At 46.6% G+C, this 1,061,406-nt stretch overlaps 1 protein-coding gene, 1 long non-coding RNA gene and 2 pseudogenes across 2 annotated transcripts; 2 read left to right on the forward strand and 2 right to left on the reverse strand.

Moving 5' to 3' along the window:
- The first annotated feature begins 169,078 nt into the window (after positions 1–169,078).
- On the forward strand, positions 169,079–912,568 carry CALCRL (calcitonin receptor like receptor). The gene is made up of 13 exons (XM_063934127.1): positions 169,079–169,292; positions 265,763–265,850; positions 383,153–383,282; positions 442,307–442,417; positions 494,877–494,989; positions 621,955–622,046; positions 745,913–746,039; positions 800,822–800,975; positions 835,613–835,673; positions 835,761–835,827; positions 900,435–900,653; positions 904,368–904,409; positions 911,410–912,568. The coding sequence occupies exons 2-13, from the start codon at positions 265,785–265,787 to the stop codon at positions 911,629–911,631; spliced, it is 1,404 nt and encodes a 467-aa protein (XP_063790197.1). The 5' UTR covers positions 169,079–169,292; positions 265,763–265,784; the 3' UTR covers positions 911,632–912,568.
- LOC134946201 (5S ribosomal RNA) lies at positions 311,396–311,515 on the reverse strand (annotated as a pseudogene).
- On the forward strand, positions 315,909–316,028 carry LOC134946202 (5S ribosomal RNA; annotated as a pseudogene).
- Positions 912,569–938,862: 26,294 nt separating the features above from the next.
- On the reverse strand, positions 938,863–953,539 carry LOC134943573 (uncharacterized). Its single transcript, XR_010181616.1, has 2 exons — positions 953,224–953,539; positions 938,863–939,052 (listed from the first exon to the last, which is right to left on the reverse strand). It is a non-coding gene; the product is annotated as an uncharacterized LOC134943573 (long non-coding RNA).
- Positions 953,540–1,061,406: the final 107,867 nt, after the last annotated feature.

The raw sequence follows: 1,061,406 nt of genomic DNA on the forward strand, positions 1-1,061,406 counted from the left end.
TGAATCTTAGCATAGTAAAATTGCGAACGAAAGATTAGCAGAATTGCGAATAGACACTTCTTAGCAGTTTCTGAGTAGCTCCAGACTTCCTCTGCAACTGCGATCAGTTCAGTCAGTTTCGTTCCTGGTTTGACGTCACAAACACACCCAGCGTTCGCCCAGTCACTCCCCCGTTTCTTCAGACACTCCCGCGTTTTTCCCAGAAACGGCAGCGTTTTTTCACACACACCCATAAAATGGCCAGTTTCCGCCCAGAAACACCCACTTCCTGTCAATCACATTACGATCACCAGAACGAAGAAAAAACCTTGTAATGCTGTGAGTAAAATACCTAACTGCATAGCAAATTTTTTTACAGAGTGCCCTGTTTGCACTTTACTCTTTTATACTGTTACCTCAGGGCAGGTATCTTCACCATGTGGCCCTCTAGCTGTTGTGGAAACACATAGCAACACATGCTGGTACATGTTGTTCCACAACAGCTGGAGGGACACATGTTGAAGACCCCTTGCGTTATGTGGAATTTTACAGTGTCACGTTTGCACTTAAATATTTTATATTGTTACCTCAGAAAATGTGCGTCAGTGTGATCCAAATATTGGAGGTACCCCGATACCTGCCAAACCAAACATTAGGGGTTTTTTTTACAGAGTGCCCTGTTTGCACGTTACTCTTTTATACTGTTACCTCAGGGCAGGTGTCTTCACCATGTGGCCCTCTAGCTGTTGTGGAAATACATAGCAACACATGCTGGTACATGTTGTTCCACAACAGCTGGAGGGACACATGTTGAAGACCCCTTGTGTCATGTGGAATTTTACAGTGTCATGTTTGCACTTAAATATTTTAGTTGTTACCTCAGAAAATGTGTGCCAACTGTTTAAAAGAAAACATATAATAACATAACTTTTGAACCAAATTTTTATAACTGAAAAACAAAATAAACAAAAATTGTTTGCAAATAAAAACTTGTCTGTCTTCTCTACTGCAACATTGTTTGAAGATTAGCTGCAACGGTGGCCCTTATGCACTCGCTGGCAGCGCATGCCCCCCCCCCCCCCCCCCCACCAAGCCTGGTGCATCATGTACAGTGACCCCCGCCCCATGATCATGTACATTCCACTCGGGGAGAAAGTTTTCCTTTTGAATCTCACATATGTTATGGAGAATGCAGCAGGCTGCTACTATATCTGGCATTATTTTCAAGTCCACATCATTCCTCTTCATGAGGCAGCGCCAGCGTCCTTTTAAACGCCCAAACGCATTCTCCACTGCCATACGGGCCGAACTTAGGGCATGGGTATTTGATGTCTGTTCGGGTGATAAGTGAACATGCTGGGTGTAGCCCTACATTAGCCAGCGCTGTAATGGGTATGCTGCATCACCAATGAGGTGGACCGGGATGTCCACACCATGGCCCTCATTCCGAGTTGTTCGCTCGCAAGCTGCTTTTAGCAGCTTTGCACACGCTAAGCCGCCGCCTACTGGGAGTGAATCTTAGCTTATCAAAATTGCGAACGAAAGATTAGCAGAATTGCGAATAGACACTTCTTAGCAGTTTCTGAGTAGCTCCAGACTTACTCGGCATCTGCGATCAGTTCAGTGCTTGTCGTTCCTGGTGTGACGTCACAAACACACCCAGCGTTCGCCCAGACACTCCTCCGTTTCTCCAGCCACTCCCGCGTTTTTCCCAGAAACGGTAGCGTTTTTTCGCACACACCCATAAAATGGCCTGTTTCCGCCCAGAAACACCCACTTCCTGTCAATCACATTACGATCACCAGAACGAAGAAAAAACCTCGTAATGCCGTGAGTAAAATACCTAACTGCATAGCAAATTTACTTGGCACAGTCGCACTGCGGACATTGCGCATGCGCATTAGCGACTAATCGCTCTGTTGCGAAAGAAAAATAACGAGCGAACAACTCGGAATGACCACCAATGTACGATCACCGATTTCTGTTAATAAAACATTAATATTATTACAGGGGTAAAACTTGACTATTGGTTTATGGGCGAACATTAGTTTAAGTAGTAAATAATCTTACCTCTCGAGGGAAAAGCCATCCACCAAGCTTGTCCTCAGCAATACTGTAAAGATCGGAGTTGGCGAGAACCCTTGCATCATGTGACCGTCCGGGCCACCCTATAAAGACATCTGTGAAACTAAAAATAAAGGTTTATGCATTATCATAAAACAGGCCAAGCCTATTTCAAACACATACCGTAAGTGAAACAGTGCTTGTGGTCCACTACAGCTTGCAGAACAATGGAATGCCAACCCTTACGATTGTAATAGTCTGCTGGGTTGTCACGGGGGGCGATGATGGGGTTGTGGGTCCCATCTATGGCACCAGCACACTGTGGGTAGCCACGCTTCTTAAACCCTTTTATAGTCGCATCTAGCCGCTGTCCTTGTGGCAAGGAAATAATGGTACATGGTATCCAGCAATGCCCGCGTGACCTAGTAGACAATCTTGCAGACCGTGCCAATCCCTACTCTAAATAAACTGGAAACTGTGCGATACTCTGCAGGGGTATCATACCACCAGAGAGCAATCGCTAATCTCCTGGCTGGCTCAATGGGCTTCCGGAACCTGGTGGTCTGCATGGTTATTGCGGGGGACAGTAGTTCCAAAACATACTCGAATGTAGCGCGAGACATCCTGAAGTTTTCCATCCACTGCTCCTCTTGATATGCTAGAATGGTCGAATGCTTCTCCATGTCTGCGATCTCTCACCCACATTCTTCGGCTTGGTGTAGAGTTCATTGTTATGAGAGAAATAACAACAGTGGATGATATACGCGCTCTCCTCCTTTTCAAATATTTGCGTCGATAGGTAGCCCTCTCTGCAAAGAATTGAGCTCTCCTTCTCCAGCTCTGCAGTAGGTAGCACAAGGTGAAAAGCTGCATCAAGCTGTCTGTAGCAGAAATAAGCAGCAGTAAACTGCAAACAGTCTGCGACTCCATGCTAGACACAGCTACTGCACTGGCGTCCATTGCTGCAATGCTGTGAGCAAGCCCAACCCCTCCCTTTTGGTCCTTTTGATGACATCATCTTCATGAGACAGTAAAAAGTCCATTTGTAATGACAGCAATAGGCTTTTACAGAGCTTACCCGGGTTAGGTGGAAACAGATCAGACACGGGAATAACCCGTGTCGAAGTGTAGTGGAAACGGGGTGGACGACACGGGTTGTAGCCGTGTTAAACATCCCGAATCGGACACGGTACTTAGGTGGAAAAGGGGTACCATTCTTCTCTTGCACTGCATTTTGTGATTAAACATCACCTGGATGGCACCGCAGCAATTGACTTTAAGGGGATTTTGGAGTGCCATGTCTGCGTTGGATTCTGCTATTGGGATTTTTGCTAGGAGGCCTGTTGGCTTAGAAGCATCATCTTTACCAAGGCACCCCCCCTGTTGTTATTATTTTAGTTACCGGACCGGGACATTTCTTTCAGCCCAGTGAGGCTGTTGTTTTTAATACCATACACTAGAACGGAGGAGCTTTCTGAGCTTTGGGCTGATTCTACAGTTAAGTGTTATATAAGCATACATCAAGATGTCTGATGCTGAGGCATTGTTAGATGAGGCTCTGGGACTTATACATAAAGATGCGAGTGAGCGGTTAAGCTTTTCAGATGTGGAAGCTAAAGCCATTTTAGTGGGAAGGAGTATGGAGGATGAACCCACAAAAAGCTCCAATGATGAACTTTTTCGGTTATGGTTACGAATGAAGCAAAGGGAATGTGATTATGAATATCACGGTATTTCCCTGTCAGACTATTACCACAGTAATTTGATCCTGAGGGGTTTCAGGATACGCAAGTCACCGACTATTGGCAGATATAACACGCAGTTCTGCCGTCGGTGGGTTGCAGTCCTGAACAAATGTTCGATTGACCTCCTACTATTGGTGGTGGAGGAATCGACAAGAGAGCTGAATCTTGTTAAAAAACAGATTACAACATTTGAATTACAACATAAACAAACCCTCGGCCAGGACAAACAGACGGATTGGATCACCAAGTTGTTGACGCAGATGGACCAGTACAGACATGATCTGATACGCTTCAAACAAGATAAACTAACCAAAGTCAAGAGAGATTATGAGCAGCGGCAGGTGTACCCATGGCTGGGTAGCACGAGACCGGCTCAAGATCACAGACAAGCGTTTAGGAGACAGCAGTCACGCAGATGGGTCTTTGTATCATCCAATTTCGATTTATCTAGATGCTTTCCTGAATCCCTGTGTGCAGGCGCTGCCTTCCTACCTGAAGGATACATCATTATTAATTCAGTTACAACAATTGAGACCCTTGCCCAAGGACTTGATATTGTGCAGCGCGGATGTCACCAGCCTCTACACCTGCATCCCACATGATGCGGGTGTGGAGGCAGTGAGGTCACTAATAGTGGATAATGTACACTATAAAGGCCCAGAACCAACATTTTTCTTGCAATTACTTTATAAGGTTTTACATAGGAATTATTTCCTCTTTAATGGTTTGTTTTATTTACAAATAGCGGGGTGTGCGATGGGGTCGGCAGTGGCCCCTTCGTACGCCAATGCTTTTATGTATCAAATTGAAAAACAGATGTTTCATCTTGACACTACCATCTCAGATCATCTGTTGTATTACAGGAGATACATAGATGATCTGCTGGTGTTATGGAAAGGGCCCAAGGACACACTGACTTCAGTGTGGGATAGGCACAATGCCACAGGACATGTAGTGAATTTCACCTACAGTATGGATGAGGTGTCCATCAATTTTCTGGATGTCACCATTACTTACACCGGTGACACACTAAAGACCTCTGTATATGTCAAACCTGCCGACAGGAATACCTTACTCAATCACCAAAGTTTTCACCCATTGTCCATCCGTAAGAGCTTACCCTTTTCACAATTCTTAAGGGTAAGACGGATCACATCTGATCCAGTAGAAACCAACTTAGCGTTAGACAAAATGTTACACAAGTTTGCGGAATGTGGATATCCTATCAAAGAATTAGAAGCTTCCAAATGTAAAGTGCTTAATACAGTATGTCTAGAGAGCAGGCACTTGGAGGCAGCACCAAAGATCGTTCGAATAAACGACTGCCTTGGGTTAATAAGTTTATCACGGCCTCTACTCGGATAGTTAAAAAGGTCAAACAACTGTGGCCAATAATCCAGAGTGACGCTGCTCTATCTGAACTAGCGGACACCAAGATAATGCCAAGTCACACGAGGGGCCGCAACATAGGTGACTATGTCGTTAAGTTGGATGTAACTAATCTTACCAAGCACTCACAGGCACATTTCTTAAGACCTAAGTTAGGTTTTTTATATTCATGTAGCTTTTTTCACATATTTTTTACACTTCTAACACTGCTCAGCTAAACTTCACATTCTAACACTTTACTGCTGTCCTCTTCTTTTCTTTTACATTCAGTGGCCTCTTTCATTTGCTTAACACTGATCTTTCACGCCTATCCTTTTTTCTGTGTGATGCCCTGGGGTGGTTTGGCTGGGGTGGTCTGGGGGTGCTCTGCGTCCCGGAGGTGAACCCCTATAGCGTTAGGGACCTGTCCGATGAGGTCACAGTGAAGCAGGTGGGCAGGCTCATTTACTGGCCAATATATGCCAAGAACCTCAAATATTATATTATGGTTATAATAATTTTAATGGTGTATGGTGCACCTGCACTCTTTGTTAGGATGCTACAGGTTCTTGGGTTGTGCCACATGTAATACTCTCACAACTGGCACCACTTTTAACCACCCACATTCAGGTAGGAAGTTGAAAATAGCACACAGATTGACATGTACTACTACACATGTAGTTTATCTCCTGACCTGCCCATGTGGTCTTGCCTATGTGGGCAAGACCATTAGGCAGTTTCGGGAGAGAATGGCACTGCATGGCAGTGCCATTAAAAAGGCCCATGAGACTGGCAATAGCGAACAACCGTTTGCACGCCATTGCATTAAGGCCAAACATGGAGTCGCAAGCATCAGAGCGATCCTGATAGACCATGTGCCTCCCTCTTTGAGGGGTGGTTATAGAGCTAAGATTCTGTTACAGAGGGAAACCAGATGGATATACACCTTGGGGACCCTATCACCAGGGGGTTTAAATGAAAATTTAGGATTACAATGTTTCCTTTAGCCTTTAATAACCAGGGCTCATGAGCAGTTCCCTAAGGGAGGTTTAGAACACATTTATTAATATTACTAATATATTTGAGCTTATTTGAAGCTATAGACTAAACCAGCCCCTGTAATATTAAATAGTTAACTATAGCTAATAGAAGATAACCAGACGTTCTAGTTTTTTAATATATTGTTGTGTGTTCTTTTTAAGATATATTGTATCTATGTATGTGTTTTTTCACTAAGTAATGTTTTTTTTGCTGTGGTCTTTTCTTGTTTTTTAGAAAACGTGTTTGCGGCAACCCCTGTCTAAGATTGACAGCTGTTGCCATGGTAACATCCCTGCCACACGGAGTGCAGCTACGTCAGGGGCCGCTGATACGGAAGCGAAATTGGATGCCGGAGAGCGGTAGACGGCGCAGCTAGCCCTGGATGATCCAGCTTGCTGGGGGCTGTTTCCATAGGGACGGAGGCGCGGCTAGCCGCGCCCGGACGTCAGTAAGCCGCGACGCGGAAGTAGTAGCTGGCAATGGACGGGCGGGCACGATGCTGAGCAGGTGAATATGATTAAGCACTTAATGTCTACTTAGGTTTGGTATATACATGTGTTTTGTTATAGATTGCTTCACTTGTGTTTGGCCCTGAGTACGGGTTTTAACCCCGAAACATGTCGGTTACACGGCACTAATAAATGGACTTTTTTTCACCTTGATACTAAGCCTGACGAGTGCCGCCGTTCTTCTCTTGCACTATATATATATATATATATATATATATATATATATATATCAACAGTATCCTTATCTTGCGCCCAAATAAAAGCAGCACTACGGGAGAGACCTCTGTTGACAGATCTCAGCTTCAAACAGATTAGAACACAATTCCCAAGTGAGCTGTGTTTTAGATGGATATACCCCACGCTAATTTTTTTTAGTAAATTTTTTACCTCTCTTGCCAAAGTCTAAGTTAAATTATGTATGAATTTGAAAATTATACAAAATCTATACAATTTGTTCAGGAATGTTCCTCTTACACTCTCTCTCATTGAGAATTTTTTTGATTAGTCCAGATATATATTTGGTTTTTCCCTCCTTCAGGTGGTCCAGTGAATACCGGCACATGGTTGTCGTTATCTTCAGATGAGATGTACTATAAGTCTCCATTAGGAGCCTGGTAGGAGATGCATTTTTTTCATCTTTAAGGTACATTCCTTTAGTTAATCTATGCCATTAGGCATCAAATCCCCTATTAACATAAAGTTCTTTTTAACACTGATTCGGTCCTACTTTTCATATAGGTAGATACCTGTCCTTAATTATAATTTCCTGAATGAAATTGGTGTTGCCTAGTAGATATGGAAATTATCCTTTTGCCCCCAAACAAGTCATGTAGACGAAACGCGTTGGGTCTGTCAGTCAAGAGCCAATAATCAAGTTGTGTGAAAACACTCCCTTAAGAGCTCACACCTTGAAAGGTGAGGGAGTGTTTAAATTTACCACCGTTTATTGGATACAACTTACTGACTTATACATTCTTATACCTCTTTAGGCAAGCGTATCAAATTCCTGAACCGCCCACATAACTTTCATAAACCTTCCTATCAAATTACATCCACTCTGTACAGTCCACACATATCCTCACATGTCTTCTCATTCTATGCAATAGATAGCACCTTTCCTTGTGTACATATGCCTATTTCCCTATAGATTGTAAGCTTGCGAGCAGGGCCTTCCTACCTCTATGACTGTTATCACCCAGTTTGTTATTGTTATTTCAAATTGTAAAGCGCAACGGAATTTGCTGCGCTATATAAGAAACTGTTAATAAATAATAAATAAATACATTTTATACAAAATTGTTTTTATACAAATTGTGCAGATGTTGGGGGTCATTCCGCGTTGATCGTAGCTGTGCTAAATTTAGCACAGCTACGATCATTCACACTGACATGCGGGGGGACACCAAGCACAGGGCTAGTCCGCCCCACATGTCAGTGACGCCCCCCTCCACCCCCCTCCCCCCCACAGAAGTGCAAAGGCATCGCACAGTGGCGATGCCTTTGCACTTCAAGAGTAGCTCCCAACCAGCGTGCTGGCCGGGAGCTACTCGTCACCTGCATTGGCTGGACCTTGCCCCCGAAACGGCAGCTTAACACTGCTGTCCACCCCCGACACTGCGATGCCGGCGCATGCACAGTTCTGACCCGATCACTGTGCTGTAAGAAACTGCAGCGACCGATCAGGTTGGAATGACCCCCATTGAGTGTATAAACTCTTCTTAATCTTATATGTTTCAATTTGTGATATTAAATCAATATCTTTTACTAATTGGACTTGTTTGGGTGATTTCTTGGTGAGGGGTTGTCTACTTTCAGGTCCCCAGGAAGCAATACTCTCCAATATTTAGGGGATATCCACTTGGGTCTCCTTGGAAGATTTCTCGTAACTACGTTAAAAACATAGCGCACTTGGGAATTGTGTTTTAACATATATATATATATATATATATATATATATATAATTAAACTGGCCCTCTGGACAAACAATATAATTACCGGGGTGCCCTCCGTAGCTGCATATTGATGAACATTTTTCCTGAACCTTTAGCTGGGTTCTGTGTGGAAAAGATGAAGGCGGCACTCACCGGATTTGTGATAATAGTTGTGTATTAAGATTCACATCACTTTAACAAGCAAATGCGGCAAACGGTGCAAAAACAATAGCGGGTTATATAACGACGTTTCAAGGCTCTCAGTCCTTTTCCTCAGGTTAAGTAACTTGTGTGAAATTAACAAAAAGTGAACAAACCAAAACTGACAAAGAGCACCTTACCTCATTAAATAGCAGCCTGTGTGTTCTGTTAATTTCAGATTATTTCTAATAAATATTAAAAATGCCAGCGTTAATATATGCTGTGGACGTAAGGCGCTTCTTATTACCATATAAAATAAAAGTGCGCTGTACGTTGCAAATACTACATCCCTTAAGAGAAGACAAGCAATCGCACACAGTGGCTGAGGTCCAACACTCAGAGATGTATATATTTTATATGAAAAGGGTATGCATACAATATAACTCATATACAGTATATATATGGTTACAGTGTTACAATTACACAAGAAGCAGTTGTAGTTACCTAAGGATCAATTACAGCCAGCATACTTCACCCTGTCCCTCAATGCACAGTCCACTCCATCTTTGAATCTGCACCAACAGCAACGAAAAACAGAAACTTCTTGGGAGAGGGGAAATACCTATATACTGTGTATTGGGGGAAGTACATGTCTGGGACTGCGTCTTCTGTTAGTGGTCCGGGGGAAGGGGGGGGCGAGATCTCTTGATCATGATGTGTTATTGGTCAGTTCATATGCATGCAATGTCCAATTTGATTATGTAATTACAGAGGTTAGCCACTGGTTTCTTTCTGCACACATGCTGTCTTTAGGAAATCCTTTGTATTTATACATTTGGTCAAAACTAATCGTTGCAATGTGCTACAATCTAACCACAGCTATCAAACCAACACACACATTCTCCTGATCATTTTGACACCAAGCATGATATGTTTAACTTGTTCCGTTCCAATAATACATATATATATAATGTTATAACTCTCTTATATAAATACATTATAATGTCTGGTGCTTGACATGTTTCATTTATGTGTTGTATGAAAGGGATGTGGTCAAGATCCCGCTGGATGGAATCCCGGCGGTCAGAATCCCGACACCGGAATCCCGACTGGCACAATCCCGACATATTCTTACTCTGTGGGTGTCCATCACACCTATAGAGGGAGAATAAATTAGTGTGCTGAGCATAGCGAGGCACCATGCCCACAGCGTGGCAAGTGCAGCGAGCCCGCAAGGGCCTGCATTGTGCTTTCCCCTGTTGGGATTGTGCCGGTCGGGATTCCGGTGTCGGGATTCTGACCGCCGGGATCCCATCTGGCGGGATTACGTACTGATCCAGTATGAAATATGTGTTGAATATATCTTTGTGGCTTGTCTGTGTGAATGCGTAGGCTACCACATATAGCTGTGCACACTGTGTGTATGCACACGCACAGAGAACCATTTGTTTGGAGTTTGTATTTGCTGTGTATGTGATATTTTTGACTTTTCGACAGTCCACCCTTTGTCAGTAGACAATAACTGTCATAACTGACACACACTAAACATAATTACAAAAAATATTTCAAACACATAATCGGTGACCTAGACACACTTATGTATTCATTTCGCAAATCAGGATTGACTATACTTGGGGAAGACAGGGAGGAGGATGGTACATCTCTATATGCACTCAGCGGTCACGGGACCACTGGTTGGGTGTGGAATGACATTCAACCTATAGAGTATGCTGGGACAGTGCTATGGCCTATGATGTCTGATTTGAATGAACATTGCACACCTACGTCTTTGCACACTGATGTTCAGATTCGATAGAGGTTTTGCTGGGTAGAGGGAGAAAACAAACAAATCGTGAAAGAGACATATAAAATTTTCATGGTATATATGTCTATAACTCCCTGAACATTGTTTCCATTTCTGGATCGTATGCTAGGTCTGTTTCATCATTGACCAAGGGTTATTATTTCAGGTAGTGTCCTTCCTAAATAACATAACCCTTCAGAGTTCAGGGAGAGCCACTCAAACTTTTCTTCCACATATACTAATGAGCTCTTTATTTGCTATGTGTGAATAAGCTATGTGTGTCTGATTGTTCCCGATTACCTCCCAATTTGTATTACATGAAAAGGTCCATCTGCAGGAGGAGTATGGGATGGCTCTGTCAGTGCTTCCTTACCAAATGTTCTTCCTCATGCAAGTAAGACAGGTCATTGCATCCTGCTTACCTGAGAAGAGAACCCTGGTGCATGCCAGTATGCTCTTACCAATTTGCACATACCTTCCCTACCCTAGGTGAGTCAGACCATGTGTCGCCTCAGCTACGCTTGGGAGATACGTCTTAGGGGCCACTGGCTTACCTTGTCCATCTCTCCAGAGTCCTGAGGACTCCTGACCATACCCCTTCGCCTTCCAGACCTGCTTTTACTGTAGGGAACACAAATTTGCATCTCAATTTTATTGTGTGTTTGCAAATGTAGAGTACCATGAGCATCACTCAAGAAAAAAAAACATCTCTAGAGGGAAAAAGGAAAACAAAATATCAGGTCTGCGTTCACTTATGTCTGGTCTCGTAGTAAAGGTCTGATTCAGATATTCCATACCATCATGCATGTCAGTGTCTATACAAAATTTTCCTTCACCAGTATTCTCAACCTCCACCCTTTTTGCATGACAAGGCACACTGCAGTAACATACTGGTGCTATCGTGCTGATGAGACATACTGGATTCGGGCAGAACTTTGAAGGACCAATACGGCATGTGGTGTATGTACTGTCAAATCATGTACCAGTACTAAGTCCCAGATATTTGACCCTTGTCCTACACAACTGTAGTTTATCCCTTGAGACCTTGTGTCCTGTCCGGAAGAAACGAAACAGAAACTGTTTCTTATTTGCCAGGGACGACTCAAATGAATCAGCGCACAACAACAAGTCATCAACATATTGTATCAGCACCGACCCATTCTCAGGCTGAAAGGACTGTAAACAGTCATGTAGGGTTTGGGAGAAAATACTCAGGCTGTCACCTGAAACCTTGGGAGAATCGGGTCCATGTATTGTACCCCCTTTGTGAACACAAAAGATGAAGAGGAAACTGTGAAGAAACAGAATAGAGGTTGGTGACAGATAAGTTTCTAGAGGTGGAGAGGATTTTATTAAAATGACAACTGTATTGGGCACTATGGGGAATTGATTCTTAAACACTTGGTCTACCCCTTAAATCTTGTGCTTGCTGTGTCACTACTGGGAATACCTCAGCCATCAATCCAGTGTCCTGTCCATCCTAAGTTCATAGGGAACCTGGTATCTGTGAGATAATTTCCTCTACCTGTGATGGACATGAATCTAGAACAGTGGAATGCAACATTAGCCTTTGAGGAGTGTCTAAAATACCTTGTACTTCCTGAGCGGGAGTACAATATATGTATTTCACATTTCAATTTACATAACAAAATCTATGTCGATTAAGTTAGTCAGGGGCCACTGCTGCTAGGAGAAAAAGAAAAAGGGTTTAGCATCATAGAGGCCCAATCATAACTTCTGCAGGTTTTTTCAAAGGGTAATGTTGCACTTCTCTTGTTCCTCCCATTTGCCGAATTGGTGTTTACCAATGATCTAATCCTGACAGAGAATTTTCTAGTACTGCAAAAAAAAAAAAAAAAACAAGCTTCTAGGTCATGCGAAGTATTCATTCAATCCTTCTCATCCCATATTAAGGGTCTGTACATGGTCCAACAAACATTTCCGAGCTTATCTAGACAAGGGCATTACCCTATCTCTGTCCGCTTTCCTACTGGGAAATACTAATGTGCGGACAGGATATTCTCCATTTTTGATGTTACTTTCTTGATTTTTATTTTATTTTTGGGTTTTACTATATATGTACTTGAATGGCTTCATACTTACCAGTTCCATTGGTCTCAGCCACTTATCCTGCAGGCTACAGCTCCTCTTTTACCGGTTGGATACTCCTCTGAGTACATGAGAAATAGCTGAAACCAGAGTTGGGTCACCATCTCCTCCTAAATAAAACTTTGACATTCATTAGGTTACATTCATATTTTTATTTGTATTATTTTCTATAGTTTGTATGCTGGCTGTAACTGCTTCCACATCCACATATGGCAGTATACTTGCTTTCTCTTTTTCCTACTTATTTATTGTTGCTACAAGTTCAAACAGTTATTATGTTTTCGTTCTTGTCTTGTATGACTTTGGTTGAACATACTACCTGCAATACCTTAGGATAAAAACCACCAATCACTGGAAATGATATTCACTCATTCATCGTCATTTTTACCCAATAATTACAAAAAGCCTTTGTGTGTGGACAATATTTCCCACACATAATATACAGAGCGGACCCTCTTGGCCTCTGCTCCTCAGCCTGAACCCTGGCTCTGAAATGCCTCTCGCTTGCCCATTTGGCTCCCATTGTGGGCTTTTTTCACAACACAACAAATGGCTCACACGAGACGACAGTGAAAAGTTCCTTTGATCGCTTTTCACCCGCTCCTTCACCGCTGGAATGTACCACGACTCACTCCATTAGTGATTCCCTGCGTACACAGTGTGGATCCCTACCAGACCCTCTTCACTGGAAGTATGGAGCATTAGCAAAATTAACACCACACCTTTTTCAGTGGAATGTGGAAAGTGTTGGAATGTTTCCTGAGAGAGTCAGCGAAACTTCCTTTTCTTTACACAAATCATGTCTGCGTATGCTATCACAGCGCATATGATGATGCACTTTGCGCAAAATAATGCAAATGGGATCACGTTGCGCCGCGTATCTCACACACAGACGTGTGGTCCAATCGCACAGCTTATAGATACTTGTTATCTATACGCCCTACGATCACAGGAGTCAAATTCAACAAGCTGCACTCCAAAGCCAGTGCGTAACACCAAAATCACGCTCCACCGCATGTTCTTCACTACGTGCGTCAATCTCAATATGTAAGGTCGCTAGCCTTCACGCCGCCAAGCCTCTGCTAACCCAGCGTCTTCTACGGGAACCTGAATTCCGGGGTTCAATACAATCACATCTACTTTCAACCCACACTAATGCACAATATTTTCTGTACAGAAAAAAAAGTCATTTACCAGTGATTGATAACATCCCCTTAAAGGTATTACACTTTAAAAATTAAGTATTATAGTAATGTGCTTTAAAATCAGATAGTTACCTGTTAAAATGTGTTTTATCCCACCTTAACAAATAATTTCTATTATGCGGCTATCTTCCGCTTGCGTAAATACGCACTCATGTTTCCAACCTGTGCATCCACATACTATGAGTCCACACGTGTATACTTGCGTATGCAAATGTGTATCGCTGCGTACCTTTGCACGCAGCTTGCCACACTCTGTTACCCAAATCTAGTAATACAATAAAAAAATAAAATACTATTTGTATTTTATTGTAGTAGTTAAGATAAATGCTTCCACGTTCCCTTAAAGCACCGGAAGTTCCCTGCCGGAAAGCTTCCACTATGTGCTACCTAAACTTTTTAGGCAGGAACGGAGCTTCACCTATGAAATGCAAATATTTTGCAAGTTTTCGTTAACAATAACACTTTAACAATCAATTTTAAAACACTTCAATATAATATGGCTATTGACTATAATTTAAATGCTATGATTCAGATTGGTTAGCTATCTTTGCAGAACATACACTGATATAAATACCCATATAATAATAATAATATATATATATATATATATATATATATATATATATATATATATACACACACACACACACACACATTATTTATTACACTTCTATGAAACCCCTCACACAGCATATGTATTCATACACACATACTGAATTAATGTAGTTTCTACAGAGCCTCTAATTTGCATATCAACAGATGTTCACATGCTTGCTGTATTCTGGTTCTAGAGTGGTTGAACAGGTTCATTAACATTTCAATTGAATTTTCTTGTAGTAAGCAGAGGTTAACAAATCCTTGAGGAAAAAAAACCTCTTCATCTGTGTGTAATTTTTACATCAAGTTAAGTATATATCTCACTATTTCTCTCTCTAGGCCCAATTAAAACACTATTTATAATTGACTATGGCATGGGTTAGTTAAATTCATTGGTAGCTTTTAAATGGTGTTGGATTTGTACATATATATTGTTTATTTGTGACAAAGGAAACTGATTGTTTAACGAACTGAAAGTCAGCTGTTGGCTAAGTGTATAGAGGGTGACTTTACGTACCTAAAATGGCCACTGCTCCTCCCCATTCCCAAGCTATGTGCATGGACAAAATGGTGGTCACACCATGCTGTTAGGCGCGGCGGCTCTCGCCGGTGCCCGACCGTTGCTGATCAATGGTCCCGGCGCATCACAGCCGCCGCGCCTCTCTGTTCCCTGCACAGCACCTAGCAACACCAGGACGCCATGCGCGCTGAGCCGCCGGGTCCCTGGCAACGCTAGGACGCCGTGCGCACTTAGCTGCCGGGTCCATGGCAACGGGGACGCCACAGGCGGACCGCGTTCTCCATTGCCATGTAAATCACCAGCACCTGTCAGTATGTGGTCGTGCAGCAATGCAGCTGAACGACATTTGCTCATTATTTCTAATGACATAGTGCTGAGGGGGTGAATGTAATGAATGTGAGAGAGGACAATGTAAAGTATAGATGTGTAAAGTGAAGTCAAGTCAGCGTGAACTATGTGTTAAAGGGACTATGTGTGCTGCATATTGTTATGTGTGCAACATGCAAATGTGGTTGTAAACAGAAACTGGGTGAAACTGAGACAAAAAATGTGTTAGAGGTGAATGAACAGTGTGGATTGTCTGTATATAAGTGAAGTGAACCGAAGTGTAAGTGCATTGGTTTGAATATGTGGGAATTATGTGAATGTTTGTAATGGTGAAGGCATACCTTCCAACCGTCCCGATTTTCGCGGGACAGTCCCGTTTTTTGGGAACTGTCCCATCCGTGGGCCGCAGTGTCCCGCGGTGGGGGGGGGGCAGTTGGGAGGCTCTGTCTCTCGCTGCCCTGCTTAGCGTCTATTCACAGGAGTCAGAGGGAGAGGGGGCATGCCAGCAGCTCACAGAGCGCTGGGCATGCCCCCTCAGTGATGAAAATGGGGGCGTGGCTCGCGATCGCGGGTCCTTCCATGAAGCCATGCCCCCTTTTCTTAGGCCATGCCCCCTTTTCTGGAGCGCGCGGCAAAGCCGCGCGTGTGTCCCTCTTTAGAGAGGTAAAAAGTTGGGAGGTATGGTGAAGGTACAAAAACCAAGGTGTGAATATGGTGACAGGTGTAGAACATGAATATGTGTATAGGCAAACAATTTAAAAACAGGTTATACATAATAAATATGAAGCAAGAATCTATACTTAATATTAAAAATATAACTGAGCACTATATAAGCAAAGCTATGTTTAAAATTTCATATGTGTCCCATTTATGTGGACTGGCAACAAGTTACTGGGGCTAAGTCTTGTACCAAAAAGTATCGCCAGATGTATATTGTGTAGACCAGAGGTTCTCAAACTCGGTCCTCAGGACCCCACACAGTGCATGTTTTGCAGGTAACCCAGCAAGTGCACAGGTGTATTAATTACTCACTGACCCATTTTAAAAGGTCCACAGGTGGAGCTAATTATTTCACTTGTGATTCTGTGAGGAGACCTGCAAAACATGCACTGTGTGGGGTTCTGAGGACCGAGTTTGAGAACCTGTGGTGTAGACTAAAGTACTGAAAAAACCATCATCATTAGTGATCTATAGAAGCGTATTCCATGTGAAGTTTTCATTAAGTCTTTTAGGGGACAAGGGATTGAGTGACTCACTTTGACTCGCATTTTGAGAGTTGTTTGTGGCGATCTCCCCCTCTTGGGTGGGTGTGCCGCGACCAGTTGCTAGGTGTGCCGCCGCTCACCGCCCGCCCCCCGTCGCACAGACCCGCTCGCTGCCGCCAGTAAGACCTGTCACTGGCGCCACCCGCCCCGCCGCCAGTAAGACCTGTCACTGGCGCCACCCGCCCCCGCTGCACGGACCCGCTCACTGCACCAGTAAGACCTGCCAGATCGCCGCACGCTGCCGCCCGCCTGCCTCACAGACCCGCAGCAGTTCATATCCATTCCGCAGAGTCAGCCGGACCGTGACCTATGACTCACCATAGGTCATGGTCCGGCTGTCGCTGCGCCTGCCCACTCACACCCTGCTCTGCTTGCTGCTCAGTGGTGAGGTCCAGGCGCTCCTCACCACAATATATTATATATATAAAGCACATTTGGAACTAAGGGGGGAGCTGGTAAGGGGGAGCTGGTATGTGGAATTACTAAGGGGGGGGGGGCTGGTAAGGGGGAGCTGGTGTGTGGAATTACTAAGGGGGGAGCTGGTAAGGGGGAGCTGGTGTGAGGCATTACTAAAGGGGAAGCTGGTAAGAGGGGAGCTGGTGAGGAATTACTAAGGGGGGAGCTGGTAAGGGGGAGCTGGTGTGTGGAATTACTAAGGGGGGGGCTGGTAAGGGGGAGCTGGTGTATGGAATTACTAAAGGGGAATCTGGTAAGGGGGGAGCTGGTGAGGAATTACTAAGGGGGGGCTGGTAAGGGGGAGCTGGTGTGAGGAATTACTAAGGGGGGAGCTGGTAAGGGGGAGCTGGTGTGAGGAATTACTAAGGGGAGGTGCTGGTAAGGGGGAGCTGGTGTGAGGAATTACTAAGGGGGGGGAGCTGGTAAGGGGGAGCTGGCGTGAGGAATTACTAAGGCGGGAGCTGGTAAGGGGGAGCTGGTGTGAGGAATTACTAAGGGGGGGAGCTGGTGTGAGGACTTACAAAGGGGGGAGCTGGTAAGGGGGAGCTGGTGTGAGAAATTACTAAGGGGGGAGCTGGTAAGGGGGAGCTGGTGTGAGGAATTACTAAAGGGGAAGCTGATAAGGGGGAGCTGGTGTGAGGAATTACTAAAGGGGAAGCTGGTAAGGGGGGAGCTGGTGAGGAATTACTAAGGGGGGGTGGCTGGTAAGGGGGAGCTGGTGTGAGGCATTACTAAAGGGGAAGCTGGTAAGGGGGAGCTGGTGAGGAATTACTAAGGGGGGAGCTGGTAAGGGGGGAGCTGTTGAGGAATTACTAAGGTGGGAGCTGGTGTGAGGCATTACTAAAGGGGAAGCTGGTAAGGGGGGAGCTGGTGAGGATTACTAAGGGGGGGAGCTGGTAAGGGGGGAGCTGTTGTGAGGTATTACTAATGGGGGAGCTGGTAAGGGGGGAGCTGGTGTGAGAAATTACTAAGGGGGGAGCTGTTGTGAGGTATTACTAATGTGGAAGCTGGTAAGGGGAGAGCTGGTGTGTGGAATTACTAAGTGGGGCATGTGTGTGGAATTACTAAGTGGGGGAGCTGGTGTGTGGAAATATGAGGGCATGTGTGGGGCATTACTTGGGGGGGTGGCGGCGTGTGGTATTACTGGGGGGCAGGTGTGTTGCATTAATATGGGGGGGCAGGTGTGTGGAAAGATAATGAGGGGCATGTGTGTGGCATTACTATGAGGTGCATGTATGTGGAATTACAATGGGGACATGTGTGTATAATTACACTGGGGGGGCAGGTGTGGAATTACAATGAGAGACATGTGTGGAATTACAATGGGGACATGTGTGTATAATTACACTGGGGGGGCAGGTGCGGAATTACAATGAGAGACATGTGTTGAATTACAATGGGGACATGTGTGTAAAATTACGCTGGGGGCAGGTGTGTGGAATTACTGGCGGGGTGACAATGTGTTTTATTACAGTGGGAGCCAATGTGTTTTATTACTGCGGGGCCAATGTGTTTTATATAAGGTTCATCTTGCCACTCCAGCGTGTGACCGAGGCTCTTCTTGCCACTCCAGCGTGTGCCCGAGGTTCATCTTGCCACTCCAGCGCATGACCGAGGCTCTTCTTGCCACTCCAGCGTGTGACCGAGGTTCATCTTGCCACTCCAGCGTGTGACCGAGGCTCTTCTTGCCACTCCAGCGTGTGACCGAGGTTCATCTTGCCACTCCAGCATGTGACCGAGGCTCTTCTTGCCACTCCAGCGTGTGACCGAGGTTCATCTTGCCACTCCAGCGTGTGACCGAGGCTCTTCTTGCCACTCAAGCGTGTGACCGTGGCTCTTCTTGCCACTCCAGCGTGTGACCAAGGCTCTTCTTGCCACTCCAGCGTGTGACCGAGGCTCTTCTTGCCACTCCAGCGTGTGACCGAGATTCTTCTTGCCACTCCAGCGTGTGACCGAGGCTCGTCTTGCCACTCCAGCGTGTGACCGAGGCTCTTCTTGCCACTCCAGCGTGTGACCGAGGCTCTTCTTGCCACTCCAGCGTGTGACCGAGGCTCTTCTTGCCACTCCAGCGTGTGACTGAGGCTCTTCTTGCCACTCCAGCGTGTGACCGAGATTCTTCTTGCCACTCCAGCGTGTGACCGAGACTCTTCTTGCCACTCCAGCGTGTGACCGAGGCTCTTCTTGCCACTCCAGCGTGTGACCGAGATTCTTCTTGCCACTCCAGCGTGTGACCGAGGCTCTTCTTGCCACTCCAGCGTGTGACCGAGGCTCTTCTTGCCACTCCAGCGTGTGACCGAGGCTCTTTTTGCCACTCCAGCATGTGACCGAGGCTCTTCTTGCCACTCCAGCGTGTAACCGAGGCTCTTCTTGCCACTCCACCGTGTGATCGAGACTCTTCTTGACTGAGGCTGCAGAATCTTACATCGTTGAGACACTTATAGTTTTACTTTTCAATATACACTCAACGTTACTTGAGTGTATCTGAATAGTTTATCAGGTGCACAAGAACAAATACATCTACCTGTATAAACACGAAAAAAGAGGATTTTTTCTTTTGTCAATACATGTAATAAATAGCTTCCAATCGCAGCTCCTATAAGACAACTGGATGTCAAGATAAGATAAATATATATATCTCTGGTAAACTAGAAGCAAAGATAAGGAGCGCTGGTTTAAAATTCAATTAATAAATATAATATCAGTTTATACACACATACAACATAATAAAAACTCAATTACTCAAGTAACGTTGAGTGTATATTGAAAAGTAAAACTATATTTGTAGGATTTTTTATATTTCTGGATATACAATTTGGGCTGCACTATTGTTATTCGTTATTATAATTTAAAACTTTGAAAATATTTGTGATGGCATCACAGAGAAAGCTTGGTGATAGGGATAATAGACGTAATTTGTTGCTACAGGAGAGATTGGCAGCTGAATCCCTTTCCACTGAAGCTAACCCGCTAGACATGAGTCATCTTTTCAATAGACTTTGAAGTATTACTTAAAGCCGAGACAAGACACTGGCTTGATAAAATGACTCTGAGTAAATATCTAACTGACAAAATGATTCCTAGAGGGTTAAGTATCCATAAATCCTGCTCATTTAAGGATGATGAAAATTTAACCAAAAAGTGGAACGGGATTCTTGACAATTGCTCTTTTGCATTGATGGAGCTCCTGGTTACCTACAGAGCAAATAAAGTCTCTGGACTATCTATAGAAATTGAGAAGGTTCAAGATATGCTTAAACCATTTGATGTAAGGTCAGATTTTCGTGACCGTGATTATCAATTGAATCAAAGAGTAGAAGAATTTGAGAAACAAACCATTTCAAATAAGAATAAAAAGTTAGACAGAGATCGCACAGATTATTCAACCAATACAGTACGTACCTATAATAAGAGCGGAAGGGGTCAATTCAATAGGTTTAGATCTCCTAACAACACTCATAATGATCGTGCCTTTGTAAGGAAAACTAACATGCAGAGCCCTAGACAAACATACAATGAAGGTATGAGAAGGACCTCCACTAGAACCGACTCCCAGATTTCTGATCCAAGGTCTAGACAACTAGAGTCTAATGACAAGTCATCTTTGAGATCAGAACATCAAAATAGGGGGGCGAGATCAAAAAAACCCCACTACAATTCGAGTTATTCGAACTATACTCCATCAATTACAGTTCCGGTAGAAAGCACTGAGTCCTCCCATTTTTTAGAGAAGGAACTATACCCAATTTGGAAAAATCGCAACCGCTACAGTGCGCTGAATCAAAATTCTCCCCAAAGGGGCAGAGAACAAAGTATAGAGGAACTAGAGGAGGAAGAAAGCAATCCCGCAAAAAATATAAAACAAAAGTAAGAAATAAAGGTTTATATAATCTATCTTCTAGGAAACTAACAGAAAGTGAGAAAGCTGTTATTGCTAAAGGTTTAAAGTTTGCTCCAAATAAGGGTCCGGAATTTTTTGATTTATATATTGAGCTTAATAGATATACTCGAGATCTGTGCAGACAAAGATATTTTCAGAATAAGGCCATTAAAAAGAGAGGTCTGATGGAGTCCCCCATAATATTAGATAGGGATGATCAATCTGCCCTAAATACTCTGATAGATTTACAAAAGGAGGGAGATCCATCACAAACAATGCAAGTCTATGATGTATCTAGCGCAAAATTAAATAGACCCTTTAAGAAAAAGAGTGAATTCTACCCTACCCAATACAAAAGTGGTTTTATAGAGACATTCTATACCACTACTTTGCAAGACTTTAAAGAGTTATGTATGTCCTCGGGAAAACTGTCTAAGGGGAATACTAGATCTAAGAGAGACAATCTTCATCCTAATGAAAGAAGGGCCATTAGCAATTTGAAAAAAGATAAATCTATTATTATAAAAAGTGCGGATAAGGGAGGAGGGACAGTAGTACAAGATGTGGTTGATTATGTACAAGAAGCAGATCGTCAGCTGACTAATGTGAAATTCTATAATAAGTTACCAGGAGACCCTACTCTTAGGTTCCTGTGTGACCTAAAACAAATATTGGCTGATGCCCTGGCGTGTGGTGTGATATCCAGGGAGGAATATCATTTTTTATTTAATCCATACCCCATCACTCCCACTTATTATCACCTTCCTAAAATTCATAAATCACTTTTTTCACCTCCTGGACGTCCCATTATTTCGGGTGTGGGTTCACTCACTTCTAATTTATCTGCATATGTCTATTTTTTTTTACAGCCACATGTCAAAAGTTTAAGGTCTTATATAAAAGATACCACCCACTTTTTACACCTAATTAGTGAGCTTAAATGGCAAGAAGATTTCTTGCTAGTTACTTGTGATGTAGAATCACTCTACACCAATATACCGCACGATCTGAGTCTTAAAGTTATAGAGAACTATTTGTCTCAGGACCCCACACTGTCACGCAAGCACTGTCACTTTATTTTGGATTCCATTTGGTTTATTTTACAACACAATTATTTTTTGTTTAATGATGAATTTTTCTTGCAGACTCATGGTACCGCCATGGGCACCAGGTTTGCTCCGAGCTTTGCCAACTTATACATGGGGAGCTTTGAAAATCAATACATATGGGGGGGGGGGCCTTCGGAGCGAACCTGGTGCTCTATGGCAGGTACAAAGATGATTTGTTTATTATTTGGAAAGGGGACACAATTTCTGTTTCACAATTTATTGATTTTCTCAATTCAAACACTTTTGGTCTTGTTTTCACAAGCACGGTTCATAAGACGGACATGACGTTCCTGGATATTGCACTACACGCTGGGGCTATTAATCAGCCTATTCAAACTAAAACCTTTAGAAAAAAAGGTCGATTGTAACACTTTCTTGGGATATACAAGTTGCCACTATAAACCTTGGGTCAATAATATCCCCAAAAGCCAGTATCTGAGGATTAAAAGAAATTGTTCCAGTGAGAATGACTTCATTATCCAAAGTAGAGAATTGACACAATCTTTTTTGGATCAAGGCTATCCGAAATATCTATTAGATCTGGCCTATGAAGAGGTATCAAAACAGTGTAGACAGGAGATTTTATTAGAGAAACCTGAAAAAAAGAAGACCAGCTTTATATCAGAAAATAATGAACCACTTTTTATCTCAAGATTTAACAGTTCATCAAATAAGATTAGAGATATTTTGACAAAAAATGTCTCTGTGTTAAAGATGGACAGAGTGCTATCAGGGTGTTTGAATGATAAACCCAAAGTGGTTTTCAAAAGAGCTAATAATCTAAATAACCACTTTTCACCTAGTCATTTTAAACCCATTTCTACTCACTGCACTAATAAGCTGCATATATCTCAGGCACAGAGAGGACAATGTAAGAAATGTCTGAAACCCAGATGTATTACATGTAGATTTGTTGATTCAGAGAGTCATGATTTCTCAGCCCCGAAAGACACTGGGAATCATAAATTTAGTATCATTGGATCCATTACTTGTCAGACCACATATGTTATTTATGTAATAACCTGCATATGTGGTCTGCAGTATGTAGGACGTACTACTCGGTCCCTTAACACACGGTTCCTAGAACACAGAAGACTTATTAATAAGAAGATACTCACGCACAGTGTTCCTAGACTTGTGGTTCAATCACATGGGGGGGATATCAAGGTTATTTCTATCAAGGGCATTGAGCATATAGAAGAGACCCCAAGAGGTGGCGATAGGTTCAATCGCCTCTGTAAGCGAGAGGCTTATTGGATTTGTTCGCTCAATACCCTTGTTCCAATGGGTTTGACCGAAAACATTGAAATGAACAATATTTGATAAATTAGTCTATGGCCTAATATGGCACGATCTTGAGTTTATTTATAGAATACTATTATTATTATTTTTTGCTGGTGTCTGGTTTTTTAAAATCAATGAATCTAACAAACTCTATTTATACTAGGATTGGTTTATAGATTTTTCTATTTATTGTGTAATATGGGATATAATTATAGGTTCTACACGAGATATACGCTAATACGCTAGTATGTGTTATAATAATAATAAAAAATAAATAAAAAATAGAATGTTACTATAGACCAAATTTTGGATAGTTTGCTATTGTAAGGTACATATATACTGTGAAAAATATATATAATTATTACCTACTTAGAAGTATTGTCTGGAGTATGTTGTTTGGGGATTTATAATTCCCTTAGTGTGTGTGGCCATATCTAGACTATATATATATATATATATATATATATAAAAATGGAATTTAATTCTACTAGTCTAGGTCTGGCAACATAGGAATATTATTTACCTAAAAAAGTTAAAGTAAATAAGAACATAAATGAAAATTGTGATCTGAATTTGTGTCTAGTTCCGCTGTGATTCGATCCTGTGACCTTGGGAGCCGGAGTCCGAGGGCTTACCTGATGAGCTATTGAGACTTATGCCTAAACCCGAGTCCACAGTAATATTAGGAGTGTTATAGGTGATTTTTGTCTAGATGACACCAATCTTCTCTGTGATGTCATAAAATTAAATATAATAAAATAAAGAATGTTGTTATATAGAATATTATAATTTATATACCTGTATGTAATTATTAATGTGTTAACAAAGAGTTTAGATACATGTAATCTCCCTTAATCATGTCTTAAAGATTGATAAAGATTCTCTTATAAAGATAGAGAGGTTCACTTTCTCTGAATGAATAAGCTGGTGCATCAATTAGATACAGGTGTATTCCAAATGAATGAGACTTTCCCATTGGCCGAACGGACTTTAAAAGCATACCTGTTGTGGACACCTGTACTAACCTCCTGAGGAAACCGCTTACCATTGGAGCGGAGAAACACGTAGAGAACGCTCTACTGTGCACCGTGTATGCTACAGCCAGTCCGGTTCCATTCCAGCCACTTCCTCTGTGTGCAAGCTCTTACCGCGTCCACCAGCTGTGAGGACCGAGCGCCGTGACCGCCAGATCCGGCGAGTCCTCCCGGGACACCTTTGACCGCTGGGTCCAACATCGTTAAGTATTCATGCAGTACCAGCTTGAAAAATACTAGCTATTTGGTGGAGAAATTTCTGTGACAGCCTGGTCTGGTAATTCCATCTTCTGCATTGTCTGTGTGGTTACACTAAATGGATACTTGAACTGGTATAGAGCTCTAATCTGAATTATCATGAAACCACTCTATGTTCACTAATTATTTGCGCACCTGGAGGACATAATTACAGCCTAAAGGCAGTTAAGAGGAATCCTGGATTGCTAATTAAGCTTTGGCCGGCAATATCCATCTGATATCTGTTACTGTAGATTACAATTGGAATCTGTCTTTGAACTTTTAAATAGAGTTATGTTCACTTTTATGAGCTTATTGAAGTGTCAGCTTATATAGATACTCAATTGAGTTTTTATTATGTTATATGTGTGTATAAACTGATATTAAATTTATTAATTGAATTTTAAACCAACGCTCCTTATCTTTGCTTCTAGTTTACCAGAGATATATATATATTTATCTTATCGTTGAGACACTGACAGGTAGGGACCAGTGTTTTTTTATGTGGGAGTCAGTGTGTTTATAAATTCTGAATTTACTTGTTTGTTTTTTTGCAGAGTTTATGAAACATGGACAAGTTTCTAACTAAGAAACGTGCATTAGAGTCAAATGATGATGACAGTGAATCAAGTGTTGCTGGTCATAGTTCTGGTGCTAAAGCCATTGTGCACCAGTATAAAGAAGATTATTTGTCCTTTGGATTAATTTCATCAGGAGAAGAGCAGCCACGTCCTGAATGCCTTGTATGTGGTGAGAAACTGGCAAACCAAGCCATGGTTCCAAGTAAGCTGAAGAGACACCTTCACACAAAGCACTCACATTTGTGCAAGAAGCCAATTGAATATTTTAACAGACTTCTAGCTGAGCAAAAACGCCAGGCTAAACAGTGGGCCAAAATGACAACGGTTTCTGACAAAGCTCAAGAAGCAAGCTATGCCGTTGCAGAAATTGTGGCAAAGATGAAATCACATACAATTGCAGAGTCAGTAATTTTATCAGCATGCTGTAAAATTGTAAATATCATGTTTGGTGAGAAATATGAACAAGAGATTTTGAAAAACCCTCTGTCTGATAACACTATTAGTCGGCGAATACTAGACAAGTATGAAGATGTTGATTCACAAGTGATCACCATGATTAAAGAAGCCAATGTCTTTGCATTCCAACTGGATGAGTCAACTGACATCACTGGAAAAGCTCAACTCCTAGCATTCAGCAGGTTTGTTTGTAATGAAGAATTCATTGAACAATTTTTACTTTGCAAAATCCTACCAGAAACACAAAAGGCCAAGACATTTTTGATGTTGTCAACACTTATTTCACTTCTGACAATTTGTCTTGGGAATCATGCATCAGCATCTGCACAGATGGTGCTCCATCTATGTCGGGAAGAGTGAAAGGATTTGTTGCACTAGCCAAGCAAAAGAACCCTGCCATTGTTTTTACACATTGTTTCCTTCACAGAGACCCTCATTTCAAAATCAGTAGTACCTGAGCTGCAAAAAGTACTGGACGAGACAATAAAAATGGTCAACTACATCAAGAGTAGGCCATTAAAATCAAGGTTGTTTTCAGTACTATGTTCTGCCATGGATGCTGCTCACACTCAACTCCTACTGCACACAGACGTGAGGTGGCTATCTCGAGGGCGGGTGCTTTCAAGATTCTATGAACTTAGAGAAGAGCTCATATTTTTTTTTACTTCTAAAAATTCTGAGATGGCTGACCTGCTTAGTGATGAGACCTGGTGCAAGAAAGTTGCCTTCCTAGCGGATATCTGCCAAGCCTTGAATACTCTTAACAAGAGTATGCAGGGAAAGAATGAAAATATTCTTACTTGTACTGACAAAATTAACATTGTGGGGAGCCAGAATAAAAAAGACAACAAAGTTGAGATGTTTGAGCTGACTAAAAGTTCCAGACTTGACAAAAATCTTGTCAATTTAATTCTACAAAGTTTGTTACTGCTGAGTAACAACATTGACAAGTATTTCCCATCACTTGATATTTCTTCCTTGGACTGGGTGAGAGATCCATTTGTGCCAAGTGCATATGATTCGGCCAAACTAAGTGTTGCAGAAGAAGATGAGCTGGCAGAAATAAGGAATGACAGAGGGCTGAAATTAAAGCACTCATCAACAGATATGGCCTCATTCTGGTTGTCTCTCCGACAAGAATTCCCCATAGTCACAAAAAGGTGATTGAAGCACTCCTTCCTTTCTCAACATCGTATCTGTGTGAGGCTGGCTTTTCTGCTATGAACACCATGAAGTGTAAGAACAGGTCATGGCTTCAATCATTGGAGGAGGACTTGAGGGTATGCTTGTCAACCATCCGTCCTTGACCAAGAGACATCATGAGACATCACCAAGCACAGGTTTCCCACTGATATTCTTATGTAAGTAAAACCTATTTATTTCTACTAATTTTAAGAGAAATAATAACAAATATCAACATATATTAAATATATGTTGATATTTATTATTATATGTATTATATTTGATTTAAAAAAATGATGGTGTGCCTTGGCAATTTTAAAATCTTTTTTAGTGTGCCACGAGTTTAAAAAGGTTGAAAATCACTGATGTAGACGATGAACAATGTAGTGCATGTAAGCACATTAACAAATATACCCCCTCAGATCAGACATGGTAACCCGCTGAATTTAAGAATATTAATAAACAGAGGAAAATAATCTAACCAGGATTCCCCCAGTAGTAGTAGAGTGAAGAGGAAAGAGCCCAGCATGCCTCTCTTAGTGCAGAAGATGTGATGTATAGGATACTGGACTCATCCTGCCATTGTTTGGGGGTCCTACTAATAGAGGCCCAACCCACGGACAATATTAGGTTGGTGGTGCCCTCGGAATAGTGAAACCAGGTCTCCATTGGAGTTAGGTTGTTTGAGAATGCAGCCCAAAGCAAGTGTTAAACTCTATTGAAGGATAGATACCGGTGCAAGACAGAAAGTTTACAATTACCAAAAGGGAAAGTTGAAAATAACTTTGAAGAGAGTTTAAGAGGGGTGAAACCACTGAGAGATAAATGGGTGAGGTCTGTGTAGTCTGCTATGAGGATTCAATCCAGTGGGCTTAAGTTACAGCAGCCCCAGGTCATTGGACCCCCTTTTCCCACTCTGTCCTCTCCCTTTCAGTGCATAGGGCACAGGCTGGATGTTCCTGGGACCAGCAGTTGACATTTCCTCCATGGCAATGTGACACAATTGGCTAGGAAGGCCCAGGTATATGGTAGCCCAGAGGGCACATTGTATTTCCCCATGAGGCCATGTTGTGTAAATAGACATTAAAGCCCCCTCCCAACAAAAGTTGTTGCCTGGGGTGTACTAGTTAGTGGGCTCACAGAGAAATTCCATGGAGCAATGAAGATGAAGGTGCCCCAGCTGAGGTGGGATCCTACAGCCACTGACCATGCCAGCAGGCACACCAGTGGCCCATCTCACCCATCCTGTCAGGGAAGTGGAGCATGAGCATGTGCGAAAAGACCCAAAAGATGGTGAACTATGCCTGGGCGGTGCAAAGCCAGAGAAAACTCTGCATTGCTAATATCATGAAGGATGTAAGTCTCTTTTCCTATTCCATGGTAGTTCTTGTCATGCCATATTGGAGGACCCTCAGGTGCCTCCAGGTGAGTTGGCTCTCAATTTAGAAATACATAAACATATCACCCAAAGTGGTGCTAGTTGTTATGATTCCAGCACTCCTGGCCAGAGGAGATCTTATGACAATGACCGGAGCACTGGAATGGAATGCTGGGAACGGGAGCAGGAAAGAATAATAGCCCCTGGCGCCCTAACTCTGTTGTCTCACCCGTGCTATCGGAAATCCCTTGCGAGACTATGGTTTCTTGAGCCCTTGGCAGCCGCGTTTGAAGGGCGGATTATGTCTGCCCAACTCCGATGCCCCCCGGTCTTAATGAGAGATAAAGGGAAATCCGAGGCAGGATGATAACAAGAGGACCTCTAGCTAACAACAGGCCAGGGGCTACGAGCTAACTAAAAAACCTAAAGTATGTGCGGAAAAACCGCCAGGGAAAAGGACAACCAAAATCCACTTGTCCAATACTCCTACCCGGCACCGCCGGATACCAGAGTGGACCTGTGGAAGCGGAACCTTCCGCAAAATGCTCCAAACACAAATAATAAAGAGTAAAGCGGCCGAGTCGCTACACACGGCAGAGCCGCGACTCACGAACACCACTGGATGTTAAACGGTGATCAGTCAGGACTCCAGGGACGAGATGATAACTCCCGAGTACAGGACTTCAGAGGACTGGAACGACCGGATACAGCAAGACTGGAAACAGACTCTCAGCAAACAAAGACAGCATGCAGGAAGCTATTACCGGCGTCTGTGAGAAGCCCTGAGAGTGTATTTAAACAGGAGTCCTCCAATCAGCTGCTGACAGAGCTGATTAGAATGAATGCCATGCAGCTGCCTTGCTGCACAGCCAGAGATCAGGTGCACCTATTAATTAAACAGGACCCAGCAACGGGGAACGCGGTCCGCCAGTGGCGTCCCCGTTGCTAGGGTCCGTGCGGCTCAGCGCGCCCGGCGTCTAGCGTTGCTAGGGAGCCGGCGGCTGTACGTGCACGGCGTCCCTAGTTGCTAGGCGCCGGGCCGCGCAGACGAGCGGACCCCGGCGCCTAACAGTACCCCCCCCCTTGAGGAGGGGTCAAGGAACCCCTAAAGCCAGGTTTCCGAGGAAATTCCCGAAAAAATGCCCTCTTGAGCCTCGGGGCATGAAGATCCTTATCCAAGACCCAAGACCTTTCGTCCGGACCATAGCCTCTCCAGTGCACCAGAAAATAAAGCCGGCCCCGGGACAACTTGGAATCGAGAACCTTCTCCACCAAGAACTCCTGTTGTCCCTGTACATCCACCGGAGATCTACCCTGAGAGATTCTCCTTGGAAATCTACTGGAAGAAACGTATAGTTTCAACAGGGAGCAATGAAACGTATTTCCAATCCTAAGAGATCTTGGTAAACGTAACCAGAAGGCAACTGGGTTGACTCTTTTAATAATAAGAAATGGCCCAATAAATTTGGGTCCCAATCTAGCCGAGGATTGTCGAAGCCTGATGTTACGAGTCGACAACCATACCCTATCTCCCACCTTAAAAGTGCAAGGACGTCGGAGCCTGTCAGAAAATTTCTTCTCTCGAAAGGCCGCTTTTCTGAGAGCAAGGTGCACTTTTTTCCAAATGGCTCTGAGATGGGAGGTTAAGGTTAGCGGGGAGACTGAGGAATGATGAAAAAAAGAATTAGCTCTGGGGTGAAAACCAAAAACTGAAAAGAATGGAGAAACTTTAGTGGAGGAATGACAGGAATTATTGTAAGCAAACTCCGCCAACGGAAGAAACTCGGACCAATCATTCTGGAGTTTGGCTGAATACAAACGCAAATACTGTTTCAATGATTGGTTAACTCGCTCGGTTTGCCCGTTGGATTATGGGTGGTAACCGGATGTTAATGACAATTTCATCTTTAATGAAGCACAAAAACACTTCCAGAATTGTGCGATGAATTGTGGACCCCGATCAGAAACAATATCAGTAGGTAACCCATGAAGTCTGAAAACATGGCGGAGAAACAAAACTGCCAACCCTTGGGCAGATGGCAGTCGGGAAAGAGCAATGAAATGAGCCATCTTGCTAAAACGGTCCACTACCACCCATATGACTCGGAATCCGGCTGAAAGGGGAAGGTCTACCACAAAATCCATGGAAATATGAGACCATGGCCTGAGAGGGACATTTAAGGGCATAAGTTGCCCGATAGGCAAGGAACGGGGAACCTTATGCTGTGCACAAACCTGACATGAAAAAACAAACTCCTTAACGTCTTTAGAAAGACCAGGCCACCATACTGAGCGGGAGACTAACTCCAAAGTCTTAGAGATTCCCGGATGCCCGGAAACTTTGTTATCATGGAATTCAGTCAAAACAGTAGCTCTCAAAACTCAGGGACGTAAAGACGACCAGCAGGAGTATTTCCAGGAGCTTGGTGTTGAAGCTGTTTTAACTTGGTAAATAAATCTTGTGTGAGGCCTGCCCAAATGACCGAAGATGGAAGTATGGGAGTAACAGGGCTGTTATTGTGAACCGGAAGAAAACTGCGTGACAGGGCATCAGCCTTGGTATTCCTGGAACCAGGCCTGAAAGTGATTATGAATTTGAAACGAGTAAAAAATAAAGCCCAACGTGCCTGCCGGGCATTAAGCCGCTTAGCTGATTCGATGTATTGCAGGTTTTTATGGTCAGTCAATACTGAAATGGTATGTTTTGCTCCCTCCAGCCAATGCCTCCACTCCTCGAAAGCCCACTTTATCGCCAGTAACTCCCGATTACCAACGTCATAGTTGGATTCAGCGGAGGAGAATTTCCTGGACATAAAGGCACAAGGATGTAACTCCAGAGACTCCGGATCCTTTTGAGAAAGGATAGCCCCCACTCCAACCTCCGAGGCATCAACCTCCACAACAAAGGGCAATTCTGGATTGGGATGTCTGAGGACTGGAGCCGAGACAAAGGCTTGTTTCAAGGCCCGAAAGGACAACTCTGCTTCACGCGACCAGTTGGTAGGATCCGCTCCTTTCTTTGTCAGAGCTACAATGGGAGCAACCAGGTCAGAAAAAGAATGAATGAACCTCCTATAATAATTCGCAAACCCTAAAAAGCGCTGAATTGCTTTTAAATTGGTGGGTTGCGCCCAACTAAGGATGGCCTGGAGCTTCTGTGGTTCCATGGAAAATCCCTGAGGGGAAATAATGTACCCTAAAAAAGATACCTCCGTGACATGAAACTCACACTTCTCCAGCTTGGCATATAAATGATTCTCACGTAACTTCTGAAGAACCAGACGCACCTGGGTAACATGTTGTTCCATTGATTCAGAATAAATCAGGATGTCGTCTAAGTAAACGACCACGAATTTCCCTAGGAAGTCACGGAGCACATCATTAATGAGGTCTTGAAAAACTGCTGGAGCATTGGACAAGCCGAACGGCATCACCAGGTACTCGTAGTGACCTGATTGAGTACTGAAGGCCGTCTTCCATTCATCTCCAGATTTGATTCGGATGAGGTTGTACGCTCCTCTAAGGTCAATTTTAGAAAAAATAACAGCCGAACGTAGCTGATCAAAGAGTACAGATATCAGCGGCAAAGGATAAGTATTTTTAACTGAGATCTTATTCAGGGCTCTAAAGTCAATGCAAGGTCTAAGCGAGCCATCCTTTTTCTCCACAAAGTAGAAACCTGCACTTAAAGGAGATTTTGATGGTCTAATAAATCCTTTCCCTAGGCTCTCCTTAACATAATCATTCATGGCCGCAGTTTCTGGCCCGGATAAAGCATATAATCTTCCCTTTGGTAATGCGGCACCAGGAATAAGCTCAATAGCACAATCATACGGCCGATGAGGAGGCAGAATGTCCGCATTGCCTTTGGAGAACACATCAGCAAACTCCTGGTATTCCACAGGAATGAGTTCAGGAATGGCAGCTGCTACTCTGACTGGAAACGTAATACATTCCCTATCACAAAAGGTACCCCATTGTGAAATCTCCCCCGACCGCCAATCAATGGTGGGATTATGAAAGGCCAGCCAAGGGTGACCCAGAACTACTGGAACTGCTGGGCAATGAGTAAGGAAGAACTCGATTTTTTCAGAATGTAGAGCTCCTACTGTAAGTAATACAGGGGGTGTACGTAGAGAAATAACCCCATTGGACAGTGGACTCCCATCTAAGCCATGCATGGTGACACACCTACCCAAAGGTAACTGAGGAATGCCTAAGGCCTTAGCCCAAGTTAAATCCATAAAGTTTCCTGCAGCTCCACTGTCAACAAAAGCCGACACCGAAGAACTGAGGCTGCCAAAGGAAACTTTAACTGGGACTAAAAGGGAGTTATTCGAGGAGATAAGCTGCAGACCTAGGTGAACCCCCTCACAATTCACCTGATCAAAGCGTTTCCCGACTTGTTCGGACAATTACGAGAAAAATGTCCCTTACCCCCACAGTACAGGCAAAGACCAGAATTTTGCCTTCTGGCTCTTTCTTCAGGAGACAGCCGGGAGAGACCCATCTGCATGGGCTCCTCTACGTCCTCAGGAATGGAATATACACACGGACTTGACCTTACAGGTGCTCCTTTTTCAGCCCTCCGCTCTCTGAGACGACGATCTATTTTAATAGAAAGCTCCATGAGTTTATCGAGAGTCTCAGGAGCGGGGTACTGAAGGAGACTGTCTTTTATAGACTCTGATAAGCCGAGGCGAAACTGACTGCGCAGGGCTGGGTCATTCCAGCCACAGTCGTTCGACCAACGGCGAAACTCCGTACAATAAACCTCCGCAGGATTTCTACCCTGTCTGACAGCGCGCAACTGACTTTCAGCGGACGCCTCTCTATCAGGGTCATCATACAAGAGCCCTAAAGACCCCAAAAAAGTGTCCACTGACAACAATGCCGGATCCTCTGCTTTTAAACCAAATGCCCAGGTCTGAGGATCCCCCTGGAGCAAAGAATAAATAATCCCGACCTGCTGAGATTCAGTACCCGAGGAAATCGGTCTTAAACGAAAATAAAGTTTACAGGATTCTTTAAAATTAAAAGACTCTTTCCTATCACCAGAAAAACGGTCAGGCAAATGCATCTTTGGTTCAGGAACTACCTTCGGGGAAGCTCGCAAAAGATCTTCCTGCGACTTCACCCGAAGAGAAAGATCCTGAACCATCTGAGTAAGTTCTTGAATCTGGCTGACTAAGAGCTGACCAGGATTTGGCCCTAAACCTGTAGGATTCATGAGGCCGATAAACTCTCACAAAACTGAATAAGAAAAAATTAAACCCTGTTTAATTTTAAGTTTTGGTATGGCCGGTAATAATGTTATGATTCCAGCACTCCTGGCCAGAGGAGATCTTATGACAATGACCGGAGCACTGGAATGGAATGCTGGGAACGGGAGCAGGAAAGAATAATAGCCCCTGGCGCCCTAACTCTGTTGTCTCACCCGTGCTATCGGAAATCCCTTGCGAGACTATGGTTTCTTGAGCCCTTGGCAGCCGCGTTTGAAGGGCGGATTATGTCTGCCCAACTCCGATGCCCCCCGGTCTTAATGAGAGACAAAGGGAAATCCGAGGCAGGATGATAACAAGAGGACCTCTAGCTAACAACAGGCCAGGGGCTACGAGCTAACTAAAAAACCTAAAGTATGTGCGGAAAAACCGCCAGGGAAAAGGACAACCAAAATCCACTTGTCCAATACTCCTACCCGGCACCGCCGGATACCAGAGTGGACCTGTGGAAGCGGAACCCTCCGCAAAATGCTCCAAACACAAATAATAAAGGGTAAAGCGGCCGAGCCGCTACACACGGCAGAGCCGCGACTCACGAACACCACTGGATGTTAAACGGTGATCGGTCAGGACTCCAGGGACGAGATGATAACTCCCGAGTACAGGACTTCAGAGCACTGGAACGACCGGATACAGCAAGACTGGAAACAGACTCTCAGCAAACAAAGACAGCATGCAGGAAGCTATTACCGGCGTCTGTGAGAAGCCCTGAGAGTGTATTTAAACAGGAGTCCTCCAATCAGCTGCTGACAGAGCTGATTAGAATGAATGCCATGCAGCTGCCTTGCTGCACAGCCAGAGATTAGGTGCACCTATTAATTAAACAGGACCCAGCAACGGGGAACGCGGTCCGCCAGTGGCGTCCCCGTTGCTAGGGTCCGTGTGGCTCAGTGCGCCCGGTGTCTAGCGTTGCTAGGGAGCCGGCGGCTGTACGTGCACGGCGTCCCTAGTTGCTAGGCGCCGGGACGCGCAGACGAGCGGACCCCGGCGCCTAACACTAGTATCATGTAGCGTAGCACTACCAGAGTAGGGATGCCATGCCGTACCTGGTGGCTTATCAGATGTTTGCAAATCTATGTAACTGAGATCTTTGCATTATTATAGACTGATGGAACCATCTAGTAGCTTCTTCCCTCCCAAATTTCCATTGGAATACATGCTGCTCCATGAAGGCATGACCCCCATATGCAGTTTTATCCGGTAAAGTGAATGATTAGAGGTCTTGGGTTCAACAATCTCAACCTATTCTCAATCTGTAAATGGGTAGTTCAACTCACTGGTCTGAAGTGAGCACCCATTGGACCACTTTTGGTAAACTGTGGGATGAAACGAACTCCAGGTGGCACCCAATGCCAATGCTCATCCTACCACAGAAAAGGTGTTGGTTGATATATACAGCATGATGATGGGCATGGGAGGGCAATTGAAAGGACTCAGAACCTTGAACACAGAGTGATGCAACCGATCCCAGTGAAGCCAGCGGGAGCCACCCCCAGTAGTAGTCCCGCTTATACAGAAAGCCCCCAGCAGTAGCATTGCTTATACATAACGTCTCCAGTAGTAGCGCCGTTTATACAGAATGGGCCTAATTCAAACCTGATTGCTATTGTGCAAAATCGCACAGTGGCCGATTATCAAATGAATGTGCATGCATACGTGTCTTTTCTGATCATTAGGCATACACAGATTGATTGACAAGAAGCGAACATTTGGGGGTGGTAACTGTCCGTTTTCTGGGAGTGTAAGGAAAAACGCAGGCGTTTCCAAGTGTTTTCAGGGAGGGTATGTGATGAAAGCTTTGGCCCGATCAGCCTGTTTTTTTGTACTGTAGGAGTAAGTCCTGGACTATGCAGACTGCATAGACTGGAAAAATTATTTGATGGTGAGTGAGTCGCGAAAGGATTTGCAGCTGACTGGCATTTGCAAAGCTTTTCGCACAGAGTATGCAGACTTGCACAAGGCAGATTTCACTCTGGCTGGACGGTGACTATCCGATCGCAAACTTCAGCAAATTCACAAAGGTGCAGTGACTATCTAATCGCAAACCTCTGCAAATTCACAGAGGTGCGATAAGGTCTGAATTAGGTCCAATGTTCCCAGTAGTTGCAGTGCTTATACATAACGTCCCGAGTAGTAGTGCCACCTATGCATACCCAGTAGTAGTGCCACTTATACATAATGCCCCCAGCAGTAGCATCGTTTATACGTAACGCACCCAGTAGTAGCGCCACTTATATGTAATGTCCCCAGTAGTAGCATCAGTTATACATAACCTCCTCAGTAGTAGCTCCACTTATACATAAGGTCTCAAGTAGTAGTGTCGCTTATTCATAATGTTCCCAGTAGTAGCACCACTTATGCATAACGTCCCCAGTAGACGCGTCACTTATACATAACATCCCTAGTAATAGCGCTGCTTACACCTAACATCCCCAGCAGTAGCATCGCTTAAACATAACGTCCCCAGCAGTAGTATTGCTTATACATAATGTCCCCAGCAGTAGCATTGCTTATACATAACATCCCCAGCAGTAGCACCGCTTATAAATAACCCCCCTAGCAGTAGCGCCGCTTATACATAATGCCCCCTGCAGTAGTGTTGCTTACACATAACACCCACAAAGTGCTGCTTTTTCACATTATGCCCCCCCCCCCAGCCCTTCCCCTATACACACATATGCATACTCACTCAGATACACATACACACATATACATACTTTCTCACTCTCCCTCCACTTATATATCACAGTCTGGCTCCGCCCCTCTCAGTCCATGTAACTCCACCCCTTTTTCAATGTCTGATGCTGTGTTGGGGGGGGTGAGAGAGAGGAGGCTTTGTGCTGCCAGCGCCACTGTAGTGTGACAGGCACAGCAGGGGACCTCAGCACAGGGATGCAGAGCAGGGAGAGTGCCTTTTCAGCCTGGTGCCTCCCTGCTTTGAATCCCTTTGCTGAGCAGGTAGTGTGTACTGTATATCAGTTTCAGCTCCAGTGTGACCCAGACCCATATTTGGAAACCCAGACAGAGGACCATGGGGGTCATCGCTAGCTGTTTTTAGCAGCCGTGCAAACGCTAAGCCGCTGCCCTCTGGGAGTGTATCATAGCTTAGCAGAAGTGAGAATGAAAGGATCGCAGTGCGGCTACAAAAAAATATTGTGCAGTTTCTGAGCAGCTTCAGACCTACTCAGCGCTTGCGAACACTTCAGACCATTCAGTTCCAGATTTGACGTCACAGACACGCCCTGTGTACGGCCAGCCACACCTGCGTTTTTCCTGGCACGCCTGCGTTTTTTCGACTATTCCCTGAAAATGTGCAGTTGACACCCAGAAACGCCCACTTCATGTCAATCACTCTGCGGCCAGCAGTGCGACTGAAAAGCTTTGCTAGACCTTGTGTGAAACTACATCGGCCGTTGTGAAAGTACGTTGCGCATGCGCAGAAGTGCCTTTTTTTGCATTGTCGCTGTGCAGCAAACATTTTCAGCTAGCGATCAACTGGAATGACCCCCCCATGACCTGTGTTTCAGTTGCAGCAGAGTCCAAACCTCCTTGTGGAGGTCCCTTGTGAAAACTACCAACACTTAGACTACACGTCTCTTTTCTGGGTATCTGCCGATCCCAAAGTACAAATCGGTATCTACAATATCCATCCATGAGTTGTGACACCTGTTACCTTCACTGAGATTTTTCTAGATAGTAGGTAGGGACAGTGAGAAACTTGTTAATTCATTCATGTGTGTCACTAATTAGTTGATGAGGGATTTGGCTACCTTAAGAGAGTCATAGTTAATCCTGTCATTAAACCACCCTGTATTGAATTTCTTTGCTTTGACATTCAGAGCACTGGCCAGGAATCACATTGTATCACTAGGGAGGGCAGGGGTTGCTTCTGATTTGCATGGCCCCCAGTGCGGCTCGCTCCCTTGCTTAATGGGAAGGGATCTGGGGGTTGGGGCTTCAGTGGACTCCAGGGCTTAAGGATCAGGGGGCCCAAAAGAGAAACCGCTTTCCCTGCCTATTACAGAGAACTTGGCCAGAGTCCCAGTGTGGACAGGTAGGTTTCACCCTCCAGAGTCACATGGGGCAGGTCCCTCCCTGGGCTTAACATTCATCAAACTACCCTCACCAGGATTAATGGTCAGCAAATTGGAGAGTCTGGTCAATGTTGGCAGTAGATGGGGTGTCATCTTTATTATTTATCCTCTGCTGTACCCATGTTAAGTGTCTCAATTTGTTTCTAAAGATAATGATGAATTTTATTTATTTACTTTTTTGTAAGTTTTCCACTTACTTCATAGTAGCTGCATTGATGCCGGAAGTCCAAAGAGTTGTGGTGGGGATAAGGGACATCCATCCCCTACAACTGAAGGCCAAGGCCACCATCAGGGGGGACTGCCGGGACTGGAGTTCCAGGCCCAACAGAGAGGGGGGTCCCACCCAGCTTACACTGCTTGCTGGCCTGGGCTAATCCAAAAGTCTGCCAGGCCAACTGCAGTGCTCCTACGATTTGGCACACAAACCAGAAACTGTGGCTATCGGGCACATCCGAGTGCCGATAACCGGGAGCAGAGCAGTGGCTAACAGCATAAATCATCCACCCTGCCCCCAGCTTCCGAGACAAACAGCATGGACTACCCCAGGAGCCCTGCAGTTTGCAGGGGCCTTGCCTATTTTGTGAGTCCCCAGCCCCACAATTTCTGATGGCAACCCTGCTGAAGGCCATAAATGAACCTGCTGAGTTGGGGTTTTTGCAAATGGAAAATAAAACATCTGTCATTCAATAGTAAGCAGCCATAATCCCGCAATAAAAGCATCAACGCCCTCCATATTTAAAATAGGCACAGTGCGCTCCAAAAATGTAGGGGCGTGGCTTCATGGGAAGGGGCATGGTTACAAAATAATACCAATTCATATTACGCTGCACAGTAGTCTCCATTATTCAAATGGAGCCACACACAGTAGAGCCACTTACACACATTACACCAGGTAGAGCCTCTTTTACACCTTTTGTCAGGTAAAGCCCCTGCCACACCTTATGCCAGGTAGAGCCCCTGTCACACATTACACCAGGTAGATTCCCATTTTACACATTACTCCAGGTAGAGCCCCTATCACACATTACGCCAGGTAGAGCCCCCTTTTACACATTACACAAGGTAAAGTCCAATTTTATGCATTATGGCAGGTAGAGCCCCCTTTACACAATACAGCAGGTAGAGTTCCCTTTTACACATTTCGGCAGGCAGAGCTCCCTTTTACACGTTATGCCAGGTAGAGCCCCCTTTTACACATTACGGTAGGTAGAGCCCCCTTTTACACATTACGGCAGGCAGAGCTCCCTTTTACACATTACGGCAGGTAGAGTCCCCTTTTACAAATTACGGCAGGAAGAGTTCCCCTTTTATACATTACGGCAGGTAGAGCCCCTTTTACACATTACGGCAGGCAGAGTCCCCCTTTTACACATTACAGCAGGCAGAGTACCCCTTTTAAACATTACGACAGAGTCCCCCTTTTACACATTACTGCAGGCAGAGTCCCCCTATTACACATTACGTCAGGTAGAGCCCTTATACACATTAAGCCAGGTAGAGCACTTATACACGTTATGCCAGGTACAGCACTTATACACTTTATGCCATGTAGAGCACTTATACACTTTACGCTAGGTAGAGCTAGGTAGAGCCAGAACCCCTCCCTCCCCCCCCCCCCGTGAGATTGACTGAGGGCATTAGCCTGCAGGGTGGGGGTACAGACACTGTCAGGTGCACATGCACTATACTGCAGTGCTGCACCTGCTGCTGGGGTGGACTGTCCAAACTGACTGGCAGCTCCACTTCTGGACCCTCCTTCCTGCTGGAACACCACACCGTAGCTCCTCGTAGGTTACTGTGTGTGTGCTGGGGGCAGGCTGGGAGAGACATCATGACGTCTCTCCTGAGTCTCAGTACATAGGGAGGGGGCAGAGCTTGCGGGCGTGTGGCTGTAGCGCTGCCCAGCTACAACTGTTAACATTGAAAGAAGGAAGTGGGTGCTCTCCTCCACAGGCAGCTCTGCAGCTAGCTGGTGGGAGGACAAGTAGTGTGGCGTGTTGGGTGCTGATGGAGGTTTTTGTGCTCCACAGCGCATTGCGCTGTGGGCAAAGCACCATCCGCCCGCACTTAGCTACGGCCCTGGGTGGATGCACATGGAAAAAAATTAGTGTGTGTGCTAAGGGGATCATATAAAAATCAGTGTTTTTATAGCCGACATATATGCTCTTTTAACGCTACATTTGCTTAGGGATGGCGAATAAAACAGCTGCCATTCCATAGTAAGCAGTTGTCATTCCACATTATGTCACATGCATAATAGGGTACAGGTATAGTTGAGTGCAAAGACATTTTTACTTAGGTATGGTGAATAAAGCAGCTGTAATTCCATAGTAAGCAGTCATCATTCTGCATTATGGGGGTATTCAGCATCAAATGGAATTGAAATACGATCGCATCTCCCCATCTGCCCCCATAGTGCGCATGCTCAGGACCCACAATTACAGTGCGAGCGCATCGCTGCCTGGTATTTGCATGCTGGGTGGCTTTGCCCTGTGCTGGGCAACCTCCAGCATGTGATCGCAGCAGGTGCAGTTTTGCGACAATAGCAAAAACGCAACTGAAGCTGAATGAGGGCCTATGTGACATGTATAGTAGAGTACAGGTATGGATGGGCATGTATGAAATAGGATTAATGTCTGCGCTTAGGGGATCATAGAAAAATCAGGGTTTTTAAATGGGATATATGCAGTTTTAATACTATGTTTGCTTAGGTTTGGTGACAAGAACAGATGTCATTCGGCATTATGTAACATGTATAGTAGGGGACAGATATAGACAGGTGCATATGGAAAAGTATACGTGGGGGATCATAGAAAAAAAATCAAGGTTTTTATATGGGGCATATGCACTGATTTAAAGACATGTTTGTTTAGGGGTGGCATACAACTGCTGTCATTCCATAGTAAGCTGTCATTCCACATTATGTGATATGGTTATTGGGGAAGGGGTAAAGGCAGGCACATATGGAAAATAATTAGTGTGTGCACTTAGAGGATCATAGAAAAATTGGTGTTTCTGCAGCGGGCTAGCCTGGTATTCCACAGGGAATAACATCGAGGTTGGATCTAGATCCGAGGCACCAACAGGCTAAAGCTTTGACTGTTCCCAGGATGCACTGCACCGCCTCCTCTATATCCCTATCTCCAGGCACTGGAGCTCAGTTTGTAAGTTGGTTCCTGCAGTGCAGGCAGCAAACTAACAGGGAGTGCTGCGTTAGGCAGCCCTGAAAAGATGTTTTCAAGGGCCGCAGCATAGGCACTTGATGCTATATGTCATATTGACATATCGTGCTGCGGCTCCCTCACCTCCCCCAGCGGCGCTGTATATTCCCGCGCCCTGGTTGCCATGTACTTACAGCGGAGGCGCTCTGGTCTTCTCAGGCACACACACCGCCGCTGCTCTCTGGGAACGCATGGTCGCACAATAGGGAGGAGGTAAGAGGGTTCCCCCCAGGCGGAACCCGCTGAAATCGCGATCCAGGACTCCGGAGAAGGACCGCGCCGCTGGTGTGGACACTGTGGCCATGCAGGAACCCCACTATATCCAACAAGGCAAGGAGCACGGGTCGGATTTTCTAAAATTAGTTTATTACAGGCTCCATAGTACCTGGTGGTGAAGTCCAGCAGAGGGGATAAGGCGCTGACCTGTATCCCCTCCCCCGTTCCAGGCGCCATCTACAGCAGATGTTCCCACCCTGGAGCTGCATCTCTCTCTCTCCCTTACTCCCAGTCAGCGGTTGGGCGCCATTACACAGAGCAATAGTGGTCGACCTAGACATTGTCGACCTAGTTACTGTCGACTTTCAATACCACACCCGGCTTTACAGCGGAGAGAGTGCCCAGCAGTCCCAGAATCAGCGCAGCTCTGTGTAATGGCGCCCAACCGCTGACTGGGAGTAAGGGAGAGAGAGAGATGCAGCTCCAGGGTGGGAACACCAGCAGTAGATGGCGCCTGGAACGGGGGAGGGGCTACAGGTCAGCGCCTTATCCCCTCTGCTGGACTTCGGGTGTGGTATTGAAAGTCAACAGTAACTAGGTCGACAATGTCTAGGTCGACCAATATTGGTCGACAGTAACTAGGTCGACAGGGTGTCTAGGTCGACAGGGTCTTTAGGTCAACATGTTCTAGGTCGACAGGTCAAAAAGTCGACATGAGTTTTTAATGTTATTTTGGTGTTGTTTTCTTCGTAGAGTGACCGGGAACCCCAATTAGTGCACCGCGTTCGTTCGCCATGCTTCGGGCATGGTGCCTTCGCTCCGCTACCGCTTCGCTCGGCACAGATTACCATTCCAATCGTAGTCCACGTGGATCGTTAAGAATGAAAAGGTTCAAAAAAAGAAAAAAATTGTGAAAAACTCATGTCGACCTTCTGACCTGTCGACCTAGAACATGTCAACCTAAAGACCCTGTCGACCTAGACACCCTGTCGACCTAGTTACTGTCAACCAATAGTGGTCGACCTAGACAGTGTCGATCTAGTTACTGTCGACTTTCAGTCCGGATCCCTGTAAAGCCACCTGCCTCATCAGCGCTCTGCATTTACAGGACACTTAAGTAATCTACATGTCATTTAGACAGTGTTAGTTAAGAACAAGTGCATTACTACAGGAATATTTAGTACAAGTATTCTGTGATATACATCCAGTGTTTACTGTGCATTGTTATATCTGTATACATACATACATAGTTTTATGTAGTATTACTAGTCCAGTGCAGTTTTATTGTTGTGTGTAATAATTTCTGCACTGTACACGTGACTGTGTGTGCCTATAGCTGCTGTGTGGTTCCTATTCCATGTATCTCACACATATTGCTATCCCTATTTTCTGTACCCTGAAGGGGGCTAAGTGCATCAGGGTCATATATATATATATATATATATAGTGTTCCACAGGATATACTATTTTGTATTTTTATCTGTGTATTTCAGTCACCATATACCGCTTAAATCCTCTGTTTGTGTTCTGCATTTGCAGTCACACTCCAAAGGTGGTTTTTGTCAGGTACTGTGTCTGGCTCTATTGTACTGCTATGCCCTAAGGCTACGTTTCCAAATAATGTCTGCTACACAGGGCGGGAGATCCGTGGCTGATCCTGCGTCATGCAGTGCTGATGCCACGGATTTATCTGTGGAAAATATTCCAGCTGAGGGTCCAGGTACCGGGGGTCCTGTACCCCTCAGTCAGACTGCAGCACCAGTGGCACACCAAGACCCACCTTGGGCCGCTTTTTCTAATTTACTGACTATGCTAGAAACGAGACTTACGCCCCCTGTGGGACCTCCTGTGCCATTGCAATCACATATTGTCCCTGTCGTAAATCTGCCATGGGGGGATGCTCTGTCAACTCAGTTACAGCAGTTAAATCAGTCTTTAGTTAACCAAAAGCCTAACTCTCGCCCTCCTAGGACCAAAGGGTCATCTAAGCGAGCCATTTCTTCCTCACAATCCACTTATGTTTCGGATACTTCATCCGATGAAGATGGGGTATATACTGATCCATCAGACACTGATGCAGATGCTTCTGATGAGGAATCTACAACACCGGTTGATGTTCCTGACCTATTGGAGGCTATCAAACTGATTCTGCAGGTTGATGATGAAACTGACATTCCAGATACGTCTAAGAAACCTGATAAGTACAAACGTCAGAAGGTTATTAAATTAGTTTTGCCACATTCTGACCATTTAGTTGACATACGTCAAGAATCCTGGGAGTCTCCAAGGAAGAAATTCTCCCTGTCTAAAAATATGCTATATCGTTATCCCCTCTCTGCAGAGTTAAGTAAGAATTGGGAAACACCTCCGCCGGTGGACTCACATGTAGCTCGTCTTGTGGTGTCTTTTACTCTGCCTGTCACTACCGTCACCTCTCTGAAGGAACCAACGGATAAGCATGTGGAGGGTTGCTTGAAGTCTATTTACACTCTTGCAGGTGCCGTACATAGACCAACTATAGCAGCTTCTTGGGCTGCAAAAGGTATTGAAGCCTGGGTTCAAGCTGTTGAGACAGAGCTACCACTGAATTTTTCTGATAATGCCAGACAGTGTCTATCATATATTACCACAGCCTCTCATTACATTCAGGAGCTGGCCTCTGATGCCGGTGTTCTGGTGGCCAAAGCATCTACTACGTCCATTCTGGCTCGCCGGATTCTGTGGTTGTGGTCCTGGTCTGTGGATCTGGACTCTAAAAAGACCTTGGACGTGATCCCTTTTAAGGGAGACGTATTATTTTGGGAAGATTTGAACAAGATTGTTGCTGACTTAGCGTCTGCTAAGACTGCATGTCTGCCAAGTACTAATCCTTCGACTCTGAAGGCTAAAAGTACCTCCTTTCGTTCCTTTCGACCTCCAAGTAAAGCAAAGGGTCAGGCGTACCCGAAACTGGCTCGCACTTCCAAAACCTCTAAGCCCAAACCTAAATGTTCTTGGGCTGCCCGTCATCCTGCTTCCAAACCAGACAATCCCGCTGCATGATGGGGTGGACCTCCCCCTGGGGGACTCCAGGGTGGGAGGCTGACTTCTGCGGTTTGCCCAGCTATGGTTACAGACCACTTCAGATGCCTGGGTGAGGGAAGTCGTCACTCACGGATAAGCCATCTCTTTCAAGACACGTCCCCCTCACCAGTTTTGCTCGTCTATTATCCCTTCTGATCCGTTAAAAGCAAAATCTCTACATTTGGTTGTACAATCCCTCCTGGACCCAGGAGTGGTAGTGCCGGTGCCTCTGTCTCAGAGGGGCAGGGGGTACTATTCAATGCTGTTACTAGTTCCAAAGCCAAATGGAGGCTCCCCTCCCATTCTCAACCTCAAATTTTTTAACAAATTTGTGAAGGTTTTCAAATTCCGTATGGAAACTCTTCGCTCTATTGTTCTGGCTTTGGAGCCCAGGGACTATATGGTATCCCTGGACATACAGGATGCTTACCTTCACATACCTATTGCCATGTCGCATCAGCGGTATCTGCGGTTTGCTATTGGCAACCTACATTATCAATTTCAAGCCTTGCCCTTTGGACTGACCACAGCTCCTCGGATCTTCACCGAGGTCATGGCAGTCATGACAGCCATTCTCTGTCATCAAGATATCAGGATCCTGACGTATCTGGACAACTTGCTGATCCTGGCGAACTCCCCGGAGGTTCTCATTCGTCATCTAGAACTGACGGTCCAATTACTACAAGCCCACAAATCACTCATCAATTGGAAGAAATCATCACTGGTCCCTGCTCAGAACATGGTGCACCTGGGGGCATTCTTGGACATACACAACCCCCTTTCTTTCAGGTATTGCACTTTCTTTACTGTTACAAATTATCATTACAAACAGATACATTTTATTTCATTAGTAAGCATTCATACACATTTCCAAGCGCTTTGTTCATATTATTTATTAATTTACTATCACTTACAGAGCAGCTAAAGCACAGGAATCCCAGACACAGTGCGGTTACTTTTACTATATACATATACAACCAACGTTTACTATATACATATACAACCAACGTTTGTTCTTGTCTCCAGAGAAGGTTCTGAAACTCCAGGACAGGATAAGATGCTTCCTCTCTCCCCCAAGAGTGTAGATAAATTCGGCGATGCAAGTACTAGGCCTCATGGTGTCGGCTTTCGACATGGTGGCGTATGCTCAATTTCATTCCTGCGCTCTGCAGAGGTTAATCCTTTCCAAGTGGGATGGCCTGCCTCACCGGATCAGATCTCACATGATCTCCTTGACTCCGGAGGTTCGTCTGTCACTGAGCTGGTGGCTACAGGACCAACAATTGAGCAGGGGTCGTCCTTTATGGATCTCCAACTGGGTCCTCCTAATGACGGACGCCAGTCTGCAGGGTTGGGGCGCGGTGTTGGAGCAACACTCTCTTCAGGGTCAGTGGACCAGGAAGGAATCTCTCCTCCCGATAAATATTCTGAAGTTGTGGGCAGTGTTCAATGCTCTGAAGCTTGCCCTGCCTCTGGTACAGAACAGGCCTGTTCAAGTACAGTCGGACAATGCCACCACGGTGGCGTACATAAATCATCAAGGGGCACTCGTAGCCTCATTGTTACGATCCTGATGCTCAGGACAGGGGAGATCTTATGTAGTGAGTCCTGAGCACCAAGACGGAATGCTGGGATTGGGAAATGGGAAGGAAATAGCCCCTAGCACCCTACCTCCGTTGTCTTACCCGTGTTATCAATTCACGCCTGAACGACTATGGTTTCTTGGGCCCATGGCAGCTGAAGGGCGGATTAGGTCTGCCCAACTCCGATGCCCCCTCAGGTCTTAAAGAGAGACAAGGCGTGAACTGAGACAGGGTAATAACAAGGGGACCTCTAACTGAAACAACCACGCTAGAGGCTATAAACTACCTAAAAACTAAACGTATGTGCGGCACGCCGCCAAAGGAAAAGAACTACAAAGAAACCACTGTCCACTCCCCCACACGGCACCGCCGAGTTCCGGGGAGGACAGTGAAAGAGGAAACCTCCGCAAATGCACCAATTCACAGTGAAGTAAACACTAAGCGGCATAGGCCGCAACACGCGGCAGAAGCCGCTACTCACGAAACCGGGGCGAGAACCTCAGATGACAGAAACAGGTTCGCAAGGACTAGAAGGATTCCCAGGACCGGCTTCGGACCTCCAAAGTACCAGAGGGCAGGGAGCAAGATCCACCAAACACGGCTGACAGGAACAGAGTTCTGCAAGGCAGGAACAGCATACAAGAAGCTATCACCGGCGGGGCTGCAGTGTGCTGGCTCACATAAAAAGGCCCTGCTGGCCAATAACAGGAGGGCCAGCAGGACCAGCCCCCAGACTCTAATTAATAGTTGCCGTGCAGCTGCCCTGCTGCACGAGCAACCTAATTAACTTTTCTTAGCAACGGGGAACACGGTCCACCTGTGGCGTCCCCGTTGCTATGCACCCGGCGGCCCTGCACGCACGGTGTCCTGCGTTGCCAGGGACCCGGCGGCTATCGTGCGCACGGCGTCCTGGCAATGTTGGAAGTGTCAAAGATTCTTCAATGGGCAGAACGCCATCTGCCAGCAGTGTTAATTCTGGGGGTCCTCAACTGGGAAGCGGACTTCAGTCATCAGGATGTACACGCCGGAGAGTGGAACCTTCATCCTGAAGTCTTTCAACTACTAGTGGACAAGTGGGGCCTACCAGATGTAGACCTGATGGCTTCTCGACACAATCACAAGGTTCTGGTGTTTGGAGCAAGGACACGGGATCCTCAAGCAGCGTTCGTGGACGAACTGGCAATTCCATGGAACTTTCAGCTGCCGTACGTGTTCCCTCCGGTGTCACTCCTGCCCAGGGTAATAAGGAAGTTCAAGCAAGAAGGAGGAATACTACTTCTAATCGCTCCAGCATGACCCAGACGGCATTGGTTCTCAGACCTGCAGGGTCTCTCGATAGAGCGTCCTGTTCTACTTCCGCAAAGCCCAGACCTCTTCATTCAGGGCCCTTGTGTCTACCAGGATCTGGCCCGACTGACTTTGATGGCGTGGCTCTTGAAGCTTCGCTCCTGAGGGACAAAGGATTTTCTGAGGCAGTCATTCAAACTATGTTGAAAGCCCGTAAACCAGCTTCGGCTCAGATTTATTATAGGGTCTGGAATTCTTACTTCACTTGGTGTGCGGCTAAGAATTATGATGCATATAAGTTCAGTACTGCCAAACTTTTGGCTTTTCTGCAACATGGCCTGGACATAGGCCTTCGCCTGGCCTCCCTCAAGGTTCATATTTCAGACTTGTCTGTGTGGTTTCAGAGAAAAATTGCATCTCTGCCTGACATTCATACTTTCACTCAGGGTGTTTTATGGATTCAGCCTCCCTATGTCCCTCCTGTGGCTCCTTGGGATTTGTCCGTTGTTCTGAATACCCTACAAGAGTCTTCATTTGAACCTCTCGAGTCTGTGGACCTTACATGGCTTACGCTTAAGGTCATATTTTTGCTGGCTATTGCCTCTGCTCAGTGGGTTTCAGACTTGGGTGCCTTATCTTTTCGGTCACCCTTTCTGATTTTTCACCATGACTGTGCAGTTCTTAGAACTCGCCCTGGTTATCTACATAAGGTGGTGTCGTCTTTCCACCTTAACCAAGAGATTGTGGTTCCGGCCTTTATCTCTCCTGGTTTGTCCTCCAAAGAACGGTCTTTGGATGTGGTACGTGCTCTCCGTATCTATGTGAAGAGAACCGCCTCTCTTAGGAGATCTGATTTTCTCTTTGTCCTTTTTGGTTTTCACAAGCATGGATGGCCTGCGAATAAGCAAACTTTGGCCAGATGGATTAGAATGGTGATTGCACAAGCTTATGCGCAGGCTGGACTTCCAGCTCCTACTGCTATCAAGGCCTATTCTACTCGGCCTGTTGGACCTTCTTGGGCGGCCTGCCATGGCGCGTCCCTAGAACAATTGTGCAAGGCGGCTACGTAGTCCTCAGTGAACATATTCATTAGGTTCTATGCCTTTGATACTTCCGCCTCCAAGGATGCTTCCTTTGGACGCCGGGTTCTTGTGCCCGCTACAGTGAGTCCCCTCCCATGAGGAATCCCCGATGTTATTCCCTGTGGAATACCAGTGTACCCCGCTGCAGAAAAGGAGATTTATGGTAAGAGTTACCATTGTTAAATCTCTTTCTGCGAGGTACACTGGATTCCACAGTGCACCCACCCTGACGCACGTAGATTCTTTGGGTTTGTATGGCATTAGCCGCTGGTACCTTCTCCTGTCGTGAGAATGTGGTTCTATGTGGCTAACTACTATCGTCTCTTTTACCTGCTACTGCATTGGACTGGTTATAGAGGAGGCGGTGCAGTGTATCCTGGAAACAGTCAAAGCTTTAGCCTGTTGGTGCCTTGGATCAAGATCCAACTTTACACCCTGATGTTATTCCCTGTAGATTCCAGTGTACCTCGCAGAAAGAGATTTAGCAATGGTAAATCTTACCATAAATCTCCTTTTTTTATATGGAATAAAGGCATTGTTTTAATGTTATTTTTGCTTAAAATAAAACAGCTGTCATTTGACATTTTGTGACATGTATAGAAGGGAACAGACAGGGCCGGTGCTAAGGTGTTCGGTGCCCCCTGCAAACTATAAATTTGCACCCTCCCATACTTTACAGAGGGAGCTCATGCATGGTAAAAGGGGGTGTGGTCTCACAAGGAAGGGGCGTGGCCACACAATAGAACCTACATTTCAAATTATTCCACACAGTAGCACATTCTTATTTACATTACACCACACATAGTGCTACTTATACAGATAAGGCCTCAAGTAGTAGTGCCACTTACACACATAATGCCTACAGTAGTGCACTTACAGTATAAACATAGTAGTAGGGCAGCTTATACAGAGTAACATAGTTTTTGAAGCTGAAAAAAGACAAATTGTCCATTGAGTTCAACCTATTTGTGGTCTGTATTATTTTTAGTACTAAAGTTATTTGTTGTGAATGTCGGCCGTTGTCTTTATTCCTCTTTTGTTAACTATAGTGCGTGATCTACCCCCCATAACCCTGAATATCCTAATCCATTAGGAATTTATCTAGCCCATTCTTAAAAGTATTGACCGAGTCTGCCCATACTACTCTCTCAGGCAGAGAATTCCAAACATGTATTGTCGTTACTGTGAAGAAACCTTTTCACCTTGGTGTGCAAAATCTCCTCTCCGCTAACTTAAGTGGGTGTCCACGTGTCCTCTGTGTCAATCTTATCAAAAACAGATCCTCCGCAAGCTCTGTATATTGACCCTTTTATATTTGTAGATATTAATCATGTACCCTCTTAATCTACTCTTTTCCAAAGTATACATGCGTAGCAAGCCTTTCCTCGTATTCCAGCGCCTCCATCCCCTTAATCAATTTGGTCACTCGCCTCTGAACCTTTTCTAGCTCCAGGGTATTCTTCTTAGTATGGTGCCAACAATTGTGCACAGTATTCAAGATGTTGCCTCACTAGGGGTTTATACAATGGCAGTATAACACTCTCATCCCTTGCATTAATTCCCCGCTTTATGCATGCTAATACCTTGTTTGCCTCTTTTTCTGCAATCTTACTTTGGGTAGTGCTGCTAAGTTAGTTATATATGTGAACAGGAGTCCTAAGTCCTTTTCCAATACAGAATACCCTAATTTTAGTGTGTAGGTGGTATTTTTATCCTTGCTACCAAAGTGCATTACCTTGCACTTGTCTGTTTTATACCTCATTCTCCATTTTGCTGCCCATGTTTACATAAATCGTTCTGAAGAGACTCAGCATCCCCCACTGAATTTATAACCTTACACAATTTGGTATAGTCTGCAAAAATTGACACAATGCTCTCTAGACCTACTGCTAGATCGTTTATGAAAATGGTGAACAATAGTGGTCTAAGTACAGACCCCTGAGGCACACCACTATGTACTTCAGTCCAATTTGAAAAAGTTCCATTTACCACCACTCACTGCTCCCTTTTATCTAACCAATTTCTAACACAAGTGCATATTGTGCTCCCTAGCCCCAGTTCTTGCAGGGACGTGCAGTCAGGGGAGGCTGTGACACAGTGACGTGGCACAGAGACGTGCTTTCACCCATGAAAGCACGCCCCTGTCAGGGAGGAGGGATGTGATTGTCCAGTGGATCCATCACTGGATCCTCTGTTAATCATCACTGAGTGGGAGCAGGCATATGTGCCGGCGACAGCGGTGTGGACGTTGGCGGTGGCATTGTGGGCATAGCGGCGGTGCGGGCGATAATAGCGGTGGAGGTGCGGGTTTTAGCGTCAGGTCTGGATCCAATAGGATCCAGTCCCTGCCTGCAATGTACAATTTTGAGTTTGGCAATGGTGCCAATTTAAAAAATGGCGCCGAGGAAGAAATTCAAGATGGCCGCCGCGAGCCAATCACGGCTCACCATGTCATCGCCCTGCCACCTCACCGGAGGAGGAGCATAGAAGAGCTCCTGAAGCCAGAAGACGCTGTGGAAGTACTGCATGGGCGGCAGCTATGCAAAAGGGCTTAACAGCCACCGCCCACCAGGTGAAGATGCCTAGAAGCCCTGGGGAGGTGGCAGTCATGCAAAAGAGCTGCCCAAAGGCAGCCGCCCACCCAAGTGAAGACCGAAGTTGCCTGGAAGCCCTGGGGAGGTGGTCGCCAAGCAAAAGAGCAGTCCAAAGGCCGCCGCCCACCCAGGTGAAGACAGAAGACTCTGTGAAGCCCTGGGGAGGCAGTGGCCATGCAAAAGAGCTGCCCAAAGGCCGCCGCCCACCCAGGTAAAGACAGAAGACTCTGGGAAGCCCTGGGGAGGCGGCGGCCCCCCTGGTGAAGACAGAAGACTTCAGAAAACCTGGGGAGGCGGCGGCCATGCAAAAGAGCTGGCCAAAGGCCGCCACCCCCCAGGTGAAGACCCTGTACAATAAACTTTTTTTTGTATATATATTTTAATATTTTCTTTACAGGAGGACTACAGGTGCCAGCGGGCACTTTATGTCCGGGCATGCTGGCACTCGTGGTTCTCCAAGTGCCGGCATGCTGGGGAAGGTTTGCTGGGACATGTAGGCCACCTGTAAAGAACAATATTAGCATGGCACGAACCCCGCACCCACTGCCACCAGGGGTGCGGGGCATAGCACTGGTCTTTCAGCGCTGGTTGTTGCTCGGGAGGGGAGACCCCATTCATTTTTCTGGGGTCCCTACTTTCCGAGGAATTCCAACCCTGGGATGACTGGTTTGGGGGGGAGTTTAATGTGATGGCAAGGGGACCCCACACTGAGTGTCTACCCTGCTATGGCATTACTCCCCCTGGCTGGTTCAGCCTGGTGCTGCTTTTTGTTAAATATGTTGAACCCCTTTTTATTTTTTTATTATAGGGGGGAACTAGTGAATCATCTAGTGCCTCCCCAGCCACAGACCTCACCGCACGTCACTGAGTTCTTGTAACTTATAGATAAGTCTCAAGTGCAGTACTGTATCGAAAGCTTTAGCAAAGTCTAAAAAGATTACATTCACCTCCTTACCCTGATCTAGGTTCACGCTAACTGTTTCATAAAAGCCTAGTAAGTTTGTTTGACATGATCTATCCTTTACAAATCCATGTTGGTTCCTATTAATAACCTTGTTGGATTCAAGGAACTTCTGTATACTATCCCTTAAAATACCTTCCAGTACTTTCCCCACTATAGATGTAAGACTAACTGGTCTATAGTTACCTGGTTCAGATTTACTTCCCTTCTTGAATATCTGCACTACTTCTGCTATACACCATTCTTTGGGAACCATGCCTGATGTAAGCGAGTCAATGAAAATCAAAACATAGGGGTTTTGATAATTCGGAGTATAGCTCCATGAGAACCCTTGGGTTAATTCCATCGGGACCAGGTGATTTGTTAATCATAATTTTTCTTAATCGTCACTGACTACTTCCTCACTTAAATAAGCACTTAGTAGTGGGACATTATCATTGCTTAGGTTATGTGACAATCCCGCCATCTGGTCCTCTATTGTGAATAGTGAATACTGATGAGAAAAACTAATTTCGTTTTTCTGCTATGTCATTATCGTCTTTGATTAAGATGCCCATCTTGTCCTTTAAAGGGCCTATACTCTCCTTCTTTAATCTTTTGCTGTTGATGTATTTAAAAAAAATTGGGGGTTGATTTACATTCCTTTGCTACTAGCTTTTCAATTTCTATTTTAGGTGCTCTTATTTCTTTTTTTGCATGTTTTGTTACAATCCTTATAGTACTGGAATGAGTCCACTTTCCCGTCTGATTTATATTTTTTGAATGCTCGCCTCTTTTTGCCCAGCAGTTCCTTACTCTTTTTGTTAAGCCATATTGGTTTGGAATTGTTATTCCTTTTTTTGCTGCACAAGGGAATAAATTTCCGAGTATAATTATCGAGCAGCATTTTTAATACCTCCATTTTGCCATAGAATTTTTACCTTGAAACAATATTTACCTAATAACCTATTATCCCTAGCAGTATCACATGAATCATTTGTCCAATTAATCTCCAGATAGTTAAAATCTCCCATCACTATTACGTCACCTAATCCTGCTGCTTTTTCAATTTGCTTCAGTAACAATTCCTCATCACACATATTAATACTAGGTGCTTGTAGCATAGTCCTAATACTATCTTCTTTGTTCCCTTACCCCTGCATGCAATTTATACCCATAACGTCTCAATATTATTTACAGTGCCCTCATGAATATCTTCCCGTGTATCAGGTTTTAAATACGACTTTACATAAATACATACCCCTCCACCACGTTTATTTAGTCTGTCTCTCCTGAACAGTGTATAACCCTCCAGATTGACCCGTCCAATCATGAGATTCGTCCCACCAAGTTTCAGTAATGCCTATAATATCATACTGTTTGCTTGCTGCAAGGACTTCTAGTTGCCCCTTTTTCCCTGTAAGGCTTCTAGCGTTTACATACATACAATTAAGATAAGTATTCCCCCTTCTGCTAGGGACATAATTTTCTATATGCAGTACTGATGACCCATAATCATTGTTAGTGTTTTAGCAATACCCTTGGTAATACCCTCATTAGTTTTCTTACCAATTGCTCTTTCCCTCCCCCCCTTATCCATCCCCATTTAGTTTACTGCCTCCATCCTTACTATTCTCACTGCATGACCCATAGTTTCTAGATAAACCCTCCCTCCAGGCACCTAGTTTAAAATCTCCTCCAACGTTCTAACCATCCTTCCCCCCAGCACTACTGCCCCCTCCTCATTCAGGTGCAATCCATAGTGACAAAAAAGATGGTGCCTGACTGAGAAGTTCCCAGTGTTCCAGGAACACAAACCCCTCTTTCCTACATCAGTCTCTAAGCCACACATTTACCTCCCTAATCTCCTTCTGCCTTCCTTGGCTAGCGCATGGCACAGGTAATACTTCTGAGAATATCACCTTAAATGTCCTTCCCTTTAGTTTCTGGCCTAAGTCCCTATAATCTTTCTTAAGGACATCCCAACTAGCACTAACTTTGTCGTTGGTGCCAACGTGCACCAAGACTGCCGAATCACTCCCAGCCCCTCCCTACAATCTTTCCCGCGATGTACCATACCCGCGCACCCGGGAAACAACAGGATGTACGCCGATCACGGTCCAAGTAGCAAATTGCCCTATCTGTCTTCCTGATAATGGAATCCCCTACCACCACAATCTGACTGGGTACCTCACTTTCTTTTGTCCCATCAGTGTCGGAGGGACCGCTTCTCTGGTTGCTAGAGGGAACAGTCTCCTCCAGCTACATCATTTCTTCACTACCATCCACCGAATCTTCGTCCAATTGGGTGTTTGTTAGTTAAGAGATGTCGTGACTACCCCTTTTTCTTCCTTCTAACTGTGACCCAGCTGGCTACCTGGTTGTCCTCGTCTACCGGTGTCCCCCCCTGCAACTCCTCTACTGTTCTATCTAAGCTTTGCTTGAGATTGTGAATATCCCTCAGTCACATAACGGTTTGCTCTAGATCAGTTATCTAGGCTTCCAAGGCAGCCGTTCACACACACATCGCGCAGATGTACTCACACTGGGACAGTTGCTCCAGGTACGCATACATCATGCATGACATGCACTGATTGAGATTCTCAATCACGGCCCCACCCATTTTGATTATAAAGTCTAACTCCCTGTTACCTTCAGAAAAACAATACAACACAATACTATAGCCTAGCTGTGGAGAGAAACAATATTTCTCTGACGTCCTAGTGGATGCTGGGTACTCCGTAAGGACCATGGGGTATAGACGGGCTCCGCAGGAGACTGGGCACTCTTAAAAGAAAGATTAGGTACTATATCTGGTGTGCACTGGCTCCTCCCTCTATGCCCCTCCTCCAGACCTCAGTTAGTATCTGTGCCCGGCCAGTGCTGGATGCACCCTAGGGACTCTCCTGAGCTTCCTAGAAAAGAAAGTATTTGTTAGGTTTTTTATTTTCAGTGAGATCTGCTGGCAACAGACTCACTGCTACGTGGGACTGAGGGGAGAGAAGCGAACCTACCTGCTTGCAGCTAGCTTGGGCTTCTAAGGCTACTGGACACCATTAGCTCCAGAGGGATCGAACACAGGCCCAGTCCTCGGTCGTCCGGTCCCGGAGCCGCGCCGCCGTCCCCCTTGCAAAGCCAGAAGAACGAAGAGAAGTTGAAAATCGGCGGCTGAAGACTCCGGTCTTCATTAAGGTAGCGCACAGCACTGCAGTTGTGCGCCATTGCTCCCTTAGCACACCACACACTCCGGTCACTGATGGGTGCAGGGCGCTGGGGGGGGGGGGGCACCCTGGGCAGCAATTAGATTACCTTACTTGGCGAAAAACACATAATACAGTCTGATAAACTGTATATGTGCATTAACCCCCGCCATTACAGTACATAAAAGGACAGAAGCCCGCCGCTGAGGGGGCCGGGCCTTCTTCCTCAGCACACCGGCGCCATTTTCTCTTCACAGCTCAGCTAGAAGGAAGCTCCCCAGGCTCTTCCCTGCAGTATCCTGGTACACAAAGGGTAAAAAAGAGAGGGGGGGGGGACATAAATTTAGGCGCAAAACTGTGTATATAAGCTGCTATAGGGGAAAAATCACTCAGTATAGTGTACATCCCATGTGCTGGCATACTCTCTCTCTGTCTCTCCAAAGGGCCTGGTGGGGGAACTGTCTTCAAATAGAGCATCCCCTGTGTGTGTGGTGTGTCGGTACGCGTGTGTCGACATGTCTGAGGTAAAAGGCTCCTCTAAGGAGGTGATAGAGCGGATAAGTGTGTGGGAGGGTGTCTCTGTCAACAACGCCGACACCTGTTTGGATATGTGTAAGTGCTGAGGTAAAATTATTGCACAAAAGGTTAGGGAACAGAAAGGAAATCTACCCTGGTCTGTCTCTATGTCACAGAGTCCTTCAGAGTCTCTCTATGCTCACTATCCAAAATAACAAAGTATCAACACGGAGTTTAACTCCACTGTCGACTACGATAATGCAAAGTTACAGCCAAGAGGGCTAAAAGATATTCAATATATGATTATTGGAATAAAAGATGATTTGCATATCACTGATGACTCATCTGTCCCTGACACGAGAGTACACATGTTAAGGGGAAGAATGCTGAGGTAAATTTCCCTCCTCTCATGAGGAAAAAGAGCGGGAATCTCCAGACAAGAGACGGCAGCTTCCCACAAGAGAATTCTCAGGCTGGATCCTTTCCCCACTAGGGCCAGGATGTGTTGAGAATCTTCCCCTTGGGTGTCCTGTTTGCACTAGCTATTCTCAGGGATCCTGCAGATAGTGTGCACATTCTAGTATACTACCCAGACCGGCGATTGTGTCGGCATGGGTTTATAGCGCTGTGGCAGCGTGGACAGGTACCTTTTCAGCAGAGATTGAGACCCTAGTATGCATATAAATATTTTAAGATGCTGTCTTAAGTTATAGATATATAATTATAAAGCATGCCCAAAGGGACATGAGTATACTGGGTCCTAGAGACAAAAGCTATGTCGATTTCCGCTTGACGTGTCCTGTAGAATATACATTGGACAGATGATGCCGACTTAAGAGGCATATGGAAGGCTGAGGATTGTGTGGAGAAAGGTTCTCGGGCCTGGTCTCCACAGCTATAGCTGGTAATTCTGATATTTTGCCTTATATTCCTGCACAGCCTAGGAAAGCATGACATTATTAAATGCAGCTTTTCGAATAAAGAAACAAGAAAGTCTGAGGTGCGTCCTTTCTTGTCAGAGCCGGGGGCAGAGGAAAGAAGCTGTACAACACAGCTAGTCCCCAGGAACAGAAGTCCTCCCCGGCCTCTACAAAAATCCACCGCATGTCGCTGGGGCTCCACAGGCGGACTAGGTCCGGTGGGGACACGCCTTCGTAAGTTCAGCCACAAGTGGGTTCACTCCCTGTTAGATCCCTGGGCAATAAAAATTGTATCGCAGGGATACAGGCTGGACTGAGAGAAGATGCCCCCTCACCGAGGACCCGGCGGGCTTCCCCCCAAGAGAGGGAGCCAGTGTTAACTGCAATTCGTAAATTGTATCTTCAACAGGTGGTGGTCAAGGGTCCCCTCCTTCAACAAGAGGGTGTTATTATTCGACCATGTTATAATCCCGAAACCAGACGGTTCGGTTAGACCCATATTGAATTAAAATCCCTGAACATATACCTGAAAAGGTTCAGGTTCAAGATGAAATCGCTAAGAGCGGTCATTGCAAGCCTGAAATGAATCGGGACATAAGGGATGCATACCTTCGTGTCCCCATTTATCCACCTCATCAGGCGTACCTCAGAATTGCGGTACGGGATTGTCATTACTAATTTCACCAAGGTAATGGCGGATATGATGGTGCTCCTGCGGAAGCAAGGTGTCACTATTATCACATACTTGGATGATCTCCTCATAAAAGCGAGATCAAGAGAGCAGTTGCTGGACAGCGTATCACCTTCTCTGGAAGTGAAACGGCAACACGACTGGATTCTATATATTCCGAAGTCGCAGTTGGTTCCTACAGCTCATCTGCCTCGCCTAGGCATGATCCTAGACACAGACCAGAAGAGGGTTTATCTCCCGATAGAGAGAGCTCAGGAGCTCATGACACTGGTCAGGAATTTATTGAAAACCAAAACAGGTGTCAGTGCATCACTGCACTCGAGTCCTGGAAGCCGGAAGCCCGAAACCGGAAGCCGCAGCACGCGACACATACTGGTGTTTCCACTATCCCACAGCTGCCGTGGTTATACACGATCCCGTGGACACAGCTACAACTCCTCCATCCCCTGCATCAGACATCAGGACCCCGGTCATTGGGAACCAGGCAGGAGGAACTACTAGGAGGACACACGGGTATCTGTACTACAGGAGCGCTCCTGAGATTCACATATGGGTGAAGTATCCCAAACACCTTCATAACCAGTAACACCCTTCTCTAAGTGGTGTATGCACACTCTAAATCCTGTGATCATTCCAGCTTGAATCAGTGTTAAGCTGGTGTTTGAGCCAATGTTTATATGTGCGCATGAAATCAAACTAATTTAGCTGAAGGAGAACTATCCTGCTATTTTTCAATTACATAGGTGCATGCAACTAAACTCTCTTTATGCTCTAATCTCTGTACAACTAACAGTTTCCGCTTGGGACTAAAAATCATTTCAATCCTATACATATGTGCATGGAATCTGGCTCTATCTGTTGGAGGAGAATTACCACTTTTTAGATTAGGTGCATGTGGTCAAGTGAATTCTTGAAGGAGTGATTTACTAATTAATCATTAGTCTGTGTGGATTCTTTAACATCATACGGGATTAACACTTATTACTTGTTGGTTTTATGGTAAATGTACCAATTTTGTTTTATTGTGTGTATTTTAAGATTTTATATCTAATTAGTAATAAATTTATAATTTGTATCAAAACAGCAGTCGGTTTTTCTATATATCTGTGCGCCTTCACCTATTTTTTCTTGGTTGCATATTGCATGTTGGGTGGATCCCCAGGTCCACATTGGGAAGGCAGCCGATTATAGGTTGTCCTCTCTCTTTTTTAAGAGATTAAGTACATATTAATCAGCGCCAGACACTTTGGTTTTGTTGTTTCTTTTTCGAGTCCTGGGAAGGATGATGGCATCATACGAGGCCATCCCCTTCGGCTGGTTCCATGCAAGGACAATGGAACTTACTGGACAAGTGGTCCGGATCACATCTTCAGATGCATCGGTTAATCACCCTATCCTCCAGAGCCAGGGTGTCTCTCCTGTGGTGGCTGCGGAGTGCTCACCTTCTCGAGGGCCGCAGATTCGGCATTCAGGACTGGGTCCTGGTGACCACGGATGCAAGCCTCCGAGGGTGGGGGGCAGTTACACAGGGAAGAAAATTCCAAGGTTTGTGGTCAGACTAGCCTTCACATCAATATCCTGGAACTAAGGGCCATATACAACGCCCTAAGTCAAGCGGAGTTCCTGCTTCGCGACCAACCGGTTCTGATCCAGTCAGACCGCAGGGGCTTATGTAAACCGCCAGGGCGGCACAAGGAGCAGGGTGGCGAGGGTAGAAGCCACCAGAATTCTTCGCTGGGCGGAGAATCAAGTAAGCGCACTGTCAGCAGTGTTCATTCCGGGAGTGGACACGACCTCCACCCGGGAAAGTGCTGACTTCATCAGGAAGTCTTCACGCAGTTTTGCAAATTGATGGAAACTGCCTCAGGTGGACTACATGGCGTTCCACCTCAATAAAAAGATAAAAAAAGGTTTTACGCTGGGTCAAGGGACTCTCAGGCGATAGCTGTGGTCGCACTAGTAACACCGTGGGTGTTCCATTCGGTCTATATAGTCCCTCCTCTTCCTCTCAGACCCAAGGGCTGAGAATTGTAATAAACGGAGGAGTGTGAACAATATTCTTTGCTCCGGATTGGCCAAGAAGGACTCGGTACCCGGAACTGCAAGAAATGCTCTCAGAGGACCCATGGCCTCTGCCTCTCAGTCAGGACATGTTGCAACAGGGACCCTGTCTGATCCAAGACTTACCGCGGCTGCGTTGGACGGCATGGCGGTTGAACGCCGGATCCTAGCGGAAAAGGGCATTCCGGATGCAGTTATTCCTACGCTGATAAAGGCTAGGAAAGACGTGACAGCAAGACTTTTTCACTGTATATGGCGAAAATAGGTTGCTTGGTGTGTGGCCGGGAAGGCCCTACAGAGGAATTCCAGGGGGGTCGATTCCTGCACTTCCTACGGTCAGGAGTGACTATGGGCCTAAAATTAGGATCCATAAAGGATCCTATCCCTTTTTCTCTCAAAAAGAACTGGCTTCACTGCCTGAAGTTCGGACGTTGTTACAGGGGTGCTGCATATTCAGCCCCTTTTATGCCTCCAGTGGCACCTTGGGATCTTAACGTGTGTTGGATTCCTAAAATCCCACTGGTTTGAGCCACTTAAGACCGTGGAGCTAAAATATCTCACGTGGAAAGTGGTCATGCTTTTGGCCTTAGCTTGGACTAGGCGTGTGTCAGAATTGGCGGCTTTGTCATGTAAAAGTCCATATCTGATCTTCCATATGGAAAGGGCAGAATCGTTTCATTTGAACCTACCTATTGTGGTGCCTGCGGCTACTAAGGACTTGGAGGATTCCAAGTTACTGGACGTAGTCAGGGCCCTGAAACTTTGTTTCCAGGACGGCTAGAGTCAGAAAAACTGACTCGCTATTTATCCTGCATGCACCCAACAAACTGGGTGCTCCTGCTTCAAAGCAGACTATTGCTCGCTGGATCTGTAGCACAATTCAGCTTGCACATTCTGCGGCTGGACTGCCGCATCCTAAATCAGTAAAAGCCCATTCCACGAGGAAGGTGGGCTCTTCTTGGGCGGCTGCCCGAGGGGTCTCGGCTTTACAACTTTGCCGAGCTGCTACTTGGTCGGGTTCAAACACTTTTGCAAAATTCTACAAGTTTGATACCCTGGCTGAGGAGGACCTTGAGTTTGCTCATTCGGTGCTGCAGAGTCATCCGCACTCTCCCGCCCGTTTGGGAGCTTTGGTATAATCCCCATGGTCCTTACGGAGTACCCAGCATCCACTAGGACGTCAGAGAAAATAAGAATTTACTCACCGGTAATTCTATTTCTCGTAGTCCGTAGTGGATGCTGGGAGCCCGTCCCAAGTGCGGACTCTCTGCAATACATGTATATAGTTATTGCTTAACTAAAGGGTTATTGTATGAGCCATCTGTTGAGAGAGGCTCAGTTATTGTTCATACTGTTAACTGGGTATAGTTATCACGAGTTGTACGGTGTGATTGGTGTGGCTGGTATGAGTCTTACCCTGGATTCCAAATCCTTTCCTAGTAATGTCAGCTCTTCCGGGCACAGTTTCCCTAACTGAGGTCTGGAGGAGGAGCATAGAGGGAGGAGCCAGTGCACACCAGATATAGTACTTAATCTTTCTTTTAAGAGTGCCCAGTCTCCTGTGGAGCCCGTCTATACCCCATGGTCCTTACGGAGTACCCAGCATCCACTACGGACTACGAGAAATAGAATTACCGGTGAGTAAATTCTTATTTTAATAACAGAACAGAAATTTAAATTACAATCAAGAGAATGTGTAAAAGTGGAGAGAAACAATGTTCATAACAGAACAATAATTGGTAATACAATCAGTGCAATCAAAGGAATGTGTAATGGTGTTTAACAGTGGAATGTGTAACAGTGATGATACTTGCGTGTCCATAGATTGCCTGGTCCTCCCGCAGCAGCACCCGCTCACAGGTCACAGCTCCCAGCTCGTTTCTCCCGCTCCTGGCACTGTTCCTGGCAACGCACCTGCACTTGCACACACTGTACTTTCTTGCTCACTCAGCTCCGGCACCTTGCATCCCACTCCCGGGGTTATGCACCCCACTCCCGACACCTTGCGCCTGCTTGTTTGGCACCTTGTGCCCGCTCCCCCTCTCCTTGTTACCAGCCACTGTTCTGGCTCCGGCTCATCACGTGTGCTTGTCTACGTGCATGATCCCAAATCACTTCCGCTATGCGTCACTTCCACATAATGCCCATAGTAGTAGCGCCTCTTATACAAAATGGCCATAGTTGTAGCACCCCTTATACATAATGCCCATAGTAGTAGTGCCGCTTATACACATAATGCCCCCAGTAGTAGTCGAAGTCGAAAATATTGCAGCCGTACGCACCAAGTACAAACACCATACAGATGGCCTCCGTGCGTGTACTTGTTCTGCCATGCGTGCATATACTCGCAAGTTGCGTATAACAGCTCGCGAGGTGGCGCGTGGTATGAGTAATTACGGTAGCATTTATATTTGCATGGAAAAGCCACAAAGACGCAAAGTTACACTTGCTTGAAAGGTACAATAACAAAGGAATTCACCTTTACAGGATATGAGGGGACAGAATTAGGTTAGGAGGTGGTGTTTGGTATCCAGCTGTACAGTATATTAAGAGCATTAATCCGGTAGCAGTTTGCAGAAGATAGCACGCTCCTGCACATAGATATGCGCAGGAACAGAATATTAATATTACACTGTATTTACTGTACTTTGATATTCAGCTGGTACCTGTCACGATCCGGGTATCTGGACGTCATTTCTTACCCATCAGATGCCTCCTAAGGCTGGCTCAGCGCTCCAGGACCGGATCCCATCTGTTATCCTGATGTGTACATTCCTGTATCCTCTCCTGTCACTCTGGGACGCTGTCACAGTAAACGCCATATTACACCTGGCATGGCGTCTCCCGCGGCCTCCGCCGCCGTCCCTGAACTTCTGCATGCAGAGTGTCTGAGTGGCGATTACGTCAGCCGCGGCCTCCGCTGTGTCCGCGTGGTTGGATGTGCATCTGTCAGCCTGGCGCCTCCTGTCTCCGGTGGCCGGCGCCGCCATTACTGTTTTCATTACCACATGGATTACAAACCAAACTTCCCTCCAAGTGTCTGCATGGGCGCAGCCATCTTGGATTCTGTCAGCTGATCATTTCCACCAATCTGTTCTCAGTATTGATAATCTGCATAATTGCCTAGCCAATCCCTTCCTTGCTGCAGGTATAAATACACTGTGCCTGAGCAAGGAAGGCGTCAGTGCTTTGGTTGTCAAACCTAGTTCCTGTTTGTCTCTCTCCTGTGATTGTCTTCCAGGTTCCAGCTCCTGTCTCAAGACTTCCACCATAGAGACCCGCACCAGCATTCCACCTGCGGTGTAGCCTGACTCTCCAATCCATTGTGGATTCATCTGTTTCCAGCTACAACATTACCTGCTTCCAGCTCAGCTTCCAGCAGAGTACAGCTTCCCTTAAAGGGCCGGTGTCCTTTCTACACTTTACCACTCTCCACCGGTATTATTATTTCTCCGCTCTCAAGTTCTACATTTCAGTTCATATTTCATCGCTCCCAAGTTCATTTATTATTTAACTGGTTCCAGCCAGTATCCACTCCGTGCTAACAACAGTCTGGTTCCAGCCAGTATCCACAGCAGCTGTTTTATCTTCAGCAACCCAGCTTTTCCTGGAACACCAGCTGGCACAATCCTGGGTTATCTCCATTGCTACAGTCGGGCCTGGTAAGGACTTTCCATCTAGAAGATCATAAGAACTATCTCACACTACCAGTGCCCTGTGGCTCCTGCCATCCTGTAGTACCCAGGAACTGTATTTATTCTTTGCTGACTTTTACGTTTTCTTTTACTGCTGCTGTGTTGCGGAGTTGTCATAATAAACATCATTGACTTTTATCCAAGTTGTCGTGGCCACGCCTTCGGGCAGTTATTATTCATGTTACTTACATGTCCAGGGGTCTGATACAACCTCCCAGGTTCCGGTACATCTCAGCCCCTACAACTGAGGCTGCCTCCCGTCAGCTCAGGCCCTCAGTTGTGACAGTAAGCACTGACCTAATGAATCCAGCCGGAGACCAGGATCAAGCGGCCAGGCCGATGCAAGAACTGGCAGCCCGACTAGAACATCAGGAGGCTGCACAGGGCCACATCATCCGCTGTCTCCAGGATCTCTCTACTCGGCTGGATGGGATTCAGACAACTCTCCGTGGATCAGGCGCGTCTGGTGCGTCAACCACAGTGACTCCAGCTATAACCCCACCCACCTTACCCATTTCTGCTCCACGTCTTCATCTTCCAACGCCAGCAAAATTTGACGGATCTCCAAGATTCTGCAGGGGATTTCTCAACCAGTGTGAGATTCAGTTTGAGCTACAACCTGGCAATTTTCCCAGTGACCGTACAAAAATTGCCTACATTATTTCTCTTCTCAGTGGCTCAGCCCTTGATTGGGCATCACCGTTATGGGAGAGGTCCGACACCCTGCTATCTTCCTACACTGCCTTCGTGTCAACATTCAGGCGCATCTTCGACGAGCCAGGCCGGGTAACCTCAGCTTCATCCGAGATTCTCCGTTTACGCCAGGGGTCACGTACTGTAGGACAATATCTGATACAGTTCCAGATCCTGGCATCCGAACTGGCATGGAACGACGAGGCCCTGTATGCTGCATTCTGGCATGGCTTATCTGAGCTTATTAAAGATGAGTTAGCTACCAGAGACTTACCTTCTAAGTTAGATGAGCTAATCTCACTCTGCACGAAAGTTGATTTACGTTTCAGAGAGAGAGCAATTGAGCGTGGAAGATCATCTGCTCCAAAATCTTCTGCTCCTCCTCCTCGCCAACTGTCACCAACTAAAGATGAGCCCATGCAAATTGGCCGTTCCCGTTTAACTCCTGCTGAGCGCCGAAGACGTCTCTCCAAGTCTCTTTGTCTTTACTGTGCAGCTCCGTCTCACACCATCAATGCCTGTCCCGAATGTCCGGGAAAACTCCAAACCCTAGCTCGCCCAGGAGAGGGCCGGCTAGGAGTAATGATCTCCTCTCCATCTCCTCATGATTGTAATCTCCCAGTGTCGCTCCAAATTGCTCAACGTTATCGGAACGTCATTGCCCTCCTTGATTCCGGAGCAGCTGGGAACTTTATTACCGAAGCCTATGTTAAACGGTGGTCCCTACCCACCGAGAGACTTCCTTCGTCCATCTCCTTCACTGCCGTGGATGGCAGCAAGATTTTTGATGCAGTTATTTCCCTAAGGACTCTACCAGTTCGTCTGAGAGTGGGAGTTCTTCATTCTGAATTTATTTCTTTTTTAGTGATTCCAAGAGCCACACATCCTGTGGTCCTGGGCCTTCCATGGCTCCGTCTTCACAATCCTACAATTGATTGGACGACTACGCAAATCCTGGCATGGGGTTCCTCCTGTGCTGAGACATGTTTGTTTAAAGTATTGCCTGTCTGTTCTTCCTCCCCCAGGTCGTCTGATGTTCCACCTCCTCCATATCAAGATTTCACGGATGTGTTCAGTAAAGCTTCTGCTGATATCCTTCCTCCTCATAGAGAATGGGACTGCCCGATTGATCTCGTTCCAGGGAAGGTTCCACCTCGAGGCCGAACTTATCCGTTGTCTCTGCCTGAGACGCATTCTATGGAGGAATACATTAAAGAGAACCTAGCAAAGGGGTTCATTCGACCTTCTTCTTCTCCAGCCGGCGCAGGCTTCTTTTTTGTAAAAAAGAAAGATGGTGGTCTGCGGCCGTGCATCGACTACAGAGGTTTGAACGACATTACCATCAAGAACCGTTATCCTTTACCCCTGATTACTGAGCTCTTTGACAGAGTTAGCGGAGCTACCATCTTTACAAAGCTGGACTTGAGAGGTGCATACAATCTCATCCGGATCCGTGAGGGTGACGAGTGGAAGACCGCCTTTAACACCCGTGACGGACATTATGAGTACCTCGTCATGCCCTTCGGATTGAGCAATGCTCCAGCTGTCTTCCAGCATTTTGTCAATGAGATCTTCAGAGACATTCTATACCGTCATGTCGTGGTCTATCTAGACGATATCCTCATTTTTGCCAACGATTTAGAGGAACATCGTTTTTGGGTTAAAGAGGTTCTGTCCCGTCTCCGTGTCAATCATCTCTATTGCAAATTAGAAAAATGCGTCTTTGAAGTCAAGTCCATTCCGTTTCTAGGGTACATTGTGTCCGGTTCCGGACTAGAGATGGTTCCTGAGAAACTACAAGCAATCCAAAATTGGCCGGTACCCTTAACCCTCAAAGGGGTCCAGAGGTTCTTAGGGTTCGCCAACTATTACCGAAAGTTTATACGAGACTTTTCCACCATTGTGGCGCCTATTACTGCTTTCACTAAGAAGGGTGCTAACCCGTCCAAATGGTCTGAAGAAGCCATGCAAGCTTTTCATCTTTTAAAACAAAGGTTCATCTCTGCGCCTGTTCTGAAACAGCCTGACATCGACTCTCCTTTCATCTTAGAGGTGGATGCCTCCTCCGTTGGAGTAGGAGCGGTGTTATCTCAGAGGGCTAAAGATGGCCATTTACACCCTTGCAGTTTCTTCTCCCGGAAGTTCTCCCCAGCTGAGCGCAACTATGCCATTGGCGACCAGGAGTTGCTAGCCATCAAGCTCGCTCTAGAAGAGTGGAGGTATCTGTTGGAGGGAGCTTCTCATTCAATCACCATACTTACAGACCACAAGAACCTTTTATACCTGAAGGGCGCACAATGTCTCAACCCTCGTCAGGCCAGATGGGCACTTTTCTTTTCCAGGTTCGACTTTAAACTCCAGTTCTGTCCGGGCTCTCAGAATCGCAAGGCCGATGCCCTTTCCCGCTCATGGGAGCAAGAAAATGAGTCAGAGTCTTCAGACAAGCATCCTATTATAAATCCGTTGGCATTCTCCACGGTAGGGATGGACTCTACGCCCCCATCAGGGAAAAGTTTTGTGAAGCCGATGCTAAGGAAGAAGCTCATGCATTGGGCCCATGCTTCCCGTTTTGCCGGACATACAGGTATCCAAAAAACCCTGGAGTTTATCTCTAGGTCCTATTGGTGGCCAACTCTGAAAAAGGACGTCTTGGAGTTTATTGCATCTTGCCCAAAGTGTGCCCAACATAAAGTATCCCGCCAGTCGCCTGCGGGGCAACTGGTTCCACTATCCGTTCCCCGTCGACCATGGACCCACTTGTCGATGGATTTCATTACAGACTTACCCATGTGCAACAAGTTCAATACCATCTGGGTGGTAGTTGACCGGTTCACCAAGATGGCACACTTCATTCCTCTCACCGGTCTTCCGTCAGCTTCCAAGTTGGCTCAAGTATTCATACAAGAGATCTTCCGACTCCACGGTCTTCCAGAAGAAATTATCTCAGATCGAGGAGTTCAATTCACAGCCAAATTCTGGCGAAGTTTATGTCAAGTCCTCCAAGTCAAGCTAAAGTTTTCCACGGCTTACCATCCTCAGACCAATGGTCAAACCGAGAGGGTGAATCAGGACTTGGAGGCCTTCCTCCGCATCTATGTGTCCTCCTCTCAAGATGACTGGGTTCAATTACTTCCCTGGGCCGAGTTCTGTCATAACAACCAGTATCATTCTTCATCTGCTTCAACACCATTCTTCACTAACTTTGGATTCCACCCTAAAGTCCCTGAGTTCCAACCGCTTCCAGCAACTTCTGTTCCCGCAGTGGATATCACCTTGCATCAGTTTGCCAATATCTGGAAGAGCGTACGATCAGCTCTGCTCAAGGCATCGTTCAGGTACAAGAAGTTTGCGGATAAGAAGCGTCGAGCAGTTCCTGCTCTCAAGGTGGGTGATCGGGTATGGTTATCCACGAAGAATTTGAGGTTAAGAGTTCCCAGTATGAAGTTTGCACCTCGCTATATCGGTCCTTTCAAGATTGAACAAGTCATCAATCCTGTTGCTTACAGACTCCAGTTGCCTCCCTTCTTAAAAATACCCAGGACATTCCATGTTTCCCTGTTGAAACCGCTGATCTTGAATCGGTTTCATTCCTCACTTCCTCCAACTCCGAAAGTCCAAACTCAACGAGGCGTTGAGTATGAAGTGGCCAAGATCCTGGACTCACGTCACCGTTACGGTCAACTACAATATCTTATTGACTGGAAGGGTTATGGTCCTGAGGAACGTTCATGGACCAATGCTTCTGATGTCCATGCTCCTGCCTTGGTCCGGAGATTCCATTCCAAGTTTCCTCAAAAGCCAAAGAAGTGTCCTGGGGCCACTCCTAAAGGGGGGGGGTGCTGTCACGATCCGGGTATCTGGACGTCATTTCTTACCCATCAGATGCCTCCTAAGGCTGGCTCAGCGCTCCAGGACCGGATCCCATCTGTTATCCTGATGTGTACATTCCTGTATCCTCTCCTGTCACTCTGGGACGCTGTCACAGTAAACGCCATATTACACCTGGCATGGCGTCTCCCGCGGCCTCCGCCGCCGTCCCTGAACTTCTGCATGCAGAGTGTCTGAGTGGCGATTACGTCAGCCGCGGCCTCCGCTGTGTCCGCGTGGTTGGATGTGCATCTGTCAGCCTGGCGCCTCCTGTCTCCGGTGGCCGGCGCCGCCATTACTGTTTTCATTACCACATGGATTACAAACCAAACTTCCCTCCAAGTGTCTGCATGGGCGCAGCCATCTTGGATTCTGTCAGCTGATCATTTCCACCAATCTGTTCTCAGTATTGATAATCTGCATAATTGCCTAGCCAATCCCTTCCTTGCTGCAGGTATAAATACACTGTGCCTGAGCAAGGAAGGCGTCAGTGCTTTGGTTGTCAAACCTAGTTCCTGTTTGTCTCTCTCCTGTGATTGTCTTCCAGGTTCCAGCCTCTTTCTTAAGACTTCCACCATAGAGACCCGCACCAGCATTCCACCTGCGGTGTAGCCTGACTCTCCAATCCATTGTGGATTCATCTGTTTCCAGCTACAACATTACCTGCTTCCAGCTCAGCTTCCAGCAGAGTACAGCTTCCCTTAAAGGGCCGGTGTCCTTTCTACACTTTACCACTCTCCACCGGTATTATTATTTCTCCGCTCTCAAGTTCTACATTTCAGTTCATATTTCATCGCTCCCAAGTTCATTTATTATTTAACTGGTTCCAGCCAGTATCCACTCCGTGCTAACAACAGTCTGGTTCCAGCCAGTATCCACAGCAGCTGTTTTATCTTCAGCAACCCAGCTTTTCCTGGAACACCAGCTGGCACAATCCTGGGTTATCTCCATTGCTACAGTCGGGCCTGGTAAGGACTTTCCATCTAGAAGATCATAAGAACTATCTCACACTACCAGTGCCCTGTGGCTCCTGCCATCCTGTAGTACCCAGGAACTGTATTTATTCTTTGCTGACTTTTACGTTTTCTTTTACTGCTGCTGTGTTGCAGAGTTGTCATAATAAACATCATTGACTTTTATCCAAGTTGTCGTGGCCACGCCTTCGGGCAGTTATTATTCATGTTACTTACATGTCCAGGGGTCTGATACAACCTCCCAGGTTCCGGTACATCTCAGCCCCTACAACTGAGGCTGCCTCCCGTCAGCTCAGGCCCTCAGTTGTGACAGTAAGCACTGACCTAATGAATCCAGCCGGAGACCAGGATCAAGCGGCCAGGCCGATGCAAGAACTGGCAGCCCGACTAAAACATCAGGAGGCTGCACAGGGCCACATCATCCGCTGTCTCCAGGATCTCTCTACTCGGCTGGATGGGATTCAGACAACTCTCCGTGGATCAGGCGCGTCTGGTGCGTCAACCACAGTGACTCCAGCTATAACCCCACCCACCTTACCCATTTCTGCTCCACGTCTTCATCTTCCAACGCCAGCAAAATTTGACGGATCTCCAAGATTCTGCAGGGGATTTCTCAACCAGTGTGAGATTCAGTTTGAGCTACAACCTGGCAATTTTCCCAGTGACCGTACAAAAATTGCCTACATTATTTCTCTTCTCAGTGGCTCAGCCCTTGATTGGGCATCACCGTTATGGGAGAGGTCCGACACCCTGCTATCTTACTACACTGCCTTCGTGTCAACATTCAGGCGCATCTTCGACGAGCCAGGCCGGGTAACCTCAGCTTCATCCGAGATTCTCCGTTTACGCCAGGGGTCACGTACTGTAGGACAATATCTGATACAGTTCCAGATCCTGGCATCCGAACTGGCATGGAACGACGAGGCCCTGTATGCTGCATTCTGGCATGGCTTATCTGAGCTTATTAAAGATGAGTTAGCTACCAGAGACTTACCTTCTAAGTTAGATGAGCTAATCTCACTCTGCACGAAAGTTGATTTACGTTTCAGAGAGAGAGCAATTGAGCGTGGAAGATCATTTGCTCCAAAATCTTCTGCTCCTCCTCCTCGCCAACTGTCACCAACTAAAGATGAGCCCATGCAAATTGGCCGTTCCCGTTTAACTCCTGCTGAGCGCCGAAGACGTCTCTCCAAGTCTCTTTGTCTTTACTGTGCAGCTCCGTCTCACACCATCAATGCCTGTCCCGAATGTCCGGGAAAACTCCAAACCCTAGCTCGCCCAGGAGAGGGCCGGCTAGGAGTAATGATCTCCTCTCCATCTCCTCATGATTGTAATCTCCCAGTGTCGCTCCAAATTGCTCTACGTTATCGGAACGTCATTGCCCTCCTTGATTCCGGAGCAGCTGGGAACTTTATTACCGAAGCCTATGTTAAACGGTGGTCCCTACCCACCGAGAGACTTCCTTCGTCCATCTCCTTAACTGCCGTGGATGGCAGCAAGATTTTTGATGCAGTTATTTCCCTAAGGACTCTACTAGTTCGTCTGAGAGTGGGAGTTCTTCATTCTGAATTTATTTCTTTTTTAGTGATTCCAAGAGCCACACATCCTGTGGTCCTGGGCCTTCCATGGCTCCGTCTTCACAATCCTACAATTGATTGGACGACTACGCAAATCCTGGCATGGGGTTCCTCCTGTGCTGAGACATGTTTGTTTAAAGTATTGCCTGTCTGTTCTTCCTCCCCCAGGTCGTCTGATGTTCCACCTCCTCCATATCAAGATTTCACGGATGTGTTCAGTAAAGCTTCTGCTGATATCCTTCCTCCTCATAGAGAATGGGACTGCCCGATTGATCTCGTTCCAGGGAAGGTTCCACCTCGAGGCCGAACTTATCCGTTGTCTCTGCCTGAGACGCATTCTATGGAGGAATACATTAAAGAGAACCTAGCAAAGGGGTTCATTCGACCTTCTTCTTCTCCAGCCGGCGCAGGCTTCTTTTTTGTAAAAAAGAAAGATGGTGGTCTGCGGCCGTGCATCGACTACAGAGGTTTGAACGACATTACCATCAAGAACCGTTATCCTTTACCCCTGATTACTGAGCTCTTTGACAGAGTTAGCGGAGCTACCATCTTTACAAAGCTGGACTTGAGAGGTGCATACAATCTCATCCGGATCCGTGAGGGTGACGAGTGGAAGACCGCCTTTAACACCCGTGACGGACATTATGAGTACCTCGTCATGCCCTTCGGATTGAGCAATGCTCCAGCTGTCTTCCAGCATTTTGTCAATGAGATCTTCAGAGACATTCTATACCGTCATGTCGTGGTCTATCTAGACGATATCCTCATTTTTGCCAACGATTTAGAGGAACATCGTTTTTGGGTTAAAGAGGTTCTGTCCCGTCTCCGTGTCAATCATCTCTATTGCAAATTAGAAAAATGCGTCTTTGAAGTCAAGTCCATTCCGTTTCTAGGGTACATTGTGTCCGGTTCCGGACTAGAGATGGATCCTGAGAAACTACAAGCAATCCAAAATTGGCCGGTACCCTTAACCCTCAAAGGGGTCCAGAGGTTCTTAGGGTTCGCCAACTATTACCGAAAGTTTATACGAGACTTTTCCACCATTGTGGCGCCTATTACTGCTTTCACTAAGAAGGGTGCTAACCCGTCCAAATGGTCTGAAGAAGCCATGCAAGCTTTTCATCTTTTAAAACAAAGGTTCATCTCTGCGCCTGTTCTGAAACAGCCTGACATCGACTCTCCTTTCATCTTAGAGGTGGATGCCTCCTCCGTTGGAGTAGGAGCGGTGTTATCTCAGAGGGCTAAAGATGGCCATTTACACCCTTGCAGTTTCTTCTCCCGGAAGTTCTCCCCAGCTGAGCGCAACTATGCCATTGGCGACCAGGAGTTGCTAGCCATCAAGCTCGCTCTAGAAGAGTGGAGGTATCTGTTGGAGGGAGCTTCTCATTCAATCACCATACTTACAGACCACAAGAACCTTTTATACCTGAAGGGCGCACAATGTCTCAACCCTCGTCAGGCCAGATGGGCACTTTTCTTTTCCAGGTTCGACTTTAAACTCCAGTTCTGTCCGGGCTCTCAGAATCGCAAGGCCGATGCCCTTTCCCGCTCATGGGAGCAAGAAAATGAGTCAGAGTCTTCAGACAAGCATCCTATTATAAATCCGTTGGCATTCTCCACGGTAGGGATGGACTCTACGCCCCCATCAGGGAAAAGTTTTGTGAAGCCGATGCTAAGGAAGAAGCTCATGCATTGGGCCCATGCTTCCCGTTTTGCCGGACATACAGGTATCCAAAAAACCCTGGAGTTTATCTCTAGGTCCTATTGGTGGCCAACTCTGAAAAAGGACGTCTTGGAGTTTATTGCATCTTGCCCAAAGTGTGCCCAACATAAAGTATCCCGCCAGTCGCCTGCGGGGCAACTGGTTCCACTATCCGTTCCCCGTCGACCATGGACCCACTTGTCGATGGATTTCATTACAGACTTACCCATGTGCAACAAGTTCAATACCATCTGGGTGGTAGTTGACCGGTTCACCAAGATGGCACACTTCATTCCTCTCACCGGTCTTCCGTCAGCTTCCAAGTTGGCTCAAGTATTCATACAAGAGATCTTCCGACTCCACGGTCTTCCTGAAGAAATTATCTCAGATCGAGGAGTTCAATTCACAGCCAAATTCTGGCGAAGTTTATGTCAAGTCCTCCAAGTCAAGCTAAAGTTTTCCACGGCTTACCATCCTCAGACCAATGGTCAAACCGAGAGGGTGAATCAGGACTTGGAGGCCTTCCTCCGCATCTATGTGTCCTCCTCTCAAGATTACTTCCCTGGGCCGAGTTCTGTCATAACAACCAGTATCATTCTTCATCTGCTTCAACACCATTCTTCACTAACTTTGGATTCCACCCTAAAGTCCCTGAGTTCCAACCGCTTCCAGCAACTTCTGTTCCCGCAGTGGATATCACCTTGCATCAGTTTGCCAATATCTGGAAGAGCGTACGATCAGCTCTGCTCAAGGCATCGTTCAGGTACAAGAAGTTTGCGGATAAGAAGCGTCGAGCAGTTCCTGCTCTCAAGGTGGGTGATCGGGTATGGTTATCCACGAAGAATTTGAGGTTAAGAGTTCCCAGTATGAAGTTTGCACCTCGCTATATCGGTCCTTTCAAGATTGAACAAGTCATCAATCCTGTTGCTTACAGACTCCAGTTGCCTCCCTTCTTAAAAATACCCAGGACATTCCATGTTTCCCTGTTGAAACCGCTGATCTTGAATCGGTTTCATTCCTCACTTCCTCCAACTCCGAAAGTCCAAACTCAACGAGGCGTTGAGTATGAAGTGGCCAAGATCCTGGACTCACGTCACCGTTACGGTCAACTACAATATCTTATTGACTGGAAGGGTTATGGTCCTGAGGAACGTTCATGGACCAATGCTTCTGATGTCCATGCTCCTGCCTTGGTCCGGAGATTCCATTCCAAGTTTCCTCAAAAGCCAAAGAAGTGTCCTGGGGCCACTCCTAAAGGGGGGGGTGCTGTCACGATCCGGGTATCTGGACGTCATTTCTTACCCATCAGATGCCTCCTAAGGCTGGCTCAGCGCTCCAGGACCGGATCCCATCTGTTATCCTGATGTGTACATTCCTGTATCCTCTCCTGTCACTCTGGGACGCTGTCACAGTAAACGCCATATTACACCTGGCATGGCGTCTCCCGCGGCCTCCGCCGCCGTCCCTGAACTTCTGCATGCAGAGTGTCTGAGTGGCGATTACGTCAGCCGCGGCCTCCGTTGTGTCCGCGTGGTTGGATGTGCATCTGTCAGCCTGGCGCCTCCTGTCTCCGGTGGCCGGCGCCGCCATTACTGTTTTCATTACCACATGGATTACAAACCAAACTTCCCTCCAAGTGTCTGCATGGGCGCAGCCATCTTGGATTCTGTCAGCTGATCATTTCCACCAATCTGTTCTCAGTATTGATAATCTGCATAATTGCCTAGCCAATCCCTTCCTTGCTGCAGGTATAAATACACTGTGCCTGAGCAAGGAAGGCGTCAGTGCTTTGGTTGTCAAACCTAGTTTTTGTTTGTCTCTCTCCTGTGATTGTCTTCCAGGTTCCAGCTCCTGTCTCAAGACTTCCACCATAGAGACCCGCACCAGCATTCCACCTGCGGTGTAGCCTGACTCTCCAATCCATTGTGGATTCATCTGTTTCCAGCTACAACATTACCTGCTTCCAGCTCAGCTTCCAGCAGAGTACAGCTTCCCTTAAAGGGCTGGTGTCCTTTCTACACTTTACCACTCTCCACCGGTATTATTATTTCTCCGCTCTCAAGTTCTACATTTCAGTTCATATTTCATCGCTCCCAAGTTCATTTATTATTTAACTGGTTCCAGCCAGTATCCACTCCGTGCTAACAACAGTCTGGTTCCAGCCAGTATCCACAGCAGCTGTTTTATCTTCAGCAACCCAGCTTTTCCTGGAACACCAGCTGGCACAATCCTGGGTTATCTCCATTGCTACAGTCGGGCCTGGTAAGGACTTTCCATCTAGAAGATCATAAGAACTATCTCACACTACCAGTGCCCTGTGGCTCCTGCCATCCTGTAGTACCCAGGAACTGTATTTATTCTTTGCTGACTTTTACGTTTTCTTTTACTGCTGCTGTGTTGCGGAGTTGTCATAATAAACATCATTGACTTTTATCCAAGTTGTCGTGGCCACGCCTTCGGGCAGTTATTATTCATGTTACTTACATGTCCAGGGGTCTGATACAACCTCCCAGGTTCCGGTACATCTCAGCCCCTACAACTGAGGCTGCCTCCCGTCAGCTCAGGCCCTCAGTTGTGACAGTACCCAGTGGAGACCATCTGCAAGTGCACCTGAACCAGGCATCGCCCACCTATTCAAACCAACCTATGACCCCTCCTGTACTGTAAATGATCAGCCCTGTGACCTATGGGTGAAGAGATTATTGTATCATGAACTGAACAAATGTATAAAAAGCCAAGCTGCCTTGCCAGTCACACATTCTCTGAAAGTCATTTATCTTGATTGACCTAGGACTGGGACCAGGTGGCGCTTGCGAACAAATGTATGTATCATTGATTGTAACCTGTATCACTTATTGTGAATTGGATTACTATTGTAACCCCCTTGTCGAAGTCGGAAAATATTACAGTACACACATCACATACAAACATCACACAGATGGCCTCCGTGCGCGTACTTATTCTGCCGTGCGTGCACATATTCACAAATTGTGTATAATCGCTCACTCGGTCGTGCGTGTTAGCGCGTGGTATGAGTAATAATGGAGGCATTTGTACTCGCATGGAAAAGCTACAAACACATATTATATATTTAATCCATATAATACATAAATGACCCACTGTCTGCTCATCCTTCTATTAGCAAGAAGATGGCTCACACATAAAATATCCTCCCAGAAACTCTAATACAATGTACCAGATGGCCTTGTTTGTGCAAAGCTTTGAAATCCTATGAAGAAGGCAAATACCCTTGGTTACTCCCATTTTTCTAGAGTTGTCCAGTATCTGTCGAAGACAATAAATACTGGATTGTCATTGTTTTATCTGAAGACAGGACAAACAAAAAGACAATACCCAGGAACCTAGTTTGAAGAGAAACTCAATTTGCAATAGCTGACAAATTACAAACCAGACATTTAGATAGCTAAGGTAATAACTCATGGTCTGAACTCTTGGAAATGTGTGTGTGTGTGTGTGTGTGTGTGTGTGTGTGTGTGTGTGTGTGTGTGTGTGTATATATGTGTATGTGTGTATGTATATATATATATATATATATATATATATAGAGCCAAAGAAAGGAGGCGGCACTCAGAGTCTCAAAAACTTGGTGAAAAACAACCCGTGTTTATTTCAACGTTTCGGGGGACGGACCCCCGTCTTCAGGAAACACATTGAGTGCCGCCTCCTTTCTTTGGCTGTATAAGGATTGATACTCCTTGAGGAGGGCACCTGAGCAGGTACCCAGGTGGAGAGAGAGTGCCGGACTGCAGCGAGGAGTATATATATATATATATATATATATATATATATATGTTCCCTAACAAATTGTAATAACAGGAATATGTATAAATGTATATATGGATATATGGATATCTTGAGGATGGAAATCGATAATCATATAATGTGTGGGATCATATTGTTCAGAGTCACATAAGCATTAATCTGGTGGGTATAAGAATATTGTCACATACTGCAACAGTAAGTTTTTAATAATACCAGATTTATGTATGATTAATGTGATGGGTTTAACTGGTCATGGGGCGGGAACTCAGATGCAAACAACAGAAATCACATCTCAAGTCTTAGCCATTGCCCACCTCTTGAGCTGACCAATGATCCCTGGTGCACAGGATATGTCCCACCCCCGAACCAATGGAAGAAGAGCACACAGTGTCTATTGTATTATGTTTTGATCAACTGTATAAAAAGCCAAGCTGCCTAGCTGGTCGGTAATATCTCTCTCTCTCTCTCTGAAAGGTCATCTTGCCAGATAGACCTGTGCACCGGGACCACGTTACGAAACCAAATTTATGTACCATTGTATTGTAGCCTCTTTTCTGTTATTGTAATTGTATCTTTGTTGTAACCCCCTTTTATCAATTATATGTTGGCGGGTCGGATCCCAACTTCCTAAATGCAACTGGTGTCATGTCCCATTTCCTTGCTAAGGTTTATAGTGTATTTACAGCCACTCGGGCTGCTGCATTGTGCTAACAGCGTGTAGGCCTGTGTACGCAAACTGTGTAGTCACTGCACCCTTTCGGAGCATACGTAAGCAGAGTGCGTACATGGGCCCTCATTCCGAGTTGATCGGTCGCAAGGCGAATTTAGCAGAGTTACACACGCTAAGCCGCCGCCTACTGGGAGTGTATCTTAGCATCTTAAAATTGCGACCGATGTATTCGCAATATTGCGCTCACAAACTACTTAGCAGTTTTAGAGTAGCTCCAGACTTACTCTGCCTGTGCGATCAGTTCAGTGCTTGTCGTTCCTGGTTTGACGTCACAAACACACCCAGCGTTCGCCCAACCACTCCCCCGTTTCTCCGGCCACTCCTGTGTTTTTTCCGGAAACGGTAGCGTTTTCAGCCACACTCCCATAAAACGGCCTGTTTCCGCCCAGTAACACCCATTTCCTGTCAATCACATTACGATCGCCGGAGCGATGAAAAAGCCGTGAGTAAAAATACTATCTTCATAGCAAAGATACTTGGCGCAGTCGCAGTGCGAATATTGCGCATGCGCACTAAGCGGAATTTCACTGCGATGCGATGAAAAATACCGAGCGAACGACTCGGAATGAGGGCCATGGTACGATCTTGTGTACGTAAGGTTTGTGAACAATATAAGGGTGAAAGGTTAAATACAGCGGCTGCAGTGGCTCAATATTAAAGCGTATTAAGTGTGTTTAAAGTATAGCTTTTTAGTCCTGTAAGTAAATCAACATTTACAATTGGGGTCTCGATCCGGTTTTCACACACAGCAGACTTTAATCTATCAGCAAAGGGTGGAAAGATATCTGCTTAAAACCTTTTCCTGGTTGGTGGATGTTCTAAAAACCCTATTTGTGTGCTGTTAGATTGTGTCTGCTCTGTCTGGTCTGCAGAGGTGCTGATAGAACCCGTAGGTAAACAGGAACAAAGCTATTTAAAAATCTGTGTAATTTTTTTTGGCGCCAAAAGCGTACACAAAGGGCACCGATACTTTGCATATCCCCTCACATATTGTTGCCACAAAGTAAAAATTGCTATACCAGTTTAGATCTGTGTGAAATCGGATAAATTTTTTGCTATATAGATAAATTTGAATGGATATATTTAAGGGAGTAATGATAAAAACACAAAACGCAGTTCTGTCCCAGTCATAAAAAGGTTAAAGTGTGGGTTGTGTTCAGTGAGCGATTATAGTTTGTATTGCTCACATTTATAGAGGTTGTGTGATTTGTTTTACTGCGGACGCACGTTTTGTACACGTGGCTCGGACAAAGTACAGGACCGCGCACGCAGCGTAAAAGGCACGCACGGTCGCGTGTTTACGTAAAGTGCGTAAGAGTGCGGACGCTAAGTACAAATTACACAATAGTTCGTTCAATTAAAAGGTGGGATAGTAGCCATACTACAATAGCACATAACTATCCGGTTTCAAAAGCAGATTAGTATAAGACTTTTGTTTAAACTGTATTGCCTCTGGGGAAGAAGCTGCCGTTTAGAAAGAGTGGAAATTTTTTGTACAGAAAAACGCTGTGTATTTGTGTGAGCTGAAAGTGGAGTGAGAGGATTTGAACCCGGGAATTCAGGATCCCGTCGTTGGTACACCAAATGAGTGGAGGCTTGGCGGCGTGAGGCGGCTGACTCACGTTAATAGATATAGAAAAGTACGGAAGTCGTGAGGAGACTTGCACAGGAGTGTGGTAGGGAATTGTGAATTGTGACCCATGTAGTTTTTTTTTATACGCTCTGGCTGAGGTTTCGCAGCTTGTGATTCGATTCCAGTGGTCGTAGAGCGGATAGTGGGTGCGATGCATGTTTGTGGGTGCGATGCATAGCGCAACTTAATACCCCTTAATACCCCTTTACGAGCTTTTGTGTAAAATTGCTGTATTATTATCGCTGTACAGAGCATACGCAAGCGTGATTTGTGTACAGGTGCATAGGGAGTTTTCGCTGGTCTCTCTCAGGAAAATCTCCAACAGTAGATATTTACTGAAGGGTCTGGGACTCAGAGTCGACAACAAAAAGGTCAACACACCTTAGGTCGACGCCAATTGGCCGATACACCTTAGGTCGACATGGACAAAAGGTCAACAGAAACAAGGTCGACATGGAAAAAGGTCGACATGAGTTTTTTATGTTTTTTTGGTGTCGTTTTCTTCGTAGAGTGACCGGGAACCCCAATTAGTGCACCGCGTCCCCTCACATGGCTCGCTTCGCTCGCCATGCTTTGGGCATGGTGCCTTCACTCCGCTCCACTTCGCTCGGCACAGATTACCGTTCCAATCGTAGTCCACGTGGATCATTAAGTATGAAAAGGTTCGAAAAAAGAAAAAAAACATAAAAAACTCATGTCGACATTTTTCCATGTCGATCTTGTTCCTGTCGACCTTTTGTCCATGTCAACCTTTTGTCCAAGTCAACATAAGGTGTGTCAACCAATTGGTGTCGACCTAAGGTGTGTCGACCTTTTTGTTGTCGACCTGGAGTCCGGATACCTTACTGGAAATGGTAAGTCACTCCTAAAAACTACCAGTAAATAGAAACCAGTTAGGGCCCCTAGGTTGGGTACATCACGATCCACTATCAACAGTGTATCGTAGTACTGGTCAACGTGGGCGAGAGCGGGTGAAGAGCGCTCGGAGAACCGTCTGCTTACATTGAGTATTTTGGTGTTTGTGGGAAAAGGCCCACAATTATGGGAGCCAGTTGCTTAAGTGAGAGACGTATGGTAGCTAGGGTTCAGACTGAAGGATTGCGGCCAAGAGGGTCAGCAATGTTTATTATGTGTGAAAAATATGGTTCACACATGGAGGCTTTTTGCAATGAGTGGGAACGTATGACTGACAAAGATAGGGCATCATTCCCTAGGATGGGCAGCTTTGAACCAGAGGTACTGCAGAATGTAGGTAGTAAAATATGTCTGATTAAATCCAGAAAACAAAGGATCAGACATAATGATTGTTTAAACCTGTGGCAACAAGAGGGGGAGGCGCAAAGGGAACAAACTCGCAAAGCAAGTTCCAAACCTAGCAGGAATGAGGGCACGGGCACACCATTACCGACACAGGTCGAAGGGGAAAAGATGGCTACAGTCAATGGTATATCTGTAAATGATAGTAGAATGCAAGAGCAATGTATTAACCCTAACTTTTGCAAGTTGTATCCTGTTCTGAAGTCTCTCCAGGGTTATAGGTCACAGGAAGATGAAGGACCCAGCCAAATTGCAGCTCTCATTCAGGCAGTCACCTTGCAGGAAACTCAGGTGGGGCCTGTCCAACCACTAAGAGCAGTAACAGTATCCCCCACTGAAATGACTGGTGAGATCACAGACATCGGTAAGTGTGAGACTGTTCATTACACAGAGACATTAACACCTCAGAGTGAGCAGATCAGGAATGGAATGGTAGGATTACATCCTGTCTTGGAAATCGTAACTCCCCATAGGAGGACCGATAGTCGGGGAGTAATACTCACCAGGAATAATGTAATGTATTGCCTGTGGTCCAGATCAGAACTTCGGTCAATCATTTCAGAATTCCCGATCCCCAGAAGCATTTAGCCAGATGTCAGAAGTATGTAAAGGATTTGTGTAATGCATATGAACCGGCAAACAAAGATTGGCGGATACTTTTGAAAGCGTGCCTACCCCCTAATATTGACACCCAAAAATGTATTACTGATTGTAAATTAGAGTCGGATGGTCCTATGACTGACGAACACAATCAGGAGAATGTGGAACGAATTAACATGCAACTAGAGTTGTATTTCCCCACTACTGTTAAGTGGAGAAAAATTTTCTCCATAAAACAGAGAGAAAATGAAATGGCATCTGAATATTTCCATCGGGCTTTGCAAATAATGGATAGATACATTGGGGTATCCGATATAGGGAACGATGCGAATTACTGGGAGGTGGCTGTCTCTGTGCTAATGGACGAGCTCAATAAGGCATTAAGGGACAGGGTGCAAAAATCTTTGCCTAATTGGAGAGGGATCACAGTAGCTAGTCTTATAGAGGGAGTAATTCTGAGTTGATCGCAGCAGGAATTTTGTTAGCAGTTGGGCAAAACCATGTGCACTGCAGGGGGGAGCAGATATAACATGTGCAGAGCGAGTTAGATTTGGGTGTGGTGTGTTCAATCTGCAATCTAAATTGCAGTGTAAAAATAAAGCAACCCTACACAGAAACAAAATAACCCACCCAAATCTAACTCTCTCTGCACATGTTTTATCTGCCTCCCCTGCAGTGCACATGGTTTTGCCCAACTGCTAACAAAATTCCTGCTGCGATCAACTGAGAATTACCCCCAGAGAGCGCTATTGGACATCACAAGACTATAGCTAGGCGCAGAGAACAACAGGAGGAGAAGCTGATGACAGTAAGTATACAGGCTCTGACAGGAAAGTCTCATCAGCCCAAACCCCAGACCCCTGCTGTTTGGGAAAAAACGAGGATATGTTACATTTGTAAAAAGGAAGGGCATTTCGCCAGAGATTGTAGGAGTAGCAGGACACATAGTTAATATAGACCCCCCTAGACAGAAAACACAAGCCACATCATTAACCACATAGACGGGACCAAGGGACATATAGTAAGGAATCATGAGCCATATAGAAAACACAGATTCGGTTAATGGGAAGAACGGAATAGATGTAACTTTACCCTTTGACAAAACTTGCTGGGGTTAAGATGAGGCCTCTAAACTTTTGCTTCTTTCTCTAGCAGAAATGGCCCCTGATTAACTTAATAGGAGCTTTGTTAGATATGGAAAACATAATGTGCTCCCGCTCAGGAAGTACAAAGTGTCTCAGACACCCACAAAGACTAATGTTGCATTTCACTGTTCTAGATTCATGTCCATCACAGGTAGAGGAAATTATCTCACAGATACCGGGTTCCCTATGAACTGATAAAGCTAAATATTTATCTTATATAATACCCTTTATGAGGTCTAAGAACACTGTACGCTATTGACGTATGGAGTACCGTAAGGGTACGCACGTTGCGTAGCAATCGCTTAGCCGAGGTCGAGACGCTCAAGCGTCACGTTCGCTCACGGCCAAGAGATCACAGGCAGGCACACTATTGGCTGCCGACTAACGTAATGATTTGCTATAGCGATGCGAACGCTCGAGACCACGAGGAGATCACCAGCGGCGCAGACGCTCACAATGTTAAACCTTTGTAACTATACCATAAAACAGTGTATTATGCAGTAAACCTTGGTGCAGAGATTGAGTGTAGATGCAACACCGTGTAACCTTATTAACTTAAAAGCTGTTCGAGCGTCACCGACACTCTGAGAATACTTAACACTATAAGAAATACACAAATACCGTGCTTAGGGTCTAACGCCTAATATGAATGTTATACTTGAAAAAGAATAATACAATTACAAGTCACACACTACAATATAACATAGACTAACTAACCAGATAACTACACAGTAAATACAATACAATACAATTACGTTTTAAGGGAAAATGAAAGAAAAAGGAGAAGAGAGAGAGAGAGAGATATGGCCCATAATAACAAGAAAGACAATATGATTGCGGAGAAAACTTACGCACAAGGGGAACGATCGCATGCGCCTCTGGACATCCAGCTCCCGATTTTCAGCAATGAGAACCGTTGAAGAGTGAGCTGGATGTGATCGGCTTGTCTATTTATGCCCCACACACAATACAATTCAATGGTCCCTACAATCTCATTGTTCATTGGACACAGGAATTCCTCCTCGCATCATAACAAAAGGTCATAGGTTGATTCATACAGGTGGGCTGTGACGATTTCCAACTGCTCAGGTGGGTGGGAAACTGGGTTTCCCGCCGCATGAATAAGTAAGTGCAAATAATAGTAAATGGACATAAACTTCTTATGTCCATAACTATTCGCACGAGCGATTAATCCGCTTCAAACCAACACCGGAATATTGCTAATTAAATACTCTTCCGATGGATACTAAACACCACAGTATTACTCCTGTCTGACCCTTCGTATCAAACAAAGAGGGATTTCTCTGTCCATGAACATGCTGCATTAACCAAACTTTCAGAATCTATCAAAGGGACCATGATCTACAAAATACATTATATAGTGAAAATATGTAACGATTGAGTCGCACGCTACGATCACATAAACTCTACCGTAAATGCGCACATCGTGCGCCTGCGGGTGCACGCGACAGCGAGTATGCGCACGCACGGGAGAGTGTACGCATGCGCAGCACGGACCTGTATGAGGTGCAAATATGGTAGTGTGCATAGAGATATTTTTCTGACTTTGACAGAACTTAGAATGAACAGGACACTGGATTGATGGCTGGGATAGTCCCAGTAGAGATACGACACACATAGAATTTTTTTAAGGGGAATAGACCAAGTAGAGAAGCCATTCCCATAGTGCCCAATCCAGTTGTCAAATTTTATAAAATCCTCTTTGCCTCTGCGAACTTATCTATTACTAAACTCTATGTGACTTTTCTTCAAAGTTTCCTCCTCATCTCTTACATTCACTGAAAGGAGGGTACAATACATGGACCCGATTACAGTTCAAACGCCACATGTCTACTCGGTACTTCAGAGTTCTGCCCAAATCCAGTATATCTCACCAGCACAAGGACACCAGTATTACTGCAGTGTGCCTGGCAATGCACAAAGGGTGGAGAATGAGAATACTGGTGAAAGGAGACCGTGTACAGACACCGATATGCATGATGGCGGACCACCTGTTGGTGAATGCCAAACCTGACATTTTCTTTTTTTTATTATTATTATTCCCCTCTCTTCTCTCATCCAGAGATGGTTTACTTCACACAACTGATAACACACGACAGTAAATTTGAAATGCAAAATTTGTGTTCCCTACAGGAAAAGGCAGTCTGGAAGTCAAAGGGGTATGGTCAGGAGTCCTCAGGACTTTGGACAGGTGGACACGGTAAGCCAGTAGCCCCCAGGGCATATCTTCCAAGTCTAGCTGAGGCGGCACTTGGTCTGTCTTATCTGGGCAAAGAGGGTATGTGCAAGCTGGTAAGAGTTACTGGTGTGCGCCAGGATTCTCTTCTCATGCAGGTAAGAGAGCAATGACATGTTTTACTTGCTTGAGGAAGAATATTGGTAAGACAATACCAACAGAGCCATCCCATATCCCTCCTAAAGACGGACCTTTTCAGGTAATACAAATCGACTTCAGACAGTTACCCCCCTGTAGGAATTTTAAATATGTGTTAGTATGTATCGATGTATTTTCCAACTGGGTAGAAGCGTTCCCTGCTGCCACAAATACTGCTACGTTCACTGCAAAGAAAATTGTGCAGGAATTTGTGTGTAGATATGGTATCCCTAGAATGATTGAAAATGATAGGGGTACCCATTTTACAGGTGAAGTCTTTCAGGTCATGTGCAAACTGATGGGAATTAATAGCAAGCTACATACTCCGTACCGTCCACAGGCGAGTGCGAAGGTAGAGAGAGTGAACAGCACTATTAAGAACAAGCTGAGCAAAGTGATGGCTGAAACTGGATTGCTGTGGCCAGAAGCTTTGCCACTAGTGTTGTACAGCATCAGAACCACTCCCAGGTCTCCGCCTAACTTATCACCCTTTGAAATTCTTTTTGATCGACAACCTCATGTAATGATAGACCCCCAGGATGTTTTGAAATGCAATAATAAAATAACTGTGAAATATTTGGTTAGGATGAGCCAGCAGCTGAGAAATCAACAAAGAAATCTAAAGTTGGTGATTCCTGACCTACCGAACAGTAATTGTCATGACATTGAGCCTGAGGATTAAATTTTCTACGCTCAGGTTGCCTCATAGACAGGTGTGAAAGACCATACCAAGTCTTGTTAACCTGCACGACAGCACTAAAGGTCGCCGAAAGAGAGACTTGGGTCCACTCGTCCCACTGCAAGAAGGTTGCTGACCCGGAGAGAACTGTGTGTTTAGAGAGCAAGGTGAAGAGAACCTTGTATCACTAGAGTGTTTGTTCCGGGAAAGTTGAGAGGCAGGACTGTTGAACGGCACCTGAGCGCGGAGAGCAACAAGATCAAGGACGGTTGTTGCACCATTTTCTTTTTGTCACCCCCCCCCCCCCCCGCATTTTCCTTCCTTTTCTCCTCCTTATTTTCCTTCTTTCCCTAATGAAATGGATCTATCACAAGAGATTGCGTTTTGGGTTCTACTAGTAATTCTGTTTTTGATCAGGACAATTTGTTTTGGTGAGGGTCCCAGAGAGGTCGAGCAAGGATCTGGATTGGGTTCTGATGGCGAGTACGAATTTGTAGGCTCTCAGGAGCAGCACATCACTCAAGTAAAGGCTGGTATCAGTAAGAGCTCTGGTAGTCATGGAGCTCGGAGGCAATGTGAAGGGTTATTGTCTGATGAATATTGTATTTGTAGGAATTGTGAGAACAAAGTCGAAGACGGGTGCATCCAGAGATGTCAGTCCAACATTAATATCAACATGGACCGACATCCGTTGAGTGATTACCACTCATTAGTGGGTAAGATCTTAAACCAGACAATTAATTTATCACACAGAGCTGATAGGATACCTATTGACTCTGAACTTGTACGCAAGATAGCCAACAGTGGGAGGTATTTTCGGTATAGGTATACACTTGGAAGCAAGACCATGTGGGTTGGAAAAGTATCGTCAGGGTATTGTGCCCATATCATCCAGCCCGATACTTTTACTGAACAATTGAGAGAACTAGGAATTGGTTTCTTTTTGTGGAAAGTTTGCAATATGGTGATGTTACATTTTGTCCCCTATGTTCTCCCAGATGATCCCTAGTTCATATGTGGGAGGAAAGCGTACAAGTGGCTTACTCCGAGCTCTGAGGGATTGTGTTACATTGGAAGGGTACTACCAGAGGTCATGACCATAACCCATGATAAAATGAAAGACGGTCACCGCAGTGCTCAGACTCCTTATACTCATACTCACTATGAACACATCATCAAGAGACACCTCATAGATAGGGCAGGGCACGCAGCCTTTGATTTGATCCATTAATCCATGGGGATTCAGTTCCTTCTTGCATTAGATATCACCCGTACTGCCAGAGGAACTATAAATTATAGGTTCATCCATGCGCTAGCAAACTTGATAGAAAATATCACCGAGATGTATGATGACACCTTCAGGTATACGGGAAGGGAGTTACAAGCCTACAAGAAGGAACTGATCCAGCACAGGATGGTCTTTAATTATGTTACAGCCATGACAGGTGGGTACTGTGTTACCCTGGCAACTCAATATGGCGTGAAGTGTTGTACGTATATCACGAATAGCACTGACGACCCCGCGGAGATCATCGATCAGTAGATGGACGAGATCTTACAGTTGAAGTGGGAATTCAGGAGGAAGCACAACCTTACCTTAGTGACTGTGGGTAATGAACTGACCGGCTGGGTCTCATGGTTGAACCCACGCAAATGGATCTCAGGGTTAGGAGAGTGGGCTCAAAATGTCATAATCAGTGTGGGGAAGTTTCTCCTTTGTATCCTGGGAGTCATCATAATTATTGGCCTGATATTTAGGTGTGTTCGAATTCTAACGCGGCGCAAGCACAGAACAAATTTGATGAGTCTAAGGAGCGAGAGCACTGTTACAGCAGCAGATTTAATTTATGACCCCTCAATAGAAACTGTGATAAGATAAGGATTGTAAAAATTTATTTCATGGCCTGTTTCTTTCACTCGTTTTTCTCTGTCTCCCCCTCTGCCCAGATACATCCAACCGGAAAAGACGTAAACCCTACACAAAATGTTTATGTGAATGTATTTTTATATATGTGTCTTATCTTCATCTCTGCAACCTCCAGTTAATGGCACACAGTCGACAGGTGATAGCCACATAACCTAACACTCACATATGTTCCCCCTCCATGTATCATCAACTAAATGTGCACCCCATTTGTTGGAATAAGAAGCCAAAAAGAGCTCTGTAGTGTTTGTTTGCCCATTTACAGACCCTTAATACGGGATAAGAAGGATTTAATGTATACTTCACAATACCTCGAAGCTTATTTAGAACATATACGGCACGATGATACATGCCCCTCAGACATTGATTCATACATACATGCTTTTTACTATCCCACTAGGCTATACATCTCCCACCTACAACTCTACCCCAATCATCCAAGCTTTTGTATTTATTGTATAGGTAATATTTTTCTGTTTATTAGTTAAGAGTGGCAGTTATTGATGACTGCCAAAGGGTGGACTGTCGAAGTCAGAATATATTACAGTACACACATCACATACAAACATCACACAGATGGCCTCTGTGCGCGTACTTATTCTGCTGTGCGTGCACATATTCGCAAATTGTGTAAGATCGCTCACGCGGTCGTGTGTGTTAGCGTGTGGTATGAGTAATTACGGAGGCATTTGTACTCGCATGGAAAAGCTACAAAGACATATTATATATTTAATCCATATAATACATAAATCACCCACTGTCTGATCATCCTTCTATTAGCAAGAAGATGGCTCACACATAAATTATCCTCCCAGAAACTCTAATACAATGTACCAGAGGGCCTTGTTTACGCAAAGCTTTGAAATCCTATGAAGAAGGCAAATACCCTTGGTTACTCTCATTTTTCTAGAGTTGTCCAGTATCTGTCGAAGTGTCACAACTGAGGGCCTGAGCTGACGGGAGGCAGCCTCAGTTGTAGGGGCTGAGATGTACCGGAACCTGGGAGGTTGTATCAGACCCCTGGACATGTAATAACTGCCCGAAGGCGTGACCACGACAACTTGGATAAAAGTCAATGATGTTTATTATGACAACTCCGCAACACAGCAGCAGTAAAAGAAAACGTAAAAGTCAGCAAAGAATAAATACAGTTCCTGGGTACTACAGGATGGCAGGAGCCACAGGGCACTGGTAGTGTGAGATAGTTCTTAAAATCTTCTAGATGGAAAGTCCTTACCAGGCCCGACTGTAGCAATGGAGATAACCCAGGATTGTGCCAGCTGGTGTTCCAGGAAAAGCTGGGTTGCTGAAGATAAAACGGCTGCTGTGGATACTGGCTGGAACCAGACTGTTGTTAGCACGGAGTGGATACTGGCTGGAACCAGTTAAATAATAAATGAACTTGGGAGCGATGAAATATGAACTGAAATGTAGAACTTGAGAGCGGAGAAATAATAATACCGGTGGAGAGTGGTAAAGTGTAGAAAGGACACCGGCCCTTTAAGAGAAGCTGTACTCTGCTGGAAGCTGAGCTGGAAGCAGGTAATGTTGTAGCTGGAAACAGATGAATCCACAATGGATTGGAGAGTCAGGCTACACCGCAGGTGGAATGCTGGTGCGGGTCTCTATGGTGGAAGTCTTGAGACAGGAGCTGGAACCTGGAAGACAATCACAGGAGAGAGACAAACAGGAACTAGGTTTGACAACCAAAGCACTGACGCCTTCCTTGCTCAGGCACAGTGTATTTATACCTGCAGCAAGGAAGGGATTGGCTAGGCAATTATGCAGATTATCAATACTGAGAACAGATTGGTGGAAATGATCAGCTGACAGAATCCAAGATGGCTGCGCCCATGCAGACACTTGGAGGGAAGTTTGGTTTGTAATCCATGTGGTAATGAAAACAGTAATGGCGGCGCCGGCCACCGGAGACAGGAGGCGCCAGGCTGACAGATGCACATCCAACCACGCGGACACAGCGGAGGCCGCGGCTGACGTAATCGCCACTCAGACACTCTGCATGCAGAAGTTCAGGGACGGCGGCGGAGGCCGCGGGAGACGCCATGCCAGGTGTAATATGGCGTTTACTGTGAGAGCGTCCCAGAGTGACAGGAGAGGATACAGGAATGTACACATCAGGATAACAGATGGGATCCGGTCCTGGAGCGCTGAGCCAGCCTTAGGAGGCATCTGATGGGTAAGAAATGGCATCCAGATACCCGGATCGTGACAGCACCCCCCCCTTTAGGAGTGGCCCCAGGACACTTCTTTGGCTTTTGAGGAAACTTGGAATGGAATCTCCGGACCAAGGCAGGAGCATGGACATCAGAAGCATTGGTCCATGAACGTTCCTCAGGACCATAACCCTTCCAGTCAATAAGATATTGTAGTTGACCGTAACGGTGACGTGAGTCCAGGATCTTGGCCACTTCATACTCAACGCCTCGTTGAGTTTGGACTTTCGGAGTTGGAGGAAGTGAGGAATGAAACCGATTCAAGATCAGCGGTTTCAACAGGGAAACATGGAATGTCCTGGGTATTTTTAAGAAGGGAGGCAACTGGAGTCTGTAAGCAACAGGATTGATGACTTGTTCAATCTTGAAAGGACCGATATAGCGAGGTGCAAACTTCATACTGGGAACTCTTAACCTCAAATTCTTCGTGGATAACCATACCCGATCACCCACCTTGAGAGCAGGAACTGCTCGACGCTTCTTATCCGCAAACTTCTTGTACCTGAACGATGCCTTGAGCAGAGCTGATCGTACGCTCTTCCAGATATTGGCAAACTGATGCAAGGTGATATCCACTGCGGGAACAGAAGTTGCTGGAAGCGGTTGGAACTCAGGGACTTTAGGGTGGAATCCAAAGTTAGTGAAGAATGGTGTTGAAGCAGATGAAGAATGATACTGGTTGTTATGACAGAACTCGGCCCAGGGAAGTAATTGAACCCAGTCATCTTGAGAGGAGGACACATAGATGCGGAGGAAGGCCTCCAAGTCCTGATTCACCCTCTCGGTTTGACCATTGGTCTGAGGATGGTAAGCCGTGGAAAACTTTAGCTTGACTTGGAGGACTTGACATAAACTTCGCAAGAATTTGGCTGTGAATTGAACTCCTCGATCTGAGATAATTTCTTCAGGAAGACCGTGGAGTCGGAAGATCTCTTGTATGAATACTTGAGCCAACTTGGAAGCTGACGGAAGACCGGTGAGAGGAATGAAGTGTGCCATCTTGGTGAACCGGTCAACTACCACCCAGATGGTATTGAACTTGTTGCACATGGGTAAATCTGTAATAAAATCCATCGACAAATGGGTCCAAGGTCGACGGGGAACAGATAGTGGAACCAGTTGCCCCGCAGGCGACTGGCGGGATACCTTATGCTGAGCACACTTTGGGCAAGATGCAATAAACTCCAAGACGTCCTTTTTCAGAGTTGGCCACCAATAGGACCTAGAGATAAACTCCAGGGTTTTTTGGATACCTGTATGTCCGGCAAAACGGGAAGCATGGGCCCAATGCATGAGCTTCTTCCTTAGCATCGGTTTCACAAAACTTTTCCCTGATGGGGGCGTAGAGTCCATCCCTACCGTGGAGAATGCCAACGGATTTATAATAGGATGCTTGTCTGAAGACTCTGACTCATTTTCTTGCTCCCATGAGCGGGAAAGGGCATCGGCCTTGCGATTCTGAGAGCCCGGACAGAACTGGAGTTTAAAGTCGAACCTGGAAAAGAAAAGTGCCCATCTGGCCTGACGAGGGTTGAGACATTGTGCGCCTTTCAGATATAAAAGGTTCTTGTGGTCTGTAAGTATGGTGATTGAATGAGAAGCTCCCTCCAACAGATACCTCCACTCTTCTAGAGCGAGCTTGATGGCTAGCAACTCCTGGTCGCCAATGGCATAGTTGCGCTCAGCTGGGGAGAACTTCCGGGAGAAGAAACTGCAAGGGTGCAAATGGCCATCTTTAGCCCTCTGAGATAACACCGCTCCTACTCCAACGGAGGAGGCATCCACCTCTAAGATGAAAGGAGAGTCGATGTCAGGCTGTTTCAGAACAGGCGCAGAGATGAACCTTTGTTTTAAAAGATGAAATGCTTGCATGGCTTCTTCAGACCACTTGGACGGGTAAGCACCCTTCTTAGTGAAAGCAGTAATAGGCGCCACAATGGTGGAAAAGTCTCGTATAAACTTTCGGTAATAGTTGGCGAACCCTAAGAACCTCTGGACCCCTTTGAGGGTTAAGGGTACCGGCCAATTTTGGATTGCTTGTAGTTTCTCAGGATCCATCTCTAGTCCGGAACCGGACACAATGTACCCTAGAAACGGAATGGACTTGACTTCAAAGACGCATTTTTCTAATTTGCAATAGAGATGATTGACACGGAGACGGGACAGAACCTCTTTAACCCAAAAACGATGTTCCTCTAAATCGTTGGCAAAAATGAGGATATCGTCTAGATAGACCACGACATGACGGTATAGAATGTCTCTGAAGATCTCATTGACAAAATGCTGGAAGACAGCTGGAGCATTGCTCAATCCGAAGGGCATGACGAGGTACTCATAATGTCCGTCACGGGTGTTAAAGGCGGTCTTCCACTCGTCACCCTCACGGATCCGGATGAGATTGTATGCACCTCTCAAGTCCAGCTTTGTAAAGATGGTAGCTCCGCTAACTCTGTCAAAGAGCTCAGTAATCAGGGGTAAAGGATAACGGTTCTTGATGGTAATGTCGTTCAAACCTCTGTAGTCGATGCACGGCCGCAGACCACCATCTTTCTTTTTTACAAAAAAGAAGCCTGCGCCGGCTGGAGAAGAAGAAGGTCGAATGAACCCTTTTGCTAGGTTCTCTTTAATATATTCCTCCATAGAATGCGTCTCAGGCAGAGACAACGGATAAGTTCGGCCTCGAGGTGGAACCTTCCCTGGAACGAGATCAATCGGGCAGTCCCATTCTCTATGAGGAGGAAGGATATCAGCAGAAGCTTTACTGAACACATCCGTGAAATCTTGATATGGAGGAGGTGGAACATCAGACGACCTGGGGGAGGAAGAACAGACAGGCAATACTTTAAACAAACATGTCTCAGCACAGGAGGAACCCCATGCCAGGATTTGTGTAGTCGTCCAATCAATTGTAGGATTGTGAAGACGGAGCCATGGAAGGCCCAGGACCACAGGATGTGTGGCTCTTGGAATCACTAAAAAAGAAATAAGTTCGGAATGAAGAACTCCCACTCTCAGACGAACTGGTAGAGTCCTTAAAGAAATAACTGCATCAAAAATTTTGCTGCCATCCACGGCAGTTAAAGAAATGGACGAAGGAAGTCTCTCGGTGGGTAGGGACCACCGTTTAACATAGGCTTCGGTAATAAAGTTCCCAGCTGCTCCGGAATCAAGGAGGGCAATGACGTTCCGATAACGTTGAGCAACTTGAAGCGAGACTGGGAGATTACAATCTTGAGGAGATGGAGAGGAGATCATTACTCCTAGCCGGCCCTCTCCTTGGCGAGCTAGGATTTGGAGTTTCCCGGACGTTTCGGACAGGCATTAATGGTGTGAGACGGAGCTGCACAATAGAGACAGAGAGACTCGGAGAGACATCTTCGGCGCTCAGCAGGAGTTAAACGGGAACGGCCAAGTTGCATGGGCTCATCTTTAGATGGTGACAGTTGACGAGGAGGAGGAGCAGAAGATTTTGGAGCAGATGATCTTCCACGCTCAGTTGCTCTCTCTCTGAAACGTAAATCAACTTTCGTGCAGAGTGAGATTAGCTCATCTAACTTAGAAGGTAAGTCTCTGGTAGCTAACTCATCTTTAATACGCTCAGATAAGCCATGCCAGAATGCAGCATACAGGGCCTCGTCGTTCCATGCCAGTTCGGATGCCAGGATCTGGAACTGTTTCAGATATTGTCCTACAGTACGTGACCCCTGGCGTAAACGGAGAATCTCGGATGAAGCTGAGGTTACCCGGCCTGGCTCGTCGAAGATGCGCCTGAATGTTGACACGAAGGCAGTGTAGGAAGATAGCAGGGTGTCGGACCTCTCCCATAACGGTGATGCCCAATCAAGGGCTGAGCCACTGAGAAGAGAAATAATGTAGGCAATTTTTGTACGGTCACTGGGAAAAATGCCAGGTTGTAGCTCAAACTGAATCTCACACTGGTTGAGAAATCCCCTGCAGAATCTTGGAGATCCGTCAAATTTTGCTGGCGTTGGAAGATGAAGACGTGGAGCAGAAATGGGTAAGGTGGGTGGGGTTATAGCTGGAGTCACTGTGGTTGACGCACCAGACGCGCCTGATCCACGGAGAGTTGTCTGAATCCCATCCAGCCGAGTAGAGAGATCCTGGAGACAGCGGATGATGTGGCCCTGTGCAGCCTCCTGATGTTCTAGTCGGGCTGCCAGTTCTTGCATCGGCCTGGCCGCTTGATCCTGGTCTCCGGCTGGATTCATTAGGTCAGTGCTTACTGTCACAACTGAGGGCCTGAGCTGACGGGAGGCAGCCTCAGTTGTAGGGGCTGAGATGTACCGGAACCTGGGAGGTTGTATCAGACCCCTGGACATGTAAGTAACATGAATAATAACTGCCCGAAGGCGTGACCACGACAACTTGGATAAAAGTCAATGATGTTTATTATGACAACTCCGCAACACAGCAGCAGTAAAAGAAAACGTAAAAGTCAGCAAAGAATAAATACAGTTCCTGGGTACTACAGGATGGCAGGAGCCACAGGGCACTGGTAGTGTGAGATAGTTCTTAAAATCTTCTAGATGGAAAGTCCTTACCAGGCCCGACTGTAGCAATGGAGATAACCCAGGATTGTGCCAGCTGGTGTTCCAGGAAAAGCTGGGTTGCTGAAGATAAAACGGCTGCTGTGGATACTGGCTGGAACCAGACTGTTGTTAGCACGGAGTGGATACTGGCTGGAACCAGTTAAATAATAAATGAACTTGGGAGCGATGAAATATGAACTGAAATGTAGAACTTGAGAGCGGAGAAATAATAATACCGGTGGAGAGTGGTAAAGTGTAGAAAGGACACCGGCCCTTTAAGAGAAGCTGTACTCTGCTGGAAGCTGAGCTGGAAGCAGGTAATGTTGTAGCTGGAAACAGATGAATCCACAATGGATTGGAGTGTCAGGCTACACCGCAGGTGGAATGCTGGTGTGGGTCTCTATGGTGGAAGTCTTGAGACAGGAGCTGGAACCTGGAAGACAATCACAGGAGAGAGACAAACAGGAACTAGGTTTGACAACCAAAGCACTGACTCCTTCCTTGCTCAGGCACAGTGTATTTATACCTGCAGCAAGGAAGGGATTGGCTAGGCAATTATGCAGATTATCAATACTGAGAACAGATTGGTGGAAATGATCAGCTGACAGAATCCAAGATGGCTGCGCCCATGCAGACACTTGGAGGGAAGTTTGGTTTGTAATCCATGTGGTAATGAAAACAGTAATGGCGGCGCCGGCCACCGGAGACAGGAGGCGCCAGGCTGACAGATGCACATCCAACCACGCGGACACAGCGGAGGCCGCGGCTGACGTAATCGCCACTTAGACACTCTGCATGCAGAAGTTCAGGGACGGCGGCGGAGGCCGCGGGAGACGCCATGCCAGGTGTAATATGGCGTTTACTGTGACAGCGTCCCAGAGTGACAGGAGAGGATACAGGAATGTACACATCAGGATAACAGATGGGATCCGGTCCTGGAGCGCTGAGCCAGCCTTAGGAGGCATCTGATGGGTAAGAAATGGCGTCCAGATACCCGGATCGTGACACGAAGACAATAAATACTGGATTGTCATTGTCTTATCTGAAGACAGGACAAACAAAAAGATAATACCCAGGAACCTAGTTTGAAGAAAAACTCAATTTGCAATAGCAGACAAATTAATAACCAGACATTTAGATAGCTAAGGTAATAACTCATGGTCTGAACTCTTAGAAATGTGTGTGTATACATATACATATATATATATATATATATATATATATGAAAGTCAAAAAATAGTCAATGCGCTACTTCCCCTTTAGCCACAAGTACATATTAAATGAGTCTTTCCTGTAATCTGTTTGTTTTCGCACCCGGATTCCACAGGAGAACCTATGGATGGCAGCTCCGTCCTTCGAAAGGCCACTAGGTGATAGTGGAAAAAATCTAGAAAAGAAAAGTGAAGAACAAGCGCCTGATGGTGCAGTAATTTTGGACTTTGATCTTTGTCACGACAACATTCATATAGGTATTAAGCGTACCAGATGAATAAATATGGCATGCACATCAAAAGCTGTTGTCTTCCATCTAAAGGTCACAGCCTGGGGGTCGGAAACACTTAAAGGGTGACGGCTCATCACAGGTGGTATTTGATCCTCCAAAACTCAGATAGAATCAGCTCACAGCACAGGGATTCTACAGATAAACATAAAATGCGCCTCTCATAGTGCAATATTGTTGTTGCAATGCAGAATCGTAAATCACTTTTATAAGTAATGAGTGTACCGGAAGGTGGAAGTATAACAGCACGTCACGGATGGTCTTTATCCTCCGGTACTCAGCGTGCAATTGGGTCTATAGTTTAAAGATACAAAATACACTCCTCATAGTGCAGTAAGACCTGATGTATTGCTGTTTACAGTATTAATCAATTGATAATACGCGTACCACATCAAAAGAATATTCAGGCATATTACAAGGTCTTTATCGGAACCGGTATTATACGTCACCGCTAGTGAGCGCTCTCATTCCATGGTCCAAACCAGTAGTAGTATAAACAATGATTTTAATTCTTGTATCAGAGGTAAAATAAAAAAGAACAATACTGGAAATACATAAAAAATACATGAAAAAATAAAAAATAAATGAGTCTGGGCTTTTAAAACCTTTGAGATTGACATCCCCTGGTCTTTCCAGACGATGATTGAGAACAATCCATGACACTGCCAGGTCTCAGTTGTCCAAAGGGGGTAGTACAAGGTATTAACTCTGCAGGGTGCCCAAACTTTTGCAGACGCCATTTTTTGTTTTCTGTTCTTTTGAAAGTGTAAATGATGGAAATAAAATCAAACTTTTTTTGACATGTTATAAGAATGTCTAATCTGTAATTTGATGCCTTTTGGAGATTTTTCCATCTTTCCTTGGCTTCTTTTTGCACATTAAAATTAATTTTTGCCTGGGGTGCCCAAACTTTCAATCCCCACTGTATATATGTTCCTAAGAATGCCAAATTGATTTCTCACAAATATTAAAAATGCCCGCTCTAATATATATTGTAAATGCCTGCAACTCTTATTACCATATCCCATGAATGTGCGCTGTACATCCATAACACTGCATCCCATATAAGAAAACAATACACCCACACATTATCTGAGTTCCAAAGCTCATTGATGTATATATTTGTTGTTAAAAGGATATGGATTCAATATATATTACAAAGTACAGTATACCTATAATTACGTGAATACAACTCACACAGTAAACAGTTAAAACATAGTTAAAACACAGTTACATATAGTCACAGTTAAATGCCAGCGATACAATTACCATATCTTTCTCATATAAGTTTGTCCCTCCATATGACTCTCTCTCTCTCCTCTGTAAAATCATGCAAGACCTCCATCTCCCTCTGAGACCAAAAAGCAACTAAGTCTGAGACCAAAAGAAACAGGAACTACCTTCCTGTGTGACTAGTTTCTGGGGGAGGGGTTCATGATGAGTCACTATTCTCTTTGTATGTGCTGAACATGCTCAGACCTTGGGGACGTCCAAAGGGGCTGGCCTGAGTTTCCTGTTTGGAACTTCTATTGTTCAAATAATTGTGATTTTAGCTTTTATACATTCAATCATAATTATCCGCTGCAATGTCCTACAACTTAATAACAATTATCAAATTAATGTACACATTAAACTGGTTGTTTTAATAGTAAATATGACAGGTGTATCTGGTTTCGTTCAAATAATACACATTCATGACATTAATTCATTTAGATAATTTTAAATCATCATGATGTCTGGCGCTTGATATTATTATAATTATGTACTGAATGAAATAAGTGTCGAATCCATCTCTTTGGCATGTCCGTGTAAATGCGTGTGTTACCATATGTGGCTGTGCTCGCTGCGCGTATTTGCAAGTATAGCGACTTAAATGTGTGTAGTTTGTATGTTCTGTTTATGTAATATTTTTGACTTTGACATTCCCTAACAAATTGTAATAACAGGAATATATATATATGTATATATGGATATATGTATATCTTGAAGATGGAAATGGATAATCATATAATGTGTGGGATCATATTGTTCAGAGTCACATAAGCATTACTCTGGTGGGTATAAGAATATTGTCACATATTGCAACAGTAAGTTTTTAATAATACCAGATTTATGTATGATCAATGTGATGGGTTTAACTGATCATGGGGCCGGAACTCAGATGCAAACAACAGAAATCACATCTCAAGTCTTAGCCATTGCCCACCTCTTGAGCTGACCAATGATCCCCGGTGCACAGGATATGTCCCACCCCTGAACCAATGGAAGAAGAGCACACAGTGTCTATTGTATTATGTTTTGATCAACTGTATAAAAAGCTAAGCTGCCTAGCCGGTCGGTAATATCTCTCTCTGAAGGGTCATCTTGCCTGATAGACCTGAGCACCGGGACCGCGTGGCACTGGCGAAACCAAACGTATGTACCATTGTATTGTAGCCTATTTTCTGTTATTGTAATTGTATCTTTGTTGTAACCCCTTTTATCAATTATATGTTGGCGGGTCGGATCCCAACTTCCTAAATACAATTGGTGTCGTGTCCCATTTCCTTGCTAAGGTTTAAAGTGTTTTTACAGCCACTCGGGCTGCTGCATTGTGCTAACAGCGTGTAGGCCTGTGTACGCAAACTGTGTAGTCACTGCACCCTTATACACAGAGTGCGTATACGGGTGGTCATTCCGAGTTGTTCGCTCGTTATTTTTCTTTCGCAACGGAGCGATTAGACGCTAATGCGCATGCGCAATGTCCGCAGTGCGACTGCGCCAAGTAAATTTGCTATGCAGTTAGGTATTTTACTCACGGCATTACGAGGTTTTTTCTTCGTTCTGGTGATCGTAATGTGATTGACAGGAAGTGGGTGTTTCTGGGCGGAAACTGGCCGTTTTATGGGTGTGTGAGAAAAAACGCTACCATTTCTGGGAAAAACGCGGGAGTGGCTGGAGAAACAGAGGAGTGTCTGGGCGAACGCTGGGTGTGTTTGTGACGTCAAACCAGGAACGACAAGCACTGAACTGATCGCAGATGCCGAGTAAGTGTGGAGCTACTCAGAAACTGCTAAGAAGTGTCTATTCGCAATATTGCTAATCTTTCGTTCGCAATTTTGATAAGCTAAGATTCACTCCCAGTAGGCGGCGGCTTAGCGTGTGCAAAGCTGCTAAAAGCAGCTTGCGAGCGAACAACTCGGAATGAGGGCCACGGTACGATCTTGTGTACGTAAGGTTTGTGAACAATGGGGGTATTCCAAGTTGATCGCAGCAGGAACTTTTTTAGCAGTTGGGCAAATCCAGGTGCACTGCAGGGGAGGCAGATATAACATGTGCAGAGAGAGACAGATTTGGGTGTGGTGAGTTCAATCAGCAATCTAAATTGCAGTGTAAAAATAAAGCAGCCAGTATTTACCCTGCACAGAAACAAAATAACCCACCCAAATCTAACTCTCTCTGCAAATGTTATATCTGTCCCCCTGCAGTGCACATGGTTTTGCCCAACTGCTAAAAATTTTCCTGCTGCGATCAACTTGGAATTACCCCCATTATAAGGGTGAATGGTTAAATACAGCAGCCGCAGTGGCTCAATATTAAAGTGTATTAAGTGTGTTTAAAGTACAGCTTTTTAGTCCTGTAAGTAAATCAACATTTACACCCTGTTAGTAAATAACTGTTGGTGGGTTGGACCCCAACATATTTAAATACAATTGGTGTCGTGTCCCTTTCCTGCTAAGGTTTAAGGTGTATTTCAGCCACACGTGCAGCTGCATTGTGCTTACAGCGTGTCGGTGTGTGTGTACGCACAGTGTGTATTACGTCCATTGCGGCGTGTGTACGCAAGGTGCGTACACGGTATGGGCCTGTGTACGCTAACTGGGTAAAAAGTACGTAGGTTAAGGATTACATCCAGCAGCCGCAGCAGCTAAGGTTTTAGTGTAAAAGGTATAGCTTTTCTGTCCTGTAAGTTAATCAACTTTATCAATTGGGAGCTCAGTCCGGTTTTTCACACACTCATAGACTTGCAAATCATAGCAGACTTTGATCTATCAGCAAAGGGTGGAGACGCATCTTTAAGTAAAACCTTTCCCTGGTTGCTTGGGTGTTTTAAAACCCTCTTTTGTGCTGATTAGATCACGTCTGCTCTGTCTAGTCTACAGAGGTGCTGATGGAACCCGGTGGAAATAGGAAAAAAGCTATTTAAAATTTGTGTGTAAAATATTTTGGCGCCAAAAGCGTACACAAAGCGTACCGATACTTTGCATACTCTCTCACATACTGCTGCCATATTTTTGCCATAGCTTATTACAGTCATTATAGATTTGTGTGAAATCGGATACATTTGTTTGCTATATAGAATATATTTGAAATAGTGTGTTAAGGGTGTAATCGTAAAACACAAAACGCAGATGCGGCCTGGTCGCTTAGGTTTATACGGAAACAACTGTGTGTTGTGTTTGTGAGCGATAGTAGTTTTATTGCTCACATTTATAGAGATTGTGTGGTTTATTGAATTGCGTACGCACGTTTATACATGTGGTACGGACGAAGTACAGAAACGCACACGTGGCGTAAAGGCACGCTCAGTCGTGTGTTTACGCAAGATTGCGTAGGATTGCGGGCGCAAAGTAAAACCACAAGATAGTTGTTCAATTAAAGGCGAGATAGTATACATTTAATACAAATAGCACATACAGATGTAGCCACCTTTATCTTGAGTGGCCGCGGCGGTTGTCCCGTTCGACCATACGCAGCGTACTGTGGCGTAGCGAGGCGCGCCTAGCCACAGAGAGGCTATCTAATCGCACGGAGACAGACATTTGACGTTTGGCGTTACCTTTACGTGTAATACCTGCGATCAGCCACCAGATGTCGCTTTTTACAATCACCACTGCGCATGCGTGTGGTCTCCCGTAAAATACAATACTGACATACATAATAAGGACTACTTTACTAAGGCGTCTCATTACGCTGCATACAGCAAATACTGTACTCATTACGCTGCATTATTTAATACAGTACTGTACAGTATATACAGTACGACACCGACGCAAATACAGTAGTACAGCATACAGTATATGATCCATCTACAATACTTTATGAATACTGTATGTGAGCGTCCAAGTCCCGCAGACAAAACACAGTACTGTAAAACCAGTAGTGTACACTGTCGCAAATGGATGTGTGTTACAAGTTCACTATTGCCTCTCAAGATTAGGAATTTTCTACAGTGTTATCGTCCTAATCCCGTAGCCATTACAGCATAATCAAAACCAACGGATTTATACATTTGTCTGCGGCGAAGTGGTGAAGTGTTTCGCTTCCTATACTCAGAGTCCAGGGTTCGATTCCTTAAGTACGAATGCATGTTACTGTAGTTTTTTTCAGACACTTTATTATTTTTTTTATTCACATACTGTAAACCAGGGCATACAGTAGCTGCATGAGCGGTTCTATGCGATCGAGTCCGGTGTACCATAATGTGCAGGTTCTATGCAGGTTAAGGTACTATGCTCCGTACACAGTACACATACAATTCTGTAGCTGGGCAGACTGAATAGAAATGGCTACCACCTATGACTCCTTGCCCCACAGAGGCCCTAGGCTACGGAGCAAGTAATAGTCCAGATTGTACAGACTATGGGGCAATGCTGAAGGAGCGTCACAATCCCCTAGCTAAAATACACAGTATGCATATTATGGTACACCGGACTCGATGACATACTGTAGCACACTGGCAAAATGGCCGCCGCCCCTGAACCCTTGTGCAGGTTATGGGGCAATGCTGAAGGAGCGTCACAATCCCCTAGCCAAAATACACAGGGGAGGGATAAGCTACTGTAGGATTGCATACAGTATTACGGTACACCGGACTCAATCGCATAGCACACTGTCAAAACGACCACTACCCATGAACCCCCACCTCCTGAACCCCCACCTCGTGGCAGGCAGCAGTTGGGTATGGAATGAGAAATGGCATAAGCTGTGCAGGCTACGGGGCGATGCTGAAGGAGCGTCACAATCCCCTAGCCAAAATACACAGAGATACTGTAAGCGAGGTCTATGCACATTACAGTACTGTACGTTACACCGGGCTCGGTCGCATAGCAAACTGACAAAACACAAGTTTTACAGTACATACAGTAAAGCAGGCCAAAGCTGCAGGAGAGTTTCTACTGTAAAGGTTCTATGCACCGTACGGTAATGTACACATACCTGTACAATTCTATAGCAGGGCAGACTCAATTGAAATGGCTACCGCCTGTGACTCCTACAGTAGCTCCTAGGAGGCACTCAGCTATGGAGCAAATAACAGCACAGATTTTGCAGGCTACGGGGCAATGCTGAAGGAGCGTCACAATCCCCTAGCTACAATACACAGGGGTGATAGAGATAATCGAGTGGCTGGAGGGGGGTCCCCTTGATTTAAGGGGCCCCCACTCCTCCAGGGTACTCCGGCCAGGTGTGACTAGTTGGGTATTTAATTCCATGGCCGCAGGGACCTGTATAAAAGTCTCCCCCGGCTGTGCATTATCTGTCCAGCTAGTGGAGCCCAGTGCTGATTCAAAAAATATGGGGAACCCCTACGCTTTTTTTGTCCCCCTTATTTTTTGCACCAGGACCAGGCGCAGAGCCCGGTGCTGGTTCTAAAAAGATGGGGGATCCCGTGTCCATTTTTTCCGTATTCCTTCCGGAATTCGACTGCAATTGCATATACAGTACTGTACCCCTTAATGTCACTGCTTACAGTATACAGTATTTAGACATGAGCTTGTGTACAGTATCTGTCATGAGGTGCTTTTTTCACTGACACTATAACTTTTTTCTATTGTGATATACTGTACAGAGGCGGCAAACTAGCCAAACGGGAATAATCAGCTTCTGCAGAATAAAATGAGATGCTACAGTACATGCCTATATTCTGTGAGTGACTGCGGCTCTATGAAATTAAATCAGAAAATTGAAATATGAAATGCATTACTAATGTGTGGCATTACTGTACTGTATGTGTATAAGGTGTACTACAATATTTTCTGGTGTAACATAAGGAAAGGGCACTACTGCATGGTCTAATGCAGTGGTTCTCAAACTTGGTCCTCAGGACCCCACACAGTGCATGTTTTGCAGGTAAACCAGCAAGTGCACAGATGTATTCATTACTAACTGACACATTTTAGAAGGTCCATACAGTAGGTGGAGCTAATTTTTTCACTTGTGATTCTGTGAGACCTGCAAAACCTGCACTGTGTGGGGTCCTGAGGACTGAGTTTGAGAACCTGTGGTCTAATGTAAATAAAGATGAATGTGGTGGGGTGTAATGTGAATAAGGGGCATTACTGTTAGGAGTAATGTGGTACTATGATATGATGTCATGAGAATAAGAGACACCACTGCATGATATAATGTGAATAAAGTTGCAGTACTGTGTTGTGTCATTTCATCTTCGGGTATTATTGTGTTACCATGCCCCTTCCCAGCAAGAACATACTGTACACTGTTTTGGGCTGGCACTAAATGTGCACATTGTTCTTATTTAGATTATAGGGGGTAGGAGCGCCAAAATGGGTGATGGTGCTGGGAAAGGGGTGCAGGGTTAGAGGCGGAACTACGTAGCATCTGTGCAAGAGGGCATCAGCCAAAATCTAGCCTAGGGCATCATGTTGGTCAGGTTTGGCTCTGATAATACTGTATACTGTACTCTTACTGTACTTTGCATTCAATACAGATACTGTTTGCACACAGGTTTTACATGAATCATTGGCAATGCTGCAGGAGTGTCTCATTAGGCAATCTAAAATATACCACGACTATGGGTGGGGATACAGTAGGGAAGTTCTGTCACCATAAGCTGTCTGCTGTGTATAGCATATTTCCATCTGAGATGCATTTGTGTGTTTGTAATAAGAAAAAAACATTTTACTGTACATTTAGTGGATACAGTATTTCTCCCCCATAATGACGTATCATACTGTACAGGTACCCTCATGTACTGTACCGTACCATACTGTAAAATTGAATATTTATTGGAAAAACATCAATATTAATGTAAAAATAAAGTATTACAACATCCGATTCCATGTACTGCACTGATCAAAATGTACAGTACTCTTATTCAGGACTTATAAAACTGAAAATAACTGTTCATACAGTACACATCAATAACATTACTACTGTATAATATTCTACATTAGTTTATGCAATAATCAGACAAAGGCAATTTTATCATTTTTTTTAATAATGCACCAATTTAAAATTTTAAACAGAAAATACAGAACTACATATTTGTGGCTTGACCATTTCTTTCAACTACAACAGGTAATACTTTATACAGGTGATTTATATAATTATTACAATGTTCAGGTGTGAGTACTTCTAGCCAAAATTTCTTTATCCCATCCACCAGTTGCTGTTTTGTTGTTGGCTTTGCAACACTCCTAACGTACCTCTTCAATTGAGCCCACACTAATTCGATTGGGTTCATGTCTGGTGATCTAATTAAAAAAAAAAAAAAAGCGTATAGAAAAAATTAATTACAGTACATTACAGTAAATAGAGAAAATTAAACATACAATATTGTACTGTTTATTAAACAAAAATTTTTTTTACAGTACTAGAGTGCTATCCAAAATTTTACTTGTACACTGTTGAAAGAATACTCACTCTGGTGGTGTGCGTTCCCAATTCATACCTTTCTCTTCCATAAATTTGGCTGAGGCGGAGTGTTTAGGATCATTGTCTTGGAATATCCTATGGTGAGTTGGGTAATATTTATTCACAAATGGCACCATACATTTCTCTACTATTGTTTCTTGGAAATATTTCTTATCCATGATTCCTACAGAAATCAAAAAATGTTGTTCATTAATAAGCAACTCCTTTTATTGTGCAGTTACACGTACTCTACAGTACAACATGTATTTTTACAGAACACAGGCACAGAATAAAGTATAGTACTGTACTGTACCTTCGAAAAATAATAGGGGACCAGCTCCTAATCGTGATATGCCTCCCCATACATGGATTTTCAATGGATGCTTTGGGCGTGGTTTTAAAGAGATATGGTTACGTTTCCTGAATGACATTCTGGAGAACCGCTCAAGGGCAACAGACGATTCATCTGTGAAAATGACATCATCAAATGTTTCACCACTCTCAATCCATCGCCATGCCTGTTCCACTCTCTTTTCTTTATTCACATCTCTTATCATTGGAGATATCCTGTGAAGAGCCAAAAATAATGAAATCAGATACAGTTATGAAATTACAGATTTACAGATTACTGTATATACAGTAGACTGTATGTGCAGTATACTGTATTATATACCTACTGTATACATTAAACTGTACATACAGTACATTAAGTTACATACAGAGTAATATATATATACATACTGTACATACACACAAACACACACACACAGTATACAGTATGTAATCATCACAATAAGCCTGTTTGGGTGCATTTAGCGTAAAGAATCGCTCCTGCAGATGTACTTTGATTTATGTGAAACCTGTGTGCATCCTTCCATTGACTGTCTTACAATGTAAATAAAATAATACAGTGCATTATTACAGAAAAAAAAAAAAAAAAAAGAAAGAAAGCACATCATGTCTCGAACCCTGGACCCCCAGTGAGGGAGGTGGGAGCCTTCACCCCTAGCCCACGACGCCTCATGAGAGATTTCTAATTTCATGTGTGAAAGTACTGCAAACAGCGCCCGGCCCTCGCCCCATTGCTGTTGGTTTATGCCTTAGAGGACTCGGACGCTCGCATTTGTAAAGCACGGTGTTTTCCTCCGCCTCCTGCTAGCCTGTTGCCCTTCCCCCATGGGAGCCTGCACAGATCATGCAGTAGACAGGGAGGGAATGCAGGTCATGTGCAATACACAAACGCCCACTGTAGTACTATTTTGCTCACTTACAGTACCGTACTGTAGGTTGCATTTAGCGTAAAGAATCGCTCCTGCAGATGTACTTTGATTTATGTGAAACCTGTGTGCATCCTTCCATTGGATGTACTGTATTGGAGAGAAAAAAAAAAATGTTAAAGTGAATGTCACGGGAACACATTAAAAATAAGGTTGGCACTTCCTTCCCATTGGTGTTGGTTTACAGTATGCCGTAGTGTACTCGGACGCTCATGTAATTGCATTTCAAAGGCACAGTATTTTCCATCGTCTCCCCCCTACCCCCATCGCCCTTCCCCCCTGGGGGCCTGCACAGGGAGGAAATTCAGGTCCTGTGCAATGCACAAACGCTGAAGATCTACAGTACTGTTTTGCTTAGTTGGTAGCGCCAGAATACACTCATTTCATTCACGCTGTTTGGGTGCATTTAGCGTAAAGAATCGCTCCTGCAGATGTACTTTGATTTATGTGAAACCTGTGTGCATCCTTCCATTGACTGTCTTACAATGTAAATAAAATAATACAGTGCATTATTACAGAAAAAAAAAAAAAAAAAAGAAAGAAAGCACATCATGTCTCGAACCCTGGACCCCCAGTGAGGGAGGTGGGAGCCTTCACCCCTAGCCCACGACGCCTCATGAGAGATTTCTAATTTCATGTGTGAAAGTACTGCAAACAGCGCCCGGCCCTCGCCCCATTGCTGTTGGTTTATGCCTTAGAGGACTCGGACGCTCGCATTTGTAAAGCACGGTGTTTTCCTCCGCCTCCTGCTAGCCTGTTGCCCTTCCCCCATGGGAGCCTGCACAGATCATGCAGTAGACAGGGAGGGAATGCAGGTCATGTGCAATACACAAACGCCCACTGTAGTACTATTTTGCTCACTTACAGTACCGTACTGTAGGTTGCATTTAGCGTAAAGAATCGCTCCTGCAGATGTACTTTGATTTATGTGAAACCTGTGTGCATCCTTCCATTGGATGTACTGTATTGGAGAGAGAAAAAAAATGTTAAAGTGAATGTCACGGGAACACATTAAAAATAAGGTTGGCACTTCCTTCCCATTGGTGTTGGTTTACAGTATGCCGTAGTGTACTCGGACGCTCATGTAATTGCATTTCAAAGGCACAGTATTTTCCATCGTCTCCCCCCTACCCCCATCGCCCTTCCCCCCTGGGGGCCTGCACAGGGAGGAAATTCAGGTCCTGTGCAATGCACAAACGCTGAAGATCTACAGTACTGTTTTGCTTAGTTGGTAGCGCCAGAATACACTCATTTCATTCACGCTGTTTGGGTGCATTTAGCGTAAAGAATCGCTCCTGCAGATGTACTTTGATTTATGTGAAACCTGTGTGCATCCTTCCATTGACTGTCTTACAATGTAAATAAAATAATACAGTGCATTATTACAGAAAAAAAAAAAAAAAAAAAAAAGAAAGAAAGCACATCATGTCTCGAACCCTGGACCCCCAGTGAGGGAGGTGGGAGCCTTCACCCCTAGCCCACGACGCCTCATGAGAGATTTCTAATTTCATGTGTGAAAGTACTGCAAACAGCGCCCGGCCCTCGCCCCATTGCTGTTGGTTTATGCCTTAGAGGACTCGGACGCTCGCATTTGTAAAGCACGGTGTTTTCCTCCGCCTCCTGCTAGCCTGTTGCCCTTCCCCCATGGGAGCCTGCACAGATCATGCAGTAGACAGGGAGGGAATGCAGGTCATGTGCAATACACAAACGCCCACTGTAGTACTATTTTGCTCACTTACAGTACCGTACTGTAGGTTGCATTTAGCGTAAAGAATCGCTCCTGCAGATGTACTTTGATTTATGTGAAACCTGTGTGCATCCTTCCATTGGATGTACTGTATTGGAGAGAAAAAAAAAATGTTAAAGTGAATGTCACGGGAACACATTAAAAATAAGGTTGGCACTTCCTTCCCATTGGTGTTGGTTTACAGTATGCCGTAGTGTACTCGGACGCTCATGTAATTGCATTTCAAAGGCACAGTATTTTCCATCGTCTCCCCCCTACCCCCATCGCCCTTCCCCCCTGGGGGCCTGCACAGGGAGGAAATTCAGGTCCTGTGCAATGCACAAACGCTGAAGATCTACAGTACTGTTTTGCTTAGTTGGTAGCGCCAGAATACACTCATTTCATTCACGCTGTTTGGGTGCATTTAGCGTAAAGAATCGCTCCTGCAGATGTACTTTGATTTATGTGAAACCTGTGTGCATCCTTCCATTGACTGTCTTACAATGTAAATAAAATAATACAGTGCATTATTACAGAAAAAAAAAAAAAAAAAAAAGAAAGAAAGCACATCATGTCTCGAACCCTGGACCCCCAGTGAGGGAGGTGGGAGCCTTCACCCCTAGCCCACGACGCCTCATGAGAGATTTCTAATTTCATGTGTGAAAGTACTGCAAACAGCGCCCGGCCCTCGCCCCATTGCTGTTGGTTTATGCCTTAGAGGACTCGGACGCTCGCATTTGTAAAGCACGGTGTTTTCCTCCGCCTCCTGCTAGTCCTCCATTCCCATTATGCATTAGCGAACTCAGACGCTCATATATTTTAAAAGCACGGTGTTTATACATTGTACTGTACATTCTTCCTTTTACACAATTACTGTAGTTGCGTCTCCATACACATACAGTACTGTACTCCATACTTTTTCCACCGCTTCCCGTTACGCCTACAGTATTGCCAGAGCTGTAGATCAATCCGCCGCTATACTGTACGATCGAAAGTACTGGATTAGTGGAGCATTAGCCACACAGTGGTGGAGATGTGTAATGCATGATGAGTATCTAGATCGTCTCAACGCGCCTGCCTGTGATTAAACTCAGCTATCGCCTTAGCGTGGCTAAACGCCCGTCTCGGCGGAGAAACAGTCAAGATAAAGTTGGCTACATCTGTAACTATCCGATTTCAAAAGCAGATTACAGCGATATTTTGTTTAAACTGTATTACCTCTGGGGTAAATTAGCCGGTCAAAGGGAAATTATATTTTCTGTACAGAAAAGAAAAACACTGTGTATTTGAGTGAGTGAAAGCAGGAGTGGATGTATTGAACCCCGAGGAGAATTCGGTATCCCGTAGTGAACACTGGGTCAGTAGAGGCCCGGTGGAGTAGGGTTCGCAACCTTACATGAAAAAGAACTAGGTGTTCAAAGTGAACTAGGTGTTCAAAGTGAACTGTGTGTCCTAAGTGAACTAGATGTTCCAAGTGAACTAGGTGTTATTGTGTCATAAGCGCTGTGGAAAGCATACGCAGACGTCATTGTGTAAACAAGGGTTTTTTCTCTGATTACATCAGGAAATCTCCCTGGTGGAAATCCACTGGAAAGGGTGAGCAATAGCTATTGAAGTTTTCTATTTTTCACCCTACAAAAATTCCAGTGGAAAGATACCGAAAAGGAATTTTTCACTGCCTTTCTCAGGAAAATATTCCAACAGAACTTCCACCGAAAAAAATTGTGGTGCTGTAAGGTCTGATAGGAGCCCTAAGTTGGGTACATCGCGATCCACTATCAACAGTGTATCGTAGTACTGGCCAACGTGGGCAAGAGCGGGTGAAGAGCGCTCTGAGAACTTTCACCGTCTGCTTGCATTGTGTATTTTGGCTATGGGAGCCAGTTGCTCAAGTGAGAGACGTTCAGTAGCCAGGGTTCAGGCAGAAGAGGTGCGGCCCAGAGGGTCAGCAAGGTTTATTATGTGTAAGAAATATGGTCCATACACGGAGGCTTTTTGCAATTAATAGATGCGTATGACTGCTGATGATAGGGCATCATTCCCTGGGATGGATAGCTTTGAATCAGGGGTACTGCAGAATGTAGGTATTAGAATATGTCTGATCAAATCTCGAAAACAAAGGGTCAGACATAATGGCTGTTTAAATCTGTTGCAGCAAGAGGGGGAGGTGCAAAGGGAACTGACTAGCACAGCAGGTTCCAAACCTAGCAGGAATGTGAGTACGAGCACACCATTACCCATACAGGTCGAAGGGGAGAAAATGGCTACAATCAATGGTGCATTGGAAAACGATAGGGACATTCATGTAAAATGTATTATCCCTAACCAATGTATATTGTACCCTATCCTAAGTTCTCTCCAAGGTTATAGGTCACAGGAAGATGAAGGATCCAGCCTAATCTCAGCCCTCATCCAGGCAGTCACCTTACAGGAAACTCAGGTGGGCACGGCCCAACTAATAAGAGCAGTGACGGTGTCTCCCACTGAAAGGACTGGTGAGATCACAGCTACCGGTAAGTGTGAGACTGTTCATTACACAGAGACATTAACACCTCACAGTGAGCAAATTAGGAATGGAATGAGTGGGTTACATCCTGTCTTGGAAATAGTAACTACCACTAGGAGGACCGATAGTCAGGGCGTAACCCTCACCAGGAATAATGCAATGTATTGCCCATGGTCCAGATCAGAGCTGCGGTCAATCATTTCAGAATTCCCCGATCCCCAGAAGCATTTGGCCAGATGTCAGAAGTATATCAAGTATCTGGGTAATGCCCATGAACCTGCAAACAAAGATTGGTGGATACTTTTGAAAGCATGCCTACCCCGTAATATTGACACCCAAAAATGTATTATGGATTGTAAACTAGAGTTGTACGGTCCTATGACTGACGAATCCACTCAGGAGAACGTGGAACGAATTAACATACAAATAGGATTGTATTTCCCCACTGCTGTTAAGTGGAGCAAAATTTTCTCCATAAAACAGAGAGAAAATGAAATGACATCTGAATATTTCCATAGGGCCTTACAAATAATGGCTAGATACACTGGGGCATCGGATATATGGAACAATGCGAATTACAGGGAGGTGGCTGTCTCTGTGCTAATGGACAGGCTCATGGACAGGCTCAATAAGGCATTGAGGGTCAGGGTGCAAACAGCTTTGCCTAATTGGAGAGGGGTCACAGTAGATAATCTCAGAGAGTGCATTATTGAACATCACGAGAATATCGCTATACGCAAAGAACAACAGGAGGAGAGGTTGAGGACTGTAAGTATACAGGCTTTTACAGGGAAGTCCCATTAGCCTAAACCACAGACCTCTGATGGTAAGAAACGGTCAATAATATGTTTCTATTGTAGGAAGGAAGGGCATTTTTCCAGAGATTGTAGGAGTAGTAGGACACATAGTCAATATAGACCCCCTAGGCAGAAAACATGAGCCACATTATTAAACACATAGACGGGACCAAGGGACATATAGTAAGGAATCACAAGCCATATAGAAAACACAAATTCAACTAATAGGCAGAACGAAATAAATGCAACGTTACCCTTTGACAAAACTTGCTGGGGTTAAGATGCGGCCTCTATGATTCTAAACTTTTCCCTATCAGAAATGGCCCATGACTAACATAACAGATACTTTGTTAAATATGAAATACATATATTGTGCTCCCGCTCAGGAAGTACAAAGTATGTTAGACACCCACGAAGACTAATATTGCATTTCACTGTTCTAGATCCATGTCCATCACAGGTAGGGGAAATTGTCTAGAAAAAAATACCGGGTTCCCTATGATCTTAGGATGGACAAGACACTGGATTGATGGCTGCGATAGTCCCAAGAGTGATACAACAAACACAGATTTTTTTTTTAGGGGAGTAAACCAAGTAGAGAGTCATTCCTCGTAGTGCCCAATCCAGTTGTCAAATTTTATAAAATCTTCTTTACCTCTACAAACTTATCTATTACCAACCTCTATGTCACTGTTCTTCAGTTTCATCTTACGTTCACCGACAGGAGGGTCCAATACAAGGACCCGATTACAGTTCAAACACCACATGCCTAATTGGTCCTTCAGAGTTCTGCCCGAATCCAGTATATCTCACCAGCACAATGGCACCAGTATGACTGCAGTGTGCCTGGTCATGCACAAAGGGTGGAGAATGGAAATACTGGTGAAGGGAGATTGTGTACAGACACCGATATGCATGATGGTGTGACAGCCTGTAGGTGAATGGCAAACCTGACATTTTCTTTTTTTTTAATTATTATTCCCCTCTCTTCTCTCATCCAGAGATGTTTTTACTTCACAAAACTGATAACACACAACAGTTAATTGAAATGCAAAATTTGTGATCCCTTCAGGAAAAGGCAGTCTGGAAGGCGAAGGGATATGGTCAGGAGTCCTCAGGACTTTGGATAGATGGACATGGTAAGCCAGTGGCCTCCAGAGCATATCTTCCAAGTCTAGCTGAGGTAGCACACGGTCTGACTCATCTGGGCAAGGAGGGTATGTGCAAGCTGGTAAAAGCCTACTGGAGTGCACCAGAGTTCTCTTCTCATGCAGGTAAGAAAGCAATGACATGTCTTACTTGCTTGAGGAAGAATATTGGTAAGGCAATAGCAACAGAGCCATCCCATATCCCTCCTACAGACGGACCTTTTCAGGTAATACAAATCGACTTCATACAGTTACCACCCTGAAGGAATTTGAAACATGTGTTAGTTTGTACCGATGTCTTTTCAAACTGGGTAGAAGCATTCCCCACTGCAACAAATACTGCTGTGTTCACTGCAAAGAAAATCGTGCAGGAATTTGTGTGCAGATAGGATGAGCCAGCAGCTGAGAAATCAACAAAGAAATCTAAAGCTGGTGATTCCTGACCTACTGAACAGTAATTGTCATGACATTGAGCCTGGGGATTATGTGATGATTCGAATTTTTTTTACGCTCGGGTTGCCTCATAGACAGGTGGGAAGGACCGTATCAAGTTTTGTTGACCAAAACGACAGCACTAAAGGTTGCCGCGAGAGACACTTGGGTTTACTCATTCCACTGCAAGAAGGTCGCTGACCCAGAGAAAACTTGTGACAAAGAGCAAGGTGAAGAGAAGCTCGTATCACTAGAGAATTTGTTTCTGAAAAGCTGAGAGGCAGGACTGTTGAGACGGCACATGAGCGCGGAGAACAACAAAATCAAAGATGGTTGTCGTACTATTTTTATTTTTTTCACCTCACCCCCACTGCATTTTATTTTATTTTGTTTCCTTTCTTAATTTCCTTTCTGCTCCTTAACGAAATGGATCTACCTCAAGAGACTGCGTTTCGGGTTTTTATGATAATTCTGTTTTTTATCAGAACAATCTGTTTTGGTGAGGGTCCCAGAGACGTTGAGCAAGGATCTGGAATGGGTTCTGATGGTGGATTGGTAGGATCTCAGGAGCAGCACATCACTCTAGTAAAGGCTGGTATCAGTAAGCACTCTGGTAGTCATGGAGCTAGGAGGCATTGTGAAGGGTTATTGTCTGACGAATATTGTATATGTAGAAATTGTGAGAACCTAGTCGAAGATGGGTGCATCCAAAGATGTCAGTCCAACATTAATGCCGACATGGGCCAACATCCGTTGAGTGATTACCACTCATTAGTGGGTAACGTCTTAAACCAAACAGAATGTTGGGTGTGCTCACAGGTACCTCAAGGACAGAGTAAGTCAGGATTGGTACCATAACCTTTAACGATAGATGAGGTACTCGAATTAGGGGTGGGAGACCGGTGGACAAGAAATTCAAAATATCTAGGCCCCCTAGCTTGAAGCTCCACCAGTACAACGTAGATAGGTCCCTGTTGTGTTTTAATGTTTCCAATTTCCGGAAACCAGGAAATTGGGAAGTGACTTGGAATAACTAGACAATGACCTTTTCACACAGAGGTGATAGGATACCTATTGACTCTGAACTTGTACGTAAGATAGCCACTAGTGGGAAGTATTTTCGGTACCGGTATACACGTGGGATCAAAACCATGTGGGTTGGAAAAGTATTGCAGGGGTATTGTGCACACATCATCCAGCCCGATACTTGTACTGAACAAATGAGAGAACTACGGATTGGTTTCTTTATCAGGAAGATTTGTGATATGGTGTTGTTACATTTTGTCCCTTATGTTCTCCCAGATGATGCCTATTTCATATGTGGGAGGAAAGCGTACAAGTGACTTACTCCGAGCTCTGAAGGGTTGTGCTATATTGGGAGAGCAATACCAGAGGTCATGACCACAGCACACGACAAAATGAAAGACATTCACTGCAAAGCTCAGACTCCTTATACTCATACCCATTATGAACACATTATCAAGAGACACCTCATAGATAGGGCAGAGCACGCAGCCTCTGATTTGATCCACGAATCCACCGGCATTCAGTTCCTTCTCGCATTAGATATCACCCGTACTGCTAGAGGAACTATAAATTATAGGTACATCCATCCGAGATATATGATGACACCTTCAGGTATACGGGCAGGGAGTTACAAGCCTACAAAAAGGAATTGATCCAGCAATGTTATCCATTGGATAAACATTGTTTGTTTTAAGTGTTTCCAGGTTCTCTAGTTCCCAGGTATTGAGTACTATCGATTACATTCAGTTATTATTTCAGTTCCTTCTGTGTCTGCAATATCTTCAATATCCAGTCAGTCGTCAGAGTACTTCTATTTAATTTACCTTCAAGATCTTCTCAGCTGTTACTTCAGCTAAGACTCTCTCATTATCAGTCTGCCACTAGTCATTTCTTTGTAGGATTCCTCAGCTTCTTTCGGGTTCCTCTCCAGGGGGCTGCAACCTGCCTTTCGAAAGCAGCCAAACCCAAATCCCCAAAGGAGGGGGTCACTGGAGAAAACTTTCCAGTGAGTTAGACTCTGCGCCTCTGGGCAGGTATCGCCAACACTCTGTTCTAGTGATATATGAGTAAGTCCTATATTCATCCTCCTTGTTTATTGTGGCATTCTGATCCTGTAGCCTCATCTCAGGAATCACCGGCTGAGTACACAGGGACCCAGGATGTGACAGTGTGTGGAGATTATGTGTGTAAGTGGCACTATGAACTACTACTAGGACACTGCTACTGGGGGCACTATGTGTATAAGCTGTGCTACTACAGAGGGCACTATGTGTATAAGCAGCTCTACTACTGGGGCACTATGTGTTTAAGTGGCTCTACTACTGGGGACATTAAATGTATAAGCGGTGCTACTTCTGGGGGTATTATGTGTATAAGTGGGGCTACTATTTGGGCATTATGTGTATAAGCGGCACTACTATTAGGGGTACTATGTGTATAAGCGGCGCTACTATTTGGGGCACTATGCGTATAAGCGGCTCCACTGCTGGGGGCACTATGGGGGTCATTCCGAGTTGTTCGCTCGCAAGCTGCTTTTAGCAGCTTTGCACACGCTAAGCCGCCGCCTACTGGGAGTGAATCTTAGCATATCAAAATTGCGAACGAAAGATTAGCAGAATTGTGAATAGACACTTCTTAGCAGTTTCTGAGTAGCTTCAAACTTACTCGGCATCTGCGATCAGTTCAGTGCTTGTCGTTCCTGGTTTGACGTCACAAACACACCCAGCGTTCGCCCAGACACTCCTCCGTTTCTCCAGCCACTCCCACGTTTTTCCCGGAAACTGTAGCGTTTTTTCGCACACTCCCATAAAACGGCCAGTTTCCGCCCAGAAACACCCACTTCCTGTCAATCACACTCCGATCACCAGAACGAAGAAAAAACCTCGTAATGCCGTGAGTAAAATTCCTAACTGCATAGCAAATTTACTTGGCGCAATCGCACTGCGGACATTGCGCATGCGCATTAGCGACTAATCGCTCCGTTGCGAGAAAAATATACTGAGCGAACAACTCGGAATGACCCCCTATGTGTATAAATGGTCCTACTACTGGGGCACTATGTGTTTAAGTGGCTCTACTACTGGAGGCATTATATGTATAAGCGTCGCTACTACTGTGGGTATTATATATAAGGGGCGCTACTACTGGTGGCATTATGTGTATAAGTGGCATACTGAGGGCATTATGTATAAGGTGCGCTACTACTGGGTGCATTATGTGTATAAGCTGCATACTATGGGCATTATGTATAAGGGGCACTACTACTGGGGGGCATTATGTGTATAAGCAGCATACTGTGGGGAATTATGCATATGGAGCACTACTACTAGGGGCATTATGTGTATAAGCAGCATACTGTAGGCATTATGTATAAGTGCCATACTGTGGACATTATGTATAAGGTGCGCTACTACTGGGGGCATTATGTGTATAAGCAGCACTACTACTGGGGGGCATTATGTTTATAAGCGCCACTATTACAGTGGGCACTATTTATATAAGCAGCACTACTACTGTGGGCATTATGTATAAGGGGAGCTACTACTGGGGGCATTATGTGTATAAGTGGCATATTGTGGGCATTATTTGTATAAGCAGCACTACTACTGGAGGCATTATGTATTAGCGGCACTATGATAAAGTTGATTAACTTACAGGACAGAAAACCTATACTGTACCTTTTACACAAAAACCTTAGCCGCTGCTGGATGTAATCCTTAACCTACATACTTTTTACCCAGTTAGCGTACACAGGCCCATACTGTGTACGCACCTTGCGTACACACGCCGCAACGGACGTGCAAAGTACACACTTTGCGTACACACACACACCAACACGCTGTAAGCACAATGCAGCTACACATGTGGCTGAAATACACCTTAAACCTTAGCAGGAAAAGGACACGACACCAATTGTATATAAACATGTTGGGATCCGACCCACCAGCAGTTATTTACTAACAGGGGGTTACAATAGTAATACAATTCACAATAAGAGATACAGGCTACAATCAATGTTACATACGTTTTGTTCGCAAGCGCCACCTGGTCCCGGTCCTCGGTCAATCAAGATAGATGACTTTCAGAGAATGTGTGACCAGCCAGGCAGCTTGGCTTTTTATACATTTGTCCAGTTCATGATACAATAGAAACTGTAATCTCTTCACCCATAGGTCACAGGGCTTGTAATTTACAGTACAGGAGGGGCCATAGGTCGGTTTGAATAGGTGGGCGATGCCTGGTTCAGGTGCACTTGCAGATGGTCTCCACTGGGTTCCCGCCGAATATCAAAATACAGTAAATACAGTGTAATATTAATATTTTGTTCCTGTGCATATCTATGCGCAGGAGCGTGCTATCTTCTGCAAACTGCTACCGGAATATTGCTCTTAATATACTGTACAGCTGGATACCAAACACCACCTCCTAACCTATTCCGTCCCCTCATATCCTGTAAAGGTGAATTCCTTTGTTATTGTACCTTTCAAGCAAGTGGAAATCGCTGGTGTGGTGCATGTAGGCTATGTGTAAATCGTACACTATGTGAATTAAATATGAAATGTGTCTTTGTGGCTTTTCCATGCAAATACAAACGCTACCATAATTACTCATAGCACGCGCTAATACGCACTACAGCGTGAGCGATTATACGCAAATTGCGAGTATGTGCACACACGACAGAATAAGTACATGCACGGAAGGCATCTGTGTGGTGTTTGTACTTGGTGCGTATAGCTGCAATATTTTCGACTTCAAATTAAATCTGCTGCTGTAACAACGCCCTCACTCCTTAGACTCATCAAATTTGTGCCATGCTTGCGCCGCGTCAAGATTCGAACACACCTGAATGTCAAACCAATAATTATGATGACTCCCAGGATACAAAGCAGAAACTTTCCCACACTCATAATTACATTCTGTGCCATCTCTCCTAACCCTGAGAACCATTTGCGTGGGTTTAACCACGAGACCCAGCCGGACAGTTCATTACCCACAGCCGTCAAGGTAAGGTTGTGTTTCCTCCTGAACTCCCACTTCAACTGCAAGATCTCGTCCATCTTTTGATCGATGATCTCAGTGGGGTCGTCAGTGCTATTCGTAATGTACGTACAGCACTTCACACCACATTGAGTTGCCAGAGTAACACAGTACCCACCTGTCACAGCCGTAACGTAATTAAGGACCACCCTATGCTGGATCAGCTCCTTCTTGTAGGCTTGTAACTCCCTTCCCGTATACCTGAAGGTGTCATCATACATCTCAGTGATATTATCTATCAAGTTCGCTAGCGCATGGATGTACCTATAAATTATAGTTCCTCTAGCAGTACGGGTGATATCTAATGCGAGAAGAACTTGAATCCCGGTGGATTCATGGATCAAATCAGAGGCTGCGTGCTCTGCCCTATCTATGAGGTGTCTCTTGATTATGTGTTCATAATGGGTATGAGTATAAGGAGTCTGAGCGTTGCGGTGAATGTCTTTCATTTTGTCGTGTGCTATGGTCGTGACCTCTGGTAGTACTCTCCCAATATAACACAACCCTTCAGAGCATGGAGTAAGCCACTTGTACGCTTTCCTCCCACATATGAAATAGGCATCATCTGGGAGAACATAAGGGACAAAATGTAACAACACCATATCACAAATCTTCCTTATAAGGAAACCAATCCGTAGTTCTCTCATTTGCTCAGTACAAGTATCAGGCTGGATGATATGGGCACAATACCCCTGCGATACCTTTCCAACCCACATGGTTTTAATCCCACGTGTATACCGGTACCGAAAATACTTCCCACTAGTGGCTATCTTGCGTACAAGTTCAGAGTCAATAGGTATCCTATCAGCTCTGTGTGAAAAGGTCATTGTCTGGTTATTCCAAGTCACTTCCCAATTTCCTGGTTTTCAGAAATTGGAAACATTAAAACACAACAGGGACCTATGTACGTTGTACTGGTGGAGCTTCAAGCAAGGGTGCTGAGAAGTTCGATATACTTCTTGGAAAGTAGCCACTAACCCCTATTGCACACTGTAACTGACGCCGCTGTAATAAATCCTTTACCTACGTACTCTCTCCCCAGTTAGCGTACACAGTCCCGTACTGTGCACGCACTTTGCGTACACACGCCGGAATAGCCGTGCAGCTTACACTCAGTGCATACACACAGACCGACACGCTAAGAGCACGAGGCAGCTCTAGGTGTGGCAATTACACTATACAAACGCTCAACAGAAACTGAATGCGACACCAGTATTTGATTGTATGTTGTGGTCCAAAGCAGCAACAAGTAATAATATATTTGTAAATGGGGGTTACAATAAGTTAAAATATAAATGGTACTGTCAGGTTGTTAGGATTCCGATTGAATCTGTTCCCGGAGGGGGCACTAGTGGGTCAGTGTTGGAATGAAGTATGAGACGTGGAGGTTGCATAAAGAGTCCTGCGCACATGCGCTGATGTTTATTAAACATAACAGTCACAGAGAAATGATATAGCAGTGGATGATAACTTAGAACCGGCAGTAACAGATGAAATAATAAGCAGTAACTGAATCCAAGGTAATAATCAAAAGTCTCTAGCAACACAAATATAGAAGATAACTTGATGACTGAATGCAAATGGTTTCAAGCAAAACAAAGTCTCTGGTAACATAAACGTAGAATAATTTGGTAACTGGATGCAAATGGTTTAAAGCAAAATAAAGTCTCTGATAACACAAATGAGGAATGAAGATAACCTGATAACTGAATGCAAACGGGTTTGAAAAATATAAGGTCACTGGTAACTGTGATTGATGCAAACAGAACTTCGGTATTTGAAAGAAGCACACAGTCTCTGTAACATAAAAGTTATTTTAGCCAAGCAAGGCCCAGGCAGGAGACAGTCCTAACTCAGCATGTTTGTTTAGTGCTGGATGCAATACACAGAATGGAATGCTGGTAACAAGGTGCATAGATTAGGCAATGAATAACACCTGAGGAGAGTCTCTTACTGCTGTTGAACTGTGGCTGGAGTCTGGAGAAAGCAGGAGAAATGCAGAATGATGCATGGAATGAAATGATGAGAGGAACCACTGGAGACAGGAACACGGGGAACCACTGGAGACTGGAACACGGGGAACCACTGGAGACTGGAACACGGGGAACCACTGGAGACTGGAACACGGGGAACCACTGGAGACTGTAACACGGGGAACCACTGGAGACTGGAACACGGGGAACCACTGGAGACTGGATGAACCACTGGAGACTGGAACACGGGGAACCACTAGAGACTGGAACACGGGGAACCACTGGAGACTTGACACACCAAATGTGACTCGTCCAAGGCAATGTGAATGAGCTAGGAACTGGAGTTAATACACCTTGCTCTGTGATGATTGGATGAATCTCTGTGAGAACACACCCTCCTGGACTGGGTGCCCAGATCAGCTGAGAGTTAACTGGAGCTGGTGATTAACCAGGAAAATAATTCTGTAGACAGTTAATGCAAAGCACTGCTGGTTGCTGGCTGGGATCAGTAGTGCACCGGGAGTTAATGCTGTTTAACCAGAAACACTGTGTACTCCAGGCTGCTGGCTAAAACCAGTGGTTACCAAAAGATAGAACTGGTTAGGTGGAGCACAGTGAGCTGTAGGCTGCAGGAGACTGAAGACTGGAACTGCTGGGACCTGTAGTTCCACAGGTCCAATTCACAGGAATACTCTGAAAACAGAGGACTGAAGCCAGGAGACGCCTGTTTACTGGAAGTGATGCAATGGAGAATGCGGATTCCTGACAGGTACAACACAATACAATTCAATCACAGAGAGAGAATCACACCCAATGATACGTACGTTTGTTCGCCTGCGCAACCCGGATCCGGTCCTCTAGTCGATCTGGCAAGATGACCTTAGAGCAAGAGAGAGAGAGTGACCGGCCCAGGTGCAAGGTTTATATACCCTTGCCCAAAATACAATACAATGGGGTTGTATGCTCTCCACCGATTGGTTGGAGGGATGGTCGTTTACAGTACAGGAGAGGTCATTGGTCAGTTTGAAGAGATGGGTGATGCCTTGATCCAGGGGTGTGTACTGCTGGTCAGCTCTGGATTCCCACCGCATACCAAGTACATAATAAACACAAATATACCTTTAATCTGCCGACATGCGATCTTCTCCAAACCAACACTGGATTATTACTCATAATTATCCGAACACGTAGATACCATACATGATGCTCTGATCAGTTACTGTCCCCTCGCATACTGTAAAGGTGTATAATTCCCTCATTGTGCCTTGTAAATAAGTAAAAGTTGCATGAGGGGAAAGGGGAGACAATGTGTAATGTGTGTACCAAGGTTGGGAAATATGTAATGTGTGACAGATATTTCCATGTTCATTAGGTTACTTTATGTTATCTCCAGGCAACATGATCATACACATGAAATGACCAACCATACTCAAGATACACACAAATATATATATATATATATATAATTCCAAGAGTTTTGACTATAAATGTTTTACCTCTGATCTATAAATGTAAGCTGTCAGCTGTTAGTGATTTGTATCAGCAAGGCTTGTGTTCTTTGTATAGTATATTTGTCTCCTATTGTCCTGGTTTCTATTAAACAATGACAGTCTGGTTTTGGTTGTCTTCAGTATACACTCTGAAACAATAAGGATAACTAGAGATATTTAGTTTCCTCACAGATCAGGGTGCCTGTTTCATGATCACAAACCTTTGCGTAAACAAGACATGTCTTGATATATTCAAGACATTGTTTTAGAAGAATGTGTATGTGTGGTTTGATTAGCTTGTGTGTAAACAGTAACTTGCCTTTGAAGATTACACAGTCTGTACAAATTCTGTACTATAAGGATTGAATACGCAGGGCTTCACGAGACAATGTATGCAGCGTCCAGGTGTGCGCACGCACGGCTAATACGCAACCGCATTGAAGCCACTCTGAATGGTGTCTGTATGTGTAGTGCGGGTTTGTAATATTTTCCGACTTTGACAGTCTACCCGTTGGCAGTCAACAATAACTGCCATAATTAATATGCAGAAAATATTCACATAATAATACATAGATACAGTGTTAGAGTATGCACCTTGAAGTGAGAGAATAAGTCATAGGTGAGAAAATGTGTGGCCTATTGTGATAGGAAAAAGCGTGTATGTATGAGTAAATGCTTGAGGGGAATGTATCATCGTGCAGTGTAAGCTTCTATGTTTTGCGAAGTATTCATTATATTCCTTCTCATCCCATCGTAAGGGTCTGTACATGGTCCAACAAACTCCACCGAGCTATATGATAAATGGGGAGCACATTTATCTGATGATACATCCGGGGGATCCATATGTGTGAGCAATTATGTGTCCCTATTATCTAATGACTATGTGTTTCACTAACCTAGCCCTACAGAGATGAACAGAAGACATGTAACGGTAGAATAAAAAGAGACCCTCCTAAGGCGCTGCAAACGGGCAGCAAATAGACAATACCAAATAGGTCACCAACCTATAGGAAAATATACAACAAAGAAAAAGGTACGATCTCACTCTTTGCGCTCCAAAATGTCCCTTCACTTGAGTTGTCCTCACACCGATATCGGGGTTTACATGAAACAAAAAATTAAACATAACATAGTGTAATACTGCATATGCAAGAAAGTTCTTTCCACTGTGTAGGGGAAGAGATAAAGTGATGGAAATATCCCAGAAGAGTTCACACGTCCACCTTCTTATGGGGTCACCAAAGTGATGTAACGAAAACTTGGCAACTGATTCTTACATGTATGCTTACTTTTATGAATGTGGTAGAAAACACATCAAGGTTTCTTTAGTAAAGATATAGAGATTTTTCTTCTTAGACCCTATGGTGCAGATGAATATTGCTCATGTGAACATATGCGGAATTAAAAAGGGAAGCCAATTAGGGCAAAACAAACCCCTTTTATTTAAAATAATACGAACAAACGACCAGTCATACCAAATTTGGGAAACAGAGATGGACTTCAGCTGACAAAGTAAATTCCGGATATAACAACGTCACATGCTCCCCTCAATTGATATGCTGTTTAAAACATCAATGTTACACTGTATCAACGCGTTTCGACGCTCGGCGGCGTCTTTATCAAGATTAGACAGTGTGTTTAACTATAATAAAAAAGACATCAATAAGAAATTTACCCATATACATAGAATTCCTATAACAAAATTTTATATGAAAAAACACCAATTAAAACATACCACTGGCGTGCAGCCTCTCACATAAGGTCAGCTGAATGAAACAGTTCCTAAACTGACCTTCCTTAAATAGCAGGGAACTGGTGTGTTTCTGACCAATTAGCCAATGAATAGGAACATAGCTTAACAGACATTTATATGTACCAATGAAAAGCAATCCGTTTAAAGGTTAATTAACATAATAGGCGCCAACTTGGTGTTTAAACCAATCCCCATAGTAACACTTCCGAATTAACGATGACACAGAGTCACATGTCATCCGCCCGCAGTCCGGCGGTAAGAATCCGTTGCCAAGTTTTCGTTACATCACTTTGGTGACCCCATAAGAAGGTGGACGTGTGAACTCTTCTGGGATATTTCCATCACTTTATCTCTTCCCCTACACAGTGGAAAGAACTTTCTTGCATATGCAGTATTACACTATGTTATGTTTAATTTTTTGTTTCATGTAAACCCCGATATCGGTGTGAGGACAACTCAAGTGAAGGGACATTTTGGAGCGCAAAGAGTGAGATCGTACCTTTTTCTTTGTTGTAGAAGACATGTAACGGTACATACAAAAATGACATTTTTTGTGATTGATGAGTTGGGTTCCGGTTTGTGGATTTCCTTTTTCTGATGCTAGCCTTGGTGAAAGTGATACGCTGATCCTGGGGTCCTACCAACCCGTACTCTCCATCAGAACTCACTCCAGATCCTTGCTCGACGTCTCAGGAGCCCTCACAAAAATAAATTGTCCTGCACAAAAACAAAACCACCAGAAAAAGACGGAATACAGTCTCTTGGGATGGATCCATTTCGTTAGGGACAAAAATAGGAAGATGAGGGGGAAAAACAAAAAAACAAAGAGAAAGTAGTGGGGAGGTGAAAAAAGAAAAACTGGTGCGACAACCTTCCTTGATGTTTGTTAACCGTCTCTGGCTGCACCAACCGTCTTTGCTCTTTCCGCTTCCTACGCTCGGGTGCCGCTCATCAGTCTTGCCTTTTTAGTTCTCCCAGAATAGCTGCTCCAGCGATACAAGTTTCTCTTCACCTTTCTCCTTATCACGAGCTGTCTCCGGCTCTGCAACTTTCTTGCAATGGGACGAGTGGACACAAGTCTCTCTTCACCGACCTTTAGTGCTGTTGTACTGGTCAATAAAACTTGGTACGGTCATTCCCACCTGTCAATGAGGCAACCTGAGCGTAGAAAATTTAGAATCATCACATAATCCCCAGGTTCAATGTCATGACAATTACTGTTTGGTAGGTCAGGAATCACCAGCTTTAGATTTCTTTGTTGATTTCTCAGCTGCTGGCTCATCCTAACCAAATATTGCACAGTCACTTCATTATTACATTTCAAATCATCCTGGGGGTCAATCATTACGTGAGGTTGTCGCCCAAAAAGAACTTCAAAGGGTGATAGGTTAAGTGGTGACCTGGGAGTGGTTCTGATTCTGTACAACACTAGTGGCAATGCCTCTGGCCACAACAATCCAGTTTCATCCATCACTTTGCTAAGCTTGTTCTTAATAGTGCTATTCATTCTATTCACCTTTGCGCTCGCCTGTGGCCGGTACGGAGTATGTAGCTTGCTATTAATACCCATCAGTTTGCACATGACCTGAAAGACTTCACCTGTAAAATGGATACCCCTATCACTTTCAATTATTCTAGGGATACCATATCTACACACAAATTCCTGCACAATTTTCTTTGCAGTGAACGTAGCAGTATTTGTGGCAGCGGGGAATGCTTCTACCCAATTTGAAAAGACATCTGTACACACTAGGACATATTTCAGATTCCTACAGGGTGGTAACTTTATGAAGTCTATTTGTATTACCTGGAAGGGTCCGTCCGTAGGAGGGATATGGGATGGTTCCGTCGGTATTGTCTTCCCAACATTCTTTCTCATGCAGGTAATACAAGCCATTGCCCTCCTACCTGCATGAGATGAGAACCCTGGTGCACTCCAGTATGCCCTGACCAGTTTGCACATACCTTCCTTGCCCAAGTGGGTCAGGCCGTGAGCTGCTTCCGCTAGGGCTGGAAGATATGCCTTGGGGGCCAGTGGCTTACTGTGCCCATCTGTCCAGAGGCCCAAAGACTCTCTTCCATATCCCTTCGCCTTCCAGACGGACTTCTTCTGCAGGGAACACAAATCTTGCATTTCAATGAGTTGTTGTGTGCTTATTGTGTTAAATGTCATCAGTGGTGTGATGCTGGTTAGTGTGGCTGAACTTGCTGCTGCCTTGGCAGCTTCGTCTGCCCGCCTGTTACCAAGTGACACTGGGTCTTGACTGTAATTGTGGGCTTTGCACTTGATAACAGCCACTCTGTCGGGGTCTTGTATTGCTGATAGCAATCTTTTGATGTGGGTCGCATGCGCCATGGGTGTGCCAGCTGCTGTCATGAAATTTCTGAGGCGCCATAGGGCCCCGAAATCATGTACCACTCCAAAGGCATACCTAGAATCTGTGTATATATTAGCTGACTTACCCTTGGCCAATTCACACGCTCTGGTTAGGGCGACCAGCTCAGCAACTTGTGCTGAGTGCGGTGGGCCCAGGGGCTCAGCCTCTATGATACCTCTGTCGTCTACAACTGCGTATCCAGTACACAGGTCTCCTGAGTCCGTCTGTCTGTGGCAACTACCGTCAGTGTAAAAAGTAAAATCTACGTTTTTCAGTGGGTTGTCACTAATGTCAGGTCTTGCAGTGAAAGTCTGGTTCAGATATTCCATACAATCATGCGTATCAGTGTCTGCACTAAATCCTCCTTCACCATCATTCTCATCCTCCACCCTTTGTGCCTGTCCAGGCACACTTGGCAGATAAGTTGCAGGATTTAGTGAGCTGCATCTCTTTATGGTGATGTTTACAGGGGCAATTAGTGATAATTGCCACCTTGTAAACCGCGCAGATGAGACATGTCTGGTTTGGGCAAAGTTCAGTAAGGCTGATACTGCATGAGGTGTATGGACGGTCAGGTTGTGTCCTAACACTACGTCTTCGCTCTTAAGGGGGGTACTCACGGGAGAGATGTGTGCTGAGCGATCTTAACACAGACCGCTCAGCACACATCTCTCACCCCGCTCAGCACAGCGCGATGTGCTGAGCGAGGGGGAAAGCCGACGGGGGGCCGCTCACTTCACACAACGGTGAAGTGAGCGACCCGCTAGATTGAGCCTGCATGCAGGCTCAAACTAGCACCGGCGATAGCGATGTGCGGGGCCGCGCATCGCTATCGCTGGGGGGCATACACACGGCAGATCCGTGCTTAAAATCTAAGCAATCTAGCAAGATTGCTTAGATTTTAAGCACGGATCTCTCCATGTGTACCCCCCTTTACTCACTAGCAAAGCTATCGGTGCAACACTTCGCAAGCATGTGGGGAGAGACCGCGCTACGGTGTCCAACTGTGCACTGTAGTAAGCTACCGGCCAGCTGGCATCACCATGTTTCTGTGTTAAAACACCTGCTGCGCACCCTGCACTTTCTGTACCGTATAATTCAAAAGGCTTCCCATAATCTGGCATACCTAATGCAGGTGCCTGTGATAGGCACTGTTTGAGTCTCTCAAAGGCCAATTCGGACTCATCTGTGTGCGAGATCCGATCTGGTTTGTTCGAGGAGACCATTTCTTGCAAAGGTAAAGCCAGTATGAAGAATTCTGGGATCCAGTTTCGGCAGTACCCACACATTCCTAGGAAAGTGCGGATCTGTTGCTGGGTTTGTGGCAGAGTCATGTTGCGAATCGCTTCTATCCTATCAGCGGTGAGGTGTCGTTGTCCTTGTGTCATGCAATGCCCCAAATACCTCACCCTTTTACTGCACAACTGTAATTTATCCTTTGAAACCTTGCGTCCTGTCTGGGAGAGATGAAGCAGCAGCTGCTTCGTATCTGCCAAGGATATTTCAAATGAGTCAGAGCACAACAATAAGTCATCAACATACTGTATTTGCACTGAGCCATTTTCAGGTTGAAAGGATTGCAAACAGTCATGCAGTGCTTGGGAGAAGATACTTGGGCTGTCAATGAAGCCTTGGGGGAGACAAGTCCACGTGTACTGTACTCCCCTGTAAGAGAAGGCGAAAAGGTACTGACTGTCGGGGTGGAGAGGGACAGAAAAGAAGGCAGAACAGAGATCAATGACAGTGAAGTATGAAGAGGTTGCAGGGATCTGCATCAAGATGACAGCTGGATTGGGCACTACGGGGAATTGACTCTCAACTATTTTGTTCACCCCTCTTAAATCCTGCACTAGCCGGTAACCCCTCCACCCACTCTTTTTTCACAGGGAAGATGGGACTATTGGCAGTGCTGGACGTCCTGACTAAGATGCCCTGTTGTAGCAAGCGCTCTATGACGGGGTACACTCCTAATTCTACCTCTGGCTTCAGAGGATACTGAGGGATTTTTGGAGCTATCCTACCATCTTTTACTTGTACTACTACTGGGGCTACATTCGCCATCAATCCAGTGTCTTGTTCATCTTTGGTTCAAAGAGAACCCGGTATACGTGAGATCATTTCCTCTACCTTTGATGGACACTTGTCTATAACAGCAGAATGCGACATTAGCCTTTGAGGGGTGTCTAATATATCTTGTACTTCAACGTGATTCTCAGGTATATCTAAGAAAACACCCTCAGGAGTACAATATATGACACACCGCATTTTACACAATAAATCTCTTCCAAGCAGATTAGTCGGAGCCGATGCAGCCAGCAGAAAAGAGTGTTTGGTCTGCAGGGGCCCTATCGTAATATCTGCCGGTCTACTCAAAGGGTAGTGTTGCACCGTTCCTGTTACTCCCATAGCCGAAATGGTTTTGCCCGTGGTCAGTAAATTGGTTGGAGCTTTGAGTACAGATCTGGCTGCCCCTGTATCTACAAGAAATGGTTGTAGTGTTCCTGCTACTTTTACCAAGACCTCAGGTTCATTCCCAGGGCCAGCGATCAGCTCCACAGGCTGCAGACTACAGGTGTGGCCTAACCTCTATTGGGGCCGTGGACCCACCCTTTGGGCGTTGGCTGCTATGATATGTGAGGGGGATAACGGTAAGTCTTCAGGGGCTCGCCAGTCCTCCCATGGTGGGTACCTCGTTTTCCCTCTATGCGGTTCGTACTCTCTCCTGTATGATCCCTGATCTCCTCAATGTGTATAATTACTTTGCTTGTGTTCTTGTCTAGGGGGTCTGAAGTTTTGTGTGCTGTTACAATTTCTGGCATAATGCCCTTCCCTTTTACACAGATAACAAACTCTTGGCTTTTTCCATGTGTCAGGGGCCTGGGGTTTTGGTCGAGTTGGTGCTCCTTCCAGTGCTTGGATGCTCATCACCATCAACCGCTCCCCTTGTGCCTCCCTGGTTTTCTGGATATTACGGTCGTTCTCCAGTGCTGATTCCCTAAGTGCAGTCACCGTAATACCCCTCCAGTTTGGCATAGAAGTTTGCACCCTGGTTTTCAGTAGAGATGAGCGGGTTCGGTTTCTCTGAATCCGAACCCGCCCGAACTTCATGTTTTTTTACACGGGTCTGAGCGACTCGGATCTTCCCGCCTTGCTCGGTTCACCCGAGCGCGCCCGAACGTCATCATCACGCTGTCGGATTCTCGCGAGGCTCGGATTCTATCGCGAGACTCGGATTCTATATAAGGAGCCGCGCGTCGCGGCCATTTTCACACGTGCATTGAGATTGATAGGGAGAGGACGTGGCTGGCGTCCTCTCCGTTTAGAAATTAAAATAGATAGGAGAGTGAGAGTGAGACACTTCATTTACTTACTGGAGCTTAGGAGGAGTTATACTAGTGACTGATGACCAGTGACCTGACCACCAGTGCAGTTTTATAATTTATTATTATTTAATAATCCGTTCTGTTCTTGTTCTCTGCCTGAAAAAAACGATACACAGTGACTCAGTCACACTCACATACCATATCTGTGCTCAGCCCAGTGTGCTGCATCATCTATGTATAATATCTGACTGTGCTCACACAGCTTAATTGTGGGGGAGACTGGGGAGCAGTTATAGGTTATAGCAGGAGCCAGGAGTACATATTAAACAGTGCACACTTTTGCTGCCAGAGTGCCACTGCCAGTGTGACTGACCACTGACCACTGTGACCAATGACCTGACCACACTGACCACCAGTATAGTATATTGTGATTGAATGTCTGCCTGAAAAAGTACACTCGTCGTGTGACTTGTGTGGTGTTTTTTTATTCTATAAAAATTAAAAAACTCATTCTGCTGACAGACAGTGTCCACTCCAGCAGGTCCGTCATTATATAATATATACCTGTCCGGCTGCAGTAGTGATATATATATATTTTTTATATCATTATTTATCATCCAGTCTACTAGCAGCAGACACAGTACGGTAGTTCACGGCTGTAGCTACCTCTGTGTCGGCACTCGGCAGTCCATCCATAATTGTATACCACCTACCCGTGGTTTTTTTTTTCTTTCTTCTTTATACATACTACATCTCATTATCATCCAGTCTATATTAGCAGCAGACACAGTACAGTACGGTAGTCCACGGCTGTAGCTACCTCTGTGTCGGCACTCGGCAGTCCATCCATAATTGTATACCACCTACCCGTGTTTTTTTTTTTTTTTCTTCTTTATACATACTACATCTCATTATCAACCAGTCTATATTAGCAGCAGACACAGTACGGTAGTTCACGGCTGTAGCTACCTCTGTGTCGGCACTCGGCAGTCCATCCATAATTGTATACCACCTACCCGTGTTTTTTTTTTTCTTTCTTCTTTATACATACATACTACATCTCATTATCATCCAGTCTATATTAGCAGCAGACACAGTACAGTACGGTAGTCCACGGCTGTAGCTACCTCTGTGTCGGCACTCGGCAGTCCATCCATAATTGTATACCACCTACCCGTGGTTTTTTTTTTCTTTCTTCTTTATACATACTACATCTCATTATCATCCAGTCTATATTAGCAGCAGACACAGTACAGTACGGTAGTCCACGGCTGTAGCTACCTCTGTGTCGGCACTCGGCAGTCCATCCATAATTGTATACCACCTACCCGTGGTTTTTTTTTCTTTCTTCTTTATACATACTACATCTCATTATCAACCAGTCTATATTAGCAGCAGACACAGTACAGTACGGTAGTCCACGGCTGTAGCTACCTCTGTGTCGGCACTCGGCAGTCCATCCATAATTGTATACCACCTACCCGTGGTTTTTTTTTTCTTTCTTCTTTATACATACTACATCTCATTATCATCCAGTCTATATTAGCAGCAGACACAGTACAGTACGGTAGTCCACGGCTGTAGCTACCTCTGTGTCGGCACTCGGCAGTCCATCCATAATTGTATACCACCTACCTGTGGTTTTTCTTTTTCTTTCTTCTTTATACATACTACATCTCATTATCATCCAGTCTATATTAGCAGCAGACACAGTACAGTACGGTAGTCCACGGCTGTAGCTACCTCTGTGTCGGCACTCGGCAGTCCATCCATAATTGAATACCACCTACCCGTGGTTTTTTTTTTCTTTCTTCTTTATACATACTACATCTCATTATCATCCAGTCTATATTAGCAGCAGACACAGTACAGTACGGTAGTCCACGGCTGTAGCTACCTCTGTGTCGGCACTCGGCAGTCCATCCATAATTGTATACCACCTACCCGTGGTTTTTTTTTCTTTCTTCTTTATACATACTACATCTCATTATCAACCAGTCTATATTAGCAGCAGGCACAGTACGGTAGTTCACGGCTGTAGCTACCTCTGTGTCGGCACTCGGCAGTCCATCCATAATTGTATACCACCTACCCGTGGTTTTTTTTTCTTTCTTCTTTATACATACATACTACATCTCATTATCATCCAGTCTATATTAGCAGCAGACACAGTACAGTACGGTAGTCCACGGCTGTAGCTACCTCTGTGTCGGCACTCGGCAGTCCATCCATAATTGTATACCACCTACCCGTGGTTTTTTTTTTCTTTCTTCTTTATACATACTACATCTCATTATCATCCAGTCTAAATTAGCAGCAGACACAGTACAGTACGGTAGTCCACGGCTGTAGCTACCTCTGTGTCGGCACTCGGCAGTCCATCCATAAGTATACTAGTATCCATCCATCTCCATTGTTTACCTGAGGTGCCTTTTAGTTGTGCCTATTAAAATATGGAGAACAAAAATGTTGAGGTTCCAAAATTAGGGAAAGATCAAGATCCACTTCCACCTCGTGCTGAAGCTGCTGCCACTAGTCATGGCCGAGACGATGAAATGCCAGCAACGTCGTCTGCCAAGACCGATGCCCAATGTCATAGTACAGAGCATGTCAAATCCAAAACACCAAATATCAGTAAAAAAGGACTCCAAAACCTAAAATAAAATTGTCGGAGGAGAAGCGTAAACTTGCCAATATGCCATTTACCACACGGAGTGGCAAGGAACGGCTGAGGCCCTGGCCTATGTTCATGGCTAGTGGTTCAGCTTCACATGAGGATGGAAGCACCAGCCTCTCGCTAGAAAACTGAAAAGACTCAAGCTGGCAAAAGCACCGCAAAGAACTGTGCGTTCTTCGAAATCCCAAATCCACAAGGAGAGTCCAATTGTGTCGGTTGCGATGCCTGACCTTCCCAACACTGGACGTGAAGAGCATGCGCCTTCCACCATTTGCACGCCCCCTGCAAGTGCTGGAAGGAGCACCCGCAGTCCAGTTCCTGATAGTCAGATTGAAGATGTCAGTGTTGAAGTACACCAGGATGAGGAGGATATGGGTGTTGCTGGCGCTGGGGAGGAAATTGACCAGGAGGATTCTGATGGTGAGGTGGTTTGTTTAAGTCAGGCACCCGGGGAGACACCTGTTGTCCGTGGGAGGAATATGGCCGTTGACATGCCTGGTGAAAATACCAAAAAAATCAGCTCTTCAGTGTGGAGGTATTTCAACAGAAAAGCGGACAACAGGTGTCAAGCCGTGTGTTGCCTTTGTCAAGCTGTAATAAGTAGGGGTAAGGACGTTAACCACCTCGGAACATCCTCCCTTATACGTCACCTGCAGCGCATTCATAATAAGTCAGTGACAAGTTCAAAAACTTTGGGCGACAGCGGAAGCAGTCCACTGACCAGTAAATCCCTTCCTCTTGTAACCAAGCTCACGCAAACCACCCCACCAACTCCCTCAGTGTAAATTTCCTCCTTCCCCAGGAATGCCAATAGTCCTGCAGGCCATGTCACTGGCAATTCTGACGAGTCCTCTCCTGCCTGGGATTCCTCCGATGCATCCTTGCGTGTAACGCCTACTGCTGCTGGCGCTGCCGTTGTTGCTGCTGGGAGTCGATGGTCATCCCAGAGGGGAAGTCGTAAGCCCACTTGTACTACTTCCAGTAAGCAATTGACTGTCCAACAGTCCTTTGCGAGGAAGATGAAATATCACAGCAGTCATCCTGCTGCAAAGCGGATAACTGAGGCCTTGACAACTATGTTGGTGTTAGACGTGCGTCCGGTATCCGCCGTTAGTTCACAGGGAACTAGACAATTTATTGAGGCAGTGTGCCCCCGTTACCAAATACCATCTAGGTTCCACTTCTCTAGGCAGGCGATACCGAGAATGTACACGGACGTCAGAAAAAGACTCACCAGTGTCCTAAAAAATGCAGTTGTACCCAATGTCCACTTAACCACGGACATGTGGACAAGTGGAGCAGGGCAGGGTCAGGACTATATGACTGTGACAGCCCACTGGGTAGATGTATGGACTCCCGCCGCAAGAACAGCAGCGGCGGCACCAGTAGCAGCATCTCGCAAACGCCAACTCTTTCCTAGGCAGGCTACGCTTTGTATCACCGCTTTCCAGAATACGCACACAGCTGAAAACCTCTTACGGCAACTGAGGAAGATCATCGCGGAATAGCTTACCCCAATTGGACTCTCCTGTGGATTTGTGGCATCGGACAACGCCAGCAATATTGTGTGTGCATTAAATATGGGCAAATTCCAGCACGTCCCATGTTTTGCACATACCTTGAATTTGGTGGTGCAGAATTTTTAAAAAAACGACAGGGGCGTGCAAGAGATGCTGTCGGTGGCCAGAAGAATTGCGGGACACTTTCGGCGTACAGGCACCACGTACAGAAGACTGGAGCACCACCAAAAACTACTGAACCTGCCCTGCCATCATCTGAAGCAAGAAGTGGTAACGAGGTGGAATTCAACCCTCTATATGCTTCAGAGGTTGGAGGAGCAGCAAAAGGCCATTCAAGCCTATACAATTGAGCACGATATAGGAGGTGGAATGCACCTGTCTCAAGTGCAGTGGAGAATGATTTCAACGTTGTGCAAGGTTCTGATGCCCTTTGAACTTGCCACACGTGAAGTCAGTTCAGACACTGCCAGCCTGAGTCAGGACATTCCCCTCATCAGGCTTTTGCAGAAGAAGCTGGAGACATTGAAGGAGGAGCTAACACGGAGCGATTCCGCTAGGCATGTGGGACTTGTGGATGGAGCCCTTAATTCGCTTAACAAGGATTCACGGGTGGTCAATCTGTTGAAATCAGAGCACTACATTTTGGCCACCGTGCTCGATCCTAGATTTAAAGCCTACCTTGGATCTCTCTTTCCGGCAGACACAAGTCTGCTGGGGTTGAAAGACCTGCTGGTGAGAAAATTGTCAAGTCAAGCGGAACGCGACCTGTCAACATCTCCTCCTTCACATTCTCCCGCAACTGGGGGTGCGAGGAAAAGGCTCAGAATTCCGAGCCCACCCGCTGGCGGTGATGCAGGGCAGTCTGGAGCGACTGCTGATGCTGACATCTGGTCCGGACTGAAGGACCTGACAACGATTACGGACATGTCGTCTACTGTCACTGCATATGATTCTCTCACCATTGAAAGAATGGTGGAGGATTATATGAGTGACCGCATCCAAGTAGGCACGTCACACAGTCCGTACTTATACTGGCAGGAAAAAGAGGCAATTTGGAGGCCCTTGCACAAACTGGCTTTATTCTACCTAAGTTGCCCTCCCACAAGTGTGTACTCCGAAAGAGTGTTTAGTGCCGCCGCTCACCTTGTCAGCAATCGGCGTACGAGGTTACATCCAGAAAATGTGGAGAAGATGATGTTCATTAAAATGAATTATAATCAATTCCTCCGTGGAGACATTGACCAGCAGCAATTGCCTCCACAAAGTACACAGGGAGCTGAGATGGTGGATTCCAGTGGGGACGAATTGATAATCTGTGAGGAGGGGGATGTACACGGTGATATATCGGAGGATGATGATGAGGTGGACATCTTGCCTCTGTAGAGCCAGTTTGTGCAAGGAGAGATTAATTGCTTCTTTTTTGGTGGGGGTCCAAACCAACCCGTCATTTCAGTCACAGTCGTGTGGCAGACCCTGTCACTGAAATGATGGGTTGGTTAAAGTGTGCATGTCCTGTTTATACAACATAAGGGTGGGTGGGAGGGCCCAAGGACAATTCCATCTTGCACCTCTTTTTTCTTTAATTTTTCTTTGCGTCATGTGCTGTTTGGGGAGGTTTTTTTGGAAAGGACATCCTGCGTGACACTGCAGTGCCACTCCTAGATGGGCCCGGTGTTTGTGTCGGCCACTAGGGTCGCTTATCTTACTCACACAGCTACCTCATTGCGCCTCTTTTTTTCTTTGCGTCATGTGCTGTTTGGGGAGGGTTTTTTGGAAGGGACATCCTGCGTGACACTGCAGTGCCACTCCTAGATGGGCCCGGTGTTTGTGTCGGCCACTAGGGTCGCTTATCTTACTCACACAGCTACCTCATTGCGCCTCTTTTTTTCTTTGCGTCATGTGCTGTTTGGGGAGGGTTTTTTGGAAGGGACATCCTGCGTTACACTGCAGTGACACTCCTAGATGGGCCCGGTGTTTGTGTCGGCCACTAGGGTCGCTTATCTTACTCACACAGCTACCTCATTGCGCCTCTTTTTTTCTTTGCGTCATGTGCTGTTTGGGGAGGGTTTTTTGGAAGGGACATCCTGCGTGACACTGCAGTGCCACTCCTAGATGGGCCAGGTGTTTGTGTCGGCCACTAGGGTCGCTTATCTTACTCACACAGCTACCTCATTGCGCCTCTTTTTTTCTTTGCGTCATGTGCTGTTTGGGGAGGGTTTTTTGGAAGGGACATCCTGCGTGACACTGCAGTGACACTCCTAGATGGGCCCGGTGTTTGTGTCGGCCACTAGGGTCGCTTATCTTACTCACACAGCTACCTCATTGCGCCTCTTTTTTTATTTGCGTCATGTGCTGTTTGGGGAGGGTTTTTTGGAAGGGACATCCTGCGTGACACTGCAGTGACACTTCTAGATGGGCCCGGTGTTTGTGTCGGCCACTAGGGTCGCTTATCTTACTCACACAGCTACCTCATTGCGCCTCTTTTTTTCTTTGCGTCATGTGCTGTTTGGGGAGGGTTTTTTGGAAGGGACATCCTGCGTGACACTGCAGTGCCACTCCTAGATGGGCCCGGTGTTTGTGTCGGCCACTAGGGTCGCTTAGCTTAGTCATCCAGCGACCTAGGTGCAAATTTTAGGACTAAAAATAATATTGTGAGGTGTGAGGTATTCAGAATAGACTGACAATGAGTGTAAATTATGGTTTTTGAGGTTAATAATACTTTGGGATCAAAATGACCCCCAAATTCTATGATTTAAGCTGTTTTTTAGTGTTTTTTTAAAAAAACACCCGAATCCAAAACACACCCGAATCCGACAAAAAAAATTCGGTGAGGTTTTGCCAAAACGCGGTCGAACCCAAAACACGGCCGCGGAACCGAACCCAAAACCAAAACACAAAACCCGAAAAATTTCCGGCGCTCATCTCTAGTTTTCAGTGCCTCCTTCAATCCCTCCATTAATACAGAGACAGCTACTTCCCTGTTGACATTGTCTCTACTATCCTCAACCCCAGTGAATTTAGCCATTTCCATCAAAGCTCTGTGGAAATATTCGAATGCCAGTTCACTCTCTTTCTGTCTTATGGAAAAAATCTTATTCCATCTAACTACGGCTGGGAAATACAAACCTAGTTGTATATTGATTTGCCTGACATTCTCCTGATTGTAAGCATCAGTGCGTGGCACTTCTGCATCTAGGTTGCAGTCTGTAATAAATTTTGGGATGTCAATGTTAGAGGGGAGACTCGCTCGCAACACCGTCCGCCAATCTTTGTTTGTGGGTTCTTGGGAAAGTCCTAAATCTCTTATATATTTCTGGCATCCGACTAAATCCTTTCTGGGGTCAGGAAATTCTGCCATAATTGACCTCAGCTCCATACAGGACCAGGGACAGTACATTGCAATGTTCCTGATTGGGGTCACCCCCTGAGTGTCAGTTCTCCCGTTAGGGACTGCAATCACCCTAACTGGATGCAACTCAACCACATCTTTCTTGTTTGTCTCTACAATACGGGGAGTCACTGTTTCTGCATAATGGATGGTACCGTACTTACCAGTCGCCACGATCTCATCTGCCCCCTCACTGGCTGATGCGGCCACTGCCCTTGGTGGTTGGGCAATGCCCACCCTTGTGTCGTGTATGGTGGCAGCCAGGGCAAGGGCTTAGATCATGCTAGGCTCATCCTCCAAGTTGCTGTAATCTTGGGGAGAAGGTAAAACAGGGTACAAGGTACAAGCGTTAGTTTTAATACATTCGCTGCGCATTTCCCTGACCTCTACCTTTGTATCATTGGTGGTGACACTCTTCTCTCCATCAACATATGGTGGTGGTGGTGCTGTCACATTCAGGCTTCTGCCTGGTTTGGAACTTGCTGTGCGAGCAAGCTCCCTTTGCACATCCCCCTCTTGTTGCCACAAGTTTAAACAATCTGTATGCCTTATCCTTTGCTTTCTGGATTTGAGCAGGCATATTCTAATCCTTACATTGTGTAGTACCTCAGGATCAAAACTACCTATCCCAGGAAATTATGCTTTATCCCCCACAGTCATTCATGTCCATTCATCACAAAAGGTCTTAGTGTGGGGACCATACTTCCCCCACATTACCAACCGAGCTGACCCCCTGGGTCTCAATTCTGCTGTCTAAACCCTGACTGAGGAACGTCCCTGTGTTGTGCACTTGGCTCCCATTGTGGACCCTTTTAACACGGGAAAACTTCCTAAAATGCTCCAAACACAGTAGTCTAACGGTGGAAGTCCTCAAAGTTCTTCCACTAACTTCTTCTGCTCCGAGTACCACGGATCCGCCCTATTTAGCAGACACGCGTAGCCAGTGCAGGCCCTACTTCGGCCTATATCCCCTGGGCCTTTAGGAGTAACTTACCGTACCCAGTGAATATCTGCCTAAAAGACAATTTTTACACAAATCACGCTTGCATGTGCTTTACTCAACGCGTATGATGACGAGATTTACGCACAAATATGCAAATCTTCGTATCACGTTGTGCCATGTATCGCTCACACAACCATGCGGTCCAATCGTACTGCTTATAGACACTTGCTATCTATAAGTTGTAGGATCACTGGAGTCTTCACACTGTGCTCCAAAACAGCCGGAGTGTAATACCAAGAAAAAAAACCTTTAAAACAACAACTTCACAAAGCTTTATCACACTCTGTTGCACGTGTTCACCTAGACCATGCTCACCAAGTTCACCGAGTTTCACCGAGTTCACCAAGCGGGGTTCAATACATTCACACCTTTTTCAGCTCACACTAACACTCTATAGTTTTCTGATCAGAAAAATATCCTTTCCTGTTAAATGATAGCTTTCCCCAGAGGTAACACACTTTATCAATGTTATTCTAATCTGCGTTTGAAACTGGATAGTTATGTGCTATTTGTAGATAAACATCTACTACTCCACTTTAAATTGAACTATTGTGTGGTTTGTCCTTGGCGTTAGCGATCTTACGCAACTTGCGTAATTACGCAACCGCACGTGCCTTTTCACGCTTGTGCGCGCCCACGTACTTTGTCCGGGCCACGTGTACAAAAGTGCGCCCGCACTTAAACAAATCACACAGTATAAATGTGAGCGATATAAACTATTGTCGCTCACGAACACATCCCACAATTGCTCTGTTTAATCTAAAAGACTAGGCCAGAGCTGCGTTTTGTGTTCTTACAACTATATCATTAACACAGTTACTTCAAATGTATATAGCAACACAGATGTATCCGGTTTCACACAAACCTATAAATGACCGTTATAACCTATGGCAACAATATGTGGGATGGATGCAAAGTATGGGTGCGCTGTGTGCACCTTTACGCAAGGTTACATGTGCAAAAGAAAAAAAACAAAAAACTTTAAAATGGCTTTTTTTTTCCTTTGTCCTTGCGGTTCACGCCAGCATCCCTAACCAATGCAGTACAGGCGCGGTTCAGCAGCACAAGATAGCTCAACACAATATAATAATGCTAATCCACCCTTTGCTGCTGGCAAGCGCCCGTAATGTTGTGCAAAAGCCGGGTATGAGACGAGCCGGACGATGCCCTCAACTGAGCAGTTCGATATACTTCTTGGAAAGTAGCCTCTAACCCCTATTGCACACTGTAACTAAAGCCGCTGCGGCCGCTGTAATAAATCCTTTACCTACCTACTCTCTCCCCAGTTAGCGTACACAGTCCCGTACTGTGCACGCACTTTGCATACACATGCCGGAATAGCCGTGCAGCTTACACTCAGTGCATACACACAGACCGACACGCTGAGAGCACGAGGCAGCTCTAGGTGTGGCAATTACACTATACAAACGCTCAACAGAAACTGAATGCGACACCAGTATTTGATTGTATGTTGTGGTCCAAAGCAGCAACAAGTAATAATATATTTGTAAAAGGGGGTTACAATAAGTTAAAATATAAATGGTACAACACAATACAATTCAATCACAGAGAGAGAGTCACACCCAGTGATACGTACGTTTGTTCGCCTGCGCAACCCGGATCCGGTCCTCTAGTCGATCTGGCAAGATGACCTTAGCGCAAGAGAGAAAGAGTGACCGGCCCAGGTGCAAGGTTTATATACCTCTGCCCAAAATACAATACAATGGGGTTGTATGCTCTCCACCGATTGGTTGGAGGGATGGTCGTTTACAGTACAGGAGAGGTCATTGGTCGGTTTGAAGAGATGGGCGATGCCTTGATCCAGGGGTGTGTACTGCTGGTCAGCTCTGGATTCCCACCGCATACCAAGTACATAATAAACACAAATATACCTTTAATCTGCCTTTGCGAATAACTATTCGCAACGACATGCGATCTTCTCCAAACCAACACCGGATTATTACTCATAATTATCCAAACACGTAGATACCATGCATGATGCTCTGATCAGTTACTGTCCCCTCGCATACTGTAATGGTGTATAATTCCCCTGTTGTGCCTTGTAAATAAGTAAAAGTTGCATGAGGTGAAAGGGGAGACAATGGTGGTCATTCCGAGTTGTTCGCTCTGTAATTTTCTTTGCATCGCAGCGATTTTCCGCTAATTGCGCAATGTTCGCACTGCGACTGCACCAAGTAAATTTGCTATGAAGATTGGTATTTTACTCACGGCATTACAAGGTTTTTTCTTCGTTCTGGTGATCGTAATGTGATTGACAGGAAGTGGGTGTTTCTGGGCGGAAACTGGACGTTTTATGGGAGTGTGTGAAAAAACGCTACCATTTCTGGGAAAAACGTGGGAGTGGCTGGAGAAACGGAGGAGTGTCTGGGCGAACGCTGGGTGTGTTTGTGATGTCAAACCAGGAACGACAAGCACTGAACTGATCGCACTGGAAGAGTAAGTCTCGAGCTACTCAGAAACTGCACAGAGAAGTCTTTTCACAATATTGCGAATCGTTTGTTCGCAATTTTGATAAGCTAAGATTCACTCCCAGTAGGCGGCGGCTTAGCGTGTGCAATGCTGCTAAAAGCAGCTTGCGAGTGAACAACTCGGAATGAGGGCCAATGTGTAATGTGTGTACCAAGTTTGGGAAATATGTAATGTGTGACAGATATTTCCATGTTCATTAGGTTACTTTATGTTATCTCCAGGCAACATGATCCTACACATGAAATGACCAACCATACTCAAGATACACACAAATATATATATATATATATATATATATAATTCCAAGAGTTTTGACTATAAATGTTATACCTCTGATCTATAAATGTAAGCTGTCAGCTGTTAGTGATTTGTATCAGCAAGGCTTGTGTTCTTTGTATAGTATATTTGTCTCCTATTGTCTTGGTTTCTATTAAACAATGACAGTCTGGTTTTGGTTGTCTTCAGTATACACTCTGAAACAATAAGGATAACTAGAGATATTTACTTTCCTCACAGATCAGGGTGCCTGTTTCATGATCACAAACCTTAGCGTAAACAAGACATGTCTTGATATATTCAAGACATTGTTTTAGAAGAATGTGTATGTGTGGTTTGATTAGCTTGTGTGTAAACAGTAACTTGCCTTTGAAGATTACACAGTCTGTACAAATTCTGTACTATAAATATTGAATACGCAGGGCTTCACAAGCCAATGTATGCAGCGTCCGGGTGTGCGCATGCACGGCTAATACGCAACCGAACAGAAGCCACTCTGAATGGTGTCTGTATGTGTAGTGCGGGTTTGTAATATTTTCCGACTTTGACAGGGCCTAGATATATTGAATTTCTTGTCCACCGGTCTCCCACCCTATAATTCGAGTACCTCATCTATTGTTAAATGGTATGGTACTAATCCTGACTTACTCTGTCCTTGAGGTACCTGTGAGCATACCCAACATTCTGTTTGGTTTATGACCTTACCCACTAATGAGTGGTAATCACTCAATGGATGTCGGCCAATGTTAATATTACTGTTTGACTGACATCTCTGGATGCACCCATCTTCGCCTATTTTCTCGCAATTTCTACATATACAATATCCTTTACTAGAGTGATGTGCTGCTCCTGAGATCCTTTAAATCTGTACTCGCCATCAGAACCCATTCCAGATCCTTGCTCGACGTCTCTAGGACCCTCACAAAAACATATTGTCGTGATCAAAAACAGAATTACCAGAAAAACTCGAAACGCAGTCCATTTCGTTAAGGAGCAAGAAGAAAGAAATAAGAGGGGAAATAAAAATAAGAATTTACTCACCGGTAATTCTATTTCTCGTAGTCCGTAGTGGATGCTGGGTACTCCGTAAGGACCATGGGGTATAGACGGGCTCCGCAGGAGACTGGGCACTCTTAAAAGAAAGATTAGGTACTATATCTGGTGTGCACTGGCTCCTCCCTCTATGCCCCTCCTCCAGACCTCAGTTAGGGAAACTGTGCCCGGAAGAGCTGACATTACTAGAAAAGGATTTGGAATCCCGGGTAAGACTCATACCAGCCACACCAATCACACCGTACAACTTGTGATAACTATACCCAGTTAACAGTATGAATAACAAATGAGCCTCATTAACAGATGGCTCATAACAAAACCCTTTAGTTAAGCAATAACTATATACACGTATTGCAGAGAGTCCGCACTTGGGACGGGCTCCCAGCATCCACTACGGACTACGAGAAATAGAATTACCGGTGAGTAAATTCTTATTTTCTCTGACGTCCTAGTGGATGCTGGGTACTCCGTAAGGACCATGGGGATTATACCAAAGCTCCCAAACGGGCGGGAGAGTGCGGATGACTCTGCAGCACCGAATGAGCAAACTCAAGGTCCTCCTCAGCCAGGGTATCAAACTTGTAGAATTTTGCAAATGTGTTTGAACCCGACCAAGTAGCAGCTCGGCAAAGTTGTAAAGCCGAGACCCCTCGGGCAGCCGCCCAAGAAGAACCCACCTTCCTCGTGGAATGGGCTTAGGATGATTTAGGATGCGGCAGTCCAGCCGCAGAATGTGCAAGTTGAATCGTGCTACAGATCCAGCGAGCAATAGTCTGCTTTGAAGCAGGAGCACCCAGCTTGTTGGGTGCATGCAGGATAAATAGCGAATCAGTTTTCCTGACTCCAGCTGTCCTGGAAACATAGATTTTTAGGGCCCGGACTACGTCCAGCAACTTGGAATCCTCCAAGTCACGAGTAGCCGCAGGCACCACAATAGGTTGGTTCAAATGAAAAGCTGATACCACCTTTGGGAGAAATTGGGGACGAGTCCTCAATTCTGCCCTGTCTATATGGAAAATCAGATATGGGCTTTTACACGACAAAGCTGCCAATTCTGACACACGCCTGGCCGAAGCCAAGGCCAATAACATGACCACTTTCCACGTGAGATATTTTAGCTCCACGGTTTTAAGTGGCTCAAACCAATGTGATTTTAGGAAATCCAACACAACGTTGAGATCCCAAGGTGCCACTGGAGGCACAAAAGGGGGCTGAATATGGAGCACTCCCTTAACAAACGTTTGAACTTCAGGCAGCGAAGCCAGTTTTTTTTTAAAGAAAATAGACAGGGCCGAAATCTGGACTTTTATGGAACCCAATTTAAGGCCCATAGTCACTCCTGACTGTAGGAAGTGCAGAAATCGACCCAGCTGAAATTCCTCCGTTAGGGCCTTCTTGGCCTCACACCAAGCAACATATTTTCGCCATATGCGGTGATAATGTTTTGCTGTCACATCCTTCCTAGCTTTTATCAGCGTAGGAATGACTTCATCCGGAATGCCCTTTTCCTTTAGGATCCGGCGTTCAACCGCCATGCTGTCAAACGCAGCCGCGGTAAGTCTTGGAACAGACAGGACCCCTGCTGTAGCAGGTCCTGTCTGAGTGTCGGAGGCCATGGGTCCTCTGAGATCATTTCCTGAAGTTCTGGATACCAAGTTCTTCTTGGCCAATCCGGAACAATGAGAATCGTTCTAACTCCCCTTTTTCTTATTATCCTCAGTACCTTGGGTATGAGAGGAAGAGGAGGGAACACATACATGGACTGGTACACCCACGGTGTCACTAGAGCGTCCACAGCTATCGCCTGAGGGTCCCTTGACCTGGCACAATATCTTTTTAGCTTTTTGTTGAGGCGGGACGCCATCATGTCCATCTGTGGCCGTTCCCAGCGATTTATAATCAGCTTGAAGACTTCTGGATGAAGTCCCCACTTTCCCGGGTGGAGGTCGTGTCTGCTGAGGAAGTCTGCTTCCCAGTTGTCCACTCCCGGAATGAACACTGCTGACAGTGCTAGCACGTGATTCTCCGCCCATCGAAGAATCCTTGTGGCTTCTGCCATTGCCATCCTGCTTCTTGTGCCGCCCTGTCGATTTACATGGGCGACTGCCGTGATGTTATCTGACTGAATCAGAACTGGCTGGTTTTGAAGCAGGGGTTCTGCTTGACTCAGGGCGTTGTAAATGGCCCTTAGTTCCAGAATATTTATGTGTAGGGAAGTTTCCTGACTCGACCATTGTCCTTGGAAGTTTCTTCCCTGGGTGACTGCCCCCCAACCTCGGAGGCTTGCATCCGTGGTCACCAGGACCCAGTCCTGTATGCCGAATCTGCGGCCTTCGAGCAGATGAGCACTCTGCAGCCACCACAGCAGAGACACCCTGGCCCTCGGGGACAGGGTGATCAACCGATGCATCTGGAGATGCGATCCGGACCACTTGTCTAACAGATCCCACTGAAAGATCCTTGCATGGAATCTGCCGAAGGGAATTGCTTCGTAAGAAGCTACCATCTTTCCCAGGACTCGCGTGCAGTGATGCACCGACACCTGCTTTGGTTTCAGGAGGTCCCTGACCAGAGATGATAATTCCTGGGCCTTCTCCTCCGGGAGAAACACCTTCTTCTGTTCTGTGTCCAGAATCATGCCCAAGAACAGCAGACGCTTCGTAGGAATCAGCTGAGACTTTGGGATATTCAGAATCCAGCCATGCTGATGCAGCACTTCCTGAGATAGTGCTACGCTGACTAGCAACTGCTCTTTGGACCTCGCCTTTATAAGGAGATCGGCCAAGTACGGAATAATTATGACTCCTTTCTTTCGGAGGAGCATCATCATTTCGGCCATTACCTTGGTAAATACCCGCGGTGCCGTGGACAGACCAAACGGCAGCGTCTGGAATTGGTAATGACAGTCCTGTACCACAAACCTGATGTACTCCTGGTGGGGTGGATAAATGGGGACATGTAGGTAAGCATCCTTGATGTCCAATGACACCATAAAATCCCCCTCTTCCAGGCTTGCAATAACCGCCCTGAGCGATTCCATCTTGAACTTGAACTTTTTTATATAAATGTTCAAGGATTTCAAATTTAGAATGGGTCTCACCTAACCGTCTGGTTTCGGTACCACAAACATTGTGGAATAGTATCCCCGTCCCTGTTGAAGGAGGGGTACCTTGATTATCACCTGCTGAAGATACAGCTTGTGAATTGCCGCCAGTACTACCTCCCTTTCTTTGAGAGCACCAGGCAAGGCTGATTTGAGGTAACGGCGAGGGGGAGTCGCCTCGAACTCCAGCTTGTATCCCTGAGATACTATTTGCAGAACCCAGGGATCCACCTGTGAGCGAACCCACTGGTCGCTGAAGTTCAGGAGACACGCCCCCACCACACCTGGCTCCGCCTGTGGAGCCCCAGCGTCATGCAGTGGACTTAGAAGAAGCGGGGGAGGATTTTTGATCCTGGGAACTGGCTGTCTGGTGCAGCTTTTTCCCTCTCCCCTTGCCTCTGGGCAGAAAGGAAGCACCTCTGACCCGCTTGCCTTTCTGGGGCCGAAAGGACTGTACCTGATAATACGGTGCTTTCTTAGGCTGTGAGGGAACCTGAGGTAAAAATGTCGACTTCCCAGCTGTTGCTGTGGAAACGAGGTCCGAGAGACCATCCCCAAACAATTCCTCACCCTTGTAAGGCAAAACCTCCATAGAATCCGCATCACCTGTCCACTGCCGAGTCCATAATACTCTCCTGGCAGAAATGGACATTGCATTAATTCTAGATGCCAGCCGGCAAATATTCCCTCTGTGCATCTCTCATATATAAGACGACGTTTTTAATATGCTCTATGGTTAGCAAAATGGTATCCCTGTCGAGAGTATCAATATTATCTGACAGGGTATCGGACCAAGCTGCTGCAGCAGTGCACATCCAAGCTGAAGCAATTGCAGGTCTCAGTATAGTACCAGAGTGTGTATATACAGACTTCAGGATAGCCTCCTGCTTTCTATCCGCAGGCTCCTTTAAAGCGGCCGTATCCTGAGACGGCAGTGCCACCTTTTTTGACAAGCGTGTGAGCGCCTTATCCACCCTAGGGGATGTCTCCCAACGTAACCTGTCCTCTGGCGGGAAAGGGTACGCCATCAGTAATTTTTTAGAAATCACTAGTTTCTTATCGGGGGAAGCCCACGCTTCTTCACACACTTCATTCAACTCATCTGATGGGGGAAAAACCACTGGTTGCTTTTTCTCCCCAAACATAATACCCTTTTTAGTGGTACCTGGGTTAATGTCAGAAATGTGCAACACATTTTTCATTGCCGTAATCATGCAACGGGTGGCCCTAGTGGAATGTACATTAGTCTCGTCCTCGTCGACACTGGAGTCAGACTCCGTGTCGACATCTGTGTCTGCCATCTGAGGTAGCGGGCGTTTTTGAGCCCCAGATGGCCTTTGAGACGCCTGGGCAGGCACTGGCTGAGAAGCCGGCTGTCCCACAGCTGTTATGTCATCGAACCTTTTATGCAAGGAGTTGACACTGTCGTGTAATACCTTCCACATATCCACCCACTCTGGTGTCGACCCCGCAGGGGGTGACATCACACTTATCGGCACCTGCTCCGCCTCCACATAAGTTTCCTCATCAAACATGTCGACACAGCCGTACCGACACACCGCACACACAGGGAATGCTCTGACTGAGGACAGGACCCCACTAAGTCCTTAGGGGAGACAGAGAGAGAGTATGCCAGCACACACCACAGCGCTATATATCACAGGGATGCACACTATACTGAGTGATTTTTTCCAATAGCTGCTATTATACACAATTTTGCGCCTAAATTTATGTGCCCCCCCCCCCCCTCTCTTTTTTACCCTAGACGTCTGGAACTGCAGGGGGGAGTCTGGGGAGCGTCCTTCCAGCGGAGCTGTGAAGAGAAAATGGCGCTGGTGTGCTGAGGAAGATAGCCCCGTCCCTTTCTCGGCGGACTTCTCCCGCTTTTTTATATGTTTTATGGCGGGGGATTATGCACATATACAGTTTATTAGACTGTATTATGTGCTTTTAGCCATGTAAGGTAATCTAATTGCTGCCCAGGGCGCCCCCCCCCCCCCAGCGCCCTGCACCCATCAGTGACCGGAGTGTGTGGTGTGCAGAGGGAGCAATGGCGCACAGCTGCAGTGCTGTGCGCTACCTTAATGAAGACCGGAGTCTTCAGCCGCCGATTTTCACTTCTCTTCGTTCTTCTGGCTCTGCGAGGGGGACGGCAGCGCGGCTCCGGGACCAGACGACCGAGGCTGGGCCTGTGTTCGATCCCTCTGGAGCTAATGGTGTCCAGTAGCCTTAGAAGCCCAAGCTAGCTGCAAGCAGGTAGGTTCGCTTCTCTCCCCTCGGTCCCACGAAGCAGTGAGTCTGTTGCCAGCAGATCTCACTGAAAATAAAAAACCTAACAAATACTTTCTTTTCTAGGAAGCTCAGGAGAGCCCCTAGGGTGCATCCAGCTCTGGCCGGGCACAGATACTAACTGAGGTCTGGAGGAGGGGCATAGAGGGAGGAGCCAGTGCACACCAGATATAGTACCTAATCTTTCTTTTAAGAGTGCCCAGTCTCCTGCGGAGCCCGTCTATACCCCATGGTCCTTACGAAGTACCCAGCATCCACTAGGAGAAAAGAAAAATGCAGTGGGGGGTGAAAAAAGAAAATGGTACGACAACCGTTCTTGATCTTGTTGTTCTCCGCGCTCAGGTGCCGTTCAACAGTCCTGCCACTCAGCTTTCCCGGAATAGACTCTAGTGATTCGAGATTTTCTTCACCTTTATCTTTGTCACGAGTTTTCTCCGGGTCAGCGACCTTCTTGCAGTGGGACGAGTGGACCCAAGTCTCTCTCTCGGGAACCTTTAGTGCTGTCGTGCTGGTCAACAAAACTTGATACGGTCCTTCCCACCTGTCTATGAGGCAACCTGAGCGTAAATTTTTTTGAATCATCACATAATCCCCAGGCTCAATGTCATGACAATTACTGTTCGGTTGGTCAGGAATCACCAGCTTTAGATTTCTTTGTTGATTTCTCAGCTGCTGGCTCATCTTAACCAAGTATTGCACAGTTATTTCGTTATTGCACTTCAAATAATCCTGGGGGTCTATCATTACATGGGGTTGTCGACCAAAAAGAACTTCGAAGGGTGATAAGTTAAGCGATGACCTGGGAGTGGTTCTGATGCTGTACAACACTAGTGGCAAAGCTTCTGGCCACAACAATCCAGTCTCAGCCATTACTTTGCTCAATTTATTCTTAATAGTGCTGTTCATTCTCTCCACCTTCACACTCGCCTGTAGCCAGTAAGGAGTATGCAGCTTGCCATTAATATCAGTTTGCACGACTTCCGGTTCCGGCTACCTAATGAGAGGCAGCTGAGGCAGTGAGCTCCGTTGCTGAACGCGCCCTGCCAGCTATTTCACGGCTATAACAGCCTCCCCCACGGTGCTGCTGTCGCCCGCTACTTAACCCGTCCTGTCCGCTGCATGGACAGATACCTTCTCCCGATGCCCAGCTATAAAAACCGCTCACAGAAAGAGAAAGAGCGGCGCCGGACGGAATCCAAGATGGCGCCGGAAGCCAGCTCCAGCGTTACACCCGCTCCTCAGCCGATCCCCCTGCAAAACACCCTGACTCCTGGACCAGAGGTAGGCACTGAAATAGAGGGTAATACCCACGCTGGCTCCCCAGCAAACACAGAAATACCCCTACCACCACCTGGTACCCCAGTCACATACGGGGACATGATCGGAGCCATACGCCTAGCAATGGGCCCACTCCTTAAAGCACAGACAGCAGACATAAACAAACAGCTCTCCCTGCTTACACAACGAGTTTTGCATACTGAACACAGGCTGGGAGAAGCTTTTGCGGACGTCGCAGGACTGAAGCAACTAACTACCCGCCATGATAAGGAAATATATCAGCTACACAATAAGATACAAGGTCTTGAAAATCGATCCAGGAGACATAATCTCAGGATTATCGGGCTCCCTGAGACATTGAAAGGACAGGAACTGTTTGACTTTATTAAATTCACTTTGCCTGACTTGCTACATGTCCGAGATAGATGTGAAGATATTATTATAGAGCGCGCACACAGGATAGGACCGGTCAGGTCCCAGGAAGGAGCACATCCTCGTGCAGTAATATTCCAAACCCTTAATTACTTGCACAAAGAACTGATATGGTCTGCCTCACGCAGACAGAGAAATATAACATGGGAGGGTCACAAGATATTGATCTTTCAGGATTACTCCGCAGAACTGACCAAAATGAGAAAAGACTTTGCTCCGGTCTGTTCTCGTCTAATTCAGGAGAATCGTAAGTTTGCTCTACTATATCCTGCGAGACTACGTCTCTACAACGGTTCTACCTTTAAAGATTTCTTAACAGTATCAGATGCAGAAGCCTTCTTATCCGAGGAAGCTGACTCGCAGGGCTCCCAACGTGGAATGTCTGACTGTGACTGAAAGGAGCTCATCTACTACATACACACCTGACGCGATGCTGTTGTGTGCGACACACACCGCTACGAGTTAAACTTTCTGCACACTGTTTGCTCGGTATCGGTGGAATTACCTAGACGTCCCAGACATGCACTTGGGACACTCTCAGGAATAACGCTTGCATGTGTAAAATTTTACTTGTCTACAAAACTTTGAGAGTGAAATACCATAACACCAGGTGATATGCAGCGCTATGGAATTTATGTTGTTTTACTAGCTAGGTGCGTTTGCTTAGGGGCAAGATATGCTCACGATGGTAACTTCCATGTTTGGCAATACTCTCCACTTCGCCGGAAGTCATTACATGTTTGTATGGTTTAATGTTGTTTTTGTTACCCGAATTTATGTTTACCCCTGGATTCGTCTTTTAGCCCATCGGAAGGGCATCTTAGGATATTGTCTCATGTCTCTTTCCACTTTGAACTATGATTTATGCTGTGTCAGTGCTGGAATACTTAGAAACGGGTCCCAGCACGGAAATAGTAGGTCCTCACTTAAAAGTTATCATGCTGTGCTGCTCCCTACTCCGTATTATCAATGTCTATTAGAATAGGTAGTTGGAATGTGGGAGGTATAAACTCCCCTGCGAAAAGGAAACGTATATTGATGTACTTGAATAGGCTCCACATAGATTTGCTGTTTCTCCAGGAAACGCACCTGATCCCTACTGAGGTCCTGAAACTCAATATGCTTAAGTGGAAGGTACTGGCTGCATCTTCCTATAACTCCAAATCACGGGGAGTTGCTATATTAGCAGCAAATCACCTCAGGATAGAAATAACCGGGCTCACGCCCGACCCTTTGGGTCGCTATGTGTTATGCCAGTTACAATGCGACCAACAAAAATGTATTTGTCTAAATATATATGCTCCCTCGGTATACTCTATCTCCTTTTTTCAAACCATTATATATTTACTTACACCCTTTCTAGACACACCTATTCTCCTCTGTGGTGATTTTAACATTATCTCTCTCCCGCAACTAGACAAGCAATTTCCCAGACTAGCTGGACATAAACTCCCTAAATTTGGAGTACCTGCTTCGGCACGGCAACTACTGTTGTTAGATATATGGAGGGTTAGACACCCCACTGAGAGGGGATTTTCCTGCTTGTCGGCTGCCAGAGGGACGCTCTCACGAATTGATTACATGTTACTATCCAGCTCCTTACTACCCAGAGTGAAGGGGGTTGAAATGGAATCAATTTCCTTATCTGACCATGCTGTTATATGGACAGACTTATTTCTGAGTAGAGAACAAAATGATTTTATTAATTGGAGATGTCCAGCATCCTTATCAACGTCCACCCCCTTACAGCTGGCGGTATCTACAGCCTGGGATCATTATGAAACAGATAATTCTACCACACTTCGCTCTAATCCCACGCTGTTCTGGCAGGCAGCTAAGGCCACTCTGAGGGGGGTAATTATCTCCCACTCGGTTGCAGGCAAAAGAACCCTCTCTGCAGAATACCTTACAGCCCAACAGTCTTCTACCACGGCATTCCAGGCCTATAAAAGTAACCCCACGATGGCCACGAAAGGAACTTATAAGATAGCCACACAGAAATTTAATAATTTATTTGCACGCTTAGAATCCTCATACACATTTAAAGGGAGATGTAAATTTCACAGGTATGGAATAAATCTAGCAAACTGATGTCAAATCTACTACTGGGCCAACGAGCGCCATCCACCATACATCCTCTCAGACAACAAGATGGTACCCTGACCTCATCTAATGCACAAATAGCTGGAGTTCTACAAAACTTTTATGAATCCCTATATACCCCTCCCTTTACAACCCCCCACTCGGTGCTAACATTCTGGGTAGACTTACCTCTCCCACAACTACCAAACTCCTGTCACACACAGTTGACGGCGGAATTCACAGTAGAGGAGGTTTTGGCGACAATATCAACACTGAAACATGGGAAGGCGCCTGGCCCGGATGGTTATACCTCCGATTTCTATAAATTATTATCCCCCAAACTAGCTCCAATTCTTACACTAGTTTACAATAATATGTTGACAATGGGAACCCCCCCAAATTATTTTAATGAAGCTACATTACGGATACTCCCGAAACCGGGTAGGGACCTGTCTGACCCCGGTTCATATCGCCCGATATCGCTCCTAAATTTGGATTACAAGATTCTGACCAAGATTCTGGCGGAACGCTTAAAACTAGTATTGCCCCTGGTGGTTCACCAGGACCAGACAGGCTTCATCATGGGACGGAACTCTGTGAATAATATCCGGAGGGTGCTGGCCGCGGTACAGGATTCCCAGTGCGCCATGTCCAAAGTGCCAAGAGCAATTTTATCCCTGGACGCTGAGAAAGCCTTTGACATGGTGCACTGGGATCACCTATATGACTCCCTAGCCAGGTTCCACTTCCCCGAAAAATTTATACAGTTTATTAAAACTTTATACACTCTCCCTACCTCTAGGATCATATGCAATGGACTGATGTCAGCAAGCTTTAAGATCAGACGAGGAACCAGACAGGGATGCCCACTGTCACCTTTACTATTTGCCCTCGCCCTCGAGCCACTAGCTGTCGCCCTCAGACAATCCCCCTTATATCAAGGCATTATGATGGGAAGCACAGACCTCCGCTTATCATTGTTTGCAGACGATATGCTACTTTTTCTATCCTACCCTACCCACTCTATCCCGACAGCACTTAATATCATACATCAATTCGGGGAGTTTTCCGGTTATAAAATAAATATCAATAAATTGGAACTCCTTGTACTAAATGGCCCTAAACCTACCCTCCCAATGACTGACAACTTGAGCACTATTAAGGTAATGGACTCTAAACTTAAATATCTTGGAATATACATACCGGATAGACTAGAATCTCTCTATAGACTAAATTACCCCCCAGTGATCGCATTCCTGGAACAATCCTTGTCACGATGGCATAACCTACCCCTATCACTGCTGGGTAGAATCGAAGTCATTAAAACAGTGATATTCCCAAAACTGACATACATAATGCAAATGCTACCCATCAAATTGACAGGGAAAGACACGAAACGTATAATGTTCGCATGCAGCAAATTCTTATGGAAATCTAAAAAACCCCGGATCTCATTGATAAAATTACAACTACCCAAAACAAAAGGAGGATTGGGACTTCCCAATCTTGCCAATTACTCACGGGCGCTCTTGCTGAGATATGCCCTTGACTGGCTGACGGAACAGAATATTTACACTGATGTAACATTGGACTGTACTGTTTTAGCCCCATTCTCCCCAGGAGCACTTCTGCACACCCCCAAATCCCACATACCGGCACATATATATAACAAATTGATATTCAGAGATACTTATGAAGCCTGGTGGTTTGTAAATGAGAAATTACACCATAACCCCCGCAATTCTCCTTGGTTACCTATATGGGGAAACCCAATGTTTACCCCGGGATTGGAAAACACAGTTTTTCAACGCCTTCGGACGAAAGGCCTTAAAGCGATTGCCCAGGTATTCGATCCAGGAGGCGTATTGATGTCTTTTCAGGATCTTCAGAATTTATATGATATTCCAGACTCCTATCAGTTCTCCATCTTACAATTATTTCATTACATGCACTCGCTCCCCCCTATGACCTCCTCTTCCCTCTCAGTAGACCCCTTGTTACCCATCTTCTCTAAGTTTATTAAGAAATGTTATAAACCTAAAGATATCTACTTAAAACTTATGGAACCGTTTCATGCTCAGATTTGGCAAAAGATGACTGACACCTGGAGTAGAGATATACCTTTATTACAGGATAGTCATACAATATTCAAATATTATACACAGACACTTCGTGTTGTTCAATCTTCAACCCTCCAGGAAGTACATGTAAAAGACACTGTATAAAGCATATGTGTCCCAGAGCCAGAGAAGTCATTTTATCAAAGAAGAGACGGGAAGATGCCCGAAGTGTGGGTACTATTCGGCCACCTTTTATCACAATCTCTGATCCTGTGGTCACATAAAAAAGTTCTGGTATAAAATTGTGGGATATATTAATACATCCTTCTCCATATCAGCTACATTAGACCCAATAGCATTGCTGTTTGCCAACTTTGAGAAATGGGATATCCCCATACCACAGAGAAAGATGATACCTTTTTTGATGATCTTGGTCACGTTAGCAAAAAAGGTAATCCTCAATAACTGGATATCCAGACACACACCGAGCCTAATGGAAGTAGAAAACCTCCTAGCTAAATATATGTCTTATGACAAATGTCTTGTTTCCATAGGCTCTTCTACTGAGACTACACGGTTTCTTAGGAAATGGGAACCGTTTATTTACACAACATCCCCCACACTATAACCTCCCCACACTGGACTTCTATGATAGGCCAAAAAAGAAAACATCACAAATCTCCCCAATCTGGGGGAGACATAGTAATAATATCAGATGTACAGACACAATTATACTGTATTGAGACATGAGACTTGAAATATTCTTAACTAGATGATTGACTAACCTTTCCCCCATCCTTTTCCCAGTTTGTCCCCCCCCCCCCCCCCATCCCCCCACCCCAACCTTTCTTCCCTTGTTGCTCTCACTTGTCAATCCTTTCTCCAGAGTCTCTTGTGATATAAGTAAAAGACTCTGGGCGCTTCCATGGAGAAAGTGAAATGTATATGTCTTAAATGTCATGCAATATACTGAACTAGACAATACCACCCAACATTACCCCTGGGACCAATATATGTTTTGGTAACTACATTGGAGAACTATTACTGATTCTAGTGGGATGTTCGTATCGTTGACCTTTCCTTCCTTATGTGGATAATTGGATTCGATGACTATTGTGTACAATGTAAATTCTTTCATTATACACTCTCCATGTTCTGTAATGCATTTTTTCAAATAACAAAATTCAATAAATATATTTTGAAAAAAAAAAAAAAATATCAGTTTGCACATGACCTGAAAGACTTCACCTGTAAAATGGGTACCCCTATCACTTTCAAATATTCTAGGGATACCATATCTGCACACAAATTCCTGCACGATTTTCTTTGCAGTGAACACAGCAGTATTTGTGGCAGCGGGGAATGCTTCTACCCAGTTTGAAAAGACATCAGTACATACTAACACATATTTGAAATTCCTACAGGGTGGTAACTGTATGAAGTCGATTTGTATTACCTAAAAAGGTCCGTAGAGGTAAAGAAGATTTTATAAAATTTGACAACTGGATTGGGCACTACGGGGAATGACTCTCTACTTGGTTTACTCCTCTTAAAAATAAAAATCTGTGTTTGTTGTATCACTCTTGGGATTATCGCAGCCATCAATCCAGTGTCTTGTCCATCCTAAGTTCATAGGGAACCCGGTATTTTTGCGAGACAATTTCCTCTACCTGTGATGGACATGAATCTAGAACAGTGAAATGCAATATTAGTCTTCGTGGGTGTCTAACATACATTGTACTTCCTGAGCGGGAGCACAATATATGTATTTCATATTTAACAAAGTTTCTGTTACGTTAGTCAGGGGCCATTTCTGATAGGGAAAAGTTTTAGAATCATAGAGGCCCCATCTTAACCCCAGCAAGTTTTGTCAAAGGGTAACGTTGCATTTATTTTGTTCTTCCCATTAGCCGAATTTGTGTTTTCTATATGGCTTGTGATTCCTTACTATATGTCCCTTGGTCCCGTCTATGTGCTTAATAATGTGGCTCGTGTTTTCTGTCTAGGGGGTCAATATTGACTATGTGTCCTACTACTCCTACAATCTCTGGCAAAATGCCCTTCCTTCCTACAAATGTAACATAGTCTTGGTCTTTTCCAAACATCAAGGGTCTGGGGTTTAGGCAGATGGGACTTTGCTGTAAGAGCCTGTATACTTACAGTCCTCAACCTCTCCTTCTGTTGTTCTCTGCGTATAGCAATATTCTTGTGATGTTCAATAACGCACTCTCTGAGATTATCTACTGTGACCCCTCTCCAATTAGGCAAAGATGTTTGCACCCTGACCCTCAATGCCTTATTGAGCCCGTCCATTAGCACAGAGACAGCCACCTCCCTGTAATTTGCATCGTTCCCTATATCCGATACCCCAGTGTATCTAGCAATTATTTGCAAAGCCCTATGGAAATATTCAGATGTAATTTCATTTTCTCTCTGCTTTATGGAGAAAATTTTGCTCCACTTAACAGCAATGGGGAAATACAATCCTAGTTGTATGTTAATTCGTTCCACGTTCTCCTGATTGTGTTCATCAGTCATAGGACCGTCCGACTCTAATTTACAATCCGTAATACATTTTTGGGTATCAATATTAGGGGGTAGGCACGCCTTCAAAAGTATCTGCCAATCTTTGTTTGCAGGTTCATGGGCATTACCCAGATCCTTGATATACTTCTGACATCTGGCCAAATGCTTCTGGGGATCGGGGAATTCTGAAATGATTGACCGCAGCTCTGATCTGGACCATGGGCAATACATTGCATTATTCCTGGTGAGGGTTACGCCCTGACTATCGGTCCTCCTAGTGGTAGTTACTATTTCCAAGACAGGATGTAACCCACTCATTCCATTCCTAATTTGCTTACTGTGAGGTGTTAATGTCTCTGTGTAATGAACAGTCTCACACTTACCTGTAATCTCACCAGTCCTTTCAGTGGGAGACACCGTCACTGCTCTTATTAGTTGGGCCGTGCCCACCTGAGTTTCCTGTAAGGTGACTGCCTGAATGAGGGCTGAGATTAGGCTGGATCCTTCATCTTCCTGTGACCTATAACCTTGGAGAGAACTTAGTACAGGGTACAATATACATGGGTTAGGGATAATACATTTTACATGAATGTCCCTATCGTTTTCCAATGCACCATTGATTGTAGCCCTTTTCTCCCCTTCGACCTGTATCGGTAATGGTGTGCTCGTACTCACATTCCTGACAGGTTTGGAACTTGCTGTGCTAGTCAGTTCCCTTTGCACCTCCCCCTCTTGCTGCCACAGATTTAAACAGTCGTTATGTCTGATCCTTTGTTTTCTAGATTTGATCAGACATATTCTAATACCTACATTCTGCAGTACCTCTGGTTCAAAGCTACCCATCCCAGGGAATGATGCCCTATCATCAGCAGTCATACGTACCCATTCATTGCAATAAACCTCTGTGTGTGGACCATATTTCTCACACATAATAAACCTCGCTGACCCTCTGGGCCGCACCTCTTCTGCCTGAACCCTGGCTACTGAACGTCTCTCACTTGAGCAACTGGCTCCCATAGCCAAAATACACAATGCAAGCAGACGGTGAAAATTCTCTGAGCGCTCTTCACCCGCTTACGCCCACATTGGCCAGTACTACAATACACTGTTGATAGTGGAAGGCAATGTACCCAACTTAGGGCTCCTATAAGACCTTGCAGCACCACAATTTCTTTTCGATGGAGGCTCTGTTGGAATATTTTCCTGAGAGAGGCAGCGAAAAATTTCTTTTCGGTATCTTTCCATTGGAATTTTTGTAGGGTGAAAAATAGAAAACTTCAATAACTATTGCTCACCCTTTCCAGTGGATTTCCACCAGGGAGATTTCCTGACATAATCAGAGAAAAACCCCTTGTTTACACAATCACGTCTGCGTATGCTTTCCACAGCGCTTATGACACAATAATATCACTTTGTTCTGTGTGGAACACACGGACGTGCGGTTCAATCGCACAGCGTATAGATACTTGTTATCTATCCGCCCTGCGATCGCTGTCACCTGGAACACCTAGTTCACCTGGAACACCTAGTTCACTTGGGACACACAGTTCACTTTGAACACCTAGTTCTTTTTCACGTAAGGTTGCGAACCCTACGCCACCGGGCCTCTGCTAACCCAGTGTTCTCTACGGGATACCGAATTCTCCTCGGGGTTCAATACTTTCACTCACTCAAATACACAGTGTTTTTCTTTTCTGTACAGAAAATATAAATTCCCTTTGACTGGCTACTTTACCCCAGAGGTAATACAGTTTAAACAAAATATCGTTGTAATCTGCTTTTGAAATCGGATAGTTATGTGCTATTTGTATTAAATGTATAATATCCCGCCTTTAATTGAACAACTATCGTGTGGTTTTACTTTGCACCCGCAATCCTACGCAGTCTTGCATAAACACGCGACCGAGCGTGCCATTACGCCACATGTGCGCTCCTGTACTTTGTCCGTACCACGTGTACAAACGTGTGTCCGCAACTCAATAAACCACACAATCTCTATAAATGTGAGCAATAACACTACTATCACTCACAAACACAACACACAGTTGTTTCCGTATAAACCTAAGCGACCAGGCCGGAGCTGCATTTTGTGTTTTACGATTACACCCTTAATACACTATTTCAAATATATATATATATATATATATATATATATATATATATATAGCAAACAAATGTATTCCAATTTCACACAGATCTATAATGACTGTAATAAGCTATGGCAAAAATATGGCAGCAGTATGTGAGAGAGTATGCAAAGTATTGGCACGCTTTGTGTACGCTTTTGGCACCAAAAATTTTACACACATATTTTGAAATAGCTTTTTTCCTGTTTCCTCCGGGTTCCATCAGCACCTCTGTAGAAAAGACAGAGCAGACGTGATCTAATCAGCACAAAAGAGGGTTTTAAAACACCCAAGCAACCAGGGAAAGGTTTTACTTAAAGATGCGTCTCCACCCTTTGCTGATAGATCAAAGTCTGCTATGATCTGCAAGTCTATGAATGTGTGAAAAACCGGACTGAGCTCCCAATTGTTAATGCTGATTAACTTACAGGACACAAAAGCTATACCTTTTACACTAAAACCTTAGCCGCTGCGGCTGCTGGATGTAATCCTTAACCTACGTATTTTTTACCCAGTTAGCGTACACAGGCCCGTACCGTGTACTCACTTTGCGTACACACGCCGCAACGGACGTACAAAGTACACACTTTACGTACAAACACACCGACAAGTGCACAATGCAGCTACATGTGTGGCTGAAATACACCTTAAACCGTAGCAGGAAAAGGACACGACACCAATTGTATTTAAATATGTTGGGATCCAACCCACAAACAGTTATTTACTAACAGGGGGTTACAATAGTAATACAAGTCACAATTAGAGATACAGGCTACAATCAATGGTACATACATTTTGTTCGCAAGCGCCACCTGGTCCCGGTCCTCGGTCAACTTTCAGAGAATGTGTGACCGGCCAGGCAGCTTGGCTTTTTATACATTTGTCCAGTTCATGATACAATAGAAACTGTAATGTCTTCACCCATAGGTCACAGGGCTGGTCATTTACAGTACAGGAGGGGTCATAGGTCAGTTTGAATAGGTGGGCGATGCCTGGTTCAGGTGCACTTGCAGATGGTCTCCACTGGGTTCCCGCCGAATATCAAAATACAGTAAATACAGTGTAATATTAATATTCTGTTCCTGTGCATATCTATGCGCAGGAGCGTGCTATCTTCTGCAAACTGCTACCATAATATTGCTCTTAATATACTGTACAGCTGGATACCAAACACCACCTCCTAACCTAATTCTGTCCCCTCATATCCTGTAAAGGTGAATTCCTTTGTTATTGTACCTTTCAAGCAAGTGTAACTCGCTGGTGTGGTGCATGTAGGCTATGTGTAAATCGTGCACTATGTGGATTAAATATGAAAATGTGTCTTTGTGGCTTTTCCATGCAAATACAAATGCTACCGTAATTAATCATACCACGCGCTAATACGTACTACCGTGTGAGCTGTTATACGCAAATTGCGAGTATATGCATGCACGACAGAATAAGTACGCGCACTGAGGCCATCTGTGTGGTGTTTGTACTTGGTGCGTATGGCTGCAATATTTTCGACTTCGACACCTGAAAACTTGAAGAAACACCAAGTGATACACACGTAAAAATGCTCTGGAAATACATGTGGAAACACAAAGTGGAGCTTGGAACTTGGAGCAGCAACATACAGCAGCATGCACTGGAGAAAAAAGTTGTACATGCAACTTCCTGTTCCCAGGATCCCACTTATATACCGTGAGACAGATAGCCATTGGATAGAGTAGTCAGCTGAGCACTTCCTGGATTTCCATTGGGCATTACTGCGGTCAGCTGATTATGAACATAGCTGTCCAGCATTCTGTAAACACCAAGCATTCTAACAACAATGTAACCTAAGATGAAACAGAAGCATTTGTCATGGCCCCGGCCGGCGCAGCAGCTTACGACTGACAACACCCCTGAGCCACGGAAACCGGCATAGTGGTGATTAATGGCTGGCTCTAGGGCAGATCCTGACACACAATTTCTCTCACTCACTCACTCACTCACTCACTCACTCACTTTCCCACCACTTACCTAAAGGTGGGTACACACTGGCCGATATATTGGCCGTTCTATCGGTCAGTGTGTACAGGCGATATGTCTGTGAACTCCGTAGTTTGCAGACATATCACGTCGTCTCTTCAGCACAGCCGAAGGCCAATATATCTACCGATATACTGGCGCATCACTCAGGGGCGGATCCAGGAAAAAAATGACAGGGGGGGCACCTTGTGCACGCCGAAGGCGTGCGGTCCCATGAAGGTGTGCGTGGCCTCACAACAAGGGCATGACCTAGCAACAAGGGTCACGGCCTCAAAGGGAATGTCGTATTCGTAAGACGGGAAGAGGGTGACACTTTGGAGAGGCAGAGGGTGACAGGAGAGAGAGGGTGATGGGTTTATAGTGACGCAAAGGAGAGGCAGAGGGTGAGGCAATGGGTAAAGAAGACATAGTGGGAGACGGAGAGGCAGTGGATGACAGAGAGAGGGTGACAGTGAGAGACAGTGTGGGTAACACCAGGGAAAGGGTGACAAGGAAAAAGTGGGTGATGCCAGGGGGAGGTGGCAGTGGGTAACAAGGAGAGGGGGACAGGGAGAGGCAGTGGGTACCTAAGGTCTCTGTAGGAGTAGGAGGGAGTAGTGAGACATTTGTAGTGAGGAATACAGAGGCATGAAGGGAAAGTATCACTGTGGAAACAGATAGAAGAAAACATGGGAGCTTAACACAGTAGCTGAGAGGAGAGGGAACGAGGGAGAGAGGAAGAGAGAGAAAGAGGAAGAGAGAAAGAGAGAGACAGTGTGTGTGTGAAATATATATATATATATATATATATATAAGTATATATATATATATATATATATACACATACACACACATATATACATATATAAATCTATTTATATGGGTGCAGCAGAGAAGTTAGTAAGTGCTGCCCTCTTCCCTCTCCTGAAACCCACTCACTGACCTTCCCGTGAGGGCTTCTGCTGCCCCTCCGAGTCCAGGTGCTGGTGAGTCGCCTGCATGATTCATGTACGGCGAGCCAAGCTCCAGCGGCTGTCGGTCAGTGACCCCTACGGCAGCTCGCATGTCGCTTGTGGCTGGACCATGGAGGAGGGGAAGAGAGAGAAGGGGAAAGCCTCTCGTCTCCTCCGAGTCTTCCGACTTTACTACAGACGGCTGCAGCGCACTGTAATGAGCAGTGGTGTAACTAGAAATTTTTCTCCCCCAAGCCAAAAAATTCTCTGCCCCCCCCCCCTTAAGTTGTCACTAGTAGGGAGGCCAATCCCGGGCCGTTTTTTCAATCCCGGGATTCGGGATTGAAAAACGATCAATCCCGGGATTCCCGGGATTGCAGTAGGGATCAGTAAAGAAGGGTGTAGGGAGCAGCGCTGGAGGGTAGGTAGCGGTGCAGGAGGGTGTAGGTAGCGGCTGGGAAGGGAGGGAGGGTGTAGGTAGCAGTGCAGGAGGGTGTAGGTAGCTGGGCGGGAGGGTGTAGGTAGCGGTGCGGAGGGTGTAGGTAGCTGGGTGGGAGGGTGTAGGTAGCGGTGCGGAGGTTGTAGGTACCTGGGCGGGAGGGTGTAGGTAGCTGGGCGGGAGGGTGTAGTTAGCAGTGCGGAGGTTGTAGGTAGCTGGGCGGGAGAGTGTAGGTAGCTGGGCGGGACGGTGTACAGTAGGTAGTGGGGAGGGTTGGTAGCGGCGCGGGAGGGAGGCTGGGTGTAAGTAATAACACTTACTATTAGGTGGGCGCCAGCCATGGACACACTGAACGCGGCTGCATTTCAAATGAAGCTGCCGCAGCAGTCGCTCCTGATTGGCTGCCGCGGCAGCTTCCCTGATTGGCTGCCGGTCCGCCAGCTCTGATTGGCTGGCGGCCGGCGCCACATTTGAAGTGTCGCCGCGTTCAGCGTTCGTCTATGGCTGCCGCCCGCCTAAGTGTAAGTAGTATTACTTTCACACACTCCCTCCCGCACATGTGCAGTGCAATCCCGTGAATCCCGGGATTGGATGCTCCAATCCCGGGATTCAAATCCCGGCATTTTTGGGCCCAAATCCCGGGATCCCGCCGATCCCGGGATTGGCCTCCCTAGTCACTAGTAAAGCGATGAATCTGCGTGCGCCGAAGGCTTACGCACCGCAGATGGGGCGTGGCTTTGTTGAAATGGGTGTGGCTTTGCGTAAAGGGGCGTGGCATTGCAGGAAAAGGATACCTTATACCCCAGTTTTGCAACCTGCATGCCCAGACGTTGGCCACCACAGGAAATAAAAATAATCCTGACTCATGCCTCTTACATTGTCATTTTTCCTCCTTATAGTAATGCCCACTATACATACTGCAATGGCCCTTAGACATTATGCCACACACAATAATGCCCATGACACAATATGCCACACACCATAATGCCCCCGACACATTATGCCACACACCGTAATGCTTGTGACACATTATGCCACGCATCACAATGCCCGTTATACATTACGTTACACACTGCAATGCCCCTGATACATTATAGCACATACAATGCCTGTGACACATTATGACAAACACCGCGATGACCCTGAGACATACCACATACCACAATGCCTGTGATATAGTATGCCACACCATAATGCCTGTGACACATACCGCAATGCCCGTTATACCCTATGCCACACACCGCAATGCCTCTTATACATTATGCCACACTGCAATGCCCCCGAGACATTATACCACATACCACAATGCCCGTGATATAGTATGCCACACATCGCAATGCCTGTGACACATTATGGCACACACCACAATGTCCGTGATACATTATGCCACACACCGCAATGCCCATTACACATTAAGTCCTACAGTAAGGCTTCTAATTACTTTTAAATTACCTGTTCGTTGCCAGAGGTTTCATGCTCTTGGTTCCATGCACGGTGCCAGGGGTTTTCATGCTCAGGGTGTCATGCTCGTTGCCAGGAGTTGCATGCACTGGCTGTCATGCTCGTTGCTAAGGGATTATGCTTGTTGCTAGGGCTGTACTCCCAGTGCCACATATGCCCCCAGTGCCAGATATTCCCCCACAGTGCCAAGTACACACATGCCCCCAATGTCAAATATGCCCCCCCCCCCACCCAGTGCCAGGTACACATATACCCCCAGTGCCAAATATACTCCCCCAGTGCCACATATGCCCCCTCAGTGCCATATATGCCCCCTCTCCCCCCCAAGTGCCAAATATGCTCCCCCCCCCGGGCCAAATATGCTGCCCCAGTGCCACATATGCCCCCTCAGTGCCACATATGCCCCCCCAAGTGCCAAATATGCTCCCCCTCCCCCCCAGTGCCAAATATGCTTCCCCAGTGCCAGGTACAACTCCCCTTCGCTCCCCCGCTGTTTTGTGAAGGAGGGACACGGAGGGCACAGCGCGCGCTTCTCCTGTGTCCCTCCTGCGTCTCCGGCGTGTGTGTTAAATGAAGTGCCCGTTCGTGAGCCAATCAGAGCTCACGAACGGACACTTAAATAAGAATTTACTTACCGATAATTCTATTTCTCGGAGTCCGTAGTGGATGCTGGGGTTCCTGAAAGGACCAGGGGGATAGCGGCTCCGCAGGAGACAGGGCACAAAAAAGTAAAGCTTTTACCAGATCAGGTGGTGTGCACTGGCTCCTCCCCCTATGACCCTCCTCCAGACTCCAGTTAGGTACTGTGCCCGGACGAGCGTACACAATAAGGGAGGCAATTTGAATCCCGGGTAAGACTCATACCAGCCACACCAATCACACCGTACAACTTGTGATCTAAACCCAGTTAACAGTATGATAACAGAAAGAGCCTCTTAAAGATGGCTCCTTAACAATATAACCCGAATTTGTTAACAATAACTATGTACAGTATTGCAGATAATCCGCACTTGGGATGGGCGCCCAGCATCCACTACGGACTCCGAGAAATAGAATTATCGGTAAGTAAATTCTTATTTTCTCTATCGTCCTAAGTGGATGCTGGGGTTCCTGAAAGGACCATGGGGATTATACCAAAGCTCCCAAACGGGCGGGAGAGTGCGGATGACTCTGCAGCACCGAATGAGAGAATTCCAAGTCCTCTTTTGCCAGGGTATCAAATTTGTAGAATTTTACAAACGTGTTTTCCCCCGACCACGTAGCTGCTCGGCAGAATTGTAATGCCGAGACCCCTTGGGCAGCCGCCCAAGATGAGCCCACCTTCCTTGTGGAGTGGGCCTTAACAGATTTAGGCTGTGGCAGGCCTGCCACAGAATGAGCAAGTTGAATTGTGTTACAAATCCAACGAGCAATCGTCTGCTTAGAAGCAGGGGCACCCAACTTGTTGGGTGCATATAGTATCAACAGCGAGTCAGATTTTCTGACTTCAGCCGTCCTTGAAATGTATATTTTTAAGGCTCTGACAACGTCCAACAACTTGGAGTCCTCCAAGTCGCCAGTGGCCGCAGGCACCACAATAGGTTGGTTCAGGTGAAACGCTGATACCACCTTAGGGAGAAAATGCGGACGAGTCCTCAGTTCTGCCCTATCCGAATGGAAGATTAGATAAGGGCTTTTATAAGATAAAGCCGCCAATTCAGATACTTTCCTGGCGGAAGCCAGGGCCAGTAACATAGTCACTTTCCATGTGAGATATTTAAAATCCACCTTTTTCAATGGTTCAAACCAATGGGATTTGAGGAAATCTAAAACTACATTTAGATCCCACGGTGCCACCGGAGGCACCACAGGAGGCTGTCTATGCAGTACTCCTTTAACAAAAGTCTGTACCTCAGGAACTGAGGCCAATTCTTTTTGGAAGAATATTGACAGGGCCGAAATTTGAACCTTAATAGATCTCAATTTGAGACCCATAGACAATCCTGATTGTAGGAAATGTAGGAAACGACCCAGTTGAAATTCCTCCGTCGGAACACTCCGATCCTCGCACCACGCGACATATTTTCGCCAAATGCGGTGATAATGTTTCGCGGTGACTTCCTTCCTTGCCTTAATCAAGGTAGGAATGACTTCTTCTGGAATGCCTTTCCCTTTTAGGATCTGGCGTTCAAACGCCATGCCGTCAAACGCAGCCGCGGTAAGTCTTGAAAGAGACAGGGACCCTGTTGTAGCAGGTCCCTTCTCAGAAGTAGAGGGCACGGGTCGTCCGTGACCAACTCTTGAAGTTCCGGGTACCAAGTCCTTCTTGGCCAATCCGGAGCCACTAGTATTGTTCTTACTCCTCTTCACCGTATAATCTTCAATACCTTTGGTATGAGAGGCAGAGGAGGAAACACATATACTGATTAGTACACCCAAGGTGTTACCAGTGCGTCCACAGCTATTGCCTGTGGATCTCTTGACCTGGCGCAATACTTGTCCAGTTTCTTGTTGAGGCGAGACGCCATCATGTCTACCATTGGTCTTTCCCAACAGTTTATTAGCATGTGGAAGACTTCTGGATGAAGACCCCCCTCTCCCGGGTGAATATCGTGTCTGCTGAGGAAGTCTGCTTCCCAGTTGTCCACGCCCGGGAAGAACACTGCTGACAGTGCTATTACGTGATTCTCCGCCCAGCGAAGAATCTTGGCAGCTTCTGCCATTGCACTCCTGCTTCTTGTGCCGCCCTGTCTGTTTACATGGGCGACCGCCGTGATGTTGTCCGACTGAATCAACACCGGTTTTCCTTGCAGGAGTGGTTCCGCCTGGCTTAGAGCATTTTAGATTGCTCTTAGTACCAGAATGTTTATGTGAAGAGACTTTTCCAGGTTCGTCCATACCCCCTGGAAGTTTCTTCCTTGTGTGACTGCTCCCCAACCTCTCAGGCTGGCGTCCGTGGTCACCAGGATCAAATCCTGTATGCCGAATCTGCGGCCCTCCAATAGATGAGCCTTTTGCAACCACCACAGAAGATATACCCTTGTCCTTGGCGACAGGGTTATTCGCAGGTGCATCTGAGGATGCGACCCTGACCATTTGTCCAACAGATCCCTTTGGAAAATTCTTGCATGGAATCTGCCGAATGGAATTGCTTCGTAAAAAGCCACCATTTTTCCCAGGACTCTTGTGCATTGATGTACAGACACCTTTCCTGGTTTTAGGAGGTTCCTGACAGGTCGGATAACTCCTTGGCTTTTTCCTCGGGAAGAAAAACCTTTTTTTTGAACCGTGTCCAGAATCATCCCTAGGAACAGCAGACGTATCGTCGGAAAACAGCTGCGATTCTTGGAATATTTAGAATCCAGTCGTGCCGTCGAAGAACTACTTTAGATAGTGCTCTTCCGACCTCCAACTGTTCTCTGGAACTTGCCCTTTTTAGGTCGTGCAAGTAAGGGATAATTTAGATGCCTTTTTTCTTTGAAGAAACATCTTTTCGGCCATTACCTTGGTAAAAAGGCCCGGGGTGCCGTGGATAATTCAAACGGCATCGTCTGAAACTGATATTGACAGTTCTGTACCACGAACCAGAGGTACCCTTGATGAGAAGGACAAAATTTGGACATGGAGGTAATCCTTGATGTCCAGGGACACCATATAGTCCCCTTTTTTCCGGTTCGCTATCACTGCTCTGAGTGACTTTATCTCGATTTGAACCTTTTATGTAAGTGTTCAAAACATTTTAGATTTAGACTATGTGTCACCAAGCCGTCTGGCTTCAGTACCACAATATAGTGTGGAAAAATAATACCCTTTTCCTTGTCGTAGGAGGGGTACTTTGATTATCACCTGCTGGATATACAGCTTGTGAATTGTTTCCAATGCTGCCTCCCTGTCGGAGGGAGCCGTTGGTAAAGCAGACTTCAGGAACCTGCGAGGAGAAGATGTCTCGACTCTCCAATCTTTACCCCTGGGATAATACTCGTACGATCTAGGGGTCAACTTGCGAGTGATCCCACTGCGCCCTGAGACTCTTGAGACTACCCCCCCACCTTGAGTCCGCTTGCACGGCCCCAGCGTCATGCTGAGGACTTGGCAGACGCGGTGGAGGGCTTCTTTTCCTGGGAAAGGGCTGCCTGCTGCAGTCTACTTCCCTTACCTCTATGTCTGGGCAGATATGACTGGCCTTTTGCCTGCATGCCCTCATGGGAAAGGAAAGATTGAGGCTGAAAAGACGGTGTCTTTTTTAGCTGAGATGTAACTTGGGGTAAAAAGGGTTGGATTTCCCAGCTGTTGCTGTGGTCCCCAGGTCCGATGGACCGACCCCCAAATAACTCCTTCCCTTTATACAGCAATACTTCCATCTGCCGTATGGGATCTGTATCACCTGACCACTGTCGTGTCCCTGACATCTTCTGGGAGATATGGACAACGCACTTATCTTGATGCCAGAGAGCAAATATCCCTCTGTGCATCTCACATACATATATATAGAATGCATCCTATTAAATGCTGTACATGAATAAAATATTTTCAGTCAGGGAATCCGACCAAGCCAACCCAGCACTGCATCTCCAGGCTGATGGCGATCGCTGGTCGCAGTATAACCACCGTATGTGTGTATATACTTTTTAGGATATTTTTCCAGCTTCCTATCAGCTGGCTCCTTGAGGGCGGCCGTATCTGGAGACGGTAACGCCACTTGATAAGCGTGTGAGCGCCTTATCACCCTAAGGGGTGTTTCCCAACGTACCCTAATTTCTGGCGGGAAAGGGTATAACGCCAATATTTGCTATCGGGGTAACCCTACGCATCATCACACACTTCATTTTATTTTATCTGATTCAGGAAAAACTACAGGTAGTTTTTTCACTCCCACATAATACCCTTTCTTGTGGTACTTGTAGTATCAGAAACACGTAACACCTCCTTCATTGCCCTTAACGTGTGGCCCTAATGAGAAATACGTTTGTTTATTCACCGTCGACACTGTATTCAGTGTCCGTGTCTGTGTCTGTGTCGACCGACTGAGGTAAATGGGCGTTTTTAAAACCCCTGACGGTGTTTCTGAGACGCCTGGACCGGTCCTAATAGATTGTCGGCCGTCTCATGTCGTCAACCGACCTTGCAGCGTGTTGACATTCTCACGTAATTCTCTAAATAAGCCATCCATTCCGGTGTCGACTCCCTAGAGAGTGACATCACCATTACAGGCAATTTCTCCGCCTCCTCACCAACATCGTCCTCATACATGTCGACACACACGTACCGACACACAGCACACACACCGGGAATGCTCTGACAGAGGACAGGACCCACTAGCCCTTTGGGGAGACAGAGGGAGAGTCTGCCAGCACACACCAAAAACGCTATAATTATATAGGGACAACCTTATATAAGTGTTTCTCCCTTATAGCATCTTTTATATATATACAATATCGCCAAAATCAGTGCCCCCCCTCTCTGTTTTAACCCTGTTTCTGTAGTGCAGTGCAGGGGAGAGCCTGGGAGCCTTCTCTCCAGCTTTTCTGTGAGAGAAAATGGCGCTGTGTGCTGAGGAGATAGGCCCCGCCCCTTTTTCGGCGGGCTCGTCTCCCGCTATTTTTGAAGTTAGGCAGGGGTTAAATATCTCCATATAGCCTCTGTGGGCTATATGTGAGGTATTTTTTGCCTCTAATAAGGTTTTTATTTGCCTCTCAGAGCGCCCCCCCCAGCGCTCTGCACCCTCAGTGACTGTTGTGTGAAGTGTGCTGAGAGGAAAATGGCGCACAGCTGCAGTGCTGTGCGCTACCTTTATGAAGACTCAGGAGTCTTCAGCCGCCGATTTTGGACCTCTTCTCTCTTCAGCGTCTGCAAGGGGGCCGGCGGCGCGGCTCCGGTGACCATCCAGGCTGTACCTGTGATCGTCCCTCTGGAGCTAGTGTCCAGTAGCCAAGCAGCAAATCCACTCTGCACGCAGGTGAGTTCACTACTTCTCCCCTAAGTCCCTCGTTGCAGTGATCCTGTTGCCAGCAGGACTCACTGTAAAGTAAAAAACCTAAGCTAAACTTTCTCTAAGCAGCTCTTTAGGAGAGCCACCTAGATTGCACCCTTCTCGTTCGGGCACAAAATCTAACTGGAGTCTGGAGGAGGGTCATAGGGGGAGGAGCCAGTGCACACCACCTGATCTGGTAAAAGCTTTACTTTTTTGTGCCCTGTCTCCTGCGGAGCCGCTATCCCCCTGGTCCTTTCAGGAACCCCAGCATCCACTTAGGACGATAGAGAAATTTAATAGACATGCCAGAGACGCAGGAGGGACACAGGAGAGGCGCACGCTGTGCCCTCCGTGTCCCTCCTTCACAGCAGAGATCAGTGGCGGCTAGGGCGTCCCACAGCCCTGCGCTCCCCCAAGCGAGCGCAGTGGCTTCGGACCCCTAGTTACGCCACTGATAATGAGTCAGTCTTTTTTTTAAAAGTGCCAGGCATGACAGGGGAGGCACGGGACCGCGTGCCCCCCCATGGATCCGCCACTGGTATCGCTGTGTGTGTACGGGCGACCAGCCGGCCGCACGTACACATGCTGTGGCAGCCGGCGGTGATTGACAGGTGAACTGGGTGGGCGTGTGTAAACGCCCGCCCAGTTCATGACGTCAGTCCCTGACAGATCGGGCAATATGTATGCACAGCACACTGTCCGATCCGTCCATAGATATATCTGCAGATCAATTGATCTGCAGTTATAAACCCACCTTAAGGGGGACATTTACTAAGCAGTGATGAGTGGTTAAGTGAGCCAGTGGAGAAGTGCCCATGACAACCAATCAGCACTGAAGTAACATCTATAATTTCCATACTATAAAATTACACAGAGCTGCTGATTGGTTGATGGAGCAACTTCTCCACTGGCTCACTTCTCCGCTCTTATCACTGCTTAGTAAATGTATTCTCTTAGTCTGGCTGGCCGGATCTATTGCAGCCTCCACCCCCTATGTCCCGTGTAGCTCCACCCCCTCAATCCCAGTAACTCCGCCCCTTTTCAGACCCAGAACACTGCCACTTTGACAGAGAGGGGGGGAACGGACACTTTAAGCTGACAGCGCCGCTGCCTGTGCCTGTCATACAGTGTGACAAGTGCAGCATCAGCCGGCAGCAGGAGGGGACATCAAGCAAGGAGAGCGCCTCTCCAGACATCCCTGCTTTGTATCCCTTTGCTAAGCGGGTAGCGTCGGGCCTGGGTACAGAAATAGTGGGCCTCATGTGGAAAAGGATTAGTGTGTGCTCAGAGGATAATAAAAAAAAAAAAATCTGTGTTTTTAGTAGGGAAATATGCACAGTTTTGCTTAGGGATGGCGAATAAAACAGCAGTCATTCCATAGTAAGCAGCTGTCGTTCTGAATTATGTGACATGCATAGTAGGGAACAGGTATAAACAGGTGCATATGGAAAAGGATTCGGGTTTGCACTTGGGGGATTATAGAAAAATCAGGGTTTTTATATGCAATATATTCACTGCTTTAATATTATTTTTCTTAGGGATTACGAATAAAACAGCTGTCATTCCATAATAAGCAGTTGTCATTCCACATTATGCGACATGTATAGAAGGGTAAATGGGTATATGCGGGCATATATGGAAAAGGAATAATGGGCCTAATTCAGACCTGATCGCTCGCTAGGGTTTTTATTGCAGTCCTGCATAGTCACCGCCCACCGGGGAGTGTATTTTCGCTTTGCAAGTGTGCAACTGCATGTATAGCAGAACTGTACAAACAGATTTTGTGCAGTCTCTGAGTAGCCCAGGACTTAACTCAGCCGCTGCAAACACTTCACCCTGCCCGGGACCGGAACTGATGTCAGGAACCCTCTCTGCAAACGCTTGGACACGTCTGCATTTTTCCAAACACTCCCAGAAAACGATCAGTTGACACCCACAAATGGCTTCTTCCCGTCAATCTACTTGTGAATGCCCGTGCGAATGGATTCTTCGCACAACCCATCGCTGAGCGTCGATCCGCTTTGCACCTGTGCGACACGCCTGCGCATTGCGGTGCATACGCATGCACAGTTTAGACCTGAATTAGGTCTGAATTATGCCCAATGTCTGCACTTAGAGGATCATAAGTTTTTCATCAGGGTTTTTGTAATGGACATACTGTTTGCACTGTTTTAATGCTATTTTGCTTAGTGATGGAGAATAATACAGCTGTCATTCCATAGTAAGAAGCTGTTATTCCGCATTATGGGGGTAGTTCACAGTTGATCGCAGCAGCAAATTTGTTAGCAGTTGGGCAAAACCATGTGCACTGCAGGTGTGGCAGATACATACCTCCCAACTTTTCATTTCTATAAAGAGGGACACACGCTCCCGAAAAAGGGGCGTGGCCTAAGAAAAGGGGCCATGGCTTTGCGGGAGGACCTGCGATCGTGAGCCACGCCCCCGTTTTCATCACTGAGGGGGCATGCCCAGCGCTCTGTGAGCTGCTGGCATGCCCCCTCTCCCTCTGACTCCAGTGAATAGACGCTGTGCACATGTGCATGGCGTCTATTCACTGCTGCTCTGCTAAGCAGGGCAGCGAGTGCATGATCCTCCCAACTGCCCCCACCACGGGACACTGCGGCCCACGGGTGGGACAGCGGGACAGTCCCCAAAAAATGGGACTGTCCCGCGAAAATCGGGACAGTTGGGAGGTATGCAGATATAACACTTGCAGAGAGTGTTAGATTTTGGTGGGTTATTTTGCTTCCGTGCTGGGTAAATAATGGCTGCTTTATTTTTACACTGCAATTTAGATTTCAGTTTGAACACACCCCACCCAAATCTAACTCTCTCTGCACATGTTTTATCTGCCCCCCCTGCAGTGCACATGGGGAGTAATTCTGAGTTGATCGCAGCAGGAACTTTAGGCCTAATTCTGAGTTGATCGCAGCAGCAATTTTGTTAGCAGTTGGGCAAAACCATGTGCACTGCAGGTGGGGCAGATGTAACATGTGCAGAGAGAGTTAGATTTGGGTGGGGTGTGTTCAAACTGAAATCTAAATTGCAGTGTAAAAATAAAGCAGCCAGTATTTACCCTGCACAGAAACAAAATAACCCACCCAAATCTAACTCTCTCTGCACATGTTATATCTGCCCCCCCTGCAGTGCACATGGTTTTGCCCAATTGCTATCAAAAATCATGCTGCGATCAACTTGGAATTACCCCCATAGTGCATAGGTTTAAGATTTTATGAAACATACATAAAAGTTCAATCTGTTTCCTTTATAATCAATTGGCGTTCCATTTATGCAGACCAGGGTGTCATACAAATAAGACAGAAAATGAAAGAACTTAATCGACTCTTATCTTACAGAGCTCAGTATGAAACACGTTTCCTGAGTACCAAGCGCCGTATCCTGCTTCCACTGTAGCTAGTGTGGCTGGCAGCAGAGAGGATGTCGATGTCACTAAGTCATTGTTGATATGACCGTCTGGAGTGGGCAATTTTCCAGGGAAGATCACGTCTAGTAGCAGGGAGAACTTTCCTTAGAAAGGAAACATAATGCAGGCGGAGTCCAATGATGTAACAGGAAGCTCTCATGTTTCCTGTTGATGATCACATTCACTGCACTCACTTTGCTTAACATAATTTTTAAGCAAATCCACATCTAGGGAGGGCTGTGGGATACATTACCTTTGAAAGGAAGAATAATCCTGTTTCTGGTCACCCACTGGATGTACACTTGTGAGATCTTGCAGACAGTGAGTAAGAAGATTATGTAAATATATAGAGTGTGACAACAGTGTGTATGTATGTATGTTGGTAAAATAATTTAGTCATGTTTGTCATTTGTCATACCCTATCATAACAACTTAAAAGAACCTGAAAGGCCTGATTTGTGTTGTTTATTCATTAAAACCGTTATGTCAGGACTCATTGCCGCTTTGTTTGCAGTCACTTCTTCAGTGTGTAGTAACCTGGGAATGTTATTTTCAAGTAAATCAACTGCAAGGATTGATTACTTGCAGTGTGCACTATAGCTATCAAATTTAGTGACCTTATTGGTTAAAGGTATAAAAACTATACTACATGTCTATTAATATTGCCATCAGGATGTTTGTAATAATAATAATAATAATAATAATAATAATAATAATAATATTATAATATATTTGTAACTAAATGCAACAAGATTATTACAAATAAAGACTAGGGGGTTATCCAACTAGCCATGAGAACCCGTTTTCGCAGCAGAAAATGTGGCTTTTTCGCATCCCACAAAATCGCAGCTATCCAATTACTCGCATGCGATAATTCTCCATTGGGTTTATCGCAAATTTCTCATCACTACTGTGAGCAGGTCAGAAGTTGGGGAAAATCCTTATTTTTGAGTAAACATGTTGGGACTTGATTCAGAATCCTTGGACACCCCCCTTAATGACTTATTGGGCACTTTGACGTTTGTAATTATATTTAATTAGCCAATAAAAAGATGTCATTTTTGAGGTGAAAAAGTAAAAAGTTATAGAAATTGGGGTACAAGATATGGGACAGGTATATGGGGGTGCTGGCATTTTTGGGGGTGCAGGCTGATTTCCCCATTTTTACCTGCACTTTTCACTATTTAACACCTCACAGGTCTCCCGTTTTCACAATTTTCTAATAGGATAGGTCAAAAAATGGGAGCGCGCAAACCCGCAATAAGCATTTTTTTGGGGGGCCGATAACTTTACCTGAGATTGGAATTGTGGCTAATTGGATACCCTACATAAGAGTGGAGAAAATAACCAGTAGAGAAGTTGCCCATGGCAACCAATCAGCTTTGAAGGAAGTCTTTATCAAGTGCATTGTATAAAAAGTAAGGGAAATGCTGATTGGTTGCCATGGGAAACTTCTGCACAAGTCTGTTTCTCCACTGTTTTCATTGCTTCATGAATGAAACCGCTCAGTCCCTTGCAGACTCTTGCAGCCAGTACTGTTGTTCAACAAAATGAATATACATGTTAAACATAATGTGTTTTTCACATACTGTATATATTGTGCCTTGTATTGTATTTATGCTGGTTTTGTAAAGATAGATAGTAATTACTTCACTTGCCTGTGAAATTTAGGAATAATTATGCTTAACTTGTGATCTGGAGTTTTAAGTAATGTACCATTCCAGCCCCAAAAACAGCAATTTCTGCTGTGATATTGGAGATTTGCCACATTATCTCAGAAAGCTTGGTCACAAACTGAACCCCAATTATAATTTGAACAAAATTTGCCTACTTTGTATGAGCACCAAAGGCTGGTCTCATTCAATCTGGCCACTAACTTGTGTACTGTAGCTAAACTGATCCTGTTGCTTTGCTTAACTGGCAGAATTTTGATCATCCATTACGGGGTATAGCCAGGGGTATATTAAGAGATGAGGAGGCCTGTGTTCAGCCTCTTTCATCCAGGCTCTCTCCTCTCTATTGGCAGCGCCTCAGAGCTATAGAGTGTGGCTCAGTGCTGTGTTGGCAGTGGCTCAGTGCTGTGCTCTAGAATAATCAGACTCTAATGCGCATGTGCAGATCTGTGGAAAAATGGTGCATCAGCCATTTTCTCAGTGATTTCTGCAGCACTGCTGTCATCGGCATGGGATTCCTTATGGGCAATTATTGAAAAAATGGGTGCACCCTGTGCACACACTGCACCCATTATAAATATGCCAGTGTGTATAGTGGTATATGTGCACGTTATGTGCTGCAGATACTGCTTCTCTCCATGGCTAAATGTGGAGTCGTGTGTTAAATGAGCACCCCTGTGATTATAGACACTCCTATCTGCAAGATATGCACCATTATGCTGGAAAATATACAGTATGAACAGTGGCACTGACTATTCGGACAACTGCAGCTATTGATTTTGACAGCTGCAGCTGTCCTTGCCACACACACAGCACTGTTCCAGCCTGTCAGGCCCTAGAGATTGTGCTTACTAAAAAACATGTTTTTTCCCCCCAATATAACCACAGGTACTACTAGGGTATTTCTGACCTAGCACAATGTATTCCTAGAGGAATGAGGCTCATACTACATTGTCTTCCCTAATATTATGATTATTGTGGTAGGGGCATCTGTATGCCAGTTTGTAAATGTTAGAATGTGAAAATAGGCTAGGCTGTTTGAAGTGGGTGTGATACGCTATCCTGGCGGTTGGGATGCCGGTGGTCACATGACCACCCATGGCATCCCAACTTTTAGAATGCCGATCGGGAAAGGGGTCATTATTTTTACCCCTCTGCCCCCCCTACCCTATCCTTATCCTGCATGGGGTGGCGGCTAGGGCTAAAGATACAGGGGGTGTTGACTCTGACTAATAGGATAGGTCAAAAATACAGGGGGTGTTGACTCTGACTAATAGGATAGGTCAAAAACGAACAAACCCTCGCTGTAAGAGACATAATTTGTATGTAGATCCATCTCAACATTGATGTGAATTCCTTTATTATCAGTAAAGTTTTATACCTATATCACTCACTCTATAAATTCACATCTGTGTACATATAGCAACAACCCACATGACTACAGGCACAGTCTGTACTTAATATTTGTTTCATGCTTTCTAAGGGCACTGTATACATGCGTACCCTCCTGGAAGTTACAGGAGACTCATGATTTTTGGGGGCACCCCCAGAAGACTATGTGACTCTCTCGCATCACCACCCGCTTCCTGTGAAGCAGACAGGAAAGGGAAAAAAATCACTGTAATTGGGAGCCGGATGGAGGGGCTAATCGTGTCATTAAGCCCCAATATTTTGAAAAGCAGACAAACTTCCAAATGAGGATGATGCCAGGATGGGGAGAGACAATCGGATCCCTCCCAGAACACCCCGTGGTGCATGTGTCTCACTGCGAATTCTCAGAAGAAATCCTGGGTCCTAAACCCAGAAGTCCAGTTATCGCAAAGGACAGCTCTTATCATGAGAGCTGTCCTTTGCGATTTTAATCACAGTTCTAGGTACATACTGGTGTTATTAATGCCGGTATGTACCCAATGACGGGATATTTATTGCATCACGAATGTGAACTTAGTACATCCAACTCTATATGCAAAACATTTTACTGACACAATAAACATGGTAAAGCAAAATCATCTTGAGGGAAAGATAATTGAAGCATATCCATATACATAGGGTCTGATTCAGCCCTGGGCACAGCCCTGATTCGTTTGCTATTGGCCAATATTTTCTGGACTGTGCTGTGCCAGATCCGCAGTATGCATGTTTCTCGATTGTGCTGTGGCTCCGACCGCAGTGCCTTGTTCGCCACAACCCCATACCCAATGCTTCTATAGATACGTCTCTGCAAAGTGCTTGTTCATTTTATGCACCATACAGTAATATTGCCCTAGTTAATTTTATGCATTATACAGTAATAGTGCACTGGTTCATTTTATCCCTCATAGTAGTGCCCAAGTTAATTTTAGGACCTTCCATTTTAAGTAGAGATCTACTTATTAATTTACTTAATTTAGGCACAATTTAATTAATTTACTTAATTTAGGCACAATTTACTTAATTTAGGCACAATGTAATTTTCTGGGACAGCCCTAATCTTAGCTCAGTTACTGACCCCAGCTTTACAAAGGCTGCAAATGAGGAGAAGCCTACTCTCTGACAGTACTGGCCTTACTGATTAGCTCAGCTGTGAGTGTGAAACAGGATTGTGGGAGATGGATCATATCAGTCATATCAGTGGAGATTTACTGAGAGTGAGAGAGCACCACTGACAGGGGTGTAATTAGAACTTTGTGGGCCCCATAGCAAAATCCTGAAAGGGCCCCCTCGTCATTGTCACTACAATGCACCTTAGTGGAGCAGGAGAGAGAGAGTGAGAGGGATGAGAGACAAACAGGGTGTCAATGGGAGAGAGAAAGAGAGAGAGGAGCGAGAGAGAGGGAGAGAGGTCGGCCATAGAGAGAGAGAGAGAAGGTTTCATGGAAAAAGAGGGAATGAGAGAAAGAGAGAGAAGAGCATGAGAGAGGGTGTCAGGGAGAAAGAGAGGAAGGGAATAGAGAGAAGAGAGAGCGAAAGGGCATCAGGGAGAGAGGGTTTTAGAGGGAGAGAGAGTGTCAGAGAGAGAAAGAGGGGGAGGAGCAAGAGAGAGGAAGGGAGGGGAGCAAGAGAGAGTGAGAGTGTCTGGGAGAGAAAGAGGGAGACAGAGAGGGAGAGAGAGAGAGAGAGAGAGAGAGACACAGTGTTAGGAAGAGAGAGGGAGGGGAGTGAGAGAGTGTCAGGGAGGGAGAAAGAGAGGAGAGCAAGAGTGAAAAAATCAGGGAGAAAAAGAGGGAGAGAGAACTAGAGAGAGAGAGGGATTCAGGGAGAGAGAGTGTGTATGAGGGGGGATACACTGCCAGAGAGAGAGAGAGAGAGAGAGAGAGAGAGTGTCAGGGAGAGAGAAAGACACTGGCAGAAAGAGAGAGAGGGACAGAGAGAGAATGTGTCAGGGAGCGCCATGGAGACAGAGAGTCAGGCAGAGAGAGAGGTGGAGGGAGAGACAGTGTCAAAGAGAGAGGGGGAGAGAGACAGTGTCAGAGAGAGGCAGTGTCAGAGAGAGGGAGACCATGTCAGGGAGAGACAGAGAGACACTGCCAGAAAAAAGTGTCAGAGAGAGAGAGAGAGAGAGAGAGAGAGAGAGACTTTGTCAGAAGGAGAGATGGAGACAGAGAGTGTCAGGGAGAAAGAGATGGAGGGAGGGAGAGACAGTGTCAGAGAGAGGGAGGGAGAGATAATGAAGTCTAGAGAGACAGTGTCAGGGACAGTGAGGAGGAGAGACACAGTGCCAGGGAGAGAGACAGTGTCAAAGAGAGGGAGAGACAGTGTCAGAGAGAGGGAGAGAGAGTGAGGGTGAGAGTGTCAGGGAAAGAGAGAAGGAGTCTGAGTGTCAGAGATAGAGAGATAGTGTCAGTGAGAGTGAGGGAGAGTGTCAGAGAGTGAGTGTGTCAGAGAGAGAGTCTGAGTGTCAGGAAGAGAGAGACAGTGGGGGCGAATCACAGATGGATGCAGCTGCGCATTTGTATGCAGCGGCTATGTCAATTTGGTCTCCGCACACGTACCGGCCGCAGTGTGCATGTTCAACCCTTCTCATTGAGGTTTTTCCTTTTCCCCAGACAGTGTGAGAGACCAAATGATCATGCTGACAGCATTATAACACACTGATGTAGCTGAAGTCACTAATACCCCTTTCACATTGCAAAAATAACCTGGTATATTGCCTAGTATTTCAATTTAGGAATAAAGCAAGGTTATTCCCGGGATGAAGTGCAGTGTGAACGGGTTGCTGGGTCAATGCAACCAGGGACATGTTCACTCTATAGGGGCGACGCTATAGGGACAGGTGGTGCTTGGAGATGAACTGATCTCCAGGCACTGCCTCTGCACCGGGTCGATGCCGCCAGTCTGAAAGGGGTCTCAAGCGATCGCACCCGGGAAGGACCCATGTACAAGTCCTGGGTGCGACCCGCTTATTATGATGTGAAAGCGGTATAATTAGCCTTCTGTGAAGATAAAAACCCAAAATCTGAATTGGGCCTAAATAAATGGAGATCCCGCCCTCACATCCAACAGCAAGATCCCTTTCTGGCTTTTGGTAAAAGCCAAAAGCTCTCAGCAGAGCCAATACAATATCCCTGGGTTTTTAAAACGCATAGATTAGAAATCTGGGGCAAATATACCTTCCTTCCACCACTATTCCAGTGATCTTGTCACACCCCCATCCCTGTTTTAACCTAAGGGGCAGAACACTTGTTGCCCCTAAACAGAAGATGCAAGGCAATGCATCTGCATTGGCTAGTTGTGCCGCGGGTCTATGTTCCACAGTAAATGTGAAGTCTTGCAAGGCTTAAAACCACCTTGTTACTCTTGCATTCTACCCTTTATTTACAGACATCCATTTTAATGGAGGATGATCCATTATTAGTTAAAACCGTCTGCTGAAGAGCGAATACCTCAAGGTGTTTAATGCCCACTTAATGGCCAAGGCCTCTTTTTAAACAATAGTGTTCATTGAGTTTTCTACTCAAATAAATAACGGGGTTCGCCTCCCCATCTCTGTTTTGGCACAATATGGCACCTACCCCTTCTTCTGAGGCATCTGTCTGAACCACAAATTCTTTAGAAAAATCTGATGTTGTCAATACCGGTTGTGTACATAACGCCACTTTTAATGCCTGAAATGCTTTTTCTGCCACAGGGTTCCATTTCACCATATGTGATTGTTTATCTTTGGTAAGGTCTGATAAAGGAACTGCTGTGGGGGCAAAATTAGGAATAAACTGTTGGTAATACCCAGTTATCTCCAAAAAGTCTTACCTGTTTTTTATTTACCAGTTTTGGAAAGCCTCAATTTTGTTCAGTTGGGGTTTAATCAGACCTCTACCCATGGTAAACCCCAAGTATTTAACCTCTTCCATTGCTAATCAGCATTTCATTTGGTTGTCTGTTAGCCCTGTTTTTCTGATTGAGTCCAAAATTGCTTGTACACAGACTCTAAGGGAGAATCCCAGTGTGAACTGAGGATTACCACATCATCCAAATAGTCAGCTGCAAAATTCTATCCATTGCACGTTGGAAGGTTGTTGGGCCCCATGTTACCCAAAAGACAACATTTTACACTGAAACAGCCCTTCTGGAACAGAGTAGGCTGTTTTTTCTTTTGCTCTGTCAGTTAGTGGTATTTGCCAGTAACCTTTTGTCAGGTCTAGTGTGGTGAGATACCTGGCTGTTCTTAGCTTTTCTATCCGCTCATCCACGAGGGGCATGGGGTATGCATCAATCATGGACACTGCATTTAACTTATGTAAATCATTGCAGAGGTGTAGGCTGCCATCTGGTTTCAGGATTAGAACTATGGGGCTTGACCATTCACTATTAGGGGTAAATTTACTAAAGCTTGTAAAACAGAAAAATGGTGATGTTGCCCACAGCAACTAATCAGATGCTATCATTTATCTATTGTCTTTGAAAAAAATGATAGACATCATCTGATTGGCTTCTATGGGCAACATCACCAATTCTCTGCTTTAGAAGCTTTAGTAAATTTACCTCTTAGACTCTTCTATAACACCAAGTTCTAGCATGTTTTTTTTTATCTCTTAAGTGACAACCTCTAGCTGTGCTTTAGAAATTCTATAAGGCTTTAAGTAAACCTTGACCCCTGGTGCTTTGACTATGTCATACTTTATTATGGCTGTGTGGCCAAGCAGCGCTGAAAATACATCTCTGTTCCTAATGAGGAACTCTTTAGCCTTGTTCTTTTGAGTAGCTGACAGTGTCTCTGAAGCCTTCACTCATCAGTGGGGGTTGAAATTACTGGTGGGCAAGGTTTAGCTGACAGGGCTAACCTATCCTTCCAGGGTTTAATGAGTTTAACATTGTAAATGTGTTCAGGCTTTCTCTTGTCTGGTTGGTATATTCCTTATAGTTAACCTCATTCACTTTCTCCTTGATCATAAATGGACCTTGCCATTTAACCAAAAACATGTTTTCCCCTGGGGGTATCAAAATAAGTCTATACCCAGAGTCAAATGTACATACCTAGGCTTTCCAATTATACACTCTTTGTTGAGATGCTGGGTCTGTTCCATGTGCTCCTTGACAATTGGCACCATGGCCGTAATCCTGTCCTGCATCTGTGATACATGTTCAAAAACACTTTTATAAGGAGTGGGGTGCTCTTCCCTTGTCTCTTTAGCAATATATAGAAACCCTCTAGGGTGTCTCCCATACAACAAATGGAGAAAATCCTTTAAAGGACTGAGAAACTTCTCTAATGAGCATCAACAAGTATGGAAACAAGTAATCCCAGTTTTTTCCATCCTTGTCAACAACCTTTATCAACATGCTTTTTAAGGTTTTGTTGAACCTTTCTACCAATCCATTAGTTTGGGAAAGATAAAATGATGTCCTGGGGTGAGTAACTTTAAAAAAATTGCATAATTCCCTCATGATTCTAGACATAAAGGGGGAACGGTACCTTGGTTTATTAGGATATTGAGTACCATAATTCACTATTACCCAGATATACTGATGACTCCCAGCAGACTTTAACAAGGACCCAACAATATCCATGTGTATCCTGTCATACGGGCCCTCTACAATAATGGTGTCTGGGAACATAATACTGGCACTCGAGACAGGAAGAACAATATTCAGACACTTCTTTATACACCACTGGCCAAAAGAACTGCTGCAAAATCCTTTCAGTTGTATTTTCAGCTCCCAAGTGTCCTGCTGTGATGTGCCCATGAGCAAATTACAGTTTAATGCCAAAAAATGCAAAATCATGCACTTGGGTCTTAAAAATCCAAAGGCTAAATATAGTATTAATAGCACTATACTGGAAACTACTGAGGAGGAAAGGGATCTAGGAGTCATTATTTCAGGTGACTTAAAGGCAGGTAAACAATGTAACAAAGCAATGAGGTCAGATGCTTGGCTACATTGGGAGAGGAATCAGCAGCAGAAAGAAGTAATAATGCCACTGTATAGTTCATTGGTACGGCCTCATCTAGAATACTGTGTTCAATTCTGGAGGCCATATCTTCAAAAGGATATTAATACTTTAGAGACTGTACAAAGAAGGGCAACTAAAATGGTGCATGGCCTACATCACAAAACATACCCAGAAAGACTAAGAAATCTTAATATGTATAGTTTGTAGCAGAGAAGGGAAAGGGGGGGGGGGGGGGGGGCATGATAGAAACTTTCAAATATATCAAGGGTTTTAACAAAGTCCAGGAGGGAAACATTCTCCAAATGAAGAGAAGCAATAGAACATGAGGACATACACTGAGGCTGGAGGGGCGGTGGGGGTTCAGGGGACATTTGATGAAAAATTACTTCACAGAAAGGGTAGTGGACGAGTGGAATAGCCTCCCATCAGAGGTGATAGAGGCTAAGACAGTAGAGCAATTTAAACATGCATGGGATAGACATAAGGATATCCTTACAAAGAAATAAGGATCAAATAAGGTTTGAGATAAAAATATGGTATGAAAAATATAAAATAAGGGGGCAGACTAAATAGGTGACAAAGCCTAATATATATCCTATATTAAACACTCTAAAAGGTTAAGAGACACAGTACGCAATTGGCGCACAAAGTACCGCAAGGGTACGCCCTTAGCGTAGCAGACGCTGTGCACAGGGTATGAACACAGGCGTCGCAGACACTTACAGAATTAAACTTTAATAACTATACCTTAAGGAATGTACTTATACTGTAAACCTTTGTGCAGTGATAATGTGTAGATGCAATGCAGTGTAACCTTGTTAGTTTAAAGCTGTATGAGCGGCTGAAACGCTCAGAGAACCCTTAGCAATATAATAAACACTCAAATACCGGTCTAAGGTTCTAACACCTTTAAGGGAGAGAATGAACGTTCAATTGCAAAAGAATATACAGTACAGTTTATACACTACCATGCTAACATAAATACCTAACAGAATTACTACACGTTAATATACAATAGTGGCACAATTACATTTAAGGGGAAGGAGAGAGAGAATGGCTTACAACAAATAGGAGGTAAAAATATGGCTGCAGAGAACTTACACATGTGGGAATGATCACTGCGCAGTTAGTCAATGCTGGGAACCTTTGTGGAGAGAAAAGTGAGCTCACCTAGGCTGGCTGTCCCTATATACACAACACACAGCAACAACACAATGGTCCCTACAATACCGCATGGGACAGAAGCTAGACTCCATTTTGGGAAAAACTCCCATGATTCCAAAGTCTGTAACATATGGTTCAAAAGGGAATGCCAGCAGCCATTTTAGATTTGCAAGTCCAAACACATGGCATTCTTTGCTACACCATAATCACATAGCAGAAGACATAAGACTCCACTATATTCCAAAATGTCTAAGCTTCAATATAATGCATATGTGCTGATTTTACAATTCCAAACCATCTAATCACCTTTCACAATTTCAAGCCAACACAGTATCTCAATAACCAGAGCATATGGTATGCTGACTATGCTATCCTTCCAGAATCAGCACCACACATCTCATGCTGTCCATATGAGCCATCACAAGACCAGATCACCAGGTACCCACAAATATCAGCCTGCTATTGCTACAAGCACATGACTACAGTAACAAAAGGAAGTATGTTTTGACTTCTAACCTTCAGCAAGATGCATCATGTAAAACTACTATAATCTGTTATAAATCACCATCCATAAATGTATACCAGAGATGCTATGCTACAGATTGTCTACTGTTCCAATTCATTACAGATTTCATAGAGTATCATCACAAACACACAACAATCACATAACTGCACAAGCACCATTAACCTTAAGCCATTTGTATCTCCAAACTAACTATTCTATGCCAATCATTTCACAACTACTTTACCACAAACACATATTTAACTATTCTATGCCATTAAGCCATGTGTATACAATACTTAGCCTTAGTAAGGAGATCAGTCCTGGTGATGAGCAAGCCATGCTTCTGGATGCTAGGTTGGTTCTGAGTGAGTGAGCCCTGTGATTTCCAGTGGATATATCATACCTGCGTTCCAGCTGTGGGGGTGTGTGATCCACAGAAAGTGTGTGTCTTTCACAGCATGTGGGCTAGCTGTATCAGTGAGCTGGGCTGGCCATGTGATCTTGGTTATGCAAAACGTTGGGTGATGACTAACACTTGTTATTATTTCAAATTCCTGTCTTGTGGAAAGCTATTGTTTGGGGAATACAAAACAAACCCTGTCTCTGGGCTTTGTTTTGTTTTCTCACTGTCCACGTTCAGTTGAGACAATGACATCTCAGCAATCATTCTTCTGGAGAGAAACCTGGACCCATTCGTAAACAAAGTGCCAGCCCTCTTCATTGAATCTCAAAGCTTAGAGTAATTAAAGGCTATTGTATTCCGTCTGCGGGAAAGAAACTGACTGGTCTTAGGTGTAATTTATTCGGAATACAATTAATCTTCAATTACTATTTCTGTGCTTAACTATGCATAAGAACATGTGAAGCCCTCCCAACATGCAAAGGGGAATCTCTAAGGTCAAAGAGCCATTTTAAACCCACTGATACCTGCTGAACTCAGGGGAATATTAACTTATAAAATACATTATTTTGATTAAATATGTAGCGATCGAGTCGCAAGCTAGACACGCACAAACTCTACCGTAAATGCACATACCGTGCGCCTGAGCGTGCACGCGACTGCGAATATGCGCACACACGGGAGGGCCTGTGCACGTGCAGCGGGCACACGCATGAGGTGCATATATGGCAATGTGCAGCGTGATATTTTTCTGACTTTGACATAGGCCATGGTTATTCTCTGTCGTCAAATTCTATATAGGTCTAATACAGTTCTTCTATACGGCTGGGGAAAATGAGATTTATGATAAGAACTTACCTTTGTTAAATCTCTTTCTGCGAGGTACACTGGGCTCCACAAGGATAGACATTGGGGTATAGAGTAGGATCTTGATCCAAGGCACCAACAGGCTCAAAAGCTTTGTTCCCAAGATGCATAGCGCCGCCTCCTCTATAACCCCGCCTCCCGGCACAGGAGCTCAGTTTTAGTTAACCAGCCCAATGCAGTAGCAGGAAAAGACGACAACAGTTAGTAGCCACATACACCACACTCTCACGACAGGAGAAATGTCAGCGGCTAATGCCATACCAACCCAAAGAAGCTAAGTGCGTCAGGGTGGGCGCCTTATGGAGCCCAGTGTACGTCGCAGAAAGAGATTTAACAACGGTAACTTCTTACTATAAATCTCGTTTTCTGCTGCGGGGTACACTGGGCTCCACAAGGATAGACATTGGGGATGTCCTAAAGCAGTTCCTTATGGGAGGGTACGCACTGTAGCGGGCACAAAAACCCGGCATCCAAAGGAAGCATCCAGGGAAGCGGCAGTATCGAAGGCATAGAACCTTATGAACGTGTTCACTGAGGACCACGTAGCTGCCTTGCACAATTGTTCAAGGGTCGCACCACGGCGACCGAGTAGAATGGGCCGTAACCGAGTAGAATGGGCCGTAATGTGGGCAGGAGCTGACAGACCAGCCTTCACATAAGCATGTGCAATCAACATTCTAATCCATCTGGCCAAAGTCTGCTTGTGAGCAGGCCAGCCACGTTTGTGAAAACCAAACAGAACAAAGAGAGAATCAGATTTCCTAATAGAAGCAGTTCTCTTCACATAGATACGGAGAGCCCGTACCACATCCAAAGACCGCTCTTTGGGAGACAAGTTAGGAGAGACAAGGGCCGGAACCACAATCTCCTGATTAAGGTGGAACGAAGAAACCACCTTAGGTAAATATCCGGGACGGGTCCTAAGAACCGCCCGGTCATGGTGAAATATCAGATATGGGGAACTACAAGACAAGGCACCCAAATCCGACACTCTTCTAGCAGAGGCAATAGCCAGCAGAAACACCACCTTAAGGGAAAGCCCTTAAGATCAGCTGAACCAAGAGGTTCAAACGGAGACTCTTGTAACGCCTCCAAAACCACCGACAAGTCCCAAGGAGCCACAGGCGGGACATAGGGAGGTTGGATATGCAACACACCCTGAGTAAAGGTATGAACATCAGGTAAGGTCGCAATTTTTCTCTGAAACCACACCGACAAGGCACAAATATGTGTTAGGGTCTCCTGCTCTGTGCTGCCACGTCGTCATGGCAACCGGGAGACAAGTGCTAGCGGAGTAACCTGAGCGTAGCTGATACTCCGGTTCGGGTCTTTTGCTGTGCGGTGGTTACAGGCTCTGTGCACGGCAGGGGATCCGGTGCTGGTTTTTGTGCTCACAGTCTGTGAGGTCTGAGTGGGGCGTGGACAGCACCTGCTATATAAACCCTCTTCTCAGGTTAGGCAGATGCTGCTGAATCTTTGTTGGTTAGTCAGTTCCTGAAAGCTAGCTAGTACTGTGTAAACTTTGTATTTGTTTGTTGCTTACTGCAAATAGGCCTTGGGATTTGGTATTACACTCTGCCAATCCAGACCTAGCAGTAAGACTGGAGTCAGTCGTTTAACCTGCTGGGGTTCTTTTGCTACTCTGTGAACCTAGCAAGTTTGCGGCTGTATTCTCAGACTTGCCTGCCAAAATCCTTTCTCACTGTTACACAAGGAGGGCGACCCGGCACCGGTCTAAAGTAATTTTTGATTACAAAAAACCCAAAATTGGACAATTTTTAAGTAAATCTTTAATATAATGTCCAGTTTGGGGGTGCGCCCAGAGCCAGAAACATATGCATGAACAAAAGGGAGAAAAAAGAAAGCTCTTGTGTGGGCGCACTCTTTAATTGTAGTTGAATAACTAGAATAAATAACTCTAGGTTGATTAGTCAGCAGATAAAACAAAATTTATTTGGAAATATTTAAGAGTATAATTGCCCCTTATCAAAGAGATGTGAATGATCCCAGATAAAAAATGTTCTTCTCCTGCCTCAGGAAATGAGATGGAGAGGGGTAGAGACACTGCAAGTCATAAACCCTTTCTCGCCCGGCCAGTACAGATAAACTGTATTGATGAGATCAATTTGGATCAATTGATTTTGAATTCTGACATAATCCTAATGAAGGAATAGCAGCTATTTTAAGCAGTAAGCAATAATAGAAATAATCAAAGGATATACCAGGGATATACCAAGGATATACCACTGTGCAAGGTGTTCAGGTGTCAGTTTAGTGGCAGTAAGCTGAACCAGTGCACTGCAAGTGAGGACTAGGATTGTGGAGACTCTCCTTGTGTCTATTATTCCATCTCTGACCAAGGAGTTTACTGCCACACCCGTTGGTAACCCTTTAGGGTTTTGCTGTTGCCCTTAGCAACAGCATTTCGGGTTCTCTACGTATTAAATCACTACATCTCGCTTCTTTCCATCTGAGCATTCCTAATACTAGGGAGACACCCAGTTTCTTAGCCTTTGGGCTTCTCTGTTTACTTTGTGTTTATTTTGTTACCCTATCACCTTCTGTGTATGTAATGTCATATTCCCCAGTCTGTCTGTGAGTTCATTTGTTTTGCATCCCTCACCGTTCAGACACCAGTACATTCCTGCTGGCACTGGTGTGCATAACAATATGAACCTTGATGGAGGCCAGATGCAGGCCTAAGTCTAGGCCCTGCTGAAGAAAATCCAAAAGCTTGGCTGTACTAAACTTGGAAGCATCATAATTGTTAGATGCGCACCAAACAAAGTAAAAAAGCCAGACCCTATGGTAAATCCGAGCAGAAGCCGGTGTCCGGGCCTGCAACATGGTTTGAATGACTGCCTCAGAAAACCCTTTAGCCCTCAAGATGGAAGGGTTAAGAGCCACGCCGTCAAAGACAGCCGGACCAGGTCCTGGTAGACACAGGGGCCCTGAACGAGGAGGTCTGGGCGTTGTGGAAGTAGAATTGGACGCTCTGACGAGAGGCTCTGAAGGTCTGAGAACCAGTGCCGTCTGGGCCAAGCTGGAGCTATGAGAAGCAGGATTCCTCCTTCCTGCTTGAACTTCCGAATTACCCTGGGCAGGAGTGACACCGGAGGGAACACGTACGGCAGCCGAAACTTCCATGGCACCGCCAGCGCATCCACGAATGCTGCCCTTGTCCTTGCTCCGAAGACCGGAACCTTGTGATTGTGTCGAGACGCCATTAGATCCACGTCTGGAAGGCCACACCTTTCCACTAGGAGTTGAAACACTTCTGGATGGAGGCCCCACTGCCCGGCGTGTACGTCCTAACGACTGAGAAAGTCCGCTTCCCAATTCAGGAATCCCGGAATAAATATTGCCGATATGGCCGGTAGATGGCGTTCTGCCCATTGAAGAATCCGTGAGACTTCCTTCATTGCCAAGCGACTTCGAGTACCGCCTTGATGATTTATGTAAGCCACGGTGGTGGCGTTGACGACTGTACTTGAACAGGACGGTTCTGTATTAAATGTTGGGCCAGGTTCAATGAGTTGAAGACCGCCCGCAATTCCAGAATGTTGATCGGGAGGAGAGACTCCTCCTTGGTCCACTGACCCTGAAGGGAGTGTTGCTCCAACACTGCGCCCCAACCCCTTAGGCTGGCATCCGTCGTCAACAGGACCCAGTCAGGTATCCAGAAGGGACGACCCCTGCACAATCGTTGGTCCTGGAGCCACCAGTACAGCGACAGACGGACCTCCGGAGTCAATGAGATCATGTGAGACCTGATCCGGTGAGGCAGGCCGTCCCACTTGGCCAGAATCAGCCTCTGGAGAGGGCAAGAATGAAATTGAGCATACTCCACCATGTCGAATGCTGACACCATGAGGCCCAGCACCTGCATCGCCGAATGTATCGACACTTGCGGACGAGAGAGGAAGCAACAAATCCTGTCCTGAAGCTTCAGGTGTATCTCCTGAGACAATGAGACAAGAACAACCGTTGGTTGTGAGTGTCCAATAGCGCTCCCAGGTGCACCATGCTCTGAGCAGGGACCAGGGAGGATTTCTTCCAGTTGATGAGCCACCCATGGGCTTGCAGAAACTGGACAGTCAGATCTAGGTGATGTAGGAGAATTTCTGGGGAATTTGCCAGGATCAACAACTCATCCAGATACGGTAGGATCCTGACCCCTTGACGGCGGAGTACCGCCGTCATCACCGCTATAACTTTGGTGAAGACTCGCGGAGCCGTGGTTAAACCAAAAGGTAACGCCCGAAACTGGTGATGGAGGTTGCCAACTGCAAACCTCAGGTATTGCTGATGCGACACTGCTATAGGAATGTGCAGGTAAGCATCCTGTATATCCAGGGAGACCATATAATCCCCAGGCTCCAAGGCCAGAACAATAGAGCGAAGGGTTTCCACACGGAACTTGGAGATTCTCACAAACTTGTTCAATGCCTTGAGGTTGAGAATGGGCTGGGAGGACCCATTCGGTTTCGGGACTAGAAACAGCAGAGAATAGTACCCCCAGCCCCTCTGAGCAAGAGGCACCTGTACTACCACTCCTGTGTCCAGGAGGGTCTGTACCACCGAATGAAGAGTCTTTGCCTTTGTCTGGTCCGAAGGGACGTCTATCAGGCAAAATCGATGAGGGGGACGGTTTTTGAAGGCTATGGCGTAACCTTGAGTGACGACTTCCTGTAAACAGGCATCTGAAGTGGTCTTCAACCATTCCTGGGTATACTCTAGAAGCCGGCCCCCCACCCCGAGGTCCCCCAGGGGGAGGCCCGCCCCGTCTTGCAGCAGCCTTATCGGTCTTGGAAGCTGGCTGACGGGCAGCCCAGGCTCTTTTGGGCTTTGGCTTACCAGGTTTGGAAGTGCGGGCCTGTTTGTGGTACGCCTGACCTTTTGCTTTACCTGAAGGACGAAAGGAACGAAAGGAAGTACTTTTAGCCTTCGACACAGAAGGAGCAGTACTTGGCAGACAGGCTGTTTTGGCAGTAGCCAAATCAGCCACTATCTTATTTAAGTCCTCCCCGAACAGGATATCTCCCTTTTAAAAGGAAGTACCTCCAGGGTTTTTCTAGAATCCAGATCCACAGACCAAGATCTCAGCCACAATATCCGGCGAGCCAGGACTGACGTAGTAGAAGCCTTGGCTGCCAGAACACCGGTATCAGAAGCCGCCTCTTTAATATAGTGAGAAGCTGTGACAATATATGATAAACATTGTCTAGCATGGTCAGAAGAGATTTCAGCTTCCAACTCATGGGCCCATGCTTCAATAGCTTCTGCAGCCCATGTCGCTGCAATAGTGGGCCTCTGCGCAGCGCCCGTGAGGGTGTAAATCGCTTTCAGATAACCCTCCACATGTTTATCCGTATGCTCTTTCAGAGACGTGACGGTAGTGACAGGTAGAGCTGAGGAAACCACCATCCTTGCCACATGCGAGTCCACCGGAGGAGGTGTCTCCCAATTTTTAGACAGCTCTGGCACGAAGGGATAGCGAGCAAGCAGCTTCTTGTGAGGCACGAACTTCTTACCTGGATTTTCCCAGGATTCCTGACGTATATCAACCAGGTGATCAGAATGAGGTAAAACTTGTTTAACCACCCTCTGTCGCTTGAATCTATCTGGTTTCTTAGGAGGAACGGATGGCTCGAGATCATCCGTAATCTGTAGAATCAACTTTATAGCCTCCAATAGATCAGGAACATCCACTTGTGAACTACTATCCCCATCAGTATTATCAGTGTCAGAATCTATGGGGTCAGTGTAAACGCCATCCTCATCAGACGAAGTGTCAGTGACAGCAGTGGATTGTGAGGAAGTAATGGCCCGCTTAGAGGACCCCTTGGTCCTAGGCGAGCGAAGGTCAGACTTTTTAGTAGTCAGTGACTGGTTCAATTTCTTTAACTGAGCGGACAAGTTATCTGCCCACGGTGGATTAACCACGGGGACCATATACGGTTGAACCGGCATAGGAGGTCCCATAGGGGGCATTAGTTTAGTAACTAGCGTATTCAGTAGTGTGGAAAAGGTAGCCCACAGCGGATCAATCTGGACCCCCGTTGCCACAGTCCCACTGGGGGGCAAGGAACCCCCAGAACCAGAGCCCTCAGCTGCTATATTTTCCTCAAAAGTAACTGTGGCTTCAGCACCACTCCCAGTATGTTCAGCCCCAGTACCGTTACCCTCATAAGCAGACATGTTATAGCTTGCAGTATAAGGTAACACAGTACAATTTGTCAGCAGCACAATACCTGACCCCTGCTCAGTGTAGTCAGCACAAACAGGGATTCGGGAGAGATACGGTGACTAAAATCACAGAGAAAAATAAATAAACCTGATGCACCAAACCCTCACAGGTTATAGAATATAGGGATAGCAAGCTGAGTGAGAGACACGAAATGAAAGTCACCAAGCAGGCCAATGCACACACATATAGTCACAGTTTGTACAATGCAGACGTTATGACAAGCAATAATACTGCACTGGACTAGCTGATATATAGCTATGTAATCAATAGATATAACACTGCACAGTAAAGACTGGATGTATATCACAGGGTACTTGTACCAAATAACCCTGACCAAATGCACTTTTTCTTAAGTATTCTACATGTCGTTTAGACAGTGATAGTTAAGTGTCTTGCAAAGGCACAGTGCTGACTGTCAGGCGGCTTTACAAAGGAGGATTTGCCCAAGCAGTCCAAGTAACAGTGTAGCTGAGAGAAATGGCGCCCAAACACTGACTGGGAGAGAGAGATATGCAGCTCCAGGGCGGGACCATTTACTGTAAATGGCGCCCTTGGGCTGGGGGAGGGGCTATAGGTCTAAACCCTATCCCCCTGCTGGACATAACCACCGGTACTATGGGCTTTACATAAAACGGTTTATAAGAGAAACCGACCTGTGTCCGCGCCCTGGTGGCCTAGTGGCGTCGCCTGTACTGTCACAGTGACCACACCAGCGCGCGCAGCGCGCCTCCCACTGGCCGCCTGGATCGCGATAAAGAGCGAGTTCTGCGAACGGGACCCACTTACCACCTCCTGAAGCGCGGCCACGCGATCCTTGAGATCCCCAGTGTGTGTGTCTAACGTTAAGAAAACTGGAGCCTCCTGCTGTAGGTACCCGGCAACCAGGACACGGGAGTGTACAGCGCCGCTGGGGAGTGATGGAGCTGCAGCAGGGAATGTCTCCTGACATCTGAACTCTGCTGCCGCACTTGTAGTCTTCACTTTTCTTCACAAAAAAGCTCTCTTAGGGCTGCCAGGAGCAGCCCCTCTGTTACGTGCCTGCTATCTGCAGCACCAACTACAAAACTGAGCTCCTGTGCAGGGATGCGGGGTTATCGAGGAGGCGGCGCTATGCATCTTGGGAACAGTCAAAGCTTTTGAGCCTGTTGGTGCCCTGGATCAAGATCCTACTCTATACCCCAATGTCTATCCTTGTGGAGCCCAGTGTACCCCGCAGCAGAAATACAAGCTGTTCTACCACACCCTCACCCCTTTTTGTAATTTGGAACAATAGCTCATTACGGATAGCCATGTGTGGGTGCGCAAGCCTATCACCAGTTTCTACTGGCTCCCCATTAGTAACTTTCACATTTTCTATGGCTTTTATTAAGGTGGGGTCTTTTAACTGATGCAAACAGTTCTTTGCTCACCTTAAGGTTAGGCATGCTATCAGCTCGGCCTATAACTTCTCCTTCACCTGGAGGAGATGCCTCATTTTTTTTATTTTAAATGGTTTGTCATTTGAAGTATAAAAGACCATAAAATCACAAGCTTCCAGATGAAAATGGGTATACATTGTAGAATCAGGTGTACATCTGGAGTATAAAATATGAACAGTATCGTCAGCAATGTTAGACAATCATACAATATACAGTGTGAAAAGACATTATACAGTATAAAACAAGTTAGAAATAGCTACTCAAGATGGATAGTGGGGGGAAGAAAAAGAGAGAAGAAAAAGACAAGGGGGTAAGCGGGTGGGGGGACCTGCTGGTACAGCACCCTAAAGAGTGTGGGGCATTACATTGGCCCCTAACCCATAAGACTTCTGCTACAATAATAATAGCCTAAGTAGTAGGGGCTAGTTATATATGGTACTGATATAGATTAGAGAAAATGCACTCAAGTACAAAACCCCCACATTCAGAATAGAAGGCTGAAAGTCCACCGGGCACTACCTGTAAGCTATGTGTGGGATTTTGAAAGTGATACCACGGGTCCCAGATCTGTAGGAATCTATAGGATCTGTTTTTAACGTAGGCAGTAATCTTTCCATACTTGTTAGATACCACATTTTGTCAATGACAAGACGGAAAGGAGGGGTCTCTAAGCATTTCCATTGTAGCGCAGCTAGGCATTTGGCTGCATTTTGTATTTGGACTACCAATTGGCTGGTGGTTGCATCCAGTGTCGTTATTGGTAAATCCGAGAGAAAAGACATGGGGTCTTTAATTACAGGAATGTTGGCCACTTTACTTTTGAAAGCCGCAATCATATCACAATATAATGCTATTTTGGGGCATGTCCACCATATATGGATAAAGGAACCCAATTCTCCACACCCTCTCCTGCACTGAGGGGAATAGAAGGATATATATTGTGTAATCTAGTAGGGACCAAGTACCATCTATAAAATATCTTATAATGTAGGTGTTCTCCTTAACCAAAGTTGAGATAGATGCTTTTGAGATAGACATATGGGGGGTAATTCCAAGTTGATCGCAGCAGGACATTTTTTAGCAGTTGGGCAAAACCATGTGCACTGCAGGTGCAGAGAGAGTTAGATTTGGGTGTGGCGTGTTCAATCTGCAATCTAAATTGCAGTGTAAAAATAAAGCAGCCAGTATTTACCCTGCACAGAAACAAAATAACCCACCCAAATCTAACTCTCTCTGCAAATGTTATATCTGCCCCCCCTGCACTGCACATGGTTTTGCCCAACTACTAAAAAATTTCCTGCTGCGATCAACTTGGAATTACCCCCATGGATGTTAGATCAGCCTTGTTCAACAGGTGGTGGATTCAAATCCTTTTCCCACTGAAGTACACACAATGGAGTAGGAAGATGCCTATACAGATTGGTCCACTAACATCTTTGCTTTTTTACAAATTTGGCACAACATGCAAAACACGGCTAACTGTAGCAAGTGGATGAATTTTACAATTTTTGTTTGCCATAATAGAATATGTATAAAGTAACAAATTAAAAAAGAAAATTAAGAAAAATCACAAGGTATGGCTAAATCTCTGAGTCTGTAGCATGCAAAACTGTGCCATACATGGCTGGATATAGCAAAGATGTATGTGGACACATCTGTATAATAGGAGAAGAGAATACATGGTAGATATAATGCACTGAACTATGGGCCTATGATAGCAAAGAGATTCTAGAGTAGACAAAGAGCAAAGGGGTGTAGGACTAGTCAAGTAAATTACAAAATGTCTTATCTGGAAATATACCAGGGTGATTCAAAATTTAATTTCCCAAAAGTGAATCCATTTATATATTGTGATTCAAAAGTCGCAGTATACCCTTTTGTTTAAAAAACTGTGCAGGAAATGGGAAAACTGAGTAGGGTATGGGTGAGGTGGGCTTTCTTTTAGGGTATGACCGAACATGGGCGCCATCTTGAATCTAAGTCAGTTTTCCCATTTTCTGCACAGTTTTTGAAACAATAGGGTATACTGCGACTTTTGAATCACCCTATATAAATGGATTCACTTTTGGGAAATTAAATTTTGTTATAATGTCAGGCAGTGGCATACAGATACCAGTATCCAAAATATCCATAACAAAGCATATGTTCCTATCTATCCATGGTCTGGAACATATCAGAGATTTGCCTAGAGGGAAGGTAGATGAGAGAAGTTTAAAGTAGCGAGTACAGTTGTCCCAAGTCTGGCATGTGAAATTAAGGACAATGGGAGCTAATATAACAAGGTCTGAACTTGGAGGATACCATGACCAAAGAGGCCAATGAGGTGACATGAGTATAGGTGGGGGCAAACCAGGAAATAGCTTTACTTAAATGAGAAGCAAAGTAGTATAAGTGAATATCCGGAAAATCCCTCCCCCTTCCACCGTATGTTTCCATAGAATCAAAAATTCTGTTCTAGGTATTTTGTTCCGCCATACAAATTGGAGAAACCAGGAGTGAAGCTGAATTAAAACAGAGTCCGCGACCTTTACTGGTAAAGTCTCAAACATATATAAGAGGCGCGGGAGGCTGTTCATTTTTCTGACTACTATATGACCCAACCATGAGATGTTAAGAGATTGCTACCTATGCAGGTCCGCTTTTATGGATGAGAGCAGAGGAAGGAAGTTTTCTTTGTAAAGGGCACTGTAATGTCTTTAAATAGAGATGCTCAAGTATTGAAACTTAGTAGGATGCCAGGAAAACATGTAGCTGGATTGTAAAAGTAACAGGAGGGCTAATGGTATATGGAAGGCAGGGCTTTGGTTTTGGACCAATTAATTTTATAGCCAAACAAATGTCCGTATTCCGTGAGTAGTCGGAACAAGTTTGGTAGGGAGGTGTGAGGTGAGGGAAAGGAGAACGTCATCGGCAAATAATAAGATCTTGTACCCACCAACGCTAAATCCTGCAATATCATGTAAAGTGCGTATACGTGCCACTACTGTGTCTATGGTTAAGGCAAATATCAGGGGTGACAAAGGGCTCCCCTGTCTAGTGCTATTTGTAATCTTCAATGGGCAATAGGCTAGACCATTAACAGAAACCCTAGCTGATGGGTCCGAGTACAAGTCCAGAATTTAATGAGAAAGCCATCGCCAAATCTAAGGGCGCCTAAGGGTCTCAAACATAAAGGGCCAACTAATCCTGTTGAATGTTTTCTCTGAGTCCAGAGAAAGCAAAAGAGCAATGAAGAGTATGAAGCGAGTTTATAGAGTGAATAAGGCTAATTATATGTCTAGTATTGTCCCTTGACTGTCTGCCTGGTACAAACCCCACCTGGTTGTTATGTACAAGTTGAGGTAATGCAGTGTTTAAATGCAAGGCTAGGATTTGAGCATAGCTCTTAATATTGACATTAAGGATATAGATCTGTAATTAGCACAATTTGTTGTGTCTTTACCTGTCACTGACCTAGGTTGGGGGTGTTGTGAACTCGGGGGTTCTTCCGATGGTAAGGAAGAGGAACCACAGTTGGGTCGGAACAGGGATGGCCTGATATAGGTCTTCCTCATACAGGACTCTGACAGTAAGGCTTGGTGAAAATATTGAAGAACTTTATTGCAGGAAGGGAGCAACACAATGTCACATAGCAGAGAGGGAACGTATGGGAGAATGTCCAGGCCTATAGAAGAACTTGTAAGCAATGTTAAAGATACTAGTAAATGAAGTACTTGTGAGTAATGGTAAAAGATACTGGGACTGAAGAACTTGTGAGTGATGTTTTTAAAGACACTGATGATTTGAAGAACTTGTGAACGGTGTTTAAAGACACTGATGATTTGTAGAACTTGGGAGCGGTGATTAAAGACACTGATGATTTGTAGAACTTGAGAGCGGTGGTTAAAGACACTGATGATTTGTATAACTTGAGAACGGTGATTAAAGACACTGATGATTTGTAGAACTTGAGAGCGGTGGTTAAAGACACTGGTGATTTGTATAACTTGAGAGCGGTGATTAAAGACACTGATGATTTGTAGAACTTGAGAGCGGTGGTTAAAGACACTGATGATTAGTATAACTTGAGAGCGGTGATTAAAGACACCGATGATTTGTAGAACTTGAGAGCGATGGTTAAAGACACTGATAACTTGCGGAACTTGAGAGCGGTGTTTAAAGACACTGGTAACTTGCAAAACTTGAGAGCGGTGTTTAGCCCGCAGCCCACGCTGACTCCAAGAAGCACTGGTGACTGGACCGCAGAGGAACACACCAGCCGCTGGGAACGCTGGAAACTGTGCAGCAACTGGCACCTGGAAATGCCGGAGACACTGGAGTACAACTGCAGAGAGATTCGCCGGGAACAAAAGCACTGGCATCCACTTCAGGGGAAAAGACGATACTCAGGCGCCGAGGCTCTGCCGCTGACATAGAAACTGGACTGAGAATCAAAGCCTTCTCAACGGAATTCTCCTCATCCGAAGCCGTTAAGGAACGGGATAAAGCATCAGCCTTGGTGCTAAAAGTCCCAGCCCGGTACTTAATAACAAACGAGAATCGAGTAAAGAAGAGCGCCCATCTAGCTTGACGGGGATTCAAGCACTGGGCCATCTTGAACTTGCGAGAATGGAAACCACATGGATGTAACTTCCCGTCTGGAGCGTACATGCGAAAGTACGGCACCTATGCCTACCGTGGAAGCATCAACCTCCAAAAAGAATGGTTTTGAAAAATTTGGTTGTTGTAGTACCGGAGCGGACATAAAGGCTGCCTTCAACTGAGCGAACGCTGCTACAGCTTCAGAGGACCAATGACTTGGGTCAGAACCCTTCTTGGTTAGGGCAGTGATAGGAGCCACAATGGTAGAGAATCCCTTTATGAACTTCCGGTAGTAATTTGCAAAACCCAGAAATCGTTGTACCGCTTTCAAGGAAAGAGTCCAGTCCCGAATGGCAGTGAGTTTCTCTGGATCCATACGAAGCTCCGTGCCCGAAATGATGTAACCAAGAAATGGAATAGAAGGGACCTCAAAGGTACATTTGGAAATCTTGCCATAAAGATGATTCTCTCGCAATCGAAGAAGTACCTCTTTGACCTGTTTTCTGTGCTCTATGAGATTCTTAGAAAATATCAGAATGTCATCCAAATATACCACTACACTTAGGTATAGCATATCCCGAAAGACTTCATTAATGAATCCCTGGAAGACGGCAGGGGCGTTGCTGAGGCCAAACGGCATTACCAGATACTCGTAATGCCCGTCTCTGGTATTGAAGGCCGTCTTCCATTCGTCTCCCTGTCGGATACGTATCAAATGATAAGCTCCCCTTAAATCGAGCTTGGTGAAGACTCGGGCTCCGCGAACTCTATCAAAAAGCTCTGTGATGAGCGGCAAAGGATACTTATTCTTAATGGTGACATCATTTAGACCACGATAGTCAATAGATGGTCTCAGCCCTCCGTCCTTCTTCACAAAAAAGAAACCCGCCCCCGCCGGGGAGGTAGAGGGGCGGATGAATCCTTTCTGCAGATTAGACTTGATATAGTCCGACATAGCTTGGGTCTCGGGTAATGATAAGGGATAAGGGCGACCCCGAGGGGGCATTTTCCCCGGAATGAGCTCAATGGGGCAGTCCCAGGGTCTATGCGGTGGTAACTGATCGGCCGCCTGTTCCGAGAACACGTCTGAAAACTCCCGATAGGCCTCCGGAATGAGCCCTTCATCTGACTTGGAAGTTACACGGAGCGGGTAGACAGGAGTGAGACAATTTGAATGACAAAATGGTCTCCAAGATGTTATTTGTGTCGAACTCCAGTCGACTTGAGGGTTGTGAAGTTTAAGCCAAGGAAGGCCAAGAACCAGATCGTGGGGCATCTCCGGAATCACTAGGAACTCCAGGTGTTCTTGATGCAGAGCTCCCACTTGCAGCTTGATTGTTACTGTACAACTTTAAATCAGACCGTTAGAAATTTGGGTACCATTGATAGCAGTCAACGTAATAGGTCGTTCGACCGACCGTAACCGAAAACCCAGATTCCGGGCACAGGAAAGGGAAATAAAATTCCCTGCAGCCCCTGAGTCTAGCAGAGCTTTAACGGGTTTGGCTATTGACTCAGAAAACAGAGACACGGAGAGTAAACAGTCCACTGTCGGAGAAGGTTTAGAAGAAACCCCTAGCTCGACTCCTCCGGAACAAGCTAGGACTGCCCGTTTCCCAGGCGAGACTTGCAAAACTTGAGAAAATGATCCGCGGCTCCACAGTAGAGGCAGAGTCTACCCTCACGACGACGCTGATGTTCTTCTGGGGACAGCCGAGATCGATTAATCTGCATGGGTTCGTCAGGACTCGGAATAACCATTTGCTTAGACGGAAGAGATCGGACCCTTGATCGATCTGACCGATTACGTTCGCCACCTCGTTCCTGCATGCGAAGATCTATCTTTACACAGAGCGAGATCAATTGTTCTAAGGAATCTGGCAAATCTCTAGTGATCAACTCGTCCTTTAGACGATCGGAGAGCCCGTTCCAAAAGGCAGCCCGGAGGGCATCATTATTCCAGCGCAGTTCTGAGGCTATGGTCTGAAAATTAATCACATACTGCCCCACTGAACGAGAGCCTTGTCGGAAACGGAGCAAGTCTGCAGAGGCTCTGCCCGGCGTCTGACTTTGAATCTCCCGCCTCCGCTGGATTGGCGGAACAGTCTGATGACGTCACCTGCTCCCCGCCCACGTGATGCCGGGTGTCATGGCGGCGCCCCTGCCCCGGGGAACCGCCGGGAGCCGCGCCAGCCAGACGCCGGAGCCCGCGTGCCACCGAAGGCCGCAACACAGACCAGCAGGCACACAGGGGTAAGCGCGGTAAGCGCGGTAAGCGCGGTGAACGCCGCCTCCAGCGTGTGACATTACCATCCTTAGGTATAACGATAATCCTGGCCTCAAGATCTGAGCTAATAAAGGAAGCCCCTCGCAAGATATCATTAAATAAAGTCGGCAAGTGGGCTATAAGCTAATGGTGTCTTGTAATAACTAGCAGTGAAGCCATCAGGGCCGGTGCTTTGTTAGTCTTGAGGGTTTTATTAGCAGCATCGACCTCCTCGAGATGCCTCATTTTGATCCCCATCATCTGTTACTTCCCCAGCCAGACTAGCAAAAGGACATGGGTCTGAGAGTTCAGAGGTCACACCCACGGCCAGCACACCACCAGGATGGTCAACTGGCTCTGTACTGTTCACCCCTGTGACCATATGAGATTCCCATAATTTTCAAAAATAGGGAAAGTCTCCCTACTATGGCATCAATTACCAAGGAAGGGACCATTCTCACCTTAACAATAGCTGAAACACAATGGGTCTCAATATTCACTTCAGCAGTGATATAAAGGCGGGTGTCACCATGCATGCAGTTTACACCAGCAGTTGTTCACCGGAACTATGAAGCTTTTACTAACCCAGCTTTCACAAGGGCAATTAAGCTTCCCGAGTCTAACAATGCTTTTTTCTGCTGCGGGGTACACTGGGCTCCACAAGTATTAACATCGGGGTGTAGAGTAGAATCTTGATCTGAGGCACCAACAGGCTCAAAGCTATGACTGTTCCCAAGATGCACAGTACTGCCTTCTCTATAACCCCGCCTCCATGCACAGGAGCTCAGTTTGTAAGTTGGTGCCATGCAGTAAGCAGGCAATCAACAGGGGGGCTGCCTTTTTGCAGCCCATTTATAGCTTAATTTGAAGAAAGACGAGATGAATACTTTCAAGACTTCAAGGGCTGCAGCGTTTAATGTCAGATAGACATACTTTGCTGCAGCTCCATCACCCCCAGCGGCGCTGTATACTCCTGCGCCCTGGTTGCCGGGTAACTACAGCGGAGGCTCCTGTGTACTTCTGGTTAGTCACACACACCACACACCCGCCGCTGCCCTCCAGGATCGCGAGACCGCAGGTACATGGGGATGTAAGGGGTCTCTTTGGCCGCTGTTTACTGTGATCTGGCGCGGCCCTGGGAGGCAGGCCGCGCACGCGCTGGCATGGACATTGTTACTGGGTAGCCGCTCCACTAGCCACCAGGGACACTGGGCACAGGTGGGGTTTTTTCCCTCTAATAAAACCCCATTTTTCATAGCCCGCAGCGCCCGGTGGGGATGCCAGCAGGGAAAAAAGGCCTAAGCTGTAGCCCCTCCCCCCAGCCCCAGGGCGCCATTTCAGTGAATGTTCCCGCCCTGGAGCTGCATATCTCTCCCTCATTACCTGTCAGCAGTCATCACAACGGAGCTGAGCTGTTCCTGGGACTGCTGGGGCAAATCCTCCTCTGTAAAGCCGCCTGATTGCCAGCGCTGTGCATTTTACAGGACACTTAAGTATTCTACCTGTCACTGGGACAGTGTTCGTTAAGAAAGAGTGCATATATTCAGGGTTGTGTAGTACAAACACCCTGTGATATACATCCAGTATCTACTGTGTTTTGTTATATCTACTGTTTACATTTATAGCTATACTGAGTATTACTTTGTATTGCTAGTCCAGTGCAGTTTTATTGTACATAATTTCTGCATGGTACGTTTGTGACTATTTATGTGTGTGTGCATGTAGCTGCTGCGTGGTTGCCTTATTGGATATTTCACTCAGCGTGCTACTCCTATATTCCATAACTGAGGGGGCTAAGTGTAGCAGGTTTTCTATATAATATAGGTTTTTTTCACAAGTTATACTTGCTGTGTATTTTTCCCTTGTGATTTATAGTCCCCATATATCTCCTGGATTCCCGGTTTGTGCTGACACAGTCACACTTCACTGGGAGCTCTTGCTAGGTATATCACTGCTAAGAATTGTACCAGGTTGCCCACTATTGTGCTTACTATTATGTCGGCTACACGAGGCAACGGAGCTGAGGCTTCTTCCACATTGCGTGGTGATAATGCTGCAGACCTTTTGGAGGAAAATTTGGCAGCAGATAGTTCAGGTTCAGGGAGTTCCTTACCCCCCAGTGGATATGTAGCACCGAGGGCAACAAATCACCCACCTTGGGCTACCTTTTCCACGCTGTTAAACACGCTTGTTACTAAATTGGCGCTCCCTGGGGGACCACCTGTGCCATTGCAGCAGTTTATGGTCCCTGCTATTAATCCGCCATGGGCAGATCAAATCTCCACTCAGTTACAGCATTTAAACCGGTCACTGACTAAATTCAAGTGTCACTCTCGCCCGCCTAAGACTAAGTCATCTTCTAAAAGGGCCTTTACCTCCTCACAATCCACTGCTATCCCAGACACGTCCTCTGAGGAGGATGGTGCGTATACTGATCCCACAGACACTGGCTCAGATGCTTCTGATGGGGAAGGGAAGTCAATGGTGGATGTCCCTGATTTGATTGAGGCAATTAGGCTCATTCTTCAGGTCTCTGATGATCCTGAGCCTGTCTCTAAAAACCCAGATTTAAACGCAAGAAGGTGGTTAAACAAGTTTTACATCATTCTCAACACCTGGCTGACATTCGTCAGGAATCCTGGGAAAATCCGGGGACAAAATTCACACCAAACAAGAGGCTGTTGGCTCGCTATCCTCTCTCTGCGGAGCTCTGTAAAAATTGGGAAACTCCTCCGCCTGTAGATTCTCATGTGGCGCGCATGGGAGTTTCCTCTGCTCTGCCAGAAACTACCGTCACCTTTCTGAAGGAACCGACGGATAGACGTGTTAAGGGTTGTTTGAAAGCGATTTACACCCTAACAGGGGCTGTGCATAGGCCACCCATCACAGCAACATAGGCTGCTGAAGCTGTTGGGGCGTGAGCTCAGGAGCTAGAGGCGGAGCTGCCGTCCAATGCTTCTGAGCATGCTCGACAATGTCTCTCATATATTACCATGGGTTCTCTATACCTTAAGGAGGCGGCCTCCGATGCCGGGGTGCTGGCGGCCAAGGCTGTTACTACGTCCATCTTGGCCAGACGTATCCTTTGGTTGAGATCGTGGTCGGTGGATATGGATTCCAAGAAAACCCTGGGGGTGCTTTCTTTCAAGGGAGACATTCTCTTTGGAGAAGCCCTCAATAAGATTGTGGTTGATCTGGCTACTGCTAAAACAGCTTGCCTGCCTAGTACGGCTCCTTCCGCACAGAAGGCTAAAAGTACTTTCCCTCTGCCCTTTCGTCCTCCAGGTAAAGCAAAAGGTCAGACGTACCCAAAGCAAGCTTGTGCTTCCAGACCTGCCAAGCCCAGACCTAAACAAGCCTGGGCTGCCCGTCAGCCTGCTTACAAACCTGACAAGCCTGCCGCATAACGGGGTGGGCCTCCCTCTGGGGGATCCCAGGGTGGGGGGGCCGACTTCTAGGTTTTGCCCAGGAATGGTTGAAGACCACTTCCATTGCCTAGGTAAGGGAAGTCATCACTCGAGGTTACGCCGTATCCTCCCAGAATCATCCCCTCATCAATTTTGCCTGACAGATGTTCCTCTGGACCCGACAAAGGCAAACACTCTGCATTCGGTGGTATATTCCCTCCTGACCACAGGAGTGGTAGTACAGGTGCCTCTGGCTCAGAGAGGCAAGGGGTACTATTTACCGCTGTTTCTAGTCCCGAAACCGAATGGGTCCTCACGGCCCATTCTCAATCTGAAGTCCTTGAACAAGCACGTGCGGGTTTCCAAGTTTCTGCGCTGTATTGTTCTGGCCTTGGGGACTTTATGGTCTCCCTGGACATACAGGATGCCTACCTGCATATTCCTATTGCAGTGTTTCATCAGCAGTACCTGAGGTTTGCGGTGGGCAACCTTTATTACCAATTTCGGGCGTTACCCTTTGGTTTGACAACGGTTTCCCGAGTTTTCACCAAAGTTCTGGCGGTCATGACGGCTACACTCCGCCGTCAAAGGGTCAGGATCCTACCGTACTTGGACGATTTGTTGATCCTGGCAAATTCCCCAGAACTTCTCCTGTGTCATCTCGATCTGACGGTCCAGTGTATGAAAGTCCACGGGTGTCTGATCAACTGGAAGAAATCCTCCCTGGTTCCTGCTCGGAGCATGATACATCTTGGAGCGTTATTGGACACTCACAACCAACGGTTGTTCTTGTCTCAGGAGAAAGTCCTGAAGCTTCAGGACAGGATTCAATGTTTCCTATCTCGCCAGCAAGTGTCGATACATTCGGCGATGCAAGTGCTAGGTCTCATGGTGTTGGCTTTCGACATGGTGGAGTATGCTCAATTCCATTCTCGCCCTCTGCAGAAGTTAATTCTGACCAAGTGGGACGGCCTACCTCACCGGATCAGATCTCACATGATCTCCTTGTCTCCGGAGGTCTGCCTGTCACTGAGCTGGTGGCTTCAGGACCAACGATTGAGCAGGGGCCGTCCCTTCTGCATATCCAACTGTGTCCTGCTGACGACGGATGCCAGTCTGAGTGGTTGAGGCGCGGTGTTGGAACAACACTCTCTTCAGGGTCGGTGGACCTAGGAGGATTCCCTACTCCCGATAAATATTCTGGAACTGCGGGCAGTGTTCAATGCGTTGACAATGGCCCAGCATATCATACAGAACAGACCTGTTCAAGTACAGTCTGACAACGCCACCACGGTGGCGTACATCAATCATCAAGGCAGCACTTGAAGCCGCATGGCAATGAGGGAAGTATCACGGATTCGTCAGTGGGCAGAACGCCATCTGCCGGCCATATCCGCAGTGTTCATTCCGGGGGTCCTAAACTGGGAAGCGGACTTTCTCAGTCGTCAGGACGTACACGCCGGAGAATGAAGCCTCCATCCAGAGGTGTTTCAACTTCTCGTGGACAAGTGGGGCCTTCCAGATGTGGACCATTATGGCGTCTCGACACAATCACAAGGTTCCGGTCTTCGGAGCAAGGACAAGGGATCCTCAAGCAGCGTTCGAGGATGCTCTGTTAATCTCATTGAACTTTTGGCTGCCATACATGTTCCCTCCGGTGTCACTCCTGCCCAGAGTAATACGGAAGTTCAAGCAAGAAGGAGGAAACCTACTACTGATCGCTCCAGCGTGGCCCAGATGGCACTGGTTCTCCGATCTACAGGGCCTCTCGCTAGATTGTCCCCTTCTACTTCCACAACGACCAGACCTCCTCGTTCAGGGCCCTTGTGTTTACCAGGACTTGGCCCGTCTGGCTTTGACGGCATCGCTCTTGAATCTTCCGTCCTTAGGGCCAAGGGTTTTTCTGAGGCGGTCGTTCAAACTATGTTGAAGGCCCGTAAGCCGGCTTCTGTTTGGATTTATCATAGGGTCTGGAATGCTTACTTTACTTGGTGTGCGTCTTACAATCATGACGTTTTCAAGTTTAGCACGGCCAAACTGTTGGCCTTCCTACAACAGGGCCTGGACTTAGGCCTGTGTCTGGCCTCCCTCAAGGTTCACATTTCTGCCTTGTCGGTTTGGTTTCAGAGAAAGATTGCTGCCCTTCCTGATGTTCATACATTCACTCAGGGCGTGTTGCAGATTCAGCCTCCTTATGTACCTCCTGTGACCCCTTGGGATTTGTCGGTGGTACTGGGGGCCTTGCAAGAGTCTCCATTTGAACTTCTTGCCTCTGCTGACCTCAAGTGGCTGTCCCTTAAGGTGCTGTTTTTGCTGGCTATTGCTTCAGCTAGAAGGGTCTCGGACTTGGGTGCCTTGTCCTGTAAGTCCCCCCATTTGATTTTTCATCGTGACCGGGCGGTTCTTAGAACGCGATCGGGTTATTTACCCAAGGTGGTGTCTTCATTCCACCTTAACCAGGAGATTGTGGATCCGCCCCTTGAATTCTCCTGAGTTGTCTTCCAAAGAGCGATCTTTGGATTTTGTACGGGCTCTCCATATCTATGTGAAGAGAACATCCTCCATTAGGAAATCTGATTCACTGTTTGTACTGTTTTGTTTTCACAAACGTGGCTGGCCTGCTTCCAAGCAGACTCTGGTCAGATGGATTAGAATGGTGATTGCACATGCTTATGTACAGGCTGGTCGTCCAGCTCCTGCTACCATCAAAGCCCATTCTACTCGGTCGGTTGGACCTTCTTGGGCGACCCACCGTGGTACGACCCTTGAACAATTGTGCAAGGCGGCTACGTGGTCCTCAGGGAACACGTTTATAAGGTTATATGCCTTTGATACTTCCGCCTCCCAGGATGCTTTAGGACATCCCCGATGTTAATCCTTGTGAAGCCCAGTGTACCACGCAGCAGAAAACGAGATTTATGGTAAGAATTTACCGTTGTTAAATCTCTTTCTTCGAGGTACACTGGGCTCCACAAGGCGCCCACCCTGACGCACTTAGCTTCTTTGGGTTGGAGTGGCGTAGCCGCCGACACCCTCTCCTGTGGTGAGTGTGTGGTGTAATTGGCTACGAGCGATTGTCGTCATTGGTGCCTGCTACTTCATTGGGCTGGTTAACGAAACTGAGCTCCTGTGCTCGGAGGTGGGGTTATAGAGGAGGCAGCGCTGTGCGTCTTGGGAACAGTCAAAGCTTTGAGCCTGTTGGTGCCTTGGATCAAGATCCTACTCTACACCCCGATCTTAATCCTTGTGGAGCCCAGTGTACTTCGCAGAAAGAGATTTAACAACGGTAAGTTCTTATCATAAATCTCGTTATATGGTTGCCCTCCATAAATATTTCACATATTTGTTTATCGGGTTCAGCCAAAGGTACAACAGTACAGGCTAACCTGGCAAAAAACACATTCTGTGACTTTCAAAGACAGCATCACATAGCATGGCATACCTCCCAACATGACCCTCTCCCCCCCCCCTCTCCAGGGGGGACAGAATTCTCTGCTCCTGGACTTTATATTAATTTATGATTGCCGGCACCTATTTTGAACAGGTTAATGGATAAGAAAGGTGTTTCACTACAAGGTGAGGGCAACCATAAATTAAGAGGAAAGTCCAGGAGCAGAGCATTCTGTCCCTCCTGGAGAGGGTCTTGTTGGGAGGTATGCATGGATTGCTGCACAGCTGGGCAATTAGTAACAACATGTCCTGGCATACCACACTTAAAACATTTATGAACATAATTCTCAAGTTCTTTATCTGGCTGGACCATCTCTAGCTCCTTTGGCCAGTCTCTAGGCCGAGTGCTTACAGTCTCATCATTTTTTTAGTTTAAGTTTCCGCCTCTCCTCAACCTCCAATTGATTTATTATTTATTTTATTTATTACCAGTTATTTATATATCGCACACATATTCTGCAGCACTTTATAGAGAATAATTGTCCATTCACATCAGTCCCTGCCCCAGTGGAGCTTACAATCTATGTTCCCTACCACATGTACACACAAACACACACACACACACACACACACACACACACACACACACACACACACACACACACACACACACACACACACTTTCACGCTAGGGTTAATTTTGTTGGGTGCCAATTAACCTACCAGTATATTTTTGGTTTGTGGGAGGAAACCGGAGTTCCCGGAGGAAACCTACGTAAGTAGGGGGAGAATATACAAACTCCATTGATACTGCCTGATGGCTTCCTTTTGGACCCTGATGGCCTCCTGCTGCGCTGCTGTAGACTGTAGTAAGGCCTTAATTACATCTGTAATTTCTCATACGTCCTAGAGGATGCTGGGGACACTTCAAGAACCATGGGGTATAGACGGGATCCGCAGGAGACATGGGTACTTTAAGACTTTGAAGGGGTGTGAACTGGCTCCTTCCTCTATGCCCCTCCTCCAGACTCCAGTTTTAGAATTGTGCCCAGGGAGACTGGTCACACACAGGGGAGCTCTACTGAGTTTCTCTGAAAAGACTTTGGGGTATATGCAATTGCGGTCGAATTCCCGAAATTGTCGAATTTCGGGTCATTTTCGACCAAAAAAAAAATTCGCCTATGCAATTCAGTGCTTTCCGACCAAAAAACGGACTTTCAAAATTCGACTTTTTGAAATTCGAATTTTTGCAAATTCGACTTTTCTGCAATGATATAAGTGCTGCAATTCGACCAAAGCATATTCAATTCAAGTTTGGAAATTCGACAGCAGTGCTTTTAGACAGCAAATTCGTCATTTTCAATCCGCCACACTTTGGAGGGTGAAAACAAATAAAAAAATTTTAAACATTTTTTTTTTGTGTTTTTTTTTTTTTGGAATAGCAGATCTATTTATATTAGAAGGGATTAGGTACTTTTTTTTTTTTTTTTGGAGGCACAAATATTATTTATATATTTTTTAAAATATTATTTTTTTTAAATTTTTTTTTATTGCTGGAACGGTAAAATCCTTAAAAAAAATGGCGTGGGGTCCCCCCTCCAAAGCATAACCAGCCTCGGGCTCTTCGAGCTGGTCCTGGTTCTAAAAATGCGGGGAAAAAATTGACAGGGGATCCCCCGTATTTTTAAAACCAGCACCGGGCTCTGCGCCTGGTGCTGGTGCCAAAAATACGGGGGACAAAAAGCGTAGGGGTCCCCCGTATTTTTAACACCAGCATCGGGCTCCACTAGCTGGACAGATAATGCCACAGCCGGTGGTCACTTTTATGCCGTGCCCTGCGGCCGTGGCATTAAATATCCAACTAGTCACCCCTGGCCGGGGTACCCTGGGGGAGTGGGGACCCCTTCAATCAAGGGGTCCCCCCCCCCAGCCACCCAAGGGCCAGGGGTGAAGCCCGAGGCTGTCCCCCCCCATCCAATGGGCTGCGGATGGGGGGGCTGATAGCCTTTTGTGATCATGAAAAGAATATTGTTTTTTCCAGCAGTACTACAAGTCCCAGCAAGCCTCCCCCGCAAGCTGGTACTTGGAGAACCACAAGTACCAGCATGCGGGAGAAAAGCGGGCCCGCTGGTACCTGTAGTACTACTGGAAAAAAAATACCCAAATAAAAACAGGACACACACACCGTCGACAGTAAAACTTTATTTCATACGTCGACACACACATACTTACCTATGTTCACACGCCGACATCGGTCCTCTTCTCCATGTAGAATCCACGGATACCTGAAAATAAAAGATCAATATACTCACCTCAACCAGGGTCCAGAGATAAATCCACGTACTTGTAGAAAATAACAAACCGGACACCCGACCAAACGGACTGAAAGGGGTCCCATGCTGACACATGGGACCCCTATCCCCGAATGCAGAGAGACCTCTCAGTGACAGCTGTCACTGAAAGGTCTCTAAAGCCAATCAGGAAGCGCAACTTCGTTGCGCTCACCTGATTGGCTGTGCGCTGTCTGAACTCAGACAGCGCATCGCACAGCCCCGTCCATTATATTCAATGGTGGGAACTTAGCGGCTAGCGGTGAGGTCACCCGCCGGTCAGCGGCTGACCGCGGGTTAACCCCACCGCTACCCGCAAAATTCCCACCATTGAAAGTAATGGAGCGGCTTTGCGATGCGCTGTCTGACAGCACAGACAGCGCACAGCCAATCAGGTGAGCGCCACGGAAGTAGCGCTTCCTGATTGGCTGAAGGGACTTCAGTGACAGGAGTCACGTGATGTCCCGGCATTCGGGAGAAAGGGGTCTGATGTGTCAGCATGGGACCCCTTTCAGTCCGGTATGGAGCGGGTATTTGCGTTTTGTTTTTTTTACAAGTACGTGGATTTATCTCTCTGGACGTGGATTTATCTCTGGACGCTGGAAGGTGAGTATAATTTTTTCACAGGTACCTCGGATCGTCGGAGACCGTGGCAGTCGGCGTGTCAACATAGGTAAGTATGTGTGTGTCGGTAGTGTGTAATAAAGTTTTACTTTCACGGTGTGTGTGTACTGTTTTTATTTGGGTATTTTTTTTCCAGTAGTACTACAGGTACCAGCGGGCCCGTTTTTCTCCCGCATGCTGGTACTTGTGGTTCTCCAAGTACCAGCTTGCGGGGGAGGCTTGCTGGGACTTGTAGTACTACTGGAAAAAACAATATCTTTTTATTATCACAAAAGGCTATCAGCCCCCCCATCCGCAGCCCATTGGATGGGGGGGGACAGCCTCGGGCTTCACCCCTGGCCCTTGGGTGGCTGGGGGGGGGGACCCCTTGATTGAAGGGGTCCCCACTCCCCCAGGGTACCCCGGCCAGGGGTGACTAGTTGGGTAGTTAATGCCACGGCCGCAGGGCACTGTATAAAAGTGACCCCCGGCTGTGGCATTATCTGTCCAGCTAGTGGAGCCCGATGCTGGTGTTAAAAATACGGGGGACCCCTACTCTTTTTGTCCCCCGTATTTTTGGCACCAGCACCAGGCGCAGAGCCCGGTGCTGGTTTTAAAAATACGGGGGATCCATGCCCAATTTTTCCCCTGCATTTTTAGAACCAGGACCAGCTCGAAGAGCCCGAGGCTGGTTATGCTTTGGAGGGGGGACCCCACGCCATTTTTTTTTCCGGGTTTTTCCCGTTTTTTCCCGTTTTTTAAAATCGCGGCAAAATCCGCCAAATCGGCCGATTTTCGCCCGCGATTCTGGCGAATCCGTTTTTCATTGAATATGGTGAATTCCGGCAGCCACCTGCCGGAATTCACCTGACGAATTTAGTCGAATTAAAAAACGGCGAAAAATTGCAGCGATTCGCCGTGAATTGCATATACCCCTTTATGTTAGGTTTTTTATTTTCAGGGAGACTGCTTGCAACAGTCTCCCTGCTTAGTGGGACTTAGGGGAGAGAAGTCAGACCTACTTCTAATGAGTTTAAAGGCTCTGCTTCTTGGCTACAGGACACCATTAGCTCCTGAGGGTTTGGAACACTAGGTACGCCTAGGGGTTCACTCCCAGAGCCCGCCGTCACCCCCCTTGCAGAGCCAGAAGTCAGAAGACAGGTGAGTAGAAGAAGATAGAAGACTTCAGTGATGGCTTCTGAGGTACCGCACAGCGATCGCGCTGCGCACCATGCTCCCACACACACACAGAGGCACTACAGGGTGCAGGGCGCACGGGGGGGGTGGGGGGGCGGACGCCCTGGGCATCATAAAATCCTAATTTTCAGGCTGGCAAAAGTGGAATATAGTGCCTGGGCACAAAATCCGAACCCCCGCCAGTATATTATATTAAGAAAATAGCGGGGCTGAAGCGCGCCATTAAGGGGGCAGGGCTTAGCCCTCACAGCTCTCATCAACGCCATTTTCTCTTCACAGAAGCTGCAGAGACACTGGTCCTCTCCTCCAAACACTGCTGTACAAGTTACAGGGTGCAAAACAGGGGGGGGGGCACATAATTTAGTGCAAATATAAAAGCGCTACTGGTCTGGGGCATTATATTACAGTTTCAGATCTGGGATTGAGCGCTGGGTTGTGAGCTGGCAAACTCCCTCTGTGTTTCTCTGACAGGCTTTACTGTGGGTCTGTCCCCTATTTACCCAGTGTGTCTGTGGGTGTCGGTACACGTGTGTTGGCATGTCTGAGGCTGAGTGCTCTTCCCAGGAGGAGACTGTGGTAGGGACAGAAACGGCTGTGGGAGTGACCCAGTCGGCACCGCCGACTCCTGATTGGGTAAATGTGTTGAATGCCTTGAATGCTAATGTGGCTCTTATTAATAAGAGATTGGATAAATCTGAATCTCAGAACCAAGCATGGAAGAAATCTGTGGAGGATGTGTTATCACAGGTCCAGACCCCCTCGGGGTCACACAAACGGTCATTTGCTCAGTTGGCAGACACAGATACCGACACGGACACTGACTCCAGTGTTGACTATAGTGATGCCAGATTAGACCCAAAATTGGCAAAGAACATTCAGTACATGATTGTGGCAATAAAAGACGTGTTACATACCACTGAGGACCCTGCTGTTCCTGATACTAGGGTCTGTAAGTTTAAGGGAAAGAAACCTGAGGTAACATTTCCGCCCTCTCATGAACTGAATACCTTTTTTGAAAAAATGTGGGAAAATCCTGACAAAAAGTTTCTGATTCCCAAAAGGATTCAGGTGGTGTATCCGTTCCCCTCTGGGGATAGAGATAAGTGGGAATCATCCCCCATTGTGGACAAGGGGGGTAATTCCAAGTTGATCGCACCAGGAATTTTGGGGGTAATTCCAAGTTGATCGCAGCAGGAACTTTTTTAGCAGTTGGGCAAAACCATGTGCACTGCAGGGGGGGGCAGATATAACATTTGCAGAGAGTGTTATTTTTGGGTGGGTTATTTTGTTTCTGTGCAGGGTAAATACTGGCTGCTTTATTTTTACACTGCAAATTAGATTGCAGATTGAACACACCACACCCAGATCTAACTCTCTCTGCCTCCCCTGCAGTGCACATGGTTTTGCCCAACTGCTAAAAAAATTCCTGCTGCGATCAACTTGGAATTACCCCCTTTGTTAGCAGTTGGGCAAAACCATGTGCACTGCAGGGGAGGCAGATTTAACATTTGCAGAGAGAATTAGATTTGGGTGTGGTGTGTTCAATCTGCAATCTAATTTGCAGTGTAAAAATAAAGCAGCCAGTATTTACCCTGCACAGAAACAAAATAACCCACCCAAATCTAACTCTTTCTGCACATGTTATACCTGCCACACCTGCAGTGCACATGGGGGGTAATTCCAAGTTGATCGCAGCAGGACATTTTTTAGCAGTTGGGAAAAACCATGTGCACTGCAGGGGGGGGCAGATATAACATTTGCAGAGAGAGTTAGATTTGGGCGGGTTATTTTGTTTCTGTGCAGGGTAAATACTGGCTGCTTTATTTTTACACTGCAATTAGATTGCAGATTGAACTCACCACACCCAAATCTATCTCTCTCTGCACATGTTATATCTGCCTCCCCTGCAGTGCACATGGTTTTGCCCAACTGCTAAAAAATTTCCTGCTGTGATCAACTTGGAATTACCCCCATGGTTATGCCCAACTGCTAACAAAATTCCTGCTGCGATCAACTTGGAATCACCCCCAAGGCCCTATCACGGTTGTCTAAAAAGGTGGCTTTACCGTCTCCTGACACGGCAGCCCTTAAGGATCCTGCGGATCGTAGACAGGAGAATACATTAAAATCCATTTACGTCGCCACAGGTACGCTGCCCAGACCAACCATTGCATCGGGGTGGGTGAGTAGTGCTATTGAAAAATGGGCAGATAACTTGTCATCTGATATAGATACCCTAGATAGGGATAGCATCCTGTTAACTCTGGGTTATATCAGGGACGCTGCGGCAAACCTAAAGGAGGCGGCGAGAGATATTGGCATTTTGGGATCAAAAGCCAATGCCATGGCAATTTCAGCTAGACGAGCATTGTGGATTCCTCAATGGAATGCTGATGCTGACTCTAAGAAAGCTATGGAGTCTCTCCCATATAAAGGTAGTGTCTTGTTTGGTGAGGGTCTCACTGATTTGGTATCTACGGCTACCGCGGGTAAGTCGTCATTTTTGCCTTATGTTCCTCCACAACAAAAGAAAGCTCACCACTTTCTGATGCAGTCCTTTCAGCCAAATAAATACAAAAAAGGCTGAGGTTGTTCCTTCCTTGCCAATAGAGGAAGAGGAAAAGGTAAAAGATCTCCTGCCGTGGCAGGTTCCCAGGAGCAGAAGTCCTCACCGGCTTCTGCCTAATCCACCGCATGACGCTGGGGCTCCTCTGCATGAGTCCTCACTGGGGGGGGGTCACGTCTCAAGCTCTTCAGTCAATTCTGGGCTCGTTCGGCCCTGGACCCATGGGTTTTAGAAATATTGTCCCAGGGGTACAAACTGGAGTTTCAAGACGTTCCCCCTCACCGATTTTTCAAATCGGCCTTACCAGCTTCTCTTCCGGACAGGAAGGTTGTATGCGATGCAATACAAAAGTTGTGTCTAAATCAAGTCATTATCAGGGTTACCCCATCACAACAGGGAGAAGGCTTTTATTCAAGCCTGTTTGTGGTCCTGAAACCGGACGGCTCGGTCAGACCAATTCTGAACCTAAAGTCCCTCAATCTTTACCTAAGTAAATTCAAGTTCAAGATGGAATCTCTCCGAGCAGTGATCTCCAGTCTGGAGGAAGGGGATTTCATGGTGTCGGTCGACATAAAGGATGCCTACTTACACGTCCCCATATATCCTCCGCATCAGGCTTACCTGAGGTTTGCTATTCAGGATTGTCATTACCAATTTCAGACGTTGCCGTTTGGTCTGTCCACGGCTCTGAGGATTTTCACCAAGGTAATTTCGGAAATGATGGTTCTCCTTCGCAAACAAGGAGTCACAATTATCCCTTACTTGGACGATCTGCTGATAAAGGCGAGATCCAAAGGCAAGCTGGAGCAGGACATTGCGCTCTCCCTGACAGTTCTGCAGCAACATGGTTGGCTCCTAAACTTGCCGAAGTCACAGTTGAATCCGACGAAACGGCTGTCGTTTTTGGGAATGATTCTGGACACGGAATTACTGAGAGTTTTTCTTCCACAAGAGAAGGCTCTGGAAATTCAGAGCTTGGTCAAACAAATTCTGAAACCAGCGAGAGTATCAATCCATCAATGCACTCGATTGCTGGGGAAGATGGTGGCAGCCTACGAGGCCATTCAATTTGGCAGATTCCATGCCAGAGTGTTTCATTGGGACCTATTGGACAAGTGGTCCGGATCCCTTCTGCACATGCACCGGAAAATAATCCTGTCCTCCAAGACCAGAATCTCACTCCTGTTGTGGCTGCACAGCTCTCACCTCCGCAGGTTCGGGATCCAGGACTGGATCCTAGTAACCACGGATGCGAGTCTCCGAGGCTGGGGAGCAGTCACACAGGGGGAAACCTTCCAGGGAAAATGGTCAAGCCAGGAAGTTTGTTTACACATAAACGTTCTAGAGTTAAGGGCCATTTACAACGGCCTTCTTCAAGCGGAATGTCTTCTTCGCAACCTGCCCGTCCTAATACTGTCGGACAACATAAACAGCAGTAGCGCACATAAACCGCCAGGGCGAAACAAAGAGCAGGGAGGCAATTGCAGAGGCCACAAAAGTTCTCCGCTGGGCGGAAAGACATACAAGCGCTCTGTCAGCAATCTTCATTCCAGGAGTGGACAACTGGGAAGCAGACTTCCTCAGCAGACAGAGTGGGGTCTTCATCAAGAGGTCTTCACAGAAGTGACAGGTCTTTGGGGAATTCCTCAAATAGACATGATGGCGTCTCGCCTCAACAAGAAACTTCAGAGATATTGTACCAGGTCGAGGTACCCTCAAGCAATAGCAGTGGACGCGCTGGTGACACCATGGGTGTTTCAGTCGGTGTACGTGTTCCCTCCGCTTCCACTCATTCCAAAGGTGCTAAAGATCATAAGAAGAACAAAGGTTCAGGCGATCCTCATTGTTCCGGACTGGCCAAGGAGGGCTTGGTATCCAGATCTTCAGGAATTACTCATAAGAGATCCCTGGCCTCTTCCTCTACGAAAGGATCTGTTACAGCAGGGGCCGTGCGTATATCATGACTTACCGCGGCTACGTTTGATGGCTTGGCGGTTGAACGCCAGATCCTAGCCCGAAAGGGTATTCCCAGTGAAGTCATTCCCACACTTCTTCAGGCTAGAAAAGGAGTAATGTCTAAACATTATCACCGTATTTGGAGAAAATATGTGTCTTGGTGTGAATCCAAGAAGGCTCCTACGGAAGAATTTCAGCTAGGGCGTTTTCTCCATTTCCTGCAAGCAGGTGTGGATGCGGGCCTAAAGTTAGGCTCGATTAAAGTGCAAATTTCGGCCTTATCGGTTTTCTTTCAAAAACAATTGGCCTCCCTTCCAGAAGTTCAGACTTTCGTGAAAGGAGTTTTGCACATCCAACCTCCATTTGTGCCCCCAGTGGCACCATGGGATCTTAACGTGGTGTTGCATTTCCTTCAGTCACATTGGTTTGAACCTTTACAGAAGGTTGAGTTGAAATTTCTCACTTGGAAAGTGGTCATGCTATTGGCCTTAGCATCCGCAAGGCGGGTGTCTGAGTTAGCGGCTTTGTCTCACAAGAGTCCTTATTTAATCTTCCATGAAGACAGAGCGGAGTTGAGGACTCGTCAGCAATTTCTGACAAAGGTGGTTTCATCGTTCCACATGAACTGGCCTTTTGGGGTACCGGTGACTACTGACGCCTTCGCGGAATCAAAATCTCTCGATGTTGTCAGGTCCTTAAAGATTTATGTCACCAGAATGGCTCAACTTAGGAAAACGGAAGCTCTGTTTGTCCTGTATGCTGACAACAAGATTGGGACGCCTGCTTCCAAGCAGACTATTGCGCGCTGGATCTGTAATACGATTCAGCATGCTCATTCTACGGCTGGATTGCCGTTACTGAAATCAGTGAAGGCCCACTCTACTAGAAAGGTGGGTTCATCCTGGGCAGCTGCCCGGGGGGTCTCGGCATTACAACTCTGCCGAGCAGCTGCTTGGTCGGGTTCAAACACTTTTGAAACACAAACGAAATTTTACAAGTTTGATACCCTGGCTGATGAGGACCTCATGTTTGGTCAATCGGTGTTGCAGAGTCATCCGCACTCTCCCGTCCGTTCTAGAACTTTGGTATAAACCCCATGGTTCTTGAAGTGTCCCCAGCATCCTCTAGGACGTATGAGAAAATAGGATTTTAATACCTACCGGTAAATCCTTTTCTCTTAGTCGGTAGAGGATGCTGGGCGCCCGTCCCAGTGCGGGCTCTATCTGCAGTTATTAGTTATTAGTTATGTTTACACACAGGTTGTGTTTCTGTTATAGTCAGCCTGTTGCTGACATGATTCATGCCGTTGACTGGAGTTTCTGTTAAATGCCATGTTGTACGGCGTGTTTGTGGTGTGAGCTGGTATGTATCTCACCTTAGTTTAACAATAAATCCTTTTCCTCGAAATGTCCGTCTCCCTGGGCACAGTTCCTATAACTGGAGTCTGGAGGAGGGGCATAGAGGGAGGAGCCAGTTCACACCCCTTCAAAGTCTTAAAGTGCCCATGTCTCCTGCGGATCCCGTCTATACCCCATGGTTCTTGAAGTGTCCCCAGCATCCTCTACTGACTAAAAGAAAAGGATTTACCGGTAGGTATTAAAATCCTATTTTTTCCATATCAGGAGGGTCTGGCCTTTTAATTGTGCAGGTTTCCACAATGGTGCAGACAAAGCACTGCTTGGACTTGCCTTTGTATGTAAGGAACCACAGATCCCAGCACATGTCATGCTGTGAAAAAGTCTCTGCAGTTTTACTCTGTACTGTATTTATTGTATGGCTTCAATCCAGGCAAACACAGACCTGCTTCTTGCAGGTTTCTCAATGCTGCTGTTCCTTACACTGTGGGTCATTCCGAGTTGTTCGCTCGCAAGCTGCTTTTAGCAGCTTTGCACACGCTAAGCCGCCGCCTACTGGGAGTGAATCTTAGCATATTAATATTGCGAACGAAAGATTAGCAGAATTGCGAATAGACACTTCTTAGCAGTTTCTGAGTAGCTCCAGACTTACTCGGCATCTGCGATCAGTTCAGTGCTTGTCGTTCCTGGTTTGACGTCACAAACACACCCAGCGTTCGCCCAGACACTCCTCCGTTTCTCCAGCCACTCCCGCGTTTTTCCCAGAAACGGTAGCGTTTTTTCACACACTCCCATAAAACGGCCAGTTTCCGCCCAGAAACACCCACTTCCTGTCAATCACATTACGATCACCAGAACGAAGAAAAAACCTCGTAATGCCGTGAGTAAAATTCCTAACTGCATAGCAAATTTACTTGGCGCAGTCGCACTGCGGACATTGCGCATGCGCATTAGCGACTATTCGCTCCGTTGCGACAAAAAAATAACGAGCGAACAACTCGGAATGACCCCCACTATACGTAGATCAGGTGCAAGCAAATTCTCCACCACGTTGTAACAGGGTTAGGGAAATAGGTATCATCTCCTGTGGTAGATGGCAGAGCACAGCAGCCGAGAGATTACACAAGTCCAAGGTTTCTGGTACAACTGGCCTCGGACAGTTTTATTAAGCAGCAAAACAAAATACAGTATAACATTAAAATAAAATATCTCACCATCTGCTGAAAACTAAACACAAAAACATAAGCAGTATCACCAGGCATAGCTGACTTGTTTCCAATGGCAACTTCCTCTCGTAGAAACTCTGCAGTCTCCTTTTCCCCAGACAGTGTGAGAGACCTATACCCCTTTTCCATCTACGATGCGGGTCGCAGCTGGGAGCCTGACACGGGTGCTACCCAGCTGCGTCCCGCATCAGCCCCTTTCCCATCAGCAGTCACCATTTCGGCATATTGCCGGGTTGGTGACGCTGCTGGTGACGCAGCAGGTGCGGTGCTGGGAGATCCCATGATCTCCCAGCGTCGCCCTTCCATATAGTGTAAACGGGAGCATCGACACGGCTTCCGTTTACACTACACCTTACCCGGATCTTTCCCGTGTTCTACTCAGGTAGCTACCCGGGTAGGATTCCCGGGTCACTTGATCCAGGTTTTTCCTGAGGGAGCCGTTTCCACTATCAAAAAACACGGGTAAATGTGCGCCCCCGTGCATTTACCCGTGTTTTTTGAGCTAGTGGAAAAGGGGTATTACACTACACCTTACCCGGATCATTCCCGTGTCCTAACCAGATAGCTACCCGGGTAGGATTCCCGGGTCACTTGATCCGGGTTTTTCCTGAGGGAGCCGTTTCCACTAGCAAAAAACACTGGTAAATGTTGCCCCCGTGCATTTACCCGTGTTTTTTGACCTAGTGGAAAAGGGGTACTAGTGAGCATGATGACAGCCTTATAACACTCTCATGCAGATGAAATAACTAATTAGCCTTCTGTGAGGCTAAAAAATAAGAATTTACTCACCGGTAATTCTATTTCACGTAGTCCGTAGTGGATGCTGGGTACTCCGTAAGGACCATGGGGTATAGACGGGCTCCGCAGGAGACTGGGCACTCTTAAAAGAAAGATTAGGTACTATATCTGGTGTGCACTGGCTCCTCCCTCTATGCCCCTCCTCCAGACCTCAGTTAGGGAAACTGTGCCCGGAAGAGCTGACATTACTAGGAAAGGATTTGGAATCCAGGGTAAGACTCATACCAGCCACACCAATCACACCGTACAACTCGTGATAACTATACCCAGTTAACAGTATGAACAATAACTGAGCCTCTCTCAACAGATGGCTCATACAATAACCCTTTAGTTAAGCAATAACTATATACATGTATTGCAGAGAGTCCGCACTTGGGACGGGCTCCCAGCATCCACTACGGACTACGAGAAATAGAATTACCGGTGAGTAAATTCTTATTTTCTCTGACGTCCTAGTGGATGCTGGGTACTCCGTAAGGACCATGGGGATTATACCAAAGCTCCCAAACGGGCGGGAGAGTGCGGATGACTCTGCAGCACCGAATGAGCAAACTCAAGGTCCTCCTCAGCCAGGGTATCAAACTTGTAGAATTTTTGCAAAAGTGTTTGAACCCGACCAAGTAGCAGCTCGGCAAAGTTGTAAAGCCGAGACCCCTTGGGCAGCCGCCCAAGAAGAGCCCATCTTCCTCGTGGAATGGGCTTTTACTAATTTAGGATGCGGCAGTCCAGCCGCAGAATGTGCAAGCTGAATCGTGCTACAGATCCAGCTTGTTGGGTGCATGCAGGATAAATAGAGAGTCAGTTTTTCTGACTCTAGCCGTCCTGGAAACATAAAGTTTCAGGGCCCGGACTACGTCCAGCAACTTGGAATCCTCCAAGTCCCTAGTAGCCGCAGGCACCACAATAGGTTGGTTCAAATGAAACGATGATACCACCTTAGGGAGAAATTGGGGACGAGTCCTCCATTCTGCCCTTTCCATATGGAAGATCAGATATGGGCTTTTACATGACAAAGCCGCCAATTCTGACACACGCCTAGTCCAAGCTAAGGCCAAAAGCATGACCACTTTCCACGTGAGATATTTTAGCTCCACGGTCTTAAGTGGCTCAAACCAGTGGTATTTTAGGAATCCAACACACGTTAAGATCACAAGGTGCCACTGGAGGCACAAAAGGGGCTGAATATGCAGCACCCCTGTAACATCGTCCGAACTTCAGGCAGTGAAGCCAGTTCTTTTTGAGAGAAAAAGGGATAGGGCCGAAATCTTGGCCTTTATGGATCCTAATTTTAGGCCCATAGTCACTCCTGACTGTAGGAAGTGCAGGAATCGACCCCCCTGGAATTCCTCTGTAGAGCCTTCCCGGCCACACACCAAGCAACCTATTTTCGCCATATACAGTGAAAAAGTCTTGCTGTCACGTCTTTCCTAGCCTTTATCAACGTAGGAATAACTGCATCCGGAATGCCCTTTTCCGCTTGGATCCGGCGTTCAACCGCCATGCCGTCCAACGCAGCCGCGGTAAGTCTTGGATCAGACAGGGTCCCTGTTGCAACATGTCCTGACTGAGAGGCAGAGGCCATGGGTCCTCTGAGAGCATTTCTTGCAGTTCCGGGTACCGAGTCCTTCTTGGCCAATCCGGAGCAAAGAATATTGTTCACACTCCTCCGTTTATTACAATTCTCAGCCCTTGGGTCTGAGAGGAAGAGGAGGGACTATATAGACCGACTGGAACACCCACGGTGTTACTAGTGCGACCACAGCTATCGCCTGAGAGTCCCTTGACCCAGCGTAAAACCTTTTTTATCTTTTTATTGAGGTGGGACGCCATGTAGTCCACCTGAGGCAGTTTCCATCAATTTGCAAAACTGCGTGAAGACTTCCTGATGAAGTCACCACTTTCCCGGGTGGAGGTCGTGTCCACTCCCGGAATGAACACTGCTGACAGTGCGCTTACTTGATTCTCCGCCCAGCGAAGAATTCTGGTGGCTTCTACCCTCGCCACCCTGCTCCTTGTGCCGCCCTGGCGGTTTACATGAGCCCTTGCGGTGTGACTGGATCAGAACCGGTTGGTCGCGAAGCAGGAACTCCGCTTGACTTAGGGCGTTGTATATGGCCCTTAGTTCCAGGATATTGATGTGAAGGCAAGTCTGTTGGCTTGACCACAAACCTTGGAATTTTCTTCCCTGTGTAACTGCCCCCCACCCTCGGAGGCTTGCATCCGTGGTCACCAGGACCCAGTCCTGAATGCCGAATCTGCGGCCCTCGAGAAGGTGAGCACTCCGCAGCCACCACAGGAGAGACACCCCGGCCCTGGGGTATAGGGTGATTAACCGATGCATCTGAAGATGTGATCCGGACCACTTGTCCAGTAAGTTCCATTGTCCTTGCATGGAACCAGCTGAAGGGGATGGCCTCGTATGATGCCATCATCCTTCCTAGGACTCGAGTGCAGTGATGCACTGACACCTGTTTTGGTTTTCAATGGATTCCTGACCAGTGTCATGAGCTCCTGAGCTCTCTCTATCGGGAGATAAACCCTCTTCTGGTCTGTGTCTAGGATCATGCCTAGGCGAGGCAGATGAGCTGTAGGAACCAACTGCGACTTCGGAATATATAGAATCCAGTCGTGTTGCCGTTTCACTTCCAGAGAAGGTGATACGCTGTCCAGCAACTGCTCTCTTGATCTCGCTTTTATGAGGAGATCATCCAAGTATGTGATAATAGTGACACCTTGCTTCCGCAGGAGCACCATCATATCCGCCATTACCTTGGTGAAATTGGTAATGACAATCCCGTACCGCAATTCTGAGGTACGCCTGATGAGGTGGATAAATGGGGACACGAAGGTATGCATCCCTTATGTCTCGATTCATTTCAGGCTTGCAATGACCGCTCTTAGCGATTCCATCTTGAACCTGAACCTTTTCAGGTATATGTTCAGGGATTTTAATACAATATGGGTCTAACCGAACCGTCTGGTTTCGGGATTATAACATGGTCGAATAATAACACCCTCTTGTTGAAGGAGGGGACCCTTGACCACCACCTGTTGAAGATACAATTTACGAATTGCAGTTAACACTGGCTCCCTCTCTTGGGGGGAAGCCCGCCGGGTCCTCGGTGAGGGGGCATCTTCTCACAGTCCAGCCTGTATCCCTGCGATACAATTTCTATTGCCCCGGGATCTAACAGGGAGTGAACCCACTTGTGGCTGAACTTACGAAGGCGTGTCCCCACCGGGCCTAGCTCCGCCTGTGGAGCCCCAGCGACATGCGGTGGATTTTTGTAGAGGCCTGGGGACTAGCTGTGTTGTACAGCTTCTTTCCTCTGCCCCCGGCTCTGACAAGAAAGGACACACCTCAGACTTTCTTGTTTCTTTATTCGAAAAGCTGCATTTAATAATGTCTTGCTTTCCTAGGCTGTGCAGGAATATAAGGCAAAATATCAGAATTACCAGCTATAGCTGTGGAGACCAGGCCCGAGAACATTTCTCCACAGAATCCTCAGCCTTCCATATGCCTCTTAAGTCGGCATCATCTGTCCAATGTATATTCTACAGGACACGTCAAGCAGAAATCGACATAGCTTTTGTCTCTAGGACCCAGTATACTCATGTCCCTTTGGGCATGCTTTATAATTATATATCTATCACTTAAGACAGCATCTTAAAATATTTATATGCATACTAGGGTCTCAATCTCTGCTGATAAGGTACCTGTCCACGCTGCCACAGCGCTATAAACCCATGCCGACACAATCGCCGGTCTGGGTAGTATACTAGAATGTGCACACTATCTGCAGGATCCCTGAGAATAGCTAGTGCAAACAGGACACCCAAGGGGAAGATTCTCAACACATCCTGGCCCTAGTGGGGGAAGGATACAGCCTGAGAATTCTCTTGTGGGAAGCTGCCGTCTCTTGTCTGGAGATTCCCGCTCTTTTTCCTCATGAGAGGAGGGAAATTTACCTCAGCATTCTTCCCCTTAACATGTGTACTCTCGTGTCAGGGACAGATGAGTCATCAGTGATATGCAAATCATCTTTGATTCCAATAATCATATATTGAATATCTTTTAGCCCTCTTGGCTGTAACTTTGCATTATCGTAGTCGACAGTGGAGTTACTTTGTTATTTTGGATAGTGAACATAGAGAGACTCTGAAGGACTCTGTGACATAGGGACAGACCAGGGTAGATTTCCTTTCTGTTCCCTAACCTTTTGTGCAATAATTTTACCTCAGCACTTACACATATCCAAACAGGTGTCGGCGTTGTCGACGGAGACACCCTCCCACACACATATCCGCTCTATCACCTCCTTAGAGGAGCCTTTTACCTCAGACATGTTGACACACGCGTACCGACACACCACACACACAGGGGATGCTCTATTTGAAGACAGTTCCCCCACCAGGCCCTTTGGAGAGACAGAGAGAGAGTATGCCAGCACACACCACAGCGCTATATAATACAGGGATGTACACTATACTGAGTGATTTTTCCCCTATAGCAGCTTATATACACAGTTTTGCGCCTAAATTTATGTGCCCCCCCCTCTCTTTTTTACCCTTTGTGTACCAGGATACTGCAGGGGAGAGCCTGGGAAACTTCCTTCCAGCTGAGCTGTGAAGAGAAAATGGCGCCGGTGTGCTGAGGAAGAAGGCCCGGCCCCCTCAGCGGCGGGCTTCTGTCCTTTTATGTACTTTAATGGCGGGGGTTAATGCACATATACAGTTTATCAGTTTGTATTATGTGCTTTTCGCCAAGTAAGGTAATCTAATTGCTGCCCAGGGAGCCCCCCCCCAGCGCCCTGCACCCATCAGTGACCGGAGTGTGTGGTATGCTAAGGGAGCAATGGCGCACAGCTGCAGTGCTGTGCGCTACCTTAATGAAGACCGGAGTCTTCAGCCGCCGATTTTCAACTTCTCTTCGTTCTTCTGGCTCTGCAAGGGGGACGGCGGCGCGGCTCCGGGACCGGACGACCGAGGACTGGGCCTGTGTTCGATCCCTCTGGAGCTAATGGTGTCCAGTAGCCTTAGAAGCCCAAGCTAGCTGCAAGCAGGTAGGTTCGCTTCTCTCCCCTCAGTCCCACGTAGCAGTGAGTCTGTTGCCAGCAGATCTCACTGAAAATAAAAAACCTAACAAATACTTTCTTTTCTAGGAAGCTCAGGAGAGCCCCTAGGGTGCATCCAGCTCTGGCCGGGCACAGATACTAACTGAGGTCTGGAGGAGGGGCATAGAGGGAGGAGCCAGTGCACACCAGATATAGTACCTAATCTTTCTTTTAAGAGTGCCCAGTCTCCTGCGGAGCCCGTCTATACCCCATGGTCCTTACGGAGTACCCAGCATCCACTAGGACGTAAACCTAAAGACCGAAACTGGGCCTAAATGGATGGAGAACCCTTTCTCTCTTCTCAGAGCCAACCCCAGGATCCCTTTCCAGCTTTTAGTAAAAGCCAAAAGCTCTCAGCAGCACCAATACTATATTCCTAGGGTTTTAAAACACATATGTAATAAACCTGGGGCAAATATACCTACTGTACCTTCCACAACTGTTACAGTGATCTTGTCACGATATATATATATATATATATATATATATACACACACTGCTCAAAAAAATAAATTGAACACTAAAATAACACATCCTAGATCTGAATTAATTAAATATTGTTATTAAATACTTTGTTCTTTACATAGTTGAATGTGCTGACAACAAAATCACACACAAATTATCAATGGAGATCAAATTTATTAACCCATGGAGGTCTGGATTTGGAGTCACACTCAAAATCAAAGTGGAAAAACACACTACAGGCTGATCCAACTTTGATGTTATGTCCTTGAAAGAAGTCAAAATGAGGCTCAGTAGTGTGTGTGGCCTCCACGTGCCTGTATGACCTCCCTACAATGCCTGGGCATGCTCCTGATGAGGTGGCGGATGGTCTCCTGAGGGATCTCCTCCCAGACCTGGACTAAAGCATCCACCAACTCCTGGACAGTCTGTGGTGCAACGCCACGTTGGTGGATGGAGCGAGACATGATGTCCCAGTTGTGCTCAATTGGATTCAGGTCTGGGGAACGGGCGGGCCAGTCCATAGCATCAATGCCTTCGTCTTGCAGGAACTGCTGACACACTCCAGCCACATGAGGTCTAGCATTGTCTTGCATTAGGAGGAACCCAGGGCCAACCGCACCAGCATATGGTCTCGCAAGGGGTCTGAGGATCTCATCTCGGTACCTAATGGCAGTCAGGCTACCTCTGGCAAGCACATGGAGGGCTGTGCGGCCCCCCAAAAGAATTGCCACCCCACACCATTACTGACCCACTGCCAAGCCGGTCATGCTGGAGGATGTTGCAGGCAGCAGAACGTTCTCCTTGGCGTCTCCAGACTCTGTCACGTCTGTCACATGTGCTCAGTGAGAACTTGTTTTCATCTGTGAAGAGCACAGGGCGCCAGTGGCGAATTTGCCAATCTTTGTGTTCTCTGGCAAATGCCAAACGTCCTGCACGGTGTTGGGCTGTAAGCACAACCCCCACCTTTGGACGTCGGGCCCTCATACCACCCTCATGGAGTCTGTTTCTGATCGTTTGAGTAGACACATGCACATTTGTGGCTTGCTGGAGGTCATTTTGCAGGGCTCTGGCAGTGCTCCTCCTGTTCCTCCTTGCACAAAGGCGGAGGTAGTGGTCCTGCTGCTGGGTTGTTGCCCTCCTACGGCCTCCTCCACGTCTCCTGATGTATTGGCCTGTCTCCTGGTAGCGCCTCCATGCTCTGGACACTACGCTGACAGACACAGCAAACCTTCTTGCCACAGCTCGCATTGATGTGCCATCCTGGATGAGCTGCACTACCAGAGCCACTTGTGTGGTTTGTAGACTCCGTCTCATGCTATCACTAGAGTGAAAGCACCGCCAGCTTTCAAAAGTGACCAAAACATAGGAGCTGAGAAGTGGTCTGTGGTCACCACCTGCAGAACAACTCCTTTATTGGGGGTGTCTTGCTAATTGCCTATAATTTCCACCTGTTGTCTATTCCATTTGCACAACAGCATGTGAAATTGATTGTCAATCAGTGTTGCTTCCTAAGTGGACAGTTTGATTTCACAGAAGTGTGATTGACTAGGAGATACATTGTGTTAAGTGTTCCCTTTATTTTTTTGAGCAGTGTATAATATATATATATATATATATATATATATATATATATACATATACATACAGGTTGAGTATCCCATATCCAAATATTCCGAAATACGGAATATTCCGAAATACGGACTTTTTTGAGTGAGAGTGAGATAGTGAAACCTTTGTTTTTTGATGGCTCTATGTACACAAACTTTGTTTAATACACAGTTATTATACATATTGTATTAAATGACCTTCAGGCTGTGTGTATAAGGCGTATATGAAACATAAATGAATTGTGTGAATGTACACACACTTTGTTTAATGCACAAAGTTATAAAAAATATTGGCTAAAATGACCTTCAGGCTGTGTGTATAAGGTGTATATGTAACATAAATGCATTCTATGCTTAGATTTAGGTCCCATCGCCATGATATCTCATTATGGTATGCAATTATTCCAAAATACGGAAAAATCCGATATCCAAAATACCTCTGGTCCCAAGCATTTTGGATAAGGGATACTCAACCTGTGTGTGTGTGTATATATATATATATATATATATATATATATATATATATATATATATATTCTTAATTATTTATTCAATACATGCAGAAGTACTGTAGGCAGTTACTGTCCGCCTACTTCTGTGACATCACAAGTTGGAGAGAAGTTGCCTACTCTGATGAAAATTTGGATGGTTGGCTAGTCTGAGGAAAAAGTTGTTATGGTTGGTCAGTTGGATGGTTGGAGAAAAGTTGGTCTGTAGTGTTCACTCTAGGATTTTTTTAGGGCAGGGTGCTGAGCATTGAAGAGGGCACATTATTATTTTGAAGGTCACATTTTTGATGTGACGCTTTGCGCACAAAGCATAGCGCATATGTTTATAGTTTTTGTACATACATTTTGCCGTTAGTAAATCATATACTCATGCATACATATAAGACACCTAACATCTGTACTGAGAAACATACTGTATATGTCCAGTCTTCTTAAAAGATCGGCTGTAGCATATACATAAGTAGATAATTATAAATGTATTTTCCAGTGCTGAAGTAGTTATAATACGTATGTCTTATAAAACAGAAAAGTTAAACAATGGGTTAAAATATATAGGAAAAAAATAAGTCTGTTCTACTAGGGAAATACTGTAAGTAGTACATGCTCACTGCTTACCCTGTTCTTTCCCTCTTTATCAGAGTGCTGTGTTATTTATAGTGCCTCCTCTGCCATCCAGTTGGCTAAGGATAGAAATTGTGTTCCAATTTCAGAGGTGGGCAAGGAGTAGACGACAACATTGTAACATGCACTCTGACTGTTGCATTCTGTATACAAGGGGGTGATTTATGGTCCTGCAGGGTGCACTGAAAAAGGGCAGGGTGCTTTTTCACATTTCAAAAATGGCAGAAACAGCCTAGAAGGAACACTAGGTCTGTTTGGTCCACATTACAGTATTTTGTTACTTATGATAGCCATACATCAGACCAACTTCATACCAACTTTCCTTCAACTCTCCAAACCTCCAACCATCCAACTTTTCTGTCCAACTAAAACAGTGCTCCACACATCTGACCAACTTTTCAGCAGACCAGCAGACCAGCCAACTTCTCTCCAACTTGTGATGTCACAGAAGTAGGCAGACAGTGCCTGCCTACTTCTGCATGTTTTGAATAGTTATTTAAAAATATAAAAAGGAGTAGTGCGCGCCAAAGGCATGCACCCCCAGAACAGGGGCGTTGTCTTGCAGGGAAGGGTCATGGGCACTCGGTAGTACCCCCAAATAAAATTATGCTGCACAGTAGTACAACGTTATTCACATTATAACATCCAGTAGAGCCCCTTATTCACGTTAGAAGAGTGAGGTGAGAGAGAGAGAGAGAGAGAGAGAAAAGTCAGGAGGTGTTGGGTGATTTTAGGGCACAAAAGGCAGGATGAGGTAGGTGAGTACCTTGGGGGTGTGGGAAGGGGAGACTGAGCTGCTGTTGGGTTACACTCACTCACCATTAGACTGATAAGTCCGGAGCTGACGTCACACACCATCCCTGAAATGCTTGGGAACGCCTGCTTTTTTACGGACACTCCCAGAAAACTGACACTTACCAACCCCAAATGCCGGCTTCCTGTCAATCAAACTGCATACGCCTGGCGATCAAAAAAGATGCTGATTTCTTTCGCAGTTTGGCCTCACGCGTGCGCATTGCGATACATACGCATGCACAGACGATCGAAGGATCCAGAGCTGACAGTAACAGTCCTGGCTGTTATGTGAAATAACTGTCTACACCCAGCCTCACATGGCATCGGCTGCTGAGACTGTATGGGTGTACTGCACTGACGAGAAAAGAGGGGATCAGTGACAGTTCTCTTATACATCTTTCTCCCTTCATGACCCAGTGACAGGCGATCATGGGTGGCAGCGGGGGAGGGGGGGCATGGTGTACGGGTGTCAGGGCTGGCGATCAGGGGGTGGGGGGATATGTAGCAGTAGCTCCGGTCCTCCACCCACTCCGCTGCTACAGGGGCAGTGACTGCGGGTATGGTGCGGGGGTGCTGCGATCGCGGGTGGAGTGTGGGTGTGCCACGATCGCAGGTGGGGTGCGGGGGTGCCGCGATCGCAGGTGGGGTGCCATGATCGTAGGTGGGGTGCGGGGGTGCCACGATCCCAAGTGGGGTGCAGGGGTGCTACTCAGCAATGTCAGTACTCTTGACCTGGTAAATGTCCCTCATTTCACCTGAATTGGAAATTGGATGGCTCTCTTAGTAATTAGCACTTATATTTTCAAAATTGGTCACACCATTTTTGAATACTTTTACCACAGTGTCACTGAGGATGTCTCATTAGCACTATCGGAAGCAAAGCAAAATAATTACCATTCATGAATTGCAAACAATTTACCAAGTAAAGAAGCTGGAGACACAGATTCTAGTCACATCAATGAAACATAAAATAAACTCCAGTAATAAAGTATAGTGGGGCAGATGTATTAACCTGGAGAAGGCATAAGGAAGTGATAAACCAGTGATATGTGCAAGGTGATAAATGTACCAGCCAATCAGATCCTAACTGTTAATTTACATAATGGAGCCGATTGGCTGGTGGGTTTATCACCTTGTACATATCACTGGTTTATCACTTCCTTATGCCTTCTCCAGGTTAATACATCTGCCCCATTGTTACATAGCTCTCACTAAAAGTATAGCTAAACACTTTCCTAGCCAAGAGAGCTACCAACATTTTGAAGTGGCTTCAGCATTGATTTTACAATGACAATGGTGACAATGCTGTTTAACTGCATGCTTCAGCGTAGTCAATGTTACTAAGGACAATTGGTGGTGGTGGTGGGGGTGCCGCAGTCAAGGGTGGGGTTGCTGTGATCAAGGGGGGCAGTGACCGCGGGTGGGGTCCCAGTGTGATGGGCAGCTCGGCAGCAGTGATGAACTGCCGCAGCTGTCCCTGAACCTCCTCCCAGCTCCTGCTCCACAGTGCTGCCGCTGCCGTCAGCCCAACAGGCAGTGATGGTGACAGAAGAAGGCGGACACTGCTGGCCAGTGTCCGCCTGCTTATCGTTCAGTTGGGGGAAAAGTTTTTAGCGTGTGGGAGCAAATGGCTGATAATCGTTTGCTCCCACACACTGCCAGATTATCGTTGGTTGGTTGGAACAATATCTTCCTAATGTATGGCTAGTGTTACACCAGAGCATGTTTTGTGGCATCTGATATTTGTTTATTTTTTTTGTTCACTTGCTATTATGCAGTACATTTGTCACTCCATGTACTTTATTCTTTGTGTTGTATCAAGTGAAATACTTATTTACAAATAAAAACAGCCAATAATTGATGTATAAATTAGAGATGAGCGGGTTCGGTTTCTCTGAATCCGAACCCGCCAGAACTTCATGTTTTTTTTCACGAGTCCGAGCGACTCGGATCTTCCCGCCTTGCTCGGTTAACCCGAGCGCGCCCGAACGTCATCATGACGCTGTCGGATTCTCGCGAGGCTCGGATTCTATCGCGAGACTCGGATTCTATATAAGGAGCCGCGCGTCGCCGCCATTTTCACACGTGCATTGAGATTGATAGGGAGAGGACGTGGCTGGCGTCCTCTCCGTTTAGACACTTGATTTACTAATTTTGGGGAGCATTAGGAGTACTCAGTAGTGTACAGTGCAGAGTTTTGCTGATAGTGACCAGTGACCACCACTTTTATTTATAATCCGTTCTCTGCCTGAAAAAAGCGATACACAGCACACAGTGACTCAGTCACATACATACCATATCTGTGTGCACTGCTCAGGCTCAGGCCAGTGTGCTGCATCATCTATATATATTATATATCTGTCTGACTGCTCAGCTCACACAGCTTATAATTGTGGGGGAGACTGGGGAGCACTACTGCAGTGCCAGTTATAGGTTATAGCAGGAGCCAGGAGTACATAATATTATATTAAAATTAAACAGTGCACACTTTTGCTGCAGGAGTGCCACTGCCAGTGTGACTAGTGACCAGTGACCTGACCACCAGTATATAATATTAGTAGTATACTATCTCTTTATCAACCAGTCTATATTAGCAGCAGACACAGTACAGTGCGGTAGTTCACGGCTGTGGCTACCTCTGTGTCGGCACTCGGCAGCCCGTCCATAATTGTATATACCAGTGACCTAACCGTGGTTTTTTTTTCTTTCTTTATACATACATACTAGTTACGAGTATACTATCTCTTTATCAACCAGTCTATATATTAGCAGCAGACACAGTACAGTGCGGTAGTTCACGGCTGTGGCTACCTCTGTGTCGGCACTCGGCAGCCCGTCCATAATTGTATATACCAGTGACCTAACCGTGGTTTTTTTTTCTTTCTTTATACATACATACTAGTTACGAGTATACTATCTCTTTATCAACCAGTCTATATATTAGCAGCAGACACAGTACAGTGCGGTAGTTCACGGCTGTGGCTACCTCTGTGTCGGCACTCGGCAGCCCGTCCATAATTGTATATACCAGTGACCTAACCGTGGTTTTTTTTTCTTTCTTTATACATACATACTAGTTACGAGTATACTATCTCTTTATCAACCAGTCTATATATTAGCAGCAGACACAGTACAGTGCGGTAGTTCACTTTTTTCTTTTCTTTTTCTTTGCATCATGTGCTGATTGGGGAGGGTTTTTTGGAAGGGACATCCTGCGTGACACTGCAGTGCCACTCCTAGATGGGCCCGGTGTTTGTGTCGGCCACTAGGGTCGCTAATCTTACTCACACAGTCAGCTACCTCATTGCGCCTCTTTTTTTCTTTGCGTCATGTGCTGTTTGGGGAGGGTTTTTTGGAAGGGCCATCCTGCGTGACACTGCAGTGCCACTCCTAGATGGGCCCGGTGTTTGTGTCGGCCACTAGGGTCGCTAATCTTACTCACACAGCTACCTCATTGCGCCTCTTTTTTTCTTTGCGTCATGTGCTGTTTGGGGAGGGTTTTTTGGAAGGGCCATCCTGCGTGACACTGCAGTGCCACTCCTAGATGGGCCCGGTGTTTGTGTCGGCCACTAGGGTCGCTAATCTTACTCACACAGCTACCTCATTGCGCCTCTTTTTTTCTTTGCGTCATGTGCTGTTTGGGGAGGGTTTTTTGGAAGGGACATCCTGCGTGACACTGCAGTGCCACTCCTAGATGGGCCCGGTGTTTGTGTCGGCCACTAGGGTCGCTTATCTTACTCACACAGCGACCTCGGTGCAAATTTTAGGACTAAAAATAATATTGTGAGGTGTGAGGTATTCAGAATAGACTGAAAATGAGTGTAAATTATGGTTTTTGAGGTTAATAATACTTTGGGATCAAAATGACCCCCAAATTCTATGATTTAAGCTGTTTTTTAGTGTTTTTGGAAAAAAACACCCGAATCCAAAACACACCCGAATCCGACAAAAATAATTCGGTGAGGTTTTGCCAAAACGCGTTCGAACCCAAAACACGGCCGCGGAACCGAACCCAAAACCAAAACACAAAACCCGAAAAATTTCAGGCGCTCATCTCTAGTATAAATATGAGAAAAAGGTCAACACAGTGAAAAGTTCGACACATGAAAAAGTCAACATGAGTTTTTTTTTTTTTTTACTTTTTCATACTTTACCATCCACGTGGACTGCGATTGGGAACGGTAACCTGTGCCGAGCACAGTGGTATCAAACGAGGCACCTTGCTCCCCACGGCATGGTGAGCAAAGTTAGGGGACTTCGCTCCCCCATGCAAAGGGACACGCTGCACCAATTGGGGTTCCTGGTCATGTTATGGAGAAAACTACACCAAAAACATTTTAAAAAAAAACCTCATGTCGACCTATCATGTATGTTGACCTTTTCACTTTGTCAACCTTTTTCCAATGCTGACCTTGCCCATGTCTAATAATGGTCGACCTATTGAGTGTCGACCTTATCCAGGTTGACCCATTGATCCATAACCATATGGAACCTGGTGCCATTATTGCAGTGGCCCTCCTCACCACTGTATAATTACTGTAATAGCTGCATTGTACAGCATTGGGCAGAACTACAATGACTCCCCCTGGATTTCCTGGAGAGCTTTGCCATGAAGTCAGCAAGTATGATGTAATTAAGCTCTCAGATGAGATAGAGGCTTTAGTATAGGTTGCAGAGAAAGGAGCGACATAACGAGCTGCATGGAGGTAAATTGTTGTGAATAATATTACCATTTATTTATTTATTATTAACAGTTATTTATTTAGTGCACATATATTTCACTCTGCTTACAGGGAATATTTAGTCAACCATGTCATTCCCTGCCCCATTGCACCTTACAAAACATATGTCTTATTTCATGGACACACATCAAAACATATGTCCTATTTTATGGACACACATACACATTAGGGGTTTGTAATATATTTTTTTTTATCCTAAGTCAGTTAACCTACAAGTATGATTACTATATTGGACTTTTAGACTTCATCTGCCACAATCCACTACCCTGAGTACCGTTGTACAAAGTAGCCACCCAAATACCAAGATCGGTATAAGATCCCGGCCGCCAGTATACCGACAGCGGGCTCCCGGCCACCGGTGTGGCGGCAGTGGGGCGAGCGCTAGAGAGCCACTTGTGGGCCTATAGAGGGAGAAAAGCCTGTGGTGTCAGGATTCCGGCGGCAGTATGTCAGCGCTAGTCGGGATTCCAGCATTGGTATTGTGATGGCTGGGATCCCGACTAGCGGTATTTTAACTGCTTCCCCAAATACCTGGAGGCTCAAGTGATAATGCCCCTCCCTTATTTCCATCACGCATGGAGACCTAAATATATACTTTTTAGCCTTTTATGCTCATACCTTTCTGTCATATCAATCAGACTAAGTGCCTCATGGTGAAAATAATCCTATTTAGACATGCAGCAAAAGATTTTGCACATGAACAAGAAAGAGAAAATTAATTTTGCCAAATTTGATGCAATGTTAGTACCTTCAAAATTGTAATCTTTAACTATCATGTAATATCCAAGTGCCAAATGATAAAACAGCATTAAATAGTAAAGAAAGAGAGATCAATACTTTATTTCAGTAATTACAGTCATTAAATAGCATTAACATTGAGAATTTATGAAGAATGACTTCATACACATTTGAAGTCAGTAGCAGGACTGGATTAAGGATTGTGAGGACCTCAGGGCAACTAAATAAAATTGTCACTATGATGTGCTGGTGATGTTATCAAAATCTATAATGTGTAAATACTCCCAGTACCACAAATTAAATGCACTGTATGCTCACATTGCGCCAGACAGAAACCCCAGTTCAAGTTATGCCCGTCACATTGCTGTTCTACAATCCTGCTTACATCGCCTAGCACTGTCACTACTCCTCATGGCTTGTTCCAGCAACCCAGATTCTACATGTCCTTCTAAACATGGATTGCAGGTGACAGCGTTTCCTGGGATACAGCACGGCTCAGCCGCCTAAATGTTGTTGCTCATCACTATTCTGCTCCAGTCCCCAGACTTCAATCTTCCATATGATCTTTGCTGCCTTTCTGCAGTCTGACTATTTAAGTTCCTAAAGTTCACTAGCACATTGGTAGTGAAACTTGTCTCACCACTAGTTCCTGGTCCCTGGTCAGTAGCTCCATCTGCTGACTGTATCTGCCTGTCACTCATTGTGGTAAATTTACTAAGATGGGAGTTCTATTTAAGATGGGATATTGCTCATAGCGACCAATCAGATTCCAGGTATTATCTTCTAGAAGGTGCTAGATACATGAGAAGTACAATCTGATTGGTTGCTATAGGCAACATCCCATCTTAAATAGAATTCCCATCTTAGTAAATTTACCCCATTGAGTGTGTTCAGCATTCCTGTGTATCTCTCAACACTGTGCTAGTGCTATCTTATGGTGCTCAGACTTATCATACCAGTGTGCTCCTGCCTGCATTATACCAAGACCTATTGGAAGTCTTGTCGTATCACCTTCTGTAACACCTTATTCTTTTTTTTTTGCAAATAGATTTTTATTGAAGTTTCAAAACGAAAGAAAACAAAAAGTTACAGAAACATTTCAATAGCATCTAGTAACATCATAGATACAACATCCGGCGATACTCAACACCGTGTATAATAAAGAGACCCGTAAAGGGGATATCGCCTTTCCACAAACATATCGTATCTCCAGAAAAAGAAAGAAAAAAAAAAAAAAAGAGGAAAAACCATAAACGTTTCATGAATTACAACTTCTTGAAGCAAAAGGGAAAGAGTAGAAGTAGGAGAGGAAAGAAGGGTAGTGAGAGACAGAGAGAAAGACAAAGGGATAAGAAGTAGTGTTACTCTCGGAGTAGAGGAATAGAGAGAAAGATAGCGTAGACAGACAAGATTTAGGGAGGGGGGGAGGGGGGGGGTCTCTCTTCCTATCCTAAGGGGCTTTAACCGTAACTTATATCAGGTGGCTACTGGAGATAAAAAGGGGAGGTATCTCTTAAAGAGAAGATTTGTAATGGGTTGTCGCTTTATATTCCAGCCATGGGCTCCGAGTAGCAGTGAAGGATGTGTTTCTCATTTCCAAAGACAAAATGAGGTCCTCCATTGCCATATAGTGATCTAAGCGGGCGGTCCATTCTTTCATAGTGGGGGACACTATTGATTTCCAGTGAACTGGGATCACTGCCTTAGAGGCACTCAAAATATGGCGAAGTAGTTATTTCTTGAGGTGTACGCGTAAGATTTAATAACCAAAAACTAGGGCAAAAGGGTAAGTCCTCACCGAGGATAATGCTAGCTGTCTCAACCACCTTGCGCCAATACGGTTGCAAGAGAGAGCATTCCCACCATATATGTAGTGGGCTGCCCACTGCTGTCCCGCATCTCCAACACGTGTTGGGTACTCCAGGGTAGATTTTCGCACGGATATTTGGGCATCTATACCACCTTGTAAGTACTTTGTAGTGAGTCTCCAAGACTAACACATTGGTAGTTAATGAGAAAGTATTTTTATAAATACCTTCCCAATCGTCTGTGGCCACCAAACCCCCAAGATCTAATTCCCAATCCTTGACAAATTTAGGTTGGGAGGAAAATCTGTGGTTCAATATCCATTTGTAAAACGTGGAAAGAGTATGCCTAGGGTATGTGTGGGAGAGGCACATCTGCTCAAACAAAGTCAGTGCTCGTATACCCTTCCCAGAAGAGCAAAAAGTCTGTAGGTAATGTTTAATTTGGAGATATCTCCAGATTTCTTTATTGGGTAGATTCCATTTAGTTTGCAGTTCGGGAAAAGGTATTATGCCAGATGAGTCCAGCAGTTGGTTAATTCTCAGGATGCCCCTTTCCTGCCATGAACAGAACGACAGGGAGTGGCATCCTGGGGGAAACTCAGGATTCCCAAACAGCGGTGAGAGTGGGGAAGGATGCGCTGAAACATGAGGAAGGGAGCGTAAGAGACGCCAACACGAAAAGATGGGACCAGCTAGCGGGTGCAATACCTGGGGGACTTTAGAAAGCCAAGGGGAGTTCGAGCTAAGAGAAGGAAGAGAGGCCAGTTCAATGTCTACCCATTGTTTCCTGTGGAGTTCACTACTCCACTCCATTACCCTCGTAAGGAGTACTGCATGATAGTAGGATAAAAAGTGGGGAAGCTGGAGGCCTCCTTGATGTTTCCGTCTAAAGAGAATCTCATGCTTAAATCGGGGTTTTCGCCCCGCCCAAATGTAGTCTCTAATCTTTCGTTGCAGTAAGAGAAACCATGATCGAGGAACAGCAACAGGTAGAGTTTGTAGCAGGTAAAGAATTCTGGGTAAAATATTCATTTTGATTACTGCTATTCTCCCTATCCATGAAATTTTTTCCCCACCCCATTTGGAGAGATCAGATTGAAGTTTTGATAAGAGTGGGGGGAAATTCAATTGGTAAATCTGGGAAAGATCCCTATGTAGGGTTACTCCTAAATATTTTAATTGTGTAGGATGCCATGCAAAGGGCGAGATGGATTGTAGTACTTGGAGGCTGGTCTGATCTAGTGTTAAATTCAATGCTGTAGATTTAGATAAATTAATTTTAAAATTGGAGAGAGTTCCAAAACGTTTAAATTCTTTAAGAAGGTTGGGTATAGAGGTCAAAGGATTAGAAATCACTGCAAGGAGGTCATCCGCAAACAGGGCAAGCTTGTACTCCGTCTTCCCCACCTGCATCCCTGTGATGTTAACATTCTGACGAATGGCCCTCGCCAGGGTCTCCATGCAAAGCACAAAAATAAGTGGTGACAGAGGACACCCCTGACGAGTGCCATTCCGTATCTGGAACGGGTCCGACAGTTCACCATTGATACGAACACGAGCTGCGGGTCCAGAGTACAGGGCCCTAATTCTCTGGAGGCCCACTAGGCCCAAGCCCATGTGCTCCAGCACCCCCAACAGGAAATCCCAGTCCACTCTATCGAACGCTTTTTCTGCGTCTGTTGAGAGGAGAATGGAAGGGGATTTACAAGTTGATGCGTAATAAATTAAGTCCAGAACCTTCGTGGTGTTATCTCTGGCCTCACGGCCCGGAACGAAACCCACCTGGTCCGAGTGTATCAGTTTTGGAAGGAAGAGTTTTAAACGATTCGCCATTAATTTGGCGAAGAGCTTCAAGTCTACATTTAGCAGGGAAATGGGCCTATAACTGGAACATTGGGTCGGGTCCTTGCCCTCCTTATGGATCACTGTGATATGTGCGAGCATAGACTGGGGAGAGAAGGAGGACTGGTCTGAAACCTGATTAAAAGCTCTAAGCATCAGAGGCAGCAAAACATCTCCAAATGTCTTATAATAGGCTAAAGAGAAGCCGTCAGGGCCCGGACTCCTGCCATTAGGGGTGGTTTTAATAGCTTCTTCAAGCTCTGCCAGAGTGTAGGGGTCCTCAAGTGACTCGACTTCTTCAGGTGTAAGTGTGGGGAAATTAATTTCACGTAAGAACTCTGCAATAGAGGCCTTTCGGAAGAGGTCAGATTCGGCCTCCGTGGAGCCTCTTAGATTGTATAACTGGGTTTAATAATGTCGGAAGGCTGCTGCTATCTCTGTCGTGGTGTGTTGTGTTGTTCCCGTATGCGATTTTACTTTAGATATAAAAGATGCCGCACGTTGAGCTTGGAGAGCCCGCGCCAGCAGCTTCCCAGGCTTATTCCCCCATAGAAAATAACGACTACGGCATTTTCTAGCCTCTAATTTCAGTCTATGGGACATAAGCGAGTCTAATTCCTTCCGAGCCATTAGTAATGACTGAAGGTTATCGTCTGACATGGTAGATTTATGGAGAAGTTCTAAGGCTTGAATTTTTTGTAACAAGGCCTCCCGTGCCGCCATATGTTGTTTTTTCCTATGGGCGCCCAGTTGAATGAGTTTTCCCCTTATTACACATTTGTGGGCCTCCCAGACTACCACTTTAGAGATCCCCTCTGTGTCGTTAACATCAATATAGTCAGCTATAGCCTCCCTGATCTGCTGCTGGCAACAGGGATCCTGGATGATCATCTCGTTTAATCTCCACGTGTAAGAATTCGGGCGAGCAGGGGACAAGCGAACCCCCAAAGAGACAGGAGCATGGTCTGTCCAGGACATGTTGCCCACGGCTGAAGCCTCAGCCAGGTGCAAAAATCTATGCGGGATAAATAAGTAGTCAATCCTAGTGTAAGTGTTGTGAGGGTGTGAATAAAAGGTAAAATCCCGAGTAGAGGGGTGTTGCATCCTCCAGACATCAATGAGTTGAAAGTTATGTAGAATCCTCCGGACCCTACGGTGTAGTTTATCCGAATACCTAGGGGAGGGGTTGGAGGAGTCTAATCGGGGCTCCAAGGACCAGTTTAAATCCCCGCCAAAAAGCAAAATCCCATTAATATGTGGTTGGGCTAGGGTGAGGACTCTTTCCAAAAAGCCTGGCTGTACCTTGTTAGGGGCATAGACATTAAGGAATGTAAGAGCTCTATTGGCGATAGTGCAATTTATAAGCAGAGCCCTGCCGGGGACAAGTTGATGGCAAACAACATCAGCAAGGGCAACCTTGCCCTGTTTGGCAAACAGAATCGCTACCCCCAAAGTCTTACCATCAACGTTATTGGAGAAATACCCTGTAGGGAAGTCCCGATTCCTGAGAGAGGGGGCCACCCCCTCTTTAAAGTGGGTTTCTTGCACAAAGGCAACGTCTGCTTTTTCGGCTTTCAACTCTCGTAAGGCCCTTGACCGTCTCTCAGGAATGTTGAGTCCCCGGGCGTTAATAGAAACCACTTTTAGTAGCGCCATTTACCCGTTCCAAAAAGAAATAGTGAATCTGGTCTTACAGAGGTCCCAGCAGCATAGAGTAGGGTTTGGGCGTTGGTGAGTCTAGGTAATTCTGGAAGGGAAGAGAGAACCTGAAAAAGAGGAGGGGAAAAAGAAGAGGACAGAGGAAGAACAACAGAACAGAAAAGCATAACAATATAGAACAATTGAACAAGTGAAGACATAACACCGCTCCCGGTGATACGAACAATGGGGACAGTGTTCCTATCGATCGTTCCGGGACCAAACATTGCGGTGCAAATGGGGTAACAAGGGGTGGACGGATCCACCCTCCAACACGAACTACGTCATTGGAACATAATTAGCGACCACAATAATATGAACATTGCATGTCACAACAATAGGAACAGTACGTTACCCGAACAATGTTAAAGCAGTAGAGACCGTGGCAGAGTTGCTTAAATCCCACTCTGTTCGGGAAATTAAAATGTCTAGGTCCCTCGAGCATGATGGGACTATCAAATATAGAGACGGGGGTCCGAGAGGCATCACGCCCCTCAACTGCAAGGTGTCTCAAGGGAGGAAGTCTTCATGGAGGAGCAGTGGCCCCTCCTATAGTGTCACGACATAATGAAGCAGTCCTCTTTATGTCAATCAATCCCGCGTAGCGAGAAAAAGTTGCCATTCTAAGGGTGGGGTGATCAGGTCTTCGCAGCCGAGGAGGAAGATGAAGGGGACGGAAGGGAGCGGTTCCGTTTCTGTGCTGCTGAAGGAGATCCCACTGTTTGGAAAGGTATGTCAGCCCGGGGGGGTTGGGGGGGGCGGATCCTCGAGCATATGGATTGCCACTCAGGGACCTGCACAGGGTCAATAGATAGGGTGGAGCAGAAGAGGGCGACATCTTCGGGGGTCCGAATCGTGGCAGACCGACCGTCATTGGTTGCTGTAATGCTGAAAGGAAATCCCCATCTGTATCTGATATTGCTTTTACGGAGGGCATCGGTTAGGGGCTTTAATTGACGTCTAGACTGTAGGGTGTGACGAGAAAGATCTTGGAAGACCTGGATAGGTGAGCCATTGAAGTCTAGGTCTCCGGCGTTCCGGAGTTTCCTAATTATCTCTTCTTTTTGGCTGTAGTAGTGAAGACGGCAAATAATGTCTCTTGGTCGTTCGGACTGCAGGCATCTGGGACGCATTGCTCTGTGTGCCCTGTCGAATACGATGGGGTCGTTTGGGTCGGTTTCCAGGACTGCACCGAAAATCTTGTTGAGGACATCTGGGATGCTTTGCTGTGGTATGTCTTCAGGGATGCCCCTCACTCGCAGGTTGTTCCTACGTCCCCTGTTGTCTATATCATCAAGATGGTCGTGCAGGCTCTGAATCTCTTCTGCTTGAAGTCTGATAGTATCCACCAATGCGTGTTGAAAGGCGTTGGATTCATCTCCCCTGGTCTCCAATGTTTCGATACGAGAGCCCTGCTGAGTCAGTTCAGACCGAAGTGAGGACACCTCAGAGTGGACCACGTCACGAAGTTTACTCTCCAAAGATGTGAAGTCCGCCTTAGTGGGCAAGGTCTGTAAGAGGGTGAGGACTTTCTGCATATCTTGCTGTCCAGTGGAGCTCCTATCTGGTGTAGTCACCCTGGTTTCGCCTTGCGTCTCCAACCTCTCGGATTGAGCCGGAGAGGAAGGCGTCGATGGAGTCGACATATCTGTATCTTTCCGGAGATTGAGAAACCGCCTTAGGTCTGAGCGGGGGTTGACTTCAGACTGACAAATAGAGGTTTTCACTCCCCTACGTTTCCTGCGACTCATGGGTAATAAGAAGGGGATAGGAGCGTCGAAACCTGCACGACAAGAGCTGGAGCAGGGGTATTGGGCGGCTCAGTACCAGAGATCACACCTTGATCACTCCCTCGGTCCCATCTCCCAAAGCTAGGGGCTGATATTCACAGATCACTATGACGCCACCATGTAGAAGAGAGTGTCAGGTGCAGTGGTGGGTACGTACGGTAGATAGCATAGTTACAGGCATGTCGGAGTGGTTGCGTTATCGTGTCAGGTCTAGCGGAAGACTGTAGAATCGGCAAAACAGATCTGTGGTCGTTTTGGTGGTAGTACGTGTCAGAAGGTGTCAGCCATCACCCCTCGAGACGGCCTTACATGACTGCCGGAGGAGGCATCTATTCCCGTTGGGGTGGGGACATGATGGTCACACGGCGGTGACTATTTGTAGGCAAGTTGGTTTGTTATAATACAGGCAAGTGTAACAGAAGGGGAGGTGAGATTCAATAGGTACCCACAAGGGGGAGCTTCAATTCCCTATGTCAGGCAAAGAGTGTGTAGTCAGGTTTAGCTCATCTCGTATAACTAGTGAGGAGGCTGGAATTCTGTGCCAACAGCCCCTGTCACCACCACCAGAGGTGTCAGCAGGGCAGTAAATCTCCACAGGACAGCGTCTCTCAGTGTGGGCACCTTTCCAGGAATAAAGATGGCGCCGCCAGGCTCCTATTTCCAAATGCCTGTATTGTCTCCCAGTGTAGGCTCCTTTCCAGGAGTAAAGATGGCGCCGCCAGGCTACTATTTCTCAATGCCTGTAATAGGCCTCATGTAGCCCCTGCCTGCGGGAGAAGCTCGGTGGTGGCAGTGGTGGGCGTCCCAGGAGCCCAGGTGGGGCCTTAGGAGACGCGCGGTGAGCGCTGGAGGCAGCGGCGGCCGCGTCCGGCCCCGGGAGCGGCACCACGTGACCGGCGCCGCGCTCCCTCGCACCACGGAGCTCCCCCCCGTGCTCACGGGGAATCGCCGCACAGAGCAGATCAGCAGGGGAGAGACTCACCGAGACGAGGTGAGGAGTGCGGGGGCTCCAGGGGTGAAGGGGACAGCTCCGGCGAGGCTCTCCGCCGCAGGGCACCGCACTTCCGGTCCGGGGCAGCTCCAGGCTCGAGGTCCCGGCTCCAACTGGCAGGGTAGGCCGCAACCCGCACGGGTCCAGGAGGCACCCGCCGGCTCCGCAACCACCTCGCTCAGTGCTGGGGGGGCCCGAGCAGGCAAAGGGTGGGTAATAATTCCCTAATAAAACCGACGTTTAAGCAGTTAAAACTGCTACTATGGCAGGAGCTCTAGTGCTGCACAGCCTCCTGCATTCACAGCCAGGCCACGCCCCCGTAACACCTTATTCTTGAACTTCTTGCACCTACCAAACCACAGTTCCCTGTGCGCAGTAGTTACCAGTATATTCCTGCTAACAGCTACCATCGTGTGTTAGGGCCTAATTCAGAGTTGATCGCAGCAGCAAATTTGTTAGCAGTTGGGCAAAACCATGTGCACTGCAGGTGTGGCAGATATAACATGTGCAGAGAGAGTTAGATTTGGGTGGAGTGTGTTCAATCTGCAATATAATTTGCAGTGTAAAAATAAAGCAGCCAGTATTTACCCTGCACAGAAACAAAATAACCCACCAAAATCTAACTCTCTCTGCAAATGTTATATCTGCCCCCCCTGCAGTGCACATGGGGGGTCATTCTGACCTGTTCGCTTGCTGCGTTTTAACTTGCTGTAGTGCGCCGGCGCATGCCAGACGGCCGAAGTCCGTAGCAGGGATGCGATCGCCTCTGCCTGATTGACAGGCAGAGGCGATCGTTGGGTGGGAGGGGGCGAAACAGCGGCGTCACACGCAGCCGCTGCGGGCCAGGGAGTGAGGAGTAGCTCCCGGCCAGCACGCTAAAGCTGCGCTAGCCGGGAGCTACTCTTGAAGTTCAAAGGCATCGCCGCTGTGCGATGCCTTTTGCACTTCTGCGAGGGGGGGCCGGACTGACATGCGGGGCAGGCTAGCCCTGTGCTGGGCGTCCCCCCGCATGTCAGGTAAGAAGATCGTAGCTGTGCTAAATTTTGCACAGCTACGATCAACTCGGAATGACCCCCATGGTTTTGCCCAACTGCTAACAAATTTGCTGCTGCGATCAACTCTGAATTACCTCCTCAGACCTGATCGCTAGGGTGCGTTTTTTGCATCCCTGCGACCAGGTAGTCGCAGCCTACAGGGGGAGGGTATGGAGTGTGTGTGCGCAGGTGTGCGATTGCATTTGTAGCAGAACTGCACAAGCATAAGTTTGTGCAGTTTCTGCTCATCCCAGGACTTACTCGGCTGCTGCGATGATCGGGGCCGGAGCTGACGTCAGAAACACTCCCTCCAAACGCCTGGTCCCTCCTGCGTTTTCCCGGACACTCCTTGAAAACAGTCAGTTGCCACCCACAAACATCCTCTTCCTGTCAATCTCCTTGCGATCGCCGGAGTATTCTATATTTTTGCACCATCTCATACCTCCCAACATGATCCTCTCCAGGAGGAACACAATGCTCTGCTTCTGGACTTTTCCTTAATTTATGATTGCCATCACTTGTTTTGAACAGGTTAATGGATAAGAAATGTGTTTCAGCACAAGTGATGGCAATCGTACATTAATAGAAAAGTCCAGAAGCAGAGCATTGTGTCCCTCCTGGAGAGGGTCATGTTGGGAGGTATGCCATCCCGTCGCTGGCCGGCGATCCCCATTGCTGCCGTCCGTTGCGCCTGCGCATTGTTGTGCATATGCATGCGCAGTGCAGACCTTATCGCAGCCTGTGAGTAAACACACAGCAGCGATCAGGTCTTAATTACCCCCTTAATCCATTGCAAGTTTCAAACAGCATTCCAATGTGCTTCCATTTCAGCTAAACTCCAGCTGGCTGATTTCATCTCAGAACTCGTGTTGTCCACAGACATACAGCTTCTGTTACAGATCATTCTTGCAAGTAATAGAGTGTATCCTGTTCCTCACCATGTTATCACACAGTTCTTACAGCACCACGCACGATCTAGTGTTCTAGCTTTTGGCAGTGTACAGCCAGAGGAAGGCAGTCCACCAGTTCCTCTACCTCAGTTTAATCTGTCTTCTCTCACTGCTCCTGTGAGGTCTAAACAATGAGTAAAAGCATCATCAGTGCACCTAGTTTCACCCAGCAGTTCTTACCAGATTTGCACAGTGGTTCCAGTTTTGTGTTCACAACAAATACAGAATCTGACAAAGGGCCTAATTCAGACCTGATCGCTCCTCTGTGTTTTTGCAGAGGTATGCGATCAGATATCCGCCGCCCATAGAGAGTGAAAACCAGCCCCGTGCAAGTGTGCGAATGCATGCGTACATCTTGCGAAAACTTCATCAGACAGCAGACATCTGCAAATTCGTTTGCAACTCACTTACCATCAAATGATTTTTCCATTCTGTGCAGTCTGTGCATAGCCCAGGGCTTACTCCTACAGTGCGAAAGAAACAGGCTGATCGGGAAGGGAGCTGACGTTACACACCTGCCATGAAAACGCTTGGGAATGCCTACGTTTTTCCTGACATTCCCAGGAAATGGCCAGTTACCACCTACAAACGTCATCTTCCTGTCAGTCGCCTTGCGTATGCCTAGCAATCAAAATTTTCGCACCATTCTGTCACTGTTTGGACTCACGCGTGCGCATTGCGGTGCATTCGCATGCGCAGTCATTCGATAATCGGCCACTGTTCAATTTCGCAAAACAACGATCAGGTCTGAATTAGGCCCTATGCTAGGTGTGGAGTGCCCCGGTGTGTCAGGGTCCTTCAGTGACCACAGGTGTTGTTAATCAATCACTGGACTCTAGAAATATGTGTAATACCATACATTTTCTCTTACGTCCTAGAGGATGCTGGGGACTCCAGAAGGACCATGGGGTATAGACGGGATCCGCAGGAGACATGGGCACACTATAAAACTTTGAATGGGTGTGAACTGGCTCCTCCCTCTATGCCCCTCCTCCGGACCTCAGTTAGATTCTGTGCCCAGAGAGACTGGACACACACTAGGGGAGCTCTCCTGAGTTTCTCTGAAAATACTTTTGTTAGGTTTTTTATTTTCAGGAAGACCTGCTAGCTACAGGCTCCCTGCTTCGTGGGAGTGAGGGGAGAGAAGTCAGACCTACTTCTTCTGAGTTAAAGGCTCTGCTTCTTAGGCTGGGCACCATTAGCTCCAGAGGGTTCGATCACTTGGTGCGCCTAGCTGCTTGTTCCCGAAGCCGCGCCGTCAACCCCCTCACAGAAGCCAGAAGAAAGAAGCCGGGTGAGTATATAGAAGCAAGAAGACTTCAGTGACGGCAGAAGACTTCAGTATCGAGGTACAGCGCAGCGTTCGCGCTGCGCCCCATGCTCCCACACATACTTCCAACGGCACTTACAGGGTGCAGGGCGCAGGAGGGGGCGCCCTGGGCAGCATGTTACTGAGGCAAAAAACTGGCTAAAGAGACATATTATAAGTGCCTAGGCACTAAATATAAGCCCCCGCCAGTATAAATATTTAAAAATTGAGCGGCACTACAGCGCGCCGAGGTGGGGGCGTGGCTTATCCCTCACAGCTTACCAGCACCATTTTCTCTCTTCACAGACTTGCAGAGATGCTGGCCCGGACCTCCACTCTCCTGATAAGTACAGGGAGCAAAACGGGGGGTGGGGGGGGGGGGCACAGTCATTTGGTGCTATCATAACCGCACACATCATATATTATTTTTCAGTATTATATGGGCGCTGGGGTGTGAGCTGGTATACTCCCTCTGTGTTTCTCTAACAGGCTTCCCTGTGGGTCTGTCCCCTATAGCCAGTGTGAGTAGGTGTGTGTCGGTACGGTGTGTCGACATGCCTGAGGCTGGGTGCTCCTCCCCGGAGGAAGTTACTGGGGGCGCAGAGAAGGATTTGGGAGTGACTCTGTCGGCACCGCCGACTGCTGATTGGGTGAATATGTTGAGTACATTGAATGCAAATGTGGTGTTATTGTCTAAAAGGCTGGATAAATCTGATTCTCAGACACAAACGTGGAGAAAATCAATGGAGGACGCCTTGTCCCAGGTACAGGTCCCCTCAGGGTCACAAAAGCGTTCATTTACCCAAATAGCTGATACGGATACCGACATGGACTCTGACTCCAGTGTCGACTATAGTAAGGCCAGTTTACATCCAAAATTGGTTAAGAGTATTCAGTACATGATTGTGGCAATTAACGATGTTTTACATGTTTCTGAAGTGCCTGCTGTTCCTGATACAAGGGTTTGTTTGTTTAAGGGAAAGAAGCCTGAGGTGACGTTTCCCCCATCTCATGAATTGAACGCTCTTTGTGAAAAAGCTTGGGAATCTCCTGATAAAAGGTGGCAGATTCCCAAGAGAATTTTTATGGCATATCCTTTCCCCTCTGACGACAGGAAAAGGTGGGAGTCATCTCCCAATGTGGACAAAGCTCTGTCACGGCTGTCCAAGAAGGTGGCGCTTCCGTCTCCCGACACTGCTGCCCTCAAGGATCCTGCGGATCGTAAGCAGGAAACGACATTAAAATCCATTTATGTCACTACGGGTGCACTCCTCAGACCGGCCGTGGCGTCGGCATGGGTGAGTAGTGCTATTGCTAAGTGGGCGGATAATTTGGCATCTGACATGGATACCATGGATAGGGATAACATTCTGTTGACTCTCGGTTATATCAGGGACGCTGCAGCTTACCTAAAGGATGCGGTGAGAGATATTGGCCTCTTGGGATCAAGGGCCAATGCCATGGCAGTCTCGGCCAGGAGAGCGCTGTGGATTCATCAATGGAATGCTGATGCCGACACCAAGAAAGCTATGGAGGCTCTCCCATATAAAGGTAGTGTCTTGTTTGGTGACGGTCTCGCTGACCTGGTGTCTACCGCTACAGCGGGTAAGTCATCTTTTCTTCCTTATGTTCCAGCGCAACAGAAAAAGGCACCCCATTATCAGATGCAGTCCTTTCGGCCTAATAAATACAAAAAAGGAAGAGGCTCGTCCTTCCTTGCTTCAAAAGGTAGAGGAAGGGGAAAACGGTCTGCTGTGTCAGGCTCCCAGGACCAAAAGTCCTCCCCGGCCTCTGCCAAGTCCACCGCATGACGCTGGGGCTCCCCTATGGGAGTCCGCGCCGATGGGGGGCGCGTCTCAGACTCTTCAGTCAGGTCTGGCTTCACTCGGGCTAGATCCTTGGGTATTAGACATAGTGTCCCAAGGGTACAAACTGGAGTTTCAGGAGGTGCCCCCCCCCACCGATTTTTCAAATCAGCCTTGCCAGTTTCTATCCCAGAAAGGGAAGTAGTGAGTGCTGCGATACAAAAGCTGTGTCAACAGAGTGTCATTGTCCCGGTATCCCCGTCTCAATGGGGAGAAGGGTTTTATTCGGGCCCCTTTGTTGTACCAAAGCCGGACGGCTCGGTCAGACCGATCCTGAACCTAAAATCCCTCAATCTGTATTTGAAAACTTTCAAGTTCAAGATGGAATCTCTTCGAACAGTGATCTCCAGTCTGGAAGGGGGGGATTTTATGGCGTCAGTCGACATAAAAGATGCCTACTTACACGTCCCGATATATCCTCCACATCAAGCTTTCCTGAGGTTTGCGGTGCAGGATTGTCATTACCAATTTCAGACGTTGCCGTTTGGGCTTTCCACGGCCCCGAGGGCCTTCACCTAAGTGATGGTGGAAATTATGGTACTCCTACGCAAGCAAGGTGTCACAAGTATCCCGTACTTGGACGATCTCCTGATAAAGGCGAGATCGAAGGAGCAGTTGCTAAGAAATGTGGAACTCTCCCTGATGGTTCTGCAACATCATGGTTGGATTCTAAATTTGCCAAAGTCTCAGTTGATTCCGACAACTCGGCTGCCTTTCTTGGGCATGATTCTGGACACGGAACTACAAAGAGTGTTTCTTCCAGCGGAAAAAGCTATGGAGATTCTGAAACCGGCAAGAGTGTCGATTCATCAATGCACTCGAGTGCTAGGGAAGATGGTTGCGGCTTACGAAGCCATTCCGTTTGGCAGGTTTCATGCCCGGGTGTTTCAGTGGGACCTGCTGGACAAATGGTCCGGGTCTCACCTGCACATGCACCGGAAAATAAGTCTCTATCTTCCAGGACCAGAATTTCTCTCCTGTGGTGGCTGCAAAGTTCTCACATTCTAGAGGGACGCAGGTTCGGAATCCAGGATTGGGTACTGCTGACTACGGATGCAAGTCTCCGAGGCTGGGGAGCAGTCACACGGGAAAGAAGTTTCCAGGGAAAATGGTCAAGCCAGGAAACTTGTCTCCACATAAATGTTCCGGAGTTAAGAGCCATCTACAATGGCCTTCTGCAAGCGGAACACCTGCTTCGAGGTCTACCTGTCCTGATTCAGTCGGACAACGGAACAGCGGTAGCGTACGTAAACCGCCAGGGCGGAACAAAGAGCAGAGCGGCGATGGCGGAGGCCACAAGAGTTCTCCACTGGGCGGAAAAGCACGTGAGCGCTCTGTCAACAGTCTTCCTTCCGGGCGTGGACAACTGGGAAGAAGACTTCCTCAGCAGACACGATCTCCATCCAGGAGAGTGGGCTCTTCATCAAGAGGTATTTGCAGAAGTGACAAGACGTTGGGGAATTCCTCAAATAGACATGATGGCATCTCGCCTCAACAAGAAGCTTCCAAGGTATTGTTCCAGGTCAAGGGACCCCCAAGCCAGTGCAGTGGACGCCCTGGTAACTCCGTGGGTGTTTCAGTCGGTATATGTGTTCCTTCCGCTTCCTCTCATTCCAAAAGTGTTGAGGATCATCAGACGAACAAGGGTTCCGGTAGTACTCGTCGTTCCAGATTGGCCACGAAGGGCCCGGTGTCCGGATCTTCAGGAATTGCTCATAGAAGATCCTTGGCCGCTTCCTCTCAGAGAGGACCTGTTACTGCAGGGGCCATGCGTATTCCAAGACTTACCGCGGCTGCCTTTGACGGTGTGGAGGTTGAACGCCAAATCCTAGCTCGAAAGGCTATTCCTGGGGAAGTCATCCCCACTCTCCTTAAGGCTAGAAAGGAGGTTACGGCGAAGCATTATCACCGTATTTGGAGAAAATGTGTCGTGGTGTGAAGCCAAGAAAGCTCCTGTGGAGGAGTTTCAGCTGGGTCGTTTCCTCCATTTTTTGCAGGCAGGCGTGGATGCAGGCCTGAAATTGGGTTCCATCAAAGTGCAGATTTCGGCTTTATCTATTTTCTTTCAAAAAGAATTGGCCGTCCTTCCTGAAGTTCAGACTGTCGTGGAGGGAGTGCTGCATATCCATCCTCCGTTTGTGCCACCCGTGGCACCGTGGGATATTGACGTGGTGTTACAATTTCTTATGTCTCACTGCTTTGAACCTTTGCGAAAGGTTGAGTTGAAATTTCTCACTTGGAAAGTGGTCATGCTTTTAGCCTTGGCGTCCGCCAGACGGGTGTCGGAATTGGCGGCTTTGTCTCACAAGAGCCCATATTTGATTTTCCATGTGGATAGAGCGGAATTGAGGACTCGTCAACACTTTCTGCTGAAGGTGGTTTCTTCGTTTCACATCAATCAACCTATTGTGGTGCCTGTGGCTACGGATGCCGTGGCGGTGCCAAAATCTCTCGATGTCGTGAGAGCTTTGAAAATTTATGTCGCCAGGACGGCTCTTGTTAGGAAAACGGAGGCTCTGTTCATCCTGTATGCTTCCAACAAGATTGGAAATCCTGCTTCCAAGCAGACTATTGCACGCTGGATTTGTAATACGATCCAGCAGGCTCATTCTACGGCTGGATTGCCGTTGCCGAAGTCAGTAAAGGCCCATTCTACCAGGAAGGTGGGCTCATCTTGGGCGGCTGCCCGAGGGTCTCGGCACTTCAACTTTGCCGAGCAGCTACGTGGTCGGGTTCAAACACTTTTGCTAAGTTCTACAAGTTTGATACCCTGGCTGATGAAGACCTCATGTTTGCTCAGTCGGTGCTGCAGAATCGTCCGCACTCTCCCGCCCGGTCTGGAGCTTTGGTATAGACCCCATGGTCCTTTTGGAGTCCCCAGCATCCTCTAGGACGTAAGAGAAAATAGGATTTTAATACCTACCGGTAAATCCTTTTCTCCTTGTCCGTAGAGGATGCTGGGCGCCCATCCCAGTGCGGACTGTTACTTGCAGTTGTATTGTTAGTTGTTGTTTTCGGTTACACGAAGGTTGTGTATCGGTTATGTTCGGCCTGTTGCTGTTTTTCGTTCATACTGTTCTCTGGTTTTCCTAGTAATCCAGTTGTACGGTGTGTTGTGGTGTGAGCTGGTATGTATCTCACCCTTAGTGTAGCAAAAATCCTTTTCCTCGAAATGTCCGTCTCCCTGGGCACAGTTCCTATAACTGAGGTCTGGAGGAGGGGCATAGAGGGAGGAGCCAGTTCACATCCATTCAAAGTCTTATAGTGTGCCCATGTCTCCTGCGGATCCCGTCTATACCCCATGGTCCTTTTGGAGTCCCCAGCATCCTCTACGGACTAGGAGAAAAGGATTTACCGGTAGGTATTAAAATCCTATTTTTTGGATGCTGTCTACTCTATTTAATTGTCTTCACTGCAAGTTAATGCATTGTGATCAATAGAATGTCATCTTGATCCATACCCTTAACCCTTAACTGTGTAACCTGTATTCAGAGTTAGTTGCATCTACTGCTCAATACGTTTGCTAGTGTATGTAGTCATCATCACTAGTGTGCTGTTGAAAAAGCCCTTTTCATTGAGATCCAAACAGATGGATAATTGCATACTAATTAGTAATTACCTCTCCCCATCCCCCCCGTCCAATTCCGGCTGGGAACTGTTGATTGGAACCTGCTTCAGAGCAGAATTAAAACAGGAGGCAACAGGCTAGCAGCCTGGGCTGCTATGAGGGAGGAGCGTTCCACAATTATGCTTGGAGGGCTGCCCTGGGACTTCAGCACTGATCCAGAAGAGAAGGAGTGGCTATTTATACAAAAGGGGCTGGACTAGCAGAGAGGTGTTTTGGGTGAGACGGAGAGGCAGACAGCTGGAGCTCTCCAATACCCCTTTCACATCGCCAATATAACCCGGCTACCGAGTCAACCCGGGTCGAGGTGCGGCGTGAAAGCGCCAGTCTGAATATCCCGGGACATCCAACCCGGTATTTCTTCCCGGGTTAAAAGAATGGTTGAACACGTTTGGGACCCGGATTATTGTGCACTAAAATGGTACAGTCCCGGGATATTCTGCCCGCCCATGAAGAAATAGCGCTAATTGGTTGTTTCCAGTCAGCTGAGGTTTGTTTACAGTACTGCACTGCGAGCACACGTGTCTTAAAGCAATCTGCACAGTTCTGTACTCCTGTGGACCAGTTCTACACTCCTTTGGACCTAGCCATGGTAAACTGAGGTGGTTATGAAGTCAGGGAGTTGCTGCGGATCAGGGGTGAGGAGGAGATACGTCGGCAGATAACGGGTACAGTTAGGGATGCGATAACATATCGCAGCATTACTAAAATGCTTGCGCATCAGGCTTTATTAGGTCCCAACAGCAGGTGGTCAATAAATTGAAGGCACTCAAGAAACAATTTCACAAATTTAACGACCACAATAGGAACCACAGTGGTGCTGCCCGCATGGATTGGCAGTATTTTGAGTTGTGTGCCCATGTATTTGGCCATACCGCATTAAGCAACCCTGTGACATTGTCATCCAGTCTGGCTGCTGCTGAAACTAGCCATGTCTGTGCTCCAGAACCCCTCCCTCCTGTAGTGACCCCAGAGGCACGGTCATCTCTGCCACCGTCACCTATATTGCTTGTGGATGAGCCAACACCCATGGCGGAAGATCCACTTCTGATGGAAGAAGCTGGTATGTTGCCTATAACTGATGAGATACAACCTGGACCTGGTGTGGCCGCAACAACCCCAACATCAACAACCCCAATGAAGCCTTTACGAGGACCATGTAAGTTAACGATTATATATTTTCAACAAAATCTGGACATGCACTTGTTTTATTATTTGGCTACTTGTCACCTGATTCCGATGTATATGCCAGAGAAAACGTGTAGTAAGTGGCCAAATAATAAATTATTCAAAAGTAATTGGAGATGAATTACAAATAAAATAATATTAAAAATGATAAATGTTGCAGTGTATGCAGTGTGTAGGTGGGAGGAGACCACAGACACGCTTGCTATCATCACTGCAGTTTTCTATAGCCTCACTGCAATTCACATTTGTTAAGAAATTTTTGATCTCTTGCATCCACAGTATATACGGTAACGCCCCACAGGAGGAGGCCTAACAAGACAGAACAGGCAGCCAAAGCCATGACGACTGTTCTGCTGGATAAGCTTGAGCAAATGGACGCAGCCATGGCAGCAAGGGAAGATGCTCGCATGGACCGTTTCCTGGCAGTGGAACAAACCATGCGGAACAATTTTATGGATCATATTCGTGAGCTACAGAGGGAGAACCAGGAGTTTCTCACATCTCTGTTTGGTCGCCAAAGTCAACCCTTAGGGCACCCACATAATATGCCTCCCCAATATAGTCACTCATATCCCAATTTCAATCCTGCACCGTACCCAGCACCGTATGAGTTTAGTCATCCCCAACCACCCCCTACACAGAGGCCGGTAGATCCTAATGCACCGGTGTACCAAGTACCATATGAGTATAGTCATTCCCAGCCACCCCCCACACAGAGGCCGGGGGACCTTAATGCTCCGGTGTATGAAAATTTACCTTAATCTCCTTGGCTTTTAATTTATTACCAGAGTATTTGCTGACTTGTTTTTGCTGTTGTTATTCTATTTTAGAAAAATGTTAAAACATTTATAATATGCTATTTATAACATAGTATTGTTATTTGGTGTGTACAGTTCTTGTTTTGTATAAAGTAAAAATTGTCACCTGTTTTGAAAACCTAAAGAAATGTAACTTTTCAACCATAAAAAAGTGAAACACACAATCAGTTGAACATGGGCACAGAAGTTGAATGGCCAAAAAACTGGGAACCAATCAAGTCCTTTTAAAAAGACATCACATTGGTTTTAACATGGGTGACCCAGGTTGTGCAAAAAGACATCAACACGGGAATAACACAGGTCAATATTGCAATGTGAACATCTCTTACCCGGGTCGGAGACGGGTTGGAGCCATGTTCAAATCCCGGATCTGACCCGGGTTTGCGATGTGAAAGGGGTACATGTGTACTGATCACTGCAACACCCATTGTTCCCGGACCTTCAGTACGCTGCCAGTGATACCCCTTTCACACCGCACAAATAACCCGTCTCCGACCCGGAATATTGCCGGGTTGGCATGCGGTGTGAAAGGGGCATAGCCGAATCGCAGGTCGCCTGACCCGGCAATTCAACCCGGGAATAAAGCAGTGTTATACCCGGGTTAAATACCGGGTCAGTGGCTGCGTAAACGGGCTCCCGGGTCGATGCGTCCCAGGACCCGTTTACTACAGCAGGGAGAGGCGGCGCGGAGATGATCTAATCTCCCAGTGCCGCAACCACTTCCGCCCCCGCCGCCGGCTCTGCCCCCTGCTGCTATGGCAACCCGCCCGGGAAGCCTACAGCAGCTGCCAATGCCGGATCCCACCCGGGAAGGACCCATTTCCAATTCCCGGGTGTGATCCGGCATTTTCAGTGTGAAAGGGGTATGAGTGATGAAGGACAATTTCACTCCATTGCTCCCAGACCTTCAGTACACTGCCAGTGATACCCCTTTTCACACTGCAAACCCGGGTCCGACCCGGTATTTTGAACCCCGGTCGTACACGGGTCAGACCCTTTCACACTACACTTTCAACCCGGGTTATTGCAGGGTTGGCTCCTTTTAACTCAACCCGGGTCAGCAATTAAAACACCATGGATGTAGTTTTAAATGGACTTTTTTTGGCTCAGAAAGATGAGGTGTCAGAAGGGGACAAAAGGAGAGGGTGGGGACAGCTCACAGCATTGCAGGAATCGTGGCTGACAGAGCTATGTTTTAATACACAATTGCATCTTCAACATACCTCCCAACTGTCCCGATTTTCGCGGGACAGTCCCATTTGTTGGGACTGTCCCGCTGTCCCACCTGCGGGCCACAGTGTCTCATGGTGGAGGAGGGGGGCAGTTGGGAAGCTCTTCTCACTGCTTCTCTGCTTAGCAGAGCAGCGGTGAATAGACGCTGTGCTCATGCGTCTATTCACAGGTGACAGAGGGAGAGGGGGCATGCCAGCAGCTCAGAGAGTCAAACTATTGCTGTGTATTTCTTAAAATTGCCATGTGGAAATGTGGACTCTGGGGCATTGTGTGTGGACTGTTGGACGAAGTTGAGTGTTGTGCAGACATCCAAGGCTGAAGTGTTTGCCCTTGTGTAACCACAATTCAGATGTCTAGCGTGGGCACAGGCTTTTGGTCTGTCAGTCTTTGACTGGTAAAGCTTTTAGCGCTTTACTGGGAGGATCAGGCTAGGGCAGTTACTGCACCTGTTGCCTCTATGTGTGGATCTGAGTTGCCTTCTCTGGGCAGGACCACTGCTCAATCAGTGTCTCATCCACCCTGGCTCCGTACCATTGAGCATTCAGCATTGGGGTTTTAAAATGTTTTCATCTCATTTGGAACAGTTTTTCAATGATCCTTGGCTGAATGTGGTGCATGTGCACCTTTCTCCTCCCAGGACTCTGTTGAAGTTCTGAAGGTTTAGGAGCTAGAGTCTAACTCTGGTCATGGCATGGAAGAACTCATTGCTACAGTGAGCCACTAGACTGTTTGCGTGTGGATTCCTAAGTGGAGACTGTGAGTTCATTCATATGTTGATGCAAGTAGGTCTTTACTTTGACGTCTTCTTCCGATCTCACTGAGGCCGCCTGGAAGGAGCCAGATCAAAAGTTCTCGGTTCCTCACAAATTTGCTTCACTTTTTCCACTTCATGTATTCAATTGGAATCTGCCTCCCACAGTTGATGCTGCAGTGGTGTGTTTAGCTAAATACATGGCTCTTCCTGTTCCGGGCTTTTACTCCAGTTCCTCCTGTGGAACAGAAACATGGGTTTTTCTCCAACATGTTCTTTGTTTGGTAGCTGAAACAGATCATTTTGATCAATCTTGAATCTTCACACCTTGAACACCAGGTGGTGGGTAGATCACTTTCAAATGGAATCTTTTTCGATCAGTGATCCACAGCATGGAAGTAAAATTTTTGGCCTTAATGGACATCAGGGATGCATATCTTCCTATTTCGATTTGGGCAGGTCATCATTCTCGTCTCCATTTTGCAGACAGATCCAATCACTAAAAAAACACCTAAGTTGACAATGTCAGGCCCTACGATTTGGTTAAGCTATAGCTCTGTGCGTTTTTACCAAGATCATCTCAGTAATGGCGAGTTTACTGTGCAGGGAAGGTATCACAATCATACCTTATGTAGATGGTCTGCTCATGAAGGCCGTCTCAGCTTCATAATTGCAAAACCACCTAGCTCGCACAGTTCAAGTACTTCAAGGTCACAAATGAATCTTAAATTTTGAGATGTCCCACCCTATATCTTGTCAACACGTAAATTTTTGGAAGTGGTCTTTGACCACTCTCTCCAGCAAGTTTTTTACCGGAATCCAAAGCATGGTGTCAGGTCTCTGGTTTCATGTGTCCACGGAGGGGGAACTAGTGGGTCAGTGTTGGTGCGATGTACAAAGCATGGAGGCAATATAAAAATACTGCGCATATGCGCTGATGTTTATTAGCACAGAGGTCACAGAGCAAATGATATAACAGTGAATAATAACTTAGAACCGGCAATGAAGCAAATAATGATTGATAACTGAATCCAAGAAATTACTGAAAGTCTTTAGCAACAGAATATGAAGTAACTTGGTAATTGAATGCAAATGAATTGGTAAACAGAACTCCGGTAATACTTGAGAAGCACACAGTCTCTGTATGACACAATACGGAATAAACTGGTAACTGAATGCAAATGGATTTGTAAACAGAACTCCGGTATTATTTGGAAACACACAGTCTCTGTATAACACAAGTCCTTATGGCCACACAAGGCCCAAGCATGAGACAGTCCCAATACAACAGTTTTGTTTATCCGCTGAAATGCACAGGTGGATATATAGATAACAAAGTGCACAGGTAAAGCAATGTAGTGAACACCTGAGGAGAGTCTCTTACTGCTGATGAGCTGTGGCAGGCTGTGGCTGAAATCCGGAGTAAACAGGAGAACTGCAGAGTGATGAATGGAATGATGAAAGTAACCACGGTGAATCGCTGGAAACAGGAACACAGTAACCAGGAAAACTAGACACACCATATGTGACTCGTTGTCCGAGGCAATGTGACTGAGCCACGGACTGAAACTTATACCCCTTGCTCTGCGGTGATTGGTCGCTGAACTCTGGCTGGAAGCACAGCGCTGGATTGGATGCCTGGGTCAGCTGAGTGCAGGTGTCATGGCAGCGCCGGCACACAGCAAGACACACACGGGACCAGACTCAGGGGTACTCAGCGACACTGAAGATGACGCTCGTGGTCAGCGCATCCATGCAGCCGCGACTGGGGCCATGACCTCCGGAGGCCTGCACACCAGCGTGCTGGTAAGTGAGACGCAGCTGAACGCCGATTCCTTACAGTACCCCCTCCTTTATGGGTGGGCACCGAACACCCTCGAAGCTTGGCAGGGAAGAGTCTATGGAAAGCTTGCACCAACCGTGGAACGTGAACATCTGTGGCGTTGATCCAACTCCTCTCCTCAGGACCATATCAGGACCAGTCAATCAGATATTGCAAACGACCATAACGATGCCGAGAGTCCAGGATCTTTTCCACCTCGTATTCCACACCCCGATGAGCCTGTACCTTTGGAGCTGCTGGAAGAACTCTCTGGAAACGATTAAGAATTAATGGTCAAATAAGAAGGCAGTTTCAACTTATAAGTTACTGGATTGATAACACTCTCTACTGGAAACGGCCCAATAAACCGTGGAGCAAATTTCATTGAAGGAACTCTAAGATGGAAATTTCGAGTAGATAGCCAGACTTTGTCACTCGGCTTTAAACTAGGGACTGCTCGTCTTTTTCGGTCGTCAAAAACTTTATACCGTTGAGAAACCTTCTTGAGGGATAAATTAATCTTTCTCCAAATCTGAGAAAACTGTTGAAGGGCTGAGGCAGCCGCAGGCACATCTATGATGGCTAAATCTTGAAAATCTGGTACTCTAGGATGTTGACCATAAACTGCGAAAAAAGGAGTAGTATCTGTAGAGGTATGATAACGGAAATTATGAGCAAACGCCGCCCAAGGCAATAACTCTACCCAGTCATCCTGCGAGGTAGAAATATAAAGTCTTAAGTAGGTCTCAAGCTCTTGGTTTACCCTCTCTGTCTGACCATTTGTTTGAGGATGATAAGCCGTAGAGAATTTAAGTTTAACTTGCAGCGCAGAACACAGAGCCCTCCAAAACTTCGCCACAAACTGTACACCTCGATCAGATATTATTTCTGTTGGAAGTCCATGTAACCTAAAGATTTCATGAAGAAATAACTGTGCCAGCTTTGGAGCAGAGGGCAACCCCATGAGTGGGAAAAAAGTGCGCCATTTTTGAGAATCTGTCAACCACTACCCAGATGGTATCATACCCTTTGGAGGGAGGAAGATCCGAAATAAAGTCCATCAACAGATGAGACCAGGGACGTCTTGGGATAGAATTTGGTAGCAACTGGCCCGCGGGAGCCTGACGAGGAACTTTGTGTTGTGCACATTTAGGGCAAGAAGCAATACATTCTTGGATATCTGCTTTCATGTGGGGCCACCAATTAGTTTGAGATAGAAACTTGAAAGTCTTTAAGACTCCAGGGTGACCGGTAAATTTGGACGTATGAGCCCAGTACAGAAGATCTGGACGACGCTCAGGAGAAACAAACATCTTGCCTGGAGGTGGAACTTGAGACACACCCGTAGCTGCAAATACCACAGGATTGAGTACTGGTCGAGAAGTTTGTTCTGACAATTCCTCGCTTGAGCTCATAGAGCAAGATAATGCACCTGCCTTAACATTTTGTGAGCCAGATCTAAACATTAACTTAAAGTCAAATCGAGAGAAAAATAGGGCCCACCTTGCTTGCCGAGGATTCAGACACTGCGCTGCCTTTAAGTAGAGGAGGTTCTTGTGATCCGTGTAGATGGTAATAGGGAATATCGCACCTTCCAGCAAATACCTCCATTCTTCAAGAGCCAATTTGATTGCTAACAGCTGCTGGTCACCGATGGCATAGTTAATTTCAGCGGGCAAGAACCCGCGCAAGAAAAACCCACAAGGGTGAGTCTTACCATCAATGCCCACCTGGGACAGGACTGCGCCCACACTAACCGTTGAGGCGTCTACTTCCAGAATGAAGGCCTTGTTGACATCTGGCTGTTGTAACACAGGAGCTGAAATAAAAGCCTGTTTAATTTTATGAAAAGCAGACAGTGCTTCGTCAGACCATTGGGAAGGGTTTCCCCCTTTCCGAGTAAGGCAGGTAATTGGAGCTATTAATGTGGAAAAGCCTTCAATAAACTTTCTGTAGTAATTAGCAAAGCCAATAAAACGTTGAACTGACTTCAGTGTTGTTGGAAGAGACCAGTTCTGTATTGCTTCTAATTTAGCTGGATCCATTTGAAGGTCTGTCCCGGAAATAATATATCCCAAAAAAGATATTGAGGGAGCTTCAAACGTACATTTAGATAATTTGCCGTACAGATGATTCTGCCGAAGACGTCGGAGGACCTCTTTTACCTGTTGGCAATGAGAACCTAAGGCACGGGAAAATATCAAGATGTCATCAAGGTAAACTACCACACACTTATACAGGAGATCTCTAAACACTTTGATGACAAAGTTCTGAAACACGGCTGGGGCATTACTCAAACCGAAGGGCATCACTAGATATTCATAGTGGCCATCACGAGTATTGAAGGCGGTTTTCCACTCGTCACCACTTCGGATCCTGATGAGATTATAGGCCCCGCCAAGATCTAATTTCGTGAAGATGCAGGCACCTCTGACTCTGTTGAACAACTCTGTAATAAGGGGTAACGGGTAGCTGTTCTTAATCGTGATGTCATTTAAACCCCGATAATCGATACAGGGGCGTAATCCTCCATCTTTCTTTTTAACGAAAAAGAATCCCGCACCGGCTGGGGAAGAGGATGGACGGATAAACCCCTTCTGTAGATTGCTTGGGACTCAGGAACTGAGAGAGGGTATGTGCGCCCTCTAGGTGGCTTGCTCCCTGGAACTAAATCGATAGGACAATCCCATTCTCGATGGGGAGGCAAGATATCAGCAGCTTTTTTCACCGAAGACGTCAGTGAATTCCTGATAGGCCTCTGGAAGGCCAGACTGAGGTTTTACACTTGAAGATCTTATTGGATGTTCTTGGGCTAGACATGAATGTAGACAGGAAGAACTCCATGCTGTTAGCTGTAATGTAGACCAGTCGAATTGTGGATTGTGCAATTAGAGCCAGGGCACACCCAGTACAATCTCATAGGTAGCTTTTGGTATGACCAGGAATTCGATGAGCTCGGAATGCAGGAAGCCCTCTCCCAGAACTACCGGTTTGGTTTGCTGAGTGATGGAACCTTCAGCGATACGGCTTCCATCCACGGCAGTAAGGTAAACTGAACGAGACAGCTTTGACACTGGGAGATGGAATCTATCCACTGCAGCTTGTGTGATAAAGTTTCCAGCAGCACCACAATCCACTAAAGCAGACAGAGACTGGAGACCATTTTGGATTTCCAAAGTAACAGGCAATATAAGATCTTGGGATGAAGGAGCTTTATTTAATGTCCCTAACTTGACATCTCCTTTACAAGTTAGGACCTGGCGTTTCCCGACCGAGCAGGGCAGGAACCAATCAGATGACCAGCAGCAGCACAATAGAGACACAGTCTTTCCCTTAACCTTCTGGACCGCTCTTCAGGTGTTAAACGAAACTTGTTTACCTGCATGGGTTCATCAGCAGTAGTAGGCAAAAACTGTACAGGAGGCATAACTCGGTGCTTGCGAAGATCACCTCGGGAGCGTTCACTGGTTCGCTCGCGTAAACGCAAGTCCAACTTGACACATAAGGAAATTAGGGCTTCCAGTTGCTCTGGGAGATCTCGGGTAATCAACTCATCCTTGATGCGGTTGGAAAGACCATACCAGAAGGCGGCAACCAATGCCTGGTTGTTCCACTTCACCTCTGATGCCAATGTCTGGAACTGGATAACATACTGACCCACAGTACGTGTTCCCTGGCGGATCTGAAGGAGGTCTGAAGAAGCAAAGGTCGTACGCCCAGGTTCGTCAAAGATGCGTCGGAATGCGGCAACAAACTCTGTGTAGTTACTCAGCAGTGCATCTGCTCGCTCCCATAGTGGGGAGACCCAGTTCAGGGCAGAGCCAGATAAAAGAGAAACAATATATGCAACCTTTGCGCTGGGTGTTGGAAAGTTCTGTGGCAACAATTCAAAGTGGACTTCACATTGATTCAGGAATCTACGACACATCTTAGAATTACCATCAAATTTGCTTGGTGTAGGAAGATGAATGCGAGACATTGAACCAGAAGCAACTGGAGGGCTGGAAACTGAGGAACTAGGAACTGGAACAGAAACTGAGGATGACACGGGAGGAACTTAAGTTGAAGAAGTAGTGAACACCTGAGGAGAGTCTCTTACTGCTGATGAGCTGTGGCTGAAATCCGGAATAAACAGGAGAACTGCAGAGTGATGAATGGAACAATGAAAGTAACCACGGTGAATCGCTGGAAACAGAAACACAGGAACCAGGAGAACTAGAAACACCATATGTGACTCGTTGTCCGAGGCGATGTGACTTGAGCCATGGACTGAAACTTGTACCCCTTGCTCTGCGGTGATTGGTCACTGAACTCTGGCTGGAAGCACAGCGCTGGATTGGATGCTTGGGTCAGCTGAGTGCAGGTGTCATGGCAGCGCTCATACAGGCCGGGCGCCAGCACACAGCAAGACACACACGGGACCAGACTCAGGTACTCAGCGACACTGAAGATGACGCTCGCGGTCAGCGCATCCATGCAGCCACGACTGGGGCCATGACCTCCAGAGGCCTGCACACCAGCGAGCTGGTAAGTGAGACGCAGCTGAACGCCGATTCCTGACACACGGGGGTATATTTACTAATATTTGTGTTTTAGCCGTTTTTAAGGGTGTTTTGATGGTATCGGGTGTATTTTACTGCAAGTTTTTGAATCCTGATACGGTCATTTACTAAGCTGCCGAGTTTGCAACATTCGTCTTTTCCGATGTCGATGTGATTCGTAATGTCAGGCAGTGTTTTACGGGAGTGATGAGTAAAACACTGCCTGACAAAACACAAGGAATCCCGGCCGGATCTGTGAGATCCGTGTAGGGCTTCATTGTGCACCTTTAAAATAAAAATTGAAGTGTTAAAAATCAAGAAAAAAATTGCGTGGGGTCCCCCCTCCTAAGCACAACCACGGGGGTCTCGGACATGGGACCCCTTTCAGTGCGTGGTTCGGGTTTTTCGGTTTGTTTTTTTGCCAAGTACGTGGATTACAAGCTTAGAAGAGGACCGATATACACTGGATTTTTGTGAGCATAATTTTATTTTCAGGTACCCCATGGATTCTACTTGGAGAAGTGAACCGACCCTCGTGTGAACATAGGTAAGTATGTGTGAATGTAGGTGTGCATGTATGTAATAAAGTTTTACTTTCAAGGTGTGTGAGTTCTGTTTTTATTTGGGTATTTTTTTTGTAGTAGTACTACAGGTACCAGCGGGCCCGTTTTTCCACCACATGCTGGTACTTGTGGTTCTCCAAGTACCAGCTTGCGGGGGAGGCTTGCTGGGACTTGTACTACTGCCACAAAAAACAATATTCTTATTTTTACACATGTCTATCAGCCCCCCATCCGCAGCCCTTGGATGGGGAGGGACAGCCTCGGGCTTCACCCCTGGCCCTTGGGTGGCTGGAGGGGTGGGACCCCTTGATTTAAGGGGCCCCCACTCCTCCAGGGTACCCCGGCCAGGGGTGACTAGTTAGTGATTTAATGCCAGGGCCACAGGGACCTATATAAAAGTGTCCCCCCGGCTGTGGCATTATCTCTCTGACTAGTGGAGCCCGGTGCTGGTGTTAAAAATACGGGGGACCCCTACGCTTTTTGACCCCCGTATTTTTGGCACCAGGACCAGGCGCAGAGCCCGGTGCTGGTTGTTAAAATATGGGGGAACTCCTGTCAATTTTCCCCCCGTATTTTTGCAATCAGGACCGGCTCAAAGAGCCCGAGGCTGGTTGTGCTTAGGAGGGGGGACCCCATGCAATTTAAAAAAAAAGTTTTTACACTAAACGACCCTTTCCCATAGATAACCATGCACAGATCTCATTGATCCGTGCATGATTATCCAAACTCACCAGGAAAAAGCAGGTCTATTTTTTTGCTGCACTTGAGCATTCAGAGACTAACACCCAAATACGAATTAATATTGAATACCCGTGTTGTATGAAATAACAGCCGCATTTGACCGATGGTCTATTCATTCGTATTTCTGAAATTAGCCTTGAAAACCATTACGAATAGCCCAAACACTGTTGAGATTTGAGTTTAGTGAATTCCCGTGTTGGGACTTAGAAAAAAAACCACAAATCGGTCAAACTTGGATTATTAGTAAATATAGGCCACGGACCCTGCAGAACTTAGTTATAATGCCACTTTCAGCGTCTCATCCATTGATCTTGCTGAGCATAAAGCTTTGGAACATGATGGTCTACAAATTCAAAACCATTTAGTACACAGGGTGTTATTCACAGGAATTCCAGTGGGAAATTTTCCAGAATTCAACGAGATGCTCAGCATTACTCTCATCTCAGTTTCTCATCCTGTCTGACAGCATACAGTCGTCATTCTCTCGATTGGTGGCTGGTTTCCTATCATCTCCTCCAGTGATGATTGTTGGTCACTAAAATTGAGACATTGTGTCCATGGATGCAAGTCTCTTAGGATGGTTGCGAATCTCTTGGTATGGGGTGCCATAATATTACATTTTTGGCTCCAGACCCTTTGGTCACTGTCGGCAAGTTTGTATTCATTCAGAAAACGTCACAGAGGTGGCATTTGTAAATCATCATGAAGGCACAAAAAGCGTGACAGCAATGGGGTAACAGCCCAAATCCTTTCCTGGGCAGAGACCTTTGTTCCAGCACACTCAGCGTTGTTTATAACGGGAGTAAAAAGCCAGACTTCTGCAGCAGAACCAGGTTTCTTCCATAGCAGTGGTCACTCAATCCAGAGGTCTTCCAACAGTTACTTCGGAAGTGAAAACTTCTGCAAGTATATCATGAAGCCTCTCGACACAACTTCAAGATTTCACTGTTTTGTGTGAAATACATGAGACTTTCATCTACTGTATCTGTTTCCTTCGATCCCAAGGTTTCCTTGAGTTCTCAAGCACAAAGATCAACAGGTCACGACTCCCACCCTCACTTTATTTCTACACAGAGTTCCCTACCTATTTCATATGGCTTCAACTGACACATCTATAAATAATGGGGGTTTGGCAGAGAAAATTTTCTTGGTTTTGCTGCCAAATGTAGTAACTTTGTCCCCTGAAATGAAGCAGTCCCTTAAACAGTGTTTCCATTTAACCACATGGTATTGTTTCACTATTCTAGACAGAGGTACACCTTTCTGACCCTGGATGTTGTTCCTCTGGGATGCGTTTGGCATCCCAGTGGTCGAGATGTCGGCGGTCATGTGAACAATTGCAGAATCCTGACACCCCTCAGGAGACCGTCACTGGGACACTGACCGCCGATATCCAGAATGAGAGTGTCAGGGTGGGGGTTAGAGTTAGGGCCCGGGGGAAGGGAAGAGTTAAGGTTAGTTACTGGGGGGGGGGGGGGGAGAATTAGGCACTTTGGGGGTAGCTGTAGCCAATGTCCCTGGAAGGTTAGCCGTAGCCATGGTCCGTTACGTGACCGCCAGGTAGGGGAAGGAAGGATAGAGGAAGGAGAAGGGGTAAAATATTTAACCCTGTCCGATGTCAGCATTCTCATTGTTGGGATGCCATGGTCGGTTATGTGACCGCCAGCATCCCAACTGCTGGCATTTCATACCCAACCCTTTCCTATAATGTTTCTAGAATCTTCAAATTTAATTCATGTAATTTTTAAAAACACATTACTTTGTATAAGACACTGTGTTACTCAGGGCTGGTTCTAGCCAATTTGGCAACAAGTGCGAGATTTAAAAATGCGCCCCCCCCATTGACATTAAAAAAATGCGCCCCACCCATAGACATAAAAAATAAAAATATGCGTGCCAAGGGTGCATGGGCTCACTGAAATGGGCGTGGTCTCATTAAAATGGGCGTAGTCTCTCCTGAAAAGACTACATTACACCCCAGTTTTTGACGCTGCACCAACAGATCACGGCCATCACAGGGGAAAAAAAATTCCACCATATTAAGCCCTACACAATAATGCCCCCTGCACCATATTATGCCACACACCACAATGCCCTTGATACATTATGCCCTATAGTAAAGCTTCTAATTACTTTAAAATTACCTGCTTGTTGCCAAGGGTTACACGCACTGTGTGTCATGCTGGTTGCCAGGGGTTTCATGCTCTGGGATCCATGCTGGTTGTCAGGGGTTGCATGCTCTGGGATCCATGCTGGTTGCCAGGGGTTTCATGCTCTGGGATCCATGCTGGTTGCCAGGGGTTTCATGCTCTGGAACGGGTGGCAAGATCGTCGCCAGGGCTGTGTAATGCTAGTTGCCAGGGCTGTGTAATGGTAGTTGCCAGGGCTGTGTAGTGTTCGTTGTCAGGGGTGTGTACAGCACCCGCCAGCCGGCCAGCATCTCCCCCTCCTCCTGGCCGCCAGTCAGGTGCTGCTGTGTCTCATGGTGCTACCCCTCCTCCCTGTCATTACTACTCCGCTCGGGGTGCGTAGTTTCGTGTAATAATGCTTTTGTGTCATGACGTCACAACGCAAATGCGTCATTATGCAAAATTCCGCCTCAGAGCAGAGTAGTAGTGATGGGGAGGAGGGGGAGCACCATGAGACATCTAAGAAACAGCACTGGTGTTACTAAAATGCAAAAATGAACAATCCCAAGGCGCAAAAAAGAAACCTATGCAGCTGAATACACACAAAGGGACCACCAAATCCCTACAATACAGGCACAATACAAAAAATTGTGGTATAACCAGCGCTCGGTCCGGTTTCAACATAAATGTCCAAAAAAGTCCAATAAAGGAACCTTCTGCAACGTATCTTATGGAAGTCGATGAACAACTTGTGCAGAGTGTGTTGACTTCTGATCTTCACTCCATACAGTTCCTTTCAGTGAAGAATTTACCTCAAATAAAAAATAAGGGTAATATAGTGTAGTATGTCTATGATCTAGGATATCACCCACATGGATTTACGAAAATGGTGGAAAGAACTGCGTACCAAGACTCACATAGTGAATGGATGTATAACTCCCATAAAGGTATCTTTAGTCACCGATCGCCAATAGATAAATGAACCAATCGTGAACACACCTTTAAACAACGATCCCAATATGAGGACGTACCGTACTCACATAACAAATGATTGAGGTACTCCTATAAAGGTATCTTTAGCCACCAATCACTGATCGTGTAAAATGAGCAACAAGTGGACACACCTTCATACAGTAATCCCTACAACGGGACGTACCGTACTCACATGACACATGACAGTTGTAATCCCATAGCGGTTTCTTTATTGCCGTCCTCCAAATGTATAGTGGTTTATAGGGGGTGGTGGTATGTGAATATAATCTCCCAAATGGAAGAAAGCCCACCAGAAAAAGAAACCAAATATTGGAGTTGGCAACTGACTTTAAGAAATTTATTACAGACAAGATAACTGAATAAAAATGAGGTGACAAGCTTATGATGGAACAAAGGTATACCTGATCGGCAAGACCGACCGTGAATTACCTACCAAGGAATGCCTGAGCTATCTAATCCCCGTAGTACAAGAAGAGTTCAGTGGCGCTTCTGAACCGACATGTTTCGACCATAATATTCGGTCTTTTTCAAGGTTGGAGAACGCCACTGAATAGAGCTGTCTTTAACTGCTGCCAGCTTCCGGACGCCGTATGCATGCGGCCGCTGACTTCCTGTCTCACTCCGCTTCCGCCAACCGGCCAACCATGACCGGAAGTCGGGAGCGGCTTGGAAATAAACTATAAAACTAAACCACGGACTTTTAACTGACCCGTAGTCCAGGTACCACAGACTAGGTGGCTCTGATATACAATTCTGTACACAGAAAAGTAATCATTAATTCCATTATGTTCTATGGACTTACGGCGTCTTATGACGTCACTTCCGCCAACCGCCACAAATCCCCGTTAGCGGCCAACCACAGCCGGAAGTGGCGTCTACTAATGTCACTACCGCCAACCATTCAATAACCTCCTTTACGGCCAACCATAGCCGGAAGTACCGGGTAAAAAAACCCAAAACGAAAAACTAAAACAACAATACCTAAAAACCTAAGATTGGCCCTAAAGAATGGCCAATAAACCATGTAACTCCATGTTATGCTAAAATAACACAAAGCATAGATATATGTTAGTAGACATAACTAATACAATAGATAAAAAATGGAATGGTAATTATAGACCATTAAATATAAATGAATACCAACCATTAACACGACCCTAAAACAGGACCCACTAACTACATATAATGTTAAATCCAGATATATAATCCTGGAGCAATACCATAGATGTACAATACTTTACCAATTAAATATTGCTAAACACAAAGGATCTAATGGATAAGGATAAGGTATATATAAAGGGCACACCTAAATAGGAATATAGAAAAAGTTACAAAAAAATCCTTCCAAAATTTAAAGGAACCATTTCAATTCAAATTCATGATTGAGTCCCTTAGGTGCTAATGTATTTAAGTCATAGATCCATTTCATCTCTTTCCTAGCTAATATGGAATCCTTATTGTGATTCCTCCAATTGTCCCTTACTTGATCTATTCCCCAAAAGCTTTTAATATGTTTGACTGAACTTCCATGTACATTCTTGAAATGCAAAGAAAAGGGATGGTTCTCATTACTTTTTTTAATGTTCCGTATATGTTCAGACCACCATACCTTAAGTGTTCTGGTGGTCTTACCTACGTATATCATATCACATGTGCATCTAATGGCATATACACAGTATTTGGAATTACATGTGATGAAGGGTTTTATCTGATATGTAACACCAGCATGGCTAAAACTCAATGTTTTTTTGTCATCATTAGTACAAGATTTGCACATAGTGCAATCATGACATTTATGAAAACCCTTTTGTCGGGTATGCATACCCCTCTTGGTATTAGAAAACGCACTTGATACCACTCTATCTTTAATTGTGTCTGCTTTCCTGTAAATAAAATGAGGACGTTGCGGCAATATAGTGGATAGTGTGGGATCTTCAAGTAATATGTGCCAATTTTTATGAAAAATGGATTCGACTGATTTGTGAGAACTATTATATTTTGTATTAAAAGATAAAACGTAGGGATATCTCCCTTTGTCCTTCTCTTTGGTTTGTAGAAGCACCTTTCTATCTGTGCTCGATATCTCCTGAATGGAACACTCTATTTTATTAGGGTCATAACCCTTACTAACAAATCGTTGTTTCAAATCACAAGCTTCATTGTTAAATTCGTCTGCTCTGGTACAATTTCTTCGCAGCCTGTTTGTCTTGTATTTCTCATTACTATGTAACTGCTACATTATATAATTTCTGAATGATCGTAAAGCGTGCTGACATATTTAAACTGATACTGTTTTCTTCCTTATATGTTTATGGACCTATTCCATTATCCTGTGTTGTTATTGATTGTGTTGCTGTAAACAATTTCAGTCAATTAAAATAAATTATTGATAAAAAAAGAGATATCTACAAGTCGTAGTACGCCAACATTCTCAAAAGGTCGTTAGATCCCGGGTGGCACCTTTCACTTCGACCAAACCTGCTAACAGACGCTTTACACTCTACACTCTAGTTTCTACTAGTGATGAGCGGATTCGGTTTTACTCGGTTCTCAAAACCGAATCTTATTGGCTCACTGATGTCACGTGTTTTGGATAGCCAATAAGATTCGGTTTTGAGAACCGAGTAAAGCCGAGTAAAACCGAATCCGCTCATCACTAGTTTCTACACATGGGACCTTCCTCGTTTGGCTTTAACAGACTAGTTTTTGAAACCAGGCTTTATAATACTTCTCTCTCTTGGTAGTCTGTACTATGCTGCGAGCCCAGACACTGGTTTTGTCTTGCACCTACCACAGACTATGAAAACTCTACATCTTGTAGTTTGAACAGAAAAGGGTTCACACTTCCATGTTTCGCCTCTCTCGTTTTTGGCCTTCCTTCATAAGGGATTAGAGGCTAGTTTAAAGTTTTGTCCTTTGTAAGTACAATTTTCAGTCCTGTCAATTTATTACCAGCTTTTGGCTCTTCTTCCAGAGGTTTGTACCTTTTACAGGGCGTGGTGCATATTCAACTACCTGTTTGTGCACTGATAGCAGCGTGGAATCTTAATCTGGTCCTACAGGCTTTCAAGCAAGCTTCATCTCAGCATTTACATTCAGTGGATCTTCATTTTGTTACTTGGAAACTGACTTCTGTATGGCTCTTGCCTCAGCTCGGCAAGCTGAGGCTTTTTCTCATCTTCCATGAAGCTGCCTTTTTCTCATCTTCCATGATGAAAGAGCGGTTCTTCGTACTGCTTCTACGTTCCAGCTGACAGTCTGGCTTGCTTAGACATTGGCTGAGCTCTGTAGATTTCCTTGGACAAGACTTTTCTGCCCTCTGTATGGATTCTCTGCTTATTCTTTACCATGGACATTCACGTGGTTAGGTGGCTATGAGGGGACCCATTACGCATTGTATACATTCGGTCATAATTCTAGCCTGTACCACATCAGATGTCAGCACACTAATACATTGGTGATCTCTTGCGCAGTGTGACACAGGACTTAAGCAGAACAGGTCTGTCGTTCAGCTTCCTGATCCTCTGTACACAAGTTTGATAATTTTCATGTCTTTGCCTATGGCAGTGCCTACTTTGGGCATACAGTTTTCTGGTCAGGCTGCCTGAGCATTCTCACCACTGGGGGTGGCGGTTGAATGTTCCATGGTCCAGTGTCCCACAGCCTTTCTGCAAGAGAAGATAAGATTTTTATCACTTACCATTGAATCCTTTTCTCTTGGCGGACACTGTTTCCCCCCCCCCCCCCGTCCCGCTTAGTCATGCGAGGCTTTGGCTTTTGACCATCTTTTCTGTACTGGTTTGTTATGTTGTTCTAACAGTTTCATTGGGTTACTGCTATTCCTTTCCAGACTAATTTAAAGAAGTACTAGAATTGTTGGGGGGTTGCAGGGGGGGGGGGAGGAGCTCAGATTTGAAACTTACAGTATCCTAAGTACCAAGCTCCAGCGCACCCTGCAATCCCATGGTCAAGTGTTCTCCAGCCTGCTAAAGAGAAAAGGATGCATTGGTAAGTGACAAAGAATCCTATTATTTTTGATTTTTTTTCAGAGGGCATGGCCATGCCTCCATAATTAGGTCATGTACCGACATAGTACCTTGTTCCGGACAGTCTCTCTATGGCCCTGCATATGCTCAGCTCTGCATATCCTGTACTTTCATCTGCAGGCCCTCAGGACACTTAATTAGCTTCTGTATACTTGCCTCAGGTTCTATGGGTGTTGTAGACACCCACGAGTGGGAATAGTCCCTGTGGGTCGGCATTCTGTCTGCCGATATTTTGATTGCTCGGGATCCCTGCATCAGCATGGTGACCGCCGGGATCTCAAGCGGTATAGTTATGACAGAGATGCATACAACTCTAATTCAACCTTAGTAGCTGATACAGTAGTTGCATAAGGATGGCTCGGTTGAATTCACAGTATGTAAATTTGCAAATCCCACTTGCAAAATGGATTTGCATGCAATTCCTAATCAGCCTCCAAATTCAATTGTATTTGACTTATGCCCCCACCAGGGGCATTTTAGCAGAGGAGGTGGGCATTGTGCAGGTCGGTGGAAACATGGCGGCCGCCACTTTTTCCGGAGACCAAAATCATTACTGTGCATGCGCGGAAGCCATTTTGGTGGTGATTTCCGTCGCGACTGCAGCTCCCGATGCTGGACTCCAGAAAGGTAAGTATTAAAAATGGGTGCAGTATGTGCGGTGTGGGCCCCTCCTGGACCCAGGGGCCCGTGTGCCCCGCACACTTTGCACCTATTATAGAAACACCTATGGGTGCCACTGAAGGTTTCCTAAAGCCTGTTGGTAATCAACTTAAAATTGCATATATCACATTTTTTTCGGCAGTCCTATATCTTTTTAAGTCTAAAATTATATATTATATATTATCAGAATTTTTCTTAATTATCTAACCAAAATGAAAGTTAATTAGCAGCAATAAACCCACCCTTTTCTGTCCTGTTCTTTAATAAAGTAATTTGCTGTTATATCTTTTGAGGATCTTTCATAAACACATTAAAGTAAACATTTGTTTAGCAGTGATCTGCTTTACCCCAGTGCTTTGTTTAAATTAGCTTGTTTGCATATTTGAAGTTTAACTTTATTTTTGAGTTTATAAAAATAATCAGTTCTTTTAAAAGAGTTAACAATCATGTTACTTCAATGTCATCTTTCTTTTGGTTTGCAGATCAATTAAGAAGAGTCTTCACATGTCAGTCTCAAGAATGGAAAAATATCTTCTTATATTTCATATGTTACTCATCTGTGGTACAAAAGTAAGTAATGTATGATAGTATATAATGGCACAATACAAGAAATCACCTGTGTGGGAATATTTATGCTGCTTTGTAACGTACCTGCCTACTTTTGAAAAATAATTTCAGGGAGATGGTAAAAGCAGTACCTATGAGTACAGTGTTAAATTGAACGTGTTCGGTTTTGCTGTGCCCATTCTTGCTCATTAAGATCTACTTCATGGGTCTTCAACCTGTGGCCCTCCAGCTGCTGTGAAACTACACATCCCCGCATGCCCTGCCACAGTTTTGCTATTAAGGTATGCTAAAGCTGAGGCAGGGCATGCTGAGATTTGTAGTTCCACAGCAGCTGGAGGGTCGCAGGTTGAAGACCCATGATCTACTTGTTGATGAAAAGACACTGATACCTTTTAAGGCTTGTTCATGTATTGTGCAGTGGTGCATGCAGGAGTGGTTTCCGAGTACCTGGAACACCCCCCTGATGAGCCAAAAATTTTTTGAGGCGGAGACAGGAGTGTCTCCATCTCAGTAAAATCTGCGAACACAACCACGGAGCAGCTGCAGCAGAGAGCTATGTACTGTAGCTCTCTGCATAGAGAATGTCCCCGGGGAGATGCTGGCTGTGTATGGCTGCACATGTCTATACTCACACAAGTACACACATACACAAGGAAACCCCCTGACTAGATCCTGCATTTGCCCCTGCTGTGTATTACAAATGTGGTTCCATATAAGTGTCCACAAGAAACATAATTTGAAATGTATGTAGCCATAGGAATCATTGTGCATTATAACCAATGCAGGGAAATAAAGCTTTTGATCCTATATGATTGTATATATCCCTGATTTCATTTTGTTCCAAGTACGTAACAGCTACATCAGTGGTTCTCAAAATGTGTACATAGGCACCCTTAGGTGGCTCGGGGCACTTGCAGGGGTGCCTTGGATTGGTGGTCCCGGACCAATTCAAATTATTTATGGTCAATGTAATAGACAAAATCAGTGGTGGTTGCTATCAGTCATAAAGAATGTGGACAAACAGAAGACAATATTGTCCCTCACCATATAACTGAACTTAAAGATGACATATAAACACTTTTCACTTAATTTAACAATTTTTTTGGCCAAGGGGTGCCGTGAAAAAAAAAAAATTATGATACTTTAAGCTCCGTGATTGTAAAATATAACGAAACTACTGAGCTACATAATGGAAGTAAGGTGTAATCAGGGAGATTGTTAGACTGTTCAGGCAGTCAAAGAGATTGCTTTTATGTCAGGGAGACTCCCTGAGATTCAGGAACGGTTGGCAGGTATGCTTTGTATCAGTCTGATCTATCTCAGGGATGTTTTTAAGATGCCAGCTGTCGGTATCACGGCAGTCAGAATACCAATGCCGGAATGCCGCCAGAATGACGGTGCTGGCATCCCGACAGGGTCATGAGACCGATGCTGGTATCCTGACAGCCAGCATCCCAAACGGAAGTATAGCAGGCAGGTTAGGGTCAGGCGGGAAGGGTTAGGTTTAGGTGACACATGGGGGGGTAAGGTTAGGCTGTGGGGAGGGGGTTAGACATTTGGGGGGATAAGGTTAGGCTGTAGGGAGGCACCACTGGGAGGAGGTTAGGGTTAGGCACTGAGTGGGGAGTGTTAGGGTTAGGCTGCAGGGAAGGGGAAGTTAGGTTTAGGCACCACCGGGGAAAGGTTAGGGTTAGGCACCAAAGGGGGAGGTTAGGGTAAGGCTGCGGGGAGAAAGGGTTAGGGCAGGCCTGGCCAACCTGTGGCTCTCCAACTGTTGTGAAACTACACACCCCAGCATGCTCTGCCACAGTTTTAGTAATAGCAAAAGTGTAGAAGGGCATGCTGGGACTTGTAGTTTCACAACAGCTGGAGAGCCACAGGTTGGCCAGGCCTGGGTTAGGCGGCAGGGGAGAGGGAGGAACATACTTACCTGGTCCCTGTCGGGATGCCAGCGTTGGTATTCTCATTGTGCTGTAGATTAAATAAATTAGTGCGTTAATACCAGTAAATGCTTATTTCTCTAGTTAATAGTAAAACTCTAATGTAGCCCATACACTTGTACAATATAGCATACAATCCTTCGATTTCGATCGCATCTGTGCAATCAATCGCATGATTGTATGCATATATTGAGCACCCTGATGCGCGGGCACGCTGCTTGAATATTGCGTTGCAAAATAGTAAGTGCTGCACTTAATGCTTATCGCATCGCAGTGCGATCGCATGTGTTTTTAAAAAACATGCGATATATTGCACTGCGATGCGCGATGGGCAGCCACTCCCACTCGGTGGTGACGTGCCCATCACGTGATTACCATGCAATGTATCGCATGATTGCATGGTAGTCACTTTGGCTGTTCAGGTGCGATGAAATCGCACCTGAACTGACGGTGCGATGCCCCGTGATGTTGCGTCGCTGAGCATCGCACAAGTGTATGGGCACCATAACTCTAATCTAAGAAAAATATTTGACTTTTCTCCTTCATCCACTAGGGGACACTGGAATACTCTTTACAATGGGGATATAGGAGGTTGCAACCGGGAGCTGGCACTTTAAATTTCAAGAAGTGTGACTAGCTCCCCCCTTTCTATATACCCCCTCCAAGCCAGTCTTTTCAATGTGCCCGAGGGAGCTGGTCACTATCTGGACTTCTTAATTATTTTTAACATTAGATTCACAAAGCATTTGAGGATAGACAGGCAGCATCTGCCCCTGCCTGTCTGCGATGATCAAGCTGCTGGGGGAACCCTAGCGCAGCTGTGTGTGGCTCGCGCCAGGGTCCCCGGCTGTGGAGACCACTGTCTCTGGGGTAGACCGGATGCCACTGCGTGAAGCACATGTCAGGGTCCCCCATCAGCCATACCACCACTGGCCAGCATGGCAGGTTGTAAGTATAACCCTGGCCCCAGGTTAGCTGGTGGCCAGGTAACTTTACTAAAGGGCGGTTTAGGAATATGCAGCATGACAATTCACTGGTCCTTTTTAAAATAAAAAAAAAAGGCTCCATAGTGGGGGGGACGGAGCTTACCTCTGGAGTTTGCTCCTTGCTCCCAGCCGCCCTGGCACTCCCTGCAGGAGGAGCCACATGCAGGCGGCCATCTTAGAGAGCAAACACACATGTGCTGTCCCTGCTCTTTCCCTCAAAACTACTGCTTCTGCACTGATGAGACAGTGCTGAGACTGTGACACTAGCCACCCCAGGCATTTGTGAGTAATACAGTGGAGTTGTTAGGCTGGTAGGAGAGCTTTTGCTGCACAGGTAACCTACTTTAATTTTGTTTAAGTTACTGATAAACGTGCCTAGCACTGTAGCTTTGTTGTAGAGTTCTATTAGGGCTGGTTTGACACTCCTCCCTAACTGTCTCCCCTCCTACCTTGCTTCGCCGTCTCAGTCTCTATATTTTACACTGTCCATTACTAACTGCTGTGTGTTTGTGTATCAGTGTGTTTTACCATGGCTGAAAATGGGTTCTAAGGCAGTACAGAAGGTTTTTACCTGCAATAAGAGTGCTGCAGAATTCACACAGGGTAGATCAGATACCTCCCTGTTTTGTCAGTTTCAGAGCAGCCTGCTTACAGTTCACAGGTGCAGGAATCTCCTGCTTGGGCAACACAACTCACTGATGTGATGTCACTATTGTCTTCTGAGCTAGCAGCCTCCCGAAAGGATGGAGAGGATTCCAGATCACAACAGCTGCCCCTTTTCCTCAGCCTGAACCTGCTTGGGTGCAGTCCCTAGCAAAATCAGTGGAAGGGCTTTCTAAAACCATGTTTCCTCCCAGACGCCTTCCCTGGTAACCCCACCCCAGTTCTCAAAAAATAGACCTTTGCCCTCAGTATTACAGTTTGAAGGCTCTGAGGAAGAAGACATCAGGGGAAGAACAGGTTTCAGAAGAGTCTGAAAATGTTATATAGGGAATAGAGGCGCTTGTTGCTGCAGTGTGTTTAGTGTTAAAGCTTTAGGTACATGACCAGGGCCCTGGGCACCCCTCTTTATTTGGTATTTATCAAAAAGCGTTGGCCTAATTTCCGGTTTCTGAGGAACTGGATTTATACCTGAATGTAGCCTGGGAACACCCGGATAAAAAATTTCATGTGTCCCATAGGTTTTTATCATCCTACCCTTTTCTCTGACGTCCTAGTGGATGCTGGGAACTCCGTAAGGACCATGGGGAATAGACGGGCTCCGCAGGAGACTGGGCACTCTAAAAGAAAGATTAGGTACTATCTGGTGTGCACTGGCTCCTCCCTCTATGCCCCTCCTCCAGACCTCAGTTAGAATCTGTGCCCGGCCAGAGCTGGGTGCTCCTAGTGGGTTCTCCTGAGTTTGCTAGAAAAGAAAGTATTTGTTAGGTTTTTTATTTTCAGTGAGATCTGCTGGCAACAGACTCACTGCTACGTGGGACTGAGGGGAGAGAAGCAAACCTACCTGCTTGCAGCTAGCTTGTGCTTCTAAGGCTACTGGACACCATTAGCTCCAGAGGGTTCGAACACAGGGCCCGACCTCGATCGTCCGTTCCCGGAGCCGCGCCGCCGTCCCCCTTGCAGAGCCAGGAGACAGAAGAGAAACGACGAAAACGGCGGCTGAAGACTCCTGTCTTCATTAAGGTAGCGCACAGCACCGCAGCTGTGCGCCATTGCTCCCACAGCACACCACACACTCTGGTCACTGTTGGGTGCAGGGCGCTGGGGGGGGGGGGGGGGCGCCCTGGGCAGCAATTATAATACCTTTTGGCACAAAATGCACATAATACAGTCTGGTAAACTGTATATGTGCAAAACCCCCCGCCATTAAGTTATACAAAACGCGTGAGAAGCCCGCCGCTGACGGGGCGGGGCCTTCTTCCTCCGCACACCAGCGCCATTTTCTCTTCACAGCTCCGCTGGAAGGACGCTCCCCAGGCTCTCCCCGCAGTATCCCGATACAACAAGGGTAAAAAAGAGAGGGGGGGCACATAAATTTAGGCGCAAATAAGATAATAAGCAGCTATTGGGAAAAATCACTCTTTTTAGTGTAAATCCCTGTGTTATATAGCGCTGTGGTGTGTGCTGGCATACTCTCTCTCTGTCTCCCCAAAGGACTTTGTGGGGTCCTGTCCGTAGTCAGATCATTCCCTGTGTGTGTGCGGTGTGTCGGTACGGCTGTGTCGACATGTTTGATGAGGAGGGTTACGTGGAGGCGGAGCAGGAGCAGATAAGTGTGGTGTCGCCCCCGACGGGGCCGACACCGGATTGGATGGATATGTGGAAGGTCTTAACCGACAGTGTCAACTCCTTACATAAAAGGTTCGATGACGCAGCAGCCTTGGGACAGCCGGGATCTCAGCCCGCGCCTGCCCAGGCGTCTCAGAGGCCATCAGGGGCTCATAAACGCCCGCTAGCTCAGATGGTAGACACAGATGTCGACACGGAGTCTGACTCCAGTGTAGATGAGGATGAGACAAATGTACAGTCTACAAGGGCCATCCGATGCATGATTACTGCAATGAAAAATGTATTGCACATTTCTGATGTTAACCCGGTTACTACCAAGAAGGGTATTATGTTTGGGGAGAGAAAGCAGCCAGTGACTTTTCCCCCATCTGATGAGTTAAATGAATTGTGTGAAGAAGCGTGGAGTTCCCCTGATAAGAAACTAGTGATTTCTAAGAGGTTACTGATGGCGTACCCTTTCCCGGCAACGGACAGGTTACGTTGGGAAACATCCCCTAGGGTGGACAAGGCGCTCACACGCTTATCAAAAAAGGTGGCACTGCCGTCTCAGGATACGGCCGCCTTAAAGGAGCCTGCGGATAGAAAGCAGGAGGCTATCCTGAAGTCTGTGTATACACACTCAGGTACTATACTGAGACCTGCTATTGCTTCAGCATGGATGTGTAGTGCTGCAGCAGCATGGTCTGATACCCTGTCAGACAAAATTGATTCCCTCGACAGGGATACTATTTTGCTAACCATAGAACATATAAAGGACGTCGTCTTATATATGAGGGATGCACAGAGGGACATTTGCCGGCTGGCATCTAGAATTAATGCAATGTCCATTTCTGCCAGGAGAGTATTATGGACTCGGCAGTGGACAGGTGATGCTGATTCTAAAAAAACACATGGAGGTTTTGCCTTATAAGGGTGAGGAATTGTTTGGGGACGGTCTCTCGGACCTCGTATCTACAGCAACAGCTGGGAAATCGACTTTTTTACCTCAGGTTCCCTCACAGCCTAAGAAAGCACCGTATTATCAAGTACAGTCCTTTCGGCCTCAGAAAGGCAAGCGGGTCAGAGGCGCATCCTTTCTGCCCAGAGGCAGGGGTAGAGGAAAGAAGCTGCACCAGGCAGCCAGTTCCCAGGAACAAAAATCCTCCCCTGCTTCCACTAAGTCCACCGCATGACGCTGGGGCTCCACAGGCGGAGCCAGGTGCGGTGGGGGCGCGTCTCCGGAACTTCAGCAACCAGTGGGTTCGCTCACAGGTGGATCTCTGGGCTGTACAAATTGTATCTCAGGGATACAAGCTGGAGTTCGAGGCGACTCCCCCTCGCCGTTACCTCAAATCAGCCTTGCCAGCTGCTCCCAGGGAAAGGGAGGTAGTACTGGCGGCTATTCACAAGCTGTACCTCCAGCAGGTGATAATCAAGGTTCCCCTCCCTCAACAGGGCCGGGGTTACTATTCCACAATGTTTGTAGTACCGAAACCAGACGGTTCGGTGAGACCCATTCTGAATTTAAAATCCTTGAACACTTATATAAGGAAGTTCAAGTTCAAAATGGAATCGCTCAGGGCCGTTATTGCAAGCCTGGAAGAGGGGGATTTTATGGTGTCGCTGGACATCAAGGATGCTTACTTGCATGTCCCCATTTACCCACCTCACCAGGAGTACCTCAGGTTTGTGGTACAGGACTGTCATTACCAATTCCAGACGTTGCCGTTTGGTCTGTCCACGGCACCGAGAGTATTTACCAAGGTAATGGCCGAAATGATGATACTCCTACGGAAGAAGGGAGTTATAATTATCCCGTACTTGGACGATCTCCTTATAAAGGCGAGGTCCAGAGAGCAGTTATTAGTCAGCGTAGCACTATCTCGGGAAGTGTTGCAACAGCACGGCTGGATTCTGAATATCCCAAAGTCGCAGCTGATTCCTGTGACGCGTCTGCTGTTCCTGGGCATGATTCTGGACACAGAACAGAAGAAGGTGTTTCTCCCGGGGGAGAAGGCCCAGGAATTGTCATCTCTGGTCAGGGACCTCCTGAAACCAAAGCAGGTGTCGGTGCATCATTGCACGCGAGTCCTGGGAAAGATGGTTGCTTCTTACGAAGCAATTCCCTTCGGCAGGTTCCATGCAAGGATCTTTCAGTGGGATCTGTTAGACAAGTGGTCCGGATCGCATCTTCAGATGCATCGGTTGATCACCCTGTCCCTGAGGGCCAGGGTGTCTCTGCTGTGGTGGCTGCAGAGTGCTCATCTTCTCGAGGGCCGCAGATTCGGCATACAGGACTGGGTCCTGGTGACCACGGATGCAAGCCTCCGAGGATGGGGGGCAGTCACTCAGGGAAGGAACTTCCAAGGACAGTGGTCAAGTCAGGAGACTTCACTACACATAAATATACTGGAACTAAGGGCCATTTACAACGCCCTGAGTCAAGCAGAGCCCCTGCTTCAAAACCAACCGGTGCTGATTCAGTCAGACAACATCACGGCGGTCGCCCATGTAAACCGCCAGGGCGGCACAAGAAGCAGGATGGCGATGGCAGAAGCCACAAGGATTCTTCGATGGGCGGAGAATCACGTACTAGCACCGTCAGCAGTGTTCATTCCGGGTGTGGACAACTGGGAAGCAGACTTCCTCAGCAGGCACGACCTCCACCCCGGAGAGTGGGGACTTAATCCAGAAGTCTTCACACTGATTGTAAATCGTTGGGAACGGCCACAGGTGGACATGATGGCGTCCCACCTCAACAAAAAGCTAAAAACATATTGCGCCAGGTCAAGGGACCCTCAGGCAATAGATGTGTACGCACTAGTGACACCGTGGGTGTACCAGTCGGTTTATGTGTTCCCTCCTCTTCCTCTCATACCCAAGGTACTGAGGATAATAAGAAAGAGAGGAGTAAGAACTATACTCATCGTTCCGGATTGGCCAAGAAGAACTTGGTACCCAGAACTACAAGAAATGATCTCAGAGGACCCATGGCCTCTGCCTCTCCGACAGGACCTGTTACAGCAGGGGCCCTGTCTGTTCCAAGACTTACCGCGGCTGCGTTTGACGGCATGGTGGTTGAACGCCGGATCCTAACGGAAAAGGGCATTCCGGATGAAGTGATTCCTACGCTGATAAAAGCTAGGAAGGATGTGACAGCAAAACATTATCACCGCATATGGGGGAAATATGTTGCTTGGTGTGAGGCCAGGAAGGCCCCAACAGAGGAATTCCATCTGGGTCGATTTCTGCACTTTCTACAGTCAGGAGTGACTATGGGCCTAAAAATGGGGACCATAAAGGTCCAGATTTCGGCCCTGTCTATTTTCTTTCAAAAAGAACTGGCTTCACTGCCTGAAGTTCAGACGTTTGTTAAGGGAGTGCTGCATATTCAGACCCCTTTTGTGCCTCCAGTGGCACCTTGGGATCTTAACGTTGTTGTGTTGGATTTCCTGAAATCCCATTGGTTTGAGCCACTTAAGACCGTGGAGCTAAAGTATCTCACGTGGAAGGTGGTCATGCTGTTGGCCTTGGCTTCAGCTAGGCGTGTGTCAGAATTGGCGGCTTTGTCAGGTAAAAGCCCATATCTGATCTTCCATATGGACAGGGCAGAATTGAGGACTCGTCCCCAATTTCTCCCAAAGGTGGTATCAGCGTTTCATTTGAACCAACCTATTGTGGTGTCTGCGGCTACTCGGGACTTGGAGGATTCCACGTTGCTGGACGTAGTCCGGGCTCTGAAAATGTATGTTTCCAGGACGGCTGGAGTCAGGAAAACTGACTCGCTATTTATCCTGCATGCACCCAACAAGCTGGGTGCTCCTGCTTCAAAGCAGACTATTGCTCGCTGGATCTGTAGCACGATTCAGCTGGCACATTCTGCGGCTGGACTGCCGCATCCTAAATCAGTAAAGGCCCATTCCACGAGGAAGGTGGGCTCTTCTTGGGCGGCTGCCCGAGGGGTCTCGGCTTTACAGCTTTGCCGAGCTGCTACTTGGTCGGGTTCAAACACATTTGCTAAATTCTACAAGTTTGATACCCTGGCTGAGGAGGCCCTTGAGTTCGCTCATTCGGTGCTGCAGAGTCATCCGCACTCTCCCGCCCGTTTGGGAGCTTTGGTATAATCCCCATGGTCCTTACGGAGTTCCCAGCATCCACTAGGACGTCAGAGAAACTAATTTTGGAGGGTTACCACCTGCGCACTGAGGCAATGCCAACTACCTAATGAGTATGGCGAGCTGCTGATGTTTGTAGGTGATCTATCCTACTAGAAAAGTTTGCAGAGTATATATACAACACAGCGCTCAGCCCCTGATGATGAACTTATGGGGTGTCAGTGTTCACTTTATCTGTGTAATCTTAATTATATTAATGTATCACAGGTGTAAATCATAACTTATATTGATGTTGAAAAGATATTAATAATAATAATAATAATAATAATAATAATAATAATGTCAGCTTGAGGTACCAATTAGACTTTTATTGGGGAGTCACAGTGCTCCTCCCAGGCACTTAGTAGATAATATGGGTTAATTTTATAACTATTCGGGGTTAATTCAGTCCATGCAATTGCGTGAATTTCCTCCTGTACGTTAATTTTCTAGAATATATGACCCTTGTCATAGGTCCGTATAATTAATGTGTCCAAATGATCCAATCAAAATTAAGAATAAAAAGTTGCAATAAAGAATAAAAGGATCCAATTGCTGATCGCAAAAAGACAATGCTAAATGTGTTGTCACTGCCCTAAATAGGGCCGTCTTTATTCCTGCTAACCGCAGCAGATATAAATGTCAATTAGCTAACAGTACCCGGAAGTGCCGTAGCCGCCGGTGATTCCGTCGCCCCGAAGGTCCGTGCTTCGGTGTGCAGGCTGCACACAGATTCTCTACACCGGCCGGGGAGCGAGACGGAGCGACAGACAAACAAGCACAGCGGGGGACGAGAGGCTAAGACGACCAGAAGAAGAAGGGTAAGTGTATGCACCTGAGGGTTACGGGACGCCGCACCCCCAGAACATATATCCCCCAACATATATCTGCATTGACATTTATATCTGCTGCGGTTAGCAGGAATAAAGACGGCCCTATTTAGGGCAGTGACAACACATTTAGCATTGTCTTTTTGCGATCAGCAATTGGATCCTTTTATTCTTTATTGCAACTTTTTATTCTTAATTTTGATTGGATCATTTGGACACATTAATTATACGGACCTATGACAAGGGTCAGATATTCTTGAAAATTAACGTACAGGAGGAAATTCACGCAATTGCATGGACTGAATTAACCCCGAATAGTTATAAAATTAACCCATATTATCTACTAAGTGCCTGGGAGGAGCACTGTGACTCCCCAATAAAAGTCTAATTGGTACCTCAAGCTGACATTATTATTATTATTATTATTATTATTATTAATATCTTTTCAACATCAATATAAGTTATGATTTACACCTGTGATACATTAATATAATTAAGATTACACAGATAAAGTGAACACTGACACCCCATAAGTTCATCATCAGGGGCTGAGCGCTGTGTTGTATATATACTCGTCAGAGAAACTAAGAATTTACTCACCGGTAATTCTATTTCTCGTAGTCCGTAGTGGATGCTGGGCGCCCGTCCCAAGTGCGGACTCTCTGCAATACATGTATATAGTTATTGCTTAACTTAAGGGTTATTGTTATGAGCCATCTGTTGAATGAGGCTCAGTTTTTTGTTCATACTGTTAACTGGGTATAGTTTTCACGAGTTGTACGGTGTGATTGGTGTGGCTGGTATGAGTCTTATCCTGGATTCCAAATCCTTTCCTTGTTGTGTCAGCTCTTCCGGGCACACTTTCCCTAACTGAGGTCTGGAGGAGGGGCATAGAGGGAGGAGCCAGTGCACACCAGATAGTACCTAATCTTTCTTTTAGAGTGCCCAGTCTCCCGCTGAGCCCGTCTATTCCCCATGGTCCTTACGGAGTTCCCAGCATCCACTACGGACTACGAGAAATAGAATTACCGGTGAGTACATTCTTATTTTCTTGAGAGTACTCAAATTCAAGATGGAGTCGCTTCAGCCGGTTATAGTGAGACTAGAACAAAACGAGTTTATGTTGTCCGTAGACATCAAGGATGCTTATCTTCACATTCCGATTTGGCCTCCGCAGCAGGCGTTTCTCAGATTCGCCATTCTGGTCTATCACTTACAAGTCCAGGCTTTGCCGTTTTGCCTGTCATCTGCCCCCAGGGTGTTCATGAAGGTCATAGCCATCATGATGGCTCTACTTTGGACATAAGGGGTTACAACTGTCCCTTACCTGGACAATCTTTTCCTGAAAGTTCATTCCATGGGCCAGTTGCTTCAGAACATCAAAGTGACTCTCAGACTCCTCATTTGACATGAGTGGATCTTAAACTTCCTAAAGTATTATCTGCGACCAATGCAAAGGCTGCAGTTCCTGGGGATAATTCTCGACACAGTCAGCCCTGCAGAGGGGATTCCTCCCTCCGGAAATAGTTTCATGCATACAGGAGATGGGGAGGTTGGTTCTCCACCATTGTCAAGTATCTGTACACCTATGTATATGTCTCCTCGGAAAAATGGTGGCAGCCTTCAAGGCCATTCCGTACTGCCATATTCATTCAAGGCCTCTTCAAGTGTGTCTGCTAAGTCAGTGGTATAGATCACATCTGTTTCTCCATCAAAGGGTGACTCTATCACTGAAGGCTTGAATCTCACTTCTCTGGTGGCTGAACTCAACACACCTGTTGGAGGGCAAGAGGTTCGGAATTTGGGAGTGGACTCTCCTCACAACAGATGCAAGTCTGTGAGTATGGGGAGTGGTGACAATGGAAAACCAGTTTCAGGGGCGATGGACCGCCCAAGAGGGCCATCACAGTGCAGTCGGACAGTGCCACGGCGGTGGCGTACATCAACTGACAGGACAACTCTCATAGCCCCGCAGCGATGAAAGAGGTAAGCTGCATTCTTCTCTGGGCAGAGAAATACGCACAGGCCATGTTGGCGATCTTTATTCTAGGCGTAGAAAATTGGGAGGCCAATTATCTCAGCCGTCAGGATATTCACCACTGGGGGGAGTGGGCTCTCCATCCCCAGGTATTCCAACAGCTCGTCCGTCGGTGTGGTCTTCCACAGATCGACCTCATGGCATCCCGGCGCAATCACCAACTGCCGCTATACTGCTCTTGGACGAGATACCTGGCAGCAATGGCAGTGGATGCCCTCATGACACCTTGGCAGCTTCAATTTGTCTATCTGTTTCCACCATTTCCTCTGTTTCCATGTCTGTTGTAGCTCATAAAGAGAGAAGATGCCACGGTGCTTCTAATAGCTCTGGACTGGTCTCGCAGAGCCTGGTACTCCAGCTTATCTTTTCTGACGATAGACGATCAGTCGCCTCTACCACTGCAAGAGGATCTCTTACAGCAGGGTCCTTTCATCTATCAGGACCTAAGGTGGCTACATTTGTTGGCGTGGCTGTTAAAAATGCCATCTTAAGACAGAAGGGTAGTGGTTATCCCTACCATACTTCAAGTCTGGAAGGAGGTCACTTCTAGACATTCTAGACATTACCACCATAACTGGATGGTCTATATGGCCAGGTGTGAATGGTCCAGGGCTCCTCCTACAGTTTTCAAGTTGGCCAGACTGTTGTTTTTTTCCTACAGATGGGCTTTTCAGCTGGCCTGCGTCTCGGATCTTTGAAAGTTCAGGTATCTGCACTTTCCATTTTCTTCCAGAAGAGGTTGGCTTTACTTCTGGAGGTGCAGACTTTTTTCAGGGGGTTATCGGACTACAACCACCCTTTGTACCCACAGCCCCATGGGATTTGGACCTGTTCTCTCCTTCGTACAGTCTCCTTTGTTTGAACCTTTGGAGACCGTGGAGATTAAGTCTCTTACTTGGAAGGTGGTACTTCTCCTTGCCTTAGCTTCAGCCAGAAGGATGTCGGAGCTCGGAGCTATGTCCTGCCATTCTCCTTACCTGGTATTCCACGAGGATAGGACTGAGCTTCGTACTAAGATGTCTTTCCTTCCTAAGGTGGTCTTGTGAAGGAAAGAAGGATGGCCGGCTTCTACACAGACCCTGGCCCGCTGGATCCATCTGACCATCATGGCAGGCCTATGTGGCGGCTTCTCAGAAACCTCCTGTTACCATTTCTGCACTCTCCGCACGCTCTGTGGGTCCTTTGTAGGCAACTGCCCATGGGGAGTCTATGACCCAACTGTGTTGGGCGGCCACTTTTGTCCGGTTCTATACTTTTGTGGCCTCTGCCTTGCAGTATGGGCATTCTATTTTGCAGGGTTATCAGTGCTCTCCCGCCCGTTAAGGGAGCTCTGGGACAACCCCACTGTAAAGAGCACTCCAGTGTCCCTTAGTGGATGAAGGAGAATACTTCCAGCAGGTTTGGGCGGAGTCTTGCCGGGATCCTTGGGTGAGAGACCTAATCTCACAAGGATACCGGTTAGAGTTTCAAACACTCCCTCCTCACAGATTCTTCAAGTGGGGCTTACCAGTTTCACCTGTGGCAAGAGTTACCTTGCATGACACCATACACAAACTGCTGTTAACGCAGGTTATTATCCCAGTCCCTCCTCTACTTTTGAATCAAAGGATTTTATTCAAGCCTGTTCGTGGTACCGAAGCCAGACGGTACGACCGATCTTGAACCTCAAATCTCTGAACCTGTACCTACGGGTGTTCAAGTTCAAAATGGAATCTCTGAAAGAGGTGGTCTCTGGCCTATAGGGTGGGGAGTTCCTTGTATCCCTGGATATCAAGGATGCGTACCTTCACATCCCGATCTGGCCACCTCATCAGGCTTACCTCAGATTTGCGCTGCAGGACAGCCACTTCCAATTTTGGGCCTTGCCTTTTGGTCTCTCCACGGCACAGAGAGTGTTCACGAAGGTTATGGCGGAGATGATGTTGCAGCTTCGCGTGTTGGGAGTGAACATCGTCCTGTACTTGGACGATCTCATAAAAGCTGTGTCCAGGGCTCGGTTGTTGGAAAACATCAACCTGACTACACAACTTCTCACAAGTCATGGGTGGAATCTCAATCTACAAAAATCACACCTGGAACCTTCGCAGAGACTTCAGTTCCTGGGGATGATACTGGACACGGTGTCTCAAAAAGTGTTCCTGCCCATGGACAAAGCCTTGACAATCCAGTCTATGGTCTGCTCAATTCTGAAACCACACAAGATCTCAGTGCATCATTGCATCTGTATAATATGCAAGATGGTGGCTTCCTACGAGGCTACTCAGTACGGAAGATTCCATGCCCATCTGTTCCAGCTAGTCCTGCTGGCCAAGTGGTCAGGGTCACATCTCCACATGCACCAGAGGATATCACTATCCCCATTGGCAAGGATTTCCCTTCTATAGTGGTTGCAGATCTCCCACCTAGTGGAGGGCCGACGGTTCAGAATTCAGTCATGGATTCTGTTGACAACAGATGCGAGCCTCCGCGGTTGGGGTGCTGTGATGCAAGGGGCTCAGTTTCAGGGAAGGTGGTTGCCACAAGAGGTTTCTCTTCTGATAAACATTCTGGAACTCCGGGCGATTTACAATGCCCTTCTGCAAGCCTCTTACCTCCTTCAACATCAGGCCATACAGGTCCAGTCGGAAAAAAGATTTGTCTAGGCGCTGACTTAATTAGGGAGAATTTCCCAGATAAGATAACCCACTTCTATCTGGGTGTACTGCAGCTTCAAAGAAAAAGGAGATCACTGATTCTCCCAAAAAAGTACCACCAAACAAAAGTAATTGAAGCGCTGTACAGCCAGAATTCAGATTTTATAAATTTAATATCACAATATAGACAAAACACATAAACATACAACACTAAACACACGGCCGGTGTATAAAATATACTAAAATAACAATTACTTCAGAGATTGATTGGTCCTAAACAACCTAGCCATTGGAAATACATCATATAACCCTCTCCATTCTCTATAAAGCACCGGAATGATCAGTCCTCATTTGTTAATTAATCCGTACACAATAGCAATTAATTATTCACAGCTTTTTAATAGATTAAATATATCTTGCTGGTCATCCGTTATTTAGAACCACAGTCCAGATCATGCAAAAAGTTAGTGCAAATTCATGTCAGACTCTGTCCACAGTTGTTAGTTGAATACTGCATGCATAAATATATAATAGCCTTTAGTAAAGCCCAAAGCAAAATTGCAATAGATTAGTAGATGAGTATAAAACCATCTGAAGCAGAGTATAAAGTCACAGCTGATGCGTTTCCAAATTAGTGCATTTTAGATCACTTTAACTTTGTTAGTAGATAGCAAGCACTCACAGCTTAATGCACACCCCGTCAGCATGGCTTAATAGATGGACACTGGAATCTTGGTTGGCAATGATCACCCCCAGTAGCTGCAAACTATACTGGGAAATGATTCCCCCTCCAGCGGCAGAAAGTGCTGTATACATATATATTCATAGTGAACAAAATATTACCAGTTTTGGTGCGCAAAAAAACCCCCTATATTGCAGCTAGTTATGTATATCAGAGTGGTGCATCCAGGTTACTCAGAAACAGTGAATAGAGGAAAAAGATAGATCTACACACTCCAGCGCTAAGGAGAGTACCACATTCACAATTTATATAAAAAAAACTCCATGCAAAAACACTTATCACCAGTGTGGATAATAAGTTAATTAATAATACTTAACGTTAGGGAAGTAATCAACACAAGAGCAGAATATTCTTAATCCGTAGATTTCCACAGTTTACCATGTGAAAAAACAAAAAATATATAATAGTGCAGATTATTTAAAACAAGATTCAAATTTTATTACAGGAATCCACTTACAAACACAAAGTTTGGATTGAGCCTGATATTATTCCCGTAATGGCAAATTCAGCATCTAGCAGGTGCATCAATTCCAGGTAGACTCCATGGTTAGGTACAAGACACCATAAAAAAAAAAATATAGATAGTGCAAGTATGTAAAAACAACCAAAGTTTTAATACAAATATGCACTTACAAACACTTGACAAAAACACAGCATAATGGGTTCCCCACTGGCAAAGCAGCATAGGTGAGTTCATGATGTTCGAGGAATTCCAACATTCACTTCCGGAATGTGAATGCTGTAACAAACCCACGATCTCCAGCCACGCAGGGTATCCCTCCTAAAGCCACGCTAGACGCGTTTCAGACCAAAGTCCTTCCTCAGTAGCGTGGCTTATGCTCTCCTAAACATCCTTATATTGAGAGGGAACAGGTGCTCCCAATCCCCGCTGATCTGCGCCGTCCGCGCGCCAAGTATCCGCATCACGACCGGAACCGGAAGTGACGTCGCGGTTTGCGTTCCATTCAGCCGGAAGTAGTTCACATGCGTTCCCCAGTCCGTTTCTATGCGCAGAGCATGCGCGTCACCACCGGAACCGGAAGTGACGTCACAGTTTGCGTTCCGCTCAGCCGGAAGTAGTCCACATGCGTTCCACAGTCCATTTCTATGACAGGAGTCATTAACAGAAGTCCAGATACATGTTCCTCATAATAAAGCCGGAGCTAAACAATCACATAACACAAACATCAATAAAAACAAAATATATATTCTTAAAGTGCATCAAAGTTGTACAGAAGATAGATTACAACAGGAATTCAAGGGAATGAATCACTGGGGCAGTTAATTAAAATAAGTATATATATATATATATATATATATATAAAAATATAATACATATAAAAAAGATAATTTTTTTTTATATATGTGAACTATTTATCATGTTAAAAAGCATTTAAGCTCGAAGTCCACATTAAGCCCCTTAGGTACAAGGGTACCTAGATAATGTATCCACCGCATCTCGGCTTGTGATAATCGTTTATCTATATCGCGGTTTCTGGATCTAGGTAATATCAATTGAATACCCCAAAAATTCTTTATAAAACATTCACTTGATTCATGATGACTATGGAAATGAGCAGAGACGTTGTGAGTCAGAAGAGATTTCCGAATGTTGTAAATATGCTCGGCTGCTCTAATTTTTAATTGTCTTGTGGTCTTACCCACATGTAGCAAGCCGCAGGTACACTGTAGAAGATACACAACATTTTTGGAGTGGCAGGTAATAAATTCATTAATAGGGTATATTTTATCCCCAATATGTAAACTGCCAACTTTTTTATCTTTAGTCTTAACTGTCTTGCACATAAAGCAATCCCCGCACCGATGGAAGCCCTTTGTTCTGATGCTCTGCCTAATCTCAGTTGTTAGATTGCTTTTAACTAAATGATCTTTTAAAGAGGGTGCCTTCCTGTAAACAAAAACCGGTTTGCTTGGAATTACTTCACCTATAATGGGCGCAGATCAGCGGGGATTGGGAGCACCTGTTCCCTCTCAATATAAGGATGTTTAGGAGAGCATAAGCCACGCTACTGAGGAAGGACTTTGGTCTGAAACGCGTCTAGCGTGGCTTTAGGAGGGATACCCTGCGTGGCTGGAGATCGTGGGTTTGTTACAGCATTCACATTCCGGAAGTGAATGTTGGAATTCCTCGAACATCATGAACTCACCTATGCTGCTTTGCCAGTGGGGAACCCATTATGCTGTGTTTTTGTCAAGTGTTTGTAAGTGCATATTTGTATTAAAACTTTGGTTGTTTTTACATACTTGCACTATCTATATTTCTTTTTTATGGTGTCTTGTACCTCACCATGGAGTCTACATGAAAGATCTATTGCACACCTGGAATTGATGCACCTGCTAGATGCTGAATTTGCCATTACGGGAATAATATCAGGCTCAATCCAAACTTTGTGTTTGTAAGTGGATCCCTGTAATAAAATTTTAATCTTGTTTTAAATAATCTGCACTATTATATATTTTTTGTTTTTTCACATGGTAAACTGTGGAAATCTACGGATTAAGAATATTCTGCTCTTGTGTTGATTACTTCCCTAACGTAAGTATTATTAATTAATTTATTATCCACACTGGTGATAAGTGTTTTTTGAATATAAATTGTGAATGTGGTACTCTCCTTAGCGCTGGAGTGTGTATATCTATCTTTTTCCTCTACGTATATATTCAGTCATGGATTCTGTTGACAACAGATGCGAGCCTCCGCGGTTGGGGAGCTGTGATGCAAGGGGCTCAGTTTCAGGGAAGGTGGTTGCCACAAGAGGCTTCTCTTCCGATAAACACTCTGGAACTCCGGGCGATTTACAATCCCTTCTGCAAGCCTCTTACCTCCTTCAACATCAGGCCATACAGGTCCAGTCGGACAATGCTATAGCGGTGGCGTACATAAACCAACAGGGAGGAACAAAAAGCAGGGTCGCAATGCGAGAAGTGACCAGGGTACTCCTCTTGGCGGAACGCAATGCCAGGGCCATGTCGGCCATATTCATTCCAGGAGTGGACAACTGGGAAGCTGACTTCCTCAGCAGACACGATCTGCACCCGGGGGAATGGGGCCTTCACCTCAATAAGAAGTGGCTTTGCTACTGGATGAGGGATCCACAGGCTGCAGCGGCGGATGCTCTGATGGCGCCGTGGGTTTACCAGTTCCTCTATTTGTTCCCTCCAGTTCCTCTCATTCCCAGAGTTCTAAAAAGACTAAAATGGGAAAGCGTTCAGGCAATTCTCATTGCCCCGGATTGGCCTCACAGGGCTTGGTATGCGGACCTCCTGGCCATGTCCCTCAAGGAGCCCTGGCCTCTGCCGCTTTAAGAAGATCTTCAGCAAGAGCCGTTCATCTATCCAGACTTACCGTGGCTTCGTTTGACGGCATGAAGGTTGAAAGGGAGATTTTAGCCAGGAAAGGGCTTCCCACCATGGTTATCTTGACTATGGTCCAGGCCAGGAAAGTGTTAACATCTAAACATTACCACCGCATATGGAAGAAATATGTTTCTTGGTGTGAGGGTCGATAGTATTCTACTGTAGATTTTAATCTTGGCCAGTTCTTACTCTTCCTGCAGGCAGGTTTGAATATGGGCCCACGTTTAGGCTCCATTAAAGTTCAGGACTTGGCCTTGTCTATCTTCTTCCAACGGCAGTTGGCTGTGTTTCCAGAGGTCCAGACGTTTTTGAACTGTGTCCTTCGTATTCAATCGCCCTTTATGCCTCCCACGGCTCCGTGGGATCTCAATTTGGTCCTAACTTTTCTCCAATCGGAAAGGTTTGAACCATTACATAGGGTGTACATGAAGTATTTGACTTGGAAGACTGTCGTGTTATTGGCCTTGGCCTCTGCATGGCGTGTATCGCAATTGGGGGCCTTAACCTGTAAGAGCCCTTATCTGGTGTTCCACAAGGATAGAGCGGAGCTCAGGACTCGCCCGCAGTTTTTGCCTAAGGTGGTGTCGGCGTTTCACATCAATCAGCCGATAGTGGTTCCCGTTGTATCTAACACGACAGTTACGCCAAAGTCCCTGGACATGGTTTGGGCTTCGAAAATTTATGTCAAGAGGACGGCTCGTCACAGGAAATCTGACTCGCTTATTGTTCTCTATGATGCTACTAAAATTGGATGTCCTGCTTCAAAGCAGTCTATTGCTCGTTGGATCTATCTGACCATCCAACAGGCTTACTCTTCGGCAGCCTTGCCGCTGCCGAGATCTGTTCTGACCCACTCCACGCGATTGGTGGTTTCTTCATGGGCGGCTGCCGTGGTGTCTCGGCTTTACAGTTGTGCCGAGCAGCTACTTGGTTCTAGTTTGAACACATTTGTAAAGTTTTACAAGTTCGATACCTTGGCTGTTTTATTTGTTATATTTGCCAGTCACATGTGATACATCCTTAAAAGTATTTGTGGTACATATGGAGCCTCCGTTATTCAGGCTCATTCTGTGACTAGGGGTGCCCTCCTGGGCGCACCTAGTCACTCTGAGCGTCTCCGTCTGGACGGGCACGCGTGCCCAGACAGAGACGCCCCTCATTCACTTGAATGGAGAGCATCTCCGTCCGCACGTACCGGGAGTGCACACCTGTGCCTTGATCAGGTGAAATGACTGATGTTCCATCTGTATTTGTAGCTTTCATAAATAAATTAAAACTTTTATATCATGTAAGACTTGCAGAAATCCAGAGAGTGCACAGCCTAATTACCTTTTATCGAGCTATTAAACTTACAGTTATAGGAAATATTGTTAGATATAGCCACTACTAGACAGGCATACCAAGTATTGAAGTCTAGATGGGTATACCAACCATAATGGGTCAGCTCTGCTAGGACATCTGCCCGCAATTAAAATAGCTGACACAGATTCACCTGAAAACTATTGTATTTCTGTTGCCTCTTTATAAACATATGGCCTGTTATAGGTCCTATCAAACTAATACCCCTTTCCCACAAAAGTTGCAGGTTTGACCCGGGATTTGGAACATGGTTCCAAGCCAGGATGGACTCGAGACATGACCCCCTATCCACTGCGGCGTGACCCAGGAATATCATGGGTCGGTGCCGTATACACTGAATCCGGGTGCAGTGTCTTCTGGACGGCACTTGGAGATGACGTCATCTCCAAGTGCCGGGAAAACCAGCAGATCGGTATCCTTGGTACATGTCCTCAGTCCTGCTAGGCCACGCCCCCAAATTAAAGGTGCCCACTGTCACGCTGGGGGTAAGCCCAGCATTCCTGCAGCATCTGGGCTGACCCCAGCCTCCGGCACACACTTTCCCGGCCAGTGCTGCTGTCTGCATTGTAGGACAGACAGCAAGCACTGTCCCCCCAACCTCCCACAGGACATGCGGTCAGGAAGGGAGAATAAATAGCGCGCCCGTGCCCACAGCGTGGCGAGCGCAGCGAGCCCGCAAGGGGCTAATTTTCGCTCGCCACGCTGTCGGTATGCCGGCGGTCGGGCTCCCGGCGCCGGTATGTTGGTCGCCGGGAGCCCGGCCGCCGGCATACCATACTACACCCAAAGAAAAGGGTCCTTGGATGTTGGATTTAAAAAAGCACATGCACAATTTTGCAAATTAAGCGGTTCAGCGACAGGGACTGCCACTTTTGTGGCTGAAGTGCTTGGCTTGTTTGGCCCCCACAAAACAAGTTACCAATGGGCTTAAGGCAGCTACAGATGTAGCCATGCTCAACTTTGCAACTTTGCTGCAACACAGCTTGCTGCATGGCATGCCAGGCTGCGTCTATTCATTCCATTAATTCCTACTTTAATTTATGGAATGATCGCCGGCTGCGAATAGTCACAGACCGCATTGCAGTAAGATGGACATGGATACATCTGTAAGCTACCGGTGCTGTCAATAATCTCTACAGTGACAAGATGTCATAGTCATCATCATCCTCACCCTCATCAGTGTTTACATCATCCTCACACAAGATTAATTCATCCCCGCTGGAATGCACCATTACAGAAGTCTCTGTACTTTGATGTAATTTCTGGTAATGGTCTTCCTCGTGGAATTTGTAATTAATTTTGATGAACATCATCTTTTACACATTTTGAGGAAGTAGCCTCCTATGCCGATAACTGTCAAGGTTCCTGGCTGTGCAGAAAACTATTTCTGTGTCTACACTGGAGGGTGGTCAGCTTAAGTTTTGCAAAGTTTATACAAGGGCCTCCAAATTGCATTTTTTTCCTTTCCAGTAGTCAAAGGGACTTTGTGATATGCCTATTTGTACACTGTCATAAAAATAATACTCCACCATTCTTTGTATGTTGACTGTATCAGATAAAGTAACGGGAGAGGTGTCATTTATCGTTTGCAATTCTTTTAGACCAGACCAGATGTCAAAATGTTGTGTTGGCTCTGCATCACCACAGGGTCTCTTGGGAAAGCTCAGTATTTTCATGCAGAAGCAATTCTCAGTGAAACTGAAGGAGGAGACATTGTTTTGTCATGTACAACTTGATCTGACAACTTACTCACCAGGAGCTCTTTGCATCTCTTAAGATCTGGGTCAGTTGGAAAGAAAGACTCGACATATGTCTTATACCTAAAATCAAGCAAGGTGACCAAATGTAGTGATCTAATTTCAAGATGTTGACAACCCTTGGATCTTGCCAAAGCAAATAAAGGACTTGATCTACAAGTCCGACATTCTTAGTGGAATCACTTTGTTTCATCTCTTCCTTCAATTTCTTGAGCTGCTTTTCTAAAACTCTAATTAGGGGAATCACCTGACTCAAGCTAGCAGTGTCTGAACTCACTTCACAGGTGACCACTTTGAATGGTTTCAGCACTTTACACCACACGGAAAGTATTCTCCACTGATTTGGACAAGGGTACATTCCCCCTTCTTTCCCCCTTGATTTGTTGTGTAGCTTTGGTTGGCTTGTTGCTATGGCTCCATCCACTGAAGCATATAAAGAGTGGAATTCCACCTTGTTACTACCTCTTGCTTCAGTTAGTGGCAGGGCAAACTGAAATGTTCTTGCAGTCACGGCAATCTCCTACATGCAGTTCCTGAATGCGTTGGGGGGGAGCAGGAAATGCAGTTGTCTTATGGCCATTTTAGGAGTGGGCCGATGATGTTGCAAGCATTTTCTGCAATAGAAAATATGGCGCTGGACCACCTGCTTACGCAGCTATGCTGCATAGGCAGGGGTCAACATCTATTTGAGGTTTTTGCGATGCATTTGCCATTCAATTGTGATTGCATCACGGGACAGAACCACACATGCTGGGTGACCTTGCTATGTGCTGGCCGGCCCCCAGCATGTGAGTTTAGTAGTTGCAGATTTTGCTAAGATTGCAAAATCTGCAACCAACTCTGAATAAACCTCTTGTTTTTTTCCACTCTGATTTCCATTTTTCATTTCTTGTCAACTCTTTTAGACTCTGACTGAGAAAGGCTTGCATTGTCATGAAATGCAGAAGAAGGTGCCTCACTGACAGTTGTATAACTACCACTCATGAATAAAGGCCAAGACTTGAGCCTTTCCTTGCCACTTCATTTGGTGAATGGCATGTTGGCAATTTTATGTTTCTCCTGCAGGGTCCACAGGTTAACCACAGGATAAACATTGGGATATGAGGTAGCGTCAATGGATTGACAACAACGATCAAAGCTTTCAGCCTCCCAGAATGAAATAGGCCATTCCCCTATATCGCCGCCTCCTGGCTCAGGCAGTTGAGTTTTATTTTTTTTGGTGCGGCAGGAACCTGACCACTATCTTTGGGCTGCTGATTTTGGCAGCCATAAGCTTGTTATTTAATTTATTTTTATAGTCTTGCGTTTTTTTGAGCAAGTTTTCTAAAAAGCGTCTTACACGCACCTTAGAAAGAGTTGCTCCAACAACTCTCTGCTGGGTCATGACAATGCTTACGTACGTGTACAGTGCTTTTTCGGCGCTCGTCTGTATCGGATGTGCTAGCAAGTCCAGCTGACGTTACAAGGCTGTGGCTGGAGCATGGAGAGAAGGTAAGGCATCTGTTCCGCTTAGCGGTGGAGAAGACACAGCCGCACTGTTTTGGGAGGAGACTACTGAACAGCCGCTGATGCAGCTGCCACCTTGGGTGCACCAGCGCTAGGCCCCAGAAATCATAGGCTCCAGGATAATAGTATGAGGACACAATCCCTGGGGTTGATGTCAGCATTGGGGAGTAAGACACTCCTATGTTCACCCCTCCCCCGGTTTCCTCTGAGTTTCTCACCTTGAACTGATTTCCTGCTTCCGTCTGTGACGCTGTGTATCTAAAGGACCCAGTCGCAGTATAGGTGGCTGTGTGACTGGTGCGTCAGTGTTCGCTTGGGTGTCTGTTCACTGTAGGTTCACTAGCTGGTTGTGTACACTAATAGCATCTGGATCCATTCAGCATTCACTATGTATTGATCGATCCTGGAAGCAGGGTGAAGTCTCCCTGTATCCCACTCTCCTGAGCCAGGTGATATAGCACTAAGGGGGTGATTCAGAGTTGATTGTCGCTGTACTAAATTTAACACAGCTATGATCATCCACACTGACATGCGGTGGGACACCCAGCACAGGGCTAGACCGCCCCGCATGTCAGGCTCGGCCCCACCGCGCAAGTACAAAAGCATCACGGCTCTTGTACTTGAAGAGTAACTCCATACCAGCGCAGCTCCTGCATGCTGGCAGGGAGTTATTCGTTGTTGTGATGGTCACAGCGGCTGCATCTGATGTCACGCAACAACTGCGGCTCACCCCCTGCACGGTCCAACCACGCCTGCGTTGTCCAGACTGTGCCCACAAAATGGCGGCCAAACGCCACCATGCTGCCACTCCCGCCCAGCGAACGCCTCTACCTGTCAAACAGGTAGAGGCGATTGCTGGGCAATGACAGCCATGTGGCGCCGGTGCATGCGCACTTCTGACCTTATCGCTGTGCTGCGATTAATGGCAGCGTGCTGCCAATAGTACGAGTAGCTGGATAAGTGCATGATGCATATGAGTCTATAAACTATTGCTGCATTTCTTTCGCTGTGCAACTGAATATGTTTAAAGTCATATATAAGGTAATGCAGTAATTTGTTTCTCCTACATACTTGAAATGTATCTGTAGTTGAATATGTGTTTCATGAGCCACTGCTGTAGCTCATTCCTGTCTGTGTAACTGCAGCCTGTCTCCTGTATATGTGGCCTGTGCAGTCTCACCTGTCAGATAATTAGGCCATTACCTTGTGTCTGGTTTACTGTAACCTGTCTCCTGTATGTGTGGCCTGTGCAGTCTCACCTGTCAGATAATTAGGCCATTATCTTGTGTCTGGCGTTCCAGCCATCCTGATTCGGGCTTGATTCCATTATTACTCAGCCTGCTTCTCACCTGAGGCCGGTTATAGCTTAAAGCTTCCTGTTTCCTATTTGTACCAGTGTCCGGTCCCTGTACCTTTGTGGAGTCTAGAATTTTTGCAGTTAGGGCTGTCTGTTCCAGTTGCTGAGCCTGCTATCACTGCACACAGTGTAATCCTGTGTACCCTGTCCTGCCAGAATCCTGAGTTCATGCTCTTAGTGAGAATTGGTCAGCCTGTGAATACCCGTGATTCTGAGGCCCTGTCTGACTGCTTTCCTGATCGGATCCAGCTAGCCTTGTATTCAGGTTTTGGTGTGGAATTTCCACACAGGCACTGTCTTTGCCTATTTCTCTATCGTCCTAGTGGATGCTGGGGTTCCTGAAAGGACCATGGGGAATAGCGGCTCCGCAGGAGACAGGGCACAAAAAGTAAAGCTTTAGGATCAGGTGGTGTGCACTGGCTCCTCCCCCTATGACCCTCCTCCAAGCCAGTTAGATTTTTGTGCCCGGCCGAGAAGGGTGCAATCTAGGTGGCTCTCCTAAAGAGCTGCTTAGGAAAGTTTAGCTTAGGTTTTTTATTTTACAGTGAGTCCTGCTGGCAACAGGATCACTGCAACGAGGGACTTAGGGGAGAAGAAGTGAACTCACCTGCGTGCAGGATGGATTGGCTTCTTGGCTACTGGACATCAGCTCCAGAGGGACGATCACAGGTACAGCCTGGATGGTCACCGGAGCCTTGCCGCCGGCCCCCTTGCAGATGCTGAAGTAAGAAGAGGTCCAGAATCGGCGGCAGAAGACTCCTCAGTCTTCTAAAGGTAGCGCACAGCACTGCAGCTGTGCGCCATTTTCCTCTCAGCACACTTCACACGGCAGTCACTGAGGGTGCAGGGCGCTGGGAGGGGGGCGCCCTGGGAGGCAAATGAATACCTATTTTGGCTAAAAATACCTCACATATAGCCTCCGGGGGCTATATGGAGATATTTAACCCCTGCCAGAATCCGTTAAGAGCGGGAGACGAGGCCGCCGAAAAAGGGGCGGGGCCTATCTCCTCAGCACACAGCGCCATTTTCCCTCACAGAAAGGCTGGAGGGAAGGCTCCCAGGCTCTCCCCTGCACTGCACTACAGAAACAGGGTTAAAACAGAGAGGGGGGGCACTAATTTGGCGATATGCTTATATATATATTAAGATGCTATAAGGGAAAACACTTATATAAGGTTGTCCCTATATAATTATAGCGTTTTTGGTGTGTGCTGGCAAACTCTCCCTCTGTCTCTCCAAAGGGCTAGTGGGTCCTGTCCTCTATCAGAGCATTCCCTGTGTGTGTGCTGTGTGTCGGTACGTGTGTGTCGACAGGTAGGAGGACGATGTTGGTGAGGAGGCGGAGCAATTGCCTGTAATGGTGATGTCACTCTCTAGGGAGTCGACACCGGAATGGATGGCTTATTTAGGAAATTACGTGATAATGTCAACACGCTGCAAAGTCGGTTGACGACATGAGACGGCCGACAAAAAATTAGTACGGTCCAGACGTCTCAAAAACACCGTCAAGGGTTTTAAAACGCCCGTTTACTTTAGTCAGTCGACACAGACACAGACAGGGACACTGAATCCAGTGTCGACGGTGAATAAACAAACGTATTCCTTATTAGGGCCACACGTTAAAGGCAATGAAGGAGGTGTTACGTATTTCTGATACTACAAGTACCACAAAAGAGGGTATTATGTGGGATGTGAAAAAACTACCATAGTTTTTCCTGAATCAGATAAATTAAATAAAGTGTGTGATGATGCGTGGGTTCCCCCCGATAGAAAATTATGGGCGGTATACCCTTTCCCGCCAGAAGTTAGGGCGCGTTGGGAAACACCCCTTAAGGTGGATAAGGCGCTCACACGCTTATCAAAACAAGTGGCGGTACCGTCTATAGATAGGGCCGTCCTCAAGGACCAGCTGACAAGGCTGGAAAATATAATAAAAAGTATATACACACATACTGGTGTTATACTGCGGCCAGCGATCGCCTCAGCCTGGATGTGCAGAGCTAGGGTGGCTTGGTCGGATTCCCTGACTAAAAATATTGATACCCTTGACAGGGACAGTATTTTATTGACTATAGAGCATTTCTATATATGCGAGATGCACAGAGGGATATTTGCACTCTGGCATCATGAATAAACGCGATGTCCATAACTGCCAGAAGATGTTATGGACACGACAGTGGTCAGGTGATGCAGATTCCAAACGGCACAGTATGGCCGTATAAAGGAAGAGGACTTGTTTGGGGTCGGTCCATCGGACCTGGTGGTCACGGCAACTGCTGGAAAATCCACCGTTTTTTACCCTAAGTCACATCTCTGCAGAAAAAGACACCGTCTTTTCAGCCTCAGTCCTCTCGTCCCTATAAGATCATATCTGCCCAGGGATAGAGGAAAGGGAAGAAGACTGCAGCAGGCAGCCCATTCCCAGGAACAGAAGCGTTCCACCGCGTCTGACAAGTTCTCAGCATGGCGCTGAGACCGTACAGGACCCCTGGATCCTACAAGTAGTATCCCGGGGGTACAGATGGGAATGTCGAGACGTTTCCCCTTCGCAGGCTCCTGAAGTCTGCTTTACCAAGTCTCCCTCCGACAAGGAGGTAGTATGGGAAAAAATTCACAAACTGTATTCCCAGCAGGTGATAATTAAATTACCCCTCCTACTACAGAAAAGGGGTATTATTCCACACTATATTGTGGTACTGAAGCCAGAAGGCTAGGTGAGACTTATTCTAAAAAATTTTTTTGAACACTTACAAAGGTTCAAATTAAGATGAAGTCACTCAGAGCAGTGATAACGAACCAGGAAGAAGGGGACTATATAGTGTCCCGGGACATAAGGGATGCTTACCTCTATGTCCCAAATTTGCCCTTCTCACTAAGGGTACCTCAGGTTCGTGGTGCAGAACTGTCACTATCAGTTTCAGACGCTGCCGTTTGGATTGTCCACGGCACCCCGGGGTCTTTACCAAGGTAATGGCCGAATTGATGATTCTTCTTCGAAGAAAAGGCGTCTTAATTATCCCTTACTTGGACGATCTCCTGATAGGGGCATAGTCCAGGGAACAGTTGGAGGTCGGAGTAGCACTATCTCGGATACTGCTACAATCAGCACGGGTGGATTCTAAATATTCCAAAATCGCAGCTGATCCCGACGACACGTCTGCTGTGCCTAGGGATGATTCTGGACACAGTCCAGAAAAAGGTGTTTCTCCCGGAAGAGAAAGCCAGGGAGTTATCCGAGCAAGTCAGGAACCTCCTAAAAACAGTGCATCATTGCACAAGGGTCCTGGTAAAAATGGTGGCTTCCTACGAAGCAATTCCATTCGGCAGATTTCACGTAAGAACTTTTCAGTGGGATCTGCTGGACAAATGGTCCGGATCGCATCTTCAGATGCATCAGCGGATAACCCAATATCCAAGGACAAGGGTGTCTCTCCTGTGGTGGTTATAGAGTGCTCATCTTCTAGAGGGCCGCAGATTCGGCATTCAGGATTGGATGCTGGTAACCACGGAGCCCAGCCTGAGAGGCTGGGGAGCAGTCACACAAGGGAAAAATTTCCAGGGAGTGTGATCAAGTATGGAGACTTTTCTCCACATAAATATACTGGAGCTAAGGGTAAATTTATAATGCTCTAAGCTTAGCAAGACCTCTGCTTCAAGGTCAGCCGGTATTGATCCAGTGGGAAAAACATCACGGCAGTCGCCCACGTAAACAGACAGGGCGACACAAGAAGCAGGAGGGCAATGGCAGAAACTGCAAGGACTTTTCGCTGGGCGGAAAATCATGTGATAACACTGTCAGCAGTTTTTCATCCCGGGAATGGAAACTGGGAAGCAGACTTCCTCAGCACGACCTCCACCCGGGAGAGTGGAAACTTCATTGAGAAGTTTTTTCCACACGATTGTAAACCGTTGGGAAATACCAAAGGTGGACATGATGGCGTCCCGTCTGAACAAAAAACGGGACAGGTATTGCGCCAGGTCAAGAGACCCTCAGGCAATAGATGTGGACGTTCTGGTAACACCGTGGGTGTACCAGTCGGTGTATGTGTTCCCTCCTCTGCTTCTCATACCTAAGGTGCTGAGAATTATAAGACGTAGAGGAGTAAGAACTATACTCATGGCTCCGGATTGGCCAAGAAGGACTTGGTACCCGGAACTTCAAGAGATGCTTACAGAGGTCTTATGGCCTCTGCCGCTAAGAAGGGACTTGCTTCAGCAAGTACCATGTCTTTTCCAAGACTTACCGCAGCTGCGTTTGTCGGCATGGCGATGGAAAGCCGGATCCTAAAGGAAAAAAAGGCATTCCGGAAGAGGTCATTCCTACCCTGGTCAAAGCCAGAAAGGAGGTGACCGCACAACATTATCACCACGTGTGGCGAAAATATGTTGCGTGGTGTGAGGCCAGGAAGGCCCCACAAAGAAATTTCAACTCGGTCGTTTCCTGCATTTCCTGCAAACAGGAGTGTCTATGGGCCTCAAATTGGGGTCCATTAAGGTTCAAATTCGGCCCTGTAAATTTTCTTCCAGAAAGAATTGGCTTCAGTTCCTGAAGTCCAGAAGTTTGTCAAGGGAGTATTGCATATACAAACCCCTTTTTTGTGCCTCCAGTGGCACTGTGGGATCTCAACGTAGTTCTGGGATTCCTCAAATCACATTGGTTTAAAACCAGTCAAATATGTGGATTTGAAGCATCTCACATAAAAAGTGACCATGCTCTTGACCCTGGCCTGGACCAGGCGAGTGTCAAATTGGTGGTTTTTTCTCAAAAAAGCCCATATCTGTTTGTCCATTCGGACAGGGCAGAGCTGCGGACTCGTCCCCAGTTCTCTCCCTAAGGTGGTGTCAGTGTTTCACCTGAACCAGCTTATTGTGGTGCCTTGCACCTACTAGGGACTTGGAGGACTCCAAGTTGCTAGAAGTTGTCAGGGCCCTGAAAATATGTTCCAGGACAGCTGGAGTCAGAAAATCTGACTCGCTGTTTATACTGTATGCACCCAACAAGTTGGGTGCGCCTGCTTCTAAGCAGTCGATTGCTCGTTGGATTTGTAACACAATTCAACTTGCACATTTCTGAGGCAGGCCTGCCACAGTCTAAATCGGTTAAGGCCCATTCCACAAGGAAGGTGGGCTCATCTTGGGCGGCTGCCCGAGAGGTCTCGGCATTACAACTCTGCCGAGCAGCTACGTGGTCAGGGGAGAACACGTTTGTAAAATTCTACAAATTTGATATCCTGGCAAAAGAGGACCTGGAGTTCTCTCATTCGGTGCTGCAGAGTCATCCGCACTCTCCCGCCCGTTTGGGAGCTTTGGTATAATCCCCATGGTCCTTTCAGGAACCCCAGCATCCACTAGGACGATAGAGAAAATAAGAATTTACTTACCGATAATTCTATTTCTCGGAGTCCGTAGTGGATGCTGGGCGCCCATCCCAAGTGCGGATTATCTGCAATACTTGTACATAGTTACAAAAATCGGGTTATTATTGTTGTGAGCCATCTTTTCAGAGGCTCCGCTGTTATCATACTGTTAACTGGGTTTAGATCACAAGTTGTACGGTGTGATTGGTGTGGCTGGTATGAGTCTTACCCGGGATTCAAAATTCCTCCCTTATTGTGTACGCTCGTCCGGGCACAGTACCTAACTGGCTTGGAGGAGGGTCATAGGGGGAGGAGCCAGTGCACACCACCTGATCCTAAAGCTTTACTTTTTGTGCCCTGTCTCCTGCGGAGCCGCTATTCCCCATGGTCCTTTCAGGAACCCCAGCATCCACTACGGACTCCGAGAAATAGAATTATCGGTAAGTAAATTCTTATTATTTCTTTATTGTTTCCACATTGTGCATTGTTGCATTAATATTTCATTAAGTTGCTTATTACATCCTGTGAATTGTTACATTTACAAATCATTTGTATGTACAGTCTTATTGCTAATAACACCCTGTGCATTGTTGCATGTACATATTAATTGTGCTTAGATTATTTTCCAACCTGTGCATTGTTGTACTCACGTGCCCTCCTTATATACTCCGCTGCCTCTAGACTGTCCGATCTGATATCTTTCTGTGTATGATAATGGCTTATGCAAGCCCTGCAAGAATCCCTGTCAGCCCTGAACTCTGCTTTCAGTGCTTTGAAACCAGAATGGCTGGAAGTTCTGCAGCAGTCTTTAAAACAACTGCAGAACCTTCTGACCAAAATTTTTCTCATCCTGCATGAGTTTATTGAGACTTCATCTAGCTCAAAAGAGACTTTTGCTTAAAATATTGTGGCGAGAGAATCCTTTATTTTGGTAGGGGAGAAAAGGTATAGAAGTTTCCCATGGCCTAAACTGTCAGAAGAGGAGCATCATCGTCACAGAAACTTAATTTATGCCTATATTGTGGGGACTCCTGCCACTTTATTCAGGATTTTGGATTGCGTAAGCCTAGTAGGGGGGACAAGTCTCTGCCTCCTGTCATGTATCATGTCATGTCAAATCAAGTGTCTAGTTCTGTTCCAGACTCCACTGTGTCAGAGGAACTTATTATTGAACCTGCTCTGCAAAGAACTCCAATTCAGAATTGGGGTCCTGTAAGGCCATATTCTAGGTTTGGGAATCAGAAAAGGATGTTTATTTCTTTTAATACAGAAAAAATAGAATACGATATTTCTGCCTCTGAAAAAACATTTGATGTTCAAGTCCCGGCAGGGGTATTCAATGTTTTGATTCCAAAAGCAGAATCCGTTGTTTCAGCCTCTGAAAAAATATTTGATATTCAAGTCCCAGGAGGGGTATTTGATATTTTGATTCCAAAACCAGAATCCAATGTTTCAGCTTCTGAAAAAAACATCTGAGAGGCATAGCCCTGGAAAGGGGCCCAGAAGCCGCTTCCCCAGGAGGGGACTCAAGAAGCACAGCCTCACCGGAGGTTCCAAAGGCTACAGCTTCAGCAAAGATCCCGAAGACCATAACCCAAGGAGGGGTCTCGAAGGCCATAACCACAGAAGGGGTCGAAGATCATAACCCCAGGAGGTGTCTCGAAAGCCATAGACCCAAGGGGAGAGTCCGACGAACCGGTCCCAGAGAGAGAGTCCGACGATCCGGTCTCAGTGTGGGAGTCCGACGATCCGGTCTCAGTGAGGGAGTCCGACGATCCGGTCTCAGCGAGGGTGTCCGACGATCCGGTCTCAGCGAGGGAGTCCGACGATCCGGTCTCAGCGAGGGAGTCCGACGATCCGGTCTCAGCGAGGGAGTATGAGGTGCCGATCCCAGGAGGGGAGTCTGAGGTGCCAACCCTAGGAGGGGCATCGGATATAATGGCTAATGGGTCTGTTCCAGAAGGGTCTTCTGAATCTGTGGCCTTGGAAAGGTTGTCTGACTCTGCATCCCTTGAAAGGACAACTGACTCCAAAGTCTCAGAAGAATCATCTTTCTCCATGTCAAGTCTTGTAGCTCCATGTTGAGCATCTGTCTTAGTATCAAGTCCTGTAGCCCCAGGAGGGTCATCTGTCTTAGTCTCTAGTCCTGTAGCCCTTGGAGGGGCATCTGTCTTAGTATCAAGTCCTGTAGCCCCAGGAAGGGCATCTCTCTCAGTGTCAAGTTCTGTAGCCCCAAGAGGGGCGTCTATCTTAGTATCAAGTCCTGTAGCCCCAGGAGGGGCATCTGTCTGTGTCTCAATCACTATAACTCCTTGTGGAGCATCAGATTCCTGCCGAGCTCCCAGCAGAGGAGATTTCTGTCAAGTCTCTAGAAGGAGAGAGTCCAGTCATGACCTCAGATGGAGTTGTTCATGCCATGTCCCCTAAAGAGACTTCTAGACACACAGCTTCTGAAAGAACTTCTGACCCTGTAAGATCCGGGGAGCAATCCCAACAAGTTACCTCAATGGGGAGTTCACAATCTCTTTCTACACACCAAAATCCAGAGCTGGTTCTCTTCCATGGGAAGATAGAATAATTTCATGAACTCATGTCCTTAGGCCTTAGATGCGGCTTCACTCTGTACTCAATCAGAGCTGGTGTTGCTTCTCCTTATGTCTTTTAGAGGGGAAGCTAGGAAATGGGCTGACCAGTTAAGTGCATCAGGAGATTCTGTTCTGCAGGATTTGGAAGCTTTCTCCCAAGCCGTGGCCAAGAAGTTTGGTGTACTGGAGGTTGTTCCTTCGGAGCCTCCTGCAATTTCTGCCAAGAACCCAGTGTCTAACAAAAAGGATCAAGCTCGTAAGAACTAGGCTTCTGAGGACTTTCTATCTCAAGTTGATCACAACACAAGCTCATCTTCGTTAAGATCTCCAATCCGGAAGTTAACAGTTGGCTTTGCCTCACTGTCTGCACCTTCTAAAGGGGTTGTGAAAAAGCCTGAACCATTTTTATTCAGTGCCTGTCCAGTCTGTCTATGCTCAATTAAGTCATGTTTATTTGGTACCATCTGTCTCCGAGAGGAACTCCATGATCCTTCCATTGGACGTAGATTCCAACTCGGATTATGATTCCGAAGCCGGTGAAATTCATTTGCTGGAAGGTATCATCAAGTCAGAAAATGTTTGGGGACTTACCTTGGTCAGACCACTAGAGTCACGTAAAAATAAGAAAAAGAAGTCTCACCTGAGATCTTGAATGTACTTGTTTTGTTCTTAGTTCCCCTTTGCCCTGATTGGGTGCCCGGAGTCCCAACCTCAAGGGAAGGGGGGGGGGGGGTACTGTCATGAGCCATCACTGTGGCTCATTCCTGTCTGTGTAACTGCAGCCTGTTCCCATTATGTGTGGCTTGTGCAGTCTCACCTGTCAGATAATTAGGCCACTACCTTGTGTCTGGCTTTCCAGCCATCCTGATTGTGACTTGATTCCTTTATTACCTAGCCTGCCCCTCACCTGAGGCCAGTTATAGCTTGAAGCTTCCTGTTTCCTGTTTGTACCAGTGTCCGGTCCTTGTTCTTTGGTGGAATCTAGAATCTGTGCAGTTAGTGCTGTCTGTTCCAGTTGCCAAGCCTGCTCTTAGTGGGAACCTGTCAGTCTGTGAATACCCATGATTCTGAGACCCTGTCTGACTGCATTCCTGATCGGATCCAGCTAGCCTTGTATTCAGGTTTTGGTGTTGCATTTCCACACAGGCACTGTCTTTTCCTATATTTCTTATTGTCTCCACCTTGTGCATTGTTGCATTAATATTTAAGTTGCTTGTTACATCCTGTGCATTGTTGCATTTACAAATTATTTGTATGTACAGTCTTATTGCTAATAACTCCCTGTGCATTGTTGTATGTACATATTGATTGTGCTAAGATTATATTCCAACCTGTGCATTGTTGTACTCATGTGCCCTCCTTATGTACTCCTCAGTCTGTGCCTTAGCATTGTAGTAAGATTTTGTGTGGTGAACATCTAACCGTACTGCATTTACCCCTGCCAAGCCTACGATAGTCGTCTTGTCCATACATAAAACCTGGGGTGTCGGAGTAAGGAGGGAAACTAATTCACCCTGGAAAGGCGGCTGCTATAGGAGAAGCCTAGCATTGCAGGAGGCTAAAAGGCTGCTGGGCAGTGGGTAATTGCGTGAGTATCACAAGGCACAACCTATAAACCTACAGAACTTAATGTAAGCGTAACAATATGCTCATATTGCTTATTATACTAATATATAACCTGTGGCTGATTGCTAACTTTACTATTTACGTCAGTTTCTGTGTATTCCGGTCCTCAATGCTGGTGCAAAGCGGGAGGGATCGGATTGTATGTCACTTTAACAGGTTTTAAAGTGATTTCAGTCACAAATTGTGTAGTTAACACTGTACAGCTGTTTATCATGTCTGAGAGAGGCAAGGGTGAGGACGATACACTCTCCACAGCAGCACCAACACTCATTTCATGTTTGTCTTGCAAAGCTGGGTTAACCTCTCATGATCTGGTTCATAATGGATTATGTGCAAACTGTTTTAGCTTTCACCAAAGCCTCCTGAATAATTCAAGGCATGCACAGGTTAAAGTTTAACTCCAATGGGCTACTTTTGCACAGACATTATCCAGTGTAGCTGTCGGATAATGCCAGCTCCTAAACTAGGGATAGGTTACCCTGTTAACCCTGACATGAAACATTCCCCCTGGGGTTTATCACATCCAGTCTAGGAATCTGCAGCCTTTCAACAAAAACAGACTGAAAGGTGGGTGGAAAGTAAATCAGATAGACATGAAACAACATCTTCACAGTCTACACGTTTCAGATGGGGACTCGTTGGAGGATTGGAGGATGGATGATTGACTCATCAATTCCAGGTCTACATACAGAGACAAGGATGAAGTTCTCAGCTCAGTGGACATACATGAGATAATTAATGCTATGAAAGCCATTCTATCCTTAGAGGAGGCAGCAGAGTCTTTGTTAAAATCTAAGGCACCTGTGTTTATAGGTCCCAAAACAGCCAGGACTGAATTTCCTGGGTCAGAACAGCTGACGGAAATTATGCAAGAGGCTTGGGTAACACCCAGTAAAAGTTTAGAATTCCAAAGAATTAGAATTCCCATTATCCTCTTCCAGCTGGGGACTGTATTAAAAAAGGTGGTGGGTCCCAAAGTAGATACGCATGTCATTCGATTGGTGCGAAAATCTACATTACCTCTGTCTTCAACATCATTAAATTATGTTACGGATAGGAAAATAGATGGGGGTTTTTAAAACCATTTTCTCCTTCCCTGGGGCAGTTGTAAGACCAGCCATGGCTTCAGCCTGGATGGCAAAAGGAGTGGCAACCTCGGCTGAGGTGGCTATTTTTATGGAAGAAGCAGCCTTGGATATGGGTACAATTGCCTCTCAAGCATCAGCCTCAGCAGTAGCAGCTCGCAGACCTGTTTGGCTACGTACATGGAAAGCTGACTCAGAATCCAAGGAAGTTCTGGAGTCTTTGCCTTTTACTGGAGATGTTCTTTTTGGTAAAGAATTAAACAGTATTTTGGAGTCTGAAGCAGTCTCCAAGAAAGTGCAGTTTCTGTCCACACACAAATCCAAGCCAAGATTTCCAGCTTTTCGGCCCTTTGAGACTCAAGCAAAGGCAAAAGTAAAGGGTTATAGCAAACAGTCTCTATCTGACAAGTCTGGGAAGACTAAAAAGCATTGGGCTACCAGAGGGCCGGCTACCAAGCCAAAAGAGAAGCCATCAGGCTGATGGCGCTGGCCTTCACCTGGGGGATCCTAGGGTGGGAGGCTGACTTCTTCATATTGCACAGATCTGCCAGCAGTCCACCACAGATGCCTTGGTGCAAGAAACGGTATCTCACGGTTATGCGTTTGCCTTCAAGAAACACCCTCCTCAAAGGTTTTTTTGTACTTGCCCATCTTCTGTAGAAATGAAGGCCAGGGCTTTGCAAGAGGCAGTTCAGAAGTTGCTTCAGTCAGGAGCGATAATTCCAGTTCCTCCTGCGCAACGAGGACAAGGTTTTTATTCTAACCTGTTTCTAGTCCAGAAGCCAAATGGGTTGTTCCGGCCAATACTCAATCTCAATGTGCTGAACAAGTACATTTGGGTGCCTCATTTTCATATGGAGACTTTACGTACCACTGTTTTGGCCATGGAGCCGAAGGATTTTACGGTATCCCTGGATATCCAGGATGCTTACCTACATGTTCCTATAGCACTATCCCATCAGTGCTATCTCAAGTTTGCTATCCTTCAGCAACATTTTCAGTTTCAGGCCCTACCGTTTGGAGTGGCCACGGCTCCCAGAGTGTTCACCAAAATTATGGTGGTAATGCCGGCTTATCTCTGTCAGCAGAGGATAAGGATTTTTTATTAATCCTTACACAATCTCAGCAATTGCTTCAGTGTCATCTGCAACAGACAATAGCTTGTTTGCAGAGACACAGTTGACTCAAAAATTGGGCAAAGTCATCCCTGGTGCCATCACAACGGATGACTCACTTGGGGGCTGTGTTGGATTCGGGTTTTCAGAGAGTAATTTTACCTCTGAACAAAATATCCAAAATTCAGTCGAGGATCCAGGAGCTGCTGCACAGTCAAAGGGTAACCCCCACTTGTCTACCAGAGTCTGGAAGACCTCGGGGTGTAAAGCCCATTTGTTTGCATGAATGGCATGTCGACTGAGAAAATCCGCTTCCCAGTTTAGGACTCCCATAATGAACACTGCGGACAAGGCTGGATGATGAAGTTCTCATGGCGTCCCGTCAGAACAACAGAGTTCCCGCATACGGGTCAAGAACAAAGGATTCCAGTGTAACCTTTGTGGATGCCCTGTCAGTAAGATCGGACATTCGTTTGGCCTATGTGTTTCCACCAATCGCCCTCTTGCCCAGGGTGATGCGAGAGTTAAAACAAGGAAAGGGCGCCATGATACTAATAGCTCTGGCTTGGCCCAGAAGACATTGGTATATAGATCTGCAGAGGCTGTCGATGGATGTTTCATTCCTACTCCCTCAACGTCCAGGGTCCTTGCAATTACAAGCACCTGGATTGACTGTCTTTGACGGCATGGCTCTTGAGACTTCCATCCTGAAAGCAAGAGGATTCTCACAACCGGTAATTCAAACAATGCTTAGAGCAAGGAAACCATCCTCAGCTCGCATTTATCACCGAACATAGCAAGCCTATATTCAATTGTGCGGAGTCCGGAATTTTGACACTAGGGGGTATATTTACTAAGCTCCCTATTTTGTCCAATTTTGTGTTTTTTGTTCAAAGTGTTAACTTGGGAATTTACTAAACTGAAATCTCGGCAGTGATGAGGGCATTCATATTTTTTTTGAAGGCAGAGAAAAAAAATACGAATGAATACACCATCGGTCAAACACGCCTGTTATTTTAAACAACTCGGTAATTTACTAAAAATTCGTATTCACAATCACTGCCGGCAATAGCCAAACACTGCCGTGAAAAAGTACAAATCGTTAAAAAAAGCAGTTTCAGGGAGTCGGAACACAGGTCTCTCCCTCGCCGCTCGTCCCGGAGCCGCGCCGCCGTCCTCCTCGCAGAGCCGGAAGATAGAAGCCGGGTGAGTATAAGAAGAAAGAAGACTTCAAAGGCGGCAGAAGACTTCAGATCTTCTATGAGGTAACGCTGCGCGTCATTGCTCCCACACACTACACACACTGCAGGCACTGATGGGTGCAGGGCGCAGGGGGGGCGCCCTGGGCAGCAATAAACCTCTAGGACTGGCTCTTATGTTTATATAGGCTGCGGAGGCAGTATATTTTATAATCCCCCGCCAGTATAAATAAATTTGAGCGGGACCGAAGCCCGCCGCTGAGGGGGCGGAGCTTGATCTCACAGCACTAACCAGCGCCATTTTCTCCACAGCACACTGCAGAAGCTGGCTTCCCGGACTCGCCCCTGCTGAACACGGTGACAGAGGGCAAAAAAGAGGGTGAGGGGGGGGGGGGGGGCACTTGTAAGGCGCAGTGAGTGTATAGATTTATCTATATGATTATATAAAAGCGCTGTTTATCTGGGAATTTTGTTTCCAGTGTTATTGGCGCTGGGTGTGTGCTGGCATACTCTCTCTCTGTCTCTCCAAAGGGCCTTATTGGGGGAACTGTCTCCATATATATATATATATATATATATATACAATCCTTGTGTGTGTGGGGGGTGTCGGTACGCTTGTGTCGGCATGTCTGAGGCGGAAGGCTCTTCTAGAGAGGAGGTGGAGCAGATGATTGTGGTGTCTCCGTCGGCAACGCCGACACATGATTGGTTGGACATGTGGAATGTTTTAAATGCAAATGTGACCTTGTTACATAAGAGATTGGACAAAGCAGAGTCCAGGGATAATACAAGGAGTCAGTCAATGGCTTTGACGGTGTCACAGGGCCCTTCAGGGTCTCAAAAACGTCCCCTATCCCAAATAGCAGACACTGATACCGACACGGATTCTGACTCCAGTGTCGACTACGATGATGCAAAGCTACACCCAAGGGTGGTCAAAAGTATTCATTATATGATTATTGCAATAAAAGGTGTTTTGCATATCACAGATGACCCCTCTGTCCCTGACACGAGGGTACACATGTTTAAGGAAAAGAAACCTGAGGTAACATTTCCCCCATCTCATGAGCTGAACGCGTTATTTGAAAAAGCTTGGGAAACTCCAGACAAAAAACTGCAGATTCCCAAAAGAGTTCTTATGGCGTATCCTTTCCCGGCACAGGACAGGGTACGGTGGGAATCCTCACCCAGGGTGAACAAAGCTTTGACGCGCTTATCCAAAAAGGTGGCGCTACCGTCCCCAGATTTGCCAGCTCTCAAAGATCCTGCTGATCGCAGACAGGAAATGACTTTAAAATCAATTTATACACATACTGGTGCTTTACTCAGACCGGCTATAGCATCGGCTTGGGTCTGTAGCGCGGTAGCAGCTTGGACAGATACCTTGTCAGCTGATATTGATACCCTAGATAGGGATACCATTTTGTTGACCTTAGGTCACATCAAAGACGCAGTCTTATATATGAGAGATGCTCAGAGAGACGTCGGACTACTAGGTTCAAGGGCCAATTGGATGGCGGTCTCGGCTAGGTGAGCACTGTTGACCCGCCAATGGACGGGTGATGCCGACTCAAAGAGGCATATGGAAGTTTTACCTTACAAGGGTGAGGTTTTATTTGGGGAAGGTCTCGCGGACCTAGTTTCCACAGCTACCGTGGGGAAATCTACCTTTTTGCCTTATGTTCCCCCACAGCAAAAGAAAACTCCACAGTATCAGATGCAGTCCTTTCGGTCGCACAAGTCCAGAAGAGGTCGGGGCTCTTCCTTCCTCGCCAGAGGTAAGGGTAGAGGGAAAAGAATGCCTGCTACGGCCAGTTCCCAGGAACAGAAGTCCTCCCCGGCTTCTACTAAATCCACCGCATGACGCTGGGGCTCCACTGAGGGAAGCCACACCGGTGGGGGGTACGTCTTTGACTCTTCAGCCATGTCTGGGTTCAGTCGGACGTGGATCCTTGGGCAATGGAAATTGTATCCCAGGGCTACAAGCTGGAATTCGAAGACGTGCCTCCTCGTCTATTCTTCAAATCGGCTTTACCAGCTTCTCCCCCAGAGAGGGAGATAATTTTAGCTGCAATTCAAAAGCTGTGTCAACAGCAAGTGATTATCAAGGTTCCCCTAACACAACAGGGGAAAGGGTACTATTCAACCCTATTTGTGGTCCCGAAACCGGATGGCTCGGGCAGACCCATTCTAAATCTAATATCCCTGAACCTGTTCTTAAAAAGGTTCAAGTTCAAGATGGAATCGCTCAGGGCAGTCATCTCCAGCCTGAAAGGGGGGGATTTTATGGTGTCATTAGACATAAAGGATGCATACCTTCACGTCCCCATATATCCTCCTCATCAGGCATACCTGAGATTCGCTGTACATGACGGTCATTACCAGTTTCAGACGTTGCCGTTTGTGCTTTCCGAGGGTGTTCACCAAGTTAATGGTGGAAATGATGGTGCTCCTACGCAGACAAGGAGTCACAATTATCCCGTACTTGGACAATCTCCTGATAAAAGCGAGATCAAAGGAACAGTTGCAGAAAAGCGTGTCGCTCTCCCTGGGAGTGCTACAGCAACATGGATGGATTCTAAATCTACCAAAGTCGCAGTTGGTTCCACCGACTCGGCTGTCTTTCTTAGGCATGATTCTGGACACAGAACGAAAGAGGGTTTTTCTCCCGAGGTAAAAAGCCCTGGAACTCCAGAACATGGTAAGAGACCTGTTAAAACCGAAAAGAGTGTCAGTCCATCAATGCACTCGAGTACTGGAGAAAATGGTGGCGACCTACGAGGCCATCCCCTTCATCAGGTTTCATGCGAGGACGTTTCAGTGGGACCTTCTGGACAAGTGGTCCGGGTCCCACCTTCAAATACATCAGAAAATAACTCTGTCCCCCAGGGCCAGGGTATCTCTTCTGTGGGGGCTCCAGAGTGCTCACCTTCTAGAGGGTCGCAGGTTCAGCATTCAGGACTGGGTTCTGGTGACCACGGACGCGAGCCTCCGAGGATGGGGAGCAGTCACACAAGGAAGGAATTTTCAGGGACTGTGGTCAAGCCAGGATGCTTGTCTACACATCAACACACTGGAATTGAGGGCCATATACAACGGCCTACGACAAGCGGAGAATATTCTTCGCGACCTACCGGTTCTGATTCAATCGGACAACGTCACAGCCGTGGCTCATGTAAACCGCCAAGGCGGGACAAGGAGCAGAGTGGCAATGGCGGAAGCCACCAGGATTCTGCGCTGGGCAGAAAATCACGTAAGCGCTCTGTCAGCGGTATTCATTCCAGGAGTGGACAACTGGGAAGCAGACTTCCTCAGCAGACACGATCTCCATCCAGGAGAGTGGGGACTTCATCAAGAAGTTTTTGCAGAGATAACAAGTCTTTGGGGACTTCCTCAAATAGACATGATGGCGTCATGCCTCAACAAGAAGCTTCAGAGGTATTGTGCCAGGTCAAGGGACCCTCAGGCCGTGGCGGTGGACGCTCTCGTGACACCATGGGTGTTTCAGTCGGTCTATGTGTTCCCTCCTCTTCCTCTCATCGCAAAGATACTGAGAATCATAAGGCGAAAAAGAGTGCAGACAATACTCATTGTTCCAGATTGGCCTTGAAGGGCCTGGTATTCAGATCTTCAGGAGCTGCTCACAGAAGATCCATGGCCTCTTCCTCTCAGGGAGGACCTGTTACAGCAGGGGCCCTGCGTGTTCCAAGACTTACCGCGGTTGCGTTTGACGGCATGGCGGTTGAACACCAAATCCTAGCTGGGAAGGGTATTCCGGAAGAAGTCATCCCTACTCTGATAAAGGCTAGGAAGGAGATGACGGTGAAACATTATCACCGTATCTATAGGAAGTATGTTTCTTGGTGTGAAGCCAAGAATGCTCCTACGGAAGACTTCCACTTGGGCCGGTTTCTCCACTTTCTACAGACTGGAGTGGATATGGGCCTAAAGTTAGGCTCCATTAAGGTACAGATTTCGGCCCTTTCTATATTCTTCCAGAAAGAATTGGCTTCTCTCCCAGAAGTCCAGACTTTTGTAAAGGGAGTGCTGCACATCCAGCCTCCTTTTGTGCCCCCAGTGGCACCATGGGACCTTAACGTGGTGTTACGGTTCCTAAAATCTCACTGGTTTGAGCCTCTTCAAACTGTTGAGTTAAAATTTCTCACTTGGAAGGTGGTCATGTTGTTGGCCTTGGCATCTGCAAGGCGGGTGTCCGATTTGGCGGCCTTGTCTCAAAAGAGCCCCTATCTCATTTTCCATGTGAATAGAGCAGAGTTGAGGACTCGTCCTCAATTTTTGCCTAAGGTGGTGTCATCGTTTCATATGAACCAACCTATATGGTGCCTGTGGCTACGGGAGATTTGGAGGATTCCAAATCCCTTGATGTAGTCAGGGCCTTAAAAATTACGTAGCCAGGACGGCTCGAATTAGGAAAACAGAAGCTCTGTTTGTCCTGTATGCAGCCAACAAGGTTGGCGCTACTGCTTCTAAGCAGACTATTGCTCGCTGGATCTGTAACACGATTCAGCAAGCTCATTCTACGGCTGGATTGCCGGTACCAAATTCGGTAAAGGCCCATTCCAGTAGGAAGGTGGGCACTTCCTGGGCGGCTGCCCGAGGTGTCTCGGCTTTACAGCTTTGCCGAGCAGCTACTTGGTCCGGTTCAAACACTTTTGCTAAATTCTACAAGTTTGATACCCTGGCTGATGAGGACCTCATGTTTGCTCAATCGGTGCAGCAGAGTCATCCGCACTCTGTCGCCCGGTTTGCAGCTTTGGTATAATCTCCATGGTCCTTAAGGAGTCCCCAACAACCTCTAGGACGTAAGAGAAAATAAGATTTTAAACCTACCGGTAAATCTTTTTCTCCTAGTCCGTACAGGATGCTGGGCGCCCGTCCCAGTGCGGACATATTTCTGCATGACTTGTATATAGTTCTTGCTTACATAAGGGTTATGTTACAGTTAAGATCAGTTGTTGACTGATACTGTTTGTTCATACTGTTTATTCGTTGTGTATATTCCAGGTTATACGGTGTGGATGGTGTGGGCTGGTATGAATCTTGCCCTTAGATTACCAAAATCCTTTCCTCGTACTGTCCGTCTCCTCTGGGCACAGTTTCTCTAACTGAGGTCTGGAGGAGGGGCATAGAGGGAGGAGCCAGTGCACACCCATTCTAAAGTTCTTTATAGTGCCCATGTCTCCTGCGGAGCCCGTCTATACCCCATGGTCCTTACGGAGTCCCCAGCATGGTCCTTACGGAGTCCCCAACATCCTCTACGGACTAGGAGAAAAAGATGTACCGGTAGGTTTAAAATCTTATTATTTTCAGGTAGCTCTATGTGGCAAACTACCTGCTTCGTGGGACTTAGAGGGGGAACCGAACCAACCACCTGATGGTTAATGGTTCGTAATCCTAGCTGACAATACACTGAGCTCCTGAGGTACTGATCACACATGGTTAGTATGTGTGCCCACGCCAGCAGCTAGCCGCCACCCTCTAACAGATGCCAAAGACCAGGTGTGGTGTTACACTGGGGTCCCGGTTAGCGGGTCCCTGGTGCAGTGTTGGTGGCAGGTCAATCGGTGGTCACGGGCCCAGAGCTGCGGTACCTGATGCAGACAAACTGGCTCTGGGCTACAAGCCCCGCAGTGCTTACTGTCTCTGAAGGCTTGTGTAAACTGCTACAGACATGTTTAAGGTGTTTTTTACACTTGTGGCCAGTATAAACTGTGAGGAACCGCGTGCCATTATAAGGGGCGGGGCTTCCTGAAGCGAGACCAGCGGAGGGAAGGCGCCATTTCCTTGCTGCTGTGGATCATCAAGGCTGCATGCACACTGCTCCTCCAAGACCCACGCTGTTACAGACTGTCTGAACTGGTACCAGGGGGTCATAGCCAGGGGCGAGCGCACCAGCGGTAGCGTCGCTGCACTGTTATTGCATTCACTCATTTACACACATTGTGCTGCTGTGTTCTGTGTGCTGGGTCCGCTACTCTGTGTCACTCCAACAGGCTATCTAGGGTCTGTGTGGGGTTTGGGACATTTGGCTGTGCTGTCTTTTACTGTATAACGTCTGTGGATTTGGTTATGTGTGCTGCTTGTAATTCTACAAGCAGGGGACTCTCATGTGTGAGCAATGTTCCTTGTCTCCTCAAGGGCCCACCTCACAGGCACCTGACTGGTTGGATAGCTTTAAGAGCATGATTCAAAATGTCAGTTCTAAATTAGCTGCAGCTAGAAGGGAGAGACAGGTGTTTAAACACTCAATTGATTGTATAGCTAAGGCAGCAATTCCAGGAAGGCTTCACAGCCCCCTCTAGTGGCTTCACAAAAACACTCACTGCTACAGGTTTTACAGTCTGATTCTGATCAGCCAGATGTGGATGATGATGATATGGACAAGAACAGCTCTCTATCCCCTGGGGTGGAGGCCCTCATTTTTGCCATAAGAGAGGTCATTCACATACCGGACCCGGAGGCCGAACCAGATGAGGAGTTATACTTTAATGTAAGACCCAAGAGTTCAGCTACCTTTCCGGTGTCTAAGGAGTTAAACTTCCTGGCCAGGGAGGCTTGGTTAAACCCTGATAAAAAAAAATTAAATTCCTCAGAGGTTTTTATCTACCTTTCCCCTTCCAGCTGAGGATAGGAAGGTCTGGGAAAAACCCCCGTCAGTCAATACATCTGTATCCAGACTGTCTAAAAAATTGGTTCTGCTTGTCCCTGGAACTGTATTCCTGAAGGAACCTGCTGACCGTAAAATTGAGACAACGCTCAAGGCCATTTATACGGCAGCAGGTGCAGCACAATGCCTTACAATAGTTTGCGCGTGGATCTCCAGGGCTGTGGTAAAGTGGTCTGACAATGTTATTGATGGTTTAGACGTTCTGCCCCGGGATGAGGTAGTTACCCTGCAGCAACATATACAGGATGCTACAAATTTTATGAGTGAGGCTATAAAGGAGTTTTAGATTACTGGCCGCACTACTGCTATGGCGGTCTCAGCGCGCAGAGTTCTGTGGTTACGTCAATGGGCGGCGGACGCTGATTCCAAAAAGGGTGTAGAAAATGTTCCCTTTACAGGTGATGCCTTGTTTGGAGATTAATTGAATAAGTGGATCTCCCAGGCAACGGCGGGTAAGTCTACCTATCTGCCAACAGCTGCACCTCCTGCTATATGGACCCTCCTTGCAGTCCTTTCGTGTGAACTAAAAAGACCCAACAAAAAATGGTTGGAAAGTAGACTCTTGTGTGGGAGCACTCAATTCAGAGGATTGGATATATATTAATCAATTCTGATAAAACATAATTTTATTAATTCATTGTTAAAATATGATTATAGGAGTAAATTGTACAAAAAATAGTGTAGCTAAGCGAAAATATAACACTGTATTATGTGCAATTCAGGTGGTCTTCAATACCACAATAAAAACCGGAAATCAAAAATCAAATATTTGGGCTATAGGTTTTACTGAAATCACAGTAACACCTTTGTATAATATATGACCATCATTTATTCTACAGCAATCCTATTCAGGATTAATTAGTCGTAGAGAATTAAATCATAGGTCATACAGAACCGGATGCCAATTGGTATTATTGAGGATCACTCTAGATCGGGCAGAAGAATTTTTTGCAGTACCAGGGTGTTCCAGGGTGGTCTCCCATCCGAGTACTGACCCAGCCCTCCACTGCTTGGCTTCCAAGATCAGACGAGATCGGGCATCTCCAGCGGGGTATGTCCGCAATTTCTTAATCTGCCCGTTTAGTCAATCCCAATACCCGTATCGCCAGAGTTGTATATAGGAGGTGAACTAAATCAGTCGTGTATTCAGTGTTTATATTATGCCCTTAGAAATGAAATCATAGCAATATTAATCAATTGCAGTAATTATACACAGGGACGTCCACTGTGCATGTAGACAAAATTACAATGCGGACAGTTAGCATATACAAAAATTCTATGCAAGGGTGTCCACTTGCATAGCCGGGATATGATGCTAATAAATAATCAGGCGACAATTATAGCAAACCTGTTGCTGTAAGCACTATATAGTATATGTGGCCTCTAATAATTTATACCACACACACCACAGCAGAAGATAATGCACATAGGAATAATTAAGTAGCAATTTGCTGCAGGTTTACTACCAGTAAACCTCTTTGGGATTCTTCGTGCAATAATCTGCCGTAATTGCAGTAATTATACACAGGGACGTCCACTGTGCATATAGACAAAATTACAATGCGGACAGTTAGCATATACAAAAATTCTATGCAAGGGCGTCCACTTGCATAGCCGGGATATGATGATAATAAATAATCAGGCGACAATTATAGCAAACCTGTTGCTGTAAACACTATATAGTATATGTGGCCTCTAATAATTTATATCACACACACCACAGCAGAAGATAATGCACAAAGGAATAATTAAGTAGCAATTTGCTGCAGGTTTACTACCAGTAAACCTCTTTGGGATTCTTCGTGCAATAATCTGCCGTATTTAGAAATATACTAGTTCGCTCCCAATACCTATTAGATACCATATAAATCCAGCACCTTTTGGAGCAGTCGGAATATGTGTATGCACTATAATAGTCAGATAGCTATAAACTCAGGCTTATCATTGATAGACATATAGAAACAGTGCATGGAATTGGTTACATTATGTAATGCACACACACATATATATAGGCAGCATCTAAATATTTTTAAGGCAAATTAATAGCCTATTTGGGCTGTGATTAATAAGCTGAAAAAAGTGGGGGGTATTAGGGTATGGTTTCTGTGTTAATACAATACCAATCCCAAGGGGCTGCCTGTGGAGAACTGCTGTTGGTAGTTCCTGTTAATAACAGGGCTCCGGAGGTGCTGTGAAGCCGAGTTCGTATGCTTACTTCAGTAGATGAGGTTTGAGGCGGTTGTCAGCTATTTCCTGCCGCTGCCAAGGTCCGCTGCTCCACAGCGTGTGGTAGCTGTGTGTCTCCCGGCTCTCAGCGGCTAGCCGGCGCCGCCGTTGCCCGGGTAACCGTCCAGGAGTTCCGGTTAGTGCGATCACGTGTGCGCACCACATGACCGCATGGGGAGATGACGTACGTTTCGCAATGTAGCTTGATCACAGAACGTAGTGTGATCAGTAGGAGTTTCTTATTTAAGGACAGTACTGGATATTCATTGGATATTACGTTATGATGGACACTTTGTTTCACATATCCTTGAGTTTGTAAGGATATCAGCCAGAGTAAGGGGAGAACGTGATAGTCTACACACAAATATATATCCCCAATGATTGACATATAATTATTCAATGAAAAAAATATATATAATATTATATATGCCGGTTTAATAGTTAATTGTGGTTATGATATTAAATATAATAATTAGTAAAGGTGCATATTTCTAACAACATGATAAAAAAAGTGAGATATAAAATCTAAACACTGATAATTTGAAAGGTTATTTATCCTGGGGGTGTTAAGGAAATAACTATGTGCATATAATTGTACATACCTATATATCAAATGGATGGGCAAGGTGATATGTTAAAATATAAATAAATATAATTATATTTAAATCCCTATATAGTGAATAAGATGTGAATTATATGAGTTATGAGTATAATTATGTATTATTAAATAAATAAATAAATATATAAATAAATAATGAATTAATAAGAGTATAATAATAATAATAATAATAATAATAATAATACTGATAATATATTGGAAAGGACCTATATAATTGTGATTAAAATAAAAATTGGAAAGAGGAGGGGAAAATACCTGGTGGGATGAAAATGGAGAGGGGAAGAATTGTATGTATATATATATATATATATATATATATATATACATACACACACATATATATATATATATATATATATATACATACATACACTCACACACATGCATATACATATATATATATACATACACACATGAACACACAGACACATATACACATACATATACACACATACACACACACACATATATATGAGCCCACACATACACCCATATATATGTGTGTGGGAGAGAGGAAAATTATGTGGAGGGGGGGGGGGGGTTTGAGAGTGGAAAAAATGGGAGGGGAAAAAAGGGGGGAAAAATTGGGTTGATGTGGAAAAAAAGGAGGGGGGGAAGGGTTTTGTTGGGTGGGTGAGGGAGGGGAAAATGAGGGAGGGGTAAGGGAGTAGGGGGGGAAGGAAAAAGGGGGAGGGAAGGGGGAAATTTTGTTGGTATGGAAAATTAGGGGGGGGGGGCAGGGAGGGAAATTTAGGTGGGTGGGGGAGGGGGAAAAAAGGGGAGGGAGGGGGTGATAATGACTTAGTTGATGGTGTATACCATTTGTGATTAATTATAAAGTGACGATTAGGAGGGTAGTTAGTGCAAAGACTGTATCTTACTTTGTATGTGAACAATTCGTAACCTAAGAACCCATATTGAGGTGAAGTGAAGATGTGATATGTGATGGTGTTAGGTAAAAAATATGACAATTATACTGATATTTTATGTTGTGCTCTTATACTAACTAGATACTAAATGGCATATATCAATATTATAACATTGATATGTGCAATCAAAAAGGAAAGGGATTCTTGATGACTCTAAAAGTAAGTTAATTAATTTAAAAAAACACCAAAGTTGATATTTTCATTCATGCCAGCTGGATGTATAGTTCCCATCTTGAAGATCCATTCGCTTTCTTTCTTCAGTAGACTGTCAGTTAAGTTTCCTCCTCGTATTCCAAGTCTGATCTTTTCTAGTCCAAAGATCTTTAGCTCTTCATACCTACTCCCGTGACAGGTATAGAAGTGACGAGCAACTGATGTCAGTTGTTTCATCCTTTGCTTATCCGTGATGGCATTGCGTATGGATCCTATATGTTCTAGGATACGCTGTTTAAAAGGTCGTGTCGTCATGCCAATATATTTCTGGTTACAACTACAGCTGAGGCAGTAGATAACACCCTCCGTTTGACAGTTCATGTAATCCGTAATTATAATTGTATTACCATATTTGTCCTCTACTTCTTTTATGGGGACAATACATTTGCAGGCTTTGCATTTCCCGCAAGGGTATGTGCCCGTAATTATTGTTTTTTTGTCAGGGAATTTCTGGAAGTGACTTCGTACCAGTTGATCTTTTAAGTTTTTTGATCTGCGCCAACTCATAGAGACTTTGGGACCAAGTTTCTTAGATAGTGTAGGGTCTATATGTAAGACATGCCAGTGCTTCTGTATTGCTTCGTTGATCTTTCTCCATTCTTGGCAGAAGTTTCCAACGAAGCGAATGGTGTTTTCAGACTTTTATTCTTCTTCTTTTTTCTGTTCCTTGAAGATAATATCTTCTCTCTTGATGACTTTAACAGATTTTAATGCTTTTTTCACAGAAGTTTTACTATATCCTCTATTGCAGAGTCTCTGTGCCAGATCTGCACTTTGTATTGTGAAGTTTTTATTGTCTGAACAGTTTCTACGCAAACGAAGAAATTCCCCTTTCGGTATATTTTCTATCGTCGGGGGAAAATGAGAGCTTGTTTGGTGCAATAGTGTGTTGGTCGCAGTGCTTTTGCAATATAGATTTGTAGCAATCAAGTGGACGCCCTTGCATAGAATTTTTGTATATGCTAACTGTCCGCATTTTAATTTTGTCTATATGCACAGTGGACGTCCCTGTGTATAATTACTGCAATTACGGCAGATTATTGCACGAAGAATCCCAAAGAGGTTTACTGGTAGTAAACCTGCAGCAAATTGCTACTTAATTATTCCTATGTGCATTATCTTCTGCTGTGGTGTGTGTGATATAAATTATTAGAGGCCACATATACTATATAGTGCTTACAGCAACAGGTTTGCTATAATTGTCGCCTGATTATTTATTAGCATCATATCCCGGCTATGCAAGTGGACACCCTTGCATAGAATTTTTGTATATGCTAACTGTCCGCATTGTAATTTTGTCTACATGCACAGTGGACGTCCCTGTGTATAATTACTGCAATTGATTAATATTGCTATGATTTCATTTCTATGGGCATAATATAAACACTGAATACACGACTGATTTAGTTCACCTCCTATATACAACTCTGGCGATACGGGTATTGGGATTGACTGAACGGGCAGATTAAGAAATTGCGGACATACCCCGCTGGAGATGCCCGATCTCGTCTGATCTTGGAAGCCAAGCAGTGGAGGGCTGGGTCAGTACTCGGATGGGAGACCACCCTGGAACACCCTGGTACTGCAAAAAATTCTTCTGCCCGATATAGAGTGATCCTCAATAATACCAATTGGCATCCGGTTCTGTATGACCTATGATTTAATTCTCTACGACTAATTAATCCTGAATAGGATTGCTGTAGAATAAATGATGGTCATATATTATACAAAGGTGTTACTGTGATTTCAGTAAAACCTATAGCCCAAATATTTGATTTTTGATTTCCGGTTTTTATTGTGGTATTGAAGACCACCTGAATTGCACATAATACAGTGTTATATTTTCGCGTAGCTACACTATTTTTCGTACAATTTACTCCTATAATCATATTTTAACAATGAATTAATAAAATTATGGTATATCAGAATTGATTAATATATATCCAATCCTCTGAAATGAGTGCTCCCACACAAGAGTCTACTTTCCAACCTTTTTTTGTTGGGTCTTTTTAGTTGATACTCTTCTTGACTCTAGGGAGCACCACTGATAGCAACAAATATTTGCAAAAGGGATTTTTTCCATATGCACAAAGTTGCTGTATCCATAACGCAATTTAGCGTCGTAAATCAGTCTTTCAGAGGGCATTAGAAATTTATTGTAAGACTAGTGCGGTCCCAAAAAAAGCTTTTTTCTCAAGTCCTTTCGTGTGGCAAGGTTCAGAGGCAGGGGGGGCCGAGGGATATCCACCACTTCCAGAAGATCGCGTGGTAAGTCCTGTAAACCTGCACCTGCTTTCTCCCTGGACCAGACCACCGGATCCCCTGCCGCTAAACCTTTCCGCATGGTGGTTGGCCCCAGCGACAGGGCGACTTTCAGGTATGTGCTTGCCTTCAACACTTCACCCACGTGTGTGCTGGGATCTTTGGGTGAGGGACCTCATTTCCCATGGATATCGGCTATGATTCCAAACACTACATCCTCACAGGTTTTTTTTTCAAGTTGGGCTTACCAACTTTACCCGCAGCAAAAGTTACCTTGCAAGAGGCTATTCAGAAACTCTTGCAGACAGGGGTGGTAGTTACTGTGCCTCCTCCGATATGCCACAGGGGTTTTTACTCCTGTTTTATTTGTCGTTCCCAAACCAGACGGTTCGGTGTGCCCCATCCTGACTCTGAAGTCTCTCAACCCATATTTGCGGGTGTTCAAATTCAAGATGGAGTCCCTGAGGGCGGTGTTGTCCGCTCTGGAGGAGGGGGGAGTTCGTGGTGTTTCTGGATGTCAAGGATGCTTACCTTCACAATCCAGTGTGGCCGCCTCATCAGGCTTACCTCAGGTTTGTCATACTGGACGACCATTTCCAATTTCAGGCCTTACCCTTCGGATTATCCACAGCACCGAGGGTCTTCACCAAGGTCATGGTGGAGATGATGCTGCAACTGCGCCTGATGGGAGTAAACATAGTTCCCTACTTGGACGATCTCCTACTAAAGGATGTGTCCAGGGAACGTCTGCTACACAGCATCGATCTGACAACTTGCCTTCTCACGGATCATGGGTGGATGCTGAATTTCTATAAATCTCACCTGGAGGTGACCCAGCGTCTTCAGTTCATGGGTATCTCAAAGGGTGTTTCTCCCAATGGACAAGGCCTCTGCTATCCAGGCTATGGTCCGCTCGATACTTAGTCCTCGCGGGGTTCTATCCATCTTTGCATCAGATTACTGGGGAGGATGGTGGCTGCTTACGAGGCAATCCAACATGGCAGGTTTCATGCACAACAATTTCAACTGGATCTGCTGGATACGTGGGGGTAAATTTACTAAGGTGGGAGATTTTTAGAACTGGTGATGTTGCCCATAGCAACCAATCAATTTGTATCTATGATATTCTAGAAGCAGCTAGACAAATGTTAAGTAGAATCTGATTGGTTGCTATGGGCAACATCACAAGTTCTAAAAAAACAACCACCTTAGTAAATTGACCCCGTGGTCGGGATCTCACCTACATATGCATCAGGAAGTGACCCTTTCTCCGAATGCCTGGATTTCTCTATTATGGTGGCTTCAACTTCCTCACCTGGTAGAGGGCAGATGTTTCAATATCCACCCGTGGATTCTACTGACAACGGACGCCAGCCTCCGGGGTTGGGGAGCGGAGACCTAAGGAGCCCTGCCAAGGGTTGTGGTCAGTTCAGGAATAGACTTTACCGATAAACATCCTGGAACTCAGGGCAGTTTACAATGCTCTTCTTCAAGCCTCCCATCTCCTGAAGGGTCAGGCGATCCAGGTTCAATCGGACAATGCCACAGTGGTCGTTGACATAAACCGACAAAGAGGAACAAGAAGCAAAGTGGCGATGCGAGAGGTGTCAAAAATCCTCCTCTGGGCAGAGGCCAACGCAAGGGCCATCTCAGCCATATTCATTCCAGGAGTGGACAACTGGGAAGTAGACTTCCTCAGCAGGCACGACCTCCATACAGGGAAATAGGGCCTGATTCCCCAGGTGTTTCAACAGTTGATCCTCCGGTGTGGCTGTCCGCAGATAGATCTGATGTCTTCTTGTCTCAACAAGAAGCTACGCCATTACTGTTCTACAACGAGGGATCCGCAGGCCGTAGCAGTGAATGCGCTGACAACACCGTAGACGTACCGGTTCATGTACCTGTTCCCTCCTCTACCGCTGATCCCAAGGGTGCTTTAAAGGCTAAGAAGGGAAAGCGTTCTGGCAATTCTCATTGCCCCGGATTGGCCTCGACGAGCGTGGTACTCGGACCTCCTGGACATGGCTCTGGAGGATCCCTGGCCTATTCCACTCCAAGATGATCTTCAGCAAGGTCCGTTCGTCTTTCCAGACTTACAGCGGCTACGTTTGACGGCTTGGAAGATGAGAGGGAGATTCTAGCAAGAAAAGGTCTTCCCTCCTGGGTTATTTCCACCATGGTCCAGGCCAGGAAGATGGTAACGTCGAAACATTATCATCATATCTGGAAAAAGTATGTTTCCTGGTGTGAAAGTAGTCCTTCTGTGGAATTTAGAATTGGTCGTTTTCTACTTTTCCTGCAAACGGGAGTGGATATGGGCCTACGCTTAGGCTTCATCAAAGTCTAGATTTCGTCGCTCTCTATTTTCTTCCAGAAACAGCTTGCCACATTGCCTGAAGTACAGACTTTCCTGAGGGGTGTTCTTCATATACAACCACCCTTTGTACCTCCCACGGCTCCGTGGGACCTCAATGTGGTTCTATCTTTTCTCCAATCGGATTGGTTCGAACACTTACATAGGGTGGAGTTGAAATTTCTCACCTGGAAGATGGTGATGTTATTTTCACTGTCATCTGCCAGGCGTGTCTCTGAATTAGGGGCCTTGTCCTGCAAGAGTCCTTATTTGATTTTTCATGTAGTCAGGGCGGAATTTAGTACCCGTCCTCAGTTTTTGCCGAAAGTGGTGTCAGTTTTTCATGTGAATCAGTCTGTTGTGGTTCCGGTGTTGTCTGATGCTTCCGTTGGTCCAGAGTCCCTGGACGTGGTCAGGGCTCTTAAGATTTATGTAAAAAAGGATGGCCCGAAATCTGACTTGCTGTTTGTCCTTTATGATGCCTCCAAAATTGGTTGGCCAACTTCTAAGCAATCTATTGTTCGTTGGTTTCGGTTGACCATGCAACAGGCCTATACTTCGGCGGCTCTACCTTTGTTGACGTCTATTCAGGCCCACTCGACAAGGTCGGTGGGCTCTTCCTGGGCAGCTGCCCGGGAAGTCTCTGCACTATAACTGTGTTTCGAGCTGCTACTTGGTCTGGTTTGAACACGTTTGTTAAATTCTATGGGTTCGATACCTTGGCCAAGGATGACCTTCAGTTTGATCAGCGGTTTTACAGGGGTCTCAGCACTCTCCCACCCGTTTGGGAACTTTGGGTCTTCCCCATGGTACTAAAGTACAAGACCCCAGTATCCACTAGGACGTAAGAGATTTGGTTGGACTGTGTAAGTATTTGGTTGGACTGACGTTGTGGTCCCGTTATGCATTTGGGACAGCCGTGCTATCCGGGTTAAGTTGGTGTTGCTACCCTATGTTCTGATTAGCGCCCTCTTTTCGTTTATGGTTGTGTTTTGTCTTGTTGCCTCACTGCTGCTGTATTGTTCTCTCATATTATGTCCGTCGCCTCGGGCACAGTTTTCCTAGACTGAGTCTGGTAGGAGGGGCATCGAGGGGAGTAGCCAGCACACACATACACACACTAAAAGTATTAAAGTTCCAGGCTCCAGTGGACCCGATCTATACCCTATAGTACTAAAGTACAAGACCCCAGTATCCACTACGGACCAGAGAAAAGGAATTACCGGTAGGTATTAAATTAGAATTTATTATATATTAATAATAAACGGGCTGTCAAAGTGAAAGGAAAACGCTCCACTAGTAAATACTTTATTTTATTTTTCTCTTACATCCTAGAGGATGCTGGGGACTCCATAAGGACCGTGGGGTATAGACGGGCTCCGCAGGAGACATGGGCACTATAAGGAACTTTAGAATGGGTGTGCACTGGCTCCTCCCTCTATGCCCCTCCTCCAGACCTCAGTTAGATCCTGTGCCCAGAGGAGACTGGGTGCATTACAGGGGAGCTCTCCTGCGTTTCTCTGAAAAAGAATTTTGTTAAGTTTTTTATTTTCAGGGAGCACTGCTAGCAACAGGCTCCCTGCATCGTGGGACTGAGGAGAGAGAAGCAGACCTACTTAAATGATAGGCTCTGCTTCTTAGGCTACTGGACACCATTAGCTCCAGAGGGAGTCGGAACACAGGTCTCTCCCTCGCCGTTCGTCCCAGAGCCGCGCCACCGTCCTCCTCGCAGAGCCGGAAGATAGAAGCCCTGGGCAGCAATAATCCTCTAGGACTGGCTCATATGAATATATACGCTGCGGAGGCAGTATATTTTATAATCCCCAGCCAGTATAAATAAATTTGAGCGGGACCGAAGCCCGCCGCTGAGGGGTCGGAGCTTGATCTCACAGCACTAACCAGCGCCATTTTCTCCACAGCACACTGCAGAAGCTGGCTCCCCGGATTCTCCCCTGCTGAACACGGTGACAGAGGGCAAAAAAGAAGGGGGGGGGGGGGGGCACTTGTAAGGCGCAGTGAGTGTATAGATTTATCTATATAATTATATAAAAGTGCTGTTTATCTGGGAATTTTGTCTCCAGTGCTATTGGCGCTGGGTGTGTGCTGGCATACTCTCTCTCTGTCTCTCCAAAGGGCCTTATTGGGGGAACTGTCTCTCTCTCTCTCTCTCTCTCTCTCTATATATATATATATATATATATATATATATATATACAATCCCTGTGTGTGTGTGGGGTGTCGGTACGCCTGTGTCGGCATGTCTGAGGTGGAAGGCTCTTCTAGAGAGGAGGTGGAGCAGATGATTGTGGTGTCTCCGTCGGCAACGCCGACACCTGATTGGTTGGACATGTGGAATGTTTTAAATGCAAATATGACCTTGTTACATAAGATACTGGACAAGGCAGAGTCCAGGGATAATACAGGGAGTCAGTCAATGGCTTTGTCGGTGTCACAGGGCCCTTCAGGGTCTCAAAAACGTCCCCTATCCCAAATAGCAGACACTGATACTGATACGGATTCTGACTCCAGTGTCGACTACGATGATGCAAGGCTACACCCAAGGGTGGCCAAAAGTATTCATTATATGATTATTGCAATAATAGATGTTTTGCATATCACAGATGACCCCTCTTTTCCTGACACGAGGGTACACATGTTTAAGGAAAAGAAACCTGAGGTAACATTTCCCCCATCTCATGAGCTGAACGCATTATTTGAAAAAGCTTGGGAAACTCCAGACAAAATACTGCAGATTCCCAAAAGAGTTCTTATGGCGTATCCTTTCCCGGCACAGGACAGGGTACGGTGGGAATCCTCGCCCAGGGTGGACAAAGCTTTGACGCGCTTATCCAAAAAGGTGGTGCTACCGTCCCCAGACATGGCAGCTCTCAAAGATCCTGCTGATCACAGACAGGAAACGACTTTAAAATCAATATATACACATACTGGTGCTTTACCCAGACCGGCTATAGCATCGGCTTGGGTCTGTAGCGCGGTAGCAGCTTGGACAGATACCTTGTCAGCTGATATTGATACCCTAGATAGGGATACCATTTTGTTGACCTTAGGTCACATCAAAGACGCAGTCTTATATATGAGAGATGCTCAGAGAGACGTCGGACTACTAGGTTCAAGGGCCAACGCGATGGCGGTCTCGGCTAGGCGAGCACTGTGGACCATCCAATGGACGGGTGATGCCTACTCAAAGAGGCATATGGAAGTTTTACCTTACAAGGGTGAGGTTTTATTTGGGGAAGGTCTCGCGGACCTGGTTTCCATAGCTACCGTGGGGAAATCTACCTTTTTGCCTTATGTTCCCCCACAGCAAAAGAAAACTCCACAGTATCAGATGCCGAGGGTGTTCACCAAGGTAATGGCGGAAATGATGGTGCTCCTACGCAGGCAAGGAGTCACAATTATCCCGTACTTGGACGATCTCCTGATAAAAGCGAGATCAAAGGAACAGTTGCAGAAAAGCGTGTCGCTCTCCCTGGGAGTGCTACAGCAACATGGATGGATTCTAAATCTACCAAAGTCGCAGTTGGTTCCACCGACTCGGCTGTCTTTCTTAGGCATGATTCTGGACACAGAACGAAAGAGGGTTTTTCTCCCGAGGGAAAAAGCCCTGGAACTCCAGAACATGGTAAGAGACCTGTTAAAACCGAAAAGAGTGTCAGTCCATCAATGCACTCGAGTACTGGGGAAAATGGTGGCGACCTACGAGGCCATCCCCTTCGGCAGGTTTCATGCGAGGACGTTTCAGTGGGACAAGTGGTCCGGGTCCCACCTTCAAATACATCAGAAAATAACTCTGTCCCCCAGGGCCAGGGTGTCTCTCCTGTGGGGGCTCCAGAGTGCTCACCTTCTAGAGGGTTGCAGGTTCGGCATTCAGGACTGGGTTCTGGTGACCACGGACGCGAGCCTCCGAGGATGGGGAGCAGTCACACAAGGAAGGAATTTTCAGGGACTGTGGCCAAGCCAGGAGGCTTGTCTACACATCAACATACTGGAATTGAGGGCCATATACAACAGCCTACTACAAGCGGAGAATATTCTTCGCGACCTACCGGTTCTGATTCAATCAGTCAACGTCACAGCCGTGGTTCATGTAAACCGCCAAGGCGGGACAAGGAGCAGAGTGGCAATGGCGGAAGCCACCAGGATTCTGCGCTGGGCAGAAAATCACGTTAGCGCTCTGTCATCGGTATTTATTCCGGGAGTGGACAACTGGGAAGCAGACTTCCTCAGCAGACACGATCTCCATCCAGGAGAGTGGGGACTTCATCAAGAAGTTTTTGCAGAGATAACAAGTCTTTGGGGACTTCCTCAAATAGACATGATGGCGTCACGCCTCAAAAAGAAGCTTCGGAGGTATTGTGCAAGGTCAAGGGACCCTCAGGCAGTAGCGGTGGACGCTCTTGTGACACCATGGGTATTTCAGTCGGTCTATGTGTTTCCTCCTCTTCCTCTCATCTCAAAGATACTGAGAATCATAAGGCGAAAAAGAGTGCAGACAATACTCATTGTTCCAGATTGGCCTCGAAGGGCCTGGTATTCAGATCTTCAGGAGCTGCTCACTGAAGATCCATGGCCTATTCCTCTGCGGGTTCCAAGACTTACCGCGGTTACGTTTGACGGCATGGCGGTTGAACACTAAATCCTAGCTGGGAAGGGTATTCCGGAAAAAGTCATCCCTACTCTGATAAAGGCTAGGAAGGAGGTGACGGCGAAACATTATCACCGTATCTGGAGGACGTATGTTTCTTGGTGTGAAGCCAAGAATGCTCCTACGGAAGACTTCCACTTGGGCCGGTTTCTCCACTTTCTACAGACTGGAGTGGATATGGGCCTAAAGTTAGGCTCCATTAAGGTACAGATTTCGGCCCTTTCTTCCAGAAAGAATTGGCTTCTCTCCCAGAAGTCCAGACTTTTGTAAAGGGAGTGCTGCACATCCAGCCTAGTCCGTACTGGATGCTGGGCGCCCGTCCCAGTGCGGACATATTTCTGCTTGACTTGTATATAGTTCTTGCTTACATAAGCGTTATGTTACAGTTAAGATCAGTCGTTGACTGATACGGTTTGTTCATACTGTTAACTGGCTGCGTATATTCCAGGTTATACGGTGTGGATGGTGTGGGCTGGTATGAATCTTGCCCTTAGATTACCAAAATCCTTTCCTCGTACTGTCCGTCTCCTCTGGGCACAGTTTCTCTAACTGAGGTCTGGAGGAGGAGCATAGAGGGAGGAGCCAGTGCACACCCATTCTAAAGTTCTTTATAGTGCCCATGTCTCCTGCGGAGCCCGTCCATACCTCATGGTCCTTACGCAGTCCCCAGCATCCTCTACGGACTAGGAGAAAAAGATTTACCGGTAGGTTTAAAATCTTATTTTTTTAAAAGGGCTTTCCCGAAATAATGCTTGTGATTGTTAGGGAAACTGTGCCCAGAGGAGACGGACAGTACGAGTAAAGGATTTTAGTTAATCCAAGGGCAAGATTCAATACCAGCCACACCAATCATACCGTATAACCTGTGATAAACTACCCAGTTAACAGCATGAACAGCAACATAGTCTCGGTTCAAATCGATGAAACTATAACATAACCCTTATGTAAGCAATAACTATATACAAGTCTTGCAGAAGAATTCCGCACTTGGGACGGGCGCCCAGCATCCTATACGGACTACGAGAAATAGATTTACCGGTAAGTAAAATCTTATTTTCTCTAACGTCCTAGAGGATGCCGGGGACTCCGTAAGGACCATGGGGATTATACCAAAGCTTCCAAACGGGCGGGAGAGTGCGGATGACTCTGCAGCACCGATTGAGCAAACAGGAGGTCCTCCTTAGCCAGGGTATCAAACTTATAGAACTTTGCAAAGGTGTTTGACCCCGACCAAGTAGCTGCTCGGCAAAGCTGTAAAGCCGAGGCGCCTCCGGCAGCCGCCCAAGAAGAGCCCACCTTCCTAGTGGAATGGGCCCTAACCGATTTAGGCAAAGGCAATCCTGCCGTAGAATGCGCCAGCTGAATCGTGTTACAGATCCAGCGAGCAATAGTCTGCTTTGAAGCAGGAGCGCCAACTTTGTTGGCTGCATACAGAACAAACAGAGCTTCAGTCTTCCTGACCCTAGCTGATCTGGTCACATAAATCTTCAAAGCCCTGACCACATCAAGGGACTCAGAATCCTCCAAGTCCCGTGTAGCCACAGGCACGACAGTAGGTTGGTTCATATGAAAAGATGAGACCACTTTTGGCAGAAACGGAGGACGCGTCCGCAACTCTGCCCTATCCACGTGAAAAACCAGGTAGAGGCTTTTATGTGATAAAGCTGCCAATTCCGAAACACGCCTTGCCGAAGCCAAGGCCAACAACATGACCGCTTTCCAAGTGAGATATTTCAACTCCACTGTTTTGAGTGGTTCAAACCAAGGTGACCTAAGGCAACTTAATACCACATTAAGATCCCACGGCGCCACCGGAGGTACAAAAGGAGGCTGAATATGCAGCACCCCCTTCACGAATGTCTGTACTTCAGGAAGAGAAGCCAATTCTTTTTGAAAGAAAATGGATAAGGCCGAAATTTGGACTTTTATGGACCCTAATTTTAGGCCCAAATTCACTCCTGTTTGCAGGAAGTGAAGCAGACGACCCAGATGGAACTCCTCCATAGGAACAGCCCTGGCCTCACACCAAGAAACATATTTTCGCCATATACGGTGATAATGTTTCAATGTCACGTCCTTCCTAGCCTTTATTAGCGTAGGGATGACCTCCGGAGGAATACCTTTTTCCGCTAGGATCCGGCGTTCAAGCGCCATGCCGTCAAACTCAGCCGCGGTAAGTCTTTGAACAGACAGGACCCTTGCTGCAGCAGGTCCTGTCTTAGAGGAAGATGCCACGGATCTTCTGTGAGCAACTCTTGCAGATCCGGATACCAAGTCCTTCGTGGCTAATCTGGAACAATGAGGATTGTTCTGACTCTGCTTAGTCTTATTATTCTCAACACCTTGGGTATGAGAGGTAGAGGAGGGAACACATAGACCGACCTGAACACCAAAGGTGTCACTAGAGCGTCCACCGCTACCGCCTGAGGGTCTCTTGACCTGGCGCAATACCACTTTAGCTTTTTGTTGAGACGGTACGCCATCATGTCTATCTGAGGCAGTCCCCACTGACCCACGATCTGTGCGAAGACTTCTGGATGAAGTCCCCACTCTCCCGGATGCAGGTCATGTTTGCTGAGGAAGTCCGCTGCCCAGTTGTCCACCCCCGGGATGAATACTGCTGCTAGGGCGCTTACATGGCCTTCCGCCCAGCGAAGAATCCTGGTCGTTTCTGCCATGGCCACTCTGCTCCTTCTGCCGCCTTGGCGGTTTACATGAGCCACTGCTGTGACATTGTCCGACTGAATCAGAACCGGTTTGTCCCGAAGCAATGCCTCCGCTTGGCGTAGGGCCTTGTATATGGCCCTCAACTCCAGGACGTTGATGTGGAGACAAGTCTCTAGATTTGACCAGAGACCTTGGAAATTTCTTCCCAGTGTGACTGCTCCCTAACCTCGGAGGCTTGCGTCTGTTGTCACCAAGATCCAGTCCTGAATTCCGAACCTGCGGCCTTCTCGGAGGTGAGCACTGTGCAGCCACCCCAGGAGAGATACTCTGGCTCTGGAAGACAGGGTGATCCTTTGATGCATTTGTAAATGGGACCCGGACCATTTGTCCAGTAGATCCCATTGAAAGGTCCTCGCATGGAACCTTCCGAAGGGGATGGCCTCGTACGATGCCACCATCTTCCCCAGGACACGCGTGCAGTGATGCACTGAAACCTTTTTTAGCTTTACTAGGTTCCTGACCAGGGCTATGAGCTCCTGAGCCTTTTCCATCAGAAGAAAAACCTTTTTCTGGTCTGTGTCTAGAATCAGGCCCAGAAAGGTCAGACGCGTTGTAGGGACTAGCTGGGACTTCGGTATATTGAGAATCCAGCCGTGCCTCTGCAACATTCTCACCGACAGCGACACGCTGTCCAGCAACTTCTCCCGAGATCTCGCCTTTATGAGGAGATCGTCCAAGTATGGGATAATTGTGACCCCCTGCTTGCGCAGGAGCACCATCATTTCTGCCATTACCTTGGTGAAAATTCTCGGGGCTGTGGAAAGCCCAAACGGCAACGTCTGAAATTGGTAATGACAGTCCAGTACTGTAAATCTCAGGAACGCCTGGTGAGGAGGGAAAATCGGAACATGAAGGTATGCATCCTTTATGTCCAGGGACACCATCCAATCCCCCCCCTCCAGGCTGGCGATGACCGCTCTGAGCGATTCCATCTTGAACTTGAACTTTTTCAAGTACAAGTTCAGGGATTTTAGATTCAAAATGGGCCTGACCGAACCGTCCGGTTTCGGGACCACAAACAGGGTTGAGTAATACCCCTTTCCTTGCTGGAGAAGAGGAACTTTGACTATCACCTGTTGAAGATACAATTTTTGAATTGCAGACAACACTAACTCCCTCTCTGACGGGGAAACTGGCAGAGCCGATTTGAAAAACCGGCGAGGAGGCACGTCTTCGAATTCCAGCCTGTACCCCTGAGAAAGAATCTCTATAGCCCAGGGATCCACCTGTGAGTGAACCCAGACCTGGCTGAAAAATCGAAGACGCGCCCCCACTTGAGCTGACTCCCCCCGGGAAGCCCCAGCGTCATGCGGTGGACTTTGCAGATATAGGGGAGGACTTCTGCTCCTGGGAACTAGCTGCATGCAGCTTTTTTCCCTTGCCTTTTCCTCTGGCAAGGAAGGACGATCCCTGTACCTTCTTGCTTTTATTGGAACGAAAGGACTGCATTTGATAATGATGTGCCTTTTAGTATGCTGCGGGGGGACATAAGGTAAGAAATTTGATTTACCGGCCGTAGCAGTAGAGACAAGGTCCGAGAGGCCTTCTCCAAACAACTCCTCCCCCTTGTAAGGCAACGACTCCATATGCCACTTTGAGTCGGCATCCCCCGTCCACTGTCGGGTCCACAAGAGTCGCCTAGCAGAAATAGACATAGCAATTATTCTGGAGCTTAGTAAACAAATGTCTCTTTGAGCATCCCTCATATATAAAGCAGCATCTTTGATATGCTCTAGGGTCATTAGAATGGTATGCTTATCTAGGGTGTCAAGTTCCGTAGATAAGGAATCTGTCCATGCTGCGACAGCACTACAAACCCAGGCCGATGCCATAGCCGGTCTAACGATAGTACCGGAATGTGTGTTAATGTGCTTCATGGTAACCTCCTGCTTACGATCAGCAGGATCCTTGAGGGAATCTGTATCCTGAGAAGGCAGTGCCACCTTCTTGGATAAGCGTGTCAGCGCCTTGTCTACCTTAGGCGAAGATTCCCATTGTATCCTGTCCTTTTGTGGAAAGGGATACGCCATAAGAATCCTTTTGGGAACTTGTAGCCTCCTATCTGGAGATTTCCAAGCCTTTTCACACAAGTCGCTTAGCTCAAATGAGGACGGAAAAGTGACCTCAGGCTTTTTCCCTTTATACATGTGTACCCTCGTGTCAGGGACAGGGGGTTCCTCAGTGATATGCAAAACCTCTTTAATGGCAATAATCATGTAACGAATGCCTTTTGCCACCTTTGGTTGCAATTTTGCATCCTCATAGTCGACACTAGAGTCAGTATCTGTGTCAGGGATCTGGGATATGGTGCGTTTTTGAGACCCTGAAGGTCCTGGTGCCACAGGGACAGGCATGGTCTGACCACCTGACTGATCCCTAGCTTCAGCCTTGTCTAATCGTTTATGCAGTAAATTTACATTTGCATTCAAGACATTCCACATATCCACCCAGTCCGGTGTCGGCGTTGCCGACGACGACCTGACAATCATGCACTCCCCCTCCTCCTTAGGTGAGCCTTCCTCGTCAAACATGTCGACACACACGTACAGACACACTTCACACACAGGGAATCTCTTTTCTGAAGACAGGTTCCCCATGAGGCCCCTTGGAGAGAGAGAGAGAGAGTATGCCAGCACACACCCCAGCGCTATATGACGCAGGAGAAACACACAGAATGTTTACCCAGTAGCGCTGCTTAATGTGTAAACGCCAAAATGTGCCCCCCCCCTCTACTTTAAAACCCCTTCACACCGTGTGCCAAGCAGGGGAGAGTCCGGGGAGCTTCCTCTCAGCGGTGCTGTGGAGAGAAAATGGTGCTGGTGAGTGCTGAGGGAGAAGCCCCGCCCCCTCGGCGGCGGGCTTCTGTCCCGCTCAAACTTACTAAAAAATGGCGGGGGCTCTTTTATATACATGTACAGTGCCCACCTGTACATGTATATAGACTTTTGCCATAGGAGAGGTGTTTTATTGCTGCCCAGGGCGCCCCCCTGCGCCCTGCACCCGTACAGTGACCGGAGTGTGTGAGGTGTATGGGAGCAATGACGCACAGCTGCGGTGCTGTGCGTTACCTCTGTGAAGCACCGAAGGCTTCTGCCGCCTTAGACGTCTTCTGGCTTCGTTTCTTCTGGCTCCGTGAGGAGAACGGCGGTGCTGCTCTGGGGGTAAACGCCCAGGACGAACCTGTGTTCACTCCCTCTGGAGCTAATGGTGTCCAGTAGCCGAGGAAGCAGAGCCTATCATTTAAGTAGGTCTGCTCCTCTCTCCTCAGTCCCTCGATGCAGTGAGCCTGTTGCCAGCAGTGCTCCCTGAAAAAGAGAAAAAAGTCCTAACAAAAATGCTTTCTAAGCAGAAAACTCAGGAGAGCTCCCTGCGGTGCACCCATTCTCCTCTGGGCACAGTCTAAAACTGAGGTCTGGAGGAGGGGCATAGAGGGAGGAGCCAGTGCACACCCAGAATCCAAAGTCTTTCTTAAAGTGCCCTATCTCCTGCGGAGCCCGTCTATTCCCCATGGTCCTTACGGAGTCCCCAGAATCCTCTAGGACGTTAGAGAAATGTTATGAGTCGCCATAGCGACTCTGTCATTTTTGTTATCCAGCTGTCTCCTAGCAACTAGGATGCTGGCTGCTATGTGCAGCAGCACACCTGTTTGGAGTGCCTCATTACCTGACTCAAGACTGATGACTCCTGAAATTGGTATGTCTCCCTTTTATCAGGGATTCTGGTCACTTCCTCCCTGCCGGTGATATTCCCTAGTTCCTGTTACCTAGTGAGCTCATCACACAGTCACTGTACCCTGTATAGTTCCCTGTCTGCCTGTCTGTTCCTGTGTCCTGGTGCCGTGCCATTGTGCTCCATATCCTGGTATTCTGCCTCAGTCCTCAGTGTGCTGTCTCTGCCAGTCCTGCACCTGTGCCCTGTTGGATCCTGCCCTGTACCTGCTATCCTGTGTCCATTCCTGCTTCGTGTCATTGTCTTGCCATGGCCCTACAGTTACTCTTGTGTCCGGTCCTGATCCATGTCCAGGTTCCTGCCAAGTTTCTGTGAATATACCTTGCCAGCTCTGGTTCTGTGTACATCAGCATGTGGTGTCCATGGTTGCCAACAGCAAAGTACATCCACTCCAGCCGTGCCTGTAATCACGTCTACAGTATTTCCAGTACATCTGAACTTGTACTGAAGTCACAGCTTAACCACTATGTTTGTATTCTGTCTGTTATTGCAGGCTGCAGTCCAGTCACACAGTTAATCCAGCAAGTTAATCTCTGCAGCTAGGTTCATGCTGTCAGCACTTTGCTTCAAATTGCAGTACACACCAAGCACCTTATTGTTTCCAACCATCGCCTGGCTGTGTTCACCTGCAACGTACACCTTATTACTCCAATAACCATTATCCTGTTGTTTTTCCTGTACACTTCCAGTCCAGCAGTCTTCAGTCAGCATACCATGCCAAAGTCCTATCTACTGTGTCTAGGCTGCTTACAATGAACTCTTGCTTTGCTAGCTGCAATACTCCTGATTATTACCTTGTGGTCTCCAGCCTATTGTGTGAGCCTCTACAGCTAGAGGTTTTAGACAAGGTGGCATCACAAGTACCAGTGAACGTATACAGCTCTATGGGATCAGGAGTGGCTGTTATTGGCTGAAGACCCTCTCACCAGCTCTAGGGGTCTCACACGCATAGTGCTGAAGTTCCCTAACTATTACTGTGATCAGTACTTAGCCCACCAGCTTTGGCAATTTACAAGTGATAAATATGCCTATATTGTTATACACTGCCTTTTATTAATTGCACTGTAGCAAGTATAGTGGGTCTATTACTCTGTTCAATACCTAGCCCACCAGACTTGTCTATGTACATGTGATATTTACTTGTTATACAATCCTGCCTGTATTGTGTAAATAGACTGTGGATTTAGCTTTCACTGCTAATTTTTACTGATAACAGGGTGATTGTTAGTAGTCATTGTTTTCCTTTCCTTAAATACTATGTCAGGAAGACCAGACAAGCTTCCAAAAGCAAGACTGGCACTGCTGTTTATTTTTCTTTTGCACAATGTACCAATAAATTACCTAAAGGCTGCAAAGAGCTCAGCTTGTACTGTGGCTCCTGTTGATTCTTCCTGAGACTTCAACGGACCAGTGATGCTGCAATGGGCCAAGACTATGGCAGAAGCTATAGCCGAGTTGCATCAATCTCAGGCTATGGAACCTTCAGGGACACATGTCCATTGCAGACCTTCCTCTAATCCTGGTGTCTGTCTGAGATGGCTACTTTCTTCAATAGGATGGTTGCATCCTCAGGATCTAGTGCCACCAAGCGGAGACCTGCTGCTCCTCCTATTTCATCTTTTGATGATCCATATGCTAATGCTTCCTCTCAAGAAGAGGGTGAAATAGATCTGGACCGGGAGGATACTTCAGGATGGGAGGAGAACTCCTCCACAGGTTCTGGAGTGAAACTTTTAATTGATGCTGTTTGTCAGATATTACAACTTAAAGATACTGCAGTGCAGTACTACACTTCTTGTTTCAATAGGACATATTGCTGTATGTCCACCTTTTTCTCAATTTGGGGAAGTGTTGAAGGAAGCCTGGCTCAAACTTGATGCAAAGGGTCAGGCTCCCAGGAAGCTCAAGTATCTTTATCCATTCGCAGATAAAGACTATGCAAGTTGCAACCAAAGTGGACGCACCCATCATCAGGCTGGATAAGGTGACTGTCATTCCTACAGTGCAGTCTGTTATCTTGAAAGACCCTTTGGATAGAAAGAGTAAAGCGGTTCTCAAATCATTATTCACTCTGGCAGGTATGTTCCTATGTCTTATCCTGGCTAGTGCCTGGGCCATCAAGGCAGTCGAACAATGGATGAAACAGATTGTGTCTGGTATTCAATTGGATGATCCTCCAATTATACCGTTGATGGATTATGTCACTGAAGCTATGTCATATGTCAATGATGCTTTATTGGATTCCATTTCCATTCAATCTCTCATTTCTGCCCTAGATGTGACTGCCAGATACTCCTTGTGGTTGCATTCATTGAATGTAGATTCCAAATCAAAGCGTACTTTGGATGCTCTTCCCTTTAAAGGGCAATTTCTTTTTGTTTTTTTAAGGTGACAAAAATTATTTCTCAGGCCATGGTTGGCAAAAGTCCTTACCTTCCAGTCTTGATGCCTAAACCTAAACCTTCCAGGTTCTGGTCCTTTCAGGCTCATGGTAGAGGCTCCTTTCAGTCCTTCTGTGGCACTTCCCGCTTGCCCCATAGAGGTGCATCCCATGGCCAAGGATCCCAGGGATCAAGTAGACCTGAACCAAAGGCTACAGATAAGCCCACAGCATGATTCCCATGGTCATGTGGTCAGTCCCCAAGTGGTTGGGGACTGCTTACTCTTGTTCCAGTATGTTTAGCTCATCAAATCTAGATTGTTGGGTGAGAGAAGTCATATCTCAGGGATACATTCTTTATGTCAAAGAACACGTGCCAAGCAGGTTCTTTGTAACCCCACTCTCAAGATCCATCCAGGAGACAGGCTCTAATTCAGGCAGTCTCTTTACTTTACGACACAGGGTTAATCATACCAGTCCCGTTTCATCAACAGAGTTGCAGATTTTACTCCCATCTTTTTCTTGTGGACAACTCAGATGGATCAACTTAAACATGTTAAATCCAGAGCTCAAAGTGGTCCAGAAGAGTTGATGGAACTCATGTCCCCGGCAACCCCCCCCCCCCTCCCCATTAGGAAGGGCTTGTGCTAGGGTGTTTGGTCCCCGTCCCGTCCCCCCCCCCCCTCCTGGAAACTGTGCCCTATGTCCCATACATTGTAAAGGATCAGTGGCCTCACAAGGAAGGAGCATGGTCACACAATAGTACCCCCAATTCAAATTATACTTTACAGTAGCACATTCCTATTCACATTGCCCCAGTACCCTTTACACACACAATGCCCACAGTAGTAGTGCCCCTTACACACACAATGCCCACAGTAGTGTCCCCCCAAAGCTATAGGGATTTTGATAATGTGTTTCATTTTAGATGTGATGCACAGTGTAGCAGGATATTTTGAACAACCTTTGCTCACCTCTCCTATGTCTTCCATGTGCCCCTTCTGCTTTCTTGTTTCCTTTGTCACTCTCCACATGTGTCCATATCTTCATTTTAGGCAACCCTTACTCCCTATATACTCTCCATTGTGTCTGAACACCTGCATTTTTCTCTCTTAGCCCCTACACCTCTCACTCTCTGCTACCCTTAAAGCCTCTGCTTCTATCTCACCCCTGCGCCTTTCACTCACCCATCTCACCCACAGTTCCTCTCTCTTCCATCTCACCCGTTCCTCTCACTCTCCCATCTTACCCCATATGCCTCAGTCTCCCATCTCACCACCTGCTCCTCTCACTCCCCCATCTCACCCACTGCTTCTTTCACCCCCCCATCTCCTCCCCTGCTCTTCTCATGCCCCATCTCACCTCCTGCTCCTCTCACTCCCCCATCTCACCAGCTGTGCCTCTCATTCTCCCATCTCAGCCCCTGCGCCTCTCAACCTCTCCCATCTTGGCAGCTGCCGCTAGACAGTCCTCTTAGCCCCTACACCTCTCACTCTCTGCTACCCTTAAAGCCTCTGCTTCTATCTCACCCCTGCGCCTTTCACTCACCCATATCACCCACAGTTCCTCTCTCTTCCATCTCACCCCTGTTCCTCTCACTCTCCCATCTTACCCCATGTGCCTCAGTCTCCCATCTCACCACCTGCTCCTCTCACTCCCCCATCTCACCCACTGCTTCTTTCACCCCCCCATCTCCTCCCCTGCTCTTCTCATGCCCCCATCTCACCTCCTGCTCCTCTCACTCCCCATCTCACCAGCTGCGCCTCTCATTCTCCCATCTCAGCCCCTGCGCCTCTCAACCTCTCCCATCTTGGCAGCTGCCGCCAGACAGTCCTGGCTCATGGACTGGCTGCTATTCGAAAGAAGGGGACGTTCTTTGAATTTGGTTTGATTGCACACCAATCACAACTTGTGGACCACCAGCCAATGAGAAGCTGACGCTTGTCAGCTTGTCAATGGCTGGTGGTCCGCGAGCCATGATTGGTTCATGACAGATTTTTTACATTTTTTATTGAAGCATGAATAAAAAATACACCTTTAACAAAACATGTATGTACAGAGTGAGTACAGTAAAATATTAACAATACATATATTACTGTGTAGCATCAATCATTATCAACCAGTATTAAGGGTAGTAATGTCACGACAGATTATAAAAAAGCTGACACTTCTTTTGAGTGGAACTGCAGCTGGTACGTGAGCCAGGAATGTCTGGTGGCCACTGCCAACTTTACACTGCAGCCAGGACCTGATGCTTATACTTGGTGGCCGGGCGGAGGCGGAACTGGTTCCGCCTTCAATTGCAAGTGGTGGAACGCTGTTCCTCCGTGTTCTGCCCCACTTTAACACCTGGTTAAATCCTTACTGTATCCTCACTTGGAAAAATTCAAGGTGGAGTCGATCTGCTCCATCATCAATGCTATGGAAGTGAGAGAATTTTTAGCTTCCATAGATATCAAAGACCCCTACATCTATGTTCCCATCTGGAAGCAACACCATCAAACTTCTGTGCTTCGTAGTGGGATTCTATCATTATCAATTCCAATCCCTTCCCTTAGGTCTGTCCATGGCTCCCAGGGTCTCACAAAGATAATGGCTCACATGGTTCCCTTGCTCTGGCAATAAGGGGTCAACATCATTTCTATTTGGATGATTTGTTGCTGAAAGCTCCAACCAATGCACTTCTTTGGACATGTATGCAGCTGACCTTGGACATGTTTCAATCCTTCGGATGGCTGGTCAACTTTCAAAAGTCCATATTCCTTCCGTCTCAGAGGATGGTGTTCCTGAGTCTGCTCTTCAACACAATGTGTCAGAGAGTTTTTGTTCTCGAGGACAAAGTGCTGGATCTCCAGTCCAGAGTGCGCGCTCTACTGCAGCTTCTAGTAACATAGTAGTTGAGGTTGAAAAAAGACAATTTGTCCATCGAATTCAACCTATATTTTGCCTCCTGCAAAGCTCTTGATTTACTTGTAATGACCCTGATTAGAGGTTATACCCTTGGAAATCTTTTTCTGCTAAAAATTTGTCTAACCCTTTCTTAAACATATCAATTGAGTCAGCCAATACAACCTTTTCCGCCAGAGAAATCCATATCTTTACTGCCCTTACTGTGAAGAAACCCTTCCTTCACTGGGTATGAAATGTCCTCTCTTCTAACCTTAGCGGGTGACCACGTGTCCTGTGTACAGATCTCTCGATAAACAAATTGCCTGATAATTCCCTATATTGTCCCTTAATGTATTTGTAAATATTAATCATATCTCCTCTTAGTCGCCTCTTTTAAAATGTAAACATATATGTCCTAGTTGGCCTTTTATTATAATCCAATGACTCTAAACCCTTAATCATTTTTGTAACTCTTTTTTATAGTGTGGTGCCCAGAACTGTACACTGTATTCCAGATGCGGCCGTAACAATGATTTATACATTGGCAGGATTACACTAACTTCCCTTGTTTCTATCCCCCATTTTATGCACGCTAAAACCTTGACATTGGGCACTGCTACTAAGTCTACTCTCAATGAGCACACCCAAATCTTTCTCAATTACGGATTCCCCTACAATTTCCACCTTTTAATTTATAGATTGCATGTTTGTTTTTAGTCCCAAAATGCACAACTTTACATTTCTCTATATTAAACTTAATTCTCCACTTTGCTGCCCAAACTTCCAGTTTAATTAAGTCATTCTGTAGAAAGTCAACATCTTGATCTGATTTAATTATCTTACACAGTTTAGTGTTATCTGCAAAAGTGGACACTTTGCTCTCAAGACCGTCTCCCAGGTCTTTTATAAATATGTTAAACAGAACGGACCCTTGAGGTACAGCACTGAATACTTTAGCCAAGTTTGAATACTTTCCATTGACCACAACTCTCTGTTACCTATTTTCCAACCAATTTTATCTTAGTTTGTATAACAACCTCATGTGAGGCACATTGTCAAAGGATTTAGCAAAATCTAAATAGACCACATTCACTGTGTTTCCCAGGTCTACGTTCTCACTAACTTCCTCATAGAAGCTAATTAATTTAGTTTGACATGACCTATCCCTCATGCTAGGGAGCATGCAAATACTCAGCAAGATGGTGTTGGCCTTTTGAAGCAGGCCATTCAATCTCAGATTCTGAGTTGTTGGTCCCAGGCAGACTTGAGGTTAGACAGAGATCTCTTCCGTGTGTCGGTTCAGACACAATGATCTCTTTAGTGGTGGCTCCACACTCTGAATCTGACCGGAGGGTCTCTGTTCTACATCTGGACATGAAACATGGTCACCACAGATGCCAGTCTCAGAGGCTGGAGCTCTGTATTTCACAATCGCCACTTTCAGGGACTGTGGTCTGAAATAGAGTCGTCACTTCCGATCAACCTTCGGGCCATCTGCAATGCCTAAATTCAAGCTCAAAACTTACTACAAGGTCATCCAGTCCATATCCAGTCAGACAATGCAACTGCAGTGACCTACATTAACAAACAAGGTGGCACTCGCAGTTGGAGAACCATGAGACACGTATCTCACATCCTCAGGTGGGCGGAGCTTTGGGTTCCTGCAATATCAACTGTTTTTATTCCCGGGGTGGATAACTGGGAAGCGGACTTCCTAAGTAATCATACTGTTCATCCCAGGGAACGGGAACTCAATCAGGAAGTGTTTCTAACTCTGGTCTCCTTTTAAGGCATGCCGGACATTTACATAATTGCATGTCTTCTCAACAAGAAGCTTCCCCAGTACGGCGCTCGCATCAAAGATCCTCATGCACACCTCATGGACACCATGACAGCTACTTGGCAGTTTCATCTGGGATACTTGTTCCCACCTCTGGCCATGTTCTGCAAGTGCTTCAATGCTTTAGATGAAAGGCTCTCCCGGTCATCTTGATCACTCTGGATTGGCCCCATCAGCACTGGTATGCCCTGCTTCAGAACATGATGGTCGAGACTCCTCACCGTCTGCCTCTTTAGCCAAATCTCCTACCTCAAGGTACATGTCATCACCACAATTTGTCCTATCTGGCTTTGACAGCATGGCTCTTTAAACCAGTCAGTAGTCTAGACAATGCTTCAGGCTAGTAAGCCAGTCACATCATGGATTTATCACCATTTCTGGAGATTGTACATCTCTTGGTGTGAACATAATACCTTGGTTTTTCGTCTTTCACGCATATTTTCCTTTCTCCAGGACAGTTTGTCAAAAGGGCTTCATCTTTCTTCTCTTAAGGTACAGATTTCTTCTTTATCTGTCCTTTTCCAGAGGAAGTTAGTCACCATTCTGGACGTTCCAGGTTTCCTTCAAGAATTTCTATGGATACAACCTCCTTTCGTCCCTCCTTGGGTCTTAAATTTGGTCTTGATGATGCTTCAAAGGCCTCCTTCTGAGCCTCTGGAGTCTGTTGAATTGAGTTACCTTACATTAAAGGTGATGTTTCTCTTGGTGATTGAGTCCACTCTGAGGGTCTCCGGGTTGGCTGCCTTGTTTTGCAATCCCCCTTTGAACATTTTTCATTTAGATAGGGTAGTTTTGTGGCCAAAACCTTCTTTTGCTCCTAAGGTTATGTCCGCATTCCATCTCAATCAGGACATTGTTTTTCTGGCTTTTTCATCAGCCTCTTCTACGAATTAATCATCTCTGGCCCTGTTAAATGTCTGCGCCTTGAGGATTTATCTGTCTCATACGGCTTCCCTGCAATTTGCCTATTCCTGCCCCACTGCAGGCTCATTCGCCTCGTGCTACTAGTGCTTCCTGGGCAGTTTGCCGTGGTGCCTCACTGGAACAGCTGTGTAGAGCTGTGACCTGGACGTCTGTGCACACCTTTACCAAATTCTACCATTTCCATATACGTTTGGTATGGAGTACGCCCGTTTTGGACAGAAAAATTTACGTGCAGCTCTGCCAGAAGGTTTCTGCCCCTTCTTAGCTTGCTTTGTGAATTCACAGAAGTAATGACACAGTGTCCCCCAGATGCATGAAAAAGGAAATAGGATTATATACTCGCTGTAAAATCTTTTCCTGAAGTACATACAGTAGGTATTGTTGTCTTGTTCTGTTCTTCAGTTCAGTTTGTTCAGGTTTTTTCCTTGTGTTCTTACTCCATGTGGCTTTCCTAAACATAGACTGAGGTGCTGCTGGAGGTGGGAGAGGTTAGAGGGGGGAGGAGTAGTTTTTAGTAGTTCTTGTGCCTAAAGTCCCATAGGTAATGATGCAGCGTCCCCAGATGTACTCCAAGATTGAGATTTTGCATTGAGTAAAACTTGTTATTTTCTACACTCTAGGCTTCCTGACCTTAGTTGTTTGGGCTACATGTTATTTACTAGCTTTTATTTTATTATTTGACATGACTGCTCAATATTCTTTTATTTCTGCTGGGTTTTTTATGTTCTCATTTTGCACTCACTGGCTTGCCATGGATTTTGACCAGAGTAACGGATAAATGTCAGGAGCTTCAGTGTTAACAGTAAAATGTTATGGAGTGACTTAAAATCCTGCTCATTATACAAATATAGTATAAAAAAGACAAATAAACACACATTAAAAAATAGGATTTTAATTACCTACCGGTAAATCCTTTTCTCATGGTCCATAGAGGATGCTGGGGAACACATTAGTACCATGGGGTATAGACAGGTCTACTTGGAGCCATGGGCACTTTAAAAGTTTAATAGTGTGAGCTGGCTCCTCCCTCTATGCCCCTCCTACCAGACTCAGTCTAGAAATGGTACCCAAGGAGACTGACATACTTCGAGTGAAGGAAATACACAGATAGTGGTGAGATTCACACCAGCTCACGCATAACAAAGCAAACCAAGCTAACGAGCTTGAACAATGCAGGAACAGCTGAACAACAATACTTAACCAAGTAACAATCAACAAGGCAGTACTGAACCAAGTAAACACTGCAGCAAAATGAAGCGCTGGGCGGGTGCCCAGCATCCTCTACGGACTACGAGAAAAGGATTTACCGGTAGGTAATTAAAATCCTATTTTCTTTTACATCCTAGAGGATGCTGGGGTCCACATTAGTACCATGGGGATGTACCAAAGCTCCCAGAACGGGAGGGAGAGCGCGGAAGCTCCTGCAGAACTGATTGACCAAACTTTAGGTCTTCAGAGGCCAAAGTATCGAACTTGTAGAACTTAGCAAACATGTTCGACCCTGAGCAAGTAGCCGCTCGGCAAAGCTGTAAAGCTGAGACACCCCCGGGCAGCCGCCCAGGAAGAACCCATCCTCCGAGTAGAGTGGGCTTTAAGAGATTTTGGACACGGCAAGCCTGCCGTAGAATAAACATGCTGGATAGTGAACCTAATCCAGCGAGAAATCGCCTGCTTAGAAGCAGGACACCCAATCTTGTTGGGATCATAAGGGACAAACAGAGTCCAACTTTCTGTGACGTGAAGTCCTCTTCACATAAATCTTCAAAGCCCTCACAACATCCAAGGACTTTAAGGTAATTGAGGAGTCAGTAGCCACTGGCACCACAATAGGTTGGTTGATATGAAAAGCCGACACAACCTTTGGAAGAAATTGCTGACGCGTCCTGAGCTCAGCTCTATCTTCATGGAAAATCAAGTAGGGACTCTTGCAGGACAATGTCCCCAATTCAGACACACACCTAGCCGAAGCTAATGCCAACAGTGTGACCGCCTTTCAAGTGAGAAACTTGACCTCAACCTCCTGTAGAGGCTTGAACCAATCCGAATTCAGGAACTGCAGCATCACGTTAAGATCCCAAGGTGCCTATGAGGCACAAAGGGAGGCTGGATGTGCAACACCCATTTCAAGAAAGTCTGAACCTCAGGGAGGGAAGCCAGCCTTTTCTGGAAGAACATGGACAAGGCCGAAATCTGGACTTTTATGGAGCCCAAACGTAGGCCCACATCCACACCTGCCTGCAGGAAGAGGAGAAACTGCCCAAGTTGAAACTCCACTGTAGGAAACTTCTTGGATTCACACCAAGACACATACTTTTTCCAAATGCGATGGTAATGTTCAGACGTTACTCCTTTCCTAGCCTGTATCAGGGTAGGAATAACTTTGGTCGGAATGCCTTTCTGAGCTAAGATCTGGCGTTCAACCTCGATGCCGTCAAACGTAGCCACGGTAAGTTTTGATAAGCGAACGGCCCCTGTTGCAGAAGGTCCTCTCGAAGAGGAAGAGGCCTCGGATCTTCCAGCAGTAACTCCAGAAGATCCGCATACCAAGCTCGTCTTGGCCAGTCCAGAGCAATGAGGATCGCCTGAACTATTGTTCTTTTTATAAGTTTTAGAATCCTTGGTATGAGTGGAAGAGGAGGAAACACATACACCGACTGGGAGATCCACGGAGTTACCAGGGCATCCACCGCCACCTTCTGTGGGTCTCTCGACCTGGAACAGTACCTGCGAAGCTTCTTGTTGAGGCGGGAGGCCATCATATCTATTTGAGGTACGCCCCAAAGACTTGTCACCTCTGCGAACACCTCGGGGTGGAGTCCCCACTGTCCAGGATGGAGGTCGTGTCTGCTAAGCAAGTCCACTTCTCAGTTGTCCACTTCCGTAATGAAGATTGCTGACAACGCCATCGCATGCTTTTCTGCCCAGAGGAGAATCTTTGTTACCTCTGCCATTGCAGCTCTGCTCTTCGTTCCGCCTTGTCGGTTTATGTAGGCCACCGTCGTAACATTGTCCGACTGCACCTGAATGGCCTGATCTCGCAGACGATGTGCCGCTTGTAGAAGGCCGTTGTACACGGCTTAGTTCCAGAATGTTTATCGGAAAGATGGATTCCGAACTTGACCACCTTGCTTGGAAGTTTTCCCCCTGGGCGACCGTGCCCCAACCTCTGAGACTTGCATCCGTGGTTAGAAGGATCCAGTTCTGAATACCAAACCTGCGGCCCTTGAGAAGGTGAGGCATTTGAAGCCACTATTGAAGCGAAATCCTGGCTTTCGGTGACAGACGTAACCTCTGGTGCATGTGCAGGTGAGATCCCGACCACCTGTCCAGGAGATCCAGTTGGAAGGACCTGTATGAAATCTTCCGTACTATAGAGCATCGTAGGAGGCAACCATCTTCCCCAAAAGGCGAATGCACTGATGAACCGATACCCGGGCAGGCTTCAAGACATCCCGAACCATTGTTTGTATCACCAACGCTCTCTCCACCGATAGAAACACCCTCTGCACTTCCATGTCGAGGATCATCCCTTGGAAAGACAATCTCCTTGGCTCCAAATGTGACTTCGGAAGAATCAGGATCCATCCATGATCCCTGAGCAGTCGAGTAGTGAGAACAATGGACTGCAACAACTTCTCCCTGTACAATGCTTTTATCAGCAGGTCGTCCAGATATGGAATTATGTTTACTCCCTGCTTGCGGAGCAGGAGCATCATCTCTGCCATTAGCTTGTTGAACACCCTCGGTGCCGTGGATAGGCCGAATGGCAGCACCTCGAACTGATAGTGACAGTCCAACAGTGCAAATCTGAGATAAGCCTGGTGCGGCGGCCAAATTGGAATGTGAAGGTACGCATCCGTGATATCTAGGCATACCAGGAATTCCCCCTCCTCCAGACCTGAGATCACCGCTCTCAGAGATTCCATCTTGAACTTGAATTCCCTCAAATATGGATTTAACGATTTGAGGTTCAGTATTGGTGTGACCGAACCGTCTGGTTTTGGCACCACAAATAGGTTTGAGTAGTAACCCTTGTTTACCAGATGAGGTTGAACTGGAACAATGACATTTGCCTTTTCCAACTTTTGAATGGCTTCCTGCAGGATAGCCTTTTCTGTCAGCAAAGCTGGTAAGCCTGATTTAAAGAATCTGTGAGGTGGAAGTTCTCGAAACTCCAGTCTGTACCCCTGGGATACAATATCTTGCACCCAGGAATCCAGGTCTGAGGACACCCAGACCTGACTGAAGTTCCGTAGACGAGCTCCTACATGCCCGATCTCCAGGCTGGGAGGTCCACCGTCATGCTGAGGATTTTGAGGAAACAGAGCCCGGCTTCTGTTCCTGGGAACCTGTCGGTGCAGGTTTTCTGGATTTTCCCCGACCACCTCTGAAGAAGGTGGAAGAGGCTTGAACCTTTGCGGTATAAAAGGACTGCATTGTAGTCGTAGAAAAAGACTTCTGCATCGGGGTGGCAGGGGGAAGAAAAGTTGACTTACCCACAGTTGCTGTGGAAATCCACGCATCCAAAGCTTCCCCAAATAGAGGCTGACCTGTGTAGGGTAAGTTCTCCACACTCTTCTTGGATTCCGCATCCGCAGACCATTGGTGCAGCCAGAGTCCCCTGCATGCCGCAACAGCCTGGGAAGACGTCCGTGCATTCAGATGACCAAGGTCCTTCATGGCATCCAACGTGAAACCTGCAGAATCCTGTATGTGACGTAAAAACATTTCAATGTCACTTCTATCCATAGTATCTAAATCCTCTAGTAATGTGCCTGACCACTTTACTATGGCTTTAGAAATCCATGCACAAGCGATAGTGGGCCTTAGCGCCATGCCTGAAGCAGTGTATATGGATTTGAGCGTAGTCTCAATCTTGTGGTCTTCCGGCTCTTTCAAAGCGGTAGACCCAGAGACGGGTAACACCACCTTTTTTAGACCATCTAGATACAGACGCGTCTACAATAGGGGGGTTTTCCCACTTTTTCCCATCCTCTTCAGGAAAAGGAAAAGCAACAAGAACTCTCTTTGGGATCTGGAATTTTTTCTCCGGATTTTCCCAGGATTTTTCAAATAATGCATTTAATTCCTTAGACGCCGGAAGGTAAGGGAGGCATTGTTATTGTCAGTAAAGTAAGCTTCCTCGACCTGTTCAGGTACCTTGTCAGTAATGTGTAAAACATCCCGAATGGCCTCAATCATGAGCTGCACCCCCTTAGCAAGGGATGCCTCCCCCTCAGTATATCTTCATCACCGTGTTAAGTTCGTTTAAATTACAATGAAAAGCATTACATCATTACACTTTGGTTGGAGCCGATGCGGCCGCTAAACATAAATATAATTGCTAAAATGTGTATATACGTTGCGTATACACGCCGACATGTTATGCGCACAATATAGCGACACGAGTGGCTGAGTACACTTCCCAAAACAAGAATGGAATGCGACACCAGTAGTTAAATGTAATGTTGTGGTCCAATGCATCAACAGCATTTACTTAAGAATATACAGATAAAAAGGTACAATAATATACAGAGAAGTTCTACAACCAATAATATATAAGTTTGTTCGCGAGCGCTCCTGGACCCAGGACTCAGTCAGTCTTAGCAAGATCACCTTCAGAGAATAGAGACTGAGCCTGGTCAGGAGGCCTCTCTTTTATGCAATGTGTCCAAATACAGTACAATGGGAACTGTAAGCTCTTCTTTCATAGGTCAGAGGGCAGGTCATTTACAGTACATGAGGGATCATAGGTTGGTTTAAATGAATGAGCGATGCTTGGTCCAGGTGTACTTGCAGGTGTTCACCACTGGGTTCCCGACGAATATACTGAGTACAGTATCATAACAGTTTGCGAATATTATATTTCTGCGTATATCTACATGCAGAAACATGCGATCACCTGCAAATAGCCACCGGAATATAGGTCACAAAATACTGAATACCAAACACTACGTCCTAGTACACTCCATCCCCTCACACCATGTAAAGCTGAATAGCTCAGTTGTTTTACCTTTTAAGTGTATGTAAGTTGCTGACAAAGTATATGGGGAAATTTGCTAAGATGGGAGTTCTTTTTAAAATGTGTGTTGCCCATAGCAACCAATTAGATTTTACTTCTCATTTATCTAGCACCTTCTAGAAGATAATACCTGAAATCTGATTGGTTGCTATGGGCAACATCCCATTTTAAAAAGAACTCCCATCTTAGCAAATGTACCCCTATGTGTAAATTATGCACTATATGGATAAGAAATTGAATATGTCTTTGTGGCTTTTCTGTTCGAATACGTATGCTACCGTATGTACTCTTACCACGCGTTAATACGCAAGGCTCGTGAACCTGTATACGTAACGTACGTGTATGCGTATGCACAGTGGCAACGCGTCCGAACAGAGGCCACTCTGTTTGGAGTTTGCATGTTGTGTGCATGTATTATTATTATTATTTTTTTTTGTTAGATCATTAAAGGTTTTAGACCAACAAGGTTCTGGCTTATGTTTGTGTATGTTATATTGTGTTCTTGTTTGTTCTGACCGCTAGTGTAACAATGACAGTCCAGTATCTATTGACTCAATATACAACTCTCAAACAATTGGGGCAAACAATGATATTTACACATTCCCTCAGTCCAAGGTCTAACTTCCATGGAGCAATCTGATACTGTATGTTTTAGGACACTATAGGAATTTGTATTTCTGGCTGTAATACATTTTTGTATTTCTGGCTGTAATACATTTTTACAAATTATTTGCTTTTTTTTTTGGCACAGTATGACATTTATTAACAAATGCATCTTCTACTGTAATGCGCACAGTAACTTGCTGTTATGATCATTTGCACCCTACCGTATCGACGCATGCATCGTAGATGCATCCATTAATAAATGCCATAGCGTATTCTAAATATCGAAATATGCAATTTGACTTTGACAGACCACCCTTTGATAGTAATCATAAACTATCACATCTATTTCATAATTCATATTTCATAATACGTATACACAACCTTTGAATAAGTACCTTAGAAGAGAAGGAAGAATTGTAGATGGGAATATATCTAATTTTGTATTGCCTAGTGGGATAGGTAAAGCGTGTATGTATGGGTGTGTGTTTGAGGGGAATTTATCTTCGTGCCGTATAAGTCTTGGTTCTACAAAAGCTTCAAGGTCATGCAAAGTATTCATTTAATCCTTCTCATCCCGTATTAAGGGTGTGTAAATGGTCCAACAAACATTACCGAGCTTATCTAGACTAGGGCATTCCTAGCTGCCCTCATCTTGTTTGGCTTATTAATAAATGGGAATCACATTTATCTGAAGATACATTTGGGGAGATGTATGTGTATGCCATTATGTGTGGATAATGTTCCTGCATCGGCTATGTGTATTATTAACTGGGGATTACAGAAATGAGGGTACGACAACATTTATAAAGACCTATACATACACCTATCAGGGTACACTGATTTCCGGTTGAAGATTTCTGTGTTGAGGGGAAAACACAAACAAATGGTGAAAGAAACAGGCCATGAAATTCATTTACATTCTTATCACAGTACTGTTTGTATTGTTGGATCATATTCCAGATCTGCCGCATTTACAACGCACCCGCTCCTCAGACTCATCAAATTTGTATTGTGATTTGTCCTTTTTTGCCGCGTCAAAATCTGAACACATTTAAATATCAGACTGATAATTATGACAACACCCAGGATACAGAGAAAAAGCTTCCCCACATTTGCGATCATCGCTTGTGCCCACTCTCCTAACCCAGAGAACCACATGAGTGGGCTCAACCATGAGGCCCATCCGGTCAAATTATTACCCTCAGCCGCTAAAGTGAGATTGTGTTTCTTTCTAAACTCCCATTTTAACTGCAATATCTCGTCCATTTTTGATCAATGATCCCTTTTGGATCCTCAGTACAGTTCGTAATATACGTACAGCACTTCACACCATATTGAGTTGCTAAAGTAAAACAATACCCACCCGCCACAGCCGTGACGTAATTCAAGACCATTCTGTGTTGTACCAGTTCCTTTTTGTAGGCCTGTAGCTCCCTACCCGTATACCTGAAGGTGTCGTCATACATCTCAGTGATATTGTCTATCAGGTTCGCCAGCGCATGGATATATCTATAATTTATGATTCCTCGGGCAGTACAGGTGATGTCTAATGCGAGAAGAATCTGAATCCCGGTGGATTCATGAATCAAATTTGAGGCCGCTGGCTCTCCCCTATCTATGAGGTGTCTCTTATAAATGTGTTCGTAGTGGGTGTGAGTATAAGGAGGCGGAGCGCTGCAGTGAATGTCTTTCATTTTGTCATGTGCAATGGTCATGATTTCTGGTAGTACTCTGCCTATGTAACATAACCCTTCAGAGCTCGGAGTGAGCCACTTGTACGCCTTTCTTCCACATATGAAATAAACATCATCTGGGAGAACATAGGGGACAAAATGCATTAATACCATGTCACTAACTCACACAAAGACACCTGTCCCCAGTTTTTCCATCTGCTTGACACAAGTATGTGGCTGAATGATGTGCGTACAATATCCCTTTGACACTTTTCCAGCCCACATGTTTTTGGTCCCACGTATATACCTGTATCGAAATTACCTCCCACTTGTGGCTATCCCACGTACAAGTTCAGAGTTGATGGGCTCCTTGTCAGCTCTGTGTGAGAAGGTCATTGTCTGATTGTACCAAGTCACTTCCCAATTTCTTGGTTTCTGGAAATTGGTTACATTGAAACATAGTAGGAATCTGTCTACGTGGTACTGATGGAGCTTTAGGCTAGGAGGCCTAGATATATTGTATTTTCTGTCCACCGGTCTTCCCCCATGCAATTCGAGTACCTCATTTACTGTTAATGGGTATGGCACTAGTCCCATTTTACTCTGTCCTTGAGGTACTTGTGAGCACACCCACTAGTGAGTGATAGTGAGTGATAGTCACTCAAAGGATGTCCGTCAAAATCGATATTATTGTTTTACTGACATCTCTGGATGCACTCATCTTTGACTTGACTTGGGTTGCAGTACTTACATATGCAGTATTCATCAGACAACAACCCCTCACATTGTCTCCGAACTCCGTGAGTACCAGATCTTTTACTTATGCCAGCTTTGACCAAAGTGATGAACTGATCCTGGGATCCTACAAATTCATCTCCTTCATCAGAACCCATTCCAGATCCTTGCTCAACTTCTCGGGGGCCCTCGCAAAAACAAACTGTCCTGATCAAAAATAGAGCCGCAAGAAAAAGCCAGAATACGGATAACACAGTCTCTCGATGCAAATCCATTTCGGCAGAGGAAAAAAACAAAGGGGGGTGTTGGAGAAAAGGAAAATAAGATGACAGTCCTCGGTCTTGTCTCTCACCACGCTCAGGTACCGTTTGACAGTTCTGTCTTTCAGCTTTCCCGGAACAGATTCTCCAGTGATATCAGGCTTTCTTCACCTTTCTCTTTCTCACAAGCTTTCTCCGGGTTAGCGATCTTCTTGCAATGGGATGAGTGGACCCAAGTATCTCTTTCGGCAACCTTCAGTGATTTCGTGCTGGTCAGCAAAACTTGATACGGTCCTTCCCACCTTTCTATTAGGCAACCTGAGCGTAGAAAATTTTGAATCATCACTTAGTCCCCAGGTTCAATTTCATGACAGTTACTGTTTGGTAGGTCAGGAATCGCCAGTTTCAAATTCCTTTGCTGGTTTCTCAGTTGCTGGCTCATCCTAACCAAGTATTGCACAGTCATCTCATTATTGCATTCACAAACTTGTTCAGGGACTTGAGATTGAGAATGGGCTGGGGGGACCCATTTGGTTTCGGGACTAGTAACAGCATTGAATAGAACCCCTTGCCTCTCTGAGCCAGAGGCACCTGTGTCTAGGAGGGACTGTACCACCGAATGAAGAGTATTTGCCTTCACCTGATCCGAAGGAACTCTGTCAGGCTAAATCGATGAGGGGGACAATACTTGAAGGATACGGCGTAACCTCGAGTGACAACTTCCCGTACCCAAGCATTGGAAGTGGTCTTCAACCATTCCTGGGTAAACCCTAGAAGTCAGCCCCCCACCCTGGAATCCCCCAGAAAGAGGCCCGCCCCGTCATGTGGCAGGCTTGTCAGTCTTGGAAGCGGGCTGACGGGCAGCCCAGGCCCGTTTGGGTTTGGGCTTATTGGGTTTGGAAGTACGAACCTGCTTTGGGTACGCCTGACCTTTTGCTTTCCCTGAAGGATGAAAGGAGCGAAAGGAAGTACTTTTAGCCTTCAGTACCGAAGGAGCAGTACTAGGAAGACATGATGTTTTAGCAGATGCTAAGTCAGCCCCTATCTTGTCAAGGTTTTCTCAGAAAAAAATGTCTCCTTTGAAGGGTATTACCTCCAGGGTTTTCTTAGAGTCCATGTCCACAGACCAGGACCTTAACCAGAGAATTCGGCTAGCCAAAATGGACGTAGTATAAGCCTTGGCCGCCAGAATTACAGCATCAGAAGCCGCCTCTTTAATGCAATGAGCCGCTGTAACAATATATGATAGGCACTGTCTAGCATGATCAGAAGCATTGGAAGGCAACTCTGCATCCAGCTCCTGAGCCCACGCTTCCACAGCTTCTGCAGCCCATGTTGCTGCAATAGTGGGCCTATGCACCGCACCGTTTAGGGTATAGATTGCCTTCAAACAACCCTCCACACACTTGTCCGTCGGCTCTCTCAAGGATGTGACAGTAGTTACAGGCAGAGCAGAGGATACTACCAGCCGCGCTACTTGCAAATCCACAGGCGGTGGTGTTTCCCAATTTTTACTAAGCTCCGCAGCGAAGGGGTAGTGAGCCAGCTTCTTCTTGTGAGGCGTAAACTTGTTTCCTGGATTTTCCCAGGACTCCTGACGTATGTCAACTAAATGGTCAGAGTGAGGTAAAACTTGTTTAACCACCTTCTGACGTTTAAACCTGTCCGGTTTCAGGCTCCGGTTCATCATCAACCTGAAGAATGAGCCCGATAGCCTCTAGCAAGTCAGGACCATCCACCTGTGAAACAACTTCCCCATCAGGATCAAAATCTGTGGGTTCCGTATAAACGCCATCCTCATCAGATGAGGTATCTGGGATGTGGGTGATTGTGAGGAAGTAATTGCCCGCTTAGAGGACCCCTTGGTCTTAGGCTGGCGAGGGTTACACTTTTGAGTAGTCAGTGATTGGTTCAATTGCTGTAACTGATTGGACAGTTGATCTGCTCATGGCGGGTTAACCGCAGGGACCATAAGCGGTTGTACTGGCACAGGAGGTCCCATAGGGGGCATTAGTCTAGTTACCAGCGTATTCAATAGCGTGGAGAAGGTAGCCCAACGTTGGTCATTTTGCACCCCTGTTGCTACAGTCCCAAGGGCAAGGAACCCCCAGAACCTGAACCCTCAGCTGCTATGTTATCCTCAAACGTGTCTGCAGCGTCAACACCACACAGTGTGGGATCAGCCCCAGCTCCGTTACCCTTTGTAGCTGACATAATCAAAAGCTCAATGCAAGGCAACACAGTACAATTATCAGTAGCAAAATATCTGACAAGAACTCCCTGTGCAGTATTATCAGCACAAACAGGGGAATCAAGAGGTATATATGGTAACTAAAAATCACAGAGAAAAATACACACTGAGTATATCCTGAGAACTGCCTATATTATGTTAAACCTGACACACTTAGCCCCCTCAGATTATAGAATATAGGATAGCAATCTGAGTGAGAGGCACGAAATGGAGTTCACACAGCCGCTATATGCACACACACAAAGTCACAGTTTGTACAATGCAGAAATTATGACATGCTGTATGTATATCACAGGGTGCTTGTACTAAATAACCCTGACTAAAAGCACTTTTTCGTAACTAACACAGTCAGCAGACATGTAGAATACTTAAGTGTCCTGTAAAATGCACAGCGCTGATAGGCAGGCGGCTTTACAGAAGAGGATTTGCCCAGACAGTCCCAGGAACAGTGTTGCTCTGTGTAATGGCACCCAAACACTGACTGGGAGTGAGGGAGAGAGAGATATGCCGCTCCAGGGTGGGAACATTTACTCTAAATGGCGCCCTGGGGCTGGGGGAGGGGCTACAGGTCAAAGCCTTATCCCCTGCTGGACTTCACCACCGGGTACTGGGGACTAAGAAAAACGTTTTTTGAGAGAAAAAAAACGACCTTGCCCATGCCCTGGTGGTCTAGTGGGGTTCCTGTACTGCCACAGAGTCCACACCGGCCGCACGGGATCACGATTTATAGAGGGTCCCGTTGCAGGGACCCCTTACCTCCTCCCTGGAGTGGTCTTCAGGTAGCCGACTGTCGGGATCCCGGCGCACAGTATACCGGCGCCGGAATCCCGACAGCCGGCATACCGACAGATTTTCTCCACGACCCTCCTGGAGGGAGAATAAATAGCGTGGCTGCAGCCAACGTGCCTGCAGCGTGGCGAGCGCAGCGAGCCCGCAAGGGACTAATTTGAGCTCGCCATGCTGTCGGTATGCGGGGGTCGGGCTCCCGGCGCCGGTATGCTGGTCGCCGGGAGCCCGGCTGCCGGCATACCATACTACACCCCCTCCCTGTAGTGCGGCCACACGATCCGGGAGAGCAGCGGTCCTGTGTGTGACTTCAGAAGGAAACCGGAGCCTCCGCTGTAGGTACCCGGCAACCAGGGTGCGGGAGTGTACAGTGCCGCTGGGGGAGGTGATGGAGCTGCAGCAGCAGATGCCTCACTGACATCTAACACTGTCAGTTTCTCTGCTGCAGCCCTTGAAGTCTTCAAATTTTGTTAAAAGCTTATTTTAGGGCTGCTGGAGCAGCCCCCCTGTTAAGTGCCTTCTTACTGCAAGGCACCAACTACAAAACTGAGCTCCTGTGCACGGAGGCGGGGCTATAGAGGAGGCAGTGCTAGGCATTCTGGGAACAGTCAAAGCTTTGAGCCTGTTGGTGCCTCGGATCAAGATCCTACTCTACACCCCAATGTCATTCTCTGTGGAGCCCAGTGTACTCCGCAGCAGAAAATATACTGGTAGGTTAATTGGCTTCCAACAAAATTAACCCTAGCATGAATGTGTGTGCGTCTACTTGTGATAGGGAAAATAGATAGAAAGCTCCATTGGGGCAGGGACTGATGTGAATGGCCAAATATTCTTTGTAAAAGTGCTGCAGAATAAGTGTGCGCTATATAAATATCTGGTAGTAATAATAATAATAATAATAGTAATGTCAGGAAGCCAGGAAGCAAAGTTGTCAAGGAATTTGGAAGGCATTCCAGGGTGGCGGTAAATGACAGCTACTCGTAAATGGACAGGTTCAAAGAGAGTTGATCGCAACAGCAAATTTGTTAGCAGTTGGGCAAAACCATGGGGGTCATTCCGAGTTGTTCGCTCGTTGCCGATTTTCGCTATATTGCGATTAGTCGCTTACTGCGCATGCGCAAGGTTCACAGAGCGCATGCGGTTAGTTATTTTACACAAAAGTTAGGTATTTACTCACAGCATAACGAGGATTTTTCATCGTTCTGGTGATCGTAGTGTGATTGACAGGAAGTGGGTGTTTCTGGGCGGAAACTGGCCGTTTTCTGGGAGTGTGCGAAAAAACGCTGGCGTTTCTGGGAAAATCGCGGGAGTGTCTGAAGAAATGGGGGAGTGTCTGGGTGAATGCGGGGTGTGTTTGTGACGTCAAACCAGGAACGAAATTGACTGATCTGATCGCAATGGCTGAGTAAGTCTGGAGCTACTCAGAAACTGCTAAGAAATTTCTATTCGCAATTCTGCTAATCTTTCGTTCGCAGTTCTGCTATGCTAAGATAAACTCCCAGAGGGCAGCGGCTTAGCGTGTGCAATGCCGCTAAAAGCAGCTAGCGAGCGAACAACTCGGAATGACCCCCATGGGGGTGATTCCGAGTTGTTCGCTCGTTGCCGATTTTCGCTATACTGCGATTAGTCGCTTACCGCGCATGCGCAAGGTTCGCAGAGCGCATGCGCTTAGTTATTTTACACAAAAGTTAGGTATTTTACTCACGGCATAACGAGGATTTCTCTAACGTCCTAGTGGATGCTGGGGACTCCGAAAGGACCATGGGGAATAGCGGCTCCGCAGGAGACTGGGCACAAAGTAAAAGCTTTAGGACTAGCTGGTGTGCACTGGCTCCTCCCCCTATGACCCTCCTCCAAGCCTCAGTTAAGATTTTGTGCCCGAACGAGAAGGGTGCAATCTAGGTGGCTCTCCTGAGCTGCTTAGAGTAAAAGTTTAAATAGGTTTTTTATTTTCAGTGAGACCTGCTGGCAACAGGCTCACTGCATCGAGGGACAAAGGGGAGAAGAAGCGAACTCACCTGCGTGCAGAGTGGATTGGGCTTCTTAGGCTACTGGACATTAGCTCCAGAGGGACGATCACAGGCCCAGCCATGGATGGGTCCCGGAGCCGCGCCGCCGGCCCCCTTACAGATGCTGAAGCAAGAAGAGGTCCATAAATCGGCGGCAGAAGACTTTCCTGTCTTCATAAGGTAGCGCACAGCACTGCAGCTGTGCGCCATTGCTCTCAGCACACTTCACACTTCGGTCACTGAGGGTGCAGGGCGCTGGGGGGGGGCGCCCTGGGAAGCAATGAATTTACCTTATTTGGCAAAAAATACATCACATATAGCTCCTGGGCTATATGGATGTATTTAACCCCTGCCAGTTTTCCAGAAAAAAGCGGGAGAAGAGCCCGCCGTGAAGGGGGCGGGGCCTATCCTCAGCATACAGCGCCATTTTTCCCACACAGCTCCGCTGGTAGGAAGGCTCCCAGAATCTCCCCTGCATCCTGCAACTACAGAAACAGGGTAAAAAAGAGAGGGGGGCACTTATTTGGCAAAATAACAGATATAAGCAGCTATAAGGGATAGACACTTATTGTAAGGTTGTCCCTATACATATATAGCGCTCTGGTGTGTGCTGGCAAACTCTCCCTCTGTCTCCCCAAGGGGCTAAGTGGGTCCTGTCCTCTATCAGAGCATTCCCTGTGTGTGTGCTGGGTGTCGGTACGTGTGTGTCGACATGTATGAGGAGGAAAATGATGTGGAGGCGGAGCAATTGCCTATAATGGTGATGTCACCCCCTAGGGAGTCGACACCTGAATGGATGGCCGTAATTAAGGAATTACGTGACAGTGTCGGCACGTTACAGAAAACTGTTGACGACATGAGACAGCCGGCAGCTCAGTTAGTGCCTGTCCAGGCGTCTCAAACACCGTCAGGGGCTATTAAACGCCCGTTACCTCAGTGGGTCGACACGGACCCAGACACAGACACTGACTCCAGTGTCGACGGTGAAGAAACAAACGTATTTTCCAGTAGGGCCACACGTTACATGATCACGGCAATGAAGGAGGTTTTGCACATCTCTGATACTGCAAGTACCACAAAAAGGGGTATTATGTGGGGTGTGAAAAAACTACCCGTAGTTTTTCCTGAATCAGATGAATTGAATGAAGTGTGTGATGAAGCGTGGGTTACCCCCGACAAAAAACTGCTAATTTCTAAAAAATTATTGGCACTATATCCCTTCCCACCAGAGGTTAGGGCTCGTTGGGAAACACTCCCTAGGGTGGATAAGGCGCTCACACGCTTATCAAAACAAGTGGCGTTACCGTCTCCAGAAACGGCCGCCCTTAAGGAGCCAGCAGATAGGAGGCTGGAAAATATCCTTAAAAGTATATACACTCATACTGGTGTTATACTGCGACCAGCAATCGCCTCAGCCTGGATGTGCAGTGCTGGGGTGGCTTGGTCGGATTCCCTGACTGAAAATATTGATACCCTGGACAGGGACAATATATTATTGACTATAGAGCATTTAAAGGATGCATTCCTATATATGCGAGATGCACAGAGAGACATTTGCACTCTGGCATCAAGAGTAAGTGCGATGTCCATTTCTGCCAGAAGAGGATTATGGACGCGACAGTGGTCAGGGGATGCGGATTCCAAACGGCATATGGAAGTATTGCCGTATAAAGGGGAGGAGTTATTTGGGGGCGGTCTATCGGACCTGGTGGCCACGGCAACGGCTGGGAAATCCACCTTTTTACCCCAAGTCACCTCGCAGCAGAAAAAGATACCGTCTTTTCAGGCTCAGTCCTTTCGTCCCCATAAGGGCAAGCGGGCAAAAGGCCACTCATATCTGCCCCGGGGCAGAGGAAGGGGAAAAAGACTGCAACAGACAGCTTCTTCCCACGAACAGAAGCCCTCCCCCGCTTCTGCCAAGTCCTTAGCATGACGCTGGGGCCTTACAAGCGGACTCAGGCACGGTGGGGGCCCGTCTCAAGAATTTCAGCGCGCAGTGGGCTCACTCGCAAGTGGACCCCTGGATCCTGCAGGTAGTATCTCAGGGGTACAAATTGGAATTCGAGACGTCTCCCCCTCGCCGGTTCCTGAAGTGTGCTTTACCAACGTCTACCCCCGACAGGGAGGCGGTATTGGAAGCCATTCACAAGCTGTATTCCCAGCAAGTGATAATCAAGGTACCCCTCCTACAACAGGGAAAGGGGTATTACTCCAAGCTGTTTGTGGTACCGAAGCCGGACGGCTCGGTGAGACCCATTTTAAATCTGAAAGCCTTGAACACTTACATAAAAAGGTTCAAGTTCAAGATGGAGTCACTCAGAGCAGTGATAGCGAACCTGGAAGAAGGGGACTACATGGTGTCTCTGGACATCAAGGATGCTTACCTCCATGTCCCAATTTGCCCTTCTCACCAAGGGTACCTCAGGTTTGTGGTACAGAACTGTCACTATCAGTTTCAGACGCTGCCGTTTGGATTGTCCACGGCACCCCGGGTCTTTACCAAGGTAATGGCCGAAATGATGATTCTTCTTCGAAGAAAAGGCGTCTTAATTATCCCTTACTTGGACGATCTCCTGATAAGGGCACGGTCCAGAGAACAGTTAGAGGTCGGAGTAGCACTATCTCAAATAGTACTACGACAGCACGGATGGATTCTAAATATTCCAAAATCGCAGCTGATTCCGACGACACGTCTGCTGTTCCTAGGGATGATTCTGGACACAGTACAGAAAAAGGTGTTTCTCCCGGAAGAGAAAGCCAGGGAGTTATCCGACCTAGTCAGGAAACTCCTAAGACCAGGCCAGGTGTCAGTGCATCAGTGCACAAGGGTCCTGGGAAAGATGGTGGCTTCTTACGAAGCGATTCCATTCGGCAGATTCCACGCAAGAACTTTTCAGTTGGATCTGCTAGACAAATGGTCCGGATCGCATCTTCAAATGCATCAGCGGATAACCCTGTCTCCAAGGACAAGGGTGTCTCTCCTGTGGTGGTTACAGAGTGCTCATCTCCTAGAGGGCCGCAGATTCGGCATTCAGGATTGGGTCCTGGTGATCACGGATGCCAGCCTGATAGGCTGGGGAGCAGTCACACAGGGAAAAAATTTCCAGGGCTTGTGGTCAAGCATGGAAACGTCACTTCACATAAATATCCTGGAACTAAGGGCCATTTACAATGCCCTAAGTCAGGCAAGGCCTCTGCTTCAGGGTCAGCCAGTATTGATCCAGTCGGACAACATCACGGCAGTCGCCCACGTAAACAGACAGGGCGGCACAAGAAGCAGGAGGGCAATGACGGAAGTGGCAAGGATTCTTCGCTGGGCGGAAAATCATGTGATAGCACTGTCAGCAGTGTTCATTCCGGGAGTGGACAACTGGGAAGCAGACTTCCTCAGCAGACACGATCTTCACCCGGGGGAGTGGGGACTTCACCCAGAAGTCTTCCACATGATTGTAAACCGTTGGGAAAAACCAAAGGGGACATGATGGCGTCTCGCCTCAACAAAAAACTGGACAGATATTGCTCCAGGTCAAGGGACCCTCAGGCAATAGCTGTGGACGCTCTGGTAACACCGTGGGTGTACCGGTCAGTGTATGTGTTCCCTCCTCTTCCTCTCATACCAAAAGTACTGAGAATCATAAGAAGGAGAGGAGTAAAGACTATACTCGTGGCTCCGGATTGGCCAAGAAGGACTTGGTACCCGGAAATTCAAGAGATGCTCACGGAAGACCCGTGGCCTCTACCTCTAAGACAGGACCTGCTCCAGCAGGGACCATGTCTGTTCCAAGACTTACCGCGGCTGCGTTTGACGGCATGGCGGTTGAACGCCGGATCCTGAAGGAAAAAGGCATTCCGGATGAAGTCATCCCTACCCTGATCAAAGCCAGGAAGGATGTAACCGTACAACATTATCACCGTATTTGGCGTAAATATGTTGCGTGGTGCGAGGCCAGGAAGGCCCCTACGGAGGAATTTCAACTGGGTCGATTCCTGCATTTCCTGCAAACAGGACTGTCTATGGGCCTCAAATTAGGGTCCATTAAGGTTCAAATTTCGGCCCTGTCGATATTCTTCCAAAAAGAACTAGCTTCTGTTCCTGAAGTTCAGACGTTTGTCAAGGGAGTACTGCATATACAGCCTCCTTTTGTGCCTCCAGTGGCACCTTGGGATCTCAATGTAGTGTTGGGATTCCTAAAATCACATTGGTTTGAACCACTCACCACTGTGGACTTGAAATATCTCACATGGAAAGTGGTAATGCTGTTAGCCCTGGCTTCAGCCAGGCGTGTATCAGAATTGGCGGCTTTATCCTATAAAAGCCCTTACCTAATTTTTCATACGGACAGGGCAGAATTGAGGACTCGTCCTCAATTTCTCCCTAAGGTGGTTTCAGCATTTCACTTAAACCAACCTATTGTGGTGCCTGCGGCTACTAGGGACTTGGAGGATTCCAAGTTGCTGGACGTAGTCAGGGCCCTGAAAATATATGTTTCCAGGACGGCTGGAGTCAGAAAATCTGACTCGCTGTTTATCCTGTATGCACCCAACAAGCTGGGTGCTCCTGCGTCTAAGCAGACGATTGCTCGTTGGATTTGTAGTACAATTCAGCTTGCACATTCTGTGGCAGGCCTGCCACAGCCAAAATCTGTAAAAGCCCATTCCACACGGAAAGTGGGCTCATCTTGGGCGGCTGCCCGAGGGGTCTCGGCTTTACAACTTTGCCGAGCAGCTACTTGGTCAGGGGCAAACACGTTTGCTAAATTCTACAAATTTGATACCCTGGCTGAGGAGGACCTGGAGTTCTCTCATTCGGTGCTGCAGAGTCATCCGCACTCTCCCGCCCGTTTGGGAGCTTTGGTATAATCCCCATGGTCCTTTCGGAGTCCCCAGCATCCACTAGGACGTTAGAGAAAATAAGAATTTACTTACCGATAATTCTATTTCTCATAGTCCGTAGTGGATGCTGGGCGCCCATCCCAAGTGCGGATTGTCTGCATTACTTGTACATAGTTATTGTTACAAAAATCGGGTGGTTGTTGTTGTGAGCCATCTTTTCAGAGGCTCCTTCTGTTATCATGCTGTTAACTGGGTTCAGATCACAAGTTGTACAGTGTGATTGGTGTGGCTGGTATGAGTCTTACCCGGGATTCAAAATCCTTCCTTATTGTGTACGCTCGTCCGGGCACAGTATCCTAACTGAGGCTTGGAGGAGGGTCATAGGGGGAGTAGCCAGTGCACACCAGCTAGTCCTAAAGCTTTTACTTTGTGCCCAGTCTCCTGCGGAGCCGCTATTCCCCATGGTCCTTTCGGAGTCCCCAGCATCCACTACGGACTATGAGAAATAGAATTATCGGTAAGTAAATTCTTATTTTTTCATCGTTCTGGTGATTGGAGTGTGATTGACAGGAAGTGGGTGTTTCTCGGCGGAAACTGGCCGTCAAACCAGGAACGAAACTGACGGAACTGATCGCAATGTAGGAGTAAGTCTGGAGCTACTCAGAAACTGCTAATAAATTTCTATTCGCAATTCTGCTAATCTTTCATTCGCAATTCTGCTAAGCTAAGATACACTCCCAGAGGGCGGCGGCTTAGCGTGTGCAATGCTGCTAAAAGCAGCTAGCGAGCGAACAACTCGGAATGAGGGCCCATGTGCACTGCAGGGGGGCAGATATAATGTGCAGAGAGCGTTAGATTTGGGTGGGGTGTGTTCAAACTGAAATCTAAATTTGCAGTGTAAAAATAAAGCAGCCAGTATTTACCCTGCACAGAAACAAAATAACCCACCCAAATCTAACTCTCTCTGCAAATGTTATATTTGCCACACCTGCAGTGCACATGGGCCCTCATTCCGAGTTGATCGCTAGCTGCCGTTGTTCGCAGCGCAGCGATCAGGCTAAAAAGCGGCACTTCTGCGCATGCGTACGGGCCGCAGTACGCACGCGCTAAGTACTTTCACACAAAACTATGCAGTTTTACACAAGGGCGAGCAACGCTTTTCTGTCGCTCTGCTGATCGGTGAGTGATTGACAGAAAGTGGGTGTTTCTGGGTGGTAACTGAGCGTTTTCTGGGAGTGTGCTAAAAAACGCAGGCGTGTCCGGTGAAAACGCAGGCCTGGGGAAACGAGGGAGTGGCTGGCCAACCGCAGGGCGTTTGTGACGTCAAAGCAGGAACCAAACTGTCTGCAGTGATCGCAAGGTAGGAGTAGGTCTGGAGCTACTCAGAAACGGCATGAAAATATTTAACAGCAAAACTGCTATCCTTTCGTTCGCACTTCTGCTAAGCTAATATACACTCCCAGAGGGCGGCGGCTTAGCGTTTGCATTGCTGCTAAAAGCAGCTAGCGAGCGATCAACTCGGAATGAGGGCCATGGTTTTGCCCAACTGCTAACAAATTTTCTGCTGCGATCAACTCTGAATTATCCCCCTAGTATGGACCTCAAATGTAGAGTATAAGGGACAGTACTGGGTGTATGAGCTGGTAGGAGTAGCTAGAGTGTAAAAGGATCCCAACACCACTGCCTTGGTGACTCCCAGATCGGGGTGTATGTGAGAATGTAATGCCCCCAACAGAGAGAGCAACAGAAGTAGTATCATAGGGAGTAATCCAGGTTTCTGTAATGACCAGGAGATGCAGGGAGTTGGAGAGGAAAAGGTCATGGATGGGGACTAGTTTATTACAAGCAGTTATGGCATGTCATAGGCAGTAGCGGATCTTGCCATGGGCAAGCAGGACTTTTGCCCGGGGCGCCGCCTTCCGGAGGGCGCTGGCGCCGTCCGGAGGGCGCCGCACCATGGCAAGATCCGCCACTGCTGTGCCCTCCACTGCCCGCTGTGTCCCCCGGCTCTGCGGCTGTGGTCCCCTGTGAAGGGAACTAGACGCGTAGCGTCTAGTTTCCCTTTCGCGGAGAGGACCTTTGCTGAGCGTGCGCGATGACGTCATCGCGCACCGCACAGCAAAGGTCCTCTCCGCGAAGGGAACTAGACGCTACGCGTCTAGTTTCCCTTCGTGGAGAGGACCTTTTGCTGTGCGGTGCGCGATGACGTCATCGCGCACCGCTCAGCATTTAAGCAGCGCTTCTACTGTACAGGGGGGTGTAACTGGCCACGCCCCCTTATTAAGCCACGCCCCATTCCCTGCCCGGGGCGCCGAGGGCCCTCGAACCGGCCCTGGTCATAGGGCACAGGATAGGGGGTGTGAGTTTTAGGGCGAGATGCAAATGAGATTAACAGGGTTGCTGTAGCGTTAAGGTGATATTAATTTGGATGGAAGGTATAAAGGAGGGGAAACAGCAGGTGGAGCGTACATGGAGATGAGGTGAGGTGACAGAGAATGGAGGGATCGAACTGGGAACGGATTCCTAATATCATTTGATTACATATTTCTGGTGAAATTTTTTTTTCTTTAGCATCATCATCAACTCTGGCACTAGGCTTGAACTAAATGTTGTATTTAAGAAAAAAAGTAAGTCAAAATCCTATTATAATAATAATAATATAATTTCTGTTATGTCCTAGAGGATGCTGGGGACTCTGTAAGGACCATGGGGTATAGACGGGCTCCGCAGGAGACATGGGCACTATAAAGATTTAAGAATGGGTGTGCACTGGCTCCTCCCTCTATGCCCCTCCTCCAGACCTCAGTTTGATCCTGTGCCCAGAGGAGATTGGGTGCACTACAGGGGAGCTCTCCTGAGTTTCTCTGAAAGAGAATTTTGTTAGGTTTTTTATTTTCAGGGAGCACTGCTGGCAACAGGCTCCCTGCATCGTGGGACTGAGGAGAGAGAAGCAGACCTGCTTAAGCGATAGGCTCTGCTTCTTAGGCTGCTGGACACCATTAGCTCCAGAGGGAGTCGGAACGCAGGTCTCCCCCCGCCGTTCGTCCCAGAGCCGCGCCGCCGTCCTCCTCACAGAGCCGGAAGATTGAAGCCGGGTGAGTATAAGAAGAAAAGAAGACTTCAAGGCGGCAGTAGACTTCAGCTCTTCACTGAGGTAAGCGCGCAGCGGTAACGCTGCGCACCATTGCTCCCACACACTACACACACTAGCGGGCACTGAAGGGTGCAGGGTGCAGGGGGGGGGGGGCCCTGGGCAGCAATAATAACCTCTATATCTGGCATTATAATAGGCACTACGGAGGCAGTAAGTCTTTAAATCCCCCGCCAGTTTTGAGATTGAGCGGGACCGAAGCCCGCCGCTGGAGGGGGCGGAGCTTGGTCCCTCAGCACTAACCAGCACCATTTTCTCCACAGAGATCTGCAGAGAAGCTGGCTCCCCGGTATCTCCCCTGCTGAACACGGTGACACAGGGCTGAAAAGAGGAGGGGGCACTTGTAAGGTGTATTAACACAGTGATTAATATAAAAAGCGCTATTATCTGGGAGTTTATTTTCCAGTGTCAGCTGGTGCTGGGTGTGTGCTGGCATACTCTCTCTCTGTCTCTCCAAAGGGCCTTATTGGGGAACTGTCTCCTTATAACTATATCCCTGTGTGTGTGTGTGGGGGTGTCGGTACGAGTGTGTCGGCATGTCTGATGCGGAAGGCTCAGCTAAGGAGGAGGGGGAGCAGATGATTGTGGTGTCTCTATCGGCAACGCCGACTCATGATTGGATGGACATGTGGAATGTTTTAAATGCAAATGTGACCTTATTACATAAGAGATTGGACAAAGCAGAGTCCAGGGAAAAAGCAGGGAGTCAATCCATGGCTTCGGCTGGGTCACCGGGCCCTTCTGGGTCTCAGAAACGTCCCCTGTCCCAAATAGCAGACACTGATACTGACACGGATTCTGCCTCCAGTGTCGACTACGATGAGGCGAGGTTACACCCAAGGGTGGCCAAAAGTATTATTTATATGATTCTTGCAATAAAAGATGTTTTGCATATCACAGATGACTCCTCGGTCCCTGACACGAGGGTGCGCATGTATAAGGAAAAGAAACCTGAGGTAACCTTTCCCCCATCCCGTGAGCTTAACGAGTTATTTGAAAAAGCTTGGGAAACTCCAGATAAAAAACTGCAGATTCCCAAGAGGATTCTTATGGCGTATCCTTTTCCTGCACAGGACAGGGTACGTTGGGAATCCTCACCCAGGGTGGACAAGGCTTTAACACGCCTGTCCAAGAAAGTGGCGCTCCCGTCTCCGGACACTGCAGCCCTCAAGGATCCTGCTGATCGCAGACAGGAAACTATTTTAAAGTCTATTTATGCGCATACAGGTGCTTTGCTCAGACCAGCAATAGCATCGGCATGGGTGTGTAGTGCAGTTGCAGCTTGGACAGATACCTTGTCAGCTGACCTTGATACCCTAGATAGGGATACCATTTTATTAACCTTAGGCCACATTAAAGACGCAGTCTTATATATGAGGGACACTCAAAGAGACGTTGGGCTGCTGGGTTCGAGAGCCAACGCCATGGCGATTTCTGCTAGGCGAGCCCTGTGGACCCGCCAATGGACGGGTGATGCCGACTCAAAGACGCATATGGAGGTTTTGCCATACAAAGGTGAAGTTTTATTTGGGGAAGGTCTCGCGGACCTGGTTGCCACAGCTACCGCGGATAAATCTACCTTTTTGCCTTTTGTTCCCCCGCAGCAAAAGAAAACTCCACAATATCAGATGCAGTACTTTCGGTCGCATTAGTCCATAAGAGGCCGGGGCTCATCTTTCCTTGCCAGAGGTAAGGGTAGAGCAAAGAGAACACCTGCTCCGGCTAGTTCCCAGGAGCAGAAGTCCTCCCCGGCTTCTACTAAATCCACCGCATGACGCTGGGGCTCCACTGAGGGAGGCCGCATCGGTGGGGGCACGTCTTCGACTCTTCAGCCAGGTCTGGGTTCTGTCAGACGTGGATCCTTGGGCGATGGAAATTGTATCCCAAGGCTACAAACTGGAATTCGAAGAGGTGCCCCCTCGCCGATTTTTCAAGTCGGCCTTGCCAGCTTCTCCCCCAGAGAGGGAAGTAGTGTTCGCTGCAATTCAAAAGCTGTATCAACAGCAAGTGATTGTCAAGGTTCCCCTAGTCCAACAGGGGAAAGGGTACTATTTGACCCTGTTCGTGGTCCCGAAGCCGGATGGTTCGGTCAGACCCGTTTTAAATCTAAAATCCCTAAACCTATACTTGAGAAAGTTCAAATTCAAGATGGAATCGCTCCGGGCTGTGATCTCCAGTCTGGAGGGGGGGGGGGGGGGAGTTTATGGTGTCACTCGACATAAAGGATGCATACCTTCATGTCCCCATATATCCTCATCATCAGGCGTACCTGAGATTCGCTGTACAGGACTGTCATTACCAGTTTCAGACGTTGCCGTTTGGGCTTTCCACGGCCCCGAGGATTTTCACCAAGGTGATGGCGGAGATGATGGTGCTCCTGTGCAGGCAGGGAGTCACAATTATCCCATACTTTGACGATCTCCTGATAAAAGCAAGAACGAGAGATCAATTGCAGAAGAGCGTGTCGCTCTCCCTGAGAGTGCTACAACAACACGGTTGGATTCTCAATCTGCCAAAGTCACAATTGATTCCAACGACTCGACTCATTCCTAGGCATGATTCTGGACACGGAACAGAAGAGGGTTTTTCTCCCGATGGAAAAAGCCCAGGACCTCCAGAACATGGTCAGAGCCTTGCTAAAACCAAAAAGAGTGTCTGTTCATCAATGCACTCGAGTTCTGGGGAAAATGGTGGCAGCCTACGAGGCCATCCCCTTCGGCACGTTTCATGCAAGGACGTTTCAGTGGGACCTCCTGGACAAGTGGTCCGGGTCCCATCTACTAATACATCAGAAGATAAGCCTGTCCCCCCGGACCAGGGTGTCTCTCCTGTGGTTGCTGCAAAGTGCTCACCTTCTAGAGGGTCGCAGGTTCGGCATTCAGGACTGGGTTCTGGTGACCACGGACGCGAGCCTCCGAGGATGGGGAGCAGTCACACAAGGAAGAAATTTTCAGGGGCTATGGTCAAGCCAGGAGGCTTGTCTACACATCAACGTACTGGAATTGAGGGCCATATACAACGGCCTACGACAAGCGGAGGATCTTCTTCGCGACCTACCAGTTCTGATTCAATCAGACAACTTCACAGCCGTGGCTCATGTAAACCGCCAAGGTGGGACAAGGAGCAGAGTGGCAATGGCGGAAGCCACCAGTATTCTTCGCTGGGCGGAAAATTATGTAAGTGCTCTGTCAGCGGTCTTCATTCCGGGAGTGAACAACTGGGAAGCAGACTTCCTCAGCAGACACGATCTCCATCCAGGAGAGTGGGGACTTCATCAAGAAGTTTTTACAGAGATAACAAGTCTTTGGGGAATTCCTCACATAGACATGATGGCGTCACACCTCAACAAGAAGCTTCGGAGGTATTGTGCCAGGTCAAGGGACCCTCAGGCAGTAGCGGTGGACGCCCTGGTGACACCTTGGGTGTTTCAGTCGGTCTATGTGTTCCCTCCTCTTCCTCTCATCTCAAAAATATTGAGAATCATAAGACAAAAAAGAGTGAAAACAATACTCTTTGTTACAGATTGGCCTCGAAGGGCCTGGTATTCAGATCTTCAGGAGATTCTCACAGAAGATCCCTGGCCTCTTCATCTCAGGGAGGACCTGTTACAACAGGGGCCCTGCGTGTTCCAATACTTACCATGGTTACGTTTGACGGCATGGCGGTTGAACGCCGAATCCTAGCTGGGAAAGGTATTCCGGAGGAAGTCATCCCTACTCTGATAAAGGCTAGGAAGGAGGAGACGGCAAAACATTTTCACCGTATCTGCTCCTACGGAAGATTTCCATCTGGGCCGTTTTCTCCACTTTCTACAGACAGGAGTTGGATATGGGCCTAAAATTAGGCTTCATTAAGGTACAGATTTCGACCCTGTCTATTTTCTTTCAGAAGGAATTGGCTTCTTTCCCAGAAGTCCAGACTTTTGTAAAGGGAGTGCTGCACATTCAGCCTCCTTTTGTGCCCCCAGTGGCACCTTGGGACCTTAACGTGGTGTTACGGTTCCTGAAGTCTCACTGGTTTGAACCTCTTTAAACGGTTGAATTGAAATTTCTCACTTGGAAGGTGGTCATGTTGTTGGCCTTGGCATCTGCAAGGCGGGTGTCCGAATTGGCGGCCTTGTCTCACAAGAGCCCCTATTTGACCTTCCATGTGGATAAAGCAGAGTTGAGGACTCGTCCTCAATTTTTGCCTAAGGTGGTTTCTTCATTTCATATGAACCAACCTATTGTGGTGCCTGTGGCTACGAGTAACTTGTAGGATTCCAAGTCCCTGGATGTAGTCAGGGCCTTAAAAATCTATGTAGCCAGGACGGCTCGAGTTAGGAACACACGAGGCACTGTTTGTCCTGTATGCAGCCAACAAAGTTGGCGCTCCTGCTTCGAAGCAGACTATTGCTCGCTGGATCTGTAACACGATTCAGCAGGCTCATTCTACGGCAGGATTGCCGTTAACAAATTCGGTGAAGGCCCATTCCACTAGGAAGGTGGCCTCTTCTTGGGCGGCTGCCCGAGGCGTCTCCGCTTTACAGCTTTGCCGAGCTGCTACCTGGTCAGGTTCAAACACTTTGCAAAGTTCTATAAGTTTGATACCCTGGCTGATAAGGACCTTGCGTTTTCTCAGTCGGTGCTGCAGAGTCGTCCGCACTCTCCCACCCGGTCTGGAGCTTTGGTATAAACCCCATGGTCCTTACGGAATCCCCAGCATCCTCTAGGACATAAGAGAAAATAAGATTTTAAACCTACCGGTAAATCTTTTTCTCCTAGTCCGTAGAGGATGCTGGGCGCCCGTCCCAGTGCGGACAAAATCTGCAAGGCTTGTGTATAGTTGTTGCTTACATAAGGGTTATGTTACAGTTGAGATCAGTCTTTGCCTGATACTGTTTTGTTCATACTGTTACCTGGTTGCGTATATTCCAGGTTGTACGGTGTGGATGGTGTGGGCTGGTATGAATCTTGCCCTTAGATTACCAAAATCCTTTCCTCGTACTGTCCGTCTCCTCTGGGCACAGTTTCTCTAACTGAGGTCTGGAGGAGGGGCATAGAGGGAGGAGCCAGTGCACACCCATTCTAAAGTTCTTTATAGTGCCCACGTCTCCTGCGGTGCCCGTATATACCCCATGGTCCTTACGGAGTCCTCAGCATCCTCTACGGACTAGGAGAAAAAGATTTACCGGTAGGTTTAAAATCTTATTTTTATTTATATAGTGCTCTTTCTCCAATAGAACTCAAGGAGCTTAACAGATACATAGCATAATATAGTACAGAAATAATGAAGTACAGAACAGATTTTCATAAATTACAGAAGCATGGAGATACTAAAGGGACAATTATGGGAATGCTTGAGTAAAAAGGAAAGTCTTGAGTCTACTTTTGAAGGATTCTATAGTTGGGGCCTCTCGCACTGTGCAGGGAAGTGAGTTCCATAGAGTCGGAGCCGCATGACTAAAAGCTCGACCCCCAGATGAATTACGGGAGATTCTAGTACTGCTAAAAGTCCTTCATCTACAGGTCGCAGTAATCGAGTGGGGAAGTATGGGGTCAGTAGCTGCTTCAGGTACCTTGGGCCCTGGTCCTGTAGTGCTTTGAAACTCAGTAAGCCAATCTTGAAGATGATTTGCCATCTTACAGGCAACCAGTGAAGGGAGTAGAGTATGGGTGTTATGTGGCTAGAACAGGGCTGGTTGGTTAACAGCCTGGCAGCTGTGTTTTGCACCAGCTGTAAGCGGTGCAATTCTTTTGCTGGGAGATCAAGGTAGAGGGCATTACAGTAGTCTAATCGAGATGATACAAATGCGTGGATGACTTTTGGCAGATTATCTGAGGGAATTAAGTGCTTGATTCTGGCTATGTTCCTCAGGTGAAAGAATGAGGATTTGATTGTGGCTGATATCTGATGTGTAAGTGTCAAGCCACCATCCAGGACAACGCCAAGATTCCGCACACGATCAGTGGTTTGTAATTCCGAATCCCCGAGTGTAAGTCCAGTTGGTTGGCTATGCTGCAGTCTTGTCCTTTGATGTTGCTGTCCTATCATAAGGACCTCTGTTTTATCCGGGTTCAGTCGCAGCCAACTAGCACTCATCCACTCCTGGAGTTCAGCTAGACAGCCATTTAGGGTTGCTATTGGGTTATCAGTGCCCAGAGCAAAGGACAAGTACAGTTGTGTATCATCTGCATAGCAGTGGTAGACTAGCCCATGGCACCTGATTATTTCACCCAGCGGGAGCATGTATACTGCAAAAAGCATGGGTGATAGTATAGAACCTTGTGGGACACCACATGGCAATGGCACTGGTGGTGATGAGTATAATCCAGACGATACTCTCTGTGACGTGCCTGTGAGAAATGATTTGAACCAATTTAGGGCCGTGCCATCTAGTCCACAAAAAATGTACCAGATGCTCAATCAGAAGCCCATGGTCCACGGTATCAAATGCTGCAGAGAGATCCAGAAGGATTAATATTGAACAGTCGCCTCTGTCTCTTGCCGTCAGAAGATCATTTAACACACACACCAGGGCTGTTTCAGTGCTATGTCTTCTCCTGAATCCTGATTGGAATGGATCATAGATATCATGGGTTGTCAGGCGGGTTTCCAGTTGATTTGCAACAACTTTCTCAATAACCTTTCCTAGAAAAGGAAGGTTTGATACTGGTCTATAGTTGGTCATGCAGTCGGGATCTAAATTAGGTTTTTTAAGAAGAGGTCTAACAATTGCTTCCTTTAGGGGTCCAGGAAATATGCCTGTCTGCAAAGAGAATTGAACAATTTTTGCAAATACAGGACCAATTATATCCATACAATCTATTAGAAGCTTGGTTGAGGCAGAGTCCAGATCACAGGTGGTGGGGCGCAAAATCTGAGCAATTTCAGCAATGTCAATTACATCCACTGGGTGAAAGCTGGTCCATGAAGGCAGGTGGCTTATATTTTTGTATATACTCCGCGCTATATGAACACTGTAACAGATAAAACTATAGTGTGCAGTCTGTCATATAGAATGATTGACTCAGTAGGACTGTACGAATGAATATCAATAAATTCTTTATCCAATAATTGTTAAAAAATAACACATTACAAATGACACAAGCAGCATATACTTAAAAACAATTAATCAGTTGCATTACCAATTAATATAGCAAACAATATGATGAGGTTTCTTTGTTATAATACTATATAAAATGCAATTACACTGGCGTCCCAGTGTTTTATAAAAAAAGTCCCGCAAGGATTTAATACAGCCTTGTTAGAGATGAACTTAAATGTGTAAGGACGTATAATTACCCATGTGCTGGTTCCTGAAAGTATAGATGTACAGGGTCCGTTTAAAAGTCACTGCACATGTACGGGTACCGTTAATAGAACTTTTTCCAGCTGATTGAGAATTTACCGTGTATTGGGCACGGCTGCGCTCCAGGTACTTGGAGACTATTAATATTCTTTAAATAGAACTCCACAGGCTCGCTTCCTCGTCACGGGTGTTAAACCTCTCTGCGGAGGCCAGCAGCATTCACTCGGTGCGGGTGAGCGGAGTACCGGACATCTGCAGCACAGCACGGAGATCGATGTCAGTGCTCCTGTTGAAGACCGCCGGCTGCAGCGCCCGGCGTCTAGCAGACCGTAGTGGATTATGGCTATGAGAAGCCGTTAACCAGATCAGTCAGCGGGTAATGCCGAACAGCTGGAGTGTAGAAAGTGGGCGTCAACGCGTTTCGTCTCCTTGGCAACCGGAGACTTCCTCAAGACAGATACCTCCCCTCTATTCAGTCACATATTTATACTCTTTATAATGAGATCACTTGTAACAGCTGGATCTCTTTAATAAGCTAAAATATTTAATTTGTATGCTGCACATATTAAAAGGTCATTCTTTATAATAGAAACCATTATTTAGGCAATACTAATACTGAATCAACAATCTACTGAATCAATCTGACAGAATTCATAACATTAATACATACATTTATAATTTAAACTAAATTACCATCTTTTCTATCAATTAATCAAACACCATATTCAGACGTGCATTTACATGTTATGTATATTCTTGAATAAATAAATTTCTCTGGTATATAAGCAAGAGCCCTTGCTCATTATATACAGAATAATTATAATTTAGATCTTAGCCATATTTAAAATAACTTAGTACAAATAATATGTTGATAATAATTATTATGAAGGAGAGTTATAAACTCACATCTTAAATTAATTATTTCTAAAGGACTACAATAGAGCTCCGTATTAATGAGAAAGTACAGATAAAAAGACAACTAGTAGATTCACTTAATTCTTATAACTTTTTATTTATTTATTTTAAGAATTTTTTATTTATTTGTCTTTTGTTTTTAGCCAGTTTTTATAGCATAATATTAAGAATAATGATTAACGTAATCAAAATTTCTTTCTAATCCCATTTGGATATAGGTCCTAACTTTATCAAAAGTTTTTTAATTAGAAAGAAATTTTGATTACGTTAATCTGTACTTTCTCATTAATACGGAGCTCTATTGTAGTCCTTTAGAAATAATTAATTTAAGATGTGAGTTTATAACTCTCCTTCATAATAATTATTATCAACATATTATTTGTACTAGGTTATTTTAAATATGGCTAAGATCTAAATTATAATTATTCTGTATATAATGAGCAAGGGCTCTTGCTTATATACCAGAGAAATTTATTTATTCAAGAATATACATAACATGTAAATGCACGTCTGAATATAGTGTTTGATTAATTGATAGAAAAGATGGTAATTTAGTTTAAATTATAAATGTATGTATTAATGTTATGAATTCTGATTCAGTAGATTGTTGATTCAGTATTAGTATTGCCTAAATAATGGTTTCTATTATAAAGAATGACCTTTTAATATGTGCAGCATACAAATTAAATATTTTAGCTTATTAAAGAGATCCAGCTGTTACAAGTGATCTCATTATAAAGAGTATAAATATGTGACTGAATAGAGGGGAGGTATCTGTCTTGAGGAAGTCTCCGGTTGCCAAGGAGACGAAACGCGTTGACGCCCACTTTCTACACTCCAGCTGTTCGGCATTACCCGCTGACTGATCTGGTTAACGGCTTCTCATAGCCATAATCCACTACGGTCTGCTAGACGCCGGGCGCTGCAGCCGGCGGTCTTCAACAGGAGCACTGACATCGATCTCCGTGCTGTGCTGCAGATGTCCGGTACTCCGCTCACCCGCACCGAGTGAATGCTGCTGGCCTCCGCAGAGAGGTTTAACACCCGTGACGAGGAAGCGAGCCTGTGGAGTTCTATTTAAAGAATATTAATAGTCTCCAAGTACCTGGAGCGCAGCCGTGCCCAATACACAGTAAATTCTCAATCAGCTGGAAAAAGTTCTATTAACGGTACCCGTACATGTGCAGTGACTTTTAAACGGACCCTGTACATCTATACTTTCAGGAACCAGCACATGGGTAATTATACGTCCTTACACATTTAAGTTCATCTCTAACAAGGCTGTATTAAATCCTTGCGGGACTTTTTTTATAAAACACTGGGACGCCAGTGTAATTGCATTTTATATAGTATTATAACAAAGAAACCTCATCATATTGTTTGCTATATTAATTGGTAATGCAACTGATTAATTGTTTTTAAGTATATGCTGCTTGTGTCATTTGTAATGTGTTATTTTTTAACAATTATTGGATAAAGAATTTATTGATATTCATTCGTACAGTCCTACTGAGTCAATCATTCTATATGACAGACTGCACACTAGTTTTATCTGTTACAGTGTTCATATAGCGCGGAGTATATACAAAATTTTTTTTTCCTGTTCTTTAAAGTTGGCAACCTAGCTAGTTGCCGTACTCAGCTGCTGTTGATACACAATTAATTAACTCTTTTGATAATTAGCGCCGGAAGAATATCAGATAAGGACATTTGTCCTGATCTGTTTGTTCCTTGAAATCTTCTCTAGGTGGCTTATATTGGCAGGTTTTGTAGTTTGACACTCCTTTGATGGCACTGTGGAGATTCCAGCCCGAATGGTGGATATTTTATCTACAAAGAAGTTTGCAAACTCGTTGCATCTTGCCTGGGAGAGGGTTTCATCAGTCTGCAGGCATGCTGGCTTGCAAAGCATCTCGACTGTGCGGAAAAGTTGAGCTGGCCTATTGTTTGCTGCCGTGATCTCATTTGACAGAAACTGTGATTTCTTACGGGTGATTGTCGATTGATATTCTTCATCATGCTTTATTAGTTTTATTTTGTCATCCACTAGGTTAGTCTTCCTCCATCGTCTTTCCAGTCTACGCCCCCTTTTCTTGAGCTCACTAACACTGTTGTCGAACCAGGGAGCTCGACATTGTGGTTTACGAGGTCTTATACGCACAGGGGCGATAATATCAATTGCAGCCATAACATCCCTATTATAATAACGGACTAGGGAACAGGGATCTTCACAGGCACCCAGTATAGCAGAGAGATCCAGATTTGTTGTTAGAGCCTGGGGAGTCATACCCCTCCTTGGACGATACCTGGTTAACTCCACGGGCAGAGATTTTATTTGAGGGGTTGCAACTGAGAACCAAAGGGCGTGGTGGTCTGACCAGATGACTGGGTTTATTTTTAGGTCAATGACTTCTAATTCAATCTGAAAGACAAGATCAAGAGGGTGATTTATGCATCTCTAAATTGCATGGATTGTCTTGTGTTTCTATGCCCTTATTGGCCCTCATTCCGAGTTGATCGCTAGCTGCCGTTGTTTGCAGTGTAGCGATCAGGCTAAAAATCGGCACTTCTGCGCATGCGTATGGTGAGCACTGCTTATGCGCGACGTACTTTCACAAAAGCCGATGCAGTTTTACACAAGCTCTAGCGACGCTTTTCAGTCACACTGCTGGCTGCAGAGTGATTGACAGGAAGTGGGTGTTTCTGGGTGGTAACTGACCGTTTTCAGGGAGTGGGTGAAAAAACGCAGGCGTGCCAGATAAAAACGTAGGAGTGGTTGGAAAAACTTAGGCGTGGCTGGCCGAACGCAGGGCATGTGACGTCAAAACAGGAACTAAATAGTCTGAAGTGATCGCAAGGTAGGAGTAGGTCTGCAGCTACTCTGAAACTGCACAATTTTTTTTTGTAACAGCGCTAGGATCCTTTCGGTCGCACTTCTGCTAAGCTAAGATACACTCCCAGAGGGCGGCAGCTTAGCGTTTGCACTGCTGCTAAAAGCAGCTAGCGAGCGAACAACTTGGAATGAGGGCCATTGTACTGAACATACATGTGAACCCATCTGACACTCATCTCAAGGTACTGTAGGCACAAGTATAACATGTTTATCTTATAATACATGTATAAGCTATGAGTGGTGGCAGATCCGAGGGGGTTACGTGCCTGTTGTTAATGACACTTTTTTTTTTTTAAATGTAGAGCAGCAGCAGCACCAGTAAATAAGGGCGGTGCAGTCAGAGGTGCGGTATGAGCTGTACATTATAGATGTGTGTGTCTGGGTTGGGGGAAACTGCATGTGTCCAGGTAGATGGATGTGCTGTGTGCACTGACGACTGGCCCATAATGTCCACTAGTCCCAGTGCCAGATTAAGGTCCACATGGGCCTGGAGCTGAAATCTATGAAGGGCCTATTGCATGTCGCGCATTTGGTGTGATTAGCGTCACAGAGTGAGGGCAGGGGGGGGGGGGGGTGTAGTGGCATACAACTGCACTTCCTCACTCCCACACTACATCTCTTCATTATACCACTACTACACTACATCTCCGCACTATGGGGCATATTTATCACAATCCGCATCTGACGTGCACGGAATGTGATAAATTCGACCAAAATCGCATTGAGATGATTGAATACATAGCAAGAAAGTATCAATTATGGCATACAGGGACAGAGCTTGTGAGAAAGCTCTTTTTCATGAAAAATACCCTGAGATTGTACAGCGCATGAGCCGCCACCGTCTACTCCCCTTTCCCACCTGTGACACCCCCTCCCACCTCTGCTTACACTAAGCTGCACGGTGATCAGTGAGCTCTCTCCCCCAGTCATATGGTCACTGGGCTCCTGCTCTGTGTGACCCAGATCAGCTGAGCTGTAAACCGGCATCTCATACACTGTAAATGGAGGTACCGGTTTACAGGACAGCTGATCGGTGTCACAGAGCAGGATTCCGGTGTCAGCTGACTGGGGGAGAGAGCTCACCGATCAACACTACGTTACCTACTTACACTACATTCCTGCACTATATCAATACGCTACCTCCCCACACTATATCCCGCACTACACCTCACCAACCTACCTCCCAACACTACATTACTGTTACCTACTTACACTACATTCCTGCACTATATCACTACGCTACCTCCCCACACTATATCCCCGCACTACTCCTCACCAACCTCCCTCCCAACACTACATTACTGTTACCTACTTACACTACATTCCTGCACTATATCACTACGCTACCTTCCCACACTATATCCCTGCACTACATCTCACCAACCTACCTCCCAACACTACATTACTGTTACCTACTTACACTACATTCCTGCACTATATCACTACGCTACCTCCCCATACTATATCCCCGCACTACACCTCACCAAACTATCTCCCAACACTACATTACTGTTACCTGCTTACACTACATTCCTGCACTATATCACTACGCTACCTCCCCGCACTATATCCCCGCACTACACCTCACCAAACTACCTCCCAACACTACATTACTGTTACCTGCTTACACTACATTCCTGCACTATATCACTACGCAACTTCCCCACACTATATCCCCGCACTACACCTCACCAATCTACCTCCCAACACTACATTACTGTTACCTACTTACACTACATTTACTGCACTATATTCACTACGCTACCTCCCCACACTATATCCCCGCACTACACCTCACCAATCTACCTCCCAACACTACATTACTGTTACCTACTTACACTACATTCCTGCACTATATCACTAAGCTACCTTCCCACACTATATCCCCGCACTACACCTCACCAACCTACCTCCCAACACTACATTACTGTTACCTACTTACACTATATTCCTGCACTATATCACTACGCTACCTTCCCACACTATATCCCCGCACTACACCTCACCAACCTACCTCCCAACACTACATTACTGTTACCTACTTACACTACATTCCTGCACTATATCACTACGCTACCTCCCCACACTATATCCCCGCACTACACCTCACCAACCTACCTCCCAACACTACATTACTGTTACCTACTTACACTACATTCCTGCACTATATCACTACGCTACCTCCCCACACTATATCCCCGCACTACACCTCACCAAGCTACCTCCCAACACTACATTACTGTTACCTACTTACACTATATTCCTGCACTATATCACTACGCTACCTTCCCACACTATACCTCACCAACCTACCTCCCAACACTACATTACTGTTACCTACTTACACTACATTCCTGCACTATATCACTACGCTACCTCCCCATACTATATCCCCGCACTACACCTCACCAAACTATCTCCCAACACTACATTACTGTTACCTGCTTACACTACATTCCTGCACTATATCACTACGCTACCTCCCCGCACTATATCCCCGCACTACACCTCACCAAACTACCTCCCAACACTACATTACTGTTACCTGCTTACACTACATTCCTGCACTATATCACTACGCAACTTCCCCACACTATATCCCCGCACTACACCTCACCAATCTACCTCCCAACACTACATTACTGTTACCTACTTACACTACATTTACTGCACTATATTCACTACGCTACCTCCCCACACTATATCCCCGCACTACACCTCACCAATCTACCTCCCAACACTACATTACTGTTACCTACTTACACTACATTCCTGCACTATATCACTAAGCTACCTTCCCACACTATATCCCCGCACTACACCTCACCAACCTACCTCCCAACACTACATTACTGTTACCTACTTACACTATATTCCTGCACTATATCACTACGCTACCTTCCCACACTATATCCCCGCACTACACCTCACCAACCTACCTCCCAACACTACATTACTGTTACCTACTTACACTACATTCCTGCACTATATCACTACGCTACCTCCCCACACTATATCCCCGCACTACACCTCACCAACCTACCTCCCAACACTACATTACTGTTACCTACTTACACTACATTCCTGCACTATATCACTACGCTACCTCCCCACACTATATCCCCGCACTACACCTCACCAAGCTACCTCCCAACACTACATTACTGTTACCTACTTACACTATATTCCTGCACTATATCACTACGCTACCTTCCCACACTATACCTCACCAACCTACCTCCCAACACTACATTACTGTTACCTACTTACACTACATTCCTGCACTATATCACTACGCTACCTCCCCACACTATATCCCCGCACTACACCTCACCAACCTACCTCCCAACACTACATTACTGTTAACTACTCACACCTCATCCTTTAGAGTGAAGCAGAACAACAGGATAGAGGGAAAGGAGGGGTGAGCCTGAGGAAGGAAGGAGTAGGAAAAAAAGGGGGACAGCTGGGTATAGAAGCAGGGAGGGGTGCGTACCTGGTCCTGGGGATGGGAGGGACTACGCTGGATGTCTAAATACTCACTACAGTGCATCAGCTTAGTGGCTGGCTTAGGCATGCGCAGGATCTTGAAACAGGAATGTGCAGGACATACCCCCAACACAGACTACTGACCTGATCTTCACATTGTATTCAGGGTCCCCTGCATTACTCATATTAGGAACTCTGATGGCTCCATGATGAAACTGCTGCTACATTTGGTCTATCAGGCACTGCCCTCTTTTCTACACAGTTTGTGAGAGGCGCAGGTGGCAAGAGGGGTGGAAGTACGGGTTGTGAAAGGAGTAGAGACACAGGTGGGGGGAGGCAGAGATACATTTGGAGAGGGAGACTGAAGCGTAGATGGGGAGAAGACAGACACACAGGGGGAGAAGGGGGTAGAGATACAGGTGGGGAGGGAGGCAGAGATGCATTTGGAGAGGGAGGCGGAAGCTCAGATGGAGACAAGGCAAAGACACAGGTGGAGTGGAAGGTAGTGACAGAGGTAGAAGCACAGGTAGAGAGAAGGCAGAACCATAGGTGGGGTGGATGGCAGAGAAAGAGGTTGATAGGAGCAGAGACACAGGTGGAAAGGAGGGCAGAAGCACAGGTGGGGAGAGGGCAGAGAAACAGGTAGGGAGGGGGCAATGGCACAAGTGGCGAACGAGGCAGAGGTACTAGTAGGAAGGTATAGGGGTGGACACACAGGTAGTGAAGGTGGCAGAGAGACAGGTAGTGAAGGTGGCACAGAGACACAAATGGAGAGAGTGGTGGAAGCACAGGTAGAGAGAAGGCAGAAACATATGTGGAGAGGGGGAGTCATACAGGTGGGGAGGGGGTAGGGATACAGGTGGTGAGGGAGACAGAGACACAGGTGGAGAGGTGGTAGACACACAGGTGGGGAGGTGGTAGACACACAGGTGGGGAGGTGGTATAGATACAGGTGGAGAGGTGGTAGACACACAGGTGGGGAGGTGGTATAGATACAGGTGGAGAGGTGGTAGACACACAGGTGGGGAGGTGGTAGACACACAGGTGGGGAGGTGGTATAGATACAGGTGGAGAGGTGGTAGACACACAGGTGGGGAGGTGGTAGACACACAGGTGGGGAGGTGGTATAGATACAGGTGGAGAGGTGGTAGACACACAGGTGGGGAGGTGGTAGACACACAGGTGGGGAGGTGGTATAGATACAGGTGGGGAGGTGGTAGACACACAGGTGGGGAGGTGGTAGACACACAGGTGGGGAGGTGGTATAGATACAGGTGGAAAGGGAACAGAAATGTTTTCCTAAGGAAAAAAAAAGTGTGCAATTAAAAGAGGACGCATGCATGCAAGGGGACATGGTGTACTAATTGGGGTTCCCCGTCACTTTACGGAGAAAACAACACCAAAAACAGTCAAAAAACTCATGTCGACCTTTTTACCTGTTGATCTAGTACATGTCGACCTAATGCCCATTGCCTGTCGACCTAACAGCAATGTGGACCTTCAGTGGTCGACCTAAGTTGGGTCGAGCCAACGGCCCATACCTGAATGTGCATCTATATCAGCGCTTCCCTGTTGCAACATACACACTTGAACATCGAGATACAGGTGGGGAGGGGGTGGGAGATACAGGTGGGGGGAGATACAGCTGAGAAGGGGGGGAGATACAGGTGGGGGGAGATACAGGTGAGAAGGGGGGGGATGATACAGGTGGGGAGGGGAGGGGAGATACAGGTGGGGAGGGGGGGGAGATACAGGTGGGGAGGGGGGGAAGATACAGGTGGGGGGAGATACAGGTGAGAAGGGGGGAGATAGGTGGGGAGGAGGGGGGAGATACAGGTGGGGAGGGGGGGGAGATACAGGTGGGGAGGGGGGGGGAGATACAGGTGGGGAGGGGGGGGGAGATACAGGTGGGGAGGGGGGGGGAGATACAGGTGGGGAGGGGGGGCGAGATACAGGTGGGGAGGGGGGGGATACAGGTGAGAAGGGGGGAGATACAGGTGGGAGGGGGGGATACAGGTGGGGAAGGGGGGGGGGAGATACTGGTGTAAGAGCAGCAGATGACATGAAAGGAGTAAAAATGGGATGGGGGAGTGTGCAGCATGTTCACAGGAGGAGCTGCGACCCCCTGTGTGAACGGTGCAAACAAGCAGCAGACCTCTGTCCTAAATGATCTAGCACTCACAACTCCCCTCCCCCCCCCCTTCCCCGGCAACCCCACTGACCCCCAGCTCTACCCACCTGCTGAAGATCCATCTTCAAAGTTCTAACACTGTCAGCAGAGTCTGCAAAGCTTCAGGCCATCCATGATCCAAAGGTGCACAGGAGGCAGGGCTTTGGACGGATCCCGGAGGCGGGGCTTTGGACGGATCCTGGGGGCGGAGCTTAGACGGATCCCGGAGGCGGAGCTTTGACGGGTCCCGGGGGCGGAGCTTGGACGGATCCCGAAGATAGAGCTCTGGACGGGTCCCGGGGGCGGAGCTTGGACGGATCCCGAAGATAGAGCTCTGGACGGATCCTGGGGGCGGAGCTTAGACGGATCCCGGAGGCGGAGCTTTGACGGGTCCCGGGGGCGGAACTTGGACGGATCCCGAAGATGGAGGAAAGATGGAGCTCTGAACGGGTCCCGGGGGCGGAGCTTGGACAGATCACAGAGGCTGAGCTGTGGGCGGATCCTGGAGGCGGAGCTTCTTACAGGTCTGGGAGGTGGTGCTTACGGCTTAGAAGGCCGGCTCTGGTCAGGGGGAGAGTAAGCTGGGCTGGTGGGTGACAGGAAAAACTTTTTCCTGTCAACACTGGCAGTACTGCAAGGGATCCTGTGGGCCTATTTTGAATGGGGGGCCTGGAGCTGCAGCTCCATCCGCCCCATTGTTAATCCGGCCCTGACTAGTCCCAGCATGTCGGCCCTGACTGGTTTGGAAAACATGGCAGGAGTAGTGCTCAGGAAGGCAGTGGAGCTGGATCAGAGTGGCTGGTACCAGTATAGTCTGGTCTGCTATCAGGAAGGCATCTAGCTACTGCTACAAGTACTCAAGGGTCAGTTTATTGTTATTATTACTACTCCTTATAAAGCATCAGCATGTCCCTTAGCACATTACAAACCAGGGGGCATATTTACTAAAACTCTAAACGGTGTACACTCTAAAGATAAGTGTGCTGAGCGATCTATCACAGTATCACAGACCGCTCAGCACACATCTCTCCCCCCGCTCAGCACAGCGTGATGTGTGCTGAGCGAGGGGGGACGGGGGGATGCGCTCACTTCACACAGTGCTGAAGTGAGCGACCTGCTAGATTGAGCCTGCACGCAGGCTCAATCTAGTCCCGGCGATAGTGATGAGCAGGGACGCGCATTGCTATCGCTGTGAGGCATACACATGAGAGATCCGTGCTTAAATTTTAAGCAATCTAGTCAGATTGCTTATATTTTAAGCATGGATCTCTCCGTGTGTACCCCCCCTTAAAGGCCAGTACTCACGGCCCGATGCTGGAGAGATGTGTGCTGAGCGAACCGCTCAGCACACATCTCTCCCGGCGCTCAGCACAGCGCGATCTGTGCTGAGCGTGCGGGGGGAGACGGGGGGGGGGGGGCGCTCACTTCACCCAGCGGGTGAAGTGAGCGACCCGCTAGATTGCCCTGCATGCAGGCCAATCTAGCAGCAGCGATAGCAATGTGCGGGGCCGCGCATCGCTATCGCTGAGGGGGCTACACACGGAGCGATCATGCCGATATTCTAAGCAATCTAGTCAGATTGCTTAGAATATTGCTCCGTGAGTACCCCCCTTAAGTTTAAAAGGACTTTATGAATCTTCAAAATTGATTGAAATAGATTCCTTTTGAGTTTCTAAATCCCTTATTTACTAAAGATCAATTTTGCATTCGATTTTCTAAACGAGTTCGAAGATGGTTGTATTTTGGGAGGGGATTTTGAGTTTAATTTATGAAATCCCTTACCAAGTCGAATCTCAAATCCCCATTAAAGTCCCAAGCAAAATCGAATGCAAAATCGAACAGAACTTCCTCATTGCTTCCTATTGGTCCAAATGTATCACATGCACACTAATTAAAGGGGAAGCTCTCTCTTTATACTGTTGTATACATGAAAAATTATGATTTTTAAAAAAAAATACAGCTAAAATAGTTGACAATAAGCTTAGCCCTAATCTGCCTTCGACTTTCTGAACACACATAGTCAGTTGTTGCTAAAATAAAACTTCTGCCTGCTCCCTGTTTATTTCATAATCTGGAGTGTGTGGTTTATTTAATGTGCGATTATGCAACAGATGGCAGCAGAGAATAATATCGAACATTTTTGCTAAATGATATAATAATATGCCTGCAGAATAATTAAAAAACAAAAAACAAAGATGCATTCTGTCATAGATTGGGTGACTATACTGTATGTGCCTCTTTATACTTATGCTCAGCAGGAGTTTGTGGATTTGACAATGGAGTCAGAAGCCAAGAGCAACAGCCATAGCCTAAATAACTTATTTGGTGGTAGGGGAACAAATTAGGACAATATAGTAACAATTACTTAATTAATTTGTGCTTTATTAGAACATACTGGTATCTTACACAACAACCATCCCTCTGGCATTTGTCCCACAAGAATTTTTGAAGACAGATATAAATTGCTGAGGATATAGGCATCATGGGAGGAACCAGAATAACCAGTTAGAACACTCATAATTTTAAAATTCATTATATCGTCCAGCCAAATGGCCCAATATTTTGCTCTGGTGCTATCTATTGCACATTCATGGAATAACTATGATGGCTAAAAGTATAAATATGTGCACTATTCAACTCATGAAGCTGCTGATGGTGCTCCTCCTGTTATCTCAAGTCAGGTGGTGATTTGCATTGTGCAGGTTGGTACACAACATACCAAATGTCATCACTATCAATTTCCTACCATTAGGATGGTGTTTATAAGGCAAAATCGTATGTCTAACATCATTATAAACATTTGGAGATTTGAGGTTCTATTTCAAATCGAATTTTAGTAAATGAGGGGATTCTATGTTGGGCTATGAGAAAACAATGTTTTTCAGAAATTTGATTTCTGTTGGGATGTGAGTTGAATTTGGCAATAGAATCGATTTGACATTCGATTTGGTCTTTAGTAAATCTGTTCAATACAAATCAAATGGAAATTAAATGGCAAATCCCTTGAAACACCAAAATCGAACTTTAGTAAATTTTGCCCCAGGTGCAATCCCTGTTACTTGGGAGATTACAGCCTTAAGGCCCGTGTTCACGGGCAGATCTAGGGAGAGATGTGTGCTGGGCGAACCGCTCAGCACACATCTCTCCCGCCGCTCAGCACAACGCAATGTGTGCTGAGCGAGCGGGGGTGGGGGGGGGCGCTCATTTCACCCAGCGGGTGAAGTGAGCGACCTGCTAGATTGGCCTGCATGCAGGCCAATCTAGCACCAGCGATAGCGATGCGCTGGGCTGCACTTCGCTATCGATGTGAGGGGTACACACGGAGGGATCGCTGCTTAAAATCTATGCAATCTAGTCAGATTGCTTATATTTTAAGCAGCGATCGCTCCGTGAGTACCCCCCTTAAATCTGTCACAAACATTGTCCTGTTAGTTTTTCACTTTGAACAGGTGAATGGTACCTAGTAGTCTTTACTTATGTCTCTTCCAGCTCATCTCCCTTTTCCTTCCAATACCCCCTTAACTCACCCATTCTAAAGAAACCCTCTCTGTACCCAGACTTTCTCTCAAACTTTTATTAACACCCTTTATTTTGCCTCCTCTTTGTCTTTAAACTCCTTGAGAGTATTGTCTACTACCCCGCATGCCCACGAACTCCCTTCTTGACCCTATTCATTCTGGCTTCTGCCCTCTTCATTACACTGAAAATACTTTTGTCAGCAGGGTAAAAATGCTCTGGGTGGCTCTGCATCAGCATGCCACTGGGACCAGGGAGAAGCTGGGCACTTGGAGTATCCTGAGAATGCTGCAGGCACTCTTACCCTGCATACCAAACGCAGGTGCCATGAAGCACCAATGGCACTGCCTTCTAGTCCCTGTGCCCTGGCCACAGCACCACTCTCCTACCTCATTTATGGCCCTGTTACCATGGTCACCACTGATATTTTTTACTGCCAAATCTAAGGGTCATGATTCTCCTCACCCTCATTGTTCTGTCTGCCACATTTGACACTGTCAACCACCCTGTCCTCCTTCACCCCTCCATTGCTCTGCCCTTTTCTCTTTCTATAGCTACTCATGCTTTTTCCATGGGAAATATAATTACAGGGAAATTATGCAAATAGCACCTAGCTATACATAGGGAGGTCATCGATGGTCAGTGTTTCACAACCATGGACAGTTACGGACTAATTTTAAGGCATAGACTGTGTGAAGTCATTGTCGATTGCTTTGCTCCAATATTATTTATTTATTAACAGTTTTTTATATAGAGCAGCATATTCCATTGTGCTTTACAATTGGAACAGTAATAGAACAAAACTGGGCAAGAACAGCTAGACATAGAGGTAGGAAGGCCCTGCTCACAAGTTTACAATCTATAGGATAGAATCCCTTCTGTGGCAGTGCTCCTTTGCTCATGTGATACCAATCTCTATCTCTCCCTCTCTCTAATTTCTCCCCTTCTCTGTGTACTTCTCCCCCTCTCCCTCTCCTTCTCTCTCCCTCGTTCCCACACCACCATCTCTCTCTCTCTGCTCTTGTTTTAACGTCCCTTGTTTTTTGTGCCTGTCTACATCACTGATACTTTCCCTGCCAACCCAATTTTTCCCTTTTTCTCCATCATACAGAGACGTCTGAGACTCTCCATCACCCCCTACCTCTACCTTTCACCCTCTGCCTCTCCCTGTTGCCCTCTCCCAGTCACCCACTGCCTCCTCTTTCACCCACTCACTTACCTCTGCTTATTTTCTTCTCTCCGTCACCCTCTGCCTCTCCCTGTCCCCCAGTCACCCACTGTTTCTCCCAGTCTCTCTCGGCTTGTCACCCTCTCTCACCTTCTGTCTTATCCTGGTACCCACTGCTTCCCATTACTTATCACCCTCTCCCTGTCACTCTCTCTCTCCATCACCCTCTACCTCTCCCTTTCACCCACTTTCCATAACTCTGCTTTTCCGTTAGCCTCACCCTATTACCCACTGCTTCTCCCTGTTACTCCCTCCCTGTCACCCACTGCTTCTCTATCACCCTCTCTCCCTCTCCCCCACTGCCTACTACTAAAATGTATTTAAGAGACACTGGTAATAAAAATTTAATTCCTCAGCTTTACTCTCAAATTGTAACAGCTTGCATTGGTGTCCTACATACCGCATATCCTTGAGGCCACGCCCCATTTATACACAAATGTACATACCTAATCACCCCCCTTCCCCTTTATTAGTGCCCCTCTTCTTTCATGGTGCCCCTCCCCCATCATTTTCTTCTGGACCCACCTCTGGCTATGAACATGCTCGGTGCAACACATTTTATCCATGTCACATTTTTTTACAGTATGTGGTACAAATGGATCTACATGATTTTTTTAAAAATCAGATCCATAGCCTATAGCTCTTCCTTCGGGTGGTCTTCTGTATACCGGCGGTCGGGCTCCCGGCGCTCAGTATACCGGCGCCGGGAGCCCGACAGCCGGCATAACGACACTTATTTTCCCTCGTGGGGGTCCACGACCCCCATAGAGGGAGAATAAAATAGTGTGGTGCGCGTAGCGCGCCACCGTGCCCGTAGCGTGGCAAGCGCAGCGAGCCCGCAAGGGGCTCATTTGCGCTCGCCACACTGTCGGTAAGCCGGCGGTCGGGCTCCCGGCGCCGGTATGCTGGTCGCTGGGAGCCCGACCGCCGGCCAGCCGTAGTGAACCCCTTCCTTCATTGCTACTAGTGCTTACTTTGACAATGTCAAGCTACTAAGTATAACATTAAATAAATATGACAAACATATTCTACTGCTCAAAATTGCACTATTTTATATTCTATCTTGTTATATGATTATTGATGTTTGTTTTTTTAAACTTCTACATTAACATTTCAGACAGAACAGCCTCAAAGCCCGATTGAAGTGGAGAGCCCTACATATGTTAGTGTTACCAAGCGCAAGATCATGACAGCACAGTATGAATGCTATCAAAAAATAATGCATGAGTCACCGCATGGAAATGAAGGTAAATATCTGTTTATTATAGATATATTTACATATCCTTCTTTGAATAATTTTCATATATGTGCACTTATATTTCATATATGTGGACTAACATGTATGGTATGAATTATTTATTATTATTATTATTATTAGCATTTTTTATATTGTGCCAGCATATTACTTTGCTTATAACAATAAGGAACAAATCAGTTATAAAAAAAGATTAAGTATTAACAGACAGAATAACTAATGATAATGTTCACGGTTCACATAATTATTTTTAATAAAAAATGTCAGATACTTAAGTGTTTCTGATGTTTTGACCAGGTCATATATTTATTTTTAGGTATGAAATAAATGAAAATAGTTATAGAGCTATCTTTTATTGTTCTTGTGAATTTAAATGCACTATGAGACTTAGGGGGGCATTTACTAAGCTGTGACAAAAGTGGAGAAGTGAGCCAGTGGAGAAGTTGCCCATGTCAACCAATCAGCATTGATGTAACATTTATAATTTGCACACTATAACAGTATACAAAGCAGCTGATTGGTTGACATGGGCAACTTCTCCGCTGGCTCACTTCTCCACTTTTATCACTACTTAGTAAATGTCCCCTTTAGGGAGAGATGCATCAATCCTTGGAGAGAGATAAACTACCAGCCAATTAGCTTCTAACTGCCATTTTACAGGCTTTGTTTGAAAAATGACAGGAGCTGATTGACTGGCACTTTCTCTCGCTACAAGGTTTGATACATCTCACCCTAAAGGTGCCCACACACTAGAACGACTTGCAAAAGATGGAAGTCCTTTAACAATTTCCCTTGAATTCCCCTGTAGTCCTGGACAAATGATTTTGTGCATACACATAAGATAGATCCTAAGATCTGAGGAGTGGCCACGTCCAGGTACAAGCTCTCAGTAACGATTGCTTCAGATCTTCCCTGCAATAGGGAAGATCTAAAGATACATCAAACGACCCACGGGACTGCACATCGGATCGTTATCATTAGTGAAAGGTACACGATTTTTACTTTTACTAACAATATATAGATCCGATGTGTCGAAATCGTGCACATCATTCCTTTGACTATTCCTTGCTTACTTCTTGCCATCAACCTTAAATGTAACAACAACATCATATTATTAGTACAGGTACGGCATAATCACCAGGGTATGAAGTACTTAAAGAACATGGGGCTAAAAAAGTTCAGTCTGGGTAAGGGTTGGAATAAGGCGGTGTATCTTTAGTCTCATACATGGTATGTGGTTAAATTACCAGCTGTCGGGATCCTGGTGGTCAGGATAGAGACGTCAGAATCCCGACAGCCGAAGAAATGCCAGCTATCAGAATCTCGACCCGAATCAGGTATTCCCACTCAGGTAGTGGTCCATGCCACTACCCAAGGGGGAATATAATTGTGTGGCAACTGAACGTCACCACCGGGCCTGAAGTGTGGTGAGCGGAGCGAGCCCACAAGGGGATACGCTGCACTCGCTGCCGGGATTCTGGCTTTTCGGGTTCCCGGCGTCTGTCTCCTGACCTCCGGGAACCCGACTGCCGGGATCCCATACCGATACCCCTACGCAATCCCTGTTTCTTTACACCAATCAAAACAGCTTGCCTATGTCTTGCTATATTGTGAGTAAACCATTCTGACTGGTCATACGTGAATGATGTACATTGAATTAAGATGGGTATACCAACAAGTGTTTAGAGTTGAATACGTGCATTTGTTTCATTCCCCAGCATGAGTTTGAGAAACTAGAAGGCTCTTACTTGTATTCTTCCTGCTATCAACTACAATGCAAGCAGGTGGAGACAGAGGAGCAAAAATCAGAGTTGCCGGACCAAGGATTGGCTACAGAGTTGAGGCATTCTCCCACATGCCTCTGATACAGGAGGATATATGCAAGAACAACCCTGAGGACTACATTTCTTACCTCCTTCCAGGCGCTTCTGTGGCTGGTCACCCTGCTCATAGAAAGGGAGAACACCTACTGTGTACGAGGAGGCCCATTTCTCCTGAGCAGAGATTGATGACTACATTAATGCTATCTTGGTACAGTGAGGACACTGGATAATCTGTGGTACAGCACCGCAATATCATCTCAGGCCTTGTGGGAGAAATACAAATGAAATACACAATAGTTGAAATATAAAATGTTTGTATTTCTCTTACGTCCTAGAGTATGCTGGGGTCCACATTAGTACCATGGGGCATAGATGGCTCCACTAGGAGACACTGGCACTTTAAGAGTTTGAGAGTGTGGGCTGGCTCCTCCCTCTATGCCCCTCCTACCAGACTCAGTTTAGAAAATGTGCCTGGAGAAGCTGGTCACAGCTAGGGGAGCTCTCCAGAGTTTCTCTAGTAAAAGTTTTTTTTTTTTTAGAGTTTATTGTTTTACAGGGAGGCTGCTGGCAACAGCCTCCCTGCTTCGTGGGACTAAGGGGGTGAGTAGTGTCCGCCCTGAGGGGTCTGAGCCACTCTCTCCGCTGACAGGACACCAAGCTCCTGAGGGGATCGAACATTCACCGCCACAGGGGATCACTCACCCCAGCAGCATGGCGGCAACAGGGTAGGGAGCGCAGTACTAACTGCGCTCCGGGGCTCAGCGGTACATGGTGCGGCAGTGTGAGGGGCGCCCTGAGCCAGCGCCTACATGCTACACTGTCCAGCAAGCCTGTCAGGGTCCCAGGATCGTTTCCAGCACAAATCCTCAGGCCAGTATAAACTACAGGAGAGCGGGAAGCAGCGCCATGAAAGGGGGTGGAGCTTGTCCTCAGAGCGGACCCAGCAGCGTTCAGCACCATCTTCCTGCCTGCAGAAGCGATGACAGGGAGAGCTGTCCCTCCAAGTCAGCTCCAGCTTTCTTGTACGGTACCAGGGGGTTGTAGAAGGGAGGGGAGGCTGTGTAAAGTAGTTTAATTAGTTCTACCTTCAAAAGCGCTGTGTGTGGGTTGGCTCCAATCTCTGTGTGTCTCTGTGGCATACTTGGGGGGGGGGGAAACTGCTTAAACACTATATTTGAGAAATCAGAGAAAAAAATCCAGATCCCAAAAAGAGTTCTGGTTGCTTTTCCCTTCCCTGAGGAAGATAGGAAAAATGGGAAAACCCACCAATTGTTGACGCATCTATCTCCAGACTGTCTAAAAAGGTGGTTTTACCTGTCACTAATTCTACCGCGTTGAAAGAACCGGCTGATCGTAAGATTGACACTACGCTCAAATCCATATACACTGCTTCAGGAGCGGCCTTAAGGCCCACTATTGCCTGTGCATGGATTTCTAAAGCCATAGTAAAGTGGTCAGGCACATTACTAGAGGATTTGAATGCAATGGATAGAAGTGACATTGAATTGTTTTTATGTAACATACAGATTCTGTAAGGTTCATGGTGGAATCCAAGAAAGACCTGGGTACACTGACTGCACGGATATCCTCCATGTCGGTTTCAGCTCGCAGGGGACTCTGGCTATGCCAATGGTCTGAAGACGCGGAACCAGGAGAAGTGTGGAGGACCTACGCTACACAGGTCAGGCTCTATTTGGGGAAGCATTGGATTGGTGGATTTCCACGGCAACCGCGGGTAAGTCACCTTTCCTTCCCTCTGCTACTCCTTCTATGAAGAAACCGTTTCTTCAGCTGTGCAGCAGTCCTTTCAGACCGCTAAGACAAAAAAGCCCAAGCCTTCTACCACTTTCTTTAGAGGTGGTCGGGTAAAATCCAAAAAGCCTGCACACGCAGGCTCCCAGGACCAGAGACCTGCTTTTGGTTCCTCAAAAGCCTCAGCATGACGGTGGACCTCAAAGCCTGGAGGACGGGCTGGTGGGTGCGAGACTCAGAGGTTTCAGCCACGTCTAGGTGTCATCCGGCCTGGATCCCTGGGTACAGGATGTTGCTGGTCATTCCGAGATGATCTTAGCTGTGCTAAATTTAGCACAGCTACGATCATTCACACTGACATGCAGGGGGACGTCCAGCACAGAGCTATCCCGCCCTGCATGTCAGTGTCGGCCCCCCCTCGCAAAAGTGCAAAGGCATCGCACAGCGGCGATGCCTTTGCACTTCAAGAGTAGCTCCAGACCAGCGCAGCTTTAGCGTGCTTGCCAGGAGCTACTCATCGCTCCACGGCCCGCAGCGGCTGCGTGTGACGGCCCGCAGCGGCTGCGTGTGATGGCCCGTTCCCCATTCGGTATGGCCACGCCTGCGTTGGCCGGACCGCACCCATGAAACGACGGCCAGACAACGCCGTTCGCCCCCCCCCCCTGCCCAGCGACCGCCTCTACCTGTCAATCATCGGCCATCTGGCATGCGCCGGCGCATGCCAGCGCACGGTTCTTACCCAGTCGCACCGCTGCGATAAACGCGGGTGTGCGATCAGGTCAGAATGACCCCCATTGTGTCCTAGGGGTATAGACTGGGGTTTCAAGAACACCCGCCTCACCAATTTTTCAAATCAGGCTTGCCAGCTTTGCTGACAGACAGGGCTATCCTACAGGAAGCCATCCTAAAATTGGGAAAATCACAGATCATTGTCCCAGTTCCACCTCATATGCAAAACAAGGGTTATTTCTCTGACGTCCTAGTGGATGCTGGGAACTCCGTAAGGACCATGGGGAATAGCGGCTCCGCAGGAGACTGGGCACAAAAGTAAAAGCTTTATGACTAGCTGGTGTGCACTGGCTCCTCCCCCTATGACCCTCCTCCAAGCCTCAGTTAGATTTTTGTGCCCGGCCGAGAAGGGTGCATGCTAGGTAGCTCTCCTGAGCTGCTTAGAGTAAAAGTTTAAATAGGTTTTTTATTTTCAGTGAGACCTGCTGGCAACAGGCTCACTGCATCGTGGGACTAAGGGGAGAAGAAGCGAACTCACCTGCATGCAGAGTGGATTGGGCTTCTTGGCTACTGGACATTAGCTCCAGAGGGACGATCACAGGCTCAGCTGGGATGGGTCCCGGAGCCGCGCCGCCGGCCCCCTTACAGAGCCAGAAGAGCGAAGAGGTCCGGAAAAATCGGCGGCAGAAGACGTTCCTGTCTTCAATAAGGTAGCGCACAGCACTGCAGCTGTGCGCCATTGCTCTCAGCACACTTCACACTCCGGTCACTGAGGGTGCAGGGCGCTGGGGGGGAGCGCCCTGAGACGCAATAAAACACGTTTTAAACCTTATATGGCTAAATAAATGCATCACATATAGCTCCTGGGCTATATGGATGCATTTAACCCCTGCCAGTTTTCCTAAAAAAAGCGGGAGAAAAGGCAGCCGAAAAGGGGGCGGAGCCTATCTCCTCAGCACACAAGCGCCATTTTCCCTCACAGCTCCGCTGGAAGGACGGCTCCCTGACTCTCCCCTGCAGTCCTGCTACAGAATCAGGGTAAAAGAAGAGAGGGGGGGGGCACTAATTGGCAGATAATACAAATACAGCAGCTATAGAAGGGAGAAACACTTATATAAGGTTATCCCTGTATATATATAGCGCTCTGGTGTGTGCTGGCAAACTCTCCCTCTGTCTCCCCAAAGGGCTCGTGGGGTCCTGTCCTCTATCAGAGCATTCCCTGTGTGTGTGCTGTGTGTCGGTACGATTGTGTCGACATGTATGAGGAGGAAAATGATGTGGAGGCGGAGCAATTGCCTGTAATAGTGATGTCACCCCCTAGGGAGTCGACACCTGACTGGATGGTCGTATGGAATGGTCGACACAGACCCAGACACGGATACTGACTCCAGCGTCGACGGTGACGAGACAAACGTAATGTCCAGTAGGGCCACACGTTACATGATCACGGCAATGAAGGAGGCTTTGAACATTTCTGATACTACAAGTACCACAAAAAGGGGTATTATGTGGGGTGTGAAAAAACTACCCATAGTTTTTCCTGAATCAGATGAATTAAATGAGGTGTGTGACAAAGCGTGGGTTTCCCCCGATAAAAAACTGCTGATTTCTAATAAATTATTGGCATTATACCCTTTCCCGCCAATAAGGCGCTCACACGCTTATCAAAACAAGTGGCGTTGCCGTCTCCTAATACGGCCGCCCTCAAGGAACCAGCTGATAGAAAGCTGGAAAATATCCTAAAGGGTATATACACACATACTGGTGTTATACTACGACCAGCAATCGCCTCAGCCTGGATGTGCAGCGCTGGAGTGGCTTGGTCGGATTAACTGACTGAAAATATTGATACCTTGGATAGGGACAGTATATTATTGACTATAGAGCATTTAAAGGATGCATTACTATATATGCGAGATGCACAGAGGGATATTTGCACCCTGGCATCAAGAGTAAGTGCGCTGTCCATTTCTGCCAGAAGAAGTTTATGGACACGACAGTGGTCAGGTGATGCGGATTCCAAACGGCATATGGAAGTTTTGCCGTATAAAGGGGAGGAGTTATTTGGGGTCTGTCTATCCTGGTCACCTCTCAGCAGAAAAAGACACCGTCTTTTCAAACTCAGTCCTTTCGTCCCCATAAGGGCAAGCGGGCAAAAGGCCACTCATTTCTGCCCCGGGGCAGAGGAAGGGGAAAAAGACTGCAGCAGGCAGCCTCTTCCCAGGATCAGAAGCCCTCCCCCGCTTCTGCCAAGTCTTCAGCAGGACGCTGGGGCTTTACAAGCAGACTCAGGCACGGTGGGGGCCCGTCTCAAAAATTTCAATGCGCAGTGGGCTCACTCGCAAGTGGACCCCTGGATCCTGCAGGTAGTATCACAGGGGTACAAATTGGAATTCGAGACGTCTCCCCCTCGCCGGTTCCTGAAGTCTGCTCTACCAACGTCTCCCTCCGACAGGGAGGCAGTATTGGAAGCTATTCACAAGCTGTATTCCCAGCAGGTGATAATCAAGGTACCCCTCCTACAACAGGGAAAGGGGTATTACTCCACGCTGTTTGTGGTACCGAAGCCGGACGGCTCGGTGAGACCGATTTTAAATCTGAAATCATTGAACACTTACATAAAAAGGTTCAAATTCAAGATGGAGTCACTCAGAGCAGTGATAGCGAACCTGGAAGAAGGGGACTATATGGTGTCTCTGGACATCAAAGATGCTTATCTCCATGTCCCAATCTACCCTTCTCACCAAGGGTACCTCAGGTTTGTGGTACAAAACTGTCATTATCAGTTTCAGACGCTGCCGTTTAGATTGTCCACGGCACCACGGGTCTTTACCAAGGTAATGGCCGAAATGATGATTCTTCTTCGAAGAAAAGGCGTCTTAATTATCCCTTACTTGGACGATCTCCTGATAAGGGCAAGGTCCAGGGAACAGTTAGAGGTCGGAGTAGCACTATCTCAGTTAGTGCTACGTCAGCACGGGTGGATTCTAAATATTCCAAAATCGCAGCTGATTCCAACAACACGTCTACTGTTCCTAGGGATGATTCTGGACACAGTCCAGAAAAAGGTGTTTCTCCCGGAGGAGAAGGCCAGGGAGTTATCCGAGCTAGTCAGGAACCTCCTGAAACCAGGACAAGTGTCAGTGCATCAATGCACAAGGGTCCTGGGAAAGATGGTGGCTTCTTACGAAGCGATTCCATTCGGAAGATTCCATGCAAGAACTTTTCAGTGGGATCTGCTGGACAAATGGTCCGGATCGCATCTTCAAATGCATCAGCGGATAACCCTATCTCCAAGGACAAGGGTGTCTCTCCTGTGGTGGTTGCAGAGTGCTCATCTTCTAGAGGGCCGCAGATTCGGCATTCAGGACTGGATTCTGGTGACCACGGATGCCAGCCTGAGAGGCTGGGGAGCAGTCACACAGGGAAGAAATTTCCAGGGCTTGTGGTCAAGCATGGAAACGTCTCTTCACATAAATATCCTGGAACTAAGGGCAATTTACAATGCCCTAAGTCAAGCAAGGGCTCTGCTTCAGGGTCAGTCGGTATTGATCCAATCGGACAACATCACGGCAGTCGCCCACGTAAACAGACAGGGCGGCACAAGAAGCAGGAGGGCAATGGCAGAAGCTGCAAGAATTCTTCGCTGGGCGGAAAATTATGTGACAGCACTGTCAGCGGTGTTCATTCCGGGAGTGGACAACTGGGAAGCAGACTTCCTCAGCAGACACGACCTCCACCCGGGGGAGTGGGGACTTCACCCAGAAGTCTTCCACGTGATTGTAAACCGTTGGGAAAAACCAAAGGTGGACATGATGGCGTCTCGTCTCAACAAGAAACTAGACAGATATTGCGCCAGGTCAAGGGACCCTCAGGCGATAGCGGTGGACGCTCTGGTAACACCGTGGGTGTACCAGTCAGTGTATGTGTTCCCTCCTCTGCCTCTCATACCCAAAGTATTGAGAATCATTAGAAGGAGAGGAGTAAGAACTATACTCGTGGCTCCGGATTGGCCAAGGAGGACTTGGTACCCGGAACTTCAAGAGATGCTCACGGAGGACCCGTGGCTTCTACCTCTAAGAAAGGACCTGCTCCAGCAGGGACCTTGTCTGTTCCAAGACTTACCGCGGCTGCGTTTGACGGCATGGAGGTTGAACGCCGGATCCTGAAGGAAAAAGGCATTCCAGATGAAGTCATCCCTACCCTGATCAAGGCCAGGAAGGATGTAACCGCGAAACATTATCACCGCATTTGGCGAAAATATGTTGCGTGGTGTGAGGCCAAGAAGGCCCCTACAGAGGAATTTCAACTGGGTCGTTTCCTGCATTTCCTGCAAACAGGACTATCTATGGGCCTAAAATTAGGGTCCATTAAGGTTCAAATTTCGGCCCTGTCAATGGCCCTCATTCCGAGTTGTTCGCTCGCAAGGCGAATGTAGCAGAGTTACACACGCTAAGCCGCCGCCTACTGGGAGTGAATCTTAGCTTCTTAAAATTGCGACCGACGTACGCGCAATATTGCGATTACAAACGAGTTAGCAGTTTCAGAGTAGCTCCAGACTTACTCTGCCTGTGCGATCATTTCAGTGCTTGTCGTTCCTGGTTGACGTCACAAACACACCCAGCGTTCGACCAGGCACTCCCACCGTTTCCCCGGCCACTCCTGCGTTTTTTCCGGAAACGGTAGCGTTTTCAGCCACACGCCCCTGAAACGCCGTGTATCCGCCCAGTAACACCCATTTCCTGTCAATCACATTACGATCGCCGGAGCGAAGAAAAAGCCGTGAGTAAAAATACTTTCTTCATAGTAAAGTTACTTGGCGCAGTCGCAGTGCGAACATTGCGCATGCGTACTAAGCGGATTTTCACTGCGATGCGATGAAAAATACCGAGCGAACAACTCGGAATGAGGGCCAATATTCTTCCAAAAAGAACTGGCTTCAGTGCCTGAAGTTCAGACGTTTGTCAAAGGGGTACTGCATATACAGCCTCCTTTTGTGCCTCCAGTGGCACCTTGGGATCTCAATGTAGTGTTGAGTCTCCTAAAGTCACATTGGTTTGAACCACTCACCACTGTGGAATTAAAATATCTCACATGGAAAGTGGTCATGCTGTTAGCCCTGGCTTCAGCCAGGCGTGTCTCAGAATTGGCGGCTTTATCATATAAAAGCCCTTACCTAATTTTTCATTCAGACAGGGCAGAACTGAGGACTCGCCCTCAATTTCTCCCTAAGGTGGTTTCAGCGTTTCACATGAACCAGCCTATTGTGGTGCCTGCGGCTACTAGGGACTTGGAGGACTCCAAGTTGCTGGACGTAGTCGGGGCCCTGAAAATATGTTTCCAGGACGGCTGGAGTCAGAAAATCTGACTCGCTGTTTATCCTGTATGCACCCAACAAGCTGGGTGCTCCTGCTTCTAAGCAGACGATTGCTCGTTGGATTTGTAGTACGATTCAGCTTGCACATTCTGTGGCAGGCCTGCCACAGCCAAAATCGGTAAAAGCCCATTCCACAAGGAAGGTGGGCTCATCTTGGGCGGCTGCCCGAGGGGTCTCGGCTTTACAACTTTGCCGAGCAGCTACTTGGTCAGGGGCAAACACGTTTGCTAAATTTTACAAATTCGATACCCTGGCTGAGGAGGACCTGGAGTTCTCTCATTCGGTGCTGCAGAGTCATCCGCACTCTCCCGCCCGTTTGGGAGCTTTGGTATAATCCCCATGGTCCTTACGGAGTTCCCAGCATCCACTAGGACGTCAGAGAAAATAAGAATTTACTTACCGATAATTCTATTTCTCATAGTCCGTAGTGGATGCTGGGCGCCCATCCCAAGTGCGGATTGTCTGCAATACTTGTATATAGTTATTGTTACAAAAATCGGGTTGTTTATTGTTGTGAGCCATCTTTTCAGAGGCTCCTACGTTTATCATACTGTTAACTGGGTTCAGATCACAAGTTGTACGGTGTGATTGGTGTGGCTGGTATGAGTCTTACCCGGGATTCAAGATCCTTCCTTATTATGTACGCTCGTCCGGGCACAGTATCCTAACTGAGGCTTGGAGGAGGGTCATAGGGGGAGGAGCCAGTGCACACCAGCTAGTCATAAAGCTTTTACTTTTGTGCCCAGTCTCCTGCGGAGCCGCTATTCCCCATGGTCCTTACGGAGTTCCCAGCATCCACTACGGACTATGAGAAATAGAATTATCGGTAAGTAAATTCTTATTTTTTCCACCCTTTTCGTGGTACCGAAACCGGATGGTTCGGTCAGACCAATTTTGGACTTGAAATCGTTGAACCCTTGCCTGAGGGTGTTCAAATTCAAAATGAAGTCTCTCAGAGCAGTGATTTCATGTCTGGAGGAGGATGAGTTTCTGGTATCCCTGGATATCAAGGATGCGTATCTACACATTCCTATTTTGCCGCCTCATCAGACTTATCTCAGATTTGCACTGTTGGACAGTCACTATCAATTCCAGGCACTACCATTCGGCCTCTCTACAGCACCGAGGGTGTTCACCAAGGTGATGGCAGAGATGATGGTTCTCCTCCGCAAACGGTGTGAACATAATCCCATATCTGGACGATCTGCTGATATAGGCATCGTCCAGGGAGAGGTTGTTGCAGTCCATTGTTCTCACGACTCATCTGCTCAGGGAACACGGTTGGATCCTGATTTTTGAAGCCGACCAGGAGGTTGTCTTTTCTGGGAATGATCCTCGACAACATGCACCAGAGAATCCGTCTCCGTCTGTTGCCAAAACCCAAGATTTCTCTCCTCTAGTGGCTGCGACTACCTCACTTTCTGGAGGGCTGCATGTCCGGGATTTCAGGACTGGATCCTTCTAAACACGGATGCAAGTCTCCGGTGCTGGGGCGCAGTCATTCAGGGGTAAACATTCCAAAGCAGGTGGTCAAGCCTGGAATCCAGCCTACCAATAAAAATTCTGGAACTAAGAGCCATCTTCAACGGTCTTCTCCAAGCGGCCCGTCTTCTGCGAGATCAAACCATTCAAGTGCAGTCGGACGATGTAACAATAGTGGCTTACATAAATCGACAGGGTGGAATGAAGAGCAGAGCTGCAATGTCAGAGGTAACAAGAATCATCCTCTGGGCAGAAAAACACGCGTTGGCACTGTCAGCAATCTTCATTCTGGGAGTAGACAACTGGGAAGCAGACTTCCTTAGCAGACACGATCTCCATCCAGGAGAGTGGGGACTCCATCCGGAGGTGTTCACGGAGGTGACAGATTTTTGGGGTGTCCTCAAATAGACATGATGGCCTCTCGTCTCAGCAAGAAGCTTCGGCGGTATTGCTCCAGGTCGAGGGAACCGCAAGCTGTGGCGGTGGATGCCCTGGTCACTCCGTAGGAGTTCCAGTCGGAGTACGTGTTTCCTCCACTTCCACTCATACCAAGAGTTCAGGCAATCCTCATTACTCCGGACTGGCCAAGATGGGCTTGGTACGTGGATCTTCTGGATCTACCGCTAGAAGAGCCGAGTCCTCTTCCTTTTTGGGTGGACCTGCTGCAGCAGGGGCCGTTCACTTATCAAGACTTACCGCGGCTACGTTTGATGGCATGGAGGTTGAACGCCAGATATTAGCTTGGAAGGGCATTCCGAACAAGGTTATTCCTACCCTGATACAGGCTAGGAAAGAAGTAACGTCTAAACATTACCATCGCATTTGGAAAATGTATCTTGGTGTGAGTCCAAGAAATTTCCTACGGTGGAGTTTCAAGTGGGATGGTTTCTCCTCTTCCTGCAAGCATGTGTGGAAATGTGCCTGAGGTTGGGATCCATAAAGGTCCAGATTTCAGCCCCAGAGTACAGCCGTCATTATCGCCATGACCTTGGTGAAGACTCGCGGAGCCGTGGTCAAACCAAAAGGTAACGCCCAAAATTGATAATGGAGGTTTCCAACCGCAAACCTCAGGTACTGCTGATGCGACACTGCAATGGGAATATGCAGGTAAGCATCCTGTATGTCCAGTGAAACTATATAGTCACCAGGCTCCAAGGCCAGAAAAATAGAGCAAGAGTTTCCATACGAAACTTGGAGAACCTTCACAAATTTGTTTAAGGACTTGAGGTTGAGAATGGCCCGGGAAGACCCATATGGTTTCGGGACTAGGAACAGCGTTCAATAGTACCCCTTGCCTCTCTGAGCCAGAGGCACCTGTACTACCACTCCTGTGTCCAGGAGGGACTGTGCCACCGAATGAAGAGTCTTTGCCTTCACCTGATCCGAAGAGACGTCTGTCAGGCAAAATCGATGAGGCGGATTATTCTTGAAGGATACGGCATAATCTTGAGTGACGACTTCCTGTACCCAGGCATCGGAAGTGGTCTTCAACCATTCCTGGTTAAACCGTAGAAGTCGGCCCCCCACTCTGGGATCCCCCAGAGGGAGACCCGCACCGTCATGCAGCAGGCTTATCAGTTTTGGAAGCAGGCTGACGGGAAGCCCAGGCCCATTTGGGTTTGGGCTTGGAAGTGCGAACCTGTTTTGGGTACGCCTGCCCTTTTGCTTTCCCTGAAGGATGAATGGAGCGAAAGGAAGTACTCTTAGCCTTCGGCATCGAAGGAGCAGTACTAGGAAGACATGCTGTTTTAGCAGACGTTAAGTCAGCCACTATCTTGTTGAGGTCTTCTCCGAAAAGAATGTCTACTTGGAAGGGGAGTACCTTCAGGGTTTTCTTAGAGTCCATGTCCACAGACTGGGACCGTAACCAAAATGGACGTAGTAGAAGCCTTGGCCGCCAGAATACCGGCGTCAGAAGCCGCCTCTTTAATGTAACGAGACGCTGTAACAATATACAACAGGCATTGTCTAGCATGATCAGAAGCATTGGAAGGCAACTCCACTTCCAGCTCCTGCAGCCCATGTCGTTGCAATAGTGGGCCTATGCACCGCACCGTTTAGGGTGTAGATTGCCTTCAAACAACCCTCCACACGCTTGTTCGTCTGCTCTCTTAAGGACGTGACAGTAGTTACAGGCAGAGCTGAGGATACTACCAGCCGCGCCACTTGCGAATCCACTGGCGGGGTGCTTCCCAATTTTTAATAAGCTCCGCAGCGAGGGGGTAGCGAGCCAGCATCATCTTGTGAGGCGTGAACTTCTTTCCTGGATTTTCCCAGGACTCCTGACATATGTCTACTAAATGTTCACAATGTTCACACTTGTTTAATCACCTTCTGATGTTTAAACCTGTCTGGTTTCTTAGGAGCAGCGTCAGGCACCGGTTCATCATCAACCTGAAGAATGAGCCTGACAGCCTCTAGCAAGTCAGAAGCATCCACCTGCAAAACAACTTCCCCATCAGAAGCATCAGGATCAGAATCTGTGGGGTCCGTATAAACACCATCCTCATCAGACGAGGTGTCTGGGACGTTGGTGGATTGTGAGGAAGTAATTGCCCTCTTAGAGGACCCCTTGGTCTTAGGCGGGCGAGGGTTAGACTTTTGAGCAGTCAGTGATTGGTTCAATTGCTGTAACTGATTAGACAGTTGATCTGCTCACGGCGGGTTAACCGCGGGGACCTTAAGTGGTTGTACTGGCACAGGATTTCCCATAGGGGGCGTTAGTCTAGTTACCAGCGTATTCAATAGTGTGGAGAAGGTAGCTCAAGGTGGGTCATTTTGCACCCCAGTTGCTACAGTCCCACTGGGGAGTAAGGAACCCCCAGAACCTGAACCCTCAGCTGCTATGTTATTCTCAAATGTGTCTGCAACGTCAACACCACGCAATGTGGGATCAGCCCCAGCTCTGTTGCCCTTAGTAGCTGGCATAATCAATAGCTCAATGCAAGGCAACACAGTACAATATCAGCAGCACAATACTTGACAAGAACCCCCTGTGTAGTGTATCATCACAAACAGGGAATTCAAGTGGTACCATATATACTCGAGTATAAGCCGACTTTTTCAGCACTTTTTTTTGTGCTGAAAAAGCCCCCTCGGCTTATACTCGAGTCAGTGGGAAGGAGGGACACAGAGGGCACAGCACGCGCCTCTCCTGTGTCCCTCCTGCATCTCGAGCGGCAGCGGCGGGTCTATTAAATGAATTACCCGTACGTGAGCTCTGATTGGCTCACGATCCGGCGCTTCATTTAACAAACCCACCGCCGGAGACGCAGGAGGGACACAGGAGAGGCATGCGCTGTGCCCTCCGCGTCCCTCCTTCACAAGACAGCGGGGAGGGTAAGTTGTACCTGCCACTGAAGGAGCATATTTGGCACTGAGGGGGCATATCTGGCAGTATGAGGTCATATCTGGCACTGTGGGGGAATATCTGGCACTGTGGGTCATATCTGGCTGGCACTATGAGGGCATATCTGGCACTGTGAGGGAATATCTGGCAGTGTGAGGGCATATCTGGCACTGTGGGGGCATATCTGGCAGTGTGAGGGCATATCTGGCACTGTGCGGGAATATCTGGCAGTATGAGGGCATATCTGGCACTGTGGGGACATATCTGGCACTGTGGGTTATATCTGGCTGGCACTATGAGGGCATATCTGGCACTGTGGGGGAATATCTGGCAGTGTGAGGGCATATCTGGCACTGTGGGGGCATATCTGGCAGTGTGAGGGCATATCTGGCACTGTGGGGGAATATCTGGCAGTGTGAGGGCATATCTGGCACTGTGGGGACATATCTGGCAGTGTGGGGGAATATCTGGCACTGTGGGGGAATATCTGGCAGTATGAGGGCATATCTGGCACTGTGGGGGCATATCTGGCACTGTGAGGGCATATCTGGCACTGTGGGGGCATATCTGGCACTGTGGGGGCATATCTGGCAGTATGAGGGCTGTGTACGGCTAGAGCTGCATTTCCCACCCTAGGCTTATACTCGAGTCAATAAGTTTTCCCAGGTTTTTGTGGTAAAATTAGGTGCCTCGATTTATATTCGGGTCGACTTATACTCGAGTATATACGGTATATGGTGACTAAAAAATCACAGAGAAAAATACACACTGTGTATATCCTGTGAACTGCCTATATTATGATAAAGCTGACACACTTAGCCCCCTCAAGTTATAGAATATAGGGATAGCAATCTAAGTGAGATACACGAAATGGAGGTCACACAGCAGCTATCTGCACACACACACACACACACACACACACACACACACACACACACACACACACACACAGTCACAGTTTGTACAATGCAGAAATTATGACATTCATCGCGATGTACAGCGGGTCCCGTAGAGGGGACACCTTACCTCCTTCCTGAGTGCGGCCACGCGATTCGGGAGAACAGCGGTTGTGTGTGTGACTAACTTGGATGAAAACCGGAGCCTCCGCTGTAAGTACCCGGCAACCAGGACGCGGGAGTGTACAGCGCCGCTGGGGGAGGTGATGGAGCTGCAGCAGAAGATGTCTGACTGACATCTAACAGAGTCAGTGTCTCTGCTGCAGCCCTTGAAGTCTTCAATATTCTTTAAAAGTTTCTCTCAGGGCTGCTGGAGTAGCCCCCCTGTTATGTGCGTGCTTACTGCATGGCACCAACTACAAAACTGAGCTTCTGTGCACGGAGGCGGGGTGATATAGGAGGCGGAGCTATGCATCTTGGGAAGAAGGTCAAAGCTTTGAGCCTGTTAGTGCCTCAGATCAAGATCCTACTCTACACCCCGATGTTATTCCTTGTGGAGCCCAGTGTACCCCGTAGCAGAAAATAGGATTTTAATTACCTACCGGTAAATCCTTTTCTCGAATTCCGCAGAGGATGCTGGACACCCGCCTAGCGCTTCGTGGTCCTGCAGTGGTTACTTTGTTCAGTACTGCTTAGTTCTTGGTTTAGTACTGTTTTGTTACTTGGTTAAGTAATATTGGGGGTCATTCCGAGTTGATCGCTAGCTGCCGTTGTTCACAGCGATCAGGCTAAAAAATCAGCATTTTGCGCATGCGTATTTCCCGCAATGCGCACGCGTGACGTACGGGTACAAAGCACGTTGTGGTTGTGCACAGGTTCTAGCAAAGTTTTCAGTCGCACTTACGGCCGCAAAATGATTGACAGAAAGGGGGCGTTTCTGGGTGTCAACTGACCGTTTTCAGGGAGTGTTTGCAAAAACGCAGGCGTGTCTGAAAAAACGCAGGCCTGGCTGGGCATTCGCTGGGTGGGTGTATGACGTCAAATACGGACACGAATAGGCTTAAGTGATCGCAAGCGCTGAGTAGGTTCAGAGCTACTCAGAAACTGAACAAACAGTTTTTGCTAAGCTCGGCTGCACATACGTTCGCATTTCTGCTAAGCTAAAATACAATCCCCAGTGGGCGGCGGCATAGCGTTTGCACGGCTGCTAAAACTAGCTAGCGAGCGATCAACTCGGAATGACCCCCATTGTTCAGCCGTTGCTGATGTTTCAAGCTAGTTAAAGTAGCTTGGTTTGCCTTTTATGTGTGAGCTGGTGTGAATCTCGTCACTGTCTGTGTAAAATCCTTCTCTCGAAGTTGTCCGTCTTCTTTGGCACAGTTTCTAGACTGAGTCTAGTAGGAGGGGCATAGAGGGAGGAGCCAGCCCATACTCTCCATCTCTTAAAGTGCCAGTGGCTCCTAGTGGACCGATCTATGGTACTAATGTGGACCCCAGCATCCTCTACGGACTACGAGAAAAGGATTTACCTAATTTAAAATCCTATTTTTCCTCTACACTCTTATTAACACTCATGAACGTTTTGCTTAATTATATACTTTGACTGTGAAATCCACAACCTGTCACCATAAAAAAATTCACAAACCTCCCACAACTAAATGTACACTGCTCAAAAAAATAAAGGGAACACTTTAACAACACAATGTAACTCCCAGTCAATTACACTTCTGTGAAATCAAACTGTCCACTTAGGAAGCAACACTGATTGACAATCAATTTCACATGCTGTTGTGCAAATGGAATAGACAACAGGTGGAAATTATAGGCAATTAGCAAGACACCCCCAATAAAGGAGTTGTTCTGCAGGTGGTGACCTCAGACCACTGCTCAGCTCCTATGCTTTCTGGCTGATGTTTTGGTCACTTTGAAAGCTGGCGGTGCTTTCACTCTAGTGGTAGCATGAGACGGAGTTTACAACCCACACAAGTGGCTCAGGTAGTGCAGCTCATCCAGGATGGCACATCAATGCGAGCTGTGGCAAGAAGGTTGGCTGTGTCTGTCAGCGTAGTGTCCAGAGCATGGAGGCGCTACCAGGAGACAGGCCAGTACATCAGGAGACGTGGAGGAGGCCGTAGGAGGGCAACAACCCAGCAGCAGGACCGCTACCTCCGCCTTTGTGCAAGGAGGAACAGGAGGAGCACTGCCAGAGCCCTGCAAAATGACCTCCAGCAAGCCAAAAATGTGCATGTGTCTACTCAAACGATCAGAAACAGACTCCATGAGGGTAGTATGAGGGCCCGACGTCCACATGTGGGGGTTGTGCATACAGGCCAACACCGTGCAGGACGTTTGGCATTTGCCAGAGAACACCAAGATTGGCAAATACGCTACTGGCGCCCTGTGCTCTTCACAGATGAAAACAGGTTCTCACTGAGCACATGTGACACACGTGACAGAGTCTGGAGACGCCAAGGAGAACGTTCTGCTGCCTGCAACATCCTCCAGCATGACCGGTTTGGCAGTGGGTCAGTAATGGTGTGGGGTGGCATTTCTTTGGGGGGCCGCACAGCCCTCCATGTGCTCGCCAGAGGTAGCCTGACTGCCATTAGGTACCGAGATGAGATCCTCAGACCCCTTGTGAGACCATATGCTGGTGCGGTTGGTCCTGGGTTCCTCCTAATACAAGACAATGAGACCTCATGTGGCTGGAGTGTGTCAGCAGTTCCTGCAAGACGAAGTCATTGATGCTATGGACTGGCCCACCCGTTCCCCAGACCTGAATCCAATTGAGCACATCTGGGACATCATGTCTCGCTCCATCCACCAACGCCACATTGCACCACAGACTGTCCAGGAGTTGGCGGATGCTTTAGTCCAGGTCTGGGAGGAGATCCCTCAGGAGACCATCTGCCACCTCATCAGGAGCATGCCCAGGCGTTGTAGGGAGGTCATACAGGCACGTGGAGGCCACACACACTACTGAGCCTCATTTTGACTTGTTTTAAGGACATTACATCAAAGTTGGATCAGCCTGTAGTGTGTTTTTCCACTTTAATTTTGAGTGTGACTCCAAATCCAGACCTCCATGGGTTAATAAATTTGATTTCCATTGATAATTTTTGTGTGATTTTGTTGTCAGCACATTCAACTATGTAAAGAACAAAGTATTTAATAAGAATATTTCATTCATTCAGATCAAGGATGTGTTATTTTAGTGTTCCCTTTATTTTTTTTGAGCAGTGTATATCTCTTACCTGCTTTTCTTAGCTGGTGACATAGCACCAAATTCATGCCCCAACCACTTGCCTCACTCACAAGTAAATGATTCACAACAATATATAAATCCAGCTAATTCATAAACATCACATCTCCCATCACCCTCCAAAAAACTAAAATGTTCCTTATGGAATGCACACTCTTGTATGTAGCAAATTAAAATCCACTCATGACCTCTTCATTGCTAACAACCTCAATATGCTGGCTATAACAGAAACTTGGCTTGCGCAATCAGAAATGGCCTCCCCTGCAGCACTGTCACATGGTGTTCTCCTCTTTGCACACCCCTTTAGCATGGTAACAGTAAATGAAGTGGGTTTGGAATATTACTATCCCAGTCTTTCACAAACACTTTTCTACCACAGATTCCATCACTCACATTTATATCACAGGAAGTACATTTTATCAGGATTTACACCCCTTTCATTCCACGTGTTACAGCTATCTATCGCCCACCTGGGCAACGCAAACAACTTCTGGAAGGTTTTTCTGCCTGGTTTCCTCACTTCTTATCCTCTGACATCCCCACTATCATCATGGGTGATTTAAATATCCATATTGACAGTGCACAATCTATTCATGCCTTCAAACTACTCTCTCTGCATCTCCCAATGGTCTGACTTCTTTACTTATCATGATTGCCACTGCCTTGATCTTGTATTCACCAGACTGTGCTTAGTGAATTCACTAACACTCCTTTCCCTCTCTCGGATCACAACCTTATCACCTGCATGCTCTCATCCACTACTTCAAACTCAATGGCACTAAAGTCAACCAAGCCTCATCAAACTCATAAAAAAATATTAATGCTATTAGTTTTCAACAACTATCCACCTGCTCTAACCGATTTCACTCACTTCTCCTGAAGTTGCTGTATCACACCTTAACCAAACTCTAGTAATAGCCCTTGATAAAGTGGCTCCAGCTACCCATTACACTCCACATAGGCTTAGGTGTCAACTGTGGCATTCTAAATTAACAAGATACCTACAAAAACTCTCACATAACGTAGAATATCAGTGGCGTAAATCTTGTAGCACAAGCAACTTCCTCACATGTCAGACTATCTACCACTCTTATCGTAATGCCCTGGACACTGACTAACAAACATATTTCCAATATCTAATTTCTGCTCTACTCAAGCCACTTACCCCAAGTGACTATTTAATACATTTAAATATCTTCTTAACCCCCCCTCACCCAACCCACCAGCTACTATCAGTGCACAATAACTTGCTACCTACTACAAGGACAAGATTGATAAGATCCAAGATAAAATGATATGCTCTACCCCAGCCAGTAACCTGCTCAAATCCCTACCGGAACCCTCTGGCGCCTTCATTTAATCCCACAAAGGAAGATGAAGAATCAACACTTACCTCTCCTCTTGATACTAAACCCTAAAAAATCAGTTAAGCTCTATTTGCTGTGCTCATCTGAACCTTGACTAAAATTTGTAATCTCTCTCTATTGGTATCTTTACATCACTGTTCAAGCATTCAGTTATTACTCCCATTCTGAAAAAAACACAATTCTGACTCTAAGGGCTGGATGTAATGTAGTCCGAGTTGGCAAGAGGTGCAGGTTCCCGGCCGAACTCTGAATTTTTTTAAGCGGCAATCATATATACGGCAAAACTATGTTTTGTAAATGATTGCTTTAAAAAAATCTCAGAGTTCGGAACAATTTTAAGGTAAAGGGTGTATGCGCTCGCATTAATACACATCCCAGCAAGTAGTTGAACTACACATGCCAGCAAGCCCTCAACTGAAGTATATGTGCTGTGGATAGGTTTATGTTAAAGAGTGTATGGGCTAAAGAAAAAGTGTACAATAAACGAAAAGAGGATTAAATGTTTACATCAGGGATTGGGAACCTTTTTTCTACCAAGGGCCATTTGGATATTTATAAAATCCTTCGGGGGCCATACAAAAATTATCAACTTAAAAATTAGCCTGCCCCCAGTAGATATACCCCCATTAGATATGATCCCTAGAAGCGCCGCTTACACACACACATTAAAAGAAAGAAAAAACACAATACTCACCAGCCACACTCCTGCTTCCGGACCCTTGCCCCCTGCCCGGCTGCCCGCTCCTCAGAACTATGGGAGAGACGTCATGACATCTCTCCCATAGCACCGCACAGGCACACACGCACACTACCAGAGCCGGAAGCCGGCACTCAGGAGTAAGCTCCTGCCCCCGGCTGCTGCTGCTGAGGGGAAGAAGCCGGGCGCCCGCTAGTAACAAAATCTCAGTGGTCGCCCGGCATCTACCTTTGTTAGGTGGGCCTGGGAGGGCCGGATCAAGTGGCTTTGCGGGCCTTATACGGTCCGTGGGCCTGAGGTTCCCCACCTCTGGTTTACATGAACAGGAGAGTGACACAGAGAATGTTAGAAATTTAGTTTAGTTATGCACGCCCACAGAGGTGGCCCTGTTTAGGTGTAAAATCATAAGAACAGTTGCAAGAAAGGTCAGAGGTGGATACACACAGCAGTTTTGGTCTGACCTGGTCCTGCCAAATTGGATGAAAATTAAACTGCACATAACGACCATCTGATTCGATAAAGTTTTTGGGACATCACATGATCAGACATACCAACTGCATACACACTCTTCCAGTGTCGAACAAACAGCTCAAAAACAAAAGAACAGGCCGACAATTGTATAGGTGTGTACCCAGCTTTAGATTGCAGCATGGGATTGTTTAGATCCTTTGGGGACCCAGGCAGATCCAGCAAATACTGCATAGCAGATACTGTAATTATGTTTTTTAATTTTATATAACTCATTTTATTCCACTCAATTCTAAATATGTCTTTATGGGGGATCTTTACTGATGCACAATTTTAATTATGTTTTAATGGTAAATGCTTTGTGCCGTAACTAGACATTTTAGCGCTGTGTGCAAGAAACAGCATCGCCCCCCCCCCCCGCAAACGCACACACCATATATAAAATAGGTCAATGCGCGCCGTAGGCGTGTGATAAAGTATAGGGGCATGGTTTTATGGGGAAGGGGCGTGGCTCCAGAGCTCCCTTTTACACATTACGGCAGGTAGAGTCCCCCTTTTAGACAGCATGGCGGGCAGAGTCCCCCTTTTACACAGCACGGCAGGCAGAGTCCCCATTTTACACAACACGGCAGGCAGAGTCTCCATTTTTCACACATTAGGCAGGCATAATCTCCCTTTTTCCCCCCCATTAGGCTGCATTCCCTGTTTTCTCTGACGTCCTAGTGGATGCTGGGACTCCGTAAGGACCATGGGGAATAGCGGCTCCGCAGGAGACAGGGCACAAGAATAAAAGCTTTAGGATCAGGTGGTGTGCACTGGCTCCTCCCCCCATGACCCTCCTCCAAGCCTCAGTTAGATTTTTGTGCCCGAACGAAAAGGGTGCAGGCTAGGTGGCTCTCCTGAGCTGCTTAGAATAAAAGTGTATTTTAGTTTTTTTATTTTCAGTGAGTCCTGCTGGCAACAGGCTCACTGCATCGTGGGACTAAGGGGAGAAGAAACGGACTCACCTGCGTGCAGAGTGGATTGGGTTTCTTAGGCTACTGGACATTAGCTCCAGAGGGACGATCACAGGTTCAGCCTGGATGGGTCCCGGAGCCGCGCCGCCGGCCCCCTTACAGAGCCAGAAGAGCGAAGAGGTCCGGTGAAATCGGCGGCAGAAGACGATCCTGTCTTCAGACTAAGGTAGCGCACAGCACCGCAGCTGTGCGCCATTGCTCTCAGCACACTTCACACTCCGGTCACTGAGGGTGCAGGGCGCTGGGGGGGAGCGCCCTTAGACGCAATATAACAGATAATACCTTAGGTTGGCAAAAGAATACATCACATATAGCTCTTGGGCTATATGGATGTATTTTAACACCTGCCATTTTTACAGAAAAGAGCGGGAGATAAGGACGTCGTGAAGGGGCTGAGCCTATCTCCTCAGCACACAAGCGCCATTTTCCCTCACAGCTCCGCTGGAAGGACGGCTCCCTGACTCTCCCCTGCAGACTTGCTACAGAATCAGGGTAAAAAAGAGAAGGGGGGGCACTATTGGCAGCTAAAAATTATATAAACAGCAGCTATAAGGGAATAACACTTATATAAGGTTATCCCTGTATATATATATAGCGCTTGGTGTGTGCTGGCAGACTCTCCCTCTGTCTCTCCAAAGGGCTTGTGGGGTCCTGTCCTCTATCAGAGCATTCCCGGTGTGTGTGCTGTGTGTCGGTACGTGTGTGTCGACATGTATGAGGAGGAAAATGATGTGGAGGCGGAGCAATTGCCTGGGTTAGTGATGTCACCCCCTAGGGTGTCGACACCTGACTGGATGATCGTATTTAAAGAATTAAGTGATAATGTCAGCACTTTGCAAAAAACGGTTGATGACATGAGACAGCAGGCAAATCAATTAGTGCCTGTCCAGGCGTCTCAGACACCGTCAGGGGCCCTAAAACGCCCGTTACTTCAGTGGGTCGACACAGACCCAGACACAGATACGGAGTCTAGTGTCGACGGTGAGGAGACAAACGTAATGTCCAGTAGGGCCACACGTTACATGATCACGGCAATGAAGGAGGCATTGAACATTTCTGACACTACAAGTACCACAAAGAAGGGTATTATGTGGGGTGTGAAAAAACTACCAATAGTTTTCCCTGAGTCAGATGAGTTAAATGAGGTGTGTGATAAAGCGTGGGTTTCCCCCGACAAAAAAATGCTAATTTCTAAAAAATTATTGGCACTATATCCTTTCCCGTCAGAGGTTAGGACGCGTTGGGAAACACCCCCTAGGGTAGATAAGGCGCTCACACGTTTATCTAAACAAGTAGCGTTACCGTCTCCTGATACGGCCACCTTCAAGGAACCAGCAGATAGAAGGCTGGAAAATATTCTTAAAAGTATATACACACATACTGGTGTTATACTGCGACCAGCAATCGCTTCAGCCTGGATGTGCAGTGCTGGAGTCGCGTGGTCGGATTCCCTGACTGAAAATATTGATACCCTGGATAGGGACAATATACTGTTAACTATAGAGCATTTGAAGGATGCATTACTATATATGCGTGATGCACAGAGGGATATCTGCACCCTGGCATCAAGAGTAAGTGCTATGTCCATTTCTGCCAGAAGAGCGTTATGGACGCGACAGTGGTCAGGCGATGCGGATTCCAAACGACATATGGAAGTATTGCCGTATAAAGGGGAGGAGTTATTTGGGGCTGGTCTATCGGACCTGGTGGCCACGGCAACGGCTGGAAAATCCACCTTTTTACCCCAGGTCACTTCACATCAGCAGAAAAAGACACCGTCTTTTCAAACTCAGTCCTTTCGTTCCCATAAGTACAAGCGAGCTAAAGGCCATTCCTTCCTGCCCCGGGGCAGAGGAAGGGGAAAAAGACTGCACCATGCAGCCGCTTCCCAGGAGCAGAAGCCCTCCCCTGCTTCTGCCAAGTCTTCAGCATGACGCTGGGGCTTTACAAGCAGACTCAGACATGGTGGGGGCCCGTCTCAAGAATTTCAACGCGCAGTGGGCTCACTCGCAAGTGGACCCCTGGATTCTACAGGTAGTATCGCAGGGGTACAAACTGGAATTCGAGGCGTTTCCCCCTCGCCGGTTCCTGAAGTCTGCTCTACCAAAGTCTCCCTCCGACAGGGAGGCAGTTTTGGAAGCCATTCACAAGCTGTATTCCCAGCAGGTGATAATCAAGGTACCCCTCCTACAACAGGGAAAGGGGTATTATTCCACGCTGTTTGTGGTACCGAAGCCGGACGGCTCGGTGAGACCAATTTTAAATCTGAAATCCTTGAACACTTACATAAAGAGGTTCAAATTCAAGATGGAATCTGTCACGATCCGGGTATCTGGACGCCATTACTTACCCTTCAGATGCCTCCTGAGGCTGGCTCAGCGTTCCAGGACCGGATCCCATCCGTTACACTGATGTCCACATTCCTGCCTCCTCTCCTGTCACTCTGAGACGCGGTCACCGCGGCGCCATGTAACATCTGGAATGGCGTTCCCCGCGGCCTCCACCGCTGTCCCTGAGTTCCTGCATGCAGAGTGTCAGAGTGGCGATTACGTCAGCCGCGGCCTCCGCTGTGCCCGCGTGGTTTAGATGTGCAATCATCAGTCTGGCGTCTCCTGTCTCCTGTGGCCGGCGCCGCCATTGCTGTTTCAATTCTCACATGGATTACAAACCAAACTTCCCTCCAAGTGTCTGCGTGGGCGCAGCCATCTTGGATTTTGTCATCTGATCATTTCCACCAATCTGCTGTCTGTATTGTTAATCTGCATAATTGCCTAGCCAACCCCTTCCTTGCTGCAGGTATAAATATGCTGTGCCTGAGCAAGGAAGGCGTCAGTGCTTTGGTTGTCTAACCTAGTTCCAGTTTGTCTCTCTCCTGTGGTTGTCTTCCAGGTTCCAGCTCCTGTCTCCAGACTTCTGCTATAGAGACCCGCACCAGCATTCCATCTGCGGTGTAGCCTGACTCTCCGATCCATTCTGGACTCACCTGTTTCCAGCAAACAATCACCTGCTTCCAGCCCAGCTTCCAGCAGTGTATAGCTTCTCTTAAAGGGCCGGTGTCCTTTTCTGCAGTTTACACTCTCCACCGGAATTATTATTTCACCGCTCTCAAACTCCAAACTTCATTATTATTTCATCGCTCTCAAGTTCGTTTATTATTTAACTGGTTCCAGCCAGTATCCACTCCGTACCAACAACAGTCTGGTTCCAGCCAGTATCCACAGCAGCCGTTTTACCTTCAGCAGCCCAGCCTTTCCTGGAACAACAGCTGGTACGATCCTGGGTTCTCTCCATTGCTACAGTCAGGCCTGGTAAGGACTTTCCAACTATAAGATTATAAGAACTGTCTCACACTACCAGTGCCTGTGGCCCTTGCCACCCTGTAGTACCCAGGAATTGTATTTATCCTCTGTTGACTTTTATGTTTCCTTTTACTGCTGCTGTGTTACGGAGTTTGTCATAATAAACATCATTGACTTTTATCCTGGTTGTCGTGTTCACGCCTTCGGGCAGTTATTCTACATGTTACTTACATGTCTAGGGGTCTGATCCAACCTCCCAGGTTCCGTTACATCTCAGCCCCTACAACTGAGGCTGCCTCCCGTCAGCTCAGGCCCTCAGTTGTGACAGTAAGCACTGACCTAATGAATCCAGCCGGAGACCAGGATCAAGTGGCCAGGCCAATGCAAGAACTGGCAGCCCGACTTGAACATCAGGAGGCTGCACAGGGCCACATCATCCGCTGTCTCCAGGATCTCTCTACACGGCTGGATGGGATTCAAACGACCCTCCGTGGACCTGGCACGTCCGGTGCGTCCACTACAGTGACACCAGCTGTAACCCCACCCACCTTACCCATTTCCAGTCCACATCTTCATCTTCCAACGCCAGCAAAATTTGATGGATCTCCAAGGTTCTGCAGGGGATTTCTCAATCAATGTGAAATCCACTTTGAGCTTCTACCTGGCAATTTCTTCAGTGACCGTACCAAAATTGCCTATATCATCTCCCTTCTCAGTGGCTCAGCCCTTGACTGGGCATCACCTTTATGGGAGAAGTCTGATCCCCTGCTATCCTCCTATACTGACTTTGTAGCTACATTCAGGCGCATCTTCGACGAGCCAGGCCGGATAACATCTGCTTCATCTGAGATTCTCCGTTTACGCCAGGAAACACGTACTGTGGGACAGTATCTTATACAGTTTAAAATCCTGGCATCCGAACTGGCATGGAACGACGAGGCCCTGTATGCTGCATTCTGGCATGGCTTATCAGAACGCATCAAGGATGAGTTAGCTACCAGAGACTTGCCCTCTAAGTTGGATGAGCTAATTTCTCTTTGCACGAAGGTTGATCTACGTTTCGGAGAGAGAGCAACTGAGCGAGGAAGATCATCTACTCCTAAATCTTCTGCTCCTCCTCCTCGTCAACCATCTCCATCCAAGGATGAGCCTATGCAAATTAGTCGTTCCCGTCTATCTCCCGCTGAGCGCCGAAGACGTCTCTCTGAGTCTCTCTGTCTCTACTGTGCAGCTCCGTCGCACACTATCAATGCCTGTCCCAAATGTCCGGGAAACTCCAGATCCTAGCTCGCCAAGGAGAGGGCCGGCTAGGAGTAATGATCTCCTCTCCATCTCCTCATGACTGTAACCTCCCAGTGTCGCTCCAAATTGCTCAACGTTACAGGAACGTCATTGCCCTCCTTGATTCCGGAGCAGCTGGGAATTTCATAACCGAAGCTTATGTTAAACGGTGGTCCCTACCCACCGAGAGACTGTCCTCGTCCATCTCTTTGACTGCCGTGGATGGCAGCAAGATTTTTGACGCAGTCATTTCCTTAAGGACTCTTCCAGTTCGTCTGAGAGTGGGAGTTCTTCATTCTGAGTATATTTCTTTTTTAGTGATTCCAAGAGCCACACATCCAGTGGTTTTAGGCCTTCCATGGCTCCGTCTCCACAACCCATCAATTGACTGGACGACTACGCAAATACTGGCATGGGGTTCCTCCTGTGCTGAGACTTGTTTAGCCAAAGTTCTTCCTGTTTGTTCTTCCTTCCCCAGGTCATCTGATGTTCCGCCTCCTCCATATCAAGACTTCACGGACGTGTTCAGTAAAGCCTCTGCTGATATCCTTCCTCCTCATAGAGAATGGGACTGCCCAATCGACCTCATTCCAGGTAAGGTTCCACCGCGAGGCCGAACTTATCCGTTGTCTCTGCCTGAGACACACTCCATGGAAGAGTACATCAAAGAAAACCTGGCGAAGGGTTTCATCCGACCATCTTCTTCTCCAGCCGGCGCAGGCTTCTTCTTCGTTAAGAAGAAAGACGGTGGTCTGCGTCCGTGCATCGACTACAGAGGTCTGAACGACATTACCGTCAAGAACCGATACCCTTTACCCCTGATTACCGAGCTCTTTGATAGAGTTAGTGGTGCAACTATTTTCACAAAGCTGGACTTGAGGGGTGCCTATAATCTCATCCGAATCCGTGAGGGTGACGAGTGGAAGACCGCCTTTAACACCCGTGACGGACATTATGAGTACCTCGTCATGCCCTTCGGATTGAGCAACGCTCCAGCAGTCTTCCAGCACTTCGTGAATGAGATTTTCAGGGACATCTTGTACCGCCATGTCGTGGTTTATCTAGACGACATCCTCATCTTTGCTAATAATCTCGAAGATCATCGTTTCTGGGTAAAAGAGGTTCTTTCCCGTCTCCGTGTCAATCACCTCTATTGTAAATTGGAGAAGTGTGTGTTTGAAGTTAAAACCATTCCGTTTCTAGGTTACATTGTGTCCGGTTCCGGACTAGAGATGGATCCTGAGAAACTCCAAGCAATCCAGAATTGGCCTATACCCTTAACCCTCAAAGGGGTCCAGAGGTTCTTAGGGTTCGCCAATTATTATAGAAAATTTATACGAGACTTTTCCACCATTGTGGCGCCTATCACTGCATTAACCAAGAAAGGTGCTAATCCGTCCAAGTGGTCCGAGGAAGCTACACAGGCCTTTCACCTTCTGAAGCAACGGTTCATCTCTGCACCAGTTCTGAAACAGCCCGACACCGACTCTCCTTTTATCTTAGAGGTAGATGCCTCCTCCGTTGGAGTAGGAGCAGTGTTATCCCAGAGGGCCAAAGATGGACATCTACATCCTTGCAGTTTCTTCTCCCGGAAGTTCTCCCCAGCTAAGCGCAACTATGCCATTGGCGATCAGGAGTTGCTAGCCATCAAGCTCGCTCTGGAGGAGTGGAGATACCTGTTGGAGGGAGCTTCCCACTCAATCACCATACTTACCGACCACAAAAATCTTTTATATCTCAAAGGCGCACAATGTCTGAATCCTCGTCAGGCCAGATGGGCACTTTTCTTCTCTAGGTTTGACTTTAAACTCCAGTTCTGTCCGGGTTCTCAGAATCGTAAGGCCGATGCCCTTTCCCGCTCATGGGAGCAAGAAAATGAGTCCGAGTCTGCAGACAAGCATCCTATTATTAATCCGTTGGCATTCTCCACGGTAGGGATGGACTCTACGCCTCCACCAGGGAAAAGTTTTGTTAAGCCAGTTCTAAGGAAGAAGCTCATGCATTGGGCCCATGCTTCCCGTTTTGCTGGACATACAGGCATTCAGAAAACCCTTGAATTTATTTCTAGGTCCTACTGGTGGCCAACTCTGAAGAAGGACGTTATGGAATTTATTGCCTCCTGCCCAAAGTGTGCCCAACACAAAGTCTCCCGCCAGTCGCCTGCGGGGCAACTGGTTCCATTATCTGTTCCCCGTCGACCTTGGACCCATTTGTCGATGGACTTTGTTTCCGATCTACCTATCTGCAACAAGTTTAATACCATCTGGGTGGTAGTTGACCGGTTCACCAAGATGGCACATTTCATCCCTCTCACCGGTCTTCCGTCAGCTTCCAAGTTGGCTCAAGTGTTTATACAAGAGATCTTCCGACTTCACGGTCTTCCTGAAGAGATCATCTCGGATCGTGGAGTACAATTTGTAGCCAAATTTTGGCGAAGTTTGTGTCAAGCCCTCCAAGTCAAGTTAAAGTTTTCTACGGCTTACCATCCTCAGACCAATGGTCAAACCGAGAGGGTGAATCAGGACTTGGAGGCCTTCCTCCGTATATATGTGTCTTCCTCTCAAGATGACTGGGTTCAACTCCTTCCTTGGGCCGAGTTCAGCCACAACAATCAATACCATTCCTCATCTTCTTCTACACCATTCTTCATTAATTATGGATTCCACCCTAGAGTCCCAGAATTCCAACCGCTTCCCGCAACTTCTGTTCCAGCAGTGGATGTCACCTTGCGTCAGTTTTCAAATAACTGGAGGAACGTCCGCGCAGCCCTGCTTAAAGCCTCATTCAGGTATAAGAAGTTTGCCGATAGGAAGCGTAGAGCGGTTCCTGCTCTCAAGGTGGGTGATCGTGTGTGGCTGTCCACGAAGAATTTGAGGTTGAGAGTTCCCAGCATGAAATTTGCACCTCGCTACATCGGACCCTTCAAGATTGAACAAGTCATCAATCCTGTTGCCTACAGGTTACAGTTACCATCCTTCTTGAAAATACCCAGGACATTTCATGTTTCTTTGTTGAAACCGCTGATCCTGAATCGGTTTCATTCCGCACTTCCTCCAGCTCCCAAAGTTCAGACTCAACGGGGAGTCGAGTACGAGGTGGCCAAGATTTTGGACTCACGTTTCCGTTACGGTCAGTTACAATACCTCATTGACTGGAAGGGCTATGGTCCTGAAGAACGCTCTTGGACCAATGCCTCAGACGTCCATGCTCCTGCCTTGGTCCGAAATTTCCACGCAAAGTTTCCTTTAAAGCCTAAGAAGTGTCCTGGGGCCACTCCTAAAGGGGGGGGTGCTGTCACGATCCGGGTATCTGGACGCCATTACTTACCCTTCAGATGCCTCCTGAGGCTGGCTCAGCGTTCCAGGACCGGATCCCTTCCGTTACACTGATGTCCACATTCCTGCCTCCTCTCCTGTCACTCTGAGACGCGGTCACCGCGGCGCCATGTAACATCTGGAATGGCGTTCCCCGCGGCCTCCACCGCTGTCCCTGAGTTCCTGCATGCAGAGTGTCAGAGTGGCGATTACGTCAGCCGCGGCCTCCGCTGTGCCCGCGTGGTTTAGATGTGCAATCATCAGTCTGGCCTCTCCTGTCTCCTGTGGCCGGCGCCGCCATTGCTGTTTCAATTCTCACATGGATTACAAACCAAACTTCCCTCCAAGTGTCTGCGTGGGCGCAGCCATCTTGGATTTTGTCATCTGATCATTTCCACCAATCTGCTGTCTGTATTGTTAATCTGCATAATTGCCTAGCCAACCCCTTCCTTGCTGCAGGTATAAATATGCTGTGCCTGAGCAAGGAAGGCGTCAGTGCTTTGGTTGTCTAACCTAGTTCCAGTTTGTCTCTCTCCTGTGGTTGTCTTCCAGGTTCCAGCTCCTGTCTCCAGACTTCTGCTATAGAGACCCGCACCAGCATTCCATCTGCGGTGTAGCCTGACTCTCCGATCCATTCTGGACTCACCTGTTTCCAGCAAACAATCACCTGCTTCCAGCCCAGCTTCCAGCAGTGTATAGCTTCTCTTAAAGGGCCGGTGTCCTTTTCTGCAGTTTACCACTCTCCACCGGAATTATTATTTCACCGCTCTCAAACTCCAAACTTCATTATTATTTCATCGCTCTCAAGTTCGTTTATTATTTAACTGGTTCCAGCCAGTATCCACTCCGTACCAACAACAGTCTGGTTCCAGCCAGTATCCACAGCAGCCGTTTTACCTTCAGCAGCCCAGCCTTTCCTGGAACATCAGCTGGTACGATCCTGGGTTCTCTCCATTGCTACAGTCAGGCCTGGTAAGGACTTTCCAACTATAAGATTATAAGAACTGTCTCACACTACCAGTGCCTGTGGCCCTTGCCACCCTGTAGTACCCAGGAATTGTATTTATCCTCTGTTGACTTTTATGTTTCCTTTTACTGCTGCTGTGTTACGGAGTTTGTCATAATAAACATCATTGACTTTTATCCTGGTTGTCGTGTTCACGCCTTCGGGCAGTTATTCTACATGTTACTTACATGTCTAGGGGTCTGATCCAACCTCCCAGGTTCCGTTACATCTCAGCCCCTACAACTGAGGCTGCCTCCCGTCAGCTCAGGCCCTCAGTTGTGACAGAATCACTCAGAGCGGTGATAGCAAACCTGGAAGAAGGGGACTATATGGTGTCTCTGGACATCAAGGATGCTTATCTCCACGTCCCAATCTACCCGTCTCACCAAGGGCACCTCAGGTTTGTAGTACAAAACTGTCATTATCAGTTTCAGACGCTGCCGTTTGGGTTGTCCACGGCACCTCGGGTCTTTACCAAGGTAATGGCCGAAATGATGATTCTTCTTCGAAGAAAAGGCATCTTAATTATCCCTTACTTGGACGATCTCCTGATAAGGGCAAGGTCCAGGGAACAGTTAGAAGTCGGAGTAGCACTATCTCAGGTAGTGTTACGTCAGCACGGGTGGATCCTAAATATTCCAAAATCGCAGCTGATTCCTACGACACGTCTACTGTTCCTAGGAATGATTCTGGACACAGTCCAGAAAAAGGTGTTTCTCCCGGAGGAGAAGGCCAGGGAGTTATCCGAGCTAGTCAGGAACCTCCTAAAACCAGGCCAGGTGTCAGTGCATCAGTGCACGAGGGTCCTGGGAAAAATGCTGGCTTCTTACGAAGCGATTCCATTCGGAAGATTCCATGCAAGAACTTTTCAGTGGGATCTGCTGGACAAATGGTCCGGATCGCATCTTCAGATGCATCAGCGGATAACCCTGTCGCCAAGGACAAGGGTGTCTCTTCTGTGGTGGCTGCAGAGTGCTCATCTACTAGAGGGCCGCAGATTTGGCATTCAGGATTGGATCCTGGTGACCACGGATGCAAGCCTGAGAGGCTGGGGAGCAGTCACACAGGGAAGAAATTTCCAGGGCTTGTGGTCAAGCATGGAAGCATCTCTTCATATAAACATTCTGGAACTAAGGGCCATTTACAATGCCCTAAGTCAAGCGAAACCCCTGCTTCAGGGTCAGGCGGTATTGATCCAATCGGACAACATCACGTCAGTCGCCCACGTAAACAGACAGGGCGGCACGAGAAGCAGGAGGGCAATGGCAGAAGCTGCAAGGATTCTTCGCTGGGCGGAAAATCATGTGATAGCACTGTCAGCAGTGTTCATTCCGGGAGTGGACAACTGGGAAGCAGACTTCCTCAGCAGACACGACCTCCACCCGGGAGAGTGGGGACTTCACCCAGAAGTCTTCCACCTGATAGTAAACCGTTGGGAAGAACCAAAGGTGGACATGATGGCGTCCCGTCTAAACAAAAAACAAGACAGATATTGCGCCAGGTCAAGGGACCCTCAGGCAATAGCGGTGGATGCCCTGGTAACGCCGTAGGTGTACCAGTCAGTGTATGTGTTCCCTCCTCTGCCTCTCATACCAAAGGTACTGAGAATCATAAGAAGGAGAGGAGTAAGAACTATACTCGTGGCTCCGGATTGGCCAAGAAGGACTTGGTACCCGGAACTTCAAGAGATGCTCACGGACGAACCGTGGCCTCTACCTCTGAGAAAGGACCTGCTCCAGCAGGGGCCTTGTCTGTTCCAAGACTTACCGCGGCTGCGTTTGACGGCATGGCGGTTGAACGCCGGATCCTGAGGGAAAAAGGCATTCCAGATGAAGTCATCCCTACCCTGGTCAAGGCCAGGAAGGACGTAACCGCAAAACATTATCACCGCATTTGGCGAAAATATGTTGCGTGGTGTGAGGCCAAGAAGGCCCCTACAGAGGAATTTCAACTGGGTCGTTTCCTCCATTTCCTGCAAACAGGACTATCTATGGGCCTAAAATTAGGGTCCATTAAGGTTCAAATTTCGGCCCTGTCGATTTTCTTCCAGAAAGAACTGGCTTCAATGCCTGAAGTTCAGACATTTGTAAAAGGGGTACTGCATATACAGCCTCCTTTTGTGCCTCCAGTGGCACCTTGGGATCTCAATGTTGTGTTGAGTTTTCTAAAGTCACATTGGTTTGAACCACTCACCACTGTGGACTTCAAATATCTCACATGGAAGGTGACGATGCTGTTAGCCCTGGCTTCAGCCAGGCGTGTGTCAGAATTGGCGGCTTTATCATATAAAAGTCCTTACTTAATTTTTCATTCTGACAGGGCAGAATTGAGGACTCGTCCTCAATTTCTACCTAAGGTGGTTTCTGCATTTCACATGAACCAACCTATTGTGGTACCTGCGGCTACTAGGGACTTGGAGGACTCCAAGTTGCTTGACGTTGTCAGGGCCCTGAAAATATATGTTTCCAGGACGGCTGGAGTCAGAAAATCTGACTCGCTGTTTATCCTGTATGCACCCAACAAGCTGGGTGCTCCTGCTTCTAAGCAGACGATTGCTCGTTGGATTTGTAGTACAATTCAGCTTGCACATTCTGTGGCAGGCCTGCCACAGCCAAAATCGGTAAAAGCCCATTCCACAAGGAAAGTGGGCTCATCTTGGGCGGCTGCCCGAGGGGTCTCGGCTTTACAACTTTGCCGAGCAGCTACTTGGTCAGGGGCAAACACGTTTGCAAAATTCTACAAATTTGATACCCTGGCTGAGGAGGACCTGGAGTTCTCTCATTCGGTGCTGCAGAGTCATCCGCACTCTCCCGCCCGTTTGGGAGCTTTGGTATAATCCCCATGGTCCTTACGGAGTCCCATCATCCACTAGGACGTCAGAGAAAATAAGATTTTACTTACCGATAAATCTATTTCTCGTAGTCCGTAGTGGATGCTGGGCGCCCATCCCAAGTGCGGATTGTCTGCAATACTTGTATATAGTTATTGTTACAAAAATTCGGGTTATTATGGTTGTGAGCCATCTTTTCAGAGGCTCCTTTTCGTTTTATCATACTGTTAACTGGGTTCAGATCACAAGTTGTACGGTGTGATTGGTGTGGCTGGTATGAGTCTTACCCGGGATTCAATATCCTTCCTTATTATGTACGCTCGTCCGGGCACAGTATCCTAACTGAGGCTTGGAGGAGGGTCATGGGGGGAGGAGCCAGTGCACACCACCTGATCCTAAAGCTTTTATTCTTGTGCCCTGTCTCCTGCGGAGCCGCTATTCCCCATGGTCCTTACGGAGTCCCAGCATCCACTACGGACTACGAGAAATAGATTTATCGGTAAGTAAAATCTTATTTTCTACATGTTACAGGAACAGAGCCCCCTTTTTTCACGAGAGAGAGAATGTGAGTGTGTGTGATTGTCACCTGTGGGGGTTATCCGGCTTCCAGGCACTGACACGATCCGGGAGCTACATGCTGAAATAGCGCTCCCTCTCCATGAAGGACTCGGCGGTGGGGATGTGTTAGCTGCGGCACCACTCCCATTGTTTTCACAGGCGGCATCAGCGGGACTCACTGTTGGGATACCGGGGGAGCAACACGCTGAAATAGCGCTCCCTCTTCATGTAGGACTCGGCGGAGGGGATGTGTTAGCTGCGGCACTACTCCCATTCCTTTCACATGCGGCAGCAGCGGGACTCACCGGCCTGATACGGGGGGAGCAACACGCTAAAATAGCGCTCCCTCTCCATGTAGGACTCGGCGGCGGGACTCACAGGTGGGGTATGTGTTAGCGCCACGCGGGTTTATGCTATCACATGGCAGCTCCAGAGGAGTCGGCAGGCAGAACTTACACTAGTTCCTTACTGGGTAGAGCTGCCGTGCGGGGGTGATGGAGGGGGATGTGCTGCCAGATGGTGCGCCTGCAGTGCGTTTGCGCTGTGGGCAAGGCACCATCGGCACACACCTAGTTACGGTATGACATCATCGCGCACCGCACAGCAAAGGTCCTCTCCACGAAGGGAAACTAGACGCATAGCATCTAGTTCCCTTCACAGCGGGAAACCAGCGGGGGACGCAGCGGGGGGCACGGCAGTAGCAGATCTTGCCATGGTGCGGCGCCCTCCGGAAGGCGGCGCTCCGGGCAAAAGTCCTGCTTGCCCGTGGCAAGATCCGCTACTGATTACCACATACATAAAAAAACAGCATAAAAATACAATAAAAGCATAACAATGTAAATATTGCACAGTCTCCTTTCTTCCAAAAAATATTAAATATTGCTCAGCACAGAGTAGTAGAAAAGTCCTGTAATTGTTAACCAGCGTTCCCTGGTAACTATGTAGCACTTATACAGCAGCAAATGGTCATTGGGCGGATAGAGCCAATTTGTATATAGGACTGTACTCGCACGCCAATAGTGTTTAAGGTGGTAAAAAGGTGACGTCAACAGGGCGCTTTAGTATAACATCAATGATCACAACTTTAGATTTCTCCTATAGTGCTCTTTAATATGGCAAGTTTACTTTGTTTCCTTTTGAGCAGGGAGATGTATATGCAGTGCCCCAGAGTGACAAAGTTTCCTTGCTCAACCTCCGGCGGCTTCTGTTGTTAAAGGATGTCCGCACAGGGCTTTCCCTGCCGCCTGGCGCGGAGGGAGCAAGGGCAAGTATTACCGCTTGTTCGTGTCACCTCTCCTGACCTCCAGCGGCTCACGTTGTTATGGGATGTTTGCACAAGGTTTTCTCAGCCATCCACCTGGAGGGAACAGGAACTTAAGATTCCATTCGTCGTGGGCTCCAGTCAGCATAAATAATTGCTTGCTCCACAGGCTGTTAGTAATTGAACAATATCGTGCTCAGGCTGAGTAAAATCAAAAAGGAGTGAAAGGATATGTAGGTCCATAAGTCCATCTACCTCTTGCGCGTTTCTCCGCAAATATCGTGCTGCGGTTTAGTCATAGGGTCCATAGGACCTCATTTTAAACTAAAACGGACAAATCAGCAACTAGTTAATTAATTAGATACATCTATATGATTGCATGCTGTTACTTACAATCATTGTTACAACGTATAATAACATTTTTATGTATGTGGTAATGTCACAATTTATTAATAAATGAATGAAGCGCTCCCTAGGTGATTTGGATTGCCTGAATTTATAGGTTTTCAGGATGTCGGGATTGGCTTTCCGACTAGGCAGGTTTTCAGGATATCGGGATTGGCTTTCCGACTAGGCAGGAGTTCAGAATGCTGGACGGAACCAGCAAGGCAAGTTTTCTAAATGCTGGGCGGAACCAGCAAGACAGTAGTTCAGAATGCTGGACAGAACGGAACCAGCAAGGCAGGTTTGTACGTAGAATGCTGAGCGGAACCAGCACAGCAGGAGTTCAGAATGTTGGCCGGAACCAGTAAGGCAGGTTTGTAGAATGCTTGGCGGAACCAGCACAGCAGGGTTTCCAGATGCTGGACGGAACCAGCGGAGTAGATTGCAGAAGGCTGGGCCTAACCAGCACAGCAGGTTTTCCGGGTGCTGGACGGAACCAGCGGAGTAGGTTTGCAGAAGGCTGGGCGGAACCAGCAAAGCAGGATTTCCAGATGCTGAAGGGTGCTGTATCAGCACAGCAGGGTTTCCAGATGCTGGTTGGAACCAGCAAAGTCACTATGACCGCAATTATATGCAGGACAGTCCCTCTGGATAACTGGAAGGGCACACCAGTGAATTTGGAAATGCTGCAATGTTATTGCAGTAGTGGCCCTTTAAATCATCCAGGTAGACAGGTAGTGCTAGAGATGGATATAGTCTTTACCAGCAGGAGATAATGGCGCTCACGTCAGGCTGAGAAACAACAAAGCACTGAACGTTTGCCAATGCTGGGACTTGGAACTTATACCCCTTGCTCACTGCTGATTCGATAAGGGATTCACATGAGGAGGAAGTGATTCCGTATTGGGCCCAGGAAGGTCAGCTGACCAGAAACTGTCATGGTGACGTCCATAGCTGGTTTTGGAGGGAACTTCGGCATGGTGTGTGCATAGATAGATAGCAATGGCCGCAGGCTCTGAGAGCACAGGGAGGTATATCTGGTGACCATTAGACTTGTGGATGCTGGCACGGAAGTATAGGACAGCATGAAGAGACTTGCTGAATTCACATAGGTTAATCAACACAAGTGCAGCTCATTAGCAACTCTCACTCTCCAAATAGAGAACTCAGCACTCAGGGAACTCATGGTACTGGTGAGCTGTTTATCTCAGCCAGCAGAAAACACACAGGGTACAGGACAGATGGCAGAGGTAAGTCACCAAATGACATGATTTTAGTCAGGATTGTGACACTTAGCATATATTACTTTCGAGTTTGGTGGTGGAGGCTGTGGGATGGATCGTGAGAATTTTGGTCAGACTTTGCACCTTGTTTAAAAACATGTTTTTATGGAAAGTACTTTTGAGTTGGTTCAGTAGTGTACTGTGTTTTTACCTGTGTTTTAGAGGTCTATTCAAGATTTTACTCGGTTATTTACTTTAGTAAATCTTCAAGACTGATAAAAAGACTAAACTCCCCATAGAATAGCTAACACGATTCTTAGTAAATGTTACCCATACACAGAGTCATCTCCACAAATGTATCTATAGCGTGGGAATAGGAGTATCTATCTATCTATCGATCGATCTATCGATCGATCTATCGATCTATCTATCTATCTAGTTCTGTTTGCCCCACAGGCTGTCGGTGTATAGTATGCTTCCCATTTCACCATGTATCCACATTTCTCCATTTTTTTATTTCTCCTCTCTTATCCTGCAGTCCCCATTGAATTTAATGGGGGATGTGTAGGAATGGTATTTATATAGAAGATAGAAGCATAATGCCATCTTTAGATCACATTAGGTGTCTTCTTACTTCTAGAAATGTCGAAAGCAGGTAAAAAGTATTTTCTTTTTTCTGTTTTCCACTCCCCCAGCCTGCTTGCACTCTTATCTCTGCTCCCAGTCAGTGGCGTAACTCCCACCCCCGCAGCCACTGTGGAGGCTTGGAGGCGCAGGGCTGTGGGGGCGCCGCCACTGATTGCTGCCGTGAGTTCGGGAAGGAGCCGGAGGGCACAGCACGCGCCTCTCCTGTGTCCCTTCTGGGTCTCCGGCGGCGGCTTGTCTGTCAAATGAAGTGCTAGTTCGTGATTCAATCAGAGCTCGCGGACCGGCAGCCAATCAGGAGCCGCAGCTGCCGGTCCACGAGCTCTGATTGGCTCACGAACCGGCACTTCATCTGACAGACACACCACCGGAGACACAGGATGGACACAGGAGAGGTGTGTGCCGTGCCCTCTGCCTCCTTCCCGGACTCACAGACTGTACCCTTCTTCCCGCACAGCAGTGGGGGAGTGTGTGTACCTGGCACTGGGGGGGGCATATTTGGCACTGGGGGCATATGTATAGCTGGCACTGGGGGAGCATATGGGGCACTGGGGGTATATGTGTATCTGGACCTGGGGGGCATATGTGTATCTGGTACTGTGGGGGCATATGTGTCACTGGGGGCGTATATGTTTCTGGCACTATGGGGGTATATTTTTATTTGGCACTGTCTGGGAATATCTGGCACTGGGGGCATTTGTGGCACTGGGAGCACAGCTCTAGCAACAAGCATTACCCCCTGGTAACGAGCACAACACCCAGCTCATGAAACCCCTGGCAATGAATATTACCCCCTGGCAACGAGCTTGACACCCAGCACATGCTACCCCTTGCAACAAGCTTAAAACCTAGCGTATGAAACCCCTGGCAACAAGCATGACACCCTGAGCATGAAAACCGCTGGCACCGTGCATGGAACCAAGAGCATGGAACCCCTGGCAATGAGCAGGTAATTTAAAAGTAATTAGAAGCCTTACTGTAGGGCTTAATGTGTAATGGGCATTGCGGTGTGTGACATAATGTATCACGGACATTGTGGTGTGTGTCATAATGTGTCACAGGCATTATGATGTGTGGCATACTATATCACGGGCATTGGGGTATGTGGTATAATGTCTTAGGGGCATTGCAGTGTGTACCATAATGTATAACGGGCATTGCGATGCGTGGCATAATGTGTCACAGCAGGAATTATGGTGTGTGGAATCAGCATTCAGTGGTGTCTCACTTACCAGCGCACTGTTGTGCAGGCCTATGGAGGTCTCGGCCCCAATTTGCAGCTGTATGAACATCCTGTCTGCAGAGCGCAGTATCCATTATTGTGCTGAACCCCTGTAGTCCATCCTGCGTGTGCCCTCCTGTGTACCGGCCATCTGTTCAGCATGGGTGCCGCCATGACACGAGCACCCAATCCTGCGCTGTGTTTGCTCACATGATCCAAGTATCCAATGACTGCTGACCAGGGGGTATAAGTCCAGAGTATCAGCTCAGTCTCACCACCTTGGACAACGCGTTGCATTGCTGCATAGCGTCTCCTGGTTCCAGTTTCCAATTTCCAGTCTCCAATTTCCAGTCTCCAGTCTTCAATCTCCTGTTTCCAGCGATCTCCTATTCCTGGGATTCCAGTATTCTTGTGGAACTACAGGTCCCAGCTATTTACTTCAGCTTCAACTCCTGCCACAGTCAGCCTCCACCTTTTGCAGTAAGAGACTTTCTTCAGGTGCTATTCATCACCTTCACCTGTGTATGGTTAACTTGCATTGTGCTATGGCATCTGGCACTTAATACAACCACTCTAAATGTGCTTCAATTTGTCTCCTACTAACCTTGCTTGGTTGACTTTCCATAACAAATTGACTGTGTGAAGTATCGTTGCTGGTTCCCAGACCAACTGTGGGAGTTATCACTATCTGATTTCCATACTGGTTCCTGGACTAATTCATTGCCTGTATTTCACTGCCTAATTACTGCACTGGTTTCCAGACCAGTTAATACCTGTGACTGTTTATTCATCGTTGTCAGCATTTCTTGTACCATCCATCTCAAGTTATCATCTGCTTCAATTACTGTACATACTTGTGAGCATTTAATAAACATTATTGCGCACATGTGCAGGAATCTTCTAGAGCCTCCTCAGTTTCTCCATCGCACCACCACTGACCCACTAGTGCCCTTTCCAGGGACAGACATAACTACAGATCTGACAGTGTCAGGGGCATTATGGTGTGGCATAATGTGTAATGGGAATTATTGTGTGTGGCATAATGTCTAAGGGCCATTGCAGTATGTGGCATAATGTATACTGGGCATTACTATAAGGAGGAAAAATAACAAATAATGTAACGGGCGTAATTCAGGATTATTTTTTTTTCCTGTGGTGGCCAACGTCTGGGCGTGCAGGTTGCAAAACTGGGGTATAAGGTAGTTTTTTCCTGCAATGCCATGCCCCTTTATGCAAAGCCACACCCATTCAGCAAGGCCACGCCTCTTTATTGGCAGCGCGTGTGCAGATTCATCACTTTGCTAGTGACAAAGCGATGTTGTACTGGCAACTTGAGAATGTCCAGAAAGTTCCCTTTATAGGAAATGTTGTCTCCCCATTGGATGCTGTGATCAGCTGACTGGAAGCAGCGCGCTGAGTGACTGAATGTAGTCAAGAGACAGAGTCTAACATGGCTGCACCCTTGTACTCATTCTGAGCGCCAGAGAGTGTTTGGTGCTCATAAACAAGTAATGCTAAGTAGTTCATGAATAAATAAAATCCCTCCAAACAATGGGTAGTGGAGATCTTTATCTGAATTAAAGGTTCAACTCAGTGTTTATGGTAAGATGAGAGATGCTCACACTCTGCTTACATATATCTAGATAATGGTACACCCATAAAGGTTTCTTTCATAACTATTCTCAGTCGTCGTTGTTTTGAATGCTCACATGTATGCTTACATATATACAGATGGTTGTATGCACGTAAAGGTTTCTATTATTTCTCCTCTGTTCCTGGTCCCCAATAGTTTGCTCGAAACCACAACACAAAGAAAAAATGAAGATATACTTTAGGTTAGTTCTATACAATGGAGCAAACAGGTCTCTTCCCTCTTGGGTTGTACCCCCTTTGGTTTATGGGGTGTGTGATAGTACAATTTATAGGTTCACCCTTGGTGGTGTTTAAAAGATTCGCTCAGATGTATGCTTACATAAAGGTAACTTTAAAATTAATGTAGGAAAGCAGTCAAAATAAACTGTCACCCGAATCCCCATACCATATATTTATGGAAATTTTCTCAGGTTCTGACTTGTATGCTTACATATAATAGTTTGTTCTATGCATATAAAGGTTTCTTTTCATAACCTAATGGTCCTTAACTGGTTCCCATATGGTTTCACTCAGTATAAAGCACAGAAATGGATTGTGGTAAAAAGTTACCATACACTTTTTTAACAAATCACAATCCAATAAAATAGCCATAAAGACTGGTTAACGGTTGAGGATATGCAGAACCGGACTGGTTACCAGCTGAGGATATGCAGGACCAGATTGGTTACCGGCTGAGGATATGCTAGGCCTGATAGTGCCACATGGTGCCTGATAGCAGAATGGTTCAGATTCCATAAACGGAACCAGGAGGAGGGGGAGTCAGTGACTGCATATGTGGCAGAACTATAAACACTGTCGGAACACTGCCAAGCGTGGAGATTGGCTAAATCAGGGATGTCCAAACTTTTTGCAAAGAGGGACAGATTTGGTGAGGTGAAAATGTGTGAGGGCCGACCAGATACACAAATGCCCCCAGCAGTGCTGCCAGATACACAACTGCCCCCAGTGCTGCCAGATAAACATTATATGCCCCCAGCAATGCTTCCAGATACACATTATATGCCCCCACAGTGCTGCCAGATACACATGATATGCCCCCAGCAGTGGTGCCAGATACACAATTGACCCCACAGTGCTGCCAGATACACATTATACAGTATGCCCCAGCAGTGCTACCAGATACACATTATATGCCACAAGCAGTGCTGCCAGATAAACAAATGCCCCCAGCAGTGCTGCCAGATACACAAATGCCCCCCAGTGCTGCCAGATACACAAATGCCTCCAGTGCCAGATACACATTATATGCCCCCAGCAGTGCTGCCAGAATCATCCTTACACAGTGTGCCAATACCCCTAATCCTCCCTCCCTCCAGCATACGTCAGCATCGTCTAGCACTCCTGTCCCCACCACCCGCACACTCACCAGAAAGACAGCAAAAACTTCACAGCTTCACAGAGGTGACCGGCATCCCCTCACCCGCTCCAGACAGCAGAAAGCCGGATAGTCCTTCCGCCTCTCCTGGGAAGGTAAATGCATGCTTGCGGAGCCCCACCATCAGCTGCTGCTGGGACGCCACTGGATTGCGCTGTGCTCACTGTGCGTTCCGCCCTCTGGCGTCCCGCGTCTACTGCTCCACCCACCTCCAGCTGCACAGAGGCTGCGGGCCCATGAAAATGTGAGCAGACGGGAAATGTGAGTAGAGGCTGTGGGCCGGTGGAAATGTCAGCACGGGCCGCAGTTGGCCCCCGGGCCGGACATTGGACATGCCTGGCCTAAATGATGCCCTGAGAGGACATCTGGTATGTGGGATTTTAAGCAAGAGTGTGCAAAAACATTTACTAACAGAGACAGCTCCCACGTTTAACCAAGTGTCACTCTCTATGGAAACTGCAGCTAAAGATGTTATGGAACTCCAGATAGAAGGCAAGTCAGCTTTCCCAGTTCACAAAATGGTGGCAACAAAAAAAATTATCTCGCATGCACATGGTGCCCCAGTAGATGTATGCTACCACTGTGGTGCAGATATACATTCACTCAGGGACTGTAGATTTCAAACACAAACTGTGTAGGAAATGTAACAAAAAGGGGCATACTAAACGGTTTTGCCAGTCGCTGACATATGACCCTGAATACACTGGTGGGAGAACGAATTGCAGTAGATTAAGGAATACATTTACTTTGGAAGACCACAAGGTGGACTCAAACAGCAACAATGATCTGGGCAGTTTGGAATGTTTGCAGTAAAAGGGGCTGACAAGCAAGCAATTTGGGTCACTCCACGAGTCAATGGCAAACCTATAAAAATGGAACTGGACACAGTATCTGAAGTCTCTGTAATGTCACAGCAAGAGTGTAAATGTCATTTTGAAAATGTCAAATGAAACAAAACTTTGATGCTGCTTAAAATATATATTGGGAGAAAGTCATTCCATGTGGGGTGTTGCCTGCACTTGAGCAGTGTAATGGCCAGCGGGAGACTCTGGACGTCATACAAAAAGGTTGCACAGCATTGGGGGCCAAGAATAGCTGTGAAAAATACAATTAGACCAGTCAGCCATCAAAAGCCCAAGCATCACACACACCCTGCTCTTGTCCCTTAAGACAATCCCTAACCAAGCTACAGCTGTTTTCCAACCAGGCATTGGGTCTTTGCAACACATAAATGGAAAGCTAGTGCTCATAGATGGAGCTGTTTGCAGGTTCCATAAAGCTAGCCCAGTACCTTATGCTACTTGGCGAAATGTGGAGCTAGAGCTGGTCTTTAAGGTGGGAAAATCATATCCAAGGTGGATTGGAGTAATTGCACAACTCCAGATGTTCCAATAGTAAAGAAAAATGGTATGGCTGCTGCAGGGATTTCAAGGTCACTATGGGGTATATTTACAAAAGTGTGAGGTTTTTTTTAGAAGTGGAGATGTTGCCTGTGGCAACCAATCAGATTCTACTAATCATTCATCTAGCACTTTCTAGAAGACAATAGCTAGAATCTGATTGGTTGCCATAGGCAACATCTCCACTTCTAAATAAAACTCACACTTTAGTAAATATACCCCTATATATCCAGTATTGGAGACAGATCACTACCCATTAGCAAGAATTGAAGATAACTTTGCATATCTGGCAGGAGGACAGACAATTGAAGGTGTTCATTACCATAAACACACACAAAGGACTTTATAGGTACAATCATTTGGTGTTCGGCATTGCTTTTGCCCCTGCCCTTTGGCAACAAGCCATGGACCAAGTGTTACAAGGGGTTTCTGGTACCCAATGCCATCTGGATGAGATTGTTGTGATAGGCTTGTCTGATGCAGAACATCTCCAAAACCTTAAGCTGATGTTGCAGTGACTTGAACAATATGGGCCCAGAGTCAAAAGAGATAAATGTGAGTTCTTCATGGCCTCTGTCACAAACTGTGGGCACACTATTGATGAAAATGGATCGCACAAATGTCAGGAAAAAGTGGAAGCTGTGTTAAAGGATTCCCCACCAAAGAAGTGTCCCAGCTTCACTCCTCCTTGGGGTTCATTAACTATTACTGTAGATTCTTGCCTAACTTAGCAACAGTTCTTTTTTCACCCATTACATCAGGTGCTCCAGCAGGGTTAGAAATAGCTATGGTCTAGAAACTGTGAGCATGCTTTTACAAAGGCAAATGACTTGATTACATCAGACACAATGTTAACCCACTGTGACCCCTCGCTTCCTGTAGGAGTGGCCTGTGATGCCTCATCTTATTTCATTAAAGCTGCCATATCACATATATTGCCAGATGGACAGGAGTGTCCAATAACCTTTGCATCTCAGGCATTATCCAAGACTGATTGTAACTATGCAGAGAATGATAGGGGAGCCATAAGCCTGGTTTGGGGTGTAAAACAGTTCAGCGTTTGTAAGGAAAGAAATTCACGCTTGTAACTTACCACCAACCACTTTTATCCATCTTTAACCCTCAAAAAGGTATTCATGTCATTACGGCTGCAAGGATGCAGCACTGAGCCCTGCACTTAGGTGGACACTGCTATAATATATCATTTAAGCGGACTGCACAACATGTTAATGCAGATGGTTTGTCCTGATTGTCTTTACTGACCACCCCATTGACACAGAAAACTGAGAATTCTTGGAATATTTTCACAATGACGCAAGTGGAATGTCTTCCTATAACTGCCAGTATGATCAAATGCGAGACTGCTCAAGACCGCATCCTGGCTCAAGTACTCACAGCCAAACAAAAAGGGTGGATACGACAGTGTTTTGGTAGCAGGCCCCTTACGTTCATCGGATGCATGAGTTGACAGTTGATTTTGGCTGCCTCCCCTGGGGGTTGCAGATCATTGTGTCTATCAAACTCCAAGAGTCTTGGAGGAATTCCATATAGGTCACTTAGGCGTAGTGAAAAGGAAGGCACTGGCCAGGAGTTTTGTATGGTGGCCAGCCAGGTTGGATCAGCAGTTGCAGGATATGGGTGTCAGTCTGGTTGTCAGTCTGTGCAAAATATACCTGCTCCAGCACCATTGCACCCATGGGAGGGGCCATATACTCTGTGGCAGCAGATTCACGTGGACTCTGCTGGAGCATTTCTGGGGTCCATGTTTCTCATGGTGGTGGCTGCCTGTTACAAAATGGCCTGAAGTTTTCACAATCACTGCTGCGCATATGGTGGAAGTGTTGAGGAGACTTTTTGCCAGAACTGGGTACTGGAGCAGTTGGTCAGTGATAACGGGCCTCAGTTTACTCACTTAAGAGTTTCAGACTTTCATGAAGAAAAATGGAATTCATCACATTACCTCCGTCCTGTATTACCCAGTTACAAATGGGCTGGTTAACACTTCATACAAACCTTAAAGCAAGCTTGTCATGCTGTGTGCACAGACATGGGTACATTACAGCACAAGCTTTCCAATTTCTTGGTTGCATACAGGTATTTGGTTCATGCCACAACCAATAAAACCTGGCTCTGCTATCACATTTCTGCCTCATGCTTGCAGTACCATGTCTCACCACTGTATTGTTGTACTGTGTGGTTTGCATCTTGCTGCAAAATGTGTTGCTTTATTTTTTTTTGCAGTTAAATACAGTGGAAGCATGCTGTTCACAGCTCCTAGTTTCCATGTCTGTATGTATGAGTGAACATATACACAGATACTACAAATAGCATAAACTAGCACGTAGACAAACACCTCAACAACATCAGCAGGGAACAATTGTAACATTAACCTTCAATGAAATTTGCATAAAGCACTGTTAGCATTAAACCTTCACTGGGCATTGCAGTGTTGGGAAAAGGAGACTCATAGGGCTGTGACTGTCCAACAATTTAACTCTATACACAACCAAAATAATGTTAATGCCCAAAGTGCCTGGACCAGTGTTTTTTTCCTACAAGATGTGACAAATTAACCAGGGGAGGTATGGAGAGAGAGTGGGGAGGCCACTCTCTGTGCAACTTTATCCAATGGGGGAACAAACAAGAACAAAGAGGGTAGCATGCCCCCTATATAACGCTTAAACAATGGGGCAGAGGTAACAGGAGGGCAGTCTACCTTTATATAACTTTTCTCTTATGTCCTAGGGGATACGGAGAATCCATTTAGTACCATGGGGTATAGATGGGTCCACAAGGAGCCATGGGCACTATAGAAGTTTGATTAGGTGTGCTGGCTCCTCCCTCTATGCCCCTCCTACCAGACTCAGTTTAGAAAATGTGCTCGGAGGAGCCGGTCACGTCTCTGGAAGCTCCTAAAGAGTTTTCTGCATTTATTTTCTTAGTTTGTTATTTTCAGGCAGGACTGGATGGCACCAGCCTGCCTGCTTTATGGGACTTAGGTGGGGGAACGGTCCAACCTCTCTCATGGTTAATGGTCCCATTCCCTGCTGACAGGATGCTAGCTCCTGATGGAACTATTCGCAAGCCCCACCGCGGCGAGCATACATTCCCTCAGCACGTCGCCACCCCTAACAGAGCCAGAACAATGAAGAGTGGTGAATACTAAGCTGGGGTCCTGGTTAGCGAGGGTACGGAGACGCACGGCTTCTAAACGGGATGGACTGAGTCTCCTGACCCTAATCTAGGTACTTAGTCTGTGGCCCGGCTAAGCTTGGCATTAGTGGTAAGGGCACCGTGTGCTGGTTCCATACTCTCTCTGTGCCTCTCTGGAAGGGCTCTTTGTGGGTTAATTGTGTATTTAACCTTTTCCTGTGTGTGTGTGTGTGTGTGTGTGTGTGTGTGTGTGTGTGTGTGTGTGTGCTCTGTCACTGCTACAATATGTCAGGCAAAGAGTGTGTTTCATGTAAGGCACAGTGTTCCTCTTCTTCACGGGATTCACTGGTGTGTACTCGGTGTAGTATCCCTTCCCAGGCTAGTGGGGCAGAACCAGCATGACTGGACTCCATTAGGGGATTGATTTCCACCATTTCTACTAAATTATCTCTGAATGAGAAAGATACACAATATTTAAGACAGTCTATGGCTGAGTTTATGAAAAAACACTCAGTACCCAGACCAGCATCTCAGTCCCCTGCCATTTATCCACAAAAATGTTCTTTGTCCCATATCCTGCATTCTAACTCTGATAATGAGGAGTCAGAAATGTAGGAGGGTGAGGTGGACTCAGAGGTGGGAGAGGGTACCCTGTCACAGGGAATAGAGGCTCTCATAGATGCTATCAGGGAAGCCCTCAATATCCCTGATAAGGTAACAGGAGAGTGAGAAATCTTACTTTAATATAAAGAAAGAATCCTCAGCTACTTTTACTGTATCAAAGGAATTCAATACCCTGTTTGAAGAACCGTGGGTTAATCCAGATAAGAAATTTCGAATCCCTAAAAGGTTGTTATCATCTTTTCCCTTTTATCCTGAGGATAGGAAAAAATAGGAAAATCCACCGATAGTGGATGCATCGGTCTCCAGGCTCTCACGAAAAATTGTATTTCCTGTCCCGCGTGCAGCCTCCCTAAAAGACGCGGCTGATCGCAAAATTGAGACTACACTCAAATCTTTGTATACAGCTGCTGGGGTGGCACAGAGACCCACTATAGCATGTGGGTGGATTACATGAGCCATTGCTAAATGGTCGGGTAACCTAATTGAGGGGTTTGACACCTTAACTCAAGAGGAGATTATTTTGCTCCTGCAACATATAGAGGAGTTTGCAAAATGTATGGTGGAAGTCATAAAAGAAAGAGGCTTGCTTAATGCATGCACTACAGCTATGTCAGTGTTTGCACGCAGGGGCTTATGGCTATGCCAGTGGACTGCGGACGCAGACTCCAGGAAAGGCATGGAAGGCCTACCTTTCACAGTTGAGGCTTTATTTGGAGATGAACTAGACAAATGGATCTCCAAAGCTACTGCGGGTAACTCCACATACCTACCTTCTGCAGCTCCCCCAGCTAGGAAGGCCTATTTAGGATCCAGTTTACAGTCCTTTCAGTCCGACAAGTTTAGGGGCAAAACCAGAGGTTCTTCTACCACCGCCAGAGGTGCTAGAGGTAAACCATGAAAACCAGCTACTGCCGGTTCACTGGAACAGAGCTCAGGCTCTGCTTCATCAAAACCTTCCGCATGACGGTGGATCACGATGACTGGAAGACAGGCAGGTGGGAGCCCAGCTAAAATTCTTCAGTCACGTCTGGACAAGATCGGGCCAGGATCCCTGGGTTATAGACCTTATATCCCAGAACTACAGACTGGAGTTCCAGGAGTTCCCACCTCACAGATTCTTCAGATCAGGCTTACCAGTTTCACAAGAGGCAAGAATAACCTTACAGGTCATTGTTCCAGTTCCACTTCATCTACAAAACAAGGGTTACTATTCCAGCTTGTTTGTAGTACCGAAGCCGGTCGGTTCAGTAAGACTGATTCTGAACCTCAAGTTGTTGAACCCGTACTTACGAGTGTTCAAATTCAAGATGGAGTCTCTGAGAGCTGTGATCTCAGGTCTGGAGGCGGGGGAATTCCTAGTGTCTCTGGATATCAAGGATGCATACCTTCATATTCCGATCTGGCCGCCTCATCAGGCTATCTACAGTTTACACTGCAGGACTGTCATTACCAGTTCCAGGCCCTGCCGTTTGGTCTTTCCACGGCACCAAGGGTGTTCACCAAACTGATGGCAGAGATGATGTTACTGCTCCGCAAACAAGGAGTGAATATAATTCCGTACCTGGACGATCTTCTGATAAAGGCACCATCCAGGGAACAGTTGTTGGAGAACTTTGGTCTCTCAACCAGACTGCTCCTGGATCATGGGTGGATTCTGAACCTACCAAAATCTCACCTAGAACCAACGCAGAGGCTTCATTTTCTAGAAATGATACTGGACACAGAGTCTCAGAGAGTGTTACTTCTCTTGGAAAAAGCAATAGTGATCCAGTCGATGGTTTGGGCTTTCCTAAAGCCAACCAGGATCTCGGTGCATCTCTGCATACGCCTTCTGGGCAAAATGGTGTCCTCTTATGAGGCGATTCAGTACGGAAGGTTTCATACAAGGCCCTTCCAGTTGGATCTGTTGGACAAATGTTCTGGATCGCATTTTCACATGCCTCAGAGGATTCGACTGTCCCCAAAAGACATGATCTTCCTCCTGTGGTGGTTACAAACTTCTCACCTAGTCGAAGGTCAGAGTTTCGGGATTCAGAATTGGATTCCGCTAACCTTAGACGCAAACCTCAGAGGTTGGGGCGCAGTCACCCAGGTGTCAAGAATAGTCCTCTGGGCGGAAAAGCATGCCGTGGCATTGTCGGTGGTCTTCATTCCAAGAATAGACAACTGAGAAACAGCATTCCTCAGCAGACATGACCTGCACCCAGGGGAATGGGGCCTTCACCCGGAGGTGTTCCGGTGGTTGATGTGTCAGTGGGGATATTCACAAATCGACATGATGACCTCTCGACAAGTAGCTCAAGCGGTATTGTTCCAGGTCGATAGACCCACAGGCTGTGGCGGTAGACGCCCTGACAACTCCGTGGGTCTACCAGCTGGTGTACGTGTTTCCTCCACTTCCACTGTTCCCAAGAATTCTAAAAAGAATAAAAAGGGAAAAGGGTCACGGAATACTCATTGCTCCGGACTGGCCACGAAGGGCCTGGTATGCGGATCTTCTTGAGATGCTGATCGAAGATCCGTGGCCTCTTCGCGAGGATCTTCTGCAACAGGGCCTGTTCGTCTATCAAGACTTACAACGGCTACGTTTAATGGCATGGAAGTTGAACGGCTGATTCTAGCCAGGAGAGGGAATCCTGACAAGGTCATGCAGACTTTGGTCCAAGCCAGGAAGGGGGTAACATCTAAACATTACCATCGTACCTGTAAGAAATATGTTTCTTGGTGTGAGAGCAGACAATATTCTGTGGATGAATTTCATCTGGGGTGTTTCCTGCTTTTTCTGCAGTCAGGAGTGGATGTGAGCCTAAGTCTAGGCTCCATAAAAGTCCAGATTTCGGCCTTTTCTGTTTTCTTTGAGAAACAATTGTCTTCTCTCCCTGAGGTCCAGACCTTCTTAAAAGGTGTTCTGCACATCCATCCTCCCTTTGTGCCTACCACGGCACCTTGGGATCTCAATTTGGTTCTGCAGTTCCTCCAATCGGACTGGTTTGAACCATTACAGGAGGTAGACGTAAAGTATCTTACGTGGAAGACCGTCACACTATTTGCCTTGGCTTCAGCATGATGTGTGTCTGTACTGGGGGCATTGTCTTACAAGAGCCCCTACTTGATTTACCATGAGGACAGAGCTGAACTCAGAACTCGTCATCAATTTCTTCCTAAGGTGGTGTCCGCGTTTCACATCAACCAAGCTATTGTGGTTCCGGTTGTTACGGATGCCTCTGCTACTTCAAAGACCTTTTACATTGTAAGGGCTTTAAAGGTATATGTAATGCAAATTGCTCGTAACAGGAAATCGGACTCGCTGTTCGTTTTATATGATGCCAGCAAGATTGGGTGTCCTGCTTCAAAGCAGTCTATTGCTCGCTGGATCAGGCTCACTATCCAGGATGCTTATTCCACGACAGGCTTGCCGATTCCAAAATTTGTACAAACCCACTCTTCTAGATTAGTGGGTTCCTCTTGGGCGGCTGCCCGGGGTGTCTCAGCATTACAGCTCTGCCAAGCAGCTACTTGGTTGGGTCTGAACACGTTTGCAAAGTTTTACAAGTTTGATACTTTGGCCTCTGAGGACCTTCAGTTTGGTCAATCAGTTCTGCAGGAACCTCAGCACTCTCCCGCCCGGTTTGGGAGCTTTGGTACTTCCCCATGGTGCTAAATGGATTCCCAGTATCCCCTAGGACGTAAGAGAAGATATGATTTTAATTACCTACCTGTAAATCCTTTTCTCGTAGTCCGTAGGGGATACTAGGCGCCCACTCGGTGCTTCGTTCTTCCTGCACTGTTACTTGGTTAAGTTATGTTGTTTGGTTCAGCTGTTGCTGTTACTGTTTACAAGTTTTGGTTAGCATGGCTTTCCTCTTGTTGTTGTTGTGCTGGTTTGAATTTTCACCACTTTCCTGTTTCTTCATCCTTCTCTCAAAGTATGTCCGTCTCCTCGGGCACAGTTTCCTAGACTGAGTCTGGTAGGAGGGGCATAGAGGGAGGAGCCAGCACACCTAATCAAACTTCTATAGTGCCCATGGCTCCTAGTGGACCCGTCTATACCCTATGGTACTAATTGGATTCCCAGTATCCCCTAACATCTACTAGAAAAGGATTTACCGGTAGGTAATTAAAATCCTATTTTCAATGGGTCACATGGAAAAGAGGGGAGCCTACCCTTTGTGATTTTTTTTAACAATGGGGCAGAAGTACAATGAGGGGAGCCTACCCCCTGTATAACTTTAGCCCAGCAGAGCAGAGTATGAGCAGAAGGGCTTAACATAGGTCTCTTACCCAATGTTGTTGCTCTTCTGCCACCTCTGATCAGAGTGCCTTAGGTCTTCAGCACCGCCTTGATTTCTAAGCACTACACTGGGCTGCACACCATCTACCCATGTCCTGGAGTCAGGGGTCTGCTTGCTGCCCTTGGCACTCCACTTCCCGGGTCTTCCATGCTCTGTCCCTGTTTGAGTCCTTATGTGGATCTCCCACCAGCTGGGGTCATCCTTGGCTCCAGCCATTATCCCAGCTGCTGCGACTCCCACCGATCTCAGTCAGGCTGGGGGTCGTCCGCATTCTTCTTGCTTCTCCTGCTGCTCTTATGCCTCAGTGCTGAAGCCATCCCTCAAGTAGGTGGCTCTTCCCGTCTGCTTCTGTTCAGTCCGGATGTGGCACAGACAGCTCTTTCCCTCACGTGGGAGGTTCTTTTCTGTGGGATCCTTCTGGGTCCTTGAGCCATGTAGGAGGGTGTTCCCACCAGTGTCTTCTGTTCCTCTAGTGTCCTCCCAGGACTTCCAGATCCAGTGATTGGCTCCCAGTCCCACATTCATGTCAGTACACTCCCTTTTCTTTGAATGGCTGTAGGGGAAGATGGCTCTTCTTTATTCTGGCAATGCAGCAGGTGAGCAGTCCTCAGCACAGTCCAGGCACTTCTCCTCATGGAACAGCCTCCGGTGCCTATCGCCATCCTTTTTAAATAGGTCCTTTGTACCTACTGGACATCCCCTGCTTCTGGGCTCGCCAAGGATGACTGGGTCCCAGGACCCAGCAACGGTTCACCTCCTGGCCACTTTGCCCTGCAACCTGGGGACCCAATGACCTGTCAGGGATTTTCTGTCAGGGAACTGTTGCTGGCCAGGGGAGAAACACTATTTTTCAGTGGCACCAAAACTCCCTGTCAGGAGCCTGACAGGGTCACTGAAAGTTTAGCCCTGATCTGCCATAGGCTATAATGGGGCTGTGTTACAGGTATAATAAAGAAATAAAGGGGGTCCCTTTTCTATACCGATGAGGTACCACACATTTTAGCAAGAATCTATGACCTGAAAACCTATTAAAAGCTACCTTCATATCTAGCCTACTTATGTTTCTAGGCCTCCTGTTCCACTGGAGATACATGTAGTCAGCAGGTATCCAGATGATAGGTTGACAGTCAATAGGTCGACATGCATATGGTTTACAGGTTCAAATGGTTGACATGAGGTTTTTTAAATTGTTTTCATATTTCAACTTTTTCATACTTTACCATCCACGTGGACTACAATTGGGAACAGTAAACTGCCAGAAGAATGGCAAGCGAATCGAGCCAACAAGGGGACGCTTTACACTAATTGTGGTGCCACATGCTGCAAGGTAAAATTTGACACCAAAAAAAATCATAAAATACTCATGTTGACCTTTTCATGCGTTGACCATTTCCACATCGACCTTTTGACCCTGTCCACCTTTCGACCATGTTGAGCTTGTGCATGTCAACCATTTTGTGTCGACCTAGACACTATTGAACTTATGACTGTTGACCTATTATACCATAACAAGCCAGCATAGGCAGAGCCAGTGACTAGAAAGGCCTCAGACTAATGGAGCTATACTTCACAGGGCACCATTTGCCTTAAGAGTGGAGTGTTCTCAGACAGCTGTTAGTATTCCATAGTGTTTTATTCTTCACATTTCTAGCATTGTAGTTTCCACAGATAGTTTCAAGAAAGTTTAAATTTAATTTATAATTTAACATTAATATTTTTTAATTATGACCATTATGGCAATGGAGAATTGTTGCCTTTCACTTCATTGTGGGAAACAAACTTTTTACTGAGTAATGGTCTTTTTATTATTGCTGCCAAATGCTGGTGATTGATTCTTTTGATTAATGAGCAATATATTGTTGTTTGCATTGCTGAATTTTAATGAGTCACTGATTGTGTTAAAATTATGATACTATAAAGTATGCCGTCCGGCTGATGTTTATTTTATATTGTATAAATGTTGTAGACAATATATCTTAAAAAAAAAAAAAAAAGAAGATATAATTTCAGTATGCTTAGATGTACACTTAACGACATAGAGTGGGAGGTTCTTTTTTAATAACAAGAACACTTGGGTAATGTGGGATGTTTTAAAAGGGTTGCTGGATAGCAATATTCATAACTTTATTCCCATGGGCAGTAAACGCAGGAGTATTAAACTCAAACCGATGTGGCTTAACAAGAAGGTTAAGGCAGAAATGAATTAAAAAAAGCGGGCTTTCAAAGCATTTAAATCTAAATCTTCAAGTATTACAAGGAGTGTAATAAGAAAAGCAAAAAAGCAATAAGAGCAGCTAAAATGGAAAATGAAAAGCAAATCGCTATAGAGAGTAAAACCAATCCTAAAAAGTTTTTTAAATACATAAACGGTAAAAGGTTAAAAAAGGAGAATATAGGTCCATTAAAAGATGAATTAGGAGAATTGATAAATGATGACGAAATAAAAGCGGAAATACTGAACAAATTCTTTTCATCAGTATTCACCAGTGAAGATCTGATGGTGGGAGTAGAGCATAACAATTGTGACAGTAATGATTCATGGTTAGATACTTGTTTAAGCGAAGAAGTAGTCCGGGAGAGACTAAGCAAAATTAAGATTAATAAATCACCTGGTCCTGACGGACTTCACCCAAGGGTTCTTATGGAGCTTAGTTCACAACTAGCACGAACCCTATACTTGATTTTCAATAGTTCAATTAGATCAGGCATGGTACCGAAGGATTGGCGTATAGCTGAGGTAGTGCCATTATTTAAAAGGGGATCCAAAAATCTTCCGGGAAACTACAGACCAGTTAGTTTAACATCTATAGTGGGGAAAATATTGGAAGGAATTCTAAGGGACGTCATACAGGAGTATCTAAAGTCCGCTAGGATTATTAGCAAGAACCAGCATGGGTTTGTGAGGGACAGGTCATGTCAGACTAACTTAATTAGCTTCTACGAGGAAGTGAGCAATAATCTTGATCAAGGAAAAGCAGTGGATGTTGTCATCCTAGATTTTGCAAAGGCCTTCGATACAGTTCCTCACAGGAGACTGATGATCAAATTAAAGGAGATTGGCCTAGGAAAAACTATTTGCACATGGATAAGCAGCTGGTTGGATAGCAGGGTACAGCGAGTAGTGGTCAACGGGAAGTCCTCAACCTGGTTCCCAGTAGTCAGCGGAATACCACAAGGGTCCGTACTCGGACCACTACTGTTGAACATATTTATTAATGATCTAGAAATAGGCCTGGAAAACACAGTGTCAATCTTTGCAGATGATACTAAACTGTGTAAGGTAATTAGTTCAGAATTGGATGTTTAGTCCTTGCAGAATGATCTACTGTATCTAAACTTGAACTCTGGGCGTCTAAATGGAAAATGAGGTTCAATACAGACAAATGCAAGGTTATGCATTTTGGGACTAAAAACAAACGTGTATCCTACATATTAAATGGGGAACGCCTAGGGGAAATAGAGTTGGAAAAAGATTAGGGGGTATTCATTGATAATAACCATACACAATGTCAAAACGCAGTAAAGAAGGCAAGTAAGGTGCTAGCGTGCATAAAAAGGGGAACTGAGACAAGGGACTCGGATGTAATCATGCCGCTGTATAAGGCATTGGTACGTCCGCACCTGGAATATTGTGTTCAGTTTTGGGCACCATTGTATAAAAAAGACATCAGTGAACTCGAAAGTGTTCAAAGGTGAGCTCCTAAATTGATTAAAGGCCTAGAAGGACTGGACTATAAGGAAAGACTTACTAGGCTGAATATGTATACACTAGAAAAGAAGCGCCTAAGAGGAGATATTATTAATATCTTCAAATATGTAAAGGGACATCACAAAGAGTTATCAGAGGAATTATTTATTAAAAGAACACAGTTTAGGACATGTGGGCACTCGCTGCGACTGGAGGAGAGAAAGTTCCGAACGCAACGGAGGAAAGGGTTCTTCACTGTTAGGGCAATCAGGATGTGGAATTCCCTGCCAGGGAAGGTGGTAATGGTAGATGCTAGAATCAAGTGGGCTAAGGGACCTTTTCCGTCTGGGGGAGGAGTCACGACACAAGGGGGAGGAGCTAGGCCAGCGGGATAGTTCCTCTACTATCCACGTCACCAACTATTACCTTTAGTAATCAGGTGGCGAGCGAAGCGAGACACCGAGCCCGAAGCGTGGCGAGCGTACTTTTCGGGTACCCTGTTTGGCCGTAGCTCCTCCCCCATGTGACGTGTCTCCTCCCCTAGATACGTCAGAAGGTCCCTTCTGCCACTCCGATATAGAACCAACCAGGTGGTAATGGCAGACTCTGTAATTGGATTTAAAAAAGGAATGGATACATTTCTGAATGAAAAAGCTATCCAAGGTTATAATACTTAAAATATCAACGTGGTTAATCCGGGGGTAACATGAGTTATAGTAGCTAACTAGTCATAAAACATTATTTAGCAAGTATGTAGAATCATCACAACTTAAAACATGTTGAACATGATGGGCAATTTGCCTCTATTCAACCTCAAATACTATGTTACTCTTGGGAACATTTACTAAGCAGTGATAAGAGCGGAGAAGTGAGCCAGTGGAGAAATTTCCCCATCAACCAATCAGCAGCTCTGTATCATTTTATAATATGCAAATTATAGATGTTACTTCAGTGCTGATTGGTTGCCTTTGCAACTTCTCCACTTGCTCACTTCTCCGCTCTTATCACTGCTTAGTAAATGTACCCCTATGTTACCATATACCAGCGCTGTTCTTCAGTGTATATATTTTATGTTTTTTTTTGTGTTGAGTTGACCCACAGAAAAGCAGCAGGTATTTGGGTAAACTAATAGGCGCCTGATCAATTCTTGCTTTTTTACTTCTTGCATATTTGCCTACTCTCCTGAATCCTGAGGGAGACAACCAATTTTTTTCTGGAAGAGTGGACCTCCTACATTCCGCCCACTTCCTAGTGAAGTGGGCAGAATGGGGAGATTAATAAAGGGAATCTGCAGACATTGGTGGAGGGGGCGAAGCTTAGTGATACATTTCTATGGAAAGCATTTTGATCCACCCCTATGCAAATATGTACCAATGCAGCATTTTTTTTTACCAAGAGGGGGCCCCACCGACGCCCACCTGCATCTCTACTCTTCAGACTCCCAGAAAGGAATTGGCTAAAGTAGTATAGGCATTTATATAATGGACGCAAGGTGAGCAGTGCACACCGGCCCCTGGGTCCAGGGGGCACTCCTATATACTTACTCCACCAGCCCATGGTGGCGGCACAAATCACTTTGAAAATGGCCACCGTGTCAATTTCCGAGTGATTTGCGCATGTGCACTGGAGATGTCCCATGGGAAAATTAGACGCAGGTGTCATGTTTTCGGTGACCTGCAATCGCAGTAGTCAGAGTCTACTCGCTGTCCGAGTAGGGGGCCCTCTCTTCTCTTAAACGCCCTTGTAAAGTACTGTAGGTCAGTATTATGTCTGGTTTCCCTTCTCTAGGGGTGCATTACCATTAATAAGCCTCCGATAAATTCAACTTTGGGTCGCAAAAGCACACATGAATGCAGGCATGCACATAATTGTGTCTGCTCCTTTTCATATATCGCTCTCCCACAGTGCAATGGGGTTCATTCAGAACCGATCGCTCGCTGCAGTTTCTTGCAGCTTTCGGGTCGGAACTGCGCATGCACCAGCGCCGCAGTGTGCCGGCGCATGGCAGCCGTCATTGCCTAGTTATCGCCTCTGAGGGAGGGGGCTGGATGGCAGCGTTAACCCGCCGTTTAGGGGGCGCGGTCCGGCCAACGCAGGCGCAGTGATGTCACACGCAGCCGCTGCGGGCCTTGGAGCGAAGAGTAGCTCCCGGCCAGCACGCTAAAGCTGCGCGCTGATCGGGAGCTACTCTTGAAGTGCAAAGGCATCGCCGCTGTGCAATGCCTTTTCACTTTTGGGGGGGGGGGCAGCACTGACATGCACTGACTAACCCTGACATGCATGACACGCACTGACTAGCCTTGTGCTGGGCATTCCCCCGCATGTCAGTGTGAATGATTGTAGCTGTCCTCAAGAACACAGCAAGTTTGAAAGTCATTTATCACTGCAAATTATATTCTCTCATGTATATGGGAACTGCTTATTAATCAGATATATGAAAAATGGGTGTGGTTCATCAAATCGACAGTGTCTAGGTCGACAATGTTAGGTCGACCACTATAGGTCGACAGTCACTAGGTCGACATGGATGGAAGGTCGACAGGGTTTCTAGGTCGACATGTGCTAGGTCGACAGGTCTAAAGGTCGACATGAGGATTTTTGTTGTTGTGTCGTTTTCTTCGTAGAGTGACCGGGATCCCAAATTAGTGCACCGCGTTCGCTCGCCATGCTTCGGGAATGGTGCCTTCGCTCCGCTACCGCTTCGCTCGGCACACTTTACCGTTCCAATCGTAGTCCACGTGGATCGTTAAGTATGAAAAAATTCAAAAAAAGAAAAAAAATGTGAAAAACTCATGTCGACCTTTAGACCTGTCGACCTAGCACATGTCGACCTAGAAACCCTGTCGACCTTCCATCCATGTCGACCTAGTGACTGTCGACCTATAGTGGTCGACCTAAACATTGTCGACCTAGACACTGTCGATCTTCAGACCGGATCCCATGAAAAATGGTGGTAACCATTTTTAACAATTTCCTATTGATTAGATTGGCTTGCAGTATGCACAAAGTAAATACAGGGACATTAAGATTGTGAACCAGTTTTTATCAAAATCTCCAGATAGTGAATCATCTCGGTTACCAGCTGGCACAGGCTTTCTTGAGGTGCAGAATCTAAAGGGCAATGTTGAAGTCATCAGTGACAAATCCTGATAGAAAACTTACACTTGAATTTAAAAGTTAAAGCTCCCAACTAGGTGGCAGTTGGCTATAGAAGCAATTGGTGAACAAAGAAGCATGCTGCACAGTTAATGTTGTTGCAAAAGACTCTCTGGAATGTCAAGGAGTAATTTGCAGTCATGATCAATTAAAAAATAGACCATCTTAAAAGTAGATAAAGTTGTGACTTTAGGTGTCCTTTTCATTATGTTTTATTATCCACTCAATGCTCACTGTAACTAACTAAAATGAGGCTGTGTTCCATATTGTAATATATTTATGACATATGATATTTTCATAAAACTATTCGTTTGCATAAAACTGTGCATACATTTATTTGGTCACTTGACTATTATTGCTACTTGACACATTAAAGATATTATTCTAAAGTTTATATTTATTTCGTATCTTTTTATTGTATTATTTTTGAATAGGTCACTTTTGCAACAGGACATGGGATGGCTGGTTATGTTGGAACGATTCAGTAGCAGGAGATATTTCTGCACAGCACTGCCCTGATTATTTTCAGGACTTTGATCCATCAGGTAGGTGCCAGCCAATAGACATTATTACAATTTTTTCAGCAAAATTGTAAAACACGATAAAGTTGTATTCTAGAAAGTTCCCTAAACTACTAAAGTGGAAAAGTTACATTGTTCCCTTACTGTATGTGTCAAATGTTTTAACCAGATACAGTATAAGCAGTATACTGTATGTCTTTGTTCACTAATAATCTGATATTTATATTCTACATAAAGCAGGTTTTTAATTTCACTTTTACAATGGGATTTATTGGTGGTCTCTGTATTCCACAATACAACTTTGATTTTAGTGGTTTCTAGCCAAAAACTGTCTACCGCACATGCACTTTTGCTTTTTAGCCCCTTGTTATCTGGTTATATATAAAGCTAAGCTAGGTTCTGCTTCAGAGATAGATGCAGTTCACATCACTGCAGTGTCTTTGGATGCTGCAGCAATGTGAAAATATGCTAATGAAGCAGGAGGCATCTTGTACAGAGACGCTTCATTCCTACTTTTGGGATCCGTTGCTGCATCCGAAGATGCAGCATCAGATAACTCTGCGAAAAACATCAACCATCTGAGTGAGCCTGAGACTACTCAGATTGGCCTTTTGAGGCTCCATAAGCAGAGGCCAGGAAATCTGCATTAGAAGACACAAACCCTGTCCTTGGCACTCCCACACTGCGAGAGATCTCACAGAAGAGACACAGATACTTCACATGCGCAGGTCTTCTAATATTGGAGTAGTAAGCAAACCATCGGGTTTGCGTACTACTCTGAATTAGTGATGTTCACCGGAAATTTTTCGGGTTTTGTGTTTTGGTTTTGGATTCGGTTCCGCAGCCGTGTTTTGGATTCGGACGCGTTTTGGCAAAACCTCCCTGAAATTTTTTTGTCGGATTCGGGTGTGTTTTGGATTCGGGTGTTTTTTTACAAAAAACCCTCAAAAACAGCTTAAATCATAGAATTTGGGGGTCATTTTGATCCCATAGTATTATTAACCTCAATAACCATAATTTCCACTCATTTCCACTCTATTCTGAACACCTCACAATATTATTTTTAGTCCTAAAATTTGCACCGAGGTCGCTGGATGACTAAGCGAAGCGACCCAAGTGGCCGACACAAACACCTGGCCCATCTAGGAGTGGCACTGCAGTGTCAGACAGGATGGCAGATTTAAAAAATAGTCCCCAAACAGCACATGATGCAAAGAAAAAAAGAGGTGCACCAAGGACGCTGGATGGCTAAGCTAAGCGACCCAAGTGGCCGACACAAACACCTGGCCCATCTAGGAGTGGCACTGCAGTGTCAGACAGGATGGCAGATTTTTTTTCAAATACAATTTTTTATTATTGTTTGAAGATAAAGGTACATACAATACAGAAGCGGTATCGTCATGAAACCGAATGAAAGAATCCAGATATAAAGAAATAAACTTTGTGTTGTTGTAAGCAACAACCCGTAACATATGTCAGTAAAAATCAACAACACAGATATTGCATGTTATGTTTCAGTTGAGGATTCGAGCATAATATATTTGTTAAAACAATAATGACAACAATAAAAGAAACAATAAGGAAAGAGGAATGACAAGGGGAGGGTTGGAAGGGAAAAGGAGATGTCTGATCTTAAATAAGAGAAGGGTATTCTTCGTAGTAATGAGAGACACATTAACACTTAACGAGTGAGACAAAATGTAAGTGTATGTGGTATTAAGACATAGCAAGCATGCGTAATAAGTGCCATTCTATGTTTTCATATACTTTCATAATACGATCCTGAGTTGCAAATCTAGGGATTGTATAAAAGGCGACCATTTAGCGTAAAACTTCTCAACATGTTTGCCAATATCAGGAAAGGTATTATTTCTATCAAAGTAGAGGTGTTGAAGTAGCTTTAATTCAAGTTCCTGTAAAGATGGGGATGAGGGAGATATCCAGTGTATAAGAATAATTTTCTTTGCAAGTGTCACAATGGTCACCAGCAATGGAATATGGAGGGAAAGGGCCTGATTTGGAAGCCAGTTTTTAAAATTTGCGCATAAGTATGCCAGCGGGTCGGGGCGTATATGTGTGGAAAATAAAGAATTTATATATACAGTAACCTTGTTCCAGAACCGCTTTATCTTACCACATTCCCAAAAACAATGGAAAAAAGTGGCATGAGATATGTGGCATTTTAAACATGCAGCCGATGTGTTCGATGTCATATGATGTCTTTGAGCTGGGGAAATGTAAGCTCTGTGAATGGTTTTCCAATGTACTTCTTGAAGATATGAGGATTTCAAATATGTAAAAGTCTTATGACAGTGTTTAGTGAGTATCACGGTGGATTCAATGTCTGGGATATCAGTTTGCCATGTTAACGCAAGTGTTTGCCATGGTTTTGTACTGGAAGTAGGCAAAAGCATAGAATACAGAAATTTAGTACGATAGGATATGCTATTAAGAAGGCGTAGAAGGGAATTGATGGGATCAGTAGAATGTAAATGTCGAGTGCTAAAATCCAAAGAGAGAACATAGTGTCTTGCCTGTAAAAACATGAAAAAATTGGACGTATGTTAAGAGTATTGCTGTTGGAGGAAAGAAAAAGTGAGTATATTGCCTCCAGGGTCAAAGACTTGTGAAGTGAGAGATAGGCCTTTTTCTTTCCACATGAGGAAGATTGGGTTGTAAAGTGAAGGGGAAAACGAAGGATTTCCCCAAAGTGTGTTATATGGAGAAGAAGATGGTTTTCTCTGTAGTTTCTTATTGATAGACAGCCAAGCTGAGTAAGTGTCTTGGAATAAAACATGATGTAAAATGTGGAGGGGAATGTCAGATTTCTTGGAATGAAGTAGAGCACTAGGAGAGTATGGATTAAAAAGTGCTGTGTCTAAGGTGTAAGAAGTGTAAGAGGATTTAGAAAGCAACCAGTCGGAAATGTATCTAAAATGTGCGGCAAGAGTATAAAGTTTTAGATTCGGAAGGGACATACCTCCGTGGGATCTGTGAGTTTGTAGTTTCTGGAAAGCAATTCTAGGGCGCTTATTTTGCCATAAGAACTTCGATGTAAGCTGATCGAAACGTTTTAAATCTGAAGCAGAAAGACTAATCGGCAACATTTGTAATAGATAGAAAATTTTCGGGAAGATGATACTCTTGACAATTGCTATTCTACCTAGGATAGATAATGGTAAATTAATCCAAGATTCGTAAAGTGAAAATATTTTTGAGATAGTTGGTGTATAATTAAGTCTATATAGAGAGGAAAGATCTGAGGGAATACGTAAACCTAAATATTTAATATCTGCTTTGAATGAAGGTAAATAAAAGGAGTTAGAGGGTAGTAATGTGGTGGTGTTTGGATTGTTAATTGTTAAAATTTCCGATTTGGAGGTATTTATCTTGAATCCTGCTTGAGTGCCAAAGTTGGATATTAAGGAGAATAGAGAGGGTAGGGAGGTAGAAGGTTCGCTCAAAAATAATAATAAATCATCTGCGTAAAGGGCAATTTTTAATGTGATATCACCAATTGAAATACCTTGAATAAGAGGGGAGTTCCTGATAGAGATTGCCAAAGGTTCGATAGCTATAGCAAAGAGTAAAGGAGAAAGGGGGCACCCTTGACGTGTACCTCAAGAGACAGTAAAGGGAGTTGATAATTGACCATTACAGTAGAGCTGTGAAACAGGTGAGGTGTATAAAATTTGGATAATTGAGATAAAAGTTGAGGGGAAACCAAAAAGCTGCATAGATTTAAAAAGATGGGACCAGGTCAAGAGGTCGAAAGCTTTTTCTGCGTCTAAAGCTAGTATAATCGTATGAGTAGGTGAGGGAAATAATTTTAAGTGTTGTATTACAGAAATCACTTTGCGTATGTTAGTTACAGAGTGTCGACCCCAAATAAAACCAGATTGGTCTGGGTGAATTATATGAGGGAGGGAAAATTTAAGATGATCGGCTAAAATTTTTGTAAGGATTTTGTAATCTAAATTTAAAAGCGAAATTGGGCGATAAGAACTGGGAAGAGAGGAGTCGCGATCAGGTTTTAGGAGAACCTTAATGATGGCGCTATTAAAATATAAGGGTAGAGACTTAGACTGAATTATAGAGTTATACAATGCCAGAAGGTGTTTATCAATTTTGTCTAATAATAACTTGTAAAATTCACTGGAAAAACCGTCTGGTCCAGGGGCTTTTTTGGGTTTTAAGTGATTAATTGCGAAGCGTACCTCTTCTAATGTGATAGGTGCAGTGAGAGAGTCTGAAAATGTAGAAGGTATTTGAGGGAGAAGGGGGAAAGACCAAGATGGGAGAGATTCATTGTGAGAAGGTGTGCATTCAGAATAAAGAGATTCGTAAAATGACATCATGATTTTGGCTATACATTGAGGATCGGTAGTTAGGGAGCCATCAGGGAGTTTTAAAGGATGTACCATCATGGGCGGGGAAGTCCCTTTCAAGATATTAGTAAGGAGTTTGCCTGTTTTATTACCATACTTATGAAAACGGAAGTCAACTTGGAATTTGTATTTATCCCCCATTGCTGAAAGGAATTCATTAAATTGAAGTGTTATTGTAGAGTATACAGTTTCCGTGAGAGGAGAGGGGTGAGTTTTGAAAGCTTGATAGGCTTCAGAAAGGGAACGTTGCATCTCTATGTAAGATTGGGCATATTTTTTTTTTTGAGCGGAGGTGTATGAAATAATGTCCCCTCGGAGTACAGATTTGGCTGTTTGCCAAAATAAGGGAGGGTATGTTTCAGAGTGTGGTTGGTTTGTAAAATAAAAGGAATCCCATACCCCTTGTAAGTAATCACAAAATTTCGTTGAATTAGATAAATGGGAAGGGAATCTCCATTGAGGAGTCGATGTGTGTTTAGGATGTAATACTAAAGTAAACCAAATCAAAGCGTGATCAGAAATAAAAATAGATTCAATGTGTGATTCTGTCACTTTAGGAAAAAGATGTCGTGAAATAAACATATAGTCTATTCTAGAGAATGTATCATGAGCTGCGGAGTGGCAAGAAAATTCCCTTTCAATAGGGTGTAACGCACGCCATATATCTATTATCTGTAGGTTTTCAGAAAAGAGAGGTATCCCGAGTTTAGGAAGGTGTTGAGATGTTTTAAATGTATTGGAGCGGTCTAAATAAGCAGAGGAAATTAAGTTGAAATCTCCACATATCAGAAGGTTATCATTGGTGTAGGGAGTTAATTTAACTAGGAGCGTCTGGAAGAAGGCTTTACTGTATATATTTGGGGCATAAACATTGCAAAAGATAAATGTATGGGAGTTAATGGATAATTTAACAATTAGAAAACGACCGTTAGGGTCTATATCAGAAGAAATAACTTGTATGTTCAGGTTACCCTTTGCTATCAACACAACTCCTCTAGATTTGGAGTTGTATGGGGCTGCCGCTACAAGAGACCAATGCGACATCTGCAATTTCAAAGACTCTTGTTGTGTCAAATGAGTTTCCTGTAGAAAAGCAATATTAATATTTTTTTTAGATAAGTACAAGAGTATTTTTCGGCGTTTAACCGGAGAATTAATACCACCAACATTTAGCGTACCAATTTTAAGATCAGCCATTTAGAGAGCAAAAAAGAGTAAAAATTAAAAATGGTGTGTCGTGAGTAATTTCGTTGAAGATCAGAATCATGGAATTGGAAACGGGGACAGGAGGGGGAGGGGCATGGGAATAAAACATGGAAACATACTGAAAGAAGACAAGTGTTTGACGTGCAAACAAACTTCCGGGTAGGAAATAAAATAACAAAACTAAGATTAGACTCTGCATATAAACTAATCCGGTGCAATACTCCAGACAACTCCCCGACAGAGATATCTGGGTAAATAAAGCTAACAATAGAATGGTAATGTGCCCTTACATAATAAAATAAAACTCGTAGGACAATCTGCAAAATACAGCATAGAGAGGAGTATATCTCTAAGTCAAAGTTAGAGTTAGAAGGATAAATAAGCGTCATCACAGTGATAAAGCCCGTATTGTTAACATTGCACTCTAGATATCACTTCTAATTAGATAGAACTCAAGAGAATGCAACACATATATCTTGTTGAAACAGGGAGAAACAGGGAATAAGAGATATTGTTACTCCTATTATCAAGTATAACAAAACAGTTATAGAATACTATAATTTTCAGCATATGACTAAGAAATTAGGTGTCCACAGTAGTAATGACATCTGAGATGTCGGTATGTTCTTCTGTGGAGTCTTCACTGAGGTACGCAGATGCATCTTCCGGACTGGTAAAATCTAAGTGTTTATCTCCATCGTAAATCCGAAGTTTAGCCGGGTAAAGCATGGAGAATCTGCGTTTAACAGATACTAATTTTGTGCAGATGGGGTTGAAGGCTTTACGAGCTCTCATCAGCTCGGCAGAAAAATCTTGGAATATAAGCAGTCTATTGTTTTCCCATTGAAGGGAGCGAAGTTTTCTAGATGCTGTCCAGAAAGCGACTTTGTGAAGATAATTAAGGCATCTAAACAAGGTGACCCGCGGGCGGCTATCAGGCGCTCGAGGAGGTGGGCCCACACGATGTACACGTTCAATTACTAAATCTTTACAAGATTCCGTGATACCAAGCAGGGTGGGTAAAGTGGTTCGGACAAAGTGAACAAGGTCATCACCTTTAACCGTTTCTGGAAGGCCAACCAGCCTTATATTATTTCTTATGGACCTATTTTCTGCGTCATCCAGCTTCATCCAAAGCTGAAAATTTTCCTTTTCAAGGCGTTTAATGCTTCCCTGCACATCTGCCATATCATGACAGAGACCTCCAATCCTATTCTCATTAACGGATACTCTATGTGAGAGATGTTGTAATTGAAGTGAAATATCTGATACTGCTTTGGATAATAATGGTGACATGGCTTGAGTTATGGCTTCCGTTAAATCCGCGTATGTTATTGGCGAATCAGGAGAGCGATCAGTGGCCGAAGTATAAGAAAGGGATTTTGACGCTATCAGCTTTTTGGGAGCGGGAGATGAAGGAGGAGTGGTGATGCCTGGTGCCATAATTGTGTTGGCCCTCCTTTTTTCTTGTCTAACAGGGAGGGAAGATGCAGGGGTCTTAGCTGAAGCGCTGGGGGACAGGAATCGGTCCATTAGTAGCTATAGCAAATGGGGAGATATGCGTGATTCTAAACTGTACCTGTGATTAGAGCAGAAAGTGATATATATATATATATATATAATGGATGGTACGTAGAGATATGTAGAGGGAGGCCTCTATCAAATAACCAGAGCTGAAGGCACCTCTGCTGGGTGAAAAGTATATCAGAAACACAGTACCTTATATAAGTTTCTCCACTGTGGAAGATAAGCTGCCAGACATGTATTCACATATATCCTTTTGGATCCCTGCAGCTCTGACAGGATACAGCAAGCCTCTGAGAATGTGAGCGGCTGCGTGTGATATGTCCCTGTCACACCCGTCAGCAGGATCAAGAACGCTGCTGGTGTGAGGCAGTAACGGACGGGGTTGTTCGGCCGTAATGGCCCGGCTCCCGTAGTGTAAGGATTCGTTGTCCTCCGCCGCTATCTCCGGGCGGGCAGACAACGTGACGGGCCGGCTAATGTAGGCCTCTAGCAGAGCGCCGGGGAGCGGCTCGATACGGCCGTTCTCCTCCGTCGGAGCCGCAGTCACCGCGGTTGCTGAGGGCTGGGCCGAGGAGATGTGCAGGGGAGACTGTTAAAACAGTCGTGATAACGGTATGTCTGCCGGGGGTTGACGGAGCTCCGCTGTGATGCGACCTCACAGCATCAGACCGGAACCGGAAGTCCAGGATGGCAGATTTAAAAAATAGTCCACAAACAGCACATGATGCAAAGAAAAAAAGAGGTGCACCAAGGTCGCTGGATGGCTAAGCTAAGCGACCCAAGTGGCCGACACAAACACCTGGCCCATCTAGGAGTGGCACTGCAGTGTCAGACAGGATGGCAGATTTAAAAAATAGTCCCCAAACAGCACATGATGCAAAGAAAAAAAAGAGGTGCACCAAGGTCGCTGGATGGCTAAGCTAAGGCGACCCAAGTGGCCGACACAAACACCTGGCCCATCTAGAAGTGGCACTGCAGTGTCAGACAGGATGGCACTTCAAAAAATAGTCCCCAAACAGCACATGCAGCACACATATGGATAGTATACTTGACGACACAGAGGTAAAGCAATGGACTACTGTACCATACTGCTATATATATACTGGTGGTCAGCAAAATTCTGCACTGTCCTCCTATTATATACTGCGCACAACTAAAATGCAGCACAGGTATGGATGGATAGTATACTTGATGACACAGAGGCAGAGCAATGGACTACTGTACCGTACTGCTATATATATACTGGTGGTCAGCAAAATTCTGCACTGTCCTCCTACTATATACTGCGCACAACTAAAATGCAGCACAGGTATGGATGGATAGTATACTTGATGACACAGAGGTAGAGCAATGGACTACTGTACCGTACTGCTAAATATATACTGGTGGTCAGAAAAATTCTGCACTGTCCTCCTACTATATACTGCGCACAACTAAAATGCAGCACAGGTAAGGATGGATAGTATACTTGACCGACACAGAGGTAGAGCAATGGACTACTGTACCGTACTGCTATATATATACTGGTGGTCAGCAAAATTCTGCACTGTCCTCCTACTGTATACTGCGCACAACTAAAATGCAGCACAGGTATGGATGGATAGTATACTTGATGACACAGAGGTAGAGCAATGGACTACTGTACCGTACTGCTATATATATATATATATATGTACTGGTGGTCAGCAAAATTCTGCACTGTCCTCCTACTATATACTGCGCACAACTAAAATGCAGCACAGGTATGGTTGGATAGTATACTTGACGACACAGAGGTAGAGCAATGGACTACTGTACCGTACTGCTATATATATACTGGTGGTCAGCAAAATTATGCACTGTCCTCCTATATACTGCGCACAACTAAAATGCAGCACAGGTATGGATGGATAGTATACTTGATGACACAGAGGTAGAGCAATGGACTACTGTACCATACTGCTATATATATACTGGTGGTCAGCAAAATTCTGCACTGTCCTCCTACTATTAACTGCGCACAACTACAATGCAGCACAGGTATGGATGGATAGTATACTTGACGACACAGAGGTAGAGCAATGGACTACTGTACTGTACTGCTATATATATACTGGTGGTCAGCAACATTCTGCACTGTCCTCCTACTATATACTGCGCACAACTACAATGCAGCACACATATGGATTGTATACTTGACGACACAGAGGTAGAGCAATGGACTACTGTACCGTACTGCTATATATATACTGGTGGTCAGCAAAATTCTGCACTGTCCTCCTACTGTATACTGCGCACAACTAAAATGCAGCACAGGTATGGATGGATAGTATACTTGATGACACAGAGGTAGAGCAATGGACTACTGTACCGTACTGCTATATATATATATATATATACTGGTGGTCAGCAAAATTCTGCACTGTCCTCCTACTATATACTGTGCACAACTAAAATGCAGCACAGGTATAGATGGATAGTATACTTGACGACACAGTGGTAGAGCAATGGACTACTGTACCGTACTGCTATATATATACTGGTGGTCAGCAAAATTCTGCACTCTCCTCCTACTATATACTGCGCACAACTACAATGCAGCACAGGTATGGATGGATAGTATACTTGACGACACAGAGGTAGAGCAATGGACTACTGTACTGTACTGCTATATATATACTGGTGGTCAGCAAAATTATGCACTGTCCTTCTACTATATACTGCGCACAACTACAATGCAGCACAGGTAAGGATGGATAGTATACTTGACGACACAGAGGTAGAGCAATGGATTACTGTACTGTACTGCTATATATATATATACTGGTGGTCAGCAAAATTCTGCACTGTCTTCCTACTATATACTGCGCACAACTACAATGCAGCACACATATGGATTGTATACTTGACGACACAGAGGTAGAGCAATGGACTACTGTACCGTACTGCTATATATATAATGGTGGTCAGCAAAATTCTGCACTGTCCTCCTACTGTATACTGCGCACAACTACAATGCAGCACACATATGGATTGTATACTTGACGACACAGAGGTAGAGCAATGGACTACTGTACCATACTGCTATATATATACTGGTGGTCAGCAAAATTCTGCACTGTCCTCTTACTATATACTGAGCACAACTAAAATGCAGCACAGGTATGGATGGAGAGTATACTTGACGACACAGAGGTAGAGCAATGGACTACTGTACCGTACTGCTATATATATATACTGGTGGTCAGCAAAATTCTGCACTGTCCTCATACTATATACTGCGCACAACTAAAATGCAGCACAGGTATGGATGGATAGTATACTTGATGACACAGAGGTAGAGCAATGGACTACTGTACCATACTGCTATATATATATTGGTGGTCAGCAAAATTCTGCACTGTCCTCCTACTATTAACTGCGCACAACTACAATGCAGCACAGGTATGGATGGATAGTATACTTGACGACACAGAGGTAGAGCAATGGATTACTGTACTGTACTGCTATATATATATACTGGTGGTCAGCAAAATTATGCACTGTCTTCCTACTATTTACTGCGCACAACTACAATGCAGCTCACATATGGATTGTATACTTGACGACACAGAGGTAGAGCAATGGACTACTGTACCGTACTGCTATATATATAATGGTGGTCAGCAAAATTCTGCACTGTCCTCCTACTGTATACTGCGCACAACTACAATGCAGCACACATATGGATTGTATACTTGACGACACAGAGGTAGAGCAATGGACTACTGTACCATACTGCTATATATATACTGGTGGTCAGCAAAATTCTGCACTGTCCTCCTACTATATACTGAGCACAACTAAAATGCAGCACAGGTATGGATGGAGAGTATACTTGACGACACAGAGGTAGAGCAATGGACTACTGTACCGTACTGCTATATATATATACTGGTGGTCAGCAAAATTCTGCACTGTCCTCATACTATATACTGCGCACAACTAAAATGCAGCACAGGTATGGATGGATAGTATACTTGATGACACAGAGGTAGAGCAATGGACTACTGTACCATACTGCTATATATATATTGGTGGTCAGCAAAATTCTGCACTGTCCTCCTACTATTAACTGCGCACAACTACAATGCAGCACAGGTATGGATGGATAGTATACTTGACGACACAGAGGTAGAGCAATGGACTACTGTACTGTACTGCTATATATATACTGGTGGTCAGCAAAATTCTACACTGTCCTCCTATATACTGCGCACAACTACAATGCAGCACACATATGGATTGTATACTTGACGACACAGAGGTATAGCAATGGACTACTGTACCATACTGCTATATATATACTGGTGGTCAGCAAAATTCTGCACTGTCCTCCTACTGTATACTGCGCACAACTAAAATGCAGCACAGGTATGGATGGATAGTATACTTGACGACACAGAGGTAGAGCAATGGACTACTGTACCATACTGCTATATATATACTGGTGGTCAGCAAAATTCTGCACTGTCCTCCTACTATATACTGCGCACAACTAAAATGCAGCACAGGTATGGATGGATAGTATACTTGACGACACAGAGGTAGAGCAATGGACTACTGTACCATACTGCTATATATATACTGGTGGTCAGCAAAATTCTGCACTGTCCTCCTACTATATACTGCGCACAACTACAATGCAGCACAGGTATGGATGGATAGTATACTTGACGACACAGAGGTAGAGCAATGGACTACTGTACTGTACTGCTATATATATACTGGTGGCCAGCAAAATTCTGCACTGTCCTTCTACTATATACTGCGCACAACTACAAGGCAGCACAGGTAAGGATGGATAGTATACTTGACGACACAGAGGTAGAGCACTGGACTACTGTACCGTACTGCTATATATATACTGGTGGTCAGCAAAATTCTGCACTGTCCTCCTACTATATACTGCGCACAACTACAATGCAGCACACATATGTATTGTATACTTGACGACACAGAGGTAGAGCAATGAACTACTGTATCGTACTGCTATATATATACTGGTGGTCAGCAAAATTCTGCACTGTCCTCCTACTATATACTGCGCACAACTAAAATGCAGCACAGGTATGGATGGATAGTATACTTGACGTCACAGAGGTAGAGCAATGGACTACTGTACCGTACTGCTATATATATACTGGTGGTCAGCAAAATTCTGCACTGTCCTCCTACTATATACTACAATGCAGCACATATATGGAGTGTTTTTCAGGCAGAGAACGTAGATATTTTCAGCACACTGAGCACAGATATTTGCAGCACACTGAACACAGATATTTGCAGCACACTGAGCAGATATTTGCAGCACACTGACTGAACACAGATTTGCAGCACACTGAACACAGAAACTGAGAGAACGCAGCCACGTCCTCTCGCTATCATCTCCAATGCACGAGTGAAAATGGCGGCAACGCGCGGCTCCTTATATAGAATACGAATCTCGCGAGAATCCGACAGCGGGATGATGACGTTCGGGCGCGCTCGGGTTAACCGAGCAAGGCGGGAAGATCCGAGGCTGCCTCGGAACCGTGTAAAATAGGTGAAGCTCGGGGGGGTTCGGATCTCGAGGAACCGAACCCGCTCACTTCTACTCCGAATTAGGCCCTTAGGGGCCCATTTAGCAATAATCACATTCTCAGTGTGGTCTAGGTGCGATATTAGCACCCAAAATTGCTTTGTAGTATGTGATAATAACGGCCGGATGTACCAGATACCACCCCAATGTATCAAAGATCACACACGGGGACAGGGACAGCTCCGTCTATGGTGGTCATTCCGAGTTGTTCGCTCGGTAATTTTCTTCGCATTGCAGCGATTTTCCGCTATTTGCGCATGCGCAATGTTCGCACTGTGCCAAGTAAATTTGCTATGAAGATTGGTATTTTACTCACGGCATTACGAGGATTTTTCATCGTTCTGGTGATCGGAGTGTGATTGACAGGAAGTGGGTGTTTCTGGGCGAAAACTGGCCGTTTTATGGGAGTGTTTGAAAATACGCTACAGTTTCTGGGAAAAACGCGGGAGTGGCTGGAGAAAAGGAGGAGTGTCTGGGCGAACGCTGGGTGTGTTTGTGACGTCAAACCAGGAACGACAAGCACTGAACTGATCGCACTGGAAGAGTACGTCTCGAGCTACTCAGAAACTGCACAGAGAAGTCTTTTCGCAATATTGCGAATATTTCGTTCGCAATTTTGATAAGCTAAGATTCACTCCCAGTAGGCGGCGGCTTAGCGTGTGCAAAGCTGCTAAAAGCAGCTTGCGAGCGAACAACTCGGAATGACCACCTATGTGATTTATTCGGAGTAAAGCGACCATATCAGCATTCTCTTCACTCTTCTATAGGGTCTCTACTGCACATGTATGGTCTACTGGCTGGGGAGGATTTTGGAGGCGCCCTTTCCTAGAAAAGTTTACGAAATGTAGCACAAAGGCTACAGCAGCACAGAATCTTATCCCATTATTTGTGGGGGCAACACTGCAATGTGAAGCTTGCTTTAAATACCTGATTCTCTTACATCCTAGAGGATGCTGGGTACTCCGTAAGAACCATGGGGTATAGACGGGCTTCGCAGGAGATAGGGCACCTAAAAAGAACTTTGACTATGGGTGTGGGGCACTGGCTCCTCCCTCTATGCCCATCCTCCAGACCTCAGTTAGATTCTGTGCCCAGAGGAGAAAGGGTACACTGCAGAGAGCTCTCCAGAGTTTTCTGTTTTAAAAGAATTTTGTTAGGTTTTTTATTTTCAGGGAGTCCTGTTGGCAACAGGACTCCCTGAAAATCCCACAATGCTCCCTGCATCGTGGGACTGAGGAGAGAGAAGCAGGGCTGGCTTTACGGTTGGGCTCTGTTTCTAGGCTACTGGACACCATTAGCTCCAGAGGGTGTCGGAACACAGGTCTCACCTGGGGTTCGTCCCGGAGCCGCGCCGCCGTCCTCCTCACAGATGCCGAAGATAGAAGCCAGGTGAGTATGAGAAGGCAGAAGACATCAGGCGGCAGAAGACATCAGATCTCTCCCACTATACACACACAGAGCAGGGCGCTGGGGGGGGGGCGCCCTGGGCAGCAATATTCCTCACTTCTGGACATGTTAAGATGGATTAGGCTGCGGAGGCAGTAAATCCAAGAATCCCCCGCCATTTTAATAAAAAAAGCACTGGGACCGAAGCCCGCCGTCAGGTGGGCGGGGCTTGATCCTCAGCACTAACCAGCGCCATTTTCTCCACAGAAGCTGCATGCTGAACGCTGGCTCCCTGGTCTCTCCCCTGCTGAACTTCACAGCTTTGAAAAAGGAGGAGGGGGGCACATTGGCGACGCAGTGAGTGGGAATTGGAATATTATTATATAAAAAAGCGCTATCTGGTCATATTTTTCCACAGTGTTATTAAGCGCTGGGTGTGTGCTGGCATACTCTCTCTCTCTGTCTCTCCTAAGGGCCTGGTTGGGGTTTTGTCCCCTTGTAGGTTAATCCCTGTGTGTGTGGGGTGTCGGTACGTGGTGTCGACATGTCTGAAGCGGAAGGCTTTTCCAAGGAGAAGGTGGAGCAAATGAGTGGAGTGTCCCCGTCGGTTGTGCCGACTCCGGAATGGATGGACATGTGACATATGTTGAATGCAATTGTGGCATCTTTACATAAAAGGCTTGATAAGGCTGAATTAGGGGGGACATCAGGGGGTCAATCCTCGGATTGGACCGACTCACAGGGCCCGTCGGGGTCTCAAAAGCGTCCCTTAACACAAGACACTACTACCGACACGGATTCTGATTCCAGTGTCGACTATGACGAAGTAAAATTGCACCCTAGGTTGACTAAAACCATTCAGTGTATGATTGTGGCAATAAGGGATGTGTTGCATATTGAGGATGAACCCTCGGTCCCAGACACAAGGGTACACATGTGTAAGGAAAAGAAACATATTATTAATTTTCCCACATCTCATGAATTAAATGATTTCCTTGGAAAAGCTTGGGAGACTCCGGAAAAGAGACCGCAGATCCCCAAAAGAATTTATATGGCATACCCCTTCCCTAAGCAGGACAGGGAGATTTGGGAATCACCCCCCACTGTGGACAAGGCCCTGACGCGCTTGTCCAAGAAAGTGGCGCTACCGTCTCCTGACACAGCGGCCCTTAAGGACCCTGCAGATCGCAGGCAAGAAACTACCTTACAGTGTATTTATTCTCATACGGGTGCTGTGCTAAGACTGACAATTGCGTCGGCATGGGTGTGTAGCGCAATTGCAGCTTGGACAGATGAGCTGACAGATCAATTTGATAATATGGATAAGGATACTATATTCTTAACTCTAGCCCATATTAAAGACGCAGTCTTATTTATGAGGGATGCTCAAAGGGACATTGGACTGCTAGCTTCTAGGGCCAATGCCATGTCTATCTCGGCGAGAAGATCCTTATGGACTCGCCAATGGACGGGTGATGCGGATTCCAAAAAACATATGGAAGTACTACCCTATAAGGGTGAGTTATTGTTTGGGGATGGGCTGACGGACCTGGTTTCCACAGCTACAGCAGGTAAATCAAATTTTTTACCATATATTCCCCAACAGCAAAAGAAAGTAACACCCTATCGGATGCAGTCCTTTCGGTCGCACAAGTCCAGAAGAGGTCGGGGATCCTCTTTCCTCGCCAGAGGTAAGGGCAGACGCAAAAGAGCACCTGCTTGGGCAGGTGCCCAGGACCAAAAGTCCTCCCCGGCTGCTCCAAAACCCACAGCATGACGCTGGGGCTCCCCTGAGGGAGTCCGCACCGGTGGGGGCACGTCTTCGACTTTTCAGTCAGTCCTGGGTCAGATCAGACCTGAATCCCTGGGTGTTGGAAATAGTTTCCCAGGGGTACAAACTGGAATTCGAGGAGGTGCCCCCGCGCCGATTTTTCAAATCGGCCCTACCAGCTTCCACATCGGAGAGGGATGTAGTGTTAGCTGCAATTCAAACGCTGTGTATACAGAAAGTGATAATCAAGGTTCCCCTGCACCAGCAGGGAAGAGGTTACTGCTCAACCCTATTTGTGGTCCCGAAACCGGACGGTTCGGTCAGACCTATTTTGAATCTGAAATCCCTAAACCTGTACATAAAAAGATTCAAATTCAAAATGGAATCACTCAGAGCGATAATAGCCAACATGGAGGAGGGGGAGTTTATGGTGTCTCTGGACATAAAGGATGCGTACCTTTATGTCCCCATATATGCCCCCCATCAGGAATACCTGAGATTCGCTGTACAGGATTGTCATTACCAATTTCAGACGTTGCCGTTTGGACTTTCCACGGCCCCGAGGATTTTCACCAAGATAATGGCGGAAATGATGGTGGTCCTGCGCAAGCATGGAGTCACAATTATCCCATACTTGGACGATCTCCTGATAAAAGCGAGATCAAGGGAGAAATTGCTGAGCAGTGTGGCGCTCTCTCCGAGAGTGCTCCAGCAACACGGTAGGATTTTAAATCTACCGAAGTCACAGTTGATTGCGACAACTCGACTACCGTTCCTAGGTATGATACTGGATACGGAACAAATGAAGGTCTTCCTCCCAATAGAGAAAGCCCAGGACATCCAGAACATGGTCAGAGACCTGCTAAACCCGAAAAGGGTGTCAGTTCACCAATGCACTCGAGTTCTGGGAAAAATGGTGGCGGACTACGAGGCCATTCCCTTCGGAAGGTTCCATGCAAGGACTTTTCAATGGGACCTTCTGGACAAGTGGTCCGGGTCCCATCTGCACTTACATCGGAAAATAACTCTTTCCCCAGGGGCCAGAGTGTCTCTCCTGTGGTGGTTGCATAGTGCTCACCTGCTGAAGGGTCGCCGGTTCGGAATTCAGGACTGGATCCTGGTTACCACGGACGCGAGCCTCCGAGGATGGGGAGCGGTCACACAGGGAAAAAATTTTCAGGGACTTTGGTCAGACCAGGAGTCCTGTCTACACATCAATGTGTTGGAACTCAGGGCCATTTACAACGGCCTTCTACAAGCGGAGAGTCTTCTTCGAAACCTACCGGTTCTGATTCAATCAGACAATGTCACAGCAGTGGCTCATGTGAACCGCCAAGGCGGGACAAGAAGCAGAGTCGCGATGGCGGAAGCCACCAGGATTCTTCGCTGGGCGGAAAATCATCTAAGCGCTCTGTCGGCTATCTTCATTCCAGGAGTTGGGACTTCATCAAGAAGTCTTTGCAGACATAACACGTCTTTGGGGATCTCCTCAAATAGACATGATGGCGTCACGCCTCAACAAAAAGCTTCGGAGGTATTGTGCCAGGTCTCGGGACCCTCAGGCAGTGGCAGTAGACGCTCTGATAACACCGTGGGTGTTCAAACCGGTCTACGTGTTTCCTCCTCTTCCCCTCATCACAAAAGTGTTGAGGATCATAAGGCAAAGAAGAGTACAGACGATACTCGTTGCCCCAGACTGGCCTCGAAGGGCCTGGTACTCAGATCTACAAGAGATGCTTACAGGAGATCCCTGGCCTCTTCCTCTGAGGGAAGACCTGTTGCAACAGGGGCCCTGTGTATTTCAGGACTTACCGCGGTTACGTTTGACGGCATGGCGGTTGAACGCCGAATCCTAGCGAAAAAGGGGATTCCGGAAGAGGTCATCCCTACTTTAATAAAGGCTAGGAAGGAGGTGACGGTTAAGCATTATCACCGTATCTGGCAAAAGTATGTGTCTTGGTGTGAGACCAAGAATGCACCTACGGAAGATTTTCATCTGGGTCGTTTTCTCCACTTCCTACAGACAGGAGTGGATATGGGCCTGAAATTAGGCTCTGTTAAGGTTCAGATTTCGGCCCTCTCGATTTTCTTTCAGAAGGACTTGGCTTCTCTTCCAGAAGTCCTGACGCTTGTAAAGGGAGTGCTACACATCCAGCCTCCTTTTGTGCCTCCAGTAGCACCGTGGGACCTCAACGTGGTGTTGCAGTTCCTAAAATCACACTGGTTTGAACCACTTAACAAGGTTGAGTTGAAATTTCTTACTTGGAAGGTGGTCATGTTGTTGGCCTTGCCATCAGCAAGGCGAGTATCAGAATTGGCGGCTTTGTCACACAAAAGCCCCTACTTGATTTTTCATGTGGATCGAGCTGAATTGAGGACACGTCCGCAATTTTTGCCTAAGGTGGTTTCTATATTCCATGTGAATCAACCTATTGTGGTGCCTGTGGCTACAAGTGACCTGGAAGATTCCAGATCCCTGGACGTAGTCAGGGCCTTAAAGATTTATGTAGCCAGGACGGCTAGAATTAGGAAAATAGAGGCTCTGTTTGTCCTGTATGCGGCCAATAAGATTGGCGCACCTGCTTCGAAGCAGACTATTGCTCGCTGGATCTGTAATACGATTCAGCAGGCCCACTCTACGGCTGGATTGCCGGTACCAAATTCGGTTAAGGCCCATTCCACTAGGAAGGTGGGCTCTTCTTGGGCGGCTGCCCGAGGCGTCTCGGCATTACAACTTTGCCGAGCGGCGACTTGGTCGGGGTCAAACACTTTTGCTAAATTCTACAAGTTTGATACCCTGGCTGATGAGGACCTAGCGTTTGCTCAGTAGGTGCTGCAGAGTCATACGCACTCTCCCGCCCGATTGGATGCTTTGGTATAAACCCCATTGTCCTTACGGAGTCCCCAGCATCCTCTAGGACGTAAGAGAAAATAAGATTTTAAACCTACCGGTAAATCTATTTCTCCTAGTCCGTAGAGGATGCTGGGCGCCCGTCCCAGTGCAGAAACTCTGCAAGACTTGTATATAGTTGTTGCTTACATAAGGATTATGTTACAGTTGAAATCTGTCTTGGACCGTTATTGTTGTTGTTCATACGGTTAACTGGTTATATATGTTCCAGGTTACATGGTATGATTGGTGTGGGCTGGTATGAATCTTGCCCTTGGATTTTTAAATCCTGCCTTGTATTGTCATCTCCTCTGGGCACAGTTCTCTAACTGAAGTCTGGAGGAGGGGCATAGAGGGAGGAGCCAGTGCACACCCATAGTCAAAGTTCTTTTTAGGTGCCCTATCTCCTGCGGAGCCCGTCTATACCCCATGGTCCTTACGGAGTCCCCAGCATCCTCTACGGACTAGGAGAAATAGATTTACCGGTAGGTTTAAAATCTTATTTTTTAGAATATCTGCAACCTTCTTCATTACTGTACAATTAATATGCATATGATACGTGCATGTCTTCCACTTATTCATAAGAACAGCAAATGGGTTCTAAGTGTGCTAATATGGTTAAAATAAGGGAGTAGGGTGTGGGGGGGGGGGGGGGGGGGGCTAATTTTGCATTTATCACTAATTTATTTTGTGTGAAAAGAAGGCTCCAAACTATCAATAGATATCTAAAGTGCAGTTTGAATCCAACCCTCCTCTAAAATACAAAGATCTAATATTGCTCATTATTACTGACTGGACTTTTTATGGCTTGCTGTAGCCTGTCCCGACGAGTCACACACAAGCTAGAGCTTGGACCTTTTTTGACTTGGGGACAAGCTGAAATAAACTCACTGTAAAGCAACAACAATGATCTACTTTTTAAATGTAGATTACGAACATCTGGGGCTGATACTTCAAATTTTGTAACATTACTCAAGAGAAAAGTGCACTGACAATGCTCTGTGCATCTTAACACTGCATCATCCCTCATGTGTAGACATTACCTAATAATGCAAGTTTGACTGATTAGGCAGTATGCTATAAACTTGTATTAAAATGTATGGCGTATCTAAAATGAATATATGTCAGGTCATGGTCCTTAAATATTTATGTACTAAAAAAACCTCCTGGTGAACTTAATAGAGCTCAAAATCATGAAAATGGGGATCTGGTTATAGAGGTATTGAATGCACACTGTCCTAAAAGTAAGTGCAAAAAGTATATTCTTTTAGATGTGTTTTTGCTATGTCTACGTGTATTGGTGAAATGTATTGGAGAGAACAAGTGGTGATATTTATAAGTTTGGGGCAGCCTACTAATGTTTACTCATTACCAGTTGCTGACTCTGCACAACTGCTTATACCAGGGAAACTGCTTATAATCCTTTAAATCCTTGACACATGGTATGTCTGTCATCCTGCATCAGAATGTGTTTTGCACTCATTTCTCACCACTGATATTTCTAATCAGACATACAAAAATAGAAGGAAAATGTGATGCGCAAATCCTAAATGGATTACTGCAATACTAGTAATAAGACACTTCAAATATTTTATAGGGCAGACTAGATGGGCCAAGTGGTCATTATCTGCAAAATTATATGTTTCTATGTAATATTTGAGCATTAAAGAACATTTATATTCCTAATAAAGACATGTCATGATAACATTTATATTAAATAATTTCTAAAACACTGTGCACAAAACACTTACTGCTTAATATCCGTAATTAACTATGAGATAATTCAGAGCATACAGTATAAATCAGGATAAATTTAAAAGCAGAAACAATCCCATAGCCACTCAGAGCCTAATTTAAAGGTGGTCACAGTCGCCACTACTGCATCTGAACAGTAATGGCATGGCCGATGGGCATCCTATTGAGGCTCCCGTTGGGCACGGCACAAGTCTGTGGATGTTCACACAATGAAGCACCAGTGACTGCACATCGGCCGCGCCATCGGATATTAGAGTAACCCTGTGGTTGCTCAGATTATCCTATGATGGCTGCCAGTGCCAGTGGTACTGCATCTTTTGACTCAGACCCTGACACTAACATGCCCCTAATACGCCTAACACCAATAGCCACCCCAATTCACCATCCAGGAACATCCACTCAAAATTGCATGGCTGTCCATGCAATTTCAACCTGTGTCCCACGACAGTAGCCATTGGGACGCACGTGCAGTGGATCTCAGATGCATGCACAGAAGTAAAACATTGGGCACTTGCGCCTTATGTTTCTCTATCGTCCTAGTGGATGCTGGGGTTCCTGAAAGGACCATGGGGAATAGCGGCTCCGCAGGAGACAGGGCACAAAAAGTAAAGCTTTAGGATCAGGTGGTGTGCACTGGCTCCTCCCCCTATGACCCTCCTCCAAGCCTCAGTTAGATTTTTGTGCCCGGCCGAGAAGGGTGCAATCTAGGTGGCTCTCCTAAAGAGCTGCTTAGAAAAGTTTAGCTTAGGTTTTTTATTTTACAGTGAGTCCTGCTGGCAACAGGATCACTGCAACGAGGGACTTAGGGGAGAAGAAGTGAACTCACCTGCGTGCAGGATGGATTGGCTTCTTTGGCTACTGGACATTAGCTCCAGAGGGACGATCACAGGTACAGCCTGGATGGTCACCGGAGCCTCGCCGCCGGCCCCCTTGCAGATGCTGAAACGGGAAGAGGTCCAGAATCGGTGGCAGAAGACTCCTCAGTCTTCTTAAGGTAGCGCACAGCACTGCAGCTGTGCGCCATTTCCTCTCAGCACACTTCACACGGCAGTCACTGAGGGTGCAGGGCGCTGGGAGGGGGGCGCCCTGGGAGGCAAATGAAAACCTTTTTTGGCTAAAAATACCTCACATATAGCCTCCGGGGGCTATATGGAGATATTTAACCCCTGCCAGAATCCATTAAAGAGCGGGAGACGAGCCCGCCGAAAAAGGGGCGGGGCCTATCTCCTCAGCACACAGCGCCATTTTCCCTCACAGAAAGGCTGGAGGGAAGGCTCCCAGGCTCTCCCCTGCACTGCACTACAGAAACAGGGTTAAAACAGAGAGGGGGGGCACTAATTTGGCGTTAGAAATATATAAAAGATGCTATAAGGGAAAACACTTATATAAGGTTGTCCCTATATAATTATAGCGTTTTTGGTGTGTGCTGGCAAACTCTCCCTCTGTCTCTCCAAAGGGCTAGTGGGTCCTGTCCTCTATCAGAGCATTCCCTGTGTGTGTGCTGTGTGTCGGTACGTGTGTGTCGACATGTATGAGGACGATGTTGGTGAGGAGGCGGAGCAATTGCCTGTAATGGTGATGTCACTCTCTAGGGAGTCGACACCGGAATGGATGGCTTATTTAGGGAATTACGTGATAATGTCAACACGCTGCAAGGTCGGTTGACGACATGAGACGGCCGACAAACAATTAGTACCGGTCCAGACGTCTCAGAAACACCGTCAGGGGTTTTTAAAACGCCCGTTTACTTTAGTCGGTCGACACAGACACAGACACGGACACTGAATCCAGTGTCGACGGTGAATAAACAAACGTATTCCTTATTCGGGCCACACGTTAAGGGCAATGAAGGAGGTGTTACATATTTCTGATACTACAAGTACCACAAAAGAGGGTATTATGTGGGATGTGGGTTCCCCCCGATAGAAAATTGATGGGCGGTATACCCTTTTCCGCCAGAAGTTAGGGCGCGTTGGGAAACACCCCTTAGGGTGGATAAGGCGCTCACACGCTTATCAAAACAAGTGGCGGTACCGTCTATAGATAGGGCCGTCCTCAAGGAGCCAGCTGACAGGAGGCTGGAAAATATCATAAAAAGTATATACACACATACTGGTGTTATACTGCGGCCAGCGATCGCCTCAGCCTGGATGTGCAGAGCTGGGGTGGCTTGGTCGGATTCCCTGACTAAAAATATTGATACCCTTGACAGGGACAGTATTTTATTGACTATAGAGCATTTAAAGGATGCATTTTCTATATATGCGAGATGCACAGAGGGATATTTGCACTCTGGCATCAAGAGTAAGTGCGATGTCCATATCTGCCAGAAGATGTTTATGGACACGACAGTGGTCAGGTGATGCAGATTCCAAACGGCACAAAGGTGTATTGCCGTATAAAGGAAGAGGAGTTATTTGGGGTCGGTCCATCGGACCTGGTGGCCACGGCAACTGCTGGAAAATCCACCGTTTTTACCCTAAGTCACATCTCTGCAGAAAAAGACACCGTCTTTTCAGCCTCAGTCCTTTCGTCCCTATAAGAGTCATATCTGCCCAGGGATAGAGGAAAGGGAAGAAGACTGCAGCAGGCAGCCCATTCCCAGGAACAGAAGCGTTCCACCGCTTCTGCCAAGCTCTCAGCATGACGCTGGGACCGTACAGGACCCCTGGATCCTACATGTAGTATCCCAGGGGTACAGATTGGAATGTCGAGACGTTTCCCCTTCGCAGGCTCCTGAAGTCTGGTTTACCAAGGTCTCCCTCCGACAAGGAGGCAGTATGGGAAACAATTCACAAGCTGTATTCCCAGCAGGTGATAATCAAATTACCCCTCCTACAACAAGAAAAGGGGTATTATTCCACATTATATTGTGGTACTGAAGCCAGAAGGCTAGGTGAGACCTATTCTAAATCTAAAAAAATTTGAACACTTACAAAGGTTCAAATCAAGATGGAGTCACTCAGAGCAGTGATAACGAACCAGGAAGAAGGGGACTATATAGTGTCCCGAGACATCAGGGATGCTTACCTCCATGTCCAAAATTTGCCCTTCTCACTAAGGGTACCTCAGGTTCGTGGTACAGAACTGTCACTATCAGTTTCAGACGCTGCCGTTTGGATTGTCCACGGCACCCCGGGTCTTTACCAAGGTAATGGCCGAAATGATGATTCTTCTTCGAAGAAAAGGCGTCTTAATTATCCCTTACTTGGACGATCTCCTGATAAGGGCAAAGTCCAGGGAACAGTTGGAGGTCGGAGTAGCACTATCTCGGATACTGCTACAACAGCACGGGTGGATTCTAAATATTCCAAAATCGCAGCTGATCCCGACGACAAGTCTGCTGTGCCTAGGGATGATTCTGGACACAGTCCAGAAAAAGGTGTTTCTCCCGGAAGAGAAAGCCAGGGAGTTATCCGAGCTAGTCAGGAACCTCCTAAAATCAGTGCATCATTGCACAAGGGTCCTGGTAAAGATGGTGACTTCCTACGAAGCAATTCCATTCGGCAGATTTCACGCAAGAATTTTTCAGTGGGATCTGCTGGACAAATGGTCCGGATCGCATCTTCAGATGCATCAGCGGATAACCCTATATCCAAGGACAAGGGTGTCTCTCCTGTGGTGGTTACAGAGTGCTCATCTTCTAGAGGGCCGCAGATTCGGCATTCAGGATTGGATGCTGGTGACCACGGAAGCCAGCCCGAGAGGCTGGGGAGCAGTCACACAAGGAAAAAATTTCCAGGGAGTGTGATCAAGTCTGGAGACTTTTCTCCACATAAATATACTGGAGCTAAGGGTAAATTTATAATACTCTAAGCTTAGCAAGACCTCTGCTTCAAGGTCAGCCAGTATTGATCCAGTGGGAAAAACATCACGGCAGTCGCCCACGCAAATAGACAGGGCGGCACAAGAAGCAGGAGGGCAATGGCTAAAACTGCAAGGACTTTTCGCTGGGCGGAAAATCATGTGATAGCACTGTCAGCAGTGTTTCATTCCGGGAATGGAAACTGGGAAGCAGACTTCCTTAGCAGGCACGACCTCCACCCGGCAGAATGGAAACTTCATCGGGAAGTTTTCCACATGATTGTAAACCGTTGGGAAATACCAAAGGTGGACATGATGGCGTCCCGTCTGAACAAAAAACGGGACAGGTATTGCGCCAGGTTAAGAGACCCTCAGGCAATAGCTGTGGACGTTCTGGTAACACCATGGATGTACCAGTCGGTGTATGTGTTCCATCCTCTGCTTCTCATACCTAAGGTACTGAGACTTATAAGACGTAGAGGAGTAAGAACTATACTCATGGCTCCGGATTGGCCAAGAAGGACTTGGTACCCGGAACTTCAAGAGATGCTCACAGAGGACTTATGGCCTCTGCCGCTAAGAAGGGACTTGTTTCAGCAAGTACCATGTCTGTTCCAAGACTTACCACAGCTGCGTTTGACGGCATGGCGGTGGAACGCCGGATCCTAAGGGAAAAAGGCATTCCGGAAGAGGTCATTCCTACCCTGGTCAAAGCCAGAAAGGAGGTGACCGCACAACATTATCACCACATGTGGCAAAAATATGTTGCGTGGTGTGAGGCCAGAAAGGCCCCACGAAGAAATTTCAACTCGGTCGATTCCTGCATTTCCTGCAAACAGGAGTGTCTATGGGCCTCAAATTGGGGTCCATTAAGGTTCAAATTTCGGCTCTGTCGATTTTCTTCCAGAAAGAAGTGGCTTCAGTTCCTGAAGTCCAGAAGTTTGTCAAGGGAGTATTGCATATACAACCCCCTTTTGTGCCTCCAGTGGCACTGTGGGATCTCAACGTAGTTCTGGGATTCCTCAAATCACATTGGTTTAAAACCAGTCAAATCTGTGGATTTGAAGCATCTCACATGAAAAGTGACCATGCTCTTGGCCCTGTCCTGGACCAGGCGAGTGTCAAATTGGTGGTTTTTTTCTCAAAAAAGCCCATATCTGGTTGTCCATTTGGACAGGGCAGAGCTGCGGACTCGTCCCCAGTTCTCTCCCTAAGGTGGTGTCAGTGTTTCACCTGAACCAGCTTATTTTGGTGCCTTGCGCCTACTAGGGACTTGGAGGACTCCAGGTTGCTAGATGTTGTCAGGGCCCTGTAAATATAGGTTCCAGGACGGCTGGAGTCAGGAAAACTGACTTGCTGTTATCCTGTATGCACCCAACAAACTGGGTGCTCTTGCTTCTAAGCAGACTATTGCTAGTTGGATGTGTAATACAATTCAGCTTGCACATTCTGTGGCAGGCCTGCCACAGCCAAAATATGTAAATGCCCATTCCACAAGGAAGGTGGGCTTATCTTGGGCGGCTGCCCGAGGGGTCTCGGCTTTACAACTTTGCCGAGCGGCTATTTAGTCAGGGGCAAACACGTTGGTAAAATCCTACAAATTTGATACCCTGGCTAAGGAGGACCTGGAGTTCTCTCATTCGGGGCTGCAGAGTCATCCGCACTCTCCCGCCCGTTTGGGAGCTTTGGTATTATCCCCATGGTCCTTTCAGGAACCCCAGCATCCACTAGGACGATAGAGAAAATAAGAATTTACTTACCGATAATTCTATTTCTCATAGTCCGTAGTGGATGCTGGGCGCCCATCCCAAGTGCGGATTATCTGCAATACTTGTACATAGTTACAAAAATCGGGTTATTATTGTTGTGAGCCATCTTTTCAGAGGCTCCTCTGTTATCATACTGTTAACTGGGTTCAGATCACAGGTTGTACAGTGTGATTGGTGTGGCTGGTATGAGTCTCACCCGGGATTCAAAATCCTTCCTTATTGTGTACGCTCGTCCGGGCACAGTATCCTAACTGAGGCTTGGAGGAGGGTCATAGGGGGAGGAGCCAGTGCACACCACCTGATCCTAAAGCTTTACTTTTTGTGCCCTGTCTCCTGCGGAGCCGCTATTCCCCATGGTCCTTTCAGGAACCCCAGCATCCACTACGGACTCCGAGAAATAGAATTATCGGTAAGTAAATTCTTATTTTTATTTGCATCCACCTCTGAATCACCCCTTCAGTCTCTATTCAGTCCATGATACACTGCAGTAGAATCTGATATTAGTAAAATGGTACTGTCAGTAATTATTGGATGCAATAAACCTATAGAGGTAAAATGAAAACAGATGGAACAGAGACTGTAGACATCCACTTACTGCATATATTAAATCTATAAAACTCCAAGATAGATGTCCATCATTCCCCCTTATAAATGAACTTGTAGTGGAAGGTGTTATTATAATCCATAGCTAATGCCCAGTGATGTTCCATGCTGGCAGATATTAATTCCTGCAGACTACCGATCTCCTATATTCTCCATAAAAAATTAGTTCTTTATGAGCAGTGTCCAACAATCAATAAATGTCCGAAATCAGACAAATAGCAGTGAAAACACCTTACATGTTTCTCCAGCAAGCTTGGTTGTCACACGGTGGGTACTTAGACCCTCTTACCTCACTCTGCAATGCCGATTTACTAGCTGATATGACTCCGCTAGCCTGTCATCCGATCTCAGGATGCACAGTGTGGAATGGGCGCCACAATCATGCCTGAGGTCAGTTGACACCACTACAGTCATTCACAGTGACTTTACTTTCCACATAACTCTGTTATCCAAGCCTGTTGTAGAGCACCCTATTTAAACCGTTCCCTGGCACCTGCCCAGTGCCAGTACAACTTGTCTTAAAGCTACTCCTGGTTCCTGTGTCAAAAGCGGGTGTGGATTATTAGATCTACACAATAGGTCTACCACTAATGGTAGACATGCATTAGGTCGACAGGGTCAAAAGGTTGGCATAGAATAGGTCGACAGTAGGTAAGGTCGCTAGGGTCAAAAGGTTGACATGTAAATAGTCGACACAAAAAAGTAGACCATTTTTTGGGGGGTGTTTTGTCACTTTCTTTTGGATGTCCTACCTTTTATCTACACAGCATCTGGCTGTCACACACTTTTCTCTACCCAGTATCTGTCTCCCCTACTGTTCTGCCACAAACAAGCCTCATTAATGTACCATGTCCCCTCACGTGGTGAGCAAGCTTCAGGAAAGGTGCCTCGCTCTGTTACCGTTGCGCTCGGCACAGGTTACTATTCCCATTCGTAGTCCACGTGGATGGTAAAGTATGAAAAAGTAAAAAAAAAATTTAATAGAAAAAAACCTTGTGTCGGCCACTGTCATATCGGCCTTTTAAACTATCTTCATTTTACATGTTGACCTTTTGACCCTGTCGACCTAATGCATTTCTACCATTAGTGGTAGACCTATTAACTATAGACCTTTTTAGTGTAGATCTATAGTCCAGATGCCATCAACAGTGGCTCCCTTACCTTCTGCACTTCCTGCTAGTGTTCTTTTTCCTCTCCTGAGTTCTGCAGAATGCTTCTCATATCTTTGGGGGAATACCTCACCGGTGTGTAATAGGTATCAAATATCAATGTAATAACCAAAATAGAAAGATAGAAAGAAAACCCTGTTCTCTAATCTTTATTTGGTGGTGCACCCTGAGTCAATATAACAACTTGAGAAAGCAAAAAGGAGAAAAAAAGAGACTCTTTTGTGGGCGCACTCTTAACTTAAACTAATGTGTGAAATATCAAAATAGATATAAAATTTTACTTTTATTAATGACACAAAGATAAAAGTCAGTGGTCAATGAAGATTATTATAATCTTCATTGATCACTGACTTTTTTATCTTCCCTGCTGTAATCAGCACTCAAATGTTGCACCAGTTGCTTCCTGCAAATCTACTAGCATTAACCAGCTACAATCTGTTATTCCTCGTAGCCTTCTGCATACAGTTTCAACCACTAGCTGCACTAGCTGGGGGTAATTCCAAGTTGATAGCAGCAGGAAATTTTTTAGCAGTTGGGCAAAACCATGTGCACTGTTGGGGGGACAGATATAACATGTGCAGAGAGAGTTAGATTTTGGTGGGTTATTTTGTTTTTGTGCAGGGTAAATGCTGGCTGCTTTTTTTTTTTATTCAATTGAAGCATAATAAAGAGACATAAAAGAGTACAGTACTGTGTACATTCAGTAAAACATATGACAACATAACTTGTCCATCAAGTGCCGGTAACACTACAATGTGTCGAACCAATGTATAGACCAACATATATGTATGCGTCATGGAAAAGGTCCATACAAGCATTGAGGACAAATAAGGTGAGCCCGGATCCATGCCCACAACCACATCTACCTCTACTCCCTCCCAGGATAGAGTATCATGTTTTCCCCTAGGTTAAGCGTGGTTAAGACTAATCATCTGTAAATGAAATTGGGGGGTCCTGTTCATAAACACGTGTTTCGTACCACAACGTGTTTTTAAAACATCTCCACACTTGTTCCTTTAATGGGCGGGACAGTGTTTCTATATAGCTTTCCCAGGTCTCAAAAAATTTGGTAGTAAATCTTTCCTTTTGTAAAGAGTCCTCCAGCCATTCCATTCTAAAAATATGAAAGATTTTTCCCAGAAAAAGTGACATTGGTGGGGCCGAAGGTTGTATCCACATTTCTTAGCTGCTGCGGATATTATCGTCGACAATTTTTTGACACCTTGTGTCACTCTAATTCCCTCCGGCAGTATACCAAATATTGCCCACTCAGGGGTTAATGGTAGATAATTAACCAAGTGTTGGGTTACATATCTCCATATCTGGACCCAAAATCTCCGAATTATAGGACACCCCCATAGACAGTGAAGCAGCTCAGCCCGTTGTGTGCCACATCTAGGACAGGAGGAGCTTTCTATCAAGCCAATTAGATATCTACGATGTGGTGACAGATACGTTCTATGCCATATATTCAAAAAGAGTTCGGTGTATGATGTGGCAGGTATCAATTTAACAGATGACTCAAAGGTCTTCAACAATTTTGTTATAGTAAGAGACGGAAAGTGGTCTCTCCATTGTGCTATACCTGTCATCATGTCGTCATATTGTAAGGGCGTATGTAGGAATGAGTAATGGGTAGATATTGCCTTAGAAGAAGGGTTCCCTTCCATCAGTAATTTATCCAACGGGTTGTCATAATCCTTCGGGGATAAAACTCTAGCAAGACTAGCTACATAATGTTGAGCCTGTAAGTATGCTAAGGGGAACCTGTTCAGGATTGGGAATTTGTCCACTGACCATGCAAGCGTGAGCGGTTTTCTCAAATCACTATCTATAATTTGTCGTATGGAAGTGATGCCATGTCTTTCCCAGAGAGTGAAGGGATGGCCCGCATTTCCGTTCTGGAAATAGGTATTGCGGACCAAAGGGAGGAAAAGGGACATGTGTGAGTTCAAGGAGCATTTGTGTCGTAAGATGTGCCATACTCTCCGAGTGGACATCAATAATGGGTTCGCGCGGATTGATGTAGGTATCTCTTCCTCGTGTAAATGCAGGAAAGAAATAATACTACCGCCATTTAAGAAAGCAGTCTCCAAGACTGTATTTGAGTACATATTTCCACTAAGGAGCCAATCTCTCAGGTAGCGTTGGTGGGAGGCATGACTATATTCCAATACATTGGGCAGATTTACACCTCCATTGGGTCTACGTTGTTGTAATTTTATCAGACTAATTCGTGCCCTCTTACCGTTCCAAATGAATGTGCGCACAATTTTGTCAATTTCTTTCGCATCACTCCTAGATAATAAAATAGGGAGGGATTGCAATGGGTACAAAAGTCTAGGAAATAAAATAATTTTCACCAAGTTCACTCTGCCCAAATATGATATATTAAGTTGCCTCCAATGTTCAGTATCTTCTTTTATGCTGCGCATGATCTGTTTCAGATTAAAAGTGTGCAAGTTATTTAATTTTTTTGGGATCTGTAACCCTAAATAAGTAATCGCTTTAGTTGCCCATTTAACTGGGGTCTCCCTAAACCAAGCCGGACGTGCATAACCCGGTTTTAAATAAAGGGCTGTGGACTTCTCAAAATTGACCTCAAACCCCAACACCCGTCCGAACTCCCCGACACGTTCCATCAGCGGTCCCAGGGCCCTCCTTGGTTCCGATATGTAAATTGGATACCGCCCTAAGTATACTGATAGGAGTGTTTCAGCAGCAGATATGTATATGGGTGAATAAATGCATTTAGTGCCTAATTCTGATTTGGGGAAAAAACAAGTAACTGTGCACCTGGGCAAAACCATGTTACGCTATAGGCAGAGCATATGTAAAAAGTGCACAGAGATTTAGATTTGGATGGGGTGTGTACAATCTAAAACCTAAATTGCAGTGTAAAAATAAAGCTGTCTAACATTAAGTGTGGTTCATTAGGTCGACATGAGTTAGGTCGACATGAAAAAAGGTTGACATGAGTTTTTTGTGTGTGTAGTTTTCTTCGAAAAGTGACGGGGAACCCCAATTAGTGCACCGTGACCCCTCGCATGGCTCGGGGGCTTCCTGGATGCCAAATCACCATCCTATGTACTAAGGCATCCAGGAACTTAGGGAGGAGCTTTTATCTCTCTCCGTAATACATAGAAAGATTAATCTTGCCGCTGTACATTACAAGCTGTTCGTGCTAATTAGTACACTAATAGAACATACTGTACAGAGATACTAAGGACGGTGATTTGGCATCCAGGAACTTAGGGAGGAGCTTTTATCTCTCTCCATTATACATAGAAAGATTAATCTTGCCATCAAACGTAGCCACGGTCTTGATAAGCGAACGGCCCCTGTTGAAGAAGGTCCTCGCAAAGAGGAAGAGGCCTCGGATCCTCCAGGAGTAAATACTGAGAAGTTCAGATTATTTCTAATAAATATTTAAAATGCCAGCGCTAATATATGCTGCGGATGCATGGCGCATCTTATTACCATATACGATAAAAGCGCGCTGTACGTCGCAAACACTACATTCCTAAAGAGAAAACAAGTACTTGCACACATTGTCTGAGTTCCAACGCTCAGAGATGTATATATTTGATATTAAAAGGGTATGCATACAATATAACACATGTACAGTATATATATGGTTACTGAGTTACAATTTCTCAAGAAGCAGATAGTTACAAAATAATCCATTCCAGCTACAGCCAGCATACTTTACCCCAGGCATTCCCAACCGCGGTCCTCAAGGCACACCAACAGTGCAGGTTTTAGTGATATCCAGGCTTCAGCCCAGATGGTTAAATCAAAATAACTGAGGTACTAATTAAGTCACCTGTGTTCAAGCCTGGATATCACTAAAACCATGACTGTTAGTGTGCCTTGAGGACCGTGGTTGGGAAACACTGCTTTACCCTGTCCCTCAATGCACACTCCGCTCCATCTCTCTCTCTCTCTCTCTCTCTCTCTCTCTCTCTCAGCAAACAGCAACTAAACAACAGCAAACAGCAACTAACTCTCTAAGTCCTAGAAACTGCCTATATCAAAACAGTGGGAGTTAACAGGCTCCTTCCATTGGTACAGGAGAGGGAGGTCTCTCATTCATGATGTGTCATTGGTTAGTTCATATGCAAGCAACGTCCAGCATTGAAGAAGACATCATAGGGGTTAGCCACTAGTTTCTGCCCACATGCTTTCTCAGGGATATTCTTTGTTCTAATAAGAGTGACTTTAGATTTCATACATTTAATCATAACTAATTGTTGCAATGTGCTACAACCTAACCACAGCTATCAAACCAGCACACTCATTCCCCTGATCATTTTGACTCCAAGCATGACATGTTTATCTTGTTCTGTTCCATTAATACATATATATGATGTTATAACTCTTATATAAATACATTATAATGTCTGGTGCTTGACATGTTTAATTCATGTGTTGTATGAAATATGTGTCTGTGTGCGTCTTCATGGCGTTTCTCAGTGTTTGCGCCTTTTCCTTATGCTACCACCGAGAGGCGCGAATCTGTGTGTAGCTTGTATTGTCTTGTTTTTCCGACTTCGACAATCCAGAAGATCCGCGTTCCAAGCCCTTCTTGGCCTGTCCAGAGCAATGAGGATCACCTGAACTCTTGTTCTTTTTATTAGTTTGAGAATCCTTGGGATGAGCGGAAGTGGACGGAACACATACACTGAGTGGAACACCCACGGAGTCACCAGGGCATCCACTGCCACTGCTTGTGGGTCTCTGAACCTGGAACAGTACCTCCAAAGCTTCTTGTTGCGAGATGCCATCATATCCACCTGAGGGACACCCCATTGGCTTTTCACCTCTGTGAACACCTCCGGGTGGAGGCTCCATTCTCCTGGATGGAGATCATGTGTGCTGAGGAAGTCTGTTTCCCAGTTGTCCACTCCCGGAATGAAGATTGCTGACAGCGCCACTGCGTGCTTTTCTGCCCAGAGGGAGGAGCCAGCCCACACTGTTAAACTCTTAAAGTGCCCATAGCTCCCAAGGGACCCGTCTATACCCCATGGTACTAAATGGAACCCCAGCATCCTCTTGGACGTAAGAGAAAAGTGGTTGTTGTTGGATAATGGTGGAAGGAAAATAGAGTACAGATATGATAGATGGGTTGCAAGTAGACAAAGAGAGGAGGGAGGCAGCCAAATGCTGGGCAGAGACAGTAGGGGAGATAGATACTGGGTAGAGAAAAGTGTGTGACAGCCAGATGCTGTGTAGATAAAGGGTAGGACAGCCAAAATAAAAGTGACAAAACACCCCCCCATAAAAAGGTCTTTTGTGTTGACCATTTACATGTCGACCTTTTGACCCTGTTGACCTTTTGACCCTAGCGACCTTTCCTACTGTCGATCTATTCTATGCCGACCTTTTGACCCTGTTGACCTGTACAGAGAAATGGGAAAGCAACCAGATTCTGGGCAGAGAGGGGGGAGTTGGCAGCTAGATGCTGGGGAGATAGTGGGGGTGAGACAGATGCTGGGCAAAGTGTGGGGGGGGGGGGAGGCAGACGCTAGGCAGAGAGTGGGGGGGGGGACAGATGCTGGGCAAAGTGGGGGGGGGGAGACAGACGCTGGGCAGAGAGTGGGGGGAGACAGATGCTGGACAGAGAGAGGGTGGGATAGCCATATGCTGGGTAGAGAGAGGAGGAAAGGCAGATACTGGGCAGACAGAGGGTGGGATAGCCGTATGCTGGGCAGAGAGAGGAGGAAAGGCAGATGCTGGGCAGACAGAGGGTGGACTAGCCATATGCTGAGCAGAGAGAGGAGGGGAGGAAGATGCTGGGCAGAGACTTGGGGGACCATCACCAAACAAACTTTTAGGAATATTATGTGTGCAATAATTCAGCTGCTGGTAATGTCTCAGAATCCTCTGAGGTTTCCTTCACCCCTCACCAAGACAGTGCACAACAAAAAAATTGGAAAATGAGACTTAACTAGCGCTTCTAGTCACTCTGCTGATCCTTGTATTCCATGGACTTCCATCAATCTCAGGTGTGTGCCATATATAAACAAGGATAAAGGTGTGTATAGTGAAATACCGTTTTAATAGTACACATAAACACACAAATAATTGATAAAAACAGATATTAAAAGATGATCAGATTTTGCACAAATCCCTTTAAGCAGCAAACAAGACAGCTAATTACCAGATCATTAAGAACTGTGGCCAAACAGTTCTTAAAACGATGGAAGTTTGTATTGGGGATTTCCGGATAGTCCCACAGCAAACCACTGGATCTTACTGGATACTGGTTCTTAGTCCTGTCCTCAGGCTGTAAGGGTATCACCAACGTGTTTCCACACCGTACTGGGGTCTTTCTCAAGGTATAGAGTCTGAATTCAGACTCTATACCTTGAGAAAGACCCCAGCACGGGGTGGAAACGCATAAGATCCAGTGGTTTGCAAAATCTGATCATCTTTTAATATCTGTTTTTATCAATTATTTGTGTGTTTATGTGTACTATTAAAACTGTATTTCACTATACACACCTTTATCCTTGTTTATATATCCATGCTCTTCTGCTCCTCCTACTGAGATCAAGGTGGACACGCTCGGGCTCGGCCCCGCAGTGAGTTTCAGGGACTTCCCCCGTAGCTGCTGCTCTCTCACACTGTCATGTAAGCACCCCCCCTCCCTCTCCTTCCCTGTGCTGCTGGCGCTGCTGCCTTTCATGTGACAGGTGCAGTGGCAGCCGACACTTGCAGCAACAGCAGCAGAGTAGCCTCCCTGCTTTACAGATTCTGCTGAGCGATTAGCACCGGGCCTGCCTGGAGGTATGTTTGGGTAATTATCTTGCAGTAGGATGAACCTTAAGCCTACTAGGTATAGATCAGATGGTATTGCATGTTGCTGCAAAATGCTGTGGTATCCCATTTGGTTCAGGTTGTCAGTCACTGTGCAAATCATGGATGCTTGCGATATCGCCTGTTGGACCTACATGCAGGTCTGATGGAGAATGTCGCTGTCGACGCACGGGAGCGCGCATAGTCAGCGACTTAGTGCATAGACACTGGACGATATTGTGAACAATCTGTCCAAATCGTGCACATCGTACACAATATCGCCTAGTGTGTACGCACCTTTAGAAAAGCAAGGAAGCGGCAACTTTTATAAGCAGCTGCTTAGTAAATAAACCCTACACACTAAGGAACCATGCTTTCACCTACTTAGTGGCATGCAAAACCTCTGTGCAATGAACCAAAGATTTACAATTTTGATTACGCAATCCACAAGACCACTTGCCTCTCACCATCTCACTGCTGTAGTGTTTCATTTACTTTTTAGTGGCAGGGAGAGGGATGGACCTGATGTGTCTTTTTGTTTTTATTGTTCATTTTGGGTATTGGCAAATTATTTTTTGTCAATACAACTTTCCTTGGCAGAGAAGAAAACAGATTTGATTTTAGATTATTAGTCACTTTTTTGGCTTATACTTAACAAACTGGGGACTTTTATTTCACAAGCAACAGGGATCGTCAATTCACAAATAGACCATTATGTTATGGGATATTTACATGTTTAGCTCATTTGTACATAATAAATGCTATTTTTTATTTTTGTTACAGGTCATTTGATGGCGTATGTTTCTGCCCAGCAGTGCTTAAAGTGGTTCTGGAGAGGTGCTGGAGCTCACCTCCCCCCACCCCTAAAGGCACTGTGTGCGCCGTAGGAGCGTGACACAAAAAAGGGGTGTGGTCTCAAACCAGAAAGGGGCGTGGTCACCCAACATGACCATAGCCGTGGCACCCCTTATACAATGCCCTCAGTAGTAGTGCCCCTTATGCAATGCCCACTGTAGTGGTAGTGCCCACAGTTGTAGTGCCCCTTATGTAAAGCCTATTGTATTGGTGCCCCTTATACAGTGCCCCCAGTAGTAGTGCCTCTTATGAGTGATGCCCCTTATTAAGTGCCCCCTATGCAATGCCCTCATTAGTAATGCTCCCAGTAGATATGCCCCCAGTGGTAATGCCCCATGTAGTATTGGCCCCAGTAGTAATGCCCCCAGTACAGATGCCCTCAGTAGAAGCTGGCCCGAGTACAGATGCCTCCTGTAGTTATGCCCCCAGTAGAGATATCCTCTGTAGTTATGCCCCCAGTACAGATGTCCCCTGTAGAGCTGCCCTCAGTACAGATGTCCCCAGTACAGATGCCCCCTGTACTTATGCCCCCAGAACAAATGCCACCAGTAGAAGCTGCCCCAGTACAGTTGCCCCCCGTAGTTATGCCCCCAGTACATATGCCACTAGTAGAAGCTGCCCCCTAGTAGAAGCTGCCCCCAGTACAGTTGCCCCCTGTAGTTATGCCCCCCAGTACAGATGCCCCCAGTACAGTGGCCCCCTGTAGTTATGCCCCCAGTAGAAGCTGCCCCTAGTACAGATGCCTCCTATAGTTTGCCCCCAGTAGAGATACCACCTGTAGTTTGCCCCCAGTACAACTGTCCCCTGTAGAACTGCCCTTAGTACAGATGCCCCCGGTACAGATGCCCCCTATAGTTATGCCCCCAGTACAAATGCCTCCTGTAGTCTTCCCCCAATAGAAGTTGCCCCCTGTAGTTATGCCCCAGTATAGATCCCCCCAGTAGAAGCTGCCCCCAGTACAGTTGCTCCCCTGTAGTTATGTCCCCAGTAGTGATGCCCCCAGTAGAAGCTGCCCCCTAGTAGAAGCTGCCCCCTGTAGTTATGCCCCCAGTACAGATGCCCCCAGTAGAAGCTGTTCCTAGTATAAAGTGCCCCCTGTAGTTATACCCCCTTATAGATGCCCCCAGTAAAAGCTGCCCCCTAGTAGCGCCGCTTCACACACACAAAAAAAACCACACAATACTTACCAGCCCCACTCCTGTTTCCGGACCGCTGACCTCCGCCTGGCTGCCCACTCCTCGGATCTATGGGAGAGACGTCATGAGGTCTCTCCCATAGCGCCGCACACAGCCGGAAGACGGAGCTCAGGAGTGAGCTCCGGCTGCCGCTGAGGAGAAGGCTCCGGTGCCCGCTGGTAACACAACCTCAGCGGCCACCCGGCATCCCCATGCCGCTCCGGGCTCACATTCTGGGTTAGGTGTTCCGGAGGAGGTGGAACTGCGTTCTGTCTCCAATTGGAACTGACGGAACGCAGTTACGCCCAGTTCCGGCTCACTTTATCCTCGGCAGCCGAGTAAACTGTTTGTAGTAATTCAGTTTGAATGATTTTTGTTTCTGTAATCAGACATATTTTCAGGGGCAAATGCAGGATTCCTAGAGCGGGATTTCCAACTGCAATCCGCAATCTTCCACTCTGCAGAATACTGAGGGTCATTCCAACCCGATCGCTTGCTGCAGTTTATCGCAGCGCAGCGATCAGGTCGGAACTTCGCATGCCGGACGGCCGAAGGCCGTTGTTCCCTAGCGATCGCCTCTGCCTGATTGACAGGCACAGGCGGTCGCTGGGTGGAAGGGGGTGGCACGGCGGCGTTTGGACGCCATTATGGGGGCGCGGTCCGGCGCCCCCATACGTCACACGCAGCCGCTGCGACCAGGGGCAGCGACGACCATCTCCCGGCCAGCCGCAGGAGCTGCGCTGGCCGGGAGTTACTCCACAAGTACAAAAGCATAGTCGCTGTGCGATGCTTTTGTACTTATGCGGGGGCTGGACTGACATGCGGGGCGGACTAGCCCTGTGCTGGGCGTCCCCCCGCATGTCAGAGAAGATGATCAGCTACGAACAACTCGGAATGATCCCCATTGTGCAGGAGTCTGAGGGAGTAGTAGAAGAACCTAGGGGGTAATTCAGACCTGATCGCTGTTGTGTGTTTTCACACAGCAGGCGATCAGACACAAACTGCAGATGCACCGCAATGTGCAGACACGACGTGTGGGTACAAAGCAGATCGCTGCTCAGCGAAGGATCCATTCGCACGGGCGGTCGCAAGGAGATTGGCAAGAAGGAGGCATTTGTGGGTGACAACTGACCGTTTTAAGGGAGTGCTTGGGAAAACGCAGGCATGTCCATGCGTTTGCAGGGAGGGTTCCTGACGTCAATTCCGTTTCCAGGCAGCCTAATGTGATCGCAGCAGCTGAGTAAGTCCTGGGCTGCACAGAGACTGCACAAAATCTGTTTGTACAGCTCTGCTACACATGCGTTCACACACTTGCACAGCGAAAATACACTCCCCCTGTAGGTGGCGACTATCCATTCGCAGGGCTGCCAAAATCGCTGCCCAGCGATCAGTTCTGAATTACCTCCTTAGTACCTACCCTGAACATATATGTACCCTTCGGTGTTTTATACACTGGATAGTGTATGGAGTACTGTTTTAATAATTAACACTATAGATTGTGTATAGTATAAGCTGTATTAAACATATTCAACTAATATAAATAACATAAGTGGTCAGCAAACGGTTAAACATCCCATAATGAATAAATACACACTTATAATAGAACCAGTAGGAGACAGAACTGCACTTTCCAAGCACACTCTCTTACCTCATGGTAAGGCTCATGTCTCTACTTCCTGGCAGCTACTACTTGGTCCAGGGCACTGATTGAGTGCTCAGATCCACACACACAGCGAACTTGGTAGAAGAAGCTGCTACACTGGGCATGTGCAACAGCTCCACTCTGTCCCTCAAACTGCATGTTGTGGCAGCAGCTAAAGTAAGCGCAGTGGCAGAACTGGTGAGTGGTGGGCCCAGGTGCAACAAAATGCTAATCTCCAAATTAGGAACTCTTTGCATGCTTCCAGAAGCCGGTATAAATAAACTGGAAGGCGCCAAGGTGATTAGTTAATGTACAGCAGCTGCACTGAAATCCCTGACCGAGCCGGCTGATGGCTCATTGGTTGCCAGGGAAGAAGCTGTGTGGGTGGGGCCAAGGGTCTCTCACTAGGGAAGCCCCAATGGGAGTCCTGGCTCATGACGCGCCTGCACACTGCAGTGCGTCAAAGTTTGGCAGTTACTGGCATGGGGGAAATACAAAACCCTGTACACATTAGCAAACTTGCAAAAAGAAACGTTTTTTCTGCACCAGATTATAACTGTTTATTTTAAGGGAACATTGAACTTAATACAGGTTGAGTATCCCATATCCAAATATTCCGAAATACGGAATATTCCGAAATACGGACTTTTTTGAGTGAGAGTGAGATAGTGAAACCTTTGTTTTTTGATGGCTCAATGTATACAAACTTTGTTTAATACACAAAGTTATTAAAAATATTGTATTAAATGAGCTTCAGGCTGTGTGTATAAGGTGTATATGAAACATAAATGAATTGTGTGAATGTACACACACTTTGTTTAATGCACAAAGTTATAAAAAATATTGGCTAAAATTACCTTCAGGCTGTATGTATAAGGTGTGTATGTAACATAAATGCATTCTGTGCTTAGACTTAGGTCCCATCACCATGATATCTCATTATGGTATGCAATTATTCCAAAATACGGAAAAATCCGATATCCAAAATACCTCTGGTCCCAAGCATTTTGGATAAGGGATACTCAACCTGTAATCGGAACAATTAAATCTCCATTTTTAGTAGTACTGTCCGTATTGGGTGCCACCCTCCAATACAGAAATATATAAGATCAATGAAGAAGAAAAAGGAATTGGATTCAAGTGGGTGCACTCTGTCCCCTGGGTTTGTTCATTTTTAAAAAATACACTTTATTAATTTCAATTTAAAAAACAGGTATAGACACAAATACTCAATTTGACAGCCTGTGCGGCTTATAACTTTTATTATGCTATGTTGTACCAACAATAAGTAAGATTTGCGCAAAGTAAAGAGTTTTAGAAAGAAAATGTTAATCTTTAATCACTATTCTTAAATTTCTTTCACAACCTTTTCTTTCTAAAACTCTTTATTTCGCTCAGATCTTACTTATTGTTGGTACAAAATAGCATAATAAAAGTTATAAGCCGCACAGGCTGTCAAATTGAGTATTTGTGTATATACCTGTTTTTAAATTGAAATTAATAAAGTGTATTTTTTAAAAATGAACAAACTCAGGGGACAGAGTGCACCCACTTGAATCCAGTTCCTTTTCCTTCTTCATTGATCTAACATTAGCAAACTTAACATAGCAGTAATGGACATATAAATCATATTGAGGAAAGCATACAAGGACAGCGACTGTCCTTAGAACTAAAGCCCAGTACCAGCCAATCAGCTCCTAACTGCCATGTTACAGGCTGCATTTGAAAAATGACAGTTGGAAGCTGATTGATTGGTACTTTATCACCGCGCAATTTATCACTATATAATACTTGATAAATCTGGGCTGTCTGGCTAACAAGGAAAATAAAATAAGACGAGGAAAAAGGTGACAAACATGAGCTTCTGAATTCAATAAACACAGACGCAAAACAAATGACCATAGCGGGACATAGTAAAGGTGGTCTGGCACAACAATGTATATAAGGCAGAGGAAAATGTTTTGTGTACAATACACACACACACACACACACACACACACACACACACACACACACACACACACACTACATACACGGTGGGACAGTACCAGGTGACAACTACTCCCTCATAAATATCATACAGGCTATAACTGAACTCGCACAGCAATACAGTAAGTGATTAACATAACACCATAGATTGAAAAGCCGAAATTAGGCCATAAAGGCAATAACCAAAAGGTGCACCACAACCAAAAGGAGAAAATTCATATGGGATCACCACAAGAAGACCACACATATTGCAACAATATCCTGGCCAAATATATGTAGACATAAATGAGAGGGAGAGAGAGAGAGAGAGAGAGAGACAGACATAAGAGAGGGAGAGAGAGAGAGAGACACAGACATGAGAGAGAGAGACAGACGCGAGAGACAGATATCGAACACATATGAGATATACAGTAAATTCGAAATTAGGCCATAAAAGCGATAATGAAAAGGTGCACCACAGCCAAGTGGTGAATATACGTATGGGTAATGAAACAGCTCGGATCACCACAAGAAGACCACACATATTGCAACAATATCCTGGCCAAATATATATAGACAGACATGAGAGAGACAGACACTCCTTGCTGGCTTCGGTGGTAGGCTCCTCCCTGCTGCAGCAGTGCAGACAGCTCCTGTCTGTCCCTCCTACCAGCATTCACTGTGGCTGGCCTAAAGAGGGAGGGAGAGAGACAGTGGAGCCAACATACATGAGGACCGATTACACCGCCGTGGCTCATGATTCACCCTTCCTCCTCCCTTCCTCGTAACTGCATCTCTGCTCCTCTCTTTCAGCGGCCAGTTATGGCATGCAGTATATAATGAGTCAGTCTGACTCATTATAATGCCGCTGGCTGTGGGCCCCTTGATGCATCAGCGGTGGTTCTGCTAATGAGTAATCGTATTGTGGTTATACTTTGAGCTGCTGGCCAACCATAAACCCTTCCGGTGTTTGCCTATGACTTTACCTTAGATTGTTTTTATTTCATTTCAATGATCACTTGTATTCTTCTCTATAAATTGTTAGAGATGTTTGGCTGGCACTTTTCATGTTTTGGTTATAATTCCACTTTCGGGTTTTGGTTTGGTTTTGCCAAAACCACCCTTTCGTGTTTTGGTTTTGGGTTTGGTTTTGGATCTGGATGATTTTTTGGGGGGAAAAACATAAAAACAGCTAAAATCACATAATTTGGGGGTAATTTTGATCCTACGGTATTATTAACCTCAATAACATTAATTTCCACTCTTTTCCTGTCTATTCTGAACACCTCACACCACACAATATTGTTTTTAGGCCAAAACGTTTCACCGAGGTGGCTGTATGACTAAGCTAAGCGACACAAGTGTGCGGCACAAACACCTGGCCCATCTAGGAGTGGCACTGCAGTGGCAGACAGGATGGCACTTAAAAAAACTAGTCCCCAAACAGCAAATGATGCAAAGAAGAAATAGAGGTGCAAGATGGAATTGTCCTTGGGACCTCCCATCAACCCTTATGTTGTATAAACAGGACATGCACACTTTAACAAACCAATCATTTCAGCGACAGGGTCTGCCACACGACTGTGGCTGAAATGACTGGTTTGTTTGGGCCTCCACCAAAAAAGAAGCAATTAATCTCTCCTTTCACAATCTGGCTCTACAGAGGCAAGATGTCGACCTCATCCTCACCCTCCGATTCCTCACCCCTTTCACTGTGTACATCCTCTTCTTCACAGAGTATTAATTCGTCCCCACCGGAATCCACCATCACAGGTCCCTGTGTACTTTCTGGAGACAATTGCTGATATAGGTCTTCCCGGAGGAATTTATAATTCATTTTGATGAACATCATCTTCTCCTCATTTAGTGGAAGTAACCTCCTACGCCGATCGCTGTCAAGGTTACCGGCTGCACTAAACACTCTTTCGGAGTACACACTGGAGGTGGGGCAACTTAGGTAAAATAAAGCCAGTTTGTGCAAGGGCATCCAAATTGCCTCTTTTTCCTGCCAGTATACATACGGACTGCCTGACACGCCTACTTGGATGCTGTCACTCATATAATACTCCACCATTCTTTCAATGGTGACAGAATCATATGCAGTGACAGTAGACATGTTAGTAATTGTTAGCAGGTCCTTCATTCCGGACCAGATGTCAGCTTTCGCTCCTGACTTCCCTGCATCACCACCAGTGGATGGGCTAGGAAATCTTATACTTTTCCATGCAGCCCCAGTGATGGGAGAAATTGAAGGACGAGCTGCTGATGGGTCACGTTCCGCTTGAGTTGACAATTTACTCACCAGCTGGTCTTTGCACCTCTGCACACTTGTGTCTGCCGGAAAGAGAGATTCAATGTAGGCTTTAAACCTAGGATCGAGCATGGTGGCCAAAATGTAGAGCTCTGATTTCAACCGATCGACCACCCTTGAATCCTGGCAAAGCAAATGAAGGGCTCCATCCACAAGTCCCACATACTTTGCAGAATCGCTCCGTCTTAGCTCCTCCTTCAATTTCTCCAGCTGCTTCTGCAAAAGCCTGATGAGGGGAATGAGCGGACTCAAGCTGGCAGTGTCTGAACTGACTTCACGTGTGGCAAGTTCGAAGGGTTAGAGAACCTTGCACTGCACTTGAGTCAGGTGCATTACCCCTCCTTTGCCTATATCGCAGGTGGATGCATAGGCTTGAATGGCCTTTTGCTGCTCCTCCATCCTCTGAAGCATATAGAGTGTTGAATTCCACCTCGTTACCACCTCTTGCTTCAGTTGATTGCAGTGCAGGTTCAGGCGTGTTTGCTTGCGCTCCAGTCTTCGGCACGCAGTGGCTGAATGTCGAAAGTGGCCCACAATTTTTCGGGGCCACCGACAGCATCTCCAGCACACCAGTCATTTTAAAGAAAATTCTGCACCACCAAATTGATTATATGTGCAAAACATGGGACGTGCTGGAATTTGCCCAGATGTAATGCATGCACAATATTGTTGGCGTTGTCCGATACCACAAATCCCCAGGAGAGTCCAATTGGGGTAAGCCATTCTGCAATGATGTTCCTCAGTTTCCGTAAGAGGTTGTCAGCTGTGTGCCTGCAAAGCGGTGATACATAGCATAGCCTGCCTAGGAACGAGTTGGCATTTGCGAGATGCTGCTACTGGTGCCGCTGCTGTTGTTGCTGCGGTAGGCCATACATCTACCCAGTGGGCTGTTACAGCCATATAGTCCTAAGTCTGCCCTGTTCCACTTGTCCACATGTCCGTGGTTAAGTGGACACTGGATACAACCGCATTTTGTAGGACACTGGTGACTCTTTTTCTGATGTCTGTGTACATTCTCGGTATCGCCTGCCTAGAGAAGTGGAACCTAGATGGGATTTGATACCGGGGACACAGTACCTCAAACAGTTCTCTAAGTCCCACTGAACTAATGGCGGATACCGTACGCACGTCTAACACCAACATATCTGTCAAGGCCTCAGTTATCCGCTTTGCAAAAGGATGACTGCTGTCATATTTCATCTTTCTCACAAAGGACTGTTGGACAGTCAATTGCTTACTGGAAGTAGTACAAGTGATCTTCCGACTTCCCTTCTGGGATGACGATCGACTCCCAGTAGCAACAATAGCAGTGGCAGCAACAGGATGCGTACCACTCAAGGATCCTCCGGAGGAATCCCGGTTAGGAGAGGACTCCTCAGTCTTGACAGTGACATGGCCTGCAGAACTACTGACGTTCCTGACTGAGGAGGAAGTTGACGTTGAGGGAGTTTGTGGCGTGGCTTGCAGGAGCTTGGGTAGAGTAGGAAGAAAGGATTAAGGTGTCAGTGGACTGCTTACGCTCTTACCCAAAGTTTCACAACTTGACAATGACTTCTGATGAATGCGCAGCAGGTGACGTATAACGGAGGATGTTCCTAGGTGGTTAACATCCTTACCCCTACTTATTACAAATTGACAGAGGCAACAGATGGCTTGACACCTGTTGTCCGGATTTTGTGGAGAAATAATTCCACACCGAAGAGGTGGCTTTTTTGGTAGTTTGCCCAGGCATCACAATGGGCTTCTTCATCCTACGGACAACTGGTGTCATCCCCGGTGCCTGACTTAAACAAACCACATCACCATCAGAATCCTCATCGTCAACTTCCTCCTCAGCGCCAACAACACCCATATCCTCATCCTGGTGTACTTCATCAGTGACATTTTCAATTTCAATATCAGGAACTGGACTGTAGGTGCTCCTTCCAGCACTTGCAAGGGGCGTGCAAATGGTGGAAGGAGCCACCTCTTCCCGTCCAGTGTTGGGAAGGTCAGGTATCGCAACCGCCGACACACTGGGAATCTCCTTGGGGATTTGTGATACCATCTCAGAACACACAGTTCTTTTCTGTGCTCTCTTTCCAGCTTAACTGTTTGAATTTTTCTAGCGGGAGGATGAGGGCTTCCATCGTCATGTGAAGCTGAACCACTAGTCATGAACCAGAGCCTCAGCCATTCCTTGCCACTCCGTGTTGTAAATGGTATATTGGCAAGTTTACGTTTCTCCTTAGACCATTAAAATTTCTTTTTTTACTGGACTTTGGCTTTTTGGATTTTACATGCCCTCTACTATCACATTGGTCATCGCCCTTGGCAGACGACGTTGATGGCATTTCATCGTCTATGTCATGGCTAGTGGCAGCAGCTTCAACAGTAGGAGGAAGTGGTTCTTGATCTTTCCCTATTTTATCCTACAAATTTTTGTTCTCCATTATGTTTCTGGAGTTCTATAACACAATATGCGGCACAGGAATGACTGATGGCCTGGACACTACCACTGGTCTGATGCATCACAACACAGCTGTGAGGGACTTGTTGTTTTATTATTATTATTATTATTATTATTATTATACGGCAGCAGTGGACATATAGCAGCAGCGTATACCACTCTGACTGCCTGGTCACTGGAATGACTGATTGCCAGGACACTACCACTGGTCTGATGCAGCACAACACAGCAACACTGTGAGGGACTTGTTGTTGTTGTTATTATTATAGTACTGTAGCAGTGGACATATAGCAGCAGCGTATACCACTGTGACTGCCTGGTCACTGGAATGACTGATGGCCAGGATACTACCACTGGTCTGATGCAGGACAACACAGCACCACTGAAAGGGACTTATACAGCTACACTGGATATATGACAGCAGAGGACACCACCACTGTGACTGGTCACTGGACTGATGCTGCACAAGACACTTTCCCCGGTCTAATGCAGGACAACACAGCACCACTGAAAGGGACTTATACAGCTACACTGGATATATGGCAGCAGAGAACACCACCACTGTGACTGGTCACTGGACAGATGCTGCACAAGACACTACCCCTGGTCTAATGCAGGACAACACAGCACCACTGAAAGGGACTTATACAGCTACACTGGATATATGGCAGCAGAGAACACCACCGCTGTGACTGGTCACTGGACAGATGCTGCACAAGACACTACCCCTGGTCTAATGCAGGACAACACAGCACCACTGAAAGGGACTTATACAGCTACACTGGATATATGGCAGCAGAGAACACCACCACTGTGACTGGTCACTGGACAGATGCTGCACAAGACACTACCCCTGGTCTAATGCAGGACAACACAGCACCACTGAAAGGGACTTATACAGCTACACTGGATATATGACAGCAGAGGACACCACCACTGTGACTGGTCACTGGACTGATGCTGCACAAGACACTTCCCCTGGTCTAATGCAGGACAACACAGCACCACTGAAAGGGACTTATACAGCTACACTGGATATATGGCAGCAGAGAACACCACCACTGTGACTGGTCACTGGACTGATGCTGCACAAGACACTTCCCTGGTCTAATGCAGGACAACACAGCACCACTAAAAGGGACTTATACAGCTGCACTGGATATATGGCAGCAGAGGACACCCCTGGTCTAATGCTGGACAATACAGCACCACTAAAAGGGACTTATACAGCTACACTGGATATATGGCAGCTTCTGTCTGATTGACAGGCAGAGGCGGTCACTGGGTGGGCCGGCGGCGTTTGCCCACCATTTAGGAGGCACGGTCCGGACAACACCGGCGTGCCCAGACTTTTGGTGGGGTGGGCCACAGCGGCTGCGTGACATCACACACAACCGCTGCGACTCGGGCAACGACGAGTAGCTCCCTGCCAGCGCACAGGAGCTGCGCTGGCTGGGAGCTACTCTTCAAGTACAAAAGCATCGCCGCTGTGCGATACTTTTGTACTTGTGGGACGGACTAGCCCTGTGCTGGGCGTCCCCCCGAATGTCAAGGAAGCTGATCGTAGATGTGCTAAATTTAGCACATCTACGATCAGGTCTGAATCACCCCCACAGTCTCTATTTAATTTTGGATGGGAAGGTACCAGGGCATCCGGAAAGTATCCACAGCGCTTCACTTTTTCCACATTTCTCTTACGTCCTAGAGGATGCTGGGGACTCCGTAAGGACCATGGGGATAGACGGGCTCCGCAGGAGACATGGGCACTTTAAGAAAGACTTTAGGTATGGGTGTGCACTGGCTCCTCCCTCTATGCCCCTCCTCCAGACCTCAGTTTGATACTGTGCCCAGAGGAGACTGGGTGCATTACAGGGAGCTCTCCCGAGTTTCCTCTCAGAAAGTATTTTAGTTAGGTTTTTTATTTTCAGGGAGCCTGCTGGCAACAGACTCCCTGTGTCGAGGGACTGAGGAGAGAGAAACAGACCTACTTCTGTGAGTTTGAAGGCTCTGTTTCTTAGGCTACTGGACACCATGAGCTCCAGAGGGATTGGTACGCAGGTCTCACCCTCGCCGTCCGTCCCAGAGCCGCGCCGCCGTCCTCCTCGCAGAGCCGGAAGATAGAAGCCGGGTGAGTATGAGAAGAAAAGAAGACTTCAGAGGCGGCAGAAGACTTCTTGATCTTCACAGAGGTAACGCACAGCAGTAAAGCTGTGCGCCATTGCTCCCATACACCTCACACACGACAGTCACTGTAAGGGTGCAGGGCGCAGGGGGGGCGCCCTGGGCAGCATGTAAACCTCTCCTTTTGGCAAAAATACATATATACATGTACAGCTGGGCACTGTACATGTATATAAAGAGCCCCCGCCAGTTTTTTAAGATTTTTGAGCGGGACAGAAGCCCGCCGCCGAGGGGGCGGGGCTTCTGCCTCAGCACTCACCAGCGCCATTTTCTCCACAGCACAGTGCTGAGAGGAAGCTCCCCGGACTCTCCCCTGCTTACTCACGGTGACAGAGGGTTTTCAAGAGGGGGGGGCACATACAGATGTGTCCACTTACATCTTTGCTAATTTGCTAAATTTGGCACAACATGCAAAACATGGCTAAGGTGTTTTGCATGAGTAACGAGTGGATGGATTTTTAAATGTATGTTTGCCATAATAGAATATGTATAAAGTAACATATTAAAGAAGCAAGTTAAGAAAAATCACAAGGCATGGCTAATTGTCTGAGTCTATAGTGTGTTAAACCAAGCCATACATGGCCGGATATAGCAAAGATGTATGTGGACACATCTGTAATTGGCGCATATACATATAAAAGGCGCTACTGGGTAAACATTTTGTGTTTCTTCCTGGGTCATATAGCGCTGGGTGTGTGCTGACATACTCTCTCTCTCTCTTTATCTCCAAAGGGCCTAGTGGCGAAACTGTCTTCAGATAAGAGTTTCCCTGTGTGTGTGGTGTGTCGGTACGCCTGTGTCGACATGTCTGAGGTAGAAGGCTCGCCTAGGGAGGAGGGGGAGCGTATGAATGTGAGGTCTCCGTCGGCAGCGCCGACACCTGACTGGATAAATATGTGGAATGTTTTAAGTGCTAATGTAAATTTATTACACAAAAGATTAGACAAAGCTGAAGCTAGGGAACAGTCAGGGAGTCAACCCATGTCTGTCCCTATGTCGCCGGGACCTTCGGGGTCTCAAAGCGCCCAATATCCCAAATAGGAGACACAGATACCGACACGGATTCTGACTCGAGTGTCGACTACGATGATGCAAAGTTACAGCCAAAAGTGGCTAAATGTATTCGTTATATGATTATTGCAATAAAAGAGGTTTTGCATATCACAGAGGAACCCCCTGTCCCTGACACGAGGGTACACATGTATAAGGGAAAGAAACCTGAGGTAACTTTTCCCTCCTCACATGAGTTGAACGAATTATGTGAAAAAGCTTGGGAATCTCCAGACAAAAAACTGCAGATTCCCAAAAGGATTCTTATGGCGTATCCTTTCCCGCCAACGGACAGGATACGGTGGGAATCCTCCCCTAGGGTAGACAAAGCATTGACACGCTTATCAAAAAAGATAGTGCTGCCATCCCAAGATATGGCTACCCTCAAGGATCCTGCTGACCGCAAGCAGGAGGTCACCTTGAAGTCCATTTACACACATTCTGGTACGTTACTCAGACCGGCAATTGCGTCGGCCTGGGTTTGTAGCGCTGTAGCAGCATGGACAGATTCCTTATCAGCGGAAATGGAGACCCTAGATAAGGATACCATTTTATTGACCCTAGGGCATATAAAAGATGCTGTCTTATATATGAGAAATGCTCAAAGAGACATTAGTCTACTGGGTTCCAGAATAAACGCTATGTCTATTTCTGCTAGGCGAGTCTTATGGACCCGGCAGTGGACAGGTGATGCAGAATCAAAGAGGCATATGGAGGTTTTGCCTTACAAGGGTGAGAAATTGTTTGGGGAAGGTCTCTCGGACCTCATCTCCACAGCTACGGCAGGTAAATCAAATTTTTTGCCTTATGTTCCCTCACAGCCTAAGAAAGCGCCACATTATCAAATGCAGTCCTTTCGGTCAAATAAAAGCAAAAGAGTACGTGGATTGTCCTTTCTTGCCAGAGGTAAGGGCAGAGGAAAAAAGCTGCACAACACAGCTAGTTCCCAGGAACAGAAGTCCTCCCCGGCCTCTGCAAAATCTACCGCATGATGCTGGGGCTCCGCTGAGGGTGTCCGCCCCAGTGGGGGCACGTCTTCGACTTTTCAGCCACATCTGGGTTCACTCACAGGTGGATCCCTGGGCAATGGAAATTGTTTCTCAGGGATACAAGCTGGAATTCGAAGAGGTGCTCATCTTGGGCGGCTGCCCGAGGGGTCTCGTCCCTACAACTGTGCCGAGCTGCTACTTGGTCGGGTTAATACACCTTTGCTAAGTTCTGTAAGTTTGATACCCTGGCTGTGGAGGACCTCCTGTTTGCTCAATCGGTGCTGCAGAGTCATCCGCACTCTCCCGCCCGTTTGGGAGCTTTGGTATAATCCCCATGGTCCTTACGGCGTCCCCAGCATCCTCTAGGACGTAAGAGAAAATAAGATTTTAAACCTACCGGTAAATCTTTTTCTCGTAGTCCGTAGAGGATGCTGGGCGCCCGTCCCAAGTGCGGACTACTTCTGCAAAACTTGTATATAGTTTTGCTTACATAAGGGTTATGTTATGGTTTCATCAGTTTTGGACTGATGCCACGTTGTTTTTTCATACTGTTAACTGGTTAGTTTATCACAAATTATACGGTGTGATTGGTGTGGCTGGTAGGAATCTTGCCCTTGGATTAACAAAAATTCTTTCCTCGTACTGTCCGTCTCCTCTGGGCAGTTTCTCTAACTGAGGTCTGGAGGAGGGGCATAGAGGGAGGAGCCAGTGCACACCCATACCTAAAGTCTTTCTTAAAGTGCCCATGTCTCCTGCGGAGCCCATCTATCCCCATGGTCCTTACGGAGTCCCCAGCATCCTCTACGGACTACGAGAAAAAGATTTACCGGTAGGTATAAAATCTTATTTTTGTTATGTTACAGCCTTATTCCAAAATGGAATAAATTCATTTTTGTCCTCAAAATTCCACACACAATACCCCATAAAGATAATGTGAAAAATATTTTTGGGAGATTTTTGCAAACTTATTACAAATAAAAAACTAAGAACATGTACATAAGTATTCATAGCTTTTGCTCAATACATTGATGATGCACCTTTGGCAGCAATTACAGCCTCAAGTCTTTTTGAATATGATGCCACAAGCTTAGCACACCTATCTTTGGACAGTTTCACCCATTCCTCTTTACAGCACCTCTCAAGCTCCATCAGGTTGGATGGGAAGCGTTGGTGCATAGCCATTTTCAGATCTCTCCAGAGATGTTCAATCGGATTCAAGTCTGGTCTCTGGCTGGGCCACTCAAGGACATTTACAGAGTTGTCCTGAAGCCACTCCTTTCATATCTTGGCTGTGTGGTTAGGGTCGTTGTCCTGCTGAAAGGTGAACTGTCACCCCAGTCTGAGGTCAAGACTGTTCTGGACAAGGTTTTCATCCAGGATGTTTCTGTACATTGCAGCATTCATCTTTCCCTCTATCCTGACTAGTCTCCCAATTCCTGCCGCTGAAAAACATCCCCATAGCATGATGCTGCCACCACCATGCTTCACTGTAGGGATGGTATTGGCCTGGTGATGAGCGGTGCCCAGTTTCCTCCAAACATGATGGCTGGCATTCACGCCAAAGAGTTCAATCTTTGTCTCATCAGACCGGAGAATTTTGTTTCTGAGAGTCCTTCAGGTGCATTTTGGCAAACTCCAGGCAGGCTGCATGTGCTTTTTTCTAAGGAGTGACTTCTGTCTGGCCACTCTACCATACAGGCCTGATTGATGTATTGCTGCAGAGGTGGTTGTCCTCCTTTCTCCACAGAGGTATGCTGTAGCTCTGACAGAGTGACCTTTGTGTTCTTGGTCACCTCCCTGACTAGGGCCCTTCTCCCCGAACGCTCAGTTTAGACGGCCGGTCAGCTCTAGGAAGAGTCCTGATGATTCCGAACTTTTTCCATTTACGGATGATTGAAGCCACTGTGCTCATTGGGACCTTCAAAGCTGCAGATATTTTTCTGTACCCTTCCCCAGACAATCCTGTCTCGGAGGTCTACAGACAATTCCCTTGACTTCATGCTTGGTTTGTGCTCAGACATGCAGTGTCAAGTGTGGGACCTTATATAGACAGGTGTGTGCCTTTCCAAGTCATGTCCAATCAACTGAATTTACCATTTACCTCATTGATGATCAGTGGAAACAGGATGCACCTAAGCTCAGTTTTGAGCTTCGTAGCAAAAGCTATGAACATGTGATTTTTTATTATTAATGAATTTGCAAAAATCTCCCAAAATTTTTTTGGACATTGTTATTATGGGATGATTTGTGTAGAATTTTGAGGGAAAAAATTTAATTATTCCATTTTGGAATAAGGCTGCAACATAACAAAATGTGGAAAAAGTGAAGCGCCGTGAATTCCGGATGCACTGTATGTATATGTGTGTATATGTATATACACACACACACACACACACACACACACACACACACACACTCACACTCACACACACACAATAATAATAATAACAACAGATGGGAGCACTCACCATTCTTCTATATATGGAATTTTTAATCAGACCATAATGAAAAACAGGGTTTACATCAACGTTTCGGTCCTGGCAGGCTGCTGTAGGAGGAAAACATTTTTTCTGTCTACAGCAGCAACGTAGCAGATACTGTGGGCCTATTTTCAATGTGGGGCCTGGAGCTGCAGCACCACCCGCTTTATTGTTAATCCGGCCTTGACCTCTATGATTGCATGTTATTATTGGTCCTCCTGCTTAGCCGTTTCCCTTTCTTCAGCACATAGTGTTCAGCTCGAGCTGTGAGATGAACCATAGAGCCCTGGGGAAAATGGCTACATGGAATCGCCTGCAGGGCTACAGTAAGGGTGAGCAGGTAATCCACCCAGCAGCATCAAACATTGTTGGGGCAGGGCTATGATGCAAACCATGAAGCCCTAGGAAAAACTGCTGCCCTTGGGACTGCGCTTAAGTAGAGGGTCTTTTTACTCAAGGTGGTAGTGTCCTTATATGACATTATCAGCAGCTGTTATAATTTAGTACAGGGCTGACCAACAGGTGTTTGTTGTGCCAGATACATCCATTCATTGCTTTTTATTCCCAATGCTCAAATAATAATTTCATAGGAACTGTAATTCAGAAAAAAAAGTTACTTAATAAATCTTCTCTGAAAATTTGAATAATAATAATAATGTTGTTTATATAGCTCTTGATTTAAATGATAAATGATTATTTATCTTTATTTTTAAAGAGAAAGTTACAAAAGAATGTGGAGAGAACGGAGAGTGGTTCAGGCATCCAGACAGTAACAGAACATGGACAAATTATACGCTATGCAATGCATTCACACATGAAAAAGTACAGGTAGGAATGAAAACCACTTCAAAATGAATCAAACAATATTATATGTATTTTGAAATAGCGTTTTGTTTACTTGTCATACATTTGCTTTTATGAATATATATATATATTTTTTTTTTTTAAAGGATCAGGGGAACTGGTACCATCTTCTGGGGTAGATGGCAGGGTGCAGCAGCTGGAAGATCACATAAATCTGTTGGTTTGGAGCAACTGGCTTCAACCAGTTTTATTGTGCAGAGAAATAGAAATAAACATCAAAATAAATACTTTGCCATCCGGTGCTAACTGTACACAGGATAATCCTAACTCACTAAAAAATAAAAAAAAATACAGGTAGTTTTTACCAGGCACAGCTCACTGAATTTCAAGAGCAGGTTTATCTCACAGAGACTCTATAGTTTCTCCTTTTTCCCCAAGCAGTGTCAGAGAGCAACACACAACCAAACTGGGCCTAAATGGACGGAGAACCCACCCTCTCTCCTCAGATCCAACCCCAGAACCCTTATCCGCTTCTTGCCAAAATCCAAAAGCTCTCAGCAGAACCAACACAATATTCTTGGGATTTTAAAACACATAGGTAAGAAACCTTGGGCAAATATACCTGCCTTCCATCACTATTCCAGTGATCTTGTCACACATCTGATCTAGGGGGCGGAAAACTTGCAGCCCCTAAACAGAAGATGGAAGACAATGCATCCACATTGGCTAATTGTGCCCCGGGGCTATGTTCCACAGTAAACATAAAGTCTTGCAAGGCTAAAAACCACCTTGTTACTCTGCCATTCTGCCCTTTATTTACTGACATCCATTTTAATGAAGCATGATCAGTCAATACCTCAAGGTGTCTAATGTCTACTTAATGGCCAAGGACTCTTTTTCAACAATAGTGTACCTCTTCTCATGTTCATTAAGTTTTCTACTCAAATAAATAATGGGGTGCTCCTCCCTATCTCTGTTTTGGGACAACACGGCAACTGCACCTTCCACTGAGGCATCCGTCTGAACCATATATTCTTTCGAAAAGTTGCGTACATAACGCCACTTTTAATGCCTGAAATGCTTTTTTTTTGCCTCAAGGTTCCATTTCACCATATTTGATTGATTACCTTTGGTAATGTTGCTACAGGAACTGCAGTGGTTGTAATATTATGAATAAACCATTGGTAATACCCAGTGATTCCCAAGAAGGCTCTCACCCGTTTTCTTATTTACTGGACGGGGCCAGTTTTGGATTGTCTCAGTTGTGTTCAGTTGGGGCTTAATCAGACCTCTACCTATGGTAAACCGAAAGTATTTCTCTGACGTCCTAGTGGATGCTGGGACTTCCGTAAGGACCATGGGGAATAGCGGCTCCGCAGGAGACTGGGCACAAAAAGTAAAAGCTTTAGACTAGCTGGTGTGCACTGGCTCCTCCCCCTATGACCCTCCTCCAAGCCTCAGTTAGATTTTTGTGCCCGAACGAGAAGGGTGCATGCTAGGTGGCTCTCCTGAGCTGCTTAGAAGTAAAAGTTTAAATAGGTTTTTTATTTTCAGTGAGTCCTGCTGGCAACAGGCTCACTGCATCGTGGGACTAAGGGGAGAAGAAGCGAACTCACCTGCGTGCAGAGTGGATTGGGCTTCTTGGCTACTGGACATTAGCTCCAGAGGGACGATCACAGGTTCAGCCTGGATGGGTCCCGGAGCCGCGCCGCCGGCCCCCTTACAGAGCCAGAAGAGCGAAGAGGTCCGGAGAAATCGGCGGCAGAAGACGTTCCTGTCTTCAGATAAGGTAGCGCACAGCACTGCAGCTGTGCGCCATTGCTCTCAGCACACTTCACACTCCGGTCACTGAGGGTGCAGGGCGCTGGGGGGGAGCGCCCTGAGACGCAATAAAACATGTTTAAACCTTATATGGCTAAAGAAATACATCACATATAGCTCCTGGGCTATATGGATGCATTTCACCCTTGCCAGTTTTCCTAAAAAAAGCGGGAGAAAAGGCCGCCGTGAAGGGGGCGGAGCCTATCTCCTCAGCACACAAGCGCCATTTTCCCTCACAGTTCCACTGGAAGGAAGGCTCCCAGACTCTCCCCTGCAGTCCTGCTACAGAATCAGGGTAAAACAAGAGAGGGGGGGCACTATTGGCAGCTAATATAAAACAGCAGCTATAAAGGGAGTAACACTTACATAAGGTTATCCCTGTATATATATATAGCGCTCTGGTGTGTGCTGGCAAACTCTCCCTCTGTCTCCCCAAAGGGCTCGTGGGGTCCTGTCCTCTTTCAGAGCATTCCCGGTGTGTGTGCTGGGTGTCGGTACGATTGTGTCGACATGTATGAGGAGGAAAATGATGTGGAAGCAGAGCAATTGCCTGTGTTAGTGATGTCACCCCCTAGGGAGTCAACACCTGACTGGATGGTCGTATTTAAAGAATTACGTGACAGTGTCAGCACTTTGCAAAAAACTGTTGACACATGAGACAGCCGGCAAATCAATTAGTGCCTGTTCAGGCGTCTCAGACACCGTCGGGGGCGCTAAAACGCCCGTTACCTCAGATGGTGGACACAGACCCAGACACGGATACTGAATCCAGTGTCGACGATGAGGAGACAAACGTAATGTCCAGTAGGGCCACACGTTACATGATCACGGCAATGAAGGAGGCATTGAATATTTCTGACACTAGAAGTACCACAAAAAAGGGTATTATGTGGGGTGTGAAAAAACTACCAGTAGTTTTTCCTGAATCAGATGAATTAAATGAGGTGTGTGATAAAGCGTGGTTTTCCCCCGATAAAAAACTGCTGATTTCTAATAAATTATTGGCACTATACCCTTTCCCGCCAGAGGTTAGGGCGCGTTGGGAAACACCCCCTAGGGTAGATAAGGCGCTCACACGCTTATCAAAACAAGTGGCGTTGCCGTCTCCCGATACGGCCGCCCTTAAGGAACCAGCTGATAGAAGGCTGGAAAATATCCTAAAAGGTATATACACACATACTGGTGTTATACTGCGACCAGCAATCGCCTCAGCCTGGATGTGCAGTGCTGGAGTGGCTTGGTCGGATTCCCTGACTGAAAATATTGATACCCTGGATAGGGACAGTATATTATTAACTATAGAGCATTTAAAGGATGCATTTCTATATATGCGAGATGCACAGAGGGATATTTGCACCCTGGCATCTAGAGTGAGTGCGATGTCCATTTCTGCCAGAAGAGCGTTATGGACGCGACAGTGGTCAGGTGATGCGGATTCCAAACGACATATGGAAGTATTGCCGTATAAAGGGGAGGAGTTATTTGGGGTCGGTCTATCGGACCTGGTGGCCACAGCAACGGCTGGAAAATCCACCTTTTTACCCCAGGTCACCTCTCAGCAGAAAAAGACACCGTCTTTTCAAACTCAGTCCTTTCGTTCCCATAAGGGCAAGCGGGCAAAAGGCCACTCATTTCTGCCCTGGGGCAGAGGAAGGGGAAAAAGACTGCACCAGGCAGCCTCTTCCCAGGAGCAGAAGCCCTCCCCCGCTTCTGCCAAGTCTTCAGCATGACGCTGGGGCCTTACAAGCGGACTCAGGCACGGTGGGGGGCCGTCTCAAGAATTTCAGCGCGCAGTGGGCTCACTCGCAAGTGGACCCCTGGATCCTGCAGGTAGTATCACAGGGGTACAAATTGGAATTCGAGACGTCTCCCCCTCGCCGGTTCCTGAAGTCTGCTCTACCAACGTCTCCCTCCGACAGGGAGGCGGTAGTGGAAGCTATTCACAAGCTGTATTCCCAGCAGGTGATAATCAAGGTACCCCTCCTACAACAGGGAAAGGGGTATTATTCCACGCTGTTTGTGGTACCGAAGCCTGACGGCTCGGTGAGACCAATTTTAAATCTAAAATCCTTGAACACTTACATAAAAAGGTTCAAATTCAAGATGGAGTCACTCAGAGCAGTGATAGCGAACCTGGAAGAAGGGGACTATATGGTGTCTCTGGACATCAAAGATGCTTATCTCCATGTCCCAATCTACCCTTCTCACCAAGGGTACCTCAGGTTTGTGGTACAAAACTGTCATTATCAGTTTCAGACGCTGCCGTTTGGATTGTCCACGGCACCACGGGTCTTTACCAAGGTAATGGCCGAAATGATGATTCTTCTTCGAAGAAAAGGCGTCTTAATTATCCCTTACTTGGACGATCTCCTGATAAGGGCAAGGTCCAGGGAACAGTTAGAGGTCGGAGTAGCACTATCTCAGGTAGTGCTACGTCAGCACGGGTGGATCCTAAATATCCCAAAATCACAGCTGATTCCAACAACACGTCTACTGTTCCTGGGGATGATTCTGGACACATTCCAGAAAAAGGTGTTTCTCCCGGAGGAGAAGGCCAGGGAGTTATCCGAGCTAGTCAGGAAACTCCTAAAACCAGGCCAAGTGTCAATGCATCAATGCATGAGAGTCCTGGGAAAAATGGTGGCTTCTTACGAAGCGATTCCATTCGGAAGATTCCATGCAAGAACTTTTCAGTGGGATCTGCTGGACAAATGGTCCGGATCGCATCTTCAGATGCATCAGCGGATAACCCTATCTCCAAGGACAAGGGTGTCTCTCCTGTGGTGGTTACAGAGTGCTCATCTTCTAGAGGGCCGCAGATTCGGCATTCAGGATTGGATGCTGGTGACCACCGATGCCAGCCTGAGAGGCTGGGGAGCAGTCACACAGGGAAGAAATTTCCAGGGCTTGTGGTCAAGCATGGAAACGTCTCTTCACATAAATATCCTGGAACTAAGGGCCATTTACAATGCCCTAAGTCAAGCAAGGCCTCTGCTTCAGGGTCAGTCGGTATTGATCCAATCGGACAACATCACGGCAGTCGCCCACGTCAACAGACAGGGCGGCACAAGAAGCAGGAGGGCAATGGCAGAAGCTGCAAGGATTCTTCGCTGGGCGGAAAATCATGTGGTGGCACTGTCAGCAGTGTTCATTCCGGGAGTGGACAACTGGGAAGCAGACTTCCTCAGCAGACACGACCTCCACCCGGGGGAGGGGGGACTTCACCCAGAAGTCTTTCAAGTGATTGTAAACCGTTGGGAAAAACCAAAGGTGGACATGATGGCGTCCCGTCTCAACAAAAAACTGGACAGATATTGCGCCAGGTCAAGGGACCCTCAGACAATAGCGGTGGACGCTCTGGTAACACCGTGGGTGTACCAGTCGGTGTATGTGTTCCCTCCTCTGCCTCTCATTCCAAAAGTACTGAGAATCATAAGAAGGAGAGAAGTGAAGACTATACTCGTGGCTCCGGATTGGCCAAGAAGAACTTGGTACCCGGAACTGCAAGAGATGCTCACGGAGGACCCGTGGCCTCTACCTCTAAGAAAGGACCTGCTCCAGCAGGGACCTTGTCTGTTCCAAGACTTACCGCGGCTGCGTTTGACGGCATGGCGGTTGAACGCCGGATCCTGATGGAAAAAGGCATTCCAGATGAAGTCATCCCTACCCTGATCAAAGCCAGGAAGGATGTAACTGCGAAACATTATCACCGCATTTGGCGAAAATATGTTTCCTGGTGTGAGGCTAAGAAGGCCCCCACAGAGGAATTTCAACTGGGTCGTTTCCTGCATTTCCTGCAAGCAGGACTGTCTATGGGCCTAAAATTAGGATCCATTAAGGTTCAAATTTCGGCCCTGTCGATCTTCTTCCAGAAAGAACTGGCTTCATTGCCTGAAGTTCAGACGTTTGTCAAGGGGGTACTGCATATACAACCTCCTTTTGTGCCACCAGTGGCACCTTGGGATCTCAATGTAGTTTTAGGGTTCCTAAAATCACATTGGTTTGAACCACTCACCACTGTGGAATTAAAATATCTCACATGGAAGGTGGTCATGCTGTTAGCTCTGGCGTCAGCCAGGCGTGTCTCAGAAATGGCGGCTTTGTCATATAAAAGCCCTTACCTAATTTTTCATTCAGACAGGGCAGAATTGAGGACTCGTCCTCAATTTCTCCCTAAGGTGGTTTCAGCGTTTCACATGAACCAACCTATTGTGGTGCCTGCGGCTACTAGGGACTTGGAGGACTCCAAGTTGTTGGACGTAGTCAGGGCCCTGAAAATATATGTTTCCAGGACGGCTGGAGTCAGAAAATCTGACTCGCTGTTTATCCTGTATGCACCCAACAAGCTGGGTGCTCCTGCTTCTAAGCAGACGATTGCTCGTTGGATTTGTAGTACGATTCAGCTTGCACATTCTGTGGCAGGACTGCCACAGCCAAAATCTGTTAAAGCCCATTCCACAAGAAAAGTGGGCTCATCTTGGGCGGCTGCCCGAGGGGTCTCGGCTTTACAACTTTGCCGAGCAGCTACTTGGTCAGGGGCAAACACGTTTGCAAAATTTTACAAATTCGATACCCTGGCTGAGGAGGACCTGGAGTTCTCTCATTCGGTGCTGCAGAGTCATCCGCACTCTCCCGCCCGTTTGGGAGCTTTGGTATAATCCCCATGGTCCTTACGGAAGTCCCAGCATCCACTAGGACGTCAGAAAAAATAAGAATTTACTTACCGATAATTCTATTTCTCATAGTCCGTAGTGGATGCTGGGCGCCCATCCCAAGTGCGGATTGTCTGCAATACTTGTATATAGTTATTGTTACAAAAAATCGGGTTGTTTATTGTTGTGAGCCATCTTTTCAGAGGCTCCTACGTTTATCATACTGTTAACTGGGTTCAGATCACAGGTTGTACAGTGTGATTGGTGTGGCTGGTATGAGTCTTACCCGGGATTCAAAATCCTTCCTTATTATGTACGCTCGTCCGGGCACAGTATCCTAACTGAGGCTTGGAGGAGGGTCATAGGGGGAGGAGCCAGTGCACACCAGCTAGTCTAAAGCTTTTACTTTTTGTGCCCAGTCTCCTGCGGAGCCGCTATTCCCCATGGTCCTTACGGAAGTCCCAGCATCCACTGCGGACTATGAGAAATAGAATTATCGGTAAGTAAATTCTTATTTTAACATCTTCCATCACTAAGCAGCATTTCTTTGGGTTGGTTGTTAGCCCTGCCACTCTGATTGAGTCCAACATTGCTTGTACTCTTACAAAGTGAGACTCCCAGTCTGGATTATCATATTATCCAAATAGGCAGCTGCATACTGCCTGTGATGCTTCAAAATTCTATCCATTGCACGTTGGAAGGTTGCTGAGGGCCCATGGAACCCAAAAGGCAACATCCTATATTGAAAAAGCCCTTCTGGAACAGAGAAAGCTGTTTTCTCTTTCACCCTGTCAATTAATGGGATCTGCCGGTAACCTTTTGTCGGGTCCAGTGTGGTGAAAAATATGGCTGTTCCTAGCCTTTCAATCAACTCTTCCACATGGGGCATGGGGTAGGCATCAAACTTGGACACTGCATTTAACCTATAAAAATCATTGCAGAAATGTAGGCTGCCATCTGATTTCGGAATTAGAACTATGGGGCTGGACCATTCACTGTTAGACTCTTCAATGACACCAATATGGGATTTATGTTGACCTTGACCACTGGTTCTGTGAATTTGTAATGCTTTATTATGGCCATTAAACCGGGCAGCACTAAGAACACATCCCTGTTCCTAATGAGAAGTTCTCTAGCCTCGTTTTCAGTATTAGAGATTCCATGAGAAATTTTTTGAAAAAGCTGCCTGGCACAGAGAAACGCGTTGAAAGGAATCTCTAATAGTGCTGAGTACTGCTATTCACCATTTTATTTCGGGATTTATATACAGCTCAACTGTGCCCATTTAACATCAGCTTATGTGCCTGCCCCAGCTATATGCTTAATTAGAATAAGTGGTGAAGCCTGCAGGACCAGAGCACTGTACCGGTCTCGGCAGGAGCCCGACTAGGTAACCGCCATTGGCCTTGCGAGCCACTACTACAGACAGCGGCTATTACCAGCACCTGGACCTCACCACTGCTGCTGGCAGCCTGGACAACAGTCACAGCCTATGCGACACAGATAGCAATGTATTATTAAACACAGAAGAGCTGTATTGAACAATTGCAGCCATTATAAAGCCTCTGTCTAAGAGTCTAGTGGGTGAGTGTTGACACGATGTGGTTAGACTGACGGAACTACATTGAGAGTCTCTACCACTTATATTCCATAAATGTCATTTCTATCTCATTCATGAGACTGGATAGGGACATATATGTTATGGCTTTCTACTAAATACCTCAGAGACTGTCTAAAAGGGGTGGTCTTTAGGTTGCTGACTGTCAGGATCCCGGCGCATAGTATACCGGCGCCGGAATCCCGACTGCTGGCATACCGACAGATCTTCTCCCTCGTGGGGGTCCAGAGAAATTTATAAATGCGGTGATATTACTATTACTATTACTCAGCTTCTAAATTAATGTGGTACCGTACCAGATATATGTTGTATTATGTAAATCTATTATAGTTAATTTTATGGTATATTAAACTGCATTTTTTTTATCTAAAGTGTCACATAAACGTTTCAGTCTCCACACAGACCTTTGACCTCTTGAGAAAGGTCCGTGTGGAGACCAAAACGTTGATGGGACGCTGTACAACCCACACCCCTACCTGACTAAACCATTTGCTTCTATGTTCAAGTTGATAATGCTGATTTATCCTTAGGAATGAAAGCTATACCTTAAAACACACCTTAAATACACTTTACCATGGAGCCGCTGCGGCCGCTGTACTTAATACACACTCTACGTACTTTGTACGCTATTAGCGTACAAAGTCAGTTCTGTGTACGGACTTAGCGTACAAACGCCGTGCTGACGGTACAAAGTACTCACAGCGCGTACACACCCAGAGATACAATGCAATGATAATACACTTTAAACCTTAACAGGGCAATGAAGACACGACACCAATTGTGATTTTACCGCTGGGTTCCGACACCACAGTGGATTATTGCTGAAAGGGGGTTACAATACAAATAATACAATACAATATAACAGAGTAAATGGCTACATTCAATGGTACATACGTGAGTGGACAAGCTAGCGCAACCAGGCCGGTCCTCGGTCATCTGATAGATAACTTGGTGAGTCTTGTGTCTGACCAGGCCTGCAGCAGCTCTCTTTATACAATTCTTCCAAAAAGCAATACAATAGATACTGTAATCTCTTTGTCCATTGGACACAGGAATGCACATTTACAGTACAGGAGAGGTCATAGGTCGGTTTGAATAGGTAGACGATGTCTTTCCCAACTGCTCTTGTGGGTGGTCTCCTCTGGATTCCCGCCGCATACATAATGTACAGTAAATACAGTTTATATCTATATTCTGCTCCTGCACATAATTATCCGCAGGAACATGCAATCTTTCTCAAACCAACACCGGAATGTTACCCTTAAAATACCCTTCAGCTGGATACCAAACACCACCTTATAACCTTGTTCTGTCCCCTCCTATTCTGTAAAGGTGAATCCCTTTGTTCTGAAACCATTTAAACTATTGTTACTTGCTGCTGTGGTGCAGGGAGGCTATGTGTATATTGTGCACTATTTGGATTAAATATGTAATGTGTTTTGATAGCTTTCCGTGCTTTCACAAACTCTACCGTAAATACTCATACCACCCGCTAATAAGCGAGACTGCGGGAGCGACCATACGCAAGTTGCGGATATGCGCATGCACGACAGAACAAGTGCACGCAGGGAGGCCATCTGTGTGTATTTTGTACGTGATGTGTGTTCTGCAATATTTTTCGACTTTGGCAGTCACCAATAACTGCCACTATCTAATCACTAAACAGAAAAATATCTACACAATATCTACAGAAGTTTGGATGGTCGGGGGAGAGTGGTAGGTAGGAAATGTATGACCCAGTGGGATAGTAAAAAGCATGTATGTATGAATCCATGTCTGAGGGGCATGTATCATCGTGCCGTATATGTTCTAAATAAGCTTCGAGGTATTGCGAAGTATACATTAAATCCTTCTCATCCCGTATCAAGGGTCTGTAAATGGGCCAACAAACACTACCGAGCACTTTTCGGCTTTTGTTAAAACAAATGGGATGCACAATTAGTTGATGATACATGGAGGGGGAAACATATGTGAGTGCTAGTATATGTGGATATCACCTGTCGACTATGTGTGCTTTTAACTGGGATTGCAGAGGTGAAGATAAGACACATATCTAAAATACATTCATATAAACATTTTGGGTAGGGCTGATGTCTTTTCCAGATGGATGTATCTGGGCAGAGGGGGAAACAAAAGAAAAACGGGTGAAAGAAACAGGCCATGAAATTCATTTGCAATCCTTATCATAACACTGTCTCTATGGATGGGTCATAAATTAAATCTGCTGCTATAACAGCGCCCTCACTCCTTAGACTCATCAACTTTGTACTGTGCTTGCGCCGCGTCAGAATTCGAACACACCTAAATATCAAACCAACAATTATGACGACTCCCAGGATACAAAGGAGAAACTTCCCTACACTCATAATAACATTTTGAGCCCACTCTCCTAAACCTGAGAACCAATTTTGTGGGTTCAACCATGAGACCCAGCCGGTCAGTTCATTACTCACAGTCGCCAAGGTAAGGTTGTGTTTTCTCCTGAACTCCCACTTCAACTGCAAGATATCGGCCATCTTTTGATCGATAATCTCCGTTGGGTCGTCAGTACTGTTCGTAATATATGTACAGCACTTCACCCCATATTGAGGTGCCAGAGTAACACAGTACCCACCTGTCACGGCTGTGATATAATTTAGGACCATCCTGTGCTGAATCAGTTCCTTCTTGTAAGCTTGTAACTCCCTTCCCGTATACCTGAAGGTGTCGTCATACATCTCAGTGATATTATCTATCAAGTTCGCTAGCGCATGGAAATACCTATAATTTATAATTCCTCTGGCAGTACGGGTGATGTCTAATGCGAGAAGGAATTGAATCCCGGTGGATTCGTGGATCATATCAGAGGCTGCGTGCTCTGTTCTATCTATGAGGTGTCTCTTGATAATGTGTTCATAGTGAGTATGAGTATAAGGAGCGTGAGCACTGCGGTGAACGTCTTTGATCTTATCATGGGTTATGGTCATGACCTCTGGCAGTACTCTCCCAATATAACACAATCCCTCTGAGCTCGGGGCAAGCCACTTGTACGCCTTCCTCCCACATATGAAATAGGCATCCTCTGGGAGAACATAGGGGACAAAATATAACATCACCATATTACAAATTTTCCAAGTAAAGAAACCTATCCCTAGTTCTCCCATCTGCTCAGTACAAGTATCGGGCTGGATGATATGAGCACAATACTTTAGAATGTAAGCTCTCACGAGCAGGGCCCTCTTCCCTCATGTGCTTATCCTTTCTTACTTGAATAATCTTCAACTGCACCAATTCCATCAGTCTTCTGCCACCTGATACTTATTCCAGTGTCATCTGCTGATGTAACTATGTTTTTTTACCTTGTACTTGTCCTATACTGTCATCAACTGTAAGTTGCTGTTTTCCTGTTTGATTATTTGTTTATGTACTCTGTAATTGGGCGCTGCGGAACCCTTGTGGCGCCATATAAATAAAGGATAATAATAATACCCTGGCGATACTTTTCCAACCCACATGGTCTTGCTTCCACGAGTATACCTATACCGAAAATACCTCCCACTGTTGGCTATTTGGCGTACAAGTTCAGAGTCTATGGGTATCCTATCAGCTCTGTGTGAAAAGGTCATTGTCTGGTTATTCTACATCACTTCCCAATTTCCCGGTTTTTGGTAATTGGAAATATTAAAACATAATAAGGATCTGTCTACAAGATACTGGTGTAGCTTCAAACTAGGGGGCCTAGAAATATTGAATTTCTTGTCCACCGGTCTCCCACCCCGCAATTCGAGTACCTCATCTATTGCTAAAGGGTACGGTACTAATCCTGACTTGCTCTGACCTTGAGGTACCTGTGAGCACACCCAGCATTCTGTCTGGTTTAAGACCTTACCCACTAGTGAGTGGTAATCACTCAACGGATGACAGTCCATGTCGATATTAAGGTTGGACATGGACCGACATGTCCATCCTCAACTATATTCTCACAATTCCTACAAATACAATATTCATCAGACAATAACCCCTCACAGTGCCTCCGAGCTCCTTGACTACCAGAGCGCTTACTGATGCCAGCCTTTACTAAAGTGATGTGCTGATCCTGAGATCCTACAAATTCATACTTGCCATCAGAACCCATTCCAGATCCCTGCTCGACCTCTCTGGGACCCTCACAAAAACAAACTGTCTTTATCAAAACCAGAGTTACTAATAGAACCCGAAACGCAGTCTCTTGTGATCGATCCATTTCGTTAGGGGAAAGGAGGAAAATAAGAAGGAGAAAAGAAAGGAGAAATGCAGGGGGAGGTGAAAAAAGAAAGTGGTACGACAACCGTTCTAGCTCTTCTTACTCTCTGTGCTCAGATGCCCTTCAACAGTCCTGCCTCTGAACTTTCCCGGAACAGACACTCCAGTGATACGAGATTCTCTACACTCTGCTCTTTGTCACGAGTTCTCTTCGGGTCAGCGACCTTCTTGCAGTGGGACGAGTGGATCCAAGTCTCTCTTTTGGCGACCTTCAATGCTGTTGTGCTGGTTAACAAGACTTGATACGGTCCTTCCCACCTGTCTATGAGGCAACCTGAGCGTAAGAAATTTCGAATCATCACATAATCCCCAGGTTCAGTGTCATGACAATTACTGTTCAGTAGGTCAGGAATCACCAGCTTTAAATTTCTTTGTTGATTTCTCAGCTGCTGGCTTATCCCAACCAAATATTTCACAGTCACTTCATTATTACATTTCAAATCATCCTGGGGGTCTATCATTACATGAGGTTGTCGACCAAAAAGAATTTCGAAGGGTGATAGGTTAAGGGGAGACCTGGGAGTGGTTCTGATGCTGTACAACACTAGTGGCAAAGCTTCTGGCCACGACAATCCAGTTTCAGCCATTAATTTGCTCAGCTTGTTCTTAATAGTGCTATTCACTCTCTCCAACTTTGCACTCGTCTGTGGACGGTACGGAGTAGGCAGCTTGCTATTAATTCCCATCAGTTTGCACATGACCTTAAAGACTTCACCTGTAAAATGGGTACCCCTATCACTTTCAATTATTCTAGGGATACCATATCTACACACAAATTCCTGCACAATTTTCTTTGCAGTATTTGTGGCAGCAGGGAACGCTTCTACCCAATTTGAAAATAAGTCAATACAAACTAACACATATTTTAAATTCCTACAGGGTGGTAACTGTATGAAATCGATTTGTATTACCAGAAAAGGGCCGTCTGTCGGAGGGATATGGGATGGCTCTGTTGGTATTGACTTTCCAATATTCTTCCTCAAGCAAGTAAAACATGTCATTGCTCTCTTACCTGCATGAGAAGAGAATCCTGGCGCACACCAGTAGGCTCTCACCAGCTTACACATACCCTCTTTACCCAGATGAGTCAGACCGTGTGCCGCCTCAGCTAAGCTTGGAAGATATGCTCTGGGGGCTACTGGCTTACTTTGTCCACCTGTCCACAGTCCTGAGGATTCCTGGCCATATCCCTTTGACCTCCAGACTGCCTTTTCCTGTAGAGAACACATCTTGCATTTCAATTGATTGTTGTGTGTTGATCGTGTTAAATGTCATCAGTGATGTGATGTTCATTTGTATGGGGTGCTGGCTGCTGATTTAGCAGCTTCGTCTGCCCGGCTGTTACCAAGTGACATTGGGTCTTGGTTGTAAGTATGTGCTTTGCACTTGATGACAGCCACTCTGTCTGGTTCTTATATTGCTGTTAGAAGTCTTTTTATGTGGGTCACATGCGCTACGGGTGTTCCAGCTGCCGTCATGAAATTTCTGAGGCGCCATAGGGCCCCGAAATCATGCACCACTCCAAAGGCATACCTAGAATCTGTGTATATGTTAGCTGACTTAACTTTGGCCAATTCACACGCTCTGGTTAGGGCAACCAGCTCAGCAATTTGTGCTGAGTGCTGTGGGCCCAGGGGTTCAGCTTCTATGATACCTCTGTCATCTACAACTGCGTATCCAGTGCACAAGTCTCCCGAGTACGTTTGTCTGTGGCAACTACCGTCAGTGTAGAAGGTAAAGTCTACCCCTTCCAGTGGGCTGTCACTGATGTCAGGTCTCGCAGTGAAAGTCTGATTCAGGTATTCCATACAATCATGCGTATCAGTGTCTGCACTAAATCCTCCTTCACCATCATTCTTATCCTCTACCCTTTGTGCCTGTCCAGGCACACTTGGCAAGTAAGTTGCAGGATTTAGTGAGCTGCATCTCTTAATGGTGATGTTTACAGGTGCCATCAGTGATAATTCCCACTTTGTAAACCGAGCAGATGAGACATGTCTGGTTTGGGCGGAGTTCAGTAAGGCTGATACTGCATGAGGTGTATGGATGGTCAGGTTGTGTCCTAACACTACGTCCTCGCTTTTACTTACTAGCAAAGCTATCGCTGCAACACGTCGCAAGCATGTGGGGAGAGACCGCGCTACGATGTCTAACTGTGCACTGTAGTAAGCTACCGGCCTGCTGGCATCACCATATCTCTGGGTTAAAACTCCTGCTGCGCACCCTGCACTTTCTGTACCGTATAATTCAAAGGGCTTCCCATAATCTGGCATACCTAATGCAGGTGCCTGTGATAGGCACTGTTTGAGTCTCTCAAATGCCAGTTCGGACTCATCTGTGTGCGAGACCCATTCTGGTTTGTTTGAAGAGACCATTTCTTGCAAAGGTAAAGCCAGTATAGAGAACCCTGGAATCCAGTTTCGGCAGTACCCACACATTCCAAGGAAAGTGCGGATCTGTTGCTGTGTTTGTGGCAGAGTCATGTCACGAATCGCCTGTATTCTATCAGCGGTGAGGTGTCTAAGTCCTTGGGGTACATTTACTAAGATTCGTATTTTCCAGAATCATGTCCAAGTTCAATCACGAATGACATCGACAGTGTAAAATTGCAACTTTTTGAATTGATTACGATGGATTTACTAAGCTGTCGTATTCGGGTTTTTCTTTTCTTCCGATGTCGATGTCATTCGTGGTTTTTTACCTATTTTTACGGCAGTGATCAGCAAAACACTGCCGACTTTTTTTACAATCAATCTCGGCCGGATCTGTGTGATCCGTGCTGGGGTTTATTTTTTTTTTTTTTTTTAATTAAACACTGTAAAATAATAAAAAAAAATGCGTGGGGTCCCCCCTCCTAAGCATAACCAGCCTCGGGCTCTTTGAGCCGATCCTGGTTGCAAAAATATGGGGGGAAAAATGACAGGGGTTCCCCCATATTTAAGCAACCAGCATCGGGCTCTGCGCCTGGTCCTGGTCCCAAAAATACGGGGGACAAAAAGAGTAGGGGTCCCCCGTATTTTTAAAACCAGCACCGGGCTCCACTAGCTGGACAGATAATGCCACAGCCGGGGGTCACTTTTATATAGTGCCCTGCGGCCGTGGCATCAAAAATCCAACTAGTCACCCCTGGCCGGGGTACCCTGGGGGAGTGGGGACCCCTTCAATCAAGGGGTCCCCCCCCCCAGCCACCCAAGGGCCAGGGGTGAAGCCCGAGGCTGTCCCCCCCCATCCAATGGGCTGCGGATGGGGAGGCTGATAGCCTTTGTTGTAAAAGAAAAGATATTGTTTTTAGTAGCAGTACTACAAGGCCCAGCAAGCCTCCCCCGCATGCTGGTACTTGGAGAACCACAAGTACCAGCATGCGACGGAAAAACGGGCCCGCTGGTACCTGTAGTACTACTACTAAAAAAATACCCAAAAAAAGACAAGACACACACACCGTGAAAGTATAATTTTATTACATACATACACACATACATACATACATACTTACCTTATGTTCCCACGCAGGTCGGTCCTCTTCTCCAGTAGAATCCAAGGGGTACCTGTTGAAGAAATTATACTCACGAGATCCAGGGGTCAAGGCTCCTCGGGAAATCCAGGGGTAATCCACGTACTTGCATAAAATAAGAAAACGGAAAGCCGAGCCACGAACTGAAAGGGGCCCCATGTTTTCACATGGGACTCCTTTCCACGAATGCCAGAAACCCACTCTGACTGATGTCTAAGTGGGTTTCTTCAGCCAATCAGGGAGTGCCACGTTGTAGCACTCTCCTGATCGGCTGTGTGCTCTTGTCCTCACTGACAGGCAGCACACGGCAGTGTTACAATGTAGCGCCTATGCGCTACATTGTAACCAATGATGGGAACTTTCTGCCCTGCGGTTGACCTAAAGTGACGTCACCGCTGAGCTGAAAGTTCCCATCATTGGTTACAATGTAGCGCATAGGCGCTACATTGTAACACTGCCGTGTGCTGCCTGTCAGTGAGGACAAGAGCACACAGCTGATCAGGAGAGTGCTACAACGTGGCGCTCCCTGATTGGCTGCAGAAACCCACTTAGACAGAAGTCAAAGTGGGTTTCTGGCATTCGTGGAAAGGTGACCCATGTGCAAACATGGGTCCCCTTTCAGTTCGTGGTCGGGACACCGTTTTATTTTTTTTTTCAAGTACGTGGATTAACCCTGGATTTGCCGAGGAGCCTTGACCCCTGGATCTCGTGAGTATAATTTCTTCAACAGGTACCCCTTGGATTCTACTGGAGAAGAGGACCGACCTGCGTGGGAACTTAAGGTAAGTATGTATGTATGTGTGTATGTATGTAATAAAATTATACTTTCACGGTGTGTGTGTCTTGTGTTTTTTTGGGTATTTTTTTAGTAGTAGTACTACAGGTACCAGCGGGCCCGTTTTTCCGTCGCATGCTGGTACTTGTGGTTCTCCAAGTACCAGCATGCGGGGGAGGCTTGCTGGGCCTTGTAGTACTGCTACTAAAAACAATATCTTTTCTTTTACAACAAAGGCTATCAGCCTCCCCATCCGCAGCCCATTGGATGGGGGGGGACAGCCTCGGGCTTCACCCCTGGCCCTTGGGTGGCTGGGGGTGGGGGACCCCTTGATTGAAGGGGTCCCCACTCCCCCAGGGTACCCCGGCCAGGGGTGACTAGTTGGATTTTTGATGCCACGGCCGCAGGGCACTATATAAAAGTGACCCCCGGCTGTGGCATTATCTGTCCAGCTAGTGGAGCCCGGTGCTGGTTTTAAAAATACGGGGGACCCCTACTCTTTTTGTCCCCCGTATTTTTGGGACCAGGACCAGGCGCAGAGCCCGATGCTGGTTGCTTAAATATGGGGGAACCCCTGTCATTTTTTCCCCCATATTTCTGCAACCAGGATCGGCTCAAAGAGCCCGAGGCTGGTTATGCTTAGGAGGGGGGACCCCACGCAATTTTTTTTTTAAAAATAAGGACTTTCCCACCCCTTCCCACTGATATACATGCACGGATCTCATGGATCCGTGCATGCCTATCCAATCACGAATAAAAAAAAAAGGTCTGTTTTTTTTTAGCACTTTTTTACGAGTTGTAATTTTTCACGGCAGTGTTTGTTCTTTTTTTGCTTTGCACTTCTTAGTAAATGACCGAGATTCATACTTAAACAGCCGCGTTTTGACCGATGGTGTATTCATTCATAATTTTTTACCTGAACTTGCAAAAAATTACGAATGCCCTCATCACTGCCGTGATTAGTGCTTAGTAAATTACCGAGATGACACTTTGATGAAAAAACGGCATCTCGGTCAAAATCGGGAGCTTAGTAAATTTCCCCCCTTGAGTCAAGCAATGTCCCAAATATTTTACCCTGGTCTGGCACAACTGCAACTTATCCTTTGAAACCTTGTGTCCCGTTTGGGAAAGATGAAACAGAAGCTGTTTTGTGTCTTTCAAGGTTGATTCGAGTGAGTCAGAACACAACAATAAGTCATCAACATACTGTATTAGCACTGATCCACTCTCAGGTTGAAAGGATTGTAAACAGTCATGCAAGGCCTGGGAGAAAATACTCGGGCTGTCAATGAAGCCTTGGGGGAGACGAGTCCAGGTGTACTGTACTCCTCTGTATGTAAATGCAAAGAGGTATTGGCTGTCAGGGTGCAGCGGGACAGAAAAGAAAGCAGAACAGAGGTCAATAACAGTGAAAAATTTCGCAGTAGGGGGAATTTGCATGAGGATGACAGCTGGATTGGGCACTACGGGGAATTGGCTCTCAACTATCTTGTTTATCCCCCTTAGATCCTGCACTAGCCTGTAACCCCTCCCCCCACTATTTTTCACAGGGAAGATGGGACTATTGGCAGTGCTGGACGTCCTGACTAGGATGCCCTGTTGTAACAACCGCTCTATGACGGGGCACACTCCTAATTCTACCTCTGGCTTCAGAGGATACTGAGGGATTTTTGGAGCTATCCTACCATCTTTTACTTGCGGTCACGTCTGGCAGGGTTTGAGGATCCGGCAGCTGAGATTTGCCCGAGGAGTTAGCAGGCTGTGAATGAACCAGATGAGGGGGCTGGATATAGTTACTTCGCATGGGACACGGAGCAATGAAGAACGTAGGCGGGGTTTGAGAGTCAATGGAAAGTATTTATTATGTACAGGGCTGAGGTAGGGAACTGAGGCTGAAGCACAATGGTTAAAGACGTGGCTGGAGGTGAAGAACTGCGGACTGTGATTTGAAAGACGAGACTGTAGATGATGAACTGTGGAACTGTGGATGGTAGTTGAAAACGTGGCTGGAGACAAGGACTGTGAACTGTGGTTGGGAAAACGAGGCTTGAAGATAATCTGCAAGCTGTGGTCAGTGGTACAAAGGCGTGGCTGCTGAAGGAGATCTGTGGAGAGTGGCTTGAAAGACGAGGCAGAAGACCCGGGGCCGACTGTGCCCAAAGAGTCTTACTGGACCGGGTTTTCCAGGAGCGCTTCCACAGGCAGTAGCAGGCAAGAAACGGCAGGGCTGCAGCAGCAACAGAGAACCGACCAAGCAGGATCAGGAGGAACCAAGATACAGCAGGAATCCTGGGAGCACAGGCTAAAGCACCTACAACAGGGTTGTAACTTGAAGCACTGTAGTCCCTCTCCTAAGCCAGCCCCCTTTTATAGGGAGAGCTTCCCCTGGATTGGCTGGAAGAAACAGGAAACAGGAACTATGCTTAAAACTTGGTCTCCAACATGGCGGCGCCCAGTAATGCAGACCTTTTTGCAAAGCCACATTGCTCACTGCCCCTGGTCTCCAAGCAACGGTCCAGCAAGAGCGACCCGCTGTAGCGGCGTCCCGCCGCCACGAGCGGACCCCCTCACCTCCGCTACTGCTGCCCACGGATCCGGCGCAGCAGCCCACCTCCGACGCTGCCCGCACAACGCCAAGTAAGCCAGCCCCGCGGCCCCAGCGTACCGGTAAGACTCCGGACGCTGACACTTGCACTACTACTGGAGCTACATTCACCATCAATCCAGTGTCTTGTCCATCTTTGGTCCAAAGGGAACCCGGTATTTGTGAGATCATTTCCTCTACCTTTGATGGACACTTGTCTATAACAGCAGAGTGCGAAATTAGCCTTTGAGGGGTGTCTAATATATCTTGCACTTCTTGAATGTTATTCTCGGGTATATCCAAGAAGACACCCTCAGGAGTACAATATATGACGCACTGCATTTTACACAATAAATCTCTGCTGAGCAGATTAGTCGGAGCCGATGCAGCCAGCAGAATAGAGTGTTTGGTCTGCAGGGGCCCTATCGTAATCTCTGCCGGTCTACTGAAAGGGTAGTGTTGCACCTTTCCTGTTACTCCCATTGCCGAAATTGTTTTACCCGTGGTTTTTATACCTACAGTCGAATTTAGCACTCACCTGGCCGCCCCTGTATCTACAAGAAAAGGTAATGGTACACCAGCTACATCAACCGTGACCTCAGGTTCACTACCAAGGCTAGCAATCAACTTCACTGGCTGCAGACTACAGGTGTGGCCCAACCCCTATTGTGTGGTGAGACCCTCCCGCAGCGCATTAGCAGCTACGATATATGGGGGAGGTAACTGAGAACTTCCGGAGGTCTACCCATCTCTCCCTGGTGGGTACCTCCAATTTCCCCTGCATGCGGCTCGTAACTTCTCCTATATGGTCCCTGATCCCAATTATGTGAGTAGTAGTGTGGTTCGTATTCTCTGTCTAGGGGTCTATCTTGGCTATGCGCTCTACTACTCTTACAGTCTTTGGCAAAATGCCCTTCCTTCCTACAAATGTAACATGTTCTAGGTCTGTCCCAAATAACAGGGGTCCGGGTTTTCGGCTTGATGGGGTTTTGCTGTAAGGGCCTGTATACTTACCGTCATCAGTTTTTCCCCCTGTGACTCCCTATGTTTAATGATGTTCCTATCATGCTCGATAGCGGACTCTCTCAATGCAGCCACCGAGATACCTCTCCAGTTTGGTAGAGAGGTCTGTACCCTTGTTCTGAGTGCCTCCTTCAACCCGTTCATTAATACTGAAACAGCTATCTCCCTATGATGTACATTGTCTCTAATGTCCTCGATCCCAGTGTATCTAGCCATTTCCTGCAGTGCTCAATGGAAATATTCGGATGCCGTTTCACCTTCCTTTTGTCTTATGGAAAATGTTTTATTCCATTTGACAACAGTAGGGAAATATATTCCTAATTGCAGATTGATTTGTCGTACATTCTTCTGAGTGTACTCATCAGAGAGATGGTACTTCTGCGTCTAAGTTGCAATCAGTTAGAAATTTTGGAGAGTAAACATATCCGTAGCACTATTCGCCAATCTTTGTTTGTGGGTTCGGTGGTGTTACCTAACTCTTTAATGAACCTCTGGCATGCGACTAGATCTTTTCTGGGATTGGGAAATTCTGACATAACTGACCTTAATTCCATCCGGGACCAGGAACAATGCATGGCAATGTTCCTGACGGGAGTTACTCCCTGAGCGTCAGTCTTCCCATTGGGGACTGCGATCACCCTGACAGGATTTAATTCAATTACATCATTTTGATTTGACTCTACAATGTGAGGTGCTATTGTCTCTGCATAATGTATGGTACCGTACTTACCTGTGGACACGACCTCACTTATCCCTCCACTAGGGGGCCTGACTACTGCTCTTGTTGGTTGGGCCGTGCCCACCTGAGTGTCTTGTATGGTGGCTGCTAGAGAGAGTGCCGATATCGTGCTGGGTTCATCTTCCTGCTCGCAGTCCTGGGGATAATTTAAAATGGGATACAACTGGCAAGGGTTAGCATTAGTACATTTATCAATTACTTTCTGAGCCTTTTGGCCACAATTCTGCCTGAACCCTGTCTAAACGTCTCTTACTTGAGCAACTGGCTCCCATATTTGTGGGTCTTTTCCAATAACTTTAAAAAAATTCCCACAAACACCAAAATACTCAATATAAGTAGACGGTGGAAGTATACCCGAGCGCCTTCCACTCGCTCTCGCCCACGCTGGCCAGTACAACGATACACTGTTGGTAGCGGATCGCAATGTACCCAATTTAGGGCTCCTATCAGACCTTACACCGTAATTTCTTTCGGTGGAAGTTCTGTTTGGAATATTTTCCTGAGAGAGGCAGTGAAAATTTCCTTTTCGGTATCTTTCAACTGGAATTGTTTGTAGGGTGAAAAACAGAGAAATTAGATAACTGTCCTTCACCCTTTCCAGTGAAGCCCACCAGGGAGATTTCCCGAAGTTATCAAAGAAAAACCCCTTTGTCTATACAATCACGTCTGCGTATGCTCTTCCACAGCGCATATGACACAATAATATCACGTTGCACTGTGCAGAACAAATGGAAATGTGATGCAATAGCACAGCCTATAGATACTAGTTATCTATATGCCCTATGATTGCTGTAGACCACCTAGCCTAGACCACTTCAGACCACTAAGAGTTGTATGGGATACCACTCAGTCCACTAAGACCACCTAGTTAATAACGCAGGGTTGCGAACCCTACGCCACCAGGCCTCTACTAACCCAGTGTGTCCACCTAGACCACCTAGCTTAGACCACCTAGACCACTTCATTTCTTGGGTTCAGTATCCACTCACTTCTGCATTCGCTCACTCAAATACACTTTATTTTTCTGTACAGAAATTTGGATTCATTCAAGTTGGCAGCTTTACCCCCAGAGGCAATTTAAAAAAAAAATATTTATACTAAATTTTGTTTTTATGCTAAATTTCTTTAGAAACCGGGTGGTTTGGTGCTATTGTAACGTGGCTATTGTCCCACCTTTAAACTAAACGAACTTATCGTGTGGTTTTATTATGTGCGCACAACCCTACGCAAGCTTGCGTAATTACGCAACCGTGCGTACCTTTATGCCATGTGTGCGGGCTTGCGCTACGTGCACGTTTTTGTACGCTGTCCTCACGTTCCGTACCACGTATACCAATGTGCGTACGCAGTAAAACAGATCACACAACTTCTATGAATGTGAGCAATGCTAACTATATTCGCTCACTTAACACAACACAGTTTCTTTCTGTATAAACCTTTACAACTAGGCCAGACTGTGTTTGTGCTTTACGCTTACTTCCTTAAACATTAATTTTAGTTGTAACTATATAGCAACAAATATCTCTGGTTTCACACAGGTTTAAATTAATCTAGCAATTTGAATGTTATGGCAACAATGTGAGAGAGTATGCAAAGTATGGGTGCCCTTTTGTGTACGTTTTTGGCGCCAAAAATTTTCTCACAGATTTTTAATAGCTTTTTTCCTGTTGTACTACGGGTTCTACCAGCACCTCTACAAACCATACAGAGCAGACGCCATCTAATCAGCATACAAGTAGGGTTTTCAGTGTCTCCAACGACCACGAAAAGGTTACGTAGGATACTGTCCTGTCCACCCTTTGCTGATAGATAAAGTCTGCTGTGACCTGTTAGGTAGTAAGAATGTGGAAAACCGGAGGAGCCCCCAATTGATAATGCTGATTTATCCTTAGGAATGAAAGCTTAACCTTAAAACACACCTTAAATACACTTTACCATGGATCTGCTGCGGCCACTGTACTTAATACACACTCTCTACGTACTTTGTACGCTATTAGCGTACAAAGTCCCGTTCTGTGTACGGACTAAGCGTACAAACGCCGCGCTGACGGTACAAAGTACTCACAGCGCGTACACACCCAGAGATACACTTTAAACCTTAGCAGGGCAATGAAGACACAACGCCAATTGTGATTTTACCGCTGGGTTCCGACACCACAGTGGATTATTGCTGAAAGGGGGTTACAATACAAATAATACAATACAATATAACAGAGTAAGTGGCTACATTCAATGGTACATACGTGAGTGGACAAGCTTGCGCAACCCGGCCGGTCCTCGGTCATCTGATAGATAACTTGGTGAGTCTTGTGTCTGACCAGGCCTGCATCAGCTCTCTTTATACAATTCTTCCAAAAAGCAATACAATAGATACTGTAATCTCTTTGTCCATTGGACACAGGAATGCACATTTACAGTACAGGAGAGGTCATAGGTCGGTTTGAATAGGTAGGCGATGTCTTTCCCAACTGCTCTTGTGGGTGGTCTTCTCTGGATTCCCGCCGCATACATAATGTACAGTAAATACAGTTTATATCTATATTCTGCTCCTGCGCATAACTATCCGCAGGAACATGTGATCTTTCTCAAACCAACACCGGAATGTTACCCTTAAAATACTCTTCAGCTGGATACCAAATACCACCTTATAACCTTGTTCTGTCCCCTTATTCTGTAAAGGTGAATCCCTTTGTTCTGAAACCATTTAAACTGTTGTTACTTGCTGCTGTGGTGCAGGGAGGCTATGTGTACATTTTGCACTATTTGGATTAAATATGTAATATGTTTTGATAGCCTTCCGTGCGTTCACAAACTCTACCAAAAATACTCATACCACGCGCTAATACGCGGGACCGACCATACGCAAGTTGCGGATATGCGCACGCACGACAGAACAAGTGCACGCAGGGAGGCCATCTGTGTGTATTTTGTATGTGATGTGTGTACTGCAATATTTTTCGACTTTGACAAAGTCTGGTGAGTGCACTCTCCCTTCATTGTTTAAATACTGGAGCACCGTAGCATATATGTGTATATATATATGTATGTATATATATATATATACACTGCTCAAAAAAATAAAGGGAACACTAAAATAACACATCCTAGATCTGAATGAATGAAATATTCTTATTAAATACTTTGTTCTTTACATAGTTGAATGTGCTGACAACAAAATCACAAAAAAATTATCAATGGAAATCAAATTTATTAACCCATGGAGGTCTGGATTTGGAGTCACCCTCAAAATTAAAGTGGAAAAACACACTACAGGCTGATCCAACTTTGATGTAATGTCCTTAAAACAAGTCAAAATGAGGCTCAGTAGTGTGTGTGGCCTCCACGTGCCTGTATGACCTCCCTACAACCCACACAAGTGGCTCAGGTTTTGCAGCTCATCCAGGATGGCACATCAATGCGAGCTGTGGCAAGAAGGTTTGCTGTGTCTGTCAGCTTAGTGTCCAGAGCATGGAGGCGCTACCAGGAGACAGGCCAGTACATCAGGAGACGTGGAGGAGGCCGTAGGAGGGCAACAACCCAGCAGCAGGACCGCTACCTCCGCCTTTGTGCAAGGAGGAACAGGAGGAGCACTGCCAGAGCCCTGCAAAATGACCTCCAGCAAGCCACAAATGTGCATGTGTCTACAAAAATGATCAGAAACAGATTCCATGAGGGTGGTATGAGGGCCCGACGTCCACAGGTGGGGGTTGTGCTTACAGCCCAACACCGTGCAGGACGTTTGGCATTTGCCAGAGAACACCAAGATTGGCAAATTCGCCACTGGCGCCCTGTGCTCTTCACAGATGAAAGCAGGTTCTCACTGAGCACATGTGACAGAGTCTGGAGACGCCAAGGAGAACGTTCTGCTGCGTCAACATCCTCCAGCATGACCGGTTTGGCAGTGGGTCAGTAATGGTGTGGGGTGGCATTTCTTTGGGGGGCCGCACAGCCCTCCATGTGCTCGCCAGAGGTAGCCTGACTCCCATTAGGTACCGAGATGAGATCCTCAGACCCCTTGTGAGACCATATGCTTGTGCGGTTGGCCCTGGGTTCCTCCTAATGCAAGACAATGCTAGACCTCATGTGGCTGGTGTGTGTCAGCAGTTCCTGCAAGATGAAGGCATTGATGCTATGGACTGGCCCGCCCGTTCCCCAGACCTGAATCCAATTGAGCACATCTGGGACATCATATCTCGCTCCATCCACCAACGCCACGTTGCACCACAGACTGTCCAGGAGTTGGTGGATGCTTTAGTCCAGGTCTGGGAGGAGATCCCTCAGGAGACCATCCGCCACCTCATCAGGAGCATGCCCAGGCGTTGTAGGGAAGTCATACAGGCACGTGGAGGCCACACACACTACTGAGCCTCATTTTGACTTGTTTTAAGGACATTACATCAAAGTTGGATCAGCCTGTAGTGTGTTTTTCCACTTTAATTTTGAGGGTGACTCCAAATCCAGACCTCCATGGGTTATTAAATTTGAATCCCATTGATAATTTTTATGTGATTTTGTTGTCAGCACATTCAACTATGTAAAGAACAAAGTATTTAATAAGAATATTTCATTCATTCAGATCTAGGATGTGTTATTTTAGTGTTCCCTTTATTTTTTTGAGCAGTGTATATATATATATATATATATATATATATATATAGCAAACGGGCGTCTCTCCTCGGTTTTTTCAAATAAACGGAATCGCTACTCCAGCATATGTGTCGTCAACGTTTCGGATGCGCTTATTAAACATCTTTCACCAGGATACAAAAGACAATAACATTTTCTTAACTTATATACCACCAGTGCACACAAAATGCGGCCATGGCTTCCCCCAGTACTTCTATCTTTGGGCAGTTTCGCCTATTCCTCTTTACAGCTACTCTCAAGCTCCATCAGGTTGAATGGGAAGCGTCGGTGCACAGCCATTTTCAGATCTCTCCAGAGATGTTCAATTGGATTCTAGTCTGGGCTCTGGCTAGGCCACTCAAGGACATTCACAGAGTTGTCCTAAAGGCACTCCCTTGATATCTCGGCTGTGTGCTTAGGGTTATTGTCCTGTTGAAAGGTGAACCGTTGCCCCAGTCTGAGGTCAAGAGCGCTCTGGAGCAGGTTTTCATCCAGGATGTCTTTGTACATTGCTGCATTCATCTTTCCCTCAATCCTGACTAGTCTCCCAGTTCCTGCCGCTGAAAAAGATTCCCACAGCATGATGCTGCCACCACCATGCTTCACTGTAGGGATGGTATTGACCTGGTGATGAGTGGTGTCTGGTTTCCTCCAAACATGACGCCTGGCATCCACGCCAAAGAGTTCAATATTTTCTTCCCCACTCAGTTTAGATGGACGGACAGCTCTAGGAAGAGTCCTGGTGGTTCCGATCTTCTTCCATTTACAGAGGATGGAGGCCACTGTGCTCATTGGGACCTTCAAAGCAGTAGATATTTTTCTGTACCCTTCCCCAGATTTGTGCCTCAAAACAATCCTGTCTCGGAGGTCTTCAGACAATGCCTTTGACTTCATGCTTGGTTTGTGCTCAGACATGCAGTGTCAAGTGTGGGACCTTCTATAGACAGGTGGGTGCTTTTCCAAATCATGTTCAATCAACTGAATTTACCACAGGTGGACTCCAATTAAACTGTAGGAACAGCTCAGGGATGATCAATGGAAACAGGATGCACCTGAGCTCAATTTTGAGCTTCATGGCAAAGGCTGTGAATTCTTATGTACATGTGATTTCTTAGTTTTCTTATTTTTAATACATTTGCAAAAATCTCAAAAAAAAATTTTTCACATTGTTATTATGGGGTACTGTGTGTAGAATTTTGAGAGAAAAAATGAATTTATTCCACTTTGGAATAAGGCTGTAACATAACAAAATATGGAAAAAGTGAAGCACTGAATACTTTCCAGATGTACTGTACATAAATCATCTTACCTTTATACCAAATGTTACACCATGTGCAAACGTCCTTGCCCGCCGAGAAATCCGAGCTTCCGCAGTTGTGAATCAGCCAGGATGAAACTGTTGTCTCACAGCATATATACGTGTGCAAAACAAAACCGGCAGTATGGATACTGAAATGGAGTATACAGAAAAATAACCATATAACTGATCATGAAATAGCATGAAACAATAACATAAAATGTCTTCAGACACAGTTAAAATAGCATATCAATTGTGCATACCAATAAAAGCAAAACAACTCGATCAATGCATATGCCACAAGACAATTATGTTTATATATTTATAGCAATGTATTATGCCACAATAAAGATTGAGAAACATAGTTACCATAATGGTTATGCCCTTACTAAAATGACTGAGTATTGCTGCAAAGTAACTGGTAGTCGCGATCTGCACTCAGTCTCCAAAATATATTTACCTAATATGTAAGTGCAGAAACATGTGAAGAGTAATCTAAAGAAGGTGGATATTAAAATTACTGTATATGCTAGTAAATTAAATCTAAATCATTTATAAAAAAACTTATGGTATATGCTCAATATTGCGCAATTTCTTTAAAAAGGCAAGCTGGCATGCCAGCTAGCATTTTATAAGGTGAAAGGTTAACACTAAGGCACTCCAGCCACATAACATCCATTCCCTGCTCCCTCCACTGGCTGCCTGTAAGATGGGCAACCGATGCTGGGTAAGCTGGCCAGTCACTAGGTAGGAGAACAGTGTATAGTCAGGGTCGCGGGAACACATTGCTTATGTGACTGCTGGAACCACAATTAATGCTGTTTGTGCCATCTTGACAAATTGGTGAATAAACTACAGCATAGTGGTTCAGCAAAACCTGTGTCATTGTGGGATTGTTAAAGGGCAGCCAGAACCTTCTGTGTCTACCCAGCTCCAAATATAGGATGGTGAGTATTGCAAACCTTATGAGCAAAACAGTTCTGTCAAGTGGTTTGTAAAAAAATAATTTTGTCTGAATGCTGTACGAGGCAGGGTTTGTTACAACACAAGTCTTGTGTGTACAATGTCATTGGAGGTAATTAAGCTGTAGCTAATGCAAGCAAAAGCAAATTGTGGAATTGGTGCAGCAAAGAAAGGGTTAATAGAAAAAAAAAGTTTTTTTCCTGCTTAATATTTTCTCTGGCTGAAAACCCAAGTGTTTTGAATCTGTTTTATTTAAGCAAGCTGCGGTTCAGAACGAAACCTCTTGCAAGATAATCACATGGACAGACTGTGCAAAATGCTGGTAAATGCTGGTAATTGTGGTGCCACATGGGAATGTGTTGTTCCTGCTGAGAGAGTCTGTTTTCTCGCTTCTTAAAAATTCAGTGCTTGATTAATTTTGTATTTTGAAAACTAATAATTTATGGTGAGGGGAGCAAAGTTTTATTTTCCCAAACCCGTCAGAGTCCAAAATTTAGGAAATACTGAGAATGTTCGTGAGCGGGCAGAGGCAAAGTCAGCATCAACAGCCGGGTCCTAAGGAGGAGCCCAAGTTTTCAAAAATGTCAGCCGACAATGACATTGAATCCTTCCTCACTACATTCATGATTGGCAAAGAGGGTAAAATGGCCCCCTGATGTCTTGAGTGGAGAAGCTGGCACCATACATGCCCAGTGAGGACCAGCAGGTTTATCTGACCCTCAATGAGAAGGCATCAATGTATGTGACTTTAAAGCAGGCATTCCCAACCACGGTCCTCAAGGCACACCAACAGTTCAGGTTTTAGTAATATCCAGGCTGCAGCACAGATGGTTAATTCAAAATAACTGAGCTACTAATTAAGTCACCTGTGCTGAAGCCTGGAAATCACTAAAACCTGCACTGTTAGTGTGCCTTGAGGACCGTGGTTGGGAATGCCTGCTTTAAAGAGTGAGATACTGACTCATGTCAGCATAACTGGGCCTGGCCAAGCTCAGCGCTTCCATTAGAGGCGTTTCTCCAAAGAAACTCTGGTTAGAACTCAGTTGGCCGCATTGATCAAAATACTGAGGAAGTGGCTAAAACTGGAGGAAAACTCACCACAGCAGATGGTGGAATTGCTGGCAATTGACTACGCCTCCAGACTTTGAACCTGAGTATGCAAAAGTAGGCAGACCCCAAAACCCCCTAAGAACTTGCCACACTGGTGGAGAGATTTGAGGTATTGCAGTAAGTGGTGGAACCTCTTGGCTTTCTGCCAAAATCTATGCCAAGACATAATGGGGTTATCCAGGAATGGCCCATTCCATATTGTGGAAAACCTTGTAAGAGTTGCTCCCGAGGCTGACTAAGCTAACATGCTTTTAATGTGGCGAACCCGGACATTTCCGTGCTGCGTGCCCAAGCTATCAGGAACCAATGGACTGTAAAGTAGCTTGCCTAGATTCAACTTCTCCTAGTTGCTGTACTATGTACCCTTCTACAGGGAATCTGTTGAGGGTTCAGGTTAAGGCTCTGTTGAGGGTTAAGGCTTTGTTGGCCTTGCTGGAATCTGGTAGCAAGATAAAAATTAGTTTCTAGTCCTGTCATTCCAAAAGTTATATTGGTAAGGGTGACTAATTTGAAAAGTGCTATGCATCCTTGGAGCTACACTGAAATATGCCGAGTTCATCTACGCCTTACAGTAAAAGGGCAAACATGTACGGTGGTGGCTGCTCTGACCCCACAATTGCCGTACCCCTTTATACTGGGGCAAGATTTTACCTTTGTCAAAACCCAGCGAAATACACACAATGGCACTTACCTGTGTGGTGGTGCACGGTCCTCCAGAAACCCTGTCAGTCATCCTGTGCTATCCGTGTTGGTGGGTGTTACTGTCGGCAGTGCACCCTGACTTCCCCAGCATGCACCTTTTCCTGCCAACTCCTGGTGCTGGGCGCTGCCATATTGTCTGCTGTCAGCTGACAGCAATTTTGCCAACCACAAGTCTCGCTCTGGTCAGCTGTTTCATTCATCCAATCACTGTTCAGCAGGAAGGATAAAAGGACAGAACTGACTTTCAGCAAGTGCCCTGAACAATGTTGCTTGTCCTAGCTATATTTCTAGGCTCCAGGTTCTTGAACTATAGTAACCTCTACCAGCAGTTCTGTTCCTGAGTTTTGCAATACAGGTCACAGCCAGCTGCTGCGGAGAGGGAGCCAGCAGCTGCCTGCTGTGGTGCAGTGGGCTAAGGTGTGCTCTCTGAAGTATATATTGTACAGTACATGTATATTCTTTGTCCTCCCACCCTTCCATATATTATATATAAAATGTGCCCTCCTGAAGAATCTGTATGGCTTCCCGGAGGTCAGGAAACAGACGCCGGTAACACAACAACCAGAATCCCATCAACAAGCACAGCGTGTCCCCATGCGGGCTTACTGTGCTCAGTCACCACACTATTATATTCACCCTCGGGTGGTGGCATGGAGCGGGTTTGGGTCGGGATTCCGTGGCGTTGAATACCGGGCTTGGGTTGCAATTCCGACCGTCAGCATTTCCACCGGCTGTGGGGATTCCGGCGTCTGTGTCCTGACCACCGTGATCCCGACAGCCAGTAATTTAACCACATACCCCTCCTGCCATATATATATATATATATATATGGTAAAAGTGGTAGAACCCAGCGCCTTCAGTGATTCGGAATTCTCCAAGTGTGGATAGTAAAATAATATGCGTACCGGAAACCAATAGGGATTTTCAGCTCATGAATATGCCTCTAGACATTACAGTTATCCTGGTTATTCGGTCTTCCAGTTTCTCCAATATTCCAAGGCACCAACCAGGATATGGAAAACAAATTAATAGACAATAATAGTGTAGTATTTCCACTATGCGGAGTGATAGTGCTGTTATTTAGTGCGATAAATGCTATTTTAAAAGCATGCATCGACTGGTGCAATAACACCCTGTGTTATTAGTGTACGAAAGTAGTGCCTTCAGCCAAGAAGATGAGATAATATATAATAATACCCTCAATATTTAGGTTATTCGCATGTAGTAGGTTCTCTATAGGAGTCTTCTCCTGGATTGCTGGAGATACCTTAAAAATAAATCTCCCAACATGACCCTCTCCAGGAGGGACAGAATACTCTGCTCTTGGTCTTCCCTCTTCCTGTATGATTGCCAGGCGGTAGTATCAAAGGCATAGAACCTTATAAATGTGTTCACAGAGGACCACGTAGCCACCTTGCACAATTGTTCTGCAGCCATGGCGAGCCGCACAAGAAGGCCCAACAGACGCAGTAGATTGGGCATTAATAGCAGCAGGAGTTGGGAGACCAGCCTGTGCATAAGCTTGTGCTATCACCATTCTAATCCATCTTGCCAAGGTTTGCTTATTCGCAGGCCAGCCACATTTGTGAAAACCAAACAAGACAAAAAGGGAGTCTGACCTTCAGATTGAGGCAGTCCTCTCCACATATATACGGAGAGCCCGTACTACATCCACAGACCACTCTTTGGAGGACAAATCAGAAGAGATAAAAGCCTAACCTGGCGAGTTCTAAGAACTGCCCGGTCACAATGAAATATTAGCGAGGGTGAACGACAGGACAATGAGCCTAAGTCCAACACCCTTCTAGCAGAGGCAATAGCCAGTAAAAACAAGACCTTGGCTGTGAGCCATTTAAGGTCCACTGTCTCAAGAGGTTCAAATGGAGACTCTTGCAGAGCATTCAAGACAACAGACAGATCCCATGGAGCCACAGGAGGGACATAGGGAGGCTGAATGCGTAAGACACTCTGAGTGAGTGAATGTATGAACGTAAGGTATAGGCACAATTTTTCTCTGAAACCATACTGACAAGGCAGATATGTGAACCTTGAGGGAGACCAGACGAAGGCCGAAGTTCAGGCCTCTTTGCACAAAAGGCAGAATTCTGGAAGCTGTGACTCTGTATGCATCATAATTCTTATCCAAACACCAGGTGAATTAAGAATTCCAGAGTCTGTAATGAATCCGAGCTGAAGCCTGTTTATGGGATTTTAACATAGTTTGGATGACCGCCTCGTAGAATCCTTTGGCTCTCAGGAGTGATGCTTCAAGAGCCATGCCGTCAAAGCCAGCCTGGCCAGGTCCGGATAAAGACAAGGGCCATGTACCAGGAGGTCTGGGCGCTGAGGAAGTAGAAGAGGATGCTCTGTCGATGGACCCTGCAGGTCTGAGAACCAATGCCGTCTGGGCCATGCTGGAGCGACTAGAAGTAGAAATCCTCCTTCTTGTTTGAACTTCTGCAGGACCCTGGGCAGGAGTGACACTGGAGGGAACACGTAAGGCAGCCGAAAGTTCCATGGAATTGCTAGTGCGTCCACCACCACTGCTTGAGGATCCCTGGGCCTTGATCCGAAGACCGGAACCTTGTGTTTGTGTTGAGATGCTATCAGGTCTACGTCTGGTAGGCCCCACTTGACCACTAGGAGTTGAAAGACTTCTGGATGAAGACTTCACTTGCCAGCATGCACATCCTGGCGACTGAGGAAGTCCGCTGCCCAGTTCAGGATGCCCAGAATGAATACTGCCGATGTTGCTGGCAGATGGCATTACACCCTACGAAGGATTTTTTACACTTTCATCGTTGCCATGCGGCTTCGAGTGCCGCCTTGATGATTTATGTATACCACCGTGGTGGCGTTGTCTGACCATACTTGAACAGGCCTGTTCTTTACCAGAGGCAGGGTGAGAGATAGCGCATTGAACACCACCAGCAACTCCAGAATGTTTATTGGGAGGAGTGACTTCTCCTTGGTCCAGCGACCCTGAAAAGAGTGTTGCTCCAACACCGCACCCCATCCCCTCAGACTAGTGCCCGTTGTCAGCAGGACCCAGTCGGGGATCCAGAAGGGAAGGCCCCTGCTCAATTGCTGGTCCTGTAGCCACCAGGCCAGCGACAGACAAACCTCCGGAGTCAAAGTGATCATGTGAGATCTGTTCCGATGAGGTAGGCAGTCCCACTTGGAAAGGATTAACCTCTGCAGAGGGCGAGAATGAAATTGAGTGTACAGTACTTTACCATGTCGAATGCCGACACCATCAGGCCAAGTATTTGCATCGCCGAGTGTATCAACACTCTTGGGCGACAAAGGAAGCACCTTATCCTGTCTTGAAGTCTCAGGACTTTTTCTGGAGACAGAAAGAGTCGTTGACTGTGTGTGTCCAGGAGTGCCCACAGGTGCAACATGCTCTGAGCTGGGACCAATGCGGATTTCTTCCAATTGAAGAGCCACCCATAGGCTTGTAGGAAACGTACCATCAGTTGCAGATGACTGAGGAGGACATCATGGGAGTTTGCCAGAATCAGCAAGTCATCCAGTGAGTCCCTGGCAACGGAGATGGGCCGTCATTACGGCCATGACCTTGGTGAAGATCCAAGGAGCCATAGCTAATCCAAATGCAGAGCTTTGAACTGATAGTGGAGGTTGCCAGTAGCAAACCGCAGATACTGCTGATATAGTCTTTGGGTTCCATAGCCAGTACAATTGAGCGCAGTGTTTCAATACGGAGCTTGGACAGTCTCACAAACCTGTTCAGTGATTTGAGGTTGAGTATAGTCCGGAAAGACAGATTGGGTTTTGGAACTAGAAACAAGGTCAAGTAGTAACCTCTGCCTTTCTGGGCCAGAGGAACCGCCACTACCACTCCTATATTCAGGAGGGAACCCACAATCTTTTGCAGAGCTTGCGCCTTTAACGGATCCAAAGGGATAACCATGGTGCAAAACTGGCGAGGGAGACGTCTCTTGAAGGAGACTGCATACCCCTGAGAGACAACTTCTACCCATGCGTCTGAAGTGGTCTTTAACCAGACATGGGTGAACTGCAAAAGTCGGCCTCCCACCCTGGAGTACCCCAGGGGGAGGCCCACCCCGTCATGCGGCGACCTTGTCTTGTTTAGAAGCAGGCTGACAGGCTGCCCAGGACTGTTTTGCCTTGGGCTTAGTGGTTTTGGGAGCACAAGATTGTCTCGGGTATGCCTGACCTTTTGCTTTTCCTTGAAGCCGAAGGGAACAAAAAGCGGTACCTTTAGCCTTCTGTGCAGAAGGATTAGTATTTGGGAGAAAGGCAGTCTTAGCAGCCGCAAATTCAGACACAATTTTATTTAGGTCGTCCCCAAACTAAATGTCCCTCTTAAAGGGGAGGTCTTTTTTGGAGTCTACGTCCTCCTTCCATGACCTCGTCCACAGAATACGACGAGCCAGGACAGACATGGTAATGTAAGACAGGTACTGTCTGGCATTGTCAGATATATCCTCGGGCAGCTCTTCCTCTAATGCCTGAACCCATGCTTCAATTCCTTTTGCAGCCCAAGAGGCTGCAATTGTAGGTCTATGTACAGCACCTGTAAGGGAGTAAATAGACTTCAGGCATCCCTCCACATGCCTATCTGTCGGTTCCTTCAGTGAAGTGACAGTGGTGACAGGCAGAGTGGATGACACCACTAGGCGGGTGACATAAGATTCCACCAGCGGTGATGTTCCCACTTGTTATATAACTCTGCAGGGAGAGGATAGCGATCCAAGGCCCGTTTAGACAGAGGGAATTTCTTCCTTGGATTAGACCAGGGTTCCTGCCTGATGTCCACCAAATGGTTAGAATGGGGTAATAGATTTTTATCCACCTTCTGCCGTTTGAACATATCAGTTTTCATAGCCAAAGTAGTGGAATCCTCATCATCAGAGATTTGTAGGATTTGCTTAATAGCACTCATAAGGACAGGGACATCAATTTGCAATGGAGAATCCTCGTCAGAAACACGTAATTCAGTGTCTGACAGGACAGTATGCTCCCTCTCCTCTTCAAATGAAACATCTGAGAGATTAGTGGATTGTGAGGAGGAAGCAGTCTGCTTAGATGACCCAAAGACACGAGAGAGACCTGGACTAGATTTTTGCTTGACCAAGGAATGAGTTAATTGCTGGTTAGACAAATTTTCTGCCCAAGGCGGATTAACCATAGAGACAATTTGTGGCTGTAATGGCACAGGTGATCCCATAGGGGGTGTAAGGCATTCCACCAGAGTACCCAGTAGGTGGCTCCTTATTGGTTACAGGAGCTGCGGACTGACTAGGTGATGTATAACACAAAGGTCGTGATCAGGCACACTGACATGCAGGGATACACCCAGCACAGGGCTAGCCAGCCCTGCATGTCAGTCCCTGCCCTGTCGAAGAAGTACAAAAGCATTGCACAGTGGCAATGCTTTTGTACTTCAGTAGTAGCTCCCGGCCAGCGCAGCTCCTGTAGCTATTCGCCGCTGCCCCGGGTCGCAGCAGCTCAGTGTGACATCACGCAGCTGCCGCGGCCCGCCCCCTGCACGATCCAGCCATGCCTGCGTAGTCGGACCGTGACCCCTCCAGCCCAGCGACCGCCTCTGCCTGTCAATCAGGCAGAGGCGATCGCTAGCTACAGACAGCCATCGGCTGTCTCGCATGCTCTGGCGCATGCACACTTCAGGCCTGATCGCTGCTGTGCGAACACGCACAGCACCGATCAGGTCTGATTTAGCCCCATAGTACACAGACCATCATACACAGCTTTCCCCTCTGGTAAATCTGTGGCACATGCTCTGCATGATGCAGGAGCGTCCACAGACTTACTGCCCTTCTTGTTAGATATTGTACACAAGTGCAACAACAGAGCGATTTAGTAGAATAAAGCCAGACAGAGTACAATACCTATGATTAAAACTGTTAGTGTCACAACTGAGGGCCTGAGCTGACGGGAGGCAGCCTCAGTTGTAGGGGCTGAGCTGTAACGGAACCTGGGAGGTTGTATCAGACCCCTAGACATGTAAGTAACATGTAGAATAACTGCCCGAAGGCGTGACCACGACAACCAGGATAAAAGTCAATGATGTTTATTATGACAAACTCCGTAACACAGCAGCAGTAAAAGGAAACATAAAAGTCAACAGAGGATAAATACAATTCCTGGGTACTACAGGGTGGCAAGGGCCACAGGCACTGGTAGTGTGAGACAGTTCTTATAATCTTCTAGTTGGAAAGTCCTTACCAGGCCTGACTGTAGCAATGGAGAGAACCCAGGATCGTACCAGCTGATGTTCCAGGAAAGGCTGGGCTGCTGAAGGAAAAACGGCTGCTGTGGATACTGGCTGGAACCAGACTGTTGTTGGTACGGAGTGGATACTGGCTGGAACCAGTTAAATAATAAACGAACTTGAGAGCGATGAAATAATAATGAAGTTTGGAGTTTGAGAGCGGTGAAATAATAATACCGGTGGAGAGTGGTAAACTGCAGAAAAGGACACCGGCCCTTTAAGAGAAGCTATACACTGCTGGAAGCTGGGCTGGAAGCAGGTGATTGTTTGAGAGCGGTGAAATAATAATGAAGTTTGGAGTTTGAGAGCGGTGAAATAATAATACCGGTGGAGAGTGGTAAACTGCAGAAAGGACACCGGCCCTTTAAGAGAAGCTGTACACTGCTGGAAGCTGGGCTGGAAGCAGGTGATTGTTGTAGCTGGAAACAGGTGAGTCCAGAATGTATCGGAGAGTCAGGCTACACCGCAGATGGAATGCTGGTGCGGGTCTCTATAGCAGAAGTCTGGAGACAGGAGCTGGAACCTGGAAGACAACCACAGGAGAGAGACAAACTGGAACTAGGTTAGACAACCAAAGCACTGACGCCTTCCTTGCTCAGGCACAGCATACTTATACCTGCAGCAAGGAAGGGGTTGGCTAGGCAATTATGCAAATCAACAATACAGACAGCAGATTGGTGGAAATAATCAGATGACAAAATCCAAGATGGCTGCGCCCATGCAGACACTTGGAGGGAAGTTTGGTTTGTAATCCATGTGAGAATTGAAACAGTAATGGCGATGCCGGCCACAGGAGACAGGAGACGCCAGACTGACAAGCGCACATTTAACCACGCGGGCACAGCGGAGGCCGCGGCTGATGAAATCACCACTCTGACATTCTGCATGTGGAAACTCAGGAACAGCGGGATCCGGTCCTGGAACGCTGAGCCAGCCTTAGGAGGCATCTGAAGGGTAAGTAATGGCGTCCAGATACCCGGATCGTGACAGCACCCCCCCCTTTAGGAGTGGCCCCAGGACACTTCTTAGGCTTTAAAGGAAACTTTGCGTGGAAATTTCGGACCAAGGCAGGAGCATGGACGTCTGAGGCATTGGTCCAAGAGCGTTCTTCAGGACCATAGCCCTTCCAGTCAATGAGGTATTGTAACTGACCGTAACGGAAACGTGAGTCCAAAATCTTGGCCACCTCGTACTCGACTCCCCGTTGAGTCTGAACTTTGGGAGCTGGAGGAAGTGCGGAATGAAACCGATTCAGGATCAGCGGTTTCAACAAAGAAACATGAAATGTCCTGGGTATTTTCAAGAAGGATGGTAACTGTAACCTGTAGGCAACAGGATTGATGACTTGTTCAATCTTGAAGGGTCCGATGTAGCGAGGTGCAAATTTCATGCTGGGAACTCTCAACCTCAAATTCTTCGTGGACAGCCACACACGATCACCCACCTTGAGAGCAGGAACCGCTCTACGCTTCCTATCGGCAAACTTCTTATACCTGAATGAGGCTTTAAGCAGGGCTGCGCGGACGTTCCTCCAGTTATTTGAAAACTGACGCAAGGTGACATCCACTGCTGGAACAGAAGTTGCGGGAAGCGGTTGGAATTCTGGGACTTTAGGGTGGAATCCATAATTAATGAAGAATGGTGTAGAAGAAGATGAGGAATGGTATTGATTGTTGTGGCTGAACTCGGCCCAAGGAAGGAGTTGAACCCAGTCATCTTGAGAGGAAGACACATATATACGGAGGAAGGCCTCCAAGTCCTGATTCACCCTCTCGGTTTGACCATTGGTCTGAGGATGGTAAGCCGTAGAAAACTTTAACTTGACTTGGAGGGCTTGACACAAACTTCGCCAAAATTTGGCTACAAATTGTACTCCACGATCCGAGATGATCTCTTCAGGAAGACCGTGAAGTCGGAAGATCTCTTGTATAAACACTTGAGCCAACTTGGAAGCTGACGGAAGACCGGTGAGAGGGATGAAATGTGCCATCTTGGTGAACCGGTCAACTACCACCCAGATGGTATTAAACTTGTTGCAGATAGGTAGATCGGAAACAAAGTCCATCGACAAATGGGTCCAAGGTCGACGGGGAACAGATAATGGAACCAGTTGCCCCGCAGGCGACTGGCGGGAGACTTTGTGTTGGGCACACTTTGGGCAGGAGGCAATAAATTCCATAACGTCCTTCTTCAGAGTTGGCCACCAGTAGGACCTAGAAATAAATTCAAGGGTTTTCTGAATGCCTGTATGTCCAGCAAAACGGGAAGCATGGGCCCAATGCATGAGCTTCTTCCTTAGAACTGGCTTAACAAAACTTTTCCCTGGTGGAGGCGTAGAGTCCATCCCTACCGTGGAGAATGCCAACGGATTAATAATAGGATGCTTGTCTGCAGACTCGGACTCATTTTCTTGCTCCCATGAGCGGGAAAGGGCATCGGCCTTACGATTCTGAGAACCCGGACAGAACTGGAGTTTAAAGTCAAACCTAGAGAAGAAAAGTGCCCATCTGGCCTGACGAGGATTCAGACATTGTGCGCCTTTGAGATATAAAAGATTTTTGTGGTCGGTAAGTATGGTGATTGAGTGGGAAGCTCCCTCCAACAGGTATCTCCACTCCTCCAGAGCGAGCTTGATGGCTAGCAACTCCTGATCGCCAATGGCATAGTTGCGCTCAGCTGGGGAGAACTTCCGGGAGAAGAAACTGCAAGGATGTAGATGTCCATCTTTGGCCCTCTGGGATAACACTGCTCCTACTCCAACGGAGGAGGCATCTACCTCTAAGATAAAAGGAGAGTCGGTGTCGGGCTGTTTCAGAACTGGTGCAGAGATGAACCGTTGCTTCAGAAGGTGAAAGGCCTGTGTAGCTTCCTCGGACCACTTGGACGGATTAGCACCTTTCTTGGTTAATGCAGTGATAGGCGCCACGATGGTGGAAAAGTCTCGTATAAATTTTCTATAATAATTGGCGAACCCTAAGAACCTCTGGACCCCTTTGAGGCTTAAGGGTATAGGCCAATTCTGGATTGCTTGGAGTTTCTCAGGATCCATCTCTAGTCCGGAACCGGACACAATGTAACCTAGAAACGGAATGGTTTTAACTTCAAACACACACTTCTCCAATTTACAATAGAGGTGATTGACACGGAGACGGGAAAGAACCTCTTTTACCCAGAAACGATGATCTTCGAGATTATTAGCAAAGATGAGGATGTCGTCTAGATAAACCACGACATGGCGGTACAAGATGTCCCTGAAAATCTCATTCACGAAGTGCTGGAAGACTGCTGGAGCGTTGCTCAATCCGAAGGGCATGACGAGGTACTCATAATGTCCGTCACGGGTGTTAAAGGCGGTCTTCCACTCGTCACCCTCACGGATTCGGATGAGATTGTAGGCACCCCTCAAGTCCAGCTTTGTGAAAATAGTTGCACCACTAACTCTATCAAAGAGCTCGGTAATCAGGGGTAAAGGGTATCGGTTCTTGACGGTAATGTCGTTCAGACCTCTGTAGTCGATGCACGGACGCAGACCACCGACTTTCTTCTTAACGAAGAAGAAGCCTGCGCCGGCTGGAGAAGAAGATGGTCGGATGAAACCCTTCGCCAGGTTCTCTTTGATGTACTCTTCCATGGAGTGTGTCTCAGGCAGAGACAACGGATAAGTTCGGCCTCGCGGTGGAACCTTCCCTGGAATGAGGTCGATTGGGCAGTCCCATTCTCTATGAGGAGGAAGGATATATATCAGCAGAGGCTTTACTGAACACGTCCGTGAAGTCTTGATATGGAGGAGGCGGAACATCAGATGACCTGGGGAAGGAAGAACAAACAGGAAGAACTTTGGCTAAACAAGTCTCAGCACAGGAGGGACCCCATGCCAGTATTTGCGTAGTCGTCCAGTCAATTGATGGGTTGTGGAGACGGAGCCATGGAAGGCCTAAAACCACTGGATGTGTGGCTCTTGGAATCACTAAAAAAGAAATATACTCAGAATGAAGAACTCCCACTCTCAGACGAACTGGAAGAGTCCTTAAGGAAATGACTGCGTCAAAAATCTTGCTGCCATCCACGGCAGTCAAAGAGATGCACGAGGACAGTCTCTCGGTGGGTAGGGACCACCGTTTAACATAAGCTTCGGTTATGAAATTCCCAGCTGCTCCGGAATCAAGGAGGGCAATGACGTTCCTGTAACGTTGAGCAATTTGGAGCGACACTGGGAGGTTACAGTCATGAGGAGATGGAGAGGAGATCATTACTCCTAGCCGGCCCTCTCCTTGGCGAGCTAGGATCTGGAGTTTCCCGGACGTTTGGGACAGGCATTGATAGTGTGCGACGGAGCTGCACAGTAGAGACAGAGAGACTCAGAGAGACGTCTTCGGCGCTCAGCGGGAGATAGACGGGAACGACTAATTTGCATAGGCTCATCCTTGGATGGAGATGGTTGACGAGGAGGAGGAGCAGAAGATTTAGGAGTAGATGATCTTCCTCGCTCGGTTGCTCTCTCTCTCTGAAACGTAGATCAACCTTCGTGCAAAGAGAAATTAGCTCATCCAACTTAGAGGGCAAGTCTCTGGTAGCTAACTCATCCTTGATGCGTTCTGATAAGCCATGCCAGAATGCAGCATACAGGGCCTCGTCGTTCCATGCCAGTTCGGATGCCAGGATTTTAAACTGTATAAGATACTGTCCCACAGTACGTGTTCCCTGGCGTAAACGGAGAATCTCAGATGAAGCAGATGTTATCCGGCCTGGCTCGTCGAAGATGCGCCTGAATGTAGCTACAAAGTCAGTATAGGAGGATAGCAGGGGATCAGACTTCTCCCATAAAGGTGATGCCCAGTCAAGGGCTGAGCCACTGAGAAGGGAGATGATATAGGCAATTTTGGTACGGTCACTGAAGAGATTGCCAGGTAGAAGCTCAAAGTGGATTTCACATTGATTGAGAAATCCCCTGCAGAACCTTGGAGATCCATCAAATTTTGCTGGCGTTGGAAGATGAAGATGTGGACTGGAAATGGGTAAGGTGGGTGGGGTTACAGCTGGTGTTACTGTAGTGGACGCACCGGACGTGCCAGGTCCACGGAGGGTCGTTTGAATCCCATCCAGCCGTGTAGAGAGATCCTGGAGACAGCGGATGATGTGGCCCTGTGCAGCCTCCTGATGTTCAAGTCGGGCTGCCAGTTCTTGCATCGGCCTGGCCGCTTGATCCTGGTCTCCGGCTGGATTCATTGGGTCAGTGCTTACTGTCACAACTGAGGGCCTGAGCTGACGGGAGGCAGCCTCAGTTGTAGGGGCTGAGATGTAACGGAACCTGGGAGGTTGTATCAGACCCCTAGACATGTAAGTAACATGTAGAATAACTGCCCGAAGGCGTGACCACGACAACCAGGATAAAAGTCAATGATGTTTATTATGACAAACTCCGTAACACAGCAGCAGTAAAAGGAAACATAAAAGTCAACAGAGGATAAATACAATTCCTGGGTACTACAGGGTGGCAAGGGCCACAGGCACTGGTAGTGTGAGACAGTTCTTATAATCTTCTAGTTGGAAAGTCCTTACCAGGCCTGACTGTAGCAATGGAGAGAACCCAGGATCGTACCAGCTGATGTTCCAGGAAAGGCTGGGCTGCTGAAGGAAAAACGGCTGCTGTGGATACTGGCTGGAACCAGACTGTTGTTGGTACGGAGTGGATACTGGCTGGAACCAGTTAAATAATAAACGAACTTGAGAGCGATGAAATAATAATGAAGTTTGGAGTTTGAGAGCGGTGAAATAATAATACCGGTGGAGAGTGGTAAACTGCAGAAAAGGACACCGGCCCTTTAAGAGAAGCTATACACTGCTGGAAGCTGGGCTGGAAGCAGGTGATTGTTTGAGAGCGGTGAAATAATAATGAAGTTTGGAGTTTGAGAGCGGTGAAATAATAATACCGGTGGAGAGTGGTAAACTGCAGAAAGGACACCGGCCCTTTAAGAGAAGCTTTACACTGCTGGAAGCTGGGCTGGAAGCAGGTGATTGTTGTAGCTGGAAACAGGTGAGTCCAGAATGTATCGGAGAGTCAGGCTACACCGCAGATGGAATGCTGGTGCGGGTCTCTATAGCAGAAGTCTGGAGACAGGAGCTGGAACCTGGAAGACAACCACAGGAGAGAGACAAACTGGAACTAGGTTAGACAACCAAAGCACTGACGCCTTCCTTGCTCAGGCACAGCATACTTATACCTGCAGCAAGGAAGGGGTTGGCTAGGCAATTATGCAAATCAACAATACAGACAGCAGATTGGTGGAAATAATCAGATGACAAAATCCAAGATGGCTGCGCCCATGCAGACACTTGGAGGGAAGTTTGGTTTGTAATCCATGTGAGAATTGAAACAGTAATGGCGACGCCGGCCACAGGAGACAGGAGACGCCAGACTGACAAGCGCACATTTAACCACGCGGGCACAGCGGAGGCCGCGGCTGATGAAATCACCACTCTGACATTCTGCATGTGGAAACTCAGGAACAGCGGGATCCGGTCCTGGAACGCTGAGCCAGCCTTAGGAGGCATCTGAAGGGTAAGTAATGGCGTCCAGATACCCGGATCGTGACAGTTAGTATGTGACTGTAGACACAGTACAAAACACCAGAGATTAAATCCAGTATTATGTGACTGAGTACACAGTAGAATACCGTAATGGGTAAATACTGTGACCCTGACGCACCTAGTCCCTTAGGGTACATAATATAGTGATCTGGGAAACACTGAAAAGTGAAACCACACAGCAGATACAGGCACACACAGTCACAGGCAATGCAGAGAGTTATTATGACAATAAAACTGCACTGGACTAGTATATGTACATATATATCTATCTACATATATATATATATATATATATATATATATATATAAATATATATATATATAAAAAAAAATATATATATATATATATACATACACTGCTCAAAAAATAAAGGGAACACTAAAATAACACATCCTAGATCTGAATGAATGAAATATTCTTATTAAATACTTTGTTCTTTACATAGTTGAATTTGCTGACAACAAAATCACACAAAAATTATCAATGGAAATCAAAAGTATTAACCCATGGAGGTCTGGATTTGGAGTCACCCTCAATGTTAAAGTGGAAAAACACACTACAGGCTGATCCAACTTTGATGTAATGTCCTTAAAACAAGTCAAAATGAGGCTCAGTAGTGTGTGTGGCCTCCACGTGCCTGTATGACCTCCCTACAACCTACAGAAGTGGCTCAGGTAGTGCAGCTCATCCAGGATGGCACATCAATGCGAGCTGTAGCAAGAAGGTTTGCTGTGTCTGTCAGCGTAGTGTCCAGAGCATGGAGGCACTACCAGGAGACAGGCCTGTACATCAGGAGATGTGGAGGAGGCCGTAGGAGGGCAACAACCCAGCAGCAGGACCGCTACCTCCGCCTTTGTGCAAGGAGGAACAGGAGGAACACTGCCAGAGCCCTGCAAACTGACCTCCAGCAAGCCACAAATGTGCATGTGTCTACTCAAACGATCAGAAACAGACTCCATGAGGGTGGTATGAGGGCCCGACGTCCACAGGTGGGGGTTGTACTTACAGCCCAACACCGTGCAGGACGTTTGGCATTTGCCAGAGAACACCAAGATTGGCAAATTCGCCACTGGCGCCCTGTGCTCTTCACAGATAAAAGCAGGTTCTCACTGAGCACATGTGACAGACGTGACAGAGTCTGGAGACGCCAAGGAGAACGTTCTGCTGCCTGCAACATCCTCCAGCATGACCGGTTTGGCAGTGGGTCAGTAATGGTGTGGGGTGGCATTTCTTTGGGGGGCCGCACAGCCCTTCATGTGCTCGCCAGAGATAGCCTGACTGCCATTAGGTACCGAGATGAGATCCTCAGACCCCTTGTGAGACCATATGCTGGTGCGGTTGGCCCTGGGTTCCTCCTAATGCTAGACAATGCTAGACCTCATGTGGCTGGAGTGTGTCAGCAGTTCCTGCAAGACGAAGTCATTGATGCTATGGACTGGCCCGCCTGTTCCCCAGACCTGAATCCAACTGAGCACATCTGGGACATCATGTCTCGCTCCATCCACCAAAGCCACGTTGCACCACAGACTGTCCAGGAGTTGGTGGATGCTTTAGTCCAGGTCTGGGAGGAGATCCCTCAGGAGACCATCCGCCACCTCATCAGGAGCATGCCCAGGCATTGTAGGGAGGTCATACAGGCACGTGGAGGCCACACACACTACTGAGCCTCATTTTGACTTGTTTTAAGGACATTGGATCAGCCTGTAGTGTGTTTATCCACTTTAATATTGAGGGTGACTTCAAATCCAGACCTCCATGGGTTAATAAATTTGATTTCCATTGATACATTTTTGTGTGATTTTGTTGTCAGCACATTCAACTATGTAAAGAACAAAGTATTTAATAAGAATAATTCATCCATTCAGATCTAGGATGTGTTATTTTAGTGTTCCCTTTATTTGTTTGAGCAGTATATATATATGTATATATATATATATATATGCCATCCCAAGGGAGATGGCTTTCTGGTAACCTGCTGTGAGCCAAAACGTTGACCATGACTCAGTGAGTATGTGTTGTTGGAATTAAAAGACTCATTTTGTTCATTCTGGAGCAGTCTGGTGAGTGCATCCTTTTTGCAAAGTATATATATATATACACACACACACAGTATATATAACACAGCACGGTCCTAGACCGGAGATATACATCAGAATACTCGTACAATATATCCTGTAATAGGTACTTTTTCTTAACTAACACTGTCTGTATAAATACATGTAGAAAGTTTGTAAAGACACAGTGCTGTATACAGGCGGTTTTCCAAAGGAGACCTAGCCCTGCAGTCCCAGAGACCAGCCGCAACTATATTTAGAAAATGGCGCCAAGCGTCTCAGTCAGTGAGAGTGTGAGGCAGCTCCATGGTGGTAAAATCTGAAGTAGATGTCGCTCTGGGCCGGGGAGAGGCTACAAGGTCAAGCGCTGGTTCCCCTATGCTGGACTTCCACTCCAGGTACTAGTGAGACTTATTAAATGGGGCATTAGTACAGCCGACCTTTGCTCTATTGCCTTGGTGGTCTAGTGAAGTCCCTGCTCGGTGAAGGTGTCCACACCAGCGCCATGAACCGTCTCCCTAGGTCGCGGATGGAACACGGTTAAATGGCGGTCCCACCTGGGGGACCCTCTTACTTCCTCCCCGTAGCAGCCACGCGAACCAGGAGATCGACTGTGACCGTATGCCTAAAGCCGGAGCATCTCTGCCGTAAGTACCTTGGAACAGGCCGCGGGAGTATGTGACACCGCTTGGGAGGTGATGGAAGCACCACACAGACATACAGTGCTGACAGCCCAGTTTTTAAGAAATTTTCTGTCAGAAAAAGATTTTTCAGGGCTGCCCAGTGCAGCCCACCTATTAAGTGACCTGTTTCTGCAGACACCAACTGAAACTGAGCTCACAGTGCCTGGAGGCGGGGTTATAGAGGAGGCCCCAGTGCATCCTGGGACAGCCTAGAGCTTTAGCCTGTTCGTGCCTCTGGCTTAAGATGCACTCTACCCCGATGTTTCCCTGTGGAAACCAATGTAACCTGCTGCAGAAAAGGTGATTTACGGTAGACTTACCATTGTAAAATTACCATTGTTAAATCTCTTTCTGCGCGGTATACTGGATTCCACAGGGCATACCATCAGGGTGTAGAGTTGGATCTTGATCCGAGGCACCAACATGCTAAAACTTTGACTGTTCCCAGGATGCACTGCACTGCCTCCTTTATAGCCCCGCTTCCAGGCACTGGAGCTCAGTTTTGTTAATCAGTACAATGCAGTAGCAGGTACGAGAGACAGTAGATGTTAGTCACATTCTGATGACAGGAGAAAGAACTAGCTGCTAATGCCATACCAACCCAAAGAAGCTAAGGGGTATATTCACTTGAAGTCGGATCCATTCTGACATTAATTTGTCGAAATGTATCCGACCTGGGCTATTCAATGCAATCTCAATTCGACTTTAAAAAAAAGTCGAATTCAGAAGCGGGAGCTGAGACGGGGGAGAGCCGCGGGCAGACAGGGAGAGCAACGCTACAGACGGGGGAAAGTAGTGCCTCTCTCCCCCGTCTGCCTGTGGCTCCCCCCCTCCTTCCCCGGTCTCAGCCTCTCCTCAGTCCCTGCATCACAGCCGTCACTCACGGCAGCGTCCACCTGGCTCCAGCAAGTGAGGTCTCACTTGCTGGAGCCGGGTGGATGCTATGTGAACGGCGGCTGTGACACATCCTCCGGCGCTGCTCTCCCTGACTGCCTGCAGCTCTCCCCGTCTCTGCTCCCGCATCTCATTTCGACTTTTTTTAAAGTCAAATTGAGATGGTCGAAAAGGTTTTGGCCCCGTTTTCGACACAAGCATGCAGATCGGCAGCAATTCCGTAGATCCACATGCTTTTCGACAAGTCGAATTCCTCGACTTTTCAAATAATTCGGGGTTAGATTGAATAGGTCGGAACCCCTTCCGACCTAAAAAAGTCGAAACTGCCGTCTTTCGACAGACTGCAGCTTTTGACTTCAATTGAATATACCCCTAAGTGCGTCAGGGTAGGCGCCCTGTGGAATCCAGTGTACCTCGCAGGAAGAGATTTAACAATGGTAAGTCTACCATAAATTGCCTCTTCTGCAGCGGGGTACACTGGTATTCCACAGGGAATAACATCTGGGATGTCCTAAAGCAGTTCCTCATGGGAGGGGACGCACTGTAGCGGGCACAAGAACCTGGAGTCCAAAAGAAGCCCGGCGTCCAAAAGAAGCATCCTGGGAGGTGGAAGTACAAAGTACAAAGTATCAAAGGCATAGAACCTGGTGAACGTGTTCAGTGAGGACCACGTAGCCTCCTTGCACTATTGTTCTGTGGTTGCGCCACGGCTGGCCGTCCAAGAAGGTCCAACAGACCGAGTAGACTGGGCTTTAATAGCAGTAGGAGCCGGAAGCATTTGCTGTGCAATCACCATTCTAATCCATCTGGCCAACGTCTGCTTATTCGCAGGCCAGCCACGTTTGTGAAAAAAAAAAGTACAAAAAGGGAATCTGACCTCCTGATAGAGGCAGTCATTTCCACATAAATACAGAGAGCCCATGCCACATCCAAAGATCTTTCCTTGGACGACAAACCAGAAGAGATGAATGCCGGAACCACAATCTCCTGGTTAAGGTGAAAAGATGATACCACCTTAGGCAAATAACCTTGGTGAGTTCGAAGAACTGCCCGGTCATGGTGAAAAATCAGAAAGGGTGGACGACAGGACAAAGCGCGTACGTCCAACACCCGCCTAGCAGAGGCAATAGCCAATAGAAACACGACATTAAGCTTAAGGCATTAAGGTCCACAGACTCAAAAGGTTCAAATGGAGACTCTTGTAGGGCATTCAGAACAACAGATAGATCCCATAGAGCCACAGGAGTGACCTAGGGAGGTTGAAGCCATAGAACACCCTCAGTGAAAGTGTGAACGTCAGGAAGAGATGCAAGTTTTCTCTGAAACCACACCAACAAAGCAGATATATGGACATTGAGGGAGGCCAGATGAAGGCCCAAGTCTAGGGCTTGTTGTAGAAAAGCCAGAAGTCTGGAAGTTCTGAAAGTATATGCATCATAATTCTTAGCAGCACACCAGGTGAAGTAAGAATTCCAGACCCTGTAATAAAACCGAGCCGAAGCTGGTTTATGATCTTTTAACATAGTTTGAATGACCATCTCAGAGATTCCTTTTGCTCTCAGGAGTGAAGCTTCGAAGAGCCACGCCGTCAAAGCCACTCTGGCCAGGTCCGGGTAGACACAAGGCCCCTGAACGAGGAGGTCTGGGAGCTGAGGAAGTAGAAGAGGACGCTCTATCAAGAGACCCTGCAGGTCTGAGAACCAATGCCGTCTGGGCCACGCTGGAGCGACTAGAAGTAGTATTCCTCCTTCTTGCTTTAACTTCCGTATTACCCTGGGCAGGAGTGACACTGGAGGGAACACATATGGCAGCCAAAAGTTCCATGGAATTGCCAGTTCGTCCACGAACGCTGCTTGAGGATCCCTTGTCCTTGCTCCGAAGACCGGAACCTTGTGATTGTGTCGAGATGCCATCAGGTCTACATCTAGTATGCCCCACTTGTCCACTAGGAGTTGAAAGACTTCTGGACGAAGACTCCACTCTCCGGCGTTCACGTCCTGACGACTGAGGAAGTCCGCTTCCCAGTTGAGGACTCCCGAAATGAACACTGCCGATATGGTCGGTAGATGGGGTTCCACCCTTTGGAGGATTTTTAACACTTCCATCATTGCCATGCGGCTTCGAGTGCCGCCCTGATGATTTATGTACGCCACGGTGGCGTTGTCTGATTGTACTTGAACAGGTCTGTTCTGTACCAGAGGCAGGGCCAGTGTCAACGCATTGAACACTGCCCGCAATTCCAGAATGTTTATCAAAAGTAGAGATTCCTCTCTGGTCCACCGACCCTGAAGAGAGTGTTGCTTCAACACTGCGCCCCAACCTCGCAGACTGGCGTCCGTTGTCAGGAGGACGCAGTTGGAGATCCAGAAGGGACAGCCCCTGCTCAATTTTTGGTCCTGAACCACCAGCTCAGGGACAGACGGACCTCCAGAGTCAAGGAGATCATTTGAATCCTGATCTGATAAGGCAAGCCGTCCCGCTTGGAAAGGATTAACCTCTGCAGAGGGCAGGAATGAAATTGAGCGTACTCTACAATGTCGAAAGCCGCCACAATGAGGGCTAGTACTTGCATCACCGAGTGTACCGACACTATGTGGTGAGAGTGGAAGCATCTGATCTTGTCCTGAAGCTTCTGGACCTTCTCTGGAGACAGAAACAGTCTTTGGCAGTGTGTCCAGCAGCGCCCCCAGGTGCACCATGCTCCGAGCAGGGACCAGCGAGGACTTCTTCCAATTGATGAGCCACCCGTGGGCTTGCAGGAATTGGGCCGACAACTCCAGTTGACTGAGGAGGACATCTTAGGAGTTCGGCAGGATCAGCAAGTCATCCAGATACGGCAACATCCTGATTCCCTGCCAACGGAGGAAAACCGTTATCACTGCCATGACCTTGGTGAAAATTTGAGGTGCTGTGGCCAGACCAAAAGGCAGAGCCTGGAATTGAAAATTAAGGTTGCCAATAGCAAACCACAGATATTGCTGATGCGAAATGGCAATAGGTATGTGCAGGTATAATATATAGTCCTCGGGTTCCATGGCCAGCACAATAGAGCGCAGGGTTTCCATACGGAATTTGGACACTCTCATGAACTTGTTCAATGATTTGTGGTTGAGGATAGGTCGGAAAGATCCATTTGGTTTTGGAACAAGAAACAGGGTTGAATAGTAAACCTTGGCTCTCTGGGACAGAGGTACCGGCACTACCACTCCTGTTTCCAGGATCCAAGGGGATTACTGTTGAACAGAACTGGCATGTTGGATGTGTCTTGAAAGAGATTGCGTACCCGTGAGAGACAATTTCCTGCACCCATGCGTCTGAAGTGGTCTTTAACCAGGCCTGGGCGAACTGTAGAAGTCGGCCTCCCACCCTGGGGTCCGCCAGGGGGAGGCCCATCCTGTCATGCAACAGGCTTTTCTTGTTTGGAATCAGGCTGACCGGCGGCCCAGGATTGTTTAGATTTAGGCTTAGTGGTTTTGGAAGCACGAGCCTGTCGCGGATACGCTTGACCCTTTGCTTTCCCTCGAGGTCGAAAGGAACGAAAGGTGGTGATTTTAGCCTTCGGAGCAGAAGGATTAGTATTTGGGAGACACGCAGTCTTGGCCGTAGCCAAGTCAGTTACAATCTTGTTCAGATCCTCCCCAAGTAGGATGTCTTTCTTAAAAGGGAGTACCTCCAAGTTCTTTTTGGATTCCAGGTCCACCTTCCAGGACCTCAACCACATAATTCGACAAGCCAGGATAGACATAGTAGATGCCTTGGCTGGCATTACTCCTGCGTCAGAGGCCTCCTCCTGAATATAATGGGAGGCTGTGGTAATATAAGACAGATATTGTCTGGCAGTGACAGATTAATCCTGGGGCAGCTCATCTTCAGTTGCCTGAACCCAAGCTTCAATTCCTTTGCAGCCCAGGAGGCTGCCATAGTGGGTCTATGCACAGCACCGGTAAGAGTGTAAATATACTTCAGGCAACCCTCCACATGCTTCTCCATCGGTTCTTTCAGCGAGGTGACGGTGGTGACAGGCAGAGTCGAGGACACCACAAGGCGGGCGACATGAGAGTCCACCGACGGTGGAGTCTCCAATTTGTTACTTATCTCTGCAAGGATAGGGTAACGAGCTAGCATCTTCTTGGACAGGGAAAACTTCTTTCCTGGAGACGCCCAGGATTCCTGACGTATGTCAATTAAATGGTCACAGTGTGGCAAGACTACCTTAGCAACCTTCTGATGTTTGAATTTATCAGGATTCTTAGATGTAGAAGTGGGTTCAGCGTCATCCTCCATTTGGAGAATCAGCTTTAATAGCCTCCACTAGGTCATGAACATCAACCTGTGTTATAGAATCCTTATCAGAAGCAACTGTATCAGTGTCTGACAGATCAGTATATTCCCCATCTTCATCAGAAGAGTTATCCGAAATATTAGTGGATTGGGAGGAAGAAATGGCCCGCTTGGACGACCCCTTGGCCCCTTCCGAGGGGAGAGGGGAAGGTTGAGCAATCAAAGATTGATATAATTTTTGCACCTGAGTAGATAGTGAATATATGTGGCTGTAATGGCAGAGGAGGACCCACAGGAGGTATGAGACGCGATACCAGTGTAGATAGCATATTTTAAAATGCTTCCCAGGGTTGCTCCTGAGTAGCCACAGGTGCTGCGGGCTGGCTGGGAGATGTATGACACATAGTGCCTGAACCAGTAGCTAAAACTTCCCCCTCAGGTAAATCCGTGGTGCAAGCACTGTATGATGCAGGAGCGTCCGCTGATTTTCCGCCCCGTGAAGCAGACAGTAGCGGGACAGTGCAATATAGCCATATATAAACAGTACCTGCAAATAACTCCCTGTGTTATGTGACAGTAAATACCGAGCACAAACAGTGGATTTTAGCTGTATGAGGTGACTGAAACACACACAGAGAAAAATACAAAGTAGTATATCCTGTGTGTGTGTGTGTATATATATATATATATATATATATGTATGTGTGTGTAAACTATATATATATATATATATATATCTATATGAGACCCTGAATATAGTGATAGCGAGTAGTGTGATACACAAGAATGGAATCTACACAACAGCTCCAGGCACACACAGTCACATGTACAATGCAGAAGTTATTACGTATAAACAATAAAACTGCACTGGACTAGTAATTTACATATTACTATGTATGAATATAGATATAACAATGCACAGTAGAATACTTGTACTAAATATTCAGATAGCAGTACACTTGTTCTTAACTAACACTGTCTAAAATGACATGTAGAATACTTAAGTGTCTCTAAAAGCACAGCGCTGATGAGGAAGGCGACTTTACAGAGGAGACAATGCCCAGCAGTCCCGGAGATCAGCCCAGCTAGTAGTGAAGATGGCACCAAAATCTCTGTCAGGGAGTGAGGGAGAGTGAAATGCAGCTCCAGGGCGGGAACACCAGCAGTAGACGGCGCCAGGAGCTGGGGGAGGGGTTACAGGTCAGCGCCTTATCCCCTCTGCTGGTTTCACTATCGGGTACTGTGGAGCCTATGTAAAATGGATTTTAACAAATCCGACCTGTACTGCTTGCCCTGGTGGTTATAGTGGGGTCCCTGTGCGACACAGTGTCCACTCTAGCGGCGCGGTCAATCTCCTGGGACCGCGACCGGATCACGATTTACCTTACCTTCCCCCTTCTAGTTCAGCCACACGGTCCTGGAGAATGACTGCGGTGATGTGCCTGAAAAACCGGTGTGTCTCCGCTGCAAGTACCCGGGAACCAGGCAGCGGGAGTATGCAGCATCGCTGAGAGAGGTGATGGAGCCGCAGCACACCATAAAGACATAGAAAGTGCTGCGGCCCTTGAAGTCTTCTAAAAAGCTCTTTTCGGGGCTGCCTATCGCAGCCCCACCTGTTAGCTGCCTGCACTGCAGGCACCAACTTACAAACTGAGCTCCAGTGCGGGACTATAGAGGAGGCTTTGCAGTGCATCCTGGGAACAATGAAAGCTTTAGCCTGTTGGTGCCTCGGATCCTGTGGAATACCAGTGTACCCCGCTGTAGAAATGTATTTTTCCATCTCAACGTTTCTGGTTGTTAGAGACCCGTCATCAGGATACATAAAAGTAAAACAAACAGTGTGTAGTGCTTACCTTAATTCCCTATGGTCACCCCATGTGTACAGAGCCACTCCCGTCAGACACACATCGAGAGTGTGAGTGGCGAATGCCGATGACATCACCCTGCCAATCTTCTGCCGTTACCATAGCAACCCTAGACACAGGGCCAGCCGGGAGCAGCAGTGTAAAAAAACAGTGTGTCATGTGTACCATAATTCATATTGGTTGCAGTTGATTAAGACATTTTTAGCTGGGCAAATGTAAGATGCAGAAAAACATTCAGTGCAGCAGGTAAATGTTTAACATGCAGAGTCACAGCAGCATGAGATTTCAGCATAATGTTACAAATATGTAACTATATCTCCTCTGGCCATACTTGACTACCCTCCCAGAATGGCTGGGAGGCACCCGAAAATCGGGTCAACCTTCAGGCCCCCCGGAAAGGTGGGCAAGCCTCCCATTTTACCTGTCAGACCCTCCGTACCTCGCCTCGGCCGTCCACAGCAGGAACAGGTGGGCGGTCCGAAGGAATCTGATGATGCGATTCGGGTTGAATCGCGTCATCGTAGCTCTCCCCCCCGCTATACAGCGCCTATTTTCCCAGCACTGAATAGCGCGGGGTGGAGCCACGATGACGCGATCGTGATACCACGCCACCCGGACTGCCCACTTCCCAGTAATCATGCCCCCAGACAGCTCACATTGACTGACCACGCCCCCCGGACAGCCCATCATGCCACCGGCCACGCCCCCAAGCGCCTACAATGCTGCCTCCTCCCAGAGGAGGGGGCAGCAAAGTAGGCAAGTATGCCTCTGGTCCTGGGTCATCCTGGACCCCGTCTTTAGGACTGAGGAAATGGAGCTTCATTTATAATGTGGACAGCAGCCTCATAATCAAACAGAAAATTAACCAAATTAACATAGCAAGATAGCTTACCTTATAAGCCCCCATGCTGTGTGGACGTCTGGACCGGAATGTGAGGGCAGAAGCGCCTTGGAGCCGGAAGTCACAGGCCCGATGACATCATGCTGGTGCCAGCCGGCCATTACCACGGCATCCAGAAGCGCTGCCTGCCACTCTGGTAACAGGCTGAGTGACAGAAGAGGAAAGCTTGCCAGTGCTATCAACCCTTTAGATGGCGCTTATACAGTACATAGACTGGCTCATCCACATTGTAAGTCATACGAGGTGTATAGCACGTCAGCCACCAGCGTGAATATGCAGAACAAAGTAGGGAATAAGACAGAAAGAACAGATGAGCACTCCCACTTATGTTTAGCACTGGCTAAATGTTTAGCTAAAATGCAGACCATGGAATAATGGTGTCATTGGTCCCCATCTAGTCAAAATAGTGCTAATTAAATAAAGAATTTACAGGTTGAGTATCCCTTATCCAAAATGCTTGGGACCAGAAGTATTTTGGATATGGGATATTTCCGTATTTTGGAATAATTGTATACTATAATGAGATATCAAGGCGATGGGACCTAAGTCTAAGCACAGAATGCATTTATGTTTCATATACACCTTATACACACAGCCTGAAGGTCATTTAATACAACATTTCTCTAACGTCCTAGTGGATGCTGGGGACTCCGTAAGGACCATGGGGAATAGACGGGCTCCGCAGGAGACTGGGCACTCTAAAGAAAGATTTAGTACTACCTGGTGTGCACTGGCTCCTCCCTCTATGCCCCTCCTCCAGACCTCAGTTAGAATCTGTGCCTGGACAGAGCTGGGTGCTTTTAGTGAGCTCTCCTGAGCTTGCTAATAAAAAAGTATTTTAGTTAGGTTTTTTATTTTCAGAGAGCTTCTGCTGGCAACAGACTCTCTGCTACGTGGGACTGAGGGGAGAGAAGCAAACCTACTAACTGCGGCTAGGTTGCGCTTCTTAGGCTACTGGACACCATTAGCTCCAGAGGGTTCGAACACAGGACCTGACCTTGTCGTCCGTTCCCGGAGCCGCGCCGCCGTCCCCCTCGCAGAGCCAGAAGGCAGAAGCCGGCAGAAGCAAGAAGACATTGAAATCGGCGGCAGAAGACTCCTGTCTTCACATGAGGTAGCGCACAGCACTGCAGCTGTGCGCCATTGCGCCCACACTAACCCACACATTCCGGTCACTGTAGGGTGCAGGGCGCAGGGGGGGGGGGGGGCGCCCTGGGCAGCAACTGATACCTCCTGGCAAAAGCAGCATATATACAGTTGGACACTGTTATATGCATGAGCCCCCGCCATTATTTTTATACAAAATCGCGGGACAGAAGCCCGCCGCTGAGGGGGCGGGGCCTTCTTCCTCAGCACTCACCAGCGCCATTTTCTCTCCACAGCTCCGCTGAGAGGAAGCTCCCCAGGCTCTCCCCTGCAGATTCACGGTAGAAGGGGAAAAAAGAGAGGGGGGGCACATAAATTTAGGCGCATTAATCATAATACAGCAGCTAATGTGTAAACACTAAGTTACTGTGTTTCCTGGGTCATATAGCGCTGGGGTGTGTTCTGGCATACTCTCTCTCTGTCTCTCCAAAAGGCCTTGTGGGGGTCCTGTCCTCATTTAGAGCTTCCCCTGTGTGTGTGGTGTGTAGGTACGCGTGTGTCGACATGTTTGACGAAGAGGGCTATGTGGAGGCAGAGCAAGTGCAGATGAATGACGTGTCGCCACCGACGGTGCCGACACCTGATTGGAGGGATATGTGGAAGGTGTTAAAATAAGAATTTACTTACCGATAATTCTATTTCTCATAGTCCGTAGTGGATGCTGGGGACTTCGAAAGGACCATGGGGAATAGCGGCTCCGCAGGAGACTGGGCACATCTAAAGAAAGCTTAAGGACTATCTGGTGTGCACTGGCTCCTCCCCCCATGACCCTCCTCCAAGCCTCAGTTAGGATACTGTGCCCGGACGAGCGTACACAATAAGGAAGGATCTTGAATCCCGGGTAAGACTCATACCAGCCACACCAATCACACCGTACAACCTGTGATCTGAACCCAGTTAACAGCATGATAACAGAGGAGCCTCTGAAAAGATGGCTCACAACAATAATAACCCGATTTTTGTAACTATGTACAAGTATTGCAGACAATCCGCACTTGGGATGGGCGCCCAGCATCCACTACGGACTATGAGAAATAGAATTATCGGTAAGTAAATTCTTATTTTCTCTAACGTCCTAAGTGGATGCTGGGGACTCCAAAAGGACCATGGGGATTATACCAAAGCTCCCAAACGGGCGGGAGAGTGCGGATGACTCTGCAGCACCAATTGAGAGAACTCCAGGTCCTCCTCAGCCAGGGTATCAATTTTGTAGAATTTTACAAACGTATTTGCTCCTGACCAAGTAGCTGCTCGGCAAAGTTGTAAAGCCGAGACCCCTCGGGCAGCCGCCCAAGATGAGCCCATCTTCCTTGTGAAGTGGGCATTTACAGATTTTTAGCTGTGGCAGGCCTGCCACAGAATGTGCAAGCTGAATTGTACTACAAATCCAACGAGCAATAGTCTGCTTAGAAGCAGGAGCACCCAGCTTGTTGGGTGCATACAGGATAAACAGCGAGTCAGATTTTCTGACTCCAGCCGTCCTGGAAACATATATTTTCAGGGCCCTGACAACGTCTAGCAACTTGGAGTCCTCCAAGTCCCTAGTAGCCGCAGGCACCACAATAGGTTGGTTCAGGTGAAACGCTGAAACCACCTTAGGGAGAAACTGAGGACGAGTCCTCAATTCCGCACTGTCCGAATGGAAAATCAGATAAGGGCTTTTACAGGATAAAGCCGCCAATTCTGACACGCGCCTGGCCCAGGCCAGGGCCAACAGCATGACCACTTTCCATGTGAGATATTTTAACTCCACAGATTTAAGTGGTTCAAACCAATGTGACTTTTGGAACCCAAAAACTACATTGAGATCCCAAAGTGCCACTGAAGGCACAAAAGGAGGCTGTATATGCAGTACCCCTTTCTGAACTTCAGGGACTGAAGCTAGTTCTTTTTGGAAGAAAATTGACAGGGCCGAAATTTTAACCTTAATGGACCCCAATTTCAGGCCCATAGACACTCCTGTTTGCAGGAAATGTAGGAAACGACCCAGTTGAATTTCCCCCGTCGGGCCTTACTGGCCTCGCACCACGCAACATATTTTCGCCAAATGCGGTGATAATGTTTTGCGGTTACATCCTTCCTGGCTTTGATCAGGATAGGGATGACTTCATCCGGAATGCCTTTTCAGGATCCGGCGTTCAACCGCCATGCCGTCAAACGCAGCCGTGGTAAGTCTTGGAACAGACAGGGTCCTTGCTGGAGCAGGTCCCTTCTTAGAGGTAGAGGCCACGGATCCTCCGTGAGCATCTCTTGAAGTTCCGGTTACCAAGTCCTTCTTGGCCAATCCGGAGCCACGAATATAGTGCTTACTCCTCTCCATCTTATCAATCTCAGTACCTTGGATATGAGAGGCAGAGGAGGGAACACATACACTGACTGGTACACCCACGGTGTTACCAGAACGTCTACAGGTATTGCCTGAGGGTCCCTTGACCTGGCGCAATACCTGTCGAGTTTTTCCCAACGGTTTATAATCATGTGGAAGACTTCTGGGTGAAGTCCCCACTCTCCCGGGTGGAGGTCGTGCTGAGGAAGTCTGCTTCCCAGTTGTCCACTCCCGGAATGAATACTGCTGACAGTGCTATCACATGATTTTCCGCCCAGCGAAGAATCCTTGCAGCTTCTGCCATTGCCCTCCTGCTTCTTGTGCCACCCTGTCTGTTTACGTGGGTGACTGCCGTGATGTTGTCCGACTGGATCAACACCGGCTGACCTTGAAGCAGAGGACTTGCTAAGCTTAGAGCATTGTAAATGGCCCTTAGCTTCAGGATATTTATGTGAAGTGATGTCTCCAGACTTGACCATAAGCCCTGGATATTCCTTCCCTGTGTGACTGCTCCCCAGCCTCGCAGGCTGGCATCCGTGGTCACCAGGACCCAGTCCTGAATGCCGAATCTGCGGCCCTCTAGAAGATGAGCACTCTGCAACCACCACAGGAGGGACACCCTTGTCCTTGGTGACAGGGTTATCCGCTGATGCATCTGAAGATGCGACCCGGACCATTTGTCCAGCAGGTCCCACTGGAAAATTCTTGCGTGGAATCTGCCGAATGGGATTGCTTCTTAGGAAGCCACCATTTTACCCAGAACCCTTGTGCATTGATGCACTGAGACTTGGCTCGGTTTTAGGAGGTTCCTGACTAGCTCGGATAACTCCCTGGCTTTTTCCTCCGGGAGAAAAGCCTTTTTCTGGACTGTGTCCAGGATCATCCCTAGGAACAGAAGACAAGTCGTCGGAACCAGCTGCGATTTTGGAATATTGAGAATCCAATCGTGCTGCCGCAACACTACCTGAAATAGTGCTACACCGACCTCTAACTGTTCCCTGGATCTTACCCTTATCAGGGAATCGTCCAAGTAAAGGATAACTAAAATTCCCTTCCTTCGAAGGAATATCATCATTTCGGCCATTACCTTGGTAAAGACCCGGGGTGCCGTGGACCATCCATACGGCAGCGTCTGAACTGATAGTGACAGTTCTGTACCATAAACCTGAGGTACCCTTGATGAGAAGGGTAAATTTTGACATGAAGGTAAGTATCCTTGATGTCCCGAGACATCATGTAGTCCCCTTCTTCCAGGTTCGCAATCACTGCTCTGAGTGACTCAATCTTGAATTTGAACCTCTGTATGTAAGTGTTCAAAGATTTTAGATTTAGAATCGGTCTCACCGAGCCGTCCGGCTTCGGTACCACAACAGTGTGGAATAATACCCCGTTCCCTGTTGCAGGAGGGGTACCTTGTTATCACCTGCTGGGAATACAGCTTGTGAATGGCTTCCAAAACAGTCTCCCTGTCAGAAGGAGACATCGGTAAAGCCGACTTTAGGAAACGGCGAGGGGGAGACGTCTCGAATTCTAATTTGTACCCCTGAGATATCACCTGAAGGATCCAGGGGTCTACTTGCGAGTGAGCCCACTGCGCGCTGAAATTCATTGAGACGGGCCCCCCACCGTGCCTGATTCTGCTTGTAAAGCCCCAGCGTCATACTGAGGGCTTGGCAGAGGCAGGAGAGGGTTTCTGTTCCTGAGGAATCTTTTGCCTGCTTGTCCACGAAAAGACTGTGCTTGATAATACGGCGTCTTCTCATGTTGAGAGGCGACCTAGGGTACAAACGTGGATTTCCCAGCTGTTGCCGTGGCCACCAGGTCTAAAAGACCGACCCCAAATAACTCCTCCCTTTAATAAGGCAATACTTCCAAATGACGTTTGGAATACGCATCACCTGACCACTGACGTGTCCATAACCCTCTACTGGTAGAAATGGACAACGCACTTTGACTTGATGCCAGTCGGCAAATATTCCGCTGTGCATCACGCATATATAGAAATGCATCTTTTAAATGCTCTATAGGCAATAATATACTGTCCCTATCTAGGGTATCAATATTTTCAGTCAGGGAATCCGACCACGCCAACCCAGCACTGCACATCCAGGCTGAGGCGATTTCTGGTCGCAGTATAACACCAGTATGTGTGTAAATACATTTTAGGATACCCTCCTGCTTTCTATCAGCAGGATCCTTAAGGGCGGCCATCTCAGGAGAGGGTAGAGCCCTTACAAGCGTGTGAGCGCTTTATCCACCCTAGGGGGTGTTTCCCAACGCACCCTAACCTCTGGCGGGAAAGGATATAATGCCAATAACATTTTAGAAATTATCAGTTGTTATCGGGGGAAAACCACGCATCATCACACACCTCATTTAATTTCTCAGATTCAGGAAAACTACAGGTAGTTTTTCCTCACCGAACATAATACCCCTTTTTGGTGGTACTCGTATTATCAGAAATGTGTAAAAACATTTTCATTGCCTCAATCATGTAACGTGTGGCCCTACTGGAAGTCACATTTGTCTCTTCACCGTCGACACTGGAGTCAGTATCCGTGTCGGCGTCTATATCTGCCATCTGAGGTAACGGGCGCTTTAGAGCCCCTGACGGCCTATGAGACGTCTGGACAGGCACAAGCTGAGTAGCCGGCTGTCTCATGTCAACCACTGTCTTTTATACAGAGCTGACACTGTCACGTAATTCCTTCCAACAGTTCATCCACTCAGGTGTCGACCCCCTAGGGGGTGACATCACTATTACAGGCAATCTGCTCCGTCTCCACATCATTTTTCTCCTCATACATGTCGACACAAATGTACCGACATACAGCACACACACAGGGAATGCTCTGATAGAGGACAGGACCCCACTAGCCCTTTGGGGAGACAGAGGGAGAGTTTGCCAGCACACACCAGAGCGCTATATATATATACAGGGATAACCCTATATAAGTGTTTTTCCCCTTATAGCTGCTGTATCTTTAATACTGCGCGTAATTAGTGCCCCCCCCCTCTCTTTTTTAACCCTTTCTGTAGTGTAGTGACTGCAGGGGAGAGGCAGGGAGCTTCCCTCCAACGGAGTTGTGAGGGAAAATGGCGCCAGTGTGCTGAGGAGATAGGCTCCGCCCCCTTATCGGCGGCCTTATCTCCCGTTTTTTTTTGTATTTTGGCAGGGGTTAAATGCATCCATATAGCCCAGGAGCTATATGTGATGCATTTTTTGCCATCCAAGGTGTTTATTATTGCATCTCAGGGCGCCCCCCCCAGCGCCCTGCACCCTCAGTGACCGGAGTGTGAAGTGTGCTGAGAGCAATGGCGCACAGCTGCAGTGCTGTGCGCTACCTTGTTGAAGACAGGACGTCTTCTGCCGCCGATTTTCCGGACCTCTTCTGCCTTCTGGCTCTGTAAGGGGGCCGGCGGCGCGGCTCTGGGACCCATCCAGGCTGGACCTGTGATCGTCCCTCTGGAGCTAATGTCCAGTAGCCTAAGAAGCCCAATCCACTCTGCACGCAGGTGAGTTCGCTTCTTCTCCCCTTAGTCCCTCGATGCAGTGAGCCTGTTGCCAGCAGGTCTCACTGAAAATAAAAAACCTAAACTAAAACTTTCACTAAGAAGCTCAGGAGAGCCCCTAGTGTGCACCCTTCTCGTTCGGGCACAAAGATCTAACTGAGGCTTGGAGGAGGGTCATGGGGGGAGGAGCCAGTGCACACCAGATAGTCCTAAAGCTTTCTTTAGATGTGCCCAGTCTCCTGCGGAGCCGCTATTCCCCATGGTCCTTTCGGAGTCCCCAGCATCCACTTAGGACGTTAGAGAAATGATAATGTAAACTCCTTACATAAAAGGTTGGATAAGGCTGATACCTTGGGCCAGTCAGGGTCTCAACCCATGCCTGATCCTACAGCGCAGAGCCCCTGATAAGAAAGTGCTGATTTCCAAAAGGTTACTTATGGTGTACCCTTTCCCGCCAGCGGACAGGGTGCGCTGGGAATCCTCCCCTAGGGTAGATAAAGCTCTCACACGCTTATCTAAGAAGGTGGCCCTGCCGTCACAGGATACGGCCGCCCTAAAGGATCCTGCAGATAGAAAGCAGGAAAGTATCCTGAAATCTGTTTATACACATTCAGGGACTCTACTGAGGCCGGCAATTGCGTCGGCTTGGATGTGTAGTGCTGTAGCAGCGTGGACAGATAATCTGTCTGAGGAAATGGATACCTTAGACAGGGATACCATTATGCTGACCCTGGGGCATATAAAAGACACTGTCCTATATATGAGGAATGTCCAGCGGGACATTTGCCTACTGGGCTCCAGAATTAATGCAATGTCAATTTCTGCCAGGAGGGTCCTGTGGACTCGGCAGTGGACAGGTGATGCCGACTCCAAAAAACACATGGAGGTGTTACCTTACAAGGTTGAGGAATTGTTTGGGGACGGTCTCTCGGACCTGGTTTCCACAGCTACTGCTGGGAAGTCAAACTTTTTGCCTTATATTCCCTCACAACCTAAGAAAGCACCGTATTACCAAATGCAGTCCTTTCGCTCGCAAATAAGCAAGAAGGTCAGAGGTGCTTCCTTTCTTGCCAGAGGCAGGGGTAGAGGAAAAAAGCTGCACCTTACAGCTAGTTCCCAGGAACAGAAGTCCTCCCCGGCTTCCACTAAATCCACCGCATGACGCTGGGACTCCACAGGTGGAGCCAGGAGCGGTGGGGGCGCGTCTTCGACATTTCAGCCACCAGTGGGTTCACTCACAGGTGGATCCCTGGGCTATTCAGATTGTGTCTCAGGGATACAAGCTGGAATTCGAAGTGATGCCCCCTCACCGTTACCTCAAATCGTCCCTACCAGCTTCCCCCATAGAAAGGGAAGTAGTGGTAGCGGCAATTCACAAGCTATTTCTCCAGCAGGTGGTGGTAAAGGTTCCCCTTCTTCAACAGGGAAAGGGATACTATTCCACAATATTTGTGGTACCGAAACTGGACGGTTCGGTCAGACCCATATTAAATTTAAAGTCCCTGAACATTTATCTGAAAAGATTCAAGTTCAAAATGGAATCGCTCAGAGCGGTCATTGCAAGCCTGGAAGAGGGGAATTTTATGGTGTCTCTGGACATCAAGGATGCTTACTTGTATGTCCACATTTATCCGCTTCATCAGGAGTACCTCAGATTTGTGGTACAGGACTGTCATTACCAATTCCAGACGTTGCCGTTTGGGCTCTCCACGGCACCGAGAATATTTAACAAGGTAATGGCAGAAATGATGGTGATCCTGAGAAAGCAAGGAGTCACAGTTATCCCATACTTGGACGATCTCCTCATAAAGGCGAGGTCCCGAGAGCAGCTGCAGATCAGCGTAGCGCACTCTCAGGAAGTGTTGCAACGGCATGGCTGGATTCTGAATATCCCAAAGTCGCAGCTGATTCCTACGACGCGTCTGCCCTTTCTGGGCATGATTATGGACACAGAGCAGAAGAAGGTGTTTCTCCCGGCGGAGAAGGCTCAAGAGCTAGTGACTCTAGTCAGAGACCTCTTAAAACCATAACAGGTGTCGGTGCATCACTGCACGCGAGTCCTGGGAAAGATGGTGGCATCGTACGAAGCCATTCCCTTCGGCAGGTTCCATGCGAGGATCTTTCAATGGGATCTGTTGGACAAATGGTCCGGATCGCATCTTCAGATGCATCAGCTGATCACCCTGTCCCCCAGGACCAGGGTGTCTCTTCTGTGGTGGCTACAGAGTGCTCACCTTCTCGAGGGCCGCAGGTTCGGCATACAGGACTGGGTCCTGGTGACCACGGATGCGAGCCTCCGAGGGTGGGGGGCAGTCACTCAGGGAAGAAACTTCCAAGGGTTGTGGTCAAGTCAGGAGGCTTGTCTGCACATAAATATCCTGGAACTAAGGGCCATTTACAACGCCCTGAGTCAAGCAGAGCCCCTGCTTCGCAACCAACCGGTGCTGATTCAGTCAGACAACATCACCGCGGTGGCTCATGTAAACCGCCAGGGCGGCACAAGAAGCAGAGTCGAGATGGCGGAAGCCACCAGGATTCTCCGGTGGGCGGAGAATCACGTGCAAGCACTGTCAGCAGTGTTCATTCCGGGGGTGGACAACTGGGAAGCAGACTTCCTCAGCAGGCACGACCTCCACCCGGGAGAGTGGGTACTTCATCAAGAAGTCTTCGCGCAGATTGTAGGTCGGTGGGAACTGCCACAGGTAGACATGATGGCATCCCGCCTCAACAAAAAACTACAAAGGTATTGCGCCAGGTCAAGAGACCCTCAGGCGATAGCTGTGGACGCACTGGTAACACCGTGGGTATTCCAGTCGGTTTATGTGTTTCCTCCTCTTCCTCTCATACCCAAGGTACTGAGAATCGTAAGACGAAGAGGAGTGAGAACAATACTTATTGTTCCAGATTGGCCAAGAAGGACTTGGTACCCGGAACTGCAAGAAATGCTCACAGAAGACCCGTGGCCTCTACCTCTCAGACAGGACCTGTTGCAACAGGTACCCTGTCTGTTCCAAGACTTACCGCGGCTGCGTTTGACGGCATGGCGGTTGAACGCCGGATCCTAGTGGAAAAAGGCATTCCGGAGGAAGTTATTCCTACGCTGATAAAAGCTAGGAAGGACGTGACAGCAAAGCATTATCACCGCATATGGTGAAAATATGTTGCTTGGTGTGAGGCAGGAAGGCCCCTACAGAGGTATTCCAGCTGGGCAGGTTTCTGCACTTTCTACAGTCTGGAGTGACTATGGGCATGAAGTTGAGATCCATAAAGGTCCAGATTTCGGCCCTATCCATTTTCTTTCAAAAGGAACTGGCTTCTCTTCCTGAAGTTCAGACGTTTGTTAAGGGAGTGCTGCATATTCAGCCCCCTTTTGTGCCACCAGTGGCACCTTGGGATTTCAACGTGGTGTTGGGTTTCCTGAAATCCCACTGGTTTGAGCCACTTAAGACCGTGGAGCTGAAGTATCTCACGTGGAAAGTGGTCAGGCTATTGGCCTTAGCTTCGGCTAGGCGTGTCAGAATTGGCGGCTTTGTCGTGTAAAAGCCCCTATCTGGTTTTCCATATGGACAGGGCAGAATTACGGACTCGTCCTCAATTTCTGCCAAAGGTGGTGTCATCTTTTCATTTGAACCAACCTATAGTGGTGCCTGCGGCTACTCGTGACTTGGAGGATTCCAAGTTGCTTGATGTAGTCAGGGCTTTGAAGATTTATGTAGCCAGGATGGCTGGAGTCAGGAAAACTGACTCGCTGTTTATCCTGTATGCCCCCAACAAGTTGGGTGCTCCTGCTTCAAAGCAAACCATTGCCCGCTGGATCTGTAACACGATTCAGCAGGCTCATTCTGCGGCTGGATTGCCGCATCCAAAATCAGTAAAAGCCCATTCCACAAGGAAGGTGGGCTCTTCTTGGGCGGCTGCCCGAGGGGTCTCGGCATTACAGCTTTGCCGAGCTGCTACTTGGTCGGGTTCAAACACATTTTACAAGTTTGATACCCTGGCTGAGGAGGACCTTGTGTTTGCCCATTCGGTGCTGCAGAGTCATCCGCACTCTCCCGCCCGTTTGGGAGCTTTGGTATAATCCCCATGGTCCTTACGGAGTCCCCAGCATCCACTAGGACGTTAGAGAAAATAAGATTTTACTCACCGGTAAATCTATTTCTCGTAGTCCGTAGTGGATGCTGGGCGCCCGTCCCTAGTGCGGACTTTCTGCAATACGTGTATATAGTTATTGCTCAATAAAGGGTTATGTTATGTTGGCATCCATTGTTTGATGCCCTGTTGTTGTTCATACTGTTGACTGGATAAGTGTATCACAAGTTATACGGTGTGATTGGTGTGGCTGGTATGAGTCTTACCCGGGATTCCAAATCCTTTCCTTATAATGTCAGCTCTTCCGGGCACAGTTTCCTTAACTGAGGTCTGGAGGAGGGGCATAGAGGGAGGAGCCAGTGCACACCAGGTAGTACTAAATCTTTCTTTAGAGTGCCCAGTTTCCTGCGGAGCCCGTCTATTCCCCATGGTCCTTACGGAGTCCCCAGCATCCACTACGGACTACTAGAAATAGATTTACCGGTGAGTAAAATCTTATTTTTTAATACCTTTGTGTATTAAACAAAGTTTGTGTACATTGAGCCATCAGAAAACAAAGTTTCACTATCTCACTCTCATTCAAAAAATTCTGTATTTCGGAATATTCCGTATTTTGGAATATTTGGATATGGGATTTTCAACCTGTATTAGAGATGTGCACCGGACACGTTTTGGTTTTGGATCTGGATCTCCATTTGTGTTTTGGATCTGGATTGGTTTTGTCAAAACCACCCTTTCGGGTTTTGGTTTTGGATATTGATTTTTTTGAAAAAATAAAAATAAAAACAGCTAAAAGCACAGAATTTGTTGTTGTTTTTTTTGTTATTACAGTATTATTAACTTCGATAACTTTCATTTCCACTCATTTCCAGTCTATTCTGAACACCTCACAATATTGTTTTTAGGCCAGAAGGTTGCACTGGATGACTAAGCTAAGCGACACAAGTGGGCGGCACAAACACGTGGCCCGGGTGTAGTATGGCTGACCGGCGGTCTCCTGACCGCCGGTCAGCTTACCGACGCCGGGATCCCGGCAGCATACCGACGCCGGGATCCCGGCGGGGAGAGGCGAGTGCAGCAAGCCCCTTGCGGGCTCGCAAGGCTCGCCACGCTGCGGGCTCGGTGGCGACCGGTTCTATTCCCACTCTATGGGTGTCGTGGACACCCACGAGTGGAAATAGTCCCTGTTGGTCGGCATGCCGACCATCGGGATAGTGGGTGTCGGGAGGCTGGAGGAGGTCATGTGACCGTCGGTCTCCCGACCGTCGGTCACATGAATACCACCCCGTGGCCCATCTAGGAGTGGCACTGCAGTGGCAGACAGGATGGCAGTTTTAAAAACTAGGCCCCAAAGAGCACATAATGCAAAGAAAAAAAGAGGTGCAAGATGGAATTGTCCTTGGGTTTTCCCACCCACCCTTATGTTGTATAAACAGGACATGCACACTTTAACAAACCAATCATTTCAGAGACAGGGTCTGCCACACGTCTGTGGCTGAAATTATTGATTTGATGGGCCTCCACAAAAAAAGAAGCAATTAATCTCTCCTTGCACAAACTGGCTCTACAGAGGCAAGATGTCGTCCTTATCCTCCGATTCCTCACCCCTTTCAGTGTTTACATCCTCATCCTCACAAAGTATTAATTTGTCCCTGTTGGAATCCACCGTAACAGGTCCCTGTGTACTTTCTGGAGACAATTGCTGGTAAAGGTCTTCCTGGATGAAATTATAATTAATTTTGATGAATATTATCTTCTCCACATTTTGTGGAAATAACCTCCTACGCCGATCGCTGACAAGGTTACCAGCTGCACTAAACACTCTTTCGGATTACACACTGGAGTGGGGGGGGGGGGGGGGGCAACTTAGGCAAAATAAAGCCAGTTTGTGCAATGGCCTCCAAATTGCCTCTTTTTCCTGCCAGTATACATACGGACTGTCTGACATGCCTACTTGGATGCTGTCACCGATATAATTCTTCACCATTCTTTCAACCATGACAGCATCATATGGAGGAAATTATTTTCTTTTCCTCGCAGCCCAAGTTGCGGGGGAAAATGAAGGAGGAGCTGTTGACGGGTCACGTTTCCCTTGAGCTGACAATTTTCTCACCAGCAGGTCATTGCACCTCTGCACACTTGTGTTTGCTGGAAAGAGAGATGCAATGTAGGCTTTAAACCTAGGATCGAACATGGTGGCCAAAATATAGTGCTCTGATTGACCACCCTTGAATCCTGGCAAAGTGAATGAAAGGCTCCATCCACATGTCCCACATACTTGGCGGAATCGCTCCGTCCTAGCTCCTCTTTCAATTTCTCCAGTTGCTTCTTAAAAAGCCTGATAAGGAGAATGACCTGACTCCAGCTGGCAATGTCTGAACTGACTCCACTTGTGGCAAGTTCGAAGGGTTGGAGAACCTTGCACAACATGGAAATCATTCTCCACTGTGCTTGAGTCAAGTGCATTCCCCCTCCTTTGCCTATGTCAAAGGTGCATGAATAGGCTTAAATGGCCTTTCTCTTACGTCCTAGAGGATGCTGGGGTCCACATTAGTACCATAGGGTATAGACGGGTCCACTAGGAGCCACTGGCACTTTACGAGTTTAATAGTGTGGGCTGGCTCCTCTCTCTATGCCCCTCCTACCAGACCCAGTTTAGAAAATGTGTCCGGAGGAGCCTGTCGCAGCTAGGGGAGCTCCATAGGAGTTTTTCTAGTTTTATTATTTTTCTTAGAGTTAGGCACAGGGAGGCTGCTGGCAACAGCCTCCCTGCTTCATGGGACTTAAGTGGGGGAGTAGTGTCCAACCCTGGGAGGTTAATGGCCACTATCTCCGCTGAGAGGACACTGAGCTCCTGAGGGTGATGGTCGTTAGCCGCACGAGGCTACCACTCACTCCCGCAGCATGCCACCACCCCCTAACAGAGCCAGATGATTCCGGTGGCGAGTGTGTCACCGGCCACCCGACAAGCGGGGAGCCAGTGTGAATGGCGGCAACAGTGTAGGAGCGCAGTACTAACTGCTCTCCGGAGAGCTAAGCGGTACACAGTGTGGCGCTATGAGGGGTGCCCTGAGCCAGCGCGAATACCCTACACTGGTCACTCAAGGCTGTCAGGGACCTCGGTAATGCTGCTAGCCCATACCTCAGGCCAGTATAAAGATTTAAAAGCGGGAAGATGCGCCATGTTCAAGGGGCGGAGCTTCTCAGAGCGGACCCAGCGGCTTCCAGCACCATTTTCTCCCTGCAGATACACCTTCAGCGAAGCTGACAGGGAGTGCTGTCCCACCAAACGACTCCAGCTATCCAGTGCGGTACCAGGGAGTTGTAAAAGGGGGGGGGGGGGGAGACTGTATATTACTGTGTAGTATTTTAAGGGTACACAGTCAGCGCCAGGTATTTGGTTTATATCTACCTATTGAAGCTCTGTGTGTTTTCTGGCTCCAAGCTCTGTGTTTCTCTGAAGGAACTTTGGTGGAAAACTGTGTCTGACATTTTCCTGTGTGTGGGGGGGTGTATGTTCTCTCACATAGCCATGTCCAGGGACTCTGTGTCTTATGCTGCAGAGGAGGTTTCTTCTCCAGAGAAATCTGTCTCAGGCTTCTCTATCTGAGCCAGAATGGCTGACTTCAATTTAGGGAATGATCTCTCAGATTTCTACTAGGGTGGCTCATACTGAGACTGAAACTCAGGTTTAAAAAAAAAAAAAAATTATGGCAGTTTAGTCAGGTTCTGTTCCTGTTCCTTCTAAATCCCCTAGCATATACCCAAAGAAACATGCACTTGCATAGATTATGCAAGCCGACACGGATACGGTGAGGGGAATGTGCTGAGAGGGGAGGAAACCCTTGCAAAGAGGGTGCAGCTCATGATTGAGGCCATTAGGGATGTGTTGAACATTACTGACACACCACCTGAGCAGTTTGAGGAGGCTTATTTCACAGACAATAAGAAAGCCTCGCTAACCTTCCCTGCGTCTAAAGCAGTGGTTCTCAAACTCGGTCCTCAGGACCCCACACAGTGCATGTTTTGCAGGTAACCCAGCAGGTGCACAGGTGTATTAATTACTCACTGACACATTTTAAAAGGTCCACAGGTGGAGCTAATTATTTCACTTGAGATTCTGTGAGGAGACCTGCAAAACATGCACTGTGTGGGGTCCTGAGGACCGAGTTTGAGAACCTGTGGTCTAAAGAATTAAACACTCTATTTGAAAAATCCTGGGAAAAGCCAGAGAAAAAATTCCAGATCCCAAAAAGGATTCTGGATGTTTTTACCTTCCCTGAGGAGGATAGAAAAAAATGGGAAAACCCACCCATAGTTGACGCATCTGTCTCCAGAGTGTCAAAAAAGGTGGTTTTACCTGTCCCTGGATCTACCACATTAAAAGAACCGGCTGATCGTAAAATTGACACTACGCTCAAATCCATATACACTGCTTCAGGAGATAGATACAATGGATAGAAGTGACATTGAACTGTTTTTACGTAACATACAGGATTCTGCGGGTTTCATGGTGGAGTCCATGAAGGACCTGGGTACGCTGAATGCAAGGATATCTTCCATGGCTTTCTCAGCTCGCAGGGGACTCTGGCTATGCCAATGGTCTGCAGACGCAGAATCCAGGAGAAGTGTGGAGAACCTACCCTTCACAGGTCAGGGTCTATTTGGGAAAGTGTTGGATGCGTGGATTTCCACGGCAACCACGGGTAAGTCACCCTTTCTTCCCTCAGCTACTCCTTCTACGAAGAAACCATTTTCTTCATCTACATCGCAGTCCTTTCGGACCGCTAAGACGAAAAAGTCCAAGCCTCCTACCAGCTTCTTTAGAGGTGGTCTGGCAAAATCCAAGAAGCCTGCACCTGCAGGTTCCCCGGACCAGAAGCCTACTGCTGGTTCCTCTAAATCCTCAACATGACGGTGGTCCGCACAGCCTGGAGAAACGAGCTGGTGGGGGCGAGACTCAGACGTTTCAGCCACGTCTAGGTGTCGTCCGGCCTGGATCCCTGGATACAGGATATTGTGTCCCAGGGATACAGACTGGAGTTTCAAAAACTCCCGCCTCACCGATTCTTCCAATCAGGCTTGCCAGCTTTACTGACAGAAAGGGCTATCCAAATTTAGAGAAGAAAAAGTAAATCAACTTTTGATAGCAGCACTCATTCCCTTCCACAAGAATTAATTCTTCTTTAATAGAGATAACATGTTTAGTACTTTATTAATAATAATATAAAATAAGGAAAAATACCCATATGTGATGTAGATATCTTTAATATTATCACATATCAAGTATTATATGTCCCCTTGTTATAAAGGGGTCATGTAGAGTGAAATATAAAAAAAGGGCTATCCTACAGGAAGCCATCCAAAAATTGGAAAGGTCAGCGGTCATTGTTCCAGTTCCACCTCATATGCAACACAAGGGTTACTATTTAAACCTTTTCGTGGTAACAAAACCGGATGGTTCAGCCAGACCAATTTTGAACTTGAAATCGTTAAACCCTTATCTGAAGGAGATCAGATTCAAAATGGAGAGTCTGAGAGCAGTGTTCTCAGGTCTGAAGGAGGGAGAGTTTCTGGTATCCCTAGATATCAAGGATGTGTACCTTCACATTCTGATTTGGCCGCCACATCAGGCTTATCTCAGATTTGCACTGTTAGACAATCACTATCAGTTCCAGGCACTGCCATTCGGTCTCTCCACGGCACCAAGGATGTTCACCAAGGTGATAGCAGAGATGATGGTTCTCCTCCGCAGACAGGGAGTGAACATAATTCCATATCTGGACGATTTGCTGATAAAGGCATTGTCCAGGGAGAAGTTGTTGCAGTCCATTGCTCTCACGACTCTTCTGCTTAGGGAACATGGTTTATTATTATTTATTAACAGTTTCTTATATAGCGCAGCATATTCCGTTGCGCTTTAAAATATGGTTTGATCCTGAAGCTTCCAAAGTCACATTTGGAGCCGACAAAGATATTGTCTTTCCTGGGGATGATCCTTGACACGGAAGTACAGAGGGTGTTTCTAGCGGTGGAAAAAGCTTTGGTGATACAATCAATGATCCGGGATGTCATGAAGCCTTCCCGGGTATTGGTTCATCAGTGCATTCGCCTTCTGGGGAAGATGGTTGCCTCCTACGAGGCTCTACAGTACAGAAGATTTCATGCTCGGTCTTTCCAACTGGATCTCCTAGACAAGTGGTCAGGATCTCACCTACACATGCACAAGCGGATACATCTGTCGCCGAAAGCGAGGATTTCACTCCTCTGGTGCTGCAAATGACTCACCTTCTGGAGGGCCGCAGGTTCGGGATTCAGAACTGGATTCTTTTAACCACGGATGCAAGTCTCAGGGGTTGGGGCGCAGTCACTCAAGGGAGGTGGTCAAGTCTGAGATCCATTCTTCCAATAAATATTCTGAGAGCCATATACAACGGTCTTCTCCAAGCGGCACATCTTCTGCAAAATCAGGCCATTCAAGTACAGTCAGACAATGTGATGACGGTGGCCTACATAAACCGACAGGGAGGAACAAAGATTAGAGCTGCTATGTCAAAAGTAACAAGAATCCTCCTCTGGGCAGAAAAGCACGCAGTGGCGCTGTCAGCAATCTTCCTTCCAGGAGTGGATAACTGGGAAGCAGACTTCCTCAGCAGGCACGATCTCCATCCAGGAGAATGGGGCCTCCATCCAAAGGTGTTCAAAGAGGTGACCAGTCTTTGGGGCAGGCCTCAAATAGACATGATGGCCTCACGTCTCAACAAGAAACTGTTCCAGGTTTGAAGACCCACAAGCAGTGGTGGTGGATGCCCTGTAACACCGTGGGGGGTTTTAAGTCAATGTATGTGTTCCCTCCACTTCCTCTCATTCCAAGAGTTCTTAAACTCATAAAGAGAACAAGGGTTCAGGCAATTCTCATTGCTCCGGACTGGTAAAGGAGAGCTTGGTACGAGGATCTTCTGGACTTATTGCTGGAAGATCCGAGGCCTCTTCCTCTGCGTGAGGATCTTCTGCAACAGGGTCCGTTCGCTTATCAAGACTTACCGCGGCTACATTTCATGACATGGAGGTTGAACGCAAGATCTTAGCCCGGAAGAGTATTCCGAGCAATGTTATTCCTACCCTGATACAGGCTAGGAAAGGAGTAACGTCTAAACATGACCATTGCATTTGGAAAAAATATGTGTCTTGGTGTGAATCCAAGAGGTTTCCTATGGTGGAGTTTCAACTTGGACGGTATCTCCTCTTCCTGCAAGCAGGTGTGGATATGGGCCTGCATTTGGGATCCTTAAAGGTCCAGATTTCGGCTTTATCTATTTTCTTCCAGAAACAATTAGCTGCTCTTCCTGAGGTTCAGACTTTCTTGAAAGGGGTTCTGCACATCCAGCCTCCCTTTGTAGCGCCGACGGCACCCTGGGATCTTAACGTGGTGTTGCATTTCCTGCAATCGGATTGGTTTGAGCCTTTACAGGAAGCTGAGGTCAAGTTTCTCACTGGGAATGCTGTCACTTTGTTGGCCTTAGCTTCTGCTCGACGTGTGTCGGAATTGGGGGCTTTGTCCTGTAAAAGCCCTACTTAACCTTCCATGAAGATAGAGCTGACCTCAGGACGCGTCAGCAGTTCCTTCCAAAGGTTGTGTCGGCTTTTCATATCAACCAATCTATTGTGGTGCCAGTAGCTACTGATTGCTCAATTACATCAAAGTCCTTGAATGTTGTGAGGGCTTTGAAGATCTATGTGAAGAGGACTGCTCGTCACAGAAAATCGGACTCTCTGTTTGTCCTGTATGATCCCAAGAAACTTGGGTGTCCTGCTTCTAAGCAGTCGATTTCTCGCTGGATCAGGTTCAGCGCGCATATTCTACGGCAGGATTGCCGTGCCCAAAATCTGTTAAGGCCCACTCTACTCGTAAGGTGGGTTGTTCCTGGGCGGCTGCCCGGGGGGTCTTGGCTTTACAATTTTGCCAAGCGGCTACTTGGTCAGGGTCGAACACGTTTGCTAAGTTCTACAAGTTCGATACTTTGGCCTCTGAAGACCTGAAGTTTGGTCAATCAGTTCTGCAGGAGCCTCCGCGCTCTCCCTCCCGTTGTGGGAGCTTTGGTACATCCCCATGGTACTAATGTGGACCCCAGCATCCTCTAGGGCTTAAGAGAAAATAGTATTTTAATTACCTACCGGAAAATCCTTTTCTCGTAGTCCGTAGAGGATGCTGGGCGCCTGCCCAGCACTTCGTTATCCTGCAGTGGTTACTTGGTCAGTACTACTTTGCTCTTCGTTATGTACTGCGTTGTTACTTGGTTCAGTAATGTTATTAAGCTGTTGCTGAGTTTTCAAGCTGGTTAGCTTGTTTTGCCTTGTTTGTGTGAGCTGGTGTGAATCTCGCCACTATCTGTGTAAAATACTTCTCTCGAAGTTGTCTGTCTCCTCGGGCACAGTTTCTAGACTGAGTCTGATAGGAGGGGCATAGAGAGAGGAGCCAGCCCACACTATTAAACTCTTAAAGTGCCAGTGGCTCCTAGTGGACCCATCTATACCCCATAGTACTAATGTGGACCCCAACATCCTCTAGGGACTACGAGAAAAGGATTTACTGGTAGGTAATTAAAATCCTTTTTTTGCTGCTCCTCCATCCTCTGAAGCATTTAGAGGATTGAATTCCACCTTGTTACTACCTCTTGCTTCAGGTGATGGCAGGGCAGGTTCAAGAGTGTTTGCTGGCGCTCCAGTCTTTGGCACGCAGTTACTGAATGTCAAAAGTGGCCCGTACTTTTTTGGGCCACCGACAGCATCTCCTGCATTCCTCTGTCGTTTTTCAAATAATTCTGCACCACCAAATTAATTGTGTGTGCAAAACATGGGATGTGCTGGAGCTTGCACAGATGTAATACTCGCACAATATTGGTGGCGTCAGATATCACAAATCGTTCTAAGTAGGGTAAGCCATTGTGCGATGATGTTTCTATAAGAGGTTCTCAGTGGTTTGCCTCTTACAGAAACTGGTGATACACAGCGTAGCCTGCCTAGGAACGAGGTGGCATTTGTGAGATGCTGGTGCCGCTGCTGCTGTTGCTGTGGAAGGCAATACATCTACCTAGTGGGCTGTCACAGTCATGTAGTCCTTAGTTTGCTCTGCTTCACTTGTCCACATGTCAACTGCATTTTTGAGGACTCTTTTCTTAATGTCCCTTTACAGTCCGGGAATCACTTGCCCAGTGAAGTGGAATCTAGACGAGATTTGGTATCGGGGACACAGTATGTCCATCAACTGTCTAAATCCCTCTGCACTAATGACAGATACCGGATGCACGTCTAACACCAGCATAGTTGTTATGGTCTCGGTAATCAGCTTTGCAACAGGGTGACTGCTGTCATATTTCATCTTCCTCGCAAAGGACTGTTGGAAAGTAATTTGCTTGGTTAAAATAGTACAAGTGGTCTTCTGATTTCCTCTCTGGGATGACGATTGACTCCCAGCAGCAACAACAGCAGTAGGCGTAGCACTCAAGGATCCTCCGGAGGAATCCCGGATAGGAGAGGACTCGTCAGCCATGCCAGTGACATGGCCTGCAGGACTATTTCCGTTCCTGACTAAGGAGGAAATTCACGTTGAGGGAGTTGGTGGTGTGGATTGTACGAGCTTGGATACAACAGGAAAAAGGGATTTAGGTGTCAGTGAACTTACCCAAAGTTTCGATAACTTGACAATGACTTATGATGAATGTACTGCAGGAGGATGTTCCTTGGTGGTTAACGTCCTTACCCCTACTTATTAAGGATTGACAAAGGCAACACATGGCTTGACACCTTTTGTCCGGATGGAGAAATAATTCAACACTGAAGAGGTGGCTTTTTTGGTATTTTGTCCAGGCATGACAATGGACTTATTCATCTCATGGACAACAACTGTCTCCACTGGTGCCTTATTCAAGCAAACCACATCACCATCAGAATCCTCATCGTCAACTTCTTCCTCAGCTACACCAATATGCTCCTCATCCTAGTGTACTTCTACAGTGACATCCTCAATATCGGCAATTGGACTGGTGGTGTTTCTCCCAGCACTTACAGAGGGCAAATGGTGCTAGGAGCCTGCTCTTTCCATACAGGCTTGGGAAGGTCAGGCCTGGACATCGCAACCGAGGACACACTTGGACTCTCCTTGGGGATTTGTGATAACTCTGAGCCTGAACGCACAGTTTTTGTTTTCTTGTGCTATAACAAGCTTTACTTTTTTATTTATTTTTTTCAAGAGGGAGGAGGACTTCCATCTTCAAGAGAAGCTGAACCACCAGTCATGAACATAGGCCAAGGCCTTAGCCTTTCCTTGCCACTTCTTGTCGTAACATGGCATATTGCCAATTTTACCTTTCTCATCAGATATAGTAATTTCCTCTTTTTTTTTGGTTGTAAATTTTTGCTTCTTTGATTTTACATGCCCTCTATGATATTGGGAATCGTCCTTAGCAGCCGATGTTGATGGAATTGCATCATCATTGCCATGACAGGTGGCAGCAGCAGCTTCAGCACTAGTACTAGGAACTGGAAGTGGTTCCTGATCTTTCACTATTTTTTCCTCCAAATTTTTGTTCTTCATTTCACAGGACAGCGCTCCTTTGTTATTACAGCACAGAGAACAGTGCCCCTTTATATTTATAGAACCCCTGTATTTTTACAGCATACAGGACAGAGCCAGTGTTCCTTTATTTTAACAACACCGCTGTATTTTTACATCATACAGGACAGGGCCAGTGTACGTTTATTTTAACAACACCCCAATATTTTTACAGCATACAAGACAGGGACACAATACCCCTGTATTTTCACAGCACCCCTTTATATTAACAACACCCCTGCATTTTTACAGCATACAGGACAGGGACACAGCACCCCTGTATTTTCACAGAACCCCTGTATTTTAGCAAAACTCCTGTATTTTATTAACACCCCTGTTTTTTTAAAGCATACAGGACAGGGCCAGTGTACCTTTATTTTAACAACACCCCTGTATTTTTACAACATACAAGACAGGGCCAGTATACCTTTATTTTAACAACAGCCCTGTATTTTTACAGCATACAGGACAGGGAAACAGCATGCCTGTATTTTCACAGCACCCCTGTATTTTAACAACCCCCCTGTATTTTTACAGCATACAGGACAGGGCCAGTGTACCTTTATTTTAACAACACCCCTGTATTTTTACAGCATACAAGACAGGGACACATCACCTGTGTATTTTCACAGCACACCTGTATATTTACAGCATACAAGACCAGGGACACATCACCCCTGTTTGCCTCATTCTGGGATCCGAGTCTGACTCGGATCCCGCTTTGGATCGTGAAGTTCAAGAAATTCTGTAGAAATTATGCATATACTGTATGATGCTGGTATACTGGCAACTGGCATATTGCTGGGTAGAAGCCACTGCCACTATAAACACACTGTTAGACACGATGGAGAGTTAAGACCACAAAGTCAAAATGAGTTAGTGAAAAAAGAAACGACTCGGTGGTTAAAACTGTAAAATTACAAACTATATGATAGAACCAGAATACAAAAATAATTAAATTAAAAAGCAAAAATTTACGATGATAAGCTGCTAAACCCAGACAATCACAATGTAAGGAAAACACTATGGGGGTGATTCAGACCTGATCGCTGCTGTGCGTTTTCACTCAGCGGGCGATCAGGTGCTAACTGCGCATGCGTGTGCACTGCAATGTGTACTCACGTCATACAAAGGGCATCGCCGGTCAGCAACGGGATGGTGCGTAAAATCTGAACGCAGAGGCGTCCGCAAGGTGATTGACAGGAGAAGGCAGGTTGTGGCTGGTAACTGAGCATTTACTGGGAGTGTCCGTAAAAACGCAGGCATTTCCAAGCGTTTTCAGTGAGTGGATGATCTCCAGCCCAGATCATCCTCTTCTCATCGCACTGTAGGAGTAAGTCCTGGGCTGCGCAGACTGCACACAGTGGATTTTTGCAGCTCTGCATACGCATGGGATCACATACTTGCACGGCGGATTTACACTCCCCCTGAAGGCGGCGAATATCTGAACGCAGGACAGCATCTGAATCACTCACTATATACGAAAATAAAAAATGTTTTACTGTAATTGAATTTTTTGTTAAGTCCATGTGGTAGAATGGTGTCCAATTTGTATATCCACCTGGACTCAAGTTTAAAAAGTGCAGATTGTTTGTCCCCTCCTCTAGGCATCTAAGCTATGATTTGATATCGTAATGTGTAGAGGGGATGCTTAAGTGTACGAAAGTGCCTTGCCACCAATTGGTCCATGTCTTTTCCAGTTAAAGCTTTTGATATAGCTGAGCAATGGAGCATCATGTGCTATTTAAACATGGGGCTAGTCATCCCTACATAGAATAATCAAATTACATATCTTGAAGAGTAGTTGAGGACCTTACGAATGTCAAAGTATAGTTCTTTGTTTGGGTGCTTAAAGCTGGAACCCATCATTAGAAAATTGCAGGTTGTGCAGGAAGGGCAGTGAAAGCAACCCAGTTTCTTAATTTATCCAAATGGGCCAACAGGTGGGCTATAATCTGTTACATCAATCCCGACTAAGTAATCTTTCAGGTTACATCCTCTTTTGTAGCAGGTCATAGGGTGCATTTTGTGAAATACAGTTAGATGGGGATCCGTTTTCACTATCGGCCATAAAGCTTTACTTGCACTAGGGATGATAGGGCTGGCTGTAGAAAATCTGGTGGTCCACATGACTCTCTTATCTTCCTGATCTTGTACATATGGTTGAAGTAGGGAACCTGCACCAAGAATTCAAATTGGACACTAACCTTTTTTTACAGTATGGTTGAAGTAGGGATTCCTTATTCCTTATTCATATCCATCACTCTCTTCTTGGATTCAAGCAGTTTCCAATCGTAAGACTCTTTGTTGGAACTTGACCACCACTTGATTCAGAGCTGCTGGCAGCTCATTTCACATGTATGAAAAACTTCTCCAAAATGCCAGAGAAGTAACTCGCAGGGACAAAGGTTTTCACTTCCGCTGTTCCAGCGGGTTTCCCTACGTACATAGCTGGGATATTTTCATTAAAAGTTAAAATATGCACCATATTACAGAGTTTTAATAATCGTAGCAGTTCCGCATTATTAATACATATGGCCCTTAATCACAATAGAGTTATGTGTTGGGGGAATTCAATTCTGCAAGAAGAACGTGAAGTTCAACTTCAGTTTTGGAACAACATCATGACTTTCTCAGAGGTATGGTGAAAAACTAACATAAAATGTCAATGTGTGCACTTCGGGGCATCGCGGTGGCACATCATTTTGAACTGATTCTGCCCCTAAGACAAATTAAATTTCCTAATATACTGCTGTATTCATCTATTATTTGCCCAGAGCTGACTCCATCCACACCCTCACATACAATATAAATATGTTGTGACAAGATCACTGCAATATTGGTGGAAGGCAGGTATATTTGCCCCAGGTTTCTTATCTATGTGTAATAAAACTATAGATGTGCGGTGGGCACTATTCAAGTTTTGGTTCTAATTCCCCGCTCGTGTTTTGGTTTTGGATTGGTTTTGCCAAAACCACTCTTTCGTGTTTTGGTTTTGGATCTGGATGGTTTTTGGATTAAAACTGCTAAAATCACAGAATTTGGGGGTAATTTTGAACCTATGGTATTATTAACCTCAATAACATTCATTTCCACTCATTTGCAGTCTATTCTGAACACCTCACACCTCACAATATTGTTTTTAGGCCAAAAGGTTGCACCGAGGTGGCTGTATGACTAAGCTAAGTGACACAAGTGTGCGACACAAACACCTGGCCCATCTAGGAGTGGTACTGCAGTGTCAGACAGGATGGCAGATATAAAAAAGGCCCCAAACAGCACATCAATCAAAGATGTAAAAGAGGTGCAATGAGGTAGCTGTATGACTAAGCTAAGCGACACAAACAATTGGCCCATCTAGGAGTGGCACTGCAGTGTCAGACAGGAGTGTAGATATAAAAAAAGGCCCCAAACAGCACATCGTGCAAAGATGTAAAAGAAATGTAATGAGGTAGCTGCATGACTACGCTAAGCAACACAAACAATTGGCCCATCTTGGAGTGGCAGACAGTGTGATGTTAGTGTATTAGAATGCTTAATATTTGTAGACACTCCCTTACTAATATGTGTAAGCCTGAATCTTCAGTGATGGTCCCTGGGACCAGGGGGATGCTGGGAAGTGGGTGGTCCAGTGTGCAGTGTCTCTGGAGTTGGTGATGGAATAAAACAGCACAGCAGTGAACTCACATGTCTCTGTGTCCTTATGACTGGATTTCCAAACATATGAACAAAGCATGGTGTCAGAAGAAGTTTAACTTGGACTGCTAGTGCTCTCAGAGTGTGAAAGAATCCTGCAGAAGTATGTAAGGCTGTGATACTCAGTGTCTGCAAAGCCTGCCGTGTGCTCCTCTCTTCAAACAGTGAGTAACCATGGATAAACTAGCTCCTCCAACCGGCATGCTGATGTCTGGTAACTTGTCTGAAAACTGGAAAAGATTTAAGCAAAGGTTTAATATATATCTTGCTGCATGTGGAGCTGATACAGAGGCTGACAAAACTAAGGCATCCATTTTCCTCCATGTGATAGGAGAGGATGTGCTGGACATTTATAATAGTTTTCAGTTTGATGAGGGGCAGAATATGGTGCTATCTTCTATAATGCAAAAGTTTGAAAATTACTTTGTGCCAAGGAAAAATGTGACATATGAAAGATATGTTTTTCACATGTGATCAGAAGTCTGGAGATGGATTTGATCAATATGTTACAGAGCTGCAATCACTCAGTAAAACCTGTGAGTTTGGTGATTTAAAGGATTCACTGATTAGAGACCGTATTGTCTGTGGAATACCTGATAATGGACTCAGAGAGAGATTGCTGAGAGAGCAAGACCTAACACTAGAAAAGGCAGTGACTATGTGCAGATCTGCAGAAATAACTACATTTCAAGCCAAAAAGTTACACAAGGAAGCTGATGCTGCTGTACATGTAGTGCAGAAAACAGAGCCAAGCAAACCTCCATTCTCTAGAATGAAGCAGACTAAGCCACAGTTTAACAAGGAAATTTGTAGTAGATGTGGAAATGCTCACAATCCTAAAATGTGCCCTGCTTATGGTAAAACCTGCATGAAATGTGGTAGACTTAATCACTTTGCCAAATACTGTAAAATGAAAAGTGAATCAACCAAAGTGCATGATGTTAAACAGAGGAATTCTTTGTGGATTGCATTGAACTTTGCAGTGCAGATAAGAAAGAATGGATTGTCCCTTTAACTGTGAACGAGATTGTCATTCCCTTTAAGCTTGATACTGGCTCGCAGGTGAATTTAATATTGTTTCAAGACTATAAGACAAAGTGAAAGTTATAGGGTACACTGGGGAGGAAATTCCTGAGAAAGGTACATGCTTAGTGACACTGAAAATAAGATTTTAAACCTACCGGTAAATCTTTTTCTCGTAGTCCGTAGAGGATGCTAGGGACTTCGTAAGGACCATGGGGGATAGACTGGCTCCGCAGGAGACATGGACACTTTAAGAAAGACTTTAGGTATGGGTGTGCACTGGCACCTCCCTCTATGCCCCTCCTCCAGACCTCAGTTAGAGAAACTGTGCCCAGAGGAGACGGACAGTACGAGGAAAGGATTTTTGTTAAACCAAGGGCAAGATTCATACCAGCCCACACCAGTATGAAAAAACAACATAGCATCAGTCGGAGACCAATGAAACCAATAACATAGCCCTTATGTAAGCAAAACTATATACAAGTCTTGCAGAAGTAGTCCGCACTTGGGACAGGCGCCCAGCATTCTCTACGGACTACGAGAAAAGATTTACCGGTAGGTTTTAAATCTTATTTTCTCTTACGTCCTAGAGGCTGCTGGGGACCCCGTAAGGACCATTGGGATTATACCAAAGCTCCCAAACGGGCGGGAGAGTGCGGATGACTCTGCAGCACAGATTGAGCAAACAGGAGGTCCTCCTCAGCAAGGGTATCAAACTTATAGAACTTTGCAAAGGTGTTTGAACCCGACCAAGTAGCAGCCCGGCACAGCTGTAGTGCCGAGACCACTCGGGCAGCCGACCTTCCTAGTGGAATGGGCCTTTACCGATTTTGGTAACGGCAATCCAGCCGTCGCATGTGCCTGCTGAATCGTGTTACAGATCCAGCGAGCAATAGTCTGGTTTGAAGCAGCAGCGCCAACCTTGTTGGCTGCATACAGGACAAACAGTGCTTCTGTTTTTCTGACTCTAGCCGTTCTGGCCACGTAAATTTTCAAAGCCCTGACCACATCAAGGGACTCGGAATCCTCCAAGTCTCGCGTAGCCACAGGCACCACAATAGGTTGGTTCATATGAAAAGACGACACCACCTTAGGCAAAAATTGAGGACGGGTCCGCAATTCCGGTCTATCCATATGGAAAACTAGATAGGGGCTTTTATGAGACAAAGCCGCCAATTCCGACACTCGCCTAGCCGAAGCCAAGGCTAACAACGTGACTACCTCCCAAGTGAGATATTTTAACTCCACCGTTTTAAGTGGTTCAAACCAGTGCGACTTAAGGAAACTCAACACCATGTTAAGGTCCCAAGGCGCCACCGGAGGCACAAAAGGAGGCTGAATATGCAGCACTCCCTTCACAAAAGTCTGTACTTCTGGGAGAGAAGCCAATCTTTTTGAAAGAAAATGGATAAGGCCGAAATCTGAACCTTAATGGAGCCTAATTTTAGGCCCAAATTCACTCCAGTTTGTAGGAAGTGAAGGAAACGGCCCAGATGGAATTCTTCCGTAGGAGCATTCCTGGCCTCACACCAAAAGACATATTTTCGCCATATACGGTGATAATGTTTAGCTGTCACGTCCTTCCTAGCCTTTATCAGAGTAGGAATGACCTCCTCCGGAATGCCCTTTTCCGCTAGGATCCGGCGTTCAACCGCCATGCCGTCAAACGCAGCCGCGGTAAGTCTTGGAACAGACAGGGCCCCTGTTGCAACAGGTCCTGTCTTAGAGGAAGAGGCCACGGATCTTCTGTGATCATCTGCAGATCCGGATACCAGGCCCTTCGTAGCCAATCTGGAACAATGAGAATTGTCTGTACTCCTCTTTTTCTTATTACTCTCAACACCTTTGGGATGAGAGGAAGAGGAGGAAACACATAGACCGACTGGAACACCCACGGTGTCACTAGGGCATCCACAGCTACCGCCTGAGGGTCTCTTGACCTGGCACAATACCTCTGCAGGTTTTTGTTGAGGCGGGACGCCATCATGTCTATCTGGGGCAGTCCCCACTGGCTTGCAATCTGTGCGAAGACTTCCTGATGAAGTCCCCACTCTCCTGGATGCAAGTCGTGTCTGCTGAGGAAGTCTGCTTCCCAGTTGTCCACTCCTGGAATGAACACTGCTGACAATGTGCTTACATGATTTTCCGCCCAGCGAAGAATCCTGGTGGCTTCCGCCATTGCCACCCTGCTCCTTGTACCGCCCTAACGGTTTACATGAGCCACTGCGGTGATGTTGTCTGACTGGATCAGAACTGGTAAGTCGCGAAGCGAGGTCTCCGCTTGACAAAGGGCGTTGTATATGGCCCTCAGCTCCAGGACGTTGATGTGAAGACAAGTCTCTTGACTTGTCCAAAGTCCTTGGAAGTTTCTTCCCTGTATGACTGCTCCCCAACCTCAGAGTCTCGCGTCCGTGGTTACCAGAACCCAGTCCTGAATGCTGAACCTGCGACCCTCTAGAAGGTGAGCACTCTGCAGCCACCACAGGAGAGATACCCTGGCCCTGGGGAACAGGATGATCAACTGATGAATCTGTAGATGTGACCCAGACCCCTTGTCCAGTAGGTCCCATTGAAGGTCCTCGCATGGAACCTACCGAATGGAATGGCCTCGTAAGATGCCACCATCTTTCCCAGGACTCGAGTGCAGTGATGCACAGATACCTGTTTTGGTTTCAATAGGTTCTTGACCAGAGTCATGAGTTCTTGAGCCTTTTCCATTGGAAGATAAACCCTTTTCTGGTCTGTATCCAGAATCATGCCCAAGAAGGTCAGACGAGTCGTAGGAACCAGCTGCGACTTCGGGATATTGAGAATCCAGCCGTGTTGCTGTAACACCTTCAATGAAAGTGACACGCTGTTCAGTAACTGCACTCGTGATCTCGCTTTTATGAGGAGATCGTCCAAGTACGGAATAATTGTGACTCCCTGCTTGCGCAGGAGCACCATTATTTCCGTCATTACCTTGGTGAAAATTCTTGGGGCCGTGGAAAGCCCATACGGCAACGTCTGAAATTGGTAATGACAATCCTGTACCGCAAATCTCAGGTACGCCTGATGAGGTGGATATATGGGAAGATGAAGGTATGCATCGTTTATGTCCATAGATACCATAAAATCCCCCCCTTCCAGGCTGGCGATGACCGCACTGAGCGATTCCATCTTGAACTTGAACCTTTTCAAGTATAGGTTCAGGGATTTTAAATTTAGAATGGGTTTGACCGAACCGTCCGGTTTCGGGACTACAAACAGGGTTATCCCCTCCCTTGTTGAAGTAGGGGTACCTTGACCACCACCTGTTGAAGATACAATTTGTGAATTGCATTTAACACTATCTCCCTTTCTGGGGGAGAAGTCGGCAGGGCCGATTTGAAAAACCGGCGAGGAGGCACCTCTTCGAATTCCAGCTTGTGACCCTGAGAAAAAATTTCTATTTCCCAGGGATCCACCTGTGAGTGAACCCAGATGTGGCTGAAAATTCGAAGACGTGCCCCCACTGGGGCGGACTCCCTCAGCGGAGCCCCAGCATCATGCGGTGGATTTTGTAGAGGCAGGGGAGGACTTCTGTTCCTGGGAACTAGCTGTGTTGTGCAGCTTTTTCCCTCTGCCCTTACCTCTAGCAAGAAAGGACGCACCTCGTACTCTCTTGTTTCTTTGTGACAGAAAGGACTGCATTTGATAATGTGGTTCTTTCTTAGGCTGAGGGAATATAAGGCAAAAATCTGATTTACCAGCTGTAGCTGTGGAGACCTGGTCCGAGAGACCTTCCCCAAACAATTCCTCACCCTTGTAAGGTAAAACCTCTATATGCCTCTTTGAGTCGGCATCACCTGTCCACTGCCGGGTCCATAGGACTCGTCTAGCAGAAATCGACATAGCGTTGATTCTAGAACCCAGTAGACCAATGTCTCTTTGAGCATCTCTCATATATAAGACAGCATCTTTTATATGTCCTAGGGTCAATAAGATGGTATCCTTATCCAGGGTTTCAATTTCCGCTGATAAGGTATCTGTCCATGCTGCTACAGCGCTACACACCCAAGCCGACGCAATAGCCGGTCTGAGTAAGGTACCCGAATGTGTGTAAATGGACTTCAAGGTAACCTCCTGCTTGCGATCAACAGGATCCCTGAGGGTAGCCGTATCTTGGGATGGCAGCGCTACCTTTTTGGATAAGCGTGTCAACGCTTTGTCCACCCTAGGGGAGGATTCCCACCGTATCCTGTCCGTTGGCGGAAAAGGATACACCATAAGAATCCTTTTGGGAATCTGCAGTTTTTTGTCTGGAGATTCCCAAGCTTTTTCACATAACTCGTTCAGCTCATGTGAGGGAGGAAAGGTTACCTCAGGTTTTTTCCCTTATACATGTGTACCCTCGTGTCAGGGACAGGGGGTTCCTCTGTGATATGCAAAACATCTTTTATTGCAATAATCATATATCGAATACATTTAGCCACTTTCGCCTGTAACTTTGCATCATCGTAATCGACACTGGAGTCAGAATCCGTGTCGGTATCTGTGTCTACTTTTTGGGATAGTGGGTGCTTTTGAGACCCCGAAGGTCCCTGCGACATAGGGACAAACATGGGTTAAATCCCTGGCTGTTCCCTAGCTTCCGCTTTGTCTAATCTTTTGTGCAATAAATTTACATTAGCACTTAAAACATTCCACATATCCATCCAGACGTAGACACCACATTCATTTGCTCCTCCTCCTCCCTAGGAAAGCCTTCTACCTCAGACATGTCGACACACGTGTACCGACACACCACACACTCGGAATCCTTTTATCTGAGGACAGTTCCCCCACAAGGCCCTTTGGAGAGACAGAGAGAGAGTATGCCAGCACACACCCAGCGCTATATGACCCAGGAAAAAACACACAATATGTTTACCTAGATAGCGCTGTATGTATTTTGCGCCAAATATGTGCCCCCCCCCCCCCCCCCCCCCTTCTTCAAAACCCTCTTTTTTTAACCGTGGATAAGCAGGGGAGAGTTCGGGGAGTTTCCTCTCAGCGCTGTTCTGTGGAGAAAATGGCACTGGTGAGTGCTGAGGAAGAAGCCCCGCCCCCTCGGCGGTGGGTTTCTGTCCTGCCCAAATATCTAAAAACCTGGCTGGGGCTCTTTATATATACAGTGCCCAGGGTGCCCCCCCCTGCGCCCTGCACCCTTACAGTGACTGTCGTTTGTGTGTGCTGTGTGGGAGCAATGGCGCACAGTGTTACTGCTGTGCGTCACCTCAGTGAAGATCTGAAGTCTTCTGCCGCCTCTGAAGTCTTCTTTCTTCTCATACTCACCCGGCTTCTATCTTCCGGCTCTGCGAAGAGGATGGCGGCGCGGCTCTGGGACGGACGGCGAGGGTGAGACCTGCGTACCGATCCCTCTGGAGCTAATGGTGTCCAGTAGCCTAAGAAACAGAGCCTAACATTAAAGTAGGTCTGTTTCTCTCCCCTCAGTCCCTCGATGCAGGGAGTCTGTTGCCAGCAGGCTCCCTGAAAATAAAAAACCTAACAAATATACTTTCTTTCAGGAAACTCAGGAGAGCTCCCTGTAATGCACCCAGTCTCCTCTGGGCACAGTAGTAAACTGTGGTCTGGAGGAGGGGCATAGAGGGAGGAGCCAGTGCACACCCATACCTAAAGTCTTTCTTAAAGTGCCCATGTCTCCCGCAGAGCCCGTCTATCCCCCATGGTCCTTACGGAGTCCCCAGCATCCTCTAGGACGTAAGAGAAATATAAGGGACAACAGTTTAAAACATCTCTACTGATTGTGGATAAAAATGTGCAACCGGTTCTAGGATTAAGTTCCTGTGAGAAACTAAGCTTGCTAAAGAAAGTTTTTATGGTGACATCACAAGTAGAAGATGACTGCAAATCAATGTTTACAGAATACAGAGACTTGTTTGAAGGTCTAGGTTGTTTGCCTGGAGAGCATAAAATAAATATAGACATGCAAGTTTCTTCAGTGATACACCCCTGTAGAAAAGTGCCGATTGCGCTGAGAGAAAAACTGAAACAAGAGTTAAATCGCATGGAAGCCTTGGGTGTGATACAGAAAGTTGATGAGCTTACTGAATGGGTAAGCTCCTTAGTAATTGTTGAAAAGAAAAACGGACAACTCAGAATATGTCTAGACCCCAGAGATTTAAACAAAGCTATTAAACACGAACATTTCAAACCACCAACTAGAGATGAAATCATGTCGCAATTTGCGGGAGCAAAATGGTTCAGTAAATTGGACGCGTCTTCAGGATTCTGGCAAATGAAACTAGATGAGGCAAGCTCAAAGCTTTGTACATTTAATACACCAGAAGGTAGATACATATTTCTTCGATTACCATATGGAATATTGTCTGCTCCAGAAGTATATCACAAAAGATACACATGATTTTTGAACATATTCCAGGTGTTGAAACAATGATGGATGACATTATTGTCTGGGGATCTACAAAGGAAGAACATGATTCTAGATTGAGACAAGTAATGGAACTTGTCAAGAAAGTGAATCTAAAGCTTAACAAGGACAAATGTTAATTTGGCGTGAATACACTTACCTTTATGGGCGACGTGGTCTCGGATCAATGTGTAAAACCAGACCCAAGGAAAATATCAGCCATAGTGAACATGGAACGTCCTAACAACAAAAACAACGTCAGAACATTCCTAGGAATGATTACTTACTTAGGAAAGTTTATTTCTCAACTCTCTGAATGAACAGCCTCTCTTAGATGGTTGTTGGACAAAGATAACGACTGTATGTGGTCACATGAACAAGAAGAGAGTTGGCAAAACTTGAAACAGATCATTACAGAGCAACCAGTGCTAAAATTCTTTGATCCTGCGAAAAGAATAAGAATTTCAGCAGATGCTTCGCAATTTGGCCTAGGCTCAGTGCTGTTACAAGAACATGAGGATACATGGCAACCAGTAATCTATGCATCAAGAGCACTGACAAGTGCTGAAACAAGGTATGCTCAGATAGAAAAAGAACTTCTAGCGATCACATGCATGTGAGCGATTTCATCAATTTGTGTATGGTCAAACATTTACAGTGGAAACTGACCACAAGCCATTGGTAGCTATCATGACTAAATCATTACATAACTGTCCCATGAGAATTCAACGAATGCTTATCAGACTACAGAAATATGAAGTACACTTGCTGTACTGTCCCGGCAAATACATGTACATTGCTGATAAACTTTCTCGTGCTGTGGACAAGAGTGAAGGTTCCAAAAGTCTGATGGATGAAGAGATAGAAGCCTATGTTAGTTTGATCGTAGCTTCTCTACCAGTGTCTCTTGCAAGACAAGAACAGATTAGGAAAGAAACTGAGACTGATGACACAATGAAAGTGTTGAAATATATCATTCTGAAAGGTTGGCCAGCAGAAAAACATGCGTGCCCGCTGTCTATTAATGATTATTGGATGTACCGCAGTGACCTTACAGTTGTCGATGGTATTATTTACAAAGGAAATAGGTTTGTCATACCTGCACGACTAAGAAAAACTATGCTGTGCAAGATACATGAAGGCTACTTAGGAGAAGAAAAATGTAAGAGAAGAGCGTGTGAAGTTATGTATTGGCCAAGAATGAACCAAGACATAGCACAGACTACAGCTACATGTGATTGCTGTCTTACATATAGACCGAAACAACAAGTCGAGCCACTGAGTACTCATGCAGTGCCAGAGAGACCGTACCAGAAAGTTGGCGCAGATTTGTTTGATTGTAATGGGACAACGTACATTGTCGTGACTGATTATTACTCTAACTACCCTGAGGCGAAGACACTACATACAACTACTAGTAAAGTCGTAATCAATTGCATGAAGTCAATCTTTGCAAGGCATGGTGTTCCTATGAAAGTGTTCACTGACAATGGTCCTCAGTTTTCCAGTGCTGAATTTAGACAATTTGCTCATGAGTGGGAATTTGTCCATACTACGTCAAGTCCCCACTATCCATGCTCAAATGGGTTGGTGGAAAGTTCAGTAAAAACTGTAGAGTCTCATGAAAAAAGCTCAAGAAGTAAAGAAGATTTCTACAAAAGTCTTTTCTCTGACGTCCTAGTGGATGCTGGGAACTCCGTAAGGACCATGGGGAATAGCGGCTCCGCAGGAGACAGGGCACATCTAAAGAAAGCTTTAGGATCACCTGGTGTGCACTGGCTCCTCCCCCTATGACCCTCCTCCAAGCCTCAGTTAGATTTTCTGTGCCCGACGAGAAGGGTGCACACTAGGGGCTCTCCTGAGCTCTTTGTGAAAGTTTTAGTTTAGGTTTATTATTTTCAGTGAGACCTGCTGGCAACAGGCTCACTGCATCGAGGGACTAAGGGGAGAAGAAGCGAACTCACCTGCGTGCAGAGTGGATTGGGCTTCTTAGGCTACTGGACATTAGCTCCAGAGGGACGATCACAGGTTCAGCCTGGATGGGTCACCGGAGCCGCGCCGCCGGCCCCCTTACAGAGCCAGAAGAGCGAAGAGGTCCGGAAAAATCGGCGGCAGAAGACTTTCCTGTCTTCAGATAAAGGTAGGCGCACAGCACCGCAGCTGTGCGCCATTGCTCTCAGCACACTTCACACTCCGGTCACTGAGGGTGCAGGGCGCTGGGGGGGCAGCGCCCTGAGACGCAATAAATCGATAGAAAACCTTTTATGGCTAAAATAAATGCATCACATATAACTCCTGGGCTATATGGATGCATTTAACCCCTGCCAAAACATACAAGAAAACGGATGATAAGGACGCCGAGAAAGGGGCGGAGCCTATCTCCTCAGCACACTGGCGCCATTTTCCCTCACAGCTCAGTTGGAGGGAAGCTCCCTGGCTCTCCCCTGCAGTCACTACACTACAGAAAGGGGTTAAAAAAGAGAGGGGGGCACAAATTAGGCGCAGTATAAACAATACAGCAGCTATAAAGGGAAAAACACTTATATAAGGTTATCCCTGTATATATATAGCGCTCTGGTGTGTGCTGGCAAACTCTCCCTCTGTCTCCCCAAAGGGCTAGTGGGGTCCTGTCCTCTATCAGAGCATTCCCTGTGTGTGTGCTGTGTGTCGGTACGTTTGTGTCGACATGTATGAGGAGAAAAATGATGAGGAGACGGAGTAGAGTGTCTGTAATAGTGTTGTCACCCCCTGGGGGGTCGACACCTGAGTGGATGTACTGTTGAAATTGCGTGACAGTGTCAGCTTTGTATAAAAGACAGTGGTTGACATGAGACAGCCGGCTACTCAGCTTGTGCATGTCCAGACGTCTCATACAGGGGCTCTAAAGCGCCCGTTACCTCAGATACAGACGCCGACACGGATACTGACTCCTGTGTCGACGGTGAAGAGACAACCGTGATTTCCAATAGGGCCACACATTGCATGATTGAGGCAATGGAAAAAGTTTACACTCTTCTGATAATATAAATACCACCAAAAAAAAGGGTATTATGTTTGGTGAGGTAGTTTTCCTGAATCTGAGAAATAAAATGAGGTGTGTGATGATGCGTGGGTTTCCCCCCGATAACAATTGATAATTTCTAAAAAGTTATTGGCAGTATACCTTTTCCCGCCAGAGGTTAGGGTGCGTTGGGAAACACCCCCTAGGGGGGATAAGGCGCTCACACGCTTGTAAGAACAAGGGCTCTACCCTCTCTGGAGATGGCCGCCCTTAGGGATCCTGCTGATAGAAAGCAGGAGGGTATCCTAAACACATACTGGTGTTATACTGCGACCAGCAATCGCCTCAGCCTGGATGTGCAGTGCTGGGTTGGCGTGGTCAGATTCCCTGACTGGAAATTTGATATCCTAGATAAGGACAGTATATTATTGCCTATAGAGCAATTAAAAGATGCATTTCTATATATGCATGATGCACAGCGGAATATTTGCCGACTGGCATCAAGTATAAGTGCGTTGTCCAATTATACCAGTAAAGTGGTCAGGTGATGCGGATTCCAAACGGCATTTGGAAGTATTGCCTTAACAAAAAAAGGGGATGTACCCCAGGTCGCCTCTCAAAATAAGACGCCGTATTATCAGGCGCAGTCCTGGTTGGCAAGCGGACAAAAGGGTTCCTCTTTTCTGCTCGTGACAGAGGGAGAGGAAAATGGCTGCAGAGATCAGCCAGTTCCAAGGAACAGAAACTCTTTTCCGCCTCTGCCAAGCCCTCAGTATGACGCTAGGGCTTTACAAGTTCAGGCACGGTGGGGTCCCGTTCTCAATGAATTTCAGTGCGCAGTGGGCTCACTCGCAAGTAGACCCCTGGATCCTTCAGGTAATATTTCAGGGGTACAAATTGGAATTCGAGACGTATCCCCCTCGCCGTTTCCAAAGGTCTGTTTTACCGACGTCTCCCGCTGACAGGGAGGCAGTTTTGGAAACCATTCACAAGCTGTATTCCCAGCAGGTGATAATCAAGATACCCCTCCTGCAACAGGGAACGGGGTATTATTCCACACTATTGTGGTACCGAAGCCAGACGGCTCGGTGAGACCGATTTTAAAATCTAAAATCTAAAATCTTTGAACACTTGCATACAGAGGTTCAAATTCAAAATTGAGTCACTCAGAGCAGTGATTGCAAACCTGGAAGAAGGGGACTACATGATGTCTCGGGACATCAAGGATGCTTACCTTCATGTCAAAATTTACCCTTCTCACCAAGGGTATTTCAGGTTATGGTACAGAACTGTCACTATCAGTTCGGACGCTGCCGTAGGGATGGTCCACGGCACCCCGGGTCTTTACCAAGGTAATGGCCGAAATGATATCCCTTCGAAGGAAGGAAATTTTAGTTATCCCTTACTTGGACGATTCCCTGATAAGGGTAAGATCCAGGGAACACTTGGAAGTCGGTGTAGCACTATCTCAGGTAGTGTTGCGGCAGCACGATTGGATTCTCAATATTCCAAAATCGCAGCTGGTTCCGACGACTTGTCTTCTGTTCCTAGGGATGATCCTGGACACAGTCCAGAAAGAAGGTGTTTCTCCCGGAGGAGAAAGCCAGGGAGTTATCCGAGCTAGTCAGGAACCTCCTAAAACCGAACCAAGTCTCAGTGCATCAATGCACAAGGGTTCTGGGTAAAAATGGTGGCTTCCTACGAAGCAATCCCATTCGGCAGATTCCACGCAAGACTTTCCAGTGGAACCTACTGGACAAATGGTCCGGGTCGCATCTTCAGATGCTTCAGCGGATAACCCTGTCACCGGGGACAAGGGTATCCCTCCTGTGGTGGTTGCAGAGTGCTCATCTTCTAGAGGGCCGCAGATTCGGCATTCGGGACTGGGTCCTGGTGGCCACGGATGCCAGCCTGCGAGGCTGGGGAGCAGTCACACAGGGAAGGAATTTCCAGGGCTTATGGTCAAGCCTGGAGACATCTCTTCATATAAACATTCTGGAACTGAGGGCCATTTACAATGCCCTAAGTCAAGCGAAACCCCTGCTTCAGGGTCAGGCGGTATTGATCCAATCGGACAACATCACGTCAGTCGCCCACGTAAACAGACAGGGCGGCACGGGAAGCAGGGGGGCAATGGCAGAAGCTGCAAGGATTCTTCGCTGGGCGGAAGATCATGTGATAGCACTGTCAGCAGTGTTCATTCCGGGAGTGGACAACTGGGAAGCAGACTTCCTCAGCAGACACGATCTACACCCGGGAGAGTGGGGACTTCATCCAGAAGTCTTCCACATGATTGTGAACCGTTGGGAAAAACCAAAGGTGGATATGATGGCGTCCCGCCTCAACAAAAAACTGGACAGGTATTGCGCCAGGTCAAGAGACCCTCAGGCAATAGCTGTGGACGCTCTGGTAACACCGTGGGTGTTCCAGTCAGTGTATGTGTTCCCTCCTCTGCCTCTCATACCAAAAGTACTGAGAATTATACGGCAAAGGGGAGTAAGAACGATACTCGTGGCTCCGGATTGGCCAAGAAGAACTTGGTATCCGGAACTTCAAGAGATGCTCACGGACGAACCGTGGCCTCTACCTCTAAGAAAGGACCTGCTCCAGCAGGGGCCTTGTTTGTTCCAAGACTTACCGCGGCTGCGTTTGACGGCTTGGTGGTTGAACGCCGGATCCTGAAGGAAAAAGGCATTCCAGATGAAGTCATCCCTACCCTGGTCAAGGCCAGGAAGGACGTAACCGCAAAACATTATCACCGCATTTGGCGAAAATATGTTGCGTGGTGGGAGGCCAAGAAGGCCCCTACAGAGGAATTTCAACTGGGTCGTTTCCTCCATTTCCTGCAAACAGGACTGTCTATGGGCCTAAAATTAGGGTCCATTAAGGTTCAATTTTCGGCCCTGTCGATTTTCTTCCAAAAGGAACTGGCTTCAGGGCCTGAAGTTCAGACATTTGTAAAAGGGGTACTGCATATACAGCCTCCTTTTGTGCCTCCAGTGGCACCTTGGGATCTCAATGTTGTGTTGAGTTTCCTAAAGTCACATTGGTTTGAACCACTCACCACTGTGGACTTAAAATATCTCGCATGGAAGGTGACGATGCTGTTAGCCCTGGCTTCAGCCAGGCGTGTGTCAGAATTGGCGGCTTTATCATATAAAAGCCCTTATTTAATATTTCATTCTGACAGGGCAGAATTGAGGACTTGTCCTCAATTTCTACCTAAGGTGGTTTCTGCATTTCACATGAAGCAACCTATTGTGGTACCTGCGGCTACTAAGGACTTGGAGGATTCCAAGTTGCTTGACGTGGTCAGGGCCCTGTAAATATATGTTTCCAGGACGGCTGGAGTCAGAAAATCTGACTCGCTGTTTATCCTGTATGCACCCAACAAACTGGGTGCTCCTGCTTCTAAGCAGACGATTGCTCGTTGGATTTGTAGTACAATTCAGCTTGCACATTCTGTGGCAGGCCTGCCACAGCCAAAAATCTTAAAATGCCCACTCCACAAGGAAGGTGGGCTCATCTTGGGCAGCTGCCCGAGGGGTCTCGGCTTTACAACTTTGCCGAGCAGTTACTTGGTCAGGAGCAAATACGTTTGTAAAATTCTACAAATTTGATACCCTGGCTGAGGAGGACCTGGAGTTCTCTCATTCGGTGCTGCAGAGTCATCCGCACTCTCCCGCCCGTTTGGGAGCTTTGGTATAATCCCCATGGTCCTTACGGAGTTCCCAGCATCCACTAGGACGTCAGAGAAAATAAGAATTTACTTACCGATAATTCTATTTCTCGTAGTCCGTAGTGGATGCTGGGCGCCCATCCCAAGTGCGGATTGTCTGCAATACTGGTACATAATTATTGTTACCAAAAAATTCGGGTTATTGTTGTAGTGAGCCATCTTTTATAGAGGCTTCTCTATTATCATGCTGTTAACTGGGTTCAGATCACAAGTTGTACAGTGTGATTGGTGTGGCTGGTATGAGTCTTACCCGGGATTCAAAATCCTTCCTTATTGTGTACGCTCGTCCGGGCACAGTATCCTAACTGAGGCTTGGAGGAGGGTCATAGGGGGAGAAGCCAGTGCACACCAGGTGATCCTAAAGCTTTCTTTAGATGTGCCCTGTCTCCTGCGGAGCCGCTATTCCCCATGGTCCTTACGGAGTTCCCAGCATCCACTACGGACTACGAGAAATAGAATTATCGGTAAGTAAATTCTTATTTTAATCTACCACAGTACACCTTTACAGAATGGACTTTCTCCTGCACAAATGCAGATGGGAAGGAGGATTAGAGCAAATCTCCTGATACATGACGAACTGCTTAATACACATAACTCAGCGTTGGTCATACTGAGTAAGGAACGTCAACAGGCGAAACAGAAACTGTTCCATGACAGGCAAACAAAAAGCTTATCTGATCTAAAATCGGGTGACCAAGTCCGTCTCAGAGATCGCGAGAAAGGTATTTGGGTGCAGAAAGGTATTATGCAAGCACAAGTAGCACCAAGATCTTATACTATACGTACAGAGCGTGGAACGGAAGTAAGAAGAAATCGGGTGGATTTAAGATCTCAACCTAACCATAATGAAGACAACATGACTGAAGAATACCCTTCATCTGACATGTAAGATGATCCTGATAATGGTGAACAAACCACGACTCTAGAAAGGTCCAACATGGTAGATGAAACACAGACTGTGTATGAAAGCCCCAAAAGGGAAATACGCAGACCTGAGAGACTCATTGAAACGTGTTAGATGATGTTCTTAATATGATGTTGTTAATTGTTGCATTGAAGCATACAGGGCTTATCTTTAAAGAAAAGAGGATGTGATGTTAGTATATTAGAATGCTTAATATTTGTAGACACTCCCTTACTAATATGTGTAAGCCTGAATCTTCAGTGATGGTCCCTGGAACCAGGGGGATGCTGGGAAGTGGGTGGTCCGGTGTGCAGTGTGTCTGGAGTTGGTGATGAAATAAAACAGCACAGCAGTGAACTCACATGTCTCTCTGTCCTTATGACTGGATTTCCAAACATATGAACAAAACAGGCAAAAGGGCAGATATAAAAAAAGCACATCATGCAAAGATGTAATAGAGGTGCAGTGAGGTAGCTGGAAGACTAAACTAAGTAACACAAACAATTGGCCCATCTAGGAGTGGTACTGCAGTGTCAGACAGGAGGGCAGATATATAAAAAAAGGCCCCAAACAGCACATCATGCAAAGATGTAAAAGAGGTGCAATGAGGTAGCTGTATAACTAAGCTAAGCGACACAAACAATTGGCCCATCTAGGAGTGGCATTGCAGTGCCAGATAGGATGGCACTTAAAAAAAAATAGTACCTAAACAGCACATCATGCCAAGAAGTAAAAGAGGGCAATAAGGTAGCTGTATGGCTAAGCTAAGCGACACAAGTGTGCGCACAAACACCTGGCCCATCTAGGGTTGGCACTGCAGTCTCACAGCACTAATGGCGGATACCGGACGCACGTCTAACACCAGCATACTTGTTATGGCCTCAATAATCTGCTTTGCAACAGGGTATATATATACGTCAGTATCACTGGAATTATATGGCATTACCACTGGACATATACGGCAGTATCACTGGAATTGTACGGCAGGGTCACGGGAATTATACTGCAGGATCACTGGAATTATACACCAGTACCACTGGACTTATACGGCAGTATCACGGGACATATACGGGAGTATCACTGGACTGGATTTATACGCCAGTACCACTGGAATTATATGGCTGGATCGCTGGAAGTATACGGCAGTACCACTAGACATATACGACAGTATCACTGGACTGGATTTATACTCCAGTACCACTGGAATTATACTGCAGGATCACTGGAATTATACGGCAGTATCACTGGACGTATATGGCAGTACCACTATACATATACGGCAGTATCACTGGACTGGATTTATACGCCAGTACCACTGGAATTATACGGCAGAATCACTGGACATATACGGCAGTATCACTGGACTGGACTTATACGCCAGTACCATTAGAATTATACTTCAGTATCACTGGAATTATATGGCATTACCACTGGACATATACGGCAGTATCACTGGAATTATACGGCAGGGTCACTGGAATTATACTGCAAGATCACTGGAATTATACACCAGTACCACTGGACTTATACGGCAGTATCACGGGACATATACGGGAGTATCACTGGACTGGATTTATACGCCAGTACCACTGGAATTATATGGCAGGATTGCTGGAAGTATACGGCAGTACCACTAGACATATACGGCAGTATCACTGGACTGGATTTATACTCCAGTACCACTGGAATTATACTGCAGGATCACTGGAATTATACGGCAGTATCACTGGAATTATATGGCAGTACCACTGGACATATACGGCAGTATCACTGGACTGGATTTATACGCCAGTACCATTGGAATTATATGGCAGGATCGCTGGAATTATACGGCAGTACCACTGGACATATACGGCAATATCACTGGACTGGACTTATACGCCAGTACCACTGGAATTATATGGCAGGATCACTGGACATATACGGCAGTACCACTGGACATATACGGCAGTATCACTGGACTGGAAATATATGCCAATACCATTGGAATTATACGGCAGGATCACTGGAATTATACGGCAGTAGCACTGGACATATACGGCAGTATCACTGGACTGGAGTTATACGCCAGTACCACTGGAATTATACGGCAAGATCACTGGATTTATACGGCAGGATCACTGCAATTATACGGCAGGATCTCTGCAATTATTCGGCAGGATCACTGGAATTGTACGGCAGGATCACTGGAATTATACGGCAGTACCACTGGATTTATACGGAGGTACCACTGGATTAATACGGCAGTATCACTGAACTGGAATTATATGCCAGTACCACTGGAATTATTCGGCAGGATCACTGGCATTATACGGCAGGATCACTGGACTTATACGGCAGGATCACTGGACTTATACGCCAGTAACACTGGAATTATATGGCAGGATCACTGGACATATACGGCAGTATTAATAGACATATATGGCAGGATCACTGGATTTATACGGTAGAATCACAAAAATTATACGGCAGGATCACTGCAATTATACGGCAGGATCACTGGAATTATACGCCAGTACCAATGGAATTATACGGCAGCATCACTGGATTTATACAGCAGTACCACTAGACTTATACGGCAGCACTACTGGACATATACGGCAGTATCACTGGACTGGATTTATACGCCAGTACCTCTGGAATTATATGGCAGGATCGCTGGAATTATACGGCAGTACCACTGGACATATACGGCAGTATCACTGGACTGGATTTATACTCCAGTACCACTGGAATTATACTGCAGGATCACTGGAATTATACGGCAGTATCACTGGACGTATATGGCAGTACCACTATACATATACGGCAGTATCACTGGACTGGATTTATACGCCAGTACCACTGGAATTATACGGCAGGATCACTGGACATATACGGCAGTATCACTGGACTGGATTTATACGCCAGTACCATTGGAATTATACGGCAGTACCACTGGACATATACGGCAGTATCACTGGACTGGACTTATACGCCAGTACCACTGGAATTATACGGCAGGATCATTGGTTTTATACGGCAGGATCACTGGACTTATACGGCAGTATCACTGGGCATATACGGCAGTATCACTGGACTGGACTTATACGCCTGTACCACTAGAATTATATGGCAGGATCACTGGAATTATAGAGCAGTACCACTGGATTTATAAGGCAGTATTACTGGACTGGATTTATATGTCAGTACCACTAAATTATAGGGCAGTATCACTGGAATTATACAGCAGTACCACTGGACATATACGGCAGTATCACTGGACTGGATTTATACACAAGTACCACTGGAATTATACGGAAGGATCACTGATTTTATACGGTAGTACCGCTGGACATATATGGCAGGCTCACTGGACTTATTTGTCAGGATCACTGGATTTATACGTCAGGATCACTGGACTTATACGCCAGTAACACTGGAATTCTATGGCAGGATCACTGGATTTATACGTCAGTACCCCTGGACATATACGGCAGTATTAATAGACATATATGGCAGGATCACTGGATTTATACGCCTGTACCACTAGAATTATACGGTAGAATCACTGGAATTAAACGGCAGGAGCACTGGATTTATACGGCAGAATCACTGCAATTACTCGGCAGGATCACTGCAATTATACGGCAGGATCACTGGAATTATGCGCCAGTACCAATGGAATTATACGGCAGGATCACTGGATTTATACGGCAGTACCACTGGACATATACGGCAGTATCACTGGACTGGATTTATACGCCAGTACCACTGGAATTATACGGCAGGATCATTGGATTTATACGGCAGGATCACTGGAATTATGCGGCAAGATCACTGGAATTATATGGCAGTACCACTGGACTTACATGGCAGTACCACTGGACATATACAGCAGTATCACTGGACTGGATTTATATGCCAGTACCACTGGAATTATACGGCATTACCACTGGATTTATACAACAGTACCACTGGACATATACGGCAGTATCACTGGACTGGATTTATACGCCAGTACCACTGGAATTATAAGGCAGGATCACTGGAATTATGCGTCAGTACCACTGGACATATATGGCAGTATCACTGGACTGGAGTTATACCCCAGTACCACTGGAATTATACGGCAGGATCACTGGATTATTATAAGGCAGTACCACTGGACTTATACGGCAGTACCACTGGACTGGATTTATACGCCAGTTGTTAGGCGCCGCGGTCCGGGACTTCCTCCCGGCCTGGCGCCTAGCAACTAGGGACGCCGAGCGCACTTAGCCGCCGGGTCCCTAGCAACGCTGGGACGCCGTGCGCGCTGAGCCGCCGGCTCCCTAGCAATGCTAGGCCGCCGAGCCGCCGGGACCCTAGCAACAGGGACGCCACGGGCGGACCGCGTTCCCCGTTGCAGGGTGGATTAATCACTGTGCACACATGTTTCTGGTCGTGCAGCAGGGCAGCTGCACGACATTAGTTGTAATCAGGCTCTGGACTCTGATTGGGGAATTCCCTGTTAAATGCCTTCTCAGTGCCTCACACAGACGTCAGTGATAGCTTCCTGCATGCTGCTCATGTTTGGTTTATATCTGTTCCTGGTCTGCTGTGTCCGGTCTTGTGCAGACAATAGATCACAATTAGTGCGCCTGAGCAGCCGAAAAGAAAAGTGGTTAGAAGTATCACCAATACTCCCGATAGACAGAAATACAACAAATAGTTTACCACCTTTTATCTCAGGCGCTCCTCAACTAATACAGTGTTCAATCTCTCAGATTACAGGAGACATATGCCCTTGGAAAATGGAACATAAAAATACATAGTGTGATATTGTAACAATGGGAGAAGACAGGTGAATCAATCTCTAGAGGTGCCAGACTCGTACCGCATCAGGTGGTCTACTATTATGTAGACAATTGCGCAGTGTTTAGAGCGGGTCACCGTCTTAGATATATCCTGACTCCTTCCAACGTCTCGGGAGTGTCCCCTTCTTATTCCAACACAAGGTGCATGTGAATAAAAATGGTACTCCAATAGTGCATTACCATAAAAAATGTATTCACAAGATTTAAAACTTTAAAAGATGGGTTCTTACCAGACTGAATGGTCTACACAAAACAGTAGACAACAGCATTTGTTACAAATCAAACAACCAGGCGTCCCCAGGAGTAGTTGTATACAGCCAGGCAAGAGCTCCACACACGTCCTGCTACCTTCACCAACGCGTTTCGATAACAAATTGTTATCTTTTTCAAGGTGTAGATGGTAGCAGACACCCTGTGGTATTTATCCTCCCACAAATCTAAAAAGCTAAAAACCTAATGCCAGACATGGATTGCCTAACTGCTAAAATCCTAAATACCTAACATAAGCCTAATACATTGGGGGAAATCCATTTCATACATTCCTGGCGGACTTCTAAAAGTCCGTTTCCCGCCAGGTGAACTGTCCAATGATGTCACGTGACGCAACATTATCCCGTCACCGGAAGTGACGTGGATCGGCATTTGTCGTCTGGCAGGAAGTGACACGACCTCCTGTGTCAGAAGCATGACGCGGCCGTCCCCTCCGCGCGGCACGATAGCCCGTCACCGGAAGTGACATAAATCAACATCCGCCGTCTGGCCGGAACCCGGAAGTCCCACAGTGCAGATGATACATTTCTCTGGTCCCGTTTCCATGGCTATTTTCCCGGATATAGTATAATAAACGGTCCATATGGTATCATTCTAATACATGTCCCTTAAGGACAGAGTCATTTTGTTGTAGTCATCCGCCCATTTGCAATAATAAAAAAGAAAAACATCAATTAATAAAATAATATAAAAATACAATAAGAATTAAGATACATCCTAAGTCATAATCTGGAGATCGGAATAAGAAGAGAGATTTTCAGTTTTACAAAAACCACTTGGTCTCAAAATCTTTATTGAGACCTCCTGGTTCTAAGATTTTATATTTAAAGATAGTTTGCATTTCTATCCTGGCAAGTTTTTGTTGTAGATCTCCTCCTCTAATGTCTGGTTTAACACGTTTCAAGGCATAGAAATTCTTTATCTCCCTGGGGTCGTTCCAGTCTTCAGAGTTCCCGAGTCTTGGTGTTTGTCATCTCATCCCAAGGGGTTCTCCTGGTCCTCATTTACCTGTGACACTCTATAGAGGATCTCGCTTGGTTTCGTGAGTGACGGCTCTGCCGTGTGCTGCGGCCTAGGCCGCTTAATATTGTTTGCTGGTTTTGGAGCATTTGCGGAGGTATCCGCTTCCACAGTCCTCTCCGGTACTCTGCGGTGCCGTGTAGGAGAGTGGACAAGTGGAGTATTTTGGTTGTCCTTTTCCCTGGCGGTAATCCGCACATACTTTAGTTTTAGGTTTGTTAGTAGCCCCTGGCCTTGTTGTTTAGTTAGAGGGCCCCTTGTTATCTCCCTGTCTCGGTTCACTCTTTGTCTCCCATTAAGACCTGAGGGGGCATCGGAGTTGGGCAGACGTAATCCGCCCTTCAAACGCGGCTGCCATGGGCTCAAGAAACCATAGTCTCGCAAGAGTGTACTGACAGCACGGGCGAGACAACGGAGATAGGGTGCCAGGGGCTATTCCCATTCCTTTCCCCTTTCCCAGCATTATGTTCCGGTATTCAGGTCTCTTCACATAAGATCCCCCCAGACCTGAGTACTAGAATCATAACATTATCACCGGCCCAAAAAAAAAAAAAAAAAAAAGGAGGTTTTGAATTTTTTCCCATTCTGTTTTGGTGAGAATAAAATCCGTCTTCATGAATCCGAAAGGGTTAGGACCAAATCCCGGTCAGCTTTTTGCTAATCAAATTCAAGAACTAACTCAGATGGTTCAGGACCTTTCTCTTCGGGTGAGATCGCAGGAAGATCTTTTGCGAGCCTCCCCGAGTGTGGTCCCGGAACCAAAGATGCATTGACCCGATCGTTTTTCGGGTAACCGAAAATATTTTTTTAATTTTAAAGAAGCTTGTAAGCTATATTTTCGTTTAAGGCCTCGTTCCTCTGGTACTGAATCTCAGCGGGTTGGGATTATTATGTCGTTGCTCCAGGGGGATCCACAGACCTGGGCGTTTGGGTTAAAAACTGAGGATCCTGGTTTGTTATCGGTAGACGCTTTTTTAAAATCATTAGGTCTGTTGTATGATGACCCAGATAGAGAGGCGTCAGCTGAGAGTCACCTACGTGCTCTTAAACAAGGGAAAAGTCCAGCAGAGGTGTATTGTACCGAATTTCGCCGTTGGTCGAACGACTGTGGCTGGAATGACCCGGCCCTGCGCAGTCAGTTTCGCCTCGGTTTATCTGAACTTATTAAAGACAGTCTTCTTCAGTACCCCGCTCCTGAGACTCTCGATAAACTCATGGAGCTTGCTATTAAAATAGATCGTCGTCTCCGAGAGCGGAGGGCTGAAAGAGGAACAACTTTTAGGCCTAGTCCTTGTGTTTATACCATTCCAGAGGACGTCCAGGACCCCATGCAAATGGGTCTCTCCCGGCTGTCCCCAGAGGAAAGAACCAGAAGATTAAGTTCTGGTCTCTGTTTGTACTGTGGTGGTAAGGGACATATTGCTCGCAACTGCCCGAACAAGTCGGGAAACGCTCTGACCAAGTGAATTGTGAGGGGGTTCACTTAGGTCTGCAGCTTATCTCCTCAAACGACTCTCTCCTAGTTCCTGTTAAGATTTCCTTTGGCAGCCTCAGTTCATTGGTGTCGGCCTTTGTTGACAGTGGAGCTGCAGGAAATTTTATGGATTTAACTTGGGCTAAGGCCTTAGGCATTCCTCAGATACCGTTGAATAAACGTATCACCATGCACGGGTTAGATGGGGGTCCGCTTTCCAATGGGATAATTACTCACTGCACACCTCCAGTATTACTTACAGTAGGAGCCTTACATTCTGAAGAGATAGAATTCTACCTTACACATTGTCCGGCAGTTCCTGTAGTTTTGGGTCACCCTTGGCTTGCCTTTCATAATCCCACCATTGATTGGCGGTCCGGGGAGATTTCCCAATGGGGTCCTTTTTGTGTTAAGGAATGTATTTCTCATCCAGTCCGGGTTGCAGCAGTCGTCCCAGAGCTTATTCCTGTGGAATATCAGGATTTTGCCGATGTGTTCTCCAAAGGCAATGCGGACATTCTGCCTCCCCATCGGTCCTACGACTGTGCAATAGAGTTAGTTCCAGGTGCCACTTTGCCTAAGGGGAGATTATATGCCCTGTCCGGGCCAGAAACCACGGCCATGAATATTACATTCAGGAAAGCCTTAAGAAAGGTTTTATTAGGCCTTCAAAATCTCCATTGAGTGCAGGATTTTTCTTTGTTGAGAAAAAAGATGGGTCGCTTAGACCATGTATTGATTTTAGGGCCCTGAATAAGATCTCTGTGAAAAACACCTATCCTTTGCCCTTAATTTCAGTGCTTTTTGATCAGTTACGCTCCGCCGTGATCTTTTCGAAAATTGATCTTAGGGGAGCTTACAACCTCATCCGAATAAAATCTGGGGATGAGTGGAAGACGGCTTCCAGCACTCAGTCGGGTCACTATGAATACCTGGTGATGCCGTTCGGCCTGTCAAATGCTCCGGCGGTTTTTCAAGACCTCATTAACGATGTTCTCCGTGACTTCCTTGGGAAGTTCATGGTCGTTTATCTTGACGACATTTTTATATACTCTGAGTCTATGGAACAACATGTTACCCAGGTGCGTCTGGTTCTTCAAAAATTACGAGAGAATCATTTATATGCCAAGCTTGAGAAGTGTGATTTTCACATCACAGAGGTGTAATTCTTGGGGTACATTATTTCTCCCCAGGGATTTTTCATGGAACCGAAAAAACTCCAGGCCATCCTTAATTGGGCGCAACCCACTAATTTAAAAGCAATTCAGCGCTTTTTAGGGTTTGCTAATTATTATAGGCGGTTCATTCATACTTTTTCTGACCTAGTCGCTCCCATAGTAGTTTTGACTAAGAAAGGAGCGGATCCCTCCAATTGGTCGCATGAAGCTGAGTTAGCCTTCCAAGCCTTGAAACAGGCCTTTGTCTCGGCTCCTGTCCTTAGACATCCTAATCCGGAGCTTCCCTTTATTGTGGAGGTTGATGCCTCAGAGGTTGGAGTGGGAGCAATCCTTTCTCAGGAAGATCCGGAGTCTCAGGAGTTACATCCTTGTGCTTTCATGTCCAGGAAGTTCTCCTCCGCTGAATCCAACTATGACGTTGGTAATCGGGAATTACTGGCAGTAAAATGGGCTTTCGAGGAATGGAGGCATTGGTTGTAGGGAGCTAGGCATACTATTACTGTTTTTACTGACCATAAGAACCTGCAATATATTGAGTCAGCCAAACGACTTAATGCTCGGCAGGCACGTTTGGCATTGTTTTTTACTCGTTTCAGGTTTATAATTACCTTCAGGCCTGGTTCCAAGAATACGAAAGCTGATGCCCTGTCACGTTGCTTTCTTCCATTTCACATAGCAATCCTGTTACTACCCCCATACTTCCATCTTCAGTCATCCGGGCAGGCCTCACACAGGATTTATTTACTCAGTTAAACCAGCTTCAACACCAAGCTCCTAGACTTACTCCTGCTGGTCGTCTTTTTGTCCACGAATTTTTGAGAGGCACTGTTTTAACTGAGTTTCATGACAACAAAGTCTCGGGGCATCCGGGTATCACTAAGACCTTGGAGTTAGTCTCTCGCTCAGTGTGGTGGCCGAGTCTTTCTAAAGACGTTAAGGAATTCGTCCATTCCTGTCAGGTTTGTGCACAGCATAAGGTTCCTCGTTCATTGCCTATCGGGCAACTCATGCCTTTAGCCGTTCCTCTCAGGCCATGGTCTCATATTTCCATGGATTTCGTGGTGGACCTTCCCCTTTCAGCCGGATTTCGAGTCATTTGGGTGGTAGTAGACCGTTTTAGTAAAATGGCTCATTTCATTGCTCTTCCCCGATTACCCTCTGCTCAAGGGTTGGCAGTTTTGTTCCTCCGTCATGTGTTCAGGCTCCATGGTTTGCCCACTGATGTTGTCTCTGATCGGGGTCCGCAATTCATCGCACGATTCTGGAAACGTTTTTGTGCCTCATTGAAGATTAAACTGTCTTTAACATCTGGTTACCACAAACCGAACGAGTCAACCAGTCATTAAAACAGTACTTACGCTTGTATTCGGCCAAACTCCAGAATGATTGGTCCGAGTTTCTTCCTTTGGCCGAATTTGCTTATAATAACTCTTGTCATTCCTCCACCAAGGAGTCCCCATTCTTTTCAGTCTTTGGTTTTCATCCTAGAGCCAATTCTTTTTTCCATCATTCTCCAGTTTCCCCGTTGACCTTAACCTCCCATCTCAGAGCTATTTGGAGAAAAGTGCACCTTGCCCTCAGAAAAGCGGCCTTCCGAGAAAAGAAATGTTCTGATAGACTCCGACGTCCTTGCACTTTTAAGGTGGGAGATAAGGTATGGTTGTCAACTCGTAACATCAAGCTCCGACAACCCTCGGCTAGACTGGGACCTAAATTTATTGGACCATTTCTTATAATTAAGAAGGTCAACCCAGTTGCTTTTCGGCTTCGCTTGCCAAGATCTCTCAGAATTGGAAATACTTTCCACTGTTCCCTGTTGAAACAATGTGTTTCTTCCAGGAGATTTCCTCGGAGGACCTTCCAGGGTAGATCTCCAGTGGATGTGCGGGGACAACAGGAGTTCTTGGTAGAGAAGGTTTTAGATTCTAAAGTGTCCCGAGGCCGGCTTTATTTTTTGGTTCACTGGAAAGGCTATGGTCCGGAGGAAAGGTCTTGGGTCCTGGATAAGGATCTGCATGCCCCTAGACTCAAGAGGTTGTTCTTTCAGGAATTTCCTCAGAAGCCTGGCTTTAGGGGTTCGTTGACCCCTCCTCAAGGGGGGGGTACTGTTAGGCGCCGCGGTCCGGGACTTCCTCCCGGCCCGGCGCCTAGCAACTAGGGACGCCGAGCGCACTTAGCCGCCGGGTCCCTAGCAACGCTGGGACGCCGTGCGCGCTGAGCCGCTGGCTCCCTAGCTACGCTAGGACGCCGGGCGCGCCGACCCGCCGGGACCCTAGCAACGGGGACGCCACAGGCGGACCGCGTTCCCCGTTGCAGGGTGGATTAATCACTGTGCACACATGTTTCTGGTCGTGCAGCAAGGCAGCTGCACGACATTAGTTGTAATCAGGCTCTGGACTCTGATTGGGGAATTCCCTCTTAAATGCCTTCTCAGTGCTTCACACAGACGCCGGTGATAGCTTCCTGCATGCTGCTCATCTTTGGTTTATATCTTTTCCTGGTCTGCTGTGTCCGGTCGTTCCAGTCTTCAGAGTTCCTGAGTCTTGGTGTTTGTCATCTCATCCCAAGGGGTTCTCCTGGTCCTCATTTACCTGTGACACTCTATAGAGGATCTCGCTTGGTTTCGTGAGTGACGGCTCTGCCGTGTGCTGCGGTTTAGGCCGCTTAATATTGTTTGCTGGTTTTGGAGCATTTGCGGAGGTATCCACTTCCACAGTCCTCTCCGGTACTCGGCGGTGCCGTGTAGGAGAGTGGACAAGTGGAGTATTTTGGTTGTCCTTTTCCCTGGCGGTAATCCGCACATACTTTAGTTTTAGGTTTGTTAGTAGCCCCTGGCCTTGTTGTTTAGTTAGAGGGCCCCTTGTTATCTCCCTGTCTCGGTTCACTCTTTGTCTCCCATTAAGACCTGAGGGGGCATCGGAGTTGGGCAGACGTAATCCGCCCTTCAAACGCGGCTGCCATGGGCTCAAGAAACCATAGTTTCGCAAGAGTGTACTGACAGCACGGGCGAGACAACGGAGATAGGGTGCCAGGGGCTATTCCCATTCCTTTCCCCTTTCCCAGCATTACGTTCCGGTATTCAGGTCTCTTCACATAAGATCACCCCAGACCTGAGTACTAGAATCATAACACCAGTACCACTGGAATTATCTGGCAGGATCACTGGAATTATACGGCAGGATCACTGGACATATACGGCAGTACCACTGGACATATAGGGCAGTATCACTGGACTGGACTTATACGCCAATACCATTGGAATTATACGGCAGGATCACTGGAATTATACGGCAGTACCACTAGACTTATATTGGAGTACCACTGGACATATACGGCAGTATCACTGGACTGGAGTTATACGCCAGTACCACTGGAATTATACGGCAAGATCACTGGATTTATACGTCAGGATCACTGCAATTATACGGCAGGATCACTGCAATTATTCGTCAGGATCACTGGAATTGTACGGCAGGATCACTGGAATTATACGGCAGTACCACTGGATTTATACGGAGGTACCACTGGATTTACACGGCAGTATCACTGAACTGGATTTATATGCCAGTACCACTGGAATTATATGGCATGATCACTGGCATTATACGGCAGTATCACTGGACTGGATTTATACGCCAGTACCACTTGAATTAGAAGGCAGGATCACTGGAATTATACGTCAGTACCACTGGACATATATGGCAGTATCACTGGAATTATACGGCAGTACCACTGGACATATACGACAGTATCACTGGACTGGACTTATACCCCAGTACGACTGGAATTATACAGCAGGATCACTGGATTATTATAAGGCAGTACCACCGGACATATATATGGCAATATCACTGGACTGGATTTATATGCCAGTACACTGGAATTATACGGCAGGATCACTGGAATTATAGGGCAGTACCACTGGATTTATACGCCAGTACACTGGAATTATACGGCAGGATCACTAGAATTATACGGCAGTAGCACTGGATTTATACGGCAGTAACACTGGACATATGCGGCAGTTTCATTGGACTGGATTTATATGCCAGTACCACTGGAATTATACGGCAGGATCACTGGAATTATACGGCAGTACCACTGGATTTATACAACAGTACCACTGGACATATACGGCAGTATCACTGGAATGGATTTATAGGCCAGTACCACCGGAATTATACGGCAGGATCACTGGAATTATACATCAGTACCACTGGAGATATACGACAGTATCACTGGACTGGATTTATACCTCAGTACCATTGGAATTATATGGCATGATCACTGGATTATAAGGCAGTACCACTGGACTGGATTTATACGTCAGTACCACTGGAATTATACGGCAGGATCACTGGAATTATATGGCAGTACCAATGGATTTATACAACAGTACCACTGGACATATACAGCAGTATCACTGGACTGGATTTATACGCCAGTACCACTGGAATTATAAAGCAGGATCACTGATATTATACAGCAGTACCACTGGACATATCTGGCAGTATCACTGGAATTATACGGCAGTACCACTGGACATATTCGGCAGTATCACTGGACTGGATTTATACCCCAGTACCACTGGAATTATATGGCAGGATCACTGGATTATTATAAGGCAGTACCACTGGATTTATACGGCAGTACCACTGGACATATATATGGCAGTATCACTGGACTGGATTTATACGCCAGTACCACTGGAATTATACGGCAGGATCACCGGAATTATACGGCAGTAGCACTGGATTTATATGGCAGTACCACTGGACATATACGGCAGTATCACTGGACTGGATTTATAGGCCAGTGCCACCGGAATTATACGTCAGGATCACTGGAATTATACGGCAGTACCACTGGACTTATACGGCAGTACCACTGGACATATAAGGCAGTATCACTGGGCTAGATTTATACGCCAGTACCACTGGAATTATACGGCAGGATCACTGGAATTATACGGCAGTACCACTGGATTTATACAACAGTACCACTGGACATATACGGCAGTATCACTGGACTGGATTTATAGGCCAGTACCACTAGAATTATACGGCAGGATCATTGGACTTATACGGCAGGATCACTGGAATTATACGGCAAGATCACTGGAATTGTATGGCAGTATCACTGGACTGGATTTATCCGCTAGTACCACTGGAATTATACGGCAGGATCACTGAATTATACATCAGTACCACTGGAGATATATGGCAGTATCACTGGAATTATACGGCAGTACCACTGGACATATACAACAGTATCACTGGACTGGATTTATACCCCAGTACCACTGGAATTATACGGCAGGATCACTGGATTATAAGGCAGTACCACTGGACATATATATGGCAGTATCACTGGACTGGATTTATACGCCAGTACCACTGGAATTATAAAGCAGGATCACTGGAATTATACGTCAGTAACACTGGACATATATGGCAGTATAACTGGAATTATACGGCAGTACCACTGGACATATACAACAGTATCACTGGACTGGAGTTATACCCCAGTACCACTGGAATTATACGGCAGGATCACTGGATTATTATTAGGCAGTACCACTGGATTTATATGGCAGTACCACTGTACATATACAGCATTATCACTGGACTGGATTTATACGCCAGTACCACTGGAATTATACAGCAGTACCACTGGACATCAGTGCCAGATTAAGGTCCAAATGGGCCTGGAGCTGAAATTTATGAAAGGCCTATTGTGTGCCTTGGCAGGAGGCGTGACAAGTGCTGCAGTGGGGGTGGTCTAAATAGTGAGTGTGGCCTGTGCCATAGGTGTAGCTATCTCCATGGAGGTCATAGCTAGTGCCTACCTTCAACCACTTAATAGAGGAGCAGAGCAACAGACCCATACAAACACATACATACAGTGGGCGATTCTCCGTGATGCACAGGACAGCTACACAAATTCAAACAACATACTTCTCCAAAATACCAAGATTTAAGCAATTAAGTTTTCATATAAATTTCTTAACAGACCAGTTTAAAAGGAAAACATTTTTTAAACCGTGTAATGCACGCGACTTTATTCTCACTTTCTGGAGAATCACCCCACTGGTTGTCGAAGTGGGAATTTTGAAGTGGGGGTATGGAAAAGTGAAGGTTGTAATTATGTGTGCGCCTCACTCTGGAAAAGAGGGTGTGGTCACTCAAAAGGGGCATGTCCGTAAGTGTAGTGTACCATACCATATACCCCTTATACACATTACGCACCACAATAGTAGGCCCCCTTATACTATCTAATACTGGTGCCCTTTACACATTATGTCACACAGAATGAGCCTAAATTCACATTATCCCACACAGTATGAGCCAAAATGTCCACGGAATGAGCCAAAATTCACATTATGCCACACAGAATGAGCCAAAATTCACAACATGCCACACAGTATGATCTAAAATTCACATTATGTCACACGGTATGAGCCGATATTTACAGTATGCCACACAGTATGATCCAAAGAGAGTGACAGCAGTCACAGAGAGAGAGTGACAGAGGGACAGAGAGAGTGACAGCAGTGACAGAGTGACAGAGAGAGTGACAGCAGTGACAGGGAGAGTGACAGCGGAACAGGGAGAGTGACAGAGGGACAGGGAGAGAGACAGGAGGGACAGGGAGAGTTACAGGAGGGACAGAGAGAGTGACAGGAGGGACATAGAAAGTGACAGGGAGAGTGACAGAGGTACAGAGAGAGTGACAGCAGTGACAGAGAAAGTGACAGAAGGACAGAGAATGACCGCAGTGACAGGGAGAGTGACAGCAGTGACAGAGAGAGTGATAACAGTGACAGAGAAAGTGACAGCAGTGACAGGGAGAGTGACAGAAGGACAGAGAAAGTGACAGCAGTGACAGAGAGTGACAGAAAGCATGACAGAGGAACATAGGGAAGCAGGGTAACATTACCTAATGAGCAGCGGAGGTAGGGAGGGGGCTGTGGTCGGCGGCGGTGCAGGGGCTGTAGTTGGCAGCGGTGAGGAGGCCATGGGTGGTGGCAGTGCGGAGAAGGCCATGGGTGGCGGCGTTGCAGAGGAGACCATGTGCGGAGGCAGTGTGAAGAGGAGGCCTTCGATGTGGCTCTGGTGAGGTCCCTATGACCGCCATCATTTTATGGGAGGGCACAGTATTATTAGCTACTCCCCACCCCCATCACAGTGGCATGCGGCATCTCTCCCCCCTCCCCATGTCAAAAACAAAGGCATTTCTCTATTCTCTGCCCTCCCCCCACCTGTGCTACAGCAGAACACAGCACCCCTCCCCCCTCCCCTCCGTGCTCAAACAGTAGCACCCTCATACACTCTGCAGCTGGCTTCTCCCCACCTCCAGAGCAGCGCAGCGTTCAGGCCCCACCGCCACTCCCTCCCTCTCTTCATCCCGCCCTGTAGTGGCCAGTATTACACATGAACAGCAGACGAGCGCCTGCTCCGGTGCCCATCACCCCGCTCGGCTGACAGGGTTGAAGGTAGCTGGCCGAGAATGGAAAGCAGCAGCGCTGCCCAGGCGGCGCCTGCATACATACCCGCGGCCGGCCGTCAGGACTCCGCCCCCCGCAGCTGCCAGCCTGCCAGCCCAGTACTCTCTCCATCCCCGCTGCACCCTACTACCACCCACGCATGTTAGTTAATATCCCTCTAAGTCTGGGGGGGGGGGAGCAGAGAGTAGTGGGGAGAACGGCTCCTTCCCCTCACGTCACTCATCACAGCAGCAGCAGCATCACTACGCTAATAGGCTGGGACGCTGGGGGGAGGAGACGCTTGAGAGGAGAAGGGAGAGCGGGTCCTCCTCACGCTCCGGCCGTGAGTTCATCGGGACTTACTGTAAATGTACAGACTGAGGCACTGTGTGGCGGCGGGGGCAGTGCTGGTGACGGCATACAATGAGTCAGTTTGACTCATTGTAATGCCGGCGTTTTTGGTCCCCTTCGCTGCAGCGGTCTGTGGGCCTATTTTCAGTGGGGGGCCTGGAGCTGCAGCTCCATCCGCCCCATTGTTAATCCGGCCCTGCTGGACATATGCGACAGTTTCGCTGGACTGGACTTATTCCCCAGTACCACTGGAATTATACAGCAGGATCACTGGATTATTATAAGGCAGTACCACTGGAGTTATACGGCAGTACCACTGGACATATATATGGCAGTATCACTGGACAGGATTTATACGCCAGTACCACAGGAATTATATGGCAGGATCACTGGAATTATACGGCAGTACCACTGGATTTATATGGCAGTACCACTGGACATATTCGGCAGTATCACTGGACTGGATTTATAGGCCAGTACCACCGGAATTATACTGCAGGATCACTGGAATTATACGGAAGTACCACAGGATTTATACAGCAGTACCACTGGACATATACGACAGTATCACTGGACTGGATTTATACCCCATTACCACTGGAATTATATGGCAGGATCACTGGATTATTATAAGGCAGTACCACTGGACATATTTATGGCAGTATCACTGGACTGGATTTATACGCCAGTACCATAGGAATTATACGGCAGGATCACTGGAATGATACGGCAGGATCACTAGACTCACAGACTTAGGTATGTTTCAGGGGCTTCAGATAATGTACTCTGTTTCAAATGTTCTACGCCAGACGCAGACATTATTCTTTGTTTATGGACTGGTTCAATAATACAAACATTTTCGAATTATGTTCAAACTTATATAACTACTGACTTTGGTATACTGTACCTTTAACTATTACAATGCTCTGTGCGTTTTTTGTAATCATTATACTGCTCGAGAACGTGCTGTCTGGGAGAATCAAACCCGCATTGCTGTAGCCTTGAAAAAGACCATCCTGTCTCAATGGATTCGTAAGGAACGTGTACCTCTTACACTTATGCTCTCGTTTGGATCGTAATATGCTCACACTTATGCTTACACTTATGGATTCATAAGGATCGTGTATCTCTTACACTTATGCTCTCGTTTGTCTTTTCTATACCAAATGGATTTGGCCGAATGTTCACTAGATGTCAAGGCTAGGGGCAAATTTTTTTTTCTATTTGGCTCCCTTATTTGATTACATTGCCGTCCTCCACTAAGGATTATGTACATAAGGCAGTCAGGCTTACCACAAAGTACAACATGGAGATACTTTAAAATTGGACCCTCCTCCCCGTTCTAGGTCATGCTATACCCCACAGGTTCTCAAACTCTGTCCTCAGGACCCCACACAGTGCATGTTTTGCAGGTAACCCAGCAGGTACACAGGTGTATTAATTACTCACTGACACGTTTTAATAGGTCCACAGGTGGAGTTAATTATTATACTTGTGATTCTGTGAGGAGACCTGCAAAACATGCACTGTGTGGGGTCCTGAGGACCGAGTTTGAGAACCTATGCTATACCCAATTCATGAGTTACTGTGTCTTTTTATATTATGCTGTTTCTGCTCTTCTCATCGTTACTTCTCTTGTCGGATTGTAATACTTTATTTAGTATATTGTATATGATATTGTGTTTACTTATATGCTATGTGTGCTATTTTACTTAATTAAAAAAAATAAGCTGTCAGCCTGATCAATGCTCCCACGCTGCCTGGGGAGAGGGGAGATACTATGGAGTCTGTATGAGAGAGAAAACTGCTATGGAAAATCAGTGAGCTGTGCCTGGTAAACTTCTTGTATTTTTTTTTTTTTTTTTTTGTGTGTGTGTTACAGTTGAATTATCCTGTATTTAGTTTAGCAAGGTATTTTATTTTGATGTTTATTTTTGTTTTACTTCACAATAAAACTGGTTGAGGCCAATTGCACCAAACTAACAGATTTATGTGATCTCCCAGCTGCTGCACACTGTCATCTACACAAGAAGATGGTATAATTTCCCCTGATCCTGTTACAATGGGGGTAATTCCAAGTTGATCGCAGCAGGAATTTTTTTAGCAGTTGGCCAAAACCATGTGCACTGGAGGGGTGGTGGGGGGGGGGGGGGGGGGGGCAGATATAACATGTGCAGAAAGAGATAGATTTGGGTGTGGTGAGTTCAATCTGGAAACTAAATTGCAGTGTAAAAATAAAGCAGCCAGTATATACCCTGCACAGAAACAAAATAACCCACCCAAATCTAACTCTCTCTGCAAATGTTATATCTGCCCCCCCTGCAGTGCACATGGTTTTGACCAACTGCTAAAAAATGTCCTGCTGCGATCAACTTGGAATTACCCCCAATATGCATTAACATGTTGAACCATAACCATTTCCTACTATGCCCTTTTAAATAAAGCATGTGTTTTATCTAGCAATGATATCTAATTAATGATGTTTTTCAGCTTTAGCCAAAACATTCTAAATCAGACTTGTATAGAATTTATTTCTGTTGCTGATTTAAAACCATAGGTCATAGTAACTCTAGTAAATATAGCTCAATGAATTTTTAGCAACACTCTCTATTTCCATCTTGATAATTATTATGTTTTGGTCATTGTATGCCTTTTTTTAAATTTATTGTATACTTTATATTTGAGAGATGGACCCTTTATAGCAGCGGTGCTCAACATCCAGCCCTCTAGCTGTTGTGGAACTACATATGCTGGCATGTTCTGCCACAGTTTTATCATTCTTGAATAGCAAAACTGACAGGGCATGCTGGGATGTAAAGTTCCACAACAGCTTGAGGGTCAAATGTTGAGCACCCCTGCTTTAAAGTAATGTTGATAATTACCTTTTGAAACACTTGACTCATTAAATTGTAATTATTATCATTATTTCTCTTACATCCTAGAGGATATTGGGGTCCACATTAGTACCATGGGGTATAGACGGGTCCACTAGGAGCCTTGGACACTTTAAGAAATCAATTGTGTGCACTGGCTCCTCCCTCTATGCCCCTCCCACCAGACTCAGTTTAGAAAATGTGCCCGGAGGAGCCGGTCACGCTTAGGGAAGCTCCTGAAGAGTTTTCTGCGTTTATTTTCTATTTTGTTGTTTTCAGGCAGGGCTGATTGGCACCAGCCTGCCTGCTTCGTGGGACTTAGGGGGGAGAATGGACCAACTTCCTGGAGAGTTAATGGTCCTGTTTCTCCGCTGACAGGACACTGAGTTCCTGAGGGAATTCTTCGCAAGCCACACCACGGCGCAGCGTACCCTCCTGCAGCATGCTGCCACCCCTAACAGAGCCATAAGAGTGATGAGTGCAGCGCTGGTGTCCCGGTTAGCGGGTCGCCAACGGGAATGGCGGGACAAGGGTAGGAGGCTGCGCTCCAGGGGGCTCAGAAGGGCATGTGGCTGCGTGTGTCACGCCGTGAGAGGCGCGCTGAGCCACCAATGATACCCACACTGGCACCCATGGCTAACAAGGGTTTTAACCCTTTGTTAGTCTGAAAAATTACCTCAGGCCAGTCTAATAAAAGTGGGAATCCGACTGCCATTAAGGGGGCGGGGCTTCACTGAGAGTGGATCCAGCAGCCCACCAGCACCATTTTCCCTCTGCAGCATGCTCTGACAGGACTCAAAGGGAAGCGCTGCTCCTCCACAAAGACTCCAAGTCTCTGCGGTACCAGGGGGTCCTAGAAGGGGGGGAGCAGTGTTAAATACTAAGCCCTATTAAGGGACTTAGTGTGGCAACCCAGCTGATAATTTCTTGGCTACAGGGGCGCTGTGTGTGACTGGCTCCGATTTCTGTGTCTCTCTAGGGGGCTCTGTGTGGGTTAAACTATGTTTTCCCCTTCTGTGTGTTGGTGTGTGTGTGTCCCTTCACATTACCATGTCTAGGGACTGTGTTTCCTGCACGGCTGAGTGCCTTTCTTCCCCTGGAGACTCACTACCCTTTACCCAGGATAGTGCTCATTCTAAGGCTAGTGGGGCAAAACCCCCATGGTTAACTTCCATTAAAGGGATGATATCAAATAATTCAACTAAATTATCCAATAATGAGAAAGAGACACAAATTTTAAGACAGTCTGTGGATGACATGATAAATAGAGATTCAGTTCCCATACCAGTGTCTCAAACCCCCGCCATTTGCCCACAAAAGCATTCTCTGGCCCAGCTCATGCAGGATGACACTGATGATGATTCATCTGATCAAGAAGAGGGTGAGGTGGATGCAAGCGGGGGGGATGCTGTCTTATCACAGGGCATACAGGCCCTGATAGAGGCTATCAGAAATGTCCTGCACATTCCTGACAAGACGGCAGAGGTGGAGGAGGAATCCTTTTTTAATGAAATCCTCTGCTACTTTTCCTGCATCAAAGGAATTGAATGCCCTGTTTGAAGAAACGTGGGCTAACCCTGACAAGAAATTTCAGATCCCTAAAAGCTAGATTACATCCTTTCCCCTGGATGATAGAAAGAAATGGGAAAAACCCGCCAATTGACGACGCATCAGTATCTAGGTTGTCACGTAATATTGTCTTACCAACGGTGCCTGGGGCAGCATTCTTAAAGGACACAGCTGACCGCAAAATTGAGAACACTCTCAAATCACTGTACATGTCGGCGGGGGTGGCCCAGAGACCCACTATTGCTTGCGCATGGATCACTAGAGCCATCGCAAAATGGTCAGGTAACCTAATTGACAGTTTTGATACCTTACCCAGGGGGGACATTGTTTTACTCCTGCAGCATATCCAAGATTCGGCTAATTTTATGGTGAAGGCCTTAAAGGAAATTGGTTTGCTCAACACACGCACCACTGCCATGGCAGTGTCAGCACGCAGGGGATTGTGGCTACGCCAGTGAACTGCGGATGCGGACTCCAGGAAAGGAGTGGAAAATCTACCTTTCACGGGAGAGGTCCTGTACGGGGATGACCTTGATAAGCTAATATCCAAGGCTACGGTGGGTAAGTCTACGTACCTTCCTTCCGCTACACCCCCAGCTAGGAAAACCTACACTGCTCCAACTCTGCAGTCCTTTCGGACAGCAAAATTCAAACGCAAGTCGAAGGGTTCCTCTTCTACCTTCAAAGGTAATAGAGGTAAAACCAGGAAACCAGCAGCTGCAGGTTCTCAGGAACAGACCTCCGGGTCTGCTTCCTCAAAGCCTTCAGCATGACGGTGGACCGCACTGCCTAGAAGACAGGCAGGTGGGAGCGTGGTTACGTTATTTCAGTCAAGTTTGGGCAACGTCTTGCCAGGACCCCTGGGTCACAGACCTTATTGCCAAGGGATACAGACTGGAGTTTCAGGAACTCCCACCTCACAGATTCTTCAAATCAGGCTTACCAGCTTCTCCGGAAGCATGTGTGACTTTACAGGCGACAATTCAAAAACTGGTGCTGACTCAGGTCATTGTCCCAGTTCCACTTCAACTACAAAACAAGGGTTATTACTCCAACCTGTTTGTGGTACCGAAACCGGACGGTTCGGTGAGGCCCATTCTCAAGCTCAAATTTCTGAACCCGTATTTAAGGGTGTTCAAATTCAAGATGGAGTCTCTGAGAGTGGTGATCTCAGGTCTGGAGGAGGGGGAATTCCTGGTGTCTCTGGACATCAAGGATGCGTACCTTCACATTCTGATTTGGCCACCTCATCAGGCGTATCTAAGGATTGCACTGCAGGACTGTCACTATCAGTTTCAGACCCTGCCATTTGGCCTCTCCACGGCACCAAGGGTATTCACCAAGGTAATGGCGGAGATGATGTTTCTCTATCGCAAACAGGGAGTGAACATAATTCCATACCTGGACGACCTGCTGATAAAAGCGCCTTCCAGGGAGAGGTTGTTGGACAGCATTGCCCTCCCAACCCGACTTCTCCAGGATCATGGGTGGATTCTGAACCTGCCAAAATCACACCTGGAACCAACACGGAGGCTTCCATTCCTAGGAATGATCCTGGATATGGAGGAACAAAAGGTGTTCCTTCCATTAGAAAAGGCATTGGTAATCCAGTCCATGGTGCGGGATGTCCTAAAACCAACCCGGATATCGGTTCATCTGTGCATTCGCCTTCTGAGGAAGATGGTAGCCTCTTACGGGGCTCTGCAGTACAGATGGTTTCATGCCAGGCCATTCCAGCTGGATCTGTTGGACAAATGGTCCAGATCGCATCTTCACATGCACCAAAGGATACGTCTGTCGCCAAAAGCCAGGATTTCTCTTCTGTGGTGGCTCCAGACTTCTCTCTCACCCGACCGAGGGTCGACGGTTCGGAATTCAGAATTGGATTCTGCTAACCACGGACGCAAGCCTCAGAGGTTGGGGAGCAGTCACCCATGGGGAACAGTTCCAAGGAAAATGATCAAGTTATTCTTCCGATCAACATTCTTGAACTAAGGGCCATATACCACAGTCTTCTACAGGCATCGCATCTTCTTAAAGATCAAGCCATTCAGGTTCAGTCGGACAATGTAACGGCAGTAATGTACATAAACTGACAGGGCGGAACGAAGAGAAGAGCTGCAATGTCAGAGGTAACAAAAATTCAACTCTGGGCAGAAAGACATGCGGTGGGCAATCTTCATTCCTGGAGTAGACAACTGGGAAGCGGACTTCCTCAGCAGACACGACCTCCACCCGGGAGAGTGGGTCCGTAACAAGTCAGTGGGGAAATCCACAGATAGACATGATGGCCTTTCGTCTCAACAAGAAGCTAAAGCAGTATTGTTCCAGGTCGAGGGACCCACAAGCAGTGGCGGGGGACGCTCTGGTGACTCCATAGGTCTACCAGATGGTTTACGTGTTCCCACCTCTTCCACTGATTCCAAGAATTCTCAAAAGAATAAAAAGGGAAAATGTTCAAGCAATTCTCATTCCTGCAGATTGCAGAGAAGGGTCTGGTATGCGAATCTACTGGAGTTGCTCCTGGAGGACCCGTGGCCTCTGCGAGAGGATCTTCTAAAACAAGGGCCGTACATCTATCAAGACTTACCGTGGCTACGTTTGACGGCATGGAAGTTGAGCGCGAAAAGGCATTCCGAACAAGGTTATTCCAACCCTGATCCAAACTAGGAAGGGGGTAATGTCTAAACATTACCACCGTATTTGGAAAAAATATGTCTTGTGGTGTGAAAACAGGAAATTTCCTCTAGTGGAATTACAACTGGGACGTTTTCTCCTTTTTCTAGTCAGGTGTGGATGTGGGCCTATGTTTGGGCTCCTTGAAAGTCCAGATTTCGGGCTTGTCCATTTTCTTCCAGAAACAATTGGCTTCACTCCCTGAGGTTCAGACGTTCCTGAAGGGTGTTATGCACATCCAGCCGCCCTTTGTGCCTCCCACGCACCTTGGGATCTTAACGTGGTGTTACAGTTTCTGCAATCGGACTGGTTTGAACCTTTACAGGAGGTTGATGTTAAGTTTCTTATGTGGAAGACTGTTACCCTGTTGGCCTTGGCTTCTGCAAGGCGTGTGTCCAAACTAGGGGCGTTGTCTCACAAAAGCCCCTATTTGATTTTTCATGAGGATAGAGCTGAACCCAGAACTCGTCAGCAATTTCTTCCTAAGGTGGTGTCTGCGTTTCATATCAACCAACCTACTGTGGTTTCCGGTGCTTACGGACACCTCTGCTATCTTCAAGTCCCTGGATGGTGTGAGGGCTTTGAAGATCTACATGATGAGGACAGCTCGTCACAGAAAATCTGACTCGCTGTTTGTTCAATATGATCACAAGAAATTTGTGTGTCCTGCTTCAAAGCAGTCTATTGCTCGCTGGATCAGGCTTACTATCCAGCATGCTTATTCATCGGCAGGATTGCCAGTTCCTAAAGTACAGGCCCACTCTACTAGGTCAGTGGGTTCTTCCTGGGCGGCTGCCCGGGGTGTCTTGTCTTTACAGCTCTGCCGAGCAGCTACTTGGTCTGGATCGAACACGTTTGCTAAGTTCTACAAGTTTGATACTTTGGCCTCTGAGGACCTTCAGTTCAATCAATCAGTACTGCAGGAACCTCAGCACTCTCCCGCCCGGTTTGGGAGCTTTGGTACATCCCCATGGTACTAATGTGGACCCCAGCATCCTAAGAGAAAATAGGATTTTAATTACCTACCAGTAAATCCTTTTCTCGTAGTCCGTAGAGGATACTAGGCGCCTGCCCAGTGCTTTGTGTTTCCTGCCCTGTTACTTAGTTAAGTAATGTTGGTTCAGCTGTTGCTGTTTCTGTTCAGTTTGGTTATCATGGCTTTCCTCAGGCACAGTCCGTCTCCTCGGGAACAGGTGGTCATTCCGAGTTGTTCGCTCGGTAAATTTCTTCGCATCGCAGTGATTTTCCGCTTATTGCGCATGCGCAATGTTCGCACTGCGACTGTGCCAAGTAAATTTGCTATGCAGTTAGGAATTTTACTCACAGCATTACGAGGTTTTTTGTTCGTTCTGGTGATCGTAATGTGATTGACAGGAAGTGGGTGTTTCTGGGCGGAAACTGGCCGTTTTATGGGAGTATGTGAAAAAACGCTACCGTTTCTGGGAAAAACTCGGGAGTGGCTGGAGAAATGGAGGAGTGTCTGGGCGAACGCTGGGTGTGTTTGTGACGTCAAACCAGGAACGACAAGCACTGAACTGATTGCACTGGCAGAGTAAGTCTCGAGCTACTCAGAAACTGCACAGAGAAGTCTTTTCGCAATATTGCGATTCTTTCGTTCGCAATTTTGATAAGCTAAGATTCACTCCCAGTAGGCGGCGGCTTAGCGTGTGCAAAGCTGCTAAAAGCAGCTTGCGAGCGAACAACTCGGAACGAGGGCCACAGTTTCTAGACTGAGTCTGGTAGGAGGGGCATAGAGGGAGGAGCCAGTGCAAACTATTGATTTCTTAAAGTGCCCAAGGCTCCTAGTGGACCCGTCTATACCCCATGGTACACCAGTATCCTCGGGTTCACTACGGCTGGCCGGCGGTCGGGCTCCCGGCGACCAGCATCCCGGCGCCGGGAGCCCGACCGCTGGCTTACCGACAGCGTGGAGAGCGCAAATGAGCCCCTTGCGGGCTCGCTGCGCTCGCCACGCTACGGGCACGGTGGCGCGCTACGCGCGCCACACTATTTTATTCTCCCTCTATGGGGGTCGTGGACCCCCACGAGGGAAAATAAGTGTCTGTATGCCGGCTGTCGGGCTCCCGGCGCCGGTATACTGAGCGCCGGGAGGCCGACCGCCGGCATACAGAAGACCACCCGTATCCTCTACGGACTACGAGAAAAGGATTTACCAGTAGGTAATAAAAATCCTATTTATCTGACGTCCTAGTGGATGCTGGGAACTCCGTAAGGACCATGGGGAATAGCGGCTCCGCAGGAGACTGGGCACAAAAGTAAAGCTTTAGGACTACCTGGTGTGCACTGGCTCCTCCCCCTATGACCCTCCTCCAAGCCTCAGTTAGATATTTGTGCCCGGCCGAGAAGGGTGCACACTAGGCGCTCTCCTGAGCTTCTTAGTGAAAGTTTAGTTTTAGGTTTTTTATTTTCAGTGAGACCTGCTGGCAACAGGCTCACTGCATCGAGGGACTAAGGGGAGAAGAAGCGAACCTGCCTGCTTGCTGCCAGCTTGGGCTTCTTAGGCTACTGGACACCATTAGCTCCAGAGGGACCGAACACAGGCCCAGCCTCGGAGTCCGGTCCCAGAGTCGCGCCGCCGGCCCCCTTACAGAGCCAGAAGCAAGAAGAGGTCCGGAAAAATCGGCGGCAGAAGACATCAGTCTTCAACAAGGTAGCGCACAGCACTGCAGCTGTGCGCCATTGCTCCTCAGGCACACTTCACACTCCGTTCACTGAGGGTGCAGGGCGCTAGGGGGGGGCACCCTGAGCAGCAATGTAAAACACCTTGGCTGGCGAAAATACACCACATATAATCCCCAGGGCTATATGGATGTCTTTTAACCCCTGCCAGAATTCACCAAAAAGCGGGAGAAAAGGCCGCCGAGAAGGGGGCGGAGCCTATCTCCTCAGCACACGGGCGCCATTTTCCATCACAGCTCCGCTGGAAGGACGTCTCCCTGACTCTCCCCTGCAGTCCTGCACTACAGAAAAGGGTAAAAAAGAGAGGGGGGGCGCAGTTTTGATAATAACAGCAGCTATAAAGGGAAAAGCACGTTATATAGTGGTATTCCTGTCTATATATAGCGCTCTGGTGTGTGCTGGCATACTCTCCCTCCGTCTCCCCAAAGGGCTAGTGGGGTCCTGTCCTCTATCAGAGCATTCCCTGTGTGTGTGCGGTGTGTCGGTACGATTGTGTCGACATGTTTGAGGAGGAAAATGAGATGGAGGCGGAGCAATTGCCTATAATAGAGTTGTCACCCCCTAGGGAGTCGACACCTGAGTGGATGAGCTTATGGAAGGAATTGCGTGACAATGTCAGCTCTTTACGAAAGACAGTTGACGATATGAGACAGCCGGCTACTCAGCTTGTGCCTGTCCAGGGGTCTCAAACGCCATCAGGGGCTCTAAAACGCCCGTTACCTCAGATGGCAGACACAGACACGGATACTGACTCCAGTGTCGACGATGATGAGACAAATGTAACTTCCAGTAGGGCCACACGTTACATGATTGAGGCAATGAAAAATGTTTTGCATATTTCTGATAATACAAGTACCACTAAAAAGGGTATTATGTTTGGTGAGAAAAAACTGCCTGTAGTTTTTCCTGTGTCCGAGGAATTAAATGAAGTGTGTGATGAGGCGTGGGTTTCCCCCGATAAAAAACTGATAATTCCTAAAAGGTTATTGGCATCATACCCTTTCCCGCCAGAGGATAGGGCACGTTGGGAAACACCCCCTAGGGTGGATAAAGCGCTCACACGCTTGTCTAAACAGGTGGCACTACCCTCTCCTGATACGGATGCCCTAAAGGAACCTGCCGACAGAAAGCAGGAGAATATCCTAAAATGTATATACACTCACACGGGTGTTATACTGCGACCGGCAATCGCCTCAGCCTGGATGTGCAGTGCTGGGGTGGCGTGGTCGGATTCCCTGACTGAAAATATTGATACCCTAGATAGGGACAGTATATTACTGACTATAGAGCATTTAAAAGATGCATTTTTATATATGCGTGATGCGCAGAGGGATATTTGCCGACTGGCATCAAGAGTTAGCGCGCTGTCCATTTCTGCAAGAACTCAGGCGCAGTCCTTTCGGCCCCATAAGGGCAAGCGGGCAAAAGGCTCCTCATTTCTGCCCCGTGGCAGAGGGAGAGGAAAAAGGCTGCAGCACACAGCCAGTTCCCAGGAACAGAAGCCCTCTCCCGCCTCCGCAAAGTCTTCAGCATGACGCTGGGGCTTTACAAGCGGACTCAGGCACGGTGGGGGCCCGTCTCAAGAAGTTCAGCGCGCAGTGGGCCCACTCGCAAGTGGACCCCTGGATCCTTCAGGTGGTATCTCAGGGGTACAAATTGGAATTCGAGACGTCTCCCCCTCGCCGTTTCCTAAAGTCTGCTTTACCGACGTCTCCCTCAGACAGGGAGGCAGTATTGCAAGCCATTCACAAGCTGTATTCCCAGCAGGTGATAATCAAGGTACCCCTCCTGCAACAGGGAAAGGGGTATCATTCCACACTGTTTGTGGTACCGAAGCCGGACGGCTCGGTGAGACCAATTTTAAATCTAAAATCCTTGAACACTTACATACAGAGGTTCAAATTCAAGATGGAGTCACTCAGAGCAGTGATGGCAAACCTGGAAGAAGGGGATTATATGGTGTCTCTGGACATCAAAGATGCTTATACATGTCCCAATTTACCCTTCTCACCAAGGGTACCTCAGGTTTGTGGTACAGAATTGTCACTATCAGTTTCAGACGCTGCCGTTTGGCTTGTCCACGGCACCCCGGGTCTTTACCAAGGTAATGGCCGAAATGATGATACTCCTTCGAAGGAAGGGAGTTTTAGTTATCCCTTACTTGGACGATCTCCTGATAAGGGCAAGATCCAGGGAACAGTTGGAAGTCGGGGTAGCACTATCTCAGATAGTGTTGCGGCAGCACGGTTGGATTCTCAATATTCCAAAATCGCAGCTGATCCCGACGACTCGCCTTCTATTCCTAGGAATGATCCTGGACACAGTCCAGAAAAAGGTTTTTCTCCCGGAGGAGAAAGCCAGGGAGTTATCCGAGCTAGTCAGAAATCTCCTAAAACCAGGCCAAGTCTCAGTGCATCAATGCACAAGGGTCCTGGGAAAAATGGTGGCTTCCTACAAAGCAATCTTATTCGGCAGATTCCACGCAAGAACCTTCCAGTGGGATCTGCTAGACAAATGGTCCGGGTCGCATCTTCAGATGCATCAGCGGATAATTTTGTCACCAAAGACAAGGGTGTCTCTCCTGTGGTGGTTGCAGAGTGCTCATCTTCTAGAGGGCCGCAGATTCGGCATTCAGGACTTGGTCCTGGTGACCACGGATGCCAGCCTGAGAGGCTGGGGAGCAGTCACACAGGGAAGAAATTTCCAGGGCTTGTGGTCAAGCCTGGAGACATCACTTCACATAAATATCCTGGAGCTAAGGGCCATCTACAATACTCTAAGCCTAGCAAGACCGCTGCTTCAAGGTCAGACAACATCACGGCAGTCGCCCACGTAAACAGACAGGGCGGCACAAGAAGCAGGAGGGCAATGGCAGAAGCTGCAAACATTCTTCGCTGGGCGGAAAATCATGTGATAGCACTGTCAGCAGTGTTCATTCCGGGAGTGGACAACTGGGAAGCAGACTTCCTCAGCAGGCACGACCTCCACCCGGGAGAGTGGGGACTTCATCCAGAAGTCTTCCACATGATTGTGAACCGTTGGGAAAAACCAAAGGTGGACATGATGGCGTCCGTCCTCAACAAAAAACTAGACAGGTATTGCGCCAGGTCAAGGGACCCTCAGGCAATAGATGTGGACGCTCTGGTAACACCATGGGTGTACCAGTCAGTGTATGTGTTCCCTCCTCTGCCTCTCATACCCAAGGTACTGAGAATTATAAGACGGAGAGGAGTAAGAACTATACTCGTGGCTCCGGATTGGCCAAGAAGGACTTGGTACCCGGAACTTCAAGAGATGCTCACAGAGGACCCGTGGCCTCTACCTCTAAGAAGGGACCTGCTCCAGCAGGGACCCTGTCTGTTCCAAGACTTACCGCGACTGCGTTTGACGGCATGGCGGTTGAACGCCGGATCCTGAAGGAAAAAGGCATTCCGGATGAAGTCATCCCTACCCTGATCAAAGCCAGGAAGGATGTAACCGCACAACATTATCACCGTATTTGGCGTAAATATGTTGCGTGGTGCGAGGCCAGGAAGGCCCCTACAGAGGAATTTCAACTGGGTCGTTTCCTGCATTTCCTGCAAACAGGACTGTCTATGGGCCTAAAATTAGGGTCCATTAAGGTTCAAATTTCGGCCCTGTCGATTTTCTTCCAGAAAGAACTGGCTTCAGTTCCTGAAGTTCAGACGTTTGTCAAGGGGGTACTGCATATACAGCCTCCTTTTGTGCCTCCAGTGGCACCCTGGGATCTCAATGTAGTTTTGGGGTTCCTAAAATCACATTGGTTTGAACCACTCACCACTGTGGACTTAAAATATCTCACATGGAAAGTGGGAATGCTGTTGGCCCTGGCTTCGGCCAGGCGTGTGTCAGAATTGGCGGCTTTATCCTATAAAAGCCCTTACCTAATTTTTCATACGGACAGGGCAGAATTGAGGACTCGTCCTCAATTTCTCCCTAAGGTTGTTTTAGCGTTTCACCTGAACCAGCCTATTGTGGTACCTGCGGCTACTAGGGACTTGGAGGACTCCAAGTTGCTGGATGTAGTCAGGGCCCTGAAAATATATGTTTCCAGGACGGCTGGAGTCAGAAAATCTGACTCGCTGTTTATCCTGTATGCACCCAACAAGCTGGGTGCTCCTGCTTCTAAGCAGACTATTGCTCGTTGGATTTGTAGTACGATTCAGCTTGCACATTCTGTGGCAGGCCTGCCACAGCCTAAATCTGTAAAAGCCCATTCCACAAGGAAGGTGGGCTCATCTTGGGCGGCTGCCCGAGGGGTCTCGGCTTTACAACTTTGCCGAGCAGCTACTTGGTCAGGGGCAAATACGTTTGCTAAATTCTACAAATTTGATACCCTGGCTGAGGAGGACCTGGAGTTCTCTCATTCGGTGCTGCAGAGTCATCCGCACTTTCCCGCCCGTTTGGGAGCTTTGGTATAATCCCCATGGTCCTTACGGAGTTCCCAGCATCCACTAGGACGTCAGAGAAAATAAGAATTTACTTACCGATAATTCTATTTCTCGTAGTCCGTAGTGGATGCTGGGCGCCCATCCCAAGTGCGGATTGTCTGCAATACTTGTACATAGTTGCTGTTACAAAATTCGGGTTTTTGTTGTTGTGAGCCATCTTTTCAGAGGCTCCGCTGTTATCATGCTGTTAACTGGGTTCAGATCACAGGTTGTACGGTGTGATTGGTGTGGCTGGTATGAGTCTTACCCGGGATTCAAAATCCTTCCTTATTGTGTACGCTCGTCCGGGCACAGTATCCTAACTGAGGCTTGGAGGAGGGTCATAGGGGGAGGAGCCAGTGCACACCAGGTAGTCCTAAAGCTTTACTTTTGTGCCCAGTCTCCTGCGGAGCCGCTATTCCCCATGGTCCTTACGGAGTTCCCAGCATCCACTACGGACTACGAGAAATAGAATTATCGGTAAGTAAATTCTTATTTTTTGTGAAATCTGGATCAAAAGCCTGATTCTGATTTGCACGAAATATCAATGTTCATGTAAATTGGTGATTTTTGCGTACTGTGCATGCATGAAAATCAAAAAACTTGCATGGTGCATGCTTTCCATGGTGTGTACGCAGAGTCACAGTACTGATTGAGACGTAAGGGGGGGGTACACACGGAGAGATCATTGCTTAAATTATAAGCAATCTGACTAGATTGCTTAGAACTTCAGCATGGATCTCTCCGTGTGTATGCCCCACAGCGATAGATATGCGCGGCCCTGCATGTCGCTATCGCTGGCACTAGATCGGCCTGCATACAGGCACAATCTAGCAGGTTGCTCATTTCACCGCTGGGTGAAATGAGCGGCTTCCCCATCCGCCCCCCTCGCTTAGCACACATTGCGCTGTGTGTACGGGGCTTTAGAGTGCCTGAAATTTTTGAAGAATGGGAGAGGGCTATTCAGTCTTATGGGCATGTTATGGGATTGGTTGCTTAACCGTATATTGGACCTTATTTAGTAAGGATTGCAGATTCTGCTTCTTAGCAGAATCTGCAATCCTTTCAATTGCATGCAGGGGGCCACCCATTGCAGGGCAAGGCAGCCGTCCAGCATGCTACCCACCGCCCACCCAGTGCGATCATGCTGTAGTTGCGATCGTAATGTAATTAGAGCGTGGTCGCAGAAACTATGGAAGCCCCCTGCCAGTGCCGCCTGGCTGCAAGGGTAGACGACATGCAGCCGTCCTGAAATTATTGCCGACACGCCCCCATTTCCCTGACGCTGCCCCAGAAATGCTCGGTTGCCACCCGTCCTGCGATTGCCTCTATCCATCAGGCAGAGGCATTCACAGTAACTGCATGCGCAGGACGGGAGCTGCGTTTGCAATGCAAACTGAATTAGGCCCTTTGTGCCAAACTCTGATGGAGAGTCTGCACATACAGTAGAATGTGAATGGTGCAGGTTTTAATGGTGTGTCCGATGGTTGCATCTAAAGACTGACAAAATGGGAGTCCTAATCCTTGCACATTCAGGTGCACACTTGTACACCAGAATAAGGGATTTTACTAGCAGTAGAATAAATTCACAGACTTACGTCATATGACTGGCACTGTAATACCATTGTGCTGATACTATCCTTTTTGAGGCTTTGGATTTATGAAGTCAACATTTACAATGAAATGTATGTACATACATTATCAGAGATTTGTCCAAAAAACAAGAAAAATAATAATTTGTGCCAGTACATATATCACACCATTGCTATTCCTTACTTGATATTGTGAACAGGATTCCCTTTATTCTGAACATGCAGATGTAGCCAGGCTCAGCCTACCTGTGATTCGTATGATATGCACGTACGCAGGCATCGTGGGAGCAACAAGCTGTGCCCAGCTGTGACTATTCGCACCCACGATCGCATAGTGTAAAGCTTATGGGCTGCAAGTGCATATAAACACCTGTGAATGTGCACAGCACCAAGCCAAACAAGACGCGGGTGCGATTAGCCACAGTCACAGTGAGCGTTGCTATATTTGTACTATCAGGAATTGTTTGAGAATTAATAATAATGTTTTCATAAACCACAGCAGCTTTATTATGAGCAGTACAACATTCACAGGCACTTGTGTAGATCTCCTGGTTATAAGCGCCTCAGTAAGGGGGTGAGTGCATTTGACAGAAAAAAATGCACGGTTATATAACATACATGCACTTTTAATGTATTTATTATGCACTTATTAATGTTGCACTTTTACTATTACAAACTAAGTAGCGCACATTATAATATGTATCACAGTCAACCTCCAAGAAACTGTTCATTCTATTATGAAGGCAACTACATTATTATGGTACATTATAGTATATTATCTTGAATCAGTTTATAACTTCCTTATTTTTGTGTCTTTTGTAGACAGCCCTTAATTTGTATTATTTGGCTATTATTGGACAAGGATTGTCAATTGCTTCACTTCTAATATCCTTGGGAATCTTTTTCTACTTCAAGTAAGTGATTTTATTTTTCATGACTTTTTTACCAGTGTATGGACTAGAGATGAGTTGGTTCGGTTCCCTGAGAACCGAACTCCCACGAACTTCATGCTTCGAGCCCAGATCTGAGTCTGACTCGGGTCCTCCCTCCAGACTCGGAAACCAGAACGAAGCAAAACGTCATTATCCCGCTGTCAGAATCTCGCAAGTTTTGGATTCCATATAAACAGCCGCGCGTCGCCGCCATTTTCACTCCGGACTTGGAGAGTGAGGGAGACAGACCTCTGTCTCTCTGTGGGTGGTGGCGTCGGGTGGGGTTAGTGCGTGCACTGTAGGGGTGCTGCTGCAGTCACTGTGGTGTACCTGTGCTGTGTTAGGGGTGCTGTCCTGGCTGTCACTGGCTTTTCATGTGCTGCAACTGTACATGGGTGTTGCTGTCCTATCTGTCACTATGTTGTACAGGGTGCAGGGCCCTGTATGTTGTAAAAATTCAGAGGTGCAGTTGTTAAAAATAAAAAGCACACTGCTCCTGTATGCTGTAAAATATTGGGGTGCAGCTGGCCCTGAATGTTGTAAAAATTCAGGGGTGCAGTTAAAAATTAAAAGCATACTGCTGTATGCTGTAAAATGTAGGGTTGTTGCTGTTCAGATAACATTACACTGGCCCTGTTTGCTATAAAAATTCAGGGTGCAGTTGTTAAAAATTAAAAGCACACTGCTCCTGTATGCTTTAAAATATAGGGGTGCTGCTGGCCCTGTATGTTGAAAAAATTCAGAGGTGCCGTTGTTAAAAGTACACTACTCCTGTATGCTGTAAAATATAGGGGTGCTGCTGGCCCTGTAGGTTGTAAAAATTCAAAAGTGCTGTTGGTAAGAATTAAAAGTATACTGCTGTATGCTGTGAAATATAGGGGTGCAGCTGGCCCTGAATGGGTGCAGTTGGTGAAAATTTTAAAGCACACTGATGTATGTTGTAAAATATAGGGGTGTTGCTGCTTAAGTAACATTACACTGGCCCTGTATGTTGTAACAATTCAGGGATGCAGTTGTTAAAAATTAAAAGCACACTGCTGTATGCTGTCAAATATAGGGGTGCTGCTGGCCCTGTATGTTTAAAAATTCAGAGGTGGAGTTGTTAAAAATTAAAAGCTCACTGCTCCTGTATGCTGTAAAATATTGGGGTGCAGCTGGCCCTGAATGTTGTACAAATTAGGGGTGCAATTACAAATTAAAAGCGCACTGCTGTAAAATATAGGGGTGTTGCTGTTTAAATAACATTACACTGGTCCTGTATGTTGTAAAAATGCTGTGGTGCAGTTGTTAAAAATTAAAAGCACACTGTTGTATGTTGTAAAATATAGGGGTGTTGATGTTCAAATAACATTACACTGGCCCAATATGTTGTAAAAATTCAGGTGTGCAGTTGTTAAAAATGAAAAGCACACTGGTCTTGTATGCTTTAAAATATAGAGGTGCTGCTGGCCTTGTATGTTGTAAAAAAATTAGGGGTGCAGTTGTTAAAAATTAAAAGCACGCTGCTGTATGTTGTAAAATATAGGGGTGTTGCTGTTTAAATAACATTACACTGGCCCTGTATGTTGTAAAAATTCAGGCGTGCAGTTGTTAAAAATGAAAAGCACAATGCTGTATGCTGTAAAATATAGGGGTGCTGCTGGCCGTGTATGTTGTAAAAATTCAGAGGTGTAGTTGTTCAAAATTAAAAGCACACTGGTCTTGTATGCTGTAAAATATAGGGGTGCTGCTGGCCCTGTAGTTAAAAATTAAAAGTATACTGCTATAAAATATAGGTGTGCAGCTGGCACTGAATGTTGTAAAAATGCAGGGTGCAGTTAAAAATTAAAAGCACACTGCTGTATGCTGTAAAATTTAGGGGTGTTGCTGTTCAAATAACATTACACTGACCCTGTATGTTGTAAAAATTCAGGGGTGCAGTTAAAAATGAAAAGCACACTGCTGTATGTTGTTATTATTTTATTATTAACAGTTTCTTATATAGCACAGCAAATTCTGTTGCGCTTTACAACTGGACACAATTAGTTGTAAAATATAGGGGTGTTGCTGTTCAAATAACATTACACTGGCTCGGTATGTTGTAAAAATTCAGCGGTGCAGTTGTTAAAAATTAAAAGCACACTGCTCCTGTATGCTGTAAAATATTGGGGTGCAGCTGGCCCTGAATGTTGTAAAAATTAGGGGTGCAGTTACAAATGAAAAGCGCACTGCTGTATGCTGTAAAATATAGGGGTGTTGCTGTTTAAATAACATTACACTGGTCCTGTATGTTGTAAAAATGCTGTGGTGCAGTTGTTAAAAATTAAAAGCACACTGTTGTATGTTGTAAAATATAGGGGTGTTGCTTTTCAAATAACATTACACTGGCCCAATATGTTGTAAACATTCAGGCGTGCAGTTGTTAAAAATTAAAAGCACACTGGTCTTGTATGCTGTAAAATATAGGGGTGTTGCTGGCCCTGTATGTTGTAATAATTCTAGGGTGCAGTGAAAATCAGTGTATACTGGCCTTGTCTTGTATCATGTAATTATTATAGGGTGCAGTGAAAATCAATGTACACTGGCCCTGTCTTGTATGCTGTAATTATTCTAGGGTGCAGTGAAAATCAGTGTACGCTGGCCCTGTCTTGTATGCTGTAATTATTCTAGGGTGCAGTGAAAATCAGTGTACGCTGGCCCTGTCTTGTATGCTGTAATTATTCTAGGGTGCAGTGAAAATCAATGTAAACTGGCCCCGTCTTGTATGCTGTAATTATTCTAGGGTGCAGTGAAAATCAATGTCTTGTATGCTGTAATTATTCTAGGGTGCAGTGAAAATCAATGTACACAGGCCCCGTCTTGTATGCTGTAAAATTACATGGGTGTTGTGAAAATACAGGGGTGCTGGCACTGTCTGCAGTTGCGATGCATAGGCCTGACCTTCACAACACTGTATGGGAAGAGGAGGCTCCTACCACCATTTGCACGCCAACTGAAAGTGCTGGTAGGAGCACCGCCAGTCCAGTTGCTGATATTGAGATTGAGGATGTCACTGTAGAAGTACACCAGGATGAGGAGGATATGGGTGTAGCTGGCGCTGCAGAGGCAGTTGACGATGAGGATTCTAATGGTGATGTGGTGTGTTTGAATAAGACACCAGTGGAGACAGTTGTTGGCCATGGGATGAAAAAGCCCATTGTCATACCTGGGCAAAATACCAAAAAATCCACCTCTTCAGTGTGGAATTATTCCTCCACAAATCCGGACAACAGGTGTGAAGCCATCTGTTGTAGGGGTAAGGACGTTTACTGCCTAGGAACATACTCCCTTATACGTCACCTGCAGTGCATTCATCATAAGTCATTGTCAAGTTCAGAAACTTTGGGTAATAGTGTAAGCAGTTCACTGACACCTAAATGATGTTGTTTCTCTATCGTCCTAGTGGATGCTGGGGTTCCTGAAAGGACCATGGGGAATAGCGGCTCCGCAGGAGACAGGGCACAAAAAGTAAAGCTTTAGGATCAGGTGGTGTGCACTGGCTCCTCCCCCTATGACCCTCCTCCAGACTCCAGTTAGATTTTTGTGCCCGGCCGAGAAGGGTGCAATTCTAGGTGGCTCTCCTAAAGAGCTGCTTAGAGAAAGTTTAGCTTAGGTTTTTTATTTTACAGTGAGTCCTGCTGGCAACAGGATCACTGCAACGAGGGACAGAGGGGAGAAGAAGTGAACTCACCTGCGTGCAGGATGGATTGGCTTCTTGGCTACTGGACATCAGCTCCAGAGGGACGATCACAGGTACAGCCTGGATGGTCACCGGAGCCGCGCCGCCGGCCCCCTTGCAGATGCTGAAGTAAGAAGAGGTCCAGAATCGGCGGCTGAAGACCCTTGCAGTCTTCTAAAGGTAGCGCACAGCACTGCAGCTGTGCGCCATTTTCCTCTCAGCACACTTCACACGCAGTCACTGAGGGTGCAGGGCGCTGGGGGGGGGCGCCCTGGGAGGCAAATGTAAACCTATATACTGGCTAAAAATACCTCACATATAGCCCCCAGAGGCTATATGGAGATATTTAACCCCTGCCAAACTTCACTAAAGAGCGGGAGACGAGCCCGCCGGAAAAGGGGCGGGGCCTATCTCCTCAGCACACAGCGCCATTTTCTCTCACAGAAAGGCTGGAGAGAAGGCTCCCAGGCTCTCCCCTGCACTGCACTACAGAAACAGGGTTTAAACAGAGAGGGGGGGCACTAATTGGCGATATAAATATATATATAAAGATGCTATTAGGGAGAAACACTTATATAAGGTTGTCCCTATGTAATTATAGCGTTTTTTTGGTGTGTGCTGGCAAACTCTCCCTCTGTCTCTCCAAAGGGCTAGTGGGTCCTGTCCTCTGTCAGAGCATTCCAGGTGTGTGTGCTGTGTGTCGGTACGTGTGTGTCGACATGTTTGAGGAGGAAAATGAGATGGAGGCGGATGTTGGAGGAGGCGGAGAAATTGCCTGTAAGGGTGATGTCACTCTCTAGGGAGTCGACACCGGAATGGATGGCTTATTTAGGGAATTACGTGAGAATGTCAACACGCTGCAAGGTCGGTTGACGACATGAGACGGCCGACAAACAATTAGTACCGGTCCAGGCGTCTCAGAAACACCGTCAGGGGTTTTTAAAAAAACGCCCATTTACCTCAGTCGGTCGACACAGACACAGACACGGACACTGAATCCAGTGTCGACGGTGAATAAACAAACGTATTCCTCATTAGGGCCACACGTTAAGGGCAATGAAGGAGGTGTTACATATTTCTGATACTACAAGTACCACAAAAGATGGGTATTATGTGGAAGTGAAAAAACTACCTGTAGTTTTTCCTGAATCAGATAAAATAAAATGAAGTGTGTGATGATGCGTGGGTTTACCCCGATAGCAAATATTGGCGTTATACCCTTTCCCGCCAGAAGTTAGGGCGCGTTGGGAAACACCCCTTAGGGTGGATAAGGCGCTCACACGCTTATCAAGTGGCGTTACCGTCTCCAGATACGGCCGCCCTCAAGGAGCCAGCTGATAGGCAGCTGGAAAAATATCCTAAAAAGTATATACACACATACGGTGGTTATACTGCGACCAGCGATCGCCATCAGCCTGGAGATGCAGTGCTGGGTTGGCTTGGTCGAATTCCCTGACTAAAAATATTATTGATATAGAGCATTTAATAGGATGCATTCTATATATATACTGTATGCGAGATGCACAGAGGGATATTTGCACTCTGGTATCAAGATAAGTGCGTTGTCCATATCTCCCAGAAGATGTCATGGACACGACAGTGGTCAGGTGATACAGATCCCATACGGCACATGGAAGTATTGCCGTATAAAGGGAAGGAGTTATTTGGGGTCGGTCCATCGGACCTGGGGGCCACGGCTACAGCTGGGAAATCCAACCTTTTTACCCCAAGTTACATCTCAGCAGAAAAAGACACTGTCTTTTCAGCCTCAATCCTTCCGTTCCCATGTGGGCAAGCGGGCAAAAGGCCAGTCATATCTGCCCAGACATAGAGGAAAGGGAAGTAGACTGCAGCAGGCAGCCCCTTCCCAGGAAAAGAAGCCCTCCACCAGTGGGGGGGTAGTCTCAAGAGTCTCAGCGCGCAGTGGGATCACTCGCAAGTTGACCCCTAGATCGTACAAGTATTATCCCAGGGGTACAGATTGGAGAGTCGAGACATTTTTTCCTCGCAGGTTCCTGAAGCCTGCTTTACCAACGGCTCCCTCCGACAGGGAGGCAGTATTGGAAAAAAATTCACAAGCTGTATTTCCAGCAGGTGATAATCAAAGTACCCCTCCTACAACAAGGAAAAGGGTATTAGTCTTCCACACTATATTGTGGTACTGAAGCCAGAAGGCTTGGTGAGACATAGTCTAAATCTGAAATCTTTGAACACTTACATAAAAAGGTTCAAATCAAGATGGAGTCACTCAAAGCAGTGATAGAGAACCGGAAAAAAGGGGACTATATGGTGTCCCTGGACATCAAGGATTACCTCCATGTCCAAATTTGCCCTTCTCAACAAGGGTACCTCTGGTTCGTGATACAGAACTGTCAATATCAGTTTCAGACGCTGCCGTTGAATTATCCACGGCACCCCGGGCCTTTACCAAGGTAATGGCCGAAAAGATGATTCTTAAAAGAAGAAAGGCATCTTAATTATCCCTTACTTGGACGATATCCTGAAAGGGGCAAGTTTCCAGAGAACAGTTGGAGGTCGGAAAAGAACTATCTAAAGTAGTTCTACGACAGCACGAGTGGATTCTAAATATTCCAAAAAATCGCAGCTATTTTCCGATGATACGTCTGCTGTTCCTAGGAATGATTCTGGGCATAGTCCAGAAAGAGGTATTTCTCCTGGAGGGGAAAGCCAGGGAGTTATCCGACCTAGTCAGAAACCTCCTAAAACCAGGCCAAGTATCAGTGCATCAATGCACAGGAGTCCTGGGAAAAATGGTGGCTTCTTACGAAGCGATTCCATTCGGCAGATCTCACGCAAAAACTTTTCAGGGGGATTTGCTGGACGAATGGTCCGAATCGCATCTTCAGATGCATCAGCGGATAACCCTGTCTCCAAGGACAAGGGTGTCTCTTCTGTGGGGGCTGCAGAGTGCTCATCTTCTAGAGGACAGCACATTCAGCATTCAGGACTGTGTTCTGGTGACCACGGATGCCAGTCTGAGAGGCTGGGGAACAGTCACACAGGGAAGAAATTTCCAAGGAAGTGTGGTCAAGTCTGGAGATTTCTCTCCACATGAATATACTGGAGCTAAGGGCAATGTACAATGCTCTGAGCCTAGGAAGAACTCTGCTTCAAAGTCAACCGGTGCTGATCCAGTAGGACATCATCATGGCAGTCGCCCACGTAAACAGACGGGGCGGCACAAGAAGCAGGAGGGCAATGACAGCAAGGATTCTTCGCTGGGCGAAAGATCATGTGATAACACTGTCAGCAGTGTTCATTCCGGGAGTGGACAACTAGGAAGATTTCCTCAGCATGAATGAATTCCACCCGGAAAAGTGGGAACTTCATCTGGAAGTTTCCACATGTTTGTAAACCGTTGGGAAAGACCAAAGGTGGTTATGATGGCGTCTCACATGAAGCGCCAGGTCTAGAGACCCTCAGGCAATAGCTGGGACGCTCTGGTAACACCGTGGGTGTACCAGTCGGTGTATGTGTTCCCTCCTCTGCCTTTCATACCCAGTGTATGGAGAATGATAGGAAGGAGAGGAGTAAGAACTATACTCGTGGCTCCGGTTTGGCCAAGAAGAACTTGGTACCCGGAACTTCAAGAGATACTAGAAAGGATCTTGATTCAGCAAGAATCATGTCTGTTCCATGACTTACCGCAGCTGCGTTGACGCCAGGGCGGGTGAACGCCGGATCCTAAGGGAAAAAGGCATTCCGGAAGAGGTCATCCCTACCCTGGTCAGAACCAGGAAGGAGGTGACCGCACAACATTATCACCGCTTAGGTGAAAATATGTTCCATGGTGTGAGGCCAGGAAGGCTCCACGGAAGAATTTCAACTAGGTTAATTCCTACATTTCCTGCAAACAGGAGTGTATATGGGTCTCAAATTGGGGTCCATTAAGGTTCAAATTTCGACCGGTCGATTTTCTTCCAGAAAGAAATTGGCTTCAGTTCCTGAAGTCCAGAAGTTGTTAAGGGAGTACTGCATATACAACCCCCTTTTGATGTCTCCAGTGGCACTGGGCGATCTCAACGTAGTTTGGGATTCCTAAAATCACATTGGTTTAAACAACTCAAATCTGTGGATTTGATATATCTCACATGGAAAGTGACCATGCTGTTGGTCCTGGCCTCGGCCAGGCGAGTGTCAGAATTGGCGGCTTTATCTCATAAAGCCATATCTGATTGTCCATTCGGACAGAGCAAAGCTGTGGACTCGTCCCCAGTTTCTCCCTAAGGTGGTGTCAGCGTTTCACCTGAACCAGCTTATTGTGGTACCTGCGGCTACTAGGGACTTGGAGGACTCCAAGTTGCTGGATGTTGTCAGGGCCTTGAAAATATAGTTTCCAGGTCGGCTGGAGTCAGGAATTCTGACTTGCTGTTTATCCTGTGTGCACCCAACAAGCTGGGTGCTCCTGTTTCTAAGCAGACTATTGCTCGTTGGATTTGTAGTACAATTCAGCTTGCACATTCTGTGGCAGGCTTGCCACAGCAAAAAATATGTAAATGCCCATTCCACAAGGAAGGTGGGCTCATCTTGGGCGGCTGCCCGAGGGGTCTCGGCATTACAACTCTGCCGAGCAGCTACGTGGTCAGGGGAGAACACGTTTGTAAAATTCTACAAATTTGATACCCTGGCAAAAGAGGACCTGGAGTTCTCTCATTCGGTGCTGCAGAGTCATCCGCACTCTCCCGCCCGTTTGGGAGCTTTGGTATAATCCCCATGGTCCTTTCAGGAACCCCAGCATCCACTAGGACGATAGAGAAAATAAGAATTTACTTACCGATAATTCTATTTCTCGGAGTCCGTAGTGGATGCTGGGCGCCCATCCCAAGTGCGGATTATCTGCAATACTTGTACATAGTTATTGCTAACTAAATCGGGTTAGTGTTATCGTGAGCCATCTTTTCAGAGGCTCCCCTGTTATCATACTGTTAACTGGGTTCAGATCACAGGTTGTACAGTGTGATTGGTGTGGCTGGTATGAGTCTTACCCGGGATTCAAAATTCCTCCCTTATTGTGTACGCTCGTCCGGGCACAGTATCTAACTGGAGTCTGGAGGAGGGTCATAGGGGGAGGAGCCAGTGCACACCACCTGATCCTAAAGCTTTACTTTTTGTGCCCTGTCTCCTGCGGAGCCGCTATTCCCCATGGTCCTTTCAGGAACCCCAGCATCCACTACGGACTCCGAGAAATAGAATTATCGGTAAGTAAATTCTTATTTTTGTTTAAATGTTATTTCTCAGTGAGAATGAGGATGTAAACACTGAAGGGGGGGTACACGACATCTTGCCACTCTAGAGCCAGTTTGTGCAAGGAGAGATTAATTGCTTCTTTTTTGGCGGGGGCCCAAACAAAGCAATCATTGCAGCCACAGTTGTGTGGCAGACCTTGTCGTTGAAATGATTGGATTGTTACAGTGTGCATGTCCTGTTTATACAACATAAGGGTGGGTGGGGGGTCCCAAGGACAATTCCATCTTGCACCACCTTTTTTTTCTTTGCATTATTTGCTCTTTGGGACCTAGTTTTTAAAACTGCCATTCTGTCTGACACTGCAGTATCACTCCTAGATGGGCCAGGTGTTTGTGCCGTCCACTTGGGTCGCTTAGCTTAGTCATCCAGCTACCTCGTTGCACCTCTTTTTTCTCTGACGTCCTAGTGGATGCTGGGTACTTTGTAAGGACCATGGGGAATAGACGGGCTCCGCAGGAGACTGGGCACTCTTAAAAGAAAGATTAGGTACTATATCTGGTGTGCACTGGCTCCTCCCTCTATGCCCCTCCTCCAGACCTCAGTTAGAATCTGTGCCCGGCCAGAGCTGGATGCACTCTAGGGGCTCTCCTGAGCTTCCTAGGAAAGAAAGTATTTGTTAGGTTTTTTTGTTTTCAGTGAGATCTGCTGGCAACAGACTCACTGCTACGAGGGACTGAGGGGAGAGAAGCAAACCTACCTGCTTCAGCTAGCTTGTGCTTCTAAGGCTACTGGACACCATTAGCTCCAGAGGGTTCGAACACAGGGCCCGACCTCGATCGTCCGTTCCCGGAGCCGCGCCGCCGTCCCCCTTGCAGAGCCAGAAGACTGAAGAGAAAGTTGAAAACCGGCGGCTGAAGACTCCTGTCTTCATTAAGGTAGCGCACAGCACTGCAGCTGTGCGCCATTGCGCCCTTAGCACACCACACACTCCGGTCACTGATGGGTGCAGGGGGGGGGGCGCCCTGGGCAGCAATTACTTTACCTTATTGGCAAAAAGGCACATAATACAGTCTAATAAACTGTATATGTGCAATAACCCCCGCCATTAACTATTTAAAAATGCGGGAGAAGCCCGCCGCTGAGGGGGCGGGGCTATCTTCCTCAGCACACCAGCGCCATTTTCTCTTCACAGCTCCGCTGGAAGGACGCTCCCCAGGCTCTCCCCTGCAGTTTCCAGACTTCAAGGGTAAAAAAGAGAGGGGGGGCACATAAATTTAGGCACAAACTGTGTTAATAAGCAGCTATAGGGGAAAAATCACTCAGTATAGTGTACATCCCTGTATTATATAGCGCTGTGGTGTGTGCTGGCATACTCTCTCTCTGTCTCCCCAAAGGACTTTGTGGGGTCCTGTCCTCAGTTAGAGCATTCCCTGTTTGTGTGCGGTGTGTCGGTACGGCTGTGTCGACATGTTTGATAAAGAGGGTTACGTGGAAGCGGAGCAGGAGCCAATAAGTGTGATGTCGCCCCCTACGGGGCCGACACCGGAGTGGATGGATATGTGGAAGGTATTAACCGACAGTGTCAACTCCTTACATAAGAGGTTCGATGACGTAACAGCCTTGGGACAGCCGGCATCTCAGCCCGTGCCTGCCCAGGCGTCTCAGAGGCCATCAGGGGCTCAAAAACGCCCGCTACCTCAGATGGCAGACACAGATGTCGACACGGAGTCTGACTCCAGTGTAGACGAGGATGAGACAAATGTACAGTCCACAAGGGCCATCCGATGCATGATTACGGCAATGAAAAATGTATTGCACATTTCTGACATTAACCCGGTTACCACTAAAAAGGGTATTATGATTGGGGAGAAAAAGCAGCCAGTGACTTTTCCCCCATCTGATGAGTTAAATGAATTGTGTGAAGAAGCGTGGTGTTCCCCTGATAAGAAACTAGTAATTTCTAAGAGGTTACTGATGGCGTACCCTTTCCCGCCAACGGATAGGTTACGTTGGGAATCATCCCCTAGGGTGGACAAAGCGCTCACACGCTTATCTAAAAGGGTGGCACTGCCGTCTCAGGATACGGCCGCCCTAAAAGAGCCTGCGGATAGAAAGCAGGAATCTATCCTGAAGTCTGTATATACACACTCAGGTACTATACTGCAATTGCTTCAGCATGGATGTGTAGTGCTGCAGCAGCTTGGTCTGATACCCTGTCAGACAACATTGATACACTCGACAGGGATACTATTTTGCTAACCATAGAGCATATAAAGGACGTAGTCTTATATATGAGGGATGCACAGAGGGATATTTGCCGGCTGGCATCTAGAATTAATGCGATGTCCATTTCTGCCACGAGAGTATTATGGACTCGGCAGTGGACAGGTGACGCTGATTCTAAAAGGCACATGGAGGTTTTGCCTTATAAGGATGAGGAATTGTTTGGGGACGGTCTCTCGGACCTCATATCCACAGCAACAGCTGGGAAGTCGACTTTTTTACCTCACGTTCCCTCACAGCCTAAGAAAGCACCGTATTATCAAGTACAGTCCTTTCGGCCTCAGAAAGGCAAGCGTGTCAGAGGCGCATCCTTTCTACCCAGAGGCAGGGGAAGAGGAAAGACGCTGCATCAGACAGCCAGTTCCCAGGAACAAAAATCCTCCCCAGCTTCCACTAAGTCCACTGCATGACGCTGGGGCTCCACAGGTGGAGCCAGGTGCGGTGGGGGCGCGTCTCCGGAACTTCAGCGACCAGTGGGTTCGCTCACAGGTGGATCCCTGGGTCCTACAAGTGGTATCTCAGGGATACAAGTTGGAGTTCGAGGCGACTCCCCCTCGCCGTTACCTCAAATCAGCCTTGCCAACTGCTCCCAGGGAAAGGGAGGTAGTACTGGCGGCTATTCACAAGCTGTACCTTCAGCAGGTGATAATCAAGGTTCTACACCTTCAGCAGGGACGGGGTTACTATTCCACAATGTTTGTGGTACCGAAACCAGACGGTTCGGTGAGACCCATTCTAAATTTAAAATCCTTGAACACTTATGTAAGGAAGTTCAAGTTCAAAATGGAATCGCTCAGGGCGGTTATCGCAAGCCTGGAAGAGGGGGATTTTATAGTGTCGCTGGACATCAAGGATGCCTACCTGCATGTCCCCATTTACCCACCTCACCAGGAGTACCTCAGGTTTGTGGTACAGGATTGTCATTACCAATTCCAGACGTTGCCGTTTGGTCTGTCCACGGCACCGAGAGTTTTTACCAAGGTAATGGCCGAAATGATGATTCTCCTTCGGAAGAAGGGAGTTATAATTATCCCGTACTTGGACGATCTCCTTATAAAGGCGAGGTCCAAGGAGCAGTTGTTAGCCAGCGTAGCACTATCTCGGGAAGTGCTGCTACAACATGGCTGGATTCTGAATATCCCAAAGTCGCAGCTGATTCCTGCGACGCGTCTGCTGTTCCTGGGCATGATTCTGGACACAGAACAGAAGAAGGTGTTTCTCCCAGTGGAGAAGGCCCAGGAATTGTCATCTCTGGTCAGGGATCTCCTGAAACCAAAACAGGTGTCGGTGCATCACTGCACACGAGTCCTGGGAAAGATGGTGGCTTCTTACGAAGCAATTCCCTTCGGCAGGTTCCATGCAAGGATCTTTCAGTGGGATCTGTTGGACAAATGGTCCGGATCGCATCTTCAGATGCATCGGTTGCTCACCTTGTCCCCGAGGGCCAGGGTGTCTCTACTTTGGTGGCTGCAGAGTGCTCATCTTCTCGAGGGCCGCAGATTCGGCATACAGGACTGGTGGATGCAAGCCTCCGAGGTTGGGGGGCAGTCACTCAGGGAAGAAACTTCCAAGGACAGTGGTCAAGTCAGGAGACTTCCCTACACATAAATATTCTGGAACTAAGGGCCATTTACAATGTCCTGAGTCAAGCAGAACCCCTGCTTCAAAACCAACCGGTGCTGATTCAGTCAGACAACATCACGGCGGTCGCCCATGTAAACCGCCAGGGCGGCACAAGAAGCAGGATGGCAATGGCAGAAGCCACAAGGATTCTTCGATGTGCGGAGAATCACGTGTTAGCACTGTCAGCAGTGTTCATTCCGGGAGTGAACAACTGGGAAGCAGACTTCCTCAGCAGGCACGACCTCCACCCGGGAGAGTGGGGACTTCATCCAGAAGTCTTCAAGCTGATTGCAAATCGTTGGGAAAGGCCACAGGTGGACATGATGGCGTCCCGCCTCAACAAAAAGCTAAAAAGATATTGCGCCAGGTCAAGGGACCCTCAGGCAATAGCTGTGGACGCTCTAGTGACACCGTGGGTGTACCAGTCGGTTTATGTGTTCCCTCCTCTTCCTCTCATACCCAAGGTACTGAGGATAATAAGAAAGAGAGGAGTAAGAACTATACTCATCGTTCTGGACTGGCCAAGAAGAACTTGGTACCCGGAACTACAAGAAATGATCTCAGAGGACCCATGGCCTCTGCCGCTCCGACAGGACCTGCTACAGCAGGGGCCCTGTCTGTTCCAAGACTTACCGCGGCTGCGTTTGACGGCATGGCGGTTGAACGCCGGATCCTAATGGAAAAGGGCATTCTAGATGAAATCATTCCTACGCTGATAAAAGCTAGGAAGGATGTGACAGCAAAACATTATCATATGGCGAAAATATGTTGCTTGGTGTGAGACCAGGAAGGCCCCAACAGAGGAATTTCAGCTGGATCGATTTCTGCACTTCCTACAGTCAGGAGTGACCTAAAATTGGGATCCATTAAAGTCCAGATTTCGGCCCTGTCTATTTTCTTTCAAAAAGAACTGGCTTCACTGCCTGAAGTTCAGACGTTTGTTAAGGGAGTGCTGCATATTCAGCCCCCTTTTGTGCCTCCAGTGGCACCTTGGGATCTCAACGTTGTGTTGGATTTCCTAAAATCACATTGGTTTGAGCCACTTAAGACCGTGGAGCTAAAATATCTCACGTGGAAGGTGGTCCTGCTGTTGGCCTTAGCTTCGGCCAGGCGTGTGTCAGAATTGGCGGCTTTGTTATGTAAAAGCCCATATCTGATTTTCCATATGGACAGGGCAGAATTGAGGACTCGTCCCCAATTCCTTCCTAAGGTGGTATCAGCGTTTCATTTGAACCAACCTATTGTGGTACCTGCGGCTACTCGGGACTTGGAGGATTCCAAGTTGCTGAACGTAGTCCGGGCCCTGAAAATCTATGTTTCCAGGACGGCTAGGGTCAGAAAAACTGACTCGCTATTTATCCTGCATGCACCCAACAAGCTGGGTTCTCCTGCTTCAAAGCAGACTATTGCTCGCTGGATCTGTAGCACGATTCAGCTTGCACATTCTGTGGCTGGACTGCCGCATCCTAAATCAGTAAAAGCCCATTCCACGAGGAAGGTGGGCGCTTCTTGGGCGGCTGCCCGAGGGGTCTCGGCTTTACAACTTGCCGAGCTGCTACGTGGTCGGGTTCAAACACTTTTGCAAAATTCTACAAGTTTGATACCCTGGCTGAGGAGGACCTTGAGTTTGCTCATTCGGTGCTGCAGAGTCATCCGCACTCTCCCACCCGTTTGGGAGCTTTGGTATAATCCCCATGGTCCTTACGGAGTGCCCAGCATCCACTAGGACGTCAGAGAAAATAAGAATTTACTCACCGGTAATTCTATTTCTCGTAGTCCGTAGTGGATGCTGGGAGCCCGTCCCAAGTGCGGACTCTCTGCAATACATGTATATAGTTATTGCTTAACTAAAGGGTTATTGTTATGAGCCATCTGTTGAATGAGGCTCAGTTATTGTTTATACTGTTAACTGGGTATAGTTATCACAAGTTGTACGGTGTGATTGGTGTGGCAGGTATGAGTCTTAACCTGGATTCCAAATCCTTTCCTAGTAATGTCAGCTCTTCCGGGCACAGTTTCCCTAGCTGAGGTCTGGAGGAGGGGCATAGAGGGAGGAGCCAGTGCACACCAGATATAGTACCTAATCTTTCATTTAAGAGTGCCCAGTCTCCTGCGGAGCCCGTCTATTCCCCATGGTCCTTACGGAGTACCCAGCATCCACTACGGACTACGAGAAATAGAATTACCGGTGAGTAAATTCTTATTTTTTTTGCATTATGTGCTATTTGGGGCCTAGTTTATAAACCTGCCATCCTGTCTGCCACTGCAGTGCCACTCCTAGATGGGCCACGTGTTTGTGCCACCCACTTGTGTCGCTTAGCTTAGTCATCCAGCTACCTCTGTGGCCTAAAAACAGTTTTGTGAAGTGTGACGTGTTCAGAATAGACTGGAAATGAGTAGAAATTAATGTCATTGAGGTCAATAACGAGTTTTATGGTAAGAACTTACCTTTGTTAAAACTCTACAGGGGTGTAGAGTAGGATCTTGATCCGAGGCACCAACAGGCTGAAAAGCTTTGACTGTTCCCAGAATGCATAGCGCCACCTCCTCTATAACCCCGCCTCCCTGCACAGGAGCTCAGTTTTTAGTTAACCAGCCCAATGCAGTAGCAGGAAAAGAGACGACAACAGTTAGTAGCCACATACACCACACTCTCACGACAGGAGAAGTGTCAGCAGCTAATGCCATACCAACACAAAGAAGCTAAGTGCGTCAGGGTGGGCGCCCTGTGGAACCCAGTGTACCTCGCAGAAAGCGTTTTAACAAAGGTAAGTTCTTACCATAAAACTCGTTTTCTGTTGTGGGGTACACTGGGCTCCACAAGGATAGACATAGGGGATGTCCTAAAGCAGTTCCTTGTGGGAGGGCACGCACTGTAGCGGGCACAAGAACCCTGCGTCCAAAGGAAGCATCCTGGGAAGCGGCAGTATCGAAGGCATAGAACCTTATGAACGTGTTCACAGATGGCCACGTAGCCGCATTGCACAATTGTGCAAGGGTCGTACCACGGCGAGCCGCCCAAGAAGGTCCCACAGACCGAGTAGAATGGGCCGTAATGTGAGCAGGAGCCGAGGGGCCAGCCCTCACATAAGCATGTGCAATCACCATTCTAATCCATCTGGCTAAAGTTTGCTTGTGAGCAGGCCAGCCCCGTTTGTGAAATCCAAACAGCACAAAGAGAGAATCAGATTTCCTAATAGAAGCAGTTCTCTTCACATAGATACAGAGAGACCGCTCTTTGGAAGACAGATCAGGAGAAAGAAGTGCCGGAACCACAATCTCCTGGAAAGTCCTAAGAAAGTCCTAAGAACCGCCCGGTCACGGTGAAATATCAGATATGGGGAACTACAGGACAAGGCACCCAATCCGACACTCTTCTAGCTGAGGCAATAGCCAGCAAAAACACCCTTAAGGGAAAGCCACTTAAGATCAGCTGAACCAAGAGGATCAAGCAGAGACTCTTGTAACGCCTCCAAAACCACCGACAAGTCCCAAAGAGCCACAGGCGGGACATAGGGAGGTTGGATAAGCAACACACCCTGAGTAAAGGCATGCACATCAGGTAAGGTCGCAATTTTTCTCTGAAACCACACCGACAAGGCAGATATTTGAACCTTGAGGGAGGCCAGACGCAGGCCTAAGTCCAGGCCCTTCTGAAGAAAAGCCAACAAATTGGCTATACTAAACTTGGAAGCGTCATAATCGTTAGATGCGCACCAAACAAAGTAAGAATGCCAGACCCTATAGTAAATCCGAGCCGAAGCCGTTTTCCGGGCCCGCAACATAGTTAGAATGACCACCTCAGAAAACCCTTTAGCCCTTAAGACGGAATCTTCAAGAGCCACGCCGTCAAAGACAGCCGGGCTAGGTCCTGGTAGACACAGGGGCCCTGAACGAGGAGGTCTGGGCGTTGTGGAAGTAGAATTGGACGCTCTGACGATAGGCCTTGCAAGTCTGAGAACCAGTGCCGTCTGGGCCACGCTGGAGATATGAGAAGCTGAATTCCTTTTTCTTGCTTGAACTTCCGAATTACCCTGGGCAGGAGTGACACCGGAGGGAACACGTACGGCAGCCGAAACCTCCATGGCACCGCCAGCGCATCCACGAATGCTGCTTGAGGATCCCTTGTCCTTGCTCCGAAGACCGGAACCTTGTGATTGTGTCGAGACACCATCAGATCTACGTCTGGAAGGCCCCACTTTTCCACTAGGAGTTGAAACACTTCTGGATGGAGGCCCCACTCGCCGGCATGTACGTCCTGACGACTGAGAAAGTCCACTTCCCAATTCAGGACTCCCAGAATGAATATTGCCGATATGGCTGGTAGATGGCGTTCCGCCCAATGTAGAATCCGTGAGAATTCCTTCATTGCCAAACGGCTTCGAGTGCCGCCTTGATGATTTATGTAAGCCACTGTGGTGGCGTTGTCCGACTGTACTTGAACAGGACGGTTCTGAATTAAATGCTGGGCCAGGTTCAATGCATTGAAGACCGCCCGCAATTCCAGAATGTTGATTGAGAGGAGGGACTCCTCCTTGGTCCACCGACCCTGAAGGGAGTGTTGCTCCAGCACCGCGCCCCAACCTCTTAGACTGGTATCCGTCGTCAACAGGACCCAGTTGGATATCCAGAAGGGACGGCCCCTGCACAATTGTTGGTCCTGGAGCCACCAGAGCAGCGACAAACGAACCTCCGGAGTCAATGAGATCATGGGAGACCTGATCCGGTAAGGCAGGCCGTCCCACTTGGCTAGAATTAGCTTCTCGAGGGGACGAGAATGGAATTGAGCATACTCCACCATGTCGAATGCTGAGACCATGAGGCCCAGCCCTGCATCGCCGAATGTATCGACACTTGCGGACGAGAAAGGAAGCAACAAATCCTGTCCTGAAGCTTCAGGACTTTCTCCTGAGACAAGAACAACCTCTGGTTGTGAGTGTCCAATAGCACTCCCAGATGCACCATGCTCTAAACAGGGACCAGGGAGGATTTCTTCCAGTTGATGAGCAACCCGTGGGCTTGTAGAAACCGGACCGTCATATTCAGATGACGTAGGAGAAGTTCTGGGGAATTTGCCAGGATTAACAAGTCGTCCAGATACGGCAGTATCCTGACCCCTTGACTGCGGAGCACCACCGCCATCACCGCCATGACTTTGGTGAAGACTCGCGGAGCCGTAGTTAAACCAAAAGGTAACGCCCAAAACTGGTAATGGAGGTTGCCAATCGCAAACCTCAGGTATTGCTGATGTGACGCTGCTATAGGAATATGCAGGTAAGCATCCTGTATATCCAAGGAGACCATGTAGTCCCCAGGTTCCAAGGCCAGAACTATAGAGCGAAGGGTTTCCATACGGAACTTGGAAACCTTCACAAACCTGTTCAGTGCCTTGAGGTTGAGAATGGGCCGGGAGGACCCATTCGGTTTTCGGGACTAGAAACAGCGGAGAATAGTACCCCCGGCCCCTCTGCGCAAGAGGCACCTGTACTACGACTCCTGTATCCAGGAGGGTCTGTACCACCGAATGTAGAGTGTTTGCCTTTGTCTGGGCCAACGGGACGTCTGTCCGGCAAAATCGATGAGGGGGTCGGTTTTTGAAGGCTATGGCGTAACCTCGTGTGACGACTTCCCATACCCAGGCATCTGAAGTGGTCTTCAACCATTCCTGTGTATACCCTAGAAGCCGGCCCCCACCCTTGGATCCCCCAGGGGGAGGCCCGCCCCGTCATGCGGCAGGCTTATCGGTCTTGGAAGCTGGCTGACGGGCCGCCCAGGCTCTTTTGGGCTTTGGCTTACCAGGTTTGGAAGTGTGGGCCTGCTTGTTGTACACCTGACCTTTTGCTTTACCTGAAGGACGAAAGGGGCGAAAGGAAGTACCTTTAGCCTTCGACACAGAAGGAGTGGTACTTGGCAGACAGGCAGTTTTGGCAGTATCCAAGTCAGCCACTATCTTATTTAAGTCCTCCCCAAACAGAATATCTCCCTTGAAAGGGAGTACCTCCAGGGTTTTTCTAGAGTCCAGATCCACAGACCAGGATCTCAACCACAATATCCAGCGAGCCAGGACTGACGTAGTAGTCGCCTTGGCTGCTAGGATACCGGCATCAGAAGCCGCCTCTTTAATATAGCGAGAAGCTGTGACAATATATGACAAGCATTGTCTAGCATGGTCAGAAGAGATTTCAGCTTCTAACTCCAAGGCCCATGATTCAATCGCCTCTGCAGCCCATGTTGCTGCAATAGCGGGCCTTTGTGCAGCTCCCGTAAGGGTGTAAATCGCTTTCAAACAACCCTCCACACGTTTATCTGTAGGCTCTTTTAGAGACGTGACGGTAGTGACAGGTAGAGCTGAGGAAACCACCATCCTAGCCACATGTGAGTCTACTGGAGGAGGCGTTTCCCAATTTTCAGACAGCTCTGGTGCGAGGGGATAGCGAGCCAGCATCTTCTTTTGAGGCACACACTTCTTACCCAGGTTTTCCCAGGGTTCCTGACGTATATCCACTAGGTGGTCAGAGTGAGGTAAAATTTGTTTAACCACCTTCTGACGCTTGAACCTATCTGGTTTCTTAGGAGGGACGGATGGCTCGGGATCATCCGTAATCTGTAAAATCAACTTAATAACCTCCAAAAGATCAGGAACATCCACATGTGAACTACCCTCCCCATCAGCAGTATCTGTGTCAGAATCTGTGGGGTCAGTGTAAGTGCCGTCTTCATCAGACGAGGTGTCAGTGACAGCAGTGGATTGCATTCCCATAAAAAGAAAAACAATAGACAGTGCTAGATGGCAGTGTATAATTTCGACCTTAAGGTGCATACACGCGGTGCGATGTGTGCTTACGATTTGTACTATATAGTCAAAATCGTAAAAAAAAGTTAGCACATATTGCACTGTGTGTATACAGCTTGCGATACCAATGTGCACTCCCGAGGGGTCGGTATTGCAAGAAAGATAGATTGTGCATGCATGCCAATTTCCCCTAGAAAGTGTACAATCTAGTTTCTAGTATAGGCAAAATTGTATATAGTCAAAATCTCAAGTACATATAGTCAAAATTGGTGCTTCTGGGCTCTGGGGAGTTCAATGGAAATTGCAAAGTCAAAACTGACATTTAGTCAAAATTTCACTGTGTGTATGCACCTTTAGTATTTAATGGAAATGCAATACTGAGTATTAAAAATTAATGTTTATTCCAAAAATCGGGTAAAGACAGATAAAGATTTATATATATTGTGACAAGAACACTGGGATAGTGTTTGAGGGCAGGTATATTTGTCCCAGGTTCTTGTCTTACATGTTTTAGAAAATGTTAACTTCTAGGAAAAATGCTTTTTGTTTTGTCTGAACCTTTTCAGTTTGCTGTAAAAGCTGGGTAAAGGCTCTGAGAGAGAGATAAGGCGAGTTCTAGACATTGGGCCCAGTTCGGGTCTTTGGCCTCACAGAGGGCTAATCAGGGTTTCAGCTGTGTAAGAGTGATATAGTGCTTCTAACCTGATTAGTATGGGCAGACTGCCTGGGAAGGCTGCAGGATCTGTGTGTGAGAGACACGCTTTCTGATGCAAGTAAGCTATACAGTATGTACTGAAGAACTCTGTGTTTTGTTTAGTGACAGTTAGGAATATCTTATGTTTAGTTAGTGCCGGACAGGCAAGGTATTTTTATTTTGGGGTTTGTTTTATTTTCTGTTTCAATAAAACTGGCCGGGGTCAGTTGTACCAGAAACTGGACTTGTGTTGTTCCTCAGCTGCTGCGTCCTGCCATATTCCCCAGGAAAAGGCACCTTGCACCCCTACAGTGTTACAACTTGGTGGAGAATGCGAGCAGGCCGTTCTGCGCATAAGTGAAAGCAGCAGCTTTGTGAGGCCTGCAGAAAACGGTGGTTTATGCAGATACAGCCCAGTGTGAAGTTACTGAGACTCACCCCTGAGAGTTTGATATATGTCCTGGGTGAAAGCAGCTGCAAAGCCGCCTGAAAAATCTGTTGCCATGGAGGATCTGCTTAAAGCCTTGCTGCAAGCTACAGCGGCTCAGCAGGAGGCCAACCGACAGCAGCAGGTGGCAATGGAGGAAAATAGGAGACAGCAGCAGGTGGCAATGGAGGAAAATTGGAGACTACAGCAGGAGGCCAACAGACAGCAGCAGGTGGCAATGGAGGAAAATAAGAGACAACAGCAGGCAGTTGTTGATGAACTTTACAGGCAACAGCGTCAGGATAGAGAGGCCTTAGCAGAAGTGGTGCAGAGACTTGCAGCTCGGGTTGGAGATGTGGCCGTCAGTGCTCCAACCAGCTCTAGTTCTATACGAGCCAGTCACTTCCTGCAGAAAATGACAGAGGCTGATGATGTGGAGGCCTATCTGACCACGTTTGAAAGGACTGCCGAGCGTGAGAACTGGCCGAAAGCACAGTGGGCCAGTCTGCTGGCACCTTTCCTGTCAGGTGAGCCCCAAAAAGCTTACTTTGATTTAAGCCCTGCTGAGGCTCGGGACTATGATAAACTAAAGACTGAGATCCTGACCCGCCTGGGAGTCACGCTGTCAGTACGAGCACAACGGGTGCACCGTTGGCTGTACGCCATGGAGAAGCCTCCGCGCTCCCAGATGCACGACCTTATTCAGCTAACAAAAAAATGGCTACAGCCAGAGACATTAACTGGTCCCCAGATGGTGGAAAGAGTCGTCATGGACCGCTACTTGAGATCTTTGCCCATGGTCCTGCGCAAGTGGGTGAGCCATGGAAACCCGGGTACTGCTGACCAATTAGTGGACATGGTAGAGAGGTATTTGGCAGCAGAGGAACTACTGATGACCACCCAGCAACCCATAGATCCTCGACAGCGCCCTTCAGTAAAGACTGGTAAGACTGTTCCGTGGGAAAACGTTGCTGGGCGGTTAAGAGAACGCAAGGCTGGAGAGACTGTAAACACTGGCCCTGGAAACAGGCCAATGGGGCTAGAACGGTCTATGCTGCCCAAATGGGTTGATAATCGTGTGGTTAAATGTTTTAGGTGTGGTATGCCAGGTCATGTTATTGCCAATTGCCCAGTCACGCAAGAACCCATGCAATGTGATGCTGCCTTTGAATGTCGCAGAATATCTTTCTTTGCTAGGTTAGCCTGTACTGTGGTACCTTCACCTGAGCTGGAAAAACAAATGTGTGATGTGTTCTTAGAAGGTAACCGGGTAGAGGCCTTGCTAGATTCAGGAAGTTTAGTTACCCTCGTGAAAGCTGGGTTAGTGAACCCCTTAAAGGTCCAGCAAATACCTATTGGGGTAACTTGCATACATGGGGATACCCAACATTATGCCACTGCTGAGGTGAATATAGAAACTTGTTGTGGGTCAGCAATGGTTAAAGTGGGACTGGTCCCTACCTTGGTGCATGAGGCCATAATAGGGAGGGATTTTCCTCATTTTTGGAAACTGTGGGAATCACGGTTATCAACAGATGTGAGAAGTAAAAAGCCAGTTGATAATACCGGTGATTTTATGGATGTACGTGGGTCTTCGGAACTTTCTGGCCCTTTGCCTTTTGCTAGTTTGGCTGGGGAAGTGACAGATGGGGAGTCCAGTGAGGACCCTCTTGCCGGGAACAGAGACATAGTAGTTAGAACTGAAAGCGTGCCTGACCTGGAGGTAAAGAAGGATCTGTTTGCGTCTGAACAGTTAAAGGATCCTACCTTAATAAAGGCTAGAGAGAATGTTAAGATTGTTAATGGGGAACCTGTGGTACCAGGTGACAGGGTTACGTATCCCCACATGGCCATCTGTAATGAGCTCTTGTACCACATTGTCAAAAGGGGTGAGGATGTGGTGGAACAGCTGGTAGTTCCCCAGCCTTATCGGAGAACGGTACTAGATTTAGCTCACAGTCACGTTACCGCAGGACATTTAGGGGCAGAAAAAACCACTGAAAGAGTTTTACAAAGGTTCTTTTGGCCAGGGGTTTATAAAGAAGTGTCTGAATATTGTTCTTCCTGTCCTGAGTGCCAGTATCATGCCCCTAGACCCCATTTCAGGAGCCCACTAGTTCCCATGCCTATTATAGAGGTCCCGTTTGACAGAATAGCCATGGATCTCGTGGGGCCCTTGTTAAAGTCTGCTCGGGGCCATCAGTATATCCTGGTAATTATGGACTATGCCACTCGATATCCTGAGGCTGTCCCTTTACGCACTATCACAACCAAGGCGATAGCTAGGGAGCTGGTGCAGGTATTTAGTAGAGTGGGAATACCAAAAGAAATTTTGACTGACCAAGGTACTCCATTTATGTCAAGGATCATGAAAGAATTGTGCAAGTTATTTAAGGTCACTCACCTCAGGACGTCCATCTACCATCCCCAAACTGACGGGTTGGTGGAAAGGTTTAATAAAACATTAAAAAGTATGTTAAAAAAGGTTGTTGAGAGAGATGGGAAAAACTGGGATTGTTTGTTGCCCTACTTGTTAATGGCCATCAGAGAAGTTCCTCAGTCCTCTACGGGGTTTTCTCCATTTGATTTGTTGTATGGTAGACACCCCAGAGGGCTGTTGGATGTTGCCAAAGAGACGTGGGAAGGACAGCCCACTCCTTATAGAAGCGTTATTGAGCATGTAACACAAATGCAGGATAGGATTGCAGCCGTGGTACCTGTTGTCAGAGAGCACATGGAACAGGCCCAAAGTGCTCAACAGAGGGTCTATAACCGGAGTGCCAAGATACGGGAATTTGCTCCTGGAGATAGAGTTCTTGTTTTGGTACCCACTGTGGAAAGCAAATTCCTAGCTAAATGGCAGGGTCCATTTGAGATTAGGGAAAAAGTGAATGAGGTTAATTACAAAGTATACCAGCCGGGAAAGAGAAAACCCGAACAGATCTACCATGTTTACTTAATCAAACCCTGGAAAGATAGGTTGTCTCTGTCAGCGGAGCCTTGCCCTTCGGTGTCTTCACCCCGGTTGCTTCCCGCAGTGAAGGTGTCAGAGACATTATCAGCTGATCAGAACAATCAGGTTAAAGAATTTCTCATCCAAAATAGGGAGGTATTTTCAGAGCTGCCTGGCCGAACAACCATAATAAAACATGACATTGTCACAGAACCAGGGGTCAGGGTTCATTTAAAGCCATATAGGATTCCTGAAGCTCAGCGAGAAGCTATTTCTAAGGAAGTTAAAACCATGTTAGAACTTGGAGTCATAGAGGAGTCTAACAGTGAGTGGTCCAGTCCCATAGTGCTCATCCCGAAGCCCGACGGTAGCATACGCTTCTGTAATGACTTTCGTAAGTTAAATGAGGTGTCCAAGTTTGACGCATACCCCATGCCCCGTGTGGATGAGCTTGTAGAAAGGCTGGGAACAGCCAGGTTTCTCACCACATTGGACCTGACCAAAGGTTACTGGCAAATACCTTTATCTGATAGCGCCAAAGAAAAAACAGCCTTTTCGGTTCCGGAGGGGCTGTACCAGTATAAGATGTTACCCTTTGGGTTGCATGGGGCTCCAGCAACCTTTCAACGGGCGATGGATAAAATTTTGAGGCCCCATAGAAAATATGCAGCTGCCTATTTGGATGATGTGGTAATTCACAGTACAGACTGGGGGTCACATTTGGTTAAAGTACAAGCAGTACTGGACTCAATCAGAGAGGCAGGGTTAACTGCTAACCCAAAGAAGTGCTGCCTCGCAATGGAGGAGGTCAAATACTTGGGCTTCACCATAGGCAGAGGTCTGATTAGGCCCCAATTGAATGAAGTTGATGCTATTCAAAACTGGCCTCGTCCAGTGAATAAAAAACAGGTAAGGGCTTTTTTGGGAATTACTGGGTACTATAGACGGTTTATTCCTAATTTTGCGACCACAGCGGTGCCGTTGTCAGACCTTACCAAAGGGAAGCAGTCAAATGTGGTGAAATGGAACCCTGATGCAGAAAAGGCGTTCCAAGCGTTAAAAGTGGCTTTGTGTTCACAACCGGTGTTGATAACACCAGATTTTTCAAAAGAATTTGTGGTACAGACAGATGCCTCAGAGGTAGGGATAGGTGCTGTGCTGTCCCAAACCAGAGATGGGGACGAACACCCTATCATTTATTTGAGTAGGAAACTCAATGAGCATGAAAAAAGGTATGCCATTGTGGAAAAGGAGGCTTTGGCCATTAAGTGGGCACTAGATACCTTGAGATATTACCTCTTGGGTAGACAATTCAGACTAGTGACAGACCATGCCCCTTTAAAATGGATGTATGTAAATAGAGGCAAGAATGCTCGTGTAACTAGATGGTTTCTAGCGTTGCAGGACTTTAAGTTTACTGTCGAACATAGACCAGGAACACAATTGGCCAACGCAGATGCATTGTCTCGCATCTTCTGTTTGGGGGCTACAAGTGTTCCGGCCCCTAGGTCGAAACAGGGGAGGGGGATATGTGACAAGAACACTGGGATAGTGTTTGAGGGCAGGTATATTTGTCCCAGGTTCTTGTCTTACATGTTTTAGAAAATGTTAACTTCTAGGAAAAATGCTTTTTGTTTTGTCTGAACCTTTTCAGTTTGCTGTAAAAGCTGGGTAAAGGCTCTGAGAGAGAGATAAGGCGAGTTCTAGACATTGGGCCCAGTTCGGGTCTTTGGCCTCACAGAGGGCTAATCAGGGTTTCAGCTGTGTAAGAGTGATATAGTGCTTCTAACCTGATTAGTATGGGCAGACTGCCTGGGAAGGCTGCAGGATCTGTGTGTGAGAGACACGCTTTCTGATGCAAGTAAGCTATACAGTATGTACTGAAGAACTCTGTGTTTTGTTTAGTGACAGTTAGGAATATCTTATGTTTAGTTAGTGCCGGACAGGCAAGGTATTTTTATTTTGGGGTTTGTTTTATTTTCTGTTTCAATAAAACTGGCCGGGGTCAGTTGTACCAGAAACTGGACTTGTGTTGTTCCTCAGCTGCTGCGTCCTGCCATATTCCCCAGGAAAAGGCACCTTGCACCCCTACAGTGTTACAATATATATATACACTGCTCAAAAAAATAGAGGTAACACTAAAATTACACATCCTAGATCTGAATGAATTATTCTTATTAAATACTTTATATAGTTGAATGTGCTGACAACAAAATCACACAAAAATTATCAATGGAAATCAAATTTATTAACCCATGGAGGTCTGGATTTGGAGTCACACTCAAAATTGAAGTGGAAAAACACACTACAGGCTTATCCAACTTTGATGTAATGTCCTTAAAACAAGTCAAAATGAGGCTCAGTAGGGTGTGTGGCCTCCACGTGCCTGTATGACCTCCCTACAATGCCTGGGCATGCTCCTGATGAGGTGGCGGATGGTCTCCTGAGGGATCTCCTCCCAGACCTGGACTAAAGCATCCGCCAACTTCTGGACAGTCTGTGGTGGATGGAGCGAGACATGATGTCCCAGATGTGCTCAATTGGATTCAGGTCTGGGGAACGGGCGGGCCAGTCCATAGCATCAATGCCTTCGTCTTGCAGGAACTGCTGACACACTCCAGCCACATGAGGTCTAGCATTGTCTTGCATTAGGAGGAACCCAGGGCCAACCGCACCAGCATATGGTCTCACGGCTGGTCTTCAGTATGCCGAATGTCGGGATCCCGGTGTACAGTATTCCAGCGCCGGGATCCTGACACCCGGCATACCGACAGATATTCTCCCTCGTGGGGATCCACGACCCCCCTGGAGGGAGAATAAATAGCGTGGCGCGCGTAGCGTGCCACCGTGCCCGCAGCGTGACGAGCGCAGCGAGCCCGCAAGGGGCTCCTTTGCGCCGCCACAATGTCGGTATGCCGGCGGTCGTGCTCCCGGTGCCGGTATGCTGGTCGCCGGGAGCCCGGCCGCCGGCATACCATACTACACCCGGTCTCACAAGGGGTCTGAGGATCTCATCTCGGTACCTAATGGCAGTCAGGCTACCTCTGGCGAGCACATGGAGGGCTGTGCCACCTCACACCATTACTGACTCACTGCCAAACCGGTCATGCTGGAGGATGTTGCAGGCAGCAGAGCATTCTCCTTGGCGTCTTCAGACTCTGTCACGTCTGTCACATGTGCTCAGTGAGAACCTGCTTTCATCTGTGAAGAGAACAGGGTGCCAGTGGCGAATTTGCCAATCTTTGTGTTCTCTGGCAAATGCCAAACGTACTGCATGGTGTTGGGCTGTAAGCACAACCCCCACCTGTGGACGTCGGGCCCTCATACCACCCTCATGGAGTCTGTTTCTGATCGTTTGAGTAGACACATGCACATTTGTGGCTTGCTGGAGGTCATTTTGCAGGGCACTGTCAATGCTCTTCCTGTTCCTCCTTGCACAAAGGCGGAGGTAGCGGTCCTGCTGCTGGGATGTTGCCCTCCTCCGGCCTCCTCCACATCTCCTGATGTACTGACCTGTCTCCTGGTAGCGCCTCAATGCTCTGGACACTACGCTGACAGACACAGCAAACCTTCTTGCCACAACTCGCATTGATGTACCATCCTGGATGAGCTGCACTACCTGAGCCACTTGTGTGGGTTGTAGACTCCGTCTCATGCTACCACTAGAGTGAAAGCATCGCCAGCTTTCAAAAGTGACCAAAACATCAGCCTGAAAGCATAGGAGCTGAGAAGTGGTCTGTGGTCACCACCTGCAGAACAACTCCTTTATTGGGGGTGTCTTGCTAATTGCCTATAATTCCCACCTGTTGTCTATTCCATTTGCACAAGAGCATGTGAAATTGATTGTCAATCAGTGTTGCTTCCTAAGTGGACAGTTTGATTTCACAGAAGTGTGATTGACTTGGAGTTACATTGTGTTGTTTAAGTGTTCCCCTTATTTTTTTGAGCAGTGTATATACATATATATATATATATATACCCACAAAGTATCCCGCACTCTCATCAGTTCATGAAGATAAAGAAGGCGGGTGCTCCCAATGGCCCTGTCAGGCCACCAATATACCGCATCTACCACTCGTGTGGAGGGTGCACTCTCGCAAAAATCAGTCTCTTAGAGACGTTGATGTGTCAATCAATTTAATGAGGTTCAATGATGTTGCCTTTAACAATCGACGTTTCTGTCCTATTTATGAACCTTTATCAAGATCGGCAATTCATATCATCTAAACAATGAAAAATAATAAAATCAATAAGTATAAGCATCAAACCACAAACACATCACCACCACCAGTGCCTCCCAGGCCCTTATAGCAGAAAGGAGTGGCATTCAAAGTAATGATAAGGTAACACACCAATACAGATGTAGCCACCTTTATCTTGACTGTTTCTCCGCCGAGACGGGCGTTTAGTCACGCTAAGGCGATAGCTGAGTTTAATCACAGGTAGGCGCGTTGAGGCGATCTAGATACTCATCATGCATTACACATCTCCACCACTGTGTGGCTAATGCTCCACTAATCCAGTACTTTCGATCGTACAGTATAGCGGCGGATTGATCTACAGCTCTGGCAATACTGTAGGCGTAACGGGAGGCGGTGGAAAAAGTATGGAGTACTGTATGTGTATGGAGACGCAACTACAGTAATTGTGTAAAAGGAAGAATGTACAGGACAATGTATAAACACAGTGCTTTTAAAATACATGAGCGTCTGGGAATGGAGGGCTACAGTAGCTAGCAGGAGGCGGTGGAAAATACCGTGCTTTACAAATGCGAGCGTCCGAGTCCTCTAAGGCATAAACCAACACCAATGGGGTGGGGGCCGGGCGCTGTTTGCAGTACTTTCACACATGAAATTGGGAGTCTCTCATGAGGCGCCGTGGGCTAGGGGTGAAGGCTCCCACCTCCCACGCTGGGGGTCCTGGGTTCGAGACGTGATGTGCCTTCTTTTTTTTTTTTATTGTAATAATACACTGTATTATTTTATCTACATTGTAAGACAGTCAATGGAAAGGTGCACACAAGTTACATATAAATCAGAGTACATCTGCAGGAGCGATTCTTTACGCTAAATGCAACTAAACAGCGGGAATGAAATGAGGGTATTCTGACGCTACTAACTGAGCGAAACAGTACTGTAGATCTTCAGCGTTTGTGTATTGCACATGACCTGAATTCCCTCCCTGTGCAGGCTCCCAGGGGGGAAGGGCGATGGGGGTAGGGGGAGACGATGGGAAATACTGTACTGTGCCTTTGAAATGCAATTACATGAGCGTCCGAGTCCACTACGGCATACTGTAAACCAACACCAATGGGAAGGAAATGCCAACCATTTTTTTTATGTGTTCCCGTGACATTCATTTAAAAAAAAATTTTTTCTCTCTAATACATCCAATGGAAGGATGCACACAGGTTTCACATAAATCAAAGTACATCTGCAGGAGCGATTCTTTACGCTAAATGCAACTGCACAACGGCAATGAGTAGAAATGAGTGTATTCTGACGCTACTAAGTGAGCAAAACAGTACTATACAGTAGATATTCGGCGTTTGTGTATTGCACATGACCTGAATTCCCTCCCTGTCTACTGCATGATCTGTGCAGGCTCCCAGGGGGGAAGGGCAATAGGCTAGCAGGAGGCGGTGGAAAATACCGTGCTTTACAAATGCGAGCGTCCGAGTCCTCTAAGGCATAAACCAACACCAATGGGGTGGGGGCCGGGCGCTGTTTGCAGTACTTTCACACATAAAATTGGGAGTCTCTCATGAGGCGTCGTGGGCTAGGGGTGAAGGCTCCCACCTCCCACGCTGGGGGTCCAGGGTTCGAGACGTGATGTGCCTTCTTTTTTTTTTTTTTATTGTAATAATACACTGTATTATTTTATCTACATTGTAAGACAGTCAATGGAAAGGTGCACACAAGTTACATATAAATCAGAGTACATCTGCAGGAGCGATTCTTTACGCTAAATGCAACTAAACAGCGGGAATGAGTAGAAATGAGTGTATTCTGACGCTACTGTGAGCAAAACAGTACTATACAGTAGATATTCTGCGTTTGTGTATTGCACATGACCTGAATTCCCTCCCTGTCTACTGCATGATCTGTGCAGGCTCCCAGGGGGGAAGGGCAATAGGCTAGCAGGAGGCTACTGGGGACTGGAAGTTCCCAGATGCCAAATCACCATTCTTAGTATCTCTGTACAGTATGTTCTACTAGTATACTAATTAGCACGAACAGCTTTTAACTGGATGCCAAATCACCATACTTCGTATCTCTGTACAGTATGTTCTATTAGGGTACTAATTAGCACGAACAGCTTGTAACATACAGCGGCAAGTTTAATCTTTCTATGTATAATGGAGAGAGATAAAAGCTCCTCAATAAGTTCCTGGATACAAAATCACCATACTTAGTATCTCTGTACAGTATGTTCTATTAGGGTACCAATTAGCTGTTTGTGCTAATTAGTACCCTAATAGAAAATACTATGCAGAGATACTAAGTGTCACAACTGAGGGCTGATGACCGTGACTGGGAGCCTCAGTTGTAGGGGTTGACGGGTACTTGAACTTAGGAGGAGCCATGTGACTCCTGGACATGCGTAAAGACAGTAGCAAGGATGCCCGAAGGCGTGACCACGACAACTGGAAATATCTTTCAGTGATTTTATTAAATGAAAAGTCATAAAACTTGCAAAAACAATAGAAAGTCACAAGTGGAAATTTAGGCGTGCAACTGGTTAATACCAGTAACCTGGAATGTAGAGAAAAGTTCTGTAAACTGTAAATGAACTAGGGTTCGCTGGAAAACTGTAGTTGTTGAAGAGTGGCTGCTGGAAAGCCGGAATACAGACACAGGTGAGTAAGGTGATGTTGTAGAGGGTTAATCACAGAGGTGTCGTGTTACACCACAGAGTGTAACACAGAGGAGTCAGGCTTGAATGCAGGAGAGTTCACTGGAGAATCTGTAGAGGACTGCACACTGGAACCACTGGAGACAAATGAAGCACTGCAGAGAAAGTCCATGGAAGAACTGCTCACTGGAAACACTGAAGACCATTGAAGCACTGACCTCCTTCAATGCTGGGACAGGCTATTTAAACCCACAGGTTAGCAGGGATTGGTGGGCAATTAACCAGAGACCAGAGTGCAGCTGCTGTGTAATCAGGCTGGGAGCAGAGTGCAGCTGATTGGCTGAAAAGTAACATGTGATGAAAACAAACATGGCTGCGCCCATGTTTGAACTTGGAGGGAAAGACTGTTTGTAACTTGCATGTGAGTTTTAACCATGAAGCTGCCAGAATCACAGTAAAGAGATTTGAGACAATGAGATGCAGAATGCTGCACACAGACAGCGCAGATGGAATCCAGGCTTGGGACACTGGGACAGTCTCAGGAGGCATTTGGAAGGTAAATACTAATAAGGAATTACCTGGATCGTGACACTAAGGATGGTGATTTGGCAACCAGGAACTTAGGGAGGAGCTTTTATCTCTCTATATTATACATAGTAAGATTAAAATTGCCACTGTACGTTACAAGCTGTTCGTGCTAATTAGTACCCTAATAGAAAATACTTTGCAAAGATACTAAGGATGGTGATTTGGCAACCAGGAACTTAGGGAGGAGCTTTTATCTCTCTATATTATACATAGAAAGATTAAAATTGCCACTGTACGTTACAAGCTGTTCGTGCTAATTAGTACACTAGTAGAACATACTGTACAGAGATACTAAGTACAGTGATTTGGCATCCACGAACTTAGGGAGGAGCTTTAATCTCTCCATTGTAATCTATCTAAGTATAATGGAGAGAGAGAAAAGCTCCTCCCTAAATTCCTGGATGCCAAATTGCTGTCCAGAGTATCGCTGTACTCTATGTTCTACTAGTGTACTAAATAGCACGAACAGCTTGTAACGTACAGTGGCAAGATTAATCTTTCTATGTATAATGGAGAGAGATAAAAGCTGCTCAGTAAGTTCCTGGATGCCACATCACTATACTTAGTATCTCTGTACAGTATTTTCTATTAGGGTACTAATTAGCTGTTCGTGCTAATTAGTACCCTAATAGAAAATACTGTACAGAGATACTAAGGACGGTGATTTGGCAACCAGGAACCTAGGGAGGAGCTTTTATCTCTCTATATTATACATAGAAAGATTAAACTTGCCACTGTACGTTACAAGCTGTTCGTGCTAATTAGTACACTAGTAGAACATACTGTACAGAGATACTAAGTACAGTGATTTGGCATCCACGAACTTAGGGAGGAGCTTTATTCTCTCTCCATTGTAATCTTTCTAAGCATAATGGAGAGAGATAAAAGCTCCTCCCTAAGGTTCCTGGATGCCAAATCACTGTATGTAGTATCTCTGTACAGTATGTTCTACTAGTGTACTAATTAGCACGAACAGCTTGTAACGTACAGTGGCAAGATTAATCTTTCTATGTATAATGGAGAGAGATAAAAGCTCCTCAGTAAGTTCCTGGATGCCACATCACTGTACTTAGTATCTCTGTACAGTATGTTCTATTAGGGTACCAATTAGCTGTTTGTGCTAATTAGTACCCTAATAGAAAATACTATGCAGAGATATTAAGGATGGTGATTTGGCAACCAGGAACTTAGGGAGGAGCTTTTATCTCTCTATATTATACATAGTAAGATTAAAATTGCCACTGTACGTTACAAGCTGTTCGTGCTAATTAGTACCCTAATAGAAAATACTATGCAAAGATACTAAGGATGGTGATTTGGCAACCAGGAACTTAGGGAGGAGCTTTTATCTCTCTATATTATACATAGAAAGATTAAAATTGCCACTGTACGTTACAAGCTGTTCGTGCTAATTAGTACACTAGTAGAACATACTGTACAGAGATACTAAGTACAGTGATTTGGCATCCACGAACTTAGGGAGGAGCTTTAATCTCTCCATTGTAATCTATCTAAGTATAATGGAGAGAGATAAAAGCTCCTCAGTAAGTTCCTGGATGCCAAATTGCTGTCCAGAGTATCGCTGTACTCTATGTTCTACTAGTGTACTAAATAGCACGAACAGCTTGTAACGTACAGTGGCAAGATTAATCTTTCTATGTATAATGGAGAGAGATAAAAGCTCCTCAGTAAGTTCCTGGATGCCACATCACTATACTTAGTATCTCTGTACAGTATTTTCTATTAGGGTACTAATTTGCTGTTCGTGCTAATTAGTACCCTAATAGAAAATACTATACAGAGATACTAAGGACGGTGATTTGGCAACCAGGAACCTAGGGAGGAGCTTTTATCTCTCTATATTATACATAGAAAGATTAAACTTGCCACTGTACGTTACAAGCTGTTCGTGCTAATTAGTACACTAGTAGAACATACTGTACAGAGATACTAAGTACATTGATTTGGCATCCACGAACTTAGGGAGGAGCTTTAATCTCTCCATTGTAATCTATCTAAGTATAATGGAGAGAGATAAAAGCTCCTCCCTAAATTCCTGGATGCCAAATTGCTGTCCAGAGTATCGCTGTACTCTATGTTCTACTAGTGTACTAAATAGCACGAACAGCTTGTAACGTACAGTGGCAAGATTAATCTTTCTATGTATAATAGAGAGAGATAAAAGCTCCTCAGTAAGTTCCTGGATGCCACATCACTATACTTAGTATCTCTGTACAGTATTTTCTATTAGGGTACTAATTAGCTGTTCGTGCTAATTAGTACCCTAATAGAAAATACTGTACAGAGATACTACGGACGGTGATTTGGCAACCAGGAACCTAGGGAGGAGCTTTTATCTCTCTATATTATACATAGAAAGATTAAACTTGCCACTGTACGTTACAAGCTGTTCGTGCTAATTAGTACACTAGTAGAACATACTGTACAGAGATACTAAGTACAGTGATTTGGCATCCACGAACTTAGGGAGGAGCTTTATTCTCTCTCCATTGTAATCTTTCTAAGCATAATGGAGAGAGATAAAAGCTCCTCCCTAAGGTTCCTGGATGCCAAATCACTGTATGTAGTATCTCTGTACAGTATGTTCTACTAGTGTACTAATTAGCACGAACAGCTTGTAACGTACAGTGGCAAGATTAATCTTTCTATGTATAATGGAGAGAGATAAAAGCTCCTCAGTAAGTTCCTGGATGCCACATCACTGTACTTAGTATCTCTGTAAAGTATTTTCTATTAGGGTACTAATTAGCTGTTCGTGCTAATTAGTACCCTAATAGAAAATACTATACAGAGAAACTAAGGATGGTGATTTGGCAACCAGGAACTGAGGGAGGAGCTTTTATCTCTCTACATTATACATAGAAAGATCAAAACTGCCACTGTACGTTACAAGCTGTTCGTGCTAATTAGTACACTAGTAGAACATACTGTACAGAGATACTAAGTACAGTGATTTGGCATCCACGAACTTAGGGAGGAGCTTTAATCTCTCCAATGTAATCTATCTAAGTATAATGGAGAGAGATAAAAGCTCCTCCCTAAATTCCTGGATGCCAAATTGCTGTCCAGAGTATCGCTGTACTCTATGTTCTACTAGTGTACTAAATAGCACGAACAGCTTGTAACCTACAGTGGCAAGATTAATCTTTCTATGTATAATGGAGAGAGATAATAGCTCCTCAGTAAGTTCCTGGATGCCACATCACTATACTTAGTATCTCTGTACAGTATTTTCTATTAGGGTACTAATTAGCTGTTCGTGCTAATTAGTACCCTAATAGAAAATACTATACAGAGATACTAAGGACGGTGATTTGGCAACCAGGAACCTAGGGAGGAGCTTTTATCTCTCTATATTATACATAGAAAGATTAAACTTGCCACTGTACGTTACAAGCTGTTCGTGCTAATTAGTACACTAGTAGAACATACTGTACAGAGATACTAAGTACAGTGATTTGGCATCCACGAATTTAGGGAGGAGCTTTATTCTCTCTCCATTGTAATCTTTCTAAGCATAATGGAGAGAGATAAAAGCTCCTCCCTAAGGTTCCTGGATGCCAAATCACTGTATGTAGTATCTCTGTACAGTATGTTCTACTAGTGTACTAATTAGCACGAACAGCTTGTAACGTACAGTGGCAAGATTAATCTTTCTATGTATAATGGAGAGAGATAAAAGCTCCTCAGTAAGTTCCTGGATGCCACATCACTGTACTTAGTATCTCTGTACAGTATTTTCTATTAGGGTACTAATTAGCTGTTCGTGCTAATTAGTACCCTAATAGAAAATACTATACAGAGAGACTAAGGATGGTGATTTGGCAACCAGGAACTGAGGGAGGAGCTTTTATCTCTCTACATTATACATAGAAAGATCAAAACTGCCACTGTACGTTACAAGCTGCTCGTGCTAATTAGTACACTAGTAGAACATAGAGTACAGCGATACTCTGGATGGCAATTTAACATCCAGGAATTTAGGGAGGAGCTTTTATCTCTCTCCATTATGCTTAGAAAGATTACAATGGATAGAGATTAAAGCTCCTCCCTAAATTTGTGGATGCCAAATCACTGTACTTAGTATCTCTGTACAGTATGTTCTACTATTGTACTAATTAGCACGAACAGCTTGTAACGTACAGTGGCAAGTGTAATTTTTCTAAGTATAATGGAGAGAGATAAACTCCTCCCTATGTTCCTGGATGTCAAATTACCATGCTTAGCATTTCTGTACAGTATTTCCTAGCTAGCCAGAAACCCTGCATCCTGTGCAAGCTAGGCGGACAACTGGAGGGGACCCGATATACGGTTGCTTACTGTTTCCCTTTCCAGTGTCACATAAACTAGTCGTTGGTCTGCCCTGAAAGCCAAGAGTCTCCTCTTTTAAATGGTACCAGTCCCGAGTCTCTGGGACACCCAGAACCAGAGATATCAGTACGCAAAGTGGACTCATTTTCCCATAGACTATAATGGGCCCGTTAATTCAGACCCACCATGGGTTCCGACGCTTGCCATGAGCCTTGTGGGGGTCACAGAAACTTGGAGTTGGTACCCTCTGGTAGCTAATTGTCTCCTCTTCCATACCAACCTAGCGATGAAGGCTCTTACATCCCACACTGAGAGTCCCAGCTTTGAGTCCCAAAGTGCCAACCTTTTTTTTTTTATATGTTCCCGTGACATTCACTTTATTATTGTTTTTCTTTGTTATACATTCAATGAAAGGGTGCACACAGGTTTCACATAAATCAAAGTAAATCTGCAGCAGCGATTCATTCCGCTATATACAAATACACAGCGGTAATGAGTATAAACTAGTGTATTCCGACGCAACTAACTGAGCAACACAGTACTGTAGATTGTCGGCATTTGTGTATTGTACCTGACCTGAACTCCCTCCCTGTCCACTGCATGACCTGTGCAGGCTCCCAGGGGGGAAGGGCGATGGGGGTAGAGAGAGGCAGTGGAAAATACGTGCTTTTCAAATACAAGTATTTGCGTCCGAGTCCCCTAAGGCATAAACCAACACCAATGGGAAGGAAGTGCCAACCTTTTTTTAATGTGTTCCTGTAACATTCACTTTATTATTATTATTTTTCTTTGTTATACATTCAATGGAAGGGTGCACACAGGTTTCACATAAATCAGAGTGGGCGGGGGATTTTCCTACATACAGTAGTATACTGTTGCACGTCTTGTAACCTGATCGGAACTCCCTCCCTGTCTACTGCATGTACATTGCAGGCTCCCAGGGGGAAAGGGGAAAGTGGGATGGGTGTAGGGCGAGGCAGTCGAAAATACTGTGTTCAAAGAAAAGGCATAATTAAAACCATGGGGAACTTTGCAGTGTATCGTTATGTGCATATACCTCGCTTAGTCCTATCGCCCCTGTGTATTTTAGCTAGGGGATTGTGACGCTCCTTCAGCATTGCCCCATAGCCTGCACAATCTGGACTGTTACTTGCTCCGTAGCCTAGGGCCTCTGTGGAGCAAGGAGTCATAGGTGGTAGCCATTTCAATTGAGTCTGCCCTGCTACAGAATTGTATGTGTACTGTACGGTGCATAGAACCTTAACAGAACCGCTCCTGCAGCTTTGCCCTGGTTTATGTGAATAAAAAAATAATAAAGTGTCTGGAAAAAACTAACATGCATTCGTACTTTAGAAATCTAACTCGGGACTCTGAGTATAGGAAGCGGAACACTTCACCACTTCGCCGCAGACAGATGAATAAATCCATTGGTTTTGATTATGCTGTAATGGCTATGGGATTAGGACGCTAACATACTGTACAAAATTCCTAATCTCAAGAGGCAATAGTGAACTTCTAACACGTCCATTTGCGACAGTGTAAACTACTGGTTTTATGTTGTTTTGTCTGCGGGACTTGGACGTTCACATATTCATAAAGTACTGTAGATGGATCATATACTGTATGCTGTACTATTTGCGTCTGTACCGTATATACTGTATTAAATAATGCAGCATAATGAGTATTTACTGTATTAAATAATGCAGCGTAATGAGTATTTACTGTATGCAGCGTAATGAGACGCTTAGTAAAGTAGTCCTTATTATATATTTCAGTATTGTATTTTACGGGAGACCACACGCATGCGCAGTGGTGATTGTAAAAGGCGACATCTGGTGGATGATCGCAGGTATTACACGTAAAGGTAACGCCAAACGCTCTGTCTGCCTCCGTGCGATTAGGTACGCCTCTCTGTGACTAGGCGCGCCTCCCTACGCTGCTGTTAGGGTCTCCTGCCCTGTGCTGCCACGTCGTCATGGCAACCGGGAGACAAGTGCTAGCGGAGTAACCTGAGCGCAGCTGATACTCCGGTTCGGGTCTTTTGCTGTGCAGTGGTTACAGGCATAGGATCCGGTGCTGGTTTTTGTGCTCACAGTCTGTGAGGTCTGAGGGGGGCGTGGACAGCACCTGCTTTATAAGGCCTCTTCTCAGATTAAGCAGATGCTGCTGAATCTTTGTTGGTTAGTCAGTTCCTGAAAGTTAGCCAGTACTGTGTAGCTTTGTATTTTGTTATTGCTTACTGCAAATAGGCCTGGGCATTTGGTACTACACTCTGCCAATCCAGACCTAGCAGTAAGACTGGAGTCAGTCGTTTAGCCTGCTGAGGTTCTTTTGCTATTCTGTGAACCCAGCAGGTTTGTGGCTGTACTTTCAGACCTGCCTGCATAATCCTCTCTCACTGTGCAGGGCGTCCATGTGTCAGTTTAGTGGCAGTAAGCTGAACCTGGGTCCTGCAAGTGAGAATTAGGATTGTGGAGACTCTCCTTGTGTCTATTATTCCATCTCTGACCAAGGAGTTTACTGCCACACCCGTTGGTAACCCTTTAGGGTTTTGCTGTTGCCCTTAGCAACAGCATTTCGGGTTCTCTACGTATTAAAACACAACATCTTGCTTTTTCCATCTGAGCATTTCTAATACTAGGGAGACACCCAGTTTCTTAGCCTCTGGGCTTCTCTGTTCACTCTGTGTTGGTTTTGTTACCCTATCACCTTCTGTGTACGTTATGTCATATTTCCCAGTCTGTCTGTGAGTTCATTTGTTTTGCATCCCTCTCTGTTCAGACACCAGTACATTCCTGCAGGTACTGGTGTGTATAACAGTTCAAACACCAGTACATTCCTGCAGGCACTGGTGTGCATAACATATTCAGCAGCCCAATACTCCTGTTGAAATTTTGTGGGAATATGGAGCATACCCCTCAAAATACATTGCAACAGGTGGTCGATCAGGTGCAGGTCCTGACTCGTCAATTTAATGATTTGTCCATTAAAATGCACACCTCCCAGGCCGCTGGCGGAGCTCCCGCAGCAGCAGCACCTTCAGGGGTTAAGGAGCCGAAAGTAAATCTTCCGGATCGTTTTTCTGGAGATCGCTCGCAGTTCTTTTGTTTCAAGGAGAGCTGCAAGTTTTATTTCCAGCTTAGGCCTCAGTCTTCTGGGTCAGAGATTCAGCGAGTGGGCATAGTGATTTCCTTGCTACAAGGAGACCCACAGGTCTGGGCATATGGGTTGCAGCCTGACTGTCCGTCGCTTAAAAGTGTTGATGCTTTTTTTACGGCACTGGGCATGTTGTATGATGACCCTGACAAGACGGCCTCAGCCGAGGCTCAGATTTCGATCCTTAAGCAAGGGCGAAGGCCAGTTGAGGTTTACTGTACGGAGTTTCGGAGGTTGGCCCATGATACCCAGTGGAATGACCCAGCCCTGAGACACCAGTACCGAAGAGGTCTTTCTAACCAGATAAAAGACCAACTGGTACAATATCCCTTGCCTGATCGCTTGGATCAGCTCATGCAGTTATCCATCCGGGTGGATAGACGGCTGAGAGAGCGTAGGCTTGAAAGGGAGACCGAGGTTTCCTTCTTTCCCAAGGGAACCTCAGACTCTGAGGAATTTTCCGAGGAGCCTATGCAGATTGGGGCTACCCGCCTCTCCTCGCGTGAGAAGACGCGGAGGAGACAGCAGGGGTTGTGTTTGTACTGTGGGAATAAGGGTCATGTGGTAGTATCATGCCCAGAAAAGCCGGAAAACTTCAGGGCCTGAGGGTGATGGGAAATATCCTGTCAGGCCAGAAGTCAGAATTTCCCAAGAAGACTTTTATTATTCCGGTGACCTTGAAGATCCTCGGTCAAACTGTCAAGACTGAGGCCTTTGTGGACAGTGGGGCCGACGGGGTTTTTATGGACCGCCAATTCGCCCTGAAACACTCTGTTTCCTTAGTACCCTTGGCGTCGGAAATTGAGATTTGTGGGTTAAACGGGGAACCATTATCCCAGGGTAAAATTACCTCTTGCACTAGCCAGATTTCTTTGTTTATTGGAGCCACACACTCTGAAAAATTGTCCTTTTATGTGACTGTCTGTACTTTTGCCCCATTGGTGTTGGGGTTACCCTGGTTAAGGGCCCACAATCCTCAATTTGACTGGGTCTCTGGGGAGATTCTTAGTTGGGGTACTGATTGTTTCAGGAGTTGCTTGAGCCTTCCAGTCAGGCTCTCGCAGCTAAGTTTGCCAGGATTGCCAGGGTGTTATGCAGATTTTGCGGACGTGTTCTCCAAAAAAGTTGCAGAGGTACTACCTCCCCATCGCTCCTATGACTGTGCCATTGATTTGTTGCCGAATGCTAAGCTTCCCAAGAGCAGGTTGTACTCCCTGTCACGTCCTGAGACTCAGGCTATGGCAGAGTACATTCAGGAGAACTTGGCTAAAGGATTTATCAGACCTTCACAGTCTCCAGTTGGGTCGGGGTTCTTCTTCGTGGGTAAAAAGGACGGTTCATTGCGACCCTGCATCGACTTCAGGGAATTGAACCGTATCACGATTAAAAACTCATACCCACTGCCTCTCATTTCGGTCTTGTTTGACCAGCTTCGTACTGCCACCATTTTTTCTAAGATTGACCTACGCGGTGCGTACAATCTAATCCGAATAAGAGAGGGGGATGAATGGAAGACTGCCTTTAATACCCACTCAGGGCATTATGAATATTTGGTGATGCCTTTTGGGCTCTGTAATGCCCCGGCAGTCTTCCAGGATTTCATGAACGATGTGTTCAGGGAATATTTGGATAGATTCTTAGTTGTATACTTAGATGACATCCTAATCTTCTCCCATTCCCTGGAGGAACATCGGAAGCATGTACGCTTAGTCCTCCAGAAACTCAGAGACCACCGGCTTGGGGCGAAGCTGGAGAAGTGCGAATTTGAAGTTCAGCAAATCGCATTTCTAGGATATATTATCTCCCCAGAAGGTTTCCAAATGGAGGGTTCCAAGGTACAGGCAGTCCTGGATTGGGTGCAGCCCACTAGTTTGAAGGCGCTTCACCGTTTCCTGGGCTTTGCAAATTTTTATAGACGATTTATCGCTGGATTTTCGTCTATAGTGGCGCCCTTGGTGGCACTCACTAAGAAAGGGGCGGATGTTGCTCACTGGTCTCGTGAGGCCAAAGCGGCTTTTGCCCGTCTCAAAAGGGCATTTGTCTCGGCCAAGGTGCTGCGACACCCAGATCCAGAGCGTCCTTTTGTGGTGGAGGTGGATGCCTCTGAGATGGGTATTGGGGCAGTGCTCTCTCAGATGGGAGTGTCTGATAATCGCCTTCATCCCTGTGCTTACTTTTCCCGTAAATTTTCGCCTGCCGAGATGAATTATGACGTGGGTAACCGGGAATTGTTGGCTATTAAGGATGCACTCGAGGAGTGGAGACACTGGCTTGAGGGGGCTAAGTTTGTGGTCTCAATTCTCACCGACCATAAGAATTTGGCATATTTAGAGTCAGCGAAGCGTCTCAATGCCAGGCAGGCACGATGGGCTTTGTTTTTTGCTCGCTTTAATTTTTTAATAACATATCGCCCTGGGTCAAAAAACATCAAGGCTGATGCGCTCTCGCGGAGTTTTGCTCCAATCCAGGAGACCACCGAGGAGCCGTTGCCCATTGTGTCCCCATCATGTATTAAAGTGGGCATTACCCAGGACCTCTTGTCATTAGTCCTTAGAGCACAGGAGCAGGCTCCTCCAGACCTTCCGGTAGGTCTTTTGTTTGTGCCTCCTAGGTTAAGACAGTGAGTGTTCCTGGAATTCCATGCCAAGAAGTCGGCAGGTCACCCGGGTATTGCCAGAACTCGGGAGTTGCTATCTAGGGCGGTGTGGTGGCCCTCGGTGGATAAGGATGTGGATCAGTGGGTTCGGGCATGTGACATCTGTGCCCGAAATAAGACTCCTAGAGGGGTTCCTGTTGGCCCATTACATCCACTCTCTATTCCATCTAAGCCATGGACCCACATTTCAATGGATTTTGTTGTGGACTTGCCCAAATCCTCTGGGATGACAGCCATCTGGGTTGTCCTTGACAGGTTTTCGAAGATGGCGCACTTCGTTCCACTGGTTGGGCTGCCATCGGCCAGACGCCTGTCTGAATTATTTATGCTGCATGTTGTGCGCCTCCACGGGTTGCCACTTGATGTGGTCTCTGACCGCGGATCCCAGTTTGTGGCCAAATTCTGGAGGGCATTTTGTTCCGATCTCCAGATTTCTGTCAGCTTGTCGTCAGGCTACCATCCGCAGTCTAATGGGCAGACTGAAAGGGTGAACCAGACCTTGGAGCAGTTCCTCAGGTGTTATGTCTCCAAGTGTCAGACTGACTGGGTTGCTCATCTGTCAATGGCGGAGTTTGCCTATAACAAAGCGGCTCACTCTGCTACAGGGATCTCTCCCTTCCTTTGTGTGTATGGGCATCATCCTAAGGCCAATTCTTTTGACCCCCTGGACTCCACGCCTGGTGGTTCCTCTGTCGTTTCGGTCCTTAGAGGTATTTGGAGGAAAGTGAAGAAAGCCCTTGTGTCTGTGTCATTAGTGACCAAAAGGGTTTTTGATAAGCGGAAAAGACCCTGCAGCTTCAAATTAGGAGACTTCGTCTGGTTGTCTACCAAGAATTTGAAGTTGAAACAGCCATCTCATAAGTTAGGCCCCCGGTTCATCGGCCCTTATAAGATCACCAGGGTTATCAATCCGGTGGCATTTCAGTTAGATCTGCCCCGTTCTTTGGGTATCAATAAAACATTTCATTGTTCCCTTTTAAAACGGGCGATTAGTAATCCTTCTTCCAGAGGAAGACCTTCCCCTCTTCTGATACGTGGCCAGAGGGAGTTTGTTGTTGAAAGGATTCTTGACTCCAAGATGGTTCGGGGTCGGCTGTCATTTTTGGTGCACTGGAAGGGGTATGGCCCGGAGGAGCGGTCGTGGGTGCGCAGTTGTGATCTTCATGCCCCCAGACTGATACGCTCTTTCTTTTCGCAGTTCCCCGATAAACCCGGTGGTAGGGGTTCTTTGACCCCTCGTCAGAGGGGGGGTACTGTTAGGGTCTCCTGCCCTGTGCTGCCACGTCGTCATGGCAACCAGGAGACAAGTGCTAGCGGAGTAACCTGAGCGCAGCTGATACTCCGGTTCGTGTCTTTTGCTGTGCAGTGGTTACAGGCATGGGATCCGGTGCTGGTTTTTGTGCTCACAGTCTGTGAGGTCTGAGGGGGGCGTGGACAGCACCTGCTTTATAAGGCCTCTTCTCAGATTAAGCAGATGCTGCTGAATCTTTGTTGGTTAGTCAGTTCCTGAAAGTTAGCCAGTACTGTGTAGCTTTGTATTCTGTTATTGCTTACTGCAAATAGGCCTGGGCATTTGGTACTACACTCTGCCAATCCAGACCTAGCAGTAAGACTGGAGTCAGTCGTTTAGCCTGCTGAGGTTCTTTTGCTATTCTGTGAACCCAGCAGGTTTGTGGCTGTACTTTCAGACCTGCCTGCATAATCCTCTCTCACTGTGCAGGGCGTCCATGTGTCAGTTTAGTGGCAGTAAGCTGAACCTGGGTCCTGCAAGTGAGAATTAGGATTGTGGAGACTCTCCTTGTGTCTATTATTCCATCTCTGACCAAGGAGTTTACTGCCACACCCGTTGGTAACCCTTTAGGGTTTTGCTGTTGCCCTTAGCAACAGCATTTCGGGTTCTCTACGTATTAAAACACAACATCTTGCTTTTTCCATCTGAGCATTTCTAATACTAGGGAGACACCCAGTTTCTTAGCCTCTGGGCTTCTCTGTTCACTCTGTGTTGGTTTTGTTACCCTATCACCTTCTGTGTACGTTATGTCATATTTCCCAGTCTGTCTGTGAGTTCATTTGTTTTGCATCCCTCTCTGTTCAGACACCAGTACATTCCTGCAGGTACTGGTGTGTATAACAGTTCAAACACCAGTACATTCCTGCAGGCACTGGTGTGCATAACAGCTGCGTATGCTCGATCGGGACAAACGCCTCAGTCAGTCAAGATAAAGGTGGCTACATCTGTATGTCAATAAAGGGTAAAGTCAGCCTCCACCAGATCAGCTCACACAAGCCAAACCCTATATAAAACACAAGGAAGGACATAGACAGCTGCATCAAATACCTGAAATACTGCTAAATCACCAAGAAGATCAAAAGTAGCTCCTTAGACACAGGACCACTTTAATGAAAAAATGTGGTGAAAGCTATCAACCACACACCCTCTAGGACGCACATGCTCAAAGTACAGAAACAACATGATGAAGTCATACCTGGTATTCTAAAAGCACAACATGTGGCAGCTATCGATCAATTCGGCAGGCGCTGAAAGGATTCAACAATAGAGTCTACATCTATAAGCACAAACGAGACTGTTTCACTAATCAAATGAAATAAAGATATCATACCTCCAAAATCCACATAAGCCAGCTTACTCACCACTGTCAGATGCCTTATGATAGCTGCATGCTGCACCACCGCAGGTGTCAGCTATTTAACACAAGGAGACAGGAAGTGCCAATAAAGTGAAAAAATAAACATCCAATACTAAATACACGCTCAACATGCCAAGTAAACACAGTCCCACTACACAGAATCCATCTATATACACAATTAGTAGCTACATAAGCTGGGTGGTATTCAAACTCACACTAATTACAAAGAACGTGGCCGCTGTGCTAGCGACTTCCGCGTTACAGGAACCGGAAGTGGCTGCGGTACAACAAGTAAAACCAGATCTTAGAATAACAACCAGCGCAAAAAAGTAAGGGGGATTCAGGGCACAGGAGTGAAGGGTTCAAAGGCCCCAAATCATACCAAAAACGGGTAGAACATCTGTTCTGCCCACCGGAAGTGACATCATAACTCAGTATGCTAGGCTGAGTGAAGGGGCTGTCAATCAAAGGGGTATCTCAGTAATACAGAAATGCAAATGAGGTAGCAAATACATCAAGGTTGAATGCCTATTACCAATGGAACATAATCGCAGGGAGTCTCACATAAATAATACCTAATCCATCTATTATAGCCTAACCGATCCTAATGAAAAAACTTATATGTCATATACATAGTAACATAGTAACATAGTATCTAAGGTTGAAAAAAGACAATTGTCCATCGGGTTCAACCTATTTGTGGTCTCCTATGCACGATTATTTTGTATAAAATTTTGACTGAAGTTGCTGACTGCCGTTCTGATTAACCCCTCTTTTTTATAATAACCATAGTGCGTGACTATGCCCCGACACCCTGGATATCCTTATCCATTAGGAATTTATCTAACCCATTCTTAAAGGTGTTGACTGAGTTGGCCATTATAACTCCCTCAGGCAGGGAATTACAAACCGTATCGTCCTTACCGTAAAAAAGCCTTTATGCCGTATTGTGTGGAATCTCCTCTCCTCTAACCTGAGCGAGTGTCCACGAGTTCTCTGTGTTGATCTAACCAAAAACAGGTCCTGCGCAAGATCTGTATATTGTCCCCTTATATATTTGTAAATGTTGATCATGTCCCCTCTTAATCTCCTCTTTTCCAGTGTAAACATGCCTAGTCTTGCAAGCCTTTCCTCGTATTCCAGCGTCTCCATACCCTTAATTAGTTTGGTCGCCCGCCTTTGAACCTTTTCTAGCTCCAGGATATCCTTTTTGTAGTAAGGTGCCCAGAATTGTACACAGTATTCAAGGTGTGGCCTCACAAGTGATTTATATAACGGGAGTATTATACTCTCGTGCCTAGCATCAATTCCCCATTTTATGCATGCTAATATCTTATTAGCCTTCTTTGCTGCAGTCCTACTTTGGGTACTGCTGCTTAGTTTGCTATCTATGAGGACACCTAAGTCCTTTTCCATTACAGAATCCCCTAATTTTACCCCATTTAGTAGGTAGGTGTTATTTTTGTTCTTGTTACCACAGTGCATTACCTTACACTTGTCTGTATTGAAGCGCATACTCCATTTCGCTGCCCAAGCTTCTAATTTAACTAAGTCATTCTGAAGCGACTCAGCATCCCCCTCCGCATTTATAACTTTACACAATTTGGTATCATCTGCAAAAATTGACACCATGCTCTCTAGACCTTCTGTTAGGTCGTTAATGAAAATATTGAACAATAGCGGTCCTAATACTGAGCCTTGCGGCACACCACTTAACACTTCAGTCCAAGTTGAAAAAGACCCATTAACCACAACGCGCTGCTCCCTATTATCTAACCAAGTGCATATTGTGCTTCCTAGCCCTGATTCTTGTAGCTTGTAGATAAGTCTCATGTGTGGTACAGTATCGAATGCTTTGGCAAGGTCTAAAAAGATTACATCCACCTCTTTACCCTGATATAGGTTTGCGCTTACTGTTTCATAAAAGCCAAGTAAGTTGGTTTGACAGGATCTGTCCTTCATAAACCCATGTTGATTCCTTTTAATGACCTTATTGACTTCAAGGAACTTCTGAATACTATCTCTTAGAATACCTTCCAATACTTTCCCTACTATAGATGTAAGACTGGTCTATAATTACCTGGTTCAGCTTTACTTCCCTTTTTGAATATAGGCACTACTTCCGCTATACGCCAGTCTTTGGGAACCATACCTGATATTACTGAATCCTTAAAGATCAAAAATAGCGGTCTTGCAAGTTTAGAATGAAGCTCCATTAGAACCCTTGGGTGAATACCATCGGGACCTGGTGACTATTAATCTTTAAATGTTTTAATCGGTCACAGACTACTTCCTCGCTTAATTAAGTACCTATCAGTGGGATATTCTCATTATTGAGATTATATGTTAGTCCCTTAATTGGGTCCTCTCTAGTAAATACTGTTGACAAAAACTCATTTAGTGTGTCCGCTATGTCATTATCATTTTTGCTTAAGACTCCCAACTTGACTTTTAAAGGGCCAATACTCTCCTTCTTTAATCTCTTGCTATTAATGTATTTAAAGAATTTTTTGGGATTCACTTTGCTTTCCTTTGCTACTAGTTTTTCAGTTTCTACTTTAGCCGCTCTTATTTCCTTTTTGCATATTTTGTTACATTCCTTATAGTGCTGAAATGACTCTGCTTCCCCGTCAGATTTGTAAAATTTGTAAAAATTTTAAATGCTCGCCTTTTCTTGCCCATAAATTCCTTAATTTTTTGTTAAGCCACATCGGTTTATGATTTTCATTCCTTTTTTTGCTGCTCGTAGGAATAAATTTGAGTGTATTTTTAGCTAGCAGGAATTTTAGTACCTCCCATTTCTCCGTAGTATTTTTTCCTAAAAACAAACCTTCCCATTCAATATCCCTGAAAAATACCCTCATCTTTTCAAAATTTGCTTTGCTAAAGTTTAGAGTCCTAGTTGAGCCAGTATAGGGCTGTTTATGGAAACTGATATTGAATGTGACCATATTGTGGTCGCTGTTTCCTATGGGTTCCCCTACTATAATACCTGATACCAAATCCCCATTGTTTGTTAATACCAGGTCTAAGATTGCATTGTACCTAGTTGGTTCCTCAATTAGTTGAACTATGTAGTTATCATTAAGTGTGTTTAAAAACATATTACCCCTAGCAGTATCACATGAATCATTTTTCCAGTTTATCTCTGGATAGTTAAAATCTCCCATCACTACTATGTCTCCTACTCCTGCTGCTCTTTCAGTTTGCTTTAGTAACAATTCCTCATCAGATGCATTGATACCAGGCGGCCTATAGCATACACCCAATACTAACTTTTTTATTCCCTTTTCCCCGCATGCAATTTCTACCCATAATGTCTCGACAGTGTCTACAGTCCCCTCCTGAATATCTTCCCGTATATCAGGTTTTAAAAACGGCTTTACGTAAAGACACACCCCTCCACCCTCTAGATTGACTGTCCAAATGGAAAAATCGACTGGCAGTGTGTGAGATCATCTGCAATAGGTAACACTGGAATTCTGCCAAGGACCTGGGGGCACTGGGAAAGAGTATATAGACATATAAACCACATAAAAATAATAATAACTTAAACCCCCAAAAAATATATATAAACCCAAAAAAATTAAACAGGAATTTTTTTTTTTAAAAGACATCAACATAAAAAACACCAATAAATATATATTCATGTGATGCTCACAATTCATGAATGTATATATTAAAGGGTGACACCCTCATCGACACGGGTTAAGGTCCCTGGACCAGTTGTGGATCACTATTCCTTATAAAAAGATATTAAGAGGATTAGGGCAACCGTATCAAGTTTATGTATCCAGAAACTTTCTTTTTGTTTAAGGATCAAGGTCCTATCCCCGCCTTGTTGGGATGGTGGAACCCAGTCAATGAGCTTGCATTTCATAGTAGCTACTTGATGTCTGGCGGACAAAAAATGTTGCGCTACAGGCTTATCAGTGTGGCCAGACAACAAGGTCGTGTGGATTGAGGACCGGTGGTTGGCCATTCAGTCCCGAAAGGGACAAGTGGTCATTCCAACATAACAAAGCCCACAGGGGCATTTCAAGATGTAAATTACTTAATCTAATCTACAATGAAGGTGGTATTTAAGAAATATCTTCTTCCCTGAATGGGGATGATAAAAATAAGGGCCAGTCAACATGGATCTACATGTGGTGCATCCTCCACACGAAAAACTGCCTGGTCTGGCTTGCATAAGCTGGAAATTTGACTTTTTTTGTTCAGGAAACATAGACCTCAATAACAACTGCTTTAAATGGGCACCCCGCCGGTATGCCACCATAGGTGCTGGTTCACCTGTAAAGGAGAGATTACCTTTAGAAGCCACTATGGGCCAATGTCTACGTAGTGCCTTCCTCATACTATCCGAGTCACCGTCAAATTGTGTGGGGAAAATCATACGGTTTTCACATACTTTTCTTTTGGGCTGTTGTCCATGTAAAATACTGTTAGCTTTATTCAAACACCGTTCCAGCACATTTTTGGAGTAACCTCCCTCCAAAAAGCATGCAGTTATTTCAGTGCATTGCTGATCCTTTAAAGAGGGGGTAGAGTTAATCCTCATAGCTCGAAGAAATTGTGAAATTGGTAAACCCTTTTTCAGGGCAGGGGGGTGATGGCTAGTTGCGTGTAATGTCAAATTACGGTCAGTAGTTTACGGAACATGGTGGTGTTTAGATGGTTCCCAGTTTTAGTAACATTGACGTCCAAAAAATTGATAGACGTGGCAGACACTGAATATGTAAACTGGATCGGACTTTCCAGTGAGTACTGACTCACCATGTCAATGAATTCAGATTCAGTACCTCCCCAAAGTAAAAATATATCGTCAATGAAACGTTTAAAAAATAAAAAAAATTGCCCGTATACTGGTAGTACATGAGTGTTCTCGTAACTAGCCATGAACAGGTTAGCATACGATGGGGCCAAATTGTAGCTATCACAAGGCATCTGGCAGTGGAAGTGGTGAATCACCACTGGGGATTCATCCTGATAAGCTGTCTCCTGGTAGTTTGTTCAATGATGTCTTGAAAAAGGTCCTGAGGCGACCGAACCGTCGACACAATATTCATGTACCCGTGAGTTATCATTAAATTTGCCTGTTGAAAAACTACTGGTGAGTGCCTACATTTCCAAATTGCTATATATATATATATATTAGCATGGGTCCGGCACTCCTCGATGAAATCCACTATTGCATCGGTGCCTTCACATGTACTGCTGTACACAAATATAGTTACCCCAGTGCGGCACTCGACTCATAATAAACGGACTCTGGAGACCAGTAAAGTTCAACAACGTTTCAGTGCTCGCAAGCACTATCGTCAGGTTTACGAGATTAAACTGAACATTACATACCTTAAATACACGTGCACCCGTGAAAAACGCCGCGCCGGGAGTTGAGGAAAGACCTCCTCCTTTCCGGTCACAGCTAATTACGTCATCCTAAAGTGACTCCCATCACCATAGTAACATACAAACATTAAAACAGCGAATCTGTAAATGCATAATCACATGATTACTGAATCGAACAGGAAACATATCAACATTAACCACTAACACTGAAATATATTAATATAAATATCCGGTCATCCAAAACAGCTAAAACTCAAATATTCATTTAGCCCACGCGGGGCTACTACATCTAGCCGGTGAATCCATTGCACCTCTCGCTGAATTAATAACCGGTTTCTATCACCCCCTCTCACTGTTTTTTTTACCCAGTCAATCATCCGATATTTAATACTTGCAATCGAATGTTTGTATTCTGCAAAATGACGTGCAACAGGTTGATCCGATCTTGTACTACTACTTAACGCTGCTCTTATTGCAGACCTGTGCATCGCCATACGATCTTTAAATCTCCCCTGGGTCTTTCCTATATATAAAAGGCCACAGGGGCAGATTATCTGGTAAACCACATAACTCGAATTACAAGTAAGGTGGTGACGGATCAAAATTTTTTTGCCCGTATGGGGGTGATAAAATGAATCACCAGGTATCAAATAGCTACAAGTTGTGCAGCCACATTTAAAACATCCCAAAGCTTTTCTAGAGAGAAAATGAACAGGTTTACTTTCCTCATAGTTTCCTATATCAGCACGTACTAATAAATCTCTAAGATTTTGCCCACGAGTATAACATGGCATAGGATCTACATCTACAAACGGTAATTGTCGGTCTGATTTAATAATGTGCCAATTATCTTTAATTACCATATTCACCTCCCTTGATTGTGTGTTAAATTGATTAACAATAGGCATCTTATTATTCCGTTGCCTAGTGCTAGTTTTTTTAAGCAAAGTATTCCGATCTATTTTTAGGACCTTATCCCGAGTATGTATTAACATTTTTCTAGAGTAGCCCCTTATTACTAATTTCTCAATGAGGACTTCAATTTGTTCAGCTGCAACTTCACTATTTGAGTTAATCCTCCAGATACGTAACATCTGAGAGTATGGTAATGAGTTCTTTAATTTGACCGGATGACAGCTATTGTACTGCAACAATGTATTTCTATCAGTTGATTTTATATGCACAGATGTTTCAAATTGATTACCAATTAATCTGATATCAACATCTAAAAAAATCAATTCCTTCCTGACTCATACGATAAGTAAACTTAACCGGACATTCACTAGAAGTTTACTTATCGTATGAGTCAGGAAGGAATTGATTTTTTAGATGTTGATATCAGATTAATTGGTAATCAATTTGAAACATCTGTGCATATAAAATCAACTGATAGAAATACATTGTTGCAGTACAATAGCTGTCATCCGGTCAAATTAAAGAACTCATTACCATACTCTCAGATGTTACGTATCTGGAGGATTAACTCAAATAGTGAAGTTGCAGCTGAACAAATTGAAGTCCTCATTGAGAAATTAGTAATAAGGGGCTACTCTAGAGAAATGTTAATACATACTCGGGATAAGGTCCTAAAAATAGATCGGAATACTTTACTTAAAAAAACTAGCACTAGGCAACGGAATAATAAGATGCCTATTGTTAATCAATTTAACACACAATCAAGGGAGGTGAATATGGTAATTAAAGATAATTGGCACATTATTAAATCAGACCGACAATTACCGTTTGTAGATGTAGATCCTATGCCATGTTATACTCGTGGGCAAAATCTTAGAGATTTATTAGTACATGCTGATATAGGAAACTATGAGGAAAGAAAACCTGTTCATTTTCTCTCTAGAAAAGCTTTGGGATGTTTTAAATGTGGCTGCACAACTTGTAGCTATTTGATACCTGGTGATTCATTTTATCACCCCCATACGGGCAAAAAAATTTTGATCCGTCACCACCTTACTTGTAATTCGAGTTATGTGGTTTTCCAGATAATCTGCCCCTGTGGCCTTTCATATATAGGAAAGACCCAGGGGAGATTTAAAGATCATATGGCGATGCACAGGTCTGCAATAAGAGCAGCGTTAAGTAGTAGTACAAGATTGGATCAACCTGTTGCACGTCATTTTGCAGAATACAAACATTCGATTGCAAGTATTAAATATCGGATGATTGACTGGGTAAAAAAAACAGTGAGAGGGGGTGATAGAAACCGGTTACTAATTCAGCGAGAGGTGCAATGGATTCACCGGCTAGATGTAGTAGCCCCGCGTGGGCTAAATGAATATTTGAGTTTTAGCTGTTTTGGATGACCGGATATTTATATTAATATATTTCAGTGTTAGTGGTTAATGTTGATATGTTTCCTGTTCGATTCAGTAATCATGTGATTATGCATTTACAGATTCGCTGTTTTAATGTTTGTATGTTACTATGGTGATGGGAGTCACTTTAGGATGACGTAATTAGCTGTGGCCGGAAAGGAGGAGGTCTTTCCTCAACTCCCGGTGCTGCGTTTTTCACGGGTGCACGTGTATTTAAGGTATGTAATGTTCAGTTTAATCTCATAAACCTGACGATAGTGCTTGCGAGCACTGAAACGTTGTGAACTTTACTGGTCTCCAGAGTCCGTTTATTATGAGTCGAGTGCCGCACTGGGGTAACTATATATATATATATATATATATATATACATACACAGTATGGAGAAAGGCACTCATCCAGGCTTATAATACAATAATGCAAAACACCAGCATAACTGCTTCATTTCGTACTTTTAATCCTTTATAAAGCAATACATGACAAACAAGACACAGTGACATGACTCACCTACATATGGTCACAAAGGAAAGTATCTATTCCCCGCCAGCGGGACCAGAGCCTGGTGTCCCACCACTTCCAGGTCCGCGATCTCACCCGCGACGTTACTTCCGACCATGTCATTGGTGGACGTGGCAACCAGAACGGCTTGGAGTACTCAGGGCAATGGCTGTCCCAGTGTGAGCTATGGAAACAGAGACAGTGAAAGTAATGTGGTACAAAAAAGCATGTCCATGTCACACAGACACAGTAATTCTAACCCAGCACATTAATGTGTACTAAAGCAGAGCAATACTATATAAGCAAATGTACCACTAAGTGTAATAAAGTATGGAGTTGGAGCAAAGTGATTATCAGGAAAGACCATGTGTTTCCTAAATTATAAACAATGAGAACTGACAATATGTGGTACTGAGGGGAAGACATTATAAAAAAAGTAGCAAAAATACTAGAAGAACAAGGATAAAATGCAAATATATATTGTAAAAATAGTAAAGAGATTAAAGAAACACATTAAAGTTTAGCTGTTTATTGAGTCCACGAGGGTGGACAGTATCTAATCTGTAAATCCAAGATGTTTCCACTTGTATCAATTCCTTGCCTCGGTAAACTCCTCGTCTGTCATCAGGAACCTGATCAATGATGATGTATCTAAGCGATGGTAGATTATGTTAAACAATAACGAAAGGTCTGGCAACTGACTGATCAACCTCTTTATGAGCTAGAACCCTTTAATTGCAGACCGATGAATTTGTCTGCTGTTTGTGGGTCATTTTTCCACCTTAAAGTAGCACTACGTGGAATGGAGTCAACTTTGTTTTTTGCTGTCCTTAATACATTGGTTTTGTAGCCCCTTCGTTTACATTTTTGGATCATTGTGTCTAAGTGAGATTTTAGCTCCAATTCACAACTAGTGATGCGCTTCACTTTTACAGTGCATCCGGAAAGTATTCACAGCGCTTCACTTTTTCCACATTGTTATGTTACAGCCTTATTCCATAATGGAATAAATTAATATTTTCCTTCAAGATTCTACACACAAAACCCCATAATGACAACGTGAAAAAAGTTTTTTTGTGATTTTTGCAAATTTATTAAAAATAAAAAACTAAGAAATCACATGTACATAAGTTTTCACAGCCTTTGCCATGAAGCTCAAAATTGAGCTCAGGTGCATCCTGTTTCCACTGATCATCCTTGAGATGTTCCTACAACTTAATTGGATTCCACAAGTGGTAAATTCAGTTGATTGGTCATGATTTGGAAAGGTACACACCTGTCTATATAAGGTCCCACACTGAGCACAAACCAAGCACAAATCTGGGTTTTGTGTGTAGAATTTTGAGGGGAAAATTAATTTATTCTATTTTGGAATAAGGCTGTAACATAGCAAAATGTGGGAAAAGTGAAGTGCTGTAAATACTTTACGGATGCACTGTAAGAGATGAGACTATGGTGGACCCGTATGAGGGATGGAGGATGGTGACTTTGGGCTAACAATAATGTATTTCGGTAAGTCTCTTTCATTAACAAAGAAATGGTAGATGATTGTCCTTCAAATTGATAAGTAAATCTAAAAAATGTATTTGGGACAGACTCATATCAAATGTAAATTTTACAGGGCAGTCAAAGAGAGTTGATTGCATCCATATGCTTTTTGAAGAGATCTGCCGGGCCTGTCCACATCAACAGGACATTATCGATATCGCGTGTATAGAAGAGAATATATTTCGCTATATCGGTAGAGAAGAAGAGTAAATGCTCAATCCAAAACATGTACGCATTCGCATAAGAAAGTGCAACATTGGAGCCCATCGCACACCCCAAAAAATTAATTCCTGAAAAAGAAGTTATTTATTTATTTATTATTTATTAACAGTTTCTTATATAGCGCAGCATATTCCGTTGCGCTTTGCAATTGGAACAACAGTAATAGGACAAAACTGGGTAAAAACAGACAGACATAGAGGTAGGAAGGCCCTGCTCGCAAACTTACAATTTTTTTAAGGTGAGTGTAATGAAGAACTCAATCTGCGGTCCATGATAGTTTTTGCTAGATTCTAGCAACAATTTACATGCTTTTAATCCATCATCATGTGGTATACTGGTGTACAGACTGTTAATATCTAAGGAGCAGAGCCAGTTATTCAGTGGAGTCATTCCTAAGTTTTGTAGTTTTACAAGTAAAGACGTGGTGTGTGGATGTGGTTTTTTTCTTTGTTTCTTCTTTTCATTTTTTTTAGTAAGTAAATAAGAACCCATTTATTGGGTGCAACAGAATATAAAAACATTTATATTTTTACTTAACATCTTTTTCAGTGTACAAACCATAATGTGTATTGAAAATACCAATATGAAATCCATCTCTCTATAAGTCTCCCATATTATAGTTGTAGCGGGATTCGTATATGCATCCAGAGTAAATTCAGCATATAGACAAATATTGACCCCCTGAATAAAATTTAATGTGAAGCCCTGATATTTATATAGTCACAATATTTATTTATCTAACATAAATGGAATGAGAATACAGTGAGCCCATGTGATATTGTAATTAACTTTATTAAATTATATTTTTTACATATATGTTTATATTTCATAAGACAGGATATTTTAGGAAAATAATGAATAAAAGTTAAGTTTAAAATTAAAACAATCATATTGAAATCATACTTTTTTCTCTCTAAGTGCGCCAATGTAAAAGACAATCTTGTTCTTTTGTTTTTTCGTATTCTAGTACCATTGTCTTGGGCAGCACCCCCATCTTTTAGATTCTATTCAATGACAATATGAATAATTGGGGATAAAATAAGGAATAAAACTTGTGCAGAAGTAGACCATTCCCATTCCCTCTCCCCCTTCTTCTCCCTTATGAAAACTGTTAAATTTCTGGTTTTCCAGCATTTCAAACTTCTAGCACAGTAATAATTAAGAATTCATCAAATATAACAATATAGAATTACTATATAACTCATAGAAATCTTCTTAACCAGATTGCAAAACATGTATTGGTATGGCGACTTTCAATCTGACCAAGTATCTCGATGAGAGACGAGAAAGACTAAGGAAAGGATGAGACCTGACATATGGTGAGGATGTATTATCTACTGATCCATCCAACAGGGATTGGACAGATGATCTATACTCATTGAAACAAGTATTAATTAAACAGAGTAAAACATGGTGGAACAAAACCACATGTGACAATTACATCAGAAACAATATAACACCAAGGGGTCTTAGACCAAGACTATTTCCAACTTTTGAATTGACTAACATGGATCTGAAAAAGGAATGGGAAGCTACCCTAACAAAATGTTCTTTGGACTTACTTAAAATCCTCATAAAACATGATGAGATTTTGTTAAATCAGTATACACAGGAAATTAACATTCTGGGAGAGAAACTTAAGAAATTCGATATCAAGCATTTGGATATTAACGAACCACACTCTGCACAGAAAGTGTGAAAAGATAGTGGATCCAACTAATTATGAAGGTATCACCAGCCCTTACAAATGAAGGTGCCTACCTTTAAGGGGTAATAATAGTGTGAATACCCGAACATCATAAGAGAGTGCCATATACTATATTGATATGAATAACTGAGGAAGATACTCCTCCCCTCAGAGTGTATTACACATCAAGAATAGATCCATAGCATCATCTTATATTCTATATTATATCACATTCCTGATTTAATCAGATACAGTAACGAATAATTCATTATACCCAATTTGAAACTAAACAGTTTAGAATAAATTTACATTTAGGGCATTACCACAATTGACACCGATGCCTCCTCCATAAATTTGAGATGGACTAAACACATGAACGAATACTGATTCAATTATGCAATAATAGACCATACTTACCTGGACATTAGAATAAAATACGTGGACACACATTTTAATCTTAAAATCACTTTTATTTTCATTTTGCACCTTGTATGTTTTGTTTATGTCAATATTTTAACCTCTATGTTTCGCTTATACTCACGGTTATGTGTAAGTAATATACACCAGTTTTAAATAGATATCAATAAAAGTTAAATTTTATTAAAATATTGGTAGATGTGATAACCAGATCTAGTCTCCCTTATGTGCGCTGACAATACAGTTCTTTTCTTCTTCTTTCCTGTATTTACGATATACTGTAGTTGGTAGCACCCCCAATGCAGATGGTAATTACCACCAATTCAATAGGGGTTTATGATGGAACGGATGTTCCAAATATAGATGAGATAAAGATAGTGTGTGTGCAGATACAATTTTTTGCTACACAGGAAATTAACATTCTGGGAGAGAAACTTAAGAAATTCGAAACTGGATAAATTTCAGGTGACATACAAAAAATATAAAAAAGAAATGGATGACTTTGAACAAGTCATCATTGATAGAAAACGAAGGAAGCTTAATAGAGACAGGACTGATTTTGCACAAGACAATGTGTATAGATGGAAGACCAGTACACAGAGGAATAGGAATTCAAATAGCCATAATTACACAACATCAGATATTGATTCCTCAGAAGGGAAGGGTAGTTACAACATGCCCAACACAGAAAGGAAAGGGGTTTTTTTAGAGAAAACTCCAAGAGAAATCAGAGAGGGAATTGGTATGGAATATATAAGACCAGGCGAGGCCAGGGGAGGAAGAAGAAAAAGAGATACAGTATGCGCGACTGGAGAGAAGAGCCAAGAGAGCAGAGGCGCTACAGGAAATAGGGGATGACAATCTAAGAATTATCAATTTAACCGATAAAATTCTTACAGATGATCAGACTTCCCTATTATCTAAGGGACTCTCCTTCTCCCCCTCTCATAAACCTGTCCCCCTCTCATAAACCTAACAGATTTGATTGTGAAAAAGATATCCAACTATTTGCCAGAAAAATATTACTGAAGAAATTTTACAGTAAACAAACGAAAACTTCAGGAGCAATCTCAATCAGTTGAAAGCCTCGGCCCCACACCGACCCTTACTGAGGAAGATCAAACTATGATACAGATCTTGGAAGAACTGGAACTTGGACAGGATGATGTCTCCCATAATATGTACCCTTTTGATGTCTCTAAGCTTAAGAACAAATCCTCATTCTTTCCAGATTTTAAAGTATGTCCGCCTGCAAAGGTGTATTTAGATCTCGTATCCAGAGATCTGGACAAACTATTCAGTCGACTAAATTCTTTCGAATTTCAGAATGACAACTTATCTACGGGCGAAAGATCTGCTCTTCAACAGATTTCTCAATGGCATGACACTATAATTAAGCCCTCAGACAAAGGGGGCAATGTGGTGCTATGGCCCAGAACTATGTATATAGAAGAATTAAACAAGCAGCTTAATGGTCGTTCATGTTACAAACCGCTGTTATTTAATCCAACCTCAGATTTTCAAAGTAAGTACATTGATATCATCACAAATGCTCTGGAGAACGGAACAATAACTAGAAAGGAATTCAACTTTCTATATATTGATAAACCTAGAATACCAACTCTATACCTACTGCCAAAAGTCCACAAAAATGAGACCACTCCCCCAGGGAGACCTATAGTCTCTGGAATGGGAAGCCTGACAGAGAAGGCGAGCACATTTGTTGATCAATATCTACGACAATTTGTGATATCTTTGCCTTCATATGTTAGGGACACAATGGATGTCCTGAATAAATTACAAAACTTATCAGTCAGCCCAGGGACCTGGCTGGCAACATATGATTTTGAGAGTCTACACAAGTATCAATCATGAAAAAGGACTTTCGGCAGAAGAGTACTTTCTGAACATGCCTAAACATCATGACTTCAATACTTTTCTTCTCTCGTTATTAAAGTTTATATTGACTCAAAATTATTTCACATGCAATGAAAAAGTCTACATCCAGGTTAGAGGCACGGCGATGGGGACAGCATGTGCCCCCACATATGCCGGTCTCTACCTGGGATGGTGGGAGAGAGAGTTTCTCTTTCATGAGAGGATTGAGATATATACTGATCATATTCTCATTTATTTGAGATATATCGATGACATCCTAATTTTATGGGATGGAGACCAGGATCAGTTGAAACAACTGATCTCAATCCTTAATACCAACGACTTGAATTTAAAACTCACTGGCGAAATGAGCCAAGAGAAAGTCAACTTTTTGGATTTAACCATCAAGATAGAAGAAGACGGGTCAATATCCACCGACATGTTCAGAAAGGAAACCGCCACAAACAGCATTCTTCATTATAGCTGTTCACATTTACCAGCTACTTTAAAAGCCATCCCAAAAGGAGAGTTACTGCGTACCAAGAGAAACTGTTCTATTGCACAGAGCTTTCGAGAAAGAGAACAACAACTGTGTGACAGATTGAAACAAAGAGGTTACAGCAATCGCATCATAAAAACTGCAAAACATGAAGTGAAATCATATACTAGAGAATCTCTGCTTGTTCCGAAAAAGAAGGTCCAAAAAGAAGAACCAGTCAGATTCATAGGAACCTTTAATAATCAGTGGCGTGAAATCAACCTCATCTTACAAAAACACTGGTCAGTTCTCCATACCGATATGGATTTGAAAGAAATCCTGCCAGAAAGAGTGGAAATTAGTTGGAGAAAATCCCAAAACTTAAAAGATATCTTAGTACAGAGTCACCTACCATCTTTGAAGAAACGGATACATCATAAAAAAGGCTCCTTCTGCTGTAAGCAATGTAAAGCCTGCCAACACATGATACCCAAAACCGATTTCCATGACAAATATGGAAAGAGGTGGAAAATTGATGAATATATTGACTGCACCACTACAGGAGTAATATATCAATTAATTTGCCCCTCTAATAAAATTTACATTGGCAAAACGATTAGACCCCTGAAGACGTGACTATTGGAACATCTATGTAGCATAAGAAATGCTAAACAGGATAAGAGCAGATTTAAGTCTTTAACTCCCGTTGCCAATCATTTTTTACATCATCACAATGGCAATCCAAAAGGCCTACAAGCCTTTGGCATGAAGAACATACAACCTAATATCAGAGGAGGGGACATCGATAAACAGCTCCTACAGTTCGAAACCAAAATGATATTCCTGATGGACAGTCAATACCCAAGGGGGCTTAATGAAAACAATAGCTATTTGCCCTTCCTTTGATTAATAATATGTTTTGGGTGGAACCTATTGTTAATACTCAAGACGCTGAATAGTGTTACTATTTGGAAGGAAGATTGATGATCTTACTGCTCCCCGTTCAAATTTCATATTTCCCTCCCGGTCCCTAATATTTGATGACCACTTGAACCAAGAGAAAAAGGATGGTTTAATAAACATCAATGAGAGGAAACAGTCCTCATATAGATTCCTTAGATGGATATTTCCCCACTATGGTGCGAAGAGTAGAATGTGGTATTATGCATCTAATAAATATAAGACAATATAATAGAATATAAATTAAATTTCTTGTATCTGATAGTCCCCTCTTTTTTTCCCTTTTTTTCTTTTTCTTTTTTAGTCACTTATCACTTATAAGTATTTATATAATTTTTCCCAGTGTAAATTTTATCACATGGATTGTAAGGTATAGATTTTCACAAACATATGGAGGCACTGAATATATATAGTATGATGTGATTTTGGACCATGTGGGTCCAATCATCACACCTTATTTTGATACATTCAACCGAGGAATATTTTTTCACAGATTCACAATCACACTATTAACACAACCAATATATACAGTTGGTATACAACATGTATATGTTGCAACATATTCACATTTTTTATTCACATTTGAATAAATCATTAATATTCACTTTTTTATTATCCACTTATATTTCGGCACTTAGAGTTTATTAAACATCATTAAAAACCACATCTCATATCATACTTATATATTTGTAATGATAGGCAGTTATATTATATTTTTGCATAATTATCATTCATAATCCAAAGTTTCTCCATCAATCCCTCGGTTCATATACATATATATATATATATAGGGTTGAAATTGGGAATATGGTGTTGTTAAAATACAGACCAACATATAGCCTTTAATTGCTAACGTATATACCAAATCGGTATAACATCAGTATTTCAAGAATTAATACTTTCGGATATGGAATATACAAATACAATCACAGGGAACGGGTGCTATCGAGAGAGAGAACAAAAACTACATTTCCCTAGAGTACTCTGATAACACTGGATCACAATATCTGCCCCTACATCCTGCACCCTCACAATCCCGACGGTCGACATGCCAAACAATAGGGACTATTACCACTTGTGGGTGTTATGACTCATATCTTTTACAGACCCTCATTGAGCTCTACCAATCAGGAAATTGGAATGTTGTTTAAAAAGGGAATGCAAGAGATCTTCAGGGTGTGTGTGAGTTTGGCCTCTAAAAGCTACTAGTCCTGGAGTCTCAGCTCCTGCTAGTGTGCTGAGGACTTTGCCTGGGAGCATTGTGGCTACTGGATTACCTACTTTTCTCCGGATTTGCAGACTTGTTGGCTCTGCTGTATGAACACTCCTTCAAACTCCTGTGATCCTGCACAATTATACTACATCCGGACAAGAGCATGTGGGAAAGTGCTGGGAAGTCTGACGGTAAACTGCTGTTTATTGGGACCTGTTGTTCTGGGGTTAATTTCAAATGTGTTTATCTTATAGTTGATTTAGAGAGCTTGTACTAAATAAATCCCTAATAAATATATTGTTATATCTTTATCTGTCTCCTGTCTGCGTGACGTGACCCAGAAGTCCTGGAGTACACTCTGAGTTTATGCTCTAATACTCCTGGTCTTCACACTTGATATGTACGAAATTGTTTGAGTGCCACTCATTCATTTTTGTAAAGATTGGAGAATGGTTTTGATTTGTTGGCTTCAGTATGTTGAACTTGTACTTCAAGAGCTTTGATGTAACTTGAAATACTCTTTACTATTTTTACAATATATCTTTGCATTTTATAGGCTGATGGATGACCATGTGCATTCATAAACCCTTAACACTTAACACTAAAATAAAGACTTGGAAACTTAGATTTGGCAGAAATTGTTAGCTGATTTATTCAACAACTTCTAACTAAAAAATGTCTGAATGAAGATTAAATAGTGGTGGCCAAGAAAGAATGGCTAACTACCCCAACCCGTACAAATGTACCAACTTAAAACTCAGCCTAAACAACAAAACTGTATCCACTCAACCTTATACCTTGACTACCCACCCGTCCGGGTGGTGTCGCTGTCCCCGATCCAGCAGATGCATATAGTCAACAAAGGTGAGTGCACCAACCAAACCTGAAATAATCATTAAAATATCTAGATAAGACCTAACAACAATTAACCTGCCGTTCTTTCCTGCCAAAGCGAAGTTCTTGACCCAGCAACTTCGTTCCGCCACCACAACACCTAACGAAGTGAAAACACCCCAGCAAAAAGATACTCCAAAAAAACACGTAAACCCTCCCTATCCAAGTGTACTCTATCATGCTGGAAAAGATAGCGATACCTAAACCTGATTCTCTCATGCGGCACTATCACACCACCAGCATCCAGCACCCACTTGGCCACAGCCGAGTTAAGCTTTTTTCTGGCCTCATCAATTGCTCGGCAGTCCTTGGCACCTCGCCAACACAACCTGGGCACTATAAAAGACCATATCAAAACACATGAATGCTACGCCTTCTAAATGAGTGCCAAATCCTCCAAGATCACACCACGCAACTCCAATTGTGACATCTTCCCCAGGCCGTTGCCACCTAAATGGAGAATTAATACCTCGGGCAAACCATGACACCAGATGTTCTCAAGCAGAAACGCATTCAAAGCACTCCACCACATACCTCTGACACCCAACCACCTCACATCATGAGAGCCAGGAAAGACAGGTGACTCACCAGAGGCAACAAACCTAGCCACCCAGTACACAAAGGAGAGGCCTACTACCCAGACCTTGCGCCTATCACCCAACAAACCTATAAGGAAGGGAAAAAAGAATAAAAATAGGTTAGTATGGACATGTAATGAGACCACTATGTAGGAGGATCTGCCAAAATAATTTTTTTTGCAAAGTGCACCACAGTGACATAGGTGACCAGCATCTAGCCAATATGAAGCAACAGAGACACACAAAGGGGAAAGAGCACAAACAAAAGGGGGGGGGGGGGGGGAACGGGAGCATACATGTAAAACTCGACCTGAGGAAAAAATTTAAAACCTGCTGAGGGACGTAGAATTGGAGCCAATTAGCCAAATCAAAGAAGAAGCTGAAATAAGTCCATCAGGCCAGGTAAATAAAATCATTAAAAACTCCGGACACACCATTGCCAGCAGCATTGTGTAGCTAATCCTTGAGTAGGATGGACAGGGGAAGGCAAACGTAAACCACAATAACCAAACACGACACAAAGAAGAGAACCACAGTAAACATCAACACAAAAGATTGGGTCTAATGTAACGCTTATAGCTGGTAGAGATCCAACAACCCAAAACTTTTATATCGCCAACGGGCAAACCGGCCGCCGATGATGACAACGTGGCTGCACCTATACGAAAGGAGTGAGTACCAAAGTCGCGATGGGAAAGGCATCCAACTAAACTGATATTTAGTTAGAGGTGAGCCATCATAGTGCAACTACCAAGAACCCTCCGAGTAAGGCCTGACCGAGGTATAATGAACAGCTAGAGACACTGGACAGACACTCAAGGACAATGAGTGACCCAAGGAGACCCATTTCACACAAGACATCTGATCCATCTTAGACCGCTGAATCCTACACCAGAGGGACTGAGCATCCAGGCGGACATCCGAACGAAGCAAAATCGCATCCAACCTCTTGGAGGGTGCAAACAGTTCCGAAAGCCGAAAAGCGCCATGGTAAGCCATCAAAAAAGCCAAATGATAAAGCAGAGACTCAAAGGCTGAGTCGGCCACGCTCTCAACCACACCCAGTACAGCAGGGAAAAGCGATGCATCAATGGGACACCTGCTATCCGGTGGAACACGAACTACCTGCACCCAACCTTTCATGGCTTTCGTAATCAAAAAGGTCTTTGTAAAATCAGGAGCCCCCTTAAGCTTCGCAAAAAAAGAAATGCTGACCAGGTAACGGGATGCCACCGCTCTGGATGTCCCAGAGACATAGAGCTACCAAATAAAAGAAAGAATCAGACGATGCCCACTCTTACCTCAAAGCCCCCGGGCCCCGGAGAAAGCTTCCCACTCCGTCCAAGCCTGGCGATACGCGCAAAGGGTTTCGTGGCGATGGAACACTCCACTAACCCCTCCAAACCGGCTCGATCATCTGCCAAACATAAGGGGGGCAGAGAACCCCAACAACATCAGCAAGAGGCTCAAGCGCATGGAACTTATGCCATTGGCAACTAGATAATGCACCGGCCATGCCATTCTCCACACCAGGGAGGTGCCGCACTCGAAAGAGCACATTGTAACGCAAGCATTGCAGCATCAACTGGGCCAAGACTCGCAATACCAGTAATGATTTGGCCCGCTGATTATTGATCGCGTCCACCACACCCAGGTTATCACACCGGAACGGGATGCTGCGTTAGCGCAACTGCCCGCCCCAAACGTCCATAGCCAACATGGAAAGAGCTCCAACAACAAAAGATCTCTAGTTAAACCTCTCTCAAACCAGCACCGCGGCCACAAAGCAGCGCACCAAGAACCTGCCAAAAAACATCCAAAACACACAGAACTCGCTGCATCCGTGAATAACTGCAAGCTAGCATTATCGGCCACGGGAGCCAACTAGATCTGAACACCATTAAAGTCATCTAGAAACAAAGCCCAAATGGCCAGGCTCTCGCTTTATCTCGGATGAAAACCTATTCAAGTGATGAGACCTAGTGACTCCCGCGTTGGCCCGCTACAATTTAAGGCAAAAGAGCCTGTCCATAGGGATGACTCTGCAGGCAAAATTCAACAGGCCCAAAAGCAATTGAGCCTGCCGAAGTGTAACCTTACACGCAACACACAGCAAAATGCATCCGCACAACTTCTCCACCTTATCCCTAGGGAGGCTGCAACAGCAAGCCACAGTGTCAATCTGGATCCCCAAAAAAGACAAACAGGAAACTGGGCCCTCCATTTTCTCCGCCACGATAGGAACGTCAAAATGATAAAACAAGGCCCGCAAGCTAAAAAGGAGCTCTGAGCAATGCCCGGAACCCGCTGGACCAACGCAAAGGAAATCATCTAAGTAATGAGTGAGACCCCGACCCATCAACAAAACTCCACACACCAATGCAAAAAAGAACTAAACTTCTCAAAAAAGGAAACAGGAAATAGAACATCCCATTGGCAAGCACTTGTCAATGAAATATTTGTCCCCGATGCGAAACCCCATAAACCGAAATTAATCTGGGTGAAGCGGGAGCAGCCAAAAGGCCGATTCGACATCAATCTTAGTCATGAGGGCTCGTAGGCCCGAAGCATATCCAGAGCATCCTCAAACGACTGATAGCCCACCGAGCAATGCTCGGGGGGGATGGCGTCGTTGACGGAGCACCCTGACGGGTAAGAAAGATGTGTAATGAGATGAAACTTACCCGGGGCCTTTTTCGGAACAACCCCCACCGGAGAAATAATCAAGTCCTCCAATGGGGCTGAGAAAAAGAACCCGCCATGCAGTCAAGCTGGATCTCCTTATCCACCTTGCCATGCAGCATGCTCGGAAAGGACCGGGCCGATTGCAGGTTCCGATAATAGCCAACGTGAACCTCCCCCAACCGAAAACTAAAACCATCCAAAAGGAATCTCGCAACATCTTGATCCACATACCAGGACAACCACTCATAGCCTCCAGCCGTATCGGGGTGGGAGCCCTACTTAGATGACACCGTGGGAGCAGGCTTGGCAAGAACGGGATTGCCCGTTCTTGGTGCAGAGCGCCCACCATGAAAGCAGTTGGAGACAGGGTGGGCCAACAGGACATGCAGAGTTATTGAAGGCAAAACATTTGCCTTTGGCCGGTCCCGGCCCTTGCGCACGACTAGGCACCCCGAACCGCCGTGCTTGCGGAGCCTCCCCGAAGATCTGCAACCTCCCGGGTGCAACCGGAACAGGGTCCGCGGTAGGATGCGGGCCCTCCTCCTCGTCCTGCTGCGCCCAGGGAGACGCGAGATCTAGGCCCCGAGCACCACTAGTTGAGGGGCTCACTAGGCGGCTGCCAGCCACAGCACACCGGCACCGCGTCCCCCCGCCTGCCGGAGCCACAGACGGGGCTCGGTCAGCGGCAGCCACCCTCCCAGACACCTCCCCTGCCCATCCACCCACCACCGCTGGCTCCCCCCAGCAAGGCCGGTAGCGGGTGCAGAGGCCGAGGAAGCCACGGCTGCATTCACAACGCCCGCCCGTGACAAAGCGGGCGTGTAAGCGGCAGGCAGAGCAGGGGAGGGGAGGACAGAAGGGAGGCTTTGCGGGCTGCAGCCAGTGCTGTAACCGGCCGGGACACAGGGGGAACGCCGGGGGCGAAGAAGCGCCATGGAGCAGCAGTAGCAGGGGGGGGGGGGGGGTAAGCAAACCAACCTAAGAAACTCACACAAAACTAGCAAATCTAATTCTCACAGCAATCCTGAACTAGCACTAAAGACAGGGAAAATACACAGGACTTACCCCTTCCAAACAACCAGAAAAAGAGGAAGACTCCTCTTCTTAAGCAATATCAACCAGCTAGATCCTGCAACCCTATTGGATGTCTAATCACGTCCCCAGAGGGTCATCCCCAACCTGTGGATGTTTAACCCTCTTCACTCCTATCTCAGTCATTTCGTTCTTCTTGTTCTTCTATTTTTGCAACCTTTTTTTCCTAATCTCTTCACCTCAGTACCATATTGTCAGTTCTCGTTGTTTATAATTTAGGAAACACACGCTCTTTCCTGATAATCACTTTGCTCCAGCTCCATACTTTATTACCCTTAGGGGTGACTCAAGATATATTTGGCTATATTTGCTTATATAGTATTGCTCTACTTTAATATACATTAATGTGCTGTATTAGATTTACTGTGTCTGTGACATGGCCAGAAGTAACGTCACGGGTGAGATTGCGGACCTGAAAGCAGCGGGACACCGGGCTCTGGTCCCACTGGCGGGGCATGGATTCTTTTCTTTGTGACCCTATTTAGGTGAGTCATGTCTCTGTGTCTTGTCTGTCATGTTTTGCTTGATAAAGGATTAAAAGTCTGAAACGCCACAGTTACGCTGGTGTTCTGCATTATTGTGTTACAAGCCCGGATGAGTGCCTTTCTGCATGCTGCCTATATATCTTTGTCTGTGTACCCTGGTATAATGACTACACTGTAAGAGGAGTGGCTTCCATGTAGAACTTTATATATATATATAGTATATATATATATATGTGTGTGTGTGTGTGGTATATATCTTAATACTTCCGCAGATAAATATTTCTTTATTAGTGAAATAACAGTGATAGTCTTCTGGGCACACACTAGCTGATGTGTGTACCCGGCAAAATTGGCTGCAGCGGAGACCCGGCAGGTTGCTGGCATCGGCAAGTGCATACATACTTGTCATGACCCTGGGCACGTGGCTGGCGACATACGATGTTGAGAGCCTGTATACCAGGATTGATCACTCAAAGGGCATCAAGGCAATTACATTTTTCCTGGACATGAATATACAACATGAGCTAAATACATTCCTCCTCTCCCTCCTTGAGTTCATATTGACAAAAAATTATTTTACATGTAACGAACGATACTATCTCCAGGTTAGAGGCACAGCTATGGGGACGGCTTGTGCCCCCACATATGCTGGCCTCTACCTGGGATGGTGGGAGAGAGAGATGGTATTTCAGGATATTTATGCGGAGTACACAGATCATATCTTACTGTATCTTAGATACATTGACGATGTCCTCATCCTTTGGGTTGGGGACCAGAATTTGTTAGAGGAATTCATTACCATACTTAATACCAATGATCTGAACTTGAAACTCACAGGCGAAATGAGTCAAGAAGCCGTCAACTTTTTGGACCTCACTATAAACATCAATAGTGATGGCTCAATTTCCACTGATATTTTCAGGAAGAAAACGACTACTAACAGTATCTTGCACTCTGACAGCTCACATTTACCCACAACCATCAGGGGTATACCTAAAGGTGAACTGTTACGCACTAAGAGGAATTGCTCAGAACAAACTAATTTTGCCGTGAGGGAACAAGAGCTGGTGGATAGATTGAAACAGAGAGGCTACAGCAATAGGATTCTAAAAACAGCAAAACGTGACATCAAAACCTACTCTAGAGAGTCTTTACTTGTCCCTAAGACCAAATTTGTAAAGAATGAGCCAGTACGATACATTGGTATCTTCAACAACAAATGGCGCAAAATAAATACTATCTTACAAAATCACTGGTCAGTGCTGAAAACAGACGATGATTTGAATGAGATCCTACCAAACAAAGTCCAAATCAGTTGGAGGAGGTCGCGCAATTTGAAGGACCATTTGGTGAGAAGCCATTTACCGTCTTTAAAGAAACCCTTACATCAAAAGAAGGGATCTTTTTGCTGCAGACAGTGCAAAGCTTGCCAATACATGACTCCCTAGACAGAATATCAGGACAAATATGGCAGAAAATGGGAGATCAATAGTTATATTGATTGTACCACGACAGGGGTGGCATATTTATTAATATGCCCCTGTGATATGATGTATATTGGCAAGACAATCAGGCAATTGAAAGTAAGTGTCACGATCCATGCAGTTTCTCCTCCATGCCTGGGGTGGCGCTCTCTGCTCTGGTGCTCAGCACTCTCTGCTCTGTATCTGCAGCTTGGTAATTAGCTGTTACCACAGCTGTGAGCAGCACCTGAACTCACTATATAGGCCAGCCACACAGGCTCCCAGTTGCCAGTTCATCGTGTCAAGGTTGTCTCAGTTCCTGGTCCTGGTTATGCTGGTCTCTACTGCTGAAATCACCCATAGTACTGCCAGGCTCCAACAGCTATCCCGTGTAGCTACTCTGCTACAGTGCAATCCTGTTATCCTGGTATGTTGCATACTCTACCACAGTGCTATCCTGTGATCCTGCTACAGTGCAATCCTGTTATCCTGCTACGTTGCATACTCTACCACAGTGCTATCCTGTGATCCTGCTACAGTGCAATCCTGTTATCCTGCTACGTTGCATACTCTACCACGGTGCTATCCTGTGATCCTGCTACAGTGCAATCCTGTTATCCTGCTACGTTGCATACTCTACCACAGTGCTATCCTGTGATCCTGCGACAGTGCAATCCTGTTATCCTGCTACGTTGCATACTCTACCACAGTGCTATCCTGTGATCCTGCTACAGTGCAATCCTGTTATCCTGCTACATTCCATACCTACCACAGTGCTATCCTGTGACCCTGCTACAGTGCAATCCTGTTATCCTGCTACGTTGCATACTCTACCACAGTGCTGTCCTGTGATCCTGCTACAGTGCAATCCTTTTATCCTGCTACGTTGCATACTCTACCACAGTGCTATCCTGTGGTCCTGCTACAGTACAATCCTGTTATCCTGGTATGTTGCATACTCTACCACAGTGCTATCCTGAGATCCTGCTAGAGTGCAATCCTGTTATCCTGGTATGTTGCATACTCTACCACAGTGCAATCCTGCAACCCTGCATTCTCTGCTAAAGTGCTTCCTGCTACGGTGCTAACCTTCTACAGTGCAATCCTGCAATCCCTGCTTAAGTGCATCCTGCTACGGTGCTAACCTTCTACAGTACAATCCTGCAACCCTGCATTCTCTGCTCAAGTGCATCCTGCTACGGTGCTAACCTTCTACAGCAACCCTGCATTCTCTGCTCAAGTGCATCCTGCTATGGTGCTACTGTATATCTGCTACAGAACAATCCTATTACAAGTGCCTTCACAGTCCACAGTGTCTCAAGTGTTTCCACAGTCTACACCATTTTCATGTAATCACAGTATCCTGGCATCCCGTGTACTCAGTCTCCTGTCCCCTCGGTTCCCAGCATCACAAGTGTGTTTCCAATCCCAGTATCACAAGCGTGTTCCCAAGTATCCAGTACTGCCAAGTACTTCCTGGACTCCCAGCATTGCAAGTGCAATTCCAGTTCTCCCTTTCATTTTGTGTTCTCCAATCACTCCTGATTTATACTTATTGTTTACAGTTGTACACTGCTTTACCCTGTATGAATAAACTTACTATTGTACCGTGAACATCAGTCCCTGTGAATATGTTCATACAGAGGGAATTTCAAACGGATTCTGACAGTATGAACTGGCCCAAAACAAACAGGGAAGATAATTGAAATCTGCCTGAGGGAGTTTTCTCACAGCTCGTTAACTACTTAGCTCCTGAGAGATCACCTTCTTTGGATTCCTTACTACTGGGGAATTTAAAGGAAAAGTTAAACCAGCTACAGACTTTAGTATCCAGTATTCTACCTGAATTCCTGGGGAGACTGGTGGACCCCAGTAAAATAGCTCCAGAAAAGGAGTTTTCTTCTGACCCATGGACTAGGCATGCTAGGGGCACCTCTCCTCCACCGACAAGAGGCAGGTTCCAAAGTTTTCCTCGACCTAGTTTCTCAGAAACGGAACGCCAGCATCGCAGAGACCATAAACTTTACCTGTATTGTGGGGGTCAAGGACATTTTATTCTAACTTGTCCCATTCGAAAACCAAGAAATGGGGGCAGAGTGCATCCCCAATCTTTAAATACCATCTGTCTCAAAACTGGTCTTCCACCTAAGTTTTCCGAGCCTATTGCCCCAGGAGGATTTTCCAAGCCTGTCGCCCTAGGAGTAGTTTCCGAGCCTGTCACCCCAGGAGGGGGTTCTTCAGAGTGTCCAGCCCCAGGAGGGGGTTCTTCAGAGTGTCCAGCCCCAGGAGGGGGTTCTTCAGAGTGTCCAGCCCTAGTGAGGGGTTCAAAGTGTCCAGCCCTAGTGAGGGGTTCAGGGCGTCCAGCCCCAGGAGGGGGTTCAGAGCGTCCAGCCCCAGGAGGGGGTTCAGAGGGTCCAGCCCCAGAGAGTCTACAGAGTGCTGCCCAGCCCGAGAGTCTACAGAGTGCTGCCCAGCCCGAGAGTCTACGGAGTGCTGCCCAGCCCGAGAGTCTACAAAGTGCTGCCCAGCCCGAGAGTCTACAGAGTGCTGCCCAGCCCGAGAGTCTACAGAGTGCTGCCCAGCCCGAGAGTCTACAGAGTGCTGCCCAGCCCGAGAGTCTACAGAGTGCTGTCCAGCCCGAGAGTCTACAGAGTGCTGCCCAGCCCGAGAGTCTACAGAGTGCTGCCCAGCCCGAGAGTCTACAGAGTGCTGCCCAGCCCGAGAGTCTACAGAGTGCTGCCCAGCCAGAGAGTCTACAGAGTGCTGCCCAGCCCGAGATGTCCCATGAAGAAGGGGCTCCTGCCTTAGCCCAGCCCCGTGAAGAGGGGGCTCCTGCCTTAGCCCAGCCCTGTGAAGAGGGGGCTCCTGCCTTAGCCCAGCCCTGTGAAGAGGGGGCTCCTGCCTTAGCCCAGCCCCGTGAAGAGGGGGCTCTTCCCTTAGCCCAGCCCCGTGAAGTGGGGGCTCCTGCCTTAGCCCAGCCCCATGAAGAGGGGGCTCCTGCCTCAGCCCAGCCCCGTGAAGAGGGGGCTCCTGCCTCAGCCCAGCCCCGTGAAGAGGGGGCTCTTGCCTCAACCCAGCCCCGTGAAGTGGGGGCTCTTGCCTCAGCCCAGCCCCGTGAAGAGGGGGCTCTTGCCTCAGTACAGCCCCGTGAAGTGGGGGCTGTTGCCTCAGTCCAGCCCCGTGAAGAGGGGGCTCTTGCCTCAGTACAGCCCCGTGAAGTGGGGGCTCTTGCCTCAGCCCAGCCCCGTGAAGTGGGGGCAATTGCCTCAGCCCAGCCCCGTGAAGTGGGGGCTCTTGCCTCAGTACAGCCCCGTGAAGAGGGGGCTCTTGCCTCAGTACAGCCCCGTGAAGAGGGGGCTCTTGCCTCAGTACAGCCCCGTGAAGAGGGGGCTCTTGCCTCAGTCCAGCCCCGTGAAGAGGGGGCTCTTGCCTCAGTACAGCCCCGTGAAGAGGGGGCTCTTGCCTCAGTCCAGCCCCGTGAAGAGGGGGCTCTTGCCTCAGCCCAGCCCCGTGAAGAGGGGGCTCTTGCCACAGCCGAGCCCCGTGAAGAGGGGGCTCTTGCCTCATCCCAGCCTCGTGAAGAGGGGGCTCTTGCCTCAGCCCAGGCCCAGGAGGGGGCTTTGAGCATTATGCCAATCTCAGAAGTAGAATCTAGCACTCTCGTGTCTCACAACACAGGCCATATATCTAGGCACGTAGGCACTGCTGTAGTCCTGGGTTCCAATCCTACTACTAACTTGTTGGCTCACGATTTGGGTACAGCTCAGTCTCACAGGACTTCTAGGAAGGACCAAATCCAAAAAATGCCATCCAAATCTCTAGTCAACATTCGGTTAAGATCATCATATATTTCTGACCAGTCTCCTGAAAGTCTGTCCCCTCCTCAGTGTCCTGAAGCTCCATTTTTTATTCCATCTCCAGTGTTTCCAGAAAATCAAGCTTCCACTTCACAGAATTCATCCTACGCTCCATCTTTGTATTACTTTGATGGAGATTTAACGCAATACTTCGCACTAGTTAACAGATATCTTACCATGATGGAGACATACCCTTCCCTCGGAATTACTCCCTCCAAATAGTTAAATGGTTATTCCTGACTTTCAGAGGAGAAGCCTTGGAATGGGCTAGTCCACTAATTGAAACCAATGACCCAGTTCTTCTCAATCTTGTGGCCTTCAGTGAGGTGGTAATTAAGAAATTCAATTCATGCTCTTATCAGTCTTCAGGGAACCAGTCTATTTCAGTTGAGGTTCCTGCCCAGCCGGGGCCATCGAAGGTTCCTATCTATCTTGGTTCATCCGAGAATCCTGTTGTCAGCTCAGAGACTCCAGCAATCAGCTTACCTGTTGGTTTTCTTCAGCTTCAGTCTACTGTTCCTGCTGGGAAATCTACAAAAAGGAGAAAGAAGTAAAAGGGAAAGTCTAAGTTGAAAGCCTCTGTTGGACTTCCTTGGCAGCATGAGGATACCCTGATATGCCCTCTACCTTTGGATTCAGACACTAACATGTGTTGAGCGTCTGGAATCCGCTCCTTAGGGAGGGGGTACTGTCACAATCCATGCAGTTTCTCCTCCATGCCTGGGGTGGCGCTCTCTGCTCTGGTGCTGAGCACTCTCTGCTCTGTATCTGCAGCTTGGTAATTAGCTGTTACCACAGCTGTGAGCAGCACCTGAACTCACTATATAGGCCAGCCACACAGGCTCCCAGTTGCCAGTTCATCATGTCAAGGTTGTCTCAGTTCCTGGTCCTGGTTATGCTGGTCTCTACTGCTGAAATCACCCATAGTACTGCCAGGCTACAACAGCTATCCTGTGTAGCTACTCTGCTACAGTGCAATCCTGTTATCCTGGTATGTTGCATACTCTACCACAGTGCTATCCTGTGATCCTGCTACAGTGCAATCCTGTTATCCTGCTACGTTGCATACTCTACCACAGTGCTATCCTGTGATCCTGCTACAGTGCAATCCTGTTATCCTGCTACATTGCATACTCTACCACAGTGCTATCCTGTGATCCTGCTACAGTGCAATCCTGTTATCCTGCTACGTTGCATACTCTACCACAGTGCTATCCTGTGATCCTGCTACAGTGCAATCCTGTTATCCTGCTGCGTTGCATACTCTACCACAGTGCTATCCTGTGGCCCTGCTACAGTGCAATCCTGTTATCTTGGTATGTTGCATACTCTACCACAGTGCTATCCTGAGATCCTGCATTCTCTGCTACAGTGCATCCTGCTACGGTGCTAACCTTCTACAGTGCAATCCTGCAATCCCTGCTCAAGTGCATCCTGCTACGGTGCTAACCTTCTACAGTGCAATCCTGCAACCCTGCATTCTCTGCTCAAGTGCATCCTGCTATGGTGCTATATCTGCTACAGAACAATCCTATTACAAGTACCTTCACAGTCCACAGTGTCTCAAGTGTTTCCACAGTCTACACCGTTTTTATGTAATCACAGTCTCCTGGCATCCCGTGTACTCAGTCTCCTGGCATCCCGTGTACTCAGTCTCCTGGCATCCCGTGTCCCCTCAGATCCCAGCATCACAAGTGTGTTTCCAATCCTAGTATCACAAGCGTGTTCCCAAGTATCCAGTATTGCCAAGAATTTCCCAGACTCCCAGCATTGCAAGTGCAATTCCAGTTCTCCCTTTCATTTTGTGTTCTCCCTTTCATTTTGTGTTCTCCAATCACTCCTGATTTATACTTATTGTTTACAGTTGTACACTGCTTTACCCTGTATGAAAAAACTTACTATTGTACCGTGAACATCAGTCCCTGTGTATATGTTCATACAGAGGGAATTCCAAACGGATTCTGACAGTAAGACTATTGGAGCATATTGGTAGCATTAGAAATGCTAGACAGGACAAATTGAAATTTAAAACACTGACTCCAGTGGCCAACCACTTTCTGCAACATCATAATGGGATCCCAAAGGGCCTTCAGGCCTTCGGCATGAGACATTTTGAATTAAACATCCGAGGCGGGGACATAGAAAGAGACCTCCTTAGATTTGAGAGTAAAATGATATTCTTGATGGGCTGTCAGCTTCCAAAAGGGGAGAATTCACATAGGGAGAGAGGTTATGTTTTTTTACGTATACTATTGTATGATGTACTGTGTACTTAGATTTCCTTCATGATGGAACCATTTATACATCTGGAGTGTTTATTGATCTATACAATTACTACTTACCTTTTGTGTGAGGGGAGAACTCACATAGGGGGTGAGGACACACTCATTGACGTATATTATTATACGATGTATGGTATATTCAGACCTTCTTTATGATGAAGTAATTTACTCACTTGGAGTGTTCATTCATTTATATAATCACTACTTACCCCCTTTTTTTCTTATGTGAAGGGAGAATTTATATTGGTTGCGATAATACACACAGGGGGAGAGGTTACACTATTTGACTTATATTATTATACGACGTACTGTGGACTTAGATCTCTATACGAGGGAGCCATCTACTTACCTGGAGTGTTCATTGATTTATACAATTATCACTTACCTTTTGTGTGAGGGGAGAAGTCACATAGGGGGAGAGGTTATACTCATTGATGTGCATTATTATATAATGTATTGTGTACTCAGACCTTCTTCATGATGAAGCCATTTACTCAGAGTGTTCGTTTATCCATATAATCACTACCTACCCTTTTTTGGGTGAAGGGAGAAGTTATTCACTTTGGGCGTGATTACACCGTTGATATATACCATCATGAGATTTGAGGTGTACCCTGAACCGCTGCTGAGGATGAAATTTTATATATTTGCAGCAGACATTTGTTTATAGATTTAATTAGAGCAGTTTGGGATCAAGAAGAAAAGGACGACTACCTGCCCACATATGAAGGGTGCAGGGTGATTTCATATTGAATTTATTATGATTGTAAATAAATTCATATAATTATGTGCTTTATAGTGCACTCATAACTTTTCTTTACTATCTACCCACTATCTACCCACCATTAATTGATGGTAGTCTGGGACAAAACTTATGTATTTCGATAGACATCGGTCCATGTCTGAGTCTATGTAAGAAACAACATACACAGATTCCCATACTCAGGCTTAATACATCATAGATAAGATTAACACCTATTTTTGAGACACATTACAAACAAAATTGACACTCAGGCTGAGTTTTATAACTCTAATTATGGACCAGACCTATATAGATGGAACATCTATGGCCCACAAATTCCCGAGAGGGGTCCCATTGAGGAATGATCTTCAACATACCTCACCCCAATTATTAACTCTTTTATGCTGGGAACACACAGGAATTAGATATATAACCAAAGAGTCGACACAAATAGCTTTATTATATTTATTTTCAAATATCCCATATCTATACATCATTATTTCACTTTACTGTACATTATGTACATTCTGTACATATCATCCTTTCTTCTTGTGGTTTTTCTTATCACGCTATTATATTGTTTATTTTTATCACTCACCAGTTGCATCCGTTGTTTTTCACACTTGCACGTCTTTAATCTTTATTTAAACTTCCTCACAAGAACCTGTCCCGTTTCAATATTTTTATGCACAACCAATATCACAAGGCACACCATATTTATATTCACTATAAGGTCTGTAACCTACACTTAGCATTCATCACTCAGATATCTCACGAACACTATATAGAGGTATACATATGTGGTATAAGTAATTAAATGAAGGAATATTAGGATAGATTATTTTAATATAAGTTTATTAAGGAAATTTTATTAACATGTGTTCCCCTTTTATCATATCAATAATTGGTTTGATAATTTATTTCTTAATTATTGCAGCATGGAATTAAAATGCATGATAATATATGAATTCATCTCTGTGAGTATTCTTCATAAATATCCGTCAGTACTTTAATCCATCATGGACTTCTGTGTGCACATCTTAGTAATATGTTATTCAACCTTTCCCTGTATTTATCTATACTGATGCCCGGGTTCTGAGAATAACCAAACTTTGTCTGTTAATTAATGGTATACAGATAGCAGGAGCCCTGGTAGGGGTGGAATGTTATGCGATCACATGACAATTAATTTGACTATGATTGGTTAGCCTCTCCTTTATAGCCATCCTTGGGAGGACAATCTGGTTTGCCCTGATGAAGCTGATGTGAAACGTGCACGTTGGGTGTAGTTTCAGAGCAGCATGAATTTGCTTGCTTAAATTTCACTGTGTAAAAATGTTGAAAGGAATTTGCTGTAAAGTAATAAGTGTATGCAATAGGACCAGGATCATCTTAATAGAATGATCAGCCATTTAGAAAAAATGTAAAGGAGTAGAGTCAAAGTATCTGTGGATAGATTAAAACACACGTGTATAGATACCTTGCATACTGGGCCTTATTAGATCTCATGCAGCATAACTACTAAGAGAAAGCACTCGTGGACAGTTTACTTTACATGTGTTTTGTACGCTGAGCGTTGTGGGATCCTATGCGGTGTAATAATGATCTGTAATTTTAAACAACTCTGCACAACACATGTGTAGCTTAATGGCTCTCTGTGAAATACTCTCAATATAGGCTGTTAAATGCAGGGAGTTTTAGCACATAAGTCTGAGTGAATTAATGCAGCAAATGGTACATGTGCTGAAATCCATCTAACTATGCGGGACTGAGTGTAATACAGTTTACCATATGGGGGATATTATAATGTTTGTCAGCCACTATAAAATCAGCTGCAAAGCAGCATCTTGTTACATGCTTCCTATTCATACTTTTTTAGGATAGGAATCACATATGGAGCCAATTATACTAATTAGACTAAGGTAGTGTGCTGTATATTGGGAATACACATGTGAATACCACTATATATAAATGACAGCAGCCCCATGTGAATTATTCCCGTGATAAGGCTTCTGTAACCCTTTGAAACTGTTGAATATAGAGCAGTGCCGTAACTAGACATTTTAGCGCTGTGTGCAAGAAACAGCATTGGCGCCCCCCTACCACATATTTAAAATAGGGCCAGTGCGCGCCATAGGCGTGTGCCAAAAATATAGGGGTGTGGCTTCATGGGGAAGAAGCGTGGCCACAAAATAATACCAATTCATCAGTGAACGCGCTGAGCCCAAAAAAAAGTGGGTCCCAAGGACCCCTCACTTTTAAAAATTGGGGTCCTACCGGTCTTTTTCGGGGTCCCATCGGAATGAAGGTTCATATTAATCTTAAGCTTGTTTGGACACTACAAAAGTGTTGCAGGGTGGGGGGATGGGGTGACAATGCTGCTTGGCTGTGTAGCATGCAGGACACCCTGCACCAGATGTGTAACTAGGCATTTTGGTGCCATTAGGAAAGTGAATTGGTGTTCCACCTCCTAGACTGCGAAGCACAGGCAGTGCGCGCCGAAGGCGCGTTGCAAAATTTTAGAGGCGTGGCTTCATGGGGAAGGGGCGTGACCACATAATAGTGCCAATTCACATTACACCACACAGTAGTGCCGCTTATACACATTGCACCAGGTAGAACCTCCTATACACACTGCGCCAGGTATAGCACTTTATACATATTGCGCCAGAGAGCACGTTATACACTTTGCTCCAGGTACAACACGTTATACACTTTGCTCCAGGTAGAGCACTTATACAAATTGCACCAGGTAGAGCACATTTTAAACATTGCACCAGGTAGAACAATTACACACATTGCACCAGGTAGAGCACGTTATACACATTGCGCCAGGTAGAGCACGTTACACACATTGCGCCAGGTAGAGCACGTTACATTGCGCCAGGTAGAGAGAGCACGTTATACACAATGCACCAGGTAGAGCACGTTATACACAATGCGCCAGGTAGAGAACGTTACACACAATGCGCCAGGTAGAGCACGTTACACACAATGCGCCAGGTAGAGCACGTTACACACAATGCGCCAGGTAGAGCACGTTACACACGATGCGCCAGGTAGAGCACGTTACACACGTTGTAGCCACCATCTCGGACTCCCAGTTGTCGTCCCCAGACAGTGATTGCGGGTGTCAGTGGAGGGGGTGTCTACAGTGATCGCGGGTGTCAGTGGGGGAGGGTGGTGTCCACAGTGATTGCGCGGGAAGGGGGTGTCCGTAGTCATCACAGGTGTCAGTGGAGGGGGGTGATCGTGGGTGTCAGCGAGGGAAGGGGGTGCCCACAGTCATCTCAGGTGTCAGTGGAGGGGTTGATCTTGGGTGTCAGCGAGGGTAGGGGGTGCCCACAGTCAGCTCAGGTGTCAGTGGAGGGGGTGATCTTGGGTGTCAGCGAGGGAAGGGGGTGCCCACAGTCATCTCAGGTGTCAGTGGAGGGGGTGATCTTGGGTGTCAGCGAGGGAAGGGGGTGCCCACAGTCATCTCAGGTGTCAGTGGAGGGGGTGATCTTGGGTGTCAGCGAGGGAAGGGGGTGCCCACAGTCATCTCAGGTGTCAGTGGAGGGGGTGATCTTGGGTGTCAGCGAGGGAAGGGGGTGCCCACAGTCATCTCAGGTGTCAGTGGAGGGGGTGATCTTGGGTGTCAGCGAGGGAAGGGGGTGCCCACAGTCATCTCAGGTGTCAGTGGAGGGGGTGATCTTGGGTGTCAGCGAGGGAAGGGGGTGCCCACAGTCATCACAGGTGTCAGTAAGGGTGCCGAGGGGAGGAGTGATGACTGACATGTAGTGCAGCAGCTGTGGTCCTCTTCCTGCTCTGGTGCTGCAGCGATGGCCACTGAGCCCAGTGTGGCAGATGTAGGAGTCCGCTCTAAACCCCCACCCCGCACATATAAAGCAGCCAGCTCTCCTCTCCCCCCACACAACACACAAACAGTCACCGGCACTCACTCCCCCCCCCTTCCCCGCAGCACATACATGGGCACCAGCTCTGACATCCCCTGCCGGAAGAGCACATATAGTCTCCGGCGCTCCTCCCCCTCCCCCCTCCCCCGTACATTATCACCAGTGCTCTCCCGCAGTACATACAATCAATAGTGCCCGTTCACCCCGCAGCACAGAAAGTCACCAGCGCTCCCCCCGCCGCAGCACAGTCAATCACCAGCGCTCCCCCCGCCGCACATACAATCACTAGTGCCGTTCACCCCGCAGCACAGTCAGTCACTAGCGCTCCCCCCGCCGCACATGCACATACCTGCCAGCCTCACTGGGAGTCTTGCATAATGTTCCAGGGAGCCGCGCGATCATGGCGGGACCCTGTGAAGGAAGTCACTGCAGTGCACATTAACAGGAGAGGAGCGGTAAGGCTCCACCTCCTATTTAAATCCAGGAAACAGCAATCACTCTGATTTGCTGCTGCGGAGCGCGTCCCCGGGGACCCTCCCATTTTTGAAAACTGAGTCACCGGACTATAAAAGTGGGTAAAATCCGCGCTATAGCGCGTTTTGCGATCACTGATTCATAATATGCCACACTGTAGTGCCACTTGCACATATTACGACAGGCAGAGTCCCCCTTTTACACATTTCGGCAGGCAGAGTCCTCCTTTTACACATTACGGCAGGCAGAGTCCCCCTTTTAACATTACGGCAGGATAGGTCCCCCTTTTACACATTGTGGCAGGCAGAGTCCCCTTTTACACATTACGGCAGGCAGATTCCCCCTTTTACACTTTACGGCAGGATAGGTCCCCCTTTTACACATTATGGCAGGCAGAGTCCCCCTTATATGCAGTACAGCAGGCAGAGTCCCCATTTTACACATTACGGCAGGCAGATTCCCCCTTACATCCCCCACTGCCCTTAGAGTGTAGTAGAATGTAGTGTAGTGTAGTGTACTGTAGTGAAGTGTAGTGTAATATAGTGTAGAGTGTAGTGTCTGTGTAGGCACTTACGTGAGGTTTTCGTTCTTCCTGCGTTGTTGCCGGCTCCTGTACAGAACTGACTCCTCTGCATAGTCTGTACACTTCACAGACAGAGAGGGGCCGGACCACGGGAGGGCAGAAGGACAGGGGGGATATCATGTCCAGCGCTGCTGCTGACTTTACACAGCGATCATCTGCTCCAGCTGGTCGGAGCTTGGGGCTGCTGCGGGTGCCAGGCACAGGGGAGCTGGAGGGCGGCCGTCAACGGGAGGGATATGCGGCCACTCAGTGTGTATGTGGACGGTACGCCTACAGGGCAAGTGCGCTGTGGGTAATGCACCTTCTGCACACACCTAGTTACGGCCCTGTCATTAATATTCAGTTACAATATACTGCCATACCCGGGATTCAGACCTATAACCTGTTGAACTGTAACCAAACACCTTACTCATTGAGCTATTTGATCCTGCATAAATACTATGAACACTATATGAAGCTCCTGGTACTTTGTAAAAAATAATAATCAGCATTGCAATTGAGCAGGTCTATGTAGTGTGCAGCCACCTATCCAATCTCTTGCAGTCACACAATAAATAGATCTGCTCAGCTGCAATGCTGATCATTTTATCACAAAGTACAAGGTAAGCTTCAAACAGTTAGACTTCTCTATCTTAGAATTCTCTAGGTTTCTATGTAAGGGCAGATAGCTCAATGAATAGAGTGCCTGACTGCAATGCCACAGGCAGTGGGCTCAAATCCGGGGTATGTCAGCATCTTCAAATGTAATAAAGGACAGTGTGACTGAATAACAATGAAATCTCAAGTTTAGTTCATGAATGTATAGGTGTATTAGTGACAGAAGGGGTCAGGGTAGGAGACAGTGGTGGTCAGGAGATGCTGGGCTTCAAAAAGGAGGGAAGCTCAAAGTGAAAGTAATTAAAACAGATAATTGACAAGTGCCACCAACTGTGCCCCCTACCCTGTAGCGCTATGTGCTGTGCCCCCTCCGCACACACCTAGTTACGGCTGATATAGAGCAAAGGTGATATTTAATGTAGGTGTGTGTAGCATTGGACACAATTGCATTTACTAGTTGATTGTTTAAAACCAGCCTGGCAGCAGCATTATACTACACATTTCAGAGACTGCTAAGAAAAGGATGTATACATGAAGCTGATTTAGGTGGCTCACCCAGTGGCACACAACATGATACAATATTGTATTCTGGCATAATTATACTGTATTCAATTAGGCTGTGACTGATAGGCAGGAAAATGGTTTACTTATGATAAATCCTGTAGATAAGAATACTATAATTTCAAAGTCACGAGCATATATTTTGATGTCAGGACCTTGATTAACTGTCCCCGTATTATATACTGTTCTATTTTCACTCATAAGCATTTGTGTAAAGGAAAAAGACCCAACTGTACGGGCTGTTACAATGTTGCAGCATTGGGCAATAAAACCGCAACAATGTAAGATCTAGTAAGCCTCCTAATAACAGTCTCTGTAGGAAATGTGCTTCTGCTATTATATATGCATATTAATTACTATAGCAATATAGGCAGGGGCATTGAATACCAACGACAAATGGTAATCCATGTCAGGGTTATATTTAAACTGTTATGACAATAGGGAATTAAGGACAAGCTGTGATATATACCTCAAAAGGCAAATAATAGTGAGGATTTTGAAGGCTGCAGTAACTTGTCGGACCCTGAATGTATAATCATATTTATTAAAGTTTATCCTCATACTGAATAGTGAGATTATTATATGGTGGTCCAAAAACACCAATAACACAGCATATGGTAATATAACAAATTACACACAGTGAATACTTTTAATTGATACAGTATCTTTTATTTAATAATATTCTTCCGTATATATTTTACATCATTTTAATCGTTTGACATTAAAAGTTATATTTTAGATTAATTATAATCTTTTCTTCTTTCCGTGCGCCAACAAAGAGACAATATTTTCTATCCTCTTTTTTGTCCTGCATACATACTTGCCAGTGCCAGCATGAAGAGAGCATCGGAGGGAGCGGGGACCAGGCTGCCCTCGTTAACAAGGTCCTCCCTCGTCTGGACTGTTTAGACGAGGGAGGGGATCGTTGCCAATGCGCGGGAGTGCGCAACGTTAAATAATATTGAGTTTACACTAGTGATGAGCACCAGAAATTTTTCGGGTTTTGTGTTTTGGTTTTGGGTTCGGTTCCGCGGCCGTGTTTTGGGTTCGAACGCGTTTTGGCAAAACCTCACCGAATTTTTTTTGTCGGATTCGGGTGTGTTTTGGATTCGGGTGTTTTTTTCAAAAAACCCTAAAAAACAGCTTAAATCATAGAATTTGGAGATCATTTTGATCCCAAAGTATTATTAACCTCAATAACCATAATTTCCACTCATTTTCAGTCTATTCTGAACACCTCACACCTCACAATATTATTTTTAGTCCTAAAATTTGCACCGAGGTCGCTGGATGACTAAGCTCAGCGACCCAAGTGGCCGACACAAACACCTGGCCCATCTAGGAGTGGCACTGCAGTGTCACGCAGGATGGCCCTTCCAAAAAACACCCCCCAAACAGCACATGACGCAAAGAAAAAAAGAGGCGCAATGAGGTAGCTGTGTGACTAAGATAAGCGACCCAAGTGGCCGACACAAACACCTGGCCCATCTAGGAGTGGCACTGCAGTGTCACGCAGGATGGCCCTTCCAAAAAACACCCCCCAAACAGCACATGACGCAAAGAAAAAAAGAGGCGCAATGAGGTAGCTGTGTGACTAAGATAAGCGACCCAAGTGGCCGACACAAACACCTGGCCCATCTAGGAGTGGCACTGCAGTGTCACGCAGGATGGCCCTTCCAAAAACTACTCCCCAAACAGCACATGACGCAAAGAAAAATGAAAGAAAAAAGAGGTGCAAGATGGAATTGTCCTTGGGCCCTCCCACCCACCCTTATGTTGTATAAACAGGACATGCACACTTTAACCAACCCATCATTTCAGTGACAGGGTCTGCCACACGACTGTGACTGAAATGACGGGTTGGTTTGGACCCCCACCAAAAAAGAAGCAATTAATCTCTCCTTGCACAAACTGGCTCTACAGAGGCAAGATGTCCACCTCATCATCATCCTCCGATATATCACCGTGTACATCCCCCTCCTCCTCACAGATTATCAATTCGTCCCCACTGGAATCCACCATCTCAGCTCCCTGTGTACTTTGTGGAGGCAATTGCTGCTGGTCAATGTCTCCACGGAGGAATTGATTATAATTCATTTTAATGAACATCATCTTCTTCACATTTTCTGGATGTAACCTCGTACGCCGATTGCTGACAAGGTGAGCGGCGGCACTAAACACTCTTTCGGAGTACACACTTGTGGGAGGGCAACTTAGGTAGAATAAAGCCAGTTTGTGCAAGGGCCTCCAAATTGCCTCTTTTTCCTGCCAGTATAAGTACGGACTGTCTGACGTGCCTACTTGGATGCGGTCACTCATATAATCCTCCACCATTCTTTCAATGGGGAGAGAATCATATGCAGTGACAGTAGACGACATGTCCGTAATCGTTGTCAGGTCCTTCAGTCCGGACCAGATGTCAGCATCAGCAGTCGCTCCAGACTGCCCTGCATCACCGCCAGCGGGTGGGCTCGGAATTCTGAGTTTTTTCCTCGCACCCCCAGTTGCGGGAGAATGTGAAGGAGGAGATGTTGACAGGTCGCGTTCCGCTTGACTTGACAATTTGTCACCAGCAGTTCTTTGAACCCCAGCAGACTTGTGTCTGCCGGAAAGAGAGATCCAAGGTAGGTTTTAAATCTAGGATCGAGCACGGTGGACAAAATGTAGTGCTCTGATTTCAACAGATTGACCACCCGTGAATCCTTGTTAAGCGAATTAAGGGCTCCATCCACAAGTCCCACATGCCTAGCGGAATCGCTCTGTGTTAGCTCCTCCTTCAATGTCTCCAGCTTCTTCTGCAAAAGCCTGATGAGGGGAATGACCTGACTCAGGCTGGCAGTGTCTGAACTGACTTCACGTGTGGCAAGTTCAAAAGGTTGCAGAACCTTGCACAACGTTGAAATCATTCTCCACTGCGCTTGAGGCAGGTGCATTCCACCTCCTATATCGTGCTCAGTTGTATAGGCTTGAATGGCCTTTTGCTGCTCCTCCAACCTCTGAAGCATATAGAGGGTTGAATTCCACCTCGTTACCACTTCTTGCTTCAGATGATGGCAGGGCAGGTTCAGGCGTTTTTGGTGGTGCTCCAGTCTTCTGTACATGGTGCCTATACGCCGAAAGTGTCCCGCAATTCTTCTGGCCACCGACAGCATCTCTTGCACACCCCTCTCGTTTTTTAAATAATTCTGCACCACCAAATTCAAGGTATGTGCAAAACATGGGACGTGCTGGAATTTGCCCAGATTTAATGCACACACAATATTGCTGGTGTTGTCCGATGCCACAAATCCACAGGAGAGTCCAATTGGGGTAAGCCATTCTGCGATGATCTTCCTCAGTTGCCGTAAGAGGTTTTTAGCTGTGTGCGTATTCTGGAAAGCGGTGATACAAAGCGTAGCCTGCCTAGGAAAGAGTTGGCGTTTGCGAGATGCTGCTACTGGTGCCGCCGCTGCTGTTCTTGCGGCGGGAGTCCATACATCTACCCAGTGGGCTGTCACAGTCATATAGTCCTGAGCCTGCCCTGCTCCACTTGTCCACATGTCCGTGGTTAAGTGGACATTGGGTACAACTGCATTTTTTAGGACACTGGTGAGTATTTTTCTGAGGTCTGTGTACATTTTCGGTATCGCCTGCCTAGAGAAATGGAACCTAGATGGTATTTGGTACCGGGGACACAGTACCTCCAACAAGTCTCTAGTTGGCTCTGCAGTAATGATGGATACCGGAACCACGTTTCTCACCGCCCAGGATGCCAAGGCCTCAGTTATCCGCTTTGCAGCAGGATGACTGCTGTGATATTTCATCTTCCTCGCAAAGGACTGTTGGACAGTCAATTGCTTGGTGGAAGTAGTAAAAGTGGTCTTACGAGTACGACTTCCCCTCTGGGATGACCATCGACTCCCAGCAGCAACAACAGCAGCGCCAGCAGCAGTAGGCGTTACACGCAAGGATGCATCGGAGGAATCCCAGGTAGGAGAGGACTCGTCAGAATTGCCAGTGACATGGCCTGCAGGACTATTGGCATTCCTGGGGAAGGAGGAAATTGACACTGAGGGAGTTGGTGAGGTGGTTTGCGTGAGCTTGGTTACAAGAGGAAGGGATTTACTGGTCAGTGGACTGCTTCCGCTGTCGCCCAAAGTTTTTGAACTTGTCACTGACTTATGATGAATGCGCTGCAGGTGACGTATAAGGGAGGATGTTCCGAGGTGGTTAACGTCCTTACCCCTACTTATTACAGCTTGACAAAGGCAACACACGGCTTGACAAATGTTGTCCGCATTTCTGTTGAAATACTTCCACACCGAAGAGCTGATTTTTTTTGTATTTTCACCAGGCATGTCAATGGCCCTATTCCTCCCACGGACAACAGGTGTCTCCCCGGGTGCCTGACTTAAACAAACCACCTCACCATCAGAATCCTCCTGGTCAATTTCCTCCCCAGCGCCAGCAACACCCATATCCTCCTCATCCTGGTGTACTTCAACACTGACATCTTCAATCTGACTATCAGGAACTGGACTGCGGGTGCTCCTTCCAGCACTTGCAGGGGGCATGCAAATGGTGGAAGGCGCATGCTCTTCACGTCCAGTGTTGGGAAGGTCAGGCATCGCAAACGACACAATTGGACTCTCCTTGTGGATTTGTGATTTCGAAAAACGCACAGTTCTTTGCTGTGCTTTTGCCAGCTTGAGTCTTTTCATTTTTCTAGCGAGAGGCTGAGTGCTTCCATCCTCATGTGAAGCTGAACCACTAGCCATGAACATAGGCCAGGGCCTCAGCCGTTCCTTGCCACTCCATGTGGTAAATGGCATATTGGCAAGTTTACGCTTCTCCTCCGACAATTTTATTTTAGATTTTTGAGTCCTTTTTTTACTGATATTTGGTGTTTTGGATTTTACATGCTCTGTACTATGACATTGGGCATCGGCCTTGGCAGACGACTTTGATGGCATTTCATCGTCTCGGCCATGACTAGTGGCAGCAGCTTCAGCACGAGGTGGAAGTCGATCTTGATCTTTCCCTATTTTTGGAACCTCAACATTTTTGTTCTCCATATTTTAATAGGCACAACTAAAAGGCACCTCAGGTAAACAATGGAGATGGATGGATACTAGTATACTTATGGATGGACGAGCGACTGCCGACAGTGGTAGCTACAGCCGTGGACTACCGTACTGCGTCTGCTGCTAATATAGACTGGATGATAATGATATAAAAAATATATATATATCACTACTGCAGCCGGACAGGTATATATTATATAATGACGGACCTGCTGGACACTGTCAGCACTGCAGACTCCTAAAGTAAGCTACTAGTATCAAGAAGATAGAAAAAAAAACACCACAGGTAGGTGGTATACAATTATGGATGGACGAGCGACTGCCGACACAGAGGTAGCTACAGCCGTGGACTACCGTACTGCGTCTGCTGCTAATATAGACTGGATGATAATGATATAAAAAATATATATATATCACTACTGCAGCCGGACAGGTATATATTATATAATGACGGACCTGCTGGACACTGTCAGCACTGCAGACTCCTAAAGTAAGCTACTAGTATCAAGAAGATAGAAAAAAAAAACACCACAGGTAGGTGGTATACAATTATGGATGGACGAGCGACTGCCGACACAGAGGTAGCTACAGCCGTGGACTACCGTACTGCGTCTGCTGCTAATATAGACTGGATGATAATGATATAAAAAATATATATATATATATCACTACTGCAGCCGGACAGGTATATATTATATAATGACGGACCTGCTGGACACTGTCAGCACTGCAGACTCCTAAAGTAAGCTACTAGTATCAAGAAGATAGAAAAAAAAATACCACAGGTAGGTGGTATACAATTATGGATGGACGAGCGACTGCCGACACAGAGGTAGCTACAGCCGTGGACTACCGTACTGCGTCTGCTGCTAATATAGAATGGATGATAATGATATAAAAAATATATATATATCACTACTGCAGCCGGACAGGAATATATTATATAATGACGGACCTGCTGGACACTGTCAGCACTGCAGACTCCTAAAGTAAGCTACTAGTATCAAGAAGATAGAAAAAAAAAACCACAACAGGTAGGTGGTATACAATTATGGATGGACGAGCGACTGCCAACACAGAGGTAGCTACAGCCGTGGACTACCGTACTGCGTCTGCTGCTAATATAGACTGGATGATAATGATATAAAAAATATATATATATCACTACTGCAGCCGGACAGGTATATATTATATAATGACGGACCTGCTGGACACTGTCAGCACTGCAGACTCCTAAAGTTAACTACTAGTATGAAGAAGATAGAAAAAAAAAAAACACCACAGGTAGGTATACAATTATGGACGAGCGACTGCCGACACAGAGGTAGCTACAGCCGTGGACTACCGTACTGCGTCTGCTGCTAGTATAGACTGGATGATAATGATATAAAAAATATATATATATCACTACTGCAGGACAGGTATATATTATATAATGACGGACCTGCTGGACACTGTCAGCAGAATGCGTTTATAGAATAAAAACACCACACGACGAGTGTTTAACTTTTTCAGGCAGACAATCACAATATACTGGTGGTCAGTCACTGGTCAGTCACACTGGCAGTGGCACTCTGGCAGCAAAAGTGTGCACTGTTAAATATATGTACTCCTACTATAACTGCTCCCCAGTCTCCCCCACAATTAAGCTGTGTGAGCAGTGAGCACTCAGCACAGTCAGATATACATAGATGATGCAGCACACTGAGGCTGAGCACAGATATGGTATACTGTGTCACTGTGTATCGTTTTTTTTCAGGCAGAGAACGGATTATATTAAATAATAATAAAACTGCACTGGTGGTCACTGGTCAGTCACTAGTAAACTCTGCACTCTCTGAGTACTCCTAAGCTCCAGTAAATCAAGTGTCTCACTCTCACTATCTATTTCTATTCTAAACGGAGAGGACGCCAGCCACGTCCTCTCCCTATCAATCTCAATGCACGTGTGAAAATGGCGGCGACGCGCGGCTCCTTATATAGAATCCGAGTCTCGCGATAGAATACGAGCCTCGCGAGAATCCGACAGCGGGATGATGACGTTCGGGCGCGTCGGGTTAGCCGAGCAAGGCGGGAAGATCCGAGTCTGCCTCGGACCCGTGTAAAAAGCGTGAAGTTCGGGGGGGTTCGGTTTCCGAGAAACCGAACACTAGACAAGATAGTAAAAGATAGCTCTCAGAATTGCCCTTCTAAGCGATATCTTTAACTTTGTCATTTAGTGTGTATGGGGCTTAACAGTATGTAATGTTTCTTTATTAACTCTGCAATCTTATGAAGAGTGCCCCCCTTCACCACCTATGTTTAATTGTATAAAAATAGTCAGTAATACTTTTCATTTCTATAAATGTTACTTGCAGCCGCTTTTGTAGGATCATTAATGCTTTTTAATATGTGTGCACTGTATGTTTTTATTACGGTATAGCTTTTGCTATATCAGCATATTTGACTACTATTTAGAATTTCCATGGTGATGGTTTACATTTTGCAGTCATTCTGATCTCCTTTGGTCAATTAATAATGACGTCAGCATGTGGCACATGTTTGTGGCATCGGCGGCTGTCCTGCCCGGCTTCTTTCAGATTTCCTTGTGCTGTGTGTATATAAAAGTATGTGGTTGTATTAGAGAAAAATACATCTAATAAGAACCTAAAACCCTCAGAACAACAAGCAATAAAACAACTGAAAACGGATACATCGGTAGTAATCAAGCCGATAAAGGGGGAGCAGTAGTAGTGCAGAGTAGAGAGGCTTACCTTGAAGAAGCATATAGAATTTTTAGAGATTAATCTACATATAAAAAATGAGATGAAGACCCCACAGAAGACTATCAAGAACAGCTGCATACTTTACTCCTAACAGCAAAAGCTGAAGGAATTATTTGTGAAAAAGAATATAATTACCACTATACAAAGAAACCACGGATAGCAACATTCTACCATATATCTAAGATTCACCAGGACAAGAAATCCCCTCCAGGAAGGCCGATTATATCAGGTATCGACTCATTAAGTGCCAATTTATCACATTACTTAGATCTCAAATTGCAGAAGTATATTAAAGAACAAAGATCTTTTCTTGAAGACTTGACAAGTCTCCTGAAGGAACTAAAAGAAGTAACCTGGGAAACAAAGTACAATTGGCTTACAACTGACGTTCAAGCTTTATATTCATCAATACTACACGAAAAAGGTTTGGGAGCCATCAGTAAAGTGTTATCCCAAGATGAAAGCTTAAGTGAGAAAGAAAGAACATTTATATCCAGGAGTATTAGGTACATATTAGAACATAATTATTTAAAATGTGAAGGCAGTTATGTTTAGATCCAGGGGACAGCAATGGGTACAACATACATCAATGAAAACAATTACAACTTAAAGTTTACGTTTACTCAAAATGAAAAAACAATTGACTACTTGGACTTGAAATTGGAAGGCCTCTCTTCAGGTGAAATGAAAACTATGACATACTTCAAAGAAACTGATGCAAACAGTTACATACCAGCAGAAAGCTGTCATCTGCCGAGTTGGAAATCCAATGTGTTGTATGCACAATTTTTAAGAATAAGGAAAAACTGCAGTAGAGATGAAAATTACAAGGCGCAATCAAACTTATTGGCAGAAAAGTTCACAACAAGAGGATATAAAACCAACAAAGTAGAACAAGATAGAAGTAGGGCATTCGAGAGGAACAGAACCTCACTCATAACCCCACAGACGAAAATTAAGATACATGGGGAAAACCATAAGATACTAGGGGAAAACCATTAGTCACTCAGTACAATAAAGAGAATGGAAAAATTAGAAAAATACTCAATATACATTGGGAGTTACTGCTAAAGGACCCAATCCTAGACCCACATCTTCCAAATAAACCATTTGTTGAAGTATCCTGTCACCAAGTACTCTGCAGAAGATCAAAGAAACAACAGAAAAAGAGGAAAACACAACCTTTTTTAAATTCAAAATCAGGTTGTTTTCCATGCAACAAATGCAAATGTTGCAAACACATGGAAAAAAATCCAGTAGTCAAAATCTTGGAAACCGGAAAAATATACAAATTGAAAGAACGACTTAACTGCAATTCAACGTTTGTAGTTTATAGAATAACCTGTGGATGTGGCCTAAACTACATAGGAAAGACAAAAAGAGTTCTTAAATTATGAATCCTGGAACATCTAAGGAATATCAAGAATAAAATATTAACACACAGTCTTCCAAGACACTTTTTCGAAGTACATAACTCCGATATTAGAAGTTTGAAATTTACTATATTAGAACATGTTAAAGAGAACTATAGGGGAAGTGATAGGGAATTGCAACTATCCAGACAAGAATCCTACTGGATTTTCACATTGGACTCCCTCACACCTAGTGGTCTCAACGAAGGGATTGATATAGCTTCGTTTATTTGAGGTTTTAAACCTTGCTACAGTCCAAATTAGGCCAATGGACAATCCCCGTAGACAACTAATTAAGATGAGAGCAGAGAAGTCCCCGATATTTAATGGATAACATCGATATTTATAAAAAAGACCCGAATAAGAAATAATAGCAATTTATGTCACCAATCAAGCTTTACCATTATTTATTAAAAAACTGCTAGAAAAAATCTCTACTAGGAGTAATCCTTATAAAAATTGTGTATGGTATTACAGGTTGAGTATCCCATATCCAAATATTCCGAAATACAGACTTTTTTGAGTGAGAGTGGGATAGTGAAACCTTTGTTTTTTGATGACTCAATGTACACAAACTTTGTTTAATACACAAAGTTATTAAAAATATTGTATTAAATGACCTTCAAGCTGTGTTTATAAGGTGTATATGAAACATAAATGAATTGTGTGAATGTACACACACTTTGTTTAATGTACAAAGTTATAAAAAATATTGGCTAAAATGACCTTCAGGCTGTGTGTATAAGGTGTATATGAAACATAATTGCATTCTGTGCTTAGACTTGGGTCCCATCGCCATGATATCTCATTATGGTATGCAATTATTCCAAAATACGGAAAAATCCGATATCCAAAATACCTCTGGTCCCAAGCATTTTGGATAAGGGAGACTCAACCTGTACTATGTATAAATTGATAAGATTTGGCAGGTAATATCCATTGTTGTGAATGATGGATGGTCTGATGGCCAAATAAGGGACCTATATAGGGTAGCCCTTACGGAAAAGAAACAGTATTTCATAATTATATTAAAATAATTAATCTTATATACAGAATAATTACCAATTCCCATTAAAATAAATAATAAGATGTGGTTTGAGTTTAGTATAATACTGTACATGTATTGTATTAATAATACAATTATACACTAAAGCACTAACCTAATTAATGTATCCAGTATAGCATATACTAAATTAAACAAGTATTATTCATCCACAGGAGAGTGGGTCAATGAGTAAATAGCGCATGCGCAAAGGTGAAACGCACACGGCCGCCTGGAATGCAACCAGGAAGCAATGTGTAAATTGTAAGTAAGGGTTCAGTGTGCATGCGCTAACCGCAGACTGGGTCTTATTAGATTCAGTCCGTGAAGGGTGCTGATAACAGAGGCAGCGACGAGAACCACTAGCCCACCAGAGATATAGTTAACATTCGGATCAGAGATCCAGGACAGCAGTGCAGGGCACAAGCGCTATTATAACATCCCAGCCTCAAGAATTCCTGAATAACAGGAATCGGAAAAGAGGCTTAGAGCGCAACAAGGAAGCTGCACTTTTAGTGTTTTGCGTTTTGGTTCTAATTCCCCACTCGTGTTTTGGTTATGGATTGGTTTTGCCAAAACCACCCTTTCGTGTTTTGGTTTTGGATCTGGATGTTTTTTGAAAAAAACATAAAAAGGGCTAAAATCACAGATTTTGGGGGTAATTTTGATCCTGCGGTACTATTAACCTCAATAACATTCATTTCAACTCATTCCAGTCTATTCTAAACACCTCACAATATTAGTTTTAGGCCAAAAGGTTGCACCATGGTAGCTGTATGACTAAGCTAAGCGACACAAGTGTGCGGCACAAACACCTGGCCCATCTAGGAGTGGCACTGCAGTGTCAGACGGGATGGCAGATTTAAAAAATAGGCCCCAAACAGCACATGATGCAAAGAAGAAAAGGGGTGCACCGAGGTTGCTGTATGACTAAGCTAAGCCACACAACCACCTGGCCCATCTAGTAGTGGCAAGCAGTGACTAAATGTTGAAAGTGGCCCGCAATTTTTCAGTCCACTGACAGCATCTTGTGCAATCCCCTGTCATTTTAAAAAAAATTGCAATTAGTGGACTTATACGGCAGTACCCCTGGACTTATACGGCAGTGTCAGACAGGATGGCACTTTAAAAAACCATGCCCCAAACAGCACATGATGCAAAAATGAAAAAGTGTTACATAGTGGATGATTCATTAAATGATTGTAGCACGAACTGCTAACCATGTATCTTTGAAACTTGACACTATGCGGCTGGGTGAATTAGATGACGATCACCACGCAGCCGCACACTATACTCCGGTCAAGGCTCATACTACAGGTTTAAAGCACCAGAGCCAGGAGAGAATGGAAGCATACTACCCACAGTGAGGATGTGGTAAATCATTTGTTATTAAAGGAGCATGGCCATGCTTAATTGCAATTGCACCTTTTAAAAAATCCTGCATAAAAATTACCTTTATCTGCATGCCTAAAACAACATTTGCTAAACACATACAGGAACCGTTTCAAGTTGAATTGCATACTAATCCTTCTATGCTTGGCAAACTAATCAACAATCTTCTCTTTGCTTGGCAAACTGCAAAACAATTTAACAAACTAAGTATTAACCTGACAAGAAAGGATCTATAGCAATTTAGATAAAGATCTTTTAAGTACGGACTATCTGTATCAAATGACTGTTTGCAAGTAGGCTATAAATATATGCATGCCGCAAATTACTCTGGCTAGGAATAAGTTTGCTATATTGAAAGTATATTAACATCATGCTGGTATCTTACAAACAACAGGTTTTTTTGTGGTGATATGTAAAGGTAAAGGATGCACTGAGCTAGAGAACAATTAAACATTGTTTTTTATTGTTTTTAATTATTGTTAGTGTAATTGGTTCACAGTGAGCTATTTAAGAGTATATATTTTACTATAGCAAGTAAAAACAGCTAAATTAAAATAAAAATTTAAATATATTTTAAAATATATTCCGTCAGCGCTTTTTTGAATCTTTTGGTAAAGATGAAAAAGAGGTGCACCAAGGTGGCACTGCAGTGGCAGACAGGAGGGCAGATATACAAAAAAGGCCCCAAACAGCACATCATGCAAAGATGTAAAAGAGGAGCAATGAGGTAGCTGTATAACTAAGCTAAGTGACACAAACAATTGGCCCATCTAGGAGTGGCACTGCATTGTCAGACAGGAGTGTAGATATAAAAAAAGGACCCAAACAGCACATCATGCAAAGATATAAAAGAGGTGCAATGAGGTAGCTGTATGACTGAGCTAAGCGACACAAACAATTGGCCCATCTAGGAGTGGCATTGCAGTGTCAGACACGATGGCACTTAAAAAAAATAGTACCCAAACAGCACATCATGCCAAGAAGTAAAAGAGGGCAATGAGGTAGCTGTATGAGTAAGCTAGGCGACACAAGTGTGCGGCACAAACACCTGGCCCATCTAGGGTTGGCACTGCAGTCCCACTGCACTAATGGCGGATACCGGACGCACGTCTATCTCCAGCATAGTTGTTATGGCCTCAGTAATCCGCTTTGCAACAAGGTGTGTGTATGTATATATATATATATATATATATATATATATATATATACTGCAGTATCACTGGAATTATATGGCAGTACCACTGAACATATACGGCAGTATCACTGGAAATATACGGCAGAATCACTGGAATTATATGGCAGTACCACTGGACATATACGCCAGTACCACTGGAATTATACGGCAGGATCACTGGAATTATACAGCAGGATCACTGGATTTATACGCCAGGATCACTGGAATTATATGGCAGGATCACTGGAATTATACGGCAGTACCTCTGGACATATACGGCAGTATCAATGGACATATACGGCAGTATCACTGGAATTATATGGCAGGATCACTGGAATTATATGGCAGGATCACTGGACATATACGGCAGTATCACTGCACATATACGGCAGTATCATTGGACTGGATTTATACGGCAGTATCACTGGAATTATACGGCAGGACCACTGGACATATACGGCATACCACCACCACTGGACTGATGCAGGACAACACAGCACCACTGCAATGGACTGGACTTATACAGCAGCACTGGACATATGGCAGCAGAGGACACCACCACTGTGACTGTACTGATACAGAACAAGACACCACCACTGGACTGATGCAGCACAACACAGCACCACTGGACTGGACTTATACAGCAGCACTGGACATATGGCAGCAGAGGACACCACCACTGTGACTGGACTGATGCAGCGCAAAAGACAACACCACTGGAATGATGCAGCACAAAACAGCACCACTGGACTGGACTTATACAGCAGCACTGGACATATGGCAGCAGAGGACAACCACTGTGACTAGACAGATGCAGCACAAGACTCTACCACTGATGACACTGAGGCCGGAGACACATCCTCGCTTTACACTCTCCAATGCCGGAGTGAAAATGGCGGAGCCGCGCAGCTCCTTATATGGAATCCAAACCCCGCGAGAATCCGACAGCGTGATGATGACGTTTTGCCTCGTTCTGGTTTCCGAGTCAGGAGGAAAAACCCGAGCCTGACTCGGATCCGGGCTCGTGACGTGAAGTCCATGGGGTTTCGGTTCTCTGAGAACCGAACCCACTCATATCTAATATTTTTATATATATATATATATATATATATATATATATATATATATATATATATGTGTATATATATAGTAACAAGCGACCTTCCACCAGACAAGACGCTGACACAGTTGTATGAAAGAAAGCAAGTCCGTTTACTTACACAGCATAGTAAACAGACTTTTCACAGCAAGTTTCAATGGGTACCTTAATTAGGCACCAGTTCACAAACAGCATGTACAGTACACAACCTCAGGCTCCCTGTCTCTAACCCACTGGCCTGCCCTATATCGCCTGGCCACTTGTTAGCATCAGGAGCCCTGAGTCCTTGCCCTAACGAGCTTTATAAAAGTGTGGCACCTGCCTGATTACTGGGAGCGCTTGCTCCAATATCTGGACCGGACATGCATGGATGGGATCTCATGTATGAAATCGCAGTGTATTTCTGTGTATCAACAGCAATACAATACCATAATTTCCAACTGCCAGATAATCTTTGACACAACATTAAAGAGACAACCTGCTGTGTCCCAACACCTTCATGGGCTTCCTCTTGGCCCAGCCCTAAACCCAAGTCACCTTAGCTCGGGGCACCCGAACTGTTGTACCCTGTCCTGCAAACACCCGGGGCGGTACCCGGACTGGACTGCCACTATATAGTGGGGATTGAAAGTTTGGGCACCCCAGGCAAAAATTCATTTTAATGTTCAAAAAGAAGCCAATGAAAGTTGGAAATATCTCCAAAAGGCATCAAATTACAGATTAGACATTCTTATAACATGTCAAAAAAAGTTTGATTTTATTTCCATCATTTACACTTTCAAAAGAACAGAAAATAAAAAATGGCATCTGCAAAAGTTTGGGCACCCTGCAGAGTTAATACCTTGTACTGCCCCCTTTGGACAGCTGAGACCTGGCAGTGTCATGGATTGTTCTCAATCATCGTCTGGAAAGACCAGGTGATGTCAATCTCAAAGGTTTTAAAAGCCCAGACTCATCTGACCTTGCTCCAACAATCAGCACCATGGGTTCCTCTAAGCAGTTGTGTAGAACACTGAAACTAAGAATAGTTGATGCTCACACAGCAGGAGAAGGCTATAAAAAGATAGCAAAGCGTAATCAGATGCACATATCCTCTGTTCGGAATGTAATTAAGAAATGGCAGTCATCAGGAACAATGGAAATTAAAGCAAGATCTGGAAGACCAAGAAAAATATCAGACAGAACAGCTCGCAGGATTGTGAGAAAAGCAAGTAAAATCCACGTTTGACTGCACGATCCCTCTACGAAGATCTGGCAGACACTGGAGTTGTGGTACACTATTCCACTATAAAGAGATACTTGTACAAATATGGTCTTCATGGAAGAGTCATCCGAAGAAAACCTCTTCTACGTCCTCACCACAAAAATCAGCGTTTGAAGTTTGCAAATGAACATACAGACAAGCCTGATGCATTTTGGAATAAAGTTCTGTGGACCGATGAGGTTAAAATCGAACTCTTTGGCCGTAATGAGCAAAGGTACATTTGGAGAAGGAAGGGCACAGAATGTAATGAAAAGAACATCTGTCCAGCTGTTAATCATGGGAGTGGATCAATCATGCTTTGGGGTTGTATTGCAGCCAGTAGCACAGGGAACATTTCACGAGTAGAAGGAAAAATGGATTCAATAATATTCCAGCAAATTTTGGACGCTAACTTAATTCCATCTGTGAAAAAGCTGAAGTTAAAGAGAGGCTGGCTTCTACAAATGGATAATGATCCTAAACACACCTCAAAATCCACGGTGGATTACATCAAGAGGCGTAAACTGAAGGTTTTGCTATGGCCTTCACAATCTCCTGACCTCAACATAATTGAAAATCTATGGATAGACCTTAAAAGAGCAGTGCGTCACAGACAGCCCAGGAATCTCAAAGAACTGGGAGACTTTTGTAAGGAAGAATGGGCGAAGATACCTCAAACAAGAATTGAAAGACTCTTGGCTGGCTACAAAAAGCGTTTACAAGCTGTGATACTTGCCAAAGGGGGCAGTACAAGGTATTAACTTTGCAGGGTGCCCAAACTTTTGCAGATGCCATTTTTTGTTTTCTGTTCTTTTGAAAGTGTAAATGATGGAAATAAAATCAAACTTTTTTTGACATGTTATAAGAATGTCTAATCTGTAATTTGATGCATTTTGGAGATTTTTCCATCTTTCCTTGGCTTCTTTTTGTACATTAAAATTAATTTTTGCCTGGAGCGCCCAAACTTTCAATCCCCACTGTATATGTATATATATATATATATATATATGTATATATATATCCTATATATTAGCCCAGATCTGTGACTTTGTGCCTCATTTGCTAACGCTGTGTGGAGTCACAATGCTTGGCAGAGTTAGTCTAAAGAGTCACAGATCTGGGCAAATCTATAGGAGACTAGGAGCAGAAGCAGATGGTATGGGTATGGCACAGGCAGGGGTGCATACCTCCCAACTTTCTTCAGGCAGAAAGAGGGACACACGTGCGGCAAAAAATGGGGCGTGGCCAATGGAAAAGGGCGTTGCTTAATGGGAGGACCCGCAATCGCGAGCCACACCCCCGTTTTCATCACTGAGGGGGCATGCCCAGCGCTCTGTGAGCTGCTGGCATGCCTCCTCTCCTCCTGTCTCCACTAAATAGATGCAGTGCGCATGCGCACAGTGTCTATTCACCGCAGAGCAGCGAGGAGCTTCCCAACTGCCCCCCCCCCACCGCGGGACACTGTGGCCCGCGGGTGGGACAGCAGGACAGACCCAAAAAAAGCGACTGTCCCGCGAAAATCGGGACAGTTGGGAGGTATGGTGGGTGTATGAGGGGGTATGCCGTACAGACAGACAGGCACCGGCTCACTGTGTGCTTGACCCCCCACATCAGCATACTCAGCAGGGGCTCTCTGGCGCAGAGGAGCGTCACTTTCTGGCACACTCCACGCTTCTTAGCTGCAGTTTTGTGGGGTACCTGCCGCTGTGCAGGTTCCGTACTGCCTCTGTTATCTCCAGCCCTGGCAACCCCACCGCTAGCTGCAGCGCTGCCGCCCGCAGTGAGGTGCGCCCAGCTCCTTCTCACACTTTAGCCGGCGGGCAGCGCTGCAGAAGTCCGCGCTGCTTGCAGGCTCCGACCCCCTCCTCCCTCCAGCCGCAGCGTCTCCTAGTCATTCCCAGTCTCCCCTTACCACAGTGTCCGGCAGACGCGAGGTCCGCGCCGCGTACATGCTATGTCCCCTCCTCCCTCCAGCCGCAGCGTCTCCTGGGGGCTAACCAGTCACTCCCAGTCTCCCCTTACCACAGTGCCCGGCAGCCGCGCGATCACTCCCAGTCTCCCCTTACCACAGTGCCCGGCAGCCGCGCGAGGTCCGCGGTGTGTGACTGAGGAGTGGGGGGAGGGATGCGGGCGGGCAGAGGAAGCAGGACTCCAGCCTGAGAGAGTCAGCCATGCCAAGTCTCCACCAGCAGCAGATCCCAACAGGTTGGAGTGGAAAAGCAGCAGCCAGCAGCAGTGACTCCGGTAATACACATCTGTCTGTCACCACTGTTTTGTCCCTAATACCAATCTCTCCCGTGCCCTGTGTTCTGTCATGTCCCTGTCACCCCTGGTCTTGCCCTTTCACCCATGGTCTTGCCCTTTAACCCTTATCCTGGCCCTGTCACCCCTATCCTGGCCCTGTCACCCCTATCCTGGTCCTGTCACCCCTGTGCTTTCCCTGTCAACCCTATCCTGGCCCTGTCACCCCTGTCCTGGTCCTGCCGTCCCTACCCTTGCCCTGTCACCCCTATGCTGTCCCCGTCGCACCTGTCCTGGCCCCGTCACCCCTGTCCTTGCCCCGTCACCCCTATCCTTGCCCCGTCACCCCTGTCCTTGCCCCGTCACCCATGTCCTGGCCCCGTCACCCCTGTTCTGACCCTGTTACTGCATACCCTCCAACTACCTTTTTGGCAGGTACAGTACCCGCAGCGCCTCCAGACCCCTTCCCAATGCACCACACCTCCGCACCTTCCCCTCCACCACATGTGGCACCCCACCCCTCCCCCACACGCTGTGCCTCCAGACCTCCTACTCCACCCGCGGTTCCCACTCCCCCACCCCTCCACCACCCACAGCACCTCCAGACCCCCTCCACCATCCACCCCCCATATATGTCTCCACCCACACCTGCCCCCCCTCCACCCACAGCATCTGCAGACCCCCTCCCCCATCCGCGGTCCCCCCCACACCCGCCCCTCCCCCATCCACAGCACCCCCGCACCCGCCCCTCCACCTCCTGCAGCGCCTCCGGACCCCCTTCCCCATCCACAGCACCCCCGCACCCGCCCCTCCCCCACCCGCGGCACCTCCGGACCCCCTGCCCCACCCCCCGGCACCCCCGCCCCTTCCCATCCCACAGCACCTCCGGAACCTTCACCCATCCGCAACATTTCCGCACCTGCCCCTCTCCCACCTGCGGCACCCCTGCCTCCCCACCTGCAGTGCCGCCGGACCCCTCCCCCATCTGCAACCCCCACTCCTCTACCCCTCCCCCACCCGCAGCACCTCCCGACCCTTCCCCTCCCCCGCGCATCCGCCCCCCCTCCAACCGCAGCATCTACAGACACCCTCCCCTATCCTCAGCCCCCCCCCCCCCCCCCGCACCTGCTACATTCTGTACATCGTGCCCTGCAGGCGCTGTTCACGCCATCGCAAGGGGCTACGCCTCCTTCACCATCGCACGCCCTTTCATTATATTTAACCACTAACAAAGGAATGCAGGTAATACTCCATATAATTCAAATATTGAAGCCCAGAAAGGCTTGCAAGGGTTGAGGGGCCATAGCCCCTTGCAACGGTGTGAAGAGCGCCCGTAGGGCACGATGAAGCACCTAGTATATATATATATATATATATATATATATATATATAGCTATCAAAGGAGCGACTGACTACACCTGCCAAAATAGAAATTGCACTAAAACTGCACTAAATGCAATTTGCACCAAATGTGATAAAGCTATTCATATCACATGTGCATACAATAGGGGGCACTTATTGTGTAATATATATTGGTTACTAGAAATGCTTTAGCTATTTTTAGATGATTGTACATAGAGCTCTTTGATAAATGTACACAGAGCCGTTTCTTGCAGCGGGCAAGGCGTGCCATCGCACGGAACTCCCGCCGTGGCTCCTGGTGCTCCCCCTCCTCCCCGTCACTACTACTCTGCTGGGGAGCGGAGTTTCGCGTAATGACGCGTTTGCGTCATGACTAGTGATGAGCGGGTTCGGTTTCTCGGAAACCGAACCCCCCCCCCCCGAACTTCACGCTTTTTACACGGGTCCGAGGCAGACTCGGATCTTCCCGCCTTGCTCGGCTAACCCGAGCGCGCCCGAACGTCGTCATCCCGCTGTCGGATTCTCGCGAGGCTCGTATTCTATCGCGAGACTCGGATTCTATATGAGGAGCCGCGCGTCGCCGCCATTTTCACACGTGCATTGAGATTGATAGGGAGAGGACGTGGCTGGCGTCCTCTCCGTTTAGAATAGAAATAGATAGTGAGAGTGAGACACTTGATTTACTGGAGCTTAGGAATACTCAGAGAGTGCAGAGTTTACTAGTGACTGACCAGTGACCACCAGTGCAGTTTTATTATTATTTAATATAATCCGTTCTCTGCCTGAAAAAAAACGATACACAGTGACACAGTATACCATATCTGTGCTCAGCCTCAGTGTGCTGCATCATCTATGTATATCTGACTGTGCTGAGTGCTCACTGCTCACACAGCTTAATTGTGGGGGAGACTGGGGAGCAGTTATAGCAGGAGTACATATATTTAACAGTGCACACTTTTGCTGCCAGAGTGCCACTGCCAGTGTGACTGACCAGTGACCAGTGACCACCAGTATATTGTGATTGTCTGCCTGAAAAAGTTAAACACTCGTCGTGTGGTGTTTTTATTCTATAAACGCATTCTGCTGACAGTGTCCAGCAGGTCCGTCATTATATAATATATACCTGTCCTGCAGTAGTGATATATATATATTTTTTATATCATTATCATCCAGTCTATACTAGCAGCAGACGCAGTACGGTAGTCCACGGCTGTAGCTACCTCTGTGTCGGCAGTCGCTCGTCCATAATTGTATACCTACCTGTGGTGTTTTTTTTTTTTTCTATCTTCTTCATACTAGTAGTTAACTTTAGGAGTCTGCAGTGCTGACAGTGTCCAGCAGGTCTGTCATTATATAATATATACCTGTCCGGCTGCAGTAGTGATATATATATATTTTTTATATCCTTATCATCCAGTCTATATTAGCAGCAGACGCAGTACGGTAGTCCACGGCTGTAGCTACCTCTGTGTCGGCAGTCGCTCGTCCATCCATAATTGTATACCACCTACCTGTGGTGTTTTTTTTTTTCTATCTTCTTGATACTAGTAGCTTACTTTAGGAGTCTGCAGTGCTGACAGTGTCCAGCAGGTCCGTCATTATATAATATATACCTGTCCGGCTGCAGTAGTGATATATATATATTTTTTATATCATTATCATCCAGTCTATATTAGCAGCAGACGCAGTACGGTAGTCCACGGCTGTAGCTACCTCTGTGTCGGCAGTCGCTCGTCCATCCATAAGTATACTAGTATCCATCCATCTCCATTGTTTACCTGAGGTGCCTTTTAGTTGTGCCTATTAAAATATGGAGAACAAAAATGTTGAGGTTCCAAAAATAGGGAAAGATCAAGATCGACTTCCACCTCGTGCTGAAGCTGCTGCCACTAGTCATGGCCGAGACGATGAAATGCCATCAAAGTCGTCTGCCAAGGCCGATGCCCAATGTCATAGTACAGAGCATGTAAAATCCAAAACACCAAATATCAGTAAAAAAAGGACTCAAAAATCTAAAATAAAATTGTCGGAGGAGAAGCGTAAACTTGCCAATATGCCATTTACCACACGGAGTGGCAAGGAACGGCTGAGGCCCTGGCCTATGTTCATGGCTAGTGGTTCAGCTTCACATGAGGATGGAAGCACTCGGCCTCTCGCTAGAAAAATGAAAAGACTCAAGCTGGCAAAATCACAGCAAAGAACTGTGCGTTTTTTGAAATCACAAATCCACAAGGAGAGTCCAATTGTGTCGTTTGCGATGCCTGACCTTCCCAACACTGGACGTGAAGAGCATGCGCCTTCCACCATTTGCACGCCCCCTGCAAGTGCTGGAAGGAGCACCCGCAGTCCAGTTCCTGATAGTCAGATTGAAGATGTCAGTGTTGAAGTACACCAGGATGAGGAGGATATGGGTGTTGCTGGCGCTGGGGAGGAAATTGACCAGGAGGATTCTGATGGTGAGGTGGTTTGTTTAAGTCAGGCACCCGGGGAGACACCTGTTGTCCGTGGGAGGAATAGGGCCATTGACATGCCTGGTGAAAATACCAAAAAAATCAGCTCTTCGGTGTGGAAGTATTTCAACAGAAATGCGGACAACATTTGTCAAGCCGTGTGTTGCCTTTGTCAAGCTGTAATAAGTAGGGGTAAGGACGTTAACCACCTCGGAACATCCTCCCTTATACGTCACCTGCAGCGCATTCATCATAAGTCAGTGACAAGTTCAAAAACTTTGGGCGACAGCGGAAGCAGTCCACTGACCAGTAAATCCCTTCCTCTTGTAACCAAGCTCACGCAAACCACCCCACCAACTCCCTCAGTGTCAATTTCCTCCTTCCCCAGGAATGCCAATAGTCCTGCAGGCCATGTCACTGGCAATTCTGACGAGTCCTCTCCTGCCTGGGATTCCTCCGATGCATCCTTGCGTGTAACGCCTACTGCTGCTGGCGCTGCTGTTGTTGCTGCTGGGAGTCGATGGTCATCCCAGAGGGGAAGTCGTACTCGTAAGACCACTTTTACTACTTCCACCAAGCAATTGACTGTCCAACAGTCCTTTGCGAGGAAGATAAAATATCACAGCAGTCATCCTGCTGCAAAGCGGATAACTGAGGCCTTGGCATCCTGGGCGGTGAGAAACGTGGTTCCGGTATCCATCATTACTGCAGAGCCAACTAGAGACTTGTTGGAGGTACTGTGTCCCCGGTACCAAATACCATCTAGGTTCCATTTCTCTAGGCAGGCGATACCGAAAATGTACACAGACCTCAGAAAAATACTCACCAGTGTCCTAAAAAATGCAGTTGTACCCAATGTCCACTTAACCACGGACATGTGGACAAGTGGAGCAGGGCAGGCTCAGGACTATATGACTGTGACAGCCCACTGGGTAGATGTATGGACTCCCGCCGCAAGAACAGCAGCGGCGGCACCAGTAGCAGCATCTCGCAAACGCCAACTCTTTCCTAGGCAGGCTACGCTTTGTATCACCGCTTTCCAGAATACGCACACAGCTAAAAACCTCTTACGGCAACTGAGGAAGATCATCGCAGAATGGCTTACCCCAATTGGACTCTACTGTGGATTTGTGGCATCGGACAACGCCAGCAATATTGTGTGTGCATTAAATATGGGCAAATTCCAGCACGTCCCATGTTTTGCACATACCTTGAATTTGGTGGTGCAGAATTATTTAAAAAACGAGAGGGGCGTGCAAGAGATGCTGTCGGTGGCCAGAAGAATTGCGGGACACTTTCGGCGTACAGGCACCACGTACAGAAGACTGGAGCACCACCAAAAACGCCTGAACCTGCCCTGCCATCATCTGAAGCAAGAAGTGGTAAACGAGGTGGAATTCAACCCTCTATATGCTTCAGAGGTTGGAGGAGCAGCAAAAGGCCATTCAAGCCTATACAACTGAGCACGATATAGGAGGTGGAATGCACCTGTCTCAAGCGCAGTGGAGAATGATTTCAACGTTGTGCAAGGTTCTGCAACCTTTTGAACTTGCCACACGTGAAGTCAGTTCAGACACTGCCAGCCTGAGTCAGGTCATTCCCCTCATCAGGCTTTTGCAGAAGAAGCTGGAGACATTGAAGGAGGAGCTAACACAGAGCGATTCCGCTAGGCATGTGGGACTTGTGGATGGAGCCCTTAATTCGCTTAACAAGGATTCACGGGTGGTCAATCTGTTGAAATCAGAGCACTACATTTTGTCCACCGTGCTCGATCCTAGATTTAAAACCTACCTTGGATCTCTCTTTCCGGCAGACACAAGTCTGCTGGGGTTCAAAGAACTGCTGGTGACAAAATTGTCAAGTCAAGCGGAACGCGACCTGTCAACATCTCCTCCTTCACATTCTCCCGCAACTGGGGGTGCGAGGAAAAGGCTCAGAATTCCGAGCCCACCCGCTGGCGGTGATGCAGGGCAGTCTGGAGCGACTGCTGATGCTGACATCTGGTCCGGACTGAAGTACCTGACAACGATTACGGACATGCCGTCTACTGTCACTGCATATGATTCTCTCCCCATTGAAAGAATGGTGGAGGATTATATGAGTGACCGCATCCAAGTAGGCACGTCAGACAGTCCGTACTTATACTGGCAGGAAAAAGAGGCAATTTGGAGGCCCTTGCACAAACTGGCTTTATTCTACCTAAGTTGCCCTCCCACAAGTGTGTACTCCGAAAGAGTGTTTAGTGCCGCCGCTCACCTTGTCAGCAATCGGCGTACGAGGTTACATCCAGAAAATGTGGAGAAGATGATGTTCATTAAAATGAATTATAATCAATTCCTCCGTGGAGACATTGACCAGCAGCAATTGCCTCCACAAAGTACACAGGGAGCTGAGATGGTGGATTCCAGTGGGGACGAATTGATAATCTGTGAGGAGGGGGATGTACACGGTGATATATCGGAGGATGATGATGAGGTGGACATCTTGCCTCTGTAGAGCCAGTTTGTGCAAGGAGAGATTAATTGCTTCTTTTTTGGTGGGGGTCCAAACCAACCCGTCATTTCAGTCACAGTCGTGTGGCAGACCCTGTCACTGAAATGATGGGTTGGTTAAAGTGTGCATGTCCTGTTTATACAACATAAGGGTGGGTGGGAGGGCCCAAGGACAATTCCATCTTGCACCTCTTTTTTCTTTCATTTTTCTTTGCGTCATGTGCTGTTTGGGGAGTAGTTTTTGGAAGGGCCATCCTGCGTGACACTGCAGTGCCACTCCTAGATGGGCCAGGTGTTTGTGTCGGCCACTTGGGTCGCTTATCTTAGTCACACAGCTACCTCATTGCGCCTCTTTTTTTCTTTGCGTCATGTGCTGTTTGGGGGGTGTTTTTTGGAAGGGCCATCCTGCGTGACACTGCAGTGCCACTCCTAGATGGGCCAGGTGTTTGTGTCGGCCACTTGGGTCGCTTATCTTAGTCACACAGCTACCTCATTGCGCCTCTTTTTTTCTTTGCGTCATGTGCTGTTTGGGGGGTGTTTTTTGGAAGGGCCATCCTGCGTGACACTGCAGTGCCACTCCTAGATGGGCCAGGTGTTTGTGTCGGCCACTAGGGTCGCTTATCTTACTCACACAGCTACCTCATTGCGCCTCTTTTTTTTCTTCTTTGCGTCATGTGCTGTTTGGGGAGTAGTTTTTTGAAGGGCCATCCTGCGTGACACTGCAGTGCCACTCCTAGATGGGCCAGGTGTTTGTGTCGGCCACTTGGGTCGCTGAGCTTAGTCATCCAGCGACCTCGGTGCAAATTTTAGGACTAAAAATAATATTGTGAGGTGTGAGGTGTTCAGAATAGACTGAAAATGAGTGGAAATTATGGTTATTGAGGTTAATAATACTTTGGGATCAAAATGACCCCCAAATTCTATGATTTAAGCTGTTTTTTAGGGTTTTTTGAAAAAAAACACCCGAATCCAAAACACACCCGAATCCGACAAAAAAAATTCGGTGAGGTTTTGCCAAAACGCGTTCGAACCCAAAACACGGCCGCGGAACCGAACCCAAAACCAAAACCCGAAAAATTTCCGGTGCTCATCACTAGTCATGACATCATGATGCAAAGGCGGCATTACGTGAAACTCCGCCCCCGAGTAGAGTACTAATGACGGGGAGGTGGGGGAGCCAGGACACTAAGACAAAGTGACAGGCAGGCTTAAGGGATACTATTTGTACATGGGTGAGTAATTGGCTTGATAACAGGGAACAGTGAGTGATGATTAATGGGATGTTTTCCACCCAGGCTAAAGTAATTAGTGGAATACCGCAGGGTTCTGTGCTGGGGCCACTACTGTTTAATATATTCATTAATGATTTGGGAGAAGGCCTAGAAAGCACAGTTAAAAGACAAAAGTTTGAATATATCTTTGGCGCTACCACCTTATGTGAGGTTACAAAAAATGGTTAAAGTAACAAAAATGGTTGTGATATAGGAGAATAATAGTAAAGTCTATTCAAATGTCCCAGAAAGTTTTTCTTTAAGTGACTTTATATTTCTGTCAATTGGCTTTCCTCCAAAATTCTTCAAACCGGGGAATTCCTTATAAGCATATGTCCATGCAAACAAAAAGAAAAGGTAGCATATAGTGTAGTCAAAGGGGGGTCAAAGGGGAGACCTGTACCGCGCGTGTTATTTTATGCCCCATCATAGTGCCCTAGTTTATTTTATGAGCCATAGAAGTGCCCTAATTAACCTTCTGTAACAGTGTAGGGCTGCCAGTACACATTATGCCACACAGTACCCCCAATTCACATTATGACATACAGTGTCTCTAGTTCATATTATGCCACATTACAGTGCCCGAGTTCATATTATGCCACAACGTAGTGCCCTCCAGAAAACATCCAGGGGCCAAAAGTAGATATTTGTAGTCCCCAAGGCAAACATTTGTAAGTGCCACTATGTACCACTGCCAATGGAAGAAAATTTATACATCACATGTAACTTTGATAGGGAAGGTGGGCCCCTCTCAGTTCTGGGCCCCATAGCAGCTGCACTGGCCGCACCTATTGTAGCTATGCCCTTGACTTAGCAGCAACACAATGTCAAAGTGCAGCAACAAAGACAAATAAGGTGTTAGCATGCATTAAAAGGGGGATTGAAACAAGGGATGAGAGCGTAATCCTGCCGCTATACAAATCATTGGTACGGCTGTATCTTCAGTATTGTGTACAGTTCTGGGCACTACACTATAAAAAAGTCATATTAGAACTTGAAAAGATTCAGAGGTGAGCTACCAAATTGATTAAGGGGTTGGAGACACTGGACTATGAGGAGAAGCTTTCTAGGTTAGCTATGTTGAGACGACTGAGAGGAGATATGATTACTATTTACAAATATATAAAGGGGCAATGGGGATAATTCAGAGTTGATTGCAGCAGCAAATTTGTTAGCAGTTGGGAAAAACCATGTGCACTGCAAATGTGGTAGATACAACATGTGCAGAGAGAGTTAGATTTGGGTGGGTTATTTCGTTTTTGTGCAGGGTAAACACTGGCTGCTTTATTTTTACACTGCAATTTAGATTTCAGTTGGAACACACCCCACCCAAATCTAACTCTCTCTGCACATGTTATAAATGTCCCCCCTGTGTCCACATGGTTTTGCCCAACTGCTAACAAATTTGCTGCTGCGATCAACTCTGAATTAGGCCTCATATGCGGAGCTATCATGTGAGTTGTTTACTAAGAGACCTCTACATAAAACGCGCAGACACCCGCTAAAGCTTGAGGAGAGGAAATTTTATACTCAGCGCAGGAAGGGATTCTTCACTGCAATACGAATATGGAATACACTGCCAGAGAAGGGTGTAATGGCGGACTCAGTCAATGCATTTAAAAATGGGTTAGACAAATTTCTAACGGAAAAAGATATACAAGGATATAGCCTTTAACCTAAATAGATTAGGGAATGCAATATAATTCAGGTTGAACTCGATGTGGACTACTAGTCTTTTTTCAACCTCACCTACTATCTTACTACATAGTTACATACATGAGACATGCATTTTGTGTGTAGCAGGAGGGATCCGCCTACACAGGGAAAAAAAGGTAAGTGTGAGTACACCTAATCGCTGCAGTGGAGAGTCATACCGGAAGACACTGTAGTCAGGACAGGCCGTAGCCTGTGTATCTTGCCCAACTGAGACCAGAACTTATTTGATTTTGATGAAGTTTGAAGTATGTTATTTTGGGAAAAGTTATTTCAAGTTCTTAATGCATGACGTGGTATCCAAGGATGAGTCTCAAGAACTGCGTATAGTAAGCAAAGAATTAATTTGGTACCATAAAGTTCAGAAAAGGTTAGAAGAAAAGGAAACCACAGAACTTGGAAAAGAAGTTCACCAGAAATCACAAGTGCCTGGATGATAATCTTGAATGCGGTGGATGGCCTTCATGAGAAAAGTGAAGAGTGACTTCGCCATGAAATTGCCTTGTCCCATGTCACTCAACCCAGGGGGTTTGAGCTAGGGAGGGGTATATGTGGCAGAATAAGGAAAATTTTATTGATGAGACATGTATTCTGTGTGTAGCAGGAGGGATCAGCCTACACAGGGACGAAAAGGCAGGTGTGAGTACACCTAATGTCTGCATCGGAGGGTCAGCCTGGTAGACTGCAGTTAGGACAGACTGTGACCTGTATATCCTGCCCAACTGGGGTTGGGAAAGCCAGTCAGAGCTCAGTATGATAGAAAGCTAATGAGGGCAGAAGGCCTGAGCCTATACATGTAGGAGACAGGGAAGGCCACTAAACTCTGGGACTGAACTGCATATGGCCAGGCCAGTGAGCCTGTTGAATATGAGCACTGCAGACCAGGAGGTGCCTTATTGTACCTGTGAGACACAGAACTGAGACTGTGAGTAGCTGTAGCAGTCAAGCCAGGGTGGATCCTTTGATAGACCTGCAAAGAAGCAGGCAAAGGCTTTGAGAACTTAATTTGCAGACTATCTGCCCAAGGATAGTCAGGGGCGAAGAAGTGAATGCCCTGAATGGGGGGCTGTCACTGACCTAGGTTGGGGGTGTTGTGAACTCGGGGGTTCTTCCGATGGTAAGGAAGAGGAACCACAGTTGGGTCGGAACAGGGATGGCCTAATTTAGGTCTTCCTCATACAGGACTCTGACAGTAAGGCTTGGTGAAAATATTGAAGAACTTTATTGCAGGAAGGGAGCAACACAATGTCACATAGCAGAGAGGGAACTTATGGGGGAATGTCCAGGCCTATAGAAGAACTTGTAAGCAATGTTAAAGATGCTAATAAATGAAGTACTTGTGAGTGATGGTGAAAGACACTGAGAACAATGTTTTAAAGATGCTGATGATTGAAGAGCTTGTGAGCGGTGTTAAAAGATACTGGTGACTGAAGAACTTGTGAGCGATGTTTTTAAAGACACTGATGATTTGAAGAACTTGTGAATGGTGTTTAAAGACACTGATGATTTGTAGAATTTGAGAGTGGTGTTTAAAGACACTGATGACTTGTAGAACTTGAGAGCGGTGTTTGAAGACTCTGATGATTTGTAGAACTTGAGAGCGGTGGTTAAAGACACTGACGATTTGTAGAACTTGAGAGCGGTGGTTAAAGACACTGATGATTTATAGAACTTGAGAGCGGTGGTTAAAGACACTGATGATTTGTAGAACTTGAGAGCGGTGTTTAAAGACACTGATAACTTGTAGAACTTGATAGCGGTGTTTAAAGACACTGATGACTTGTAGAACTTGAGAGCGGTGTTTAAAGACACTGATGACTTGTAGAACTTGAGAGCGGCGTTTAGCCCGCAGCCCATGCTGACTCCGAGAAGCACTGGTGACTGGACCGCAGAGGAACACACCAGCCGCTGGGAACGCTGGAAACTGTGCAGCAACTGGCACCTGGAAATGCCGGAGACACTGGAGTACAACTGCAGAGAGACTCGCCGGGAACAAGAGCACTGGCATCCACTTCAGGGGAAAAGACGATACTCAGGCACCGAGGCTCTGCCCAGCGTCTGACTTTGAATCTCCCGCCTCCGCTGGATTGGCGGAAGTCTGATGACGTCACCTGCTCCCCGCCCACGTGATGCCGGGTGTCATGGTGGTGCCCCTGCCCCGGGGAACCGCCGGGAGCCGCGCCAGCCAGACGCCAGAGCCCGTGGACCACCGAAGGCGGAGGTCACAACACAGACCAGCAGGCACGCTGGGGTAAGCGCGGCGAACGCCGCCTCTGGCATGTGACAGGGGCTAGTTGTTTGTTGTCTTGTTTCATTTATACTGCCAGTAAAGCACTATTTAATTTAATCTGCAAAAAACTGTGTTTAGATTCTGATTAAACTTCTGTTTGATGGGGAAGGCTCTGCCTCCACTGTCTACCCTGACTTCACATCACTGGTAGAGTCTCCCAGGTCTATACCACCCATGAGGTATTCACCCACATTTTTTTAACACTCTGAAAAGCAGCAACTCTGAAGTAACTACCAAAACATGTTTTATTTTAGTTTTCAACAAGGGTGGTGGCAGGGTAGGCAAGCAGACAGTCCACAGATACCCTGATACCTTAGTGGGTTTTCTTGCAGGTGCCTACTTATACTTGGCATGGCCTCAGCATTTCCTCCACACACATCATGGCTAGACCCATTTCCTCTTACACCATGCCTTTACTGTGTGAAAGTAGCACAGTCAGGAAAATTATTATTATTATTATTATCCTTTATTTCTCTGACGTCCTAGTGGATGCTGGGAACTCCGTAAGGACCATGGGGAATAGCGGGCTCCGAAGGAGGCTGGGCACTCTAGAAAGATTTATGACTACCTGGTGTGCACTGGCTCCTCCCACTATGACCCTCCTCCAAGCCTCAGTTAGATTTTGTGCCCGGCCGAGGTTGGATGCACACTAGGGGCTCTCCTGAGCCCTTAGAAAGAAAGTATAGTTTAGGTTTTTTATTTTCAGTGAGACCTGCTGGCAACAGGCTCACTGCAGCGAGGGACTAAGGGGAGAAGAAGCGAACTCGCCTGCTTGCAGCCGGATTGGGCTTCTTAGGCTACTGGACACCATTAGCTCCAGAGGGATCGACCGCAGGCCCAGTCCTTGGTGTTCGGTCCCGGAGCCGCGCCGCCGTCCCCCTTACAGAGCCAGAAGCAAGAAGAGGTCCGGAAAAACGGCGGCAGAAGACATCAGTCTTCACCAAGGTAGCGCACAGCACTGCAGCTGTGCGCCATTGCTCCTCATACACACTTCATACTCCGGTCACTGAGGGTGCAAAGCGCTGGGGGGGGCGCCCTGAGATGCAATAATAACACCTTGGCTGGCAAAAACTCCACAATATATAGTCCCAGAGGCTATATATGTGGAAAATACCCCTGCCAGAATATGGAAAAAAGCGGGAGAATAGTCCGCGGAAAAGGGGCGGAGCTATCTCTCACAGCACACTGGCGCCATTTCTCCTTCACAGATCCGCTGGAAGGAAGCTCCCTGGCTCTCCCCTGCAGTCTACACTACAGAACAGGGTAAAAACAGAGAGGGGGGGGGGCACTAAATTTAGGCGCAGTATATATTATATAGAAAAAGCAGCTATAGGGGACATAACTCAGTTAGTCCCTGCATTATATAGCGCTCTGGTGTGTGCTGGCATACTCTCACTCTGTCCCCCCAAAGGGCTTTTGTGGGTCCTGTCCTCATTCGGAGCATTCCTTGTGTGTGTGCGGTGTGTCGGTACGGCTGTGTCGACATGTTTGATGAGGATAATGATGTGGAGGCGGAGCAGATGCCTTTAGAAGGGATGTCACCCCCTGCGGGGCAGACACCTGAGTGGATGGGCTTATGGAAAGTAATGAGTGCACGTATAGACTCCTTACATAAGAAAATTGACGACATGCCAAATGTGGGACAGCCGACTTCTCAGCTCGTGCCTGCCCAGGCGTCGCATGGGTCGTCAGGGGCTCTAAAACGCCCGCTACCTCAAGCAGACCCAGATGTCGACACTGATACTGACACCAGTGTCGACGACGAGTCTAACCTGATGCCCACTAAGGCCATTCACTGCATGATTGAGGCAATGAAAGAGGTGTTACACATTTCTGATATAACTACAGGTACCACTAAAAAGGGTATTATGTTTGGAGAGAAAAAAACTACCCGTAGTTTTTCCCCCATCAGATGAATTAAATGAAGTGTGTGAAGAAGCGTGGGCTTTCCCTGATAAAAAATTGGTAATTCCTAAGAAGGTACTAATGGCGTTCCCTTTCCCGCCAGAGGATAGGTCACGTTGGGAAACACCCCCTAGAGTGGATAAAGCGCTCACACGTTTGTCTAAAAAGGTGGCACTACCGTCTCCGGATACGGCCGCCCTCAAGGAACCTGCTGATAGAAAGCAGGAGGCGATCCTGAAGTCTGTATATACACACACAGGCATTATACTTAGGCCAGCTATTGCGTCAGCTTGGATGTGCAGTGCTGCCGCTGCGTGGTCAGATAAACTGTCAGAAAATATTGACACATTAGACAGAGACACGATCCTGTTAACCATAGACCATATAAAAGACTCAGTCTTATATATGAGAGATGCACAGAGGGAAATCTGCCGACTGGCATCTAAAGTAAGTGCATTGTCCATTTCTGCTAGGAGAGGCTTATGGACTCGCCAGTGGACAGGAGATGCAGATTCAAAAAAGCACATGGAAGTGTTGCCATATAAGGGTGAGGAATTATTTGGGGATGGTCTCTCGGACCTAGTTTCCACAGCAACGTCTGGGAAGTCAGCATTTTTACCCCATGTCCCCTCACAGCCTAAGAAGGCGCCGTTTTATCAGGTTCAGTCCTTTCGGACCCAGAAAAACAGGCGTGAAAAAGGCTGGTCCTTTCTGTCCAGAGGCAGAGGTAGGGGAAAAAGGCTGCAACAAACAGCAGGTTCCCAGGAGCAAAAGTCCTCCCCCGCTTCTTCTTCCAAGTCCGCCGCATGACGGTGGGGCTCCACAGGCGGAGCCAGGTACGGTGGGGGGTCGCCTCAAAAATTTCAGCGATCAGTGGGTTCGCTCACAGGTGGATCCCTGGATCCTGCAAATAGTATCTCAGGGGTACAAGCTGGAATTCGAGGCGTCCACACCCCACCGGTTCCTAAAATCTGCCTTGCCGATTGCTCCCTCAGACAGGGAGGCGGTGCTAGCGGCAATTCACAAGCTGTATTCCCAGCAGGTGATAATCAAGGTACCCCTACTTCAACAAGGCCGGGGTTATTATTCCACACTATTTGTGGTACCGAAACCGGACGGTTCGGTGAGACCCATTCTAAATTTGAAATCCTTGAACACGTACATAAAAAATTCAAGTTCAAGATGGAATCGCTCAGGGCGGTTATTGCAAGCCTGGACGAGGGGGATTACATGGTATCCCTGGACATCAAGGATGCTTACTTGCATGTCCCCATTTACCATCCTCACCAGGAGTACCTCAGATTTGTGGTACAGGATTGCCATTACCAATTCCAGACGCTGCCGTTTGGACTGTCCACGGCACCGAGGGTATTTACCAAGGTTATGGCGGAAATGATGATACTCCTTCGAAGAAAGGGAGTTTTAATTATCCCGTACTTGGACGATCTCCTAATAAAAGCGAGGTCCAAGGAACAGTTGTTGGTGGGAGTAGCACTATCTCAGGAGGTGCTGCACCAGCACGGCTGGATTCTGAATATCCCAAAGTCACAGCTGGTTCCGACGACACGGCTACTGTTCCTGGGTATGATTCTGGATACAGTCCAGAAGAAAGTGTTTCTCCCGGAGGAGAAAGCCAGGGAGTTGTCATCTCTAGTCAGAGACCTCCTGAAACCAAAACAGGTATCAGTGCATCGCTGCACACGGGTCCTGGGAAAGATGGTGGCTTCTTACGAAGCAATTCCCTTCGGCAGGTTCCATGCCAGAATCTTTCAGTGGGACCTGTTGGACCAGTGGTCCGGATCGCATCTTCAGATGCATCGCTTAATAACCCTGTCTCCAAGAACCAGGGTGTCTCTACTGTGGTGGCTGCAGAGTGCCCATCTTCTAGAGGGCCGCAGGTTCGGAATACAGGACTGGGTCCTGGTGACCACGGATGCCAGCCTTCGAGGCTCGGGGGCAGTCATACAGGGAAGAAACTTCCAAGGACTATGGTCGAGTCAGGAGACTTCCCTTCACATAAATATTCTGGAACTAAGGGCCATCTACAATGCCCTAAGTCAAGCAAGATCCCTGCTCCTACACCAGCCGGTGCTGATCCAGTCAGACAACATCACGGCAGTCGCCCATGTAAATCGACAGGGCGGCACAAGAAGCAGGATGGCGATGGCAGAAGCCACAAGAATTCTCCGATGGGCGGAGAATCATGTACTAGCACTGTCAGCAGTGTTCATTCCGGGAGTGGACAACTGGGAAGCAGACTTCCTCAGCAGACACGACCTCCACCCAGAAGTCTTCCAGATGCTGGTAAACCGTTGGGAAAAACCACAGGTGGACATGATGGCGTCCCGTCTCAACAAAAAGTTAAAAAGATATTGCGCCAGGTCAAGGGACCCTCAGGCGATAGCTGTGGACGCTCTAGTGACACCGTGGGTGTACCAGTCGGTTTATGTGTTCCCTCCTCTGCCTCTCATTCCAAAGGTATTGAGAATAATAAGAAAGCGAGGAGTAAACACAATTCTCGTGGTTCCGGATTGGCCAAGACGAGCGTGGTACCCGGAACTTCAAGAGATGTTCTCAGAGGACCCGTGGCCTCTACCGCTCAGACAGGACCTGATACAGCAGGGGCCCTGTCTGTTCCAAGACTTACCGCGGCTGCGTTTGACGGCATGGCGGTTGAACACCGGATCCTAAAGGAAAAGGGTATTCCGGAAGAAGTCATTCCTACGCTTATTAAGGCCAGGAAAGATGTTACGGCAACGCATTATCACCGCATATGGCGGAAATATGTTGCATGGTGCGAGGCCAATAAGGCCCCAACAGAGGAATTTCAACTAGGTCGATTTCTGCATTTCCTGCAAGCAGGAGTGGATATGGGCCTAAAACTAGGCTCCATTAAAGTACAGATCTCGGCTCTGTCGATTTTCTTTCAAAAAGAACTAGCTTCAGTACCTGAAGTTCAGACATTTGTGAAAGGAGTGCTGCATATTCAGCCCCCGTTTGTGCCTCCTGTGGCACCTTGGGATCTCAACGTGATGTTGAGTTTCTTAAAATCACATTGGTTTGAGCCACTAAAAACCGTGGATCTGAAATATCTCACGTGGAAAGTGGTCATGTTATTAGCCTTGGCTTCAGCCAGGCGAGTGTCAGAATTGGCGGCTTTATCATGTAAAAGCCCTTATCTGATTTTCCATATGGATAGGGCAGAGTTGAGGACTCGTCCCCAATTTCTCCCTAAGGTGGTGTCAGCGTTTCACCTGAACCAGCCTATTGTGGTGCCGGCGGCTACTAGTGAATTGGAGGACTCCAAGTTGCTAGACGTTGTCAGGGCCCTGAAAATATATGTTTCCAGGACGGCTGGAGTCAGAAAATCTGACTCGCTGTTTATCCTGTATGCACCCAACAAGCTGGGTGCTCCTGCTTCTAAGCAGTCTATTGCTCGCTGGATTTGTAGTACAATTCAGCTTGCACATTCTGTGGCAGGCATACCACAGCCAAAATCTGTAAATGCCCATTCCACAAGGAAGGTGGGCTCATCTTGGGCGGCTGCCCGAGGGGTCTCGGCTTTACAACTTTGCCGAGCAGCTACTTGGTCAGGGGCAAACACGTTTGCAAAATTCTACAAATTTGATACCCTGGCTGAGGAGGACCTGGAGTTCTCTCATTCGGTGCTACAGAGTCATCCGCACTCTCCCGCCCGTTTGGGAGCTTTGGTATAATCCCCATGGTCCTTACGGATTTCCCAGCATCCACTAGGACGTCAGAGAAAATAAGAATTTACTCACCGGTAATTCTATTTCTCGTAGTCCGTAGTGGATGCTGGGCGCCCATCCTAAGTGCGGATTGTCTGCAATACTTGTAAATAGTTATTGTTAACTAAAGGGTTATTGTTGAGCCATCTGTTGAGAGGCTCAGTTGTTTTTCATACTGTCAAACTGGATATAGTATCACGAGTTGTACGGTGTGATTGGTGTGGCTGGTAAGAGTCTTACCCGGGATTCTAAATCCTTCCTTATTATGTCAGCTCGTCCGGGCACAGTGTCCTAACTGAGGCTTGGAGGAGGGTCATAGTGGGAGGAGCCAGTGCACACCAGGTAGTCATAAATCTTTCTAGAGTGCCCAGCCTCCTTCGGAGCCCGCTATTCCCCATGGTCCTTACGGAGTTCCCAGCATCCACTACGGACTACGAGAAATAGAATTACCGGTGAGTAAATTCTTATTTTATATAGCGCCACAAGGGATCCACAGCGCCCAATTACAGAGTACATAAATGGATAATAAAAACAGGAAAACAGTGACTTACAGTTAAAGACAATATAGAACAAGTACAGGATAAATAAACATAGCTACAGTACACCCTCCCCAAATTTGTCACCATCTGTATTGGGCCGTATCACTGAATGCCTTTCTGCCATTAATCTTGGATGACATCTCACCACCTCAAACTTAATATTTCAAAAACATAATTAATTATATTTCCACCGGCCAATAGTAGTTACCAACCTGATATCTCTATCACTGTTCATAACTCAGCAATCATCCCTACCCCACAAGCTCGGTGCCTAGGTGTCATTCTTGACTCTGAAGTGTCCTTTGTTCCCCATATTCGATCTGTCTCAAAATCATGTTGCATACATCTAAGAAACATATCCAAGATACGATCATATCTTACACAAGACACAGCAAAAACTTTAATCCATGCTCTTATTATCTCCCGCATTGATTATTGTAATAATCTCCTGACTGGTCTTCCAAAACATAGGCTCTCACCACTGCAATCCATTTTGAATCCAGCTGCAAGGCTAATCTTCCTCGCTAGTCATTCATCGTCTGCAGATCCGCTCTGTCAGTCCCTCCAGTGGTTACCGGGATTCTACTGTATTAAATATAAAATACTTTTACTTACATACAAGGCTATTAACCAAACTGCACCAACATACATCTCTTTACTCATCTCAAAATATCTCCCTACCCGACCTCTCCGCTCTGCACAAGATCTGCGTCTCTCATCCACACGTATTACTTGTTCCCACAGGACTTTATCCGGGCTTCATCTACTTTGTCCCTCCCACGCAAAATAAGACTCACCTGTAGTCTCCAAACCTTTACACGATCCCTGAAAACTCACCTCTTCAGACAAGCCTATCAATTTTCAGACCCACCCACATAACCTTCAATTCTTCCCTATCTAAATACATCCTCTCTGTGAAGTACACATAACCTCACATATTTTGTCTTTCTTTACTCTCACACCCTCCTGATCCTTGGCCAACATTGCTGGGTGATCATTTCATACAATTCATTAGGAACCTTGTGTAGTATATATCCTTGTGTTGCAATGCCTATTTTGCCATAGATTGTAAGCTTGCGAGCAGGGCATTCCTACCTCTGTGTCTATTTATTTTTATCCAGTTTTGTTCTATTACTGTTGTTCTAATTGTAAAGCGAAACTGTTAATAAATAAATACTTCAGCAGATCACTGAAATAAGTATCAGGGTGGCAGAAAACTGCTGGATTTGGTGCTATCGAAGATGGTTTAAGTAAGAAAAGGATAAGCTCAGGAGGGAAGATGGTCCTACTCATGAGAGCTTACATTCTAAAGGGGTGGGGCAGGCACACAGGGGTGGCACAGGTGAGGTAAACAGAGTGCATGGAACAGAGGGTTAGGATGAGATTTGGCTGGGTTTGGTGAAGTGGGTCTTGAGAGCCCGTTTGAAGTTTTGTAGAGAGGTGGGGAGTCTGAGGTAGAGAATTCCAGAGAAAAGGAGCAGCCGTGAAAAATCTTTGAGGTAGGAGTGGAGGTAATCAGTAGGCAGGAGAGGCAATATGCATTAGCAGAGTGAAGAGAAGTTGTAGGAGTTTAAAGGACAATAAGATCAGAGATGTAAATGGGTGAGGAGTGGATGAGGGCTTTGCAAGTGAGTTTAAGAAGTTTTAATTGGATTCTTTAAGGCAAGGGAAGCCAGTGAAGGGCTTGCAGGAGAGGGGAGGTGGACATAGTGCATTTGGTGAGGAAGATGAGCCGGGCTGCAGCATTGAGGATAGATTGGAGTGGAGAAAGGCATTTGTCAGGGATGCCAGTCAGGAGGTGATTACAGTAGATCTTCAGCCTGGAGATGACCAGTGAGTGGATAAGGGTCTTAGTAGCAACCTGGGTGAGAAAGGGTGTGATCCTGGAAATATTTTTGAGATGAAAATGGCAGGTTTGTGAGAGGTCCTGAATGTGTGGTTTGAAGGAGAGGGAGAAGCCAAGGATTACTCCAAGACAGCACACTTGGGGGCTAGAGGAGATAGTAGTGCCATCCATAGATAATGAAATTGTGGGAGGTGAGGTTGTACGGGAGGTTGGGAAGATGATCAGCTCAGTCTTAGACATGTTAAGTTTAAGAAAGCACTGTTATATCCAAGAGGAGATAACAGAGAGATAACTGAAGAGAGCAGGGGAGAGGTCTAGGGAGGAAAGGTAGATTTGAGTATCATGAGCATAGAGAGGATATTGGATGTCAAAAGAACTAATGAGCTCACCTAAAGAGGACTCATGGCGAGAGAGAAAAGGAGAGTACCAAGAACAGAACTTTGGGAGACACCTACAGATAGTGATAGTCGGGGGAAGGTGGATTCATGAGAGGAGACAGAAGGAATGGTCAGAGAGGTAGGAGGACAGCCAAGAAAGGAAACTATCACACAGACCAGGTTATAGAGGAGGGCCCCAATGCATCCTGGCACAGCTAAAGCTTTAACCTATTGGTGCCCTGGATCCATCTTTACACCCTTATTTTTCCCTGTGGAAACCCTATGTACCCTGCTGCAGAAAGGTAGATTTGAGTATCATCAGCATAGAGATCGTATTGGAAGTTAAAAGAGCTAGTGAGTTCACCTAAAGAGGATGTATAGAGAAAAGGAGAGGACCAAGAACAGAACCTTAGGGGACCCTTCAGAGGTAGGAGGATATTCAGGAGAGGGCAGTATCATAGTATCATAATGTGTCAAGCAGTGAGTGTGAGGAAAGCGGCTGTAGACAATACACTCAAGGAGTTTGGAGGCAAAAGGGAGGAGAGGGTTGGGATGGTAGTTGGAGAGGGTGTTTGGATCAAGGGAAGGTTTTTAAGAATATGAGAAATTAGTGCATTCTTGAAGGCAGAAGGGACAGTGCCTGATGAGAGGGAGAGATTGAGAAGGCAGGCAAGATGGAAACAGGCAGAAGGAGAGAGAGGTAGAGGAGTAGGTGGGAGCAGATAGGGTCAAGTGTGGAGGTGGTGGGGGGAGGAACATATGACTGCCATGACTTCCTCACCAGATACATGGGACAAAGATGTCAGAGTTGATGAGGGGTATGGGAAGGGGTGATAAGGGATAGGAAGTGGCTGTTGCTGATGGTCTGGTCGGATATGATGTCCTGATGTATAGAGTCATTTTTGCATGTGAAGTAAGTGGCAAAGTCAAGAGCAGAGAGTGAGGAGGGGAAATGAGGTGGACATGGGCAAGGCAGGGAGTTGACAGTGGCAAAGAGGCGGCGGAGGGTGGAAGACTGGGAGGAGAGGAGATTCTTGAAGTATGACTGTTTAACGAGGGAAATAGCAGCACTGAAGGACGAGAACATAAGTTTGAAATGGAGGAAGTCTGCTTTAGAGTGTAATTTCCTCCAGTTGCATTCAGAAGTACGTGAGCATTTTTGCAGATACCTGGTGCATTTGGTGTGCCAGGGCTGAGGTGTTAATCTGCAAGAGTGAATAGTGGTTGGTGGAGGAACAGATTCAGAGCGGAAGTAAGGAATGCATTATATACGGAAGTGGCTTGTTCAGGGCATGAGAGAGAGACAATAGGAGAGAAGTTAGTTGAACAGGGAGGATAGGGAAGTGGTGTCAATAGCCTCAATGTTGTGCTTAGTGATGGTATCCTTAGGAGGTAGAGATGAAGAAGCAGAGAGATAAGTTAAAGGAGAGAAGGTGGTGGTCAGAGAGGGGAAACGGTGAATTGGAGAAATCAGAAGTATCACAACAGTGAGTGAAGACCAGATCCAGTGAGCTCCCATTCACATGGAAGGGGGTGGAGGTCCACTAGGAGAGACCAAGCGAAAACGTGAGGTTAAGAAGTTTAGAGGTGGGGTATTTGTGGGGATAGCGAGAGGGATGTTGAAATCGCCTAGGATAATGGAGGGAATGTTAGAAGAGAGGAAGTGAGGAATCCAGGAAGCAAAGTTGTCGAGGAATTTGGAGGGATGAGCAACATACAGTATGTATTGGGCCGGATGGAGGAATGGGTATAATAAAGAATAAGGAAGTTAGCTAGGATTCTTGGATTTGATAATGAGGATAAGGGTTAATATGATGAGACTGAGGTAAGAAATTAGGGAGTTAATGAACATGAATGGATATAACTAATAGTTGAATAATAACAATGAGGCAGATAATGATTATAAAGCAGTTTGTGATGTTGAATTGGGTTTTATTATTATTACCAGTTATTTATATAGCGCACACATATTCCGCAGCGCTGTACAGAGAATATTTGCCCATTCACATCAGTCCCTGACCCAGTGGAGCTTACAATCTATACAGTATTCCCTATCTCATGTACACACATACACATTCACGCTAGGGTTAATTTTTGTTGGGAGCCAACTAACCTACCAGTATATTTTTGGATTGTGGGAGGAAAACAGAGTAACCGGAGGAAACCCACGCAAGTACGGGAAGAATATACAAACTCCGCACAGTTAAGACCATGGTGGGAATCGAACTCATGACCTCAGTGCTGTGAGGTAGTAATGCTAACCATTACACCATCCGTACTGACCTGATGATGATGAAAGATTTAATGGTCTTTGAGGAGTGCGTAATTAATAATGAGGGCAGTTTATTGCTTGGCAATCACAGGAATCCTAAATAAACTAGAGATTATCCCGCACCAGACTGAGATATAGAGATTCATTAGAAAAAAAACAACTAGCACAAATAGACCCCAATGGATGGCTATCCGTTATGTTGGAGGTGCTCCAGGAATAATGTAACACAGTTAATCGACGTATGTGGTAGGACCCACAGCTCACCGATAAAAGAAGATTCCTTTGTTTGGAGCACTCTTTTTTAGTAATATATATGTGATGATGAAATGTTTGTTCAAAGTTAAAACGTAACTTTTATTTTTCAACATTAGACTATAAAATACATGGGGTATATCATTCAAATAGTATTTAAAGAATTCCCCTAGAAATATAATGTTGGACGTGAAATTCGTCCTTCTGGCAAAAATTTATCAAAAATCATTTGTAATCATAAAACTTGAGCATCTAATTCATACACAGCTCAAAAAGACAGTCATCTGTCTGAATTCTAGCAGGCGGCATACATAATACATTATAGGTCGTCAGATCCTGTGGCTGAAGAAAATCTGCGCATAAAACTAGTGTACCCTTCTAAATCCCAGCTCGAATAACAAAGATCTGATAATTACATCGGCATGACTCCTCTGTTGTATCTCCAGTAAGATTATAAAATTTTAATAATCATAAGCACATTCAATATTGTAGGAGAGTTTGCTGCAGATATAACATTCACAGAAATACAATATGGGTGGCTACCCATCCATATGGCTGAGCATTTCATACACAATACAGTTCAAAAGTAACCATACAACAGAGTATTCCATAGGCAAAGCAGTTCAAAAGTAACCATAGAACTTTGATAGAGCACTGATGTAACAACCTAAGAGTATGTATCTAAATGTTGGTGTCACAAGGTATTACACAAGAAGTGACTGTTGTTATTGTACAGAGGCGAACAACAAATTGCATGAGTCACACCAAATCCAGCAGAAATAACCCTTATATGTAGTATATGGTCAAAATATAAATGCCCTGTGAGTAGCCACTCAAAATCATAGCAAATATACCATGATTCCCGTAGGATAACAGATATATGTCACTATGCACCTTTGAGTGCATACGGGATTGTAACCATGAACAATGATTTTAATCAAAAAACAGTGTACAGAAAAATAGAATTAGTGGACACTCTAGTTCACTAATCCCATCTGCTGTCTGAGGACAGATGAGAGTGGGAACGTGAGCTGTGTCCAGAAGAATAAAGAGATGGACAAAAACCTATATTCCTGTTGTGGTGTTAGGTGGACCCTGATGCCCGACCGGCCTTGCAGGGTCCAAATGCGCCACTGGGAAAAGGGTCATTGTACATGTAGAAGAAAGAGGGGGAGAGAGAGGGGAAGAGAAGGATATAGAGGAAACCCAAATCAGCCTCAGTATTTTTGGCTGACTGAAATAACACATAGATTTTATGCACACAATTCGCTAATTGGAACAATGAAGTATAATTAGAAAAATAAAAGAGGGTTTTATTGTGTTCCCACAGCAAGGTTCCTCTTAAATGGTAGTGTCAGCTGAATATAGAATAACAGATAAATACTGATGTATAGACATTGAGTAAGCCACTGGTTATTACCATATCAAAGGGAACATTGGTACCCATTGGTATGAAAAACAATGGGGTGTGGGTAACTATAAAAGATGTGAGCAATGGGGAAAGAAACAGTGGGCACTCCAGTCCGAAAATCCCTTCTGCTATCTGTCCTCATCAAAGAGCGGAGGACAGATGAGAGTGAGACCGCGGGCTGTGCCGTTTAAGGGAAAGAAAGAGAACAGGCGGCGACTCGTGTTCCCGTTGTGGTGTTAGGCGGACCCTGATGCCAACAGCCTTGCAGGGTCCGGATGCGCCACCGGGGCCAGAGCCTCCGTCCAAACTGGAAGGAAGAGAAGAGAAGGGAGATACCGATCTCAGCCGTTCTGTGCCGCTTTAGCCGCTGTATGCTCGCGCTGCTAGTCACGGCTCCCCCTGCAGTGGGGAGTCCATGTGTCGGGCCGTTTTGGACGTACATTTCACCACATGGGCTTGCTCACCTTGCAGGCTGACTCACAGGAATGCTGTAATATGGGATCACTGAAATCCTTGTATTGTAATATGGTCAGTCGGATGCTCTCTGTATTGGATAGAGGTCACTTTGATGACCTTTGTATTGTGTGGCAATCCCAGGTTTCTAGTGTGTTTTTGAGGTATGATTTACACGGATTGCTGTAATCAGATTACAACAAGGGCAACTGAAGGTTACAAGTGGCTGAATATTAATGTAGACATGGACAGAAGAGGGATGTGTATTAGCATATGGAACTACTGTGTTAATCAAGCCCAGCATTCAGTGTTCTACTATTAGAGAATGCTAGTTTGCCAGCCGAGCTTACAATCAACTTTTACTATCAAAGACACATTCTAGGGTCAGTTTAATTTAGCGAGATGTCTATTAGGGCAGTACGGATGCTGTAGTGGTTAGCATTACTGCCTCACAGCACTGAGGTCATGGGTTCGATTCCCACCATGGCCCTAACTGTGCGGAGTTTGTATATTCTCCCCGTACTTGCGTGGGTTTCCTCCGGGTATTCCGGTTTCCTCCCACAATCCAAAAATATACTGGTAGGTTAATTGGCTCCCAACAAAAATTAACACTAGCGTGAATGTGAGTACATGTGGTAGGGAATATAGAATGTAAGCTCCACTGGGGCAGGGACTGATGTGAATGGGCAAATATTCTCTGTACAGCACTGCGGAATATGTGTGCGCTATATAAATAACTGGTAATAAATAAATAAATAAATAAATAAATATGAAACTGCTAGGGCCAAATGTAATAGAGTGAGAGTTTCAGAAAGTGAAAGATTTGGTAAGTTTTTTCAGTTTTTTTTTTTTAAATGACAATCATTTACACTGCAAAACCAGGTTGATCTTGCTGTGTAAATGATTGGCACTTAAAAAAAACTGCAAAACCTTACCAAATCTCTCACTATTAGAAACTCTCACTCTATTACATTTGGCCCCTAGTGTTTTTGGACCATGAGAAAAATCCAAAGGAGACTGAGAAACTTACAGGGACTCGAAGAGGACATACTGTACCAACCACATTAGCATAACCGTATGTTTGGCTTATGCTACTTATTTGGTTGGTTGCATATGAATGGAATTTGTCACTTTTTCCTATAGGGCTAATTTGGTCGTATTGCCCTAAAATTGCAAGTTTTTTATGATCATTCATGAAAATGATTTCTCTCATCTCTAAACAGGAGGCTAGGGCCACGAATTGTTTGCCAAATATGCTAGTTGCACTGCTGTAATATGTACAAACCTAATATTTGACTTACATTTTTTATTAAGAAAAATTAATCTTGTATTTATTTCTCCTCCTGTAGAAATTTAAGCTGCCAGAGAATTACACTTCACAAAAATCTTTTTTCATCATTTGTGTGCAATTCAATTGTCACTATTATTTTGCTGACTGCTGTGGCCAAAAACCAAGCTTTAATTGCAAGCAACCCGGTAAGTCACATCATTTTCGTTGGCACTGCAGTTTGTTAAAGGTTATTCTGAAACACTTGAATCATATTTGTGTACTTTTTCTACCTTCCATCCAAGAGGTCTAAAGGTGGGTACACACTGGCCGATATATCGGGCGTTCTCTTGAACGGCCGATATATCGCGAGTCCGTCGGCCAGTGTGTACGGGCGATATGTCTGTGAACTCCGTCGTACACATGCTGCGGCAGCCGGTGGTGATTGACAGCTGAACTGGGCGGGCGTGTGTATGCTCAACACACTGCTAGATCCGTCCATAGATATATCTGCCGATCAATTGATCAGCAGATATATCTTCCAGTGTGTACCCACCTTTAGAAGAGAGGTCCAACATGCAAGTGTCGGGTACATGATAATTCATTTTGCTTCATCAAGGCCTCTCCCCTGACCCCACAATGCAATACCCTGAATCACTCCATTGTGCAGCCGTGGGAAAGGGCATTGGCAATGTAATTACCACCACACTACACATAGTGTTAGCAGTGGGACGCGCCGGCTCCTGGCTGTTGCTAGGCAACGGGACCGCCGCGTCACTTCCGCCTCTGGCTCCCCAGCTGGTTGCATGGCAACAAGGGACGCCAGGCGGCCGCCCTACACAGCGGTCCCGGCAGTTGCTAAGCGGCCAGGATGCTGTGCGCCGCACACCCAGAGGCAGCTGGCGCAATCAAGACCTGGTGGCTGGGCTGCCTGATTGGTCTGTCAGGCTTTTTAATGGAGTCAGACCAAGGCAGCCCCGCCGGTGATAGCTTCTAGTGGAGCTGCTTCCTGCCCTGGAGTGTTCCTATCCTGTGGTCCTGTGATCCTGTAGTCCTGAGTCCCGGTGTCTGGAGCCTGTTCATTGGAATCTGTCCAGCTTTCCAGTCCTGTGTGCTTGAGTCTGCGGCCTAGGGGTTCCTGTTCGTTTGCATGCACCTTTACCGGTGTCGTAGGTAGCGGCTTTGCCGCACCTTATGGCCTTGGCCGTATTATTCTCTCTATCTTGCTTTGGTGTATTCTGCGGAGGTTTCCGCCATTGCTGTCCTCAACGAAATACGACGGTGTGGTGTTTGGCGTCTGGACAGCATCGCTTTTGTTACAGTTTGTCTTGGTGCCGCACATACATTTGTTGGAGTGTTCAGTAGTTTCCCCTATCCTTGTGTTTCTGTTTAGTTAGAGGTTCCCCTTGATCTCTCTCCGTCTCGGTTTATGCCTTGTCTCCAACTAAGACCGGGGGGCATCAGAGTCAGTCAGACCTAATCCGCCCGTCAAACGCAGCTGCCGTGGGCTCAAGAAAACATAGTCTCGCAGGCGTAGACTGACCACGTCGGGGAGACAACGGAGTCAGAGGTTCCATAAGGGTTACTGCTGAAACTCAGTTCTAACTGCAGCATCACGTTCCTGTACTTGGGGCTTATCCACCCTGTCTCTAGAGTACCTAGTACAGTGAACGTAACATTATCACCGGCCCAAAAAACAAGAAAATTCTGTCCTCATGAATCCGTCGTTGCAAGGACAGAATCCCAGACAGGTTTTGGCTAGTCAGATTCAGAATCTCACTCAGATGGTGCAGGACCTTATTCTTCGGTGGAGGTCTCAGGAGGACCTCTTACGAACCTCCCCGAGTGTGACCCCCTGAACCTAAGATAAATCTCCCAGACCGCTTTTCGGGTAACCAAAAAATATTTTTTTAATTTTCGGGAGAGCTGTAAACTTTATTTTCACTTAGGGCCCCGGTCCTCAGGTACAGAATCCCAGCGGGTGGTCATAGTTATGTCGTTACTTCAGGGGGACCCACAAACTTGGGCCTTTGGGCTAAAACCTGATGACGCAGCCTTACTCACGGTAGATGCTTTTTTTAAGTCGTTAGGCCTATTGTATGACGATCCTGATAGGGAAGCATCAGCAGAGAGTCATTTATGTGCATTAAAATGGTAAAAATCCCGCTGAGGCATATTGTACTGAGTTTCGCCGTTGGTTGAATGACTGTGGTTGGAATGATCCTGCTCTGCACAGTCAGTTTCGCCTCGGCTTATCCGAAGTGATCAAGGCTAGTCTCATTCAGCACCCAGCTCCGGAGACTTTGGATAAGCTCCTGGAGCTTGCTATTAAGATCGATCGCCGTCTCCAAGAGCGGAGGACTGAAAGAGGGGCTAGTTTTAGGCCTGCTCCATGTGTGTATGCTCTCCCTGAGGAAGCCGAGGAGCCCATGCAAGTGGGTCTGTCTCGACTCTCCTCTGATGAGAGATCCAGAAGGCTGAATTTAGGGCTCTGCTTATATTGTAGTGGCAAGAGACATGTTGCACATAGCTGCCCAAATAAGCAGGGAAACGCGCAGACCAAGTGAGTAGTGAGGGTGTTCACTTTGGTCTTCAATTAGTCTCCTCACCTGATTCCTTGTCAGTTCCTGCCAAAATATCTTCAGGTGATCAGAGTTTTATCGTTTCGGCATTTAATGATAGCGGAGCTGCTGGGAATTTTATGGATCTTACTTGGGCTCAAGCTCAGGGAGTGCCGCAGCTCCAGCTTGATAGACAGATTACTATGCACGGTTTGGATGGTGGTCCTCTCTGTAACGGGGTTATTACCCATCAGACCCCACCATTACAGTTGACTGTGGGTGCATTACATTCCGAGAGAATTGAATTCCTTCTTACTCATTGCCCAGCCGTGACTCTAGTCTTAGGTCAACCCTGGCTTGCCCTCCATAATTTTTCCACAGATTGGCAATCTGGGGAAATTTCATGGTGGGGTTCCAGCTGCGCTAAGAGTTGTATTTCTCGTCCGCTACGGGTTGCGGTCATGGGTTCAGAATGTATTCCATCTGAATACATGGACTACGCAGATGTGTTCTCTTATGATTGCACCATTGATCTCATTCCTGGTGCTACCTTACCTAAAGGGAGACTCTATACACTTTCTGGCCCAGAGACTAAGGCCATAGATGACTATGTGCAGGAAAGTCTAAAAAAGGGGTTTATTAGGCCCTCGAAATCCCCTTTGAGTGCGGGGGGGTTTTTTTGTTGAAAAAAAAGACGGATCTTTTCGGCCGTGCATAGATTACCGGGCCCTGAATAAGATTTCTGTAAAAAACACGTAACCGTTGCCGTTAAATTCTGTACTCTTCGATCAACTCCGCACCGCGGTAATTTTTTCTGAAATTGATCTCAGAGGAGCATACAACCTCATCCGGATAAGATCAGGGGATGAGTGGAAGACGGCTTTAAGTACACAGTCTAGACATTACGAGTATCTCGTAATGCCATTCGGCCTGTCTAACGCTCCCACGGTATTTCAGGATATCATAAACAATGTCCTCCGTGACTTCCTGGGGAAATTCGTAGTTGTCTATTCAGATGACATACTAATATATTCTGAGTCCCCGGAACAGCATTATCTCCATGTTCGGCAAGTACTTCAGAAATTACGGGAGAATCATCTGTACGCCAAGTTGGAGAAATGTGATTTTCATATTACGGAAGTGTCCTTTTAAGGATACATTATTTCTCCACAGGGGTTTTTTATGGAACCTAAAAAACTCCAGGCAGTTCTGGACTGGGCCCAACCAACTAATTTGAAGGCAATTCAGAGGTTTTTAGGTTTTGCCAATTACTATAGACAAAAAAAAAAAAAACCCAGACAGCGCTATCAGATTTCTTATTAAAAATACTAATTTATTTAATTATTTATTCTATTATCATTTAACTTTCATTAACCATTCTCATCTCTAAGGCTAATTTACATACATTTATAAAATTTGTATTTAAAATGCTGGCCTAATTAATGAAACATCATACCATGATTCTCTGTTCTCTATACCACTTAATACTCCTGCTGCACAGAACCTCCAGCTTTAATCAATTACCTCACACTGTTTCACTTAGATATTGAGTGTAACCGTTTAGTATTTAGTACAATAATACAAAAAATAACAACTCTGATTCAGATGTAAAAATGTCTCTATTCCACTCCTGATAGGAGTATGTATTGTACTGATACTTTTGTAGCGGAAGAATCACTTGTTTCATATCAAGTTGTATATTTAAGACTCTTTACTTCCAACAGTTCATATGAAATGTAGATATTCAGACAGCTGTTTATTTTCTCTTGTAGAATCAATTTTGATTTTGTGCACAACCCATATTGATAATTATTTGATTAGTTGATTAAATATGCATGCATATATAAATTGATCTCAAAGCAGCAGAGTTAATATGATGTCTCAGCAGACATTTAAAACATGGCCATGTTAAAATCCCGTCTTTACCGCAATCACTTCTGGGTTTCGTTTTACCAAGCTCCCGGCTTCTGGTGCCAAATACCTTTATCAAAAGCCTTATCTGGAGACCCAGGTTCCTTCCCAGCACAGCAGCCGTCTCGCTGCGCAGCGGTCACGGGTTTCACAAATATAAAAGACGCGTTTCTCCGCCTATCGGCATCGGCGGCTTCCTCAGTCAGATATTTCAAATTAGCCGCTCTGCTTTCTTTTATCCCTGGAGTCTCTCATTCATGCTTTTTCCGAGTTGGTTGCTCCTATTGTGGCATTGACTAAGAAGGGCGCTGATCCTTTAAAGTGGACACCTCAAGCCAAGCATGCCTTCCAGGCTCTGAAACAGGCCTTTGTTTTCAGCTCCCGTCCTTAGACACCCCAACCCCGATTTTCCTTTTATAATCGAGGTGGACGCCTCGGAGATCGGAGTGGGAGCCATTTTATCTCAAGAAGACCCCAAGTCTCTGGTGCTACACCCTTGTGCTTTCATGTCCAAAAAATTATCTTCTGCAGAATCCAACTATGATATTGGTAATCGAGAATTGTTGGCAGTCCTTTTGAGGGATGGAGGCACTGGCTTGAGGGAGCAAAGCATACCATTACGGTATTTACTGACCACAAGAATTTACAGTATATTGAGTCAGCTAAATGGCTTAATTCTCGACAGGCTCACAGGGCGCTGTTCTTTACACGGTTCAAGTTCATCATCACCTACTGGCCCGGTTCTAAGAACACCAAGGCCGATGCCCTGTCACGCTGTTTTCTTCCTGCTCACAATAACTCTTCTGCTACTCCCATTGTTCCAGCATCCTTTATCCGGGCCTGCCTCACACAGGATTTGCTCAGGTTCAGCAGCAGGCTCCCAGTAATATGCCTGTTGGTCGTCTCTTTGTTCCTGAGTTCTTGAGAGGCAGTGTCCTCGCAGAGTTTCATGATAATAAGGTTTCTGGTCATCCTGGTGTTGCTAAAACCTTGGTTAATCTCTCGTTCAGTGTGGTGGCCTAATCATTCCAAGGATGCTAGGCACAAAGTGTACCGGTCTCTGCCTGTTGGCCAGCTCATGCCTCTAGCTATCCCAGTCAGGCCATGGTCACACATTTCCATGGATTTCATGGTGGATCTTATTCTCTCCTCTGGATTCCAGGTGATCTGGGTAGTCGTGGACCGTTTCAGCAAGATCGCCCACTTCATTGCTTTACCCCGATTACCGTCCGCTCAAGTTTTGTCAGTCTTGTTCCTCCGCCATGTTTTCAGGCTTCATGGATTACCCGTGGATATTTTTTCAGATCGAGGACCGCAGTTTATTGCCCATTTTTTTGGAAGCTTTTTTTGTGCCTCTTTAAACATGAAACTCAGTTTAACCTCGGGATACCATCCGCAGTCCAAAGGGGAGACGGAGCGGGTTAATCAATCACTGAAGCAATATCTGCGTCTTTATACTGCCAAACTTCAAAACAATTGGTCAGATTATCTTCCCCTGGCAGAGTTTGCTTACAATAACGCTTGTCATTCATCCACCAAGGTGTCTCCATTCTTTTCGTTTCTGGGCTTTCATCCTAAAGCCAGTTCCTTGACTCCTAAATGTCCATCTACTTCCTTGGCTTTAACTTCCTGCCTCAGAGATATTTGGAAGAAGGTACACCTTGCTCTTAAGAAAGCTGCCTTCCAGGAGAAAAAAATTTCGGATAGGGTCCGACGCCCATGCACTTTTAAGGTGGGAGACAAGGTGTGGTTGTCAACGCGTAACATCAAACTCCGACAACCTTCGGCTAAATTGGGACGTAGATTCATCGGGCCATTCCTTATTATCAAGAAGGTCAATCCGGTTGCTTTTCGGCTGCAGTTGCCGAAGTCACTTAAAATTTCTAACACCTTTCATTGTTCTCTGTTCAAGCCATGTGTTCTTTCCAGGAAATTCCCTCAGAAAATTATCGTGTTCAGGGCCAACAGGAGTTCCTAGTAGAGAAGGTTTTGGATTCCAAGTTTTCCCGGGGTCAGCTCTGCTTTCTAGTCCATTGCAAGGGGTATGGCCCAGAGGAAAGATCTTGGGTCCGGGACGAGGATTTGCATGCCCCCAAGTTAAAAAGATACTAGATAAGATATTTAAAATAGGGCCAGTGCGCACCTACAGTGCGTGGCAAAATAACAGGCGTGGCTTCATGAGAGAGGGCATGACCACAAAATAATACAAATTGATATTACACTGTACAGTGGTCTCCATTATTCAAATTATGCCACAGAGTAGCGCCACTTACACACATTACACCAGGTAGAGCCCCTTTTACACATTATGCCAGATAGAGCCCCTGTCACACATTATGATAGGTAGAGCCCTATTTTACACATTACTCCATATAGAGCCCCTATCACACATTAAGCCAGGTAGAGTCTCCTTTACACATTACGGAAGGTAGAGCCCCCTTTTACACATTACGGCAGCTAGAGCTCCCTTTTACACATTACGGAAGGTAGAGTCCCCATTTACACATTACGCCAGCTAGAGCTTCCTTTTACACATTACGCCAGGTAGAGTGCCCTTTTACGCATTACAGAAGCCTGTCCCGTCCCCCCCACACACACACACACAGTCTGTCCCCTACACACACAGTCTGTTTCCCCAATGCACACACACAGCCTGTCCCCTACACCCACACATATACACGCACAGCCTGTCCCCTACACACACAGTCTGTTCCCCCAATGCACACATACACACAGCCTGTCCCCTACACACACAGTATGTTCCCCCAATCCACACACAAAAATTCAGCCTTTTCCCTACCCGCAGTCTGTTCCCCCAATCCACACCACCACACTCATCCTGTCCCCTACACAGTCTATTCCCCCAATGCACACACACAGCCTATCCCTACACACACGCACACACACACACACAGCCTGTCCCCTACACACACACAGCCTGTGTCTTACACACACAGTCTGTTCCCCCAATGCACACATGCACACACAGCCTGTCCCCTACACACAAACACACAGCCTGTCCCCTACATGCACAGTCTGTTCCACACACACTCACTCTCTCCACCCTCCCCTGTTCCCACTGTTACCTCCAGAAGAGCCGAGGGACGCAGACACTATAGGCCACAGGCAAAGCCGGGGACGTGGCTTAATCACTGACCCGTGGTCACGCTCCCTTTTAGGGTAAAAACAATACAGCAATCACCAATAGGCGGCCTGGCAGAGGAGGCACAGGACCGGAAAAACTGCAAACTTACCCGGCATGCCGATCCACAGCTGACAGGCGCTGCAGTTCCTGAAACTTCCATGGGCACACCGAGCAACGCGGACCTGCAGGTGTTGCCGGCGGTCCTGCATCCTCAGTGCACATGCGCTATGTGCCAGGCACCGCCGGCACACGCCTAGTTACGGCCCTGCTTTGCCATCCCTAATAATCAGTTAGGAAATTGTGTGTATTAGGGAGAAAAAAATAGGATTTTAATACCTACCGGTAAATCCTTTTCTCTTAGTTTGTAGAGGATGCTGGAGACGCTTCAAGAACCACGGGGTATAGACGGGATCCGCAGGAGACATGGGCACTCTAAAGGTGCATACACACGGAGCGATATAACTGAGCGATTTTGACTATATAGTCAAAATCGCTCAGAAAGTTAGTGCAGATCGCTCCGTGTGTATACAGGCAGCGATAGCGATGCGCGTCCCCGCTAGGTCGCTATCGCTGGGAAAAATAGTCAGTGCAGGCAAGTCAATTTTGGCTATGTCGCTGCAAAAGTTAGTCAAAATCGCTAATACTTTGAGAGGCCAGCGATTTTTCCCAGCGATAGCGATGTTGCAGGCGGCGGTGGTGCGGGCGGCGGCGGGTTGTGGCGGCGGTGCGGGCGGCGGCGGGTTGCGGTGGCGGTGTGGGCGACGGCGGGTTGCGGCGGCGGTGGGTTGCGGTATGGGCGGCGGTGGGTTGCGGTGGCGGTGTGGGCGGCGGCGGTGCGGGCGGCGGTGCGGGCGGCGGCGGGTTGCGGCAGCGGTGCGGGCGGGGGAAATTTACCTTTATCTTGCAGAGTTTGGCAGCGGAGCGGTACCAGTTTCAAAAATGGCGCCTCAGCGTCATTTTTTAAATTCAAGATGGCCGCCGCGAGCCAATCACGGCTCGCCGCGTCATCGCCCCGCCCCCTCCCGCTGACTTATATAAGTCAGCGCGAGGCAGCGGCTTTCAGTCCGACGGCGGAGGAGGAACGGAGAAGAGCTCCTGAAGACTGAAGACGCCGTGGAACTCCTGGATGGGCGGCGGCTATGCAAAAGAGCTTAGCAGCCGCCGCCCACCAGGTGAAGATGCTGGAAGTCCTGGGAAGGCGGCGGCCATGCAAAAGAGCTTAAAGGCCGCCGCCTCCCAGGTGAAGACGTCGTGGAAGTCCTGGATGGGCGGTGGCTATGCAAAAGAGCTTAGCAGCCGCCGCCCACCAGGTGAAGACGCCGGAGCAAGACCCCAGAAGCCCTGGGGAGGTGGCGCCCCCCCAGGTGAAGACGCCGGAAGCCCTGGGAAGGCGGCGGCCATGCAAAAGAGCTTAAAGGCCGCCGCCCCCAGGTGAAGACCCAGTTTAATAAAGGATTTTTTTAAAGAATGTGTCGTGTTTTTTTTTTTCAATATTTTCTTTACAGGTGGACTACAGGTGCCAGCGGGCCCTTTATGTCCGGGCATGCTGGCACTTGTGGTTCTCCAAGTGCCAGCATGCTGGGGCAGGCTTGCTGGGACCTGTAGGCCACCTGTAAAGAACAATATTACTATTGAAAGGCTATCAGCCTCCCATCCACCGCCCACGGATGGGGGGGACAGCCTCGGGCTTCACCCCTGGCCCTTGGGTGGCTGGAGGGGGGGTCCCCTTGATTTAAGGGGTCCTCACTCCTCCAGTGTACCCCGGCCAGGGGTGACTAGTTGGGGGGGTAATGGCACGGCCGCAGGGACCAATATAAAAGTGTCCCCCGGCTGTGGCATTATCTCCCTGGCTAGTGGAGCCCGATGCTGGTTTGAAAAATACGGGGGACCCGTATGTCTTTTGTCCCCCGTATTTTTTAAACCAGGACCGGATGCAGAGCCCGGTGCTGGTTGTCTAAATATAGGGGAACCCTACTCATTTTTTCCTCTGTATTTTAACAACCAGGACTGGCTCAAAGAGCCCGAGGCTGGTTTTACATAGGAGGGGGGACCCCACGCAAAAAAAATTTTTTTACTTTTAGCTATTTAAATACCAGCCACCCTGTAAAATCGTCCTATATATGACACTCATCCCCTTATTTAAATGAGATAGTCAAAATCTCCCATAGCCAAAATCTCCCATAGCCAAAATCTCTTGCATAGTTAGACAAAATCTCTGGTAAAGTTAGTCAAAATCTCCTACTGCCAGTTCAAGGGAAAAGTTAGTCAAAATCTCTCATAGCCAAAATCTCTCCGTGTGTATGCACCTTAAGACTTTGAATGGGTGTGAACTGGCTCCTCCCTCTATGCCCCTCCTCCAGACTCCAGTTTAAGTAACTGTGCCGAGTGAGACGTACATTTCGAGGAAAAAATTTATTGTTAAACCACGGTGAGCATCTTACCAGCTCACACCTCCAGTATGCCGCAGAATGTGGCATTCAATAGAACACCAGCCGACGGCATGAAGAATATGCAGCAATATGCTGACATAAAGCGTAACACAACCTGTATGTAACCACAACCAATAACAGCATAACGCATGCCACGGCATGAATAACGTCAGCAACAGGCTGACTTAAACGCAACACACCATGTGTGTAACCAATACCCAATAACTGCAGATACAGTACGCACTGGGACAGTCGCCCAGCATCCTCTACGGACTAAGAGAAAAGGATTTACCGGTAGGTATTAAAATCCTATTTTCTCATACGTCCTAGAGGATGCTGGGGACGCTTCAAGAACCATGGGGTTTATACCAAAGCTCTAGAACGGGTGGGAGAGTGCGGATGACTCTGCAGCACCGATTGACCCAACAAGGAGGTCCTCATCAGCCTGGGTATCAAACTTGTAAAACTTCGCAAAGGTGTTTGAACCCGACCAAGTAGCTCCCCGGCAAAGCCGTAATGCCGAGACCCATCGGGCAGCCGGCCAGGATGCGCCCACCCTTCTGGTAGAATAGGTCTTCACCGATTTCGGTAACGGCAATCCAGCCGTAGAATGAGCCTGTTGAATCGTATTACAGATCCAGCGTGCAAAAGTCTGCTTGGAAGCAGGAGCCCAAATCTTGTTGGGAGCATACAGGACAAACAGAGCCTCCGTTGTCCTAATCTGAGCCGTTCTGGCGACATAAATTTTCAAAGCTCTGACCACATGGAGAGACTTCTTTTCCATCAAGACTTCAGTAGCCACTGGCACCACAATAGGTTGGTTCATGTGAAATGACTTTTTGGCAGAAAATTGCTGACGAGTTCTCAACTCCGCACTATCCGCATGGAAGATTAAATAGGGGCACTTATGGGACAAAGCCGCAGATTCAGACGCCCGCCTTGTGGATGCCAAGGCCAACAGCCTGACCACTTTCCAAGTGATGAATTACAACTCTACCTAACGTAAAGGTATAAACCAATGTGATTGCCGGAACTGCAACACCACATTAAGACCCCATGGAGCTCCAGGGGGGGCACAAGGGAGGTTGGATGTGTAACACTCCTTTTACGAAAGTTCGAACCTTTGTAAAGGAGGCCAATTGTTTTTGGAATAAAACCAATAAGGCTGAAATCTGAACCTTAATTGAGCCCAACTTAAGACCTGCATGCACACTATCTTGTGAAAAAAGGAGAAAACGACCCCACTGGAATCTTCCGTAGAAGCCTTCTTGGATTCGCACCAAGACACATACTTTCTCCAAGTATGGTAGTAATGTTTTTACGTTACTCCTCTACTGGTCTGAAGAAGAGTAGGGATGACTTCACTGGAAATATCCTCTCGGCTAGGATCCGGCGTTCACCTGAAGATCTGGATACCATGTCCTCTTAGGCCAGTCTGGAACAATGAGGATCACCTGAACCTTTGTTCTTCTTATGATCTTTAGCATTTTTGGAAACAAAATGGAAGCGGAGCAGACGCATAGACCAACTGAAACACTCACGGAGTCATTAGGGCGTCCACCGCTATTGCTTGAGGGTCCCTTGACCTGTAACAATATCTCTGAAGCTTCTTTTGAGGTGAGACTCCATCTTGTCTATTTTAGGAATCCCTCAACGACCTGTCACTACTGTGAAAACCTCTAGATGAAGACACCACTCTCCTGGATGGAGAACGTGTCTGCCAAGGAAGCCTGCTTCCCAGTTGTCCACTCCTGGAACGAACATCGCTGACAGAGCGCGTATATGATTTCGTCGCCCAGCGGAAAATCTTTCTGGCTTCTGCCATTGCTGCTTCGGTTTTTGTTTGTAGAAAAACGTTATAAACGGCCCTTACCTCTAGACCGTTAATGTGGTGACAAGTATCCTAACTTGACCCTCTTCCTTGGAAGTTTTCCTCCTGTGTGACAGCTCCCCCGCCGCGAAGGTATGCATCTGTGGTCCTTAGGATCCAGTCCTGGAACCCGAACCTGCGCTTATGAGAACTGCGCCGCTACCACAGGAGTGAAATTCTGGTCTTGAAAAAACAGGATTATCTCAGGTGGGCACCGGGCCACTTGTCCAACTGGTCCCGCTAAAAACACTCTGGCATTTAACCTGCTCACTGAATGGCCTCGTAGGCCGCAACCATCTTTTTCATCAACGGAATGTATTGATGGATTGACACTGTTGCAGATCTGACCCGACTCTGGATCCTCAGAGCTTTTTCCACTGGAAGAAACAAACTCTTAACAGTTCTGTATCTAACATTATTCCCAACGCCGACAACCGCGTCGTTGGGATCAATAGTTATTCTTGCAAGTTCAGGAGCAAACCACTTTGTTGAAGAACTGTCATGGAGAATGCAACGTTTTGCACCACTTGGTTTCTTGACCTCGCCGTAATCAGGAGAGTGTCCCAGTACAGACTAATGACTCTTTTACTATCGAAGGAAAATCATCATACCGCCATCACTCCGGTGAATTGGTAATGACAATCCTGAATAGCAAACCCAGGTAAGCCTAATGCGGAAGAAACCGTAATTAGACCCCCTTTCTCCTTTTTCAGATTGGAGATCCCTGCCCTGAGAGATTCCATTTTGTAGTTCAACTTCTTAAGTAGAAATTTTTGGGATATTAGATATAGGATTGTTCTGACCGAGCCGTCCGACCTCGGAAGCACGAACAAGCTTGAATAACAGCTTCTTCTGTTTTTTTGTGACCGGGACAGCAGGAAAATGACCTGATCCTGACACAACTCTTGTATGGCGTCGCATACTACCTCCCCGTCCAGAGGAGAATCGGTAAGGTCTATTTGACAAATCGGTGAGGGGAAACGTCTGGAAACTCCAGTATGTCCCCCTTGGGACTCTATTCCTAAACTCACTCGTCCATGTCCGTTCCAGGACTGACTGAAGAGTATTAGACGTGGTCCCACCGGTGTGGGCTCCCGCAAGATAGACCCATCGTCATGCGGTGGATGTGGCAGAAACAGAGGATGATTTCTGCTTCTGCGAACTTGAAAAGGCTGCTGACCTCTTACCTTTTCACCTTCCTCTACCTGCAAAGAAAGGGAAATCTGTATCTATTCGGTCGAAATGACTTCATCCTACAATAATGCGTCACCAACTGTTGCGAGGGAACATAGGGCAGGAAGGTAGACTTACCAGTGGTATCTGCCGAGATCAACTTAACAAGGCCATCCCCAAACCAGGTTTCACCTTCATAGGGAAGAGACTCCAGTTCTTCTTGAAGTCAGCCTCAGCATTCCATTGGTGAATCCACAATGCCCTCCTAGTCGAGACCGCCCTGGAATTGGCCCGCGAACCCAAGAGTCCTATATCCCTTGTAGTCGCACGGCAGTATGCTGCAATGTTATAGATATGACCCAACTTAAGGAGTACCCTGCATACAACTACTCCCCCATGCGCATGTAATGCAAGTATAATCAACGTACTCGCGGACACATAATTAGAGTATCACATATCTTCCTGCATACGATCCTTTGAGACAGGGCCCCGTGCAGAACAGGGGGTGACCCTCACTTTATTCTATCCACGGCGGGAAAAGAATAAACAGTCTGAATCCTCTTGAGGATTTGAAAATATCTTGTCACGGGCGCTCAGCACATGAAAAGGAATAACTTTACCTTAGCATTCATTATAAATGTTTTATATATATATATATATATATATATATATATCTTTAAATACACCTATACACACAAAAATCTATATATATATATATATAACTCATATATAAATATCCCTTTGACAGGAACAGCAGGGTCCCTAGTGACGTTAATACGTTCTTAATGTGTATGAAACATGTACTGAATGCCGATTTTGTGGATCTAGTCAGGAAACATTATGGTCGACATAAGAAACAGTATTCGTGTCGATCTCCGGGAGTAGTAACTGGGCAAAATAATTTTTTTGCGATCCCGAGGGGTCTGAGGGAAATCTATTCTATAAATATGACACCCTCCATAAATATTACTACGTCTGTGTTCGTGCCACAGACCTATGCAACCTTACTATACATACATATACATTTATGTATAGCCCTTTCTGATATGCATCACATTATCATGCCAATTTTTACCCAGTCAGATATTGTTGGTGCCGACAGTGTCTGTGTCTCCCATATAGTTTTCTCTTGGGAAGAACATACATCTACTGACATGTTGACACTTAATTACATGTACCAAGTACCATTAGGAGTCGGCGGTGCCGACAGTCATTCCCACAGCCATTTGTGGCAGAGAACTCAGTTTCAGATATGCCGACACATGTGTACCAAACACCCACTGACATTACACTGGCTATAAGGGATAGACCCCAGTACATTCTGTCAGGGAAGCACAGAAGGAGTTTACCAGCTCATTTCCACAGCGCTCATTATATAGTGTGTTTATTTTTAACTTATAATGCACCAAACAACTGTGCCCCCCCCCCCCCCCTCGTTTTTCACTGTGATCTGTACAGCAGTGTTTTGGAAAGACCAGCGTCTCTGTGAGGAGAAAATGGCGCTGAAATGAGCTGTGAGGGGTAAGCCCCACCCCCTTAATGGCGCGCTTCAGCCATGCTATTTCTTACATATATTTATACTGGGGTTAAATCTAGTGCCTGGGCACTTATATATTCGCTTGCCAGTCTCTGTTGAGGATTTATATGCTGCCCAGGATGCCCCCCGCCCTGCACCCTACAGTGCCTGTGTGTGTGGGAGCATGGTACCTCAAAGCCATCACTGGAGTTTTCTGATCTTCTACTACTCACTCGTCTTCAGGCTCTGCAAGGGGGGTGACGGCGGGCTCTGGGAATGAGCGTCTAGGCCTACCTAGCGATCAGACCCTCTGGAGCTAATGGTGTCCAGTAGCCAAAGAAGCAGAGCCTTGAAACTCACAGAAGTAGGTCTGCTTCTCTCCCCTAAGTCCCACGATGCAGGAAGACTGTTGCAAGCAGTGCTCCCTGAAAATAATAAACCTAACATAAAGTCTTTTCAGAGACACTCAGGAGAGCTCCCCTTTGTGTGACCAGTCTCTATGACTCCAAGTTCTAACATGGTTTTAACTTCTTTAGAAACAGCTTCTCGCTGAGCTTCAGGAATCCTATATGGCTTTAAATGGACCCTGACCCCTGGTTCTGTGACAATGTCATGTTTTATTATGGTCGTTCGGCCAGGCAGCTCTGAAAATATCTCCCTATTTTGGATGAGAAATTCTTTAACCTGATTGTTCTGATCAGCTGATAATATCTCTGACACCTTTACTGCGGGAAGCAACCGAGGTGAAGACACCGAAGGGCAAGGCTCCGCTGACAGAGACAACTTATCTTTCCAGGGTTTGATTAAGTTAACATGGTAGATTTGTTCGGGTTTTCTCTTTCCCAGTTGGTATACTAATTAACCTCATTCACTTTTTCCCTAATCTCAAATGGACCCTGCCATTTAGCTAAGAACTTGCTTTCCACAGTGGGTACCAAAACAAAAACTCTATCTCCAGGAGCAAATTCTCGTATCTTGGCACTGCGGTTATATACCCTCTGTTGAGCACTTTGGGCCTGTTCCATGTGCTCTCTGACAATAGGTACCACGGCTGCAGTCCTATCCTGCATTTGTGTTACATGTTCAACAACGCTTCTATAAGGAGTGGGCTGTCCTTCCCACGTCTCTTTGGCAATGTCCAACAGCCCTCTGGGGTGTCTACCATACAACAAATCAAATAAAGAAAACCCCGTAGAGGACTGAGGAACTTCTCTGATGGCCATTAACAAGTAGGGCAACAAACAATCCCAGTTTTTCCCATCTTTATCAACAACCTTTTTTTAACATACTTTTTAAAAAAAAATGTTTATTGAAGAAATATAAACAATGTAAATGGTAAAGTTACATTTACAGACAAACATCAACATATATATACACACATCAGGTTGGCAAGTATACATCAATAATAAATAAATGACATAGCTCCACAAAAGGATATTTGTCACAGTGGATTACTTGAGACTCAAGGAAACAAAGATGGTGCATATCTTCTTAAAAAGGTGGGGAACCGTTATCTAACAGATAAAGATTATACCAAGAAGTAAGACGTACCATACCCCTTAGAAAATCTTTCTCCCCATCTGGCAGTGTAAGAACGTAGGGTAACCAGATATTAAAAAAGCTGTGGGCCCTAGCCTCCAAATCCAAAGCACATTCTATCCATTCCATCTTATATACATAAAATAATCTTGGTAGCATAAGAGATATGGAGATAGGTGTGGAGTGGATCCACTGGGATAAGATCGTTTTTTTTGTTACCGCTACTATTTTAGCTAGTAAAAGAGTAATGCCCTTGGAGTGTCGTGGTGATAGGGGTGAAGTGTGGAGATTCCATAATGCCCAAGGCATTGTCACAGTGAAGGAAATATGAAGCGTATTATTTATGTAATTTTGTACAACGTTCCAAAAGGTCTGAACCATAGAACAGGACCAGAGGCAGTGAAGGATATCAGCATCTGGCAGGTGGCATTTAAAACAGTTTGAGTCTACAGCAACCCCAGTCAGGAATCTTAGCTTTGGAGTGTAGTAGGCACGATGTAGAATCTTAAATTGCATCTCAGTAAATGAGGAGGAGAGTAATTGTTTATTTAATTTGGTCGAGGCCGTAACAATAGATTCAGATTGGGTATCTGCACACTCACTATGTATTTATTTATTGTGTTCCTTGTGAGTGTATGTGATTCATCACCATACATTCACTTGGCAAACCCCTTTCTTATATCATAAATATTATTAAATATACTCAGGGGGTGCTGTCAACTACAGGGTATTGAGACTGGAATGTGAGAGGAAAGAAACAGAGGGAAGTCTGTATTGTTGACGCACTGAGGAGATATGAATTTGTTCTAAAATATAATTTTTATTTGATATGCATTAAAATATAATAGGATATTGTCCTGAACTACAGTGAAACATAAGAGTTAAAATGACAATACTGACAAATATGTGAAAAAGAATAGAAAAATGTGAATAAAGAATTAAAAACGTGTCCACGTGTGTTTCACATCTGATTCTTAGGAGTTGCTGTAATGACTTGTATGTCAATGGTCTTTATCCAATATCACAAGGGCTGTCACAATCTATGATGTTGGAACCCGCTAATTACATTAATTTCCCTATTACTGTAGACACAAACTATCTATGCCTTCAGAAGATCTATTAGATGTGTGGGTTGGGTAGCTTCGGAAGTTATAATAATCCCCACTTTTATGGAAAAAGGCCTACGTGTATATTAATATACATCGGCTCTATTTAACCTGATTCTGTCAGGAATGTGGCTAGAAATTGCTTGTATTAGGGGTATAGCAGCCCCAATTTTTCTTAGAAAGCAATTCACCTGTAAACGCAACTCATTTCCTGTGCGTGTATAGTATATAAACACTGAGGATTATTATGTGTGTCCTCAAATGATTATACTGTATTTCTCATTTACAGAGTAAATTCCCATTTATCAGTGTAAATCACTGTTATGCCATTAAAGAAATAAACCTTGTTGGATTGGTTAACAATAACAGTGAGATTGGTGGTGGGGTATAACAATCCAAGCTTTAATGTAAAATGACCCACATATATATTAGTTATGGTAGCTTTAAGGAGTAATTCCTATTTTTTGGCTACCAGTATAAATAGAGTGATAGTTGAGAGGTATGGTGCTTTTAATCCTTGTGTCACATAATTGTTCATAAATTGTTAGACTTCAAGTATAGGGAAATTTATTTTTATGTTGAGTTTATTGCATTTATCAAAAAACCTTGGTTTATAAAGCAACCACTATATAGGGAGACCTGTTATAATATAAATATTGCGGGTATCTCAGAAAGTGTGTGTCGTGATGTCATATATCCTGGCTGTCAATTGTGCCACATTCACAAAATTCTAACTTTTATTAATGAGATTCACAATTTAAAACATAGACTCTCTTGCTGATAGCTGCTTCAATAATATCTTAGGACACGTGGCTGTCCTCTGGCTCCTGTATGTTGCCTGTTAGGTTGCTACAGTGTGTTATATTCTGTGTATTAGATTAAAGCATGCAGCTGCAACAATGCTCTATTGCAGTACTACTGATGTCTGTAGCTGCCAGCACAGTGTCAGAGATTTGTTACACTCCACCAGCTGTCATTAAGTATGTCTGTTTAAGCAGCTGGTGTAGATTTAGCTGCAGCTTAATACTGTCTTCCTCTTCCTGATGACTATCGCTGAGAACTATTAATTGTCACCATATTTTAATACATAAATTTCTGGAGATTGGACAGTCGATATCCCTTCATCTAATCTGTGTATTCAGGGGGTCATTCCGAGTTGTTCGCTCGGTAAAAATCTTCGCATCGCAGCGATTTTCCGCTTAATGCGCATGCGCAATGTCCGCACTGCGCCAAGTAAATTTGCTATGCAGTTAGGAATTTTACTCACGGCATTTTCATCGTTCTGGCGATCGTAATGTGATTGACAGGAAATGGGTGTTACTGGGCGGAAACAGGCCGTTTTATGGGCGTGTGGGAAAAAACGCTACCGTTTCCGGAAAAAACGCAGGAGTGGCTGGAGAAACGGGGGAGTGTCTGGGCGAAAGCTGGGTGTGTTTGTGACGTCAAACCAGGAACGACAAGCAGTGAAATGATCGCAGATGCCGAGTAAGTCTGGAGCTACTCAGAAACTGCTACGAGGTGTGTAATCGCAATATTGCGAATACATCGTTTGCAATTTTAAGATGCTAAGATTCACTCCCAGTAGGCGGCGGCTTAGCATGAGCAAATCTGCTAAAATCCGCTTGCGAGCGAACAACTCTGAATGACCCCCTCAGCCCTCTACAATAAGAAGTCCCTGTCACTCAAGGCTAACAGCTAGTCTCCTATACTGGTTCCTATGTTAGCATCACGACATTACACGAGTATCCTTATTACTGCAAACTGCCAGCTAACATCCTATAATCATGTCTTTGCATAATAGCATTCACACACTAAACACATGTGGACACGCTGTGCCCTACACGCGTGTTTCACTGTGCTTGTCACAGCTTCGTCAGGGAGCGCTCCCTGACGAAGCTGCGACAAGCGCAGTGAAACACGCGTGTAGGGCACAGCGTGTCCACATGTGTTTAGTGTGTGAATGCTATTATGCAAAGACATGATTATAGGATGTTAGCTGGCAGTTTGCAGTAATAAGGATACTCATGTGTCATGTCGTGATGCTAACATAGGAACCAGTATAGGAGACTAGCTGTTAGCCTTGAGTGACAGGGACTTCTTATTGTAGAGGGCTGAATACACAGATTAGATGAAGGGATATCGACTGTCCAATCTCCAGAAATTTATGTATTAAAATATGGTGACAATTAATAGTTCTCAGCGATAGTCATCAGGAAGAGGAAGACAGTATTAAGCTGCAGCTAAATCTACACCAGCTGCTTAAACGGGTGGTCTTCTGTATGCCGGCGGTCGGGCTCCCGGCGCTCAGTATACCGGCGCCGGGAGCCCGACAGCCGGCATACCGACACTTATTTTCCCTCGTGGGGGTCCACGACCCCCATAGAGGGAGAATAAAATAGTGTGGCGCGCGTAGCGCGCCACCGTGCCCGCAGCGTGGCGAGCGCAGCGTGGCGAGCGCAATGAGCCCGCAAGGGGCTCATTTGCGCTCGCCACACTGTCGGTAAGCCGGCGGTCGGGCTCCCGGCGCCGGTATGCTGGTCGCCGGGAGCCCAACCGCCGGCCAGCCGTAGTGAACCCGCTTAAACAGACATACTTAATGACATCTGGTGGAGTGTAACAAATCTCTGATACTGTGCTGGCAGCTACAGAGATCAGTAGTACTGCAATAGAGCATTGTTGCAGCTGCATGCTTTAATCTAATACACAGAATATAACACACTGTAGCAACCTAACAGGCAACATACAGGAGCCAGAGGACAGCCACGTGTCCTAAGATATTATTGAAGCAGCTATCAGCAAGAGAGTCTATGTTTTAAATTGTGAATCTCATTAATAAAAGTTAGAATTTTGTGAATGTGGCACAATTGACAGCCAGGATATATGACATCACGACACACACTTTCTGAGATACCCGCAATATTTATATTATAACAGGTCTCCCTATATAGTGGTTGCTTTATAAACCAAGGTTTTTTGATAAATGCAATAAACTCAACATAAAAATAAATTTCCCTATACTTGAAGTCTAACAATTTATGAACAATTATGTGACACAAGAATTAAAAGCACTATACCTCTCAACTATCACTCTATTTATACTGGTAGCCAAAAAATAGGAATTACTCCTTAAAGCTACCATAACTAATATATATGTGGGTCATTTTACATTAAAGCTTGGATTGTTATACCCCACCACCAATCTCACTGTTATTGTTAACCAATCCAACAAGGTTTATTTCTTTAATGGCATAACAGTGATTTACACTGATAAATGGGAATTTACTCTGTAAATGAGAAATACAGTATAATCATTTGAGGACACACATAATAATCCTCAGTGTTTATATACTATACACGCACAGGAAATGAGTTGCGTTTACAGGTGAATTGCTTTCTAAGAAAAATTGGGGCTGCTATACCCCTAATACAAGCAATTTCTAGCCACATTCCTGACAGAATCAGGTTAAATAGAGCCGATGTATATTAATATACACGTAGGCCTTTTTCCATAAAAGTGGGGATTATTATAACTTCCGAAGCTACCCAACCCACACATCTAATAGATCTTCTGAAGGCATAGATAGTTTGTGTCTACAGTAATAGGGAAATTAATGTAATTAGCGGGTTCCAACATCATAGATTGTGACAGCCCTTGTGATATTGGATAAAGACCATTGACATACAAGTCATTACAGCAACTCCTAAGAATCAGACGTGAAACACATGTGGACACGTTTTTAATTCTTTATTCACATTTTTCTATTCTTTTTCACATATTTGTCAGTATTGTCATTTTAACTCTTATGTTTCACTGTAGTTCAGGACAATATCCTATTATATTTTAATGCATATCAAATAAAGGTTATATTTTAGAACAAATTCATATCTCCTCAGTGCGCCAACAATACAGACTTCCCTCTGTTTCTTTCCTCTCACATTCCAGTCTCAATAGATTGTAAGGAATTATTAGGGAGGGAGTCCCTCCACCTCGCCATGCCAGTCGATAAGGTGTTAAGGTCAATGTTTTCCCTAACCTGTTCATACAATAGAGAGGTAGGAAATGGGTTACCTAAACGTGATTTTATGAGAACATCAAATATCAAGGAGGAGTTCGTATGGGTCAGTTCAGATAACAGTCGTGCAACAAAGCTACGGGCCCGAAAGTATGCAAACATTGGGATCTGGGCATCAGGAAATAGCTACTTTAATTTCTCTAGGGTATGGGTGGTGGAGAGACTATCATCCAACAAATGATATGTCAATCGGAGTCCATGGAGATGCCAACTCTCGAAAATCACTGGAGGATCACCCTGATGAAAATCATTGTTATGCAAAAAGGGCGAAAATATTGTACGCTGAAAAGAGCCCCAAGCGTTTACGGGACCTACGCCATGCCACACATGGACTACACAGCAGTGGGTTGCTTTTAACCTCTATAGGTAAAGAGAGCGGGGAGGTATGTAGAATAGAAATCAAGGAGCCCCGAGCAAGAAAGTCTTGTTCTATATTCAAATTGACAAAAGCTGAGGTCTCACCTATCCAATCAAGCGCATATCTTAGATTGGAAGCTAGTGCATAGTCTTGCATGTTAGGTAAATTGATCCCTCCCAAAGAAATCGGTTGTTGTAATCTAAAAAGGGAAATGCGAGGGCACTTTCCCGCCCAAATACATTTTGATAAGGCTCTATTAATAATAGTAACATCATTTTTGGTCAGTAAAAATCGTAACATTTGGATTGGATACAAAAACCTAGGAAAAGAGACCATCTTGAACAAGTAACATCTCCCAATATATGACAGCGGCAGATGTCTCCATCGTTCAAAATCCGCCAGCATTTGAGCAACCGAATGGGTGTAATTAATCGTATATAGGGTGGTGGGATCCCTTGGAAAACGGAGACCTAAATACAGTAGATGGTCCTGAGCCCAACGAAAAGGGAAAGGAGTCCCCCCAACCAGATTTAGCCATATCATGTAACGCTAGAGCCTCTGTTTTTGCAAAATGAATCGTAAAACCAGATATCAACTGAAAGTCATTCAGGATATGCTTTAAGAAAGGGAGGGCTTGTTTTGGATTACTGAAATATAAAAGTATGTCATCTGCAAAGGCAGACACCTTAATCTCTAAATCACCTAATCCAATGCCCCTCCACGCTTTCTGTCTGCAAAATACTCTAAGTAATGGGTCAAGTGCCAAATTGAACAACAGTGGCGAAAGCGGGCATCCCCGACGAGTGCCCCTAGATAATTTAAAAGGGGATGAGTTCAGGCCATTAATAGTCAAATAGGCTACCGGATTGGAGTATAACATATTAAAGACATTAATGAATTTCGTGCCAAATTGTTGGTTATGGAGTATGCGTGAAATATGTGACCAGGAAACCCTATCAAAAGCCTTGTCAGCATCACAGCTAACAATTATGGCTTCTCTATCGTTTAGTTGGTGACAACGATGTAACGCCGCCACCAGCATACGCACATTGTGAAGCGAAGTTCTGCCTTTAACAAAGCCGTTTTGGGCAGGGTGCAATATCCTGGGAAGAAAGCTCTGCAGACGCTGCGCCAACAATTTAGTAAAAAGTTTTAGATCCTGGTTTAATAAAGAGATAGGTCGATACGATTGTACCTGTGCAGTATCTTAACATACTTTTTAATGTTTTATTAAACCTTTCCACCAATCCATCAGTTTGGGGATGGTAAATGGACATCCTGAGGTGAGTGACCTTAAATAATTTGCACAATTCTTTCATGATCCTTGACATAAATGGAGTACCTTGGTGAGTCAAAATTTCTTTTGGTATTCCCACTCTACTAAAAACCTGCACCAGCTCCCTAGCTATCGCCTTGGTTGTGATAGTGCGTAAAGGGACAGCCTCAGGATATCGAGTGGCATAGTCCATTATTACCAGGATATACTGATGGCCCCGAGCGGACTTTAACAAGGGCCCCACGAGATCCATGGCAATTCTGTCAAACGGGACCTCTATAATAGGCATGGGAACTAGTGGGCTCCTGAAATGGAGTCTAGGGGCATGATACTGGCATTTAGGACAGGAAGAACAATATTCAGACACTTCTTTATAAACCCCTGGCCAAAAGAACCTTTGTAAAACTCTTTCAGTGTTTTTTCTGCCCCTAAATGTCCTGCTGTAACGTGACTATGAGCTAAATCTAGTACCGTTCTCCGATAAGGCTGGGGAACTACCAGCTGTTCCACCACATCCTCACCCTTTTTGACAATGTGGTACAAGAGCTCATTACAGATGGCCATGTGGGGATACGTAACCCTGTCACCTGGTACCACAGGTTCCCCATTAACAATCTTAACATTCTCTCTAGCCTTTATCAAGGTAGGATCCTTTAACTGTTCAGATGCAAACAGATCCTTCTTTACCTCCAGGTCAGGCACACTTTCAGTTCTAACTACTATGTCTCTGTTCCCAGCAAGAGGGTCCTCACTGGACTCCCCATCTGTCACTTCCCCAGCCAAACTAGCAAAAGGCAAAGGGTTAGAAAGTTCCGAAGACACACGTGCATCCATAAAATCACCGGTATTATCAACTGGCTCTTTACTTCTCACATCTGTTGATAAACGTGAATCCCACAGTTTCCAAAAATGAAGAAAATCCCTCCCTATTATGGCCTCATGCACCAAGGTGGGGACCAGTCCTACTTTAACCATTGCTGACCCACAACAAGTTTCTACATTCACTTCAGCAGTGACATAATGTTGGGTATCCCCATGTATGTGTTATGATTCCAGCACTCTGGTCTGAGGAGATATTTTTGCGAGGACCGGAGCACTGGAACGAAATGCTGGGGAAGGGAGCGGGAATGGAAAATAGCCCCTGGCGCCCTAACTCCGTTGTCTCACCCGTGCTGTCGGAAATCCCCTGCGAGACTATGGTTGCTTGAGCCCATGGCAGCCGCGTTTGAAGGGCAGATTATGTCTGCCCAACTCCGATGCCCCCCCAGGTCTTAATGAGAGACAAAGGGAAATCCGAGACAGGGTGATAACAAGGGGCCCCCTGACTAAACAACCAGGCCAGGGGCTACAAGCTAACTTAAAACTAGAATATGTGCGGAAACACCGCCAGGGAAAAGGACAACCAAAATATCCACTTCTACCCAGCACCGCCGAGTTCCAGAGAGGACTTGTGGAAGCGGAACCCTCCGCAAATGCTCCAAAAACAGAATATATAAAGATAAAGCGGCTGAGCCGCAACACACGGCAGAGCCGCAACTCACGGAACACCACTCGATATACAAAGGTGATCAGTCAGGACAACTGGGGACCAAACGACTTCCTGGGATGAGATGACAACTCCCGAATACAGGACTTCTGAGGACAGGAATGACCGGATACAGCAGGACTGGAACAGACTCTCAGCAAACCAAAGCAGCATGCAGGAAGCTATTACCGGCGTCTGTGAGAAGTACTGGGGTATTTAACAGGGAGTCCTCCAATCAGCTGCTTAGAGCCTGATTGCGAATAAATGCCGTGCAGCTGCCTTGCTGCACGGCCAGAGGACAAGTGTGTGTGCTTGTTAATTAGGCCCTGCAACGGGGAACGCGGTCCGCCCGTGGCGTCCCCGTTGCTTGGGTCCGTGCGGCTCAGCGCGCCCGGCGTCTAGCGTTGCTAGGGAGCCGGCGGCTGAACGCGCACGGCGTCCCTAGTTGCTAGGCGCCGGGCCGCGCGGACATGCGGACCCCGGCGCCTAACGGTACCCCCCCCTTGAGGAGGGGTCAAGGAACCCCTATAGCCAGGCTTCTGAGGAAATTCCCGAAAAAATGCCCTCTTGAGCCTAGGGGCATGAAGATCCTTATCTAGGACCCAAGACCTTTCCTCCGGACCATAGCCTTTCCAATGAACTAAAAAATAAAGCTGACCCCGGGACAATTTGGAATCAAGAACTTTCTCTACCAAGAACTCCTGTTGTCCCTGTACATCCACTGGAGATCTACCCTGAGAGATCCTCCGAGGAAATCTACTGGAAGAAACGTATTGTTTCAACAGGGAACAATGAAACGTATTTCCAATCTTGAGAGATCTTGGTAAACGTAGCCGAAAGGCAACTGGGTTGACTCTTTTAATAATAAGAAATGGTCCAATAAATTTGGGTCCCAGTCTAGCCGAGGATTGTCGAAGCCTGATGTTGCGAGTTGACAACCACACCTTGTCTCCCACCTTAAAAGTGCAAGGACGTCGGAGCCTGTCAGAAAATTTCTTTTCTCGAAAGGACGCTTTTCTGAGAGCAAGGTGCACTTTTTTCCAAATTGCTCTGAGATGGGAGGTCAATGCCAGCGAGGAGACTGGAGAATGATGAAAAAAAGAATTAGCTCTGGGGTGAAAACCAACAACTGAAAAGAATGGAGACTCTTTAGTGGAGGAATGACAGGAATTATTGTAAGCAAATTCAGCCAAAGGAAGATACTCGGACCAATCATTCTGGAGTTTGGCTGAATACAAGCGCAGATATTGTTTTAACGACTGGTTAACTCGTTCGGTTTGCCCGTTGGATTGTGGGTGATAACCGGATGTTAATGACAGTTTCATCTTTAATGAAGCACAAAAACATCTCCAGAATTGTGCGATGAATTGTGGACCCCGATCAGAAACAATATCAGTGTGTAACCCATGAAGCCTAAACACATGGCGGAGGAACAAAACTGACAACCCTTGAGCAGAAGGCAATCGGGGAAGAGCAATAAAATGAGCCATTTTACTAAAACGGTCCACTACCACCCATATGATTCGGAATCCGGCTGAAAGGGGAAGGTCAACCACAAAATCCATGGAAATATGAGACCATGGCCTGAGAGGGACACTTAAGGGCATAAGTTGCCAGATAGGCAAGGAACGGGGAACCTTATGCTGTGCACAAACCTGACATGAAAAAACAAATTCCCTAACGTCTTTAGACATACTAGGCCACCATACTGAGCGAGAGACTAACTCCAATGTCTTAGTGATTACCGGATGCCCTGAAACCTTGTTGTCATGGAATTCAGTTAAAACAGTAGCTCTCAAAAATTCAGGAACGTAAAGACGACCAGCAGGAGTAAATCTAGGAGCTTGGTGTTGAAGCTGGTTTAACTGGGTAAATAAATCCTGTGTGAGGCCTGCCCGGATGACCGAAGATGGAAGTATTGGGGTAACAACAGGATTGTTATTGTGAACCGGAAGAAAACTATGTGACAGGGCATCAGCTTTAGTATTCTTGGAACCAGGCCTGAAAGTGATTATAAATTTGAAACGAGTAAAAAATAATGCCCAACGTGCCTGCCGGGCATTAAGCCGTTTAGCTGATTCAATGTATTGCAGGTTCTTATGGTCAGTCAATACCGAAATAGTATGCTTTGCTCCTTCCAGCCAATGCCTCCACTCCTCAAAAGCCCACTTTACCGCCAGTAACTCCCGATTACCAACATCATAATTGGATTCAGCGGAGGAGAACTTCCTGGACATAAAGGCACAAGGATGTAAGTCCAAAGACACCGGATCCTTTTGAGAAAGGACAGCCCCCACTCCAACCTCTGAGGCATCAACCTCCACAACAAAGGGCAATTCCGGATTAGGATGTCTGAGGACTGGAGCTGAGACAAAGGCTTGTTTCAGAGCCCGGAAGGACAACTCAGCTTCATGCGACCAGTTGGTAGGATCCGCTCCTTTCTTTGTCAGAGCCACAATGGGAGCAACCAGGTCAGAAAAAGAATGAATGAACCTCCTATAATAATTCGCAAACCCTAAAAAGCGCTGATTTGCTTTTAAATTGGTGGGTTGCGCCCAATTAAGGATGGCCTGAAGCTTCTTAGGTTCCATGGAAAATCCCTGAGGGGAAATTATGTACCCTAAAAAAGATACTTTCGTGACGTGAAATTCACACTTCTCCATCTTGGCATATAAATGATTCTCACGTAACTTTTGAAGAACCAGACGCACCTGGGTGATATGTTGTTCCATCGATTCAGAAAAAATCAAGATGTCGTCTAAATAAACGACCACGAATTTCCCTAGGAAGTCACGGAGCACATCGTTAATGAGGTCTTGAAAAACTGCTGGAGCATTAGACAGGCCGAACGGCATCACCAGGTATTCGTAGTGATTCGACTGAGTACTGAAAGCCGTCTTCCACTCATCTCCAGATTTAATTCGGATGAGGTTGTAAGCTCCTCTCAGGTCAATTTTAGAAAAAATCACAGCAGAACGTAACTGATCAAAGAGTACAGAAATCAACGGCAAAGGATAGGTGTTTTTGACTGAGATTTTATTCAAGGCTCTAAAATCTATGCATGGTCTAAGCGAGCCATCCTTTTTCTCCACAAAGAAAAAACCAGCACTTAAAGGGGATTTTGATGGTCTAATAAAACCTTTCTGTAAGCTCTCCTAAACATAGTCATTCATAGCCGAAGTTTCTGGCCCGGACAATGCATATAATCTCCCCTTTGGCAATGCGGCACCAGGGATTAGCTCAATAGCACAATCATAAGGCCGATGGGGAGGCAGAATGTCCGCATTGCCTTTGGAGAATACATCGGCAAACTCCTGGTATTCCACAGGAATGAGTTCTGGAATGATAGCTGCTACTCTAACTGGAAACGAAATACATTCCTTAGCACAAAAAGTACCCCATTGTGAAATCTCCCCGGACCGCCACTCAATGGTGGGATTATGAAAGGCCAGCCAAGGGTGACCCAGAACAACTGGAACTGCTGGGCAATGTGTTAGATAGAACTCGATCTTTTCGGAATGTAAAGCTCCTACTGTAAGTACTACGGGAGGTGTACGTGAGTAATAACCCCGTTGGAAAGCGGACTCCCATCTAAGCCATGCATGGTGACACACCTACCCAATGGTAACTAAGGAATGCCTAAGGCCTTAGCCCAAGTTAAATCCATAAAGTTTCCTGCAGCTCCACTGTCAACAAAAGCCGACACCAAAGAACTGAGGCTGCCAAAGGAAACCTTAACTGGGACTAAAAGAGAGTTATTCGAGGAGATAAGCTGCAGACCTAGGTGAACCCCGTCACAATTCACCTGGTCAAAGCGTTTCCGGACTTGTTCGGACAGTTACGAGCAAAATGTCCCTTACCACCACAGTACAAACAAAGACCGGAATTTTGCCTTCTGGCCCTTTCCTCAGGAGACAGCCGGAAGAGACCCATCTGCATGGGCTCCTCTACGTCTTCTGGAATGGAATAAACACAAGGACTTGACCTTACAGGTGTTCCTCTTTCAGCCCTCCGCTCTCTGAGACGACGATCAATCTTAATAGAAAGCTCCATGAGTTTATCGAGAGTCTCGGGAGCGGGGTACTGGAGGAGACTGTCTTTAATAGACTCTGATAAGCCAAGGCGAAACTGACTGCGCAGGGCTGGGCCATTCCAGCCACAGTCGTTCGACCAACGGCGAAACTCAGTACAATAAATCTCTGCAGGATTTCTACCTTGTTTGAGAGCGCGCAGCTGACTTTCAGCGGACGCCTCTCTATCTGGGTCATCATACAAAAGCCCTAAAGACTTAAAGAAAGCGTCTACTGACAACAACGCAGGATCCTCTGCCCTTAAACCGGACGCCCAGGTCTGAGGATCCCCCTGGAGTAAAGAAATAATAATCCCAACCCGCTGAGATTCAGAACCAGAGGAAGTAGGTCTTAAACGGAAATAAAGTTTACAGGATTCTTTAAAACTAAAAAATTATTTTCTATCGCCAGAAAAACGGTCAGGCAAATGCATCTTTGGTTCAGGGACTACCTTTGGGGAGGCTCGCAAAAGATCTTCCTGCGACCTCACCCGAAGAGAAAGATCCTGAACCATCTGAGTAAGTTCTTGAATCTGATTGACTAAGAGCTGGCCAGGGTTTGGCCCTAAACCTGTCAGATTCATGAGGCCAAAAAATTTTAACAAAAACTGAATGAGAGGAAAAAATTAAAGCCCTGTTTAATTTAAATTTTTTGGTATGGCCGGTAATAATGTTATGATTCCAGCACTCTGGTCTGAGGAGATCTTTTTGCGAGGACCGGAGCACTGGAACGAAATGCTGGGGAAGGGAGCGGGAATGGAAAATAGCCCCTTGCGCCCTAACTCCGTTGTCTCACCCGTGCTGTCGGAAATCCCCTGCGAGACTATGGTTGCTTGAGCCCATGGCAGCCGCGTTTGAAGGGCGGATTATGTCTGCCCAACTCTGATGCCCCCCCAGGTCTTAATGAGAGACAAAGGGAAATCCGAGACAGGGTGATAACAAGGGGCCCTCTGACTAAACAACCAGGCCAGGGGCTACAAGCTAACTTAAAACTAGAATATGTGCGGAAACACCGCCAGGGAAAAGGACAACCAAAATATCCACTTGTCCACTTCTCCTACCCAGCACCGCCGAGTTCCAGAGAGGACTTGTGGAAGCGGAACCCTCCGCAAATGCTCCAAAAACAGAATATATAAAGATAAAGCGGCTGAGCCGCAACACACGGCAGAGCCGCAACTCACGGAACACCACTCGATATACAAAGGTGATCAGTCAGGACAACTGGGGACCAAACGACTTCCTGGGATGAGATGACAACTCCCGAATACAGGACTTCTGAGGACAGGAATGACCGGATACAGCAGGACTGGAACAGACTCTCAGCAAACCAAAGCAGCATGCAGGAAGCTATTACCGGCGTCTGTGAGAAGTACTGGGAAGGTATTTAACAGGGAGTCCTCCAATCAGCTGCTTAGAGCCTGATTGGGAATAAATGCCGTGCAGCTGCCTTGCTGCACGGCCAGAGGACAAGTGTGTGTGCTTGTTAATTAGGCCCTGCAACGGGGAACGCGGTCCGCCCGTGGCGTCCCCGTTGCTAGGGTCCGTGCGGCTCAGCGCGCCCGGCGTCTAGCGTTGCTAGGGAGCCGGCGGCTGAACGCGCACGGCGTCCCTAGTTGCTAGGCGCCGGGCCGCGCGGACATGCGGACCCCGGCGCCTAACAGTATGCAAGTTACCCCAATAGGTATTTGCTGGACCTTTAAGGGGTTCACTAACCCAGATTTCACGAGGGTAACTAAACTTCCTGAATCTAGCAAGGCCTCTACCCGGTTACCCTCTAAGAACATGTCCCACATATGTTTTTCCAACTCAGGTGAAGGTACCACAGTACAGGCTAAACTAGCAAAGAAAGACATTCTGCGACATTCAAAGGCAGCATCACATTGCATGGGTTCTTGCGTGACTGGGCAATTGGCAATAACATGACCTGGCATACCACACCTAAAACATTTAACCACACGATTATCAACCCGTTTGGGCAGCATAGACCTTTCTAGCCCCATTGGCCTGTCTCCAGGGCCAGTGTTTACAGTCTCTCCAGCCTTGCATTCTCTTAACCGCCCAGCAACGTTTTCCCACGGTACAGTCTTACCAGTCTTTACTGAAGGGTGCTGTCGAGGATCTATGGGTTGCTGGGTGGTCATCAGTAATTCCTCTGCTGCCAAATACCTCTCTACCATGTCCACTAATTGGTCAGCAGTACCCGGGTTTCCATGGCTCACCCACTTGCGCAGGACCATGGGCAAAGATCTCAAATAGCGGTCCATGACGACTCTTTCAACCATCTGGGGACCAGTTAATGTCTCTGGCTGTAACCATTTTTTTTGTTAGCTGAATAAGGTCGTGCATCTGGGAGCGAGGAGGCTTCTCCATGGCGTACACCCAACGGTGCACCCGTTGTGCTCGTACTGACAGTGTGACTCCCAGGCGGGTCAGGATCTCAGTCTTTAGTTTATCATAGTCCCAAGCCTCAGCAGGGCTTAAATCAAAGTACGCTTTTTGTGGCTCATCTGCCAGAAAAGGTGCCTGCAGACTGGCCCACTGTGCTTTCAGCCAGTTCTCACGCTCGGCAGTCCTTTCAAACGTGGTCAGGTAGGCCTCCACATCATCAGCCTCTGTCATTTTCTGTAGGAAGTGACTGGCCCATATAGAACTAGAGCTGGTCGGAGCACTGACGGCCACATCTCCAATTCGGGCTGCAAGGCTCTGCACCTCTTCTGTTAAGGCCTCTCTATCCTGACGCTGTTGCCTGTAAAGTTCGTCAATAGCCACCTGCTGCTGTCTCCTATTTTCCTCCATTGCCACCTGCTGCTGTCTGTAGGCCTTCTGCTGTAGTCTCCAATTTTCCTCCATTGCCACCTGCTGCTGTCTGTTGGCCACCTGCTCAGCCGCTGTAGCTTGCAGCAAGGCTTTAAGCAGTTCCTCCATGTCGACAGATTTTTCAGGCGGCTTTGTAGCTGCTTTCACCCAGGACATATATCAAATCCTCAGGGGTGAGTCTCAGCAACTTCACACTGGGCTGTATCTGCATAAACCACCGTTTTCTGCAGGCCTCATAAAGCTGCTGCTTTCACTTATGCGCAGAACGGAATGCTCGCATTCTCCACCAAGTTGTAACACTGTAAGGGAACAAGGTGCCGTTTTGTGGGGTAAATGGCAGCTATGCAGCAGCTGAGGAATCACACAAGTCGTGTGTGGTGCAACTGGCCACGACCAGTTTTATTAAACAGAAAACAAAACAAACATCAAAAGAAAATACCTTGCCTGTCCGGCACTAACTAAACATAAGACATTCCTAACTGTCTCTAAACAAAAACACAGAGTTTTCCGACCAACACTGTATGGCTCACTTGTGTAAGGAAGCGTATTTCTCTCACAGAGATCCTGCAGTCTTCCCAGGCAGTCTGCACACACTAATCAGGTTAGCAGCCCTATAACCCACTTACACAGCTGAAACCCTGATTAGCCCTCTGTGAGGACAAAGACCCAAACTGGGCCCAATGTCTGGAACTTGCCCTATCTCTCTTTCAGGGCCCTTATCCAGCTTTTCCAATAAACTGAAAAGGTTCTGACAAAACAAAACATTTTCCTATTACATGTAAGACAAGAACCTGGGACAAACATACCTGCCCTCAAACACTATTCCAGTGTTCTTGTCACAACAGACACGGGGGAATATTTGGGAATCAGTCTGATTTACCGGCGGATGGGATGTCGGCTGTCCATATCCCGACAGCAGCTTCCCACCCGCCAGAATGTCGGCAGTGGGACAAGCATATAAAAAGTCTCCTTGCGGGCTCACTGCACTTGCCACGCTGCAGGCTCGGTGGCTCGCTATGCTTGCTACAGGATCAATTCCCACTCTATGGGTGTCGTGGACTCCCATACCTGCGTTTTTCCTGACAGTCTCAGAAAACGGCCAGTTACCACCCCAAACACCCACTTCCTGTCAATCAACTTGCGTACGGCTAACGATCAAAAATCTTGCTGTATTTTTTCTCTGTTTAGCCTCGCTCATGCGTTCTGTGATCCATATGCAGTTGGTCAATAATCGGCGAACTTGCGAATTCGCACAATTGTGATTAGGTCTGAATAACCCCCATAGGCTCACACATAAAAGGAGATTTATGGTAAGAACTTACCCTTGTTAAATCTGTTTCTGCGAAGTACACTGGATTCCACAGGGAATAACATCAGGGTGTAGAGTAAGATCTTGATCCGAGGCACCAACAGGCTAAAAGCTTTGACTGTTCCCAAGATGCTCAGTGCCGCCTCCTCTATAACCCCAGCCTCCATGCACAGGAGCTCAGTTTCGTTAACGAGTCCAATGCAGTAGCGGGCAAAAAAGACGAAAGCCGTTGGTAGCCACATACACCACATTCTCACGACAGGAGAAGGTATCAGCGGCTAATGCCTTACCAACCCAAAGAAGCTAAGTGCGTCAGGGCGGGCACCCTGTGGAGCCCAGTGTACCTCGCAGAAAGAGATCTAACAACGGTAAGTTCTTACCATAAATCTCCTTTTCTGCAGGGAGGTACACTGGTATTCCACAGGGAATAATATCGGGCATGTCCTAAAGCAGTTCCTTATGGGAGGGGACACACTGTAGCGGGCACAAGAACCCGTCGTCCAAAGGAAGCATCCTGGGAGGCGGAAGTATCGAACCTTCTGAACGTGTTCACTGAGGACCACGTAGCCGCCTTGCACAATTGTTCAAGGGTCGCACCACGGCGGGCCACCCAAGAAGGTCCAACAGACCGAGTAGAATGGGCTTTGATGGTAGCAGGAGCTGGAAGTCCAGCCTGTACATAAGCATGTGCAATCACCATTCTAATCCATCTGGCCAAGGTCTGCTTGTTAGCAGGCCAGCCACGTTTGTGAAAACCAAACAGTACAAAGAGATAATCAGACTTCCTAACGGAGGCTGTCCTCTTCACATAGATACGGAGAGCCCGTACCGCATCCAAAGACCGCTCTTTGGAGGATAAATCCGGAGAGACAAAGGCCGGAACCACAATCTTCTGGTTAAGGTGGAAAGAAGACACCACCTTAGGTAGATAACCAGGGCGCGTTCGAAGAACCGCCCGGTCACGGTGAAAAATCAGATAGGGGGACCTACAAGACAAGGCACCCAAATCTGATACCCGTCTAGCAGAGGCAATAGCTAGTAGAAACAAGACATTGAGGGAAAGCCACTTAAGGTCCGCAGATTCAAGAGGTTCAAACGGAGACTCTTGCAAAGCCTCCAGAACCACCGACAAATCCCAAGGAGCCACAGGTAGTACGTAAGGAGGTTGAATCCGTAAAACACCCTGAGTGAAGGTATGAACATCAGGCAGAGTCGCAATTTTTCTCTGAAACCATACCGACAAGTCAGAAATATGAACCTTGTGGGAGGCCTGCCAAAGGCCCAAGTCCAGGCCCTGTTGTAGGAAGGCCAAAAGTTTGGCCGTACTAAACTTGTAAACGTCATGATTGTTAGATGCACACCAAGCAAAGTAAGAATTCCAGACCCTATGGGAAATCCGAGCAGGAGCTGGCTTACAGGCCTTCAACATAGTTTGAATGACCGCCTCAGAAAATCCTTTGGCCCTCAGTATGAAGCTTCAAGAGCAACGCCGTCAAAGCCAGTTGGGCCAAATCATGGTAAACGCAAGGGCCCTGAATGAGGAGGTCTGGTCGTTGCGGGAGCAGAATAGGGCGCTCTAGTGAGAGACCCTGTAGGTCTGAGAACCAATGCCGTCTGGGCCACGCTGGAGCTATTAGAAAAAGGATTCATCCTTCTTGCTTGAACTTCCTCACTACTCTGGGCAGGAGTGACACCGGAGGGAACACGTACGGCAGCCGAAAGTTTCATGGAATTGCCAGTGCTTCTACGAATGCCGCTTGTGGATCCCTTGTTCTTGCTCCGAAGACCGGAACCTTGTGATTGTGTCGAGACACCATCAGGTCAACATCTGGTATGCCTTACTTGTCCATTAGGTATTTAAATACTTCTGGATGAAGGCTCCACTCTCCGGCGTGCACGTCCTGACGACTGAGGAAGTCCGCTTCCCAGGAATTAACATTGCTGATATGGCTGGCAGATGGCGTTCCGCCCATTGAAGAATCCTTGACACTTCCAACATTACCATGCGGCTTCGAGTGCCGCCTTGATGATTTATGTACACCACCGTGGTGGCGTTGTCTGACTGTACTTGAACAGGCCTGTTCAGTACCAGATGCCGGGCCAGTTTCAGAGCATTGAACACTGCCCGCAATTCCAGAATGTTTATAGGGAGGAGAGATTCCTCCCTGGTCCACCGACCCTGAAAAGAGTGTTGCTCCACCACCGAGCCCCAACCCCTCAGACTGGCATCCGTCGTCAGAAAGACCTACTTGGAGATCCAAAAGGGACGACCCCTGCTCAATCGATGGTCCTGCAGCCACCAGGTCAGTGACAGATGGATCTCCAGAGACAAAGAGATTATTTGAGACCTGATCCGGTGAGACAGGCCGTCCCACTTGGCAAGAATCAGTTTCTGCAGAGGGCGGGAATGAAATTGAGCATACTCCACCATGTCGAAAGCCGACACCATGAGGCCTAGCACTTGCATCGCCGAGTGAACCGACACACGCGGACGAGAGAGGAAGCAACGTATCTTGTCCTGAACCTGAAGCTTCAGGACTTTCTCCTGTGACAAAAACAACCTCTGGTTGTGTGTGTCCAAAACGCTCCCAGATGCACCATGATCTGGGCAGAGACCAGGGATGATTTCTTCCAGTTGATGAGCCACCCGTGGGCCTGCAGAAACTGGACCGTCAGATCCAAATGACGGAGGAGAACTTCTGGGGAATTGGCCAGGATCAGCAGATCGTCCAGATACGGCAGGATCTGGATGCCCCGACGGCGGAGGGAAGCCGTCATAACTGCTATGACCTTGGTGAAAATTTTGCGGAGCCATGTTCAGACCAAATGGTAAGACCCGGAATTGATAATGGAGCTTGCCAATAGCAAACCGCAGGTATTGCTGATTTGACATGGCAATAGGGATATGCAGGTAAGCATCCTGTATATCCAGGGATACCATATAGTCCCCTGGTTCCAAAGTCAGGACAATAGAGCGAAGGGTCTCCATACGAAACTTGGAGACTCTCACAAACTTGTTCAAAGATTTCAGGTTGAGAATGGGCCGGGAGGAACCATTCGGTTTGGGGACTAGGATAAATGTTAAATAGTACCCCCTGCCCCTCTGAGCCAGAGGCACCGGTACTACCACTCCGGTGTCCAGGAGGGATTGTACCACTAAACGGAGAGTTGTTGCCTTCACCTGATCCAAAGGGATGTCCGTCAGCCAACAGCGAGGAGGGGGACGTGTCTTGAAGCATATAGCATATCCGTGAGTGATGACTTCCTGCACCCAAGCGTCTGAAGTGGTCTTCAACCATACCTGGGTGAACTGTAGAAGTCGGCCTCCCACCCTGGGATCCCCCAGGGGAAGGCCCCCGCCCCGTCATGCCGCAGGCTTGTCAGATTTGGAAGCCAGCTGACGGGCATCCCAGGCACGTTTAGGCTTGGGCTTGGTGGTTTTGGAAGTGCAAGACTGTTTCGGGTACGCCTGACCCTTTGCTTTACCCGGAGGGCAAAAGGAACAAAAGCAAGTACTCTTACCCTTCATGGATGAAGGACTAGTACTAGATAGACATGCAGTCTTAGCAGACGCTAAGTCAGCGACAATCTTGTTGAGATCCTCACCAAAGAGGATGTTTCCTTTAAATGGGAGCACCTCCAGGGTTTTCTAAGAGTCCATCCAGAGAATACGGCGAGCCAAAATGGATGTCGTAGCAGCCTTGGCCGCCAGAACACCTGCATCTGAAGCAGCTTGTTTAATGTAATGAGATGCCGTGACAATATAAGAGAGACATTGTCTGGCATGTTCTGAAAAATTGGATGGAAATTCAGCCTCTATTTCCTGAGCCAAGGCCTCAGTAGCATCTGCGGCCCAAGTAGCCGCAATGGTGGGCCTATGCGCAGCCCCTGCAAGGGTATATATAGATTTTAAGCAGCTCTCCACATGCTTATCCGTCAGCTCTTTGAGAGAAGTGACGGTAGTGATAGGCAGAGTAGATGACACCACCAGCCGAGCGATTTGCGAATCCACCGGTTGTGGTATTTCCCAATTTTACTCAATTCTGCCACAAGGGGATAGCGGGCTAGAATCTTCTTGTGCGGGGTGAATTTCTTTCCTGGGTTCCCCCAGGATTCCTGACATATGTCAGCCAAGTGGTCAGAATGAGTTAAAACCAATTTAGTAACCTTCTGACATTTGAACCTGTCCGGTTTCTTAGATGTAGTAGCAGGCTTAGGATCATCATCAATCTGAAGAATAAGCCTGATAGCCTCTAATAGATCAGGAACATTCACCTGTGAAACAGATTCCCCATCAGAAACGTCATGATCAGAGTCTGTAGGGTCTGTGTACACGCAGTCTTCAAGGAAAGCGGTATCCGGAACATGCGTGGATGAGAGGAAGTAACAGCCTGCTTAGAGGACTTCTTAGGTTTAGTCTTAGGCGGGCGAGGGTCAGGAATACTTTTATCCAGAGTTAATCAATTGCTGTAACTGAGTGGAGAGAGCATCAGTCCATGGTGGATTAACCGCAGGGACCATATAAGGCTGATAAGGCACAGGAGGGCCTGTAGTGGGCGCAAGTCTAGTTACCAGCGTAGTGAGTACATTAGAAAAGGCAGCCCAAGGCAGGCCCTGATGTGCCCCTGTTGTTACAAACTGACCGGGGGGTACAGATCCCCCAAAACCTGATCCCTCCGCAGCCATGTTATCCTCAAATGCATCTGGGACATCATTACCGCGCACGGTAGAATCAGCCCCAGACCCATCGCCCCCCTGTAGCTGACATGATATGAAAGCGTAAACCACTGGCGACACAGTACAATAATCAGCAGATATACCGTATATACTCGATTATAAGCCGACTTTTTCAGCACGTTTTTTTGTGGTGAAAAAGCCACCTCGGCTTGTAATCGAGTCAGCGTTAGGAGGGACACGGAGAGCGCAGCGTGCGGCTCTCCTGTGTCCCTCCTGCATCTCCGGCGGTGTGTGTGTTAAAGGAACTGCACGAACCGGCACTTCCTTTAACACACGCCGCTGCCGCTGGAGACGCAGGAGGGAAACAGGAGAGCCGCGCGCTGCGCTCTCCGTGTCCCTCCTTCATAAGACAGCGCGGGAGCGACGGAGGGTAAGTATCTAGCACTGTGGGGCATATCTGGCACTGTGGGGCATATCAGGCACATCTGGCACTGTGGGGCATATCTGGCACATCTGGCACTGTGGGTCATATCTGGCACTGTGGGGCATATCTGGCACTGTGGGGCATATCTGGCACATCTAGCACTGTGGGGCATATCTGGCACGGTGGGGCATATATGGCACATCTGGCACTGTGGGGCATATCTGGCACTGTGGGGCATATCAGGCACAGCTGCATTTCCCACCCTAGGCTTATACTCGAGTCAATACGTTTTCCCAGGTTTTTGGGGTAAAATTAGGTGCCTCGGCTTATATTCGGGTCGACTTATACTCGAGTATATACGGTAATACCTAACACAAACCCCCGTGCAGTGTGGCAGCACAAACAGAGGATTTCTGAGGTAAAATGTAACTGAAAAACACAGAGAAAAATACAAAATACGTATATCCTGTGAAACACCTATATTATCTAATAACCCTGACGCACAGAGCCTCCTCAGGAGACAGAATATAGGGATAGCTGTAGAAGTGAGATACATGGAGTAGCGATAACCCAGCAGCTATTTGCTCACACACACAGTCACATGTACAATGCAGGCATTATGACAAACAATAAAACTGCACTGGACTAGCAATACTATTACTGAGTAAAGCTATGTATATAAACAGATATATAAATGCACAGTAAAAACTGGATGAATATCACAGGGTACTTGTACTAAATAACCCTGAAGTATGCTCTTGTTCTTAACTAACACTTTCTAAACAACATGTAGAATACTTAAGTGTCCTGTAGATGCACAGCGCTGATGATGCAGGCGGCTCTACAGAGGAGGCATCACCCAGCAGTCCCAGAATCAGCGCAGCTGTGTGTAATGGCGCCCAAACGCTGACAGGGAGTGAGGGAGACGGAGAGATGCAGCTCCAGGGCAGGAACATTTACTCTAAATGGCGCCCAGGGGCTGGGGGAGGGGCTACAGGTCAGAGCCTTACTTATCCCCTTGCTGGACTTCACCACCTGGTGCTGCGGGTCTTAATAAAATGGATTATAGCCTCATCCGACCTGTGCCCTTGCCCTGGTGGTCTAGTGGGGTCCCTCTACTGCCACAGTGTTCACGCCAGCGCGCGGCCCGCCTACCAATGGCCGCGGCGGATCACAATTTCCAGCGGGCCCCGTCTGAGGGACCCTCTTACCTCCTCCCTGAGTGCGGCCACGCGATCCCGGAGAACTTCGGTTAGTGTGTGTGCCCTGGGTGAAGGAGCGGAGCCTCCGCTGTAAGTACCCGGCAACCAGGGACGCGGGAGTATACAGCGCCACTGGGGGAGGTGAATGAGCTGCAGCAGGAGATATCAGAATGATATCTAGCACTAGAGTGCCTCTGCTGCAGCCCTTGAAGTTTGCTATCTTCTGTAAAATAGCTCTTCTTAGGGCTGCTGGAGCAGCCCTGCCTGGCCTGCAGGCACCAACTTACAAACTGGGCTCCACAAGGCGCCCACCCTGACGCACTTAGCTTCTTCGGGTTGGTATGGCATTAGCCGCTGACACTTCTCCTGTCGTGAGAGTGTGGTGTATGTGGCTACTAACCGTTGTCTCTTTTCCTGCTACTGCCTTGGGCTGGGAGGCAGGGTTATAGAGGAGGCGGCGCTGAGCATCTTGGGAACAGTCAAAGCTTTTAGCCTGTTGGTGCCTCGGATCAAGATCCTACTCTACACCCCATTGTTATTCCCTGTGGAATCCAGTGTACCCCGCTGCAGAAATATGCATTGTATACTAATTGCTATATTTCTGTGAGCCTAAGTAATACACAGAGAATCTTTGGTTTTAATTCACATTTCTATTCTTTATTAACACAATTTCTACTCAAGTGTTTCTATGTTTGCTGTCTTTTAATTATACTTCGCTGGATATATTTTATTGAGATTTATTAAAAGTTATATTTATATACATTTTTTGTGTCATAATAGACAAACCTCTTTCTCCCATTCTGTTACAAACTGTGATTTGGAAATTACTGTAAGGGGACAAAGATTATTTCAGAACTCAATCTTGCATTCATTTGCACTATATGCTGAAGATTGGGTCCCTTCAGGGCCGGATTAAGCCATGGGGGTGGCCTGGGGCACTTAAGACATGCGGACCTAGTGGAAGGGGGGTGTATATTACATTGTTCATAGCTCCCAACATGGGAGGTATGCACAAGGAGGGACAAAATCCTCTTTCTGCTGCGGGTTACACTGGGCTCCACAAGGATGGACAATGGGGTGTAGAGTAGGATCTTGATCCGAGGCACCAACAGGCTCAAAGCTTTGACTGTTCCCAGAATGCACAGCGCCGCCTCCTCTATAACCCCGCCTCCCTGCACAGGAGCTCAGTTTTGTAGTTGGTGCTGCAGTAAGCAGGCACTTAACAGAGGGGCTGCTCCAGGCAGCCCTAAGAAGAGCTTTTTTTGAAGAAAAAAGTGAAGACTTCAAGGGCAGCAGCGGTGGTAAATGTCAGAAGACATTCACTGCTGCAGCTCCAGCTTTCCCCAGCGGCGCTGTACACTCCCGAGCCCTTGTTGCCGGGTACCTACAGCAGGAGGCTCCGGTTTTCTTCACGTCAGGCACACACGACGGGGGCTCTGTCTTTATTGCGATCCGGCGCGGTCAGTGGGAGGCGGGCCGTGCGCACTGGCGGTGGACACTGTGGCAATACAGGCGATCCCACTAGATCACCAGGGCACGGGTGCAGGTCAGGTTTTCTCTCTAAACTATTTACAGTAGCCCACAGTACCCGGTGGTTTTGCCAGCGGGGGGATAAGGCTTAGACCTGAAGCCCCTCCCCAGCCCCAGGGTGCCATTTCCCGCAAAAATGTTCCCGCCCTGGAGCTGCAGATCTGTCTCTCCCTCACTGCCTGTCAGTGTCTGGGCGCCATTATCTCTCAGCTTCACTGTTCCTGGGACTGCTTGGGCAAATCCTCCTGTGTAAAGCCACCTGGTTTTCAGTGCTGTGACTTTACATGACACTTAAATATTCTACCTGCCTTTTTAGACAGTGCTAGTTAAGAAAGAGTGCATTTAGTCAGGGTTTTCTAGTACAATTACCCTGTGATATACATCCAGTTCTTACTGTGAAGTGTTATATCTATTGTCTACATAGCTATATATATAAGCTAGTCCAGTGCAGTATTATTGTTAGTAATAACCTCTGCATTGTACAAACTGACTATTTGTGTGTGCATTAGATAGCTGAGTGGTGCCCATTTCGTGTCTTTGACTCAACTTGCTATCCCTATATTCTATAACCAGAGGGGGCTTGGTGCGTCAGGTTTTATATTGATATAGGATTTTCACAAAGATATACTTTAGTACGTATTTTTCTCTGTGATTTAGTCACCATATCTCTCCTTTATCTCTGCTGGTGCTGACCTGCGCAGGGGTTTGGGTAAAAGGTATTGTGCTGCTGCCAATTGTATGTGTTACCTGATACTGCAAGTTATATCATGTCTGCTTCTGAGGGTAACGGTTCTGGGGCGGAACACACTGCCGGTGTTGCTGAAGCCACAGATCCCTATATGGAGAATATAGCAGCTGTTGGCTCTGGTTCTGGGGTTTCCTTGCCCCCCCCCAGTGGGACTGTAGCAACGGAGGTACATAATGACCCACCGTGGGCCGCTTTTTCCACGCTTCTGCATATGCCAGTTAATAAACTAACACCCCCTGTGGGACCCCCAATGCCGGTGCAACCGTATGTGGTCCCTGCAGCTAACCCGCCGTGGGCGGACGATTTATCTGCTCAATTGAAGAAGTTGAACCAGTCCCTGACTACAAAAAAGTCTGACCATCGCTCGCCTAAGTCCAAGGGGTCCTCTAAGCGAGCGCTTGTCTCCTCACAATCCACTGCTGTCACTGACACCTCGTCTGAGGAAGACGGCACTTACACTGACCCCACAGGTTCTGACTCAGATACTGCTGATAAGGATGGTAGTTCACATGTGGATGTTCCTGATCTTTTGGAGGCCATTAAGTTAATTCTACAGGTTACGGATGATCCCAAGCCATCCGTCCCTCCAAAGAAACCAGATAGGTTCAAGCATCAGAAGGTGGTTAAACAAATTTTACCTCACTCTGATCACCTAGTGGATATTCGTCAGGAACCCTGGGAAAACCCGGGTACGAAGTTTGTGCCTCAAAAGAAGATGCTGGCTCGCTATCCCCTCGCACCAGAGCGGTCTAAGAATTGGGAAACGCCTCCTCCAGTAGACTCACATGTGGCTAGGATGGTGGTTTCCTCAGCTCTGCCTGTCACTACGGTCAGGTCTCTAAAAGAGCCTACGGATAAACATGTGGAGGGTTGTCTTAAAGCGATTTACACCCTCACGGGTGCTGCACAAAGGCCCACTCTTGCACCAACATGGGCTGCAGAGGCTATTGATGCATGGGCCTTGGAGTTAGAAGCAGAAATCTCTTCTGACCATGCTAGACAATGCTTGTCATATATTGTCACAGCTTCTCGCTATATTAAAGAGGCGGCTTCTGATGCCGGTTTCCTAGCATCCAAGGCCTCTACTACATCAGTCCTGGCTCGCCGGATATTGTGGCTGAGATCCTGGTCTGTGGATCTGGACTAGAAAAACCCTAGAGGTACTCCCTTTCAAGGCATATATTCTGTTTGGGGAGGACTTAAATAAGATAGTGGCTGACTTGGCTACTGCCAAAACTGCCTGTCTGCCAAGTACCACTCCTTCTGTGTCGAAGGCTAAAGGTACTTCCTTTTGCTCCTTTCGTCCTTCAGGTAAAGGAAAAGGTCAGGCGTACAACGAGCAGGCCCGCACTTCCAAACCTGGTAAGCCAAAGCCAAAAAGATCCTGGGCGGCCCGTCAGCCAACTTCCAAGGCCGATAAGCCTGCTGCATGACGGGGCGGGCCTCCCCCTGGGAGATCCCAGGGTGTGGGGCCGGCTTCTAGGGTATACCCAATAATGGTTGAAAACCGCTTCAGATGCCTGGGTACGGGAAGTCGTCACTCGAAATTACGCCATAGCCTTCAAAAACCGACCCCCTCATCGATTTTGCCAGACAGACGTCCCGTCTGACCAGACAAAGGCAAACACTCTGCATTCGGTGGTACAGACCCTCCTGGATACAGGAGTCGTAGTACAGGTGCCTCTTGCGCAGAGGGGCCGGGGGTACTATTCTCCGCTGTTTCTAGTCCCGAAACAGAATGGGTCCTCCCGGGCCATTCTCAACCTAAAGGCATTGAACAGGTTTGGCAAGGTTTCCAAGTTCCGTATGGCAACCCTTCGCTCTATAGTTCTGGCCTTGAAACCTGGGGACCACATGGTCTCCCTGGATATACAGGATGCTTACCTGCATATTCCTATAGCAGTGTCACATCAGCAATACCTGAGGTTTGCTATTGGCAACCTCCATTACCAGTTTTGGGCGTTACCTTTTGGGTTAACAACGGCTCCGCGAGTCTCCACCAAAGTTATGGCAGTGATGACGGTGGTGCTCCGCCGTCAAGGGGTCAGGATACTGCCGTATCTGGACGACTTGTTAATCCTGGCAAATTCCCCAGAACTTCTCTTACGTCATCTGGATATGACGGTCCGGTTTCTACAAGCCCACAGGTTGCTCATCAACTGGAAGAAATCCTCCCTGATCCCTGCTCAGAGCATCGTGCATCTGGGAGCGCTATTGAACACTCACAACCAGAGGTTGTTCTTTTGTCAGGAGAAGGTCCTGAAGCTTCAGGACAGGATTTGTTGCTTCCTTTCTCATCCGCAAGTGTCGATACATTCGGCTATGCAGGTGCTGGGCCTCATAGTGTCAGCATTCGACATGGTGGATTATGCTCAATTCCATTCTCGCCCCCTCCAGAGGCTGATTCTAGCCAAGTGGGATGGGCTGCCTCACCGGATTAGGTCTCAAATGATCTCATTGACTCCGAAGGTCCATCTGTCGCTGCTCTGGTGGCTCCAGGACCAACAATTGTGCAGGGGCCGTCCCTTCTGGATATCCAACTGGGTCCTGTTGATGAAAGATGCCAGTCTAAGAGGTTGGGGTGCAGTGCTGGAGCAACACACCCTTCAGGGTCGGTGGACCAAGGAGGAATCTCTCCTCTCGATCAACATTCTGGAATTGCGGGCGGTCTTCAATGCATTGAACCTGGCCCAGCATTTAATTCAGAACCGTCCTGTTCAAGTACAGTCGGACAACGCCACCACAGTGGTTTACATAAATCATCAAGTCGGCACTCGAAGCTGTTTGGCAATGAAGGAAGTCTCACGGATTCTACATTGGGCGGAACGCCATCTACCGGCCATATCGGCAATCTTCATTCCGGGAGTCCTGAATTGGGAAGCGGACTTTCTCAGTCGTCAGGACGTGCATGCCGGCGAGTGGGGCCTCCATCCAGAAGTGTTTCAACTCTTAGTGGAAAAGTGGGGTCTTCCAGACGTAGATCTGATGGCATCTCGACACAATCACAAGGTTCCAGTCTTCGGAGCAAGGACAAGGGATCCTCAAGCAGCATTCGTGGAGGCGTTGGCAATGCCGTGGAGGTTTCAGCTGTCATACGTGTTCCCTCCGGTGTCACTCCTGCTCAGGGTAATTCGGAAGTTCGAGCATGAAAAAGGAATTCTGCTTCTCATAGCTCCAGCGTGGCCCAGACGGCACTGGTTCTCAGACCTGCAGGGCCTATCGTCAGAGTGTCTAATTCTACTTCCACAACGCCCAGGCCTCCTCGTTCAGGGCCCCTGTGTCTACCAGGACCTAGCCCGGCTGTCTTTGACGGCGTGGCTCTTTAAGCTTCCGTCTTGAGGGCTAAGGGTTGTTCTGAAAAGGTCATTAAAACTATGTTGCGGGCCCGGAAACCGGCTTCTGCCCGGATTTACCATAGGGTCTGGCATTCCTACTTTGTTTGGTGCGCATCTAACAATTATGGCGCTTCCAAGTTTAGTACAGCCAAACTTTTGGCTTTTCTGCAACAGGGCCTGGATTTAAGCCTGCGTCTGGCCTCCCTCAAGGTTCATATTTCTGCCTTGTCGGTGTGGTTTCAGAGAAAAATTGCGACTTTACCTGATGTTCATACTTTCACTCAGGGTGTGTTGCGTATCCAACCTCCCTATGTCCCGCCTGTGGCTCCTTGGGACTTGTTGGTGGTTTTGGAGGCGTTGCAGGAGCCTCCGTTTGAACCCCTTGGTTCAGCCGATCTTAAGTGGCTTTCCCTTAAGGTGGTGTTCTTGCTGGCTATTGCCTCTGCTAGAAGAGTGTCGGATTTGGGTGCCCTTTCCTGTAGTTCCCCATATCTGATTTTTCACCGTGACCGGGCGGTACTTCGGACTCGTCACGGTTATTTACCGAAGGTGGTGTCTTCGTTCCACCTTAATCAGGAGATTGTGGTTCTGGCCTTTGTCTCTCCTGATTTGTCTCTCAAAGAGCGGTCTTTGGATGTGGTACGGGCTCTCCGTATCTATGTGAAGAGAACTGCTTCTATTCGAAAATCTGATTCTCTCTTTGTTTTGTTTGGATTTCACAAACGTGGCTGGCCTCCTCACAAGCAGACCCTGGCCAGGTGGATTAGAATGGTGATTGCACATGCTTATGTGAAGGCTGGTCTGTCAGCTCCTGCTCACATTAAGGCCCATTCTACTCGGTCTTTTGGACCTTCTTGGGCGGCCCAACTTGGTGCGACCCTTGACCAATTGTGCAAGGCGGCTACGTGGTCCTCCGGGAACACGTTCATAAGGTTCTATGCCTTCGATACTGCCGCTTCCCAGGATGCTTCCTTTGGACGCCGGGTTCTTGTGCCCGCTACAGTGCGTCCCCTCTCATAAGGAACTGCTTTAGGACATCCCCATTGTCCATCCTTGTGGAGCCCAGTGTACCCCGCAGCAGAAAACGAGTTTTATGGTAAGAACTTACCGTTGTTAAAACTCTTTCTGCGAGGTACACTGGGCTCCACAAGGCGCCCACCCTGACGCACTTAGCTTCTTCGGGTTGGTATGGCATTAGCCGCTGACACTTCTCCTGTTGTGAGAGTGTGGTGTATGTGGCTACTAACCATTGTCGTCTCTTTTCCTGCTACTACATTGGACTGGTTAACTAAAAACTGAGCTCCTGCGCAGGGAGGCGGGGTTATAGAGGAGGCGGCGCTGTGCATTCTGGGAACAGTCAAAGCTTTGAGCCTGTTGGTGCCTCGGATCAAGATCCTACTCTACACCCCATTGTCCATCCTTGTGGAGCCCAGTGTCCCTTGCAGAAAGAGTTTTAACAACGATAAGTTCTTACCATAAAACTCATTTTACCTGGACTTCCCTCCTAAACAATTATAATTTATTGATAAGAAAGGTATTTCAACACAGATGACGGCAATCATAAATTAAGTGGGAAATCCAGGTAGAGAGCATTTTGTCCCTCCTGGAATTGGTCATGTTGGTAGATATGGATTGTGTATATTACATTTAAACCATTGGTGTATATAAGATTGAAACTAATAGTTTAATAATGCCTGGGTACTGTTTGTAGCTTCACCTAACTGAGGGACAACTATTTGATAAAGTGTTCTTGTAGTGAAAAAAGACACCTTAACTTAAAATAGAAAAATAAAATGTATGATTTAACTTGTCACATGCAAAAATATCAGCAGCCTTTGTATTAATTACACACTGGGACAAGACCCATGGAGGACTCTCTGTAGACCTGAATGTTCTCATTAGAGAACAGTATACATAGGACCCAGACACCCAGGCAGGGTGGAGGAGAAGCTGAGATCCCTGGGTTACTTACAGCTTTCCCTTCCCCCATTTCTCCTCTGGCTGGGAAGCTCCATTGGTAGCTCATGAAACCTGATACTTCTGTGTCTCTGCCTGTATTACATACAGCCCTGCTTGCATTCTGGCTGCCTGGTTCTGCTGCTGCACAATAGCGAGAGGAGGGACCAGGGTACAGTATCGCCTGCAAACCCCCACCCCTTAATCTGGCTATGGGTTCCTTCCTGACACAGGCAGTCACTTCCATACATACCTCTATCTGGTACCATCTACTGTGTCCAATAGAAACCTGAAATTGCGTACACACTGCATTCTGAGAGATAAAATGGTCAACACTTAATACACCTGCATTTAAAGGATTAACACAACCAAACTATGGTCTTCTTTAGAGAAATACGGATGTTAACTTATTCCATACTTGCCTACCTGACCCTCTCCATGAGGGAGAAAATGCTCTGTTCGTGGACTTTCCTGGTAATGTATGATTGCCATCACCTGTGGTGAGCTAGTTAATTGATAAGAAAGGTGTTTCACCACAGGTGATGGCAATTATACATTACCAGGAAAGTCCAGGAACAGAGCATTTTCTCCCTCATGGAGAGGGTCAGGTAGGCAAGTATGACTTATTCAAGTTACTGTATTCAAGTTAAATTAAATATATGAAAAAAGGTACAGTGCTTACAGAATATCAAGACAAATAATAAAAATGACATACCAACAGCAAAAACACATATACAAATAAAAGGAGGGGATGCAGACGGTACATGCAAGCTTATACAAACTATGGGGGTCATTCAGAGTTGATGGCAGCAGGAACTTTGGCCCTCATTCCGAGTTGATCGCTCGTTAGCTGCTTTTAGCAGCAGTGCACACGCTAAGCCGCCGCCCTCTGGGAGTGTATCTTAGCTTAGCTGAAGTGCAAACGATTTGCTACTACAAAATTTCATGCCGTTTCTGAGTAGCTCCAGACCTACTCCTATCTTGCGATCACTTCAGTCTGTTTAGTTCCTGGTTTGATGTCACAAACACGCCCTGCGTTCGGCCAGCCACTCCCCCGTTTCCCCAGCCACTCCTGCGTTTTTGCCTGGCATGCCTGCGTTTTTTAGCACACCTCCGGAAAACGCTCAGTTACCACCCAGAAACACCCACTTCCAGTCAATCACTCACCAATCAGCAGAGCGACTGAAAAGCGTTGCTCGGACCTGTGTAAAATTGCAAAGTTTTGTGTGAAATTACTTAGCGCGCGCGCCCTGCGGCCCATACGCATGCGCAGAACTGACGGTTTTTAGCCTGATCGCAATTCTGCAAAAAACGGCAGCAAGCGAACAACTCGGAATGAGGGCCCTTGTTAGCAGTTGGGCAAAACCATGTGCACTGCAGGAGAGGCAGGTATAACATGTGCAGAGAGAGTTAGATTTGGGTGGGGTATTTTGTTTCTGTGCAGGGTAAATACTGGCTGCTTGATTTTTACACTGCAATTTAGATTGCAGATTGAACACACCGCACCCAAATCTAACTCTCTCTGCACATGTTATATATGCCTCCCCTGCAGTGCACATGGTTTTGCCCAACTGCTAACAAAGTTCCTGCTGCGATCAACTCAGAATTACCCCCTATGTCTGAGTGAGATTGTCAGGTAAGGTTAAATTTGAATGTTTTCCCAAAAACTGACTATGACTATGAAGTTGTGCAGTAGAAGCACACACTGCTTCAGGACTTGTCCACTATGTGTTTTTCAGCAGGATGACCACAGACCAGTAAACAACCTATAGTAAATGTTCACGGCAATATCACTATCTAACAGAGATCTACCCCCTAGTCACCGACCATCTTTTCTGGCATCGGTTACTCAAATAAATGGGCCAGACAGCCTTTTTATACCTTAGCCACCTCCTCCCAGACTCACAGGCAAGCAACACACCCACCATGCCTTCTTAAGGGAGTTCCTCACAGCAGAGCCGAAACTAGGATTTTCGTCACCCGGGGTAAGGCAGGAATTTGGTGCCCCACCCCTCCCCCCCCCCACTTTGTCACATGGCGCCCAAGCAGCGTGCTCTACTACATGCCCCCTTTGTCCCCCCTTACTTTGCACTACAGCATTACACTACATGCCCCATACGCTGCACTGCATCACTACACTACATGCTGCACTGCATCACTACTCTACATCCCCTACACACTGTATACTACGCCACAAAACATGTCCTTATACACTGCACTACACTACATACACTATATGCTATACTACATTCCCTTATATGCTACACTACACTACATACCCTATAGGCTACACTTCATTCCCCCCCCCCCCCCCCGCCCTCCCCCTTACCTTAACTGCAGCTGTGAGGACAGTCATTAAGACCTAGTGGAGTTCAGCAACTTAGGTCCAAAAATATTGTGTAACAGATGGGGAGGCACAGGGGTTTCAGAGCAGCCACCAGATCACAGAGGTGGCTGCCTCAAAGTGGTGCCTCAGTGATCACACTATACAGTAGTCCAGGAGAGACCAACACAGAGAGGAATAGGGGAAGCAACTGGGGCTGGAGATTCACCAGCAAATCACAGTACGACAGGAGGAGGCAGAGAGGACCGCGGGCTGCCTCATGGAAACCGGAGCTCTGGATCCAAGTCCGTCACCGATCAGACAGCACACAGTGGGAGATAGAGACACAGGGGAATCCGGACACAATCCCGAGGCATCAGGAGGCTTCGGACAGCAGCAGGAGAGGGGAAAGTCTGTGGAAGGCGGGAACACTTCCTTCTCAGCGGCTTCATTGCACGTCCCTCCACAGCTCCAGTATATACCCGGAAGTCCCACTGTAGAAGTCAGATAAGGGGAGGCGGAGCACATGAAAGGCAGACACTGACACGCTGCCTGCACCTGTGATCTGTGTCTACCGCATAAACTGCTGCAGCTGAGGGTCGGCGCAATCAGGGTGAATGAGAATGGTGGCACCCAGGTCACATGCCCCCTTAGCCACCCCCCTAGTTTCGGTCATGCTCACAGGTGCTCTATTGGTAAATTACAAGCTTTCAGTTGCACCAGGCTGCAAGGGAGAAATGCACTGCAGTTAAGACACACATTTTCTATCCTCCAAATACATGAATTCCTTGGTTTATCAGCTAAATACCCCTGGTTCCTCTGTAGCACACTGTTCCTATTGCCACATGACATTAGAGTTAAGGTTACCTGGTATTTTAAAGACTCTATTATCCCCTTTCTATACCTGGGGGCGGTCTGCAGAGGATGTCTGTGACTGATCAGCTTTACTGATGACAAAGTTTACAGCATGGGCACTTAAATAATTTTTTCCTCCCCAATGTTTTTATTGTGATGTCTATAAAAGGCTAAATGTATCCTTAATCTATCTACATATATAAAAGCCAAATACCACTGACTGACTCACTGACTAATCACAAAATCTCTGTCACACGATCCGGGGTATTAGCCCCCATTATTTACCTGCTAAGTGCCTTCTGAGACTGGCCAGGCGTTCCAGGCCCGGATTCCACCAGCGCTGTCTGCGGGCAGCGTGCTGCATATCTGAATCTCAAGGTGCTTCTCTGTGATCGCTGCAGCGCTGACATGGCAACATTGCAGTAAACATCCATCTGTTTAAAGTATGGCGTCTCCTGCCCTCTGCGGCCTCCGCTGCCATTACTAATGATTCTCACATGTGGAATACAAACAGAGTTTCCCTCCAGTTTCAAACATGGGCGCAGCCATGTTTGTTTTGCATCACATGTTGTTCTCAGCCTATCTCCTGCAGTCTGGACTGCTCCAGGGCTGGATAATCGTCAGTGCTTTGGTTGTCAATCCTGCATACGTCTCTCCTGTTTGGTGAATTCTAGCTTGACTTTCCAGGTATTCCAGCTCCTGTGATTCAGCTTCTCCAGAGAGACCGGCACCAATCACCATCCTCCGGTGCAGCCTGGCTCCTGCAGTGTTCCAGCCCTGCTTCCTGCCTTCTACTGCTATCCTGATACCGGCTTCCAGCACAGGTTCTATCCTGCCTCCAGGTTCCAGCGGTGTCCTGGCATCATTATTGTTTCCAGTTATCTACAGCATCGTACTCTAGCTTCTGTGGTAAAGTGTCACTGGCTTCCAGCGTGTCACCCACATCGCTTTCAGCTTCCAGCAGTGATTGATCTTACCATCTACCTACAGTGTTGCTTCATATCATCTCCAGCGGTATTCCTATATCGCCCTGCACTACTGCTTCGCTCTCTAGCTTCAAGGTACATTTGTCGCTGGCTTCCAGCGTTCCGTCGCCGCCAGCCTCCAGCAGTGTTGTGTGTTACCATCTGTCTTCAGCGGTGCTTCATCTCATCTCCAACGATATTCATATATCGTACTGCATTCCATACCACACAACATCGGACCACAGTATCTACCAATGCTCACCATCGAACTGTTGCTCTACTGGTGAGTTCAGTGCATCTTTCCTCACACCGGTTCCGTCCGGTAGTCTCTGGCATTCCTGTCTACATCATTTCAACCTCAGTGTTTCAGTGACTATTTCAACTCCCTGTTTACCACCTACTGTGCAGTACTTGTCGTTCCTCATTACAGCTGTGAACTGTGGCCGCGGACTTTCCAAATCCGTATATTGGCAAGGACTTTACCATCTTGTTCTACATAGCCACAGTCTCAAATACCACTTGCATTCCCAGGAACTGTACTGCATTTTTATTCTGCACTCACTGTTGATGATTTCTCTTTGCCAAGAGTTATAATGTGTGTTCAGTAAACTGTCTGTTATAATTTTACTCCGTTGTTGTGGTCACGCCTTCGGGTTCAATGTATTTAATCCTACTGCATGTCTAGGAACCTAATCTCACCTCCAGAGTTCACTTACACACCAGCCCCTACAACTGAGGCTTCCCCCAGTCAGCCTCAACCCTCAGTTGTGACACTCCGGAACCGTGAGAACTAGGAACTTGAAATTTGGACAGTAGCTTTGTTTTGTGACATAGGCACCTGCTAAGAAGGGATTTTTCAAAAGTCCGTCCCCAAAGGGATTAATAGGGGTGAAAACAGCCAAATACCACTAACTGACTCACTAACTCATCACAAAATCTCTGGAACCGTGAGAACTAGGAACTTGAAATTTGGACAGTAGCTTTGTTTTGTGATGTAGGCACCCGCTAAGAAGGGATTTTTCAAATGTCCACCACCCCAAAACGGGTGAAACAGGGTCAAATGTGTTTGTATAAATTCTTCATTATTTCTTAATCAAGTTAAGATTTAGATTTAGTTTTTGCATACAAATGTTACCAAATTAAGTGCCTGAGTAGGTGTATATATTTTTAGCAGCATGTTAATCTAGGTTTAAAAACAATCATTTTTTAACAATTCTTTTACAGACAATCTGTACATTTTTGTTTAATTTTAAATTGGAGGATTATGAAGGTCTACTTTAGCATCCACCCAAAACTATCTTCATTCTGAGAATTCCTCTGATCCCATCAGACTACCATTTCCAGTTCAAACGGCTGCAATTCCTGGTAAAGGTCTGCTATGCCATGACCATTAACAAAGCTCAGGGGCAGAGTTTGAAAGTGGCTGGTGTGGATCTGAGGAGTGACTGCTTGTCCCATGGCCTGTTTCCTGTGGCCTGTATGTTGCCTGTTCCAGAGTCAACTCCTCTGACAGCCTGGCCATTTTCCAGCCTGAAGGAACGACTAAGAATGTAGTTTACCAGGAAGTCCTTCAAAATTACAGTTATACAGACGGAAATACTTGAATTTCCGTAGCATAGCATAGGTATTCAGCTAGTCAATCATAAATAAATGTATACATGTACAAACATGAAACACTATAAAATATAACTCTATTAGGGAGATATTAAATTATTATCAGTTACCTTGGAGCGTAGTTTATAAATTTGTGTAGAGACTTTAGCAAACATGATGTACTTATCTCTTTACGAAAAATATAATCTGACTCCAGGGGCGGATTAAGGGGTCAGAGTGCCCCTAGGCACAACACTAATGGCCACCCCACTCTGACAAATTTTATTATTTTCATTGGTTATAAGTCCTAATTTAATGATTGTCTACTTAATATATTAATTAAAGAAATGAACATGACACTTTTGTCACAACTGAGGGTTTAGGCTGACAGGAGAAAGCCTCAGTTGTAGGGGCTGAGAGGAACTTAAACCGGGGAGGAATCCGCTGGAACAACACCGGCACTTTAAGGATACTGGAATCTGCTGGAAGCAGGCTGCTGGAAGCAGATGGGTTAATAGCTGGAAGCTGGATCAGCCACGGAGGACTGCAGAGTCAGGCTGCACCGCAGGATGGTAGGCAGGTGCGGGTCTCTTAGTGGATGCTGAAGACAGGAGCTGGAACCTGGAAAAACAACCACAGGAGAGAGAGAGACTGGAACAAGGTATGACAAACAAAGCACTGACGACTTCCTGGCCCAGGCACAGGATACTTATACCTGCAGAAATGCAGGCATTGGCTGGGCAATTATACAGATTTCCAGAGGCAGTGGATTGGTGGAACTGAGACATGTGATTGGATCCAACATGGCTGCGCCCATGTTAGAACTTGGAGGGAAAGCTAGCTTGGAAACCATGTGGAAACATAACAGTAATGGCGGCGCCGGCCGCAGAGGACAGGAGACGCCATGCAGGATTCAAACATGGCGCCGCTGTGACAGCGTCTCAGCGTGACAGGAGGGATATGCAGAATGTGGACACAGATGAGATCCGGCCTTGAAACGCTGAGCCAGCCTCAGGAGACATCTGAAAGGCAAGTAATGGCGTCCAGATACCCGGATCTTGACAACTTTGTTTTATTTTTAAATATGTGTACATATTTACTAAGTAGGGCAATTTATTGGGGCCATTTCTGCATGTCCTATCTGTTTATATTCTTCAAGATACTGTAGCGTATGGTAAAGTGGAAATATTTAGCAGTTACTGGTAAATTTCAGACAGACTGTACTAAAACAAGCATCCAAGTGCCACCCCCCAACAAGTGGTTCCTCTAGGCACGTGCCTAATGGGAAATTCACCACTGTCTGACTCTGACTGTATGCTTTAAAGACCGTGCAATAAACTGCTCATCCACTAATGGGAAACAAGACACAGGCACTATATATAATAGGAGAGAGCAAACAGTCATTGGAGATGTAAGCAGGGGTTCACTACGGCTGGCCGGCGGTCGGGCTCCCGGCGACCAGCATCCCGGCGCCGGGAGCCCGACCGCCGGCTTACCGACAGCTTGGCGAGCGCAAATGAGCCCCTTGCGGGCTCGCTGCGCTCGCCACGCTACGGGCACGGTGGCGCGCTACGCGCGCCACACTATTTTATTCTCCCTCTATGGGGGTCGTGGACCCCCACAAGGGAAAATAAGTGTCGGTATGCCGGCTGTCGGGCTCCCGGCGCCGGTATACTGAGCGCCGGGAGCCCGACCGCCGGCAAACAGAAGACCACCCGTAAGCAGAGCTAGATTAACCCCTGAAGTATATGCACTAAGGTTTCAGAAGCACGCCTCTCATGGGGGATTAAAGATTTATATTTTCAGTTTCAGTTGATTAACTTACAATTATGCTCTCATTGTCACAAGTGGAACAAGGAAAACAAATTATAGTAAAAATTCAACAGCTAACATTGTGCATGATAAAGGATGCAGTGGAGAAGTCAAATAGACTATTAGAGAGGTGTATAAAGAGAATGATAAGTAACCATTTTATACTTGTTCATTTTTTATGAAATGTATTAGACAATAATAGTTTATACAATTACAACTACCGGTCTTTTTTCAACCTCACCAACTATGTTACTATGTATTATATATTTTAGAATATTTATACATTTTATTTTATTGCTGTTGCACAAAATTATTAACACTGTTTATATTTTGCATATACAGGATAATGAGTTTATCATTATTTTTTTTTCTCAAAGTGGCTCATTTGAGTCTCTCACTTAAGTAGTAGTACCAAGGAGGTACCAAGCTCTGTTTCAGAGAAAAAAAGTTTTAATTTTAAATGTCATTGTTATAATATTGGCAATAAACGTGTCCAGTAATAAAGAAAACATAAAATATAAATAATTGTAATGTTCCAATGAGACCGCATTCTTGCAGATAATGTATTGTAATAATGGCTCACACTTACTTGCACTACTAGTGATTTGGTAGAAAATATAAAAATTAGTATATTTGGAGTGGGTACTCTATGAAGAAAAAATGTGAGTCTCAAACAAAAATAATCACTGTAATTTAAAAAAAAACATTCTAGGTTATAAGATCCTTAGTTGGGAAAAAAGGAAAGGGCCTGCATACTCTTTAAGGAACTGCATAACATTGTAAACAACCTTTTAATTTTGTCAAAAATATGCTATACAAATGATACATTTATGATGCAGAATTTTATACCATTACACTTATGCTAACATTAACTTTTATTTGTTTTGTTCACAGATGAGCTGCAAACTGTTTCAGTTTATCCACTATTACCTGATCGGATGCAATTATTTTTGGATGTTGTGTGAAGGAATTTATTTACATACACTCATAGTTGTTGCTGTATTTGCAGAAAAACAGCATTTGATATGGTACTACTTACTCGGATGGGGTATGTAATTATGTATTTACATTGATATATTTATGTATGTGACATTTCTGTTTGTAGTAACTTTGACCATTATCAGTCGCACTCACCAGTCTTGTTTGTAGAAACAAATTACAAATTTATCAAAAAAAGCACATCAGCAGCATTTAAACGGTCAACGTTTCAGTCCCAGCATGGACCTTTTTCAAGACCAGTTGTATAGCAGTCAGGATCCCAGAAAGAATCAATAAAGTGCTTGTTATAACAAAAATAGCAAAATAAGTTTCATAGCAAAAAACAGTTTCCAATCAGGAATAGCATGAAAATGGCTTAGGTACTTATCATGTCTCAATGAATATCTCTCTGGGAGCATTGTGCCCCTCCTGCAAGACAGCTGTTTCGGTGGCCTCTCACCTTCCTCAAGCCTTAAGGGCACATAGACACTAAGGGGGTATATTAAATTGAAGTCGGATCCATTCCGACATTCATTTGTCGGAATGGATCCGACCTGGGCTATTCAATGCAATGTCAATTCGACTTAAAAAAAAAGTTGAATTGAGATGCGAGAGCTGAGACAGGGGAGAGCCGTGGGCAGACGGGGGAGAGCAGCACTACAGCAGCGTAGCCGGAGGATGTGTTACAGCCATTGCTCACGGCAGCATCCACCCGGCTCCAGCAAGCGAGGTCTCGCTTGCTGGAGCAGGGTGGGCTCTGCTGTGAGCGGCGGCTGTGACATCCTCTGGCTATGCAGCTCGCTGCTCTCCCTCATCTGCCCGCAGCTCTCCCCCGTTTCCCCTCCCCCCGCCCCCTCCCGTCTCCTCCTCTCCCCTGTCTCTGCTCCCGCATCACAGCCGCCGCTCACGGCAGCGTCCACCCGGCTCCAACAAGCGAGATCTTGCTGGAGCCAGGTGGACGCTGCTGTGAGCGGCGGCTGTGACACATCCTCCGGCGCTGCTCTCTCTGCCCGCGGCTCTCCCCTGTCTCTGCTCCCGCATCTCAATTCAACTTTTTTTAAAGTCGAATTGAGATGGTTGAAAACAAGCACGCGGATCGACAGCTATTCCGCCGATCCACATGCTTTTTGACAAGTCAAATTCCTCGACTTGTCGAATAATTTTGGGTTAGACTGAATAGATCCGAACCCCTTCCGACCTAAAAAAGTCGAAAACTGCTGTCTTTTTGACAGACGGCAGCTTTCGACTTCAATTGAATATACCCCTAAGGCTGGTTACCCAGGGTAAGATTTTGGCTATGTTAAGATATCCTACACTATTTCCCTTGAAATTTCCTGAGTTTCTGAACAAACGAAATAGTGAATGCACGCGGTAAACTGTAGCATAAGATTTAGCACAATAGAGTTAGCATACGATATGGCTTCTCACTTTATTTGCATAATGGGAAGGGATTAATGGGGGGCAGGACTTTATGGTGGACTGAGTGACTATGATGATGCAAATCGGATACAATATCATACATTACATACACACGATACTATGTTCACTAGATAGTGTACTATCTAGCCCAAAATTGAGCTGCATGGAGTGCACACCGCACTATGGGGGACATTCCGAATTGAACGCACGTAGCAACATTTTGCTGCTTGTGCGATCAACTAGACGCCGCCTATAGGGGAGTGTATTTTAGCATAGCAGGGCTGTGTTCGCTTGTGCAGCCCTGCTATGCTAAAAAAGTTTTGTGCAGAAGTAGCTTAGCCCTGCAGTTACTTACCCTGTGCGATTGATCCAGCGATGAAGGTCCCGGATTTGACGTCAGACATCCGCCCTTCAAACGCCTGGACACGCCTGCGTTCCGATCTCCACGCCCCGGAAAATGGTGAGTAGACACCCCGGAATACCTGCCCACTGTCAATCTTCTTGCGATCACGCTAGCGATTAATTTCTCATTTATTCTGGTCGCTGCACGCCGAGCAATGCAGCCGCCGCACATGCGCAGTTCCAACCCGTTCACGGCGATGAACCGCTGCCTGCGAATGGGTCAGAATGACCCCCCATATCGCATACAATATAGGCCCTCATTCCGAGTTGTTCGTTCGGAGATTTTCATCGCATCGCAGTGAGAATTCTCTTAGTGCGCATGCGCAATGTTCGCACTGCGACTGCGCCAAGTAACTTTACTATGATGAAAGTAAGTTTACTCACGGCATTTTCATCGCTCCGACGTTCGCATTGTGATTGACAGGAAATGGGTTTTACTGGGCGGATGCACGGCGTTTTAGGGGCGTGTGGCTGGAAACGCTACCGTTTCCGGAAAAAACGCAGGAGTGGCCGGAGAAATGGTGGGAGTGCCTGGGCGAACGCTGGGTGTGTTTATGACGTCAGCCAGGAACGAAAAGCACTGAACTGATCGCACAGGCAGAGTAAGTCTGAAGCTACTCAGAAACTGCTAACTCGTTTGTAATCGCAATATTGCGCGTACGTCGGTCGCAATTTTAAGAAGCTAAGATTCACTCCCAGTAGGCGGCGGCTTAGCGTGTGTAACTCTGCTACATTCGCCTTGCGAGCGAACAACTCGGAATGAGGGCCATAGTGTGTACACACGGTGCGATTTAGTGCAGTATATCGCACTCTAGCCAGATAGTGTGCGATATAGTGTGAAAAATCACACCATGTGTACCCAGCTTAATACACTATAAAGGGTCAGGCGCCTGCCATTAAGGTTATGTCCCATCATACCTGTGTAAAGACACTCACCTGTTAACAGTCATGCTCTCAGGCATGTCAGGGGTGGCGTCCACCTTCTGGGAAACTCCCATTTTGGAACGCAGCCAGATCGCGGTGTAACACATATCTGTATCTGGTTCCAGCCTGTACCGCAAACTGACGTCACTTCCGGCAATGTAACCCAATGTTGCACTGGTCCGACAGAGCCCAACATAAATGGGTAACCATGGTAACTGAGGGCATGTACACTTTCTCCCTGCATCTCTAACCATTAAGTCATAGATAAGATGCAAAATATATGAAAATTAGAGATGTGCGCCTGGCCATTTTTCGGGTTTTGTTTTTGTTTTTTCCATGGTTGGTTTTGTATTGGTTTTGTCAAAATCGCCCATGTGTGTTTTGCTTTTGGTTCACCTCACAGCTTACAATATTGTTTTTATCCATGATAAAGCTGATTAACTTACAGGACAGAAAAAAAGCAATACCTTTAACTTATTTGTGCAGGCTACTGCGACCGCTAAGCATATGTGTAACCCCTATCAGATGCGTACACATTGCGTAAGCACGCCGTCACGCTGTAAGCATGGAGTAGCTACACGTGAGGCGGAATACACTTTATAACCCTCAGCAGGAAAGGAACACGACACCAATTGTATTTAAAAATGTTGGGATCCGACCCACCAACAGTTATTTACTAAAAGGGGGTTACGACAATTATACAAATGCAATAAGAGAAAGAGACTACAATCAATGGTACATACGTTTGGTTTCGCCAGTGCCACACGGTCCGGTGCTCAGTCATTCTAGCAAGATGACCTTCAGAGAGAGATGAATGACCGGCTAGGCAGCTTGGCTTTTATACAGTTGGTCAAAACACAATACAATAGAAACTGTAACCTCTTCATCTATAGGACAAAGGGCTGGTCATTTACAGTACAGGAGGGGTCATAGGTTGGTTTGAATAGGTGGGTGATGCCTGGTCCAGGTGTGCTTGCAGTTGGTCTCCACTGGGTTCCCGCCAAATATCAGAGTACAGTAAACACAGCATAATATTAATATCCTGTTCCAGCGCATAATTATGCGCAGGGGCGTGCTATCTTCTGCAAACTGTTCCTGGAATGTTGCCCTTAAAATACCCTACAGTTGGATACCAAACACCACCTCATTACCTAATGCTGTCCCCTCATATCCTGTAAAGGTGAATCCCTTTGTTGTTGTACCTTTTAAACAAGTATAGTTTGCTGGTGTGGTGCGTGTGGGCTATGTTTACATTGTGCACTATGTGGATTAAATATGAGATATGTCTTTGTGGCTTTTCCATGCAAATACAAATGCTACCGTAATTACTCATACCACGCGCTAATACGCGTGAGCGGTCATACGCAACTTGTGAATATGCGCACGCACGGCAGAACAGGTATGCGCACGGAGGCCATTTGTGTGGAGTTTGTACGTGATGTGTGTACTGTAATATTTTCTGACTTCGACAGTCCAACCTTTGGCAGTCATCAATAACTGCCACTCTTAACTAATAAACTAAAAATATTACCAATACAATATAAACTAAGCTTGGATGATCGGGGGAGAGTTGTAGGTGGAAAATGTATAGCCTAGTGGGATAGTAAAAGCATGCATGTATGAATCAATGTCTGAGCGGCATGTATCATCGTAAGTAAGCTTCGAGGTGTTGCGAAGTATACATTAAATCCTTCTCATCCCGTATTAAGGTTCTGTAAATGGGCAAACAAACACTACCAAGCTCCTTTCGGGCAAGGGCTTTTGACCCTCGCCTCTTCGGTTTCTAATACCAACAAATGGGGAGCACATTTGGTTGATGATACATGGAGGGGGAACATATGTGAATGCTACTATATGTGTATAACACCTGTCGACTATGTGTGCATTTACTGAGGGTTGCAGAGATGAAGATAAGACACATATATAAAAATACATTCACATAAACATTTGGGTAGGGTTGACGTCTTTTCCGGTTGGATGTTTCTGGGTAAAGGGGGAGACAGAGAACAATGGTGAAAGAAACAGGCCATGAAATTAATATGCAATCCTTATCATAAAACTGTTTCTATAGATGGGTCATAAACCAAATCTGCTGCTGTGACAACGCCCTCGCTCCTTAGACTCATCAAATTTGTGCTGTGCTTGCGCCGCGTTAGAATTCGAGCACACCTGAATATCAAGCCAACAATTATGATGACACCCAGGATACAAAGGAGATACTTTCCCACACTCATAATAACATTCTGTGCCGACTCTCCTAACCCTGAGAACCATTTGCGTTGGTTCAACCATGAGACCCAGTCGGTCAGTTCATTACCCACAGCCGTCAAGGTAAGGTTGTGCTTCCTCCTGAACTCCTACTTCAACTGCAAGATCTCGTCCATCTTTTGATCGATGATCTCCGTGGGGTCGTCAGTGCGATTCGTAATATACGTACAGCACTTCACACCATATTGAGTTGCCAGGTTAACACAATACCCACCTGTCACAGCCTGTAATTTCAGACCATCCTGTGCTGGACCAGCTCCTTCTTGTAGGCTTGTAACTCCCTTCCTGTATACCTGAAGGTGTCATCATACATCTCAGTGATATTATCTATCAAGTTCGCCAGCGCATGGATGTACCTATAATTTATAGTTCCTCTGGCAGTACGTGTGATATCTAATGCGAGAAGGAACTGAATCCTGGTGGATTTGTGGATCAAATCAGAGGCTGCGTGCTAGGCCCTATCTATGTGGTGTCTCTTGATGATGTGTTCATAGTGGGTATGAGTATAAGGAGTCTGAGCGTTGCGGTGAACGTCTTTCATTTTGTCGTGGGTTATGGTCATGACCTCTGGTAGTACTCTTCCAATATAACACAATCCCTCAGAGCTCGGAGTAAGCCACTTGTACGCTTTCCTCCCACATATGAAATAGGCATCATCTGGGAGAACATAGGGGACAAAATGTAACATCACCATATTGCAAATCTTCCATGTGAAGAAACCAATCCCTAGTTCTCTCATTTACTCAGTACAAGTATCGGGCTGGATGATATGGGCACAATACCCCTGCGATACCTTTCCAACCCACATGGTTTTGCTCCCACGTGTATACCAGTACCGAAAATACTTTCCACTGTTGGCTATCTTACGTACAAGTTCAGAGTCGATAGGTATCCTATCAGCTCTGTGCGAAAAGGTCATTGTCTGGTTATTCCACGTCACTTCCCAATTTCCTGGTTTTCGGAAATTGGAAATATTAAAACACAACAGGGACCTATCTACGTTGTACTGGTGGAGCTTCAACCTAGGGGGCCTAGATATATTGAATTTCTTGTCCACCGGTCTCCCACCCCGTAATTCGAGTACCTCATCTATCGTTAAATGGTATGGTACTAATCCTGACTTACTCTGTCCTTGAGGTACCTGTGAGCACACTCAGCATTCGGTTTGGTTTAATACCTTACCCACTAATGAGTGGTAATCACTCAACGGATGTCGGCCCATGTCTGCATTAATGTTGGACTGACATCTTTGGATGCACCCATCTTCGACTATGTTCTCGCAATTTCTACATATACAATATTCGTCAGACAATAACCCTTCACAGTGCCTCCGAGCTCCATGACTACTAGAGCGCTTGCTGATACCAGCCTTTACTAGAGTGATGTGCTGCTCCTGAGATCCTACAAATCCGTACTCGCCATCAGAACCCATTCTAGATCCTTGCTCGACGTCTCTGGGACCCTCACAAAAACATATTGTCCTGATTAAAAACAGAGTTACCAGAAAAACCCGAAACGCAGTCTCTTGAGTTAGATCCATTTCGTTAAGGAGCAAAGAGAAAAATAAGAAAGGAAACAAAATAAAAGAAAATGCAGTGGGGGTGAGGTGAAAAAAGAAAAATGGTACGACAACCGTCTTTGATTTTGTTGTTCTCCGTGCTCAGGTGCCGTCTCAACAGTCCTGCCTCTCAGCTTTCATGGAACAAATTCTCTAGTGATACAAGGTTCTCTTCACCTTGCTCTTTGTCACGAGTTTTCTCCGGGTCAGCGACCTTCTTGCAGTGGGACGAGTGAACCCAAGTCTCTCTCTCAGCAACCTTTAGTGCTGTCGTGCTGGTCAACAAAACTTGATACGGATCTTCCCATCTGTCTATGAGGCAACCTGAGCGTAAAAATTTTGAATCATCACATAATCCCCAGGCTCAATGTCATGACACTTACTGTTCGGTAGGTCAGGAATCACCGGCTTTAGATTTCTTTGTTGATTTCTCAGCTGCCGGCTCATCCTAACCAAATATTTCACAGTTATTTCGTTATTGCATTTCAAATCATCCTGGGGGTCTATCATTACATGGGGTTGTCGACCAAAAATAATTTCAAAGGGTGATAAGTTAAGCGGTGACCTGGGAGTGGTTCTGATGCTATACAACACTAGTGGCAAAGCTTCTGGCCACAGCAATCCAGTTTCAGCTATCACTTTGCTCAGCTTTTTCTTAATAGTGCTGTTCATTCTCTCCACCTTCGCACTCGCCTTTGGCCGGTACGGAGTATGCAGCTTGCTATTAATTCCCATCAGTTTGCACATGACCTGAAAGACTTCACCTGTAAGCTGTTTAGTATCTTTCAAGGACGATTCGAGTGAGTCAGAACACAACAACAAGTCATCAACATATTGTATTAGCACTGATCCACTCTCAGGTTGAAAGGATTGTAAACAGTCATGCAAGGCCTGGGAAAAAATACTCGGGCTGTCAATGAAACCTTGGGGAAGACGAGTCCTGGTGTACTGTACTCCCCTGTACGTGAAGGCAAAGAGGTATTGGCTGTCAGGGTGAAGAGGGACAGAAAAGAAAGCAGAACAGAGATCAATGACAGTGAAGAATTTTGCGGTAGAGGGAATCTGCATGAGGCTGACAGCTGGATTGGACACTACGGGGAATTGACTCTCAACTATTTTGTTTATCCCCTTAGATCATGCACTAGCCTATAACCCCTCCCCCCACTCTTTTTTACAGGGAAGATGGGACTATTGGCAGTGCTGAACGTCCTGACTAGGATGCCCTGCTGTAGCAGTCGCTCTATGACACGAGTACACTCCTAACTCTACCTCTGGCTTCAGAGGATACTGAGGGATTTTTGGAGCTATCCTGCCATCTTTTACTTGTACTGCTACTGGAGCTATGTTTGCCATCCATGGGGAACCCGGTATTTGTGAGATAATTTCCTCTACCTGCGATGGAAACGTGTCTATAACAGTAGAATGTGACATTAGCCTTTGAGGGGTGTCTAGTATATCTTGCACTTCTTGTGCGTGGTTCTCAGGTATATCCAAGAAGATGCCCCCAGGAGTACAATATATGACACACCGCATTTTACACAATAAGTCTCTGCCGAGTAGATTAGTCTGAGCCGATGCAGCCAGTAGAAAGGAATGTTTTGTCTGCAAGGACCTATCGTAATCTCTGCAGATCTACTCAAAGGGTACTGTTGCACCGTTCCTGTTACTCCCATTGCCGAAATCGTTTTACCCGTGGTTTTTACACCTGATGTGGAATTCATCACTGACCTGGCCGCCCCTGTATCTACAAGAAAAGGTAATGGTACACCAGCTACATCAACCATGATCCCAGGTTCACTACCAAGGCTAGCAATCAACTTCACTGGCTGCAGACTACAGGTGTGGCCCAACCCCTATTGTGTAGTGGGACCCTCCCGCAGCGCGTTGGCAGCTACAATTTGTGAGAGGGGTAGCTGTGAGGTTTCGGAGGCCTTCCAGTCTCTCCTTTGTGGGTACCTCCTTGTTTCCCCTCTTTGTGGCTCGTAATCTCTGCTATGTGGTCCCTGATCCCAATTATGTGAATTGTAGCGTGGTTCCTATTCAGGTCTAGGGGGTCTGTATACGTTATGTGTCCCTTTGCTCCTTCAATCCCTTGCAAAAACATACCTTTGACCGTGACTTACCATCAGGGGTCTGGGGTCTTGGATGGTTTTGCTGTAAGAGCCTGTATACTTACCATCATCAGCCTATCCCCTTGCGACTCCCTGTGTTTACTGATGTTCCGATCGTGCCCAATAGCGGACTCTCTCAACGCAGCCACCGAGATACCTCTCCAGTTAGGTAGAGAGGTTTGCACCCTTGTCCTTGTCCATTAACACAGAGACAGCTACCTCCCTGTGGTGTGCATTATCCTTAATATCCTCGATCCAAGTGTATCTAGCTATTTCCTGCAGTGCTCTATGGAAATATTTGGATGCCATTTCACCTTCCTTTTGTCTTACGGAGAAGATTTTATTCCATTTAACAACAGTAGGGAAATACACTCCTAATTGCAGGTTGATTTGCCGTACATTCTCCTGATTGTATTCATCAGTGAGAGGTACCTCTGCATCTAACTTACAATCTGTTATGAATTTCGTGATGTCAATATTTGAGGGTAAACATACCCGTAGCACTGTTCGCCAATCTTTATTTCTCTGACGTCCTAGTGGATGCTGGGGACTCTGTAAGGACCATGGGGAATAGACGGCTCCGCAGGAGACTGGGCACATCTAAAGAAAGATTTAGGTCTATCTGGTGTGCACTGGCTCCTCCCCCTATGACCCTCCTCCAAGCCTCAGTTAGATTTCAGTGCCCGGCCGAGCTGGATGCACACTAGGGGCTCTCCTGAGCTCCTAGAAAGAAAGTATAGTTTAGGTTTTTTATTTTACAGTGAGACCTGCTGGCAACAGGCTCACTGCAGCGAGGGACTAAGGGGAGAAGAAGCGAACCTACCTAAGTGGTGGTAGCTTGGGCTTCTTAGGCTACTGGACACCATTAGCTCCAGAGGGATCGCACACAGGACCCGACCTCGTTGTCCGTTCCCGGAGCCGCGCCGCCGTCCCCCTTACAGAGCCAGAAGCAAGAAGGTCCGGAAAATCGGCGGCTGAAGACTTCTGTCTTCTCCAAGGTAGCGCACAGCACTGCAGCTGTGCGCCATTGCTCCTCATGCACACCACACACTTCGGTCACTGATGGGTGCAGGGCGCTGGGGGGGGGCGCCCTGAGCAGCAATATTTACACCTTGGCTGGCAAAACTGACACCATATATAGCCCCAGAGGCTATATAGGTGTAAATTACCCCTGCCAGAATAACACAAAAAGCGGGAGAAAGCCCGCCGAAAAAGGGGCGGAGCCATCTCCCTCAGCACACTGGCGCCATTTTCCCTCACAGCTCCGCTGGAAGGATCGCTCCCTGGCTCTCCCCTGCAGTCCTGCACTACAGAAAGGGTAGAAAAGAGAGGGGGGGCACTAAATTTAGGCGCAGTATATATATATATATATATATATATATATATAATACAAGCAGCTATAGGGGAAAACACTCTGTATAGTGATATCCCTCTGTTATATAGCGCTCTGGTGTGTGCTGGCATACTCTCCCTCTGTCTCCCCAAAGGGCTTTGTGGGGTCCTGTCCTCTGTCAGAGCATTCCCTGTGTGTGTGCTGTGTGTCGGTACCGCTGTGTCGACATGTATGATGAGGAAAATGATGTGGAAGCAGAGCAAATGCCTGTAAATGTGTTGTCACCCCCTGGGGGGTCGACACCTGTGTGGATGGACTTATGGAAGGAATTACGTGACAGTGTCAGCTCCTTACATAAAAGGTTTGACGACATAGGACAGCCGGCTACTCAGCTTGTGACTGTTCCTGCGTCTCAAATATCATCAGGGGCTTTAAAACGCCCGCTACCTCAGATGGCAGACACAGATGTCGACACGGATACCGACTCCAGTGTCGACGACGATGAGACTAGTGTACCCTCCAATAGGTCCACCCGTTACATGATTGAGGCAATGAAAAATGTATTACACATTTCTGATAGTACCCCAGGTACCACAATAAAGGGTATTATGTTCGGTGAGAAAAAACTACCAGTAGTTTTTCCTGCATCTGAGGAATTAAATGAGGTGTGTGAGGAAGCCTGGACTTCCCCCGATAAGAAATTGATAATTTCTAAACGGTTATTGGCAGCGTGCCCTTTCCAGCCAGAGGATAGGTCACGTTGGGAAACATCCCCTAGGGTAGATAAAGCGCTTACACGTTTATCAAAACAGGTGGCACTACCGTCTCAGGATACGGCCGCCCTAAAGGATCCTGCTGATAGAAAGCAGGAGGCTACCCTAAAAGCTATATATACACAGACGGGCATTATATTGCGACCAGCGATTGCATCAGCATGGATGTGCAGTGCTGCTGCTGCGTGGTCAGATTCCCTGTCGGATAATATTGATACCCTGGATAGGGACAATATTTTGCTGACAGTAGAGCATATAAAGGACGCTGTCTTATACATGCGTGATGCACAGAGGGATATTTGCCGGCTGGCATCAAAAATAAGCGCAATGTCCATTGCCGCCAGAAGGGGGTTATGGACTCGGCAGTGGTCAGGTGATGCCGATTCAAAAAGGCACATGGAAGTTTTGCCTTATAGGGGGGTGGAACTGTTTGGGGATGGTCTTTCAGACCTCGTTTCCACAGCTACGGCTGGGAAATCGAAATTTTTGCCACAGGCTACCCCACAGCAAAAGAAAGCACCGTATTATCAAGTACAGTCCTTTCGGCCCCATAAACACAAGAGGGCTCGAGGCGCATCCTTTCTGCCGAGAGGCAAAGGTAGAGGGGAAAAGCTGCAGCATACAGCCAGTTCCCAAGAGCAAAAGTCCTTCCCCGCGTCCGGTAAGTCCACAGCATGACGCTGGGGCTTCACAGGCGGACCCGGGTACGGTGGGGGCCCGTCTCAGAAATTTCAGCACACAGTGGGCTCTCTCACAGGTGGATCCCTGGATCTTTCAAGTAGTATCTCAGGGGTACAGGCTGGAATTCGAGACGTCCCCCCCCCCCCCCCCCCCCCCCCGCCGTTTTCTAAAATCTGCCTTGCCAGCAACTCCCTCTGCCAGGGAGGCAGTGTTGGTGGCTATCCAAAAACTGTATTCACAGCAAGTGATTGTCAAGGTACCCCTCCTTCAGCAAGGAAAGGGTTACTATTCCACAATGTTTGTGGTACCGAAACCAGACGGTTCGGTGAGACCCATCTTAAATTTAAAATCCTTGAACACGTATATCAGAAAGTTCAAGATGGAATCGCTCAGGGCGGTTATTGCGAGCCTGGACGAGGGGGATTACATGGTCTCTCTGGACATCAAGGATGCCTACCTGCATGTCCCCATTTACCCTCCTCACCAGGAGTACCTCAGGTTTGTGGTACAGGACTGTCACTATCAGTTCCAGACGCTGCCGTTTGGGTTATCCACGGCACCGTGGGTCTTTACCAAGGTAATGGCCGAAATGATGATGCTCCTTCGGAAGAAGGGGGTTTTAATTATCCCGTACTTGGACGATCTCCTGATAAAGGCGAGGTCCAAAGAACAGTTGGTAGTGGGGGTAGCACTTTCTCGGGAAGTGCTACAACAGCACGGCTGGATTCTCAATATTCCAAAGTCACAGCTGGTCCCGACGACACATCTTCTGTTCCTGGGAATGATTCTGGACACAGACCAGAAAAAAAGGGTTTCTTCCAGTGGAAAAAGCCGAGGAGTTGTCATCTCTAGTCAGAGACCTCCTAAAACCGGGACAGGTGTCGGTACATCAATGCACACGAGTCCTGGGAAAAATGGTAGCTTCATACGAAGCAATTCCATTCGGAAGGTTCCACGCAAGGACTTTCCAGTGGGACCTGTTGGACAAATGGTCCGGGTCCCATCTCCAGATGCAACAGCGGATAACCCTGTCGGCAAGGACCAGGGTGTTGCTGCTGTGGTGGCTGCAGAGGGCTCATCTACTAGAGGGCCACAGATTCGGAATACAGGACTGGGTCCTGGTGACCACGGATGCCAGCCTTCGGGGCTGGGGTGCAGTCACACAGGGAAGAAATTTCCAAGGCCTGTGGTCAAATCAGGAGATTTCGCTTCACATAAATATTCTGGAGCTAAGGGCCATTTACAATGCCCTAGGCCAAGCAAGGCCCCTGCTTCAGAACCAGCCGGTACTGATCCAATCAGACAACATCACGGCGGTCGCCCATGTAAACAGACAGGGCGGCACAAGAAGCAGGAGGGCTTCTCCGATGGGCGGAGAATCACGTGTTAGCACTGACAGCAGTGTTCATTCCGGGAGTGGACAACTGGGAAGCAGACTTCCTCAGCAGGCACGACCTCCACCCGGGAGAATGGGGACTTCATCCAGAAGTCTTCCAAATGCTGGTAAACCGTTGGGAAAGACCACAGGTGGACATGATGGCGTCCCGCCTCAACAAAAAGCTAAAAAGATATTGCGCCAGGTCAAGGGACCATCAGGCGATCGCTGTGGACGCCCTAGTAACACCGTGGGTGTACCAGTCGGTTTATGTGTTTCCTCCTCTGCCTCTCATTCCCAAGGTACTGAGAATAATACGAAGGCGAGGAGTGAAAACTATACTCGTGGTTCCGGATTGGCCAAGAAGCGCTTGGTACCCGGAACTTCAAGAGATGCTTTCAGAGGACCCTTGGCCTCTGCCGCTCAGACAAGACCTGCTGCAGCAGGGGCCCTGTCTGTTCCAAGACTTACCGCGGCTACGTTTGACGGCATGGCGGTTGAACACCGGATCCTGAAGGAAAAGGGCATTCCGGAGGAAGTCATCCCTACCCGGATCAAAGCCAGGAAGGATGTCACCGCAAAACATTATCACCGCATTTGGCGGAAATATGTTGCTTGGTGTGAGGCCAGGAAGGCCCCAACGGAGGAATTTCAACTGGGTCGATTCCTGCATTTCCTGCAAGCAGGGGTGACGTTGGGCCTCAAATTGGGGTCCATTAAGGTCCAGATTTCGGTCCTGTCGATTTTCTTCCAGAAAGAACTGGCTTCACTGCCTGAAGTTCAGACATTTGTCAAAGGAGTTCTGCATATTCAGCCTCCTTTTGTGCCCCCAGTGGCACCTTGGGATCTCAATGTGGTTTTGGAGTTCCTGAAATCACATTGGTTTGAACCACTTAAGACTGTGGATTTGAAATATCTCACATGGAAAGTGGTCATGCTGTTGGCCCTGGCTTCGGCCAGGCATGTGTCAGAATTGGCGGCTTTGTCCTATAAAAGCCCTTATCTGATTTTCCATATGGATAGGGCAGAGTTGAGGACTCGTCCTCAGTTTCTCCCGAAGGTGGTATCAGCTTTTCACTTGAACCAACCTATTGTGGTGCCTGCGGCTACTAGGGGCTTGGAGGATTCCAAGTTACTGGACGTAGTCAGGGCCCTGAAAATTTATGTTTCCAGGACGGCTGGAGTCAGGAAATCTGACTCGCTGTTTATCCTGTATGCACCCAACAAGCTGGGTGCTCCTGCTTCTAAGCAGACAATCGCGCGCTGGATTTGTAGCACTATTCAGCTTGCGCATTCTGCGGTGGGACTACCGCAGCCTAAATCTGTAAAAGCCCATTCCACAAGGAAGGTGGGCTCATCTTGGGCGGCTGCCCGAGGGGTCTCGGCTTTACAACTTTGCCGAGCTGCTATTTGGTCAGGGGCAAACACGTTTGCAAAATTCTACAAATTTGATACCCTGGCTGAGGAGGACCTGGAGTTCTCTCATTCGGTGTTGCAGAGTCATCCGCACTCTCCTGCCCGTTTGGGAGCTTTGGTATAATCCCCATGGTCCTTACGGAGTCCCCAGCATCCACTAGGACGTCAGAGAAAATAAGAATTTACTCACCGGTAATTCTATTTCTCGTAGTCCGTAGTGGATGCTGGGCGCCCATCCCAAGTGCGGATTGTCTGCAATACTTGTAAATAGTTATTGTTACACAAATCGGGTTGTTATTGCGAGCCATCTGTTCAGAGGCTCCGTTGTTATCATACTGTTAACCGGGGTTCCTATCACGAGTTATACGGTGTGATTGGTGTGGCTGGTATGAGTCTTACCCGGGATTCAAAATCCTTCCTTATTGTGTCAGCTCTTCCGGGCACAGTGTCCTAACTGAGGCTTGGAGGAGGGTCATAGGGGGAGGAGCCAGTGCACACCAGATAGACCTAAATCTTTCTTTAGATGTGCCCAGTCTCCTGCGGAGCCGTCTATTCCCCATGGTCCTTACGGAGTCCCCAGCATCCACTACGGACTACGAGAAATAGAATTACCGGTGAGTAAATTCTTATTTTGTGGGTTCATGGGCGTTACCTAATTCTTTAACGAATTTCTGGCATCCGACTAGATCTTTTCTGGGATCGGGGAATTCTGACATAATTGACCTTAACTCTGCTCGGGACCAAGGACAATGCATGGCTGACTGTCAGTCTTCCCATTGGGGACTGCAATCACCATGACAGGATTTAGTTCAACTATATAATTTTGACTTGATTCTATAATGCGGGGAGCTATAGTTTCTGCATAGTGTGTGGTACCGTACTTACCAGTGGACACAACCTCACTCACCCTTCCGCAGGGGGGTATCGCTACTACTCTTGGTAGTTGGGCCGTGCCCACCTGGGTGTCCTGTATGGTGGCTGCTAGAGAGAGTACCGATATCGTCCTGGGCTCATCTTTCAGCTCACAATCCTGGGAAAAACGTAAAATGGTATACAGCTGGCAAGGGTTAGGATTAACACATTGATCATTCACTTTACCATTGCTTGTAGCCAATTTCTTCCCATCAACATATGGTGGTGGTGGTGCGCTCGCAATTGCTTTCCTGCTAGGTTTGGAACCTGCTGTGTGAGCCAGTTCCTTTTGCACCTCCCCCTCTTGTTGCCACAGATTTAAACAATTGGTACTGTATGTCTGATCCTATGTTTTCTAGATTTAATCAGACATATTCTAGTCCTTATGTTCTGTAACACCTCTGATTCAAAGCTGCCCATCCATCTTCAGCAGTCATATGCACCCATTCATTGCAAAAAGCCTCCGTGTGTGAACCATATTTCTCACACATAATAAACCTTGCTGACCCCCTTGGTCGCAATTTTCCAGCCTGAACCCTGCATACTGAACGTCTCTCACTTGAGCAACTGGTTCCCATATTTGTGGGCCTTTTCCCACAAACACCAAAATACTCAATGCAAGCAGACGGTGAAAGTTCTTCGAGCGCACTTCACCCGCTCTCGCCCACGTTGGCCAGTACAACAATACACTGTCGATAGTGGATCACAATGTACCCAACCTAGGGCTCCTATAAGACCTTACAGCACCACAATTTATTTTCGGTGGAGGCTCTGTTGGAATATTTTCCTGAGAGAGGCAGCGAAAAATTCCTTTTCGGTATCTTTGCACTGGAGTTTTTGTAGGGTGAAAAACAGTTTTCTAATAACTATTGCTCACCCTTTCCAGTGGAAGCCCACCAGGGAGATTTCCCGACGTTATCAAAGAAAAACCCCTTTCTCTTTCCTTTTACACAATCACATCTGCGTATGCTCTCCACAGCGCATATGACACAATAATATCACTTTGTGCTGTGTAAAACACACAGACGTGCGGTTCAATCGCACAGCCTATAGATACTAGTTATCTATATGCCCTACGATCGCGGTAGTCGAATTCACAAGCTGCGCTCCTCAGCCGGAGCATAACAAAAAAAAATCTATACGTTTGGGATTCACCTTTACTTCAAATCACAATTTCTATACTTCTCAATGCACAATTCCTTATTACGCTCCTGTGCAAGTCTCCTCACGACTTGCGTATTTCTCTCTTTATGTTCACATAAGGTAGCGAACCTTACGCCACTGGGCCTCTACTAACCCAGTGTTCCCACGGGACCCAAATTTCCGGGGTTCAGCTCCACTCACTCCTGCTTTCACTCACTCAGATACACCTTGTTTTTCTTTTATGTGCAGAAAATACCACTCCCTTAGGTTGGTTACTTTACCCCAGAGGTACTTACAGTTTTAAACAAAATATTTAAGGTAACCTGCTTTTGAAATCGGATAGTTATATGCTATTGTATTAAATGTATACTACCCCGCCTTTACTTGAACAACTATCGTGTGATTTGTTTTTAGCGTCCGCAATCCTACGCAACCTTGTGTAAACACGCGACCGTGCGTGCCTTTTACGCCACGTGTGCGACCCTGTACTTTGTTCGTACCACGTGTACAAATGTACGTCCGCAATTCAACAAACCACACAATCTCTATAAATGTGAGCAATACAAACTATTATTGCTCACTAACATAACGACTAGGCCAGAACTGCGTTTTATGTTTTATGATTACACCCTTAATACTTATTTCAAATTTATCTATATAGCCAACAAATATATCCGATTTCACACAGGTATAAAATGACTAATAACCTATGGTAACAATATGTGGGAGAGTATGCAAAAATAGTGGTACGCTTTGTGTACGCTTTGTGTACTCTTTTGTGTATGCTTTTGGTGCCAAAAAAAATTACACAGATTTTAAAATAGCTTTTCTCATACGTCCTAGAGGATGCTGGGGATGCTTCAAAAACCATGGGGTATAGATGGGATCCGCAGGAGACATGGGCACTTTAAGACTTTGAATGGGTGAGAACTGGCTCCTCCCTCTATGCCCCTCCTCCAGACTCCAGTTAGATTCTGTGCCCAGTGAGACTGGATGCACACTGAGGAGCTCTCCTGAGTTTCTCTGAAAAAGACTTTATGATAGGTTTTTTATTTTCAGGGAGACCTGCTGGCAACAGGCTCCCTGCTTCGTGGGACTGAGGGGAGAGAAGCAGACCTACTTCTGTGAGTTTAAAGGCTCTGCTTCTTAGGCTACTGGACACCATTAGCTCCAGAGGGTCTGATCGCTAGGTACGCCTAGATGCTCGTTCCCGGAGCCGCGCCGTCACCCCCCTTGCAGAGCCAGAAGTCAGAAGACGGGTGAGTAGAAGAAGATTAGAAGACTTCAGTGACTGCTTTGAGGTACCACGCAGCGGCCACGCTGCACGCCATGCTCCCACACACACAGCGGCACTATAGGGTGCAGGGCGCAGGGGGGGCGCCCTGGGCAGCATGAAACCTCACTAAATGACTGGCAAAAGAGGCATACAGTGCCTGGGCACTAAAACCAGACCGCCGCCAGTGTAAATATGTGGAAAACAGCCCTCACAGCTCTAATCAGCATAATTTTCTCTTCACAGAGCTGCAGAGAGGCTGGTCCTGGCCTCCTACATTGCTGTACAAGTGACAGGGTGCAAAACGGGGGGGGGGGGGGGCACAGTAATTTGGTGCTGTTTTATTAATATTAAATGCGCTAACGGGTCTTAGGCATTATATTATAGGTTTCAGAACCGGACAGAACAGCAAAGACTGTGGGAGTGACCCTGTCGGCACTGCCGACTGCTGATTGGGTAAGTGTTTTGAGTGTTTTGAATGCAAGTGTGGCTCTATTGAATAAGAGATTAGATAAATCTGAGTCTCAGAACCAGACATGGAGAAAATCCATGGAGGATGCATTGTCAGAAGTCCAGACCCCCTCGGGGTCACAGAAGCGTTCATTTACCCAGATAGCGGATACAGATACTGACACTGACTCTGACTAGAGTGTCGACTATAGTGATGCCAGGTTGAATCCTAAACTGGCTAAGAGCCCTGCTGTTCCTTTGACAAGGGTCTGTATGTATAAAGGAAAGAAACCTGAGGTAACGTTTCCTCCCTCTCATGAACTGAACACTCTTTTTGAAAAGACTTGGGAAAATCCTGATAAAAAGTTACAGATTCCCAAGAGAATTCAGGTGGCATATCCATTCCCCTCTGGGGACAGGGAAAAGTGGGAGTCAACCCCCACTGTGGACAGAGCTCTATCGCGTCTGTCCTAAAAGGTGGCGCTTCCGTCTCCTGACACGGCGGCCCTAAAGGATCCTGCGGATCGTAAGCAGGAAAATACATTGAAATCCATTTATGTCACTACGGGTACGCTGCTCAGACCTGCCATTGCATCGGCATGGGTGAGTAGCGCTATTGAAAAATGGGCAGATAACTTGTCATCTGATATAGATACCCTGGATAGGATTAGCGTTCTTTTGACACTGGGTCATATCAGGGACGCTGCAGCCTACCTAAAGGAAGCTGCGAGGGATATTGGCCTCTTGGGATCAAGGGCCAATGCCATGGCAGTCTCGGCCAGGAGAACATTGTGGATTCATCAATGGAATGCTGATGCGGACTCTAAGAAGGCTATGGAGTCTCTGCCGTATAAAGGTGGTGTCTTGTTTGGTGACGGCCTCGCTGACCTGGTATCTACGGCTACCGCGGGTAAGTCATAATTTCTACCTTATGTCCCTGCACAACAAAAGAAAACGCCCCACTATCAGATGCAGTCCTTTCGGCCCAATAAATACAAAAAAGGACGATGGTCTTCCTTCCTTGCTACTAGAGGAAGGGGAAAAAGGTCACCGGCTGTGGCAGGTACCCAAGAGCAGAAGTTCTCCCCGGCTTCTGCTAAATCCACCGCATGACGCTGGGGCTTCTCTGCGGGAGTCCGCACCGGTGTGAGCACGTCTCCAACTCTTCAGTCAGGTCTGGGTTCGCTCGGCCCTGGATCCTTGGGTATTTGAAATAGTAGCCCAAGGGTACAAATTGGAGTTTCAAGACGTGCCCCCTCACCGATTTTTCAAATCAGCCTTGCCAGCTTCTCATCTAGAAAGGGAGGTAGTATGTGCTGCAATACAAAATCTGCGTCAAAATCAAGTAATTGTCACGGTACCCCCGTCACAGCAGGCAGAAGGCTTTTATTCGAGCCTGTTCGTGGTCCCGAAGCCGGATGGCTCAGTCAGACCGATTCTGAACCTAAAATCCCTCAATTTCTATCTAAAAAAACTCAAATTCAAGATGGAATTTCTCCGAGCAGTGATCTCCAGTCTGGAGGAGGGGGATTTTATGGTGTCGGTCGACATAAAGGATGCCTACTTACACGTCCCATTTATCCTGCACATCAGGCTTACCTGAGGTTTGCGGTTCAGGATCTGATCTTCCATGAAGACGGGGCGGAACTTAGGACTCGTCCCCAGTTCCTGCCTAAGGTTGTTTCGGCTTTCCATATCAACCAACCTATTGTGGTGCCAGTGGCTACTGACACCTCACTTACTTCAAAGGCCTTGGATGTAGTGAGGACTTTGAAGATTTACGTGACAAGGAAGGCTCGTCACATGAAAAGTGACTCCCTGGTTGTCCTCTATGATCCAAAGAAAATTGGATTTCCTGCTTCTAAGCAGTCGATTTCACGCTGGATCAGGTTCACTATCCAGCATGCTTATTCCACGGCAGAATTGCCATGTCCGAAATCGGTAAAGGCCCACTCTACTCGTAAAGTGGGCTCATCCTGGGCGGCTGCCCGGGGTGTCTCGGCGGTACAACTCTGCCGAGCAGCTACTTGGTCTGGGTCGAACACGTTTGCCAAGTTTTACAAGTTCGATACTTTGGCCGCTGATGACCTCAAGTTTGGTCAAGCAGTGTTGCAGGAGCCTCCGCGCTCTCCCTCCTGTACTGGGAGCTTTGGTACATCCCCATGGTACTAAAATGGACCCCAGCATCCTCTAGGATAGGGGTGGGCAAAATACGTCAACGAACGGCTGAGCTGCTTGTCATTGCTCTGAGCTGCAGTACCTCCAAGCTGCCGGCGGCGCCTCTCTCCCCTGTTGCTACGTTGTAGCAGCCTCCTCCCTCCTCCAGAGTCCCCAGTGACAACGGCTGGGTTCAGCCGAAAAGGGGCAGAGCTACGTGCCTAGGAGGGGCGGGGCTACACGGGACCTCAGGGGGCGGAGCTACACGGGACAAGAGCCAGACTTGTACAGAATAGATCCATCCTTCCTGCCACTGCCAGCCAGCCAGATCAGTAAAGTTAATGGGAAAAGTGGGTGAGAGAAAGAAAGGTGTGTGTGTGTGTGTGTGTGTGTGTGTGTGTGTGTGTGTGTGTGTGTGTGTGTGTGTGTGTGTGTGTGTGCGTGCGTATATTTGTGTGTAGTGGGCAGTGGCGTCAGTCTGTTTTTAGGTTTGGGGGAGAGATCTTTAGCTCTCGCTGTACCAACACCTCCCGTGTTCTGTCACCATGTCACCCCCGTGTTCTGTCACGTATAACCCCCCAGTGTTCTGTCACTGTCACCCCCCCCCCCCCCGTGTTCTGTCACTGTGTCACACCCCCCGTGTTCTGTCACCGTGTCCTGTCACAGTGTTCTGTCACTGTGTCACGCCCCCGTGTTCTGTCCCCATGTCACACCCCCCGTGTTCTGTCACCGTGTCCCCCACCCCCCCGTGTTCTGTCACCGTGTCACCCCCACCGTGTTCTGTCACCGTGTCACACACCCCGTGTTCTGTCACCGTGTCACCCCCACTGTGTTCTGTCACTGTGTCACACACCCCGTGTTCTGTCACTGTCACCACCCCTCCCCGTGTTCTGTCACTGTTTCACACCTTTCCCCAGGGGCCATAAGACACTGGATAATTTGCTTGCTGCACAATAATTATCCTAAATAAAATGTTAATGTGTAAAAGGGGGCTCTACCTGCTGTAATGTGTAAAAGGGGCTCAACATTCCATACTGTGTAAAAGGGGCTCTATCTGGTGTAATGTGTGTAAGTGGCGCTGTGTGGCGCAATTTGAATAATGGAGACTATTGTGCAGCCTAATATGAATCTGTATTATTTTTTGCCCACACCCCTTCCACATGAAGCACTTCCCTATATTTTTGGCAAGTGGGGGGAGCTGCTATTTTTTATGTGGCCCTCGGATACTGACAGGAAATGTCAAGTGGCCCCTCAGCTGAAATAATTGCCCTCCCCTGCTCTAGGACGTAAGAGAAAATAGGATTTTGGTTACCTACCGGTAAATCCTTTTCTCGTAGTCCGTAGAGGATGCTAGGCGCCCGCCCAGCGCTTTGTTTTCCTGCATTGGTTTTATGGTTCAGTGTTACCTGGTTCATAGGTAAGTTCTGCGTTATTTACTGTTTCAGCTGTTGCTGAAGTTGTTCCGGCGTGTTGGCCGGATTCTCTTGTTTGTGTGAGCTGGTATGCATCGCGCCGCTATCTGTGTAATTCTTTCTCTCAAAGTATGTCGTCTCCTCGGGCACAGTTTCTAGACTGAGTCTGGTAGGAGGGGCATAGAGGGAGGAGCCAGCCCACACTATTAAACTCTTAAAGTGCCAATGGCTCCTGGTGGACCCGTCTATACCCCATGGTACTAATATGGACCCCAGCATCCTCTATGGACTACGAGAAAAGGATTTACCGGTAGGTAACCAAAATCCTATTTTTACACTGGGGCAGAGCTTATGATTATGATGCTTTCTCTTATAACCTTTTCACACCGCAGCATTTTCCCGAATTGTTGCTGGGTTAACCTAGTTTGCGACTTGGTGTGAAAGTGTCCCCAAGATATAACCAGGCTATGGGGCAGTGTGAACGGGTCCCGCTCAAACACGATGGAGAGCCAGCTCAATGGCACTTGGAGATAATACCATCTCCAAGTGCCAGCAGAGGAGAAATCCGGGACCAGCCTGTGGTGTGAACGGGTTTCAAGCCACTGTGACACGGCTTGAAACCTGTGTTCAGCGACTCAAGCAGAACCCAGTATTTTGGTCTGAAAGAAGTATTATTTTTCTCAATGAGTACACTCTAATTTCTAAACTTATACATCGTTGCAAACCCTTCCCTCTACCCCTTCATTTTTCTACCCCATATTTTTATTTTTATGTTTTCAGTATTTTACTACTGCTTATTAATAGGTTCTATTATAGAATTTCCTTTATACAACATTTTATAAAAGTCCTAGAAACTCATTCATGTTGTTTAAATTGTTTACTTTTTATTCTTATTACAATTTAAGTCACATGCATTTTTATTAAATTATCTTGAAATAAGAATGTTAAGTAAAAAGAGCAAAATGTGCCTAATTAGTTGTGCATTGAAGCTGCAATACACCTATGAATTGCTTCTTCTTTCTAACTTGGAAACTTACATAATGCCTTTGGGATGTACACAAATCAACCCAACTCATTACAATCAGCTCTCATCAGATTCTGATACTCTTATCAGGTGTGGTATGATAAGTCGGTTGTCATAGTGTTGACATGAGAATGTCAACGTAGCATACTTCCTGAGAATGGACCAGAGAAACCCGGGACCCTGGCACAAGGCCAAAAGGGGTGTGTGGCCTCGGTTGATTGGGGTCCTGCCTCGAGTGGGAGGACGTGGCCTCATGGAACATCCCCCCATTTACATCATTTTGGGGGCGTGCCCAGTGCCACTCGAGCAGCTAGGCTGCCCATAGGCTCTCCTCCCTGCATTGTTTAATTGCCATGCACATTTATATGGCATCTATTTAGGATTTACCTGCTGCTTTGTGCAGAGCAGTCGTAATCAAATGCTTCCCCAACCTTGTCCCTACCCGCTGGACACTGTGGCCTGTGGGTGCCGCTGGACACTGTGGTCTGTGGGTGGGACAGTGTCCGAATAGCAGGACTACTGAATTGGGAGGTATGACATAGACATAATGTTAATATTGGCCATGTCAACAGTCATCATTTGTTGACAGTGGTAAAATGTGAACATATCAGCCCTAGTGGCCCATCGGTCACTTACATGCTCCTGCAGAAACTCCAGCATGGCTTCTGGGTCCTAGAACTCATGTGACTATCATTTCTGGGTCAGACCTGTGATTCACCAGTGTTCCAGTAAGTATTTTACCCTTATCTAGTTCTTTACCTCTCTCCCCGGTTGCCTAATCCTAACCTTCCCACCTGCAGCCTAACCCTAATGTCGACATTCTGAGACTGTTGACACATTACCTTCCAATACTTCCAAAACGTTATGTTGATAATGCAAATACTGATATTGTACATGTCAACCTAATGTCTACTCCCCATCTGGTGAGACTAGAAGATCTTTCATAGGTGAATGTTTTTAAGTATCATAAGCTCATTGTGGATGTAAAGGCTGTTCTCACAAAGTTTACGCACATTCTGCAGCAATGTAGGTTTATTGACTTGAGTTTATTATCTGTAATTACCACTAACAGAGAACATCTTCTGTAACATACTCTGTAATATAAACCTAAAGATATTTCTGTTGATGTAGAACATTCACTTAAACTCGCTGATGTGCCTGGTTTTAACCGTTCCAAGGTCTGCTGGGCGGAACATTTTACCCCTTTTCACTCCCTTAGGAGTCCAAGTTCGAAAAATCCCTGCTTAATGGGTGGTTCCAAATAACTATCACAGTTTCCAGACCACCCAGCAGGTCACATGTTCCAGGTCACCCAGCAAGTGCACAGGGAGATTTCACCATCACATTTTCCAGAGCACAATGGTGATGCATTGTAAATGGCAGGTGGACGTTTTGCCTCATAACTTTGAAACAAAGCAACCAATTACAATGCCAATGTTTTTATACAGTGTGCCCTGCTCAGACAATGGCACTCATAAGTCATCCTTCTGCCATTAATATATAGATAACCTCCTTCCAGTTTCTGCAGGCCACTTAAGTTACATACTTTATTTTACTGAGCACATTTGATTGTGGTTAGTATAAGGTGGGACACATATATTTCTACATCTTATCATTTTTATATTTACTCTATTATGATTTTGCCTAATATTTTTTTCCAGGGTTTATGCTTTTATTGCACCCATCATAATGTCAATGTAATTTATGTATTATTTATTTCATTGTTACTCAGACACCCTACCTGCATTATCATCCCCCTTCAACTTTTTCACATGCATGATTACAAATGCTGCTATTATCTTCTGATGTATCAAAGCTTCAAGAGAGATAAAGTGGGGAAGTTGCCCATAGTAACCATCAGCTTCTAGCTGTCATTTATCTTGCACAGTCTATAAAATGACGGAAGGTGATTGGCTGCTATGGCCAACTTATCCACTTTATCTATCTCGAAGGTTTAATACATCCCCGCCAGAGTGAATAGATGACAATTATTTTGTTGTAGTTAGACAAACTTTTTAAAATTCCCCTTTATATTTGTGGAAGACTATTTCTCACCACCTAAATCTCATACTCTCCATTTTTGCAGTAAAAGTATGTGACACACCAGGAAGTTGTTATAGAACATATATTCATAATATTAAAAATGATTAGTTGAATTTGTATGACAGAGTCCCTGAATTTTCTGACACAAGCTTACAAGATACTAAAATACTGTAGCTGTAGGTGCAAGTCTGTCAGGAATCAGTATAATTTACCGGCAGCCAGGATGCTGGCCATCAGTATACCGACAGCGGCATCCCGGCCACCAGTATGCCGGCAGCGGGGCAAGCCCCCTTGCCGTCTCGCTGCACTCTTCACAGGTTCTATTCCCACTCTATGGGTATCGTGGACACCCACGAGTGGGAATAGTCCCTGTGTGCCGGGATCCCGCTGTCGGCATTGTCGGTTGTCGGGATTCCGGAGATGGTATAGCAAATTAACTGCATCCTGTCTGTCATAAACTGTAATTTTCATATGGAGTCTTAGTGTGTGTATTTTGGAATTTTCTCTTATAGTCATTCATTTTCAGCACAATGGGGTAAATGTACTAAAGCTTCAAAAACAGAGAATTGGTGATGTTGCCCATAGCAACCAATAAGGTGCTGTATATCATTTTCTAAAAGGCAATAGAGAAATGATATACAGCATCTGATTTGTTGCTATGGGTAATGTGGTCGGAGAGACCCCCCTGCCACATGGACAATGGTGACCACGGCGCTGAAGGGGTTAACCCTCAGCTGCCAGCGCCATTTTGACAGACAATAGGCGCTTTGGCGCCACTTTTGAAATGTGCTAGCGCTGGGCGCAATATTTAAATGTTATGGGCGCTAGACGCCGTATGTCTTAAAAAATTATTTTATTGTGTGCCGCGGTCCCGGACCTTTCCGGCAACCGCCGCAGTGAGGGCATCCCCTGGCGCGCTGAGCTGTGTGTCCGCGCCAGGGGAAGGAGAGCCGCTGCAGCTGGGAGATCAGCTCCTCCTGCAGCGCTCTGTGTGTGCCTCCGCTGGGGGCCGGGAGATCTGCTCCCGGTGCCTCAGCGATATGGAGGTGGCCAGCCGCGATAGCTGGGACGAGTGTCCCGGGCTACTGCACTGCTTGGGGGTGCGCCACTCACGGGGGACCGGGCTAGCCGGCTCGCTAGCGGCGGAGATAAGTGAAGGCAACTGGATGCTGGGGACCGGAAGGGTAGCTCCTGGCGCCTCAGCGCTCCAGAGGCACAGATGAGCGGGATGAGCGTCCCGAACCGCCAGGTTTCAGAAGGTGGGTGCGCCGCAGCCTTGGATCGGGACTGCGACGAGGCAGCAATTTCAGCCACACTGGGTGGTGGGGGGAGGCAGCAGCGGGGCATATAACAGTTAGCCCCTGCTGCCAGCTCCCCCCCAGTGTGGCCTGCGGACAATGAGCGAGCCCTTGCAGCCAGGCTGCAGGGCTCAGGGAGCCCAGCGCTGAGCGCTGGGCATACAGTAAAACAACAATATTTTTAAATGTGAAATACACATATATATATATATATATAATATATCGGATTGTGAGGCAGTGCCTGGGAATGTGAAGCCTGGTGCAGGGCACCAGGCACAGGGAACAAATATTGTTTAAAATGTGTATGTGTAGCACTGAACTGGGGAGATCAAGTCCCCCAGCTGAAGTCCATGCTATGGTTGGAGCCTGTTCTGGGCAGAGGCTCAGTATATATTTAACAGACATATATGTGAAATGTAATGTATTTTAAGGTAAAATGCACTTACTTGGTAGTGTGTCCCAGGAGGGGGGAATCCATGGCTGTGCAGGCTGATGGATTTGCCCAGACCTTTTCCCAAAAAATGGAATGCTTTCTCTTCCAGACTCAAACTTAAAAGTAGCATTGGAAGAGAGAGGAGAAGCTCAGCTTTGAAACAAGCTGAGTGGTTTTCTGGAGCTCCATGGAGGTCACCCGTAATGGCCAGGAAACCCTGACCAGGGGATCTAGGCTGTCCAGATCTGGAGCTCGAATCAGATGGTGAGCTAGGTCCCGGCAGGTTTCTGGAAGTACATTTAGGCAGGAAAATTTCCACCAGCCTAGACTGAACGGCACCAAGGCGTATCCTGATCCTCCAGGATGGGATGGTCAAAAGAGAGTGACCACTCCCCACTGTCCATAGAGGACAATGTTAGCTGTGTATGTGACCAAGGCATGCACAGTTCGTGGGTAAACATTGATTGGCTGTAAACCACAGGGTACTGTGTGGAAAATTGACATAAAAAAGAGGCCTGCGAGCATCCAGGGTGTATTATACCATTTTCTTCTGCTGTAAACATCTGCTGTATTGCTGAAGTTCTTTTCAGAACTATTTGGGCAAATAAAGATATTCTGCCTAAAGACGACTGCTTCATCTTGTGATCTGCAGGGCTAGGCGAAACCTAGCTCCATTCACTGGCTGTCCAGGGTGTAACTAGCGTCTCCAAGCTCCGCCTTCAGCCTGCTACTGTGCTGTGCTTAGGCAAGCAACGTTTGGGGATTTGTCAACACCACACAGGTGTGATAAGGTGGCGTGTCGACTCACACAGAGCAGAACCGTGGTTCCAAACGCCACGGCAGGTTAGGAGTTTGGTGGCAGCGTAAACCCACCCACTGCGCAGTGGGTGGAGTCAGTAACAGGCGGTTACTGATGGTAAGCGGGAATCCCCTATGAGGCCAGGTCCCGTATGACCTAAACATCCATTCTGTGTACTGGGGACGGGACGTGAAAGTGGTGAGGGCTTTTGTACGGGGCCGTCCAATCACAGAAATTGGTGGCATAGCGGTGGGATAATCCCAGGCGGCTTTTCGGTCACCCGATTGGAGAAGCCGAGTTACTAAGGAGAGGAGTAACTGCAGCACTGGAGAACGCACAAGATGGCAGACTTCAGTGGAATGTCCAAGGATGATTTGGAGATCGTGTGTCGGCAGAAGGGTGTGGAGATCCTTTCCAACGCATCCAAGAGCGTCATGAGGGCGGCGCTCATGAGCTTGGAGGAGTCCCGCCGGGCGGAGGTGGAGAGCACTGACGGCGTCAGCATCGGAGAGGACGGCCCACCAGTGGACCTTCATAAGGAACCGGTGAGACCCACAAGCCCCGCCCCCTCTATCAGCAGTCATGGTTCCCAACATTCCCTAGCAGAGCCAGGATCCCAACATCCCAGGGGGGGGCGGCATGGATAGCCGAGCGGATCGACTAGCGGAATTAGGGGAAAGGGCAATGGAGCAAGAGCGCTTGATCATAACTAAGATGTCGCATGATGAGCGGACACCACAGGCCGTGGTACCCCCGGAGCCGTTGTCCGCTGCTGCACACAGATCGGGACGCATTCGGTTTGCCAAGTTTGCAGACAGTGATGGGTATATTGATGGACATTTACAAGTTTTTGAAAGGACTTGTAAACTACATGATTTACCCAAGTTGGAGTGGGTAAGACACCTTTTTGCCCACTCTGCATGGAGAGGCCTTGGAGGCCTATCGAGGAGTGGCCACGGAGGACTGTGGGAGTTACGACAAAGTCGCGAAGGTCCTCCTCCAGCGATTCTTCATCACTCCAGAGTCGTACAGGAAGAAATTCCGGGACTTGCCCAAGAATCCTAGCAGCACCCATGAGCAGTTCGCCACCCAGCTGCGGCAGTACGTGGTGAAGTGGGTGAAGGATTCTGAAGCCACTACATGGGACGCACTGATTGACCTGATCTGCAGGGAGCAGTTATACCGCAGGTGCGCCAGGGCTGTTTCTAGCCAATTTGGCTCCCAGTGCGAGATTTTAAAATGCGCCCCCCCATGACATAAAAAAATGTGCCCCCCACACACACACCTAGATAAAAAAAACGGCGTGCACCCGGCAAGGGGGCATGGCCTTGTCTAAATGGGTGTAGCCTCATTTAAATGGGCATGGCCTCGTCTGAAAAGACTACCTCACAATCCAGTTTTTGACCCTGCTCCAACAGATCACGACCACCACAGGAAAAAAATTATTTATATTAAGCCCCACACAGTAATGCCCCCTGCACCATATTATGCCACACACCGCAATGCCCTAATGCTCTTGATACATTAAATCCCCACACTACTGCAGGCAAGAGTCCCCATTTCACACATTACGGCAGGTGTCCCCATTTTACACATTGAGAGAGAGAGAAAATACTCACAGAGGCGATTACCGCTCTTCGGCCGCCTCACCAGTCGCTCCTCGCGCCGGCCTTTCCCTCTTCCTAACTTGGATCCCCCTCTGCACTCCGCTCGGGGGGGGGGGAGTTTCGCGGAGTGACGGGGTTGCGCCGTGACGTAACGACGCAAACGCGTTATTCCGTGAAACTCCGCCCCCCGAGCGCGTTACTCGGGGAGAAATAGGAGGGGGAAGCAGGGAGCCACAGTTAGTGCCGAGACGGGCGCCCAGTGCGGATGCACTGCTCGCCTGACCCAAGAAACGGCTCTGGGCGCGCCCCACAAGTGAAGGAGTGGTTGCTAGACTGGGAGCCACCCAGCTTAAAGATGGCTGCCCAGTTAGCCGACAAGTATGTGGCAATTCGGCCACAGGGGCAGAAGCGCCCAGCCAGCAGCCAGCTCCAATAGACTGTACCACCAGAGGGACACCCCTCTTCAGCTCATCACCCGCAAAAGCAAGCATCTTCCAACCCAGGTGCTCTTGGACAACAACCGCACAGCACAGCAGCGTCCCTGCAACTGATCAGAGACTATCGGTGCCACGACTGGAGAAGAAGTGTTACGGCTGTGGGAAAATCGGACATCTGAGGATGAACTGTCCTGCATCCCAAGCACCACAGGCTCTCAAAATCTGAGTGCTGGAACCCGGCTCGCTTGTTTAACGAGTGGAGGTGAGCCTACAGAGACTGTTCCCGCTCCAGTCAGGCCGATGGAGTGTGGCGAGAAACAGGTGGACTCTGCGGAGAGATTCACCTGCATGGCCAAACAGCCCCTACACAATATGTGGAGGCACCTGCAGCCGGTCCACGTGGGACCCCTGCAGGGTGAAGGCCTAAGAGACTCTGGGGCCCTTAATCACTGTGGTGAGTCCCCACCTTTTAGATTCTGCTGCAGTATTGCAGGGTCACACTGCCAAGGTCACCATGGCAGATGGAATGGAGAAAGTGGTTCCCATGGCAAGAGTCTACCTGAACTGGGGAGCTGGACCAGAGTTGCGAGAAGTTGCCGTCATGGATGGTCTCCCAACTGATGTGGTCCTAGGAAATGATCGTGTCTGGGACTGTGCCCATAGGAGAACCCTTACAGCAAGTTGCTGTGGACTTAGCAGGTCACCTGCCTATGCACAGTAGATCGAGGAAGACATGCAGCCTCCCTGTGGTGGATGCCACGCAGGATCCTGAGGCTGGTGCCAATCCCCTGAGTCAAGTTCCACAACCACCGTTGACATCAGCTACTCCAGCACAGCCCAGAGGAAAAGACTACCGCTGCTAGACAACTGCCAGCCCAGCCAACCACAGTCACAACTAGCCCAGAGGAAAAGATTACAGCTGCTAGATCAGCACATCGACCCCGCATGCCTTTTGCCTCTGGTATGCCTATGTCCCTTAGCAATGCAGAGGATGTTGGTTCCAGCTTGTTTGATCCTGTGGGGGTGCCCAATGATGCTCCTGACGTAAGTGGTTTGCCAACTCCGGCGGTGAGTATGAGAAACCACACTGACATTTCCATGACTGAATCCTACCAGACTGACCCTAGTACTCCCCCCCTAGATCCCCCTGTAGGGTGTCCCAATTTAGGAGAAATTGAGTGCCGCAGGCAGGAGTTTAGGGAGGCTCAACTCTCTGATCCATCCCTTTCAGGCATGAGGCGTCACTCTGGCAGCGGTCTTGACAGGGATAGGGTAGGAAGTTTGACCTGGCAGAAAGGGTTAAGGTTCAGGGTAGACAGGAAAGTGGGAGGGGATAGATCAGATAGGGAACATGTCCAACTGGTCCCCCCAGGGAACTTTCCTGCGCAAGCGGTGTCGGTTGCCAGTGAAACCCCTTGGGACAGCCACTGAGAGATTGACCGTACCCTGAAGTGCCTGACCCAGAGCTTACCCTGGTCTGGAATGTCGGATGACGCCCAGACCAACTGTAAGGCTGGTGCCATGCATTGGCACTCCAGCGGTTGTATCGTGTCTGGGACTGTGCCCATAGGAGAACCCTTACAGCAAGTTGCTGTGGACTTAGCAGGTTACCTGCCTATGCACAGTAGATCGAGGAAGACATGCAAGCCTCCCTGTGGTGGATGCCACGCAGGATCCTGAGGCTGGTGATCTGGCCGCCATCACTGTGGTACAGGTAGCGGACGAGGAGGTAAGAGCAGACCGAGGTGACAGTGTAGGTTACCCGAGTCATAGGTCGACAGAGGAGGATTGGAGGGCAGGTCTGACAGTTAGGGCAGACAGTTGCCGGATAGGAATGACAGAGGTGCCTGGGGTACCTTGTGTGAGGAGACAGGGGTAGGCCCAAAGCAGAGGCGACCAGAGGCTGTGCCTGGTCCACATCACCCAGACTGGCACTGACCTTAGAACCTGTAAGGCCCTTCGGACACGTTGTCATTGAGTTTAGTCCTGTAGTGAATACCCTTACAGAGATGGCTAGGAAGGGCATTCACAAGTCAGTGGACTTTGCACCCACTTGTGAGTTGGCATTCCAGTAATTGAATGAGGCTCTGGCACCAGTGCTGTCGGTGCATATTCTTGACCAGGACGTTGTGGTACGAACTACTGCGCCACTGCACGGACTGGGAGCAGTACTGAGCCAGGAGGAGCCATATGGGCAGGAGCACCCTGTGGCCTGTTGGAGCAGACCACTGCTATGGTGGGAGGTGTGGTATGCCACATTTGGGACACCTTGGGTGGCACTTGTGTGTACATTGGACCAGTTTTTATTCTGCTTGTGTAACTGGCCCCCCACAGTGGTGACTTTCCACCCACCTGTTAGGTGGTTGCAACCTACCTTGGGGAAATCGGACAGACTTTTGTGATGGAGCCTTGAACTTGGACTTCAGGTGGACTATTTGAACATTGTGCACCCACGAAGAAAGGCCTACTACACTATGGATGAACTGTCTAGGCTGGAGCCTACACCTCCCAGGTAGTGTCCCCTTCAACCCAAGAGACTGCGGGACCAGGAGCCAAATCGTTGGGCCATGGCTCCCTGGTTTTCTCACTTGAATTGGGTGGGGAAGAGTGTGGCCGGAGAGACATGGACAATGGTGGCCACATGGACAATGGTGGCCACAGCGCTGAAGGGGTTAACCCTCAGCTGCTGGCGCCATTTTGACAGATGACCGCGGCAGTGAGGGCAGCGCGCTGAGCTGTGTGTGCGCACCGGGGGAGAGGAGAGCCACTGCAGCCGGGAGATCAGCTCCCGTTGCAGCGCTCTGTGTGTGTGCCGCCGCTGGGGGCCGGGAGATCTGCTCCTGGTGCCTCAGCGCCACGGAGGTGGCCAGCCGTGGCAGCCGTGACGAGTGTCCCAGGCTGCTGCGCTGCTGGGGGGTGTGCCACTCATAGGGGACCGGGCTAGCCGGCTCACTAGCAGCGGAGACAAGCGAAGGCAACTGGACGCTGGGGATCGGGAGCGTAGCTCCCCGCGCCTTAGCGCTCCAGAGGCACAGAGCCCCGGCAGCCGGGATGAGCGTTCCGAGCCGCCGGGTTTCAGAAGGGGGGTGTGCCAGGCTACAGGGCTCAGGGAGTACAGTAAAACAACAATATTTTTAAATGTGAAATACACATATACACACACATATATATATATATATATATGTGTACAGAAGAAGCTAGCAGCGCCAAAAATACAGTATCTATGTTAATAAACAACAGTATAGGAATAATATATATGCTCTGTAATAAGTATCAGAACAACACCTGTTGGACACTCCCTTATGCAATTTAGGGCGTCAGCTTGGGTACCTCAAAGAAATTGTAAGCACTGGTATGTATGCCTACTAGTTCCTAAAAATGGTGGAGGGGGGGGATGAGGTATTTCAAGCGACCAAGGTGTCTAGTCAATAATTGAGAAAAGCAGGTACTATAAAAAATTGAAATTTTAATATTGGGAGTACACTAAAAAAAGGGGGGGGTAACATGCAATACAATGTAATAAAAATATAGCTAGGTTAGTGTAAAAAAGAACTAGGTTTAGACTAAAAAATACAGTGGGGGTAAATTTGTCAAAAAATCATAAAAGTACATAATAACACTAAAAAAAAAAAAAAAAAATTTAAAAAGCAAAAAATGCATAGGATAAAATACAGAACAGGTGAGGAGAAGTAGCTTATCTTATCAAAGTTTGAGATGAGATCAGAATGTCACCCAACATTCTGATCTCATCTCAAACTTTGATAAGATAAGCTACTTCTCCTCACCTGTTCTGTATTTTATCCTATGCATTTTTTGCTTTTTAAATTTTTTTTTTTTTTTTAGTGTTTTTATGTACTTTTATGATTTTTTGACAAATTTACCCCCACTGTATTTTTTAGTCTAAACCTAGTTCTTTTTTACACTAACCTAGCTATATTTTTATTACATTGTATTGCATGTTACCCCCCCTTTTTTTAGTGTACTCCCAATATTAAAATTTCAATTTTTTATAGTACCTGCTTTTCTCAATTATTGACTAGACACCTTGGTCGCTTGAAATACCTCATCCCCCCCCTCCACCATATATATATATATATATATATATTATATTGGATTGGGAGGCAGTGTCTGGAAATGTGAAGCCTGGTGCAGGGCACCAGGCACAGGGAACAAATATTGTTTAAAACGTGTATGTGTCCCCCAGCTGCCGTGTATGCTATGGATGGAGCCTGTGCTGGGCAGAGGCTCAGTATATATTTAACAGACATATATGTGAAATGTAATGTATTTTAAGATAAAATGCACTTACTTGGTTGTGTGTCCCAGGAGGGCGGAATCCATGGCTGTGCAGGTTGATGGATTCGCACGGACGTTTTTGCCAAAAACGGAATGCTTTCTCTTCCAGCCTCAAACGTAAAAGTAGCATTGGAAGCAGAGAGGAGAAGCTCAGCTTTGAAACAAGCTGAGTGGTTTTCTGGAGCTCCATGGAGGTCACCCGTAATGGCCAGGAAACCCTGACCAGGGGATCTAGGCTGCCCAGCTCTGGAGCCCGAATCCAGGCTGCAGATGGTGAGCTTGGTCCCGGGCAGGTTTTTGGAAGTACATTTAGGCGGGAAAACTTCCCCCAGCCTAGACTGAACGGCACCAAGGCGTATCCTGATCCTCCGGGATGGGATGGTCAAAAGAGAGTGACCACTCCCCACTGTCCATAGAGGACAATGTGACTAAAGCATGCACAGCTCATGATTAAACATTGATTGGCTATAAACCACAGGGCGGGCTTACCACCTCTGGTACTGTGTGGAAAATTTACATAAAAAGGAGGCCGGCGAGCATCCAGGGTGTATAATACCATTTTCTTCTGCTGTAAACATCTGCTGTATTGCTGAAGTTCTTTTCAGAACTATTTGGGCAAATAAAGATCTTCTGCCTAAAGACGACTGCTTCATCTTTTGACCTACAGAGCTAGGCGAAACCTAGCTCTGTTCACCGGCTGTCCATGGTGTAACTAGCGTCTCCAAGATCCGCCTTCGGCCTGCTACCGTGCTGTGCTTAGGCAAGCAACGTTTGGGGATTCGTCAACACCACACAGGTGTGGTAAGGCGGCGTGTCAAAACATACAGAGCAGAACCGTGGTTCCAAACGCCAAGACAGATTATGAGTTTGGTGGTGGCAGCGTAAACCCGCCCACTGCACAGTGGGTGGAGTCAGTAACAGGCGGTTACTGACGGTAAGCGGGAATCCCCTATGAGGCCAGGTCCCGTGTGACCTAAACATCCATTCTGTATACTGGGGACGGGACGCGAAAGCGGTGAGGGCTTTCGTACGGGACCGTCTAGTCATAGGTAACATCACCAATTCTTTGTTTTAGAGGTTTTAGTAAATTTACCCCAGAAGACCTAAATTGAGTTATATATTTATCACTTTTTTTAACATATTTAACATCCGTCCTGTTACAGGGTTTCCACTGATTCCAGCGTTGATAAATGCTGTTGCCCGGACTTTGTATTACAATGACAAGTACGTTTTTCACTATTATATATTCACATTTTTCACTATTTTATATATTTTATTGCAAAAAGCTAATATGTCACTTTTTACATTTAGCTGTTGGATTAGCTCTGACACCCATTTGCTGTATATCATTCATGGACCCATTTGTGCTGCTTTATTGGTATGTATGCTTTCCTTAGTGTTTTGAGTGCTTGATTCAAACTGTTTAGATTGTGAAACATAATTTAAATGAACTGTGGTACCTTACTTCAGTTAGGGCATCGGCTGACTGTGTGGTCCTTGTATCTCTATACAGGCTCATAATAGAACATGCAAATACCTTGATTTTATTGTGAGATAGTTTTGTATTTCATCTTTTCATGGTAGGGCTAGATTTTAAGCAGTAAGGATTGTACTGGAAACTCCTTTGCTAGTTTGCAATTGTAGGAGCAATTTAGGGTCCCTTTCAGACCATAAAATGCAGGCCACATTTATGTAAAATTATGCACTAAGGGCCTAATTCAGCATGAATCGTTATTCTAAGAAATTGCAGTTATCTGCGAGTAGAAAGGCACCCCCCTGACAGGAAGAAAAACCGCCTTGTGCAAGTTTGCAAATGCATCGCAGATCACGATCCATTCGCAGATGCCTACGTAATTTCTGTAACTTCAAAGATTTTTTGCCATCTGACCAAATGTAAATAGGTCTGAGGCTTCAACTAATCCGTGCCTGAGACGGCCTGGAAGTGGTCTGCGCTGACGTCAGAGACCCTCCCCAAAAATACCTGGGAACACCTGCGTTTTTTCTGACACACCCAGAAAACGTCAGGTTTCCACTGAGAAACGCCGACTTCCTGTCAGTCAAACACTGGCTGCATTGCGATTACAATCTGTACAGATTTTCTGCTGCTATAACCCCTAGCGCATGTGCAATGCGAACACTACACATGCGCAGTCATTCGATAATAGCTCGATTTACAATTTCCCTCAATAGCATTCCATGCTGAATTAGGCCCTAAGGACCTCTTTCAGCTTCAGTTGCAGTTCTGCGACTGTATCAGAACTGCACCTGCATAGAATCGCACAGCAAGAGTTGCCCAGAATTTTCAAAAGGACACTCAGCACACAAAAAGCCGCCCACCAATGCGTTTGAATTGCAAATGCATTGCAAAAAATTGAGCAACATCAACATCAATGCAGTCGCACCAAGCGCCATGTTTTAAGTCATAGCAATCACAGCTGACATCAGATGCATGCCCTGAAAACGGCCATGACACTCCTGCGTATTCTCAACCACTCTCTGCAAAAGCCATGTGTACGCCTACAAATGTCTGCCACCTGTCAATCAACCTGCGATCTCATTCTGGCAAGATGCGATCGCAGAAGAATTGCAAATCGTGGGTCACGCATGCTTGTGTCGTCCGATAATTAGCCAATTTGCGATTTTGCAAAATTGCAACTGAAGCTGAATAAGACCCTAAGTACATTAAACATAACTCATTTTTAGCAAATGTTATGGTGTGCCATTTCTTATTAAATCAGCTTATGATTTAGGTTTAGTAATCCTTTAATATAAAAATAAAACGAATAACTCCACAGAGTAAGAAACTGCTACTTGGCTTGAGTGCAGCTGGCAGGAAAACTATCCTTCAGGGATGGGCTGAAAGTACACGCCCACGGATACCTTTATTTGTAGCAAAACTTAATTTCTTGTTTAAAATGGATTCAGTGGAAGCTATATTAGAAAAAGAAAAAACAGGTGGAACGTTTTTTCACATTATATATATATATATATATATATATATATATATATAGATACCCACCCCCTTAACACCAGGCGTCAGATTCACCATAGCCTGAAAAACAGTTCTTGGTATTTTACATAACTGGCAATACAAGACGCAGCCATCCCACTTAGTTGATGGTGGAAATAATCTGGCTTCTCCCTTCCAGGTCCTATATTAGGGTGCAGGGGCGGATTGGGACTGAGGTATGAGTCCTTAGGTCAACCACACTTAGGTCGACAGTCATTAGGTCGACCACTATTGATCGACGTGAAGTAGGTCGACATGGTCAGTAGGTCGACATGTACTGTTTTTGGTGTCGTTTTCTTCGTAAAGTGACGGGGAACCCCAATTAGTGCACCGTGTCCCCTCTCATGGCTCGCTTCACCCGCCTTGCTTCGGGCAAAGTGCCTCGCTCCACTACCGCTGTGGTTGGCCCAGGTTACCGTTCCCAATTGTAGTCCACATAGATCGTAAAGTATGTGAAAAACTCATGTCGACCTTTTTCCATGTCAACCTAGTACATGTTGACCTATTGATCATGTCGACCTAATGCGTGTTGACCAATAGTGGTTGACCTATTGACTGTCTACCTAAGTGCTGTCGACCTAATGACCGTATCCCGGATTGGGAACTAAAAGTGGTCCTGAAAAATGTATTGAAGTGGACTCATGTGAGCGGCACCGAATCAACTGTAGGTGGAACCAAAACCAAAATAGGCAGCATTAGTACATTACTATACCTGGAAACATCGATGATAGGCAAGGCTAAAGCAACAAATAATGGTAGGCGGTTACACCAACAAAGGCAAAGCATGTCACAGTAGTCAGACCTTAAACACAAAAAGGTTAGAAAGTATTATACTGTATCACAAGTAGTGTTCCTGTCTACAACCATGGTTTCCATCATGGAACAATTCCTTTAGGAGTCACATGACCAAAGTGCACGCGGAACTCAAACACATTGCAGCAATTTGACAAAGCAGGGCTACTCCTGTACAGTGACGGAAGGCAAAGGCATCTGCCATGTCACATCATAGCATTACTTTGCTGCTACACAAGACTGCCTTAAAAGGTTAAATACAACTACAAGCTAATGTCTCATCCCCAAATTTACCTGTAGTATGAGCAACAGACTACTATAACAAGTATCTGAACTCCATCAACTGCATCAAATTACTAATTATGTACCTGGTACGGGCCCTCATTCCGAGTTGATTGCTTGCTAGCTGCTTTTAGCAGCAGTGCAAACGCTAAGCCGCCACCCTCTGGGAGTGTATCTTAGCTTAGCAGAAGTGCGACCGAAAGGATCGCAGAACAGGGTTACATTTTTCTTCATGCAGTTTCAGAGTAGCTGCAGACCTACTCCTTCCTTGCGATCACTTAAGTCTGTTTAGTTCCTGTTTTGACATCACAAACACGCCCTGCGTTCGGCTAGCCACTCCCCCGTTTCCCCAGGCACATCTGCGTTTTTACCTGACATGCCTGCGTTTTTTTAGCACACTCCCGGAAAACGGTCAGTTACCACCCAGAAACACCCACTTCCTGTCAATCACTCAACGATCAGCAGTGCGACTGAAAAGCATCGCTAGACCTTGTGTGAAACTGCAAAGTTTTTTGTGAAAGTACGTCGCGCGTGCGCACTGCGGCCCATACGCATGTGCAGAAATGCCGATTTTTAGCCTGATCTCTGCGGCAGCTAGCGATCAACTCGGAATGACCCCCACAGTATTTACCCAATAGTTGTGGCCAGGTCCTTACAAATTCAATGCCTAAAATATACTTATCCCAAAGGAAACACAGTACAATACACATTATATGTGCATTATGTTTAGTACTGTATGTGTCCTACTGGGTTACTTGTAACTTACTTTGTTCACGCACAATGGGGGTAATTCCAAGTTGATCGCAGCAGGGATTTTTTTTAGCAATTGGGAAAAACCGTGTGCACTGCAGGGGAGGCAGATATAACATTTGCAGAGACAGTTAGATTTGGGTGGGTTATATTGTTTCTGTGCAGGGTAAATACTGGCTGCTTTTTTTTTACACTGCAAATTAGATTGCAGATTGAACACACCACACCCAAATCTAACTCTCTCTGCACATGTTAAATCTGCCTCCCCTGCAGTGCACATGGTTTTGCCCAGCTGCTAACAAAATTCCTGCTGCGATCAACTTGGAATTACCCCCAATGTCATGCTGACCCCAAGAGCAGCAGCTGGCCTAATAGTGCAATGACTGTGGGACAAAAGCACTGGCTATGCCACGAACGAGACCATCAAAATCAATACAGAAAATAGCAGAAAATACGGTTGGAGTGCAAGTTATGGCCAGTGTGTATGCCATCTTACAACTAATAGAATGCTGTGGAGCTAGGACACAATGGCTGTTCAGACTATAGGACCAGAGGGCTTGCGCTCAGTTTAGACCCGTGAACACGAGTTCAGCTTTACTCGCTTTCTTATTGAAAGATTTTATTTATTTTTTTGAGAAAAAGTTTTTATTGAATTTTATATTTTTAACAAGATATTCGTAAAGTAGGTATTACAGGTGTCACACATTGGCATATAATGCAGTCAATAAGTAACTATCAGTGACAGAATATCAACTCAGGTACAACAGTGAGTGAGTGGAAGATCAAACAGACGTGTATGTCTGTGTATGGAAAGCCATCAATAGCTAGCGTTATACGTCTGGTATGTACCATAGCTAAGGGTGAAGGAATATCTCTTAGTGGAACAATATAGCTTATAAAAGAGAAGCAGAAAGTGAACTTAGCAATAGAGGTAGAAGAGAAAAAAAGGAAAGCAAAAAAAAAAAAAGAAAGGGGGCGTGAGAATTGGGGAGGGAGGTAGGGGGGGGGATGGTCGGACGGTCCCAGCCGCCCAGGCAGTGCGTCAGATTATCCTAAGTTGGATAGGGTATCGTGATGGTTCCCATCATCTTATATGGTAGTTAGCGGAGGTTCAGCACCGAAGTGTGACGTCCAGGGTGACCACGTAGTGGTAAAGTTATCTGGGGTATCCCGGAGAACCGCGGTTATACGTTCCAATCTATAAGTTTGCCATATAGCATTAGTGGTAGCAGGGATTGTGGGGGGTGACAGAGATTTCCAGTTAGCCGCAATTTGGCATTTGGCCGTATTTAGGATATGTTTAATTAACTTCTGTTGGTGGCGAGGGGTGTGAGGTACTGGGCGAGAGAGCAGGGAATAGAGAGGTGACATCGGGATCGTCAGTCCAAGGACCCTAAAAATAAGTCTATGGACCCTAGTCCAATATCCCTTAATCTGCGGGCAGTTCCACCAAATGTGCAGCAGGGTACCGCGTTGACCACACTGACGCCAACAGCCATCCGAGCAGGAGGGATAAATTGAATGGAGACGCGTTGGCACCAGGTACCAACGATAATATAATTTGTAGGCATTTTCTTTAATTCGGACCGAAATGGAGCTCGTGGAGATTTCCTGCCTAATCTCAGACCACTCATCTGGCGTCAGGGTTTCACCCACCTCCCGTTCCCACGCCATTTCGTGGGGTTCTTTCAGGGGCGAGTTGTGAGCCAACAAGATTTGGTATATAGTTGAGAGCAAGCCTTTAGTTGATCAGCAAGTGCAACAGAGGGATTCAAAGGTCGATTTACCTCCCATGGGCAGTGATCCGGGGGTAGAGGCAAAAAAGTGGCGTATCTGTAAGAATTGATAAAAGGTTGAGCGTGGGAGGGAGAAACGGGATTGCAAGTCGGCAAATGTGGGGAACGTATGTAGCGGAGCAATGTCCAGAAGGAAGAGTGTGTTATGGTTGGTCCATGAACCAAAAGCCAGATGGTTCTCCCCTGGCGGGAAAGTTGGGTTGTTCCACAGAGGGGTGAGTAGAGGATGGAAGGAGCGCAGCCGGTAAAGTCGTGAACAAAGGTCCCATATGGAAAGGGTAAATCTCACTGTGGGCAACAACGAGGAAGCGGGGGGACGACTGTTCGGTCGACACCAGAGCAGGCTATAGGGGGAATATTTGTGGAGTGTGGTAGCCTCCAAATGTGTCCATATTCTGTGTCCAGGTTTGTCGTGCCAAAGAACACACGTGGTTAGGTGAGCAGCTCTATAGTATTTAAGGAGGTCAGGAACCCCTAGACCCCCCTCTAGGCGATGCTTTTGGAGGATTCTCATCTTTACTCTGGGCTTACGCCCTGCCCAGATAAATCTGGTAAGGTCTGCTTGGAGATTTTTAAGGATTGAGGTGGGAACGTGGATGGGAAGAGTTTGCCACAGATACAACAGACGGGGCAGTAGAGTCATCTTAACGGCCGTCATTCGTCCAAACCAGGACAGGATATATTTATTCCACTTGGTCATATCGTGTTTAATAGAGGTTAATAATCTTGGGAAGTTGGCAGCATAGAGACCAGAATAGGACTTAGTTAAATAAATGCCCAGGTATTTGAGTTTATCAGCTCGCCAGGCACATGGGAAGGAGGCCTGTAGGAGCCGAAGGTCTGGGTCCGCGACGTGCAGGGCTAGGATTTCGGTTTTGTCTAAATGAATGTTGTAATTTGAAAACCGGCTGTACGTAGCTATCTCCTCCATCAAATGTGGGAGGGAGGTCGAAGGGTCAGTCAGGGTGAGAATGACGTCATCGGCATATAGTGCAATTTTGTGATCGTGGGTTCCCGACATGATACCAGATATGTTACGGTTCAGTCTAATTCTAGCTGCCATTGGTTCCATAATGAGGGCGAAGAGTAGGGGGGAAAGGGGACAGCCCTGTCGGGTGCCGTTACGTATGGGTAGAGGGTCGGAGGAGAGGCCATTGATTAAGATGGAGGCTGAGGGGTTCTGATACAGCGACGTAACGCCTTTATAAAAGGCGCCATGTAGGCCCATATTTAGAAGTGTCTGTTGCAGGAATGGCCAGGCCACCCTAACGAAGGCCTTTTCTGCGTCGAGGGCCACGACTAATGTCGAGAGAGACTTGTCTTGTGCCAACTGGATAAGGTCGATGAGACGTCTAGTATTATCTGCGGCCTGTCTGGATGGAATAAAGCCGACCTGGTCGGGGTGAATGAGGGAGGGTAAAAATGGAGCTAGTCTGTTAGCCAGGATTTTAGCGAAGAGCTTTAAGTCGACATTTAGGAGCGAGATGGGTCGATAGTTCTTCATCTCAAGCGGGTCCCTGTCGGGCTTCGGAATGAGGATAAGGTTGGCCCTCGTGGTGGCTGCATCGAATGAGCCCCCATCCAGGATTGCGTTAAACATAGATTGGAGCATGGGGAGTAGAGAGGCTGTAAATTTTTTATAATATAGAGCAGTGAAGCCATCAGGGCCAGGGGCTGCGGTACGGCGTAGCTGCTGGATGGCCACTGAGATTTCCTCTGTGGAAATGGGGGCATTGAGCGTCGATATGTCCGAATCGGAAAGCTTAGGGAGTTAGCAAGTGGATAGATAGTCTCGGAGCTTAGAGACGTGGTCAGGATCAGCATCTAGAGTGGAAGGGAGGTTGTACAAGGATGTATAATAATCCCGAAATTGGGAAGCCATTCGTGACGGGTCAAACGTAGTGGACCCGTCCGCACAGCGTAGAGATACAACGCGATTTTGAGTACGTTTCGCTCTGAGTTTCTGGGCCAGCAGAGTGTCAGCCTTATCTGATTTTTCGTAGAACCTCTGGCGTGCCCATAAGAGTGCCTTGACTGCCTTTTTGGTGAGTATTTGGGATAGCTGACCCTTAACTGCTAGGAGTTTGGAGTACGTTTTCTTTTTGGGGCGGCGTTGGTGCAGAAGGGTCAAGGCAGCAAGTTCTGATTCTAAGACTCGGATTCGTTGAGCTTCAGTTTTCTTCTGGGCAGCCGAAAGGCTTATAAGGTAGCCTCGGATGGTGGCCTTATGAGCCTCCCATATCAGGGAGGGAGGGATGTCTGGGGTCGCATTTTCTGCATAATAGTTAGCTAATGCGGTAGCAATATCAGCTACGGTGCATTTCTTAAGCAGGAGAGATTCATTTAGGCGCCAGAATCGGGTGGGGGGGGGGGTGAGGAGGATGAGATCTCGAGCAGAACGGCAGAGTGATCTGACCAGGAGATAGGGAGCGTCTGGGCACTGAGGAGTTTACGGGTAGTGTCTCCGTCAATGAACACATAGTCTATACGGGTATAGAGATCATGGGGTGGGGAGTAATGAGTAAATCCTCTCGCTGAGGGATACAAAGTCCTCCAACCGTCATATAGATTATAAAGTGATAAATGTGCTTGTAGACGCTTGGCCAATTTGGCGGGAGTAGAAGCTGTTGGGGCGGGGCGAGATCTGTCTTGGAGTGGGTCCAGTGTGACATTGCAGTCTCCACCAATTATAGTCATGCCCGTAGGGAGGCGGGATAGGCTGTCAAAGAAGGCTGTGAACAGAGAACCCTGCTGCGCATTAGGGGCATATACGGAAGCCAAGATCAGAGGAGCTTGGTTATAGGAACATGAGAGGATAACGTAACGGCCTTGGGGGTCCGAGATAGTATCGTGAACAGTTATAGGGAGGCCTCGACGGATCATAATTGTGTTTCCCCTTCGTTTGGTAGGCATGTTTGAATAATATACATGTGGGAATTGTTTGCAGGACATAGAGGGGTGTGGGGGTTTAAAATGGGTCTCTTGGATCAGTACCACATCAGACTTTTGTCTATTGAATAATTGGATGGCCATGGCTCGTTTGGTGGGAGAGTTAAGGCCGTTAGCATTAACCGAGATAATTTTCAAGTTCATGGTGGGAAGAACTGTGGGCAACGCAAAGTGAGGGGCGGGGAGGGACCAGACCGACCATGGGGATGGAGAGGAGGAAAGGAGGGATAGGGGAAGAGAGAGAAGGGGAAAGAGTCTGTATGAGAATACAGAGGGGGAAAACCTTTTCCTGTAAAAGGGCCAGGTTTAACACGAAAAGGATAGTCGCCGTCCTGGCGTATCCTTCGGGGGGGACATGGAGTCGTGACAGAACGATAAGGAGGGTGAGGAGGAGCATAGGGGGGAGCGGGAATGATAGGAGCGACCAAGTGACAGGGGGAATAGAGGAAGCTAGTAGGATTGCATTATTGAGATAGTTAGGAATAGTATGAGCAGTAGAAACAGAATGAGGAAGAGGGATAAAATATGCAATGATATCAAATACGAAATCGACATCAGTCTAACCAGGAGATTGTGAATAATAACAATAACAAATGTGCACCATGCTAATCATGAACCAACATGAACAAACATGAAAACATACTATAGAAATAAAAATAAAAATAAATAAATAAAAAATAAAAATAAAAAACTATTTGACTCTCACACGTAACCAAGTGGATAGCACCGCCCATGGCGTCGCAGCCAGTAGGCCACGCGGAGAGCCTGAAAAACATATATGAATACATGGCAAACCGAGGTATGAAAGCATTCAGTAATTATAGAGAGCACATTTAACAAGGGTAGTAGCATGGAATGCCTGAGATCGTTCAAGTAGAAGACCATTCCGGGGCTGGGGCCCTTGGGCTTGAGATTGAGGGTGACATCTGATCTTGGGTTGATTCAGGGAGATCTTCAAAAATGCCGAAAGTTTTAAGTAGATCAGCCCCTTGCGTTGGGGTCTAGACTGTGAAAGTCTTCCCATTCTGCGTTACCTGCAGTAAGAAGGGGAAGCCCCATTTATATTTTATGGAATGGGCTCGGAGAACCTTGGTAATATGTGCTAGGTCTCTGCGCTTTTTGAGGGTAGAGGGGGCAAGGTCCTGGAACAGCTGTAACTGGGAGCCCGCATAAGATACCGCCGGTAGACCTCTAGCCGCCAGCATGACTCGCTCTTTGGTGGCGTAGTAATGAAAACGTATAATTACGTCACGTGGCGGTTGTGTCGGAGGCGGTCTAGGGCGGAGGGCCCTGTGGGCACGGTCCAGCTGGAGAAGGGCCTCGGGGACATCCGGCGTCAGTTGTAAAAAAAGGTTCTCCAGATACTCGGGGAGAGAGCTAGAGGACACACTTTCAGGGATGTTGCGGACTCGGATATTATTCCGACGATTGCGGTTGTCCATATCCTCTAGTTGTTCTTTGTACACTTCCATATCTGCCCGAATATCCAAAAGTTCCTGTTCCACCACCGTTTGAAATTGGCAGACGTCGTCCACTTTGCGCTCCAGTGTATCTGTGCGGGAGTCCAAGTCGGCTATTTCGGATCTGAACTCAGTTAAAACCGACCTCATTTCTGACTGGATCGTTTTCGTAACGATAGCCACCACATCCTGAGTGGTTAGTGGGCTGCTGGAGGTGGCGATGTCAGCAGGATCAAAGGATTGTTCAGTTGATGGGGAGCTCCAGGTGGATGAGCCGGACTTCTCCCAAGCACGCAGAATACTAGCTTTAGGTATCTGAGAGTTCTTGCGGTTCTTTTGCGACATTGTAAATAAGGCGCTTTGTATCAATGTAGTAGAGTAATGCAATATGTACGGCAGAGCCGCCTGTCACTTCGTGGTCGTTATGCTTAAGGAGCCATGAGCTCTATGTGGCTCAGCGAGTGGGGAGAGAAACTTGGTTTGGTAATAGGGTGCAGGTCACACTTGCAGGTCGCTCTTGCGGTGGGTAGGTGGGGTGAGGGCTATCTAAGCACCCGTACTGTGGGACCGCAGCTTTCCTCGTGGTTATCCGCCGGACTCAGGGCGAGGGGGGCAGCCAGGTGTGTACGAGGTAGGACAGGTCGTTATCCCGTCCTAGAGGCCCCCGTAGAGACCCGGGCAGGGTGTCCCAGGGAGCGGGGAGTGCCTATATTTGACAGGGAGGCACCACCACTGCAGGTTGGGTGAGAGCGACAACGGGGACCAGCAATGAATGCAGCCCAGGAATGGAGGCCTTCCTTCCACTGATCGTAAATGTGAGAGTTTTAGGAGGGACTGTTGCTGCGTGCAGCCGGATCCCAAGAGATGCGGGGGACCAGGGATTCAATGCGGGGAGAGGGTGGAGGGTAGGCGAATACGTGCCTCTAGAACGTGGGCTCCCCCCAGGTATACGGCTCAGGATGCTGTGACGTAGGAGGCCCAGGAGTCCTGTGCCGCCGGCCTCGGACAGGCTATTGCTCGCGGGGGTGAGAAAGAGGAGTCGCGGGTCCCGCGATAGGCAGCGGGCCGCGTGAGGACTCACCCGTCGGGTCCGAGGGCGTCCAGAGGCCGCTTCATCCGTCAGAAGGTAGCGAGGGTGGCCGGGGACCTCAGCGGGATCCGGCAAGATGGCCGCCGCGCGTCTCCCTCGTCTGTCACGCCGGCTGGAGCTCGTCGTCCACCGGGACGGTAAGCAGGGCTGAGGTACTACGGGTGCCTCCAGGCAATGCCCGCGGCTGTGAGGGGTCCAGGGAGCGGCACCAGTGGGCGTCGAGCAGTTTCGCGTTTCTGGGGGTCAGCGTCGGCAGCGTGCAGAAATCGAGGCCCCGGGCTAGGAGGAGCAGGTGGGCCGCAATCCGCAGGAGCTCCAATTTTGCTCCCCGACTCCGCAGCCCACACACGGACAACTCAGAGGGGGACGGAGGGTCTCCAGGTCTCCTGGTATCAAGAAATATGCAGGAGAGTGGTATATTATTAGCAAGTGCTGCAGGAGCTCTCTGCATGCACATCCACTCTCTTCAGCAGTTAGGCCACGCCCCTCTTATTGAAAGATTTAGCATAATCTTTGTTTATTCCAACCACTAACAGATGGAAGTGCAGCACTAACCAGAGCCGGACTGGCCATATGACCCACCAGGGAGATTCCCGGGAGGACGACACTACTGCGGAGCCGGCCTCCGACTGAGGGGCAGATGTATTAACCTGGAGATGGCATAAGGCAGTGATAAACCAGTGATATGTGCAAGGTGATATAGGAACCAGCCAATCAGCTCCAATATGTAAATTACCAGTTAGGAGCTGATTGGCTGGTGCGTGTATCACCTTTCATTTATCACTGGTTTATCACTTCCTTATGCCATCTCCAGGTTAATACATCTGCCCCTGAGTGTCTTTTTTTTTCTGTGATTTTTATTTTTATTTTTTGCTGCTAATAACTGTCAGAGCCACCTAGTGGCCACCAGCAGCACTGACAGCACAACCTCTGTTCAGCCTCAAGCTACACAGGAAGTGTCATGTGTGAGTACTTTAACTTCCTGCCTGAGGCTGAGTGATTGCTGCTGGACACAGGCTCTGACCTGACAAAGAACTAAGGGGCAGATGTATTAACCTGGAGAAGGCATAAGGAATTGATAAACCAGTGATAAATGCAAGGTGATAAATGCACCAGCCAATCAGCTCCTAACTGTTTTTTTACATATTGGAGCTGATTGGCTTGGCTGGTGCCCTTATCACCTTGCACATATCACTGGTTTATCACTTCCTTATGCCTTCTCCCGGTTAATACATCTGCCCTGTTATCTGGGATACAGCAAAGAGGAATAATGGAAGCTAGATTAGGGTAACACAGCCCAGCAAACACTTCTCCCCTACCAAGCCATGTGTGTGTTGCACCCAGCCCCTGCTCCTGTACCCAGCCCTGTGTGCCAGCAACTGCTGCTGCACTCACCCCCCTCTCTTGTACTCAGTCCTCTGTGTCAGCCCCTATACCCAGTAATTCTGTACACAGTCATGTGTGTCAGCCCATGCTGTTGTACCCAGTCCCTCTCCTGTACCCAGGCATGTGTTTAAGCACCTGCTACTGTACTCAGACCCTCTCCTGTACCCAGCCCTGTTTGTGTGCCAGCCCCTTCTCCTGAACTTAACCCTGTGTGTCAGCCCCTGCACCCAGACGTGTGTGTATGCCAGCCCCTTCTCCTGTACCCATCCCTGTATGTGTGCCAGTCCCCTTTCCTGTATTCAGCCCTGTGTGTCAGCCCCTGTACCCAGCCCCTGCTGCTGTATCCAGCCACTGCTGCTGTACCCAACCACTGCTGCTGTACCCAGCTCTGTGTGTCAGCCCTGTATTCAGTCCTTGCTGCTGTACCCTGTCCCTGCTGATTTGCCCAGCCCCTGCTACTGTACCCAGCCCCCTCTCTTGTACCCAACCCTGTGTGTCAGCCCCTGTACCCAGCCCCTGCTGCTGTATCCAGCCCCTGCTGCTGTACCCAGCCCCTCTCCTGTACCCAGCTCTGTGTGTCAGCCCTGTATTCAGCCCCTGCTACTGTACCCAGTCCCTGCTGATGTACCCAGTCCCTGCTGATGTACCCAGCCCCTGCTACTTTACCCAGCCCTCTCTCTTGTACCCAGCCCTGTGTGTCAGCCCCTGTACCCAGCCCCTGCTGCTGTATCCAGCCCCTGCTGCTGTACCCAGCCCCTCTCCTGTACCCAGCTCTGTGTGTCAGCCATGTATTCAGCCCCTGCTACTGTACCCAGCCCCCTCTCTTGTACCCAGCCCTGTGTGTCAGCCCCTGTACCCAGCCCCTGCTGCTGTACCCAGCCCCTCTCCTATACCCAGCCTCCTCTCTTGTACCCAGCCCTGTGTGTCAGCCCCTGTACCCAGCCCCTGCTGCTGTACCCAGCCCCTCTCCTATACCCAGCCTCCTCTCTTGTACCCAGCCCTGTGTATCAGGCCCTGTACCCAGCCCCTGCTGCTGTACCCAGTCCTTGCTGATGTACCCAGCCCCTCTCCTGTACCTAGCTCCCTCTCTTGTACTCAGCCCTGTGTGTCAACCCCTGTACCCAGCCCCTCTCCTATACCCAGCCCCCTCTCTTGTATCCAGCCCTGTGTCAGCCCCTGTACCCAGCCCCTGCTGCTGTACCCAGTCCCTCTCCTGTATCCAGCCCTGTGTATATGCCAGCCCCTGCTACTGTACTCGGACCCTCTCCTGTACTCAGCCCCAGTGGCGGAACTTGCGCCAGTGCAGCCGGTGCATTGCACCAGGGTCGGGCACTATCAAGGGGCCCAAGTCTGTGGCATTGTAATGAGTCAGACCGACTCATTACAAGCTGCCTGCTGCTGTGTGTTGCCACTGGAACAAGGATTCGGAGGAGCGCAGACGCAGCTACGGAAGCAGAGGAGGAGGAGGGAAGGGGACTCAGGAACCGCAGTGGCGCACTGTAATTGGTATCAGCGCCACTGTGCTCGCTGACAGGCCCTCCTCACAGGCGCGTGATCCCCCCTCCCTCCCTCGTGCGCTGCCCAGCTTCTCTGCATGCCTGGTGCTGGTTCCCAGGCCGCGTCCGGCGATGTCTCCATTAGTTCCCATTTCTGGGAGATGTGCGCCACTCACCACAGAGAGTCGGGTACACGGATACCTTCCGCCCTCTGGACATTCAGTCGCCAACCTGACTGAGAAGCAGAAGGAGGAGATGAGGCTCCGCAAAGGCACTTTCCTGACGCTGCTCGCCTTCTGCCTCTGCATCGTCCTCTCTCTGTCGTGGCGTTCTCTGAGTAGAAAGATGAGCCCCCGCCACTGGTCCCGCCATGTACTCTTTGCCCGCTTCTCCGCTGCAGGACCACTGTCCTGAGGGGCTGTTTGTTCAGCGGGGCAGCATGCCGCACACCCCTAACAGAGCCTGAAGGTGATCGTCGATGATGAGTACAAACCGGGGACCCCGCTAGGGGGGGTCACCCGATCCATTGTGCGACAGAGGCGTGGGTGTGGCGTACAGGTCCCTCCTGGGGGGAACCCGCGGGTGCCCCTGAGTGAGACTGGCTGGAGGTTTTGTACCAAGCATTTATGTGAGGTTACAAAGGGTGTTGAAGTCATAGCCAATATAAACTTTATTAGTAGTTTCGGTGCCATTTTGTGGGGCGGAGCTACATCAGAGCGGGATCAGCGGCATTTTGTCACCTTCCTCTGCATAAGCAGCATCAGCCTCATACAGCTCCTCCAAACGTTCACACGCTGGTTCACTGGTACCGGGTGTAGCGGTGCACAGTTTACATTCCTCTGGGGAATTCTCTGTACAGACAGTATCACTGTTATATAATATGCATAAAACGCTGACAGTCTCATTGGGGCTGTTCAGCATTGGGTGCGCTGGTGTCATCTCTTCTGTGTCTTCTCTCACATGCAATAGGGCAGGCATGTATTGTATTCATGTGGAAAAAATGGAGAATAGCGCCTAGGACGATCCTGATATAAACAACGGCGTATACTAAATGTGTGACTCTTATAATATTAAAACAACCCCCAACTATTAGTGGGTGGCAGCTCCTGCCCAGAGGTGGGTTAAAGATAAACAAAAATGAAGTGCAAAAGAGCGCCTACTGGTGTTTAGAGCAAAAGGTGATAAATCACCCTGTGGGACGTGAGAGAGTGCAGAATTACAGAGTATAACTTATCTCTTTACACGTCTTCAGTTCTGATGACATCAGAACAGGAGGCATCATGCTAGTGGCAGCCACTAGCATGATGCCTCCTGTTCTGATGTCATCAGAACTGAAGACGTGTAAAGAGATAAGTTATACTCTGTGATTCTGCACTCTCTCACGTCCCACAGGGTGATTTATCACCTTTTGCTCTAAACACCAGTAGGCGCTCTTTTGCACTTCATTTTTGTTTATGTATTGTATTCAGTCTGTATTGTATGTGTATTGTATCTGTATTTCATAATGGTGAAACAGAAGTTGTGCAGTGTATGTAATGTCAGATTCTCCCCTATTTCATATGGCTCCATCTCATGTGAGCAGTGTTGTCAGTCAGTGGCGTCACAAGGTGGGTGCGACCCACACCCAGGTGTCACCCGCCAAGGGGTGACACCAAAGTGCCAGCTCCTGTTCAGTGACAGGAGTCGGGTGCTGCACTGTAACATTACGTGCAGCAACCCGGCTTCTGTCACTGTGTAGGAGAAGGCAACAGAGACAGGCTAGTCTCCAGGGGCAGCCCGCACTTCCCGGACCCCCGGAGTTATGAAAATGCGGGTCGGGGCGCGTAGCCACGCCCCCCCAGAGGGTCACTTTCATATCCACGTCGCCTCCTGCGAAGCCACACCCCTTTTGCTGCTGCGGCCACACCGGGTTTTAAAGAGGTGAGTGACGCCTCTGTTGTCAGTCATAACAAGATGCTGATAATAATGTGGTGGAGAGCCCAGAGCCTTCCTGGCTGGGGGCTATCAAAACTATGATGTCTGATATGTCATCTCAGCTCACTGCCAATGCCAATAAAACACAAGAACTGTAACAAGCAGTGGTTATCTTAACTGCCAAGGCTGACGTTTACCATCCCCCACTGTCTACTACAGGTGCTGCAATCCTATCAGATTCTGATGATGATGTGGATTCCATTAGTGGGGATTCCACCCCTACACAGGGTATTGAACCCCTCATATTAGCTATACGGGATGTGTTAAAGCCCCCCCTGGAGGACGCTACTAATCAGCAGTAATTTTTCCTCCCACAAGACAAACTGACAGTCACTTTTCCTGATTCAAAGGAATTGGATGATTTATTTAAATTAGCCTGGAAAAATCCAGATAAAAAATACCAGGTGTCCAAAAGATTTTTGAATACCTTCCTCTTTGCCCCTGAAGGCAGGAAATTCTGGGCGGAATCTCCAGCAGTAGACGTCTCAGTCTCTCGCCTTTCTAAAAAGGCGATGCTACCAGCTCCAGGATTTTTTACGGTAAAGGACCCGGGGGATAGGAAAATTGAGACCACTCTGAAATCTATCTACACTGCTGCAGGTGTAGCTCAAAGGGGGTCATTCCGAGTTGATCGCTCGCTAGCTACTTTTTGCAGCCGTGCAAACGCATTGTCGCCACCGATTGAGGAGTGTATATTTGGTGTGCAAGGGTGCTATCGCATGTGCAGCCGAGCGGTACAAAAATAGTTTGTGCAGTTTCTGAGTAGCTCAGAACTTACTCAGCCCTTGCGATCATTCAGCCTGTCCGGTCCCGGAATTGACGTCAGACACCCGCCGCCAAACACTTGGACACGCCTGCGTTTTCCCAAACACTCCCAGAAAATGGTCAGTTGCCACCTTCAAACGTTCTCTTCATATCAATCTCCTTACGATCAGCTGTGCGATGGATTCTTCATTAAATCCATCGCACAGCAACGATCCGCTTTGTACCCATATGATGCGCCTGCGCATTGCGGTGCATACGCATGCGCAGTAGTGACCTGCTCGTTGCGCTGCGAAAAACGGCAGCGTGCGATCAGGTCGGAATGACCTCCATTGCTGGTTGCTGGATGACACATGCCATTCATACGTGGGCTACTCAAATTCAAGAGGGTCTTTCGGGTGATATGACCTTGGTTACTACTGTAACTTTCCTAAAACACATTCAGGACACGGCAAGAGTCCTCTGTGACTCCCTTAAAGAGATTGGCAATATTAATGCTAGGACCACTGCTATGGCTGTGTCTGCATGCAGAGCCATATGGTTGAGTCAGTGGATTGCAGACACTGACTCCAAACGTAAAGTGGAATCTCTTCCCTTCACAGGTGAATGGCTCTTCGGAGGTGAATTGGATGCATGGATCTCCAAAGCTACTGCTGGGAAATCCACGTTTCTCCCTTCAGGGGCTCCGCCTGCTAGGCGTACCTACCCTAAACCGTCTACTCAGTCCTTTTTTTGTCCTCCAGATTTCGTTCTAGGGCCGGGGGTGCCTCCAACACAGCTAGAGGCTCCAGAGGTAAGCCTAAGAAACCAGCCGTTGCCGGCTCTAAGTAACAGAGCATTAGTTCAGCTTCCACAAAGACTTCAGCATGATGGTGCCTACCCACCCTGAGGGGATCTCGTGGTGGGAGCTCGGTTACGTCACTACAGCCACGTCTGGGACTGTTCCTGCCGAGATGCCTGCGTAAGGTACCTTATCTCAGGGTTATAAGCTGGAGTTCGGCGGTGCTCCTCCCCAACGATTTTTCAAATCAAGCTTGCAGGCTTTGGAAAAAATGTGTGTTATGCTTCTACTAGCCGTCGACAAGTTGGTCCAGTCCCAGGTCATTGTTCCAGTACCCCTGCTACAGCTAGGACAAGGTTACTACTCCAGTCTGTTCATAGTACCAAAACCAAACGGGTCTGTGAGACCAATTTTGACTTTGAAGTCATTGAATCCTTACCTGAATGTTTTCAAATTCAAGATGGAATCTGTGAGAGCGGTGATTGCAGGCCTGGAACAACAGGAATTCCTGGTGTACCTGGATATCAAGGATGCCTACAATCATATTCCAATTTGGCCTCCTCATCAGGCCCATCTGCGGTTTGCCCTCCTGAACGATCACTACCAGTTTCAGGCATTGCCCTTCGGCCTGTCTACAGCTCCGAGGGTGTTCACGAAGGTGATGGCAGAAATGATGTTTCAGCTTAGAGTCCAGGGGGTCAACATTGTCCCTTACCTGGACGATCTCCTGATAAAAGCTACTGCTCCATATAGATCGCACTATACAACTTCTGTCTCACCACGGATGGATCCTCAATCTACAGAAGTCCCAACTGGAACCGTCTCAACAGCTCCTGTTTCTGGGTATGATACTGGATACTGTAGCTCAGAGAGTGTTCCTCCCATAGGACAAGGTGAGAACACTTCAAGAGATGGTTCGCAGGGTCTCCGACCTGCTCGAGTTTGCATTCATCTTTGTATAAAATTGTTGGGATAAATGGAGGCCTCGTACGAGGCGATACAATTCGGAAGGTTCCATGCCAGACCCTTCCAATTGGACATCCTGAACAAGTGGTCCGGTTCACATCTTCAGATGCACCAGATGATTCAGCTGTCACCCCAGGCCAGGATTTCATTCCTGTGGTGGCTACAGTCTTCCAACCTGCTGGAAGGTCGATGCTTCGGGATTCAGGATTGGATCCTCCTCACGACGGATTCGAGCCTGAGAGGATGGGGAGCTGTCACCCAGGGGGCACAGTTCCAGGGCAGGTGGTCTGCCCAAGAAGCCCTTCTTCCGATCAACATACTGGAACTTCGGGCTGTATACATTGCTCTGCTTCAGGCCTCCCCTCTACTTAGGGATCGGGCAATCCAGGTTCAGTCGGACAACGCCACGACAGTGGCGTACATCAATCAACAAGGAGGGGCAAAATGCAAGGCCTGCATGCGAGAAGTGTCAAAAATACTTCTCTGGGCGGAAAGAAATGCAAGAGCACTGTCCGCAATTTTAATTCCGGGAGTGGACAACTGGGAAGCGGACTTCCTGAGTTGCCACGATCTCCACCTGGGTAGGTGGGGATTACACCCTCAGGTGTTTTTCGACAGATCGTCAACAGGTGGGGATACTCGCAGATCGACATGATGGTGTCTCGCCTCAACAAGAAGCTTCGCTGCTACTGCTCGCGAACCAGAGACCCCCAGGAGAGTGCAATGGATGCGCTGACGTCACCTTGGCCTTACTGGTTGGTCTACCTATTTCCTCTGATTTCATTGATCCCAAGGGTGCTTAAGTGGATCAGACATCACGGAGTACAAGCAATCTTGATTGCACCGGATTGGCCCCGGAGAGCGTGGTACACGGCTCTTCTGGACATGTCCATAGAAGACCCTTGGCCTCTACCGCTAAGAAAGGATCTTCTTCAGCAAGGACCGTTCGTCTACCTGGACTTACGGCGGCTTTGTTTGACGGCATGGAAGTTGAGCGGAACATCCTATCTCACAAAGGGCTTTCCAAAAAAGTAATTGCCACTATGGTGCATATCAGAAAACCTGTGACGTCTAAACACTATCATCATATCTGTCACGCTCAGCGTAAATTGGGGTTCCGACAACCGAGTTTTGGCTGAAGGGACGGCTGCCTGTGAGGTGAATAAAAGAGGTGGCTGAATGTAATTCCTCCTCATGGGGTGGAGGCCCAATTAAGTGGTAGCATTGGCAGGAGGGCGTAAGGAACTAGGAGGACTCCGTAAGAAGATAACTGTATGTTTAATGAATAACAGGTTGTACACAAATACTTGGTGAACTGAAAGAAACTGAATTAAAGAACTGGAGTCTATGGTTATACGACTTGAAGAATGAAGCTGAAACACTCCGGTAATGAAGAACTGAAGGACTGTGGTTTATGATAGAAAGACAATGCTGAAAAACTTTGACTTTGAAAAAGTGGATGTTGTAGTTGGTGATTGAAAGACGAGGCTGAAACACTTTGACTTTGAAGAAGTGGATGCTGTGGTTGGTGATTGAAAAGATGAGGCTGGAAAACTCTGAATTTGAAGAAGTGGATACTGTGGCTGGTGATAGAAAAGACGAGGCTGGAGAACTCTGACTTTGAAGAAGTGGATACTGTGGCTGGTGATAGAAAGACGAAGCTGAAGAGCTTGAGGTGAGGAGACGTCTGCGGGAACCACTGTTAGTACCCAAAGCACCTCTACGACCTGGGGACCCGTGAGTGCTTTCACGAGTGGCGATGGGCTTAAACAACAGGTCTGCAGCAGCATTAGAGTACCGATGGATGAGAGCAACCAGGACACCAGAAGCAACCTGGGAGCACAGAGCTAGAGAACCTTTCACAGGAAAGTAACCTGAAGCACTGGCACTCTCCCTCTGGGCAAGCCCCCTTTTGTAAGGGGAAATCACACAGGATTGGCTGGACACCAAGTGGGAACTTCATTGGCAATTCTCTGGCCTCCAACATGGCTGCCCCCAGCACAAGAGACATACTCAGCTGTAGTACACAGCTTTAGCCCAGCTCTGGCCTCTGACACACTGAGGCTGTGTCACACTAGAGGACCCTGCTGCAACAACTCCTGCTACAGCGCCCGGCTCTCCGGACCCCCGGAAGTCGCACACCCGTCCAGGAGGACTCGCCACCAGCAGTTCCCTGTCGCCGCAGCCGCGCCAACCTGGAGCCCCCGCCGGAGGTAAGGCTCCAGATACTGACAATATCTGGCGGAGATATGTTTCTTGGTGCGAGGAACGCACATATTCATATGTGGAATTCCACTTGGGACGATTCCTCCATTTTCAACAGACTGGAGTGGATAAAGGCTTACGTCTTGGATCCATTAAGGTCCAGATTTCAGCCCTTTTCTGTCTTCTTCCAGAGGAAGTTGGCTAGCCTGCCTGAAGTTTAGACCTTCTTGCAAGTGGTGCTTCACATAATACCTCCGTTTGTGCCACCTACAGCACCTTGGGATTTGGATGTGGTGTTACGCTTTCTACAGTCCTCCTGGTTTGAACCTCTGATGACAGTAGAAGACAAGTACCTCACGTGGAAGACAGTGATGTTATTGGCCCTGGCTTCTGCTAGACGTGTCTCAGAATTGGGGGCCTTATCGTGGAAAAGTTCCTTGGTCTTTTACAAGGACAGAGCGGAGCGCCGGACTAGACAGCAGCTACTGCCAAAGGTTGTCTCCGCGTTCCACCTGAATCAACCTATTGTGGTTTTGTCCTGTTCTGATGCTTTGGCTTCTCTGGAGTCTTTGGATGTTGTACATGCTTTGAAGATCTATGTCAGGCGCACAGCTCGGGTCAGGAAGACGGATTCTTTGTTTGTGCTCTCTGATGCGCAGAAAAAGGGTTGTCCTGCTTTAAAGCAGTCTCTTACTCGTTGGATTAGGCTTACTATCCAACAGGCCTATGTGTCAGCAGCCTTACCTGTTCCTAAGTATCTGAAGACCCCCTCTACAAGGTCACTGGGCGGCTGCCCATGGAGTCTTGGCCTTGCAACTATGCAGAGCGGCTACCTGGTTGGGGAAGAACACCTTTGTGAAATTCTACAAATTTGATACCCTGGCCAAAGAGGATACCCAGGTTGGGCTGGCGGTACTGCAGTAGTCTCCGCACGTTCCCGCACGTTCTGGAAGCTTTGGGATGTCCCCATTGTACTAATCTGTCTCCAATATCCCTTATGGATGTTAGAGAAAATAGGATTTTAATACCTACCTGTAAATCCTTTTCTGGTAGTCCATAAGGGATATTGGGCGCCCGCCTCTGTGCGGTGACTTTCTGCAGGTTCTCTGTTATGTGTTTCCTGTTTCCTGTTCAGCTGTTGCTGTTTTCTGTTGCCAGCTGTTGCTGACCCGGTTATGTTATGGTGTGCTGGTGTGCTGGTGTATAAATCTCACCACACTTTGTGTTGTTATGTTCCTTCTCTCAAGTATGTCCTTTCTCCTTCGGGCACTGTTTTACCTAAAACTGCCTGTAAGAGGGGGCATAGAGGGGAGGAGCCAGAACACCCAGTTGAAGAAATTTAAAGTGCACTGGCTCCTTTGGACCCGTCTATACCCCATCGTACTAATCAGTCCCCAATTTCCCTTATGGACTATGAGAAAAGGATTTACCGGTAGGTATTAAAATCCTATTTTAAGTTATTATTAAACATTCTAGGTCATCACAAGTGGTCCGCTACATATATATGGGGTGGGGAGAGGATATATATGGGGTGAGGAGGAAACTTTACCAGCCATACGGGGTTTGGTTTAGGCTGCAGGGGTAGGGAGGTTAGGGTTAAGCTCCAGATGGGTGGTGGAGGGGTGGGTTAGGCTGCTGTCACGGAGGGTTGGGGGGGGGGGTTAGAATACATAACCTACCCCTGTCGGGATCATCATCTGGATGCCGGCGTCGGCATCCTGTGCGCCAGGATATTCTACTGGACCCAACACAGCTAGTGTCATCGACGTTTCGATGCTTTAATGTCTAGTCGTCAGGATATAAAAATTGCATAGAAACACAGACCTTGCAAAATGATGTATAATGACATCCAAAGAATCCATAATAAGGATACATAGTAATATCTACAGTATATCGATAATACATGAAAAACATTCAGCTTTAAGATAGAAACATCTATATTATCATCATTACATATTATTATAGATGTTACTATGTATTCTTATTATGGATTCTTTGGGTGTCATTATGTATCATTTTGCAATATTGTATTTTTGTTTATTTTGCTGGATTATTGTATGTATTATATATCTATTATTTATTGTATTGTAGCCACGGCTACTGGCTGGTGATGGTGACGGCATTAGTAGGCGTCATCGCAGCTGGCTCGGGTGCCGGTGGCGGGACACGTGGTGATGGTGGTCAGTATAAGGTCAGTGTTTGTTTTCAATTTTTATATCCTAATGATGAATCATTAAGGCTTAGAAACATTGATGACATTAGCTGTGTTCTAGTTTTCTTTATTTGAGTGCCGCTGTTGTGTTGTTTGTATTTGACTCCCCGCCAGGGAAACCAAGGAGGGCACTGGGATCAGAGATCATTTAAAATTGTAAGTGCTGTCCTTTGGAGCACTGATATATATATATACTATGTATCTCCGGGGGGTGGGGGGCAAAGAATTTTGTTGCACCTGGGCCCACCACTCACTAGTTCCGCCACTGCCCAGCCCTGTATGTGTGCCAGCCCCTTCTCCTGAACTCAGCCCTGTGTGAATGCCAGACCCTGCTTCTCTACTGAGCCCTGTGTGTCAGCACCTGCACCCAGCCTTGAGCCCTGTGTGAATGCCAGACCCTGCTTCTCTACCGAGCCCTGTGTGCCAGCCCCTGCTCCTGTACCGAGCCCTGTGTGTGTGCCAGACCCCACTAAAGGGTCAGGTGTTGCTATTAACTGGGTTTGAACCAATTTCTGGGGTGATTCCTGGCTCCACAGGTGGGGATATTTGTGATTTTTGGCAGTGAGTTTGGTCTCTTTGTTTTAATGATAGTATGTCTATTTGCTGGAGGTTTTGGTGTCTGTGTGCAGTGGCGGTGGCTGGGTGTTATTTGGAATATGGAGGTTTGGGGTTTGTCACTGCAGGTTAAAGGTCTGTGAGTGTTGGGGCCACAACTACCAATAACATTGAAACAAACATCTTCCACACAGTAGTGATGTACTTATCTTGCCTACTTTGGTGTTTGTCCCGCATACAGTTCATTTGGTGCCGCCCATGGGAGGCCACTTCTAGAACTTTTTCCAGGGCCACTTTTAGTTCCCAATCCGCCCCTGATTAAAGCCATTCTGTCCCTATCTGTGAAACTATATGGTTGGAACTGCCCAGAAAAGGGTAGTAGGCAAACTAGCAGTTTATTCTAGGGACAGGATGCTATCATTTTAATAAGTATAAAACCCGCAAAAAAAAACCATAAAATAAAGGGTTGCACATAGATGACGTCCGATCAGGTAACGTTGCATACCATGTTCCCAATCAAAAGCAGAATGAGAAAAAGGGAGATTTTCACTTTATCAGGAGAGGAAAGGTTTAATAAAAGTTATGCCTCTCTGAAAACAGCCAGGATACCAGGAATAGAATTAGCTAAAATACAACATACTGTAGTGTAGGTAAAAATTGCTACCTCTGTGACTGTAGAGAATGGGAAATTACATATAAAGTGCCCCCGATTCCAGGATACATATATATTACTTACAGCATGATGTAGTTGGGATCCCAGCGTTCTGACAGCTGTCAGAATGACGACACTGGAATCCTGAACATAAGTAAGCCGGGGAGGGTTGAGCTGCGAGGGGAGGGTTACATTTAGGCTGCAGGAAGGGTGGGTTAAGGGGAGGGTTAGGATTAGGGTTAGCTTAGTAGAGCCCACCTATCAGTATATCAGGCTGTCGGGATGCAGGGGTTGGTATTCAAACTGCTGGCATCCTGACTGCTGGTATCCCATACCTAACCCCTTAAAGCAGTATCAGGAATGAAATACCGGAGAGTTTGCTGAGTCACTGGCACCAAAAAGGGTGAGGGGGGCACACATAGAGTCACTATAGAAACAGAATTTGACGGCAGATAAGAACGACATGGCCCATCTAGTCTGATATAGGCTCTTTCTGTCATTAATTGAAAGTCAGCTGAGTGCCACCTTACTTGCATGTGTTGATACCTTGGTGGACACTGGGACCAGAATTATTGTGACTATGTGGAGTGCCATCCTTTGTACATCATACATATTAAACTCAAATATGGCACATCGTATGGGAAGCAAATAGCTTCCCGACGGATGGGATCCTGGCGGTCAATATACCACCGCTGGGGTCCAGCAGGAGGACGCAATGCCGGCATCTACATACCGATGCCGCTCAGGATGCCGACGTCACATTACAGACAGACAGCATCCCAATCGCCCTTAACGTTAGGGAGCAGGGACGGGAAAGTTAGAGTTAGGGATCGGGGAGGGAGGGTTAGGTTTAGGCACTTAGAGGGGGAGGTTAGGGTTAAGCATCAAGCGGAAGGGTTAGGTTTAGGCAGTGGGGAAGGGAGGGTTAGGGTTAGGCACCCCCAAGGTAGGGTTGGGGTAGGGAAAAGGTAAGGAATAGGGGCCTTAATGGCGGGCTGTCGGAATTCTCATGGACGGGATGCCGCTGTCGGTATACTGACAGCCGGCATCCCGTCCATTGGCAAATTATACTGATCCCCATTGTACAAGCAGGGGTGCTTAGTAAGCACAGCGTGGCAGGTAAGGGGAAGTGCAAGCAGCTTCACTACATAAACACTGTGTGCCAGGGGGATGCGGTTATGTGGCCAGCAGTCAGTAGATACCGACGCCGGGATCCTGAATGCTCAGTAGCCCACCGGCTGGCATGCTGACTAATAGGGACTATTCCCACTAGTGGGTGTCCATGACACCCATAGAGTGGAATAGAACCTGTGGCGAGCCACTGAGCCTGCTGCATGGCGAGTGCAGCAAGTCCGCAAGGGGCTTCATTGCGCACGGCACCCCCGTCAGCCATCTAACATTCAGGATCCCAGCGTTGGTATGGTAACCACCGGTCACACGAACCCAACCCATGACAGGTAAGGGGCAGAGTTAGTAACAGTGCTACATATTATCAGTGTGCCAGGTAAGGGGTAGCGTAAACAGCAGAGTACACTTGTTTCAATTTCTGTAGTTAATAATACAGTGCACTACAGTACCTACTGGTAGAATAATAACACAGTACATGAAGCCTGAACCATAATACAGTGCAGCACAAAACTTTGGGTACACAACAGCAACTTGTGAGAAAGGTCCTGCCTGTCCTGCAATAGCCAGGAATAGGATTTAAAGCATAGGTCTGCAAACTTGGTCCTCATTGCCCCCACACAGTGCATGTTTTGCAGGTCTCCTCACAGAATCACAAGTGAAATAATTAACTCCACCTGCAGAACTTTTAAAATGTGTCTGTGAGTAATTAATACACCTGTGCATCTGCTGGGTTACCTGCAAAACATGCACTGTGTGGGATAATGAGGACCGAGTTTGCAGACCTATGATTTAGTAATAAAAAATAAGCAGCAGCATCCATTATAACTTATGACATACCCCAATCACTGAAGGGAGAAGACTGTGTGCCACTTGTTGAGCTCCTCTGGGACAGTCCTTACCTTAGCTAACCACCATGTTTGTGTCACTCTGGCTATTTGCTCCGCAGCCTCACAGAGGTCTGCAAAACAAGGCTCCTTCACATCTCCTACCAGCACTCCATTGTTGCTGCGGCTGCAGCCCGCCATGCCGGCACCTCTCCGGGACTCATCCTCATGGGGCTGGAGAGTGAACACATGTCATACGTTATCTCCCCTATGAGACACCTCTGTGGAGATGAGCTTGGTTGCTATTGGTGTGGCCGTCAGCACTTGCGCATGCTTGGAGCCAGAGAAAGAACGGCACGAGGATGGGGTGGGCGGGGTCTCAGACGCCAGCTAGAGGGCTGCTGCAGGATACTTTTCCTATCTCCAGCATGTAAAAAAGGTCGTACAGCCCCACTGTCCACCGGCCTACCGGGGTTCTTCCCTGTGAAGCCTATAGCCAGTCCATCCCTGTTAGGGTGTGATATAGCAACTAACATAGGGGGTCATTCCGAGTTTATAGCTAGCCGCCGTTGTTCACAGCGCAGCGATCAGACTAAAAATCGGCACTTCAGCGCATGCGTATGCGGTGCAATGCGCACGCGCAACGTACTTTCACAAAAGCCGATGCAGTTTCACACAAGGTCTAGCGACGCTTTTCAGTCGCACTGCTGGCTGCAGAGTGATTGACAGGAAGTGGGTGTTTCTGGGAGGTAACTGACCATTTTCGGGGAGTGTGTGAAAAAACGCAGGAGTGTCAGATACAAACGCAGGCATGCCTGGCGAAACGCAGGCGTGGCTGGCTGAATGCAGGGCGTGTTCGTGACTTCAAAACAGGAACTATATAGTCTGAAGTGATCGCAAGGTAGGAGTAAGTCTGGAGCTTCTCTGAAACTACACAATCTTTTTTTGCAGCAGCGCTGCGATCCTTTCGTTCGCACTTCTGTTAAGCTAAGATACACTCCCAGAGGGCGGCGGCTTAGTGTTTGTACGGCTGCTAAAAGCAGATAGCGAGCGAACAACTCGGAATGACCCCCATAATGTCTTTCTTTGTTATATGCTAATACTTGTTTTGGACATGATAATGGTTCTAATATTCGTTACCACAGCTTGAATTAAATAATTGCACTGTGTATCCTTTCGCAAATAATCCACGCCATGACTTTGTTTCGATGTACAATTTGCTTACTGTGTATTTGATTCATGATGTCTAAATAAAAATGTATAAAAAAAAAATTCTGACAACCACACACCTGCTGTACAATCTTTACATATAGTAAGAGGTGCCACAATTAGTAAGTGAGCAGTAAACGTTTTATGACATTCTAATTATCTGCTCTGGTTATCTATTGCTTTTACATTTTAAGCCAGGGGTCTTTAACTGTTATCTTGAGTTGGCCACTCTGAAAACTTTAGTTTTTCTCTTTCAGCAAGGCTAGTGGTATACTGGACCACATGGGATTGCAGGTTGGGTTGCTGCTGGCACTTAAACTACCTGTAGCTTTAATTCTAAGCTCCTCCTCTCTGCATCTCCATCAAGCCAGTCTTCTTTAAGTGTCTGATGGAATAGGGCAGATTGCCCCTATTGCAGCTTAGTTATTTTGTTTTAGTTTTTATGTTAGTCTTTATCATTTTTATGTTTTTGCCTCTGGCAATGCACACTTTGGGTGTACAGTGCTCTAGTCAGCCTGAGCATTCTCTCCCATGGGGGCGGCTGTTAAACGTTCCATGGTCCAGTGTCCCCTGGCCTTGCTGAAAAAAAAAATATTTTTTTGTCACTTACCGTTGAATCTATTTCACTGAAGCAGGCTGAGGAACACTGCCTTCCCTTCCTCATTCTCAGTTGTTTAAGGTTTTGGTTCTTTTTTCAATCGGTTTGTTTAGTTGTTCTAACCTAGTTTCACTAGGTTACTGTTACTCCTTACTGGACTCTTATTTATTTATTTATTTATTTATTTATTAACAGTTTCTTATATAGCGCAGAAAATTCTGTTGCGCTCTACAATTGTAGACAACAATTATAAAACAAAAGTGGGTTATAACAAACAGTCATAGAGGTAGGAAGACCCTGCTCGCAAGCTTACAATCTATAGGGAAAAAGTAATTGATACACAAGAATAGTTGCTATCTATTGCATAGTTGTCCACCAGATTGCAAAGGTTCTTGGTGGGCTGCACGATTTGGTCACACAGCAATGATGAATTGGAGTCAGGAGGAAGGGAAAGTGAAGAAAGAGAAAATATGTGAGGATATGTGTGGACTGTACAGTGGGGATATAATTGGATACGAAACCTGATGAAGGTTATGTGAGCAGTTCTGCACTTTGAAACACTTGCCTGAAGAGGTCAGTTTTCAGGGAACGCTTGAAGGTTTGGAGACCAGAGGAGAGTCTTATTGTGCGTACTAGGGCATTCCATAGAGTGGGTACAGCCTAAAGAAAGTCCTGCAAACGTGAATGGAAGCGAATAATGAGTGTGGATGAGAGACATAGATCTTGTGAAGAAAGAAGAGGTCGGGTTGGGAGATATTTTGAGATAAGCGAAGAGATGTACATTAGTGTAGTTTGGTTAATGGCCTTGTGTGTGAGTAAAAGTATTTTATATTCAATATGGTAGAATATAGGTAACCAGTGGAGGGACTGACAGAGTGGATCTGCAGACGATGAATGTCTAGCAAGGAAAATTAGCCTCACAGCTGCATTCAGAATGGATTGTAGTGGTAAGAGTCTCTTTTTGGTAAGACCAGTAAGAAGACTATTGCAATAATCAATCTGGGAGATAATGACAGCATGGATTAGAGTTCCTGCAGTGTCTTGTGTAAGGTATGGTCTCATGTAACATGATTTAGAGACAGATTGAATGTGTGGAACAACGGACAATTCAGAGTCAAGGATGACACATAGACAGTGAGCTTGTGGGGTTGGATTGATTGTCGAGTTCTCAACAGTGATAGAGTTTGTGTGTCATCTGCGTATAGATAATACTGAAATCCAAAAGAGCTGATTGGTTTACCAAGAGATGTGGTATAGATTGAGAAAAACAGAGGACAGAGGTAGCAAAGAGGAGGTGGATTCAGAGAAACGGACACTGAAGAAGTGTTTAGATAGGTAGGATAGGAACCAATATATTTTAATAGGTTCTCTGCGCTTGTTATATGTTAGAGCAGCTCAAAATAGGGGAATGGTGAATTAAAGCAGAAAAAATGAGCGCTATAAACTATAAGTGTAAATTGAGTGGCACCTGTGAAACAAAGTTTGGATAGGAACTAAGAAAGGGCTGTGTCTTGAAGGCCTAGGGATTGTAGTGATTGTATGAGAAGGGAGTGGTCAGCTGTGTCAAAAGCAGCATAGAGATCTAGAAGAATAAGAAGTAATGGCCTTTAGACTTTGCAGTGGCCAGATCATTCATTACTTTAGTCAGTGCTATTTCTGTTGAGTTTTGGGAACAAAAGCCTGACTGAAGTGGGTCCAATAAGTTGTGTTAGTTAAGAGAGAGTGTGAGTCGAGTGGAGGCAAGTCTATCAAGTAGCTTGGGGAGGCAAGGGAGCTGAGAGATGGGTCAGTAGTTTGAGAGAGAGTTAGGGTCACCATTTTGTTTTTTTCAGAATGGGAGTAATCACTGCATGCTTTAAAAGTGAAGGAAAGATACCAGTAGAGAGACAGAGATTACAGATGTTAGTTAAGTTTGGAATGAGCACTGGAAACAGATATTTACTTATTTGTGAGAGTATAGGATCAAGAGGAGATATAGTAGAGGAGCAGGATGAAAAGAGTGATGATACTTCATCTTCGTTTGTGGGATCAAATGTAGAGAAAGTGCCAGAAGGTTACTGGCTGAGGAAGAGCATACCATTTAATCTTTGGTCTCTTTTTTTCTTCCAATATATATTTCATTGAGGTCCAGAAAATACATCAGTATACAATAAAAACGTAAGACATAGCCATATGCAAGAAAAGAGAAAACATGCAATAAAGCATACTAAGTAGAGCAAGGTCATAGTCTCAAACAATACCTCAAACATTTTTTTCCATTTTTCAACATATAACATAAAATAGATAGAAAAGCAGACCACTGTAAGACAGCAATAAGCAAAAAGAAATCAATGGTAGGTCTGAATTAGCAAGAAAGTGGACTTTTAAAATCGTCCATCCACATGTAGGACTAAAAACATAAATATGAACTACAAACAGGCATAAACAATTTTTTTTTTTTTTTTTAAACCCATTACCTGCCAAGGCCAGGGGACCATCGACCCATCCATGGTGAGACCAACAAGTCAGAAAATAGTGTAAAAGAAGGCGATCTAAGAAGATTTAAGAAGGAAAGGAAAATAGGAGAAGAGGAAGTGTGGCGAAAGCGGAAGGGAAAGACTAGTGTGAGAAGTGTCTGGTGGTAAGAGGCTAGAGGGAAGAAGGGTTGTTGAGCATGAATAAAGGAGGCTATGAGAGTGAAATGGGGGTCTGATATCCAAGAGTTGGTGACAGTATCATGTACTACAATGGAAGCTTTGTTGGATAGCCGATTTGGTTGTAGAGGGCAGTGTATGAATAAACTTGCCGCAGCACTGAAACAATGCTGGAGTCAGAATCTCCTTGTTAAGAGACGTTTCCAACCAGTCCATTGTGAATAGAAAAAGTAATCTAGAAGTTGCCATGGGTTGAGTGGGAGGGGTGTCGTGTATCCATTGCTGGAGTGTGGACTTCCGACCTACAGCCAAAAGTAGTGTCACTAGCTTTCTGTTGTGAGAAGGAATATCTGGCTGGTCGAGGAGATGGCCGAAGAGAGCCCAGGAGGCAGAGGAACGAAAGCGTATACCTAGCACAGAGGAACTATATGACTGTAACTCACTCCAAATCGTTTGTATGTGGGGGCATTGCCAGAAGCAGTGCATAATGTTGTCCACTAGTGCAGAGCATTTAATGCATTTCACCGAATCAGAAATGCCCATTAAATGACTTCTTTTGGGGAATATATAAGCCCTGTGTAAAATCTTGTAAGACATTTCCTGGTAAATGCTTGCTGGAATAAGTTTCAGAGACGTAGCAAGACTATCCATTATTTTTTCAGGGGACATGGAGAGGATTTGAGAGGACCATTTTTCCAATTTTGTGAGATCAGATGTGCGAATAATGTCAGTACATATGCGGGCATATATGGTCGAGATGGAGTATGTGTAAAAGTATGTCTAGAGAGTTTTAAAAGCCTTGTTTATGTAGTGCAGACAGGACCAACTGCTGATAATGAGAGGCCTGAAAGTAGTAAAACTATGAAGGAGGCTAATGTCATTTTTTTCCAAGGCTTCAGTAAAAGTTAGTGGCTTGTTCGTAGAATTAAGGAGATTACGAAGATGTATAATCCCGGTGGAGCGCAAAGCACAAAAGCGAAGCAAGGCCCGTCCATTTTAGAAGTCTAGATTACCGGTAAAAGGAAGAAATATTGGGGGTGATTCTGAGTTGATCACAGCAGGAATTTTGTTAGCAGTTGGGCAAAACCATGTGCACTGCAGGGGAGGCAGATATAACATGTGCAGCGAGAGTTAGATTTAGGTGTGGTGTGTTCAATCTGCAATCTAAATTGCAGTGTAAAAATAAAGCAGACAGTATTTACCCTGCACAGAAACAATATAACCCATCCAAATCTAACTCTCTCTGCACATGTTATATCTGCCCCCCCCCCCTAAAGTGCACATGGTTTTGCCCAACTGCTAACAAAGTTCCTGCTGCGATCAACTCAGAATTACTCCCATTGAGTCGGAGTATTGCAAGTTTAACAATTTCCTGGACATTCTCTACGCCCTGACAGTGGAAGTCAAAAGTAAATTGTCTAGGTGAGGTAGTTTCAGTTCAGCGTTACGTTCGTGGAGAATATAGCTAAGGGACAGGGGAGCACTGAGTTGGGATGTCTAATGTTGAGTCAGTAAAAACGTTTGTGCCCCTAAGCAAGTCCATGGTGAAGCGGAGTAGACACGCTCTATTGTATTGCTCTCTGTCAGGCAAATTCAGTCCTCCATTCTGTACAGACTGGGATAATTTAAGAAAGCTTATTCTAGGCCATTTATTGTACCATATGAATTAAGAAATGTGAGAGTTGCGGAGGGATAGATCAGATTTCATAAGCAGGATAGGGACCATTTGGAGGACATAGAGCAATTTCGGAAGCAAGCCATCTTAACAAGATTACAGCGACCCAGAAGGTTGAGTCATAAGTTTTTGCCAAAGGCCGAGTTCAGTCTGAATTTTAGTGAGAATAGGGTGAACATTATAGGAATAAAGGAGAGTGGGATCAGAGGGTAGTAAAACACCAAGATAGGTGATGTGAGAGGGAGCCCAGTGGAATGGAAAGCGAGTGTTCCACCCCAGTGTCACCTGACGAAACAGGGCCAAGGCTTCTGATTAATCATAATTAATGGAGAATCCAGCGAAGGAAGAAAATTGTGCTATAGCATCCTCCAGCGCTGGGACAGACTGCTTGGGGGTTAGAAGTTAGATGAAGAATATCATCCGCAAATGCTATTATTTTCAATACCTGAGTGCCTATTTTTATACCCTGAAAAATAGATAGGTTGGTGATAGAACGTATAAAGGGTTCTAGAGCTAGGTTAAAGAGGAGGGGGGAGAGAGGACATCCCTGCCTGGTCCCTCTTTCAAGGGTAAAAGGAGTTGAAGAAATGTTGTTGATTATCACCTGCGCTGTAGGCAGTGATCGCAAAAACGTGCTATAGCGCGTATTTTACTCGGTTTCGAGGACAGGTGACTCACTTTTAAAAAATGGGTGGGTCCCCAGGGACGCGCTCCACTGCAGCCAATCACAACCTGTCAAGTGAATGGTGATTGATGCCTGCAACTTAGGGGGAGGAGGTGAGCGGGCACCTGTGTACTGCGGATGGGCGGCAGGTAACTTCTTTGTATGCGGCTGCACCACCTCGGGGAGAAAATGAGCGGGTGGCTGTGTACAGCGGGCGGGTGAGCAGCAGGTGACTTCTGTGTATGTGGCTGCACCGCCGGGGGGAGGAAGTGAGCGCCGTGGCTGACTGTGCTGCTGGTGGGGGCGAGTGACTGATGGCTACTCTGTATGTGCAGCTGGGGGAATGGGGTGAGCAGGTGGCTATGTGCTGCATGGGAGGGTGAGCAGCCGGTGAGTGCAGTGTATATGGTGCTGCCAGGGAGTGCAGAGTATGTGCTGTGGGGAGTGAGCAGCCGGTGAGTGCAGAGTATGTTCTGCGGGGAGTGAGCGGCCAGTGAGTGCAGTGTATGTGCTGCGTTTAGTGAGCGGCCAGTGAATGCAGTGTATGTGTGCGGTGAGTGAGTGGCCAGTGAGTGCAGTGTATGTGCTGCTGCCGGTGAGTGCAGAGTATGTGCTGCGTGGAGTGAGCGGCCAGTGAGTGCAGTGTATGTGGTGCTGCCGGTGAGTGCAGAGTATGTGCTGCGGGAGTGCAGTGTATGTACTGCAGGGAGTGAGGGGCCACTGAGTGCAGAGTATGTGCTGCTGCCGGTGAGTGCAGTGTATGTGCTGCGGGGGGTGAGGGCCAATGACCACTGCCCTGGACATGAGAATGGGAAGATGCTGGTGATGGAGAGACCTGTAGTGTCCAATGCAGTGCCGGGGATGGCAATGGGGAAGACTGTCTGCACGCACTGTCTAAGGGTTCTACCTGGCGCAATGTGTCTAAGGGGCTCTACCTGGCGCAATGTGTCTAAGGGGCTCTACCTGGCGCAATGTGTCTAAGGGGCTCTACCTGGCGCAATGTGTCTGAGGGGCTCTACCTGGCGCAATGTGTCTAAGGGGCTCTACCTGGCGCAATGTAGAAGTGGCACTACTATGTGATGTAATGCGAATAACTATGCGAATAACTAACACTGCTGTGTAGCGTAATGTGAATTGGTACTAATATGTGGCCCCTTCCCCATGAAGACACGCCCCTACATTTTTGCTGCGCACCTTCGGCGCCCACTGTCCCGGTTTTCAATGTAGGAAGGGGGGCACCAATTCACTTTCTGGCAAAGGGCTGGTTACAACTCGGGTGCTGAGTGTCTTGTATGCTTCCCCCATTGCAACACTTTTGTAGTGTCCAAATCAAGTCTGTGTTTTAATATTTTAAGAATGAATAAGATTAATAACCTTTATTCCGATGGGACCCAGAAAATGACTGGTAGGACCCCAATTTTTAAAAGTGACTGCTCCCTGGGACCCACTTTATTTTGGGCTCAGCGCGATCACTGTGTAGAGTTGGTATATAGGGAGTGGACTAAGCCACAGAATTTCTAGCCAAAACGCTGATGGTGTAAGACTCTGTCAAGATGTGGCCAGGTGATCTTGTCAAAAGCCTTTTCAGCATCAAGGTTAATCAAAATGTTATTCACAGTTTTGTGAGTATGGGTGTGGGTGTGGGCGTTTCTAGCCAAAACGCTGATGGTGTAAGACTCTGTCAAGATGTGGCCAGGTGATCTTGTCAAAAGCCTTTTCAGCGTCAAGGTTAATCAAAATGTTATTCACAGTTTTGTGAGTATGGGCGTGGGTGTGTCATGGTCCGGCGGGAGACTGTGCAGAGGAGCCGGCTCTTACCTGTCCGGTCCCAATGGAGAGGTCCAGCTGGCGGAGGTGCGGGCTGCTTGCGTCAGGCAGGGTGTGCTGGGAGGACAGGCAGGGGCACTGGTTGGCAGCTCAGCAGACTGGCAGCATGTTCCTCCGGCAGGGGTTAGCAGTGCTGCTGTGGAGCCAGGGCTTCTGTGAACAGGCTGGGCTGTGTTCCCGGTGGCCATCTTGGATGTGGGCAAAAGGCCTGTCTTGCCCACACTTCACCAATTTATCACTTCCCTGTGGGCAATTAGCTCCGAGCAGCTGCTATAACACAGGAAGGCCTGGAGGAGGAAATTTGCCAGTGTAACGTCTTTCACAGTATCTGTGAAGCTAGTTCTCCCACAGCGTCTCCAGTGTCAGGTTCTTGTTACAGCAAATTACCCAAGCCTCCTGATATAGCCTTACGCAGACTGCCGACTCTGTTCCCGTGTCCTGCAAAGCTATCTGTTCTGGACGCCGCAGTAACCAGCCTTCGGAATTTCTTCTTAAAGTACTGGGTCACGGTTCCGGTATCCTCAGCCACCCGCTAACCTACAGTAGTATCTCTATTCAACTGTCTTTGGCGAACTCTGTTAAACTATTCCAAGTAATAAATGCACAAGACCTTCATCCGTCCCGCTCGTTTTTTATTCAGAGATCCAAGTGCACCAGAATCATCTTCCCCAAATCCGGATCCACAAGAATCCTCAGACGTGACAGGGTGATAGCAGCCAAAGCAGTTCTTATACCTTGTAATTGCTGACTGTGTTTAAGAAAACCCAACTGCACAGGTGACATAATGCGAGAGAGGTATGACTGCAGGCGAGTAGCAATTAATTTAGTCAGAACTTTGAAATCCTGATTAAGGAGGGAGATTGGTCTATAAGAGCTAGTCAAAGAAGGATCCTTACCGGGTTTTGCTATGACAATAATCTTAGCCTCATTGATACTGAGTGAGGTCTGTTTAGAGGTGATGATGTGATTTTGCAGAGACGTAAGAGTGGGGGCTAAGTCCTCTCGAAGCATTTTATAGAATTCAGCGCCAAATCCATCAGGACCAGGACCCTTATTGTTCGGCGGGCTATTAATGGTGTCAATGACTTCCTCAGCTGTTATTGGGCACTCTAGAAAGTTCCTTTACTCTTGGGAGAGGGTGGGGAGATTATCCTCCTCAACAATGTCATCAGGGTTCTTAGTGTATAGGGAGTGATAAAAGTGCATGAACTCTGCGCAAATAGTGTCGGGGTCTGAGACAATTTTCCCTGAAACATTAATGGTGTTAACCCATGTACGGGACTTGGGACCCTTAATCAAATTAGCCAACAATCTGCCCGATTTATTGCCCCATCTGTGGAACCTATTCCTCTGATAGTCATAAGATAATCGAGAACGTTCAGTAAGGAAAGTGTCATAAATGTGTTTGGCCGAAAGATAAGCTTCTTTGCGAGCAGGGGTGTCATGTTGTTCATACTGCCGATAAGAGGAGGTGAGAGTCGCACTCAGTGTCTGTAGCTGTGAAGAAAACTTCTTCCTTTTGGAGTGAGTGTAAGACATAACATGTCCCCTAAGGACTACCTTAGCAGCACCCCAAAACAGCGGCACATCTGCAGTCTGTTCACTATTATCCAAAGTGTAATTGAGCCAGGACTGTTTGAGGTGAAGAAGGTAATCAGTAGATTGACGTAACTATGCGGGGAATCGCCAACATGTAGAAAAGCGATGAGGCAAAGCCAATTGAATGTGTAAAGATATGGGAACGTGATCCGATATGATAATGTCAGCGATAGACGTGTATGTAACCTTAGGAAAAAGGCAGGTAGAGGTAAAGAGGTAGTCAATGCGAGAGTGAGATGAGTGAAGGGGAGAATAGAAAGAAAAGTCTTTGTGAGTAGGGTGAAATATGTGCCACGGGTCAAGTAGGTCAAGTTGTGTGCAAAAGGAGGGCAGAAGATGACAGAGACGAGCAGCGGTGCGGGTACTTACTCTGGATCTGTCCATGGATGGGTTGACAACCAGATTAACATCCCTCGCCCCAGGTGAGAAGTGTCGTTAAAATAGCTGCAAAAAAGGAATCAGAAGAAACATTGGGAGCGTATAGGTTAGGAAGAGTATACACAGTATTGTCAATAAACACATCTAATAATATAAATCTGCCAACAGGATCAAGGAGTTTTCTACGGATAGAGTATTGCAAGTTGGTGTGGAAAAGGACAGCCACCCCTCTAGACTTAGATATGTCTAGGCTGAAATACATTCCCCAATCCAAGGGGCACGTAATGAATATCTAGGGTCGTCCAATCAGTGCGTTTCTTGAAGAAACGCAATATGAGGGGTCATGCGTTTCAAATGAGATACTACCTTCTTATATTTAACTGGGTGATTTAGCCCTTCCACGTTCCAAGACACTATATGCAATAAAGTATCTCGAGAATCTCAATCTGTTTGAGGTTGTGGGGAGGTAACAGGCGCTATGCTAACCTGCACCCACAGCTGGAAATATGAATAAAAATAAGAATAAGATGAAACAGGGTCTCCTCCCGTCCCAGCGAGCGGGGAGAGGACACCCCAGAAGAGGAAGGGGGCCCAGGCCTAGGCAGACACAATATGAGAAACAAAAAAACAGCAACAATAATAACAAAAGTATCAAACATTTAGAAAATGAACTATGAGTGTACATGTGTCATATACACAACACGTCACATGTGAGACCCGAATGTAGAGGCGGGACAATAAAGAAGCACAAGCAATAAAAGGTAGTCAGCAGTCAAGTATCAAGTCTGGAGAAGTGCAGCTTCGCCGCATCAGGATCATCAAAGAATAGCGGTCTGCCATCTTCAAAGATCCGTAGGCGGGCTGGGTAGAGCAATGAGAACTTGACCTTGCTGGGTAGAGCAATGAGAACTTTACCTTGCAGATGGGGGCAAACTCTCTGCGTTTATTAGCCATGAGAGCGGCGAAATCCTGAAAGATGAGGAGGCAGTCGCCTTTGTAAGATAAGCTGGCGGTTTTGCGATAATTGTCGAGGAGTTTCTTTTTGTCCACATAGTTCAGGATCCTCTTGATGACAGGGCAGGGGCGCCCAGCATGACTCTCATTCCGGTCCAACTCTGTGGGCTCTTTCAATAACAAGTGGAGCTCCTTTAAAATCCATGGCCAACTGCTCCGGGATACCTGATGAAAGAAGATCCATAAGCTCGTACCCCTTAACCGCTTAACTGATGATTTCTCATACATCCTTGAGGATGCTTGGGACACTTCAAGAACCATGGGGTATAGACGGGATTCGCAGGAGACATGGGCGCTTTAAGACTTTGAAGGGGTGTGAACTGGCTCCTCCCTCTATGCCCCTCCTCCAGACTCCAGTTTTAGAATTGTGCCCAGGGAGACTGGTCAAACACAGGGGAGCTCTACTAAGTTTCTCTGAAAATACTTTATTTTAGGTTTTTTATATACAGTGAGGTAGCTGGCAACAGTTTCCCTGCATCGTGGGACTTAGGGGAGAGAAGTTAGACCTACTTCTAATGAGTTAAAGGATCTGCTTCTTGGCTACAGGACACCATTAGCTCCTGAGGGTTTGCAACACTAGGTACGCCTAGGGGTTCACTCCCAGAGCCCGCCATCACCCCCCTTGCAGAGCCAGAAGTCAGAAGACAGGTGAGTAGATGAAGAACAGAAGACTTCAGTGACGGCTTTTCTGAGGTACCTCACAGCGATCGCGCTGCGCGCCATGCTCCCACTCACAGCGGCACTGCAGGGTGCAGGGCGCGGGGAGGGGGGCGCCCTGGGCAGCATTAAAAGCCTCTTTTACAACTGGAACAGTGAAATTAGCATAAATGCATAACCCCCGCCAGTATAGTTAGTTAAAAAATAGCGGGCTGAAGTGCGCCATGAAGGGGGCGGGGCTTAGCCCACACAGCTCTCACCAGCGCCATTTTCTCTCCTCACAGAAGCTGCAGAGACGCTGGTCCTTTCCTCCAACACTACTGTATAAGTAACAGAGTGCAAAACGGGGGGGGGGGGGGGGGGCACATCATTTGGTGCATATATAAAAGCGCTACTGATCTAGGGCTTTATATTAGAGTTTCAGATCTGGGACTGAGCGCTGGGTTGTGAGCTGGCAAACTCCCCCTGTGTTTCTCTGACAGGCTGTACTGTGGGTCTGTCCCCTATTTGCCCAGTTTGTCTGTGGGTGTCGATACGCGTGCGTCGGCATGTCTAAGGCTGAGTGCTCTTCCCAGGAGGAGAATGTGGTAGGGACAGAAACGGCTGTGGGAGTGACTCTGTCGGCACCGCTGACTCCTGATTGGGTAAATGTGTTGAATGCTAATGTGGCTCTTATTAATAAAAGATTAGATAAATCTGAATCTCAGAACCAGGCATGGAAGAAATCGATGGAGGATGTGTTATCACAGGTCCAGACCCCTTCGGGGTTACATAAGCGTACATGTGCTCAGTTGGTAGACACGGATACCGACACGGACACTGACTCCAGTGTCGACTATAGTGATGCCAAATTAGACCCAAAATTGGCAAAGAACATTCAGTACATGATTGTGGCAATAAAAGACGTGTTACATATCACTGACGACCCTGCTGTTCCTGATACTAGGGTCTGTATGTATAAAGGAAAGAAACCTGAGGTACATTTCTGGCCTCTCATGAACTGAATGCCTTTTTTGAAAAAATGTGTGAAAATCCTGACAAAAAATTTCTGATTCCCAAAAGGATTCAGGTGGCGTACCCGTTCCCCTCTGGGGATAGAGATAAGTGGGAATCATCTCCCATTGTGGACAAGGCTCTGTCTCGGATATCAAAAAAGGTGGCTTTACCGTCTCCTGACACGGCAGCCCTTAAGGATCCTGCAGATCGTAGACAGGAGACTACGTTAAAGTCCATTTACGTCGCCACAGGTACGCTACTCAGACCAACCATTGCATCGGCATGGGTGAGTACTGCTTTTGAAAAATGGGCTGATAACTTGTCATCTGATATAGATACCCTAGATAGGGATAGCATCCTGTTAACGCTAGGTTATATCAGGGATGCTGCGGCCTATCTGAAGGAGGCGGCGAGAGATATTGGCATTTTGGGATCAAGAGCCAATGCCTTGGCAATTTCAGCTAGACGAGCATTGTGGATTCATCAATGGAATGCTGATATGACTCTAAGAAAGCTATGGAGTCTCTCCTATATAAAGGTAGTGTTTTGGTTGGTGAGGGTCTCACTAATTTGGTATCTACGGCTACCGCGGATAAGTCGTCATTTTTGCCTTATGTTCCTCCAAAACAAAAGAAATCTCAACACTTTCAGATGCAGTCCTTTCGGCCAAATAAATACTAAAAAGGCAGAGGTTATTCCTTCCTTGCCAATAGAGGAAGAGGTAAAAGATCTCCTGCCGTGGCAGGTTCCCAGGAGCAGAAGTCCTCACCGGCTTCTGCCAAATCCACCGCATGACGCTGGGTCTCCTCTGCTGGAGTCCGCACCGGTGGGGGCACGTCTCAAGCTCTTCAGTCAGTTCTGGGCTCGTTCGGCCCTGGACCCATGGGTTTTAGAAATAGTGTCCCAGGGGTACAAACTGGAGTTTCAAGACGTTCCCCGATTTTTCAAATCAGCCTTACCAGTTTCTCTTCAGGACAGGAAGGTTGTATGCGATGCAATACAGAAGTTGTGTATAAGTCAAGTCATTATCAAGGTTCCCCCGTCAGAACAGGGAGAAGGCTTTTATTCAAGCCTGTTTGTGGTCCCGAAACCGGATGGCTCGGTCAGACCAATTCTGAACCTAAAGTCTCTCAATCTGTACCTAGGAAAATTAAAATTCAAGATGGAATCTTTCCGAGCGGTGATCTCCAGTCTGGAGGAAGGGGATTTCATGGTGTCGGTCGACATAAAGGATGCCTACTTACACATCCCCATATATCCTCTGCATCAGGCTTACCTGAGATTTGTTATTCAGGATTGTCATTACCAATTTCAGACCTTACCGTTTGGTCTATCCACGGCTCCCAGGATTTTCACCAAGGTAATGGCGGAAATGATGGTTCTCCTTCGCAAACAAGGAGTCACAATTATCCCTTACTTGGATGATCTCCTGATAAAGGCGAGATCCAAAGACAAACTGGAGCAGGACATTGCGCTCTCCCTGACAGTTCTGCAGCAACATGGTTGGCTCATAACTTGCCGAAGTCACAGTTGAATCCAACGAAACGGCTGTCGTTTTTGGGACACGGAATTACAGAGAGTTTTTCTTCCAGAAGAAAAGGCTCTGGAAATTCAGGGTCTGGTCAAACAAATTCTGAAACCAGAGAGAGTTTCAATCCATCAATGCACTCGATTGATGGGAAAGATGGTGGCGGCCTATGAGGCCATTCAATTTGGCAGGTTTCATGCCAGAGTTTTTCAGTGGGGACCTATTGGACAAGTGGTCTGGGTCCCATCTGCACATGCACCGGAAAATAATCCTGTCCTCCAAAACCAGAATCTCACTCCTGTAATGGCTGCACAGCTCTCACCTCCTAGAGCATAGGTTCTCAAACTCGGTCCTCAGGAGCCCACACAGTGCATGTTTTGCAGGTAACCCAGCAGGGGCACAGGTGTATTAATTACTCACTGACACATTTTAAAAGGCCCACAGGTGCAGCTTATTATTTCACTTGTGATTCTGTGAGGAGACCTGCAAAACATGCACTGTGTGGGCTCCTGAGGACCGAGTTTGAGAACCTATGTCCTAGAGGGACGCAGGTTGGGGACAGGACCTAGTAATCACGGATGCGAGTCTCCGGGGCTGGGCAGCAGTCACTCAGGGGGAAACCTTCCAGGGTACATGGTCAAACCAGGAAGTTTGTCTACACATAAACGTTCTAGAGTTAACGGCCATTTACAACGGCCTTCTTCAAGCGGAACATCTTCTTCGCAACCTGCCCGTCCTAATACAGTCGGACAACATAACAGCAGTAGCACACGTAAACCGCCAGGGCGGAACGAAGAGCACGGCGGCAGTGGCCGCAAAAGTTCTCCGCTGGGCGGAAAGACATACAAGCACTCTGTCGGCAATCTTCATTCCAGGAGTGGACAACTGGGAAGCAGACTTCCTCAGCAGACACGATCTCCATCCAGGAGAGTGGGGTCTTTACCAAGAGGTCTTCACAGAAGTGACAAGTCTTTGGGGAATTCCTCAAGTAGACATGATGGCGTCTCGCCTCAACAAGAAACTTCAGAGATATTGTTCCAGGTCAAGGGACCCTCAGGCAATAGCGGTGGACGCGCTGGTGACACCATGGGTGTTTCAGTCGGTGTACGTGTTTACTCCGCTTCCACTAATTCCAAAGGTGCTAAAGATCATAAGAAGAACAAAGGTTCAAGCGATCCTCATTGTTCTGGACTGGCCAAGGAGGGCTTGGTATCCAAATCTTCAGGAATTACTCATAAGAGATCCCTGGCCTCTTCCTCTAAGAGAGGATCTGTTACAGCAGGGGCCGTGCGTTCATCATGACTTACCGCGGTTTCGTTTGACGGCTTGGCGGTTGAATGCCAGATCCTAGCCCGAAAGGGTATTCCCAGTGAAGTCATTCCCACACTTCTTCAGGCTAGAAAAGGAGTAACGTCTAACCATTGCCACCGTATTTGGAGAAAATATGTGTCTTGGTTTCTCCATTTCCTGCAAGCAGGTGTGGATGCGGGCCTAAAGTTAGTCTTGATTAAAGTACAAATTTCGGCCTTATCGGTTTTCTTTCAAAAACAATTGGCCTCCCTTCCAGAAGTTCAGACTTTCATGAAAGGAGTTTTGCACATGCAACCTCCATTTGTGCCCCCAGTGGCACCATGGGATCTTAACGCGGTGTTGCATTCTCTTCAATCACATTGGTTTGAACCTTTACAGAAGGTTGAGTTGAAATTTCTCACTTGGAAAGTGGTCATACTATTGGCCTTGGCATCCGCAAGGCGGGTGTCTGAGTTAGCGGTTTTGTCTCACAAGAGCCCTTACTTAATCTTCCATGAGGATAGAGCGGAGTTGAGGACTTGTCAACAATTTCTGCCGACGGTGGTTTCATCGTTCCACATGAACCAGCCTATTGTGGTACCAGTGGCTACTGACGCCTTCGCAGAGTCAAAATCTCTCGATGTTGTCAGGGCCTTGAAGATTTATGTCGCCAACTTAGGAAAACGGAAACTCTGTTTGTCCTGTATGCTGCCAACAAGATTGGAGCGCCTGCTTCAAAGCAGACTATTGCGCGCTGGATCTGCAATATGATTCAGCATGCTTATTCTACGGCTAGACTGCCGTTACCGAAATCAGTGAAGGCCCACTCTACCAGGAAAGTGGGTTCATCCTGGGTGGCTTCCCGTGGAGTCTCGGCAGTACAACTCTGCCAAGCAGCTACTTGATCGGGTTCAAACACTTGCAAAATTTTATAAGTTTGATACCCTGGCTGATGAGGACCTCATGTGTGGTCAATCGGTGCTGCAGAGTCAGCCGCACTCTCCCGCCCGTTCTAGAGCTTTGGTATAAACCCCATGGTTCTTGAAGTGTCCCCAGCATCCTCTAGGACGTATGAGAAAATAGGATTTTAGTACCTACCGGTAAATCCTTTTCTCTTAGTCCGTAGAGGATGCTGGGCGCCCGTCCCGGTGTGGACTCTATCTGCAGTTATTAGTGATTGATTATGTTTACACACAGGTTGTGTTTTTTTGTTATAGTCAGCCTGTTGCTGACATGGTTCATGCCGTTGACTGGAGTTTCTGTTAAATGCCATGTTGTACGGCGTGTTTGTGGTGTGAGCTGGTATGTATCTCACCTTAGTTTAACAATAAATCCTTTTCCTCGAAATGTCCGTCTCCCTGGGCACAGTTCCTATAACTGGAGTCTGGAGGAGGGGCATAGAGGGAGGAGCCAGTTCACACCTCTTCAAAGTCTTAAAGTGCCCATGTCTCCTGCTGATCCCGTCTATACCCCATGGTTCTTGAAGTGTCCCCAGCATCCTCTACGGAGTAAGAGAAAAGGATTTACCGGTAGGTACTAAAATCATATTTTTTTCCACAAAAAAAAAACGCTCCGAAAATGTCGGGTTTTTAATGAATGAATTAGGTTAAGAACATGAATTTAACCCTATCCAAAATAATTTTAGTTAAAAAAAAAATATATATATATATGGGCAGTACGGATGGTGTAATGGTTAGCATTACTGCCTCTCAGCACTGAGGTCATGGGTTCGATACCCACCATGGCCCTAACTGTGTGGAGTTTGTATATTTTCCCCATACTTGCGTGGGTTTCCTCCGGGTACTCTGGTTTCCTCCCACAATCCAAAAATATACTGGTAGTTTAATTGGCTCCCAACTAAAATTAACCCTAGCATGAATGTGTGTGTGTACATGTGGTAAGGAATATAGATTGTAAGCTCCACTGGGGCAGGGACTGATGTGAATGGCCAAATATTCTGTGCTGCGGAATATGTGTGCGCTATATAAATAACTGGTAATAATAATAATATATTTATTTATTTATTTAAATATTTTTTTTTTCAAACATCGAAAAATCGATTGGGAACATTGTGACCATCGGAACATCTAAAACATTGCGGCTTTCATTTTGAAAGCCAGGTTAGCCTCCAGGTACACAGGGGGGCTTGGTGGGGTTAATTTAAACTCCCCAGTGGCTACTAATGTCTGCAGCCACTGGAGGAGGGGTCCTGCCGTGCTGACCAATCAGCAGTGATCGGCAACACAGCAATCAGTAGGGGAGAGTGTGGGGAGGCAGAGGGACCTTCCGGTCCCTCTGACAGCAGCAGCGGAGGGAAGTTTTCCTTCCCTGCCACTGCTAACACTGTTTATCTGACTTGTCGCATCCTGCACGACCAGGTCAGATAAAGCACTTGCAGATGTGACCATGCCAGGCAAGTGATTAATGGGATGCCTATGATTCGTAGGTTGTTACACATGCTACGATTTTTGAGATCGTCGATCTTCTCTGATAGGTCAGAGATCTCTAGTTGTTTGGCCTGTAGAGTTTGCTGAGCCGTCAATAGGCCATCCTCCAAAGGTGACCCGAGTGCTGGTTAAGCTGATTTAAAGTGGACTCAATAGCTTCCTTGATACCAGCCAATTTTTAATCCAAAAGGGCCCTAAAATAGCCACTAAGTCGGTGGGCTTCATTTTAGGCTGTTTAGCGGGTGGTCTGGATTTGCGAGTGTGCTGGGAGGCGGAGCGCAAGGTTGAGCGATCAGAGTCAGAGGAGTTGCCACAGGGAGTGTTGTCCCGGGACGGCAATGCAGCTCCTGTAGATGTTTTTGACGTGGGCACTAGGAACTTTTCTATGCAGATGTGCCGGATTAGGAAAGCAACAATAATAGAAGCACTTAGAGAGTATGAAATGGCAAGAGTGTATCGGGTCTCACATATGCGGCATACAGTCGTCAAACGGTTACATCCTGATCAGTACATTGCAGTATGCGGTGGGATGCATAGCAGCCTAGCAATCATGAGGATGGAAAGAAATCACAAAATGTCCATATCCAGCTTCTTTGAGTTAGAAGCAAATAAGAGGCAGTCAATGTATATGGTGGAGGATAAACAACAATGTAGTATCACCGATAGAGCCGGGCCGTGCAGCTGACACAGAACAAAAGTCTAACACGTGGATTGCGGAAAAATAAAAATAAAGGGCAATGTCCCAATAGGATTTTTTCAGTGGGGGCGGGAGTAATATGAAAAGGCAGTAGGTAGTAGCAGGTGAACAGGAGTCAGGGAGGCAAATGGTGGTGGCACCGGTGGTAACGAGGGGTGAGCTCCCGGGTAACGTGGCTTACCAGCTGATCCTGTGGCTATAGGAAACGGCCCAGGAGGAAGCCATGCAGTGTGTCCAGGTCAGAGAGGTGTAATCCAGCAGCTGCTATACATGGAGGCAGGCAGCCAGACAGTAACATGTTCCAGACATGGAGAGAGGTAAAGGGATGCTGTCCAGCAACCCCAGTGCAAATTCAGGCCCCTGCAGCTCAAGACACAGCCCCTCCGGGACTTCCGCGTGGACGTAGCTCCTGCGCCCGGGGCAGACGGGTACTCGAGGCCACAGCTCCAGTTGCAGCAGTAGCCCGCATCCCACGGTCGCTTCCCAGGCGGCTCCCCGAGTCCACAAGTGGGTCATCGGGATCCCAGGCCAACGGATGACGCAAGTGGACCATGGGAAGGCAGGGGAGAAGGTGTGAGAGGCTCCGGGTGAGAGTTGTAAACGGGAGCACGGCCACCACGCATCCGGCTCCCTCTCCTGCTAGGCCACGCCCCCCTAATCTTGGATTTTATCAATCTTGTCCTTGAAGTAGGAAGCAAGATCTTGCACCTTGATTGTGTAAAGAAGAAGGATCCCCCGCGCTTACTCTATACAAAGTTCAGGCACACATAACTTTGTTAAAAAAAAAAATTTATTTATTGAGAATGGTTCATAGGGTTTTCAAGATAAAAATTGAAACTTTAAGTTCATATATATAAAAAAAAAATTCTATGTAAAAAAACTTCATATATATAGAGAAAACCTAATACCGGTATACACAACAAACATATAAGACAATACAAGATAGTAAGAAAATGGAATAAATAGATAATTCTTTAGGCAGATACGCTTCAGCGTTATACTCTGTCTATATTCCTATTGTGCTTATGTCCCAAAGTGCACTGTTTGTATGAAGGGAAAGTGGACTGATATGTAAAGGTTCTCCGTGGGTTAGGGGGTATATTGTAGAAAGTCTTTTTTCCCCACTAACCTTATAGATGTCTTCCCGTGCTGGAGACTTGTGTCTCAAATCGTCCAGAGGATGTTGGTGTCTGCCGGCAGACAGATCAGCTGTTCGCAACGGCGGTCCGGCTTGCAGGCTTTTCCAATCCGTTGCTCCACAATCGACGCGTTTCGCCTGCGTATTCAGGCTTCGTCAGGATGATCGATCCCTCCATCCTTCTGGTTTTTAACACAGGTTTTGCCCATACTTGCGAGCCCAAAATGGAACGTCACTTCCGCCCTTATTGTATAAAGCACTAGATGCATCGTTTTTATATTAGGCATATCGTATTCACACTGGATTTTTTGTGTTACCTTAATAATAGGTAATATATGTCCTTGGTCCAGGGTTAATGCTTGATATTATCAATTTATTTATTGTTATAGGACAGCGCCCTTGATTGTGGTTGGTGGTTTGGGCGAGGGAGGATTGAGAAGTGATTTAAATGTATTAAAAAGTCATTTGAAGTTAGAGGCTTGAGCAAAGATGAGAGTTTGGAAATATGTTGTGATGGGTAGCTTAGGGCTATTTCTAGAGTCTGGTTCAGGTGTGATACAGTCTTCCCAGGAGAAGTGAATGCAGAAATAAGTGGAAGCAGTTGTAGTGGGGTGGAAAGTTCTTGAAAATGAATTGCGCTAATTTTTCTGCGGGTTGGAGTACTTCTGTGACACTGAGCTTGAAGTGATGGAGGAGAGCTTCATGGGGTTGCAGAGGGAAGGAACTTATAATTAAAGCTACAGGTAGTTTAAGTGTCAGCTCCAGCCCAACCTGCAATCCCATGGTCCAGTATCCTACAGCCTGTTTCAGAAAAAAGGAAAATCTGCCTCCACTTAAGGAAAACTACAGCATTTTTACATCAGTCTCATAGGTGTCTGGAAATCCACATTCCTAAATCCTCAGCTACTGTACCTCGAAGCCCCCACAAGGCAGCTGTGATTCTGCAAGGTGAGGCAGGAGGAGAAGTCTGCGGAGCCTGTCAGGCTATCAGTGCTTTGGCATGCCCTCTGCAGCGCTGTCTGTAACATCAGTTGTCTTAAAGCAGGCTACTAGGCACTGCCGCTGCTGATTCCTAAGATATGTGCAAGCATTATGGTTTATGTCACTCACAGCACAGTACTACTCTGTACTGTCTGCGTTAGGTGCTTCTGGTGGAGGTAGACTGGCAGGCTTCTTAGGACCCACAAGGCCCTGGGAGTCTACCTCAAATGCATAACACTACTGCTACAGGAGGAGCCAGATCACAACTTTGAATGACCCAGGGATGGAACTTCGGACAACTAGAGGGCAGAGCTTCCGGGAGCCTGGAAGTAGGCAGGACTTTGGCAGCTGGAAGGGAGGGCTGATGCTTCTCGCAGCCAGAAAATTAATGCTTGGGTTGTTGATGATAACGAGAAATTTGTTTTATTTTCCTGTCACCACTGCCCTGCAGGGGATACTATAGGCTTATTTCCATGGGGGGACCTAAAGCTACAGCTCGATCAAAACCATTGTTTTTCCTGCCCACCTGCTTGTCGCAAATTCCCACCCTGCCCACCAGCTTATCCCAAATGTCCCTATGCACAGCATCTTGTCACATATGTCCCTTTGTACACCAGTATATGTCACATATGCCCCATGTCCACCACCTTGTCATCTGCAACCAGCATTTGTCACACATGAAGCCATGCCTTCCATCTTGTAACACACACTTCCCCATGTTCTCCAGTGTTTATTCCATGCCCACCAGTCTTGGGACAGCTTTTTTTTTTTTTAAACATGCCCCCTACTTCAGCTTGTTACACATGCCTTCCCCTACACTGCAGCACTATACAGAATACACCCTTATACAGCAGTTTGCTGCACATGCCCTCCCTTCTCTGTGCAGCAGCTTATTACACATGACCCCCTCCTCTACAGTGCCAACAACAGAAATCTTGGAGCCCAGACTGGTACACTCATGTTTTTGGGGGGCCCTGGTAGGTGCAGGCCAGTCGGACATTGGCTCATACCCCCCGTCTCTCTATCCTCATCCTGTCTTTCCAGCCTCACTCCTCACCTGGATTGCTTCAACCTCATCTTTGCCTGTGTCTCTCCAGTACAATCCCTGCTTCTCTAGCCTCATCCTCCCTGTCTCTCCACCTCCATCCACTCATCTCACCCATGTGTCTCTCACCCTCAATGCCTACCCTGGGTCTCTGTCTCTCCTTGTGTCTTTCAGCCTCTCTGTGTCTTTCAGGCTGCCCCTGTTTCTCTCAGCCTCCCCATGTGTCTATTAGCTTGACTATCCTCCTGAGGTTCTCAGCCTCCCTGTGGGGGAGATGTACTAAGTCTGAAAAGTGATATATCTCACAGTGATAAAGTGCCAGCCAATCAGCTTTTAACTGCCATGTCATTGGCTATGTTTGAAAAATGAAGTTAGGAGCCGATTGGCTGGTGCTTTATCAACATGATATTTATCACTTTCAAAGCTTAGTACATCTGGTCCTGTGTCTCTCAGAATTCTCCTATGTCTTTAAGACTCCCCTGATGACTCTCAGCTTCCACCTGTTTCTCAGCCTCCCCACCCCCTGTGTCTCTAAGCTTTCCTGTGTCTCTCGGCCTGCCCCCTCCACCTGTGGCTCAGCCATTCCATACACATGTTTAACTTGACATTTAATAGGATTAACTGAGACTGCTGTATTGCTCTCTGTATTGTATTGCAGCTGAGAACAATCAATGAAGGGTTTATGTTAATAAACCATGTTGTGCCTAGGCGCAGCAAACTAGCCAAGATAACCGTGGACCCATCTGTATGTCTCTCAGCCTCTCTCTATGTCTCATACCCCATCCCATTGTGTCTCTCAGCATCTCTCTCACCCTGTGTTTCTGTCTTCCCCCGCGTCTCTCAACTTTCCTGTGTCTCTCAGCATCCATCTCCACCCGTGGCTCAGCCATTCCCGGTGTCTCTCATGTCTCAGCCACCATCCCAATGTTTTAGAGTCCCTCTCACCCTGTCTGTCTCGGCCTTTCCCCATGTCACTCAACTTTCCTGTGTCTCTCACTCTCCATCTCCATTTGTGGCTCAGCTATCCCCTGTGTCTCTCAGCCTCTCTCTATGTCCCAGTCCCCATCCTATTGTGTCTCTCAGCTCCCCTTTCACCCCCTGTCTCTCAGCCTTCCCCTATGTCTCAGACTCCCTCTTTCTCACTCAGCCTTCCCCTCTGTTTCTCTGAACTGCCCCTCCTCATGTGTCTCTCAGTCTACACGTGTCTATCAACCTCCTTCTGTGTTTCTCAGCCTCCCACTTCCCCTGTGGTTCATCCTATCCAGTTTATCTCAGCCTTCCACTTGTGTCTCTCAGACTCTCCCTCCCCTTGTGTCTCGCAGCCTCCCTGTGTTTCACAGCCTCCCCCTCCACTTGTAGCTCAGCCTTCCATGTGTCTCTCAGCCTTCCCCTGTGTTTCCTAGCCTCCCCCTCCCCATGTCTCGACCTTCCCCTGTGTTTCTCAGCCTCCTGCTCCCTATGTGGCTTAGCCTTCCCATGTTTCTCAGCCTCCCCCTCAGCATCCCGCTGTACCTCTCAGCCTTCCCCTGTTTCATCGCCTCTCCCTCTCCCTGTGACTCTTGGCCTCCTCATTTGTCCGTCAGCTTCCCCTAGTGTTTATCAGCCTTCCCCTGCATCTCTCAGATTTCCTGTGTCTCTCAGCCTTTCCCTCCACCTGTGGCTCAGTCTTCCCGTGTCTCCCAGCCTCTCTCTGGGCCAGATGTACTAAGCCTGAAAAGTGATAAATATCACAGTGATGACTTCCGGTTTCGGCATGGGAGAGTGAGCAGCCTCCCCTGACAGCTCCGTACCTCAACTCATCTGCTATAGCCGTAGCCCTGTTTACTAAGGGAAGACACCGCTCCCGGTCCCCGCGCAGAACAGAGGGGACAATGGACAAGTTTTTAAGTGCATCACCCGCCTCGAAGACATCCCCGCAGCCGCCGAGACAAGAGAAGCGCCGGGGAGATCACAATATGGCGCCGAGCGGCGATAACACGCCGGGGACGCCGGTGCACAAGAAATCTATTGTGGAGCCTGCATTGGATTCTTCTCTGGCTACAGAATGTTCAGGTACTCTTTCCTCGTCATACGAAGATATGGTTCTTGCTATTAAGTCCACTATGACACCTTTATTGCAAAAGGCAGTTACCGATATTACGTCACAGCTGCAAGATTTATCCAGCCGTGTTTCAGACACAGAAAGGCACTTAAGTGAAACTATGGATGATGTTACTATTTTGCAGAAATCTGTTAGGGCTCTGGAAATTGATAATAAACGCTTGGCAGAGAAGCTTGATAGTTTTGAAAACAGAGCCAGAAGAAAAAACCTCAGAATTACAGGTCTCCCTGAATCACTTAAGGGAGTCCCTTTGGAGCAATTTATCCATACTACTCTTCCTAAGTTGTTGCACGTGGAAGCAGCATGCGCTGATATTTCCATAGAACGTGCTCATAGAATAGGAGATATTGCGAAAGCTACATCACAGAAACCGAGAGTAGTTGTTTTCAAGACTCTAAATTTCCTGCATAAACAAGTTATATGGAAAGCGTCTCGTAAACTTCACCCTATTCAATGGGAAGGACATAACATTCGGATTTATCAAGACTTTTCGGTGGAACTGTCCAGACTGAGACGTTCCTTTTCTGATGTTTGCACTACCTTGGTTCGGGCAAATAGGAAATTCATCATGTTTTTCCCTGCGCGTCTCCGTATATTTACAGGCACATCATATTCTGATTTTACAACCCCAGAAGATGCGGCTGCATTTTTAAAGGAGGAATCCTCTGCGAAAGAAGATGGTGATATCGCTGATGATGTGGTGGACTGATATCGGGACTACCCAGAGTACCTATGCTGATACACATATATAAGTGGTATAATTTTTTTTTTATTTTTTTTTGTTAAAGGGTGCTGTATTATATACTACATAGCTATGACACCTTTAACGGAATTCGGCCATAGTATTTTTGCATCCCTGTTTTTTCTCAAAATTATAGATTCTAGGCTATTCGTAATTAATACCATTTGTTTACGGTATAATGAAGGAGCGGAGCTGTGCCGTTTTGTAGTTCTTTGTTGAATTAATATGTTATTATGCTTACTGTTTGTGACCTTAGTGTCACAGATGGTAGTAACTTGCTGGAAGTCCAGTTTAATTAAGCTTAGTACTGCTCATAGTATTCGGTTGTATATGTTTGTCTATTTTATATTTATTTTTCCCTTATGTGTTTTCCTTCCCCCTTTATCCTATTCTTGCCGATTTAAACAGTATGAGATTACTTTCAGACTTGTATGTGATAATGTCTCTTAGGATAGGTTCACTCAACATTAGAGGTATCCACACACCTGCAAAAAGACGTAGACTTCTTATATATCTCAATAAGTTATCTATTGATTTGATATGCCTTCAGGAAACCCATTTAAAAAACCCGGAAGCGAATAAATTAAAAATGTTAGGTTGGGATCTATTAGCTGTAGCCTCTTATAATACTAAATCACGAGGTGTAATTGTTTTAGGGGAAAAATCACTGAATAGCCAAGTTTTATCTGTCTATCCTGATCCGGAAGGCAGATTTGTTGTGCTCACTGTAGAAATACAGGGAATTATATTCTCTATATGTAATGTGTATGCCCCAAATCAATATAGCAAATCTTTTTTTACTTCATTATTAGCTAAACTTCATACCTATGATCCAGCCTCTTTAATTGTTTGTGGAGATTTTAATTTAATTTCATCCTCTCTTCTCGACCGTTCCCCAGCACCAAAGTCTCCGATTGTCCTTCCAAAAATAGGGGTCCCATTTTTTGTTAAAACTCTCAACCTAGTTGAAACATGGCGAGCAGTTTACCCGATTGAGATGGAGTTTACATGTCTCTCCATGACTCATAATACCTGCTCTAGGATTGATTATGTTTTGACTGCGGAACCTTTATTTACAAAAATTTCTTCTGTAACTATCGAGCCTCCTATATTGTCAGATCATGGTATGGTATGGATTACCTTGGATTTGGGGAAATCTGCTGATAATAAAACTCTGTGGAAATTCCCAGTGCATCTTGTTAAGGCTAGGGGTTTTAAGGTATTTTTAGAAACTATATGGAAAGAATATCAATCACATAATTCTGACTGTGCTATATCCAACCCTTCAAATTTTTGGATGGCAGCAAAAGCTGTGTTACGTGGTGAATTAATAGAATAATCTTCCCGAATTAATAGGCGGCGGAGTGCTTCCTACTTGGATCTACAAGATAAACTTACTAATGCTTTTCAATTATTTAAACAGGCCCCATCCTTGGAGAACAAGAATCGATATAATGTAGCTAAGACCCATTTTTTAGAGCTTTTACAAACAAGTGGCGATAAATATTACTTTAATGTAAACTCTAAATATTACAAGTTTGGTAATAAGAACGGTAGACTTCTTACAAATCTATTACATGGATCTCGGAAACGAACGGTGATTAGGCCCTTATTGAAATCAGACGGTACCTTTACTGATTCTGATTCTCACATAATTGATGTAATGAAAGCGTTTTATAAAGATCTTTATTCAGTACCTATACACCCTATAAGTGTTTCTACTGTTCCTAACATCTCGGAAACCACCCCCTCTACTTCTGCTTCTCTCTCTTCTACTTCCTTTCCTTCCTCTACTTATTGGGAATTGCTTCAACTTCCTCATCTGCCGGATTCCTTTTTTACTGCTTTGATGGCTCCTGTAACCCCCTTAGAGGTTATAGGGGTCATCAAACGGTTGAAATTGTTTAAGACACCAGGCCCCGATGGGTTTTCTAATTAATTTTTTCGTATTTTATCTACACATATTGCTGATCCATTAGCTGCGTTGTTTAATGGGATTATGGATGGGGGAGCCCTCCCTGCTCACTTCTCGGATGCCATCATTAAAGTTTTACCGAAAGAGGGACGTGATCTTAATTTGCCAGGGTCTTATAGACCAATTTCGCTACTAAATACTGATTATAAAATTTTTACCAAATTGTTAGCGGAAAGATTGAAACCTATTCTTCCGGTTTTGATCCATAAGGATCAAACCGGTTTTATAACAGGAAGGCATTCGGTGGTGAATGTGCGGAGGGTTCTCACATCTATGTTTCATGTAACATCTAATCCCATCTTGAGATCTGCCCCACATATGATAGTAACATTAGATGCAGAAAAGGCGTTCGACTTAGTATTATGGCCCCACTTATTTCGTACGTTAGAAAAATTTGGTTTCTCTAACGTCCTAAGTGGATGCTGGGGACTCCGTAAGGACCATGGGGAATAGCGGCTCCGCAGGAGACTGGGCACATCTAAAGAAAGCTTTAGGACTATCTGGTGTGCACTGGCTCCTCCCCCTATGACCCTCCTCCAAGCCTCAGTTAGATCTCTGTGCCCGAACGAGAAGGGTGCACACTAGGGGCTCTCCTGAGCTTCTTAGTGAAAGTTTTAGTTTAGGTTTTTTATTTTCAGTGAGACCTGCTGGCAACAGGCTCACTGCATCGAGGGACTAAGGGGAGAAGAAGCGAACTCACCTGCGTGCAGAGTGGATTGGGCTTCTTAGGCTACTGGACATTAGCTCCAGAGGGACGATCACAGGCCCAGCTTGGATGGGTCCCAGAGCCGCGCCGCCGGCCCCCTTACAGAGCCAGAAGGCAGAAGAGGTCCGGAAAATCGGCGGCAGAAGACGTCCTGTCTTCAACAAGGTAGCGCACAGCACTGCAGCTGTGCGCCATTGCTCTCAGCACACTTCACACTCCGGTCACTGAGGGTGCAGGGCGCTGGGGGGGGGGGGCGCCCTGAGACGTAATAAAAACACCTTGGATGGCAAAAAAATGCATCACATATAGCTCCTGGGCTATATGGATGCATTTAACCCCTGCCAGAATACATAGAAAAACGGGAGATAAGGCCGCCGATAAGGGGGCGGAGCCTATCTCCTCAGCACACTGGCGCCATTTTCCCTCACAGCCAGAGCCATCTTAACAGCAGTGTGGGCCCCTGGGCACAGCAATGCATTGGGCCCCCTACCTATGCTCCAGCGGTAGGGGTGGGAGGAGCTATCAGCAGCAGCTTTGATGTCCCGCGGGCAGTAGGGGGTGTTCTATCTTCTGCTCAGCATGTAGGACCAGAAGCAGTGATTTCTGCTAATTACGCCTTTACTGCACAGATGGGCTAAACTGTAGAAGGGGTCATTGTGCTGAATGAAGAAGCCCTGGTACATGACTTCTAGGGTGGTAGGGGGTGTTTAATACGTAGGGGAGGGGTGGCTAGTGGAGTGGGCTTAATATCATTTTACGGTGGGAGGGCTGCTTGCTTGACTGCAGATATCTCAAGTTCCTGAAAATATATTTCTTAGCTTTGGAATAAAATACTAGAGAGTTCCACCTTTCAGAAGGTTCTGGGGACTTGGGGAACAGAGTTCAGGAGCCAGAGCAATTCACCAACGAAAATCTAAAACTGCATATTAGGCATGTGGAACTGGAGCAGGGACCAGCTGCTTGAAGGCTGATATCTCTGGTTCTGGGCATAGTAGAAACAAGCTGCCAGTGTCCACTAAAAGTGGAGAGTCCTGGCTTTTGGCTTATACCCTTAGAAATACTCAAAGTCAGACAGAACCCGAAATATCTGGCTGGGAAGAGCAATTAACAGGCTTGGATGGGGACCACTGCTTTCAAGTCAGATATCTCTGGTTCCCCAGGGCCGATTTTCAAAAATCTGGTACCCCTGGAAAGAGGGGACCCTCAGCTATCAGCCTAGGGCCCTTATTCTCTTGGGGCCCTTGGGCAAGAGCCCATTGAGCCCATACGAAAAGACGGCCCTGCTCACAGCTCCGTTGGAGGGAAGCTCTCTGGCTCTCCCCTGCAGTCACTACACTAAGAAAGGGTTAAAAAAGAGAGGGGGGCACTAATTATGCGCAGTATTAACTATACAGCAGCTATAAGGGGAAAAACACTTATATAAGGTTATCCCTGTATATATATAGCGCTCTGGTGTGTGCTGGCAAACTCTCCCTCTGTCTCCCCAAAGGGCTAGTGGGGTCCTGTCCTCTATCAGAGCATTCCCTGTGTGTGTGCTGTATGTCGGTACTTTTGTGTCGACATGTATGAGGAGAAAAATGATGTGGAGACGGAGCAGATTGCCTGTAATAGTGATGTCACCCCCTAGGGGGTCGACACCTGAGTGGATGAACTGTTGGAAGAAATTACGTGACAGTGTCAGCTCTGTATAAAAGACAGTGGTTGACATGAGACAGCCGGCTACTCAGCTTGTGCCTGTCCAGACGTCTCATAGGCCGTCAGGGGCTCTAAAGCGCCCGTTACCTCAGATGGCAGATATAGACGCCGACACGGATACTGACTCCAGTGTCGACGGTGAAGAGACAAATGTGACTTCCAGTAGGGCCACACGTTACATGATTGAGGCAATGAAAAATGTTTTACACATTTCTGATAATGCGAGTACCACCAAAAAGGGGTATTATGTTCGGTGAGGAAAAACTACCTGTAGTTTTCCTGAATCTGAGAAATTAAATGAGGTGTGTGATGATGCGTGGGTTTCCCCCGATAACAACTGATAATTTCTAAAATGTTATTGGCATTATATCCTTTCCCGCCAGAGGTTAGGGTGCGTTGGGAAACACCCCCTAGGGTGGATAAAGCGCTCACACGCTTGTAAGGGCTCTACCCTCTCCTGAGATGGCCGCCCTTAAGGATCCTGCTGATAGAAAGCAGGAGGGTATCCTAAAATGTATTTACACACATACTGGTGTTATACTGCGACCAGCAATCGCCTCAGCCTGGATGTGCAGTGCTGGGTTGGCGTGGTCGGATTCCCTGACTGAAAATATTGATACCCTAGATAGGGACAGTATATTTTTGCTTATAGAACATTTAAAAGATGCATTTCTATATATGCGTGATGCACAGCGGAATATTTGCCGACTGGCATCAAGTCTAAGTGCGTTGTCCATTTCTACCAGTAGAGGGTTATGGACACGTCAGTGGTCAGGTGATGCGTATTTCCAACGGCATTTGGAAGTATTGCCTTATTAAGGGGAGGAGTTATTTGGGGTCGGTCTTTCAGACCTGGTGGCCACGGCAACAGCTGGGAAATCCACGTTTGTACCCTAGGTCGCCTCTCAACATGAGAAGACGCCGTATTATCAGGCGCAGTCTTTTCGTGGACAAGCGGGCAAAAGGTTCCTCATTTCTGCCCCGTGACAGAGGGAGAGGAAAAAGGCTGCAGAAATCAGCCAGTTCCCAGGAACAGAAACCCTCTCCCGCCTCTGCCAAGCCCTCAGTATACGCTGGGGCTTTACAAGCAGAATCAGGCACGGTGGGGGGCCCGTCTCAATGAATTTCAGCGCGCAGTGGGCTCACTCGCAAGTAGACCCCTGGATCCTTCAGGTGATATCTCAGGGGTACAAATTAGAATTCGAGACGTCTCCCCCTCGCCGTTTCCTAAAGTCGGCTTTACCGATGTCTCCTTCTGACAGGGAGACAGTTTTGGAAGCCATTCACAAGCTGTATTCCCAGCAGGTGATAATCAAGATACCCCTCCTGCAACAGGGAACGGGGTATTATTCCACACTGTTGTGGTACCGAAGCCGGACGGCTCGGTGAGACCGATTCTAAATCTAAAATCTTTGAACACTTACATACAGAGGTTCAAATTCAAGATTGAGTCACTCAGAGCAGTGATTGCGAACCTGGAAGAAGGGGACTACATGATGTCTCGGGACATCAAGGATGCTTACCTTCATGTCAAAATTTACCCTTCTCACCAAGGGTACCTCAGGTTTATGGTACAGAACTGTCACTATCAGTTCAGACGCTGCCGTATGGATGGTCCACGGCACCCCGGGTCTTTACCAAGGTAATGGCCGAAATGATGATATTCCTTCGAAGGAAGGGAATTTTGGTTATCCCTTACTTGGACAATTCCCTGATAAAGGTAAGATCCAGGGAACAGTTGGAGGTCGGTGTAGCACTATCTCAGGTAGTGTTGCGGCAGCACGATTGGATTCTCAATATTCCAAAATCGCAGCTGGTTCCGACGACTTGTCTTCTGTTCTTAGGGATGATCCTGGACACAGTCCAGAAAAAGGTGTTTCTCCCGGAGGAGAAAGCCAGGGAGTTATCCGAGCTAGTCAGGAACCTCCTAAAACCGAGCCAAGTCTCAGTGCATCAATGCACAAGGGTTCTGGGTAAAATGGTGGCTTCCTACGAAGCAATCCCATTCGGCAGATTCCACGCAAGAACTTTCCAGTGGGACCTGCTAGACAAATGGTCCGGGTCGCATCTTCAGATGCATCAGCGGATAACCCTGTCACCAAGGACAAGGGTGTCCCTCCTGTGGTGGTTGCAGAGTGCTCATCTTCTAGAGGGCCGCAGATTCGGCATTCAGGACTGGGTCCTGGTAACCACGGATGCCAGCCTGCGAGGCTGGGGAGCAGTCACGCAGGGAAGGAATATCCAGGGCTTATGGTCAAGCCTGGAGACATCACTTCACATAAATATCCTGAAGCTAAGGGACATTTACAATGCTCTAAGCTTAGCAAGACCTCTGCTTCAAGGTCAGCCGGTGTTGATCCAGTCGGACAACATCACGGCAGTCACCCACGTAAACAGACAGGGTGGCACAAGAAGCAGGAGGGCAATGGCAGAAGCTGCAAGGATTCTTCGCTGGGCGGAAAATCATGTGATAGCACTGTCAGCAGTATTAATTCCGGGAGTGGACAACTGGGAAGCAGACTTCCTCAGCACGACCTCCACCCGGGAGAGTGGGGACTTCACCCAGAAGTCTTCCACATGATTATAAACCGTTGGGAAAAACTCGACAGGTATTGCGCCAGGTCCAGGGACCCTCAGGCAATAGCTGTAGACGCTCTGGTAACACCGTGGGTGTACCAGTCAGGGTATGTGTTCCCTCCTCTGCCTCTCATACCCAAGGTACTGAGATTGATAAGATGGAGAGGAGTAAGCACTATATTCGTGGCTCCGGATTGGCCAAGAAGGACTTGGTAACCGGAACTTCAAGAGATGCTCACGGAGGATCCGTGGCCTCTACCTCTAAGAAGGGACCTGCTCAAGCAAGGACCCTGTCTGTTCCAAGACTTACCGCGGCTGCATTTGACGGCATGGCGTTTGAACGCCGGATCCTGAAGGAAAAAAGGCATTCCGGATGAAGTCATCCCTATCCTGATCAAAGCCAGGAAGGATGTAACCGCAAAAACATTATCACCGCAATTGGCGAAAATATGTTGCGTGGTGCGAGGCCAGTAAGGCCCGACGGAGGAAATTCAACTGGGTCGATTCCTACATTTCCTGCAAACAGGAGTGTCTATGGGCCTGAAATTGGGGTCCATTAAGGTTCAAATTTCGGCCCTGTCAATTTTCTTCCAAAAAGAACTAGCTTCAGTCCCTGAAGTTCAGACGTTTGTAAAAGGGGTACTGCATATACAGCCTCCTTTTGTGCCTCCAGTGGCACTTTGGGATCTCAATGTAGTTTTGGGTTCCAAAAGTCACATTGGTTTGAACCACTTAAATCTGTGGAGTTAAAATATCTCACATGGAAAGTGGTCATGCTGTTGGCCCTGGCCTGGGCCAGGCGCGTGTCAGAATTGGCGGCTTTATCCTGAAAAAGCCCTTATCTGATTTTCCATTCGGACAGGGCGGAATTGAGGACTCGTCCTCAGTTTCTCCCTAAGGTGGTTTCAGCGTTTCACCTGAACCAACCTATTTGTGGTGCCTGCGGCTACTAGGGACTTGGAGGACTCCAAGTTGCTAGACGTTGTCAGGGCCCTGAAAATATATGTTTCCAGGACGGCTGGAGTCAGGAAATCTGACTCGCTGTTTATCCTGTATGCACCCAACAAGCTGGGTGCTCCTGCTTCTAAGCAGATTATTGCTCGTTGGATTTGTAGTACAATTCAGCTTGCACATTCTGTGGCAGGCCTGCCACAGCCAAAAATCTGTAAATGCCCACTCCACAAGGAAGGTGGGCTCATCTTGGGCGGCTGCCCGAGGGGTCTCGGCTTTACAACTTTGCCGAGCAGCTACTTGGTCAGGAGCAAATACGTTTGTAAAATTCTACAAAATTGATATCCTGGCTGAGGAGGACCTGGAGTTCTCTCATTTGGTGCTGCAGAGTCATCCGCACTCTCCCGCCCGTTTGGGAGCTTTGGTATAATCCCCATGGTCCTTACGGAGTCCCCAGCATCCACTTAGGACGTTAGAGAAAATAAGAATTTACTAACCGATAATTCTATTTCTCGTAGTCCGTAGTGGATGCTGGGCGCCCATCCCAAGTGCGGATTGTCTGCAATACTGGTACATAGTTATTGTTACCAAAAAATCGGGTTATTGCTGTAGTGAGCCATCTTTTCTAGAGGCTCCTCTGTTATCATGCTGTTAACTGGGTTCAGATCACAAGTTGTACGGTGTGATTGGTGTGGCTGGTATGAGTCTTACCCGGGATTCAAAATCCTTCCTTATTGTGTACGCTCGTCCGGGCACAGTATCCTAACTGAGGCTTGGAGGAGGGTCATAGGGGGAGGAGCCAGTGCACACCAGATAGTCCTAAAGCTTTCTTTAGATGTGCCCAGTCTCCTGCGGAGCCGCTATTCCCCATGGTCCTTACGGAGTCCCCAGCATCCACTACGGACTACGAGAAATAGAATTATCGGTAAGTAAATTCTTATTTTTCCTTCCTATTTTATTAATATCCTTCGTACTTTATATTCTTCCCCGCAGTCACAAATAGCATGTAATGGGCTTTTATCATCTGCTTTTACACTAGAGAGAGGGACTCGTCAAGGATGCCCTTTATCCCCTCTCCTTTTCGCCATTGCTATAGAACCCCTTGCTGTACGTACTTCTCCTTTGATTCATGGGATTAAAATTAGGGGGGAGGAATTGAAGATAGGATTGTTCGCGGATGATACGCTTTTATTTCTCTCTGAACCTAAACAATCTTTACCTTCTTTGCTTTATTTACTTGATTCATTCGGGGTGGTTTCTGGATATAAAATCAATAGATCCAAGTCGGAGGTATTATTGCTGGGAAGTTCTAGTCCAGAGTTCCTGAAATCTATACAAATGCCATTTTCTATAGCTCCATCTGGGTTTAAATATTTAGGGGTCCATGTATGTCCAGATTTGACCCAATTATACTCGGCAACAATTACCAAAATTGCTACCAAACTTGAGTCATGGAGAGACTTACCTCTCTCTCTTTTGGGACGGTTAGCTATAATTCGGTCTATTATTTTTCCAAAAATTTTTTATTATATGCAACAATTACCGATTGCCATACGTAAATCAGATATTAAGAGATTGGATACATTATTTTCTAATTTTATTTGGCAGCATAAACGTCTGAGAATATCACGAGCAAAACTTATTACCTCTAAAAGCAAAGGCGGATTGGGATACCCGGATTTGGAAGCATATTCCCAAGCAGTGTTCTTCCGTTATATAAGTGCCCCTGGATACTTAATAAAGACCAATATGTAGATTTAGCATTAGATTTAGCAGTTTTTTCCCCTTATTCTCCTAGTGCCCTATTACAAACTAAATGGCTTTCTATCCCACTTAATATTAGAAACCATATTTTGTTCGCAGATACATATAAAGCCTGGATTGGGCTAAATAAAAGATGTAGGTCCAATCCTTTTGTTACTCCTTTTATCCCTTTGTGGGGTAACCCATCATTTCCCCCATCGCTTTCGAATTCATTGTTTGATGTTTGGAGAACAAAGGGATTGGATTTATCGTGCAAAGTTTTTGACCCGGGTGGCTCTTTACTTACCTTCCAAGAGTTATGTCTTAAATTTTCTCTACCGAGCTCACATAGGTTTATGTACTTCCAAATGCGGCATTTTTTAATGTCTATTAAGGCACCTAAACCTCTTAGTGGGACCCGAAAGGTCACTGTGGCTCAGATTAAATCTATTGACACAATGTTATATTTTCTTTTTGAAAAAGACTACAGAGTGAAATACTTATACAATGTTATAATCAGTTCTGTGGAGCATGTACACTGGCAGGAGTTAGTTCGGAAATGGACACGGGATATTCCGTCGTTAGTGGATTTTCAAGATTTAACTGAGTTGTATTCTTACTCACTTAAGGTATTACAATCAGCCTATTTACAAGAAGTCCATATCCGAACACTTCATAGGGCGTACATTACTCCATATCAAAGAAGGTATATGGTTAAAAACGAACTGGGACATTGTATAAAATGTAGAACTGTAGTTGCAGATTTTTACCATTGTATCTGGGACTGTTTCAAACTGCGCAAGTTTTGGTACAAGATACTAAATTTTATTAACAAAATGTTCGATCTTGATTTACAACTTGACCCTATGGCTTGTTTAGGGTTCAGTTTTAAAAACTGGAATTTAGCAGGAAAAAAAAGACATATTTTTCCATTATTGATTACAACGCTTGTGGTATGTAAAAAATGTATATTATGCCATTGGATCAAGAAGTCAGTACCTAGTCTTATGGAAGTCAAACAAAAGCTACTTCAGATATTATATTATGAGCGGAAATATGCGGATGTTGATCTACTCTTGGGGGCTCAAAGGTTTTATTGTAAATGGGCTCCATTTGTTAGTACTTTGGATAGAGAAACTCGATTACATATATATAACTCTTTTGAAAATTTTACTTTTGATATACATACGGTATCCTCTATTATGTGACTTTTAAAATAGGTGTACTCTGAGAGACATTTGTTTCATGTTTTTTTTTTTGTTTTTGTTTTTTAATAATTAAGATACTGTGTTAAGACAGTTGACGAATATTATCTGAGTTGTCTTTCCTATTCCCATCTTTCCTTACCTCCCTCCCTTGTCTTTGTCTTTGTCCCCCCTTTATTTGTGAATTTTTATTTCTATATAAATATCCCTATATCACTATACACTGGTATATAACAGTAACAATGTGTGGATATACATTGGCGACTGCATTTGTGATATTTTGGATTAATGTTTTATTGTAAAATTATTTTTCTTCTTTTTCTGTATGTGAAAAAATTCTTAATAAATACATTTAAAAAAAAAAATATATATCACAGTGATAAAGTACCAGCCAATCGGCTCCTAACTGTCATTTTTCAAACACAGCCTGTGACATGGCAGTTAGGAGCCGATTGGCTGACGCTTTATCACAGTTATATTTATCACTTTTCAGGCTTAGTACATCTCCCCCTCTATGTCTCTAAGCCCCCTCCCATTGTGTCTATCAGCCTCCCTCTCCCCCCGTGGCTCAGCCTTATTTATTAACCGTTTCTTATACAGTGTAGCATATTCCGACGCATTTACAATTGGGTCCTGTGTCTCTTCCCCTGTGTCTCAGACCCCTATTGTGTCTCTCAGCCTTCCTTTCCCCATGTGTCTCCCAGCCTCCCCCATGTCTGTCAGCATCCCTCTATGTTTCTCAGCTTCCCCCTGGGGCTCACCCTACCCCATGTCTATCAGCCTTACCCTGTCTCTCAGACTCCAACTGTTTTTCTCAGGCTCCTCCTCTCCATGTGGCACAGCCTTCCCCTTGTCTCTCAGCCTCATCCTGTGTCTCTAGGTCTACCCCTGTGTTTCTCAGCATCCCTACCCCTGTGTGGCCCAGCCTTGCTCTGTGTCTCTTGGCCCCCTCTGTGTCTCTCAGCCTTCCCCTGAGGTTTTGGCGATCCTCGGAATCTCAGAGCCTGGTTCAAGTGTCCACTTTGATGACCCCCCCCCCCCCACTATCACCAGGCCTGCTCCCCTATTTGTTATACATGCCTCCTGGTCAGCATCTTATTACACGTGCCCCCCCCCCCCCCCTTCCATACCTGCAGCTTGTTACACATGCTTCCTGTTCAGCAGCTTGTAATGCAAGACTCTAATCCTTACAAGTTTAGCCCCACATTATACTTTTTCCTTTCTTGATCTTACTGTCAGTATTGTCTTTTTCACAGGACAGGAACACTTACTGGACTGAGGACCTTTAGTGGATTTTACCTATGGGCTGCGGTAAAGTCAGCCACCTCAGCTCATGTCAGTGAGCAAGATGCAGTCCGTGAGAATGCACTGGCCTCACTATGATTGGCAGTGACTTCCTATTGGAAGTCCCACAGATGTGTCCACCCATATCTAGCCTCCCTGCACATTAAACAGCCTTTGTAGTCACGTCATGCCATGGTGTTACTCGATAGCGCTGAGGGTCTTTATGTGAGACTTTTCCCAATAAAATGCATCTTATTCACAAAATGATGCAAATAGGATGCACAAGCAGGTTATGCTGATTAAAAGGATATGCGGCATGTCTATATTCTGCATGCGACTATTACTATATCTGCATATGAAATAGTACGTTACAGTGTTTTCCTAGAAAGCACCTTAACATACCATTGCATACGCTTCCATTCAGGCGGCCCTTGCCAGTTTAGATGAGCTGCAGCCGATGCAGGCCACAGAAGCCGGGGTTTTCCACATGTGCATTACAATCGCCGCTACTGCGCAGTCATGGCTCCTGGCATCTGTAAACTACATTGTACAGGTGCCAGGACCCAGCCGGCAGCGGTGACAAGGAGGCAGTGACCCGGCAGCACAGACAATGGCAGCCCCCCTCCCCCATCCAAGTAGGAGCCGCCGCTGCTAGGGACACTTACAGCAGCCACCCAGAACTATATAGGAACAAGTACAAAGTCCGCCCTGCACTGTGTACTATCACACTGCAGCAGTCAGCACAGTACTGAAGACAATACTGTGCACTGTATACACTACAGTGTATCAAGCCTGCGGGCTGTCAGTGGAACTGTTCCATTCTAACCTATAAGTGGGGCTTTAGCATGTACTGGTTTAACCCCTTTATTTGTACCCACAGTCTTAAAATTAAGATGAAATAAGTGTTATAAGTTAAAGTTCTAATGGTTCAAGGTAAACAAGACAAGTTGGACCAGAGATCTATAATTGACCTTATTATAGACTACTGTACCTCTTGTCCCTAGGGGAACTGAGGGGCTGGATTATTCTTTTATGTAGGGCCCTGTCTGCCGTTATACCCAATCGTCAATGGGGATTAGTATGAAATGCCGGTGGACAGGATCCCGGCTGTCATGATCCCGACAGTGAAATCCCATCCGCTGTAATACTGGTAGTGGGGCGAGCACTACAAAGCCCCTTGCAGGCTCACTACGCTCGCCACAGGTTCTATTCTAAGAGAACTGTGTTGCCAGTATTCCGGCGGTGGTTATTCACCACTAGTCAGGATATCGGCATTATGACCGCAGAGATCCCGACTAGTGGTATTTTCACAGCTTCCCCGTCAATGTGATGTTAAATCAGCTTGGATGAGCACACATGATTTATGTTGGTTTTTTGTGATATGTAGTAAAAGATTGAATGGATCACTGCAGTTCACTCACCCGTTAGTTATAATGAAAATACTGTTAATCTAATTTTAACTATGTATGTGACAATGTGTATAATACTGCAGTCACGATTGAGATGAATTTATATGTATTTTAATGTAATGGTTTTTCATGATGTATTATTTATTTAAAGGTTAACCTATTTTTTCTGCTGAATATTGTACGTGTTCTAATAACAAAATTGAAAGTTACACATCAAGCTGAATCAAATCTCTATATGAAAGCTGTGAGAGCAACTCTCATCCTTGTACCTCTTCTTGGAATTCAATATGTACTACTTCCTTGGAAACCAGAGGGACGGATAGCAGAAGAAGTATTTCACTATGTTATGCATATTGTCATGCATTATCAGGTATGACTTTTTAAAGTATTTTTGTATATGTTTTATGCCAAAGATAGCTGCTCAGACTTCAGTTAAACCTAAATTTTCATTTCTATTGTAAAACTCATTTAAAAATGATGGCAGGACAGATTCCCTTTCTCTACTTTATCTGCCACTTGGCTCAATTTCTGGGCACCCAGTCACTTCTTACATAGCATTCTTATTAAGAAGCCTCTAATAAGTGGTTGTCATATGCAGCCCATTCACAAGTAAAACGCCAGTAATTTGTTTCTTACTAGAAAATGATCACCATTAATTATTGTGTTGTTATTATATTCCAGATGTGATGAAATGTAGATAAATCTTTAGCATGGATTCTTTTATTTTTTTTTCTGATTATTCATCTCTTATTTAAGAAAAAATGTAGGGAGGGAGAATTTCCTGCCCTCATTATCCCACTCACCCACTTCACTATTCTCCCACTTCATTTCATTATTGCACAGAGCAGACTGAACAATTCCAGATTCCCATAGCAGTGTGCATGGCCACTAAATTGCGATTGCATCGTTGGCGGGCCTTTGCATGCTTGGTGGCCTTGCCCTGTGCTGAGCGGTCCCTAGCATGCGATCGCAAGTAGTTGCAATTTTGCTAAATCATATGATACTGGGACCATTTTTAGGGTGGCTGCGTGACGTCACATGCAGCCGCTACCAAAAAAATGTCCACTGCCCGTCTGACAGCGCAGAAAGGCTGCACTGCAAGGGGTCAACCTTTATCAGATGCATCCGCAATCTAATTGTGGACACATCGGTGGGAAGGCCTCACATATGCTGGGCGGCCTTGCCCTGTGCCGGGCGGCCCCCAGCATGTGCAGAGATGAATGCAGATCTGGCTGCATATGTGTTTATCTCTGAATACCACGGAGATAAAGTACCGCCCAGCCAGCTCTTGTCATTTTTCAAACACAGCCTGTGACATGCCAGCTAGTTGCTGATTGGCTGGTACTTTAGCTCCGTGCACTTTATCGCCATCCAAGGCTTAGTAAATAGACCCCATATATCTTTTAATTACTGGGCATATTTTATATTGTACAAAGGTTGCCCGGTTAGCTAACGGCACTGTCGTCCGTAGGAAAGGGTGGAGGGTGGAGACTGTACCCGGGTGTCACCTTCCCAGGAGGTGACACCATAATACCTGCTCCTCCGCAGTGACAGGGAGCCAGGTGCAGCAGTGCAGGCAGAGGGTCTGATTCTAATTTAGGAATAAAGTATGAAAGAGCAAGTAACTGAGATCTACAATAGTTGTAGGGTCCGGGAAGCAGCTAATAAACAGGTAGCTACATTCATTATTTGTCTGATAAACTTATTTATATATTTAGGGAGGTCTGGAATTGGGAGTAGGACATATATTTGCTGAAGGGGGATATCTGAGGCTGTGACACATACTATATGTTTTCAGACTTTCACAAAGATTTTCTAAATAACGGGGCATTACCACCATATGCGGCAACCAAACTTGTTCCCAACATTTACTCGAGCAATTTTCTACAATCTAACTGGGACTAGATAGCAGCAGGGGTGTAGCGAGGGTGGCTCCGGTGGAGCGCAAGCTCTGGGTGCCGAAAAAATTAGAGGGCAGGGTTAATTTTTGTTGGGAGCCAATTAACCTACCAGTATATTTTTGTATCATGGGAGGTACCCAGAGGACACCCACGCAAGCACGGGGTGAATATACAAACTCACACAGTTAGGGCCATGGTGGGAATTGAGCCCATGACCTCAGTGCTGTGAGGCAGTAATGCTAACCATTACACCATCCATACTGCCATGCCCCTATATTGTTGTTGCAAGCCTTCGGCATGCACTGACCCTATTTTAAACATGGGGGCCACCCAAAGGAAAAACTTTTGCCCAGAGCTCCACAAGGTCCAGAACTGGCCGTCACCAATTTAGGATTTTTAAATATTGTTTCTTTTGAAATATAACATGCCACCACATGTTGGCTAGGCCCCCAATTCAGTACAGGGGAGGGGGATGCCAAAACATACCCTTGCTCCGGGCACCATGGCGCCTAGCTACACCTCTGGATACCAGTGGTATAGGAGTTTACATGGGCTTTCCTTGATGCACACAATCATTTTGCAAAAAAAGTTTTAATGTATCCATTCAACTGTTAAAATAATAAAAAAAAATGCTATGAAAATATTTGAGAAGAATTGGGAAAACCATTATTATTTGGGAATAACAAGAAGAATCCATTTAAAAGTATGATGGAACAATAGCACTACAAGGCTATAACAGTTGAGCCAACTACGACTGTGGGATTTAGCCATTCCCGGTGTCCCGTCCTGCTCCTGCTGTCAGTGGAGGTGGGGAGCGCTGTTGTGGAGGCGGGTAGCAGTGTCTGTGGCGGCGGGTAACCTCTGCCCTGCTGCCACTATAGCCTCTGCCCTGCTGCCTCTATAGCCCGCCGCCCCTCTCCCTTGTCTCATCTTCTCAGTTCGACTATTTTTAAAGTCAGATTGAGATTGTCGGAAACGGAACCAAAATCTGTCGAATTTGCTCCAGTTTCCAACAGAAGAACGCGGATCGGCAGCTATTCCGCCGATCCACGTGCTTTCTGACAAGTCGAATTTCCCGACTTGTCGGAAAACTGAGGGGGGATTGAATAGGTCGGAACCCCTTCCGATCTTAAAAAGTCGAAAAGTGCCGTCTTTCTGACAAGACGGCAGTTTCGACTGTAAAAGAATATACCCATATATGTGGTGGGGTTTGACAGCTCTTTATTTATTTATATTTTTACAAATTCAGCAACCTTCTGAGTAAAACACTGTAATATCAATTATTTATAGTGTTATAAATACTGTTAAGCGTATGTGAGTGGCTTTGTCTGGTTAAGGGTTTCATATACATCCCCACATTTCCACTTATCCATGCATCTTTCTTTTTTTTTTTTTTTCATTTTTACAGTATGCCACCTACAGTATAAACTGTTGCTATACAGTTTACATCCACATTTACTTACTGTCATTGTCTCATTTTGCTAGGTTTGTTTTTATTTTGGAATATTTATACTTTTAAATGTAAAAACACATTTTATGGCATTAGGTCATAAATCATAGGCCATAAAAGTCTTCAGACAGAAACCGCTTCCTGCCCCTCACTGTGGGCCACCCGTCTCAGGATCTAGCATGTTTACCCCTGGAACTGCTATTGTCAAGTTCAACCCCGATTTGTTTGCTTAACTATCCCCGATTTGTTTGCTTAACAGCTCTTCCCATCTGGATCTATCCCCTTCCCCCTCCTCTTTCCTAGCTCCCTCCTCCTCCTGCGGATGGCCACTCTGCATCCTGGTTCACCTAACAAGTTTGGTACATCTTTAAACAGTTTTGTCGGGCCCGTTTTAGATTAGATGCCCTTTGTTTCCTTTATACCTTCCACCATTTTAGTTGTTATTGTTGCTACTCTTTTGACAAATGGATGTTTTATCCTATTTATTCTTTTCTGTCTGATATTTCTATGTTTATTTTACCTCCTAACAAAGTCTTTAAAAATAATACAATAGTTTTCAGACAGACAAAGAAAGGACAAACATAAAATAACAATACAGAACAAGCTAACATTTGTAGATCTTGAAGCTCTAGAAATGAACAGCAGAAGAGAAGATTGTTTTTACATTTTTGGAAGAGGATGTTGACAAACGTACTTATTGTTTTATGTAATATACATATTTTTATTTTTCCAGGGATTGTTGGTAGCTACAATATTTTGTTTCTTTAATGGAGAGGTAAGTCATTTTTCAGTTACATTAATCAGAATAATTATATTCATATTTTACCCTCACATTCCAAAACCTATAAATAACATAGTGAGTGACAGCTCTTTTTCTAATGTTATAAACAATTTGCCTTCATTCCTACATAACTCATCTATCTTCTCTTGGCATAATTACAATAAGCAGACAAACTACTTGGGACTGGAATGAAGCCAGTTATATCCAGGTATAGGTTATATGCAATTACATTTGCCACAATAGTCAGTATCTGTAAGTAGCTCATGTGATATTACAATGACATTGTTCAACTTATATTTCTTTACAAACCCTCTTATAGACATACAGTATACATATTTAAACAAACTAAAGTATGACACACTATGCCAGTAATAACAGAACGACGGATGCAGGATGGGTGGTGACATCCTCCTTTTCTCAAAATGGAGGCATGACTTTGCCATTGCAGGGGAGGGAAAGGGCCAGGATCTACGTCAGAGGATGAAGATTTCCTGGCCTCTTGGTAGGTATTGCGATGGCCGGCTTGCGCGATCCCATGGGTCATGCAGCAAGCCGTTGGTGCCGGTGAAGACCTGAAACTACATCTTAGGGTGCAGTTCGGGTCAATTATGCATGCAGGAGGCATGACACCTCCGGCTGTCTTACCATATTAGTGCTATTGCTGCTGCTTCCATGTAATCAGCAACGATAGCACCTCCAACCACATCTGAATGAGAGCCAAAGTCAATTACAATGGAAGTAGTTACATATTCAGATATTTTATTCTGAGCTAGTTAAGTGATTTAAGCATGGACATATCTGAAATGGGTGCAGGGTGTGCAGTGCATACAGGGAGCCCCTACACCACACAACCTGCTCCCATATATTATATTTACCTCTTCGGAGTTTGGCACCAGCACTGCAGAAATCAAAGGGAAAAAGAAGTGGTAACATTTACCTGGAGATTCGCGCACTCACACCGGCAAGAGAGGGGGGACTACACAAGGGCCTCCTCCTCTCTTAAACCTACTCTGGCTTTCTGATAAGTACAGTACTGAGCCTTCCGTTTTCCATAAAAGTTACAAATTAAACATGACCTGTAGAATGATCACGAAGTAATCTATTGAATTAATCTGGTTCAGTGGTGAGCAAGGTGAAGAAGAAAAATAAGATTTTACTTACCAATAAATCTATTTCTCGTAGTCCGTAGTGGATGCTGGGACTCCGTAAGGACCATGGGGAATAGCGGCTCCGCAGGAGACAGGGCACAAGAATAAAAGCTTTAGGATCAGGTGGTGTGCACTGGCTCCTCCCCCTATGACCCTCCTCCAAGCCTCAGTTAGGATACTGTGCCCGGACGAGCGTACATAATAAGGAAGGATATTGAATCCCGGGTAAGACTCATACCAGCCACACCAATCACACCGTACAACTTGTGATCTGAACCCAGTTAACAGTATGATAAAACGAAAAGGAGCCTCTGAAAAGATGGCTCACAACAATAATAACCCGAATTTTTGTAACAATAACTATATACAAGTATTGCAGACAATCCGCACTTGGGATGGGCGCCCAGCATCCACTACGGACTACGAGAAATAGATTTATCGGTAAGTAAAATCTTATTTTCTCTGACGTCCTAGTGGATGCTGGGACTCCGTAAGGACCATGGGGATTATACCAAAGCTCCCAAACGGGCGGGAGAGTGCGGATGACTCTGCAGCACCGAATGAGAGAACTCCAGGTCCTCCTCAGCCAGGGTATCAAATTTGTAGAATTTTGCAAACATGTTTGCCCCTGGCCAAGTAGCTGCTCGGCAAAGTTGTAAAGCCGAGACCCCTCGGGCAGCCGCCCAAGAGGAGCCCACTTTCCTTGTGGAATGGGCTTTTACCGATTTTGGCTGTGGCAGGCCTGCCACAGAATGTGCAAGCTGAATTGTACTACAAATCCAACGAGCAATCGTCTGCTTAGAAGCAGGAGCACCCAGCTTGTTGGGTGCATACAGGATAAACAGCGAGTCAGATTTTCTGACTCCAGCCGTCCTGGAAACATATATTTTCAGGGCCCTGACAACGTCAAGCAACTTGGAGTCCTCCAAGTCCCTAGTAGCCGCAGGTACCACAATAGGTTGGTTCATGTGAAATGCAGAAACCACCTTAGGTAGAAATTGAGGACGAGTCCTCAATTCTGCCCTGTCAGAATGAAAAATTAAGTAAGGACTTTTATATGATAAAGCCGCCAATTCTGACACACGCCTGGCTGAAGCCAGGGCTAACAGCATCGTCACCTTCCATGTGAGATATTTGAAGTCCACAGTGGTGAGTGGTTCAAACCAATGTGACTTTAGAAAACTCAACACAACATTGAGATCCCAAGGTGCCACTGGAGGCACAAAAGGAGGCTGTATATGCAGTACCCCTTTTACAAATGTCTGAACTTCAGGCATTGAAGCCAGTTCTTTCTGGAAGAAAATCGACAGGGCCGAAATTTGAACCTTAATGGACCCTAATTTTAGGCCCATAGATAGTCCTGTTTGCAGGAAATGGAGGAAACGACCCAGTTGAAATTCCTCTGTAGGGGCCTTCTTGGCCTCACACCACGCAACATATTTTCGCCAAATGCGGTGATAATGTTTTGCGGTTACGTCCTTCCTGGCCTTGACCAGGGTAGGGATGACTTCATCTGGAATGCCTTTTTGCCTCAGGATCCGGCGTTCAACCGCCATGCCGTCAAACGCAGCCGCGGTAAGTCTTGGAACAGACAAGGCCCCTGCTGGAGCAGGTCCTTTCTCAGAGGTAGAGGCCACGGTTCGTCCGTGAGCATCTCTTGAAGTTCCGGGTACCAAGTCCTTCTTGGCCAATCCGGAGCCACGAGTATAGTTCTTACTCCTCTCCTTCTTATGATTCTCAGTACCTTTGGTATGAGAGGCAGAGGAGGGAACACATACACTGACTGGTACACCCACGGCGTTACCAGGGCGTCCACCGCTATTGCCTGAGGGTCCCTTGACCTGGCGTAATATCTGTCTAGTTTTTTGTTTAGACGGGACGCCATCATGTCCACTTTTGGTTCTTCCCAACGGTTTACTATCAGGTGGAAGACTTCTGGGTGAAGTCCCGACTCTCCCGGGTGGAGGTCGTGTCTGCTGAGGAAGTCTGCTTCCCAGTTGTCCACTCCCGGAATGAACACTGCTGACAGTGCTATCACATGATTTTCCGCCCAGCGAAGAATCTTTGCAGCTTCTGCCATTGCCCTCCTGCTTCTCGTGCCGCCCTGTCTGTTTACGTGGGCGACTGACGTGATGTCCGATCGGATCAATACCGCCTGACCCTGAAGCAGGGGTTTCGCTTGACTTAGGGCATTGTAAATGGCCCTTAGTTCCAGAATGTTTATATGAAGAGATGCTTCCATGCTTGACCACAAGCCCTGGAAATTTCTTCCCTGTGTGACTGCTCCCCAGCCTCTCAGGCTTGCATCCGTGGTCACCAGGATCCAATCCTGAATGCCAAATCTGCGGCCCTCTAGTAGATGAGCACTCTGCAGCCACCACAGAAGAGACACCCTTGTCCTTGGCGACAGGGTTATCCGCTGATGCATCTGAAGATGCGATCCGGACCATTTGTCCAGTAGATCCCACTGAAAAGTTCTTGCATGGAATCTTCCGAATGGAATCGCTTCGTAAGAAGCCACCATTTTTCCCAGGACCCTCGTGCACTGATGCACTGACACCTGGCCTGGTTTTAGGAGGTTCCTGACTAGCTCGGATAACTCCCTGGCCTTCTCCTCTGGGAGAAACACCTTTTTCTGGACTGTGTCCAGAATCATTCCTAGGAACAGTAGACGTGTCGTAGGAATCAGCTGCGATTTTGGAATATTTAGGATCCACCCGTGCTGACGTAACACTACCTGAGATAGTGCTACTCCGACTTCTAACTGTTCCCTGGACCTTGCCCTTATCAGGAGATCGTCCAAGTAAGGGATAATTAAGATGCCTTTTTCTTCGAAGAAGAATCATCATTTCGTTGTAAAGACCCGAGGTGCCGTGGACAACCCAAACGGCAGCCTCTGAAACTGATAATGACAGTTTTGTACTACAAACCTGAGGTACCCTTGGTGAGACGGGTAGATTGGGACGTGGAGATAAGCATCCTTGATGTCCAGAGACACCATATAGTCCCCTTCTTCCAGGTTTGCTATCACCGCTCTGAGTGATTCCATCTTGAATTTGAACCTCTTTATGTAAGTGTTCAAGGATTTCAGATTTAAAATTGGTCTCACCGAGCCGTCCGGCTTCGGTACCACAAACAGCGTGGAATAATACCCCTTTCCCTGTTGTAGGAGGGGTACCTTGATTATCACCTGCTGGGAATACAGCTTGTGAATGGCTTCCAAAACTGCCTCCCTGTCGGAGGGAGACTTTGGTAGAGCAGACTTCAGGAACCGGCGAGGGGTAAACGCCTCGAATTCCAGTTTGTACCCCTGCGATACTACCTGTAGAATCCAGGGGTCCACTTGCGAGTGAGCCCACTGCGCGTTGAAATACTTGAGACGGGCCCCCACCATGTCTGAGTCTGCTTGTAAAGCCCCAGCGTCATGCTGAAGACTTGGCAGAAGCAGGGGAGGGCTTCTGCTCCTGGGAAGCGGCTGCATGGTGCAGTCTTTTTCCCCTTCCTCTGCCCCGGGGCAGGAAGGAATGGCCTTTAGCTCGCTTGTACTTATGGGAACGAAAGGACTGAGTTTGAAAAGACGGTGTCTTTTTCTGCTGATGTGAATTGACCTGGGGTAAAAAGGTGGATTTTCCAGCCGTTGCCGTGGCCACCAGGTCCGATAGACCAGCCCCAAATAACTCCTCCCCTTTATACGGCAATACTTCCATATGTCGTTTGGAATCCGCATCGCCTGACCACTGTCGCGTCCATAACGCTCTTCTGGCAGAAATGGACATAGCACTTACTCTTGATGCCAGGGTGCAGATATCCCTCTGTGCATCACGCATATATAGTAATGCATCCTTCAAATGCTCTATAGTTAACAGTATATTGTCCCTATCCAGGGTATCAATATTTTCAGTCAGGGAATCCGACCACGCGACTCCAGCACTGCACATCCAGGCTGAAGCGATTGCTGGTCGCAGTATAACACCAGTATGTGTGTATATACTTTTAAGAATATTTTCCAGCCTTCTATCTGCTGGTTCCTTGAGGGTGGCCGTATCAGGAGACGGTAACGCTACTTGTTTAGATAAACGTGTGAGCGCCTTATCTACCCTAGGGGTGTTTCCCAACGCGTCCTAACCTCTGACGGGAAAGGATATAGTGCCAATAATTTTTTAGAAATTAGCAGTTTTTTGTCGGGGGAAACCCACGCTTTATCACACACCTCATTTAACTCATCTGACTCAGGGAAAACTATTGGTAGTTTTTTCACACCCCACATAATACCCTTCTTTGTGGTACTTGTAGTGTCAGAAATGTTCAATGCCTCCTTCATTGCCGTGATCATGTAACGTGTGGCCCTACTGGACATTACGTTTGTCTCCTCACCGTCGACACTAGACTCAGTATCTGTGTCTGGGTCTGCGTCGACCCACTGAGGTAACGGGCGTTTTAGGGCCCCTGACGGTGTCTGAGACGCCTGGACAGGCACTAATTGATTTGCCGGCTGTCTCATGTCGTCAACCGTTCTTCACAAAGTGCTGACATTATCACTTAATTCTTTAAATACGATCATCCAGTCAGGTGTCGACACCCTAGGGGGTGACATCACTAACCCAGGCAATTGCTCCGCCTCCACATCATTTTCCTCCTCATACATGTCGACACACACGTACCGACACACAGCACACACACCGGGAATGCTCTGATAGAGGACAGGACCCCACAAGCCCTTTGGAGAGACAGAGGGAGAGTCTGCCAGCACACACCAAGCGCTATATATATATACAGGGATAACCTTATATAAGTGTTATTCCCTTATAGCTGCTGTTTATATAATTTTTAGCTGCCAATAGTGCCCCCCCTTCTCTTTTTTACCCTGATTCTGTAGCAAGTCTGCAGGGGAGAGTCAGGGAGCCGTCCTTCCAGCGGAGCTGTGAGGGAAAATGGCGCTTGTGTGCTGAGGAGATAGGCTCCGCCCCTTCACGACGTCCTTATCTCCCGCTCTTTTCTGTAAAAATGGCAGGGGTTAAAATACATCCATATAGCCCAAGAGCTATATGTGATGTATTCTTTTGCCAACCTAAGGTATTATCTGTTATATTGCGTCTCAGGGCGCTCCCCCCCAGCGCCCTGCACCCTCAGTGACCGGAGTGTGAAGTGTGCTGAGAGCAATGGCGCACAGCTGCGGTGCTGTGCGCTACCTTAGTCTGAAGACAGGATCGTCTTCTGCCGCCGATTTCACCGGACCTCTTCGCTCTTCTGGCTCTGTAAGGGGGCCGGCGGCGCGGCTCCGGGACCCATCCAGGCTGAACCTGTGATCGTCCCTCTGGAGCTAATGTCCAGTAGCCTAAGAAACCCAATCCACTCTGCACGCAGGTGAGTCCGTTTCTTCTCCCCTTAGTCCCACGATGCAGTGAGCCTGTTGCCAGCAGGACTCACTGAAAATAAAAAACCTAAAATACACTTTTATTCTAAGCAGCTCAGGAGAGCCACCTAGCCTGCACCCTTCTCGTTCGGGCACAAAAATCTAACTGAGGCTTGGAGGAGGGTCATAGGGGGAGGAGCCAGTGCACACCACCTGATCCTAAAGCTTTTATTCTTGTGCCCTGTCTCCTGCGGAGCCGCTATTCCCCATGGTCCTTACGGAGTCCCAGCATCCACTAGGACGTCAGAGAAATTATCTGCTTAAAACATGCTCATCATGATCAAAGACTATGATGCAAAATAAATTGATTTAGCTTTTTCCATTAATTAACAGTAAAGTTTGGTGCTTAGTAGTAATTTAAATGTGCCCGCCCTATGATACAAAGAAAGAAGCTTAAACTATTGCTAATAATGTGTCTGCTAATGTATTTTAGGTGCAAGCTGTTCTAAAGAGACACTGGAATCAGTACAAAATTCAGTTTGGGAACAGTTTTGCTCATTCTGAAGGTCTTCGATCAGCCTCATACACTATATCTTCCATCAGTGAGGGCCCGGGCACAACATATACTCATGACTATAACAGCGAGCAGACAAATGGAAAAAAACACCATGATATGGAAAGTGTTGCTTTGAAAACTGAAAAACCATATATGTGAAATGTTTTTTTCTGATGTAATATTTGTTTCTATATAACTGCTGTTTAACTTTCCACTGTAATATCTACTACACACGTATTAAGAGTGACTCAGTATATATAATTTTTATGTCAAGTATATTTGATGTAAACTGCATTAAAATTTGTTTGCACTTGTATTAAGTTTGGGATCCGGATTGAAAGTCGACAGTAACTAGGTCGACAATGTCTAGGTCGACCACTATTGGTCGACAGTAACTAGGTCGACAGGGTCAAAAGGTCGACAGGGTCTAGGTCGACAGGTCAAAAGGTCGACATGAGTTTTTCACAATTTTTTTCTTTTTTTTAACCTTTTCATACTTAACGATCCACGTGGACTACGATTGGAACGGTAATCTGTGCCGAGCGAATCGGTAGCGGAGCGAAGGCACCATGCCCGAAGCATGGCGAGCGAAGCTAGCCATGCGAGGGGACGCGGTGCAGTAATTGGGGTTCCCGGTCACTCTACGAAGAAAACGACACCAAAATAACATTAAAAACTCATGTCGACCTTTTGACCTGTCGACCTAGAACATGTCGACCTTTTGACCGTCGCCCTAGTTACTGTCGACCAATAGTGGTCGACCTAGACATTGTCGACCTAGTTACTGTCGACTTTTAATACCACACCCATTAAGTTTATACAACAGGTCTGTGATTGATGAATTATTGAAGTTTATGTTAAGACAGTATTTCTCTAAGTATTTGTTTTCGTTATTTGCCAATTGTATAAGCCTTGTTTTGTTTTTCATTACAGTGACTTGGTCATCAGAAATCTGTAATTTAGACTATAAAACATTCAACTAAAAGCTCTTTATACTGCCATAAATAACACATTTTGACAATATGTTGCCTTTATGCACGTTTTTGTGTGCTTTTCTGTTTGTATCCCTTATGTAATAAAGAAAACCAAACACATACATGAAGACTCTGAGTTGCATATCTACAGTATATGGTATTAACCTTCAACTACAGTATTGAATGGTTCTGTGAGGCGTTTCAGAGAATTGGGCAATCTTTGAAAAAGGAGCTAGTGAGGTGGGTAGGTGTATGGCAGAAAACTGAAAGGGGATTCAGGATAGGAAGCTCCAGTAAAGGCCCATACACACTGGGCGATTTTGAGCTCAAAGTAGCTCACTTTTGGTATTTTGAGCTCAAAATCTCCTAGTGTGTATGGCCAGGCGATGAGCGGTGAGCACTGATGCGCGCCCCAGTATCATCGCCGTCCGTCGCCCTGTTTTACCGGCCGAGTGAACCACTTTCCACAATCTCCTACTGTTGAAAGTGGTTCACCACTGTGAAAATGGATGGGCCAGGTGAAAATCTCTCAGTGTGTATGCACTGTGCGATTTTCCGGCCACCGATTTTCACATCATCTCTCTGCATACGCACTGGGCAAAAACGCCCAGTGTGTATGCACCTTATGGAATGAAAGGGAAAGTTAAAATACAGGGAATACTGGAACAGTCGGGTAGGGATAGATTCCAAAGGATAGTCATTAAGGTCACACTAGCATTCACTGAAAGGATTCATAGAGAAGATTTCTCTTACGTCCGAGAGCAGGCTTTTTCAACCAGTGTGCCGCGACCAGTTGCAAGGTGTGCCGCGGAGCCAGAGCAGCTTCCTGCACCTTCAGAGTGAACTGTTGACCCGGGCTCTTCTTAAAGGATCAGTCGTGCTCCGGCCGCCTTGAAAACGATGTGATATCATCCGCCTGCATACACATCTTCCAGTTCCCGCCTGCATACACAGCTTTCCTTGCCCACCCACATCCACACCTGCCCGCTGCTCAGTATTCGCAGAATTCCACTATGAACAGCCCCCGCCACTGAGGGACAGGGAGTAGGACAGCTGATAATATATGTTATTTTATTTCTCCTGTGGGGAATAATAGGATTTCAATAGGATTTATGTGGGGAGAATAAGGATTTATGAGGGAAACAATGTGAACAATTCATGTGGCGAGCAGTAGGATTTATGTGGGGAGCAATGTGATTGATTTATGTGAGGAGCAGTATGATTTATGTAGGGAGCAACATGATTTATGTGGGGAGCAATGTGATTGTTTTTTCTGTGTAGGCCAATGTATGTGTGGATTTTCTTTTCTTTTTTTTTTACTGTGAGGGCCAATGTGTGTGTTTTGTTTTTTTCTGTGGGGAACTGTTGGTGTGCCCTGGCAATTTTAAAATATTGTTCGATGTGCCGCGAGTAAAAAAAAAGTTGAAAATCACTGTCCTAGAGGATGCTGGGGTACACATTAGTACCATGGGGTATAGACGGGTCCACCAGGAGCCATTGGCACTTTAAGAGTTTGAGAGTGTGGGCTGGCTCCTCCCCCTATGCCCCTCCTACCAGACTCAGTTTAGAAAATGTGCCCAGAGGAGCCGGTCACAGCTAGGGGAGCTCTCCAGAGCTTTTATAGTAAAAAGTTATTTTAGAGTTTTTAATTTTACAGGGAGGCTGCTGGCAACAGGGGGAGAGGGGGGGGGGTAGTGTCCTCCCTGCGGGGTTTGAGCCACTTACTCCGCTGACAGGACACTGAGCTCCTGAGGGGATAGGTCGCTCCCCGCCACAGGGGATCGCTCACCCCAGCAGCATGCCACCACCCCCTTACAGAGCTGAAGATTGTGGCAAGTAAGACACCGACCCCCCTAGCAAGCGGAGGGCCGGTGTGAAGATGGTGGCAGCAGGGTAGGAGCGCAGTATTCACTGCGCTCCAGGATGGCACAGCGATACATAGTGCGGTGCGGTGAGGGGCGCCCTGGGCCAGAGCTTACACCCTACACTGGTCACAAAGCCTGTTGGGGTCCCAGGATCTCAGCCAGCAACAATCCTCCAGCCAGTATAATCAGATGAAGAGAGGGAAGACAGCGCCATTTTGGGGTCGGAGCTTCTCAGAGCAGACCCAGCAGCGTTCAGCGCTATTTTCTTGCCTGCACAGCGCTTATCAGTAGAAAGAAGGTCCCTCCACAGCAACTCCAGCTATCTCTCACGGTACCAGGGGGTTGTAGAAGGGGGGGGGGGAGGCTGAAATACGATGATAATGTCAAATATTACCTTTAAACATTAAGCTATATTCTATTACAGACTAAGTACGCTATTGGCGCACTAAGTACCGTAAGGGTACGCACTCAGCATAGCAAACGCTAGGCCGGGGACGCGACGCACGAGCGTCACGTACGCTCACGGAATGATACACAGTAAACCTTAGTAACAACACACAGTAAGAGTATGCTTACACTCTAAACCTTGGCAATGTAATACTACAATGGTGTAACGCTTATTAACCTTGATAATGTGTAAGCTGTTTGAGCGATTGAGACGCTAAGAAAACCCTTTACAGTAACTAGTGAAAACACAAGACCTGGTTTGGATTTAAAAACCACTCCGGCTCTAACACCTTCGTGGATGATTCTTTAGAGTAAAAAGGGGAAAACAATACAGCTTATACACTACAAAACTAACATCAAAATCTAAACAGAATAACAAGGAATAACATGAACAATAGTGAACGATCGCAAACACAAGCAAACAGAATGAGAATAAATGGCAAACACTAAGGATAACTGTCACGATCCGGGTATCTGGACGCCATTACCTGCCGTTTAGGTGTCTTCTGAGACTGGCCCAGCGTTCCAAATCCGGATCTCATCTGTGTCAACACTCTGCACATCCCTCCTGTCATTCTGAGACACTACCACAGCGGCGCCATGTTTGAATCCAACATGGCGTCTCGCGGCCTCCGCCGCCGTTACTGTGTTATTGCTGCAGGTTCTCAGAATCATGTATCATGCCTGCCGCGGCCTCTGCTGCCCTCCAGGTGTCTCAGCATGTAGCTGTCGTCTGGCGTCTCCTGTCCTCCGCGGCCGGCGCCGCCATTATCACTATGTTTGCACATTTCATTACAAACCAGTTTTCCCTCCAGGTTCCAGCATGGGCGCAGCCATGTTGGATTTGATCACATGCTCCAATTCCTCCAATCCACCATCTCTGGAATCTGCATAATTGCCTAGCCAATGCCTGCATAGCAGCAGGTATAAGTATCCTGTGTCTAGGCCAGATAGATGTCAGTGCTTTGAATGTCATACCTTGTTCCAGTCTCTCTCTCCTGTGGTTTGTTTCTCCAGGTTCCAGCTCCTGCCTCCAGCATCCACAAAGAGACCCGCACCTGCTTTCCATCCTGCGGTGCAGCCTGACTCTGCAATCCTCTGTGACTGCTCCAGCTTTCAGCTATTACTTCGTTTGCTTCCAGCTTCCAAGCTTTCAGCTATTAACCCATCTGTTTCCAGCAACCTGCTTCCAACAGAATTCAACCTCCTTAAAGAGCCGGTGTTCTCCCTGCGGATTTCTACTTACCAGCAGTATCCACTACCACCGGTAACCACTCTTCATTTCATCTGTTTCCACGCACCCTAGCATCTTTCAGTTTTAACTCCGTATCTCCACCATCTGGCTGGTTCCGTCCAGTGACTCCTTCAGTGCATTCCAGTTACCAGCATCATCTTATACACCTACTGGCGTGTTCCTCGGTTGTCTCCACTACTACAGCCTGGCCTGGTAAGGTTATTCTACCCAAGGACTATAACATCTGTTCTGCAACCTACCAGTGCCCTGTTATACCTTCTATGGTTTAGTGATCCAGGAACTGTATTATCTGCCACTGCTAATACTGACTGTGAACGCTGTTGTGATTATACGGAGTCTGTTTAATAAACTTTCATTTGACTTTTAACTTGCTTGTCATGGTCACACCTTCGGGTTTCCTTCCACACTTACATGTCCAGGGGTCTGATTAAACCATCTAAGTTTAACTTCATTCCAGCCCCTACAACTGAGGCTTCCTCCCGTCAGCTTAAACCCTCAGTTGTGACAATAACAAAATGGCTACAGAGAACTTACACACGTGGGAATGATTCGCAAGCACGTCCTGGATCCAGCCCTCAGCCTTTAATGTGAAAACCTTGCAGAGAGTGTGAGTGACTGGCCCAGCAATGGTGGTCCTTATATACACACATACAGTAACAATACAATGGTCCCTATAACTCATTGTTCATTGGACACAGGAATGTGTCTCTGCATTATAACAAAATGTCATAGGTGGGTTCGAACAGATGGGTTGTGTCTTTCTCTAACTGCTCAGGTGGGAGGTATCCTCAGGATTCCCGCCGCATGGATAATGAACAGCAAATACAGTAAATGTCTATAAACTACTTTTGTACATAACTATACGCAGGAGCGAACAATCTCTTCCTAACCAACACCGAAATGTTACTATTAAAATACTCCACAGCTGGATACTAGACACCACCGTTCAACCTTTATCTGACCCTTCCTATCATGCAAAGAGGAATCTCTCTGTCCACGGACCGTTTAAAATAAACATACTTGCTGACATTGTTTAGGGGAATATTATCTATAAAACACACTATTTAGGTTAATATGTTATGAACGAGTCGCCCGCTACACGCTCACAAACTCTACCGTAAATGCGCATATCACGCGCGTAATCGCCAGAGCGATCTTACGCAAATTGCGGACATGTGCACGCACGGCAGACTGGGCGCACGAGCAGCGGGCATGTGCATGGGGTTAGTACAAGGCATACGCATCATAATATTTTTCGACTTTGACAGTCCACCCTTTGGCAGTCAACAATAACTGCCACTATCTAAACAATTGAGCAGAAAAATATATTACCATGAAATACCTTATTATGATTGGGAGTAGGGAGGAGAGGAGAAGGTGGGAAAATGTATGACCTAGTGGGATAGTAAAAGCCTGTGTGTATGAAATTCATGTCTGAGGGGTCATGTATCATCGTGCCGTACATGTTCTAAAATAAGCTTTGAGGTATTGCGAAGTATACATTGAATCCTTCTTATCCCGTATTAAGGGTCTGTAAGTGGGCTAACAAAGTCTACCGAGCTCTTTTCGGCTTTTTAGTTCCAACAAATGGGGTGCACATTAGTTGATGATACATGAAGGGGGAAAATATGTGAGTGCTAATATATGTGCCTATATCACCTGTCGACTATGTGTGTTACTACCTGAAGATAGTAGAGATGAAGATAAGGAACATGCGTTATAAATGCATTTGTATGATTATGTATGTGGTCGTCTTTGGGCGTCTTGTTGAAGTCTTGTCGATGTCTCGTCCGGATTGCTGTATCTTTGCTGTAAGTGGCAAGCAAAGTTCTTCAAGTGTCCATAAAAGTTAAAGTCTCTAAAAGCTCATCAAGTGTCTGTGACACAGTTCATCAGTGGTCTGTATAAAGGGTCATCAAATCTTCTTCCAAGTGGATGTCTTTTTACCTTGGAGAAAAACAAAGGAGAAACGGGTGAAAGAAACGGACTGTGGAATCACGTCTTATCACAACATTGTCTCGATTGATGGGTCATAAATTAAACCAGTTGTTGTTACATTGCCTTCGCTCCTCAAACTCATCAATTTGGTACTGCGCTTGCAATTCATTAAAATCCGAACACATCTGAATATCAAACCAATCATTATGACAACTCCTAGGATACATAAGAGGAATTTCCCTACAGTAAGGATAACATTTTGAGCCCATTCTCCTAAACCTGAGAACCAATTACGTGGGTTCAACCATGAAACCCAGCCGGTCAGTTCATTACCCACAGAAGCAAGGGTAAGGTTGTGTCTCCTTCGGAACTCCCACTTTAATTGCAAGATATTGTCCATCTTTTGATCTATAACCTCGGTTGGGTCCTCAGTGCTGTTTGTGATATATGTACAACACTTCACACCATACTGAGTTGCTAGGGTGACACAATACCCTCCTGTCACCGCTGTGATGTAATTGAGAACCATCATGTGCTGGATCAGTTCCGTTTTGTAAGCTTGCAATTCTCTCCCAGTATACCTGAAGGTATCATCATACATCTCGGTGATATTGTCTATCAGGTTCGCTAGCGCAGTTATATACCTAAAATGTATAACTCCTCTGGCGGTACGGGTGATATCTAGCGCGAGTAGGAGTTGAATCCCGGTGGATTCGTGGATCAAATCAGAGGCTGCATGCTCTGTCCTATCTATAAGGTGTCTCTTTACAATGTGTTCGTAATGGGTGTGAGTGTAAGGAGCTTTAGCATTGCGGTGAACGTCTTTCATTTTATCATGGGTAATGGTCATTAATTCCGGCAACACTCTTCCAATGTAACACAATCCCTCTGAGTTTGGGGCAAGCCACTTATACGCCTTCCTCCCACATATGAAATATGCATCATCAGGGAGGACATATGGGACAGAATATGACATCACCATATTACAAACCTTCCAGGTGAAAAATCCTATCCCTAACTCTCTCATTTGTCTAGTACACATATCAGGTTGTATGATATGCGCACAGTATCCTGGTGATACTTCTCCAACTCGCATGGTCCTACTTCCTAGAGTGTACCTATATTGGAAATATCTTCCACTGTTGGCTATTTGGCGTATAAGCTCTGAGTCTACGGGCATTCTATCGGCTCTGTGTGAGAATGTCATGGTTCGGTTGTTCCATGTCACTTCCCAATTTCCCGGCTTTCGGGGATTGGAAATGTTAAAACATATTAGGGACCTATCCACATGATATTGGTGGAGCTTCAAACTAGGAGGCCTAGAAATATAAAATGTCTTGTCCACCGGTCTCCCACCCCTTAATTCAAGTACCTCATCTATCGTTAAAGCGTATGGCACTAGTCCTGACTTTCTATGACCTTGAGGTACTTGTGAGCACACCCAGCATTCCGTTTGGTTTAAAACCTTACCCACTAGTGAGTGATAGTCACTCAATGGATGACGGTCCATGTTGATATTAAGGCTGGACTGACATCTCTGGATGCACCCGTCCTCAACTATGTTTTCACAATTTCTACAGATACAATTCTCTTCAGCTAACAATCCTTCACAATGTCTCTTAGTGTCATGGCTACCAGATCGTTTTCTGATACTCGCTTTTACTCGGTGATTGTGTTGCTCTTGGAATTCTACGAATCCATCCTGATCATCAGAACCCATTCCAGATCCTTTCTCGACCTCTCTGGTACTCTCACCGAAACAGACTGCTCTGGTCAACAACAGGGTCTGCAGTCTCTTGGGGCGAGTCCATCTTACAGGAGGAGAAAGAGAAAGTTGTAATGGGGGTACAGAAAATAATTGAAGGGAAAAAAAACTTGTTACGATAATTTGTCCTATAGTCTTGTTGTTCTTCTTGCTCAGAGGTCGTCTCAACAATGCTGTCTCTCAGTCTTCCCAAAACGAACACTCCAGTGATACGATATCCTTTCCGACTCAGCGATCTTTCTGTAAGGAGCATAAATCTTGCATTACCATTTGTCTAACTGTTGTGTGACATACCATCCGTAAAACATGAAAGAACAAAAAGAGAGAGAACAATAGAAAAAAACATGGTCAGATTTCCGTTCACCATCAGGCTGTCACACCAATATGTCCATCGGTATCTCTGCACAGTCTCCCCCACCAGTATTTCCACTCTCCACCCTTTGTGTTTGGCCAGACACAACGATGCTGGTAAGATATACTGGGGTTGGGTAGACCTCTGAAAAGACCAAGTAGTCATGTGACGTTTGAGCTGTAGTTCTGCTGGTGAACGTCAGAGATGAAAAGGAAACATTTAAAGATAATCACAGAGTTTACCTGGCCGCCCTTGTGTCTACAAGGAATGACCTTCCAATTACATCGACTGTAACCTCAGGCTTACTATCAAGGCTAATAATCAACTTCACTGGCTGCAAATTACAGGTGCTGCCCAAAATTTTTCCTATATGATCCCTGATTACAATTACGTGTGTCATAACTTTGCTCGTGTTCTTGTCTAGGAGGTCTGACTTTATGTGTGCTGTTACAGTTGCTGGCATAATCCCCTTCCCTTTTACACAGATAACAAACTCTTGGCTTCCTCCATGTGCCAGGGGCCTGGGGTTTTGGTCGATTTGATGCCTCTTCTAGTGCTTGGATGCTCATCACCATCAACCGCTCTCCCTGTGCTTCCCTGGTTCTTTGGATATTACGGTCATGCTCGATAGCGGACTCCCTTAATGCAGCCACCGAGATACTTCTCCAGTTAGGTTGAGTGGTCTGTACTCTTGTTCTCAACACTTCTTTTAAACCTTCCATTAATACAGACACCGCTACTTCTCTATGATGTACACTTTCCTCAATGTCCGCAATCCCAGTGTATCTAGCCATTTCCTCTAATGTTCGATGGAAATAATCAGAAGCAGTTTCACCTTCTTTTTGTCTAATGGAGAAAATTTTGTTCCACTTGACAACAGTTGGGAAATATACTCCTAATTGCAGATTGATCCGTTTTACATTGTCCTGATTGTATTCCTCAGTAAGAGGTACTTCTGCGTCTAACTTACAACCAGTGATGAATTTCGCAGGGTCAATATTGGAGGGTAGACATACCCTCAGCAATGTCCGCCAATCTTTATTATGGGGTTCGGTGGTGTTTCCTAGTTCTTTAATAAACCTTTGGCATGCGGCTAGATCTTTCCTGGGATCAGGAAATTCAGACATAATGGTCCTTAATTCTGTCCGGGACCAGGGGCAATGCATTGCAATGTTCCTGACGGGAGTGACTCCCAAAGCGTCAGTCTGTCCATTTGGGACTGCAATCACCCTGACAGGATTAAGTCCAACTACATCATCTTGTGTTTACTCTACAATGTGAGGTGCAATTGTCTGTGCATAACATACAATACCGTACTTTCCTGTGGACACAACCTCACCTGACCCTCCGTAAGGGGGCTTTACTACTGCCTTTACCGATTGGGCCGTGCCCACCTGGGTGTCTCGTATGGTGGCTGCTGGAAAAAATGCCGACATCGTGCTGGGCTCACTTTCTTGCTTGTAATCCTGAGGGAAGTTTAACATGGGGTGCAACTTGCACGGGTTAGAATTTGTACATTTATCAGTTTTACTCCTATCGTCATTAACACATTTATTACGTTTACTCTTATTGTCATTAATACAGTTATTAAGAGCACTATTATCATCATATCCCAGTATGCCATTCTCTGTAGCCATTGTTTCTCCAGTTGCCATCAGGTTCCTGCCAGTGTTGGAACCAGCTTCTTGAGCTAATCCTCTTTGTATCTCACCTTCCTGTTGCCATAACTGTAAATAATCATAATGTCTAATCCGTTGCTTCCCGGATTTTATCAGACATATCCTTCTTCTTAGATTATGCAATACCTCTGAGTCAAAACTACCTATCCCAGGAAATGGTGCTTTATCCCCCACAGTCATTCGTGTCCATTCATCACAAAAGGTCTCAGTGTGAGGACCATACTTCCCCCACATTACTAACCGAGCAGACCCCCGGGGTCTGCAAGCCTCTTCAGTCTGAACCCTGACTGCTAAATGTCCTTGTGTTGTGCACTTGGCTTCCATTGTGGACCTTTTTAACACAGAAAAACTTCCTAAAATGCACCAAACACAGAAGTCTACGGTGGAAGTTCTTCAAGCTCTTCCACCAGCTTCTTCTGCTCCGAGTATCACGGATCCACCTCTTTTAGCAGACACACATAGTCGTTGCAGGCCCTACCTCTAGAGATTTTCCTGAGAGACCAGCGAAAATTCCCTTCCTTTATTTTACACAAATCACGCTTGTATGTGCTCCCTACAACACGTATGAGGGCAATTTACGCATGAATATGCAACCTCATATCACGTTGCGTCACGGTTTTACACCTACAACCGTGCGGTCCAATCGTACCACTTATAAACACTTGTTGTCCATAAATGGTAGGATCATTGGAGTCTTCCTACTGTGCTCCACAACAGCCGGAGTGTAGTACCACGAAAACTTTTATCATACTTCGTCGCACGTGTTCACCAAAACCTAGACCGTGCTTCACCAAGCTTCATCAAGATCACCAAGCTTCACCAAGACCACCAAGCGGGATTCAATACACTCATACCCTTTTTCAGCCCACACTATCATTCTATAGTTTTCTGATCAGAAAAAAAAAAAATTCCCATAAACTGATAGCTCTCCCCAGAGGTACTACAGTAAAGTAAGGTATTTAAACTAAATATTGGAAACTGAACAATTTGTGCTATTATCGCGTGGCTACCGTATCGCCTAAACTAAAACAATGCTATCGTGTGATTTGTATTTAGTGGGCGTATCCGTACGCACGTTGCGTAATATTTGCCACTTGTGTAGGCCTTTGCGTTGCGTACGCTGTCTCGCACGCGGTCAGAGACACGTGTACACAGGCCGGATACTCCACAGTAATACAAATAACACGCTTCTATAAATGTAAACGATATTCAACTATAATCGCTTACCCACACCACACATTATCTCCTGCACAACCTTTATAACTGGGTCAGGCTGCGTGCGTGTTTTACAATTACTCCCTTAAGTATTAGTTTTACTTTTAACTAAAATAGCAACAAATTTTCTCAGCACGTGATCAATGCTAATGGCAAACAAGAGGGTAGATATGCAAAAATACACAAAATACAAATGCATTGGTGACTCATAAATGGTGATTTCTTTTTGACCAAGGCCGGCTGATTATTCCTGAGCAGACTGAAAATCAGCCTTTAAGAGAAACAAAAAAAATTGACCATCCCAAAATGGCCGCTGCTCCTCCCCCTTCCACATCCATGAGGGTTACACAAAATGGAGGACAGACCATGCGGCTTCCTTTGTCACAAAAAAAATCACCATGCAAGCCCCTGAAGTTATTTTAGGCCTGAGTAAAAAAAAAACAACAACACTATATTAAGGCTTTTGCAGTAACTTTTAAATATACTTTTAAACCTACTTAAACAGATAAGCAATCCAATCTGAATCAAACACAATATGACTCATTTGAACCTTGTTTTGCAACAATATGATCAGATATGCAGAGTACAGGTGTGTGCGTGTGTTACATGTGTTGCGTGCGCAGTTGGCACCAAACAGAAATTAAAACAGATTTAAAAGACAATAGCTTAACGTTCTTACCTTTCGGTTCCGGATCCCACCAGCATCCCTACAAACCAATCGGAGCAGACGCTTATCTGATCAGCACTACTGTATCCCCAACCACCAAACGGCTAACAGGGGATACTACCTTCCGGCCCTTTGCTGATGGATAAAGTCTGCCTGGTTCCGCTAGGTTGCGGATATGAGGAGGCCCGGATGAGGCCCCCAATTGATAATGTCAAATATTACCTTTAAACATTAAGCTATATTCTATTACAGACTAAGTACGCTATTGGCGCACTGAGTACCGTAAGGGTACGCACTCAGCGTAGCAGACGCTAGGCCGGGGACGCGACGCACGAGTGTCACGTACGCTCACGGAATGATACACAGTAAACCTTAGTAACAACACACAGTAAGAGTATGCTTACACTCTAAACCTTGGCAATGTAATACTACAATGGTGTAACGCTTATTAACCTTGATAATGTGTAAGTTGTTTGAGCGATTGAGACGCTAAAGGCCCATACACACTTGACGATGCACACATCGTTAACGACTTCCCTTGAACTTCCCTTGAACAGCTGAGCAAACGACATGAGCATACACACTACCAACGACCAAAGACCATAGACCATTCATCGTTGAAGCATCCAAGCTGAACAGTTTATTAAAATAATGAGCTGGTGAACAGTGGCTTGGTCGTTGGTCTTTCACACCATACACATTTAACGACGTCTCTGGTCGGTAACGACCATAGTGGAAATTGAGCATACATGCTCCACAGATAAGCGAGGGTCGTTAACGTCCCGCTGGGCCGCGCATCGGTGGTCGTCGGATGCATACACACTTGACGATATAATGAGCGACGTCGTTGATGAGGGCTGAAATGAACGACGTTGTTCATTTTATCGTCAAGTGTGTATGGGCCTTAAGAAAACCCTGTACAGTAACTAGTGAAAACACAAGACCTGGTTTGGATTTAAAAAACACTCCGGCTCTAACACCTTCGTGGATGATTCTTTAGAGTAAAAAGGGGAAAACAATACAGCTTATACACTACAAAACTAACATCAAAATCTAAACAGAATAACAAGGAATAACATGAACAATAGTGAACGATCGCAAACACAAGCAAACAGAATGAGAATAAATGGCAAACACTAAGGATAACAAAATGGCTACAGAGAACATGCACAAGTGGGAATGATTCGCAAGCGCGTCCTGGATCCAGCCCTCAGCCTTCAATGTGAAAACCTTGCAGAGAGTGTGAGTGACTGGCCCAGCAATGGTGGTCCTTATATACACAGTATACAGTAACAATACAATGGTCCCTATAATCTCATTGTTCATTGGACACAGGAATGTGTCTCTGCATTATAACAAAAGGTCATAGGTGGGTTCGAACAGATGGGTTGTGTCTTTCTCCAACTGCTCATGTGGGAGGTATCCTCAGGATTCCCGCCGCATGGATAATGAACAGCAAATACAGTAAATGTCTATAAACTGCTTTTGTACATAACTATACGCAGGAGCGAACAATCTCTTCCTAACCAACACCGAAATGCTACTATTAAAATACTCCACAGCTGGATACTAGACACCACCGTTCAACCTTTATCTGACCCTTCCTATCATGCAAAGAGGAATCTCTCTGTCCACGAACCGTTTAAAATAAACATACTTGCTGACATTGTTTAGGGGAATATTATCTATAAAACACACTATTTAGGTTAAATATGTTATGAACGAGTCGCCCGCTACACGCTCACAAACTCTACCGTAAATGCGCATATCACGCGCGTAATCGCCGGAGTGATCTTACGCAAATTGCGGACATGTGCACGCACGGCAGACTGGGCGCACGAACAGCGGGCATGTGCATGGGGTTAGTACAAGGCATACGCATCATAATATTTTTCGACTTTGACAACGACTGTGTATCCTTTTAAGGTGCACAGTCACCGCTGACAAGGGGTCTCCCTTTGGTTAAAAGCGTTGTGTGTGGGTTGGCTCCAATCTCTGTGTCTCTCTTGCCATTCTTGGGGGTGAAACTCTGTCTGCCCTCCCGTGTGTGTGTGTGTGTGTGTGTGTGTGTGTGTGTAGTGTTTTGTGGTCTCCTTTAGCTATGTCCAGGGACATTGTGTCATATGCTACGGAGGATATGTCCTCCCAGGATGATCCCATTCCATGTAATCAGGATAGCACTGCTTTAGCACAGATTCCTGCAAGGGAACCTGAGTGGTTTTCCTCTATCAAATCTTGGATTTCTCAGATTTCAGATAGGGTTTCAAGTAATGAATTCGCAACCCAAGTATTACAGAACTCGGTGGCAGTATGGCCCGATTCTGGTACCTCAGGACGCTCCACTATATACCCCCACAAACGTGCGCTTGTTCATGTCATGCAAGATTACAGGGATACAGATTCTGATACCACAGACGGTACTGGGGATGTGTTGCGGGGGTCTGTCTCTCTTGCAAAGGGGGTGCAACTGATGATAGAGGCTATCAGGGATGTGTTGAATCTTAATGATACCACACCTGAGCAGGTTAAGGAGCCTTTTTTCACTGAAAATAAGAATGCCTCGCTAACCTTTCCTGCGTCAAAGGAATTAAATGCTATATTTGAGAAAGCATGGGAAAACCCTGAGAAAAAAATTCCAGATCCCTAAAAGGGTCCAGTTGGCATTTCCTTTCCCTGAGGAGGATAGGACAAAAATGGGAAAGTCCGCCAATTGTTGACGCATCTGTGTCCAGACTCTCAAAAAAGGTGGTTTTACCTGTTCCGGGATCTACCACCTCAAAGGAGCCGGCTGATCGAAAAATTGATAATACACTTAAATCAATGTACACCGCTTCGGGGACCATATTACATCCCACTATTGCTAGTGCATGGATTGCAAAATCTATAGTAAAATGGTCAGGCACCTTACTTGAGGATTTGGATACAATGGATAAGGATGATGTTGAATTGTTTTTGCGTAACAGTCACGATTCAGCAGGTTTTACAGTAGAATCCATGAAAGACCTGGGTTCCATGGCTGCGGGGATCTCTTCCATGTCTGTTTCAGCTCGTCTGGCCGACGCGAAATCCAGGAAAAGTGTGGAGTCCCTACCCTACACAGGTCAGACTCTCTTTGGGGAAGCTTTAGATGCATGGATATCCACGGCTACAGCGGGTAAGTCTCTGTTCCTTCCCTCAGCTGCACCTGCTCCGAAGAAATCCTCCTCTTCATCAACATCACAGTCCTTTCAGTCTAACAAACCTAGAAAGGCCAAACCGTCCAATACCTTCTTTAGGGGAGGTCGAGCTAAATCCAAGAAACCTGCTGCGGCAGGTTCCCAGGAAACTAAGCCTGCTTCCAGTACGCCAAAGTCCTACGCATGACGGTGGACCGCGCGGCCTGGAGGTGGGGCCAGTGGGAGTGAGGCTCAGACAGTTCAGTCATGTCTGGGTATCGTCCGGCCTGGATCCCTGGGTGATAAGATATTGTGTCCCAGGGATACAGGTTAGAATTTCAAAATATCCCTCCATACAGATTTTTCAAATCAGGCTTGCCAGTTCTGCTGGTGGACAGGACTGTCCTACAAGCAGCGGTCCAGAAGTTGGTGGAGGCACAGGTCATTGTGCCAGTACCTCCTCATTTGCAAGCCACAGGTTACTATTCTAACCTTTTCGTGGTACCGAAACCAGATGGTTCGGTCAGGCCCATTCTGAACCTAAAATCACTGAACCCTTTTCTGAAGTAGTTCAAGTTCAAAATGGAGTCTCTCAGGGCGGTGATATCAGGTCTGGAAGAGGGGGAATTCCTATTATCCCTGGATATCAAGGATGCACACCTCCACATTCCAATTTGGCTACCACATCAGGCTTATCTCCATTTTGCATTACTGGACTGTCATTTCCAGTTCCATGCCCTGCCATTCGGCCTCTCTACAGCACCAAGGGTGTTCACCAAGGTGATGGTGGAGATGATGGTTCTACTCCGAAGACAGGGGGTACACATCATTTTGTATCTGGACGATCTACTGATAAAGGCATCGTCCAAGGAGGAGCTGTTGCAGTCCATTGTATTCACAACCTGCCTACTCAGAGTCCACGGTTGGATTCTGAACCTTCCAAAATCTCATTTGGAACCAACCTGGAAGTTGTCTTTTCTGGGGAAGACCCTCGACACGGAAGTGCAGAGGGTGTTTCTTCCACAGGAAAAGGCGTTGGTGATACTAACAGTGGACCGGGATGTCCTGAAGCCAACCCGGGTGTCGGTTCATCAATGCATTCGCCTGATGGGAAAGATGGTGGCCTCTTACGAGGCTCTCCAGTACGGGAGGTTCCATGCTCGGGCCTTCCAACTGGATCTCCTGGACAAGTGGTCAGGATCTCATCTACACATGCACCAGAGAATTCGTCTGTCGCCAAAGGCCAGGATTTCACTCCTCTGGTGGCTCCAATTGCCTCACCTTCTGGAGGGCCGCAGGTATGGGATTCAGGACTGGGTCCTTCTAACCACGGATGCGAGCCTCTGGGGCTGGGGCGCAGTCACTCAAGGGGAAACCTTCCAAGGAAGGTGGTCAAGTCTGGAAGCTGGCCTTCCGGTCAACATCCTGGAACTAAGAGCCGTCTACCACAGTCTTCTTCAGGCGGCCCATCTTCTAAGAAATCGGGCCATTCAAGTACAGTCGAACAATGTAACTAACCGACAGTGTGGAACGAAGAGCAGAGCTGCTATGTCAGAGGTGACAAGAATCATCCTCTGGGCAGAAAAGCAGGCATTGGTGCTCTCTGCAATCTTCATTCCGGGAGTAGACAACTGGCAAGCAGACTTCTTCAGCAGACACAATCTCCATCCGAGGAAGTGGGGTCTCCATCCGGAGGTGTTCAAGGAAATAACAGACCTTTGGGGGTTACCCCAAATAGTCATGATGGCCTCTCGTCTCAACAAGATGAGAGGCCACAAGCAGTGGCAGTGGACGCCCTGGTGTCTCCGTGGGTGTTCCAGTCGGTGTACGTGTTTCCACCACTCCCACTCATTCCAAGAGTTCTAAAGCTCGTAAGGAGAACAAGAGTTCAAGCGATCCTCATTGCTCCAGACTGGCCAAGGCAGGCTTGGTACGCGGACCTTCTGAATCTCTTGCAGGAAGAGCCGAGGCCTCTTCCTCTTCGGGAGAACCTGCTGCAGCAGGAGCCGTTCGCCTATTAAGACTTACCACGGCTACATTTGATGGCATGGAGGTTGAACGCCTGGTACTAGCTCGGAAGGGCATTCCGAAGAAGGTCATTCCTACCCTGATACAGGCTAGGAAAGGTGTAACGTCTAAACATTACCATCGTATTTGGAAGAAACATGTCTCTTGGTGTGAGTCCAAGAAGTTTCCTGTGGTGGAGTTTCAACTGGGACGTTTTCTCCTCTTCCTGCAAGCAGGTGTGGATATGGGCCTGAGGTTGGGATCTGTGACGGTCCAGATTTCGGCCCTGTCCATTTTCTTCCAGAAACAATTGGCTGCCCTCCCTGAGTTTCAGACCTTTTTGAAGGGAGTTCTGCACATTCAACCTCCCTTTGTACCGCCTTCGGCGCCTTGGGACCTTAACGTGGTATTGCAGTTCCTCCAGTCGGACTGGTTTGAGCCTCTACAGGAGGTTGAGGTTAAATTTCTTTCATGGAAGGCTGTCACCTTGTTGGCCTTAGCTTCTGCTCGATGTGTGTCAGAATTGGGGGCTTTGTCCTATGAAAGCCCTTACTTGATATTCCACGAAGATAAAGCTGAGCTCCGGACACGTCAGCAGTTTCTTCCAAAGGTTGTATCAGCATTTCATATCAATCAACCTATTGTGGTGCCAGTGGCTACTGACTCCTCAATTTCGTCAAGGTCCTTGGATGTTGTGAGGGCTTTGAAAATCTATGTGAAGAGGACTGCTCATCACAGGAAATCGGACTCTTTGTTTGTCCTGTATGATCCCAAATACAAAAACTACAACCAAAGTGCGCAATGAATTTCCCCCACAATGCAGCTATAATTCTTGTGTGTGAGTAAGCACCAAATTACTCAAAATTGCGAAACGTGAAGAAAAATACACAGCAACTAATTAGCGCTAAAGAGAAAACCACGTCCACCAATTACAATGAAATAGAACACCACTTCACATAACTTCTGAAATGTTGCCACTAATTATACTTGATTAGGAGTTACAGTTCTTATTCATCCTTAGGTGTCAAAAATTCATCTAGAGGGCAAAAAGACATACAATAATAGTGCAGATTGTTTTATGAGTGGAATGATGGTTTTATTGCACGATGCACACTTACAAACAAGTGATTTTTTGAGGCGTATAGAATCATCCATATAGGCACTACAGCAAAGGGACCTCTTTCAGGACGTCCACCGAATCACATCATGTTCCATAAAAAACAAGAAGAGTGCAAAATAGTGCAGAATGATAAAAACAATAGCAGCATTAATAAATGGTTCCACTTACAAACATATGTTAATATAGGGCATTAACAAAAATCCGCAAGGCAGAACAGCTGGTCCCCACTCCTGATATTCCCCAGAAAGATGTCCACGGGTACACTGTAACTCACTTCCGGATAGTGGGTTCAGTAAATCAGTTTGAGCACCAAAGTTCAGCGTGAGCGGATCCACATAAACATACCGTCGCTAAACGCGTTTCAGACTGGATGTCCTTCTTCAGTAGCATCTGTATGATCCCAAGAAAATTGGGTGTCCTGCTTCAAAGCAGACTATATCTCACTTGATTAGGTTCACTATCCAGCATGCTTATTCTACTGCAGGTTTGCCGTGTACAAAATCTGTTAAGGACCACTCTACTCGTAAGTTGGGGTCTTCCTAGGCGGCTGCCTGGGGTGTCTCGACGTTACAACTTTGCCGAGCGGCAACTTGGTCTGGGTCGAACACGTTTGCCATGTTCTACATGTTCCATACTTTGGCCTCTGATGATCTTTAGTTCAGTCAATCAGATCTGCAGGAGCCTCTGCGCTCTCCCTCCCGTTCTGGGAGCTTTGGTACATCCCCATGGTACTAATGTGGACCCCAGCATCCCCAAGGACGTAAGAGAAAATAGGATTTTCTCATACGTCCTAGAGGATGCTGGGGTCCACTTCATGACCATGGGGTATAGACGGTTCCGCAGGAGCCATGGGCACTCTTAAGACTTTTCAATGGGTGTGAACTGGCTCTCCCCCTATGCCCCTCCTCCAGACCTCAGTTTTAGAAATGTGCCCAGGCAGACTGGATGCACTCTAGGGGAGCTCTACTGAGCTTCTCTGAAAAGACTTATGTTAGGTTTTTTGTTTTCAGGAAGAACTGCTGGCAACAGTCTCCCTGCTTCGTGGGACTGAGGGGGCAGAAGTAGGAACCAACTTCCTGAAGAGTTTCATGGCTCTGCTTCTGGCTGACAGGACACCATGAGCTCCTGAAGGGTACTAAATGCTAGCCGTGTCTAGATGCTCACTCCCACAGCACGCCGTCACCCCCCTCACAGAGCCAGAAGTCAGAAGACAGGTGAGTAGAAGAAGACAGATCTTCTATCAAGAAAAGTAACGGCTGAGGTACAGCGCGGCTGGCAGGAGCGCAGCGTGCCATTGCTGCCCACACAGGCACTGCAGGGTGCAGGGGGGGCGCCCTGGGCAGCAAAAACACCTCTATAAACTGGCAAAAAGGGGGCATAAGATGCCCAGGCACAACCCCGCCAGTATAAATATGAAAAGTTTCTGAGGTAAAAAGGGCGGAGCTTCTTCCTCAGGCAGCCAGTACACTGCTCAGTGCCATGTTCTCTCTCCTCAGGCTGCAGAGACATCGCTGGTCCTCCTTCACTTCTGACTACAAGTATCAGGGTGCAAAACAGGGGGGGGGCACAAGCGAATTTGGTGCTTTACAAGTGTGTTTTACTGTGTAAAAGGCATTCTGTGTTCACAGGCATTAGAAACTGGCGCTGGGGTTGTGAACTGGCTGCTCCTAAACTGTGTCCCTCTGACAGATTTTACTGTGGGTCTGTCCCCTATAAGTCCCAGTGTGTCCGTGTGTGTGTTGTACACGTGTGTAAGACATGTCAGAGGCAGGGAGCTCCTCCCCGGAGGAAACCATTTTAGGGACACAAGTGTAATGTGGTGGCGCTGCCGGCACACCAAGAGCCTGCATGGGTGAAAGAAATACGTGATAGTATGCATCATATCAATAGGAGATTAGATAAATCTGAATCTCATGCTGAGTGCTGGAAATAAATCTGTGGAGGATGTGATTTTTCAGGGCTCTGTTCTTCCATCCGAAGGCGACCCCTCTGGGTCACATAAGAGACCATTTGCGAATATTGTGAATACTGATACCGACACGGACACTGATTCTTGTGTCGACGATAGTGACTCCAGAGATATAGATCATAAATTGGCAAAAAATATACAATATATGATTGTGGCTATAAGGGAAGTTCTGGAAGTCACGGAAGCCACTCCTGTACCTCAGGAGAAGGCTTATTTCTATAAAGAAAAGAAATCCAAGGTCACTTTCCCTCCTTCCCACGAGCTTAATACACTCTTTGAAGGGATGTGGGTGAATCCCGAAAATAAATTTCGTATTCCCAAAAGAATTCAGATAGCTTATCCTTTCCCGATGTAGGACAGGAAAAAATGGGAGTCACCACCTGTGTTAGACAGTGCACTGTCCAGGTTGACAAAGAAGGTAATTCTCCCTGCACCTGGCACGGCTTCACTAAACGAGCCGGCTGACCGGAAAATGGAAACTACATTGAAATCCATTTATGTTGCCAATGGTACACTGCTCAGGCCCACAATTGCTTGCACGTGGGTGAGTCGCGCTATTGAAAAATAGTCAGAAAGCGTGTCATCAGAAATTGACACGATTGATAAAGATGAGATACTCCTTAAGTTAGGGAATATCAAAGACGCTGCAGAATACATGCTAGAAACTATGAAAGATATTGGACTCTTGAGTTCACAGGCCGCTACCATGGCAGTATCGGCTCGGCGGGCGTTGTGGATTTGCCAGTGGAATGCGGATGCAGATTCCAAAAGAAATATGGAGGCTCTCCTATATAAAGGTGAGGCCTTATTTGGCGATGGACTGGATGCGTTAGTCTTGGCGGCTACCGCAGGTAAGTCAACATTTTTGCCCTCTGCGTCTGCACCGGCAAAAAAGACATACTGTATCACCCGCACATGCAGTCCTTTCGGCCCAATAAATACAAAAAAGCGAGAGGTTCCCCCTTTCTTTGCAGGTAGGGGAAAGGGAAAGAAGTCCACAGCAGCTTCACTTTCCCAGGAGCAGAAGTCTACCCCTACTTCTGCCAAATCTTCAGCATGACGCTGGGGCTCCTTTGCGGGAGGCCGCTCGGGTGGGGGCACGTCTCAAACTGTTCAGCCAAGGTTGGATTCTGTCTGGCCTGTATCCCTGGGTGTTGCAAATAGTGTCCCAGGGATACAAGCTGGAGTTTCAAGACGTTCCACCATGCCGATTTTTCAAATCGACCGTGCCAGCTTCTCTTCCAGAAAGGGAAGCAGTAACAGCGGCAATCCAAAAATTATGTCAGGATCAGGTCATAGTCCTGGTACCTTAGTCACAACAAGGGGAGGGGTTTTATTCAAGCCTTTTTGTAGTTCCGAAGCCGGACGGCTCGGTCAGACCGATCCTAAACCTGAAAAATCTGAATCTCTACTTGAAACGATTCGAGTTCAAAATGGAATCATTGAGGGCAGTGATTTCCAGTCTGGAGGAGGTGGAGGAGGGGGACTACATGGTGTCTGTAGACATAAAAGATGCTTACCTGCATGTTCCCATTTATCCTCCTCACCAGGCTTATCTGAGATTCGTAGTTCAGGATTGCCATTACCAATTCCAGACGTTACCTTTCGGTCTCCACGGCGCCGAGGGTATTCACCAGGGTGATGGCGGAGATGATGGTTCTCCTGCGTCAAAAGGAGTCAATATAATTCCTTATCTAGACGATCTCCCGATAAAGGCGAGATCCAGAGAGCAGTTGTTACAAAACATCACACTCTCCCGGTCAGTACTCCAACAACACGGTTGGATCGTAAATTATCCAAAGTCACAGTTGGAACCGACGACAAGATTGTCTTTTCTCGGGATGATTCTGGACACAGAAGTTCAGAGAGTATTTCTTCCGGTGGAAAAGGCTCTGGAAATCCAGAAAATGGTAAAACAGATATTGAAACCATCAAGTGTGTCGATCCATCAGTGCATTCGGTTGTTGGGGAAGATGGTGGCGGCCTACGAGGCCATACAGTTTGGCAGGTTCCATGCCAGGGTATTCCAGTGGGACCTGTTGGACAATTGGTCGGGATCCCACCTACACATGCACCGGAAGATAATCCTGTCGTCAAAAAGCCAGTATTTTGCTCCTGTGGTGGCTACACAGTTCTCACCTATTAGAGGGATGCAGGTTCGGGATTCAGGACTGGGTCCTGGTAATCACGGACGCAAGTCTCCGAGGCTGGGGAGCTGTCACATAGGGGAAAAGCTTCCAAGGAAAATGGTCAAGTCAGAAAGCCTGCCTTCACATAAACGTGCTGGAATTGAGAGCCATTTACAATAGCCTTCAACAAGCGGTACATCTTCTTCAAGATCATTCCGTGCAGATCCAATGTAACAGCAGTCGCGTACATAAACAGGCAGGGCGGAATGAAAAGCAGAGCGGCAATGGCAGAGGTAACGAAGATCCTCCTCTGGGCAGAAAAACATGTAAAGGCTCTGTCGGCAATTTTCATTCCCTGAGTAGACAACTGGGAAGCAGACTTCCTCAGCAGACACGATCTCCATCCAGGAGAGTGGGGCCTCCACCAAGAAGTCTTCGCAGAGGTGACAAGTCTTTGGGGAGTTCCTCAAGTAGACATGATGGCATCTCGTCTCAACAAGAGGCTTCAGAAATATTGTTCCAGGTCAAGATACCCTCAAGCAATAGCAGTGGATGCGCTAGTGGCCCAGTGGGTGTTCCGGTCGGTGTATGTCTTCCCTCCACTTCCGCTGATCCCAAAAGTGCTCAGGATCATAAAGATAACAAGAATTCGAGCAATCTTCATTGCCCCAGACTGGCCAAGGAGGGCTTGGTACCCAGATCTTCAGGAGTTGCTCATAGAAGATCCTCGGCCTCTTCCTCTTCGCGAGGACCTGCTGCAGCAGGGGCCGTGCGTGTATCAAGACTTACCGCGGCTACATTTGACGGCATAGCTGTTGAGCGCCGGATCCTAGCCCGTAAGGGTATTCCCAAGGAAGCCATCCCTACTTCAGGCCAGGAAAGGAGTAACGTCGAAACATCACCACCGTATTTGGAGAAAATATGTGTCTTGGTGTGAATCCAAGAAGGCTCCTATTGAAGAGTTTCAGTTGGGACGTCTTCGCCATTTTCAGCAGGCTGGTGTGGAGGCGGGCCTCAGATTGGGGTCAATCAAGGTCCAGATTTTGGTCTTGTCAGTGTTCTTCTAAAAACAGTTGGCCTCTCTTCCAGAGGTTCAGACCTTCGTGAAAGGGGTTCTGCACATCCAGCCTCCATTTGTTCCTCCAGTGGCACCATGGGACCTGAATGTGGTGTTGCAGTTCCTTCAATCGGATTGGTGTGAGCCTCTACAAGAGATAGAGTTGAAGTTTCTTACTTGGAAAGTGGTGATGCTTTTGGCATTGGCATCCGCACGGCGGGTGTCTGAGTTGGGGGCCTTGTCTCACAAGAGTCCTTACCTGATCTTCCATGAAGATAGGGCAGAGTTGAGAACTCGTCAACATTTTCTTCCAAAGGTGGTTTTATCTTTCCACATAAACCAACCTATTGTGGTGCCAGTAGTTAGTCAAAGTCTCTAGATGTGGTTAGGGCTTTGAAGATTTACGTCGTTAGAACAGCTCGAATACGGAAAACAGAGTCTTTGTTTGTACTGTATGCTCCCAACAAGATTGGGTGTCCATCTTCCAAGCAGACTATTGCGCGTTGGATCAGAGGTACGATTCAGCACGCTCATACTACGGCTGGATTGCTGTTACCGACGTCAGTGAAGGCCCATTCCACTAGGAAGGTGGGCTCATCCTGGGCGGCTGCCCGGGAAATCTCGGTATTGCAACTTTGCCGAGCAGCTACTTGGTCAGGGTCAAACACATTTTCTTGCAAAATTCTACAAGTTTGACACCTTGGCCGATGAAGACCTCAAGTTCGGTCAATCGGTGCTGCAGGGTCATCCGCACTCTCCCGCCCATACTGGAGCTTTGGTATAAACCCCATGGTCATGAAGTGGACCCCAGCATCTCTAGGACGTATGAGAAAACAGGATTTTGATACCTACCGGTAAATCCTTTTCTCCTAGTCCGTAGAGGATGCTAGGCGCCCGTCCCAGTGCGTACTTTACCTGTAGTTTTTTGTTATTAGATACACAAGTTGTGTTATATTAGTTTCAGCATGTTTGCTGTAATTGATTCATGCCTGCTGGCGTGTGTTCTGTTGAATGCCATGTTGTGCGGCATGGTTGAGGTGTGAGCTGGTATGTATCTCACCACTAGTTTAAAATAAATCCTTTTCTTGAAATGTCCATCTCCCTGGGCACAGTTCCTATAACTGAGGTCTAGAGGAGGGGCATAGGGGGAGGAGCCAGTTCACACCCATTGAAAAGTCTTAAGAGTGCCCATGGCTTCTGCTGAACCATCTATACCCCATGGTCATGAAGTGGACCCCAGCATCCTCTACGGTCTAGGAGAAAAGGATTTACCGGTAGGTATCAAAATCCTTTTTTGGTTACCTACCGGTAAATCCTTTTTTCGTAGTCCGTAGAGGATGCTGGGCGCCCGCCCAGAGCTTAGTTTTCCTGCAACCGTTATCTGGTTCAGTACAACTTTGTTTAGTTATGTACTGCATTGTTACTTGGTAAGTAATGTTTCAGCAGTTGCTGAGTTTTTGAAGCTAGTTAGCTTGATGTGCCTTGTATGTGTGAGCGGTATGAATCTCGCCACTATCTGTGTTAAATCCTTCTCTCGAAGATGTCCGTCTCCTCGGGCACAGTTTCTAGACTGAGTCTGGTAGGAGGGGCATAGAGGGAGGAGCCAGCCCACACTCTCAAACTCTTAAAAGTGCCAATGGCTCCATGTGGACCCGTGTATACCCCATGGTGGACCCCAGCATCCTCTACGGACTACGAGAAAAGGATTTACTGGTAAGTAACCAAAATCCTATTTTATACTTACCTGTTTTAAAATGATTGTGAAAGAGCAGATTAAAAAAAATAGATCATCTGGTAATGGGAACCCCAGTTACTTTCCTCACGATCTTAATACCAGAGGATATGGCAGAATTTTGGAGATATGAATGTAATTCTGTTGGAATCTTATACCGGGTTCAGTACAATTAACCGGCAGATGGGATGTCGGCGACCACAATACAACGTCGGCAAATCCTGATCTGTGAAATCCCAACAGGGGCGTGGTAAGTATGTTCCCCCCCAGCCCTCCCTTCCCGCAGCCTAACCCTAACTTCCCCCCTTAGTGCCTAACCCTATCCTCTCTCCAGTGGTGCCTAACCCTAATCCCCCCTTCCCCGCAGCCTAACCCTAACCTTCCCCCCATAGTGCCTAAACCTAACCTCCCACCGGTGGTGCCTAAGCCTAACCCCCTGTCCCCGCAGCCTAACCCTAATCTTCCCTTCCCCCCGGAAGGCGCCTAAACCTTACCCCTCCCCTCCCCCCCCCGACCAACCCTTACCCGCTCGCTATATTTAGAGTCGGGATTCCGATAGCCTGCATCTTAACCGCACCCCTATACCAGCTCAACACAGTTGTAAGCTTAGCTTCCTGGAATCTGCATCAAATTGAAGAGTTGTGAAAGAAATTAAATAACCAGTTTCATTGTGTCTCTGAGAAATGAGAATGTAAATTGTCATCTTACTTCCAAACCTACGGAGTAAAAATGTCATCCCCAGCGTAGGTAAATATAAATAGACTGTATTCTGTACCTACAAAAGTATATGGGGTAGTATAAGCCTGTGAAAAGATATTCATAGCAAGCAGAAGTACTTCTGAACATTTCTCAGGTAGTGAGTCCAGAATAAGTTTAAATTGACAATGATAAACACTTAATTTGGGATTGTCTATGCAAAACTTAAGAGTCCTCGAGGAAAGTCCATCCAATTTAATTTAGTAAATGTATTATTTATTTATTTATTAACAGTTTCTTATATAGCGCAGCATATTCCGTTGCACTTTACAATTAGAATAACAGTACTAGAACAAAACTGGGTAAAAACAGACAGACATTGGAAGTCCCTGCTCGCAAGCTTACAATCTATAGGGAAATAGGCATTGATACACAAGGATAGATACTACCTATTGCATAATGGTCCACCAGATTGCTAGGTTCTTAATAGGTTGTATGATATGATTACCCCGCAATGGTGGCCAAGTGTCAGGAGGGTGTGAGAGTAAAGAAAGACAAAATATGTGATGTTATGTGTACTATACAGAGAGGATGTAATTAGATAGGGAATCACTGAAAATTAAGTGGGTGGATCTGGACTTTGATAGGCTTTGTCGGAGGGCATTCCACAGAGTGGGTGAAGCCCGGATAAAAGTGGTCATTCCGAGTAGTTCGCTATTTTTTTCGTTTGCACAACATATTCGCAAAATTGCGAAAACATTGCACAATAGCTAATATCCGCCCACAACGTATGTCTGCTTAATCGTACGCAATAGTACACAAAGTAGGCGTATGCCAAACCACAACGCATTAATGCGAAGCCATCGCATAAGCACAAACCTCATCGTTAAAAACCAAACTCATCGTAGATTTACACATTCCCCTTAAATTAGCACAAGCTATTGCGTAAAAAACGCACAGCAATGGTTTTTTTTTTACTTTTAAAGTTAAATAATGCTCCACAAGCCTGCCTCAATTAGGAAACCAATTAGTGTAATGATTGTTAATGTTCATGACCAATTAACTCTTCTAATAATACCAGAAGAACACTTTGTATGCATAATTGGCCAACCACATTAAAACAAAGTTATTTTAAATATAGATGTGGTAATTGAATTTATAGTTTGTTTTAGTGTACCGGTGTAGTGTGTGACATAAATGTGTTAACATGTGTTTTTAATCTATAAGCTCCTAACTCTGTTTGTATTGTGTTTCCAGTTTTAGTTGTACAAACACATTCTTAAGTGACATGTCTGAAATGTATAAGCTAAACCATTTATGCTAGCCAATCTGCATTTCCTTTACTGCATAAATAAACACCACACCCGATTAACTGGAATAATAATTGTTTTTTATTAATTTTTTAAACGGCGTTTTTTTTTTGTGTTTGTTTTTTGTTTGTTTTTTTGTTATAAAAGTAATTTTTGTAATAAATCCACATTTTCTAGTAACATAACAATTTGCTGCCGCATGTTTGCCAGAATGTGAGCCATAGTGATGGGATCTCCAACGGCAGCATCTGAAATGAAGATACATAAATAAGATTTTACTCACCGGTAAATCTATTTCTCGTAGTCCGAAGTCGATGCTGGGGACTCCGTAAGGACCCTGGGGAATAGACGGGCTCCGCAGGAGACTGGGCACTCTAAGAAAGAATTAGTACTACTGGTGTGCACTGGCTCCTCCCTCTATGCCCCTCCTCCAGACCTCAGTTAAGGAAACTGTGCCCAGAAGAGCTGACATTACAAAGAAAGGATTTTGGAATCCAGGGTAAGACTCATACCAGCCACACCAATCACACCGTATAACTTGTGATAACATACCCAGTTAACAGTATGAACAACAACAGAGCATCACCAACGGATGCCAACATAACCCTTTATTAAGCAATAACTATATACACGTATTGCAGAAAGTCCGCACTTGGGACGGGCGCCCAGCATCCACTACGGACTACGAGAAATAGATTTACCGGTGAGTAAAATCTTATTTTCTCTAACGTCCTAGTGGATGCTGGGGACTCCGTAAGGACCATGGGGATTATACCAAAGCTCCCAAACGGGCGGGAGAGTGCGGATGACTCTGCAGCACCGAATGGGCAAACACCAGGTCCTCCTCAGCCAGGGTATCAAACATGTAGAACTTTGCAAATGTGTTTGAACCCGACCAAGTAGCTGCTCGGCAAAGCTGTAATGCCGAGACCCCTCGGGCAGCCGCCCAAGAAGAGCCCACTTTCCTTGTGGAATGGGCCTTTACCGATTTTGGATGCGGCAATCCAGCCGCAGAATGAGCCTGCTGAATCGTGTTACAGATCCAGCGCGCAATAGTCTGCTTTGAAGCAGGAGCACCCAGCTTGTTGGATGCATACAGAATAAACGGTGAGTCAGTTTTCCTGACTCCAGCCGTTCTGGCTACATAAATCTTCAAAGCCCTGACTACATCAAGCAACTTGGAATCCTCCAAGTCACAAGTAGCCGCAGGCACCACAATAGGTTGGTTCAAATGAAAAGATGATACCACCTTCGGCAGAAATTGCGGACGAGTCCGTAATTCTGCCCTGTCCATATGGAAAACCAGATAGGGGCTTTTACATGACCAATTCTGACACACGCCTAGCCGAAGCTAAGGCCAATAGCATGACCACTTTCCACGTGAGATACTTTAGCTCCACGGTCTTAAGTGGCTCAAACCACCACGTTGAGATCCCAAGGTGCCACTGGTGGCACAAAAGGGGGCTGAATATGTAGCACTCCCTTAACAAACGTCTGAACCTCAGGAAGAGAAGCCAGTTCTTTTTGAAAGAAAATGGATAGGGCTGAAATCTGGACCTTTATGGACCCCAATTTTAAGCTTATAGTCACTCCTGACTGTAAGAAGTGCAGGAACCGCCCAGCTGGAATTCCTCTGTAGGGGCCTTCGTGGCCTCACACCAAGCAACATATTTTCGCCATATACGGTGATAGAGCTTTGCGGTCACGTCCTTCCTAGCCTTTATTAGCGTAGGAATAACTTCATCTGGAATGCCTTTTTCCGCTAGGATCCGGCGTTCAACCGTCATGCCGTCAAACGCAGCCGCGGTAAGTCTTGGAACAGACAGGGCCCCTGTTGCAACAGGTCCTGTCTGAGAGGCAGAGGCCATGGGTCCTCTGTGAGCATTTCTTGCAGTTCCGGGTACCAAGTCCTTCTTGGCCGATCCGGAACAATGAGTATTGTTCTCACTCCTCTTTTTCTTACGATCCTCATTACCTTGGGTATGAGAAGGAAGAGGAGGAAACACATAGACCGACTGGAACACCCACGGTGTTTCTAGTGCGTCCACAGCTATCGCCTGAGGGTCCCTTGACCTGGCGCAATACCTTTTTAGCTTTTTGTTGAGGCGGGACGCCATCATGTCCACCTGTGGTAGTTCCCATCGATTTTCAATCTGCGTGAAGACTTCTTGATGAAGTCCCCACTCTCCCGGGTGGAGGTCGTGCCTGCTGAGGAAGTCTGCTTCCCAGTTGTCCACTCCCGGAATGAACACTGCTGACAGTGCTTGCACGTGATTCTCCGCCCAACGAAGAATCCTGGTGGCTTCCACCATTGCCACCCTGCTTCTTGTGCCGCCCTGGCGGTTTACATGGGCCACCGTGGTGATGTTGTCTGACTGAATCAGCACCGGTTGGTTTCGAAGCAGAGGCTCCGCTTGACTCAGGGCGTTGAATATGGCCCTTAGTTCCAGGATATTGATGTGCAAACAAGCCTCCTGACTTGACCACAGCCCTTGGAAGTCTCTTCCCTGAGTGACTGCCCCCCATCCTCGGAGGTTCGCATCCATGGCATCAGGACCCAGTCCTGTATGCCGAACCTGCGGCCCTCGAGAAGGTGAGCACTCTGCAGCCACCACAGAAGAGACACCCTGGCCCTGGGGGATAGGGTGATCAGCCGATGCATCTGAAGATGCGATCCGGACCACTTGTCCAACAGATCCCACTGAAAGATCCTCGCATGGAACCTGCCGAAGGGAATGGCTTCGTATGACACCACCATCTTTCCCAGGACTCGCGTGCAGTGATGCACCGACACCTGTTTTGGTTTTAGGAGGTCTCTGACTAGAGTCACAAGCTCCTGAGCATTCTCCTCCGGGAGAAACACCTTCTTCTGGTCTGTGTCCAGAATCATGCCCAGGAAGGGCAGACGCGTTGTAGTAATCAGCTGCGACATTGGAATATTCAGAATCCAGCAGTGCTGTGCAAACACTTCCTGAGAGTGTGTTACGCTGATCAGCAACTGCTCCCTGGACCTCGCCTTTATGAGGAGATCGTCCAAGTATGGGATAATTGTAACTCCTTGCTTTCGAAGGAGCACCATCATTTCCGCCATTACCTTGGTAAATATTCTCGGTGCCGTGGACAGGCCAAACGGCAACGTCTGGAATTGGTAATGACAGTCCTGTACCACAAACCTGAGGTACTCCTGATGAGGTGGATAAATGGGGACATGCAAGTAAGCATCCTTGATGTCCAGAGACACCATAAAATCCCCCTCTTCCAGGCTTGCAATGACCGCTCTGAGCGATTCCATTTTGAACTTGAATTTCTTCAGATAAATGTTCAGGGATTTTAAATTCAAAATGGGTCTGACCGAACCGTCCGGTTTCGGTACCACAAACATTGTGGAATAGTGACCCCTTCCCTGTTGAAGGAGGGGAACCTTTACCACCACCTGCTGGAGTTATAACTTGTGAATTGCCGCTAACACTACCCCCCTTTCCCTGGGGGATGCTGGCAGGGCCGACTTTAGGTAACGGTGAGGGGGCATCACGTCGAATTCCTGTTTGTATCTGTCACAACTGAGGGCCTGAGCTGACGGAAGGCAGCCTCAGTTGTAGGGGCTGAGATGTACCGGAACCTGGGAGGTTGTATCAGACCCCTGGACATGTAAGTAACATGAAGAGAAACCGCCCGAAGGCGTGACCACGACAACTTGAGTAAAAGTCAATGATATTTATTTATGACAAACTCCATGCATCACAGTAGCAGTAAAAAGTAACATAAAAATCAGCAGAGAAATAATAATACAGTTCCTGGGTACTACAGGGTGGCAGGGGCCACAGAGCTCTGGTGGTATGAGACAGTTCTTATTATCTGCAAGTTGGAAAGTCCTTACCAGGCTCAACTGTAGCAATGAGGAAAGCCCAGGGTCGTACCAGCTGGTGTTCCAGGGAAAGCTGGACTGCTGTAGATAAAATGCTGCTGTGGGTACTGGTTAGAACCAGACAGGTGTTGGCACGGAGTGGATACTGGCTGGAACCAGTTAAATAATAAATAAAGCTTGAGAGCGATGCAATGTAGATGAAATGTAGAATTTGAGAGCGGAGAAATAATAATACCGGTGGAGAGTGGTAAACTGCAGAAAGGACACCGGCCCTTTAAGAGAAGCTGTACACTGCTGGAAGCTGAGCTGGAAGCAGGTGATGTTGTAGCTGGAAACAGGTGAGTCCAGAATGGATCGGAGAGTCAGGCTACACCGCAGATGGAATGCTGGTGCGGGTCTCTATAGCAGAAGTCTGGAGACAGGAGCTGGAACCTGGAAGACATTCACAGAAGAGAGACAAACTGGAACTAGGTTTGACAACCAAAGCACTGACGCCTTCCTTGCTCAGGCACAACCTATTTATACCTGCAGCAAGGAAGGCATTGGCTAGGCAATTATGCAAATTAATAATACTGACAACGGATTGGTAGGAATGATCAGCTGACAAAATCCAAGATGGCTGCGCCCATGCAGACACTTGGAGGGAAGTTTGGATTGTAATCCATGTGGTCTGGAAAACAGTAATGGCGGCGCCGGCCACCGGAGACAGGAGACGCCAGGCTGACAGATGCACATCCGACCACGCGGACACAGCGGAGGCCGCGGCTGACGTAATCGCCACTCTGAATGCAGAAGCTCAGGTACGGCGGCGGAGGCCGCGGGAGACGCCATGCCAGATGTATAAGGCGTTACTGTGACTGCGTCCAGAGAGACAGGAGAGGATGCGGGAATGTGCACATCAGGATAACAGATGGGATCCGGTCCTGGAGCGCTGAGCCAGCCTTAGGAGGCATCTGATAGGTAAGAAATGGCGTCCAGATACCCGGATCGTGACAGCACCCCCCCCCCCCCCCCCTTTAGGAGTGGCCCCAGGACACTTCTTTGGCTTTTGAGGAAACTTGGAATGGAATCTCCGGACCAAGGCAGGAGCATGGACATCAGAAGCATTGGTCCATGAACGTTCCTCAGGGCCATAACCCTTCCAGTCAATAAGATACTGAAGTTGACCGTAACGGTGACGTGAGTCCAGGATCTTGGCTACTTCATACTCAACGCCTCGTTGAGTTTGGACTTTCGGAGTTGGAGGAAGTGAGGAATGAACCCGATTCAAGATTAGCGGTTTCAACAGGGAAACATGGAATGTCCTGGGTATCTTTAAGAAGGGAGGCAACTGGAGTCTGTAAGCAACAGGATTGATGACTTGATCAATTTTAAAAGGACCGATGTAGCGAGGTGCAAACTTCATACTGGGAACTCTTAACCTCAAATTCTTCGTGGATAACCATACCCGATCACCCACCTTGAGAGCAGGAACTGCTCGACGCTTCTTATCCGCAAACTTCTTGTACCTGAACGATGCCTTGAGCAGAGCTGATCGTACGCTCTTCCAGATATTGGCAAACTGATGCAAGGTGATATCTACTGCGGGAACAGAAGTTGCTGGAAGCGGTTGGAACTCAGGGACTTTAGGGTGGAATCCAAAGTTGGTGAAGAATGGTGTTGAAGAAGATGAAGAATGATACTGGTTGTTATGACAGAACTCGGCCCAGGGAAGTAATTGAACCCAGTCATCTTGAGAGGAGGACACATAGATGCGGAGGAAGGACTCCAAGTCCTGATTCACCCTCTCAGTTTGACCATTGGTCTGAGGATGGTAAGCCGTGGAAAACTTTAGCTTGACTTGGAGGGCTTGACATAAACTTCGCCAGAATTTGGCTGTGAATTGAACTCCTCGATCTGAGATAATTTCTTCTGGAAGACCGTGGAGTCGAAAGATCTCTTGTATGAATACTTGAGCCAACTTGGAAGCTGACGGAAGACCGGTGAGAGGAATGAAGTGTGCCATCTTGGTGAACCGGTCAACTACCACCCAGATGGTATCAAACTTGTTGCACATGGGCAAATCTGTAATAAAATCCATCGACAAATGGGTCCATGGTCGACGGGGAACAGATAGTGGAACCAGTTGCCCCGCAGGCGACTGGCGGGATACTTTATGTTGAGCACACTTTGGGCAAGATGCAATAAACTCCAAAACGTCCTTTTTCAGAGTTGGCCACCAATAGGACCTAGAGATAAACTCCAGGGTTTTTTGGATACCTGTATGTCCGGCAAAGCGGGAAGCATGGGCCCAATGCATGAGCTTCTTCCTTAGTGTCGGCTTCACAAAACTTTTCCCTGATGGGGGCGTAGAGTCCATCCCTACCGTGGAGAATGCCAACGGACTTATAATAGGATGCTTGTCTGAAGACTCTGACTCATTTTCTTGCTCCCATGAGCGGGAAAGGGCATCGGCCTTGCGATTCTGAGAGCCCGGACAGAACTGGAGTTTAAAGTCGAACCTGGAAAAGAAAAGTGCCCATCTGGCCTGACGAGGGTTGAGACATTGTGCGCCTTTCAGATATAGAAGGTTCTTGTGGTCTGTAAGGATGGTGATTGAATGAGAAGCTCCCTCCAACAGATATCTCCACTCCTCTAGAGCGAGCTTGATGGCTAGCAACTCCTGGTCGCCAATGGCATAGTTGCGCTCCGCTGGGGAGAACTTCCGTGAGAAGAAACTGCAAGGATGTAAATGGCCATCTTTAGCCCTCTGAGATAACACCGCTCCTACTCCAACGGAGGAGGCATCCACCTCTAGGATGAAAGGAGAGTCGATGTCAGGCTGTTTCAGGACAGGCGCAGAGATGAACCTCTGTTTTAAAAGATGAAAAGCTTGCATGGCTTCTTCAGACCACTTGGACGGGTTAGCACCCTTCTTGGTGAAAGCAGTAATAGGCGCCACAATGGTGGAAAAGTCTCGTATAAACTTTCGGTAATAATTGGCGAACCCTAAGAACCTCTGGACCCCTTTGAGGGTTAAGGGTACCGGCCAATTCTGGATTGCTTGTAGTTTCTCAGGATCCATCTCTAGTCCGGAACCGGACACAATGTACCCTAGAAACGGAATGGACTTGACTTCAAAGACGCATTTCTCTAATTTGCAATAGAGATGATTGACACGGAGACGGGACAGAACCTCCTTTACCCAAAAACGATGTTCCTCTAAATTGTTGGCAAAAATGAGGATATCATCTAGATAGACCACGACATGACGGTATAGAATGTCTCTGAAGATCTCATTGACGAAATGCAGGAAGACAGCTGGAGCATTGCTCAATCCGAAGGGCATGACGAGGTACTCATAATGTCCGTCAAGGGTGTTAAATGCGGTCTTCCACTCGTCACCCTCACGGATCCGGATGAGATTGTATGCACCTCTCAAGTCCAGCTTTGTAAAGATGGTAGCTCCGCTAACTCTGTCAAAGAGCTCAGTAATCAGGGGTAAAGGATAGCGGTTCTTGATGGTAATGTCGTTCAAACCTCTGTAGTCGATGCACGGCCGCAGACCACCATCTTTCTTTTTTACAAAAAAGAAGCCTGCGCCGGCTGGAGAAGAAGAAGGTCGAATGAACCCCTTTGCTAGGTTCTCTTTAATGTATTCCTCCATAGAATGCGTCTCGGGCAGAGACAACGGATAAGTTCGGCCTTGAGGTGGAACCTTCCCTGGAACGAGATCAATCGGGCAGTCCCATTCTCTATGAGGAGGAAGGATATCAGCAGAAGCTTTACTGAACACATCCGTGAAATCTTGATATGGAGGAGGTGGAACATCAGACGACCTGGGGGAGGAAGAACAGACAGGCAACACTTTAAACAAACATGTCTCAGCACAGGAGGGACCCCATGCCAGGATTTGCGTAGTCGTCCAATCAATTGTAGGATTGTGAAGACGGAGCCATGGAAGGCCCAGGACCACAGGATGTGTGGCTCTTGGAATCACTAAAAGTGAAATAAGTTCGGAATGAAGAACTCCCACTCTCAGACGAACTGGTAGAGTCCTTAGAGCAATAACTGTATCAAAAATTTTACTGCCATCCACGGCAGTTAAGGAAAAGGAGGAAGGAAGTCTCTCGGTGGGTAGGGACCACCGTTTAACATAGGCTTCGGTAATAAAATTCCCAGCTGCTCCGGAATCCAGGAGGGCAATGACGTTCTGATAACGTTGAGCAACTTGAAGCGAGACTGGGAGATTACAATCTTGAGGAGATGGAGAGGAGATCATTACTCCTAGCCGGCCCTCTCCTTGGCGAGCTAGGATTTGAAGTTTCCCGGACGTTTGGGACAGGCATGAATAGTGTGAGACGGGGCTGCACAATACAGACAGAGAGACTCAGAGAGACGTCTTCGGCGCTCAGCAGGAGTTAAACGGGAACGGCCAATTTGCATGGGTTCATCTTTAGTTGGTGACAGTTGGCGAGGAGGAGGAGCAGAAGATTTTGGAGCAGATGATCTTCCACGCTCAGTTGCTCTCTCTCTGAAACGTAAGTCAACTTTTGTACAAAGTGAGATTAGCTCATCTAACTTGGAGGGTAAGTCTCTGGTAGCTAACTCATCTTTAATACGCTCGGATAAACCATGCCAGAATGCAGCATACAGGGCCTCGTCGTTCCATGCCAGTTCAGATGCCAGGATCTGGAACTGTATAAGATATTGTCCTACAGTATGTGATCCCTGGCGTAAACGGAGAATCTCAGACGAAGCTGAAGTTACCCGGCCTGGCTCGTCGAAGATGCGCCTGAATGTTGACACGAATGCAGTGTAAGAAGATAGCAGGGTGTCGGACCTCTCCCATAACGGTGATGCCCAGTCAAGGGCTGAGCCACTGAGAAGTGAGATGATGTAGGCAATCTTTGTACGGTCACTGGGAAAATTGCCAGGTTGTAGCTCAAACTGAATCTCACACTGGTTGAGAAATCCCCTGCAGAATCTTGGAGATCCGTCAAATTTTGCTGGCGTTGGAAGATGAAGACGTGGAGCAGAAACGGGTAAGGTGGGTGGGGTTATAGTTGGAGTCACTGTGGTTGACGCCCCAGATGCGCCTGATCCACGGAGAGTTGTCTGAATCCCATCCAGCCGAGTAGAGAAATCCTGGAGACAGCGGATGATGTGGCCCTGTGCAGCCTCCTGATGTTCAAGTCGGGCTGCCAGTTCTTGCATCGGCCTGGCCGCTTGATCCTGGTCTCCGGCTGGATTCATTTGGTCAGTGCTTACTGTCACAACTGAGGGCCTGAGCTGACGAAAGGCAGCCTCAGTTGTAGGGGCTGAGATGTACCGGAACCTGGGAGGTTGTATCAGACCCCTGGACATGTAAGTAACATGAAGAGAAACCGCCCGAAGGCGTGACCACGACAACTTGAGTAAAAGTCAATGATATTTATTTATGACAAACTCCATGCATCACAGTAGCAGTAAAAAGTAACATAAAAAGCAGCAGAGAAATAATAATACAGTTCCTGGGTACTACAGGGTGGCAGGGGCCACAGAGCTCTGGTGGTATGAGACAGTTCTTATTATCTGCAAGTTGGAAAGTCCTTACCAGGCTCAACTGTAGCAATGAGGAAAGCCCAGGGTCGTACCAGCTGGTGTTCCAGGGAAAGCTGGACTGCTGTAGATAAAATGCTGCTGTGGGTCCTGGTTAGAACCAGACAGGTGTTGGCACGGAGTGGATACTGGCTGGAACCAGTTAAATAATAAATAAAGCTTGAGAGCGATGCAATGTAGATGAAATGTAGAATTTGAGAGCGGAGAAATAATAATACCGGTGGAGAGTGGTAAACTGCAGAAAGGACACCGGCCCTTTAAGAGAAGCTGTACACTGCTGGAAGCTGAGCTGGAAGCAGGTGATGTTGTAGCTGGAAACAGGTGAGTCCAGAATGGATCGGAGAGTCAGGCTACACCGCAGATGGAATGCTGGTGCGGGTCTCTATAGCAGAAGTCTGGAGACAGGAGCTGGAACCTGGAAGACATTCACAGAAGAGAGACAAACTGGAACTAGGTTTGACAACCAAAGCACTGACGCCTTCCTTGCTCAGGCACAACCTATTTATACCTGCAGCAAGGAAGGCATTGGCTAGGCAATTATGCAAATTAATAATACTGACAACGGATTGGTAGGAATGATCAGCTGACAAAATCCAAGATGGCTGCGCCCATGCAGACACTTGGAGGGAAGTTTGGATTGTAATCCATGTGGTCTGGAAAACAGTAATGGCGGCGCCGGCCACCGGAGACGCCAGGCTGACAGATGCACATCCGACCACGCGGACACAGCGGAGGCCGCGGCTGACGTAATCGCCACTCTGAATGCAGAAGCTCAGGTACGGCGGCGGAGGCCGCGGGAGACGCCATGCCAGATGTATAAGGCGTTACTGTGACTGCGTCCAGAGAGACAGGAGAGGATGCGGGAATGTGCACATCAGGATAACAGATGGGATCCGGTCCTGGAGCGCTGAGCCAGCCTTAGGAGGCATCTGATAGGTAAGAAATGGCGTCCAGATACCCGGATCGTGACAGTATCCCTGAGACACAATCTGTATAGCCCAGGGATCCACCTGTGAACGAACCCACTGGTGGCTGAAATTTCGGAGACGCGTCCCCACCGCTCCCGGCTCCACCTGTGGAGCCCCAGCGTCATGCGGTGGATTTCGTGGAAACTGGGGAGGACTTCTGTTCCTGGGAACTAGCTGTATGGTGCAGCTTTTTTCCTCTACCCCTGCCTCTGGCAAGAAAGGATGCACCTCTGACTTTATTGCTTTTTTGTGAATGAAAGGACTGCATTTGGTAATACGGTGCTTTCTTAGGCTGTGAGGGAATATATGGCAAAAAAATTGACTTCCCAGCCATAGCTGTGGAAACTAGGTCCGAGAGACCGTCCCCAAACAATTCCTCACCCTTATAAGGTAAAACCTCCATGTGTTTTTTAGAGTCGGCATCACCTGTCCATTGCCGAGTCCACAGGACCTCTCTGGCAGAAATCGACATTGCGTTTATTCTAGAGCCCAGTAGGCAAATGTCCCTCTGGGCATCCCTCATATATAGGACAGCGTCTTTGATATGCCCCAGGGTCAGTAAAATAGTCTCCCTGTCCAGGGTATCTAGTTCCTCAGACAGAGTATCTGTCCATGCTGCTACAGCACTACACATCCAGGCCGAAGCAATTGCTGGCCTCAGTAGTGTACCGGAATGTGTATAAACAGACTTCAGGATACCTTCCTGCTTCCTATCCGCAGGATCCTTTAGGGAGGCCGTATCCTGTGACGGCAGGGCCACCTTCTTGGATAAGCGTGTCAACGCTTTGTCTACCCTAGGGGAGGATTCCCAGCGTAACCTGTCCGTTGGCGGGAAAGGATACGTCATAAGTAATCTATCAGGAGAATCCCACGCTTTTTCATTTAATTCATGTGAAGGGGGAAAAGTCACCTCTTGTTTTTTCTCCCCAAACATATAAACCCTCTTGTCAGGGACAGGGTTTTCCTCTGAAAAATGCAACACGTCCTTCATTGCTATAATCATGTAGTGGATGGCTTTAGCCATTTTAGGCTGCAATTTTGCCTCGTCGCCATCGACACTGGATTCAGAATTCGTGTCGATATCTGTGTCAACAATTTGGGATAGTGGGCGCTTTTGAGACCCTGCCGGCCTCTGAGCTGTAGGATCAGGCATGGGTTGAGACCCTGACTGTCCCAAGGCTTCAGCTTTATCCAACCTTTTATGCAAGGAGTTTGCATTATCATTTAACACCTTCCACATATCCATCCAATCAGGTGTCGGCGCTGTCGGCGGAGACACCACATTCATCTGCACCTGTTCTGCCTCCACGTAGCCTTCCTCGTCAAACATGTCGACACAATCGTACCGACACACCGCACGCACACAGGGGATGCTCTAATTGAGGACAGGACCCCCACAAGGCCTTTTGGGGAGACAGAGAGAGAGTATGCCAGCACACACCCCAGCGCTATATAACCCAGGAATTACAGAGTAACTTAGTGTTTACCCAGTAGCTGCTGTATAAACGATTTATGCGCCTAAATTTATGTGCCCCCCCCCCCTCTCTTTTTACCCTCTTTCTACCTGGAGACTGCAGGGGAGAGCCTGGGGAGCTTCCTCTCAGCGGAGCTGTGGAGAGAAAATGGCGCTGGCGAGTGCTGAGGAAGAAGCCCTGTCCCCTCAGCGGTGGGCTTCTGTCCCGCTTTCTGTGTAAAAATAATGGCGGGGGCTCATACATATATACAGTGCCCAGCTGTATATATGTGACTTTTGCCAAGAAGTATCATAATTGCTGCCCAGGGCGCCCCCCCTGCGCCCTGCACCCTACAGTGACCGGAGTGTGTGGGTAGTGTGGGAGCAATGGCGCACAGCTGCAGTGCTGTGCGCTACCTCATGTGAAGACAGGAGTCTTTTGCCGCCGATTTTGATGTCTTTTTGCTTCTGCCGGCTTCTGTCTTCTGGCTCTGCGAGGGGGACGGCGGCGCGGCTCCGGGAACGGACGACCAAGGTTAAGATACTGTGTTCGAACCCTCTGGAGCTAATGGTGTCCAGTAGCCTAAGAAGCGCAACCTAGCCGCAGTTAGTAGGTTTGCTTCTCTCCCCTCAGTCCCACGTAGCAGAGAGTCTGTTGCCAGCAGAAGCGCTCTGAAAATAAGAAAACCTAACTAAAATACTTTCTTATCAGCAAGCTCAGGAGAGCTCACTATAAGCACCCAGCTCTGTCCGGGCACAGATTCTAACTGAGGTCTGGAGGAGGGGCATAGAGGGAGGAGCCAGTGCACACCAGTAGTACGAATTCTTTCTTAGAGTGCCCTGTCTCCTGCGGAGCCCGTCTATTCCCCATGGTCCTTACGGAGTCCCCAGCATCCACTAGGACGTTAGAGAAATAAACATTACTAACTTAGTCACATTACAGATTATACAAACAAGCCACAAAGCACACTTTAACACAGGCATGTCCAAACTGCGGCCCTCCACCTGTCTAGAAAATTCATATACCAGCATGCCTTAACCCAGTTGTGCTGTCAGAGAATGCAGAAGCTGTGTCTGGCAATGCTGGGATGTGGATTTTCTCCACAGCTGGAGGGGTGCAGTTTGTGCAGGCCTGCTTTAATGTCCAAGTAACTACATAATGGATGTTTTAATGTGTAAACATTACCACAACAACACACAAGCCTGCTCGGCAAATGTTTTTTGTAGTAAAAATACAAAGTGTACCACACCATGGGGAACATACAGTAATATTGGAGTTAGATTTTAGCTGGGACGTCACCCATAGCAACCAATCACATTAAACATATTATCTTGTAGAAGGTGCCAAATTACTTCAAAGTATGCTCTGCTTGTTTGCTATGGGCAACATCACATCTTAAATTGTAATACCATCTTAGTAAATGTCGTCTCATGCAGGGATTAATTCACATCTGGAGTTTTTTTTTTTTTTGGTCTAGCATCATCACAGTGCATATCCACATCTTCAGAAGGCCCACATATCCTAGCATGGCCACCCTCCATGAAAGGCTGCCTTACCAGAGGCAGAACTCTGGGAGGCAACGGAGACAGCTGCCGCCGGGCTTCTTCTTTGAAGGGGGCACCTCTCCTCCTGTTCCATGTGTTCAGCTACATTAATCAATTAAGTTAATTGACAACAGCCGGTAACTTTTCCGCAACCAAGTTCCCCACTAGCCACTACACCTTACAAATCAGACCCTCTTTATTATAGATATACTGGAAGCAGACACCTTACTGAAGAAGCTATTTGCTCCTATACAGGAAGCATGAGAATTCTAACTATATGAAGTTATTTCTCTGACAATTATAAGTAACTTCATATAGTTAGAATTCTCATACTTCCTATGCAACAGCAGATATCTCCATCAGTAAGGTGCATGCTTCCAGTGTAATAGGTTGTGGGTTCTAATCCTGGATATGACACTTGCAAATTAATTGTCCCAGAAATAATCAGCATTGGGAGGGACTGAGCAGATCTATGTAGTAGTGTGTGGCTGGACCCCTACATAGATCTGCCTAGTTGCAATGGTTTTGCAGTAGCTTCATATAGTTAGAATCTGCAGGCTTACTATGCAGGAGCAAATTACATACATTGGGGGGAGGACACCAATATTTTTCTTGCCTCCGGGCAACTGAGACAAACTTACGCCACTGTGCCTTACAACATAAGGTCTAAGAGCTATAAACAAGTCAAAGGCCTAAATAGTAGGAGTGTGTCTTTCACAACACAAATAACTGTGTCCTTAGCCTGCCTAACAAATAGACTCCTGCGACTTTAATGTGCAAATATTGCATTAACCAGGCACTATTCTAAAATGTAAACCACACACAAATTTCCACTCAGGTCTAAATGTTTGCCATATAATGTTTCACATACAAACCGTGTTGTGCATGCAAACCTGTCCACATAAGCATTTAACCTTGTCAAAAGATTGGCCACAGTACAACAATGCAATTATTTTAATGTGTCGTTCAATACTATTTAACCATTTGTAAAAATGTGTGTGAACTTACTTTCCTCTGCCACTTCACCACCTCCCTGAAGTTGGTCCGGGGCCTCTGTTGCCCATTCAGATGGGGGCGAAGGGGTTTGGCTGGGGGATGGCGACTGGATGGGGGTGGTTGGCTGCATGGGGGATGGTGGCTGGATGGGGGAAGGAGTGTCCATTTGGGAAAGAGGATGGAAGGTGGAGTAGGTTACAGAGGGTGTTTGTGAAAGATAGGGTGAGGGTGGTGGAGAGATGGTTTGGGACACAGAGCGGGAGGGGGGCAGAGAGGGGGAATTGGGAAAAGGATGGGTATTGGGCCGGAGAGGGGGTTTTGGTAAGAGAGGGGGATTGGGCCGGAGAGGGGGATTGAGCCGGATAGGGGGAGTGGGGCCGGATAGGGGGAGTGGGCTGGAGAGGGGGAGGGGCCGGAGAGGGGGAGGGGGGCCGGAGAGGAGGAGGTGGCCGGAGAGGGGGGATTGGGCTGGAGAGGGGGAGGTGGCCGGAGAGGGGGATTGGGCTGGAGAGGGGGAGGTGGCCAGAGAGTGGGATTGGGCTGGAGAGGGGGAGGTGGCCGGAGAGGGGGATTGGGCTGGAGAGGGGGAGGTGGCAGGAGAGGGGGATTGGGCTGGAGGGGGAGGTGGCCGGAGAGGGGGATTGGGCTGGAGAGGGGGAGGTGGCTGGAGAGGGGGAGTGGTCCGGAGAGGGGGAGTCGGCCGGAGAAGGGTGTTGTCCTCTTCTGCCAGCCACTGCTCACCGTTGGGCTTGCCCTAGAATGACATATGTCATAATTAGTTTATTAGGTTGTATTGATTTCAAAACATAATGTTTAACAAACATTGTTAGTGAGTATGTTAAATAGACATATAAAGTGATTAGGTCCAGCCGCTAGCATGTGTACCAACTCAGTACACCGACATTATCAGTTTCACAAGCACTTTGCTACACACTCAGTACTGCAAACCATAGGCAAACACAATGTTGAAGCTTGTGTAAGGATTTAGCTACAATATTGTAATTACCCAGTTTGCTAAATGTATAACTATAGATCCTCTTAGTCAAAAAGTGTTGTATTTACATTTTTAAAGTTCAGCAAATAATCTCAGTGTAAACAAATTGTATGTACTGTTAAACTTACTGTGTCTACGCCGTATGCGTATTTGTTGGCGTAGCTCCGCCAACAGCTCCGACGTGCGACGGCGGAGGTCGCTCCACCGCCTCTCCAGCTGTATGATCGTGTGGCGACTGCGGATGCTTCTCCACAGTATGCGGTGGACCTCCGCGTAGGCCTAGCGCTTAACCCTGTTAGGGATAACGGGCCCTGCGCAGCCTACACGGCGGTCCATCACAGCCACAAGCGTGAGAATGCAGCTGCGCGCATGGTGCCAATGGTGTTTTCCATACATGGGCATGTATTTATAGTGTGTGGGGTTACTTGTAATTGGTTGAAATTGTATGGTGTCATCTGTAATAAGCTTTATTGATAAGTGTACATTAATGTTTCTGACAGTGTGTACATATAGCTTCAGCAATAATTCACACCTGCCAAAAGTTAGTGTAAATGTCTAAAAATATTATATTAACTCAAACTTTCACACACACAAACTCACTCACAATCACACTCACATACACACACACACTTATTTGTGTAAATGTGGGGTCCACACACAGGATTAGAATTTACTAGCATTGCAGATTGTAGCATTGGAGATCTGTATGTTCACATTTATTTATATTAAAAAGTAGGTTTTGAAATAGGTCTCTATAAAGTTATATATATATATACATACACACACAACACACACATATACCAGTTTATTTGTGATTTGTAATCAGAAAACATATAAGTCTCTCTCACTGTGTCTCTATATAAATCTCTCTCTCTCTCTCTCTCTCTCTCTCTATATATAATATGTGTTGGCACAATTCTATATATCTCTCTCTCTCTCTATATATATATGTAATGTTTCATAATTCATCATTATATATATATTGTAACACTGTAGGGGTGCAAGGTGCCTTTTCCTGGGGAATATGGCAGCACGCAGCAGCTGAGGGAACAACACAAGTCCAGTTTCTGGTACAACTGACCCCGGCCAGTTTTATTGAAACAGAAAATAAAACAAACCCCAAAATAAAAATACCTTGCCTGTCCGGCACTAACTAAACATAAGACGTTCCTAACTGTCACTAAACAAAACACAGAGTTCTTCAGTACATACTGTATAGCTTACTTGCATCAGAAAGCGTGTCTCTCACACACAGATCCTGCAGCCTTCCCAGGCAGTCTGCCCATACTAATCAGGTTAGAAGCACTATATCACTCTTACACAGCTGAAACCCTGATTAGCCCTCTGTGAGGCCAAAGACCCGAACTGGGCCCAATGTCTAGAACTCGCCTTATCTCTCTCTCAGAGCCTTTACCCAGCTTTTACAGCAAACTGAAAAGGTTCAGACAAAACAAAAAGCATTTTTCCTAGAAGTTAACATTTTCTAAAACATGTAAGACAAGAACCTGGGACAAATATACCTGCCCTCAAACACTATCCCAGTGTTCTTGTCACATATCCCCCTCCCCTGTTTCGACCTAGGGGCCGGAACACTTGTAGCCCCCAAACAGAAGATGCGAGACAATGCATCTGCGTTGGCCAATTGTGTTCCCGGTCTATGTTCGACAGTAAACTTAAAGTCCTGCAACGCTAGAAACCATCTAGTTACACGAGCATTCTTGCCTCTATTTACACTGTTGCCTTATAGGTAATTGTCTGCACAATATTATTATAATATTAGGGCAATGGATATTGTCTGAATTAAAATATAATTCATTATAAATAAGTGATGTAACCATAGTGTATAGTGGATATATATAGTAAGGAATAGATATGAAATAAGTTTGAATGTATGAGGTAATGTTTAGCTGATTTAAGAGATTAGGTTTGTGTATGTGTTTATATAGATATACTGTATATTTGTGTTTTACTGCAAGATGGTAAAACAGTGTAGGGAACAGGTTTATTCTGCTCTAGCCATAAATAAGGCTAGAGAGGTCACAGTAAGATCAAGAGTCATTGTAGAGAAAAGGTATTAGGCCATAAATGATAATAGGTGTGTGACAGAGCTCTGTTGGTCATTGGAATTCCCAGGTGTGCTTACAGTAGATCAGAATCAAGATTGCAATACCTTTAGCAATTATAAAACTAGCTGGTCAATTGTCCAGTAGGACCATAAATTAACTACTACGAAAAAAGATCACATCCATTGATAAAACATGCTTCAGGCAAACAAATATTGTTACACTTCAAATAACCAAAGGAAGGTCTTTGATGTACAGTATAAGGAAAGGACACGTTTTATGGCACCATACCTGCTTGAGCAGAATATCCAACTTGGAGCAGAGCATGTTTTACGACACCTTGGAATGTAAATGACAAACCTATAATTACCTATTCCATTGGAAACTATGAGAATATGATAGTTTGAATTGGTAAAATATGGGATAAAAAGCAGCAGACTTTTTAGTTAGGAGGGAGAAGAAGGAGGAGAAGGAGAAGGAAGGAAGTCAGTCAGGAGGAGAAGTCATGGAGAACATGCTGAAGGAATGATTCTTGGGATGGCAAACTTTAACTTGCAAGTATAAATATGTTAGTAATTAAATTGTTTGTGAAACTTATGTCATGTTGTTTTATGTTATGTAATTAAGGAAGCATAGCATAGCTTAATATAATAATTAGTATATATATCACTACTGTGTATATCTTATTCTGTACGATTTGATCTGCCTGTAAATAAATAATCATATAAAAAGAGCGGTAATATTCAAGCTTGAACTCTCTTTAAGGAATCTTAATTTCATAATTTCATAAGTCATATATATATATATATATATATATATATATATATATATATATATATATATATATATATATAAGGACTGCATATATTTATCAGCCACTTAGTAAGCCTGACATAATATACTTGCAGATATATATGATAAATGCATATTAATTGAAATATATCCATATATTAAATACCATATATGATATATTAAATATTAATATTCATAAATATGATTCCATAAATCAATAACATACATCCATTTTAAAATAAGAATTTACTTACCGATAATTCTATTTCTCGGAGTCCGTAGTGGATGCTGGGGTTCCTGAAAGGACCATGGGGAATAGCGGCTCCGCAGGAGACAGGGCACAAAAAGTAAAGCTTTAGGATCAGGTGGTGTGCACTGGCTCCTCCCCCTATGACCCTCCTCCAAGCCTCAGTTAGGATACTGTGCCCGGACGAGCGTACACAATAAGGAAGGATTTATGAATCCCGGGTAAGACTCATACCAGCCACACCAATCACACTGTACAACCTGTGATCTGAACCCAGTTAACAGTATGATAACAGCGGAGCCTCTGAAAGATGGCTCACAACAATAATAACCCGATTTTTGTAACTATGTACAAGTATTGCAGATAATCCGCACTTGGGATGGGCGCCCAGCATCCACTACGGACTCCGAGAAATAGAATTATCGGTAAGTAAATTCTTATTTTCTCTATCGTCCTAGTGGATGCTGGGGTTCCTGAAAGGACCATGGGGATTATACCAAAGCTCCCAAACGGGCGGGAGAGTGCGGATGACTCTGCAGCACCGAATGAGAGAACTCCAGGTCCTCCTTAGCCAGGTTATCAAATTTGTAGGATTTTACAAACGTGTTTGCCCCTGACTAAATAGCCGCTCGGCAAAGTTGTAAAGCCGAGACCCCTCGGGCAGCCGCCCAAGATGAGCCCACCTTCCTTGTGGAATGGGCATTTACATATTTTGGCTGTGGCAGGCCTGCCACAGAATGTGCAAGCTGAATTGTATTACACATCCAACTAGCAAAAGTCTGCTTAGAAGCAAGAGCACCCAGTTTGTTGGGTGCATACAGGATAACAGCAAGTCAGTTTTCCTGACTCCAGCCGTCCTGGAACCTATATTTTCAGGGCCCTGACCACATCTAGCAACTTGGAGTCCTCCAAGTCCCTAGTAAGCGCAAGACACCACAATAAGCTGGTTCAGGTGAAACACTGACACCACCTTAGGGAGAGATCTGGGGACGAGTCCGCAGCTCTGCCCTGTCCGAATGGACAAACAGATATGGGCTTTTTTGAGAAAAAAACCACCAATTTGACACTCGCCTGGTCCAGGCCAGGTCCAAGAGCATGTTCACTTTTCATGTGAGATGCTTCAAATCCACAGATTTGACTGGTTTTAAACCAATGTGTTTTGAGGAATCCCAGAACTACGTTGAGATCCCACAGTGCCACTGGAGGCACAAAAGGGGGTTGTATATGCAATACTCCCTTGACAAACTTCTGGACTTCAGGAACTGAAGCCAATTCTTTCTGGAAGAAAAATCGACAGGGCCGAAATTTGAACCTTAATGGACCCCAATTTGAGGCCCATAGACACTCCTGTTTGCAGGAAATGCAGGAATCGACCGAGTTGAAATTTCTTCGTGGGGCCTTCCTGGCCTCACACCACGCAACATATTTTCGCCACATGTGGTGATAATGTTGTGCGGTCACCTCCTTTCTGGCTTTGACCAGGGTAGGAATGACCTCTTCCTGAATGCCTTTTCCCTTAGGATCCGGCGTTCCACCGCCATGCCGTCAAACGCAGCTGCGGTAAGTCTTGGAACAGACATGGTACTTGCTGAAACAAGTCCCTTCTTAGCGGCAGAGGCCATAAGTCCTCTGTGAGCATCTCTTGAAGTTCCGGGTACCAAGTCCTTCTTGGCCAATCCGGAGCCATGAGTATAGTTCTTACTCCTCTACGTCTTATAATTCTCAGTACCTTAGGTATGAAAAGCAGAGGATGGAACACATACACCGACTGGTACACCCACGGTGTTACCAGAACGTCCACAGCTATTGCCTGAGGGTCTCTTAACCTGGCGCAATACCTGTCCCGTTTTTTGTTCAGACGGGACGCCATCATGTCCACCTTTGGTAATTCCCAACGGTTTACAATCATGTGGAAAACTTCCCCATGAAGTTCCCACTCTGCCGGGTGGAGGTCGTGCCTACTGAGGAAGTCTGCTTCCCAGTTTCCATTCCCGGAATGAAACACTGCTGACAGTGCTATCACATGATTTTCCGCCCAGCGAAAAGTCCTTGCAGTTTTTGCCACTGCCCTCCTGCTTCTTGTGCCGCCCTGTCTATTTACGTGGGCGACTGCCGTGATGTTTTATCCCACTGGATCAATACCGGCTGACCTTGAAGCAGAGGTCTTGCTAAGCTTAGAGCATTATAAATTTACCCTTAGCTATATTTATGTGGAGAAAAGTCTCCAGACTTGATCACACTCCCTGGAAATTTTTTCCTTGTGTGACTGCTCCCCAGCCTCTCGGGCTGGCCTCCGTGGTCACCAACATCCAAAACTGAATGCCGAATCTGCGGCCCTCTAGAAGATGAGCACTCTGTAACCACCACAGGAGAGACACCCTTGTCCTTGGATATAGGGTTATCCGCTGATGCATCTGAAGATGCGATCCGGACCATTTGTCCAGCAGATCCCACTGAAAAGTTCTTGCATGAAATCTGCCGACTGGAATTGCTTCGAAGGAAATCACCATTTTTTTACCATGGCCCTTGTGCAATGATGCACTGATTTTAGGAGGTTCCTGACTAGCTCGGATAACTCCCTGGCTTTCTCTTCCGGGAGAAACACCTTTTTCTGGACTGTGTCCAGAATCATCCCTAAGCACAGGAGACTTGTTGTCGGGATCAGCTGCGATTTTGGAATATTTAGAATCCACCCCTGCTGTTGTAACAGTATCCGAGATAGTGCTACTCCGACCTCCAACTGTTCCCTGGACTTTGCCCTTATCAGGAGATCGTCCAAGTAAGGGATAATTAAGACGCCTTTTCTTCGAAGAAGAACCATCATTTCGGCCATTACCTTGGTAAAGACCCGGGGTGCCGTGGACAATCCAAACGGCAGCGTCTGAAACTGATAGTGACAGTTCTGTACCACGAACCTGAGGTACCCTTAGTGATAAGGGCAAATTTGGGACATGGAGGTAAGCATCCCTGATGTCTCGGGACACCATATAGTCCCCTTCTTCCCGGTTCGTTATCACTGCTCTGAGTGACTCCATCTTGATTTGAACCTTTGTAAGTGTTCAAATTTTTTTAGATTTAGAATAGGTCTCACCTAGCCTTCTGGCTTCAGTACCACAATATAGTGTGGAATAATACCCCTTTTCTTGTTGTAGGAGGGGTAATTTAATTATCACCTGCTGGGAATACAGCTCGTGAATTGTTTCCCATACTGCCTCCTTGTCGGAGGGAGACCTTGGTAAAGCAGACTTCAGGAGCCTGCGCAGGGGAAACGTCTCGACATTCCAATCTGTACCCCTGGGATACTACTTGTAGGATCCAGGGGTCCTGTACGGTCTCAGCGTCATGCTGAGAGCTTGTCAGAAGCGGTGGAACGCTTCTGTTCCTGGGAATGGGCTGCCTGCTGCAGTCTTCTTCCCTTTCCTCTATCCCTGGGCAGATATGACTCTTATAGGGACGAAAGGACTGAAGCTGAAAAGACGGTGTCTTTTTCTGCAGAGATGTGACTTAGGGTAAAAAACGGTGGATTTTCCAGCAGTTGCCGTGGCCACCAGGTCCGATGGACCGACCCCAAATAACTCCTCTTCCTTTATACGGCAATACACCTTTGTGCCGTTTGGAATCTGCATCACCTGACCACTGTCGTGTCCATAAACATCTTCTGGCAGATATGGACATCGCACTTACTCTTGATGCCAGAGTGCAAATATCCCTCTGTGCATCTCGCATATATAGAAATGCATCCTTTAAATGCTCTATAGTCAATAAAATACTGTCCCTGTCAAGGGTATCAATATTTTTAGTCAGGGAATCCGACCAAGCCACCCCAGCTCTGCACATCCAGGCTGAGGCGATCGCTGGTCGCAGTATAACACCAGTATGTGTGTATATACTTTTTATGATATTTTCCAGCCTCCTGTCAGCTGGCTCCTTGAGGACGGCCCTATCTATAGACGGTACCGCCACTTGTTCTGATAAGCGTGTGAGCGCCTTATCCACCCTAAGGGGTGTTTCCCAACGCGCCCTAACTTCTGGCGGGAAAGGGTATACCGCCCATATTTTCTATCGGGGGGAACCCACGCATCATCACACACTTCATTTAATTTATCTGATTCAGGAAAAACGACGGTAGTTTTTTCACATCCCACATAATACCCTCTTTTGTGGTACTTGTAGTATCAGAAATATGTAACACCTCCTTCATTGCCCTTAACGTGTGGCCCTAATAAGGAATACGTTTGTTTATTCACCGTTGACACTGGATTCAGTGTCCCTGTCTGTGTCTGTGTCGACCGACTAAAGTAAACGGGCGTTTTAAAACCCCTGACGGTGTTTTTGAGACGTCTGGACCGGTACTAATTGTTTGTCGGCCGTCTCATGTCGTCAACCGACCTTGCCGCGTGTTGACATTATCACGTAATTCCCTAAATAAGCCATCCATTCCGGTGTCGACTCCCTAGAGAGTGACATCACCATTACAGGCAATTGCTCCGCCTCCTCACCAACATCGTCCTCATACATGTCGACACACACGTACCGACACACAGCACACACACAGGGAATGCTCTGATAGAGGACAGGACCTACTAGCCCTTTGGAGAGACAGAGGGAGAGTTTGCCAGCACACACCAAAAACGCTATAATTATATAGGGACAACCTTATATAAGTGTTTTCCCTTATAGCATCTTTTTTATATATTTCTAACGCCAAATTAGTGCCCCCCCTCTCTGTTTTAACCCTGTTTCTGTAGTGCAGTGCAGGGGAGAGCCTGGGAGCCTTCCCTCCAGCCTTTCTGTGAGGGAAAATGGCGCTGTGTGCTGAGGAGATAGGCCCCGCCCCTTTTTCGGCGGCCTCGTCTCCCGCTCTTAACGGATTCTGGTAGGGGTTAAATATCTCCATATAGCCCCCGGAGGCTATATGTGAGGTATTTTTAGCCAAAAATAGGTTTTCATTGCCTCCCAGGGCGCCCCCCTTCCAGCGCCCTGCACCCTCAGTGACTGCCGTGTGAAGTGTGCTGAGAGGAAATGGCGCACAGCTGCAGTGCTGTGCGCTACCTTAAGAAGACTGAGGAGTCTTCATGCCGCCGATTCTGGACCTTCTTCTTGTTTCAGCATCTGCAAGGGGGCCGGCGGCGAGGCTCCGGTGACCATCCAGGCTGTACCTGTGATCGTCCCTCTGGAGCTAATGTCCAGTAGCCAAAGAAGCCAATCCATCCTGCACGCAGGTGAGTTCACTTCTTCTCCCCTAAGTCCCTCGTTGCAGTGATCCTGTTGCCAGCAGGACTCACTGTAAAATAAAAAACCTAAGCTAAACTTTTCTAAGCAGCTCTTTAGGAGAGCCACCTAGATTGCACCCTTCTCGGCCGGGCACAAAAATCTAACTGAGGCTTGGAGGAGGGTCATAGGGGGAGGAGCCAGTGCACACCACCTGATCCTAAAGCTTTACTTTTTGTGCCCTGTCTCCTGCGGAGCCGCTATTCCCCATGGTCCTTTCAGGAACCCCAGCATCCACTAGGACGATAGAGAAAGGGGCATGGTCTGTCACTAGTCTGAATTGTCTACCCAAGAGGTAATATCTCAAGGTATCTAGTGCCCACTTAATGGCCAAAGCCTCCTTTTCCACAATGGCATACCTTTTTTCATGCTCATTGAGTTTCCTACTCAAATAAATGATAGGGTGTTCGTCCCCATCTCTGGTTTGGGACAGCACAGCACCTATCCCTACCTCTGAGGCATCTGTCTGTACCACAAATTCTTTTGAAAAATCTGGTGTTATCAACACCGGTTGTGAACACAAAGCCACTTTTAACGCTTGGAACGCCTTTTCTGCATCAGGGTTCCATTTCACCACATTTGACTGCTTCCCTTTGGTAAGGTCTGACAACGGCACCGCTGTGGTCGCAAAATTAGGAATAAACCGTCTATAGTACCCAGTAATTCCCAAAAAAGCCCTTACCTGTTTTTTATTCACTGGACGAGGCCAGTTTTGAATAGCATCAACTTTATTCAATTGGGGCCTAATCAGACCTCTGCCTATGGTGAAGCCCAAGTATTTGACCTCCTCCATTGCGAGGCAGCACTTCTTTGGGTTAGCAGTTAACCCTGCCTCTCTGATTGAGTCCAGTACTGCTTGTACTTTAACCAAATGTGACCACCAGTCTGTACTGTGAATTACCACATCATCCAAATAGGCAGCTGCATATTTTCTATGGGGCCTCAAAATTTTATCCATCGCCCGTTGAAAGGTTGCTGGAGCCCCATGCAACCCAAAGGGTAACATCTTATACTGGTACAGCCCCTCCGGAACCGAAAAGGCTGTTTTTTCTTTGGCGCTATCAGATAAAGGTATTTGCCAGTAACCTTTGGTCAGGTCCAATGTGGTGAGAAACCTGGCTGTTCCCAGCCTTTCTACAAGCTCATCCACACGGGGCATGGGGTATGCGTCAAACTTGGACACCTCATTTAACTTCCGAAAGTCATTACAGAAGCGTATGCTACCGTCGGGCTTCGGGATGAGCACTATGGGACTGGACCACTCACTGTTAGACTCCTCTATGACTCCAAGTTCTAACATGGTTTTAACTTCCTTAGAAATTGCTTCTCGCTGAGCTTCAGGAATCCTATATGGCTTTAAATGAACCCTGACCCCTGGTTCTGTGACAATGTCATGTTTTATTATGGTCGTTCGGCCAGGCAGCTCTGAAAATACCTCCCTATTTTGGATGAGAAATTCTTTAACCTGATTGTTCTGATCAGCTGATAATGTCTCTGACACCTTCACTGCGGGAAGCAACCGGGGTGAAGACACCGAAGGGCAAGGCTCCGCTGACAGAGACAACCTATCTTTCCAGGGTTTGATTAAGTTAACATGGTAGATCTGTTCGGGTTTTCTCTTTCCCGGCTGGTATACTTTGTAATTAACCTCATTCATTTTTTCCCTAATCTCAAATGGACCCTGCCATTTAGCTAGGAATTTGCTTTCCACAGTGGGTACCAAAACAAGAACTCTATCTCCAGGAGCAAATTCCCGTATCTTGGCACTCCGGTTATAGACCCTCTGTTGAGCACTTTGGGCCTGTTCCATGTGCTCTCTGACAACAGGTACCACGGCTGCAATCCTATCCTGCATTTGTGTTACATGCTCAATAACGCTTCTATAAGGAGTGGGCTGTCCTTCCCACGTCTCTTTGGCAACATCCAACAGCCCTCTGGGGTGTCTACCATACAACAAATCAAATGGAGAAAACCCCGTAGAGGACTGAGGAACTTCTCTGATGGCCATTAACAAGTAGGGCAACAAACAATCCCAGTTTTTCCCATCTCTCTCAACAACCTTTTTTTTTTTTTTTTTTTTTTTTATTAAACCTTTCCACCAACCCGTCAGTTTGGGGATGGTAGATGGACGTCCTGAGGTGAGTGACCTTAAATAACTTGCACAATTCTTTCATGATCCTTGACATAAATGGAGTACCTTGGTCAGTCAAAATTTCTTTTGGTATTCCCACTCTACTAAATACCTGCACCAGCTCCCTAGCTATCGCCTTGGTTGTGATAGTGCGTAAAGGGACAGCCTCAGGATATCGAGTGGCATAGTCCATAATTACCAGGATATACTGATGGCCCCGAGCAGACTTTAACAAGGGCCCCACGAGATCCATGGCTATTCTGTCAAACGGGACCTCTATAATAGGCATGGGAACTAGTGGGCTCCTGAAATGGGGTCTAGGGGCATGATACTGGCATTCAGGACAGGAAGAACAATATTCAGACACTTCTTTATAAACCCCTGGCCAAAAGAACCTTTGTAAAACTCTTTCAGTGGTTTTTTCTGCCCCTAAATGTCCTGCGGTAACGTGACTATGAGCTAAATCTAGTACCGTTCTCCGATAAGGCTGGGGAACTACCAGCTGTTCCACCACATCCTCACCCCTTTTGACAATGTGGTACAAGAGCTCATTACAGATGGCCATGTGGGGATACGTAACCCTGTCACCTGGTACCACAGGTTCCCTATTAACAATCTTAACATTCTCTCTAGCCTTTATTAAGGTAGGATCCTTTAACTGTTCAGACGCAAACAGATCCTTCTTTACCTCCAGGTCAGGCACGCTTTCAGTTCTAACTACTATGTCTCTGTTCCCGGCAAGAGGGTCCTCACTGGACTCCCCATCTGTCACTTCCCCAGCCAAACTAGCAAAAGGCAAAGGGCCAGAAAGTTCCGAAGACCCACGTACATCCATAAAATCACCGGTATTATCAACTGGCTTTTTACTTCTCACATCTGTTGATAACCGTGATTCCCACAGTTTCCAAAAATGAGGAAAATCCCTCCCTATTATGGCCTCATGCACCAAGGTAGGGACCAGTCCCACTTTAACCATTGCTGACCCACAACAAGTTTCTATATTCACCTCAGCAGTGGCATAATGTTGGGTATCCCCATGTATGCAAGTTACCCCAATAGGTATTTGCTGGACCTTTAAGGGGTTCACTAACCCAGCTTTCACGAGGGTAACTAAACTTCCTGAATCTAGCAAGGCCTCTACCCAGTTACCTTCTAAGAACACATCACACATTTGTTTTTCCAGCTCAGGTGAAGGTACCACAGTACAGGCTAACCTAGCAAAGAAAGACATTCTGCGACATTCAAAGGCAGCATCACATTGCATGGGTTCTTGCGTGACTGGGCAATTGGCAATAACATGACCTGGCATACCACACCTAAAACATTTAACCACACGATTATCAACCCATTTGGGCAGCATAGACCGTTCTAGCCCCATTGGCCTGTTTCCAGGGCCAGTGTTTACAGTCTCTCCAGCCTTGCGTTCTCTTAACCGCCCAGCAACGTTTTCCCACGGAACAGTCTTACCAGTCTTTACTGAAGGGCGCTGTCGAGGATCTATGGGTTGCTGGGTGGTCATCAGTAGTTCCTCTGCTGACAAATACCTCTCTACCATGTCCACTAATTGGTCAGCAGTACCCGGGTTTCCATGGCTCACCCACTTGCGCAGGACCATGGGCAAAGATCTCAAGTAGCGGTCCATGACGACTCTTTCCACCATCTGGGGACCAGTTAATGTCTCTGGCTGTAGCCACTTTTTTGTTAGCTGAATAAGGTCGTGCATCTGGGAGCGCGGAGGCTTCTCCATGGCGTACAGCCAACGGTGCACCCGTTGTGCTCGTACTGACAGCGTGACTCCCAGGCGGGTCAGGATCTCAGTCTTTAGTTTATCATAGTCCCGAGCCTCAGCAGGGCTTAAATCAAAGTAAGCTTTTTGGGGCTCACCTGACAGGAAAGGTGCCAGCAGACTGGCCCACTGTGCTTTCGGCCAGTTCTCACGCTCGGCAGTCCTTTCAAACGTGGTCAGATAGGCCTCCACATCATCAGCCTCTGTCATTTTCTGCAGGAAGTGACTGGCTCGTATAGAACTAGAGCTGGTTGGAGCACTGACGGCCACATCTCCAACCCGAGCTGCAAGTCTCTGCACCACTTCTGCTAAGGCCTCTCTATCCTGACGCTGTTGCCTGTAAAGTTCATCAACAACTGCCTGCTGTTGTCTCTTATTTTCCTCCATTGCCACCTGCTGCTGTCTGTTGGCCTCCTGCTGTAGTCTCCAATTTTCCTCCATTGCCACCTGCTGCTGTCGGTTGGCCTCCTGCTGAGCCGCTGTAGCTTGCAGCAAGGCTTTAAGCAGATCCTCCATGTCAACAGATTTTTCAGGCGGCTTTGCAGCTGCTTTCACCCAGGACATATATCAAACCCTCAGGGGTGAGTCTCAGTAACTTCACACTGGGCTGTATCTGCATAAACCACCGTTTTCTGCAGGCCTCACAAAGCTGCTGCTTTCACTTATGCGCAGAACGGCCTGCTCGCATTCTCCACCAAGTTGTAACACTGTAGGGGTGCAAGGTGCCTTTTCCTGGGGAATATGGCAGCACGCAGCAGCTGAGGAACAACACAAGTCCAGTTTCTGGTACAACTGACCCCGGCCAGTTTTATTGAAACAGAAAATAAAACAAACCCCAAAATAAAAATACCTTGCCTGTCCGGCACTAACTAAACATAAGACGTTCCTAACTGTCACTAAACAAAACACAGAGTTCTTCAGTACATACTTTATAGCTTACTTGCATCAGAAAGCGTGTCTCTCACACACAGATCCTGCAGCCTTCCCAGGCAGTCTGCCCATACTAATCAGGTTAGAAGCACTATATCACTCTTACACAGCTGAAACCCTGATTAGCCCTCTGTGAGGCCAAAGACCCGAACTGGGCCCAATGTCTAGAACTCGCCTTATCTCTCTCTCAGAGCCTTTACCCAGCTTTTACAGCAAACTGAAAAGGTTCAGACAAAACAAAAAGCATTTTTCCTAGAAGTTAACATTTTCTAAAACATGTAAGACAAGAACCTGGGACAAATATACCTGCCCTCAAACACTATCCCAGTGTTCTTGTCACAATATATATATATATATATATATATATATATGTAACTTGTAGAGATGAAAGTTAAAAAAACACAAAATATATTTCACTTTATATATATATATATATATATATATATATATATATTTATTTATTTTTTACAGAGAGAGAGAGAGAGAGAAATACACCAAACACAACAAACTAACAACAAACAAATGTTAATAATACAAATATGTTTACTCACCACAATTTGCAACATCAATCAGCTACACAAAATCATAAAGGCTTACGTCATTTAGGATCATATGGTGTCTCATTTGTAATGTACACAGATGCACAAGCCAAACATTAATTTAAAAAAAAATAAAAAATAAGGTAATTAACACAATTACATTAAATTTCATTATTTCATACATAAAAACACAAATGTAAACTTGCCCACAAAAAGATATTACATTAATAACATAAGGACAACATTACACATTAATTGTAAACAAAAACAACAATATAGATTCACAAAACAACACCAACACACTAAGAACTTTACCAAGCTACCTAAATGACATCAAGCCAAAATAAAGTTAAAAATACAGTGACCTTTGATAAACCACAATAAAGATTGTCACGATCCGGGTATCTGGACGCCATTTCTTACCTATCAGATGCCTCCTAAGGCTGGCTCAGCGCTCCAGGACCGGATCCCATCTGTTATACTGATGTGCACATTCCCGCATCCTCTCCTGTCTCTCTGGACGCAGTCACAGTAACGCCTTATACATCTGGCATGGCGTCTCCCGCGGCCTCCGCCGCCGTCCCTGAGCTTCTGCATTCAGAGTGGCGATTACGTCAGCCGCGGCCTCCGCTGTGTCCGCGTGGTCGGATGTGCATCTGTCAGCCTGGCGTCTCCTGTCTCCGGTGGCCGGCGCCGCCATTACTGTTTTCCAGACCACATGGATTACAATCCAAACTTCCCTCCAAGTGTCTGCATGGGCGCAGCCATCTTGGATTCTGTCAGCTGATCATTCCTACCAATCCGTTGTCAGTATTATTAATTTGCATAATTGCCTAGCCAATGCCTTCCTTGCTGCAGGTATAAATAGGTTGTGCCTGAGCAAGGAAGGCGTCAGTGCTTTGGTTGTCAAACCTAGTTCCAGTTTGTCTCTCTTCTGTGAATGTCTTCCAGGTTCCAGCTCCTGTCTCCAGACTTCTGCTATAGAGACCCGCACCAGCATTCCATCTGCGGTGTAGCCTGACTCTCCGATCCATTCTGGACTCACCTGTTTCCAGCTACAACATCACCTGCTTCCAGCTTAGCTTCCAGCAGTGTACAGCTTCTCTTAAAGGGCCGGTGTCCTTTCTGCAGTTTACCACTCTCCACCGGTATTATTATTTCCCCGCTCTCAAATTCTACATTTCATCTACATTGCATCGCTCTCAAGCTTTATTTATTATTTAACTGGTTCCAGCCAGTATCCACTCCGTGCCAACACCTGTCTGGTTCTAACCAGTACCCACAGCAGCATTTTATCTACAGCAGTCCAGCTTTCCCTGGAACACCAGCTGGTACGACCCTGGGCTTTCCTCATTGCTACAGTTGAGCCTGGTAAGGACTTTCCAACTTGCAGATAATAAGAACTGTCTCATACCACCAGAGCTCTGTGGCCCCTGCCACCCTGTAGTACCCAGGAACTGTATTATTATTTCTCTGCTGATTTTTATGTTACTTTTTACTGCTTCTGTGATGCATGGAGTTTGTCATAAATAAATATCATTGACTTTTACTCAAGTTGTCGTGGTCACGCCTTCGGGCGGTTTCTCTTCATGTTACTTACATGTCCAGGGGTCTGATACAACCTCCCAGGTTCCGGTACATCTCAGCCCCTACAACGGAGGCTGCCTTCCGTCAGCTCAGGCCCTCAGTTGTGACAGTAAGCACTGACCTAATGAATCCAGCCGGAGACCAGGATCAAGCGGCCAGGCCGATGCAAGAACTGGCAGCCCGACTAGAACATCAGGAGGCTGCACAGGGCCACATCATCCGCTGTCTCCAGGATCTCTCTACTCGGCTGGATGGGATTCAGACAACTCTCCGTGGATCAGGCGCTTCTGGTGCGTCAACCACAGTGACTCCAGTTATAACCCCACCCACCTTACCCATTTCTGCTCCACGTCTTCATCTTCCAACGCCAGCAAAATTTGACGGATCTCCAAGATTCTGCAGGGGATTTCTCAACCAGTGTGAGATTCAGTTTGAGCTACAACCTGGCAATTTTCCCAGTGACCGTACAAAAATTGCCTACATCATCTCACTTCTCAGTGGCTCAGCCCTTGACTGGGCATCACCGTTATGGGAGAGGTCCGACACCCTGCTATCTTCTTACACTGCATTCGTGTCAACATTCAGGCGCATCTTCGACGAGCCAGGCCGGGTAACTTCAGCTTCGTCTGAGATTCTCCGTTTACGCCAGGGATCACATACTGTAGGACAATATCTTATACAGTTCCAGATCCTGGCATCTGAACTGGCATGGAACGACGAGGCCCTGTATGCTGCATTCTGGCATGGTTTATCCGAGCGTATTAAAGATGAGTTAGCTACCAGAGACTTACCCTCCAAGTTAGATGAGCTAATCTCACTTTGTACAAAAGTTGACTTACGTTTCAGAGAGAGAGCAACTGAGCGTGGAAGATCATCTGCTCCAAAATCTTCTGCTCCTCCTCCTCGCCAACTGTCACCAACTAAAGATGAACCCATGCAAATTGGCCGTTCCCGTTTAACTCCTGCTGAGCGCCGAAGACGTCTCTCCGAGTCTCTCTGTCTTTATTGTGCAGCTCCGTCTCACACCATTAATGCCTGTCCCAAACGTCCGGGACTCCAAGTCCTAGCTCGTCAAGGAGAGGGCCGGCTAGGAGTAATGATCTCCTCTCCATCTCCTCAAGATTGTAATCTCCCAGTCTCGCTTCAAGTTGCTCAACGTTATCAGAACGTCATTGCCCTCCTGGATTCCGGAGCAGCTGGGAACTTTATTACCGAAGCCTATGTTAAACGGTGGTCCCTACCCACCGAGAGACTTCCTTCCTCCTTTTCCTTAACTGCCGTGGATGGCAGTAAAATTTTTGATACAGTTATTGCTCTAAGGACTCTACCAGTTCGTCTGAGAGTGGGAGTTCTTCATTCCGAACTTATTTCACTTTTAGTGATTCCAAGAGCCACACATCCTGTGGTCCTGGGCCTTCCATGGCTCCGTCTTCACAATCCTACAATTGATTGGACGACTACGCAAATCCTGGCATGGGGTCCCTCCTGTACTGAGACATGTTTGTTTAAAGTGTTGCCTGTCTGTTCTTCCTCCCCCAGGTCGTCTGATGTTCCACCTCCTCCATATCAAGATTTCACGGATGTGTTCAGTAAAGCTTCTGCTGATATCCTTCCTCCTCATAGAGAATGGGACTGCCCGATTGATCTCGTTCCAGGGAAGGTTCCACCTCGAGGCCGAACTTATCCGTTGTCTCTGCCCGAGACGCATTCTATGGAGGAATACATTAAAGAGAACCTAGCAAAGGGGTTCATTCGATCTTCTTCTTCTCCAGCCGGCGCAGGCTTCTTTTTTGTAAAAAAGAAAGATGGTGGTCTGCGGCCGTGCATCGACTACAGAGGTTTGAACGACATTACCATTAAGAACCGCTATCCTTTACCCCTGATTACTGAGCTCTTTGACAGAGTTAGCGGAGCTACCATCTTTACAAAGCTGGACTTGAGAGGTGCATACAATCTCATCCGGATCCGTGAGGGTGACGAGTGGAAGACCGCATTTAACACCCGTGACGGTCATTATGAGTACCTCGTCATGCCCTTCGGATTGAGCAATGCTCCAGCTGTCTTCCAGCATTTCGTCAATGAGATCTTCAGAGACATTCTATAGCGTCATGTCGTGGTCTATCTAGACGATATCCTCATTTTTGCCAACAATTTAGAGGAACATCGTTTTTGGGTAAAGGAGATTCTGTCCCGTCTCCGTGTCAATCATCTCTATTGCAAATTAGAGAAATGCGTCTTTGAAGTCAAGTCCATTCCGTTTCTAGGGTACATTGTGTCCGGTTCCGGACTAGAGATGGATCCTGAGAAACTACAAGCAATCCAGAATTGGCCGGTACCCTTAACCCTCAAAGGGGTCCAGAGGTTCTTAGGGGTCGCCAATTATTACCGAAAGTTTATACGAGACTTTTCCACCATTGTGGCGCCTATTACTGCTTTCACCAAGAAGGGTGCTAACCCGTCCAAGTGGTCTGAAGAAGCCATGCAAGCTTTTCATCTTTTAAAACAGAGGTTCATCTCTGCGCCTGTCCTGAAACAGCCTGACATCGACTCTCCTTTCATCCTAGAGGTGGATGCCTCCTCCGTTGGAGTAGGAGCGGTGTTATCTCAGAGGGCTAAAGATGGCCATTTACATCCTTGCAGTTTCTTCTCACGGAAGTTCTCCCCAGCGGAGCGCAACTATGCCATTGGCGACCAGGAGTTGCTAGCCATCAAGCTCGCTCTAGAGGAGTGGAGATATCTGTTGGAGGGAGCTTCTCATTCAATCACCATCCTTACAGACCACAAGAACCTTCTATATCTGAAAGGCGCACAATGTCTCAACCCTCGTCAGGCCAGATGGGCACTTTTCTTTTCCAGGTTCGACTTTAAACTCCAGTTCTGTCCGGGCTCTCAGAATCGCAAGGCCGATGCCCTTTCCCGCTCATGGGAGCAAGAAAATGAGTCAGAGTCTTCAGACAAGCATCCTATTATAAATCCGTTGGCATTCTCCACGGTAGGGATGGACTCTACGCCCCCATCAGGGAAAAGTTTTGTGAAGCCGACACTAAGGAAGAAGCTCATGCATTGGGCCCATGCTTCCCGCTTTGCCGGACATACAGGTATCCAAAAAACCCTGGAGTTTATCTCTAGGTCTTATTGGTGGCCAACTCTGAAAAAGGACGTTTTGGAGTTTATTGCATCTTGCCCAAAGTGTGCTCAACATAAAGTATCCCGCCAGTCGTCTGCGGGGCAACTGGTTCCACTATCTGTTCCCCGTCGACCATGGACCCATTTGTCGATGGATTTTATTACAGATTTGCCCATGTGCAACAAGTTTAATACCATCTGGGTGGTAGTTGACCGGTTCACCAAGATGGCACACTTCATTCCTCTCACCGGTCTTCCGTCAGCTTCCAAGTTGGCTCAAGTATTCATACAAGAGATCTTTCGACTCCACGGTCTTCCAGAAGAAATTATCTCAGATCGAGGAGTTCAATTCACAGCAAAATTCTGGCGAAGTTTATGTCAAGTCCTCCAAGTCAAGCTAAAGTTTTCCACGGCTTACCATCCTCAGACCAATGGTCAAACTGAGAGGGTGAATCAGGACTTGGAGTCCTTCCTCCGCATCTATGTGTCCTCCTCTCAAGATGACTGGGTTCAATTACTTCCCTGGGCCGAGTTCTGTCATAACAACCAGTATCATTCTTCATCTTCTTCAACACCATTCTTCACCAACTTTGGATTCCACCCTAAAGTCCCTGAGTTCCAACCGCTTCCAGCAACTTCTGTTCCCGCAGTGGATATCACCTTGCATCAGTTTGCCAATATCTGGAAGAGCGTACGATCAGCTCTGCTCAAGGCATCGTTCAGGTACAAGAAGTTTGCGGATAAGAAGCGTCGAGCAGTTCCTGCTCTCAAGGTGGGTGATCGGGTATGGTTATCCACGAAGAATTTGAGGTTAAGAGTTCCCAGTATGAAGTTTGCACCTCGCTACATCGGTCCTTTTAAAATTGATCAAGTCATCAATCCTGTTGCTTACAGACTCCAGTTGCCTCCCTTCTTAAAGATACCCAGGACATTCCATGTTTCCCTGTTGAAACCGCTAATCTTGAATCGGTTTCATTCCTCACTTCCTCCAACTCCGAAAGTCCAAACTCAACGAGGCGTTGAGTATGAAGTAGCCAAGATCCTGGACTCACGTCACCGTTACGGTCAACTTCAGTATCTTATTGACTGGAAGGGTTATGGCCCTGAGGAACGTTCATGGACCAATGCTTCTGATGTCCATGCTCCTGCCTTGGTCCGGAGATTCCATTCCAAGTTTCCTCAAAAGCCAAAGAAGTGTCCTGGGGCCACTCCTAAAGGGGGGGGTGCTGTCACGATCCGGGTATCTGGACGCCATTTCTTACCTATCAGATGCCTCCTAAGGCTGGCTCAGCGCTCCAGGACCGGATCCCATCTGTTATCCTGATGTGCACATTCCCGCATCCTCTCCTGTCTCTCTGGACGCAGTCACAGTAACGCCTTATACATCTGGCATGGCGTCTCCCGCGGCCTCCGCCGCCGTCCCTGAGCTTCTGCATTCAGAGTGGCGATTACGTCAGCCGCGGCCTCCGCTGTGTCCGCGTGGTCGGATGTGCATCTGTCAGCCTGGCGTCTCCTGTCTCCGGTGGCCGGCGCCGCCATTACTGTTTTCCAGACCACATGGATTACAATCCAAACTTCCCTCCAAGTGTCTGCATGGGCGCAGCCATCTTGGATTCTGTCAGCTGATCATTCCTACCAATCCGTTGTCAGTATTATTAATTTGCATAATTGCCTAGCCAATGCCTTCCTTGCTGCAGGTATAAATAGGTTGTGCCTGAGCAAGGAAGGCGTCAGTGCTTTGGTTGTCAAACCTAGTTCCAGTTTGTCTCTCTTCTGTGAATGTCTTCCAGGTTCCAGCTCCTGTCTCCAGACTTCTGCTATAGAGACCCGCACCAGCATTCCATCTGCGGTGTAGCCTGACTCTCCGATCCATTCTGGACTCACCTGTTTCCAGCTACAACATCACCTGCTTCCAGCTTAGCTTCCAGCAGTGTACAGCTTCTCTTAAAGGGCCGGTGTCCTTTCTGCAGTTTACCACTCTCCACCGGTATTATTATTTCCCCGCTCTCAAATTCTACATTTCATCTACATTGCATCGCTCTCAAGCTTTATTTATTATTTAACTGGTTCCAGCCAGTATCCACTCCGTGCCAACACCTGTCTGGTTCTAACCAGTACCCACAGCAGCATTTTATCTACAGCAGTCCAGCTTTCCCTGGAACACCAGCTGGTACGACCCTGGGCTTTCCTCATTGCTACAGTTGAGCCTGGTAAGGACTTTCCAACTTGCAGATAATAAGAACTGTCTCATACCACCAGAGCTCTGTGGCCCCTGCCACCCTGTAGTACCCAGGAACTGTATTATTATTTCTCTGCTGATTTTTATGTTACTTTTTACTGCTTCTGTGATGCATGGAGTTTGTCATAAATAAATATCATTGACTTTTACTCAAGTTGTCGTGGTCACGCCTTCGGGCGGTTTCTCTTCATGTTACTTACATGTCCAGGGGTCTGATACAACCTCCCAGGTTCCGGTACATCTCAGCCCCTACAACTGAGGCTGCCTTCCGTCAGCTCAGGCCCTCAGTTGTGACAAAGATAAATTGATAACATTACCTGAAATAATCACGCACAATTCTTGCCCTCACTTCATTCCCCCGCCGGGAAACACTCCCCCCACCGATTCTCCGCCCAACCCCTTGCTCCTCATCAGGCAATTCCTCCGTTTGAGGAAGCTCTATGCGACTCCTTACAGCGTTGTTATGTAGGATAGCGCACAGGACCACAATTTTACTTACCATCTCCGGCGAATACATGATGTCGCCACCAGTGCGGTGGAGCACACGAAAACGCCCTTTAAGGACACCAATCGTGCGCTCCACCAGCTGTCTAGTGGCAGTAAGTGCGGAGTTAAATGCAGTCTGTGGTCCTGGCCTGGGTTTACTGTAAGGAGTCATGAGCCAGGGGGTGCAAGGATATCCACGGCCTCCTGTTTGATAAGATGAAATTAGAAAATTGTAAATTTAAAATCAAAATACAAAAACCACACATATGACTGCTCCAAACATTTAAAATACAACACTCACCCAATAACCACATGTCTTGGCCTTCCATCGATCTTAATCTCTGCCATATCCCTGATTGTCTAATGACATGTGCATCATGGGAGTTCCCAGGGAATTTTGCATTCAGGGACAGGATCTGGAGGGATGGCCCACAAACAACCATTACATTCAGAGAATGAAACAGTTTCCTGTTTCTATAAATTTCTTCATTATGTCTTGGTGCAACTATAGCTACATGTGTTCCATCCACAACCCCAATAACGTGTGGGAAGCGACTACCACCTTCCTGAAATTGCCGCTTCACCACATCCAGGGCACCAACATCCAAAGGCATTGAGATAAATTGTTTAACTCGCTTAAGGAAAGCATGGCTGACACGCCGCAGGACCTTACTGAACTGGCCCTGTGACATTCCAACCAGATCTCCCACAACATGCTGGTAGGAACCAGTGGCCACAAAATGTAACACAGCAAGGAATTGTGTCAATGCTGGTATTGCTGTAGGATACCTAATGGATTGTTCTAGATCACTCTATTATGAAGAGAGTGTCTAGGATTAGATGAGGTGGCAGTCTGTATCTACGCAACACAACATCATCAGGCATCCCAAAAAGGAGGACACGGATACGGAAAATTGGTGGCCTAGCACGCCTCCTTTGCCTTGGAGGATGAGGAGCCTGTTGGGGTTGGAGGGCTTGCGGCGGTTAAGGTGGGAGTGGATCCGTGGGTTGTGGAGGGAGGGCTTTAGCGGCCACATGAATGGACATCACCAACTTTAAATGAAGGTAAGAATCATTATAAACCCCAAACAAGTCACAACACACATTGTAATACAAAATCTAAGTACAAGTGTATGGGTGTTCACTTACTGCAGGAGCGTACTCCATTTATTCTAGAGGGAAAAAAAACGGAACAAAAACACATAAATGAAAAAAAAAAAATCATTAAAAACATTCATACAAATTAGGTACAAGATAGGCTAACATAACAAATCACAATTTTTTTGAGAAGTGAAAAATACACATATAATTACTGAAACAATATATGTAACAAATACTAAGTATGTATTATTTTAGTGTTACAAATTCAGGAATACAACAAAAAAATTTGGTACAAAAATAAATAAAAAAAGGCGCCTTTAGTAGCTAATACAGTAAACATCTGGACTACTTTGTCAAAAGTAAATGCTTTGTAAAACTTTGTCCTATACAAATACCCACAAGACACAGAAATAGAGTATAACAAATCACATACACACTTGCTGCTAACACACACCAGGACACCCAGCGACAGGCAACTTACCTGCTCCAGAATATAAACAGCTACTAGGGCTGACTGAGACTTGCAGTCAGAAATAAATTTAACAAAATATAAATATCAAGAGACACCTACAAGAGACAGAAATAGAGTATAAGAACTAAAAAATCAGTCTCAACAATAGAACGGACACACTGTAAATTACAGGTAACTAAAATATTTTATAGTACATGATATTAAATGTCTATACACAAACATTAACCACCAAACTAATAATACCCTGTTTAAACCACTACAAAGGACCATCGCACACCCATACATACTTGGTTTGTTACTATCCTAATGTATTTATAATACAAATTACAAATGCTGTGAAAATAAGCACTCCGCAACACAACAGTAAAACATTTGCAAGCAAACAAACGCAGTTTTCTGCTATATATAGCAATAAAAACTCACTCTGAAATGTGTGAATAGACACGACCACCTTGCTGGAAATACGAACAAACACAATTTGCCATCATGCACCCACACACACAGGCTGCAATCCAGGCCTTTAAATAGGCTGAACAACAATTACTGGAAGTATTAGCATAATTGACACCTGTGCAAATTACCGCACTGGAAACCACACGCAGCTATAAATCGCTAGACACCTGTGCAAACACACATGCCACCAGCAACATGGCTACTCGTGAGCAGATGGCAGCAGACATGGACCGGGTGCAGCAGCAGATGTCCGCTTTAACACATAGGCGCCTAGCGCTGCGGAGGCAGGTGTTTGAAGCTGCAAGTGCGGATGTAGAATCCGCTGGACCCAGTACTGTAGAAATCTTTGGATACCCGGGAGTTAGGAGTGAATTCCCCTGCCAGACATAGATACTGGTGAAACTGAGGGAGATTCTGGAATCCCATCTCAAACACAAACTACTGTACACAAGCAGCTAGTGAAGAGGAAGATGGTGAGGAGGGACAGGAGGATAGCTCACAGGCTGCACCCCCCCCCCAAAAAAAAAAGACAGCCGGCCTTCACTAAGAGGGAGTTACGTGTTTTGGTCACACAGGCCATGTCCAAAATTCATAGAGGGCCCAAAAACATGGGTGCTGCATCGAAAGAGCGAATCTGGAGGGACATCACTGACTCTGTTAATGATGTCGGCACAATAGTCCGCACATCACAGGAAGTTAGAAGACGGTAAGTGTATATTGACACACCATTTTCTCTGGCAACTATTATTAAAAACTTAGCTATATGTGATGTTGCCTATAGCAATGGAATACATAACATGTATAGTATCAATTAAAGCAGGTATTCTTAACTTTTCAGTACCTTGACCCTATTTTTCTTCACATATGTAGTTGGGCCGACTTCAAATCCCGCCTGAAGGGCAAGAGGTCTGCGGAGTGGAATGCCTCGAGGGCAACAGGGGGAGGTCCAGCTGCCACTGTGGAGTACACAGATCTGGGAAGATGGCGATGGCCTGTATGAGCTACGAGGAGGGGGTTGGGGTGTCTCATATGGACACGGACCTGCCTGAAATACTGATGGCACATGACTTGCCAGGTAAGTTTACACACATTTTACTAAGGCTCCATTTTAGTGGGCCAAAAAGTCTCATGTTTCTATTTTCTACTCTTTTTCCACTCATTCTTCTATTTGCTTTGAACATAACACAGCACAGGTGGGTGAGCAGGTAAAGTCAGAGGAGGGTTATGTGGCTGAGGCTGAGGTGGGGGGACCTAGTGTCTCTGGCACTGTGGGACAACAAATTCCATCAGTCCAGATTCCAACTGCCCCCCCCCCACCCAACCCTCTGCTATTCCGGACATCCTGTCTCAAATTGCAAGGTATGGTGAGAGCCTGAATGCGTTTCAAGACAGGATGATCCGGGAGGTAAACCAGATACCTGTCCGGCTCACTGAGCACAGAACCAGTGTGGAGCAAGGTGTAGCTCAACTCTGCCAAGGTCTGGCAGAGATCAGGCAGGGCCAAGAGCAACTCGCCTCCTCCTTCAAAGACCTTGCAAATTCCATTCTGCAAGGGCTCCAGGACATCGCTGTCTGCCTTGCCCATAGTGGCAGAGAGCCAGCCACATCTGCTCCCTCCCCTCCCTCTGCCCAGGAAGAACATCCCACTGGGCAGGGCCCTCGAAGGTCGCTTCGCAGACCCAGCCGAGAAGAACTACATCAGGCGGGAAAAAAGAAGAGAAAGTGATGTCTCTCCAGATGGGCAGCACCCATGTTTTACATGTTGCCTCAATGTTTTTTTTGTATTGTGGCTTGTGTGGCCAGAATGTACAACTCCCTCAAAGTGAAAGGGTATATTTGTGTTTATTTATATTGTAGCCTGTGAGTTATTTTCGTGTACACCTGAGCCATCTTCCTATTCCTAGCGTGCTGTGTATGGTTGTGTTTGTGTGTTGGTTCCAGAATCGACCTCAGTTTCCCTAAAAATTTAATCTGGCTGGGGGTTCACTACATATACTTTGAACATATTTAACATCATATTTTGTCCGAAGATGGTGTTACCATAGTACTGGGTTCTGCTATGTGAATGTTACCAGTGGCATCTGCTTGTTGTATGTCCATCTTTGTATGTGATGCTCATCTGTAGCCATGTTGTGTTTCTGCTTTCATAACTTTTTTGAAGTAAAAAAAAAAAAGAAAGAAAAATGTTTTTTGAGTTTTATTAAAGGTTATGCACTATGGAAAATTGTGCCCTGTAAAATGTAACATGGCATATAGACATTTGTGGGACAAAGGAACAATCAAAATATTCAGACAAACATTGCCTAATGTATTTTCAAACATGTATGGCTTGCACAACACTTAACTGGGAATATAAATGAAATAGACAACAAAGGTTGTTGGGTTACTAGGGGCAACATGGCATAATATTATATATGGACACATAATAAAAAAATATACAAAATAGTCTTAAGTAACATTAAGTGTAGGCTGCATTATGTATTTCATGTTATTTGGTATGTACAAAGGAATATGTGTATGTGTAGAAGACTTTGCTGATGTAGTTTATAAGTCGCTTTATTCCCACTTGATTACATTTGATAGTATAAAGGCCCTCATTCCGAGTTGATCGGTCGCAAGGCGAATTTAGCAGAGTTACACACGCTAAGCCGCCGCCTACTGGGAGTGAATCTTAGCTTCTTAAAATTGCGACCGATGTATTCGCAATATTGCGATTACTAACTACTTAGCAGTTTCAGAGTAGCTCCAGACTTACTCTGCCTGTGCGATCAGTTCAGTGCTTGTCGTTCCTGGTTGACGTCACAAACACACCCAGCGTTCGCCCAGGCACTCCCACCGTTTCTCCGGCCACTCCTGCGTTTTTTCCGGAAACGGTAGCGTTTTCAGCCACACGCCCCTGAAACGCTGTGTTTCCGCCCAGTAACACCCATTTCCTGTCAATCACATTACGATCGCCGGAGCGAAGAAAAAGCCGTGAGTAAAAATACTTTCTTCATAGTAAAGTTACTTGGGGCAGTCGCAGTGCGAACTTTGCGCATGCGTACTAAGCGGATTTTCACTGCGATGCGATGAAAAAGAACGAGCGAACAACTCGGAATGAGGGCCAAAATACATAATTACAACATGCATTTAACATCAAAGTTTCTTTTACAATTTAAAACAAAATTGAATGATTTGTTAGCATGTCAGATTTATAGGTGCTAACACTAAAAATGTTATGTGGCCAGACAATTGCTGTTTGGAGTCGTTTGTAACTGCAGTGTTTGGGAAGTAATTGCTGAACAGGTGAATTCATTGGGTGTAGTATGGTATGCCGGCGGTCGGGCTTCCGGCGACCAGCATACCTGCGCCGGGAGCCCGACCGCCGGCATACCGACACCGTGGCGAGCGCAAAGGAGCCCCTTGCAGGCTCGCCACTCTACGGGCACGGTGGTGCGCCACGTGCGCCACGCTATTTTATTCTCCCTCCAGGGGGGTCGTGGACCCCCACGAGGGAGAATATGTGCCGGTATGCCGGGTGTCGGGATTCCGGCGCCGGTATACTGTGCGCCGGGATCCCGACATTCGGCAAACTGAAGACCACCCGAATTAATTGACCAATTAATTGATAATTAGACCAGACACACTTGTAGCAGTACTTCGCAACTGCAGAGTAGATGCAGACTTACTCTTCGGCTGCCACAAGACAGCGAACATTTGTTGTGTACATTTTAACATCGGATACGCATTTCTGCAAAAAACACGCCTACTGCTGGTTGCATACTCCCACACTATACGCCCACTTTCACGCCCATTTCGTTAGATAGCGAAGCCAAGCCTCCGTCACACCCTGTTTTCAGTGGTGTATTACGAGCAGAATTTCAGTTAGTAAGTTTGCACAAGCGTCGTATCGCTCCCTTTGCGCACGTGCACTTCAGCATTCGCGCATGCGCAGTTTGCGTTTTTTTGCCGTTTGCGATGCGATGAACTTCTGCGAACAACTCGGAATGAGGGCCAAAGTCCTATAATTTTGAGTGTGATCAAATAATGCGTGTGGATGAGAGATTCAGATTTTGTGCAGAGCGGAGAGGTCGGGTAGGGAGATATTTTGAGATGAGTGAAGAGATGTATGTTGGTGCAGTTTAATAGCCTTGCATGTCAGTGAAAGTATTTGATATTTAATACGCTAGAATACTGGTAACCAATGCAGGGACTGACAGAGCGGATCTGCAGACGATGAACGTCCAGGGCCGGATTAACAATGGGGCTGATGGAGCTGCAGCTCCAAGCCCACCCTTTAAAATAGGCCCACAGCATCTGCAGATGTCCTTGTGCTGTAGACAGGGGAAAAAAATCCTGCTACTTCAGCCTGCAGCATCCTACGCCCCTACCCCCTCCAGCGTCAACAACACCCACCTCTCCCCAAGAAACACCCACTGCCAGGCCAACTTCCCACTGCCATACCATATTGGAGCCTCCTGCCGCGGTCCTCGTATTAAGCCGCGCCCCCATCAACATTTAGTCACGCCCCTTTAGAGACCCGCAAATTACGTCACAAGGGGGCGGGGCCTAATGCCACAATGCACCCGGCGCCAGTACCCGTCAGTGGCTAAATTCTGCGGTTGGCTCATCATCTACTGCTGCTGCTGCTGCACATGCAGCACAACTATTGGTGAGTGCCCACGTTTGTGTCCTTAACACTTGTGTCCCTAGCAATTGCCTCTTCCCTTCAGGTCCTCACTGCTGCTAGGGATTACACTTTAATGTGTGAAGTCCCTGCACACACCTGATAATGGTATGGTGCTATACATATGGAAATACAATGTAAATTAATGAAGTGCCCTTTATTTAGACACAGGGCCTTATTCAGCAAGGGCCACTAATGTGATACTATCGCATTATGCCTTTTAGGCCCAGTGCGCACGTGCAGGTCCCAATCTGCGTGCGAGGGCTGGCCAATGCGATCACATTCATGCAAACGCCACTGCCTGATTGACAGGCAGAGGCGTTGGCGGGGTGGTAATACAGAGTTGAGGGGGCGGCAACGCTGGGGCATGGTGTCGTAAATGGGGGTGGGATCGGGGGGACTGCCTTTGCAGCCAGGCTGCGCAGGCAGGGGGGTTTCCCTTATTTAGCGATGCGTTCACAATTGAATTGCGATCGTATTGCTTCCCGCCATTAGCATGCTGGGCACTGCTATATGAACTAATGGTCTCCATACACTTGTGCGATGCCCCGCGACGCGATATCACGGGGCATCGCACCTGAACTGCCAAAGTGATTACCATGCGTTTATGCGATAGATCGCATGGTAATCACGTGATGGGCACATCAACGCCGAGTGGGAACGGCCAGAGCATCACGCATCGCAGTGCGATATATCGCATGTGTTTTTAAAAACACATGCAATCGCACTGCGATTCGATAAATATTATCGACTGCGTCACGACATTTGACCGGCGTGCCCGCACATCGCGTTGCATGGTACCTAAAATGTGCATACAATCCTTCGATTTATCTCACAGATGCGGTCGAAATCGAAGGATTGTGCCTGATATCTCACAAGTGTATGGGCTACATTGCAGGGCCGTCTTTTCGTATGGGCTCAATGTGCTCTTGCCCAAAGGCCCCAGGAGTCTAAGGGCCCTAAGCTGATAGCTGAGGGTCCCCTCTTTCCAGGGGTACCAGATTTTTGAAAATCGGCCCTGGGGAACCGGAGATATCTGACTTCGAAGCAATGGTCCCCATCCAAGACTGGTAATTGCTCTTCCCAGCCAAATATCTTGGGTTCTGTCTGACATAGAGTTATTTTGAGAGCATTCTCCAAACGATGGGACTCCCCCCTTTCAGTGGACAATGGCATCTTGTCTCTACTATGCCCAGAACCAGAGATATAAGCCTTCAAGAAGCTGGACCCTGCTCCAGCGCCACATATCTAGTTTGCAGTTTTATATTTTTGCCGGTGGATTGCTCTGTCTCCTAAATTCTGATCCCCAAGTCCCCAGAACCTCTTGAAAGGTGGGACTCTCTAGTTTTTTATCGCATTCAAAGGTAAGAAATCTCTTTCCAGGAACTGGAGATATTTGCAATCAACCAAGCTGCCCTCCCACCGGACAATTATGAATATTAAGTCCACTCCACTATCCACCCCTCCACTGCGTATTACACACCCCCTACCACCCTGGAAGTTATGTACCGGGGCCCCTGCATTCAGCCCAATGCCTCTTCTACCGTTTAGAGTTCTCCCTCCCGTCCCATGTTACACCATCTGTGCAGTAAAGGAGTAATTAGCAGAAATTACTGCTCCAGGTCCTACTTACTGAGTGGCAGATAGAACACCCCCTACCGCCCATGGGACATCAAAGCTGCTGCTGATAGCACCCCCCCACCCCTACCGCTGGAGGATGGGTAGGGGGCCCAGTGCATTGCTGTGCCCAGGGGCCTACACTGCTGTTAAGACGGCCCTGCTACATTAGTCCAAATGGGTATGAGTCTTGTATGGTGCCCTCCTTGGTATATCTTCTTGGGTGCTATGGGGCCGATTCAGCATGATACGAAGAAGTGCTAAAATCGCTATTTGCCAATTAAGTCCCGGCATGGCGTTGGTGAAGGGGCGTCGACATAGCGTTTTCTGGGTGTCGAAGCACCGTTTGAGGGGCGCAGTCCGGACAACGGAGGCATGTCCTGACTGTTTGCGGGGCGAGTCGTGGCATCTGCGTGTGACGTCAAATCATGGCAGCCCACCGTCTCCCTACGTGACAACTCTTGTCATGCGAGTGCTTCACCGCTTAGCGAAGAGTTCGCATGTTAGCAGGGGAAGGGGGGACCCGGGATGCGGGGCGGACTTTACTTGTGCTGGGCGTTCCCCCGCATGCTAGAGACATGAGTTGTAGTTTTGTGATTTCTCGCAAAACTACAACTCATGCTGAATTAGGCCCTATGTTCTGGAGGGCCGGCGTACCCCTCTGGTGCATCAACTTACCCTCTCTGGTGGATGTTGACGCTTCTCCTGGTGCGCGTTGGTGACTATGTTGCTATGGAAGGCAGTCCTCCCTTCTTTGCTGTCCCAGGCTAGATACCTGTGTGGATCGTTAGGTGCAGGATCATACACCCCGTCGGTAACCTGGGTGACCATCGGGTGCTACGAGACTTCGGGTACCTGGTCTCGCAAGATCTCTCAGTACCCGTAGATTTCTATTGCTTATGTCCTGTCTGCTCAAACTCACTAGTTGGCGAGGAGACTAAGTTGGTGGGTGGTTTGCTGCAGTGTCCCAGTATGTGTAGGACGCATGTGTCTATTGATATGTCTGCTCCCTGCAATCCTACTGACCTTTTTTAAGGGTAGCACAGTAGTCCAATAGGAATGTCTTTATGGGAAGTGGTGTCCAATCAGGTAGCAGTAGACGTTGCTCTGCTGAATGATTGATTGTCCCAGATGTTGGGTGCCATTTTAGAGCTTGCCTCGTATATTTGTTTTTAGATACAAAGTTGGCTATATCATCCATACAAGTTTGGCTTATATCACAAATAGTAGGTGGCGGTATTGGATAAATGCTTCTTAGGAATCTTGCCATGAGTCTTTATATTCCGGGCAGGCAATGTACCAAGCTCTATTAAGGCACGTGCAGAATAAGTAAGGGTATGACTGCTAGATGCTGGTGTGTGTGATATTAACCCTGTCTGGGTCCCTCTGGGTCTTCATATCCTCTCCTAGGTCTATAGATGTATTCAGGTCATAGGATCTGGTCATATATATATCTTTAGTGTGCTTAGGCTGTGTTGAAACATCTTTATCCTGCCATATAAGGCTTTGTCCTGACTTATGTGCATTCTGTGTGGAATACATATGTTTTACCGGCGGCCGGGATCCTGGCTGTTATGATCCCGACAGCGGGATCCCGGCCACCAGTATGCCGGCAGCGGGGCGAGGCTAGAAAGCCCCTTGCAGGCTTGCTACACTTGCCACTGGATCTATTCTCCCTCTATGGGTGTCGTGGACACCCATAGAGGGAGAAAAGTCTCTGGTGGCATTTCAGCGCCTGTCGGGATTCCAGTGTAGGCATTGTGACCACCGGGATCCCGACAGGCGGTTCTCGTGAATGCCTCCCTTTTGTGTGTCAGATATTTTATCTGATGTGGTGTGGTGTGTTCTATCGTTTGGCATTACACTACATCTATCTTTTAAATCCAACAAAATGATCCATGATGCATCTAATATCATGATTTGCGTGATATGACAAAAATAGCATTAGGCACATGAATTATGAGCTAGCAGTCAATAAGGATTCTAGACTTTTACATATAGTGAGCAGATTTTATATGTATATATATATATATATATATATATATATATATACAGTATATATATGTACACACAAAAAAAATAAGAATTTACTCACCGGTAATTCTATTTCTCGTAGTCCGTAGTGGATGCTGGGAACTCCGTAAGGACCATGGGGAATAGCGGGCTCCGAAGGAGGCTGGGCACTCTAGAAAGATTTATGACTACCTGGTGTGCACTGGCTCCTCCCACTATGACCCTCCTCCAAGCCTCAGTTAGGACACTGTGCCCGGACGAGCTGACATAATAAGGAAGGATTTAGAATCCCGGGTAAGACTCTTACCAGCCACACCAATCACACCGTACAACTCGTGATACTATATCCAGTTTGACAGTATGAAAACAACTGAGCCTCTCAACAGATGGCTCAACAATAACCCTTTAGTTAACAATAACTATTTACAAGTATTGCAGACAATCCGCACTTGGGATGGGCGCCCAGCATCCACTACGGACTACGAGAAATAGAATTACCGGTGAGTAAATTCTTATTTTCTCTGACGTCCTAGTGGATGCTGGGAACTCCGTAAGGACCATGGGGATTATACCAAAGCTCCCAAACGGGCGGGAGAGTACGGATGACTCTGTAGCACCGAATGAGAGAACTCCAGGTCCTCCTCAGCCAGGGTATCAAATTTGTAGAATTTTGCAAACGTGTTTGCCCCTGACCAAGTAGCTGCTCGGCAAAGTTGTAAAGCCGAGACCCCTCGGGCAGCCGCCCAAGATGAGCCCACCTTCCTTGTGGAATGGGCATTTACAGATTTTGGCTGTGGTAGGCCTGCCACAGAATGTGCAAGCTGAATTGTACTACAAATCCAGCGAGCAATAGACTGCTTAGAAGCAGGAGCACCCAGCTTGTTGGGTGCATACAGGATAAACAGCGAGTCAGATTTTCTGACTCCAGCCGTCCTGGAAACATATATTTTCAGGGCCCTGACAACGTCTAGCAACTTGGAGTCCTCCAATTCACTAGTAGCCGCCGGCACCACAATAGGCTGGTTCAGGTGAAACGCTGACACCACCTTAGGGAGAAATTGGGGACGAGTCCTCAATTCTGCCCTATCCATATGGAAAATCAGATAAGGGCTTTTACATGATAAAGCCGCCAATTCTGACACTCGCCTGGCTGAAGCCAAGGCCAATAACATGACCACTTTCCACGTGAGATATTTCAGATCCACGGTTTTTAGTGGCTCAAACCAATGTGATTTTAAGAAACTCAACATCACGTTGAGATCCCAAGGTGCCACAGGAGGCACAAACGGGGGCTGAATATGCAGCACTCCTTTCACAAATGTCTGAACTTCAGGTACTGAAGCTAGTTCTTTTTGAAAGAAAATCGGCAGAGCCGAGATCTGTACTTTAATGGAGCCTAGTTTTAGGCCCATATTCACTCCTGCTTGCAGGAAATGCAGAAATCGACCTAGTTGAAATTCCTCTGTTGGGGCCTTTTTGGCCTCGCACCATGCAACATATTTCCGCCATATGCGGTGATAATGCTTTGCCGTAACATCTTTCCTGGCCTTAATAAGCGTAGGAATGACTTCTTCCGGAATACCCTTTTCCTTTAGGATCCGGCGTTCAACCGCCATGCCGTCAAACGCAGCCGCGGTAAGTCTTGGAACAGACAGGGCCCCTGCTGTAGCAGGTCCTGTCTGAGCGGTAGAGGCCACGGGTCCTCTGAGAGCATCTCTTGAAGTTCCGGGTACCACGCTCGTCTTGGCCAATCCGGAACCACGAGAATTGTGTTTACTCCTTGCTTTCTTATTATTCTCAATACCTTTGGTATGAGAGGCAGAGGAGGGAACACATAAACCGACTGGTACACCCACGGTGTCACTAGAGCGTCCACAGCTATCGCCTGAGGGTCCCTTGACCTGGCGCAATATCTTTTTAACTTTTTGTTGAGACGGGACGCCATCATGTCCACCTGTGGTTTTTCCCAACGGTTTACCAGCATCTGGAAGACTTCTGGATGAAGTCCCCACTCTCCCGGGTGGAGGTCGTGTCTGCTGAGGAAGTCTGCTTCCCAGTTGTCCACTCCCGGAATGAACACTGCTGACAGTGCTAGTACATGATTCTCCGCCCATCAGAGAATTCTTGTGGCTTCTGCCATCGCCATCCTGCTTCTTGTGCCGCCCTGTCGATTTACATGGGCGACAGCCGTGATGTTGTCTGACTGGATCAGCACCGGCTGGTGTAGGAGCAGGGATTTTGCTTGACTTAGGGCATTGTAGATGGCCCTTAGTTCCAGAATATTTATGTGAAGGGAAGTCTCCTGACTCGACCATAGTCCTTGGAAGTTTCTTCCCTGTGTGACTGCCCCCCAGCCTTGAAGGCTGGCATCCGTGGTCACCAGGACCCAGTCCTGTATGCCGAACCTGCGGCCCTCTAGAAGATGGGCACTCTGCAGCCACCACAGTAGAGACACCCTGGTTCTTGGAGACAGGGTTATTAAGCGATGCATCTGAAGATGCGATCCGGACCACTGGTCCAACAGGTCCCACTGAAAGATTCTGGCATGGAACCTGCCGAAGGGAATTGCTTCGTAAGAAGCCACCATCTTTCCCAGGACCCGCGTGCAGCGATGCACTGATACCTGTTTTGGTTTCAGGAGGTCTCTGACTAGAGATGACAACTCCCTGGCTTTCTCCTCCGGGAGAAACACTTTCTTCTGGACTGTATCCAGAATCATACCCAGGAACAGTAGCCGTGTCGTCGGAACCAGCTGTGACTTTGGGATATTCAGAATCCAGCCGTGCTGGTGCAGCACCTCCTGAGATAGTGCTACTCCCACCAACAACTGTTCCTTGGACCTCGCTTTTATTAGGAGATCGTCCAAGTACGGGATAATTAAAACTTCCTTTTTTCGAAGGAGTATCATCATTTCCGCCATAACCTTGGTAAATACCCTCGGTGCCGTGGACAGTCCAAACGGCAGCGTCTGGAATTGGTAATGGCAATCCTGTACCACAAATCTGAGGTACTCCTGGTGAGGATGGTAAATGGGGACATGCAAGTAAGCATCCTTGATGTCCAGGGATACCATGTAATCCCCTGTCGAAGTCAGAAAAATGTCTCTATGCACGTTGCCATATTTGCACCGCACACTGGTCCGTGCTGCGCATGCGTGCGCTCTCCCGTGGAGGCGCATACCCGCAATAGCGTGCACTCGCAGGCGCGGTATGCGTATTTACGGTAGAGTTTACGTAGTCGTAGCGTGCGACCCATTCGTTACAACTGTTCACAATTAATGTAGTTTATAGATCATGGTCCCTTTGATAGATTCTGAAAGTTTGGTTAAAATAGAATGTCCCTGAGCTGAGGAATCCCTCTTTGCATCGTACGAAGGGTCTAACAGGAATCATACAGCAGTGTTTGGTACCCATCGGAAGAGTATTTAATTAGCAATATTCCGGTGTTGGTTTGGAGCGTATTAATCGCTCGTGCGAATAGTTATGGACATAAGAAGTTATGTCCATTTATTTATTATTATTTGTTCTTACTTAGTCATGCATCTGAACAGTTGGAGACAGGCATCAGTGGGTCTCAAATGTCTCTTTGACCTCAGAGATCCCCCAAACAATAGTTTGCATGTTAAGAGGGCCTCATATCTACACATGCATAAGGTAAACACAGGAATAGTAATTGAAGATCAATTGTACTCCAAATCAGTATCTTTCCCGCAGACGGAGTACAATAGCCTTTAATTACACTGAGTTTTTGAGACTCAATAAGGAGGGCCAACACCTGTGTTTACAAATGGGGCTGGATTTGTATACAGGAGAATGAGGGCTGAGATGTCATTGTCTCAACTGAAAGTGGACATCATGAATATAGAACAGAACCCAGACAGGATTCTGTTTTGTATTCGCCAAACAATCGCTCTCCAGAAGACAGGAATGTGTTAGTCATCACCCATTGTTTTGCATAACCAGGGCCACTGATATGAGTCAACTTATGACCTTTTGTTATGATGCAGGGCCGAATTCCTTCGGCCAATGAACAATGGGATTGTAGGGACTATGAGATTGCATTGTGTGTGGGGCATAAATAGGCAGGCCGACCATATCCAATTTCACTCACTCTCATCAACGGTTATCTGCTGATAGCCGGGAGCTGGATATCGAGGCGCAGGCGATCATACCCTTTGTGCGTAAGTTTCTCTCCGTAATCATTGTCTTTCTGTGAGCCAATTTCTCTCTCTCTCTCTATCTCTCTCTCTCCTCTTTTCTCTTATATCTCTCATAGTATTATAGTATTGTACTGTATTGCATTTAGGTCAGTGTAGTATTGTCTTTTTGTATTTATTGTTTAGTTCTGTGGTTAGGAAGTCCTTGTTATATTGTAGTGTATCATTTGTACTGTTATCCCCTTTTACAAGTATATTAGATATAATACAGTTAATAGGCTTTGGAACCTAAACCAGTATCTGTGTATTTTCTATAGTGTTAAGTGTTCACTTGAGCGTCGGTGACGCTCAAGCAGCTTTGTAGTTAGTCAGGTTACACAAGGTTGCACTTACACCCTGTACTCACATTAAGGTATTCAGTGTATTTCATTGGTATAAGGTTTTAACATAAAGGTATAGTGTTGTGAGCGTCTGCATCGCTGGTGACCTCCTCGTGGTCTCGAGCGTAAGCTACGCCATAGCGAATCATTACCCTAGACATAACCAATAACGTGTCCTGTGATCGCTGGGCCGCGAGCGAACGTGACGCTTGAGCGTCTCGCCTACGGCCGAGCGATCGTTACGCCAACAGCGTACCATTACGGTACTTCTTAAGTAAACAGCGTACAGTGTTCTTAGCTTCATAAAGGGTTGTTTATACGACAAAGGAATTTAGCATTGTCAATTGGGAACTCGTCCTATACTTCTCACATCTGCACTAGGTAGATCAGCAGACATTATCCCCCAGCAAAGGGTGGGAGATTGTCTCATAGTGCTGGCGGGATAAGCGTCTGCTTCGCTTAGATAAAGAGTGCTGAAGGAACCCGGTAACCGGAAGTAAGAACAAAACGCTTGTGTCTTTTTAAAACTGTTTATTTTTCTTTTGTCTTGCGTACGCACGCATATATCTGCATTTCTGTTTCATTTTCGTATATCACTATTCCTGTTTGCCAATTTTATAGTTGATAGAAAGTGCTAAAAAGAGATTTGCTGTTATTTCATAGTAGAGGTAATAGTTAAAGTATAGAACAAACACACGGTTTGTCTGAGATACAAGGCAGTCAGTGTGGATTGCGGTAGATGATCAGGGATCATTTACATTGATAAAAATATATTGTGTTACGGTGGATCTTTGCATTGCGTACACGTGTCGCTAACAAAGACTAGCGTACGCAATCCAAAGGCAGACGCAACGTAGCGTCCGGTTACGCCCACGTAGCTCAAGTTGTGATAAAGTGAAGTAACGCAAAGGCGATAAGTAACGCACAGCGGTAGATAACGCGACGCGGAAAATAACGCAAGTCTATTTTTGGAGAATCTGAAATTTAGTTTAACAGATCCTGCTCCTAATTGGTAACACTGTTGGGCTAAAGACAAATTTCTGCGCAGAAATAGATATAGAAACAAAAGTGTACATGTGTTGAGTGAGTGTGTTTTGTATACAAAAGTTTATATAACTGTAAGGTGGAACCAAAAGGAAAGCCGGGTACTCGTCAAGGGACATACGTGTAAGTGACATATACGGTGGCTAGGGAGGCATCCCTGGTTAAATAATATTTGAGCATTAGAGTATAGCGGACCATAAGGTAACAGACCAGGAGGTCATAAGGTAACAGACCAGGAGGTCATAAGGTAACAGACCAGGAGGTCATAAGGTAACAGGTAAAATAGACAAAGAGGTCCGCTATAAAAGTCCAGTGGCACAACGCCTGGGGTGTTGGTGCAGAACCCATATAGGCCATAAGCTCTTGCTGAAGGAATCGCGGCCGGAAACATCGATTCCATTGATCTCTCAGTACATAACAAGTAGTGCTTGTGTACTGAACGATTGGACCACACGTAATTGTGTGCAGTAGTTAGTAATCTGACCTAATACCATTAGAGTAAAGTGGTCACAAACGCTATTTGTACATTCTGACGTGATTTGTGTAATTTTTTATTTTTGGAAGGGAAGTTCGCTGGTCACTCAGGAACTATCCAACAACCGATACTTGCTGGGGAACGCGCCCCAGTAAATAAAGGTTCACAGGGGCCCTGGGTTGGGTACCGCAGCTCTGGATACAGTGATTGCAGCACAGGCCAACGTGGGCGAGAAGTAAGTGGGGTACTTGGTAAACCGCCACCGCCGGCCTGCCCAGGACTTCTTGGTTTGTTTGTAAGGGTTCGCTGAAAGCCTTGATATTCAAGGAGGAATAAGCAACGCCTGCAGATTATGGGGGCCAGTTGTTCAGGTAGGGGGCGATCAACCTCGGTTCGGGTTGATTCAGAGAACCGATCAATTGGGTCGGCAAGGTACATCATGTGTGAAAAATACGGAAGTCACACAGAAATTTTATGTGATGAATGGGAGAGAATGACTGTACAAGACAGGGACAAATTCCCAAGAATAGGTAGCTTCAGTCCAGTAGTGTTACAAAATTTAAGGAGGAGGATAAGTCTCATTGAACCAACGAAGAGACAAAATAAACATTATGAATATTTACAGTTATGGCAACAGGAAAGTGAATTACAAAAAGAGTCTATTGACTTTTCTGACTCTTATCTTGAGAGGAGAGACAGTGGCATCAGGAGAGGGGTTGATTGCGGAGAGAAAGACACAAGGGTGAACAATAAAAACGCTCTTAGCAACTGTAATATAGATTATAAGAATAAGTGTAATAAATGTAACAATGATTATTGTAATACTGTTGAATGTACAACTATTAACCTGTGCAAGCTGCACCCCATGTCAAACCTCCCTCAGGAATACAAACAAGAAAGTGAGCCCAGAACGATGTCAGCACCTCTTCCAGCAACCATCACAAAAGCCATCCAGGTGGACGCGACAAAATTGGTAAAGGCAATAATCGAACCCCCTAACGGAGGGTCAGGTGAGGTCGTGTCCACAGGTACGTACAATGTTTCATATCACGCACAAACAGATGTACCCCATATTGTAAGACCAACACAAGATGATGTAACTGAGCTCGATCTGGCCAGGGTGATCTCAGTCCCCAATGGGAAGACTGACGATCAGGGAATCATTCCCGTCAAGGACAGTGCAATGCGCTGTCTCTTGTCCCGGACCGAATTGAGATCAATTATGTCTGAATTTCCTGATCCGAGGAAAAATCTAGCCAAATGTCAAAGGTTTATTAAAGAACTAGGAAACGCCACAGAACCCACCAACAAAGAGTGGCGGACAGTGCTGAGGGCATGTTTGCCCTCCAGTGTTGACCCTGAAAAATTCATTGCTGATTGTAAATTAAACACGGAGGTACCCTGTATGGAGGAACACAATCAGGAATGTATTAGGCAAATTAACCGACAGTTAGGAATATATTTCCCAACCACTGTCAAGTGGAATGAAATTTTCTCCATAAGGCAAAACGAAAAGGAAAATGTTTCTAATTATTTCAATCGAGCACTGCAAATAATGGCTAGAAACACTGGGATCGCAGACATCAAGACAAATGCACAACATAAAGGAATAGCGGTTAAGGTATTAATGAATGGTTTAAAGGATGAATTAAAAACAAGGGTACAGACCACCAACCCAAACTGGAGAGAGATCTCGGTGGCCGCACTAAGAGAGGCCGTCATTAATCATGACCAGAATATCACCAGGTACAGAGAGTCACTAAGAGATAAGTTAATGGCAGCAAATATACAGGCCCAAACCACAAGACCACCCCAACAAAAGCCACACACCCCTGCGAGAAATCCAGATATGGAAATCTGTTACAATTGTCATAAAAAGGGACACATTGCAAGAGATTGTAGATCAAGAGAAAGACAACACCATAATCATAAAATCCAAGGAATCAGGGAAGTACAGGGGAAACGATTGATGATGATGAGCATCCGAGCGTTTGAGGAGGCATCAAATCAACCAAAACCTCAGGTCATGGACACGTGGAGGAAGCCCAGGATTTGTTATCAGTGTAGGAGAGAAGGGCATTGTGCTAGCAACTGTAATAACCCACATAAAGTTAGACCCCCTAGACCAAGAAATGAGCAAAATTACAATACACACCATTATAATCAAGGATCACATAGGCAGGAAAGGTGATTATTAGGAATGGAGGCAAGCCTGAAGTAACGGTTAATGAAGTGGGAGGTCATTCACTAAAGACACAGGAATGACCAGGTGAAAAGTTGTAAATGTATTTGTGAAAAATGTTTTTCTCTCCCTCTCTCTATCCCCATCTCTGACTAGTAGTGGTAAGAATTCACACATTGCATATCCACTTGGTCCTTGCAGAAGTCTACCAAACCCCAGCATGACCTCCGCCACAATGTATTTCTGGCCAGATACAGACAGTGGAGTAATGCAGGTGCTGGTGGGAAGGGACTGCTCAGGGAGACCATTAGTCACATAGATATGACAGCCTAATAAGTCTGACAATGTTTTTCTAATGCTAACAATGTTTTCTTACAATGTTTAAAAATGCTTTGTTTCTCTTTTCTTATTGATGGTTATTGTCGAGTTATGTAATGTATATATGCACATGAATTGTTCTCTATCTCTTTTGTTTTTTTTATTTTCTCTCTCTTCTCACTCATGTTTCCATGGTTTAAAGATGGTATGTCACCCCTCAGTTGGACCAATGGTAATGCCAGATTTTTGCTCCTTACAGAAAGATCGTCGGTTAGGAAGGAATATTGCATCACCAGAATGATCGTTTTTGAAGACTGAGAGACAGCACCTTTGAGAGGACAGCAGAACAAGAAGAACAACAAGACGAGAGAACTTATTATCGTAACGAGTTCTCCCCCCCCCCCTCAAACTGTTTTCTTATACCCCCTTTACAAATTTCGTCTTTTCTCCTCCTGTAAGATGGACTTGCCCCAAGAGACTGCGATATGGATTTTCCTGTTAACCATGATGTTGACCAGAGCAGTCTGTTTCGGTGAGAGTACCAGTGAGGTCGAGAAAGGATCCAGAAAGGCTCTAATGACTGAGACGGAGGTGTAAATTTCCAATAGCAACCCAATCACCAAGCAAAGGCGAGTACCGGGCACGATCTAACAACCATGTTATCTGTAAACATTTTCTTTGAAGGATTGTTAGCTCAAAAAAGAAAACTGTATCAGTAGGCTCGGTAACAATAATGCCAATCCAGTTTTAATAACCATAGGGACCGGCATCCATTGAGTGACTATCACTCCTTAGTGGGTAGCGTGTTAAATGAGACAGATTTTTGGGTATGTTCTCAAGTACCTCAAGGGCATAGCAAATCAGGGCTAGTACCATTTCCTTTAACGTTAGGGGAGGTACTTGAGCTAAGTGGTGGGAGACCGGTGGACCGGAGGTTTAACATCTCCAGCCCTCCTAGTTTGAAGCTCCACCAATACCATGTGGATAGGTCCCTCATATGTTTTAATATCTCCAATCCCCGTAAGCCGGGAAATTGGGAAGTGTCATGGAGCAACCTTACCATGACCTTTTCACACAGAGCAGATAGAATGCCTACAGATACAGAGCTGGTACGCCACATAGCCAGTAGAGGAAAATCTTTCCGGTATCGATATACCTTAGGAAATAGGATTACTAGAGTTGGAGAGGTATCACCAGGATACTGTGCACATATCATACAAACTGATACGTGCATTAAGCAGATGGAAGAATTAGGGTCAGGAGATTTCACCTGGAAGGTTTGTAACATGGTCATGTCCTTCTCCGTCCCCTATGTTCTCCCCGATGACGCATATTTCATATGTGGGAGAAAGGCGTACAAGTGGCTTGCCCCAAACTCTGAAGGATTGTGTTATATTGGAAAAGTATTGCCTGAAGTGATGACTGTTACACATGACAAAATGAAGGACATACACCGTGGTGCCCAAGCTCCTTATACTCACACTCATTACGAGCACCGAGTTAAAAGACAACTGTCAGAAAGGTTAGAGCATCCGGCCTCTGATCTTATCCATGAATCCACCGGGATTCAGGTTCTGGTAGCGTTAGATTTCACTCGTACCGCTCGGGGAGTGATGAATTATAGATACATTTCCGCACTCGCCAATTTGTTAGATAATATCACTGAAATGTATGATGACACGTTTAGATACACTGGAAGAGAACTTCAAGCTTATAAAACAGAACTAGTTCAGCATAGGATGGTTCTTAATTATCTTACAGCAGTAACAGGCGGATATTGTGTTACATTGGCAACACAGTACGGCATAAAGTGTTGCACGTACATCACAAATAGCACCGAGGATCCGGTAGAGGTCATAGACCAAAAGATGGATGATATTCTCCAATTGAAGTGGGAATTTCGTCGAAAACACAATCTCACCCTTGCTGCTGTAGGTAATGAGCTGACTAGTTGGGTGTCATGGTTGAACCCGCGAAATTGGTTCTCCGGTTTAGGAGACTGGGCTCAAGGAGTCATAATGGATGTTGGAAAGTTTCTACTATGTATCTTGGGTGTCGTTATATCGATTGGATTGATATTTAGATGCGGGCAGGCTTTAATGAGGTGCAAACAAAGTACAAAAGTGATGAGCTTGAGGAGCGAGGAAACTGTAATTAACCTGGATTTGATTTATGACCCAATGATAGAAACCAGAATGTGATGAAAATGCGATTATACGGTCCGTTTCTTTCACCTGTTTTTCTGCTTTTCTCCAAGATACAAAGACCCCTTGGACGAGGAAGTTGACGAGACGGTATACAGACAAGACAACAGACAAGCACCAAAGATGAAGTTTTGACAACCTATGATATGGACACTTGATGAACTTTGCCATGGATCCCCAGTTTCCCTAGTACTTTTAAACTCACGCTAGCCCAACATTTTTTGTAAATCTGATGGCTCAGACAAAGCTATTTGCTCATGCCTAAGGAGCAATACAGCGCAAAGAAGACGACTCTCAACAGATACCGAACACAACCTCAACGACAGATGTACATTTCCCTGACATAGAATATCATTGCATTCTCCATAAGTGTTCTTTATCTTCATCTCTACAACCCTCAGGTAATAACACACATAGACGATAGGGAATACAGGCACAGATATCAGCAACCACATACCTCCCCCATTCATGTATCATCAACTAAAATGTGCATCCCCATTTTGTTACAACTAAAAGCCAAAATGAGCTCGGTAGAGTTTGACAGCCCATCCACAGACCCTTGATACGGGATAAGAAGGAATTCAAATGTATACTTCGCAATACCTCGAAGCTTGATTTACCACACGTACGGCACGATGATACATGACCCTCCAAACATGGACTCATACACACATGCTTCTACTCTCTCACTAGGTCATACCCTTTTCACACCTACTCCTCTCTTCTTCCTTACCCCACCATGGAAATCAATTAACCCCTGACTTACATTTTTCTCCTTAAACGTTTTGTGGCAGTTATTATTGACTGCCAAAGGGTGGACTGTCGAAGTCAGAAAAATGTCTCTATGCACGTTGCCATATTTGCACCGCACACTGGTCCGTGCTGCGCATGCGTGCGCTCTCCCGTGGAGGCGCATACCCGCAATAGCGTGCACTCGCAGGCGCGGTATGCGTATTTACGGTAGAGTTTACGTAGTCGTAGCGTGCGACCCATTCGTTACAACTGTTCACAATTAATGTAGTTTATAGATCATGGTCCCTTTGATAGATTCTGAAAGTTTGGTTAAAATAGAATGTCCCTGAGCTGAGGAATCCCTCTTTGCATCGTACGAAGGGTCTAACAGGAATCATACAGCAGTGTTTGGTACCCATCGGAAGAGTATTTAATTAGCAATATTCCGGTGTTGGTTTGGAGCGTATTAATCGCTCGTGCGAATAGTTATGGACATAAGAAGTTATGTCCATTTATTTATTATTATTTGTTCTTACTTAGTCATGCATCTGAACAGTTGGAGACAGGCATCAGTGGGTCTCAAATGTCTCTTTGACCTCAGAGATCCCCCAAACAATAGTTTGCATCTTAAGAGGGCCTCATATCTACACATGCATAAGATAAACACAGGAATAGTAATTGAAGATCAATTGTACTCCAAATCAGTATCTTTCCCGCAGACGGAGTACAATAGCCTTTAATTACACTGAGTTTTTGAGACTCAATAAGGAGGGCCAACACCTGTGTTTACAAATGGGGCAGGATTTGTATACAGGAGAATGAGGGCTGAGATGTCATTGTCTCAACTGAAAGTGGACATCATGAATATAGAACAGAACCCAGACAGGATTCTGTTTTGTATTCGCCAAACAATCGCTCTCCAGAAGACAGGAATGTGTTAGTCATCACCCATTGTTTTGCATAACCAGGGCCACTGATATGAGTCAACTTATGACCTTTTGTTATGATGCAGGGCCGAATTCCTTCGGCCAATGAACAATGGGATTGTAGGGACTATGAGATTGCATTGTGTGTGGGGCATAAATAGGCAGGCCGACCATATCCAATTTCACTCACTCTCATCAACGGTTATCTGCTGATAGCCGGGAGCTGGATATCGAGGCGCAGGCGATCATACCCTTTGTGCGTAAGTTTCTCTCCGTAATCATTGTCTTTCTGTGAGCCAATTTCTCTCTCTCTCTCTATCTCTCTCTCTCCTCTTTTCTCTTATATCTCTCATAGTATTATAGTATTGTACTGTATTGCATTTAGGTCAGTGTAGTATTGTCTTTTTGTATTTATTGTTTAGTTCTGTGGTTAGGAAGTCCTTGTTATATTGTAGTGTATCATTTGTACTGTTATCCCCTTTTACAAGTATATTAGATATAATACAGTTAATAGGCTTTGGAACCTAAACCAGTATCTGTGTATTTTCTATAGTGTTAAGTGTTCACTTGAGCGTCGGTGACGCTCAAGCAGCTTTGTAGTTAGTCAGGTTACACAAGGTTGCACTTACACCCTGTACTCACATTAAGGTATTCAGTGTATTTCATTGGTATAAGGTTTTAACATAAAGGTATAGTGTTGTGAGCGTCTGCATCGCTGGTGACCTCCTCGTGGTCTCGAGCGTAAGCTACGCCATAGCGAATCATTACCCTAGACATAACCAATAACGTGTCCTGTGATCGCTGGGCCGCGAGCGAACGTGACGCTTGAGCGTCTCGCCTACGGCCGAGCGATCGTTACGCCAACAGCGTACCATTACGGTACTTCTTAAGTAAACAGCGTACAGTGTTCTTAGCTTCATAAAGGGTTGTTTATACGACAAAGGAATTTAGCATTGTCACCCCCTCGTCCAGGCTTGCAATAACCGCCCTGAGCGATTCCATCTTGAACTTGAATTTTTTTTAATGTATGTGTTCAAGGATTTCAAATTTAAAATGGGTCTCACCGAACCGTCCGGTTTCGGTACCACAAATAGTGTGGAATAGTAACCCCGGCCTTGTTGAAGTAGGGGTACCTTGATTATCACCTGCTGGGAATACAGCTTGTGAATTGCCGCTAGCACCGCCTCCCTGTCTGAGGGAGCAATCGGCAAGGCAGATTTTAGGAACCGGTGGGGTGGAGACGCCTCGAATTCCAGTTTGTACCCCTGAGATACTATTTGAAGGATCCAGGGATCCACCTGTGAGCGAGCCCACTGATCGCTGAAATTCTTGAGGCGGCCCCCCACCGTACCTGGCTCCGCCTGTGGAGCCCCACCGTCATGCGGCGGACTTGGAAGAAGAAGCGGGGGAGGACTTTTGCTCCTGGGAACCTGCTGTTTGTTGCAGCCTTTTTCCCCTACCTCTGCCTCTGGACAGAAAAGACCCTCCTTTTCCACGCCTGTTTTTCTGGGTCCGAAAGGACTGAACCTGATAAAACGGCGCCTTCTTAGGCTGTGAGGGGACATGGGGTAAAAATGCTGACTTCCCAGACGTTGCTGTGGAAACTAGGTCCGAGAGACCATCCCCAAATAATTCCTCACCCTTATATGGCAACACTTCCATGTGCCTTTTAGAATCTGCATCTCCTGTCCACTGGCGAGTCCATAAGCCTCTCCTAGCAGAAATGGACAATGCACTTACTTTTGATGCCAGTCGGCAGATTTCCCTCTGTGCATCTCTCATATATAAGACTGAGTCTTTTATATGGTCTATGGTTAACAGGATCGTGTCTCTGTCTAATGTGTCAATATTTTCTGACAGTTTATCTGACCACGCAGCGGCAGCACTGCACATCCAAGCTGACGCAATAGCTGGCCTAAGTATAATGCCTGAGTGTGTATATACAGACTTCAGGATCACCTCCTGCTTTCTATCAGCAGGTTCCTTGAGGGCGGCCGTATCCGGAGACGGTAGTGCCACCTTTTTAGACAAACGTGTGAGCGCTTTATCCACCCTAGGAGGTGTTTCCCAACGTGACCTATCCTCTGGCGGGAAAGGGAACGCCATTAGTACCTTCTTAGGAATTACCAATTTTTTATCAGGGAAAGCCCACGCTTCTTCACACACTTCATTTAATTCATCTGATGGGGGAAAAACTACGGGTAGTTTTTTCTCCCCAAACATAACACCCTTTTTAGTGGTACCTGTATTTATATCAGAAATGTGTAACTGTGTAACACCTCTTTCATTGCCTCAATCATGCAGTGAATGGCCTTAGTGGGCATCAGGTTAGACTCATCGTCGTCGACACTGGTGTCAGTATCAGTGTCGACATCTGGGTCTGCGGTCTGAGGTAGCGGGCGTTTTAGAGCCCCTGATGACCTGTGCGACGCCTGGACAGGCACGAGCTGAGAAGTCGGCTGTCCCACATTTGGCATGTCGTCAAATTTCTTATGTAAGGAGTCTATACGTGCACTCATTTCTTTCCATAAGCTCAACCACTCAGGTGTCTGCCCCGCAGGGGGTGACATCCCTTCTAAAGGCATCTGCTCCACCTCCACATCATTATCCTCATCAAACATGTCGACACAGCCGTACCGACACACCGCACACACACAAGGAATGCTCCAACAGAGGACAGGACCCACAAAAGCCCTTTGGGGGGACAGAGTGAGAGTATGCCAGCACACACCAGAGCGCTATATAATGCAGGGACTAACTGAGTTATGTCCCCTATAGCTGCTTTTTCTATATAATTTATACTGCGCCTAAATTTAGTGCCCCCTCTGTTTTTACCCTGTTCTGTAGTGTAGACTGCAGGGGAGAGCCAGGGAGCTTCCTTCCAGCGGATCTGTGAAGGAGAAATGGCGCCAGTGTGCTGTGGAAGATAGCTCCGCCCCTTTTCCGCGGACTATTCTCCCGCTTTTTTCTATATTCTGGCAGGGGTATTTTCCACATATATAGCCTCTGGGGCTATATATTGTGGTATTTTTGCCAGCCAAGGTGTTATTATTGCTTCTCAGGGCGCCCCCCCCAGCGCCCTGCACCCTCAGTGACCGGAGTGTGAAGTGTGTGTGAGGAGCAATGGCGCACAGCTGCAGTGCTGTGCGCTACCTTGGTGAAGACTGATGTCTTCTGCCGCCGATTTTCCGCACTCTTCTTGCTTCTGGCTCTGTAAGGGGGACGGCGGCGCGGCTCCGGGACCGAACACCAAGGACTGGGCCTGCGGTCGATCCCTCTGGAGCTAATGGTGTCCAGTAGCCTAAGAAGCCCAATCCGGCTGCAAGCAGGCGAGTTCGCTTCTTCTCCCCTTAGTCCCTCGCTGCAGTGAGCCTGTTGCCAGCAGGTCTCACTGAAAATAAAAAAACTAAATCTATACTTTCTTTCTAAGGGCTCAGGAGAGCCCCTAGTGTGCATCCAACCTCGGCCGGGCACAAAATCTAACTGAGGCTTGGAGGAGGGTCATAGTGGGAGGAGCCAGTGCACACCAGGTAGTCATAAATCTTTCTAGAGTGCCCAGCCTCCTTCGGAGCCCGCTATTCCCCATGGTCCTTACGGAGTTCCCAGCATCCACTAGGACGTCAGAGAAATATATATATATATATATATCTCATATGGAAATGGTAACTCACAGTCTACTCAATCAGGCAGAAGCAAATACAGACACATGGCTCAGCAGCCGATCAGGTCTGAACTGCGCATGCGGCGGCGCCGCAGTGCACCGGCACATGCCAGACAGCCGACGGCCATCTCAGCCCTGTGATCGCCTCTGCCTGATTGACAGGCAGAGGCGGTCGCTGGGCGGGAGGGGGCGGGCAGGCGGCGTTTGGCCGCCATTTTAGGGGCGCAGTACGGGCAATGCAGGGTGGGGGGGCGGCCTGCGGCAGCTGCATGATGCCACACTCAGCCGCTGCGACCCGGACAGCGGCGAGTAGCTCCCTGGCTGCGCTCTGGAGCTGTGCTGGTGGGGAGCTACTCTTCAAGTACAAAAGCATTGTCACTGTATGATGCTTTTGTACTTGTGCGATGGGGCAGGGACTGACATGCGGGGCAGACTAGCCCTGTGCTGGGCGTCCCCCGGCATGTCTGTGTGTCTGATCGTAGATGTGCTCAATTTAGCACATCTACGATCAGGTCTGAATTAGGCCCACAGTCTTTTCTATTGCCAACATTGCCGATGAAATTTCGGTCATTAAAAATGTATGGATATCGCGATTAATGATCAATGGTCAATATCACGGTATCCAATTAGAGGCAATTTTTATCGACCAAAATGATACCCACAATCGCACAATAACACATGGGTGCAGGGATAAGTTCCCGATCCCATGTGTTTTCGTGGTTCTGGCGGCTGCTTATCAGAGATTATGATGTGCACGCCTGAAGCATGCGAAGCTAGTCCTCAATAAGTTTGGGGGATATGGATGCCAGCATCGGGGCTAGTAAGATCCTATTACGCTACCATTTCCATATGCTATTTGATTCGTTGGATGGCCACCGAAGCATGTTGGTCAAATATTGAGGAGTGCCGGCCTGCATTTGTCTATATACTTTATATATAACCTCAATAACATTTATTTTATTAATAACCATAGTTTGTGTTTTTTTTTATTTTTTATTCAGTGGTTAATAAAATAATAGGTGGTGTATGCTTCATACAGTATAAGCAAAGAGAGGAGGGAGATTGAGGTGGGTAAAGGAAGGTGGGTAGCTATGCCCTCCATGGCGCTAGCCACACACCACGGCATCGACCACACCCCCATATCAGTAATCACACCCCCACCTTGCTGGTCACACCCCCTGCGGCAGCGCACAATAGGCCTTTTATATATTTCAGCTCCAGGCCCATCAGTACCTTAATCTGGCACTGTGAACGTCTAGCGAGGAAGATTAGCCTCGCAGCTGCATTCAAAATGGATTGTAGTGGTGAGAGCCTATGTTTGGAAAGACCGGTCAGGAGACTAATACAATAATTTAGAACTCAAATTGAAAAAACTCAAGGTTAGAAAGACCTTTTATCCACCACTGAACACAAACTTTATATCTTGGGTGCATCATCTAGTCTATGGGGGGAATTCATTGACCCCAGAGCTATTCAATTACTGGCCACATTAAGCCCAGACGGTGCACTTAAATTTCTGTTTTCAACTCAGGAGGGTGTGAACAAAAAATCTACATTAAGTGCACCCTCTGGGCTTGCCGCTGATTTACTGTGTGCGGTAATTGCATTGGTCCAGGCACTCTGCCTAACCACACATTAGCCACAGGGTGTACCACGGGAAAAAAATTGAATAGCTCTGGGCTAAAAGCCCACAGTATGTCTCACAACTAATTGACTTCAGCCCTATAACTCTAGTAAGCATGGTGGCTGTATAATATTGGATAATCTCTGGCAATCCTTTTCTTCCAGCTCACTTAGGAATTCTTATAAGGTTTCTATTTATTCTAGTGGGTATGTATATGGTCATTATATTTTAGTAAAGGGAGACTGAACATCATATAGATAAAACAGAGATAAACAGGAAGGGCCTGATTCTGAGTCAGATGTAAAGTGGGTGTAAGTGTTAGAGGGGTGCGGTGCTTGCTGCCATGCAAGTGTAGCCTTGCTACTTACCTTGTGTCGCACCCTCTTTGCCTTCAGGCCGTATGAGTAACAGACGGTCCTAGTATTCCAACTGGAGATGAGGATCTAGGAGGATGGAGATGGGATCCGGATTGAAAGTCGACAGTAACTAGGTCGCCAATGTCTAGGTCGACCACTATTGGTCGACAGTAACTAGGTCGACAGGGTGTCTAGGTTGACAGGGTCTTTAGGTCGACATGTTCTAGGTCGACATGTCAAAAGGTCGACATGAGTTTTTCACAATTTTTTTTCTTTTTTTTAACCTTTTCATACTTAACGATCCACGTGGACTACGATTGGAACGGTAATCTGTGCCGAGCGAAGCGGTAGCGGAGCGAAGGCACCATGCGAGGGGACGCGGTGCACTAATTGGGGTTCCCGGTCACTCTACAAAGAAAACGACACCAAAATAACATTAAAAACTCATGTCGACCTTTTGACCTGTCGACCTAGAACATGTCAACCTAAATACCCTGTCGACCTAGTTACTGTCGACCAATAGTGGTCGACCTAGACATTGTCGACCTAGTTACTGTCGACTTTCAATACCACACCCGATGGAGATGATGTGAGAACTGTCCTTTCTGAGAGCAGACCAATACGCCCCACCAAACCTAGATCTTTTTCCCAAAATAGGGAATTCGGGCTTTGGTGAAGATCATCCTCGACACTCGTGGCCTCAGAGCCTGAATTTCACCTGATGGTGAAGGAAGAGAGAATAGGTAGGGACAAACGGACACAGATGGACAAACACAGATGGTTCTCACATGCTGTCCCACCACTGGGACACATTTCAACACCAGCATGATTGGCACAGCCAAATTTATTAACAAACTATATGGCTTCATGCATATAGTTACTTCCAGGGCCACTCTGCTTAGCCAGACATCAGCAGACCCCCTCCATCGCATCTGGCAGGGCAGGCTGCGAAGCACTGTGGTGGGATACAAGTTGACACTGGACAGTCATGAGGCTGAAGCAGGCTTTTTATATTATTTTACTTACATGTTTCTAATCCCCTATTAGCCATTTGTCCCCTATGCCTGTTGGTTTTGACTTTTGTATTACCGGACTCATATCTGGGCTGCCCACTGTGTTCTGTACACATCATTTGGCAGTTTACTTGGTGCCATGTGCCACAAAATAATCTGGAACTAACATTGTTATCCACCAGGGAGTGTGCCCGAGCTGCATCACTGTTTGCTGCAGTGCTGTTCACTATTTTTCCCATGTTTTTTTCCCATGTACATCCACCCCACTGTATGCTATAACTGTTGCTATACTTCCACTATTTGCACACCCTGCCTGCAGCAACAACAGTGCACCCTAGATGGCTTCTTGGATGGTTCCTCCGTGGGCAGGATGTACTTCACATGGCTCTTTTAATACTACTTACTACACACATATCAGTTTTCCAGTATATACCTTGAGTCCTTGTATGGCTCATCTCCCACAGTGTAACCTTCGTACTGTACCCAACATGGCTGCCTCGTGGATGGGAGGAAAAAATACATGGACCTTAGAGTTATGTTTGGACCGTACTCCTAGTGTTAAGATGCTGCAACGAGGATCAAACTGGCCCACAGGGGTACAGGAGAAACTCCTGGTGGGCCCTACTGCCTGTTGGCCCACATCCTCATTTCAGTTATACATTATACCTATGTTGCATTATAATGCATGGGACTATGGTGTATTTTCTACAGTTGCTAACTGATACATTATCATGCATGCATAAGTATTTACTATATATATTTATCAAGGAGCCCAGACGATGCACTCTCTAATGGTTAGCCAAACCTCTGTGGTGGCTGGCCATGCTTAAGCATAGGCCCTGCCACTTCAGTCCCCAGTGGGCCCTTCATGCCCCAGTCCAACACTGACTACAACCATCCATTTTGTGTTCTCTTCTAGGTATAATACTATTCCACCCAGAGTTATACCACATAGTGTGCCCAAGACGACTGCCTTGCCTGGTACCTTTTCTGGGTGGAATATACTACCCGTGGAATTTTTACCCAAAATGTCTGCACCAACCCTGCATTATGCTTATTGTTGCTCTAGGTTTTGTTATTTTTAATCATTTCTGTGTTTAGATTATATTACAATTTGATGGCAGATAAGAATCATTTCACCCATCTAGTCTGTTCTAAACACATATACACACACACACAAGGGTTGATTTTTGTTGGGAGACAATTATTCTACCAGTATATTTTTAGATTGGAGGAACTGGAGTACCCAGAGGAAAACCACGCAAGCACAGGGAGAGTATACAAACTGCACACAGTTAGGGCTTTATACCATCCATACTGCCCATGTGGTTTTCTACTTGCTGTAATTCTAAATAGTTTGCCCAATGTACCATGTTTTTGATGTCTGTAAAGCAGCGGTTCCCAAACTTTTTTGAATCACGGCGTCCTAGAGTATCAGAATTTTTTCGGCCAAAAGTTTCTTATTGATAAATTTAGAAACTTTTTTTTAATGAGTAAATTGTGTTTATATGTCATCCTTAGGTTCAGTTATGTGGTGAGAGACATGATTCACTTCTGTTTGTTCACATATATTATGATTGGAAGCCACAGACATTGGTTTTGTCTATTACATTGACCATAAATAATTTTAATTGCTCCTGGACTACCAACCCAAGGCACCCCTGCAAGTGTCCCAACACACCCCAGGGTGCTATGGCACACAGTTTGAGAACCCCTGCTGTAAAGTAATTTTGAGTCCTGCTGGAGAAAAGGGCTATATTAAAATATTTTTGTTATTATTATCTTCAGAAGCAACTGTCGCCATTAGTATTGACAATTACATCTCCCCATAGTAGGTGCCACACTGTATAGCCATCAAAAAGTAGATGCATGTACTGTACATTTCTCTAACGTCCAAGTGGATGCTGGGGACTCCGTAAGGACCATGGGGAATTGACGGGCTCCGCAGGAGACAGGGCACTCTAAGAAAGAATTAGGAATACTGGTGTGCACTGGCTCCTCCCTCTATGTCCCTCCTCCAGACCCCAGTTTGAATCTGTACCCGGACGAGCTGGGTGCACCTTAGTGAGCTCTCCTGAGCTTGCTAAATAGAAAGTATTTTGTTAGGATTTTTTTATTTTCAGAGAAATCTGCTGGCAACAGACTCTCTGCTATGTGGGACTGAGGGGAGAGAAGCTGCCCTACTAACTGCGGATAGGTCATGCTTCTTAGGCTACTGGACACCATTAGTTCCAGAGGGATCGAACACAGGATCGCACACTTGGTCGTCCGATCCCAGAGCCGCGCCGCCGTCCTCCTCGCAGAGCCAGAAGCCGGTGTGAGAAGCAAGAAGACGTCAAAAGCGGCGGCAGAAGACTCCAGTCTTCATATGAGGTTGCGCACAGCACTGCAGCTGTGCGCCATTGCTCCCACATTAAACCCACACACTCCGGTCACTGTAGGGTGCAGGGCGCAGGGGGGGGGGGGGGGGGCGCCCTGGGCAGCAATTAGAGACCTCTTGGCAAAGTGACATATATACAGTTGGGCACTGTATATGTGCATGAGCCCCCGCCATTATTTTACACAAAATCGCGGGACAGAAGCCCACCGCTGAGGGGAAGGGGCTTCTTCCTCAGCACTCACCAGCGCCATTTTCTCTCCACAGCTCCGCTGAGAGGAAGCTCCCCAGGCTCTCCCCTGCAGATTCACGGTAGAAAGAGGGTAAAAAGAGAGGGGGGCACATAAATTTAGCGCAAAATCAGTATATACAGCAGCTACTGGGTAAACACTAAGTTACTGTGTAATTCCTTGGTCATATAGCGCTGGGGTGTGTGCTGGCATACTCTCTCTCTGTCTCTCCAAAAGGGCCTTGTGGGGCAATTGTCTTCAGATGAGCAATTCCCTGAGTGTGTGGTGTGTCGGTACGTGTGTGTCGACATATCTGAGGTAAAAGGCTCCCCTAAGGAGGAGATGGAGCAAATATGTGTGTGAGAGGGTGTCTCCGTCGACAACGCCGACACCTGTTTGGATATGTGTAATTAAGTGCTAAGGTGAAGTTATTGCACAAAAGATTAGAGAACAGACAGGAAATCTACCCATGTCTGTCCCTATGTCGCAGAGACCTTTAGAGTCTCTCCATGCTCACTATCCAAAATAATAGACACTGATATCGACACAGAGTTTGACTCCAGTGTCGACTACGATAATGCAAAGTTACAGCCAAAATGGCAGAAAAGTATTCAATATATGATTATTGTAATAAAAGATGATTTGCATATCCCTGATGACTCATCTGTCCCTGACACAAGGGTACACATGTTTAAGGGGAAGAAAGCTGAGGTAAATTTCCCTCCTCTCATGAGGAAAAAGAGCGGGAATCTCCAGACAAGAAACTGCAGTTTCCCACAAAGAATTCTCAGGCAGTATCCTTTCCCCACTAGGGTCAGGATATGATGGGAATCTTACCCTAGGGTGTCACGTTTGCCCAAGAGGTAGCCCTGACGTAACAGCTATTCTCAGGGATCCTGCAGATAGCGTGCACATTCTGGTACACTACTCAGACCGGCGATTGTGTCGGCAGGGATTTATAGCGCTGTGGCAGCGTGGACAGTTACCTTATCAGCAGAGATTGAGACCCTAGTATGTATATAGATATACATATGTATATATAGAGATATATATATTAAAGATGCTGTCTTAAGAGATATGTATATAGAAAACATGCCCAAAGAGACATGAGTATACTGGGTCCTAGAGTCAAAGCTATGTCGATTTCTGCTTGACGTGTCCTGTAGAATATGCAATGGACAGATGATGCCGACTTAAGAGGCATATGGAAGGCTGAGGATTGTGTGGAGAAGGGTTCTCGGACCTGGTCTCCACAGCTATAGCTGGTAATTCTGATATTTTGCCTTATATTCCTGCACAGCCTAGGAAAGCACGACATTATCAAATGCAGTCTTTCAAATAAAGAAACAAGAAAGTCCGAGGTGCGTCCTTTCTTGCCAGAGGTGGGGGCAGAGGAAAGAAGCTGCACAACACAGCTAGTTCCCAGGAACAGAAGTCCTCCCCGGCCTCTACAAAAATCCACTGCATGTCGCTGGGGCTCCACAGGCGGAGCTAGGCCCGGTGGGGGCACGCCTTCGTAAGTTCAGCCACAAGTGGGTTCACTCCCTGTTAGATCCCTGGGCAATAGATATTGTGTCTCAGGGATACGAGCTGGACTTTGAGAAGATGCCCTCTCACCGACGGCCCTGCCGGCTTCCCCCCGCGAGAGGGAAACAGTGTTAACTGGAATTCACAAATTGTATCTTCAACAGGGGTCAAGGTTCCCCTCCTTCAACAAGGAGGGGGTTATTATTCGACCATGTTGTAGTCCCGAAACCAGACGGTTCGGTCAGACCCATATTGAATTTAAAATCCCTGAACATATACCTGAAAAGGTTCAAGTTCAAGATGGAATTGCTAAGAGCGGTCATTGCAAGCCTAAAAGGGGGAGATTTTATGGTGACTAGGGACATAAAGGATGCATACCTTCATGTCCCCATTTATCCACCTCATCAGGCGTACCTCAGAATTGCGGTACGGGATTGTCATTACCAATTTCAGACGTTGCCGTTTGGTCTCTCCACGGCCTTGAGAATATTCGCCAAGGTAATGGCGGGAATGATGGTGCTTCTGCGGAAGCAAGGTGTCACTATTATCACGTACTTGGACGATCTCCTCATAAAAGCGAGATCAAGAGAGCAGTTGCTGAACAGCGTATCACTTTCTCTGGAAGTGTAACGGCAACACGGCTGGATTCTATATATTCCAAAGTCGCAGTTGGTTCCTACAGCTCATCTGCCTCTCCTAGGCATGATCCTAGACATAGACCAGAAAAGGGTTTATCTCCCGATAGAGAGAGCTCAGGAGCTCGTGACACTGGTCAGGAATCTATTAAAACCAAAACAGGTGTCAGTGCATCACTGCACTCGAGTCCTGGGAAGGAGGGTGGCATCATACGAGGCCATTCCCTTCGGCAGGTCCCATGCGAGGACCTTCCAATGGGACTTACTGGACAAGTGGTCCGGATCACATCTTCAGATTAATCACCCTATCCCCAGGGCCAGGGTGTCTCTCCTGTGGTGGCTGCAGAGTGCTCACCTTCTCGAAGGTCGCAGATTCGGCATTCAGGACTGGGTACTGGTGACCACGGATGCAAGCCTCCGAGGGTGGGGGGCAGTCACACAGAGAAGAAATTTCCAAGGGCTGTGGTCAAGGCAGGAGACTTGCCTTCACATAAATATCCTGGAACTAAGGGCCATATACAACGCCCTGGGTCAAGCGGAGACCCTGCTTCGCGACCAACCGGTTCTGATTTAGTCAGACAATATCACTGCAGTGGCTCATGTAAACCGCCAAGGCGGCACAAGGAGCAGGGTGGCGATGATAAAAGCCACCAGAATTCTTCGCTGGGCGGAGAATCACGTAAGCGCACTGTCAGCAGTGTTCATTCCGGGAGTGGACAACTGGGAAGCAGACTTCCTCAGTAGGCACGACCTCCACCCGGGAGAATGGGGACTTCATCAAGAAGTCTTCATGCAGATTGCAAGTCGGTGGGAACTGCCACAGGTGGACATGATGGCATCCCGCCTCAACAAAAAGCGGCAGAGATATTGCGCCAGGTCAAGAGACCCTCAGGCGATAGCTGTGGACGCACTAGTGACACCGTGGGTGTTCCAGTCGGTTTATGTGTTTCCTCCTCTTCCTCTCATACCCAAGGTGCTGAGAATCGTAAGAAAAAGAGGAGTGAGAACAATACTCATTGTTCCGGATTGGCCAAGAAGGAACTGCAAGAAATGCTCACAGAGGACCCATGGCCTCTGCCTCTCAGACAGGATCTGTTGCAACAGGGGCCCTGTCTGTTCCAAGACTTACCGCGGCTGCGTTTGACGGCATGGCGGTTGAACGCCGGATCCTAGCAGAAAAAGGCATTCCGGATGAGGTTATTCCTACGCTAATAAAGGCTAGGAAGGACATGACGGCTAAACATAATCACCGTATATGGCGAAAGTATGTTGCTTGGTGTGAGGGCAGGAATGCCCCTACAGAGGAATTCCAGCTGGGCCTTTTCCTTCACTTCCTACAGTCGGGAGTGACTTTGGGCTTAAAATTGGGGTCCATTAAGGTCCAGATTTCAGCCCTATCCATTTTCTTTCAAAAGGAACTGGCTTCTCTTCCTGAAGTTCAGACGTTTGTAAAGGGAGTGCTGCATATTCAGCCCCCTTTTGTGCCCCCAGTGGCACCTTGGGATCTTAACGTGGTGTTGAGTTTCCTGAAATCACACTGGTTTGAGCCACTTAAAACCGTGGAGTTAAAATATCTCTCGTGGAAGGTGGTCATGCTATTGGCCTTAGCTTCGGCTAGACGCGTGTCAGAATTGGCGGCTTTGTCACATAAAAGCCCCTATCTGGTTTTCCATATGGACAGGGCAGAATTACGGACTCGTCCGCAATTTCTGCCAAAAGTGGTGTCATCTTTTCATTTGAACCAACCTATTGTGGTGCCTGCGGCTACTCGTGACTTGGAGGTTGCCAAGTTACTAGATGTAGTCAGGGCTTTGAAGATTTATGTAGCCAGAACAGCTGGAGTCAGGAAAACTGAGTCGCTGTTTATCCTGTATGCATCCAACAAGCTGGGTGCTCCTGCTTCAAAGCAAACTATTACTCGCTGGATCTGTAACACGATTCAGCAGGCTCATTCTGTGGCTGGATTGCCGCCTCCAAAATCAGTAAAAGCCCATTCCACAAGGAAGGTGGGCTCTTCTTGGGCGGCTGCCCAAGGGGTCCCGGCATTACAGCTTTGCAGAGCAGCTACTTGGTCGGGTTCAAACACTTTTGCAAAGTTCTACAAGTTTTATACCCTGGCTGAGGAGGACCTTGTGTTTGCTCATTCGGTGCTGCAGAGTCATCCGCACTCTCCCGCCCGTTTGGGAGCTTTGGTATAATCCCCATGGTCCTTACGGAGTCCCCAGCATCCACTAGGACGTTAGAGAAAATAAGAATTTACTTACCGATAATTCTATTTCTCATAGTCCGTAGTGGATGCTGGGGACTCCGTAAGGACCATGGGGGATAGCGGCTCCGCAGGAGACTGGGCACATCTAAAGAAAGCTTTAGGACTATCTGGTGTGCACTGGCTCCTCCCCCTATAACCCTCCTCCAAGCCTCAGTTAGGATACTGTGCCCGGACGAGCGTACACAATAAGGAAGGATTTTGAATCCCGGGTAAGACTCATACCAGCCACACCAATCACACCGTATAACCTGTGATCTGAACCCAGTTAACAGCATGATAACAGAGGAGCCTCTGAAAGATGGCTCACAACAATAATAACCCGATTTTTGTAACAATAACTATGTACAAGTATTGCAGACAATCCGCACTTGGGATGGGCGCCCAGCATCCACTACGGACTATGAGAAATAGAATTATCGGTAAGTAAATTCTTATTTTCTCTAACGTCCTAAGTGGATGCTGGGGACTCCGTAAGGACCATGGGGATTATACCAAAGCTCCCAAACGGGCGGGAGAGTGCGGATGACTCTGCAGCACCAAATGAGAGAACTCCAGGTCCTCCTCAGCCAGGATATCAATTTTGTAGAATTTTACAAACGTATTTGCTCCTGACCAAGTAGCTGCTCGGCAAAGTTGTAAAGCCGAGACCCCTCGGGCAGCCGCCCAAGATGAGCCCACCTTCCTTGTGGAGTGGGCATTTACAGATTTTTGGCTGTGGCAGGCCTGCCACAGAATGTGCAAGCTGAATTGTACTACAAATCCAACAAGCAATAGTCTGCTTAGAAGCAGGAGCACCCAGCTTGTTGGGTGCATACAGGATAAACAGCGAGTCAGATTTCCGGACTCCAGCCGTCCTGGAAACATATATTTTCAGGGCACTGACAACGTCTAGCAACTTGGAGGCCTCCAAGTCCCTAGTAGCCGCAGGCACCACCAATAGGTTGGTTCAGGTGAAACGCTGAAAACACCTTGGGGAGAAACTGAGGACGAGTCCTCAATTCCGCCCTGTCCGAATGGAAAATCAGATAAGGGCTTTTTCAGGATAAAGCCGCCAATTCTGACACGCGCCTGGCCCAGGCCAGGGCCAACAGCATGACCACTTTCCATGTGAGATATTTTAATTCCACAGATTTAAGTGGTTCAAACCAATGTGACTTTTGGAACCCAAAACTACATTGAGATCCCAAAGTGCCACTGGAGGCACAAAAGGAGGCTGTATATGCAGTACCCCTTTTACAAACGTCTGAACTTCAGGGACTGAAGCTAGTTCTTTTTGGAAGAAAATTGACAGGGCCGAAATTTGAACCTTAATGGACCCCAATTTCAGGCCCATAGACACTCCTGTTTGCAGGAAATGTAGGAATCGACCCAGTTGAATTCCCTCCGTCGGGCCTTACTGGCCTCGCACCACGCAACATATTTTCGCCAATTGCGGTGATAATGTTTTTGCGGTTACATCCTTCCTGGCTTTGATCAGGATAGGGATGACTTCATCCGGAATGCCTTTTTTCCTTCAGGATCCGGCGTTCAACCGCCATGCCGTCAAACGCAGCCGCGGTAAGTCTTGGAACAGACAGGGTCCTTGCTGGAGCAGGTCCCTTCTTAGAGGTAGAGGCCACGGATCCTCCGTGAGCATCTCTTGAAGTTCCGGTTACCAAGTCCTTCTTGGCCAATCCGGAACCACGAATATAGTGCTTACTCCTCTCCATCTTATCAATCTCAGTACCTTGGGTATGAGAGGCAGAGGAGGGAACACATACCCTGACTGGTACACCCACGGTGTTACCAGAGCGTCTACAGCTTATTGCCTGAGGGTCCCTGGACCTGGCGCAATACCTGTCGAGTTTTTAATCATGTGGAAGACTTCTGGGTGAAGTCCCCACTCTCCCGGGTGGAGGTCGTGCTGAGGAAGTCTGCTTCCCAGTTGTCCACTCCCGGAATTAATACTGCTGACAGTGCTATCACATGATTTTCCGCCCAGCGAAGAATCCTTGCAGCTTCTGCCATTGCCCTCCTGCTTCTTGTGCCACCCTGTCTGTTTACGTGGGTGACTGCCGTGATGTTGTCCGACTGGATCAACACCGGCTGACCTTGAAGCAGAGGTCTTGCTAAGCTTAGAGCATTGTAAATGTCCCTTAGCTTCAGGATATTTATGTGAAGTGATGTCTCCAGGCTTGACCATAAGCCCTGGATATTCCTTCCCTGTGTGACTGCTCCCCAGCCTCGCAGGCTGGCATCCGTGGTCACCCGGACCCAGTCCTGAATGCCTAATCTGCGGCCCTCTAGAAGATGAGCACTCTGCAACCACCACAGGAGGGACACCCTTGTCCTTGGTGACAGGGTTATCCGCTGATGCATCTGAAGATGCGACCCGGACCATTTGTCCAGCAGGTCCCACTGGAAAGTTCTTGCGTGGAATCTGCCGAATGGGATTGCTTCGTAGGAAGCCACCATTTTACCCAGAACCCTTGTGCATTGATGCACTGAGACTTGGCTCGGTTTTAGGAGGTTCCTGACTAGCTCGGATAACTCCCTGGCTTTCTCCTCCGGGAGAAACACCTTTTTCTGGACTGTGTCCAGGATCATCCCTAGGAACAGAAGACACGTCGTCGGAACCAGGTGCGATTTTGGAATATTGAGAATCCAATCGTGCTGCCGCCACACTACCTGAGATAGTGCTACACCGACCTCCAACTGTTCCCTGGATCTTACCCTTATCAGGGAATTGTCCAAGTAAGGGATAACTAAAATTCACTTCCTTCGAAGGAATATCATCATTTCGGCCATTACCTTGGTAAAGACCCGGGGTGCCGTGTACCATCCATACGGCAGCGTCTGAACTGATAGTGACAGTTCTGTACCATAAACCTGAGGTACCCTTGGTGAGAAGGGTAAATTTTGACATGAAGGTAAACATCCTTGATGTCCCGAGACATCATGTAGTCCCCTTCTTCCAGGTTCGCAATCACTGCTCTGAGTGACTCAATCTTGAATTTGAACCTCTGTACGTAAGTGTTCAAAGATTTTAGATTTAGAATCGGTCTCACCGAGCCGTCCGGCTTCGGTACCACAACAGTGTGGAATAATACCCCGTTCCTTGCAGGAGGGGTATCTTGATTATCACCTGCTGGGAATACAGCTTGTGAATGGCTTCCAAAACTGTCTCCCTGTCAGAAGGAGACATCGGTAAAGCCGACTTTAGGAAACGGCGAGGGGGAGACGTCTCGAATTATAATTTGTACCCCTGAGATATCACCTGAAGGATCCAGGGGTCTACTTGCGAGTGAGCCCACTGCGCGCTGAAATTCATTGAGACGGGCCCCCCACCGTGCCTGATTCTGCTTGTAAAGCCCCAGCGTATACTGAGGGCTTGGCAGAGGCGGGAGAGGGTTTCTGTTCCTGGGAACTGGCTGATTTCTGCAGCCTTTTTCCTCTCCCTCTGTCACGGGGCAGAAATGAGGAACCTTTTGCCCGCTTGTCCACGAAAAGACTGCGCCTGATAATACGGCGTCTTCTCATGTTGAGAGGCGACCTGGGGTACAAACGTGGAATTCCCAGCTGTTGCCGTGGCCACCAGGTCTGAAAGACCGACCCCAAATAACTCCTCCCTTAATAAAGCAATACTTCCAAATGCCGTTTGGAATACGCATCACCTGACCACTGACGTGTCCATAACCCTCTACTGGTAGAAATGGACAACGCGCTTAGACTTGATGCCAGTCGGCAAATATTCCGCTGTGCATCACGCATATATAGAAATGCATCTTTTAAATGCTCTATAGGCAAAAATATACTGTCCCTATCTAGGGTATCAATATTTTCAGTCAGGGAATCCGACCACGCCAACCCAGCACTGCACATCCAGGCTGAGGCGATTGCTGGTCGCAGTATAACACCAGTATGTGTGTAAATACCTTTTAGGATACCCTCCTGCTTTCTATCAGCAGGATCCTTAAGGGCGGCCATCTCAGGCGAAGGTAGAGCCCTTACAAGCGTGTGAGCGCTTTATCCACCCTAGGGGGTGTTTCCCAACGCACCCTAACCTCTGGCGGGAAAGGATATAATGCCAATAACATTTTAGAAATTATTAGTTGTTATCGGGGGAAACCCACGCATCATCACACACCTCATTTAATTTCTCAGATTCAGGAAAACTAAAGGTAGTTTTTCCTCACCGAACATAATACCCCTTTTTGGTGGTACTCGTATTATCAGAAATGTGTAAAACATTTTTCATTGCCTCAATCATGTAACGTGTGGCCCTACTGGAAGTCACATTTGTCTCTTCACCGTCGACACTGGAGTCAGTATACGTGTCGGCGTCTATATCTGCCATCTGAGGTAACGGGCGCTTTAGAGCCCCTGACGGCCTATGAGACGTCTGGACAGGCACAAGCTGAGTAGCCGGCTGTCTCATGTCAACCACTGTCTTTTATACAGAGCTGACACTGTCACGTAATTCCTTCCAACAGTTCATCCACTCAGGTGTCGACCCCCTAGGGGGTGACATCACTATTACAGGCAATCTGCTCCGTCTCCACATCATTTTTCTCCTCATACATGTCGACACAAAAGTACCGACATACAGCACACACACAGGGAATGCTCTGATAGAGGACAGGACCCCACTAGCCCTTTGGGGAGACAGAGGGAGAGTTTGCCAGCACACACCAGAGCGCTATATAAATACAGGGATAACCTTATATAAGTGTTTTTCCCCTTATAGCTGCTGTATAGTTAATACTGCGCCTAATTAGTGCCCCCCTCTCTTTTTTTAACCCTTTCTGTAGTGTAGTGACTGCAGGGGAGAGCCAGGGAGCTTCCCTCCAACGGAGCTGTGAGGGAAAATGGCGCCAGTGTGCTGAGGAGATAGGCTCCGCCCCTTTTTCGCGGACTTTTCTCCTGCTTTTTTATGGATTCTGGCAGGGGTTAAATGCATCCATATAGCCCAGGAGCTATATGTGATGCATTTTTTGCCATCCAAGGTGTTTTTATTGCGTCTCAGGGCGCCCCCCCCCCCCAGCGCCCTGCACCCTCAGTGACCGAAGTGTGAAGTGTGCTGAGAGCAATGGCGCACAGCTGCAGTGCTGTGCGCTACCTTGTTGAAGACAGGACGTCTTCTGCCGCCGATTTTCCGGACCTCTTCTGCCTTCTGGCTCTGTAAGGGGGCCGGCGGCGCGGCTCTGGGACCCATCCAAGCTGGGCCTGTGATCGTCCCTCTGGAGCTAATGTCCAGTAGCCTAAGAAGCCCAATCCACTCTGCACGCAGGTGAGTTCGCTTCTTCTCCCCTTAGTCCCTCGATGCAGTGAGCCTGTTGCCAGCAGGTCTCACTGAAAATAACAAACCTAAACTAAAACTTTCACTAAGAAGCTCAGGAGAGCCCCTAGTGTGCACCCTTCTCGTTCGGGCACAGAGATCTAACTGAGGCTTGGAGGAGGGTTATAGGGGGAGGAGCCAGTGCACACCAGATAGTCCTAAAGCTTTCTTTAGATGTGCCCAGTCTCCTGCGGAGCCGCTATCCCCCATGGTCCCTACGGAGTCCCCAGCATCCACTTAGGACGTTAGAGAAAATAAGATTTTACTTACCGGTAAATCTATTTCTCGTAGTCCGTAGTGGATGCTGGGCGCCCGTCCCAAGTGCGGACTTCTTCTGCAATGCTTGTATATAGTTATTGTTTAAATAAGGGTTATGTTATGGTTGCATCGGGTTATCTGATGCTCTGTTGTTGTTCATACTGTTAACTGGGTAAGTTTATCACAAGTTATACAGTGTGATTGGTGGGGCTGGTATGAGTCTTACCCTGGATTCCAAAATCCTTTCCTTGTACTGAAAAAGATTTTTGGTACACACTTTCAGTAGCGCTACATACATCAACAATACCGTAAATTATAAATAATAAGTTCTTATATGACTCCGGGTGGTTTTCCAGAAGCTTTCTACTGAGGAAAGACTCTCCAGCCGTCTCCGTCGGTTCAAATCATGAGAGGGGAAAAAAGAGAAGAGAGGAAGATCTCAGTTCTTATATCCTAGTCCGGTTGGGTGTGTCTATATCATAGGGTATATCCTCAATCTTCCTCCATATGGGTAGTGCTCGTTTCCTAAAGTTCTTATGGGATCACCCTTGTGGTAAACAGTCAATTATGTGCTCACAATGTTCTTACATAAAGCCTTAGAGAAAATTCTCATAAAGGTTTCTTTTCCCGTCACTTTTATCAATACCAGAAATAGGGGGATGCTCACATGTGTGCTTACATCAGGGGAAGTGTAAATAAACACATCAAGGTATCTTTCACCGATCCTCCCAGGTTCCTTCAGATCTCTCCTCGTGATTTCCGGAATGGAGCCACAGAAAGTAAAGCAGAAGGAAGTGGTTAATTTAAGAATACCTAAAAATAGGTTTCCACCTATTGGGGGCACCCTTTTATGTCTGGGAAAGGTGCAAGGGAGTAGTTTTAAGGGACCACCTGTTCCGTGAAACCAGATAGAAGAAAGTTGCTCACATGAAAGCTTACATGTAAACAATTATGAAATCACACATAAAGGTATCTTTATCCCAAATGCTCAAATCTCACGTTTAGAAACATCACATTGGATAATCTGAAATGGTCACTTGTCTGCTTACATCAGCACGAGTGGTTCAAAGCTCGTAATGGTTTCTTTTCCCAGAGCCAAATAGGTTCAAACGGTACCAAAAAGTGTAATAAAATCCTTGTGGTAAAAGCAGTTCTTTCAATTTATTCCAATAAAAAAAACACAAATTACACACTAAAAATCGAAAGACCTCTGGGTTAGATACCAGATGGAATCACCAACCATGGGAAGAAAAAATAAACCCGGGTTCCTCACCACTACTGGACAGCGGGGTATCAGTCCCAAAGGTCAATCCCTGTACCCTTTCAGCTCCTCACCAACGCGTTTCGACCTGATGATAAAAGTGACGGGAAAAGAAACCTTTATGAGAATTTTCTCTAAGGCTTTATGTAAGAACATTGTGAGCACATAATTGACTGTTTACCACAAGGGTGATCCCATAAGAACTTTAGGAAACGAGCACTACCCATATGGAGGAAGATTGAGGATATACCCTATGATATAGACACACCCAACCGGACTAGGATATAAGAACTGAGATCTTCCTCTATTCTCTTTTTTCCCCTCTCATGATTTGAACCAACGGAGACGGCTGGAGAGTCTTTCCTCAGTAGAAAGCTTCTGGAAAACCACCCTGAGTCATATAAGAACTTATTATTTATAATTTACGGTATTGTTGATGTATGTAGCGCTACTGAAAGTGTGTACCAAAAATCTTTTTCTGTATGTCTAACCCTCTGGAGTGTATTTGGGGATATACTCTTGTCCACACTTACTATAGCTGCTCCTAGAGCGCAGGGATTTTCTCTAACTCCATTTTTTACCCTTTCCTTGTACTGTCAGCTCTTCCGGGCAGTTTCCTTAACTGGGGTCTGGAGGAGGGACATAGAGGGAGGAGCCAGTGCACACCAGTATTCCTAATTCTTTCTTAGAGTGCCCTGTCTCCTGCGGAGCCCGTCTATTCCCCATGGTCCTTACGGAGTCCCCAGCCTCCACTACGGACTACGAGAAATAGATTTACCGGTAAGTAAAATCTTATTTTTAGCACGATATGTTCATTATGGTCATGGCTTTTATCCAAAGGTATAAAACAAAACCAAGCGAAATTTCTAAGAAGGCAAGGGGATACCTTCTTTTATTTTGGGTGGAAATAATACAAACATTTAAGATTGCACAAAGCAAAAAAAAAAAAAAAAAAAACTGAGCCTGTATGGTTTTCACTCATCTGGTTGAAGTGGAGATATAAATTACCAACCAATCAGCTCCTGTCATTTTCCAAACATAAAATGGCAGTTAGTAGCTTGTTGGTTGATATGTTTTCAGTTAATTGTATTGCTCTCCAATGTTTGATACATCTCACCCTATGTACTGTAAGTTTTAGTGGTCTGTATACATCACAATAGAAAGGAGTCCACCATCCAGCCACTGCCTCCATTCCTCAAACATACATTTGTTGCCAACAATTCCTTATTGTCAACATCATAATGTATTTCTGATAGTGCTACAGTACGTGTTAGATGACAAACGATTAAAAGCTTAGCTTTTTGTTGCTGAGCAAATGCTTATAATGATATAACAGCTGTATTAAAGCAAAAGGTGCTGCTGGAGAATTCTGCATTTTCATTTTGGAGAAATCCCCTTTTCTGTTAAAAGGCAAAAAAAGGGGCTACTACTGCTTTATACATTTGCCCATATGTCACGGTACACACTGCTATCTATAAGATAGAGCGCAGATGGTGCGGGGCAATGTAAGAATGGTCAGTGGCACTGACCGTTGCAACACCTGCAGCTAATGATTTCAACAGCTGCAGATGTCGTTGAACCAATGACATCCAGTGTAGTGGCTGCTGCGGCTGTCGGCTCCAGGCTGCGCGCGGGAGATATTGTGATAGCAGTGAGATCTCTTGCAAATGCCCACTCTGCCGGCCGGGGGGAGAGACACAGCACATGAGTACCAGGATGATGCACTGCAGGCACAGACAGGGACCACCACAGGGGGGAGTATTCACTCCCCTACTCTGGCAGCCAAGATATTCTTATCTCGGCACTAGTGTTTTCTTATTTGCCTAAGTAAAGATGCGAAGCAGGAAGAGATATACCGGCACGATCAGTGCCAGGGTAGTTAATACATTTATCCCTCAGGACATAATTCATGTTTGTGCGCAATGCTGATGTTTTCACAATGGAGCAATTATCAGCAGACTGTTGTCTGGCCGTTATCCAGGCATGTATCTGCCTTCAACTGCAATCATGTATGTAGAAAACATGGCGCTACTGCCGCAGCTAGTCTGCGTAGCCATAGGCCGACACTATGAGCTCCTCATTATTGAGTCAGTGCCATGTACGACTACCCAGTTGCGGAGGACTTTGCGATGGCTCGTGTGCGTCTATCTTCTTTCCTGGGTGGCAGATTTACTTGCAATGATTAACAGTTCTGCTACCTAGAAAAATGCAGCTGCATATGCATTTACGTGCAAACATTCGGCACTCAGCTCAGAGAAATTATGCATAGGAAGAAGATAAAATTGCAAGGCAAATTCAAAGATCAAGTTCCATTACAGATGCTACAATATTTTTGTGAGGATTATACTAATGTTACCAGGGAAATGGCAACACAATGGGAAATTACAGGTTAAGTGTGTGTGAGGAAAAATAGGATTTGAATTACCTACCGGTAAATCCTTTTCTCGTAGTCCGTAGAGGATGCTGGGGTCCACATTAGTACCATGGGGTATAGACGGGTCCACTAGGAGCCATGGGCACATTAAGAGATTAATAGTGTGGGCTGGCTCCTTCCTCTATGCCCCTCCTACCAGAGTTAGTCTAGAAACTGTGCCCCAGGAGAAAGACATACTTAGAGAGAATTAAATACACAGATAGTGGCGAGATTCACACCAGCTCACACATACAACAAAAGGAAAGCCAAACTAACCAACTTGGAACGAATCAGCAACGGCTGAATTAACAAACTGAACCAAGTAACAATGCAGGAATATGAAGCACTGGGCGGGCACCCGGACTACGAGAAAAGGATTTACCGGTAGGTAATTAAAATACTATTTTCTCTTACGTCCTAGAGGATGCTGGGGCCCACATTAGTACCATGGGGATGTACCAAAGCTCCCAGTACATGAGGGAGAGTGCTGAGGTCCTGCAGAACTGATTGACCAAACTGAAGGGTCTCAGAGGCCAAAGTATCGAACTTGTAGAACTTAGCAAACGTGTTCGACCCTGACCAAGTAGCTGCTTGGTAAAGCAGTAAAGCCGAGACACCCCGGGCAGCCGCCCAGGAAGAATCCACTTTAGTAGAGTGGGCCTTAACAGATCTTGGACACAGCAAGCCTGCCATAGAAAAGCATGCTGGATAGTGAACCTAATCCAGTGAGAAATTGTCTGCTTAGAAGCAGGACACCCAAACTTGTTGGGATCATAAAGGACAAACAGTGCGTCCGACTTCCTGTGACGAAAAGTTCTCTTCACATATATTTTCAAAGCCCTCACAACATCCAAGGACTTTCAGGTAATTGAGGAGTCAGTAGCCACTGGCACCACAAAAGGTTGGTTGATATGAAAAGCCGACACAATCTTTGGAAGAAATTGCTGACACGTTCTGAGCTCAGCTCTATGCTCATGGAAAACCAAGTAGGGACCCAATTCCGCACCTGTTGAGCAGACGCCAATGCCAACAGAGTGACCACCTCCCAAGTAAGAAACTTGACGTCCACATCCTGTAAAGGCTCGAACCAATCCGATTGCAGGAACTGCAGCACCACATTAAGATCCCATGGTGCCGTAGGAGGCACAAAGGGTAGTTGAATATGCAGAACCCCTTTCAAGAACGTCTGAACCTCAGGAAGAGTTTTCAATTGTTTCTGGAAGAAAATAGACAAGGCCGAAATCTGTACCTTGATGGAGCCCAAGCGTAAGCCTATATCCAAACCTGCTTGCAGAAAGAGGAGAAACCGTCCAAGATGAAACTCCACCGCAGGAAACTTCTTGGATTCACACCAAGACACATACTTTTTCCAAATCCGATGGTAATGTTTAGACGTTACTACCTTCCTAGCCTGTATCAGGGTAGCAATGACCTTTTTCAGAATGCCTTTCCAAGCTAAGATCTGGCGTTCAACCTCCATGCCGTCAAACGTAGCAACGGTAAGTCTTGATAGGTGAACGGCCCCTGTTAGAGAAGGTCCTCGTGAAGAGGAAGAGGCCTCGGATCCTCCAGCAGTAATTCCAGAAGATCCGCGTACCAAGCCCTTCTTGGCCAGTCCAGAGCAATGAGGATCACCTGAACCCTTGTTCTTTTTATTAGTTTGAGAATCCTTGGGATGAGTGGAAGTGGAGGGAACACATACGCTGACTGGAACACCCACGGAGTTACCAGGGCATCCACCTAGGGCCGGCTCGAGGCATGTTCGACTCGAGCGTCCGCGCAGGGCGCCACCCTTAAAAGGCGCCGCACGCTGGCGCCGCCATGTCGGTGCCTGGAGCCGGCCCTGTCCTGGAAGCCTGCAGCGGCTGTTCACCCGTGCCGCTGCCGCCTCCTGTCAGTGAGATGTGTGCGCTATGCAGCGCCGGCATCTGATGTCAGACACCGGCGCCGCACAGCGCGCACATGTTCTGTTTCAGGCTTCGGATCGCACAGTAGCACTCCTCCTCCTCCCTCGTCGGCACAGCAGGTACTGGGGGCATATGTTGCACTGTGGGGAGCATTTATCTGGCACTGTGGGGGCATTATTCTGGCACTGTGGGGGCATTAATCTGGCACTGTGGGGGCATTAATGTATCTGGCACTGTGGGGGCATTTCTGGCACTGTGGGGGCATTTCTGGCACTGTGGGGGTCATTAATGTATCTGGCACTGTGGGGGGCATTTCTGGCACTGTGGGGGGCATTTCTGGCACTGTGGGGAGGCGTTAATGTATCTGGCACTGTGGGGGCATTTCTGGCACTGGGGGCATTTATCTGGCACTGTGGGGGATCATTAATGTATCTGGCACTGTGGGGGGCATAATTTATCTGGCACTGTGGGGGGCATTAATTTATCTGGCACTGTCGGGGCATTTATTTGGCACTGTGGGGGGCACTAATGTATCTGGCACTGTGGGGGCATTTCTGGCATTGTGGGGGCATATCTGACACTGTGGGGGGACATTAATGTATCTGGCACTGTGGGGAGCATTAATGTATCTGGCACTGTGGGGCATTTCTGGCACTGTGGGGGGCACTAATGTATCTGGCACTGTGGGGGCATTTCTGGCACTGTGGGGGGCATTCATGTATCTGGCACTGTGGGGGCATTTCTGGCACTGTGGGGGGCATTTATGTATCTGGCACTGTGGGGGCATATCTGGCACTGTGGGGGGCATTAATGTATCTGGCACTGTGGGGGCATTTATGTATCTGGCACTGCTGGGGGGCATGTCATGTGCATCTGGCACTGCTGGGGGGCATGTCATGTGCATCTGGCACTGCTGGGGGGCATGTCATGTGCATCTGGCACTGCTGGGGGGCATGTCATGTGCATCTGGCACTGCTGGAGGGCATATCATGTAGTTTCCCGTGTCTCAGTGCAATACCTGGTGCAATGTGTCGCAGTGCTCTGCTTGGCGCAAAGTGTATAACGTGCTCTGCCTGGCGCAAGTGTATAATGTGCTCTACCTGTCGCAGTGTGTATAGGAGGTTCTACCTGGTGCAATGTGTATTAGCTGCACTACTGTATGGTGTAATGCGAATTGCCACTATTATGTGGCCACGCCCCTTCCCCACGAAGCAACGTCCCTACATTTTTTATGCACGCCTTCGGCGCGCACTGTCCGTGATTTCGCCTGCGAAGCACCAAGCATTACGGTATGTACATAATTTTACCCTTCTAACTTAAAAATGTGCCCTCCCCATGATCAGCACCCTGCCCTAAAAAAATCCTAGAGTGAACACTATCATGTGTATCTGGCACTGCTGGGGGGCATGTCATGTGTAGCTGGCACTGCTGGGGTGCATATCATGTCTATGTGGCACTGCTGGGGTGTATATCATGTGTATCTGGCACTGCACTACTGTAGATTTTATGTGTAGCTGGCACTATACTGGAGACATTGCGTGTAAGCAACACTACTGTAGCTGTTATGTGTAATGGTGCTAATTGTGTGCGTAGAGGGGGTGTGAAAATATATTTATTTATAGTTTGATAATATGAAGTTGTGAGGCCCACCCACTTTTCCAGGAGGCCACGGCCACTTTTGCAGGAGCGCGAGCATAGAGTATGGGAGGGGGCGCTTTCATATTTTCTCGCTCAGGGTGCTAGTAGGCCTGGAGCCGGCCCTTTATCCACCGCCACTGCTTGTGGGTCCCTTGACCTGGAACAGTACCTCCGAATCTTCTTGTTGAGGCGAGAGGCCATCATGTCTATCTGAGGTACAGCCCATCGGCTTGTTACCTCTGCAAATACCTCTGGGTGGAGACCCCATTCTCCTGGATGGAGATCATGTCTGCTGAGGAAGTCCGCTTCCCAGTTGTCCACTCCCAGAATGAAGATTGCCGACAGCACCACCGCATGCCTTTCTGCCCAGAGGAAGAATCTTGTCACCTCTGACATTGCTGCTCTGCTCTTTGTTCCGCCCTGTAAGTTTATGTAAGACACTGCCGTTACATTGTCCGACTGAACTTGAATGGCCTGATCTTGCAGAAGATGAGCTGCTTGTAGAAAGCCGTTGTATATGGCCCTTAGTTCCAGAATGTTTATTGGAACGATGGATTCCAGACTTGAACACTTTCCTTGGAAGTTTTCCCCTTGGGTGACTGCTCCCCAACTTCCGAGACTTGCATCCTGGTTAGAAAGATCCAATTCTGAATCCCGAACCTGCGGCCCTCAAGTAGGTGAGAAGTTTGCAGCCACCAGAGGAGTGAAATTCTGGCTTTCGGCGACAGGCGTATCTGCTGGTGCATGTGAAGATGTGATCCCGACCATTTGTCTAGGAGATCCAGATGGAAGAACGTCGCATGGAATCTTCCGTACTGTAGAGCCTCGTAAGAGGCAACCATCTTCCCCAGAAGATGAATGCACTGATGAACCGATACCCGGGCTGGCTTCAGGAAATCCCGGACCATTGATTGGATCACCCACGCTTTCTCCACCGGTAGAAACACCCTCTACACTTCCGTGTCGAGTATCATCCCCAGGAAGGGCAGTCTCCTTGTTGGATCCAAATGTGACTTTGGAAGGTTTAGGATCCACCCATGGTCCTGGAGCAGTCGAGTTGAGAGAGCAATACTCTGCAACAACTTCTCCTTGGAAGATGCTTTTATCAGCAGATCGTCCAAATATGGAATTATGCTCACACCCTGTTTTCGGAGGAGTAACATCGTCTCCGCCATGACCTTGGTGAATACCCTCGGTGCTGTGGAGAGGCCAAATGGTAGTGCCTGGAACCGATAGTGACAGTCCAGCAGCGCAAATCTGAGATAAGCCTGGTGAAGCTGTCAGATCGGAAATGTGAAGGTACACATCCTTGATATCCAGGGATACCAGGAATTCCCCCTCCTCCAGACCTGAGATCACGGCTCTCAGAGACTCCATCTTGAATTTGAATTCCCTCAATTAGGGGTTCAATGACTTTAGATTTAATATCGGCCTTACTGATCCGTCTGGTTTCGGTACCACAAACAGGTTTGAGTAATAACCCTTGTGTTGTAGGTGGAGTGGAACAGGAACAATGACATTTGTTTGAACCAATTTTTTAATGGCTTCCTGTAGAATAGCGCTGTCTGTCAGCGACACTGGTAATCCTGATTTGAAGAATCTGTGAGGTGGGAGTTCTTGAAACTCCAGTCTGTATCCCTGGGTCACAATATCCTTTACCCAGGGGTCTAGGCATGATGACGCCCAAACGTGACTGAAATCTTTTTGTCTCGCTCCCACCTGCCCGACCTCCAGGCTGGGAGGTCCACCGTCATGCTGAAGATTTTAAGGGAGCAGAACCTGGTTTCTGTTCCTGGGAAACTGATGGTGCAGGTTTTCTGGACTTTCCCCGACCTCCTCTAAAGAAGGTGGGAGGGGTTTTGGATTTCTTAAATTTTGCGGTCCGAAAGGACTGCAGTGTAGGCGAAGGATAAGATTTCCTAGGCATTGGTGCTGCTGAGGAAAGAAAGGTTGACTTACCCGCAGTTGCCGAGGAGATCCACGCATCCAAAGTATCCCCAAACAGAGCCTGACCTGTGAAGGGTAGGTTCTCCACACTTCTCTTGGATTCCGCATCCGCAGTCCATTGGCGTAGCCAGAGTCCTCTGCGTGCCGAGACTGCCAGAGAAGTAGCCCGTGCATTCAGCATACCAACGTCTTTCATGGCCTCCACCATGAACTCTGCAGAATCCTGTATGTGACGTAAGAACAAATCAATGTGACACCTATCCATAGTATCTAAGTCCGCTAGCAATGTGTCTGACCACTTTACTATGGCATTTGAAATCCATGCACAAGCAATAGTGGTCCGTAAAGCGACGCCATTAGCTGTGTATAATGATTTGGGTGTAGTCTCAATCTTGCGGTCAGCCAGTTCCTTTAAAGCGATTGACCCAGGAACAGGTAAAACCACCTTTTTTGACAACCTAGATACAGAAGTGTCAACTATAGGTAGGTTTTCCCACTTTTTCCTATCCTCTTCGGGAAAAGGAAAACCAATGAAAACCATTTTTGGGATCTGGAATTTTTTCTCTGGGTTTTCCCAGAATTTTTCAAAGAGTTTAACTCCTTGGAAGCCAGAAAGGTAAGCAAGGATTTCTTACTTTCTGTAAAATAAGATTCCTCCACCTGTTCAGGTACGTTCTCAGAGATGTGCAAAACATCCCTAATGGCTTCAGTCATTAGTTGCACCCCTTTAGCAAGGGATGCATCCCCCGCCTGCATATCCCCATCACCGTCCCCTGTATCAGAGTCAGCTTGCAATATTTGGGCAAGTGTACGCTTTTGTGGGCATGTAGGTGGAGTTTTTGATGAAGTAGAGGGGGGGTTTTCCTCAAAAACTGTGTCTCTTTCTCAGTATGTGACATCCTTGCTGAAATCTGGGATATCATTTCCCTTAAAGAATCTACCCATGTGGGTTCGGATTCCTAAGGCTGAGACAATATGTTGCAGTCCTGAGTACATGGGATAGACTCCTCAGGAGAAGATAAACACTCTGCAGCACAGGACACAGAGTCCTTAGACATGGTAATGTGGGATACACACACACACACACACACACACACACACACACACACACACACACACACACACACACACACACATGAAAATGTCAGATACAGTTTCCCCCAGAGTACCTTCAGAGAGTCACAGAGTCTAAGGAGCCAGCCACACAGCTCCCCTGTGAGCAGTTGTTATGAAAAAAGCCAGGTGCTGAGTAACCAACCTTAATAGGTTGATAATTACTAACAATGCACTCTCCCTGGTCTATAAACACCCTGGTACCGCAGTAACTGGAGTTATCTGGAGGGTCAGCGCTCCCTGTCAGCATCCTCTTGTATGTCTGCAGGTAGGAAAATGGCGCTGGTGAATGCTGGATCTGCTCTGAGGAGAAGCCCCGCCCCCTGTAATGGCATGGAGCTTCCTGCACAAATTTGATTATACTGGCTGGAGGTATCTATGCTAACAGTGGGATTAGCCCCTGTTAGCGTCTGTGACCAGTTTAGGGTGACTGCGCTGGCCCAGGACGCCTCTCTAAGCACCTACACGAAGTGTTGCTGAGCCTTCCTGGAGCGCAGCCTGTCAGAGCTGTGCTCCCACCCTTGTACCTCCATACCCACAGGCGACCCGCTAACCGGGTCACCCGCTGCCTGACACAGTGCAGTCAGCCCGCCGGCGACTCGCTGCCTGGCACACAGCGCAGTCATCCTGAGGGCACAACTGCCCGCATTGTAATGAGTCAAACTGACTCATTACAAGCTGCCTTTGTGTGCGAGCCGAGGTGAGATGCAGCAGCTCCAGGAGCAGGGGAGAAGGAGGAGGAGGTCTTGGGAGCCGCAGCAGCGCACTGTAATTGGTGGCGGCGCTACTGCAGCTGTCCCTCTCCTTCCACATAGACTGGCCACCACCGACGTGAATGCTGGGGTGCGCTTCCCTCATCCCAGCATTCACAGCAGCAGCAGCCAGCCAATGTGAAAGGAGAGGGATAGCTGCAGTGGCGCCAACACCAATTACAGTGCGCTACTGCGGCTCCTGAGTCCCCCTCCCTCCTCCTCCTCCTCCTCCCCTGCCCGGGATCTGCCATCAGCTGAGCAGTTGCACCGAGGAGCCTGACTGCCTGAGTCAGCGGGGAGAGAGTAAGTATCATCTATTCTTTCTATCTCTCTGTCGGTCTGTCTATCTATCCTATCTGTCGTAATGTGTAAAAAAGGGACATTGTCCGCCGTAATGTGTAAAAAGGGGACGCTGTCTGCCGTAATGTGTAAAAAGGGGACGCTGTCTGCCGCAATGTGTAAAAAGGGGTCTCTACCTGGTGTAGTGGCTCTACTGTGCTTTGTCATTTGAATTGCTATTATTTTGTGGCCACACCCCTTCCCCATGAAGCCACGCTCTATATTTTGGACGTGCGCCTACGTCACGCACTGCCCCTATTTTACATAAGGAGTGGTGGGGGCGCCAATGCCGTTTCTTGCACACAGCGCTAAAATGTCTAGTTACGGCACTGAAAGTAACACTAATTGGTAAAAAGAGACAACTGAGTTGAATAGAGTACTATGCGTCTCTAAATCCCATAATTGAGAATAATCTTGTAGCTATGATTTCAATCCCATAGAAATGGAGAACTAAGTTTGCAGCTTTCTCTAAAGTTTTTAAAGTCTTCCGGTTTCCTGTTAACTGGTTCAACGACGTTAATTATAAACAAGAAAAAAAAAATGATGGCCCTATATATCAACTTGAACAGCTTTTTGCTTAGTATATCCACTGTATAATCCAGCAGCAATCTGGCAAAAAAAAAAAAAAAACCTCTCCGTGGTTTAAAAAATAAGAATTTACTCACCGGTAATTCTATTTCTCGTAGTCCGTAGTGGATGCTGGGTACTCTGTAAGGACCATGGGGGTATAGACGGGCTCCGCAGGAGACTGGGCACTCTTAAAAGAAAGATTAGGTACTATATCTGGTGTGCACTGGCTCCTCCCTCTATGCCCCTCCTCCAGACCTCAGTTAGGGAAACTGTGCCCGGAAGAGCTGACATTACTAGGAAAGGATTTGGAATCCAGGGTAAGACTCATACCAGCCACACCAATCACACCGTACAACTTGTGATAACTATACCCAGTTAACAGTATGAAAACAATAATGAGCCTCATTAACAGATGGCTCATAACAATAACCCTTTAGTTACGCAATAACTATATACAAGTATTGCAGAGAGTTCGCACTTGGGACGGGCGCCCAGCATCCACTACGGACTACGAGAAATAGAATTACCGGTGAGTAAATTCTTATTTTCTCCGACGTCCTAGTGGATGCTGGGTACTCCGTAAGGACCATGGGGATTATACCAAAGCTCCCAAACGGGCGGGAGAGTGCGGATGACTCTGCAGCACCGAAAGAGCAAACTCAAGGTCCTCCTCAGCCAGGGTATCAAACTTGTAGAATTTTGCAAACGTGTTTGAACCCGACCAAGTAGCAGCTCGGCAAAGTTGTAAAGCCGAGACCCCTCGGGCAGCCGCCCAAGAAGAGCCCACCTTTCTCGTGGAATGGGCTTTTACCGATTTAGGATGCGGCAGTCCAGCCGCAGAATGTGCAAGTTGAATCGTGCTACAGATCCAGCGAGCAATAGTCTGCTTTGAAGCAGGAGCACCCAGCTTGTTGGGTGCATGCAGGATAAATAGCGAGTCAGTTTTTCTGACTCCAGCCGTCCTGGAAACATATGTTTTCAGGGCCCGGACTACGTCCAGCAACTTGGAATCCTCCAAGTCCCGAGTAGCCGCAGGCACCACAATAGGTTGGTTCAAATGAAACGCTGATACCACCTTAGGAAGAAATTGGGGACGAGTCCTCAATTCTGCCCTGTCCATATGGAAAATCAGATATGGGCTTTTACACGACAAAGCCGCCAATTCTGACACCCGCCTGGCCGAAGCCAAGGCCAACAGCATGACCACCTTCCACGTGAGATATTTTAACTCCACGGTCTTAAGTGGCTCAAACCAATGTGATTTTAGGAAATCCAACACAACGTTGAGATCCCAAGGTGCCACTGGAGGAACAAAAGGGGGCTGAATATGCAGCACTCCCTTAACAAACGTCTGAACTTCAGGCAGTGAAGCCAGTTCTTTTTGAAAGAAAATAGACAGGGCCGAAATCTGGACTTTTATGGATCCCAATTTTAGGCCCATAGTCACTCCTGACTGTAGGAAGTGCAGAAAACGACCCAGCTGAAATTCCTCTGTTGGGGCCTTCCTGGCCTCACACCAAGCAACATATTTTCGCCATATGCGGTGATAATGTTGTGCTGTCACATCCTTCCTAGCTTTTATCAGCGTAGGAATGACTTCATCCGGAATGCCCTTTTCCATTAGGATCCGGCGTTCAACCGCCATGCCGTCAAACGCAGTCGCGGTAAGTCTTGGAACAGACAGGGCTCCTGCTGCAGCAGGTCCTGTCGGAGCGGCAGAGGCCATGGGTCCTCTGAGATCATTTCTTGAAGTTCCGGGTACCAAGTTCTTCTTGGCCAGTCCGGAACGATGAGTATAGTCCTTACTCCTCTCTTTCTTATTATCCTCAGTACCTTGGTATGAGAGGAAGAGGAGGGAACACATAAACCGACTGGTACACCCACGGTGTCACTAGAGCGTCCACAGCTATCGCCTGAGGGTCCCTTGACCTGGCGCAATATCTTTTTAGCTTTTTGTTGAGGCGGGACGCCATCATGTCCACCTCTGGTTTACAATCAGCTTGAAGACTTCTGGATGAAGTCCCCACTCTTCCGGGTGGAGGTCGTGTCTGCTGAGGAAGTCTGCTTCCCAGTTGTCCACTCCCGGAATGAACACTGCTGACAGTGCTAGCACGTGATTCTCCGCCCATTGAAGAATCCTTGTGGCTTCTGCCATTGCCATCCTGCTTCTTGTGCCGCCCTGTCGGTTTACATGGGCGACCGCCGTGATGTTGTCTGACTGAAGGTTTTGAAGCAGGGATTCTGCTTGACTCAGGGCATTGTAAATGGCCCTTAGTTCCAGAATATTTATGTGTAGGGAAGTTTCCTGACTCGACCATTGTCCTTGGAAGTTTCTTCCCCGAGTGACTGCCCCCCAACCTCGGAGGCTTGCATCCGTGGTCACCAGGACCCAGTCCTGTATGCCGAATCTGCGGCCTTCGAGAAGATGAGCACTCTGCAGCCACCACAGCAGAGACACCCTGGCCCTCGGGGACAGGGTGATCAACCGATGCATCTGAAGATGCGATCCGGACCACTTGTCCAATAGATCCCACTGGAAGATCCTTGCATGGAACCTGCCGAAGGGAATCGCTTTCGTAAGAAGCTACCATCTTTCCCAGGATTCGCGTGCAGTGATGCACCGACACCTGTTTTGGTTTTAGGAGGTTCCTGACCAGAGATGATAATTCCTGGGCCTTCTCCTCCGGGAGAAACACCTTCTTCTGTTCTGTGTCCAGAATCATGCCCAGGAACAGCAGACGCATCGCAGGAATCAGCTGTGACTTTGGGATATTCAGAATCCAGCCGTGCTGATGCAGCACTTCCTGAGATAGTGCTACGCCGACTAGCAACTGCTCTTTGGACCTCGCCTTTATCAGGAGATCGTCCAAGTACGGGATAATTATAACACCCTTCTTTCGGAGGACTATCATCATTTCGGCCATTACCTTGGTAAATACCCTCGGTGCCGTGGACAGACCAAACGGCAACGTCTGGAATTGGTAATGATAGTCCTGTACCACAAACCTGAGGTACTGCTGGTGAGGTGGGTAAATGGGGACATGCAGGTACGCATCCTTGATGTCCAATGACACCATAAAATCCCCCTCATCCAGGCTTGCAATAACCACCCTGAGCGATTCCATCTTGAACTTGAACTTCCTTATATAAGTGTTCAAGGATTTTAAATTTAGGATGGGTCTCACCGAACCGTCCGGTTTCGGTACCACAAACATTGTAAAATATGAACCCCGTCCCTGTTGAAGGGGGGGGTACCTTGATTATCACCTGCTGGAGGTACAGCTTGTGAATAGCTGCCAGTACTACCTCCCTTTCTTTGGGAGCAGCTGGCAAGGCTGATTTGAGGTAACGGCGAGGGGGAGTGGCCTCGAACTCCAGCTTGTATCCCTGAGATACCACTTGCAGAACCCAGAGATCCAAATGTCGACTTCCCAGCTGTTGCTGTGGATACGAGGTTCGAGAGACCATCCCCAAACAATTCCTCACCCTTATAAGGCAAAACCTCCATGTGCCTTTTAGAATCAGCATCACCTGTCCACTGCCGAGTCCATAATACTCTTCTGGCAGAAATGGACATTGCATTAATTCTAGATGCCAGCCGGCAAATATCCCTCTGTGCATCCCTCATATATAAGACAACGTCTTTAATATGCTCTATGGTTAGCAAAATAGTATCCCTGTCGAGGATATCAATATTATCTGACAGGGTATCGGACCAAGCTGCTGCAGCACTACACATCCATGCTGAAGCAATTGCAGGTCTCAGTATAGTTCCTGAGTGTGTATATACAGACTTCAGGATAGCCTCCTGCTTTCTATCAGCAGGCTCCGTTAAGGCGGCCGTATCCTGAGACGGCAGTGCCACCTTTTTTGACAAGCGTGTGAGCGCCTTATCCACCCTAGGGGATGTCTCCCAACGTAACCTGTCCTCTTGCGGGAAAGGGTACGCCATCAGTAACTTTTTAGAAATCACTAGTTTCTTATCGGGGGAACCCCACGCTTCTTCACACACTTCATTCAATTCATCCGATGGGAGAAAAACCACTGGTTGCTTTTTCTCCCCAAACATAATACCCTTTTTTGTGGTAACCGGGTTAATGTCAGAAATGTGCAACACATTTTTCATTGGTGTAATCATGCAACGGATGGCCCTTGTGGATTGTACATTTGAATCATCCTCGTCTACACTGGAGTCAGACTCCGTGTCGACATCTGTGTCTGCCATCTGAGGTATCGGGCGTTTTTGAGCCCCTGATGGCCTTTGAGACGCCTGGGCAGGCACGGGCTGAGAAGCCGGCTGTCCCACTGCTGTTACGTCATCTAACCTTTTATGTAAGGAGTTGACACTGTCGGTTAATACCTTCCACATATCCACCCACTCTGGTGTCGGCCCCGCAGGTGGTTACATCACACTTATCGGCACCTGCTCCGCCGCACATAAGCTTCCTCATCAAACATGTCGACACAGCCGTACCGACACACCGCACACACACAGGGAATGCTCTGACTGAGGACAGGACCCCACCAAGTTCCTTGGGGAGACAGAGAGAGAGTATGCCAGCACACACCACAGCGCTATATAATGCAGGGATGTACACTATACAGAGTGATTTTTCCCCTATAGCAGCTTATATACATAGTTTTGCGCCTAAATTTATGTTCCCCCCCTCTCTTTTTTACCCTAGAAGTCTGGAACTGCAGGGGAGAGCCTGGGGAGCGTCCTTCCAGCGGAGCTGTGCAGAGAAAATGGCGCTGGTGTGCTGAGGAAGATAGCCCCGCCCCTTCATCGGCGGGCTTCTCCCGCATTTTTAAATGTATAATGGCGGGGGTTAATGCACATATACAGTTTATTAGACTGTATTATGTGCTTTTTGCCAAGTAAGGTAATCTAATTGCTGCCCAGGGCGCCCCCCCCTAGCGCCCTGCACCTATCAGTGACCGGAGTGTGTGATGTGCTAAGGGAGCAATGGCGCACAGCTGCAGTGCTGTGCGCTACCTTAATGAAGACCGGAGTCTTCAGCCGCGGCGCGGCTCCGGGACCGGACGACCGAGGACTGGGCCTGTGTTCGATCCCTCTGGAGCTAATGGTGTCCAGTAGCCTTAGAAGCCCAAGCTAGCTGCAAGCAGGTAGGTTCGCCACTCTCCCCTCAGTCCCACGAAGCAGTGAGTCTGTTGCCAGCAGATCTCACTGAAAATAAAAAACCTAACAAATACTTTCTTTTCTAGGAAACTCAGGAGAGCCCCTAGGGTGCATCCAGCTCTGGCCGGGCACAGATACTAACTGAGGTCTGGAGGAGGGGCATAGAGGGAGGAGCCAGTGCACACCAGATACAGTACCTAATCTTTCTTTTAAGAGTGCCCAGTCTCCTGCGGAGCCCGTCTATACCCCATGGTCCTTACGGAGTACCCAGCATCCACTAGGACGTCAGAGAAATAAGATTTTACTTACCGGTAAATCTATTTCTCGTAGTCCGTAGTGGATGCTGGGGACTCCGTAAGGACCATGGGGAATAGACGGGCTCCGCAGGAGACATGGCACTCTAAGAAAGAATTTGGATACTGGTGTGCTCTGGCTCCTCCCTCTATGTCCCTCCTCCAGACCTCAGTTAGAGAAACTGTGCCCGGAAGAGCTGACAGTACAAGGAAAGGATTTTGGAATCCAGGGCAAGACTCATACCAGTCACACCAATCACACCGTATAACTTGTGATAAACTTACCCAGTTAACAGTATGAACAACAACGGAACATCAGATCAACCCTGATACAACCAAACATAACCCTTATTTAAGCAATAACTATATACAAGTATTGCAGAAGAAGTCCGCACTTGGGACGGGCGCCCAGCATCCACTACGGACTACGAGAAATAGATTTACCGGTAAGTAAAATCTTATTTTCTCTAACGTCCTAGTGGATGCTGGGGACTCCGTAAGGACCATGGGGATTATACCAAAGCTCCCAAACGGGCGGGAGAGTGCGAATGACTCTGCAGCACCGAATGAGCAAACACAAGGTCCTCCTCAGCCAGGGTATCAAACTTGTAAAACTTTGCAAAAGTGTTTGAACCTGACCAAGTAGCCGCTCGGCAAAGCTGTAATGCCGAGACCCCTCGGACAGCTGCCCAAGAAGAGCCCACCTTCCTTGTGTAGTGGGCTTTTACTGATTTAGGTAGCAGCAATCCAGCCGCAGAATGAGCCTGCTGAATCGTGTTACAGATCCAGAGAGCAATAGTTTGCTTTGAAGCAGGAGCACCCAGCTTGTTCTGCCCTGTCCATATGGAAAACCAGATAGGGGCTTTTATGTGACAAAGCCGCTAATTCTGACACACGCCTAGCTGAAGCCAAGGCTAATAGCATGACCACCTTCCACGTGAGAAATTTTAACTCCACGGTTTTGAGTGGCTCAAACCAGTGTGACTTCAGGAAACTCAACACCACGTTAAGATCCCAAGGTGCCACCGGAGGCACAAAAGGAGGCTGAATATGCAGCACTCCCTTTACAAACGCCTGGACTTCCGGAAGAGAAGCCAGTTCTTTTTGAAAGAAAATGGATAGGGCCGAAATCTGGACCTTAATGGAACCCAATTTTAGGCCCAAAGTCACTCCCGACTGTAGGAAGTGAAGGAAACGGCCCAGCTGGAATTCCTCCGTAGGAGCATTCCGGGCCTCACACCAAGCAACATATTTTCGCCATATACGGTGATAATGTTTAGCCGTCACGTCCTTCCTAGCCTTTATCAGCGTAGGAATGACCTCATCCGGAATGCCTTTTTCTGCTAGGATCCGGCGTTCAACCGCCATGCCGTCAAACGCAGCCGCGGTAAGTCTTGGAACAGACCTGTTGCAACAGGTCCTGTCTTTGAGGCAGAGGCCATGGGTCCTCTGTGAGCAGTTCTTGCAGCTCTGGATACCAAGTCCTTCTTGGCCAATCCGGAACAATGAGTATTGTTCTCACTCCTCTTTTTCTTATGTTTCTCAGCACCTTGGGTATGAGAGGAAGAGGAGGAAATACATAAACCGACTGGAACACCCACGGTGTCACTAGTGCGTCTACAGCTATCGCCTGAGGGTCTCTTGACCTGGCGCAATACCTCTGTAGCTTTTTGTTGAGGCGGGACGCCATCATGTCCACCTGTGGTAGTTCCCACCGACTTGCAATCTGCGCGAAGACTTCTTGATGAAGTCCCCACTCTCCCGGGTGGAGGTCGTGCCTGCTGAGGAAGTCTGCTTCCCAGTTGTCCACTCCCGGAATGAACACTGCTGACAGTGCTCTTACGTGATTCTCCGACCAGCGAAGAATTCTGGTGGCTTCCGCCATCGCCACCCTGCTCCTTGTGCCGCCTTGGCGGTTTACATGAGCCACTGCGGTGATGTTGTCTGACTGAATCAGCACCGATTGGTCGCGAAGCAGGGTCTCCGCTTGACTTAGGGCGTTGTATATGGCCCTTAGTTCCAGGATGTTGATGTGAAGGCAAGTCTCCTGACTTGACCACAGAACTTGGAAATGTCTTCCCTGTGTGACTGCCCCCCACCCTCGGAGGCTTGCATCCGTGGTCACCAGGACCCAGTCCTGAATGCCGAATCTGCGGCCCTCGAGAAGGTGAGCACTCTGCAGCCACCACAGAAGAGACACCCTGGCCCTGGGGGATAGGGTGATCAGCCGATGCATCTGTAGATGTGATCCGGACCACTTGTCCAACAGATCCCATTGAAAGGTCCTCGCATGGAACCTGCCGAAGGGAATGGCCTCGTATGATGCCACCATCTTTCCCAGGACTCGCGTGCAGTGATGCACCGACACCTGTTTTGGTTTTAATAGGTCTCTGACCAGTGTCATGAGCTCCTGAGCCTTCTCCATCGGGAGATAAACCCTCTTCTGGTCTGTATCCAGAATCATGCCCAGGAAGAGCAGGCGAATCGTAGGAATCAACTGCGACTTTGGAATATTTAGAATCCAGCCGTGCTATTGTAACACTTCCCGAGAGCGCGCTACGATGATCAGCAACTGCTCTCTGGACCTCGCCTTTATGAGGAGATCGTCCAAGTATGGGATAATTGTGACCCCTTGCTTTCGCAGGATCACAATCATTTCCGCCATTACCTTGGTAAATATTCTCGGTGCCGTGGACAGACCGAACGGCAACGTCTGGAATTGGTAATGACAATCCTGTACTACAAATCTGAGGTACGCCTGATGAGGTGGATAAATGGGGACATGAAGGTATGCATCCTTTATGTCCAGAGACACCATAAAATCCCCCCCTTCCAAGCTTGTGATGACCGCTCTGAGCGATTCCATCTTGAACTTGAACCTTTTCAGGTATATGTTCAGGGATTTTAAATTCAATATGGGTCTGACCGAACCGTCCGGTTTCGGTACCACAAACATGGTCGAATAATAACCCTTTCCTTGTTGAAGGAGTGGAACCTTGACTACCACCTGCTGAAGATACAATTTGTGAATTGCAGCTAACACTATTTCCCTCTCTAAGGGGGAAGCTGGCAGGGCCGATTTGAGGTATCGGTGAGGGGGCATCTCTTCGAATTCCAGCTTGTATCCCTGAGACACAATCTCTATCGCCCAGGGATCCACCTGGGAGTGAACCCACTTGTGGCTGTAATTTCGGAGACGCGCCCCCACCGGGCCTAGCTCCGCCTGAGGAGCCCCAGCGTCATGCGGTGGATTTAGTGGAAGCCGGGGAGGACTTCTGTTCCTGGGAACTAGCTGTGTTATGCAGCTTCTTTCCTTTGCCCCTGCCTCTGGCAAGAAAGGACGCACCTTGGACTTTCTTGCTTTTTTGTGATCGAAAGGACTGCATTTGGTAATACGGTGCTTTCTTAGATTGTGAGGGAACATACGGCAAACATTTTGCCTTTCCAGCAGTAGCTGTGGAGACCAGGTCCGAGAGACCTTCCCCAAACAACTCCTCACCCTTGTAAGGTAAAACCTCCATGTGCCTTTTTGAGTCGGCATCGCCTGTCCATTGCCGAGTCCACAGGACCCTTCTGGCAGAAATCGACATTGCATGTATTCTGGAGCCCAGAAGGCTAATGTCTCTTTGAGCATCTCTCATATATAGGACAGCGTCTTTTATATGCCCCAGGGTCATTAATATAGTATCCTTGTCCAAGGTATCAAGTTCCTCAGATAAGGTATCCGTTCATGCTGCTACAGCACTACACACCCAGGCCGACGCAATTGCCGGCCTTAGTAAGGTACCTGAATGTGTATAAATGGACTTCAGGGTACTCTCCTGCTTTCTATCCGCAGCATCTTTAAGGTGGCCGTATCCTGTGACGGCAGGGCTACCCTCTTGGATAAGCGTGTTAGAGCTTTGTCCACCCTAGGGGAGGATTCCCAGCGTAACCTGTCCGATGGCGGGAAGAGATACGCCATAAGCATCCTCTTGGAAATCTGTAGTCTTTTATCTAAAGATTCCCAAGCCTTTTCACATAACTCATTTAGCTCATGTGAAGGGGGAAAGGTCACCTCCTGCCTTTTCTCCCCATACATATGAACCCTCTTGTCAGGGACTGGGGTTTCCTCTGTGATGTGCAACACATCCTTTATTGCTATAATCATATAACGGATGGCTTTAGCCAATTTAGGCTGTAACTTTGCATCATCGCCATCGACACTGGAGTCAGAATCCGTGTCGATATCTGTGTCAACAATTAGGGATAGTGGGCGCTTCTGAGACCCTGACGGCCTTTGCGACATAGGATCAGGCATGGGCTGAGACCCCGACTGTCCTAAGGTTTCAGCTTTATCCAATCTTTTATGCAAGGAATTAACATTATGATTTAAAACCTTCCACATATCCATCCAATCGGGTGTCGGCGCCATCGGCGGCGACCCCACATTCATTTGCTCCCGCTCTGCTTCCACATAGCCTTCCTCGTCAAACATGTCGACACAAGCGTACCGACACCACACACATACAGGGGATGCTCTTTTTGAAGACAGTTCCTCCACAAGGCCCTTTGGAGAGACAGAGAGAGAGTATGCCAGCACACACCCCAGCGCTATATGTCCCAGGAATCACACAGTAACTTAGTGTTAACCCAGTAGCTGCTGTATATAAAGCTTTTGCGCCTAATTTATGTGCCCCCCCCCTCTCTTTTTACCCTCTTCTACCGTGTTTCTGCAGGGGAGAGCCTGGGGAGCTTCCTCTCAGCGGAGCTGTGGAGAGAAAATGGCGCTGGTGAGTGCTGAGGAAGAAGCCCGCCCCCTCAGCGGCGGGCTTCTGTCCCGCGTTTCTGTGTAAAATAATGGCGGGGGCTCATGCATATATACAGTGCCCAACTGTATATATGCTCACTTTTTGCCAAGAGGTTCCTAATTGCTGCCCAGGGCGCCCCCCCCTGCGCCCTGCACCCTACAGTGACCGGAGTATGTGGGTTTAATGTGGGAGCAATGGCGCACAGCTGCAGTGGTGTGCGCTACCTCAGTCTGAAGACTGGAGTCTTCTGCCGCCGATTTTGAAGTCTTCTTGCTTCTGTCACCGGCTTCTGTCTTCCAGCTCTGCGAGGGGGACGGCGGCGCGGCTCCAGGATCGGACGACAAAGGGTGAGATCCTGTGTACGATCCCTCTGGAGCTAATGGTGTCCAGTAGCCTAAGAAGCAGGACCTATCTTCAGTGAGTAGGGCTGCTTCTCTCCCCTCAGTCCCACGCTGCAGAGAGTCTGTTGCCAGCAGATCTCTGAAAATAAAAAAACCTAACAAAATACTTTCTTATAGCAAGCTCAGGAGAGCTCACTAAGTAGCACCCAGCTCGTCCGGGCACAGATTCAAACTGAGGTCTGGAGGAGGGACATAGAGGGAGGAGCCAGAGCACACCAGTATCCAAATTCTTTCTTAAAGTGCCCTGTCTCCTGCGGAGCCCGTCTATTCCCCATGGTCCTTACGGAGTCCCCAGCATCCACTAGGACATTAGAGAAATTGATAATACGTTCAAATTCATGTACACGGCTTCTGGGGCAATCCTACGTCCCACTATTGCTAGTGCTTGGATTGCCAAAGCTATAGTAAAGTGGTCAGGCACGTTACTTGAGGACTTGGATACTATGGAGGAATGTGATGTTGAATTGTTTTTACGTAACATTCAGGATTCTGCAGGATTTCTGTTAGAATCCATGAAAGACCTGGGTTCCGTGGCTGCGGGATTTCTTCCATGTCAGTCTCAGCTCATCACGGACTGTGGTTGCGCCAGTGGTCTGCCGACGCGGAATCCAGGATAAATGTGGAGACCCTACCCTACACAAGTCAGGCTCTCTGTGAGGAAGTGTTAGATGCGTGGATCTCCACGGCTACGGCTGGTCAGTCAGCCTTTCTTCTCTCAGCTACACCTGCTCCGAATAAACCCTTTTCTTCAGTTACATCACAGCCCTTTCGGTCTAACAAGGCCAAGCCGTCCAACACCTTCTTTTGGGGAGGTCGGCCCAAGTTCAAGAAACCTGCAGCTTCAGGTTCCAAGGAACAGAAACCTGCTTCAGGTACACCAAAGTCCTCCGCATGACGGTGGACTGCCCGCCCCGGAGCTGGGGCTGGTGGGAGCGAGACTCAAACATTTCAGTCATGTCTGGGTGTCCTCCGTCGTGGACCCCTCGGTGGAGATATTGTGTCCCAGGGGTACAGGCTGGAATTTCAAAATCTCCCTCCTCACCGATTTTTCAGATCAGGCTTGCCGGCAATGCTGGCAGACAGGACTGTCCTGCAAGAAGCCGTCCAGCAGTTGGTAGAGGCACAAGTTATTGTACCAGTACCTCATATGCAAAACAAAGGTTACTATTCGAACCTTTTCGTGGTACCGAAACCGGATGGTTCGGTCAGGCCCATTCTGAACTTAAAATCACTAAACCCCTTTCTGAGGGAGTTTAAGTTCAACCAGGAGGTTGTCCTTTCTGGGAATGATCCTCGACATGGAGGTGCAGAGGGTGTTTCTCCCAGAGGAAAAAGCGTTGGTGATTCAAACGATGGTCCGGGATGTCCTGAAGCAAGCCCGGGTGTTAGTTCATCAGTGCATTCGCCTTCTGGGGAAGATGGTGTCCTCTTACGAGGCTCTGCAGTACAGGAGGTTTCACGCTCGGTCCTTCCAACTGGATCTCCTGGACAAGTGGTCGGGATCCCATCTACACATGTACCAGATAATACGTCTGTCGCCAAAGGCCAGGATTTCACTCCTTTAGTGGCTGCAATTACCTCACCTTTTGGGGGGCGCAGGTTCGGGATTCAGGACTGGATCCTTCTAACCACAGATGCAAGTCTCCGGGGCTGGGGCGCAGTCACTCAAGGGGAAACCTTCCAAGGAAGGTGGTCAAGTCTGGAAGCCGCCTGTTGATAAACATTCTGGAACTATGAGCCGTCTACAACGGTCTTCTCCAAGCGGGCCATCTTCTGAGAAATCGGGCCATTCAAGTGCAGTCAGACAATATGACAACTTACATAAACCGACAGGGCGGAACGAAGAGCAGAGCTGCAATGGCAGAGGTAACAAGAATCATTCTCTGGGCAGAAAAGCACGCATTGGCGCTGTCAGCGATCTTCATTCCGGGAGTAAAAAACTGGGAAGCGGACTTCCTCAGCAAACACGATCTCCATCCAGGGGAGTGGGTAACAGATCTCTGGGGCATACCCCAGATCGACATGATGGCCTCTCGTCTCAACAAGAAGCTTCGGTGGTATTGTTCCAGGTCGAGGGACCCGCAAGAAGTGGCGGTGGACGCCCTAGTGACTCCGTGGGTGTTCCAGTCGGTGTATGTGTTTTCTCCACTTTCAGTCATTCCAAGAGTTCTAAAGCTCATAAGGAGAACAAGGGTTCAAGCGATCCTCATTGCTCCAGACTGGTCAAGAAGGGCTTGGTACGCGGATCTTCTGGATCTACTGCAAGAAGAGCTGAGGCCTCTTCCTCTTCGGGAGTACCTGCTGCAGCAGGGGCCATTCGCCTATCAAGACTTACCGCGGCTACGTTTGACGGCATGGAGGTTGAACGCCTGATACTAGCTCGGAAGGGCATTCCAAACAAGGTTATTCCTACCCTGATACAGGCTAGGAAAGGAGTAACGTCTAAACATTACCATTGAATTTGGAAATAATATGTATCTTGGTGTGAGTTCAAGAAATTTCCTGCGGTGGAGTTTCAACTGGGACGGTTTCTCCTCTTCTTACAAGCTGGTGTGGATATGGGCCTGAGGTTGGGATCTGTCCAGATTTCGGCCCTATCCATTTTCTTCCAAAAACAATTGGCTGCCCTCCGTGAGGTTCAGACTTTTTTGAAGGGAGTTCTGCACATCCAACCTCCCTTTGTACCGCCTACAGCGCCTTGGGACCTTAACGTGGTGTTGCAGTTCCTCCAATTGGACTGGTTTGAGCTTCTATAGCAGGTTGTGGTCAAATTTCTTATGTGGAAGGCTGTCACGTTGTTGGCTTTAGCTTCTGCTAGACATGTGTCGGAGTTGGGGCTTTGTCCTGTAAAAGCCCATACTTGATCTTCCACGAAGATAGAGCTGAACTCCAGACACATAGCAGTTTCTTCCGAAGGTTGTGTCGGCATTTCATATCAACCAACCTATTGTGGTGCCAGTGGCTACTGACTCCTCAATTTCATCAAAGTCCTTGGATGTTGTACGGGCTCTGAAAATCTATGTGAAGAGGTCTGCTCGTCACAGGAAATTGGACTCTCTGTTTGACGGGTGGTAGTCATGTGAGCGCCGGTCGGCTGACCGACAGTCACATGACCTCCTCCGTGAGCCCGACGGCTCACTATCCCGATGGTCGGCATGCCGACCAACAGGGACTATTTCCACTCGTGGGTGTCCACGACACCCATAGAGTGGGAATAGAACCCGTGGCGACCGCAGGTCGCCACCGAGCCCGCAGCGTGGCGAGCGCAGCGAGCCCGCAAGGGGTTTGCTGCACTCGCCCCTCCCCGCCGGGATCCCGGCGTCGGTATGCTGCCGGGATCCCGGCGTCGGTAAGGTGACCGGCGGTCAGGAGACCGCCGGTCACCCGTACTACACCCCTGTTTGACCTGTATGATCCCAATAAAATTGTGTGTCCTGCTTCTAAGCAGAAGATCTGTTGCTGGATCAGGTTCACTATCCAGCATACGTATTCTACGGCAGGCTTGCCGTGTCCTATGTCTGTCAAGGCCCACTCTACTCGTAAGGTGGGGTCTTCCTGTGCGGCTGCCCGGGGTGTCTCGGCGTTACAACTTTGCCGAGCTGCAACTTGGTCTGGGTCGAACACGTTTGCAAAGTTCTACAAGTTCGATACTTTGGCCTCTCATGATCTGAAGTTCAGTCAATCAGTTCTGCAGGAGCCTCCGCGCTCTCCCTCCCGTTCTGGGAGCTTTGGTATATCCCCATGGTACTAATGTGGACCCCAGCATCCTCTAGGACAGGGGTGGGGAATCTTTGGCCCTCCAGCTGTTGTTGAACTACACATACCAGCATGCCTTGCTACAGTTTTGCTATTTGGCCATGCTAAAACTGTTGCAGGGCATGCTGGGATGTGTAGTTCAACAGCAGCTGGAGGGCCAAAAGTTCCCCATCCCTGCTCTAGGACGTAGAGAGAAAATAGGATTTTGGTTACCTACCGGTAAATCCTTTTCTCTGACGTCCTAGTGGATGCTGGGAACTCCGTAAGGACCATGGGGAATAGCGGGCTCCGAAGGAGGCTGGGCACTCTAGAAAGATTTATGACTACCTGGTGTGCACTGGCTCCTCCCACTATGACCCTCCTCCAAGCCTCAGTTAGATTTTGTGCCCGGCCGAGGTTGGATGCACACTAGGGGCTCTCCTGAGCCTTTAGAAAGAAAGTATAGAAATTAGGTTTTTTATTTTCAGTGAGACCTGCTGGCAACAGGCTCACTGCAGCGAGGGACTAAGGGGAGAAGAAGCGAACCTGCCTGCTTGCAGCCAGCTTGGGCTTCTTAGGCTACTGGACACCATTAGCTCCAGAGGGATCGACCGCAGGCCCAGCCTTGGTGTTCGGTCCCGGAGCCGCGCCGCCGTCCCCCTTACAGAGCCAGAAGCAAGAAGAGGTCCGGAAAATCGGCGGCAGAAGACATCAGTCTTCACCAATGTAGCGCACAGCACTGCAGCTGTGCGCCATTGCTCCTCACACACACTTCACACTCCAGTCACTGAGGGTGCAGGGCGCTGGGGGGGGGGGCGCCCTGAGAAGCAATAATAACACCTTGGCTGGCAAAAATACCACAATATATAGCCCCAGAGGCTATATATGTGGAAAATACCCCTGCCAGAATATAGGAAAAAGCGGGAGAATAGTCCGCGGAAAAGGGGCGGAGCTATCTCCTTCAGCACACTGGCGCCATTTTTCCCTCACAGCTCCGCTGGAAGGAAGCTCCCTGGCTCTCCCCTGCAGTCTACACTACAGAAAAGGGTAAAAAAGAGAGGGGGGGCACTAAATTTAGACTCCTTACATAAGAAATTTGACGACATGCCAAATGTGGGACAGCCGACTTCTCAGCTCGTGCCTGTCCAGGCGTCTCACAGGTCATCAGGGGCTCTAAAACGCCCGCTACCTCAGACCGCAGACCCAGATGTCGACACTGATACTGACACCAGTGTCGACGACGATGAGTCTAACCTGATGCCCACTAAGGCCATTCACTGCATGATTGAGGCAATGAAAGAGGTGTTACACATTTCTGATATAAATACAGGTACCACTAAAAAGGGTATTATGTTTGGGGAGAAAAAACTACCCGTAGTTTTTCCCCCATCAGATGAATTAAATGAAGTGTGTGAAGAAGCGTGGGCTTTCCCTGATAAAAAATTGGTAATTCCTAAGAAGGTACTAATGGCGTTCCCTTTCCCGCCAGAGGATAGGTCACGTTGGGAAACACCTCCTAGGGTGGATAAAGCGCTCACACGTTTGTCTAAAAAGGTGGCACTACCGTCTCCGGATACGGCCGCCCTCAAGGAACCTGCTGATAGAAAGCAGGAGGCGATCCTGAAGTCTGTATACACACACTCAGGCATTATACTTAGGCCAGCTATTGCGTCAGCATGGATGTGCAGTGCTGCCGCTGCGTGGTCAGATAAACTGTCAGAAAATATTGACACACTAGACAGAGACACGATCCTGCTAACCATAGACCATATCAAAGACTCAGTCTTATATATGAGAGATGCACAGAGGGAAATCTGCCGGCTGGCATCTAAAGTAAGTGCATTGTCCATTTCTGCTAGGAGAGGCTTATGGACTCGCCAGTGGACAGGAGATGCAGATTCTAAAAGGCACATGGAAGTTTTGCCTTATAAGGGTGAGGAATTATTTGGGGATGGTCTCTCGGACCTAGTTTCCACAGCAACGTCTGGGAAGTCAGCATTTTTACCCCATGTCCCCTCACAGCCTAAGAAGGCGCCGTTTTATCAGGTTCAGTCCTTTCGGACCCAGAAAAACAAGCGTGGAAAAGGCGGGTCTTTTCTGTCCAGAGGCAGAGGTAGGTGGGGCTCCACAGGCGGAGCCAGGTACGGTGGGGGGCCGCCTCAAGAATTTCAGCGATCAGTGGGCTCGCTCACAGGTGGATCCCTGGATCCTTCAAATAGTATCTCAGGGGTACAAACTGGAATTCGAGGCGTCTCCACCCCACCGGTTCCTAAAATCTGCCTTGCCGATTGCTCCCTCAGACAGGGAGGCGGTGCTAGCGGCAATTCACAAGCTGTATTCCCAGCAGGTGATAATCAAGGTACCCCTACTTCAACAAGGCCGGGGTTACTATTCCACACTATTTGTGGTGCCGAAACCGGACGGTTCGGTGAGACCCATTTTAAATTTGAAATCCTTGAACACATACATAAAAAAATTCAAGTTCAAGATGGAATCGCTCAGGGCGGTTATTGCAAGCCTGGACGAGGGGGATTACATGGTATCCCTGGACATCAAGGATGCTTACTTGCATGTCCCCATTTACCATCCTCACCAGGAGTACCTCAGATTTGTGGTACAGGATTGCCATTACCAATTCCAGACGCTGCCGTTTGGACTGTCCACGGCACCGAGGGTATTTACCAAGGTTATGGCGGAAATGATGATACTCCTTCGAAAAAAGGGAGTTTTAATTATCCCGTACTTGGACGATCTCCTGATAAAGGCGAGGTCCAAGGAACAGTTGTTGGTGGGAGTAGCACTATCTCAGGAAGTGCTGCACCAGCACGGCTGGATTCTGAATATCCCAAAGTCACAGCTGGTTCCGACGACACGGCTACTGTTCCTGGGTATGATTCTGGATACAGTCCAGAAAAAAGTGTTTCTCCCGGAGGAGAAAGCCAGGGAGTTGTCACCTCTAGTCAGAGACCTCCTGATACCAAAACAGGTATCGGTGCATCACTGCACGCGGGTCCTGGGAAAGATGGTAGCTTCTTACGAAGCAATTCCCTTCGGCAGGTTCCATGCCAGAATCTTTCAGTGGGACCTATTGGACAAATGGTCCGGATCGCATCTTCAGGTGCATCGCTTAATAACCCTGTCTCCAAGAACCAGGGTGTCTCTACTGTGGTGGCTGCAGAGTGCCCATCTTCTAGAGGGCCGCAGGTTCGGCATACAGGACTGGGTCCTGGTGACCACGGATGCCAGCCTTCGAGGCTGGGGGGCAGTCACACGGGGAAGAAACTTCCAAGGACTATGGTCGAGTCAGGAGACTTCCCTTCACATAAATATTCTGGAACTAAGGGCCATTTACAATGCCCTAAGTCAAGCAAAATCCCTGCTCCTACACCAGCCGGTGCTGATCCAGTCAGACAACATCACGGCAGTCGCCCATGTAAATCGACAGGGAGGCACAAGAAGCAGGATGGCGATGGCAGAAGCCACAAGAATTCTCCGATGGGCGGAGAATCATGTACTAGCACTGTCAACAGTGTTCATTCCGGGAATGGACAACTGGGAAGCAGACTTCCTCAGCAGACACGACCTCCACCCGGGAGAGTGGGGACTTCATCCAGAAGTTTTCCAGATGCTGGTAAACCGTTGGGAAAAACCACAGGTGGAGATGATGGCGTCCCGCCTCAACAAAAAGTTAAAAAGATATTGCGCCAGGTCAAGGGACCCTCAGGCGATAGCTGTGGACGCTCTAGTGACACCGTGGTTGTACAAGTCGGTTTATGTGTTCCCTCCTCTGCCTCTCATACCAAAGGTATTGAGAATAATAAGAAAGCGAGGAGTAAACACAATTCTCGTGGTTCCGGATTGGCCAAGACGAGCGTGGTACCCGGAACTTCAAGAAATGATCTCAGAGGACCCGTGGCCTCTGCCGCTCAGACAGGACCTGCTACAGCAGGGGCCCTGTCTGTTCCAAGACTTACCGCGGCTGCGTTTGACGGCATGGCGGTTGAACGCCGGATCCTGAAGGAAAAGGGTATTCCGGAAGAAGTCATTCCTACGCTTATTAAAGCCAGGAAAGATGTTACGGCAAATCATTATCACCGCATATGGCGGAAATATGTTGCATGGTGCGAGGCCAAAAAGGCCCCAACAGAGGAATTTCAACTAGGTCGATTTCTGCATTTCCTGCAAGCAGGAGTGAATATGGGCCTAAAACTAGGCTCCATTAAAGTACAGATCTCGGCTCTGTCGATTTTCTTTCAAAAAGAACTAGCTTCAGTATCTGAAGTTCAGACATTTGTGAAAGGAGTGCTGCATATTCAGCCCCCGTTCGTGCCTCCTGTGGCACCTTGGGATCTCAACGTGGTGTTGAGTTTCTTAAAATCACATTGGTTTGAGCCACTAAAAACCGTGGATCTAAAATATCTCACGTGGAAAGTGGTCATGTTATTGGCCTTGGCTTCAGCCAGGCGAGTGTCAGAATTGGCGGCTTTATCATGTAAAAGCCCTTATCTGATTTTCCATATGGATAGGGCAGAATTGAGGACTCGTCCCCAGTTTCTCCCTAAGGTGGTGTCAGCGTTTCACCTGAACCAGCCTATTGTGGTACCTGCGGCTACTAGGGATTTGGAGGACTCCAAGTTGCTAGACGTTGTCAGGGCCCTGAAAATATGTTTCCAGGACGGCTGGAGTCAGAAAATCTGACTCGCTGTTTATCCTGTATGCACCCAACAAGTTGGGTGCTCCTGCTTCTAAGCAGACTATTGCTCGCTGGATTTGTAGTACAATTCAGCTTGCACATTCTGTGGCAGGCCTGCCACAGCCAAAATCTGTAAATGCCCACTCCACAAGGAAGGTGGGCTCATCTTGGGCGGCTGCCCGAGGGGTCTCGGCTTTACAACTTTGCCGAGCAGCTACTTGGTCAGTGGCAAACACGTTTGCAAAATTCTACAAATTTGATACCCTGGCTAAGGAGGACCTGGAGTTCTCTCATTCGGTGCTGCAGAGTCATCCGCACTCTCCCGCCCGTTTGGGAGCTTTGGTATAATCCCCATGGTCCTTACGGAGTTCCCAGCATCCACTAGGACGTCAGAGAAAAATAAGAATTTACTTACCGATAATTCTATTTCTCATAGTCCGTAGTGGATGCTGGGGACTCCGAAAGGACCATGGGGAATAGCGGCTCCGCAGGAGACTGGGCACAAAAGTAAAAGCTTTAGGACTACCTGGTGTGCACTGGCTCCTCCCCCTATGACCCTCCTCCAAGCCTCAGTTAGGATACTGTGCCCGGACGAGCGTACACAATAAGGAAGGATTTTGAATCCCGGGTAAGACTCATACCAGCCACACCAATCACACCGTACAACTTGTGATCTGAACCCAGTTAACAGCATGATAACAGAGGAGCCTCTGAAAAGATGGCTCACAACAATAATAACCCGATTTTTGTAACAATAACTATGTACAAGTATTGCAGACAATCCGCACTTGGGATGGGCGCCCAGCATCCACTACGGACTATGAGAAATAGAATTATCGGTAAGTAAATTCTTATTTTCTCTGACGTCCTAGTGGATGCTGGGGACTCCGAAAGGACCATGGGGATTATACCAAAGCTCCCAAACGGGCGGGAGAGTGCGGATGACTCTGCAGCACCGAATGAGAGAACTCCAGGTCCTCCTCAGCCAGGGTATCAAATTTGTAGAATTTAGCAAACGTGTTTGCCCCTGACCAAGTAGCTGCTCGGCAAAGTTGTAAAGCCGAGACCCCTCGGGCAGCCGCCCAAGATGAGCCCACTTTCCGTGTGGAATGGGCTTTTACAGATTTTGGCTGTGGCAGGCCTGCCACAGAATGTGCAAGCTGAATTGTACTACAAATCCAACGAGCAATAGTCTGCTTAGAAGCAGGAGCACCCAGCTTGTTGGGTGCATACAGGATAAACAGCGAGTCAGATTTTCTTACTCCAGCCGTCCTGGAAACATATATTTTCAGGGCCCTGACTACATCCAGCAACTTGGAATCCTCCAAGTCCCTAGTAGCCGCAGGTACCACAATAGGCTGGTTTAAGTGAAACGCTGAAACCACCTTAGGGAGAAATTGAGGACGAGTCCTCAATTCTGCCCTGTCCGTATGAAAAATTAGGTAAGGGCTTTTACAGGATAAAGCCGCCAATTCTGAGACACGCCTGGCTGAAGCCAGGGCTAACAGCATTACCACTTTCCATGTGAGATATTTTAAGTCTACAGTGGTGAGTGGTTCAAACCAATGTGATTTTAGGAACCCCAAAACTACATTGAGATCCCAAGGTGCCACTGGAGGCACAAAAGGAGGCTGTATATGCAGTACCCCCTTGACAAACGTCTGAACTTCAGGAACTGAAGCTAGTTCTTTTTGGAAGAATATCGACAGGGCCGAAATTTGAACCTTAATGGACCCTAATTTTAGGCCCATAGACAGTCCTGTTTGCAGGAAATGCAGGAAACGACCCAGTTGAAATTCCTCTGTAGGGGCCTTCCTGGCCTCACACCACGCAACATATTTACGCCAAATACGGTGATAATGTTGCACAGTTACATCCTTCCTGGCTTTGATCAGGGTAGGGATGACTTCATCCGGAATGCCTTTTTCCTTCAGGATCCGGCGTTCAACCGCCATGCCGTCAAACGCAGCCGCGGTAAGTCTTGGAACAGACAGGGTCCCTGCTGGAGCAGGTCCTTTCTTAGAGGTAGAGGCCACGGGTCTTCCGTGAGCATCTCTTGAAGTTCCGGGTACCAAGTCCTTCTTGGCCAATCCGGAGCCACGAGTATAGTCCTTACTCCTCTCCTTCTTATGATTCTCAGTACCTTGGGTATGAGAGGCAGAGGAGGGAACACATACACTGACTGGTACACCCACGGTGTTACCAGAGCGTCCACAGCTATTGCCTGAGGGTCCCTTGACCTGGGGCAATATCTGTCCAGTTTTTTGTTGAGGCGGGACGCCATCATGTCCACCTTTGGTTTTTCCCAACGGTTCACAATCATGTGGAAGACTTCTGGGTGAAGTCCCCACTCCCCCGGGTGGAGGTCGTGTCTGCTGAGGAAGTCTGCTTCCCAGTTGTCCACTCCCGGAATGAACACTGCTGACAGTGCTATCACATGATTTTCCGCCCAGCGAAGAATCCTTGCAACTTCCGTCATTGCCCTCCTGCTTCTTGTGCCGCCCTGTCTGTTTACGTGGGCGACTGCCGTGATGTTGTCCGACTGGATCAACACCGGCTGACCCTGAAACAGAGGCCTTGCCTGACTTAGGGCATTGTAAATGGCCCTTAGTTCCAGGATATTTATGTGAAGTGACGTTTCCATGCTTGACCACAAGCCCTGGAAATTTCTTCCCTGTGTGACTGCTCCCCAGCCTCTCAGGCTGGCATCCGTGGTCACCAGGACCCAGTCCTGAATGCCGAATCTGCGGCCCTCTAGAAGATGAGCACTCTGTAACCACCACAGGAGAGACACCCTTGTCCTTGGAGACAGGGTTATCCGCTGATGCATTTGAAGATGCGATCCGGACCATTTGTCCAGCAGATCCCACTGAAAAGTTCTTGCGTGGAATCTGCCGAATGGAATCGCTTCGTAAGAAGCCACCATCTTTCCCAGGACCCTTGTGCATTGATGCACTGACACTTGGCCTGGTTTTAGGAGGTTCCTGACTAGGTCGGATAACTCCCTGGCTTTCTCCTCCGGGAGAAACACCTTTTTCTGGACTGTGTCCAGAATCATCCCTAGGAACAGCAGACGTGTCGTCGGAATCAGCTGCGATTTTGGAATATTTAGAATCCACCCGTGCTGTCGTAGTACTACTTGAGATAGTGCTACTCCGACTTCTAACTGTTCTCTGGACCTTGCCCTTATCAGGAGATCGTCCAAGTAAGGGATAATTAAGACGCCTTTTCTTCGAAGAAGAATCATCATTTCGGCCATTACCTTGGTAAAGACCCGGGGTGCCGTGGACAATCCAAACGGCAGCGTCTGAAACTGATAGTGACAGTTCTGTACCACAAACCTGAGGTACCCTTGGTGAGAAGGGCAAATTGGGACATGGAGGTAAGCATCCTTGATGTCCAGAGACACCATATAGTCTTCCAGGTTCGCTATCACTGCTCTGAGTGACTCCATCTTGAATTTGAACCTTTGTATGTAAGTGTTCAAGGATTTCAGATTTAAAATAGGTCTCACCGAGCCGTCCGGCTTCGGTACCACAAACAGCGTGGAATAATACCCCTTTCCCTGTTGTAAGAGGGGTACCTTGATTATCACCTGCTGGGAATACAGCTTGTGAATGGCTTCCAATACCGCCTCCCTGTCGGAGGGAGACGTTGGTAAAGCAGACTTCAGGAACCGGCGAGGGGGAGACGTCTCGAATTCCAATTTGTACCCCTGGGATACTACCTGCAGGATCCAGGGGTCCACTTGCGAGTGAGCCCACTGCGCGCTGAAATTCTTGAGACGGGCCCCCACCGTGCCTGAGTCCGCTTGTAAGGCCCCAGCGTCATGCTGAGGACTTGGCAGAAGCGGGGGAGGGCTTCTGTTCCTGGGAAGAGGCTGCCTGCTGCAGTCTTTTTCCCCTTCCTCTGCCCCGGGGCAGATATGAGTGGCCTTTTGCCCGCTTGCCCTTATGGGGACGAAAGGACTGAGCCTGAAAAGACGGTGTCTTTTTCTGCTGAGAGGTGACCTGGGGTAAAAAGGTGGATTTCCCAGCCGTTGCCGTGGCCACCAGGTCCGATAGACCGACCCCAAATAACTCCTCCCCTTTATACGGCAATACTTCTATATGCCGTTTGGAATCCGCATCACCTGACCACTGTCGCGTCCATAACCCTCTTCTGGCAGAAATGGACAGCGCACTTACTCTTGATGCCAGAGTGCAAATATCCCTCTGTGCATCTCGCATATATAGAAATGCATCCTTTAAATGCTCTATAGTCAATAATATACTGTCCCTGTCCAGGGTATCAATATTTTCAGTCAGGGAATCCGACCAAGCCACCCCAGCACTGCACATCCAGGCTGAGGCGATTGCTGGTCGCAGTATAATACCAGTATGTGTGTATATACTTTTTAGGATATTTTCCAGCTTCCTATCAGCTGGTTCCTTGAGGGCGGCCGTATCAGGAGACGGTAACGCCACTTGTTTTGATAAGCGTGTGAGCGCCTTATCTACCCTAGGGGGTGTTTCCCAACGCGCCCTAACCTCTGGCGGGAAAGGGTATAATGCCAATAATTTTTTAGAAATTAGCAGTTTTTTATCGGGGGAAACCCACGCTTCATCACACACCTCATTTAATTCATCTGATTCAGGAAAAACTACGGGTAGTTTTTTCACACCCCACATAATACCCTTTTTTGTGGTACTTGTAGTATCAGAAATGTTCAAAACCTCCTTCATTGCCGTGATCATGTAACGTGTGGCCCTACTGGAAAATACGTTTGTTTCCTCACCGTCGACACTGGAGTCAGTGTCCGTGTCTGGGTCTGTGTCGACCATCTGAGGTAACGGGCGCTTTAGAGCCCCTGACGGTGTTTGAGACGCCTGTACAGGTAATAACTGATTTGCCGGCTGTCTCATGTCGTCAACAGTCTTTTGTAAAGTGCTGACACTATCACGTAATTCCTTCCATACGACCATCCAGTCAGGTGTCGACTCCCTAGGGGGTGACATCACTATTACAGGCAATTGCTCCGCCTCCATACCATTTTCCTCCTCATACATGTCGACACAACGTACCGACACACAGCACACACACAGGGAATGCTCTGATAGAGGACAGGACCCCACTAGCCCTTTGGGAAGACAGAGGGAGAGTTTGCCAGCACACACCAGAGCGCTATATATATACAGGGATAACCTTATATAAGTGTTTTTCCCTTATATAGCTGCTGTATAGATTTATCTGCCAAATTAGTGCCCCCCTCTCTTGTTTTACCCTGTTTCTGTAGTGCAGGACTGCAGGGGAGAGTCAGGGAGCTTCCCTCCAACGGAGCTGTGAGGAAAAATGGCGCCAGTGTGCTGAGGAGATAGGCTCCGCCCCCTTCTCGGCGGCCTTTCTCCCGCTTTTTTAAGGAAAAATTGGCAGGGGTTAAATGCATCCATATAGCCCAGGAGCTATATGTGATGTATTTTTTGCCATATAAGGTGTTTTTATTGCGTCTCAGGGCGCCCCCCCCCAGCGCCCTGCACCCTCAGTGACCGGAGTGTGAAGTGTGCTGAGAGCAATGGCGCACAGCTGCGGTGCTGTGCGCTACCTTATTGAAGACAGGACGTCTTCTGCCGCCGATTTTCCGGACCTCTTCAGTCTTCTGGCTCTGTAAGGGGGCCGGCGGCGCGGCTCTGGGACCCATCCATGGCTGGGCCTGTGATCGTCCCTCTGGAGCTAATGTCCAGTAGCCTAAGAAGCCCAATCCACTCTGCACGCAGGTGAGTTCGCTTCTTCTCCCCTTAGTCCCTCGGTGCAGTGAACCTGTTGCCAGCAGGATTCACTGAAAATAAAAAATCTATACTTAAACTTTTATACTAAGCAGCTCAGGAGAGCCACCTAGTGAGCACCCTTCTCGTTCGGGCACAAAAATCTAACTGAGGCTTGGAGAGGGTCATAGGGGGAGGAGCCAGTGCACACAGGTAGTCCTAAAGCTTTTACTTTTGTGCCCAGTCTCCTGCGGAGCCGCTATTCCCCATGGTCCTTTCAGAGTCCCCAGCATCCACTAGGACGTCAGAGAAATAAGAATTTACTCACCGGTAATTCTATTTCTCGTAGTCCGTAGTGGATGCTGGGCGCCCATCCCAAGTGCGGATTGTCTGCAATACTTGTAAATAGTTATTGCTAACTAAAGGGTTATTGTTGAGCCATCTGTTGAGAGGCTCAGTTGTTTTCATACTGTCAAACTGGATATAGTATCACGAGTTGTACGGTGTGATTGGTGTGGCTGGTATGAGTCTTACCCGGGATTCAAAATCCTTCCTTATTATGTCAGCTCGTCCGGGCACAGTGTCCTAACTGAGGCTTGGAGGAGGGTCATAGTGGGAGGAGCCAGTGCACACCAGGTAGTCATAAATCTTTCTAGAGTGCCCAGCCTCCTTCGGAGCCCGCTATTCCCCAATGGTCCTTACGGAGTTCCCAGCATCCACTACGGACTACGAGAAATAGAATTACCGGTGAGTAAATTCTTATTTTCTCGTAGTCTGTAGAGGATGCCGGGCACCCACCCAGCACTTCGTTTTCCTGCAATTGTTATCTGGTTCAGTACAACTTTGTTTTTAGTTAAGTACTGCATTGTTACTTGGTGTGCCTTGTATGTGTGAGCTGGTATGAATCTCGCCACTATCTGTGTTAAATCCTTCTCTCGAAGATGTCCGTCTCCTCGGGCACAGTTTCTAGACTGAGTGTGGCAGGAGGGGCATAGAGGAAGGAGCCAGCCCACAGTATTAAACTCTTAAAGTGCCAATGGTGGACCCGTCTATACCCCATGGTACTAATGTGGACCCCAGAATCCTCTACGGACGAGAAAAGGATTTACCGGTAGGTAACCAAAACCCTATTTTCTAGATACATAAAGGTATCTTTAGAAGGTCTTCAAACCAAATTAAACACAAACTTCAAACTGTTACAGTGATGTTGATGTGGGGAACCTCTCATTTGGTTCTCAGATTTGTTAATGTGAAAAATAAGAATTTACTTACCGATAATTCTATTTCTCGTAGTCCGTAGTGGATGCTGGGAACTCCGTAAGGACCATGGGGAATAGCGGCTCCGCAGGAGACTGGGCACAAAAGTAAAAGCTTTAGGACTACCCGGTGTGCACTGGCTCCTCCTCCTATGACCCTCCTCCAAGCCTCAGTTAGGATACTGTGCCCGGACGAGCGTACACAATAAGGAAGGATTTTTGAATCCCGGGTAAGACTCATACCAGCCGCACCAATCACACCGTACAACTTGTGATCTGAACCCAGTTAACAGTATGATAACAGAGGAGCCTCTAGGAAGATGGCTCACTACAACAATAACCCGATTTAGTTAACAATAACTATGTACAAGTATTGCAGACAATCCGCACTTGGGATGGGCGCCCAGCATCCACTACGGACTACGAGAAATAGAATTATCGGTAAGTAAATTCTTATTTTCTCTGACGTCCTAGTGGATGCTGGGAACTCCGTAAGGACCATGGGGATTATACCAAAGCTCCCAAACGGGCGGGAGAGTGCGGATGACTCTGCAGCACCGAATGAGAGAACTCCAGGTCCTCCTCAGCCAGGGTATCAAATTTGTAGAATTTTGCAAACGTGTTTGCCCCTGACCAAGTAGTTGCTCGGCAAAGTTTTAAAACCGAGACCCCTCGGGCAGCCGCCCAAGATGAGCCCACTTTCCTTGTGGAATGGGCATTTACTGATTTTGGCTGTGGCAGGCCTGCCACAGTATGTGCAAGCTGAATTGTACTACAAATCCAACGAGCAATAGTCTGCTTAGAAGCAGGAGCACCCAACTTGTTGGGTGCATACAGGATATTTTCAGGGCCCTGACAACATCTAGCAACTTGGAGTCCTCCAAGTCCCTAGTAGCCGCAGGCACCACAATAGGTTGGTTCAGGTGAAACGCTGACACCACCTTAGGGAGAAACTGAGGACGAGTCCTCAATTCCGCCCTGTCCGAATGGAAAATCAGATAGGGGCTTTTGCAAGATAAAGCCGCCAATTCTGACACGCGCCTGGCCGAAGCCAGGGCCAACAGCATGGCCACTTTCCATGTGAGATATTTTAAATCCACAGATTTAAGTGGTTGAAACCAATGTGATTTGAGGAACCCCAAAACTACATTGAGATCCCAAGGTGCCACTGGAGGCACAAAAGGAGGCTGTATATGCAGCACTCCCTTGACAACGTCTGGACTTCAGGAACTGAAGCCAGTTCTTTCTGGAAGAAAATCTACAGGGCCGAAATTTGAACCTTAATGGACCCCAATTTGAGGCCCATACACACTCCTGTTTGCAGGAAATGCAGGAATCGACCCAGTTGAAATTCCTCCGTTGGGGCCTTCCTGGCCTCACACCACGCAACATATTTTCGCCAAATGCGGTGATAATGTTTTGCGGTCACATCCTTCCTGGCTTTGATCAGGGTAGGGATGACTTCCTCAGGAATGCCTTTTTCCTTTAGGATCCGGCGTTCAACCGCCATGCAGTCAATCGCAGCCGCGGTAAGTCTTGAAACAGACAGGGTCCTTGCTGGAGCAGGTCCCTTCTTAGAGGCAGAGGCCACGGGTCCTCTGTGAGCATCTCTTGAAGTTCCGGGTACCAAGTCCTTCTTGGCCAATCCGGAGCCACGAGTATAGTTCTTACTCCTCTCTGTCTTGTAATTCTCAGTACCTTGGGTATGAGAGGCAGAGGAGGGAACACATACACCGACTGGTACACCCACGGTGTTACCAGAGCGTCCACAGCTATTGCCTGAGGGTCCCTTGACCTGGCGTAATACCTGTCTAGTTTTTTGTTGAGGCGGGACGCCATCATGTCCACCATTGGTTTTTCCCAACGGTTCCCAATCATGTGGAAGACTTCTGGATGAAGTCCCCACTCTCCCGGGTGGAGGTCGTGTCCACTCCCGGAATGAACACTGCTGACAGTGCTATTACATGATTTTCCGCCCAGCGAAGAATCCTTGCAGCTTCTGCCATTGCCCTCCTGCTTCTTGTGCCGCCCTGTCTGTTTACGTGGGCGACTGCCGTGATGTTGTCCGAGTGGATCAGCACCGGCTGACCTTGAAGCAGAGGTCTTGTTTGGCTTAGAGCATTGTAAATGGCCCTTAACTCCAGAATATTTATGTGAAGTGATGTCTCCAGGCTTGACCCCAAGCCCTGGAAATTTCTTCCCTGTGTGACTGCTCCCCAGCCTCGCAGGCTGGCATCCGTGGTCACCAGGACCCAGTCCTGAATGCCGAATCTGCGGCCCTCTAGAAGATGAGCACTCTGCAACCACCACAGGAGAGACACCCTTGTCCTTGGGGACAGGGTTATCCGCTGATGCATCTGAAGATGCGATCCGGACCATTTGTCCCGCAGGTCACACTGGAATGTTCTTGCGTGGAATCTGCCAAATGGGATTGCTTCGTAGGAAGCCACCATTTTTCCCAGGACCCTTGTGCATTGATGCACTGAGACTTGTCCTGGTTTTAGGAGGTTTCTGACTAGCTCGGATAACTCCCCGGCTTTCTCCTCCGGGAGAAACACCTTTTTCTGGACTGTGTCCAGGATCATCCCTAGGAATAGAAGACGTGTCGTCGGGATCAGCTGCGATTTTGGGATATTGAGAATCCAACCGTGCTGCCGCAGCACTACTTGCGATAGTGCCAAACCGACAACCAACTGTTCCCTGGATCTCGCCCTTATCAGGAGATCGTCCAAGTAAGGGATAATTTAAAACTCCTTTCCTTCGGAGGAGTATCATCATTTTGGCCATTACTTTGGTAAAGACCCGGGGTGCCGTGGACAATCCAAACGGCAGCGTCTGAAACTGATAGTGGCAGTTCTGTACCACAAACCTGAGGTACCCTTGATGAGAAGGGTAAATTGGGACATGACCAGAGACACCATATAATCCCCTTCTTCCAGGTTCGCGATCACTGCTCTGAGTGACTCCATCTTGAATTTGAACCTCTGTATGTAAGTGTTCAAAGATTTTAGATTTAAAATAGGTCTCACCGAGCCGTCCGGCTTCGGTATACCAACAGCGTGGAATAATACCCCTTTCCCTGTTGCAGGAGGGGTACCTTGATTATCACCTGCTGAGAATACAGCTTGTGAATGGCTTCCAATACCGCCTCCCTGTCGGAGGGAGACGTCGGTAAAGCAGACTTTAGGAAACGGCGAGGGGGAGACGTCTCGAATTCCAATTTGTACCCCTGAGATACCACCTGAAGGATCCAGGGGTCCACTTGTGAGTGAGCCCACTGCGCTCTGAAATTCTTGAGACGGGCCCCCACCGTGCCTGAGTCCGCTTGTAAAGCCCCAGCGTCATGCTGAGGACTTGGCAGAAGCGGGAGAGGGCTTCTGTTCCTGGGAACTGGCTGTCTGTTGCAGCCTTTTTCCTCTTCCTCTGCCACGGGGCAGAAAAGAGGAGCCTTTTGCCCGCTTGCCCTTATGGGGCCGAAAGGACTGCGCCTGATAATACGGCGTCTTCTTATGTTGAGAGGCTACCTGGGGTAAAAATGTGGATTTCCCAGCCGTTGCCGTGGCCACCAGGTCTGATAGACCTACCCCAAATAACTCCTCCCCTTTATAAGGCAATACTTCCATATGCCTTTTGGAATCCGCATCACCTGACCACTGCCTCGTCCATAACCCTCTTCTGGCAGAAATGGACAGCGCACTTACTCTTGATGCCAGTCGGCAAATATCCCTCTGTGCATCACGCATATATAAAAATGCATCTTTTAAATGCAATATAGTCAGTAATATACTGTCCCTATCCAAGGTATCAATATTTTCAGTCAGGGAATCCGACCAAGCCACCCCAGCACTGCACATCCAGGCTGAGGCGATTGCTGGTCGCAGTATAACACCAGTATGTGTGTATATACATTTTAGGATATTCTCCTGCTTTCTGTCAGCAGGTTCCTTAAGGGCGGCCGTATCAGGAGACGGTAGTGCCACCTGTTTTGACAAGCGTGTGAGCGCTTTATCCACCCTAGGGGGTGTTTCCCAACGTGCCCTATCCTCTGGCGGGAAAGGGTATGATGCCAATAACTTTTTAGGAATTATCAGTTTTTTATCGGGGGAAACCCACGCTTCATCACACACTTCATTTAATTCATCAGATTCAGGAAAAACTACGGGTAGTTTTTTCTCACCAAACATAATACCCTTTTTAGTGGTACTTGTAATCGCAGAAATGTGTAAAACATCTTTCATGTAACGTGTGGCCCTACTGGAAGTCACATTCGTCTCTTCACCGTCGACACTGGAGTCAGTATCCGTGTCGGCATCTGTATCTGCCATCTGAGGTAACGGGCGCTTTAGAGCCCCTGATGGCCTTTGAGACACCCCGACAGGCCCAAGCTGAGTAGCCGGCTGTCTCATGTCATCAACTGTCTTTTGTAAAGAGCTGACACTGTCACGTAAGTCCTTCCATAAGCCCATCCACTCAGGTGTCGACCCCCTAGGGGGTGACATCACCATTACAGGCAATTGCTCCGCCTCCACATCAGTTTCCTCCTCATACATGTCGACACAAACGTACCGACACACAGCACACACACAGGGAATGCTCTAATAGAGGACAGGACCCCACTAGCCCTTTGGGGAGACAGAGGGAGAGTATGCCAGCACACACCAGAGCGCTATATATAGACAGGAATACCACTATATAACGTGCTTTTCCCTTTATAGCTGCTGTTATTATCAAAACTGCGCCAAATTAGTGCCCCCCCCTCTCTTTTTTACCCTTTTCTGTAGTGCAGGACTGCAGGGGAGAGTCAGGGAGACGTCCTTCCAGCGGAGCTGTGATGGAAAATGGCGCCCGTGTGCTGAGGAGATAGGCTCCGCCCCCTTCTCGGCGGCCTTTTCTCCCGCTTTTTGCTGTATTCTGGCAGGGGTTAAAATACATCCATATAGCCCCGGGGGTTATATGTGGTGTATTTTCGCCAGCCAAGGTGTTTACATTGCTGCTCAGGGCGCCCCCCCCTAGCGCCCTGCACCCTCAGTGACCGGAGTGTGAAGTGTGCCTGAGGAGCAATGGCGCACAGCTGCAGTGCTGTGCGCTACCTTGTTGAAGACTGATGTCTTCTGCCGCCGATTTTTCCGGACCTCTTCTTGCTTCTGGCTCTGTAAGGGGGCCGGCGGCGTGGCTCTGGGACCGGATTCCGAGGCTGGGCCTGTGTTCGGTCCCTCTGGAGCTAATGGTGTCCAGTAGCCTAAGAAGCCCAAGCTGGCTGCAAGCAGGCAGGTTCGCTTCTTCTCCCCTTAGTCCCTCGATGCAGTGAGCCTGTTGCCAGCAGGTCTCACTGAAAATAAAAAACCTAAAACTAAACTTTTTCTAAGAAACTCAGGAGAGCCTCCTAGAATGCACCCTTCTCGGCCGGGCACAAAAATCTACCTGAGGCTTGGAAGAGGGTCATAGGGGGAGGAGCCAGTGCACACCGGGTAGTACTAAAGCTTTTACTTTTGTGCCCAGTCTCCTGCGGAGCCGCTATTCCCCATGGTCCTTACGGAGTTCCCAGCATCCACTAGGACGTCAGAGAAAGTATGATAGATCAATGTGAAGTACAGCCTATAGTTGAGAGTACCATCAACCTGCATAGCCAAACAAATTATCATATAATAATGCAATCGAAATTTTTAACATACCTGTGTGTCATAAAATCATAATGCTGGATATGTTGTCAACCAGTGGAAAAACAATAAGACCATTCTCTGTTTCCTATACTTACCTGTACATATCATATTAAACCACTGGGTGGTAAAAAGGTTATACGTTGTTGTAATTCATTCTCACGCATTTGGCTATTTCCTGTTATACTGTATAAAGAAAAGCTAAACTCAATCTATATGCTTACTACTACGACTACTACTACTACTAACAGGTAAGAGGCTCAACAGCGTTATAACCTAGCAAATGTTCACCTGTGTGACACGAGCTATCAGCTACTAGTATGGATGGACAAATAAGTACCATCACAGGTTA

Source organism: Pseudophryne corroboree, chromosome 7, assembly GCF_028390025.1.
Source record: "Pseudophryne corroboree isolate aPseCor3 chromosome 7, aPseCor3.hap2, whole genome shotgun sequence".
Taxonomy (NCBI): domain Eukaryota; kingdom Metazoa; phylum Chordata; class Amphibia; order Anura; family Myobatrachidae; genus Pseudophryne; species Pseudophryne corroboree.

What these genes read in the sequence shown, in the direction of transcription:
- CALCRL (XM_063934127.1), top strand. Translation starts at nt 265,785, where the DNA reads ATGTCAGTCTCAAGAATGGAAAAATATCTTCTTATATTTCATATGTTA. An exon ending in TACTCATCTGTGGTACAAAA is followed by an intron (nt 265,851 to 383,152) that starts GTAAGTAATGTA and finishes TTAACATTTCAG; the next exon opens with ACAGAACAGCCTCAAAGCCC. An exon ending in CCATTTGTGCTGCTTTATTG is followed by an intron (nt 835,828 to 900,434) that starts GTATGTATGCTT and finishes ATTTATTTAAAG; the next exon opens with GTTAACCTATTTTTTCTGCT.